The sequence below is a fragment of the Bombyx mori genome, chromosome 14, assembly GCF_030269925.1.
Source record: "Bombyx mori chromosome 14, ASM3026992v2".
NCBI lineage: Eukaryota > Metazoa > Arthropoda > Insecta > Lepidoptera > Bombycidae > Bombyx > Bombyx mori.
The window spans coordinates 12,326,799-13,341,864 of NC_085120.1; the positions used below are offsets into that span (position 1 = coordinate 12,326,799).

At 38.8% G+C, this 1,015,066-nt stretch overlaps 25 protein-coding genes, 6 long non-coding RNA genes and 9 other non-coding genes across 78 annotated transcripts; 17 read left to right on the forward strand and 23 right to left on the reverse strand.

Annotated features, from left to right (window-relative positions):
* Window positions 1-12,624: 12,624 nt before the first annotated feature.
* LOC101738600 (uncharacterized) lies at window positions 12,625-18,742 on the reverse strand. Of its 4 annotated transcripts, XM_062672217.1 has the most exons (6): window positions 18,470-18,738; window positions 17,944-18,021; window positions 17,779-17,848; window positions 16,978-17,083; window positions 16,056-16,256; window positions 12,625-13,124 (listed from the first exon to the last, which is right to left on the reverse strand). In XM_062672217.1, exons 3-6 carry the CDS (start codon window positions 17,803-17,805, stop codon window positions 12,913-12,915), a joined length of 546 nt encoding a protein of 181 aa, XP_062528201.1. In that variant the 5' UTR covers window positions 17,806-17,848; window positions 17,944-18,021; window positions 18,470-18,738; the 3' UTR covers window positions 12,625-12,912. The 4 variants fall into 4 exon arrangements, with proteins under 4 accessions (XP_062528201.1, XP_021202071.2, XP_062528200.1 ...); XM_021346396.3 differs by lacking the exon at window positions 17,944-18,021 and having other exon boundaries at window positions 16,978-17,099; window positions 18,470-18,742; XM_062672216.1 differs by lacking the exon at window positions 17,944-18,021 and having other exon boundaries at window positions 17,779-17,915.
* Window positions 18,743-21,112: 2,370 nt separating this feature from the next.
* Window positions 21,113-100,151, reverse strand: LOC101743921 (cytokine-like nuclear factor N-PAC). Of its 4 annotated transcripts, none has more exons than XM_062672218.1 (11): window positions 100,023-100,151; window positions 99,900-99,936; window positions 99,488-99,570; window positions 95,703-95,829; window positions 92,903-93,058; window positions 91,765-91,947; window positions 88,143-88,316; window positions 30,438-30,548; window positions 28,331-28,474; window positions 27,241-27,364; window positions 21,113-26,233 (listed from the first exon to the last, which is right to left on the reverse strand). In XM_062672218.1, exons 1-11 carry the CDS (start codon window positions 100,055-100,057, stop codon window positions 25,854-25,856), a joined length of 1,554 nt encoding a protein of 517 aa, XP_062528202.1. In that variant the 5' UTR covers window positions 100,058-100,151; the 3' UTR covers window positions 21,113-25,853. The 4 variants fall into 4 exon arrangements, with proteins under 4 accessions (XP_062528202.1, XP_037871375.1, XP_037871374.1 ...); XM_038015447.2 differs by having other exon boundaries at window positions 27,238-27,364; XM_038015446.2 differs by having other exon boundaries at window positions 91,765-91,968.
* LOC101738924 (immunoglobulin domain and leucine-rich repeat-containing protein 2) lies at window positions 78,090-84,050 on the forward strand. 2 transcript variants are annotated; one of them, XM_004923758.5, is made up of 5 exons: window positions 78,090-78,813; window positions 80,098-81,792; window positions 82,345-82,492; window positions 82,575-82,715; window positions 82,795-84,050. In XM_004923758.5, the coding sequence occupies exons 2-5, from the start codon at window positions 80,126-80,128 to the stop codon at window positions 83,482-83,484; spliced, it is 2,646 nt and encodes an 881-aa protein (XP_004923815.3). In that variant the 5' UTR covers window positions 78,090-78,813; window positions 80,098-80,125; the 3' UTR covers window positions 83,485-84,050. The 2 variants fall into 2 exon arrangements, with proteins under 2 accessions (XP_004923815.3, XP_037871372.1); XM_038015444.2 differs by having other exon boundaries at window positions 78,301-78,705.
* Window positions 100,152-100,527: 376 nt separating the features above from the next.
* LOC101739253 (uncharacterized) lies at window positions 100,528-114,196 on the forward strand. Its single transcript, XM_038015341.2, has 12 exons — window positions 100,528-101,156; window positions 101,289-101,908; window positions 105,258-105,352; window positions 105,580-105,707; window positions 106,597-106,850; window positions 107,733-107,893; window positions 108,763-108,898; window positions 109,442-109,673; window positions 109,990-110,155; window positions 111,156-111,253; window positions 111,983-112,147; window positions 112,948-114,196. Exons 1-12 carry the CDS (start codon window positions 101,048-101,050, stop codon window positions 113,061-113,063), a joined length of 2,280 nt encoding a protein of 759 aa, XP_037871269.1. The 5' UTR covers window positions 100,528-101,047; the 3' UTR covers window positions 113,064-114,196.
* On the reverse strand, window positions 114,182-119,783 carry LOC101739390 (protein YIPF2). The gene is made up of 5 exons (XM_004923760.5): window positions 119,644-119,783; window positions 118,249-118,399; window positions 117,860-118,038; window positions 115,346-115,546; window positions 114,182-114,941 (listed from the first exon to the last, which is right to left on the reverse strand). Exons 1-5 carry the CDS (start codon window positions 119,689-119,691, stop codon window positions 114,609-114,611), a joined length of 912 nt encoding a protein of 303 aa, XP_004923817.2. The 5' UTR covers window positions 119,692-119,783; the 3' UTR covers window positions 114,182-114,608.
* Window positions 119,784-126,937: 7,154 nt separating this feature from the next.
* LOC101744068 (pre-mRNA cleavage complex 2 protein Pcf11) lies at window positions 126,938-148,409 on the forward strand. Of its 2 annotated transcripts, none has more exons than XM_038015221.2 (16): window positions 126,938-127,163; window positions 127,242-127,454; window positions 129,127-129,252; window positions 129,338-129,514; window positions 130,145-130,297; window positions 131,637-131,762; window positions 131,841-132,456; window positions 136,244-136,397; window positions 136,811-137,094; window positions 137,175-138,734; window positions 141,610-141,943; window positions 142,709-142,935; window positions 143,271-143,509; window positions 144,299-144,475; window positions 145,535-145,709; window positions 146,326-148,409. In XM_038015221.2, the coding sequence occupies exons 2-16, from the start codon at window positions 127,302-127,304 to the stop codon at window positions 146,682-146,684; spliced, it is 4,860 nt and encodes a 1,619-aa protein (XP_037871149.1). In that variant the 5' UTR covers window positions 126,938-127,163; window positions 127,242-127,301; the 3' UTR covers window positions 146,685-148,409. The 2 variants fall into 2 exon arrangements, with proteins under 2 accessions (XP_037871149.1, XP_037871150.1); XM_038015222.2 differs by having other exon boundaries at window positions 129,338-129,490.
* On the reverse strand, window positions 148,070-150,919 carry LOC101739579 (probable asparagine--tRNA ligase, mitochondrial). Its single transcript, XM_012688381.4, has 3 exons — window positions 150,372-150,919; window positions 149,283-150,287; window positions 148,070-149,025 (listed from the first exon to the last, which is right to left on the reverse strand). Exons 1-3 carry the CDS (start codon window positions 150,507-150,509, stop codon window positions 148,768-148,770), a joined length of 1,401 nt encoding a protein of 466 aa, XP_012543835.2. The 5' UTR covers window positions 150,510-150,919; the 3' UTR covers window positions 148,070-148,767.
* Window positions 150,920-152,361: 1,442 nt separating this feature from the next.
* LOC101739723 (Krueppel homolog 2) lies at window positions 152,362-169,794 on the forward strand. Its single transcript, XM_004923762.4, has 7 exons — window positions 152,362-152,582; window positions 155,535-155,698; window positions 156,230-156,414; window positions 165,492-165,559; window positions 167,102-167,235; window positions 167,878-168,099; window positions 168,510-169,794. The coding sequence occupies exons 2-7, from the start codon at window positions 155,538-155,540 to the stop codon at window positions 168,511-168,513; spliced, it is 774 nt and encodes a 257-aa protein (XP_004923819.1). The 5' UTR covers window positions 152,362-152,582; window positions 155,535-155,537; the 3' UTR covers window positions 168,514-169,794.
* LOC119630691 (uncharacterized) lies at window positions 156,479-159,347 on the reverse strand. The gene is made up of 2 exons (XM_038020976.2): window positions 158,600-159,347; window positions 156,479-158,106 (listed from the first exon to the last, which is right to left on the reverse strand). The coding sequence occupies exons 1-2, from the start codon at window positions 159,345-159,347 to the stop codon at window positions 157,949-157,951; spliced, it is 906 nt and encodes a 301-aa protein (XP_037876904.2). The 3' UTR covers window positions 156,479-157,948.
* Window positions 169,795-172,499: 2,705 nt separating the features above from the next.
* On the reverse strand, window positions 172,500-175,980 carry RpS3 (ribosomal protein S3). The gene is given in 4 exon segments (NM_001043788.1): window positions 172,500-172,700; window positions 174,238-174,458; window positions 175,314-175,617; window positions 175,924-175,980. Coding segments are annotated over 4 exon segments (732 nt in total). The 5' UTR covers window positions 175,957-175,980; the 3' UTR covers window positions 172,500-172,526.
* Window positions 175,981-182,248: 6,268 nt separating this feature from the next.
* Window positions 182,249-756,036, reverse strand: LOC101744498 (neurobeachin). Of its 4 annotated transcripts, none has more exons than XM_062672222.1 (53): window positions 755,728-756,036; window positions 546,429-546,533; window positions 539,210-539,336; window positions 523,027-523,127; window positions 521,724-521,819; window positions 507,811-507,932; window positions 506,238-506,363; window positions 505,077-505,197; window positions 501,017-501,163; window positions 500,291-500,398; window positions 491,556-491,696; window positions 491,116-491,258; window positions 488,243-488,456; window positions 486,498-486,720; window positions 486,273-486,415; window positions 485,371-485,457; window positions 484,730-484,833; window positions 484,023-484,213; window positions 483,188-483,339; window positions 481,233-481,397; window positions 479,500-481,117; window positions 479,207-479,352; window positions 478,779-478,943; window positions 478,481-478,660; window positions 477,674-477,772; window positions 476,854-476,961; window positions 475,644-475,794; window positions 472,610-472,698; window positions 471,934-472,107; window positions 470,493-470,603; window positions 470,211-470,319; window positions 469,177-469,277; window positions 468,293-468,500; window positions 467,571-467,806; window positions 466,712-466,854; window positions 465,984-466,134; window positions 465,025-465,163; window positions 464,479-464,615; window positions 286,063-286,180; window positions 285,258-285,360; window positions 210,954-211,069; window positions 197,964-198,076; window positions 196,252-196,392; window positions 194,016-194,135; window positions 192,878-193,097; window positions 191,891-192,201; window positions 191,178-191,304; window positions 189,106-189,267; window positions 188,196-188,325; window positions 186,697-186,830; window positions 186,027-186,220; window positions 184,528-184,679; window positions 182,249-183,767 (listed from the first exon to the last, which is right to left on the reverse strand). In XM_062672222.1, exons 1-53 carry the CDS (start codon window positions 755,884-755,886, stop codon window positions 183,677-183,679), a joined length of 9,072 nt encoding a protein of 3,023 aa, XP_062528206.1. In that variant the 5' UTR covers window positions 755,887-756,036; the 3' UTR covers window positions 182,249-183,676. The 4 variants fall into 4 exon arrangements, with proteins under 4 accessions (XP_062528206.1, XP_062528204.1, XP_062528203.1 ...); XM_062672220.1 differs by lacking the exon at window positions 500,291-500,398 and adding an exon at window positions 500,562-500,876 and having other exon boundaries at window positions 468,299-468,500; XM_062672219.1 differs by lacking the exon at window positions 500,291-500,398 and adding an exon at window positions 500,562-500,876.
* Window positions 202,281-284,714, forward strand: LOC101744355 (facilitated trehalose transporter Tret1-2 homolog). Of its 3 annotated transcripts, none has more exons than XM_021346404.3 (5): window positions 202,281-203,170; window positions 255,817-255,946; window positions 276,921-277,050; window positions 282,194-282,379; window positions 282,791-284,714. In XM_021346404.3, exons 1-5 carry the CDS (start codon window positions 203,136-203,138, stop codon window positions 283,945-283,947), a joined length of 1,638 nt encoding a protein of 545 aa, XP_021202079.2. In that variant the 5' UTR covers window positions 202,281-203,135; the 3' UTR covers window positions 283,948-284,714. The 3 variants fall into 3 exon arrangements, with proteins under 3 accessions (XP_021202079.2, XP_062528207.1, XP_037871263.1); XM_062672223.1 differs by lacking the exon at window positions 202,281-203,170 and adding an exon at window positions 238,796-238,963; XM_038015335.2 differs by lacking the exons at window positions 202,281-203,170; window positions 255,817-255,946 and adding an exon at window positions 271,312-271,430.
* Window positions 319,802-321,202, reverse strand: LOC110384805 (uncharacterized). Its single transcript, XR_002430197.3, has 2 exons — window positions 321,141-321,202; window positions 319,802-320,855 (listed from the first exon to the last, which is right to left on the reverse strand). It is a non-coding gene; the product is annotated as an uncharacterized LOC110384805 (long non-coding RNA).
* On the forward strand, window positions 326,749-333,692 carry LOC101739863 (protein mab-21). Its single transcript, XM_062672235.1, has 3 exons — window positions 326,749-326,942; window positions 327,016-327,125; window positions 331,925-333,692. Exon 3 carries the CDS (start codon window positions 332,247-332,249, stop codon window positions 333,342-333,344), a length of 1,098 nt encoding a protein of 365 aa, XP_062528219.1. The 5' UTR covers window positions 326,749-326,942; window positions 327,016-327,125; window positions 331,925-332,246; the 3' UTR covers window positions 333,345-333,692.
* On the reverse strand, window positions 481,989-482,064 carry Mir2807c (microRNA mir-2807c). The gene has a single exon (NR_107323.1). It is a non-coding gene; the product is annotated as a microRNA mir-2807c (primary transcript).
* TRNAA-AGC (transfer RNA alanine (anticodon AGC)) lies at window positions 520,851-520,923 on the forward strand. Its single transcript has one exon. It is a non-coding gene; the product is annotated as a tRNA-Ala (tRNA).
* Window positions 527,285-527,357, reverse strand: TRNAA-AGC (transfer RNA alanine (anticodon AGC)). Its single transcript has one exon. It is a non-coding gene; the product is annotated as a tRNA-Ala (tRNA).
* Window positions 528,570-528,642, forward strand: TRNAA-AGC (transfer RNA alanine (anticodon AGC)). The gene has a single exon. It is a non-coding gene; the product is annotated as a tRNA-Ala (tRNA).
* Window positions 532,008-532,080, reverse strand: TRNAA-AGC (transfer RNA alanine (anticodon AGC)). Its single transcript has one exon. It is a non-coding gene; the product is annotated as a tRNA-Ala (tRNA).
* On the reverse strand, window positions 534,270-534,342 carry TRNAA-AGC (transfer RNA alanine (anticodon AGC)). Its single transcript has one exon. It is a non-coding gene; the product is annotated as a tRNA-Ala (tRNA).
* On the reverse strand, window positions 559,433-559,548 carry Mir3314 (microRNA mir-3314). The gene has a single exon (NR_107595.1). It is a non-coding gene; the product is annotated as a microRNA mir-3314 (primary transcript).
* Window positions 598,494-600,643, forward strand: LOC110384801 (uncharacterized). The gene is made up of 2 exons (XM_021346406.3): window positions 598,494-598,591; window positions 600,289-600,643. The coding sequence occupies exons 1-2, from the start codon at window positions 598,502-598,504 to the stop codon at window positions 600,583-600,585; spliced, it is 387 nt and encodes a 128-aa protein (XP_021202081.1). The 5' UTR covers window positions 598,494-598,501; the 3' UTR covers window positions 600,586-600,643.
* LOC119629530 (U6 spliceosomal RNA) lies at window positions 622,724-622,830 on the reverse strand. Its single transcript, XR_005245509.1, has one exon. It is a non-coding gene; the product is annotated as a U6 spliceosomal RNA (small nuclear RNA).
* On the reverse strand, window positions 625,945-735,339 carry LOC134200131 (uncharacterized). Its single transcript, XR_009974905.1, has 3 exons — window positions 735,329-735,339; window positions 655,422-655,539; window positions 625,945-625,967 (listed from the first exon to the last, which is right to left on the reverse strand). It is a non-coding gene; the product is annotated as an uncharacterized LOC134200131 (long non-coding RNA).
* LOC134200129 (fibroin heavy chain-like) lies at window positions 696,646-698,500 on the forward strand. Its single transcript, XM_062672224.1, has one exon. The coding sequence runs from the start codon at window positions 697,526-697,528 to the stop codon at window positions 697,919-697,921; it is 396 nt and encodes a 131-aa protein (XP_062528208.1). The 5' UTR covers window positions 696,646-697,525; the 3' UTR covers window positions 697,922-698,500.
* Window positions 710,545-710,617, forward strand: TRNAA-AGC (transfer RNA alanine (anticodon AGC)). Its single transcript has one exon. It is a non-coding gene; the product is annotated as a tRNA-Ala (tRNA).
* Window positions 742,106-744,678, forward strand: LOC134200130 (uncharacterized). Its single transcript, XR_009974904.1, has 2 exons — window positions 742,106-743,874; window positions 743,916-744,678. It is a non-coding gene; the product is annotated as an uncharacterized LOC134200130 (long non-coding RNA).
* Window positions 756,037-758,025: 1,989 nt separating the features above from the next.
* On the forward strand, window positions 758,026-767,339 carry LOC101740267 (septin-2). Its single transcript, XM_004923766.4, has 9 exons — window positions 758,026-758,538; window positions 758,857-758,974; window positions 759,414-759,556; window positions 760,041-760,227; window positions 762,614-762,732; window positions 763,408-763,600; window positions 764,242-764,405; window positions 764,917-765,054; window positions 765,326-767,339. Exons 1-9 carry the CDS (start codon window positions 758,509-758,511, stop codon window positions 765,491-765,493), a joined length of 1,260 nt encoding a protein of 419 aa, XP_004923823.1. The 5' UTR covers window positions 758,026-758,508; the 3' UTR covers window positions 765,494-767,339.
* A 3,880-nt stretch (window positions 767,340-771,219) lies between these two features.
* On the reverse strand, window positions 771,220-857,868 carry gas2 (growth arrest-specific protein 2). 9 transcript variants are annotated; one of them, XM_012688357.4, is made up of 11 exons: window positions 857,642-857,868; window positions 806,321-806,357; window positions 788,374-788,535; window positions 787,352-787,581; window positions 778,120-778,244; window positions 776,835-776,976; window positions 775,917-776,112; window positions 775,067-775,110; window positions 774,609-774,721; window positions 773,762-773,890; window positions 771,220-773,393 (listed from the first exon to the last, which is right to left on the reverse strand). In XM_012688357.4, the coding sequence occupies exons 3-11, from the start codon at window positions 788,520-788,522 to the stop codon at window positions 772,584-772,586; spliced, it is 1,938 nt and encodes a 645-aa protein (XP_012543811.1). In that variant the 5' UTR covers window positions 788,523-788,535; window positions 806,321-806,357; window positions 857,642-857,868; the 3' UTR covers window positions 771,220-772,583. The 9 variants fall into 9 exon arrangements, with proteins under 9 accessions (XP_012543811.1, XP_012543814.1, XP_012543810.1 ...); XM_012688360.4 differs by having other exon boundaries at window positions 806,326-806,357; window positions 857,646-857,833; XM_012688356.4 differs by having other exon boundaries at window positions 857,646-857,833.
* A 3,532-nt stretch (window positions 857,869-861,400) lies between these two features.
* LOC134200132 (uncharacterized) lies at window positions 861,401-862,055 on the reverse strand. The gene is made up of 2 exons (XR_009974906.1): window positions 861,976-862,055; window positions 861,401-861,611 (listed from the first exon to the last, which is right to left on the reverse strand). It is a non-coding gene; the product is annotated as an uncharacterized LOC134200132 (long non-coding RNA).
* A 3,410-nt stretch (window positions 862,056-865,465) lies between these two features.
* Window positions 865,466-870,145, reverse strand: LOC119628401 (uncharacterized protein K02A2.6). The gene has a single exon (XM_038015301.2). It carries the CDS (start codon window positions 869,093-869,095, stop codon window positions 865,622-865,624), a length of 3,474 nt encoding a protein of 1,157 aa, XP_037871229.1. The 5' UTR covers window positions 869,096-870,145; the 3' UTR covers window positions 865,466-865,621.
* Window positions 870,146-870,210: 65 nt separating this feature from the next.
* LOC101740535 (eukaryotic translation initiation factor 2D) lies at window positions 870,211-877,086 on the forward strand. Of its 2 annotated transcripts, none has more exons than XM_004923768.4 (12): window positions 870,211-870,401; window positions 870,499-870,757; window positions 870,818-870,990; window positions 871,787-871,931; window positions 872,761-872,908; window positions 873,509-873,635; window positions 873,842-873,938; window positions 874,031-874,233; window positions 874,730-874,868; window positions 875,166-875,318; window positions 875,821-875,964; window positions 876,915-877,086. In XM_004923768.4, the coding sequence occupies exons 1-12, from the start codon at window positions 870,346-870,348 to the stop codon at window positions 877,005-877,007; spliced, it is 1,737 nt and encodes a 578-aa protein (XP_004923825.1). In that variant the 5' UTR covers window positions 870,211-870,345; the 3' UTR covers window positions 877,008-877,086. The 2 variants fall into 2 exon arrangements, with proteins under 2 accessions (XP_004923825.1, XP_004923826.1); XM_004923769.5 differs by having other exon boundaries at window positions 873,512-873,635.
* Window positions 877,081-879,916, reverse strand: LOC101740398 (uncharacterized). The gene has a single exon (XM_004923767.5). It carries the CDS (start codon window positions 879,704-879,706, stop codon window positions 877,769-877,771), a length of 1,938 nt encoding a protein of 645 aa, XP_004923824.3. The 5' UTR covers window positions 879,707-879,916; the 3' UTR covers window positions 877,081-877,768.
* Window positions 879,917-882,892: 2,976 nt separating this feature from the next.
* Window positions 882,893-924,044, forward strand: LOC101740770 (uncharacterized). 7 transcript variants are annotated; one of them, XR_001139498.4, is made up of 6 exons: window positions 882,893-883,025; window positions 883,119-883,260; window positions 883,374-883,478; window positions 913,186-913,332; window positions 913,822-913,934; window positions 923,821-924,044. It is a non-coding gene; the product is annotated as an uncharacterized LOC101740770 (long non-coding RNA). The 7 variants fall into 7 exon arrangements; XR_009974911.1 differs by lacking the exon at window positions 883,374-883,478 and having other exon boundaries at window positions 882,899-883,025; XR_009974907.1 differs by lacking the exon at window positions 913,822-913,934 and having other exon boundaries at window positions 882,938-883,025.
* Window positions 883,624-925,889, reverse strand: LOC101744927 (kinesin-like protein Klp68D). 4 transcript variants are annotated; one of them, XM_038015267.2, is made up of 11 exons: window positions 925,379-925,889; window positions 918,840-918,929; window positions 915,153-915,278; window positions 910,089-910,361; window positions 903,166-903,359; window positions 888,565-888,729; window positions 888,332-888,468; window positions 887,739-887,897; window positions 886,715-887,036; window positions 886,093-886,441; window positions 883,624-885,733 (listed from the first exon to the last, which is right to left on the reverse strand). In XM_038015267.2, exons 1-11 carry the CDS (start codon window positions 925,481-925,483, stop codon window positions 885,557-885,559), a joined length of 2,097 nt encoding a protein of 698 aa, XP_037871195.1. In that variant the 5' UTR covers window positions 925,484-925,889; the 3' UTR covers window positions 883,624-885,556. The 4 variants fall into 4 exon arrangements, with proteins under 4 accessions (XP_037871195.1, XP_037871193.1, XP_062528211.1 ...); XM_038015265.2 differs by having other exon boundaries at window positions 886,715-887,039; XM_062672227.1 differs by lacking the exon at window positions 918,840-918,929.
* A 241-nt stretch (window positions 925,890-926,130) lies between these two features.
* On the forward strand, window positions 926,131-931,085 carry LOC692917 (vacuolar protein sorting 26). 2 transcript variants are annotated; one of them, NM_001046760.1, is given in 8 exon segments: window positions 926,194-926,415; window positions 926,547-926,690; window positions 926,788-927,036; window positions 928,066-928,206; window positions 930,213-930,309; window positions 930,417-930,542; window positions 930,947-931,024; window positions 931,027-931,057. In NM_001046760.1, coding segments are annotated over 8 exon segments (903 nt in total). In that variant the 5' UTR covers window positions 926,194-926,358; the 3' UTR covers window positions 931,038-931,057.
* Window positions 931,086-931,809: 724 nt separating this feature from the next.
* On the reverse strand, window positions 931,810-946,237 carry LOC105841286 (protein cereblon). Of its 3 annotated transcripts, none has more exons than XM_062672228.1 (10): window positions 946,124-946,237; window positions 941,813-941,925; window positions 939,587-939,783; window positions 936,949-937,119; window positions 935,359-935,439; window positions 934,709-934,833; window positions 934,496-934,635; window positions 933,515-933,632; window positions 932,863-933,004; window positions 931,810-932,345 (listed from the first exon to the last, which is right to left on the reverse strand). In XM_062672228.1, exons 3-10 carry the CDS (start codon window positions 939,778-939,780, stop codon window positions 932,243-932,245), a joined length of 1,074 nt encoding a protein of 357 aa, XP_062528212.1. In that variant the 5' UTR covers window positions 939,781-939,783; window positions 941,813-941,925; window positions 946,124-946,237; the 3' UTR covers window positions 931,810-932,242. The 3 variants fall into 3 exon arrangements, with proteins under 3 accessions (XP_062528212.1, XP_012543837.2, XP_012543838.1); XM_012688383.4 differs by lacking the exon at window positions 946,124-946,237 and adding an exon at window positions 942,083-942,412; XM_012688384.4 differs by lacking the exons at window positions 935,359-935,439; window positions 946,124-946,237 and adding an exon at window positions 942,083-942,412.
* Window positions 946,238-947,089: 852 nt separating this feature from the next.
* On the forward strand, window positions 947,090-967,018 carry LOC110384806 (transmembrane protein 131 homolog). Its single transcript, XM_038015263.2, has 17 exons — window positions 947,090-947,321; window positions 947,818-947,861; window positions 949,865-950,068; window positions 957,972-958,085; window positions 958,472-958,594; window positions 959,183-959,476; window positions 959,553-959,703; window positions 959,888-959,980; window positions 960,291-960,459; window positions 960,670-960,793; window positions 960,878-961,048; window positions 961,117-961,696; window positions 961,782-961,915; window positions 961,984-962,174; window positions 962,667-962,930; window positions 963,004-964,619; window positions 966,207-967,018. Exons 1-17 carry the CDS (start codon window positions 947,228-947,230, stop codon window positions 966,458-966,460), a joined length of 4,620 nt encoding a protein of 1,539 aa, XP_037871191.1. The 5' UTR covers window positions 947,090-947,227; the 3' UTR covers window positions 966,461-967,018.
* Window positions 967,019-967,858: 840 nt separating this feature from the next.
* On the reverse strand, window positions 967,859-970,257 carry LOC101740857 (thioredoxin-like protein 4A). 5 transcript variants are annotated; one of them, XM_062672232.1, is made up of 4 exons: window positions 969,870-970,224; window positions 969,370-969,737; window positions 968,942-969,078; window positions 967,859-968,282 (listed from the first exon to the last, which is right to left on the reverse strand). In XM_062672232.1, the coding sequence occupies exons 2-4, from the start codon at window positions 969,445-969,447 to the stop codon at window positions 968,069-968,071; spliced, it is 429 nt and encodes a 142-aa protein (XP_062528216.1). In that variant the 5' UTR covers window positions 969,448-969,737; window positions 969,870-970,224; the 3' UTR covers window positions 967,859-968,068. The 5 variants fall into 5 exon arrangements, with proteins under 5 accessions (XP_062528216.1, XP_004923828.1, XP_062528214.1 ...); XM_004923771.3 differs by having other exon boundaries at window positions 969,851-970,208; XM_062672230.1 differs by having other exon boundaries at window positions 969,830-969,891.
* A 16,954-nt stretch (window positions 970,258-987,211) lies between these two features.
* Window positions 987,212-988,296, reverse strand: LOC119629463 (uncharacterized). Its single transcript, XR_005245438.2, has 2 exons — window positions 987,752-988,296; window positions 987,212-987,500 (listed from the first exon to the last, which is right to left on the reverse strand). It is a non-coding gene; the product is annotated as an uncharacterized LOC119629463 (long non-coding RNA).
* Between the last annotated feature and the right edge of the window lie 26,770 nt (window positions 988,297-1,015,066).

The window sequence follows — 1,015,066 nt, forward strand, 5'->3', positions numbered from 1 at the left end:
GGGTACCAATTTTTCTAATGAAATACGTACACAACAAATGTTCACGATTGACTCCCACGGTGAAGGAATAACATCGTGTAATAAAAATCAAACCCGCAAAATTATAATTTGCGTAATCACTGGTGGTAGGACCTCTTGGGAGTCCGCACGGGTAGGTACCACCACCCCGCCTATTTCCGCCGTGAAGCAGTAATGCGTTTCGATTCGAAGGGTGGGGTAGCCGTTGTAACTATACTGAGACCTTAGAACTTATATCTCAAAGTGGGTGGCGCATTTACGTTGTAGATGTCTATGGGCTCCAGTAACCACTTAACACCAAGTGGGCTGTGAGCTCGTCCACCAATCTCAGCAATAAAAAAAAAGTTAAGATTGGGTACGTATATATAAATCTACAGTGGTTTTTACGGATGATCCGTTATAACTACTGAACCATGTATCCGATTGACTTGAAACTTAATGGATAGGCTAATATTTATGAGTGTTGGACTCCCTAATAATAATGACAATCCCTACTAATATATAGGTAAATGTGAATGTAAGTTTGTTTGTTACTCTTTCACGCGAAAACTACTCAACCGATCATCATGAAACTTTGTACACATATTCTTGGAGGTATTAGAAGTAACATAGGATACTTTTTATTTAAAAAAAACAAATATATTTTACGAAAAATTAATAAATTGTTTGTCAAAAAATCTCAAAATCTATCTTCTTCAACGCCACCTATCGGTTCAGTAATGAAGTACTAATCCTGAGTACTGTAATACCGTTGCACTGTATTACTGACGGTCACGTCAGTATCCAATCCAATTGACTATAGTTTTAGCTGTTTGGGATTTTTCTATATTTATTGTTATTTTCTTCTGTCATTTTCTTCTGTCATTATGCAAGCTTATCTTGAAAATGTCGTAAGCGAGATTCAGGCATCTGTCAAATATCTTGCGTTGTATGATGGCTACCCGCCACAATATGGAGTGAAACGAAATAAAATGAAATGAGATGAGATGATATGGAATGAAATATAACCTTAATATAGTGGTGGTCATTTACTGAGATTTTTTCAATGGACTTTTTGGAGGATCCCGAGAAGTTACGTCCAGCTGCTTTGTTTCATTTTCCCACATTTGTGCACTTTCACAGATATTAAACAGTCAATAAACCACCGTTATTACACATTTAAACCTGAAGAAACACTAAATAGACAAAATAAAACAAATCACACAACTTCACTCCTCGCGTTCCCGCCAAAAAGTTCATATCGTGGTATTTAATTTCATAAAACAGAGTACATAAAGGATTTGGCTAAATGCTATGTTACCTTCGCCTTTTCTGTTGGAAAAATATAACTAGTACTTAGGCCATAACTATGTATGTTTTATATAAACACGTCCAAGCGACCTCTGTATATACCTACGAGTATGTAAAATTTTAATTGTGATTAATGAAATATACAGCACGTTCCATTTTAAATTAATGTAGATCCACAAGTCATTTTATTATCAGGTAAAACTGTTTTATTAGCCGTTTTACGTAAAACGGCTCGGTTAAGTTACGATTGTTTATATATAGATTGTCTTTGTTCGAACTTAGAGATCTTTGTGTCGACGAAAGCGTACGAATTTATCTTCATTTTAAAACGAGGCTTTTTATTAACGCTGAGGAATTTATCATTTCGGATACCCGGCCACCGAGATACGGGCCGGGTTACGTCGGGCCCCAGCCTTGTCTTGTTTTCTATAAGAGGGAGAGTGCGAAGACCGGTGTCCTCGTCCTCTTTCTATTGATCCTAGGACACCACGTCTTGAGAAAGGGGTGCGAAATTGAGAACAGTGTGAGTTGCGCAAGATCCGCCCGCAAGAACGACACCCGACTAACCCCATTGAGTTTCTTCACTCCGGCTAAATGGGGACCCCTGTACCAGGAGCCCCCGGCACGCCCGGCATTCGACAGTCCCTGCCGAAGCTAAGCGGGGGCTTTCTGCTCACACCAACCACTCATCTCGCTCGCGTCACCTTTAAAAACCAGCCTAAAATCGACTAACTAACCAACTAGGAAGGAACTGGATACGTAATAACATTCAAATTCAATTCTCAGTCATAGTCTAACTCGATTTATTTACATTGCCACTTCTATAATATTTATCAGACTACGAAATGCAATGGACTGATGCCAATTCTGACCGTCGGTCATGACTTACGGGAGTGTGGTGTTCGCTCACGTGGCCCGGACACCCATAGACACAATTCAATCCATACAATCCCGCTTTTGCAGGTTCGCCATCGGAGCTCCTTGGTTCGTGAGGAACGTCGACCTACACGACGACCTGAGCCTCGAATCGATCCACAAACACATGAAGTCAGTGTCGGAACGGTACTTCGATAAGGCTATGCATCATGATTATCGCCTTATTAATTTATTGCCGCCACTGACTACTCCCCGAATACTGCACACGCAGTCACCGTCGATGCCCTCGTTCTTACGGATCCATCAGAGCCAACTTTGCACTAGACGCCTTTAGCTCTAACACTAGGAGCTGGCTTAGGGACCCCGGTAACCGTACTCGTCAAACTCGGCAAAGAGTTCGACGTGCAACCAAATCCATGGATCAACACGCTGCATTTCCCGGCGGATCTTCTCAGCGGGTCGCTACTTCGATCTGGTAGTGGATTCATTCGCGAAGCAGCTGCTCTTGAGTTGTAAGGTCTCCTTCGGAAGCGCTCGGGCAGCTGTTAACTAATCCCACCCCTCCTGGCTGAGCCAATGCTCGCCCACCTGTCCTGGTGAAACAGGAAAGGCTTCCTAGCCACCAGTAATCCCTGAATCATAAAAAAAACAAGTGGTGACATTCGCATTGCAATGTCTATGGGCTCTAGGACTAACATAAAACAATATTCGCCGAAAGTTTGTCTGCCCATTTGACGCAATAAAAGAGACGACTTTGAAAAATAAATTTAACGGTGAATCATCACAGACAACGAATCAGAGCCCCGAATATTGAATACTAGCTTTTGCCCGCGACTTCGTCCGCGTGGAATAGTTACTTTGGCATAACGCTAAATTTTACCCGCGACTTATTTACAGCACACAGGATTGGAACTTCATTACTGAACCGGTAGATGGCGTTGAAGAAGCTATATTTTGAGATTTTTTGACAAATATTTTTTTAATTATTCGCAAAAAAATTTTTTTTTTTTTCTTAATAAAAAGTATCCTATGCTACTTCTAATACCTCCAAGAATATCTGTACAAAGTTTCATGATGATCGGTTGAGTAGTTTTCGCGTAACAAAAAGCGTAACAAAAAAACTTACATTCACATTTATATATTAGTAGGGATTATTCTTGTCTGTTTCGGAAAACATTAATGTGATGGTGCTTTGAAGTTATTCTTAAAAACAATTTATGTAACAATAAGTGAAGTTTGCTACACATGAAAAAAATTCTATTGCAAACATGATTTACGTTTTGACAGGCGAATGCACGGCACACCTGGTGTTAAGTGGTTACGGGAACACACAGACTTATTAGTTAACTATATGTGTTTTATTTATTTTTTATCAAGCTTTTATCTCCTCGGCTGAGCGTCGAAATCTCTGATAATAATAATCTTAATACAATATTCTGTCTCCTAATTCAGTTATCTTCAGCGCGGATACCATTCACGCCTCGACGAGATCTATCTTCTTCCATTTTACCTGCAACGCAGAGTTTCTCTGGGCATTCTCCACCCCTTCTGGCAATGCGTCCGATGTATTCTGAGAACACTCTATACCCGTGAAAATCTTTGAACAGCTTCTTAGTACTGGAACATAAATCATCCGACGATTCAACTCGACTTCCAATATGATTAACTGATGTTCCTTACGTTCAGGGACACTACACACATTTGCATGATCTCATTATATACATATATAGGTTTACTAACGTAATTAATACTAGTATTCTACTGTAATAAAAGACTACTTACTATGACCAGAAATGAAATGTTTAGGGCCTTTGAGCAAATTTTTTTCATCTTTTTTTATTGCATAGATAGGTAGGTGGACGGGCTCCGCCAGACTAGACACCATGTTCAGCCCGATGAGTCGCGACGGACGCCTTGCGACCGCCAATAAGTCGGATCCAGGGGGCCGCGACGGACATCGTGTGCCATTTGACATCTCGCGGAAAAATAATAAGTAGTCACTATTTCCGTAGGTCGTCCATTACTTTTGAGTTATTTCTTGAGAATATTTGCGAGAAAACACCTCAACGACGATTCTTGGTATTTGGTTCCTTGGTATTTATTTCCTAGGAGATTTTTTTTATTGCTTATATGGGTGGACGAGCTCACAGCCCACCTGGTGTTAAGTGATTACTGGAACCCATAGACATCCACAACGTAAATGCGCCACCCACCTTGAAATCTGTGAATAGTCAATAACTACCACCATAATCCACGGAATGCTGGTGGTGGGACCTCTTGTGAGTCCGCACGGGTAGGTACCACCACCCTGACTATATCTGCCGTGAAGCAGTAATGCGTTTCGGTTTGAAGGGTGGGGCAGCTGTTATAACTATACTGAGACCTTAGAACTTATATCTGAAGGTGGGTGGCGCATTTACCTTGTAGATGTCTATGGGCTCCAGTAACCACTTAACACCAGCTGGGCTGTGAGCTCATCCACCCATATAAGCAATAAAAAAAATCTCCTAGGAAATAAATACCAAGGAACCAAATACCAAGAATCGTCGTTGAGGTGTTTTCTCGCAAATATTCTCAAGAAACAACTCAAAAGTAATGGACGACCTACGGAAATAGTGACTACTTATTATTTTTCCGCGAGATGTCAAATGGCACACGATGTCCGTCGCGGCCCCCTGGATCCGACTTATTGGCGGTCACAAGTCGTCCGTCGCGACTCACCGGGCTGAACATGGTGTCTAGTCTGGCGGGTTATGTAGTGCAATAAAAAATACGTTTACTGCTTACTAAATTCACAGTTTTACAGCAAATTTTACATGCAATGTCTATTCAGCATGAATACATACCGGTCATCGTTCTCGTCGAACCCGTCGCTTGCGATGTAGGGCTCGGCGAATAAATTAACCCACAGACACAGCCCACTGAGTTTCTCGCCGGATCTTCTCAGTGGGTCGCGTTTCCGATCCGGTGGTAGATTGTGCGAGGCACTGCTCTAGCTAAGGTTCGGTTAGCAACATCGTCAGGCTTGAGCTCCGTGAGCTCACCTACTCAATTAAGGTTGCGCTGATATGGTCTATCTAGACCATTAGCTTAGGTAAAACAAATTACAAGTGAATGAAATGAATTGCATGCTTCACTGTTTTGTCAACCATAGAAAATGTGAAGAGAAAGTTTTAAAAAAAACCGGTATATTTAGCGAAAACCGCGAAACACGGTTAAAAATCATCTTAATTTCCCTTCGAAGAATACACGTAGACACGATTTTCAGAGAAATAAAATTATTATTTTTTCTCAAAGTGCTTGTTAGTATTTCAACTGAAACACGAAGCATCATCGCCGCCGTGGCATACTAAAATACTGTTTAAATGTTTCAAACGAAGTGTGATGCGTTTGCGAACATGAATTATGAATTTCGCGGTAGTCTTAGATGGGCTGTGGAATTATCGCGACAATGTTTGTTTGGAGGCAAACTTTCATACAAAGTGATTCGGTACAGTAGCTCCGGTTCAATTTATGCGCTGCTAAATCAATCACCTAATCATAATAACGAGTGTCCGTGGAAATAAATATGTCAATTAACAACCAAAAAAAGATGGAATAAGGACCAAATGCAAGATCTTTTAAGTAACGCATGACGTTTAATGTTATTTTTAGCTCTTCTATACTAATATATAAATCTACAGTGATTTTTACGGATGCTCCGTTATAACTACTGAACCATGCGGTTGACTTGAAACTTGGTATCCATGTAGAAAATACATGTTCTTAATGGATAGGCTAATATTTATATGAGTGTTGGACTTCCTACACCAGTTGCGGGGGCGTTAATGATGAGAATCTTTTTGGGGGTGAGAAATAATAATGTTAATTTTAAATGCCCAGCGAAGCGGACGGGTACATCTAGTCAAAACATATTTTTTCAGATTTTATGGTCTGCCAACGAGACTATTAAGCCGTTCAACCTTTAATGAACTCTAAGCAATGATATTGTGTAGAGCTGATGATTGATACGACATTCATGCCGTATGGTGGTCTGTCTACAAGGACAAAAAAAAAACTTACACCCTATAGCATCATAGCACCTTAATCTATCTATGATTAAATGGATTTCAAAAAACGAGAAAGCAAAAAGTCTAGAGTACCGTTGACTTTATTATTCACGAATATAATTAAACTCATCTTTTTAATTATATTCGTTACATATTATTATTACAAAAATAGTACATATTTTTAGCTAAATTACAAAAAAGCAACAACGGTCAATCGTGTTGCTAAAAGCGACCTCTTCCAGATCACCATCAAATGGACATGACGTCATCCAAGGGAATATATTAATTGCATAATACAGTTTAAAAAATACTGAGTGTAGTTTAAATTTTTTTATTTACTCCTGAATAAAGATATAACTCTAATAAATAAATACTGAACACAAAAATTAAAGTATGTTTTTTTAATAAGCTGCATATCGATTAAAAACATCTTCAAATATAAAGATGTTTCCCACAGCTCACTAAAATTTCATAGTTTTTTTTTTATTGCCCTTGTAGACAGACGAGCATACGGCCCAGATCAGATGATGGTGAGTGATTACTGTCTCTCATGGCCTTCAGCAATGCCAGGGGCAGAGCCAAGCCGCTGCTTACCATTAAGTACTCTCCACAAGCCTCGCTTAAAGAAGGACATGTCATAGCGCTCGGGAAACACCGTGGAGAGGAGCTCATTCCGTAGCCGGATGGTACGTGGCAAAAAAGATCTCTGGAAACGCACTGTGGATGACCGCAGCGGCTCCAGGTAGTATGGATGAACTCTACTCCGTTGGCGGGCGGTGCGATAGTAAAAACGAGTTTTTGTTTCTCACACAAATGCTGCGATCGAAACACAAGAGACGTTTGCAGCTAAATGATTAGGTAGTATCGTAAACGGTGATCTGTCGAGACGTCTTCGCAATTGTAACCTGACATAACCGAGGTCGACCCGACATGACGATCAAAGGAAATGAAAGGAAAACAGTGATATTTCACAGATTTATTTGAAGCAAAGGGAATGACGAGAAACATTTCTCATTGCCTTTTGTCTTTTGGTACTTTGTTGTATATTTTCGGTAACGTAAACGCGTCTCGTTGTGTGTAACCTTCTTTCTAAATGTTTCCTTGTCGACCGGAGAACGCTTTCAAATCATAATAATATAATTTACATATACCACAAGAAGCACTTTGAAAGTGAACGAATATAGAAATCTGACAAGGAGTCAGGTTTGATTGAGGTCACTGCCAATCAGATATAGATTCATATGAATAATAATGAAGTTGATATGAATTTTGAAAAGACATCTCTTTTTCGTATTTTCTGCAGTATGTATTAAAAACATTGTTACATTATTGCATACCTGAAGTGTTAGGTAATTACTAGGTTCCTAGATATCACAATAAAGGTAAAATTTGACTAAATTACATTACATTATAATTTATGTTTATATTATTATAAATCACACATTACTCATTAAATTTGTTTAATAAATGTTTCAAAACGGCTGGAAAACGGACACATTCATAATTTTATAAAAGAACTTCTTTTAATATATATTTTTTGTATTTGCTGCAACTGTCATTAGACAAGTTCATGATTACCTACCTTGTAATTTGTTTAAAAAGGAGACGTCATAGCGATTACTGAAAGAGGAAGATATTTGTGGAAAAACAATCCCTAGAGCGTTGGCATGGGCATCAAATATTTACTCTAGTGTCAGTCACGAAGGAAACTGGGGAATACGTTTGGATTAAACTCTTTTCCTGCTAATAATATTAACGCGAGTCTGTAAACCGAAACACAATGAAACGCCATGTCCGCAGAGTGCTGTCGGGCAAACTTAAACTCAAATTTCACATGAAAATTTATGTCCATTGTCGTTTTAGCGCGTAAATGTAAAATCGCTGACGTCATCCGCTTCTAAGTAGGGCACCGAAATTAATTTATGTGTATCAGTAATTCGGTGTATTTCAGGATTATCCGCAACAAATCCTTTGTGTACTATTCATTTGATTAATTGACACACACACACAGCTAACAGCTTTTTAGCGTGTAGTTTTCCTTGTATTTGTTCCCTACCTATTCGCTAAGAGGCTATTTCAGCTACGTCCGGACCGGTAGGTGAGCTCACGGGCTCAACCTGAGAGAATTTGCCAACACTAGCCCTAACAACAGCCGTGCTTCGCAGAATCTACCACCGGATCGGAATCGCGACTCATCGAGAAGACCCGGTGAGAAACTCTGTGGGCTATTTTCTTGTAAAACGTTGGCCCGTTAACGAAAATGAATCGGTTTTAAATTGTTTTTCATCTACCCTTAATCATTAAAAAACAGTATCGTGTTCAAAAAATCCCACACTTTCTTTTTATTGCGAGAATTGTTCAGAGGCTTGCCCTTCGTCTGTAGAATATCCATAGATGTATATGACGATGATCCAGGGATGGCTGAGCGGCAGTTCCGTTATCATTCGTATTCGGTGGAACTGAGTTTATTGCAATAATAGCCAATAAAACCTTTTGAATAATAATTATTGTAACTCTCAACAAATAATTTTCACAATGACAGGATAAATCGTCAGTTTCGTTTCAACTGACCGACTGACTGACTGACTGAGACTGACACGACTCTAGTAGCCTCGATGAGTTATCCTAGATTCGCCGAATTAGTAGGTGAGCTCACGGGGCTCAAACCTGATGACGTTGCTAACACGAACCCTAGCAAGAGCCGTGCTTTGCAGAATCTACCACCGGATCGGAAACGCAACCCACTGAGAAGATCCGGCGAGAAACTCAGTGGGCTGTGTCTGTGAGTTAATTTTCTCGCCGAGCTCTTCGTCACAAGCGACGGGTTCGACGAGGACGATGACCGGTGCTTGAGGTACCTCAAAGCACCGTTAGTGGATGGGGAGGTTCCGAGATGACGTGTTTAGGGCGACGTCGACTGTTTACCATTCGGTCCGCAGGATTGGCTATGTAGTTACCGGCAGCCACGACGAGAGGATTCTCGTGTCGTGCGGTGTAACGAAATTTTTATTGCTTAGATGGTTGGACGAGCTCGCAGCCCACCTGGTGTTAAGTGGTTACTGGAGCCTATAGACATCTACAACGTAAATGTGCCACCCATATAGTTACAACGGCTGCCCCGCCCTTCAAACCGAAACGCATTACTGCTTCACGACAGAAATAAGCAGGGGGCGGTGGTACCTACCCGCGCAGACTCACAAGAGGTCCTACCACCAGTAAATGGCGCATTAAAATGGCGCATTGATGCCGAATGTAGATGATTAACTATGGACTCTAGGGCCAGTCGTCATGCAGGTTGACGTTCCTGACGAACCACTGGACTCCGACGGCTATCCTGCAAAAACGGAATAGAATGATTTAAAGAGACGACTCTGTCCCCGTACCGCCATTTTATACTCTGGCGTTACGGCGTCTACTCTATATTTTTGTGATATTTATCAAAACAACATTTTATCATTTAAAATAATCAAAACAATATCTTAATATATTTATTCCGATGAACAATAGTTTTAACATAATTAAAATTTGTCATAGTTCCTATTTCCTGTGTAAATGATTAACTTATAATAAAATATATGATGAACATACGATTAATATATTTTTAACCCAAATTTTTTTAAATAAACGATTGGAAATTTATCGGTAATCTGACCCACTCTAGGATTCTCTGTACTGCGGGAACCAGAACAAAACAGAAGCGCTTTCAGCCAGCGACACATATATATATAAAGTTTATAGAAACAAACCAGATGCACAGCGACCACTAATGATATGGCCAATGACAGATAACAAGACGAAAACAAACAAACCCACGGCAGGAGCAAAACGTTAACAGGGTACAATGTACTTGGCTGAAGGCCAGCGTAGTGAGCCGCCCCAGCTCGTAGCGTTACGGCCGGGGTCTTCACCGAGCGATTATGCAAGCTTTTGGAATCGCCGAGCAGTTTCATTGAAGTACTGTTTAATTTGAATTACCTACGAATAAACACAGGATAAACAGTCGATAACGACTCCTCTATAAAGACGTTCTCCAGTGATACTGTTACCAAAACTGTTCGTTCGGTTAATTTTATATGTATAGTTTAGCTGATGATCAAAGGTAAGTTTTACCTTGGTATCGTGACACCTTAATAACGCCTGATATAAATAAGAATAGTAATACAAAATTAAAACAGAAAGAATAGTGACTTTAACAAAATAAACTGACAATATTATAAATGTAGCCGAAGTCAATTATATGTACATTACGTATTACTCAAAAAGTACCTACTAATTTTTGTCTGATAATTGCCTACTGATTTTCTCGCCGGATTTTCTCAGTGTGTCGCGATTCCGACCCGGTGGTAGATTCTGCGAAGCGCTGCTCTTGTTAGGGCTAGTGTTAGCAATGCTCTCAGGTTGAGCCCGGGAGCTGACCTACTTGTCTGCGCGTAGCTGGAATAGCTTCTTAGGCTACCAGCGAATATATAAAGAAGAAAAGAGCATTATTTTCGAAGATAAAGCTTGTTACACATTTTTCACTCGTTGCGTTCGTCACAGTTTTACTTTACGTATTTTGCCTTCATCTGCCTACATCATGTCAATCAAACATTATACATCCTAATATGCTCCAAGCTACAGACTCAGACTTATAAATAAAAATAAAAAAGTCTTTTATTTCCTGCTAAAATACAAAGTAAATAGGTATTTAATGTTTATCTATCCACACTAATGTTTGGCAGGAACCCATTAAACATGGTGAAGGCCTCCTCCAAGTATTTTCATTTGGTTCTATTTTGGGCTACCTGTATCAATCGAGAGCCAGCAATAGCTGTTATATCGTCCTCCCATTTTGATATCGGGTGACCCTTTTTTCTTTTCCCTTCTTGTAGTCCATTAAGTCTTGCTACTCAGACTCTATTCAGAAAAAAGTAGTCACGAAGTAAGTCACGCTACAACGAAACCGCGTCTTATTCATGTGCGGCCCTTTGTTCGCTTCCTGATGATGCATTATTTCTTAAAGTACATATTTTTATTACGTGTTTTCAGGGAAATTCGTAATTCAGTCTTTATTAAATTAAGTGTAGAACGACTGATTTCACTGAGCGTTTTGATAGCCAATTCATTATCCGCTTTATTATATTGAAAAAAAAAAAAACTTTAAGCTCTCTTGTTGTCACTGAGATACAACAGACATTGTCAGGTAATGTACTAAAATGCACAAATCAAAATAAGTCCTGTTTACGTTTGAAAATCATAAAAAACAAATTAACATACTGCTTGTTGATTAAATACGTGTATAAAGTATTTCATATGTATCTTTGTAAACATTTTGTTGCGAACTGCCTTTATTTTATGTTTATTATCTATGCGAATATAGATTAATGTTATTGTGAGCAAAAATATTACATTGGGTTTATAATGAAATCTTATAAAATAATAATGAGTTTTAATGAAATACTGCCCAATTCTACATAAAGTTGTTTATTTAATGAATGTCATTTAAAATCGCGTCCGAAAAATCACTTAGGTCTTTTTCACACAACTGAAAGTTAGCTTAAACACGAATCTTTTAAAATGATAAGCAGATCTAGATTAGCACCACTCAATCTCTTCCCCTGGGTGGCTTAAAGGTGACTGAAAAATTCCTCGGAGAATGAACAGCAAGGCTCTCTGAATATTGTATAAGCGTACTGCCATTGGGAGCCAGCATTCGGTCTGGTGGTAGGGCGAATAGGACAGACTAGGCTAGTTTCCAGCATCCTGCCTATAGATGGCGATGATGTCGCGAAGCTGTCATACGTTCCGACTTAAAGAGTTACACAGCTACTATAGTAAACAATTGAACTATTTATACTAACACCACGTATCTATAGGTAGCTTATCTATGTAATCTGTAATCACTTCACACCAGGAGATGAGTTCCTGTACCCATCTAAACCAAATTTTTTTTATTACGGTTTCAAAATCAGAAACGTAAACCACATAATGTGTTTCGCAGACGGTCCGTTACCTGACTTATCAACATCACAAAGAGTATCCCATCAATCACCTTCAGACATGATAAACTAAATCAGGACTTTCAATTAATATATCAATATTATCGCGATCGATAGACAAGTATATTACTGGTGGTAGGATCTTTTGTGATTCCGCGCGGGTAGGCACCACCGGGTGGTGGTGCCTATTTCTGCCGTGAAGCAGTAATACGTTTCGGTTTGGAGGGCGGGGCAGCCGTTGTAACTAGGTATACTGAGACCTTAGAACTCATATCTCAAGGTGGGTGGCGCATTTACGTTGTAGATGTCTATAGGCTCCAGTAACTACTTAACACCAGGTGAGCTGTCCAGGCATCTAAGCAATAAAAATAATAATAAAAAAGTGAAAGTAGTCACGACTCAAATTCAAAAAACTCATTCAAAGGTTTTATTCGTTTTCGGAACAAAGAAAAAAAAACGTTAGAAATTCAAATTACATGTCTCGTGCAATCTTAGTTAATTTATTGAGTACATACTTCGTACAATTTTAGTAAAATAAGAATAACCGGTACGAGCACCGGGTAAGTTTAAAACGTGGAATAAATTAGAATGACGCTTTAAAACAGTATTTCTTATTGATTACTTGGTACAATTAACTTTAGTAAAATACGAAAAACACCAGGGAAGTATAAAACGTGGGATAAACCAGAATGACGCTTGCTTTAAAACAGTCTCTCTCCGTCGAAGGGAGCTCCGTCCAGCTCTGGTTGCCTGGTACCGTCGGGGGGCAGGCCCCAGCGCGGCCGGCACCCGTTGTGCGCCCGGTAGCGCGGGATGCGGTCGTCGCGGACCAGCTCGTAGGCCAGCCGCGCCACGCCGCCCTGGTAGTCGCTCAGTCCTGTCCGGTACAGACAGGGACGGACGTATCCCAGAACTGGAAGAAACGTGATCCGATGTGAAAAAAACATACTTTTTTTCCTTTTTTTTCTTGTCCTTGTAGGCAGACGTAACTACATGAGCACACGACCCGATGTATTCATTGATTTCGACAAATTATTATTTATGGATAAGTCTGAACTCGTAGTGCGAAAACATAGTTCCTACAACAAATTTACTTTTGTATGACTGAATCCAATTTCGGTTGAATTTTTGGGTCTCTTTAATTTGAATGAATTCATTTGGGTCTCTTTATTCCCAGATATTCTTACACGAGTGGTATTTATCCTACCTCCTCAATGGTTCTGCGTTTTATTTTTTTATTGTCCTTGTAGGCAGAGACGAGCATACGGCCCACCTGATGGTGAGTGGTTACCGTCGCCAATGAACTTCAGCAATGCCAGAGGTAGAGCCAAGCCACTGCCTACCGTTGAGTACTCTCCACAAGCCTCGTTTGAAGAAGGACATGTCATAGCGCTCGAGGAATACCGTGGAGGGGAGCTCATTCGAAAGCCGGATGATACGTGGCAAAAAAGATCTCTGGAAACGCACTGTGGATGAACGCAGTGGCTCCAGGTAGTATGGATGAACTCTACTCCCTATGCTGATAGCCTTGAGAGGCTATTTCAGCTTCGCCTTGACGTGTAGGTGAACTCACGGGGCTCAAACCGGGAGTCAAATCAAATCAAATCAAATCAAATCAAAAAAGTTTTATTCAACATAAATGAAAGTACATACTTGTTGAACGTCAAAAGAACTACCGCCAATTCACAAGAATTAGCCTCCGTCCTGAGAAGAATTGGCAAGAAACTCAGCGGGCATCTTTTTTTTTTGAAATATTAGATTTTTATTTTTTTATTTTAAATATTAGTTTTTTTTAATATTCATTTTTACAATAAGTAATTATAACATAACAATTATTACAATATTGAAATGCCCGGAGCGAGCAACTCATTCCCACTTTGTGCAATCTTCTAGATAATCATTGATTTTATAGTAAGCTTTATTGCACAGATGTTCTTTAACTGTTTTCTTAAACCTATGTATATGTAGGTTCTGAACATCTTGTGGGATTTTGTTGTACAGGCGCACAGACAAACACCCGAATGAATTTCGTTGTCGTTCGTGTTTCGTTGTCGTGTTGCTAACACTGACCCTAGCAAGAGCAGTGCTTCGCAGAATCTACCACCGAATCGGAAACGTGACCCACTGAGAAGATCCGACGAAAAACTCATGAGAAGGAGTGCAGAATGTTAATATTTTTTTAAAGTATGCATAAAAAATACGTTAACTCAATAAATAAAAAATTACACACGCTACCCTGTAGGTATTTGAAACAACACATAATTTATATACCCTTTGCATATTGTCAAACTTTTGTTATTGCTTATAGTTTGAAATTGAGAATAAATTAATATTGTTTATCTTTAATATTATTTGTCTATAGTGTAGTCTTGGCGAAATTTGTGATTATAGAAGTATAATAAAGTCTTTGAAAATATGTAGAATCATAAGTACAAACTTATAATTTCAATTAATTATAGTCGAATTTCGACTACCGGGCGATCACTAGTTTTAGTAAAATTAACAAAATTACCATTGAAACGTGCCAAACATTTGACAACAGCAAAAAAAACTGATTTATCGCGCCTCAAAATTGAAAGAAATCGCCAACCAAACCTTTCAATTCGTAATAATACATTGTGGTTTATTTGTTATGTTCTGAATCAATAATAAACACGTACTCACCGAATTGTTACCGCAATAACGTCATAACCGCTCCGACGAATGCAAAACAAAACGATACAATGCCATTATAATCAATCACTCTGACCATTGAAACAAAACTAACACAGTCATAGCGTGTTCCCTTGTGTGGCTTACGCAGTGTTGTGCGTCGGATTTGGCGCTAGATTTTTAAATAGCTTAACATTTTCGTCGCCTACGCATTTTAAAATCTAAACTAAACGTTTACAAGGTGTCGCCACATTAATCTTCCAAATTAACAATAAATCTTATCGGTTTTTATCAATTATTAGCGGACCCGGCAGACTTCGTAACGCAAAGGAAAAACAAATTTGTTGTTGTTTTGCTTAATTCCGATCATTTTCATGTATATTCACCTTTTAAACCTTCTCTGGACTCCCACAAATAATTTAAAATCAAAATTAGCCAAATCAGTCCAGCCGATCTCGAGTTATAGTGAGACTAACGAACAGCAATTCATTTTTATATATCAACTAGCTGACCCAGCAGACTTCGTAGTGCCTCAATCGATAAATAAAAGACAAAAACATCCGTCCGATGGGGATTAAACCTTCTCTGGACTTCCACAAATAATTTAAGACCAAAATTAGCCTAATCGGTCCAGCCTTATCGAGTTTTAGCGAGACTAATGAACAGCAATTAATTTTTATAATATATTATATAGATTATATTATTATTATAATATATTATTATATATTATACAAATTATCATAATAATACGCTACGGTTCTAATCGTATTCTATTACGAGTACTAATTAGTTATTGACCTTCTTTTTTTCCCCACCTATGCTGATAGCCTTGAGAGACTATTTCAGCTTCTCCTTGACGTGTAAGTGAGCTCACGGGGTCAAACTGAGTGAATTTTCTAGCACTAGCCCTAGCAAGAGCAGTACTTCGCAGAATCTACCATCGGATCGGAAACGCGACCCACTGAGACATTCCGGCAAGAAACTCAGTGGGCTGTGTCTGTGGGTTAATTTACTCGTTGAGCCTTTCGTCGCAAGCGACGGGTTCGACGAGAGCGGTGGCCGGTGCTTGAGGTACTTAAAAGCATCGCTAATAGATCGGGAGGATCCGTAATGACGTGCTTAGGGCCACGTCGACTGTTTACCATTCGGCCCACAGGATCGGGTATGAAATCCGTTAACAAGTCTAACTAACTTCTAAGATGAGTGGGCAGCGTCTCTAGAGTCGGTTCGTCCATGTTCCGTTCATAAATCTCCTTTGCAAGTTTCATCAGCTCCGTGTCCTTGATGGCCAGCTTCGGACCTAGCTCTGGTGTAGCTTCCACCACGTGGTCGTCTTTTAACGCGCAAGGTTTGAGTTTCTTATCGCGCGGTTTGAATGGACGAGTTTTGAATTCTTTTGCATGCATCAAAGAAAAGATATTGGAATACATATTTATAAAATTCTAGTGATTCTAGTGAGACCGAAAAATATAACTAATTAGGTTTGATTTCGTTCCTATATTTTTACATAATGGAAGTATTCTCTTTAGATCCTAACTCTCTTCATTCCCCCTCTTTCCTCCGGTAACCACTACCACTGATAAACAAAAGTACCTACACATATTCCAGAGAACTCACGTTTGGAATACTTTATTTACACTGTTAATGCAACTCTCAACAAAAAATAATGAGAAACTTCTAAATGTTGATTTTAACTGGCGGTAGGACCTCTTGTAAGTCCGCGCGGGTAGGTACCACTACCCCGCCTATTTCTGCCGTGAAGCAGTAATGCGTTTCGGTTTGAAGGAGGGGGCAGTAACCGTTGTAACTATACTAAGACCGTAGAACTTATGTCTCAGAGTGGGTGGCGGCATTTGCATTGTAGATGTCTATGGGCTCCAGTAACCACTTAACACCAGGTGGGCTGTGAGCTAGTCCACCTATTTAAGCAATAAAAAAAGAGATTTTCTCAAATACGATAACTGAGTGAAAACCATCAGGAAATAATAGCGCCATCGAAATAATAACAATTAAAAGCGGCAGATTAAACCGTAAAAAATAGTTTTTAATTTTATTTGCGGATTACGAAAAACGAAGGAAATACTAAACTATATTTATGTATTGAAATCAGTTACCTGGCGACAAGTGCGCGCAGTAATCATTGTAATAAGTGGATTGTCCGCGAAGGCTCTTCATTGTTGTCTTTATGAAATTCTCGATTTCCTCATCCGTCCATTCTCTCTTTAAAATGACGAAACTATTAAGAGAATATATATAAACTTTGCTTATACTCATGAGAAAACTATACCTAAAGATCTTGTAATTATCCGCCAATCAAATTATAAATCTGACGGATTTATTTTTTGTGTAGAACAAGAACAGTCTTTATTACTCCTCGTTAATTACTCAGCAGAACATAAGTAAGTTACACGTTGTACTTCTTTTTTTTATTGCCCTAATAGGCAGACGAGCATACAGCCCACCTGATGGTGAGTGGTTACCGTCGCTCACGGACATCAGCAATGCCAGTGGCAGAGCCAAGCCGCTACCTACCGTTATACGGTCCATCTGATGGTGAGTGGCTACCTTAGTTTTCCGAGCCCTTTTATCTCTGGTGCCCAATTTTTGCAAGTGCCCTGCGCCTCCAGATTCATAGGAAGTGCGGAGGTCCTCTCAAATCACAAATGGATCCTTTTTTTTTATAGCAATTTCAAAGTCTAACTATCTACCTGGTATTAAAAGGCCACCGGAGACCATAGACATCAGCACAACGTGAATATCACCAACGTTAGGATTGATGCTTTTTGAAACGGTACTGCGACGCGACGCGCCTTCATAGAGTACACATTTCAAAAATTAATCCGCAGTTATATTACAAACTTTTTAAAGTTTAATTTTTAAATCAAAATGATAAAGTAATCATAAAGTAGTCTTACATCCTGAGTGCCGCCCCTCGGGTCCATCCAATTCCCTTCCAATTTCGCCCATCTCTCCTCCGGGCGACATCTTAGCATGAAGAAATATATTTCAACATTACGATATTAACTTTGATAGGCAAACCAGCTGGCGGTCACTACAGAAAACACATCGTGAATGCGAACCTTGACTATTTGGCGGGAACGCGAGATGCGAAGTTGTACGAATTGTTTTTTTTTCTGATAATTTATTGTTTCTTCAGGCTTAAAAGTGTAATAACAGTGATTTATTAATATTTTGTAAAATCTATGAAGGTATATGTAATTCAATTCAAGTTTCAAAATTCAAATTTCAAACACAGCTCAAATGGTAGTAAAGAGCCAATGCGAATGTCGGCGACCTTGAAACATGAGGTCCCAAACTCAATTATTTTTATTTTTTTTAATCCTACCTAAGCTGGTAGCCTTGAGAGGCTATTCCAGCGTAACCGTAACTAGTAGGTGAGCTCACGGGGCTCAAACCTGACGACGTTGCTAACACGAACCCTAGCAAGAGCCGTGCTTCGCAGAATCTACCACCGGATCGGAAACGCGACCCACTGAGAAGATCCGGCGAGAAACTCAGTGGGCTGTGTCTGAGAGTTTAATTATTACGTATAACGGCTGAGCTACCGAAACGGAAAATTAATAATAATAACACATAGATACTTACATTTTCGTTTTCTTAATCGGGTGCTGACGATATTCATCGAAATATTCTGTTAAGAACGACATCTTTCACATCAAATTTAACATCCCTAAGATATTCAATTAAAACTGTAATCACGTGTATCAAACAATGTACCTACTTATAAATAAACATTAAAATGACATCAAAACCAATCAGAAATCACATTTGACAATTTGACAATCTTTTTTTACGCATTTTGGCAGTTGTTTGCGGTTCCTAATCGACTGAATCCTCGTCGCTAACTTTTTTCATAATAAGGACTGAGTTACTGCGGTTTCGCATGTCAACTACAAGGTTTTTTTTCATGGTCTTGTAAACATTTTATGTTGCTAACGGTTGACAAATAATTTGGAGGATATTTACATATTTAATTTGTAGTTCATTGCCCTGCGGTGTCACCAGTATTTTCATCTCCAATGAAGATTCCAAGTGGACAGTCTAATATCCTTAGGTGCTTAAATAATTCTCGCAATTATTCGTATCCATCCCGGTATTCGCTGGTTAAATTCTATTTAAGATTCGAAACTCTGTATTGCACTTTTCAAATTTGAAAAATTTACGTATTTACCACTGAACTATTGCTACGGTAGATACGACTACAATAAATTAGAATCTAATTTTATCGAAGATTATTAATCGTTATACGTCAACCAACGGTTGGCAACCCCCGGCCATCCATTCGCGACCTCTGCACCGTCGTATACATTTAATATCCACCGCAGAGCGTGACCGGAGCCAGTAAATCATCAGATAGCCGTATTTTTAGAGCTTTGTCGTAAAATCGTATCTGGTATTCAGAAGGTCATGTTCAGTTTTAAACGAATGCTACAGTTTTGTTTTGTATATATGTATACCTAAGAGAATATTGTTTACGTTTCTAATTTTCAGTCCGGAGCATCGCATGTTAAATTGTAAATCAAGACGTGTCGGTGATTTTCACGTTCTTTTTCTAACAACTTATAGTATTATTTAATTTATTATTATTAATAGTATAATAATAGTATGTTTTACTGGTGGTAGGACCTCTTATGAGTCCGTCCGGGTTAGGTACCACCATCCTGCCTATTTCTGCCGTGAAGCAGTAATGCGTTTCGGTTTGAAGGGTGGGAGAACCGCTGTAACTATACCGGAGACCTTAGAGCTTATATCTCAAGGTGAGTGGAGCATTTACGTTGTAGATGTCTGTGGGTTCCAGTAACCACTTAACACCACGTGGGCTGTGAGCTCGTCCACCGCTCTAAGCAATAAAAAAAAAGCTTGGCTTATTTATTTTGATTAAGCAGGAAACTGACTAAGATTCTTTTATCGTAGAAAAGACAAGTACAACGTTCAGCTTAGATCCGTGGTTACAGAAATTCATGTCGATTACAAGGACTATTCCACTGCTTGTGTAATTAAATGACGTTTTTTTATCTTATCCCTCTTCGCACCATCACTAATTCAAATTAGATGCCGTCTCTAAAATTTGGCCAAAAATACGTTATAAATGTAAAATACCTACATAAAAAAGACTGCCTGAAAGTCTGAGTTGTCTTACATATTGTAAAATCACTAGTCCGATACAAGGCAGCAATTGTCGACAAAAACTAAATAACGAAGTGATATACAGGCCTTGCAGATTGGGATATGTTAGCAACAAATTTGCAGAAATGTAGTAGGTATGTGTTGCGATGATTCTATCATTCCCTGTTTATTTATTTATTTATTTATTTTTATTTATTTATTTATTTATTACAAAAACATACAATTTTAATCATAATAACAAATATTGAAACGATGTTATCTGCTGTAGTCATAGACTGTGTTGCAGATAACAACGCCAACTTTCCCAGTTTATCATCACTTCTCGCAACTACTGTGCTCCTTCAGGGCGTTTTAGTCTGATTTATGCCACGTGCTAATCTGCTCTGGAATGAACTCCGCTCCACGACGATTTCAGAGCGTAATTCAAAAGGTTTAGTCTATAGGCATTCCAGCAAGTTTTCTGTGCACCCGATATTCATGAGCGACGAAGCGGTCACGTGTTCCCCTTTGCCGCATGGAGCACCCTTATACTATACAAGCGACCCCCTCCGGCTTCGCTCGGGTCTTTCAAAATTCTTCAAAAATTTCAACGATATTTGCCGATGTTTTATTTTTTTAAATAAAAGAACACTTATTGCGGCATAACTATAATAGTTAGACATAGGTATGCTGTCGCGACACTTTTTGTAAATTATAATGTGTTCTACAAAGTCGTAGTACATTATTTTATTCTATCATCAAGTTTTCGCAGGGCACACGATGTAAAAAATATTTTAGGTATTTTTTTTACATTATTGGAGTTTTAGTAAGGATCCATATTTTTTTTCAAAAAAGACTGTGGCCTATGTCACTCGGGAATAGTGTAGCTTCCAAACAGTGAAATATTTTTTCAAATCGGTTCATTAGTTTCGGAGCCTATTCAATACAAACAAACAAATCTTTCCTCTTTATTATATTAGTATAGATAATTGAGACTTCCATCTCTTGTTTTAGGGTGGGGGATGACATTCGCGTTGTCTATGAGCTACGTTGTCCACTCCGCGCAAACCTCAAGGAGACAACAAGGGTACAACAGGTGTATAATTAAGAAAAACACAAAACTAAAACTATATGTATTAAAAGTTTTTATTTCATAATATGATCAGTCATTTAATACGATCATCATACATTTGTTTTTGTGGCAGTTCCACTAACAGATACAATATACAAACTTTTACATAATGTATCCTGGAAAACTACGTATTTGAATATGTACTTATTCAATTTTAGTCAGTGGCGTGCGATTGATTTTATTGTCCAAAGGTTACGTGCGAATGGTTACTGTTGCCTTTCCAACATCAAATATACATTTTCTATCCAGCGCACTACACTGAACCACATGCGCGTTGATTAATTTAAACCATCATTCGCTACTGATTGTAATGTTAAACTATTTTAAATAATTAAATGCCGCGAGTGACAAGCAAGATTGAATTCGAATTAAAATGGTTGCCATCACGCACACTTGTAATGACCAACTAATCAAGATTCAAGACAAACTTAAATAAGTGCAAACTAATTTTATATATGTTTTAACCTTGTGCCGTTAACTCATGCGAGTTCAGTGTGCTTAGTGCGAGTTTCTTAACGTTCTCGATAGCGTAAAAGTTAACCCAATTTTGTATGCAGTTGGAACAGCGCCCCTAGCGGCAAACGTACGCAAACAATGCCATTCCATACAAATATGAGCCAACTTTTACACTATCGAGTACGTTAAAAAACTCGCACTAAGCACACAGAACACAAGGCGAATGTACTTGTTAAATTCAACTGTTACAACACGTTCCGATGACCTGGCTTCTTGAATTTTAGACAGAACTACATGTATTCGTATATACTTTGCTATATGATATTGTATTCAATAGGAACAAAATGAAGTTGATTTTTCTGAAATTTCAATAAATTTTGATGAAATTAAAAATCCACTTTATTTGGTGGGAATTTATTAAGATTTTATTGAGCTTCTTCGAAGACCCAGAAGATTCACGTCCAACGACTTATTTCTATTTTCCACACTTGCGTTCCCGCCAAAAAATTCCAGATGGCAGTGTTGCCATTATAAAAATGCGCAACCCTCGAATGCAACGGAATCCTTTATGATTTTACTTATCAATGACTTCAGACTGACCCAAGGATATCCTCATGCAGCATTTCGAAAAATTAAAGTTGATTGAGTTTAATCTTGTTAAAATATACCTGATTATAAATAAATTTTGACTCTCCATTGTTCGACGCCCCACTAACGTTTTTGGAAATGAAAATTTTTTGCACATCGATATTTTTGTTGAACTTTAGACTTTTTTAGTAATATTTAAATAGTTTGTTAGGAACACTTGAGATGTTTCGTTAATCTGTTTAAATTTATAAAGAAAAAATAGAGGAAGAAAAGTCTGTTCACTGATCAGACTAAATTAGATAACTTTAATATCAGATAATTTTCCTTTCAATTCCATTAGAGGTATCCTCCACGTAAATAGGATGACTGGTTATTCATCAGAGGAAGCCATAACTAACTGATCTTACATTCCTGTAGCTCTCTTACATTCTCCTTCTCGGATTCTTCCTCCATCCAATTCCAGTTATAGTGAAAGTGTTCAGATTATCAGGTAATTTATTACCTAATCCAGATTTTGATTTTGATACATATTTTAGAACAGAATAATTCTTGGTAGAATATAAATAGATAGGGCACTATATATGCCAATACCATCGTGTACAAAGCTTGGTAGATGCAATCATGTCTGAATGAGGACTGGTCACATATCACATTTTATTACTAGGGACAAGGCAACAGTGATATTTCTTTGTGGTGGAAGTAACAAATTTCTTTGTCCTTAAAATAATTTATTATAGAAAATTAAAAAGAATTCGTTTACAGTACCTACATATAAAAACCTATTTTTTTTTGTTTCATACGTTATTTTAAAACGGTTCGTATCTTATTTTAAGAGATTGTTTACAAGAGTACTCTTACTTCATTTTAAAAATTGCATGTTTATTTTAAGTGTATTTGATTGCAGAAAATCATAAAGTTAATTATGAGATATCTTATTCATTTAATTTAAAACTCTATGTTATATGTCGTAGAGCAACATATTCGATATCAGCACAATATACAAAAATACATCAGCGCTATCAGAGTTTCAACAAGCACATTCCTCGGGCAACGCCACGTAACAAAAACTATTGAACATTAACAAACTAACGTAGTTATGAGTGATCCTTAACCAATTACAATCTAGAAACAAGTTAGTTAAATCAAATTTCATATTATTCTCTTACTAGAGATGTACAGGACGCGATTAGCTCGGCCGGCCTTGGATGACAAAGATCGTGGAGTTCGGTCAGCATTACACATCGTCTTCTCGCATTCAAACTGTATAAACTCAAAACTTATAAATTTTACAGGAGAGTGTTATAAAGGTTTAACATAATACGATATTTTTGGAGTTTACTCCTTAAGAATCGATTTACATATATAGGCCCGGGGTATGAAAATTATGGGGACCAAAATCGTACTAGCATGTCACACGAAATGCGTTATGCGCCTGATTGGCTCCTGATTGCGTGATGCGTGCGCGCGCCAATCAAAATCGTACTAGCATGTCACACGAAATGCGTTATGCGCCTGATTGGCTCCTGATTGCGTGATGCGTGCGCGCGCCAATCAAAATCGTACTAGCATGTCACACGAAATGCGTTATGCGCCTGATTGGCTCCTGATTGCGTGATGCGTGCGCGCGCCAATCAAAATCGTACTAGCATGTCACACGAAATGCGTTATGCGCCTGATTGGCTCCTGATTGCGTGATGCGTGCGCGCGCCAATCAGGAGCCAACGCGCGGCCGCGTTATCGCAGGTGACGCCGGGCTGCTGCGCCGGCAGTCCGCCACAAAGCCTCGTACTGATCGCGCGTTTCTCTCATTATTGTATTTTCATATATTTGTTAGTCGTTTGTTTTGTGTCTCGTTAATTTGTTAATAATCTGTAGTGTATCGTGTTGTCGTAATATAGAACTATTTCTCGTATTGTTTCGTTTAATTTACCGACATCGTTTTGCTTGTGGCCGGACGCCGTTCGGGTTCGATTCCTGAACGTATCAACTGTTAGTGGGTTGATACCCGAATATAACCCGCTACAAATCATTTATTAATAAAGCTTTTTTAATAAATGCATATTTTACTGTATTCAACTGACACAAATTTATATTTATATCCAGTAAACTCCAGTCGTGCGTCGGAGCGGACACACACACTTTTTTTAATATCTATCTTTATCATCTTTGCAACATTATTTTTTTTATTTTTACCAGTTACATCATCTGTCTTTTAAAGTAAGATAAAATTATGTATTAATTTTGTTAATAGTAGTCAAAATATAGGTAAACAAAAAAACAAAATCTAAACTACGCTCTTATGACAATATTTATGAGAAAAATTACTGGTGATACCAAATGATTCCGCATATTAACTCAATTTCGAATATTTTTGGAAATTGTTCACTTTGAATGCGAAAAGACGACATGTAACAACATACATACATGGCGATGAAACACGCGGGTAGGTAAACTTTCCTTCTGTGAAGTCGACTTACAACCCGCACCCCGGGGGGAGGGACGGCCGGGCGAAGCTAGCCCCAGTACATCGTGAAGTGCTACCTTCATATTTAATGGCAAATTAAATGCATTCTTACTTGTGGTAGGACCTCTTGTGAGTCCGCGCGGGTAGGAAATACCCTACCTATTTCTGCCGTGAAGTAGTAATGCGTTTCGGTTTGAAGGGTGGGGCAGCCGTTGTAACTGTACTGAGACCTTACTATTTATATCTTAAGGTGGGTGGCGGCATTTACGTTGTAGATGTCTATGGGCTCCAGTAACCACTTAACACCAGGTAGGCTGTGAGATAGTCCACCCATCTAAACGATTTAAAAAAATTTGGCGATTATCTTCAATCAAAATATGTTATAACGACTTTTTTCATGACACTAATTAAAAATTATTACAGTTTATTAATTCTTGTACATAGTAAAAAGCGTATGAAAATAACACTTCAACGACAAAGCCACAACTAAATTTTTTTATTTATTTTTAGTCAAAACAGAGGATCACGTTTGTATTGTATTAGAAAACCACATCCGGACAGTGGTACAACAATATTCAAGACAAATGTCCGGCTCCGATGTACTATGTACAGTACCTTACCTAATACGTCTAGATTATAATTCCTTATCGTTATTACGTCTAAAACAATTTAATTCTTAAAGATTGGTCACACTTGAAATGTTCCGGCGCGACCCCCGCGGGACCGCACGTGACGTCACCGACGCCGCACACACAGCGCGCGGACGCAATGACGTAACGCTGTTCGGTCACACATCTACAGAGTATATAACACGGATTACTATTTATATATTATGATAACTAGCTGTACCCGTCCGCTTTGCTGGGCATTTCAAATTAACATTGTTATTTCTCACCCCCCACAAATATTCTCATCATTAACGCCTCCGCAGCCGGTGTAGGTCCAACACTCATATAAATATTAGCCTATCCATTAAGTACATGTACTTTCTACATGGATACCAAGTTTCAAGTCAATCGGATGCATGGTTCAGTAGTTATAACGGAACATCCGTAAAAACCACTGTAGATTTATATATTAGTATAGATAAAAAATATTTTGTTTTCAAAATGAAAAACCCTGAAGTATTACGTCACGAGCCGCGTGCTCGGCGCGGGGGCGGCGGGGGGCGCGGCGGGCGGCGCGGGCGGGCGCGGGGGGTCGCGGCGGGGGTGGGGGGCGCATCAGAAGCGGGCGCGGATGTAGACGGCGGCCACGTCGTGGTTCGCGTAGCCGAGGCGCTTGGCGTGCTTGAAGATCTCGTTGGTGGTGGCCGTGAGCGGCAGGGACTGCTCCAGCGCGTCGCCCAGCCCCAGCGCCAGCTTAAGGTCCTTCTGCATGTGCGTGAGGGGCTGGTGCGTGGAGTAGGAGGACTCGATCATGGCGCGTCCTTTGAGGATGAGGTGCGGGGAGGCGAGCGGCGTGAGGGCCAGCACGTCGAGCAGGTCGGCCTGGCTGAGCCCCGCGCGGTCGGCCAGCGCCAGCCCCTCGGCCAGCGCGGCCAGCGACACGCCGCCCACCACCTGCAGCACGGAGTTCATCTTCGACGCGTTGCCGATCTCACCTGCAACAAACACGCCGCCCCACTCATTGTAAACTCATGCACTCCATTCCTTAATAATATTATTTTGAATAAAAACATTTTAATTTAATTGTAATTGATTTTTCTTTATTTTGTTATACCGAATTTTTACTTAATTCCGGCTTAAATTGATCACAAGACTCGCTCAAGTCATCATGTATTATCTTTATGAATTTGAAACCAACTCTACATACTAGAGTACTGTACATAAAATAATAAAACCGAAGAATAGCTCGCCATGCAGTAATGTAAGAACGCTTAGATTTAAACGCTGACAGTTATGTAACGGAGGCCTGTAGCCAGCCGCATGGGGCCGGGGTGCGGGGGCCGGGGTGCGGGGGCCGCGCGGGTGCAGGTCGGGGGCGGGGGGGCGCTCGGGGGACTGGTGAGTATTTATCAAGCGTAGTAGTGCAAATGAGCTGATAGCAGGTCTGATGATAATCTGTGACTGAAACCCAACCATAACCCATGAACATATGAACATCGTACTTGAGTGTCGCCGCCTTCCTCGACACATGAAGTTGAAGTCCCCATAACAGTATAACGGCTGGTTCTACCCTTCCAGCCGCAATGCATATTATCTGCTTTGCTGCAGAAACAAGCAAGACGGCGGTACCTACGCGTGTGGATTTATGAGGTGCCCTACCTCCAGTACTACATGAACATTTTGCGATGAGGTAATTATACTTCATTTTGGGACTCTGTGACTTAAGTACGTATATATTTATAAGTAAAATTAGTTACACTCTATCGTTCGCTCGACACGACCACACCGGCCGTCTCATTTGGACTAGGACGGCTTTGAGTTTAAACAAATTTAATTGGATTTTTTGCAAAGAGTATTGTCGAGTGTGGACACCCCTCCCGCACTACCTCCACTAGAGTCCCCCCGCCCCTGCCCCCGCCCCTCACCCGCCTGGGGGTGCGACGCGTACAACTGTCAACGCTCAAGTTTCCTCGCGTCCGAAACCGGACAATCTGACTACTACCAAGGTAAAACGAGTTCTTGCTCATCGCCTTGAAGCAGGACTGGCAGTCGTCGAACAGCGAGCGGTCGCCGGCCGCCAGCACTATCAGCGTGCCTTCCTCCGCTTGCGTTTTCGATCCTTGTATCTGAAAAGGTAAGGTTTAGTTTCATTTCAACGATAAACCAACACAAACAATCTGTCGCGGATCATTTCCCAATCTATATATATCTATATATATATAAAAATGAATTGCTGTTCGTTAGTATCGCTAAAACTCGAGAACGGCTGGACCGATTTGGCTAATTTTGGTCTTGAATTATTTGTGGAAGTCCAGAAAAGGTTTGGAAGGTAGTTAAATATGAAAATGCTCAGGGTTAAATAATGATAACGATTTTATTTTTCCTTTAATGTGTCCCCCGTCGCGGTGTCGGACGGATTCCTTTTGTTTGTTTCAAGTTTATTTTATACAAAAGCTTAGGTCTTTTATTTATCGATTGAGGCACTACGAAGTCTACCGGGTCAGCTAGTTAAATATAAATTAATCTTAAGCAATCGATCGAATGTAATCAAATCTTAGTTATATATATTTTTTTATTTTTGTTGTTAATGCATTGTCGATTGCACCATGTAATTGAGGTGACATCTGCCATGAACTTTTGTCAGTTTGTCAATGTTTTGTATTGATGATCACTTTGTTGGTGCAACTTAATAAATAAATCCCTTGCGTTTTTTTTGTTGCTGATATGGGTGGACGAGCTCGCAGCTCACCTGGTGTTAAGTGGTTACTGGAGCTCATAGACATCTACAACGTAAATGCGCCTCCCACCTTGAGATATAAGTTCTAAGGTCTCAAGTATAGTTACAACGGCTGACCTGCCCTTCAAATCGAAACGCATTACTGTTTCACGGCATAAATAAGCAGGGTGGTGGTACCTACCTATGGACTCACAAGAGGTCCTACCACCAGTAATGTGACACTAACTTTAAAAATCAGAGTGAATACTGAGAATTACAGACTGTATTTTCAGAGATGATAAGGTCCCATTTAAGTTTGTTTACATCTGGACGGAGCTCTTCAGCAAACAAGATACAGACATAGTGGGGTCCTGACCTGGGCCTCCAGGTAGCGGCCACCCTTGCCGCTGATGGCTTCCACGATGTCGTGCGAGGTGTCGGCGTCGATCGAGGTCATCTCGACGTAGCCCTTGGACTCCAGCGTCGGGCAGTGCAGCACGCCACAATTACCGAACACCATCTGCAATTTGTAATGTTGAACAAAACTGCTTTCTATACGCATCTATACGCTCTCTCTCTCACACGCATAACGGACTTTATGGCGGGAATGCGAGGAGTGAAGTTGTGTGATTTGTTTTATTTTGTCTATTTAGTATTTCTTCAGGTTTAAATGTGTAATGGGTGGTTTATTAACTGTTTAATAACTGTGAGTGTGCACAAACGTGGGAAAAAGAAACAAAGCCCCTGGACGTATCTTCTCGGGATCCTCCAAAAAGTCCACTAAAAAAACCTCAGTAACTGACCACCATTTTACTGAGATTATATTTCATCCCATATCATCTCATCTCATTTCACTTAGTTTCATCACAGTTGATTAATGTCTCACAGTAATCATCCTTATTTTATTTCATTTAACTCAATATTATCAATTGCCATAAAAATAAAAATATAAATTAAAATAAGACATGACTTAAAGGTCTTAGTTACCAGGTCATAAAATCCCATAAAAAACACCCATAACGATCTTCTTAAATGATAACACCTAATGATCTCTCAACACTAGTCCGCAGCATCTGTTCACGACTTAACCTAACCTAAACTATCTTAAGAAGGAGGGAGCCTGGAGATCAGTAATACAGATCTTTGAACCTAGTACCGACTTCAGCTCTATCAAAGGCTTACAAAAATAAATTATAAGGTTAATTTCTATTTATATTTGTACTATACCTTTAAGAGAGAAATAAATTATTGTTTTTTAATTATTGTTATTATTATTATGTTTCTACATTAAGTAATTAATACACAGAAGTTTCTTTGATGATGATCCCACAGACACGGCCCATTAAGTTTCTCGCCGGATCTTCTCAGTGAGTTGCGTTTCCGATCCGGTGGTAGATTCTGCCGGCTCTTGCTAGGGTCAGTGTTAGAATCACTCCGGTTTGAGCCCCGCGAGCTCACCTACTAGCTAAGGTTACGCTGAAATAACCTCTCAAGACTCTCAGCTTAGGTACGGAAAAAAAAAAGTTGATGAGAACACATCTTTTATAAAGTCAGCTCGACTGCTTTTTTTTCTACTAATTCGCCGGTAGCCTAACGAGCTATTCCAGTTTTTCGCCGATATTAGGTGAACTCACGGGCTCAACCTGAGAGAATTTGCTAACACCAGCCCTAGCCAGAGCAGTGCTTCGCTGAATTTCCCACCGGATCTGAATCGCGACCTACTGAGAAAATTCAGCAAGAAACTCGTTAGGCTATTGAATATCTAAGGGTACACTTTCTGTATTTTTCTGTATATTTGTTAATATATATATTACGTTGTGTACAAATTCAGCACTGTCTTGTTTTGTCGCGCGCACAGGTTGGAAATAGTACCGGCTACTAGGGGGTGGCTTGTCAACAATGACCTCGCAAAGCCATACTTGTTATAAATATGAAGTGTATTTGTTTGTATGTTCATTTGTCCTTATTTTACGTCGAAACGAAGCAACGGATTGGCATGTTTTTTAAAGGAATATTATTTAGGTCAGGCGAGTGACATTGACTAACTTTTATCTCGAAAAAACATCTCAATCCCACGGGAAACTACACTGACTTTTCTTTTACCATGCAGGCGAAGCCGCAAATAAAAGCTAGTGTGTATACAAGACAGAGATCATTGACAACTTTTTCTTTTAAATAATAATTTACATTTCACATCTATATATTTGATATTAGCGGCCCGCTACGGCTCCGCTATTATTTTATTCTATAATCAATAGTTTTCGCAGGGCACGCGATGTAAAGAATGTTTTAGGTAATTTTATTAATTAGTAAGGATCCCTATTTTTTTCAAAAAGAGATTAAAGCCTATGTCATTCGGGAATAGTGTAGCTTCCAAACAGTGGAAGAATTTTTCAAATCGGTTCAGTAGCTTCAGCGCCTATTCAATACAAACAAACAGGCAAATCTTTCCTCTTTATAAAATTAGTATAGATTGATCTCACCTCTTTAGCTGCTTGAGGGTCAGCCACACATGAGAACGTGATGTCGGCTTCTTCCACCACATCGCATGGTGTCACCGCAATCGTGGCCCCAACTTTCTCGAAGTCTTTGCACTGCAAAAGAATAAGGCTAAACTTTACAATTTGTAGATAAAAACAACATTTTCTCTTCTACAAGGAATTCGGTTGTCTACGATCTTATCGGGAAACTGAAATTACAAGTTACTTGTTTTTATTTTTATTTTATTAATGGCTCCAACGCCTTAGGCATTGATTTTGTACGAGCGATTTATGAAAAAAAAAACAATTTATAATGTCACTATAAATCATATTCGTCAATAGAAATTTTAAGTTTGGTAGAATTAAAAAAATTCCGCATCAAGATTTTTTAATACAGCGCCACCTATTGCTTCTGAACTCAAATACTATTGTTTCTAGTCTTCTCCTAGTCCCGCTAGATGGCAGTCACAGTTTGCTGTCACAGTCAGCGCGTCCCTACGTAGATAATCGATCGATAGACGCGTCACGCGGCTCGCCGGCGTCAACGACCGCCACGACCGCCCGACGGCGGCGGCACTCGCTCACAACGACGCCATTTTGATAACGGCTCTATTCACCAAGACGCAAGTCAGGCAATGTGCCCGTTTCTGCACGATTCACAACGCAAAACTAGACACGGTGTCGCTTGCTAGAACACATGTTTTCAGTTCTTTTTGCAGTGCTGATTTTTGTGGTGAATTGATAACCTAATGAAGTTCCACAGAGTTTAACCTACCTACCATTATTATTGATCGGGCTATAGAGTCTATTTTTGTCTGAACCTCCCAAAGCGTTATTACTGTTGAAAAAACCATAAACCTCATATTTCGGCAATCCTGGGATCGTAATAATAAACTTCTATTAATAAATGAAACATACGAAGAATTTGGGACAGTTTTGGTTTCGTTCGCTTTACTTCAAAATATTAATATGTTGTAATTAGTGAATTACCATAACTATAAGTATATTACCTATAATATAATAACAGTGATTGAATTTGGACTTTTTAGTACCAACCTAGCTAATCAATTTATAGAACATTTAGGCAATTTAGGTAGGTACATAATGAATTTGAAGTTTATGATTTAACGGATAAATAGGTATCTAATAATCTGCAAATGCTCTGTATTTTATGAAATAGCTACGAATAAATTATAATAACGACATTCGCAAGGCAGCTAATACAATTATTTAAGGATATTAAGCTATTTGCTTTATATTCCATATCTATTCTATTAATCTCAGAAATGAATTACATAATTATTAACCGTTTTTTTTTATTTAACTTTACGGTAATTCAAATTCTCTAAGATAAAAAGACAGTCCATATCAATAAAGAGATTATGATCGCTTTTTTATTTTTTCTATGTAGATTTATACTTATCACTAGGTTTTAAATTCAATTTCCCTAAGATAAGAAGACAGTCCATATCAATAAAGAGATTATGATCGCTTTTTTATTTTTTCTATGTAGATTTATACTTATCACTAGGTTTTGAAGCTTAAAGATGACACTTCTTTTAATCGTGGGTTATTGCTTATAAATGTCTTTCGATCCTGAGGTCCATTCCTTATTTTCTATCTTCACATTGCACATTGTACCCGTTAAGAAACCACTAGTCCTTATTGTTAATAATACCAATGGCTGACAAAGAACATGTGCTCCTGAGGCTGTTATGAGGCTCAAAGCATTTTCACTCTGGATATTCTCTTGGCCAGCGCATAATACGATCAAACTTGATTAAAACGGAAATTTCTGCACAACAAACTTGAAACCTAGATCTACCACCGATATCTTGTCGTGATTCAGACAAATAATCTCAATGTTAATATAGAGATAAAATCCTTATTCTTCTGTACCGCAAACCTTCAACGCTTATGAGGTGGCTAATAAACTTTATGAATCAGTATGTCATTTAAACGGCTGAACCAAATGACACGCGTCCGAACAAGTTTTTGTAACTAATTACTTGTAAAGGTCGGCTTAAGGTCAACAAAACAGTTCGCTGGTATATCTGTCCGTTTACCTAACTCGTTACGCTAGGACGCGAATTTTTTGCATTTCAAATGTAGGTAGGTACTCACATAATTTATACATCAAATGTACCGGACGAGGTCGTGTCATTTCTGTGAATTTTGTTATTCAACGTAATTTATTTTTAAGCATTTTCTAGCGTTTCTATATAACGCGTAATAGTATTTTGAAATATTAATTTTACTAATTACTAATGTTGTTAATTTAATTTCTTTTACAATTTAATCATAATTATCCAAGACCTGTGAGAGTCTCGGAAAATGCGAAATTCTATATAGCCAAATATGAAAATTTAAGCAATCAAAAGAAAATAATGCTCCTGCAATTCTTTTAATAATCGGATTAACTTTTTTAATAATCGGAAGTGAAACAGATATCTTAACGGTTTGATTGTTCTAGAAGTATCTTACAATCTATACAAAATGATCGAAATGGGCCTTGTATTTGACACGTCCTAGATATAAATGGATCAGACTTAGAAGAAAGTTTAATGTAACAATGAAAATATATTTAGTACCGTATTTATTCTCAACTTGATACTAATGTATTCTTTCAGGTTTTCGAGAGTCACAGGCATAATTTAAACTATTTTTACGCTTTAATCTTACGGTTATTATTGTCATTAAATACATAGTTTAAATAGTGTACGCTGTAAATAATCTTTACCTAATGTGTTTTAAATTTGAAGAATGTAAGATTATTAACAAAGTATCAGTCCTAGCACATAAGTCTCCCAAGCAGTTGTTACCTAGCCCCAATATTATCGACCAGCGTTCAACACATATAGGTCACGAACGCAATATGTTATTTCATACGTTAGCAGGATTACTACTGACTAAACTATTTCTGGCGGATAGCACTCGTGTGCACTAGTTTGTACGCCATATTATTACTACTGGTGGTAGGACCTCTTGTGAGTTCGCACAGGTAGGTACTATCACCCTGCCTATTTCTGCCGTGAAGCAGTAATGCATTTCGGTTTGAAGGGTGGGGCAGCCGTTGTAACTATACTGAGACCTTAGAACTCATATCTCAAGGTGAGTGGCGGCATTTACGTTGTAGATGTCTATGGGCTCCGGTAACTACTTAACACCAGGTGGACTGTGAGCTTGTCCACTCATCTATGCAATAAAAAAAATCAAAAATGTTACCCTATAGAAATGAGCCTTCGAACATATGTCTCTAAGAAGGCAGCGCTACTGAAATTGTGACATTTTAAACAGACACATAGATTTCTAAATGGGACAGTTAGCTAGTCTAACGAATTGGCGCGCAGAAAATGATATTAATAAATCAATTGACAACAGTGGACGCCACTAACAACCTTGAGACGTAAGGTCAATTATGTTTTAAGAAAAGGTTGTTCTCGCATAATATAAAAAGGAATCGAGCAGTCAATATTGATTAATTAAACCTGATGTTGTTGCATTACTTAATTATTGATATAAAAATTACTTGAGAGTAAATAAAAAGCAGAGGAAAGACGAATACCTTTAAGTAAATTTAGTAATTTACGACATTATTAGATAAATTGACAAATATCATGACTACAGCATGATTACAAGATTTGGATGTAAGCACTAACAAACACTTCACCATATCGTTTCTTGCATTATCGGTTAATTCATCTGCCTTTTTTTACGAAGAAAGGATTACTGGTTGCCCGTCGTCTACTGGACTGTAAAATTAATTATAGTTGCTACATGATATTTATTATATTACACGACGAAAAGAGATTCTTTCTTACGTGGTCAGATGTCAGAAATCTAATCTTCCTCTTTCATATATCTTTTAGTGCGTAGATAATTCTTAAGAAAATTAATAAATCTTTAAGGACTTTACGGCAAACGGCGATTAATCGATTGCACTTTTAGCATATCTAAATTCTTAAGCCTCGATGATAACCTTTAAAGAATAATGTAATGGAATGGTCAGTTTATAAACTCGCAATTCTTATCGAAAAAATCACCAGTGAACAAAATCGGGGCGTCGCGAACGAGTGTCATATTCAAATTCTCTCTAAATCTAAAATCGATAACAAATATCGCGACTCCTACGAAAACTTTCAATGGGCTAGACCTACACGGTATTTATATATTTATACGTGAAGCAAAAACTTTGTATCCCTTTTTACGAAAATTGCGCGGACGGAGGAGTATGAAATTTTCCACACTTATAGAGAATATAGAGAAGCAGTGCACAATGCTAATATTTTTTTAAAATAATGCATAAAAGATACATTAAATCTATAAAGAAAACATTACACACACTACATACCATGTATTTGACGCACACACGCATGCATACTATTTACTGTCAAACTTTTGTTCTTGACGTCTGTTGTCAAATTGAGAATAGATTAAATATTGTTTGTCTCTATTAATATTTCTTTATAGTGTAGCCTTGGTGAAATTTGTGATTAAAGAAGTATAAAATACAATCATAATAGTGTACAAACTTACAATTCCAATTAATTATTATCGAATTTCGACTACTGCGGGACCTCTAGTTTCTAAGAATAACGCATCGGTATACATTAGAGACAACTGTTGAACAACAATATCAAAGTACGTTAATCACATCAAAGCATTAGACTTGTTGACAATAAAATTGATCATAAAACAAGAGTTTAATTATTCGCGACAGACACGACGAAGGTCAATGGCAAATGTTTGCGCAGATGGTCAAGGCTTGGCGTTTGACGTTCTAATGTTTTACTCTTTTTTTTTTCTTCATTCAAACATATTGATGCAGTGAGCACCCCTGGCTGGTAAGAGCAGCGTGGGTTCAATTCCCTAACACTATCACATTTAATATTGATATGTCACATGATGTATACATCAATAACATCTATACTAATATATAAATCTACAGTGGTTTTTACGGATGTTCCGTTATAACTACTGAACCATGCATCCGACTGACTTGAAACTTGGTATCCATGTAGAAAATAAATGTACTTAATGGATAGGCTAAGTGTTGGACTCCCTACACCAGTTGCAGGGGCGTTAATGATGAGAATTTTTGTGGGGGTGAGAAATAATAATGTTAATTTTAAATGCCCAGCGAAGCGAACGGGTACAGCTAGTATTTAGTATTTATATATGTATATATTTAAACGTATTGTATAATATAGCGATGTAAGCATATAATAATAATATATAAGTGTGAATTTCAGTTTCTGGTTGCCATAGTAACAAGGGAATCCTAGTTTCGGGCCAGATGACCGTATGTGGCAAGTCACACACAGGTGCAATACTACACGCTGTAACATTTAATGAACTTTATCGGAACAATCAATTCTCATTTAAGGTGATCATTCCATTTGCAATTTAGTAATTAAGTTTAACAATAATTTATACTGTTACAAAAAGGCAGTTTCGCTTATCTAAATAACTACTTCCCTTAACTAAATACTGTCGTTACTATCGTTAGGTTACTTGCCTTTATTTATCGTTAAATATAAATAATGTAGAAAACAGGCAATTTACCATAAAAAAAAAGCAATCGATACACTGCAGTACTTTGATAAATTAAATATACAAAGAAATGATTTTGTCTTTATTTATTCATAAGCGTGACTTTAGTGAGAAAGATAAATATTATTTTAAAGGTATTTTAAGATAAATGACTTCATCCAAATTTCGCGTCTTAAATACCATACAGTTATGTCCCGTGAAGCTCAGCCAAGATCGATATGAAATTTTCATATTTATTATAATTCCACATTTGGCAACAAATCTGCTATATCATTGCTTCATCATTAATCCACATTTAGTTTTGACTACCGGACATGGCTATATCCCAGTGCCCTGCTAAACACATTGAAACCAATACCATATTACAATTTCTGATTTCGTCTACAGATTTAGAAGAAAAAAAAAGACATATTATATTTTCATCCCAACAACTGAGTTATTATGGAGCTCGACACTACAAATCAAAAACGATTGTCCAAATTGTTTTGGTTTCATTATATTCAATAATTCAACTTATTTTTTATGGATGCAAAGGAACATGCCCGCAATGAAACTGTTATATATTATGTAATATTATTCTTTTGCTGATTTACACTACTATTTAAGTCCGAGTTAAGGAGATTTTATATCCATGGTTCGTCTGCCCATTTGCACAAAAAAAAAAAAAACGTCTTTTCATTAATTCGTAACACAAGAGCAGCTAGCAGAAGAGATCATTGCATCTGTGCCAGTCTGCTGATTTTTAATTGTTAAATTGCGTGCGTACACAGGTAAATTTTTTGACCGCGCGTCTATTAATGTTATCGTGTCAAGAGAACCGCCAGTACCGCAAAATTTGCTTTTATTTTCGGCAACGGTTCATTTATTTCCGGTATACATCCTACTTAAATTCCGTGACTCGTTCTCTTCTGTTCTGTCAAGAAGGTTAATGCTATTTACAACGAATAGCTTTTACCAGCGTCTTAGCTCGCATTAATGTAGATTTCGTCAATCGATTCACACCGAATAGATATTATTTTAGGACGCTGCTGTTAATTATGTTATATGTCGTTCCGTTTGGCCAAAATGCAATAAATAAAACAAATTAGGGACATTGGCCACACGCGGACATTCAACGAACATTCTAGATTCTGCGTGAGAAAAGCTTGTATTTAGCAACAAAAAGGCACTTTTTCGGATTATGATATCTCCATCAGAAATACCACAGATCTTTTTCATTGTTCTGTTCTCAAGGCATTATTTTAGAAGTTATTAAATTCAGTACGCCAAGCAGTTATTTTATGTCTAAACTCCGGTATGTATAGTATTTCTTCTGAAAGAATGGTCCCCTATGTCTTTTTATGTATGCTTGACAACTTTTACGCAAAATGTCACGACAATCTGTTGAGTAGTTAAAACATAAAACCGCAAATTACTTTCGCAATTATGTTACTGTAGATTTATTCATTCGATATTACATATTAAAAAACAGTAGTCGTCTTCAATGTGGCTACACGAAATGGTACAATGATGGCAAAATTAAAGCCACCTTTATATTTCAGGCATAAGTCAATTTAGAATCGTTCAAAATTGAATCATTACGTGGGCTCAAATCAAATATGAAATTGGTTAATGCTAATCACATGTATTGACAAGAAAGAGCCATGTTTGGGGAAAAAGAAATAAATAAATACACCGTTTTTATACATATTATAGCTTTAGAAATAAAAACTTGCACATAAAAAGCTTTACTACTACGAGTAAAAGTTGTTTTTTTTTAAACTAGACCTGCGTCAGAAATTAGATTTTGTATGAGTTAAAATGAAATACTGGAATACAATACCTGTCTTCTATAGTCTTTTGTATTACTATCTAAAGTCTGTAGATACCACAAAGTAAGTACTGCATGACTTGAATCAAGACTGTGAATCACATCAAAGTAACGGCTAATGTGCCTAATACCGTAATCTCGAATACAATGTAATTACCAACAGCCGCATTTTAAAAACCTAAAAATGAGATTTGGCTCCACAACAGAACTCAAAACAGCTCAGTCTCGTAGCTATGACTTCTTGAATAACCGACAGACAATGTCGTGATACCGCTACGAACACGAGCGTAACAACACAACATCTATACATATATAAATAAAATTGGAGTGTCTGTTTGTAATATTGAAATAACCGCTTTTTACTACATGCATATTATGAATACATATACGGTACATAGACCAAAATAACATTTTTAACAATTTTTGTCTTTCTGTCTGTCTGTCTGTTTGTTCTGGCTAATCTCTGGAACGGCTAGACCGATTTTGATGAGACTTTCACTAATAGGTAGCTGATGATATAAGGAGTAGTTTAGGATTACTTTTTTTAGACTTCGTCCGGCGGCGTCAACCGCGGTACGACAATAACCGCGGGTAACATCGCGGGACTCGGCTATCAATAATAAAATTTAATGTTTCCGAAGCGAAGTAAAGGCGGGTCGCTAGTTAGAAATAAAACAGAAGGGGCTTTCGTAGATTTTTTTTTTTTTTATTGCTTATGTGAGTGGACGAGCTCACAGCCCACCTGCTGTTAAGTGGTTACTGGAGCCCATAGACATCTACAACGTAAATGCGCCACCCACCTTGAGATATAAGTTCTAAGGTCTCAATTATAGTTACAACGGCTGCCCCACCCTTCAAACCGAAACGCATTACTGCTTCACGGCAGAAATAGGCAGGGTGGTGGTACCTACCCGTGCGGACTCACAAGAGGTCCTACCACCAGTAATTACGCAAATTATAATTTTGCGGGTTTGATTTTTATTACACGATGTTATTCCTTCACCGTGGAAATCAATCGTGAACATTTGTTGAGTACGTATTTCATTAGAAAAATTGGTACCCGCCAGCGGGATTCGAACACCGGTGCATCGCTCAACACGAATGCACCGGACGTCTTATCCGTTAGGCCACGACGACTTATAAAATATTTTGGGATTGGGAGATGTTTTAAATTTTTTATTACAGAACTGACTTTACTTCCGTAATTAATGTGACTTTGAATCCACTCTGAATGGCATTATCGGTAAAAACGCAGATATAATATAATTGCTCCGACAATTAAAATGATGCAAATTGTAATTAAAACATAGCTTGTTATGTTTGCGTGGTACAGCGGTTGAATTTGCAGCTCCATTCTACGCTATAATTATATCCTCCTCAGATAGGCTTTTCCCCATGATATATTTGTAGAAAAAGTATCAGCGGCTCGGGCGCTTCGTATTTAACTGGTTTTAGAGTTACATTGTCCAAAAATGATTTAATTGTCTTTTGAAATGCACACTGCACTCATTGTTTATATTTTACTTGCCTTATACGGAACATCGCGAATGCGTTGGCAAGGTCACCATATAAAATGATTGACGCCGCAGCGAATATGAAACACGTCTTTACTATTCAAATACTTATTTATTACTCCCTTTATTCTTATTACACCACAGTATAAACTCGAAATATATAAAAAGATATTGTGTGTCTTCAATTAATATTAACAGAAACTGAGAGACAGAAACGAAGATAACTAGCAAAACCTTAGTTTAGAAGTTGTGTGAAATATTCAATGCTACTTTTATGTGTATCAAACACATTGTAGTTCCATAAGCATATATTTGACGGCACTTTAAAGTAATTTATTAGTAAAATTCCGCGAAAACGATGTTAATAATGCAATTGCAAAGTTATTTCGTATTTATGACCAATTCTAACCAACATTGAGGTAGAGTTTATTATATAAACAAACGACAACTGGTTGTGTATCAACATAATATCTTGAGTAACGGGTTTAAGTTCGATTTTCAGATGTTTTTAAAGTCATAGTTACGTTATTTATTTATACGAACTAGTGGTCCCGCAGTAGTCGAAATTCGACTATAATTAATTGGAATTGTAAGTTTGTACACTATTATGATTGTATTTTCAACGCCAAGACTACACTATAGAAAAATATTAATAAAGACAAACAATATTTAATCTATTCTCAATTTGACCACAGACGTCAAGAACAAAAGTTTGACAATAAATAGTATGCATGCGTGTGTGCGTCAAATACATGGTATGTAGTGTGTGTAATGTTTTCTTTATTGATTTAATGTATCTTTTATGCATTATTTAAAAAAATATTAGCTGCACTTCTTCTCTCTATTCACTATAAGTGTGGAAATTTTCATACTCCTCCGTCCGCGCAATTTTCGTAAAAAGGGATACAAAGTTTTTGCTTCACGTATTAATATATAGATTACGAGTACATACATAAATATTCACTGTTGGCAGCGCTTAAAGACTAGTTTAGTTTGCATCCAATACCAATTCAAACTAAAAAAACGATCATAGTACGGCCCTATACCTGATGTGCACGCTGACGGTTGGTACTTCGATAGTTCAATCCAAGACTTTGTGGCGTAAAAATACACCCTGACTAGAATGTTCCAAAGTATTCATTTTAATCGAGGGAGCATTCTCGTCAAAAACAAAATCCATAGTCATTTTCTCACTTGTTATGCTCGTCATAAGTGTACATTAATAATATATTATTACAGTACCCGGCGATAAATATTGCACATCGGCCGTGGGAAAGAGAGGGTGAATTTTTGCTTCGTAGAGCGTTATATCTGTCGCACTTTACCTAATTGACATTTAGTCTCCATAGATACCGGATCGTTAGTGTTTCGTCGCACACAGGTAACGCCCTACAACAAAAACAAAATCAGACGACTGTCTCTTTCTAAACATCGATGTGCAATATTTATTGCCCGGTACTGTACACTGTTTTACATTTTGATCGAAGTTTCCTTAAGGTTCTCTTCGGAAGACAACAACATTTCAATCAACCAAAACGTCTACTTAATGATAGATAACTCTATAAAACTAGTTATATTAAAATTTACATTACTAGTTTTTTCCCAAGACATCAAACATTACCATTTTAGAAACCACACTTCCACTGTAAAACCTAGAGCAAAGGTAAAAACAACATAATGTGGACAAGAACTATTTTAACTCACAAATGTAGGACATCAAAAATTTGGAATAGGCAAACTGTCAAATGAATATTGTTAGACGTAGTTCAGAGTTTGGTGGTAATCTTGTTTGAAAGTCGGCGAACTTGTCAGAAAACAGTAAGCCGTAGACGTCTGTTGTGACTTTGTTACAATCGATTTTACAATCTTAAATTTTTTGTCAATTCTTTTAAATGTCAACGTCTTACATGTTTTAATGGTATGAAATCTTCCATCGTTCCTTCGTAGGGTTGTTAATTCACTTTTTTTTTAATGGGCGTTTGTTTTCTAAGTTCCTTCGAGGAACCTCTTTGCTGATGGTAGGGCGTTTTGCTTCCGCACGGGTAAGTACCAATGGTACCGTACCACCACCTTGCCTTTTTGTGCCGTGAAGCAGTAATGCGTTTCAACTTGAAGGGCGGGGCGGCCGTTGTACGCATTGTAAAACTGAGACCACTCAAGGTGGGTGGCGGCATTTACGTTGATGATGTCTATGGGCTCCAAAATTCACTTAACGCAACATGTACCATCGGCTAGTCTACCTATCTACATCTAAATGCGCAGCGTTAGGTGCAGTCGCGAGAGAAAAATAAAAAGCGTTCTGACATTCCCTATTGTTCATAAAAATAATTTTATTAAAATTTACTCTTGTCGTAGAAATTTTCCACCCGAAACGCTTCTGCGAAGACCGTGTAAGTCAGAGCACGTTACAACTTTTTTTGGATTTTTTTTTACTGCCGTGTAGGCAGACGAGCATACGGCCCACCTGATGGTGAGTGGTTACCGTCGCTCATGAACGTCAGCAATGCCAGGGGCAGAGCCAAGCCGCTGCCCGAGGCTTGCGGAGAGTACTTTATGGTAGGCAAAAATAAAAACGAGATGTCGGTATCATCTCGAACAATTCCTCAGAGCACTCCCCATGGAACATACGGTACAGAATACAGAGGGAACCGAAGTCCCTCCGCAGACCCAGAGGTTTCAAGAACTATGCCAATCTATGAGCTTCGATTATGCCCGCAACAATTTGCCGTATACGGGTTTTTAATACAGAGAAACTAGTGTAGTATTTGATTATGGAAATGGTGAAATGCCTTTCATTGCGCCCGATACTAATTACTTCAGAATGAATAGTTTTTTTTGCTGTATGCCATTCTATTGTATGTTTAGTCTATCGATCAAATTATACGACCGTATTCAACCGTCATTACGACCTTCACAAAAAGAAAAATGTCCGTGTAACACATCCATATTTTATAATGATTAATGCGTATATGGTTTAGTGGTGTTTCGGTTTTATAAATCGATTATAAGCTCAAGCTTTTGGATGCCACGAGATTGTGTGAAAACACAGATGCATATAATATATGAAAATAAATTTAACGACAATCAATTTCAAGTTTTAATCAAAGGGAATTAATTTCTAGCCTATTTGAAGTCGTCGTGGACTAAAGGATAAGATGTTCGGTGCATTCGTATCTAATAGCGATGCACCGGTGTTCGAATCCCGCAGGCAGGTACTAATTTTTCTAATAAAATACGTACTTAACAAATGTTTACGATTGACTTCCACGGTGAAGGAATAACATCGTGTAATAAAAATCAAACCCGCAAAATTCTAATTTGCGTAATTACTGGTGGTGGTGGACCTCTTGTGAGTCCGCACGGGTAGGAGGGCCTATTTCTTCTGTGAAGCAGTAATGCGTTTCGATTTGAAGGATAGGGCAACCCGGTTGTAACTATACTGAGACCTTAGAACTTATATCTCAAGGTGGGTGGCGCATTTACGTTGTAGATGTCTATGGGCTACCGTAATCACTTAGCACCAGGTGTGCTGTGAGCTCGTCCACCCATCTAAGATATAAAAAAAACTTCTCTTTTGAATTTTTTTTTATTGCCTTTGTAGACAGACGAGCGTACGGCCCACCTGATGGTAAGTGGTTACCGTCGCCCATGGACTTCAGCAATGCCAGGAGCAGAGCCAAGCCTTACTCAAAAGGATTATTTACTTTTCTTTCCACAATATATAATATATAAGAAGTAATTCGTTTAAGATTTTATTAGTTGATAACGCCACATACGCACGCTCGTCTCGTGATAGGGAATAGAAGCCCGCCCACGTCACGTGAAATATTGCATCGCACACGAGTCCGTGAATCGCAACTAGGCCAGCGCTTTGGTTGCGGCCACAAAAACGTCGTTTAAACGAAACACAACTACGGTCTATAAAATTACTTAAAACACGTTTCTTAGTCGTATGTCATAACTCCGCGCTTAAGCCTTGTTCGGACTAGGCGAGTATTATAGTCGAGTACCAAGTAATTTTTTTTTTATTGCTTAGATGGGTGGACGAGCTCACAGCCCACCTGGTGTTAAGTGGTTACTGGAGCCCATAGACATCCACAACGTAAATGCGCCACCCACCTTGAGATATGAGTTCTAAAGCCTCAGTATAGTTACAACGGCTGCCCCACCCTTCAAACCGAAACTCATTACTGCTTCACGCAGAAATAGGCAAGGTAGTGTGGTACCTACCCGTGCGGACTCACAAAAGGTCCTACCACCAGTAATTACGCAAATTATAATTTTGCGGGTTTCATTTTTATTACACGATGTTATTCCTTCAGTGTGGAAATCAATAGTGTATTTTCGTTAACAGAAAATTCACACAACTTTCGGACATTCTCAAACTATCGAAGTATTCTTTGGGACCTCTTCCAATGCTAATTCCTTCAGAAGACATTTAGTAGCTCCTAGTTTATCTCTTCTATCGATACATTTTCGTACCCATAACTTATTTTTCTTAATCACAGAATCACCTCATCCACCTCTCCTAAAATAGCCATTACGATTAGCTTAATCAGTTCATTCACTCTATTGCGTTGTAGCCTGTTCATCTTGCAAAACACCACTCACTTGTGTACTCTACTGGACCGTAATGCTAACGATTTCTGTGCAGTAGCGAGTAGTTTAGCCACTAAATTACTCAGTGCTCGACTAAAATACTCGCCTAGTCCGAACAAGGCTTTACACTTGGCATCGCTTGGCTGCGTACGGGTGTGCAGTATGACAAATCCGTTATTATCAACCGTATCCGACGCGACGTATGAAACGCACAATCGCCTACACGCACTTGAAATATCGCAACGCACGACCTAAATTTGCAACTCGCGAATTGCTGCTTACAACAGTCCAATAAAGCAGTAAATTGTAATTATGAAATGTTATGCGCAGACATAACTGCAATAAGAGTTTATCCTACATGAAAAACCAAGAATGATAACCCCGCAACTCTCGCGTATACTACAGTGTGCTTAGTGTGAGTTGTTTAACGTTCTCGATAGCGTAAAAGTTAGCTCATATCTGTATGGAATGGGATGGTTTGCCTACGTTTGCCGCTAGGGGCGCTGTTCCAACTGCATGGGTTAACTTTTACGCTATCGAGAACGTAAAAAACTTGCACTAAGCACACAGATCTGTCTACGGCAGTGGTTGGCACACCAAGGCTCGCGAGCCGCATGCGGCTCTGACTCCTCGGCTACGCTTCTTCCACGAAATCTTTCAGACTTTAATTGTTATCTAATTATTTCTGTGATAATGTCTCTTCCTATAAAAGCAAAGCATATCTTAAAAAAATTGCTCTTTGAATAAATTTTAATTACATATTATCTATGTTTGCCTATTTTGGGTGACAAGGTTGCCGACAACTGGTCTATAGCGATGTCTTTAGCACGAAAGTTAAACAAAGACATACGATCTGGACAGTTTCCAGTATTGTGTGAATCTAGAGATGATTTATCAGAGGAGTGCGGTCCGATATGGGTAAACTTACAAATGTGATAATAATGTGTAATAATAATGACTGTCCGATCATTCGAAAGAAAACGCAAGACTAAATAGAATATGGGGTGTATCATGAGTATTACAGACCTATTGGGTCACATAAATACACATAATACTTTTAATTAATACATACACTTAATACATAATACATAGATCCAATAGGTCTGCGATATTCATAATATACCCTTTATTGATATTTTTGACACAAATTGACAACATAAATTGATATTTTTTTGCGAATATAATTTTATTATATGCGGATCATTGAAATTTATCGTGTTATGTTTCTAAGTCGAGAGACAAGTGACGAAGCGAATACTAAAACTAACTTATTATTTATTCGTAGCTAAAACTACTTATAGCATTAGATTAAAACCATTATTTATTTATTTAGTGACCAAATCAAGAGATAGTCTAGCTCAATAAAGAAATATGTACATGTATAGATGTCATTATAGGTCTGCTAATTCAGACATTGTACACAGAATTTTTCAACTTTAAATAAATAATTTTAGTTTCCGTTGTCCGTATGTGTGAATAGACGCGATAACGTATTATGCGGATATGTTACGCTATATGCGTAATAGCTGATATCAGCTTTTTTAAACAAATTTATTCGTTCTATAAATAAATATATATTTCTCGTTTTTATTATAGTATTACAATTTAAGCGATGTTTAAATTGGTCTATTGGTATATATCAAGCCGTTGATTCTCTTTAGACTGACTTTACATGCTCTTAATAAACACAGGAAAAGTTTGTTACAGAAATTCGTAAAAATCTATATTTTTCTTAACGGCACTCACACGGTCGAATTGATTAATCGATAAAAAAAAACGTTGAACTTGTAATTGTGAAATAAACATAAATTAAACCATAAACTACTTCAAATTATGTCTACAACTTTTCCCTTAGATCAGTCTAGTTCCTGTAAAGAGCAATGAGTATACGGATCGACGGTTTTAAACAGGTGAACGCACTGCCCACCTGGTGTTACATAGTTACTGGTGGTAGGACCTCTTGTGAGTCCGCACGGGTAGGTACCACCGCCCCGCCTATTTCTGCCGTGAAGCAGTAATGCATTTCGGTTTGAAGAGTGGGGCAGCCATTGTAACTATACTTGAGACCTTAGAACTCATATCTCAAGGTGGGTGGCGCATTTACGTTGTAGATGTCTATGGGCTTCAGTAACCACTTAACACCAGGTGGGCTGTGAGCTCTTCCATCCACCTAAGCAATAAAAAAAAAGTTAGCGGTGTGAACAGACATAATTCACAACCCACTGGGTTCCTCGCCGGATCTTCTCAGTACGTCTCGATTCCGATCCAGTGGTAGATTCTGCGAAGCACTGCTCTTGCAAGGGCTAGTGTTAGCAGAATCTCTCAGGTTGAGCCCGTGAGCTCACCAACGCGTTCGGGAGAAGCTGAAATAGCCGCTTAGGCTACCAGCGTATAGGTGGTAAAAAATACCACTCACAAAGCGAATGCGACCCCCACCTTGAGACATAAAGTCGAAGTCTTAATTGGATGCTTAATAGCTGCCTCATCACTCAAATAGGAACAGTTTCGCGGTAGAAATAGACGTGAGGACTGATAGAACGCCTTACCTTTCATCGTCAACTAGACAACAACGTCACAAATGGTTCTAAATTAAAATTTAATAATTTTACATAACGTGATTCTTTCAGCAATACCTGTCGATTACCAATATTATTTAATACGTTCGATGTGTATTTACGATTATTATCCAAAACCCAAATGTTTTTACTAAGACAGTAATTAATCTGAATGTTTCGTTTCGTTTATATCCCTTACTGGTGTGGCGTAGAAAGCTATCAAAATATCAGACAGGCTATCGGACAGGTAGGCAGCGGCTTGGCTCTGCCCCTGGCATTGCTGAAGTCCATGGGCGACGGTAACCACTCACCATCAAGTGGGCCGTATGCTCGTCTGACTACACGGGCAATAAAAAAAAATTCAAATGTTTTGCAATCGCTAGTACCGTGACTCCGACCTTACATCGTAAACGGAGCCGCAAGAGTTTTATGCTTCATCCACAATATCTGCTTGTACCGTGTCATTCACCGTTTCACTTTGTAATGAAATGATAAATAAAATAAACTAGTTGAGATAATTAATCACATTTTCTCCGTTGTATGATTTATCCACACTAATATTATTATAAATACGAAAGTAACTCTGTCTGTCTGTTCGTCGCGCTTTCACGCCAAAACTACTAAAACGATATAAATGAAATTTGGTACACTGATAGTCTAGAGCCTGAGAAAGGACATAAGCTACTTTTTAATGAGAAAAAAGGGTTGTAAAGGGTTGAAAAGGGGGGATGAAAAGTTGTATAGAAGTATATTAATTTTGATAGCTAAAAGCTTGAAACTTATTGTTTAGGTTATGGATTCGATATAAATAAATATGACATTAAGCTTACACATCAGAATATCATATAGGTTATAATTTATAAAAGCATAGTGGGAATCACCCAAAATATAACGATAAGTGTAAAGTAAGAAGAAAAAAATCAGCCTTCTGCGAGCTGTTTTTGCATGCGCCGCAAAAACCGTTGGAGTTACATGTATGTAACGTAAAATGTAATTTTGCGGTAGGCAGCGGCTTGGTTCTGCCCCTGGCATTGCTGAAGTCCATGGGCAACGGTAACCACTCACCATCAGGTGGGCCGTATGCTCGTCTGCCTACAAGAGCAATAAAAAAAAAAATAAAAAAAAAAATAAAATAAAAAAATTGAAATGTTTATCTCAAGTAGTCCTACAACAAAGCCCCGACAGCATAACATATCTATCTTTTATTTGTAAGCCATTAGCATATGTCTATCTATTATTCGTAAGCCATTAGCGCAAAAATAGTGAATAATGAATGTAAGAAGAGAATAATTTTGATCTTTTGTTTGTGGTAGCCAGACAGGCGACTTACCGCAACACTCTGTTTAGACCTCATTTAAAGATGTAAAAAATAAAGTAGACGCCAATTAAAAAAAATCCTTGCAGCATAGAGAGCGACCCAAAACCGTACACACTCAAAAGCCAGAAATGTCAAGATCACCGAACATTCGAAGGGCATTACTAAGGGAGCCAAATGAGACAAACTGATCTTTAGATAAAGACACCTCCCTCTAAGATCCAATAAAGTAGTTTCTAATCAGAGCAGAGAGCTTGCGATGTCTATATGAATCTAAAGCACCATAAAGGGCAAGGCGGTTACGTCACGGTTCACAGACTTTCCGAAAGGTTACGGCTATATTATAGTGACCTAGAGAATTCTGGACGGAATAATAACATTACGTATTCTTGCGTAGTTTGAATACTTCGCTTCTATATGAATGGATTAAATATATTATGTTTTGCATTGTATTTTTAGTGGGCAGGACACATTGCTCGCAGAACGGATGGCCGTTGGGGCAAAGTTCTTGAGTGGCGACCGCGTACTGGAAGACGTAGCGTGGGAAGGCCTCCCACAAGGTGGGCCGACGACCTATTGAGGTTCACGGGGATCCGCTGGGTGCAGGCAGCGCAGGACCGGTCTTTGTGGCGAGGCTTGGGGGAGGCCTATGTCCAGCAGTGGACGTCCATGGGCTGATAGGATAGGAGGATTGTATTTTTGTTTAGTTTTTTGATTGCTTTCATTTTTATTGTATTGATTTCAATTACACATGATATTGAATTACATTTAAATTTTTTTATTGCCCTTGTAGGCAGACGAGCATACGGCCCACTTGATGGTGAGTGGTTACCGTCGCCCATGGACTTCAGCAATGCCAAGCCGCTGCCTACTGCTTAATACTCGCCACAAGCCTCTTTTAAAGAAGGACATGTCATAGCGCTCAGGAAACACCGTGGAGGGGAGCTCATTCAATCAAAACATTTCAATTATAATAGTTATACTTTTTATTATTATAAATGATGACCGTATGACTCCACGGGCCTTCGGGTGTTAACATTATTATACGAAGAAGAAGAAATGTAAACAACTTTGGTATAAGTTTTATAAATGTACAACATTTACTAGTTACTGGTGAGTCCGCACGGGTGAGTGCCATCACCCTGCCTATTTCTGCCGTGAAGCAGTAATGCGTTTCGGTTTCAAAGGTGGGGGCAGCCGTTGTAACTATACTGATTGATACCTTAGAACTTATATCTCAAGATGGGTGGCGCATTTACGTTATAGATGTCTATGGGCTCCAGTAACCACTTAACACCAGGTGGGCTGTGATCTCGTCCACCAATCTAAGCCACAAAAAAAAATACATTCACATACATATATTCGTAAACATTTCTAAACATTTCTAGTCTACATCGTATAACAAAGACAAATAAAATTATTCAAATATCATACATAGAATTGAGTGGATAGTTCACATATCGACACGAATCGATAAACAAAACCGGTTCTATATCGTTACCCGATATGACGTCGCTGTGCAAACTAATCAATATTTGTCGAAATTACCAATACACAGTGTGATAACGGGACCATTGGACTTGTTGAAGTTCATTACCGACTTTAGTGGTTAGGAAATACAACAAAGTAAATAGTAATTGTAAAGAAAATGAGGTCCGAAGATTGATTTATTTTAAAATGACATTTATACAAACACACTGAATGTCAAAGTTGCTTCTAATGAGTCACAATGGAGAAAAAATTATTTAACTATCTAATAGATTCATGTTTTATCATATCTCCAAACCAATTTATTACGTAAATTGTTTATCTTGTGTATTTTTCTTGAGATTCTGAATCGACCTGTAGGCTGATTTTTAAATAGATTACACATAATAATATGATGTAATCTTACCCTAAACGTCGCATTGATAAAATTATAATATTTTAGAATATCTAAAATAAATTTTTCTTCGTGCAGAAAAAAATCTTCTACTCAAGCGAAAAATAAAAAAATACATAAATTACAGTTGTATAATAACGTTAAACGGCATACGAAGCTAAAAACAGAACAATATTATATAACAACTTTTTTTTCTATTGCATAGATGGGTGGACGAGCTCTCAGCTCACCTGGTGTTAAGTGGTCACCGGATCCCATAAACATAAACCACACTCAATACCTTGGACATTAACATAATAATATAAAAATTCATTAAGTCCTCAAAATTATCAGATGGCACAAAATAATAAATGGCTTATACCAATTACATTAGACGATGTACAAATTACGCAATACTTAAATGAGTTTATAATTATATAACGCATTAGACTGGGTCAAAATTTGAATGATCGTAGTCGAGATTTACTATCGCGGTTCACATTTAATTGTTATATAATATGTACTTTGTACACGTCATATCGCTACTAACATAGTTAATGACGTATCAGTTTCCAGTCTGGTCGAAATATGACCAATTAAACGTTTTATATAAAAATCTGGTCCAATTTTACTTTACTGACTTCTACGTGTGGGAAGGCTGAACGACAAAGGGAAGATCTTCCACCGAGCGGGTGATATTTGCTCGGTAGACTGACGGTCCTAATGTTTTTTTTTCCTACCTAAGCTTTATACCCTTGAGATGCTATATCAGCGTCGCCTTAACTAGTAGGTGGCCCTAATGTTGTTGTTCGGAACTTGAAGATAATATGCAAGCTTATCTTGAAAATGTCGTAAGCGAGATTGTGGCATCTGTCAAATATCTTGCGTTGTATGATCATATGAGTCGTCTATTATATCAAAGGTGGCAATCTGTGCATTTGGACAAAAAAATGTTATTGATATGTCAATACAGATTGATTTGAATATAATCGTCTCCTTCAAAGAATACGGTTCAAAACCTGCATTAAATAAAGGTTAATACTTAACCTGTTATTTATCTAAGATGTCGTTCAGAAGAGTTTTGTGACTGCCAATGGAATACAAAGTCAATAATTCGTTTTTCTGATTTACCAATAATTGTCCAAAAGTCACATTGCCGGCTTTGATAATAGTCGACTCATATACCCGCCACATACGCATACTCATATGCCCACATACGCACATAGCTCTGAACCTATTTCTGTAGCGAAGCACTCATATGTTCCTGATTAGAGAGCAGTTGGTATACAATACAAATAAAACTGGGGGACGTCATTCGAACCACCTCATTTGGGTGACGTCATTCCCCTCACAGACGTAATTGGAAATTGTACGTTCATCTAGTTCAAAAAAATACAACGAAACGACAATGCGCACGAAGCGTAAACCCGTACAACATTACATCTCGGCATTTAAGAAGTCGTGTTGTGTCGACCGTTTATCATTTTATTACATCGCTTTCATACACAGCTCTGTACAGTTGACCATTTATCTTTGAAATACTAGACTGTTTTTATTAGTTCAATTGAGTGGACCGCTCACGGCTCACCTGATGTTGTGCTCGTAATGGATAGACACGACAACAAAGATACTTCTCAGTCTTCTCACATTAAGACAAAATATTGAAATCCAAATTGCATCGAAATAGGACCTTTCAGAACATAATGCATAATTGTTCGCGGCAGAAATAGACAAAAAAACCGATAGAGACTATACGTGACTACGGTTATCGATGTAATTAATTTCGGATAAAACATGTCACTGAGAAAATGAAATATGGTAGACTTAAACATAGAAGAAAATGTAGAAATTTTGTATGTTAGTTAGTTCTGAAAGTTCTCCCGATAAGATCGTTAAAAAAACTACAATCACATGATCAAAACAACTTTTTATATTAATACATATTGATAAATGATTCATGATGATTTTATCTTTGACTTTTGTCAAAATACAATTCCAATTATACTTTGGATTATTATCGCCAAATCATATTATTGCGCCATATGTGTATTTAGAAGTAGTCTAGGTTCTAGTAATCTAATATGTGTAGAATATATTAATTGATGTGGCATGGCCTGAAAGTAATTAGTCTACAGTATATAGTCTATTTATTATTAGTCTTTAAGTCACCCAAGGAAATAATTTGTCAAGGTCAGGGTCACGGTCACTATTCAACTTTAAATTCGATGTTTTGTAATTTCCTGGTACGCGCTAATAATAAATTACTTCTAATTTCAAACGATCCTCTCTCTCTTCAATCGGTCCCTCATTGCTGAGGATCGTGACTCCGTTTGATTCTGTCAACTAGCTGTCTCCATCGATCCTGTTTTGTAGCTTGGTGGAGTGCGTTGCTGACAGGTACCCTCAGTTCCTCCGCTATTTGGTCCAACCATCGTTTGGGACCTCTACCCCTAGTCCTTTTTCCCTCGATTTTACCGGTCATCATTTTTATTTATTTTTTATAGCTTAGATGGCTGGACGAGCTCACAGCCCACCTGGTGTTAAGTGGTTACTGAAGCCCATAGATATCTACAACGTAAATGCGCCACCCACCTTGAGATACAAGTTCTGCCCCACCCTTCAAACCGAAACGCATTACTGCTTCACGGCAGAAATAGGCAGGGTAGTAGCACCTACCCGTGCGGACTCACAAGAAGTCATACCACCAGTAAAACCTACCTACCACCACAAGGCGTTCCAAATTGCTGGTATCCCTGCGTGCAACATGACCAAAACGATCCTAACAAGTGAAAATATTGTATACATTAAACAAAGATCTAATCCGCGACCTTCGGTAAATTACATTCATACATTATTAATAGTTGACTAAAAGTAGGTGAACCGGATCCGCTCAATTGCACATGTTTTCGGTTTTTAACAGCGTCTATATTGTGTTCAGTTAGTGTTTTTAATCGTGTCTTGTCTTGTACTTTATGCACCTGTGTGCGAATTTCTAAAAATATCCGTTTCAGTAAGAACCAGTCCGAGAGAGACGAACATTTCTCCCACGTAACGACTGTGTAATAAACTTCTTTTCTCAGTATACGTTGCTTTATTTTTCCTTTATGCAAATGCTGTTAAATTGGTTGGCAATACGACTGCGGCTCCTTAAGACTGAGATAAAGAATTATTATAATTTTTGCCGTCGAAAAAAATCGCGAAGGACTATGTCACCAACTAGCGACCCGCCCTCGCTTCGCTTCGGAAACTGTGATTTATTATTGATATCTCCACTATTTAATGGATGTTATTATACATATAAATCTTCCTCTTCATTTACTCTATCTATTAAAAAAAACCGCATCAAAATCCGTTGCGTAGTTTTAAAGAAGCATACATAGGAATATAGGGACAGAGAAAGCGACTTTGTTTTATACTAAGTAGCGTAATTATTATGAATGAGAGCGCGGCTAGTAAGTTTAGAAAAACAAAAAAGAGACAAATCAAAACGGCAGCGATTCTCTTGAGATATCCTAAAATCAATTTCAAAAATAATAAGATCCACAAGCGTTAATTAAACAAAAAAAATTAACCTTCTTCGCTTCTTCACAAAAAATGAGTCTCTTAAGCATCGTCCAAAAAATGTTCGTCGACGAGAAAACAGCAACCGTTCGTCATTTCATTGTTATAATTTTTTTAGGTCATACGTATTCTTTCACCGCTGCGAGGTCGCTCGTTAAACAATGACGCGAAGTGATCGTTTATTACACGACACAACTTACATTAGAATCACTCTTTCGTATGTATCGTGTGATATACAAGGGTCCTAAATACGTCATCGAAGGGCTCGACGAGTAAATTAACCCATAGACACAGCCCACTGAGTTTCTCGCCGGATCTTCTCAGTGGGTCGCGTTTCCGATCCGGTGGTAGATTTTGAGAAGCACTGCTCTTGCTAGGGCTAGTGTTAGCAACACTCCGGTTTGAGTCCCGTGAGCTCACCTACATGTTAGGGCGAAGCTGAAATAGCCTCTCAAGGCTATCAGCATAGGTATGAAAAAAGAAAATATATATATATATACAAGGATGACAAATAATTTTTTTTATGTACTAATGTATATTTTATTGGGGTTTATGAAACTGGAAACGGTTGTTATTATTATTTATTATTACGAACGTTACGAATCATTAATTATTTTCACATATAACATACTAACAAAAAAAGATGGAAATAATTTATTACTTTGATAGAATAGATAAAAAAATACACGAGCGATTAAAACCTTTAGACCATATTGACTTCAATATCTTCTAATCAATAAACACGATGACAATTTATATTTAATTCATGTTTCGTCATCCATGCTGTGGAACAAATCTCATTAATGTCACAGTTTTGATTTTCTTGTTTTGATTAAAATTTATGACGGAATTTGACGATAAGCTTCTTATTTAATACATTACTACTTTATCATAGATGAATTAAAAAAACTAGAGAAAATTTAAATAAGTTCATTATTATAAGTATTATTTTATAATTAAGAGTCTGAGAAGTAATAATCTTCTTAATATAGTCTAGGTCTATGAAGCCATGGTTAATAAGTATCTATAACTTCTGATCACTATCCGTATTAACCATGTATTCTAAAGGATTCTCTAGCGTTGATTTATGATTCCATTTATAAGACTAAGGAATTTTACGGTTTAATATATTGTTTGATTTGTCAAGTTTATAATACATATAATTAATAAATTTGAATATTAAAAAATAATACATTACATTATTAGTGCAAGATCCTTCATACCAGAAATAGACGTGTATAATAATTAGCACAACAGCACTGATAACAAAACGGAACAAGGGTAAATGTCCTCTTCGCAAACCAAAGATTATGGACATTTGAACTGGTTTAAGCGGAAATTTACATTTAGAATCCATCAAGAAATATTTAAATAGATACGGATATTTTTATTGACTGTCCAACCTTTAATACCGGCAAGACACTGAAACAACTTTATATTTATTATATTTTTATAGTATGCTATTCTTCTGCCAGCTGAAAGTACTTGTATACTAATAATTCAGAATAACAGAAAATAGCTTTTGCTCTCTTGAATCCTTCACTGGGTCAAGAGAAAATTCAACCGATTTTTTGTCAGGGTCGTGTACACAAAGCGTTGTGTTGGTTCGGGCTGTATGGGCCGGTTGCTGAGATAAAGAAAACTTGTGCTTTGCGCTGCAATACGGTTTATTTGTATGTTTATACACTTGATATTTTATTAATATGATAATCAGGAAGAGAGTGACATCAACAATGTTGCCAGTCATATAATTTTATTTTCCATACTAAAATGTTGGAGTTGCCAACAAGCGTGACTAAAAAAGGGAAAGAACTGGAAAAGAACAATTAAGGTGAGGAAACTGCTCCACCTTCTCATTTACCTAACCCATTATCTTCACGGACTCAAGTCATTCCCCTTCCTAGTGCCTTAAATGACTCTATAACACTACTGAACCTAAGAGCGTCTCACATTGCTCTAATAAAATATTATCGACGACAGTGTAATAATTATCGTGGTTATTATTACACAAAATAACATGATGTTAAGTTTAATGCTTACGACGTACGCTATTTATTTAGAATTTAGTATTTATTTCAACTACAGTCTACCATTAGTCGCCCATTCATTTAACGTATCAGCCATCGATAAAATCAGAGCAGAATGTTTAAAATGATGACGCACAAATTAATATAGGATAGATGTATATTTACGTCGGCGACTGGGTAAATATTTGGCGACACTCCATTAAAAATTATAAGGTTTTGCGATCACGACAGATCACTTGCGCCTGTCGCCTGCACATCGCGTTTCAAAACGCAATGTATCAAGATTTTGTTATTTATTTTTTTGCTTAATTTACGTAGGTAGTTAATATTTTTGTTCTTCGAATTGTGACGCCAGACATAGGTCAATGTCGAGGGTCATATGATTCTCAAGCTTGTTTTGCGTTCATGGTATTTGGCGTTACATTATTATTTACTATACTTGAACCATTTCACCCGTTTATATATGGAAATTCCGAAAGAATGAAACACGTCGCATCTTCCCGGGATTAAGAGTAGCCCGAACTACTCACTGGTTTATAAGATACCAATTAATTTATAGATCCACTAAGGCGTAAAATCACGAACAACTGACGAAGAACAGAGTCATATTTATGATAGCAGATGTACGTGTCATTTTACCGGGTGATGACATTTACTGTGACAAAAACTATCTCATCTACAATCCAGGTTATAATCAATAATAGGTGAATTTTCATCTATTCACTTATTATTGCGGGATGTATAAAAAAAAATCAAAACATCCAAACTTTCACATTTAAGTTTAGTATAGTTTACCCATAATTAGTTAGTCAATTAGCGTCATCGTGACTATTTCTGCGGTAGAGATAACAAACGTTTCAAGATGGGCGGGACGTCAGACATTTTCATATCTATCTATGGTTGTGTATTCCAGTAGCAGCTAAACTCCAGACGTACTGGAGTTTATTAGAAAATAAACTCAATAGTTTTTCGTGTTGTTTTATTCAAACTATTATCATTCACGCACCTGAATCAAGAATACGAGGCGGTTAAACACATTAGCGCTGGTAAACCTTATAATTTCAAAACGAAGACAGAAACTGTAAACAATTTCTAAACATCCAAACAGACTTCTCCGAAACTAATGCAACCAGTCGTTACTTACATAATAATTACACAAATGTTATGTTAATTGCACGTTTGATGGCTGAATTTTGAATGCGGATGAACATTAGCGCACCGCTTTCCTCAAACGAAATTATATCTTTAAATAACAGAGCACACTTTTTACAAATGTTAATGCCGCTTTCATCAATCTTGCTCTCTTCTTCGGATTAGTACATTTATATGGATTTTTGGAGTTTTTTTTTTTTATTGCTTAGATGGATGGACGAGCTCACAGCCCACCTGGTGTTAAGTGGTTACTGGAGCCCATAGACATCTACAACGTAAATGCGCCACCCACCTCGAGATATAAGTTCTAAGATCTCAGTATAGTTACAACGGCTACCCCACCCTTCGAACCGAAACGCATTACTGCTTCACGGCAGAAATAGGCGGGGTGGTGGTACCTACCCGTGCGGACTCCCAAGAGGTCCTACCACCAGTGTGTCGTAGATATGATTATGTCGTAGATGGGCGGACCAACTCAAGGAGGTGACTGGAGGCCCGATACAGGGAGCGGTACATATGGCGCAGAACCGGACCGAGTGGAGAAGATTGACAGACAGTCACGATCCTCAGCATTAAGGGAACGACCAGAAAGAAAGAAGATATGATTAAAAAAACAGCACACAGTATATCTTAAGTTTTTTTTATTGCTTAGATGGGTGGACGTGCTTACAGCCCACCTGGTGTTAAGTGGTTACTGGAGCCCATAGACATCTACGACGTAAATGCGCCACTCACCTTGAGGTATAAGTTCTAAGGTCTCAAGTATAGTTACATACTATAGTAAAGTTATAGTCAGTTAAAGTAAACTTAAGTCTTCTTCTGAGTCGGTCGTGAAGGTCGTGTCTAATCTAAAATGTGGACCACTCGATGCACAATGCATCCCCACGTCTTCCTGTCCTCGGCGGTCTTTATAGCCTCGGTTATTGGCAGGCCGGTGAGCGTCTTAACCAGATCAAACCAGCGGATAGGTGAGCGTCCGCGTGATCTTCTCCCGTCAAACTTAAGTAAGTATAGTTATATAAGTATAGTATAGTTAAATTAAAAAACAATAGTATTAGAAGAAACATCGAAAAATATTTTGAGACAACACTTTATTGTACTTTTTAACGGTCTGTATGCTATTTGAGAGTCAAACTGTAACATAATCCGATTTCACTGCAACATGTAGATTAATAAGGAGAAATTTCTAAATTCGATTCGATAACTGTTTCGCAGACCAGAAACCGATACCCGTCGGAAATATCATATTACCCGGCCTCGAGCGGGGAGCAGGAATTAGATGAAGTAATCGATCACTGAAATCCACCTCGCTAAATATAGATTCTAATTCATAACATCGATTTATCAGGTACAAGGCGGAACGTGAGTACATCCATATTTTAACGTTTTTTTTTTCCTACCTAGGCCTTGAGAGGCTATTTCAGCGTAACCGTGGCTAGTAGGTGAGCTCACAGGGCTCAAACCTGACGATGATGCTAACACGAACCCTAGCAAGAGCCGTGCTTCGCAGAATCTACCACCGGATTGGAAACGCGACCCACTGAGAAGATCCGGCGAGAAACTCAGTGGGCTGTGTCTGAGAGTTAATTTACTCGTCGAGCCCTTCGTCGCAAGCGACGGGTTCGACGAGAACGGTGACCGGTGCTTGAAGTACCTAAAAGCACCGTTAGTGGATCGGGAGGATCCGAGATGACGTGTTTTGGGCGACGTCGACTGCTTTCCATTCTGTCCGCAGGATCGGGAATAATATTTTAACGAGTATATCAAAGAATAGTCTGTGTCTTACTCATTAATCTATACTAATATATAATTCTGCGGTGGTGTTTACGAATGTTCCGTTATAACTACTGAACCATGCATCCGATTGACTTGAAACTTGTTATCCATGTAGAAAATACATGCACTTAATGGATAGGCTAATACTTATATGAGTGTTAGACTCCCTACACCAGTTGTGGGAGCGTTGATGATGAGAATCTTTGTGGGGGTGAGAAATAATAATGTTAATTTTAAATGCCCTGCGAAGCGGTCGGGTACTAGCTAGTATGGCAATAAGTTTAATCAATAAGCATTTCCATTTTTTTCCTAAAATAATTATTATTATAATGTTTCGCGCAACCGACTTTGAGTATATCAACAGTTACAATGAAATCCCTGCATTAATGGTTTTATAATAGTTTGTTTTAAAATAAACGTTTATTATACAGACCAGGACAGCCTTAATATGTGTTCACCTGTAACTTTCACTATTCTCTCAAATTATACAAAAAGATTGAAATGAGAAGGAGCTCACTTGGTGTTGGGTAGCTATCTTCTTCTTTGTCTTTACCTTATCCCACTAGGTCGGCAGAGACAATTTTTCTATTTCATTCTCTTCTATCAGCCGTCATCTCAATACTGACTCCTCTCTCTCTCATATCATCATTCACACAGTCCGTCCATGTCTTCTTCGGTCAACCTCTTTCCCCTCTACCTTGCACTACCATTTCCATACATCTCCTAGTCACGTGCATCTTCTCTCTACGCATCATATGTCCATACCACGCTAACCGGAAGACCTTAGACACAGAAAAGTGAATTTCGTTCTCATCTTGAGATTCATATATACACCTCATGAGATCGAAGACTACACACACATGTATGGTATTAACGGACGCTTTTTCCCAAGATTGCTTTAGTCCAGAAAGGATGCTAATATGTAACTTAACGAGCCCATGAAACTCTGTCACAATGATCTCACCAGTAACAACGAAAACCAATAAATCCTACGAGCTCGATCTTATCCCTCGTCGTGAATTTGATTACAATGTCAGTTGCGTTAACTCTACCAAAGAATGATTTGTTGTAGGATTGTGGGATTGCATCACTCTACCCGACACACATACATATACCGAGCGCCTAACCAATATAAAGAGTATCTATTTTTATTATTTTTTATTATTGTATAGATGGGTGGGCGAGCTCACAGCTCACCTGGTGTTGAGTGGTTACTGGAGCCCATATACATCTACAACGTAAATGCGCCACCCACCTTGAGATATGAGTTCTAACGCCTCAGTATAGTTACAACGGCTGCCCCACCCTTCAAACCGAATCGCATTACTGCTTCACGCAGAAATAGGCAAGGTAGTGTGGCACCTGCCCTTGCGGACTCACAAAAGAACCTACCACCAGTAACCAAATAGCTCCCAGCGTTTTACCGGCAGATTTGTCTTTGTGGTGCTTAGTTTGTTGAACAGACGGGGCACTGAATCGATCTCCATATTTCAATAGAGTTAATGTTTAATACATTAACATCAATTAATATTCGAGGGGAACGACTTCCACGGTGCAAATGAGCATCCGACTTCAGCTTCTGTGCCAAGTTCAAAATCAATTCATTTGATTCGCCTTGACAAGGTTTCAATGGCCGTCTGCTGTAGTGGTAAGTGACATGGTCACTACACAAGGGACCCCCTTGTGTTCGAATCCCGCCAAGGGAAGATATTTGTATGATAAATATAAATGTATTTTCCAGGGTTATAGATGTCTATTAAATATATCGACGCTTGAAAGGCAAACATGACTAAGCGACAATGCGTGAACTTTACAATAGACTAATTTAAAGTTGAAATTAATTTAAAATATACATGAGAAATACCTGAAAAAAATCTATTTTAACGAATCTAGCTGTAGGATTGAAATGATTTTAACAGACCTAGAAATATATATTTTTTGGGCATCGAATATGGTTATTGCCTATCATTTATGTACAAAGCAGTTATTGTCGCTTAGTCTCTTTTGCCTTTCAAGCGTCGATATGTATGTGTATAATAAAAATCTTACATTTATTTCCGTTATCTGGTACCTGTAACACAAGTTCTTTACGAACTTATCACGGGATCAGTTAACGTGGCGTGATTGTTAGTAAATATTTATTTATTTAAAAAAAAAAAAAAAAAAAGACTATACTGCTTTCATTTTTGTAAGATCGACCTGTACGTTTCTTATTCAATTAAAATTAAACAGGGTTGTCCGTGTTATTAAAAATTCATTGGAAACGAATATTATTGTTCAGCGCGGATGATTCAGCTACGTTAAAATGCGTTTCTTTGTTTACACATTTACGTATTTCCTGTGACGTGTTTCATTCGCCGTGTACCGAGATGGCCTTTTATAGAAGGTAAGATATCTAAGCCGCAATAGAACGTCGTATACCTTTGCAAATAGATTCAATTATTATTTTCATTACGTGTGTTTCGACCGCTTGGCGAAGTCCTGATTTTTTTTTCATAATGAAAATAACGGAAATCCAATACGTAATCCAACTGATGAAAAGAGGTCCTAAATTTTACTTATATTTTATTCACTGGTATTATTTTATTCCAACTGGTGGTAGGACCTCTTGTGAGTCCGCGCGGGTAGGTACCACCACCCTGCCTATTTCTGCCGTGAAGCAGCAGTAATGCGTTTCGGTTTGAAGGGCGGGGCAGCCGTTGTAACTATACTTGAGACCTTAGAACTGATATCTCAAGGTGGGTTGCGCATTTACGTTGTGGGTGTCTATGGGCTCCAGTAACCACTTAACACCAGGTGGGCTGTGAGCTAGTCCACCCACTTAAACAATAAAAAAAAAAATTTAACCTCGAGCCATGTATTACACATTCACGTAGTATAGATGAAGCTCGAATTATCTCATCAGGTCGCTCATCGTCCATTCACGATCAAACGAAAAATTAACAGCTTTATTTCATAGCCATGAAACATTTACTTCAATATTCGCCGCGGGATCAGAGTACTCTTTCACGTTGGCATATTTCCGGGCGTCCGACCGTCTCCGGTTGAAAAGTTTCTGCTAAGTACGAAAATAACTCGCGTGACTTTGACATGTGCCACATACCAACAGACGTACAGGGAGTACTCATCAATAGAGATGTCCATTATGCTCTATTTTATCTATACTTCTATACTAATCTATATCTATATCTATACTAATAATAAAGAGGAAAGATTTGTTTGTTTGTTTGTATTGAATAGGCTCCGAAACTACTGAACCGATTTGAAAAATTCTTTCACTGTTTGGAAGCTACATTATTTCCGAGTGACATAGGCTATAATTTAAAAAAAAATATTAGGTGTCCTTACTAAAACTCCAATAATGTAACCCAAGGTGTAAAAAAACTACCTAAAATATTCTTTACATCGCGTGCCCTGCGAAAACTATTGATGATAGAATAAAATAATGTACTACGATTTTGTAGAACACATTATAATTTACGTCGCGACAGCATATGTCTAACTATTATAGTTATGCCGCAATAAGTGTTCTTTTATTTAAAAAAATAAAACTACGTCAATTAATATCGTTGAAATTTGTGTTAAAGACCCGAGCGAAGCCGGAGCGGACCGCTAGTAAATTATATTTATAAAACAAAAAAATACATTAAATATAAAGCATTCTTTGAAAACAAGATAGTAATTTGTTATTAAAGGTGGAAAATGATATATCAATTCATAATTTAGACAATAATGAAGTCCGGCTGGGAGTATCGCGCTATCTGAGAAAAATCTTTTGTAGGGTCATAAGCCATTACGTTTATCTTTTTTCATTACTTGTTTAAGAACTTCATCGACCAGTCTATTTTACTTTTTTTCAATCTTTTCTCAATTCTTTTAACGAATTCGCAAACTAGGTTAGTATATCAATTCGGGCGAATCTAACCATCATTTTGATAAATCGATAACAAATAATATTGTAGTGCAGTCGTGCAGTATCGAGCACGCTCGCTTCCTCGACCGGTATTTTTACATTCAAAACAATATCGTTCGACCTAATTCGTTTTTTTTTTTCAAATAACATTCAACTCTGCAACATTTTACAGATTTTTTCGATTATTTTAATTGTTCAAAATTTTATTTCCCCCTTTTTTTTGACTTCCGCACCTAGCACATCTTTGTTAAGTATATTAAATCAATTATTTTCCAGAAAATAAGCCATTATTTTCATAAGCACGTACACATATATGAGTCGACTATTATCAAAGCCGGCAATCTGACTTCTGGACAATTATTGGTAAATCAGAAAAACGAATTATTGACTTTGTATTCCATTGGCAGTCACAAAACTCTTCGGAACGACATCTTAGATAAATAACAGGTTAACTATTAACCTTTATTTAATGCAGGTTTTGAACCGTATTCTTTGAAGGAGACGATTATATTCAAATCAATCTGTATTGACATATCAATAATTTTTTTTTGTCCAAATGCACAGATTGCCACCTTTGATAATAGACGACTCAGTTGACGTAGCAGTATATTGGATTTTTTGGATAACAAATTTGTTACATTATTATGGAGGTCATGATGATATAACAATTAAATGTATAACAACAACACATGCTTACAATCTGCATGTTTTAAACTAAGCATTATACACATATCATACGAACACATTATTGTTAGCAGCAAAAAGTAAAGATATTATTTTAAAATTATAAAAACATCGTTAATTAAATACTGACGCACGTACTTTATATTTAGCTGTAGAAGATGGAGCCAATGTGAAAATACATTTTTAATACGGTTATTCTAAATTATTTCTTACATTTATTTACTCATTCTTGTTGCCATAGGGGTATATTTAAGGTGCATGTTGTCACTTATTATCAACTCCCCTAGCGTGAATTTTGCTGATAAGATGCTGAGCTACTGATCGTGACCTAAAAATTTGTCTGGTAAGCCGTCTACGACCTTAATCCTCATATAGAGCCCCGCTTATCGTCACTTCGTTGCTCGTCACACACAAGCACGACTTAAATAAGAGCCATTACATGGTAAGTCCCCATTTAAATCTGATTCTTGCATTTTGTCCTCGATTCCACTTTCAGTATCACTGGTTTGTATTGTTATTTTTCAGCGATTTGTTATTGGTTTCCGAAAATAATTACCTAAGCAACCCGATCGACTCCTTTCAGTGGTTTTTTTTGGCCTTGGGAGGCGAACAGACATACGGCCCACCTAATGGTGAGTGGTTAACGTCGCCCATGGACTTCAGCAATGCCAGGGACAAAACAAAGCCGCTGCCTACCGTTGTACTCTCACAAGACTCGTTTAAAGAAGGACATGTCATAGCGCTCGAGCAACACCGTGAAGGGGAGCTCATTCCAAGGCCGGATGGTACGTGGCAAAAAAATATCTGGAAACGCACTGTGGATGAACGCAGTGGCTCCAGGTAGTATGGATGAACTCTACACCGGGCGGTGCGATGGTAAAAATGAGATGATGGAATCATCAATCAAAAATGAGATGATGGAATCATCTCATTAATTCCTCGGATCTGATCTGAGTGACAAAGAGAGCAGACATTTTCACGGCGTTATGACTGGTATCCATAGGCCACACAAGGCCATTCACTTTAGCTTGTGAAGAAGTATACATGGTATTAAGAACCCTATCAAGCAACGAGAATCTTGTTAACTTCGTTGCAGATATGACCATAAAATAGAACAACGGATACAAACTACACTGGTGGTAGGACCTCTTGTGAGTCCGCACGGGTAGGTACCACCGCCCCGCCTATTTCTGCCGTGAAGCAGTAATGCGTTTCGGTTTGAAGGGTGGTGCAGCCGTTGTGACTATACTGAGACCTTAGAACTATATCTCAAGGTGTGTGGCGCATTTACGTTGTAGACGTCTATGGGCTCCAGTAACCACTTAACATCAGGTGGGCTGTGAGCTCGTCCACACATCTAAGCAATAAAAAAAATAAAAAAAAAAACGCATTGAGATAAAGTATTCTGAGATTTCAAACAAGTCTCAAAATATTTTAGTGACATATCTCTATTTAATAAAACAAACATTAAAAGTATTTATTATTAAAATAGGTCTTATAATTTGACATAATTATTGCCCAGTCATTTTACAATCACAAATGCCGATTTCTTTTTATCGTTATCGCAATCCGTTAAATGCATTCACACGGCGTTTCTCACGATTGTTTTTCAACTTAACTTACCCGTGAAGTGTGAGTAAATAAATATACAATTATATTGTAAGTGGCCCCGCAAAGGTGCGGGTGTGATGTTTTTTCAACTACTTACTTTTCTTGTAAGAAACTACTTCACACGAAAATTGTGAATGCTTCAGTTCGTGTATTTTCCGCTTGTAGAGTACTTTAAGACGGTTGAAAACAGAGTAGAAATATTCTTTATGTCTGTCTATACGTTGTAGATTTATTGTAAAAATAACACGCCCGGAAATAGAACGTACCTGAACCGCTCAGGAATTGATACGAACGAAACTGTTGATGAGAGCCACAAATAAACTTCCACTCGAAGTCGAAGTTTCCAGAATTTATTAGAAAAAAATCCATCCTTTTTTTAAATACTCTGCAATCGTGTATTTCTAATATGAAACGGGGTCTAAGTATAGTATAGAGAACCCAGTAAGTATGCACGAAAAAATAATTCAATCGAGGAGAAATCACTGAGATCAGACAAAAAGTCGAACTCGTCTTTTTAACTTCCCTATTTAATCCAAATTTATTTCTAAACTAATCTCATTCATTTCACGACCAAATTGAATTGGAAAACGAAAACGGATTTGCCCGAACGTGAAATGTTTGTTTTTCCCTCAAACTTACATTACTTCGAAATTTCCAGACTTTTGTTGAAACAAAACGCGAATTAGTTCTAATGAAAGCTTTTAGTATGATAAAGTTATCAAAGATAGTTTAAAATACTGCAATATTTGGTGCTGCTGTAGTGTATACGTGAATATGTAGTCGTTTTCTCAGGTCCTTTTTCTATTACAAGTGCCTCAGAAAATAATCGGCGTATTTATGAATCTGAATGAATGAATCTGAATGATCTGAATGAACTATTTCTGAATCATTGTCAACCGAGAAGCATATTATTACATAAAATAAAACTAACAAGAAACTTCACCATGCGAAGCTATTTCTTCCATGAACGCGATGGTCTATATATGTATATCCACGACTAAAAATTTATTATTTTGTTTTCAATGGAAAATAACTGTCTCAACGCTGTCATTTGTGAGACACTTCACAAAAAACTCACTGCAAATCAGAAAAAGGCATCTCTGAGAAAATATTAAAAATACATTCGAATAAATTTATCTTGAAATAATTATATAATCGGTCCAACCTTGATGCGTTTATCAACGGACAACATATCGTTTGTTTCATATGCAAGATAATTTAAGAAATTTCTTAACAGCTCGTGCTCTTGTCATTAAAACATTATCTAAGATGGTGTACCAACAGAATGTTATGCTTTTATCTCTAACGTGAATATTACAGGTGAGATGATAAACGAAGTTGGATTGGACAGGCTTCTTTGCGTCATATTTACACGCATCTTGCAATAAGTACATGATAAAAATCGGAAAGAAACAAAGTGGAATTTGGGACGGAATTTATTTGAAAGTGGTTATTTTTAGATTACAATTTAAATAGCACTTGCATACCTACAAATTTATGTCACAATATTCATCTATATATTAATACGTAAAGCAAAAACTTTGTATCCCTTTTTACGAAAATTGCGCGGACGGAGGAGTATGAAATTTTCCACACTTATAGAGATTATAGAGAAGAAGTGCACAATGCTAATATTTTCTTAAAATAATGCATAAAAGATACATTAAATCAATAAAGAAAACATTACACACACTACCATGTATTTGACACACACACGCGTGCATACTATTTGTTTATTGTCAAACTTTTCTTTGCAGTCTGTCAGTTATAGTCTGTCAAATTGAGAATAGATTAAATATTGTTTTCTCTTTATTAATATTTGTCTAAAGTGTAGTTTTGAGGAAATCTGTGATTAAAGAAGTATAATAGTCCTTGACAATAGAATCATAATAGTGTACAAACTTATAATTTCCATTATTTATAGTCGAATTTCGACTATCAGGAGACCACTAGTAGTATTTAACTTCTGTCTATATTTTCACAGTTAAACGGCAAAAAATCTTGAATATTTATTCAGAAATTGCGAGTGTGAGAATCTTAAGAGATAGGCTATAATATATCATAAGTATCAACTCTGGCTATCTTGTGCCACTCATTGTTACTCCTTCTAAATCTTCTACATTGACCTCGCTTCTTCAAATCGTATTCTCACTTTGTTTTCATCTCTAAACCTCCCTTAATTCCTCTCCGCTATCCCAAAGACATGAGACATCAACATAAGGCGACATAAGACGCATATAAGTATGTTACGATGTCTGTCTGCGTACTTCGGTAACCGCTCAACATCAGATAGACCATGGAATCACTTGCCCAAATATGCTAATTAAACAAATTAGATTTAATATTCGGGCATTGGGAATTCAAATCGATTCATTGTCATTGAATAAAGACGATCGTTTTTTTTAATATTATAATTTTAATGATTTTAATTATTATATTAACATTAGTTAAATCCAAATTATATTGACCTTAAAAAAATAAACCGGGTTATAGGTACCATTCTTAATTTTTTCACTAGTTTTTCAATGCTTGCTACAATTACAGATAAGCCACAGCAGACAAGATAAAATTATAAAAAACAAACCAGTTTATAAAGTTTTTACTGACCTTTCCGTCATCACCTCATCATATCTATTTGCTCTTTTTAGTTATTAGAACTCGTCTGCAAGGTCTTGCGTTTCAATGAAAATATAAAACTAGAATAGTTTTCTCAGTAAAGACTCGTGTTATAAAATTAACGTTTCAATACTTTATTCATCGATACGCTACGTTGTTATGTTTATACATCACACAGATGAATTTTAATGGTGAGCGAAAATGTGAGCGAAGTAGTAGGGATTAGTGTTTGATGAAGTAAGACTGATCTCGTCTCATATGTGGTGTTCGTAGCGGTGGTCAAGTCTCTGGGGTCCAGTGTAAGTCCGGTTTTTTTTTTAAAGTATTACTAACATGAAAACTGCTCATGAGTGAACACAATTTCAAGCAGTCGATTTGCCTAGTTAACGGTTTTCATAGTGATTCCGTTTAAAGCCGATAGAAGCCTAACAATATCGGTTAATTAAAAAAAAAACACTTAAGTAACTCACTCACTCGCAGTCACCGATTTATTCTCTCGAATATAAATCAAAAACAAAATCTTTAAGAATAAAAACTTAATACCTATATCTTCAAAGCCAATTTGTATTCAAAGAAAACGAATAATGATTTCGAATACAAAATAGCAACCGAGAATACATTTCTTGAAAATCTTTCAACACGAAGGTCGGAAAACCTCGCCGGCGAAGGCAAAGTTTACAGCCATTAACATAAATAGAATATAAAACCCACCGCCCCAACTGGTATTAACACATCACCTTGATATTGACTTTTATTTATTTATTACATAGATGGAAGAACGAGTTAACGCCAATAAAGATAATGGTATAATATAGATAATTTTTTTTCCTACATATGCTGGTGTAGAGAGATGCTTGAGAGGCTATTTCAGCTTCATCCTAACATGTAGGTGAGCTCACGGGGCTTAAACCAAAAGTGTTGCTAACACTGACCCTAGCAAGAGTAGTGCTTCGCAGAATCTACCACCAGGTCGGAAACGCGACCCACTGAGACATTCCGGCAAAAAGCTCAGTGGGCTGTCTGTGGGTTAATTCGCTTGTCGAGCCCTTCGTCGCAAGCGACGGGTTTGACGATGACGGTGACCGATGCTTGTGGTACCTAAAAGCACCGTTCAAGAGGATCCGTAATGACGTCGCCAATATAGATACGTACATAAAATACAATACAAATTTCTTCATGAAGCATACAAAAAACCGGACGACCTTGTAGAATTTCTTCGGTCCTCACCCACACATGTGAAACACACGGTATTGTCTCGTGTGTGTATGTGGAGCGCGCAAGGTGCGCGTGATAAACATAATCCGTTTTCAAACGTGTTAAACGATCGGTGAACCGAACATTTTGCAATTACCCGTTTTAGATTACTGTTACCGGCTTTTATCATGGTGAAAGACAATTTACAAGTGACACACTTCAAATCACTACAACGGCCTGATGTAGTTAATAGCTTTGAATCATAAGGATAGATTTTACTGGACGTCTTGTGATCCCGCTCGGGTAGGTACCACCACCTTGCCTATTTCTCCGTGAAGAAGCAATGCGTTTCGGTTTGAAGGGTGGGGCAGTCGTTGTAACTATACTGAGACCTATATCTCAAGGCGGGTGGCGGCATTCACGTTGTAGATGTCTATGGGCTCCGGTAACCACTTAACACCCACATTATTTTTTTTTTTTTATTGCTTAGATGGGTGAAGGAGCTCACGGCAGAGGAGGAGCACCTGATGTTAAGTGGGCCATGAGCTATATATTATAATGGAATTATAATCCTATCTATTATAATGCTAGATCTATGCTATTCTAATCCCGCATGATACAATATGTTGTTGCTGCTGTTAGGAAAATTACTTCGAAGTGAAATATGGCAAGTTTTGCACCGAGATCGTATAAATCTTCGGAATTATGAATTTATCTGCGTAAAATTGTAAATACTTTAGTAGTCAGAGAACGCGCGGTTTAACACCTTCCTAAGTCAAACTAGATGTGCTAGAATATTTACACGACAACGACTTTAATAAAACACATAACAAAATACATTGAATATGTGACCGGCAAGTAAACAAATATAAAAATGTGGTCAACGAGCCACAGACTTTGCTATTTAAAAGGGTTGCGAAATTTATCCGAAAATACTTAGATTGTGGATCCCAATCAAAAGACACGTATCCCAGAGGTTTCTTCGTAATAAAGAAGTTCCTGAGTATTGAACCAATTCAAATACATTTTTTCTATAATAATATGGAAAGCGTTTCGGCCAAAAGTATTTGCAGATCTAAATAAAAAATATAAACTATTTTTTTATTATATGTATTTATTTTATTGTTACGATACTCGGAGGAGCTCACGGCCCATCTGATAGTAATTGGTTCCCGAAGTTCATAGACATCGACAACATAAATGCTGCCCACCCACCTTGAGATATTAGTATGAATTCTCAGATTTTACAGTACAACGGTCCCACCCTTCAAACCGTAACGCATTACTGCTTCACGGCAGAAACAGGAGGGGCAGTGGTATCTACCCGTGCGGGATCACAAGACTTCCTACCACCAGTAAAAAGAAAATAGTACTTTTAAAGTTTCTACCATCATACGTATACGTAGCAAGCGCGTCTGGCGCAAGCGATCATCTGACCCGTTTTGAGGGAAATTACACCATGATACAATACAATTAAGACTTATATTTTGCACGTCTAAGTGAGAAGTAGAATTACGGCATCTACTTATATATATTCATTCGCTGCAACACCAGAAGTAAGAAAACGTAATTTCTCATATAAAATTTTATATACTACAGCAGAGTATGTATAAACTAATATCGTAACACTTATTTACATTTGAAACGATTACGTTATCAATTCACACATACCATGTACATAATAATGTAGGTTAATACAACGACAAATTAACGTAAACATTTTTAAGATAAAAGCGAAAATTAACGACATTGTCGTCGACAAGACGTGCACGACAATGTATGTGGCAGATAAAATTTTATATTAAATTTAATTTTTTTTAATAAAAATAAAATTATTGCCCTTGTAGGCAGACGAGCATATGGCCCACCTGATGGTGAGTGGTTACCGTCGCCCATGGACTTCAGCAATGGGCAGAGCCAAGCCGCTGCCTGCCGCATAAGTATTTGGATTTTTTCAGATATCAGATTATATGCAGATTGAGTTTTTCGAATTATTTTGATCTACATATTGTAACATATTTATTACATAAATGTTTTTCCAGGGGTTTACGTGTTTAATGATTTTAAAGTTTATACAAGATTGACAAGACTTTAACAAGACAATAAACAAATTTGAAGAATTCTTGTTCTTTTTTTAATCGAAATTGATTTCTTATCATATTCCTATTCTCCTTTCCTACCCCTATCCTCATACATGCACAGATATAATATGTAAGTATATCACTGTAGTACGTAAGTAGACTAGTTACACAAGTCTTATTATCCAAGGCCCCCGAAGCCCTTCAGGTGGCAAGGGCAAGATCATTTTACACTTCGTACGGAATCCACATTTTGTTTTGTACCGTCAGAAAATGCACACCCGATAGAAACTGTTTCTTATACTACTACTATGTAGCATATTTACTTTACAATTAAATTACATTTGAAGAAAATTCAATCTATTTAGCCACGTATCTATAAGAGTTGATCAAAAATGTTAAGACGTGATTATCATTATATTAATTACAATTTCGTAATACTTCGAAAATCTTAATGATTGTTTTTCCTTTCCTTGAACCCGTGATATATCTTAATACCTCAAAAGACAAATAGCAGAAATGAAATACATATCTACTTTAAATATACATAATCGAAATAATTAATTATACTGATTTTAAAAAATTGCTTATTGACTGCTTTTACGTTCATAAAATTTTCAATTTAATTTCGTGTTTCACCTAAGGATTGGCGAATCTGTCAATCATTAATATTCTACAAAGCGTTAATGGATGGTAAACGACAAAAAAGCATTTGAATTGATGGGTGGACGATCTCACAGCCCACCTGAAGTGGTTACTGAAGCCCATAGACATCTACTATGTAAATGCCGCCGCCACCCACCTTGAAATACAAGTTCTAAGGTCTCAGTATAGGTACAACGGCTGCCCCATCCTTCAAACCGAAACGCATTACTGCTTCACGGCCGAAATAGACGGGATGGTGATCCCTACCCCTGCGGACTCACAAGAGGTCCTACCACCAGTTTAAATTAAGACGTGTTTTCGCCCTCTCCAAGGTTATGTTCCGTCTATAATAATTATTCTGCATTCAATTAAACATAGCATTCACGTTCGTTGTAAGCGATTAAACCATTTATATACAAAATTTTATAAGCAATAGACCCGTAAAACAAATACCCAGCGCTTAGGTAGGGAAAACAAAAGTATGAAATATTCAATATTTTTAAACGATAAAAAAGGGAAATAGTTTCGAGTCTCGTGTACCATGAAAAGTCACGTGTCCAACAATAACATTTCTTATCTCTATCGATTACATAGAATAAAACGAGATAGCAGAAACACGTGGCAACAACCGGTTTTCAACGTTACCAAAAATACTCGAAAGAAACTCACCTCGAATTTTCCAAGAGGCACTTCGTTTTATTAATGAAAGAGTCTACTTTTAACAATATTCACTACGGTCCGAATTGTACTATTGTAATTGTTTGACATAACATGTGCGAAAGCAATTTGTGCGGTATTCGATAACATTTAGGATATAAATTTGCGTGCTGTGTTTTAATATAGAGCAGCTGCGTAACGCGACAAAACAACATATAAATATAAATAGAACAATGTAATGATAATAAATTAGCGGAAACTTCTAGAATGCGAATGTCTTTACTTGAAATTAATTTTGCTAATGCTTCCCGACACGAAGCTTTGTGGAAAGGTTCTCATTTTTACAAATTCGTACGTATTCATATTCTTTATCGCCATTCCTCTAGTGAATGGAATGGTGACGTCTTCTGAAGCGACCACCACCTGAACTGACCACGACCACTCTCACACAAACGACTGAGAAAGACAATATTGTCTGTGTTCATAAAATCCCGGATTCGATTGAATTGGATCACCGTTAAGATTATTACAGTATTTTCTATAGAATAAAAAATAAGTGGCTCCTTTTTTAGATTACACAAGGTGTCCCATAAGTCCTTTGAAATTTAAATTTCGAATAAAATGCATACGGCGCGGCGCGTACTTAATGCAAGCAAAACAGTCAACCAATTAATTGGGCGCTTAGCACATTAATGTCCTGGATCATCTATGATGTCCTTCATCATGAACGTCATTCGTGAACGCATTAAGCATGTGTAATTTGAAAAAAAATACTGTAAAGAAATAATGTTCTGAATTAAATTGAAAATATATATCGTATATCCATTACGAAAACATACCTTCTTTAGATCTTTAAAATGCTCATGACTTGATCGCCAATTCATATTCTACGCTAAGAAGAATGCCATAATTTACAGGGCGTACAAAAATTATTCCCGGATATGTAGAAAGAATAGGAAGATTATTTACTGGTGGTATAGCCTGTTGATCCTACTAAGCATTTTTTATTTATTTTAATAAGTATTATTGTTAATTATTTTTAATATTTTCAGTCAGCATTGTGACAAAAAAATATATAAAATATTAAAAAAAAACTTATAACAGACCGGACAAACTCATTACAAGCTTCTACAGTTACTCAAAACGCAAGTACTGCAACAGCACACAAAACCTAAATTCAATCTGAATCTAATAAATTAAATAAAAAATAAAAATACAGGGCAAAAATAAAACCATACTCTTCAAACTATCAGGGTGTATTTTATGAATAGATAAGACGGTTTAGATGTCTCTAAGCTGTTTATTATTTCCGTCACGTTACAAAAAGGACAACGTTCGAAAGATTATGTTTTTCTAAATTTAAAACGCGATGTAAAGCAATTAGTAATCGGTTGACGATCAGAATTTGTAATTTCTAGAAATTTCGGGGGGCATGTGCTATCTGCGTCTCCGTTACATTGCGCATTCGCGAAATATTGATTATTACCCAGTTATTCAGGCTACCAAGGCCCAAATAAAGGACACATGCTTGCAACTTGCTCAATAACAATATGAATATTATTTTCCGTTTACATTAGAGAAGTAGTTAATTCCCGTTTTATCCTCTTTGCACCCAATATATGAACTACTTGTCCGTGATTTTCCACTGCCGGAATTAGTAATTCATCATCAAGTTTCATTTCTTAACAATACGAAACTAAATAAATAAATTAAATTATTAATAGCGCTATTACTAAGTCCGGGGAACAAAAGAAGAATTTGTGAATTTAAAAAAGGCATTGGCTCGTAGTATACTTTTAAAGGACTTAACCATCGACGACTATATCTACAATAAACCTTATGGTAGAGAGGAGATGCATGTGACTAGAAGATATGTGATGAAATGGTGGTGCAAGGTAGAGGGGCAAGAGGTCGATCGAAGAAGACATGGATGGAATGTGTGAATGACGATATGAAGAAAGAGGAGTGTTGAGGTGACGACTGATAGAAGAGAATGGAATAGAAAAATTCGCTGTATCGTACCCCACCTAGTGAGATAAGGTGAAAAACAAAGAAAAAGGTAAACATGATCGAATAGACGAAAAAAAAAGTTGAATAACATTATTATCCGACCTTATCCGCGTATATCTATCTTATTAACATCATCAGATTATTATAGTATTGCTTTCCATCCTAATGCCGTATGAATGGAATTATACCTAAATGGATGGAATCATAAATGGAAAATAAAAAAGCGGTGAGACCACCCTTTGCGGCACTCTCAATATAAATTGATTTGCTATATTTAGTATTAAGGTAGAGCAAGCCTAAATATTGATTATTGATTATTATTGGCTTTAGAGTACCTCTTAGTAGATATTAGAGTAGTTCATGCTCTTAATTACGTGTACATTAATAACAACCAAATGTAGACATTCGAAAACGGACATCACGTTTATTTTACTGCCACTTTAGACACACGAGCCTACGGTCCATCTGATAGTATAGATCATGGACATTAACAATGCCAAGGGCACAGCCTAACGGCTACTCACTGCTAAACTTGATAATGTAGAAACTTGACCGAGAGCCATGGACTACACTAGACTAGTAACAACATATTGTCGTGATGCGTAACGTTTTGTTATACAACTGCAAACGATTGCGACACATTAATTGGCAACTGGGCGCACAGAGCACACAATCTCATCAATTTAGGATAAGGTCCATTGTGTCCAGAACAGAGAAACATCGTTACAACATAATTATTTTGCGCAATAAGCAAACAATATCAACGGTAAAATATTCATACAAATTTCGGATTTAAATTTGTACTTTGTGCTTTTCTGTATATTTTTGCAGCTGCAGCAATACTCATTTCCAATTGAAGACATGAATGGATGAAGGGGATATGATACAATTTGTTAATTTTGAGAAAACGGCAACAAACTTTTGTTACTTGTACTGTTTCTTAGTACATAACTCCTTCATCACATGCAATTTTTAAAAATAGCCTTTAAACCTGGAGTTTAAGGTCTAATATGGTTTATAGGCACATAACACCTTCATTCAATGTAAAAAATAAAGAATCTTAAAAATTAACCACTTTATCCACTAATGTCTTCAATTCTATTACCAGACATTTCGAACACCATCAGTTCTCGCGGTGACGGATGACAAACGTCACTGTGAACGTAATTGGCAATGGGCAGAAGCTCAATCCGCCAAACAAAATAGCCTGCACGGTGAAAGATATTTTCCGTGAAGCCGATACGAAATATGCTATCTAGTCTTCACTTCACCATTAAATCGATATAAATACAAAACAGTTTGCCACACGTGTGAAGGAGCATCAATTGGGAACGGCTCGACCGAGTTGGCTAAATAATTTTTCGTTGCGTTCGTAATTATGAAAAAGTAAAAGTATGAAAAAAGATTTTTGGAAAGTCAATGAGAAACATTTCATGTTGTATGAGAGTGTGGCGTCACAGCCGAGTTTGAATAGTGTAAAATCCTCATTGATAACACTTTAATTCCGAATTAGGATCTTAGTTACGCTTATCCCATTACTAAAGGACATAGGTTAGTTACACTTAGGTGTGCTCTACTCAAGCGATCATCATGAAACTTGGTGTGAACATAACAACGTGTATAGCGAAGAATATTCCTTTCATCCATAAAAAACGCACTGTTCTCGATAGATTTGTACATTTGCGCAAGTTAAAACTATATAGTTTGAATATAAAGCAAGATACCGTGCTCTAATCTCAGGATGTCTGACCAACTTTCCATGCGGGCTGTGAACGAAAGCCAAACAATTGTATAGCAACGGTTCGCACGACAGGATTTACTCGGCATTATCCAAAAAGTTGTGATAAGCGTAAACCTTCACGGTTCTCGATTCGGAAGTCTTACAATTATCGTACAGCTCATGGCCTCGTGTTATCGCAGGTATCGTACTGGAGCACACGGGTAATACAAATTAATGACTGATGCCGGCCTCCTTGTGCTACATACTAACACGACTTTTCTATTATCTGTCCGTAGAAGGATCCCGCAGAGAAAAGCCACTTTTCTTCTCTTGCTGGTTGTGAATTCTGCTTCGGTGAGACTTGGGACACTTCGGTTTCGACCGAAGGAGATCTTATTGGAATTCAAAACCCAAATATCACTTTTTTTGTCCCAGCCAGTGAGGTACTTTTGGAGCTTAACAACAAAAAGAAGATCTTCTACCGAATGAGTGAAATTGCTCACTAGACCGACGGTCCGAATGTTTTCGTTTGGAAATCGTATGCAAACTCTGCAAACTTATCATGAAATTATCGTTAGAAAGACTCAAAGTATCTGTAAAAAAATCTTGCGTTCTATGATAATAGCTACGCGATACACACAGATCCGGCAATTTGCTTCCGATTCCAAGAAAAAAAAATCTTTTCACCAAAAAGTATAAATGTATAAATGAGCCAACAAGAATGATCCATCCAGCCAAATCCAGATTAGAAGCCTTTGCCGACTCACAAACCATTGCATTGATAACAGTGATCTATGGCGCTGTGGTTATTTAAAAGCGATTAGATCGAAATAACCAATGACGTCATTCAACACACCTAGTCAACTTTACGTAACATGTGCTAACGGTGGCACGCGATAACCGTAATTTATTGTTTTAACCAATGCCAATATCCACCTTGATTCACGAAATCGAAATTTTGTATCCATTGGCATAATAAGTGTCGCACATTAGAAAATACTCCAACGGAAAATTTTGTGCCTTTTTATATTGCTGGTAACGTCATCGTTACTAATTGATACCACATCACATTTACCACAATCATATTTAGGCCTTATTCAATTCTGAATACCAACTATTTTGTTGTATTCGCTTATTTAAAAAAAAAATTAACTTTTGTATCTTTTTTTTTATGATTGAATTATTTATTACTGGTGGCCCTGAGGCGTTTCCAGTTTCACCAAGACAGGTAACTTAGAATATCATTGGAATAACATTGACTAACAAATTTAAGCACTTACAATTTCAAATTACCATGCTATCTGTTACAGACGATTAATAATTTTGATAACAACAAAAACTAGCACATGCACATAAATGTATTTCTTCAATTTATATTAAAACTATTATAACAAGAAAACAAACATCTCATTAATACAAAATTTATCCGTTTTCCTCTTAAACAATAATAACACAATATAACTACTAATTTAAAATGAACCGAGTTACTATTTCTCAATTCCAAGTATTTAACCAGATATTTATTGTTTACTAGCTGACCCGGCAGACTTCGTAGTGCCTCAATCGATAAATAAAAGACCTACTAAACTTTTGTATAAAATAAACTTAAAACAAACAAAAGGAATCCGTCCGACGGGGGACACATCAAAGGAAAAACAAAATTGTTTGTTTTCATATAATTCCGAGCATTTTCATATTTATCTACCTTTTAAACCTTCTCTGGACTTCCACAAATAATTCAAGACCAAAATTAGCCAAATCGGTCCAGCGGTTCTCGAGTTTTAGCGAAACTAACGAACAGCAATTCATTTTTATATATATAGATAGATTTAATCTAAAACCATTGCACGTTTGGGTGAAAATAGTTGATTATGTTTAAACGTTAGACTGATTTCCTGTCTATCGCACCTGTCAGAATGGGCGGCTTATAGCCGGCGACCCGAAAATACCGCAGATCGCAGATTAAGCACGGTAATAGTTACACAGTAGACAGAAACACACTACAGTAACCGTACGAGAATGGCTGCAATATACGATAAAACATTACCGCCGAACCAACGAGGAGATTCAACGAACAGTCGTGTAATAAAAATCAAACCCGCAAAATTATAATTTGCGTAATTACTTGTGGTAGGACCTCTTGTGAGTCCGCTAGGTACCACCACCCTGCCTATTTCTGCCGTGAAGCAGTAATGCGTTTCGGTTTGAAGAGTGGGGCAACCGTTGTCACTATATTTGAGACCTTGAGAACTTATATCTTAAGGTGGGTGGCGCATTTACGTTGTAGATGTCTATTAGCTCCAGTAACCACTTAACACCAGGTGGGCTGTGAGCTCGTCCACCCATCTAAGCAATAAACAAAAAAAAAAGTTAAACTGAGTACCTAAATGATTAATCAATGAATTCCTTAATTTCCTTTTATCTAATCTTTGTCCGCTATCTATTTTAGCACGTGACAAAAACTAGCGACCGTCTGAATACATGAATTGCAAATCTGTTCGAATAGATAACAGGTGACGATCTCGTATTGTTATTGTTTTGCGGACAGTCAGACTTACATACGCTAAAATAATTAAAGCTAGAAGGTAAATTAAGAACAACATACCGCTCCAATTACACGGTCCTATAAAACGCATCATTTTAGTACGGTCAATAAATTTAATCATTAGGGAAACGTAACGCACTTATAAGTTTAGTATGTATTTAAGTTTATTTATAAAATTTCGATTTATTATTGTAATTAAGTTGAATGAAATTCGTTGGCCCGAACTGTACGTACCTACGTAATTTATCACTGCAATATTATCGCAGTGATAATAAGCAAAAAACTTGGCAATCTCTGTTTTCATTTACGTACGATACTAAAAATATTAAATTAACATCTACTTTCAATGAATAAGCAAATCATTTTCTAATAAACACAATATAAAACTATTAAATTAATGCAGAATCTTTGATCGCACAAAACTAAAGTGTTTCGTGAATTCAATTTACATTATTCGCGTAATTTATTTAAGTGCCGAACCCTAAACAGATCGGTCGTCTTCGGCCAAGAATTACTTGCAAGCAAGAATGCGACGCGACGGTGTGTAGTGTGTGTCGCGAGTACACGGCCCGTTTCCGAAAGCACTTTCGGGGTCGCTCGGCACTCTCCGCTCCCCACAGCTGACTGGTCGAACGTGCGAGCGAGCGAGGTGATACACGCGCCGTTAACGCTAGACAAGGATCGCGTACCGCGCAACTCGACGGCCGCCATTTAGTATCCAGTCCTCCGCTTCAACGTAGTGACAGCTAGCGTATTTTACGAATCAAACGCAAAGAAAATTCGTTTATTCAATGAGTTATATTCAATTTAAAATTGTTTGTGCACGATGTTGAACGTGTGAATCGTGAATGTGCAATGGAGTTTCATTTAAAAAGGTGAAGTTTCGTAACGTACGAGTGAGAATGAGTGTCTTCGGCGCGTCTGTTGTCGATGTAAAATAACGTGGATTATGCAAGTTGGTGTAAAATGTGGACGTGTGTTAGGTAAATACCACATATTTACTTCATAAATGTGTATATGATGAGTATATGAGACGGTTTCAGTTGAACAAACATGATAACGAAAGTGATGGTAGAATGCTAGGGTTCACAAAGTCGTCTAAAGAGAACGAACATTTCCAAGTTAGACGGGAGCCGCGTTGAATTGGCCCATTGAGAAACACAGAGTTCTGCATTGTTGGTTACAAACCGTAGATAAATAATTAGTGAAGGCAGGAAACGGAGCAGCGTTCTCTAACCTCGCGCACCAACTATTTCACGATAAAACTAAACGAGTGCTAATTTGCAAACTTGTTTGTTGATATTTAACATGATTTGAACATATTTAGGAAATGTACAGTCTTTTCAATTCAATAGCGTATAGAATGAGAGCCAACATGTTCTGGTAAAACTAAAAAAAAACTTTACAATATTAACGAAATCTTCTGTTAATATAAATGAATGTCATAAAAAGTCTCACGAGTCGCCGGTAGTTTTAAATCTAGGTCTAGGCAGGTAACTTGTTACTGATTGTGCATTAACTGTAACTAATGAACAACGCGACCGCAATGCGTTCTCGATTAAATATAAATCTTTAAACACTAAACGAAAAACTTTTAATGTGTCTGTCTATTTCGATGTATTTCCAGAGCTCGTGAACTCAATTTATATATCGAGTTCAATAACAAGCGCTGGATATTAGTTGAATAATAAACGAACGTTGTTCATCAGAGAGTGCTTCAATAATTATCCACGTAAAGCCACATTTCATGTATTGAAATTTAAATTATAATACTAAGTTTGCTCATACATTAAGTACTTGGATAGCCTTATCACTAAGCTTTTGTGACTCGGTTTGAGACATGTTTGAGAGTACGAATAGTCGTCTCCTTCCGATTTACATTGATAGAAATTCTGTAAGACCATATAAATGAATAGATCACTTTATTGTATCATTAATAAGCGTTACAATAAACGTTTTTATCGCTAACTCCAATTTATTCTAGAAAACCTTAGAATAGAAGCGATTATTGTAAAAGTTGGTATCGGATGTGTAAACATTACAATTAAATAAGTCAAATAACAAATAACTTTTAAATATAAAACAATTTCGATATTACCCTCTCTGCTGCACAACGTATAATTCAAGCGAGGTTACATTACAATAAAATATGAGATGTTTACAATAAGTGTACACGTTCATAGTCAAGTATAGATAACAATGCTACATTTGCTATTCGCTATGCATAAATTACGTTTCACTGAACGTGCTGTTTTCCATTGTTGCAGTAAATAAGACTATGAGGGTTGTAATATAATGCGGTGGCTGCAGGCAGTATTGTCAGTAGCAGCTAGTTGCGCGGCTGTGGGGGTGGCGGTCTGTCCTGACACTTGCACGTGCGACGATGAACACCTGACCTGCTCCAATACGTCCGTCCAGGACAACAAGCTAACTAAGACGACGCTCGCCAAATACGGAAACCTCTTAGATACAATAATCTGGACAAACTCTAATATTAACTACCTCGAAATTGATTTGTTCAAAACATTTCCAAGACTGTCGTACATCGATTTGAGCGGAAACGTTATCAAGAAGACTGGAAACGGCCTGTTCGCGCAGTTCGGTCGACTGATTTACTTGAACATTTCCAGGAACGAACTAGAGGATATACCGAGGTCCACGTTCGCCGATTTAGAAAATCTAGAAGTCCTAGATCTGTCCCATAACCGGCTCAGATTCATACCGTTTCAAGTTTTCGAACCCATGCCCAAACTTCAGTACCTGGATTTATCGTATAATAAATTAGCAACATTTTTAGATTACTATTTCAATCCAAACAAACACTTAAAAACGCTGTTCCTAAACGATAATAGCCTAGTCAAAATAACATCTAACGCTCTAGTCAACTTGAAGGAGTTGGAAACATTGGATTTATCAAATAACAAATTAGACTACATACCGAAATCATTTTTCGACAATTTTGAATTGCTGAGGGAACTTAACTTAAGTTACAATCCTTTTCAAAACATATCACAAGACGCTTTCAAGAACCTCAAGAAACTGCTGTGGTTGAACATGAGCGGCAACAGACTACGGCTGCTTCCTCCGGTGCTCTTCCAGTATAACGAAAACCTTCAATCTCTCTACCTCGATCACACTGAACTAACAGTTATACAAAATACTAATTTCAAAAATTTAAATAATCTCAAGAGACTTTACATTAGGAATAATTCGTATTTACGTGAAATAGAAACGTACGTATTCCAAGATACTCTCAATTTAACGCATTTAAATATTAGTTCGAACGCATTAACGTTCCTACCGTTGTCTTTGAGCATGCTGGACCAGCTCCGGGAGTTGTGGATAGGAGGGAACCCGTGGGCTTGCGACTGCCGAATGGCGTGGTTCGTAGACTGGGCCGAACCGAGACTGAGCAGAGGAATCATAAAGTCTGAACTGAGCTGCGGCCAGTCTTACCCGGGCGAGATGTTGCCGATACTGCGCCACACGAACTGCAAGCCGCCTCGACTGATCTCAAGCAGTCCGCTGACGCTGTATCGACTGCAGTCGGACGCGCTATTAGAATGCGAATTCGTCGGTAATCCGACGCCTTCGATAACATGGATCACGCCAACCAGGACCGTGTTCCACTGGAACCCAGACCCGATCACGCCAGACATATTCCACAAGCACGGCGTCGCCCACGATCAGTATTATAACGCGATAGACAATTCGAAATCGAGAGTGAGAGTTCTTGAAGACGGTTCGCTATTTATCGGGAATATACACAGGGAAGACTGTGGAAGTTACTTGTGTGTCGGAACCAATCCTTCGGCGAACGTTTCCGCCGAAGTAGTCTTGAATATAGATCCTATGACCATGTACGAAATTAAAATATACAGTTTGATGTGGGGAGCGATATGCGCTGCCGGTTTCCTGGGACTCACGCTATTGGCCCAGGCGTTGCGATACATATTTTTCAGGTCAGTAATATTTATATTGTTATATTACGCGTCTAGCGTTGTTTTTATTATCGGTCATATAAATTTTATATAATATAACGACTGATCTATTCTTCAAACAGGAAACGCAAAAATATGTAGTATAGTGGGTGAAGGACGTGTAGTAAGTAGTAGGACACCATTATGAGATTATTTTTAATTATTTTGAGTTTTCATTTTACATTCCGTTTATAAATTTAAGCATGTAATTCGTTATTCACGAATTCATTAGGTTCACATAATTTTCTTATTATTATTAATTAGAATTCACATAATCATTAGGTACAAATTTACTTAACAAAAAGGTGCCTAGCTCCCTTCTAAGAACCGCGTAAACGATTCTATACGATATTTCCTACATGTACATGGAACGTCTTATCTATTAAACCACGGGCGATTTCAATGGCAAACATTGCTTATGCTATGTGATATGTGATAACACGTGATAATTCGTGAAGACGCCGTCGTCCTTGAATGATTTCTGATTTCAATTAACCGTTCATAAATGTTTACGTAAATATGTTATATTTTCAGGTTCCGATTGATGGAGACGTGTTGCAGTTGTTGCGGGTGCGTACGCCGCGACGCGCCGCGCTCGCGACAAATCTACAGTATGTTGGACAACATAGAACAATATAAGAGACAACAACTAGAAAAATTAAGAGAAAACTATGCGGTTCAGGTACATTTGTTTATTTAGTTTCATGCGTAATTTAAGCGTTAATAATGTGTTGTAGTGTGTGAGTGAGGATATTTTTTTCTAGGTACATCGAATAAAAGAAAATTGTACACAACAGATGGAATGGATACAGAACAGTTACTCGAGTCAAGCAAGTCACCTCCGCAACATTAGAGACATTGGAACGAATCATTTGACCGCCATGAGGGACCAGTATTACGATCAGGTAGTTTATATTTATTTACATTTTATTTTGTACGGCGGCTCTAGTCAAATATTTACCGTAACTATGACTTATTCCGTAGGTAAAGCGCGTGAGAGAATACTCGACCAGTCAACTGAACTGGGTGCGAGAGAATTACGTATTCCAAAGAAACAAAATAAGGAAGTTCAGCGCGCATCAGATCCTCCGCATCCGCGAGTCTTACAAGTACCAGCAGCAAACCCTGAACAAAGTCCTCGAGAACCTGCCGAGCTTGTACTTCGAGAATTGCCGCAGCGGCTCGTGCGGTCGCAGCGACTCCATGGCGTTCGACCCCGACGTCGAGGTCATCAACATGTACCTCAAGACCAAGATAGAGAAGCTGTCCAATCTCGCCAGCCCCATAGCGGACGACGAGAGCAAGATATCGGTGTACTACACGCCGACGGAGCGGTCCGTCAACTCGCGGCGCAGCTCGCCCGTGCCGCTGCCCGAGGGTATCCACATCAACATGATTGAGTGCGAGCCCGAGTTGTGCTTGGAGCTGCCGTCCACGTCGCGGGGGGCCGGTGTGCGGGGGGGCGCGGTGCGGGCGGAGGCGGCGCGGGGGGGTGCGGCGCGGGCGGAGGCGGTGCGGGGGGGCGCGGCGCGGGCGGGGGCGGGCAAGCCGGCGAGCGAGCCGCTGCTGGGCGGGTGGCGCGGCGGGTCGCTGGGCGGCAGCGCGAGCTCGCCGGAGCTGCGTGCGGCGCGCGTGCTGCTGGCGGTGGAGCTGTGCGACGACACGCGCTTGTAGTGCAGGCTGCGGACGCGCGTCTACAAGCTGTACGCGTTGTCGGGCCGGGCGCCGCTCCTGTGATATCCTAGACTAGACGTTGAGTGCGTTCGAACGACGGTATCGTGCCGTGGGTATTAGTGCTGTAAATAACTGTGAACTTCGTTTCGTTAGTTTTCCATTTTGATGTATTTTAGGATGAATTCTAGAGCGTTACGCGTTTTATATTTGTTCAACTTGAATCGTAAGTAAGGAAATTGTTACAGTTTGTCTCGATTAGTGCGAGCCCGGTTGTGAGCCGCGGAGCGCGCTTCAACTCTTCGATGATCTATATCGTACATTGGCATCGCCTAGTTCACAATTTTGTCATCAAACTTTATCATTCGATTACATTGTAAATAATATATTTTGTGAGTTTGTCGTAAAGTATCTATGAGTCTTGCAGTGATTTGCCAAATACAATTCAGTAAAAAATATATTAAATATGACGTTTCGTATGTAATGTATACAAAATATTGTTGAACATTTTCTAAATATATAACAAAGAGAACAACTAATCATGGATAAATAAATTATTTTTCAATTTATTCTCTGTCGTATTAATACTACACGTCCCTAATGTTAATTATATTCGCATAATAGCGATGCGTTCCAACTATAACTTGCTTACTTTACAACTACTATAGTAGAATTATTTTGTCCGTGCAGTTTGGGTCATAAAAAATCGGAGCGGTGCAGCGAATATTTCGCTCTCTCTTCCACTCACGAGCCTTATGGACGGGCATAGTGATGCGCATTATTGTTGTCGATAAGCGTTATCGATAGTGTATTTAGTTTTGTCATTTTGTGGTTAGTGATAAAAATGAAAGAAAAAATCACTAATCGCACCACATATCGCCGCAGCAAGTTGACGAGAACGGCAGAAATTAACACTTTGTAACTTTTCGGGATCTATTCCCATTTCAGTGAAAAATTTTAACACATTGTTGATAATAACACGTGCTGGTATATTTTTGCCAACAAGCAAAATATTTGAATAAATTCTGCCGTTTTGGCACAAAACAAAGGGGTAGCCATTGTGTCACTAAAGAAATTCATAGTGCGAATGCACAAAATCACATTTTTCTTTGACATAATTATGTACTATAATTTACAGATAAGTACAACAAATGACTCATAACATAACAATGTCTCACCACCTTTCGAATACCACCCCGTCTTTATCGATAATGTCGATCGATTTTTGTTTTTATCGATAATGGCGTTGCGCCCGCGCAACATTCCCACCGCCCTAGCTGGGCTATGTTTTATGACCCAAACTGCACGGACAAAATAATTCTACTATAGTCATATTGAGACATTAAAATTTATTTTTTTCGTAGAACTACACGAGTCCGTCATCAAGTACTTAAAGCATGTTTTTCTGTTCATAAATAAAACACAGATTCGTCATAGCATGTTTATTGTGAATGTGATATAATGACGACATATTTTAAACAAGTCTAAGGAGAATATTTACGTTTAAAAATTTTATGAGAGCTAAAATAATTTGGGAATACGAACTACTAAATGTAAATAATAATTTAGTTTAATCTCTGTCTTCTATTAGATAAATCCCAATGTAACAAAGGGGTCAAATTTAACGAAAACATTTATTTGATTATCTAAGTAACAAGGTTGTTTAAGTTTTATATGGTATTTGGTAATATTAAATGGTAAATTAATATTCAGAACCAGAACGTGAAGTCTTAAGCGGCAACATACGTATCCAGAGGAAATTAATTTATAATAAGGAAATTGGTAGGAGAAGGTTGGTAAGAGAGGTTAACTATGGATATGGAAGGATATAGAGGAAGAGGACCTAAGAAGAAATGGATGGATTGCATGAAAGACAATATGTGTAAGAAGAGGAGAGTGAGCGAAGAAATGGTATATGATAGAGGAGTATGGAAGGAGAAAGCATGTTGCGCCGACCCCAGATGACTGGAAGAAGGGCAGGAGAATGAATTGGGTAAAGAAAATTAATTTAAAAACAGTCTAGTGACTTATTGTTAGTAATTTCGAGAAAACTGAAATATATTTATATTAAATTTATAATAAACTGGAGACCATATAATTTACTACATTTTCACGACGATCTAGGAATTTAGAATGGCATTTTTTTCATCTTACTCTATTATAGTTTTATAGAAAACCTTTTTTTATAGTACATTTACGAGTTCATGATACCGTTCGGTTTTCTCGCTGTAAATACATCTACTAGTTTACGTTTACGGACGTTACGTCACTTGAGTGGCATCACAGTTTATCATGAGCGAAACAACCGGCCTAAGTAATATTTCTTAAGATAATACTGCTTAGTATTATATATAATATGGTATATAGTATAGTATATTGTGCGGTATAATATACTTATATATAGTGTATTTATAATTATTGAAATAGAAAAGGCTTTTACTGGTAGGACCTCTTGTGAGTCCGCGCGGGTAGGTCCTGCCTATTTCTGTCGTGAAGAAGTGATGCGTTTCGGTTTGAAGGGTGGGGTGACCGTTGTAACTATACTGAGACCTTAGAACTCATATCTCAATGTGGGTGGCGGCATTTACATTTGTCTCCACGGGCTCCGGTAACCACTTCACCCCAGGTGGGCTGTGAGCTCGTCCACCTACCTATGCAATAAAATAAAAACGAAACTTTTTCTTCAAAAGCCAGCAGATCTGTATAGATACTACCGTAATTCAACAAGTGTGTTATAATGACATCTAAGTTGAAATAAATGATTTTGAATTTGAATTTTAATTTAAAAAAGAGACCTCCATATACGAAATATATTTAAAATACTATCCGAAACCGAAATTGCATCAAAAAGGCGATAAAAAGTAATCACTAATAGCCTAGTACAAACCTAAACTAAAAACGCTACCACCACAGATCGATCTAATTTCGTTGCAAAGTTTCATTATCAGCTTTGCAACTAACAGGTCAATTTACTTCTAGGAATCCAACAGAGCGCTGACTGACGCACGAGAAATATGGACCTACTAGTCGACGCGTGCGGTGGCATTGTACTCGGATAATTGACTGTGGCGGCCGCCCGGTCATTCTATTTGAAAACAATTTGCTTAAAAGAACCGATTTTTTTCCCTTTACCTATGCTGTAAGCCTTGAGAGGCTATATCAGCGTTACTCTAGCGTGTAGGTGAGCTCACGGGGCTCAAACCGGAGTGGTGCTAACACTGGCCCTAGCAAGAGCCGTGCTTCGCAGCATCTACCACTGGATCGTAAACGCGACCCACTGAGAAGATCCGGCGAGAAACTCAGTGGGCTAAATTCCTTAGGCAGATACATCGGTACGTTGATCGTTTTTTTATTACAATGATTGGTAAGACTGGTCGTGTCGTGTCTCTTGTAAGGGCAGCCCGCAATGTATTATGAACTTAAGGCCTATCTATCTATCTCAACCTGTACTCTCTGCATCTCTCAACCATGAATTTTTTTTAGACAAGAGCCTGAAGATATTTCTGTCCGGACAACCAACACCTTACGTATACATTATAATGATTGCTAGACTATCGCACTCGCTAAATATACGAAGCAATGTTACTAAGCCTGCCCTGCAATTGTGTTATTAAACAAATTCATTTTACAACGCGCCGCCATTTTGCTGAGTCTCGACATTCCTGAACTGACTCTAGATCTTTCTTTATTCGATAATTCAAAAACAATTTAGTTGTGCTATTTGAATGAACTCAAATCAGAGATTGTTCATGTCCCGTTAACTTTTTTATCGCATTAGATCAGTATACGCGCTAACTGCCTGCCCGGATTAAGGTGAACGTTGGCCATTGGAGCCCATGAACATTAGAACGCCACCCTGGGCGGAGAGGAAGTCTCAACTGTATCTACAAGGGCGGCTTGAGGTGCGAGGTGCATCTGACCATCCCTACTAATGATACTCTAACAAATATGACGTGGCGAATAACATACAATTCGAAAAATTATTCAATTTCCTCTGCTTGTAAACAGACAAAAGAAAATTTTCATTACAACAAATTCTAATAAAATATGCGGAAGTTGTGTGTTTGTTCTATGCTGGAAAGAGAAAGCGATATGTGACGTCACGCCTTAGAGACGCCCTGCAAATTAAAACTAACTCACTTTGTGTGAAAGAGAGGGCGCATCCCCTCACAATCCCTATCAAAAGATTTCCCCATTCATTCATTTCTCCACCCATTCATTTGTTTGTTGTTTGTTTGTTGACCCATTCATTTCTCAGAACTTTATGACCCGACTTAAATGGTTATTCTCCAATATTTTATTTTATATATTTACACTCTTTTCTAAGCCGGTCATCATAAAAAATATGTCATGAGTCTTAATCTATATTATCAAATATGTTAGCAAATCCACCTCCCAACTGAGCCCTTGAGTTCTCGTCTACCTACCTTGGTAATTCTGGGAGGCCCCTAGACAGCAGCACTCACAAAAATTACGTGCGCCCTCAGCGAACAGCAGATAGAAAACAATAAAATGTTGAAACTGTTCTTTAAAACCAGCTTTTTAGTCGCTTGCGATTTGAAGACTCAACATTCAGCGCCGGTGGAAAGCTGTTCTCGAACTCAAGTTCCGTGAATCAGAACTATTGATGAGAATAAGCAGGGGTCTAGTCTAAGACTTACCTTGGCCGCGGTTCTGTTCCAAACGATGACCTTGTGTCCCGAGTTGAGGAGGTTCTTCACGATACCCGAGCCCATGATGCCGAGTCCGAGGAAGCCGAACTTCATCTGGCTGGCCTTGATGTTCTTCTCTAGAAGAGTCTCAGAAACGTTCTCCAGGTCCAGCGGGGGAGTCTCCTGTGAATGCGCGACAGGATTGAACGCTTAGAACAAATGTAACGGGGCTGTGATTCGAGACTGCATTACGTACTCAAACAATGACGTCATTGTACAAAAGAGCGACATATCTAGTGATCAATTTAATGTTTATAGATCCATAATTTCTGCGCAGATTTTAATTTTTTCTTCGTAACTTGACTGTGACTTTGATAAATATTTTGCGAGACAATAAAAAAATTATAAACATTATACGGATTCCGGATCATTGATTAATTATTGGTATATTGGCTTTGATTTTTACTTTATGATTTATTGATAACCGAGCAACAAGGGCATACTTATATGGCATATGCCAACGATTTGAACAACAAATTCTTTGTTTTCTTTTTTTTAGTTACCTCAGAAGGGCAGACGAATTTACCATCCGGTATCAAGTAGGTCCTATTGAGACACTTTCACTTTGAGACATAGCATGAGACATGTGGAAGCGCTATTGATTTTGCTTGTCATTCTATCGTCAGAAGGCTCAAATGTTGGCCACAGAATTGAGCTTTCAATGTGCCCTTACGATTACATGTTTATCTATTACGTCGCGTGCTTATTTATGTTTGTAATTCAGAGCTAGTGATGTCTGATATACAAGTACACGATCAAAAACAGTTGTACTGTTTACAACGACGGCTAACACAGTTTAAGACACATCAGAATGTTTAGACGACATGAAATGTACACGAAATGGACTCATTATAACATTTTAAATTCCCGGTGACGCTTTCGCACGGACCTTCGGTTGCACGATCGAAATTACATCACACCTGACCACGCCACAGCAACGTGGCTTTATGAAATACCAGCAGTGAGTTACTTAGTGGTGAGTACTTAATGGTAGGCAGCGGCTTGGCTCTGCCCCTGGCATTGCTGACGTCCATGAGCGACGGTGACCACTTACCATCAGGTGGGCCGTATGCTCGTCTGCCTACAAAGGCAATAAAAAAAATGAAACGCCAAGATTGCTAACGGACGATAGCGTTAGACGATAGACGATAGAGCCTATTCAATACAAACAAACAAACAAATCTTTCCTCTATAATATTAGTAACTTTAGGTACCTAATTTTTTTACACCTTGGGTTACATTATTGGACTTTTAGTAAGGATCCCTTATTTTTTTCAAAAAAAGATTATAGCCCGTGTCACTCGGGAACAGTGTAAAGAATTTTTCAAATCAGTTCAGTAGTTTCGGAGCCTATTCAATACAAACAAACAATCAAATCTTTCCTCTTTATAATATTAGTATAGATAGTATAGATATATTTGATCAAATCGAAAAGGTGCTTGTTTAAGCGACATTTATCTTTGTAATTAAGGGTCCGTTTTATTTCAAATTACCATCAAGGGTTCGATGTTTTTAATTGAACTTCAATTAAGTTTACTCCATTCAAATAGCTGAAGAAGGTTTTTTGTTATATTATTTTTCCCAAATTTTAAACTTTAAATGGCTCTCGATGTGAGATAGGCTGAGTGAAGTGCGCTAACTGCACTACTGGAGCAGTCACTCTGACACGTCATTACGGATCCTCCCGATCCATTAATGGTGCTTTTAGGTACCACAAGCACCGGTCACCGTCCTTGTCGAACCCGTCGTTTGCGACGAAGGGCTCAACGAGTAAATTAACCCATAGACACAGCCCACGGTGTTTCTCGCTGGATCTTTTCAGTGGATCACATTTTCGATCCGGTGGTAGATTTTGCGTAGCACTGCTCTTGCTAGGGCCAGTGTTACCAACACTTCCGGTTTGAACCCCGTGAGCTCATCTCACACCTCACAGACGTTAGGGTAATGCTACATATAGCCACTCAAGGCTATCACCATGGGTAGGGAAAAGGCACTGTGCGTGCGTCGGTACGGAGCCTAACGGCCCAGAGTGTTCACTTCAGCGGGTGAACCTGGCGTCGGCTTATATCATACGCCATAAGCAAAAAGGTATCCCGTGACTATTTACTACAAAATATCTTTGTGCGAAGTTTCATCAAAATCCGTCCAATTGTTTTAGCGTGACAGTGAAGAAAACCATCCATCTACCCTCACAAACTTTAGCATTTATAATCTATATATATAAAAATGAATTGCTGTTCGTTAGTCTCGCTAAAACTCGAGAACGGCTGGACCGATTTGGCTAATTTTGTTCTTAAATTATTTGTGCAAGTCCAGGGAAGGTTTAAAAGTTAGATAAATATGAAAATGCTCAGAATTCAATAAAAATAATAATTTTGTTTTTCCTTTGATATGTCCCCCGTCGGGCGGATTTCTTTTCTTTGTTTTAAGTTTATTTTATATATTATCGATTGAGGCACTACGAAGTCTGCCGGGTCAGCTAGTACTATCTAAATGTTAAATTCAGTAATCAAATCTTTTATCGCTTTTTCAGGTCACCGTTCTAAATTAACCCATAGACAGAGCCCACTGAGTTTCTCGCCGGATCTTCTCAGTGGATCGCGGTCCGCGTTCCGCGGTAGATTCTGTAAAGCACTGCTCATGCTAGGGCTAGTGTTAACAAAGTCCTCAGGTTAGAGCCCCATGAGTTCACCTACTCACCCGACGAAGCTAGCATAATCCCTCGAGATTACCAGCATAGAAAAAAAAGAAAGCTTTTTTTATTAGACCGACCTGGAACTGTCTACCTTGGGACCATACTTTCACTCACTCTTCTAAAATTGTATTATATTTATAGTGCATTTTGGCAATAATCGCTTTATTATCCAGTCGGATAACGTTAATAAAATAATCTAAAAATTTGTTACAGGGGATCTATAATAAATAAAATAAATCAGCCTTTATTATTAATGCCATAAGCAAATACAACTATGTAAGTACTGCATAAGGTTTTTTTAAAGAACAATCACAACGTATGATGTAATATGTGGCTAATCGTGGTTTTAGTGTAAGTTTGTAGCTCTCATATCACAACAGCTTCTAATCGAATCCGATTACAAGCTAGGCGGGTTCTTTGTTTATATTAACTGCAATTATTTTACATGCAGTTCTTAGCATCAAGATCATTTGCATTATCCCGTCCGCGAGAAGCTAGAATAAACCTATAGGCTACCAGCGAATAGGTGGAGGAAAAAACATGTATTACATTAAGACTCTTCAGGATTTGAAGGCCTTGGATGACGGCTTAGGATCGGAAGGTAGCTGGTACCGTATCTCAGTAGTAATAGCGGTAGGCAGCGGCTTGGCTCTGCCCCTGGCATTGCTGAGCGACGGTAACCACTTACCACCAGGTGGGCCGTATGCTCGTCTGCCTGCTCGGGCAATAAAAAAAAAATAAAAAAAGTATTACCTAGTAGTAATTTAAAACTTTCGCTCAAAAATCGTGGTAAGAACCTGTTCAATAACGATGTTTGTAAAGCAGGAGTAGTATCTGATCGATGTCACGTGCCAATACCTTCAGAGTAATACTTACAGGTCTCAATATATTCGAGGGACGTTGCAACAGGCTGGACTTCTTGGAGAACGAGTGGTTCAGCATCGACGGCTTCTCGTTGGCGACATCGGAGTCGGTGTACGACCTGGAGAGGGAACTCTTTGCCTTCTTCCGCGGCGTGGACTTGACGCCGGCCGACGAGGCACGCTTTATAGGCTTCACCTTTGAAATGCCCAAACGTATCTATAAATATTTGAGAATGGTGATGAAACATGAATGATTTCGGTGATGAATAAACGTGAATCTAATTTGAAATCAGCTATTCTTCATTGATTATTATTTATTTATTTATTACACTTCATGTAAAATTTACATTGGCGGACTTATTGCCTAAGGCATTCTCTACCGGTCAATCAAAGGTAGTGCAGAGTAAGTAGTGGTAGGTGCAATGAAATTTATATTAAGTTACGAATACATACACAAAAAAGTACCTATACGTATATACATACACACATACATACATAATAATATAATTATTACGCGGCTAGCTTGTTATATGGCTACGTGAAGAGTTTCACTAAGCCAGGCCACAAATTCTAGTATTTATTTCTCTTATGTCGTTACTATAAATGAAATGGATGTACACATATTTATTACTGGTGGTAGGACCTCTTGCAAGTCTACGCGGGTAGGTACCACCACCCCGCCTATTTCTGCCGTGAAGCAGTAATGCGTTTCGGTTTGAAGGGCGGAGCAGCCATTTTAACTATACTGAGACCTTAGAACTGATATCTCAAGGTGGGTGGCGCATTTACGTCGTAGATATCTATGGTCTTCGGTAACCACTTAATACCAGGTGGGCTGCAAGCTCATCCATCCATCTAAGCAACAAAAAAAAGTTAATTGCTTGCTCGTAGAATAGTTCGCAATGATCCTTCATCTTTACCATGGAATCTCCCACGAACGAAACAGAATTGGTCCATACTGACCGCTGCGTTTATTGACAGTGCATTGTCAGAGTTCTATGGCCACGTACCATCTGACTGATCAATCTCCCCAACTAGACTAAGATAGATATATTCTAAACAGATTATTCCAACACAAAACGCCTAAATGTCAAGTTTTGTTCCTACCGTCACAAATAAAAATTAAGGAGAAGATTAGTATGAGAACCAACCTTAGGCGTGGAACTCTTTTTCTTCGCAGACTCTGGAGCGGGTGCATCATCAGCTTCAGTCGCCTCCTCTTTGCTGTCGTCTCCTTCGACGTTCTCCTTCAGTTTATCGAATTCCTCCTCCACGTTACGGGTGTGGTCGTCTAGATCTCCGAATTTCTGGACGTTACATTTTAATATAAATCAGCATGACAGAACTGTAGCGTCAAGTGTGCTCCCGAGTTCATAACTCACTAGGAATTCCCTAAGCCTGCGCTGATAGAAACCACAACGACAATGCAGACGAGTTTTTTTTTTATTTTTTTTTATTGCTTAGATAGGCGGACGAGCTCACAGCCCACCTGGTGTTAAGTGGTTACTGGAACCCATAGACATCCACAACGTAAATGCGCCACCCATCTTGAGATACAAGTTCTAAGGTCTCATGTATAGTTACAACGGCTGCCCCACCCTTCAAACCGAAACGCATTACTGCTTCACGGCAGAAATAGGCAGGGTGGTGGTACCCACCCGCGCGGACTCACAAGAGGTCCTACCACCAGTAATTACGCAAATTATAATTTTGCGGGTTTAATTTTTATTACACGATGTTATTCCTTCACCGTGGAAGTCAATCGTGAACATTTCTTGAGTACGTATTTCATTAGAAAAATTGGTACCCGCCTGCGGGATTCGAACACCGGTGCATCGCTTCAACACGAATGCACTGGACGTCCTATCCGTTAGGCCACGACGACTTCTACGAGTATCTTGAAGTAAGGGGACCAGGTAACTTTTGCATTAGAATGACTGCCGAATTTTCCATTTAGATAACTTTGTTAAGTATAGTTAAGTACTGGTGGCAGGACGTATTGTGAGTCTGCATTTGTAAGTACCACCCTGTCTATTTCAGTTTGAAGGGTGGGGCAACTGTTGTACTGTAAAAACTGAGACCTTAGAACACGTGTTTCAAGGTAGGCGGTGGCATTTACTTTGTTGATGTCTATGGGCTCCGGTAACCACTTAGGTGGGCCGTGAGCTGGTCCACCCACCTAAGCAATAAAAATAAATTTCAAAAAATACTATTTTGGTGGGTAGTTCCACGTTCCAGCCAACATTCTACTGTACTGTTAAATAAAAAGGCTATCGAAGGGAACCCTAAGCCTGTCGATATTACAACATGAACATCAGCCTGTGCCGCCCGCAAGCCGAAACAATTTGCGATTGCTTTGCATAAGAATCAAGCGAAATATGCTATAGCCATACTTCCCCACCAGCGCAACGAATCGTTTGCCAGCTGTTTTTCAAATTTTAATAATTATAATCCATGTAAAGTTTGAGTTCGATGCAGTGAATCTATTGTAGTTAAGGAGGAGAAAGTCGTGATCCAAAACTATGAGGTTGAGTACGTGTAAGGTTCGTTACAACCGTAGTAAATTTCTGCCGCTAAGTCAGCACGCATTCCGTTCTGATAAGAGCTCTAGTTAGAACAACTAGTCTTTCCATTAGTAGTATTGTAAAAGGCTAGGACGGAATATCAAGACTGAGTGATAAGAGATTTTATGCAATACACAATTGCGAACGGAAACATTAATCAACAGACAATACAGGGTGGAAAAACCGTTATCAAAAGCCGACATGCGACACGAGAACAAAATAAGACAAGTATCCCTAAAACAATATTTATTTACTAAGGTAAACAAGAATACTCATTGAATTTGTAAATTAATTTGTGCCCATCAATCTATTGCGAAGATCGACTGATTTTTAGTGTTACATTGCGTGTTATTAAATACAAAAGTAGCCGACTTAACCTAATAGGTGTATGTATGGCTCTAATAAAGAATATATAAATAAAAAATACAAAAGTTATACATTGTACGTTTACGGTCCCTTTTCTCATTAGTTAATTTGAACAAAATCCTTAGTTAAGGAGATATTTTATAGAATGCCCAAAGTTCCTCTATTATCACAGACCAATAGTTTATTTTAGATAGCAATGTAAAATATTTCCTGCGCACTCGTCGTTAAGTCTTACTGGAGCCCATAACGTCCACAACGTTGACCCTGAGACACTCTTCAAACCAGGACACATAACTACTCCACAGCAGAAATAGGCGCGACGGTGGTACTCGTGCAGGCAGGCTTGTAATTACCACCAGTAAATGCCGGTTGGAGATTGTCGCACCAGGTTATAATACTCAGCGAGAGCTGTCCATTCTCTGGTGAATTTCGAGGCGTTTTTTACGAAACCCAACGGCAAAAGATTGGGTGATGACATTCTAAGCCCAGAGACAGGGCCTATCATTCAATATTTACTTACAATAAAAATAGAAAAGTCGTCGTGGCCTAAAGGATAAGACGTCCGATGCATTCGTGTTGAGCGATGCACCGATGTTAGAATCCTAGGCGGGTACCAATTTTTCTAATAAAATACATACTCAACAAATGTTCACGATTGACTTCCACGGTGAAGGAATAACATCGTGTAATAAAAATTAAACCCGCAAAATTACAAATTGCGTAATTACAGGTGGTAGAACCTGTTGTGAGTCCGCGCAGGTAAGTACCACCACTCTGCCTATTTCTACAGTGAAGCAGCAATGCGTTTCGGTTTGAAGGGCGGGGCAGCCGTTGTAACTATACTTGAGACCTTAGAACTTATATCTCAAGGTGGGTGGCGCATTTACGTCGTAGATGTATATGTGCTCCAGTAACCACTTAACACCAGGTGGGCTGTGAGCTCATCCACCCATCTAAGCAATAAAAAAAAGACATTTTGTCGTTGTCCGAGAACACGGACCATAAATATATATTCACTGACCTCAGGATGTTCAATGAAGTCTTCGATTTGATTCACGGCTTCTTTAAACGCAGCCGTCTTGCAGGATTTGATCAACTGCTCCTTAAACTCTTGGTACGGCTTGATGTTGATGTCTTCGATCCAAGCACTGGTTTTCATTGATTATTAGTTATAATATTGTACGTGCATGGTTAATTAGTTTATCTATTTACACATTATAATTAATCCTTAGAAGTGTGTCTGTATATTGTAGATGGTCAAAAAGATCATTGTGTAATATTGATGTGTGCGTGACTCGAAATCGAGATTTTTTTGAGTTTATTTTTACATTTTTTAATATCTTTTAAATCTTATGAATAGACTGAAACATGGGAATATTAATACATTAAGTTTCTCTATGATTAAGAGAACCAAAGATTTGACAAAAGAAAATAGTATTAAATATAAATACAGTGAGATTATTGCACAATAATTATTTATTTCGTATACACACTATAGATTGTTTAAGATAATTAGTTAGTACTAATGTATTTAGTATTTACTTTAGTGTTTTCTAACGAGTTAAAACCAAGTTTACGATTTAATCGCGCGTTTCATATTTCCACTGTAAGTGATACATCCAAACTAAAGTATTGGAAACTTCGTAAATAACAGACTTGAAATTAAGTCTAAAAAAAACTAGTAGACGTAAAAATACAATTTACAAACACATGAATGTTAACTTCTTAAAATTTAACTAAAGGTAATATATTAAATTGTAAATAAAAAAAAAACGTAAAGTTGTACAGCAGTTTTATTCAGCGAACTCTTACATAGGGTAAAGTGGGGGGGGAGGGGGGGAGGTTGCATTTTTGTAATTGTCGTTGCAATGGGGTAAATGTTCACTGTCGTAAATGGACACAACAAGACTCTTCTCATATTTTCTTTGAAATAGGGAATTTTCAGAGTTCATTCCAAAGTCGGATGGTACGTAGCAAAATAGATCTCTGGAAACGCATCGTGGTTAAACGAAGGAATTCCAGATAGTATGGATGAACTCTGCTTCGGTGATAAGCGACACGATGGTAAAAAGGACATGAAAGGATGTGCGTGCTGGATTTTACATACAAACTACCAGTCGCCTTAGCTCTTATTTAACTTGAAGCGTATGCATCACTAATTCTAATGGCTAATATTAGTGTTCTCGAGATCTAATACCATTGATCTGCTCATTCGCCTGCGATTAACAGATACATTTGAAAACTTGCACGCATGATAAATCTGCGCGCGGCCAAAATCGGAACTAATCGTGTGTCGCTATATTTGTGCTCCGTGTTTTTATTAATTTTCTAAGTAATTAAAAAGGCTGATTTCTGATTAAATTCTGATTAAAAAGGCTATCAGGAATATTGTTTTGCAGCTAAAACCTGCTTGTGAAGAAGAACGAGACAAAAACGAGCCTGTGTCACCATTTAAGGTAATTTTTGGGGCTACCAACTCATTAAAATTCCCGCATTATTCTCGAATTCTTGGATAATTATTCAATTTGTAGTTGTCTTCATTCTTTATTAATATAATGTGATGCATTATTTTGTTTTAGGCATTTCCGAACGCCCCGTTACCCAAATCACTCGAGAGGGTAATGTAGCAGCAGTCTCATCTTCAAAAATTGTGACTCCAGGAAAAACAAGAAACAGGAAGAAAATGATTACTGAATTAGATGATTTTGATAAGTGCACTATAAGACATAAAATACATTTGTTTTATATCCTGAGGAGGGTAATCCCTACAATAAACAAACATTGATCATAGATATGGCAAAACATCTTTAAGAAGCATCCTAAGGACTACAGGTTACAGTTTTAAGAAGTGCCAAGTCTAGTGTGACTTCTGATGAAAATGTCAGAATCGTAAGCATTGACTTACTACAGCAGCATTCCTATGTCAAATTTAAAAACACTGCAATATATTAAATAAACTAAACTATTAAACTAACTAAAATATTCTTATTGCGTTTTAATTTTCTTTTTTATATTATAACCTAAGAAATAACCTAAGTACATCAACTGTATTTTGCTAATAAATCTCAATTACTTTTCGTTTGTAAAATAAGACATCACTTCATTAAACGAAGGAATATTAGCCAAACTGGCAACATTATGCACGCCACCAGTCGCGCGCAGATTTATCTTGCGCGCACTCTAGCACTAATTCCCTATTTAAACGTCTTAGGACTTCGCGTGCAAAATTTCAGGTTTCTAGACACACCAGTCTAAACTACACGTTTTACGTCAATCAAGATGAGCTGCGAGTTCGTCCGTTCGCTTCTTCGTTCGTCAACGCTAAAAATAATCTATTTTTCTATACGTATCTATATCCTAAAGGTTAAGGATCAAATTTTCGATTTGGCATCAAATTCAATCATTGAACTGGTCCATTCAGTTATACGTTGCAATCTCGAGTCGGAAGTCGCTTAATCCTTGTACCAAAGGATATGCGCACGCACAAATTAGGTTGTTCCGCTTGCACATCGGGCTTCTTAAGATTATTTTTAGTCTGCCGATGACCTTTGAAGTCACAGAATCAAATACGTGGAGGCTGATTTAGTCGTCCTCGTCGATGACAAATAATAGAAGAGTGAGAAAAAGATTTTTGATAATTAACTACAAAAATTTTACTAGATATCTCGAAAATTTACCAAATTCAATAATTTCTAGTCTTCACTATTCGTTTACATTTGAAATTGTAAATCAGGGCGCACACCCGTGTGACCATCATTTTGCACAGGATTTGTGAAAATTTTAATTTTTATTAATTGCTACGATATGCCTTTCTTCAAACAAGGCTTGTGGAAAGTGCTGTGGTAGGCAGCGGTTTGGCTGTGCCCCTGGCATTGCAGACGTCCATGAATGACGGTAACCACTCACCGTCAGGTTGTCTGTCAATGATGGCAAGAAAAGAAATTCTCAGTACAAATATAAAACTGGTTACCTCTTCTGCTTTGCAATTTATGTATGTATTATGTATTTCTAACATAAAGCGGATGCTTATATTTAAATGGAATATCGGTACAGAATATTTTTTGATTCCGGCCAGTACATGTTTATAATGCCACTAATAGTGCCAACGGTTGTGAATAGCAATTTTGATGTTCAGAAGTGGTTGTAGTGTGTGATTGGAAAAATGTACTAAGAAAATAACTCTAGTAATTACATTGAATATTTTTACCAATTTCTCAGTAAGGTTAATAATACAGATAAATTTTGTTTGCAATATTTATCATCTATTTGATAGTTTTGAAAATTAACATATTGTCATTATAAAATAATATTGTAGATTTCTTTATTACACTTAATGGCTAGACAAACATAAAGGCTACTTGGTGTACAGTGATTACTGAAGCCCACAAACACTCGAACACATAAAAAAACAACATGTTTCTTTTAATTTGCCTTGATCTATGTAACTATTAACTCAATTAAATTTTAAATTACATAAAACCTATGGTATACATTGAATGTTTGTAGTATATTCTGACTTGGATGTACTTAGAATATTGTAGGTCACCATTAGTAACAGCAAACACTTTTTACTAGGTCGGCCATAAGTTCTGTCTTCATAAGCAATCACCTTAATTGTTGTGCTTCATGTTTGATCTTTATTTTAGAGCATTAAGTTCTATAACTAGTCATATTCTTACTATCTCATTAGTCTCTAGTACATCATTATCTTGGACAATATTGATATTCATTACAATAAAATGAAATTTGAATGCATGTCACTAAGATGTGACGGCTAAAATTTATCACTGTTCATTCCATACTCACTAGTTATTTGTACCAAAGAAGTAAATGCATTGTACGTTGGTGGCCTTCTTCGGCGTTCTAAGTTCAGGAGTGGGAACCGCTACCTGGAAATTATCAGGGATCATAGTTAGGTTATACATTTTATCATTTGAATCAAAACAAAATTTGAAACATCACCTGTACTGAAAACACGATTTATTCATTACGATAACTCGTATTAAATCGCTTTTGAAGAATTATTAAACGTCAGAAAGCTATCTTATTAATTTCCCGCCCATAATTATGTTATTTTGGTAACATGATTTTAAATGATAATTATCACTATTAGTGAAATTAATGTTATTAAGACAAAAGTATGGTCATGTTGTATCTATCAGTGCAATTTTCTAACTTTTAATAGTTATGTGAAAGTAGAAAATAAATAGCATCTTACCCGGCCAGGCCAAGGACTGAAACCCTTCATTTTCGCCCTGAAACAAAGCCAGTACGCTATAGCATCACTGTATTACAACAAAAACATGAAAAAAACAAGATATGTACAATTTCAAATACATACCAAACTAAATCCCCAAGTTTATATCCTTCAGACATGATCTACGTGCACTACGAACGATTAACCAACACGAACTAAACCAGCGACAAAATTCAATTACAAACAGACGCGAAGCTTGTTGGCTTCACCACAGGACTATAATAAAATATAGTTTCTACTCTATGGCCGCTTTTCCGCTAATCCCAAAAACCTATTAGAAACACATAAAAAATGTATTTTTAATAATGACACACTTGGTTATTAAAATTCATCGTTTCTTTGCTTGCCTGATAAAAAGCTGATATCATTAAAGTAAAACATTGAATTAATAGTTTGGCTGAATGCTAATGAAGTCAGAGTCGCAAAAACGAAAAATAGGGTTGCGACTTTCATCATTATTCAAAAAATATTTATAGGAATAAAAAACTAGCTACCTATCTAAAGAGTTTTTTAACTTATTGAGTAGTCCAGATCTAATAGATACAATAATAAATTACAACGAAGTTTTAGCATTTTCAAATAGCATATTTTCATATTACAGTGGCTTTGACAACCGAACAGAAATAAACAACCCTTACATTTAAAGATACCATCACTGGAGACATAAAATGCAGTAGTTGTTTTTTACTTCAATTAAATTATTTACTCATTGTTATCGTTCGGGTAGTGATTAGTCGTGAACACAATGCTAGGTATCTATTAAAGTAATAGAAATATTAGTACCACCCTAGAGCTTGGTCAGAATCAAATAACTAGATAGGAGAACACATAGCTGACCATTGTCCCTACTTTTAATGGAAATTTATTGGAGATTGTGGATTCGTTACGTTGCGTTATTAATAGTTTCTATTTATCCCTATTTATATCTCATTTGACATTTGACAATTCTTAACTTGACAACCGACAACCGGAATTACCAGGCTCCGTCAAAATTCAAAGTAAAAAATAAGATGTTAAACATAGTGTTTAAAATTTTTTAATTGCAATGCACGCAGATACATTTACATAATTAAATAATCTATCTAATAATAAAATAATTAACAAAAAAAATGTCTAAAAGATATTTCCAGCAGAATTATGGAGAGAGAAAAAAAGCTAAATTGGACTGGAGCACAACTGATCATAACTTCCCTATGAGTCAAAATACATCCGTAAAAGGTATATAAATTCTCATAAATAAAGTCATGACAGAAATACCATGAAATACTAATTAAAATCTTGTCTTTATCATCGGAAATAAAATAACTTGTTTTGTAGAATAATAATGATCTGAAACGTTAATATCTTCAGATACACAATTTACACAATCAAACTCTTGGGGTAACGAGGAAGATGACGAAATGCTACTCATGGCCAGTCAGGTCTGTGAAAATGCCTGCAACGATAGCCAACTTCCCAACTACAGTATGTTTATACCGCCGGCTTCAACTAGCACACAGCTTCCACAGCCAAGCACTTCCAAAAACATATTCAAAACCCCAACATTGAATCCCACGAATTCAATATCTACACAATTAAAAGAAAAATGCAACAGAATTTCATCCCCATTACCAGGCATAGCAAATAAACTAATGAAAGATAACTTGCAAGTGAATGTACCTGACAATTTAATTATGAATGACAAGATATACGAGAAACAGGATTCTGAAACTATTTATAAGCAGTTACTTCAACTACAAGAGGAAAATGTCAAATTGAAATCTGAAAATGGAAAATTAATTGAAAAATGTGTAACTAAAGAAGGTGAAGCCTCAATACTAAGGACTCAGCTAAAAAGTATTCAAGTTGCCGCTGACAGTGCCAGGCTAGAGAAAATGAATGTGCAAGAAAAACTGCAGATGGAATGGACAGAGAAAATAAATGCTATTAACAATCAGATGCATGATTTAAGGACCCAATTAGATTTTAAGGTTCGTATATGACAAATGATTCTGATTCTGTTCAATTTGCAATGAAATACAACAATTTTGTTTTATCAGTATGATAGTTTTTACTGTTTTCAATTAGATAAAAAAAAACTATTTTTGTATGAATATACAAATTCTCAATAACTTTACATTAGGAAAAATTTAAGCAACCGCTTAGCTGCTATTTTTTTCCTACCTATTCATTGGTAGCCTAAGGGGCCCACCAAGCTATGCGTAGACGGGCTCACTGACCCAGCTGAGAGAATTTTCTAACACTAGAGCTAGTGCAGATGCAAGAGCAGTGCTTTGCAGAGCCTACTACAGGATTGGAATCGAGGCCCACTGAGAAAGTCCAGCGAGAAACTCAGGGATGTGGCTTTAGGTTAGTTCACTCGTTGAACTCATTATAATCAACGAGTTCAATAAGGATGGTGACCAGGCCCTTCAAGGGCCTAAATGCACCGTGTGGAGAGAGAGTGGATCCGGGGGGTACGACATGTTTCGGGCGACAGCGACTTTGCTTTGGCCCGTCGTCTGGATCGATCATGCAAATAGCCTCAGACACAATATGAGGTTGTTGTGTCACGTCTTTAAGGTACTTTAAGGTACTTATGTATCAGTTCTAGCTTTAGATCTTTGTGAAGGTCGACATTCCACACGTATCACGGTGCTCCGACGACTATCCTACAGAAAAGGGATTTGACGAGACCTGGAGAGAGAGTTGATGTGTGTACGGGTCGCGTGAGCGAACATTTGTATAAGTCATGACGAAACGTATACAAGTTTTGTAGAGCCTCCTTCTTACGAAGGGACAATTTACTTCGCTCGCAGATCGTAGGGTACGGTCAACCAAGTAGGCTCGGTTGCGTACGGACTTAATCTGTGGGGACCGAAAGTCGTGCGTCTATCGAGGGTGACACCTAGGCCCTTCGTGGTCCACGGTATGGGCTGGCCAAAGATTTTAATGGCGGGACTGAAGTTGCCGCGCCTAATTCGTGACGAGATACTAGTAGTGGTGTCGGTAGAGCAACCCTTTTTGAAGAGCACGGCTTTACTTTTCGTGGGATTGATGTCGATGCGCCACTTCTGGAACCACTGTCGTAAATTGGTGGTTACAGTCTGGTGCTTACTATCCATGAAAGGCATCTTCCTATCCGAGTAATAGATAGCCGTGTCATCCGCGAAAGGGGCTAACTACTGCGCTGGTGCTATGACCCCGAAGTGGGTCTTGGCCTCCGACAATAAACTTTGCCATTCATCCCGGCGCTGCGCAACACCTTACCCGTCTGACACTTGGAGCTTGCACAACGTCAGACCAGCGGTACTTGGGCCTCCCTACGGGGCGGCGTCCCTCCGGTACACTGTTTCTTTTTTTGTTTTTTTTTTATTGCTTGAATGGGTGGACGAGCTCACACAGCCCACCTGGTGGAGACCAACATGATCATTAGTTGGTTGGGTAAAATTTAAAAAACGCGGTTATGGATTTCGTAGGTTTCTGTGGTTGTATGTTCGCGATTTCTTCCTTGATTTGTTACCCCATTCCGACAGGAGCCCTCTTCTTCGATATAGCGAAGGCGTTCGACAAAGTCTGGCACAACGGTTTGATATACAAACTGTATAACATGGGAGTGCCAGACAGACTCGTGCTCATCATACGAGACTACTTGTCGAACCGTTCGTTCCGATATCGAGTCGAGGGAACGCGTTCCCGGCCCCGTCACGTCACAGCCGGAGTCCCGCAAGGCTCCGCCCTCTCCCCGTTACTATTCAGTTTGTATATCAACGATATACCCCGGTCTCCGGAGACCCATCTGGCGCTCTTCGCCGATGACACCGCCATCTACTACTCGTGTAGGAAGAAGGCGTTGCTTCATCGACGACTTCAGACCGCAGCTACCACCATGGGACAGTGGTTCCGGAAGTGGCGCATCGACATTAACCCCACGAAAAGCACAGCGGTGCTCTTCAAAAGGGGTCGCCCTCCGAACACCACGCTGAGCATCCCTCTCCCGACTAGGCGCGTCAATAACCCCGCCCCCGCCGTTCGCCCAATCACGATGTTCGACCAGCCCATACCGTGGGCCCCGAAGGTCAAATATTTAGGCGTCACCCTCGACAGTAGGATGACATTCCGCCCCCACATCAAGACGGTACGCGACCGTGCCGCCTTCATTCTAGGACGTCTCTACCCGATGATATGTAGGCGAAGTAAAATGTCCCTTAGAAATAAGGTGACACTCTACAAAACTTGCATACGCCCCGTCATGACCTATGCAAGTGTAGTGTTCGCTCACGCGGCCCGCATACACTTAAAATCCTTTCAAATTATTCAATCCCGTTTTTGCAGGATAGCCGTCGGAGCCCCGTGGTTCGTCAGGAACGTCGACCTCCATGACGACCTGGACTTAGAGTCCATCAGTAAGTATCTTCAGTCGGCGTCCATGCGCCACTTCGATAAAGCGGCACGACACGAGAACCCTCTCATCGTGGCCGCCGGTAACTACATTCCCGATCCTGCGGACAGAATGGAAAGCAGTCGACGTCGCCCTAAACACGTCATCTCGGATCCTCCTGATCCACTAACGGTGCTTTTAGGTACTTCAAGCACCGGTCACCGTTCTCGTCGAACCCGTCGCTTGCGACGAAGGGCTCGACGAGTAAATTAACTCTCAGACACAGCCCACTGAGTTTCTCGCCGGATCTTCTCAGTGGGTCGCGTTTCCGATCCGGTGGTAGATTCTGCGAAGCACGACTCTTGCTAGGGTTCGTGTTAGCAACATCGTCAGGTTTGAGCCCCGTGAGCTCACCTACTAAAGTTAAGGCTACGCTGAAATAGCCGCTAGGGCTATCAGCTTAGGTAGGAATAAAAAAAAAAAAAAAAAAAAAAAAAGATTTGTTAACGGTACTGGGGAGTAACGCTTTCGAAGTTGGCAGGGAAGCTCTGCGCTCGACCTCCCTGTCGAACAACTCTGTGTTTTCGGAGTCCGCGACTTGAGCCCTGCTGGTACACTGCTCTTGCAATCACCGAATCGTCATTAAAAGCCGGGGTTGACTTGAGGGATGTACGAGAGGAGGCATAGTGGCCTTGGGCTTCCGATAAGAGTCCTAGATAGACAGACGCCAATATGCTTGGTGACAGGGCGAGCGTCCTTCTAAATAATTTCCCTACATCGTTTTACGGGTTTCGTCTAGGCGAGATTTCAGGTCCCTCTGTAGACAACGCATTTTGATCTGGTTTGATTCTGTGGAATAACAATCGTAAGTCCGGATTAACGCTTTTATAACTTTTACGAGATTCCTGAGCTCGGACATTCTGATTGTACCCGCTATAGTGATGAATGTTTGTTCACAGAACCTCGAGATAATTAATGCTAAGGACAGATGTAAAAAATTAGAATCGAACAAGCTCAACTTAACACAAGTTACTATTTCAAATAATGCATTAAGGTAATCATTTATTTTGCCGTAAACAATAATATTGATGTTACCAAAAAACTACCCATAACTAATTTGATTACTTTTTAATGATATTTTTTTTTATTGTAAAGATAATGTAATAAGTAATTATATTTGTAAGGGCATAAAAAGAATGAATTAATTTTTTACTATAGAAGAATTGAAATACCAATGAACAAATCAGGTTCTTATAAAATCTAATTAGTTATCATTTTTAGCCACACCTCAAAAACCAACGGAGTCAATTCCTCTTTAACTCAAAGCAAAAAAGTCAAGATGGTCTCTGACATAACGCAAACCGAGAGAAAACTACACTTCCTGAAGCTACCAAAGAGAATACCTACAGGTTAAAAGTATAAGACAAAAATATACACTTTAAGACGTAGCTATTTAAAGCCATCGAACCATTAAATAAATTACCTTTTTCTGTGAAATATACATTAAGCAAACCCTAATCACAATGTGAGTTCACAACACAATAATTAAAATTACTTTAATGGTTTAATATCACATGGGTTGTTTAATCTAATTGTTTTGAACCTTTCTAATAATTGCAGTCTTCATGGTCACTCAAGACTACGTTTTTAATCGTAAACATTTGAATATTTATTTGAATATTACTGATGGTAGGACCTCTTGTGAGTCCGCGCGGGTGGGTACCACCACCCTGCCTATTTCTGCTGTGAAGCAGAAATGCGTTTCGGTTTGAAGGGTGGGGCAGCCGCTGTAACTATACGTGAGACCTTAGAACTTATATCTCAAGATGGGTGGCTCCTCCCACGACATGCCCATGACGCCTAGCTCCCCACCGACTGAGGGCAAGTTGTTCTGGGGCTGCTCTCTTCTAGATAGAATCTAGAGTAGGGCTTATTATGACGCCGCACGAGTAGGTATCATCTAGTCTACTTTTGCCGCAAAACTACATAAACCTCATGTCTCAAAAGGCTTTAAAGTAAACAACTGATATATTAAGAAGAAGGAGAGGTATATATAGAGGAAGAGGTAGACTTAAGGAAAAATGAATGGATTGCGTGAAAGACGATATGTGTAAGAGGGGAGTGAGCGAAAAAATGGTATATGATAGAGGAGTATGGAAGGAGAAAGCATGTTGTGCCGACCCCAGGTGACTGGAAGAAGGGCAGGAGAATGATGATGATGATGATGATGATGATGAACTGATATATTGAGCGACTCTTCGAAGAATTAAAAATTAACGTTACAACTATCGTTTTAAGCTTCATCAAAGCTGAGTCACATACTGCCACTCATTATTCGACCAACGGTAAAGAAGCCTTCGATACTGGAATACAATGAGAACTTAAGGAGGTGTCCGGAGACCGCGGCCCAGTGTGGAATGCTCGGCACGTCCCCTGGTATCCCGTCCGGGCTGACCCTCGAACGAAGTGCGAGGAGGACAAACCTTCAGAGCATTTACGAGGATATATGTAGTATCGCAGTCGGGACTGCCGATGATAATAATTATTATAAGGTGAGGAATAAATGTTTCCAGTGTGCTTAGTGGAGGCCGCGTCCGCGCGGGTGGGTGCCACCACTCTGCCTGTTTCTACCGTGAAGCAGTAATGCGTTTCGGTTTCCATCATGACCATGATTGATGATTGATATGACCAATAATATCCGCGCTGTACAGAATAAATAGCAATGGGCCCATAATCGAACCCTGTGGTACACCATTAATGACGTTAGCCATGTTGGATTGAACATTACCCTCACCGCGAGGAATTCCATACAAGTATGACCTAACTTTTACGCTATCGAGAACGTTATAAAACTTGCACTAAGCACACTGTTTAGGATGAAAAGTAGTTCGTCATTGACTAACATTGAATAAATATTTATTTAAATATTTATTTATTCAATGTTTATTATATATATAATAATCAAATAAAACTCAAATAATTTTATTTCCATTTTTTTAAGTGAAAACTTCTTTAGGATCGTTGTGATTTCAAACCGAATGCAACGGAAAAAACGACAGGTAAGAGACACAAATACAAAAATGTGTAGGATGAAGCCAGCAAAGAATGAGACAGAAATATACATACTATTTAATACAGCGCCATCTGTGAGATTTTTTAATACTAACGTGTATATGAAAGCTCTTGCAGTGAATTTTAATTTAGGATTTTATACGTGAAATTAAAATATCAATTCACAGAGGGCGCTACTTTACAATTATTTACTAATGAAAATTTTTTACATATACTTAAGACATTTAGGATAATTGTATTTTAATTTTGGAAGGTTTCACTTCTACCACGTGTGAATTGCACACATGTCTTTTTTTTTATTTCTGACGTTACTGTCAATTCACGGATGAAGAAGGTCCAGTTTTAAATGTCCGTGCTCACAGGTATTCGAAACAATAAAACTAATATTGCACGAGACACGGCAGCGCCTGGTCTCCATATCGCGCAGGATGACGAAAGCCTTCCAGAAGGAGATCGACGAGAGGTACGCGGAGAGCGCCTCGACCTTCGTGCATGTCGACAGGGAACAGTTGTTGTCCAGCACGTGAGGAATCTTCATAACTAATGATATTATTATATTCGTGGGACAGCTGGTCTGTGTGCTTAGTGCGAGTTTTTTAACGCTCTCGATAGCGTAAAAGTTAACGCAATTTTGTATGCAGTTGGAACAGCACCCCTAGCGGCAAACGTACGCAAACGTTCCAACTCCATACAAAATCTAGTTAACTTTTACGCTATCGAGAGCGTTAAAAAACTCACACTAAGCAAACTGGTCCTTATTGAGACCTCGTTTCTGGTGCTTCTGGTCTGGTTCAATTCACAAGTGAAACATTCAGAAGTATTCTATCGCATTCTCTTGCGGGCTAAATCCTATATGTGTATGTTTGCCTATTTTTAGCAGGCGTCAGTAATTGTGGTCATCATTTTTAGTTATTAAGCGAACATTGTTAGTACATAGAAAAGCGACTTATGCGCTTCTGATCTCGAGGATTCGTAACACAATATTTCAAGTACATTGACGATCTGAAGTTCAATAACGAATAGTTTTGAAGTCCACGTGATACAAGTTGAATTTTCAACTTATTGAAGTGAAACTTCTTTAGAATCGTTGTGATTTCAAACCCGATGAAACGAAAAAATAAGTCCATAGAGGCGCAAACACATAAATGTTTAGGATTCAGCCGGCGAGAGAATGAGATAGAACACATTAGACGTTCTCGGTCCCATCTTTGTGCGACTCTACGTAGCATCCCCACTATCGTCCACTAAACATTGTCCATATGTATGCTCTCGTGTAGTATATCTATATCTTATTTATAAGTTTCATTTCTACCCTGTGTGTGACTGGCACACACACACACACATTTTGGTTTTTCCACTCTTGGAATCATTAAAATACATGGCATAATGCAGTGAGCTGTACCGGGACGAGCAGGACATAGAGGCGCGGCGGGCGGCGGGGGCGCTGGGGTACGTGCGGGGCGCGCGGGGGGCGGGGGACGGGCTGCTGGCCCAGCTCCACGAGATATGCTCTCTTATACAAAAATCTGTAAGTTTCTATTCCTTAGAATTATTTCTTCTTCAATTCAAGATAATATAAAACATTTTTTTTTAATTCTTTTTTAAATAGCTTTGGATGGGCTATTACTGCTGAGATGGCTCGTGGTTAACAGAGGCTTAATTAAAGCGTATATGAAACCAGTCACACGGACTCTTGCGGTTCACGGACTATTGTCCTGGTCCCGGCCTTCATATTGGCACACGGGGCTGCTTATCGGCAGAATACCGGTACTTGCCGGAGGGTTGCATCTAGGACATACTGACATTAAAAAATATACAATTGAAAATGGTCGGCCTGCTTAAATACTGAGAGCCAGGTAGGCAGGCATTACATGCGGTAAGATCTCTTCTGAGTCCGCGCGGGTAAGTAACACCACCCTGCCTATTTCTGCCGTGAAGCAGTAATACGTTTCGGTTTGAAGGGCGGGGCAGCCGTTGTAACTATACTTGAAACCTTAGAACTTATATCTCAAGATGGGTGGCGCATTTACGTTGTAGATGTCTATGGGCTGCAGTAAGCACTCTGTTGCAGCACTGCGCGGCGCCGCACGCCGGGGTGCTCCTGGCCGCGGCGCACGTGTCCGCCGGCGCGGAGGCGCGGGCGGCGCGGGGCGTCCTCACCGCTATAATAAGGGCGAAGCCGCCGCCCGCCGTGTCCCGCGCGACACTACGGGCGGCCGCGCGACTGTCGCACCGGGGCGGACTTGCAGGCGCCTTCTGTCCCGGGACGAGCCTGGAGAAGTCGGAACAAGAGCGGGACCAAGGTACGCAGCATATCGAAGCAAACGTGACTAAGCGACAATAACTGCTTTCTACTTAAACGATAGGCAATAACCATATTCGATGCGCAAAAAAAATATATTTCTAGGTCTATTAAAATCATTTCAATCCTACAGCTAGATCCGTTAAAAATAATTTTTGTTCAGGTATTTCAACTTTAAATTAGTCTACTGTAAAGTTCACTCATCGTCGCTTAGTCACGTTTGCCTTTCAAACGTCGATATGGAATAGAGCGACCGCAGGCCCGCCTCACCAGAACCCTTTACAAAACATTAAATGGAGACGCATTAATTATTTCAGGACCGTGCGCCATGCAGATGCTTCTGACGCAGATAAAAGTCTGCCTGAGGCGTGCGGGGCGGGAGGGGTGGGGGGGACGCGCGGTCGCCGGTATCGCCGGGGACTTGCTTCTGCTGTTCAGCGGCCTGTACCCCCGGGGCGTCAGCTTGCTTCCCGACAAATCCAGGTAACCACTAAGAGCTCGATTTCTTATACTTTTTGAAGTGAAACTTCTTTAGAATCATTGTGATTTCAAACTCGATGAAACGAAATGAAACGAAACGAAAAAGTAAGTCCACACATAAATGTGTAGGATTCAGCCGGCGAGAGAATGAGATAGAACACATTATACGTGAAGTTAAAGTATCAATTCACAGAGGGCGCTACCTCACTATAAAACCTCACTATAATAGTGAGGTATATATATATATATACCTCACTATATTTGTCGTCGTCGTGGCCTAACGGATAAGACGTCCGGTGCATTCGTGTTGAGCGATGCACCGGTGTTCGAATCCCGCAGGCGGGTACCAATTTTTCTAATGAAATACGTACTCAACAAATGTTCACGATTGACTTCCACGGTGAAGGAATAACATCGTGTAATAAAAATGAAACCCGCAAAATTATAATTTGCGTAATTACTGGTGGTAGGACCTCTTGTGAGTCCGCGCGGGTAGGTACCACCGCCCTGCCTATTTCTGCCGTGAAGCAGTAATGCGTTTCGGTTTGAAGGGTGGGGCAGCCGTCGTTACTATACTTGAGACCTTAAAACTTGTATCTCAAGGTGGGTGGCGCATTTACGTTGTGGATGTCTATGGGCTCCAGTAACCACTTAACATCAGGTGGGCTGTGAGCTCGTCCACCCATCTAAGCAATAAAAAAAAAAAAAAAAAAAAAAAAAAAAAAAAAAAATGATTTACAAATATTCACTAATGATAAAATTTTACATATACTTAGACATTTAGGATAATTGTATTTTAATTTTCGAAGGTTTCACTTCTACCACGTGTGAATTGCACACGTGTTTTTTTTTCTGGAGACAAAGCTAAATGTAGACTGGAATTGGTAACTCAGTTGTTATCCGAGAGTTTGCTATTTGCTATTGATGATTATTCAAGGTTATGACGACGAAACAAAATGTAAGTAATGTAATGAGAGAATGTAAAGTGTTCTGGTGTCGGCAGGTGCAGCTGTCCGCTCGCGCTGGTGCAGACCGCCGTGCTCAGCCTCCGGGCCTGCGCCGTGAGCCTCCGTGAGCACGCTGCAGCGGGAGCGACATCCGGTAGGCTACTCGTACTGCTTATGCCGCGTCACGGAACCAATGTGGCCTATATATGGCATATAATTATAATTTTAAGAGCAACCGACACATCGTGTTGCCATCAAAATTATTTTTGAAGTCTTGATTCTGGCTTTTAAAACGTCAATAACAGATGTAGTACACGAAATTAAATCTTTGCGTGAAGAGAGAGAGAGAGAGAGAGAGAGAGAGGGGCATCAGAAAACAGTCAACAAGCAGATATGTTTGTACAATAGGCGGTCTTATCGCTAAAAGCGATCTCTTCCAGACAACCGTTTAATTACCCGAAATTCTGGACAGATAAAGATACAGCAGGTATGTTGCGGTGTACTATTAACAACACATTATTAGAGAAACTATATACATACAATAAATATATATACCGTTAAACACAATATGAAATCACCATTTTTTTATTGCTTACATGAGTGGACGAGCTCACAGCCCACCTGGTGTTAAGTAGTCACTGGAGTCCATAGACATCCACAACGTAAATGCGCCACCCACCTTGAGATATATAAGTTCTAAGGTCTCAAGAATAGTTACAACGGCTGCCCCACCCTTCAAACCGAAACGCATTACTGCTTCACGGCAGAAATAGGTAGGGTATTACCTACCCGCGCGGACTCACAAGAGGTCCTACCACCAACATCAGTTCATTAACTGATACACAACGGAAGTCGACACCGTGAGCCGGTCCTCTGCCCACAGACCGTGCGTGGGAGGAGTTGCTGGCGGCGTGTCGCTGCGGCGTGCAGATGCTGTACCAGTGCTCGATGCGGGACGCGGACTTCGCCGCGCTCCTCAAGCACAACGAGGGACACCTCATTCAGTTCTGCGAGATCCTGAAGGACTACCCGCACAGCGACGTCCACTGTGAGTGCTCCGCCGCCCTCCCCCCAACCGGCGTCCCGTACGGATACCAATAGTCTTCTTCTTTATTTTTTGGCTCCGGTACAGTTTGTGCATTAGCCAGCGTCAAGATTTTCATAATTCGCCGTTTTAATTGTTTACAGTTTATGAATAATAAAAAACGAAAAAAAAGGAAACTAATTGCTACATAAGATGATTAAAAACGAATTAAATTTACAAATGAGATGATATGTGATAAAATATAATCTCAAAACGGTGGTCATTTACTGAGATTTTTCAACATCGCTCCTCGCGTTCCCACCAAAAAGTCAAATTACAAATAGTCAATTATTTGTATTGATTACATTATATCTTTTCTTCTTATCTTATTATTTCTAATATTTTTCGACATCAAAGACATAAGATCGAATATCCATGATATGAATTTTACATAAATTCGAATTAAATTTAATTCTGACATGTTTAGAAAGAAACGGAAAATTTACAATTCGGTACAAAAGCGATTCTAGCAAATAATGAATACGACCTTATGATTCTGAGATTTACTGGTGGTAGAACCTCTTGTGAGCCCGCACGGGTAGATACCACCACTCTGCCTATTTCTGCTATGAAGCAGTAATGCGTTTCGGTTTGAAGGGTGGGGCAGCCGTTGTAACTATTTACGTTGTAGATATCTATAACCTATAATTTACGTTGTAGATATCTATAACCGTAACCACTTAACACCAGGTGGGCTGTAAGCTCGTCCACCCATCTAAGCAATAAAAAAAAGATCACATTCAAAGTATGATGTGACGTTCCAGCCAGCATGCTCTCGGAGCTGTCGTTGCCCCTGCAGGCCGCGCCGCCCCACGCGCCCCCCTCCTTCCACAACACGCCCTGGCTGGACAGCTTCAAAGACTTCACCATATCAGATTAAACATCGGTGGAGGAGCACACGCCGCCTACACGGACAGCAAGAGTAGCAAGCCACTGCATGGACAACGCCAAGATCTTAATGCCAATAATATTTTGTGAGTCGTCGTGGCCTAAAGGATAAGACGTCCGGTGCATTCGTATGTAGCGATGCACCGGTGTTCGAATCCCGCAAGCGGGTACCATTGTTTTCCAATGAAATATGTACCTAACAAATGTCCACGATAAGCTTCCACAGTGAAGGCATAACATCGTGTAATAAAAATCAAACAAAATTATAATTTGTGTAATGACTGGTGGTAGGACCTCTTGAGTCCGCGCGGGTAGGTACCACCACTCTTGCTTATTTCTGCCGTAAAGCAGTAATGCATTTAGAGACCTTAGAACTCATGTTTTAAGGTGGGTGGCGACATTAACATGGTTGATGTCTATGGGCTCTGGTGACTATTTAACATGTGGGCTGTGAGCTCGTCCATACATTTAAGCAATAAAAAATGGGCGCATGACAGTAGGGCGTGCCTGTCCGTGAGTAGTGACAATATCAAATTCCCTTGACCAATATGTTTTGTGACTATCAAAACGTACAGATTATCATTGGATGTTTTTAAAACTATGGTTCGTGCGGTGGCGTTGCGGTTTGTAAGTATGCCACCAGACTTGTGATAACTTCATGTAACTCCCAACGACGTATTCAAACATATACAATGTTATTTATTATACATTTATTATTGTTGTTGTTTATTTGTGATTTTTCTTAATTAAACACAGTACCAGATACATAAAAAAAGCTTCACCTAACAGCCTATAATTGCAACTGTGCTATATTCAGTAGTGTATTTTTATACAATCACAATCACATAATTAAGTTTAATTTGACAAATGGGAGTCGCAGCGACGGCTTTTGCACTTCTAATGTAACGCGCGTTCGGTACCTACATACTAATATGTCAACTCTGTGTTATAATTTAAACATGTAATAAATATAAATATTTTAGGCTGGATTCCGATATGATCCAATGATATGTTCAACAATTAATGAAAATCCACCATAATTTATTTGTTCTTTTTAAGTTTTCAAACGAAACGTCATGTTTTTAATGATTTTGTTTTGAATAAAACGAATTTGTTTTTATATAATATTTTTTATTTCTTGCATAATAATGCTAGTAAACTTACATTTTTCTAGGAATGTGAAAAAAAAATGAATAGAATATATCACAATAATTCTATATAATAAATAAGAAATATATTTTAAGACAGTAAAATCAAGAAACTGATTTCCTTCAATAGACTTGTGGTCATTAAAGACAACGCAAAAGATTTCATAAATTTATTGGCTTTAGTCATGCTGTATGTTAATACTTTTTTTTTTTTTATTGCCCTTGTAAGCAGACGAGCATACGGCCCACCTGATGGTGAGTGGTTACCGTCGCCCATGGACTTCAGCGATGCCAGGGGCAGAGCCAAGCCGCTGCCTACCGCTATCAATGTACTTAATTAAAAATATAATTATACATTATGTATGTAAATGACTTGGAGAAGTCACAAATTATGGAGCTATAGTAGCCACTGACGGTGTCACTGGCACGCCAGGAGCGCTTACTGCGTTTGGTCCGTGAAAGAAGTATAACATAAAACCAGTTGCCAACAAGAAATGAAAAGCAAGAATAGATCCGACAAGTATATAAAAATATTTTGATTTCTTCAAAGCTGGCAGCAGCCAGAATATGAGGACTGCTCCGGACACAAAGGCAGCCATCAACACAAACAACCACTGGAGCCAAGAGATCTGGATGGTCCAGAATATAGCCACAGGGATGTAAATGGAAAGCGAATAGCCATATAAACAGAAGAGAGATATCATAGTTGGAGAGTTTGAGGTCTGAAAAAAAAAATTATTATAACGGAGCTGTTGTGTCTGAAACTACTACTATCATAAACATATTTCAAGATGAACAATGGGGATATATTTATATACCATTAGATGTATGAACGTCTAGTTTTAAATATATAAAAAATTACTGGATGTGGGACCTCTTTGAGTCCACACGGATAGGTACCACCACCCTGCCTATTTCAGTCGTGAAGCAGTAATTTATTTATTTATTGTTAACATAGAAGTAGAAACACAATCATAATTTGCATCTGTGCTTGAACTAAGTGATAAAACCTGTATCTCAAGCAGCAGTGCTCCTTGTGCAAAGAATACAACAGTTTTATTTCAAATACACAAAAATAGATGCATTTCGGTTAGAAGGGAGGGGCAGCAAAAAACAAAATACGAACCTGCGTCTCAATCTCATCTTGTCCATCGGGAAGCGTAGTCCATTTCAAGACACCCCACAGTGCCAGAGGGACCAACCAAACGTAACATACTATGGCTGTTGCTGCGTAAGACACCAAATGAAAATCATAGCGCCAGTGGACTGCCTTGTTAACATTCTGTAGATAACTTGCTATGTTCCCGCTCACGGCAATTGTGAAGATCTGTAAGAAAAAAGTGTTAATTTTTTTGTGAGATTGTGATAAATGAAATAAGCATGTTTTTTTTGCAACAGGTTTGATTTTTTTGACTTGTTTTCTACAAAACTTCATTGATTAGTTAAAATTAAAATAATGTTATAGGATGAGAATTAAAAACACTTTTATTGCAGAACTACAAATAATACTCTGTAAATTATAATATAAACTCTATTAAATTAATAATTATATAACAGGGACAAAAACTATTTATGAAATGTATGTTTAACTATAAAAAGAAAAGAAAAAAACTTCAAATGATCTAGTGCCTCCGCTAACCACTCCACAAGCTGTGACTGGATTTGATCAACCTATGTATATTAATAAATAGTAACAGAAAAATTGGAAGTTCTTCTTTTTTTGAAACTAAAACTATCACATAAAATTATAATTTTTAAAGAAGAATAGTAATAACTCTGAAACTTTTCAAAAGGTTGGATTTTATTAGTCAGACTTCGAAAAATTAATAGTTTAATATATTGTTACTTTTTTCGATTTTTTTAAATTAAAAAAGCTTGCGGTAGACAGTGGCTTGGCTCTGCCCCTGATATTGCTGAAGTCCATGGGCGACGGTAACCACTCACCATCAGGTGGGTTGTATGCTTGTAACAGTAAAGTTTATTACATTATAGTTTATTACGTCATAAAAATGTAATAAACTTTATCAACTCTGATAAACAAAAACATTTGAACAGTTTAATTTTATAGGTACTTTTTCCGAAACTAAGATAGCGAATAAATAGCGTCCGCGAAATGATTACCAGTCGTAGAGCATTGTACAATGATAGTCTTGTTTTATCGCTGCATTGGATTTTCTTCATAGAAGTTTAAACACACACAATCCAAAAGTTTTCCTTAGAAATTAGGGTAGTGCCCACCTATTCCTATAGCAAACTACTATCAGCTAAAATGATTGGGAATCGTGCCTACTTTTAATAATAAAAAAACCAAAGGTAAAACACATAATAGTAAAAACTGTAACTTTTTTTGTTTATGAAGATAAACATTATCATTGAACTATTTTAAAGCATTTCCTTGTTACTTATGTGATGATAACATCAATATAATATTGCTTCATGTTATCTTAAAAAATAACTTGTTAATTGATTTAAATGTGTGTAAATAAAAGCACCAGTAATTCTCAATGAGAAAATTTCTAGAGCTGTGTGTGCTCGACACTTAAAGCCCGAATAAATGTGCTTGAAGTGAGAACTGGGTGGTAGTGTCTTGTGAATCTATGCGGATGGGTAGCACTACCCTGCTTATATCTGTATTTTATATTAAAACATAAAAGCCATAAGACAATTGAGAAAGCACACTGTAAGATTTCAGAAGTTTTCATATCAATGCAAAATATGGTTAAAAATATAAAAATCACAGCCATCAGTGCCACATATGCAGCACTAACAATTTAACACTACATTATACTTATAGATGTATACAACATGTAATTTCCTGATCTATGCCTAAATGAATAATAAATGTGGATATTTGGTAAATTTCATAAACCTCATCAGTTGTAGTCAAGATTAAACTACTTTAAAAAACTGTAATGGAAACTTTAGTTACTGTAAAATAAGATTGAAGGTAAGATTACTCTAAAAAAAGTAATATTTTGTTTGGATCTTGGTAACAGTGATGACAGTTGCCACTTAAGCCTGTGGAACCCGGACTTAGAGTGCATGAGGAGCGGCAAAATTTTTGAAATGTCAGAATTTCAGAGACAAAAAAAGTAGAGACAGTCTCCTTTGAAAATAAGTTGTTATTTTTTATTTTCCTTTTTTAATTATTATTATTTTAAATTTAAATTAAAAATATTGGTTCAATATTAATAAGATTTATTCTAACATTAAGAGTGGCATAATAAACAGGGCTTAGGGCGGCATCAAGCCTAAATTCATCACTTCTATTTGCAAGTCACATACATTTTACAATTGACAAAAAACTACTTACATTTTAATAATTGGATTTTATTGTCATTTTATTATGAAGGATGATGGTGGGCATCCATAACGACAAAAATTGTAAACTATTTAAAAGTATTTCATTAAAACTAAGAGTTTTAATCACACATGCAAACGAGATTCATGTAAATATAAATTATAAAGTCAGACTATCATACATTTTTAATACACTAAGGAATACCATTTAGCAAAATGTAATTGAAAATGTATAGGACTACAAAATTGCCTTTTAGAATTTATATTTCTTGTTTCGGTTTATATAATTTAGCTGAATATTGTGCCTCATCAATTAACACAGATTTAAGGTGCCCATTACCAGAGTCAATGAAATCCAGATAGGTCCATACAAGTCGGGTTTGCCTTTTATCTTCTCATCAAAATAGTTTCTAGAGACTTTCTGGGGCAATACTGATGATATAATCCTCTCCACAACTTCACTGGTCTGCACATCAAAGTATTTCTGATAGTACTCTATTGTCCAGAAGTTGTGATTCGCTAAAATAATAAATACTTTTTTATTAAATATATTACAAATGCCTAAATTAACAAGTTTTATTTTACTGTACAGTACTTTGAAAATGTTTATTCTTTAGATATATTTACAGAAAAGACTGCACAGCATACAGCTGGAGAAAAAGCAATGAAATAATGTTTTAGTACTAGCTTCGAAGATTTCGATTTCTAGAAAAAAAACCAAATTCTTACATTGAGGTTGAGTCTCTGCTTCTGGAACAGCTCCGGGCGTTTCGTCAAAGGAGTAATTTTGATTAGAAATATTACTATTATTGTATTGATTTGTATGTACTGCCTCTACATCAATACGCGCAGTTCGCTCATTGTGTTCCGGGGAATAGTCCTGGAAATTTAACAACTCGCCCGTATGGACGTTCGACATGGTGACCGGTCACTTAGAATGTTTTCTTAAATATAATTTTATTAGAAAAACGAAATCAAACAAATTTTAGAAAATTTCACTGTACAATATTGGCTTGTCAAAATGTTAACGTCGTACATTAAATTCCAAGTTATTGCTAAAGTATAAAAATCGATATTGTTTCAGACCAAGAAACGAAACTTTACAATTATTTTATGCTTCAGTATTTACGGACTCTTAAAATTCACTAAAGTCGCTTTTGAATCACTTGTAGGTACGATTCCTAGTTTCTTTAGCTATGTTTCTTTACACTATTCACATGCCATCTATCGTACATCAATGGAACTATAATCTGGGGATGTCAGCAAAAACTATACCGTAAAATGGGGCGATTAGGGACAAATTCCAACTTTATGAGCAATTTTAAGGTAGTTGTTGATGTATAGAATGCTATATCAGGATCAAAATGATTGAGTCTTGGGGGCATCTTTGTTGTCTAATTTAAAATTATGCAACTAGCATTCCAGTTTAAGCAAAAAATGCAAAAATAGGTGTAATCCCTATTTACCCGAAAATTGCGGTTAATTGGGACGAAATGAGAAATTTGCTAGGGTTGGCACTACTTTTATTTTTATATATAGTTTTAATTTATTTATTTATTTAGTTGCACCAACAAAGTGATTATCAATAAAAAAAATTGAAAAACTGACAAAAGTACATAGCAGACATCACCTCAATTATAGGTGCAATCGACAGTGCTGATATTTCTATCTGGGTTAAGAGATTAGGTGTGTCGGTTATTCCATGCATTAATTAGATGAATACCCCCACTCTGAACAAATATTAAATATTTTATTATGTATTACTTAGACATTTTTGTCCACCTTGAGATTTCATTGATCTTGTTACATGTCTCTGCAAAATCGACTTGCTTATATTAAATTGCTTATCTATTTCAACTAATGACTTATTCCCAATTTCGCTTCGAATAAACCAGATTTTTACCAACAAATTTAAAAAATATTGTTATAACTACATAGACAACCCTACAAACCTGTACCTATTTATACTTAGGTCGTTTCCATTTCACGTATTCTCATCCCAATTGACCCCTTTTTCGTTGTTATTTGTACCTAAGACGTCCCCAATATCCCCAAAAACAACAGATTTTTACATGTATTTTTATTTAATCAAATACATTAAAACCAATAACAACTGAGACTTACCTTTAATATATATGCTGGTTCAAACACTAAATAACGTTTATAAATCATAGTCGTCTTCTATTATTATCAAATAAATAAAAGAGAGCAAAGTTTCTAGCACTAAAATAATTACCACCACAGGAAGTTAATTTGAAACGCGATTTTTTATAAGTTAGCAGCTATTATCATGCATATTCAGAGTTGTTTTGTGAACTTTCAACATTCTACTATTAAACTACAAAAAATGGAAGATTTTGCAACGAATATAACACTTATAGTGAGGGGTAGATCTCAGGGGTATTTAAAACTATGGGTTAGTCACCAATATCGAATTTCGAATTTTAATCTTCCTTTATCACAAACAATTTTCAATTTTAAACAATAATTACATTTAGACGCGGGCGCACGCTATTCGCACTCAAAACGGAAGCGCCCGGAACATAGATTATACACTGTTACAAGATTGACATAGATACTAACTATGTATAGCGAGCGGGCATACGGCCGCGAGAGTGACGTACCGGTCGGTTTGCTACATACTCCCCCTCTAGTCCTGGAGGACGCCCTCGCTCCTGGACTAGCATCTCATTACTACTGGGCTGAGGGACAGGCGCAAGACCAACCATACCACCAGCTGCGGGAGAAAGACGTGGAGCTTCAGCACATGGTTCAGCATGCCGTGTCGTCATATGCCCTGGAACTCGAGAATCTGTTTTAACATTATTTGGGGGACGACCACGTTTCTTTTTAGGCATCACCGGCCGCGGAAGAGCATCACTCTGATTCTCACGGTATAGAGTGAGATCGTTCACATGATATTTCCCTAAAACTTCATCAGGTTTGTCAACATGCGCGACGTGGTAAGTAGTAGGGCTGACCTTTTTAACGATGCGATACGGACCATCGCGTTTTGGAACAAACTTAGAAGTAAGACCCTTAGCGCTCTTACTGAGGACGTGTGATTTGATGAGAACCATGTCACCTTCGTTGAATGTTTCAATGGGCCGTCTCGAACGATCAGCATACCCTTTAGCTTTATCTTGAAGCGTCTCTACACGTTCGCGCACCGCTGAAAAGGAGTTAACAAATTTCCTGAGATAGGGAGTTATTTGGGGAACAAAGTTATCTTTGTCTAGAACAGCACGAAGGTCATGGGTGACTTCTGTGGGGGACCTCATCTCTCTGCCAAATGACAAGTAAGCAGGTGACATACCTGTGGTGCGACATTTAGCGTTATTAAGAGCGAACCGAATCACTGGTAACATGTTTGGCCAGGAAGTATGGTCACATTCCACGAGTTGTGCTAATAAAGTCTTAAGATCTCTGTTTTTACGTTCGGCGGGGTTTGCTTCTGGGTGATAGAGAGGGATAAGGTTTTGCTTTATCCCCAGGATGGACATGCATTGACGCATGACTGCCGAAATAAATTGTACGCCATTATCAGAAACTAGTCGGCGTGGAAGACCGAACCTCATAAAATACTCCTCTATGAGGACATGTGCACACGCCTCAGCAGTAGCTTCCTTCAATGGGAAAAGTTCTGTCCACCTCGTAGCAGTATCTTCTATAAGCAAGATCCAACGCTCCCCCTGTTTTCCAGGTGGCAACGGGCCGAAAAGATCAACTGCCAAGACCTCGTTGCGCTGGTTCATCACCGGCGTCTGCAATAGACCTGGAGGCTTGGTATTAGCAGCCTTATAGCGTTGACAATGGATACATGCCTTTACATAGTCGGTTATGATTCTTCTCATTCCTGTGAAGTAGAACAGACGTGAGACTTGTTGGTAAGTCCGGTCAATTCCTGCATGTCCAGCGGTAGGGGCATCGTGAAGCTCTTTGAGAACGTCGGTCACTTGATGGGCAGGAATGACTAATTGTGGGGCCTCGGCATCAGAATCCGGATTAAATCGATATAAAACACCTTGTTCCATTAGAAATCCTCTTTCTGACCATCTTTTAGCAGCAAGTTCATCCACTCCTTCCAGTTCTGTGACGATCTTCTGTATTTCCGGATCAGTAAACTGGTCTTGACGTAACTGGGTAGGTGACTTGGTGGGCAGGTCGCAAATGACAGAACAGATGCCGCAGTTATTTTGTGTTTCGTTGGAACAGATCGGTCTACTTAACGTGTCAGCGACAACGTTAGCTTTTCCTGGGGTGTACTCGAATCTAATGTCAAATTCTTGGAGTTTAAGCGCCCAACGGACCAACCTACCAGCAGGAGACTTTAAAGAAAGCAACCAACGCAAGGGTTGGTGGTCACTGCCTATAATAATTGGTTGGCCGTCGAGGTATGGCCTGAAACGCTCCACGGCCCAAACTACAGCAAGCGCTTCCCGTTCTGTAGTAGAGTAGTTGCGCTCCGCTGCGGTGAGTAGGCGGCTAGCATACTCGATAGGCCTTTCGTCCTTGCCTTCCCCTTGAGCTAAAACTGCGCCAAGTGCATAGTTGCTCGCGTCGGTACGCAGTACTAAGGGTTGTTTAAAATTCGCTTGAACAAGTACGGGCGCCGTGGTCAGCAGACGCTTCAATTCTTTGAATGCCTGTGTTTGTTCAGGTCCCCAGATCCATGTGTAATTCTTCTTGGTCAGTCGAGTAAGCGGTTCTGCTATCTTTGAAAAGTTTGGAATAAACTTCCTGAACCAAGAGCATGTTTGGAGAAAAGTTTTTAAATGTTTTAGGTTAGATGGTTCCAGCATATTAAGGACAGCACTGACCTTCTCAGGGTCAGGAGACACACCGTCTGGAGTGATGACGTGGCCCAGATAACGGACCCTTTCTTTGGCAAAAGTGCACTTCTCTCTGTTTACGTGAAGTTTAAATTCAGACAGACGTCTAAAAACAGCTTCCAGGTCTTGTAGGTGTTGCTGGAATCCTTCTGAAATAATTAACAAATCGTCTAGATAAGCAAGTACTGTAACATCCTTCAAAGCAGCACAGGAGCGTAGACGATCAATAAGCCTTTGGAAAGTCGCCGGCGCATTCTTCAAGCCGAACGGCATTCTTTTAAAACGGTAAGTGCCTAGGGGGCAGACAAAAGCTGTTTTGTCTCTGTCTGCTTCTCGGACCATAACTTGCCAATATGAAGAACGAAGGTCTATTGTGGTCATGTAACAATTCTTCTTCGTACTCTGGAGAAGATCATCAATGCGTGGGAGTGGGTAAGTATCCGATTTGGTTACTTCATTTAAGCACCTGTAATCCACGCAGAATCTTACATTACCATTGGACTTCGGTATCATCAATGCAGGAGAGCACCAGGCGGATTCGCACTCTTCAATGATGTCATCTGCCAGCATCTTCTCTATTTCATTCTTCATCGTCTCCTTCTTGGAAGGGTTAAGGCGATAGGGCGGCACAGCTATCGGGGGGTGATCTCCGGTGTCTATGCAATGTTCTATGAATGGTGTCGGACCTCCCCCTGCTGTAAAAATACTTTCATGCCGAATAAGGAACTCAGACAATGCTTGGCGCTCAGCTGATTGCAAGTGCATGCCTTCATCATCCCGAAGCATGTTAGCAGAAGCTATGCACACACCACGAGACATAGGTTCAAAAAGTAATTTATAATGCACCTTAGCATCAGTACTAAAATACCATTCATGACGATGAAAATCAATAATAACTTTGGCAGCATTAATAAAATCAATACCCAATAGAGTTTCATTATCATTAGAATCAGGGAAGATTATAAATGGAATATTAAGCACTATGTGTTCTAACCTCACTGGTAATATGGTTGTCAATACATCCATATTCCGAACGTGCCCATCAGCAAGTTTGACTCGCCTAGTGGAGGGAGTAAGAGGGTGACCCTTATGCAGAAGGAGAGCATACAGCGTGTGACCAGCAACACAATGCTTAGCTGCTGTATCTATAAGTGCAGTACCATGTTTACCGAGAACTTGAATTTTGAAAATAGGCCGTAAATGCAAATACCTATCATCACTCTCACGGTCGTACACGGACGCTACAATACTTCCCTCACATGTACAATAATTAAAATTCAAACAATTATCAATTTCCACACATTCGTTAATTTTTCCAAAATTACACTTACTGCCTTTTGTGTCACAGTCATGGTTAGTTGAAAATTTTAAATTATTACAATTTGGTTCAATTATTTGATTATAAGGTAAAATTGAGTTCTTACATTTAGGTCTAGTTCCCTGGTTATAACAAATATTTAAATTTTTACACTTTGTCCGAACATCCTGATTATATAAAACATGAGAATCACAAAAGGTTGGCATCTCATTATTACTAGTGCAATTACAGTTAATATTCTTTGACACAGAATCATTACAGGCATGAAAATAAGATTTTCTGGAAGTAGGGCCTCTGTTAATGGTAGCATAATTAATATTTGCATCCCGGTTACTAAAATTTTGACATTCAAAATTACTCAGAAAATTATTTTTGTCATGTTGCTTAACATCATACATTGCATTCTGAACAGGTAAATTAGAACTAATTGTGTTAGTATTATTAACATTACACTGAACACTATAAAACGCATTATTGTCATTTTGCACACCCTCGGAAAAGTTAGATTGACTTTGCTCACCTCGGTTGTTTAATTTACGGCACTGTTCCCGTGCATGTCCAAACCGTTTGCAGTAGGAGCACACTGGACGCTGTTTCTTCGTGGTCACGAATTGCTCTGCAGAACCTGGCACAGCAGCGGCAGGCGTGGCAACGGTAGGCTGGGCGACAGCGACAGGCACAGCGGTGGCGGGCACGACGGCCGCGGCGGAGTTTGGAAAGCGCGCGCGCGGCGCCGGGGCACTCACACGAGCGGCGCACGGTTCAGGCCGACTCGCAGCCTGGGCCGGCTGGGCACGGATCGAACGCACACCACTAGTGGACGACACTGGTCTCGATTGAGTCTCCTCTATCGAATCTTCTATATTCCGAGCATGGTTTAATAATGAATTGAAAGATGTGATTTCTTCACGACGCAATCTTGTGCGTATTCTATTATGAAGCAACCCGTATATCATATCAAGTTGTACTTTTTCAGTAATATCATCCCGCGGTAGCTTTGCCATAAGCGCACGAATACGAGCAACAAACTTGTCTGTGTTTTCGTTATCCTGCGGGGAAGCAAATATTTCCAAATATATTCTATGTGGTGGAAGGCGGGTGCCATATGCATATATTAAATTTTCTTTGGCTTCGTCCCAAGTGGAGATGTGATGCTTTAATCCTAGCCACCACGTAGCTGCGTCAGCAGACAAAAGCATGGCTAGGCCTCGTATGATGTTAGCGTCAGATACTTGAACGCATTCTGTATAACTTTCAATTGCATCTATAAAGGCCTCAACAGATTCACCAGGTGCACCGCTGAAAGAAGCTCTGCAACGCGCCAAGGTACCATCTACGTTCACTGGGGGCATCGGCGGAGGTGCCGGAGTCGACGATCTTTGTTCCATCACCTACGACATAATGTTCTTAAATGTTTCGGCCTGCGAACGTTGCAGCGAGGCCATCATCGCTGAAACATCATCCAGGTTGAACGTAGAATTGTTGCTACGTGATTCGGCGTGGGGGCGATCATGGGGGCTATCATGCTCCTCGTGATTTTCGTTGGCATTTGCATCTGCAGCAGGAATAACGTCGTCTTCGCGACGTTGCTGGCGATCTTTATTTATAGTTAAAGGCATTCTTTACAATTAAGCACCAACAGCATACAATAGTTAGCAAATTTTTCACAAAAGCGTGCGCGCCATTTTGTTAGTCCAAGCAAGAAAAAAATTAGGAAACGTTGGGCAGCCAGATATAGTGAGGGGTAGATCTCAGGGGTATTTAAAACTATGGGTTAGTCACCAATATCGAATTTCGAATTTTAATCTTCCTTTATCACAAACAATTTTCAATTTTAAACAATAATTACATTTAGACGCGGGCGCACGCTATTCGCACTCAAAACGGAAGCGCCCGGAACATAGATTATACACTGTTACAAGATTGACATAGATACTAACTATGTATAGCGAGCGGGCATACGGCCGCGAGAGTGACGTACCGGTCGGTTTGCTACACACTTATATTGAGCGTCGAAAGATTTTCCCGGTTTTTTCCCGATTCGCCTCTCAATCCCTAATCGCCCCATTTTACCGGTACCTACCATTTACAACACAACACAAACTACAAACCATGGAGTTAATAAGTACCTAACTCTATGCTACAAACAAACATCAATATTTATTTAAATAGAGTATCTGACAGTATCTATTATTTGGTGTGTTTATTAAGTAAGAAGAGACGATTGATATGTCCAATATTTTTTTTATTGAAATTATTATGAAATCAGATACCAAAGCTTGGAAAAAAACAATTAATAAACCACCGTTTTTACACATTTTAACCTGAAGAAACACTAAATAGACGAAATAAAACAAAACACACAACTTCAGTCCTCGCGTTCCCGCCAAAAAGTCCCCAATAGTCCCCATAACATTTTTTTAAGGAATTTTATGACTTGATAACTAAGACCCATAGGTCATGTCTTATTTTAATTTATATTCTTATTTAATATCTGTGAAAGTGCAAAAATGTGGGAAAATGAAATAAAGCCGCTGCACGTAGCTTCTCGGAATCCTCCAAAAAGTCCACTGAAAAAGTCTCGGTAAATAACCACCATTTTGCTGAGATTATATTTCATCTCATGTCATCTGATCTCATTTGATTTCATGCAATGTTTCATATTAATCAAGTTCATTTCATTTCATGATATCGTTTTTATAGAAAAAAAAAGTTTTTATTAAAATTTAAATAAGGCTTGACCTAAAGGTCTTAGTTACCAGGTCATAAAATCCCTCAAAACCAACCAATTGAATTTGAATTGTAACACTTCATTCGTTCAGTTCATTCTGACTTTTTAGCGGGAACGCGAGGAGTGAAGTTGAGTGATTTGTTTTATTTTGTCTATTTAGTGTTTCTTCGGGCTTAAATGTGTAATAATGGTGGTTTATTAACTGTTTAATATCTGTGAAAGTGCACAAATGTGGGAAAATGAAACAAAGCCGCTGGACGTAACTTCTCGGGACCCTCCAAAAAGTCCACTGAAAAAATCTTAGTAAATGACCACCATTTTACTAAGATTATATTTCATCCCATATCATCTCAATTCATTTCATTTAATTTCGTCCCAGTTGATTAGTGTCTCAAATTAATCATCTTCATTTTATTTCACTCCATAATATCATTTTTCATAAAAATATGAATAATATAAATTAAAATAAGACATGACTCAAAGGTCTCAGTTACCAGGTCATAAAATTTCTTAAAAAATCAGTTCATTCCATTCTATTTCATTCTTTTTTGACACCCACTTAATCTACTGTCCAGTGTCCACCATTTCGTGTTCGACTATCTGAGTGGCAACGTTTACTCTCGATAACTGAAAAAGTCTGCAGCGCGTTAAACAAAATTACGCGTCAGATTGGTGTGTTATTTGTATATTGCGTATCTAAGAACGTGCCGTGGCTAACATTACAGTGCTTTATCGTTGAACAGTTCGTGTTATATTTAACAACGTAAGTTTTGTACGTGTTGTCTTTGTGAAATGCTCGCCATGTTGAAATAACCACGTAACCGTATTTAAAAATTTACAGTGATGTGCAGTTGATGCTAAAAGTTCGTGTTTGGCATGCCATCGTGGGCGGCCGTGCATCATGTCGAAAGAAATCTCCGAGGAATATGCGTCCAGTTTGGCGGATCTGACCGTCAACAGCAAGCCATTGATAAATATGCTCACAATTCTTGCGGAAGAGAATATCGAACACGCTGGGGTTATCGTTGAAACCGTGGAAAAGCATTTGGAGAAGGTGAATTTCCATTTTTAACAAAAAATACACTCTTGAAGAGTTATTGTCCACACGTTCACTATATTAGAGAAAGTGGTCGGTGTTGACGCACACCAGTTGTGATAAGGAATGGTGACACCTGTTAAGTTTCGTCAAACCTCGTTTGTAACCAGTTAAACACGAGCAGGCATCTCCCAATAAGTATTCTAGAAATTTTCACTTATTACCACGCATTCGATTAGATATATTTCCTTCTAAATTTATTTTGTAAGGAAGGTAATTCCTATTAAACAATTAAAATTACATTAAAACCGGACCTGGACTTAGTAAAAAAGTTATAACTACACTATAAACTCTAGACTTCTTAAGTGAATTTCTTAAGAAAGGAAATTGGTTCATGTGCCTGTGTTAATTTTCAGAAACACAAATTAATATTTTATAATTTAAAGTTATTAAAAGAAGCTCAGTATAAAAATTTTGTCTTATCAAGTGTTGAGGAATATGTAAACATAAAGGGGCCTCTTTAAACGTTTGAACAGAATGATAGATTTTCCCAGCACTTATATGTACTTAAGGAATAAACTCATTTGAAACATTTGCTTTCCTGTATTAAATTATGGCAATTATTCACAAAAGGCAAACATATGTCATTCAAGTGCAATCTTGAATTCACTACAACAAAATTTACTCAAACATTTTGATATATCTCTTTAAAATTTTTATTTTATTAGTTGGAAAGCATTTGTATCGTAATATAAAATATAGGAATAGGGAAATTTAATGTGGATATGCACTACAGAAGTTATGTTTATGAGAGAAAATATATTACTTAGAGTAGAAGGAAATGTCTAATGATAAAAAAATTATAATATGTGATTGAATTATAATATATACCTTAAACATTCATATGTATAATATCATGCACACGTTTTTCTTTTTGTATAATCTTTTACATTGTCAAAAAGAACTAGAGAACCACTTTTATTACTAAGGTTTTGTGACTTTAGAAATCACATTTCAATTGAGTCAACAATATTTTGCATGAGAAATCTTCACATATGTATATGAGCTATTAATACTGCTGATAAACTTTGAGGAATTTGTTTTTGATCATGTTATCCTTTCATAAAATTTTGTAGCAATTTATGAATCTATGAGGTATGAGAAAAGTTTGCCATTTCTATAGGAAAATATAAGTAGTTTGACAATAGTGCAATTGAGCATGCAGCTCTGTTGTTTAAGGCAGCCATTGTGAAACACAAATATATGTAGTTAGTAGTTTTTTTTATTTCTACAGGACGATTGTGTATATTCCAAATTTTTTGCTGTTGAATAGGACTTAGCTTAGATCCATTTCATAGAGCACCACATATTGAATCCCTTGATTCTCTTGTTGATCTTTCATCTTCCGGGAGATGCCTGTTTAATGACCAGTTACATAAATTAATATACCAATAATGGTATCTAATCTGAAAACAATTATTATTTCAGTTATGTATCACCTGTGAATGTTCGAAATAAAGCATTTTGAAACTGATTTCTGATTTATTTTCTAATTTGTTTTGAATTAAAATATTCAAATTAAAATTTGTATTATTGTAACCCATTCCATTCAGTACCTGTGAACCTAGGAATGTCCTTTACTTCCAGCCACCAGTACACATAGAATAGAAATCATTTTTCCTCCACACAGGTGCATCCCGATATCAAGTTGCCAGTTCTGTATTTAGTTGATTCAATTATCAAGAATGTTGGCGGAGCCTACACACAAAAATTCTCACAGAGTATCGTCAACATGTTTACAAGGACTTTTAAGCAGGTAAACTGAAGTTTAATTAATTAATTCAACTGTTTATTTTTCTAAACAGACATGACAAGCTAAAATAACATAATTTCTTTTGTAGGTTGATGAGAAAATACGGTCACAAATGTTCAAACTTCGTGAGACTTGGCACGATGTGTTCCCAGCGACGAAGCTGTACCAGCTAGATGTCAAAGTCAACCTCATTGATCCAGCATGGCCGATACAGGCCCAACCCCAGCAATCAAACATCCATGTAAATCCAAATTTTCTGAAAAAGGTGTTTCTTTTAGTTTGTTATTGTTTCTCATGCATGCTAGGTTTGCTCTGGCAACTAATCTGAGAAGGAATCCAGAAATAGCTTATCTTGTTTTGGGAGCTCATTATATGCCATTTGTAACTTAAATGCCCATAGAATGCTCGCACAAAAAGTATCATTATAATTCCATTACCTACATAATGTTGTTCGTAAATGCTGCTAATCACAACTTTTTAATTTGGTGACGGAACTATTGTAAATGGGACTGAAGAAAGGGTTAAGGAAAATTATTGTCATATCTTAATGGTTTTTGCAAAAAAATAATATCTAAATTCAGTGAAGTGATTAAAAAAATACATTAGTTATGAAGGTCTCATAATTATTTCCAGCATCATCATTAGTAAATGGCTTATTAATCACTTCCTTACCTGTTCTCCATTTATTTAATTGTATTTCAAATTTTTGCAACCATTTGATAATGATTCTGTCTGAATTTTCGAATATTTTTTCAAATCACTCACAACTTTCAAATCGCTCACACAAAAAAGACCATACGGTCCGTCTGATGGTGAGATGGACGTCAGCTAAGCCACGACCTATGCAAATTGTGAAAATGATAGGCAAAGAAACTAAAGTCTAAAATCTTTACAGCCACCGGCTTCCACACCGGTGTTGACTGACGAAGAACGAACCATCATCGCTAAGAAAGAGCAGGAGCTGCTCATGCTACAAAAGAAAAAGATTGAGTTGGAATTGGAGCAGACACGGAAGCAGCTTGAGGTAGCTGAGAAGAATGCTAAAAAGGTAAGGATTTTTGCACAGTCAGCACGTTAATGTTTTAAGAATTGATAATCTGAGAATTTAGCTGTATATCTGTATTAAGATTTAACTAAGAATTGAGAGTGTATTTAAACTACATAGTATCAAGTGATAGATAGTTTATAAAAACATTTGAAAGTTTCTTGCAAGATTTCTGAACATATATCGGTACAAAACAATTGGCTGTTTCGTTCTATGAATAGAGAACTTTTTGACTGTTATCGATTCAATGCAATGCATCGCTATTAACCCTTAACATTTTGAATTGAAATTTTGTTGTTAATGAGAAGCAATGTCTACCACGTAATGTGCGAAACATACAGAGAGTTGTCATTTTATAACATATTTCGAGCTGTTGTTACAAAAACATTTGGATAGGATTTTTTAACACTAAGTATTCTACAAAATGACACCAGAAACAAATGAAAATTACTCTTAAAACTACTCAAATTAGAATAACTTTTCTTTTGCTTTATTTTTTACATGCATGTTTCTTGTGGCCTACTAGTTCAGAAACTTCTTTCTTGATGTTTCTGGAGATCGTCGTGACACTTATTTGGTTAAACGAGGTTTCTAAGGTTTTCTAAGGCCTTCGGTTATAAAAAAAACGATTTGGTTTTTTTTGTGCAATTATGTATGTACCTAGAATTTCTTTATGAATTACTTTAATAATGAAGGAATAAGGTATTATACTAAAACATTGTCCTGCCCGTTTCTATTAAGGCTGTCTAGTTCTGATGGATGGTAAAATAGTGGCCATTGTCTCAAAGTAGTGTTTACATTGTTATACAAAATTATGAGCTCTAAGCAAGTATGCCTTGTAAATCCAAAGACAAGTCTTCTCGCTAATCGAGATGCTTCAAACACCAACACTCGCCAATAATAATAAAAAATAAGTTAATTTAAACATTTTGGTATTATGTACAAAGATCTTCAATCAATCCTATGTTTTTGAAACCGTAGTCTGACATATTAAAAGAATGAACTAAAAATTCATTTAATCGCTAAATATAAAATTAACATTAAATTAGCTTTTTATTTTTACGAATTAGTTTTTTACTGTTATGATGGACAAACAGTCTACGATGATGTTATTAATTAGTTTTGCTGAAATTAAATAGCTACTAGAGTTCGTTTTATGTTAAAGTAACAATTACAACTTAATTATTTCATCACCAAACATTACCTTAAGACATTCATAGCCAATATGTCATTAAGTCATAAGTCATGAATGGAATTGTTCCTTCATAGTATTTAAATTGAGGTGCTATGCACTAGGACTACCAACGACTATAAATTGTGTAATTATATAATCTTGGAACAGGTGGTGACAGCAGTCCCTCCCGTGGTGGCCGCAGCGACTGCGCCCGTCGCCCCCGCCGCGACTCCGCTGGTCTCCGTCGCTGCGCCAGAGGTCACCCCTGTACCTGTCAGACAGAGGCTCGGACCGGTGAGTCGATATTTGCGTTTTCTTTTTGACGTAGAGTTAAATTGTGGAGCAATTCGATGAATTTTGTTTTCTTTGTAGCCAATAAACAAAACGGGCAGTCGGATAGCGCCCGTGAGCGCGGGGCTGGCCGCCATGCGCCGCGACCCCCGCTTGGCGCGCGCGCCCGCCCCCGCGCGCCCCGCCCCGCCCGCCGCGCCGCCCGCCATCGCCCCGCACGTGTTCGACATCAAGCCGCTCGACCGCGTCACCAAGCGGAAGAACGTCATCACCATCGACGTGCGCTGCCCGGCGCCCGCGCCCCGGCCCTCGCCCCGCCGGGACCCTCGCCTGCACAAGCGCGGGGGCAAGGCGCCGGCGCCCAACGCGGACGGCTACGTCGACGCCTTGCCCGACCCTAAAAAGATCAGCAAGCTCCCGCCCATACCAAAGATAGTCCGGGAGGCGCCCTCCTCGAATAAAAAGCGGAAAGATTCCCGCGAGAAAAAGAAAAAGAGGGACGACGGCAAGGAGAGCTCGAGCGGCTCGTCGCCGGACAAGCGGCTGCGCGCCAAGAACGGGAACAAGGCCCAGAAGAAGAAGGAGCCGGACGCGCCCGTGGCCTTCAAGGAGCTCAAGAACTATGTGAAGGGGCGGTACATGCGCCGCAACAAGGAGCCCTCCGAGAGCCCGGAGAGGCCCGAGGCCGCCGCATCAAGTAAGATATCAGTCTTAGTTCCGCGCAACGGTCCCGCTCGAGACGGATCTGTGAAACTTTGTTTTAAGCCAAAGCGTTTGACACCATGTTGTGTGAAAATAAAATATTTTTCAACTGTTGGAGTATTCATATTGACGTGTTCTACGCCGGAGTTTTTATACCCTTTACTCATAATCAAATTCGAAGTACTATAATAATATATACTTCATAAGTTTAGTGTAGTGATTTTGTTAACTCACTCACTGATTGTATTTATATAGTTCTTGTTACACAAATTCATCACACATTTTTTTACTTGATCAAGTCATTTTTATAAGACTTTTTTGAATCATCAATTATGAAAAGCAGTTATTAATTTAATTAATCTTATTGAATTCTGAAAAATGATTCATAAGTTTAACATACTGAAGCCGCACACATTCCAACAATATTGAATGTGTACTTTGTAAGTTAAAACCGCTGTTATATTTCTGGGCACATATATAGTGTTTGATGCGTGGATGTTTGCTTAATCCGACGCCTGTAGTCGCGTAAGTATAGTCTGTTCTGTACTAAGTACCCTATTTACCTTCTAGTATATACGGACAACATGAAATCTGTTAAAGCATCATGTACACTAGTCCAATTCGGTGCTCACTTCATTGAAGTAGTTTAAATGGCTGTCGTCTAGAGTACATTAATATTTTTTTATCATCAATTATTTCTTTGGTGATTTGTGTGCTATAAGCTTACGAACGTGCTCCCGCACGCCACTCGGTCCTAGTAAGTCTTACGGTAATTGCGGTAAAGATTTCAAGATTTACGGTAAAAAAGTGTTTGTGTGATAGTGGTATTAATAAGTGCACTTCGGCAGATCCCCGTGGATCTTTGGTTTAAGTGAGGACTTTATCTTGATGACCACATTAATTGACAATATAAACCGTAGTACAAAAGTGAAAAATTAGTCTTCATAGTTTTGAAACTCGATATACGCCTTTGTGAGATGCTTGCAACCGATATTGCAGCTAGCCCTGTTGTTTAGTGACTATTAAAACATAAGCGATTTTATTTTTATGAAAATTTTGCTTCCCTTAACATGAAGCTGTTAGCGGGACTGGCTAAGTTATTTAGGTGTCAACTTTTAGAATTTTACGTATGGTTTCGTAGACTTCCATGCTAATAGTTAAAAAAAGCTTGTTTAATATCACTCGAGGTGCTAGTTTGGTACGAGCAGAATTCTTTCTCCTGAGATCCTGGGTCCGCAATTCTGGTCTCAACTCAAGGACCTGACGCTACTTCAACGGCAGGTTGCCTAATGCGGCGTGTGACCACGGCTCTGGCAGATTGGACAACACCTGAGTGACAGTCATCTGTTGAAGAATGCAGTGAACAAGTCGCGACCGCTACGACGTCACAGATGAGGCCGAGACGTGAACTTCCAGATCCAGTCCACATCCAGAAGCAGAATACCTCTCGAAAGTCAAAGTTCTGCGTTAAGTGGATTCACAACCGATTTAGAAATGGCCGCTGATGTAATGAAAATTGAGGTCCGCGCGGCGAGTTGGGGGGAGGGGTGCTGGACTGTCAGAAGCAGGCTTCCAGGTGTATGTTCTGGTCATCCAGGCTGTGGTAATCAGCGAACGCCGCGTCGTGACCGTGCCATTTGCTCACTCCAGCTGATACTCTACCATAACACAATTGCACTACGGAATATTTACTCACAGTTACCTGAGCTCAACGTATATACTTGTGGTTTTATTCCATAGTAAGTTATCGGAGCTTTATAAGGCTTTTTATCGTTATAAGACCGAAAGTGCTATTCGTATTTCGAGCTAATATTTAAGAACAAGACCGTTTTTTGCTTTAGCAAGTTCAAATATCGCGAAGATAATGGCTTTAGGAATAGTTCCCTCGCAGGAGGTAATAATAACAACATTGTGGTATGTGGACATGCCGCGTAAATGCGCGTTTAGTGAACATTTGCAATAGTTCTCGAACATTCTCTGCAATTACGGCTCTAATTATTAAGTATATTGTGTACAAGCGCGAAACATAATTTTAAAAGTATTAATAGGTCACTAGATTTAAAAACTGTTCGTAAACAGTCAATTTGTGAGTGACATGTACGGTAGTTGTGCAATTTGAATTTTCCTAAAGTCCGTATGCAGCCCCGTGGAGCATACGAATGCTTCCAGCGGTGTTTGTAGCGATCGGCGGAATATACAGTTTGTTAAAACATTAATTGATTAGTATCGTATTTGAAGTTACAAAGTACAGTCGTGCATAAAAGCGTATTGAATTTTCCGCAGAAATTTAAGAAATGACTGTCGTGACGTTAAAGTCGTATAACGACATTCTGTTCGTATGTTGCACAAACGTTGCAGTACAACTTGTGCCCATTTTAAATCTCGAATTGTATATGTAATTTGATGTAATATTATTTTAACCCGTAACGTTTCGGAGGTGTCGCCATATTTTGATGTGGTAACTTCAGTGTGCTTGGTGCGAGTTTCTTAACGTTCTCGATAGCGTAAAAGTTAACTCAATTTTGTATGCAGTTGGAACAGCGCCCCTAGCGGCAAACGTACGCAAACGATCCCTTTCCATACAAATATGAGCTAACTTTTACGCTATCGAGAACGTTAAAAAACTCGCACTAAGCACACTGAGGAAGTCTCAGTCGCGTCTTACGTTAAAACGATAACTCTATCAAACACTGAACGAACTTTGTGTAATTAAAATCCGCTGTATTGAGCTAAACGAAAAGTGCCTCTCCTACAAAACATGTTTTTAAGTAATATTTTTACAACGACTGGATTCTTCTCATGGAAAGCTTTTTTTAACTTCCTTACGACTTCATTGTTCTTGACTTACCCGGTCAGTACTTTCGTACATTACAGTGGTATAATAACTTTTATAAGTGTATTTAGAAAATGCAGAGACCGTTCAAGTTTAAATTTTGTATTGTTTACTTTAAAACATGAGGCATAGTGGAACAAGACTAAACGTTATGACCTCGTAAACTAAGCGCATTGGTGCAAAATCATTACCTACGTAGGTATTCGGTTACTGCGCGCGCATTTGATTGTTCGGTTTCCAACTAATATTTTAATTAACGATTTCAATCCATCTGTCAACCATTCGAATCAGAAAAGAGTGGGAATTATGTTAAAATAACGTAACATAGACATTTATCAGCCAAATAACTATTAACTTTGTGACGAATCGTTTTAAGAATATTTTTAAACGTCCACGTGTTTACTAAAATACCAATACATGTACTATTTTATGTCTTATACAGCAACATAAAGTATCAACTTCAACATCACTTATCATTTTTGTTATCATATGTAGCCTCATAAATACAACATAATCTAAATTTTTAAACGCGTGGTAATACCGCATGTAACGGTTGTATCAAAATAGTATCCCGAAATACGTAATAAAATTATATTAGTATGTAAGGCGGGCTATAGTTGAATTTTTCTGGTTAGAACACTCTGCACACGGTTATTCTATGAAATCTTTCTGAATAAAAAACACCTTCATCTTTCAATGTCAATTGCTAATAAATTTGTTAGCAAAATAACATAGTTTATTGAATATATAATTCTGTTTGGGGTAATGCATCTCCTATTAAAATGTTGTCACTAATCGGGATTGACCACGCACTAATTGAGTCAACGATACAAGTCTTGAAAAACGAAACAAGACTCGTGGAAGGTAAAGCTTGGAGGTTTAACAATACATACAGATTGGGTTGTCGGATTCTACGAAAATACCCATAAAAATTTAGATAATCTTTCAGGTGTGCCCGACGTGGTCGTAGAGAATAAAGACATCGATCTCAGGGTGCTCCCGCCCGCCAGCGAGCCGCCGCCCGCGCCCGTCGCCCTCAAGAGGTCCTCCACTGAAACGCTCGAACCAAAACCTAAAAGGAACAAACTTGACAAATTTGATATGTGAGTATGAAAACGCGGTCATAGGTCAATAAATAGTAGTTGATGAATACCGTACTTTTGCTTTTATTGTCGTGCTTTAGCATTGTCACATAACCGGTCATCGAACCCGTCACTTGCGACGAAGGGCTCGGCGAGTAAATTAAACCATAGACACAGCCCACTGAGTTTTTCGCCGGATCTTCTCAGTGGGTCGCGTTTCCGATCCGGTGGTAGATTCTGCGAAGCACTGCTCTTGCTAGGCTTCGTGTTAGCAACATCGTCAGGTTTGAGCTCCGTGAGCTCACCTACTCTCCCAGTAACGCTGATATGGTCTCTCAAGACCATCAGCTTAGGTAGGGGAAAAAGTCATATAATTTGGACATGAACAAGAAACGCTGAACTTTAATTATTTATCTTTTGTAATTTATTTCCAGTCTCTTCGGCAATGAAGATGTTGATCTCCGGAAGCTGCCACAAGTTGAAGAAATTCTCCCAGTGGCTCCGCTATCACCGAAACACAATGACGAGTCTCAAGAGAGTGGACCCGACAAGGTCGTTTCCCCTCACGACTCTCCCAAACAAAAAGACTGGAATGAAGTCAAGGAGAAAACTGAAAAGAAGGCTCCATCCAAGTTAGATTTGGTGCGAGCCAAGCTTGCAGAGGCCACTAAAGGCAAGGACAGACTGGGCAGACCTTTACTCTTCAGTAAGTCGCCAAGTAAGTATATTCTTACCTCATTATTTGCCTATGAACATACTGAATTACAAACGATTATGTAAAATGAATTTTATTTTTAGGTATTGAAAGAGAACGGAAGCGTACCTTAAGTTCTGAGGACACTGACCTTAGAAACGAAAATTCCGACGAGTACGACACCGAAGACCACAAGAAGACAATTTCCATCATAATGTCGCAGGCCAAGGAGCAGTACAGCGACGGGCAGATCGACAAGAACCAGTACAACACGCTCGTCTGTCAGGTTCTGCAGCTGAACGAGAAACTGAAGTTGAAAGAGGCGAAACAGAGAGAGTCTCTCGAAGTTTCTAAAAGGAGACTCAACGCGCACATACTCGAAGATAGCTTCAAGGTCGCGTCCCCGAAGTCGTCGCCCGGCGAGAACAACTACGGCGACATCGACGAGCGGGTCCCGCCCACCGCCTACCTCGACGCCCTGCACAACGGCAACGAGCTCAGGCAGGACTCCGACATGCGCGCCGGACCCGCCGACCAGACCGACGGACACAAGGCCAAGGGGCTGTTACCCAGGCCGCCGATGATGCCCATGTTCGGACCCTTCCCTCCCATGTGGAGGGGACAGCCTCACCCCCGGATGGACGAGTACGGCCCCAGGAGGTTCCGAGGGCCGATGCCATTCTTTAGGGGGAAATTCGATAACAGACTCATGAGACCGCCCTTCGACCCACGGATGACCGTGCCTTTGCCGACCCCGAAGCTTGGTATCTGTCAAGGGGAGAGCCCGCTCGAGCCCTACGTGAGGAGCGAGTCTCCCCCTCCCCTGGGAGCTCCTGGGTTCGTTATCCCGCCGACTGACTACCGAATCTTGGAGTACATCGAGCAAGATCCCGTGAAGACCATACAGATAGACGGCGTGCCGCGCGAGATACGGTTCTACGGCGACACGGCGGTCATCATGCTGGACTGGGACGACCCCAGGGAGATCAAGTTCTTGCCTGGCTCGAGACGCGTCACGTTCGACAACAAAGACTCGGTGGTCCTCTCGTTCAACGAAGAGAGCAGACAAATAGAAATAGACGACCAAGTGTTCGATATAAAGTTCGGGGCTCCCACCCGGGAGCTGTGCATCAACGGGCGGTGGTACGAGTGCTTCTTCGGAGGCCAGCCCGTGGGCGTGCTCATCGACGGGCGGCCCCGGCTGGTGCAGCTGGAGGGCCCGCTGCCGCAGGTGGACATCGGCAAGGCGAAGCGGACGGAGCTGGTGGCCGGCAAGATCAACCTCATAGTGAACGCGACGCAGATGTGCCCCGTGTACCTGGACGCTAAAGTGCAGAAGTTTACAATAAACGGACAGTTCTTTACTATCAGATTTGTTGATTCTTTGAAAACTGTTTTAATAAACGAGCAGCCATTTAAAGTTGAGTTTGGTGATTTACCCAAGCCCATAAGTATAGGGAACGAAAAGTTCTTCATAAGATTCTCGGCTTTACCCAGAAACGTAAAGCCGGGCTATATACAGATAGCTAACATGGAAGGAGTCACGCTGCCCAGCATGACGGCGGCGCCCGCGGGCCGCAGCGTGCCGCAGCCCATGGACACCGACCAGGAGCCCGACAGAGCCGTCAAGACTCCTAGCCCGGATATCAATAATGAAAATCAAGGTGAGTCACAATTTCTTATCCATATTTTTTTTGAGCTTTAACAAGACTTGTATGGTCTTCTATAGTATTTGATCGTAAAAATGATAGTTGGATATATCTTTGGTCTTTTTAATATATTGACTAATATATGTGATAGTACTGAATAGTTATCTGTTTGCATTTTCACCATTTATCGAACAATTCATCTGCAATATTATTAAATGTTGTCTCGACATCCAACATGGTGCTAACTAAAGTATTTAGCGGAGTCCGTGGACGCGACAAGTGACCTAATAAAGTCGGTGGCTCATGAACCTACAGTCCAAATCTCAATAGACAGAGCAGGACTCGTAACAGATAAATTTCTTGAAAACGTGACTTATCTTTACGTTAAATTGCAAAGTTCTGGCTTGAAGAGTTTAAATACCTATTGAATTGTTCCTCTCCTTTTCCTTGCCTCGATAATCCTCAATGCTCCTCCCTCAATGCAACTCTCGGGACTTGGCCTGTGAATAACCTTCTCTTGGACTACCCTGTGCCAGCTCAGTTTAAACTCGGCTGTGTAGATGGCATCGTGAACTTAGATGTTGAGGATAGAGCGTATCTGGTCCGACCAATGCACTGGACTACTACCTCTAGCTCTTATTCCTTGCCAACAGATTTGAAAGATTCACCCGGGAGATCAAACTACTGATTTCTTTGATGGGTCAGGAGTTATCTTAGCGGACGCTTGCGAGCGTTAGTCGTCCAGACAATCAACACATTTTTATTTATTTATTGCTTAGATAGATGGACAAGCTCACAGCCCACCTCTTGTTAAGTGGTTACTGGAGCCCATAGACATCTATAACGTAAATGCGCCACCAACCTTGAAATATAAGTTCTAAGATCTCAGTATAGTTACAAGGGCTGCCCGACCCTTCAGACCGAAACGCATTACTGCTTCACGGCAGAAATGGGCAGGGCGGTGGTACCTACCCTCGCGGACTTACAAGAGGTTCTACTACCAGTAAAAAATGCGGTCAACAGTGCATTATGCTTGTTGCTTCACGGTATATGGCCACAGGACTGGTCCAAAATACTCTTTCTGAAGCGGTCAGCGGAATCGATAGATACTACAACGTAAATTTCGCCAACGACCTTACAACACAGGGTTTAAGTTTCAATAGCATTAAATCAGCGGTCATTATAATCTACAAATCGAAACACTAGGCTGCTTGGGCATGCTATCAACAAATCTGGACTTAAAAGACGACCGAAGACCGAAGCGATAGGATAATAATACGTCATTAGTTTGGAATCTGCGGCCTCTCGCATGACTGGCACCCAGGATGATGAGTATCTACAAGACTTCTAGAAGGATTCTCCGAGAATCTTTCCTGATGGCTTAACTATGAATTTTACCTGTTCTCGAAGATGTACATACATATTATCTATGAGTCAGTAATACGTCACACTACTTCAAAGTAGATCTCTAATTTGTCTTCAATTACCCTACTATACATGCTTACTATATTTTAATGCCTCAATTAAACAATCAGGGTGTTGTATTATTTTACTAGTTAAACATAAAAAATATAGTCAACGAAAACGAAATAAAAATTTGTCTAGAAATAAGGAAGTTTTTCGCGCTTTAGTATCGTGTTAGGTAGAGATCACATTAATTTGTACAGTGACGTCAGTGTTCATTAAAAATTTCTACACAAAATATGCGTCGCAAAAAAAGAACGTAGCTAACCCTCTTAATACTCAAAATATACTCCTTAATGAATTATTTGGTTTAAATGAACTCTATATCTGTCTAATATTGAGAAGCTGAGGAGTGCGCGGAGTTGGGATGATATGGACATGTGATGAGACGAAATGAAAATGAGGTTGGTAAGAGAGTGTTAACTATGAATGTGGAAGGATATAGAGGAAGAGGTAGACCTAAGAAGAAATTGATGGATTGCATGAAAGGCGATATGGGTAAGAGGGGAGTGAGCGAAGAAATGGTATATGATAGATGAGCATGGAAGGAGAAAATGTTGCGCCGACCCCAGGTGACTGGGAGAAGGGCAAGATGATAATGACTGAATTTTGGATTTTAAACAGTAGTCCTAAAATAGCACTTCTAACGGACGTTGTTGATCGTTCATAAAACTTAGTTTTGGCTTCTGGTTAAAGTAATATACTTATCAAGGTCCTGTTGTGAAAGTACGAGGTGATACAAAACCTCAAAATTGTCGAAGTGTCGTACAATTTATTACCCGACCCTTAAAATCTATCCACAAGGAATCATGTAGGAGCAGTTTAATTTTGTGTGTGAGCGTCCTTAATGCGTTATCAAACATTAGTGAGGTATGGGTATCTGACTATTCGTACTCATAAGCAACTGAAAACGTTGTCCACCAGGTGAGCTCGATAGTACGGTATTGTTATCATCGGAACTACGCATAAGTATACTTGTAAGGTTTTCAAATAGATTTCCTAAATTTATTACAATGGAAACCAGTGGAAGATTACAATATTTGTATTTAAATGTAAACGACCCGTACATAGTTGCTTAATGTGCGTTTATTTCGTAATCTGTGCTACCAAATATTAAGTGAGGTAAATAAAGTGCCCGGCGATAAATATTGCACATCGGCCGTGGGAAAGAGAGGGTTAATTTTTGCTTCGTAGAGCGTTATACCTGTCGCACATTACCTAATTGGCATTTAGTTTCCATATATACCGGATCGTTAGTGTTTCGTCGCACACAGGTAACGCCCTACAACAAAAACAAAATTAGACGACTGTCTCTTTCTAAAGATCGATGTGCAATATTTATTGCCTGGTACTGTACGTTAAACGCTCAAAGACTCTTTGTATAAAAAACTCAATCGATTTCTTAATGCATTGATCAATTCTGCAGGTCTAGAAATGTTGGCCAGCGTGATGCCTTCGAGCATAGTGCCGGCGTCCGCGTCCGAATACAGCGTGGCCGAACCCTTATTCGGGAAGACCGACATGATCCCGGGCCTCGACACTCCGGCCGACGAGAAGCCGAAGCCGACTCTACCGATCCTCGACAACATCAACGTTAACGATTTGTTCGCGAAGCTGGTGGCGACCGGCATCGTCCAAGTGCAGAACGACAGCGCTAAAGACCTGAAGATTGAAACTAAAGTCGAGGAGAAGATAAAACCGAAGGAAGACAAAGACGTCACGCACAAAGTTGATCTCTTGAAACCGGAGACGTTAAGGAGGTAAATAATTGTTATGTTTTCAGAGTAGCGTAACGAAAGTGGACATTCGTAATTGCGTTGTGGCTGGTGGTAGAGTGAGTTGGATCAGTTCTGCCGCGGAGCAGCCGTGTGTTTTCGTCGGAAGGGTGGGATTATCGTATAATAAAATACTAAAACATCGCTTCTCTTTTCTCAAAATGTGTGATGACATGGACATTGCGATGCCCATGGACACTGTTTACTACTTGACCCTTTCACCGTCCTTGTCGAACCCGTCGCTCGCGACGAAGGTCTCGACGAGTAAATTAACCCATAGACACAGCCCACTGAGTTTGTCGCCGGATCTTCTCAGTGGGTCGCGTTTCCGATCCGGTGGTAGATTCTGCGAAAGGTTTGTGTTAGCAACATGGTCAGGTTTGAGCCCCTTGAGCTCACCTACTCGCCCGGTGACCTCACCCACTCGCCCAGTGAAGCTGGTATGGTCTCTCAAGACCATCAGCTTAGGTAGAAAAAAAAACAAGTGAAGTCAATGGGTCCTGTTTCCGATCCGGTGGTAGATTCTGCGAAGCACGGTTCTTGCTAGGGTCAGTGTTAGCAACACTCCCGGTTTGAATCCCGTGAGCTTACTTACTAGTTAAGGTTACGCTGATATAGCCTCTCAAGGCTATCAGCATAGGTAGGAAAAGAAAGGCAGTTGACAGTCGATAAACGGCCGTCTGGTGTAGCAACTTAGCACGGGAGCAGTTAACGTGCTCAGTGGTGCATGTACGGATGGTGTGTCGGCAGCAAGCAGGGCGGCGTGGTGCGGCGGCTGTACGGCGGCATGCAGTGCTCGGGGTGCGGCGCGCGCTTCCCGCCGGAGCACACGGTGCGCTACTCGCAGCACCTCGACTGGCACTTCCGCCAGAACCGACGCGACCGGGACTCCGCCAGGCGCGCGCACAGCCGCCACTGGCACTACGACCTCTCCGACTGGCTGCAGTACGAGGAGATCGATGAGCTCGACGACAGAGGTAGCGCACACTACAGTTGAAACCTCTTCAGTAATGCTCAGTAAAAGCTATGATTCTATATTGTATAATGACGTCAATGTGCATGTGTGCCGTATAACTTTTACTTCAACACTCATTTTGTAGAAAACGTTAATTTATGAGCAAGTGAGCTAGAAAGAGGAAAATTATTATTTAATTAAATTCTGCACTGAGTCTCTTGGTTTTAATAAACCCTACAAATGATGTCACTCAAACCGACATTTGCTTCTAGACTTATCTTTCTTAATGAGCGATATTAAATAATAAAAAATTGAAATTGAGTCGAGATACGAATAGACCTTAACTCTCATTCACAGAAAAGAATTGGTTCGAGAGCGCGGGTAGCGAGGGCGGCGAGGCGGGCGGCGCGGGGGCGGCGGGCGCGGGCGCGGGGGGCGCGGAGGAGAGCAGCGCGGCGGGCGCGCGGCCGCGGTGCGCGCTGTGCGGGGACGCCTTCCACATGTTCTACAACCACGACAAGGACGAGTGGCAGCTGCGGAACTCCGTGCGCCACCACGACGACAACTACCACCCCTCCTGCTTTGAGGACTACAAGGTATACAGCTGCTCCAACGTATATGTATATTACTGGTGGTAGGACCTCTTGAGAGTCTGCGCGGGTAGACCACCACCCTGCCTATTTCTGCCGTGAAGCAATAATGTCTTTCGGTTTGAAGTGTGGGGCAGTCGTTGTAACTATACTTGAGACCTTAGAACTTATTATATATATCTCAAAGTGGGTGGCGCATTTACGTTGTAGATGTCTATAGGCTCCAGTAACCGCTTAACACCAGGTGGGCTGTGAGCTCGTCGACTCATCTCAGCAATAAATAAAAATACATACAATAAACATGATCTTCAAAACGTGATTACATTGCTTATTGCAGGCAGAATTCCCACCAATCCAAGATCCAGTGCCCTAACACTAAAAGACCTGTGTTTATACCGTTCCTAAATTGAAAATTGAATATCATATGAAACTATGATAAACGTATTACAGTCACAAATAGACAATACTAAAATAACAATAACTAAGCAATTAAACACCCATCATCTCCGTAGATGAGTCAATGTTGGCAGCAATATTCTGTCCAATAAAAAACTAATTAATTGTTGTGTATATGTGTGTAATAAAGATCTCTCCCATCAATTTTACATCGAATCCATAAAAGATACCACAAACTGAAATAAACCATTAAACAAAGACGTAAGGCATCACTACGGATATGTTTTAATATAAATAAGTCCCCATTTTAATTAAAGTAATGTTAAACACATCTGCAATGTATGACGCTAACCTTTAATTTTAAATTTCGAACAAGTATTAATTTATATTTTCCTTCAGGCCTCTCTGGCTAAAGAAGAAGAGAAAGAGAAAGTTGAAGAAACCGCCCCAGAAAAAGTAGAAGAAGACAACGAACCGATAGAGATCAAGGACTTCGACGACACGCTCGACCAGTCCGACAACGAGTCGGTAGTAGAAGTCATTGAACCCCCCGTCGAGATACCAGAGCCTCTATTGGTTAGTCTAACCTTTGTATATACATTTTACTGGTGGTAGGACCTCTTGTGAGTCCGCACGGGTAGGTACCACCACGACGCCTATTTCTGCCGTGAAGCAGTAATGCGTTTCGGTTTGAAGATAGGGATAGAGGTGGTAACTATACTGAGACCTTAGAACTCATATCTCAAGGTGGGTGGTGGCATTTACGTTATAGATGTCTATGGGTTCCGGTAACCACTTAACACTAGGTCTGCTGTGAGCTCGTCAACCCTATGCAATAAAAATAAAAAACAAACTGCTACCGTACATCGCTACTTTACGTAACTTTAGCAATATCTTCTGCACCATATATAGTGCAATATACACAGAGCTAATGACCCCACGATACTGTAAACTGTGTTTCGTTGTAGATTCCGGGCTCACAAGTAGTTCAGGAAAGGAAGATTAGTTTTCTGTAAATATTGTTTTAAGATAATATTATTGTTTCGTTTTGGGGCTCTATTGACAAGAGAAATAAGCTGATTAATTATTAAATAAGTAAATAAAAGGAAATCTGTATTTATAGCAAACTGAATATTTTATGAATTTTCACAAATCGTGAACATGCTGAAAACTAAGTAAAACTCAACCATATTTTACTAACTTCACATCGAGTGGATGCTATCAGTTTTGTTTTTGTCTAAGTTCATATTTGTCAATAACTTTGTTAATAAATTGTCAATATCAATGTAGTCATAGTGGTCTCAGCTTAGATATTCAGGCTAAGATACTGTACTCTGAGCGAAGTCCTGAATGAACATGTAATATACTAGCTGTATCCGTCTGCTTCGCTGGGCATTTAAAATTAACATTATTGTTTCTCACCCCCACAAAGATTCTCATCATTAACGCCCCCGCAAATGGTGTAGGCAGTCCAACGCTCATATAAATATTAGCCTATCCATTAAGTACATGTATTTTCTACATGGATACCAAGTTTCGAGTCAATCGGATGCACGGTTCAGTAGTTATAACGGAACATCCGTAAAAACCACTGTAGACTTATATATTAGTATAGAAGTAATTTATATGTGACAGATTGACGAAGGAGATGAAGACGATGTGGTGCTGAAGGCCGAGCCGATAGTGCAAGTGGAGGTGCAGGACGACGACGACACGGACGACGAGACGGTCGCGCACCGCGCCGAGCGGGACAGGCTCGCCCGCATCGACTTCTCCAACGTCAAGGTCAAGCAGGAGCCCCTCGACCCAGGTCACTGCTTCATACTTCTTCATACTCTAATACTAGTACTCGTCATGCACAAGGGTGAACGAACTCACGGTCTATCTGGTGTGAAGCTGTCACAGCGGCACCTTGAAACACAAAGTCTCAATTGTACCATAACAGCTGACCCAGATTTTGTTAGGAAAAGTAGTCCTGTCTGAGCATTTGAACACACTGTCGCATTGCTCGATACAAGCACACCTTTCAATTACAGACATGTCTTGTACTATATTGTTTTTAAGAATATTTTACATCTACAAAAGTGCAAATAAATAGCAATTAAATGCAATTAAATATGATTTTTATATATTTAATACTATAGATATAATAATACTAGAACAAATTGACGATTTCTTCGTAGTCTGCATCACAAAAATTTCACACAAGGTTTGATCGGAGTTGTATTGGAAAGACAACAATTATTGTTAATTATTCTATGTACTAACAGTCTACACGTAAAGGAGGAAATAATTGTTACATAAAAATACAATTGAGTTGTAAATTAGTGTTTATCTTTTCCATTTTTTTATCATTTCTAGAAGCTCATTCTGTTCTTTGATAAGGTGTTGAATTTAATTTAAAATATTTTCTATCAACCACGCAGATGATGAACCAATAATAACGGCTGAAGAAGAATCAATTCCAGCACCTTCTGTTGACATGATCCAACCCACCGTCCACACGTCAATTGATGGAAACGTTCAACTGGAAGCACCCGCAGTGGCTCACGCTATCCCCCTGAACACAATTCGCATCAACATCTCTAAATCTTTGCCATTAACTCAGCTCCCAGTTTCAAACAATGGTCTCGAAGACATCAGTGCTGATGATGAGCCTCTACCTCCTGGTGAGGAGGTGGAGTTGGAATATACTTTGAAACCAACCTTGGAAGGCATTAAGTTCAGCAGACAACCCCCAGTCCAGAAAGGCAATGAGCTATCAGGACTCTGCTCCATAATGTGAATTAAGAATTCGTTGTGATTCAGTGTGGTACATATTTTGAAGTGCTAATGTGTTTAGTGTTCTAAATAATAGAAGGAAGCAGAATTTTAAAATCAACAAGTTTTGATATGTGATTTTAAAAATAGAGACTAATGTTTCAGTGAATATTATACACGTATTTTACGATACGTAAATGATTATAATTTAGTTTATTTTAATTTAAAAAGGGAGTTAGTTATTTCGATTCGAGTAGGTTCAATATCTATAATTCAGGTATTGTAAATAATTAGTACTCGATTTTTGTACGTTAATACGTATGTCGTATTGTTATGTACTTATTATACATTTGCTTAATTTATAATGTGCGAGTGCCTAAGCAAAATAATTTTATAGTATAATGATTACAAGTCAAATTAATAGTAAACATACTAATTTAATATTAAGGGAGATTCTCTGCAGAAATGATTGCTCAATAATAAAATAAATCTTGTTTTTGTAAATTATCACATTAGAATTATTAGTCTTATTAATCAATTCTGATAACTGAAATAATCGGTTTCTTTGCTTTGGTAGATATTGTTTAAAAAAATAATCATAAACCGAAGCATTCAATTCGCCTAGATTTAGTGTGACTAGTTTGCCAATCAGTATTCCTTTCTTTTATTTTACGAATACAATTTCGTTAGTTTTATCAACCTCGGAACTTTTATTGCGGGTTTATGATTGTACACAACTTCCATAGTCCAACGTCCCCAAGTTCCAACGTCCATAGTTTGCGTTTATGAGTTGAGTAGTAGTATTTATTTCTTTTACTCCTCCACTTATCTTCTGCTTACTTACTCAGTTCATTGCTTGCAAGATTAAGTGGTTTACTTGAGCTCAAACATCACAATGTAAATACAATATTAAACCAGATAGAAGTCTCAATTCCAATGAATAAAGTAATGCACAACACAGAGTTCGAGAAATGCGAATTGTAAAAACACTAAATTAGGATCAATAATAATTTTTACATTAAGATAATTACCTCAATAATTTAAGTTTGCATTGTGAACTGATTGGATATCTTTTTGTCCTACATGAAGTTATTAGTTGTTCTTCTACAAGTTTTTATTTCCCCACCTAATGATTGCTATACAACTGCTTCAAACCGAAACGCCTTGCTGCTTCGCGGCAGTAGACAAAGCTCACAAAGCGGTGATACCCGCGCGAGCTAACAAAGACGCGCTACCATAAGTAAAAACTTACTGTTCTGTAACTAAGGAAATTTGATTATGTAATGTTCCTGAGTATGCCTCTGTATATATGAGAAACGAATGTAATCATTGTCGAATGTAAAAGTCGATATTGAAAGATTTATTCTAAAACGTATTTGTTTTCTTATCAACTAAAATTAAAACAAAATGTGATATTATAATTAAGTTTATTTAGCATTTTAATGTTTAATTTGTTCACGGTTCGTGTAGTTTTTGTATATTTAGATAAATATTGTACATATACAATTTGTAAATAATTAGTACTTTGTAAAATTTTAATCAATTTGTTTGGGTAAAGTTACATAAAGCACTTTTCTGTGCGATCTTCCGAATCTCTAGTTTATTGTAAAATTCCATTATTAATAAAATTTTTGGAACTAATCAGTAAAAATATGAATTTTCTTTTTTCCTTTTATAAGTAAGCATGATTTATTTGTCACTTTTGGTTTGTTTTGGTTTATTCTTATTAAATAAAGGTTGTAGTGATTAATTTTCGTTTTCATTTATTACCTTAAATAAGAAACCTTGTCTATTACTATTTTCTCAGTTTGTGTTCACCTTTATCAAATTGAAATATATGTTACAGGTAATATCTGGCATTGGCAATGATATTTATTTATTTTATATACCTTTTTTTTTTTATTGCTTAGATGGGTGGACGAGCTCACAGCCCACCTGATGTTAAGTGGTTACTGGAGCCCATAGACATCTACAACGTAAATGCGCCACCCACCTTGAGATATAAGTTGTAAGGTCTCTGTATAGTTACAACGGCTGCCCCACCCTTCAAACCGAAACGCATTACTGCTTCATACCTAGTCATTTGTTTGGTTTAAGCCTTAACTTCTTCACATGTCACAGTTATGAGGCCATCTTGGGAAAGGAAGTGTGTCTTTTATATTATTAACACCACAAAGCACTTGTAGTAATCTTTCTAAGCCCAAACCAAATCCTCCTGTGGGTATGTTACCAAATTTCCGCAATTCTAAGTACCAATGCAGTCGTTCTGAAGGTAGCTTTAGTTTTAATTTTTCATAGTTGTCTTCACGCAAACTGCCTCCAACTACTTCACCAGTGACTGGTGTTAACAAATCTAAAGCATCAACCTGAAAAGAAAAGCCTTCTTTTTAAAACATTATTAGCCTACGCCTAACAGGGATGTTTTAATAAATTACTAGTATTGAGAATGTATGGATCCATGTTATTGTGTAATTGTGTCTTGAATGTCATTTTATGAGTTTAAAAATTTTTATTACTGTAGATGGTATTAATTATTGTTTAGGTGTCCTGTTAGATAACTATTAGTTTGTCATTACATTTATATTTCAAGATGTCGCATCTTATCAGTCTTAATTTTAATTACCTTACTACTGTCATTGTTGCTTTCTTTCATATAAAACGACTTCATGTCTTTGGGCCATTTTGTTACAAATACAGGACCTCCACAGTGATCTACCAAAATTAATTCTTGTTCTTTATTAAAATCCCCTCCGGTTCCAGACCCCTTTGTATTCAAAATAAGCTGAGCTTCATCATAAGTCAAAGTTACAAATGGCTTGTCCAACCAAATTGGTTTTTTATTTTCCTTATCAATCAAATATATATCTTTCTCATTTGTATTTCTTGTTTCCGTGAATATATATTTTAAAAGTTCCTCAATTACTGTTTGCAACTGGACAATGTTCTCACAGAATGCTAATTCTGCTTCTAACATGTAAAACTCAGAGAGATGCAATCTAGACCTTGAGTTTTCTGCTCGAAATGTTGGCCCGAGTGTGTACACATTACCCATTCCCCTGCAAATGGCTTCTAAATGCAACTGACCAGATACTGTTAGAAATGTTTTCAATCCAAAATATAATGAATCTTTATCCTTTCCTTCTTGCATCATTGCTTTTATGGTATCCTCGTTGTCTGGTTGAACTTTAAATACTTCACCTGCCCCTTCACAATCATTTGAAGTCAAGATCGGAGTGTGGATGTTGATATAGTTTCTTGAATTAAAAAAATCGTGTATGTGTTTGACGACAGCACTTCGTATTCTGAGTAGTGCCGATATGTAATTCGTTCTCGAACGTAAGTGTAGATATTGGCGTGTGTATTCGGGCGGGTGTGCAGTTCTAGGATTAAATGGATATCCGTCTAAGACGACGCAAGGTCCCACAACATTTACTTCGTTAGCTAAAATCTCCAGTTGCCCTCGCGGACTAAGAGACAGTTTTCCTTTAATTTTAACTGAAGAACCGTACGTTAGTTGTTCTGTTTTCAGATGTTTCGGAATTATAATTTGCAATTTCTGCGCGCTCGAACCATCACTGATATCAGCAAAACTAAACTCTTTTTGGACACGTAAATTTCTCACCCAGCCCTGAAAAATATTGGAGATACTGTAGACACATTTTCAAAATAAACAACGGTTCTGTACTAATTGGTATAATTAGTATTTTATTACCTTCACTTCAGTAATACTTCCTACATCCGACTTTTCAACGATAGCTGCAATAGCACAATATTTTCTAGTAATTCCTTTGATTTGAATATAGCGCCTACAGCTCCTTAACCTATTAAATTCTAATTTTGTACACAACATTGTACACAATATTTTAAAGAGAAATCAATATCTTGTTCATCGGTCATCAACAGTTTATCGTATTCACATCTTTTCATTGAGGTTATTTTAATGTTTATATATTTTTTTACAAATTGCTAGTATTTGCTAGTGTCGTAGCGATTTCCGAAATATTTCAATATTTTAGTGCTTTGATACAGCGGAATACGATAAATCGATTTTTAATTGATACAACACAATGAGACTTTTGGCTGTAAGGTATGGTTTCGCTGGAATATAGCATCCTAAATAATGTCGTGGTAAAATTTTGAAGTCGTCGTGATCCAAAGGATAAGACGTCCGGTGCATTCGTGTTGAGCGATGCACCGATGTTCGAATCTCAGGCGGGTGCCAATTTTTCTAATGAAATACGTACTCACGATTGACTTCCACGGTGAAGGAATAACATCGTGTAATAAAAATCAAACCCGCAAAATTATAATTTGCGTAATTACTGGTGGTAGGACCTTTTTGAGTCCGCGTGGGTAGGTACCACCACCATGCCTATTTCTGCCGTGAAGCAGTAATGCGTTTCGGTTTGAAGGGTGGGGGGCAGCCGTTGTAACTATACTGAGACCTTAGAACTTATATTGCAAGGTGGGTGGCGCATTTACGTTGTAGATGTCTATGTGCTCCAATAACCACTTAATACCAGGTGGGCTGTGAGCTCGTCCACCCATCTAAGCAATAAAAAAATATTTTACTTATATCGACTACGATTGATATTAAAATTTGGTCTATGAAATATTAAGATAGCTAAAAATAACAAAGATTCAAAATGTAAACAAATGGATTCTTTTATTGAAATGCCGCCACACTTGTAGGTGCTGGCTTACGCTTTTGTAATAGGTATGATGGGGTTAAGTACAACAAATACTTTACCAAATTTAAAACTATACTTTTTACCAAACGGTATTATTTCAGTTCACAACCAATTGGTGACTGTGTCGTATCAAAATTTATCGAAACAAAAATATCTACAAGATTCGTTGCTAGATAGAAAATCAGATTCATTAACATATTGGACAGCGAGGACCATTGTTTTGTGAAATCTTTACTCTAGCTCTCAAATCAGTGGTGGTGACATCAGGCCCGCCGACAGAATGTTTATATTTAATGTATAGATACAATTAGTTAAGCCTTATAAAATAAATAGACTAGGTTGTGAGGTCTGAATGCCTTAATTAACCAAATTATGTGTTCCATCGTTGTCAATGGCGTGGTAGTTTTCCAATTCAGCACTAGAGCGCATTATGCGGCATAATGCTCAACGTTGAATGTTCCAACTACAGCAACGCTTCGCACAATCGAGCCCTCTCAAAAGTACTGCCTGTCATCAGATATATTATTAATGGCTCAAATATCTCATGTTACCTTACTGTTTCATTATCATATATATTTTCAATAAATATATCACTTGTGAAATAATTGATTGATTTAAACTCGGAGCACTCGATAAATCATCGTCATCACTATAATCTGGATAAGATGATTCAATTAAAAAGTATATAATTTTCTTAGAACTCATTTAAAAAAATTACTCAAAACGTAAAAAAATGTTAATGAAATAATCAAAATCCAAATTACTTAAAATATCCGTAAATAGTTTTCAACTAATTATTATTGTTTACTATACATTATTTATACATTAATGAGGTTGCTAACTCCATGAATATTTTTTTTTCAATACTGAACTTAGCGTACTCTGCTGATGCATTTGAAAACTAATTCACGTTCCAATTAAGCTTCAGCATAATTCGGTATCGTGTGCCACTGAGTCGCATTATGTTCTGTAATTGGAAAACTACCCGTCTCTCCTTTCAATAGACACTGTGAGGTCAGACATCTTCGCCTTTCATAGATTAGAAAAGTAATTAGTGCATTATGATCATAGACCTATATAGTACAAAAACAACGTCAACTGTCATCATCATTAATTTAGCGTTCATCGGTACCTAATTGTCGTACCACGTTCTGTGTCGCGATTTTATCTATTATTTCATAGTATTTTATATAATTTTAGTTGTCCAAGCACGAACTTTAATACCTTGAATCGTAAGTAAATGTATTAAATCAGATATTTGTACATTCAAATCTTTCTTTACATTTTAACACAGATAACTGTTGAAGAGTCTTGTCTTTGTGATGCAGCAATTTCGTCTTTTTAAGTTTATAAACAGGTTTTAGTCACCGTGACGTCCTTGATCGTCTATTATAAGTTTATTAACATAACATTAGAGCTTAAAGGTTATTTTAAACTAATTAAAATATTTTGCTATGTTATCTTTAAAATTTTGGTGAATGTGCCACTAATCCACTTATGCTTCCTAAAAACTCAAACTGCACTTTCTAATGTACTTTAAACGTTGAGTGATCATTCTATCTTTCGTTTTTTTAATTCAGTGAAACAAATTGCTCTCGTGTTAGAAAATTATATTTCGATATTTTATCAGTCTCTTATCAGATATTATAAAGATTTAATCGCTTTACAACGTGCACTGTTTTACTATTGCTATGCTATTAGAACATAGTATTCATGACAAAATATATTTTTTCTTAAATTTACATTTTGTCATTTTTGTTAAAAATATTGTACAATAGAAAAGTCCATTACAGCCTTTCTATTATAAAGCATACCTATTTATATTTATAGAAGCAATGAAATTATCTAATGAACAAGAAAGACAAGTGACTTTCAAACCTAATAATAAACTAAACAAAGATGAATAATGTCATAAAAGTAATTACATTATCTTCATCATTAGCTATTAAGGTCAAGTAAACGTTAAAAACTAGCGACTTTATGATATTATTTGAATGTCCATTATGTAGAGAGAGGTAACAAAAGTTATGAAGATTTTGACAAGCACTTGAATTGCAATGTGGTACCTACTTAATATAATGTGTGTATGAAGTGTGTACCTAGCACATTTCAGTATTAAGCTGAGCATGTTGTCATTTAACTTAAAATTATACACATCTATATAACAAAGAAAGGAAAAAATGCACATGAATGCAAAATTAAAAATTCGGCTTGTAAGCTGCAAGAGAACTATTTCTAGAAACATTCTAGTTGTACTTTGAAATGATAACGTAACAATGTACTTGAAAAGTCAAACATTCTTCAGCAAATGAGCTATGATTGTGTTATCTGCACTGGAAAGAAACACTGTCTATTACATATTGAGTACTTTTAAATACTAACAGGTTTATGGGAGCCAAAAAACTTTTGTACTGCCTTTTGACTGTTGAATTTTTTTCTGGTAAGAACCTGTCCAAACTTTGGAAAAAGTATAAGTTTGTCGTATGTCGTAAGGTCTGATGAGTATGGTAGATGAGTTCTTGTAGAGTGTTATAGTGTAGGAACAGTAGGGATGAGCGATTAACCAAGAAGCTTAACATGTGATGCTATGTGGGTCGTGCTCGTGACCATCAAGTTTGTGCGGCTCTATCTTAATGAGCTTTTTTACCTTGTTAATTTGACCCCTTCGATCAACAATAGTAACTAGATTTCGGGTCGGTGCATAAAATCCGTCTCGTTAAATAACAGCGCACTTGAAATGTGAGCTCTTATTTTGTTTAGTTCACTTCAAACACAGCCAATGTCAACCCGTCTCACAATACCGCAGTGTGTATTCAAAAGTTGCAAAAATAAGGCCCGAAAAAGCAATTTAACGGCCGGAATATCTTACATTCGGTAAGTACATGAAGTATAAACTATATTGTAAGCTTTAAACTTATAAATAATATTAAATTTTGAACAAAATTACCGATTTTTAACCACCGCTACAAATGTTGGCCAAGGCTCGGCCAACACATGGACAAACTTTTGCTTAACAGAACAGTAAGTGCATGGAGTAGATTTGTGTTGTAATAATTTTTTAAAATTTGTTAGCAGCACTTCAAAATTAGTTGGTTAAAATTGGTTAATGCTGCTTTTGTGTCTGTTTGTTGGACTCTCATTAGATACTTAGCTTTCCATTTTTTATTTTAGCTTTCCTAGCAATCACGTGTGCAGAATGGATCTCGATTGTCGCCATAGAAACAAGAGATGACTTTTATAAGCCAGCTAAGATCTCCGCTTATTGACACTGGACATCTTTGCCTTCCGTGCTCACGGCTACTGAAACGTGGCCGAAACATTGTAATAAAAATACCACGCTTGAAACCGTTTAAACGTTGTTTTATTATGTGCACTGGTCGCGAAAACTTAAAAATATATATTACACAAAAACGTAACGCTAATAAAATAATAAGTAATGTATAGATACTAACACACATACATTTCCAAAACATAAAAAGTAAACAACTAAACTTTTACTTTAATTCATTAATAAATTATTTTAGTGTTAAGCGCGACTCCCTTACCTCCTGTAGTAAATAGAAATCGGCATTTCAAGAAGCAAAAATAAATAAAGCAAAACGATGTTAGTTCTCAGAGCAATTAAGGGAAAAGTTACTTTATTTGTTGCCTTTAAGATTGATTTAACATTAAAAGTTGTTTAAAATATGTCTTTTTATTTGTAAGTGACAGGAGTAATTTATTGCTTTGCTCGTTTTATGTGACGAATGATCGTAAGTATTAGATAATGTTTTAGAGATTTGTGACTTTATTACTAGGTGCCATAGTTGTTATTAGTTTGAACGTAAAAGTGTTTCAAAACTTTTTTCTCCGTTTGTTAGTAAACGAATGTAGCTATATAAGTATATATTCACGCGGACAGTTTTTGCTTTAATTTTGTACGTATCCCTTTATCTAGTTACTATTGTTGATCGAAGTTTGACCCAAATGGATTAAACATTGTTTTGATCCTAAAGTTGAAAGCTACTTCTAATTCACCCCCAGAATGAGTATCTTCATTTTCAACAGCAAAGACTACAAACTTTGTTGTCGTCAAAATCCAATAATATACTTAGGATACCATCAAAAATTTACGTTAAGTAACACTTTATTCTCTTCAGATTCATTTTAATATACATTAATTATTTTAATTTAACTTTAAACAGAATATGGCCGATCAAAATCAGCAAGCAGGCGACACTGGTCCACCAAAAGGCATCCCAGCCTTGAAAGCTCACATCATTGCCAATAAAATAGACGTAGCTCTTTGGGGGGTCCGCGTAATCACCGTGCTGTGTACCATTGGATACGTGTTCCCATTGTTTAACAAGTAAGCAACTAAACATAATTTTACTGGCCTTCATAAATTTTGATAGTGTGGTTAGAAGTTACAGTTAAGTTATATAATTCACTATCCATCTAGTAACAAATACCACAAATTATTGTATGAAGTATGAAGAACCGTATCAGGATTTTTGTCCCTTTTCTTGAAACTCACCAAGAGCAAGCCGGCCCATTTTCCCACTACTTCTTCTATTGAGGTTTATTTAACGGTTTGATGTATTTAATGACATGAGAATATGAATTGAACGTTAAGTTTGTTATATTTGTATCAAAGATATTTTAATCTAGAAGTCGGCCTTAAGAGAGGTCCTATCAACAATGGCCCTTACTCTATTATCAGGACAACTTTAATGCTAACGAAATAGATAACATAGCTGACCACAATATATCAGACCACCTAAGCTTATAATTGCGATTAATATTTGTACTTTGCAATAAATACAAAATGTGCATCTGATACACGATATAATAAAGTAGATACATATTTAATAAATTGTTATTAATAATTTCCTCACAGTCCAGTGTCGGCATTCTACAAAGCGTTACTCGCGAACGCTGCGACTTCAGCGCTGCGGCTACATCAAAGAATTCCAGCACGAGAGATCTCCCTCTCGCGGGATTTCATGGCGAGGTTCTTCCTGGAGGACAGCGCTCACTATTTATTCTATTCACTCATTTTCATGAACGTCGTGCCCAATTTGTGTATCCTTTTCGACAACTAAGAGCAGCTTAGCTACAAAATTTCAGGGTTCGTCGTGTGCTGATAAAGATACTTTAAGATTTTTTCATTTTCTGAGATGCCAGTCAGTAAAGTCGTGGCCTAAAAGATAAGAAGTCCGGTGTACTTTTATCGAACAATGTAACTATGCCGGTGGTCAAATCCCGCAGGCAGATACAATGTTTTTTTTTTAGGAAATACGTACCCAATACGTTACGTCACGAACGTCTTCCGCAATGAAGGAGTAACAATTGTGTAATAAAGATCAAAACAGTAAAATATAGAAATTTGCCTAATTACTGGTGGTAGGGCATACAGCTGAGTTCGCACGATTTAATATCATCATCCTGCCTTGTTCTACTATTTCATCTCGATCCTCGATCTCATCTAACCGGTCTAATCATCTAATTTGACTTCGATCTCATGTTTTGAGGTACCACCCCCCTACGAAACCCTTTAGTCCGTAGAGCCGTACACGGATTTATTTAGGAACGTTTTGCGCAAAAACTGGACGTGACCTTTTTGTTGTGGAGAATTTTAGGAATTTATGTTTCGCCTCGATTTCCTTTAGCCACTTCATCGTATTTTATTTCTTCAGCAAAAAAATGTAACCCTATATTTCGGTGCAGATATTTGAGAATGGAAAACGTTTTTGTAGAAAGTGTGAGAATGTGAATATAGCTGAGAATACATACGCAAATTTGAATCGGACTATTTCAATGTGAAAGTCGTACGTGATAAGTACGACACGGTCGCTTAATTACAAAGTTTCACATTTTGTCATTATAACATTCGGGCATCGAGCCGTTTGCGGCCACGAGCAGGGCCTATCGGCAACCTATTTATTCGTAACAGTTCATTGTCAGTGCGGTCAGTGATATTTTTGGCCACATATCGTCTGACTCCCCAACGTATTTCCCGATAGTTAAGACAGGTCTTTCATCAAGCGAGGTTTGCGGAGGTACTCGGTGACTTGGCTGTTCTCCTGGGGTCACTGACGTCTATGGACGACGGTCATTACTATCATGTGTGCAGTATGCTCATCTACCTACAGCAGCAATTTAAAAAAAGATAATTCTGGGAGCAGTTTGTTTCTTAGTTGAATGTGTATTAATTCTGTATAACCTTGGAAATCCGCTTTGTGTTCGCTCTTCAGAAGTATGACGTATCTGATTTTACAATATATATATATATATTATTATCAACACCCTAACTTTACTATTAAAAAAAAATATAAACGATATAACCTAGACAGAAATCACTTTAATTATAACCAACAATGTAAATTAACTAAGGTTAACGAAATGCAACTAAATCTTGACAACAACTAAACTTTGACAATAATAACTTTGAATAATAAAATACAACGATTGTGCAACGATGTGAACGTCCGTCCGTCCCGACTGTCGCAAGCACAAGAGAACGATGCCTTGCGCCAACGCGCCTTGAGCCCAAACGCGCCCCTCCAACAACATCTCGCCACGCGCCCTCCCGACATCACACCATCCTTGACGTCACTTAGGCCACGCCTCCAATGTCATCATCATCTTCTAACACGGCCTCTCCTGACGGCGGAGCGTCCTCGCCCGCATTAATAGGTTCGTCTAGAGGTACTATGTCGTCATGGTGGTGTGATGAACCGGCGACAATACCTTCCTCAGAGCTATTCTCATCACCTAAAAATAGATTGTTTGCATTAAAAATGACACACAGAAATGCAATATTATGTTGCTGACCGTTGGGAAGTTGTTGTTCAGTGACAATTTCCGTAGCATGTCTTCACAAATTCTTCCAGTGGCAGAGCCCTCAGGTTGCCCGAGACAGTGACCGCAGTATATCTCAAAATAAGTTAATTTATGCAGTGGCAGAGCCCTCAGGTTGCCCGAGACAGTGACCGCAGTATATCTCAAAATAAGTTAATGTCTTATTGTATACAGTGGCAGAGCCCTCAGGTTGCCCGAGACAGTGACCGCAGTATATCTCATAATAAGCTAATGTATACAGTGGCAGAGCCCTCAGGTTGCCCGAGACAGTGACCGCAGTATATCTCAAAATAAAACAGTTGTCAGAGCCCTCAGGATGACCAACAAGTAGTAAAGACCGGCTTCATTTATGCCAGTTAAATGACAAAAAGAAACAAACCCAATTACTGTTACAAATTATGCTCACACTCGAAAAATGCGGTGCACACATCCGGCGTCCACTCTCCGTGCCACGCACTTATAAATTCGGCAGCAGCTTCCGTGGTCTTCCCAAGTGAGCCAGAAAGAAGCTTCAGTTCATAACGTCCATGTGGCAGCGCACGCACTATTTTGTACGGGCCACGCATACCAGAATCCAGCTTTCCAACAGATTGGCTATTCTTATGCACGAAGACCACGTCGTTTTCATGGAAAGTACGCGGGGGTTTGCGCCGTTCATTTACTCGAGTGTCCTGCTGTTTTCGGTTTTTGTCCAGCAGTTGAGAAGCTCTTTGTCGGGCAAGCTCGCGTAAGGTTTCTCTGTTGGCACTTGTTCCTTCTAGAGCCACATCGCGTACAACGGAACGAATGACGGGCGTCACAGCATCGCTACCAATTAACAAATATAAAGGTGAATATTGAGTGGACTTTTGTTTCGTAACGTTCAGGGTGAGCTGCAGTTTCCACAAAACTTCTGACCAATTTTCGTTTCTGAAATTTACCTCCACACGAATCATGTTAAGAACTGTTCTGCAATATCTCTCAGCCTGACCGTTACTCTGGTGCATCTCTGGCGTTATAAAGAATAAATTACTACCTACGTCTGATACCCATTGTCTAAATGATCTATTTTCGTACATTCTACCCCTATCGGTTACAATCTGCCTAGGTGCACCAAATAAAGATACAGCGTTTTCAAATACTAATTTTAACTCTGTTACATCCTGCTTACGCATAGGATTTAGTAGACAGAACTTACTATAAGCGTCAATTATCAAGACAACAAATTTGTAACCGTTCGATTCGGGAAGAGGACCCAAGACATCACTATGTACCGTGTCAAAGGGTACGTCCGGTTTCTTCCACGACTCGATCGGCTGCAAGGGTTGACGTGGTATTTTTTTTGTGTGAAAGACATACTATACAATGGCGTACATATTTACGAACAAATTGTCTTAGACTAGGAAACCAAAAATGGTTTAATATTAGATCAAGCGTCTTATCTACTCCAATATGATGATGCTCATCATGAAAGATTCGTAACAAACTGAGGCGATGTCCTCTTGGAATATAACATAATAATTTACTAGGTTGGCCAACAGAATCAAATTTATAATAAAGAACATCATTTTTAGTTACATAGCGTGTCTCATCTAATTCACCGTTTTGTAACTTTTGTATTAAATTCCGAGTTTCTTCATCAGCACTCTGTGCTATCTGTGCCCAGTTATGCGGTCTACCAATTTCACAAACATTTATAGGATTACGACTTAGATAGTCGGCATGAGATAGCACAGCGCCCTTACGATACTCTAACGAAAAATCATAATCTTGTAAGTAGATCCACCACCGAGCGACTCTCGGTAGTAAATCTTTTTTACGTTGGGTAAGCTTCAAAGCGTTGCAGTCTGTAACTACCTTGAAATGTATACCTATGAGGTAGTGCCTGAAATGCTGCAGAGCCTTGACCACAGCGAGTGTCTCCAGCTCATAGGAGTGATAGCGTGGTTCGGCGCCTAGGGTAACTTTACTAAAATATCCCACCACGCGTTTATTATTATTCCCATGAGTCTGAAGTAAAACAGCTCCATACCCTCGAGAAGAAGCATCAGTGTGTACTTCTGTTAATAATGATGGATTAAATATATTGAGGACAGGTTCACTGGTTAAACGCGTAATTATATACTGGCGTACTTGTTCCTGTTCATCACCCCATTTAAACTCAACACCTTTACGAAACAGATTAGAAATACAAGCTGTCTGCAACGAATATGCAGGAATATAGCGCCGAAAATAACCCGCTAGACCTAAAAATTGTCTAGCTTGTTTAACATTACCAGGCTTCGGGGCTTTTGTCAATGCTTCTACTTTATACGTACTCGGCCTAACCTGACCATTGCTGATAGTTCTGCCCAAATATTCAATTTCGTTAGCAAGAAACTTGCATTTTTTTAAATTAATTGAGAAGCCCGCCTTAGTTAGTGTTTCAAAGATTTCACGCAGAGTATTTAGGCCTTCATCAATGGTCTGACTAGGTATTAAAACATCATCGATATAGATTAAAGCCCTCCCTGTCTCACTAAAGGCTTTCAGAGTATTAGTTATAATACGTTGATAAACAACCGGGGCATTAGCTAACCCGTAGGGCATTTTAAGGTATTCAAAATGACCTTCGGGTGTCACAAAGCCGGTTTTGTGAATGGAGTCGTTTGCTAAAGGAATCTGGTGGAAACCAGTGGCCATATCGAGGCTTGTAAAATATTTTGCGCAACCTAACCGGTCAATGTGATCGTCTATTAACGGCAATGGATAGCGATCCTTCACAGTATTCGCATTAAGAGCCCGAAAGTCCACGCACATCCTGTCACTGCCGTCCTTTTTCTTAACTAGCAATATCGGACTCGAGAACTCCGATTCAGACTCCCTAATCACACCTTTATCAAGAAGATCCTTAATAATTTCTCTAACGCGAAGTTTTTCGCTAAATGATAATTTGTAAGGTCTGTAAACAATAGGAGTTTCATTGCTGAGTCGAATTTGCATGGATCCAGTTGTAACAGTACTGGCCGCGGTACCAGTTATAAGGTATTTTGAAAATTTTCGTACCAAAGCTAATAATTTATTTTTTTCTTCACCTGTTAATGAAGTATTCACGGTACGGATTGAATTAAGTTCAGTTGTCTCCGCAGTAAAAACCTTTTCTACCCGAGTTAAGCGCTGTATGCCCTTTTTCCTAATATACGTGACACCTTCCCGATTCAAAACGTCAGTACCGATTATGACTGGGGTATTCATGAACTTGTCACTAACAATTTGAAAGTCTATTTCTAGCGTAATTTCGGGAAACTCAACTGTCAAAGTAGTAAAATAGCGAGATTCAGTGTCACAGTCACCAATTCCTCGTAACACGCAAAATGAGGGTACTCGTTTACATTGAAAATGTTTTACAATTGATTCAGACATAAGCGAGACTGTGGATCCACTATCTATCAGGATATCGACTGGTACACCCTGTACGATCGCAGTAGCTATATCATTTTTTCTATAGTCATCTACAGTATCACGGCAAAAATTCACGTTAGATTTTCCACGAGCTTCAGAACGCTGCTTAAAGAAACACTGCTCTACTTTATGGCCCAGCTTTTTACAAAAAGAACAAGGTTCAGGCTTCTGCACAGAGGAGCTGGCAGCGGGTACAGATGTGAATCTATCATTCACAGTAGGCGAACGTTTTCTCGTTCGCTTAGGGCAATTCACTTGTCTATGGCCAAATGATCCACATACGTAACAACCGGTTCTACTAGAACTATGCTCTCTTTTACGTGATGAGAATTGTGTATTATGAAAGCGACCAGCGACAGTACGAGTATTATGATTTGTTTTTGTTTGAGGTGTAGGTTTTACATATATGGAGAAAAACTCAACTAAATCGTTAGGCAATAACCTCGCGTTTGTAGCGGCCGCACGAATTTGTGGATCAACGATACCCCGGATCACTATTGCTGAAACTAATTCGTCACTAAGTCCATTTACTATGCGAAGACGCAATAAAGATCGCCTAACATATTCCGCGTATGTAGGATAGTTGTTGGAATCGGTTTTCATAACATCAAAAAGGATATTTGCAACATCTACCCGACGGGGACACAACGGTTTAAACTCGCGTTTAAAATTAGACCAGCTACGGTCATTGGTGACCCATTCATTTAACCACACACGAGCATCGCCTTTAAGGCAATTACCAATATGAGATAAGCACTCCCTATCGGTCCACCTATAAATGACACGTGCATGATCAACTTCATCACACCAAACATTAATATCATTTAAATCGGGATCAAAGTTTGATATATAAATATGGTTCGGCCTTACCAGATTCAATTCATTAATTGCGCTTACAATTTTACCGGCTACCTCGGCAGCGACGCAATCGTCAGCGGAAACTCGTGGAACCGGCGTAGGCACCAATGGCGGTGTCGTGCTTTGCTCAGAAGCCAGAACCACGCACGGCACCACAGCACTGCCCGCCGATCCCGATGACTCCACCGCAGGCTGCCTCTCAACAACAGTCGCTATACCAGACCTTGAATTGTCTTCCAACGCATTCAGGCGAGATACAATCGCTTGAAGTTGTTGGTACAGTCCAGGATTCGGAGAACGTTCACGTGTTTTATTATTTTTACCTCTACCTGTACTTGACTTTGACATTTCGACTTTGTTTTAGAACAATGTTTCAGAATAGCACAGTAGGCTTAAGGATACACACAAAGATATGAAAACTTTATGCGTATCCCACTTCTGATATTATCAACACCCTAACTTTACTATTAAAAAAAAAATATAAACGATATAACCTAGACAGAAATCACTTTAATTATAACCAACAATGTAAATTAACTAAGGTTAACGAAATGCAACTAAATCTTGACAACAACTAAACTTTGACAATAATAACTTTGAATAATAAAATACAACGATTGTGCAACGATGTGAACGTCCGTCCGTCCCGACTGTCGCAAGCACAAGAGAACGATGCCTTGCGCCAACGCGCCTTGAGCCCAAACGCGCCCCTCCAACAACATCTCGCCACGCGCCCTCCCGACATCACACCATCCTTGACGTCACTTAGGCCACGCCTCCAATGTCATCATCATCTTCTAACAATATATATATTTTGCGATCTAGGTACTTACTACATTCTTCACGGTCCTAGAGCCAATATATCTGCGTTAGCGCTGTATGTATCGGATTTCTGATGGGATAATCCGTCGACAAGCTACTCCTCTTCCGAAAGTCGAATACACAGTCACTACAGTGGGTCCTTTGCTATATAAACCATGCATCAGTGGAACTCTCTTATTCTTTAGTTTGTTCATTCACTTGAAGTGGCGATAGTAAGCGAACGAATGGATGTGAACGTTTGACCAATAATTGACTTTTTGTTGGTAACATCAGATTTTCATTTTGTTGTTGATATTTCGTTGGAAACCTAGATCGTTTGGAACTTCGGGTTAGACTCAGACTTTAATTCTTCCTGTAATTTGTATCGAAGCTAAAAAAAATTGAATGAGAAAAATTCGACCCTCTTGTTACAATGTTGACCTTGGTCCTCACTCATACCGATCCTGATATCCCTGCCGGGCTTTCGGGAGTGCAAAGGATTCGTTTAGTGGCAAAACTTTAAAAGCGATCGGTATTTCTTCTTCATCACTACATAGTATAAAACAAAGTCGCTTTCTCTGTCCCTATATCCCTATGTATGCTTAAATCTTTAAAACTACGCAACGGATTTTGATGCGGTTTTTTTTTTAATAGATAGAGTGATTGAAGACGAATTTATATGTATAATAACATCCATTAAATAGTGGAGAAATCAATAATAAATTACAGTTTCCGAAGCAAAGCGAGGGCGGGTCGCTAGTACTGTATAAATAATACGTTGAATAGATGTAATTTATATTTACGCAGTTGAAGTTATACAAAAATGAATGATTTTGTAATTTCAACGTAACTCAAGGTAAACTAGTCATTAAATCAAAATTTTTAATGATTTTATGTGTCATTTTTCTTGTATTCAGAAAAGTGTCTAGCTTAAAATAAAATGTTCTTTTTTTATTTGCGTCAAGAAAATAATTAAATTTGGGAACGAAAACAAATAACATTGTTTTATCTATACATATAAATGAAATTGGAGTGTCTGTTTGTAATATTGAAATAACTGGTTTTTACTACGTCCATATGAATATATATACGGTACATACACCAAAATAACATTTTTTACTATTTTTGTCTGTATGTTTGTTTCGGCTAATCTCTGGAACGGCTGAACCGATTTTGATGAGACTTTCACTAATAGGTAGCTGATGGTATAAGAAGTAACTTAGGCTACTTTTTTAGGCTAGCTTCGCCCCGCGGCGTCACCCGCGGTACGACAATAACCGCGGGTAACATCGCGGGACTCAACTATCAATAATAAAATTTAATGTTTCCGAAGCGAAGCGAGGGCGGGTCGCTAGTCAAAAATAAAATAATAAAATATGTTCAAAAATAAAAAATTAATATCACAAAGTTAAGTACCGTAAAATATTATTATCGAGTCTTGTTCTTGTAAACGGAAAACAGATTTTCAAATATCTTGAAGCCATCGGAAGCTTGATTCTAGGGTTCGCGGTGTGAGCAGGCTGGCACTAGGAAGAAGACACTTGGGACGAAACAAAGAAAGAAGTTCTTTTTTATTGCTTAGGTGGGTGGACGAGCTGACGGCTCATCTGGTGTTAAGTGGTCATCGGCTCATAGACCTCAACAACGTAAATACCGCGGCCCACTTTGAGACCACCTTTTTTCAGTCTCAGTATTCAATACGAAATGTATTACTGTTTCACGGCAGAAATAGGCAGGGTGGCGGTACCTATTCGGGCGGACTCACAAGACGTTCTACAACCAGTATAAATTGTTAGGTCTAACCTAGAAAATTGTTTTCCGTTGTTGTTATTTCCAAAATTTAATTGCTTCTAGAATATCGGGTCTTTTTTTTTTTTTTTTAATATTTACTAACAATCACGCCACGTTAACTGGTCCCGTGATAAGTTCGTAAAGAACTTGTGTTACAGGTACCAGATAACGGATATAAATGTAAGATTTTTATTATACACATACATATTTAATATACATCCATAACCCTGGAAAAGACATTTATATTTTATCATACAAATATCTTCCCTTGGCGGGATTCGAACCCGCAACCCCCTTGTATAGTGACCATGTCACTTACCACTACACCAGACGGCCGTTTATGTAATTTATTCGAAAATAAGTTGCTTAAAACTTTTGTGTGTTGATTGTGTTATAGTGTATGATGATTCTCCTTAATGTTCGTACAGTAATATTGGTGCCAATCTTTTTATTTGCGCTGCTACACGCCGCTTCGTATTCCTTGACTATCCTTGATGTAAGTATAATTTTAAATTGAAGATTTAATAAAATGTGTCTAAGTGCAAAACTTTATTTAGCAGAAAATAAGCAATTTGTAAGGTTATTCTGAAAAGATGACAAGAAAAAACGCGGGTTTTTTGTAAGAATTCTGCAACCATTTTCGAGTGGCAATAGAATAAAAACTTTTCTAGTAACTTTTCCACTCTTGAAATAAAATGTAAAAAAAAAACTTGTCTTGAAACTTCTAAATAGTTTTACCGTTAAAGTTGTGTTTAAAGTACCTACAGAGGCTAGTAACGTATTGTGTTCTATTTTAAATAATTATTGTGGTCGTTTGACCACAGACTCTTGTGAAATATCAGAAGAATATTTTGTACGGGTAATTGTTTAAATTTTAGTAATTAAGTTTTATTTAACACTTAACATATTATTGAATAACTATAAAAAACAAAAAAAATTTGATGTGTTGTAATATAATGCAATAACTGGCCTTGAAAACGTCATAGTATTGACCAAGCTAAACAATATCGCAATACTGCTTTCGACCAGCCCTTTCTACGTTTTCATTATTATATAGAACAAATCTTCCACGAAAATGCCGAGAAAAACAACAGAAAAGTATCTTAAATAGTTATTTTTGAAGGATAATAACATAATTATATTGTAATGGATTCGAGCGAAGTTTCCCGCGCTCGCACCATTTAGGTTATGGCGGTTAATGAGTTGTTCAGTGATTTGTCTCGCTCGTGTAAACTTACCGCGAGATTTACGTAATTTTATTCTGGTTTTTAGAGTTTTAACAACAATAAGCTGTAGGTAATGACTAATGGTTTGACAGGTTAAAAATAAGATTTCATTAAAATTTTACATTTGATCTTCTATACTAATATTATAAAGAGGAAAGATTTGTTTGTTTGTTTGTTTCGAATAGGCTCCGAAACTACTGGACCGATTTGAAAAAATCTTTTTCCATTAGAAGCCGACATTGTCCCTGATGAACATAGGCTACATTTTTTTTTTTTTTTGGTTCCATGTGTGTTTTAATGTTTCCGAAGCGAAGCGAGGGCGGGTCGCTAGTCTCATATAAAAAGAGTAATAATGCATACTATACATCGTAGATATAATTTACGTAATAACAAAAGCAATGAAAATATCGTAGTCTCAAAAAAAAAAACGCTATCTGATCCGTGGGTGCACCAGACATCTGACTCGCGCTCATCAAAGATAAGAGCAGCTTAATAAAATCGAGTCCGTGAAATTGTGCGATGTCTCTTCACAAAGAATACTATGAGCCGACACGAGTACTATTTTCCTACTTAATTCTTCCACTGAGGCACTGAGATACAATCATGGGGTAACCGTTGATAGATATATTTTGACATCACGTTCAAGGCCTTATGTTTATGGACTACAATAATCATGTTACTACTAGCTAGGGGCTACCTCGTCTGTCTACTTAAATAAATAAAATAGATACAAGGATATAATTAAGGGTATTTAACGTAAATTTTATCTTATTTGCATTCCGATGTATGATGTGATTACATTGTGTTACCAGACTCTTGGTCAAAATTCGTTGTGGGTGGCTCGTCTGCTCATCTCCCTGGTCGAGTTCCAGTCGCGGAACATCCTCCGGGCCGCGGCGCTCGCCGAGATCGTGCTGTTCCCGGTCGTACTCATCATGGCATTGTTGTGAGTATTGATCAAAATTTTCAGGTTTCGAAAGTATTTACCTACCTCGTCCGAAATAATTGGTAACACCCAGATTAAAATACTAATGAAATTTTAATTTTATCTATACTTCTATACTAATATTATAAAGAGGAAAGATTTGTTTGTTTGTTTGTATTGAATAGGCTCCGAAACTACTGAACTGATTTTAAAAATTCTTTCACTGTTTGGAAGCTACAACACTATTCCCGAGTGACATAGGCTATAATTTTTTTTGAAAAAAATTTGGGATCCTTACTAAAACTCCAATAATGTAACCCAAGTGTAAAAAAATTACCTAAAATGTTTACATCGTGTGCCCTGCGAAAACTATTGAAGATAGAATAAAATAATGTACTACGGCTTTGTGGAACACATTATTGTTTATAAAAAGTTTCGTGACAGCATATGTTTAACTATTATAGTTCTGCTGCAACAAGTGTTCTTTTATTTAAAAAAAAAACGTCTAATATCGTTGAAATTTTTGTTAAAGTCCCGAGCGGAGCCGGGGCAGGCCGCTAGTGGTTTATATAGCTGAGGAGCCACTGTAGTGACTATTGGGCCGCTATTATTGATAAAGATACTGTATAGAAAGGATCACGATAATAAACGTTTGCCCGACAGCGGTCACTGCGGCTTGATGAGTCCGTTCGTATACTACTACTTCGTGACGTGGAGGTACGCGTCGCGCCGGAACCCGTACACCCGCAACACGTTCCGCGAGCTCCGCGTGGCCGCCGACGGACTCACGCAGCGCCCCTGGGTGCCCGCCGCCCTCGCCTCCGCGCTGCGCTCCGCCATCGACATCGTGTGCCGCATGGCGCCGCCCGTCGAGCAACAACAACAGTTAGTACCTAAATGCGCGTTGCTACGCATTGTCCCAGTATTAGCCATGCATTGTCACAACACTAGCAACCTATTGTTACAACACTAGCAACGTATTGTCACACCTGACTTCGTACTTTTAAAACACTAACAACACATTGTACAACACTAGCAACGCATTGTCACACACTGGCTTCGTACTTTCACAACACTAGCAACACATTGCCACAATACTAGCAATGCATTGTCACAATACTAGCAACGCATTGTCACAACACTAGCAACGCAGTGTCACAACACTAGCAACGCTTTCTCACAACACTAGCAACGCATTGTCATACACTGGCTTCGTACTTTCACAACTTTAGCAACGCATTGTCACGAGCTTTTTTAACTTAAAACTTGTTCATTGGTTGTTTTATTTTCTACAGGTAATCTGCGTACGGAAAAATATCAAGTCATAATAACTAATGATACAACGAGTAGTGCACCGTACTGCATCAGTGCACAGTTCGGATGGATCCTCACATTACGATTCCACTGTTTACTAACTTTATGCATTTACGTATCTCGGGAACAATTTACACTATAATAATTTAAAAAATATATATATTTTCTGTACATTTTTGCTGCCCTGTTCATAGTTTGTTTTTGTACACTAATTATAAAAAAAATCCGGTGAATGTAAATAATAGATAAAATTTAAGATTTTGACAGAAAATCTGAAATGTATTTTTTTTTTAAACTGAATCAAAATTATACTAGTTTTAATTTCTTGTTCTTATTACCTAATTCGAATTGGGTAAATTAATTTTGTGTAATGGATTTTGGTACGTAGTGAAGTATTAACTTGGTATTGTATATTTTTAATGAATGGCAGTATTTTTTTGCACTCATTAGAATTGATTTAATTAAACTAATAAAACATCATAATACTATATCATAAAAAGAAGTTTATTTAATATTTTTCGTTCATTTAAGGAAATTATTCTCTAAGCTGTAAGAGGTCGTCGGTATTAAATAATTTTAAGTTAATACAAGGTTGACTAATTATAATGCAGTGATCAGAAAATAAGGATATTTGTTAACTCACTTAAAATGTTTTTTTGGCATCGATACTTAGAGAATTAAATTTCATAACAGTACCATTTCATTAATAAAAGTGAAATGGCCATATTTGTCAAATACAATTTTTTTTTTATGACAAATGTAAGAAGTTATTGCAAAACTGAATTTAATTGAAATGTCCTTATTTCTAGATCTATAAGTAAACAGCGAAATGCATTTGTTATCACTCTCCTACATGTGTTATTTATTTATTCAGAATGTTTTATGCTCACGTAATTTTAAATGTATTTGTGACCCATACTAGCGCTTCAATTACATACTTAACAATCCAAAAAGGGATTTAAATGCGTTTAAAACAGTCAAGTTTAATTATCCATATTTAAGTTGAAGTTATTATCTCAAGTCACAAGCGGGCTTGATCGACTATGTCCCGTTTTGAATAATTAGTAAATGTAATTATTCATTATGTGTGCAATAAATGCAAGTATTCTAATGTTTAAAACGAATTTAAGTACAATTATTATGAACTACATTTGCATATTTTTTCAACTGTGGTGTTGTTTCTGCTATACAAATAGTATCTGCGTAATGCAGTTGGTTTGGGTTGTATGTAGTAGTTCTTTTTTTAAATAAAATATATTGGTAAAATGTATTTTTAATATAATTTTGCTTTTAGTTTTTCATGACCAGAGGATTTTACACAATAATAAACTTGATATTCATGTGGATATCGTTAGTTTAAATTGATACAAAACTTGCATAAGGCCCGTCATGACTTATGCGAGTGTGGTGTTCGCTCATGTGGCCGCACACGCATAGACACCCTTCAATCCCTACAATCCCGCTTTTGCAGGCTAGCCGTCGGAGCTCCGTGGTTAGTGAAGAACGTTGACCTACACGATGATTTGGGCCTCAAATCAATCAATCAATTCGGAAACACATGACGTCAGTGTCAGAACGATACTTTGATAAGGCTATGCGTCATTATAATCGCCTTATCGTTGTCGCCGCTGACTACTCCCCGAATACATCACGCAGAAGCCAGACACCGTCGACGCCCTAGACGCGTCCTTACGGATCCATCAGATTCAATAACCCTTGCATTAGACGCCTTCAGCTCTAACACTAGGAGCAGGCTTACGGACCCCGGTAACCGTACTCGTCGAACTCGCATCCTTTTTTTTTTTTTCGGGTCGGGGCTGACCGCGGGCCCACCCACTAAACGACTCCCGTGCACTTTTACACCCGACGTCCGATCTCCGTCCGGGGTCAAAACCCGGTCAGAGTAGGGGGGTTCCCGCGGTCAACACTACAACCAGACGCGGCGCTACCCCGAGGACGCCCGACCGACGGGTTGTCGAGGCGATAGTCGACGACCAACAACGTCGGTTTCCGCGGTACGGCAGCCCTACCAGGCCGCCCGGGCGATGCCGCTGGTGTTCCGGGATACCCCGCTGGGCAAGAACCGCCTGCCGGGTCGGAACGCGATACACCGCCGACCGGGTCGAACTCGCATCCTAACCTAACCTAAGTTTCAGCCCGCTGAGTTTCTCGCCGGATTATCTCAACGGGTTCCGATTCCGATCCGGTAGTAGATTTATTAGCAAAACAGCTACTCTTGAGTTGTTAGGCGCTCGGGTAGCTGTTAGCAAATCCCACCCCTCCTGGCTGAGCTTTTGCTCGCCCACCTGCCCTGGTGAAACTGGAAAGGCCTCCGGGCAATCAGTAAATTCTCGAACATAAAAAAAATCTTTTTCATAAACATATTGAAGTGAAAACTTCTTTAGAATCGTTGATTTCAAACCAGATGCAACGGAAAAAACGACAGGTAAGAGACACAAATACAAAAATGTGTAGGCTGAAGCCAGCAAAGAATGAGACAGAAATATACATACTATTTAATACAGCGCCATCTGTGAGATTTTTTAATACTAACGTGTGTATGAAAGCTCTTGTAGTGAATTTTAATTATGGATTATACGTGAAATTAAAATATCAATTCACAGAGGGCGCTACCTTACAATTATTTACTAATGACAAAATTTTACATATACTTAAGACGTTTAGGATAATTGTATTTTAATTTTGGAAGGTTTCACTTCTACCACGTGTGAATTGCACACATGTTTTTTTTTTGTTTTTGTTTGAACAGCATCTTTAAAATGTCTACAGTAAAAACTTTCAACTTTTAAAACTACTAGTATGTATATTCAACCGAATTATTTTGCAAGTCTTGCTATGTCCTGATGAAAATAGATAGGTAATTTGAATATGCGGCATTAACTTGAAGTTGGCTGTGAAAAACTACAATTATTGTCTTCTGCTGGAAAAAACCAAATTACTTTCCGAATCCTAATTTAAGGAAAATTCACGTTTAATTTCATACAGAACAAACTAACAGTATCTAGACTATTAATTATAATCTAACAGCATCATGAAGGCATCAGAACCAAAGTCGACGACATAGCTCTCAAAGCTAGCAGGCTGAAGTGGCAATGGGCCGGTCACATCTGTCGAGCCAGCGACGCCAGGTGGGGGAGGAAAGTCCTCGAATGGAGGCCACGGATGGGTACAAGGAGCGTGGGGCGTCCTCCAACCAGGTGGACTGACGACTTAGTGCGCACGGCGGGAAGTCGTTGGATGCGGAAGGCGGAGGACCGCATTATGTGGAAGGCATTGGGGAAGGCATAGGTCCAGCAGTGGGCAGATAAAGGCTGATGATGATGATGATGAAGGCATTAGCAAACCGTTATGACTGTCGGTACTTGAACCATTGGTTCACTAGCGGACTAAATAAAAATAATAATAATAGTGGTCGATTAGAAGTATGTATCAGATCAGTTGAATGGAATATTTAAATGTATTCAACTGATAGTTATTTTTATTAGTTGTATTATTAATTTTGTTTTGGTAAGTTTAAGTAATGTTTCAATGATACAATGTAGGTGCACATATGGACTTGACTGAAATAAAATAAATCATTCATTCATTAGTAGGGGAACTTCTTGCCTATTAAGCTATTGAAAATATTATATAATTTGTACCCATAATGTAAAATGTCTATAATTATATTAGTAAACTAGCTGTGCCCGTCCGCTTCACTGGGCATTTAAAATTAACATTATTATTTCTCATCCCCACAAAGATTCTCATCATTAACGCCCCCGCAACTGGTACACGGAGTCCAACACTCATAAATATTAGCCTATCCATTAAGTACATGTATTTTCTACATGGATACCAAGTTTCAAGTCAACCGGATGCACGGTTCAGTAGTTATAACGGAACATCTGTAAAAACCACTGTAGATTTATATATTAGTATAGAATAAGTAAAAGTCTCAAGTTTTTCAATTTTTTTTATTAATATAGTCTTATATCCTAAGCGACAGCGGCGACCGGCTGCGGCAGAGGCGCGGGCGCGAGGGAGCGCACTTCGCTGGTCGGCTCGAGGGGCACGGGCTCGTCCTTGGGCTCTGTCACCAGGATGTGGTCTGGTTGTGGCTTCTTCGGGCCGTTCTTGCCTTGCTGGTCCCACGGCAACATGATTTTGACCTACAATCATAAAGTGACGTATGTTAATTTAAAGTATCAGACTAAATTCGTTTCCAAATGATTCTTGTCCACCTGATGGTTGTCTGGAAGAGATAGCTCTTAGCGATAAAACCGCCAATTGTACTTTTTTTGTATTTAATGTATCACACTGTTTATTTGTTTTTTGGTGTACAATAAATACTCTCTCTCTCTCTAAAGAATTATAGGTTTGCTAAAATCAAAACATATAAAAAGAACTGCAAAAGTAAAGATTAATATCCATTCAGATCAATTATCTGTCAGACACGTCAGATATTTATTATTATGTAATGTTAATAGTCGTGTAGAGAAGTGTATGTCATTATTTACAGAATCAATAATACAACACTTCACTGAAAACCATGCACTGATTTGACTAATGTACATGTGTAACAAATACCCAAATAACAAAATTTAATAAAAATTAATTAAAATCAAGGAATAAGAGGTGCTAATTTAAAGTAAAATAGCTATTTTTATGATGGTGGTACGTTTAATAATCAGAATAGTGTTTTCTTGAGTGTTTGAGAGCTGTGGACATTAAAATTGTTTGGTTTGCACCGTAACAGAGCCAATATATAAAAGACCCTTCAATAAACAAGCCAGAATACTCTTCCACTGCAAATTAGATCAAAAGCCACTGAGAGTGCTTGCAATCCCTGATTGCGTGGATTATTAATTTAAGACTAAACTAGGATAGATTTTTGAGATTCGAAGATGTATTTATTACAAAACTCTATGGCTGAGTTCAAAGATAAAACCCTTGACTATTACTATTCAAGTGCATTAGACTTTTTAGGATGCTTTGAAAGGAGTTTCTTAAAATGTCCCTTTATAGTGAAATCTAGTGGTGAAGTTAGTGTGAAGAAATATTTCATTATGATGAAGTAATTTTGTAAATGAATATTTAAACAGGAATAAAACAGTAATTGAGTCGTCTATTATCAAAGCCGGCAATCTGACTTTTGAACAATATTGGTAAATCAGAAAAACGAATTATTGACTTTGTATTCCATTGGCAGTCACAAAACTCTTCGGAACGACATCTTAGATAAATAACAGGTTAACTATTAACCTTTATTTAATGCAGGTTTTGAACCGTATTCTTTGAAGGAGACGATTATATTCAAATCAATCTGTATTGACATATCAAAATATTTTTTTGTCCAAATGCACAGATTGCCACCTTTGATAATAGACGACTCAATTATACTATTTTAATTTAGCCTAGTTGAGTCTAGCCTACGTTAATTACGAAGGTAGTTAAATTCAACAAATACCATAGTGATACCTACGGTAACAAATACCATAATAACATACATTGGTGACTTTGGTGAAGTTTATAATACTATCTCAGACACACACCTTATACTTTTATTTTCAACCCTTTTGGTTTTATACCAGGCTTCACTCTATTTATTTGTAGCAGTTTATACAAATGGTAGATTAGGTTAATCTTACAGGGTATAATTGAAAATTTATCAAAATTTTAATTTATTAACAGTAAGCTGTTTCTCACCTTGATTCCTAGTACTCCTTGCCTGAGAAGCACATGTCTGGTAGCAGTGTTGACGTAGTCATTGCAAGGGTCTCCAGAGTGGATCATGAGTCCATCTACAAACTTCATTGATTTGGCACGTTGACCACGCAGCTTGCCAGATACAACAACTTCACAACCACGGGCGCCAGATTCCATGATGAAACGGAGAACACCATAGCAAGCACGACGTACAGCGAGACCTGAGATTACAGTAGATATTACAATTTTTATAAAGATAAATACAGCATCGAAATAAACGATAAATACATGAATGATAAATACAAATTATTGAAACTATTCTTGAAAACATACATAAGGAGTAAAGAGTAATCTTTCTAAAAACTAAAGAATTTGAGATTAATTTACATTATTGTACGTTAGGATCCGGTGCTTCTAAGCAGTTTTTGCATGCAATGTGACTTGAAGGTGTTTTAGTTTGAATATTCTTCAGACAGGTAGCAATTTTTAAATGCCATATGTGTGTAACAACACATTGCCAATCGACTTCCACAAACTTTGTGGCTAATTTATTACAATTCTATAATTATGAGATTTTTTAATAAAATTAATATACACAATAGCCATTAGTAGTGTGTCTTGTGCAGAGGCTGGGTATAGACTTTTTGATTACACATCATAACAATTTACATTTAAAATTAATGAATAGGAAAGTTTTTTTTTGTGAATCATGTATGTCATGAGCATAGTTATAGGATTATTTATGCACAATTAGATGAATGAATTGTTTCAAATGATTCTAAAATGAGTATGCATTTTATACAATTATTTTCAGATTTAAATGTTACCAGCATAACATGCAAGCATATAGCAATAGGCTGATGCAATTATGATATGAGGATGTTAATATAGCCTCAACGAAAAACACATCAACTTATTCTGAATTGAAGTGTCAGGTGTGGGGCATACATACACATAGATATTTAATGTTTGGTTTAGTATCTGTAAATAAGCCACACATGTTATTTTTATTAATTGGTGTGTTAAAGAATTTTTCTGTGCTTTTCATGCAAGTTTAACCATGTAGACATACTAACCTCCGATAAGCTTGTATCTTAGAGATTCGGCCTGGGCGATAGCGCAAAGACCACGAGTAGCCACCTTTTCAGCATACAATTCTACAGATTGCTCTGGAATGTTGAATCGCTTCTGTACTACGGAAGTCAGCTCACGGATTCTGCGTCCTTTCTCTCCGAGCACACTTTGTGTCCTGGTGGCCATAATAATGATCTCCGAGCGGATGGGAGTGACCCGGACTTCCACGCCGGAGTAGCCGTCCTCGGCCAGCTCCCTAGTGAGGAACTCATTGAGTTCCGCCTTGAAAACTCCATCTCCAACAAACTGAAAAAACATCAAGAGGTTATGTTTTTAGCACGTCGCTCCTGCTTTTGAATATTATCTTCGTTCATTGTATGAAATCGAGATATTTGTTTGTGATGTAGAAGGCTCCAAAATCACTGAAGAAAACTATGTTAGTGTAAAAAATGATGAAAACTATTTCACCGCTGATCACAACTGAAAATATCCACTAACATCACAAATTACACTTGCTAAATAAACGAATTTTCTGAACTGGTAAATCAGTTGAGTATTTAAAAATAAATTTAACTAAATATTTTGCAGCGTATAACACTAAATAAAACGTACTTTTCGCTTCTTTGAAATATTGTTCACGGCCATGATTGCAACGGGAGCCGAGAAAAAGAGGGACGGCGATGGCTGATGACAACAAGAACGTCAATGTCAAGTAATGTCAACTGTCAACTGTAATCGTTTTTAAGTCTACACTCAATTTGTTATAAAACATGCAAAATGAAATAACAATGTGGGTTTAGTCGATTTATTGGTTGATTTTCAAACTAGGTTAACTTTAGTTTCACTAGATAGGCGATTTGTTATACAATAGCGCAGCAAATACTCTTCACATGTTTTTTAAACAGGATTGAAGTTGCAATGTTTTTTTTATTATTTTTTTATTCCTTAGTTGGGTGAACGAGCTTAAAGCCCACCTGGTGGTAAGTGGTTACTGGAGGCCATAGACATGTACAACGTAAGTGTGCCACCCACCTTGAGATATAAGTTCTCAGTATAGTTACAACTTACAACTGGGTGAAATTGCTTGGTTTTCCAACTGTCCTAATGTTGTTGTTTGGTGCTTGTTTAATTTAAATGCAAGCATGTATTCAAAATGTCAATAGCGAAATTCAGATATCTATCAAATATTTTGTGTTCTATGATGGCTACTGCCACATTTCCATATTTATTGATAGAAGAAACAACGATGATATACAAGTAAGTATTTGTTTTATTTGAGTTGTGATATATAGATATTTTAAACTTTTGGTATTGGAAAATTATAATATAATATAATATTGAATAAGTATCATTAGAACAAAAAACGGATGAAGTAAAAGGAAAAACAAAAAAAGAAACCGTAAAAGTCCGTTCCTACAGCATCTAAGGCACTTTGCAATGGTTAAATGGATATTTTAATATATATAATAATATATAGCCCAAGGAGGATTGACGCCAGGCTGGCAGCCGGTTGGAAAATTCATGCTAAATCTTTTTTTAGGACTGCAGGATTACTTGTGGCTCCGAGACCTTTCAAGTTTCACGGAGGCGCGGGATTTGCTAACAGCTGCCCGATGGATCCGTAAGGACGTGTGGAGTCGACTGTGACAACAACAAGTATATACAAGTATAAACTAACAGCTGTCGTTGGTTAAATTTATATTTTGTGAATAATTAATGTTAACTAAAGGCAGCACCCGAAAATTCAAATTAAATGTGAATCTGTAATAAAACTATCAAATAAATTACGTCGGACGATCCGACTGACATACGGCACCATCCGGTACCCGGGCCGGCCGGTTTAAAATATGTTTCCAAAGCTTCTACCGGGGTTCTACGCCAGGCCCCATAACAAGTAATTCTAGGCGAAGAAGAACACGAAAATCGAGCAACCACCACTTCGTAACGAACATTGCATTGGAACATGGAACGTCCGTGAACTGTTAATGGCTGGCAAAATATCCACGACTTACAGAATGTTACCGAACAGGCCTTTTAAGTACTCATAGGATTACTCTAGAAACGCTTTCAATGGAATTAATTAATTATGATTACTGCTATAATTTATTTTACATTGCCTATTGAGAATGTATGTAGATATGTTTATCCGGTAGCGACGGGGCAACGCAAAGCCGGCGCGGCGTTGCCCGAAACATGTCTTGGTGGATCCCCCGGATTCACTCTCGGTGCTTTTAGGGCTCTTAAGCACCGGTCACCATCCTCATCGAACTTGTCGATTACTATGAAGAATTCTACGTGCGAACTGGCCCGTAGACACAGCCCACTAAGTTTCTCAGTGGATCTTATCAGTGGGTTGCGATTCCGATCCGGTAGTAGACTCTGCGAAGCACTGCTCTTGTTAGGGCTAGTGTTAGCAAATTCTCTCAGGTTGAGCCCGTGAGTTCACCTACCCGTCCGAACAGCGAATAGGTAGGGGGGAAAAAAGTAGGTATAGTAGGAGGCACAAGTAATGAGCTCTCGATAAAAGAGTGGGGACCGTGTACGCATTGTACACTTAGGTTAAAATGGAATGGCAAATAGTCCCCCTACGTTGACCGCTAGGAGCGCTGTACCAACTCCATACAAATCAAATCAAATCAAATCAAAAAAGTTTTATTGAACATAAATGAAAGTACATACTTGTTGAACGTCAAAAGAACTACCGCCAATTCACAAGAATTAGCCTCCGTCCTGAGAAGAATTGGCAAGAAACTCAGCGGGCATGTCTTTTTTTTTTTTTTTAATATTAGTTTTTTTTTTAATATTAGATTTTTTTTATATTTATACAAGTTTGAGTTAGCTTTTACGCGGTCGAGAAGTTAAAAAACTCGCACTTTACTCCACTTGTAGGCTGGTTTCATTAGTGAAATGAAACAAGACATTAGTAGTTTGATGCAATTCAATATTTTTTATTTACTCAAGTTACATACATACAATACAAACGCACCATAATATACTTAGCATAACAACAACTGAAACATAGGATGTCTAGCTCTTTACCTAAAATTCATTGAAATGGTCCTAGAAAATGAACGGTAGTTAATAACAGTTTTAAATATTAGAACAAAGTATTGCAAGGTAATCAATGAAATATTTGGCTATGATTTTTTAACAGATAATTCTAGGTTTACTCAGTTTTTATTGAGATATTTTTCTCCTACATTCTTTTTATAAGGTAGAGAAAAATTAGTTTAACAAATTTACTGTTTATTACTGCAACGTATTTGCATTTAAAGCCTTGATAAAATGTTGACTATTCTTAAGAAGTTTGAATTTTTATAACACAACAATTGCCTAGATTTATCAATAAAATATAATCGAAATATTATTTTTCTAAATATCTTGACTTTTTAAACAAATTACGAGTTCAGAATAAACCGCAATCAGTTGGCCATTGTTAGCTGGTATTAATTTATATGATAATTAATATACGTTAAAGTTTAAAACAATTTAACAATCTAAAGTGCATAATAATAACAAATATTGTAATGATCTTACACTAACAAAATAGTCTACATTTAACATAATTCACATAAACACGTAATTAATAAAAGTGAAGATTTTTATAAATACGAAATCCTATTATTTTAGTGAAAGTCTAGAAACAAATAACTAGATTTTTTTTTTTTATCAAATTCAATATCAATTTTATCAATGGAAAATTCTGTTGCTTGAAAACATTGTTAAATTCGGGCGAATTACTGGACTGTACCCATCAGTCTGGTAAGTTTCCAATTTTCACCTGAAGGCGCGCTGTGCAGAGATTTAGTCCGAGAGCCCACAAACTATCAGAAAATAATAAAATAAACAGTTTTTTTTCTTCTTCTGCTTACAAGCAGAGAGGGAGAGAGAGAGAGAGAGGCGTAGAAATTATCCAGCTCGACGTGAATGTAAATTGTACGTCGAGTAAATCCCTGGCCCGATTTTAAACTTACCGGGCAGAGGCTCATCACACATTGACATACTCATATGTCATATGTTGGCATACACATGCCAACATATTGATCGAAAAGTTTCAATAAAAAATGTAAGATTTGTTGTGGTTCGTAAAATTTACTTACAATTAAAATTAATAAAATTTAAAGTAGTATTTACTAAGGCATGTTAGATTACTAGATGATCTGAATAACTTTAATCGTTCTAATTGCATTTATAGTAACCGGCAAACATCGTGAGCAAATGACCTTGACTGCGCAGAACCGAATTTTAGATCACTTTGGTGGTGAGGGTGAGGCGCGACGGCAGGGGAAATCGTATCGAGCGCGTTATTGGTAGATCAGTCGAACCCTGCGTCCCGCACCGCGCCTTCGTTCCGCTTGCTTCCAAAAGTACGCTTGCGTACAGTGAAAAGTCTATCGTTATTAATCGTTAAGTTATTTGTTATAATTGCTTGTTGACTTTGTTGCCATTGCTATTTGTTGAGTGTTTGTTGATTTTTTATAAAAAATACACTATGCCGCGACAAACTGGTGTAGTATTCAAAAGAAAGGGTAGAAAAATTGTGTACGACGTATATTGCTTCATTATAAAACAGAGGAAGAATGATATGGAAAAATTAAAACAGACTTCGGAAGTAACAAAACCATCAGTGAGGACTGTTAGGTGCATTATTAAGGAAGCTAAAGGCTCTGGCTTGCTCGCCGTGTTGCGGACTCCGGGTAAGAAAAGATCAGGGAAGAAGAAAGTTACGGGAATGGATAGTTTCGTTCAATCTGTAATAAAAAGATGTAATCATAATAACTACATAACAAGCAGCGAAACTCCGTACCGTAGAAAGGCTTCGAAAATTTTAAAGAAGATATACATTTTAATGGCTCGGAATGAAGCTTACGACGAATTATGAAAGAGCTAGGCTTCAGATGAAAAAAAAAACAGAAAATAATCGGAAGCTAGTAATTGAAAAAAGTAACATTCGATTAGTACGAATCGAATATCTTCAAAAAATAATTAATTATAGACAAAAAAGAAGATCGAACCGACCGAGTCGTAAACTACACCGATGAGCCCTATGTCGACTTATCACGATGATGGCGACTCGGGTGATGAAAACAGTGATGATGATAATAGTCAAGATTATGATAACGAAAAAAAAATTACAAATACCAGCTTCGCTTCAACTGAACGAAGACCTGGCAACAGCTCTAGTTTTGACTTAATAGAAGGAATATCTATTTTACCCCAAGATTAAATTATTACAATTATTAACCTATATGTTTTGTTGATGTTCTAATAAATATATAAATAAATACATATGTTGATTTTAATAATTTAATAGCATTATGACGCAGAGTAAATAATGTTTTTGCACGTGAGTGTACCATGCGCAAACTTACCCCCACTACGTCGACAAATACTCAAGAAGTTTGCCGGCTATTATAGCTACATAAGCAATTTCGGAAGGTATTGACCACGCGTTTACGTACATTGTAAAGTTCAGCTGAAATGTAAGCTTACAGAATAATTCTGATTAAACGTGGTGATTATAAATTAGGATTAAGAAGTGAGACAAATCCTGAATATTCTTATAGACTAGAAAGTAAGACAAATAAATTGACCTGTTGGTGGTCATAGCCATTGATCGTAGTTTAAATTAATAGTTTTTATTAAATATGAAACTGCTTAAGCTGCATTACGCTTTGTATGGTTGAAGGGCAAAGCCGATTAACATAAATTTAATGAGATATATGATATTTGTTACATAATTACATCAGGTAATTAAAAATGTAAGTTTAAATATTTTTAAAGGCAATAAACCACCCAAATCTGAGTTTCATAGCTTAGTAATTTTAATATGAGGCTTGTAACAGTGAATAGTGCAAATATATTAATTATATTATTATTCTATGCGAAAGCTAAGCGGCGTGACGGTCCGTTTACAATCGTTTCCTACAAATTACTAAAGTCACTTAAAACTGACTTACAATCTATATGGACTGTGATATAATACACAAAGTGTTCCTTATTCTATCAAATAAAAATGGTTTTTTTTTGTTTATTTTACTTATAAAACGTTCACCACCTACCTATTAATCTATTTTAATCTTATTTTAATGGACAGAATTGCGTGTAGCTTATGTGTTAAGCGATCTGAGTGTTTTAATAATGTGACTGATTTCACATTGATAAGTGCGTGTTTAATAGAAAAATAAGCTTTTAATACTATTTTTTCGATATTATTTTTATTATTGATTAAAATATGTAGTTATAAACAGTTAAGCCAACAGTTAAAAGTGCTATGTAAAAGCTGTCCTGTTAAAGATATTGATACTTGTGTGCCTACAAGTTCTCAACTAGATGCCTCTAGTTTTTTATTAATTATAGAAGTAATGTATTCTATTAATAGTAATGAACTACTGCGGGACGTGAGAATAAGGGATTCTAAACATTTTATACAATCGATTCGACTAAAAGGACTAAAATTCGACTATAAGATCTTAATAAACAATCCTAGGCTACACTATATTAAAGACTTGAAAATAATTTTTGCTATATTATCTAGGTCAGGAAAAAGGTATGCCTATGCGTCTAAGTTATAATAATTTATTATTGAAGTTTATTTAGTTTTTATAATCACTGTTTGTCTCTCAATTTTCTATTTATGTACATTTTGGCACAGTTATAGGATAAATTATTGTGTAATTATGTAAATTGTGCGGGAAGCAGCAAAAAATCGTGCTGATACTTGAAGTTGTTTGACTTCTTAAAGACACTGTTATTATGTTTTTATTTGACTAGGCAACGTTTTTGACAGTTATAACGATGCGAGTTCATGATTTTTTCAGTTAATTATCATGCGAATCGTAGACTTTTACTTTGTAAATAAACTAGAAGAATTTTAAGTTTAGGTAAATAATTTCAATAGCAACTCAAAAGAAAACAAGGGAAGCAAAAGAAAAAGTCATAATATAACCATTTAATAAAACCAAAAAATTACAACAATTTCAACTAATATATTAAAATTAAGTACTTAGTTACATACCCTCCACCATATTTTGAGGAAATAAGGAAAATTGGAATGTTTCAAGTAAATAATACTAGATCTTCTACATGTATAATAAAATAAAATGATTTGTTTATTTAACATTTCACAATAGAAATTTTGAACTTCTTTTAATAGTATTTAGATAAAATCGTCCTAAAATTTAATAATGTTAAGCGTGAAAAATAGATGCTGGAAGTGCTTGAAGTTAATTAGAACGGCCCAAATATCCATAGCGAATGCTTGCGAAGAAAATAATTATACACTTATTTTCTATTTGACTATAAAGATGTGATTGCTTATAAAATTATCAATTACAATTCCTTGCTTGCCGACGCGACCGACCATGTCGGACTCGAATTTACATAAAAAAGTATAATAACAACAGTGAACAGCGACGAATATCTTTAGTTGGGCAGGGCTGTATGCAGTATAAGCACAACAAGAGAGACATGTGCTTATTTTGTCTCTGTCATTTCTTCCCCGAAATATTTTCTAGCACATGGTGATTTCCAGTACATTTTAAAATTTCAAGTTGATAATAAAGATTTATGTTACCAGTATGAGGGGATAAGTTAAAGAAAAGAAATGTGACAAGTTTGATTAGATTATGTAAATAAACAAATCATTGAAAATATTGCACCTTAAACTTCTATTATAATACTTGGACGTCAAATAATCAAAAGAGATCTAATCATAAGTTAATTGCAAGTATAAATAGCGAATAAGCGAAATTGTCTCTGGATTTAATGAAAAAAATAGCAGCTTTTCTATGGCACTACTAAAATATTACATAAAATATCTACTTAGGTACTACTCTATAGCTGTCAATGAATTTCAATTATGAAAATTATATAACTTTATTTTAAATAACATTAATAACGGTTAAAGCTTAACGTTTGGATTTTTGAAATAAGATAATATTGTAAATGGAATGTTAAAATGATGCCATGTTAAGTACCACGCCATTTAATTAACAATAAAAAATTCAGTCATATCTCTGGTGTCAAATTGTAGCTGCTATGTTTGAATTTCAAACAATATTATGTCAATATAACGGACAACAACAAAAAATCGCGTTTTTCAATTTTATTATATCAGGAAAGACCAATTTTTACCATATTATTTTTGATCTTGTTGTAAATAGTGTTTAACATTTTAGTCGATTCACATTACATTAGTCACAACACTCACAATATTATCAAAACGATACACTGTTTGTCACGCGAACTAACCGATCTAACCTAACATTATGTTGTCGCTAACATTGCTTTTTGTATTATATATAAATTTATAATTGATTTCTTTTTAAATCTAGTTCGTTTAGAAACTAGTGTTTATCAAGCCTCAATATCTTTGCTGGTACTCGTGATGCCATCTGTTGAAGTCTATGTGGAAAACAACCAGGGAACCGTTTTCAAGACCTGCTAGCAGGAATCTGAAAATTAAGATGTATGTCAGACATAGTTGAATAAATGATGAAGTTTTGTCTTGTGTATGATTGGCCATTCATAAATGCACTACATATCGCGGGTGATATTATATTTAAGCAATGGAAATATAATGTTAAACATTCTATTGTTTTTAAATAAAGTTATTGTAAGATCGGTGCCTGATATCTATTGTATGGTGGTTGTGCGATTACTACCTTAGGTAATTCCAATAAATGACATATATTCTCATGGATGTCGAAATTTCTAGCTATCATTTTAGGGCAACGACAGCATTCCCAAGGAAGGTTGACGACAGGCGGTCGTTCGTAAAACTCATTTCAAATCCTTATGATATTCATAGCAATGGAAAATTGGACACGCAGCGTCGTCGGCTTCACATAATGTGGGATCAAGACAAGAAGAAAAAGGTGGACGCTAAGATTAACAGTGTCGGTTGTAATTTTTTTTTAAAGATTTTACGGTCTGTTCACGACACCTTTAAGCCAAGTCTTATGTTTCCTTATATTCTTCTAGAGATTAGATGGGATGGAATAAGGGTTTTAGTAAATTTGTGGTTATTTAATGAGACTTTTTCAGGCGACTTCATGGAAGAACCCAAGAAGTTACGTTAAGCGGTTATGTTTAAATTTCTCACGTTTGTGCCCTCTCACAGATGTTAAACAATTAATAAACCACTTTTATTACCCATTTAAACCTTAAGAAACATTAAATGAACGTGTGAGCGTGCGTGCGTGCAGTACGTACTTCTGGTCGTGCGAGAGCGCGAGTGAGGCGACGGGCGCGCCGGCAGGCGGGAAGGCGTAGAGCGGCGCCAGCGTGGCGGCGCGCCACACCTCCACCACGCCGGCCGCGCCGCCGCACACCACGTACTCGCCGCACCGGGACAGCACCACGCACTGCGCACACAATACACGCGCGTCAGCCGACCACAGCCACGGTCGTCTTATGTACATATATATGTCGTGTAAATAATAATAATTGGAAACAAATCACGGACAGTCATCCGGCCCCAATCGGTGGTAAAGTCGGACCCCCTCCCTGGCCATTTATACCCTGAGACGAAGGATGAATAGTGCATTTATAATACAACTAAAAGTTCATCCTTACTTTTTTTATTGCTCAGTTGGTTTTTTTTAGCCATCCTCCTTAAGACATGAGTCGTAAGGTCTCCGTTTTAACAGTACAACGACTGCCTCATCCTTCAAAACGAAACGCATTACTGCTTCACGGCAGAAATAGGCAGAGTGGTGGTACCTACCCGTGCAGACTTACAAGACGTTCTACCACCAGTAAAATGTCTCAGGGTGAGTGAATGGTGGAATTCCCATCTACACGCTCCGGGGAACACCGAACACCAAGTGCGCTATGATCTCGTCAGCTGATTATGCTCTCGTACACCCGTTTGAGGTGGTATTAACACAGAGACATTGCCGCATTCTCATATAGTGCAATTAACTTTTTTTTCTTGCGACATTCTCTGTTAGCCTAAGAGATTGTTCCAGCTACGCTTCGGACGGGTAGGCTAGCTCACGGGCTCAGCCTGAGGGAATTTGCTAACACTAGCCCTAGCAAGGACAGTGCTTCGCTGAATTACCACCGACCCACTGAATCGCGACCCAATGAGAAGCTTCCGTGAGCGGTGAGACGAAACAAAGACGGCGATCGGTGCTTGAGGAGCCTAAGAGCACCAAAAGTGGATCCGGACGATGTCACAAGACATATTTCGGGCGACGGCGGCTTTGCGTTGCTCTGTCGCTTGGGTCGGATAGTAAATTTGATTAAAAGTTTTGCTCTTAAAAAGGCACCGGTCACCGTAAATTTACCCACAGACACAGCCCACTAAGTTTCTCGCCGGATTTTCTCAGTGGGTCGCTTTTCCGATCCGGTGGTCGTTTCTGCGAAGCGCTGCTATTGCTAGGGCCAGTGTTAGTAACGTCTCCGGTTTGAGCCCCGAGAGCTCACCTACACGCTAGGGCAACGCTGACATAGCCTCTCAAGGATATTAGCATAGGTAGGAAAAAATAGGTTAAGCCGTTTTCTTGTGAGCAAGTGTGATCTTAGTTGAAAGGACATTATAGTTAATGGCGGTAGGTATCTGATTACAAATTTAGTCGGTGAGGATTTTTTGTAATGATATTTGAAAATTACGAGCATATGTAGGATTAAATAATAAAATAATAAAAAGGTATTGACGTTTAGTGGCATCGCGTTGCATCATGTAGCCTTCCGGTAGCAATGATTACCTGGAAGTTATCGTTGTGCGTCTCATGCCTGAGCCTCCGTCCGTTGAGGGTGTAGGCGGCGAGGTGTCCCTTGGCGTACGCGACCACCAGCACGCCCTCCCGGGACAGTGCCAGCTGCTGCGGACCCGACGCCTCCCCGCTGCTCAGTGAGCGCAGCACCTCGCCGAACGTCGTGTGGATCAGCACCGGACCGTCTGTGTGGACGGCCAACTTTATTTAATTCACTGCATAATAACGTCGCGTCGCTCGGGACTGCGGCCATTGACCTCGTGTGTTATCGGATTTTTAATTGTGTTACATTGCGTGCTTGGAAAACATTGAATGATATGAGTTTTGAATTACTTTACGTTTTTAATGGTATCTACCAATGCACTACAGTGGTTCTCTAGTAGCGTCTTGATTTTCAAAAATAGTTCATTTACAATTATTAGTATAATACATATTGGCAATTTCTTAATAAAATTTCTTTTTCACTTTCTCTGGCCTTACATAAGCAATATTGACACGTGTCCATGAAATTATTAAATTTAAAAACACTTCATATTGAATTAGTATTGACATTTTGCATGACATAAATAGGTGCACAACTCTAGAGGTGCACAATGTTACATAAACTTGTGACGTCATCTGTTAGCATAAGTTAGTTAGATGAGGTGAGGGCTGCACTGACTGAGCGAGGAGGAGATGACGAGTCCGAGTTCTGCAGAGACGAGCACGCCGTTGACGGGCGCGTCGTGTCCCGTGAGCGTCACGCGCGGCGCCGGACTGTCGCCCTCGCCGACGATGCCGCCGTGCCGGGCGGACCTGCGCGACACAGACACAACACGCTAATAAGACCTGGTCCAAAAAGGGCGAATTCGCCGCGAAATGTTTCGCGCGTCAGTGAGATACTAGGCACCAATACATCGCGTCCACAAGCATCGCGCGAATTCAAAATACGCGCGTAAATCGCGTGCACTACGCCAGAGTCTCGACTCGCGCATGATTCGCGCGTAATGCAATGGCAGTTGTTACTGGTGGTAGGACCTCTTGTGAGTCCGCACGGGTAGCTACCACCACTCCGTCTATTTCCGCCGTGAAGCAGTAATGCGTTTCGGTTTGAAGGGCGGGGCAGCCCTTGTAACTATACTTGAGACTTTAGAACTCACATCTCAAGGTGGGAGGCGCATTTACGTTGAACATGTCTATGGGCTCCAGTAACCACTTAACACCAGGAGGGCTGTGAGCTCGTTCAACCGTCTAAGCAATAAAAAAATAAACTACATAACAAACAACATTACCAGTGTAAACTAATTAATAAGCTTTGTGAGTTCAACAACCTGTGTTTGGGGTTCTACCTACGATTCACTGTCCGGCAGCCATTAAGTATATATGAGGCCGTCATCGTAAAAGTGGCCTAAGCTTACCATAGTTAGTATGAAGGCAATTGAAAGGTTTGAATTTTCATGAATTTAAGTAGGCAAAAAAAAAACAATACGCGCAAAAATAATGTTTACAATCCTATCTGTTATCTATGAATGAAACTATGGATAGGCTAACTATGGATTTGCATTAAAAAAAAATATTTTAAATAAATTCCAATATACGTCATATATAAGCTTGAATATAAAAAATGTGGGTTAGGCCACTTTTGCGCTGTTGGCCTCATATATCCATCGGGTCTGTGTTCGTTACACGGGATGAGCAGCTGGCCACACCGGTGTTGATGTGGGGTTCTAGACTTTTTGGCGGGAACGCGAGGAGCGAAGTTGTGTGATTTGTTTTACTTTGTTTATTTAGTGTTTCTTCAGGTTTAAATGTGTAATAACGGTGGTTTATTAACTGTTGAATATCTGTGAAAGTGCACAAATGTGGGAAAATGAAACAAAGCCGCTGGACGTAACTTCTCGGGATCCTCCAAAAAGTCCACTGAAAAAATCTCAGTAAATGACCACCATTTTACGGATATTATTTTTCATCCAATATCATCTCTTTTCATTTAGTTTCATCCCAGTTGATTAATGTCTCAAAATCATCTTCATTTCACTCCATATTTGATTGATTTTTCATAAAAATAAGAATATGAATTAAAATAAGACGTGACTTAAAGGTCTTAGTTACAAGGTCACAAATTCCGTTAAAAAAATAATCTGGGGTTCTATTGTGTTGGTATGGCAGTTCGATACTGACCAATGCCAGAGCAGCACGGTGCAGTCCTCGGAGCCGGACGCGATGTAGCAGTCCGAGGTGATGTTGCACTCGGACCGGCAAACGCACGTCACCACGCCGTAGTGACCGAATATTATTTGCACTATTTTAGCTGGGGAATATAAAAAAAACCCATTATGATGTTACCAGAGGAATTGAAATGGCTGATTAAGCAGGAACGTTATTGGTCGTGTAACAAATTATAAAAATAAAAAAAACATACGGATACGTAGATATTTAGGTAAACCTACAAATTCCTAAGGGGGGGCTACTGCTCAGATCAAGCTTGGGCAAACGGGTTGCCGTCTAGCTTTCGAATTCAATAGCTGTTTTTTTTCCTACCTATGCTGAAAGTCTTGAGAGGCTATATAAGCGTCCCCTTGACGTGTAGGTGAGCTCACGGGAACCAGGATTGATGCTAACACTGGCCCTAGTAGTGCTTCGTAGAATCTACCACCAGATCGAAAACGCGACCCACTGAGAAGATCCGGCGAGAAACTCAGTGGCCTGTGTCTATGGGTTAATTCACTCATCGAGCGGGTTCGACGAGGACGGTGACCGGTGCTTGTGGTACCTAAAAGCACCGTTAGTAGATCGGGAGGATCCGAAATGACGTGTGTAATAACTGGCGCGCTGCGTCCGCTTATATATTGATCGTTGACGTCGTAATCTGCTGGTGATGCGTTGATTACAAATGGTTATCGTTGTGTATGTGAGCGCATCACAGTGCAGCGTTGTAGGTAAACTATACCGTTCAATTAATGAACCTTTGAACGCGCTCCGAGACCGCAGATATCTCACATCGAAGTGCATACAACGATTCTATCGCATCGACGGTTTGGGACAGTTTAAAAATAAGCTCCATATCAATTTAATTTGATGCTGTAGTTACCAGTTTCAGTTGAGAAGACCCTAAAGCTATTATCCCAGAAGCCGGCCGCGATGAGGAACTTGGAGTCGACTGTCGTCACGAAGCAGTTTGAGCGCGCGCGGACCCGCTGGCTGAAGTTGTCGCCGAGCTGTCTCCGCGCCAGCGCCTGCGCTCCTCCAGCGGCTGGACAGGGAACACGCACGTGTAGGATTCCCGCCAGCGTACACATGCATGGGGGTACACAACGGCAGACGAAACGGAATACACACGTCCGTAACATAAGCGCAAAACAACAATCATTAAACTAATCAAGTATACTTGTAATTTTAATATGGACCTCACAGCCTACCTGTTGGTAAGTGGTTACTGGAGCCCATAGACATCTACAACGTAAATGCGCCACCCACCTTGAGATATAAGTTCTAAGGTCTCAGTATAGTTACAACGGCTGCCCCACCCTTCAAACCGAAACGCATTACTGCTTCACGGTAGAAATAGGCGGGGTGGTGGTACGTACCCGTGCGGACTCACAAGAGGTCCTACAACCAGTAACACAGACATATCGTCTGAGCCTACATGTGAGTGAGTGTGAAGTGAGTACCAGGGCTCGTGGGATATGTATGACGCCGTCCACCTTGAGACATGAAGTTGGTGAATGATTTACGATCAAAATAGGTTGGTGATACCTACCCACGGCTTCAAACTGTGTTATATCAGTAGATTATATCAGTAGATCCGTAGGCTGGGTTCACACGGAATTATCCCGCACGTTTTCGTTGTATTCGTTATTTTAACGTACAATCACCCCGGTGTTCATACGGTAGATTTTCGTTGGTGTAAAAACGAACGTGTGAACGAGACAGAGCTATACTATGCGTCACTGCAACGTTAAAGTTCATTCGTATTCCTTGACAATTTCGCTGCGGTGTAACGTGTACGCGTATAAGCGGTGTACGGTATTTTTTGCAGAAGTGTGAAGCAGTAATGCGTTTCGGTTTGAAGGGTGGGGCAGCCGTTGTAACTATACTTGAGATCTTAGAACTTGTATCTCAAGGTGGGTGGCGCATTTACGTTATAGATGTCTATGGGCTCCAGTAACCACTTAACACCGGGTGGGCTGTGAGCTCGTCCAACCATCTAAGCAATAAATAAATAAAAGAAGAACAAACGACATGTGAACGGTTCTGTGTACAATGTATATGCCACTATTCATTCATTAAGACGTATAGGTTAATAAAGGTTAGTCACCTTTAAGAAATCCACAAGAAGCGGGTTAATGTCATCATCATCATCATCATTCTTCTGCCCTTCTCACAGTCACCTGGGGTCGGCGCAACATGTTTTCTCCTTGTATACTCCTCTATCATATACCATTTCTTCGCTCACTCCCCTCTTACACATATCGTCTTTCACGCAATCCATCCATTTTTTCTTAGGTCTACCTCTTCCTCTATATCCTTCCACTCTCATACAGTGCCATGTAGCAAGAGTAGCAATTGCTACGGGCGCCCCGAGCGAACGGGGGCCCCGCATATTTAAACCCACTCATCTCTGCCCGAGCTTAATTTTTTGAGTGACTTATTAAGAAAAAATGTTTGTATAAACGTGTAGAATTTCAATCAGCCTGATAATCAGCTCTACAAAAAGTCTGACGTATGCAAGCACGCTTACCCGACACAGTGTGGATGTGTAGCAGAATTGTGTAGCAGTATATATATGTAGATGGCAAATAAACGTATAGACTATTGATTTGTTTTTTTACCACTTTATACTTAAGAACCCATAGTAGATCAAGGGCTCTTTGAAATAATTTGCTACGGGCCCCGCGCTTGCTTAATCCGGCACTGCATTCATAGTTAGCACTCTCTTACCAACCTCATTTTCATTTCGTCTCATCACATGTCCATACTATCCCAAACGCGCACTTCTCAGCTTCTCTGTCACAGGTGCCACTTTCAGACTTCCTCTAACATATTCATTCCGCAGTCTATCCATTCTCGTTACTCCACACATCCAGCGCAACATTCGCATGTCTGCTACATGCAATCGCCTTTAATGTATTCTTTACAATAGCGTGTGTGTGTGGTACTCACCCCAGACTGGGTCCATGAGTAGCGGGTGGGGGTGGGGGGGCGGATGCGCGTCGGGCGCGTGGCGGGCGGAGTGCGCGCAGCCCCCCGCCGCCCAGCGGTGGGCCGCGAAGGCACGCGCCGCGCTCACCTACGCGGCAACAGACGTCCACCGTTACGTACACAATCGGTATTGTTACTGACCTCCTTCTTCAAACGAGGCTTGTGGAGAGTATTTAACGGTAGGCAGCGGCTTCGCTCTGCTCCTGGCATTGCTGAGGTCCATGAACGACGGTAACCACTTACCATCAGGTGAGCCGTATGCTCGTCTGCCTACAAGGGCAATAAAAAAAAAGCACCGGTCACCGTCCTCGCCAAAGCCGTCGTTTGCGACGAAGGCATCGACGAGTATATTAACCCATAGATACAGCCCACTGAGTTTCTCGCCGGATCATTTCAGTAGGTCGCGTTTCCGATTCGCTGGTTGATTTCGCGAAGCACTGCTCTTGCTAGGGCCAGTGTTAGCTACACTCCGGTTTGAGCCCCGTGAGTTCACCTACACGTCAAGGAGAAGCTGAAATAGCCTCTCAAAGCTATTAAAATAGGTAGAAAAAAATATAGCTCTTTACATTTGAGATACACTGCTTCAAACGTTGGGTATTTATGACACTATTGTTTCAGGGATAATGGGACTACACTGACTGCGACCCGCGTGGGGCTCCTGGGTCTGGACGTACCGTGACAGCAGCAGGCATCGCCAGCTGCGGGTAGGTGTTGGCGGAGACGTGCACGACGGCCGCATTGGAGGGCAGCTTGAGGCGGAGACAGACGTCGTCGGGGGCCGCCGCGAACATCAGCGGCGCCAGGTGTAGCGCAGACGCGCGCGGCGGATGCGGCTCGCTCAGTAGCTGCGCAGGGGTCTGGCCGAAGCTGCGGATCTGGTCCTCCACGGCGGTCCTGGTCACGGGCTCCGTGATTTGGTCGAGCCTGACTCCGCCCTCGTACGTGAGGTAGTAGAACACGTTCGTGGCCCGTACTGCTTCCGGCCCTGGCGGTCACAGCGCGATGTACAACAATGATACGATTTAGTTACGTATCTAGAAATGTTTGTTAGCTTTCTGATTATTTCACTTTTTTCGTGACTTTGGTGTTCTTTAGTGACTTAAAATTTATACTCCATCGACATACATACATTTGAACCTTTAAATCAGCACATCTTAATTTAGTAGTAATACACGAGAGAATGCACTGCAGACCTATCTCTATTTTCAGAGCGGCACTTATAGAAGTTAGAATTTTCGCGCCGTCTCTACCTCTAAGGACTCAGAAAAAAAACTAATAATTTTGTTTTTTAATTTAAAACTGAAGTAGCTTTATTACAAGATGAATTACTAAAATGGATTAGGATGGACTAATATGGAATAGGAAAATTTTAGTTTCTTAAACTAGAATAAAATTCGAAAAGCCCTGTAAATCTTGTAAATCCTGTACACAATAAAGGAAATCGTGTAACTTGTAGTTAAGTTACCGTACGTACAGTAGTTCCGTAGTTCAGAAATATTCCAGCCAGAAACACAGAAAGAAGAATCAATTTATTATCCACAGCTATCGTTAAAATATCATGGAAGGCCACAGCGTGAAGATTTACCTAACACCAAAGTTAACGAAAATACCAAAAAGATCGAAATATCCCTCAAACAAATGAGGTTGTCACAAAGCCCTACCTCGCTGTTTGTATCCAAAGATGAGATCGATCCACTGGTGAAGTTGGCAGCTGACGAACTCCGACTCCAAGGCCATGCGGTTGATGCGGATGAACTCTTCAGGGGATGAAGCCCATGGTGGAAGAATGACGTCGCCGGACGGAGACTCCGGGATGCCCAGCTTATAGCCGGAGCTGTTTATCAGCATTTCAGGCAAGAAGAACAGCTCTGGGATCAGTTCCTGTGGGATATCGTAACAATTATACGATCAAGAGTTATTAACACGCTTTTATTAGCTTGGTATGTCTTTATGTTAGAGAATCTTGGATCATTTCCATCGACTTCAAGGTGTCGGATTGACTTGAGAATTTGGACATGCTATCAAGGATTGATGACGATATAATAATTTTATGATTTTGCTATAATATGTTCACAGTTTCAACTGGTTTTTTTTTATTTCCTATCTATGTTGATAACCTTGAGAGGCTATTTCAGCGTAACCTTAACTACTAGGTGAGCTCACGGGATTTAAACCTGACGACGTTGCTAACACGAACCCTAGCAAGAGCCGTGCTTCGCAGAACCTATCACCGGATCGGAAGCGCGACCCACTGAGAAGATTCGGCAAGAAACTCAGTGGGCTGTGTCTGTGGGTTAGTTTACTCGTCGAGCCCTTCGTCGCAAGCGACGGGCTTGGCGAGAACGATGACCGGAGTCAACAGGGCAAAGGATTCAAACGCTTCCTTCGCCACTGACATCAGCCATGTCACTTTGCTACATCCTTACTTCCACTCTAGCAACTCTCGGTACCGTTATCCACGGAATCTACGTAATAAAATTGATGCCTGTATAATTTATAAATATGTGAAATTACTAATATCCTATTTGTGATGCCAAGCGGTCATATCTACTTGTTTGAACAATGACACTTTGACTTCAGGTCATGTCTACTGGTTTGAACAATGACACTTTGATTTCATGTGCCATAGTAGGTCCGGTAGCCACTTAACACAACGTGGACCAAGTTCTCGTCTTTTCATTATCAAGAGAAAAAAGAACCAGTTCTTACGATACATAGATACTATATTAAAGAAACTTGAAGAGTAGTGATGTTAATTTAGGGTTCTGAAATCATAGAAATATTAAACAATTTTCGTGCCTTAACATCGGATGTGTCGCGTTGGCAGTTCTTCCAGGACATGGCAATGGAGGAAAACAGTCTGTTCGGATGATCGAATTTACCTCCCTGCAGCGCTAGGAACATTGTCGTCATTGGCTCCTGTGAAACATAAAGACATTATGGAAATCGGCAAAGAGATTTTGCTTTTCAAATAAAAGGTAATGGAATTGCTTATGAAGTCGTCGTGGCCTAAATGATGAGAGGCCTTGCATCGATATTTGTATCAGGCGACGTGAAAATACTGGTGGTGAAGTCGTTTTTTTTACATACTTACTTTACTGTTCACGAAGGACCTCCATCATAATAAGGAAACAGTACAAGTATTATGTGTAAAAAAATATTTGAAAGATATATAAATTTCGATAATGGTGGTATGGTGGCCTATGGTGGGTCCTGGTGGTTAGATCTCCCGTAATGCAGTAGTAGTGCGATCCAGATCGAAGAGTGGGGCGTCTGTTGTACTTCAAAAGCGAGACTTCGAACTCATGTGTCAAGGTGACAAAATAAAAACAGGCTTTGGGCATGGTTGTAGTAAGGTCTATTTTACTTTTTTAACAGTCCATTTGACGATGCGTTTAAAAAGGATATTGGGTTGAATAACTACATAATGGAATCCTTTTTATGAATGTGTATGTACCGATTTATCGATAAAATCCGCGAATAGTGAAAATGCGAATGAGGGAAGCGCGAATCCTGAGCTTTTACTGAAATCAAGTCGTGATCTAAATAAATAAAAATAAGAATTAAGATTTTGTAACAATAGCGTGATAAACCGTGGTAAGCGTTAACCGAATTACGTAAGCAAATCGATCCATTCACTTAAAAACGAACCATTATTTTGTAATTTCATTACGTTTTGTTGTGCAATTAGATCGTTGTTCATTTAATCCATTAAGTACTGCGGTTTGCTGTAAGCTGTAACTGCTAATGTTGTTGTGTGCTTGTTGTACGAGGTAATATTATGTGTTAATTTTTTCTGTTAATACTGGTGGTAGGACCTCCTGTGAGTCCGCACGGGTAGGTACCACCGCCCCGCCTATTTCTGCCGTGAAGCAGTAATGCGTTTCGGTTTGAAGGGTGGGGCAGCCGTTGTAACTATACTGAGACCTTAGAACTTATATTTCAGGGTGTGTGGCGCATTCACGTTGTAGATCTCTATGGGTTCCAGTAACCAATTAACACCAGGTGGGCTGTGAGCTCGTCCACATATCTAGGCAATAAAAAAAAAAAAGATTGATTTATTACGATAAAATGCATAGCAAATCATCATCAATACTCATTTATTTTCCTTATTATATCCTCCGCTATTGAGTGACGTGACTTGACCAGGGCTATAATCGATTTTGTGAACGGATTACTTATCTAACAAATCTTCACAAACGTCTTCCATTATGAAGGGATAATGTGGTGTTATACAAATTAACAAAGCAACTTTATTGAGGAATTATTGATAGGACGAATTGAAGCGAAGCTGGCAGTGGAATGGCCATATATGTTGTAGAAGTGACATCGCTAAAGCAGACGGATTCTCGAGTGGAGACCGCGCAGCGAAAAACTTAACGTGGGACGCCCTCTGGCTAGGTGGTTCGATGACCTCCGAACGGTGGCCGGCAAGAGATGGACGAGGAGAGCCGAAGACCGGGCTCAGTGGTGTGGATTGGGAGAGACCTATGACCAGCAGTGGACGATTGTGATGATGATGAGGACGAATTTGGAGACAAGTTGGGTACCACGGTTTTGAATTCTGTTGCCGCGAAGAATTAATGTTTTTAAAGCATGGGGCAGTTTTTTTTTAATTGCCCTTGTAGGCTGACGAGCATACGGCCCACCTGATGGTGAGTCGTTACCGTCGCCCCTGGACTTCAGCAATGCCAGGGGCAGAGCCAAGCCGTTGCCTACCTACCTACTGCCTAACGTAATTGACGTGTGTCGTGTGGTGGCATTCACATTGTAATATCTATAGTCCATAGAATAATTTAATACTTCACAATCTGTATGTATAAAAGGTGATGTGTGTGTGCCAGTGCGTACGTTCCATATAAACTCGGATAAGGACTTACCGATTTCGATGAAATTTTCAGGAAATCTTCAGAGTAAAGTTTGGTAGAGATCGGATCGAAGTCAAATCAAAGATCGGCCTATAGAGCCAGCTAGGGTTTGACTAGTAGTCATAAGACGATATGGAGTCATGCTCTAGTAAATAAATACTACTTACGATTCGAACGAGCCAGTTGAGCACGAAAGCAGCAGTGGAGTAGTGTGTGCCGTAGTGGAAGGGAGGCGTGGACTCGTGCTCCCACGTGTTATATCTCTCTTCGAAGTACGCACGTCGGCTGGGGTTCAATGCACCTATGGGCTGGAAGGCAACGAGAACTTATGGTTTACGGTTCGTTCAACATGGTAGCGTGTCCAACTAATAATGATCAGCTACGGCAGCCTTTCCCAAAGTGGGCGATAACGCCCCCTCGTGGGCGCTGCAGGCCTACATGGAGGCGGTAAGAGACCCAGAAAACAAAATGGGGGCGTTGTATAGAGACTTGGGAAGCGATTTGTAATTTCGTCTAGGATAACTCTTAGACACCGACTGAGCTCTAGCTATAGTAGTTTTTAAGTAGGACAAAAATATTGAAGCGCTAAAAAAGAATTTATTCTCAAAGTGGGCCGTAGACAAAATAAGTTTGGGAACCTAAGCTTATCCTTAAATTTTTAAATTTCTCTTCTCTGTTCACTTTCTACATAAGTATATGTGATTTTGATTATGGAAACATATTTGGTTATTGTTTTAGCTATTTTTGAAAAATATTATATAATGTTTGTGTTGTACTGTTTGTTTCCCAAATAAATAAATAAACCCCTGACAGCTACGGGCTCCTCAAGCCACTTTTTCCATTTAATCTGTCCGCAGTATTCCCGAATTTTGTATTTTAATACCTTCCCCTACCACTAAAACATATATCGAGTAGATGATGTTTATCGGAGTAATTTCGTAGTAATGATACTATACAAACATCATTTAAGAAGTTCAAATTTTATGGCTACATGATCGAAACTAATTCAGGGTATTTTCATTTTAACCCATAGACACAGCCCACTGAGTTTTTCGCCGGATCTTCTCAGTGGGTCGCGTTTCCGATCCGGTGGTAGATTTTGCGAAGGACTGCTCTTGCTAGGGCCAGTGTTAGCAAATTAAAATTTATTATTACATAACACGGCCGTAAATACTAGTCGTATACTTTGCCAAGTGGATCGGCGCCCTGTTTTTCCAATCCTTTGAGTGTGTCATCTCGGTATAGATGTGAGTTTATTTATGAGATCCTGTCACGAGTTAGTCATTTCCTGTCATGTGTTGGGGAAATTGTCAATTGTCACACACACACGCGATGTGGCAAGCTCTATCAAGTGATCAGATCAGGCGCCAAGGCGTCGGAGATACTACTGTTAATGTTATTTCATACTTATATTTGTTTTGTGGACGTTTCTTTACATCGTCCCAGGTGGTAAACGAAGATGCAGCTCATCTGATGGGTAGTGAATAAAGTCGCAAAGAGCTTTATGTAATATCAGGGTCACAATGGCGGTTTGCGTTGGTGTATACCATGTCAATATTCTCTTATTCAAGCTAAGCTAAACAGTGCTTGAATTTTTTAATCATACAAATCGTTCACACGTGTTATTTGTTCCTGCTGTACTCAATGCTTCACTTGTGCATATCCCGATTAACGGTGCTTTTAGGTACCACAAGCACCGGTCACCGTCCTTGCCGAGCCCGTCGCTTGCGATGAAGGGCTCGACGAGTGAATTAACCCATAGACATAGCCCACTGAGTTTCTCGCCGTACATTCTCAGTGGGTCGCGTTTCCGATGCGGTGGTAGATTCTGCGAAGCACTGCTCTTGCTAGGGTCAGTATTAGCAACACGCTCGCATACCTTTGATAGATCCCTGAAGTTTGAAGGCTGGCTAAGGTCGAGTTCTTCGCTCTCATAGTTGGTGAGGATCCACGGGAACACGGGGTACTGGTTCAGATCGTTGTACGTGCGACCTGGAATTAAAAAACAAACCCGTTTATAATATATGCGCAATTTTTACTCTCTATATCATATAGGAATAGCACCACCCAATTTCTTCTGAGGAATGTTGTGAGGGGACTAAGAGATCCAATGGAGGGCAACAGGGTTATTTGTGTCCTTTGTCTCTCTGAGTGTCAATATTAGCCGATTTACGATCGCGTAATCCTTAGATGGGTGAATTAGCTCACTGGCTACCTGGTCTTACCGGAACCCACAGACAATACAATGTAATAGCTCACCAACCTTGAGACATGACGTCGAAGTCACATTTGAATCATACAACGATTGTCCCAGTCTGCTGCTTCGTGCCAGAACAGGACAGGAAGGTGGCATCTACCCGTGTGAGTGCACAATACATCACACTGGATTTCATATGCTTAGTACGAGTTTTTTAACGTTCTCGATAGCGTAAAAGTTAACAAAAATTTCTATGCAGTTAGAACAGAGCCCCTAGCGGCAAACGTAGGCAAACGTTCCGAATTCATACAAATTTGAGTTAGCTTTTACGTTGTCGAGAATGTTAAAAAACTCGCTTATTTTTTTTCTTACCTAATCTGATGGTCTAGTCTAGAGAGACCATATCAGCGTCACCGGGCTAGTAGGTGAGCTCGCGGTGCTTAAACCTGACGATGTTGCTAACACGAACCCCAGCAAGAGCCGTGCGTCACAGAATCTACCACCGGATCGGAAACGCGACCCAGTGAGAAGATCCGGCGAGAAACTCAGTGGGCTGTGTCTGAGGGTAGACTCGCACTAAGAACTCGCATAATCCAATCTTTCGACATTAATTCACAGAGCGTCTCATCCATTAGGTCATGACGCTTCAGTCGTAATGTTTATTATTATAATTTTTTATTTATTTCTTAGTTGGGTGGACGAGCTCACAGCTCACCCGGTGCTAAGAGGTTACTGGAACCCATAGACATCTACAACGTAAATGCGCCACCCACTTTGAGATATAAGTTCTAAGGTCTCAGCATAGTTACAACGGCTGCCCTACCCTTCAGACCGAAACGCATTACTGCTTCACGGAAGAAATAGGTAAGGCGGTGGTACCTACCCGCGCGGACTCACAAGAGGTCCTACCACCAGTAAAAATTACGTCAGAATATGTTTACCGGTGGTCGTGCAGAGAGGTTTGGTCAACGGTTGCATTTGTGACGTCATTCAGTTTGAGCTATCAATAAACATTTAAATCATTACATAAGAGATCGACCACACTTCGAACCGAAATTCACAGTTGACTAGTTGTTATCGCAATGTGCAGCGTAGACTTTCTTTGATTTCCTCGTATTATTCAGCACTAGGTCGAGTAACTGTAGTTAATGAAGAATTTCGATTCCAGCGCTCGCGACCGTTTTAAGTGAGCTCTTTGTTCGTATGTAATTTTAGTTACTACGCCAAGTTATCTTTTATTGGCACGCTTTTATTAGCTAGTCCTCTATTTATCAATGTAGCGGAATCTTTTAAACTAATTTACAATTAACTTCGAGACGATTAACTTGAAAGATTGCATATGTATCAAAAAACGAAGACCATACAATAATTTTAGTACTTTAACCTAATTAAATATTATCTTAATTTTTAGTCTGGCTTACTTTTTTTTTTATTGCCCTTATATGCAGACGAGCATACGGCCCACCTGATGATGAGTGGTACCGTCGCCCATGGACTTCACCAATGCCAGGGGCAGAGCCAAGACGCTGCCTACCGTTTACTTATATTTATTAAAATCAAAAAATATGTCGTATATATGTATTAAATATATTTGTATGAAGATTTTTATCAATAAACTAGTGTTCATAAAAATTGATTTCTCCGTGTACAAATAAAATCAAATAGCATGTTTTTTTAAGTTTTTTATTGCTTAGATGGGTGGACGAGCTAACACCTACCTGGAGTTAAGTGGTTACTGGAGTCCATAGACATCTACAATGTAAATGCGCCACCCACCTTGAGGTATAAGTTCTAAGGTCTCAGTATAGTTACAACGGCTACTCCACCCTTCAAACCGAAACGCATTGCTGCTTTACGGCTGAAATAGGCACGGTACCTATCCGTGCGGACTCACAAAAGGTCCTTCTATAACGTAAATGCGCCACCCACCTTGAGATATAAGTTCTAAGGTCTCAGTATAGTTACAACGGCTACTCCACCCTTCAAACCGAAACGCATTGCTGCTTTACGGCAGAAATAGGCACGGTACCTAACCGTGCCGACTCACAAAAGGTCCTATCACCAGTAAACATATTTGTCTTATTAAATTTAGACTGATAGAAGTTTAAATCGAAACGTCATCTTAAGTTCCAGCAGCCCATAACTCCGGCCTCGGCGCGATGTTGTAACAAGCAAAACGTTTGCCAATACATCCTTCACTTATTTTCTAGTCATAGGCACTTCAATGGTTTTGATAGTTGCATAAAAACTCATTGTTTATGGTATTGCGAATTTTTTATTATTTTTTTTCATAGGAAAATGACCTAGTTTTCGCACTGAGATATTTTTAGTTTGAGAATAAATAAATCAGAATTGAATATTGGATGTTAATTTTATGAGTAAGCTGTTTAATTCTTAGAGGCAAGCTTCTCTTTGACTTTTGTATTGCGTTTCCAAATATACCACCTACTATCGTATTGTGTAGGATATTTTTCCTGAAATTCCAAAAAACAATACTAAACTCAATAATCGATAATAATAAATGCGCCATTGCATAGAAATAAAAAAAGGTAAGATTTTCATTTTGGATGTATGTACCTATCTAGATTATATTACAGGACTATTTTATGAATCCGCCAAATATTTGTAGGCATTTTATATATATGTATTAATTATTTTCACGTTTCAGAGAAATCGACATTATATTTTTTTTTTTTATTGCTTAGATGGGTGGATGATCTCACAGCCCACCTGATGCCAAGTGGTTACTGGGGCCCATAGACATCCACGACGTAAATGCGCCACCCACCTTGAGATATAAGTTCTAAGGTCTCAAGTATAGTTACAACGGCTGCCTCACCCTCCAAACCGAAACGCATTACTGCCATACCAAGACAAGACCAATTTGTTTGTATGATATAAAAAAAATGTGAAATTTTCAGTTGGAGGCTGCGTTAACTAGTTCATTACTAAATAAAATTGCCTATTTCTGCCGTGAAGCAGTAATTCGGTTCGGTTTGAAGGGTGGAGCAGCCGTTGTAACTATACTTGAGACCTTAGAACTTGTATCTCAAGGTGGGTGGCGCATTTACGTTGTAGATGTCTATGGGCTCCAGTAACCACTTAACACCAGGTGGGCTGAGAGTTCGTCCACCCAAATAAGCAATAAAAAAAACTGTGTTTTGTTTTCAATATCAATCTACAAACACATTATGTTATTGACATTGTTCGTTTTACAAATAATTGTAGTTTACAGTGAAACTCGGTCAGAATCCGGTATCGCTTATTGTATGACATACGTGATATCTCGAAACTACCGTCTCCGCGCGCTTCCTACCTTACGTCGAAGGCACTAGGACACGAACCTTCCGTGAAGTGGCAACAGTAACTGTACTAAGTTTCATCAGTATTGGTTTGGAAACGCATAGAGGACAAACCAATAGACATATATTTAAGAAAATAGATTTTAAGGTTCCGATGTTTTTTTTATTGATAGTAGCACCTCTTGTGGTTCCTCACGGGTAGGTACCACCACCCTGCCTATTTCTGCCGTGAAGCAGTAAAGCGTTTCGGTTTGAAGGGCGGGCAACCGTTGTAACTATACTGAGACCTTAGAACTTATATCTCAAGGTGGCTGGCGGAATTTACGTTGTAGGTGTCTATGGGCTCCGGTAACCACTTAACACCGGGTGGGCTGTGAGCTCGTCCATCCATCTATGCAATAAATAAATAAAAACAACGAATATTGAATTTAACAGTTATCTTCAGTAATGTATATAGTTTGATTATATTCAGTAGAATCGTCTTCCAGGTCGTCGACCAGTTTCGGCATTCGCTGACAGGTGCTCGAGAGTCTCCGAAGGGGACCTAACAGCCCAAGGGTAGCTGCTTTGCGAAAAAAGATCTATACATATCGGTTGTAATGTCAGTCCGTCAGACCTCTCAGGTACTGAATGTAATTGTTTGTTCGTCCTTTGACCTCAAGCCGTTATCGGCGGGTTCAAGACGACGATAAACGACAGTAACAGTTCAATTGTGATACCGCATTGTACTTTTCCCGGCCGGCGGGACGGTCGTCGCACGTAACCAGACAATTGAGTGCAGTGGGTCGTGGTAAAAAGTTACGACAAAAAAAAAAAAAACTGACAAAATTGGTGTTCGAAAATGTGTGTTTTGTCTTCTTTTTTTCAAACAACAAAATGAAAATTTAACCACCAATATCGTTTTGTTAAAAAAAAGAATAATTGTGAACTAAGAATCGAAGAAAAAAAATTTGAAAAACAAAAAAAAATGGTGTCCGAAAATTGAGAGTGAGTTTAGTTTTAAACGCTTTAATCTGCGAATCTTTCAACAGATTACCGACAAGATAATACGTACATACATACGTTTTGTTGAATACTAATTATATTATTAATCCTGACATAAATGAAATTAAGTATACAATAACGAATTGTATGATAAATTAAATAATAAAATATTACCAACGATAAAATTTTAAAATAAACTAAGTTTTCAATCTGCTAAAAGCAGTTTAGTGTTGTTTTTTTTTGTCAAAACAACTTCAGCTTGTATGTAATTTTTATATCAAATACTCGCTTAACACTTAACTTGTTCGGTACAAAATATATTATACTTAACATAAAAAAAACATACAACCACATATTTGTAATAGCATTATTAATACGTTTGAAAAATGTGTTAGCTTATATGGCCTTCAAAATATTTTTGTATAAATTAAGAAAATTGATTGTGTTAGAGACTAGATAAACACAATTTTGCACCAAAAATTATGGACCGCGGCAATGTGACTTTCTAAAGACAGTCAACGTTCAGCACTTACCAAGACATTCGGATTTAAAGTCCGTTGTTATTGAAATGTTCAAGAGGACAGCGGTTGAATTTATTAAGCGGTAAGTTTTACTATGAAATGCATTAGTATTAATAAAAAAAATAACATTCTTGAATTAGTTTGACCTCTATGTATATATCTACTACTACTACTTCGAACTTGTGGTAGGACCTCTTATGAGTCAGCACGGGTAGGTACCACCACCCTGCCTATTTCTGCCATGAAGCACTAATGCGTTTCGGTTTGAAGGGCGGGGCAGCCGTTGTAACTATGCTGAGACCTTAGAACTTATATCTCAAGGTGGGTGACGCATTTACGTCGTAGATGTCTATGGGCTCCAGTAACCACTTAACACCAGGTGGGCTGAGAGCTCGTCCACCCATCTAAGCCATAAATAAAAAAATAAAAAACTGTGACAAAGCCAGTGGTATATTAACGTAGTTTTAAACAACACAAAAATGACTTGAAAATTTGCACACGTATGAAGGATCAATGATAAAGCAATAATTTGGTTTAATGACCTAATCAGAATGATCAAGATAAAAAGTTAATTTTAGTTCGGCTTGATCTGCAAAACATGTTTTTTTTTAAATTATTTAAACTACATTTCAGGTTCAATCATTGTATAGTTTTAAAACATGTTTAGTAACTCGCAAAAATGCATGATAAAAGTTATTAAGTTTATCAATTGGGCGTCATGACCGGTGGCCCCGGTGGCGGGGACCATGATCTAATCAGGATAACTTATTGCTATCGTTATCCATAAAAAGCTGAACTTTTTCCACAAACTTTTAAATTGTCTTCAGCATTGCCAGAGGCAAAGCCCAGATACTGTTTACTTTTTTTTTAAAATCTTCATAATTATAAAGAATAACGATTTAGATTTTTGTTGACACCGCGGTTGCGGCTCTACTACTGTGCTCTTGGCAACGCAGAATGCCAAGATCGACAGAATGCCCCATGAGCACAAGTGACCTGGTGGTTAAGATGTTTTTTTTTTTTTATAGCATAGATGGGTGGACGTGCTCACAGCCCACCTGGTGTTAAGTGGTTTCTGGAGCCCATAGACATCTACAACGTAAATGCGCCACCCACCTTGAGATATAAGTTCTAAGATCTCAGTATAGTTACATGGATGGTTCGTAAAAATCGCTTATCTACAAATTTCGTCAAAAATTATATCTGTAGGCTTCCTTATTTGTTTGTTCGCCGTCGTTGATATTCGTGGGGCGTGGTCCATTCGCGAAATATTTATCCAATTGAGATTATTGGACAGTTGTTGTCGTTGGTGCCTACTTCAGGGAAGAAAAATGACGTATATCCACTATATACGAAGAGGCGCAGTAAACATCTATTATAAAGCAATTCTTGAAAAAATAATCGTGTTTAAATATCGAGGAGGAAAGGCTATTTGGTTTGAACAACATTTTTGTTATTTTACAGGAGAGCCATTTAAAGTTGAACATTTCGAAAAAATATCGTAACAAAATAAAACTTCTTCGGCTATTTGACAAGAGTAAACTTAATTGAAGTTCAATTAAAAACATCGGACTGTTGATGCTAATAACAAATAAAACGTACCTTTAATTACAAAGATCAATCTGGCATATTAAGCGAAATGTCGCTTAAAACAGACAAAATGACAGAAAAAAGGAAGATGGCGAAGACGCTTAAGGCGTAAAAAAGGTGTTAGATATTTTTTTATTAAAATATAATAACAGAAGGTTTTGGAACAGTGGAAGTTTTACTTTATGCGCTGCGATCCTTTTTTTATGATTGAAGTATTACTGGTGGCCCAGAGGCCTTTCCAGTTCACCAGGACAGGTGGGCGAGCACAGGCTCAGCCAGCAGGGGTGGGATTTGCTAACAGCTGCCCGAGCACCTCCGAAGGAGACCTAACTACTCAAGAGTAGCTGCTTCGCGAATGAATCTACGGAATTGCGACCCGCTGAGAAGATCCGGAGAGAAACTCAGTGGGCTAATGTCTAGGCTAGGTTGCACGTCGACCTCTTTGCAGAATTTGACGAGTACGGTTACCGGGATCCCTAAGCCTGCTCCTAGTGTTAGAGCTGAAGGTATCTAATGCAAGAGTTATTGGATTTGATCGATCCGTAAGGACGTGTGCACTGCGATCCCTATTCTACATGTATGTATGTAAGCCTCTGGTGTATCATTTACTCCGTCATCTATCGTTACTACGCCATCCGTATAATTACAATTTGGATGTCTTCAAACATTCTCATTGAAAGACTAGCTGTACCCGTTCGCTTTGCTGAGCATCTAAAATTAACATTATTTTTTCTCACGCCCACAAAGATTCTCATCATTAACCCCTCTGCAACTGGTGTAGAGAGTCCAACACTCATATAAATATTAGCCTATCCATTAAGTACATGTATTTTCTACATGGATACCAAGTTTCAAGTCAATCGGATGCATGGTTCAGTAGTTATAACGGAACATCCGTAAAAACCACTGTAGATTTATATATTTGTTTAGATACAATAAAACCTACTAAGAAGAGTAGCAATCTCGAGAAGAAACGAATTAAATAGTGACCATGCATTTTTATGTATTTATACAATTCTATCGAAGTAGATTCCTATATACGACAGCGAAATTAATAATGTATTAAAGTTATGGGTGAAGTGCGTATGAAGCGCGATTGAAATTCAATCGTAGTATCTAATAATCACAGTAAACAGAGGAGGCATACAGTATTAAATTCCAAAAGACGTATTAATTACGGAGCGTTGATAGGTTTATATAATGAAATGCGCGTTAATTTTAAGTCGTCTTGGCCTAAAGGATAAGACGTCCGGTGCATTCGTATCTAGTGATGCACCGGTGTTCGAATCCCGCAGGCGGGTACCAATTTTTCTAATGAAATACGTACTTAATAAATGGTGACGATTGACTTCCACGGTGAAGGAAATTGAAGGAATAACGCTGTGTAATAAAAATCAAACCCGCAAAATTATAATTTGCCTAATTACTGGTGGTAAGAGCTCTTGTGAGTCTGCACGGGTGGGTGCCACCATCCCGCCTATTTCTGCCGTGAAGCAGTAATGTGTTTCGATTTGAAAGGTGGAGCAGCCGTTGTAACTATACTGAGACCTTAGACCTCATAACTCAAGGTGGGTGGCGTATTTACTTTGTAGATGTCTATGTAGATGTCGATACGTCGATGACCATTTAACACTAGGTGGGCCGTGAGCTCGTCCACCCAACTAAGCAATAAAAAAAAGCTGAATTCTAAATTAAATTTATTTAGATAATGTATTACACTCTGTAGACAACTTATGAGCAATTGCCTTTAATAACATAATAATCAAAGAATTTGTCGACGTCGCCCAAAACACGTCATTACGGATCCTCCCGATCCATTAACGGTGCTTTTAGGTACCACAAGCACCGGTCACCGTCCTCGTCGAACCCGTCACTTGCGACGAAGGGCTCTACGAGCGAATTAACCCATAGACACAGCCCACTGAGTTTCTCGCCGGATTTTTTCAATGGGTCGCGTTTCCGATCCGGTAGTAGATTCTACGAAGCACTGCTCTTGCTAGGGTCAGTGTTAGCATCGCTCCGGTTTGAGCCCCGTGAGCTCACCTACTAGTTAAGGTTACGCTGAAATAGCCTCTCAAGGCTTATCAGCTTAGGTAGGAAAAAAAAAGGAATTTTCTTTTTTTTTTTTATCGGTCTAGACGAGCAAACAAGCTCACGGCCCGCCTGATATTAATTAGTAACTACCTTGAGGTCGTCGACCTTGCGGTCTAAACCTCAATTATATTTTACAACGGCTTTCCCAATCCTAAAGCGCCAATCCTAAATAATACAAGACTTTAGTATTCAAGATCAACTGAAGTGCACGTTGCAAGCACGTTGCATACCCAGGAATTACGGTTCAAGATTGAATTATTTTTATAAGCGAGTCGGTTAGCATTCGCAAAGTAATTATAGTATTTTATGTAGTACTTATTGTATTTTTTCCGATATATTTTTTTTGGAAATAAAATGGGCTTATTATTATTATTATTATTGTATTTTCTCCGATTTCGCGAGTCGTTGATACAGTTAGGTACAGATAAACTAGGTACGTACTTCGACGGTTTAATATCCCGTTTTTTAGTTCAGCTTAAAGCTGCTTTCAGACTACGCTATACTATAGTGCCATATAGTATAGCAGCCTATACTTAGCCAATAATAAATAGTACAGTACAGTGTGAACGTGTCCATAACAATGTATGGGTGTGCGATATTGTTATTATATGAGCTATATACTATGTCCTATTATATTATAGCGTAGTCTGAAAGCGGCTATATTGTCATTATATAATGCTTTCTTTATATGATTATAGCTATTATTGATTATAAAATACGAGCATGCGACCTGGAATTACCCTTCTTGCAGCGTCCGCTAAGGAGCGTATTTTAGAAGAGATACTGGTGGTAGAACCTCTTGTGAGTCCGCGCGGGTAGGTACCACCACCCTACCTATTTTTGCCGTGAAGCAGTAATGCGTTTCGGTTTGAGGGGTGGGGCAGCCGTTGTAACTATATTGAGACCTTAGAACTTATATCTCAAGGTGGGTGGCGCATTTACGTTGTAGATGTCTATGGGCTTCAGTGACCACTTTTTCACTTTTTCAGTTTTTTTTAATAGATAGATTGATTCAAGAGGATGGTTTATATGTATAACAACATCCATTAAATAGTGGAGAAATCAATAATAAACTACAGTTTCACCACCATTACTTATCCGGTAATCGTAAATTAAGAGTAGTCTTCAGTAAATAAAGTCAGAGTAAAGAAAAATAGTTTTTTTAAAAAGGATCCACGGAGAACAATCCTAAGAGTACGCTCAAGCGACCCGAATGATCACCGATGTATGCAATGCTGTGCCGATCAATCGCGCACATTACCATACAATACAACGAGTTTGTAAACCATCAATTTTTCCAACGGTCAAACAGGAATTCCTCAATTGATCGAATCATTAATCAACCACAATGCTAATGCCACAATTATCTGTTCAAAGTTGTCAATTTACAGGTCTTAAGTTGATTAGTTTATTACTTTTATTTATCATGGTGGTAGGACCTCTTGTGAGTCCGCGCGGGTAGGTACCACCACCCTGCCTATTTCTGCCGTGAAGCAGTAACGTGTTTCGGTCTGAAGGGTAGGGCAGCCGTTGTAACTATACTGAGGTCTTAGAACTTATATCTCAAGGTGGGTGGCGCATTTACGTTGTAGATGTCTATGGGCTCCAGTAACCACTTAACACCTGGTGGGCTGTGAGCTCGTCCACCCATCTAACTAAGCAATAATAAAAAAAGGAATTATTTATTCAGTTCCGTAAATAATATTATTAGGTTATTTATTATTGACGTTAAATAGTACACAATTATTGAATACCATGCATATTTGAAAACGATAGAACAATATCAACAATTGTAAATGTTTTGTTGTGTTATAACGTGCGTATGAATATGTATAGTAAATATATGACGGTGTGTGTCGTTACGTAAGTGCGGAATAACATCAAGTAACATGTTCGTTGATTTATCTATAGTTTAGATTTAGTAGTAAAATTTTAATTTTTTTATAGATGTTTCGCATCTCCTTAAGTACATTATAAGCCTTTCCCAAAGTGGGCGATAGCGCCCCCTTGTGGGCGCTCCAGGTCTAAAGGGGGGCGGAAGAGACCCAGAGAAAAAATGGGGGCGTTGTGTAGAGGTTTTAGAGGCGATTAGTAATTTCATTTAGAAGGATTTTTAGACACCTACTGAGCTCTCGCTAAGTAGGTGAGAAAATGGGGACATTTGGAATGGATATTTCGACGCTATGGCCATGAGTATGGTCGGTGGAGCAGGAGCTAGGTGTCTTGGGCATGACGTGGGAGGAGCTAGAACAAACTGCCCAAGACCGATGTAAATGGAAGGATTTGATCCGAGCCCTACACCCTCAGCAGAGGGTAATAGGAAAGAATTATGATGATAATGATGGTCATGAGTAGACTGCGATTGAAAACTGCGAGTCGGACATTAGGATCACACAAATTGGTCTACTTCTTTCTTGTCAATTCTTGGGCGTTCTTACGGAAAATTGAAGACCCACCGCTCTGGCAAACATACACATACGGTATGGACAATGTAAAAAAAAGTGATAAGTTTTTTTATATTTTATTATTGCTTAGATGGATGGACGATCTCACAGTTTGGTGTTAAGTGGTTATTGGAGCCCAAGCACACCTAAAACGTAAAAGCCGCCACCACATTGAGATATGAGTTCTAAGGTCTCAGTGTAGTTACAACGGCTGACCCACCCTTCAAACCGAAACAAATTACTGCTTCACGGCAGAAATAGGTGGGGCGGTGGTACCTACCCGCGCGAACTCACAAGAGGTCCTACCACCAGTAAAAGAACCCGTAAAACGATACTTTTACCGTGTATTATAGATAGCCGCAAAAGTTTAAAACAAATCGTTCCTATTGATCTCAATTAGGTAAATAAATATGAAAAAGTAAATAAGAGTCCTGGGAATTTTACATACTTGTTCACATCCAAAATCATTTTGTAAGATTGTTGTCAGGGCTTAAGCTCAACAAGTTAGCTTACGATTTCTCCGCAGACTTGTTACCCCTTTAGTTTTTAATATTTTCTATAGAACGTTGTGCCAATTACACGTTACTTTTAATACATATACTATTTACACACACATACAAACTTGCACAAGTTATAACTTACTCAGGAAACTAAAACATCTTATTAGTTCGTAGTGACTTATATCTTATATTTTTAGTTATCAAGTCTCGTTATCTTTGAAGTTGTTTTATGATCATGTATTTGTGATCATAAAACAACTTCACATGATCAATGTATTTTTGTTGTGACTGTTCAATTTTGTTGTGGTGTATCACAGGAACACATCAAAATGGATACATCTCTATTAACTTTCTGTCAAAGTCTAAGTTATTCTAAGAATTTATTGAAAGTCTATCTATAATTATAATATTTACTGAAAAAAACAATTTGCTTACTAATTTATCCAAATTGCATCGTACAATTTAGTTGCTTTTTGAAATAATTCAGCGAACTGATTTTTTTTTTAATAAACATATAATTAAATTAAAAAATCAACAAATAAAATTTAATCTCTGTAAAAGGTAAACCACGACGTGGAAAACACTAATAATACCTACATCAATAATAAATAAATCAAACCCAGATTCCGTGGTACATTAGTCACGATCACTAACCACTGAACCATGGAATTATTTATGCAGGATTGAAAAACCTGTTATTATTTCTTAAATTGAGATTAATATTATTCAAAGTTCAATACTATGAATACGGCATCAACATGGCATCGTGCTAATAACATTTAACAGGCAAAGAGATACCGCGCGAAATGTCTTGACCTATGTCTTTTTTTATTATATGGTTAGGACGAGCTCACGATCTACTTGGATCTTAAGTTGTTTAAGGAAGTTCCGATCCATTAACGGTACTTTTAAGTACCTCAAGCACCGGTCACCGTCCTCGTCGAACCTGTCGCTTGTGACGAAGGGCTCGACGAGTAAATTAACCCATAGACACAGCCCACAGAGTTTCTCGGCGGATCTACTCAGTGGGTCGCGTTTCCGATCCGGTGGTAGATTCTGCGAAGCACTGCTCTTGCTAGGGCCAGTGTTAGCAACGCTTCCGGTTTGAGCCCCGTGAGCTCACCTACACGTAAGGTTTAAGCTGACGTAGCCTCTCAAGGTTATCAGCATAGGTAGGGAAAAAAAAGGAAGTTAAACTCTCAACAATATGCTCACGTATGGTAATATTGGAACTTACCTGCAATGGTATTCAGGAACATAAGGTACTCGAAGTTGGAGATCTCCCGTCGCTGCCACTTCTGCGTCATGTTTGAGTTGCGCATCAGCTGCCGCGGAGACATCATTGACGCGCGTCTGTGGAAGGAATTACACAAAAATTCAATTAACTACATCGCAGAGACGAAAATTTCAACCAATAACAAATTTAAAAGAACTAGTGTTCCCGCAGTTGTCGAAATTCGACTATAATTAATTAAAATTATAAGTTTGGACATTATTATGGTTCTATTGTCAAAGACTATTTGTATTTCAATAGTCACAGATTTTGCCAAGACTACACTATAGACAAATACTCGTAATATTACTAATATTTATCTATTAACCTATTCTCAATTTGACCACAGACTTAAAGCAATAACAAAAGATTGACAATAAACAAAGAGTATACCTATGTGTGTGTGTGTGTCAAATACATGGTAGTGTGTGTAATGTTTTCTTTATTGATTTAATGTATTTTTAATGCATATTTAAAAAAAATATTAGCATTCTGCACTCCTTCCCTATATTCTATATAAGTGTGGGAAATTTCATATTCCTCCGTCCGCGCAATTTTCGTAAAAAGGGGTACAAAGTTTTTGCTTCACGTATGATGAGTTAGTTTCGCATTGTATTATATTTAAAGGAAGGTATTGACAACGTAATGCACTCTGTGCAAGATTACGTGACACATTCAAGTTTTATTTATTTATCACAATAAATAAAATAACATTAATAAATAAATAATTGGGAACAAATCACGCACAATTATCCGACCCCAATTTAATATTCCCTGTGTTATTGCTACCAGAGACTGACAAAAATACGTATTTACGTTTAAATATATTCACATATAGATAATACACGCCCAGACAAAGAACAAACAAAATTGTAGTCACACGATAGTTTGCTTGATGTGGGAATCGAACCCACGACCTTCGGCGCATCAGTCAGATGCGCAGAACTATTGCACCACCGAGTCAGTCAAAATATATCGCTGGATGAACTTGTTCACGACACACCTATTGAAATGTGGTTACCGAAGCCTATGGATATCACAACGTCGATGGCGCCACCAAATGTGAGATATGAGTTTTTTTTTACCTAAGCATGAGCCTTGAGAGGCTATGTCAGCGTAGCCCTAACAAGTAGGCGAGCTCACGAGGTTCAAACCTGACGACGTTGCTAACACTAGCCCTAGCAAGAGCAGTGCTTCGCAGAATCTACCACCGGATCGGTAACGCCACTCACTGAGAAGATCCGGCGAGAAACTCAGTGGGCTGTGTCTGTGAGTTAATTTACTCGTCGCACGAGAACGGTGACCGGGGGATATGAGACTGAAATCTCAGTCGTACTGTTCAATTTCTGTACTATTTTTCAAGTAGACCGAAATAGGAAGGTCATTCTTAGTCATGCAGGCTCACCAGTCACTCAGTGCTGGTTTGCGTTCTCACTATGTTGGTACAATTCTTAGAGAGAGTAGCTGCCTATTGTCCAACAAATAGATAGCTTATCTCGCAACGTCCTGTCCTTAAAAAAGATGTGTGATGTCGTGGGACACCGGATAGGTACGAAGTTCCTTAATATAAAAATATTCATTTTAAGTTCTATTCTAAGTATAAAGAAACTAAAAATGGAGGTTTCGCAACGACCCACGGTCATTCAGTAACGTGTAAACTTATTGTGGTACACTTCATTCACGGTTGTTTGCATAAGAGTTGGTGTATTGCGCAAACGAACGCTCTGAGATCGTGGTCAATGAATGATAAAAAAATATGTTATTTTTTGTACGCTATTACAAAGTTAAGTCGTACACTGTGTGCGTTACTAATATAAGTCTTACGTTACGGACGTTTTTTCCCAGTTAGGGTACCCTCCGCATAGTCCCATAAGGAACTTCGTTCCAAAAGCTAGACTTTGATAGTGTTTTCATTAGCATCAGGTTTGACAGTTCTCAGAGTTAGGAAGTGGCTAGTGCTTTCCATTAAAATTATCAAAGAACACGTGTTAGGAGAACCATCAGGCAAAATAAAAAAAAAATCTGACATGCTTCAAAATTCCTCGATACATTAGCACATTTATTACAGTTCTCATAGGTTCAGGTCTTTTTTGAATTTCACAAACTTTTTGTGAACGTCTCGATGATGTGTTTCCTTAATTATTAAAAAAAGGTAAGTAATAATGACCAGTAATAAAATCAAATAATTAAAAGAAACGAACTAAAAACTCTACGGTTTTATTAACGCGTTCGTATGGTGTTACCTATTATCTTACAATTTCCGTCGTTGCAAAAACGTTGCATTTTCGTGGTCAAGAATGATTTAACAATCGCGTATTAACTGCACAGAGATACGGTACGAAACTAAGGTTGGGTTTACACGATATTGTCCTGCACGTTTTCTTTATATTCGTTACTAGCGACCCGCCCTCGCTTCGCTTCGGAAACATTAAAACACACATGAAACCAAAAAAAAAAAAATTTAAAAAAAGTAGCCTATGTTCATCAGGGACAATGTCGGCTTCTAATGGAAAAATAATTTTTCAAATCGATCCAGTAGTTTCGGAGCCTATTCGAAACAAACAAACAAACAAATCTTTCCTCTTTATAATATTAGTATAGATTTTAACGTACAATCACCCGGGTAGATTTTCATTCGTGTAAAAACGAAACGTGTGAACGAGACAGCGCTATACTACGAGTACACCACTGCAACGTTGCACCCTCAGACACAGCCCACTGATTTTCTCGCCGGATCTTCTCAGTGGGTCGCGTTTCCGATTCGGTGGAAGATTCTGCGAAGTACGGCTCTTGCTAGGGCCAGTGTTAGCAACGTCGTCAGGTTTGAGCCCCGTCTCACCTACTAGTTAAGGTTACGCTGAAATAGCCTCTCAAGAATATCAGCTTAGGTAGGAATAAAAAAAAAGCAACGTTATAGGTAATTCATTGGATTTTGACAAGTCCGTTGAGTATTCGTTTAAACGCATAAGCATTGTACGATTTTTTGCAGTACAAACGATATGTGAATATGTAGTTCTAAGTTGTACAATCATGTATGTGCCACTATTCATTCGTTAAGACGTATACTGCAAATAACCGTGTAGGACAATACCGTGTGAACCAAACCTAACGGTGTACAGATGTCTGGCTGTTTCTATTTGGCATTTCAAATTCGATATAAAAAAGGCGTCAGGAAACAAATCTAATCTAGCAAAATTCTAATATGTCTACGACTCACACAACTAATTAATTAAAGGACCCGTTATACTGGTCCGATCGGTACTATCGATATTTTTGTAACGAATCAATTACATTGACACTAATTGATAAGCCAAAAATCGGTTTAGCAGGATTATAAATGACCTGGAAGCTGCTTTGAAATAAAACGACTACTTTTATGTGCGTTAATCCATTTTAGGAGCCACAATGTCACATTAATCACATCTTATATTTTTTGCGACGAATCGCTAAACCATACTAACTAGTCAGGTCATAAATTCTGTCACATGTTTAATGTAAAATAATTGAAACAAGTTTATTCATTATGTAACCATTCATATACCAAAATGAACTTAATAAAACATAGATTCTTATGATACTAAAGTTTATTCAAAATGACCTCCGTGATTTTGAATACAGGCCTTCAATCTGCGCGGCCAGTCGTCTATCAGAGCACGAACGAGGTCCATGTCAATATTGGCGGCTGCCTTAATCAAGGATGTCTTGAGTGACTCCAAATTGGGATGAGGCTTTGAGCACGCCTTTTCCTCCAAGTGTTGCCATATCTTGTAATCTAACGGATTCAAATCTGGACTGGAGGAGGGCCAGTCTTCGTGCCGGATGAAGTCGATTTCACGCGCCGCCAGCCAGTCTTGTGTGCTCTTCGCTCTATGAGCTGGCGCCGAATCTTGTTGGAATACCCAGTGCCTGTTATTGAACATGGTATGAGAAACAGGTTCCACAAGGTTCGTCAGGACTGTATTTTGATACACAACTGCATTCGTTTTTACACCTTTCTCACAAAAATGTACCTCTGTTAAGCCCCAATAAGAAAGTCCCAACCATACCATGAGCGAGGATGGAAAATGACCTCGTTGGACACGCGGAATACGGTTGCTCGCTTCTTCACTACTGTGTGCGTACACCTTATCATTTTGTTTGTTGCAGCTCTCTTCTACGGTAAAAAATTTTTCATCCGAAAAAAGAATTTCCCGATATATTTTTTTCCCGCGTACCGCTTCAACAAAGCGCGGCATCTCTTCAGTCTCAGGTCCATTAGATGAGCATTCAAACGATGTCCTGTTTTTCTTCGATATGCCCGAAGCCCTAAGTCTTCATTTAACACCCTTTTCACCGTGGTTCTGCTTAACCCCATCTGAAGGGCCAACAGTTTCTGCTTACGTTTAGGATTTATTTGAATTCGCGTCTTCATAGCTTTTATCACTGCTGGAGTCCTAACAGACCGAGGGCGACCACTTCTTGACCTGTCATCTACACTAGAGTCTTCATTGTATCGTTTGATGGTACGATAAACGAATCTTTTGGTTATATTCAAATTTTTCAGTATGTTAAAAATTTGAATTGGCGCGTAACCGCAACGATGCAACACAATAACTGCAACAAGGTCTTATTTAAGCGTCCACTCCATATTTCAAAATGAGTAAAATTCTAAAAGTATACATTTTTATTTTCATGAACAATTCGAAATTCGAATTCAATAAACTTTTTTGTGGCCAGCATTCTAAAAGAAAAGTTTTTACTGTGTGACAATACTTATGACCTGACTAGGTATATTGTTAGTTAATTGGTTTGTTTATTAATTAATTGTTGTTTAGACTATACGTGTGCGTAATAGATGTTATTTACTAATCTAGTTTTGTCGTTTGAAATAAGAACATGATATGCAACACTTTTCTGTAATTATAAATTTGTAATATTAAAATGATATTCAAAACTTTAAAAGTCGGCATTGTTTTTGTTTTTTTAGTTCACACACGGACGTCTAGCCCCGAACTAGGATTCCTTTTAGTACGAGTATGGGAATTAGAGATTGAGATACATTTTTTTTTATTGCTAACATGTGTGGACTAGCTCACAGACCATCTGGTGTTAAGTGGTTACCGGGGCCCAAAACATCTACAACGTAAATATGCCACCATCCACCTTGAGATATGAGTTCTAAGGTCTCAGTATAGTTACAATGACTGCTCCACCCTTCAAGCCGAAACGCATTACTGCTTCGCGGCAGAGATAGGCAGGGTGGTGGTACCTACCCATGCGGAGGCACAAGAGGTTCTATCACCAGTAATTACGCAAATTATAATTTTGCGGGTTTCAGGCTCAAGCCTGACGAGGTTGCTAACACTATAACTCTAGTAATAGTAACTCTCTCGTCGAGCCCTTCGTCGCAAGTGATGGGTTCGACGAGGATGGTGACCGGTGCTTGTGGTACCTAAAAGCACCGTTAATGGATCGGGAGGATCCGTAATGACGTGTTTAGGGCGACGTCGACTGTTTACCATTCGGTCCGCAGGGTCGATGATATAAATAAAGGAAGTTTAATAATAATGGTAAACGGCATAAGGCAAATTTATAAGGAATATGAAAGAAAAAAAACATTAAAAGTAGTAAATAAAATTCTTCCTTATTGAATGAGATTATATCTATATAATTCGTAACAGGTTTCCATAATTTGTGAGAAAGTGCTTTGAATAATTTAGATCATTATACTTTTATGAGTGAACTGTTAACGATGTATTCTTCAACATGTTTTTGCGTCTCGTGGAAACTTCTAGAACTGAATTATAAAATGCACTCAACGAGATTGTTTTGATATAACCGGTTTTTGGAGTAGGGTATAAAGTTTTTTGCGTGTAGTTATTAAATTTCAATAGTTGACTGATTCATCAAATTATAATTATTTATTTGCCCATAACAATGTATTAAATCCAAAGAAAATTTGGATGCATTAAATCTAATTAATGGACACAGGTTGCAGAACACGTGAAAACACATGAGAATGCTGAATTTTATCACAAAGGAAAATCTTGTGTTAATTTTTGTTTTCAAGCTAGTACCATTTTTTTCCTTTTAGGTAAACTAACTATTATTTGACAATTTACATGAAAAGTAAAAAAAAAACTGATGAAGAAATAAATAGGCTTCATAAGTTTTCACAAAGAATGAAATCTACTAGGGTAACATAGATATGAGAATGTGTGTTGACACATTATGCAGTATTTATTAACAACGATTTTGCTCACCATTCTGCACACAAAATTATACATTCTCCAACTTTTGATATAATTATTATACCTATATAAACTAACAATTAGTAAAATTGTTGTAGAAAAAGTATAAAATATATCAAATTATGCGCTATTAATTCCAATCTGATATTCGTATTGTAATTATAATGTGAGAATAGAAAAAAAGGACTACATCATTTTAGTGGTTTTTATCTGCTGTTTTGATTTCCATGTGAATGACGTTGTTTGTTTTAACTTAAAGTATGATGACAAAAACATTATTGTAATAATTTGGCTGACGAAAGCAGGTCCCAGTGGACTTTTTGGCACGTACTGCGGTACCGTAAGTTTCGTGTAGTAGGTGTGGTGGAGCCCGATGGGGTTTAGTTGGTAGTCGTTTCTGCGGGTCAAGTGCCTCGCGCCCCTCTTTCAAGGCGTAAAGAAAGAAAGAAGAAAGAAATCGCCAAGCATAGTGAAAATGAGTTATTACATAAGTTAAAAGCAGCGTGTATGCTTTGTCATTATTTGACATGCGAATTTTAGTGCAGTTCAAGATATTATCAGTAGTCTCCTGTGAGAAATTGGGGGAGGTGGAGGACCTTGGTCCTTCTCTGCTAATAAATTCTCCGTTAACCCCCTCGACCGGGTATCCGTAAATGGATTCCCCAGGGTTAAAAATTAAAAAAATTAAAAATAAGGTCCCAGTGGACTGTCCTACCACTGTTTTGGTAATGTTATCATGAGGATATGATTATTTATATCTTCGCAGCAAGTTCATTTATTCTTTTGTTAAATGCGTTAAAATTTAAGAAATATTTGACTGAGGGCAATGATTATCGAATCATTTCTCAATTAACTACGAATTAAAAGAATTGGGATGTGGCAGTAAATTTTAAGTTTCTTACACTAGCACTCGAAATCAGTAGTCGAGGTCTGGTCCATCATCTGGTTTGAAGTGGTTTCTGGATCACATTGAGAAAACGAAGATTCTACGATGTGAACACCAGTTGCTGCACGACTGTTTATTGCAGATCGGAAAATTTATTACTGGTGGTAGGACCTCTTGTGAGTCCGCACGGGTAGGTACCACCGTCCCGCTTATTTCTGCCGTGAAGCAGCAATGCGTTTCGGCTTGAAGGGTGGGGCAGCCGTTGTGACTATACCGAGACTCTCAAGGTGTGTGGCGCATTTACGTTGTAGATGTCTATGGGCTCCAGTAACCACTTAACACCAGGTGGGCTGTGAGCTCGTCCACACATCTAAGCAATAAAAAAAAAAACTCAATTTTTTTTTGTAAAACTTATCAGTTTCCGCACAATCAGCTCAAGATATTTCATTGTTCGCAAATCCTAAAAGTGTGTCAAATGATCTGACACAGTTCTGTATGCGGGCTAGTCCGAGGCTGACATCAAATCGCGATCAATGCTGAACGAAGGTGCATTAATAAGAAATACAGATTCTAGATCGTCGACAAATTAATGTAAATACCATAGATTAGTTTATGGTGTGCTAAAATCTATACGGGCTAGTTGTACGTGGTGTATGATGGTATATGCTTATGATTTCCGTCTGTAGCTCCGTGGTAAATACACATCGACAAATCCCGGTGTAATCTCGTATCAATTACGTCGTATCATAAAAATTAAATACTCAAAAATTATAATTTCCGTAATTAAGCAACTGGTAGGGCGTTTTGAGAGCCAGCACGGATAGGTACCACCGCCCTGCTTATTTCTGCCTTGAAGTGGTAATGCGTTGTAATACTGAGACTTAAAATTCGTGTCTCAGAGTGGGTAGCGGCATTTATGTTGTTGATGTCTATGGGCCGTGAGCTTTGTCCGCCCATCTAAGCAATAAAAATAAAATAAAAATACTTCCACCGACTGGCTGGCTAAGTTTTAGAAAATTCAGTTTTATTCGTTCCCGGTAATCTTTTTGGAACAGCACTCGTGATAAAACACCTGCGTTTATCTTCTTACGAAAACAACAAAAACAGGAATAATTTTAGTTGAGAATATAGAATATAGGCATTGGAAACAATCGTGTTATTTTATGTTCGATTTTATTAAAGTCGCATTTGAAATAGCTATGTACTGTGTTGATTGATAGACACGATGACCTTGCAACAAAACTGACAGACAAATGGTTTCTATTATGATTGACCAACATTCAAACATTTCCTCGTACTCATGTCGCCCTGGCATAAAGATTGTCGAGACATCGTATCGCGAACAATTTTGAACTTATCTTTTTATCTTCACTTCTTTCATTCAAGAGTATTATTAATATGATATGGCATACATCAATTTAATAGTCCTTATTTTTATCAGAATAATATGAAAATTAAGCGATTGCAATTTGATTTTTTTTTCCTACGTATGCCAATAGACTTGAGAGGCTATTTCAGCTTCTCCTTGACGTGTAGGTGAGCTCACGGGACTCAAACCGAGAGTGTTGCTAACACTGGCCCTAGCAAGAGCAGTCCTTCACATAACTACCACCTACCACCGGATCGGAAACGCGACCCACTGAGAAGATCCGCTGAGAAACTCATGTGTCTATGGGTCAATTTACTCGTCGAGCCCTTCGTCGCAAGCAACGGGTTCGGCGGGAACGGTGACCGGCTATTTGATATGAATATGGATCCTAACTTACTTTATCATAAAGTTGAGAATCGTGGAACGTTTTATTACTACTACTTTTATGGTTGAATCTCGCGGTTATTATTTCTAACGTTTCCATGACTTTATAGTTTTCATGGTCACGGACAACTAAAATGAAGTCTATGTTTAAATATTATAGACAGATAGTTCAATAAGGCAGTTGAGAAACATTATTTCTTTCGAACATTACAAGACAATTCATTTTTATTTATTTATTTATTAGATTCACGCAACTGGATGATATTTACACATATTAAAATTTAACTTCAATAAAATAAAAAATAGTACACTATTGAATTCATTCTTTTTGGGTGTGAATACACTTTCTTATGGTAGGTTGTGTTAAAAGTCGTCAGAGGTCGACTTTTATTTATTAAATAATAAAATAACAATGTAATATATTAAAAAAAACTTAAATATTCAGATGTTATTTAACTTCTTTTACTGGCCGAACACTAGTAATAACAAAAATCGTAAAAGTACTTTTAGTTATCTGAAAAAATCATAACCTTATCCCGATAGCTTATCCCCTTATCCCCGATCCAGGGGACAGAGTGCTCACGTATCCAGATCGGCGGCGGCACTTGCGTCGCGGTGTCTATGGGTCCAGCACAGGCCCACAAAACAAGTCCCCTCGCATAGAGGTTCAGAGATCGATCGGCAGAAACCTTGAAGTGGTCTCCGGAAGGGATGTGAGTGCCTTGCTGCTTTATCATATTTTATATCTTATGCGTCGATGCGTCTGAGATTCCTAATTAATTCAAATATGATAAACAATTTAAAATTACATAATTCGCATAAAAAATAGTTTATCAATATAATTTATTTATTAATTATACGTTATTATTTATGTTCATATATAATACTTATATATCTGTATTGTTTTGCCAAAAAATCATGTTCGTTAAAATTGAGATTTTATATTAAACAGTAGTTAAACAGTAGTTATGCTTAAATCTAGATTTAATATTTTTGCCCAGGCCACCATCAGGGCAGTTTAAAAGCTAATAAAGTGTATCATTCTCCTAACCTTCTCCCAGTCACCTGGGGTCAGCGCAAAATGTTTTCTCCTTCCATACTCCTCTATCATATACCATTTCTTTTCGCACTCCCCTCTTACATATATCGTCTTTCACGCAATCCATCCATTTCTTCTTAGGTCTACCTCTAAGCTAACAGAGAGCATATGAAGTAAATACGGTGCTACAATCATCATGCTTTTTTTAATGGATAGGTTACCTTCAAGCTGCCTGTTTTTGCAGCAAAGCAGTCATTATTTCTGATTAGAAAGGTGGGTGGGTAGCCGTTATATAACAAAATTTATACTTCAACCTCGTGTTCCGAGGTGGGTGTAGGTATTCACGTCGTGATGTCCAATGGCTACAGTGATACTAGGTGTGGATAAAGAGAGGAGAAGGCCGACTGTTTGGTAGCCGGGAATCTAAGACTGAGGTCAACATATTGTTACGCGCTGGGGCTCGGGATAAATAAATGTTTCACCAAAGTACAACTTAAAGCTGTATTTATCACTTAGAATACAGATAGAATACTTTAAGATTTTCAATTTGCTTCTTCCGCTTCGCTTCAGGTGATCCGTTCGCTGTTTCGCTTCGAGTAGTTCCGATTACTGACTCACTGCGTGCCATCTCTGCAACGCTTTTATAGTCGGTACGACATCCCTAGAATTATCGAGAATATTCCACACAAGTCGAGTATTGTGTATTTCCGCTATCTGATAATAGATGGTGTCGTACTTATCGATCTTTCTCGATGTTACGAGTTCCTTTGATATTAGTTTCGGCTATTCGGCGATAGATGGCGTTACTTTTATCGGCGTAACAATATCTACAAAATCGCCTGGTATTCTGAGATATTAACTAGACTGACTCGGTGGAGCAGTAGTTACGGCTTCTAATTATTGCGCCAAGGGTAGTGGGTTCGATTACCATATCGGGCGAACGTGCTTGTATAAACAGGTTTGTTTGCTCTTTGTCTGTGTGTTTATTATTAAAAAATACTTCAGGGCGAGGTTTTATGCAAAATTACTTCAATCATGTCCAAAATTTGTACAAAGTTGTTTATAAACTGCAATAAAAAAGTGCTTTCGTTTTCCGCATTTAAGCGTTCGACCTACAGAATTGTTTATCTACATTAAATTTAGCAACGTACGGTCGTCTGTTGCAAAATGCATATTATGCCCTCAATAAAACTGTTCTTGAAGCTGTTGCCATTAATGGAACTGCTTCTAGGCAGGAAACGGAACTTTTAACATTTGAAACAGAATGTTTTTGATGAAAAAAAAAAGTCTGTCAACTCGTTAATGATGACAAACAAGAAGAAAAATCGGATAATTGAATTTCATGTTTTTCCATCCCATGCGTCCCTGCGATGTTAAATCTGTTGTAAAAATCTTTAATTTAGATATTGAGTTGTACTCAGCAATGAATTTAAGACGAGTCGATTTTATTCGACTATATTACTAATTAATTTAATTATCCGGCCACCGAAACCATAAGCATAAATTAAAATTATTTACTAAACAAATCCAGGCGCAGCGCTAAAGTGGCCGATGTGTGTCATGGCCGCGAGGTTATTGACCCGTCTGCTGTTGTGGTCGTGAAACCTTTTGGTGGTTACACGTACTTTTGACAAAATTCTATTATTAGTGTTGTGACAAAAAATTTGGTACCTAGTTGTAGATTTGTGTCGATTTTATTCACGAACTAAACGAAACGGTTTTTGGAATGCGATTCCTTTACGCGGCTTGCGTTATAATTCGACTGGTAGAATTCGTCACGTACCGAAACAGCGTTATGATCGCTCATAGACCTATATAGTAGGGACACGACATATTGTTCTATACGTATAACAGTATTTCAGTGCGTACATAAAATGAAACATGAATATACGTAAATATCTCCGTCTCCGTCTAATGAGGCCGAAAATCCGCCATGTTTAGCGCGCCAAATGTCATTGTCACGTCAGTTCGGCCGTCTGTTTTGGGTTGTACATTATTTATTGACTATGATATCGATTTAATATGATTGATTATATAAAATTTCATAATTTATCATGCTTAAAACATACAAAAATAATAATTAAAACGTATTTTATAGGATCTCAAGAAAGTCGATGTCCTAAAACTATTATCTATATGTATTTAAATTCATTATGGAGCCCTCATCCGAAAAATCCATTTTTCGGTCGGAATCTATTGATCATGACACTAATCATAAATACCACTTTAAAATATGTCATCAAAACATATTTAGACATTCTGTTTAGATATTTCGGGAAAAGGGCTACCGACAAAATCTCTTCGGAACTATTTAGGTAAATAAAATAGTTTTATTCCACACTGAGTAAAACACTATTGTAAATTTGTTAAATTTTTAATAATTAAGCGATTTTAGAGAGGAAGTCACAAGGAATGAACGTTTGTAATTAATGAATAAATGTTCTGTAGGTGTTTTTTTTTTCACGCGGTCCCTTGATAAGTTTAAAATTTGAATCACTCTCAAGCGAAAGTGATTCAAATGGTGCGGCGCACCTTCCTTGGGGTGCGCTGCGGTAGTATGTTACGGACTTTAGAGTCAGCAAAACAATTAAAATAGATTGTAATAGTCTAAGAAAAACACTTACTCAAAATACGATAATATTTAGCATGCTAGAAATGGACTGATGGCTTTGAACTACGCCATATCTTTATGTTTTGCGACAAACGACAACTTTATAAAATCAGTGTAGCAACTTTTAAAAATCATCATATCGTTTACTTGGCAAATTCGAAGGACGAACTTGTCTTAGATTTCACCCATCTAAATCATATCATATTTGCACATAACAATATATCTACTTACTTCCCATTAAAGTATAAATTCTACAAATAAATAATACTCAACAATATTTAAAATAAAATGAGCCAAGAACGTTTATCGATAAAACCTGATAACATTGAAATCTTTTGTACAGCACTAAAGCCGCCATGTTTTGTGGCCAGATGACGTCACAGTGGCACGAAATTTTGGTTGACGTTTCATTTCCATAGGTTTCCTACTTCATTGTGATCGCTCCATGCGACTCTGTCTGTCTCTTTCATACGCAAGTGTGTAAGTATCGAGATGCGAACAGACGACGAGCATTTCGCGCGGATTTCAATTAATTTTAAGTAGTTACCGAAGCCCATGGACACCAACAACGTAAATGTCGCCTTGAGACTTGATGTTAATGTTCATTTTTGCAGTACAACGGTTGCCCGATCCTTCGGAATGTCTTATCCGATCGCAACGGGGCAACGCAATGCCGCCGTCGCCGGAAACATGTCTTGTCGGATCCCGGGATTCACTCTCGGTGCTTTTAGACCCCTCAAGCACCGGTCACCGTCCTCGTTGAGCTCGTCGATTACGACGAAGATTTCGACGCGCGAACTAACCCATAGACAGAACCTTACTGGTCGTAGGACCTCTTGCGAGTCCGCACAAGTAGGTACCACCGCCCTGCCTATTTCTGCCGTAAAACAGTAACGCATTTCGGTTTGAAGGGCGGAGCAGCCGTTGTAACTATACTGAGATCTTAGAACTTATATCTCAAGGTGGGTGGCGCATTTACGTTGTAGATGTCTATGGGCTCCAGTAACCACTAAACAAAAAATAATAATTGAGTTTCTCGTCGGATCTTCTCAGTGGGTCGCGATTCCGATCCGGTGGTAGATTCTATGTAGCGCTGCTCTTGTTAAGGCTAGTGTTAGCAAATTCTCTCAGGTTGAGCCCGTGAGCTCACCTACCCGGCCGGGCGTAGCTGGAAAATAGCCTCTGAGGTTACCAGCGTATAGGTAGGGAAAAAAACTTCAAACCGAAACGTATTGCTGTTTCACGGTAGAAATCCGAAGGGTGGTGGTACCTACCCGTGAGAGCTCACAGCACGCCCTATCATCAGCAAACTATGCTAGCAGCAATTACGCTTTGTCAATAAAATCTATGTATATTAATGTATAATAACGTGAAGCAAAAACTTTGTACCCCTTTTTACGAAAATTGCGCGGACGGAGGAGTATGAAATTTCTCACACTTGTAGAGAATATAGAGAAGGAGAGCAGAATGCTCATATTTTATTTAAATTATGCATTAATAATACATTAAATCAATAAAAAACATTACACACATTACCATGTATTTTGACACACACACATATATGTATACTCTTTGTTTATTGTCAAACTTTTGTTATTGGTTATTGCTTAAACTCTGTGGTCAAATTGAGAATAGGTTATTTTATGGTTATTAGGTTATGATATTGTTTATCTTTAATATTATTTGTCCATAGTGTAGTCTTGGCGAAATCTGTGATTATAAAATAGAAGTATAATTGTTTTTGACAACTGAACCATAATAATGTTCAAACTTATAAATTCAATTAATTATAGTCGAATTTCGACTACTGCGGGTTCACTAGTTATTTTAAATTTATAACGAAAACAAAAAAATCATTTAAATATTTGGAACTACGGATCTGTATTTTTTACTTTATTAACTAAAAGGGCCGGAAGTAAGGCGGAGGTCAAGTGAACTTATCTGTCAAGTAAACAATTACAAAACTGGGAACTCACTTGATTATATTGTTTTTAGAACACGTCCATTATTCATGGAGTGTTCGAAAAACAAACTTAATTTTAATTATCAATAATTTAACTCGTAAACAGTCGTATTTCAAATCGACTCGACGAGATTACAAAAGCTCTGGCGTTTCGTTTAAGTTATTTTTGATTAATTACACGCAGTTGCGGTTTAATGTTGCATATTGAAATCTTTAATTTGTTGATCTGTTTTGTTGAGACATCTAGAACGTAAATGCCGCCACCTATCTTGATATATGAGTTCTAAGGTCTCAATTTTTACAGTACAACGGCTGTCCCAGTCTTCAAATCGAAAAATTATTGCTTCACGACATAAATAGGCAGGGTGGTAGTACTTACCCGTAACGTCATACCACAAGTAATTACGCAAATTATAATTTTGTGGGTTTGATTTTTATTATTCCTTCGCCGTGGAAGTCAATGGTGAACATTTGTTATGTACGTATTTCATTAAAAAAATTAGTACCCGCCTGCGGGATTCGAACACCGTTGCATCGCAAGATACGAATGCACCGGACGTCTTATCCTTTAGGCCACGACGACTTCTATACATAATAATTCTACAATGTAATTTTTAATGCATTGATGAGTGAACCAGATCATGGTTCCCTGGAGCTTGGGCGACCATTCGATAAAGTGAATGCCGCCAATCCTATTTGAGGTCTCAAATGTATATCTCAAATATACAATGGTATCTATTAAATACAATTAAAATAGATTCCATTATATAGACCCCTACTTTTAGCTTCAATCTTTTGAAGGGAACTTTATACATAACTCAGTCTTTACTAAGTATTATTATGAATTAAAAATATTTGTTTTGTAAAAAATCGAATCCCACGCATCGAATTAAACGTATTGGAGATTATTTTGGCGAATTCACCTCAGATGTTAAGGTCGTCCGAGTTTGGTTCAATGTTCTTTTTGTTGTCTCAAAAATAAATTCGTTCTCTTGCGCAAGTCTCCACAGATTAGTACAAAAAAAAGAATCGAGATTATATTATTGATTATTGTCTTTGAAGTTCCTTTTATCATACGATTTTTTTTTTATTGTTTTCTTCTGTAAGAGGGGTACACACCCTATGTAGTTTTCTGTATCTCTGAGAACATATACGCAAAATATCATGATGGTCGATTGAGCAGTAAAGTAAACAAACAAATTAACTTTCGTATTTATCCTATTACTTAGTAGTTTTTGGAACGTTTGCTTTAAAAACGTTTATGTTGCATTCCCTTACATTATTTTCAATTTTACAGTATCCGATGTTGAAACAGTTTTATCATATTTGCGAGTACGGGGTTGTCGTAATCTGAACATTGCATGTCTCTTTGGATACAAGGAGATTTAGATGTAGCAGTTTGTTTGGGTTCAGGTTTCATTTTACGTTAAAAGGTTCCTAGTGTGAGTTAGGCGCTAACCATCATCGAAACGATATATATCTTTTTTTTAAGAAACCTCTTCTTTTTCTCCACCTTATCCCACTAGGTGGGGTCGGCACAGCTAATTATTCTCTTCCATTCTCTTCTATCAGCCGTCATCTCAACACTCACTCCTCTCTCTCTCATATCGTCATTCACACACTCCAACTGGCGGTAGGACCTCTTGTGAGTCCGCATAGGTGGGCACCACCACCCTGCCTATTTCAGCCGTGAAGCAGTAATGCGTTTCGGTTTGAAGGGTGGGGCAGTCGTTGTAACTATACTTGAGACCTTAGAACTTAGATCTCGAGGTAGGTGGCGCATTTACGCTGTAGATGTCTATAGGTTCCAGTAACCACTTAACACCAGGTGGGCTGTGAGCTCGTCTACCCATCTAAGCAATAAAAAAAACGTTTTCTTCGGTCGACCTCTTCCCCCTCTACCTTGCATTATCATTTCCATACATCTCCTAGTCACATGCATCTTCTCTCTACGCATCACATGTCCATACTATGCTTTATTCTAAAAGCTTTTTTTAAGAAACCGTTTATACTTTATCCTACGAAAAAATTCGTAAATCGAACAAAGAAATGGAACCTTCGTTGAGTAAGGACGAATGTGGTTGGCAAGTTTATTTCCTCACACGTAATCGTTATTACTGATATTAACACATAAATTATATAGTGCTGTAAGCGGCGATCGTATACACTCATATATGGCGTTTAAAATATAAACATTACATGTGATTTATCGTATAGATCAATAAATAAAATGTTTTTTTTTTGTTTAATAAATATATGTAGTTATATTTATTAATCGGCAGTAAAACTGTAAAATATAAGTTTATGCAAAAGGTAGGCCATCAGAGTTCTCACACAAAGCCTCTACAGTTAATGATCAATGTTTAAAGTCAAATTTTTTTTGATTCAGTTCAAGTATTGCGTGTTGCTTGACGCGTCATTTGCGACTTTCTTGAAGGTTTTATGTTTGTCACTCACAAGAGACTCACAAGAGGTCCTATCACCAGTAATGGTGGTAATGTTTACATCGTAATCTATTGGCTCCGATAATTGCTTAACTAGAGGGTCGCTCGATCGAATGACCATCTCCGCTAAAACTATAGTTTTGAAAAAAAAAGTGTGGTTTCGTGGGACACCAGATAGGAACGAAGTTCCTTATTATAAAAATATTAATTTTAAGTTCTATTCAATGTATAAAGAAAATAATTATTCGGGTATACATTTTTTATTATGATTTATTTATTGTTAAAAAAAATGTTATTTTTGTACGTAATTACAAAGTTAAGTCGTACACTGTGTGCATTACTAATAAAAATCTTACGTTCCGGACGCTTTTTTCCGGTTACAGTACCCCTCCGCATCGTCCCATAAGGAACTTTGTTCCAACAAAAAAAAAACAAAAAAGGAATACCGGAATTGACAATTTACGTCGAAATTCTTTACAGCCTTTAAAATGTCTAACAAGAGTAGGCGTGTGCAAGAATCTATTTTAGATAAAGCTATTAATTTTATTAATAACACTTCTATATGATATGCACGAGGAAGTCCGGTCACTTCCTATACGAAAGCCTTTATTATACTCGGAGCGGAAGATGGAGTTAAAGGCGGCGGTATACTTGCGATTTTATTCTTTTTTTTTCCTACCTAAGCCGATGTGTTAAAATATTGCTATAAATGACATTGAAATACAACTAGCGCCACTCTACTATTGGCTATGATTATACTGTGTCTATGTCACGTACTTGTATAAAAGTCAGTCTAAAGTCAATCTTTACCGTGATTTAATATAATGGTCTTGAGTGACCATTTCAGCGTAACCTTAACTAGTAGGTGAGCTCACGGGGCTCAAACCTGAAACATTAATTTTATTCAGTTATGTAGTTGTATTATATCATACTAATCTGGATTCTGAATAATAATTACTAACAGGCTCTTTTTGTACTTACACAGATAATTTATAATTTGCAAGCGGTCCGTAGAGTTGAATATCTTAAAAGTTCTTGTTATATCTCAGTAGGGTTGCTTGTGGACACATCGACGAGCGAATTAACCCATAGACACAGCCCACTGAGTTTCTCGTCGGATCTTCTCAGTGGGTCGCGTTTCCGGTTTGAGCCCCGCGAGCTCACCCACACACGTTAGGGCGAAGCTGAAATAGCCTCTCAAGGCCATCAGCATAGGTAGGATAAAAAAGTGAACACATTGAGAAACGGAATATTGTTTTTATTGGCAATTGTTGCGTAACAATGATGGCAGAGTCACGGTTAGCCCAAAGCTAGCCCAATTAGTGTTTAAGAACATTACAGTGTGTATCTGTGCTTGTAAAGAGATGTTGCATATTTAGGGAGATATCACTAAGAAGGGAAAGGACTCTAGAATGCGGCACTCTTGGTTACAGAGATTGAGGGTGCGGTTTGGCCGCTGTATAATTTCGGTGCATTACTCATCAGAACAGACAGCCTTGACAGTTTCAATTGGTTTGCTGTTGTTCATCCTTCTTCAAAAGCAGTAAAAACTTAGAGTGGAACTTGAATAAGAAAATACACACATCTTGAATTTTCTGTTGAGAAGACATTTACGATAACAATTGTTTATTGTAAATATTTTTATTTATTAAAAAAAAAAAAAAAATTAGAAAAAAAGAAAAAGCCCGCAGAGTTTGTTTCGCCGGTTCTTCTAAGGACTGTGGCTTTTTTTGGAACCGGTGGTAGAGTTAACATTGTTATTTATATTTTGACATTCAACAAGTGTGTTATACTGACATCTAAGTTGAAATAAATGATTTTAAATTTGAATTTGAATTGTTATGAAAAACACCTTGTTACGTACCATTCAAATGCCAAATTTCAAAACCTACACGTATTTTTCAAGGAAACAATAAAATTTGCTGCACGCATTTTTGATGTGACACTGGAATGATTTAAAGCAGTACCACGTATTCGACGAATTGCTTAAATTACTTAAAATTCCACGAACACAGCAGATATTTTATATTAGTTAATTTAACAGGATGCGTCAGTCGTAAGTGCGTGGCGTGCTTTACGTGCATTCATTCGTGCAGAAGTCGAGCACGCACGCGCGTTACGTCACACATACGTATCATGTACATATGTAGGCTTCCTCCCCACCTAATCATTGGTAGATTAAGGTGCTATTCCAACTTCGCTCAGACCGTGTTCACATTTATTAAGACTATTATTTACATATTATCTATACTAATATTATAAAGAGAAAATATTTCTTTGTTTGTTTGTATTGAATAGGCTCCGAAACTACTGCACCGATTTGAAAAATTCTTTCACTGTTTGGAAGCTGCACTATTCCCAAGTGAGACCCTTACTAAAACTCCAATAATGTAACTCAAGGTGTAAAAAAAATACCTAAAATATTCTTTACATCGTGTGCCCTGCGAAAACAATTTATGATAGAATTAAATAATGTACTACGACTTTGTAGAACACATTATTATGTACAAAAAGTGTCGCGACAACATATATGTCTCACTATTAAAGCTATGCCCCAATAAGTGTTATTTTATTTAAAAAAATGAAACAACGTCAAATCTACGCAAAAAAATACGAAATAAATCTATAAAATTAAATAATCTAATTTAAAAAAAAATCATTGACGCAAAACGACAAATCTTACATAAATTGAATTAATGTAACAGAATCCGGTATAACCGTATTTTTATACACAATAGTTTTAATTAAACACCAAAATGATACGATGAATCCGTTAAATTTAATTAGACAGAGTAATGAGGGATTTTTATGTTGGCTTAAACGGACAATTGAATTTAAGATTTTGCGGCGCTAAGCGTGTACAGAAATTTATTTATTTAGACACACCAACAGCAATACACACAAAATATTCAAGCTTAAAATGAACATGCATATAATTAAATACTGGTATGTAAGCCAGTTACAGGCATGTACAGCCATCTCTTATAACAACACTATGACATGTTACAGCAATTTCACAAACAGTGGAAAAATAGGCTAAATTTAAATGATTAGCCTTTAGATTATTTTATTGTCTTTATACGTTAACGAGAACATGTTTTTTTTTTTTTATAAAGCGTTAGCGAGAAATCGCTTATTTATGTGGGCGAAGCGTATCGCCCACCTGATGTTAAGTGGTTACCGGAGCCCATAGATATAGGGTAGATTAGATTTAAGGTAGGTGGCGGTAATTACGTTGTAGATGTGTATGGGCTCCGGTAACCACTTAACATCGGGTAGGTCGTGAGATCATCCAGCCATATAAGCTATACAGCGTAAATGCCGCCATCCACCTTTTTTTAAAATTTATTGCTTAGATGGGTGGATGGGTGGACGAGCTCACAGTCCACCTGGTGTGAAGTGGTTACTGGAGGCCATTGACATCTACAACGTAAATGCGCCACCCACCTTGAGATATAAGTTCTAAGATCTCAGTATAGTTACAACGGCTGCCCCACCCTTCAAACCGAAACGCATTACTGCTTCACGGCAGAAATAGGCAGGGCGGTGGTACCTACCCGCGCGGTCTTACAAGAGGTCCTACCACCAGTAATCTAGTCCGTCTAAGGTCTCATTAGTTCAATGGACGAGCTTGTCCGATTCAATTGCTTACCTTTGAAACATCAGTTCGGAGTCTCAACATTGACAATATTGATAAAGAAACCGACGACCTGATTATTTCAAGGAGAAATAGGCGTTCTGTCTAGGACTTATCAGTAGTAGAATTGCCTACTTGATTATATGTGATATATAATATGGGGTCCGCTCACCGTTTAATAACAGATGAACTGTGAGCTCGTTTACCAGTCTAAGCAATAAAGAAATGAATTTATATCATTAGAATGTAAATAAACTACACGGTTTCTGAATGTCTTATCGGTAACTCGACCCTAATATAAGACACTGAATGACGCCAATCGCCACGATATCTATGATCTCAAATGTTTCCTTTGCCCCAAAATGCTGACACACATACAGTGATCTACAGCCGTAGTGTTCGACTGTCACTAAGCAAAATAGATTGGCTTCGAATTTCAAGCTTGTCTTACAGAGTCAAATAATAGGGGGTTAAACTATGAAATTGCCGTCTTATTGTAATAGGTACTTCGCATTGACATTGAACCTTCATGGTTTGAGATTTCTGAGTGAAACTTTTTTCAAATGGCAACTATGAGGCTCTTCTTTTGAAAAATGTGCAACATTCGATTATCGACTTTCAGTTGTTTTTTTTATTCAGCTTAGACAAGAAAGATGGATACTTCGAAAATTCGAGTGATTTTTTAATACGAGTTCCGACGCGGAACTAACGCCGCAGAAACCGCTCGCAATATCAACGTTCGTTTGGAGAGGGGACTGCTAATGAACGCACTGTGCGATTTTGATTTAAAGCCTTTGTCAAACAGAACGCGTACTTAGCGCCGCGTAGTTAAAGTCGCGCTCTTCAAATTGACCAGATGAGTCTAACGCTCCTTGACGCAACGCATTCGCCAAATCATAGGGCCTTTCGATAGCAGTGTGAAAATTTAAAAGTATTAAGAAATCGAGTGATTCAGATGTGGCATTGTATAAGCATGGGTATTTTCTAACTATTTATATCATTTTGTCGGGCATTATCTAGTATTTTAATACAAATTCACACGGAGGCTAAAATAAAATTTGTAAAAAATTACAACGCCTGACGTCGAAGCGTCCTAACGCCGCGACAGAGCGCTGCGTACTTATAGCGCTGGGGCTCTGTTTGACGGTATGTTACTATAGTAGTACAACACATCTCGGCGTCATAGCGCGGCGTTAATTTAGCGCTCTGACGAGCGCTAATTACGCGTTCTGTTTGACGAAGGCTTTAATGAAGGCGCACATCCCTATTTTGTTCTACTCGTGGGTCTTGGAGGGGCATGGATGCGGGCGGAGCGGCAGAGACGTCGCCGGCCGACCACGAAGCTTCGAGAAACAGTCAGTCGATATAGCACCAACGAACTATACCTCACACCGATATCATTAAAATTATACACCTTAAACTGGGATAGTTTTAATAATTCGTTATAGAATTTCAATTTTTCAGTACAAATCGGCAATTTCATACTTTAACCCTTAATATTTTAAAACGCTATTAATGTCTTACCGATGCTAGTTCAATAATCTCAAAAGTAATTTGTTTAACGCCGATCTATATTAAATACCCGTTATGCATTCAATCTATTTTAAAGAGTATAAATTAATTAACACATTAGTATTATCTCTTTAATGAAGAATGTTGAAATAGTGTGTCTTAAGAATAACAAATTTGAAGGATTGGCGACTGAGGATTTGGTTTTCTTTCCAAAAATTAGTAAAATAACAGTTCTATGTTCGCTGATAATCGAAGAAATACAAATAAATTTAACTAAACAATGGCACCATAGCTTTATTTGCATTTTTGGTACTATGACTTAATGAAGAAATAATAAAGTGAATTCGTCAAATCGCTTTGTATTTCCGTAAATCTGTCCGCTATTGTTTTTTTTTTATTACTTAAGACGATTGGACGAGCTCACAACCCACCTGATGTTAAGTGGTTACTGGAGCCCATAGACATCTACAACGTAAATGCCCCACCCACCTTGAGATATAAGTTCTAAGGTCTCAGTATAGTTACAACAGCTGCCCCACCCTTCAAACCGAAACGCATTACGGCAGAAATAGGCAGGGTGGTGGTACCTACCCGTGCGGACTCACAAGAGGTCCTACCACCAGTACAGTATTGAGTTTATTAGCTGATGAAATAAAGGTTAGCCATTTTGCCTGAAGCGAGTTTCGTCCTGACATTAGGTCCGCGGTTCTTTGGTAGCAATTAACCTAAACATACTCGTACAACGTTACAACTGCGAATTATAAAATCAAATAATCTTTTGTGCATATTCATAGTATTTTTTGGACAAAAATACGTTTTTCCCAAAATTATATTATTGAATCTACAATAATATTTGTTGTACGCAATGTTGAATACGCATGACGTTTCCACGATGATTCGACAATAAATGTGTGTGTTCGCAGGAATTATCATAATTTGTTTTTATTCTACATGAGTTTGTATTGGTTCTTGTTTAAAAGATCGTTAGAAAGTATTTGAAACTCGTGCCAAAGATCTTAATAGAAATTATATAATAATACAAGAGCAAATCGCGCGGGAAACGCCGGCTATAATCCGATCACCGAAGTCAAATAACATCAGGTATGGTCAGTACTTAGATGGGTGACCGTCTGGATTTTTCTAGTCGTTGTGGCCTGATACACCTGATTACCTAAACGAATGGAATGAGTATGGCGGTTCTCAATTCTCACAAGCAGCAAAGAACATACGTTACTCATGTTCACAACTTAAACCTTCATTGACTACATATAATTTTCGGTAATTGTATGTAAATTACGAAAATCTCTCATTTTCGAACATTTTTTTTTGAGCAAAGCGTATAATTAATTTAGAGACACAGCCAAAGTTAAAGTAAAACTATTAAAAAAAATATTGCCTCCTAGTTTTGAACGGGCGTTATACAGTACGCGGATACATCGAAGTTTTTATCAGGAACTGCTGATTTCCGTTTCATTGAGATATTTAAAATAATTTATTCGAAAATAGTCGCAGTCACACGTGCCTCCGCTTAAAGCGATATGGTATTAAATTCCCATCAGTCCTAGGAGAACTAGAGAACTATTGAGTCACTCATCGATCCCAAAAAAGGTGTTCGAACCGGCTTCCGATAGGAATATAGTTTTGCTTCAAAATTGACTTCAACGACAGTTCGTTATTATGATAAAATCACGCCATTGTGGTTTTCTTGTATTTTGTGAAGGAGGCCAAGTTGACAGTTCTCCGTAACTTGAGGTCGTGTGTCACCCACCCGTTCTAGGGCAGGGTATGAATATTAAATGAGCACTTGGAAAAACCCCGTTTCGCAAAACGCATTTTGGTACGTACGTAGCAATTCTGCGATTTGTCTAAAGGTCTTGTTGATCAAAGCATTTTCCTGAGGTTTTATGTATTTTTTATTGGTTTATTGTTTCCGAGGACTGGCCTGTGCCTTTGATTTATCAGTGATTCTGAGGTTCCGTAGAAGTGAACGAAACCCTTGTAGGTTTGTCCAGGCTGTCGTTGCCTCCTCAATTATGGATGAGGTTTGGTTGATGGGAAGATGTTATTAAACTCAGGATTAATCGCGGTCACAAAAAATAATAATATAGTTTTCATTACCCTAGATGAATAAAGAAAACATTGTCTATAATCTAAATTTTGAAATAAAAAAACCGACTACATATTTCCAAAATATTACCAATTGATAAAGTTAACAAACAGGCTTTTTAATAAAATATGTGTTTCTTTATCATCGTCAACCCACAAAAGTCCACTACTGGACATAGATTCCCGCCAAGGTTGCCTCCCGCCGCAATTTGCCGATTTATATAAAGATTGTTATAGTCTTCTTACTTAAGAGCTATAAACTATAACATATGCAGAATTCGCATGTCAGATTTCGGTCAATAAGACGCTTTTCTACATGAAATTCTATGGTTTGATGATGATATGGAATGATTGAAGACGAGAAAAAGAAGACGAGCATACTGCGAATCTTACGGAAGTGATTAGCGTCGCTCCTAAAGTCCGCTGCCTATCGCCGAAGTTCAGAGAATTTAGCCAAAATTAAATTAGTGTATTGTCGTCGGTATCTGTCCTGACATGTGTACACATTTTTAAGTTAATTGCACAACTTGAAGTTAGCAAATATTACATTAAACGTACAATAAACACAAAAATTTACATTTTTTTTTTATTATTGCTTAGATGGGTGGACGAGCTCACAGCCCACCTGGTGTTAAGTGGTTACTGGAGCCCATAGACATCTACAACGTAAATGCGCCACCCACCTTGAGATATAAGTTCTAAGGTCTTAGTATAGTTACAACGGCTACCCCACCCTTCAAACCGAAACGCATCACTGCTTCACGGCAGAAAATAGGCATTGTGGTGGTACCCACCCGTGCGGACTCACAAGAGGTCTTACCACCAGTAAAATTACATTCCGTTACATAAATATATAGATACAAGTCAAGTTATAAATCTCCATTTTCCAGAAACACCCATTAAATAAACACACAAAACTCAATTTTACGTCTGTCATGTTATCGTAATTTCTGTAATGTAAACAATTTTCAGTTTCCGCTTAGGATCTCGGGTAATTTCTGTAGATGGAAACAAACTACATTTTCCTGAGCAATTAGTATTTGTTTATAGCTATTTTTTTTATTTGCCACCTGAACCCATCACGCACGCACGGCCCATATGGTGGTGAGTGGTTACCCATGGACGTGAGCAATGCCAGGGACGAAGCCAAGCCCCTGCCTACCGTTAGGTACTCTCCAGAAGCCTCGTTTGAAGAAGAACATGTTATAGCGCCCCACCCCAGTAGGAAAGAGCCTATTCCAAAGTCGGATGGTACGTGGAAAAAAAGATCTCTAGAAAGGCACTGTGGATGAACGCAGTGGTTATTGGCAGTATTGATAATGGTGATTACCAGTTCATGGACTGTCTTATACACAGCAAAATACCTTTAAAGCAATATAAAGTCTTTAATTTCCCGATGTCGAATATGTAACGTGGTAAGCGACACGCTAAGGAAGATATTAACAAGCCTTATACATTACGAAGATTTTATAATTATAATAACAAGAGGGCCCGCAGTAGTCGAAATTGGACTATAATTAATTGGAATTGTAAGTTTGTACACTATTATGATTGTATTTTATACTTCTATAATCACAAATTTCGCCAAGACTACACTATAAAAATATTAACAAAGACAAACAATATTTAATCTATTCTCAAACAGACGTCAAGAACAAAAGTTTAACAATAAATAGTATGCATGCGTGTGTGCGTCAAATACATGGTATGTATTGTGTGTAATGTTTTATTTATTGATTTAATGTGTCTTTTATCCATTATTTAAAAAAAATATTAGCATTGTGCACTTCTTCTCTGTATTCTCTATAAGTGTGGAAAATTTCATACTCCTCCGTCCGCGCAATTATCGTAAAAAGGGATACAAAGTTTTTGCTTCACGTATTAATATATAGATAATAATTTCAATCAATACAAAAATACCTATTTGAAATTAATGAATTTCTAGAAAAGGCTTTTAATAAAATTTGCATTGGAGAATTAAAGTAATTTTACTTTGTATAGTAAGTACCCAAGCTAAATTAATATGTGTTACCAACTTCGATCAATAATATTGATCGAAGGTTACCAAACTACAGTTTACGTGTTTGGTGACGAGCGTACGGAAATACGTTCTATTTGTTTTTATGGTAATTGAAATGTTTTCATATTACTCAAGATGTTATTGTATTCGGTATTGAAACGCTAATTTCTGAAACGTTCCGACACTTAAGATTTCAATCTCGCGTCACACAATTTCATAACGTTACATTTGGAAGGTCTCAATGATGATTGTCTGACCTCTTTAAAGTACTGGTACTATATAATTCAGTTTATGAATTCTTTAATGAATCGAGCATGTAATTGTGAATAATAAACTAAACGAAAACGTGGTATAATTGGCGTTATCAACACTGAGGGCACTGTCCATAAAACTGTACGCATCTAGTAAACACCTACCTTTCTTGCATCCTATTTAGTGGTATTCTTATCTATTTTACTAAGCTCCTTACTCTTAACCTGGTAATTTCTTTTTAAGCAATGATGTCATCACGAACCACCCTATTTCAGCAGCGAGGCAACTATTGGGTCAACTGCATAACATTTGATTCGAAAACTTGCTCTAATAGCTAATAAAAAAGTTTTAACGCAAGGGCCTCCGATCACAGGTAAACCCATAGAAATATCTTTCTTTCAAATAGAAATATCAATAAAATCGTTTGCTAATTGCAATTAAGATTATTTGTTATAATAATAAGTATTTAGTAGGAATCTCAATTCGGTCGTGGAAAGATGGTAAGTGAATGAAAATTCCAAAAATCTTTTATCAGCTTCAACTAAATTGGCCTTTCTATTTCTGTAAATTTATGAACACAGAGATCACAAGTGATATAATGTCTTTTATAAAACCGCAGCGTTCATATACAATAATAAATATTTTCAAGTGTTATTTACTTATCACGATATTGTAAGATTTTAGTTTTAAAGAAAGTAGTAGAATTATTTTATTTAATATATTTTGTACACTCAGCTGTTAGAAAAAAACACGACAATAAGGATACAGAGTACAAGGGCACTACTTATTTCATGTTGAAATCTCTTCCAGTAGGCTCGCAAATGGAAAGAAGAATTAGGGACACAAACCAAGTGCATACAGTAAACATTACATATAATAATATATACATATTACAAGATACAAAACAATATATATAAATACAAATACGCACACACACACACACACACACCCACATATATATATACATACACACATATACTTACTTTATATTATAATACATTATACAAATATAACATTTTCTTCGTTGAAAATGTGCGTCAGTTTAACTAGCCTGTTTTTCAATGGAATGTTTTCAATATTATACGCTTTCTAATATCAATTGTTCACAATCGAACATCGTTTTGTTCATATGCAATTTTTTATAATAAATGGAACATATTATTTTAATTGGTATTAGCATAAACAGTGATGTAATTTTATACATATTCATAACCAGATGTGGCCCGCGGTTACGCCGTCCTCAATTTGGAATTCAAAAATAATGAAACATGTTGCATTTGTCGCCAATAAATGCATATAATACTTTTAGTTAAATAAATACATACGACACACAGTTTACATGTTTCTAAGAACTAAGTCGTTCCGTTGCGGTGTTGTGGAGATATTTGAATTATATTTATTTGCAAAATGCTTTTTGTAAAAGGTTAACAACAACGGCAGTAAAAGGATCGCACAGGATTAGGTTTCCGCATCAGGAATACTGAGCTCGGGGGCTGGAATTTGGAATCGCATATACCTAAGGTAGGTAGACTACCACCCTGCCTATTTCTGCCGTGAAGCAGTAATGCGTTTCGGCTTGACGGGCGGGGCAGCCGTTGTAACTATACTGAGATCTTAGAACTCATATCTCAAGTTGGGTGGCACATTTACGTTGTAGATGTATTGGGCTCCAGTAACCACTAAAACCAGGTGGGTTGTGAGCTCGTCCTCCCATCGAAGTGATAAAAAATTGTGGTGAAGTGATAAAAAATAGTGGTGTCAGCGTCGGGCTTATATGGATTATGTTAATTCAATAGCTGATGGTTCAAATGAATAATATATCTACAATTTGACTTTTGCCTGTTGCGCAGTTTAATTCAAGAAAATCAGAACAAAATAATAACATATATATTATTTACTGCAAAAGGATCTCGAAGAGGATATTCGATTATAACAAAATCCATAAAATTTCGAAAAATAAACTTTCTATTACGCGGCCTAAATAAGCATATACGTACGTATTGTGAGCGAATGGTATCGTATGAATGAGATGAGACTTACTGGCGGCTACAGTCTACACTGTACTGTGTTATTGTTTGTAAATCAGTTTCTCAGAAGTTTGGTGTGCGATTTCTAATGCGCGAATGTCATTTGTTATCGGTATTAGATTTTAATGGTTTTTATCGGTACGCGAGTTTTATTGTAATAGTTTGTTCATTCGAATAAGGCCGTAAGTACTATGCGGTACAGTTTTGCAATTGAGCTTATGACTGATTGTTTTGAAATGGGAATCGATATTAAGGATCTTTAGAAGTACAAATAACCATATAAAACTAGATAAGTTTGTTTATCCTTTGTAACACACTGAGTTTCTCGTCGGATCTTCTCAGTGGGTTGCGATTGCAATCCGATTCAGCGAAGCACCGCCCTTGCTAGGGATAGTGTTAGCAAATTCGGTGATCCTAGTATAACCCCTCGAGGTTATTAGGATAGGTAAGAAAAAAATCCTTTGCAGCAATCAAATAACGTACTACGAGGATCTCTTTGAGGGAGCGCCGCACTGTATCTCCCCACCCCCGCGCGCTTTTCCACAGAGTAAGGGCTTTGTCCTCTCGGAGTTCTTTTCGATGGGTTTTGAAGCGACTTTTTGAGTCCGTGCATGACGACATCTCAGCTCCAAAGGGTGGCAATTAAAAAAAAATAGTTTAAAAAAACTTCGATATTATTGAAATTATAATTCTTCTACTCATATCTGTCAGAAAAATATTTATAACTAATAACGCCATGCACCCCACGCTTTTTTTACAATCAAATGTATATTTTTTTATACTATTTTCAATTTAAATTTATTAATATTTATTTTCTATTTTTTAGTTGAATTTCAGTTTTTCATATATATTTTTTCAATTTCTTTTTTTTAATATTGTATTGTCATCGGTCCTCGATAAATCTACAAATTTTGAACGAAATCTGGCCGTTTAAAGTGGGTCAAAATCGCGTCTAAAGGAGTCAGTTACAAACATACATACAAGTGAAGCTAATATAAAGCGTGTAATAATAGTATCCAAATTGAATGCTGACTTTGTTAACTATTCATCCACGTCTTCGCTAGGTCTGCCGCGTATCTTCGATATTTTCTGGTGGTTACATCTGATGGAGTGTCGGACGAAAATGCGGTAGAGTTCAGATAAGGCATCGAGTGGAAATGGGTCGCTCACGTACTTTTCAAAGCTTTCGTCCTCAACATATCAGGCGGGGTTCAGTACTTGCTGAAGCAGGAAGCGTCGGGAATGCACGGGGCGAAATTGAATTCGATGCTTAGATCCATCCATCGCAATGAAGAAGCATCGTGGATGCCTTTCGTCCTTCCTCGGGTCACAAAGTAGCTTTAATGTCTACGAAACCGTATCTGTATCGAAAGCAATGTGTCGTCTCACAGAAATACCGAGATAATTGATTTACGTATGATGTATGTAAATTTTTGTAACTGTTCAAAAGATTTATCCATTGTCGGTATGTACATAAATGACCTTTCGTTTATCTTCAAGGAATCGATGTGAGTAACGGTGCGGAGTCATGATGTTGCCATAATAATAATAATAATAAACAACAAACCACATCCACAACAGCTTAAAGCTTCTAGATTTAAAAGATAACATATTTATTTCACTACAAAAAGCAGCTATACTAAATACATGCAGAATAGTGAGAAAGTTCCTGCAGCTTTAAGAATACTACACGTAATAAAAACTAGCCTAATAACTCATAGCTACTGTATGTTGCTTGGCCAAAAGCCCGTATATACAGTTCTGCCGGCTCTGTCGATAGACTGGGCTGAGAAAGGGGAAATCTAGAAAAATAATAATAATAAATCCTCGATACTGCGCGCATTGTGAGAAGGTTTCTCACTCTGGAGTCCTAACCACTTGTGGCTAGTGACGTAGACACCGCCATCAGCGGCAATCTGCTTTTATATAGTGTTTTTTTAAAATTGTATTTTTAATATATTTAAAAAAAAACATTGTTTAATTAATAAGATGTTAAATACATAATAATCATAATAAAAAACCTTTTTATTTCATGTTTTACAATCTCAGGTGGATATACTATATGACATTAAACAACAAGTTTCACTTTTATTAGTAATTTAGTTTAAATTATGTTAGTAATATAAGTACGTGTATTAAAATAATTGTAAATTAACCCGAGAAGAGAAAGATTAAGAAGTCCCGGTTTGGGTAAAGTACTCCTTTGCCCATTTTTGTCTGTCTTGTGCTATGAGGTGCCAAATATTGCCATACTGTCTACTAAACTCGAACAGAATGTTTCAAAAAGTCAAGTTTTAATTTCAAAAATCTCAGTATAAGATTTTCATTTTACGGTTCACAAATTGTTATCATTATAAACAAAAACAAACAAAAAAAAATCGTATACTAATAGTTTTTGATTGTAGTTTTAATAACAATTATCACGTGATAAAACAAAATTACAACATCCCAAAATGATTTTAAATTGTTGACGAAATCACTTAATTGACGGGCGCGAGAATAGCGTACGTCATATCTTATACGTACTGGTTCGAAACATCATATCACTTATCAGTCGCTCAGAAAGTTACGAGAACAACAATGCGTTATAAAACAAGAAGTGTGGACTAAATAACGCTTCAGTCCGCGAGAGCACATCGCAAGGTCAAGAACGAGTGGGCTCTTTGGTACTGGCTGAAAGGAGCACAGCGCGACACGACTTTATTATTTAAAAAAAAAAAAAGAGGAATAAAATATTTTTTAAATACAATTCGAGATTCAAAAATACGAATCGTGTGCGAGAGACGCACGTGCGCGGACGCGTCTTAATAACAACTAAAAAGTAACAATTGTGTGTCAGTCGAAGCGATCTATTTCGCAATTTCATTTATAAAAAATTGCGCTAAAGCCCTGTGATTTTTTAAAAAAATAAATACACATGTTCGTTCATATTGTGTACAATTAAATCGTTAAGTTGGGTGACTACGGGAATTTCGTTGAGTGAGTATATTTATTATTATCTATTTATGAAATATAAATTAAATACTTTACGTAGATAATAGCGGTATTTACAAAATGAGATAAAATGAATTTAGATGAAGTAAAATACAAAATACAATAATATAAATAGTAAAGATTAAATGAAAACAAAAGCTAGAATATCAAGAAATATAATTCAGGTGTAGATATACTTATATACCCTTGAGTATGGTCCCATTAATGGGTGATCGAGTTATGGCCAGCTATGGCAGACCGTGAGAAAACTTGAAGGCAACAATCTACGAATTCTCAATATATAACATTAATTTTGTTATATATAAAATTTTGCAGTAGACAGCGGCTTGGCTCTGCCCCTGGCATTGCTGAAGTCCATGGGCGACGGTAACCACTCACCATCAGGTGGGCCGTATGCTCGTCTGCCAACAAGGGCAATAAAAAAAAATGCATACGACATTCTTGCTCATACGAATCTATCTTTTTCTGAGCTATTTCATTAAGCATAGAATTGTGAGCATCGAATTAAATTTTCCGTCATTTTGGCGAATCGCAGATTTCAATAAATCAAATGAAAACACTTTTAGTCTCTGAAGGCCTCCACACGCTTCGTCGTAATAACGCGGTTGATCGCTAGTAAAATAAAATCTATGTGACCGCGCCCTCAGAGGAGCGATTAGCTGGCGACCACCTTTTAGTCATTAAATTTAATTTTTGCAATCATTCATGACGGAATATACAAAAAACAGTCGGTACCGGCTTGCGGTAGGCAGCGGCTTTGCTCTGCCCCTGGCATTGCTGAAGTCCATGGGCGACGGTAACCAATCAACATCAGGTGGGCCCTGTGCTCGTCTGCCTACAAGGGCAATAAAAAAAAACATACATATAAATGTACATGTTCTAGAACATCCAAAATATCCACGCATTTATCGTATATGTACGTCATTACGTATTATTATTCCCGCCAAAATATCTTACACTTCGAATATCAACTGAAACGGATAAATGTCAAATTTGAGCACTTATATCTTTAATGATATATTTAATAAAATTTGTTATAATGTATTAAATTGAGAACTATTTATTTTAGATCTTACGAATTCAAAACCGTTTTTAGTTTGGCGTGTTCTACAACTATGCACAGAAAATTATATTATATAATATATTGCAATATCATTAAGAGTGCTTTTATGGTTTAAACTTGCGTTTTTTATTTCGTACGTCTCGAGAAACACAGAGGTTTCGGTCACGGCCGATTAAGACGGTTACTGAACGATATTTTAATGATGTGGTTTTGATATCGTCGGAAGCTCTAAAAAGTTAAAAATAAACGTTAGATTAAAAAGAAGTACTTTTGATTTCATTTGCGTCACAAATAAACCGACATATTATATGCTAAATATTAGAAGTTAATCGGAAAGTCATTTTTTACGATTTCAATGAGTACCTAACAATGATACTTTGTCTAGTTTCGCTTAATTATTGTTATTGGTATATTGGTATGAAGTACCAACAACAATTGTAACAATTTTAAACTGAACTCTAGAATGGATGCGGGGCAAAAACTATCCAAATTTTTTATGCATATATCAGGTGTGTGTCGAAGCAGTCGATAATAGATAATACGATTTATACGTTGTCAATGATGTTGTGATAATTTATGATTATTATTATTATTATTAGGGACTTTTTGGCGGGAACGCGAGGAGTGAAGTTGTGTGATTTGTTTTATTTTGTCTTTTTAGTGTTTCTTCAGGTTTAAATGTGTAATAACGATGGTTTATTAACCGTTTAATATCTGTGAAAGTGCACAAATGTGGGAAAATGAAACAAAGCCCCCGGACGTAACTTCTCGGGGTCCTCCAAAAAGTCCACTGAAAAAATCTCAGTAAATTACCACCATTTTACTAAGATTATATTTCATCCCATATCATCTCACCTCATTTCATTTCATTTCATTTCATTCCATATTATCATTTTTCATAAAACTAAAAATATAAATTAAAATAAGATATGACTTAAAGATCTTAATTACCAAGTCATAAAATCTCTTAAAAAAATTGACTATTTTTAGTTTGGCCGACGGTGGCTTGCTCGTCATCTACCGGCGTATCTATCAAGCAATAAGATGTCTAAATTAATCATGAATGAAAATAGTAGATGGATTCTTCGTATGTAGTTCGGAAAACGCTTTTGCTCCGTTATCGTGCGCCAGTGACGTACATCACAACGTCACACATGTAGGTATGTATTTATCCGGAATAGCTGAAACTCTTCCAAGCGGATGTTTATCAGATGTTTATTGACATGTTTTGCGTTCCATACACGAACCAATGGTACGATAGTTTGTATCTTCTCTTGTTAGTAATGAGCTATCAATTATTTAGGCTTAATTGAATTTACTGGTGGTGGGACCTCTTGTGAGTCCGCGCGGGTAGGTACGCCTATTTCTGCCGTAAAGCAGTAATGCGTTTCGGTTTGAAGGGTGGGGCAGCCGTTGTAACTATACTTGAGATTTTAGAACTTATATCTCAAGGTGGGTGGCGCATTTACGTTGTAGATGTCTATGGGCTCCAGTAACCACTAAAAACCAGGTGGGCTGTGAGCTCGTCCACCATGTAAAGAATAAAAAAAAAATTTTTTTTTTAAGGACAATGACCTGTACGTATTGTTTTTTTAGATCAAATGATCACATAATAGATTGGTACGTTCATTGTGTTTGATCTTGAACCGCGCTGTTTATTTATTGTGCTCGTGGCTTAGGTATTTGTGTTTGTTTGCCAGAGTAGTACTCACGATTAGCTAATTAAAATATTGCAGATTTATAAAATCTAAACGCGACTGTAGAGCGATTGCTATTCCTGACTTCAGTTAGGCCATGAGTGAGCCTCTACGCTGAAGTGCTAATTAATTAAACTTTAGATTTTGACAAAAACAGCGTTATTTTAGACAAAGTATTACACATTACATTTACTGGCGGTAGGAAATCTTGTGAGTCCGCGCGGGTAGGTACGCCTATTTCTGCCGTGAAGCAGTAATGCGTTTCTGTTTGAAGGTTGGGGGACAGCCGTTGTAACTATACTTGAGACCTTAGCACTCATATCTCAAAGTGGGTAGCGCAATTACGTTGTAGATGTCTATGGGCTCCAGTAACCACTTAACACCAAGTCGGGTGTGAGCTCGTCCACCCATCTAAGCAATAAATAAAAAAATACATTAACAACTGATGACTTCGTAGAAACGACAAAATTCGATATAACATACACACATGCATATTTGTTCAGTTTTAATTTCTGTATTTCTTTTTATCAAGAAATAAATTTGCATCCCATTATATGTTATTGAATAATAAACTAAACCGAATACGAACTACGAAGAAGATAGCACACGCCGAATTCGTGCGTTGTCTGACAATGTTTTGACGCGACCCCTGACTCATCATCTATACGGCAATAATTAAATGAGCCTCATTAACATTTCGTTAAGCTTTCGCGGGTCATAAAGATGTTTAATATTACTGCGACGAATAAAACCGATCACAGCGAGACGTTCCTCAAAATCACAAAACAATGTAATTATTACGATCGGTCAATGGCATCACGCTAAGACCATAATGTGTCGTATGTGCCGAATAGCGATTATCTATATTTATAGAATAAAAATGAATTGCTGTTCTCTAAAACTCGAAAACGGCTGGGCCGATTTGGCTAATTTTGGTCTTGAATTATTTGTGGAAGTCCAGAAAAGGTTTAGAAGGCAGATAAATATGAAAATGCTCGGAAACAAATAATTTTGTTTTCCCTTTGATGTGTCCCCCGTCGGACGGACTCCTTTTGTTTGTTTTAAGTTTATTTTATACAAAAGTTTAGGTATTTTACTTATCGATTGAGGCACTACGAAGTCTGCTGGGTCAGCTAGTATTTAATAAAGATACTGACTACGATTGGGAATGGGAATGTAAGCCTGTCAATCGCCAAGACAATAAGACGATCTCAAAAGAGCGCAGATATTCATTTTTAAGGCGTTTTCGTCCGCCCTATATCATGCTTAATTTTTAAGGGATTTTATGACCTGGTCACTAAGACCTTTAATGTCATGTCTTTTTTATTTTTGTATTTTAATCTTTATTCTTATTTTTATGAAAAATGATAATATGGAGTGAAATGAAATGAAATGAAGATGACTAATTTGAGACATTAATCAACTGGGATGAAATTAAATGAAATGAGATGATATTGGATGAAAAATGATATCCGTAAAATGGTGGTCATTTACTGAAATTTTTTCAGTGGACTTTTTGGAGGATCCCGAGAAGTTACGTCCAGCGGCTTTGTTTCACTTTCCCACATTCGTGCACTTTCACAGATATTAAACAGTTAATAAACCACCGTTATTACACTTTTAAACCTGAAGAAACACTAAATAGACAAAATAAAACAAATCACACAACATCACTCCTCGCGTTCCCGCTAAAAAGTCCTATATCAGTTGCCAACATCGGCAGACGGATGTCAATGCATTGTCAACGTGCACAGGTTTAGTAAGTGGTTTCCAAACCCATACAGATTAATAGCGTAAATGGAGACATTTCTTCGCGGTAGAACTAGACAGGGTGGTGGTACCTACCCGTGCGGACTGACTAGACGTCCTACCACCAGTAAATGTATCTCAGACACCGGACTGCAACGATTCTTGTCTAATTTGAAAACGTTACCTCCTCGAGTCGTAATTCTAGAATATTTTCAAATTTTATTTTCGAGTAGCAACGAACAATAGTAGTTTATAAATGCAAATCAGATCTTATCTGGTTTTCGGTTAAATTAATTAGACATGTATACGATGTTAAATAGTATCTCTGTCGTCTGTTAACGAACACCCAAATAACGTTTCGCAGCGTCAAACACTTCTTTATGATTTATTCTAGCAATTTCCTTTGATGAAACTTTGTGTTGAAATTTTTAAGCACAAGTGAGGGTATATTGTTTTGCACTTCTTACCATATTATTTACTGGCAGTAGGGTTTGTCGGTAATCTGGAGAGATAGAGAACACCATCGTATTTATATCTGCTGTGTGTATAGAGAATATACATGCATTCTAATTAGAAGTATGGGACAGTCTTCTTCTGCCTCGTGTCAAAGAGGGACTCATGTTGTAACGTCTATGGGCTTTTGTAGCTAGTGAAGGTGTGGGTCGCGAGTTCGTGCATTTAGTGAAAAAAAAACTACTCCAGTGCATCATCGTATCTTAAAACGAGCTTATCATCATCCGCTGTCAATGCAATGTCAAGATAGGCAGGCGAGCTTTTGGTTTGCCTAACGTTAAACAGTTCTCAAAGTTCACAACTCGAATTCTGCCGCTCATTATTGAGAGATGCGAATGTACCATCCATTATTAGAAAAGAGAGAGCAATTTCATTATAACTACGTTTTAATTCCAATTTAACCAGTTGGGCGATAAATTTTTAATAAAAAAACGATTACATGTAATTGATATTCACATAATTACCATTTACCATATCATTAATATAGAACGTATGTTCAATTTATTGGTATTGTAATAAGCATTTCTTGTTTTGGATCGAGACTGTGTCTTTAACGTTAGCAAGATGTCATGGTGATTTTTGCTGCAAACCAATCCAGATTAATGAATAAGTAACCCGTTATTTCTACTCATCTGCGAGTCCAACCTCACGCCTCAAAGAAACCGAACTTTGTGGTTTCTTAAAGAACCAATCAAGATGTGACCTTCGCCTACACATTTACTCCAGTATAAACTATTAATCAAAATCTTAGCCATTAAGAATAACATTTTGTTTAATGATCTATTTCTGAGAATTTTTATTGCTTAGACGCGTGAACGAGTTAACAGCCCAACTTCTTTTACCGGAGTCCATAGGCATCAATAATGTAAATACCGCCACCCATTTTGACCACGACCACTCCTAAGTCTCAGTTCTATGGGCTATCCCACCCTTCAAGTTGGAATGCATTAATGATTCGCCGCAGAAATAGATGGAGTGGTGGTGCTCACCGATCCGGACTCACAAAATACCCTATACCAGTTAAAGTACTCAATACGACAACTCTAACGAGGTCAAACTTATCGAGTTTACTGGTAATTATTAAATGGTTACATTTATCTATCGAAGACATGCTTTCATTATCAGTACGGTATTGTTACCAATATTACGTATTCTTTTAAAGTCGCAAAATTGATATGACCTTTAAAAGTAAGCGACTTAAAATCTTACATACATATAAGACTTTCATGATTTGTTTACCTACGTAGTTATTTATTTTAAGGAAACACGATTTTAACAGATAATATGATATAATTATTTCTACTTGTTACTGTTTAATCACGCTTTTTCATTGATTGTCATTATATTATTTTGAATGTTTCCAATAGTTTGTCGTCAACTAAACCATAAGAATATTTATACGACTCGCGAAGAAAACTAAAGAATATTCTAGATCACATAAGTCCCGATCCTGCGGAAAGAATGGAAAGCAGTTGACGTCGCCCAAAACACGTCATTTCGGATCCTCCCGATCCACTAACGGTGCTTTTAGGTACTTCAAGCACCGGTCACCGTTCTCGTCGAACCCGTCGCTTGCGACGAAAGGCTCGACGAGTAAATTAACCCTCAGACACAGCCCACTGAGTTTCTCGCCGGATCTTCTCAGTGGGTCGCGTTTCCGATCCGGTGGTAGATTCTGCGAAGCCACGGCTCTTGCTAGGGTTCGTGTTAGCAACGTCGTCAGGTTTGAGCCCCGTGAGCTCACCTACTAGTTAAGGTTACGCTGGAATAGCCTCCCAAGGCCTTAGCTGGTAGCTAAGGTAGGAAAAAAAAAGTAAATAATTTTTTTATTTTATTGATAGACATACATTTCATTCGATTTCTTAAAGCGTGAATGAAGGGTGTAAGACTTGTTTAATGACATGTATTTACACTCGTTGAAACAATGGCGATTGTTCGAACAAATGTTTTAAACAAACACATGGAAATGAATACTAACAAATGTTAAAAATGTTTAATGTAATTTGTATGATAATTACTCTTTAATTTTATCGAATTGTACTATTGAAGTATCTTTAGCGTATACAATTTTCGAATTTCATAGCTGTTTTAGAGAAGTTATGATCACACTAGCCGTACTCGTCCGCTTCGCTGGGCATTTAAAATTAACATTATTATTTATTGTCATTATTATTAGGTAGTCCAACACTCATATAAATATTAGCCTATCCATTAAGTACATGTATTTTCTACATGGATACCAAGTTTCAAGTCAATCGGATGCATGGTTCAGTAGTTATAAGGGAACATCCGTAAAAACCACTGTAGATTTATATATTAATATAGATTATAAAGCATGCATGTCAAACGCTTCAAGTACTGCAATGTTTTACATATTCGCATTTATTTTCAGTTTTCTAAACAATTAATATCGTCTGCAAAGATTTCACAGCTGAACGCCTCGTAACTCTCCTAATCTATCCATTTATTCACAATTATTATCTGTTATTTTGTTAAAGCATTGCCAACATTTTATTTTTAGCAAATTCAGCGGAAATTATGTAAGAACTCGCTCCCAATGAGCATCAATTTTTGAGGTAATATCGGCACTCAATAACTTCAATATTTCCAAACTCGTTGTGCACGTGCTTTGCGTGCACGTGCAAGTATTATGTAATAAACACGATATTAGTAGTTAATAAAAATCTTCAACAAATCTTTGGGCGGTTCATGAATACAAAAGGTCAAAGTCAAGATCGAACATGTACAGACCAACCTGCTTAGTGAGAGTTTTTTAACGTTCTCGATAGCGTAAAAGTTAACTAAAATTTGTATGGAGTTGTAACAGCGCCCCTAGCGGCAAACATAGGCAAACGTGCTGACTCCTTACAAATTCGAGTTAACTTTTACTCTGTCGATAACGTTAAAAAACTCGCACTAAGAACATAAATCACTGGTTCGCCACTGATGCATCTGAGGCGCAACGCGACACCACAACTGATGCCTGTCTGTTCTCTCCGCTGCAAAATCTTCAAAGACTGCAGCATGAAGATTTTCCAGCGTTTAAGTTAAATGTTAGTAGAATATGAATAGAACGCCAAAGTCAATGGGCGTTCTATTTGAATAGAACAATTACATCGTAATTCATATTGTAATGTACACGGCGGCTATGAAAATAAAAAAAGCAAAGCATATGTACGTACCAAAAATTTCTCGTAAACTATTCACGATTACGTTTGAGAAAGCATTTGGCAGAGAATCAACTACGCACGAGGTACTGAGTATTGTTGTGTTGTCTGTAATATTACAAACTAAAATAATATATGTAGATCGTTACACAGATTTAATAGGTGTGTTTATGCTTATCGACGCTCACGCTGTCGTCACACTGAAATCCAGCAACTTCCTTCGATTTCATTGGGACGTGTTAATTACATAGTTAAAATACGGATCTTCGGACGGGTCGCGATTTTGATCTGATGGTAAATGCATTCGCGAAGCAGCTGCTCTTGGATATATAAACGTCAGACGTCACTCAGGTATTTGTTGGCAAATTTTTTGAAAAATCCTTCCATGCCAAAAAAATGACAACGTTCATGGTGGATTGTAATTAATACTGAATTTTAATCTCGTATAGTAAGAGATGCATTATAGATAGCGAATAATTAACAATGATTATTTGTTACAAAGCTAGACTTTTAACAAACACAAATATTGAACAGCTAACTGTGTCAATGAAGTCATTTATCGTTGTTTATTTAGACGATACAATGCTGTAATGATTCACTATTAGAATTGTCTTAAGAACATTAACACGATAGGCAAATTAATAATAGATCACATACAAAGATTTAGGTCTTTGTACATGAATAGAAATGATAGGAGTTTTAACAAAAATCATACTTGTTTCAATCACAATCACGTCTTGTTCGCGTCATCAATAAAAACGTGGTGATACGGTCAGAGCCGATCGGTTTACGCGTCTTTGTACAAACACGATAACCATTGCTAGACTATGAAGTCCTGGTACATCCATCTTGCCTTTTTGATATTTTACAATCGATAATCTCTTCAAAATTGTTATTATAATTCAAATTATACTATTAAGATTTTGTAATAGTAGATTGTCGATAATCCCATTCTTACAGATCGTTTGGAACCTATGGGTCTGCGGAGGGATTTCGGTTCTCTGTATTTTGTACCGTGTGTTCCATGGGGAGTGCTCTGAGGAATTATTCGAGATGATTGATACTATCATCTCGTTTTTACCATCGCACCGCCCGCCACCGGAGTAGAGTTCATCCATACTACTTGGACTTACTGCGGTCATCCACAGTGCGTTTCCAGAGGTCTTTTTTGCCACGTACCATCCGGCTATGAAATGAGCTCCCCTCCACGGTGTTTGCCGAGTGCTATGACATACATGTCTTACACGTCCTTCTTCAAACGAGGCTGGTGGAGAGTTTTAAACGGTAGACAGCGGCTTGGCTCTGTCCTTGGCATTGCTGAAGTCCATGGGCTATGGTAACCAACTATCAGATGGGCCGTATGCTCGTTTGCCTACAAGGGCAATAAAAAAATAATAAAGATCTGATAAGTAGATAGAAAAGGTGAGGTAAGAGATTCGCGCGGTGTTAGGTATTTACTGATGATGCGCGTAAACACCCCAACGCCCGATCCACGGCTCACATTAAGATCTGAGATCGAAGCCTCTACCGGATTGGAGTATAGGATATTCTACCTACAATCCTAAACGGATAATTGTTTCGTGATTGAACTTAAAAGACAGACAGTACCGACCCGTTGAGACTCTGAATACACCTAATATCCGTAATCGAATTAAGTAAATGAATAATTAAAAAATAAAATAAAAAAGCTTTACAGTTTTGATGTAGAGACATATATATTCAATATCCAAAAGCAGATGTAAACAAAAGTAATCATGACATTATAAATATGTTAGTAACAACTGAAATGTTCAGAATTTAATAGATTTAAAATCTTACAAAAATAGTTTCTCAGATTATCTCAACACTTCAAAATTGACCGATAAGTGCTGAAGTGAAAGAAAAAAAAAATCGATACATCACTGAAATGATGGATTTCGATGATTCCGATTACGATACGCATAATGCATATGATTTGTGACGTAAATAAGTGAGATAAATGAGACGATGAACTACCACTGAACACGGCCGATAATTCTCCATCTAGATTCTCTTTGTTTTTTTTCCCCTACCTATGCTGATAGCCTTGAGAGGCTATTTCAGCTTCACCCTAACGTTTGTAGGTGAGCTCGCGGGGCTCAAACCGGAGAGTTGCGAACACCGACCCTAGCAAGAGCAGTGCTTCGCAGAATCTACCAGCCGATCGGAAACGCGACCCACTGAGAAGATCCGACGAGAACCTCAGTGGGCTGTGTCTATGGGTTAATTCGCTCGTCGAGCCCTTCGTCGCAAGTGACGGGTTCGACGAGGACGGTGACCGGCTCTCTATGTGATGTTGCGGTTTACTTGACAACTAAACTCAACGCAGTCGCGCGCAAGTTCTAGTCCAAATTAAAACCTTCTTAGATTTATTGAAACGTTTTAATGTCATTAATTTTTTTTTTTTTTTTATAGCTCAGTTGCGTGGACGAGCTCGCAGCCCACGTGGTGTTAAGTGGTTACATAGACATAGACATCTACAACGTAAATGCGCCACCCACCTTGAGATATAAGTTCTAAAGGTCTCAAGTATAGTTACAACGGCTGCCCCACCCTTCAAACCGAAACGCATTACTGCTTCACGGCAGAAATAGGCAGGGCGGTGGTACCCACCTGCGCGGCCTCACAAGAGGTCCTACCACCAGTAGTTAAACTCTCAAGTTATAAACAGAAACAACTCTATAAGATTTTTAACACAATAAGTTATAGTAGTTTTCAAAGAATGAAACCTCCACGGTTTTGATTTTATCACAATCGTAACAAACTAACAAAAATATTTAAGCGATTAACTCCATATTTCCGTAATGTGTGACAGACACAGACATTTTGGACCCTTTAACACGTTCATATTCGGCAAACTGGATCAAATGACATTTGTCTAATGTAATCATGTCGAAGAATACATTAAAAGCTGTTTAATCATATGAATAATTGTTCGATTTACTTTCAAACGTGTGAAGGTCTAATTGTTTAATAAAAAATGAGAATATTCCTTTTCCATGGCAACTTGAATGATCACATTGAGTTCTTAGGTAGTACGTTTGTATCTTTTTCAATAAGTGGAATGGATATATGATGTTTTTGTATTTACTTTTTTACTATCGTGGAAGTAATTTACGTTCTACGCGGTCTAAAGATGATACCTGTGGCGGGTAGCTATCATACAACGCAAGATAACTGACAGATGCCTGAATCTCGCTAACGATATTTTCAAGATAAAGCGCATGTATACAAGTTCCGAACAACAACATTCGGACCGTCGGTCTACCGAGCAATATCACCCGCTCGGTGGAAGATCTTCCCTTTCTCGTTAACCAGCTCCAAATTGGTGACCTGCGACGGAACAATTGCAGCCTATAGATAAATCGTCCGTGCTATTATCTAAAACACACGAAAGCGATTAGGATTCGCAGATGACCGCGCCGCATGGATATTCCGGTAGTGAGAAATCATGCCCGAGTGTCAATCAGCAAAAAACAATCCGTATAATTAAAATCTTATTTATATGCGGAATAATCGGACCAGTCGGTTTTAAATGTTAATTGGAAATGTTCTGGCATACAAAAAATTATTGAGGCTATAGTTTAAATTCCTAATTAATAGTAATGTCGTAAGTTTATTGTGGTCCTCAAAAAACGTACATTTGCACAACAAAAATGTTAAATTTAGCATTTAGCTGTCTGGTTCGTACACGATCCGTATCGTTATCGTCAAAATTCTTAGCCAGCCAAACGTGAGAAACACAATGAGCTTTCGCATCTCTTCCTGTGTATCAGACACGATGAGAATGTAAGTTATTTTAATAGACATGCCTTGGAATTGTGTTTTTATTATTCTCCCTTCTCTGGGTCTACAGACTATATTATAGTCACCTCATTTTTTGCTACGATTATTCCCGGAGAAGTGCTCTAAGGAATTGTTCTAGATCCCGTCCTCACTGTTGTTATCAGACTAGTCGACCTTACTAATTGGAATCACTGCGTACATCTATAGTATGTTTCTAGATTTAATCTTTGTGGCTTCTTCTTCTAATTCTTGTCTTTATCGCGACGCAGCATATCATCTTTTTCCATTCAGGCCAATTGCACATTATATCTGTACTCACACCCTTTTTTGAATATATCTTCTTTCCTATAATCAATGCAAGTCTTTTTATGATACTCTCTACTCAGATTTGGCCACATGATCATCCTTTCTTCGCATAACATGCCCACACTACGATGACTTTCTCTTTTTTTTCTGTCCCTACCGCTATCTTCACACTTTTCTATATATGCTCGCTATATATCGCGCGACACAGCACCGCGATGCTTACGAACAAAAGCAATATTTAGAACCTTAAAATAATGTGTAACTAATTATTATTACACAGTTCTTAATCACCATTTAAGGCCACATAGTTTGTTGACAATTTGAAATTAATTGCATGTGAAATTAGTACATGGCTTATTTCAGGATAATTTGTGTATGTGAGGTGTATCGGTCAACGCGTATGTTTATAATTTTCAATACCAGTTTACTTCAGTTTCAGCGGATGCGTTCATGAATACTTACATAGTATAATACATTTAAAAAAAAACAGATTAATTTAATACATTAAGTCTAATAATTCCAAAAAATATCAGTGATGGTGAAGTCCTATGTTAGACTTAGAGGTACTGTTTTTATTTCTTAGACGGCTAAACGAGCTAATACCTCCCTGGTGTTAAGTTGTTGCCGATAGATATTAATAACGAATCTGCTGTCACCCACCTTGAGACATGAATTCTTAAGGCTCAGTACTGGAACGCATTACTGCTAAGCTGCAGAAATAGTTGGGGTGGTGGTATCTACGTATATCGCTCAGAAGACGCCCTTACTACCTTTATTTAAAGTTTCAATTTATTAAAAAGGTGTATTTTTAAAGTGTTTTTTTTTATTGCTTCGATAGGTGGACGAGCTCACAGCCCACCTGGTGTTAACTGGTTACTGGAGCCCATAGACATCTACAACGTAAATGCCGCCACCCACCTTGAGATATGAGTTCTAAGGTCTCGGTATAGTTACAACGGCTGTTTCACCCTTCAATCGGCAGGGCGGTGGTACCTACCCGTGCGGACTCACAAGAGATCCTACCACCAGTAATAAAAATTTAATTTCTCCTCAGGAGCGTCCGAAGCGCTCGTGTAGCGGCTTCTGCTGCGGGCTCGGCCGCGTGGAGTGAGCACCGGACACACAACATGTTGGCGAACATCAAAGGTTTCTGGAAGGTGTGCCGATATGGTGACCTATATATGGTATGTCGATTTTGTACATATGACGGCCTTAAAACAAGTGGTTTCTAGACAATTATCGCGTAACGTACCGTGGATTGGGGTGAAATCGGGACCCTTTCCAAATCCAACACAAATTTTTAATGGTTTTTCTTAGGGTAATTAATACCAATAAAATTGAAATTAAAATGGTTCCGAAGGCTTAAATTTTTATATACGATGCGTTATTTATACATAGTTCATTACAAAAACTGAAAAAAACTAACTTGATCCGATTGACATTGGCTTTAGGATGAATCAGGTTACGTATGGGGACAATAGAGTTTTTCGATAGGGCTGACACTATTTAGTTGTTAGGTACGTACCTAACTTTAGGTAATTAACTTTTTAATATCTTTAATGAATTACAAAATTTTGATGACTAAATGAAACTATTTAATCTCAATGTTAAACACTAAATAAAAGTCATTTTCAGTTCAACAAAGTTAAATCTAACAACTCAACAAAATTCCGGATCGGAAACGCGACCCACTGAGAAGATCAACTCAGTGGGTGCTCAACCGGTGCTTGAGGTACCTAAAAGCACCGTTAGTGGATCGGGAGGGTCCGTAATGACGTGTTTTGGGCGACGTCGACTGGTTCCCATTCTGTCCGCAGGATCGGGGTTTAATTACAAAGATAAATGTCGCATATTAAACGAAATGTTGCTTATAACGAAATAACTTTTCACCCCTCGATATGATTCAAGTCAATGTTTAATTGCTAAGATGCCCGGTGCAGTCGATCTGTGCTGTTAGTTTATCTTAGGACAATTCTTAACTAATTATGTAAGCTTTTGTTTACGAATCACTTTCACGAGATAAAACGTAATTTACTTATTTTATAACGCAAATTTTCAAAGACACCTCTCAAAGTATTGCAATAATTGCTCAACACAAGCGATTGTTCGACAAATCTAGAACGATATCAACGCGACTCGGTCTGTGGGTGTCGTGAATTGTTTAATTACCTTAAACGGCATATTATTGCAAAATATCAATTAGAACGCTTAATACGCCTCCGCTTAATGCGTTTATACACTAAAACGTTTTATTAATTCCACCTTCACCTTGACACAACGCGTACGGATAAGTCGTCGAAAAAAGTTTTTTTTATTTATTGATTTGTTGGTTAGATGAGTGGACGAGACACAGCCCACCTGGTGTTAAGTGGTTACCGGAGCCCATAGACATCTACAACATAAATGCCGCCATTCACCATTACCACATTGGGACATGAGTTCTAAGGTTTTAGTATGGTTACCACGGCTGCCCCACCCTTCAAACCGAAACGCATTACTGCTTCACGGCAGAAATAGGCGGTGGTGCTTACCCGTGCGGATTCACAACACGTCCTACCACCAGTATATAAATAATTCAAATTTACGTTTTCACGAACTCGAGTAAGGCGAATGTGTGAGCCGAAAGATTATTTTTAGAATTCTCAAAGTTTCCACGAATATTATGAAAAAAAATAAAAAAATTGCGTAGAACAAAAAATTTAGTTTACGGATATGAATCTACTATGTATATATTTTTTAAAAAAGGTATTTCCCACTCGTATGCATTTAAGATGTTTTCAATTCGCGCCACATTAAAATGCTTTAGCAATTTTAGATGGTTTTTTTTTCTTGTTGTTGTTGTTTTAACAATACGATTATCTTGTTCGCATTTCAGAACTCGGTTACTGTAAATGTCAGCGGTTTTTTCTCTTCTACTGTTTTTCTATTGTTCTATATTTAGGCGCGAACATTCGTTACAGACTATCACGGTTCTCGTAAACATAAGCATAAGCAATAATTTCAATTAATTATAGTCGAATCTCGACTACTGCGGGGCCACTAGTTTAATTGAATTCGAGTTTGCATCGCAAACGCAGTGACTAAGTGTACTACCGCATAAGCTTTGTGAAGTTTTTTGTGAAAGTGATTTATCTTCTCCGAAACCCATTGTGTTTTTACAATAGAGGAGACTATGCTAGCAATGACTAGAGTTTGAGAAAATATAATACAAATATTCGACCATTGTCACGTCTGTTATCTGTCTGTCTGTCTGTCGTTAGCGTGGACTCGCGTAGATCGAAAAAAAATGCAAATTTTTATTATTATTATAAACAAAAAATCAACGAAAATAGAATAATAGGCAAAACTGCAATGGACGTGATTATGCAAGTCCATATTTTAAACATTCAATAAGCACTTCCAGTTTTTTTTATTCGTACACAAAAACAAACGAAATGTTATTCTATATTACGAAACCGAGCCGCAGCCACTGTCAAGGTTAACTGACATATTCATCTGTATTGCATGAAATTATTAAAATGCTACATCATTACGTAACGCCGCGTTGTTCGCGTCGCTACACATCGGCATTGTAATACGGACTATAATAGTGTGTTTAGTGCGAGTTCTTTAACGTTCTCGATAGCGTAAAAGTTAACTCAAATTTGGTGTGCATTTGGAACAGCGCCCCTAGCGGCAAACTTGGGCAAACGATCCCATTCCAAATACAAATATATGAGCTAACTTTTACGCTATCGAGAGCGTTAAAGAACTCGCACTAAGCACATGATGGTAGGAACTCTTGTGAGTCCGCACGGGTAGGTACCACCGCCCTGCCTATTTCTGCCGTGAAGCAGTAATGCGTTTCGGTTTGAACGATGGGGCATCCGTTGTACTGTAAAAACTGAGACCTTAGAACTCATATCTCAAGGTGGGTGGCGTATTTACGTTGTAGATGTGCTCCAGTAACCGCTTAACACCAGGCGGGCTGTGAGCTCGTCCACCCATCTAAGCAATAAAATAAAATAAAAAAAGTATAATAATATGAAGGAAATTGCGAGACGTCGAATACAATTCGTCCAGACTAGCATCTGTTATGAAATAAACGTGGCGGCATGAATCGATGCGGAAGCCTTCTGTGTAGCATTATGTGGTAAGATAATTTGGCGTGTCGGTGCATATAAAAGCGACTTATGAATTTTTATGTTTAACAAAAACGTAGCTTCTATGTGCATACTGCAGTTCGGAACATTCTCGCTAAATGACTATATCTTATTTCGTCACAATAATAAACGGACTTAATAATCCTTTTTTTTTTGAGCAGTTACATTCAATTGTTTTTCAAAAAAAAAAAATACTATTTCACTGCCTGGAGCCACTGCGGTCATCCACAGTGCGTTTCCAGAGGTATTTTTTGCCACGTACCATCCGGCTATGGAATGAGCTCCCCTCCACGGTGTTTTCCGAGCGCTATGACATATCCTTTTTCAAACGAGGCTTGTGGAGAGTATTAAGCGGTAGGCAGCGGCTTGGCTCTGCCCCTGGCATTGCTGAAGTCCATGGGCGACGGTAACCACTCACCATCAGGTGGGCCGTATGTTCGTCTGCCTACAAGGGCAATAAAAAAAATATTTAACTTAGTCTTGTAGTTTAAGCATTACATAACTTACATTTTCTTGGTTTCCTGCAAAATTATGTAGTTTCGCTCGGTAATGGCCACGTAATCATCATGAAAACATCATAATGGTCTGGCTAATATGGCGACGATATAGTAAACGATGAACGTAAATGCCGGTCAATTAGTTGAGAGATAACTTTTAAATTGAATCAGGTAAACGACTGTTTTAATTACCGTCTTTCAGCGCGTTCAGGTTTGATAATAAAAAAAAGGTATCTATCTCTTTTTTTATACTTTTGCTCTGCCGTTGTTGTAACTGTACTGAGACCTTAGAACATGTATCTCAAGATGCGTGGCGCATTTACGTTGTAAATGTCTATGGGCTCCAGTAAAAACTTAACACCAGGTGGGCTGTGAGCTCGTCCACTCATCTAAGCAATAAAAAAAAAACCGTAGTATATTTAATATAAAATTTCTAGATACAACTTATATGGGTACAAAACACTATTTTAATGCAACTCTTATTTTAAACTTAAAGTACTTAAATTAGGGCATTGTAGTATGCTCATTGGCTCATTGACGCTCACGAAAATCTAATAAAAATATTATATAAACGAATATATTTATTACAGTACTAGTGTCGTGCTCCGTCGTGATTATCGTTTACTGTTTGAAAAAATCGAATTATATATGAATTACATATCGAATATGACCTATTATAGTTAGGAGAGAATAGTTTGAAGAGATATACGACAAAGGGAAGATCTTCCACCGAGCGGGTGATACTGCTCGGTAGACCGACGGTCCGAATGTTGTTGTTCGGAACTTGTATACATGCGCTTTATCTTGAAAATGTCGAAAACGAGATTCAGGCATCTGTCAATTATCTTGCGTTGTATGATGGCTACCCGCCACACTGATGTTTAAGTTATTATTACCCTAGCGACCCGTCCTCGCTTCGCTTCGAAAACTGTAATTTATTATTGCTTTCTCCACTATTTAATGGATGTTATTATACATGTAAACCTTCCTCTTCAATCACTCTATCTATTAAAAAAAACCGAATCAAAATCCGTTGCGTAGTTTTAAAGATTTAAGCATACATAGAGACATACAGATATAGGGACAGAGAAAGCGACTTTGTACTATGTAGTGATTGCGAAGTCTCATTGGAATCCGTGAAGTAGTTTTTGTGAATGAGTTTTTTTATTTATTGCTTAGTTGGGTGAACGAGCTCACGGCACACTTGATCTTAAGTGGTTACCGGAGCCCGAAGATATCTACAACGTGAATGCTACCTACCCACCTTGAGGCACGTGTTCTAAGGTCTCACTTTTAACCACAACTGCCCCGTCCTTAAGCCGAACCGCATTAATGCTTCACGGCAGAAATAGGCAGGGCGGTGGTACCTACCCGTGCGGACTCACAAGACGTCCTACCACCAGTAACAAAGATCTATCTATCCTCATAAAATTTATAATATATTTGTGTTTAAAAAGTACTCATCTACCGGCAAGTATTTAAATAGCTATTAACAGCGCATGGCTCATGAAATCTTAACGTAAATCGTTCTAGAAATAAAAATGTACGAATTAATAATATTCATTTTTAACTACCTAAAGATTAAAAACAGCTATTTACATTCAGTCAAGTAATTTACCTGCGAATTTATTTTCAAGCCACAAAAAATATTATGCAATATTCGTTCGGGTATTAGATTTATTATTACACCGAGAATAACAGTATAAAAACATTGAGAAACTATTTTAGTCTCATCAAATAAAAAAATAATAAAGCAAAAAGCACAGCGGACTTCAATCTTATAATGCGTCCGTGGCTTTGTTTGAAAAAGAAAAACAACAATAAGTATGTAACTGCTTTCACTCACTCATTTAAAGGCTCTACTTTACTGGTGGTAGGACCTCTTGTGGGTCCGCGCGGGTAGGTACCACCACCCAGCCTGTTTCTGCCGTGAAGCAGTAATGCATTTCGGTTTGAAGGGTGGGGCAACCGTTGTAACTATACTTGAGACCTTAGAACTTATATCTCAAGATGGGTGGCGCATTTACGTTGTAGATGTCTGTGGGCTCCGGTAACTTAACACCAGGTGGCCTGTGAGCTCGTCCACTCATCTAAGCAATACAAAAAAATAAAAAAAATATCGCCTATTTCTGCCGCGGAGCAGTACTGCACTCCAGTTTGAAAGGCGGGACATCCGTTATACTATTGACAGACTGAGAATAGAGACAACGCAATTCAAGGTTAAACTAGTATCAGAATACTAAAATAGTCAATAATAAAGACATACTTTTTTTTAATTAAATTAGTAATATTTCTGATTAGCCACAACCCACAAAAAAAAAACGTCGACATAAAAACACCGGTTATTAAAAAATGAACCTTTTCATATTATGTATAAAATTATTAAATTAGCATATCATTTACGTTAGCATAAAGCATCGGACGGACGCAATAATGGTCTCCGCTCTAGGTACTCGCACAATTAAAGATGAATACGAAATATCGGTTACATAACCGAAACGGCATTGGCAACACCGACTCGGGTCGAGTTCAAGTTCAATGACAAAACAGAAAATCTCCTACTACGAGTCTGTATGATTTTTTAATTAAATTATATCCACTACATTATTATCGTAAAGATTTGTTTTGTCATTGCTAGGGTATTCGAATCGTTGTTTTAATTTCTCCAAAATGAACTTTCTTTTTTTTTTGTTGCCCCTGTAGGCAGACGAGCATACGGCCCACCTGATGGTGAGTGGTTACCGGCGCCCATGGACTTCAGCAATGCCAGGGGCAGAGCCAAGCCGCTGCCTACCGAAGATGAATAGGCATTTTTACTCAAGAGGAAAATCGCTGGACGTTACCCTATTTATTTTAATAGGGTATATACACTCGGTTTTTAATTGTCAATATCGACATAAGAGATGATAGCCCATTCGATATTAAACGGTTCTGTGTGTTAAGTGCGAGTTTTTTAATTCAATTTTGTATGGAGGTAAAACGTTTGCCGCTAGGGGCGCTGTTCCAACTGCATACTAATTTGAGTTAACTTTTACGCTGTCGAGAACGTTAATTAACTTGCACTAAGCACACTGAGCCCATAGAGACCTTAATATCAATGGCCATACCATTATTATATTTATTTGTTTTGTTACTATGTTTGTCTCGATCTAATTAATAGAAATAGTGTGGTTGCAGCCGCTCGTGTGCCCTTTGTGACATCCCTTGCCATCAGGACTTAAAATTAAGAGATTAAGAACGAGGGGCTTATCTTAGGAAAGATTCTCTCAAGTCATCTCTTCAAGAGTTCCCGTGAAGCCATGTATTTCATTATAAAGGTTAAATTCCGTATGACGTATCAATTTTAGTAACCACACGTAAACCGCTTATTGTACGACAGTCATTTGTATGGAGAGCTGTGTTAAAATGAAGATAACAATTTGCTGTATCTAACAAAGAACGTGTATTATTATTATTAAAAACAGTAGACGGTGCTGTCTAGATAATGCACTTCTTATCATTGCTCTGAATAATGATAACGACAATTAAATATCACTACAATAATTAAATTTACTTTTTCATTGTTGTACTCATTCGAGAAAACGTTAGACCAGACGATGTGTTTTTACGTCATTTTTTTTTTAAATCTTAAAGTTAATTGTAGTCACGAATCGATGTAGGAATCATATCAAAATGGCGAGACTTGTCATTTTTTGTATTAAATTAATTAAGTAGTAAAATCAAATGTAAAAAGATGTAGGTTTTCTAGTTCTTTAAAGATGTTCTAGAAGTTTAAAGTCGGTCACGTTTATTTAAAATTTGTAACTATTGAGAGTTATAAAGAGTTTTAAATCGTACTAGAGGTCCCGCAGTAGTCGAAATTCGACTATAATTAATTGAAATTGTAAGTTTCTACACTGTTATGATTGTATTTTATACTTCTATAATCACAAATTTCGCCAAGACTACACTATAAACAATATTAACAAAGACAAACAATATTTAATCTCAATTTGACCACAGACGTCAAGAACAAAAGTTTGACAATAAATAGTATGCATGCGTGTGTGCGTCAAATACATGGTATGTAGTGTGTGTAATGTTTTCTTTATTGATTTAATGTATCTTTTATGCATTATTTTAAAAAAATATTAGCATTGTGCACTTCTTCTCTATATTCTCTATAAGTGTGGAAAATTTCATAGTCCTCCGTCCGCGCAATTTTCGTAAAAAGGGATACAAAGTTTTTGCTTCACGTATTAATAAATTGTATGTAGTCTTTACTGTCTAGGGTAATTGAGAGTTAGCGCTTTATAGAAGAAAAAAAACCCTCGTCTTGTCAATGATTAAAACGCGTACTTTTGTGCTATAATTTACTTCGAATTAAAATTTTATTGTTGTTTTTATGGAAGCATTAAATAACGTTTTTATTTAACTCAAAAAAAATATTTTTACCGCACACACGTGCCACAGTTAAGTTGAGTAACGAAATTATTTTTGCTTAATTCTCCTCCAAATTAATTTATTATTTTCAATTGTAGAATGGTGATTTTTAAAGATTACCTTCTATATCGTATGATACTAGTTCGGATTAATCCACGAATATGTACTTTCAAAGTTTATATTACGACATTTACCGTTATGAGGCCTCTGAACTAGAGATGAAACTGATATCCGGTAACTATCCGTTATCCGGCCTATCCGGCCATGTTTTCATTATCCGGCCGAATATCGGATAGTAAATCAGTATCCGGCCAGGTTACGTATAGTAAAATTTAAGAAAATCTCATGGTTATACAATAGGCAAATAATACCACAATAGATTATGGACAACTTTTATTTTTATAATCGCACGTCAAAAGTGATTGTTTGATTAATTAGTTTGTTTAATACTCAAAATTAACAAGTGGCAAATTGTGGTGAATGAATACCAAATTGTCGTCGCGATCTCCGTTCACGTGCGACAACACCCGAACGCGCAAGAATATTTCCGAAAGGGCCGAATATCCGGCACTCCGGCCTCGCAGCTTGCCGAATATTCGGTATCCGGTATCCGGCTAAACCACTATCCGTTTCATCTCTACTCTGAACGCAATGCAAAAGAAAGCAATCCAACAGTTAAGTGTTACTATGACGACGCGACTAATACTCACGGTTATTAACCAGCGAACAAATAATTACACGTCCATTCTAATTTTAGACATATTTTTTTTCTTTTTCGTCGAATAAACATAATTATTGAGTCTGTAATGTGTTTTATGATGCATGGTTTATATGTACATGGCTCATGAAAAAAATACGCATTTATGAATTAATTTATATCTAAGATTTACGTTTCATAGGATAATGATGTTTATTGCAAAAAGGATGACGTGTTGTACTTCTTCGGCTATTTGAATGAAGTAAGCTTAATTGAAGTTCAATTAGAACGTTGAAGTTCAAAACATTGAACTGTTGATGCTAATCTATATATAAATCTATCTATATCTATAAAAATGAATTGCTGTTCGTTAGTCTCGCTAAAACTCGAGAACGGCTGGACCGATTTGGCTAATTTTAGTCTTGAATTATTGGTGGAAGTCCAGAGAAGGTTTAAAAGGTAGATAAATATGAAAATGCTCCGGATTTAATAAAAATAACAATTTTGTTTTCCCTTTGATGTGTCCTCCGTCTGACGGATTCCTTTTGTTTGTTTTAAGTTTATTTTATACAAAAGTTTAGGTCTTTTATTTATCGATTGAGGCACTACGAAGTCTGCCAGGTCAGCTAGTACCAAATAAAATGCACCTTTAATTACAAAGATAAATGTGCACGTATCAAGCTAAATGGCGCTTAAACAAAATAGAAATTCAGCCCTCGAATATATTTCACATCAAAATACGTTTAAAATCTATTTCAAACTTATCCTTAGTAGGCATTTATTAGTTTATTATTTATATTACGTGCGTGTCGAATGGTAGTTCTTATCGGGCGGAGATGAAACAAGAATTGAATTTGTAGTTCACTATTACAAAGTTATCGGCAACTGGTTGTCGAACAGAAATATGTACTGTTTGTTTTTACAGTAAAGGATATTTGAAAAAAAAAAGATGTTTAAGTAAGATGTCGCTGTTTTCTGGGAACTTTTCTTTCTCGTGCTTTAAAGCTCGATAATTAACTTTTTCCTCCGACGTTCCTCGAGCGTACTGACATGTTTTAACAAAATTAAGAATTTACTATTTTTTTTGTATTATTACGACTGTTGGTCAAGTGCCACAACACTATTACACACACTATACACTAACTCATATTGCATCAGAGTCTCACCCCTCAAGCCTTCAAATCAAAAACAAATATCTTTGGCAATTATCGTCGTGGCCTAAAGGATAGGACGTCCGGTGCATTCGTGCGTCGGTAGGCAGCAGCTTGGCTCTGGCCCCCGGCATTGCTGCAGTCCATGGGCGACGGTAACCACTCACCATCAGGTGGGTCGTACGCTCGTCTGCCTACATCTGTGTCGCTGTCGTGAGCTTGTCCAACTATCTAAACAATAAAAAAAACATATGCATAATCCACGATGATACAGAATTGAGGATTTGAAAAACCCTAAGCGCTAGAAGCATGTTTACCTCTGTGCTCATTACATAGTTAGTAATTTTGCTATTAGAACGTGCTATTATTAACGAAAAATGTTCAATGTTTTTATTAATGACACGTATGGATACATTAAAAAAATTTGAATGAATAGTCTGATAGATATGTGTTAGGTTTATAAGTTACTAACATAGACTATAACAAAATTAAATGTTTTTTTTTTTAAACTGAAATAAAGTATTAATAATACTAATAATAATAATGGCGCTGTGGACAGCTTAGAAAAAAAAAAAAAATTATTTTATTTTTCGTACTTAATTCGTGGCCAGCGTTGCTATATATACGAACGCCTCGTTCACGGATTATCGATTTCATTGAGAAAAAAAATTGTAACATAATATTATGTATTATGTTTAAAAAAACCTTAGTCAGTTTTCTTTGCGTTTGATATTCTTAACGGGGGCCTATGAGCATCGGAATATGTCAAATGCCGCTGCCTATGATCTCATAGTTTTGTTTTATCAGCTTGAAGCGATTCATCTGATGGTGAGTGATCACCGTCCCTTAGTCGATAGTAATATCGGTCGATAATAAAATCCGATTCCGGTCCGGTAGTAGATTCATTCGCGAAGCAATTGCTCTTGAGTTGTTAGGTCTCCTTTGGAGGCGCTTGGGCAGTTGTTAGCAAATCCCACCCCTCCTGGCTGAGCCTTTGCTCGCCCACCTGTCCCGGTGAAACTGGAAGGCCTCCGGGCCAACAGTAATCTTTCAATCATAAAAAAAAAGTAATATCGGTAATATCCGTAGTGTTAGAATTGGGGTCGGCTTGTCATTGCGAAGTTTTTCATTTGATAGTACGGTGTATTGTGTAACACAATACTATCATGTTTATTTTTTCCTACCTAAGCTGATATCCTTGAGAGGCTATTTCAGCGTAACTAACAAGAGCAGTGCTTCGCAGAATCTACCACCGGATCGGAAACGCGACCCACTGAGAAGCTCCGGCGAGAAACTCAGTGGGCTGTGTCTATGGGTTAATTCGCTCGTCGAGCCCTTCGTTGCAAGCGACGGGTTCGGCGAGGACGGTGACCGGAGCTTCTGGTAACTAAAAGCACCGTTAATGGATCGGGAGGATCCGTAATGACGTGCTTTGGGCGAATATGTTATGAATCCTGCTATGAAGCAACCATGCGTTTCGGTGAGTCAAGGTTTGAGACGGCATTTTCCATCGTGGAAAAAGAAGTGGTTCTATAAAATAAAAGTAGGTAATATTTTTAGTATGTACCTACTAATTCTTTTTATATTTATTTACGTGTACAGTTTTATTTTAAATATCGATTACGTATGAACATGCATACGATCGACCGCAAAACAACAATGACTCTAAAACTTGATCTAATTTTAGAAACACTACGGGTTGAAAATAATAGAATTCAATATTTATTTATTTTAATTGGACAACCACTCGTAATGACGCGAATTGATGGTCGTTGTAAGAAAAAAAAATGGTAAAACTTTAAAACAAAAAACAGTTTTGCTTTTATCTTTGGTTATCGTCATCACAATAACTGGTCCTGCAGTGCCGTACCCAAATGATTCCAGCGACCTTCACCGGGTCGTCGATCCAGTACGGTCATGTGTGGCCATGTTGTGAGCTCGTACGGTTTCCACCACCCTGCAGCACCGATCTGATGGGACAGATGTCTTAAAAGCGTAATTTAGTCAACTATCTTGACTATATATCGAAGCGAGGGCTATCGTGTTTCGATTTAAATTCCATACATCACTTGCTGTCTCATCATAGAACGGTTGATAAATAAAAACATTCAACGCTTTAGCAAAATATAGGTCATGCTGATAGGCGCATAGGTAAAGATCGATCTTCACACTCGCATTGTGTGTGAGTCAACAAAACTACTCATACAAAACATTCACCTCCTTACGTTTTGTAGTAAATGGTGGTAGGACCTCTTGTGAGTCCGCGCGGGTAGGTACCACCACCCCGCCTATTTCTGCGCTGAAGCAGTAATGCGAAGGGTGGGGCCGTGGGGGGTGGTAGCTGTCGTAACTATACTTGAGACCTTAGAACTCATCTCTCAAGGTGGGTGGCACATTTACGTTGTAGATGCCAATGGGTTCCGATAGTCACTTAACATCAGGTGGGCTGTGAGCTCATCCACCAATCTAGGCAATAAAAAAAAATATTCGGAGTTTTAATTCAATAATTATAATCGTGTGTGTGATTTGCAATAGTTAATGTAAACAAAAGAGCTTATAGTTGTTTGAAAGGCGCTCCGTGACATCCGATCTCTAATTGGTGTCAACATTGTTTTATGGGGTCATCGAGACGTCGAGTTATCCCCAGCGATGTTTAACTAGACAGAGCGGCACTGAACATTAGGCCCTGCGGAGGCGGCTCGTTTACATACAGCGCGTTCAGAAATAAAACAAGCATCGAAGCAACTTAGGGAACAAGTTCAACATATTCATAAGGTTAACAGCTTTTGGCGAAGTACGCAACCAGAATTTTCGAGAATAAGCATCTAAAAATACACATGCATTGTTATTCTAAACATAAGTTTGAACACAGAACTGCATTCTTATCAACATTCTTCAACATGATCAGGTGACCAACGCACATATAGACATCATACGCGAATGGTGCTGGGTTTTGAGTCATGAAATACCAGTCTCAAACAACTAGAAATAGGTATAATAGTTTACTCTCAACGCGATCTACCGTCAGCTGACTTAATCGAGTAAGTGTCTCACACACCTGAGTACAATTATCATATCGCTCACGAGACAAGCAGCGAACACGATCTAGAATATTCTAGAAAATGCTAATGTCATCGATCGTGAATTATAAATAATGGTAGCATTAGCATATCGTTCGCAATTTATAAAATCGAACACGAGAATTTCTCACCTGTTGTTGACAACAGCAGTCGCTGAGCTGTTTTAATCCTGTCTCGCTTAATGATACAGTTTTTGTAGGTTGATCAATTTACGTCCAATCCATCACTGCTGTTATAATGTCGGATTTTTTATGGATATATTTAAAAAAAAAACAGTATGATCGAATTGGACGGATCAAAGCGGTAACATTATATTTTGTTGATTTTTAGTTCTGTATGTTCTCGATTTAAGTCAATCAAATTATTTTGAATGAATGATCTGTAAAATTGCCGTGACCTGCTATGAATTTCCTACTATATCGATATATTAATACGTGAAGCAAAAACTTTGTACCCCTTTTTACGAAAATTCCGCGGACGGAGGAGCATGAACTTTCACACACTTATAGATAATATAGAGAAGGAGTGCAGAATGTTTTTTTTTTTTATTATGCATAAAAATATGTACATTAAATCAATAAAAACAGACATTACACACACTACCATGTATTTGAGACACACACGCATGCATACTATTTGTTTATTGTCAAGCTTTTCTTATTGCTTATTAGTCGGTGGTCAAATTGAGAATAAATTAAATACCTATGTATTGTTTGTCTTTATTAATTATTTGTCTAAAGTGTACCTAGTCTTGGCGAAATCTGTGATTATACTCGTAGAAGTATAATAGAATTACAATAGTGTACAAACTTATAATTTCATTTAATTATAGTCGAGTTTCGACTACCGGGGGACCACTAGTAATCATAATTCGTCTTTGACATTATTAATAAGTTTTGTATAACTTATTATCTATACTAATATATAAATCTACAGTGGTTTTTACGGATGTTCCGTTATAACTACTGAACCATGCATGCGATTGACTTGAAACTTGGTATCCATATAGAAAATACATGTACTTAATGGATAGGCTGATATTTATATGAGTGTTGACTCCCTACACCAGTTGCGGGGGCGTTAATGATGAGAATCTTTGTTGGGGTGAGAAATAATAATGTTTATTTTAAATGCCCAGCGAAGCGGACGGGTACAGCTAGTTAATTAATAATAATATCAAACTGTAAAATTCTAATTGTTAGACATTATTTTGTTCGCCGGCAGGCGAGCATGAGTTCTCAAGAGACAATGACACATCGCGGTCGGGTGAAGGTAACGTCGGCACGACCAAGGCTGGTTCGTGTGTTTCACTACGGTTTATTTTCGCATATCCTTCCGACTCATGCTGCCCTAGTAAATAAGTCACGATGAATGTCTGTTAATTATTTATACATTTTTTTTCCTTTTTATATTTCCGCTATTTCTCTCGTTCCGGTCACTTCCATGTTCATTGTAAAAATACACGTGTCGATCGGTTCAGGAATGTAGCATAAATCGCATAGATAGTTTAACAACGAAATACAAACGCTGAAATAGCAAGCCGAAAAAGCAATTAATTTTGCTTTTTTTTACACACACACACACACATATATACACAAACATTAATGGAAATAAAGCTACTTGATATTTTATAATGAATTAAAGAATATATTTACTATAAATAGTTCAATGTGAGAACGTCCATTTAACAATGAAATGTTAAGAAGTGATGGCCGCTGAAATCTGATGAAACACAAGTGCAAGTTGCGATCGTCGATACTTAAGTACATACACAGTAAAGAGTCGCACTTACAGAAATGTCACATACTCGGAGCAAAATGAAAAACATATTTTATGGCCTCCCATTCACTGCAGGCTACATCGAACTGAATTACACAAACATAGGAATCGCTAGAAGAGCTATTTGTGCTTAAAATTTTACAGAGAATTCTGTTTATCAAGCAGTTTCGCGGTATCAGATCTACAATTGTTTTAGATGAAATTTGTACATGGTGGCTATAGATAAAACAAAAGCAAAGACATCTCTTAAGGACGAGACTAACTAGTACCTAACGTATCTTCTATTAAATTTGTTTTATATTTCGTGCAGTTGAAAAATAATTAATATCAATAATTTGTCAATTACTGTGATAGACATCACCACGACTATTCTAAATTTCCACACATAAAACATCTTCATTTTACTAAGTAGATTTTTGTGACGATGTAGACATTTTTATGGAATAGTTCTAGTAATTGAAATTATTAAAAAAAAGGTTTTATTACGAAATTTTGTAACACCTACTCGTGTGTATTTTCCACAGCCAGTTGAAGATATTACTTTTAATTGTACATTCTGTATCTTGACTGATTTTATTTTATTTGTTATTGTACCATGAATTTATTTATTTACATAAATGAAACTACAATTAGTTTAAAAAAATAAGCTTTCAATAATAAACTATAATAAACATGTACTTAACGAGATTAAAATTTCACGAACAACGAAACCCGATTTCTCGTAAAAGTCGCTTCCGTCAAAACTTTATTTCCGTATCGGTTCCAATAAATAATATAAGTCGACCAGTTCATTGTAAGTTTCGTTCAGTGTATGTTGCAATTTGTATAAACGTTGGGATGTATTACCACATAGGGAAAAAGATAGAGAAATACTTCGATTCAATTGGGGCTAACTTAACTGTGAGTAAATTTTGTGTTCAAGTGAATTGTGCTATATATAATTAAAAATGAGTGTTGAATTAATAAGAAACATTTTGTAATTAATCAGTCGATGGAGTTCTCAATTGTGTTTCCAAATCTGCGCAGGCCGTGTCTCAGATGAAATACTCTTTATGTTTATTGTTTATCACTGACAGCAAGCAAATAATATGATTAATGTAGAATTGCGACAAGGAACTGGATATCTTAAATAAAATGCAGGGGCAAAGGTTTGACGTTTTTGTTTTAATTCAAACTTCGGATTTAAAGTAGGTACCGCTGTCAAAAATATAATTAAGTTTTCTTTGTCTCGTGTTTTGAATTTTTTGATACGTAAGTATTATGTATTTGAAAATTATAATGTAATATATTTAAATTAACCTATTGTGTTGTGTGTAGAATTATTTCGTTTGTGGACTACAAAAGAAATAATTTAAACTCAAATAATATTTTTTATAACGTCCGTGACATATTTCGGTATAAACTTTTACACTAATTTACGTAACATTTCACACTAGGGGCGAAACTTTTCAGTTTTACAAAGTATTTTCTTAAAGTCCGTGGGCAATGAAGTCTAATTTTGATATCTAGTTGAACATTACATATTATGTTGTCAAAACACAGATGTAGCATTAGAAATGTGTCCGTAAGCAGTGATTAACCATTTATATCTAAAGCATCAAGGATAACATGACTCCAGATCGAAACCAAGGAAGTTATTATGCGCGTAAGGCAAACGGAAGTTTTAATTATATTTTGAAATAACAAATAATTAATTTCAGAAATGTTAAAAGGCCTTTTAAGAAGTGTCATATTATTATGTATTTGAAATGCAATTGTGGTTCCGCTTGTTGCATTTACATTATTTAAAATAGTTTTAGAGTTTAACGTTATTTTGTTCGTTAAAATTTAAGAAAAAATCTATTGGATTTTTATACAAAGAAGTGATTGTTTATCTCAACTTTGCTGTCACGGAATTGGGGTCTGGAATATGCGACCGTGGAGGTTTAATAATTAAGCACTAGTGGCCCCCGGTAGTCGACTATAATTAATTGAAATTATAAGTTTCTACACTATTGTGATTCTATTTTCAAAGACTATTGTACTTCTATAATCACAAATTTCGCCAAGACTACACTATAGAAAAATATTAATAAAGACAAACAATATTTAATATACTCTCAATTTAACCACAGACGTCAAGAACAAAAGTTTGACAATAACTAAATAGTATGCATGGGCCTGTGTGCGTCAAATACATGGTAGTGTGTATAATGTTTTTTTTTATTGATTTAATGTATTTTTAGGCATAATTTACAAAAATATTAGCATTGTGCACTTCTTCTCTATATTCTCTATAAGTGTAGAAAATTTCATACTTCTCCGTTCGCGCGATTTTCGTAAAAAGGGATACAAAGTTTTTCCTTCACGTATTAATATATAGATACCTTCTCCCGAGTATCAATTTAAATCTTTCCCTTTAACTAAATTTCAGAAGAATTTTATTGAAGAACAAATACAAATTTTACCAATAACAAAAATTCGCTGAAAAAGAAACAGCTTTTTTCACAATAGATATTTTTAATCATAATTTTTATAATATGTTCGTGAGTGCATTAAATTGCTATTTATATATTAATGTTAACAAACGTTCTGGTTTGCTGGCCACAAATGTTTATTCGTATAAATTCGTATCCTCTGTTGATTATTGCGCACTGAAAAACTCGCAAAAACATAAACACATTGTTCCGAAAACGATGTCAACGTGATTTTTAATGTGCAAATAATTTCGTTTCAGCAAAAAATGTACCAGGGCGACATGTGTTTAAAGAGATACACGATGATCACGTTCAGAACAATAGTTGATTGCATTGAAATTACTTTTTTTGTTTCCATTTTTATTCTTTTTATTTTATTATTGTTCTAAGGTCTCAGTATAGTTAGGACGGCTGTCCCACCCTTCAAACCGAAACGCATTACTGCTTCACGGTAGAAATAGGCAGAGTGGTGGTACCTACTCGTGCGGATTCACAAGACGTCCTACAACCAGTAATTACGCAAATTATAATTTTGCGGATTTGATTTTTATTACACGATGTTTTTCCTTCACCGTGGAAGACAAGCGTGAACATTTGTTAAGTACGTATTTCATTAGAAAAATTTGTACCCGCCTGCGGGATTCGAAAACCGTTGCATCGCTAGATACGAATGCACTGGACGTCTTATCCTTTAGGTCACGACGATTTTTTATTAATAAAATTTAATAAAACACCTCTTTTCACCTAAAACGAATAATCCAGAAAGATCCCATAGATGTCATACATACTTGTCCTAAAAAGATAGTTTTTAGTACCACAATACGCATAAATGTACCAAGACAACATAAGCTAAAAGAATGTAGTTTAAAAAAATTTATAAAGTTTTTTGTATGGGAATAACTAAGAGGCTATTGCGATCCAATTGAATTACACATTTAATAGATGTTCATTCGATATGATTGTCTAGCATTAAAGGCATGAGCGCAGAAACGTGCCCGCTTAATATTGTTTTCTTACAGACCACGTTTCGTTAATCTGCATACTTTCAAGTGGAAATTTCCTTCTGACAGGCTCGACTTGGAAACGTGATAATTACACCCCCTCTGTGTAAGCAATCGTTAATATGTTTTAATCGTGACCAAACAACCTTTGATGACCATGTGCTGTGAAAACTCATTGACATCTAAACAACGGCCGTCTGGTGTAGTGGTAAGTGACATGGTTACTACACAAGGCGGTTGCGGGTTCGAATCCCGCCAAGGGAAGATATTTGTATGATAAATATAAATGTCTTTTCCAGGGCTATGGATGTATATTAAATATATGTATGTGTATAATAAAAATATTACATTTATTTCCGTTATCTGGTACCTGTAACACAAGTTCTTTACGAACTTATCACGGGACCAGTTAACGTGGCGTGATTGTTAGTAAATATTTATTTATTAATAAATAAAAAATATAGTGAATCAATTTTAAGGAACAAAACAATAAACTATTCTTAACATTGCAAACTGTTTTTAAGTGATTTTAAAATTTTGTTTCGATAATGAATTTTATCTTGTGAAATTAGACGTCTACTTCAAAGTTTAAATGTGTTCACTCTTTGTTAAGATTCGCATTAGTATCGAGTGATGATCGACGAAATAAGAACTTTAACGGCTAATGTGATAAGATCAAAATTGCATATTTTAATAGAGCCACAGATGCGTGAGTCCCAAATGATAGGCGCGTTTGTGTTCATTTATTTTTATGGTGAAGCAACTTTACCCCTTCAGCTTTCGATTGAGAGTAGGACGCTTGTTGTGTTGTTCCCAGAAAAGTCACCTAAATTACAAGGCAAAGATATAACCACAAGAACGAACAGAGCGTATGCATACAATGATCAAACAACCGAATCTATACATATCATGGGTTAGAAGATTAGTTAGATTTATTATTATGAGCTAGAGAGTCTCTCAAATGTCTTCGGGCAAGATAAACTACACTAATATTTATAGGTTAAAAATTAAACAGTTTCACATCTTAACGAGTGAGTGGGGTGAATGCACTAAACACAATAGGTTTTTCGTCAATTTATATACAGCCTGCGTACTGGTGAATACGATCAAATTAAGATGAGAGTTTTTTTTTTCGTAATATAAAGATTTGCATCCGGTGTTTATTGCAATATGTATTATTAACTAGAATACTCAGGATTTTTTACTGTATGTTCCAAGGGGTGCGCTGGGGTTCTTTTTTGTGATGTCATTTTCTTTATACAATGCGTTCATCCACAATGCGTTACCAAGGATCCTATTATTTTTTTTGCTTAGATGGGTGGACCTGCTCACAGCCCACCTGGTGTTAAGTGATATAAGTTCTAAGGTCTCAGTGTAGTTACAACGACTGCCCCGCCCTTCAAACCGAAATGCATTACTGCTTCACAGCAGAAATAGGCAGGGTGGCCGTATCTACACGTGCGGTATTTGCCACATATCCTTCCGATTTGGAACGGTTTACACTTCGGGGTTTTTTTCCAAACTTTGATGACCTTCTTCATCGCGTAAGATGTGGTGGGAAGGTAAAAGCAGGAGGTCGCACACACGAACCGAATAGACCGCTATCATTACTATTCTCTGATTTAAGAAAAACTTGCATGTTATAATAAGGCATCTGAAATTGATATAATTATTACATACATTAAAAAAAACCCTCATAAATCGTTATTAAATCTAGTTTGAACAAGAACGTATTTTAAATTGCATTAAATATACTTAGAATTAAAAACGTACAAATCATTTCCTCGGTGACTGCTATGAATTGTGTATGTACCGTACATTTAAAGGAAATTAAATTTAATCCGCGGAAGTTGACAAGTGTGTAACGATGTGTGATTATACGGCCGCGGTCGCGCAGAAATAGATGATTATTCCTCAACCACGTGTGATCGCTGGTAACTAACTAGCCTGCATTATTATTAAGGAAAATATCATATATTGGTGTATGCGAAAGAAGCATTATTATTAAGGCAAAGATTATTTGGTGTATGCGAAAGAAACTCCTTGTAATCTTCAATTTTGATTGAAAGGTGAATGAATATCGGCGGGATTTTAATATGAAAAATAATAATAATAGGCATTTATACTAATATATAAATCTACAGTGGTTTTTACGGATGTTCCGTTATAACTACTGAACCATGCATCCGATTGACTTGAAACTTGGTATCCATGTAGAAAATACATGCACTTAATGGATAGGCTAATATTTATATGAGTATTGGACTCCCTACATCAGTTGCGGGGGCGTTAATGCTGAGAATCGTTGTGGGGGTGAGAAATAATAATGTTAATTTTAAATGCCCAGTGAAGCGGACGGGTACAGTTAGTAAATTATAAAATGATTTCTAACATGAACGGATACTAATCATCAACCACGTCGGGTGTAGGGTTTTCTTAGATCGTCAAGTGGTTACCGGAGCCCATAGACATCTACAACGTAAATGCCGTTACCCATCTTGAGATATGAGTTCTAAGATCATAGTATAGTTACTACGGCTATCCCACCCTTCGAACCGAAACGCATTACCGCTTCACGTGTGCTGCAATGTATGTTAATAGTGACCAAACAACCTTTGATGACCATGTGCTGTGAAAACTCATTGACATCTAAACAACGGCCGTCTGGTGTAGTGGTAAGTGACATGGTCACTACACAAGGCGGTTGCGGGTTCGAATCCCGCCAAGGGAACATATTTGTATGATAAATATAAATGTCTTCTCCAGGTTTATGGATGTATATTAAATATATGTATGTGTATAATAAAAATCCTTTCAAACCGAAACGCATTACTGCTTCACAGCGTGTACCAAAAATACAGAAAATCGAAATCAAGTCATTAAAATGTTTGCTATAATAGGTGAATGTACCAGGACTTCATAATTGTTCGCAGGTGTTGGCGGCCCTTGCCGCGCAATCTATCAACATATCGGTGGGTTTCTGTCAGGGCTTCTCGGCGGTTCTGCTGCCCCAGTACTCGCTTGAGTATCCGTCCATATCGTACGAACAGAGCTCATGGATTGGTAAGATTATTATTAATATATAATAAATATGTAAAGAAAAACCTTTTTTATGTATGTCATTTTTAATATTAATCCTTTGAAAGTATTTACATTAAAAAAAAAGATATTTCTTATATAGATTTTCTGAACTCTCTGTCATTGAGAAAAAAAAGAGGTTCAGGTTTACTTAATTCAATGATACTGTGTAAAATAATAATTAGTTTGTGGAAAAAGGCTTTAGATGTTATTTTCTTAAAATTGTACAGTAAACTCAATTAAGTATTTTCTTATTATAAAACCATTTTTAGAATATTTCATATCATTATATATACATACATATATGTAAAGAAAAGCCTCTATCATTTAAAATCTTTAAAACTCTTTAGTTTAAAAAATCTTTTTCTCAGGCGGAATCACTCACCTGTCTGTTATTCAGTAAAAAGGGAGTTCATATTTTTATAGTATATTAAATACTAATTTTAATTTTAAAAATAAAATATTAATTTTAAAAGAGATTAAGGTCTTTAAATTTTAAAGGTTATTCTTTACAAATAATTATTTAAAAAATAATTTATTTCAATAAATTGCGAAATATTCAGTTTATGTTATGACCTCGAAATAATTAAATACAACATTTAAAAAAAACCGTATAAAATTGTTGTATAACGTGTCTCATTTATTAACCACCACACCACATTGAATGTATTCATTATGATAGTAACAATTGTTAACATTTTTAATTAAATGTTATTTCATAAGTTTGTAACACCCTACATTTTAGGTTTACGTAGGTACATATCTATGTATACTAGAGGTGCCCCGGTACTCGAAATTCGACTATAATTAATTGAAATTAATTGTAATGTAATCAATTTGTAATGAAAGACTATTTATTATACCTCTATATCACAGACTTCACCAAGACTACCCTTTAGAAAAATTTTAAATATTAAAGACAAACATTAATTAATCTATTCCTAATTTGACCACAGACTATAAGCAATAAGAAAAGTTTGACAGTAAACAAATAGTATGCATGCGTGTGTGCATCAAATACATGGGAGTTGTGTAATGTTTTTTATTGATTTAATGTATTTTTTATGCATAATTTAAAAAATATTAGCATTCTGCACTCTTTCTCTATATTCTCTATAAGTGTGGGAAATGTAAAAAGTGGTACAAAATTTTTGCTTCACGTAATAATAATAAGGTATAGATGGCACGGGCCTTTCTTGAACCGACTAGCATGTGTACCTAAGTATTCTCTTATCCTTTAGTGTGTAGGATGAAATGATGTTTCGATTCAGTTCGTATATTTATAAAGCTCACAATTCTCATGTTATTTTTGTGCTTGCCTCGATCTGGCACGAGATGTTAAAACAACAAGCTTTTCAGGTCAAACGCGACCCCATTGCGAGTGAACCCAAACGCTATTAATACAAATCCCAAAATAAGTTTCGCCTGTCTTTTATTTTTAATTAAAACTAGCTGACCCGGCAGACTTCGTAGTGCCTCAATCGATAAATAAAAAATATAAACTTTTGTATAAAATAAACTTAAAACAAACAAAAGGAATCCGTCCGACGGGGGACACATCAAAGGAAAAACAAAATTGTTATTTTTATTTAATTCCGAGCATTTTCGTATTTATCTACCTTTTAAACCTTTTCTGGACTTCCACAAATAATTCAAGACCAAAATGAGCCAAATCGGTCCAGCCGTTCTCGAGTTTTAGCGAGACTAACGAACAGCAATTCATTTTTATATTATATAGAGATTAAAATAATGAACGAGTTAAAGGTTTAGGCTAACTTATCCGACGACCCTACGTGTTTTTAATGACACTCGATATTAATTGACATTAAGTTGACATTAAATGCCCACCACCTATTGAGGTTTTCAGTTCAACAGAAATCACGATTACCGTAACCTTGAAACGAGTGCATACGATTTCTTTGTGCGAACTGACAAGGTTAATTATTGAAATCGGACAGCATAATAGCTCTGAGGCATACACCGGCGACCTATGGGACTCGGATATAATTAACTAGCGACCCGCCCTCGCTTTGCTTCGGAAACTGTAATTTATTATTGTTTAATGGATGTTATTATACATATAAACCTTCCTCTTCAATCACTCAATCTATTAAAAAAACCGCATCAAAATCCGTTGCGTAGTTTTAAAGATTTAAGCATACATAGGGACAGACAGATATAGGGACAGAGAAAGCGACTTTGTTTTATACTGTGGCGGTAGCCATCACAGAACACAAGATATTTGACAGATGCCTAAATCTCGCTTACGACATTTTCAAGATAAGCTTGCATATATACAAGTTCCGAACAACAGCATCCGGACCGTCGGTCTACCGAGCAATATAAATATAAAAAAAAGGAAGATCTTCCTTTCGTCGTATATTCCTACAACACTATGTAGTGATAATTCAATTCAATACATCATCTATATTTTTCACATAATGAATGTTAATAAACATATTTGCATCCATATTTTAGTTTATTGTACAGGCGGCTAGGGTCGCGCTATTCATACGTTTTTCAGTTATCTAAAATTCAGAGAAACTGAACAGAAATTTAACTTCGCATTCCTCGTCTTCTAATAAATCTCAAAAACAGAAAACATTTTTTCCAATTGATGTCATAAAATGTCGCATTTTACGGTAGAAAATTATACAACTAAGGCTTAGAATAGCACCACTCCGTCTTTCCCGTCAGTGTCGGAAAAGGCGACAAAGGGGTCCACCGGAGAATGAGTAACGGCTCTGAGTATTATTACATTTACTGGTGGTATGGCGTATTGTAAGCCCGCACGGGTAGGCATCACCATCTGGACTATTCTGTCGAAATAATTCATGCCTTCCAGTTTAATGGATGGGACTGCTGTTTATGATTCAATTGAGACTTCGAACTCATGTTTCAAGTTGAGTGGCTGCATTCAGATAGTTACGTCTATGGGCTTTATATTCGTTCACCCACAAGACAAAGGTTACATCTATTTTTTTTTTATTGCTCTTGTAGGCAGACGAGCATACGGCCCACCTGATGGTGAGTGGTTACCGTCGCTCATGGACTTCAGCAATGGCAGAGCCAAGCCGCTGCCTACCGCTTAATACTGTCCATAAGCGTCGTTTGAAGAAGGACATGTCATAGCGCTCGGGAAACACCGTGGAGGGGAGCTCATTCCATAGCCGGATGGTGCGTGGCAAAAAAGATCTCTGGAAGCGCACTGTGGATGACCGCAGTGGCTCCAGGTAGGATGGATGAACTCTACTCCGGTGGCGGGCGGTGCGGTGGTAAAAACGAGATGCCGGTATCATCTCGAATAATTCCTCAGAGCACTCCCCATGGAACATACGGTACAAAATACAGAGGGAACCGAAGTCCCTCCGCAGACCCAGAGGTTCCAAACGATCCGAGAGAACATACAACCTGCAACCGATTTTGTGTCATAGATGCAGAAAACACAATGTTTTCGTGTTATTTACAATTTCACATGTGGAATAATAAGCATATATTCGTACAAACATCGGTTGTGTAAACGAGATAGCGTTTGTTTGTGTTCCCTCACATCCGTGACTCTAAAAATACGGGTGGCGTTGCGTGCTCGGGAGGTTACGACTCCGATGAATGCGTGGTCACGTTTATATTGGCTTCGATATGTTTTATAGAACTACATAGTGTTGTATAGTTGATTTCATTGAAATTTTCAAACAATAAACGCTAAAACAATGAACAATAGTTACTGGTGGTAGGACCTCTTGTGAGTCCGCGCGGGTGGGTACCACCACCCTGACTATTTCTGTCGTGAAGCAGTAATGCGTTTCCGTTTGAAGGGTGGAGCGGCCGTTGTAACTATACTGAAACCTTAGAAATTATATCTCAAGGTGGGTGGCGCATTTACGTTGTGGATGTCTATGGGCTCCAGTAACCACTTAACACCAAATGGGCTGTGAGCTCGTCCACTCATTTAAGCAATAAAAAATATATATAGAAGTGGCATTTTCCGTTAAGATTCACGAAATTCAAGTCCACACAATACCTATACGAATTAATTTTATGTTTTGTTCATTAAATCTTCCTCGTGTAGCAAATGCGAGTCGAGTTTGTCATAGAGCGTCTTGTTCTGAGACGTTATCGGCGAATATTTACAAACACACATCGCAAACAACACGAGACTCGTAAAACGTTAATTATTTATTTTTATTTAATTATAAACAATGCAATCTTTTTATTGTACCTAATCACTGACTGATTCAGCCTCAATGATATCAGATGTAGGTAATGTTACAATATTGTTATCACGACACAGTTCCTCCAGTTGTGTTGTCAATGTTCTATACCTAATGTTCCGTCATCTTTCAATTGCAACTGATCTGCTAGCGTTACTAACCAATTAGCTGCTTTATTGAGTTGAGCATAGGAGCTCATCTGTTTAATATGAAGTCGTGATTCCCACTACAGGTTCAGAGTTCGTAACTTAATTTTAAATTATTCAATTGCGAGTATGTTTTTATCTTTCACTACATCTCACTAAGCAAGTATTTTTAGTTAGTTGTTTCATTTTAACCCTTGCTAATAGCCTTGAGAGGCTATTTCAGCTTCATCCTAAATAGAATACATAAATCTATTGAGTAGACCATTATTGTTTTATCAAATGTGGGTAAACCGTCATGGCCTTTTTTTAAGCAGTTACTGGCGTCCATAGACATAACAACGTGAATGCCACTTAATTCTGATCATCGTCTAAGACGCCCGGTGTATTCTTTTTGAGTTTTGCTCCTGCAGACATAACCCACTTTTTTTTCCTACCTAAGCTGATCGCCTTGAGAGGCTACGTCAGCGTAACCTAACAAGTAGGTGAGCTCACGAGGCTCAAACCTGACGCCGTTGCTAAGACGAACCCTAGCAAGAGCAGTGCTTCGCAGAATCTACCACCGGATCGGGAACGCGACCCACTGAGAAGATCCCGCGAGAAACTCAGTGGCCTTGTAGTTAGAGTTAAATGTTAAATGAACTGAAGGATTATCTGTAATTTATTCTAAGCACTCTTAACAGTTATTGTTTGTTGTGCTTTTTGCGTCCTACCTCTTGGTTCATTTTGAGCAGGCTCTCCAAGCGCTTTACTAAAGGCACGTTTTGTCAACAGCAAGTCTGGGTGTGATCTCCAACCCCATTGGAGCGCTGCTGGGCGGCATGATGGTGGACGCAGTGGGGCGGCGGCTGCTGTTGCAGTCGATCGTGCTGCCGAACCTCATAGGCTGGCTGGTCATAGCCTTCTCAGAGACCTACGTCTTCCTCTGCATAGGACGATTCATCACCGGATTCACTATCGGTGTGTTTTGTTTCATTGAATTAATTAGAGGATGACCGAGCTTTGCTTGGCATGGTTTTTTTTTTTTTTGATATATTGTGTTTTTTTAGAAATTATATTTAAATACGAATTACATATTGATATTATATTATTTGTTATTTTCATTCAATAAAAAAAAAGTTTATGTTTAAGTTGATTATCGATAAAGTTGATTATTGAACACAAGAATAAAACAATATTTTCTGAAAATAAATCATAGCTAGATCGATTCATGGCCCCCGAAATCCCATGTATACTAAATTTTATGATAATCATTGGAGCCGTTTCCGAGATTTAGATATATATATTTATATACAAGAATTGCTCGTTTAAAGATATAAGATACTACACATTTTATTTGAAACTAATAGATAATTTCCTTTCAAATTTCAGGAATGTCAACGGTATCGTACATCTACGTGGCTGAGATCACGACTCCAGAAAAGAGAGGGGTTCTCAGCGCTTTAGGGCCCGGCCTGGTCTCCACCGGGATATTCATCGTCTACTCCTTAGGAGCCTTCATTCACTGGCGAAAAGTGGCCGCTATTTGTGCGGGAGTGTCTCTACTGACTCCCTTCTTGATGTACTTCGTTCCAGAGTCACCTCTGTGGCTCGCCTCTAAAGGACAAATGAAAGAAGCTTACAACGCTATGTTCTGGCTCCGTCAGAACAACAGCACGGCGCAACAAGAACTCATGGAGTTCACCAAAGACCGCAAGGAACAGCAGATGAACTTCAAACAGAAATTAGCACTCTTCAAACGGAAAAACGTCCTCAAGCCCTTCGTATTATTAATAGTTTTCTTCATCTTCCAAGAAATGTCAGGGATTTACATCATATTGTATTACGCTGTGGATTTCTTCAAGTCTGTAGGTACTAGCGTCAACGAGTTCACGGCTTCCATCATAGTGGGAGGTGTGAGAGTCTTCATGGGAGCAGTCGGCGCTTGTCTTATTAACAGCTTCAGAAGGAAGACCCTGGCAGCAGTATCAGGACTGCTGCTGGGCATCGCCATGCTGGGGGCCGCGGTGTGCGACAGTCTCAATGGACCTCCGCTAGTGAAGCTCGGCTGTGTGCTATTACACGTTTCCTTCAGCATGGTCGGCTTCCTCCAACTGCCCTGGATCATGTCCGGAGAACTGTACCCTCAGGATATCAGAGGAGTCATGTCCGGGGCGACTTCGTGCTGCGCTTACGTCCTCATTTTCTTCAACATAAAAACGTATCCTAAATTGGAGAACTTACTCACGAGCAACGGGACTTTGTATTTGTTCGGGTTCTGTGCAATGATAGGAGCGGCATACTGCTTCCTGTTTCTGCCGGAGACTAAAGGGAAGACTCTCACGGAAATCATGAGGCAGTTCGACGATGATAACAAAAATGAGAAAGATCTTGAAGCCGGCTACAAGAGCGATAAGGGATGCAGTATCGAGGGCAGGCCAGTGCAGAGGAGACACAGCGCTGGAGCCGCTGTTTCTTTAGAAAAGAGCGAAGACTTTAAGCTTTGGAAGCCAGAAGAGTCGAATAAAACGGACACTCATTGTGATTGAGCTCTTTGCATTTATGGTCTCCTGGTATTTGGACTTCGGTGATAACTTAACGTTACGAGTTATATTTGAATTTTTATTACTTTTTCGAAATTATGGCGGACATTCATTGTGATTGAGCTCTTTGCATTTATGGTCTCCTGGTACTCGGACTTCGGTGACAATTTAACGTTACGAAGTTATATTTTGAAATTATTTTAACTTCTTCGAAATTATGGTCTCCTGATAATTTGAGATTTTATTGCAGCGAATTAGATGTTTTTTATTAGTTTAATTAATAAGTTACCAATGAATTTAAAACATTAATTATGTGTACTAGTTGTTGTTATATTTATTAAGTAGTTTTTTTTTGTGTAATTTTAATTATTAATCGTGAATTTTGTGATCAGTATTATTATAGGTTCAAATATTTTTAATTGTAGATTTAAACGAGAAAGTTTAAACATTCCTATTCAAAGTTTTAGTTAATAAGGAGGTGATGATTTAATTTAATTATTTTTAGGTACAAAATAAAGTTGCTTGTGTACTTTTTAGATGTTTACATTTTAGGGATTTGATTGTTTTCGTGTAATGTTTAATTATTTAATAGGGTTCGGAAAAGCAGCGTGCAATTCAAATGTGATTTATATACTGTATGTTACCATAACGTATGTGTAAATATTATATTAGGTATAATGAAACAATAATAGTTAATATATTTAAGGCTCTATTAATTATTGTGTATGGTGATTCAACTGTGATGACTGAAATAAATTTAGTGTTTCTTTAAATTGTTACTTTTATTTAACTCTCCAGTTCTGTTCCTAGTTTTGTAGAAAATTACTTAAAATCAAAACAGAAATACAAAAATTCAAAATGAAAAATCGAATTTTGGTTAGCGCACCATTTGGCGACGGCTGATCCGATAATTTCATATTTTAGGAAAACAAAAACTGAAATATTCGCGTGACGACCAAAAGAAAATCATACAAACTTGTATATGACAATGATTGTTGGCTCAGTTTATGTACTGATAAAATTCTGATTATAGCAGCGCGAGTTCAGATTGTAATTAGTAACGCCATCTATCGACAGTTTCTATTAATTAAGCCCATTGGTTTATTTGGAGACATATCACATTATTTTTACTAGATGGCAGCACATCGACGTTGGTATTAAATCGTAGGCTTTTGGAATATTTTCAATAGATGGCGCTCGTTTCAAGTTTCATTTTCGTAAAGTAACATTAAAACTAGATGAACAATTATCTGCTTATCAAAGCATCCTAGGTAGGTAATCTATAATGTTGGATTTATATATATAGGGGCACTTACCTGGTCTGCGGGATGCCATACTTGATGCCGACACCAACTCGGGGTAGCGCTTTGATTACTTTCTTGACTGTCGCTTGGTCGGGAAATGCGAAGAATATTGAAGCTGAAAAATAAAATTTTCTTTGTTTAAGATTTTGTTTGTTTAAATCATTTTTTGACTATGATGTATTTCAAAGCCCACTTCAGCGCGGGCGACTTGGGCAGGAATTTTCAAGATATTCGGAAGCTTTTCACAAATAGTGGCACTTGTTCAACTGAGCGGATATGAATCCAATTTTGGACACCCGCGGCGCCGCTCAAACTTTTTTTTTTTGGATTGAAGGGTTATTGGTGGACCGGAGGCCTTTCCAGTTTCACCACGACAGGTGGGCGAGCAAAGGCTCAGCCAGGAGGGGTGGTATTTGCTAACAACTGCCCGAGCGCCTCCGAAGGAGACCTAACAACTCAAGAGCAGCTGCTTCGCGAATGAATCTACTACCGGAATGGAATTGCGACCCGCTGAGAAGATCCGGCGAGAAACTCAGCGGGCTGATGCATGGGTTAGGTTGCACGTCGAACTCTTTGTCGAGTTCGACGAGTACGGTTACCGGGGTCCCTAAGCCTGCTCCTGCTAGTGCTAGAGCTGAAGACGTCTAATGCAAAGATTATTGGATCTGATGGACAACCAAACTAATAAGAACTTTCATACGAACTTGTTCAACTAACTAATCTTGATACTATGTCACTTAGATAAGTTCGCCTCAGAAAACCAAAATTTCTTAAGACGCAAGGCAGATTTTAACAGATTAGAGATATTTTTACTCACTTCTGCTGGCGAGGAACAGCTCGACGGCGACATTCTGGAGAAGGTAGCGTCTCGAGAAAATAGCTCGTATCTCGCTGAAGTACCATTTCCCGTGTAGATGCTCACAATATTTCAGTACCTGAAGCGAAGGACAAAAAAAATTTAATTTTTATTATTTTATTATTATTGCTTAGATGGATGGACGAGCTCACAGGCCACCTGGTGTTAAGTGGTTACTGGGACCCATAGACATCTACGACGTAAACGCGTCACCCACCTTGAGATATAAGTTCTAAGGCACAGATAAACCCCATCTGTGTTATCTGTGTTCTAAGGTCTCAGTGTAGTCACAACGGCTGCCCCACCCTTCAAACCGAAACGCATTGCTGCTTTATGGCAGAAATAGGCAGCGTGGTGGTGGTACCTACCCGTGCGGACTCACTAGAGGTCCTACCACCAGGCAACAAAAGGGAGATCTTACACGGAGCGTTAGAGCTATTATTACTCGGCTGGGTATCAATTTTAATATTTTAGTTTAGAACTTGTCGTCAGATTGATGCTATAATTCTTATATGATAATTGAGGCCGTCAGTGCAAAAGTGGTCTAATCTGATCATAGTTATTATGGAGCAATGGAGGTTTAAGTTTTCATGAATCAGAATTTGAGTAGGAAAAAAAACAAACAATACACGCAAAAATAATGTTTACAAAGCCATCTGTTATGTATGGGTGAAACTATGGATAGGCCGGATTTGCATCAAAATTTATTATATTTTAAATAAATTGCAATATACATGTAAGCATGATTATGAAACAATGTGGGTTAGGGCACTTTTGCGCTGACGGCCTCAATTACCGCTACGATATGACACATAATTTAACGTTCCATCCTTCTCCTCCGGTGGTAGATTCTGCGAAGCACGGCCCTTGCTTGATAGGGTTCGAGTTAGCAACGTCGTCAGGTTTGAGCCCCGTGAGCTTACCTACTAGTCTGATGACGCTGATATTATGGTCTCTCTAGACCAGTGGTGGGCAAACATTTTTAATGGCGGGCCACAATGTTTAAGAAATTCTAGAGGATGGCCAGAATTATAGAAAAAATGTATTTTGTATTAAAGCTTTTTAATAAACAAAATACCTTTTTTACGCCTTGTTAGGCGTGTGAGACGTGAGATAGATAGGTGAAAAGAATGGGTTTTTTCCAATAAATAAACTAATACCTGTGACATACTGGCGAGATAGTTATAATCTAGAGTCTAGACCATCAGCTTAGGTAGGAAAAAAAAGCTCCACCCTATTTACTCTTTTAATATTATGTGAATTATTTATTTAGATTAGGGACATATATATGACATAGCGACAATGTTACCGGATCATATCATAAATTTCACGAATTAATATCGAATTAATTAAAGCATTTTATGTTCAAAACTAATAAAAACGACATAAAACTTTGTGTAAATATTTTATAAAATGACAGGAGTAGAATATTGCACAACAAAATCACATATTTCACAATCGACTAGGTAGGTACACCGGCCTGTCACATTTGCACACCTAAAAACTATATACAAAAATAGGCAAAAATAAAACAGATAAGCATCAGTTTTTCACTTCTTTTTTTTCCTAACTACGCTGATAGCCTTGAGAGGCTATTTCAGCGTAATATTCCTTAACTAGTAGGTGAGCTCACCGGGCTCAAGCCTGACGACGTTGCTAACATGAACCCTAGCAAGAGCCGTGCTTCGCAGAATCTACCACCGGATCGGAAACGCGACCCACTGAGAAGATCCGGCGAGAAACTCAGTGGGCTGAAGATTTCATACAGTAGCTATAGGTAGACTTTTATTGATAGCTTAAGTTTTTTTTTTAAATATTTGATATCAGGTTTATTTATTTTTTCGAAACATTCATAACAAAATGATAAGGTACAGTTTTAAATTTTCGCGATTATCTTTACGTTATGAGCTATTGTTTGGCGGTTTTGATGGATTGTTCGTGATCATGTCGCTTGCAACACAACGATATATCGGGAAATATATAAAACCAAAATGGGAATACATAAAATATGTGTTGGTCTTTGGGCGAATATTAGATTATATTTTATTGGTGATAGGACGTGTTGTCCGCATGGGTAGGTACCACCACCCCGCTTATTTCTGTCGTGAAGCAGTAGTGCGTTTCGGTTCGAAGGGTGGGGTAGCCGTTGTAACTATATATTGAGACCTTAGAACCCATATCTCAAGGTGGGTGGCGGCTTTTACGTTGTAGATGTCTATGGGCCCCGGTACCCACTTAACACCAGGTGGGCTCGCGCACCTACCTAAGCAATAAAAAAAATCGTTAGCCACAAATCAATCGCAGGCGCAACAGTGAATATACAACTTATACATGAACAAAATCAACACCATTCTCATAATTGGTAAGATTTACACAATCTATACTAATATTATAAAGCTGAAGAGTTTGTTTGTTTGAACGCGCTAATCTCAGGAACTACTGGGCCGATTTGAAAAATTCTTTCAGTGTTAGATAGCCCATTTATTGAGGAAGGCTATAGGCTATATTATAACATCACGCTAAGACCAATAAAAGCGGAGCACCAATAAAGAATGTTTCAAAATCCCGTTTTTTTTCCTTTTGAGAGCTTCCGCTGCGTGCGCTGCAGAAACGGTTAAAGTTTCGCTAAAATAATGTATAACAGAATTGTTCCCCTTTAAAAGATCTAAAAAAAAGTTCGCGACAGCATATGTCTATATGTTAAGGTTGGCTCACTATAACGTTTTTTATGCTGACCAAATTTGTTCTAAAACAAAGCATTATTTGTGAACTATTCCACGCGGACGAAGTCGCGGGCAAACTGCTAGTAAACAAATAAGTTTACCTATTCTGTGTAAGCGAGTGACGGTAAATCAACTTTTGAAATATGATACGTTCGGCATGTTGCACTCGATTATCATTTTATTGCCGTTTCAACTCAACGAAACCAACTAAAATATTCGAAATACACGTCACATAAAGAATATAGGATTAACTTCGACAACATAAACTCTAGTTTGAAATAACATTATTGGAAATAAATATTTAAAGTTCTCGTATAAATTAATTAACGACCACGATTAAGTTAACTACGAGTCCCAGAGACCACATTTTTTTATTGATTCGAATTGATTTCGTCTTCACGTTTCCATAATTCTTTTTATTTCAATTACATACTTGTAATGGTTTAGATCAGTGATTCTCAACCTTTTTTTTTGTTGCGGCACATATTTAACGATTTTAATTTATTTTTTTTATTGCCTTTGTAGGCAGACGAGCATACGGGGCCCACCTGATTTGGCGGCACACAAAAAAAAAGATAAAAATTATTTACTTACTACAACACACTGTATAAATAGTTTATCAAAAAATTTTAATATACGAAATAAACTAAAATATACTATAATTTTTTTTTGTGGATTTAAATATATATAAAATATTTTTCTTCCAAAATGATATAATTTAATAATATTAACATTATTATATAGTAGCCGACTTAACCTAATAGGTGTATGGCTCTAATAAAGAATAAAAAAAAAAACATTATTATATATTCGCAAAATTTGGCGGCACACTTTTGAAATTTGGCGGCACACAAAAGTGCCGCGGAACAGTGGTTGAGAATCACTGGTTTAGATATTTCATGAACATTGATCACATTGACGGATATTAAATAAATAGCATTCTGAACTCCTTCTCTATATTCTTTATAAGTGTGGGAAATTTCCTTTTCTCTCCGTCCGCACGATTTTCGTAAAAAGGGGTACAAAGTTTCTGCTTCACGTATTAATATATAGATACTGCTGGAATAATACAGTATTGTTCATCCATTAAAGAGGTCGTCTGTGAACTCAATTGTGAACTCACTTGTAACTATACTTGAGACCTTAGAACTTATATCTCAAGACGGGTGGCGCATTTACGCCGTAAATGTCTATTCAGTAACCACTTAACACCAGGTGGGCTGTGAGCTCGTCCACCCACCTAAGCAATAAAAAAAACGTGAAGTAGTACGTCCTAGAGTATTCGCTTAATAAACAGCAACAAATTGATTCTGATTTGATTGCTGCAAATTTCGCGCACCAAGGCATCAACCGAGAGTCAGAAAACACTGGAAAAGGTCACAAAACAAGAAGACTATTCTAAGTATACAAACGTGTACCCGACATAAACACGTGCTCCGGTGTCGTTAACAGAGCCACGGCGCGGCGGCGGGGCATCGTAAACCGTTCGTTAGCAGTTTAATTTACAAGCTCAATAATTGTGTAAATCAAACCCCAGAGGCCGGATTTTATAATTGTTTTAATGTCTCACAAAACGTTCGCATCTTAAATTATGTTCTTAGTGAGTTCAGTCTCAAGTGCTCATTTTATTTTTAAATTAGTCATATTAGGCGTACATTCATCCAACTACAGAGCATAAGTTTTGGTAGCATTTCGGTAGGCAGCGGCTTGGCTCTGACCCTGGCATTGATGAAGTCCATGGGCGACGGTAAACACTCACCATCAGGTGGACCGTATGCTTGTCTGCCTACAAGGGCAAAAAAAAATCGATTTGACCACGAATATCGCATCATATTCGATATTATTACTCATTACAGTTTTTAATATTGTGAAGAAATCGCTGAATTGCCTGAAGGGCTCGAGTTCAGTTCCAAGAAATATCAATAGAGGAAACAAAAGCAGTCCAAATTTTTCAATCATCATGAGTGTAACTCTAGATTCCAATCTATATACATAAAAATTAATTGCTTTTCGTTAGTCTCGCTAAAACTCGAGAATGGCTGGACCGATTTGGCTAATTTTGGTCTTGAATTATTCGTGGAAGTCCAGAGAAGGTTTAAAAGGTAGATAAATATGAAAATGCTCGGAATTAAATAAAAATAACAATTTTGTTTTTCCTTCGATGTGTCCCCCGTCGGACGGATTCCTTTTGTTTGTTTTAAATTTATTTTATACAAAAGTTTCGGTATTTTATTTATCGATTGAGGCACTACGAAGTCTGCCGGGTCAGCTAGTATATAATATAAAATAAGAACAAACAAAGATACGCAAGTAATTCAGTCGACAGTCTAATAGTAACATTTCATAATAACTTTAGGTACCTGTAATAGAATTTTGGCTTCCCTCTTGTCGAGGGCAGCCAGGATGCTATATAAATTGGTAGATCTAGGTATAAAGCGTCGCGTTTAAAACATTTTTTGTGTAAACTTTGAGGGTGACGTATCGAAATCGAGAAAAACCTCTTTAAAAAAAAACATTTTTTTTTTATTGCTTAGATTGGTGGACGATCTCACAGCCCACCTAGTGTTAAGTGGTTACTGGAGCCCATAGACATCCACAACGTAAATGCGCCACCCACCTTGAGATATAAGTTCTAAGGGTCTCAGTATAGTTACAACGGCTGCCCCACCCTTCAAACCGAAACGCATTACTGCTTCACGGCAGAAATAGGCAGGGTGGTGGTGGTAATTTAAATTAAACATAGCATTGGTCTTTAGTTGACTTCTTGCTAGTGGTTGGTAGGCACGATTGGATAGTTCATGTTGCAGTTTGTTAACATAATATCCGATGGGCATAACGAGACGGAACTATAGGATTCGATAGAAAACTCGATAAAAGTAAGAAAACCAGATGTGAACTTAACAAAACTCATGCCAAGCTTACTGGTGGTATGACCGCTTGTGAGTCCGCGCGGGTAGGTTCCACCGCCCTGCCTATTCTTGCCGTGAAGCAGTAATGCGTTTCGGTTTGAAGGGCGGGGCAGCCGTTGTAAATATACTTGAGACCTTAGAACATACATCTCAAGGTGGGTGGCGCATTTACGTAGTAGATGTCTATGGGCTCCAGTAATCACTTAGCACCAGGTGGGCTGTGAGCTCGTCCATCCATCTCAGCAATAAAAAAAAGCTTCAATTGTACAAACTATTAAGTTGCTAAGTACCATCAAAACACTTCTTGTATCAACTTAAAAAATAAACAAAAAGAAAAACAAAAATTAAATTTTTCGTGATCACGAAAGTGTACCCTGTAAAACTGTATGTTATTATATTATTACTATGGTTAATTTTTAAATAATATTTAATACCGATAAAAGCTATTCATAAGAGAACGAAAAAAACTTTAAACAACTATAAGCCCTATTATTTAGTATTTAAACAAAAAAAAAGTGCTTGCGTACAAAGTACACATGTCAGAAGTGAAAAGTGAAGTTTTTTGGGGAACTAATTTATAAGTCTTGCTTATATTTATACAAATCTAAAACTTTAGATTTCCAAGACTTAGAGGAAGGGAAAAAGGAAGATATGTTCCCGCCAAAAGTCTGTCAAATGTCAATCTCAAACCTCAGTGTTGACAGTCACATTATGTTTAGATTTCTAAATTGTAAATGACTAATATTTTGCCAATTGAATTGACTAATTTAATTTCATGCTATTTGATTAATGTTCCAAATTCTTTTCATTTCATTTCGATTCCTATTAACATTTTTCACAAAAAAATTATAAAATATTAGGCTGTATGGTATACATGGATACATTTGCCTTTCCAGTTGGAAAAATACAACTACTACTACTGACATTAGACAAGAACTTAATTTCAATAGTAGTTTGATGTCACTTCCGTTGCATACCTGCGTGACGTTCTGTAAAAATTTTAACCCCATGAGCCTAAAGAAGTTTCACTTCAAAAAAATTGCAAAATATTAAAAAGGCAACATCATGTGTGTAGTTTCACACGCAAAGTACACGTGTTGTTGTAAATTAGGCCAGATTGTTTTACTACCTTCGAGCGTCGAGATTTCTATGGGGATATTGTGTGGGGTGCGCTGTGGGGAGCCATTGTCCATTGATGGGAAGTTGACAGTTGGAAATAATGGGTCCTCTAATTAGCACGCTCAAATAGATTCTGTTTTACATTTTATTTTATCGAAGTGCTTATAGTTGCCTTTTGGGCGAGGAAATAATACATACTTCTTTCAATTTATGAACAACTAAGAATGCATTGGCAGATCTGTTAGCAGTATAATTATAATACCTTTATGGTTCAATATCGCGTTTATAATAAGTAAAGTTTATTTTCAAAATAAAATTTTAATTAAATGAAATAAAATAAACACGGGATTAGTAGTTTTAATTATGTCCACGACAACGCTAAAGCTAATCAGTATACTCTATTATAAGTAGGTACTTAGAATTTTTTTGCCATTGGGTCAGATGGAGAAATAATTTGATAGGGCGCGTTCAGAGCCTACGAAGGTATCTTAATTCTACCTTTAACGTGTCACAGGCGATAGTAAGTAGCGGTATTCTTATAATGATGTTCTGGTAGCCAATGAACATCAGATAATTACCTAAAGAGATAACTCTCAATTCTAGCGAGATTTCGATTTCCATGTCGGACATAGAATCGGTATTTAAACAGTCGGTTCAATGGATTATGGTAACAACAAATAGGAGGTTGTGAGTTCATATATTTTATTTACGGGAAAAACTAGCCCACTGAGTTTCTCGTCGGATCTTCTCAGTGGGTCGCGTTTCCGATCCGGTGGTAGATTCTGCGAAGCATTGCTCTTGCTAGGGCCAGTGTTAGCAACACTCCGCTTTGAGCCCCGTGAGCTCACCTACACACATTAGGGTGAAGCTGAAATTGCTTCTCAAGGCTATCAGCATAGGTAGGAAAAAAAAGGTAAAAACACAAATAAATTATTAAAGACACTAATTAAGTCGAATGTCCATGTTTGAACATTTATAATCGTATCTTATATAGCTGCCTGCAGTTTATTATAAACATCAGTGTCATTCTTTTCACATTAGTATTTCATGTGAAAGTTCTAGTTCTAGAGTTGAATAGTCTAAACAATAAATAAAAATGCGATTATTGAATGTACTTCGAAAACGCCATAAGCGTATCGAACTAAAAAAAATACACAGCCGCACATAAAATATCTACTTTTGTATATTTTTTTTATTAGGCACACAATACACATCACAAGCTAAAAAGATACATAAAAACACAAGTAAAAAGAGACAAAATCTGGCTTGCAACATAAGCCATGTGCGGACGACCAAACAAGATAAAGTGCTGACTTTGTACACAATGTTCCTTACAACTATACGACAAAACAACACGATAACAAAAACTAATCAACTTATAATGTAAGGAAATAATTTTATTTAGAATATACAATTAAACAACAAAATTAATAAATGACACTACTAACCTATTACTAACGTGGAGGATGCATTTTTATAAACGTCACTAACCTACAAGTAAAAATATCCAACTCAGTATTGTTCGATTCCTTTAATCTTAACGAAAACATGCGTTGGTTTTTGTACAAAACAATAGTGGTATATACGTGTCTAGTGTCGGGGGGCGCGCGCGGCGACGTCCGATCCAATCTAAACACAATTTGTCAAACCTCCCCCGTACTCTTGTGAGGATACACGGACGGTCATAATACCGATACGCTTTTATTTGAAAGCAAAACAATATTATTATTTTCCTTTCGTGGAGTGTTGATGATTCTGCGGTTGAATACAAGTCAAATTGAGTATTTATTTTGAAAATAAGTATTTATGTTTAAATGTTTTACGTCTTGATTGAATGATACGTATATCGCCAGATCAAGAGATATTATTGTTTGCAAATTTTTAAAGTTATACTCAAAACAGTATCAGAACAATTTGATAGGTAAATTAAATACCGATTTCGCGCTCAATAAAGACTGAGGATAATTTCATTAGTGCAGACCGCATAAGAACTAACACAGACTGTTAATAAAGGTTGTATATGAATGACATATTACAAAATGTTTTCACCTCTATTTCTTAAGCTTAAAGTTCACTTTCAATACAATTCGGCGTTGTTACTTTTTCTGTTTGTTCATTTCAAACGAAATGTTAATGTAAGCTTAAGTTAGTGAAAAATCCATCTGAATTGCTTTAGGTGTTACAGTGATTACAAGTGTACTTAGATATATCTCAAATTAAGAGGTTTTCTTTTTTCTTGCTTAGATGGGTGGACGAGCTCACAGCCCACCTGGTGTTAAGTGGTTACTGAAGCCCATAGACATCTACAACGTAAATGCTGCAAGGTATAAGTTCTAAGGTGTCTCAGTATAGTTACAACGGCTGCCCCACCCTTCAAACCGAAACGCATTACTGCTGCACGGCTGAAATAGGCAGGGCGGTGGTACTTACCCGCGCGGACTCACAAGAGGTCCTACCACCAGTAAAGCACCAGGAGCATTTCACATTTGTGACAAACGTGCTTCGTACTGTCGTTTCAAACTCCATATCTACCCTTTTTGAGTAACAGGCGCTATTGTACACATTCTGAGCACATCAATAAACAGAGTACAACACGCTTTATCTATATCGAATGGATATTGGTAGCTCGAGGGTTATTTGAGCCGTACGTGAGAGATAAGACACGGACGCTTCGGATGGCAGGCAGCAGGGGTGACGATCGCACACAATTCTAATTGAATATGCAATTTCGAAACGGGCACATCTCTGATAATGTAAAATGTTCAGGAAATGAAATAAAACTTATTATTTTCTAAAGCAGTGTAAAATTTAAAACATTAACATTTGAGATATATTTTAGTGTTAATTAGCAATTGAAAATTACTTATGGAATTATTATAAAATGGGTGTAGTTAAGCCTCAAAACTACATGTATATGAAAAAATGTATTTGACAAAATATGCGACAATCCCTTTTTGAAATTGCATATTCAATTATAATACTCGTTAGAATACATTCACGGCTTGTACTGTTTATTGAAGTGAAACTTCTAATGTGACTTTCAACAAGGTTGCGTTAAACGGTTAACGCTCCTGGGGAGGGGGAATAGAAAGAGATAGAGCGAGAGTGAATGCGTGACACTCGAACGCATGCGCGTAGTACACCTGTTACAGGTCAGCGCGTGCGTTAGCAACGAATAGCGTTCAATACTTTAATGAAGTATTTAAATATATATGTATTTATTTTTCTAACTATAATTTAAAATATATATGATATAAATGTTGAAGATGACGCATCTCTTATACACAGCATTCACTATTACACCAGTAATCTAATTCAAGGATGAAAAACGAAGAAAACCACAATACTACGTATCGAAAAAGAAGTTTTACTTCATTCCCGTGCACAAAGTTGCAAGCGCACCATTTTTTAGTTTATTTTAGTAGCCTTCCTATTTAGGATAAGCTATTTTGTTATTTATCGCGGCCGATCATCCACAAGGTGGACAGACTTGATTAAGTCATCTACGAAGTGTTCCCTTACTGAATGTACACGTACCGCCACAAATAGAGAGAGATGGAGAAGCCTCTCAAAAGCCGTAACCAAGCATTAAGGCATACATAGCCACGACCACTCCGCTAGGAGTGTACGACTGAGAAGAACAAGGAGAATTTAGTAAGCCTTGAAGTCCTGTGATGACATTACGACAATAGGCCCACTGAGTTTCTCGCCGGATCTTCTCAGTGGGTCGCGTTTCCGATCCGGTGGTAGATTCTGAAAAGCACTGCTCTTACTAAGGCTAGTGTTAGCAACGTCCTCTGGTTAGAGCGCCGTGAGCTCACCTATTTGTTAGGTTACGCAGACATAGCCTCTCAAGGCTATCAGCTTAGGAAGGAAAGAAAAGTGGGATGTGTCTGCGGGAGCAAAACTCGCTAAGAATATACCAGGCGTCTTAGACGATGATCAGAATTAAGTGGCATTCACGTTGTTATGTCTATGGACGCCAGTAACTGCTTAACAAAAGGCCATGACGGTTCAACCACATTCGATACAACAATAATGGTCTACTCAATAGATTTATGTATTCTATTAAAATTACAGCCCTATAGTTCTGAGAGGTCATTACTCAGGTAATGGTCTCCTCTCACGATATTGTGACCGGGTGAACTTAGATTGTGAGAATTTGCAACTGTTCAACAGATTTGAGCGTGATGGAACGAATTCTGGGCCCAACAACACGAGATACCTCTTCGCATTGTGATATCTGTGTACGGTGAGCTATAAAAGTGCATGGATAGTACAGTGATTAAATCGTATTGATATGCAACGCCACCTAACTAGGGATTACTATTTTTTTGAAACGAAGTTTCCTTATGGGACGATGCGGAGGGGTACCTTAACCGGGAAAAACGTCCGTAACGTAAGATTTTTATTAGTAATGCACACAGTGTACGACTTAACTTTGTAATAACGTACAAAAAATAACATATTTTTTTATCATTAATTGACCACGATCTCAGAGCGTTCGTTTGCGCAATACACTAACTCTTATGCAAACAACCGTGAATGAAGTGTACCACAATAAGTTCGCACGTTACCGAATGGCCGTGGGTTGTTGCGAAACCTCCAGTTTTATTTTATTTATACCTCGAATAAAACTTAAAATTAATATTTTTATAATAAGGAACTTGGTTCCTATCCGGTGTCTCACGACATCACACATCTTATTTTTATTTATTTATTAGCTGACCCGGCAGACTTTGTATTTCCTCAATCGATAAATGAAAGACCGAAACCTTTGTATAAAATAAACTTAAAACAAACAAAAGGAATCCGTCCGACGGGGGACACGTCAAAGGAAAAACAAAATTGTTATTTTTATTCAATTCCGAGCATTTTAATTTTTATCTACCTTTTAACCCTTCCCTGGACTGCTACAAATAATTCAAGACCAAAATTAGCCAAATCGGTCCAGCGGTTCTCGAGTTTTAGCGAGACTAACGAACAGCAATTCATTTTTATATATATAGATTAGACATACAATACACATCACAAGCTAAAAAGATACATAGAAACACAAGTAAAAAGAAATAAAATCTGGCTATCAACATAAGCCATGTGCGTACGACTAAGCAAGACAAAGTGCTGAGTTTCTACACAATGGTCCTTACGTCTATACGACAAAACAACACGATAACGAAGACTAATCTAACTTATAATGTAAGGAAATAATTTGTGGTTGGTGGTTATACATACTATTTTATTGTAATATGTATTATATATTTAGAACTCATGAGAATTTATCGTTAAAACTTATAAGTATATAGCATCGTATTTAGAATAAGGCACAAAATATTTAAAATATAAATTAAAGATTTCTTGGAAATAGAAAAACGTTGCAAATCTTAAACAATTCATATTCATTAGTTTTACTCAAATGTTTACATAAAACACAAATTTTAATCAATGTGATACTATTTTCTATTCATAGCAATAAATATGCGCAGACACGCGAATTTGTGAAAAATAAATTCTTCAATAATATAATATGGTCTAAAAGCCAAAAGGAATCGTTATTGATTTCTGAAAATATAAATTCTGCCAATCTCTCTTCACAATTTTTTGTTTTTTATTTTTATTTCTCAAAAAAATCCAATAAGTTTTATTTTATACTGTGTATTAAATAAAATTTATATATTATATAAAGGAAATGGAATGATTTTTTTCAAACAGGTGTACAGAAATAATCTAAAATATCGTTTTGTCGAACGATTATGAGCCTTTCTGAGTTGAGAAAGGCGGGGCAATCACTGTAGTAAATTATTACCAAATGAGTCGTCAGCTTGTCATCTATTTAAACCATTAAAAATAATCTCAGAAAGTTGTTAAGGGTATCTGGTATTCAGAATATCTCGTATGATTATCTCACTCATAATGACGCACACATCGTCTTCTCGCATTGAAACTGTATAATTTCAAAACTTACTAATTTTACAGGAGAGTGTTTTAAAGGTATACTAGACGATGACCGAGCTTCGCTCGGTTTTTTTTTGGTAACGCCATCTTGTTGTGTCTTTAAAGCGGTTAGTTGCCCTCAATTAAGAAAAATAGTATTATTATTCGCCAATAGATGTCGGGAAAAGTTGATTATTGAAAACACGAATAAAATAACATTTTCTGAAAATAAATCGTAGCTAGATCGATTTATCACCCCCGAAATCCCATGTACCTATACAAAATTTTATGAAAATCGTTGGAGCCGTTTCCGAGGTTCAGATTGTATACATATTATATATTAATATACAAGAATTGCTCGTTTAAAGGTATAAGATAAGATAAGATAACATGTAATATGTTTAATATTAATCATATTTGCAACATTTATTTTTTATTTTTTACCAGTTACATTATCTGTCTTTTAAAGCAAGATAAAATTATGTATACTACTATTAACAAAATTATTGTTAATAGTAGTCAAAATATAGGTAAACTAAAAAAAAACGTAAAACTAAACTACGTTCTTTTGACAGTATTTATGAGAAAAATACTAGTGGTAAACAAATGTTTACGCATATTAACTCAATTTCGAATATTTTTGGAAATTTTACACTTTTAATGCGAAAAGTCGACATATTATTATGACCGACTTTTAGCTTGGGAATGTAGCGACCTTTTAATTAACACGATTTCAAAAATCTTAAACCCAACCGAACCCTTAAATTTGACAATTTTCCCTTTCAAAAACGTAAACAGATTGTCCCAAGAGATTGTGAAAAGATCTATAGTTCTTTCCTAGAACAAGAAAACGATGGGCCAATTTAAAAAAAAATATATTCCAAAAACGTTAAGAATCGACCGCACTCATCCGGTGTATGTTAAACACTACGTCCTACGACCCGGGTCCCGAGTCCCGGGTCCTGATGCCGCGATGTTATCGGCACCCGTAAATAAGGGTCGATCGGTGACAAGTGCGACCATTAAACAACGCGAAAAAACCATACACGACTCGAGCAGTACCGTTGGCAGAACAAGATACATTTTTCGAATTTCGACTACTATACTCCTCTGATTGTACTGTGATCACACATGAGCGTTATTGTGCCTATTTCAGTGGCAGAGCAGTCATCTTTATATGTAAAAATGAATTGCTGTTCGTTAGTCTCGCTAAAACTCGAAAACGGCTAGACCGATTTGACTAATTTTAGTCTTGAATTATTTGTGGAAGTCCAGAGAAGGTTTAAAAGGTAGATAAATATTAAAATGTTCGGAATTAAATAAAAATAATAATTTTGTTTTTCCTTTGATGTGTCCCCCGTCGCCGCGTCGGACGGATTACTTTTGTTTGTTTTAAGTTTATTTTATACAAAAGTTTAGGTATTTAATTTATCGATTGAGACACTACGAAGTCTGCCAGGTCAGCTAGTAAAAATATAAATATAATTGAGAATCCTTTTTCTTTTGCTCAACTCCTAATCTATTTACTCTGAAGTGGTAAGGCAAACTCGACCTATTTTGGCCCTAAAGGATTTTCTTATTCCGATCGGGGTAAATATTCTCATCCAGTGCAATAGATCGGTAAGGTGAAGGCGTTTAGATCTAGTATCTAATTCTCGGGCCCGTACGGATCGTCTCCAAGTTCCATTTCGGTGGAGACTGGATGATTCGGTGGACGGGATTAAACCTCAACATGTACTGTGACCATGTCCTGACTATGGGACATCAAGGGACTTCAACCTTAAGAGGGCATTCGCGTTGTGGCGTTCTGAAACTATACGAAATCAGTGAATGCCAAACATAGGTAGACATACGTTTTTCTCTTACAGTCTAGGTGAGTAACTTTTTATTCATCGTCATAGTCGGTTACTCTTGGCAGAGGAGACGTGGTCATGTGAAATCCTTGTTTGTTAAAGCCTTGATAGCTGTTCTCCATAGTTCCCGATTTGAGGCTTGACGTACTTTACTTAACGTAAAAAAGAGGTAATCACTGATCAGCAAATTAGTTGGTGTTTCTTATTTATAACGTGCTGTATTAATTTGAATAAACGGCGAAGGCTTCTATATCCGCGATTAGCTAGCGCTAAATTAAAGCATTTAGATATAACGAATCATGAAAAAAAATTAAGCATCTTCCACATAATCATTAACTTAACGCATGGACAATGAAAACAAAATGTGGAGTTCCGTTGTGAAAAAGTTAAAAATGAAACTGTTGTACCTAATAGAGTCAAGTGGTCTTGTTATTTTTTAGTATTTGCAAGAATCTACACAGAATTTTTTTACAGCGGTAAGAATGTAAACGTGTATGTATATTTCAAGGCACCTTTTTTATTGCATATGTGGATGGAAGAGCTGACAGCCCACTTGGTGTTAAGGGGTTACCGAAGCCCATAGACATCTACAACGTAAATGCCGCCATCTACCTTTGGTTGACTGGTATACAATGCTTTAAGCATCAAGTCCGCCAATGTAAATATTACATGAATAATGTAGCATAAAATAAATATAAGATGTAATAAATAAACGCGTGTAGTTTCGATCCGAATATGTGTTTCTAGTGCCTCTTTTGATTTCTAGTTTAAAATCTAAAAAAGTAGTAAATGAAGGTAATAATTATTTTACCCTGATGATATTTTGTCAAAGTAATAAAATCGTTAATCGTCATCGGTGCTTACTACAAAAATTACCAGTCTTACTGTAAAATTGGTGAGGGCGAATTTTAAAAAAATACGTAAAATCAATTGATACACGTCAATAAGCTAATAAAAACGTTTTAAAAAATAATGTATTAATGAAATACATATTTTCACAAAATAAAAATATTGTTTTCCTGACCGTACTGAAGCAAGCTGCAGCGGTTCCACTAGGATATGTAAATGTCGGATCGTCACTCGTGTCCACCCGTCGCGGCGTCGGTCCGTGGACCACAATATATATAAGTGAGTATAATATGTGTATTTCGGTAAGCATTCCGGTTAATTGTTTTAAAAGTAGTGTGACGTGAAGAGTGGTGCGGAGAGAATCGCTGTGGTGAACATGATGCAACTCGACACTCTTGCACTACTGTACTTGCGATATATCAGGAGTGGCCAACTTGATTAGAACCAAGATCTACTGTTTACTGAGGTAGCACTCTACAATCTACTAATGACATTTCTTGAAATTTAGTGAAACAATGTAGTTCAGTAGTAGGTATATATAATAAGTAGTATATTCTCTTTTATTGAAAATATTAACATACCTACTAGCTTTTGCCGGCGACTTCGTCCGCGTGGAATAGTTCACAAATAATGCTTTATTTTAGAACAAATGTGGTCAGCATAAAAAACATTATAGTGAGCCTTTTTTTTTTCCGGGCGGGGGGCCGAACCTTCTACGAGGTCCTCGCGCATAAGGGGCGCGCGGGGTATGTGAGAGACTCAACGATCTGCAGGTGTTGAGAGCAGATCGCGGGCTCAAGGATTTTAGGGCCCACCCACTAAACGACTCCCCTGCACTCTTACACCCGACGTCCGATCTCCGTCCGTGGTCAGAACCCGGTCAGAGTAGGGGGGTTCCCGCGGTCAACACTACAACCAGACACGCGGCGCCACCCCGAGGACGCCCGACCGACGGGTCGTCGAGGCGATAGTCGACGACCAACGACGTCGGTCTCCGCCGGTACGGCGGCCCTACCAGGCCGCCCGGGCGATGCCGCTGGTGTTCCGGCATACCCCGCTGGGCCAGAACCAGCCTGGCGGGTCGGAACGCGATACACCGCCGACCGGGGTTATAGTGAGCCAACCTTAACATATAGACATATACTGTCGCGGACTTTTTTTTAGATCTTTTAAAGGGGAACAATTTTGTCATACATTATTTCAGCGAAACTTTAACCGTTTCTGCAGCGCACGCAGCGGAAGCTTCCAAAAAAAAAAAAAAAAACAATTTTGAAACATTCTTTATTGGTGCTCCGCTTGTATTGGTTTAGCGTGATGTTATATAGCCCATAGCCTTCCTCAATAAATGGGCTATCTGACACTGAAAGATTTTTTCTAATCGGACCAGTACTTCCTGAGATTAGCGTGTTCAAAACAAACAAACTCTTCAGCTGTATAATATTAGTATAGATAAAGCTGAAATCTATACTAATATTATAAAGAGGAAAGATTTGTTTGTTTGTTTGTTTCGAATAGGCTCCGAAACTACTGGACCGATTTGAAAAATTCTTATTCCATTAGAAGCTGACATTGTCCCTGATGAACATAGGCTACTTTTTTAAATTTTTTTTTAATTTTTTTTTTTGGTTTCCTGTGTTTTTTTAATGTTTCCGAAGCGAAGCGAGGGCGGGTCGCTAGTTATATATTAAAAGAGTAATATTGTGTGGAAGAGAGGATAAGTAATGTGACGTAATGATCATTAAGAAATGGCACAAGATGAAGATGATGCGTGCAGCAATTGGTGATTACGTTGCTCAGTCTGTTCTATGTATTTATATTTTTTGTCTAGCCACGATCGACTGAATTAATAGCCACGATCGACCGGTCGATCGCGACATCTACCGGTTGGCCACCCCTGCGATATACTAACTATAATTGCATGTGTAATGTTACCACATCCTATTATCGGTAGGCAGTGGCTTGGCTCTATCCCTGGCATTGATGACGTTCGTCAGGTGGGACGTATTTTCGTCAGCCTACAAGGACAATAAAACACTCTATTTTCTTCTCCCTACTCGTTACCCTCAGAGGCTATTCCTGCTACACGCGGAAGGGTAGGTGAGCTCGGGCTCAACCTGAGAGAATTTGATAACACTAGCCTTAACAAGAGTAGCGCTTCGCAGAATCTACCACCGGATCGGAAACGCGACCCTCTGAGATGATCCGGCGAGAAACTCAGTGGGCTGTGTCTATTGGTTAAAATGAAAATACCTTGCTTTGTAATTAGCTATAAAATTTGAATTTCTTAAATGATGTTTGTATAGTATCATTGCCACGAGATTACTTGTACAATGTAATTAATATGCAGAACCATTGGCTCTAGAATGACGTTTACTAAGGCCAAAGAAATTGTCTCTTCTCCTATTTAATTTAATTAAGCGTCGTTATAAAAATGCTAATATAAGTGCTGTGTTTTGAAAATACGATAGTCATTTTACTTAGTTTTATTATAATTTCGTCTATAACACAGCTGAAGCGACAGATGCCTCGGTACATAATTTACTTAAAAACCTCTCCAAGACTTAATTAGGTTGTTGATTTCTTCGGACATCTTTTGGTTACTTTAGCGTTTTTAAATGGTTCATAATTTTAATGGTCTCTTCGCGGGATTCGTGAACACATTTTTGTTAATTTAAATTTACTTTGAATGTCATCGTATCGAATGTATAATGAAAAGTGTATATATTTTTTTCAAATCTCAAATTGAATTTACAATATCTGTCTAGTCTTAAACATTAATGGACATATATTTATAATCTCGAAGTTTACATCTACAAGCTCACATTGATAATTTAAAAAGGACGGTTTTTTTTTTATGTGTACACTTTCATTCATTCCGATAGAGGCACCCGTCACGTGCGGACGTGCTCATCGTCCATTCGATCGCCCGGTCTTTGTTCGCCCGGCTTTTGTTAGCCCGGCCATTGTTCGCGCGGCCTGTGTTTGTGGTACATCTGCCGACTAAGTGCTCTTTCTGGAAGTTTTTATTTGTTTTGTTTCCTTTTGTTGTTTCTGTGTTCGTGGTACATCTGCCGACAAAGTGGTTTCCTGCAAGTATTTATTTGTTTTGTTTCTTTTCGTAATTTCTGTTTTGTTGTGCTTTTTCTTTGTTCTGTAGTAATCGCGCCGCATTGCCACCTGTGTTCAATAGAAACGCTCAGGTCCGAGAAGTTGGGGCCTCGCCGCAAGGCGAGTGTTTTCAAGACCCGGGGCCGCCCCACCTGGGTACTCAGCGATCATGGACGCTGTATTCGCGGAATTCCTCCGACTTCGCCACCCACAGCTCGCCTCGGAGTTTTTGGCCTTCAAGGCCAATCACACTGCGAGCCCTCTCGAGGACTCCGCCGCGCTCGCTGCTCCTGCGTCGCCTGTACCTGCGTGCAGAGCTTCTGCATTGAGCACCGCAGCCTCTGTCGTGCCTGCCGCTCCCGTGTCGCCTATACTGGCGAGAAAAGCTGCTGCGTCGTCCGCCGTGACCATCGTTTCAGCTGAGCGATCATCCGCGGCCTCCGTCGCGCCCTCTAAAACACCTACACTTGCTTGTAGGTCGCCTGCACCCGCCTCCTCGTGCTCCGACTCTGACTCGGACATGGAGGTCGACCTCGCCCCCGCCTCATCGACGGATGGATTCACCCTGGTACAGAAGGGTAAGAAGCGTGCCGCGGAGTCTCGAGCTCCCGCGGCCGCTAAAATTAGCAAAGCCGTGAACGCGTCGCGCCCCCGCCCTCAGACTCCCGTTGCGCCCCCAGCCCGTGCCACTCCGTCGCCGCGTCCGGTGGCACAAAATAAAACCCAGACCCCTCCCCCGGTTATCCTTCAGGAGAAGGCAGCTTGGGATCGAGTTTGCCTGGCCCTTAAGGCCAAAAATATAAATTTCACGAATGCCCGTAACCTCGCGAACGGCATTCAAATTAAGGTTCAAACACCCGACGACCATAGGGCCCTCTCTTCTTACCTCCGTAAGGAGCGTATAAGTTTCCATACGTATACGCTCCAGGAGGAGCGCGAACTCCGCGTTGTAATACGCGGAATCCCTAAAGAGTTAGATGTAGAGCTCGTAAAAGCCGACCTGTTAGAACAAGGCCTACCAGTGAATTCTGTGCACCGTATGCACACCGGTCGCGGTAGGGAGCCATATAATATGGTTCTAGTCGCTCTCCAGCCTACCCCCGAGGGTAAGAAAATCTTTAACACACAGACCGTCTGTAGGCTCTCTGGTATCGCTGTCGAAGCCCCCCATAAAAAAGGCACTCCTAGCCAGTGCCATAACTGTCAATTGTACGGACACTCTTCCCGTAACTGTCACGCGCGCCCCCGATGTGTTAAGTGTTTGGGCGATCACGCCACGGCCCTCTGCCCTCGCGACCAAAAAACCGCGACGGAACCGCCTAGCTGCGTCCTGTGTCGAACACAGGGTCACCCCGCGAATTACCGTGGTTGCCCCCGAGCCCCTAAAATAAATCGCCGCGTCGCCCGCCAAAACCGCCTCCGAGCTTCCGGCCCAGACATCAAAGCCTCGGCACCCTCTGCGTCGCAGGCTAAGCCAGCGTTCGTTCCGGCGGCGGTGCCCAGTGTCTCGGCCTGGGCAAAACCGCTGCCGTACACGAACACGGCCACAACTCCCTCCTCCGCGATTCGTCCCGCCCCCGCGACTCGTCCCTCTCCCGCGACTTGCCCTCCGACCGCGTCCGACAATCTCGCTTTAGCGATCGACTTCTTTCAGTCGATCAACTTTGAGCGCGTTAACGCTTTGGGCGACGCCATTCGCGCTGCCTCCACTGCACAACACTTTATCGCCGTTGTGCAGGAATACGCCGACGTATACGCGTCATTAAATACGTACGTCCTCCCCTCACTCCGCCGGTAATCAATGGCGTATATAAGTAGAATAAAGCCCCTATCCGTAACGATAGGATTTTTTAACGCTTACGGTCTCGCAAATCAACGTGATCAGGTTTCTGACTTTTTGCGTGACCACCAAATTGATATCTTTTTAGTGCAGGAGACCCTACTTAAGCCCGCGCGCCGTGACCCTAAAATCGCGAACTATAACATGGTCAGGAACGACAGGCTCTCTGCCCGTGGTGGTGGTACCGTCATTTACTATAGAAGAGCCCTGCATTGCGTCCCGCTCGATCCTCCCGCGCTCGCTAATATCGAAGCATCAGTGTGCCGAATCTCACTGACGGGACACGCGCCGATCGTTATCGCGTCCGTTTATCTTCCACCGGATAAGATCGTTCTAAGCAGTGATATCGAGGCGCTGCTTGGTATGGGGAGCTCTGTCATTCTGGCGGGCGACCTAAATTGTAAACACATCAGGTGGAACTCACACACCACAACCCCGAATGGCAGGCGGCTTGACGCGTTAGTCGATGATCTCGCCTTCGATATCGTCGCTCCGCTAACCCCGACTCACTATCCGCTAAATATCGCGCATCGCCCGGATATACTCGACATAGCGTTATTAAAAAACGTAACTCTGCGCTTACACTCGATCGAAGTAGTTTCAGAGTTAGATTCAGACCACCGTCCCGTCGTTATGAAGCTCGGTCGCGCTCCCGATTCCGTTCCCGTCACGAGGACTGTGGTGGATTGGCACACGCTGGGCATCAGCCTGGCTGAATCTGATCCACCATCGCTCCCGTTTAACCCGGACTCTATCCCGTCTCCTCAGGATACCGCTGAAGCCATAGACATCTTAACGTCACACATCACCTCGACATTAGATAGGTCATCGAAACAAGTTGTAGCGGAGGACTTCCTTCACCGCTTCAAATTGTCCGACGATATTAGGGAACTCCTTAGAGCTAAGAACGCCTCGATACGCGCCTACGACAGGTATCCTACCGCGGAAAATCGTATTCGAATGCGTGCCCTACAACGCGACGTAAAGTCTCGCATCGCCGAAGTCCGAGATGCCAGATGGTCTGATTTCTTAGAAGGACTCGCGCCCTCCCAAAGGTCTTACTACCGCTTAGCTCGTATTCTCAAATCGGATACGGTAGTAACTATGCCCCCCCTCGTAGGCCCCTCAGGCCGACTCGCGGCGTTCGATGATGACGAAAAAGCAGAGCTGCTGGCCGATACATTGCAAACCCAGTGCACGCCCAGCACTCAATCCGTGGACCCTGTTCATGTAGAATTAGTAGACAGTGAGGTAGAACGCAGAGCCTCCTTGCCACCCTCTGATGCGTTACCACCCGTCACCCCGATGGAAGTTAAAGACTTGATCAAAGACCTACGTCCTCGCAAGGCTCCCGGTTCCGACGGTATATCCAACCGCGTTATTAAACTTCTACCCGTCCAACTCATCGTGATGTTGGCATCTATTTTCAATGCCGCTATGGCGAACTGTATCTTTCCCGCGGTGTGGAAAGAAGCGGACGTTATCGGCATACATAAACCCGGTAAACCAAAAAATCATCCGACGAGCTACCGCCCGATTAGCCTCCTCATGTCTCTAGGCAAACTGTATGAGCGTCTGCTCTACAAACGCCTCAGAGACTTCGTCTCATCCAAGGGCATTCTTATCGATGAACAATTCGGATTCCGTACAAATCACTCATGCGTTCAACAGGTGCACCGCCTCACGGAGCACATTCTTGTGGGGCTTAATCGACCAAAACCGTTATACACGGGAGCTCTCTTCTTCGACGTCGCAAAAGCGTTCGACAAAGTCTGGCACAATGGTTTGATTTTCAAACTATTCAACATGGGCGTGCCGGATAGTCTCGTGCTCATCATACGGGACTTCTTGTCGAACCGCTCTTTTCGATATCGAGTCGAGGGAACCCGCTCCTCCCCACGACCTCTCACAGCTGGAGTCCCGCAAGGCTCTGTCCTCTCACCCCTCCTATTTAGCTTATTCGTCAACGATATTCCCCGGTCGCCGCCGACCCATTTAGCTTTATTCGCCGACGACACGACTGTTTACTATTCTAGTAGAAATAAGTCCCTAATCGCGAAGAAGCTTCAGAGCGCAGCCCTAGCCCTAGGACAGTGGTTCCGAAAATGGCGCATAGACATCAACCCAGCGAAAAGTACTGCGGTGCTATTTCAGAGGGGAAGCTCCACACGGATTTCCTCCCGGATTAGGAGGAGGAATCTCACACCCCCGATTACTCTCTTTAGACAACCCATACCCTGGGCCAGGAAGGTCAAGTACCTGGGCGTTACCCTGGATGCATCGATGACATTCCGCCCGCATATAAAATCAGTCCGTGACCGTGCCGCGTTTATTCTTGGTAGACTCTACCCCATGATCTGTAAGCGGAGTAAAATGTCCCTTCGGAACAAGATGACACTTTACAAAACTTGCATAAGGCCCGTCATGACTTACGCGAGTGTGGTGTTCGCTCACGCGGCCCGCACACACATAGACACCCTCCAATCCCTACAATCCCGCTTTTGCAGGTTAGCTGTCGGGGCTCCGTGGTTCGTGAGGAACGTTGACCTACACGACGACCTGGGCCTCGAATCAATTCGGAAATACATGAAGTCAGCGTCGGAACGATACTTCGATAAGGCTATGCGTCATGATAATCGCCTTATCGTTGCCGCCGCTGACTACTCCCCGAATCCTGATCATGCAGGAGCCAGTCACCGTCGACGCCCTAGACACGTCCTTACGGATCCATCAGATCCAATAACCTTTGCATTAGATGCCTTCAGCTCTAATACTAGGGGCAGGCTTAGGGACCCCGGTAACCGTACTCGTCGAACTCGACAAAGAGGTCGACGTGCAACCTAACCCATGCATCAGCCCGCTGAGTTTCTCGCCGGATCTTCTCAGCGGGTCGCGATTCCGATCCGGTAGTAGATTCATTCGCGAAACAATTGCTCTTGAGTTGTTAGGTCTCCTTCGGAGGCGCTCGGGCAGTTGTTAGCAAATCCCACCCCTCTTGGCTGAGCCTTTGCTCGCCCACCTGTCCTGGTGAAACTGGAAAGGCCTTCGGGCCACCAGTAAACTTTCAATCATAAAAAAAAAAAAAAAAAAAAAAAAAAAACTTTCATTGATCGAGGTTCGAAGCGTTGCTTTAATTATTAACATTTTTCATTGCGTTAGTAACGCAGTCGGTGATAGAACTAAAAACTAAAAAAGAAAACTAAACTAAAAGTTATAGCTTGTGCCTGTATGCTATTCATTCAAATGAGCTGTTTTTTTTTTATTGCTTAGATGGGTGGACGAGCTCACAGCCCACCTGGTGTTAAGTGGTTACTGGAGCCCATAAACATCCACAACGTAAATGCGCCACCCACATTAAGATATAAGTTCTAAGGTCTCAGCATAGTTACAGCGGCTGCCCTACCCTTCAAACCGAAACGCATTACTGCTTCACGGCAGAAATAGGCAGGGCGGTGGTACCCTCCCGCGGGGGCTCACAAGAGGTCCTACCACCAGGTAAAATTGATGATTTCAGATAGACGCCCTCCAAACACTAGGATCTGGCTTCCTTGGGTTAGCGTTCAGCTGACCATGGTACACAAAGAATCTAAATCTTCTCGATGCTATCAGTAATATTATAAAAGCAATATCGGAATGTTACTTCATTATTATGACCGACCCCAGCCACACCCCTGTCTAGGTTCACGTAGCAATCATTAAAGGCCGATACTCCAAAGACATTCTGATGGATCCGCTTGATCCATTCTAGATGCTGGAGCACGCTACTGTGTTGGAAAAATTGGTACCCGCCTGCGGAATTCGAACAGCGATGTATCGCTACATACAATAATGTAAAATGACATAATTTTGAGTAAGGACACGGCGGTGTATTTACGTCTGCTGAGCACAGTGCTCGAGAGATACCAGGACATTTTGATTCATGAAACCATACAGGCATATATTTTTAAGAATGGTGCGTAATCGCATTGTTACAGAAATAAATCCCACTGAGTTTTTCGACGGATCTTCTCGGTGGGTCCCGTTTCCGATCCGGTGGTAGATTCTGCGAAGCGCAGCTCTTGTTTGGGTTCGTGTTAGCAATGTCATGAAGTTTGAGCCCCATGAGCTCACCTATGAATTCGGCGAATCTAGAATAGCCCCTCTAGGTTACTAGAATGGGTAGGAAAATAAATATTGATAATCATATCATTCATAAAAAAATGTGTGCGTGTACTAGTGTACACACGTAAGAAGTGAAACTTGTTTATGGCCTTATTTTTCGAAAAATGATCTACATGCAACTTTCTAGAAATTGGTTAAATAAAGTTAAATTAGATAAAGTTTAAACAAAAGGATTTTATTATCATAGACATGAATACAAAAAAGTTAAATTAGATAAAGTTTAAACAAAAGGATTTTATTATCATAGACATGAATACAAAACAGATGGCGCGTAACGGAAAAATGTGACGCGTAACCGAAAAATGTGACGGTAAATTTTTTTCCAACGCCGATAAGGAAGTTTCACTTCAATACCTTTCACGTGATTCATTTGAAAATGTAGTTATAAAGGAGCTCGCGAACGCTTCTCAAATGTGAGATGCAGCGTAGGAGAGTCGCATGGGAAGTCCTAATTAAAACTCCATACATCAGCGTCGAGACTACTACACTCGGCGCCCATTACTGAACCCGCTACCACTGGAACTCGATAACAATAATCCAATTGATATATGTACTAAAATTTTTATTTTCAAAGGGTTCTCAACTAGATATAATATCAGAAGTGTCACTGAATGTTGATTCTGCAGTGAACTGATGCGGGATAGTAGGATTAATAAATAGCTTCTTTTTTTTCAACCTACCTATGCTGATAGCTTTCAGAGGCTATATCAGCGTTACCCTAGCATGTAGGTGAGTTCTCGGGGTTCAAATCAGGAGGTGTTGCTAACACAGGCCCTAGCAATAGCAGTTCTTCGCAGAATCTACCACCGGATCCGAAATGTGACCCTGAAGATCCGGCGAGAAACTCAGTGGGCTGTGTCTATGGGTTAATTTACTCGCCGAGCCCTTCGTCGCAAGCGTCGGGTTCGACGAGAACGATGACCGGTGCTTGAGGTACCTAAAAGCACCGTTAGTGGATCGGGAGGATACGAAATGACGTGATAGCTTCTTAACACGTTGAACGTCATATGAAAAATTGAGTACAAGCTTTCATTGAGAGTGAAGCTCACCGGTGAGTCTTATTTTACTGAACCATTCGGGCCATAAGGGTCAACCCTGGGCCTTTTAAAATATCTAAACTAGACGGTAAAAGTTGCTAATTATTATTATCTTCCGTGAAAATTATCACATTTTATAAATTTTAGAATGAAATACTCAAGTTGATAAAAATTACTGATTCCCTGATTTTAGCTTGGCCCGAATGCCATAGTACGCTAAGCCCACCGGTGGGTCCTAAGGCGTACAACGTGTTAAGCTCAGTTGTCAGTGACCACTAAAACCGTATAGTATGCGAAACGTCGGAAGTAATCAAATGGTGTTAAAAAGCGAGATTAAACCTTAAAAGTAGTAATTATGTCTACGACTCCTGAACATCGAAGTATATATATATGTCAGCACACGTCAGGGATGGCTGAGCGGTAGGTTCCGTCATCGCTCGTATTCGATTGAACTCAGTTTAGTCAATAAAACTTTTCAATAATAATTATTGAAACTCAACACACACAACTTTCACAATGACAGGGTAAACCGACAGTTTCGTTGCATATACCGACAGACCGACTGACCGACTGACTGACTGACAGAGACTCACTGACTGGGACGGACGGAATTACTGTCTGACACGGAAATGCCACGACTCTGTCCACGTACCGCCATTTTATACTGTGGCGTTACGGAGTCTACCCTTCATTGTGATATTTATCAAAACAACATTTCATCATTTAAAATAATAATCAAAACCACCGTCTTAATATTACTAAAAGTCGTTATCCACGACATATATATAACTATAAGTTAATAAAAGTCTTGAATTTATTATTATCAAATAAAGTGTTCTTCTTTGTATGTAGGTTATGATATATTTCGGTTACGAGGGCTGCACTAAAAGTATCGGGAATGGAATATTTCCACTGTTCCTGTCATATTAAAATCTTTTTAATTGAAAACTCATTGGTTTTAAAAATCGAATACCATTTATTTATTTAAAAAAAGATTCTCGGTCTTGTCACGAGGTTTTGTCAAACTTGTTTAGTCGTTGAGAAAATGGAATTGACTCGAGAAAATTCAAGAGCGATGATTTATTTATTTATTTATTTATGTACACACAGAAAAAAAAGACATAGTACAGAGTAATAGGAAAATTATGTACAAAGGCACTGCTTATTTCTTTAAGAAATCTCTTCCAGCAGACCTGCGAGAGGATAATGAGAATAATAATAAAAAGTGATAAGTGTGTGTAGAACAAATAACACATAACTAAAATAACAAAGACAACATGAGAATTATAGTAATGCACATACACATACCAAATATTGTTAAACTTGAGTACAAAATATTATAAGTAACACATGTTATGTTATGCCCCTCACACTAGTACCTAAGTTATATATCAATTCTCATAAACACATAATGTACTCTAACTCTTAGTTCTTAAGTTCTAAATCATTGTTACTATATAACATACTTATTTCCTCATGTTACTAAATCATATGTATATTGTTTACTTTACATCAGATCTTCGTTTGGAATTAGAACATTAGTTAATATTGTATTCCTTTCACATTGGTAAAATTCCGTCATTTATTAATTGTGTCCTTACGGATTCTAAATATGTTTACCAATAAGGTTCATAGTCTAAATGACTCATTTACTAATTGTTTAGTAAATACTATTCATGTATAAATTCTCTTTCTCCTTGAAACTGAGGAGTTCGTCATCAATCTTCAAACTTCTAACATCGTATCTCTGTCCGTGTAACATCAGATTTTTGTAAAGGATTAATAAATTCAGTGTATATTAAAATAAAGTTTTTTTTAAAACTACAAAACCGCTCACCGCGTAACACACAGTAACACTCGTATATACGAAGAGTATAGAACCATGATCATTCGGTTGATGAGAGATAAAATTGTTTGACCTTGTATTTAAAAACAGAAACAGACTTGCAAACAAGACTTTATTATGACTTTTGAAGTGGTTTAACACAAAAACTTTAACACAAAAACTGTCAAATTTCGCGGAGAATACTTCGAAAAGCAATAAATACATTTTTAAATAGTAATGTTGTGTCACTTCGTTAATTCCCGAAATTTTCAGTGCCGCCTATGTATGTCTTATTTTTTGTTGACTTCAATCGGCAGACAAGGGAATCTGTATGAATTGAATAGTACGCAATTGAAGTAGTTTTTTTATTTTACTTTTATTGCTTAGATACTTGGAAGAGCTCACGGCCCACCCGGTGTTAAGTGGTTAGTGGAGCCCATAGACATCTACAACGTAAATGCCGCCACCCACCTTGAGACATAAGTTTTAAGGTCTCACTTTTAAGATTACAAATAGTAGGTAGTAGAAATAAGCGGTTTGAAGGGTAAGAACCATCGTGCGTATGGCGGGTTCGCAATCATATTCCAGCCTCGTGGCTTCATTGTTATATCAGTGAACATCGCAGTAAGTACTGCAAATGAACTCAAACACGAATTAGCAGTTCTCTGTTCGCACACATAACAAAATGTTCCACAGGAGAAATCTCACAAATATCTCGTACCAAACTCGATACATTAATATCATTCTCGACAACACATAGTGTCGCTCAAATGTTCCCCGTTTCGCAGTTTGTCATTCCAAATGGTTAATAAATTCCCTGTCATCAGGACTGCTCTCGCTTCAAAGACTATTCCCGGATTCTTTTTTTGGGAGGCGAGTGAGTTTCAAGACATATTTTTTTTTTCTTTCGTTTTTGTTTATATTTTACGGCGAAGTGCGTCTTTACTTATTGATTTTTTTTTTTGGTTTTGAGCGCGATCGTAAATATTAGAACGAAGTTATAGTAATGTGAGGTTCAGTTTTATTGTATCTGTGCAGAAGACTAAATACTAACATTTATATATATGCACGAGGATTCATTTATTTTAATGAAATATGTGGATTGTATTTTAGTTATTTTATGGTATTTTATTTCTACCCTACAATTTGTATTTGTAGACGTCGTCGTATTTTTAAATTTACTAGAGGTCCCGCAGTAGTCGAAATTCGACTATAATTAATTGTAATTGTAAGTTTGTACACGATTAAGATTGTATTTTATACTTCTATAATCACAAATTTCGCCAAGACTACACTATAAAAAATATTAACAAAAACAAATAATATTTAATCTATTCTCAATTTGACAACAGACGTCAAGAACAAAAGCTTGACAATAAATAGTATGCATGCGTGTGTGCGTCAAATACATGGTATGTAGTGTGTGTAATGTTTTTTTTATTGATTTAATGTATTATTAATGCATAATTTTTAAAAAATATTAGCATTGTGCACTTCTTCTCTATATTCTCCTTAAGTGTGCAAAATTTCATACTCCTCCGTCCGCGCAATTTTCGTAAAAAGGGATACAAAGTTTTTGCTTCACGTATTATTTTTAAATTTACTAGTGGTCCCGCAGTAGTCGAAATTCAACTTTAATTAATTGAAATTATAAGTCTGAACATTATTACATACAGCTTCTGTTATCAAATATTATTATACTTCTAAAATCACAGATTTCGCCAAGACTACACTATATTCAAATAATATTAAAGATAAACATTAATAACCTATTCTCAATTTAACCACAGACTTTATGCAATCAAGTACATGGTAGTGGGAGTAATGTTTTTTTTATTGATTTAATGTATTATTAATGCATAATTAAAATAAAATATTAGCATTCTGTACTCCTTCTCTATATTCTCTATAAGTGTGGGAAATTTCATACTCCTCCGTCCGCGCAATTTTCGTAAAAAGGAGTGCAAAGTTTTTGCTTCTTTTTTTTATAAGAGATTTTATGACCTGGTTACTGAGACCTTTAAGTCATGTCTTATTTTAATTTATATTATTCATATTTTTATGAAAAATGATATTATGGAGTGAAATGAAATGAAGATGATTAATTTGAGACACTAATCAACTGGGATGAAATTAAATGAAATGAATTGAGATGATATGGAATGAAATATAATCTTAGTAAAATGGTGGTAATTTACTAAGATTTTTTCAGTGGACTTTTTGGAGGATCCCGAGAAGTTACGTCCAGCGGCTTTGTTTCATTTTCCCACATTTAATAAACCACCATTATTACACATTTAAACCCGAAGAAACACTAAATAGACAAAATAAAACAAATCACACAACTTCACTCGCGTTCCCTCGCGTTCCCGCCAAAAAGTCCAAAAAGTTTTTGCTTCACGTATTAATATATAGATTATTTCGGACGTTTCAAATAGGTACTTCCCGAAATGTCAACGTCAAACCATAAAGGAAGAACTAGCTGCAACAGAGATTGGTCAATCGCTCTAGGCCACTGCTGCTTCACGACAACGCAAGACCACACACTGCACAACAAACAACCACTCAGTTAGATCCGGCTATGGAATGAGCTCCCCTCCACGGTGTTTCCCGAGGGCTATGACATGTCCTTCTTCAAACTTCAAACGAGCCTTGTGGAGAGTATTAAACGGTAGGCAGCGGCTTGGCTCTGCCCCTGGCATTGCTGAAGTCCATGGGCGACGGTAACCACTCACCAACAGGTGGGCCGTAACCTCGACTGCCTACAAGTGCAATAAAAAAAAAAGAAAGATGAGCTACAATTGGAATGTCTGCGACATCTGCCGTACTCCCCGGACTTTGCTCCAACAGATTACCATTTTTTCCGAAATTTAGGCAACTTCTTACAAGGAGTTTTTTCAACTCCGATGCGGCAGTCCAAACTGCCTTTAAAGAGTTTATTGATTCTCGCCCTCATGGTTTTTTTAGAAAAGGGATCAATGAACTACCTATGAGATGGCAAAAATGCATAGATACGAGTAACAACGGTGCGTACATTAAGTAATTAAATATATTTTAGAAAAAAATTACTTTATATTCCACCCGTACAAAACGCTAATTTCATATTATGTAAGGACCTAATATTTATATCAAATGGGCCGCGAAACCTTTTAGCCACCCATTATTTTTATTTTTAATCGAGTTCAAAAATCGAATAAACATTTGCTTCAAACGGATATATTATCCACGTCTTTCTTAAGGATTTATTTATTTTAAATTTACGGCCTGGCCACGGGGATCGGCGGTGCGAACAGCGAAGCGGTGGGCGAGGCGACCATTCGCGCAGCACCGTTTGCAGGCCACGGGTACTCACGTTCGCCGCCGCGACTAGTAAGGAAGTCCGACAGCGAAATGTCTATATCGAAATTATCTCGATATTGCTTACAAATTAATAGTTTTTTGGTTCAGGACCTATTATTTGGAAAAGATTGTGAAGTACATGATTTGAATAAGAATCGGAGTATACCTATAGATGGAGAATTCCACAAGAAGTACGAGAAATACTTTGGGTGGCTAGACTTCCAAATAGCTGGTCTAGCTAGTATTTCAGCTATTTTATTTTTTTATTGCTTAGATGGGTGGACGAGCTCACAGCCCACCTTGTGTTAAGTGGTTACTGGAGCCCATAGACATCCACAACGTAAATGCGCCACCCACCTTGAGATATAAGTTCTAAGGTCTCAAGTATAGTTATAATGGCTGCCTCACCCTTCAAACCGAAACGCATTACTACTTCACGGCAGAAATAGGCAGGGTGGTAGTACCCACCCGTGTAGACTCACAAGAGGTCCTACCACCAGTAATTACGCAAATTATTATTTTGAAGATTTCATTTTTATCACACGATGTTATTCCTTCACCGTGGAAATCAATCGTGAACGTTGAGTGTTGTTGAGTACGTATTTCATTACAAAAATTGGTACCCGCCTGATATTCGAACACCGGTGCATCGCTCAACACGATTGCACCGGACGTCCGTTAGGCCACGACGACTTTAAAAGTATAAAATAAAAAATAAATAAAAAATATAAAAATTTCGGCGTTAATTTTTCGCGGCGAAAACAACTAAACTCATTTAATCACTGCACTATTCGCCGCGACTACCGCTCGACTCCGTGACTCGCGCCGTCCGTATTCATGCATTTGTTTTGCTCGCCCGCCGCATCGCGCGATTCGCTCGGTACATTTCGCCGGTCGCTTCGCCGGTCGCCGGTGCGCGTGGCTTGTTAGGTACATTTCTATGCGCTTGTTTTAGTCGCTAGACGCTTCGCCGTTCGCACCGCGCGAATATTCGCATCGGCGAATGTCCCGTGGCCAGGCTGTTATAGTAGACTATATAAACAAGATTATTTAATAAAGGTTAATGCGATAATAGTGATATGAAAAGAATACTTTACACAAATCACTTCCTAAAATTTTACGAATAAAGGATTTAATTTTGAACTGAAATACCACAGCGAACGTCCAATATAATATAGTATCTTTTTGGCTTTTAGGCCATTCTTATTATTAATTAATACTATGGTAATACAATTAATGAATTGCATCACCCTTTGCTTTGGGTGGTAGAGAATGGCGAAGTATTAAGTCCAGGTAATTAAGTTCAAAGTTAAATCAAAATTATCGGTATCGCATTGGAGTGATAATCATTTGATAAGTTTTTTAATGTCCCCTCTCAATACCTAGTTACCATTCTCTATTTGACATTCGTGCCTAATAAGGGAATATAAACAAACATTTCACATTACATACACCCTCAATCCGAGATTTCCTTTTCTGAATAGGTACTATGCAGTGAAAGGTTTGTTGTAAAATAATTAAAATAAAATGTATCGTGTTAAAGTTAAGGCAATTTTCGGAGTGCCAAATAGCAACACTGTTGGTGAGAGCAATGGCATTAGTAGGGACGTGATATAATAAAAAAGACGGTAGTCTGAAAAAACGGCAGAAAAAGCGGTGTATTCTGTAGTGAGCACGTATCTAAAGATTGTAAATACAAGTGGAGTTCCAAATAAAGTAATTAAGTGAACTATTGCAGTCTGTGTATTTATTTCCTGACTTTGGAAGTAAAGTCAATAATAGACTACTCGCAGAGGACGTTTAATTAGAATTAAATAATTGTTCGGTTTGATTGATACCCATCACGTTTTTATTGTAATTAAATTATTTCAAACTATGCGAATATTATACAGTTTCGTGGTCACGGGTATATATTTTATTATGATATACTCGGATATATATTTTTTTCAATTAAAACTGATTGGTAATATGATGTGCATACTTTTTTTTTTGTACCTATGCTGATAGCCTTGAGAAGCTATTTCAGCTTCGCCCTAACATGTAGGTGAGCTGACGGGGCTCAAACCGGAGTGTTGCTAACACTGGCCCTGGCAAAAGCAGTGTTTCGCAGAATCTACCACCGGATCGGAAACGCGACCCACTGAAAGATCCGGCGAGAAACTCAGTGGGCTGTGTCTATGGGAGATGATGTGCATACGTAAATCCACTGAACTACGCAAACAAACAAAGAATAGTTTTTAATTAATTACGGTAGTAATTCAGATAACCAGAAAAAATATCGGCAAATCCTAGTCCGAGAGGCGTGCGTAAAACTATTAACTGCTAGTCTAAGAGCGAGACGCGACCTAGTTTTTTTTTTGTTGTCGCGACATATGCCATGGGATCAACGCGACATACGAGGGCTGTCAGTGCGGGATCACGGGATCTCAGCGACATGAGCACTGATTGTAAATCTTATGGTTTCCCGGGATTAGAGATGAGAGGTTATTGATGACGGTTGTTGTATGGGGATTATTGGTGTTCATGTTAATGGTTTATTAGCTTTAATGCGTTGAACAAATGAAGCTCGAATATTTCGAAGAATTAAAAAGCTATTACGTTGGTCCAAAACTTCAGATGCTTCGGAGATGCCTGTTCCGAGATTGTAATCTCAATTAAAACCAGCTGCGTCATTATGGAAAGAAACGAAAATGGCAGTGAATAAATTTTATTAAGAAGTGTGCATGTGTGCACGTGAGATTGTGTCTTGAGATATTAACACTAGATATGAAATGTATATGGGTGATTATACAAAAGTTGGGTAACTATTGAGGATATTTTGTTTACTATAGTTATTAAGTCAAATTATTACAAATTCGGGTGTATATGATGGCTAATCTAATGATTATCTTCTTCCAAATCGGGCCAGTCACTTTTTTAAATAGATTGTGAGATATTTAAAATTTTCTGAATTTGACTGCCAGGGGACTGACGAGGCTAACATAGTACTGATAAAATACACAATTTTGTAAGAATTATAATGAAATTTAATAAAAATTAGTACAAATCTCTTATTTTTAATAATAATGGCACATGTCTTTTAAGTATTATAATCACTTAGTAACAATTAAAAATAATTATTAATATTATATGTAATACTGGGAGAAAATACTATCTCAATTTTCAATACAGCCTTTTGACATTTAACGTAACGTTATTCACTTAGCTTTTACTAATTTTACTTAGTTTTACTTAAAATTTCAAGTAATCAACAAACAATGGAAACATGTATATTTTCGAAAACATCATTTTATTCCTTAAATTGGTAAAAAACCCTCATCCCTTTTGTAATGAGGTTTGGTACGGGTATTTTCTATTATTTTATTATTATTTGATCCACGGGAACATTTGATACGTCTTTTTCATCCATTTTGAACAGAGTGCCATTGTGATGTATAATGATATTTTGTTTTATTTATGAAATATTTGTCTCTCATGTCTTCAATTCCGATCTTTGGCGTTTTTGACAGAATTTATTACTTTTTTAGTAATAGTAATTTAGCTGTTTTTTGACTCGTACATTTTTGACGCTGAGTATTTAGTTTAGCTTTAAGCTTTGAAACTATAGCCTCCATCTTTTTTATTGCCCTGTTTCAAGATTTTCTCTGTCTTTCACTTCTCCTTTTGGCTTCTTTTGCTCTTTGGTCTTCGTTAATAACAGGTCTGATTGCTTGATTAACTATGGGTCGTATTTCGTCGTCAGTTGGTGGAGGAGTTTTCTGGCATATAAAATTATTAGTGGTTGGTTTCAATAGCTGTTTTCTTTGCCTGTAATTATATGAATATTTTTTCCATTTTTTTTCTAGTTATTCGTTGCTCTCGTGGTGTCATGTCTTTTAACATTTTTTCTTTGTCCTTTCTCTTTTTTCCTTAAGAACTGAAATTTTTGTTTTTTTTTTGTATTCCGTTAATTTAATAGGATCACTTTTAATTCTGGCCGAGCGAGCCTTTCCGGCTTCTCTCTTTTTTTTTAAATATTTCTTCCCTAGTCTTTTAGCGTGTCGCATGATGTTTTAAACTGAAATATAAAATAGAAATGCTTATACATGGTAGCAATTAAGATAAATGCGTTCTAAACAACATTAAAAAAACAGTACTATGGAGACACGTCAGTCCTCTAACGCGATACCTAACAAAGGACTGACGCCAACGGACTGACGAAAAAGACATAATTGGAGGTTATAATCAGAACTAATGTTTTTTTTGGTAATTTCGAATATCAACAAACTACATTTTAACAAATCATAGTTAACTATGTATAAATGAAAATAAACCTCACATTAACAAGAAAATAACGACTCACCACAGGACTGAAATTTTGACTGGCTTCGCACGTGTGTAGACGACAAACACAATCCAAGCACTGATATAATTATGGCGACCGTCAAATTGTGCGGTCCGACACTAACTTCATAATCAACATTAAAGCTTAAACAGGGATTTGACCTTGACTCGGTGATATTTGGCGAGATTTTCAAATTTTAAAGAACACACAACGGACTGACGAATAAAACGAACACAAAGTTTCTTATTTTTTTTAAAATAAAATGGAGAACATTGCATTATGAAAGTTGTAGTATATAATACTATGTACATCACAGATTGTAGTAAATTAGTAAGTTTTCATAAATCAATGATAATGTTTAATGGATAGTCACTTGATTGTTAGTTTTCGGGATTGTGACATGCCAAAGGACTGACGTTTTAAGTATTAATTTGGTTTTTTTACTAACTTGTATTTAAAATAAAGAAGTGAAATTGGGTGACCAAATAAAGGACCTTTCGTTGTTTTAAAATAAATTGGTATTTCAATAAAATATAATAAGACTTTGTATATATTGGCTGATGACATTGAGTTACCCAATTTTTGTATAATCACCCATATGAAAAATTTTTAACAACAAAATAATGGAATTGTTTTAATAGTGCAGCAATTTTTTTTATTGCTTAGATGCGTGGGCGTTCCCACAGCCCGCCTGGCGTTAAGTGGTTACTGGAGCCCAGAGACATCCACAACGCAGATGCGGCACACACCTTGAGATACAAGTTACAAAGTCTCAGCATAGTTACAACGGCTGCCCCACCCTTCAAATCGAAACGCATTACTGCTTCACGGCAGGAATAGGGCGGTGGTACCTATCCGCGCGGACTCACAAGTGGTCCTACCATCAGTGATTACGCAATTTATAATTCTATATGTCTACCACTAACAACGTTTCTATTTGTCTTACAGAAGCACTCTTCATTTAAAACATTAATGAAAGCGTACTAACAAGATTCACATGCGCAAATTAACTCTTCAAGTTCAGGTGAATTTCTAATTAAGATCGTTGCAAGCGTTTTTTTTTAAATACGAATAAAAAAGTAAAGACCGGTGCAGACTGTGGCGTAGCGTCGCAGCGTCACGTTCGGTTAAGTCCGAGTGCACACGGCGCGGCGCGTGGCGACAAGCCGGATGTGGAATTACCGGCTTGCAAACAGAACATCTTGATGGGCAAATAATTTCCAAAATAATGCGTAATTTTTTTTATTTATTGCTTGGATGGGTGGACGAGCTTACAGCCCACCTGGTGTTAAGTGGTTACTGGAGACCATAGACATCTACGACGTAAATGCGCCACCCACCTTAAGATCTAAGTTCTAAGGTCTCAAGTATAGTTACAACGGCTGCCCCACCCTTCAAACCGAAAAGCATTACTGCTTCACGTCAGAAATAGGCAGGGTGGTGGTACCCACCCGCACGGACTCACAAGAGGTCCTACCACTAGTAATTATTGCTACTTAATAGTAACTAGATGACGACCGAGCTTTGCCCGGTTTTTTTTATTGATAACGCCATCTTGTTGTGTCTTTAAAGCGGTTAGTTGCCTTAAATTAAGAAAAATAGTATTGTTATTCGCCGATAGACGTCGGGAAGAGTTGATTATTGAAAACACGAATAAAACAACATTTTCTGAAAATAATTCGTAGCTAGATCGATTTATCGCCCCCGAAATCCCCTGTAGGTATACTAAATTTTATGAAAATCGTTGGAGCCGTTTCCGAGACTCAGATTACATATATACATATATATATCCAGGTTACCTCGTCGCAACGTTGCTCTTTTCAGCACCCGCTTTAGCAGAACCAATCTAGGTAAGCACTCACCTGCTCCTCGTCTAACTAACCTTTATAATAATCTATTCAAAAAAGCTGAAAACCTTGACATATTTGGCGATTCCCTTCCAATATTCCGGAACAAAATTATAAAAAGTTGTTGTTGAACCTCAGCCTCAGCCTTGGTCTGAGTACTCGGGTATTACTGTCCTTGATATCTTTCTTTTGTTTTTAATTTTTTATTATTATTAATAGTATTGTTAAATCTCTATTGATATATTAATGTAATGCATGCTGTGATTGCCTCTAATTAGAGTTGCAGTTATCAATTGTTTTATACATGTCAATGTTATTTTATGTCTTACTGTAAACCGGTAATCCTTAAATAAATAAATAAATATACAACAATTGCTCGTTTAAAGGTATAAGATGAAGACTCCGTTGAGCGGTTGGCGGTGCAAGGCAAAAACGAGGGCAAAATATCTCGCGATCTCCAACACGATGGACCGATTTCATAAAATCTGTTACTCCAACATAAAGTCGTCGTGGCCCAAAGGATAAGACGTCCGGTGCAAACGTATCTAGCGATGCATCGGTATTCGAATTCCGCAGGCGGGTACCAATTTTTCTAATGAAAATGTTCACGATTGACTTCCACGGTGAAGGAAAAACATCGTGTAATTAATATCAAACCCGCAAAATTATAATTTGCGTAATCACTGGTGGTTGGACCTCTTGTGAGTCCGCACGGGTAGGTACCACCGCCCTGCCTGTTTCTGCCGTGAAGCAGTAATACGTTTTGGTTTGAAGGGTGGGGCAGCCGTTGTAACTATACTGAGACCTTAGAACTTATATATTCTCAAGGTGGATGCATTTACATTGTAGATGTCTATGGGCTCCAGTAACCACTTAACACCAGGTGGGCTGTGAGCTCGTCCACCCATCTAAGCAATAAAAAAAGCATAAATGATTGCTCTCACTCTGCGAAACACCGTACGCACATGGCGTCGCATCGCGAGAGCATCAGTATCGCAGGATCCGACTGATGCATGACCACGACCACTCTGACAAGAGTGTACGACTATAGGTATAGGAAGAAAGAATTGCTACTTAATAATATTTCGAATATGAGGCCTTGAAATTATGCGAGTGACCTTTAATGTAACCCGCAGGACCAACTAACTACAACTAAGTAAACAAATAATTGTGCATGTTATTAAAAGTGAATACTTCAATAGATCTCGACGAATCTTAGTTTTAGTTCTTAGTTTTAATCGATTTAGTATTTTTTATTGTCCTTGTAGGCAGAGCATACGGCCTATCTGGTGGTGAGTGGTTACCCTCGCCCATGGACTTCAACAATGCCGGGACGGGGCCAAGCCGCTGTCTACGGTCTCTTTGTGTTATATTCGTTTCGGAGTATTTTTTGTAATTAAATACCGCCAGCCTCATACATGTTTTGCGAGTGGATTTTAATTGTATCTGAAAGAATTATTGATCAGTTTTAACACTGCTCAAGTATTTGCTTTACTACTAATATTGCACGATACAATTTGTTTTGCACGTGCTTTTCTAGTTTGACAAAATAGTGTGATATTTTTTTTCAAATTCAAGCTTAGGATAGGATATGGTCGTCAGTTCTGTCGGTGTTGCAAAAAAAAAACCTAAACGATTCTTATAAATAATTAGACGTGTATCAATTTAAAATCATAACAAATAACACCTTAGCCATTACAGCCCACGGTACTGCACAATCAACTAGATTTAAAATATCTTTATCACGTACATTTTTGGTACTGGCAACAAACAACTCAATCAAGATAAAATCTCCTCTATACAAATTAACGAAGCTATAAACCTCATTTCACACTCACCGTTCGGTAGTCGCAGTTTCTTATCAAACAACACGAAACACACCAAGTAGTATGGGTTCTTTAAAATTTGTTAAACGCCAGTAACGCTCGCGTTGAAGATAAAAGCGCATTGTCGGCACTCCGCCTTATCTCGACTGTTCGACTTATCTCTAACTACTTGTAGTTGTGTGTCAGCAGCCTGGATCGTATACTGCGTTATTTATTGGAATTAGAGGCTCCGCGGCGACCAGAGACGTGCGAACCATACAAATGTTCAAACCGTTTCGTGATAGAAGTCGTATCAATGGGATTCATATCAGTGGTCGCAGTTTCGAGAACGGGCTCGTGCTATGTTATCACTTGAAAGTCATATGTACGTGAATCAGGAATGCTCACAGTCGTCCTTTTGCGTTGTTTGCGAAATGAGCAATGTCTTGCGGCAGGAACGGTTAAGCCGCCGGTCATCGTTTCCGTCGAACCCGTCGCTTGTGACGAAGGGCTCGACGAGTAAATTAACCCACAGACACAGCCCAGTGAATTTCTCGCCGGATCATCTCAGTGGGTCGCGTTTCCGATCCGGTGGTAGATTCTGCGAAGCACGGCTTTTGCTAGGGTTCGTGTTAGCAACGTCGTCAGGTTTGAGCCTCGTGAGCTCACCTACTAGTTAAGGTTACGTTGAAATAGCCTCTCAAGGCTATCAGCATAGATAGGAAAAAAAGAGGTTAAGCCGTTTTCTTGTGCGCAAGTGTGAACTTAGTTAAAAGGGCATTAGTTAATGGCTGTAGGTATCGGATTGCAGATTTTGTAGATGAGGATTTTTTTGTAAGGATATTTCAAAACAACGAAAACAGTGTTCGTTCTAAAATATTAAAGAAATGAATTTGTTTTTATACCGGTATTTTTACAAATGTTATATTATTTCGTGTTTGTCTTTAACAAAACTGAACACATTGCTACAATCAGAGATCGAAGTCGGCCCGATCCGGTTAGTAGGCGTTATTCTTTAGACGAATTGTGAAAAAGTCTTGTACACGTTTTGTCTTCGTTAGTGGAATGGCCATGTTATATGTAAATACAAAGGCTCACTAGTGTTCTTTTTTAATTCAAATGCGTGCGTCGTTCAGAATCAATCGTTGAAATAATTGTCGACGAGTTTTGGAGGTACATTTCCTGTGAATACTTTCAAGCGCTTTAAGCGCTATTGAATTAATTTCTTACTCACACTTATGTTTATTAAATTTCCTTGGGCTACGTATACGAACGAATGCGTTCTATCGCTCGAAAAACATAAAGGGGCTTTTGTTTTTTATTCTATAATAAATTTCGGAACCATGTTCGGTGAAATGCTCTGCATATATGTATTTTTTTTTTTAATTTACATATATATCACTACATTTCTGTGTTCCAATTCGATTGTTAAGCGCATTCGACTTAACAGATACGAGTTATTAAAACTCTTATACGAAAATTAAAGCTACGAAAATTACAAAATTCAAAGTTACAGTTGTGGTTTTTTATTAACAGTGACTATAAGAAAAACAAAAGGAAACCAGAGTTGAATACAGCGCGACACACAAAAATAATTTGCGCATAACGATCGGACATGAAAAGAGCCGCATCGGAAACCACCGCCACGAAACAAAAGGAAGAGTATTATTATCTTAAATCTTTATAATAATTGCGAGCGACGTGTACGACTCAATCTGCGGCGTGGCGATATGCATCCTGAATCCAATTATCTTCAAAACGAAAATATCACAAAGAAACATAATTGTGAACGCGCACAAAAAAAAATACACTGGGCAACCCTACGTGACGAGCGACGCAAGCTTAAATGAACCTTATGTCACGTCGCTAAAGTTTATTCGGTGATCCACCACAGGGTGTACATGTGATGTTTGAGCGTCAAGTATCTCGGTGCGGGCGTGGTATGTCCCCTCCTTTAGCGTACAAGGGTGGGCAGTTTAGTGTCAGCGGTGGGGGAAGACGGATGTCTGCACGATAAAATACTTCATACTTCAACACGATAGCGCATTCGATCCGACATAAATATTGTAGTCCTGAGACGTCTGGTTGTTTTTAATAGCCAATATTTTGATAGCGAATCTGAGAGCGCTAATGATTGGGTTGTGTCGTCCATCACTTTACTAGTAAACGTAATTATTTTGAATAGTTTTGACTGATGCGTTGTTTTCTGTTATGATTCGCATTATTTTACTGTTGTTTAAGGTTCAGTGATAAATTGACGCAAGATCGGAACCTTTACGATCTCTTCGTCTCTGTTTGTCCGTGTGTCACTACCATTATAGATTATTGAGACCTTTGATGAGATTTTGAAGGTAGGTGTGTTGTTATTAATTGCTACATAATTGTTAATTACCATGAAGAAATACTAATTAAGGGATTGAACAATTCAAACAGTAATACGACTAAATACTTGTTATTTAATATCGGATCTTTTTCTTAGGTTAGGGTTAAAGTTTTAGTAGGTTCCATATCAGAGACAAAACACAGGAATCAAAATGTATATATTTTTCCACGTAATCCTTCACAAAGGTTACAATTGTAGACACTAAGTTGTCTCTAAATAAATGATGTATGAATTTTTTATTTATTTCCATAGATGAGTGAACTAGCTCACGGCCAACCCAATGTTAAGTGGTCGTTGGCTATAATTCTACAAAACGTGACTGCCGCCATCCCCCTGGTGATTTGAAGTCAAAGTCTGAGCTGTGTTGTGTAATACAATTAAAAGTATACTAAATTTTTCCTTCATTTATTTTAAGGTCAATATTTAGTGAGTATTCATTAATCCTTCGCAATTTTACAAACATGCAATAATCATCACATGAACAATAAGGCAATTGAGAACTGGAATAATTTCGGTTTAAGGCAGCCTAGAAGTTTAGACTTAGAAGCGTTAGGTGTTCTCAAACGCTCATAATATGTAGGTATTTTATAGATATCTTTCTGGCTTCAAACGCAATGGTCACAGCCAAGCTGCTGCTTCTATCACGTCCAGACTGATCCTTTTGGTTTTTCAATCACTATTCCATTGGCAGTTTACTGGTAAAGCGGTGACAATGTCAATGACATAAACGACGGCCAGGTGTATCTATCGGCGATCTCGTAAAGTATATATTTTTAAGCTTTCGTTCTTGCTGTTCGAATGTAAAATTTACATTATATAAATATTTATTATCGTATTCCTTGTCCGTTGCCCGATGCGTGGTTTAAATGTAAATAGAATTACTGAATGCGATAGTTCGTACATGTTTATGTGAGACGTCGTCGCGTCGTTGTGAGAATGGATTGCGAAGGATGTATCCATAGAACAATGTGAGATCAAAAGGAAGGGATAATAGCTTGTATCTGCATTGACGTATATCAATAAACAGTGGGCTCAGTGTGGAAAACCTTTTCGAGAATATTTCAATGAACGATTAGTTCGAGACTAGTGGTAGGACCACTTGTGAGGGTAGGTACCACCACCCTACCTATTTTTGCCGTGAAGCAGTAATGCGTTTCGGTTTGAAGGACGGGGCAGCCGTTGTAACTATACTTGAGACTTTAGAACTCAAATCTCAAGATGGGTGGCGCATTTACGTCGTAGATGTCTATGGGCTCCAGTAACCACTTAACACCAGATGGGCTGTGAGCTCGTCCACCAATCTAAGCAATAAATAAAAAATAAAAAAGGCACATCGTCTTCTCGCATTAAAACTGTATAGGTAATCTCAAAACTTGCTTATTTTGCAGGAGTGTTTTAAAGGTCTAACATATTGTGATATTTTTAATATTAATCATCTTTGCAACATTTATTTTTTATTTTGTACCAGTTACATTATCTGTCTTTTATAGTAAGATAAAATTATGTATTAATTTTGTTAATAGTAGAAACAAAACATAGATAAACAAAAAAAAAAAACTAAAACTAAACTACGCTCTTTTGACAGTATTTATGAGAAAAATACTGGTGATACTAAATGATTCCGCATATTAACTCCATTACGAATATTTTTGGAAATTGTACACTTTTAGTGCGCAAAGGCGATATGTAAATTATGAATTCTTATTCATTTAAAAACAGTAATTGGCTCTATCTATATTGGTTTCGTGTTAGACATACCTATCTAAGCTTATCCAAATCAATTCCACTGAGAGTGAATGTCGCATTATATCTTCTTCAAAAACCTATTTTACGAGTAGGCATATCAGCCAAGGTAAAATCTGGAAGATAATTAAATTACCTCGCTTCCTTTTTTTTAATTGTCCTTGTCGAGAATACGATCCACCTGTTGGTGAGTGGATACCGCTACTCATCGTGATCAGCAATGTTAATTTTTTTTTGCAATTATTCAGATATCTAATTAAGGTTTTCTTTCTTTATGCCTAATCTTGGACGTTTCTATCACTTGGTCACAAAGGATTCGGTTCGGTTTAATGGTGGGACATCCGTTTTACTATGCAACCGAGAGTTCGACTCACGCCGATCTAGAGACTCCTCGGAATTGAAGGACGATATATCAGTGCTGATGCTTAAGTGGTTTACGAAGGCCATAGACACTAAAACGAAACTGTCCAATTACCTCTCAAAATAACCTTGTTGTTATCTTCTTTTTCTCCACCTTATCCCACTAGCGGCACAACTAATTATTCTCTTCCATTCTCTTCTATCAGCCGTCATCTCAATACTCACTCCTCTCTCTCTCTCTCTCTCATATCGTCATTCAAACACTCCATCCATGTCTTCTTCAGTTGACCTCTTCCCCCTCTACCTTGCACTACCATTTCCAAACATCACCTAGTCACATGCATCTTCTCTCTACGCATCACATGTCCATACCACGCTAACCTAACCTAAATAAACCTAAACAACCTTGTTGTTATAATGAACAAAAACATATTTTATTAACGACTTATAAAAAAGAATACGGAAAATAAAAGTATCTGTACTTCAATCCCCCTTATGCTATAATATTAATTCAACTGTATCCCCTGGGGTAGGTATTAAGGTGGGCGTGGGTAGGTCGGACATCCGGCGGAAGTAGGCGGGGCGTGTCGGGCGCCATTTTGCGGTTTTCGCGCGCGCGCCTTGCGTCTTCCCCGGTGAAATAAACCGACTGTTTTAATGTGGCTCTCAGATTACATGTACGGAGGATAATGTTTACTACATAAATCAGAGCCATATGATGTAACAGAGATATTCTTCAGGGTGAGCGCGTTGTTGATAAAGACAAGATAATATGCTCAAGGATTCCTGATACATTTAATTGTTGAATATGGACTTCAATTATTATTATTTTCTGCGAATAAAAATGATTGAAACGCTACGGTAAATAGTAGTTTTTATTAATTTCTCATACTTACTGTGGACGCACGATCATGTTGTTCGAACGATTAAAATGTAAATAAAGAAATAAAATATGTTACACATAAGTGAATGAATTTTCTACGGTTCATTTCTAAGCGTATGACGTGTGTGCTGTATTTAACGTCGTTCAAGTGACGTCATCATTTCCCCTCTCCCCGCAACTACCCCGAGAAGCATCGTAGCGAAGTAAAACTACAGCGGTGGTATCAATTACAGGTCTCTCGTTCGAGAAGTCACAGATTGAAAATTGTGCACACATTTTATGTAAATGTCTTTTAATGTTTTTGAATTAGTACGTAGCATATCAGGTAGCTTTGTTGGAGAACCTTCCTATAATATATTAGAGACGTAGACCTCATCTAGTGCCTTTGTGTTCCATTACGATGAAAGTATTTATCAAAAATTGTTTTACGCATTGAAATGCTTATTTCTATAGGACATATTTTTAAAACTTCGGATATTTTAAAATTTCGTTTAGGTTGCCATTAGGTAAAATATTAATTTTGTTATTATCTGTTCATAGCTAGAAAATTAAGGCAAAGGGACTCTCTATAGTTCCAACAGCCTACACACTAGAGAGGAGACAAACATATTATAATTCATTAAAACCAAAATAATTTATGTAAGCACTATTAGCTATCTATATATTTTGTGCGGTCAAAATTCTCATCAGATTAATTATTATCATAAAGCCCGTTGCGATAGTCGTCTGAGTGATTAATTTATCAATTCCGTAGCACATAAATATGTTGCGCATTTGTGCTCCATAATTAATCGAGAGAACTGTTTCTCGGTTGGACGCGATAAAATGACGAATCTAAACTGCCATCACATTAAACTGTCGCATTATGATTCTCGTGTGTGAGATATAAAACGCAAATAGACTCGTTAGGAGTTAAGCACGAATAAATAAACGCGGCTGAGGGTTAATTTCCCGTTTCGGTCATCGCAACGTTTCGTTGATGCTACCAGGAGCTCATGAATCGCGAGAAGTGAGCCGCGACGTAAATCATGCGGCGGCCCGCTATTCATCACGCAACCGAAACCCATCAATCGTCCGAGACTGAAATAGAACGGCCGCGTATAGAAATGGGCATCTCACCTAAGGAAGACCGCGGGGAATGTGAAGTTGACGGGAATGCAACCGCTTGTATGCGAGTGAATAGATTGCTTTAGGATTTTCGAACACTTCTTCGTATTGATGACGACTTGGTAAACGCAGATGCAATGGCAATAATATTCGATACTGATTTTTTTTATCTCAACGATGTCCGAGTATGGAATGTTTAGGAACAGAAACAACAATCATTGAACCGATATTTTCATTCCCTCTATCTACATGGTAAACCCACCTAAATGTACTTCTAATTTACTCTTTTGATTAGTTATATAATTATTGTGTATTATGCTATAAAATTATGTCAATTTTATTACCCTTACTAATAATTTCAATACAAATTAAAAATGTGAATGTTTGACGATAATTTATATAGAAATTCATAATCGTATTATTTACAATCAGATTTGTTTTGACTAAACGAAACGGTCTCTCACAATAATATTAACTCATTCTACACGGAAACATTATCACGAAATTAATCAAACATGTAGGCCATCTAATCACGACATGCTAAACATCCTAAAATCAAATTAATATCCCCAATTAGACGCGAGATAACGAGCGGGCAAAAAATAACCTCATTAATAGATACGAACTTGTTGCCGCTACCGAATTAACGAGACGACGCAATCGTGTAATTACAGACACCTCCGCAGCCGGGAGGACCGCGATACCTACGGGCCGCGGCGGAGGCGGGGTCTTCCCGCGATCAATACTCCACAACGACTCGACTGGAACCAACCACCGCTGTTCTCGTCTCGCTCGCACTAACGTACGACCCTTCGAGGAGCAAGCGAGGCGGCACAGGCCGACGCCATTCGTCGGAGCGTCTCCCCATGGGCGTACTCGGACCTTCGTTAGCCGATAATCCGACACGGCTCAGTCGGCAAAAGACCGCGTGCTGTGCGCGTGCGTGCACCGCCGCACCCGAACCATGAGCTCCGCGTGAATTCCAATACAGCCACCATGCTCGTTCCCCCAGAGATGATGGCGGCCCAATCTAAACTAGTCTATCAAATGAATAAGTTCTACAACGAGAGAGTCGCCAACAGGAAGGCGCAAATAACAAAAACGATACATGAAGTGTGTCGGATAGTGCAAGATGTACTCAAGGAGGTGGAGTTGCAGGAGCCGAGGTTCATATCCTCTCTCACCGACTACAACGGCAGGTTCGACGGCCTCGAAGTGGTCTCGCCCCACGAGTTCGAGATCGTCATCTATCTCAATCAAATGGGAGTGCTGAACTTCGTGGACGACGGCTCGCTCCCAGGATGCGCCGTCTTGAAACTGAGCGACGGGAGGAAGCGTTCCATGTCCCTCTGGGTCGAGTTCATCACCGCTTCGGGATACCTATCGGCGCGCAAGATACGGTCGCGCTTCCAAACGTTGGTAGCTCAGGCCTGTGACAAGTGCTCGTATAGAGATTGCGTGAAAATGATCGCGGAAACGACCGAAGTCAAGTTGCGAATTCGTGAAAGGTACATAGTGCAAATAACCCCGGCGTTCAAGTGCGCCGGCCTGTGGCCGCGGTCCGCCGCACACTGGCCCCTCCCGGCGATACCCTGGCCGCATCCCAATATAATCGCCGAAGTTAAAACGGAAGGTTTCGATTTATTATCAAAGGAATGCCTCGCGTTGCAAGGGAAAAACTCCGCGATGGAGGGAGACGCTTGGGTGCTGAGCTTCCTAGAGGCGGAGAACCGTTTGCTGCAAGGCGGATGTCGGCGGAAATGTCTGAGCATACTGAAAACAATAAGAGACCGCCACTTGGACTTGCCGGGTAACCCGGTGACGTGTTATCACATGAAGACGTTGTTGTTGTACGAGTGCGAGAAACACCCGCGGGAGCACGAGTGGGACGAGGCCGCCATCGGCGACCGGATCAACGGGATCTTCCTGCAGCTGATATCCTCGCTCCAGTGCCGCCGCTGCCCCCACTACTTCCTGCCGCACGTAGACCTCTTCAAGGGCAAGTCGCCGACGGCGCTGGAGAACGCGGCCAAACAAGTTTGGAGGCTGACCAGAGAGATGCTCACTAATTCCAGAGCCTTCGAGAAGCTGTGAGCTAGTGTGCAGTGATGTGAGTGAGTGCGGCGTGTAGTTGTTCGCAAGTCATATGTATTGACGTAGGTAGCGTGTGAGGGCCGCGACGAGTTAGCGAGATGAGGTAATGGCTCGCACGGATCTACAGACTGTAAGTAGAAGTGACACGTACTTCCTACTAATAGAATTAGTATGATTTTATTCTATTATATTTTGTGATATATAAATGTAAATAGCTTAATCGTTGTACAATTCTAGTGATAGATATATTTTTAATTTAAACGAAAACCGTGTATTTATTTGACTGAAAAATCTTTTAGTAGGCATATAAAAAAGTATGGTTAAAATAAAATTATTTAAAAAATTCTATATAACGCTTTGATTTCTTATCCCTATAACATAAATTAGACTATCACATGAAACATAGAGATATCGGGAAGCGAAACTACACGTTTACAAGTATTGAGTGCTGATTTTAGGCCTATGAGTTAGATTACGTATTGTACATCACTACCATGTTTATATTGCCCGATCAGGAATTTCATTTAAAAAAACTGACCACACATCACCCATACCGTACCTACAAATGGTTTTTTTATGTAGTTGATAACTAAAAGGCTTAAATTTTGAATCACGGGTCCATACAAATTATTTAATTATTTATTGTGAAATTTAAACATTATTGCATTTATACGACGGTTCAAATGTTGAGAACTTCTGTTTATTTTTATAGATTTATAAGAAAAAATTAGTAGCACAAAGGCATAGTTTATGTCTGCTATCCGTAACGACTATAAGAAAAACAATTAAAGGAGTGTATGTCCATATGTATGTTTGTATAACGGTTGTTGAGAACAATGTACCTATTAAATATGTTAATCAAAATATGCTCATATACAATTCAATACAATATGGTCATATATTTAACATAATACACGAATGCATAAATACACATCAAGTGTATTTATTTATTTATTTATACTTTATGCACAAAACAAAACTTGTACACAGGCGGACTTAATGCCATGGGCATTCTCTTCCAGTCGACCATAGGTTGGTGTAGAGATAATGCATGGTAGGTGCATTAACAAAGAATAACAAACAACAACAACAAAACAAAAAAAAGAACAAACTCAAAACAAAAATCTTCCTTAAAATAACATCTCAATAATATAGAATAAACATAATGTTAAATATAGGTACTTATATAGATTACAGTGTACCTACTCGATTACAAATATACATAATATATGTATGTACATAGTTTATTACATTAAGAAGAATACAATACGTGATGACTATGTGGTTAATAGAACATTCGATTCCTTGATTTTGTATATAAACACAGAAATAATAATTAGCCGGCAGCGAGTTCTTGTATGAGCAAGATTTCCTGAAATTATTAATAGCAAGATTCAACTTTAAAATGACGTAAAGATTTCTCTAAAGTCGTATAGACAATTAATAAGTAAATACGTGTTCAAATGAAGATACAATAGACTACACACACTAGCTACACACTATTGAGACATGAGGTCTAGGTCTCAATTGTATAGTATAACAGCTCGCCCTTCGAATCTTCCCGAAAGAATAAGTAATTGCACGATCAAATACAATAGTTATTCTTTTTGGACCGGCGAACGAGCTGATGGTGTACCCGGTGTTAAGTGGTCAACGCATCTTATAGATGTGATAAATGCCACTCGCTACACATTATTAAGACATGAGGTCTACTTCTCAATTGTATAGTATAACAGCTCACCCTTCGAATCGGGACGTGTTACTGCTTCTGTTACCTGTTAATGTCGCTGACAAAAAAATTATCAAAGTGGTTGCACTTACCCCTATCTACTATTAAGAAAAATATGTAAAATTTTCACTCTAAGACGTAAGATCATGGACCACTGAATGGATGAAACATAAGTTTTGTTAATTATCAGCTCGATAGGTTAATTACTTTTTTTTTTTATTGCATAGATGGGTGGACGAGCTCACAGCCCACCTGGTGTTAAGTGGTTACTGGAGCCCATAGACTACAACGTAAATGCCGTCACACACCTTGAGATATAAGTTCTAAGGTCTCAGTATAATTACAACGGCTGCCCCGTCCTTCAAACCGAAACGCATTACTGCTTCACGGCAGAAATAGGCGGGGCGGTTGTACTTTACGAAAGGGTTCAACTTCACTTACGAGGCAGTATCTTGTTGAATGATATCTGGTATACCGATACACGAAGAAATTCTAACATCCAAAAGTTGTTGTTGGATTGTTTTTATCGATTCTAAACAATCACAGTTATCAAGAGTATATCTTAATTGTGTAGGTAGGTAGGTATACATATGTAACTGCCACAGCTGTCGATAGCTGGTGCTTAGTGAAAAAGAAGGACTCCAAAGGAATGGTTACCACGTTAACTGGAAGGTCTGTATTGGTCGGTATCAAAGAAAAGGTTGACAGGCAAATTTATGAAAGAAACACATGAAAACATTTCAAACTCTAAATGATTAGTAGATTGCTGTATTTAAATTATAATTTGCGTAATTACTGGTGGTAGGACCTCATGTGAGTCCGGGCGGGTAGGTACCACCGCCCTGCTTATTTTTGCCGTGAAGCGTGCGTGCGTTTCGGTTTGAAGGGTGGGGCAGCCGTTGTAACTATACTTGAGACCTTAGAACTTATATCTCAAGGTGGGTGGCGCATTTACGTTGTAGATGTCTATGGGCTCCAGTAAAAACATAGCACCAGATGGGCTGTGAGCTTGTCCACCCATCTAAGCAATAAAAAAAAAATGCAATTTAGGGGCAATTTTACTATAATGCGGTCTGGTAGGAGTTACAACAGCAGGCGTGAGTCCTTGAAATGTCTTCCTATAGTTCGTCTTCGTTTGAGTGTGAATTTTAATGATATCGGAACACGAACCTTCGGTTCTATGTTGGTTACTTTCAATGATCGATCTGTTTGTAGCAGTCCTAATGCGATATCGTTGTTCTGAGCTTGTATACTCGAGGATTGAGTTTAATAATGTTTTTTTAGTTGAGGTCATTGTTACAATACTACATATGTATGTATGTAATTTTTTTTACGACATTTCGCGCTTAATATCATGTTTATCTCCTTCAAATAACGTACTCATAGACGACGGAAATATTAAATTAAGAAAATACAAAATGCATAACATAAATTGTATTGATTTTTTGGTGCGGTAATAATGTTTTTGTTTATTTATTCGTTACGCCGCCGTCCGGGCAGGTTTCTTTTATAAAATATGGACACATAAAATATATTCCTACGTGGGGTGTTGGGTTACACTTAATATTCTAGTTGTTCACTGTGGGTTGCTACAGATCGATCGATAATGGATAAGTTTATGCGAAGCCGCTAACACTGCGAATTTTATGGGACAGAGATATATCGAATTAGATTGCCTATCTAAGACATTCCTTACTAAACCAATAATCAATCAATTTAATTTATACAAAAATTTCGTTATTTTGGACATAAAATTTTTTTAAAGACGTGTATTCGTAAAACCGTTTTTTTTTTAATTTAGATTTTAGGCCGCTTAAATAAAAGCGGCTCTAAAGAAAATAATAAAATGTTTATTTTTATGTAAAAAATGTACAATCTGTTTTCTAATGGCGGCTCATGGCCTCCTGGATTTTTTAGCCGCGCATGCGCGTGACGTAACCAAAGGTTTTGCCACAAGATAATTATAGAAGTACTATCTGACCCGGCAGACTTCGTAGTGCCTCAGTCGATAATGTATAAAATAAACTTAAAACAAATAAAAGGAATCCGTCCGACGGGGGACACATCAAAGGAAAAGCAAAATTGTTATTTTTATTTCATTCCGCACATTTTCATATTTATCTAACCTTTTAAACCTTCTCTGGACGTCCACAAATAATTCAAGACCAAAATTAGCTAAATCAGTCCAGCCGTTCTCGAGTTTTAGCGAGACTAACGAACAGCAATTCATTTTTATATATATATTTTATATAGATTATTTTGTCCAAATTTTAATTATGATCATTCTTCATTAGTATGTTAGTACTATTTCAGCGTTTTCTTGCATTGCTATCCAATATTGAACTATGATAAAGAAATTCAATTGCAACTTATTAGGGAGCTAGTTCATAATTAATTCAGAATGCAGCCTATGCGTAGCGTCCTCTGTGAAATCGTGTTCACTTGTTAAATCTCTCAACTTTAAATGGGCTATCAATGTTTTAGAATACGGCGACATTTGACTATGATTAAAAATACTATCACTATATATCCTATCAGTATAGGTTGACAATTAAAATAAACTAATAATTAAATAGATTCTTCTCCGAATTGTGGCTATTTTTGAACAGGTAATGTTTGAAATGGTGGTTAAATTTGACTTTTAATTAGCATGTTTCGGTAGGCAGCGGCTTGGCTCTACCCCTGGCATTGCTGAAGTCCATGGGCGACGGTAACCACTCACCATCAGGTGGGCCATAAGCTCGTCTGCCTACAAGGGCAATAAAAAAACAATAATAAACAATTAAATGTTTAATTACATTGAAATTTTGAGTTTTTATTCTAATCAATGACTTCTTTGGAGATTTCCGAGGGTTGTAGAAATGATTGGTCACTTTACGGTGCTAATAAATTCTAGTAACCAGGCACGTGAAGATTCCAAAGTAACTCTTGACTCTAATCTATCCGAAGTCAAAACGTGTAATGAATAAAAATAACTCGAGATTGAACCGTTAAATTGTTTTTATTAACATCTATTATTTGTTATTAAGCGCCATAATTGTTTCTCAACATTTTTATAAAAGGTAAACCTTGTTTAGTTTCAACTTAAATGAATAACATTAGCAACGAGACGCCCACGCGTGTTCTTGTTAGGCCTTTATTGGATTTCGAACTCGGTACGCGCCTATCAATGTTCCGTGTGTGGGTTTTAATAAAACGTATATCTGTTTGCTCTTCCATTGTTCATGGGAAGAAAACGATAATTCCTGGTGTTACAAAGACATGCGAAACGTACCCAAGCTCCACAGACAATAGTTTGGAAACAGGTTTATGTATTCACGGACGACTGTTACGTGTCAAAATGTTAAAATAGAATTTCGAGTGGATTTTAATTTGAATGTGCCTAATAAAAATTGGAATACGAAATTTAACCGCTGATGTAGTTTTCATTACGTTTGCTAATCGATAATTCTTAAAAACATAATAAAATTATTTAATTAATTGTTTCGGCATTCAGAAGTAATCCAACAATAGCATTATAATTGTCAATACATAGGTGAGAGTCACTCAAGTAAACTTTTAACCCACAGACATAGCCCACTGAGTTTCTCGCCGGATCTTCTCAGTGGGTCGCGTTTCCGATACGGTGGTAGATTCTGCGAAGCACTGCTCTTGTTAGGGTCAGTGTTAGCAACACTCCGGTTTGAGCCCCGTGACCTCACTTACACATTAGGGCGAAGCTGATATAGTTTCACAAGGCTATCAGCATAGGTAGGAAAAAAAAATCAAATATACATTTTACTTAGTAAGTATGTTACATAAAGTGTATTAGAATGGTGTCCAGTGCGTCACAGACACCTACCTGACTATGTATGAACGCGTCACGTGAAGACATTTAATTTCCTTAACAATAGAATACTGGCTGTTCTAGACGGAATTAAGAATGTATCTATTAAAGTTCATATTCAAAGCTGAACGCGTGATTTCTTCACGGCTAAATTAACAAATCTGAAATAATGATAATACATAAACAGAGAAAGAAAGATAAATTAGATTTTGTCTTTTTTCAAACAAATTTGTTTTTTTTTGTTTATTAGCTATTGAGAACTTTAAGAATTTTCAATGAATTCTTTTTTTTAATTAGATCTTTACTTCTTCAAAAAGTTAAATGACGAAACAATAGAAAAAAGTACTATTGGCAATAAGTGTTAATCATTCAAGTTATTTTGATTTTCCAATGAACGCAGCTGTGGATCTCAGCTCTAAAATATTGGTAAGATAATTTGATAACTACACAAAAGAATAAACCTACTTATTGGTAAGTACGGGCGACCTAGATTTAGCGCATTATATGATGTATAGCGACGGATATTATAACTGCATAATGTTACCATATTTCGAAAACATTCCGATCTATTCAGAACTGACCTATTGAATTGAGCCAAAAAAAATAAAGCCTTAATTAAAAAAAAATAGGCCTTTATGAAAACCGAAATGATTGTAATATTGTTTTCTAATCACCAATATTATGACGTACGATCTCAATAAATAATCTGCGGGGCGGACAGAAACACTCCGTATTCAATGAAACGAGTCGTTTCGTTGTTTGTAAGAGGCGAGAGAAGAGGCGTGACGGGCGGCACCCCTGTGCAAACAAATTTAAAAACAATCAAAAGTTTCCGGGCCGAATTATGTTTATTGTTTGTTGTTAGTTTTTACAAGCGACTCGAAAGCAACCTTCGCTAATGATATTAACAATTTTGTTTGTGTGTATTCGTGAACACGGTAATATTAACAAACAAACAAATAAGATTGTCTTTTTGGAACGAAGTTCCTTATGGGACGATGCGTAGGGGTTACCCTAACCGGGAAAAAACGTCCGTAACGTAAGATTTTTATTAGTAACTAGCGACCCGCTCCGGCTCGGCTCGGCTCTTTAACAAAAAATTCAACGATATTTACGTTGTTTTATTTTTTTAAATAAAAGAACACTTATTACAATAATAATGTGTTTTACAAAGTCGTAGTACATTATTTTATTCTATCATCAATAGTTTTCGCAGGGCACGCAATGTAAATAATTTTTTTGGTAATTTTTTTACACCTTGGGTTTACATTATTGGAGTTTTAGTAAGGATCCCTAATTTTTTTCAAAAAAGATTATAGCCTATGTCACTCGGGAATAGTTTAGCGTAGGGAATATTTAAAAGAATTTTCAAATCGGTTCAGTAGTTTCGGAGCCTATTCAATACAAACAAACAAACAAATCTTTCCTCTTTATAATATTAGTACTTATATACCTATAGATGAACACAGTGTACGACTTAACTTTGTAATAACGTACAAAAAATAACACATTTTTTTATCATTCATTGACCACGATCTCAGAGCGTTCGTTTGCGCAACACACTAACTCTTATCGAAAGAACCGTGAATGAAGTGTACCACAATAAGTTCGCACGTTACCGAATGACCGTGGGTTGTTGCGTAACCTCCAGTTTTATCTTCTTTATACCTCGAATAGAAGAATTAAAATTAATATTTTTATAATAAGGAACTTCGTTCCTATCCGGTGTCCACAACACCACACATCTTTTTTTATGAAGGAAGGATTACTGGTGGCCCGGAGGCCTTTCTAACTTCACCAGGATTTAAGATTATCGTGTTGTGTAATTCTCTTTTATACTAAAGCATCGCTAGCCGACGGAGCAGATTTCATCCCTACTATCTCTATCTGTTTAGCTCTCTTTTAATTCATTGCGTATCCAATAAGCAATTATTAGCTTTCAGACTTTGAATTGTAGTCATTTCGATACCTCGTCTTTTAAATGAGTTTTTAGTCCATTTTTTTTTTCGACTGGTACGTTTTGCTGATGTCCATGAGCGGATTTAAGCGTAAAAATTATATCACGATGAATTTACGTCGGGAGAGCGGAATAATGCAATATAGAATATCTAATTTAATAATTTTTACGATCGTATAATACGGAACTAAACCTCTGACCAAATGCGTCTATAACACGGTCAAGTGAAATGAGTGGTAAATATAGCAATCGAAAAGTCGTTCTGAATTTATAGGGATTAAAAAAAAAATGTGTTGGTTTATCACAACTACGGATCTCTAAAACTACCAATAAAAATTGACACATCAAATTTGAAAAAAAAAAACTTTGTATCGTTCAAACAGAATCATAAACAATTTTGTAGATCCAAATGGCCACTTTTTATAAATAGTTTAAAATAATCAAGACGATAACCTTTTATTGGCCGAATTAGCCTATTAACTACCAATTAGAGATACCAGGCTCCCATAAAATAGAAGAGATCGATTGTCGTAAATTTACGACTGGTCACGGTGCGCTGTCTTCTGATACCCGCAGTACTGAAGATAGTAAACTATTTTATTGTTACTAGTTTAGTGAGAGTGGATGTTATCGAAGCGATCTCGAATCCATATAGGAACATGTCGTTTTATTCCGGCATCTGTTCCCGGAACAAATAACACAGGAGAAAATGCTACCTAGACACCATTCAATGGGATACGTTTATTTATATTTCTAATTAGGCGTATTAATGGAATTATTCCTTTACCTGTTTTTACGCGGAAGCCTTAATATTTTTGAAACGTAGAAGGTATACTTTCTATAAATATATAGTATTTTTGGAGATATCAATTAGGTACTTATTAAAGTCCCGTAAGAACAGTTCTTGTTTTTTTTTTCTTAGATTGTTCCGGTCAAATAAATAGACTGATAAATAAACACGTTTTGTGTAGTACAAAATAATGTATGAGCCTAATAAGAACTTTACTTCTGAATTACCGACAGACATTTCAATTTCATTTAATGGTCATCAATTGAGTTATCAAAATTCCTAATAATTCGTACAGCAGTTTCATAAACAACCTATCCGGTAAAGGAATAATATTTATTTTGTTGTCTTTGTATGTTAAGCAGACTCGCATATAGCCTACCTGATGATGAGTGGACATTGGATGTTTGATCTCTATCGATTCCTAAAGTATTTATCCGATTGTGATGAAACTTGCTACAGTTACGGGTAATCCCAATGGCTCGCGATTAGTTTTAAGTAATCGATGTTTTTAATTCAATTAGATATAGAACGATGAGTGAAACGAACCTCCAAAACTCATGGCTGATGACTAAGGGGTCATGTGTTTTTGAGTTCATACAGTTGAATATCGTCGTCTTCGCATTGTACAGTTATTGAAGGATAGAACATCGACACGCATCATATTACTTTATACTACTATTTAGTATGTATACATACTACTTATTATTATAAATCTGGGATTCCGGCCTCATTCATAAGCAAATATGTTTACCGTCGCCACTTCGACTAAGGGCTCTCATTTTCGCAGTATAATTCCCTTTTATTTTAAATATATATATTAAGTAGAAAAAGCGTCGATTATTTGCGTGTACTGATTCGGTAATTAATTGAGACTAGTTCATGACCTACCTGGTATTAATTGGTTACCGGAGTCCACAGAAATCACAACGTACCTAAATGTTACTGCGCCTTAACTATTTTATTTTATTTTCATTTATTAGGTACCAACATTTTATATATTAGCACAGAAGATTACAAGTAGCATACAAATTGATTTCACACTAAATGCTAACATAATTACAGGTAATTGCAACTTTAGAGATGAGGATGTGTTGAAGTCTTTGATAAACAAAATGCGTATTTGAGTATAGAAATGACATTCGCTATATTCTGAAAATTACTAAACAAGCGGAAATCGCTTATAGCTAGCTACATGTAAAATAATGTTTTGCAACTTATATTTTCATCTAGAGTAAGCTGTTAACGTAGAAAACGCGTTTCTGTTTCAAATTGGGAGATCTTGTTCGCAGTATTGACAGAATTAGCAAGATAGACACCAGCCATAGATTAGAGGTATAAATTCTAGTAAAAGACATTTTCTGATGTTATCGGATATGCTAATCTCAGAAGATCTAGAGGCAGTAAGACGTTCATCTTGTCAGATTCATATCGCACTCAACACCAATGTTTTCATAGCCATCTGCGACGTAAACCCGATTTCTGTGCACGGATAACATCAACCTTGCCACATTAAGATAACGATTGGGATGCTAATCTAATAAAGGAGTGAGCATAATTAGAGGCATGTGTCAACGACACAAGAATATTCTATCGGGCGCGATCCACGTGTCATACAACAAAAACCTATCATTATTCAATGGGTGCATCACGAAAAATTATCGATGTGTTATCCCGACAACATTAGTATGCGGTGTGGAGGCGCATAGTGGCGCCGTCGTAACAGTGGTCGTCGATCAAACATAACTGTGGCTTACATCCACGTGACTTCTTTTGATTCGGTTATGACGTGTTGGCCACGAACACGGCGGCACGCATACAATGACGAATCAAATATCTTTTGTTCAACTATTGTTTTCACTATGTTCCGTTGAGGTATGGAAATGGATTTTAATTCCTGTCACTTCCATTATGGCACTTATTTTTTTAAGTAAGGTTTGAAATTTCTAGCTTTATGCAGAGATTGTGCCCTAAACACGTCATTACATTAACGGTTCTTTTAGGTACCTCAAGCACCGGTCACCGGCCTCGCCGAATTCGTCGCTTGCGACGAAGGGCTCGACGAGTAAATTAACCCACAGACACAGCCCACTGAATTTCTCGCCGGATCTTCTCACTGGGTCGCGTTTCCAATCCGGTGCCGCGGTGGTAGTAGAATTCGCTAACAGGATTCATAGATGACATACTCAAGAGCGTGTGAGATTTCGGGCCTACGCTCGTATATAATATTCCTTTGCTTTATGATCACCTGATTTACCAATCATCACTACCGTGTTTATCGAGTCTATCAAAGCTGAAGCACATCTTTATCGAAGTCTAATTTCAAAATATTCAAGGAAATTCTGTTTCATTCGAAGGCATATTATTAAACCCGCTCGTTGTTTCTATGGCCCGACAGCAAGAGATCATGTCCGTGCTATTGTCTAGACGTCTAAGCAATAACAAGTCGTTGTGAAATCGCGGCCCACCTAGGCCTAATGTTATCACAAGCGTGCATTGCATTAAATAGGTTTATTAACTCTCTATATAACAAAGGTAATTATTGATCCTTTGAAAAAAACAACTAATATATTTTACACCTATGACTTTGTTTGTAGTCAAATATATCCGAACAGTACCTTTTGTTACCAACAAATAATCTTCGGAGAGTATTTAGATTGTTTATTTTGAGAAGTAATCAGTATTAGAATTACTTGCAGGTAAGCCGAAGTTAGGTATAATACAAAATCTAATCAAATACTACTAAAGGCACGTTAGTTCTGTGTTCTCTCTATCTCTGAACAAAGGTCTTCAAGTATTAGCTCATACAGAATAAAAGGTTTATTAAACTGAGCCACTTGGTCTACGGAAATACCTCTTATCCATGTTTTGTACTTTAGGTGTCCCGTGAGTATTCTTCCTTTTTATATTTATCCTCGAGGGGTCACACTAGCTTATAGACGAGCTCACAGGGCTCAGCTTGGGAGACTTTGTTAACACCAGCCCTAGCAAGAGCAGTGTTCCTTATTGGGGATCATTCAGTCATCTGTTTGCAGGTAGACCGAAACATTTGGACATTTTAAACAGCTGTCTACTCTCAAGCCACATTAATTTAATAGAAACATAAATAACCGGATTAACTAGTTGAACATTCTAAATTTTGGGCCTCGTTTACTCTTTTTTTTCCCTACCTATGCTGATAGCCTTGAGAGGCTATTTCAGCTTCACCCTAGCGTGTAGGTGAGCTCTCGGGGCTCCAACCGGAAGCGTTGCTAACACTGGCCCTAGCAAGAGCAATGCTTCGCAGAATCTACCACCGGATCGGAAACGCGACCCACTTAGAAGATCCGGCAAGAAACTCAGTGGGCTCTTTAACTCTGTACGAGAAAAATAGGTCCAGAACAAAAATGATGCCACGGCAAGCGCGCCGCGGGACGCCCCGTTATGTATGCACAGACGACGACACGAAAAACGTTTTTCTAATACAATAAACAAATCAATACCACATCTGTTTATTTGTAAAGTTTAATTTAACCTAAATATTTGTAAACAAAATATAATACGTTACGTTTTTATTCAATGCGTTCAGTCATTATAATTCATGAGTACATTTATATTCGTTATGTTTCATATTGTATTATAAATCGTATGATATACAACAAGTATTTTGGTACTGTTACTGTTCAATGGATGGTATCATACAGAAATGAGACGATATTAAAAACTTAAAAATATAAACTTTTTTCTTTTTCCTATCTAAGCTGACGACAGCCTTGAGAGGTTACATCAGCGTAACCTCACAAGTAGGTGAGCTCAAGGGGCTCAAACCTGACCACGTTGCTAACACGAACCCTAGGAAGAGCATTGCTTCGCAGAATCTACCACCGGATCGGAAACGCGATTGATTATTTACTTCCTTTATATTTTTTATATTACGTTCCATACTTTCATCGGAAAGTCATAGCACGCAAGGGTTCTAGCACGATGTAGTTAATTGCGGATTAAGCGTTTTGCTATTTTCTCTCACGACATTACTAGAGGTGTTCTTTAAACAGATGCAAACTAACTAATTACTACAAACTAACTACACTGGTGGTAGGACCTCTTGTGAGTCCACACGGATAGGTACCAACCACCACACAACCTATTTCTGCCGTGAAGCAGTAATGCGTTTCGGTTTGAAGGGTGGGGCAGCCGTTGTAACTATACTTGAGACCTTAGTACTTATATCTCAAGGTGGGTGGCGCATTTACGTCGTAGATGTCTATGGGCTCCAGTAACCACTTAACACCAGGTGGGCTGTGAGCTCGTCCAATCATCTAAGCAAAAAAAAATAACTATGCATATTTCGTAGCCATCTATACCGAAGTCCATTTAATTCTTCAAATCGGAACGCATTATAGATTAGTAGCAGAATTAGGTTAATGGCCTTCTTGTCTAAAGGCATTTTTAACCGCTTAACAACAGATGACCCGAAAGCACGACGACCTCCCACGAAACGAATGCTATAAGACATAATTACCACATTTACTTAAAGCGGTTTATTTGGATCCATAAACGACACTCCTAGAGTTCTCACATTCGCGTATCACTGTCAGTATTAATAGGCTCGAAATATATTGGAAACTATTTAATGTGTCACAATAATGTTATGGTTATGATGATTTCAATAATAAAAGTTATTAAAATTTTTTTATTAATTGGCCGTTTAAGATTATTTTATACATCAAGAAGGATAATCTCGTAATTTATGTATTTAAAATCCAGTATTATGGTTACGTAATCCGGATAATGGTCAAGGGTTGCCACTTATGAGAAAAAGGCACGCTGTCACTTACGACCTATTGGTCATTCATTATCGTATGTAGACGTATGTTGCGGCCTGATATAAATATTTTTTTCTATCTATTCTAGCGACTTCGAGGGGTCATACTAGAATTACCGGACGAGTAGGTGAGCTCACGGGGCTCTAACTTGAAGAGTTGCTAACACTAGTACTGCGGACATATGTTGCTGCCTGATTTTTTTTTCCTACCTATTTTAGCGACCTCGGGGGTTTTTTTTTTTTTTATTGCTTAGATGTCTGGACGAGCTCACAGCCCACCTGGTGTTAAGTGGTTACTGGAGCCCATAGACATTTACAACGTAAATGCGCCACACACCTTGAGATATAGTTCTAAGGTCTCAGTATAGTCACAACGGCTGCCCCACCCTTCAAACCGAAACGCATTACTGCTTCACGGCAGAAATAGGCGGGGCGGTGGTACCTACCCGTGCGGACTCACAAGAGGTCCTACCACCAGTAATTACGCAAATTATAATTTTGCGGGTTTGATTTTTATTGCACGATGTTATTCCTTCACCGTGGAAGTCAATCGTGAACATTTGTTGAGTACGTATTTCATTAGAAAAATTGGTACCCGCCAGCGAGATTCGAACACCAGTGCATCGCTCGATACGAATGCACCGGACGTCTTATCCTTTAGGCCACGACGACTTCAAGGGTCATACTAGATTCACCGGACGACAAGGTGAGCTCATGTGGCTCTAACTTGAGGACTTTGCTAACAGTAGCCTTAGCAAGAGCTACTTACTACTACTACTACTAGAGCAGAATCTACCACCGGATCGGAATTTCGACCCTCTGATCCGGCAAGAAACTCAGTGGGCTTGTCGCGGCCTGCGTGGTGCTAGGCGGCTAGAGGAGACACTGTGTGCACTCCGTCCAAATTCTAAAGTAACAATTATCCAATATCAGCAGTCTAACATTAGCACGTTATTGTTTTCCCTACCTATGCTGATAGCCTTGAGAGGCTATTTCAGCTTCTCCTTGACGTGTAGGTGAGCTCTCGGGGCTCAAACTGGAGTGTTGCTTGGCCTTAGCAAGAGCAGCGCTTCGCAGAATCTACCACCGGATCGGATATGCGCTTATTGCATATAAGATAATGTTGTTGGCCCGTCCTTGATTATAAGCTATTATATTTATTTATCTTAAAAATATTAATATATATTAAATTCGATTTGCATATATAGTTTCGATTTAGTTTTTTTTTTTAATGCTGTTGATTATCTCCTATTTAAGATATTAATATGAATTATTACTAATGTTCGCTTTGCAGCCGTATCATGAATACGTTGGATTTATATTTAAAAAAATATTTTTGTCGACGCGACCGACGCGAAAGGTAAGTACAGATAAAGGCAAGCGCAATGTGGGACGGCCACCATTTTCTTTTATTGCTTAGATAGGTGGACGAGCTCACAGCCCACCTGGTATTAAGTGGTTACTGGAGCCTATAGACATCTACAACGCAAATGTGCCACCCACATCGAGATATAAGTTCTAAGGTCTCAGTATAGTTTCAACGGCTGCCCCACCCTTCAAACCGAAACGCATTACTGCTTCACGGCAGAAATAGGCGGTGTGGTAGTACCTACCCGTGCGGACTCACAAGAGGTTCTACCACCAGTAAAAATTACCCTAGAGTAATGCTATCACGAACCCGCATTTACTGACGGTAGAGCATATTGTGAAATTCTGCATAAGTATGCATGAACGTCCTGCCTATTTCTGTCGCGAAACAGTCGATCATTCTGCTTTGGGTGATGGTGGAATACACGTTGTGACATATCTATGAGCTTCTGTAGCCATTTAACCCCAGGTAGGCCTTGAGTTCATTCACTCATTGGCGCAATAAATAAAAATGAAACTTGTGAATTTTATAATATGTATAAATATTTTTTAAATATTTTTCTAATGCAAATCACAATTTATCTCATTATGTATAATAAATACATATAAAATAATATTGTCTTAGATTTTTGGGTAATAATATGCGATCATTGGTTCATTACGCACTATGATGGGATTATAAAATTGAAACAAATATTTTAAAACTTAATTTGCACACATTAAATTAATTTATTGGTTATTAATACATATTAATATTTTTTCTTCTTCATGATAATAGATCATAAGCTTATGTCAAAGGTCAAGAACAACTTTACTACTACAATCGTTACCTTTCTGTCAACTAATATTTACCATTGGTGAGTTTTATCGGTTCTCTTTTTCTGAACGAGGGCTTTTTTATTGCTTAGATGTGTGGACGAGCACACAGCCTACCTGGTTGTTAAGTGGTTACTCGAGCATTTTTACATCTACAACGTAAATGTGCCACCCACCTTGAGATATAAGTTTTAAGGTCTCAGTATAGTTACAACGGCTGCCGCAACCTTCAAACCGAAATGCATTAGTGCTTCACGGCAAAAATAGGCGGGATGGTGGTACCTACCCGTGCGGACTCACAAGAGGTCCTACCACCAGTAAAGCTCAGCAGCAACTGATCATTATAATACGTGTGCTATTTATACTTTATTCTAAACGCTTAGAAAACATTTATAAATGCAAAACTAAACAGTCGAGAAGTTCATTTGTAAATGCACTGACAGTAAATTCAGAATTGAATAGAAACGTAATAATATGCAAATTTATCGCGTTTAGCCATTCCGGGCGATCTCACCGACTGGTAACGATTTTTTACCAACAAGCCCAGAGGCATCCAATATTATTATTATAAGCGAGTGTATCTGTTTTCGCATTAAGTTATGTTTCAATGAAACTATGCCAGAATTGCTTTTGTTAAAATCCCTATCATACGCGTCCGCGTGGATTTTTTATGGATATCCGAGTCAATGTATCCACTGTTTTGTTTTTAATAATTTTGTCATTGCTTAGATGTGTGGCGCACTCACGGTTTACCCGCTGTTAAGTGATCATCGGATTCCATAGGCATTCTCCACCTTATCTTACTAGGTGGGGTCGGCACAGCGAATATTTATCTTCCATTCTCTTCTATCACTCGTCATCTCCTCTCTCTTTCTCTCTCACTCATATCGTCATTTAAACACACCATCCATTCTTTCTTTGGTCGACCTCTTCCCCCTCTACCTTGCACTACCATTTCCATACATCTCCTAGTCACATGCATCTCCTCCCTACGCATCACATGTCCATACCACGCTAACAGCCATATTCAATAGTCATTAACAACCTAAAAGCTACCACCCACCTTGAGATCTATCTATATCTATACTAATATTATAAAGAGGAAAGATTTGTTTGTTTGTTTGTATTGAATAGGCTCCGAAACTACTGAACCGATTTAAAAAATTCTTTCACTGTTGGAAAGCTACGCTATCCCCGGGTGACATAGGCTATATTTATTATAATATGTTTTCAAAAAAATTAGGGATCCCTACTGAAACTCCAATAATGTAATTCAATGTGTAAAAAAATTACCTAAAATTCTTTACATCGCGTACGCTACTTCCTAAGCGAAGCCGGGGCGGGCCGCTAGTCTCTAATAAAATCTCTTGAGATCTCTAAGCATTTCCGACTCGAAATATTAATGCGCCCACTGAGTTTCTCGCCGGATCTTCTCAGTGGGTCGCGATTCCGGTCCGGTGGTAGATGCTGCGAAGCACTGCTCTTGCTGCGGCTAGTGTCAGCAAATTCTCTCAGCTTGAACCCGTGAGCTCGCTTACTTGTCCGGGTATACCTGGAATAACCTAGTTACTAGCGAATAGGTACAAAAAATATTAATGAAGCGGATAATGAGAACCAATTCATGAGCACCGGGCGACACTTGCCCGCGCTATTCGAGACAAATTTCAAAGTGATCCCGCATAAGCGGCTCGAACGATGAATAATTCAAAAACGTTTCGGATGGTCATGTTTATTTCATCAGGCGATATTATCATAAGCGTACACGGTAACTGTATGTGCAAGGCTCAAAGCGTATACCTAACGATCGATAATTTTCGCTACCGTACCACCGCCGGCCGCGACCCGAGAGCTAAACGGAATTTTATCACCATCCCAGTTAGTGTTCAATGCATATAAACAATATGTTACATGTATTTTGTAATATTCTTGTTGACTATTAAAGTATCAAGTAACGTAGATTCGTATGCAAAACGTTTCATATCTTGGATTATGTGTATGTATAATATGCATAATCGATGCATAGAGCTTGTATGCGATAAGCTTGGAAGACAAGAAAGTTAACCCTGCGAATCCGAGTGGTCTGAAGAACTCATAGAACGGAATGACTTAATTACGAATATCCTGGATACTAGAGCAGTTCGAAGAGCCAGAAAGAACAATACTACGTACGAAATGAAGTCATCGCGGTAGCCTTCTTTATGAAAATAAATAATAGTTTAAATAAACTAACGAAATACGCTTTTATAGAAATTCCAACTAAAAAATAGAAAATAAATTTGAATTAAAAATAATGTAAGAAAAAATTATTTTATTGTTAAAAAGCGTGGGGTGCTGTTCAGGATATTATCAAAATAACCCTTCTACTCATATCTGTTCATAAAATATATATAACTACTGATACCATGCACCCCACGGTTTTTTTTACAATAAAATTATTTTTTCTTACACTATTTTTAATTCAAATTTATTTTCTATTTTTTAGTTGGATTTTCTATAAAAGCGTATTTTGTTAGTTTTTTTAAACTATTATTTATTTATAATTTTGTAGTTGTATTTCAATTTTTTCAATATATTTTTTTGATATTGAATTGTCCTCGGTCCTTAATAAGTATACCAAAACTTCGAGTTAATCCGACGTTTTGAAGGGGGTCAAAATCATGTTCAAAGATTCCGTTACATACTAACATACATACGTCTAAAGCTAATAAAAGCTTATTAAATAGGAATCAAATGTTAATTATAAAAGAGTTTATTTATCGATTTGTTCTGCAAATTGGTTATATGTTTGCATATTTGTTTATTAAAGATTAATAAGATAAATAGAAATTACTATTAATTGTCACAATTATCCGTGAGTTTTATGTGTACATTTTTTATGCGTTGCCATAAATTTGTCGATGAGTATTACTAGAAATATTCCACGGATGTCGGGAAACTTGCATCGGCGCTGGGCTTCATTAGTACTAAAAACCGGCTGTAATTGTAAATGTCATATACAAAAACATTATGTTTAATTTAAGAAACAATTTTATAATAGTTAACGAGAACAGTTGAAAGAAACTCAGCGGGATAAACCGCAGGTTTGACTTCTATATACATTAATCGTTAATACACTATTTATTTTATGTTTCATACGACTTTGTAATTGAATAAGATTTGTAATCAATTACAATCTAATATCTACGTTAGAAATAATTACGTATTATTATCTTAAACTTAAAAAGATTCTACATTGATAATATTTCCTACATACACATATGTATAAACAAAATTTATTGGCTTTCTCTATCTCTATATATAAAAATGAATTGCTGTTCGTTAATCTCGCTAAAACTCGAGAACGGCTGGGCGGATTTGGTTAATTTTGGTCCTGAATTATTTGTGAAAGTCCAGAGAAGGTTTAAAATGTGAGAAAATATTCATGATAATAGATAATAAGCTACGTTCAAAGGTCAAGGACAATATTACTAGTACAGTCGCTGCGTCTATACCTACCAATATACCAATGGTGAGTTGACAAGGTCTCTTTGGTTCCCCCCCCCCCATTCACTGGTAACCTAAGAGGCTATTCCAGCTACACCAGGACGGGTAGGTGAGCTCACGGGCTCAACCTGAGAGAATTTGCTAACACTAGCCCTAGCAAGAGCAGTGTTTCGCAGAATCTATCGCCGGATCGGAATCGTGACCCACTGAGAAGATCCGCCGAGGAACTCAGTGGGCTATGTCTGTGGGTTAGTTCGCTCGTCGAACTCTTCGTTGTCATCGACGAGTTTGACGAGAACGTTAACCGGTGCTTGAGGATCCTAAAAGCACCGAGAATGAATCCGGGGATCTGACAAGACATTTTTCGGGCGACGCCGGTTTTGTCCGATTGCGGTAAGATAACTCCACCTAGTATTACTTGGTGATCGTGACGTAAATCTCACGGTCCATCATGAGACTTTAGACTTTCCATTTACCTAGTAGGAAGTCAGCTCGTCCACCTATCTAGGCAAAAAAGAGATTCTCTACTGATGCAGCAGTTTCTCAAACTGATCCCAACTTTGTTGAGTTTTACAGATAGCTTTTTGTGAAGCGAATTAGCAATATCTAGGTGCCTAACACCAATGCACCGCTGACTAGTTTAAAACAAATGCTACGGTTGCAATGACCCGGTCCATATTTTGTTAACCTCAATGTCTAGACGAACTAAATTTATTCTAGTATTTGTAATACAATGACTCGATGCTAAATCAGCTGTGACGTATATCAAAGCTCGACTAATCGAGAAATAAATGTATTACAATGCTCACTGCCTTCGATTTAAAGTTGAAAATCGCTTAACAACTACATAGTATGTTTTCGAGGGTCTTAATCGAATAAAACAACATTCACAAATTAACTGGTTCAATTCTTTAAAACGTTACTCTGTCATTTACTGGTGGTGGGACCTCTTGAGAGTCCGCGCGGATAGGTACCACCACCCTGATTATTTCTGCCGTGAAGCAGTAATGCGTTTCGGTTTGAAAGGTGGGGCAGCCGTTTTGACTATACTTTAACACCAGGTGGACTGTGAAGTTCGTCCACCCACCTAAGCAATAAAAAAATAAAAAATAAAATTTAATCCGAAAGTAATATGTTGTATTCACTCGACATTTTCGTGATGGCACACGTTTTAATTGTACAATTTCAATATTATACAAATATTCGGTATATTCTCTCCGCTATTTAACTGCGAGGCATAGACGTCATCAAAACTGTAAACTATTCGAAACATCAAAATAATATAATGAAATAAAGTGGTAAAAGTATTTTTAATTGACAATGCTTCTATTTTATTGGCCCGTTTCGCCTGTGTTATACGTATTTACGTAGGTCTAGGTAATATCTTATATCTTTAAACGACTTGTATATAAATTCTTGTATCAATTCTTGTATATAAATATATTTATAATGTCAATCTTGGAAACGGCTTCGACGATTTTCATAAAATTTAGTATACAGGGAATTTCGGAGGCGATAAATCGATCTAGCTACGATTTATTTTCAGAAAATTTTGATTTTTTCTTTAAATAGCCAGTTCGTATTTTTTTATTGTTCTGTCGGTAAGATCGAAAAATATTATTTATATTGCATCATTATATCAATATGTAATTCTTATTTAAATATAATTTCTAAAAAACACAATTTATCAAAAAAAAAAAACTATTTCATTCATTATCTAGTTCAATACTAATACGTCAAACATGGCTTTCTATTTTTTAATCTGGAGTTGAATATCGTACAAGATAACTACGCCGACGGGGCGCACAGAATGTGTGAAATTCCATAGAGACGTATCGCACCCCTGCATACGTCTAGATTAAAAAAAAAAACAAATCTTATATACCATATATTAATCCATTTTTTGTCCATTTCCTTTTTGTTTTTATATAGTTCTTTCATCATCATTCTCCTGCCCTTCTCCCAGTCACCTGGGGTCGGCGCAACATGTTTTCTCCTTCCATACTCCTCTATCATATACCATTTCTTTGCTCACTCCCCAGACGATATGTGAGACACACATGAACACATATCGTCTTCCACGCAATCCATCCATTTCTTCTTAGGTCTACCTCATCTTCTACGAGTATAGCCTTCCACATTCATAGTTAGTACTCTCTTACAAATCTCATTGTCATTTCGTTTCATCACATTTCCATACCATCCCAATTTTATACAATTCTTTAAATTTATAAATTCCATTTTTTCCTACTCTATGTTGTTTATTTATCGTTAATGACGTCCGTGTGAGCATTATGCTCGTTAGAATCTGGCTACACTGGTCGTTCTTAAGATGCCCCTTATCCATCAGTTATACATATTTTAGAAGATACATTTTCGCGTATTAAAAATACTTCACTCGTTTTGCTTATTTAGGTGGACGAGCCTACAGCCTACCTGATGTTAAATGGTTACTGAAGCCCATAGATATCTACAACGTAAATGCCGCCACCCACCTTGAGATATAAGTTCTAAGGTCTCACTATAGTCATAAGGGCTGCCCCACCCTTCAAACCGAAACGCATTACTGCTTCACGGTAGATATAGGCGGGGAGGTCGTACCTAATTGTGGACTCATAAGAGCTCCTACCACCAGTTTACTTCTCGTCTCTGTTTTCGATGATGTTCGCGAGTATTGTATTATTTAATGATATACATAATAATATGTATTTAAAGCAGCCGACCGACTAGTTACAGTAAGTAACCAAGTTGTAACAAAACACCGCTGTATCGGTTTATTTAATATTTAATAATTCATCCGGACGGCGTGTCTCCTCGCGCGTGTAATGCGACGCGACGCGGCCGCGGCGACGTGACAGCGATTAGCGCGGAGCGGGTTGAACATCAACAACGCTGCATTCCTGGTTGCGAGTAAGCGTATACCATTGAACGATTTGAGCACTTCTCTGGTTGGGCAGGGGCGAGCATGACATAATCTCATAGGAGGTTACAGTGCATGAATGGGCGGGTTCAGAGTCGTCTCAAGATGCGCGCATAATACTTTTTTTTTATTGCTTATGTGGGTGGACGATCTCAGGGCCCACCTTATGTGAAATGGTTACCGGAGCCCATAGACATCTACAACATAAATGCCACCACCCACCTTGAGATATGAGTTCTAAGGTCTCAGTATAGTTACAACGGCTGCCTCACCCTTCAAACCGAAACGCATTACTGCTTCACGGTAGATATAGGCGGGGAGGTCGTACCTAATTGTGGACTCATAAGAGCTCCTACCACCAGTTAATAGCACAAGTCACGAGTCGACGAGTTCTAGGGCTCATAATGGTTCTCGTCTAGAGAAGTATGCTGGAGAAGTATAAAGAAACTTCGGGATATTCTCCGTGATTCGAGAGAACTGACGGTCGGTATCCTATCACGTCTTATTCAGGTTCTTTACGCTTGTATTCAGATGCTTAGTTTATAAGCGACGTATTCATGAACAGTAGTTTCATTAAAAAAACTAGATAATTCTTAAATCAATAAATTAAATGTTTTTCATTCCCCGCTTGCAGTGTAAACCCAGTTTCTTGTTCATTCAACTATAAAGAATTAGAAGTTTTATAGTAAAGTACCGTCGGCAATACAGTCGCTATTAGGAACGGCGCGTAGGTAAACACAAATGTTTGATTTTCCACACAGCCCGGGCCATTGTGATCCGTAATAACATTTAATATCGATGTTTCACGGCTCCATGAATATCTTGGATTGAATCGTTTGGACTTTCATCTAATTTTTTTGTTGGTTTTTGTACTCATTTTAAGGGAGGTTTTTTTTTTTGGTAATTTTATTTTGGTTGCAGCTGTTTAAAAGCTGCTTTGAGTAGAAATTATCTTTTAGTTTTCTTTTTGTTAGTTAACATTTATTATTGCGCCAATATCGATCAAGTGTATTTATTGGATTAGTTTTAATAATTTGGTGAGTTTGATGTGTGTTTTGGAACGAAATTCCTTACGACAGGCTTGGAGGGGATAGGGATTTTGCTGCGCGACCGAACTGAAAAAAATGTGATAGTAAAACCGTAAGAAAAAATCCGTGGAAAAAAGTGCGTGGAATCAAACCGTTAAATGAGACGTGCGCAGGCGCGACAGTCGCAACACAAGCGAGTAGTGTATAATACCTTTCTCTTTCTCCTTCTTTTTATTATTATTCATATAAATAGCTGTTTTTTGGTATATTAATATTATACATTATTTATAAATCATTGTAAATAAAATAAAGTTGATAACTTTGTAAAGTATTTTTTTTATCAATAAAAAAATCATAATAACGAATAGAACTTAAAATTAATAATATTTATATAATAAGGAACATCGTTCCTATCCGGTATCCCACGACACCACACATCTTTTTTTTTTAAATTATTGCAGGCAATTACATACGTAACTGCGCTAGTCATTATCTGTGTATACATATAAATTGTATTTAACGACATGACTTATAAATAAATATCGACAAACTGAAACATTTACACTTAAGGGGGACTTTTCGAAAATATCGAACACTCGCAAAACTTTTGCGCTGTATGTTCGAGATAAGGCGTCGTCACATAAAAAGCTTTTCTGTGTCATTAAGAATTAAAAAAAGTGAAAAAAGGAATCTGCGAAGGCAGGACCGTGACGCATCAGACGACATTTCTCACTATCAAAGCAAAAAAAGAAACAAAACGAAAACTTGAAATTACTGCAAAAATAAAAACGCTATCTCGTTCGATTGACGACCCTTTTATGGGAACGGATTTCGCAATTTTATAATCATTATCTTGAAATTGATAACGATTCCACGAACGTTCTTGTGAATTACATATCGTTAATGTTTTAAAAGTACTCGTTTGTCTTTAGATGACCACTACCGGATTTTTAGGTGCGAATCGAATGCATTTTTTCCCGCGCTTTTTAAACTAAAATTTCGATAGCGAAAACAAAATTATTGGTTCGGAATATGAACTCACGCGCGGCTCACTAGAGCGAGATGGTAGTATTTTATGTTAATGAGCGAGAGAGACAAGAGGAGCTATGATGGACGCCTCACGTCCACTGCCTCGACAGCGCCCGTAGCTCAACACGGCCGGCATACTTTCTCGGCGCCCTACACGAAAATAAACTTTCAACTTTTTATGCGTTCCTGGTATATTTAGACGATATTGCCACTGCGTTTTTCATTTAAAAAAAAAAAGTGTTAAATGGATGATTTATATTAAGTGCACGACGTTACGGTTGGCTTCCGGGGGAATTATTTACCGAAAGTCGCGTATTAAAAAAAAAACAAGTTGCGTTCTGAAACCTCTGTCTGTAGTGCTCTTGGATACGAACCTTTGTCGGTACCGACCAAACGACGCGTGGATGTTCACGAAAAGGAAGTCAAACAGTCGCTTATAAACTATAAAAAGGTCCGTTTCCAAACTGAAAAATATGAACTTCGAATACAAACCGCCTAATTTGTGGTTGCATTAAATTTGAATACGGAGAGGTCCGTAGATACGTGTTAGTATTTTTATCGGGTTATTAACACTTTTTTATATCGTAATTTGTGCTTTTTTTTTAAATTTACGGCTTCCGCAGTCATGTTATTAGAAGAATGTAGAACTATTGGAGCTATTTTATGGCAGGCATAGTAAAAATTTTAGTGTTTTTAGACGCCTTCATAATATTCTAGAAATCGATACAATTTGTGTAAAGATTGAACATAAAATGGTATAAAAATTTGATAATTTATACGATGCTTAAGTTAATTTCGTTATAATCCTTAAAATAGAAATTTAAAAAAACACTGAAGAATTTGAAATGACTCATAAAATAAAACTTATTATATGGGTTTGTTTACATCGTTTTTATTTGTACCGCGGTTTGCGGCACTTCTAACGTATTCTATGTTACAGTACGTAATCATCATTCTCCTGCCTTCTCCCAGCCACCTGGGTTCGGCGCAAAATGCTTTCTCCTTCCATACTCCTCTATCATAATCCATTTCTTCGCTCACTCCCCTCTTACACATATCGTCATTCACGAAATCCATCAATTTTTTCTTAGGTCTACCTCTTCCTCTAAAGCCTTCCACATTCATAGTTAAATCTCTCTTAAGAACCTCATTGTTATTTCGTCTCATCACATGTCTATACCATCCCAAACGCGCGCTTCTCAACTTCTCTGTCACAGGTGCCAAATATTCTATGTCAAGGTACGTATTAGCGGTATTTATGTATTGACAGCATGAGTAGCTATATGTGACCTAAAGGATAAGACATCCGAAGCATTCATATCTAGCGATGCAACGGTGTTCGAATCCCGCAAGCGCGGGTACCAATTTTTCTAATGAAATACGTACTTAACAAATGTTCACGATTGACTTCCGCGGTGAAGGAATAACATCGTGTAATAAAAATCAAACCCGCAAAATTATAATTTGCGTAATTACTGGTGGTAGGACCTCTTGTGAGTCCGCACGGGTAGATACCACCACCCTGCCTATTTTCTACCGTGAAGCAGTAATGCGTTTCGGTTTGAAGGGTGGGGCAGCCGCTGTAACTATACTTAAGACCTTAGAACTTATATCTCAAGGTGGGTGGCGCATTTACGTTGTGAATGTCTATGGGCTCCAGTAACCACTTAACCCCAGGTGGGCTGTGAGCTCGTCAACCTAAAACGATTTCGTATAAACTCCTAAATGTACGTGTCTACAAATGAACCTAGTGTTTCGACACATATATGTATATAAATCGAAACGGATTAAAATTATCTGTAAATTGAACAGCTTTTAGGTTGATTCACTGACTTTGATTAAAGAAAATTTACGCCATCTTAAAATTAATACATTAATTTTTTTCAATAAAAAAAATGGGGATCACTACTAAGACGAAATAAACTTAATATGATTTTAAAAACAATGAGCATAGACGAACGAATCGTGTACTTATAAGTGATCACCGAAGATAATACGATATTGAAAAAAAACTTTGTGATTAGTATGCTGAGTCTTTAACCTCAAGCGGGCTGCTGGCGAATCTGCCATCGACGACAATTATAATTCGAGACACAAACAAATTCCACGTCATCGATCTTGGAATGTAAATACTTATAATAATACTAGCTGTACCCGTTCGCTTCGCTGGGCATTTTAAATTAACATTATTATTTCTCATGCCCACAAAGATTCTCATCATTAACGCCCCCGCAACTGGTGTAGGGAGTCCAACACTCATATAAATATTAGCCTATCCATTAAGTTCAGGTATTTTCTACATGGATACCAAGTTTTAAGTCAATCGGATGCATGGTTCAGTAACGGAACATCCGTAAAAACCACTGTAGATTTATATATTAGTATAGATAGTTTATCCCGTCCGTGTGTATCGCGTGTGAGTAGTTCCATGTGTCATGTCCGTCTTGTGGGAGTCACACATTATTAAACGTAATTAATTTTCTATTTCTTTATTTTTGTTTACTTTTCAAAAAATATCCTCGTTGATTGTTCCTGACAATAATAGTATTAAATGTTGCCTTTATGTGTTTGAAATTATATTAGCACGAACGAATTGTTTGGATGTGGTAATTAAATATTTTTTTTTGGAACAAAATTCTTTACCCTAACCAGGAAAAAACGTCCGTAACGTAAGATTTTTATTATATATGTATAGTCTTAGTATGATAGCTATACAGTGTCTAATGTATTGATAGCTTTGTAAAGTAGTTTTTATTTTATTTTTATCAATAAAAAAATTATAATAAAAAAGATATACCTGAATAATTATTTTCTTTATACCTTGAATAGAACTTAAAATTAATATTTTTATAATAAGGAACTTCGTTCCTATCCGGTGTCCCACGATACCACACATCTTTTTTAATTCTGATGCCTCTGTATCTAAGAATATTCTTACTGAAGCCCGTAGACACCTTGAGGTATGAGGTGGAATCTCAGTTGCAATGGACCAGCGGCTATCCCGCCAATCAGACCGGTGTGCTTAGTAAGAGTTTTTTTAATATAACGTATATTTTTTTTCCCCTGCCTAACCGTTGGTAGCCTAAGGGGCAAGCAAGAGCAGTGTTTCGCTGAATCTACTACGGGATCGGAATCGCGACCCACTAAGAAGATCCGGCGAAAAACTAGGTGGGTTGTGTCTATGGGCTAACGCGTACAAGCTCAAAGGACATGGGCCATTTTCGGACCAGCTACTCGTGCTCTCAAGGACATTAATGAAATATCTATAGAATAAAACATTTCATTTTTACATACTTCTTATAAAATTTAAATTTAATGGTGGGATAATTAAAATCATAAATAAAAAGAAATTAGCATGACTAAGCTACATTGATAATATTGAAGAAGTTGCCATAGGTAAAATATGGTATGGAGTTGGAACAGCGCCCCTAGCGGCAAACGAAGGGATACGGGAAGAAAGATGGCTCCGTGGCTCAAATTGGCGGTAATATAACATTATCAATATTTTAAAATCCATGATTAACGAAATACTCTTCAATCAGTGCCAGGAAATAGTATAAGCAAATATATTGTCCAGATGCACAGACAATCGTTACATTTAATGTAATTATTATTGATTCCAGTAGTCCTCGTCCCTGAAGCACCCTTCGTGAGCAAGAATACTGCTATAAAAGGAATTAACTTTCCGCGTAATGCAATTATTAATAGTGTATAATTAGCACCTTGATGTAATCTAGGATCTACATAGATAATGTTGTTCTTATCATTGCGCGACTATCGATCAAGTGTACTTACTGGATTAATTTCAATAATTTTGTTAGTTTGATGTGTGTGTTTTTTAATTTATTGCAGCATCCTAAAGCAAACGTAAGATCTTCCACAGAGCCAAATGTTAGAAAACGTAGCATGTACTTATTGTTAGAAGATTCCAGGCACCTATTGGATTTGAGATATATTTACATAATATTTTTTGGTAGACTTCAATACTACTTTTTTATTGCCTTAGTAGGCAGACGAGCGTACGGCCCAACTGGTGGTGAGTGGTTTCCGTCGCCCATGGACTTCAGCAATGCCAGGGACAGAGCCAAGCCGCTGCCTACCGTTAAGTAGTCTCTACAAGCCTCGTTTGAAGAAGGAAATGTTATAGCGCTCGGGAAACACCGTGGAGGGGAGCTAATGAGCTTTGGAATGCCAAAACAGGATGGTACATGGCAAAAAAGATCTCTGGAAACGCACTGTGGATGAACGCAGTGGCTCCAGGTAGTATGGATGAACTATATTCCGGTGGTGGGCGGTGCGATGGTAAAAACGAGATGATGGGATCTTCTCAAACAATTCATCAGAGCACTAGCCGTGGAAAATACGGTATAAAATACAGAGGGAACTGAAATCCCTCCGCAGACCCAGAGGTTTGTAGTTGATCACTATGTAAAATTTATGTATTTCGCTTTCACAGTCAAACAGGGAATGTAGTTTCTTTACATGTGAACTAAAATTTTCGGTATTCGATCCTGGGTGAAGAATATTATGATTATAATAAGCTTTTATTAGCTATTTACATATCTATGTATGTTTGTACATAGCAGAATCTTAAAAAATAATTTTTAACGATTTCAAGAGGCCGGATTAATTTGAAAATTTGAACACGCATCGAGAACCGATGACTATTTAATAATCATACAACTTCGCTCTAATAACCTGACCAGTATCAATATAATAAAAAAAAACATGAAATTAAATTAATTCGGTTTTGCTATTTATACGTTTTAACAAAATATATTATTTCTTAATGAATAGGCGATCAACCATGTAATATGCATATTTGTTCGCAAAGTGATCTTGTAAATGCCTATCGTCACTGATGAAAACCAGTAAGGAGAATAAAGTAATCAGATTAATATTTATCTATACTAATATTATAAAGAGGAAAGATTTGTTTGTTTTTTTGTTTGTATTGAATAGGCTCCGAAACTACTGAACCGATTTGAAAAATTCTTTCACTGTTTGGAAGCTATACTATTCCCGAGTGACATATAATATTTTTTGAAAAAAATTAGGGATCCTTACTAAAACTCCAATAATGTAACCCAAGGTATATAAAATTACCTAAAATATTCTTTACATCGCCTGCGAAAACTATTGATGATAGAATAAAATAATGTACTACGACTTTGTAGAACACATTATTATTTACAAAAAGTGTCGCGACAGCATATGTCTAACTATCATAGTTATGCCGCAATAATTGTCCTTTTATATAAAAAAATAAAACAACGCCAATTTTTGTTGAAATTTTTGTAAAAGACCCGAGCGGAGCCGCTTGTTAATTTATAAGTTTACTTTGTCCTTATCTACATAAGTACACTACACATTAATGACATTATTCTAGCTCATCTCTTTAAAAAAAAACAAAAAAAAACGCACGCTACCGATTTTAGTACTTCGATTTTAGTACTTTTAGGTCGACTTTTTAATAATAGAAAGGGCGATAAATAAGGAAGGTTCCGGTATATGATTCGCAAATATTTTCGATACCATAGCCGAATTGTGACAGTTTATTTAGAAAATAAAATGTTTTTTTATGCACATGACTAACGCTTGGTAGTAAATCAGAAGTTTTATCAATGGATTTTTTGGAAATTCTTCTATAGTTTGTATTTTCAAAATTTCAATTAAAAATTAAAAAAAGAATATTAATGAATGCGCAAAATCAAAATAAATCTTGAGGTGTCAGTGGTTATGGTCGTATTTCGATCACTGGTCGACCACTAGCAGAAATAGATATAGATGATGAAATCCACCGGCCCTTACCCTCTGGAAACTGACAATAAACGGGAATCATCTGTCCGACCTTAAGTCGACACTTAAAAATGTAATGTAATGCGTTTCGGTTTGAAGGGTGGGGCAGCCGTTGTAACTATTGAGACCTTAGAACTTATATCTCAAGGTGGATGGCGCATTTACGTCGTAGATGTCTATGGGCTCCAGTAACCACTTAACACCAGGTGGGCTGTGAGCTCATCCATCCACCTAAGCAATAAAAAAAGAAGGTAGAATTTTGCGAAATTTGCGGCAAAAATCGAGAGAACGGTAGCAATGTTACTGGGTATCATAATAAAGAAAAACATATCTAACTAATAAGAATATTATAAAAATATGATAATAAATTATTAAGTTGCCAATTATTAGTTTAAATGGCGAATTTTTAGTTGTCATTTTATAATAACTATAAACAACAATAATCGGATAAATATAGAAACTATTTAATGCGATATAACGCTGTAAAAATCTAAAGTTAATGAACGTTTTCGATTCTAAATTACAGCGATTTGTTTGTAAATTGAGGCGGTTAACGAGTCGAGATACTATTCCTCGCGTGTTTGTGACTTTATTACGGATTTATGTTTGTATTTTTCGAAGTATCTTTTTAATCCTAATAATGACTGCAAATTGATTTAAAACACCAGCTTTATGCCCCGGTTCTATCCGCGATAAAGCAGAAATTAATGCTTCGCAAATACTAATAATGTAAGCTCAATTCATATTGGATTTACGATATTGATCGTATTCGTATTTACAAAGTGTTATTTAAATTTGTGATATATCTAAGCATTATGGAAAAACAGATCTTTTTTTTTATTGCTTAGATTTGTTGACGAGCTCACAGCCCACTTGGTGTTAAGTGGTTACTGTAAATGCGCCACCCACCTTGAAAATAAGTTCTAAGGTCTCAGGTATAGTTACAACGGCTACGCCACCCTTCAAACCGAAACGCATTACTGCTTCACGGCAGAAATAGATAGATCAATTAGAATCGGTCCATGATAGACGAATGAAACTAATAAAAATGGATAAAAATAAACACTAGTGATTGCCTGATTGGGATTAGGTACACTTAACAAACATACAATATTATTTACTGTTTAAAAAGAATCAATACAATATGAAGTAGATTATTGAAACAAGATTAATCGAGTACGTTTTTCTTTGCCCATGTGCCTAGATGCCTTGTGCCTTGTGCATACTGCCCACCTGATGGTGAGCGGTTAACGTCGCCCAAGGATGTCAGCAATGCCAATAGCAGAGAGGCAAGCCGTTGCCTATCGTTTCTTACGTACGTACCGCAACGCCTATTGCTATTGCGAAGTATTCTATATAATAATGCATTCCTATCCGATTTCGGTGGCGCGATCTGTTTTTGCTGACCGATAGGGTGCGACTGTTTTTTTTTTTTTATTGCTTAGATTGGTGGATTGTCATTGTCAATTATATTTTGATATGAAACAAAGTATACTCTCTCCCTCTCTTTCTTTATTTATTTATCTATACTAATATATAAATCTACAGTGGTTTTTACGGATGTTCCGTTATAACTACTGAACCATGCATCCGATTGACTTGAAACTTGGTATCCATGTAGAAAATATATGTACTTAATGGATAGACTAATATTTATATGAGTGGACTCCCTAATAATAATGACAATAAATAATAATGTTAATTTTAAATGCCCAACGAAGCGGGCGAGTACGGCTATTTTAAGTTATAAAGAGTTATAAAGATAGCAAATGTCATTAATGTTACACAAGAATAGGATTGATGTCGTTTAATTAACATCTATTATTTTTTGATTGTATTCGTATTGGTCCGGTTGACTATTGTGAGCTCCCGTCTCAGGGTTGGCGGTAAATATCATGGGAGCTGGTCTGCTCATCTTTAGGTCTTTTAATAAATGTATCTTTTTTATTTGATTGGATTTGTTAATTTTAAGTATGTTTCAATGATACTATGTACACATATGAACTTGTTGTTGTCTGAAATAAAATAAATCATTCATTCATTTAGCAACAAAAAAAGAGATGTGTGTTGTCGTGGGACACCGGATAGGAACGAAGTTCCTTATTATAAAAATATTAATTTTAAGTTCTATTCGAGATATAAAGAAAATAAAAAAATTAAACTGAAGGTTTCGCAACAACCCACGGTCATTCGGTAACGTGCGAACTTATTGTGGTACGCTTCATTCACGGTTGTTGCATAAGAGTTAATGTATTGCGCAAACGAACGCTCTGAGATCGTGGTCAATGAATGATAAAAAATATGTTATTTTTTGTACGTTATCACAAAGTTAAGTCGTACACTGTGTGCATTACTAATAAAAATCTTACGTTACGGACGTTTTTTCCCGGTTAGAGTACCGCATCGTCCCATAAGGAACTTCGTTCCAAAAAACTAAGCCAGTTCAATGATACATAAGTACAGTACAGAAATCTAATCACATGATATCTACAATAGAACGCGTGTAAGTGAAACAGATAATGCTCTGTGTAATTTTACGTTATTTTACTGTGGATGCAGCGCACAGCGGGGGGCAGGCGCCACGCCGCGGACTCCCTCGCGGACATCGGAAGTGAAGGGACAGTACTGCAAGTCGTTTTAATGTAATATGTATTTCCGATAAGCCGCTAAATAATTAGGAGAGAGAGAGAGAGAGAGAGAGAGAGAATAGACTTTATTGCACACAAAAACACAATTTACATTCAAAAAACAGTCAAAAAGCAAATACATTTGTACAATGTTTAATTAACAGAATTTCTGGAAAATATAAAAATATAGCAGGTATGTTGCAGTTAAACAAATAAATCTTTATTAACCGTCAATTGGTAGATTACGTTCAACCATCTTAATCATAGGTATTATGTGAGTCTATTGACCTGTTGGATGTGTCTCATGTGAGCAGTTTTGATTTGATTTTTAATATGAAAAATCTTCAATATGTACAGCTGAACCACATAAATTTATATACATAGCATTGTTATTTAGTATTTTATTGACTTGGATAATATAAGATGTAACTGTATTAATGCAATTAATATAAGTGGTCACATTAAAATTTTATGCTTAAAAGTTGGCATACCGTTCTCACTATCCCCTCACCGCTTGTACTACACAAATATTTTATAACCAAACTATCGTGTGCAATAAATCTATAATGTTTATTTAGGCATCGTGTTCTTAGGGATTTTAATTACGGACTTATTTCGATTCACTTCGCTTTTATGAAGACGAAACTTTAAAGATTTATGTTCACTTTTAATTGTTTTAAAGTTTAATTTGAGTGCTTTTGTGTTAATAATGTTCTTTTATATGTTTCGTTGTAACTTCGTTCACAGACCACCTAAGTCGAGTCTACAATAGGTGCGTTGACAATATATAGAAGGTGAGTGTTGTGTTCTCGTAAACGCGGATGCCGCGATTCTACGCAATACTACCTCTAAGCATACTTATAAAATCCGCAGAGTAGGAAAGCTGTTGTAATCTCATAGCTGAGTTAGCTTAGAGACTGTCGTCACTAATTTCGATTATCGAATTTCGGTTCACGAAATCTGATATTGGCCCCCCAGTCTTCCTCATACTTTTTGTCAAAGAGCTACAGCATTGGCCCTGGTAGTAGCTTAAGCCTCTATTTGTATATTACAGTATTAGGATACTAGCAGAGTACTACTAATTTGGTGTTGATAAATGTGCGTTCATTGATGTACAGAGAGGTAAAGTTGTAAGCTCAGAATGCTTACTACTTAATCATAGTGTGGTCCTCAAGTCTCTTTGTGAATCAGAAACTTACAAGTACCTTGGTATGTTTGAAGTGCTGAATATTGTTGACGTAGATATGAAACAATCGTTTAGAGATCAGTTTTTTGGTCGTCATGTTTAAGATAGGTTTTACTGGTAGTAGGACCTCTTGTGAGTCCTCACGGGTAGGTAACACCACCCTGCCTTTTGCTGCCGTGAAGCAGTAATACATTTCGGTTTGAAGGGTAGGGTGAAGCTGTGATACCTTAAAACTCATATCTCAATGTGGGTTGCGGTATTTACATAGTTAGTAACCACTTAACATCAGGTGTGCTGTGAGCTCATCCACCCATCTATGCAATAAAAAAATAAAAAAAGCATGCTAAAATTAATTTACAAATAAATTTCCAATTAAATTTACGAATTACCTGACATTGTCAGTCAGTCTATAAACGACAGATGGGGTAATAAATAACCCTTCATTTAACTTCATCATGAAAGTGTTTGAGTGAGTCAAGTACATATCCGTCAAGTATTATGAGGTGCATAATCACAGAGTAGTCAGCCGATATCAACCCTCGAATGTTCAAGTGTCAAGTGCCCTTAATATCGGGGTATAAACTAGCACTCCACATGTTGCGCAGTTATTGTAGAGATGTTGAGAGTCTTCTGTGACTTATTCTCAAATGATACCATAATTAGTTGTTGTTAAACTGTCTTGTCGTAATCACAAAAACTGTCCAAATATTCAAAACGTAAAATTAAAATAATAAACGCGAGATTTAACCATAAAAGTTATTTATGCACAAAATGAATTCATTGGTTATTCCATATAGGTTTTTCTACCTATAAATAGTTAATAGATTGGCGACAAATCACACATTGGGTTCCAAACTAGGTTTCCCTGTACTATGGGAAGCAGAGACTGATGTTCTGAGTTTAAATGAATGGAACAGATGAATCTTCGATAGAAATCTGCAAGAGTGCTCACACGGGCCACTGTAAAACAACCCATCATGAAATTAGAACATGTTATCAATGACAATGACCCCTCACGGATGGCTCGCGTCGAGTGCTCTTGACATAGGGGCCTAAACCACCCCTGTGTTACATTATCACTGACAGATGCGTGCTAAGCCGGGCTATACACCTGCTGTGTTAGGCGAGTCAAGTATGTTTGAAGTGGTCCTTTCTTATTGGCTATAACCGCCGTCGACTTGGGTCGTGTGCCGCCCGCCTAAGAGTGAGTGCTTATCGGTACGAGTACATTCGTCATTAGAACACGAACGCCTCACTTTTTTTCTCCCTACCTCTTCTAGTAACCTCGAGAGGTTATTCTAGATTCGCCGAACTTGTAGGTGAGCTCACGGAGCTCAAACCAGAGTGTAGCTAACACTGACCCTAGCAAGAGCAGTGCTTCGCAAAATCTACCACCGGATCGGAAACGCGACCCACTGAGAAGATCCGGCGAGAAACTCAGTGGGAACGCCTCACGTCATAACCGCAACCACTTTAACTTTTTTTATTTTTATTGCTAGATGGGTGAACGCGCTCACAGCCCACCTTGTGTTAAGTGGTTACTGGAGCCCATAGACATCTACAACGTGAATGTGCCACCCACCTTGAACGACGTACAACTGACACGGCGCTGGTCACGCGTGACCCAGTATTTTTCTCCAATACCGATGAAACTTAATGTCTCAAGACAAGTCCCATACGAAATCTCGTAACTAATTTCGATCACCGATCGAGTCAACCGGATATTATATTTCATAGATACACATCTGCTTCGAACCACCAAAGGTTTCATAAAATTTGATGACAATATTATTCTGGATAACAGTACCTACTGGATGACAGCTATAAAGCTAGTTTTACACGGTGCATTTTTATACATTTTTCTTTAATTATCTGAAATTCATAACAATTTTGTTTTTGGCTTTGTTGATAGACGAATATACGGCCCGCCTGTTGGTGAGTGTTTACTGGCGCTCATAGACATTAGCAATGTCTATCGCCTTTTTTTTTGGGCCGGGGGCCGACTCTCCTAAGAAGTCTCCGTGCCTAGGGGGCGCGCAGGGTATGTAGGACTTGACGATCTGCAGATCCCGTCTTATTTTGAATCTTAGACTTATCATTTCATTACCAAACAGAAATATCCATTTTTGTATTTATAACTCTAACATTGTGGAGTACACGTGGAGTCTTGTTTTTAGCTTTGAAAAGTTTCGAACCGCTGACAATCATTAATTACTGGAGGCAAAGAATTAAGAAAAGAAGCTTTGAATTAAAATTAAAATATGTACATACATTCACACACAAATGTTTTCCCAAAATACGTGATGATTTAAATTTGATAAAATATTATTATGACAAAAATATATTACGCGGGTAATGCTCTGATGTGTGAAGTTAAAAAATATTACAAATAATTTACGAAAATATTAAACAAATTTAATGTAAAAACTGTTTAAATACTTCATTCGCATTTATCACGTAGTTAAACGATGAAAGAATAAAATGATATTAAAAATTCATATGATTCTGTCAGACGAGCATAGGAAAGTATATACAAACAAGATATATCAATTGCTAAATGTCTTCACTGTTGTCAACTCAACTGCATGTAGATAAATTATAATAAGTCATCTTTATTATATTACGACGCGGGAAAATGTGACTCAAAACGAAGAATTGCAATCTCCACGAGCAGAAAAAAAGAAAACTTAATGAAAATAAATGACTTCTTTCACGTGCGCCTCATAAAAAAATCATTTCATGGATGCACCGAAATAGTAACATAAAATTTAATATTTGTTTTTTTTCCCCGAGACACTGTTACAAGGTGAATTATGATTGTTTCGTATCGAATTTGAATATTTTAACGTCAGCTGTTGTTATTACTTGAATTTGTGATGTTTGAATATCGTAACGTTCGGTGATAATCGTCTTTGGAGTTTTTTGTTTCTTTCTTTTCTTTCGTAGGCGCGTTGTTGTCGATAGCGATCTGTTGTTATTGAAACACGTCTAGTTTAATCTTTTCCGCGTTTTTACAATTTTTATCCGCCGTTAAATATAATAACTATCTCGTTGGATCGGTTTTCTATTTTTAGGGCAATGTATTTATTGGATCCCAAACGAAGATAGACATAAATATCTAAAAACGTATTTTTTTTTTGTCTAAGTCGCATTTGAAATATTGTCACTTAGTAAAAACAGTAGCGAATGTACCAGGCGCCCATAACGTTCATGGAGGATAATTTACTGCCACTCCTAATGGAAGCAACGCATTAAGCGAGCGTCTTATAAAGTGTTTACGTATAAATAGAACCAGAGGTACCAGGTGTTGTTAACTTGGGGGTAATTGCTTAATAGAGAACGTCTCATTAACTGTCCCCGAGATATTTTTAAGTGGCAGTTAAATTGAATACGTTTTAAAAGAATGCTTCGAGTGGCACTCTCGAACGGTTTCATAATTTAATTACATGGTATAAATCACTTTTAGATACCATAAAAAAATTATCGGTTAACCAAAGTTGAGTTACCAGGGCATTATGATTTGGCAGAGCTGTCATTACTATGTTTCAAAACTACATGCACACAATACAATACAGCCCCCAGACAACAAATTAAAAAGCATAAAACGCGATTTTAGCGTTCACCTCACTTAACCCTTTCGAAGTTTCAATAAAATTACTCGTTCGCCCTCCACGAGCAGGGGGGCTCTAAAACGCACTTAGTTGCAAAACGACCCTGAGCTTTTAAATTATGATAAATTGTCACCCGATGACAGGGTTCATTTGTAATATTCTGTTACGTAACCCGGCGCGGTGTTGTGCTATGAATTTGTAATATGTTCATGTTGGTCGAAAATTTGTTTTTTTTTTTTTTTTTTTTTTTTATTGCCTTTGTAGGCAGACGGGCATACGGCCCACCTGATGGTGAGTGGTTACCGTCGCCCATGGACTTCAGCAATGCCAGGGGCAGAGCCAAGCCGCTGCCTACCGCTTAATACTCTCCACAAGCCTCGTTTGAAGAAGGACATGTCATAGCGCTCGGGAAACACCGTGGAGGGGAGCTCATTCCATAGCCGGATGGTACGTGGCAAAAAAGACCTCTGGAAACGCACTGTGGATGATCGCAGTGGCTCCAGGTAGTATGGATGAACTCTACTCCGGTGGCGGGCGGTGCGATGGTAAAAACGAGATGCTGGTATCATCTCGAACAATTCCTCAGAGCACTCCCCATGGAACATACGGTACAAAATACAGAGGGAACCGAAGTCCCTCCGCAGACCCAGAGGCTCCAAACGATCCGAGAGAATGGGATTATCGACAATCCGAACGGCCCTCCTCTGTATGGAGTCAAATGGAAGAAGCTGGTATTTGGGAGCCCCAGCCCAGAGATGGGAGCAGTACTCCATGCGAGGCCGGACTTGTGCTTTATAAAGCAAAAGTCTTTGTCCAGGCGTGAAGTACCGCTTCGCTCTGTTGAGGACTCCCAGCATTTTGGACGCCAACTTGGCTTTGCCTTCCAAATGACTCCGAAACTGGACATCGCTCGAAATGTCGACCCCAAGTATCCCGATACTCTCGGAAGGTTGCAGGGATACTCCTTGGAATTGCGGCGCCATGACAAAGGGGTCCTTCTTCGCAGTGAACGCGCAAACTTGTGTCTTTATCGGGTTGAATTGAACCAAGTTCAATTCACCCCATTCGGAGACTCGCCCCAGAGAGTTCTCCACTTCAGACACAAGTTTTGATCGTCTCTCTTGCACCACGCTCCGAGAGAGACTCTGATGGCCGATATATCGCGCATCCCCCGTGCTGTCATCCGCATAGCAATGCATGCCATCAATAGACAGCATGTCATTGATATACAGGATGAAAAGCGTGGGGGAGAGCACCGAACCTTGTGGAACGCCAGCGTTAATGGTCATGGTATCAGAACAGTCACCGTCTACAACGACCGTGATGCTCCGCCCATCCAAAAAGCTAGCGATCCACTTGCAGAGACCCTCGGGGATTCCGTAAGATGGTAGCTTCGACAGAAGTGCCCTATGCCAGACCCTGTCGAAGGCCTTCGCGATATCAAGGCTCACAGCAAGAGCCTCGCCCTTGCTCTCCAAGGCTTCAGCCCACCTGTGAGTAAGGTATACAAGAAGATCGCCAGCTGAGCGACCGTGACGGAAACCGTACTGTCGGTCACTGATCAGCTGGCGATCCTCCAGATACTTCAGGAGTTGTATATTAATTATTCGCTCCATCACCTTGGAAAGCAAGGAAGTTATCGCGATAGGCCTATAGCTCGATGGGTCCGACCGGTCACCCTTCTTGGGGATAGGGTGGACGTGGGCAGTCTTCCATGAAGACGGAACCCTGTTAGCGCAATAAGAGATACGATACAAACGCGTTAGCGCAGGCGTCAGCTCAGGGGCGCACTTTTTCAGAACCACTGCAGGGATGCCGTCTGGCCCGCTCGACTTATGGACGTCCAGGAGTCGGAGTTCCCGCCTGACTGCACACTGTGTAAAGCAGATCTCCGGCAGGGAACTATCACACCGGAGGATGTTCGGTGGTGTGGCACCCCCGTCGTCCACAGTCGAGTTCGAGGCGAAGAGTTTGACCAGAAGGTCAGCCTTCTCTTTCGCACTATGGGCCAGACTGTCATCGGACTTGCGTAGTGGTGGGAGACTAGACCTGCAAAAGTTACCTTCTGCAGCTTTGGCGAGCGACCAAAAAGCACGGCTCCCAGAGGGATAGCTCTTCAGTCGCTCGCCAATTCTAGCAACGTGCTCCGATTTCGCCCTGGCAATAACCTTCTTGTAGGACCTGGAAGCGGCGTTATATTTCCGCCTTTCCTCTGAGATGTTAGGATCCCGACGTCTCCTAGCATCATCCCATGCCACGTATGCGGACCGCTTGAGGTGTGCAGCATCCCTGCTGGCATTGTTATACCAGGGTCTGCTGCAACCCCCAACGGGCACTTCAGAGGAGGGAACAAACAATTCCATCCCCTGGAGCACCACGTCTTTAAGACGGTCCGCACAGACGTCAGGATCAGCAGAGGAAAAGCAGAACCGCCCCCATGGGTAGGATGCGTAAAACTCACGCAATCCATCCCAATCTGCTGACAAATACTGCCAAACTCTTCGATACCTGGTCGTCGTTCGACGACTAGGACGAGAGAGTGGTGTGGCAGCACGGATAAGGCAGTGATCAGACGATCCAAGTGGAGCGTCGACCACCACACTGTATCCGGCTGGATCGGTGGTCAGCAGAAGGTCCAACAGAGAAGGCTCGTGCCCCTCAATATCTGGGACACGGGTGGGCTGTGTCACCAGCTGGGAGAGGCCGTAGGCCAAGGCGAAATCGTAGGCAGCCCGACCCGGGAGGTCAGTGGTTCTGGACCCCAACCACTCTTGGTGATGAGCGTTAAAGTCTCCAAGAACCACCACCTCCGCAGATGGGTACTGCTCAAGCACGCGGTTAGTCCCCTCTTGCACATGCTCTATCAGAGCTGAACCTGCATCACTGCTGTGGGACCTGTACAGGCACGCGTAGACTCGGGTACAGCCCCCGTGATCTACGCGCAGCCACAAGAGGGACAGGTCCCGTTGTTCGAGGCTTCGTAGACGGCGACAACAGACATCAGCCCGGACGAATACACACACCCCGGCTTTACGCAGGAAGTTGTGCTCCAATACGTAGCCGGGGTATTCAAGGTACGAAGTATCATCCGGAGCAGATATCTGCGTCTCCGTCAGAAAAAGAAGGGCAGGCTGCGCCGTCTCAAGATGGTGGTGTACGGCGTCGAGGTTACTATGTAGACCCCTTACATTGCTGAAATCCACATTAAATGTGGAATGGGGAGTCGCCGACAAAACCCTTTTCCTTTTTCGAACTTTCATTTTTTTTATTTGGAGAGTGGGATTGGGTGGGGTAGGATGTTCGAGGCGAAATCGTGACAATACCTGAATAAAGCGCGGAGCACAGTACGTGCTCGACCACGGGTTGCGTGAGCGACCGACGCAGGGCATGGAAGGGCCCCCAGTCCACCCTGCGTGCGATCGCCGGGATCCACTCCGGTCTCCGACTCCGGCACGACGACCGCACGACAGGATTTTACACCGGTTGGCGGGACAGCTTCCCGGGGCGGAGTTTAGTAGTGACACCCGGGTTCAGGTCCCCAACTGACCGGCGGGCGGCGGCGAACACCGTTTCACTGGGTCTCCCTATACCCCCGTCAAACAATCACGTCCCGCGAGCTCACACGCACGTCTGCTCCGCATGTTCCAGGTATCGCCAAGATTCACCCCCAACAAGGAAGAGGAAAGGGAAGGAATAACACTGGCTCTCCAACCCACACGCCGGAACACAGCTAGGCTATTTGGCGGCGGACTCTAGTTGGAGGGTGGTCGCCAGCCAGTCGGACAAGTCCTACCACCGATTATGTATTCGGCTCCCGTTTTGCACCACCCAGGGGTCACTTGTAGGGAATCGCGGGTTAAACCTACGGAAGCGGGAAGCAATCAACCCCCCTGTTTGCTAAATTTTCCTTGTTAATATCTAAGCTATAACAATTAGCTACCTATTGCTTGCTACACATCAATACAGTGGTCGATTTATTTTTAAGTGAATTACTTATTTGCGTTCGGCATGTGACCGTGTTGGATCACACTTGCTTATAGTGCCGCAGGATTGAGACAAATAGACACCTTTCCTATGCATCCTATTCCGATCCGGTAGTAGATTCATTCGCGAAGCAGCTGCTCTTGAGTTGTTAGGTTTCCTTCGCTGCTGCTAGCTAATCCCACCCCTCCTGTCCTGGTGAAGCTGGAAAGGCCTCCGGGCCACCAGAAATCCTTCAATAATAAAATAAAAAACATATGGACAAGGAATAAATACTTGGATTTTTCTGAACTGAAAAATGACTTAGGTGTGGCTTGTGTACTAATATTCCTGTGTCATTAAACATTTCATTTGCTTACGAAAAGCCAAAATTTCAATCGTTTTAAAGAAAGTGGTCTTGATTACTTTTATGGCTGGTAGCTTCACGCAAGGTTTAGCAACATTATAAATATGACATTGTACTAAACCTTTAAGATTGTGGTTTTCCTCCTTCCCTATTGGTTACAATTAATCGCTTCCATAAAATATTTAATAATACGCGAAGAATTGACTCACCTCTTAATAGGATTAAAGCTCGAAACTTCACCATAATGCTGCTACCATGCGAGCCGGAAATGAAAGCTATTTTATAGGCCTTTAACGTCGCGTGAAATTGTAACTAACAAATCCTAAATTAAAACAGTTTCAGATTTTGGAACAAATTACAGTCTATGCGGGTACGGAAAAAGTACTTAGTTTTAATTTAAATAAGCTTATAACCGTAAAGCTATCGTCTGTTTAATGATGACTTCTGAAAGCCTTAGAAGATAGCAGAATTCATATCAGTAAGTAAGAACAGAAGAATCAGTGAGAAAATTAATAATAGTGGTGAAGCAGTAGTCGAATTACTCGAAAGTACTGATGAGCTTTTACGAGACGCTAACCGCCAACGAAGCACTGACACATGTGACGATAACTTAAAATTTCAAAGCACCTGTGTAGCGACTAACGATATTGGATTTTTTCAATAAAATAGGATGTGCCATAAAAAGCCGGCTTCCGACCCGGGGTACCTACTCTACGCTCAAGAGATTACACTCCCGCGGGACCAGTACCGTAGATTTTACAGTAGAGGCAGGGTTGTACATCATTACGAAAACGAACACGATAAATATTACTTATTAACCAATTCTTGATTCAAATATTTAAAAATATACATATTGCAATATTTTATGGCGCTAAAACGAATAATAATTTTATTATGTTACATATTTGGATATTATTTAGTGAACGTAGCTGTCAGCCCTGTCGATCATAGGCGGGTTTTACACGAGACGTCGCTAGCGCCCTGCTTGTTTTGACTCCGACGTTTCCCGCGCATAAATCACAAGCCTAATGTATCGAAATGATGCAGCAGCGCGCATCGCTCAGTGCGACACCACCCTAAGACTTTTACAGACAAATAAGTACTAGACCTAAATGGATTTAAAGTTGATTTCAGTTTGATGCTTTTATAACTATTCATGGTTAGTCAAATTCAGTCCATAAAGACATACCGTTAAAGTTGAAGTTAATGTAGCAGAGAAAGCGACGAATATTGTTTTTGAAAAAATTGCAATCTATTTTCTTTTGATCATTGGTAGTCGCCATTTGTGTTCTTTATTCCTGTTGTCATAAAGACGACAATTGAGTGTTATATATTATTTTAGCGGAACAATTTGTTTTGGTAGGTATGTAATCCACATGAAAGCTTTCGGATTAGTGTTTGATGACATCATTATTTTTCGGATGACGATAGTGTTGCGATTTCGTTCGCCCTGTGGGATCGAGGGGGCGAAAATTAGTTTTTTTATTTATTTCTACTCCGTTGTGATTTATTGTTCGGACTCAATTTTGTGAGTAGTAAGTGTACTTAGAAGATTGTCTAATTTTTTTCGAAATTCCCTGCCAAATTCATTAATTTAAGTAGGCGTCTTAAAAGAAAACTTCAATAGTGTTTTTTTAATGAATACGATGTGACGTCTACGACACAATTTATTTATCTGTTTATAACAATAGGACGAACGAAGATAATGTTCTAAAAATCGATAGTAACAAAATATTTTAAGAACATTAATAAAGCACACCGCACTAAAAACCGGTAACGGAAACCCCGCGGCAGCACTACTAGGAAATCATAAATTACTATACTCAAAACTAAGCTCAATTATTTCCGTATAATCTTAGATCCTTTAAATCGCATGATTCGAACGCCCCTCGCACAATAACTCCTTCGATTCATGCCAACCTGGTACTTCTACCGTCCGAATACGACTGAATTACCCTTGCCTTGCTCCCTTCGCGTCCCTTGTTTCAATTTTCCGGATCACTGGACCCTGTCGCATCGAGATGTGGTCATTACAAAGAGGAAAAATCTCGCAGATGTTAGCAAAATGTTAATTTTGATACGAATCTCGGTTTGTCAACCATTAAAGCGACGAGTTACCTCGTAAAGTGTTTTTACGCGGAGGTTGATGAAACGATAACAATATGAGATATGACCTTGTTACGCTCGTAAAGTCGAAATTATAGTCTTAAAAAATATCAAATTTAAGAAAAAACAGAAGAAAAATCAGCCTAATACGCATATGCCCGAGAATTTAAGGTATTTTAATTATTCTTAATATCTAAAGGTGATTTTGTGAGATGTTTACAAGGAATCTATACCTGATCTAAATTCTTCAAATATCATAACTTCATATAAAATTTGTTACGCATTAGACTTAATACGGAGTTCTCAAATTCTTCGGTAAAAATATATATAATCAAACGCAACATTCCGTGGAAAAGAATATTAAACACTAGCGACTCCCCTTCGCTTCGCTTCGGAAACTGTAATTTATTTTTGATTTCTCCACTATTTAATGGCTGTTATTATACATATAAACCTTCCTCTTCAATCACTCTATCTATTAAAGAAACTGCATCAAAATCCGTTGCGTTGTTTTAAATATTTAAGCATACGGAGGGATATAGGGACAGAGAAAGCGACTTTGTTTTATACTATGTAGTGATAACGAATTCCGTATATATTACTTGGAGATGCATCAGCGAGTGTTCACACGAAAGGGTCGGGGGTTGTAATCCCGGACGGGCCCCCGGGACTCGTAACCGGAGAACTAAAGTACAAACAGACAAAATTGTGTACGCACTACAATATGTTATACCCTCGCGTATTAGGATACATAAATTTACTTCTGATTTCAAAAACATAAACTTCGTTGTTACATATTTTACGTATTATTTACAGGTTTCCGAGAACATATTTGCCGTAATTTAAAATAATAAAGAAAGATACAATACTGAGTGAATGTTATCATATCACTTACCTCTCTACGTAGAATTGGCCAGTTATACGTATCGATTGCTTAAACGCAAATCGACAAACGGGATAACCCGAAACGACAATATATTTAAATGTTCAAAGAAAAATCTCTTAATATTATATTTTACACTAGCTGACTTCGTAGTAGGCAGATTTCGTAGTGCCTCAATTGATAAAATAAAAGACCTAAACTTTTGTATAAAATAAACTTAAAACAAACAAAAGCAATCCGTTCCACGGGGGACATATCAAAGGAAAAACAAAATTGTATTTTTTTTAATTCCGAGCATTTTCATGATTATCTACCTTTTAAACTTTCTCTGGACTTCCTCAAATAATTCAAGACCAAAATTAGCCAAATCGGTCGTTCTCGAGTTTTAGCGAGAGTAACGAACAGTAATTCATTTTTATATATATAGAAGAAAAAGATTGGTTGTTGGGCATCATCATTTCATGTTTGTGACATGAACATTTTTAGATTGAATCTCCCTATTAGCTGTACTTATCCGGGATGAGATCTTTATGACCTGATATATGATGACTTTATGATTATGATAAATAAAATTTTGTTACAAATCTTTATAAAACTAAATCTGTTTATGTAGTCTGTCATCAGAATGGAGATTATTACGGATAAAAAGCGTCCAAGTGGCCACAGTTGATTAATAAGCATTGGTCGCCGAACACCATGTATTGTAACGATGTAGTCCTTTTAAAGTTATGTCCTTTTCCCTGGTAGGGTATTTTGTGAGCCCGCTTGGCTAGGTAACACTCCCCCGCCTACTTTTGCGGGAAAGTAGTAATGCGTTTCGGTTCGAAAAGTTGAAACGGAGACTTAGAAGTTATATCTCGTAATGTGTGGCGGCATTTATGTTGTTGATGTCTATGGGCTAAGGTTACTACTTGAAAGCAGATGGAACTTGAGTTCATCCATATATTTTTTTCCTAACTATTCTAACCTAACCTTACCTAACCTCGAGGGGTTATACTAGATTCACAGACCGAGTAGATTAGCTCACGGGGCTCAAACCTGACGACGTTGCTAACACTAACCCTAGCAAGAGCTGTGCTTCGCAGAATCTACCACCGGATCGGAAACGCGACCCACTGAGTGTCTGTGGGTTAATTTACTCGCCGAGTCCTTCGTTGCAAGACGGGTTCGACGAGAACGACGATGTGTGCTTGAGGTACATGCTGAAATGACATGTTTAGGGCCTCATCCACCTAAGCTTTTTATGTCTTTCTTGTGCTAATGACATTTGCTCGAGACGACACTCCGAACAAGCAGAGAAGCGTCGACGAACAAGCCGCCTGAACAAGTGTTTTAAAAGTAAAACTTATTCGAATTTCTTATTTCAGAGTTACCACACTTTTCGTGTACGACATTCTTTATCGGCCATCAGTTCCGAGTGAGTCCCTTATAAAGTGTGTTTTACACTGTCGAGGGCGGCGGCGTCTCCGGTTACTTACCTGGAAAGATGGAAATCATATCTTAGTATAGAGCAGACAAACAACAAAAAAAAAAGACACACAACAACAGCAGAATGACAAACGGTGTCGAGATAAGAAGGTTTTTGCGAAAATTTTTTATAATTTCAACGAGATATAACGTTGATTTGTGTTGTGTAGTTTTTTGAGAATTATAATTATTGTTTTTTTTTAGTGCGGAAGAACATATTTCGAGAATATTCTTCTTTTATTATGTATCCTAAGCTTAGATTGTCTCAACGATTAATCCAATATCTCGCTACTTTACCGTATTAAAGCGACAATGGAATACTAAGAATTCAATATTTAAAAAATGTAGTAATTTGTAGACACATCAGGAGCCTGTAGTAAGCGACATTATATACGAATCCGCTAAAAACATTACATCCGATTATGCTTCTAATGAATGATTACCAACATTCGGATTGAATGATGTTCTACTGAGAGACCACAGCTTGAATCCGACTCCAATGCATATTATAAGAAAAATATTTGATATACGAAGGCTTGCACTTATAATTGTTTCATGACGTAGCGTTTACTTTATATGTACCTATGCGCTACTTAAAATCTGATATCTGCTTAGCTAAAGAAGAAGATATAGAAGACTGAGTCAAAACTACTCAGTATTGATTAAATAAAAACAATTCAAAGTTCGAAAATGAAAATATTTGCTGGTGATAGGACGTCTTGTAAGTCCGCACGAGTAGGTACCACCGCCCCGCCTATTTCTGCCGTGAAGCAGTAATGCGTTTCGGTTTGAAGGGCGGGGCAGCCGTTGTAACTGTACTGAGACCTTATAACTTTTTTTTAACAATTAAAACGCAATAAAATGAAGAATAAACATTTACAGAAAATTCAATACACCTTCAGAGTAACTTCATTACTAAAACATTAAATTATATCATCGTTTTTAACTTGAATAACAATTTGCAGCTCCCAAATATCTTGATACGTTCAATAAAAAAACCAGTGAGCATTTTCGTTTGACTTTCGTGATGATAATATAATAAAAATGGCCGACACCTTAACTTTCTCGTGTCCAACAAATGTCTTAATTATTTTAATCGACACTTGATTATCTAACGAACTACTACTATTAAAGTCCTTTGATATAGGTAGTTTACGACTTGTTTCATGTTAGAGCTTATGATACGGTCTACCTCGGTTTTAACTGCTGTCAAGTATTATGAAAACGTGATTACGAGATCCGACCTTTTTAGAGAGACATTAAAGTAAACCACATCCAGATTATGAAACCCTGGTACATTTAGAAAGACATATCTTTTATTTTCCTAGTTATTTAGCCTGCGCACGGCTCAAACGATAATAAGTTCAAAATTAAAACGCGTTTCCCGTCTCTATAAAACATTACTGAAGTCAGTTTATTATCTAATTAATTGAAACATTTATCGCATTTTATCTTTATTTTAAGAAAGATATATGACTAAAATATACAATGTCTGAGTTATTAGGATGCTTAATTAGCTTTGAGCTGGCGACGTTATGTAAAATTTATGTAGCCTAATTAGTTAGTCATATCGTCAGAGATTTGAAATGTTGTATCAGGTAACTGTCCAATGTAATCCTGACATCAAATTGTTAAATAAAAAACATTCTATACTCGCCATAGAAACTACTATTCAAAATCAGGACGGTAGCATCTGTCATCCCGGTATTACTGATTCATTGACATAAATAATGTCAACAGTCAACCATTGAGAGCCGTCGACGCCGCGACAGGATAGCCACCGCTCCCAAAAAAAAAAAACAGCACTCCCAAGAACACAAGGCATAAATATATCAAAACGGAAACAATAGGGCGACTCCACCGACATCGCGTCACACGCCACCGACCCGCTCACATATTTCAAAAAACGCACAAATAAAAAAGACAAAATAAGAATTTCGAAAAGCCAACATCGAAGAATAAAAACAAAAACAAAAACAAAAAAAAACACAAAAAAAAACTACGTGACGGACATTAATTAAAACGGACCCACGACCAGGAATCCAGAAAAACAAAAGAGTTTAAACAAACCTTCGCAGTGGGATCCCTCGCAATGATCATCATCTCACATTTTTAATCATCGAACGTAAAGTCATTGAGGGCAATCGAAAAGTGACCCTGCGCCTCAGGGTTAAGAATGGGATCGCGACCGCAGAGGACGCATCGTTTATCGATATAAAGACCTGTTGAAAATTATTTTTTGGTCGGATTGTCACCGTTGTTTTAATGGTATTATGCATTGAAGAAGGGTTATCTGCTGGGTCCGATCTCGGGTCCAGGTATAGAGCCAAGATTGATTGAGAGGGATCCGACATTTTTATGTCTGTTCTCTGGGGTGTCGTCGACTCGCCACGAAGGGCTAGGTTATTAAATTAGTGCCATCGAACGGACAAAAAAAAACCAATAATTATCGCAGTAACTTCGCTCATCATTCTTTAAGACGTTTAGGTGGCTTCGTGAATAAAAATATCGACATAATGAATTTGGACATTGTTCGAATGATTTGTAATGTTATGACTCACTAAAAAGAGTTTTAGTTTCGCGATAAATTTATATTTACGAAAATAGCACACAAGAACCAAACTTCATTTATTAAATTTAAACATTAGTTTTATCTTTAATCAGGACAAAAAGTTAGATCAACGATATTTAAATGATAGTGGATCATTAAAGAGTACGATACAAATCAGCGTCGGGCGCACATTACAATAGTTGTCAACACAACGTTCAGAGCCCGCCTTGGAAGGGATTATGACAGAGGCACAAAAGCGCAACGCTTAGTGGTAGGGCGTTGTAAGAGACTCGTAAAAACGTATTGTGCATTATTTGTGTTATTGTGTCCTTTTGTTAGTAATATGATGTCGAACATAATGCGAGCCGAGTGTGGGCCGAATCTGTTGTGTTTTTTAGACAATAATGTTTTTATTTGTATTTTATACCGGCCGATTCGAATTTGATGTGTTCATTTACAATTTTATTTGTATTCTAAATAATCTGTTACTCGTGTGTAGTTGTATACCATTACACATATAACTACACGACAGATTTCCATTGCCACTATACATCTCGAGCCTAATTTGTGAGGTGAAGTTCGTTGGTGCAAAAGTCTTGCTTAATCAGCAGAAAAGCTATTTCTCGTATGGCTATGGTTGTAACGATGTTGTCGATTTGGAGATCTGTGATTGAAATCTCTTGCTTTAATAGATCTGTCCTACCCTACAGGTTGGGTTGGATAATCATTTGGCGATAAAATATAAGCAGGAAAGGAAGGAAGAAACAAGGGCACCATCCGCGCGGACTTTTATCCTACTACCAATATGATTGTTTATTTGAGCAATTTATCGAAAGGATTCATTTTTTCATTTAGCTTTACGAATGAGAATTTACTTAGGCAATGTTTTCCCTGTATGTGCCTTAGTAGCTATACCTATGGCTCTTAATTATTTTTATTTGGTCCTAGCTGACTCGGCAGACTTCGTAGTGCCTCAATCGATAAATAAAAGATCTAAACTTTTGTATAAAATAAACTTAAAACAAACAAAAGGAATCCGTCCGACGGGGGACATATCAAAGGAAGAACAAAATTGTTATTTTTATTTAATTCCGAACATTTTCATATTTATCTAATCTTTTAAACCTTCTCTGAACCTCCACAAATAATTCAAGACCAAATTAGCCAAATCGGTCCACCCGTCTCGAGTTTTAGCGAGAGTAACGAACAGCAATTCATTTTTATATATATAGTTAGATTAGATAGATAGATAAATAGATTAACGAACTTTAGTGCAATTTATTAAGAACATCAAAAAAAGAATTCCAAAAGAACAAAACATCTGGGTCCTTTTTGTCGTCTGATTTTCAACCAAATTGTTTTGTTTGATTGCTGTTTATTATTAGCTCTAACTGCGTTATCAATAAAAAATGTAAGTTTGTCTTTAAAATGTCAATGACACAACAAACGAAGCATTTCAATTTAGAGTGTGAATATAAATTTTGAGGTGTCATTGATTATGGTCGAATTGCGATCACTGGTCGAACAATAATATTTAGTGACAAGTCGGTCGGACAATACCCTTGTTTGGTATTGAGGATCTGACTTGGTCTTGTTTCGTTAGTGTTTGTTTCCGGTGTCATAGCACAGAGAAACACGATATTTTGGGAATGTTTATGGTGGAGCGGTTAACTTTAAACAAACTACGATAGAAAATGAAGCATTTCAATACGGCAGTCTTCCTAAAACATTCTCAAACATACTCACCGATTACTGAAAACTAGACGTAACGAACAGCGCACAGAGATTTAATCTTAAAACAGATCATCCGATACCCGACGTTCTCACAATACGGTATTACGTTACGGGAACGAGATGCCGAGACGCACCTAAAATGGCAATCTTACGCCTAACAATGGAGGATTTGTGAAGGGATTTGGATTCAAAGGGCCGTTGGGAAGGCTCTTTGTTTCTGTCAGCCCTTTTAAAATTTTCAGTCTTGAGGTAACTGGACCGTGGTGAGGTGCGGTCCCAGTATTAGAGAAGTCTTCTAAGTGAACGCTTAATGTTATTTATAATCTTATAGAAGGAAGAGTTGTAGTCTTTTTTATGTTTGAGAGATTACTGGTGGCCCGGAGGCCTTTCCAGTTTTACCAGGGCAGGTGGGTGAGCAAAGGCTCAGGCCAGGAGGGGTGGGATTTGCTAACAGCTACCCAAGCCCCTCCAAAGGAGACCTAACAACTCAAGAGTAGCTGCTTCACGAATGAATCTACTACCGGATCGGAATCGCGACTCGCTGAGAAGATCCGGCGAGAAACTCAGCGGGCTGATGTTTAGGTTAAGTTGCGCGTCGAACTCTTTGCTGAGTATGGTTACCGGGGTCCCTACTCCTATAGTTAGAGCTAAACGCATAAGCTTATCGAAGTACCGTTCCGACGCTGAATTCATGTGTAAGAGTTGTAGTCTAAGATGCCCAGTGTACGTGGTGTGCAGGAGGTACCACTTTACAAAGGTCATAAATACCTAATACGTGTTTACGAACGAATTCCGCGATAGAGCAACATCATGCAATAAAAAACGTGGAAAATATATAAACATACAAGCCGGTTTAAAGGGTGGTGCGATCGTTTTACGACTATTGATGTACATAGTTTTGAAGGTTTTGGGGATTTTAAGGGAGTACTTGTGAGATGTAGTTTTTTTAGACTTTACAAAAAAAGCGTTATATACTGTCTCGAACCTGTAATCTTTTGAACGTGTTACCGCCGTGAACTAGTTGGTAAAGCTTAATAAGAACGGAGGTGGATATTGATTATCATCATAGCTGTAAAGTTCGATGGTAAAAGTGCATTGTCTTTTCTTCTGCAATACCAGGAGGGCAACTAAGTTAAGAATTATTAATTTCGCTCATCTGCTTTTAAAAGTCTTTCAAAATTATTCATTAGTTTTCATTCATGTGTGATTATGTCATTAATGTATCGTCTTCATTTAACGACTCATCAAACAGTAGCAGTAAAATTGTGATTAAATCTTTTACAACCTAACATGAGATTTATCTCTACTATGCTTACAATATCACCAGTTTATCTTGTAACCGTACCGTAGCTAGATTAAATTTTATGACATAATCATTGAATTTAGAGATTGGCGTCGACTTCAATCTGGTTGTTTTGTCATAAATAACTTTCGATATGTGTATTTAATGAACACTTTGTTTGTAAATGAACTTCTCTAGTGTTATTATCGGTGCTACCGCTTGCGTCGAAGGGCTCGTCGTGCGAATTAACCCATAGATACAGCCCACTGAGTTTCTCGCCGGATCTTCTCAGTGGGTCGCGTTTCCGATTCGGCGGTAGATTCTGCGAAGCACTGCTCTTGCTAGGGCCAGTGTTAGCAACACTCCCAGTTTAAGCCCCGTGAGCTCACCTACACGTCAAGGAGAAGCTGAAATCGCCTCTCAAGGCTAGCACAAGGGAAAAAAAATAATCGATGCTCGCTGTAAGTGGCACCACCCTCTTTAGATTATAAGCTCTGTTGAAGAGGCTCGCAGGCGGCGCGGCGTCGTCGCTTTGTGCAAAGCGCGTGCGATTGTAGTGTCGGGTAATGGGCGTTTTTTGTCGCTCTACGACGGAGCTGACTGCGACTGCGTACCTCCGATATTAATGCATGAATTTTACAATAATAATTAAATTTACAAACAAACGAAAGTCAATTTTAGCTTTTGGTATATAATGACGATTGCCGTGAACAAGAACATACGTCTTTTTGGGTTTTAATAAGATTTCTAATTAGGCTTAAAACAAACAGATTTTGGATGGAATTACTTATCAATTTTTGTACAATGTGGCTTAATGCAATGTCGATAGATGGAACCCGCGTGGGCGTTTCTATGTAATTAAGATTTTGGTATCATGGACCCGAAATATTTATCTACCCAAAAATAAATTATCTAAAGATGTACATCTACTTGTAATTAGAATTTTGAATTGAAGGAAATTTGGTTGAATCTTTTGTGACGTCACAAGTTACCAAATACTGTGTATAAATTAAAATGCACTCATCTCACACATTAAACAACAAAAACTTCTGTAGGAGTTATCATTTGTTACAATTTTAGTAACTAGCTGACCCGGCAGACTTCGTAATGCCTCAATCGATAAATAAAAGACCGAAGCTTTTGTATAAAATAAACTTAAAACAAACAAAAGGAATCCGTCCGACGGAGGGGACATCAAAGGAAAAACAAAATTGTTATTTTTATTTAATTCCGAACATTTTCATAATTATCTACCTTTTAAACCTTCTCTGTTCTTCCACAAATAATTCAAGACCAAAATTAGCCAAATCGGTCCAGCCGTTCTCGAATTTTCGCGAGACTAACGAACAGCAATTCATTTATATATATAGAGATATAATTCAATTTACCTCGGTATTCTATATTTATGGGTTTTCTTTAAAAATAACTTAAACATAGAATTCCTAAATACACGTTATGCATTTAAATTATATTCGAAAACCGTTAAGTCTTCGTTTTCTGCCTAATAAAAACATAGTCAATTGTCTTTTAATTGTTCATAATATCTAACAAAGCTGATTTACTGGTTGTAGGACCTCTTGTGAGTCCGCACGGGTAGGTATCACCGCCCCGCCTATTTCTGCCGTGAAGCAGTAATGTGTTTCGGTTTGAAGGGTGGAGCAGCCGTTGTGACTATACTGAGACCTTAGAACTATATCTCAAGGTGTGTGGCGCATTTACGTTGTAGATGTCTATGGGCTCCAGTGACCAATTAACACCAGGTGGGCTGTGAGCTCGTCCACCCATATCAAAGCAACAAAAAAAAAATTTAGGCCAAGACCTAACAATTTCTGTGGGGCAATACCACCTGAGTGAAATTTTAAACGGTATATTGAAATACGATAAGGCGTAAAGGTAAGTTGTAATAGTATTGTTCACTGTCCCGTGAAGTACGGTTGATGATGCAGTCGATAACTCGCGGAGACAAAGGTCGGCACACACAAAGTCTGCTGGTAATCAAGATCTCAGCTCATGATTGCCTTGAAACAGAAACTATAGCGATTTTATGTTGCTAACGATTTTAAGTGGATCACTATACTCTATTCCAATTACGAAGACCCATGAGACGTGCTTGATGATGATGGCTTATTATGTTATTGGATGTGGGAATTAATCGTATAATTATTTATACTAGTGGTCCATTGGTAGTCGAAATTCAACTATTATAATTAATAGAAATTATAAGTTTGAACATTATTATGATTCTATTGTCAAATTCTATAATCACAGAAAAATATTAATAACGACAAACAACAGGTATTTAATCTATTCTCAATTTGACCAATAAGAAAAGTTTGACAATAAACAAACAGTATGCATGCGTGGATGTGTGTCAAATACATGGTAGTGTGTGTGAGGTTTTTTTTATTGATTTAATGCATTATTAATGCATAATTAAAAAAAAAAAACCATTCGGCACTTCTTCCTTATATTCTCTATAAGTGTGGGAATCTGTCATTTTTATGTGATTGCTCTTTGAGTTTTCTCATTTTGGCGCCAATACATTATACAATATTTTGCGATATTAAAATGGAGTAGGGTGATAAAGAGAACCGAATCGCTGTGATTGCATTACACAAAGTAGGTATGGAGCCAAATGCAATTTTTAAAACTCTCCATACGCTTGGTATTAGTATAATGTTTGTGTACCGGGCTATTTATAGGTGCAATGAGACCTCTTCTGTTTGTGACAGAAAAAGATCTGGCCGTCCACGTAGTGTTCGTACGAAAAAGGTGGTCAAAGCAGTAAGGGAAAGAATTCGAAGAAATCCTGTCCGAAAGCAAAAGATTTTATCTCCGGAGATGAAGATAGCACCTAGAACCATGTCGCGTATTTTAAAAGATGACTTAGGACTTGTATCCTATAAGAGACGTACTGGTCATTTCTTAATTGATAATTTAAAAGAGAATAGGGTGGTAAAATTGAAACAACTACTGAAGCGGTACGCAAAGGGAGGTCATAGAAAAATTTTGTTTACGGATGAGAAATTTTTTACAATTGAGCAACATTTTAACAAACAAAATAACCGTATTTATGCTCAAAGCTCTAAGGAAGCTTCCCAATTAGTCGACAGAGTGCAACGTGGGCACTATCCGACTTCAGTGATGGATTGGTGGGGTATTATCTATGAAGGAGTGACTGAGTCATATTTTTGTGAAAAAGGTATCAAAACATTGGCACAAGTGTATCAAGATACCATTCTTGAGAAGGTAGTGAAGTCCCTTAACAACACCACGTTCAATAATCAAGAATGGTCCCTCCAGCAAGACTCGGCGCCAGGTCATAAAGCTCAGTCTACGCAGTCTTCGTTGGAAACGAACGTTACGGACTTCATCAGGGCTGAAGACTGGCCGTCGTCTAGTCCCGATCTTAATTCGCTGAATTATGATTTATGGTCAGTTTTAGAGAGTACGGCTTGCTCTAAACGCCATGATAATTTAGAGTCCCTAAAACAATCTGTACGATTGGCAGTGAAAATTTTTCCCATGGAAAGAGTGCGTGCTTCTATTGATAACTGGCCTCAACGTTTAAAGGACTGTATTGCAGCCAATGGAGACCACTTCGAATAAGCTTTTTATACTTTAAATTGTTTTATATTTATGTATTAAACTAAAACACTGTAAAATTAATAAATGTTATTTGCAATAGATTTTTTTTTCCTTTGTAACAGTATTTATGGCCAGACTAAGTATAGATTGATTGTGTATTTTTTAAATGATGATTATGAACAAAAAATTATTATTATTTCAAACGTCCCATCGAGTATGATGATTATGAAAAACCGCAAAAGCTTATAAATTGTATAAAAGGTGCAAACACAGGATCGGTTCAGTGCTGGGCAGTGACGCGCACGTGCCCACTAGACCCAGAGTAATGCGACTGGCGCCAATTGTGCCCGAAGATTATTTACTAAACATACTAGGAGATAACACTGTTTTAGCCGAATTAGGTGAATAGTGAAATCACTCATTTGAAAAAGACATTTTGAAATTTATAATTGTGTTAGGGACGTAAGCGGTCTTTTATATATTTATTATTTTATTTTTATTATTATTTTATATAGCGGTATTTTTTTTTTAATTCCACGCGATAATAAACCATCCCATAGTCCATCTGATGAAAAGTGGTCATCACCTAAGACATTAGTACTTTTTAATATACCATCCTTTATTACTAAAATTGTTCGTTAACACATACCAATTATGTCATAATTATCATTATGTCATAGTATTTTCTTTGATTTTTGCGAATAAATTATGAATGACGAATAATTATTACCTACATTAGTCCTCCGTGACCACGAAAACTGTAATCGAAACTTTGGAAATAATTTAATGAAAATATTAAACGCGAAATTAATAATGATTTGTAATAGTAATTTTAATTATGTTTGTTCGTTCTATTTATTTCAAGAAGATCAGTTATTCTTGAAAGTTCTGTTCAAGTCCTAGATTCAATGTAAATATTTATATCTCTGATTTATTTATGTGATTACGGCTTCGTTTGTGTGATTGCGTAAACCTGGAAAGGCTTATTATTAAGTTAATAGTAATGAAAAAATTTTTGGGTTTCTTTACGCAAAATTTGAAAAAAATTAACCTCTTCACAGCGACCCGTCCAAAAATCCAGAACACTATTTAACAAAACGGTCTCAATTAATTACCTCGAAAGAGCATATTAGACAAGACCGGACCACTAATTATGAAAGAAACATGTGAGATATCTTTTTAGATTAACACAAGAATTTGGATTGTATAAATACGCGATAAAATGTGTCAGTGCTACAAATGAAGTTAATGTTGATCAGCTCTGGGCGGGGAGGAAGACAGCTCGTGGTAGGTCGTCGACGGGGGAGACGACCTGTAGTGATTTGAGAAAAAAAGGGATTTAAAGTTTTTGTCGGCCGTTGTACCGCTATCAGTTCCGATGATGGCTTAGACTCACTTGCACCCAGCGGTACAACGAATGTGAGAGGAGATCTAAGGCTAGCATGATAGGAGAGCGGAGATCTAAACCGCTTCAAATCGACTGTTTCGCGGCAGAAATAGGCAAACTGGTAGTAGTATTTATCCCCGGGAAACAACACATCCTACCACCAGTAAATACGCAAATAAACATTTTTGCGGTTTTGATTTTTATTACACGACGTTATTCCTTCATCGTGGAACTCAATCGTGAGCAGTTGTTGAGTACGTATTTCATTTATACCCACCTGCGGAATTCGAAAACCGGATATTTCTGACCATACTTTAGCTCACGAGGGCTTGATACTGTGGTAGTTGACTTTTTTTTATTGCCCTTGTAGGCAGACGACATACGGTCCGCCTCATGGTGAGCGGTTACCGTCGCCCATGGACTTCAGCAATGCCAGGCATAGAACCAAGCCGCTGCCTACTGTTGCCTGCTGCCTACTCTCCACAAGCCTCGTTTGAATAAGGACATGTCATAGCGCTCGGGAAACACCGTGGAGGGGAGCTCATTCCATAGCCGGACTGAATACTACGGACTTTTCATTGCATGAGATGGACACACAAACTTTCAGTTCACGTGGCATTCATTGGTTAACAGAAACAATCATAGATATTTCATGTCTTTCTGAAACCAATTTCCTTTTTTTTTTATTGCTTAGATGGGTGGACGATCTCACAGCCTACCTGGTGTTAAGTGGTTACTGGAGCCTATAGATATCTACAACGTAAATGCGCCACACATCTTGAGATATAAGTTCTAAGATCTCAGTATAGTTACAGCGGCTGCCCCACCCTTCAAACCGAAACGCATTACTGCTTCACGGCAGAAATAGGCGGGGTGGTGGTACCCACCCGCGCGGACTCATAAGAGGTCCTTATAGCACGATTGTCATGTCGTCGCAACACTAGGACTTTTTTGTCGTAATAGTCGATTATGAGTATAATCGTGTATATAAGTGCGCCATTAGTAACTGTATCGGAAGCCTTTCGTTTCTCCCACTGAACTAAGGCTCCCCTCAAATTAGGTGGGTAGTCTAGTATCTAATATTAATTAATTAGTAATAAGCATCGTTACTCAATCGTGTAATTTTAATTGAAATATCAACGTTACTTCAACAGAGTCAGTACACGGTATCTCATAATTCACTATTAAATTATATGAATAAAATGAGAATTACTACGGCAATTAAAACCATCGACAATTTTTATGGGGCATCACTATAGCATTGACGCCGACACGCCCACTTCAAGTGCGGCACTGTTTAATTATTGTTCGTCCCTTTCTCGCATTACAATGTGTACCAGTTGAGGTACGTTCGCGACGCGAGAGTTGAGATTTTAATTGCTCTTTTATTAGATATTTTAATTTAGTTTTCCGTATGTTAAAAAAAAAGATTTAGATAAAAGAATCCCTATTTTCGTATCTATTAGTAAATTGGTCGTGAAATATTAAATATTATTATGTAAAGTGGCAATTGAAGTCATTGTTTATTATTGTATATCACGTTATCGTAAGCAAGAGGTAGCAAACATAGTGCCGTTTTTTGCCGCAAATTGCACACGTGTTTCGGGATAATGTACAGATGGGAGTTCAACTCAGATTTAAGTGTGTCGCGATAATAACACTGTCAATGCGGTTACCTACCATATCACCTACCACTGAGTTTCTCGCCGGATCTTCTCAGTGGGTCGCGTTTTCGATCCGGTGGCAGAGCGAAGCACTGCTCTTGTTAGGGCCAGTGTTAGCAACGTCCTCTGGTTTGAGCCCCATGAGCTCACCTACACGTTAGCGTGAAGCTGAAATAGCCTCTCAAGGCTATCAGCATGAGTAGGAAAGAAAAAAATTGTGAAGTTGTCTATCCGCAGTACTTACTACTGCCAAGGAAATCACGTACCTATATGACGTCACGCAGACGCGCTTTGTATAGAGAAGGCGATGACAGCTGCTTCAGGATCACTGAGACGTTAAACATCGAAGGATTAGAGCTTGCTTAACTAAAATCCTTTTGACAAGAGAATTTGTGGTTTAGGGGTTGAGGGACGCAATAAATTTAATCGTGTCTGAAAGGAAGAGAATGCAGTTTTAAATGTGTTTCAATTCAATCCATGGCATTATTTTACTTTGCTGTAAATTTTAATATCATATACACTTCACTTACCCGGGAAAAGAAAGCACTTATGTCGTAATTATTATATTAAAACTTTTCGGTCAATAAACTAGGAAAAATATTTAAAAAAGTGTTTAAAACAAATTTTAATGTTCAATATCGCATTTATTATTTGTAATACATTTTCGTAGTGTCGGGCGAATCTAAGTAATTTAAATGATGTCTGTATGTTAATTTTGTATCCTGTGAAGACGTTTAACGGCTTAGGTGCGGCCATTAGTAGGTGGTACATTTAGTGACAGTTATGTTATCCAAGTAATTTGCTTATTTATCTAGATTATTTAATCATTATTGCCAGGCCATAAAATCTAAAAAAAAACTGATTATTCGCGGACTCCCTATTAAAAATACTAAAATCAATTTTGTAATTAAGTAGTGATAAGAAATGTTACTTTGGTAAATAAAATGGCTTCGTGAATTTATTTATTTAAATTATTCAATTATTCACACGCAGGACTAATAAAAAAAATACTAATTAATTTTGTAATAGTAATAAAGGTTGTGTTGGTACCAGGAGAGCAGAAAGTATTTGGAGTTGGTCTGTTTTATATTTGAAATTATAAAGATCGTCATTTAAATTCGGTTAATTACATGCCTCTAAAAAGTATCAGGCTACGATACAAATAAATAAACAATCTTAAAGTGTCTACAATTTATCTTTGAGGGTGAGCTAATGGATGAATCAGTGCTTAATATAATAACAGTCAGTGAGAATGATAATAGTAGTAATTGTAGACTCGCATGAGTATGTTGTTACCTATCACACCAAAATGTCATCATTTCTATCGTGGATCAGTCATGGGTGAGATAACTGTTATCCTATTAGATACAATTTAAGACTAACGCCACAAGATGGTGTTCGCGTTATGACATCTGTGGGCGCCGGTACTCACTTAAAACCAGAGGACTTTTTGGCGGGAACGCGAGGAGTGAAGTTGTGTGATTTGTTTTATTTTATCTATTTAGTGTTTCTTCAGGTTTAAATGTGTACTAACGGTGGTTTATTAACTGTTTAGTATCTGTGAAAGTGCACAAATGTGGGAAAATGAAACAAAGCTGCTGGACGTAACTTCTCGGGATCCTCCAAAAAGTCCACTGAAAAAATCTCAGTAAATGACCACCATTTTACTGAGATTATGTTTCATCCCATATCATTTCATTTAGTTTCATCCCAATTGATTAATGTCTCAAATTAATCATCTTCATTTCATTTCATTCCATATGATCATTTTTAATAAAATTAAGAATATAAATTAAAATAAGACATGACTTAAAGGTCTTAGTTCTAGGTCATAAAATCCCTTAAAAAACCAGATGGACCATGAACTTATCTGCATAATACAACAAAATAGAAAGTAAAAATAATAACACGGGCAAACCCTGGATGCAGGACAGACATTTGTCAATAAGTCACCGCGAAAATCACATTTTATGTACCAGGAGAGCAGAAAGCAGTAAGAGATGGCGTGTCCGAAGAAGACACGTGTCGCTCGCGGCTCGGCCACGTGTCGCAGTCGAGTCAATTGCACGCTTCGGTACTACTTGACTCCTGACTTTTATTGTGATATATTGCATCTACTGCGCCTTTTTAATTTGGTATCACGGCTTACGCTACGCTTCCGCGGACAACTAGATTAGATTAGAATATGACTCTTAGGCGAACGGTCTTATACTGTTAAACTTTAGTAATTGATCGCTAATATAAAGAATATTCTAAAAAAGCATACACTGTTTACTAGACCCGTTAGATTTCTATATTATTTTCACAAATACAATAAACTTCAATAACAAATTTGGAAGTTGTGACGCACGCAATAACAAAGTAAATGTTGTAACACAATAATATTACATAAAAAAATTATCAATCCAAAAAGTAATATTGTTAAATGTACGTAAAGATCCCAAATCTTTTATTTAAGTTGAGCTTTTCAGAACAATATAGAATCCAAGTTATAACAAGTACGTTCAAACTTAAGTTTCCCAAATAACCAGTCCTTGAAGATGATACTTTAGTCTTAGGCAACACAATATATTTAGATTCCATAAACTGAACCATTGGCACAGCTGCCACGTTTTTGTCTCATTGTAAAGCATTGCGAGAGCCAAGGTGAAGATATCAATTTCCTCATCCTCATATCTGAATTTTCTTAAAATATGTACAATATCATGTTACCACGTGACACTTGCCAAATTCTTTCAGTCACAAACATACAGCAGAAGCCATAAAGCTGCAATGCACTCAAGAGAATGTGATTACGTAAATAAGTAATGTGATTGTGAAGCAAATGAAAACTAATGTTGGCACAGGGGTGGGGGGCGGCCATCCGGAAACATAATGGAGTAAAATCTAATTTGTACCAGCCCTTTGAGGGACACTACGGACAGCGAGAGGGGAACGAGTATATCTGAGTTTTAATAAATTTAGAAGCAATCGAAAAAACCCCTTACGGGTATTTTATGCATTTTTGCAATTTTCAAAAACGAGACTGGCCATCAATGGTGATGGTAACGACGACAATGGGTCCAGTAGCCGCTTACCAAAATCGCCGCCAAGTAGCCTTTTTAACATATTTGACTTTTCTAAGATCGGTGGACAAGCTTAGGTACGCGGCGTTAAGTGGTTATCGAAGTCCACAGACATCTACAACGTAAATGCCGCCACCCACCTGGAGACATGAGTTGTATGGTTTGTATTTCATCAAATAATCAATTTGGAAGCTTGGAATCGAAGATACAAACAACAAAACGCTGAGGGCGGTAATGAAATCGAAATTAGATTAGCAGGGGTCTAATGAGCCAGGGGAGGGTAACGAGATTACATCCCAGACGAGGGGGATATTATAAGAGCGCGGGGATGATTTGTGAACCTTTGCTTGTGTTAATATGATTAGTAGAAGTTTCGTTTTGGGCTTACATTTCATTTCTATTTGTTTCGACGAGTGTTCTATTTATTCACTAGCGTCGAGTTCTGATCACTTGTAAACAGAAAATAATTGTAGCGTCCGCAGAAGAAGATGGATAATGCTGCTTTGTATTCTAAGGCGATGAAAAGTCTCCATGCCGCCGCGTCTATTTTTTCGTTGGTCTGCACATGGAAACTGATCCAGATTGGGCGAAACTGGATGCCTTCGTGACACAGCCCCCGAGTCGATCAGGATGTGATGATTTTGGTATTGTTATTCAACATTGCTAAAGGATTTAAAACCCTGCTCTATGGTCAGGGCAAGGATTTCGCGTAAGCACTTAAGCATTTCTGTAAATACTTTGTGTACCTACTACTTAATCCAATCAGTACCGATCAGTTGTAGCAGTCCACGCTTTGACAGTCCAAGCTGATTGACTACAACAATCAGCGCGCTGGCGTATTCCGAGTCACTAATGGAATGTCGACTACAAATCGGTGCTTTCTGTTTGATTGTCATTTTAATTTCTTGCGGTGACTGCACGCTCGTATTGACCACAGGCCAGGCTAGGCACCGGCAGTTTCTCGTACCAGGAAATTGGACTCGGGTCTAAGTCGACTTTATTGGGTCTGTAGTGTGACCAATGACTCAAAGAGTCCTTGTTTGTCTAAGCACTCACGGAACTGGATGACGCATTATAAACTAGGTACGATTCCAATCAAATAATTAAATTAAACGTCAAAGTCACGTAACCTAAAGGTACGTGGGCATCTCCGATCTCGATACAGCACGGGTCACGATAAGCAATGATGGATACACACAGAGGTAGGAGCGCTCGCGGCGGCGCGCACAAAGCGCGGTCGTTGATTTATCAATCACCGGCCGGCAGCGGAGGATCGTTAGCGCGCCGCGGGCACACGCGCCCTTTGCCGGCGCCGCACGGGGATGCCGAAGGATTGGCACGATTACTTGAGCTCAAAAAAAAAACCGCGGTTTTAATTACACAAGTATTCGTCCAACGAAATTCGACCGTAATATTGGCCACTTCAAGAATTAGATTCGTTTGATGTGTGTTTTACGATGTACGATTTTGTTTTGTTGTTGCCAAAAATGAACTTGCACGAAATAAATATTGATAACAGTAAGCTTCCAACAGCTAATATACTCGTATGTAATTAAAAAACTAATCATAAGACTTGAAGCGCTAGCAAATCTTAGATCATTATTTTTATCAACTTCAAAGCGGCCGATTAACTTTGAAAATATACACACGCATCAAGAACTGTTTTTTTTTTCCTACCTATGCTGATAGCCTTGAGAGGCTATATTAGCTTCTCCTTGACGTGCAGGTGAGCTCACGGGGCTCTAACCGGGAGTGTTACTAACACTAGCCCCAGCAAGAGCAGTGCTTCACAGAATCTACCACCGGATCGGAAACGCGACCCACTGAGAAGATCCGGCGAGAAACTCAGTGGGCTGTGTCTATGGGTAAATTCGCTCATCGAGCCCTTCCTCGCAAGCGACGGATTCGACGAGGACGGTGACCGGTGCTTGTGGTACCTAAAAGCACCGTTAATGGACCAGGCGGATATGTAATGACGTGTTTTGGACGACGTCGACTGTTTACCATTCGGTTATACCTGTGATAAGAACATCATAATTATCCACCGCCCTGCCTATTTGTGCCGTGAAGCAGTAATGCGTTTCGGTTCGAAGGGTGGGGTAGCCGTGGTACCTATACTGAGACCTTAGAACTTATATCCCGAGGTGGGTGGCGCATTTACGTTGTAGATGTCTATAGGCTCCAGTAACCACTTAACACCAGGTGGGCTGTGAGCTCGTCCACCCATCTAAGCAATAAACAAAAAAAAAACTTATCTGTTTCGCTTTTGTCCATTCATGTAAAATTACACAATTAGCACGTTCAAAGAGCAAACGAAATGGGATCCGATTCGTTTCACTAAGTCCGTCGTCTAGACTTTGATTAAAAAACACGTGTAGTAATTAAACCGTTCGCTATTTGGATAACGTATCGTAAAACCGACTCATCAGCAACGGGTCACGCACACTTATGATTCATGGCCCCGCCGACCGGCTCCGGACCCGACTACCAACTATAAATAACTATCGGTAATGATCAATACAAATGATTTATTATTACGATAAATAAATCGATGCAAGCTCGAATAAAACATCGATATTAAATCGAGTTCTGTGTAATATCATTCGAGTCCATTCGGGTCCATTCGACTAGGTTTGTTTTAGGTCGTTGAATTAATCGTGTTCTTTTCAACACGCTTTTATTGGCTTTAGTCTGTATTCACATTAGTCTGTATTTATCGAAACCTTTAAAATACCATTTTTTTCTGTCTGATTAAATTGAAAATATGCACACGCATCAAGGTTCGTTGACAATGCAATAATTTTATATCTTCGCTCTAATATCCCTATCTTTATCTTATACCTTTAAACGAGCAATTCTTGTATATATATAATCTGAATCTCGGAAACGGCTCCAACGATTTTCATAAAATTTAGTATACAGAGGATTTCGGGGGCGATAAATCGATCTAGCTACGATTTATTTTCAGAAAATATTATTTTATTCGTGTTTTCAATACTCAACTCTTCCCGACATCTATTGGCGAACAATAATACTATTTTTCTTAATTGAGGGCAACTAACCGCTTTAAAGACACAACAAGATGGCGTTATAAAAAAAAAACCTCATCTAGTTAGTATAAACAGGATAAATAAAAATATATGAATATATGTTGTTAATTCGATATGTTATTGAATTTTATATTTTTTTGTAAACAATAATAAATTAATATGTGAACGAATTCATTATCGGTCCCCGCGGGTTGTATTAATTGAAACACCACTGGTTGTCCCGACGAAATCCACTTTATTCTTCTTTTTTCGCCTATCTATTCTCGTTCGGTAAGCTCACGGCACTGTAGCCCTGACCCTAGCAAGAGCAGTGTTTCGCGAAATCTACCACCAGATCGGAAAAGCGACCCACTGAGAAGATCCGGCGAGAAACTCACTTTTTTTTCCTACCTATTCTAGTTACCTCGAGGGGTTATTCTAGATTCGCCGAGCTTGTAGGTGAGCTCACGGGGCTCAAGCCTGACGACGTTGCTAATACGAACCCTAGCATGGGCCGTGCTTCGCAGAATCTACCACCGGATCGGAAACGCGACCCACTGAGAAGATCCGGCGAGAAACTCAGTGGGCTGTGTTTGTGGGTTAATTTACTCGTAGCGCCCTCATTAGTATCATTTTCTTTATATACGTTTTGGTAACAGACATCCACAGCGAAATTTAATTTTACAACCAACGCCATCTATTGGCGTCGTTCAAATAAAATTCACAAATATTAATTGAATTGCGTGCGTAATTAGTGTGTGAGTGCATGAGCCTCTATCCTACCGGCGCAGTACCGCGACCCAACCCGCCTGTGTCCGCAGCAGGGTTGTCGTGCAGTCGAGTGCTTTAATGAGCACTAAATACTTATATTTAATGTTGTCTTAACTCCTACTCGCAAATCGTGGCCGTAATTAATGTTACTTTACGGTTCGCGTTTATTATTTACTAGCTTTTGCCCGCGACTTCGTTCGCGTGGAATAGTTCATAAATAATGCTTTCTTTTAGAACAAATTTGGTTAGCATAAAAAACGATATAGTGAGCCAAGCTAACCTTAACATACAGACGTATGCTGTCGCGGATTTTTTTTATATCTTTTAAAGGGCAACAATTCTGTCATACAGCAGCGCACGCAGCGGAAGCTCTCAAAAGGTAAAAATAACCCCAGTGGGTCGCGTTCACGATCCGGTTGTAGATTCTGCGAAGTACTGCTCTTGCTAGGGCCAGTGATAGTTACACTTCCGGTTAGAGCCCCGTGAGCTCAGCTACACGTCAAGGAGAAGCTGATATAGCCTCTCAAGGCTGAAAGCAAAGGTAGGGAAAAAAAATTGAGACTTCTACGCATCACTAAAAGCATCTAGATAACCATCAAAGGCCAAAATAATTTCCCATTTAATTGTGAACAACAAAACGACATTAGCATCTTTAATAATGATATCAGCAAGTTAATTCGTATAAAACAACAAGAAACAACTAAACTACAATGATTTACATTTACGACGGACGCAATTCGAGTAAAATACATTGCAGACTTCAATATTACTTCTCATTACGTTCCACTGTATGTACAAACAAAAAATTAAATAGGTACGCAAAATTATGCGAACACACAACAAACTAGGTGATTACATCAAATTAACAATGAGAATAACAAAATTTTATTGCAAAACTTCCAAAATTATGACGATTTAAACGCAAATAGAGGCAGGTGGGTATGCGCCCTGTTTAATTACCCTACCGACTCGCATACGTGATCTAGCGACAGAACTCACTGCCGCCTCACTTCTCGCACTCTCGACTCGAGGCAGGGAAACGAGCAAGACGGGTAGCAAACTTTAACCTACAGCATATAAAATTAACATCCACCGAACGCTTCTAAACCAAACCTGAAATTCTCGAGAGATACGAATCTTGGAACGATCGCAGTGGCTTCATTTATACATTAAACTTTGGATATCTACATCTCGGAATTTCGGAATGGCCAATGAAATTTAACTGCGCGCTCGGAGACATAGTTTCGGCTCGGAAAAAAAAAACGAAAACCATTGAAAAACATTGAAAACAAAACGGTCCAGAAGTTTCCGACGTTTAGATGCGGTTTATCTTATTCGTTTATCTCGCGACGAACTCGCGTCGAGTCTTGTATCGGGAATTATCAATAATCGGGTATTCCGGATCGATTCCCTTAATCGTATGCTTCACGTAAAAATAGGACCGAAGTGAAATTTTAATTTAACGTAAGCAGAGATTGATAATTAAGATTGTTGTTTGGGCGGTGAACGTATTTGACTCACAGAGTTTTAGAAAAACAAATCTTTTATTTTACATGTAAAAATGTTTTGTTTTTTAGCGCTTATATGGCTGGACGAGCTCACAGCCCACCTGGTGTTAAGTGGTTACTGGAGCCCATAAACATCTACGACGTAAATGCGCCACCCACCTTGGGATATAAGTTCTAAGGTCTCAGTATAGTTACAACGGCTGCACCGCCCTTCAAACCGAAACGCATTACTGCTTCACGGCAGAAATAGGTAGGGTGGTGGTACCTACTCGTGCGTACTCAAAAGAGGTCCTGCGCCTACAAAACAGATTAGTTTTATCATTCCGATAGAGGCACCCGTCACGCGCGGACGTGCTCATCGACCACTCGATCGCCCGGCCTTTGTTCGCCCGGCTTTTGTTAGCCCGGCCATTGTTCGCGCGGCCTGTGTTCGTGGTACATCTGCCGACTAAGTGCTCTTCCTGGAAGTTTTTATTTGTTTTATTTCCTTTTGTTATTTCTGTGTTCGTGGTACATCTGCCGACAAACTGTCTTCCTGGAAGTGTTTAATTGTTTTGTTTCTTTTTGTTATTTCCGTTTTGTTGTGATTTTTCTTTGTCCTGCAGTAATCGTGCCGCATCGCCACCTGTGTTCAATAGAACCGCTCAGGTCCGAGAAGTTGGGGCCTCGCCGCAAGGCGAGTGTTTTCTAAGACCCAGGGTAGCCCCACCTGGGCACGTAGACATCATGGACGCTGTATTTGCGGAATTTCTCCGGCTTCGCTACCCAAAGCTCACTTCCGAGTTTCAGGCCTTCAAGGCCGATCACACTGCGAGCCCTCTCGTGGACTCCACCGAGCTCGCTGCTCCTGCGTCGCCTGTACCTGCGTGCAAAGCTTCTGCGTCGAGCACCGCAGCCTCCGTCGTGCCTGCCGTTCCCGCGTCCCCTATACTGGCGAGTAAAACTGCTGCGTCGTCCGCCGTGGTCACCGTTCCAGCAGCGCGATCATCCGCGGCCTCCGTCGCGCCGTCCAAAACACCTACTCGTAGGTCACCTGCGCCCGCCTCCTCGTCCTCCGACTCTGACTCGGAGATGGAGGTCGACCTCGCTCCCGCCTCATCGACGGATGGATTCACCCTGGTGCAAAAGGGTAAGAAGCGTGCCGCGGAGTCTCGAGCTCCCGCGGCCGCTAAAATTAGCAAAGCCGCGAACGCGTCGCGCCCCCGCCCTCAGACTCCCGTTGCGCCTCCAGCCCGTGCCACTCCGTCGCCGCGTCCGGTGGCACAAAATAAAGCCCAGACCCCTCCCCCGGTAATCCTTCAAGAGAAGGCAGCTTGGGAACGAGTTTCCCTGGCCCTTAAGGCCAAAAATATCAATTTTACGAATGCCCGTAACCTCGCGAACGGCATTCAAATTAAGGTTCGAACATCCGACGACCATAGGGCCCTCTCTTCTTACCTCCGTAAGGAGCGTATAAGTTTCCACACATATACGCTCCAGGAGGAGCGCGAACTCCGTGCCGTTATACGTGGCATCCCTAAAGAGTTGGATGCCGAGCTCGTCAAGGCCGACCTTCTCGAACAAGGCCTACCGGTTAACTCCGTACACCGCATGCACACAGGCCGCGGAAGGGAGCCATATAATATGGTTCTCGTCGCCCTCCAGCCTACCCCCGAGGGTAAGCAAATATTCAACATCCGAACGGTCTGTAGCCTTTCCGGAATCGCAGTCGAAACCCCACACAAGAAAGGCACACCTAGCCAGTGCCATAACTGCCAATTATACGGGCATTCTTCCCGTAACTGTCACGCGCGCCCCCGATGCGTCAAGTGCTTAGGCGATCACGCCACGGCCCTATGCACTCGCGATCAAAAAACCGCGACAGAACCGCCTAGCTGCGTCCTGTGTCGAACACAGGGTCACCCCGCAAATTACCGCGGATGCCCCCGAGCCCCGAAAATAAATCGCCGCGTCGCCCGCCAAAACCGCCTCCGAGCTTCCGGCCCAGACATCAAAGCCTCGGCACCCTCTGTGTCGCAGGCTAAGCCAGCGTTCGTTCCGGCGCCGGTGCCCAGTGTCTCGGCCTGGGCGAAACCGCTGCCGTACATGAACACGGCTACAACTCCCTCCTCCGCGATTCGTCCCGCCCCCGCGACTCGTCCCTCTCCCGCGACTTGCCCTCCGACCGCGTCCGACAATCTCGCTTTAGCGATCGACTTCTTTCAGTCGATCAACTTTGAGCGCGTTAACGCTTTGGGCGACGCCATTCGCTCTGCCTCCACTGCACAACACTTTATCGCCGTTGTGCAAGAATACGCCGACGTATACGCGTCATTAAATACGTACGTCCTCCCCTCACTCCGCCGGTAATCAATGGCGTATATAAGTAGAATAAAGCCCCTATCCGTAACGATAGGATTTTTTAACGCTTACGGTCTCGCAAATCAGCGTGATCAGGTTTCTGACTTTTTGCGTGACCATCAAATTGATATCTTTTTAGTGCAGGAGACCCTACTTAAGCCCGCGCGCCGTGACCCTAAAATCGCGAACTATAACATGGTCAGGAACGACAGGCTCTCTGCTCGTGGTGGTGGTACCGTCATTTACTATAGAAGAGCCCTGCATTGCGTCCCACTCGACCCCCCCGCGCTTTCTAACATCGAAGCATCAGTATGCCAAATCTCACTGACTGGACACGCGCCGATCGTTATCGCGTCCGTTTATCTTCCACCGGATAAGATCGTTCTAAGCAGTGATATCGAGGCGCTGCTCGGCATGGGGAGCTCTGTCATTCTGGCGGGCGACCTAAATTGTAAACACATTAGGTGGAACTCACACACCACAACCCCGAATGGCAGGCGGCTTGACGCGTTAGTCGATAATCTCGCCTTCGATATCGTCGCTCCGCTAATCCCGACTCACTACCCGCTAAATATCGCGCATCGCCCGGATATACTCGACATAGCGTTATTAAAAAACGTAACTCTGCGCTTACACTCGATCGAAGTAGTTTCAGAGTTAGATTCAGACCACCGTCCCGTCGTTATGAAGCTCGGTCGCGCTCCCGATTCCGTTCCCGTCACGAGGACTGTGGTGGATTGGCACACGCTGGGCATCAGCCTGGCTGAATCTGATCCACCATCGCTACCGTTTAGCCCGGACTCTACCCCGTCTCCTCAGGATACCGCTGAAGCCATACACATCTTAACGTCACACATCACCTCGACATTAGATAGGTCATCGAAACAAGTTGTAGCGGAGGACTTCCTTCACCGCTTCAAATTATCCGACGATATTAGGGAACTCCTTAGAGCTAAGAACGCCTCGATACGCGCCTACGACAGGTATCCTACCGCGGAAAATCGTATTCGAATGCGTGCCCTACAACGCGACGTAAAGTCTCGCATCGCCGAAGTCCGAGATGCCAGATGGTCTGATTTCTTAGAAGGACTCGCGCCCTCCCAAAGGTCTTACTACCGCTTAGCTCGTACTCTCAAATCGGATACGGTAGTAACTATGCCCCCCCTCGTAGGCCCCTCAGGCCGACTCACGGCGTTCGATGATGACGAAAAAGCAGAGCTGCTGGCCGATACATTGCAAACCCAGTGCACGCCCAGCACTCAATCCGTGGACCCTGTGCATGTAGAATTAGTAGACAGTGAGGTAGAACGCAGAGCCTCCTTGCCACCCTCTGATGTGTTACCACCCGTCACCCCGATGGAAGTTAAAGACTTGATCAAAGACCTACGTCCTCGCAAGGCTCCCGGTTCCGACGGTATATCCAACCGCGTTATTAAACTTCTACCCGTCCAACTCATCGTGATGTTGGCATCTATTTTCAATGCCGCTATGGCGAACTGTATCTTTCCCGCGGTGTGGAAAGAAGCGGACGTTATCGGCATACATAAACCCGGTAAACCAAAAAATCATCCGACGAGCTACCGCCCGATTAGCCTCCTCATGTCTCTAGGCAAACTGTATGAGCGTCTGCTCTACAAACGCCTCAGAGACTTCGTCTCATCCAAGGGCATTCTCATCGATGAACAATTCGGATTCCGTACAAATCACTCATGCGTTCAACAGGTGCACCGCCTCACGGAGCACATTCTTGTGGGGCTTAATCGACCAAAACCGTTATACACGGGAGCTCTCTTCTTCGACGTCGCAAAAGCGTTCGACAAAGTCTGGCACAACGGTTTGATTTTCAAACTATTCAACATGGGTGTGCCGGATAGTCTCGTGCTCATCATACGGGACTTCTTGTCGAACCGCTCTTTTCGATATCGAGTCGAGGGAACCCGCTCCTCCCCACGACCTCTCACAGCTGGAGTCCCGCAAGGCTCTGTCCTCTCACCCCTCCTATTTAGCTTATTCGTTAACGATATTCCCCGGTCGCCGCCGACCCATTTAGCTTTATTCGCCGACGACACGACTGTTTACTATTCCAGTAGAAACAAGTCCCTAATCGCGAAGAAGCTTCAGAGCGCAGCCCTAGCCCTAGGACAGTGGTTCCGAAAATGGCGCATAGACATCAACCCAGCGAAAAGTACTGCGGTGCTCTTTCAGAGGGGAAGCTCCACACGGATTTCCTCCCGTATTAGGAGGAGGAATCTCACACCCCCGATTACTCTCTTTAGTCAATCCATACCCTGGGCCAGGAAGGTCAAGTACCTGGGCGTTACCCTGGATGCATCGATGACATTCCGCCCGCATATAAAATCAGTCCGTGACCGTGCCGCGTTTATTCTCGGTAGACTCTACCCCATGATCTGTAAGCGGAGTAAAATGTCCCTTCGTAACAAGGTGACCCTTTACAAAACTTGCATAAGGCCCGTCATGACTTACGCGAGTGTGGTGTTCGCTCACGCGGCCCGCACACACATAGACACCCTTCAATCTCTACAATCCCGCTTTTGCAGGTTAGCCGTCGGAGCTCCGTGGTTCGTGAGGAACGTTGACCTACACGACGACCTGGGCCTCGAATCTATACAGAAATACATGAAGTCAGCGTCGGAACGGTACTTCGATAAGGCTATGCGTCATGATAATCGCCTTATCGTAGCCGCCGCTGACTACTCCCCGAATCCTGATCATGCAGGAGCCAGTCACCGTCGACGCCCTAGACACGTCCTTACGGATCCATCAGATCCAATAACCTTCGCACTAGACGCCTTCAGCTCTAGGAGCAGGCTTAGGGACCTCGGTAACCGTACTCGTCGAACTCGACAAAGAGTTCGCCGTGCAACCTAACCCATGAATCAGCTCGCTGAGTTTCTCGCCGGATCTTCTCAGCGGGTCGCGATTCCGATCCGGTAGTAGATTCATTCGCGAAGCAGCTGCTCTTGAGCTGTTAGGTCTCCTTCGGAGGCGCTCGGGTAGCTGTTAGCAAATCCCACCCCTCCTGGCTGAGCCTTTGCTCGCCCACCTGTCCTGGTGAAACTGGAAAGGCCTCCGGGCCACCAGTAATCCTTCAATCATAAAAAAAAAAAAAAAAAAAAGATTAGTTTTATAATATCAAACTTAGTTTACTAAAATGTTGTGCGTCCAAACGGGTAGATTATAGAGTCCGACTCCTTGTAGTCCGTGTACCATCATGGAGCACTCATATATGCCGGTTTGAAGAGTTGGTCAGGTCTTATCCAATACAACTGAGAATTCGCATGTCTTGCAATTGTTCGATATATCACGTTCTTGTTTCTATCGGCTCGGATGACCACTTAATATCAGATCGGCCGTCACGTCACCTGTATGTCTATCAGATACACGATCGTACCGCCAAGATCTGAGGTTTTCTTTAATAAATTTTTACCCAAACTGACAGTCCAATATCGAATTAAAATAACTATATAGTGTTGTTGCGTAAGTAAATAAAAAATCTTGAATATTTAATAGCCAGTATTATTTCCGATATTCGCGTGGCATAGACATAATTAAAACTATTTTTTTTTCGGTTTAAGCTCGCGTTGTTTTTGTAAACTTTACAGTTCGTTCGTGTGTTCACAGACTGTCGTATTGTAGTTTGTTGTAACAGTACAAAAGTAACTGTAACTGTATCTAATATTTAACTGGAAATAATTTAACTTTCTTCATCTGCATATGATATCTCAGTGTTTGGTCCGTTGCTTTCGGTGACCACAGCCTTGTGAAGCCTCCATCACAACCCGCCCAAACACGTTCGAAATCACCTTTTTCAGACACCCGTCGCCATGTATAATCCATGAGTACATGTGTCATGTTGATTGGACAAGCCGCGAGCAGTACAATGATAACGTTTTTGTGTCCGAAGTCGTATAGAACCCGATCGTGTTCAACAAAAACTTGTACTTGATAATTCATCCTAATGTATCTATGTTTAATGTATTTTATTGGGCGTTTTTATGGGACAAACTAAATTTGCTTTTGCCAAAATGTATTTCAAAGAAAGGCATGGTCTCTGATATTTTTCTCCTTAGGGGATGAATTTTTAAAAATCTTATTAGCTTAGCTAAGGTTCTGTTAGATATTCTTAGTGTACCTAAAAATGCAATGTAAGCTACACAGCGTAATGCAGCTTAGTTAGGTTGCCGATAGATCACGCAGTTCAATTCTAACCGCGCTCCCGGTGACACTTGCCCCAATTAATTTCAATTGTCAGTTTCAAATGTTTTAATTATTAGAATTAAATAAACTCCTTTTATAAAAAGCTTTTCTAATAAATCATCGTCACAGTTCACAATGTATTGTAATGGAAATAAACAAAGTGAAATTTTAGATTCAAATCAAAAGCCCATATCACACACAACCTTTCACAAGAAGCTGAAGATATTTAGTGTTAGAATAGAGCTTTATCGAACAGATAAACCTAATAACCGACCTATTTTTGTCGCTAAGCAATTAGTAATGCGGTTACTGTATTTCATTGTTATTCGAATTTAACAAGAACTCATTATTTAATGTGGATAGTATCTGAGGTATTATATCAATCGTGAATCACTACAAGGATACAACAAGGATACCGGGTCTCCACCTAAATTATGATTCGATCCATTTAAATCACAAAACAAGTGAAGTACGGTGCGGAGGGACTTCGGTTCCCTCTGTATTTTGTACCGTATGTTCCATGGGGAGTGCCCTGAGGAGTTGTTCGAGATGATACCGGCATCTCGTTTTTACCATCGCACCGCCCGCCACCGGAGTAGAGTTCATCCATACTACCTGGAGCCACTGCGGTCACCCACAGTGCGTTGCCAGAGATCTTTTTTGCCACGTATCATCCGGCTATGGAATGCGGTGTTTCCTGAGCGCTATAACATGTCCTTCTTCAAACGAGGCTTGTGGAGAGTATTAAGCGGTAGGCAGCGGCTTGGCTCTGCCCCTGGCATTGCTGAAGTCCATGGGCGACGGTAACCACTCACCATCAGGTGGGCCGTATGCTCGTCTGCCTACAAGGGCAATAAAAAAAAAAAAAAAAACGCTTAGGAGGAAAAATCAACATGATATTGACAGATCCTTAAGAAGTTTTATTCCGGTATTTGCTACTGAAGCAATGTCTGGACGAAACGAGTCTCAATAATTAACTAATTCTGTTAAAATTTCTTATAAGAACGAACCGTTGGATCGGTCAGATAACTAAATCTAGCGTTTTTGTTGGGGAGGTATTCGCGAGCAGCGCAAACAATCACGCTATGCGCGTCGGAGACACAGAAGGCGCGAGTAACAAAAACATCCTAGGAATACCATCAGTGAATGAAACACAAGAATATGTTTTAAAGTCGTGTTTTAAATCAAAGTTTTAGCTTTTTCAACTTTTATAGGTGCATAGTTTTATTCAAAACTAGCCGGCCCGCTCCGGTTCAACAAAAATTTCAACGATATTTGACGTTGTTTTATTTTTTTAAATAACAGAACTCTTGTTACGGTATAACTATAATAGTTAGATATAATATGCTGTCGCGACACTTTTTGTAAATGATAATGTGTACTACAAAGTCGTAGTACATTATTTTATTCTATCATCAATAGTTTTCGCAGGGCATGCGATTTAAAGAATATTTTAGGTAATTTTTTTACACCTTGGGTTACATTATTGGAGTTTTGGTAAGGATCCCTAATTTTTTCGAAAAAAGATTGTAGCCTATGTCACTCGGGAATAGTGTAGCTTCTAAATAGTGAAAGATTTTTTCAAATCGGTTCAGTAGTTTCGGAGCCTATTCAATACAAACAAACAACAAATTTTTCCTCTGTATAATATTATTATAGAAATATAATTTGACTTTGTTTTCTGTTAATTTCTACGTTAAGTTTTAATTTTAGTCATCGGTATTTGTTGACAAGTTATGTGTCAAATGGCCGTTAATATGCCAAAAACCATCTGATAACCAATCAAATTGATTCTTCAACCTCATATCTCAATGTGGGTGACGGTATGCAGATGTCCATTGGCTCTTCGGTAGCCACAAACACAATGAAATTTGTAAAAGAAAATATCGTTGTTACTAGGATCTCAGCAATAATAAGGAGTTGTAGATGAAACATTCTAAATCTAGGAGGTATTGTATATTTAAGCATTCCTCAAACCTTATTTAGTATTAGTAAGTACTAAATCATTGAAGAATGTGAACAACTTAATTTTAGAATTTAATGGTTACCCTACATTCATACATATTTCAGTAAACTAACAATACAATATAAATCATATTGAAACAGACGCTGAATGCATTGTATGTGATTCAACCCGATCGGGTAAATGATAATTTTTTGTTTTATTAACGACTCGGCCGACCATTTTACTGTTTTTAGCAGTAACTACTTTATTTTAAAATTGTAATTTTTTTTCCTACCTATGCTGATAGCTTTGAAGCTTCTTCTTGAAGTGCAGGTGAGCTCACGGGGCTCAAGCCGGTAGTGTTGCTGACACTTGTCCTAGCAAGAGCAGTGCTTCGCAGAATCTACCGCTGGATCGGAAACGCGAACCACTTCGAAGATCCGGCGAGAAACTCAGTGGGCTAAATTGTAGCTATCTACGAACAGAATTCACTTCCCATCCTAAGGACTGCAATCTCTACCGCAATAAATAAAACTATGAGTTACAATCACTACACTCCTAGTCCGGGCGTAACATATTACATTACCGTGTTTCTGTGATATACATTACAACGTCCAAATTATTACAAATGGACCACGTGTTTAGAATGAGAAGCAGAGCGGCATTCCACAGGCCGTCGGGTTCACAGGTGAAAATAAATATTCAATTGCTTAAGAAAATAAATAAATAAAATGATTATTGAGCACGAATAACGAGCATCGGAAGCGGAGTGAGCGATGGATTCGCTCCCAGTGTTGGACGCGGGCCCGGCCGTGACGGATAGCCCCCGCAGCTCAAAAGCGCATGTTATGAAATACATTTTATTTATTACGTAGAATTTTAATTAATCGATATTCCACTAGCATAATTTCCGTTCAGTCGATCGACTTGTCAGTTTTTTTCAATAACGTCTAAATTGAGTAACAAAAAAAAAAAAAAAACTAAACAAACTCGTTGTGACAAACGCCTTCCAATTAGGATCGCAGAATTTATAAGAGTTAAATATATGTTGAGAGCGAAGGAGGCTAAATTTAAAAACAATAGCCCCGGCCCGCGAGAGCAACAGCCTCGCTACGAGCCATATAAGGAATTAATCGTCGCCTCCACCGAGCGTTCTTCGAAAACGGTTATCTACGCGGCAATCTCGGAGAAATAAAGCAAAAAATGTGGTCACAGTGCTCGTAAATAAAATTAAGGTTACATGGTAACAAAAAATTAGGGAATTCGCTCACATTTATGGCCTATGGCATATCTGCAAGCATAGCTTCAAGAGACTAGGGTTCGTTCATTGATGGATAAGATTGAAACAACACAACATGCTTGGGTCAATTAATTTTTAAGTTATCGTTTTTTGAATGTTATACTTGTATCTCAAAAAGGAGTTCTCAATGTGATTTCTGGTTTTGCGCAGAGATTTGAGTCAACAGCTCAGCGTGTCGCCAGCGCCTACGCACTCTGAAGAGCACTAAAGAAACAAGGTCCATATAATAATTACCAAGAATAAATTCGCGAGGTTTTTATGTTTTGACATTAACATCCCCATGGGCTCAATTTTATTGCGAATTAACATTACAAAAAAGCGAATGTTTTAAATTGATATTTTTTTTAACAACTAGGCTGCCATAACCTTTAAAGAGGTTTTGCAAGAACAATACGTGTTCACGTCTCATAGTCATTGACAAAAACACATCTTTCTGCTTGTTTATGTTACAGTTTTATTGAACATCGGGCAATTATTTTAAATGTTACTGCATCGACTGTACCGACGGCTTTAATATTCAATTCAATCGAATAGTTGCGTTGAGTGTGTATGTATCGATATACATATATTGTTGCATTGAGATCTCGAGGGAGAAAAATATGCGCATGAATTAAAATGGAATGTTTTGTTCAAATTACATACAGCCCGCTTGCAAGTCAGTGGTCACTGTCAGCTTTCAAAGCCAAGTTAAACCACTAAACCTAAGTTATTTCAAACCTCATTTGAAGAAGGACGTATCATACTCGAGAAACACCGCGGTGGAAAGTTTAAATACAAAACTCAATGGTCTGTTGCGAAATTTATTTCTGGTTCATATCGTGCTTAGAGGTAGTGGTCGTTTCAAACAATTCTACGCTGTGAGCTGTTCACCAGCTCACATTTCCTGGTGGTAGGGAATTTTGTGAACCCGGACGGGTATCAGAATCCTGCCTTTTGCCCCCGCGAATAAGTCATTCCAGATTTTTTTTTATTGCTTAGATGGGTGGTTATCGGAGCCCATAGACATCTATCTTGAGATATAGGTTCTAAGATCTCAGTACAGCTACAACGGCTGCCCCACCCTTCAAGCCGAAACGCATTACGGCTTCACGGCAGAAATAGGCAGGATAGTGGTACCTACCCGTGCGGACTCACAAGAAGTCCTACCACCAGTAAAGGTGAAGCAGCCGTTACAGAATACAATTGAATTCGACCTCATCAAGTTAAGTGGCGACATCTATATATTAATACGTGAAACAAAAACTTTGTATCCCTTTTTACGAAAATTGCGCCGACGGAGGAGTATGAAGATTTCCACACTTATAGAGAATATAGAGAAGAAGTGCACAACGGTAATTAATATTTGTGAAAATAATGCTTAAAAGATACATTAAATCAATAAAGAAAACATTACACACACTACATACCATGTATTTGACGCAAACACGCATGCATACTATTTATTGTCAAACTTTTGTTCTTGACGTCTGTTGTCAAATTGAGAATAGATTAAATATTGTTTGTCTTTGTTAATATTTTTTATAGTGTAGTCTTGGCGAAATTTGTGATTATAGAAGTATAAAATACAATCATATTAGTGTACAAACTTACAATTCCAATTAATTATAGTCGAATTTCGAGTACTGCGTGACCTCTAGTTCATAATGTTATATGTCTATGGATTTTGGTAACAACATAACATCAGGTGACCGTGAGTTCACTCAGCTACTTACGTAATAAAAAATGCACTTCTTATTTAAATGATGATCATTTATTAAGCCACATTGATAGACGAGGTTTCAGTGCGCATCGTCAGGAGGAAGCCTCAGAAAAAAAAGCTCTGGAGCAGCCTTCCCGCAGAGAGCTTCCCGTAGACACTCGTAATTATCAAGCATCTAATTGATCTGCGATCGTCGCATCTGTTTTATTGATCTAGTTATGATCGCACACGCTAAGACTGATTTAATGATTTTGTGTTTGAAATTATGTAGTTGCAAATACAATTCAAATTCCAATTGATCTTTTTCAATATCACATGATAATATAAGCTTTTTTTCTTACCTATTCGATGGTAGCCTAAGAGGCTATACCAGCTACGCCCGGTAGGTGAGCTCACGGGCTCAACTTGAGAGAATTTAACACTAGCCCTAGCAAGGGCAGTGCTTCGCAGAATCTACGACTGGACCAGAAGCGCGAGACACTGAGAAGATCCGGCGAGGAACTCAGCGGGCTGTGTCTATGGGTTAATTCGCTCGTCGAACTCTTCGTTGTGATCGATGAGTTCGCCAAAGACGGTGACAACCGGTGCTTGAGGATCCTAAAAGCACCGAGAGTGAATCCGAGGATCCGACAAGACATGTTTCGGGCGATGGCGGCTTTGCGTTGCCCCGTCACGGTCGGATAAGATTTTAAGTGTGTTCACTGTTTTATAACACCTACCTACCTACTTTAAACACTCGAGATTACACCGCAGACTATGAAAATCATGATGTAGACACTCATCAACCTTGGGACACGAAATCAATTTCAGTTGTATTATGTACAAATTCCCCACCCCCCTTTAAAACCGGAAGGCAGAACTATTTCCGCGGTTAAAATAGACAAAATGGCGGTGCCTATCCCAGCTTTCCGTGACCAGAAACTACGCAATTTTTAGTGATTGATTTCGTGAGAACCTAACCTACCTAACGTGAGAACATGGAGATTACAAAAGAATGTTTTGCTTGAAACTATGATTTGTTGATGCTCCTTCACACTGCAAATATAGATTGTTTTTCGTATTTAATAATAGACTACGGGTTGTAATTAGAAAATTTACTGGTGGTAGCGCGTTTTGTGAGCTGTTACGGGTCTACGCCACCACCGGCCTGTTTCAGTCGCGAAGTCACACGTTCCAGTGTGAAGGGTGGGGCAGCCGACAACAGGGAGCAGACAACTATACTGACTTGTTCACGTCTCAAGGCGGGTGCTGGCGTTGAGGTCGTGAGGTTAATGTACTTCGGTGGCCATTGGACATGAGTCGCGCCCTGAGCTTGTTCATCATTCTATGCAATCAATAAATTTAACAAAAATATTGACACACAATTTCATGAATATCGGTGAATGAGGTCTTTTAATTATTCAACTTAAATTTTATTGTTTTCAACTTCCAGCTTCTCAGTAATTATACATTTCAAAATACTTAATGTATCTTTGGTAATTTGTTACTCCGATTCCTGTCAATGATAGAATCAACAAATTCTAATGCAATGCTGCGTCTTGAAAGCCGCACACACAAACTCGATCTTATCTTTATATAATGACACTTCGTTTTGTAATTACAAAAAATTTCACGCATACCTAGTGATGTTTTAAACGTAATTATACTAAAAAACATAAATAGAATACGAACAAGCTACGAGAAAAACCTAAATTCTTATAGCTCTGTTCAAATTCAAAAGTGCTTATTGATCGCGAGATCTTAATCGTGAGAACTTTAAAGAATTGGCCCAACGTTTTGGTTTTATTCTGTGACACAAACGAGCTGCCCAACTCGGTCGCTATCGGCACCACATAAAGCATTACTCTCCCTTAATTTATTGTAAAAGAAACATCAATTTCCACGCGAACAATTAATTCTATTAATTAGGTTAAATTATCGCTGTACCCGCTGACAGCTGAGCGGTTAATTTATTATTTTTCAATTAATTAAATGTTCCTCTAGCATCTACAATGCGAGTATAACAATAAATTGGTAAGAAACTAGTTTTAATTATCTTTACTTGGTCTCTGCTATTTTAATTGGGATTCCTTTTGTAAACTTTACATTATTTTTTATGATGGCGTTTTGTTCACTTTCAGACTTTACAAAAATTACGTATCAAATTTTTTGTTCATTAAAAAAAGGTATATTTAGCTTATCGTTATGTTTCCTTTTATTGCCCTTGTAGACAGACGAGCACGCGGCCTACCTGATGGTGAGTGCTTACCGTCGCCCATGGACTTCAGCAATGCCAGGGGCAGAGCCAAGCCGCTGCCTACCGTTATGTGTCTATAGGGAAAACGAGATAAAGACGATAGCAGGAAAACTATGGACAAGGAAAGCTCTAAGCCGAGTAAAGTGGAAAGAAATGGAAGAGGCCTTTGTCAAAGTCAGGCAAACAGAACAAGTTGTCAATGTCATCGACTCGGTAGGGTCTTTAAGTTTAATATTTGTAAATATCCTTTTTACGTCTGAATAAAGGATTTTATTATTATTGTGTATGTTGATGCATTTTTAATAAATAGAGTGATTGAAGAGGAAGGTTTATATGTATAATAACATCCATTAAATAGTGGAGAAATCAATAATAAATTACAGTTTTCGAAGCGAAGCCAGGGCGGGTCGCTAGTATAATAATAAAGTAGTGCATTTAATAGACATAGCAGTTCCTAACACTCATAATGTACAGAAATCAATAACTGAAAAAATACATAAATATACAAAATTAATGAAAAAAATTACTAGAGTTAGGAAAATGAATAAAGTATATATTATGCCACTGGTGCTTTCCAGCACTGGAGTCATACCAAAGTACCTTCACCACTCCATCAAGCTATTAGATTTACCCAAATATATATATATATATATATATTTTTACCATCCAGAAAGCCACGATTTTAAATACGTGCCGGATTGTTCGGAAGTTTTTGCAGGACGAAACATCAGACGAAACTAAAACTGAAAATGAACTCCACTTGGCGTAGGTTCGTGGTTTTTCAGTATTTACCGAAATTCATAGAAATTCGAGAATAAAAACTATATATAATAATAATAATAATTTATTTATTTCTCTCTTAAACGTATACAAACACAAATAGCAATACAAATAGAAATTAACCTTTTAATTTATTTTGTAAGTCTTTGAAAGAGCTGAAGTCTGTACTAGGTTCCAAGAACTGTATTACTGATCTCCTTGTTGAAAAAGACATAAATGCCAAGGAAATTTCTCATTATTGATTTTATCCTTAAACTAGCCGTACTCGCCCGCTTCGCTTGGCATTTAAAATTAACATTATTATTTATTGTCATTATTATTAAGGAGTCCACTCATATAAATATTAGTCTATCCATTAAGTACATGTATTTTCTACATGGATACCAAATTTCAAGTCAATCGGATGCAAGGTTCAGTAGTTATAAAGGAACATCCGTAAAAACTACTGTATTATATATTATAATATAGATGTTGCTTGCTTACTGGACTGAAGACTGAAATACTGTTTACAAAAAAAAAAGCATTATCTTTTTACTTTTTAATTAAGGGCGCATTAATTAATGAAATACAACAACAACATTCATTAGGATGCGGTTTGTTCATATCAAATTTCTTTCATCCATAACTTTAAAAAAAGCCCCCGAAAAGAACTTACGGCGGAACGAAAGTACCAGGCAGGCATAAAACAAAAGGGGTCTAGTATATAAATCAAAATGCGACCGTTCGTGAGGAGGAAACGGTCAATCATTCCCCTTTTACTTACAAAACACACAATGTGCTTTGCTAGTTGACAGCGTGTTATTGGGCCACGAAAAACTAGTTGAATGATATATTTCCATATTGAATTATATTCCTGTAGTCGGATAGACGATATCACAGCCCACCTGGTATTAAGTTGTTAGCGGACGTAACCTGAATGCCAACTCCATACTTTCCACGGTAGAAATAGGTAGGTGGTAGGTATTTTTTATGATTGAGGGATTACTGGTGGCCCGCGGGCCTTTCCAGTTTCACAAGGACAGGTGGGCAAGCAAGGGCTCAGCCAGGAGGGGTGGGATTTGCTAACGACTACCCGAGCGCTTCCAAGGGAGACTTAACATCTCAAGAGTAGCTTCTTCGCGATTGAATCGCAACCCGCTGAGAAGATCCGGCGAGAAATTCAACTAGCTGATGTTTAGAATAGGTTGTATGTAGAACTCTTTGCCGAGTTCGACGAGTACGGTTACCGGGGTCCCTAAGCCTGCTCTTAGTGTTAAAGCTAAAGGCGTCTTTTGCAAGGGTTAATGGATCTGATGGATCCGTAAGGACGTGTCAATGGTACTCATCCATACAGGCACATAACACGCCCCAACACCAGTAATTACTCAAAATGGTTTGATTTATATTGCGTATGTGTTACGTACTTACCCCTTTTTACTTTAACTTTTTACCCCTTTTTACGAAAATTGCGCGAAAGACTGTAATTTTCCAAACTTATAAGAGAATATAGAGAAGGAGTGCAAAATGCCAAAATATATTTTTATATTATGAATAAAAATAATTAAATCAATAAAAAAACATTACACATGTTTTTGACACACACCCGCATGCATGGTCTTTTTTTTATTGTTAAAATCTGTGGTGTAATTGAGAATAGATTTTTTTTGTCTTTAATATTATTACATATTTGGCTATAGTGTAGCCTTGGCTAAATCTGTGATTATATATAGAAGTAGAGTCTTTGACAATAGAACCATAATAATGTTCAAACTTATTATTTCAATTAGTTATGGTCGAATTTCCTTAATATACGGTGGATCGTAGGCCCATACGTAGTACATAGTAATAAAAAATAGTATAGATTATTTTTAATTAAATTTACAAATCGCTCATAAATTATAATCGCTTGTTTCATGGCCCTTTACAGTCTAAGGCATTAATATGAAGGAACATCACAAAAACCGAACATGGCACACCTTTAGCTTCAAAAGTAGTTTTTGTTGAATACTAACTGTTTTAAACATTAATATATAATATATTGGTTCGAACACCAAAGATTACTTTCATAAAATTAAATTTTTCATAATTACTATTTTCGTTTATAATTCATTATGATTACGATCGAATCTAAAATGACTTTATCACTGCCTAGTCAATCCGGCCGGCTTTGTTAGTCGATCTTTGATTTGACTTTGGTTCATTCACTACTAAGCATCACCGCTAGCCAATCTGAAGGTTTCGTGTAAATTTCATTAAAATTGGTCCAGCCGATCTATAGCCGTCTATAGAGGAACATCCATATTGAAATGTTACTTTACATCTCTAGTGTTGTACGGCAGAAATGCTGACATTGACTGACACTGATACATTCTTCATGGTTATTCAATCAACATCTCTTCTCAATCTCAATTTCCATTCCACATTTCAACTTATAAACACTTAGTCAAATTATAATTTTATTTCTATTTTCTATTTTCAATAAACCAAGTTCCACTTTAACAAGTTTCCATATAACAGTTCGTTGCCTTATAGGTCAGACCCGGTGTAACAGTGAGACTTCGCTTTGGGCCCGTCCTGAAGCAATTATCAATTATCTATATATTAATACGTGAAGCAAAAACTTTGTACACCTTTTTACGAAAATTGCGCTCACGGAGGAGTATGAAATTTCCCACGCTTATAGAGAATATAGAAAAGGAGTGCAGAATGCTAATATTTTTTTTTAAATTATGCATTAATAATACATAAAACATTACACACACCACCGTGTATTTGACCACAACACATACATATATATATACTCTTTTTTTATTGTCAATTGTCAAAGTTTTGTTATTGTTTAGTCTGTGGTCAAATTGAGAACAGATTAATATTGTTTGTCTTTAATATTATTTATCTATACCTAGTGTAGTTTTGGCGAAATCTGTAATTTTATTATAAAAGTGTTTGATAACAGAACCTTAGTAAGGTCTAAACATAAAATTTCAATAAATTATAGTCGAATTTCGACTACTCTATCGGGACTACTAGTTTTTGCTAATTATGTATTAAACTACGAGTAATTGCTGTATTACCTAATTAAAAACTCATTGAGACCTAGATTTAACAAAGCACTGCTCTCTAGGAGTGGGTAATATCGGTTTTGCCGCGTATCGAATCGTATCTATATATCGAGGATCAATATCGGATATTGAATCTATATATTTTCTGAATCTATATATTTTCTGAATATATTGATGACTTTTGGCGGGAACGCGAGGAGTGAAGTTGTGTGATTTGTTTTATTTTGTCTATTTAGTGTTTCTTCGGGTTTAAATGTGTAATAATTGTGGTTTATTAACCGTTTAATATCTGTGAAAGTGCACAAATGTGGGAAAATGAAACAAAGCCGCTGGACGTAACTTCTCGGGATCCCCCAAAAAGTCCATTGAAAAAATCTTAGTAAATGACCACCATTTTACTGAGATTAGATTTCATCTCATATCATCTGATTTAATTTCATCCCAGTTGATTAATGTCTCAAATTTATCATTTTCATTTCATTTCACTCCATAATATAATTTTTCATAAAATTAAGAATATACATTAAAATAAGACATGACTTAAAGGTCTCAGTTACCAGGTCATAAAATCTCTTAAAAAAAATATATATATATATTGATGGATGCTAGTAGATTTTCTCGATTCATGATATTTGAGATTTGAAACGATACGCTGATATAATATCGTAGTAGATATAGATTTAAGTCAACGTTATACGGTTGGTTTTCTGATATCAATTTATAATATGATCTTAAAGTAATAAAAAGAACATGAAAATAAAAATATCAAAAAAACTTTCCTTCATGCTTTTACCAGGCTTAGGACTGGCTACATTATTTTCAGTTTTCAGTATTTTGTGTCTTAATTTAAAATTACAAAATATACCAAAAGAGTGTAGATTTCAAAAGCTTCATACAAACACAAGAAATAAACTCAATTATTTGGATTCAACTAAAAATAGAAAAATGTGTACTTTAAAAATCAAACACAAAAAACTAAAACACTTGTCCAAAAATTCTAGTTCAAGGTCAAAGCGCGTGAAATTAAATTCAACGATGCAAATAGGCTATACTGCATTCAAGTTAGGGTCGAAAGTTGAAACTTCTTTCCTTAATTGTATCCTGCTGATACGCTAAGAATAATCTACAGACATATGGACTTAAATATAAGGTTTACAATTGTATGGATAATGCCTGTTTCTGTTTCATTCATCACATGATATCCCTATCGTGCGCTCACTCACTCTGGCCGATTCGATACGAACCAAACGAATATTGCTGATATTAACGAATCGGTACGATATGCCGATGCGCATCACATCGAGCAATATCGTGTATCGGCTGATATCGAAATATAGATTTCGATTCACGAATCGGTCCGATATGGCGATGCGCATCACATCGAGCAATATCGTGTATCGGCTGATATCGATATATAGATTTCGTGCGGGGCGATATCGGATTCAACGATATTGCTGCGATATATAGATATTGAATCTATATACGATTTATATCACCCACTCCTACTGCTCTCGCTGGGACATATTATGTTATAAATCACTCTCAGGCTAAGCTCGCTCATCAAAACTAGGCCAGAATAACCCCACGAGACTACTACTGGACACGTAGGCAACAAAACAACCCAACTTATTCATCGATGAATCACTTAAGTGAATTACTATCTATTAATATAGTCATAGAGTTGCGTTTACAAAAATAGTGGTAGAGTTAGCGTTTAATCTATGTTATCTACAAGAGTTTACACTGTATCATTAATATCATTATCCTGATTGTGTATATGTGATCCTATAGCTAAGGAATCCTGTTCCAAAATAACTTACATAACAAGAAATCTATACTAATATATGTTCTAAAAGAAAGCATTATTTGTGAAGATGTTTTTATAAAGACGATATTAATCCCTATCCAAATAAATATGTTATTCATTACAACATTGAAACACCCAAGTCACCTCAAGATAGGCATTGACAATTATAGATTTTTCTGGATTTCTCCAAGACCTCATCATCAGATCTTGATGTAAATAGGACCATTCGGGAAGTTTACCCTTTCGAACAAAAAAAAAAATAATTATCAGAATCAGTTCAAGCGTTCTCGAGAAATCGGTGAACATACATAGATAAAAAAAATCCTTTTTTAAAATCGGTTAAAAAGCGTGATTTTGGTACCTTAAATAACTCCTTAACATTCTACTATTCAACAATATTTTCACTTTCTACGTAAATGAAGAGGCGGGTAAAATTTAGCGTTACGCCAAAGTAAATATTCCACGCGGACGAAGTCGCGGGCAAAAGCTAGTAATAAAATAAATCAATAACTCTAATACTCAGGACGGGATCATACAAATTAAGGAGCTGTTATAAACGCATCAAGACTCACTCCTTTCAGGTTACCGGCACTTACACTAATCACATTTAAGTGCATGGAATCCATTCACTTCCTAACGCGTTCTACTTTCCTGGTCATTTGTTATTAAATCAAAAGGGTTTCAGTTTATTATTTCGTCATTAAGAGTTTTGTTTTGTTAAAATACATAGTGGTTTGGTAGTATTTTCATTGGAATCGTAATATTCTATTTGAATATATATTCATTAATTTGAATTTCATTAAGCATTACTCCCGCTGAGAGTAACTGACCACCCACCTTATGTTAAGTAGTTTGCGTAAATTAACACTTAGGTACCTAACTTCAATCCGATACACTACTCCGCGGAAACTAAATTTTCTACTCACATGCACAACTTTTTTATTTTTATTACTTAGATGGCTAGACGAGATCACAGCTCACTTGGTGCTAAGTGGTTGCTGGAGCCCATAGGCGTCTACAACGTAAATGCGCCACCCACCTTGAGATATAAGTTTTAAGGTCTCAAGTATGTTACAACGGCTGCCCCACCCTTCAAACCGAAGCGCATTACTGCTTCACGGCAGAAATAAACAGGGTGGAGGTAGCTACCCGCGCGGACTCACAAAAGGTCCTACCACCAGTAATTACGCAAATTAAAATTTTGCGGGTTTGATTTTCATTACACGCTGTATGTATAATCCAATCAAACCCGTACGAATTTTAATTTGCGTAATTTACTTGTGGTTGGACGTTTTGCACGCTCGCTCGGATAGTTACGCGCTATATGTTCCGCGATGCAATGATAAATTCCGTTTGAAGAGTCAAATAGGCGTCATAACAATACAACTTAGATTTTGACTTCATATCTGAATATGGGAGATCTCCGCATACTGATTTCCATGGGCCACAATACCCAAGGTATAATTGTACCGTTAGGTGAAATTTTAAGTAAATACAATAAACGTGTTACAACACAATTGCTATCGGCGGCAAACATAATTTACTCTATACAAAAATGAGTGCATTAAAATAAAAGCAACAAAGAGCCTCGTTGATTATTCATAAGCGGATACGTTATCAATGTACACAGGGTTGCCAGAGCTGAGCGCAAGTATTCTGAAAGAAAAAAGACGGCTAAAAAATTTGCTTAGCTAGACGTTTTTAAGATTTCAAATGAAGGTGATGATGCTATATATGCTAAGGGGGTAAAAAAATTATAATTCAATTTTTGTTCCCTATCTATTCACTGGTAGACATTCGGTAGGCAGCTGCTTGGCTCTGCCCCTGGCATTGCAGAATTCCATGAGCGACGGTAACCACTTACCATCAGGTGGGCTGTATGGCTCGTCTGCCTGCTCAGGCAATAAATAAAAAATGGTAGCCTAAGAGACTATTCCAACTACGCGCGGAAGGGTAGGTGAGCTCACGGGCTCAACCTGAGAGAATTTGCTAACACTAGCCCTAGCAAGAGCAACGCTTCGCAGAATCTACCGCTGGATCGAAATCGCGACCCACTAAGAAGATCCGGCGAGAGACTGAGCGGGCTGATCATTTCATTTTTAAAAGTCTCATCATGAATCGTGAAGTCGCTATCGATACGATACCATTAGTATTGGTACTTCGATAATCGTCTTCGCTTTGCGCACTTGCAATTGATATGAGTCCAGCGGGTTTATCAAATTTGCAATTCTACCTTCACAAGTTCAGTAAGCTGGTGTTTCTCCTGTTTTAAATATTGTTACGCGCTGGGGTTCGGGATAAATAAAATTTCACCAAAGTACAACTTTAAACTGTATTCAACACTTAAGCACTTCACAAACACTTTAAAACTCTCAATTAGCTTGTACTTTTCGAGCGTTCTAGGCGCTTCTAGGTCCTTCGATATTCGTTCGACTATTCGGCGACAGATGGCGTTACTCTTACCGGCGTAACAGTATAAATTAGTTTAGGGAGCTCAACTTTGGCGCGAGTCGTTTTTTTAATAATATACTTTAATAATAAACTTTAATTCCGGAGTAGAGTCAATGGAGCCGGCCACCTGGCAACCCTAGCGTAGGATGCGGCACACACGAGGCTGATAATGGAGCATTCTCATTTGCAACGTTATCTGAAGGCAGCGCGACCGTGGCGCCGCGTAAATGCAATAACGACATGTTTACACGAGGGAATATTTATTAGCAATTTTGTGAATTATAAAAAGAAAACCAGACAAGTGCGTGTCGGATAACGTACATCAAAGGGTTCCGTAGTCAGTCTGAAAGTTCAGGATTACAATACGATGCATTTGCGGTTAGTTCTTAACAGCATACATGTCTGCTATATCTTGTTAAAACTTATTACATTAAATAAATAAATATTTACTAACAATCACGCCACGTTAACTGGTCCCGTGATAAGTTCGTAAAGAACTTGTGTTACAGGTACCAGATAACCGAAATAAATGTAAGATTTTTATTATACACATACATATATTTAATATACATCCATAACCCTGGAAAATACATTTATATTTATCATACAAATATCTCCCCTCGGCGGGATTCGAATCCGCGACCCCCTTGGATAGTGATCATGTCACTTACCACTACACCAGACGGCCGGCTACATTGAATGAGTTCATGTAATGTCTCAGATTTTTTTAAATGTTTTCAGAGATAATTTAGAAGTAAGAACGAGGAACAGTAGAGGGTTTCCATATATCTTTAAAAAAAACTGGTAAAAACGAAACAGTTTAGTACCAGTTTCACCACTGTTTATCAAACGATTTTCTTGTAAATATTTTATTTATTAGCCGCTAAACTTTAGGATTAATGATTATTCATTTTTGGGATATAGTTGTATTTTCCATATTTACAAGAATAAATGTCAATAAAGCAAGAAAAAAGAAAATGAAAAACGTACAATGAATCTAAATCTTTAGCAATCATTTTTAAGGTCGAATTTGGCGAACAATGATTTATTGAGATGTAGATATTTATAGCTTATTATTGATCTAATATTCAAAGTAATGCATTCATTTCCATACGCGGCTATCTAGGGATTTAACGGCCGTCTGGTGTAGTGGTAAGTGACATGGTCACTACACAAGGGGGTCGCGGGTTCGAATCCCGCCAAGGGAAGATATTTGTATGATAAATATAAATGTCTTTCCAGGGTTATGGGTGTATATTAAAATATATGTATGTGTATAATAAAAATATTATATTTATTTCCGTTATCTGGTACTTGTAACACAAGTTCTTTACGAACTTAGCACGGGACCAGTTAACGTGGCGTGATTGTTAGTAAATATTTATATTTATATTTATTATATTATATATTTACAATAAACGTCTATATAGAAAACTATTTGGATAGAAGTCTCCATAAAAATAGACAGAGAGACATAATGTATAACATATAAATAGGGATTCCATTTTTTTTTTCATTTCCTTACGGAACGCTAAAAAGGGTTAAATCAAGTGGGGCTTTTATTAGTAGTTTTAGTTTTCAGTAAGCTAATTAATAATCGATAATTTGATTGTTTACTTTGGTAACTGACGCCAGAGTCTACACGATGATTTGCAAGCGAGGTAAATTGTCCCTTCGTAATAAGGTGACACTCTACAAAACATGCATACGCCCCGTCATAACGTATGCAAGTGTAGTGTTCGCTCACGCGGCCCGCACTAGCTTGAAACCTCTTCAAATCATATAATCCCCTTTTTGCAGGATAGCCGTCGGAGTACCGTGGTATGTGAGGAGCGTAGCTCTCCGTGACGACCTGAACCTCGAGTCCATCAGTAAGTATTGTAACCCTAAACACGTCATTTCGGATCCTCCCGATCCATTAACGGTGCTTTTAGGCACTTCAAGCATCAGTCACCGTTCTCATCGAACCCGCCGCTAGCGATGAAAGGCTCGGCGAGTAAATTAACCCACAGACACAGCCCACTGAGTTTCTTGCCGGACTTTATCAATGGGTCGCGTTTCCGATCCGGTGGTAGATTCTGCGAAGCACTGCTCTTGCTAGGGTTACTGCTAGCAACACTCCCGGTTTGAGCCCCGTGAGCTCACCTACTCGTTTTGCGAATCTAGTATAACCCTTCGAGGCTATTAGAATAGGTAGGAAAACAAATTAAAGACGTCAGAGAATAAAGTTTATGAAAGAAAAATACGCTTGTGTAGACTAATATTAAGCGGTTACCGAATTCCATACATCAACGCGACATGAGGTCGAAAAAGCAATTTCATTAGCCTAAAAGTATTGTCCAAATGGCATCTCAAAGAACTGACACTTTCTACGAGTAGTTGTAGCTTAAACATGGATGAATAAAGATTAGACATGTCGACGGTTAAGAATCAATAATGTCTATCTCAATTTTTGGCTGTGTTTACTTTTTTTAAGTCAATAGATTTAAAGTCCAATTTGGCATAGACTGCTCAAGCAATTATCTCAATATTCACAGTACTTCCTAAGTTATTTGCCATGGAAATACCACCTATGTTACGCGCGCGTAAATTTTTTGCCGATATTCCTTGGTATGTGACAATATTAAGATAATTTAAGTTTACTTAAAAGTTTCGAGCATTTATTTACCCTTTTTTTTTGGATAGACACTATTGATTCTTAACCGTCGATGTGTGAGTACTGTGTGCCATGCAGTACGCGTAATATAGCATGACCGCGTACTGTAACATACCTATTACCCGGCAATATTTAGCATGTCACATAACACTAAACATGATAATATGTTCATATCTCTCAAATATTAAGTGTATGTTCATATCCACAGAATGACAGAACATATTATGTAAAGGTCGGTTTATATTTAGAGGTCCGTTGCCCGTTGCGTTCTCTTCTAAGTACTGTACTATTGTGTATAATATGTTCGGGTGTCAAAAAAAATGTCGCAATTATGTACCTAGATTAGAAGTCGTCGTGGCCTAACGGATAAGACGTCCGGTGCATTCGTATCTAGCGATAGCACCGGTGTTCGAATCCCGCAGGCGGGTACCAATTTTTCTAATGAAATACGTACTCAACAAATGTTCACGATTGATTTCCACGGTGAAGGAATAACATCGTGTAATAAAAATGAAACCCGCAAAATTATAATTTGCGTAATTACTGGTGGTAGGACCTCTTGTGAGTCCGCACGGGTAGGTACCATCACTCTGCCTATTTCTGCCGTGAAGTAGTAATGCGTTTCGGTTTGAAGGGTGGGGCAGCCGTTGTAACTATAATTGAGACCTTAGAACTTATATCTCAAGGTGGGTGGCGCATTTACGTTGTAGATGTCTATGGGCTCCAGTAACCACTTAACACCAGGTGGGCTGTGAGTTCGTCCACTCAACTAAGCAATAAAAAAAAAACCTACTATTTATAAGTTGTAATTAAAAATGTAAATATTAATAAATTTTATTTAGACATTTAAAAAAATGTAAAGTAAACTTGTATAGAGTATACTTGGTAATTACTTGGTAATAAACACCCGAACATTCAGTACAACAAGACATACGTAATTGTTAGCGGGCTATACAAATTAAACAATACAGGCATATTTTTGACAGGTCATGTTTAGAGTACTAAGTAATGTTCTAATGCCATATTACGCGGTACCAAATGTCATGGCATTTGGCATTACTTCATAGAGTACTGTTATGCGCATGTCTAATGAAGATGGAGTTTTAACTAAGTAGGTTACATCACATTTAAGTATATGGCCGATCAATATATTATTATGGCGAGGCACAGTGAGCCCGCGCGAGTCCGTCCGCGTCGCACACGGCTCGCGAATGCTTTTAGCGCCCGCCCGTTTCGGCGACATCAAAGCGTAAATACGTTTTATTGCGCGACGCCGCGTAAAACTTCAATAATTTACATCGTTCCACGATAAGGAATCGCGTCGTTAAGTCTCATAGTTTCGCTTTTGTTTTTTCGTTTCCGACTCGAACCTCGGACGTTTTATTTGGCTCTTCTACAAAACGTACTCGAGTCGTTATTAGTCTGACTCGATAGCTTGTAGATGTCGACGCTTGAAAGGCAAACGTGACTAAGCGGCAATGCGTGAACTTTACAGTAGACTAATTTAAAGTTGAAATACCTGAAAAAAATCTATTTTAACGAATCTAGCTGTAGGCTTGAAATGCTTTTAATAGGACCTAGAAATATATTTTTTTTGCGCATTGAATATGGTTATTGCCTATCATTTATGTACAAAGCAGTTATTGTCGCTTTTTTTTTTTGTTGCTTTGATGTGTGGACGAGCTCACAGCCCACCTGGTGTTAAGTGGCTACTGGAGCCCATAGACATCTACAACGTAAATGCGCCACACACCTTGAGATATAGTTCTGAGGTCTCAGTATAGTCACAAGGCTGCCCCACCCTTCAAACTGAAACGCATTACTGCTTCACGGCAGAAATAAGCGGAGCGGTGGTACCTACCCGTGCGGACTCACAAGAGGTCCTACCACCAGTAATTACGCAAATTATAATTTTGCAGGTTTGATTTTTATTGCACGATGTTATTCCTTCACCGTGGAAGTCAATCGTGAACATTTGTTGAGTACGTATTTCATTAGAAAAATTGGTACCCGCCAGCGAGATTCGAACACCAGTGCATCGCTCGATACGAATGCACCGGACGGACGTCTTATCCTTTAGGCCACAACGAATTAAATTAGTCACGTTTGTTATATTACTCCATCACCAAGTTCATAAGTAGGTCCATTAGGAGAAATCGTCAAGATTCGAGAAATTTCGGTCTTAATAGTTCGTTTGGTGGCAGGGGTAGCATGATGAGTCGCATTTTCAAGATCTAGTCTGATCTGAAATTCTGCTTTTTTTGCCCTACCCATGCTTACTATCATATGCTACCATAGCTTTGATAGACTACTTCAGTTTTATCCTAACGTGTGGGTGAGCTCACGGGGCTCAAACCGGAAAAAATCCTAACACTGACCCTGACAAGAGCAATGCTTCGCAGAATCTACCACCGGATCGGAAACGCGACCCACTGAGAAGATCCGGCGAGAAATTTAGTGGGCTGTGTCTATGGGTTAATTACTCATCTAGCCCTTCATCGCAAGCGAGGGGTTCGATGAGGACAGTGACCGGAGCTTGAGGTACCTAAAATCACCGTTAGTGGATCAGGAGGATCCGAAATGACGTGTTTTGGGCGACGTCAACTGTTTACCATTCGGTCCGCAGTCGGTCTGCGCTCTCAAGCTAAGGTCTCTTGGTGTCTCGGGGCTCAAACCAGGGGGTATTGCTAATACTGGCTCTAGCAAGAGCCGTGCTTCGCAGAATCTACCACCGGATCGGAAACACGACGCACTGAGAAGATCCGGCAAGAAACTCAGTGGGTGCGATAGCTATTATATACAGTCGAGACTTCGAGCTCTTGTCTTAACACTAGGCGGGCTGTGAGCGAGTTTGCTCATTATTTTTTTTACATTTCTACATGTTTAGCTTAATAAATTGTAAAGATTTCCATTCTCATTAATGAAGGCGGAAGTTTATTTTCATTTACAGACCAGGTAATTAATGATCGCATTACAGCTTGTTTAACCTAACGTACTGTATTCGTTTGAGACTGTTGTACAAAAACAAACAAAACATTTCGAAGTTCCACAATTTATTCAAAAAAAAACAATTTCTCAAAAACAATAAAATAATCATTGAACAAACAACGGAGCCTAAAAGATCTCTGCCGCCGGCGCTGCTCCTCAATTTTGATTTATGATATTTGTATTTACAGTACGGCCGTAAATTCGAAATTAATGTTATTAAAATTTGTAGAAAAAAAAGTTATTTTAACCCATTTTCTTGTATTTGGCAAGTTTGTAGAAATATATTCAGATGACTTTTTTTGCGTAGTGAGGTGAAAGTAATCACGGTGCATTCGATGTAAAGTGGTTACTGGAGCTTTTGGATCTCACGAGGTGTCTGATGCAAGCCACATACATAATATGTTCCACCTTTGGAATTGCAATACGCCGGCGTAATGTTCAGAGAACGCTGCTTCTCATTCTGTAAATTAACCCACAGACACAGCCCACTGAGTTTCTCGCCGAATCTTCTCAGTGGGTCGCGTTTGCGATCCGGTGGTAGATTCTGCTAAGCACTGCTCTTGCTAGGGTTAGTGTTAGCAACGTCCTCAGGTTTGAGCCCCGTGACTTCACCTACTTGTTAGGTTACACTGACAGCCTCTCAAAGCTATCTATCATCTTACGTAGGAAAAAAAAGCTCATTCTCCGGTGAATCCTTTAGACGCCTTTTATGACACTCACGCGGAAGTGTTGGGGTGGACAGTGACAATGCACTTCCAAAAACTTATAGGTACTTAAAATCAGAAAAAACGAAATATATCTCACTATGTACGCTAATCATTTTAAATAGTATCACGAGCGTGCAGTCTACATGTGGACGATGAGTGATCACTGTCTGTCATAACTAAATGGTTGTTTACTGCTAAGTTATTTTTTCAAACCCCTTTCCATGTCATGGCGCTCAGTAAGCCCTACCGAGGGGACTCCGTCGACTCATGAATCAGAGCTTTTAAGCGAACAGTCAGAACTTTTTTGGGTGTTGTTGAATCCCAGTCTACCACTGTTGACTTCGGATCTGTATTATCGAGAGTTTGAACGTCCTTTCTTCATTGTAACATCTTAAATCAGAATCTATACTAATATATAAATCTACAGTGGTTATTACGGATGTTCCGTTGAAACTACTGAACCGTGCATCCGATTGACTTGAAACTTGGTATCCTTGTAGAAAATACATGTACTTAATGGATAGGCTAATGTTTATATGAGTGTTAGACTCCTACACCAGTTGCGGGGACGTTAATGATGAGAATCTTTGTGGGGGTTAGAAATAATAATGTTAATATTAAATGCCCAGCGAAGCGGACGGGCACAGCTAGTATTTTATATTTTAGCGCTCTCACCACTAGTCAGATAACCGCAATGCTTTAGCTTCATTTGGTTTCACATCTTCAATGTGTCGATTGTTAAGCACTTGCCGAAACAGCTTTGCATTCTTCTGTTGCAATTGAAACTGAACTTCAAGATAAAATCGGATGTGTAGAGTTTATGGGTTAAGATGACGATTTAAAATCGCTTTGGCTCGTTTGCTAAATAAAATTTGTATTCAATATAAAATTGAAAGAAAAATTAAAAAAAAAGCACAAAGACACACGAACAAAAAAAATCCGTTATTTTATAAACGGAGTGATTTGCGAGGCACTCGTCATCCGTCAGGGGATCAACAACCCGCTCGGACTCTCGCAATGTTTATTTTTCAATTTGAGCCGTCAGCGTGCCGGCCCTGATACAGGGCTGCCACACGCCGTGCTCGCAAATTACCGTGGCACCGAATTGATTACAACAGGGTTGGCTTCGTTTTGTTTAACAACCTGAACTTACTGTATGTAAGGTCTTTCGCGGTCACACCGGTGGTGCCAGTCTCTTGGTCTAAGCTTTAAGACTGACTGTTCGATTATTTCAGTTCAGTACATAGGCATATAGTATTAAGAATCTTTTCTAAAAATTTACTCTCTCTCTCTCTCTCTTCAATAGGTCCCTCATCGCTGAGGATCGTGACTCTGTCCGATTCCGTGAACCAGCTGTCTCGAAAATATTTACTAATTTGGCACAAAAATACACTTATAATTCATTACTGGAGCCGTTTCCAAAGCCGTGTGTCACGTTCAACCACGGAAGTTTACATTCAGATGTAATTTCGAATAGTTTGGTTGGATATTCTTGATATAAAACAAACAGCGATCGACAAGGCACATTATCCAGTCTGCTATGAGTTATTGTAACCACACACGGCGCTAGCAAATTACCATTGACGGGCGTAACGCCCACACACTCGCGGACTGCACTCCCAACCCTTGCTCGTATTAATTGATAGCTACGCGTCTTAATTGATGAGGGAACTGGCTTTCACTCGCCCGTTACTAAGATTTATCTTATTTTTTTGTTGGTGTTAATTTTAATGGTGCCCTGCCTCGTGGCTTGTTAGCTGTGCTGTGTCTTGGGATTCGGTGTGAGCAAACATGGTTCTTTTTTGGATCACGCCGGAAAACGCGATTGTAATGTGGACAAAAACGTCATTAATAATATAATAATGTCCGAATGGTCAAGAAAGAATGCTTGTATGAGGTCTTTTTGAAACACCACATATGTATCTAGCGTGAAATATGTCATTATCTTCTTTCTTCCTCTACAACTTCCCTACGTTAATAATAGAGGTCAAACTTATAGGCGAGAAGAAAATTCGAGTTCGGATCTCGATGGATGGTAAGTGATCACAAGGGTGATATAGCATCTTCTTCGGGTTTCGCGAGTCCTGAATATAATCAAAATGACTTTTACGGTTAAATCTCACATTTGTTTGTAATCATATAATGTCTGACGTTTCTAATACTAAGTGCTGATGGAAAACGAACTGTTTGTGTTAAAAATAGTTTTAATTATCGTGACCCAGATTATCAGCCATAGGATGACTAGAGCCAAATTATTAAGCTAACTATTTAATAGCACAAAAGGTCATTAGGAAGCTTCTAACAAAAAAATTATATTTTTTTTCGGTCAGTGATAACCCTGAAGACAATAACGTTGATACGAGGCGTCGGGACCCTGCAATTAGTCTGTTACCGGCGAGGCCGCGATCGCGATCCGCTAATACCTACTCACCCGACTAGTTCCACGTTTCATAAATTTAATTACAAAGCAATACAATTGACTTTCAGTTTTATTTAGACGATGTAAAAGCCCAAATTTACTTGCACAACATTAAACGCCAAATAAAATTTGACAATGCATCCGTGCGGCTGTTTCACCGAAGTCTTCAGAGGTGTTCCTTGTGACTAGATTCGTTTTCGCCGGCAAACGTAATTTGGTAAAGCTGTATAAGAGAATTACAGTCGTTTTGTTATTTATTGGTAAAATCGTTCAAAATGAGTTATGGGTAAAGAGAATTTCGCGTAAATATATTGAGTGAAAATTGATCTCCTCCTGACATGCGCAAGAAAGATAGCTGCCACACACGAAGCTTTTAGAGCAAGTTTTGTCACTAAAATAGACATTTTAATATAAGTTATATTAAGAAAAAGCTTATAGAGAATATAGAGAAGGAGTGCAGACTGCTATTTTTTTTTTTAATTATTGGTTAATAATACTTTAAATCAATAAAAAAATATTACATACACTACCATGTATTTGACACACACACATATATATCTTTGTTTATTGTCAAACTTTTTTTATTGTTTGAAGTCTGTGGTCAAATTGAGAATAGGTTAATATTGTTTATCTTTAATTAATTAATTATTTAATTAATTAAAGATAAACAATATTAACCTATAAAAATAATTAATTTAATTAATTAATTAATTATTTAATTAATTAATTAAATTAATTATTTTTCTATAGCGTAGCCTTGGCGAAATCTTTGATTATAGAAGTTTTTGACAATAGAACCATGATGATGTTCAAACTTATAATTTCAATTAATTTTAGTCGAATTTCGACTACTGCGGGACTACTAGTATAAGTTATATTAAGAAAAAGTTCTAGATTTTTTTTATAATGTTGACTTGGCGAGTGAACGTTAAGGATTTTTGCTTCTTCACGATCAGAAATATTTTGTTTCGATCGTGATAAAATGTACTATGAGGCCGCTCTGACTGCCACAGTCGTGCCTATTCCTGTCGGAAAAACAGCGAATTCTGATTTAAAGGCTAAGAAAATCTAAGTCAATCACGTCGCATTTTTTGTCTAGTTTTGTCGATGGACGAACTGAACCTTAGGGGAAGTCCTAGAGGACGTCTGTTGGCTGATGATGAATGGGTATTCTTCGATTTCAAGGAACGAAGTACTAGGTTGTCAGAAATATCTGAGAGCTCTTAATTTCCCAAAAAAATACAGCGGAATACTGTGGTACAAAGTACACAATAGAATCTTGGGGGCTTTTTAGCTTTGAAGAAACGAAGCACTGAGTTGTCAGAAGTATCTAAGAGTTATTTAATTCGTAAAAAAATGTTGCGTACAAACAACACAGGAACAATAGAATTTTGGAAATATTAAGATTTGAAGGAACGAAGTACTAGGCTGTCAGAAGTATATAAGAGTTTGTAAATAGCGGAGAGCGTTGACCACACACACAGGGCCACACAAGAGGAAGGCGGTAGCGACCGTTTACTCTGACCACGACAACACGCCCGCCGGCGACTGACAAACTACAACCCGGTCTTAGACTATGAACCGCGTGCCATTCATTTTCATTTTGTCAAATTAATACGAACGAACACAAAATCGATAAGATTTGTCGATTATTAAAATGATCGTTTCGATTTGTCATTTCTTTCCTGTAACGGTCAAAATCGAATATTGGAAGAATATGCAAATAAACCTGAATCGCACCAAACAATATTTTAAGAAATTTTGCTCTTGCAATTCCCGGACAGCCGATCTCTTCTGCTTAATTGAGATGATTTTATTAAAAACTTACGACAGTCATAGTGATCGAAAGCAAAGGGTGTTTAATATTTACAAATGTGCTTAAACACATGTAACTGATTCCTATGTGGGATTTTTACTTTAAGACCAGATAAGCAACCAAGTGTGAATTACCCCCAGTTGTTATTACTTCTTCATCGAGTAAAAAGGTAAGAAGCATTGTTATGGAATCTTATCAATCGTCTGCGAAAACAGTGTTAGAACCACACACGTACAGTGGTACGGATTCTTTCAAACTTCTTTTTGGCAAAGACAACGTCCATCATTTTTACAAGTCATAGTGCATCTAAGTTACCCGAAGAATAATATGACATTTATTCTCCTTCAGACGAAGTAGTGTAACAGAGGCATTTACGTTCTTTGAGAAGAGTATTCGGAAATACGTTATTTTCTTATCAGCGACTCTCGATTCATTGAAAAATACAGCACATTATCAGAATACGTCTTACACTAATACTTAATATTTTTAGAAGAAACTTACCCGCACTCAACCAGAGACTTAAAGGTATTATTTCCACTTACCTGTAAAAAAAAAGATACATTTTATAATATCGCATATTTAAAATAACTATCTGTGAGCTTGTCGACGTCGCCCATAACACGTCATTACGGATCCTCCCGATCCATTAAGTGCTTTTAGGTACCACAAGCACCGGTCACTGTTCTCGTCGAAACCGTCGCTTGCGACGAAGGGCTCGATGAGTAAATTAACCTATAGACACAGCCCACTGAGTTTCTCGCCGGATCTTCTCAGTGGGTCGCGTTTCCTATCCGGTGGTAGATTCTGCGAAGCACTGCTCTTGCTAGGGCCAGTGTTAGCGACACTCCGGTTTAAGCCCCGAGAGTTCACCTACATGTTAGGGCGAAGCTGAAATAGCCTCTCAAGGCTATCATCATAGGTAGGAAAAAAAAACTGTAAGCACTGGTGAGAATACATTTTGTTAAGTGCAAATTGAGAAAAGTTGAAAAATAATCTAAAACCTCCGACCACTCGCATGAGGGACACCCATAAAACCGCGCGGAGTTGTGTAAAAACAAAGCGAAACTTTTCAAAGCAAAGTTCAGATATCGTGCCGCAGAACTTTTACAATAAAAAAACAATAATTTAATGCGTGAGTCTTCCTTACTTTAACTCCCCTAGGCAATACCACAAGAGTGTTACGGCACGTATTTCCTTGAATCGATACCGTTTGGGTTGAAATCACCTGTCTTAGCAGTCTCGACCATTTCATTAATCCGATGAAATTGATTTCGAAGTCATTATGTTTACCTAATGCTTCTGTGGTTACACAACGAGAATGACGTTATCAATATGTGGATCCTCATCCTCAAAGTTATGTGTTTTGTAAGTTCCGAACTCTTCAACTCGTAAAAATTAAATTTCAACACACTTTACACTTCTAAGGTTTAGTTTCGCGATCATATTGGTTCTGAATTGCTAACGCGGTTAACGCCAGTGTTAAATATTTTTTTAAGGAATTTTATGACCTGGCAACAATACCTTTAGGTCAAATCTTATTTTAATTTTAATGCAAACTATTTTATATGAAAAATGATATTATGGAATGAAATGAAGTTGATTAATATGAAACATGGCATGAGATGAAATGAAAACGAAATGAAATGAGATGATATGAGATGAAATATAATCTCAGTAAAATTGTGGTAATTTACTGAGACTTTTTGGAGGATCCCGAGAAGTTAGGTTACACATTTAAACCTGAAGAAACACTAAATAGTCAAAATAAAACAAATCACACAACTTCACGCCTCGCATTCCCGTCAAAAAGTCATATTTCAAGTGAAGGTTCTCAATTAATAAATTTCACGCCAGACTTAAAGATAACGAGAAATTTATCAACTAATTTTTGGTCTAGCGATTTGTTATTTATTTCCCTACCTATTCGTTGGCAGCCTAAGGAGCTATCCTAAATACTCCCGGACGGGTAAGTGAGCTCACGGGCTCAACCTGAGAGAATTTGCTAACACTAGTCCTAGCAAGGGCAGTGCTTCGCAGAATCTATCACCGGATCGAAATCGCGACCCATTGAGAAGACCCGGCGAGAAACTCAGTGGCGATTCATTGCGACTAAAGAATCCTAGTCAATAAGTTCATCAACTTAAATCGTTTCGTCTCTTCGTCTTGACCTCTTGTGAGTCCGCACGGGTAGGTACCACCACTCCGCCTATTTCTGTCGTGAAACAGTAATGCGTTTCGGTTTGAAGGGTGGGGCAGCCGTTGTAACTATACTGAGACCTTAGAACTTACATTTCAAAGTGGGTGGCGCATTTACGTTGTAAATGTCTATGGGCTCCAGTACCCACTTAACACCAGGTGGGCTGTGAGCTCGTCCACCCTTCTACGCAATAAAAATAATCCTCTATTAAATATTTTCATAAGTTCAAAAGATTCTTCAAGAAGCCTTGATAAGGGCTTTCGAATAACTATGTTACCGATACTTAACTTAGTATCACCACCGAATAGAATTAACAATTACAAATAATTACATTTTTCTAAATATCTGTTTATTTCAACACATTTTGTGTAAGATTTTAAATTAAGAGTTTAAAGAGGTACACAATTATATACACCTATAGATTAAATGTTATATTATATGTCACTATATTTACAAGAAACTTAAAGATATTTCTCATACAATTCGTAAATTGCTTCCTAATTTCTAAGCCATTGTTCGACGGCAATTGTCAATTAAAATCAAATTAACAATGCAATGTCATTTATAATTTACACGATTACGGTATTTAAGCTTTGTAACATAAGGTATAATTTCGTTTGTGAATTCGGTTTTTATGAAGACGATTGAGCAGAGTATACAAATCGTGGTGGACAGTGACCGCCTTTGCGTTATTGTTTTTTAATCGGCGGTCCCCGCCCCCGTGGAGCCAGCGCCATCCATCATGATAAATCCACTTCTTAGCTTTTTTTATGTTCGAATAAAAAAAAACTAAAGGCTGCTTTACACTGAAACTATGGCCTGGAAGTTGAGACTATTTCTCATTTATTTATTCAATCGATTATTCTATTAGTTAGGAGATTTATCGATTATTGTGCTGTGTACAGGTATGTATCATAATATTATTATTATTATTTATTTTCTACCTAAGCTGATGGTTTTGAGAGACCACTTTAGCGTAAGCTCAACTAGTACGTGAGCTCACAGTGCTCAAACCTGACGACGTTGCTAACAGAACCCTAGCAAGAGCAGTGCTTCGCAGAATCTACCACCGGATCGAAAACGCGACCCACTGAGAAGATCCGGCGAGAAACTCAGTGGTCTTTATTTCTGGAACGATGCGATTACGCGCCATTCTTAGGAATGTATGACTTTATGGTTTCATGTTTCAAGATGTCCGTGAGAACCTTTGATATCTCTCGAGCACCGAGCTCAGCAGACGTAAATACACGGCGGTCTCCTTACTCAAAGTTATGTAATTTTACAATTTTTCTTATTGCTCATATGGGTGGACGAGCTCACAGTCCACCTGGTGTTAAGTGGTTACTGGAGCCCATAGACATCTACGACGTAAATGCACCACCCACCTTGAGATATAAGTTCTAAGGTCTCAAGTAAGTTACAACGGCTGCCCCACCCTTCAAACCGAAACGCAATACTGCTTCACGGCAGAAATAGGCAGGGCGGTGGTACCTACCCGCGCGGACTCTCAAGTGGTCCTACAACCAGTAATTGCGCAGATTATAATTTTGCGGGTTTGATTTTTATTACATGATTTTATTCCTTCACCGTGGAAGTCAATCGTGAACATTTGTTGAGTACATATTTCATTAGAATAATTGGTACCCGCCTGAGATTCGAACACCAGTGCATCGCTCAACACGAATGCACCGGACGTCTTATCCTTTAGGCCACGACGACTTCTAATTAGTTTCATTATTGTAACCGCCGCCTAACTAACATATATCCAGTGTGGAGCCAGCCTTGCGTGCGGCCGCGCTTCGCGTTCAGTCTCCGTACTCCGTAGACGTTCGAAGATGAATTCCCCGCGGCGTCTCCGACATTCCTTCGTAACTTTAAAACAACATATAAATTAATAAGGGGATCGTAACATTTGTTTGTGACTAACTGATTCCTTCTTGCGTTATTGGTACTCGCTTTTATTATCGAGACCGTTTCTGTTCGAAGACTTTAAAACTTACTGTTTTGTAAGAAAATGTAATGTAAGAAAATAAAGAAGAATGTAAGAAAATAAATGTAAGTAAATGTCTGACAGCTGTGCGTGTGCGTGTTTGGGTGCGTGTGTGTGTGTGTGTGTGTGTGTGTGTGTGTGTGTGTGTGTGTGTGTGTGTGTGTGTGTGCGTGTGCGTGTGTGTGTGCGTGTGCGTGTGCGTGCGTGTGTGTGTGTGTGTGTGTGTGTTGATCACGGAATAGATCCGTGGTGTTGATAAACTAGACACAGCTCGAATAACCAGTGGTACAGTTCAGTTGAATCGTTTAAGGCAGTATATTGACATAAGCATCTGAATACTATTATCCTATAAAACTGAGAATTAGAACACATCTCTCAAGGCAGGTGGCGGTATTTACTTGGCTGATATATAGGGCTCCGGTAACCACTTAACGTCAAGTGGGCTGTGAGCTCGTTCATCTATTATTTATTTTTATTTATTTATTTATTTATGTACACACAGAAAACAAGACACAGTACAGAGTAATAGGAAAATTATGTACAAAGGCACTGCTTATTTCTTTGAGAAATCTCCTCCAGCAGACCTGCGAGAGGATAATGAGAATAATAATAAAAAGTGATAAGTGTGTGTAGAACACATAACTAAAATAACAAATACAACATGAGAATTATAGCACATACACATAGCAAATATCAAAAGTAACACAGTAACACTCGTATATGCGAAGAGTATAGAACCATGATCATTCGGTTGATGATAGATAAAATTGTTTGACCTTGTATTTAAAAACGGAAACAGACTTGCAAACTCATCTATCTAAGCAATCAAAAAAAATGCCACAACTCTTACCGTTTATTGGTGGCAAGGTTATCGTAAGTCCGCACGTGTAGGTACCACCATACCAGTTTTATAGGATTGAATAGCCGTTATGCTACAAAATTAGAGGTTCGGATCTCCGATATTTTTTATTTTATTTTTATTGCCTTTGTAGGCAGACGAGCATACGGTCCACCTGATGGTAAGTGGTCACCGTCGCTCATGGACGTCAGCAATGTCAGGGACAGAGCCAAGCCGCTGCCAACCATTATGTACTCTCCGCAAGTCTCCTTTGAAGAAGGACATGTCAAGCTCGGGAAACACCGTGGAGGGAAGCTCATTCCAAAGCCGAATGGTACGTGGCAAAAAAGATCTCTGGAAACGCACTGTTGATGAACGCAGCGGTTCCAGATAATATGGATGAGCTCTCATCCGATGCCGCGACGGCGGGAGGTGCGATGATAAAAAGAAGATGAGGGGATCATCTCGATTTTTTTTTATTGTCCTTGTAGGCAGACGAGCATACGGCCCACTTGATGGTGAGTGGTTACCGTCGCCCATGGACTTCAGCAATGCCAGGGGCAGAGCCAAGCCGCTACCTACCGCTTAATACTCTCCACAAGCCTCGTTTGAAGAAGGACATGTCATAGCGCTCGGGAAACACCGTGGAGGGGAGCTCATTCCAAAGCCGGTTGGTACGTGGCTAAAAAGATCTCTGGAAACGCACTGTGGATGACCGCAGTGGCTCCAGGTAGTATGAATGAACTCTACTACGGTGGCGGGCGGTGCGATGGTAAAAACGAGATACCGGTATCATCTCGAACAATTCCTCAGAGTACTCCCCATGGAACATACGGTACAAAATACAGAGGGAACCGAAGTCCCTCCGCAGACCCAGATGTTCCAAACGATACGTGAGAATGGGATTATCGACAATCCGAACGGCCCTCCTCTGTATGGAGTCAAATGGAAGAAGCTGGTATTTGGGAGCCCCGGCCCATAGATGAGAGCAGTACTCCGCGCGAGGCCGGACTTGTGCTTTATAAAGCAAAAGCCTTTGTCCAGGCGTGAATTACCGCTTCGCTCTGTTGAGGACTTACAGCATTTTAGATGCCAACTTGGCTTTGCCTTCCTAATGACTCCGCAACTGGACAAGCGTTTCATATCAAGGTAGGTGACGACATTTACGTCAATTTAATACCTGATGGGTCTCGAAGTCGTTCACGCAGCAATACAAGAACAAAAATTAAGATTTCACCTTGAGACATATATATTCCAGGCATCAATCGTACCACACATCGGCTGTTCCTCCCTTCGAATTAAAACGCATGGTTGCTTCGCGGCAGAAGCGAGCAGATGGTAACCGTCCAGAATAAGAACTATTAAAAACGATTACTTAAGTAAATATGAATTTTTTTGGTTGGTTATATATTTGGACTAGCGGCCCGCTCCGGCTCCGCTCGGGTCTTTAACAAAAATTTCAACGTTAATTGACGTTGTTTGATTTTTTAACATAAAAGAACACTTATTGCGGCATAACTGTAATAATTAGGGATATGCTGTCGCGACACTTTTTGTAAATTTTAATGTGTTCCACAAAGTCGTAGTACATTATTTTATTCTATCGTCAATAGTTTTCGCAGGGCACGCGATGTAAAGAATATTTTAGGTAATATTTTTACACCTTGGGTTACATTATTTGAGTTTTAGTGAGGGCCCCAAATTTTTTTCAAAGAAAGATTATAATACCCTATGTTACTCGGGAATAGTATAGCTTCCAAACAGTGAAAGAATTTTTTCAAATCGGTTCAGTAGTTTCGGAGCCTATTCAATACAAACAAACAAACAAATCTTTCCTCTTTATAATTCCGCAGTTCGGGACGCCATGAAAGTTTTTCCTCTGACGCAGTGAATTTTCGATTTTATTCAATTACTTGTTATTCGTCAGCTTGAAGGAAGACAGACCCTTCATAGTTACCTCTCTATACAGCTGTGCTCGTGTTTGCGTCAGGGGAAACAACTATATCATCTATGCATACTACTAATTAAACAGTGACTATTTTTTAAAAGAATTTTAAGTCAATTACGGTCAATTTTAAGGATAAAAACTTTAGCTGAAGCAGGTCATAATTTAATTAAATTATCTTCTAAATGTCCAGGTACGCGAACACTTATAGGACAATATTTCTTTTGTTAACGCAGCTATAGCTTGTTTTTGGCGCATAACTACAGTGACGAACAGACAGAAAATCCGTTTACCTAAACTATATGAACTCGAAAGGTTAGAATGTCATGTGTTTTTTTTAAGCTCATACAAAGATAAGCTTAGCACTTAACGATGACGCAACCAAAATTAGATCGGTCGATTCTTTGTTTTTACTATTAAATTAAGGTATTTATATTAACTGCTTTTTTTTTGGTGTTCGAACATAATTTCACACCTTTCACGTAATTATTAACTTAGCATAGTTAATGTACAATGCACCCGCCATTATCGGGCTGCTTTCCTTATGCGTATGCAAATCGTTGTCATCGCACGATACTTCGGACTCGGCAAATGGATATTTGTGGTTCGGTTTATCTAAACGACGATATAAAATTAAAAGATACATATTAAAAGACACGAGAAGGTGTTCGTTAGAAGCTATAACAACAAAAATTGTGCAGGGCCATTGTTGCTTCCATTTGTCATTTAGACGTAAAATGAAAACGGCTGTTTATTCATTTACATATAGAAAAAGGTTGTTATGTTATGCCCTTCACACTAGTACCAAAGTCATATATCAATTCTTATAAACACATAATGTACTCAAACTCTTAGTTCTTAAGTTCTAAATCATTGTTAGTATATAACATACTTATTCTCTTATGTCACTAAATCAATTGTATATTGTTTATTTTACATTAAATCTTCATTTGTAATTAAAACATTAGTTAATATTTATTCCTTTCATATTAGTAATATCCTGTCATTTACTAATTGTGTGAGTTTTGGATCCTAAATATGTTTATCAATAAGGTTCGTAGTCTAATTATCTCATTTATTAATTGTTTAGTAAATACTATTCATCTATAAATTCTCTTTCTCCTTGAAATTCAGGAGTTCGCTTATAACACCCTTACTCTGTTCGTGTAACATCAGATTTTTGTAAAAGATAAATAAATTTAGTGTGTATTATAATAAAGTTTTTTTTTTAAATTACAATACCCCTCACCGCGTAGCAAGCTCATAACAAGCTCATTTGATTAAGATCACAATTATTTTTGGAAGATCCTATGCGATGATTCTGTTGAATCTATTTTTGGTTTCGATTCTTATTTCTGATTGTATTTTTGTATTATTTTTCTATATTGTATTGTATTTTGAAGTCGTCGTGGCCTAAAAGATAAGACGTCCGGTGCATTCGTATCTAGCGATGCACCGATGTTCGAATCCCGCAGGCGGGTACCAATTCTTCTAATGAAAACGTAATTAACAAATGTTCACGATTGACTTCCACGGTGAAGGAATAACATCGTGTAATAAAAATCAAACCCGCAAAATTATAATTTGCGTAATTACTGGTGGTAGGACGTCTTGTGCGTCCGCGCGGGTGGGTACCACCACCCTGCCTATTTCTGCCGTGAAGCAATAATGCGTTTCGGTTTGAAGGGTGGGGCAGCCGTTGTAACTATACTTGAGACCTTAGAACTTATATCTCAAGGTGGGTGGCGCATTTACGTTGTAGATGTCTATGGGCTCCAGTAACCACTTAACACCAGGTGGGCTGTGAGCTCGTCCACCCATCTAAGCAATAAAAATAAATTAAAAAAACACGTGATAACAAATCAGTGACGGTTGATTTTGTGTCCGTTAACCGATAAATAATCCAAAAAAAATCCAATAAAACTATAAAGATATCATAATCTTGATAACGATCTGGTTTATTGCGAATCTGATAGTAAAATACTCTTTTCCGTGAGTTTAATGGTGATTTAATTTACAATTTTGAGTTCGTATTAATGATCGTCATTGCTCGGGAGGCGTCAATGCTTACAGATTTTATTGGATTGTAACCCGATAGCCGACAGTTTGTTATCTGATATTGTACGATTCTTATCCGAGAGATCAACTACTGAGGAGTTTACGGGCGTTATTTGAAGTGGAAACAGCATTCCTAATTTGATGTCGAATTAAAGACAGTTCACAGGCTTAGTAACGCACGAGGATCAGCTCCCGGACTCTGTTAAGTGGATACCAGCCGCACAGACAGCCAACGGCAACCGTGGGTCTTCCTTGACACATGAAGTGGAATATCATCTACCGGATGTACTGTTAAAACTGACACCTTACAACTCGTCTCTCGAGGTGGCTGGCGGCATTTACATTGTAGGTGTCTATGGGCTCCGGTTACCACTTAACATCAGGTAGGCCGTGAGCTTCGTCCAAACATCTAAGCTATAAAAAAAACGAAGACCGGCACAGCCGCATCGCTCGATACAAATACACCGGCCGTCTTATCCTTTAGGCCGCGACTTTTGACCATTTTTCAGACCATATTGATCAGAGACTTCAAGTGCCTCGCGACGGGTCACGACTTTCACGATGAGGATTGGCAGCGGTGGTAGGCAGCGGCTTGGCTCTGCCCCTGGCATTACTGGCGTTCATGAGCGACGGTGACCGCTTACCATCAGGTGGGCCGTATGCTCGTCAGCATTCTTCCAGGTACAAGTGAGCTGTGCACGTCTGTATCAAGGAATATATTCAAGCCAATAAAAAACCAGAACACATCATATTGAAACGTTTAATAAACTTTATAAACGCAAATTGCGAATTTAATTCAATTAAATTTAATTCAATAATTGAAAACGTTTTAGTGAACTTTTCAACAATTCGTAACGTGACCGCGAAATTAATCCTCTCCTTACAATTTACAATTTGATTGCGTTCGGAAACAACGCACGAGGAGTCTCGGGCGCTTAGCCTGCAGGATGAATGAAACTAACTTATCGACTGCAAATTTTGTTACTGAATATTTTAAAATTTATTCTCTACAAATATAGTTTAAAGTATAAAATAAATAATAGTTTAAAAAAACTAACAAATTACGCTTTTATAGAAAATTCAACTAAAAAATAAAAAATAAATTTGAATTAAAAATAGTGTAAGAAAAAAATTATTTTATTGTAAAGAAGAAGATATTATCAAAATAACCCTTCTACTCATATCTGTTCATAAAGTATTTATAACTACTGATACCATGCACCCCACGCTTTTTTTACAATACAATCTTTTTTTTCTTACACTATTTTTAACTCAAAATTATTTTCTAATTTTTAGTTGGATTTTCTATACAAGCGTAATCTGTTAGTTTTTTTAAGCTATTATTTATTTTTAATTTTTTAGTTGAATTTCAATTTTTTCAAATTTTTTTATTGAATTGTCATCGGTCCTTGATAAGTGTACCAAATTTCGAGTTAATCCGACGTTTTGAAGGGGGTCAAAATCATTTTCAAAGATTCCGTTACATACATACGTCTGAAGCTAATAAAAGCGTATTAAATACATGTTTACTAACTAAGTAATACTATCTGTTTGTTGACTGTTTTCTAATGTTAATTGTGTTTTAGTGTGTGTGCCGGGTAGCCATCATACAACGCAAGATAATTAACAGATGCCTGAATCTCGCTTACGACATTTTCAAAATAAGCTCACATATATACAAGTTCCGAACAACAACATTCGTACCGTCGGTCTACCGAGCAAATATCACCCGCTCGGTGGAAGATTTCCTTTCGTCGTTTAAGCCTCGCAAAGTGTGCAATAATATACTCTCTCGCTCTCCCTACTAGACAGGTGACCACGAGATTATAGTGTGCTTCTTCAATATTACAACATTAATTTGATTACTGCAGTCAGGTGAAATCACAATCTGTGGTTTAATAAAAAAAACCGTATTTATGCACCTCCAAATTATATACGGACTACTTAAAATTTTAAAATAAGCTTAACAATAAAATTATCGAACAAATAAAAAATAATGGAAACTGACTTCTAAAATTAACATAACTTTTTCCATTAGAAAGTTTGTTATCGAAAGATAGATGCATAATGTTTTTATCGGAGCTGGGAGCTGACAAAAATATTACAAGAATAAAAATACCAAAGACTCTGAGTATTTAGAGAAGGTTAAGGGCAACTAGCAAATCTTTCCCATCAGATCTGATCAGATAGTAGAATGGTTTTTTTTTAATACCTTAGAAAACAGTAAAGTGTAAGTGATGGTAAATGATAACCGTCGTTCAGACACCGGTGACACCAATCAACAAATTATCCGTTGTAATAGAGAAGGAATAGAAATTTTCTAGAATACTGATTGTGTAAACTATCCATTCAATATCAGTTTCTTTTCTCTCTGATTAAAATACTCTAATATATCTCTACAGGTGCAAAGAATTAGATAATTACTATCGTCATTTTAACATGTTAAAGAATGCGCTATCGTTTTGAAAATAATAAATTACTTTAAATTACCATCGATTTTAGGATATGTTAAGTTCAAATTGGATAAATTAAAGAAACTCATTATTAATTCCACGAGATACTTTGAAGCGATCACTCTCAAAGTGACTCAAAGTACCGGGGCGGTATGAAAATGAAGAGATGTATTATTTGTTTTAACATAAATCGTAAATCCCTGACGGAGCGTTTCACTGTTTATGATTGACGCTCTCCTCCGCACGCACATCGTTTTACATATAAATTACCAATTACGAGCCTCTCACAGAAATCTGTGAGTAGCAGAAGTGGCATTTTTACGATACGATTAATGCGTATGTATTTATAATCAGTTGAATACGCTCGACGAATTGCTTATTTTAAATAAATAAAAACGTGTTTTTAATCTATCTAAATATATATATTATATCGATAAACATTGATACCGGCCGGCTAATTAGGCTCACACGCTCTTCGCTATGGAAATCATAATTATTGAGAAATATTGTACAGCCTTACATAGAGCTGCTAAATAATTTATGGATCAGAGGGTTCCGCGTGTCCAAATGTTTGGCGAGTACAAATTTTTCGTCACTTTTGATTTAATTATATTCAAGACGAAACGTTAATCATATGTTAACACGTTATTTAGTTATTAGTAACTTTAATTTATTGCCTCAATAACCGCAAAATGTCACGAATTTCGCATTGTTTAACGGTGATACTTATAAAGTTTTGTTTTATATATTAATATCATGTCTAGGATGCTTTAATGTTTTATCTTACGCTGATACAACGTATCTATTTCTTCTAAAGTCAAAATCTTAGTAGCGGTAGCCACTTTTAATAATGAGTAATGAGGCAGAAAGAATTCAGGATAATTACTCGTCCGCCTCGAACAGACCGGGGGAGCATCTCCGGCTGCCTCTAATCTCCTGGTACTTTTGTGCATTAAATTGACAGCTCTCGTTTAGATCGATGATTGATTTTCTAGCAAAACCAAACAGTAGTCACTACCGGAAACATTTATAACTAATAGTTTCTAAATTACGTATGAGATAACAGTAATGTTTGGAGTCTATTACTGACTAATTTTTGAACAAAACGAGCGGGATAAATAAATTGCTTTTCATTTCGAGTTTGCAAAACTACGATCGGAAATACTAGGCAATCATAACTGTACGGTAGGTATGTTTTGTGGGACACGAGCCCACCCGCTGTGGGCCCTCAGGCACGCACGCGTTCTTCGCGAAATTACCTGTGTAACTTTAAACAGAACTTTGAATTATTATAATAATATCATCTTTCTAATAACAATAATCAATGAGCTTTATATTAACTGATTTAAAAATAAACTTGAATAATTTAAGTTGAAAATTGGCCATATCTTCCTGTGGGCTTGTATAGTTTGAAATTCGTTTAATACTATTAATGCTGGATAAATCGTAACATCACACAATCAGTTAGTATACATTGCACGTGCGAATCAACATTTTTCTATGCAACAAACAGCGCTGTGTGAAAACACTCAAGAATGCGCCAAGCAATGGATTAGTTCCCATCTAGTAGATATAATTTCTAGGAACATTTCACATAACATTTCGTCTACTTAACGCCATTTATGTATTCCCGATCACGTCCGAAGATGACTTTATTTTGATATTGCACGCCCGTGGTTTATCGTCCATTGTGTTTTTATTCACACAGCCGGGGCTACGTGATCTGATTCGACGGCTTGCACATTATGAATATTTCACTAAGCGAATTGTTATTCGCTTAAAGTGTGGTAAGGTTTGTACTCGTATTACTCTTAGTAAGCTAGCTCCTGTGTGTAGTTAAGCGCCTGGTGATTTTAATACTCTTTTCATTTATTTGTGGCTTATACTGTTAAATGCTTTGCTGTAGTCGATAAAACCGAGATTGAGGAGTGGGCTTATTAAACTCTTCGTATTTTTCAGTAACTTGTTCCGGTGCCTGTATATGGCCTAGTGTGCTAAACCCAGAACGAAAGCCAGCTTGTTCTATTGGCTTTGCATTTTCAATCTCTCGATGAGAAGATTTTGTATTTGTTTGCCAGTAAACTACTTGGTCTATAGTTGTTGATATCGAGAGGGTTTCACTTTTTATATAGTAATAATTATGATGTCTGACGTGAACCATTGGATTAGTACGATTTTTATTATTTTATTATATTATTCATTTATTTACTTTCTATTTCGTTTGATCGGCGGTCACGTCCATCTAATGTAAAGTGTTTAGCGGAACCCATAAGCAACGACAAGTCGTTTCCTATTTTTGCGACGAGGACACGGCGCCACCCCTCCCATGTGGGACAGGCAACGAGCGTGTGCTCCGCCGTGTCCAAGTCGCAACCACAATGGTGGCACTCTGCCGTCGGCTCGGCTGTGTTCCGGTGCAGGAACTCACCGAAGCAACCATGCCCAGTGAGCACCTGCGTGAGCCGGAAAGTGAGGCGTCCTCTGTCACGATTCACCCAATCCACAAGGACCGGGTGAATCGCCTCGACGGTCCTACGACCGGCCGAAGGATCAGCCAGCCGTCTGGACCATGACTCCAGCTGAATAAAACACTACACGATATTAATATTGAGTTCTATTTCGCTGATCGCATTTTAAATTGAAATAGCCAATTAGTTAGATTGTGAGCTAAAAAACATTTCATTTCCTGTTCAATGATTAAAACGAATATTTATATCGCAAAAACGTTTGAGTTATTCCGATCGAAGGTGTTATTTTATTCGCGTCGTTGAGATAAAATACAAATGTCGCGCAGTTGTAGCCAATAATGTTCGTCAGTTTAGTAACATGCCGTGCCAGGGGAGCATAAAGTATTAAGAGATAGGGCGCTTTTTTGTTTTAGGGAGTTAAGGTCGCGTGATGTGTCCCGCGGTCGGCGTGGCTCATACGTGTTCCATACACTTTTGAATTTTTAATCGATATCCCCCGCATGGACGTGCACGATTTTTGCGAGGCGGTGCCGTTGAAATCGGCAATAAAACCCATTTAACAGTACCAATTAACGCTATTGTCTTGATTTTAATTCGTCTTTATGAAACTACTAGCTGACCCGGCAGATTTCGTAGTGCCTCAATCGATAAATAAAAGACTTAAACTATTGTATAAAATGAACTTAAAACAAACAAAAGGAAGGCCGTTCTCGAGTTTTAGCGAGACTAAAGCAATTAATTTTTATATATGATACTATGAAGCTATGAATTCATGTTTACTACCGGGCTTAACTTATGGAAGTCAGACCTGGAAATTCTCTACACAAGTCATGAATAAAATCAATACATGTCAAAGAGGTTTAGAACGAAGCATGTTAAACATAAGGGAAATTGACAATAAGACGCACAAAGATAAGAGACATCACTAAAATTAAAAACGCTGTGAATTTTGCTCTAAAACTGAAATGGCATTGGGCTGGACACGTAGCGAGATTGTGTGACAGAAGGTAGACCACACGAGTAACCCAGTGGAAAGGACCACTAGCCAAGAGAAATAAGGGGAGACCCTCAGCCCGCTGGGAAGATGATCTGAAAAGATCAGCTGGCATAAACTGGCACTTCATAGCACAAGACAGACAAAAATGGGCATCTATGGAGGAGGTCTTTACCCAAACCGGGATTTCTTGTTAATTTATAATTATTTTAATACACGTACTTATATTACTACCATAATTTAAGCTAACTTACTTAATGTAATATTATAATCCATCATCCACATCCATATTTTCTACTGGTGGTAGGACCTCTTGTGAGTCCGCACGGGTAGGTACCACCGCCCTGCCTATTTCTGCCGTGAAGCAGTAATGCGTTTCGGTTTGAAGGGTGCAGCCGTTGTAACTATACTGAGACCTTCGAACTTATATCTCAAGGTGGGTGGCGCATTTACATCGTAGATGTCTATGGGCTCCAGTAACCACTTAACACAAGGTGGGCTGTGAGGTCGTCCACCTATATAAGCAATAGCAATACAAAAAACAAATACCTAAGATTGTAAAACCAGAAATTAAAAGGCTTATTATTATTTATTAAGAAACTATCTAAAATTTGAAAGCAATTAGATTGAGCGGCGATCCCGTTTACGCGCCATTTCACTGAATCGCTCAACAGGATATTAACGACGACACAAATTAACTAAAATCGTACACAAGAGACCAACCAGAGAGATTGTTTAATTCCCACATCCTATTTGTAACCAGGAGCACGTGAGTTCGGAGAAGTTTTTGTGGCTTTTTTTTTCTTCAATTACTCATCAATTAGGTACCGTTGTGTGGTTCCGCCCTGTCGTTGCCAGCAATTAGAAGCAAAGACGGCGCCCTGGGGTATCCGCGCGAATGCTTGGAATGTTTGACAAACTCTTCCTGTTCTATGCGTCTCTGGTAATTATTTTAGGCGTGGCTATGACTTTGACGACTAATTGAAGGCATTCTGATTTATGGCAACGATGTTTTTCAGTTGCTCTTCAAATAATTTGAAATGGCTGGAGAATCTTTTAATCAAACTTGAACAATAAGTTGATTTCCAAGAATATTATTATAGAATCATACGTTAATCCAAAATACTAAACGAGCAATTTTTCTATCTATTAACATATTTCGTAAACGGATCTAGAACGGTTCGAATCCATTTTTGTATTTAAATAAAGTTTCTTTTGTTTATTTATATAGTTTATCTTCAGAAAAAATATGCAAGTTTAAGCATAAACATTTTTATAATGCTACGTCATAAGTCGTTGAGATACTTACGTTAATGCTATTGGATATCTACCTAGAGATAGTGGTCACCTAAATCATGGAAATTAGAAAATAAACTTAGGTTCTGAATCAACAGAAAACACGAAACACGGTCACTCACCTAATATAATACGTTTTTAAATGTGTTATTTCTCGAGCAAAGAAGTTGGTACGAATTAGAAGTTCAAGAGATTTTTTATATTGTCATTTTCTCACAGAACACATCCGATGCGTATCGTCTTCTCGCATTAAAACTGTATAATCTCAATACTTACTAATTTTACAGGAGTGTTTTAAAGGTAATATGTAACATTTTTAATATCTTAATTGCAACATTTATTTTTTATTTTTTACCAGTTACATTATCTGTCTTTTAAAGTAAGATAAAATTATGTATTAATTTTGTTAATAGTAGTCAACTAAACTAAACTAAATTACGCTCTTTTGACAGTATTGATGAGAAAAATACTGGTGGTGATACCAAATGATTCCGCATATTAACTCAATTTCGAACATTTTTGGAAATTGTACACTTTTAATGCGAAAAGGCGATTATGTTTGTCTCTATTTAATGTCGCTTTCAAGCGTCATTTCCGTTGCATCGAGTTTAAATCAAAACGGCGAAGAAGAACGTTTCACTTCGTTATTTTTAAATCTTTACTCACGGTGTCGAGTTCACAAAAAAAATTAAATAAGTCTCCGTAATTAGTGCCAGTTGCAGCGCAAGTGCGTAGGGCTTAAGACTATGACCTCTAATACATTAAACAAGGAATTATCTGCATCTTTTGTAATAAAATAACGCTGATATCGATTTTTATTGTTTCAATGGGTGTACGAGCTTACGGTTCACCTGGTGTTAAGGGAATACCGGATCCCATGTACATATGTACATCTACAATGTAAATGCCGCCACCCACGTTGAGACATGAGTTCTAAGGTCTAATATTTTACGGTTCAACAGCGGAAATAGGCAGGGTGACGGTACCTACCAGTGGGGACTCACAAGACGTCCTACCACCAGTGGAAACCTCAACTCAAGCGAACGAAAGCGAGTAAAACTCAACCCAGTCGTTGACTGACGGAGAATGCCTTGTTAATTTAACACTTGGGATCTAATAGGCGCCCTATTTTTTTTCCCTTATCTATGCCGATAGCCTTGAGAGGCTATTTCAGCTTCTCCTTGACGTGTAGGTGAGCTCACGGGGCTCAAAACGGGAGTCTTGCTAACTAGCAAGAGCAGTGCTTCGCAGAGTCTACCACTGGATCGGAAACGCGACCCACTGAGAAGATCCGGCAAGAAACTCGGTGGGCTGTGTCTGTGGGTTAATTTACTCGTCGAGCCCTTCGTCGCAAGCGACGGGTTCCGCGAGGACGGCGACCGGTGCTTGAGGTGCCTAAAAGCACACGTCATCACGAATCAGGAGGATCCGTAAAGACGTGTTTAGTGCCGACCTATCAAACAAAGAACGTGACATGTAAACTGCAATCAAACGAAAACGTTACAAATACTTAACGAAGTCTAGTGATGGGAGCGATAGCGCGGTATCTGTCGATAGATCGGCCTCACGCCGCAGGGGCCGGCTTATCGACTCGACATCTGGCGCCTAAATTCTTACATGAAACATACACCGGTTGTAAATAACGAGGAATAGCCACTGACAGACGGACGCACGGTACAAACATTGTGAGAATGCGGTTGGATACTTATGGATGATATTTATAGAGAATAATTTAATTGAATTATAACGACACACTTAACTTACACGATAATTAACGGCCGTCTGGTGTAGTGGTAAGTGATATGGTCACTACACAAGGGGGTCGCGGGTTCGAATCCCGCCAAGGGAGGATATTTGTATGATAAATATAAAATGTCTTTTCCAGGGTTATGGATGTATATTAAATATATGTATGTGTGTAAAAAATATCTTACATTTATTTCCGTTATCTGGTACCTGTAACTCAAGTTCTTTACGAACTTAGCACGGGACCAGTTAGCTTGGCGTGATTGTTAGTAAAACTAAAAAGTTAAATTTACTTTCCTTCTTAGGCTGGTCATATCCTAGCAAGATTTATTTTACGAAACAATTATACATTGCAGTTTGAAGTTGAATTAAATCTAATTGCAATTTTGATCACGACTCAGCTGATTTAACTCAAAATAAGCATTTGCTCAGTTCACACGTTGTAGCAGTGAAACTTTCAAAACTATGAACATCTCATTCTCTAGCATTATAAATGCTATGTATTTTTGTCTCTTTTTAATGTCGGTTTTCTAGTGTTGTTTCTGTTTCATCGAATTTAAATTAAAACGGTGCAAAATAAGTCTTTCTTTCAATATTTTATTCCAAACCTCTAGACCACCCGAAACTTCTCGCCAGCGTCTCTAAAGGTAGTGCAGGTAGCTAAACTAGATCACTTTTAAGAGAAAAATAATGATCATAGTATACTAACGAAATAGATGGATTAATTTACGGAGATCAAAAGCTCACTCGGAAGAACGTCACTCGGGAATACAATTAAGTTTGAAGAGTTCAATGCTTGTTAGTTTTGACTTATCAATGGAAGATACAAAAATTAAGGATTATTATATGAGGTTCGCGTTTATGACCTACCCGCTCAATCGTGTCCCTCGAGCCAAAGATTCGAGACTAGAAACACATCACAACGTTTTTACAAAGACGAAGGTAGAAAGAAATTTGTCATTTTACTAGTTGACCGTGCTCCGTGTAATTACTTTACCTTCCTGTACGCTCATAACGAAAACTACGTGATTGCTTTCTTAAAAATTGAATTTTAATGAATTAGCCTTAAGTTGTATTAATACTATTCCATAAAATATCTTTATTGTTGGTTTTCAACAGGTAAAACAAATAAAGTAAATAAATAATTTGGGAAATTCACAAATGACAACATTAACTGTCAGTCAGTCAGACGAAAGAAGAATGGTGAGGCGTTCAATGAATAATATGGAATAAGATTAGGTTTTTAATGCGGTATTCAGAAGAAAGTTTCCAGAAAACAGTGTTTAATATTATAGTACAGTAAAAGGTCTTTTTTAGCCCTTTAGAATCTTCTCAGTGGGTCGCGTTTCTGATCCGGTGGTAGATTCTGCGAAGCACTGCTCTTGCTAGGACCAGTGTTAGGAACACTCCGGTTTGAGCCCCGTGAGCTGACACGTTAGAGCGAAGCTGAAATAGCCTCTCAACTCTATCAGAATAAGTAGAAAAAAAGATCACGCTTCATTCATTAGCGTTTTCACTATTTGTGGATTAAAAAAATGCAACCCAATTCCTATATTTGCGGCTTTATTCGTGAATCTAATTGGTACATCGGTACATATACAGACATTAATAAAAAAATATTCCAATATGTAGGTATCCAAACGAATATCCTTTGTAAACGCGTTTTTCCATATTCACGATTTCTGTATTCGTGATACAGGGTGGCCCATAAGTCCTTTGAAAAGTAAAATTTGAATAAAACGAACAGGGCGCGCGTGAGCGGTGCAGGGGAAGCGGGGGGAGTAACTTCGGTTTCTGGGAATTTAGTCGCGATGGAGCGTTTTACCGGAGCGGACCGTGCGTTTTGTGTGCGCGAGTTTTATAAAAACGACAATTCGGCAACCGTTGCGCGGCGTAAATTTCGAGAACACAAAGGTTTACACAACTTTGACGACACTCCAACTCTTCAAACGATTAAGAACTGGGTTGCTAAGTTCGAGGAGACCGGTTCGACGTTAGATAAACCGCGGTTGGGTCGCCCAAGGACGTCACGTACGGAACAAAACATAGACACAGTGACACAGTCTATTCGCGAAAATCCGACACAGTCAACTCGTAAGCGATATGTGGCTATGATCGAAGAGTTTTTCATACCAGAATTGCAAAACTTTTCAGGCTTTAATGCCAGGACGTGGTTTCAACAGGATGGGGCCACTTCTCACACCTCTAACACTGCTATGCCCGTTATCCGTCAACTTTTTCCTGGCAAAGTTATCTCTAAGAGAGGAGACATTTCCTGGCCTCCACGTAGTCCAGATCTGACCCCGATGGATTTTTTTTTGTGGGGCTACCTTAAGGCTAAAGTATACGACACAAACCCGCGGTCAATTGAGGCCCTAAAAGAAAACATCCGCAGAGAAATGACAAGCATTTCAGCAGTGACGTGCCGCGCAGTCATCGACAATTTTAGACGTCGTTTGCAAGAGTGCCGTGATCGCAACGGATTACATTTAGGAGATGTTATTTTCAAAAAATAATTCCCGTTTTTTAAGCTTTTTATGTAAATAAAAATTTAATTCATAATGTAATTAGTTTTATTTTAATAATTTTTTTTCATATCAAAGGACTTATGGGCCACCCTGTATTACATATTTACGGAACATATAGCCCGCGATTAAAGAGATTTTACTGGATTCTTTTATAACGAGCGAAGATCCACATCACTCCAACAAGTGATCGGATGCGTTATCAAATTTTTACGATCAAACATTAAACTGGACGAAGGAATGACAGGTAGATACTGTGTTCACGTGATGCTGTAACATAAAATCACAACAGAAGCAACTTTATCTCAACGGAATAAGGTAACAATCGTTCTTTGTACAAGGACAACATAAGTAAGTAGGAGAGCACGTGCGTCACGGGAGCTGTCAATGTGACGTAATATGTTTGTCTATGTCAATAGCCACGGTGCTGGCCTTCGTCAAATATTAGAAAAAGTACATGTCGAGATTCATAACAATGATTGCTGAGAAACTAACCAGGGCTTAAGTTGATTGCTGGCTTATAGAGACAGTTGGGTATAAGGATTGACTACCTTTTTAACCAACGGCCTTAAATAGACGAACAAATCAAGCCGATAATTTAATTATTTTTTTATTGCTTAGATAGGTGGGCAAGCTCACAGCCCACTTGGTGTTATGTGGTTACTGGAGCCCATAGACATCTACAACGTAAATGCGCTACCCACCTTGAGATATAAGTTCTAAGGTCTCGAATATAATTACAACGGCTGCCCCACCCTTCAAACCGAAACGCATTACTGCTTCACGGCAGAAATAGGCAGGTGGTACAACCTACCCGCGCGGTCTCACAAGAGGTCCTACCACCAGTAATTGCGCAAATTATAATTTTGCGGCTTTGATTTTTTTTACACGATGTTATTCCTTCACCGTGGTAGTCGATTGTAAACATATTTGTTGAGTACGTATCTATACTAATATTATAAAGAGGAAAGATTTGTTTGTTTGTTTGTTTCGAATAGGCTCCGAAACTACTGGACCGATTTCAAAAATTCTTTTTCCATTAGAAGCCGACATTGTCCCTGATGAACATAGGCTACTTTTTTTTTTTTTTTTTTTTTTTTTCATGTGTGTTTTAATGTTTCCGAAGCGAAGCGAGAGCGGGTCGCTAGTTTCATTATAAAAATTGGTATCCGCCTGCGGGATTCGAACACCGGTGCACCGGACGTCTTATCCTTTAGGCCACGACAACTTCAAACGTGTGTTTATTTAGTTCTTTCACACGATCTTACCGTCCATGAATACAGAGTTAACTATAGACACTATGGAATAGGAATACTACCCACTTTGAAACGCCATGTGGAGGTCTGGTCTGTGTGAAACCAACAGGGTGGTGGAACCTACACGTACCAGTTAAGATTGCGTCATCAGCACCAGTAAGTTGGCGAATGTTTGCGTGTTTGTTTTTCACGCAATTCTTTGACAGATAACGTTTGTTTGAGACAGCAAAGGAAATAAACAAGTGTGAGGTAAATATATAAAAATGAATTGCTGTACGTTAGTATCGCTAAAACTCGAGAATGGCTGGACCGATTTGGTTAATTTTGGTCTTGAATTATTTCTGGAAGTTTCTGGAAGGTTTACAAGGTAGATATATATGATAATGCTCAGAATAAAATAAAAATAACAATTTTGTTTTCCCTTTGACGGGGACGCGTCGGACGGATTCCTTTTGTTTGTTTTAAGTTTATTTTATACAAAAGTTTAGGTCTTTTATTTATCGATTGAGGCACTAAGAAGTCTGTCGGGTCAGCTAGTAGTTCTTTAAAAAAAAAAAACTTATCGCTGGGTCCCGGTCGCGGTCCAAGGGCTTCACTATACATGTACACCGCCGTACTATACACGGAGAGGTGTTTATCAGGAAACTCAACAGTTTTTATTTACGACAGACAAATTATTAACGCTAACATTATGAATTATAACATAAAAATAATTTGGATGCCCTTTAAGTTGTACTTTAAATTTTATATGTGTTTTAACCTGGCTCCGCCGATCCCATTCGCGTCAGAATACTTTTAAAACAGTAATCGAGTTCACGGGTCAGCTTTTTATAGTCGACGGTTAGAAATGTATCGACAGAATGAACATAAAAATAAAATATACTTAATTAATTACCAATTTTATACGTTCGTAGGTAGGTACATATAAAATATTATATCTTATAACAGTTGTTTATTAAATGAATATTTACGCGAAACTATTTCACAGTTTCCATTAAAATAATCTGTGATACGATAATCGTAAACGACTAATGTTATTTATTCTAAATGGACGAGCCTATTAGAAAAACCCAGAGTGCAATCGTCTTTTTTATTGTTACCACCCAGAGACGGCCATTTCGAATAACAAAAAAACAAACAAAACTGAAAGCCATTAATTTATCAAAAAACGTAATTATGAAATATGTTCCAATAAATCGATGTCTCTCCGTCAGCGACATAGACGGGATTCCAACTGGCTTCGAAACTGTTTAACGTCCTCTCCCCGCGGCCATAAACACGACACGCTTAATTAAAGCCGTACATTAGCATAAACAAATAAAATACTCCATTACGTATTCAATTTACAATCTTCGAAATCGGTTAAAATTAGTCGCAGTAAATAATATCACGGATAAAAATTTCGTTTATAAGGTTTGGCCCGTGGCACGAGTGAGAGCGGCGCGGAACTGAACGCAACGTTCTAGATGAGTAGCACATGTGATTGCTCGATTATTATGCATTAAATTCATAATAAATTAAAAGATAACGGTAGGCAGAGGCTTGGCTCTGCCTCTGGCATTGCTGAAGTCTATGGACGATGGTAACCATTCACCATCAGATGGGCCGTACGCTCGTCTGTCTACAAGGGCAATAAAAAAAGAAGATAATATAATTAAAAACTGTGCCTGCAAAAGGTTGTAAATACTACAAAATAAGTAAACATTTATATCAAAATAAATTTCATTTTTTCATTTTATATTCTTCTCTTTGATTCAATTGTTTTCACAGGAGTTATGACGGCTTATGGACCAGCGGTACAACTACACATATCATGCAGAGTCAAAGCGCTGAGGGAACATGCGTTATTAATTCTAGAGTCTGATACAACTAGAATAATATAAGCCGGAGAAATGACCTCTGGAACTACGAGTAGATCGCAGGTAAGATTTCCAAGTAGTAGGGGAGTTTTCGTTGCCGTGATGAATGATGCAATGGTGCTATTATAGAATGTGGATTCGATACATTTTCTAATGTTTCTATATAAAATACATCCAAGAGGATGATACCCAGTCCTTCATTAGCTCTAAAGCTCCAAAATCAACCTCGAAGGATGGAATGGGATTCAAGATATGATATCCACCATCGACACTGAAGATCCACGATAAAGCTTTTTACTTTGAGAATGCAACCTTGGTTTAGTAATATTGAACAACATTTAACATGTTTTCAACATTAGGGGAACTGTCCCGAAGCGTTCTTCCCTTCGCACACAAATCAGATCATCATTCCCCCACTAAAGACACAAGCGATCGTTGCCGCTTATATTTTGTACCAGAACATCGATTAAGGCCGCAAGACACGCGCGCTCTTTCCGATACTTTTATTTTTTACGAAAAGCAAATATTGTAATTTGCAATACCATAACTCGTAAATTAATAATGCAACGCAAAAATATGTCTTTTTGACTTTAAGCATTGGATTTGAAACTAACTTTATGTGTTTCGAGAATAATTTTGTTAAATATTAATGACAATTGCACTATATCGGTTCTTGATTATTAAAATCTATATATTATTACGTGAAGCAAAAACTTTGTATCCCTTTTTACGAAAATTGCGCGGACGAAGGAGTATGAAATTTTTGAACACTTAAAGAGAATATAGAGAAGAAGTGCACAATGTTAATACTTTTTTAAAATAATGCATAAAACATTAAATCAATAAAGAAAACATTACACACACTACATACCATGTATTTGACGCACACACGCATGCATACTATTTATTGTCAAACTTTTATTCAGACGTCTGTTGTCAAATTGAGTAGTGTAGTCTTGGCGAAATTTGTGATTATAGAAGTATAAAATACAATCATAATAGTGTACAAACTTATAATTCCAATTAATTATAGTCGAATTTCGACTACTGCAGGAATGTGTCAACGAGCGAAAAATACCAAGAATTATAGTCAGTGTCAATAAAATAATGACATTTAAATAGTGCGCTATTATATGTCGACAACAACAATAGTGATGCGGATTACAAACGAGATGATATAACATAATATAACATAAATGATATAGTTATTTTTTATTATTATTTATTGCTTAGATTGGTGGAGGAGCTCACGGCCCACCTCGTGTTAAGTGGTTACCAGAGCCCGTAGACATCTACAACGTAAATGCCGATACCTACCTTGAGATTTGAGTTCTAAGGTCTCAGTATAGTTACAACGGCTGCCCCACCCTTCGATCGACAGGACGGTGGTATCTACCCATGCGGACTCACTAGACGTCCTACCACCAGTATACTTCGAATGCTAACACCAACATTAATGAGTAATACTAAAACAAGTACAAGTAACTTTAATGCATCTGACAATCTAATGTTTACGACCATAAGGCTAATAAAACATCAAAAATCGTATAGAATCACGTGACGTCCTCATTAAGCTATGCAAACACAATCCTTTCTCATGAGATTTCCCCCGGAGGCCGCCCGGGGCGCGTGACACGCGGCGCTCCGCTGGACGCCATTGTCTCGATGTCTGAGACCAAGGATATGCCACACACTGCCCCTCCATAAGGGATGTGCCACTTATCGATAGTTTATAGTGTCGATATTTTGATGAGGGTGCAAATAAATTCTATGCTTAACGACGAAAGGGAAGATCTTTTTTTAATGTTTTTGTAGGCAGAAGAGCATACGGCACACCTGATGGTAAGTGATCACTGCTGCTCATAGACGTCAGCGATGCCAGGGGCAGAGCCGCTGTCTACCATTAAAAGATCTTCCACTGAGCGGGTGTAATTGCTCGATAGTCCGACGGTCCGAATGTTGTTCTTCGGAATTTGTATATATACTAGGTTATCTTGAAAATGTCCTAAGCGACTTTCAGGCATCTGTCAAAAATTTGGTGTTCTGTGATGGCTACCGCCACTGATACATTCAATAATGTGTAAGACGAAATAAGAATATAAGATAAGCCTTTGAGTGAGAAATCTGGATCATTAGCTTGCTTTTGCAGTAGATAGGCAGACGAGTTATTCTCAGTATACTATGCGTCTACTATCCTGTCATGCAGTGTGCTTAGTGCAAATTTTTAAACGTTCTCGATAGCGTAAAAGTTAACTGAAATTTGTATGGAGCTGCCCCGTTTGCCTACGTTTGCCGCTAGGGGCGCTGTTCCAACTGCATACAAAATTGAGTTAACTTTTACGTTGTCGAGAACGTTAAAAACTCGCACTAAGCACAGTGACGGCGATGCGTGAATACGTTGCGGCCGAAATAGTTAGGACGGTGTTACCAACTGTTTCAGACATCCTGTACACCAGTGACAATATGTTCAATAGTTAAATAAACTACATACATAGTTACATATCTCTGTATATGTGAGTGCTTAATGCCAGGCGTTTGAGTGATTGTATTTCCGTTGTTCTAAATATTGTTGTTGAGTGTTTTTCTATTGTTTTAATGAGTCATAGACGTTTTTTAAATTTCTGCGAGATTTTAATTTATTTCGTAGAAATAGTCCGGTGACAAAATGATGCCTTCGAAATTTCTATTGAATATGTTATTTTTATTAATATTTATAAAATATACTGGAAGATTAAGCAAAATTCAAAACAATAAAGGATTATTGTGTTACTTTAACCTTTTCAAGGAGCTATCCGTTAGCTTTTCGTGTTTGTAGTAAATGATGCGACAAAAAAACCAGCAGCGTAACGACAAGTTCTTTTATTTGTGCTAGAAAGTAGGAAGAGGGTAGAATTTTTTTTTGCTCCTGCCTATGCCTATAGCCTTGAGAGGCTATTTTAGCTTCACCCTAGCGTGTAGGTGAGTTCACGGGGCTCATATCGGAGTGGTGCTAACACTGACCCTAGCAAGAGCAGTACTTCGCAGATTGTACCACCGGATCGGAAACGCGACCCATTGAGAAGATCCGGCGAGTAACTCAGCGGGTAGAAATGACTGGCAAGGCTTGTTTTATTAACATTATCCCCCCTTCGTTAGCTGTGGCTAGTGGCAGTAGCGGAAGGGGGCGTGTTAATACATGGCTTGGCGATATGGCTGACGGCAGGGCATGGCTTCTGACGTCACGTCCATTACATGTTATAAGTGCCAAAATATATGTACACATATAAGGCCAAGATGACAAATAAGTCTATTCTATATTAGATCAGCTTCGCATCCGAGTCAGGCTCTCAATTATCTGCCTCAGTTACTTCGGTCTCATTGCCCGCCGACAGCCGGATAAGTTAGACAAAGTGATTGTGGCGGGCAAGGTGGAAAGAAAGAGACCCGCTGCCGATCACCTAGCCGCTGGTGTGAGCAAATAACCACCCTAACAGGACTGCCAGTCATAACCGCCATTCAAGAAGCTGAGGACCGAACGAGGTGGAAACAGCTCAGGAGACAGACCGCGGTCAAGTTTCAAGTACACGACCTTCAGTAATGAAGAAAGCAACGAAGAAGAAGAATATATATAAACATGCAAACACTTTTTGTTATAAATTTCGTTTAATATTATATACTTGACGGCAGAACGAACAAAGACGACTAAGAATGTTAGTAATATTATTAGTATACAGTATTTATTACAGTATTAAATATTTAGTCAGTTTAAAATATTTTTGCACTCTTATCTAAATAGGTAATATTCAGATTTAGTTTCGTTGGATTTCATCTCATTATGTATTTCTTTATAACCTTAATCTAATACAAAAATATAGGAGATGCCGTCATTATGTAGAATTTAGTTTAAGATTAACGGATTGGTATTTGAATTAAGACTTTAAATGAGTTTTTTTTTAGATGCCAGTCGTTAAAATATTTCATGTTCTTTGCAGTTTAGATAACATTTAATTAAATCCATTTTATTGTCGAATACGCGTTTATTTCCATCAAACCAGCAACGTTTTTATTTTATATTTTATTGACTATTACTAACTAACAAACAACCGTAAGTGTGGATGGTTTCTGCAAATTATATTGAAATCTGTTATAATTAATGTCATTATTTCATTGGTGCGGTCTCTGAGAACTGTTTATTGGTTTTATTTAAATCAGTATACTAATTGTATCGTCATAAAATTAGATAGTCTACAGTCTAGCGTTGAAAAATAAACAATTCTAATATTAAATGTTGTCTTTTTATTTCTGAACAATCTTTTTTATATAATATATAAAAAATCCTGATTGAGAATTTGTTCGAATTAATTAGTTACGCTACCGAATTTCTTTTAAAAATAACAATTTTATTACGTGTCTGCGTGATGCTACACATGTAGATAATATTAAGGAACGTTTAAGACTTTTTTTCTTTATAATGAGTTCGTCGCTGATTTTCAATTTTATAGGCAGTAAAAAGTGATGTCTTCTAAATACATAGGTTTATTTAATCCTGCCTGGGTAAGAGTGAGTTTTTAAATAGCTTATTTAAAATTTATCGAAATCGCGACGTTTGATATGGCAACACTAACATGGCGCCCGATGCACCGAACGCCGCGGGGACGCTTTGTCCACGTACCTAAGTGCCTCATATTCGGTTACCTGGCTATATCACACGCCTATATATAATATTCATATCTCACATATATGGCCAGTTCTAAAAGTATTTTATAAGTCATCTAAAATTACGAAAATCAACGTTGTCTTTTGAGGGTTAAGAAAGGTTCTCGTTTGTAGGCAAATTTAGTTCATGTGATGTTTTCGTTTGAGTGAAATCGATATAATTTTCGTTTTACTACGCTTTGAACAGACTTGAGATACAGTAAATAACTGAACAAAGAGATCTTGTCACACCTTATTTGAAACGACGGTTGTCTCAGAATACGCGGTATGTAATAATGCCGAGCTTTAGAAAGAAAAAAAATATAGGATTATTCATTACTATAAAAATCCTTTTATTTCTTGATTTTATTCTTATTTCGCAAGTTATAGACATAACTGCTTTTACAGTTTAATCTCGCAATTATTATCATCATATTATTTCTAACAATTCAAATTGTCCAGTTTTCGTGATCACTGACTGACGACTAACATGACATTTTGATATTGTGCTAACTACAGTGTTTTTTACTTCAGATATTATTTCTAAACTTTGAAATTGAAAATGAAAGACTAGAAAAAAAAATAACGCGAATGTTTTTTTTTATTGCTTAGATGGGTGGACGAGCTCACAGCCCAGCTGGTGTTAAGTGGTTACTGGAGCCCATAGACATCCACAACGTAAATGCGCCACCCACCTTGAGATATAAGTTCTAAGATCTCAAGTACAGTTACAACGGCTGCCCCACCCTTCAAGCCGAAACGCATTACTGGTTCACGGCAGAAATAGGCAGGGTGGTGGTACCCACCCGCGCGGACTCACAAGAGGTCCTACAGGTAGATGAAACCAATTATTTAAAAATAATGAAATATAGTGATTTCATTTTATATTTAATGGTATAAAATCTATTTATTGTATGGATGTAATTTCTTTAATAACGTATTATTAATAGTACACCGCAACATGCCTAATGCATCTTTATCTTTTCCAGAATTTCTGTAAATCAAACGGATGCCTGGAAGAGATCTCTTTTAGCGAGAGATTTTAGAAGACCGCCTATTGTACAAATGTGTCTGTCTACTTGTTGACTGTTGTTTTAATGTTGTTTTTTTATCCTACCTATGCTGATAGCCTTGAGAGGCTATTTCAGCTTTGCCCTAACGTTTGTAGGTGAGCTCGCGGGGCTCAACCGGAGAGTTGCTAACACGGACCCTAGCAAGAGCAGTGTTTCGCAGAATCTACCACCGGATCGGAAACGCGACCCACTGAGAAGATCCGGCGAGAAACTCAGTGGGCTGTGTCTATGGGTTAGTTCGCTCGTCGAGCCCTTCGTTTAGTGTACAACAAAGTATATTCTCTCTCTCTCTCTCTCTCTCTCTCTCTCTCTAAAAATGCAACATGTGATTACGAGATGACAAGATTACAAAATGCGAGTAACATTCTAATACTCGGAAACATTAATGCGAGTTCCAATTTGCCTACAAAATAGACGCTTAAAAACGCGTGAAAAGCACGCAATGAAGTATAGGTAATATGTGATTTTGTCGATTTAAAATTTAAATTTCTTTTTTCGTACGTAACGTAAGTTCATTTTCTATTAAGATTGGTGTTCATTTGTTGATATACGATAGCATAAAAATATTCAACACGAATAAACTTTTAAAAGATCACCGTGAATGGGTATAATATTCAAATAAACTATTATAGTCGAATAAATAACGGATCAGTACGCTTGAGTCGATTTATTAACGATTTATTATATGTTCATTGCATGTAAGAATAATTTCAATACTTGTTCATTTTTATAGTTCACAGCTGTATAAACGTTTTTAGGAAATTATATGTATTTGGCATTTGCCTAGCTGTTACCGGTGACTTCATTCACGTCGCACGGAATGATACTGTCGGAAAATAATATGCACCAATTAAAAATGATTTGCTGATTACAATAATTTGAATTAATTACTTTTTGGATTAAGTTGCGTTATAATTTATTTGATGCATATCTATCATCTGATGACTTAGCCGCATTTACTCGTCGGTACACCGCGATCTACCGAGCTCCGTCGTATCGAGTCCTGTTACACTCCTACCGTCTGCTATTTGTTTTTTTTTAAGGAAGCGTCAGAACGCTACTTCGACAAAGCGGCGCGACACGACAACCCTCTTATTGTGGCCGCCTAATTACTTGTCCGACTCAAACGACGGAGCAACGTAAAGCCGCCGTCGCACTAAACATTGCTTATCGGATCCCCTGGTATGTGTGAAGTGAATCTCTCGATGCTTTTATGCTCTTCAAGCACTGGTCACCGTTCTCGTCGAACTCGTTATTTAGATTTGGACGAGTCGAAGAGTTCGGCGTGAAAACTAGCCCATAGACATATCCCACACAGTTTCTCGCCGGATCTTCCCAGTGGATCACGATTCCAATCTAGTAGATTCTGCGAAGCACTGCTCTTGCTATGGCCAGTGTTAGCAAGCATTCTCTTTCTCTCTCTAAGTTTTAAAATTTTCCAACAAACGAGTAAGTGCCATGCAGACTACCTTCGGATTTTAAGCCATATCCAAATATCATTTTATTATAGTTTACATATTTGCAACAAGTAAGAGAAGGAATTTAAAAAACATTCTCTGTAATTACCTATGCTGCGGTATGAAAACGATATTCGACCATCACATTAAGGGTCTAGATGTTGGGTTTGGTTACTGTAGAGTTATCCGGACAAGTAATCGAGAATAGAATAAAAATGAATTGCTGTTCATTAGTCTCGCTAAAACTCGAGAACGGCTGGACCGATTTGGCTAATTTTGGTCTTGTATTATTTGTGGAAGTCCAGAGAAGGTTTAAAAGGTAGATAAATATGAAAATGCTCAGATTTAAATAAAAATAACAATTTTGTATTCGCTTTGACGTGTCCCCCGTCGGATGGATTCCTTTTGTTTGTTTTAAGTTTATTTTATACGAAAGTTTAGGTCTTTTATTTATCGATTGAGGCATTACGAAGTCTGCCGGGTCAGATAGTCGAGAATAGAATTAAATTTTTTATTCAGTCGAATGTGACATCATAACATAAACGTAATTTGCGACCATAATAAAAGACAAGGTAACCGAAGATCATCTACTAATGTGCAGCGATATAATTAGATAATGCTTTGGTATTGACGGACGACGCTTGACGTGATAGAGTATGAGCATTATGCGATTTTATTTAGTGACTAGCTGCATTATTATTTCTCATTCCCACAAGGATTCTCATCATGAACGCCCCCGCAACTGGTGTAGGGAGTCCAACACTCATATAAATATTAGCCTATCCATTAAGTACGTCTATTTTCTACATGGATACCATATTTCAACGGTTCAATAGTTATAACGGAACATCCCTAACAACCACTGTAGATTTATATATTAGTATAGATTTGAAATTTAAATCTTAGAAATACAAATTGAATTGTAGTTTTAATTTAAATAAAATATCGTTTGACGACTTCTACATTGTTATGAGCTGGGGTACAAGATAAGATAATGCGCGGTTTTATACCAAAATACAAATTTAATAACAGTCCTCAGAATCAACTTCACCAAATATCGTTCTGTACTCACGAGCGTCTGGTGCTCACTAGTATTTACTCAACTAATATTACTTTATGTTATTGTTTGCAAACGCAACTTATTAATGTCATAATTTGCTAAAAGATGACTCTCGCCGTCACTTATTGTGATGTACCAATACTGTTTTTTTTCCTACTGTTGATAGCCTTGAGAGGCTATTTCGGCTTTACCTTAATGTGTAGATGAGCTCACGGGGCTCAAGCCGGAAGTGTTACTAGCACTGGCCCTAGCAAGAACGGTGCTTCGCAGAATCTACCACCGTATCGAAAACCCACTGAGAAGATCCGGCGAGAAACTCAGTGGGCTGTGTCTATGGATTAATTTACTCGTCGAGCCATTCGTCGCAAGACACGGGTTCGACGAGAACTATGACCGGTGCTTGTAGTACCTAAAAGCACCGTTAATGGATCGGGAGGATCCGTAGTGACGCCAACGCGGTAACGGATGTCCGACGAATTCGTCCTTAACAGGAAATAAGCACGTACTTACCTCAGGATCGATTTTCTTATACTCCGGATCATCTTCGTCCACCTCGAAATAGAGTTCCGTGGATGTGAGCGACACTGTCCCGGGCGCCACTAGGCCGGGAGCCAGCAACCTCGCCTTCGTGCTGATGTTCACTGGACCTACGTCAGTGACAGATTATTAGGGTTCCGTGTAAAAAGCGATGAAGACAGCGAAATCGAATGAAAGAAATAATAGTTTTTTTTTTAAAATCATATTTCAAATTTAAATAATTCCCTTTAGTTTTATCCTGTTGATTTTAAGTTGGTCTTTTTTACTGGTGGCAAGACCTATTGTGAGTATGCACGGGTAGGTACCACCACCCTGCCTATTTCTACCGTGAAGCTATAATACGTTTCGATTTGAAGGGTGGGGCAGCCGTTGTAACTATACTTGAGACCTTAGAACTTATTAAATCTCAAGATGGGTGGCGCATTTACGTTGTAGATGTCTATGGGCTCCAGTAACCACTTAACATCAGGTAGGCTGGGAGCTCCTCCACCCAGAAAGCAATAAAAAATAAGCACTCACCAGTAAGGTCAGCATCGATTTCCCGATCGTCTACCAGGAGCTCAGCGTCGTCGAGGAGCTCGGCGGCGGCCGGCGTGGGCAGCTGAGCCCCGCGCCCCGCCCCGCCCGCCGCCAGCCGCGCGTGCAGCTCCTCTGTGGCCTGCGCGGTTACAAGCGGACTTACAATCTCGCTTTTGCAGGTTAGCCGTCGGAGTCCGTGGTTTGTAAGGAGCATCGCTTTACAAGACGACTTGGATCTCGAACCGATCCGAAAACTCATGAAGTCCGCGTCAGAGCGTTACTTCGATAAGGCAATGCGTCATGATAATCGCCTTATCGTTACCGCCGCTGACTACTCCCCAAATACTGATCACGCCCTAGACACGTCCTTACGGTCAGATCAGATCCAATAACCCTTGCATTAGACACCTTCAGCTCTAACGCTAGGAGTAGGGACCCTGGTAACGGTACTCGTCGAGCTCGGCAAAAAGTTCAACGTGCAACCTAACCTAAACATCAGCTAGTTGAATTTCTCGCCGGATCTTCTCAGCGGGTCGCGATTCCGATCCGGTAGAAGATTCTGCGAAGCACAGCTCTTGCTAGGGTTCGTGTTAGCAACGTCGCCAGGTTTGAGCCCCGTGAGCTCACCTACTAGTTAAGGCGTCACTGATATAGCCTCTCAAGGCTATCAGCTTAGGTAGGCAAAAAAAAAAGTTCTACGTTGACAGGTAATTCAACACACGCTAGCGGTAGACAGCGGCTTGGCTCCGCCCCTGGTGTTGCTGAAGTCCATGGGCGACGGTAACCACTCACCATCAGGTGGGCCGTGTGCTCGTCTGTTTACAATGGCAATAAAAAAAACGCTCCATGTTGAGACGTCCAACATCCCAATTGCATTAGAATGTTGGGTGGCACTCTTCAACCAGGAGCCCATTATCCCCTGGCGGTAGATGTAGCGCGGCGTTGCAGAGCGTGCTGACCTGGAGGATGGCGTCGTGGGGCGGCGGCTGCGCGTGTTGGCGCACGAGCACGGCGTCGTCGTGTCGGTGTCCGCGTGGGTCGGGCACCAGTCTCCTCCGGCGCCGGGCATCGTCCTCCCACGAGTCTAGCTTCCAGAACTGCGTGCCGGTCCTACAAACAGCCTCTTTGTATTAAAGAGCTCTACGAATGTATGACAGCCTGGTAACTTGATCAAAATATTTCACATTCCCGTCAAAGATATAATTAATACGTGAAGCAAAAACATTGTACTCCTTTTTACGAAAATTGCGTGGGCGGAGGAGCATAAAATTTCCCACACTTATAGAGAATATAGAGAAGTACGAATATAGAGAGAATATAGAGAACACTATTTATATACCCTTTGTTTATTGTAAAACTTGACAAAAAAATCATAATGATGTTGAAACTTAAAATTTCAATTAATTATAGTCCATATTAATATTAATTTTAGACCACCACCACCACAAATAGGCATTTTTGCCTAAAATAGAAACTATTTTCTATTTTGTTCAGTAACTATATGATGTACCGCCTATTGTACAAACGTATCTGCTTGTTGACTGTTTTCTGATGTTAATTGTGTTTTGGTGTGCAATAAAGTATGTTCTCTCTCTCTCTCTCTATGATGCAGTTTAGTTACTAATATATTATAGGATATAATCAATTAAATAGATATGGCATATTTTAAAGCGCGGCATAGGCTTACCCGGCCTGGTGTGCTGCAGCGTGGCGGAGCTTGTCCAGCAGGCGGGCGGCGGCCGCGGTGTCTCTCCTCCTCGCCGCCGCGATCAGCCGCTCACAGGTCCGCTCCTCGTCAGCTCGCTCCGCGCTACTCGTGGCGCAAAGGCACTGAAGGTTGTTGAAATGAACAAAAGTCATTAGGATTTCATTTTTCTTTTTTTATTGTCTAGGTGAGTGGACGAGCTAACGCCCCACCTGGTGTTACGTGGTTACGGGAGCCAATAGACATCTACAACGTGAATACCGCCACCTACCTGAGATATGAGTTCTAAGGTCTCAGTTTTTACAGCACAACGGCTGCCGTACCTTCACACCGAAACGCATTACTGCTTCACAGCAGAAATAGGCAGGGTGCTGGTACCTACCCGTGCGGACTCACAAGAGGTCCTACTTGCAATTATGGAAATTATGATTTTGCGGGTTTGATTTTTATTACACGATGTTATTCCTTCACCATGGAAGTCAATCGAGAACATTTGTCAAGTATGTATTTCATTAGAAAAATTGGTACCCGCGCTTGCGGGATCCGAACCCCGTTGCATCGCTAGATGCAAAGGCACCGGACTTACAATTTTATGACCAGACAAAACAAAAAAACAATGTATGTACCTATTCATTTGTTATTTTAATTTCTATTAATTCAATATAAACGGATTATATATAATTACAATAATAAGTGTTAAAGATTAATCTAAACTAGACTTCCTGTATTAAATATTGACAGGCTCTTGTCTATCTTCATCGTCTTCATCGGTTGTGGTCACTGGCAATGCCAGGGGTACAGCCGCCACGGTACCAGAATAACATAGCACCAAGGAACTCACCTCAAAATCGGCGTGTTTCAAAACATCGTCAGCTCTCATTCTGTTGAGGATGAACTCAGCTTCGTTCGCAACGCGGACAATGTGGTCCCTCATGGCGTGGGACAGTAACCGTCCCTCGTTGATGAGCTCGATGAAGGCGAGGCCGGCGTGCTTCTGGAGGGAGTTCTGCCACTCTTGCGAGCAGAGCAACATCACGAGTTCCACTACCGAAGTGCTGGATTTAAATGTTTGGAGACCTGCGCCATATCACGTTATCTATCAAGTCAAGTAACCAAGAAATTTATCTTTCGATGTATTCAGCAGCTCCTTCTAAAGCTACTGGTGGTAGGACCTCTTGTGAGTCCGCGCGGGTAGGTACCACCGCCCTGCCTATTTCTGCCGTGAAGCAGTAATGCGTTTCGGTTTAATAGGTGGGGCAGCCGTTGCAACTATACTTGATACCTGAAAACTTATATCTCAAGGTGGGTGGCGCATTTACATTGTAGATGTCTATGGGATCCAGTAACCATTTAACACCAGGTGGGCTGTAAGCTCGTCCACCCATCTAAGCAATAAAAAAAAAGCTTGCCGTCGAATAGCATTACCAAAGCACCATAACTTACGGAGAAGACAACGAATGAAAACTAAATATTAAGAAACGTATTTTTAATGTTAACTGGTTAAAATATTTTTAGCAATTTAAAACAAGAGCATTTCAAACTACCATGCTTACAACAGTGTACCTTTACCCTCCATCAGGAGCTCCTGTCCGTGGCTTCCTACCAGGGTTTTAGAAAGGAAAGGAGCAAAATCTAGCATTATCTCTCTCAAAAGCGGACAGACAGGGCCCAGGGCTGTCTCAAGCTTGTGGGTCAGAGAGGCTTCCCGGGACACTCCGTCGGCGGACATCGAAGCGTTCATTGCATTTAGACCAGCCAGGGTCTCATTGTCCTGTAATAAACAAAAGGATAACGGGTAAGTTTTTAGTAACCATACAAGGGCGTGTATGATTTAAAAGCATCTTTCAATCCTTAATTAAATAAGGCATCATTATGAAATTGTAAAAAATCGGTTTTTTTTAATGGCTTAGATAGGTGGACGAGCCCACGGCCCACCTGGTGTTGAGTGGTTACCAGAGCCCAAAGACATCTACAACGTAAATGCCGCCACCCACCTTGAGCTATGGGTTCTAAAGCCTCACTTGTAACAGTACAACGGCTGCCCTGTCCTTCAAACCGAAACGCATTACTGCTTCACGGCAGAAATAGGCAGGGCGGTGGTACCTACCCGTGCGGACTCACAAGAGGTCCTACTACCAGTAATTACGCAAATTATAATTTTGCGGGTTTCATTTTTATTACACGATGTTATTCCTTCACCGTGGAAATCAATCGTGAACATTTGTTGAGTACGTATTTCATTAGAAAAATTGGTACCCGCCTGCGGGATTCGAACACCGGTGCATCGCTCAACACGAACGCACCGGACGTCTTATCCGTTAGGCCACGACGACTTCAAGAGTGTTTTGAAGTCATCGTCAGGAATCCATTTGCAGCTGATCCTATCATCCTAGCTGCAAGCTGTACTCCAAGCGCGGGGTCTGCGGAAGCTATGCTGCTCAACTTACCGGATGTAAATGCCGTTGTGCAGCCTGAAGGTTTCTGTTCTGTCGTTGTTGAATGTGGTGATGTGAATCTGTATTCCTCATATGAATTTGTTTGTCGATATCTGAATAGAAAATAAAAAAAATATAGAAATGAAATTTTCTAAAAAAAAATACGCTGACCCGGTGCCTGCTTTTCGTCAAAATTGAATACATTTATTTCGTTTTTGGAAAAATAGATCAGCGTATTTTTAGTACGTGACGAAGTTGCATGCATTTGATTTAATACTAAAATTATATATAATATATTATATCGATAAGCGAGTGAGTGAAGACTGTATAAATAATTTCTAGCAGCGTTACATGAATAGACTCGAGTATTTTAAAAAAAAGTGTAGAAATCTATTTCTTACGAAGTCTGCTAGCGTCGAATTAAAAATATAAATATATAATGTGATAATTTTTCAACAAGCATCCTCTCAGTAAAATAGAATAAATTTACCTATATTTTAATGATTTTTCAAGTTATACCTTAAGCTCTTTTTTCACTTCATTAAATTATTTAAATAGATTGTTTCCTATCTATAAAACAACATTGCTTTTAGATTAAAAAAAGACATCGCTTTCTAGAATCATAGAGAGCCATAGCCGTGTTTAAAGCAAATTTATTTATATCATTTTTTTTGTTGATACACAAAACAAATCACAATTATTAAAGTACATTAGATATTAGCTAAATCGTACAAATAGTACCAAAATCTAATCTGAATTGTAATCTAAATGATATATGCACTCATCAAACCCGTCTTAATTTAGATAGCGGGCGAACCTACAAATTGGATATTGAAAACAAAATTACAAATAAAAATTAAAAATTACAAATAAAATTACGAATTTCAGTTTAAAAAAAAAAGAAGTATCCACATAAGTAGACAACTACAATACGACCAATACAAACATATTAATAACTAGCCATTGTTAAATAATATATCCTTCACGCATCTGACAAATCCCCTGAGTCTAGGTTCCAAATCACACAAAGTTTATACAGCACCGACCTTCATGAATGTTCCCTTCGTGGTCTCTCGTTCTCCCAGTAATGGTGGCCGGACCCCTTTCACCCTCTTCATTCAAGTTGACATCGGTCCAAGATTCGTCATTACTGGCCTGTCGGAAAATTTTGAAAACATCATTTTTATTCTTTGTCACTCGATATATAGCAAGATCGAGCATCGTCTGAACACTTTGACGTTTTGATTACTATGCTATGCTATGCAGATGGTTGTCTAACAAAGCCCTTGTATAGTGAGATGATAGTTAGAAGAGCATTAGTTACTAACCGCGTGTTTGTTATCATCTAGAGCGATCTCGCTGGAGGTCTCAGGATCATTGTTAGTAGTCTCATTAGAGTTGAGATGAAACGAGCCGGCGTCTTCGATCGAATCCACGCTCTGGAGTAAGTCAAACTAGTGAAAATCTTTAATTTGAAAAATGTGATGCAGTGCAATTGATAACCGGAATTTTGGGACCTTTAAATATAATTCACGCGATTCAAGCCTTAATGTTCACAAATCTTGAATAATTTAAAGTTAAATTTAAGTTACGTATACAGAATTTTCAAAAAAATTAATACATATTCTGACGTATCTCAGTCTCAAACCTGTGTCTTCTTAAGCGAGATGAAAAACACATCATTGGTACATCAGCGCTTCGTCTGTGAGAACTTTTATGACTAATCAAGATGAGGATTCTATAATGAATTGTACCAGGGAATCATAGACAAAGAAGAGTTCGGAACAATTCTACTCCAAATAGTTCGTGTAGATAGTGACGCTAATTGATGTTAGGTGAAGTTTTCTAAAAGGTGAAAAGAAAGACATGCTTAAGGGTTCAGGTGAAGAAGCAAGCAAAGCTAAAACCGTGCCGGAGAACATAAATCACAAACTACAGGAGACGCGTTAGTAGCTAACAATAAAATAACATTTATCTGGTGTTTCCAAAAACATTCTTAATTTACCTACGCATATTTACATTTTGTCGAATTTCAAACATTGTGCTTCGTGTCGAAGTTTTTGTGTTAATTGTTAATTGTGTTGGATTTGTACATAGTTCGTGACGTGAGCGTTGCTGAGCATTAATCTTGTGTACAAAACGTTAATCACGTTATTGTTATAATGTTGTGGAAGCTCGTGTGTGTAAGTGTCGAAAATTCTGGAATAATGATTCTTCTGGTGAAACGTTGTCGTTTTAAAGAATAAAAAAAGAAGAATATTAAACTGTATTTGGTATTTAAATTCATAAATAACAAGTGTATTTCGCCAAAAGATACCAGGAGACCAGAAATGACTAAAAAGTGTACGAACTAAACTTTAACATTTTCACACAGTTTAATTTTATTACGACTTGTACAAACCAAATTGACCACTGACACCGTTATCCCGGACAACGTTTTGGACCTTGCAGTGGGATGCTTACAACAAGACAATAACATTCATTTAGTAACAGAAATCATTAATAAAGTACTCCACATTAAACTAAGTAAACATTTCATAATTAGTATATAAACATATATCAAGTAATCAATGCAGTCAAATTCTTCTCGGCCATTTTCTATTTCATAAGATATTTTGACGTTTCCATTGAAGTTGAATTTCTCTGCATCGATCAATACAAAGTACCACATCAAAAAAGGATCCCTGAAGAGCAGAGTCAGAAGGAGACGCATGAACTAATAGAAAAGGACAGAGCGCTTTTCGTTTCTCCGTTCGATCTTCGACTAACCTTTATTTTGGGCTGCGGTTTCACTCGGAGGCTCGACTTGAAAAGCGGTTCTTCCTTTTCTGGGGTGGGCGTCTCAGCCGGCTTACTCAGCTCGGGCTGTTCCGGAGACGGCGGCTTCAATTCTATGGCCGTTGTTTCTATTTTTGCCACAGCATCTTCCTTGGCTTCCGACTCCTTTATTTATTTTATTGTAACAGCAAAACAAGATACATGTAATAAAGCCTACACATCGAATCTTCCAGATTAATTGACACTGACGGTAAAGGAAAATGTACATACAGCAAATGAACTTGCGAAACCAAAAAAATATGGGATGAAATCGATCAATTCCACAGCAGAAGGGCGGTCGGGGACATGCATTAAAGCCTCTTAGCTAATTCATATTTGCTAACTTAAAATGAAACACAATTAAATATTCGACAACTACTCACGGACACATTCAATGCGCACGTTCATACAAAAGTCTAAAACGCAAATTCCATGCTAGAAATTCAATCTAAATTTACTGAAGTAAGTATCCTATTGTTTACATCCTAAATTTAGAAGATATAGATACATACGACAATGCAGATTTATAATATAAAGTTCCTAAGTAACAAACACAACTTTTACTGCGTCAACAACGATTGTAACATCATTCATCGGCATGACTTGTGACCGTCGGGTTTGACCTTACCTTCATCGATGGTGAATCTAATTCGTTTATTGTAGAATTGTTCTCGTCAACAACAATCATGGCGTATTCCACATCATCCCCGTTGTGTTCTAAAAGAAAACGCAATGTTATTTTTTTAAATATTCCTGACAAAAAAACTGGCAACATCGATGAAGCTAGCTCGATAAAGCGGATAGTTTTTGCTATAAAGAAGGTTTTTTTTTTCTATTTAATAACTATTAATAAATTTAGTACTGACATTCCGGATTTTAGTTTTCGTACAATATATAAGATTACAAAGTAAATATATCTATTTTTTGCAGAAATCCGAAACAATTAGGTACACTAAAAACTACTTATTTCAAAATTTGGAGTCATGCTACTCTCAAAATCTAAGTTTTAAAATTTATGACGCAACCGAATTCGAAAGAACACAAAATACAAGCGGTGCCTTAGCAGTGGTGTGTGTTATGTTTTGTTTAGATATCTACAGGGATCGGAGGAGGAAAGATTCGGAATGGTTCGAAAGTCTTCAGGAGACCGAGACTTAATTCGATGATAATTAATTAGTGATAGTACTTTATGACAAGGCGGTGTTAGGAAACAACGCCAGTAGCGTCCGCCTTACAAATGAGAGAGAGAGAGAGAATACACTTTATTGCACACCAAAACACAATTTACATTCAAAAACAATCAAAAAAAAATGAATTGCTTTTTGAAGAAAAGTATTGAGACTGTAATGTAATCTTTGTGGTCTCAACTCTGTGGTACGTTAGAACATGTTAGCAGTGCAGTGTTTCTCAACCTTTTTTTACCATGCCCCATTGTAATTTTTCTAAAATTTTTTTGCTCCCCATACATAGTGCTCCATATAAAAAAATTGATTTGTTCAGATAACATTAAATGATAGGTTTTATGAAGAAATCACTATGAAATTGTTATCAAATAACAGTAAGTAATATTTCAAAACATATAATAAAAAACTAAAATTCAAATTCAAAATAATTTTAATACAGATTCTGTATATTAATTTAGTGGGATTGCCCCCCTTAATTATCAAATTGCCCTTTTGTAGGGCGTGGACCCCGCTTTGGGAAACACCGGTCTAGTGTGAAATATGTTTAAACAAGTTTCGGTCTCCAATAGCAGGATTATTTTCATATTGGATGCGGGCGTGTTGTCACAGAGTCCCGGTGCGATGCGAACGCTTCGTCCAGGCCTTGTTACCTGCGTGTGTGCGGTGGTAACTAGCGATGCGTGAGTGTGCGTGCGTGTTATTGTTAACGTGTTGGCTGCAGTCGAGCTTGCAGTGCGAGTGTGGATGTCGGTGAGCGGGATGCCCACCCGGCAGGAACTGCGGGTACACGTGGTGCGACCACTGGGGGAACAGAGGCCTAGACCCTGGGGTTATAGGGCGAAGTCCAAGAAAAACGCCCAGAAGAGGCCGGATTTTGAAGGAAAACATGTATGTGTCAGTAAGGGATAGAGAGAAAGCGTAAATGTTTTTTTTGAAAGTGCGGTTTCATTTAAGCATATTGGTACCAGGATATCATAAACGAACAGAGGTATAGATGTCAAAATTTGTTAATGTGTGCGAGGCGCAAGTGTAGTACGATGTTCGGATCAATGAATTTGATCAGGTTTTACCAGTGTCCAATTCGTGACGCGTATATCAAGCGGCGTGAAAAAAAGGAGAAACGACACAATTCAGATATACAGATGTATCACATCACCTGCGATGTACCGTCACGCTCGTAATGTCATTGGCGCCCCTACTCGAACAAATTATTCAAGAATTTATAATGTTTTGCTAAAATACGACTTTAACATTACTAAGTGACTGTACATTCAAAAAAACATGTATTTAAAATATTTTCGTACAGCTAAACAATTGATATAACGATTTATATGTTTTCAAAAACTAGTGCATACAAGCATACGAAGAAGCCGAACTCAAATGACATCTCGAGGTAAACATTTATGAATAATTTATGAAGAAATTTCTTTTTTAAACTAATTAATCATTGTCATTAAATTACTTCCAACGTCTTAGTTCTTCATCTCAGTCGTCCAACACCACGAAAACCGTAATGTACATATAAGAAACGTCAGAAATAATTTAACTAAAATATTAAACGCGAATTTAAACCGTTTAATTGGTTTTAATTATGGCTACGACTCGCGAATGCCGAAGAAAATTCTAAAACATTAATGCTAATTATTGACAAATCAGACATTTCTATTTGAAAAATAAAATAAATAAATAAACTTGGCTTGGAGTGTAAATAGTGATTTAAAAAATCTAGTTCAATTGAAGTGATTTATGTGCTTTCACTACTATTTATTCTTCAGTAAAATATTCAGAATAATCAGCTAATAATTTTATAAGGTAACATGGTTTTTAAAGTAATCAAAATATGTAAAAATGATCATAACACTATGCGGGTGTAAAACATTCTAATGTTTCTATTTCAATATTTTGGATTGCAAACAAACATGATAATGAAAACTCGAAATATGTAAGGAATCTAAATACTATTACTACATATAATCGATATGAAACTAATTTGTTTCAAATTCGTAATATGTATTAATAAAATAAAAGTAGGTTTTTTTTTAAAGATTTAAGCAATTTAGTAACTTCATTATGCACGAAGCAGCCTAAAAACAATTTGTCTGTTAAAATTAGTGTCTCTCTCTTTAGTACAGAACTAGCTTTTGCCCGCGACTCCGTCCGCGTGGAATACTTAATTTGGCATGACGCTAAATTTTACCCGCCTCTCCAGTGGAAGCTCTCAAAAGGGATTAAAACCCCGATTTTGAAACATTCTTTATTAGTGCTCCGCTTACATTGGTCTTAGCGTGATGTTATATAGCTTATATAGCCTTCCTCAAGAAATGGGCTATCTAACATTGAAAGAATTTTTCAAATTGGACCACTAGTTCCTGAGATTAGCGCGTTCAAACAAACAAATTCTTCAGCTTTATAATATTAGTATAGATGATGAACATATCGCGATATTTATAATGTTAGCCCTCGTTTTAATTTTCCTACCGTGATGCTCGTGGGAGTGGTGCGGTCTTCTGGAACATTCCGGAGGCGCGTGGGCGGGCGGCTCCAAGATGTCGCGGTACTTCGAAACCATCAGTACCGAGATGAAATAAACGATGGCAAGCGACAAGAACTGCGCTTGTTTCGTCTCCTCCTGATACGTTTTAGAATTAATTGGTATTAATGTTCTTAAGACTGTGAAATTGGCGTGATGTATTCTAGCCTGCATTACTTCTAATCACGGAGAATATACGTTTTTTTTCCTACCTCTGCTGATAGCCTTGAGAGACTAGTTCAACGTAACTTAACGTTAACTAGTGGGTGAGCTCACGGGCTCAAACCGGAGTGTTGCTAACACTGGCCCTAGCAAGAGCAGTGCTTTGCAGAATCTACCACCGGATCGGAAAAGCGACCCACTGAGAAGATCCGGAGAGAAACTCAGTGGGCTGTGTCTATGGGTTAATTCGTTCGTCGTAAGCGACTGATTCGACGAGGACGGTGACCGGTGCCTAAAAGCACCGTTAATGGATCGGGAGGATCCGTAATGACGTGCTTTGGGCGACGTCGACTGTTTACCATTCGGTCTACAGAATCGGGTATGTAATTTCCAGCGGCTACGACAAGAGGGTTCTCATGTCGTGCCGCCTTTTCGAAGTGGAATATACGTAAGCAGTACTATCTCAGTGTATTAAAAAGTTTCCGCTGAAAAGGAGCCAATTAAAGTGATACCATTGTAGCAAGTGGAAGGATTTTAAAAATACTTCACTCTGTTCAAAACTGCTATCTATATTCATTACATTTCCACTTCCTACACTAGCGCTATTTCGGTGAGTCTTCAAACAATAACTTTCTGTTTACAGGTAGACACTTTTTCAATTGCTCCCTTATATAAGATGGTGCTCCTTAGCTCTACACTACATACTTCTGATCTATTCTTAATTACATCTCCCTGGGGTAGGTTGCGCGAAAATTTCAATCAGTATCCTCTGAGGCAAAAATGTTTTTTTTTTTAAATAAAAATCATAATAATTCTACCGAATCAGATCAAAGAGATCTTAGCGCCAAAAGTACTTCATGTTTGAACTATTACCATGTCATTTTATTTATGTCATATGTCAATCGCAAAACCAATTTACTTATGTAGGTAGATGCTTTATTTAATTTATGCGCAAAATTTAATGACTGTTAGACCATATGGGTCGTAGCTACTTACAACATCCCTGTAGATAACAGCTCGAAGTCGATTGACGTCCATGTCCTGCAGAAGCCTTTCCGGATCTTTGACGGGGCTGGAGGCGTCCGCAAGACTCGCCACGACGCTCTACACATATCAATTCACTTTGAGACTTTTTTTATAACACCTAGACTAGGATGGCAGCTGGTATGCAATTGAAAAATCATCTCACTTCTAAAGATCCTACACTTAAACAACAATATCAACAAAGATCATCAGGCTTTGACAGAAGATGTTCGACTTTATATAAAAGAAAATGTAAGGCAATAATGCAAACAAGAAACAAATGAAACATTGAAAAATTCACAAAAAGTTACCAAACAGATGATCATGGACACAACGAATTGTGGTACTTAAATTTTCGATATTAAATACATAATTACTTCGGGCTACAAAACTTTATGTTAACCACATTTCACTTCTTCATATCGAAATATCTATTTCGTTCATAGTAAGAAAAAAACATGCAAAAAATTGTGTCTTGTTACAATTTTAAGAAAAAAAATTGGATATATTTACATGCATACATAATGAGTGTGTGTAGCAATTATTAATATTATAACTGTGTGATTATTTTTCATGTTACACTCAGGTGCACTGTGCGCGATATTGGAACAATCTGTGCACCGTGAAAACATATTAATTACAACTTAATTTACTCGAAAACGCGGTAAAAATATATGCAAATCCACTGAAAATACCAGGATAACATAAACGTCAAGAGGTATTTAAGCGGTAGGAACAAATTTGAAATTTTGGAGGAACAATTTTGAATAAAATTCCCGGTCATTTCGTTTACCTTCGGCGAGGGCGAGTCTCCGGCACGTGCAGCCCTGGCGGCGGCGTACCGCTGGCGCTCCTTGCACTCGAGGCAATTGCGCACCGCACACGTGCACACCTACACACACACACACGCGCGCGTACTAGCGGCTACTGCGTCGAAACGCAGCTACGCTAACACTAGAAAGTACTAGGAGGCTATGAAGTATTAGGAGCATAAAAATAAAATTTACTTCTAAACTTTATTCTAGATACTTTTTAGTATAGAAACATTGTTTCAAAAACTACTAATTGAAATAAACTACTATTACTTATGATAAAAGGTATGCAATAGTTTCGTTTTAATAGAGAGAAATAATACAGAAAATACAATTAAACGGCTTTCTATTTACCTATAATAGTAAAATAAATTGTTTCAAATCGTCATGTTTCTTGAAATATTTTGTAATTGCGACAAATAAATCGGTTGATGTGAAAAAATTATATTTTAGGAATAAAAACTGTCTAATGTAAACGGTAACTATTCAAATACTTTAGGTAAAAGAAGAAAAACTAATCTTTTATACTCTTCTAAATTTCTGCTAACCTGGTATAGATTACAAAAATCAACAGATAAGAAAAACATTTAATGAATGTTTTTCTAATGTTATTTTTAATTTAAATTGAAAATGGTGAATTGGCTGACTATCATTTTTAATTTATTAAACAATAAGTTAGTTTTTTTTTTTTCATTTAATTTTTTTTCGTTCTTATTTATTTCATTAGGGCCATTTGGGAGTAGAAGAGTACAAAAGACGATTATCTTTATTTTCTATTGTCTACTCACAAGTCGGAGACACTGCCTCAGGATACCGCCACTGGACATATTCTTCTCAGCCTCCAGCTCGGCAAAGTTAAGGGCGCTTGCAAATATCAAAACGTCCGCCATGCTGACCAGTCGCTGTAGAAAGGTCACAGCCACCTCCACCGGCATACCCTGGGTCGGTTCGATGACATCGAGCTCGTTCTGAAGTATTAGTGGAATTGTCAGTTACCAGAACACATCGTCCGAGCGAGACCTTCAGGTATAAATACGAGTGGAATGGCGTCACAAACTCAGCTGTCAATGAGTTAAGTGTACTTACATTGGGTGACGTGGCCGACGCTAGGAGCGGCAGGAGCCCTCCACAAGCGATGATCAGATTGTCGGCCAACTGACTGATCAGGTGTACGGTATTCACGACAAAGATGGCGTTCTCGCTGCTATTGACGAAGTCTATGACAGATTTAGTGGAATGACTTCGCCAAACCTGAAAAAAGAACGTGGACTGGACTGTATAGATATCATCGCGGGAAGCTCTCTCCTGCTCACGTCTGCCGTTGTGCAATATAGTTAGTGAGACAATGATCTCATGTCTTAAGGTGAGTGACCGCATGTTCGTTGTGGTCTATGTTTTGATAATTCATTACGGTCAAAGAAGTAGAAAGAAAAATGAATAATAATAAAAATTTCTTCGGATAACTATCGAAAAGTAACAGGGCATAATATTCTAGAGGAGATATTCCAAATTACCTGAATATCAGTTTCCAATGAGAATAACACATCCGACAGCAGCCTCTGGTGGATGTAGGACCAGCGGAACTCGGGGATGCGGAACGGGGGGCGAGTGGGTCCCGGGGAGAACATAGGTCTGGAGCATTTCGATGGACGTTTCGATTCTGAAATTTAATTCAAAATTAAAACTAAATAAAATTGTACAAACCGTAATTCGTTACAAACTGTACTGTTCTAAAGTTAATCTCCATGAAATAACTTCACGCGTTTAAAAATCATTATAATTTATATGAAAACTGTGCTGTACTCACCAAAATGATTAGAGTCCACTTGTGTACTAGTGGACGCACTTCGAGGCCTTTTGGGTGATGATGACGTGTTGGTACCGTGCGAGGCCACACCCTCACCTCTAGCACTATCCTGCTTACTCTCGCTGTCTTCGGGTAAACTGACCCGTCTTTTTTCTCTCTCACCCTCTCTACCTCTATCTTCATCGGTTTCTTGTTCTTTCTTGTTCGCTAAAGATATGTTTTCACTGATAGTCGAGATTGGTGGAATTTCCGTCGTTTTCTGTTGCTCTGGTTCTTCAGTATCGGCATTTTCAATTTCAATGTTCATATTTTCTTCAGGAATCTTTTCAGAATCTTCTTCAACCTCAAGTTTTTCAGCATCCTCTTCTCTGGGACTAACCAAGAATTCACCGTCTAGTGGCAAAACGTTCCCTTCGTGAGGATGATCCGAGGGTAACACCCTTTGCGGGCTATTCTCTTCGGATGGTTCAGTATTCTCAGCGCCCTTAGCCAATGCAGATTCTACAATATCCATAACGATTTCATTAGCTATAGACTCAGCAGCTTGTTTCTCGCTAACGATTTCTTCGATTTCTTGATCGAAGTCATCGCGACCGTTTGGCGTGTTACCTTCGGATTGCAATCCGCCGGATATCGCACCAGAGTCGGTGTCGTCGTCAGCTTTCAGCCTAACGGTCTCCAGCGCCACACTGAGTACGTCATTGACAATGTTTACAGCGACGTGCCTCGGATCGTCGATACCGTCTGTTGGTTCATCTAAAACTTCAACTTTTTCCTCAACTTCCTTTGGGCTGGTGGCTTCGCTAGGGGTTAAGTATAGTTCGGATGGATCTGAAAGCTCAGATTCTCTCTCAGTAACGATATTTAAGTCCGCTACTCTCTCGGGACTAGCTGTTTCACTCACAGATAAACTTGACGGTATTCCCTCACTCTTATCTGTGTTGTCATCTTTAGATACGGTGTCGCCTACATCTCTGACTGGAATATAATCTAAACTTCCTTGTCGGTTGAGTTTTTCGGGTTTCTCTAACGTCCCTAATCCAGATTCAGTGCCCAAAATAGTATCTTCACTTATAATAGATTCTACTAATTCGTTACTGGACTGTATAGCAGGGTTGAAGATTGTCTGTTCATTCTCAGACTCGGCTTCATCGATTGCGTGTTCGACTTCAGAGTCGCGGATCACAGCATCACAGCCATCGGCGGAGGGCACTGCGGCTTCAACAGTTTTAACGGGACTATGCACTTTACACACTTCACTATAAACGACTTGTGTAGTCCGATCGGATTCTTCCTCACTTTTATCACTTTCTGCTTTAACTGTGGTACAATTGCACGATTCGACTTCTCGCAACGAGAGCCCTTTTCCGATTTCGGTCTGCGCGCCGTGATTGAGCACATTCTGCTTCCTGATGGACGCGGGAGAGCTGTCCATGCTGTCGTCTGTGTCCGGGATGACGCGTGGGGTGTGCTGGGTGTCGGCGTGCCTGTCCCAGCCGGATATAGTGGAGATGGGTCGTTGTTGTCTCTCGGCTGGGTCTGTGATGTTGTCAGCTCGTCTTTGCTCGTAATGTTCATACATTTGTGCGAATTGCAACTTGAATTCTTCGTACGAAACCTGCCGCAAGAAATACCCGTTGAAAAAATTTGTATCCATTTGAAAATAAAATAAAGTAAAATCTACACCGTACTTTAAGTATGTACTAAAATAAGTTAAGTCTTTCTTTCTTAACCTTTGAATGCACAATGGCTAATGTGTCCACCCATACTCTCCAGCCTCCGTATTCATGTTTGATGGCGTGATGAAGAAGCATCCGGAACAGCGAGTAGACCATGTCAGAGATTTTCTGTTCCTCGGCGTTCTTTGGGTGGATATAAGCCATCGCTATGAGCCATTCCTGGAATAAGTATTTTTATATTATGAACTTTAATGTGTTCTTGTACCTGTAGTTTAAGTACATAGTCTATGAGTTTTTTCATTAAATATATATTTACTAACTTTACAAGAGAATTTACTACCGGTTTGTAGAGAAAAAAAAAAAATCAAAGGGAAACAGTATTTTTTTCGGAATTAAATAGCATAATATGGTCTCGGTAGCCCTAGCAACTTTTCAAACAAATAATTAAAACTACTTTTACAGTCTTAATCTCCCCATTTATCATCTTCGACGTTTCCCATACTTAGCCTAGTATATAGGTGTTGTAAAGAAACGTAAATATGTCAAGATATCATTTTTTTACTAAATCAGAGAGTGGAAAAATTGAAAACCTCGAAAATAATAAAACGCTAGTTTATACCGTATAAATAGTTTCCTTTAAGTCTCCGACTTATGAAAACCAAAGATAATAAATACCTTAATATTTCAAAAGAATTAAATGTGATTTACAATTATATTAAAAACGAGTACATATTATGTGGTTATATATCTTCATTTTCGTGGGTGATTCCTGAGGAGCCGCGACCAGTACCCATCTCGTCGTTATTCGGCACAACAAAACGTCAACAATGCGAAATATGACACGTGTAAACATGTCATATTTGTCGCATCGTCGTACGTCTGGTTAGCCGCGCCGATCGCACCGCATTGTTCAGGCTGCAATTTCAGATTCCATCTTCTCTGTTTTCTTGTTAAGCTATTGTGTGTTAGTTGTCGTATGTGACAATTGTAATGGGTAGGCGACGGTTTGACAGTGTTTGGGATTGCTGATGTCCATGAGTGCAGGCAACCACTTATGCGGAATTTACATTACGAAAATAGTGTCATGCATGTTGAACTCAGTTTCACGTAAGTAGTTTCGATAGAGGTATGCGAAATTAATTTCGTAAAAAAATTAGTGTTGCGAAATCCACAATATCGCAGTAACCATGGCGCCATCAAAGCTATATTTTTCTATATTCAATGTAGCTATAGAAATGCTTATATGTATAAACTTTAAAAAAGACTATAAAAAAAAAGACGTTGATAGATTCGAGGATGGCAATAAGGCATTTAGGTGCAACGAAGTTAGCCTCTGAATTAGAAGATCCTGAGAGCTATAAAAACTATTTTCGAATGAGTGAAGATAACTTAATTTTTTTACTGTAGGTGTTTCGAGTCTAGAGACACTCTTATCGTTGACATGAGAGCGAAGCCGCGTTCGCGACACTAGTTCGCGTCGCGTCTACACTATGAAATTAGTTGCATGACACTAATTTCACCAAAAAATCGCGCAGGGCACGAAACTTATTTGCATTTATGAAATTAATGCATGCATTACGAAAATATCAAATTACACGTGAAACTGTTGGTAAAACTAATGTCACGAAATTAATTTCATGACACTAATTTCGTAATGTAAATTCGCCCTTACAATCAGATAGGCTGTGAGCTTGTTTGTCTGCAATGGTCATTAGAAATCCTAATCACTACATAGTATAAAACAAAGTCGCTTTCTCTGTCCCTATATCCCTATGTATGCTTAAATCTTTAAAACTACGCAACGGATTTTGATGCGGTTTTTTTAATAGATAGAGTGATTGAAGAGGAAGGTTTATATTATAATAAAATTCATTAAATAGTGGAGCATTCAATAATAAATTAGTTTCCGAAGCGAACAATGATTCCATTAGCAAAGAAGAATATGATAATAAATGTAAATTTAAGATCGTCCACCAGGAGCTCATAAGCTAAGAGAGGTGTGTCCGCACCTGCCATACGGACATCTGCAGCACGGTGCGTCGGTTCTCGCGGTTGTTGCTGCACAGCAGGGTCATGTCCGACAAGAACAGCTTCTTCACTTCCAGCAGCTGTTCCGTTTGCTTCGACTGCCTTATCAGCGTGGCCACCACCTTCAGGATCACTGCAAGCGAAAATATATGCCTTATACTTTAAGGTTTACTGGTGGTAGGACCTCTTGTGAGTCCGCACGGGTAGATACCACCACGATGCCTATTTCTGCCGTGAAGCAGTAATGCGTTTTGGTTTGAAGGGTGGGGCAGCCGTTGTAACTACTGAGATCTTACATCCTATATATCAAGGTGGGTGGCGCATTAACGTTGTAGATGTCTATGGCCTCCAGTAACCACTTAACACCAGGTGGGCTGTCGTCCACCCATCTAAGCAATAAAAAAATATAAAAAAATAACCACACAATTCTTCAAATCAAATCAAATCAAAACAAAATTTATTCAACATAAAACAAAGTACATACTTGTTGAACATCAAAAAAACTACCGCCAATTCACAAAAACCAGCCTCCGTCCTGAGAAGATCTGGCAAGAAACTCAGCGGGATGTCTTTTTTTTTTAAATATTAGATATATTTTTTTAATATTAGTTTTTTTTTTTTCAATCATTTTTACAATGAGTATTATAACGTAACAATTATTACAATATTGAAATGCCCAGAGCGAGCAACTCATTCCCACTTTGTGCAATCTTCTAGATAATCATTGACTTTATAGTAAGCTATTGCACAGGTGTTCTTTAATATTTGTATATTCCCATTGTTATTTATTCGTGCAGTCAATCAAAAGATGCTCACTAGGATTTTCGAGTCTGAAGTGTGGCTGCGGCTCCGGGTGGCTGGTGTACAGTATCTGCTGCCCGACGTGCTCCGTGAGGAGTTCGTACAGGGCGTTGTAGACGGGCAGGGCCAGTCCCTCGCCGCTCGCCCCCAGTCTGGTTGCCAGCAACGTGTACAGGTTGTGTGGCGACATTACGTCGTATTTGCGTCTGCGAACAATTCGAGATGAAGCAGTTTTAGGCGTCAAATTATATTTGACTATTGTTTCTTTTGCCCGCGACTTTGTCCGCGTGGAATAGTTACTTTGGCGTAACGCTAAAGTTTACCCGCCTCTTCATTTACGTAGAAAGTGAAAATATTTTTGAATAATAGCAGTAGTCAGCAGTTCCTGAGATTAGCGCGTTAAAACAAACTCCTCAGATTTATAATAACTGAAGCCCTCGCTTTGTTACTACATTAATCATGAAAATAAGAAAAAAGAAATAGTACTTAACAGTTCAAGTAAATTCTGCTAAATTGTTACTGATCGAGTGTAAATCTATGTTTTATTTTGCATGGTTACAATATTTTTTATCTAGTTAGTTTAGGTGGAAAAAGTCTTTTTGGAGGGCGTTCGTGAGTATGTATTTAGTATGTGTTCCCTCCAAAAGAAGGGTAGTTTTGTCTGCGGGATTTGCACATCGTTCGATCAGTTCAGATATTCGTTATGAGAGTTCTCAACTTACTTGTGCGTGCTTCTGCTCAGAAAGAAACCGAGAAGTTTTAGCGCCTGTAACCTTATTAATTGACTTTCTGACGCCAACAGCTTGAATATTGTCCTTATTCCGCCCTGGAAACATCGAGAACACGTTTCAAAATAAACTAAAAAAACCTTCTAATGAGTCTAATGGCAATTTCGCGGAGTATCTTCAAATAGGTTACTCTGAAAATTTCATCTTCTTCATTGTTCCTTGAAAGTCCTGCAGCCCTACGCACCTGGTTAATTAATGATCGGTATACTAATTTTACTAAAAAATATACTTCCTGACTGACTAATTTTACTAATAACTAGATTTACATTTTTGTATGTACATGCATGTGACTAGGAGATGTATGGAAATGGTAGTGCAAGGTAGAGGGGGAAGAGGTCGACCGAAAAAGACTTGGATGGAGTGTGTGACGATAAGAGAGAGAGAGAGAGAGAGGAGTGACTGTTGAGATGACGGCTGATAGAAGAGAATGGAAAAGGAAAATTAGCTGTGCCGACCCCACCTAGTGGGATAAGGTGGAGAAAAAGAAGAACTAGGTACATTTTTACCAAAACACATTTGGTTCGATGGTAGTTGATCTTTCATATATATTATTTAAGGTATTAATAAATGCTTACTTTCGCGTCAAAAGCAGGTACCATGGAGCTGGGGTGCTCGGACATTAATGAGATCAACATCTGCAGAACATCATGCAAGTTTTCATCCTGAAAAATAACATTTTTGTTTTATTCGGTTAAGTGGTTGGCACTTTTGACTACTTGCAGGATAAGGTTTGATTCCCGGTCCGGAATTTTTTCTAGATGAACCGATTTTGATGATTCTTTTTTCATTTGTAAGCTAATGCTTCTCATGTGGTCCCTTTTCATTATATTCAATATATTTTATTATTAACATTGTCAAGATCTGATGAGTATTTTTTGAGTTATCCTTAGTAGTAGTACATGTTTAATTGAATGAATTGGAACATAGCATATATTCTCGTTTTATTTTGATGATATCGGTTAAAATTTTTGTATTAGTAATATAAAATTTAAAGGACTACTTGTTACAAATAGAGGATATAAAGGTTTTCCAATTAATTTCAAACATTTTTTAAAGAGTTTTTGTATAATTTAGTATTTTCGTGGCCATTATGGGCAGAATACTGGTCGGTTACTTCATAAAACGCAATTTAATCATATTTTTTACACACAAAATATTATTCCTAGTGTCTTGTGATCAGAAAACAGAATTTTTAAAAGGTTTTTAAAAAAGAAAGAAGAGCCAAGTACATTATAAGGCACGAGACCCACACGGTCATTTGGCTCCAAACTAGATTTCTCTCAATTTATTCGTCACACGAATGTTTGCCCGATCTGGGAATCAACCCTACAACCCTCGGCTCGGCAAAAGGCGCTAACTACTGCTTTACCAAGTCCATATAATATGCTTGTAAATATTATTAATTTAACTACTCATTTTTAAATGATTGATGATGCCTTTTTCATATTTTCATCAAAAATGTACCAGGGGAACATACCTCGTGCATGGTAGTTAGATAGTTGAGTATAGATTGCAGTTCGTCCTCCTTGACGCCATTCCCGATCATGATCAGTTGTTTCAAAAACAACAAAATGTACGCTCGGATTGTTAATATATCTTTGTGAGCTGGTCGAGGACCATCTGAAATAAAAAAAAAACGTAAAATTTTGCAACGCCAATCATTTCAAATCTGAAAAAAAACAGTAACAAAATTCGTATTTACCGAGTCCTTTGGGTGCGATTCCACTTTTGGCCCTCGGGTTCACGACCCAGTAGTAGAACTTCAGCGTGTGAACAGTCTGCAAGACCGTGCTCACTCTTCTGACGCTTCCGTATATGTGGGCGTCAGCGAGGAAATCCGTCGCCAAGTAGCAGTAAAGCCTGGCCTGTACTGCAGCAGGAGTGTGGATCCACAGCGCGGGGTTGAACAATATGTGGTCCAGGAGCTGCCACGTCAGAAAAGTTTGGCAGAAAGACTGCGATTAACATAGACTTTATACTGTTCGATGGTCGATAGCGATATGCTCTCTTGCTCTATGCGATCCTAGTGCGTTATATCATATTTATTGAATATATTAAGTGAAATTTTAATCTAAACGGCGATGGATTTATTGTAATTTCATTTTGGAGTCATTTTATGCATCTATTTGTGTGATCTACGGAAAGTGTAAAATTTAATAAAGTGTTTATTGCTTCTAATGTGCCATTTCCTCCGCAATATTTCCACATAAAAATCTGTTTTGCCTTCGAGTAAATTATACTTGTAAATTGCTAAAACGATAAAGCATTTTGTAATAAAACCAGGGGTTCATAAACAGAGGATTGTAATCGTAAAGAACGAGTGTAGATAACAGAGCGTGAAATATGGGGATTAGGGAGACGAACGAATGCTAAAAAGGTTTCACAAAATCCACACGCGACTGCTATAAAATAAATTTGTATTAAAACGTTACGATAATAATGTACTCCACGAAACGAATTTTTATTTGGATCCAGTTAGACGGTACTGAGGATTTTATTTTATAATTTATTTAGAGATTAGTTGAAATTTCACGATTTTATTAATGAAGCGATTTAAATAATAATTACGTTTTGTTGGATATAGTGAAAACTTCATAGCATTTTTGGTAAAGTAATACCAGAGCGACATATTTTATTAGGAGGTTTGTTGTAACCGTAGGGTGTGGAACAGTGTTACCAACAAAGTCGTGAAAGCAAGAGGAACATGCGCTAACAACCATCAAATACAATAAACAAAATCAAAATTGTCACGTGCATATATTTACATTTGTTTCTTGATCGCCAATTAATATTACCTAAATGTTTTATATAAATAATCTCCAACAAACTACGGGCATGTTTTGACGATCAACGAAACATTGTAAATGCAAAAACAAATGCAAATTTTAACCAAAAAAATATGCACCACTTGTGTGTACTCAATTTTTGTCGGGTTCAGCATAGCTATCATTCACTACTATTTCAGACCTTATTGAATAGCTATGAAGTATATTTTTGCCAAAAATTTTTTATTTAAATTAAATATAATATTTATTATAATATTAAATATAATTTCTTTATAATAAAGGTTTCAGTGGAATTTCAACACAGAATACGGCAATGCAAGAAAAAGGAAAAATAATAAGAGAAAAGAGAAGAAAGATTAATCGTATATCTATCTCGTTTCATCATCATGGTACTCAAACTTAAAAAAAAAGGCTGTAATCTGTATTTATGTTTATTGGCATTTAAGTTTTCAAACTATGTATCGTGATCTGAAAGTATCTTGTTTTCCGCATGTTTTCATTTTGTTTCATTCTACTACTGTGCACCCGTCACGTCATTACACTATCAGCCACCATTTCGACAATTTTTCTGTACAAAAACTCCCTGATTTAAGCATTTTGTACTACTGTACATAGTACTCGAAATATTTGTAAGCAGATTTACCGGAAATATCAGACTTACCTGTTTTAATAGCAGATCAGAATTAGGAGAGCAGCAAGTTACAAGATGTTTCGTTAAATGCAGGAAGGAGGCGAGCGTATCAGGCGTCAGGTGGTCTCTGGAGCACCTCTGCAGCATGTGAGAGATCACGAGGAACCCGCGACACTGCAGCATGTGTTGCTGAACCGTGCTGCAGGATTCCACCAAGGAACAAACGAACCCAAGCAGCTTCGAACTGTAAAGTTTTGCTTTTGTATAACTCTCCATACCTTTAGGCTTTTATGCTGTCCTAGTAAGTTTTTTTTTTGGGATGAAAGTTTAGCTCATGGCTAGAAGGCTCGAAGGAATTTATAGTTTCACCAAAACTGGTGAGCAAACTCAAGGGCTAAGCGAGGAAAGAAAGGTTTAGTAACAGTTGCCCGAGCGCCCCCGGAGGATATCTAACAGCTCAAGGCTAGCTGATTCTGCGTTATGAATCTGAATTGCGACCCGTTGAGAAGATCGGACGAGAATTCAGCGGGCTGATTCTCCGGACTCTCTGAGTGAAGCCTCCCATAGCACTGAGACTGGATCGGGTGGGTAGTAAGATCGTGTCTAGGAGGCCAACGGAGATTGACTTCTCCGTGAGCCGGATACTTAGTAAGTTGTCAGCGGGTCTTATTTAAAAAGGTCTTATTTTTACTTTAACTATCAAAAAGCACCAAAGTAATGCTACACCAAATTTGGAATAATAAATAATAAATATAAATTTTACTAACAATCACGCTACGTTAACTGGTCCCGTGATAAGTTCGTAAAGAACTTGTGTTACAGGTACCAGATAACGGAAATAAATGTAAGATTTTTATTATACACATACATATATTTAATATACATCCATAACCCTGGAAAAGACATTTATACTTATCATACAAATATCTTCCCTTGGCGGGATTCGAACCCGCGACCCCCTAGTGTAGTGACCATGTCACTTACCACTACACCAGACGGACGATAATATTTAGTTGCCATTATAGAGAGACTAGCATACGGCCCACCTAATGGTAAGTAATCACCGTCGCTCATGGACATCAACACTGCCACGAGCACAGCGAGTCATTCACTATTAATACCTAAAAATTATCCATGCAATTAATTGAAATACAATTTAATATAAACGAGGCGTATCTAGCGAAAGGTTATTTTTAATGCTTTTAATTTATCAAACGCGTCTTACAAGCAGCTAAGCATGCAAAGAATGTGAAATTGTTTAATACAATATCTGCTCTCGTACGAGGATTACAAATTATCTTAAATGAAACAAGAAGACAAGTACGTGTACTCGTGAGCGTAATCCACCTTTGATGTACGAATTTGAGACAAGGGCGTTCGGTCGTGGCTCACACACAAACCGTTTATATCCGGATATATCCGACTACATCCGGATTCATCCGCCTGTGACACGGGTCGGCGACGGTCGACTCTTTGAGCTGTCATCAAACGGTTGTTGTCGCTTTTTACATTTTGACCTTCGTCAATATATTTATGCACATATTTTTCTATTTTGCAAATATGTAACATACTTGCATTTATTTTTTACTCGCAACAGTTACAAAAACTTTGACAAGAGACGACATTTTTTCTTTTCGTCAATTATATGATGTTTTAGAAAAGACTCAAAATAAAAGAGAATTCCGAAAATTGTATGTATTTTATTGGGTCAATCCTGAAAGTTTTTATTTCCTGACAACTTCATAAAATACCCTCCATTAAATTAATTAAGTTTCACTTAATTTAATAACAGCAACAACCCTATGCTAATGATATTGTCGCCACAGAACGTCCGCCATAAATCTACTCGGTTAAGCGGAGCAGACACCAGGCAATTAGGAGTTGGCAGGAGTTAGTTAAAGTCTCGTATTACCCGGTCGATTCGGATAGCTTGGAATTTGCAGAGGCGATTGCCGGCTGAGAGTGAAAGTGCATTTAGCCGATTAATGCGGTCTTACCCACTAGGAATATTAATGAACGCCTTGAGCGCTCGCTCGCAGATGCTTGCTTACAAAACCCGAAGCGCCCGTGATCCAGTTGCGAAATTTAGAACTTTATTAGCTCAACTAATATGTGCCAACTACCGAGTTGAAAGCCATCAAGAAACTTGTTCCTTCCTCGCCACGCCTTATGTAGTAGTCCCTTAGATAAACTTGTGAGGTAATGTGATAGTACTACATAATAATATGTACTCGTAAGTAGTAGTAAGACTACACGACGATCGCAACCACTCTGTCATGAGTGAAACGTTTGAGTATAAGTAGTAATATAATATTGGAATGTATTAAATCCTTACAATAGTACCTATGTAGTTAAATTATATAATTCTGAATTTTTTATTCATTAAAACAATTCACGATTCACCGTAGGACTTGTCGATAGGTTTTTTATTCATAAGCTTCATATAAAACGAAATAAGTACTTCAAGAAAAATGAGGATAACATTTTTAACTGCTTTAATATTAAAATACCATATTTTGTATGAATGTTTTGCTAGCAATAAATGAAGAATACCATCGCGTAAAGTCTTTAGGTGGTCACATTTGGCAGATCAAAAAAAGAAAACCGTCTACTGGTGGTAGGAACTCTTGTGAGTCCGCACGGGTAGGTACCACCGCCCTGCCTATTTCTGCTGTGAAGCAGTAATGCGTTTCGGTTTGAAGGGTGGGGCAGCCGTTGTAACTATACTGAGACCATAAAACTCATATCTCAAGGTGGGTGGCGGCATTTACGTTGTAGATGTCTATGGGCTCCGATAATCACTTAACATCAGGTGGGCCGTGAACTCGTCCACCCAACTAAGCAACAAAAAAATAAATAAATAAACGGTGTAAGTTGGTCTTTAAAGTACCAGGATAACATACCATAGCAAGGGATCTCGTTTGGGATCGTTCGGCGGCGCGTCGTGCTGTAGGTCGAGTTGAGAAAACAGCGGAAATAAGACTTGCACTCCCCCTATCGAGTTCAGAGCGCTGTGTATCGAATGCGTCACGACTGCTTTCACTTCCTATTGTAATAAATAAAACATCATATAAAAACTCACGTATTGATTGAAAATAAGTATGATTTCACACAATGAAAGATGGAAAGGTATTAATTATGTAGTCTTTATTGTACTGAGTTTAAATCCAGAAACTTTTTTTGCAATTCAAATAAATATAGTGCTTAATATTTAAAACTCATTTAAGAATAAACACTACAACAAATTCATATGGTCCATATCGTAAAATCAGTTTTACACATTATTTTTGCAAGAAATTGTTTAATAGATACCAGGGCATCATAATTGCAAAGGAGGTTTCACCTGTAACATTAGGGCGTGGGGCGTGTGCACGAAGTAAGAAACGTTGCCCTTGGGTGCTGATTGGAGACACAGCTGGCCATCCGTCGCGACCGGATTATACATGAACACTATCGCAGACGACAGCTTACCGTCGTATAACACCTGGACACGGAAATCGAAATTAAAGAAAAGATTACGTAATATTTTTATTGTAAGAATTAAACAAAAAAGAAATATGGTTTTTGATGTCATTAATTTCAAAGATTCCGAGATCAAATTAAGGTAATACTAGAATATTAATATGTTGGAGTAAATCAAGTAACGCAAAAATTATATAATTTCATTATTAAAAATATCAAATAATATTATACTGATTTATTCATGAAAACAAGCACATACAACAAACAGCGAAGCACTACACCAGAGAAACACACAAAACTTTAAGCTAGTGTATAAGCACATAGATATTTTGTGAATATTATAATAATATGTCTTTATGTAAAGTCGTTATTTATGAGCTAAAACCATTATTAGTATCTAAATCTAGTTAATAGCAGTAGGGCACTTTGAAACATGACCATAAGATTATTTTCGACTTTAAATGTTTATTTTTTTTCCAGTCCCGTAGATAGATACTTTTTTTCGCATGAGATATTATGATGTTATGATATAATTCAAAAGTTGCGCAACACAGAGAAATCATTAAAATTCCCTGACGTACTAATATGAGATATGACGTGCATATGATAAATTGAAAGAGTACTTTAATAAAACTAACTACGCATGCATCAAAGTGATCCTGAATTACTATTAATAGAAAAAAAGATAGGTAACATGCACACAACATCCAAAAACATGTTCATTTCATAAATATGAAACACAGTAGTAATATTATAGTAGTTAATGGTAGGCAGCGGCTTGGCTTTGCCCCGGGCATTGCTGAAGTCCATGGGCGACGGTTACCACTCACCATCAGATGGGCCGTATGCTCGTCTGCTTACAAGGGCAATAAAAAATAAAATATTTTATAATTTCTGTTACGGTACAGGCGGTGCGCGAATCATTTCAAGAAATATGCGTGTCATTTTCAGTTCAGTAGTAGCTACAATCAAAGATTATATAAATGCATAGCTGGCTACAGTTTCAGATATACATTAACTATGGTTCAATAATATTTTTATTGCAGAACAAAAATATACAAACACTTTGAAAAAATCATTTTAGGTCTCTCCTGCGTAACATTCGTGTTGGCTTTCAAAAAGTTTTTGTAGCGTTGTCAACTACAAACTAGCTAAATCTAATTCTCTATTTTGTATGCATTGTTCGTGGATGTTAAAAATATTCCTCTATTCTAATACTGCGTGAACAAAATGGGTCCAGTTTAATTAAGTTTTGTTGGAAGCTTCAATTTAACTTAGATCTTCTCATTATGAAAATCATTTCGTTTACAGAATCTTATGTTTGTTTTTTAAACGGTTCGAATATGTTTTAGAATTTTACCGCATATTTTTATTCAGGATCAGATCGAAATAAAATAAATAAATAAACATTTCTAAGATGTTGCTTAACTTAGCAGATTTTCTAGTGAAATCTGGTGCATTAAGGCTAATCTAAGTACCGTCTCGACGGGAGAGCACTTAGCTTCCTCTGTTGCCTGTCAGCCTGGTAAGTGCAGCAATATCTTAGCTTAATAATTTATGAAAAAAACCGGATGAAAGAAACATTAACTTAAATATCAAATAGTCAAACAAACGTTCTTAAATATGTCAAAATTTTATGTTAACTGTCAAACAAATTTTATTTCAACTGTCTATAATAAAATTCTACGAAAGTTTGGAAACCATTCAAAACACTAAGCGCGGCTAGTAAATGCTTCACAATGGAATCATTTGTACCGTGACAAAACTATTTCCTCGTAGCTTATGGTATCCTGGTAATTCAGCAACTGTGTAAAGTAGGACGCTTGCATAGTTTGCAGGCAACTGAGATACTTTGTTCGGCTTATGGTGTAAGTTGCTGAGTTATGGTGGGGCGTTCTGTCGCCGTAGCGCTTTATTGCATACCTAAGTTTAAGTTTAACTCTGCCATTGCCGGTCCCAAGCCCGGATGAGAAAGGAGGAGGGTTGAGTAGAGCTGGACATTCCTACCGTAAAACGTCAACGCCGAGCACTGGGCGGCGGGAAATAACCCAGCCCCCGGATCCAACCAGAGACCCGGAGCGGGACCAGTTTGCCGTGAAGGACTAAATCCCTTCGAAATACTGATGTGGAAGGACGTGGGAACCCACCACAATTACATCCCAAGAGAGTCATGGACAGAGAAACATTTAAACTGTTTCAAGGCCATGACCACGACCCTCAGTAATGAGGAAACCGACGCAAGGAGGAGGAAGTTTAAGTTAGCAAGCGTAGCTGGAATAAGTTCCGCGTTGTTACAAAAGAAAACAATTGTGTAAGTTATTTTTAAGTGTAATTCTAATTTTAAATAGTTTTTTATTGCCCTTGTAGACAGACGAACATACGGCCCACCTGATGGTGAGTGGTTACCGGCACCCATGGACGTCAGCTATCCCAGGGCCAAAGCCAAGCCGCTGTCTAGCGTTTAATACTCTCCACAAGCCTGGTTTGAAGAAGGTAATGTCATAGCGCTCGGGAAACATCGTGGAGGGGAGCTCATTCCAAAGCCGGATAATGCGTGGCAAAAAACATCTCATAATAGGATTATCTCAAACAATTTAAGTCTGTATGGCACATTGTGAGTCAAGTTTATCACAGTATCACCTGCCCATTTATTCCGCGAAGTATTCACACGCTCTGGATCAAAGACTGAAGAATTAACGACTATTAAATACAAATGATAGTCAACCGGGCGTCTCTAGGTGGTTGCAGGGAATTTGCTATCCACTAATAATACATTAATATTAAAGTTAATTTAAAAGAAAATATATTTGTGAAAAGTAATACACGATTATCGGACTCCAAATTAGGATTCCCTATACTTATAACATATACTTTTTATTAAACACACAGACAAAGAGCCAACCCGTTTGTCATGCGAATCATTTTCCGATGTGCGACTCGAACCCGTGGCGTGGCAATCAGGAGGCGATAACTCTGTGCCAACGAGTCATCATGATAATTTCACTACTAGGACAACATAATCAACAAGATGTGAATATGAACGAACACTGCCGCTTACTCCATATCGTTCGGCATAGAAAAGTTTTCGAATTTGTCAACACAGGGTTCGTGTATAACTCCTCTCAAGGAATTTAATATTAAAGTAGGCACAAGGCGTCCCGGCCGCTCGTTACCCGGTCTTGTTTACTCCGTTACTTACTTCTTTATAACTCGAATATTGGAATAAACAATTCATGAATGTGGAGCACATTCTCTGCTAGTAAACATCAGGGGGGGGGGGGGGGAATTAGGTACGTCTCGTTGTATTCGGGTTAACAACGCTGGTTGTTCGAGGTTAAAACTTTTGATGTAATCGTTAAGGTACACTTTCAAACGCAACACACAATTAATTAATTACTGGTGGTAGGACCTCTTGTGAGTCCGCACGAGTAGGTACCACCACCCTGCCTATTTCTGCCGTGAAGCAGTAATGCGTTTCGGTTTGAAGGGTGGGGCAGCCGTTGTAACTATACTTGAGACCTTGGAACTTATACCTCAAGGTGGGTGGCGCATTTGCGTCGTAGATGTCTATGGGCTCCAGTAACCGCTTAACACCAGGTGGGCTGTGAGATCGTCCACCCACCTAGGCAATAAAAAAAAAATGAACGTACCCACTGAAGTTATCATAAATATGTGAGCGCGGTTCGTCGAAGATATAATTCCCGCATATGCATTAAATTTTCATTTATTATTATGGATGCAAAAAATCTCATCTTTATGTTCAACGATGCAAGCACCAGCGAACCGCGGCATCAAGCCTCGCTCTTAAAACACTCCAGAAATATAATTTCGTTTATTGAAAATGTACCAGTATTTTCTTTAAAAAGAGTTCATTTCAACAAACATTATTGTGATTTTTTTTTTTCGAAGCAAAAATAGGAGACTTGATCTTAATAGAATCTGCAGTCTCAGCAGAAATACACATTTTTGGATATTTAGTTTAATCGTATATTTAATTAGCTTGTCATTAAGCTTTTATTATGAATATATCCGTTCGGTTAATAGGCTCGTGTGGTTTATATGCTAATAAAAAATAAGTTAGGAAAGTGAAAAAAGTCTTTTAAATAAAATCAAATAAAAGTAAACCAGACTACTAACATTGTAATTGATGCTCGGAAAAAAACACAAAGAGTGATGGAAAAGTGAAAATATAGTTGAATTTTCTTGTGACTGTTTCTTCCTCTACCTATTTGCTGATAGCCTAAGAGGATATTTCAGATACGCCCGGATCGGTTGGTGAGTTCAGGGGCTCATCCTAAGAGAATTTGCTAACACTAGCCCTAGTAAGAGCAGTGCTTCGCAGAACCTATCTAAGGTCTCAGTTTTTACAGTACAACGGCTACCCCACTTTTCGAACCGAAACGCATTACTGCTTCACGGCAGTAATAGGCAGGGTGGTGGTGCCTACCCGGGTGGACTCACAAGACGTCCTAGCACCAGTAAAATGCTTATTGTATTTATAATTTAAAATTCGGAATGATGGAAATTATCAAATAAATTAGATTAACATTAGCAATTAGACGAATCAAAGGTCCCGTCGTCACTCGGTAATTACGCTCGGTAGTCCATAATTTAATTTAAAAATCAATTAGAAAACTTTTAACGACTTCCCCAGCGGAGATTTTTTTCTTTAATTTATTCAGAATATTTTAATTCAGAAGCGAAGAATTATAAATGTACGCTCATTTTTGTTCTGATAGAGATTTGTTTGATTTTTTCCATTGTAATAATTTAACTTCTAGTTTTAAGTAAAGTAAACAATATTAATTTATTGACGTACATAAAAACCGTAGTCGCCCGGTGACCACTATAACTGTAAAGTAATCGATACGTCGAATTTAATAAAAAGGAAACAAAAAAGAAAGCGACATTTAATTCTAAGCATAATTTTAGTTATACAATTTAATATAAATAAATTTGGTGGACTTTTCATTCATTTCCTAAAGCCATGAGAAACTACGAGAGGGTCTCTTGATACTTGATTATATTTCCCATTCGAGATCTTACATAAACAATAATACATACGTCGGAGACGGTCATTTATTTGGTAGATAAACAAAACGCAGCACTTTTTTTTCCTAACTATGCTGATAGCCTTGAGAGGCTATTTCAGCTTCACCCTAACGTTTGTAGGTGAGCTCACGGGGCTCAAACCGGAGTGTTGCTAACACTGACCCTAGCAAGTAGTAGCAAGAGCAATGCTTCGCAGAATCTACCACCGGATCGGAAACGCGACCCACTGAGATCCGGCGAGAAACTCAGTGGGCTGTGTCTATGCGTTAATTCGCTCACCGAGCCTTTCGTCGCAAGCGACGGGTTCGACGAGGACAGTGACCGGTGCTTCTGGTGCCTAAAAGCACCGTTAATGGATCGGGAGGATTCGTAATGACATGCTTTGGGCGAAGTCGAATGTTTACCATTCGGTCTACAGGATCGGGTGGCGCAGCACGATTCCCGAGAGATGACAGCACAATTGCGGTATTGTCGGAACTCGGCTAACTTCGTGCTACGACAGAGCCTGGCCGATGGAGAGGGAAAAGACTCCATCACACTAACCAACCAGCCTTCATGAAGAGCGGTGCCTCCGTCTTAAGAACTGTTAATCGTTTTCCTTCGCTAACGATCAAGTCACACGAGACCACTGGCTTCCGAACTAGAATTCCCTGTACCGTGGGCACCAGACTGATATACATACTTATATACAGACGAAAAGCAAACAAACTTGTTCATCACACAATGTTTGCCCGAAGCGAGAATCGAACCCACTACGCTCGAATCAAGAATCAGGTGCGTTAACTACCGTGCCACCGAATCGCTAGATATACACTCACAAGTACCAGGTCATCATAAAACTGAAAGACGTTTCAATAGTTATAAGTGAAATAGTAACAAGTTTGTTCATCTTCAAAAAAACTCATGAGTAAATCATATGTTCAGGCCGTCTCAAATCGGCCATCATATTCTTAACTGTTCCTTTTATATTAGTTCTACAAATACAGCACGAAAGTATATTAAACTCCACTGGCAATCTACAAAACGAATATTGACATTACCCAAAATAGAAACATAAAGAGCTTTTTTACTTCGCAAATTACGAATTCAAAGAGATTTACTTTCTCGTCGGGAGATTATAGGAATCCGTGAAGAACTAATTAAACATCGTAACAAGCTTTGCGAGCTAACAGAGCGGAAACAAAACCGTTTTACAGATAAAATAATTTAATGCAAATTCAATTCGATTAGTTCTTATTGTGAAAACGGAATAATACACACAGCTCCTCGTTTCGCGACCAGAATGAAAAGAATAATTCACGATATTTATAATATATAGACACAATCTTTATAAATTGCATGCATACACGGTGACTGTATAGTGATATTCAATATTAAGTAAGTACTATTAATATTGTTACGCCGCTAAGAATAACGCCATCTATCGCCGAATAGCAAAAACAACCATCAAAAAATGTAGTGAGATCGAGCGTTAGAGAAGTACAACGCCATCTGTTGTCAAATGACGGAAACGCATGTCGAAAATACTCGACTAGTGAGGAATGTTCTCGATAATTCTAGGGATGTCGTATCGACTATAAAAGCGTTGCAGAGGTGGCCCGTAATCATTTACTCGAACCTACACAGCGAACGGATCACCTGAAGCGAAGCGGAAGAAGTGAGTTGAGAATTTTAGTGTTCTGTGAGTGATTTAAGTGTTCATACAGTCACAATTTGCACTTCGGAAGTTTTTTTATTTATTCCGCACCCCAGCGCGTAATAATATTGATCTACAAACGAGGCACAGTTTTAGTGAAAGAAAAAAAAGTTGAAAAGTTACAATAAACAATACGCACATACGATGGAAAATATAAATTCACAAATTTTGCTATATTTCCTATATATGTTTGACATAAAAGGTTTATAATCTGTCGCTTATATTACTACGTATTATTACGCGGATACGGACGACTTAGGGTGTTTTAGGTCGACATTTGAATACTGAGTTAAGTACACTACTACACGATACCAAGAACATATAAAGGGTCAATTGTATCGATCGCTGGACGTCTGATTTTGAAAACCCTTCAGAGATATCCGAAGCTAAGCCACTGGTAAGATGTAATTCTGTGGTAAACTCGCTTTATCCATAAATGTGTTCTAAACTTTATAACTACCTATGTGTTAAAATCTATTAAAACAGCGAAACCTAACGAGAGCGTGAACAATGCTATCTATCTCGAAACAAGACGTACCTCCTACATTTGTATTAAAAAAATATAGAACCTATTTTCCAACTCGCGCGTGATTGCTTCGCAGCAAAAAAAATAGATGATATCAAACAAATTTTTCTCTGACGCACGATTCATCCATACAAAAAACATTTCTTTGTGTATTCTAGAGAGAAAAGCCTCAAATGAACATCGGATAGTTATTCAAGAACGAATAACGTTTTCGAAGTTACGTAATTCGAGTTTAGCGGCCACTTTATGTTGCCGAGTTGTCTGCGACTAGCATTGAACTCACGTACTTGTTCACAAACTGATATATTATGTATTAGAAATGTTCGGAATATTAGTTATAATAGTACTCGTAGTAATAATATTTTGCAATGATTTCTTCGTGCTTATACTTTGTATGTGTTTTTAGTTTGTTACTAGTTTTAGAGTGTAATGCATTCCGTTTCAAGCAAAGCTGCATATTGAACTACATAACTTTTGTCTTAAGATTGAAGTATTCATACATTTAGATGGCAAAATTGTGAACACACTTTTAGTCAGTCTATTTCGTCACAACTTCGACTGGCTGCACCAATTTGAATATGTTTTCATTAGAATATCAAAAAGAACACTACTTAATATTATTGTTCTATAACCAAAATTATTATAGTATTTGATTTTTTTTTAAATCAACTATAATAATTAATACTCGTAAAATAAATAGATTGTTAAATCCGATGAAAAAACAGTTATGGCAATATTTAAAAATAGTAAATGAAAACTGTGAAAATATAAAATTGAATACGCTTACATACGCTCACAATGCTCAGAATTTATAGCATTCTATTATTTTTGTTCAAGTAGCAAAACTTGGACATTTGTATTGAGAACTATATAGTTTCTGACAATAGACAAGTTTTGGGACAGTCGGGCCATGCGATTAGTAAACGTATGGAAATCTCTTTGTAAGCCGCTCGCTTTCTTAATGCACTAGTTGTTTTGTTTAAGCCATTTATACGACGATACATTTATATTGCTTTTCGGATAAAGTATCCGTGACGGTCCAGACAACACAGCATCTTCCGCACAAAAGCGTTTCACAAACGCGGGCATTAACTCGCCTTTTGTTACTTCTTTATCTTTCGTCGCCTAAACGATTTTCAATTAAATCTGTCGCCGAGTTGAAACGATTATCTTGAGCACTTAATTCTAAATTGTTTTGCCCAAATAACATTACGAAACCCAAGAGGCATGCGAAATAAATGATCCGAAAGCATCAGGATATCATGAAGTTAGTAGAAGTTTCACGGGCATCATTAAACCAGGGTTAGATTTCGGATGCGAATCTAAAATTGAACTGTCTTACGTCGTGAACGTTTTGCATCGGGTCATGTATAAGTTCTCCGTAGCGGTCTACGCGGACTTCTGTAGTCGGAAGCTGCATTGGACACTCCGAGTCGAAGCGAAACTGACCCTGTCACCACAAGTAAACGGAAAAACACGAATGACATTAAATGTACGTGAGATTATTATTAGGAGTAGTGAATGTTTCAGAATTATGTGTTTTTGTGACGGACAAACAGAAGCTAGTAACAAACACACAAAATTGTAAGGGGCAAGCGACGCTGCATGCTTACACGCTTGCATGCTTCGATATCTACGAGCAGGGAGGCATGCGCGGCAGCCACTTCTCGCGCCTCATCCGCCAGCCGGCGTCCCCGGGGCGTCGCGTCTTCTTTAAATACTACGCATGCTCCTTCTGTTTCTGTTCTCCTAGTATCTTCTTGCGAAGCGGACTCCAGGGATACGGGTTCGGGGGTTCGGGGGGGAGAGGATTCAGTATCTGGAGGTGGAGCGTCAGCGTTTTCAAGCATGGGAGCGGTCGTCTCGCTCACCCTTTTGTGGTTCTCCGGTAAACTGATGTTGCATTCGTTGTCGAAACGGAACTGACTCTGTTGATCCACGGTCGGCAGGAAATAAAGTTAAAATATGTCTTTACAATAAATTAAACAAAGATTTAAAAGGCAAATTATGTTCTTTGTAACCTTTTACTTATAATTTAAGTACCGTATTGCTGTATTTCTAATCTTACCTTGTATCCGGGCCCTAATCTATGCATGGCGCATATCTGGTGAGTAGTTAGAGCTTCTCCGAACAGGTATATGGCTGCCATCTGTCCGCAGAACACCCTCTCCTCGTCCAATTCAGCTGTAGCACCGATGTAGCACTTGTCGAATGGCTGAAACAATATTGGTAGTAGTAACAAAAGTACTTTGAAGTATGCAACTTTGAATCCGCTCCTTTCTTCCCGATGCTGTGTCCTAGGCTGTCGACGTTTTTATTTATTACTGCGGTACATTATCAGCACACCTGATACTAAAGAGTTATCAGCTTTAAGATACAAGGTCAAAGCCACTACTCACTTAGATACTTCAGGTGGAATTTGCATTGCATCAGAACCGCCGCCAACTGTTTTAGAGTATTTTCAAACCTCGTTTGAAAAAGAGCATGTTACAGCTTAGGATACACTCATCACGTTTGCTTAGCAACGATATCAGGTAGAACAGTGGCATCAGATCATGCTGGTTTGTAGGATAGTAATGTACAGGTATCTTGTCTTGTATCTACTATATGTATATATTATATAATATGTATTTACTGTCGACGAATGATGTGTGAAAAATAAAGGAGGTTTAAGGATCCCAAATATTAGTAATTTCAAATTATTATTACGGTATCCATTCCAGCCGTCTAATTTAATTTCGCTTCAATGAAATTACTATTTATTCAACAACTGTATTTGAATTTCAAAAACATGCGAGAGAAACGGCGCTTATTATTCAGAGCATTAATCAACATCAGACGAAATATTCCAAGTAAATCGTTAATTTAATTATGATGACAATTATCTCGACATTTCAAGTCAACAGTTATATTTAGTTTGTAATTAAAGTAACAAAAATATGTTGCTAGGGTTGGTAGCCTTTAGTATTTTTTTTTATATCTCCAATTTCGATACATATTGCGGTAAACATTTCGGCAATCTAAATATCTATTAATAAACTATTAGGGTTACTACTAATTATTATTTAAGGGTTAAATAAGCTAAAAATTAAACAAAAAAAACTCGCTTAAATATCAAATCTTTTATCCTATTGATACTGGTTAGGGGTTAGGATATTAGAGTTATAAAATTATTGCATCGTCAATGATTTTTGATGCGTATGTATTTTCAAGTTAATCGGACGTTGAGGAGTCGGTAACATAACCTTCAACTGTTACAAACAAACATATAAAATATATGTACATACCAAGCTAATAAAAACGTTTTAAAATCAATTCAATTATGGTTCATTATCTGATAAAGAATGTCCGAAAAGAAGCTTTAGAATTACATAGATTAAAACGTCTATATATTAGCTTGGTTCTATGTTATGGTAAAATTAAAAAGGACTAGATTTATTATTGGTCCTATGGCGACCGAGCCAGTGGCGGTGAAAACTTGTCTAATATAAAACGAACGAGGTTAGATCATGTAATTTATTGGCGGCATCCCGGCCCAATAAACGTTCAGAGCTTTCGCCGACAGAAAACATGTTTGTGCAGAATAACTGTTCAGTTTAACCACATAATAGGATAGTTTTGCGTCACTCAAGAGGATGATTCTATTACGAAGTAACTCCACGTAAACATACAAAAATGTAATCAAAATTAAACCGATAAAAATTTGATTTTGTTTGTTATCTTTCAATTGATTTAATAATATTTTTTGTTGGATTTTTACATTATAATAGTAGTAGTTTTGTATATTGAAATTGTCTAGTATGTTCCTTTTTATAGTTTTAGTATTAATTAAACTTTACCGTTAGCGCTTAATATTTATTACTAGATATAGTAACTGATTAACAATAGTTTTAATATATTATATAATAAATATTTTACTTCAAAAAAGGAGGTTCTCAATTCGACTATGTTTTTTTTTAATGTTTGTTACCTCATAACTTTTAACTAGGTAAATCGATTTTGATGATTCTTTTTTTATTAGAAAGCTGACGCTTTCCGTATGGTCCCATTTCAATTCAGTCCAGTTCTGATAATGGTATCCACGAGAAAACCATACAAGTCTTAAATATGCATTAAGTACGTGCGCGACAAATAGATGAATAACTCAATATCACGCCAACCGATTTCGAAGATTTTTGTTTTAGTGTATATTAATTTGTTTTGAAATATCTTTTTTTTCTATTTGAAGTCGGTTTGTGTTAAAGAATGTCTACTTACAATTATTAGGACCAAGAGACCATTAAAAAAGGGATTTTATTGTAATAAAACATTTCAAAGCGACTATCACTCCTAATCCCGAAACACTAAAGTACTAGGAAAGCATAAAACTCAAGATGTGTCCGTCATATTACTTTTCATTATTCAATTCGGTGAGCCGGATATAGGCTCCGATTTATACAGGAATTCCTTTGGATCGCGGCATACGTGGTGAAAAACTTGTCTAATATAAAATAAACGAGCTAGACCGAGAAATTTATCGATAGAATTCGGGGCCAATAAACGTGCCGAGATCTCCCCTCGCCACACATGTTTGCTTCGAACACCAGTTTTACCAGAACAAAGGTTACATTAATCCTGCAATAAATTCGCTATTTATCTTTAGACGAGAGTAATTGAAGACATTCAGGATAATAATTGGTGTTAATAAAACAATTACGACTATAAATCTTGAATATAAAGTTTTATTAAGTGTTGTAATTCAGGGATTATTTAAGGAATAACAGTTAGTATAGGTATTATATTAATACTTATACTAAGTATTATTTTTAATGATTTTTAAGATCCGTCTGAAATATGAATAAATATACAAAGCCCTTTTAATATGCGTGACCACGACTCGCCATCTGAATATTCATTTTCTTTTGCATATGCATATATTATCTAAACTTGCATCGTGTGGCGGGGTCTTAACGCGACTAAGCTACCTACCTACTTGGAATATAACACACTAATGTTTGACAGCTTGTTTGTGAATGATTTGTCTTCGTTCCGGTCGGTGTTTAAATGTCGTCTATTTAGGATTATTTTAAATAAGACGAATATTTAAATTTTAGACTAAAAAAATACTAGGGAATATTGAAAACATTACAAAAACACCATAATCCTATCTCAAAGAACCAAATCAAAAAATCTATACATTTAATAAAATTGGAGTGTCTGTTTGTAATATGGAAATAACCGCTTTTTACTACATGTATATTATTATTGGTTGAATATAATAGGTTGGGGATAAAGTTTCTTAGCATTTTTTAAGAAAATTCATAACGTTTTTTAAAATAGTTTATTTACATTTAACTAAAGCATGTAGGTACCATTTTGTTTGATAACTTTTTGCCATCTCGTAGGTGTATTGCTATAGAAATTTTTGGGGCTTCTGATCAAAATACCGCGACAATTGATTTCTATTTCATTATTTAAATTGAGTTCTATTTCAAAATATAATGTGCGCTGCGCAGCCCCGTATCTTAATCTATAATATTGTCCCAATTCAGTCAATCCTCAAGATATTCTTTCCTACACATTAAACTCCTGCATTATCATGAAGTCCCCGTTCATTCGGAGACATTTGCATGGCATTACTGGTTATAAATTGCTTCTAACGACACATACGTGACGACAAGTCGAACGCGCTACTCGCAGAGTCGGGGATGTTCACCGTAGATAACCGAAATGTGTATTATGTTAAGCTCCCGTCGAATTATGGAAGCCTGGTACATAAAGGTGGATTAAGCGGTAGCTTAGCTTCTTAAATCATCTAATTTATATGCATGTACTTCATCGAATCTATTTTATTGTTCAAGAAAAACGTTTTACAGTTTGCATAAATATATAGTTGTATGTGTAAACCAGTCTTTCCCAAAGTGTGCAATAACGCCCCCTTGTGGGCGCTGCAGGCTTAATGGGGGGGCGGTAATAGACCCAGAAAAAAATGGGGGCGTTTTGTAGAGGCTTGGGAGGCGATTTGTAATTTTATCTAGACACAGACTGAGCTCTCACTATAGTGGTATTTAAGTAGGTAGAAAAAATGGGGGCGCTAAAAAATAGTAGTGGTAGTACAACAATTTTATAATTCTTGTAATGAAACTTACATCATTGGTGGAGACGAACCAGGCCATCTCAGTGCTCGATGCCAGCTGACCGTTCACTAGACACTTGATTTCGCTTTTCGTCCATCTATTGTATATATAGACGACTGCTATGGCATACCATCTGTGAATAAAGAATTCGACTGTAGCGACATATTTAATTAAGCAATGTAATCTTTGAACTATTTACTATTCGATCAGTAGAAATGTTATTCCAAGGTAGAGGGGGGAAGAGGTCGACTGAAGAAAACTAATCAAACAATTTAAACGTCATTACAGATACGCACTACCTAATGGTAGGTGGTCACAGTAGCTCATGGAGTCAGCGATGCCAGGGGATACAACCAAGCCGTTTAATGGTAAAGACTCTCGTCAAGCCCCGTTTGAAGAAGAACATGTCACAGTGTTTAGGAGACACCATGAAAGAGAGTCCATTCCAAATCAGGAACAGTAAAAAAAGTTTTTGGAAACACGCTACGTCCGGACGCAGTGGGTCCTGATAATGTGAATGAACTAATACAGTGGCGGAGGAAACTATCGTAAAAAATGGAACAGTGAATCATCATGAACAATTTCTCAGGGCAATTCCCATAGAACATCTGGCACTAAACACAGAGTATCGAGGTTCCTCCGTCGACCCAGAGGTATCATTAGTGCCTGTATAAAACAAGTTGAAACTGACAAATTGAGTAATTACACCAGGCCCTCATACCCTAAGAGGATGTTGCCCAGAAAAACAACTGACGAAATTTTACTAAAATGTCGACAGAATATCAACGAAAGCATAATGATATTAAAAACTTCGTAAGTTTGTCTGTGGGCATTAAATAAATTTACTTTGTAAACTAGCAAGCGATTACTCAAATTAGTAAAATACGTCCGTGTAGAATATGAGTCTGCATTATATTTTTCTCTGTCGAAATGACGGATCATCGCAAAACACAGATTGACTTCGAAATGTATTTATTAATTAATGGCGCAATTTAGGAAACTACTGTAATAACTCCATGCATACAGATCAAAGATCCAAGAACCGACATTAACCGTAGGATTATTATTTTAAGACCATTTTAAAACACGAAACTCCGTTTTGGGAGCGTCGGTAACTAAACATAAGTTACACTGTACTCTCGCTTCGAGATTCTTGAATAATAACTATCTTACCTCCTCGGTTGAAATTCGTATTTCACGCAGTGCTGGAATCCCTTGCCTCGGATCTTCATGGATGTAAGCACGAGGCAGTTACCGACGAAGTGCGCTGTGTAGCCGACGCCTTTACTTGTCTTGAAGCTGTGAGAGATTACACGTATTTATCGTTTTTGAACTAAATTTATTACGCATTGTTTACTGGTGGTAGGACCTCTTGTGAGTCCGCACGGGTAGGTACCACCGCCCTGCCTATTTCTGCCGTGAAGCAGTAATGCGTTTCGGTTTGAAGGGTGGGGCGGCCGTTGTAACTATACTTGAGACCTTAGAACTTATTTTTGAAGGTGGGTGGCGCATTTACGTTGTAGATGTCTATGGGCTCCAGTAACCACTTAACACCAGGTGGGCTGTGAGCTCGTCCACCCATCTAAGAAATAAAAAAATTAAAACGCAGACAATTTCTGATCCTTTCCGTGATGTTTCCCTATCTGATCGTGATTCTAGATTGTTCATTTTCATTTAAAGATCATAATAAAATATAAATTTTCCCGTTAAATATTCTCAAAAAATATACCAGGATAGCATAAATGAGAGTAGCAAGTACGTTTGAAACGACAGGTCTACTCAAGTCAAGAGGAAACAGCAGAACTCAGGTGCGGTCCGAACCGCCGCGTGTGTTTTACCGGAATACTAACCACTTAAAGGTATATCTCAGTATAAATTGACCCGGGTGAATTGTTGCGAGTATTACAACGTCACCTCTATAAGATTACGTGAGATGTTTCGGTTAGAAGATAGAAATGAAGCTATATTCATTATAAAAGATGTTGTTAGTTGGACGTTTTTAATACAATACGCTTTGAAAAAGCAAAAATAAAAAGAGATTTACCAGGTGGCTAACAGCTTGCTAACATCAGGTGGGCCGTGAGCTCGTCCACTTAGCACCGAGTGATCCGTTATTACGTACACCGATATCAGCAATAATAACATAATTCACTAACAAAGGTTCCGGTACCCGAACGCGGAAGATTAGACTATAATTTCTAGAATTTTCTTGAAGATAGAATATATACCTAATATGGATATAGCACGCAAGAAAATATCAAATTGCTCTCTTTTTACTTCTTTTGGCAAATAAATTTCTTTTTTATTTGTTTATTATCCTATTCCACTTTTGCCCACTTTAAAAAAAAAGTAACAAAAATTATATATAACTAGCTGTACCCGTCCGCTTCGTTGGGCATTTAAAATTAAAAATATTATTTCTCATCCCCGCAAAGATTCTCATCATTAACGCCCCCGCAACTGGTACACGGAGTCCAACACTCATATAAATATGAGTCTATCCATTAAGTAGATATATTTTCTACATGGATACCAAGTTTCAAATCAATCGGATACACGGTTCAGTAGTTATAACGGAACATCCGTAAAAACCACTGTAGATTTATAATTATATTAGTATACACTAGTATAGACTAGTATAGACTTGTATATACTACTATATACTAGTACAGACTAGTTTATATGAATCAAAATCCTGAGCTGCTTCTAAAAGTTTGTCGAACGATTTGTCAATAGAAATACATACCAGTACAAATAAGGCTTTTCCCTTTCGATGTTGACGGAGTTGATGGGGTCCAGTCTGAACCAGGTGGTGAACGTGAAGCCGTTCTCGTACGGCCACCGCGCCAACGGCGGTAGTACTACAGCCTGAAACAATATCAACATTGTAGAGACGGTTGTATTTATTTTTTGCTCACGGACCCCTAGCGCCTAGCTTCGGAGCTTCCGTTCATACACTAAGCTGATGAACAATTTGTTGAGTCTCTATTTCAGTAAGGATTAATAAGACACGTGTTCAGTTAAGTGACTAACGTATATTGGGACTACAACCTCACGTGCTATCGACAGCCCGACAATCCCGAGACTGACGTAGCATCACTGCAATATTATTACCGCTAACACATACATATAATTATTAGTTGCTATGGGGACATTTGTGGTCCCTACAAATTAAATGTAAATGTGTCAACTGCTCCGACTTATCCGACCTTAGCGACGGGGCAACGCAAAGTCGCCGTCGCCCGAAATATGTCTTATCGAATATCTCGGATCCATTCTCGGTACTTTTGCTCAAGCACCGGTCCCCATCCTCGCCGTAATCGAAGAGTTCGACGAGCGAACGAACCAATAGACCTAGCTCACTGAGTTTCTCACCGGCTCTTCTCAGTGGGTCGCTATTCAGATCCGGTAGTAGATTCTATCGTTTGTCAAACGCGTTGAAATACGCGATCATCGATATATTACCGATATATTAATATCGATATATTATTATGGTAATGTATCGATGTACGCGATAGTACAAAAATTGGTACCAGCCTGCGGGATTCGAACACCGGCACCACGGGTGCATCACTTGATAAAAATGAACTAGATGCGTCTTATCCTTTAGGCTAAGACGAATATTGAACCCAAAATATAAATATGACGACGCGTTTTGTGACTTAACATGAAAAATTTGAAGACGCGAGTTCATATAATTTAAAATAATAAAATAAAACAAAACCTATGTAAAACAACTGACGTTAAAGAAATGACTAAAGGGACAACTTCGCTTTACCCTACCAAGTATTAAGTGTATATACCTGCCCGTTAGCACCACAACCACCTGAGCACTACCAGCCTCGAAAAACCAAGTTGAATTCTTGATTTAATTCACCGTAACCTCGAATTAAGTACAACATAAAATACCAAAAACACTAGGTAAACTTATACGATATTTTCGTTCTATCTCTTAAATAGATTCCGATCAAATCTTGGCAAATGGAGTGGCAGTAAAAACTTCGTTTATTGTATGAGTTCGAAGCATTTCGGACTCCCGGTAAGCGATCCCTTCGCGCGATACACCATCAATAAAATCTACATACTTTTATAAGTTTTGGAGTGGAGTCTCTTTGCTTGTGTGTATTTAGCTTCTAAAGCATACATCGCTGTCCGAGGGCCGACATTTTAACTGATACAATTGGATATTGATGCTTCGGAAGATGTTCTAGAATTGTCACATCAAAAATTTCTTTTTTTCAAACCATCAACATTTTGAACCTCAATAATAAGGACACAAAGAGTTTCTACAATCACTTCATTTATTTATAGTGAAATTTTATTTCCTCCCGTTCCAAAGGGGAATGATCTAAAAATACGTTCTTGTGAGTTTTGTTTTGTGTTCCTAGCTAAGCAATTGAGCCTACCTAGCCTTGAGAGGCTATTTCAGCGTAACCTTAACTAGTAGGTGAGCTCACGGGGCTCAAACCGCAGTGATGCTAACACAGACCCTAGCAAGAGCAGTGCTTCGCAGAATCTACCACCGGATCGGAGACGCGACCCTCTGAGAAGATCCGGCGAAAAACTCAGTGGACTGTGTCCGTGGGTTATTTCTTGTGCAATAAATTAATTATCACAACACTATTATATGTTTGTTCTTTTAAACTAATAATTAAATTAACTTTATATAATTTAAAAATATTCATGTTTCGTTAGACTGACACGTCGAGCATGGAAAAAAACATTTCCTTCTGAGTTATTTTTCCGAGTTAAGAAAAAATATTTGCTTATGAAAAAAAAACGTTATAAAAATTAAAGGTATTTCATAGAATTATTTGTACAACGTAAATAAATTCAATACATTAGAATTACAGAGAACAACAATGTTTTGGATTTTTAAGTCGTCCCACGTACATGCGTCCGCCCATACTACATACATAAAAATATAGTAGGTACATATGTAAAACCGAAATATTCTGTCGAAATACAGTTTCGGCTTACTAAGTCAATTGTGCCGTTTTTTTCCATATAAATATTTTTTTAAGTCAGAATCCGCTTTAGTTGTTATCGAAATATGCAGAATGGAAGTACTTATGGGTGCGGGCACTCAATACGTACTACCGTCCATCCGATCCACTAACATTGTTATTAGACGCCTGCAGCATTAGAAGCAAGCGTAGGGACCCTTGTAGCCGTACTTATCAAAGAGTTCGACGTTAAACCTAACCCATTCATCAGCACGCCGGATCTTCACAGCGGATCGCGATTATGATTCGGTAGCGGAAGCGTTCGCGAAGCAACTACTATTAGCTGTTAGCTTCAGATGTCAGCTTTGGAAGCTCTTCGCCAGTCGTTATAGCAATTCCTATCCTTCCTGGCTGATCCCTTGTTAGTACTTACTGTCTTATCCTATCAGTAAGAGCTCCCTCCCAAAAAAAACATTCCACCGCCGGTGTGCACCATACTTTATACAATGCATAAATCACTTATAATTCGTGGTTGTAAATGATTTAATTCCATAATTATTATAATACCAGACATGATTTGTAATTATGAAGTGAGAGAGAAGAGACATTCAAGAGGTCACTGCATCCCGAATGTCATGATTGTTTCGCATCAAAGTACCAGGCGTGCAGAATACAAGGTGTCAGCTGTGCGTCAGATCGTCGGATAAGAACGACGGAGAGAAATGGAGCCGGCTCGAGACGGGATTGCGATAAATAAGGAAAAAAACGGACACACTGATAGCCCAGTATGTCACGCGGATTACACCGCCGCCCCGGCCCGTATTTGAATAAGAATTGCCAATAAAGACGGTTGGCCCACTAAACTGCTCCTAAAGTGTCATGTTCTCCTGGTATCGATCTGTTTGAGCAAGTAGCGGTTTATAGAGGTATCTCTAGTTGAATTCTTTGGATCTATTTTAATTCTTTCTTGTTTTATAAAAAAAGCACAATGAGCTCTATTTTCACAAAAAAAAAACAATGTTATAATAACACAAAGTTTCAGAACCTTAAAACATGTAACGCAATAACAATGTAGTGAGTTACAAAGGTGAACCGTCCAAGTTTAAATGGCGTGGGTCGCCAGCCGCTTCGAGCCCGAGGCTAAGCTCGTCATAACACATGAATATTTGCGTAAATACAGGAGTGGACGTGTGTGAAAAATTAAATTTATAAATTAAATATAGTTGCTACCTAAAGAAAAATATGTATTTATTTGCTAACTAGCGACTTGCTATCGCATCGCTTCGGGGACTGTAATTTATTATTGATCTTATTGAATATTCTTTTAAACATACTGAGTATATTTGTAACTATACTGAGACCTCAGAACTCATATTTCAAGGTAGGCGGCGCCATTTACGTTGTAGATGTCTATGGGCTTCGGTAACCACTTAACATCAGGTGGGTTGTGAGCTTCGTCCATCCAACTAAGCATTAAAAAAAAGAAGGTCCTATCAGTAACAAGAACAATAAAACCTAATTTTTCTTATGGTTCACTATTTTAACGATAATGGCTTACAAATAAAAGATAGATGCTGTTACGGGTTGTCTTTTGTAGGGCTATTTGAGATAAACATTTCCCCTTTACATTACATACATACCTACATGTAGCTAGCTCCAACAGTTTTTGCGGCGCCCGCAAAAATAGCCCGCAGATAGCAGATTTTTTTCCTTCTTACTTGACACTTATCGTTATATTTTGGGTAATTCACACCATATTTTTATAAACTATAGCCTATGTGTTATTCTGATGTGTAAGCTTAGTGTCATATTTATTTATATCGAATCCATAGCCTAAACAATAAGTTTCAAGCTTTTAGCTATCAAAATGTCGATACTTCCCATCTTAACTTAACATAACTTTTCATCCCATCCTTTCAACCGTTTTTTCGAATTAAAAAGTAGCCTGTGTCCTTTCTCAGGCTCTAGACTATCTGTGTACCAAATTTCATTTAAATAAGTTTTAAATCGGTTCAGTAGTTTTGGCGTGAAAGCGCGACAAACAGACATCATTCTCATTTATAATATTAGTATGGATAACTGGTGGTGCGGTATCTTGTCATGTCTCAAGGTGAGTGGCGACATTTGTCTAGTGACATCTATCGCATCCAGTAACGGCTTAAAATTGGTTGGGCCAGGAGCTTGTTTATACTTCTACGGAATAAAAACTGAAACGAAGACAATTCTTTTCTATCAGAACATTTACAACAGTTTGTTTCAATTGTAATGCGCACAATTCACATATAATAATATGTACATATTTTTGTATACATTACATACAAATACTTTGACAAATCATGCAGATTCAAAGACGTTTTACCTTTCACCTATCAGTCTTTTAAATGGTTTCGGAAAAGTTTCTGCGATCGCCAAATCCGGTATACGAATAATAAATAAATGAATAGATCATGCAATACCAAAAAATGTAGGTACGTTCTGGGACATCATCTTTGTAATAAGACAAAATGGAAGCTAATTATTTAACAGATAGGTATTAGAATTCCACATCGAAAATAAAAAATAAAAAAGAACTAATATCCGAGCCATGCAAAGAGAGAATCATCTAATCTCATTTTGAAACGACAGCTTCCCGAAAGTGGCCTGCGTAAAATCTCCACTTACCGAACAACTCATAAAGGAAATCTTATAGAGGAAAGTTTCCAACAATATACATTTTTGGGCCTCAAAAAAGATCTCGAAGGTTCGAATTAACGAGATGATTTCATTAAACTGCCTTCATAAAAAATGGCCTCTCAAACACTGTTATTTATACAACACGGACGCAGCGAGAGCGGGGACGGGGTTCTTTTGTTTGTACTTAAATACAGAAAATGGAAAATTGATGCCGTTTTATCTTAAGGTTATCATTTTAAAATGATTTCAGAACTCATTTCGTTTTGTTTCATTTCGCTTAAAGATTGAATGTAACAAAAAAAAACAACTACGTCCCAATGATGTATTCTTAATTGACTTCAAAAATGAAGAAGCTTCTAAATTCTACTCTATTTTTAAATGTGACTGTGTGTACCTTTGACTTTTTTCTGGACGATTCGATCTTGATGATTCGTTTTTTTACTGGTGGTAGGACCTCTTGTGTCCGCACGGGTAGGTACCACCACTCCGACTATTTCTGCCGTGAAGCAGTAATGCGTTTCGGTTTGAAGGGTGGGGTAGCCGTCGTAACTATACTGAGACCTTAGAACTTATATCTCAGGGGTTTCTCATGGACCACACGAGACATTTAAATGGCATGACACGTTTAAATGTGGTCAAGATCCAACCAGTAGTTTTTGAGTTATCATCAATAATGCATTTTCAATTAACTGCGGTTTTCTTTTTTGTTATCTTTTTCTATTGAAACCGAGTTCTTTATCGCACGTTATTGATGAGATTAGTTTGGCTGAGGGCTGAGGAGCTACGCCGAATACAGTGTAACAATGAAAAATTACACCAAAAACGGACATCTTTTTGCGGTTATTTTTTTAACCTATTTTCTATCAGTTTAGCTTTCCGTCAATTTTGAGAATTTGAGAGAGAATATATAAGAAAAATATTTCTATTAATAACTAAAAATATTTTTCTCATATTCCGTCAGAACAATTAGAGATTTACATATTCCTAGTCGCTTCATTCACTAAAAGCTGTGTGACCTTGAAAGCTCTGCATTGCAGTAAAAGGCATGTACTTCCCAATACTACCGCGCTCGGGTTTCAGCTCTTCATAGCTTAGTTGATGCAAAATAGTGACGCCGAAGGACCATATGTTGCGTTATGGTAAATGAGAGTGGAGTGTATTGATTAGTTTTGATATCTTTATTAGTGGTGGTAGGACCTCTTGTGAGTCCGCGCGGATGGGCACCACCACCCTGCCTATTTCTGCCGTGAAGCAGTAATGCGTTTCGGTTTGAAGGGCCGTTGTAACTGTAACTATACTTGAGACCTTAGAACTTATATGTCAAGGTGGGTGGCGCATTTACGTTCTGGATGTCTATGGGCTCCAGTAACCACTTAACACCAGGTGGGCTGTGAGCTCGTCCACCCATCTAAGCAATAAAAAAAAAGTCCTTATGTGACAAATTAAAGATATATGAATATATGAAATCTATGCGTCGCCCTTGGCGGCTGGAATTGAAAAAGGGGAAAGTGTCATAGCGGATGACGCTCGTGGACACTATTGACGTTCCGAATTCAAACATACAGTCAAGCCATTAGCCAATTATATCGAAACGTCCAAAAATAGCTGCCACCACTAAGGGAGAACAGTTGTAAACAGTCATCGTGTGGTATAAATTAGATCGGAATACTCAAAGTTAGCGGCCAACCTACAGTAGCCTAGACAATAAAAGAACGAAAACAAACTGACCAAAGATTTATCGAATACCCGTAATTATTTAAAAACATTTTCAAAGGAAACCACTTCGCTTTACGGCAATTTCTGCCGCCCGCCGTCTTGAAATATGAGGGGGCTGTTAATAAATAAACTGTTGCTAATACAAAGCAGTTTCTATTCGTTTCGTGTGAAATATTGTCAGGGGCGGCAGGTGCTCCGTGAAACTTGTATCAATTATTGTTTTAAACAAGGGTTGTGAGTTATTTAGGAAACTTTAGGTGCGCTGATTTGTGCACGGGTTAACAAAACCGACATGCCTAATTGTATTGCATTTGTTTTGTTGCTATTCGCCTTTCTGCACATGGATAGCTGATATTTCTAAAGAACTAACTTTTAAACGATACTACTCTTATCTTTCTTCAAAATACTTTGGGGGTTGATTGCTTCCCGCTTCCGTAGGTTTAACCCGCGATTCCCTACAAGTGACCCCTGGGTGGTGCAAAACGGGAGCCGAATACATAATCGGTGGTAGGACTTGTCCGACTGGCTGGCGACCACCCTCCAACTAGAGTCCGCCGCCAAATAGCCTAGCTGTGTTCCGGCGTGTGGGTTGGAGAGCCAGTTTTATTCCTTCCCTTTCCTCTTCCTTGTTCGGGGTGAATCTTGATGATGCCTGGAACATGCCCCGGGAAGCTGTCCCGCCAACCGGTGTAAAATCCTGCCGTGCGGTCGTCGTGCCGGAGTCGGAGACCGGAGTGGATCCCGGCGATCGCACGCAGGGTGGACTGGGGGCCCTTCCATGCCCTGCGTCAGTCTCTCACGCAACCCGTGGTCGAGCACGTACTGTGTTCCGCGCTTTATTCAGGTATCGTCATGATTTCGCTTCGAACTTCCTACCCCACCCATTCCCACTCTCCAAACAAAAAAAAAAATCAAACATGACAGTACAAAAAAGGAAAAGGGTTTTGTCGGCGATGCCCCATTCCACATTTAATATGGATTTCAGCAATGTCAGGGGCCTACACAGCAACCTCGACGCCGTACACCACCATCTTGAGACGGCGCAGCCTGCCCTCCTTTTTCTGACGGAGACGCAGATATCTGCTCCGGATGATACTTCGTACCTTGAATACCCCGGCTACGTATTGGAGCACAACTTCCTGTGTAAAGCCGGGGTGTGTGTATTCGTCCGGGCTGATGTCTGTTGTCGCCGTCTACGAGGCCTCGAACAACGGGACCTGTCCCTCTTGTGGCTGCGCGTAGACCATGGGGGTTGTACCCGAGTCTACGCGTGCCTGTACAGGTCCCAGAGCAGTGATGCAGGTTCAGCTCTGATAGAGCATGTGCAAGAGGGGACTAACCGCGTGCTTGAGCAGTACCCATCTGCGGAGGTGGTGGTTCTTGGAGACTTTAACGCTCACCACCAAGAGTGGCTGGGGTCCAGAACCACTGACCTCCCGGGTCGGGCTGCCTACGATTTCGCCCTGGCCTACGGCCTCTCCCAGCTGGTGACACAGCCCACCCGTGTCCCAGATATTGAGGGGCACGAGCCTTCTCTGTTGGACCTTCTGCTGACCACCGATCCAGCCGGATACAGTGTGGTGGTCGACGCTCCGCTTGGATCGTCTGATCACTGCCTTATCCGTGCTGCTACACCACTCTCTCGTCCTAGTCGTCGAACGACGACCAGGTATCGAAGAGTTTGGCAGTATTTGTCAGCAGATTGGGATGGATTGCGTGAATTTTACGCATCCTACCCATGGGGGCGGTTCTGCTTTTCCTCTGCTGATCCTGACGTCTGTGCGGACCGTCTTAAAGACGTGGTGCTCCAGGGGATGGAATTGTTTATTCCCTCCTCTGAAGTGCCCGTTGGGGGTCGCAGCAGACCCTGGTATAACAATGCCAGCAGGGATGCTGCACACCTCAAGCGGTCCGCATACGTGGCATGGGATAATGCCAGGAGACGTCAGGACCCTAACATCTCAGAGGAAAGGCGGAAATATAACGCCGCTTCCAGGTCCTACAAGAAGGTTATTGCCAAGGCGAAGTCGGAGCACGTTGCTAGAGTTGGCGAGCGACTAAAGAGCTATCCCTCTGGGAGCCGTGCTTTTTGGTCGCTCGCCAAAGCCGCAGAAGGAAACTTTTGCAGGTCTAGTCTCCCACCACTGCGAAAGTCCGATGACAGTCTGGCCCATAGTGCGAAAGAGAAGGCTGACCTTCTGGTCAAACTCTTCGCCTCGAACTCGACCGTGGACGACGGGGGTGCCACACCACCGAACATCCCCCGGTGTGATAGTTCCCTGCCGGAGATCTGCTTTACACAGTGTGCAGTCAGGCGGGAACTCCGACTCCTGGACGTCCATAAGTCGAGTGGGCCAGATGGCATCCCCGCAGTGGTTCTGAAAACGTGCGCCCCTGAGCTGACGCCTGCGCTAACGCGTTTGTATCGCCTCTCTTATTGCGCTAACAGGGTTCGGTCTTCATGGAAGACCGCCCACGTCCACCCTATCCCCAAGAAGGGTGACCGGTCGGACCCATCGAGCTATAGGCCTATCGCGATAACTTCCTTGCTTTCCAAGGTGATGGAGCGAATAATAAATATACAACTCCTGAAGTATCTTGAAGATCGCCAGCTGATCAGTGACCGACAGTACGGTTTCCGTCACGGTCGCTCAGCTGGCGATCTTCTCGTATACCTTACTCACAGGTGGGCTGAAGCCTTGGAGAGCAAGGGCGAGGCTCTTGCTGTGAGCCTTGATATCGCGAAGGCCTTCGACAGGGTCTGGCATAGGGCACTTCTGTCGAAGCTACCATCTTACGGAATCCCCGAGGATCTCTGCAAGTGGATCGCTAGCTTTTTGGATGGGCGGAGCATCACGGTCGTTGTAGACGGCGATTGCTCTGATACCATGACCGTTAACGCTGGCGTTCCACAAGGTTCGGTGCTCTCCCCCACGCTTTTCATCCTGTATATCAATGACATGCTGTCTATTGATGGCATGCATTGCTATGCGGATGACAGCACGGGGGATGCGCGATATATCGGCCATCAGAGTCTCCCTCGGAGCGTGGTGCAGGAGAGACGATCAAAACTTGTGTCTGAAGTGGAGAACTCTCTGGGGCGAGTCTCCAAATGGGGTGAATTGAACTTGATTCAATTCAACCCGTTAAAGACACAAGTTTGCGCGTTCACTGCGAAGAAGGACCCCTTTGTCATGGCGCCGCAATTCCAAGGCGTTTCCCTGCAACCTTCCGAGAGTATTGGGATACTTGGGGTCGACATTTCGAGCGATGTCCAGTTTCGGAGTCATCTGGAAGGCAAAGCCAAGTTGGCGTCCAAAATGCTGGGAGTCCTCAACAGAGCGAAGCGGTACTTCACGCCTGGACAAAGGCTTTTGCTTTATAAAGCACAAGTCCGGCCTCGCGTGGAGTACTGCTCCCATCTCTGGGCCGGGGCTCCCAAATACCAGCTTCTTCCATTTGACTCCATACAGAGGAGGGCCGTTCGGATTGTCGATAATCCCATTCTCACGGATCGTTTGGAGCCTCTGGGTCTGCGGAGGGACTTCGGTTCCCTCTGTATTCTGTACCGTATGTTCCATGGGGAGTGCTCTGAGGAATTGTTCGAGATGATACCGGCATCTCGTTTTTACCATCGCACCGCCCGCCACCGGAGTAGAGTTCATCCATACTACCTGGAGCCACTGCGGTCATCCACAGTGCGTTTCCAGAGGTCTTTTTTACCACGTACCATCCGGCTATGGAATGAGCTCCCCTCCACGGTGTTTCCCGAGCGCTATGACATGTCCTTCTTCAAACGAGGCTTGTGGAGAGTATTAAACGGTAGGCAGCGGCTTGGCTCTGCCCCTGGCATTGCTGAAGTCCATGGGCGACGGTAACCACTCACCATCAGGTGGGCCGTATGCTCGTCTGCCTACAAGGGCAATAAAAAAAAAATAAAAAAAATAAAAATACTAACGATGGTTTCTTTTATATTTCGGAGTGATATCCTACTACCAACCTCATAGCCTGATTAATTAGTTTTGTTGGGCAAGATTCAAGGTATCAGTACTCGTGGACAATCGTCTAATTGTCAGGATAAAAATATCCTGGTAAGATATCGTGTTCTGAATAAAAAGATGCGCGATATACTTGGATGGAGCGATGCGACTATGTTTAGGAGGGAGAGATTACTTGTGGCCCGGAGGCAAATTTTGGTTTTATGTAAATGCATCTATCGTATCGGAATCGCGACCTATTGAGAAGATCCGGCGAAAAACTCAATGGGTCGTGACCGTGGAATCACATAACTGGTCATCTGGTGAGAAATTATCCAGTCAGCAAATATACACAATAGTAATATTTCATCGAAAAATTATAAGTTATTTTGACTCCATCTAAACAATTTCAAAACTTAACAATGTCAAAACTAGAAGCGCGTCAAACTCAGTCTATTACTCAGTTGAGAAAACACACTCCGAGTTACTTCCGATCGGAAGCTACTCCGTATGAAGCGAAAGCAGTGTTTTATATTTTCGATCCTGTTAGGGCGCTGTCACAGCTGACGACAGCAGCTTGTATCCGTAACAAATTCATTGTAAGAGAAGAATAAAGAAATAATATATATCGACGCTTGAAAGGCAAACGTGACTGAGCGACAATGCGTGAACTTTACAGTAGACTAATTTAAAGTTGAAATACCTGAAAAAAATTCTATTTTAACGAATCTAGCTGTAGGATTGAAATGATTTTAATAGACCTAAAAATATTTATTTTTTTGCGCATCGAATATGGTTATTGCCTATCATTTATGTACAAAGCAGTTATTGTCGCCTAGTCACGTTTGCCTTTCAAGCGTCGATATCTACATTGCCAAGTGATACCGACACCATAAATGCAGTATGATAAGTTACGATCATCGAAGTTACTTTTCATATTTCAAATGTTGTATAAAGTTAAAACTGAATACAATTATTACATTAGTGGTCCCATGACGTTTAGCAAGCTCGTCATTATAATCTTTGTAACCGTACAAAGTCTATTTCTTTTCTTACCTATTCTAGAACCTCGAGGGGTTATACTACATTCACAGAACGAGTAGGTGAGCTCACGGAGCTCAAACCTGATGACGTTGCTAACACTAACCCTAGCAAGAGCCGTGCTTCGCAGAATCTATCACCGGATCGGAAACGCGACCCACTGAGAAGATCCGGCGAGAAACTCAGTGGGCTGTGTCTGTGGGTTAAAATCGAGTTCACTACTCATCTAAGGATTAACAATAAGGAACGACATCAAATCGTGAATGTCGCCCGCTTTTGTTAGCATCCGCACATTTACTAACATTACATTACCATTACACCTGACGCGAAGCAATCGCGCCTTTCGTTCGAAAGAGTGGGGTAGACTGAAAGACAGCTGCCGTCAAATTGTGTAGGTACAGATAACCCTCCTATAACACAGACCACGGTAGATACGTTCCTACAAAGTCCCGTGTTGTGCGAAACCGTGTTATATGAGACTAGAAGCCATCACAAAAACGAGAGTATTTTTTTCGAATGAAATATCTCAATTAAGCCTGTGTGTATTTATTTGTAACTATACCTGAGACCTTAGAACTTATGTCTCAAGGTGGGTGGCGCATTTACCTTGCAGATGTCTATGGGCTCCAGTAACTACTTAACACCAGGTGGGCTGTGAGCCTATCCACGCAGTTAAGTAATAAAATAAAAAAATAATAAAAAAAACACATAAGAAATAAGGAATAAAATTTCGGTTATTCCCATATATCGTATGTTCATAGTGCATAATGTAATATTCCAAATAATTTTAAACAAAAATCTCGTTATCATTTTGGGAAAATTGACTACGTCTTGCCTTTCGGTATACACATTGTTTGTTGTTAATTTGTAACTGTTAAACAAAAAATGTATCCGCATCTGTCACCTGCGAGCTTTCAGTGCGACAGTGTCTTTAGTACGGAAACAGGAGTTTTGGATATTTTCCACGAGAGCTGGCCAACTTCGAGACGGGAGCTCTCCTACAATGTGTACTGCGGGGATTTTATCAATCCGCCGAGTTTGTTTGTAGTAGAACTTCCTACGGGAGACTTGTGTATTCAATGTAAATAAATTACAATGTAATTGTGTACAAGTTTTTTTTTTAAAAAGAAACTTTGTAATGATGTGGAAATGAGTTTTCTGAGGCCTTTTCTTATACGGGATACGAATTAGGTAGCTGAACGCATTAGATACATGAGTTTTTACGTAAATTACGAGTCTATACCATAATTGTTATACATATAGCAGTTGCGACAAAAAGATATAATGTATCATTAATTACAGATGAATAGTACTGAATTGAAAGCCGATATATCTTTTGTAATCAGAGATAAGACAAGTGACTTGATTAAATTTTACTGGTTGATTTACAATATCATAATATGTGGATTGTAATTTCGTTCTCCGCATCAACGGGGGGCGTAGCTCAGATGGTAGAGCGCTCGCTTAGCATGCGAGAGGTACCGGGATCGATACCCGGCGCCTCCAACTAATTCTTTTTTAATTCGTCACTTTTTAATCAGTTTTATACTTTATTATATTTAAGCAAAATGGAATGAAATTTATCATATTTTGCGAGAAATAATTTCATAATCGTACACCCTAACAAGAAACAACCAACTAAGTTTCTTGCCGGATATGGGTGGGTCGCGATTTCGATCCGATGGTAGATTCAACGATGTTCGCTGCTCTTGCTGGGGCTAATGTAAGCAAGTTCTCCCAGATTGAGCCCCGTTAGCTCACCTATCAAACCACGCGTTGTAATAGCCCCTTAGGCTACCAAAGACTACTGGATCTTTCGCCGCTGCTTTACTAAAGTGACTATATTATTAATCCGATCATCAATTCACTTAGGATATTCGATTTAAAAAAATACACGCGTGGCACTCGGGGACTGCCGCGGTAAAGCTATTGCATAGCATTTTTTATCAACTTATGCAATTATAATTAGACAATAATGATTTAATATTAAAACACTAATAAAATAAAGACCACGCTATATTTATAAACATTAACAAAAGCAAAACATTAACTTTTCCCTTCACACTCATATTAAAGCTAGACCGCGCGAGAGAGAGAGATGGGCAGACTTTTCATGATGCGCATGCAGTGCAACGTCACAATACTACACAAGCGCAACGTGTGAATGTGTTGAACGCGAACCACATGGTAGGCGGAGTGGGGGTGTTAGGTTTTATTTTCGTTACGGAATTTCTTAATTCGGTCGCCGCGATCAAAGTCCCCGATAAAAGCTATGCAATAGCTTAATATATTATTTAAATACTTACGGATCCTTTGCGTCCCGGGAAACTGAAGAAGACGTCGGGTCCGTTCCTGTGTGGCATCTGTCGGAGCACATTTAGCAGCTTGGCTGAGTGTCGCGGCTGCAACAACGTTTAGATTATAGCAACAATTTGATAATTTCTTTACTAATGAAACTCACTTTAAAATCGATTCAGTCATTTTGGAAATTAGGCTGCATAATCACACATCAAAATGCGAGTTTTGTTATTCAGGTACCAACAAGCATTTGGACTTTAAGAAAACCCTTACTTCAAAAACACGAATGGCTTGATATTTCGCTCATTTTTTGTACAGACAACCAAACCGGTCAATCTGGTCGGACACTGACAAATGAGATTTAAATTTCAAATCAAAATACGTTGTGGTACGTAAACATGTAATACCGATCAATAATGTGTCTCACTTATTCAGTGAAAGGCACAACATAGGATTTACATTAGTTTTTAGTTGCAAATTTGTAATTTTTAAATGGAAATTATCTCGATTTTAATATTACTAATATTTAAGAACCAAAATAATTGTATTTCAAACTGATGCTTTTTTTAATTTTTAGGTATCTTTTTTGTACATCTAATAAGAAACAATTAGTAAAACAGTTCAGCAATTTCGTTTACTTTATATCACTAAATAGTATAAAACAAAGGCGCTTTCTCTGTCCCTATATCCCTATGTGTGCTTAAATCTTTAAAACTACGCAACGGATTTTGATGCGGTTTTTTTTAATAGATAGAGTGATTGAAGAGGATGGTTTATATGTATAATAACATCCATTATATAGTGGAGAAATCAATAATAAATTACAGTTTCCGAAGGGAAGCGAGGGCGGGTCGCTAGTATATTATAATATTTCTTTTCAATTTGATTAATAAATAATATGCCATATGATATGATGACATAATATCAAATATTCCTACATTGACAACATTGAAATATTATATTAAATAGCTAGACGATACCAAGCAAACATAAATATAAAGAGACTATGTCACAGCACCTAACAAATAGCGTCTTTGTTGCACTGGGACAAAAAAGGAAGCAAATGCGAAACGAACTTTTGCGCGCACTAATTGTAAGTGTTTAATGTGCATTTGGCATTTGTCCATCTTCATGTTACTTTTTACTTGTTACTTTTTAACTACAATAAAAACAAAGAATGTATTATTCATAAAAATTAATTAGAAAAATTAAATAACATTTTACTCAATAAATGTCATTCTTTCCTATAGTGTAAATAAAAATCACATGAATATGAAAAGAAAATATATATTATTGTAAGATAAGGCTTACCCATTTTCCATTGACAGCCTTCATTGCATTAAATAGTTGCTTGAGCTCCTTGACTGTGACGCTGTAGCTCGCCAACACCCCCAGCATCTCTATCAAGAGATCTAAAACAAGATAAACATACTTAACATTACAACTACTACATTTAGCGGTAGGCAGCGGCTTGGCTCTGCCCTTGGCATTGCTGAAGTCCATGGGCGACGGTAAACACTCACCATCAGGTGGGCCGTATGCTCGTCTGCCTACAAGGGCAATAAATAAATAAAAACTTAAATTCGAATCGCAAAATCTATTTCACAGTTAGGTTTCTGGTAAATTCGATCAAATGATCAAACGAGAGGATTCCTTAGATTGCCGTAAAACTATTTCAAATTCTCGAAACCCGATTACAATTCAATGTATTATTGTTACGTCGGAATTGCGTTGTTCGTTTCTCTACGAAATTAGTAGACACAATTCAATCATTGAATTAATAATGAATCTATTATTATACGCATTGACAAATACAAATGTAACATAAGCCGTAGGAAAGCCATTGTAATTAATTAACATACTAGGTACGACCGAGTTAATATTTCATCATGATGCCAAAACAACGTATGAGTTTCGCTCTAACCTGAAGCAACTCCTAAACTTGTGCAAGAGAGAAAGGTCTCTTTAGAATACAATTCTATATGCAGTCCCAGTTATGAAAGAGGAATTATGCTCTTGATTACTTTTTGTTTCATTTTAATACGAATCTTTGTGTTCGCTTTTATCCTTGCTCTGAATTAAGGTAATAAGAAAAAGAGACAAAAGATTTGTGAAAAAACGCTATTTCAGTATGGCATGAGGAAAAAAGCATGCATCGAATTCCATTTGAGTTCTTACTAGGGAAACATCGTTTTAAAAAGCTACGGAAACCATAACAGATACGATTTGAATGTACCAGGCTAGCATAGCCGCACGCAGGTAGAGCGATAATTACGAACGCGGATTAGGCTTGCACTCGACCCGCCCGCATCGCAACAACTTGTTATCAACGATACTCTTCCATTGAAGTTAATTGAAACGCGGATTGAATATCAAAGCCCCGTTCATTCGTTCAAATTGCCAATTTGCATTGAGACTTACCTATTTCGATCTTATTTCACCACAAGAATATCATCGATTGTATAAATTTTGCCATTAGTAATTTACATATAAATCAACATGTTCAACTTTGAAGAGTACGATATGAATAACAATATTGATTTGTTAACCTCGATATGGTACCGAAAGCGAAAACTTTAGTAAAGAAAAAGTAACAAAATTTATATTTTGTAAAATCGTGATTTGGTTAAGTTAGGTAAATTACATGTTATTTTCTGCAATAATATGCACCATGTAGTAAAATCCAAAAGAACTTTTTTATAACAAAGCTGGCTGACTGTTTTAGTTTAGACAAATAAGATAAAGTTGCCAATAAACTGCGTATATGGTTCTATAGTGTTTGATGTATATATATATTTTTGAAGAAAAAAATCCGTGACTATTAAATTAATTCAAAAACGTTTTCATTTGCATGAATAATTTTAGTGAACACAATTTAAATTTCAACCAGCATCAAAGAGCATGTGACGTGACAGGCAATCATGTAAATTATTCAACGCGAAAGTACCAGGACCACATAAATACGCAGAATTCTCATTTCGCACTGAATTCCCGCGCGCGTTTTATTTAGCATACATCATTCGCGCTTTATGCCTATGCAAATAAATAATAGGGACGAGTGTGAACGTCATGAAAACGTTACCGTACTACACGAGTAAAATGTACATTATGGCGTCATTTCCCATCTCACATTTTCTATAAATCATTCACTGTGCATTTACTTGTTCATCAATTCACGTCATAAAGTTTAGACTTCATTTTTCATATTTCGTTTGCACACCAGGCGCGCATGAATGCGAGGAGTTGAACGCGCTCAAGTGATTCAAACATCAGGCGACTCGTGCTGCTTTATTCGTGGAAGCCGTATTGTGATTTAATGGACGTTGCATTGTCCCAGGGCTTAGCCCGCGAGTTCCGTGGCTCCGAGTGGGCTAATCCCGGGCCAGTTCCGACATAATTCCCGGGATAGAAACACCGGCTCCGCTGCGGCTATTTCGTTAATGAAAGCGAATTAAAATGGAATTTTCTTTTAACAATAACAACGTCACCGAAAATATTGATTTATAGAGAAAATCCTTATTTTAAAAAAATACCTACAAGGCGCAGTACATTTTAGGGGATGATTTAGTAATTTGCTATGTTGAGGCTTCAAGTATTAGGTATACAAAATCTGAAATAATCCATGGCAGCAAATGATACAGTACGTGAAATACTATCATTCGCTGCCACGGAATGATATGAAAAGTAAGACATTAGAGTCATGTAAGCATGTTTTAGAAATAATATGTTCAAGGATAATTACCACGAAATACCCACAGGCACGAATAAACTGCACATTACCTTTTATACATTCATTAGAAATTATTTATGGCGAGATCCTCACAAGCAGTTACCAAGATCTTGCCTAGAAAAACTGCTGATTTCTTTCCACTTACATGGTAAGTTTTATTTAATTTTTTTATTTTGTTTTATTATTAGTTTTATTTCTAAGAATTCGTCGTCTTAGCTTTCTGCAAGACAAATATTATTGTTATAGCAGACATGAATTAGAGAAGCTCATAATTTCTAATTTTCTAATGAAACACGTACTTAGCAAATGTTCACGATTGACTTCCACGGTGAAGAAATGACATCGTGTAATAAAAATCAAACCCGCAAAATTATAATTGTGTAATTACTGGTGGTAAGACGTCTTGTGAGTCCGGACGGGTAGGTACCATCATCCTGCCTATTTCTGCCGTGAAGCAGTAATGCGTTTCGATTTGAAGGGCGGGGCAGCCGTTGTAGTCTGAAAAGTGAGACTTTAGAGCTCATATCGCAAGGTAAGTGGCGGCATTTACGTTGTAGATGTCTATTGGGCTCCGGTGACCACTTAACATCAGGTGGGCCGTGAGCTCGTCCACCCACTTAAGCATTAAAAAATAATATATACTGAAGGAATTTAGTTTTCATCCAGCCTTCAAACAACAATAGTCACTAATGAGTTTATTCATTATATCTGTGTGTGCGCGGCGAGTTCTCAGACAGTGTATCAAAACAATCGGTCTTAATTGAAGCAGCCCTGTTTAAATGAAATTATTTGCCTTTTTAATAATAACAATACTCAATAATTATTTGTTTTCATACAGATTATCTGATTGATAAAACTATATATTATATAATTGTGATAAATAATATATAAACAAAAATGTCTGTCTGTGATTTTGTAATAAAAGTATACAGTTAAACTTGTAAAGTTGTATTTTACTTAAAGAAAATAACGTATTTTTTGTTCATTTGTCGGTTTGTAGAACCTTTCGGGACGTTAATAGGGCCGAAGGAAATGTCACTATTAAAATTTTAATTCAAAACCTTAATGTGACACTTGGCACGTGAGTTGATCATGGTGTAGATGTTGGAATAATATTTTTTATTTATTTATTGCTTAGATGGTTGGACGGGCTCACAGCCCACCTGGTGTTAAGTGGTTACTGGAGCCCATGGACATCTACAATGTAAATGCGCCACCCACCTTGAGATATAAGTTCTAAGATCTCAGTATAGTTACAACGGCTGCTCCACCCTTCAAACCGCAACGCATTATTGCTTCACGGCAGAAATAGGCAGGGTGGTGGTACCTACCCGTGCGGACTCACAAGAGGTCCTACCACCAGTAAATAAATTAATAGAATTGTATTATAGTTTTCCTTCTACAACCATTTACTCTAGTGTAAGCCGGAAGTCTTTGTTGAGTTATGTTATTTTAATTGCAAATTACACTCATTTAATACAAATTTAGCGATAGGCAGCGGCTTGGCTCTATCCCTGGGATTGCTGAAGGCCATAGGCGACGGTAACCACTCACTACGAGGTGGGCCGTGTGACCGTCTGCCCACAAGAGCAATAAAAAAAAAAACACTCGCCCCTAAAGACCACGGCGCTGCAACCAACTAATGAGTAAACATTATGGTTTTGATGATTTTTTTTCGATAACCGACCTCAAAAAAGGTCATATATTCAATATTGGCATTGTAAATTATTGATCCTACTACCCGACTGTGGATTTAGCGTCGTCGCGTAGATCAGCAATACCGAGAGTCAATGAAGTCGCTACCAGCTTATCTTAACTAATTTGGAAGAAAAAATATATTGGAGGCGCCGGGTATCGATCCCGGTACCTCTCGCATGCTAAGCGAGCGCTCTACCATCTGAGCTACGCCCCCTGTTGATAATGGTACCAAAAAACATAATCCACATTAAGTTTATTTAATTAATTGTACTACTAACAAATTTTAAGAAAATACCTACCTAAAGCTACAAGCTAAGCTTTTCCTTTTAGCCCACATTAGGCGGGGTCGACGCCGCATATCCTCTTTTCGATTCGGGCCAATCTTACGTCATCTCTGTACTCACGTATCTCTTACACAGTACATCCAATACCGTCTTTACCATAAGGGCACACGGGGCCCGTGCCCAGGGCCCCCATTCTCAGAGGGGCCCTAAGGACCGACAACTTCTCTCACACATTTATTCTCAAAACATTTTTGTCGGGCACATTAAACTTTTTTCACAAATCAGTAATCTTATCAGAAGGTACTTACAAGGCATATACTACGCCACTATATCGATGACTGCGCCTATTCCTACTGTACTAATTAATAATATTTCCGAACGCATTCTACCTAATTTACTAAGTACACCATCTAGCGATCGTAACCAAAAAACCAGCAGCATCTAATATCATTAATGACATATTATATCATACCGTATTTGATTACCTATAATAAATGGTCATACTCAGTAAAAAAATGTTATTATAATTAGCTTTTTTTACTTTCCAAAAGGGCCTCAAATTCTTGTGTGCCCAAGGGCCCCAGCCTAATTTAAGACGTCCCTGAGTACATCTAACACTTTATAGCACGCCCTTTACAAGCTAAGCTAATAGCAGTTTATGTATCGATGCAAACAATCAGGTATTCAACGTTCGAACCGATTTCAATCAATCTTATGAAGTATTTACACGACCCTAGTTAAGTGATTCGCAGTCTGTAGAAACTCTAAACAAAAGGTCCAATAGAGATATTAGAGTATTGAAAAAAATCCGTAACTCCTAATCACCAACGCGAGCGTATGTCGTGACAGCGAAGAGAAACCGACTTTCAAATGGACGTTCCTTCATATAAGTGACAATTCAAGAAAAAAAGGATTGGAAGTTTAATTAAGTTGAAACGATGATGGCTACTAGCGGACTGTTGTGATGTGTCCGCAGCTCTAGATAATTTCATAGCAACGCTACGTCGTTGTGACATCGCCTTAACGTAAGTGAAAGAGGCACGTGCTAACCGCGGCCTTGCGTTTATAAATGTCAGTTGTTCCAGTTATTTAGATCACGTTTCGTCGGAAGGTGACCGAAATATTATAATATTAATGCAACAGGGGGCGTAGCTCAGATGGTAGAGCGCTCGCTTAGCATGCGAGAGGTACCGGGATCGATACCCGGCGCCTCCAGATACTCTTTTGTCAAAGACAAATTTCCTTTTGAAAAACATTTGTTTCTTCCAATACACAAGTCGTACAGATCACATATGATCTTGTTTAGTCATGTTGGTTAAAAATTGATTCTTTCACTGTTTATTTCTTAGATTTGAAATCTGGACAATGGAATAATTTTTAAGGCTTTACTATCCATTAGTACCATCTTAAATTGGTACAATTATATATTTCAGATCAGACCAACGTGCTTAATAAGACCTCCGAACTAAGACCTGCACCAAAACTTTATTTAACAACCTTTAACTATGCGGTTTGTGAGAGACTAACTACCCTGAAATCTCCGCGGGCTAACAGATAAGATACGCGGTGTACTCACACAGAGCAATGCGATCAGGTCCGTGTTCAAATCCCGCAGACCAAGCTTACTCAAAACGTGTTCACGAACAACTCTAGCCTATACACGTCCTTACGGATCCATCAGATCTAATAACTTTTGCATTAGACGCCTTCAGCTCTAACACTAGGAGCAGGCTTAAGGAAGCTGGTAACCGTACTCGTCGAACTCGACTTGCAATCTAACAGATGCATCAGCCCGCTGAGTTTTTCGCCGGGTCCTCTCACCGGGTTGCGATTCCGACCCGGATGTAGATGCAAATCCCAACCCACCTGGCTAAGCGTTTGCTCGCCCACCTGTCCTGGTGAAACTGTAAAGGCTTTCGGGTCAGCAGCAATCCTTTCTTCTCAAAAAAAGAGCAATTTCAACTTGTACAGTTAACTCTTCTGCGTATTTGCTGATGGTAGAACGTAATGATGTCGCTCCTGTAGGTACTGTCGCCCAGACTATTTCTGTCAGTCACGTGTGTGAGCTTATTTCTATTGCTTAGATAGGTGAACGAGCTCACGGCCCACCTGGTGTTAAGTGGTTACCGGGACCTATAGACTCCTACGACGTAAGTTCCGCTATCCACCTCGAGAAATGAGTTCTGAGGTCTCATGTTATTCGTTCATCGTGGAAGTCAATCGTGAACAATTATCAAGTACGTAGGTCATTAAAAAATTGGTACTCGCCTGCAGGATTCAAACACCGTTGCATCGCAAGATACGAATGCATCGGACATTTTATCCTTTAGGCCACGACGACTTCAAAATTGTTACTGAGTTTGAAGTTGATTTAAATACTTCACGACCGTATTTAATAGGGGTTAAAATATGAAATTGCCGTTTTATTGTAATAGGTATTTTGAATTGACATAGAACCTTTATGGTTTGAGATTTTTGAGTGAAACTTTTTTTCAAATAGTACCTATGTGATTCTTCTTTAAAAAATGTGCAACATTTGATTATAGACTTTCAGTTGTTATTTTTTATTCAGCTTAGACAAGAAAAACTTCGAAAAATCGAGTGATTTTTGAATACGAGTTCCGACGCAGAACTAAAGCTGCAGAAACAGTTCGCAATATCAATGTTGCGTTTGGAGAGAGGACTGCTAATGAACGCACCGTGCGATTTGGGTTTAAACGCTTTCGTGATGGAAATTTTGATTTGAAGAACAAACCACGTGGAACAACCATCTGCGAATAACAATGAATTGAAAGAGATGGTGCAAGCCGATCCGAGCCAATTTACCCAGGAATTAGCGGCATGTTTTTACGTAACCTTACCAACAATATTGACTTATTTGTGTCAAATCAATAAAAAAAATAAAAATTTGAAAAATGGGTGCCTCATGATTTGACTGATCTGCAGAAAGAAACACATGTTGAAGCTTGTGTTGCTTTGTTGAATCGATACAGAAATGAAGGAATATTGGATCGAATAGTGATATGTGGTGAAAAGTGGATTCTTTACGATAACTGTAAGCGAAATATGCAATAGCTGACCCCGGGTCAAACGCCGCAACAGTGTCCTTAAGCAAAGCTTACCAATAAAAAGGTAATGGTAACTGTTTGGTGGTCTCAGCATGGTGTTATTCACTATAGCTTTCTCCGATCTGGTCAAGATCATAACGTCAGATGTTTATTGTGCTGAACTCCGAACAATGATAGCAAAACTTGCAGTGAAACAGCCCCGACTCATGAATCGATCTTCACCATTATTGCTCTATGAGACCTTATACAGCACGAGAAATCGTTTTAACTCTACAAGAACTGCAATTAGAAACCATCCTTACCCTCCGTATTCGTCAGATTTTTCTCCGACGGACTATCATTTTTTTCGTCATTTGGACAATTTTCTACGGGATAAAAAGTTTTCTTCTCACGAGGCAGTACAAGATGCTTTCATACAGTTTGTAGAATCTAGATCACCAGAGTTCTATCGCAAAGGCATACATGACCTTCCTATTAGATGGCAGCAATATATATATTACAGATAATATATATAATGCAGATAATAATGGTAGATATTTTGATTAAATAAATATGTTAAATGAAAAAAAAAACGAATATCAATTTTTCAGTACAAATCGGCAATTTCATACTTTAACCCCTAATATTAACACCATGTGAACTTCGACTGTCCAAATGATGCAATTATATAAATATATTATCAAATCAATATACAATATTATAACAATAAATACAACACGTCAGACTATCAATGTTCATAAATAAATTTCCCCAGCCCGGTTCACCCCTAACGAGGCGAGTTTTCAGAAATAAAGAAACACGTGTTTCTTTTTACCTTTGAAGAGTTTATTTACGAAAGCGGCTTCATCGTAACTTCATAAATATATTTTCTAGTGCTTTCGTCGAATACAACATTTGTTAAGAGATGGAATTCAATCGCCTTTCTTATTAATTCTTTGTCACTAAAGTAATGAGCAAAAAGCCTATTTATATGTTAAGTTTGACAGTCTGGTCCGCATTTACGTGAATCGTTTGAATCCGAAAAGAGGTTATAATACGTATTGAAATTTTTTTTCTGATGTGTTTACAGAAACACCTCTCAGGAATGTACGTTTTAGATACCATAGTATTGTAAGGTTTGTTGTAAAATAATTAAAATAAAATGTATCATGTTAAAGTTAAGGCAATTATCGGATTGCCAAATAGCAACACTGTTGGTGGGAGAAATGCCAGCAGTGGGGACGTGACATAATAAAAAAGGCGGTAGTCTGAAAAAACGGGACAGCAAGCAGTGTATTCAGTAGTCAGCAGATATCTAAAGATTGTACAAGTGGAGTTATAATTAAAGCAATACAGAATTGAGTGAACTACTGCAATCTGTGGATTATTTCCTGACTGTTGGAAGCGGAAGTATATTAGAAATGACAGAAATTGCCATAATGTTTTGGTGTACTTTACGACAAAATAAAGCGTCTAAAAATAAGCAGATTTGTAAATTGTTTAATTCGTGTAGCTGAAGTAAAAAATTTATTTTGGAGGCGCCGGGTATCGATCCCGGTACCTCTCGCATGCTAAGCGAGCGCTCTACCATCTGAGCTACGCCCCCGGTTGATAACATATCGGAAATTACATGATATGTTGTAGATAAATCAGAGGTACTGCCTCGAGCGAGGACATGCCTTATCTCACTGATCACGCAAACTCCTTTCACTCGCGTTCCGACGGTCAGTAGCACCGACAAAGAATCAGACATAAAACTTCACAGCGAGAAAGCAAGATTTAAAATTATATGTATACTAGACGTACTCGCCCGCTTCGCTGGGCCTTTAAAATTAACATTATTATTTTTATTAGGGAGTCCAACACTCATATAAATATTAGCCTATCCAATAAGTACGTGTATTTTCTACATGGATACCAAGTTTCAAGTCAATCGGATGCATGGTTCAGTAGTTATAACGGAACATCCGTAGAAACCACCGTAGATTTATATATTAGTATAGAAGAGTATTCGATACAATCTGTTAACCGACTTCAAAAAAGAAAGACATTATTTTCATGTGTTAATAACAGAACTTGTTTCAAAGTGAATCAATTTTGATGATTCTCTTTTGCATTTCTTGGTGCTTCTAAGTTAGTTCTATTTAAATTATATCTAAATCTGAGCAGTAGTTCAAATTCACAACGCGGACGTAACAAGTTAACTAACTTTTAACCTCGGGCTTCACTCGCGTTATTTTAGGGATTTATTTTTCTGTACACAAGGTACCCAGGTTCCTGCTCTACAGCTTGGCAACGTGTATTGTCGGTTGAGTATTTAATGAGTGAAACCGTTAGAAACAAACAAAATTTAATATTTATAATATTACTAGCTGATCCGGCAGACTTCGTAGTGCCTCAATCGATAAATAAAAGACCTAAACCTTTGTATAAAATAAACTTTAAAAAAAACAAAAGGAATCCGTCCGACACATTCTTGTTTTTATTTTATTCCGAGCATTTTCATATTTAGCTACCTTTCAAACCTTCTCTGGACTTTCACAAATAATCAAAGACCAAAATTAACCAAATCGGTCCAGCCGTTCTCGAGTTTTAGCGAGACTAACGCACAGCAATTCATTTTTATATATGTATATAGATAATATAACATTATAAGTACACATGTACATAGTATATTATATAATATGTGGATTACGTATTGATCCGAACATGTGTGATCAAGGAACGAATAATATCGTATCGTAAGAATTAAATACGAACAATTGACGTTACAATTGATAAACTGAGTTAGCAGTACGCAGCGGCTCGACTGTACCCCGGCCTTGTTGATGTCCATGAGCGACGGTGACGACTTACCATCAGATGGGCCGTAGTCTGCCTACAAAAAAGTTTGAGGGCAGCCGTTGTATAACACAAGCTCATCGAAAACTGAAGGTGAATAGTCGCATTCACGTTTTGATGTCTGTTGCACTAGTCACAACTTAACACCAGACGAGCCCTAAAACCGTCTGCCAATTAAATAAATATAACCAAATACGTCTGCTATCATTATTTTAAGCGCATACGAGATAAACCCGCTATTAATTTTATTGAGTGTAACTCAATACATTCATTATTGTTATCAGATGTATTTATTGATTTATTGTCTAGCTTAGATACCGATATAATATATAGCACAAATTAACTTCACGCCTTAGGCACATGTGGTTTTTTTTTAATCAGCAGTCTGGTGATATGTCTCCGGATCTTCGTATCCTAGGAATTGTTATAAGTAATGGATCCATTTCACAATCGCACCCCCGCTACGAGAGCAGAGGTCATTTTTTTATTGCTTGGATGGGTGGACAAGCTCACAGCCCACCTGGTGTTAAGTGGTTACTGGAGCCCATAGACATTTACGAAGTAAATGCCGCCGCTCACCTTGAGATATAAGTTCTAAGATCTCAGTATAGTTACAACGGCTGCCCCGCTCTTCAAACCGAAACGCTTTACTGCTTCACGGCAGAAATAAGCGGGGTGGTGGTACATACCCGCGCGGACTCACGAAAGGCCCTACCACCACGAAAAATCCTTATCCTCACTACCTTGACATTGCAACCCCTGATCATGCTTCCTAAGCGCTATGATATTATTTTCGCTCAAACAACATTTGAAACAGGTCTTGTCAGTCTGTGGCCAACACTAGGCTGTGCTACTGTCCCTGAACAACGGTGACCATTAACTATTATAAATACCAAAACTTCATGTGTGAATTTGAAATTAAATATCAAAATTAATAATACAATGAAAAAGGCTTGGAGGCGCCGGGTATCGATCCCGGTACCTCTCGCATGCTAAGCGAGCGCTCTACCATCTGAGCTACGCCCCCTGTTAACGTTTAAGTTTAAAATAACGCTATATTATTATAATGAATAAACCTTAATATAAAATAAGTTTTAAAATTTTATTTCTATGAGACGTTAAAATGTCTTGTTTTAGTGCATTTTATTAATCGAGTGCCCGTAACTACGTCAGTATATGTTTTCTTGCAACTTGTAGGTGGACAATCACAAGGCTTGCCTGATGGTTAGTAGTTACTCCAACCTATCAGGACCATCAGCTAAATAGCTTTCAATGAATGCTTTACGGTAATAAATTTGTTTCACTTACGATTATCACGGATTTGTCATTTATCAGCTCATTATAATAAATTAAACACGACAACACTAAAGAAGATGAAGTAAGCATCGGATTCGGGAAAAACTCAAAATATTTTTGAGATTTCAAAAGTAACCGTAACGACCATGAAAAGTTTCGATCGTCCATTTTACCATCTAATGACCTACCTTAGCTTCAGTGATGGTGACTTTTTTTATAATTTTTACTCGGCACCTGTGGATAAATGATTGCTCAAAAATAATAAATTGAACTCACGACTACCAGGACATCACAAATTTACAGGAAGTTTTTAGTCTTGTTATTTCTGTTGAAATCGTTGTTTTTTTTATTATTTATTTTTTTTATTTATTTTTATGATTGAAGGATTACTGGTGGCCCGGAGGCCTTTCCAGTTTCACCAGGACACGTGGGCGAGCAAAGGCTCAGCCAGGAGAGGTGGGATTTGCTAGCAGCTACCCGAGCGCCTCCGAAGGAGACCTAACAGCTCAAGAGTAGCTGCTTCGCGATTGAATCTACTACCGGATCGGAATCGCGACCCGCTGAGAAGATCCGGCGAGAAACTCAGCGAGCTGATTCATGGGTTAGGTTGCACGGCGAACTCTTTGTCGAGTTCGACGAGTACGGTTACCGAGGTCCCTAAGCCTGCTCCTAGTGTTAGAGCTGAAGGCGTCTAATGCAAAGGTTATTGGATCTGATGGATCCGTAAGGACGTGTCTAGGGCGTCGACGGTGACTGGCTCCTGCGTGATCAGGATTCGGGAAGTAGTCAGCGGCGGCAACGATAAGGCGATTATCATGACGCGAAATCGTTGTACAGAGCAATCATATTACGTGCACAGTAAGATCAAAAATTCATGTATTTTCTTAGCTATTTTTTAGACTGCTTTTTATTTGTACGTTTTCGAGGGAAATATTTTTAATTTTTTTTTTTTAAAGTGCACTTTCATTTTTGCATCTTCTGTATGGTATGGTTTTATTCATACGCCTACCAGGATTGCATACAAAATCAAAAGTGGAGAGGTAGTTTTATTTCTTTTCCAAACAAGGCTTATTCTATCGAGACTGATATTTCATTTTGTTTCATAATGCTTGGGTTGTTTGTTTCTTCAGATTTTACATTATATAAATTAATATTATATCAACATTGATTTCAGAATTATTTAAATGTTTGTTAGAAACGAAATTGTCGGTTTCATTAACTTTGAAATGTTTCACAAGTTAATAATTTTGTTTAATAAATTAATTATTATTTATGTACCTACTTGATGTCGTATTTATTATTTCAATCGAGTGGCGCTAGGTTTGCAAAATGAACAACATGGATATTATGCAAAGAAGTGTTTTAAAACGGGATCAGACAGTTCTCACGATTACCAGGACACCATGAAACCAAAAAGGTTTAGTAAGCACAAGCTTTTTTCTCAGTAACTCATCGTGTATTCCCAAGATTACCAGGACGTTATAAACAACCAGGGTGTATCGAATAGTATTGTGTTTTTTAACTAGATATTATTTACACTAATAGGTACAAGAGAGTTTCATAATTAATTACGTCCCACACTCTCAAAGCCTTTGTTTCAGCAACCAGAGAGGGTTCTTTGGTGTAAATATATCAATAAATTCTAAAATAGCAAATATGATGGGGGCACATTAAAGAAAATTTCCAGAAAAAAAATCTATTCAAAATTTCTGAACAGTAAAATCTTGAATTTTAATTCCTTCATGTTCACATAACAACTAGGATCGCATAGACGGAAAGAAGTAATATTGGCCACGTGTACACCAATCCAAATATAATAAATATTTCACTAAAAAAGAATGGAAATAAATATTTATAATAATGCCATTGTTACGAGTATAAAATCTATAAAAGTGAAAGACAAAATCGTCGAGCATATGAAAAGAGAGTCCTGGAACGCTTTGATTAATGCATAAAAATTCATTTTAAAAAATACACACAACGAACTAAGATAAGATTAATAATAAAATATAACATTTGTAAGAAATTCAACAAAAATGAAAGTGTCACTTGGGCCCACAGATGGCCTTTTACCGTTGCATTAGAATTATTAATGAGACACGGACGAGGGAACGCACTTAACAGCAAATGAGGTGTAATTCAACACGACGCTTAGAGAGCTGACATTCTACACTTCTTCATTACACGGAAACACTGACCTATATTTCTTATGGCTGCAAAAAGTAACGCGGAATAAGGAGCATGATGAATCACGACACGCGAGGTATTAGGCTAGTATGACACAATAGGAGGTGAGCTGAGAACGAGCGCCGTAACAATGACTTCGTGCTTTAGAAAAAAAACAGAAATCTTCGTGATTAGTTTGTAGAAAATAAAGGTGCTCGTAATTCTATGACTTTGTATATTTTTTGAGAAGGGCACTCTAGGAACATAAAACTGAAGCCGGGTGCCATAAAACCCTAGGTGACCTAAAACACAGCACAAAATATATTGTTTTGTCGCAATTAATCCAGGAGATCACAACCCAAGGAATTGTAGAAGGAATCGACAGTGAAATTAGTCATTTTCTGAACAAGCAACTCTAATTTATTGTGTTTGCTTGTTAAAGATATATACATAATATATACATGCATATGCGCTCGCGTGTTTTCTCAAGTTCGTGGGACAACAATAGTAATAACACTGCAGAATATAATCTAAACGACATTCCCGTAACATTTTCTGCATAATAATATGTATATGTATGTATTCCACAAAATATTTCAATAATTTTGCGTTTTACACTTCTCTTATTTATGTCATACTAGCTGACTTCGTACTGCCTCAATCGAAAGTTTTGTATAAAATAAACTTATAATAAACAAAAGGAATCCGTCCGACGGGGACACATCAAAGGGAAAACAAAATTGTTATTCTTATTTATATTCCGTGCATTTTCATATTTATCTAACCTTTGAAACCTTCTCTGGACCTATATAATTAATTTAAGACCAAAATTAGCCAAATCAGTCCAGCCGTTCTCGAGTTTTAGCGAGACTAACGAACAGCAATTCATTTTGGTATATAAAGATTTCATATTATTATTAATTTCCAAAATCAGAATTTCAGATAATATAATGTCAAAACAGTAAACTATTCGGTAAATATATATTTTTTTAAATATAACGTATAATTTTATTATTATATATAACTCTACCTAGTAAAATAAAAAAAAACTTTTTTTATAAAATGAAGGGAGGGGTTAACAACCATTTTAGTACCAGGACTCCATATTATGTAAGAGGTGAATACAAAACTTGCCGTCTGCAGTAAATTTTTTTCACTATGGAATTGGAACAAAACCAACAGAAAAAGAGACAATCTAGTCTTCGAAGATAAAGCTTAATTTGCTACTTTGATGAGTTGGTAAAAAGTAAAATTTTGGTGGTGGATGAATGGTAAAAAGTAAAATTTTGGTAGGTTCGATTCTCGTTGCGTCAAATGTTTTTCACGGAGTTCTTAATAATTTAACGTATATCCCAGACTCAAATCGTGTTTCTCAAGCTTACCAGGGCACCATAATGGCAGTAGAGGATGGATTTTTGTTCTTTTTTTCTGACACAATTTATAAGGGTTTTAGATTTTTCTCACAAATACCAGGTGAACATAACTATATGAGAGCTCTCTGTGAAATATTCGCAAGTTTTTGAAAGAAGTTAAGTATGACAGAAGTTATACGGCATATCAATGTTAGCACGGTATAACCCACACACACACTTGTGAACCTAAAGACGCCATTTGAAGAAAGTAATTTCTCAGGATTACCAGGATAGCATAACGCTTCAAGAAGTATACAAGTGGTGGTTGCACTTAAGGGCGCAGGTAAGAAAAAAAGGTTCGAATGAGATAAAACATAGGCGTCCGCCCCCTTGCATTAAGCACACCGATACCATCCACCGGATAGATTGCTGTCTCGCTCTTTTATTTTTTTAACCCGATTTGTATACGTAGTTTTTCAATGGGAATTTATGGTAAGCAAAATTCATTGGAGTGGAGAGAGGTAAAAGTGGTAAACTGTCGAGTACGGTAATTAAAAAAATATATGTAGGTATTTGAAAGCCCAGGAATTGTATTACATAATGGTTATAGGATCTTGAGAAGTATGTATAAAATTTGTGTGTTTTCTTCAATTAAATTTCACGCTCATTTAATTCATCACAACCGGGCCTTGAGTCATGTTGTTTAAGTCTCAAATTTTAATCCTAAAGTAGGAAGTAACTGAAAAACGGGCAATCCTTTCTTTTCCTCCTTTCTTTCCTTTCAGACGAGCAGGCTAGCGATCTTACCGATAAGGCTACGAATGATACCAACTATAAGTTTACCACGGATATCTCCCGGACTACCATGACTTTTAAAATTTGATCATATTTTCAGAATCTATATTACATAAGAATCAATTACAGTATTCAATGTTCGATGTAATAATAATTAGGAATCATGAATGTCTTACTTTATTTGACTCTGAAGTTGTGTAGCTTTCAAGCCAAGTTCAACCATATATCCTAGACCGTAGGTACATTTAGCAGTGATCGGAACATAATATAAAGGCGTATACATACCGGCGACGACGGTCTCCGCTCGCGGTAGCCGCTGCAGCACGTGGTGGATGAGTCCCACGTCAGTGCACGCCTGCAGGTTGCGGACGCTCTTCCGCAGTATCGCGATAAACACCGACCATATCTCGGCCTGGAACCAAAGATAACATCGATTGGTACTCTGACAAGAGTGATACGACATACGAAACGATACAGATTTCTACACGCGGACGGGTAGGTGAGCTCACGGGCTCAACCTGAGAAAAACATTACTAACACTAACCCTAGCAAGAGCAGTACTTCGCTGAATCTGCCTCCGGATCGGAAACGCGACCCACTGAGAAGATTCGGCGAGAAACTCAGTGGGATGACAGCGAGCCTTACTTAACCCCCTACCCAGCATAGGCAGAGAGCTGGTTCATTAGTCATTGCAGTAAAATGAATAATTTCGTTTTAGCAATCCACCCACCCGCCTTCATAAATTTTCTTAATATTTTTGCATGTATTTCACATAAAAAAAATCACGAAGGAATTGTCTAATTGATAGTGATAATTAAATTAAAACAAAATGCATTACTTAGAAGTTCTAAGTGCACGCACAGATGGAATAACACTGCGACATGATTGCATTAGATACACGGTAGGTTTCATACTCTATTACTATTACATCATTCGTAGCTATGATGCGTCTCTTAGCACTTTTATTTATATCTACATCAATTGCTGTTAACAGTAAAAAAGCGTATTACAAAAGTAGTAATTTTAAAATACTACCTTTTTTCCACGCTATTTTTTACCCGACCGTATATCTTTGTAACGGAATCTATAAATATCAAAGTAATTTTCAACAACTTAAAAACAATAACAATTTTCAATTAGTCTAATATCGTGACTAGTAATAACTAAGATTAAATAAAATGTAGTTTACTTTTAGGTCGGTTTCCTATTCAAGCGAGTTTTTCGGTTTTAAAACTATACACAAGTAGCTATATTATTATTACTACAAATACATCGACAACCCTCCTGACCGAAAAGTACACGAACAAAATTCAATTATACAGAAACAACATGGCGGCGTAACAAATGAAATATTAAGCCGGTAGCGAGTTATACATTCGCAATGAGTTAAAAAGTTTAAATGAAACCGCGGGACATTTATAGCTTACTGAAATATTGCCTTGACGACCTAGGGTTGCCAATGAATCTAATTTTAACATTTTAGACTTTGTGGTCAGTCCTTTACCGTTTTTATTTTTTTTTATTTTTTTATTTCCTAGGTATGTTAACGAGCTCACAGCCCACCTGTTGTTAAGTGGTTACTGGAACCCAGACATCTACAACGTAAATGCGCCACACACCTTGAGATATAAGTTCTAAGGTCTCAGTATAGTTACGACGGCTGCCCCACCCTTCAAACCGAAACGCATTACTGTTTCACGGCAGAAATAGGTGGGGTGGTGGTACCTACCCGTGCGGACTCACAAGAGGTCCTACTCCCAGTAAATACAGTACTACCGTATGATAATCACACGGGTGCACATGTTTCTGTCTTATCGATCAAGTTCTACTTTTTTTTATTGCTTAGGTGAGTGGACGAGCCCACCTGGTGTTAAGTAGTTATTGGAACCCAGGACTGGGCTGAAATGAAGATGATTATTTTAAAACATTAATCAACTGAGATGAAATTAAATAAGAAGAAACACTAAATAGACAAAATAAAACAAATCACACAACTTCACTCCTCGCGTACCCTCCCGCCAAAAAGTCCCCCTATGAAACAAATATTCAAAAAAGCCATAGCTAACCGGGGCTGAATACCGACCGATATTGCCAGATTCTAAACAATATTATTAGTTGTCCAAAAATTTATTTATCCGCTGGCCACTCGCGGTTTCATTACAGATAAATCCGGAGTAGTGCGTCAAAATCCGAACGTCCTCATTCAAAACTCTGTTTGAAATAAACAGAGGGCTGTGTGACACGATCCGCGGACCGGAGGGAAATATTTTTAATGAAATGCTTTCACATGGTTCGCGTTTTTAATTCAGCACGGCTTGATTCGTGCCAGCGCGGATGTGGTGTGAGTGCATGACCCACAAGCGCCCGTATATTTAAAAAACAAATGTATATAGTTTATTTTTTACACTTATTTGGGTACGTTAATTAAAAGTATCGTTTTCATACGACGCGAGGCTCCGGTCCAAACACGATTACGAGGCGCGGGTTTTGTGTGTTATTTATCTGAGCCGTTTTAACTGTTTGAAATGTTTTAGTCAATTAATGAAAGTACTAAATATTATTTTCAATTTGATTTTCTGTATTTGTACCGTCAATTGTACTTTTTGGTATTTAATTTTCGGATTTATTTATTTATTTATTTTGTGTACAATAAAGCATAATCTCTCTTTTTTTAACAATCGTTATTATTTTTTTCGGTTTGTATAAGGATCGACACAGTCAATCAATGTATTTCGTTAAGAAAGGTTTTGTTTAATCATTATATTGCAATAACTACGTTGAGTTTTATAACTGATTTAATACAAATTAAACATTTTTAAACCAGGACGTCAGTGGAAGCGTGGAGTTGTACAATCCACTCGTCCACAAAAGCAGTTTTACGGGCTCTAACGAGACGACTTGTAATTATATTACATTCTTCAACCGTTAGCGGAACAATCTCGGCGAGATTACGAGTCGGCGGGACGTTCGAGCCTCTCTTGCGGAATTTTGCAATTTTTTTCCCCGAGATAATTGTTTTTTTTTATTGCTTAGCTGGGTGGACGAGCTCATAGCCCACCTGGCGTTAAGTGGTTACTGGAGCCCATAGATATTTACAACGTAAATGCGCCACCCACCTTGCGATATAAGTTCTAAGGTCTCAGTATAGTTACAACGGCCGCCCCACCCTTCAAACCGAAACGCATCACTGCTTCACGGCTGAAATAGGCAGGGTGGTGGTACCTACCCGTGCGAACCTAAAAAACGTCCTATTACCTGTAATTATGCAAATTATAATTTGCGAGTTTGATTTTTATTACACGATGTTATTCCTTCACCGTCAAAGTAAATCGTGAACATTTATTAAGTACGTATTTCATTAGAAAAATTGGTACGCGCCAGCGGGATTCGAATGCCGGTGCATCGCTAGATACGAAGGGACCGGTCGTCTTATCCTTTAGGCCACGATGACTGGTCTATACATATCACCGAGTAACACTGGGTGTGCGGCTTTATCCTTTCCAATCTTCGTTCCCGTCCAACTTTGTACTTCATTATGAGTTAAGACGCACACGGCTCATTAAAGTTTCAAATATAGCGAGTGAAACTTTTTAGTCTAATGTATTTTACATAGCATAACAACCAAGTAGCTTTAGTATGCGGTCTTCTTGTCCTTAATCTACACGCAAGATCGTCGCAGCATGTCTTCTTGTCATGCCGCATAAGGATTTTCAAGTTACGACCGGTACTGGTGGTAGGACCTCTTGTGAGTCCGCACGGGTAGGTACCACCGCCCCGCCTATTTCTGCCGTGAAGCAGTAATGCGTTTCGGTTTGAAGGGTGGGGCAGCCGTTGTGACTATATTGAGACCTTAGAACTATATCTCTCAAGGTGTGTGGCGCATTTACGTTGTAGATGTCTATGGGCTCCAGTAACCACTTAACACCAGGTGGGCTGTGAGCTCGTTCACACATCTAAGCAATAAAAAAAAATTAAAAAACCTGTCTTAGCTTAACACTCTTGGGTTATATCTTCATTAGAAAAGGCATTGCAACGTGCCATATGGAGCCCACTGAGTTTCTCGCCGGATCGTCTCAGTGGGTCGCGTTTTCGATCCGGTGGTAGATTCTGGGAAGCACTGCTCTTGCTAGGGCCAGTGATAGCAACACCTCCGGTTTGAGCTCCGTGAGCTCATCTACACGCTAGGGTAATGCTGATATAGCCTCTCAAGGCTATCAGCATAGGTAGGAAAAAAAAATCTATATTATGGAGTAATTTTTCTTTTTCTCTTTCTTATATTGGTGTTTCGTTTACTTCATCCGTTCTTTGTTCTAGGAATAGCGTTTTATTATTATTATTAACATTTACACCAATATTTTGATTTCGAAATACGAAAAGATAAAATGAACACAATTTATTAATTTTCCTGTATTTCCTTAATAAAGTCAAACTGACATTATCTTTTTAATTAGGATTCAAAAGTTCAATGAATACGCAAAACCAACAACATTGCAAAAAATAATCACCAACAAACATACTACGTTTATTTCAACAACTTAGATAATGAGGAAGCTTAGAAAAAAAAAGCAAATATTATTTCTTTGTACAAAGCATCTCTTGAGAAATATATCTCCCATTGGCTGGCTGGTTTTGTGAAAATTCTGGGCTCTCAGCCCCCGTCGTCTATCACTCGAGACTGTCGTCGTGTCGCTGTGATCCTGGTACTCCGTGCGCACGTGATGTATCACTTAATTAGATTAAGACAGGAAAAACAACCTCCACGTTCTTCTGGGAGCCTTGTGAACATTGTACGGGGTGACTCGGCTCTCTTTAAGATTGAAATTAGGAATAAACATTCTTCATTTTACGATTTGCGTACCAAATATAAAGAAATTTCATAAAGAAAAAACATTTAAAACTAAAGTTTTAAATGTTTTTTCTTTATGAAATGATTCTTAACTAATATTCTTAATTAATGAAACTAATGATTCTTAAAAGAATCATTAGTTCCGTTGTTGAAGTAACTCCTGATGTTTTTTTTTTTTTTTTTTCCTACCTAAGCTGATAGCCTTACGGGCTATTTCAGCGTAATCCTAACGTTTGTAGGTGAGCTCACGGGGCTCAAACCTGATGACGTTGCTAACGCGAACCCTAGCAAGAGCCGTGCTTCGCAGAATCTACCACCGGATCGGAAACGCGACCCACTGAGAAGATCCGGCGAGAAACTCAGTGGGCTGTGTCTGAGAGTTAACTTACTCATCGAGCCCTTTGTCGCAAGCGACGGGTTCGACGAGAACGGTGACCGGTGCTTGAAGTACCAAAAAGCACCGTTAGTGGATCGGGAGGATCCGAGATGACGTGTTTTGGGCGACGTCGACTGCTTTCCATTCTGTCCGCAGGATCGGGAATGTAGTTACCGGCGGCCACGATGAGAGGGTTCTCGTGTCGTGCCGCTTTATCGAAGTGGTCCTGATGTATTATTCGGGTAAGCGCTACGATTTTTTCCAACTCTTATTTCACCTGAGTTACCCAATACCCTGCCCAATTCAAGGACCACGGATCCAACACCAAAGATTAAATGCAGACTCTAAAGCAAACAAATACAATCTAAGAATGAACATGTACAAATCAGCACGGCATCGCCTCGCGCTGTCCGCTATTCCATTTAACATTAAATCGTGTTCGGAACAAAAGGTTCAAATTTATTCTGTGAAATAACAAACACGCTAACTGGCATAATCCGGCGGGGAACATTGCATCGAAAAAGCGCTTATCCATATTTATGCGATTCCGATACACGATATTGTTTACGGTATTCGAAATGGCAATTATACTAATGCTCGGGGTGATTTACGCTCGTTGTTACGTTTTTACGCGCATCCCGAGTACAAAAATACATTTTAAATGTTTCGTAATTAATCCTGAATACTTGAAGATAAACTAGGAGGATCTCTTTAGGATAACTGTTATGAAGTTAATGTTATTAAATGTTACAAATATAGCCCTTTATAGAAAGGGTTTTCGTGTACCAGGATAGCATAACAAACAAGAACGTCGTCATTAACTGAAGAATGGTATCTTTAAGAAGCGAAGATATACAAAAAGCAAAATAAATAAATTATACCAATAAATTGTATAGTAAGCTTGACGACTAACAAAAAAAAATTAGGCATCTATTAACATACACCTATCAAAGGGGTTGATGCTTCACTTAGTTTCAACAAGGCAACATGAATTTGAAGAAGTGTTCTCGAGCACTTCGGATTTGATATAAACCCGACCCTCAGAGGGCGTGGCCTTCATGAACTACAAAAAAGTCGATGTAAAAAAGTTTAGAAAAGGACGACGAATAGTCTGTCATTTCACTCAGGTAAGTGTGCGTCTTGTTCCAGATAGTAAATAGTATATTTAGTTTGAAAGATTGTACTTTATTGATTCATACATTTTTAATTTAATTTAAATAACTATAGGATCACGCTCCAGACTAGTTATAAGGTCTCAAATGTATGAAATAAACAGGACGGATGGTAGATACCAATATATTATACCTGTGCGAATTCACAACACTTCCAACCAATGTTTTCACCGATAATATCACCATACCGTATATTTTCAGAAACGCAAATACCAGGTAGTAAGAAAATATCAGAGTATTTTAACGCGATACGAACGATACATTAGCATTGTACATAATCGTGCTTATTACCCTATCCTTATCACAAGTATTAATGTTTTCGCTAAATGGTATCATAAAAGCCATTAAGAAATTCATAGGTACGTGTTTGCAAACGGTTATTTCTTCATTTACATTTTTAATCTATATATTAATAACGTAAGACCTATATATTACATATATGTAAATATGACATGATATATGACGGACGGAAATGTATGAAATGTGGCACAAACACAATTTATATGGAGAAGAAGGGCAGATATTATAATATTTCTGTGACGCTTTAAAAATAAATTAAATAAACAAAAAACACACGTATGCGTTTTTTGTTATTGTTTTTTATTTTAAATGTTATATGATTTTAATTTAAAAAAATATAAGCAAATGAACTGTGCAACTTTTGTTAAAATATATGTAAAGGAAAACGTTTTTTATGTCATTTTTTATATAAAACCTGTGAAACTTTTTAGTTTAAGATTTTTTTTCTTATATACTATATCGACTGAACTCTTTGTCATTGAGAAAAAAGAGGAGTTAAGTTTTACTTAATTCAATGATACTGTGTAAAATAATAATTTGTGGAAAATAAAGGCTTTAAATATTGTTTTCTTAATATTGTACAGAAAACGCAATTAATCTTTTATTATTGTTCAACCATTTTTAGAATATTCCATATATAGTACAGCCTTTAACAACAGCTTTAATAAAGTTCACACTTAAAATTTTAATGGATTATTTAGAGACAAAATTACGATTAATCTAGTATGATTCACGTGTTGATACACGAAGACATCCAGACTACATCTAATAGTTTTACTACTTTAGAATTCTGTGCAAGGTTTGTCTTACCTGCAAGCTGGGCGGGCAGTGGTCCAGGAGTTCCAGCATGTGCTGTATGTTCTGCGCGTCTTGGATCACGAAATTTAGCTCCATGTCGAATTCGCCGCCCACCAGCTGTAAACAAACAAACATAGTCACAAACACAACATTCCCACAAAAACTTAAGTTGTATTAGAGGCTAGCCGTACTCGCCCGCTTCGCTGGGCATTCAAAATAAACATTATTATTTCTCACCCCCACAAAGATTCTCATCATTAACGCCCCCGCAAACTGGTGTAGGGAGTCCAATACTCATATAAATATTAGCCTATCCATTAAGTACATGTATTATCTACATGGATACCAAGTTTCAAGTCAATCGGATGCATGGTTCAGTAGTTATAACGGAACATACGTAGAAACCACTATAGATTTATATATTAGTATAGATTTCTGAATACAGCAATGTTTTTTGGGTAAATATTGTGATTTTCGTCAAAGCGGCCTCCCGACTGAGACGTCTTTGTTCGTTCATGTGTAAACGCCATTGGATCTCGGCAACCGATTCATCAAAATCTTTTCTTTCGCCCCGCCTCAGTGGTCCTGTCTTTCAAAGAACGTTCTAGCTACGTAACTTTTATATTCATGCTTGCGTCGACTTCTGACAGCCTGGTGCTAAAGATGTAATCTACACGAGAGATACGACAAACACATAGAAAGAAATTTGATTTTTTTTTGTTGCTTAGATGGGTGGACGAGCTCACAGCCTACCTGGTGTTAAGTGGTTACCCGAAGCCCATAGACATCTACAACGTACAACTTAAATGCCGCCATTCACCTTGAGATATGAATTTTAAGGTCTCAGTATAGTTACCACGGCTGTCCCGCCCTTCAAACCGCAACGCATTATTGCTTCACGGCAGAAATAGTTAGGGCGGTGATACCTACCCGTGGGGACTCACAAGAGGTCCTACCACCGGTAATGTAATGTACGGATCTAATGAATTACACACTAAGAGTCCTTGATTATTATTACTTCGTAAGTATGTATATAAAATTGTCGAACACTTTTTCCTTCAAGTTTGTGACCGAAGGAAATATTGGCTATATATTGGAAACGTGAAGAAAGGACAATGGTGTGTTCTCGCCGTCGTCATGTTCGACGGACATTCAATTTGCGCAATCGGTCAATCTCTGTATAGGTTCTGCACGCCTGGTACCGGACCATTGTGTTCGTCACAATGGGATCCGACACTGAACATGAAAAATAGAAGAGTAGCCATATTCTTATGCGACTTTAGCTCAGTTTCCTCCACCCTAATATTAAACTCGTCAAGGCATATATAATTTTAAAATCATTATCTATTAATTGATACACACCGCATACTTAGCGCCGACTCTTTTTATAATTCTATGGTAACAGGCATTACAGAATCGGTTCATTCCACACAGCTATCAAACCCTTATGGTGTCAATATACCAGGATAGAATATGATGAGAGAACTGATTTTGTTCAATATGTTTTCCAATCTACCATATTCTATGTTTTAATGTTTCCAAAACTTTCTGTCGGAGTTCAAAAGTGAGATTTTATTTTAATGTTTATATGAATTTTGGGAAATCTGACATTTGAGCTATTAAAAGAGAATTTCATTTTCAGTTTTGACGTGAAGATCAGTGGAGCAGGAACGAGACGTAGTTACTTTTTTTTAAGTTAGGTACGCGATTTTTTGTTGTCCTTGTAGACAGACGAGCTTACGACCCACCTAATGGTAAGTGGTTACCGTCACTCATGGAAGTCGAGAATGCCAGGAGCATGGCCAAGCCGGTACCTACCATAAATATAGAGTAAAATATAAAACATTTCATTATAAGGAGCAAACCAATAGTCGGTTGCTATTTTTTTTTTAATGCAATATAAAATAATTATACAAAGATAGGAGAACAATAAGGCAAATTAAAAATACGAAATCTACAATTAATAAAAATTACACAACAAAATTCAACTATCGACAAATAGCACCTAAATCGTTCGCGACCACGCGAACTCTAAAGCATGTACTCGTAAAGTCGGAAATAATAAACGCGTGATTAAATCGAAAATCTAGTTATATACGGGACAGAATAACAATATAAAATCTCGTAAAATTTTGCATCAAATTTGTATCTTGTTTAAAGCAGATTATCATTAGCACGGGTTATGCAGCGTTCGTCGATGGAGCGACAGGTCGGGCCGGTACTGGTGGCGGTGACCGCCGGTAATTTGATTGCTTGCCCGCCGGTTATTGTCGCTCACGTTACCGACCCTGTATCCGGCGGACTGATCCGGATCCGGCTGTCGCAATTTCAGTGCTGTTGTTTCTATCCGTTTGTGAATTATTTTAAACAAGTCGATTCACTTTTGTTTTCGTCGCCTATATTTTGTTTAAATTACCTAATTTTAATTTAATTAATCTACCTCGTTTTTAAATGGCATTGGCATATTGGCAGTCGTAAATATTTAAATATTCTAAGACATAATAATATTACAACACATGCTGAGGTAATTTTATTTATCTATTTATAGTTATTGACGATTTATTTATTGTATTTACAATTTTAGTCGGTTAAAGGATACTTTTTTTTAAATATCAATACTACACTAAAGAAGATTATACTATCTACATTAATAGATAAATATAATCTTAAATATTGAGCTAAGATAATTTGGGTATTTGGCAAAAAAAAAAACCTATTTTGAAAACTAGCTAGCGTAAAAATAATATAGTTAATTTATAAAATAATATAGGGGTTATTCGTCCTATTACAGCGTGGCCCATGTACCAGGCGAGCATAAGCACGGTGGAGTAAAATAAACCAGACGTAGGTACATTAACATTCGCAGCGTAATTACGCGGAGTGGACCGGCGGTGGCACCCGCTGGGAAATATTCCGGATATCCGGATTTATTATCAGACGAAGTTACGTTTTCGAACGCCATAGTTTATCTATTCGTAACAATATTATTAGTCTCTTATTGTCCCGATTTAGATATTCAATAATAACAAGAACCTCAATCCAACTAATTGCTATTTCTTTGAAAACCCCCATTATTTTGTGTACTTATGCGCCAGTAGACTCCAGGGGATCACTATCGCCGGTGGGCGATCTCACGGGGCCCAGTCTAGGAGGGTTTGCTAAAACTAGCCCTATCAAGAGCAGTTCTCGATCAATCTATCACCGGATCGCAATCGCGACCCACTTAGATGATCCGGCGAGAAACTATTTGGGTTATTTGATGATGATGGTGCTGTCAATAAGTTTTGAGACTAAATGCAAAAATACAGTAAGATCGAATCGGACTATAATAAGATCGGAATCCAGGGAAGGAATCCTTTGCGAAGATAAACCTTCTTGCTAAAATTTAATATTAAAATAAATAATATGTATTTATTTATTTATTTATTGATTTGCTTCACAGATAGTTGCGACACACGACTAAGATGAAACGGTTTATGTGGCCATCATTTCACAATCCCAGGATATCATAGATAGCGAGAAGTTTGTCTCCATCTTTCGTTCACAATAATAAAAAAAGAAACTAAAGAGTCTGAACGTTACCATTTCGTTTCCGTACGGTATCAAGCCGCGCAAGTCGGGGCATTAGTTACGGGCGAGACAAAGTGGCCATAAAATCTCACACAGAAACGTCGACGTGACAGATCGTATAGTGCAACCTTCTCAAGCTTCTCGCGCGGTACAAAGGTTGGCTAAATACATTTTAGGATTCTGTGAAAACGACAGAATTAGCCAAATTGACGTCTCAAACCACAGTCGCTCGCTCGTTTGACATTTCAAAGAACAATTTAGTGAATTGTAAAATCGTTATTCAAAAACTCAAAGGTTCAAGTGCTTGCCGTACATTAACTAACTTAGACCAGAGGGAGCACTAAGCGCCGCACATTACGGCTCAAACGGGACTCAAGCCTTTCGGCTTCTCTAAGAAATGGCACATAAACAACATCTTTATCTCTTCACATTGTATACAGAGCAGCGTAACTCTTACCGCCTAAAAAATTAAGAACATTTTCGTTCACTATTACATTATTAATTCTAATCGCTGTCCTTGTCATGTCGCACATGTGCCTGACTTTTATAGAAAAGGATAGATAGATGTACTACCTACGTAAAACGCTTGCTATCCATATAGAGAGGGGCTTTTATCATCATACTTACGAACGACCCTTTTTTCGTGCCACGTCGCTTTTATCCCATAAGCTTGTATGAATTCCTGCTAAGTCATGAGGTCCTGGTACTGCGATTAGACGAGTGTTCCGAATTTCGAAGTAGGTGTCATTTGAATTTTTAACAAAAAATTAAGAAAGATTTTTTTTAAAGGACACAAAGTTAAACTAAAAAGGGTTAAAAGTGCGGTCTTCTTTACCAGGGATTCATATTTTAAAAGTGGTGTTCCGGTGGTGATCGAATTCCCCTGAGGGCAGTTATGGAACATTAAGAATTCACACGGTTATCGGGAACGCAGCTCAAGTAGGAAGACGATTTTGACGATTCGTGTAGGCTAACCGACCGCTTTATGTTCAAGTATTTCTCGTACTTCAAATAATAACAAAAGCTTGTGGACACAACCTGCCTTCTACTTACTACTGTCTCTCACTGTAAAGGTTAGTTGCGAATCCAAAACTACCATAAATATGCAATAAAAGTACCAGGGTGACATAAAGAGCAAGCGATGTCAATTTGCAATATGGGATGCTGTAACCCCCTGCGGCTATGGGCCGAGAGCCGCTTGAATAGAACACGGAGGGGTCTTACCCTAGTCGTTCAAGTTTGGTTTGATGGTTTAAATATTTGCTGACAGGCGAGCTTTAATGAACTATTCAAGGACTGAATGAATGTACCCAGTCGATACAATAGAATCGTGAGAGCTTTTGTGATTAAAGGCTTTTAAACGAATGTTAGATTTATGACTTATTTATTTTTAAGCAATCGAATTTCACCAATGGAATATACAATATTTTATCTGATATTTTTAGGTATATGTGAAACTACTTACTTTTCAAAGGCCAATTCTACTATCGAAAACCAGAATAGCTAGGTCTTTGAGTCAACTGAGTTGGTAAGATGTAGGACAAATAACCTGGTATGAAAGTCGGAGTCCGCTTTGACACGTGAGGTCAAAGGTTCAATTTTAGTGTCTAAAGGGTATCCCCACCTCTCAAAAGGCAGCATGAATGACTCCCGGTGTACCCTATCCGAGATTATCAACTTATTTCGTAGCTAAGAAGCTAATTAAAGTACTTAGTTTTAATTTTTATCTCGAAAAATATAAGTTACATATTTTTGCGGTTCAAAGAGAATAAACCGTCCAATAAAACTTTTCTTGCGCATCTAGTGTCGTATCTCGTATCCACATTTTAGTGATGTCCACGATTCAGCAGTAAAAACGTGGACACAACCAAGTAACAACAGTTACCATTACAGTACTGTTATAGTGACTAGAGGACAAACAACTTTATCTCCACAGAATTAACATTTATTATTGTATTTTATAAGTATGTTGTCCTATTCCATGTCAAGGTTGAACATCATGAGATTTTTATTTGAAAACAAATCTGAGGGTTGGCACGCACACAGAATGCGACCCGTGAATTTCAATAATTTCGTACTTAGAGTACTTTGAATGTTAATTGGCTTCGAATTATGCGATGCGATAATGAAAATTGCACACGGACGATAATTTAGAAAATATTACAAGGGAAACCCAAGTGGCGAAACTAGTATCTATATATTATAAATAAAACTATGTTTAAGTAAACACCCGTTTGAAAAAGTTTTTTTTAATGATGGATGGACATCACGACTGTATGAAGGTCCGCCATTTTCAGATTAAAAAGCACAAAATGGTATACCTGCTTCTAGTCAGAAAGATATGAAAACATAACACGTCATTTTTTTTTCATAAATGTTCACGTCAAGAAATAGGGCTTGAACTTTGTACATTTAAATAATAGTTATGACGGAAGAGGCTAATTTAATATTCAAGCTTCATATTTAAAGTTTAGTTTAGGAAAAAACAAATTTTAATCACTGTTTTTGACTTTCATCATAACATCCTCTCTTCCCATGCAAAGTCGGGACGGGTCGCTAGTGTTTTTATATCAATAGTTAATTCGTCTTTCAACATTAGTATAGCGTGATAGGAAATATATTTTTAGATGGAGATACTTATCCAATAAAACCCTCATTGCCGACATTAAAGACAACAAACAAACAAAATATTCTTAAACGTCTTATTCACCGAGGAAATAACACAAACTAAATATAATATGTATTTTACATAAAATATGGTAATAAATGAACGCCGAATTAATTTCACAAACTTCTCAAATTTATATTGTATAATTAACAAATTGAGACTTGAAAAAGCATAAATATGCTAGGATTTAAATAATTTAGTACCAGGGACGCATCAACCCTGAGGAGGTTACAGGCTGCTAACCCTTGAGCCGAGGGCGGCGGGTCGACGAGTTCGTCGTTAATAAAACGGCCTCCATCTCTGCGTCGTTACGCCGCACATACGCGTAATTTACGATCATCGTCTTGCAATAAAATCACTTTCACATATGTTACTGCTGACTATTCAAAATAATCATAATTCTCTTCGACACAGTTTATTCTCTAGCGAAACTCGGCAATAGAAATTACCTACCTACTTTTTTTTTTGTCTTTTAAACTTTTGGTCTTTAAAAGTGTAAGTAAACTAGTGGTCCCCCAGTAGTCGAAATTCGACTATAATTAATTCGAATAGTTATAAGTTTGAACTTTATTATGGTTATATTGTCAAAGACTTCTATATCACAGATTTCACCAAGCCTACACTTTAGGCAAATATTAATGTAGACAAACAATATTCTATTCCCAATTTGACCACAGACTACAAGCAATAAGAAAAGTTTGACAATAAACAAATAGTATGCATGCGTGTGTGCGTCAAATACATGCTTGTGTGTGTAATATTTCTTTTTTATTGATTTAATCTATTACTGTGTATTTTTTTGCATAATTTGAAAAAATATTAATATTCTGCACTCCTTCTCTCTATTTTCTCTATAAGTGTGGGAAATTTCATATTCCTCCATCCGCGCAATTTTCGAAAAAGGGGTACAAAGTTTTTGCTTCACATATTAATATATAGATTCCTAAAAATGAAAAGAAAAACTATTCGTGTCCATATTTCAAACTCGTACTGTTTTTTTAAGGGCGTTGCCCTAAACTTATATTACAAAAAAGAGAGGTTAAATGACCCGCACATAAAATGCAAAGCAAACAAAAAAAACAAGACGACAGGGCATACGGGTCCTATAGGGTACAGAGACGGCATCTCGAGCGCACCCCGCCCCTTTACCGTTCGACCCCTTCATAGTTTATGATCGCCTGGTACTTTGGCTCGGTATGTGTGACGTAATTGGCATAATAAACATCAAAGTTTCATTGAACAAACAAATTCCTTCCTAGTTTAACTTGTCAAAAGATATTTTATACCTATATTTTTAGTGTTAATATTCTTGTAAAATATTGCCAGTAAGATAACAAATTAATTTGACTTCATTAACTTACGAGATCTCATTGACTGATGGAACAATTTTTTATTCTAAAACTGTATTTAATTGTTTTAATACGTTGTTTTACGTGTGCCTAAGTGTGCAGTGAGTGAGGCAACTAAATTTCCCTGAGCGCTCACAACGTAAAGTAAAAATGCATGTACGAATGCCATTATGTAAACAAGATCACGGGCTATTAGGCAGAAGCGCTTTTAGCGAAAATGTTTTGTTGACAATTTGTGTCGTTGGTACATGATAACTTGCACGAAATACTTTCTTGCAGTTTATGGTATCCTAGTAAGGATGACGTAAGTGATGCTTACGTCAAATTTTGTTGTTTTGTAGACGGATGAACGTGGTTACAATCCACCTGGTGTTAAGTGTGAATTCCGCAACTCTCTATGGAACTTGAGAACTATGATTCAAATTATTAAGTTTATGTTTCGTTTTTATTACACGATGTATTCCTTCTTCGTGAAAATGAACATGCGTCAAACACGTACCTATGTATTTCATTAGAGAAATTGGTACTTGCCTACTGGAGAGGTAGATGAACAAAATGGACGCTAGGTTCGCTTGCAACTGCTAGGACACATCATAAACTGCCAAAAAAAGTATTTGATATATTTATATTACATTTATATACAGTGTACATTAGCTGTTACGAATTGCGAAGGTCTGTGACCGAGAAGACGTGTCTCATGAATACGAAAATTGCATTACATACTCGTCGTCCATCGTGTTATTTTTTGTTTTTATTATTTACTAGCCGTACTCGCCCACTTCACTGGGCATTTAAAATTAACCTTATTATTTATTGTAATTATTATTAGGGAGTCCAGCACTCATATAAATATTAGCCTATCCCTTAAGTACATGTATTTTCTACATGGATACCAAGTTTCAAGTCAATCGGATGCATGTTTCAGTAGTTATAACGGATCATCCGTAAAACCACTGTAGATTTATATATTGGTATAGATTAGTATAGAAGACGAAAGTGCAAATTGTTGAGACGCTCGTTTTCTTAATCTTTTTGTATGGGGCTGAGACCTGGATCTTGAAAGAGTCTGACAGGCGACGCATAGATGCGTTTGAGATGTGGTGCTGGCGGCGCATGTTGCGCATCCCTTGGACGGCTTTCCGGACGAACGCTTCCATCCTCAACGAGCTAAAAGTTGACCAGAGACTATCCACCAAATGTCTATATAGAGTGCTCCAATACTTTGGTCATATAGCAAGAAAACCCTCTGACAACCTGGAGAGACTCATAGTGACGGGTAAAGTGGATGGAAGATGATCCAGAGGTCGTAGCCGAAAAAGATGGAGTGACCAAGTGTCTGAGTGTCTGGACATGAGACTGAGCCAAGCACTTCACTGTGCCACTGACCGACATACGTGGCTAAAAATTACAAAAAAAGGTCACAGGCGGGTGCATCACGATCCCGAGGGACCTGGGCGGGCCCCCCGGCGCGCACTCTGCGTGGCCGGGGGCTCCGTCTGTGGGGGAGTTTTGCTGGACTTCCACCGGGCGCGTCCGTAGGTGGCGGATAACGGGATCCTCTGGGAACAGTCCCACTCCCAGGGGTATCGTCCGATCTTTTTCGTTGCAAGGATTTCTAGGTGTTAGGTAGGTAGGCTAGGTGTAGGAGTAGGGTAGCCTAGTTAGGCTTTGCAACGAAAGAGATCGGATGACGCGGACCAAAACCAGCAGGGGGAGTTGCGGGCTCTCCACGCCCTTCACTCGCTGAAGGGTGCTCCTCCTGGAGACGCTCGGGCTCCCTCTCTCTTCCCCCTTCTTCCCCCTTTTTTGTTTTTCGGGTGACGTCCGACCCGTTTCGGACGTAACCCATGGGTGGTGGTGGGCCACTTTTGGCCTGCCCTTCGATGGAGAAGTGAGCCGGCGTTGCTTACGCATCTTCCGGCCGCTGGTCGCCATGTCCCCGGCTTCGGCTACAGGGGCACGCCCTCCAGAGGGGGGTACCGGTATACCGGCGTGGCTTCGTGGTTGTTGCTCTTTTGAGCGTCGGGCGGTGGTCTGTCGTGTTGCTCGTTGCACTCGGCGGGCCGCCGGCCAACCCGTAATCCTCACCGCGTGGGGGACGGGGGCCGCTGCCGCGAGGCACGGGGCCGTGAGGACGTAAACCTCTTTAAAAAATGCCCCAATCCTAAGCTCTGGTGCCCGGCGATGGGATGAATGGCTGGAGGGAGTCCAGTCCCGAGGGTACCAACCAGACCCCAGGGGACCGACCCCTGGTTAATAAAAAAGGAAAATAATGAATAATGGCACTTGTTAAAAAGTTATTACCCCAGGAGGGTACCTCCCGCTCCGCGGGAGGAGAATCCCTCCGTGCGGTCGAGGAATCGGCCGCACGCTGCCCCACCGTTTCTGGGGGGGGCAAACAATGCCACGACGAAGGGGGCGACAGCACGGGTCGCGTAAGGGATCGAGTTCCCACCGTGCTCCTCGAACGATGCGACAGCCTGTTCTCGCTTCACTCGGCGCGAAGCTCCGCGAGGGGCGACGCGTCCAGTGGGAGGGAGACGCCAGTGCTGTTCGCAGACAGCGCGCAAAAGCGGACGCGGCGGAAGCGGAAGTCGGCTCGACGGCCGGCGTCCTCCGCTCCGTCTGACTCGTCCGAGGGTGAGCCTGTCAGCGCCAAATATATGGCGTTGGCGGAAGGGCCGGCGACTGCTGCGGCGTCGCCCGCCACTGATTTAGAGACTCGTTCTTCTCGCGGACTGGCTGCTGCCTCCTCGGCGCAAGCCAGGGCCGCCCGCCGTGAGGCCAACGAACGTATAAAAAACGGAGAGGTTGAGCATCTGGAGCGCTCCCTTACCGAGGTGGGTCCTTCCGACCCCCTCCGAACATGTGACATCGCCCAGAAATTAGTGGCTGCGGTAGTTAAGAAATCGGCCAAGGGCCTAAAGGGCGACTGCGTGCGGGCCCTAAAATCGGCTACCTCTTCCCTGGAGGAGCAAATGGCGAATGCGGTAAGCCGCACCACCAACGATGAAACGGTGGGTCTACGGGAAACAGTGGACCTGCTGCACGCCCGACTGGCCCAAATGAGTGCCGAAAACGATCGCCTTCGGCAGGAGAACGGGCAGATGAAGGTCGACATGGCTGAGATGCGCACGCTCGTGAACGACTTAGTCGAGAAGCAGTGCAACTCGGCCCCTGCATCTGCTCCGCTCGAAACAGAAGAGGCCAATGAGGCCGAGGAGTTGAGGCGGCGGCTCCTAATACAGGAGGCACGCAGCTCCAACGTGGAGCGCGCGAGACCGCCCCTCGCTCACGAGAGAAAGGGAGAAGCCCCAACACCGGCACCCCGCAGGATCGTGAAGACGACCACCACCTCTAACGCGGTATCAAGGGCCACCAAAACATATGGCGGCCCCAAAACCAAAATGGGCGTAACTCCTGCGGCACGCCCCGCCGCGACTGCTGCTGCGAGGGCAACAACGTCCGCCCCTCCGAAGACACCGGCGTCTGCTCCTGCCCCGTCCCAGCCTGCGAAGGCGGGGCCTGGCAGGAGCCGGACTAAGAAGAAGAGGGGCATCAACGCCGCAAAACCGGCCCCGACCCCACAGCCCCGCCCACTGCCCCCTGCCCCGGCGAATATGGAAGAGGCCTGGACGACGGTAGTGCGGCGTGGGCCTAAGAAAGTGGCGGCGCCTGCTGCGCCGCGTCCCAAGCCCGCCCCTGCGGCCACCGCTCCCCGCCAAGAGGGTCGAGCGGAGCCGAGGGGCCAAAAAGGAAGAGGAGGAGCACGCAGAAAGCCGCGCGCCCCGCGGTCGGCTGCAGTTGTATTGGAGCTGCTGCCGGCCGCCAAAGAAAAGGGCATCACGTACCACGACGTGATGACCCAGGCGCGCGGTGGCGTAAATGTGGACGCCCTCGGCGTGGAGGGTGGCGTGAAGGTCCGGCAGACGGCCAACGGGGCTCGTCTTTTGGAGTGCCCCGGCGAAAACACGAACGCCGCGGCCGAAAAACTGGCGGCCCGGCTTCGAGAAATTCTGCCGGACCCCGAGATGGTGCGCATCGCGCGGCCCGTGAAGATGGGTGAAGTCAAAATCACGGGCCTCGACGAGTGCGCCACGAAGGAGGAGGTCGCCGCGGCCATCGCGTCGCAGGGCAACTGCGCCCTCGCCGACGTCAAAGTCGGGGAGCTCCGGGCAACCTACTCTGGTACCCGGACGGCGTGGGCGCGTTGCCCCATTGCAACGGCGACCCTCCTGGCCACCCCTCCACAGGGGCGGCCTTCCGACAGCCCAGGAAGGCTGCGCGTGGGCTGGGTAGTGGCCCACGTGCAGCTGCAGGATGCCAGGCCGTGGCGCTGTCTTCGGTGCTTTGGCACCGGCCACGGTCTCGCCAAGTGCCCCTCGACCGTGGACCGCAGCGGCTTGTGTTTCCGCTGCGGCCAACCGGGGCACAAGGCAGCTTCCTGCACCACAGCCGCGCCGCACTGCGTCTTGTGCGACGCGGCCAAAAGGAAGGCCGACCACCGGGCCGGGGGCCCGGCGTGTAAGTCCGCCCCCTCCTCTACAAAAACGAGGAGGGGCGGAAAGAAAAAGAAGCCGGCTGCAAAAAGGGCAGCCGGTGAGTCAGCTCCCGCCGCGGCACCAGAGCAGCCGCAAGGCGGGACAGACGAGGGAGCGATGGACGTAGCCCCGTAATGGGTTGCGTCCATCGCTTCCTCCAAAGTAATTTGAACCACTCCGCCAGGGCACAGGATCTCCTCGTCCACACCATGGCGGAGTGGTCAATCGACGTCGCTGTCGCCGCGGAGCCGTACTTCGTCCCCACCGACCAGGACTGCTGGATGGGGGACGTCGACGGCTCCGTGGCCATTGTGTTGAGACAGTCCGCGGCGTTACCCCCCTTGGAAATGGTGGCCAGGGGACCCGGGTACGTCGCGGCTAGGATCGACGGAACCGTCGTGATCGGGGCGTACTTTTCTCCGAACAGGAGCCTCGCCGAGTTCGAGCGGTTTCTGGGCGGGCTCGAGGCGCTTTTACACCGCCTCGGGTCCCGCCCTGTCATCGTCGCGGGGGACCTCAATGCCAAGTGTACGGCTTGGGGTTCCCCCCGCACGGATTCGCGAGGCGGGGCCCTTTCGGAGTGGGCGATCGCGACCGGCCTCTGTCTCCTAAACAGAGGCACGGTCGCGACTTGCGTGCGGTGGAACGGGGAATCTCACGTGGACGTGACGTTCGCGTCCCCGTCCGCCGTGCGCCGCACCCGCGGCTGGCGCGTACTCGAGGGGGCGGAGACGCTCTCGGACCACAGATACGTCCGATTCGAGCTCTCCGCCTCCTCCTTGTCATCGTCGTCAGCCGCGGGCGCCCGCGGCGAGGAGGAGCTCCCGCAAGGTGCGCCCCGTTCGTTCCCCAGGTGGGCCTTGAAACGGATGAACAAGGAGTTGCTGATGGAGGCGGCCGCTGTTGCTGCGTGGGCGCCAAAACCCGCGCGGCTCGCGGACGTGGATGCGGAGGTCGGCTGGTTCCGGGGCACCATGGCAAACATTTGCGATGCCGCCATGCCCCGGGTCGGCCCCCGAGCACCACGTGGGGGTGCGTTCTGGTGGTCGCCCGAGATCGCAAGACTCCGAGAGAAGTGCGTGAGGGCGCGCCGCCGGAGCGCACGCCACCGCCGCCGCCGTCGTCGCGACGCTGCGTTCGCGGAGACGGCGGCCCAGCTGCACGCTGACTGTCGTCAAAAGCAGACGGCGCTGCAGCTGGCCATCAGCGAGGCCAAGAAGCAGAGCATGAAGACTCTCCTGGAGTCGCTCGACGAAGATCCCTGGGGGCGCCCATACAAGATGGTTCGCAGGAAACTGCAACCGTGGGCGCTCCCGGTGACCGAGCGGCTCCAGCCTCGGCAGCTGCGGGAAATTGTTGCGGCACTCTTCCCGCCGGCAGCGGGGGGGGACTTTGAGCCCCCCCAGATGGACGCCACGTGGGGCACGCCTCCACGTCGCCCCAGCGTTCCCGCTGCCGAGGAGCCCCCTCCCCCTATCACGGGGGCGGAGATCCATGCGGCCGTGTCCAAAATGAGAGCGAAAGACACGGCCCCCGGCCCTGACGGCGTTCACGGCCGGGTCTGGAGCTTGGCCTTCGAGGCCCTAGGGGACCGGCTCGGGGGGCTTTTCGAAGCGTGCCTCGAGTCGGGACGGTTCCCGTCGAAATGGAAGACGGGCAGACTGGTCCTTCTGCGGAAGGACGGGCGCCCCGCGGACTCACCCGCGGGCTATCGCCCCATCGTGTTGCTGGACGAAGCGGGCAAGATGCTCGAGAGGATCGTCGCGGCCCGCATCGTCCGGCACCTGACCGAGACGGGTCCCGATCTTTCGGCGGAGCAATACGGCTTCAGAGAGGGCCGCTCGACTATCGACGCAATTCTGCGCGTGCGGGCCCTCTCCGACGAAGCCGTATCCCGGGGCGGGGTGGCGATGGCGTTATCCTTAGATGTAAGGAACGCCTTCAACACCCTGCCCTGGTCGGTGATCGCGGGGGCGCTGGAGTATCACGGCGTCCCCGCATACCTCCGCCGACTGATCGGCTCCTACCTCGAGGGCAGGTCGATCCAGTGCATCGGACACGGTGGGGCGATGTTCCGCTTCCCCGTCGAGCGCGGTGTTCCGCAGGGGTCTGTCCTGGGCCCCCTGCTGTGGAACATCGGCTACGACTGGGTCCTGCGGGGCGTCATTCGGGGTCCCCTCCCCGGGCTGAGCGTAATATGTTACGCCGACGACACGTTGGTCGTGGCTCCGGGGAGGGACTACCGGGAGTCTGCCCGTCTGGCGTGCGCAGGCGTGGCACACGTCGTCACAAGGATCCGACGGCTGGGACTCGAGGTGGCGCTCGACAAAACCCAGGCCCTGTTGTTTCACGGGCCGGGACGAGCGCCGCCTCTGGGTGCCCACCTCGTGATCGGAGGCGTCCGCGTCGGGGTCGGGGTGACCGGTCTTCGGTACCTCGGCCTTGAACTGGATGGTCGGTGGAACTTCCGCGCTCACTTTGCGAAGTTGGGCCCTCGACTGATGGCGACGGCCGGCTCTTTGAGCCGGCTGCTTCCAAACGTTGGGGGTCCCGATCAGGTGGCGCGCTGCCTCTACATGGGGGTGGTGCGGTCGATGGCACTATACGGCGCGCCCGTATGGTGCCACGCCCTGACCCGCCAGAATGTCGCCGCGCTGCGACGTCCGCAGCGCGCGATCGCGGTCAGGGCGATCCGAGGATACCGCACCGTCTCCTTCGAGGCGGCGTGCTTGCTCGCCGGGGCGCCACCCTGGGACCTGGAGGCGGAGGCGCTCGCTGCCGATTACCGGTGGCGTAGCGACCTCCGCTCTAGGGGGGAAGGGCGCCCCAGCGAAGGTGTAGTTCGAGCGCGGAGGCTCCACTCTCGGCGGTCCGTGCTGGAGGCGTGGTCTCGCCGCTTGGCGGACCCGTCTGCCGGCCTCCGTACCGTCGAGGCGGTCCGCCCGGTCCTCGCGGACTGGGTGGGCCGCGACCGCGGATGCCTCACCTTCCGGCTGACGCAAATGTTGACCGGCCATGGTTGTTTTGGCCGGTACTTGCACAAGATAGCCGGAAGGGAACCGACGGCGCAGTGCCATCACTGCGCGGACCGCGACGAGGATGACACAGCGGAACACACGCTGGCGCGTTGCTCTGGATTCGACGAGCAACGCGCCGCCCTCGTCGCGGTCATTGGAGAGGACCTCTCGCTGCCGCGCGTCGTGGCTACGATGCTCGGCAGCGACGCGTCCTGGAAGGCGATGCTCGACTTCTGCGAGTCCACCATCTCGCAGAAGGAGGCGGCGGAGCGAGAGAGGGAGAGCTCTTCCCTTTCCGCACCGATCCGTCGCCGTCGAGCCGGGGGCCGGAGGCGGGAATACGCCCGCACGTCCCGGCCCCTGTAGGTGGCGGCCTCCCCCCGGTGAAGGTCAAGGGGCGACCTGAGGGGGTGAGGCCGCGCGGCGCGCTACCAGCACTCTAGCGCGCTGCCGTGGAGTGAATAGAGCGACCGGTCGACGGTGTATCGCGTCCCGACCCGGCAGGCTGGTTCTGGTCCAGCGGGGTATTCCGGGACACCAGCGGCACCGTCTGGGCGGCCCGACGGGCTGCCGTACCGAGACGGCCGACGTTTCAGAGCCTTCGATTCGCCTCGAAGGCTCCGTCGGCTGGGCGTCCTTGGGGTGAGCCGCGCCGTCTGGTTGTAGTGTTGACCGCGGTAGCCCCCCTACCTCATCCGGGTTCTGACCTCGGAGGGGATCGGACGTCGGGTGTAAGAGTGCAGGGGAGTCGTTTAGTGGGTGGGCTCTAAAATCCTTGGGCCCGCGGTCTGCTGACAACACCATGCAGATCGTTGAGTCTCACATACCCCGCGCGCCCCATTTGCGCGGGGACCTCGTAGGAGGTTCGGCCCTCTACCCGAAAAAAAAAAAAAAAAAAAAAAGGGTGCATCACGATGCTTAGCAGTGAGCGGTCGACTGAAGGAGGAGGAGGAGTATAGATTATTTATTATTGCGTAGGTGAATGAAATCATCTATGAGATATGAGGTCTGTCTCTATATATTGTACACCTGCCCCACCATTCGAACTGGAACGCATCTAATTTATTATCTACTAGCGACCCGCCTTCGCTTCGCTTCGGAAATTGTAATTTATTATTGTTTCTCCACTATTTAATGGATGTTATTATACATATTATAAACCTTCCTCTTCAATCACTCTATCTATTAAAAAAACCGCATCAAAATCCGTTGCGTAGTTTTAAAGATTTAACCATACATAGGGACAGATATAAGGACAGAGAAAGCGACTTTGTTTTATACTATGTAGTGATAGTGATGGAATGCATAACTGCTTCTGTAGGCTAAGTGTCACGTCAGTTTTTTCTATGAGTATGATGACCTGTGATTCGGGTAATCGATCAGGACGTGTATAAGGCGTCGACGGTGAATGCTTTTTTTCCTTTTTGGCCTAAAGCCACTGATCTTACGAAGCGGTATAATTAATACAATAAATACTGTTCAAAATGACCTATGGCTTGCAGCTTGTAGCTCGCTGGACGTAAAACGAACTTATAAATTCGATTAAACACTCATTCCAACTAAAATTACAGTAATTAAAACTTAGTTTACTTGTAAGTATACTCTAGTTTTCGTGGTCGCTAAACGCCACGAAATCACGTCTCCGTAAATAAGAAAATTATAATAAAAATGCAAGATTAAGCCGTAAAAATAGCTTTAATTATGTCTACCTACGGCTTGCGAAGACGGCTCATGATAAGACAATTATTTCATTCGGTATATTATATTACTATGTATATACTACATACTCGTCTGCACTAACTGGGTTGCGTTTGATTGACACTTTCGATCAGCGCTATCAAAATACAGAACTACATTTTCAACAATCGAAAATTTAGTCTCGCAGCCCTCCAAGTCAATTAAAAACGGAAAAATTTCATGTTGTTTTTCAAAATGAAGTCTCGCTTTCAGTGGTTGTTCGTACTTGTTATCGAGACGCTTTCATTAGCTCGGCCTGTGTATCTATGTATTGTATTATATTTTTATTTTGTTTTTCACCCCACTGCTGTGCATAGCTGCCTGCCCAATGATTCGCCACAATAACTGGTCTTACGTAACCTGCTTGAATTTATTTTGACGTACTTTTCACCTACACCTTTTTTGCGTACAAGGTCAATAAAAACGGCCGTCTGGTGTAGTGGTAAGTGACATAGTCACTACACAAGAGGGTCGCGGGTTCGAATCCCGCCAAGGGAGGATATTTGTATGATAAATATAAAAATGTCTTTTCCAGGGTTATGGATGTATATTAAATGTATGTATGTGTATAATAAAAATATTACATTTATTTCCGTTATCTGGTACCTGTAACACAAGTTCTTTACGAACTCACCACAGGACTAGTTAACGTGGCGTAATTGTTATTATAAAAAAAAATATATATATATGGAGCAAGAAATTTTTTGAGATATATTTAATTTTAGCTCGGTTCGCTATAAACGACATATACGACACATCAGCGTAACCTAACAAGTAGGTGAGCTCAAGGGGCTCAAACCTGATGACGTTGCTAACACGAACCCTAGCAAGAGCCGTGCTTCGCATCATCTACCATCGGATCGGAAACGCGACCCACTGAGAAGATCCGGCGAAAAACTCAGTGGGCTTTTTTCACAATTCCTACTCTCGGCATTAAGTACCTACCGCGAGGGAAGCGTGAAGGTGCACACACACACACATACACGCGCGAGTCGCACGAGGGCTGTTCACGGCTCCACTCAAACGTTTCGCGTTTCGAGGGTTCACACTAAATGCGCTCCCGAGAATCTTCGAAATGTTATTTAGCATTTATTTTGCATTTCCTTCGCGTTACTCTTTCCGTTTATGATTTCCTGGTACGAGTAGATGCTTTTTTTTTGTTTTATTTCTTCTGAAATACAAAATGTTTTTAAGTTTATTTTACAAACAGTTTTTGTAGCGATAGTACACGGAATACTACTAGACCGGAAACCCGCCCTATCCTTTTCGGAAGACACCAAAGCTCGACTTTTATTTGATAGCAAGAAAGTTGTTTTTCCCCCGGAATTTTACGTTCGAGTAATTTCGCTACGTATGTATGTATCTTTAAATAGATTCAAGATATAAGAAAAGGAAGTAAACTCCCGTTTGGTAGGATTTAGCGATATATAATTCATTTGCTTTGCAAGAAGTTATAATTTTTTTTATTTTAATAAATAATGGTTTACACAATTTGATACATAGTTGATTCTATTTTATTTTACGAGAACGAACTGGTAATAAACAGAGAGAAAGTACAATATAATCGTGATTATGTCCGCAAACAACATGTGAGTTACTAGGAGAGCATTACTTTAACGAGGTCTTCACGAGATATTCCAGATAACGCTCCTCAAATTTCGGCGCTCCTATGAACCCGACCGAATACATCAAACGTGGTTCGATTAAACAGATCCTGGTGCCGTTATGAGTTTCCACTCACCCATATCTAACTACAAACGAGGGATAACGACCTGATATGCTTGTTCACAACTACTAGGATTACATAAACGCATTAGAACTATTCGAGTTGTGACTTAGAGGTCGACGACACTTGTAAAACATAATCAAACGAAGCACGTTTCAAATGTGAATTTCACTTAAGCCAGTAGTTTTCAAACAGAATACACGATGGATATTCGCTGCGGAAAAAAATATACTAAAGCACGAAGAGAAAATATATAATGTGAATTAATTTGAGCCTTTTTCGTCCCTTTGTTAGAGACGGCGTCGTTTATCTAAAAGCCCGATTAACTCAGTTAAAACATTGACAAATTACGTCACCTAAACATCAGCAAGGAGCAAATTAAAACTTAGAAAGCAATTCACTTTGGAACGGGCCTGATGTATTATAGACATTTAATCTCTCAGAAAAGTGATTTCTTTCCAAACAAAGGACTTTAACACAGTTCTAGTTATGAAACTGAGATAAGATAGCCTTAAGCATCTTATCTCAGAAGCAGAAAAAACGGGGCCGTCCTAATTGACTTTCAGAAAACACTAATGATTTTCTTTCGCTCAAATAACTTTATTGTTTCCTCGGAGGTGTACTATTGATTTGCGAATATCAACAGTACGTTCTTAGCTTTGTTAGACGCATTCAAAATTAATCTTACGGTTTGATTCCGCGTTAATAATTTCCATTTTTTAACCTCGAAGACGTTTCCAATGTAATTAGTAACAGTTTGGCGTTGGAAACCTATGCCTTGTTGTATTTCTGACATACAATAACGTCTTTATTTCATTCCCATTAATCAAAATATACTGGCGATATGACGTCCTAGTGAAAATGTTATAAAGATATCTTTTTTAGAACAAATTAATTATTAACATCGTACGTAATTTTACAAGATGGTTGTAAGCTGTCTTAAATAAATAAAAAACAGGCTATTTAACATCAGTTTGTAGATCGCGTAGCAAACTTCCGATTGTAGTCCGGACGTTTGTAATAGACTGCAAGCTAATCGAACAACGTTTCCATAGAATAAAAAAAATAAAAAAAAAACTTTCAGAAACCATAACCGAACTTTTAATTAATTAATACGAATTTTTATAATTTTAATTTGGGCTTGCTTTATCTCTATATATAAAAATAAATTGCTGTTCGTTAGTCTCGCTAAAACTCGAGAACGGTGAACCGATTTGGCTAATTTTGGTCTTGAATTATTCGTGGAAGTCCAGAGAAGGTTTAAAAGGTAGATAAATATGAAAATGCTCGGAATTAAATGAAAATAACAATTTTGTTTTCCCTTTGATGTGTCCCGCGTCGGACGGATTCCTTTTGTTTGTTTTAAGTTTATTTTATACAAATGTTTAAGTATTTCCTTTATCGATTGAGGCACTACGAAGTCTGCCAGGTCAGCTAGTTCATTATATAAATTCGAATAGTTTAGTTGTGATGGTCGCAAGAGACTATGGCGAGAGCGGCTCGATTGCCCTTGGCATTACTGACGTCAATAAGCAACGGTGACCAGTCACCACCAGGTAGGCCATATGCTGGTCTGGCTACTAAGGTATTAAAACAAATGAAAAAATAAAGTTAAGTTAGTTTAAGTAGTATTTCGGTATTGATACAGAAGCTATTTTGTGGGTTCAGCCTTCGCTGACCAACGTTCTTTATCACAGAAAGACATGTGTGTTGTCGGCAATACGGTGGTGGCGATTATCAGGCTACCAGGCCAGGCCTGGCCTATTTAATGCACACCAAATTATGCGTCCCATTTTGAAAAGCTACAGAGAAAAGTTTACTGGTGGTAGGTCCTCTTGTGGTCCGCACGGGTAGTTACCACCGCCCCGCCTATTTCTGCCGTGAAGCAGCAATACGTTTCGGTTAGAAGAATGGGTCAGCCGTTGTAACTAAACTGAGACCTTAGAACTTATATCTCAAGGTGTGTGGCGCATTTACGTTGTAGATGTCTATGGGTTCCAGTAACCACTTAACACCAGGTGGGCTGTGAGCTCGTCCACACACATAGGCAGTAAAAATAAATAAAAAAAAGAGTCATTGTGCAACGCAACTGAACCCCAATTCTCAAACTGCTACGGTAATCGACACACATATGCTACCAAATAAAAAATCCTAACATTTTCCGTTCGTACTCAATATAACATCGAAACTGCTTGTATGTATACACATACGCATAAGGTTATTCACATGTTGATGCCCAAAGCGAAATCGCTTCAATATTTCACATATGTCGACACGTCACGGCGGGAGGTCGAAAACTCTAAATTAATCATAATAATTCGATGCGAGTGCTTGAAACCGATGTCATATCTCGACCCGAATCATGAACAGAACCGAGCCGAGACAGGCCGAGGGCCCGGAGACAAAGGGAAGGCCCTTGGCGCCTTCGTTGACAGATTATGGACCCTTCATCAAGAGTAAATGAATTTAAAAGGCGTCCCACTATGTTTGGCGCGTTAATTAATTAATGTTGCTGGTATTTTAAATGTGACTGTGTATTGTGATCGTCTCAAATGTTCTGCAAAATAAAATTGGGATGCTTTGTTTTCGGTGATCAAATTAAAATCGATATTCAGCATTGCAATTACTACAGTTAATAATGGAGGTGTCAGCAATGTAAGGATTTCAGTCAAGCCGTTACGATACCGAGTCGTCTTTCATATAGCCTTTAAAGGACTTCAAAATTTTATAAGGCTCAGGAATCATTTGTTGATAATTCACGATGATCATGTTTTATATATGCATTTATCACAGAAAGAAAAAAAATGGCGGATGCAGCACACGAATACGACACACTCTTAATATTCTGAAAGTAAAGAAATTAAATGTTGAATATTTTATTGATGTCTATTTTTATCAATGGCGGTTATTGACAGTACTTTTATCATATTAGATATATTGTTTGAATCAATATTTATGCTCATGTTGTTTGTGCTAGATGTAGAATCATGATATTACATGATATTAAAAAATATATTAACTTGGCTCAAAGGCCTCGATTCCAGGTCAATAAATAAATAAAATAATTTCGTCCCAATAACATCTAATAGTAGGAAGTCATGACGAAGAAAACATTTCAATTTCGTTTCCCTTGCATAAAATAATATTGTATTAAATTATCTGACAAAAACCCGCCATTGATATATATATTGGAAGAGAAAAGCGTCACAATCGTAGTGGCTGCAGTGTATAATCTATGGTCGCTGCATTCGTAATGCTGACGTAAGACTTGACCTAAAAGTCTTAGTTACCAGATCATAAAATCCTTTTTAAAAAATGCTGACGTCATAGCGTGCTTCAGTGCAAATGTCATCCGCATTATTAAAAAAACAATGTTTTATTCCGTTTTTGTCAGCCTAAGCACCAGCCAGCAAAGTCTTTTTGCGATTTTATTAAAATGAAGATTAAAAACTTGCAAAGACCCGTTAAGTAATCCTTGATTTACAGCACCGCAAATTCTTCCTTAACGGAGAAAAGGAAAATGTTATTTTAAGGATAGAAATAAGGCTTAAACACGGACCGCAAAACAAAAAAACGTCCAATTACCTATAATGTAATGTTAAGTATAAAAGGAAGATCTTCCAGCCCCCAAAGGGGTAATAAAGGTCAGTGATGCACGAGGGGATTTCGACAAAATAAAAATAAAGATTGAAGGGAGTATCTGCCGCTTTAGATAGAAATTATCGCCAGTTAATAGCACGGAAACGTGAAATAAAAAAGAGCCTTGTCTTACCTTTCCTTTGCGATTAACTTGTACGGGACGTTTTCAAATTATAGATTCGAATAATTTAGATTTCGTTTGTAGAGTAAAAAATTCTTTTTTTTTAGTCCACTGAGACAGATTTTAAAATTCGCATTTTTTTTTGGAAAAAAAATTGTAGCAATAAAGGTCGGTATAGATTGTATGGTGCAAAACTTTTTGTTCTGTGGCCTTTATATAGGGAGGGAACAGGAATAATATTAGCATTTTTTTTTATTATTATTGCCGTATAGGCAAACGAGCATTCAATGTCTTTAACGATCAAAAATTTGATCAAGATAAAAAATAAAATATTTTCGACCCCAGAATCGTTTTAAAACTTTAACAGTGTACTAGGCGGTCATAAATGTATCAGAGTTAATTTTTGCACACTGCACCTACCTATATAATGTACCTGATTAATGTTAATTCTAGAGATAGTGATTTCATTTCTAAGGAAATCTAAGGAAATACTTTATTAAATTTGAATTAAATTGATTAATTATTAATTGTATTAATATGGTTGAACAATTGTTTTTCAATTTTAACGGCCGTCTGGTGTAGTGGTAATTGACATGGTCACTACACAAGGGGGTTGCGGGTTCGAATCCCGCCAAGGGAAGATATTTGTATGGAAAATATAAATGTCTTTTCCAGGGTTATGGATGTATATTAAATATATGTATGTGTATAATAAAAATCTTACATATATTTCCGTTATCTGGTACCTGTAACACAAGTTCTTTACGAACTTATCACGGGACCAGTTAACGTGGCGTGATTGTTAATTAATATTTATTTCTTTAAATAAAAAAATAATAAAAAAATCGTTTTTTCCTAATTATTATGATCCTTAAAGACTCCGGTATTTTGGACTGTATATTTTTGATCTGCTGACTCTCGATTTGAATCATAATAATAGGTTATAAATCAAATTAATTCGGTTTATGTACTGATAACGTAATAAAGAAGCGTTTGTTCATGCATATTCGCAAGAAAAAAACGATATTGTTCTACAGCGTACAGCTTAACGAGGGTCGTTCCGGTTCGAACGCGTAATCTCAGGTAATGAGCGGGGATTTACTATAATTTAATTTGAGTTCACGACCTCTGAGTTACAGAGGTGTTTAATTAGAGCCGCCGCGTTACCGATACCAGTTTGCAACCGTCGGCTCCTTAAACAAATTTTAATATTAACGATTTAATTCTTTGGCACAAATACGTAATGTACCTAGTCTTGCCATAAATACTGGTATCGCAAAATATTGTACAATGTATTGGCGCCAAAATGAGAAAACTCAATGAGCAATCATATAAAAATGACAGATTCCAAATTCAAGTGTAATATTTTGTTTATTTTTAATTGTAACAGTATTTATGGCCAAACTAAGTATTATATTATACCATGGACAACGAATGAAATTTAGACTTTAAATAGCTAAAACCAGTAAAAGGGTAAGGTTAGTTTTGATCTCGAAGTACCAGGACTGTATGATTACAAAAGAAGTAAAAAGTAATTTTAGCCACAAATATAATAAGTAAGGAAGTTCAGTTGAGTCTTCCTAAGTATCTATGAGCTAAAGTATATCTTCCGACGGCAGTCCAGTATGTTTAAACAATAGACTAGAAGTAGTGTCTTAAATCCTACCAGGATCACATAGCGTAAAGCATCTTTGAAATCTTAGAGTTAGGCGCCAATAGTTTATATTTGCAAATTTTAATACTACTAATAGTGTCCCGTGGTACTGCCAGTCTTATAGGATTGAAACGTTATGATTGAAATGGGAGTTCTACTTTATGAAAGAATTCGAAAGAACACGTGTGTAATTATGATTTCGGCACCGGCATCGTTGCGATACAAAACGTTTAGTAATTTTTAAATCTAATCATGATATTGAGTTTTAAACACAAAAAAATATATCGATACCTGTATAGTATAGATTTTAGCGATGCTTCAAAAAACAAATGGTCAGACAGCTACAACTAAATACATAATAACTAACTAAACTAAATACAGCCTTCAGATATACAACAACACTACATTGTTATCTGTGTTTAAATCATCAATGCACGTGCATGATTATCTTATAATAATATAAACTGTACTGTGTTTAATAGTATGTACTGTGTATAATAGTATGGACTGTGTCGCAGGGGACGCTTTGGATAAGAGCGACAACGGGCGACACGAAATAAAAACTTGTAACTCAACACAACAGGCAAAGTAAAAAAGGGTCCGTTTGCATTATTCATACGAATGCTAATGAAAATGGCAGATCTTAAAACTGGGAGAGTAAACAATACGAACTTTATTGTCTTTAGGTTCGAGTCTAAAAGGGAGAGGAGAGAGGATCTCGTCCTTCGAGGTGCGTAATGAAAATTTTACGACGCGGAAACAGTCCGTGCAATTAACAAATTCCTTTATTTGGTTTTTATCGTTCGTACTACAATAAAACCACTGTGTTCCGAACAAACTGTCGCGCGAGCAACTGCGGAACATCATGGTTATTTAATTTGTTAATTAGTAAACAGACGTAAAGGACAATTGAAACATCGGACTACTTTATTTGCATGCATAATTCGATTGAATAAACCAAAGAATTATTGTAAAAAAAGCGTGAGGTGCATGGTGTTATCTATATATATAAAAATGAATTGCTGTTCGTTAGTCTAGCTAAAACTCGAGAACGGCTGGATCGATTTGGCTAATATTGCTCTTGAATTATTTGTGGAAGTCCAGAGAAGGTTTAAAAGGTAGATAAATATGAAAATGTTCGAAATTCAATAAAAAAGTGTGTGTGTCCGCTCCGACGCACGACTGGAGTTTACTGGATATAAAAAATTAAACGAAACAATACGAGAAATAGTTCTATATTACGACAACACGATACACTACAGATTATTAACAAATTAACGAGACACAAAACAAACGACTAACAAATATATGAAAATACAATAATGAGAGAAACGCGCGATCAGTACGAGGCTTTGTGGCGGACTGCCGGCGCAGCAGCCCGGCGTCACCTGCGATAACGCATTTCGTGTGACATGCGCAATCAGGCGCATAACGCATTTCGTGTGACATGCTAGTACGATTTTGGTCCCCATAATTTTCATACCCCGGGCCTATATATGTAAATCGATTCTAAAGGAGTAAACTCCAAAAATAAATTTTTTGTTTTTCCTTTGATGTGTTTCCCATCGGACAAATTCCTATTGTTTGTTTTAAGTTTATTTTATACAAAAGTTTAGATCTTTTGTTTATCGATTGAGCACTACGAAGTTTGCCGGGTCAGCTAGTTAGTTATAAATATTTTTCTGACAGATATGAGTAGAAGAATTATTATTTCAATAATATCTTAAAAAGCACCCCACGCTTTTTTTATAATAAAAAATATATATTTTTACACTATTTTCAATTTAAATTAATGAAAATTTATTTTCTATTTATTAGTTGAATTTTATATAAAGCGTGTTTTTTAGTTTTTTTAAGCTATTATTTATTTTTAATTTTTTAGTTAAATTTTCTATAAAAGCATATTTTTAAAACTATTCAGTAGTTTAACATCAATTCCTGCCTTATCGACTATTGATAAAAATTATATAAATTGGCGAAAATCTTATTTCGCAAATTGAATAATGGAATAATCTTATCAAATTAGTGTATTGTCATCGGTCCTAGATAAATCTACAAAGTTTGAATGAAATCTGGCCGTTTAAAGTGGGTCAAAATCGCGTCTAAAGGTGTCAGTTACAAACATACAAACATACATACATACAAACATACATACATACAAACATACATTTTGACGAAGCATATTGCTGATAACTTTATTTCTGTAATCTGACGAGGCATGTTGCGGATAATAACATGTACTTTTAGGTTAGGAATATTGTGTTCTTTTTTTTATAATAATTATTTAAAAAAAAATTATTAAATAAAAAACATACATACAAGTGAAGCTGATCTAAAGCGTGCAAAAACTAATTACGTATTTATCATTATGCAACTAACTAGCAATCGTTGCAACGAATCGTTAGAGAAGTAATTCCCCGCATTCAGAAGACTACAATAAATCCATAATGTACCAGGCAATTAGTAACGCGGAGTAGGTCGTTTTATTTAAAACCAGACGCGGAAGCTTAATATCCCCCTTAACTAGGGTCGTTGGGGCGCATCCGACAACCACTTAAATGCATTCAGACAAGAGCTATTTAAAACGTCTGCTTCACGGAAACTACTCGGAAAAGAAATTTAGCGATGTATCTTTTGCCGTTTTGCAGTTTCATTTAAAAGTATTCAGTATTCTATTTAATGTTACTAATAGTTGAATGAACCGAAAACGCGTGATCATTTTTATTGTTCCTGGGAGCAATTTGAAAAGAACTAAATTGCAAATTTTCTTAATTACATAGCTTATAAGAAATTAAATGTCATTTGACTTGCTATCGAATTATATTAAACTACTTCCTTTAAATAGAGGTCTGATACGAGAACAATAAAAAAGGGAGGGAGTGTGGAGTGCGGGCGTGGCTGTGGCTGTCTTACGTCTTATATTCGGGGGCTCACACGAATTTTTAAAAAGACAATAATATATTATTTATAATACGTTGCTAGTAAATTAATTTAAAACTATACTTAGCCTTAGCTTAGTAGATTAAAGAAATAATAATATAATAAACTATGCCCTATGTCATAATATTTCCCTCTGCGTTTTATTCAAAATTAAAAAAAAATCTCATCCGTAAACAAATTTTTTCTATGATCTCCCTTTGCGTACCGCTTCAGTAGTTGTTTTGATTTTACCACCCTATTCTCTTTTAAAATATCAGTTAAGAAATGACCAGTACGTCTCTTATAGGCTGCAAGTCCTAAGTCATCTTTTAAAATACGCGACATGGTTCGAGGTGTTATCTTCATCTCCCGAGATAAAATCTTTTGCTTTCGGACAGGATTTCTTCGAATTCTTTCCCTTACTGCTTTGACCACCTTTTTCGTACGAACACTACGTGGACGGCTAGATCTTTTTCTGTCACAAACAGAGGAGGTCTCATTGCACCTATTAATAGCCCGGTACATAAACAGTTTACTAATACCAAGCGTATGGAGAGTTTTAAAAATTGCATTTGGCTCCATACCTACTCTGTGTAATGCAATCACAGCGATTCGGTTCTCTTTATCACCCCACTCCATTTTAATATCGCACAATGCTGTACAATGTATTGGCGCCAAAATGAGAAAACTCAATGAGCAATCATATGAAAATGACAGATTCCAAATTCAAATGTAATATTTTGTTTATTTTTAATTGTAACAGTATTTATGGCCAGACTAAGTATAATCTGAATCTCGGAAACGGCTCCAACGATTTTCATAAAATTTAGTATACAGGGGATTTCGGGGGCGATAAATCGATCTAGCTACGATTTATTTTCAGAAAACGTTGTTTTATTCGTGTTTTGAATAATCAACTCTTCCCGACACCTATTGGCGAATAATAATACTATTTCTCTTAATTGAGGGCAACTAACCGCTTTAAAGACACAACTAGATGGCATTATCAAAAAAAAATCGAGCAAAGCTCGGTCATTATCTAGTTACTTTTTAAAGAGAGCAACGTCAAACGTAATTATTACCTTTGTTTCATGCTACCTAATTCAATTAATCCTGGTTTCCGCTACCCTCAATACAAATAAAACTCCAGTCAGAAATGTATTGGTCTACCAGGAGCGCAGTAATAAGAAGAGCTGAGTCGTCAGCCTGCGGTCGACACTGCAATATTGATGCGGCGGCGAACGAATGGCCGGTGGCGAGCTAGCTATACACACGGAGAGTCGTCAAGCTCACAGAACGAAGCGGTGCTGACTCCAACTTGGGTCAGCAGAACGCTATTCGACGAAGATTGAAAACTAAAATATATTATTTTTAAAATGTAAAGGTACTGTTACACATGCTCTAAAATAGCATGCTTAAAAGCGTGCCATTGAGTATGCTCAATGCGAGCATGCATATGAACAACTTACATTTGCTAGCAATAGACATGCTGGTTTAAGTATGCTATTTATTTATGTATTTTGTGTATGTATTTGTATTATATCTGTTGCAAACGACTGATAAAAAATCGCACGCCTGTTGATTTTTAAGCACACACGAAATGAGCATGCTACTTTTGAGCAACATTCCGACACCCATGCTACTAAGTAGCAACTGCTCAAAGCATGAAAGCATGTACCTTTACGGCTTAATTTGTAGCGTATTAAACAAAAAACAATTCGATTGTTTTTAACAATTTAATATAGAAGTGAACTGTGAGTCCGTTTGTCCAAATATAGCAAAAAAAAACCACGTCTATTGTACAAATCGATCTGCTTTTTTACTGTTTTTTGTAAAATGTAAAATTCTCTCTCTCTAACGTCGCTTACATTAACAGAATATTACAGCTGTATCTTTTTTAATATTTTTTTTATTGAATTTAATATCTTCGCTCAAACGCATCACTCGCAAAACGATGCATGGTGGAATTCAAAGAGGAAATTTATTGTATTTCACAATAATTTCCCTCGCTGCGGATATTGAAATAGCATACCGAGGAGTCGCTCTGATGCATTCTCAGGGCATTAAATGTTAAATCGAACAAAGGAACATTGACTCGGGCACAACGGCGTCGCCTTTGAAGCGAATAAATACTTTTCGAAGCATTATCTATCATGGCTGGAATTTATGTAACAAAGATATTATGTAACTCACTCATTTGAAAAATAACAATCTTTCAAGTGAGTGAGTTGCCAGTATCTAGTAAAAAATATATTTAGTAATTGATTTTATATTTCATGTAAAAATATTGTGATGTTTCGTAATCATGAACATAAATGAAAACCTATTTTCTGCACAACAGTATAAAATATTTAATTTGAGAACAATATTTTATTTTAAATGAAATTAATTAACCTTTTATTCTTTAAAAGGATGCAATTGATTGATTGAACAGCGTTAATAAAAAAACTGACGGTAGCACTGGGGTATATATGAGGTACTTATAGTAAATGAAGCATGTTTAGTGGATGTTAAATATGCAATTCCTTTTCATAGACTAAGATGTATAATTAATGAAATTTTTGCATGTAAGAATATGAGTGAGAGTGTCGCGGGAAAATATGTTAGTGCGTCGTTTAGTAAAGAAGGTCTAGAGCTACTGATCTGCACTGATGCAGCAGAGTGACCTGCCATAATTTGGAGAAGGGCCTTATCAAACCCTTGACGCATGCTTCTAATAACACCATTGGTTGTAGTGTTAACCACGGGAACCCCCCTACTCTGTCCAGGTTCTGACCCCGGACGAAGATCGGACGTCGGGTGTAAGAGTGCAGGGGAGTTGTTTAGTGCGGTAGGGCCATTTGGATCTAATAACACCAACATAATATGTCTAAATCTAAAAAACAACGTTACTAATTGTCTTCTCTTTCGAATACTTTTCATTCGTAATCACGGATGACTAGTGTTATTCATAATTTGAATATTGTGCTAATTACTGTCTTAATTCCTATAAAAATATTTGACAATTAAGTTTCATTGCACTCAGAGAGAACTAAGAGTATCTTGAGGGAGGCCTGGAAGTTTATTTGATTTTCCATTTTCACTATAAGATCTGTTATATCTAACACCTGGTAAATAGCTTTTGATTATACTATATACATTTTTTATTAAGCCTTGTTATTTACCAGGTCATTTAGAATTAAATCAAGTAGCAACGTATACCTGATATTCGCTATTTCCTGTGTATTAACAAACAACAACAACAAGTACATTATAATATTAAATGTCTGTTAAGATATAACCGGTCCTTTTGCCCGGCCGCACACAACACGCGGCTTCCGCATCCGTTTCCGGCGCACACCACGCCGTTTGCTCATCACTAAGACTACAGAACTAAGTTTGTTACAGTTTCATCCTGTTTTCTTACCCTTACTTACTTACAATTACGTCCTCTGTTTTTTCTTTCTTAATAATAACGTTCATTAAAATATATGGATCGACGCAGCGGCCATCCAGCAATTCATTTGTGGTGCGTTTAAAGTATTGTTGTAGATACAGTTGTATCCTAGATGCGGTGAATACAGTGAAAATTATAAATGTAGTTAAAGGGGGGGGGGGGGGGAGGGGGGGGGGGAGAATAATTCACTGCCCTCCGTCTTTGAACACCATATTGATTGTTTCATATTTGGCCTCTTGATGGCAAAAAAAAGGAAGAAATATTATTTCGATAATGAAAAAAAAAAAAACGCTGAATTCCAACAAAAGAAACTTAGTAAAGTTTGGCGAAAATGATTATGTGAAAGGCGACAAAAGAGAAGTGAATGACGCGAGGAATTGTCCGCCGCGCCGCCGGACAGAGCGTGGCTAGCGTAACGCAGTCGACGGCAAGCTTTTAATTTTTCTGATGGAATTCAGAGCCGGAGGCCAGAGACTAACCGGCCACTAAAACCGTACGCTCGTGTTTACCTGCCTCGCGAACAAAACAATCTCTAACAAACAATAACCGAAAACGCTTCTCGCGTTTATGCATTCCTGGTGAAAATTCGACCTCCGCGTTTGATGTTACATATTTTTCTTGTAACTACTAAATATTCCTTTGTAACTTTCCTAAATTCCAAAAAAATATTGCCTTTATGATCAGTACTATTAAAATTTATCTTACATACAGTTCACGTAACAGCAATGGCGCCTAGGTTTCGTGCGTTTATTATTCGCCGCTCGCGCGTTGCTAATTGTAATACCTTCCGCGTCTCTGACAGCCTGGTGCGAGTGTTAGGCCGGCGGCATAATAAGCCGCGTCTGAGCTACCGCTAGTATTGATAGGTCTATAGGATCAACGCCGTTACGTTATTTTGATCACTAGCACTATCGAATTTAGAGTTGTAATGGCTGATGAGTTAAATTTTGTTTTTACTCCATACTCATAGTATAATGGCCGCTGTTTCAGAAATTCTTGAGTGACGGCCATGCACCGTAATGCGGAATGTGAGAATCCTTATATTTTGGAACGAGACTTCATGAAAATTGTGATAATCTGCTCCGAATGGTAATGGTTTTTAATGCTTTCATGGAGGGGGGGACGAGCTCACGGCCCACCCCGTGTTAAGGAGTTATCTGAGGCCATAGATATCAACAAAGTTAATGGCGCCACCCACCTTGAGATATTAGTTCTAAGTCTTAGTTTTACAGTACAACGGCTGCCCCACCGTTCTAGCCGAAACATATTGCCTTACCGTAACAAGACGAGTAGACAGGATGGTGGTTGGTACCTACCAGTGCGGGTTTACAAGACGCCCTAATCTGAATAATATGTAATGCTGAAGTCTTCAAATGTGCTATGTAATGGCTGTCACAAGTTTCAAGTACATGGCCAAAATTGTCATTTTTTCCTACTTATTCACTGGTAGCCTTTTTTTCCTACCTCTGCTGATAGCCTTGAGAGGCTATTTCAGCTTCGCCTTGAATGTAGGTGAGCTTACGGGGCTCAAGCTGGGAGTGTTGCTAACATTAGCCCTAGCAAGAGCATGCGCCGTAGAAATTACCACTGTAAGTCACAACGAACTGAGAAGATCCCGAGAGAATCTCAGTGGGTACCAAAATTGACAGGACGGTGGTACCTACCCTTAGTTTACACAAACATGTTAAATAATATTTTTGCCAACCCCGTCGCCATTTACAAAATCACATAAAACAGCAGTATCGTTCTCCTGCCCTTCTCCCAGTCACTTGGGGTCGGCGCAACACGTTTTCTCCTTCCATACTCTTCTATCTCTATACCTACTATTTCTTCGGTCACTCTTTTTTACACATATCGTTTTTCACGCAATGCATCCATTTTTTCCGCAAACTCACATAAAACAACAGCAAATGGCAATAATAATAATAAAAAGACGCATTGTAAGATATAAATCTACTGAAGGCACCAGGCCGACATGACTGCAGAGAGATTATCCGGATCGGCCGGGAGTGTCGTGTTTCTGGAAGCCATCCAACGCTACAGTACGCGGACCGTGCAACTTACGACTTGGCTTACTGCTCCACCAAATAAATGTTAGGAGCGAATCTGTTGGCCTTCAAATTGTCATACTAAGAATTGTTTTATTTTGTTATAATAATCACCTTTTCCTTACTTCTTTATATAGTTTTTCGAGAGACATGAAACGCTTTTAGATGTTTATAAGAATATTATTATATAAAATTTTTACTTAATTTGATACAGAGCAAGCAATGAACATAGTGTGAATGAGTAGTCAATCTCGACCAAGCCACGTGAAAATTCCAATCAAATAAGTTTATGACTACTTATTGAAGTAGCTTACATTTCTAATCATTAATAATAGAGTTCTTAAACAAATGTATATTTAGTTGTTTCTAAAAATTAGATAGAAACACTAGATAGAAACAAGTTATAAGTACCATTTGTTTGTTTGAGAGGGTAGTTACAATGAGACAGTAGTCCAATTGTAATGCAACGTTCTGTAACGGTATTAGCATTATAAATGAAGTCTTTAGGCTCCCTCCGCGGCGTTTTATGTTAATATTTCAAAGTTTTTGCTAAAAAAGACCCGACTTCAGAACGTTATTTTAGTATTTTGAATAAGTTTTCGTGGTAACTCAAGAATACTTTCGCGATTGAAAACACCGAGAAAGATTATTTGAATGTTAACTGTTTTTATTTAAACTAATATCTCTATATATGTAAATGAATTGCTGTTCGTTAGTCTCGCTAAAACTCGAGAACGGCTGTACCGATTTGGCTAATTTTGGTCTTGAATTATTCGTGGAAGTCCAGGGAAGGTTTAAAAGGAAAATATAAAAAAGCTCGGAATTATATAAAAACAAACAATTTTGTTTTTCTTTTGATGTGTCCCCTTGATGTGTCTTTTATTTATCGATTGAGGCACGACGAAGTTTGCCGGGTCAGCTAGTCTACAATATAAACGTTTGACTAACGAATGTGAACGTAATAAATTCCGACACCTATAACACGGGGCATCAATTGTTTCAATGGAATCCAATGAGCTGTGCGGAAACGTGAAAATCGTCGCTGAATTATGCAGAAGAGTTCCTACTCAAATGTTAATTTAATTTGGTTGCGTACTTAACCACCGCGTAATGCCTCGGATATTGGCTCAATCATCTCCTGGCGTCGTCTGCTCGCCTGGTGCGAGACGATTATTTAAATGTATGTTTGTACGTCACAGGGGATTAACTCGTAATTGATACAGTTATTATTCGGTGACTTCAACAATATGCAGATGAATGCTAAATATGTTAATCTATGGATAATATTTGCTCCTTCGAGCACCGGCTTGAGTCTGTTCGAAATTTCAAAGTACACAAGATTATCCGGCTTTATGGATTGTTGTGTTGATCTTTTTGTTCTCTTTAGTGGAAAAACAATGAAGCTGACGACCGCAGCAGACGACAAGGTTCCATGTGTTGAAAATTTTTGATGATAACGGACATGGGCCATTTTCGGCCCAACTACTCGTGCTCTCAAGGACACGAATGAAATATCTATAGAAAAAAACATTTAATTTTTACATACTTATTATAAAATTTAAGGGTATTTTAATGGTGGGATAATTAAAATCAGAAATAAAAAGAAATTAGCATGACTAAGCTACATTGATAATATTGAAGGAGTTGCCATAGGTAAAATATATTTATATTTTAAACAATTCACATTATATCTTCTTAAAAAATGATGATGTTAAAGTGTAAGTGTATTTGAGAGCAAATCATATGATATAGGTAACCTAAAAATCTTATCTTATTTTTTAAATATCTCTGTATCCCCATGAACAATATTGATTTTAATTTGTTTATAATAAAAGGGATATATAGTCTGTTATTTAAACTTAATTTCATTACTGTCCTTGAACTTCGTTTAGTGTTCTGTGCAATGTATGGAGAGTGGCCCATGTCCTTTGTTTTAGAATAAGAACCCGGCTAAACACAAAGGTCAGCGGTGGAGTGTTATGAACTCGACGCTAGAGTGTACTCTGTACTCTCCCTCGGAGGGCCCCAAGCAGATTAAACGTTCAAGTTCCCGTAGAATCGGACTTGGGTTTTTCTCCGAAATCTCGCCGAGGGATCTAAACGAGTCTACGAAACTTTTAATTAATTCAACTTTAAATACACCTTGAATCTTTAATGGGGAAATCATGACGGAGTTTTGGGTGAATGAATTTTAAATAATCTTACATTAAAAGATACTTTTTTTTTACAAATTGTTCTCAAGTTATTTTTCATTTTTAAATTACTTTATTTAAGTTATATAAAAGTTGTTTTATTATTTTTAGAGATTAAATAATAATATACTTTTTTACTGGTGGTAGGACCTCTTGTGAGTCCACACGGGTAGGTACCACCACCCCGCCTATTTCTGCCGTAAAGCAGTAATGCGCTTCGATTTGAAGGGTGGGGCAGCCGTTGTAACTATACTGAGACCTTAGAACTTATATCTCAAGGTGGGTGCGCGTTTACCACCACTTAACACCAGGTGGGCTGTGAGCTCGTCCATCCATCTAAGCAATAAAAAAAATTAATTCCCTATTTTGAACAGACCAAAAACTATTTATTTAATTACATATACATATTTCCATTGTCTGTATTTTGCAACAGGTCGCGTAAAACATGGACAGCAGACATTTTGAATGTTCACGTGAAAAAACTCTACAGATTTTAGCCAAATCAAACAAGACGAATTCGGATTGAAACCATTTCAAACAAATAGTCCATATTGGTACTGTCTGGGTGTCATATTGGCGTAATACTCACCACACACACACACAAAATACACACGCTTCGCATTGAGAATGAAATTTTCTGTATTTCGACATCAGTGAAAACAGTTTTTTTAAGGTTAACTCGTCAGTAATATTCAGAAATCACGGTGAATTCGTCCCCGTAATGGCTGTCGCGTCGTGCGCGGCCCTCGCCATCGACATATGTACATACATCAATATCAAATTAACCTTTGATCTTATGAAAGCAATTTTTGCAATTCTCATTCCGTACACTGACGTTCCATTCCCAATTGATACAAATGGGTTTGCTTTTCTCATTGTAACTTTAGTTGGGAGGGAAATATTGAATCGAATTTACGTACGAGTTTTAGATCGCTAGAGCGAGCTGCAAGCTATGGGTCATTTTGAATAATATAAATGAAATCGCTACGTAATATCATTAGACACCTTGCGCCAGAACGGTACAGTAATTGAGAGCCTAAACATAAATTCAAACCGCGATTCGTCGCGTTCCTCTTCAGTAGGATCTCTCTTGGTCCTTCGTCATGAGACATAGAAATGAAACTGGCACTCCTAAACACGTTTGTAGAACAGAAAACTGGACTTCGACTATGGCAAAAGTAAAAATATAGAACTTCCTATGATATTCCAAGTCAACTAATCTTTTAGAAAACAAAACAGACAAATAAAGATAGTTTCGAGTTCAATAGTGACCAGGATAACATGACAGGTAGAGAGCTTGTCACGGAACACCTGTCGCATCGTAATGAGTCTGAATACGTAAGTATGGATCAATATGCCGGGCCCCGGGGAGATCCTGCCAACTCACGAACTAAAGAAAAGCGTCAAGAACCATGTTTACCGTTAAAGCCCCAAATTCTTTCACGCAAATGATAAAGGTAGGCAGGAATAATATCGAGAAACAACTATAAATGTTGGGTCATGCAAGGGCGGTTTTTCTATGATTAAATATACATAGCATTAACTTCTAAACCTGAAGTAACTTGCGACAGTTAGAGACACATGTTTAAAAAAGACAACAAGATGGAGAGACCAGTGTGCTTATTGCGAGTTTTTTAACGCTCTCGATAGCGTAAAAGTTAACACAAATTTACGTAAACGTTCTACGGTGAAGGAATAAAATCGTGTAATAAAAATCAAACCCACAAAAATTATAATTTCCGTAATTACTGGTGGTAGGACCTCTTATGAGTCCGCACGGGTAGGTACCACCACCCTGCCTATTTCTACCGTGAAGCAGTAATGCGCTTCGGTTTGAAGGGTGGGGCAGCCGTTGTAACAATACTGGGACCTTAGAACTTATATCTCAAGGCGGGTGGCGGCATTTACGTTGTAGATGTCTATGGGCTCCAGTAACCATTTAACACCGGGTGGGCTGTGAGCTCGTCCACCTTTCTAAGCAACAAAAAAAAACTCCATACAAATTTGAGTTAACTTTTACGCTATCGAGAACATTAAACTCGCACTAAGCACACTGTCCACGACCAACCAGACGCTAAGCGGTTAGAGGAACCCATAAACATCAGATCGTGAATTCCGTAGCATCGGGCGGGCTTTTAACAAGAACCAAGGTTGTCAACCCAAGGTTGCCAACCTCTTGATCGGGTAGAAGAGGCAAATTTATTTTCAAACTTTTCTTGAGTAAAGTTTCCCGTAATTTTATCCCAAAAAAAATCCTTACAAATGTACGGAAAATGAACATTCATTTTTTAAGAAAATAATTCCGCAAATTTACTTTTTATTTCCTGTGATTCACTTTAACGTTGAATTGATTTATTTTCGATTAGATATTAATTCGACTGTTATTGATAAAGCGACAAGCGTGACGAATAACGACATCCTACGATACGATGATATCTTGAACTCTAAAATTTTTTTTTAGGTATTTATTTCTTCTTATCAATAGTCCATCACATTCATTGAAACCTTGAGATTTAGATGCGCTTCATGTACATTATATATAAAAAAATACTATTTCCAAAAACAAATTCACAGTAGAGCTCGTTAATAGCTACCTCTGCCCGATGATTTGCAAGCGAAGTAAATTGTACCTTCGTTACAATGGTCCATACGTTCCGTCATGACCTATGCAAGTGTAGGGTTCGCTCACGCAATTCGTATGCACGTACTCTCTCTCTCCAGGTCACCCAATCCCGTTTCTGCAGGATAGCCGTCGGAGCACCGTTGTACGTGAGGAATGTAGTTCTTCACGACGACTTAAGTTTAGAACCGATACGTAAGTAACCAAAGGAAGCGTCAGAATGTTACTTTGAAAAAGTGGCGCGATACAATAACACACTAATCGTAGGCGCCGCTAATTACCCGACCGCGACGGGGCTACACAAAGCCGCCGTCGCCTGAAACATGTCTTGTCAGATTCCTGGATCAACTCTCGGTGTTTTTAGGCTTTTAGGGCGTCGTGTTATTTTGCGTACAATCAAAGTTGATGGTGTATCTGGTGAGCACCACTATGCGGGTTCGTCGTCATATATATAGTTATAAATGTCGGAGTGGCAACCATATTACGCTCATGGCCACTCATTGTGTGTTCAAAACAGAAGTCCGGGTAACGAGTTGAATGTCTACGAGTTAAACTCATGTCCCTGATCATACATATAAATAGGTAGCAAAAACTTTAAAATTTACTTTTGTTTATATAATTAAACACAATTCATTATTTATGGCTTAATTTCATTTATTTATTTATGGTAATATCTGTTAATCTATAATAATTTTGTTTTAATATTGACGGTATAATTAAATTTTAATAATCGTTAAATGTAACAGGCGCGCATAAACACATAGAAGTAAACGTTTTTCATGCGAAGATGTTAATAAGGCAATCTGGCAGAGCAGAGAACTGATTACACGCTCCAATGTGCGTGTCTCGCGAAACGTATTATTTAATGTAAAGACGTCCCCTAATGCGAATTTCTATGTACACGTGTATCGTTTGCAGAAATTATATAGTTCTCTTTGACAAAATTTGAAAACCTAGCTTTATAACGAAATTATTCGCTTCTGACATTCCCGCAACATATAATTTGATCACACAAGTATATTTAAATTAATTTAAACTCGTACCGTACCAAGCGTATGTGCAGTTATTTCTAGGGGACGGCAACATATAAGCATATAAATAGGTAAAGACAAAACAGTGCGTTTCCAGATATCGTTTTTGCTACTAACAATCTGGTTTTTGAATGAAATTTACTCCAGGATGGCGACTTGGCTCTATGCCACGTCAGCCTTCTAAGGCAATAAAAATATAAATAAATGTTAAGAACCATTTTCTCCTTTGTTTTACGATCGATTTTTTTTTGTTTGGTAAAAAAGGCGATACCATCTCTCCCTATTTCTGCCGATACATTTGGGAGAGGAGAAGTAGGTATACACAATAATGTTTTCTTAAGTGAGTACAAACCAAAAATTGAAACGATAATACGATATTTTTAAATTTAGAGACTGATTTTAGTGGAATTTCAAACCAGGTTGACAAGGAAAAGCATCGCAAATCTTACCGTCATACTTGACAAGTGTACTAATTTATATTATTAACGTTTGAGCAACGTTTACATCTATGTTTTTATGCGCGCCTGGTACATTGAATTTTTTTGTCTTTTTTTATTGCATAGACTGATGAACGAGCCCACAGCCCACTTGATATTAAGCGGTTACCGGAGCCCATAGACATCTATCTCAATGTAACTGCCGCCACAAACCTAGAAATGTGAGGTCTGAGTCTCAATTGTATAGCATAAAGACTATCTCCTTCAAACCGGTTCCAGCTTCTCAGCATACCGATGATAACGTTACCCAACCACCCGGCCTCACAAGAGGTCTACCATCGTTAATCGCGCAAATAATATTCTTTCCGGGTTTGATATTTTTCACATGCTCATTAAACTAAAATCAAAGTCAGTCGTAATTATATTGGTTACGTCATTATAAACGAACTAACAAGGACATGAAAAAGCATATTCATTACGCTTTTAGGTGAAACAACTGCATTTAGTAAAGCCACTCTCTCAATTTGCTTAAAGCGTTTCCACGGGCTGCGTCTGACAGCTTTGTTATCCACACACGGACGTCTGTTCAGATTTACGCTCAATAACTGCAAACGAATGTTTCAACTTTATTATTTAGTGAATCGGTTTACAAAACGTTCCAAATGATAAATGCACTTACTAACTAACTGTACTTAGAAGACAGTCTTTCTTTTAGTTAAAGGTAGTAGCAACAATCTTGGTAAGAGCAAGAGGTTCCAGCCAATTAAAAGGTTTCCAAGTTTTCTTTTCTCTAATTTAATTCGCGGCATTTTGCTTACTTCCATCAGAACTGGAAATCCCACAATTTTATGGTTTTCATTAACCATACATTTGATGATCGTATTCTGACACAATTATCGTCAGCACTCACATTCACCACCGCAGAGTTAGGAACCACAGAGCTTTCTTCAACAATTTCTTAAGATTTTTAGAACTGGAACATGATTTTGTGCTGTTAATCCAGAACGAAATCACGAATGTCTTCTAGAACCAGAGTGTATAGAATGTGGACCGGAAAATTGGAAAGAAAATTACACGCCATGCTAATCAAATACAACAAACAGACAGCTGATGCGTGATTTCTAAAACGCGTGTTATTTTATTTTTATTGCCTTTGTAGGCAGACGAGGATACGGCCTACCTGATGGTGAGTGGTTACCGTCGCCCATGGACTTCAGCAATGCCAGGGGCAGAGCCAAGCCTCTGTCTAACCACTATCTAACGCTGGGTACCATGCGTAAGATGCCCAGAACAAATACATAATTCTCCGAAAACCGAATATCTATCGTAAAAACATTGACTCGGAATCGAACTAACGACGCCCTGACTGACGAGCCGATCATTTTTTTATTTATACATCACAACTTCCGACAAGACAGGCACAGAAGAGAACGTGTTTAAGTGAATTTATTTCGCATAGTTGTGGTACGCTTCGAGAGGATTGTAACTTTAAATTGATTCTTGTTCGCACGACGGAGAGCCTTGAACTACCGTCAGTGCCGAGCGAAGCCGACGAACAACGTTCTTATAACAACTTCGAGGACTATAAGTAGACTTTACAATACCACTGCTAGTTCAATCACATATTGTTAGGCAGCCGTAGAACACATGCAACCTACAAATCTGATTTATATAGCGATCGAAGCTACAGGGCAGTTTGTTGTCGACATTGCCTCTACACTCGGAAATTATTCGACGTTTGGTTGTAATGAAATTTCTCCATTATACAATATACTTGAAGTCGTCGTGGCCTAAAGGATAAGACGTCCGGTGTATTCGTATCTAGCGATGCAACGGTATTCGAATCTCGCAGGCAGGTACCAATTTTTCTAATGAAATACGTACTTAACAAAATGTTCACGATTTATTTCCACGGTGAAGGAATAACATCACACAAATCAAACCCGCAATATTATAATTTGCATAATCACTGGTGGTAGGACCTCTTGTGAGTCCGCACGGGTAGGTACCACCGCCCTGCCTATTTCTGCCGTGAAGCAGTAATGCATTTCGGTTTGAAGGGTGAGGCAGCCGTTGTAGCTATACTGAGGCCTTAGAACTTATATCTCAATGTGGGTGGCGCATTTACGTTATAGATGTCTATGGGCTCCGGTAACCACTTAACACTAGGTGGGCTGTGAGCTCGTCCACCCATCTAAGCAATAATAGAAAATACAACGTTTTTTTTTTTAACAAGCGTACCGAATATAAACGCTATATTCGCGGCGGACAGGACCGGAGTCCGCGGGCGGCGCCGCGACGTCCCGGCGCCACGCGTCGCTGTTAAATCCGGTGCCTCTACTATGTTATTACTCCTTTATACCTTTCACCGATGAAACATTAATGTCGAATTGTCGATATTTTGCGCGTACAAATAGGTACTCGTGGTTGAGACACCCGGCGTCAGAACGGCGCCTTTACTCCCGTCATAATTACAGTTGAGCAGTACTTTTACAAGATTATGGCTATGTTTACTTGAGCCTAAATCCTGAATCTTATGTCCGCTTTATGTTTTATTTCGATAAGACTTTGATTTCGATCGTTGAAACAGATTTGCACATATATGTTGATTGTAATAAAATGTATCGCGGAAGCGTGACCGATCTCATCTTTAATCGTTGATATAAGCTTTCTTATTTCAACATGGTCGGTAAAGGTGCGTGACTGTTGTTATTAAAAATATTAGTTCCAGCTCAATTCTCTGTAACTGAACATTGATTGTCAAGACTCTTGAGTCTATCTAAATCGTGTTAATCTTTATAAATTACTAGCTGACCCGGCAGACGTCGTAGTGCCTCAGTCGGTAAGTAAAAGACCTAAACTTTTGTATAAAATAAACTTAAAACAAACAAAAGTAATCCGTCCGACGGGGGACACAGCAAAGGAAAAACAAAATTGTTATTTTTATTTAATTCCGAGCATTTTCATATTTATCTACCTTTTAAACCTTCACTTCCACAAATAATTCAAGACCAAAATTAGCCAAATCGGTCCAACCGTTCTCGAGTTTTAGCGAGACTAACAAACAGCAATTCATTTTTATATATAGAGATAGAAGATAGAAGAAGAAGATATATATAGATTATAAATTATTGAACAAAACAAATGTTTAATAGTTCACCGGCACGTACTCCGTAGACATAACGATGTGCCGTCTACCCCGGGAACAAGAGACATTTGTATACTTTTTGGGTCATCGTACTCCCGTGGGGGCCAAGGAGGGGGCAACGGTGAATTTTCTTCTGCCCGACCAGAGCTAATATACTGGTATTATCAATCAAGAATAAAATATACGAGAAAACCTCGATACATTGAGTTCGTTTCGTCTATCTGTTACATCTAATTTTAAATTGGAACAAATGACGTTTAAATTAATTTTTTTTTTTATTGTTTAGAAGGTCGAACGAGCTCACAGCCCACCTGGTGTTAAGTGGTTACTGGAGCCCATAGACATCCACAACGTAAATGCGCCACCCACCTTGAAATATCTAAGGTCTCAGTATAGTTACAACGGCTGCCCTACCCTTCAGACCGAAACGCATTACTGCTTCACGGCAGAAATAGGCGGGGCGGTGGTACCTACCCGCGCGGACTCACAAGAGGTAGTGTGAATTACTGGTGGTAGGCCACCAGTAATTACGCAAATCATAATTTTGCGGGTTTGATTTCTATTACGCGATGTTATTTCTTCACCGTGGAAGTCAATCGTGAACATTTGTTAAGTACGTATTTCGTATTTCATTAGAAAAATTAGTACCCGCCTACGGGATTCGAACATTGTTACGTAATGAAAATAAACTTTGTACGTTACACATTCTAAAAATTTAATTACGAAATCTCGAAGCATCTGAAGATTCATATACTTAAGACCAGAAAGCAAAGTTTCTGAGTAAACAAAACGACTTAGCACAGTACAAGTTATTAGACATAGTTTATCTTGGAGTTGAGAGTTTTCAACACTTATAATGGATAAAGTAGGATATCCTCCTCCCAGCCAAAACGAAATTCCACGAGTCATTCGCAACGCGGAGGTGTGGCGAGGTGATCATATTATTTGAATATAATTTCTAATTATAAATTGACAGCAACATATTTAGGTGTGATTTAAAAATGAATAAATTAAAATAGTTCTCTTGATCACACGAGAATTCAAATAATGAATTATGTCTAATATAATTAAATAATAATAAAAAAATTCATTCTTTGTTTGTTTGTTCGTATTTTGAGCATCAAGACGACGTTACACAGAATAAATATAACTAGTGGTCCCGCAGTAGCCGAAATTCGACAAATTTAATTGAAATTATAAGTTTGAATATGATTATGGCTCTATTGTCAAAATTATTCTATTATGCCTACTTCTATAATCACAAATTTCGCCAAGACTACGCTATAGACAAATAATATAAAAGATAAACAATTTTAATCTATTCTCAATTTGACCACAAACGTCAAGAACAAAAGTTTGACAATAAATAGTATGCATGCGTACAGACTTTAAGCAATAACAAAGGTTTGACAATTAATTAACAAATATGTTTGTGTCGAATACAAGGTAGTAGTGTGTGTAATGTCTTTTTTATTGATTCAATGTATTTTTAATGCATAATTTAAAAAATATATTAACATTCTGCACTCCTTCTCTACGAATATATTCTATATAAGTGTGGAAAATTTCATACTCCGCCGTCCGCGCAATTTTCGTTAAAAGGGGTGCAAAGTTTTTGCTTCACGTATTAATATATTTTATAGATGGAAGTGTTTGTTCGTAGTGTCAAATTAACAGCTTTTGTTGTCAACTACACACGGACTTATAACTAAAAACCTTTTTTCTGTCTGTCTACCTGTTCCAGCTAATCTCCGAAAGAGCTGGACCAATTCAACAAAAGTTTCGGTGGCATATAGCTGTTGTTATAGCGAGTGGCTTAGAAAATAATTAGGGTTCTGCGCTAAAAGGAAATCATGAGATTGTGAATGAAATCGACTTAAATAAAGAAGTTATTAATATCAAAGCCAGACCGAATCGTAGTTGGGTCAGCTCGTCTATATATTTATATGTATCAAAGTCGATGTCTATATACATTTATGTACATATATATGTTTCATATAGAGTTCGAAGCGATTGGACGGATTTCGATAAAATTTTCGGGAAACATTCAGACTGGCCTGCGGGTGAACCTTTGAAGTTTGATACTGATCAAGGTCAAACAAAGACCGGCCAGCAGAGCCCGCCGGGTTAGAACAGACTATAAATAAACACGACACAAATGTGTTTACATCGATTCATTATTTTATTGGCATAGAAAACAATTTCAATATTTCAATTGTGTTAACGGCTCTCCTAACGATTGAAACCATAACACATGAACATTATGATCGGGGACATCAAAACTATATTAATAAATCTGGTTTGCACTATACAATACACTCGTCGGTATTGTTCGTACCGGATCGCGGTAGCTTGTAGATGGCAACACAATTTACCGATTGGTACTTCGTTCGCGAGCGAGGCAACGTTGATACAAACAGCAATTAACTGATCCGTTGAGGCCATTTTTCTAATTGTTAGTCGACAAACATCTCTATTAGGTTATTAGGGAAAAATAACTATACTTTTTATTTTTATTGCTTTGATGGGTGGATGAGCTCACAGCCCACCTGGTGTTAAGTGGTTACTGGAGCCCATAGACATCTACAACGTAAATGCGGCACCCACCTTGAGATATAAGTTCTAAGGTCTCAGTATAGCTACAACGGCTGCACCATCCTTCAAACCGAAACGCATTACTGCTTCACGGCAGAAATAGGCGGGGTGGTGGTACCTACCCGTGCGGACTCACAAGAGGTCCTACCACCAGTAATAGAATATTTTATATCATTGTTACTTGTATGGGACTTGTTTGAAAGCTATAGCGTTTATCAATACCTTAAACAGATCGATTGGATGCGTGAGGACTTGTCTACAACGACGATAGCACTGTCTCCTGCACGAGCATCAGGTGACATCAGTCAGGTGCTCCTAGTTCCCGGAGACCTCACTGTCAACACGCGAATTGAGAGACACCCACCTTGAGACAAGAGTTCGTAGTCTCAACTGTATTGCTATTCGCTGCCCCTTTCAAAAATTTCATTAATATTTTTGGAACGAAGTTCCTTATGGGACGATGCGGAGGGGTACCCCCTAACCGGCATAAAACGTCCGTAACGTAAGATTTTTATTATTTATGTATAGTCCTAGTATGATGGCTATACAGTGTCTAATGTATAGTCTACGTGATGACGGTTATTATTATTATTATTCATATAAATAGCTGTTTCTTTGTATATTATTATAATATATTTTTTATAAATCATTGTGAATAAAATAAAGTTGATAACTTTGTAAAGTAGTTTTTTATTTATTTTGATTAATTAAAAAAATCATAATACCCGAATAATTATTTTCTTTATACCTCGAATAGAACTTAAAGTTAATATTTTTCTATTAACAAACTTCGTTCCTATCCGGTGTCCCACGACACATTTTTTATTGCTTAGGTGGGAGGACGAGGAGTGGAGTGGAGAGGACGTGGAGACCTTAAATGATTTTTTTTCTACCTAAATTGTTAGCCTTAGGGGGCTATGCAAGCGTAAACGAGCGCGTGGGTCACTTCACGGGGCTCTAAACCAGAGGACGTTGTTAACACTGGCCCTAGCAAGAGCAGTGCTTCGCAGAATCTACCACCGCTCCGGAATCGCGACGTACTGAGAAAACCCGGCGAGAAACTTAGTGGGCTGTGTCTATGAGTTAGTTTACTCGCCGAACCCTTTGTCGCTAGCGACGGGTTCGACGAGAACGATGACCGGTGCTTGAGATACCTAAAAGCACCGTTAGTGGATCGTTTGAGGGCTATCAAGGGCTGTATGCTTTACGGCCGCAATAATCGTAAGTATAACGTATTGTAATCGTATCGTATCGTATATCGTAATCGTGGTATCCAATCTGTCTGCCAATATGCCCGGGCACCAGTAAACAAAAGCGTTTTATATATAAAATTGTTTCTGAATGAACGTAATTTCCACACTACAAAACCTTTGTTTAAAATTCGTTCCACATCATTTTTAATTCTACCTACCCACCAATAAAAAACAAAATTAATTAAATAACAAGGTATTGGACAGTGAATACGAATTTGTATTCTATGCCGCTGATAATAAAAGTGTTTTACTTTAATGATACGACGGCGCGTAATGAAAACGCAACGCCTACCGAGGGACTTATGTTAATAGATAAATAATTCATGAAATTAATCATAATTTTCCCTTATGTTTTTCGTTTATATATGAAGAAACATCAAAGAGTACGAATCTTTTTTTAATATAATTTCGAAATTGTTTAAAACTAAAGTATTTAATGTGTGGGATACGCGATGCGATGTACTTGCACTTGTGCAGTAATTCGTATCTACGGTAAGTGGCATTTTAATTTTAATAATAACGTCTCTAAGCTATTTCAAAAAAGGTCTAGTATGTTAAAGGTATAGGAAATAGTTTGGTTATAGGGCGTATTCTACCTCCTATCTCAATTTAATCTCAATAACCATTAGAACGCCAAATATCACGCGTTGTGATTGGCAAAATCAATAATATATACTAACCATAGAATGTCCGCGCGGTAAGGTACCACCGCCCTGCCTATTTTTGCCGTGAAGCAGTAACGTGTTTTGGTGTGAAAGACAGGGTGGCCGTTGTAAATATACTGATACCTTAGAACTCATATCTCAAAGTTGGTGGCGGCATTTACGTTGTAGATGTCTATGTGTTCCGGTAACCACTTAACACCAGGTGGGCTGTGAGCCGGCCCGCCCAATCTATGTAATAAATAAATAGAATGTGAAAGACAACATCACATAATTAATATAGATGAAGTTGCTTTGGAGTTAATTTAATTCCCCATGCATTCCTGTCGCTCTGACGTCGCGTCGCAAGCATTGAGCCGTATCGTCTTGTCGCACGGATTAATCCAAGATAATACGATGAAGCGAGTCAACGTACTTCGCCTTGTAATTGTGTTTTCCTATTTGTTACGTTCGCTGATCCCCTAGTAGCACGAGATTAAAATTGCTCACTAAAGTAATTTTAATTGTTCGATATTTAGACTTTTTTTTTATTGCCCTTGTAGGCAGACGAGCATACGGCCCACCTGATGGTGAGTGGTTACCGTCGCCCATGGACCTCAGCAATACCAGGAGCAAAACCAAGCCTCTACCTACTGTTAAGTACTCTCCACAAGCCTCGTTTGAAGAAGGACATGTCATAGCGCTCGGGAAACACCGTGGAGGGGAGCTCATTCCATAGCCGGATGGTACGTGGCAAAAAAGTTCTCTGGAAACGCACAGTGGATGACCGCAGTGGCTTCAGGTAGTATGGATGAACTCTACTCCGGTGGCGGGTGGTGCGATAGTAAACGTTTTCAATTCATAAACATTATCTGTAACGCAACTGAATACATTCGTACGCTACAAAGGGAAACATATTTTTTGCGATTCCGAAAATAAAGTGGCCATTACTAGGTCATAAAAAATAGCGCAGAGCCCGTAATGGTTCGTGGCCCGAATCAATATATAACCGAAAATAAACGGGCAGCGGTGACGCGTGACAGATCCCTGCAAATTTTTCAACAGGTACTTGTGTATTCCGCCCGCGTTTACACCGCACTGTGTATATCGATTTCTGTAAAAAAAAAACTCCCTTTTATATTTTCATGTGTTTACGATTTAAATTCTTTCACGCTTTAAATAAATAAGTAAGAAACAGTAGTAGACTTAACCATATGATTACCGTTGTACCTATGATTAAGACTAGTTTTGCACAAAGAAAATTTTACATAAGGTCTTCATTCCTGTATAATAAAATAAACAAAGTACTTAAAATATATGATAAATTATACACTGAGTGTAAAATAAGTATTTCTAAATGGCTAAGATCTATAAACTATGACGAAACAGAGGCTATACTAAATATGATAAAGTAAAACACACACGCACACACGCACGCACACACACACACACACACACACCACACATTTGTTATGTATAATGGTAGTATTATAGTATATAAAGTGCTTTTATGGAAGAGCGGAGTCTCCTAGTACAGGCTTGCACGCTTAAAAGGAGAGTTCAATCATTGTATTGTTTTGTATTTTGTAATAAATGTCATACTGTTGTTTCTCGATTTACATTATTCGTGACAAGTATTTTCCGCACACTTGTAAATTCGCATCATGAATATCCCGGGCACGTCATCATACGCGGAGAGTGCACTTGGCCCATGTTTGTTCTGTAAAAAGCAGCCAGGGCTCGAGAGCGCGACCTCTGTGACGTGCTTGTGAGCGTTGTGCGTATACTTCTTTGGTTTTATGTTATCCTGGTACAGCGCTATTACTTTAACTTAGCTTAATTTTATTTCTAATAATTTTCGTTTTTGTAATTCTAAATTTACGTACAATATGGACAACGATAAAAACATAGATAATGCACATAAATTAGTTATAGAAAACCCAAGCACTCAACAAAAATGTTTACGGGCGTCGGCCAGTAGATGGCCTCGCTTCGATTAGTTTCTCATTGCTTCTGTTGATGGCAGTAACACACGACCTATATTTTTATTTTTAAATGAAGGATTTTGTAAATTTTTAAAAACCAAAAAATTGATGAAATTTAATCTATTTGTCCGTAACAAATAAAGACTTGTTAGATTTATATATATATATTTTTTTCTGTGTTTAGTTATACAATAATTAAATGCCTTAACTTTAACAACATACCTATAAGTTTAGGGGCATCCGCTACAAGATGTCGCTAGTTTCCACACAGACATTTTTTTTATTTAATGTATCGCAGTTTCAAAGCCCTAATTAAAAACGATACTGATTTGACACAAAAATACGCCAGTATCGTGCTGTTATTTGGCTAGCTAAGAAAGTTCTAGAACCAGTAAATAAGTGAAATACATTTCATAATGTAACTCCTTCTTATAAAGGAAAACTGTTTCCGATTGTGATTAAAGACAAAAATAGGCACAAAAAGACTCGATTCAATAAAATCGTATTCCTAAAATCTCCAAGGAACGATAAGGCTACAACTTCGTATTCTTCCAAATATATATGTATATAAGTGAACAATTTCCTCACAGCCGAACTTTGTTACGTATGTGAGAAACGTGTAGCACTAGGGGAACAGAAATGGGCAGAAGGTGTAATGAAAATCATCTTGAAAGTTTTTTAATTATCGTGCTCGCATTATGCGCGCACAAGTACTCATTGCGCAAACGGTCTAGTGATCGCAGATCTGTGTTCTCGATTTATCTATTACCAACTATCAATTAAAAAATTCATTATACAAATGATAATGATAAAAATGATATCACTGGTGGTAGGACCTCTTGTGAGTCCGCACGGGTAGGTACCACCACCCCGCCTATTTGAAGCAGTAATGCGTTTCGATTTGAAGGGTGGGGCAGCCGTTGTAACTACATTGAGACCTTAAAACCTACATCTCAAGGTGGGTGGCGCATTTACATTGTGGATGTCTATGGGCTTCAGTAACCACTTAACACCAGGTGGGCTGTGAGCACGTCCACCCATCTAAGCAATAAAAAAATAGTGTTAATTTTTAACAGTAATTAATAATAAAACTATGAATGAAATGTTTCAGCGTCAATACCAACAGAACAAGAACATATTTGTTACATTCGTAATTAACCGAAGTTAAAGGTAGGTAATGAAATGAACGAAGATATTTGACTGTGCTCCATTAACTGACGAGTTCACGGTAATGGCTCAAGTTTTCAGACGGATTTTATTGACATAGACCTAACTTTAAGCCTCAAGTGTACTAAGAGAGCAGAAATGAGCGGAAATGAACGAAGTTCTGGCTGTACCTCATGATGTTTTGTACGTTTTATCGATTGGAACGGAATGGAAACATTATCAGAAGTTTGAGGGGTTTGAAAATTTGAAACTTGAAACAAAACGACAGCCTCTTTCCAAAATTTGTGAAAGTAATTTTGAAGTTGAATCTTTTTGTTGTAGACTCTGATGTAATTCTTTTGTCTATAGATAAAAACGCTAAATTGCAATATTTTGAGAAGCCATAACGAAAGTAAACGCCGATTCACGCGTCCTGATTGAAACCAACTCTGTGAACTTGTCCGGCCACAGACACTTCAGGCTCCGCGAAAAACAATCAACTTGATGATTTCTTTAAACATTTTTAAAGGGTAGGTCTACCGTATTGACTTAATGAGGCTTTCACCACAAAATTTCCTCTTCGTTATCTCAAGGTTTCTAACCTTGACAAATGAGGTTACTTTTTTTTTAATCTTAGATGGCTGGACGAGCCCACAGCCCACCCGGTGTTAAGTGGTTACTGGAGCCCATAGACATCTACGACGTAAATGTGCCACCCACCTTGAGATATAAGTTCTAAGGTCTCAGTATAGTTACGATGGCTGCCCCACCCTTCAAACCGAAACGCATTACTGCTTAACGGCAGAAATAGGCAGGGTGGAGGTACCTACCCGTGCGGACTCACAAGAGGTTCTACCACCAGTAAAGTACCAAGTACCTTGAGACAACCTGATTTATCTGTGTAATGTCTATCAGTTCCACATAAAAGAAGTTAAGTCATATGTGTTCGTCTTATGAAATAAAAAACACTACTAGAGCACCATGACGTATGGAAGGTGTTTAAAACGCCCCCAGAGGTTCCATTTCACGATCCAACGGATGTAATTCCACAGATTCGATATCGCGATGCGAGATAAGCCGCTCTGGCTTTTCGGGCGTATTTACGTGAATTGAAGATTTATAAGATCTTTTTATTCTCCATCAAAAAGTATTTTATGATTATCATCGGCTTTATGAAGTGTTCCCCAAGCAGCCGACTGCTGTCGAACTATATATGGTTGCTTGCTGTGTGGATGAGAATCTACGCCCAATAATTTAATAAATTTGAAATTCGTTGATTTTTGATCAGTAATATAAGGTTTTTTAGATTTCTGGTTATTTCACGGTCGACTACGTATTGAGTTATTTTTAAATCGATAACTAAATTTGAAAAAAAAAAACAGTGAAAAGCCTCGCCCGGTTACGCTGACATAACCTCTCAAGGCTATCAGCTTAGGTAGGAAAAACAAAGGTAGGAAAAAAAAGTGAAGACTTGATTACATTACTTACGTCGTGAAGATTTTTTATTTGCAAATGCTTTTAGTAAATATCACGAAACCCATAAAAGAGTCGCAAAAACATTAAGTATCAGCGTGCTATCAGTGAAGACATTTAGCATTAGTGACTGATATTAATCGCAAAAGGTGTTTAACAAATTTGGTATCCCCTTGTCTTGAACCCTAAATAATAGGAAGACAGTGTCACCCTACTTTTTCAATGGCTTCGACTTTATCTCAAGGAAGTCCTTATCTTCGACATCAAAGCCATTATGTCTTACTTTAACTGACACTGCGTTATGTCTACAAACTTCACAAAATGTATTTTTTTTGGCGGCTTGTGCTGTTGTCTCCCCGTTTTTTGTAATACAACTTCAAAATCGATTCGATCATTTTGGTGGACGGAAAAGTAATAGGAAAAATACGGGAAGCCGTTTATGATTTCCTGTTTTTTTAAATATCATCTATTTAATAGCATCATAACTAATTACGTCCAGAGAGATTAATTAAGAAAAATCTTTTCCTTCGGCCGATATTGTCGAAGCAAACTGTGATGCCGGTTGTATGTGCAAAGTAACGTCCATGGATAAAACCGAATAGTGATGAGTAAATAGCCAATGAGTACCAAATTTTTAAGAATTTACGTAATTAACATGTTTCCACGAACAGACATCACGATGAAAGTATAACATTGTATGTACCCTCAGCCTGTGTGTACCACGAGACAGATGAAACCATGAGCATTCCGTTTTGAAAGTCATGGCTGTCATAGAATTCTACTGAGATACCGATATTATGTTGAAAGTAGGTGACTATTTTGCGATTAGTCTAATGGTAAAAAGCCTACTTCTATTTAGAGCTTACGCAAATTTCATACATATTACGGTCTACATTTAAATAGCGCCTCCTAAATATTTTCTTCTCAGTATTATTTATCGACATACGATAAAAGCTGCGGTTTAAATACATTTACATTTATTTCATTAAAAACGTGCTTTACCGTCATGAATATCGTAAATCATTTTATTGTTCAATTTTATTATTTAATTTTATTAAATAATTAAATTATTAATCCGCACGTTTCGAGACACTATATATACATATGTGCTCTGTTCAATTGAAAATATAAATCCAAATATGTTGTTTATACGCAGCCTCGATTTTTACAAGAAGCTATTACGTTTATTGGTGCTCATGGTGATGATGCAACAGTTCGCAGCAGAGCCGGTGATCAATTCTGTTTATTTTATTAATTTTAATTTTATGCAGCCGTACTGGTGGTAGGACCTCTTGTGAGTCCGCGCGGGTAGGCACCACCAACGTGCCTATTTCTGCCGTGAAGCAGTAATGCGTTTTGGTTTGAAGGGCGGGGCAGCTGTTCTAACTATACTGAGACCTTAGAACTTATATCTCAAGGTGGGTGGCGGCATTTACACGTTGTAGATGTCTATGGGCTCCAGTAACCACTTAACACCAGGTGGGCTGTGAGCTCGTCCACCCATCTAAGCAATGAAAAAAAACACTGGTAATCAATTTTTCAAGAGTTCTATCTATGGTCAGATGTATTTACAATCCATATGTTACTAAGTGGTTACCGGAGTCTTGAGAATTCACAACGTGAACCACCTATGTATGTCTGCCTCAAGTCAGTCTAAATTTTTATACAATCAGTTGTTAGCAAATCCCACCCCTCCTGGCTGAGCCTTTGCTCGCCCACCTGTCCTGGTGGAACTGGAAAGGCCTCCGGGCAAGCAGTAATCTTTCAATCATAAAAAAAAATACCAACAACAGCTGTAAATACTACTAATCATTGTAAACAGGCAAATATAAAAAACACAGAAATACCATTTACCTTCTTCATTATTCAATCGATATGTCGATATATCGATTAACGACGCATTTTGTTTATCCTTAAATTTTCAACAACAAAACAAAAAACAAAAAAGTTCATTTAATTTTGAGTGTTCTGTGATTATAAGTCCAATATCGATGAAGTCAAGTCTATACATACATTTATACAATAAATACGTACAGGGAAATTCAGATAAATTCCTACCAGGCAGTTTCTGACCGATTTCCTTTTTATTTGATGAGTATTGTGGGTTGACCAAAATAACTTCCCTACTCTCTCTAATTAAAAAGTCGTAACCTAAAAGACAAAACAATAATACATTAGATTATTTATTATTCAACATCCCGGTCACCGTCCACGTCGAACCCGTCGCTTGCGACGAAGGGCTCGACGAGTGAATTAACCCATAAACACAGCCCACTGAGTTTCTCGCCGGATCATCTCAGTGGGTCACGTTTCCGATCCGGTGGTAGATTCTGCGAAGCACTGCTCTTGCTAGGGCCAGTGTTAGCAACACTCCCGGTTTGAGCCCCGTGAGCTCATCTACTAAGGTTACGCTGACATAGCCCCTCAAGGCTATCAGCTTAGGTAGGAAAGAAACTCAACATTTCTAAGTAGGATCAAATCCTGTATTATGGGTGTGGGAAGGATAGTTTTTTTTTTTTTTTTAATGCTGGGGAATCCATTTACGGATACCCGGTCGAGAGGGGTAAGAGACCGGGTTATGTCGGACTCCGGCGCCTCCAGAGAAAAACAGGGAGAAGAAGAAGACAGGGGTCCTCCTCTTCTCCCAATTCCTGCCGGGAGACTACGCCTTGAGAAAGGCGCGCGAGGTACTGCACGGCGTTAGCCACCAATAGCTACCCCGCAAAATCGACTACTGACTAAACCCCATCGAGCCCCACCACTCCGACTCCACGAAACCCACGGTACCGCACAGTGCGCGCCGAAGGTGTCGGAAAGATACTAGGCAACAACAACGCCTACTACAACCGGGGTTCTAGCCTGGACCAATCTTACAAACCACTCGACCACTAGAGGTTCAGCCGTCTAATAGTATATTTATTTCAAGGTGTCAAGAGAGAAGAGAACTCTGGGATGGCTCCGTAAAGATTGCAACAATCCAATCTATTGGAAACACGCCAACACGGCGATCGAGAAGTATGTTCAGTTACACAACATCAAGCACAAGTTCAAGGTGCATAAGGTTGTCGGGGTGAAGCAGCTCCTGTCGAACCTCCTCACGACGATATCCTTCATGGCGTGCTCAGACCTGAAGCCAGGCGTGTACGTAAACTGCGAAGTGAGCTTGTACGAGGGCGGCCCCTGTTGCAATAACTGGAAAACCGTGTGCCCTAATTTATATTAAACGTTAATATTTGAATAAATTGACGTGAGCATGAATAAATCGTTGCTTTTTTTTAAAATTAGTTTACATTTAGAGCTCTTCTTGGGACGATTTGGGTTTGCTTTTCGTGACGCGAGTTATTTGGGAATTGCGGAATATGCGAGTGCGGTGAATCAATTTATCGAACACAAAAATGATTTTAATCGTTTTATTTTCCAAGTATTTTTTTTGGTAATTTCATTTTTTGTCTTAGCTTTTTTGTTTTGTTTTAAATCCAACATAATCTAATGTTAGGCACGTCAAACAAAATATGTTACAACTCCATATGTGTGTTGTTCAACAGATAATGTATGCCATAATTACCTTTTTTACTCAAAGCTAGTAATTTCTGAGTTCCGAAATCTTTGTTCCAATTTGAAGGAAAAGACAGTCATTCTAACACGAACGTTTGACTTCAAGACGTATGGTGATTTTTCCGTTATATTTTAGTTCTTCTTCATCTTTAAATATATTATGCAGTTATATCCCTCATGTAATTTTGTTGAAATAAGTGATGCGATCAACCGAAGTGTATATGAGATGTTGCAAGCGAACAAACTCGTAATTATTTCGAAGAACAAATTCGTGCAAAATTCTAACAAACCAAAAGCTGCATTTAAAGTAATAAAACTTTACAATCTTCCCTGTACTTTGCGCCACCTGCTCTTACAACTCCCACTTCACATTATGAACTTAAAACAAAACAACTTATATTAAGCTTTATTGTTCAGACCTTAAGGCCATTTTCAGAGTGGTCGTTGTCGTCATGACGTAATTTTATTGGCTGACGTGGCCCTCTCACAGCACCCGGCATCTGCTTCTGTTTGTTTATTATCAGGCTCTCCGAAAGCACGAGTGGATGAGTCCATCGTTTTGATGGCCGCCTTCGAGACCTCATTTGAAATCAGATTTTTTTATATTATGATCGCTAATAACCTGAATAGACAGATCGAAAAGCATTAAAATATAGAATTTACTAGCTGGCCCGGCAAACGTTGTTTTGCATATATAAGATTTCTAGGGAATTTCTAGTGTAAAAAAAACCTAACTTATTGTAAATGTATAAGGATGTGGTAAATGAGTGAAAGAAGCATGTAGGGCTGTAAACTATCAGGGAATATAAAAATAACAAAACCTCATTCAACCACATAATGCCTCATTTTAACAAAAAAACAAATTGTGCAAAAAATAAAAAATAAATGTTAGGGAATTTTTTTTCACAGGAGAAAATGGACAACCCTTAACACTTAAGAGGTATGAAAAATAAATAGTAGCCGATTCTCAGACCTACTGAACGTGCATATAAAATTTCATAAAAATCGGTCAAACCGTTTCAGAGGAATATTATTATGGTAACTAACATTGATGTTTGAAGTTCATCTTGAAGCAAGACCGGTCCTTATTGATTCTGCGAATTCGGCGTAATGTTCTGTTTGTTCTTGTGACACGAGAATTTTATATATAAGATTCAGATAAGAAACAACGAGAATAAGAATCCTCGAGAAATATAAAGATAATAAAATAATAATATTTTTCCAATAGTACCAGGGTAACATGATACATGGGAGATATTTGAAGGAGCACCGCTGACGTTCCGTGTTCCATTTCACGATCGAACGGATGCAATTCCACGAATCCGATATAGAAGTATACGGCGACAGCTAAACCGCTGCCGGTGTCTACCAAATACAGTATATATAAATATAATATATGCAGTAGTGTTTCTGTTATTTATGGTGCCCTAGTATATAATTTTTTAAGCCTTATTATATTACTAGCTGTACCCATCCGCTTCGCTGGGCATTTAAAATTAACATTATTATTTCTTACCACCACAAAGATTGTCTTCATTAACGCCCCCGCAACTGGTGTAGCGAGTCCAACACTCATTTAAATATTAGCCTATCCATTAAGTATATGTATTTTCTATATGGATACCAAATTTCAAGTCAATCGGATGCATGGTTCAGTAGTTATAACGGAACACCCGTAAAAACCACTGTAGATTTATATATTAGTATAGATATGCAGTAGATGTGTTTCTGTTATTTATGGTGGCCTAGTATATAATTTTTCAGCCTTATTTATATTATTAATTCAGGGGTTTTTTCATCTTGAACTGTGTGAAAACAATGTAATAAATACCTTTTTTTTTATCGCTGGGGAATCCATTTACGGATACCCGGTCCGGGGGGGGTAACGGGGAGGTCATACCTATATATTTATGTGCCAGAATTTTGCTAACGTGAAAACATCCATAGGGAGTCTTGGGTTTAACATTTATCAAATTTTTTGAGAAAGAACAGAACTCAGCTAAACGCAAAATTTACGGAATGCGCATCCGTAATTACAGAAAAAGTCAGAAAAAAACACGACTGTTGATGCGACTTCCGAAAGAGGCCTTTTTTTCTCGTAAGGACAATGTAAAATCAAAGCGATTCAATTTTTTTTCCCTACCTATGCTGATAGCCTTGAAAGGCTATATCAGCTTTACCTTAGCGTGTAGGTGAGTTCTCGGAGCTCAAACCGGAGGTTTTGCTAACACTGGCCCTAGCAACAGCCATGCTTCGCAGAATTTACCGCCGGATCGGAAAAGCGACCCACTGAGAAGATCCGGCGAGAAACTCGGTGGGCTGTGATTCTATGCAATGTTCACTGTTCTTAATGTGTAACATCTTGTGAACATTTTTTTCATTAATATTATTTAACATTTTATATATGTTGACACTTTAATTTTACAGTTACTAATATAAAATTTATTCCCATAACAAAAATTATACAATTTTAAACTCCGCAACCCAACCGATCTTTTTCCCTTTGATAAAATTCAAAGGTAATTTTTTGCTTCGAAATAAAAAAATATATTTTGAAACATCATAGTAACCTGAAACCAATTAGTATTTCCAATGAGCACCATCGATATGAATATTTCACAAACGAAACCAGTAATTATGAGATTATTTTTATTTAATTAAATCATCGTTAATAAATATTTTGAACGCTAAGCAATGGGGAGGGTGATGGGAGAGATGTGCTCCGCACTAAACGCTTCACTTTCCCCCCTTTGCCTTTTCATGAGTTCTGTCTCATGCGAGGTTTGGACGTTGGTTGTTGAGCGACAGGAGGTCAGTTCGACTCTGACGTACCCCGCCCTCCATCCCCAGTGGAGAGCGGAACCCGGCGATTTCCTCCTGACCAAAAAAAAAAAGCAATAAGACATACATGTGTCGATGTGTCTGTGTGTGTATGTTTCTTATAGACTTTGAAGCGGTTGAGCCGATTTCAATAAAATTTTCAGGAAATGTTCAGATTAGCCTGCGGGCGATCCTTTGAAGTTTGGTCCCGTCAAAGAGCGGCTAAGCAGAGCCAGCTAGGGTTTGACTAGTATTAAATATCAACATCATTAGAAGGTTATTTTGCATAATTAATTTCTCCAATAACCACGTATCATCAGGTGAGCTATGAGCTCATTGGCTCTTCTACGCCTTTAAAAATCTTTTATTATTGGTGGTAGGACCTCTTGTGAGTCCGCGCGACCACCACCCTGCCTATTTCAGCCGTGAAGCAGTAATGCGTTTCGGTTTGAAGGGTGGGGCAGCCGTTGTAACTATACTGAGACCCTTAGAACTTATATCTCAAGATGGGTGGCGCATTTACGTTGTAGATGTCTAAGGGCTCCAGTAACCACTCAACACCAGGTGGGCTGTGAGCTCGTCCACCCATCTAAGCAATAAATAAAAATGTGTGCGTGTACTAGTGTACACACGTAAGAAGTGAAACTTGTTTATGGCCTTATTTTTCGAAAAATGATCTACATGCAACTTTCTAGAAATTGGTTAAATAAAGTTAAATTAGATAAAGTTTAAACAAAAGGATTTTATTATCATAGACATGAATACAAATAATACAATTATTTCACTTTACCTTTTTGCTACTAAGATTATTACAGCATTTTAATAATACATCTCTTTGATATCATAATACCCTGGTACTTTTCTTCCTATAAATTAATAATAATAGCACGGTCCACGTGGTGTTAAATGGGGTTCCTGAGGTTCGTGAAGTTTGACCCACCTTGAGACATGAGGTCGATTTCTCAAATCCGAAACCATGCTTCAGAACATACCGCCGTTAATTATTAATAAATCTCTTTGCTATCATAATACCCTGGTACTTTTCTTCCTATTATTTTACGTAATAACAGTAATAAATAGCACGGTCCACGTGATATTATTAAGTGGGCTCCCTGAGATTATTGGAATTACAAAATGATTTCCGTAATCCACCTGGAGACATGAGGTCAATTTCTCAAATCGGAATCCATACTTCAGAACATACAGCCGTTAATTAATAAAGAAGGCTGTACGTCAGAGTAAAGTTATAATAATACATCTCTTTGATATCATAATACCCTGGTACTTTTCTTCCTATTATTTTACGTAATAACAATAATAGCACGGTCCACGTGATATTAAGTGGGTTACCTGGGATTATTGCAATTACAAAATGTATTCCGTGACCCACCTTGAGACATGAGGTCGGTTTCTCAAATGCGCATCCATACTTCAGAACATACAGCCGTTAATTAAAAGATGGCGCGTAACGGAAAAATGTGACGCGTAACCGAAAAATGTGACGGTAAATTTTTTTCCAACGCCGATAAGGAAGTTTCACTTCAAAAACAAAAAAAACTTTGTACCAACAAACGGCTTAAATTATATTCAATATTTAGAATCATAGTTTTATTACAAAAAAAATAAACTTAACGTTACCTACAATAAAGAATGTCGAATAAATAATAAAACTCTATAAAACTGTAAATACAGTTGAATCGAATGCCATATCAACAAAGTTATTTTTCGTAAGTTTCTTAGTGAAGCTATACTCATAATTTGGCTGTATTTGAGTTCACGCTGGCTCTCTTGCTACGTAGTACTATTTTAAGCCTCGAAAAGGCAAAACTAGAATTGAGTATTTTTTTAAACATTCAAGATACCCTGAGGAATCCCTCAGGAGGGCTATTTCGCCCTACACGATGCTGGCGATACGGACTGTTCTACACCAAGATTTCTCTTTATCTTATGTACTTTACTCTCATGATATCGAATTTGAAATTTATCTGAAATTGTAAGGCATTCAGGATCGAGTAGTGACGTATCTTTATACATACTGAAACCTTAATCTAAGAAGATACGACTGATTTATTCTATTCTAATCTCTTTATTTATAAACTAATAATCTACCGCAAAACAATCATGCGTTCCGTTTTACACAGGTAATTAAGATTTCAAACTTATACACTTAAGCTCAAGGAGGTCATCGACTCATATGTCGTTCTGAGCTATTAAAAAGATCGGCTAAGCGTTGGACATATTACTAGCAGTGATACCGCCCTGCGAGGGTTCAAAATTTGCTCCACCACCAGTAAATATGTACAAGCACATACCAGGCTCTCATGAGGGGACAGGAGCAAACATATTTTCTAGCGGCCGTTTACATAGGACGAGCTCGTTAAATTAGACAAAAGGTCGACCCGAACAAAAACAAGAAATTTGATTAGCATTCGAACCAATCGTCGTGGGGATGCCACGGAATACTGATGAAGGCAGCCAGCCGCTTGTCGAAAATAATTTTGTTTGTAACAGAATTTGTTTAATAAAGTCTCCGGAGTACAAAGAAAACAACTTTTGTTGTTGACGAGCAGATAATTTCAGACAAACAATGTTGCATACGCTATTGAACAAAAACAAGTTTACTTTTGAAAGTTTAATTACGTTTCCCATCTCTCGAAGACAATAACGATTGTAATACAATTAATTTTTCCTCCTTTTTACACACCCAGGTATTTTTTTTATATTAAAAATACGTACATTGCCACAGTACAAATACCAGGCGCCCATAACCCGAGTAGATGTTAGATAATACCAAAGAACGAAATTCGAGCTGAGAGGAAAGACGGATGGCTGAATTTAGATGGACCCGAGAGATTAGACCGCAACTCCACTGGACTGGAAAGGATACATAAATCGGAGGTTTAGTCCGTCTATAACACGATACCTAATAGAGACGATTTTGCATAAAGATACCGAAATAAGACCCACGATTCCGTACGGTAATAACACTTTGAATACATTTATTTGAGGAGTGGTTATCGCCCTAACAACCACTAAAGCTTACTGAAATAAGCTAATACAAAGCTCATTGATGCAGAACAGCGATTCGAACTTTTTTTTAAATAGTTTTTGTTCCATGTTTGTTTTCAATTTCCTAAGAATGAAACATGTTTCAGGACAGAACAACGGAAGTTTGATGAAAATTATTCTCTTATTGTTGCGATAATTCATCAGGAAATCGCTGCATTCAAAATCACAATGATATTTTCACTCCGCTTTATTTAAACAGCTGTTTTAACGGGTTATTTTTCATCACACGTCTCGTCACTCGCATCACGCGCGCGGCACGTCGCTTCGTATGAAAACGCCCGTCACGTCTCAAGTCAGGTGTGGAAATCTCCCCGTATCTAACCCTCTGCTTCATAAATTACCTCCGACTTGCTTTCCATGAGGTGCTCTGCATGGGTGAAAACAGAAAATAAATACCACTTTTTTCCCTAAAATAATGTTTACTTTGAATAAATGAAAAGTAAATACTAGGATCGCAGAACTCTTTTGTAGGCTATTTGTCTCCGTCGCGCGAGTATGTACATAACAGCACACGGTCGCTACCGCACGAGTCATTTGATTTGAATACGGAATTCGAGTCTTTTGTAACGCGCGTGCGAATCCCGCTCAGGCTTGTTGCCCTTTGTTGAACTGCTTCAACTTTCTCAGAACAGTACAAAAGGCTCGTTGTAACGCGCCCTGGGGAAATATTGAGTTTACTTTCCGAGCCTCATTTAGGTCTGTTATTTGAAACATGATTTCAAACGCAAATTCACTATTTAATTTATTGTATTGTTTTAGGCGAGAGCTCAACTAGGTTTGCGAGTTATTAGACCGTTACAAAAACAAATAGACGGGAAAAAGTTGAATTTTCTATTATGGAACAAAAATACATACATATATTTTATGTAACTTTTTTTTCGTGAATCTTTATTGAATTTGCGTCGGTGTCGATGGGCGTATAACCGGGGTTTCCGAGAGAGCGGATCTGTCGCCCCGAGCGGGAATCGAATTTAGGACCCCGAGAGCATCCTAAATTGATTTAGCTTCACCCTTCTAGTCGTGAGGTTACGCGGGTTTTACAAATGTGAGGAGCATGCGATTTTAAATTTCGCACATTTTACCTTGAGCGTTAAATTAATCTCAAATTGAACTCAGTTTAAGCTCAGAGTTTTCTCTCGGCCTCTGCCTACTTTGAAAATAAAGTTGAATAGGGCATTTTAGGGTAAATGGTTGCGAACTGAAACATCAAATTGTCATATCTTTGAACTCCGGTAACCACTTAACATCAAGCGACCGAGAGCTTGTTCCGTTTAGTGTACAAAAAATTAATGATATAAAATTATGCTGGTAACTATACTGGTATACCTACACGTGTCCAAAGACCACGGACCGGTTAAGTTAAAGATATTCACTTCGCAACTCATAGCTATGTTTTCTTGAATAAAGTAAAAGATTAATCGGTGCCGAGATAAATCCCACAGATCGCACAAAAATTCCAAGCGCGCGTCCTCGTCTTACCTTCAACTAGTTATGATGTCCTGGTAACATCGTTATTCCAAATATGGGATAATCCGATCAGAATTTGCTTGGGGGCGGTTGGTTAATTGCGTTTAGATTGGACGAGAGATACACAGGAGTATCGTGAATACATCAAACATTTTACTATAATCATTTGCAAAACGATATTTTTTTCAAAAAACATAAACACGTAATTGTATCGTGACTGAGCGCCCAAATCTATTTTTTTGTGTTAAATTCGCGCCAACCCACCTCTTCCTCATATTGAAAATTATAAATTGTAATCCGCTCGGGAAATCTTTTGAACCTGGTGGCAGAGAGACTTATCAAGCAATAATATAAGACGTAAATATTTTTTCATATCGACGCCTCCATTAGGTGCGCGAGAGATGGCGAAATAACGCCACTAAATACTATTTAGTGAATCAAATTTGGTGCCGGATGACCGTGCGTTATTTGTTCCCTGTTATTATTATTATTATAACTAAAAATACTATTATATAAATATATATAAACTAAATACTATTTACTATTTACTAAATAGTTATAATAATAATAATAACTGGGAACAAATCACGCACGGTCATCCGGCACCAAATTTGATTCCCTGTAATTGGGTTCCAGAGATTGTCATACAAGGGCGGGATGATAAGTACCTAGCCTAATAATGAAACACTTAACTTTCCATTATAAAATTAATTTTATTTTTCGACATAGTCTCCGTGAACCTCTACGCACTTATTCCATCTTCGTTCTAAAGCAGTAATGCCTTCCATAAAATAATTTCTTTCGAGGCCTGTAAAATACTCCTCTACAGCGGCTATGACTTCATCATTTGTGGCAAATTTCTGTCCGCCCAAAAAAGTTTTGAGCTTAGGGAATAAGTGAAAGTCTGATGGCGCTATATCAGGCGAATAAGGTGGGTGGGACAGCAAATCTTACTTCAATTCGTTGATTTTTGCCATAGCTTTAACACATGTGTGATCCTAGGGTGGAAAATGTTTTTTTTTTTCGCCAAATCTGGTCGTTTTTACTGAATACATTGATGAAGATTATCTAGAAGATTAGTGTAGTATTATCTGTTAATTGTTTGACCTTTAGGAAGGTAATCTATCATCAAGATCCCAACTGCATCCCAAAAGACGGAAGCCATGACTTATCCAGCCGACTTTACAGCCATGACCTTTTTTGGAGCCGACCATCCCGATTGCGTCCACTGTTTTGATTGAATTTTTGATTCTAGCGTGTAATAATGAACCCATGTTTCATCTGCTGTTACAAATCGACGTAAAAAATCGGCTTTATTATTCTGAAACGGTCCAAACATTCTTTTGAGTTTTGCACTCGAATCCATTTTTGATCGTGCGTAAGCAATCGCGGCACCCAATGGGCCGATGACTTTTTCATATTTAATTCCTCACTTAGGATATGATGTACCCGGTCTTTTGAGATAGCTATAGTGTCAGCTATTTCAGATAACTTCAATCGTCGATCTGTTAAAACCATTTCATGTACTTTCACGACCATTTCCGGTGTCGTGACGCTTTTTGGACGTCCGGGGTGGGCTTCATCTTGGACACATGTACGACCGCGTTTAAACTAATCCACCCAGTTTTTTACTGTGGCATAAGAAGGAGCACATTCACCCAAAACATTCTTTAACTCGTCATAGATATCTTTCCCCTTCATGCCCTACATATGAAGAAACTTTATCACCGATCTTTGTTCAAATTTATCCATTTTGAAAACACTTGACGAAATATATTTTCAAATGACAAAAAATCAATAAAATTTTCACGCCACCAAATTGAAATTTAGAACACAGGTGGCCAGAGAGACGAATTTACAAATGACATGTTTAATTTTTCAATTTTAACTTTTTAAATAGCAGAGGCTAGTTACTTATCATCCCGCCCTCGTACATTACTTACATACGTTTTTTTTTATTGTAGGCAGACGAGCATACGGCCCACTTGATGGTGAGTGGTTACCGTCGCCCATTGACTTGAGCAATGCCAGGGACAGAGCCAAGCCGCTGGCTACCGTTTAAATATATGTATGCTTAATTTTTTTTTTATTGCTTAGATGGGTGGACGACCTCACAGCCCTCCTGGTGTTAAGTGGTTACTGGAGCCCATAGACATCTACAACGTAAATGCCGTCACCCATCTTGAGATATAAGTTCTAAGGTCTCAGTATAGTTAAAACGGCTATCCCACCCTTCGAACCGAAACGCATTAGTGCTTCACGGCGGAAATAGGCGGGGTGGTGGTACCTACCCGTGCGGATTCCTAAGAGGTCCTACCACCAGTGATTACGCAAATTATAATTTTGCGGGTTTGATTTTTATTACACGATGTTATTTCTTCACCGTGGAAGTCAATCGTGAACATTTGTTGAGTACGTATTTCATTAGAAAAATTGGTACCCGCCTGCGGGATTCGAGCACCGGTGCATCGCTACACACGAATGCACCGGACGTCTTATCCTTTAGGCCAGTTAGATAGTAAACACCCAAAAAGCAAACAAACCTGCTTATCACACGAATGTTTACTCGATGTGGGAATGGAACCCACGAGCACACGACCATCGGCGCAATAGTCAGACACTTCCTTCATACAACTCATTTCAATACTGTTTGTACAAAATAGTTTCTCCGTGAAGTCGCTGATATCTTATTAGTCGTATTCATAAATCGTTTACAAAATCAAACACAGGCAACTTCGTTGTTCTACGAAAACAAAATGTTATGATATCAATGGTTGCACAACATATTTCTGGAACGCAACGTGCGTTTTACGTCCTGCATTCCGCTCAATTAATCGCTGGCGGTCGAAGCCGGTTCATTGGTCAAACGTTACAGAATATGATCGATGGGTACTAGGGATTCGATCGGCCACACACGCGACCTAAATCTTTTGTTACCACTCATACTAAACATGAAGGAAAAATCTTTGATTTTATCTTAGAACAATAAAAGTTGCCAACAATATCTTTATTAACAAACAGGGCGTGAGAACACAAGTGTATCGTTTCCGAAGCGATGATATTTCACGTCTCATCGACGACTGATCGTAAATATTGATTTCGTAACTACCGCAAATATATTGTAACTCCGCAATGTAAAGCGAAGTCGCTGCTTCTATTCTCCCCCCGCGTTACAAGGAATCGTTGACCCCGCGCTTCAGCTGATAGTTACACGAAACATAAATAAACTTCAAGCAAATCGGGCACGTTTTACTATCAGTCTTACATCTATACAAATTAATTTAATAAAATTCGAGTGTCTGTTTGTAATAATAAAATAACCACTCTTTACTAAATGCGTATGTATAGGTACACAGTACTAAACCAAAATAACTTTTTTTTTTATTTTGTCTTCCTCTGTTTGTTGCGGTTAATCTCTGGAACGGCTGGACCGATTTTGACGGAACTTTCGCTGATAGGTAGCTGATGATATAAAGAGTAAATTTTTTAGATTAGCTTCGCCCCGCGGCGTCACCCGCGGTACGGCAATAACCGCGGGTAAATCGCGGGACTGAGCTTGTTTTAAATATGCATAGAGTTACCTTACAAATATTATGTAGTATTGTCTTTTAGTTTTTCTACATAACCTTTCTGTCTTTTCTAGTAAAGGGAGTTTTCATCAGGGAGATCACTAATATGTAGATAGGTCGCCAACTCTATAGAATCTTTTTAATCGTCTGATTTAAATTGTTGTTAATTTTATTCAATTTGTTTTTATTTATTTTTATGCTGTTTTTAAATTTTTTATCTATATACTTTGCGAAGCGCGCATTAAGCTTGTATAACAAATTCTTCAGAAGAAAGCGGAATGTCTTGTAATTTATAATTTAAGATTTTAAGGTAAAATTAGTGACATTGAACGTTAGTAGGAATGAATATTGGAATTTCCACAAAATACTAATGTAACATACGGAAGATATATACATATAAATCATTAAGTCGATATTCAAAAAAAGAAAGCATGTATTTAGTTAAACCTAAACGCTATAGCACTACTAACTATACGAAACTCGAAAGCACAGTTAATACAAGCAGTGTACTTGAAGAAAGTAGTAATCGGTAGTTAAGGGCAGGTCTTAGACAAGAACGACTCGATTTATCGCCTTTTCCACGACTTCGCTCACGCTTCCAACCTATTTATATGTCCATTATAAGAAAATTTAAAGGGCGATAAAGCCATTATGTCCCAGAAATATTTCAGTAGAAAAATCTGACGCTGTATAAAGCGATTTGATTATGAAAATCTCGTTTCCATTTAACGGTGGCGGTAATTTTGAATTTTGATCGAAATTGAAAATCGACTTTATTCCGAAATAATAGGATTATGAGAATATTAACGTTGATACCGCGCATATTGAAGCAGTCGTCGGACGCTCTTTATCTATAATTCATAGCATCTCAATCTTTCGCTACAGAAACAACGTCGCTTTGAGAGCAAATCATTCTCCGGACTGAGTCCTCATACATTTTTATTAGAAGATACGTTCTGAATTTCATTTGGACGTAATTAAATATCTTGTAGGATCGAATCGGGTATTTTCTTTTAACGAACTCATCGAGGTATTCAGTCGATCAAATTATTACAATGACTCCATTATCTATCGTGATTTGACAACACAATATTATGTAAATATTTTGCATTTTTCGATAATATGAGGTTCTTCAAAATGAATGATATCCTTAGTTTTTTTATAAAACATATGCCTCAACATGGCTAAAGAGAGACTATTAATGGAATGATGGGGGTTAAAGAGCCCATCTTCTCCGATCTAGTATAACCGTAAGCTTCACCCCACCTTCCAATCCCGAATGCTGGTTGATAAGACTTGGTATGAGTCTTTCATGAACTAATCGTTGCTTCGTTTTGAAGGGGTAAATAGTGAGATCTGAACCTCATTTTTCATGGTTGGGAATGACATTAACACAGCAGAGACCATGAACTTAGCAATGGTTCTTCTGCTCATTTCATTATTACTGGTGGTAGGGCCTCTTGTGAGTCCGCGCGAGTAGGTACCACCACCACCCGACCTATTTCTGCCGTGAAGCAGTAATGCGTTTCGGTTTGAAGGGTGGGGCAGCCGCTGTAACTATACCTTTTTTTTTTTATTGCTTAGGACGAGCTCACAGCCCACCTGATGTTAAGTGGTTACTGGAGCCCATAGACATCTACAACGTAAATGCGCCACCCACCTGGAAAACTTGAGACCTTAGAACTTATATCTCAAGGTGGGCGGCGCATTTACGTCGTAGATGTCTATGGGCTCCAGTAACCACTTAAAACCAGTTGGACTGTGAGCTTGTCCAACCATCTAAGCAATAAAAAATACTATAGAAATAAGACAGATTATGCTGTTCTGCGGCTTTGCATTATAAGATCGTATTTACGATAATTATATATTTTGCGCAAGCTCCATTCCATTCAGAGCGGTTAATTTAATGTCTCCTCAACGCCCCACGTTTGTCAGCGGCCGAGTCAGTCCGCCCGCAGAGCTGTCCTTTGTTTTCTGAATAAACAGTTTCAGCTGTCAGTGACTTTGATAAAATACGCGGCGAGATCCGGAAGGTGGCCACCGGCGTCTGTGGTCTGAGGAAGCGGCGACCGGCCACTGTTGAGTTTATGTATTCCCGCCACAGACGGCCCACCGCTTATTGTTCACAGAAGACTAATAGGACGAGTGTAATCGTTGTCTTCTCGTCCGATTGTATTTATGGCCCTGCTGCGCTAATGCTTTTGTATTATTGTTGTACAATTTACCGGCCACATTTTGTTTAGAAGTAATGGTATTTAGCAAGCATTGCTACACGATTTACTAAACACTACTGCTACGGAAAGAAACCGCATATTTTAATAGCAACCAAACCAAATATTCCATATCAAATATTTATAAACATATGATATCTGGCTACGGGTGGAATTTTTAGTCTTAATCCTGGAACCTATCGATTCAGTTTATAATTCTCTGGTGATATTTTGACTATATTTAAATTCATTTTGTTTACAATTAATGAAATGAATATTTTAGCGAGTTTAGCACGTGCAAGTTGTGATCAAAATATGAATCATATTTTGGGTTTTATGGCCCCAAAACTCGCCCAGAATGATAATGTTTTACAGCTATGAGTCCGATAAGTGCAGACCTCCGGCGTACGTTTAATAGACTTTGGTTACGTTATAAAAAGTTGCGAGCTTTTATTACGTACACTCAAAACCGTTGGGTTATTCATATGGAAAGTTGAGTTGTAAAGCCGCGGGCCACGCTTTTGCGGTGTCTTTGTATCACTGTTTTGTAACCACCACGCACACACTCTCACAATAGAGTATGTGTATAGTGCGGTTCTGTTTACTTAGACAATTTGAATGGATAATCTCATTAATACGCTTTTATTAGCTTCAGATGTATGCATGTTTGTAACGGAATCTTTGAACTTGATTTTGACCCCCTTCAAAACGTCGGATTAACTCGAAATTTGGTATACTTATTAATAGACAATTCAATATTAAGAAAAAAAAATATTTTTTTTTAAAAATTGAAATTTACAATAAAATCATTTTTTCTTACACTATTTTTAATTCAAATTTATTAAAAAAAAAAATCTACTTTTAGTTGGATTTTCTAATAGCTATTTCTAAAAGCGTATTTTGTTAGTTTTTTTAAACTATTATTTTTTCTATATTTAGACTTGTTTCAGGTTATCAGTTTTCTACAATCATCTGCTTTGTATTATGTACAACTATTATTTAGCTGAGCCCACTGAGTTTCTCACCGGATCTCTCAGTGAATTGCGATTCAGATCCGATGGTAGATTCTGCGAAGTACTGCTCTTACTAGGGCTAGCGTTAGCAATTTTTTTTGGATTGAACCCGTGAGCTCGTCTACCCGTCTGGGCGTAGCTGAAATGGCCTTTTAGGCTACCAGCGAATAGGTAGGAAAAAATATATATTTAGCTGCAATCCAATTTAATTTTAGTTACATACTTTTTACTACATAATCTGCATAGATTATCTAAGACCTAGAGTAATTAAATAAATTTTGTATACGAGATACTAAACTTATTTTAGTAAATATATCCTAGGCAACTTTGCTGGTGGTAGGACGTCGTGATTCTGCACGGGTAGATCACAGTACCTATTTCTGCCGTGAAGCAGTAATGCGTTTCAGTTTGAAGGGTGGGGCAGCCATTGTACTGTTACAAGTGAGACCTTAGACCTCATGTCTCAGGGAGGGTGGCGGCATTTGCGTTGTATAAATCAATGGGCTCCGGTAACCACTCAAAACCACGTGGGCCGTGAGCTCGTCCACCTATCCAAACAATAAAAAAAGTCAATTATAGAATTTCAAGAGATAAGCCCAGGTACTCACGATCCGCGTAACTAGCTACTGACGTCCATTGAAACCACAATGTGAACCTGTCTTCCTGCCTTGTGACTGAAGGTAAAAGCCGAACGTAGACTTCACAAGATATTTATTACTTTCAGTGAAAAATGCTTGACAGCTTATGTCTAGAGTACCCCGATGAATCACTATTCTTTAAAATCCAGTTCCAAAATACTCAAAACAAGAAAGGTTTCAACATTTTTGTATCAATTTTCCACAAATCAGCAATTTCAACTGTCGTAATTTATTTTAATTCTCGTTGAAGATCCCGAAAATATGAATTTCTTAGATTCCAATGACGTCCCTTAAAATATAATTCGGTCCGTAATCATCGAGATTATTTGTTGGGATCTCGTCTTGACAGGTAATTACGTCATTCGGCGGATAAGGACCGGACGAATTTTTTTACCCGGATATTTTATAGCCGGTTATTATTCAGCCGCGCACTAGGGTTGCAAGGGTGGATCAGTTTATTATATAAAGTTTAACCTGTTTTGAATTTAATTCGAGTTACGATAATCAACTCAAATATTAAACAATTCCCAAATACATGGTTATACGTTAGTGCTGTTAATTCCCAATTTAAAAACAGTTTACAAATCTCGATTGCATAATTAATTTTTTGTCAATGCATTTGCACAACATTGCGTACTATAGCATAATTAAAAACAACTGGAGCTCAGAGCGGTCGGTCTTGTAATACTCGTTAAGCTTACAAAGAACAAATTGCGCCATTGTCGGCTGCGACTGCCTTTGCCGTTCCAATCATAGGAAAACCTAAATAGGAAGTATTTTTACTGGTGGTCAGCAGATTCAGCAGTGACAACAGTATGTCGGAGGCTACAGATGACACGAGTCTCGCACGTGACCCTGGCCACCTCTACCAATTGCTAATCATTTCTTTTGATTATACACACTAGTAATATCTCCACAATTACCCTATATAATTTCCCGGTAGTCTTTCCAATCGTAGGTCGTATACCAAGGTCGCAGGGTTGAGTTGAGTTGAGGCGACCTGTTTCGACTGCGAAGTATTTTATGCGTCCTAGTCTCAAGGATGGGGTTGTCTTTTTATAATGATACTGAGACTTTCTCCTTATGCGGGATGACATTTCCATCAAGATCAGTTGGGTATCTTCTCAAAATCAGGAAACTGCCACTAATATAAAAATATGCTGCACAATAATTGTACTATAGCAGTATATGTTATTATTAAATAATGGTTGATGTGAACAGAGCGACAACCCTACATGATCCGTCCATTCAAACAAATTACAGTTGCCATTTATTGCCCGGATTAATATGTCCACGGAGCGGTCCGTCTTTATTACGTTTATACGACTTCTGTGGACAAATACGCGTTCAATAAAATCAAATAGAATTATCAGTGGAATGGATGATGTTTTACTACGACTTTTCAATTGGAAAATTTTGTTTTTATTTTGATAATAATTTGTTTGTTCTTGTTACGTGAGTTAGGTGTTCCTTTGAGGACGTGGGTCGACCCTCCTGATATGAATAAGTGGACAGAATTATTTATGCGTATTTCATTTTTGTAGACATATTTAAAAGACTTGTAGAACATCAGTTTTGTATTTCTTTCGGCTACGTATGAAGTGGAAAATTTGTAAACATCTTTCACGCAAATCATTGTTCAGTGGTTTTTTTAGCAAATAACTATAAAATTTTCACCTGTTCTTTGCCTATATACTGCTTGTAAGTCTCTGCTACTGACTCTGATTTATCATAAGTCATATTAAGACGGACTACTTTAAGAATACACCGTGATTTTATTGAATACAAGATTAAATTTTTGAGGTTACACAAATACTCAATTAGTAATAAAAAATATCTATTATTAAATAAAATTGGGCATAAATATGTCCATAAATATGAATATTATGGAATTGATGAAGAGAAGAAAGGCATGCCACTCACTGTATTGGCGCGGTGAAAAAAGTTAAACCGTTTACAGACTTAGTTTAAAGTTTTGGAACCTATGGCTGACTTGAAATTTAAGAAATAAATATAGTAGGTATAATAAATAATTTTTCATTTTTACTCACGTTCTTGCAAATTGTGGATACGAAAAAAATAAATATAACTCTTATATATTTTTTTTACTAAAAATCAATTCACACACCCCCGAAATTAGTCCCACAGTTACCAGGCGCTCTGAAGTGACATAGAGGTAGATACGACAATTCAATCATGCGGCCATTACGTATCCGCTCCGCCCCTTAGCGATTCTCAGCGGGGCGTCCGCATAGGGGTTCGGAAACGTTTGCGATTCTGCGAATGCAATACACCTTCTTAAATTTATGCTCTCCCGGTGCTTTTATTGCTATTTTGTGTCTGTTTACCTGATGTTGATTGATTCTTAATGTGCTTTGTCGACTTACCTGCAAAAATATAAATTAAAACGTTAATTATAACAGTAATTATTATTAATCCACTTCCCTATTTCATTATTATATTGAAACGTTTCATTTCAATCACCAACTTACATACACATATGCAGCTAGTTCCGAAATGCAAATCATCATCATCATCGTTATCATAGTCGGTTGCTCTCGGCAATGCAGACGTGGTCATGTGGAATCTTTGTTTATTAAAACCTTGACAGATATTCTTTATAGTTCGCGAATTGAGGCTTTGTGCACACAATACAGTAGCATTTTAAGTGTTAAAATTTGACATTCCAAAATGATAGGTTAGTAGCTTCTTCTGCGTTTAACACTTATCATCAGGTTGGCCATTACCTTGCATAGTATCTAGAGTAATAAAAAAGGAGCATCGCCTCAAAGATAACAGAATGTACATTGCGCATCCAGCATTAGGACAGCACACAAGTCACGTAACAAATTGCGCAGTGCAGTGCGACGCGACGGCCGCGTGTACAAGCTGTCCCCCGGGGGTCGACCTTCTTTTTACCTCGCAAAAGAATCATCCATACGTAACAAACTTCTTTCATACTGCTCCAAACTTAATTAAAAATTCTTTGTGAATGCAAACGTGGTGAGCTGAAAACTTGTTCGACTTTGTGCGGCAAGAAATGAAAACAAAATATAATGTATTTCGTGTCTTTTTGCATTGAATCGATTTAAAGAATCTTATTTGTTGGTAGAGACAGGCAAATGATTTAACGGCCTACTTTGTATTTTAAGGTGAGTGAAGTCCATAAAACACCGAAGCTGTTTAATGAATTCCTTAAGCTTACTGGTGGTAGGACCTCTTGTGAGTCCGCGCGGGTAGTTACCACCACCTTGCCTATTTCTGCCGTGAAGCAGTAATGTGATTCGGTTTGAAGGTCGGGGCAGCCGTTGTAACTATACTTGAGATCTTAGAACTTAAATCTCAAGGTGGGTGGCGCATTTACGTAGTAGATATCTATGGGCTCCAGTAACCCCTTAACACCAGGTGGGCTGTGAGCTCGTCCACTCATCTAAGCAATAAAAAAAGAAAATCAAAGGCAGGCAAATATGCGACCCACCTCGCGATGTCTGACCATACAATACAACCGGCGGCACAGCCAAGTTCCAGACTCTAACGACTTACGTAATACCACGTAATGCAGCGGTAACATCGTGGGAGGAAGACTGCAACGTCAGATAGTCGATATCAATATTCATATTTGAAAACGTACTGTGGACGAATACAGTATGCACAAGCAATCATTATTCATACGTTTCGAGAATAGACAAGATATTTGATCGAATTCATCGATACAATATTTTATCGTTGACGCGTATCGATTGACCTGTTCACGTTGACGTGAACACATAAAAATGAGCAAGAATCATCAAAACGGCTGACCGGGCCAAATTTAAAGGAGGAGCACATGGTTCTAAAGCGGACACCCTCGGAAACAATACGTTGACGTCAATAAAAAAGCTGTAAACATTGTAACGACGACGAGAAAATGAAAAAGAAACATTACGACGAGCCGTAAACTGACAAATTATTAATTTACAAGGCCCAAAAATAAAAGCGAGTTCGTGCACGAGCTCTTATTAATCCGTATAATCAGGGCAGGGCGATGTTCGCAAAAAAAAAAAAACGGGCCGGTAATAAAACGTCGTCTTCAATACGCAACCTCGGGCGGACCGTCAAAAAAGCCCTTTACATTCATGCTACCCTGGTCCTTTATGGAAAATATTAGCTACGTCAGGTAGGTATGAGAAAAACACGGTTTTTACTGAAGGTTTTTAAAAAGTCGACGGGGCCTCAAGGATAAGACGTCCGGTGCATTCGTGTTGAAGCGATGCACCGGTATTCGAATCCCAGGCAGGTACCAATTTTTCTAATGAAATACGTACTCAACAAATGATTGACTTCCACTCTGAAGGAATAACATCGTGTAATAAAAATCAAACCCGCAAAATTATAATTTGCGTAATTAGTGGTAGGACCCCTTGTGAGTCCGCGCGGGTGGGTACCACGACCCTGCCTATTTCTGCCGTGAAGCAGTAATGCGTTTCGGTTTGAAGGGTGGGGCAGCCGTTGTAACTATACTTGAGACCTTAGAACTTATATCCCAACGTGGGTGGCGCATTTACGTTCTAGATGTCTATGGGCTCCAGTAACTACCAGGTGGGCTGTGAGCACGTCACCCATCTAAGCAATAAAAAAAAGCCCTTCGATCAACTTTGTTTTATCTCGTGCTTTGCCAGGATGACATGTAGACAACTTGGAGCGTCTGATGGTCACTGGAAAAGTAGAAGGAAAACGTCCCAGAGGCTGGAGCCCCAAACGTTGATCCGACCAGATCTCCGAGCAAACTAGCGGACCACTTAGCGCTGCACTACACCAGGCAAGTGACCAGAACCGATGGAGGCTGACAGTCGACAAGCTGAAACGGAGTCACGATCCTCAGCAATGAGGGAGCGATGGAGAAGAAGAAAAAGATGCAACACTGAGAAACAGTGCCGTTGATACAGTCGGCACCCGACAGAATTCTCGAGGGACAAATTTAAGGAAATCATAACTCTAACTTTAACTAGCATCTCAATGCATTTGTGAAAATTCCATCGTATATATATATAAATATATTGACAAATAGTTTATATTGAGAAATATATTCACATAGCAAGGAGTTTGCAATTTGCATAAGTTGAACATTAAGATTCAAGCGTGGGCTAGCGTGGGTAGCGCCTCGAATTAACAAAAAAGAAGTTGCTGTTTTAGGGGTACATTGACAACAAGATCAAACGAAACCTACAATAACTATTAGCATACAGATTTAAGTGTACGTGAATGATTGTTCACTAGAGGGCGTTGCGTGGGAGTGCACCGTCTTTATCAGTTTATTTTGTATTTTAATTTCGGTTATTTCTCATTTTGTATTTAAACTATTATTATGGTACATTTTATCTTCACTTTCAATTCGAATGTTCAGTGACATTCGAATTAAAATAAACGGACACAATTAAGACGTTCGCGACTTAATTTCGCGTTTATTCTCATTATTTTATTTCATCACGACATATCGAATGTCTATTTACTTGTAAATATTTAATTGCTAATCTACAGGTGGTAGGACCTCTTGTGAGTCCGCACGGGTAGGTACCACCACCCTGCCTATTTCTGCCGTGAAGCAGTAATGCGTTGTAGATGTCTATGGGATCCAGTAACCACTTAGCGTCAGGTGGGCTGTGAGCTCGTCTACCCACCTAAGTAATAAAAAAAAAAAAAGGTCTATATGTCTACAGTCGATCTCTTTCACGAACCTAGGACACGAAAATATAACAGAGACGAAATTGCTGTGCTACCACGAGTACTGTAATGTTTAGTATAAGCGGTCAGGCAATGCTGATAACAAGCTCACACCAAGCGTGAAGAATTCGTCAAGCAATTCCAAGAATACTTTGGAAAAAATAAAATCACACTTGATGCTATAAATGTTGTCGTTCTTTCTTACAGAAATAATATGGAGTTTGAGCAGACTGCGCGAGCCGACGGCCTGACGAGGGTTGACGTGTCTGCTGCTAAATTGCGCGAAATCTCTTCGACACGCATGATTCCCTGGTAACTGATAGCTTTAAGGGCCAATAAACTAAATTAGTGGCCCTCTTATTAATTGTACGCAGATGAACCTGTTAGAATTTAATTAACTACTATGTGTTCTTAGTAGGCTTTAATTATGTATTGTGGTTAAGACTAATTGAAATTTCAATATATTTCTGGTGGCGTGTGTGGAGGTCGAACTCAATTGTATTAGAATTATGCATGATCGCTTCGCGACAGATAGACAATAGTTAGATAGCGAATTATTGGAACAACCAGTATTAGTATGACAACAGGTCTGCAGTGATGAAGCAATATTAATACAAAATTATGTGATATTACTTCACTACACGACGTTATTCCGGAGTTCGTGAAAATACTGTGTTGGGCATATCAATACTTGAAAAAAAAAAACCGCACTTGCGCTAAAATCAAACCACAGTTCAAACACTCATCATTTACATAAGGCGACGGAAATTTCCAGAACCAATACTTATGAAATGTTCATTATGTTCATTATGTTCACTATCATTATGTTCAACGTTAATAACACATACATTAACAGGAAACATTGATATTATTATATTATATTTTCTCGTAAATCTTCAATGTGAAATTAAACTTAGTTAGTATTAATAGAAAGGGCAAAGTGGATGGAACCTTTTATGAGTTTCAACTAAAAACGGTCAAGTTAATGTCAGGGGTGACTTCACTAAGGTCGTCGACTCTTTAAGGTCGGATTGACTGAAAAACTCACACAAGAATAATATACTATACATGTTAGAGTATGTTGACTCTGGAATCTGCTGGTCATCGCATCAAAGTCAAGTTCAATCAAGCAAGCCTACTCAGTTTACAGTGAGCATTTCGTTGCAATAAAAGGCAGAGTTAAATAGCACAACTTAACTGACAATATTAATTCTCCGTAAACTTTATTTACAATACAAAAAAAATACGAATATCTAATCAATGAAAACGTAATTTTCCGTCAAAACCTGCATCTACTCTTAGACATAAATTTAACCTAAAAAAAATGTGGAACGCTTCACGATTTTGCGTGTCATCCTTGCGCAGGGGCCATGCTAATCTTCTCTGTATCGTTCCAATTTTAGTATATGGACTGCCGAAGTAAGTATTAATAATATCAACAATACTAATTTATATGTAAGTCTGTGAAAAAAAAACATGACGTGTGTGTGCAAGTCACACACGGTAGAATTGAAACTTATAAAATATAAAAATAATCGCAAGGGTCAACCACTCCACAGTGCAATGGATCAGCCGCAACCCGGGGGAACCACCTGCATGATCACGGTATCCCGACGCCAGGTGGGTATAATTTAGCAAGAGAAATACGAGAACGTCTATCAATTGTGTAACATCTTGTAACCGCGATATAGGAATTGTTGAATTTACGTGCAGCGACATTTGTTGATAGCAAACTATTAGAAATAAAATAAACATGGCGCGTAACGGAAGAAATTAAGATGGCGCGTAACCGAAAATCGTTACATACGTTTTTTCTTCCCTACGTCGATAAATTTCACTTCAAAAATTATGTATTTGTAAATAAATCTGATAAAGTCACTTCAAAAATTATGTATTTGTAAATAAATCTGATAAAGTCCTAAGCCCTTAAAGCGAAGCCTGCGCGAACAGAGTACAAAGCGTAAAACGCGCGGGGCGTCCATGTGTACAAAACGAACGAATGAATCCGAGGAGTTGCCGCGTCCAATTATTCAGTCCGCGTTGTGTGTATCGCGACAAAACTCATCTAACTTTCGGCCGCGCCACTCACAGATGTGAATAATTCGACGAAAATTCAACCGAAATCCGAGGAATTTTCGCGAGAACTCACCGCGCGATGTGACGAACCGAAAAGTCCGCTCTAGACGAGCCATTGTGCGTGAAGGACTTATTTATCCAACCCTAATACAATTTGTGTAGGTTCATAATTGTTTTATTTTTATTTTATCTTCATTATAATTGTATATTAGGAAAAAACTCAACTAATTGTTGGCAACACTCAAGTTGCAGATAATAAAACGTTATTTTGCCTAAAATACCTTACGAACAAAACACATTGAATTGGCCGAAACATAAAAAAAAACCGTTAATACGAAGGACCTGTCATAATACCGGAATCATTACTGATTTTATTTCCATTACATTACATTACATTCATTACGGATTTTATTACTGGTGGTAGGACCTCTTGTGAGTCCGCGCGAGTAGGTACCACCACCCTGCCCATTTCTGTCGTGAAGCAGTAATGCGTTTCGGTCTGAAGGGTGGGGCAGCCGTTGTAACTATACTTGCGACTTTAGAACTTATATCTCAAGGTGGGCGACGGCATTTATGTTGCAGATGTCTATTGGCTCCAGTAACCACTTACCACAAGGTGAGCTGTAAGCTCGTCCACCCAATGGTGAAAAAAAAAATTATCACATAAATCTTGAAGAAGTGCTGTGCGAAGAGGCCATCAAACAAGAAGACGGGTTAAGATATCAACGTGGCACTGTTGTGTATTTTTATTTGCGGAAGGCAGTCATCCGCGCTCGCTCAAGCGTCCGCCCCGCGGCGAGATTGAAAACAATTTCCTCGACGACAGATGTCTATTCTATCAATGCTTCTGCCATGTTTATTTACGTTTATTTCTTATTTATAAGCCCCTTTGTCTCTTATCTTTTTTAATATTCTGTGCCAATAAATTTAGTTAGGCAATAAAAATTCAAACTAACAGTAGCTACATAATAATAATCTATATATATATTAGTACGTGAAGCAAAAACTTTGTATCCCTTTTTACGAAAATTTCGCGAACGGAGGAGTATGAAATTTTCCATACTTATAGATAATAGAGAAAGAGTGCACAATGCCAATTTTTTTTATTTTAAATAATGCATAAAAAATACGTTAAACCAATAAAGAAAACATTACACACACTAACATGTATTTGACACACACACGCATATATACTATATGTATTTGTTTATTGTTAGTCTGTGGTCAAGTTGCGAATAGATTAATATTTATTTCCTTATTTGTCTATAGTTGTAGCCTTAGCGAAATCTGTGATTATAGAAGAGAAGTCTTTGACAATAGAACCATAATAATGTTCAAACTTATAATATAAATTAATTATTAATAAAGTCGAATTTCGACTACCGGGCGACCACTAGTATGTATAACAAATTAAAAGATGCATCGAGCTGTATTTAAAATGGAAAAACAATTTTAATTTATTCACTTTTAAAAATATAATGAATAAATTGAAAGAGGGCAATACGAATTTTACATACTCATACATATTTTATGCAATCATTGTACCAGGACAACATAAAGCCGAGGAGAGAACAGTTACAGCTCCCGGCCTCTCTCTCCGAGACGTTTGGCTGTAGCGCCACTGCGCATAATTCTGCAGCGAAATGTAATTAATGCGGACTAAGAGAGAACAAACTGTACGTAAAACACAAAAATATACAGCCCCGATTATTGTCCTCCCTTTTCAGAGCTAATTTAATTTGCGGAGAAATGTTTGAACCTTTTTAAAAAGATCGTTGTCATAAACGAACTCCGGCTAAATTATACGAAATTACAATTTTTTTTATTTTCTTTGAGTGAATTAAGTTACCTTCTTTGTATCTTTTAAGAAGCTGAGTGAATTAAAATTGACATTCTTTATCATAGAAACTATTAAGGTTGCCAATGTAGTTAATATGCACTTAGTAATCGTTAAGTATTTTTACTGACAGTACTGTAAGCCGCGAAAAATACTTACGTCATGGTTTGAATGTCGAGGTAGCCATTATGCAGTACATCTTAACAACAAACGGGTCGTGAGCTCGTCCACCCATCCAAGCTCAAGTTCAATAAACAACAAACAACAGTGGGGATGTAACAAAACAATACTTTTAAAAATGTTTATCAGAGACATGGATCTTCGGCAAAAAGGAAATTATAAGGATGTAATTACTGTTTCATTTCCAAAGCTTACGCTTCAGAAATCGGGAAGATAACAGAATAGACGAGAGAGAGAGTACGGGGAAATGTATTTGTAAAAACAATATTTCCGTCGATCCATTATTGCGTGAAAAGTATTGAATTACTTCAAAAGAGACGTCTTTAAGACGAGTGTAATTGATTGTTTAACTTGGCTCGCCCGATTTGCTATTTCCAACGTTTAAAGTGTTTGCTGAGATCTGTCGAGCGACGGAAAAAACAATCAATTGAATAAAATTGAAAACGCATTTTTTTTTTTTTTTTTTTTTTCCTACCTAAGCTGATAGCCTTGAGAGGCTATGTCAGCGTAACCCTAAATTTAGTAGGTGAGCTCACGGGGCTCAAACCTGACGATGTTGCTAACACGAACCCTAGCAAGAGCCGTGCTTCGCAGAATCTACCACTGGATCGGAAACGCGACCCACTGAGAAGATCCGGCGAGAAACTCAGTGGGCTGTGTCTGAGAGTTAATTTACTCGTCGAGCCCTTCGTCGCAAGCAACGGGTTCGACGAGAACGGTGACCAGTGCTTGAAGTACCTAAAAGCACCGTTAGTGGATCAGGAGGATCCGAGATGACGTGTTTTGGGCGACGTCGACTGCTTTCCATTCGGTCCGCAGGATCGGGAATGTAGTTACCGGCGGCCACGATGAGAGGGTTCTCGTGTCGTGCCGCTTTATCGATGAAAACGCATTTTGCCACAACTCTATCATTTTGCCACAACTCTATTTATATTACGATTCAGAGAAAATCCGGCAGAATTCTAATTACACAAACCGGGAACCAATATCAGTTGGCTTAATGTCAAACGGAATTAGTTTCTAGTTAGTATGACGCGAAATATGTACTTGTGTTTAAATTCGTCACGGCGACTGTTAAATGGTTGCAATGGTGAAATCGTCCACAGTAGCAGCAGCTACTATTGTTCATGAATGTCGGAGACCACTTACTGTCGGGTGGTTCGACTGTTCGTCTGCTTGACGGCCCTACATCTTAATACTATTGTAATTTGTATTGAGAGTACCTCAATTATCTTCAATAAAACAAATACAGCTTAAATCTTGTCAAATAAATCATTGAAAATTTTCTCTAGCAACATAAAAGGCCTGTAAACAAACTTATCGAAATTGTTCGAATGCCAATCGTCGCTCCTCCATTATGAGATTACCCGGATACCCGGGCTAGTTCCCGGAATGGATCAAGATTTTATGCCGTTACCGTAACGAGACCAGGCCATTCCCGAAACCGAAAGATCAACATTGTTATTTCCTTACCAATATTATAACGGTTTTGCCGGTTAATAAAATGGTTACTTCAATTACGTGTTCGGTTAAAAATATCGATGGCAGGGTTATGTAGTTGTGATAAATATAATAGTCCACCGCTTCGAGAGTTCTGGTCAGGGTTAAAAAAGATGTCTATGGACATTCCACTCTATTTTACCAGATGGAGTATGAGCTTCTCTAATATAAAACAAATGGTTTCGCTTACTGATCGATGGTTTTAACAAATAACGAACTATTCAAGGTTATGTTAGCCTGGTACTTTTTTTCCTTTTTTACTCAACTAGTATGTATGTGTGGTATCTGTTTGTCTGTTACATGGCTGATGGATGAGGACGGAATGTAATTATGCAGAAGGAGGCGAAGTTCAGACAAATGTGAAAGTGATTAATGAACACAATTTACATTTTCAGTTACTTAAAGTTATGTTGATCTGATTATTTTTTTCCATAGCATACACAAAAGACATCATGCTAGCTGTCCAGATCAATAACCGGGCAGTTCCTAAGGCCCCAGTATCTTCACAAGGTTCTACCGCAACCTACTTTGAAACAATATCGAGGGGTGAAAGATAATTTGGTCTAAACGATATCTTGGGTCATATTTTTTATTGCTTTTATGAGTGGGCGAGCTCACAGCTCACCTGGTGTTAAGTGGTTACTGGAGCCCATAGACATTTACAACGTAAATGCGCCACCCACCTTGAGATATAAGTTCTAAGGTCTCAAGCATAGTTACAACGGCTGCCCCACCCTTCAAACCGAAACGCATGACTGCTTCACGGCAGAAATAGGCGGGGTGGTGGTACCTACCCGTGCGGACTCACAAGAGGTCCTACCACCAGTAATTACGCAAATTATAATTTTGCGGGTTTGATTTTTATTACACGATGTTATTCCTTCACCGTGGAAGTCAATCGTGAACATTTGTTAAGTACCTACGTATTTCATTAAAAAAATGGTACCCGCCTGCGGGATTCGAACATCGTTGCATGGCTAGATGATGATAGATTTATTTATTACGCGGGTGAAAGCTAGTTCACCCGCGTAATAAATAAAAAACGAGTCGTAAAATCGTTTTCCCATTTACATCAATAAAAAATCTACCAGGCTTACATAACAATAAGGAAGTGGAAGAGTCCGTACATAACGTACGTAAAACGGGTCCATTAATCTCACATCGATCCGGAACGTGCGTCCTTATGCATAATTACATTGGATCCCGTCCGTCTGCCTTTGTCCGGAGCTTGCTACCGACACCGCTACGACCAGGAAGTTCCTATATGTATAGGCACATACATATAAGTACGTACGGACGACCGCTTCGCGTCCATTCCGACACAGTTTCCTGAACAATTTTGAGGTATTATCGAGTTATGTTACCGTTTCCCGAACTATTTATAGGACTATTCGTGTCTTTGTGTGCTGAAGACAGTTAAATACAGACAATAATTACAATGAAACGTAAGTGAGAGTGAGATATTAATTGCACAACAAATTTCACATTACAGCCTTATGATGTAAAGTAGAATAAGAAACTACCATACTTCGTGAAAATAATACAAATTAGTAATATTTCTAATCACCAAGACAATCTAGTCAAATGAGGTCAAGAATGTGTTTTGGCTTTTTTTTTATTGCTTGATTTGAAAAAACGCCCGGTTCGCTGCAGGTATCCCGCATCAACACATGCGAGTGCCAAAGTTCACAGGTAAATTACTTCTCAACACATGAACGAAGACTCCGACGAGGAAACACAACACAGGCCTGTAGTACTGTAGTTGTTCGGGCCTTGTATATATGTAATATCTTGAAAATGTCGTAAGCGAGATTCAGGCATCTGTCAAATATCTTGTGTTTGTATGATGGCTACCCGTCACACATCTACTGTTTCAAAGTGAACAACGACCATTCACTCGTCATATCTTTTTTTTTTTTTTTTTTTTTTTTTTATTTTTTTTATGATTGATAGTTTACTGGTGGCCCGAAGGCCTTTCCAGTTTCACCAGGACAGGTGGGCGAGCAAAGGCTCAGCCAAGAGGGGTGGGATTTGCTAACAACTGCCCGAGCGCCTCCGAAGGAGACCTAACAACTCAAGAGCAGTTGTTTCGCGAATGAATCTACTACCGGATCGGAATCGCGACCCGCTGAGAAGATCCGGCGAGAAACTCAGCGGGCTGATGCATGGGTTAGGTTGCACGTCGACCTCTTTGTCGAGTTCGACGAGTACGGTTACCGGGGTCCCTAAGCCTGCCCCTAGTATTAGAGCTGAAGGCATCTAATGCAAAGGTTATTGGATCTGATGGATCCGTAAGGACGTGTCTAGGGCGTCGACGGTGACTGGCTCCTGCATGATCAGGATTCGGGGAGTAGTCAGCGGCGGCAACGATAAGGCGATTATCATGACGCATAGCCTTATCGAAGTATCGTTCCGACGCTGACTTCATGTATTTCCGAATTGATTCGAGGCCCAGGTCGTCGTGTAGGTCAACGTTCCTCACGAACCACGGAGCCCCGACAGCTAACCTGCAAAAGCGGGATTGTAGGGATTGGAGGGTGTCTATGTGTGTGCGGGCCGCGTGAGCGAACACCACACTCGCGTAAGTCATGACGGGCCTTATGCAAGTTTTGTAAAGTGTCACCTTGTTCCGAAGGGACATTTTACTCCGCTTACAGATCATGGGGTAGAGTCTACCGAGAATAAACGCGGCACGGTCACGGACTGATTTTATATGCGGGCGGAATGTCATCGATGCATCCAGGGTAACGCCCAGGTACTTGACCTTCCTGGCCCAGGGTATGGGTTGTCTAAAGAGAGTAATCGGGGGTGTGAGATTCCTCCTCCTAATCCGGGAGGAAATCCGTGTGGAGCTTCCCCTCTGAAATAGCACCGCAGTACTTTTCGCTGGGTTGATGTCTATGCGCCATTTTCGGAACCACTGTCCTAGGGCTAGGGCTGCGCTCTGAAGCTTCTTCGCGATTAGGGACTTATTTCTACTAGAATAGTAAACAGTCGTGTCGTCGGCGAATAAAGCTAAATGGGTCGGCGGCGACCGGGGAATATCGTTGACGAATAAGCTAAATAGGAGGGGTGAGAGGACAGAGCCTTGCGGGACTCCAGCTGTGAGAGGTCGTGGGGAGGAGCGGGTTCCCTCGACTCGATATCGAAAAGAGCGGTTCGACAAGAAGTCCCGTATGATGAGCACGAGACTATCCGGCACGCCCATGTTGAATAGTTTGAAAATCAAACCATTGTGCCAGACTTTGTCGAACGCTTTTGCGACGTCGAAGAAGAGAGCTCCCGTGTATAACGGTTTTGGTCGATTAAGCCCCACAAGAATGTGCTCCGTGAGGCGGTGCACCTGTTGAACGCATGAGTGATTTGTACGGAATCCGAATTGTTCATCGATAAGAATGCCCTTGGATGAGACGAAGTCTCTGAGGCGTTTGTAGAGCAGACGCTCATACAGTTTGCCTAGAGACATGAGGAGGCTAATCGGGCGGTAGCTCGTCGGATGATTTTTTGGTTTACCGGGTTTATGTATGCCGATAACGTCCGCTTCTTTCCACACCGCGGGAAAGATACAGTTCGCCATAGCGGCATTGAAAATAGATGCCAACATCACGATGAGTTGGACGGGTAGAAGTTTAATAACGCGGTTGGATATACCGTCGGAACCGGGAGCCTTGCGAGGACGTAGGTCTTTGATCAAGTCTTTAACTTCCATTGGGGTGACGGGTGGTAACGCATCAGAGGGTGGCAAGGAGGCTCTGCGTTCTACCTCACTGTCTACTAATTCTACATGAACAGGGTCCACGGATTGAGTGCTGGGCGTGCACTGGGTTTGCAATGTATCGGCCAGCAGCTCTGCTTTTTCGTCATCATCGAACGCCGCGAGTCGGCCTGAGGGGCCTACGAGGGGGGGCATAGTTACTACCGTATCCGATTTGAGAGTACGAGCTAAGCGGTAGTAAGACCTTTGAGAGGGCGCGAGTCCTTCTAAGAAATCAGACCATCTGGCATCTCGGACTTCGGTGATGCGAGACTTTACGTCGCGTTGTAGGGCACGCATTCGAATACGATTTTCCGCGGTAGGATACCTATCGTACGCACGGATCGAGGCGTTCTTAGCTCTAAGGACTTCCCTAATATCGTCGGGCAATTTGAAGCGGTGAAGGAAGTCCTCCGCTACAACTTGCTTCGATGACCTATCTAATGTCGAGGTGATGTGTGACGTTACGATGTCTATGGCTTCAGCGGTATCCTGAGGAGACGGGATAGAGTCCGGACTAAACGGAAGCGATGGTGGATCAGATTCAGCCAGGCTGATGCCCAGCGTGTGCCAATCCACCACAGTCCTCGTGACGGGAACGGAATCGGGAGCGCGACCGAGCTTCATAACGACGGGACGGTGGTCTGAATCTAACTCTGAAACTACTTCGATCGAGTGTAAGCGCAGAGTTACGTTTTTTAATAACGCTATGTCGAGTATATCCGGGCGATGCGCGATATTTAGCGGGTAATGAGTCGGGGTTAGCGGAGCGACGATATCGAAGGCGAGATCATCGACTAACGCGTCAAGCCGCCTGCCATTCGGGGTTGTGGTGTGTGAGTTCCACCTGATGTGTTTACAATTTAGGTCGCCCGCCAGAATGACAGAGCTCCCCATACCGAGCAGCGCCTCGATATCACTGCTTAGAACGATCTTATCCGGTGGAAGATAAACGGACGCGATAACGATCGGCGCGTGTCGTCATATCTATTAATATATGTAATAGCTTAATACTATATGTCCCGTCAGCACGTCTGTTAATGTGAGAAAGAATAATCTACAGCAAAAACATGTCGAAATAGCATTCCTAGCAAACTTTTGATTAAAATTTAATTATAATAACTTTCGCTCTCGTCATATTTCAAAAGATCAAATCTATAATCCATTCATCACTTTGTAGAAGATGACGTTTTGATCATTAAACTTGAGAAATTCAACCTCGAAAGTATTCTATTTTGATACCAAAGTAATTTACAAGTTGGCAGTTGTTCAAGTCCGAGTTCAGGAATAGTTCAATTTAACTTCCAGATACTAAGGACTAGTATCTTTAAGGAACGACGTCAGGACTGATATAAGTACTAATACTGTCACGGCTGATATATGAACTAATATTGTAAGATGAATGTTAATTTTTAAGCTATTGCAAAATTTTTATCGCGGGATTTGAGCGCGGCGACCGAACCAAGAAATTCCGTAACGAAAATAAAACCTAACACCACTCACTTCGCCTAGCATGTAGCTCGCGTTCAACACATTCACACGTTACGCTTGTGTAGTGTTTGTGAATAAGCGCGCGGCGTAACGTCGCACTGCGCGCGCAGCATGAAAAGTCTGGCCATCTCTCTTTCGCGCGGCCTAGCTTATGAGTGTGTAGGGGACAGTTAATGTTTTGCTTTTGTTAATGTTTAAAAATATAGCGTGGTCTATTTTATTATTGTTTTAATATAAAATTATTATTGTCTAATTATAACTGCACGAGTTGATAAAATATGCCATGCAATTACTTTACTGCGGCAGTCCCCGAGTGCCATTTGTGTTTTTTTTTTGTTAATGTTTCTGACGATAAAATTATAATCGTAGATATTGAAATGTGAGAAATATTATCATCACACCAAATATTAAAGTAGATGATAGTACACAGATAACGAAAAAAAACATGTTTGCAATTCACACATTGTAGCAATGTAAACTTTTAAAAATTTTGGCTTCTCGATAATGAGACGAATGTAAATTTTTGGGAAGAGGATAATTGTAGGGTTTAGTAATGATCATAGTGATATAAAGTTTGATAATTATTTTACATTTTATTCATGTACATTACATAAATTTATTCAGAATGTATTAAGTACGAATATTAGGTACGAAGCAGAGCCACAAAGAGAACCATGAATATAAGAAACACTGTATAATGCTTCCTATCTCCTTTTCTCCCATGTTCTTATGAATTTATGTGTCTGTCTCTTTTTACCGTCGCTTTTTCGTTTCATCGACATTCGAATCACAAAGATGTTAAAAAACTTCACAAAAAATCGGTTGTCTGTAAAGTCGGTTTACTAACGATAGTTGAACGTGACAACGTCATAAGAAAATACTGATGGATGGTTTCATTTTTCAAAAGAAAATTTTAATTTTATTTGTTTGATAGATATTTTGTATGGATACAGAGAAGGAGGTAAATGGAAATCACTATTGAATTGATCAAGTTACATTTATTTGTACGCATAAATACATTTATATCAATTTTTTTTTACAATGTACATGGTTTTTTTACAAGTATGAATGTGCTTTGAATTGTATTTGTATAGCAGCTGTCCACGCGGATGCATCGCTCACTCAAGTAGGAGAGAGGCACATGTCGAACGCTGCCGAACGCGGAGGCCGATTGTGCGTCTTTGTCGCTCGTTGCGCGCTCTCGCTTGCACTTCAAGCCTTAAATGGAGCGCCTCAGAGCGAGGTAACGCCGCATGAGTCATGTTTCTTCGTGCGTTCAGCCGACTCCATCGAATTATAAGACGTTGTCACGTCAAAAAGTTTTCACAAAAAATATTAAAGACAATTTGTAACTAGGGCAACACGAAAGCGAGGAGTTACAATACAGTAATGATAACACGTGACAGTTGATACTGTTCAATACACGAGCCCCAATTAAAGAAAGAGATGCCGGATAAAAACAAATAATCGAGAATAAAAAACGTAACGAAGCAATTACTGGGCGCCAAACGAGCGTTCTCCCGATGAAAAGAGACAAAACAAATGGCTTCATTAAAGTCTTCCTCTTTTTTTTGTGAGGGAATCGCCAAACAGGAGCCAAATGTACGTAAACTTTATGCGGGCGTCGGAATTAGAATCAAAGCTGAAATGTTTATTGAGAATTGATTGCTTAATAAAACGGCCGCTTTTTCCAATACAATCACGACTCAATTCTGTCATAAGCATAAAGGCAGTCGCGGTATAAGCAGTACTCATTAGGGATTCCTTTTGGAAACAGAAACGACCCAAAAAAGGAAAATTCTTAAAAGTCAGTAATTTACCGTTTTTTTTTTAAATGATTCTAGAGATTATTGAAGAATAACTTTTTGAAGAAATTTCGAACTTAGTTCATAATTCCCCAAAATATCACACATAACAAGCAAAATCCCAAGCCTAAGGATTTGTTATATTTTCCGAATGTACACCACATTATTAGATGTTCGCAAAAAATACAATTTCTGTTACAGCGTTATATTTTTTGCTCCAAAAAAGGACCAAAAGTTCTCATATTGCTGCGCGGCACGATATCCGACGTAATTTTATTACATGCAACTTAATATGGTTTCGTGTGAGAAAATACCGGGGACAAACAGAGAAATGCTGCTTTGATTTATATGTATTCCGCACACACAAAAAGAAATAAAAAACCTTTAAATTACTATGAGCTTAAATTACTATAACACAATGCAGTATGGTTCAATTAATGTATTTCAATTATACTTATAGTTACACCGGTATTTACATAATAATTTATTCATTCGGTTCTAGGATACAATCAAAATGACAGTGGTTATTTACATTTTTCATACTAAAGATGGAGTCAGCAGGAGATTGTTCGATGCTGAAGAAGAAAACAATGGTCATAGAATATTCATATGCGAACAATGTGATGAGATCAGAAACGGACAAAATGTAAGGGTCGTATTCCTTCAACAAAAGTCAGTAATAAAACCACCTTCGCGCTCCGGAAATAATGGTCACATTAGACGCACGGTGAACTTGTACAAATAAGGGAGGCCATATCAACGTTACGCGAACCCCATAACAATAAGCATAATCTAAATGGGTCGGATTTGTTCGACGTATGGGCTTATGGGGATGTTATTCTTGGGGTTTGGCTCCAAGGTAGGTGAATGAGTACTTTACCGGTCGCTCGAAAGGTAAACTTTACATTAATGCATTCTGAAGTTTTACATACATCCACTAGAGGTCCGACTCTGTGTTTAGCTCGAGGATAAAGTGTAGGGGGAATTCGACGTCGACTAAAAACGTTTATTATCTCGACTGGTGGACGAAGCGTTGCGCTGTAATTATTGCGTAGTTCGAGTAAAGTGTAGTTAAAGTAATTAACCTAAATTTAAGACTTTGTTCTTTAACTAACATTGCGTAACGAGAGGACAATGTTTAATGTCAGCATATTTGCAAGAAGCAGTCGAAATATTAAGTTTAGTTAGTCAAACACTAGTTAGTCAAACACAAGATAACTTATAAAATTTTTGACAATTTAATTAATCAAAATGTTTCTGTTGCAAAATGTCTGCTGTCAAAATGTTGTTGTTTCCAGTTAAATCGTAGCTGGCTCATTTCAACATAGCCGGAATGAAACAGGGTGTATCAAATTCGAGAGCACAACGAGCTCTCCAAGACTGAGGGCCTGCATTGGGCGTTAGGGCCAATTAGAAACGACCTCTCGCTGGAGACTCTTCAATCTTCGAGCTGAGACTTTACGTAAAACATCGCATCGGTTTTCACTGAACTTACCACTCTGGAAAGATCTTGATATGTTTTAACACGAATTCATTAGTTTTAGTTAATTTTTTTCTAAATCACTTTTTCAAAAACCCGTGACAGTGCCAACATAAATCATTTTGATTTTCCGAACCGAACCTTCAAACAGAATACTGCAAATTACGCATCAAACATTCTTGCTATATCGAAATTCTCGCTTGAGAGAATATTCATTGGATATTCTATCCGTATTTAGGTCGTCATGTTTTTGTTATCTCATCCGTAACTACATGAGCACACGACCCGATGTATTCATTGATTTCGACAAATTATTATTGATGGATAAGTCGGATCTCTGTTTTCGCACTAGGAGTATATAATGTACATAGGAGTACATATATGCCTAGTACAATTTACTTTTGTATTGACTGAATCCAATTTCGGTTCTTTTGAATTCATTTGGGTCTCTTCATTCCCAGATATTCTTACGCGAGAGGTATTTATCCTACCTCCTCAATGGTTCTGGGTATTTGGTAAATAAGTAGATGTTTCAATAAAAATCGGTTTAAATAGCCGTTCTCGACATACATTTTTGTTAATATAGATAAAATAAAAAAAAATATGGGGCTGATTTTCGGTTTTGGTAGCGGCAGAAAAAGGTGAGTAAGGGATCTACGTATGGTAGGGTGTGCTGTGAGCTCGGACGGGCAGGGACCACTCTCCTGTCTGTTGCTACCAAGTCATACCTTCCAGTTTGCATTATAGAATATTTGGTCATGGAGTATGTATGTATAGCCCTTTCTTCAATATCACGGGAAAGAGAGTTCCTATGTGCATTAAAAAACATCACATAGTCACATGCACGCTTTGCATTTTAGAAAGCTAACGGACTGATCGATTCTCAATAATAGACTAGTGTAATAAAAGCACCTAAATTAATTAAGACATGATTAAGCCGAGCGTTGTATACCGTCGAGAGAACAAGATTAAATGTAGCAGATTCTCGGTCCGAGCTGAGACTTGATGAGATTATGAAAACATTCTTGTGCGTCCTTCATAATACCGCATTATATAATAAATATGTGCATGTAAGACAATAGTTATGTGGCCATTTTATTACGGTTAGATGGTAACCACTAGTATGGACCGACTGAAGGCCTTTTTTGTTATTAGTCGAGTTATTACCAATCATTTAAACATGATCTCTGTCACACAAGAGATATACAGTGTAGTCTCAATGGTTCTACCGGCTTGTCTTTTATAAAGTTTAATAATTGTAAATAGACATGCTTTAACAAAAACCGACTTCAAATAGAAAAAAAGTGTGTGTGTCCGCTCCGACGCACGACTGGAGTTTACTGGATATAAAAAATTAAACGAAACAATACGAGAAATAGTTCTATATTACGACAACACGATACACTACAGATTATTAACAAATTAACGAGACACAAAACAAACGACTAACAAATATATGAAAATACAATAATGAGAGAAACGCGCGATCAGTACGAGGCTTTGTGGCGGACTGCCGGCGCAGCAGCCCGGCGTCACCTGCGATAACGCGGCCGCGCGTTGGCTCCTGATTGGCGCGCGCACGCATCACGCAATCAGGAGCCAATCAGGCGCATAACGCATTTCGTGTGACATGCTAGTACGATTTTGGTCCCCATAATTTTCATACCCCGGGCCTATATATGTAAATCGATTCTTAAGGAGTAAACTCCAAAAAAAAAATTCCAAAACAAATTAATGTACACTAAAAACAATAATCATCGAAATCGGTTGGCGTGATATTGAGTTATTCATCTATTTGTCGCGCACGTACTTAATGCAAATTTAAGACTTATATGGTTTTCTCATGGATACCGTTAACAGAACTGGTGTAAATTGAAATGGGACTACACGGGAAGCGTCAGCTTTCTAATAAAAAAAACAGATCATCAAAATAGATTCACCCAGGCAAAAGTTATGAGGTAACAAACATAACAAAAAAACATACCGTTGAATTGAGAACCTCCTCCTTTTTTGGAGTCGCCTAAAAACAAAATCTACAGAGCTTTTCAAAGCTATTAAGCTGGCTAGTGTGCATCAGTGCTGCGTACAGTGTCAAATGAGACCGGCGTTAGTTTGGAAGTGCAGACACTAGTCGGATCCAGTACTAATCCTATTACATCCACGTTTTGTGTGTGTCAATCAGCGTTGGTGCGACATAATCCCGGTCCGCGCTGATCAATGTGTCCTCCTCATCCAGTGGATAGCGCACTCGCAACGGACGCCTGCATTATCGAAACGTTTTCAATGTTCCAAATTTCTAATTACAATCAATAAACTGGTGGTAGGACCTCTTGTGAGTCCGCGCGGGTAGGTACCACCGCCCTGCCTATTTCTGCCGTGAAGCAGTAATGCGTTTCGGTTTGAAGGGTGGGGCAGCCGTTGTAACTATACTGAGATCTTAAAACTTATATCTCAAGGTGGGTGGCGCATTTACGTTGTAGATGTCCATGGGCTCCAGTAACCTCTTAACACCAGGTGGGCTGTGAGCTCGTCCTCCCATCTAAGCAATAAAAAAAAACCCGAATATTTATTTTGCGTGAAATGATATTTCTTATTGTGATTCCTGTAATTTATACTGGAATACTGCCATCAGTTTAGAAATATTAGGACAAAGATTTTAATTGTTTTTTTTTAGCATTAGTTAAGTAGACTTTTGGGGCCAACTGGTTTTGAAATATCAAAAATTATCTATACTAATATAATATTATAAAGAGGAAAGATTTGTTTGTTTGTTTGTTTCGAATAGGCTCCGAAACTACTGGACCGATTTGAAAAATTATTTTTCCATTAGAAGCCGACATTGTCCCTGATGAACATAGGCTACTTTTTTTTTATTTTATTTTTTTGGTTTCATGTGTGTTTTAATGTTTCCGAAGCGAAGCGAGGGCGGGTCGCTAGTTATATATTATATAAAAACGAGTTGAACGGTAAAAGCAGTTTTAGTTATCTTCCGAGCAAAATATGTTAAACGTAAAAGTTATGGATTAACTGGCTATCTGAATTTTCAGTGACTTTTACATTCTGTAAAGTCGTTGATGGAAATTTCTTCGACGGTTCCATCACGAGATGGACGCGAGAGTGCCACTGACGGACTTCAACTGTTTCCTCAACCGCACTTTTCTTGACTCTACGATAAAATCTATTCTCGTCACGAAAACCTCCTGATTTTATTATTTCAATAAATCATATTAGAGTGTACTGGGGAACAACATGAAACATGCAATGAATTTATGATCTATCAGGCGACGGTATTATCAGAACGGTATATCCACATGATTACTATCGTTTGATCCCGAGATAACATTAATGAAGCTGGACACACTTAGTCTATCGGGAGTCGTCCCGACTAATCCTTTCCGGTTTATATCACGATAAATTATCGCTTGCGATGTGTTCCCGTCATAATGAAGCCGACCGGATTTATCGGACGAGACCGGCCGAGAATTGAATCAAAGCTAATGTCTTGGCCGCGCGACTATGGGATGAAATATGCTCAGATCAATACCAGGACGCTATAACGTGCTAGGAAGTTTATGAACGGAAATCTGAACGAAGATAACGTAGATCGTTGACATATTTAAAAGTTATACATATATATCAGCGTAACCCTGCTATTTAGTTCATTAAGATTAGTTAAAGTGAACTGTTTTCCCAATGTTAAAATTGTTAGTTAACGGTTATAAGTCCAACCCAAGTCGTTTGAGACGGTATTTAAGAGAATTCATGACTAAACTACCCCCACTGCTGTACTATAAATACAAGTGACTATTGTCGCACAAGACCATACCCGATCCTGTAGACCGAATGGTAAACAGTCGACGTCGTCCTGAGCACGTCATTACGGATCTTCCCGTTCCACCGTCACCGTCCTGAATTAACCCATAGACATAGCCCACTGAGTTTCTCGCCGGATCTTCACAGTGGGTCGCGTTTCCGATCCGGCGGTAGATTCTGCGAAGCACTACTCTTGCTAGGGCCAATGTTAGCAACACTCTCGGTTTGAGTCCCGTGAGCTCACCTACACGTCAAGGAGAAGCTGAAATAGCCTTTCAAGGGTGTCAGCATAAGTAGGAAAAAAACGCACAAGGCATTTCGACTCGAGCTGTCTGTTGTAATCGCTGTATACTTGAAATGTAATAAATGAAATTCATTGGAAAAGTGAGTCTTAATTACTGTCACTATGGAAGGCAATGATAATGATGAAGAGAATTAAAAAAAAAACATGAAACTAGCTTCTTCGTCATATATTATTGTTCGTATTACAAGGTTTTTTTTTATTGCTTAGATGTGTGAACGAGCTCACAGCCCACCTGGTGTTAAGTGGTTACTGGAGCCCATAGACATCTACAACGTAAATGCGCCACACACCTTGAGATATAAGTTCTAAGGTCTCAGTATAGTTACAACGGCTACCCCACCCCTCAAACCGAAGCGCATTACTGCTTCACGGCAGAAATAGGCAGAGCGATGGTACCTACCCGTGCGGACTCACAAGAGGTCCTACCACCAGTAAACCAGGTTTTATTTCACTTTGATAAAATAAGTCGTCGACATTTCGCTGGATTCGTATCTGGATTTATCGTTAAATAAATCAACAAACGAATGAACTGCGCACGAATGATCACTTATGATAATAATAAATTGACTGAGCTAGGAATCCGGAGTCTTCTAAGAGATTTCTCTAGCGTAAATAACACATAACGGTATGCCATCCTTCATCAAAAAACCCTCGTCACGTTGCGTGAAACCAACTAAATAATCCGAGACCACTTTCTGGGGATAATAAATATGACACCTCCCGTAGTTTATGTCTCCCTGGTAGCCGGACACGACAAAGGATTGTTTCAGATTTCACCGCACACCTTAAAATGGCGTAATTATTCAAAAACAAGATTATCTCATCCTTTGTTTTACTTAATTACGATGAAAAGCTTATTTGCTTTCATGTTACGGGAAAGTAATTAAATTCTGTAAAACATTTTCCTCCTTTTAAATTGTTAAAATTTCAATTTAGTCGAATTTTCTGAATCCTTCAACGCGACATTCACAATTACCTTAAATACTTAATATTTAGTAAAATAAAACAAAATAAGGTGGTAAAACATTCATGTAATATTCAAAACTAATAAGTTTGACAACAAAATGTTCGCCGCAGTCCCCTGCCTAACGAGTCTTCAATTTACTCTGAGTGTGAATCAATTTATCAACATGGCCGACGAAATATGCGCAAAATGTGTCACGTTTCTCTACAATAAAGTTACTCGCGGGAAATTCGCGGTATTAAATTTATATTTTCGCCCGTACGTAGAAGAGTCTAGATTCTTATCGAATTACGAAACGACGCCGCGACGCCACGCAGAGCGAATAATGTGAGTGGCAGATCTTCGGATAAATTACAGAGCAAGTCAGCTCTGAAGGCGGTTAAAGAGACAGTGGGCAAGTTCTTTGAGAGCACTTTGAATATTACAGACAATTGAAAATATATAACGTACTAGCTGACCCGGCAGATTTCGTAGTGCCTCAATCGATAAATAAAAGACCTAAACTTTTGTATAAAAAAAAGATATAACAAAAAAAAAGGAATCCGTCCAACGGGGGACACATCAAAGGAAAAACAAAATTGTTATTCTTATTTAATTCCGAGCATTTTCATATTTATATACCTTTTAAACCTTCTCTGGACTTCCACGAATAATTCAAGACCAAAATTAGCCAAATCGGTCCAGCCGTTCTCGAGTTTTAGCGAGACTAACGAACAGCAATTCATTTTTATATATAAAGAAGAAGAAGATGTTCAAGTCTGCTATTAGCTTAATATTTATATTGACTAGGAATGCGTAGCTTGATTGCCTTAAGCGAGTTTCAAGATAGACCAAAGTTACTTTGTCATCTCCGATTTCTTTTAGGATGGAAGGATGCAGGTTTCGAGGACGGTTATCAGAATCCCTATGCTCCCAGTACTAGAGGTGTAAGCATTTCATAATTGTGGTAGTGGATCGGGTGGAACCGTAACGACGTGTCGTCTATGGTGTCATCGAGCAGATACCACAATACAAACTCAACCAAATTGAGTATAATCACGTCACTATGAAAGGTCGTCCACATTATATTACATGCATTGGACAGATCATACAAATTACTACTTCGTCAGAACTAAGAACTAGTAGGTCGCCTTGTCCAAAACTTCCCAGAGAAGACGAAGCAATGAACAGAAGGTTTACATAATAATACTTGCAGTTTTGTTCGCAAACGAATTGTTAGCTTTGAAAGAAAATGTCACAATCACGCAAACGTTCGCTTTGAGCTAAATATTCAATGAGGTAATAGTTACAGGCAGGTTATTGGCTATAGATAACTAGACCTGCTCTAAGGTTTCGATCGCATAAAGTTTGTTATTCAGAAGAAATAAAACACGTTACGTTTACAAAAAATAAAATTGTGATTGAAAGGATCACTGGTTGGTTGCCCGGAGGCCTTTTCAGTTTCACCAGGACAAGTGAGCGAGCACGGGCTCAGCCAGGGGAGGATTTTATAATAATATTATATTACATACTATGGCAGATCAAAAATCCATTGTGGATAGCATTTATGCTTCGATCAACAATAGTAACTAGATTTCGGGTCGGTGCATAAAATCCGTCTCGTCAAATAACAGCGCACTTGAAATGTGAGCTCTTATTTTGTTTAGTTCACTTCAAACACAGCCAATGTCAACCCGTCTCACAATACCGCAGTGTGTATTCAAAAGTTGCAAAAATAAGGCCCGAAAAAGCAATTTAACGGCCGGAGTATCTTACTTTCGGTAAGTACATGAAGTATAAACTATATTGTAAGCTTTAAACTTATAAATAATATTAAATTTTGAACAAAATTACCGATTTTTAACCACCGCTACAAATGTTGGCCAAGGCTCGGCCAACACATGGACAAACTTTTGCTTAACAGAACAGTAAATGCATGGAGTAGATTTGTGTTGTAATAATTTTTTAAAATTTGTTAGCAGCACTTCAAAATTAGTTGGTTAAAATTGGTTAATGCTGCTTTTGTGTCTGTTTGTTGGACTCTCATTAGATACTTAGCTTTCCATTTTTATTTTAGTTTTCCTAGCAATCACGTGTGCAGAATGGATCTCGATTGTCGCCAGAGAAACAAGAGATGACTTTTATAAGCCAGCTAAGAACTCCGCTTATTGACACTGGACATCTTTGCCTTCCGTGCTCACGGCTACTGAAATGTGGCCGAAACATTGTAATAAAAATACCACGCTTGAAACCGTTTAAACGTTGTTTTATTATGTGCACTGGTCGCGAAAACTTAAAAATATATATTACACAAAAACGTAACGCTAATAAAATAATAAGTAATGTATAGATACTAACAAACATACATTTCCAAAACATAAAAAGTAAACAACTAAACTTTTACTTTAATTCATTAATAAATTATTTTAGTGTTAAGCGCGACTCCCTTACCTCCTGTAGTAAATAGAAATCGGCATTTCAAGAAGCAAAAATAAATAAAGCAAAACGATGTTAGTTCTCAGAGCAATTAAGGGAAAAGTTACTTTATTTGTTGCACTTTAAGATTGATTTAACATTAAAAGTTGTTTAAAATATGTCTTTTTATTGGTAAGTGACAGGAGTAATTTATTGCTTTGCTCGTTTTATGTGACGAATGATCGTAAGTATTAGATAATGTTTTGGAGATTTGTGACTTTATTACTAGGTGCCATAGTTGTTATTAGTTTGAAAGTAAAAGTGTTTCAAAACTTTTTTCTCCGTTTGTTAGTAAACGAATGTAGCTATATAAGTATATATTCACGCGGACAGTTTTTGCTTTAATTTTGTACGTATCCCTTTATCTAGTTACTATTGTTGATCGAAGCATTTATGTAAAATAATTAACGTAACGTCCACATCGCAAAATGAGTATCTATACCAAGCTTAGAGTCTATCGGCCTATTTTTATTTTTTATTTTTTTATTATCCTTGTAGGCAGACGAGCACACGGCCCACCTGATGGTGAGTGGTTACCGTCGCCCATGGACTTCAGCAATGCCAGGGGCAGACCCAAGCCGCTGCCTACCGCTTAATACTTAATAGTTCCGGAGTCGATAAGTGATATTTTACTTTTCTGTACAATCATTAAGTCTATACTTTTTGAACACCACCTCCTTATTTTTCTAATTTATTTATCAATATTCATTTGTTACCAGAGAACGCACAATGTAGGCAGGCTTTAATAAAATGTGATTGGCCTCGTTTTGTGAAGGGTTTCAAATAGGTAAAAAGCCCCAAAATACTTTACACAATGCTTCTACGTAATCACGTAAGTGCGCACCTAGACATGTGCCCTTTCTGATTTAGACTCGCGTATTTGTAGTTAAATAGAATTGGAGAATTACTTTTATGCGTCGTAATTTTTGTGGGTCACCTTTAACGGACTTTACTTCTTTTCAATATAAAAAAGTGTATTTTGTTAGTTTTTTTAAACTATTATATATTTTTCATTTTTTAGTTGAATTTCAATTTTTTCAATTATTTTTTTAATATTGAATTATCATCGGTCCTTAATAAGTATACCAAATTTCGAGTTAATCCGACGTTTTGAAGGGGGTCAAAATCATGTTCAAAGATTCCGTTACAAACATACATACGTCTGAAGCTAATAAAAGCGTATTAAAAAAGATCGCTTGCTCTTTTACAAAATACATAATTTGTTGGGAGGCTAGTTGCGAGCATTAAGATTCCTCATTTAGAATCCGCGTCGAATTCAATCACATGTTGTTTCAAGTAATCGTGTCGCCTGCGGTAATCATATCTGCACGCATCTAACGAAACCATGTATATTGCACGAAACGAATCTATCATTATATTTTAAAGATATTAATTAACTTATCAGACGTATAGACGAAACATACTAACATAACCGTGTTCGTATCAATCGCAAGATAAATAGAACACTGTTACTGTGACCTTGGCTAATGCGAGACCGCGATAAACCTGTAGAAACTAGTTTCCAATCTAAGTTTGTGGGATATTTAATACGGGCCATCTCATTTACAGTTCATCAATCTAGATGTGAACATCTATTTACCGATCGTGCACGAAATAACCTCTCGGACTCCTCGATAAATCAGTCGAGTGACAACCGAGCGTCGACCTGCGCCGACGTTTTGATAGATGCGAGCGGCTCTGTGTAATGCAACGGACTTGTAGCCTGTCAGTCGGTTTGTTCACTTCCAACTCTTTGTTTACTGGTGTGCAACGAACTACCTTGACCCATTAAGGAGAAACTGTGAAAGCTATCGTGTATTACCGTAAATAGGCTAACATTTTGACGGCAGATCTTAATTATTCTTTTTTATTGCCCTTGTAGGCAGAGGAGCACACGGCCCACCTGTTGGTGAGCGGTTACCGTCGCCCATGGACTTCAGCAATGCCAGGGCCAGAGCCAAGCCGCTGCCTACCGTAAAATTACCGTAATCAACGGAGTCCATGGACATCACAACGTAAATGCCACCCGCTTTGAAGCTATCGGTCGTAGGGCACAGATCGAAGTCTCAATTATATTGTAGCACCACTGTCCGACCCTTCGACCGGACCGCATCAGTTTCCGAATGTCTGAGACCGACGTAGGTCCGGTCCATTTACTGCTTCCTTAAATAGCTACTTTTTTATATGAAAAATGTAATTATGTGACAAGTTCTACATAATTTACGTTGCCTCAAAATATATCATTTATTAATTCATACCATTTTTTTTTTTCCTACCTAAGCTGATACCTTGAGGGACTATGTCAGCGTAACCGTAGATGAGCTCACGGGGCTCAAGCCGGGTGTGTTGTTAACACTGGCCCTAGCAAGAGCAGTGCTCCGCAGAATCTACAACCGGATCTGAAACGCGACCCAGTGAGAAGATCCGGCGAGAAACTCAGTGGGCTCTATTTAACAGTAGGTTGTATGTACAGTGATGCCTTTAATGAGACAGTCGTTGAAAAATCTAGACCTCACTCTCGTGTCAAAAGATGGCGACACTCTTGTTGACCTCAACCGCTTTCGCGTTCAATCGCTTAAGATCTGGTGGGCCGTAGCTCGTCACCTCACCTATAGACATTTAATTGTAGAAACTCAAAATATCAAAAGCTCACGGTAAGCAACAAAAAAATACTGTGACAAAAATATATAATCGGAGGCGATGGCAGTCAGCGCGACGTTTCGGCGCCTCCGAGGACCGGAATTAAGACAAACTGCTTGGCGCAGTCGCCTCGCCTCGTCAATCACCCGGTCCCGGATCGTTCACGAAATTCGCAAGTTTTGTCGACTCACCATATCTTTTACACTTCTGATGCCCTGGTAACTTTTTGCTTCTATTAACTTGATATTCTTTTTAAAAGGAATTTCAGCGGCTCGTGGCCGGCTGATGAGTCTTCGATCTAATTCAAGTAAACATTAGGTTCACTTTCAATTCAAATCTCTATTTGACGCTCTTGCAAAAAACCAATTACGAATTGTAAATGAATAAAATCTAAATTCCCTTGTTGAATCATTTATGACATGTGATCGCTATTTTAACAAGAGTCCCAAACCGTTTCGGGTGTTTGTTCGTTGTTACGTACAATATTATATATTCGCTGTAAAAGCAACGACCCTACAAACGGCGCTCGGGATAAAGGATAAATTTATGGCATTTTCGACATTTACAAAAAAAATTCAATATTAAATCACGATTATGGGTTATATCCATTGTTCTCGGCCTTTGGGCTCATTCGTTGTATTTCACAAACGAAAATAATAACTCTGGTACGGTTTGTACACTGTTTTCATGCAATAAATATGCTGTGAATTGTCCTAACGAACATCGATATAATTTTAATGGATTTGGTTTTTTTTTTTTAAGCTATTACAACTGGTAAAGCAGTTTGCAAAAGTTATTCGCGATAGTGGGTTTGTTTAGTATGTGTCAAGATCATAGGATGATCCGGAGACTCAAATTCCCGAGGGCGGCGACGAGGACCACAAAGGACAACAATGTGGTGACGATAGATGCAAGCCACCGCCTCACATCGGTGATCCGAGGCATTACGAGGATATATGTGGCATCGCCCAAACTTCTAAGGAGCTGTCTCGCTGGTAATCAAACGCTTCGGTTTCAGAGGAGGAATTTTCCCAAACAGTTTATACATATTTTTATTACGCAAACTGATTTAAAAAAATAAGCAGAAGTGTAAAGATTTTTGTACGGAATTTGAAATGTGTTTGTGATTTTCATACTTGTTATCGTGATTAATAAAGCACATAAGAGTCAATGTGTGTTGTATGGCTCCGTCATAAAGTCAGATACCCTATAGACCATAGAGTTATGACAACTAATTATAACACTTATTTTGTTTCGTAAGCCTCAATGTAAAACGAAGGCACTTGGTGTCCCACCCCTGCCAAACCACTCATCACACAAGCCATTCTCTTTCTCTAGATTCTCTTTGAAATAAGCTCTGTATAACTTTTTACACAGATCTTTTACAGAATAACAACTTTTAAGCACAATTTATTAACAAACACCCATCGCGTTGGTACTATAAAACAACAAATTGTTTTGAAACTTTAATTTACTCGTAAATGATGCTGTTTATTAAGGTCGTATACAAATAACGTTTCATTATTACTTTAGTTTTATAATAATATTTTACGTGTCACAAGCACAAGCTAATTACGACAGCATAACGAGCAAGGAGGTGGCGTGCGCTAAAGACTTCCCGCTGCGAATGTCAATTAACGAAAGTTTTGTAATACGAAGCGATACGTGAGGCATCTACACTCAATAATGGAAACTTGCTACCTCTTAAGGAGTTATTAGTTCCTGGTACTTAGCAGCAATACACAGTAATGTTTTATTTTATTTTAATACTTACTATAAGTGATGTTTTTTTTTATTACCCTTGTAGGCAGACGAGCATACGGCCCACCTGAAGGTGAGTGGTTACCGTCGTCCATGGACTTCAGCAATGCCAGGGGCAGAGCCAAGCCGCTGCCTACCGCTGTTTCGAAATCATTTAGATTTTGTGTCACCTTTAAACATTTTATTTATTTCGAAAGGCACATATTGCTTAAAGCTAGAAAGTAAAAAGAAATAAAACTGGGAAAAAAACGTAAGAAAAGTTTACAATTCCGTTAAGCACGTCGTGTGTAGGCAATTTATTCCCCCGAGGCGCATTAATCACAATCTACGACAAATCACTCTCTGTAGGCTTTTAGTACGAGTCCTGCTCAAATGTTGCCTCGGCACATGTTTTTCTGACGTTATTTAAGTGCAGGTACCGCGCAGTAACGTACGATTTGAACGTACTAGAAAAACTAACCAGTTTTCATGAAAATTATTATTTTCAGAAAAATACACAAAAATTAAGGAAGGTCTTATTGCAATTTCGTAATAGATTTAATAGCCGCCTATTTCTCTCTCTCGTCCTAGCTATCATCCCACACAGTGGTGGGGTCAGCTTTCCTTTTTTTTCTTCTCCATTTCGCTTTGTCATCAGTAACATTGCCTTCCCACCTGTCCTTCAGCACTAGATCTTTCCGCCTCATCTTGGGTCTTCTTCTATGTCTGCAACCGAGGATGTCGAGCAGCAGTGCCAAATTTCCGATATGGTCGGGTGACCTCATTTTGACATGACTATACAATATCAGCCTACTCTCCTGTATCTTTTGAAGTCGTCGTGGCCTAACGGATAAGACGTCCGGTGTATTCGTGTTGAGCGCGATGCACCGGTGTTCGAATCTCAGGCTGGTACCAATTTTTCTAATGAAATATGTACTAAACAAATGTTCACGATTGACTTCCACGGTGAAGGAATAACATCGTGTAATAAAAATGAAAACCCGCAAAATTATAATTTGCGTAATTACTGGTGGTAGGACCTCTTGTGAGTCCGCGCGGGTGGGTACCACCACCCTACCTATTTCTGCCGTGAAGCAGTAATGCGTTTCGGTTTGAAGGGTGGGGCAGCCGTTGTAACTAAAACTTGAGACCTTAGAACTTATATCTCAAGGTGGGTGGCGCATTTACGTTGTGGATGTCTATGGGCTCCAGTAACCACTTAACATCAGGTGGGCTGTGAGCTCGTCCACCCATCTAAGCAATAAAAAAAAAAAAAAAAAAACTTGTCGCGGTGTCACGTACACTGAAGCTTCCACGTACGATCTCGTTGCGGATTTAATCGAGCCTGGTCACGCCGCTAATCCACCTCAGCATCTTCATTTCAGCAACATGGATGGCATGGACCTGCTTTTGGGTTGCCACCCATGTTTTGCTGACATACAATAGAGGCTCAATATCTCATTTGTTTTATGTTCTAATGTGTCGCCATCAATCAAGTGTTGTTGTTATTTAGGTATCTAATGTGTAATGCATAAGTTCGGACATTTCCTTAAGGCTTTAGAGATTCAGACAAGCTCACGGTCCATCCCGCAGTAAGCAGATACTGAACTATAGCTCAGAATAAATAAATGCTCACCATAAAATTCGCTTTAAGTCCCCTGTAAGCTTGTGAAAGCCGACACATCAGTTCTCGCCCTCTCAATGACCGGATTCAGTAAACGGACAAACCGAAATCCGGTTCTCGCTCAGAGCCGGTCCAATTTGGCAAGTTTTAACCGTACCGGATAGGGGAGTGCACGTCAAATTGAATCTTGGCGTCGGACGTTCGTTAGTTTGGCGCTGTGCCGGCGCGCCTCCAGGAAAACAATAATATATCAATTTATTTGGCAGAAAAAACGATGAGAGAATCAATGGCGGCGTTTCCTCAATGCTGACGATTATTAGTAAAGGTAATGTTATGATCGATCTGAGTCATTCCAAATAAAACTATTCGGTCTAAAGATATACATACATGAATTATCGATAAGGAAACTATTCGGTCTAAAGATATTATCATACATACATGGATTATCGATCGACTGTACATCTTAAAATACGTGATTGCGACTACTACGACTTCCTCATCATCAGATCGTTCGAGGTATTTTCAATAAGCACTGGTAGAGTGCTCTGAGAATGCACAGATCGCGACAAATGTGCTGCGTTGCGAATGTGCGTGAGTCTATAGGAGTAGCTAGTTGTTGTACAGCGGCTCTGAATTAGTGTTGTCCATAGACTCTAGCGACAAAGAACAAGCTTACCAAGAAGTAACGACACATGTGCTATGACACTTCGCATAGATATATCGTAAAATTCATATAGAATATTTACTGTGAGACCGATTGGGTCGGACGGTAGAACTCACGATATTGCGCTGTCGATGATAACTTAACATCAAGGAGGTCGTGAAGTCAGTTCACCTTACATTCTTACATATGTAAAAAAATTCAAAAACCATCACGTCTTTAAAATCTCTTACATGACGAGTTTATAAATCTCGTATTTATAGAACTTAAATAACGGCAACCTAAATACTCGTATATTACTTACCTATCGAAGAGAGCGTTGGAAAATTTGCGAGCTCCGCAACAATCTCGGCGAACACTTCAAAACGTGATATAAATCGATTGACGTGACGTATTTCAGCAATTAAAATTTGACTCGCGATATTACAGAAGCAACGAAAATTAAGCCAGCCACTTGAAAATTTAATAGATCTGTCGTGTCATACCAACCGAGACCCTATCCACCTCTGGATAGAGTCAAAAATGATTTCTTTCGTTAAAGCAATTTTGGCGGTAGATATCAATAATTTCGTTTCTAGCGTTCGGAGGAAGCGCACTTGCCCTCCCATTTGTGGATTTATCTCGTCTGTACATAAATAAAACGTATCCTTATCGCACGATGTTTGATTAAATTTTGTATGGCCTCCTTACGGAAGCGCGTTTTGTTAGAGAAATTCGATACAAACAAGAAGATAATCGGATAAAACAACCGTATCGAGTGCTTTATCGTTTAATAACATTAATACAATTAACTATTTTAATAGGAGCCTAGTTTGGCGGAGGAAGCCCTAAAAAGGTCATCACGTATCCTCCCGATCCATTAACGGTGCTTTTAGGTAACACGAGTAAATTAACCCACAGACACAGCCCATTGAGTTTCTCGCCGGATCTTCTCAGTGGGTCGCGTTTCCGATCTGGTGGTAGATTCTGCGAAGCACGGCTCTTGCTAGGGCCAGTGTTAGCAACATTTTCGGTTTGAGCCCCGTGAGCTCACCTACACGTTAGAGTGAAGCTGAAATAGCCACTCAAGGCTAACAGCATAGCTAGGAGAAAAAAGGGGGACGACATAGGTTCTAAAGTCTAGTGGTTTCGCAATTTAATTCAATTTACAATTGTGATGTGTCTTCAATACTGTGCCACTATCATGAGACCATTCTTTTCGTTATACCTACCTACATATTTATTTTTATGGATTAGTGTGAGAGAATACCTTTTCTACATTATATCCTAAATCACAAGCATGGCCAACTATCTTCTTTCCTGTTCTAAAAGGCAATGTAAAACAACAACATGTTTAGTATAATATACCTCTCCGCGCTAAAAATAGCCGTTCGGACTATGTCTGTATATTATTTCATGAATATTATCATTAGAGGAAAATCCAAGGAAACATGAATCTTAGGGAAGTTTACTTTTTTTGGCTTTGATGAGCGCTTGATTTATTCATAAACAAACGTTTTAGTCCTCGGCGAGCGGACGTACGGTAAATGTTTCCTGTTTTATATACTCGGTCTATGACCCTAGTGGTTTACCTATTTATTACAATATTTATTGTCTTTGTTGGTTGATGAGCATACGGCCCACCTGATGGTGAATGGTTACCGTCGCTCAAGGACGTCAGAAGTCATAGCGCTCAGAAAGCAACGTGGAAGAAAATTCATTCCAGAGCCGGATGGTAGGTGGCAAAAAAGATCTCGGAAAAAGCAGTTTATTTTGTTTTTTTTTTTATTAATGACTTCGGCCATGCAAGGGCACAGCCAAGCCGCTGCCTACCGCTTAGTACTCTCCACAAGCCTCGTTTGAAGAAGGACATGTCATAGCGCTCGGGAAACACCGTGGAGGGGAGCTCATTCGAAAGCCGGATGGTACGTGGCTAAACTGTGGATGAACGCAGCGGTTCTAGGTAGGGTGAATAAAATCTGCTCCGGTGGCGGGCGCTGTGATGTTAAAACCGAGATGACGAGATCATTCCAAATAATTCCTAAAACCACTCCACTTTGACAGGTCACCTGTCTACCCTGTAGGAGTTTAGGCGGGAGCCTCAAACTATGCGAACAAGCAGCCGAAATCATATCTATAATTTGCAATCCCCAGAAAAAAAGAAAACAATAAATATTCGTCTACATCCTACTTTTCGGTTTCGGACCACATTCCTCGCACGTATCTCATTTCCCGTCCACTCGTGAAGGTCAGTAAATACTTAGCAGAGCACAATCACTCAGTGGTCTCACCTGCGCACACCTACACGCACCGCGCACACTTCACATTCGAACTGCCAACATATTGCCGGTCGCAATTAAACTTAGATATTTACTCACTTAAACCTTTCTTCGTCGATAAATAGATTAGACTTTCAGAGATCAACGATTGAAACTAAATATGAAACCTCAGCCCACAAGTCCGGCTTCAAAGTTTTAGTTAAATTTTATAAATAATCGATACTAATATATAAAACTACAGTGGTTTTTACGGATGTTCCGTTATAACTACTGAACCATGCGTCCGATTGACTTGAAACTTGCTATTCGTGTAGAAAATACTGTACTTAATGGATAGGCTAATACTTATATGAGTATTGGACTCCCTACACCAGTTGCGGGGGCGTTAATGATGAGAACCTTTGTGGGGGTGAGAAATAATATTGTTAGTTTTAAATGCCCAGCGAAGCGGACGGGTACAGCTATATCCGATAATTATGAAAAAGTTATTATAAGCTCTAGAGATGGATTTCATAGGAAAAATTGTGGCCACTCTTCAGGTCATGTCATAGATATGTCGCTGGCCACATCTCGCTAGTGTGATTCGATAACTCCAAAGTTTCCATTCTGTGATGCCTTGTGCACCCCTTAGCTTGAAACAAAACAATTATTTACCTGGAACAAAGAGAAGACACTCATTAGTTTTGTGTTACAAGTATATTTCCACTATCGATGAACAATAATGCTATTATATAATAAATGATAGTTTAAAAAAACGAACAAAATAGGCTTTTATAGAAAATCCAACTAAAAAATAGAATATTTTTTTTAATAAATTTGAATTAAAAATAGTGTAAGATTTTCTTTTTTTTATATGCGTGGGGTGCATGGTATCAGTAATTTTATCATAAAAGCGTATTTTGTTAGTTTTTTTAAAATATTATTTATTTATCATTTTTTAGTTGAATTTCGATCTTTTCAATATATTTTTTATGTTGTATTGTCTTCGGTCCTTAATAAGTATACCAAATTTCGAGTTAATCCGACGTTTTGAAAGGATCAAAATCATGTTCAAAGATACATACTAACATACTTAACATACATACGTCTGAAGCTAATAAAAGCGTATTAAAAACTAACTATTGTCAACGTACATAGATTTATTGCTGTTGTATTTTGAGATACAATATTTGTTCGTAATATCATGTTATCGTGTAAACAGTAATATATTATTTGCTCCACGTGATGCTCATGCCGCCTGAAGATAGAAGACATACAGCCATCGATGATATTGTTACAGCACAGCTGAGTTGCAATGTTTACTTCTCCCGCGGACCAGTCATGCGTCCCGATTTCAAAGGTGGGAGATCTGTTCTATACTGAGATTTAGATTCCGTTATAACTTCTATGGGATCCGATAAATACAAAGTTAGCAATGACTCATACTGTGCGAAGTAGAAACAAAAAAAAAACAAATTAATTACCTATATATTTTACATACTTATTGAATGTTAAAATAAACTCTAATAACGGTTTTAAAAGTAATAAACCTGATGGGAGAAAAACTCAACATACTTGTCTTTTTTTTTATTGTGACATTTTACTTTACCATCCCCACAAATAATAATATTTCGAAAACCATAAGTAGCTTTCCTTCATAAAAAGAATACATTTGACGCGAACGACTTAAGTAAACTTAAGTAAATCGCTCGGCGACCTGGTAAACGCTCATCAACTAAATAAATGTTTAATTGAACTAGATCAACTAAGCTAAGATGAACTAAATTTTTTTCTATGAACTTATTTTAACGGTAGGCAGCGGCTTGGCTCTGCTCCTGGCATTGCTTAAGTCCATGGGCAACGGTAACCACTCAACATCAGGTGGGCCGTATGCTCGTCTGCCTACAAGGGCAATAAAAAAAGTGTTTAACGACTGCTGCGCATACTTCAATACATAAATTTTCCAAACGAGTGGAAAATTAACTCTGTGTTACTCCCGTAAATCTCGTACGCAAAACATGCCAGAAATTTAAATTTCAATTAAACGGTGAGTTCCTTTAGTTTTAATGTAAGATCTAGCTTCTGAATAAGGTGAGCGTTTAGCAAAGCTTGATTCTCCGTTCCGAAGATATTTTTTTTTTATTGCTTAGATTGGTGGACGAGCTCACAGCCCACCTGGTGTTAAGTGGTCACTGGAGTCCATAGACATCCACAACGTAAATGCGCCACCCACCAGCTTGAGATATAAGTTCTAAGGTCTCAAGTATAGTTACAACGGCTGCCCCGCCCTTCAAACCGAAACGCATCACGGCAGAAATAGGCAGGGTGGTGGTACCTACCCGTGCGGACTCTCAAGAGCTCCTACCACCAGTAAATAGATCATGAACTCGCGGCCAAGATCAGTTAAACGCGATTCAGTATGCACAAAGGTTATTTACGAAGTAATGGAAGATCTAAATGGTTCGGGCGGGGACGGTAATTATTCATGCAGGACGAACTCCCGGAGATCCGGCTCGCAGACGGAATCAATACGCAATCAAACTGTCGACCGCAAACGCTTCGCTGCAAATATTTTCCCATTCACAATCGTGAAAGTTTAGGAGGGCGTAATTTGATTTCGAGTAACGCTCCCAAATTATTTACCGTGACCGTCTCCCGACAGCTGTACCCCGGACCGCGGGTTAAACGGGCCAAGAGGGTTTTTAATCAGAGCGACCAAGTCGGGCCTTTGATTGACTTTCGCACGTTCATGTTACCCTGGTACAGTCTTTGCGAGTAGAGTATAAATAAATTAACTTTAACATTTACCAGATTCGCTGATATTATAATAAACTAGATGATGACTAGACTAAGCTAGGTTTTTTTTTTGCTAACGCCATCTTGTTGTGTCTTTAAAGCGGTTAGTTGCCCTCAATTAAGAAAAATAGTATTATTATTCGCCAATAGATGTCGGGAAGAGTTGATTATTGAAAACACGAATAAAACAACATTTTCTGAAAATAAATCGTAGCTAGATCGATTTATCGCCCCCGAAATCCCCTGTATACTAAATTTTATGAAAATCGTTGGAGCCGTTTCCGAGATTCAGATTATATATATACAAGAATTGCTCGTTTAAATGGTATAAGATTTAATAAAAAAAGTCGAGATGTTAACACTATGGTACGAGTATCTTTCTTGTAAACTAGATTTCTCGTCCATAAAATCAAATTTTTCCGGTCTATTTCATCTAAAGTCTTTAGTTTTAACGGCACACGAAATAGGAATAGCAGTTCATCCAAAATATTTATTACACTATGTTATGTACTCTAAAGTTCAACAATTGTAAGGAAGTTCACATTTCACTTCCAATATAGTCAATTTTATTATGGCTTTGTATAAGCCCATCATTCACATGCGGGAAATACATTGCAAAACATCGTCTTCTTGCATTAAAACTGTATAATCTCAAAATTTACTAATTTTTTTTTTTTTTTTTTTTTTTTTTTTTTTTTTTTTTTTTTTTTTTTTTTTTTTTTTTTTTTTTTTTTTTTTTTTTTTTTTTTTTTTTTTTTTTTTTTTTTTTTTTTTTATTGCCTTTGTAGGCAGACGGGCATACGGCCCACCTGATGGTGAGTGGTTACCGTCGCCCATGGACTTCAGCAATGCCAGGGGCAGAGCCAAGCCGCTGCCTACCGCTTAATACTCTCCACAAGCCTCGTTTGAAGAAGGACATGTCATAGCGCTCGGGAAACACCGAGGAGGGGAGCTCATTCCATAGCCGGATGGTACGTGGCAAAAAAGATCTCTGGAAACGCACTGTGGATGACCGCAGTGGCTCCAGGTAGTATGGATGAACTCTACTCCGGTGGCGGGCGGTGCGATGGTAAAAACGAGATGTTGGTATCATCTCGAACAATTCCTCAGAGCACTCCCCATGGAACATACGGTATAAAATACAGAGGGAACCGAAGTCCCTCCGCAGACCCAGAGGCTCCAAACGATCCGAGAGAATGGGATTATCGACAATCCGAACGGCCCTCCTCTGTATGGAGTCAAATGGAAGAAGCTGGTATTTGGGAGCCCCGGCCCAGAGATGGGAGCAGTACTCCATGCGAGGCCGGACTTGTGCTTTATAAAGCAAAAGTCTTTGTCCAGGCGTGAAGTACCGCTTCGCTCTGTTAAGGACTCCCAGCATTTTGGACGCCAACTTGGCTTTGCCTTCCAAATGACTCCGAAACTGGACATCGCTCGAAACGTCGACCCCAAGTATCCCGATACTCTCGGAAGGTTGCAGGGATACTCCTTGGAATTGCGGCGCCATGACAAAGGGGTCCTTCTTCGCAGTGAACGCGCAAACTTGTGTCTTTATCGGGTTGAATTGAACCAAGTTCAATTCACCCCATTCGGAGACTCGCCCCAGAGAGTTCTCCACTTCAGACACAAGTTTTGATCGTCTCTCTTGCACCACGCTCCGAGAGAGACTCTGATGGCCGATATATCGCGCATCCCCCGTGCTATCATCTGCATAGCAATGCATGCCATCAATAGACAGCATGTCATTGATATACAGGATGAAAAGCGTGGGGGAGAGCACCGAACCTTGTGGAACGCCAGCGTTAATGGTCATGGTATCAGAACAGTCACCGTCTACAACGACCGTGATGCTCCGCCCATCCAAAAAGCTAGCGATCCACTTGCAGAGACCCTCGGGGATTCCGTAAGATGGTAACTTCGATAGAAGTGCCCTATGCCAGACCCTGTCGAAGGCCTTCGCGATATCAAGGCTCACAGCAAGAGCCTCGCCCTTGCTCTCCAAGGCTTCAGCCCACCTGTGACTAAGGTATACAAGAAGATCGCCAGCTGAGCGACCGTGACGGAAACCGTACTGTCGGTCACTGATCAGCTGGCGATCCTCAAGATACTTCAGGAGTTGTGTGTTTATAATTCGCTCCATCACCTTGGAAAGCAAGGAAGTTATCGCGATAGGCCTGTAGCTCGATGGGTCCGACCGGTCACCCTTCTTGGGGATAGGGTGGACGTGGGCGGTCTTCCATGAAGACGGAACCCTGTTAGTGCAATAAGAGAGGCGATACAAACGCGTTAGCGCAGGTGTCAGCTCAGGGGCGCACGTTTTCAAAACCACTGCGGGGATGCCGTCTGGCCCACTCGACTTATGGACGTCCAGGAGTCGGAGCTCCCGCCTGACTGCACACTGTGTGAAGCAGATATCCGGCAGGGAGCTATCACACCGGGGGATGTTCGGTGGTGTGGCACCCCCGTCGTCCACAGTCGAGTTCGAGGCGAAGAGTTTGACCAGAAGGTCAGCCTTCTCTTTCGCGCTGTGGGCCAGACTGTCATCGGACTTGCGCAGTGGTGGGAGACTAGACCTGCAAAAGTTTCCTTCTGCAGCTTTGGCGAGCGACCAAAAAGCACGGCTCCCGGAGGGATAGCTCTTCAATCGCTCGCCAACTCTAGCAACGTGCTCCGACTTCGCCTTGGCAATTACCTTCTTGTAGGACCTGGAAGCGGCGTTATATTTCCGCCTTTCCCCTGAGATGTTAGGATCCCGACGTCTCCTGGCATTATCCCATGCCACGTATGCGGACCGCTTGAGGCGTGCAGCATCCCTGCTGGCATTGTTATACCAGGGTCTGCTGCGACCCCCAACGGGCACTTCAGAGGAGGGAATAAACAATTCCATCCCCTGGAGCACCACGTCTTTAAGACGGTCCGCACAGACGTCAGGATCAGCAGAGGAAAAGCAGAACCGCCCCCATGGGTAGGATGCGTAAAATTCACGCAATCCATCCCAATCTGCTGACATATACCGCCAAACTCTTCGATACCCGGTCGTCGTTCGACGATCAGGACGAGAGAGTGGTACGGCAGCACGAATAAGGCAGTGATCAGACGATCCAAGCGGAGCGTCGACCACCACACTGTATCCGGCCGGATCTGTGGTCAGCAGAAGGTCCAACAAAGAAGGCTCGTGCCCCTCGATATCTGGGACACGGGTGGGCTGTGTCACCAGCTGGGAGAAGCCGTAGGCCAAGGCGAAATCGTAGGCAGTCCGACCCGGGAGGTCAGTGGTTCTGGACCCCAACCACTCTTGGTGGTGAGCGTTAAAGTCTCCAAGAACCACCACCTCCGCAGATGGGTACTGCTCAAGCACGCGGTTAGTCCCCTCTTGCACATGCTCAAACAGAGCTGAACCTGCATCACTGCTGTGGGACCTGTACAGGCACGCGTAGATTCGGCTACGGCCCCCGTGATCTACGCGCAGCCACAAGAGGGACAGGTCCCGTTGTTCGAGGCCCCGAAGACGGCGACAACAGACATCAGCCCGGACGAATACGCACACCCCGGCTTTACGCAGGAAGTTGTGCTCCAATACGTAGCCGGGGTACTCAAGGTATGAGGTGTCATCCGGAGCAGATATCTGTGTCTCCGTTAAAAAAAGCAGGGCAGGCTGCGCCGTCTCAAGGTGGTGGTGTACGGCGTCAAGGTTGCTATGTAGGCCCCTGACATTGCTGAAATCCACATTATATGTGGAATGGGGAACCGCCTGTGAAACCCTTTTCTTTTTTTTTGTCGACTTCATAGTTGTTCAATTTTCGGAGAGTAGGATTAGGAGAGGTAGGATGTTGGAGGTGAGACCGAGGCAACACCTGAATGAAGCGCGGAACATAGTACGTGCTCGACCACGGATTGCGTGAGAGACCGACGCAGGGCATGGAAGGGCCCCCAGTCCACTCTGCATGCGATCGCCGGGATCCACTCCGGTCTCCGACTCCGGCACGACGACCGCACGACAGGATTTTACACCGGTTGGCGGGACAGCTTCCCGGGGCGGAGTTTAGTAGAGACACCCGGGTTCAGGTCCCCTACTGACCGGCGGGCGGCAGCGGGTACCGTTTCACTGGGTCTCCCTATACCCCCGTCAAACACTCACGCCCCGTGAGTTCGCACGCACGTCTGCTCCGCAAGTTCCAGGCGTCACCAAGACTTACCCCCAACAAGGAAAGGGAAAGGGAAGGGATAGAACTGGCTCTCCAACCCACACGCCGGAACACAGCTAGGCTATTTGGCGGCGGACTCTAGTTGGAGGGTGGTCGCCAGCCAGTCGGACTAGGTCCTACCACCGGTTATGTTTTCGGCTCCCGTTTAGCACCACCCAGGGGTCACTTGTAGGGAATCGCGGGTTAAACCTACGGAAGCGGGAAGCACCAACCCCCAAAATTTTACAGGAGAGTGTTTTAAAGGTTTTACGTGTGATATTTTTAATATTAATCATCTTTGCAACATTTTTTTTTATCAGTTACATTATCTGTCTTTAAAGTAAAATAAAATTATGTTATTTTTTTTAATAGTAGTCAAAATATAGGTAAACTAAAAAAATAAAAAATAAATCTAAACTACGCTCTTTTGACAGTATTTATGAGAAAAATACTGACGATACCAAATGATTCCGCATATTAACTCAATTTCGAATATTTTTGGAAATTGTACACTTTTAATGCGAAAAGACGATATGTGTCTCGTTTAAAAGAAACGTATAAAACAGTGACGCTCAATTCTCCGCAAAGAACGACTTCAGAAGATTCACAAACAAAATAAATGTAGGCGGAAGAAGAGTTCTAATGTTGCCTATTTATCTGTTGGGAGCGCCGCGACGCCGCCGCCCCGGCCGCCGCCGAGTCGACTCGGATTTCCCACGGGGTCGCATTAATACTGCGATTCCGAATGGATTTATTTTCAATATAGTGCGCTGGTTAGAGGGGGGATTTTGTTGATGACGAGTTCATAAATTGTAGAATGTGCGATAAATTTCGCGAGTGTCTCTTAATCGACGAACTAAATCTTCTGGAAACTGTGAGCAAAATTTATTTGTTAAATACACGCAAAACAAAATCCGCTTTAATCGAATAAACCATTATGCTAGAGGCGATATCCCGTGAGCTCACCTACACGTCAAGGCGAAGCTGAAATAGTCTCTCAAGGCTATCAGCATAGGTAGAAAAAAAGCGCTGTCTTACATCATACTTCACATTGAATAAACAAAAATATTGTGTATTTAAAATTCGAATTTTCGCTCTTTTAACTTTAATTTGTTGGTATCATAATATTTAGTAGCGTTATCAGGGATTCCTGAAGTCGAGGGACCGGAATGCAATAAGCGGAGATGTTTCATTTCGTCTTATCGCTTCATTTAACTTCAGAGTACGAAGCAATAAGAGGCGACGGCTGTTCCAATATTTCCAATGGGTATCTACATATTCTTTGCTATCTACTTTTATGTTAGCCCGGTAATTATCTTTTTATATATCTTTTATGTGCCATGTACAACGATACAACGATTTATAAGATATTAGCGACCCGCCCTCGCTTCGCTTCGGAAACTGTAATTTACTATTGATTTTTCCACTATTTAATGGATGTTATTATACATATAAACCTTCCTCTTCAATTACTCTATATATTAAAAAAACCGCATTAAAATCCGTTGCGTAGTTTTAAAGATTTAAGCATACATAGGGACAGACAGATATAGGGACAGAGAAAGCGACTTTGTTTTATACTACGTAGTGATTATATTTCTGTGAAAATCTTGAACGCATCAAACATAATTCCAAAAATCTATCGGACCCTTATGACTAAAGATTGAATTACAGTACACATTACAATAATTACAGACAGTACACCATATTACTCGTTAAATCTACATTAGAATTATTAAGTACAAAATTAACGAATTCCCTTTGCGCCCCATCGCGAAGATATTGCGATACAAGAATCAACATGGCCGATGCAAAATTAATGTGACGTGCTGACACAGTGCTCGTAAAATATTCATCGTCACGTTACGCGACCTGACAGGCAAGTCTGTCGTGAAAATTATTACTTTCAGATAAGAGTTAATACGACAATTAATTCGAGGCAGTGGCCATAGACGCAAATTGTTTCCCACCTAACTTCCTGCAATTCTATTCGTAATTCCTAGTCTGGCTTCCCCCGAAGTTTCGAAGGTTCCCGGTGTTTTGCTCAATATAAGAATCCGGTCTGATAGTTCAGAGGACTCCATGTTATAATTTCCTTCGTTTCAAATAAATACTGTGTACTTTAGGTTACTTTATTAATAACCATGAGCGTTGATGACCACTCACCACCAGGTGGGGGCTGTATTAACGTATGTATGTAATCCCAATAAAACACAATTAGATTTTAAATTACATAGAATCTGATGACATTGCAAGAAAACTCAGCGAAAGAAAGTGTAAACTGTTTTATTTTATTACATACTAGCTGACCCGGCAGAGTTCGTAGTGCCTCAATCGATAAATAAAAGACCTAAACTTTTGTATAAAATAAATTTAAAACAAACAAAAGGAATCCATCCGACGGGAGACACATCAAAGGGAAAACAAAATTGTTATTTTTATTTAATTCCGACCATTTTCATATTTATCTACCTTTTAAACCTTCTCTGGAGTTCCACAAATAGTTCAAGACTAAAATTAACCTAATCAGTCCAGCCGTTCTCGAGTTTTAGCGAGACTAACAAACAGCATAGATGCAAATCATAAGAGATTAAAATCTTTAACACGGATAGTGACTCTGACAGAGAATCGAACCCGACCTCCTCTTTGAACATTGACAGATAACTAACAACTGTAAAAGCGCAATCCAATAATTGTCAGTTATAGCGAGCGAGAGCTTCCAAATCACTGGTCACAAATAACTGATGTCACATCAGTAACACGCACACAATCTGAAAGACATCATGGTGTCCTTTCCATGGACGGATGGACGAGGTAGTGAGTCGAGAATAATGTACAGGAAATTACCTAAGAGCCGACGGTCGTCGCCTGCGGGAGCTTGGCTAACGTAACACACTTTCTAGCTTTAATGGTTCCTTGTAAATAAGGAAAGCGTTAATGTACTGTGGTCGTGGTCAGACGCATTGCGGCTCGTGCGGGTAGGCAGCTCTGAGTTTCTCGCCGGATCTTCTCAGCGGTTCGCGATTCCGATCCGGTAGTAGATTAATTCGCGAAACAGCTATTCTTGAGTTGTTAGGTCTCCTTCGGAGGCGCTCGGGCAATTGTTGGGTAGGCAGCAAGCACCACTGGTGTACGTGTCTCGAGGCAATCGCACGTTTCAAGGATACAACAGACGTAATTTTTTTTAATTGCTTATGTGGGGTGACGAGCTCACAGCCCACCTGTTGTTAAGTGGTTACTGGAGCCCATAGACATCTACAACGTAAAGGGCCACCCACCTTGAGATATAAGATCTAAAGTCCCACTTTTCAGACTACAACGGCTACCCCACCCTTCAAACCAAAACGCATTACTGCTTCACGGCAGAAATAGGCAGGGCGGTGGTACCTGCCCGTGCGGACTCACAAGAGGTCCTACCACCAGTTGGTCCACCACCAACCACCACCGTTACTCGATAGGATTGGAACTTTGACCCCATGTTCGATGGTGGACGGCGGCATTCACTTTGTGATATAGACTCCGGTTCACGCTCGACTCCAGAAGATCATTAGCTACCTGTTTAGAGGCCTAATAAGGGAAAATACGGCTCACTCGATGGAGGGTGACCACCGATGCTCAAACCTCATTTAAAGAAGAATTTATATGTAGTCTTTTTTTTCTACCTAAGCTGATAACCTTGAGAGGCTATTTCAGCGTAACCTTAACTAGTAGGTGAGCTCACGGGGCTCAAACCGGAGTGATGCTAACACTGACCCTAGCATGAGCAGTGCTTCGCAGAATCTACCACCGGATCGGAAACGCGACCCACTGAGAAGATCCGACGAGAAACTCAGTGGGTAGTATCGTAGCATTTATTTGTAGTAGTAGTATAGTACTACAGAAACACAGTAGCGAAAATCATTCTAAAGCCGGATAATTTGTGGAAAAAAGCGTGCTTCGTTTACATGTGTGGTTCGACTCAAACAGGATTACATAGTTTCATGTAAGGTGAAGAGCAGGTAAATGGAATAAAACGTGTGTATATAAGAGTTGTTTCGTTCCTATCACGTGTAAGGTTAACGAGGTTAGGGCTAACACTCTGAGAGGTTGAGAGGGAGAGGGCGTTAAAAACCACTTACTCTAAAACGACTTTTACGCGGCGTAGTGGCCACTCTGGACGAGAGACGAGCGTGTGCCCGCGGTTCCACTCGTGCAAATATTCACTATCCTTTTTTTTTATTGTAACGGACTTCAATGAAACACTCGCACATTAATGACTTTAGCCCGAGCGGCTAAATATTACAAAGAGAACATTTCATTCGATTTGGTGTCATTTACATTCTTTTTATGTTTTATGTCCATGTAGTTGTTTTTGTTTTAATAGCCAAATAAACACTGGTTTTAATATTTACAATGAGTCCTCCAACAATTAAACATTTTATATGATGTTCTTGTTAAGGTATTCACGTCTACTAAAGAGTCGTTTATTGTTTAAACTTACCGACAATACAATGTTATCAGTATTTTAGTGCGCAAATATCACATCCTAGAATTTTGGTAAGTTGGACAAAACAGTAAGGCGGTGAGGATGATACATGTAAATGTTGGTGAGGTTGTAGTAGTGTTTCAAGAAGGCCAAGTGAGGTTAAATTACCTCGGATTTCAGTCAGCAATTCGCAGTACAATAGGAACAAATTATTACATTTTTGTAAAAAACATAATTACATATTGATAGTTATTTCGAGGCATTTATGAGCTAATGGTACGTTTTGTAACTCTGAGTGATGACACTATCGGACTTTAAAACTTGGCAGACGAATTTCCCTGAATAAAATACATTCCTAGCACGTGTTAAAGACGCCTTCTTGGTTGTTGGAGCAGCGAGGTATAATAAAAAAGAAATTACAAAAAAACATAATTCACCCTCAAAGAAATTATAACGGGACGAAATTGTATTTGATATTTAAGGGAGTCCTCGTCATCTCGGGATAAATTGTTAAGTTGCCTCGTACCTTTTATACCGGGATCCTCAATGTTTTATTCATAATCAGCCTCACAAAACATCGATTTTGTCGGAATCCATTAAAACTGGGTAAAAGGTCGTCTTAATTTATATTATTTTTGATTGACGTTGATGGGCGACGGACATCATTACCTACCTGAAACGCTCCTTTGAACGGGCTTTTACAAGTTTCTATTAAATCCCAGCCATGTTTCACGAAGTGTGCGTGGTACTTTGCAAATACATCGTACATTGATAGTACATTACGAGAAACGTTACTTGATATACAAACAACTGTATCAACTCAACCTTAAATAAGTTCACATTTTTTATAGAGTGCTTTGCCAGAGAGAGCCAATAGTGTACTGCCATTGATACCTCAAAGGGAATGCGTTCTTAAAAAACACAAAATAAAATATTTACATTCCTTTACGTATCTATGATGGCGCGGTTTAAACCTAATACAATGTTGTTAAACCATGAGTACCTAAAGAATCTATAGATGATATGAATTTAAATAGGTAAATTAAAACAAAAACATTCAAATTATTGAAGAGACTTAAGTTTATTCATGTTAAACTTTGGGACATACTGCGGCGGATATTATGATAAATATTCAAAGAATTCCTAAAATTACGACGTCAATTATCTCGGGCCCTTAAATATTTAAGGACCTTCTAAGAAATGTACCAGGGAATCAGAAACAAGTGGAACAATCAAATATTTAGACGCAAGCGGAGGGCACCCATCCATCCCGAGTTTTCGAGGGGGACACACGAGAAACCAAGTCGTTCTTAATTGTAATTATTAAAGAACGCTCTCGTCACGGCGCCCCGCCGACTGCCATCGGAAACTTTGTGTATTTGTTAATTCCTCATAATTCCGTCGCCATTATAAATACTTGTTGCCGCCATTGTGAACGTTGTTAATTTTAAAATTTAATTTGATCGATGCTATGCTATTTTATGCTAATAGTCTAGTGGCTCTCAAAAAATCTCTCTTTTTCTCCACCTTATCCCACTAGGTGGGGTCGGCACAGCTAATTTTTCTCTTCCATTCTCTTCTATTAGCCGTCATCTCAACACTCACTCCTCTCTCTCTCATATCGTCATTCACACACTCCATCCATGTCTTCTTCGGTCGACCTCTTCCCCCTCTACCTTGCATTACCATTTCCATACATCTCCTAGTCACATGCATCTTCTCTCTACATGGCTCTCAAAAATATCCTTCCGAAAACAATTAGGATTGTACAGATGTTTTAGAGTTAACTATTATGAACGTGGCACCTATCATATTGGGTGGGGTTTTTATTGAAATTCGCGTTTCGGAAAAAAATACAAAAATTATATTTACTATTAAAGAGGGTCCCAGGTGTGAGAAAAAAGATATAGTGGTTATAAAAGTAGTATTAATAACAGTAGTGTGCATTGTAAAATAATTTTGAATTACGTAAGTACCACTCGTGAAAACCGAACTAAATAAATAACTTTTTTTCTTTCACTTTTGGTAAACATGAAACTCTATTTAATGTAAGAATGTTAATTAACCCTTTTAGTGCTATAGCTTATTTCCACTTATTTTACAGAAATTGCTATATGATTTTTGAGAAAAACTGGCTTGAAAAAATACAGAAACCCTTTTTTTATTACCTTTGTAGGCAGACGAGCGTACGGCCCACCTGATGGTAAGTGGTTACTGTCGCCCATGGACTTTAGCAATGCCAGAAGCAGAGCCAAGCCGCTGCCTACCGCTAACCAACGCTAAATTCACAGAAAAATAATTTTAAATAGTTATTCATAAGTGTTTTTTAACTTATTAAAAAAGGTTATACGTGCGCGCGCTAAGACACGTCCGTACAGGTCGATACCTAACACCCATAATCAAACTGCGCGCATTAGTCAGTATTCCGACGCTCCGAACTTTGTACGCATTGATAGAGAGTCGTTATATCGACGGTTCACGCTCAAAAGGTTAATGATAACCGGTCACATGATTGGACGTTCACAGTGGCGATAATTTAGATGTTTCGCAAAGAACTATAGCGTACACTAAAAGAAGTTTTGTCCAAATACAGCTCGAGGCAATCAACTATAAGCTTTGCTATGCCGTTGCTTTATTACAGTATTGTTTTAAGTCATAGGTAGAGTCATAGAGTCATAGAGAAAACAAATTAATCTTGTAAGTATTGGCAGTTTAAACGACAGTAAAAGTCGTCGATCTGAGTTGCAGTACTTAAGACAGTGCTTTTGGACTTGCTCTAGACGTGAGATATAAATAATGTTTCGAGATCCAAATTGGACACCTACAATATACCCATAACCTATAACCTACAATATACAGCAACTTGCACATATAGAGAATTTGATAGATGAACTTAAAGATTCTTTAAGGAAGGTAGACGAAAGAAATAAGTTGGTGATGACGAGGCTACATGCTTACAATACTTTAAGTTTTCACCTATCCAAAACAGATGATATCGGCCGAACAAAACTTAACGCTTTCGAAGCCTTAGTTACGATGTTGGTAATGTGCCCATAAGATCGTAATCAAATGTTTCAGTAGGTACCTTACCCTGTAAATCTAATTGAAGTTACTGTTATTACTACTGTAACTACTTTTCATCACATAATTATGTTCTATCGTATATTGTCCAGAATATTTAGATACAGGCACAGTGTACAATCCTGTATAAATGGAATAAAATATCGTAAATGAAATCATCAGGATCGTGTTCCAACTTAGAGCATTACTGTATGTGTGTGGGGATATGTTCTAAAGTTTACGGATGCGAAAAAAACTATATCGTCAATGTATAATATGTATAACAAAAGGTGTGATGCTTAAGCGCTCTGATTCCGTCAGATCATACAGCAGGTCGCCCCCGGAGTCGGTCACGTTTTCACCAACTGTTGCCATTTCGGCACGTACATCTATCTCTCCGTTCCTTATATTTTTGAGTCAAGTCAGCCCTGAATTTCTTCTGATGACGCAGATCATTTCTTGCGTGCGTACATGAGTTACACTCGTAAATGTGGAGATTTTCAATATCCCTTGTTCATTTTCCTTGTGTTCAACATCAGTTATACAAAATTACTTTTTTAATTGTCTTTTTACTTGTTGTTTGCGAGTAGAATGATCGGCAAGCGACAATGTTAGGTTTGTTATAGTTGTTATCACAATTTAGCTTCGCCGTCATCTTGTTCATTCGTGATTTTGAACTCAAATTACAATAAATAACTTTAGCAAAATCTAAGCCGCCTACGCTTTATTAATTTACTTTATTTTTATTATTATTCGAATTTCAATTCCACAATTGATAGCTCTTTAGTGTTCTCTAGACCTTAAATGGCGTTTAACTTTCATAGCTATACATATCTTTAATGAACATGAAAAATCTACATACGCTTCAACCAACATTGCAAAAGAAATTCAGCCAATGTTAATGTAATTTCGTCTTCTATCCTTTACGTATTTATCTCACTTCAAGCGTCGTACTTTATTAACAAAAGGCTCTTCTCAAAGTGACTTTCAAAAGAATTAGCGAGGAGACAGCCTACCAGGTGAACAGCGTCGTAAAGAGCTTAGCTTAATTATAACCGTTCCAAGCGCGTCGAGACTCCCGCGGTTTACCGCTCACCCAAAGCACCTCTTTGCACATTACCCTGACCCGTTCCACTTTTAATTGTACAGTTAGCTATTCAGAGCCTCTTATCCCCTAGTAGTCATTACAACTTTATGGGGTTTCTTTAGTTCTTCACGAACGAGTTTCCTACGGAGCATCGTAAATTACGTGATCTCACAACATGATGATGCAACTGCAATCCCACTCTCTTTTAAGTATCGATCAAACATTTTAATGTTTTAGTGAATTATGTGAAAACAATCAATATGTTACAGGAAGTCTGAAAGTGGCACCTGTGACAGAGAATCTGAGAAGTGCGCGTTTGGGATGGTATGGGATGTGATGAGACGAAATGAAAATGAGGTTGGTAAGAGAAGTATGAATGTGAAAGGATATAAGAGGAAGAGGTAAACCTAAGAAGAAATGGATGCATTGCGTGAAAGACGATATGGGTAAGAGGGGAGTGAGCGAAGAAATTGTATATGATAGAAGAGTATGGAAGGAGAAAACATGTTGCGCCGACCCCAGGTGACTCGGAGAAGGGCAGGAGAATGATGAATGTCATCCGGGTAAAGGCATTTTTATAGATTTTCGAAACTAGTATCTTCTTTTCCTCTTAATAATACAGTATACTCTATAATCTACTGCATAGTTTGAACTAAACGAACGTTCACATACATATCGACGGGCAGGAAACTAATGTAATACTATAAATTTACTTCACTTTTATAAATATAATATGATTATAAATATAATCTGTATTTTGTACCGTATGTTCCATTGGGAGTGCTCTGAGGAATTGTTCGAGATGATACCAACATCTCGTTTTTACCATCGCACCGCCCGCCACCGGAGTAGAGTTCATCCATACTACCTGGAGCCACTGCGGTCATCCACAGTGCGTTTCCAGAGATCTTTTTTGCCACGTACCATCCGGCTATGGAATGAGCTCCCCTCCACGGTGTTTCCCGAGCGCTATGACATGTCCTTCTTCAAACGAGGCTTATGGAGAGTATTAAGCGGTAGGCAGCGGTTTGGCTCTGCCCCTGGCATTGCTGAAGTCCATGGGCGACGGTAACCACTCACCATCAGGTGGGCCGTATGCCCGTCTGCCTACAAAGGCAATAAAAAAAAAAAAAAAAGAATACTCTTTCAAAAGTGGCCACATCCTTCACATGTTATTGACGTTGAAATATTATTAACAGGACAAGAAATCATTCGTACAAGGATAATGAAGAAGGATTACATTTCATGGAAACGGCTGACCTCATTATTAGTGCGTAATTCGATATCATTGGCTGAATACCAAACTTGTTTGATTGAGTATCTGCTACTCACATTTGTTACACACTCTTAAATAATTGCTATTTACAAAAAAACCATGAGAATACGAACCGAATGTGTTATTATAACTTTTAAGAAATAATATTTAAGCCAGAATTCCGTGTAATAAAACGTGCCTGCAAAAATAAATGTAACAATAACAATAATAGTACTCAAACAAACAAAGTAAATATCCTTAGTAATTTCTCCGTTCATTAATAACTGACAAAGCTCCTCAGTACTGCTAAGCTCCTTGTCTCATGGGCTCTCCGAGCTCCAGGAGTATCTAAACTGAACTCTACTGCATTCGACTTTAAGGCGCCCTCTTGTCTGGTTTAAGCGGAATCCTCTTTCAGAGCTATCTTAGAAATACGTACAATTAATATTTAACATCGTTATATAATCCTTTGCCTTTAATAATGATTCGTCAAACCGAGCGAGGCTCTGTTCCGCTATAGTTACCACACTCACCGAGAACGCTTTGAGGAATACGAGGCACTGGATGATGCCCTCCATCGTGTCTCCGGTCAGACAAAACGTGCCGGTCAGATGTCGGCCCTTCTTGTCTCCGATGGCCGGCGCTGCGGCCAGGCTAGCGTGGACGAGGGCGCCGCGTGGCCGGGCGTCCCTGGTCGCTCCGAGTACGCCCGGGAGCGGCGCGCCTTCCATCAGCCTAGCCAGCGGGTCCATGCCCGCACTACTCACACATCACAAGCACGTTCACTGCACTTATAATATCACGGTTATGTGCAAACTTCCGCACACAAGACACAACCTTAAGATCGGTTGATGAGGTCGAGTCGCGCCGACACCGAGAGCACCGGGGTGACGGCTCCCTGGAACAGGCCCCTGCACTCTTCGCACTGACACTTCTGATTCTCCGGATTCCAGCACTCGCAGTTCAGCAGTACCGTAACAAACGTATAAATCAAAACCGCCATGCCAATTATTATGTATATTTCCATACTGCACTAGCACGAAACTTTGGCACGTGGTTATCTGTTACCTATCCACGAAAGGGTTTTAGAAATATATAAGCTATTGGATAGGGAACAAACAACAGTGGTGTTTACAAATATCTAAAAAACAATGAATAGTACCGAAGCGAGGACCAGAATTAAAAACAGTAAGTACATCCATTAGTCCATTTATCATTTTAACTGCGTCGGTTTCATACAAACGTACCAATTGGCAGAACGTCGTTTCGGGGCTCGTATTCATACCGCGAGTGATTTACATACGACGCATGCTCGTTCACCGTCAGTTAATGCAATCATTTCCAACATCAACCAGTGTTTTACATACAAAACCGGTTCCGGACGCACGTGAACCTTTTCATTTTAAATTGAGAGATTTTTCATGTGTGTTATTTATGAAATAATATAAAACGTGAAAGTAAACAAGTTAATTATCGTAATAAACAGGACTTAGCTCTCATCATGAACCAAAAATCTCCCCAGCAGGAGGTATGAAGATGTGAGCAAACTCATTGCCCACTGATTGGCTTCATTGTGAGCTGAGATCGCGCGATTTTATTCTCACGTACAGATGTTCAATCACGACGTATTCAATCGACTGATATACACTTGTGTACCATTGTGTTCTATATTAGCCATAGATTTCACGCACAATTTTCTGACAAACGGCTGAGAAAATTGTTGCGAAATTGCTTTCTCGCTGGATGAGACAATCATTCACTCGTGTTCGATTTGTGGAATCGTACCATACTAATTACAGGTGCCGTCTTCCAAAATATACGTCAAATGCCATTGGGTCAGTAAAGCCAAATTAACTATCGTTACTTTGAGTTTGCAACGGCCGAGTGCCTTAAGCGGAATTATCTACTGTCGAATTCAAAATTCAAATAGATTACGTAGCCATTGGCTATTTTCGCGAACTCGGACGGAATCGGAATTATTCAGAGTTCGGTTTTGAATGGTTTCCGGATATTTGCCAATTAGGCCGGTATTTACGATTCAAGTTGTATTCCGTTGCTTGGAACACAAATATTTGAGTCGCGTTCATTAAAAATACAATTCCAAACAAATTATTTTTCATAAATCTAAGCAAAGTTCTTATTAATTTCTTGTAAAACAACAAAATTTAAATATATTTCTATCAGAGTAATCTCAAACAATTTCATAAAGTCGACAACAAGTTACATTATTACAAAAGATTTTATCGCGAATGAATCTCAACTTATATGAAGTAGCGATCTAAAGACAAAGGAATCTGTGGAAGGTATATTATTAATGTCGATTAGGATGATGGTGTCGTGTAGATTAACTGCTAATGTATTATGGATCCCTGGTAACTGAATATTAATGTATTCGCAGGAGTTATGTCAATGTGATAAATGTCGGATCGTTTGTTTTAGACATTCGATTCGTCATCCCCATTTCTAGTGTAGCGGAATAGGGATGTTGGGGCTTTGTTTCCACGAAGATTCATAAATTAATTGATAAAATTGTACTAAAAACAAATATTTTTGTCATTATAGGTATATCTCGGGTGCACTTAGAAAACGTTTGATTTTTGATTTGATGAAACGTTTGATTCGATCAGAGCGAAATTAAATGAGTTTTAGAGGTGCAAGCTGTCGAACATTATTTTCCAGTGGTTTTTTCGTCATAACCGGACTTTTATACAATTATGACGTTTTCTGAAAGATTTATTACATAAAGATACAAAATACATTTTTGTTGTTGTCATTATTAAACATACTTATGAAATGTCAAAATAAACTTCACCATCGGTTCCAAAAAGAGCCACAGTCCTGTAAAGAGCCGACAACATATACCCAGAGGGCTTGTTAATGACACGACTTGTTCAATTATGAGCCCTAAAGCCTGTAAAGACATAAGGAGTATTACTAACTTTTAATATCAGGTATAAGGGATGATGACATTCTTCAAAGACGGCTCACTCCACTTATTAAGCGGCACTAAGGCAGCATGACAGGCTTTTTACTGGTGGTAGGACCTCTTGTGAGTCCACACGGGTAGGTACCACCACCCCGCCTGTTTCTGCCGTGAAGCCGTAATGCGTTTCGGTTTGAAGGGCGGGACAGCCGTTGTAACTATACTGAGACCTTAGAACTTATATCTCGTGGCGTGGGTGGCGCATTTACGTTGTAGATGTCTATGGGCTCCAGTAACCACTTAAAACCAGGTGGGCTGTGAGCTAGTTTACCTATGTAAGCAAAAAAAATTACAGAGTGTTACAAGCCGTGCCTGCAGAGTACTTACTACCCTCTGAGACATAACCTTTTGCGACATGTGCCCATTAATCAAATCGATAACTAAAAACTGTTCTTACAAGACGGAGCGCGCCCCGGATTAACCGCGCGGATTAACAGACAAACAGACCGGCTATGTGTATTTACATATTAATAGGGATTATCGCTGTAGACAGAACAAAACATTAGCGTTGATAATTTTCAGAACGTTTCAATGTTCATTTACGTTTTGTTCGAAAAACGCCATGATTTTAAACCGAGGGTCAATACTCAGAGTTAATTAAACTATCGAACCACAAGTTGTCCATGTTTGTTGTAATAGTACTATTGCTAAAGGTACATCGCACGCCACCATGACATCAAGAGATTACAATATCAGGTGAAAGGCGCCATTTTTATTTTATTTTTATTGCATATATGGTTGGACGAGCTCACAGCCCACCTGATGATAAGTGGTTACTGGAACCCATAGACATCTACAACGTAAATGCGCCACCCACCTTGAGATATAAGTTCTGAGGTCTCAGTATAGTTACAACAGCTGCCCCGTCCTTCAAACCGAAACGCATTACTGCTTCACGGCAGAAATAGGCGGGGCGGTGGTACCTACCTGCGCGGACTCACAAGAGATCCTACCACCAGTTATTACGCAAATTATAATTTTGTGGGTTTGATTTTTATTACACGATGTTATTCCTTCACCGTGGAAGTCAATCGTGAACATTATCTTTAAATCGTTAAACAAAAAACATCAATAAATTTATTTCGATTACGAACCACTAGTAAGAGCGTATCGTGACGTAGCACGGGTAGATTCCACCATCCTACTGATCTCCTACGCGAAGCAGTCATCTGTTCTGGTTCGAAGGGGGGAAAGCCGCTTTACAATTCAATTAAGACTTCGACTCCGTGAGCAATTCTGTCCCCAGTTGACATTAAAAACACGACATCTTAAAATCACAAATGAAATAAAATAAAATAAAACAATTACAACAATACAGAAACAAATTACAAAGAAAAATAAATACGAACGTAATTTCAAATTGGATTCAGTAATCAGATCAGAAATAATATCCAATTTCCTTTACGAAAAATTTAACCCTTCGGGAAAGCGACAGGGAGCTTTTATACCGTCAACCCCAAGGCAGCCCCAAGGCGACCCCAAGGCGACTCCGCTAGGGTTCTCGGGCGCGACTATACCGCAGATTCTTTTAATACATGGTTTCTTATTGAGTTCAGTAACTTAAGTACGACGGACGACCTACTTACTCCTAGACTTCTCAGATTTCTTGAACGAGCGAGCAAGGCTTCTGTTGGTACTTTGCGCGCCCTGGTTTAACAAAAGTCACTTATAAAGTCCGAACCAATTGGAGCCATAAAAACCTTTCACGATTATATCAACTTAAATGTATATTGTAGTCGTGAGTGCGCAAAACGCCGACACAAGAGTACTTGCTTGGATCCATTCTGTACTTCGTGCTTTGTATTCTGTACTCTGTACTGAGTGCTCTATGGAAGTGTTTGAGATGATCTCGTCATCTCCTCCTGATTTATTTTTATTTTTATTTTATTATTGCCCTTGTAGGCAGACGAGCATATTACCTGCCTGATGGTGAATGGACACCGTCGCCCATGGACTTCAGCAATGGCAGGGGCAGAGTCAAACCGCTGCCTACCGTTTCGTTATACCTACCATCCAATTTTGAAAACAACTCTCCTCCAAGATATTTACTGAGCGTTATGAAAAGTCGAATAGAGATCAACGATCGACGGTGATCATTCACCATCAGATGCACCATATGCTCTTCTGTCTTCGTATCTTATAAAAAAGTTACGTTATCTAGAATGTATCATATTTATTATGATACAAAAACAATTGTTCTTCCTTCGACGACAATAAAACGTTACAAATGTATATAATTATGTATATAGGCATCTCCCGGTCGTGTTCAGCCCTGTGCCGACCCACTTCCTTCGAAATACATAATTAAAGGCACAGGAACTCCGCCGGCGACCACAGACGGCTCAAAGCGGCGCTGGACGACGACGTTTTAAAACCGACAAATGACGGATGTGCGCGCCGGCTCTCACTAATCACACGACGAATCGGGCAAATACCGCGTTTTGTGAAACGGTTAATGGAACTACATATGTACACGTACATACGTATGTGTGTCTTTAATGGCTTCGAACAGGGATGAGCAACCTTTTTAATGAACGGACCAATTTAAATTTGAATTTTTTTGGCGGGCCGCACATATATTAAACTCTTAGTAATAATTTACGAAACTTTATTTATAATAAATTATATTGGAATAAAAATATATAAACCTAAAAAAAAGTAAAGATTTCATATATAAATTTTAATGCAAGATAAAAACAACAAAAGAACAGAAAAATTTAATGATGGGAAAAAGTCGATAAAATAAATTCAATTATAGAATTGCTTGGCGGACCGCGGGCCGCGTGTTGCGGACCTTGGTTTAGACCTTGGTTTAGAGAATATTCGTTGGATGCATTCGTGGCGAAAATTTAAAAATTACGTCAAGTATGGGTGTCAGTTGAATCGCAACAACGACTCTTATTACAACCGAAATGCAATATTGCTTTGCTCAACGTAGGAATATATTTGGGTTCAATTATCAAAATTGATTTGATTAGATTTGAACTTTATCACTAATATAACTAACTACACGTTATCCAACTTTAATTAAATTGAAAATAATCACAAGCCTTTAAATTTAATTCATACAATAGCACTATTATTATTATGCTTTCTCTAAAATAACAGTAATTTAAATGCAAATGGTAAATATTACTGAAATTAAATACAACAATAAATAAATAAATAATATAATACAATAATCTAAAAAGGCTCGTGCTAGCGCCGCACTCCCACGCAGCGCCCTCTGGTGAACAATCTTCAACCTCCCGCCTTATTGTACAAGCGTTCCCAGACATTATTCTTAAAATCTATACATCGAATGATGAACGGCTGTTTGATTTAAGCGTAATTTCGCTTAATACGCGGAATTTATCTTTATAATTAAAGGTGCGTTTTATTTGACAATAGCGACCCGCCCTCGCTTCGCTTCGGAAACATTAAATTATTGATAGGCGAGTCCCGCCATGTTGCGCGCGGTACGACAATAACTGCAGGTGATGCCTAAGTTACTCCTTATATTATCAGCTACCTATTAGTGAAAGTCTCATCAAAATTGGTCCAGCCATTCCAGAGATTAGCCGGAACAAACAGACAGACAGACAGAGACAAAAATTGTAAAAACTGTTATTTTGGTGTATGTACCGTATATACATTCATATGGATGAAGTAAAAAGCGGTTATTTCATTATTACAAACAGACATTCTAATTTTATTTATATGTATAGATTAGTATCAACAATTCAATGTTTGAATTGAATTTCAATTAAGTTTACCTCATTCAAACAGCTGAACTTTTTTGTTAATATATTATTTCTATATTTTAAACTTGAAATAACTCTATAAGTTACAAAAATGCCGCTTCAACCAAATTGCCTTTCACCGCTTGATTTGTACATAGACCATTGCGATTTTCGTTAACTCCCAGACACAGCCCACTGAGTTTCTCGCCGGATCTTCTCAGTGGGTCGTGTTTCCGATCCCGTGGTAGATGCTGCGAAGCACTGCTCTTGCTAGGGTTCGTGTTAGCAACGTCATCAGGTTTGAGCCCCGTGAGCTCACCTACTAGCCACGGTTACGCTGAAATAGCCTCTCAAGGCTATCAGCTTAGGTAGGAAAAAAAAAAGCGATTTTCAGTTCCCGAAACACCAATTTGATAGAGCTTAGTTTTTTGTGACATTCGGAAACGTATTTCAGTCGACGGATTTATGCGCTACTCTGTAATCAAACGGGACCCGTCAGAACGCAAAGCGTATACATATATGTATGTACATATATGTATGTATGTATGTATACGTTTGATTAGTCACGCGTATGAATATCGAATTCCATATTAGGTTGAAATTGTGTGGATTAAAATTTAGTCGATCGGAGTCACGGTAATCGCTATGTAATTTATTTCCTGCAATTTTAATATGCACAGTGTTAACGTATTTTCAATTGGCATATGGAGTAGAACTACCACTTTTTGAAATCGATTTTAACACGTTAACTGCCTTGTAGGTCATCGGTGCCCTACGTTACTGATGGTAGGACCTCTTGTGAGTCCGCACGGGTAGGTACCACCGTCCTGCCTATTTCTGCCGTGAAGCAGTGATGCATTTCGGTTTGAAGGATGGGGCAGCCGTTGTAACTATACTTGAGACCTTAGAACTTGTATCTCAAGGTGGGTGGCGCAATTACGTTGTGGATGTCTATGGGCTCCAGTAACCACTTAACACCAGGTGGGCTGTGAGCTCGTCCACCCAGTTAAGCAATAAAAATAAAAATAAAAAATTGTATAATAAAAATCTTACATTTATTTCTGTTATCTAGTATCTGTAACACAAGCTCTTTACGAACTTAGCACGGGTCGAGTTAACGTGGCGTGATTGTTAGTAAATATATATTTATACATATATATTATAATTTATTTAACTAATGTCATTAAAACGAACGCATCGTTTATAATCTCATCAGCGCATCACTCATTAAAGCCACATTCCAATTAATTCTCCTTTAAAGCGATTAACGTCATTAAATTAACGGACAAAATACAATACGCATAACAATACTATTTAGATAGCAATGTATTTATAGTACGGGAAATCAGATCACCATGGAAGCGTTCTTATGAAGCAATGTATTAAGTTTCTTCCGGCAACTAGCAACTCATTTTTCCGCGATCTAGGAAACTTAGACAAAGATACTTGTGCTAACTTCCACACGTATCTCAAACGCCTCTCTGTCATCGTTTGGAACTTCACGAGCAGTCGCATAGTTTCATGAAGAGACCGTAACTTGCAGGCGTAAGTCAGGCATTTGACTCTACAACTTTCGTGTTTTCCTTGTACCGTATTATTATTTTGTTTGTTTTTTTTTGACTTGACAACGTCTTATAATTCGATGGAGCCGGCTGCACACACGAAAAACATGACTAATGCGGCGTTACCTCGCTCTGAGGCGTTCCATTTAAGGCTTGAAGTGCAAGCGATAGCGCGCAACGACCGACAAAGAGGCACAAGCAGCCTCGGCGTTCGGCAGCGTTCGACATCTGTCTCTCTCCTACTTGAGTGAGCGATGCATTCGCGTGGACAGCTATACAATAATACATTTACATGTTTTCGTCAAGTATAAAGTTTAGTAAAAAGTGAATGTGGTGTCAATTGTTTATAGCAACGATAATTGCGATAATTTAAAAATGAAGCCATTACATCAGTATTTTCTTATGACGTTGTCACGTTCAACTATCGTCAGTAAACCGACTTTACAGACAACCGATTTTTTTTTGTTTAGAAAATAGAATAAAAACGCATTCACTAATTTTCTGCACATAATTCCATCGCGCAATTTACAAACATAGAAAACCACCTCAAATCAAAAGTGACATGTATCGATAGCATGAAATATATAGACGTTCCCGTATGTACATACATTTAGGTATTGTATTTTCCATAAACACAACTTTCCTTTATCGCACAAAACTGTAGGAGCAATCCGAGTTTATTTTCCACTGAAGACCGTAACGCCGTAAAGGAAACGGCACTCTTTATTTTTCTTACGAACACTTTGAATTTATGCGTTCCTAGTAGTTTTCTTTTTCGTCCTATCTACATCTCGATAGAGCATTCCATCTTTTCTAGTCTGCTTGTCCCTTTACTTATTACAAGGATACGTTTTCTTTTGACTTATCAAGATTGGTCAATACCCTTTTAACAGATATCGTACACGAGAAAACATCACTGAATGCAGAAGGCACGGATTAACAAGACGCCGCCAATCAGGTTAAGTTTGGCGCTAAGCAAAGGCAAGCGTACCGTGAAACCGTCTTGTAATTAATTCAATCAGCGTACAGGAGGGCGCGAATACGAATCCATGTACTCGTTCGCAGCAAGAGATAGTTGGCGTGGTCTAATTGCGCGGATTGAGTTTTGGCTCAACATCGCACGACTCTTGACTTCAGTAAATTCTTAATTTAATTTAAAGGGTTCTTGCATATTACATATCACGATTTCTCCATATTAGAATTTGATACACAACTTTGTATAATAAATATATACTAGAGGTCCCGCAATAGTCGAAATTCGACTATAATTAATTGGAATTGTAAGTTTGTACACTATTATGATTGTATTTTATACTTCTATAATCACAAATTTCGCCAAGACTACACTATAAAAATATTAACAAAGACAAACAATATTTAATCTGTTCTCAATTTAACAACAGACGTCAAGAACAAGAGTTTGACAATAAATAGTATGCATGCGGGTGTGAGTCAAATACATGGTATGTAGTGTGTGTAATGTTTTCTTTATTGATTTAATGTATCTTTTAGGCATTATTTAAAAAAAATATTAGCATTGTGCACTTTTTCTCTATATTCTCTATAAGTGTGGAAAATTTCATACCCCTCCGTCCGCGCAATTTTCGTAAAAAGGGATACAAAGTTTTTGCTTCACGTATATATAACTATATATATTAATAACAGTGTTTGTATTTGTTGACACTTCACGATGACATAAAGTTAACCGACTTTTCGTTGAATCCCTATTCGACAAACAATTTCGATGCTCTTTTTTTCTTTGCACCCAGTGAATCATTGAAAACTAGCCTTTTCGAGTCACGTTAATGTCTTTATAGTTGAACCGCCGATACATTGTGTCGGATATCACATAAATACACAGGAAAATGCGGCATTAACGATCACAACATGAAACTTTTTTTTTATAGCTTAGATGGGTGGACGAGCTCACAGCCCACCTGATGTTAAGTGGAGCACTGGAGTTCATAGACATCTACGACGTAAACGCACCACCCACCTTGAGATATAAGTTTTAAGGTCTTAAGTGTAGTTACAACGGCTGCCCCGCCCTTCAAACCGAAACGCATTACTACTTCACGGCATAAATAGGCAGGGTGGTGGTACCTACCCGCGCGGACTCACAAGAGGTCCTACCACCAGTATTGTAAGCTGTCAGCACGAAAGCGTTACTGCTGAGAATTGGTCAGTCTGTCCCACATTTCGCTGGTCAGTACAATCTCTATTCTCGAGCAATTCTTTATTCAATATATGATTTGATAGGAAAACGCCGCCTTCCCATGACTTGGTCCCCGCTCTTATAAATCAGTGCGTTGTATTTAGTACATCGGATCGTCGGCAAACAGTACGTGACTCAAGTGATTAATGATCACACTCTGGCACTTGTCGCGTTATTTATCGTCGCTTCACTGCGCTCTCAAATACACTGAACGAACGCTAGTCAATACGGAGACGAAATGTTCAAGTCGATTAGGTACTTTGATTTTTATTTTTTATTTACTAGTAGTAGGACATCTTGGGAGTCCGCGCGGGTAGGTACCACCACCCTGCCTATTTCTGCCGTGAAGCAGTGATGCGTTTCGGTTTGAAGGGTGGGGCAGCCGTTGTAACTATACTTGAGAGCTAAGCACTTATATCTCATGGTCTGTGGCGCATTTACGTTGTAGATGTCTATGGGCTCCAGTAACCACTTAACACCAGGTGGACTGTGAGCTTGTACACCCATCTAAGCAAGAAAAAATAAAATATTTAGGTATTAAATTGAAATTACCGTAGAAGCAGTGGATTAGTCTTACGGTAAATTAAACAATGCTGTTGATTGCTTGTTCTATTAGCATTAGTTTTAAAAAAAACTATGTCAAAAACTTTAGTCACGCAAATAAGATTTTTAACATTAAATTTTAGGGTCCAATTTAAATGTTTCATATGAGATACAAATTATTATACGAGTAATACGTAGAAGAAAACAAAAACAATAATTTTAATTTTATTATAGAAACTTAAGGCGGATTGAGTTCTACTCATAACATATAATTGTAAATAGACATGCTTTAAAAAAAACCGACTTCAAATAGAAAAAAAAAGATATTCCAAAACAAATTAATATAGGTACATTAAAAACAATAATCATCGAAATCGGTTGGCGATATATTGAGTTATTGAGTTATTCATCTATTTGTCGCGCACGTACTTAATGCAAATTTAAGACTTATATGGTTTTCTCATGGATACCATTATCAGAACTGGACTAAATTGAAATGGGACCACGCGGGAAGCGTCAGCTTTCTAATAAAAAAAGAATCATCAAAATCGATTCACCTAGTCAAAAGTTATGAGGTAACAAACATAAAAAAAACACATACAGTCGAATGTAGAATCTCCTCCTTTTTTGAAGTTGGTTAAAAATTAGCCTTCACTTTCCAACATAAATTACCAGGACTGCATAAGTATTGAAATTATTTTATTTTGATACGCGTTTCAATTTGTTCGTTCCGCGTAGCATGAGAGGATATCTACGTGAGGCGGCGTAGCGCGCCTACGAGTCTACGCTACAGCGCTACAGTCTACGCGGGTACTACGAATGTCTACATCGTAACGGGATAATAAGTTGTACAATAATCCACATTTATTTTTAAATTGCATTAGAGAAATGTACTCAGAGAAGTTGCGCTATCACGTGAGCATACTTGCTCCCGAATGAGAACACTAGTGAAACCATTCAGATGAACGTAAGGAAGGATCCAATCATCTTTCAAAATAAAAATACAAAATTGGTTTACTATTCACAAATCAAATTTATATCATATCGGAGTACCTATCAATACTAAAACTAGAAATTTATTGAGCATTTCAGTTTTAATAATGAAAGGAGAATAGAATGAATCGTCCTTTATTTGACAGACCGACACAGCCACGGGTTCAAATCTTGATGACTTGTATATTTTTTGTTTACAAAAATGGACGTCCCAAATTGATTTAAGTCTATTTTATTTGTTTTATTCGGAATCTATTTTATTACGTTAATTAGTAAGGCTTGATTAGTTATTGAACTGCGTGATTGCCCTCGTATTGACCCCAATGTTCTCTAATGTGACCCGTTCGTGCTGAGGTCACGATCTATGGTTAAACTTGATAATATAATTCTGAATTAAGATGTAATCTTTGCAGTGTCTATATGATTAAGACATGCTCTTAGAATGATGGTCCATAGCTGAAATCACATGATTCTAATAAAAAGTTATAGCTGTCGGACCGCAGATTAGGAATAAGGGGATGCGACCCCTATATAAAAAGATCTACATTTTTTATTCCTCTAAACGGGTTAAAAAAAAAAAGTAGTTTAATCACGTACATCACCACGTGATTGTAGCTACTGCCCTACAATGGCCGTACCACCCATAAAACTGTAGTTTTTTTTATTTATCGCATAGATGGGTGGACGACCTCACAGCCCACTTGGTGTTAAGTGATTACCGGAGTCCATAGACATCTACAACGTAAATGCCGCCACCCACCTTGAGATATAAGTTCTAAGATCTCGGTATAGTTACAATGGCTGTCCCGCCCTTCAAACCGAAACGCATTACTGCAAGTAGTGGTACCTACCCGTACGGACTCACAAGAAGTTCTACAATTAGTAATTACGCAAATTATAATTTTCCGGGTTTGATTTTTATTACACGATATTATTGCTACACTGTGTAAGCCAATCGTGAACATTTGCATAAATTGTACGTAGCTATATCATTACAAAAAATAGTACTTGCCAGCGGGATTCGAAAACCATCGCATCGCTAGATACGAATGTACCGGACGTCTTATCCTTTAGGCCACGACGACTTCAAAAGCTATCACTGTTTAGCAGCAAAAATTGACAGGACTGTGGCGGTACATAGCGAAGTTCCACCTACTCATATCTGTGATCATTAATGACTATTTAATTAGCAAGTGTGTCTTCAACTCGCCTTCCCACCCATTTAATTAAAAAACAATCATTTTGTAAGCAGTAGCTGCCTTGCCATTAACACTGCGACCTACAAAGCTCTGTTACCACGCCGTCAAGCGTTACCAGCACGCTTCGTATGCAAAGCGTGGCTCGTGCTATTCACTACTTCGAACCAACTCGATCCTGACTCCAGATGAAACTTAACTCGGATAACTTAAGGAAATATATACGTGCCCGAGAAGCAATCGGCATCAGCCCTCGGGCGCCTTAACTATCACAAATGTTGGACTCTGGTCACAGTCACCCTTGAACTTTGACGATTTTAGACCAGCCGTTAGGTAAACCTATGAATTAATTTCAACTTTTAACACATAGATATTTTTCCCACGAGGTATCGTTCAGTTAATCTCAACTGATGGAACTAAAGATCTACTAATAGAGTTTTTCTGCTCGATTACAGGAAATTTTAAGATAAGCAATTTGGCATTCAAAAAAATTTTAATTTTCCTTTATACAGAACGATTGTTTTTGTTCTACATGTTCAATGGGGAGTGAATTAAAAAATTCACCACAGCACCGCCCGCCACCGGAGCACAGTCTACGTTTCCACAGTTATTTTTGACAAGTACAATCCGGATTTGGAATAAACACCCTCCACGGTGTTTCTCGAATTATATGACATACCTGTCTTCAAGGAAATTTGAGGAAAATCCTTAGCAGCAGGCAGCGGCTTGGCTGTGCCTCTGGCATTACTGACATCCACGAGTCCTTTTACCAACAGCGGGGCCGTATGTTTCCCCGCTTACAAAGGCAATAAAAAAGGTACTCTTTACATCGTAACACAAAAATCTCATAGAAATAAACTCTTTACTAAAAAAGGCCGCCCGTGATCAATATCATGAATGAAACAAAAAACATAAAACACTAGGCGCACATGACCCGCAGGAATTACACGCATGTCGAATTGCCAAAGCAATTTTTTTGTGAACGGCCAAACTCAAGTCGAGGGGCCGCGGGGTCAGCTTGAACACAGAGAGAATCCATTGCTCGCGACATTACCGAGAGCCGACAGGAATCAGAAACGGGAAATAAAAAAGATTCGTTTATTACAGCGCGCCGGATAAAATATAGAATAAGTCTCGCGGTGTTGCGACGACTAATGTGCCAACGGAATGAGATACGCCTAGTCCACTACTGTTGTACTGCTTATTAGTTCTGCAATTATTTGTATTTGCATTTAAATTATCTTTCCTAATGACTAGGATGGCAAAATTTTGAATAATGTAACGAAATATCTAACTTGGTCATTTTAAATATTTATTGCCTTTGTAGGCAGACGGGCATACGGCCCACCTGATGGTGAGTGGTTACCGTCGCCCATGGACTTCAGCAATGCCAGGGGCAGAGCCAAACCGCTGCCTACCGCTTAATACTCTCCACAAGCCTCGTTTGAAGAAGGACATGTCATAGCGCTCGGGAAACACCGTGGAGGGGAGCTCATTCCATAGCCGGATGGTACGTGGCAAAAGAGATCTCTGGAAACGCACTGTGGATAATCGCAGTGGCTCCAGGTAGTATGGATGAACTCTACTCCGGTGGCGGGCGGTGCGATGGTAAAAACGAGATGCTGGTATCATCTCGAACAATTCCTCAGAGCACTCCCCATGGAACATACGGTACAAAATACAGAGGGAACCGAAGTCCCTCCGCAGACCCAGAGGCTCCAAATATATAATATATTTTAACTATATTATAAAGATAAATACGAGACATGAACGTGTTTTTTTTTAATTAATTGACCTTATTCAAAACAATGTATTCTGGCAAATAATAATTTACGTAAACGATTACCGGGCCTTCAGAAACGTCAAGGAGCTAAATAAAATCTTCCAGTAGTTCGAATAAGCGCTATTCGAATTTAATAATCCGATTACTTAGAAACAACTTTTGTCTATATTTGAAAATATAGTCGGCAATGAACAACAGCGACTGAGAATAAATTGGAATTTCTCGTTAAGGTTACCGGAGGCTAACACTTACTGAAGACAAATATTTTAGAAGCGATCTTTGATAACTCGGCATCTTATTATTATTACAGGTAGCTAAGTACTTGTAATCTACATTGTTTGACATAGTTTCGCATTATTTTAAGTTTAGGGTAAAACGTTCGTTTATATTGTTTGTTATTCATAACCATTTTAATTCATGACGGCGGTTAAGGAACATTATAAGATCGTGGTCATCATTCCGGCTTGTGCTGGCACAAACAAAAGGTTAGAAAAAACACATTTTCCAGTGAGTGAGCCTGCAATTATTTTAACCTGATGTAACCGCAGCACGTCTTGTAAATGGTTCAGTTAATCGCAGAAAATAATAGAAAAGTAATTTTTTATCTACCGTTTGTACACAGATATCTGTAATTGAATCACGACATTGTTTGGACATTCGTATGAATTTAAATGGAAAAACCAATTTCGTACTCCGAAAACGATTAGTAATTATACTAAAAAGCTAAGAAAGACCGGTTTTTTTTATTGCTTAGATGGATGGAGGAGCTCACAGCCCACCTGGTGTTAAGTGGTTACTGGAGCTCATAGACATCTATAACGTAAATGCGCCACCCACCTCGAGATATAAGTTCTAAGGTCTCAGTATAGTTACAACGGCTACCCCACCCTTCGAACCGAAACGCATTACTGCTTCACGGCGGAAATAAGCGGGGTGGTGGTACCTACCCGTGCGAACTCACAAGAGGTCCTACCACCAGTGATTACGCAAATTATAATTTTGCGGGTTTGGCTTTTTATTACACGATGTTATTCCTTCACCGTGGAAGCCACGTGAACATTTGTTAAATACGTATTTCATTAGAAAAAATTGGTACCCGCCTGCGGGATTCGAACACCGGTGCATCGTTACATACGAATGCACCGGACGTCTTATCCTTTAGGCCACGACGACTTAAACATAACGAACCTAACGAAATAGCAAAGGGATAAACTCCAAAACCTGCTTTTGATAAAACCTCAACCACGGACGAAGTCGTCGTGGGGGCCCGGAGTCTCGTATCGAGCGACTCCGCTAAACTGATGTTCAAACTTCACGAACAGGTGGCAATTTTTAGGGAATACGTGTGTAAATAATATAAGTAAAATTAAGGTCAAGATATCAAAAATGCACATTTAAACATGATCATCATAAATGACATCCAACAGAAACCGGTTTTTTATTGGATGTGGTTTACTGCTGGGAGGACCTCTTGTGAGTCTGCATGGGTAGGTACCACCGCCCTGCCTATTTCTGCCGTGAAGCAGTAATGCGTTTCGGTTTGAAGGGTAGGGCAGCCATTGTAACTATACTGAAACCCTAGAGCTTATATCTCAAGGTGGGTGGCGCATTTACGTTGTAGATGTCTATGGGTTCCAGTAACCACTTAACACCAGGTGGGCTGTGAGCTCGTCTACCAATCTAAGCAATAAAAAAATCGTATTTTTCCAATTTACATTATTTAAGTGTGTTCCTTTTATTTTATTATAAAAACAGACTGATCATTCATACATAATGATGATGGAACTTTAATGCTTCCAAAAAGTATTTTGTAATGAGTACTCGTTGGTAAAACTAGTGTTCTTGGCACAATTAGCTATTTATTATAAATTAGGATAAATAAAAAAACAAGATTCCGAGATATAATAATATTCCAATAACCCTACAGTCTCTTCACAGAACCAGAACACAGCTACTGTTTATTTTAACGGCTTACAAAACGAAATTCATGCTTTCAATTTAGTAATACGCCGGAAAAAAATTTCATCGGTCGACTCTGTAGCAAAATTCTTTAATAAAATTGAAACAGAAATTTCGAGATACAAAAAATAAACGCTTGATAATGGTACGGAAATCAGATCGGCGGTTCCGTAGTTATTATGCCCTTAAAATTAAATAGCAGATTAAATTTGCAAAAAGCCGTCATCGGACCTAGGAAGGTTTGTTGCAAGTGGCTAATATCACTTTACATACATATCAGGAAAGCTTGATTATTACAATTACAATATGTTCAATAATTTCGCTCTGTCTCAAAGAAACTCGAAGATTTAAAATGAAATTTTCACGAACGAATTGTGAAAACTGATTTATTTAAGGACTTGACCAACAACGAGGCTGGTGGTGTCACTCATATTTATCGTACTAGGAGATGCCTTACGAAAGATTGAATTCAAATTTTAAAATAAAATTTCGCGACAAAATTATTCATATCTATATAATATTGCTTTTTGTATATAAATCTATTTATGAATAGGCAAACATAAAATAGTTAGGTACATTTAGTCCTCTGTTAGTGAACCGATTTTCATTATGTTTTTTTTTTCTATAACTTTATTGTTATTCACGACTATTGCTATTATATTATTTGTCAATAAATTTGTTTTGTTGTCAACAAATTTACAAAAAAAGTGAGAATAACATAACAAAACAAATCTAAATGAGTTGCCGCTGACTGTGCTCGACAAGAGATCAGTGATATGTTTGCTAAAAACGATGCCAGTCAACACTTCAAACCCAAACCGTCTCTCCACTATCTTACAAATGTAAGCTGAATCCGTGCACGACACGCGGTTATCATAATCAGTTGGAGCTCGCGAGAAGCAACGTGTGTACTTAAGATATTCGAACACAAGCTCGGCGTCTAAGGAACGCATTCAAATTTCGAACGAACGTAAACACCACCGATGTTTGCTATAAATTAAATCACTGTTTTGATAATATGTTATCCTGGTACTTGACATACATGACGAGAATGTTCTCGGGCCCGCGACGGCGGCGTCGTTACGCCGGAGAGGACGTCCGAACACTGAAAGCGTCCCGGGATCCCGCCGCTCCTCCCTCCTCGCCCTCTACAAACCCCGCAACTGAAACTCTCAATTATTTTATTGGGAAAGCTAATGAGTCGAAAGGCATCCACTGGCCCGTTGTCCGATACTACCTTGATTTCGATTCAAATCGATACAATCGGATATTAATCGGTCAATTGTTCAAAAATATTTCATACTAGCTGACCCGGCAGACTTCGCAGTGCCTCAATCGATAAATTATAGACCTAAGCTTTTGTATAAAATAAACTTAAAACAAACAAAAGGAATCCGTCAGACGGGGGACACATCAAAGGAAAAACAAAATTGTTATTTTTATTTAATTCCTGGCATTTTCATATTTATCTACCTTTTAAACCTTTTTTGGACTTCCACAAATAATTCAAGACCAAAATTAGCCAAATCGGTCCAGCCGTTCTCGAGTTTTAGCGAGACTAACGAACAGCAATTCATTTTTTATTTCATATTAAAAAAAGCTATTTATCGGCAATGTCACTTAAAGTAACCAAACTCAAATTCAAATAAATTGCTGACTTTTAAAACAAAATGAAAATATGAAAGCAATCTAAATTATTTCCGAATTTCACTGGTGGTGGGACGTCTTGTGAGTACCACCACCCTGCCTGTTTCTGTCGTGAAGCAGTAATGCGTTTCGGTTTGTAGGCGAAGGCAGCCGTTGTACTCTTAAAAGTGAGACCTTAGAACTCATGTCTCAAGGTGGGTGGCGGGATTTATGTTGTAGATGTCTATGGCCTCCGTTAACCATTCAACACCAGGTGGCCCATTAGCGCGTCCCCATTAAAGCATTTAAAAGAAACACGATAAAATTATTTTAAGCAACAAAAGTAAACAATAGAAATAGCTGTCGTGGCACAAATCGTGACCGTACCACACTGAAATGGATTACCCGTTATAATATTGACTTAAAGTTTTATGAAGTCTTTCAAAACAATATGTTTAATGTTTGCCTACAAAACAAACGTATTCCCGATGCGAACGGTAACAAATTTTTGAGAAAACACAACATGGTGGTACTTCAATTTACTGTGTACGTCTTTATGGAATAACCTAATAGTTCACAGGCTTTAGAAATCAAGACGTAAAACTTTCGGAACATTTCACTAACTTGAACAGCTTCTAATTTAAAATTCAAATTTCAAAAACCAGTTTCCTATATACTACGATCATTCATGGTGAATTTGTGTTCATAATTATGAGCTACAATTTCTGGATAATAAAATGAAATGAAATGCGTTTATTTCAAGCAACTTAAGTCCATAAAATTACCCAAATTTTTAAATCGAAACAAAACAATACCGAAAATACAATTTATTAGAATTATTAAAAAATAAAAAACAACTTAAATCAAACTGAATTAAATTTAATTAAAGGAACTAATACAATAAATAATGAAATAATGTTAACTGAGTAACCACCACTATATCAGCCACTGTGTTAGATTAACGAGAGATAGATGCTTATTACAACACTGACTGATATAGTAGCAATCCAGTCGGTCGGCAATCATAGCCGGGACCGTGTTGATATTATGAGAAATTCATACGTAAAACAATATCAGAACTAAAATTTACATCGGTACACATTATAACCGACTCAAATAATAAATAATAGTTTAAAAAAACTAAAAAGCACGCTTTATTAAAAATTTAACAAAAAAATAGAAAATAAATTTTAATAAATTTAAATTGAAAATAGTGTTTCTAAGGGCTAGTGAGTTCTAAGGTCTCACTTTTAATTCTAATTCTACCAATTTCTTCTTCTTCTAATTTTAATTCTACTGAAATTAATTCAATTATCACCGATCTGCATTACTGTTGCGTCTTTTAAGATATTTCGTTGCATCAAAATAAAAAAATCAATCTCGTTTCTCTGTTATACGTCAAATAGATACAAGACATTTTAAATAACATTTGACGAAGCATGTTGCTGATAACTATGTCTGTAATCTGACGAAGCATGTTGCGGATAATAACATATACTTTTAGGTTAGGAATATTACGTTCTTTTTTTTATAATAAATAAAATTTTAAACAACTACTTCACAATTGTAGTATAAAAGCATAGTGTGGGCTGTGGGCAACGTTTCTCGTTCGCAGCCCATTCGGTTTCAAAACACGTTTCGAGAATGATCGGTGTTACCTGGATTCAGATATTGCGGGCATTAAGGAAAAATTGCCGAGGTTATTACACGAATAAAACGTAATTTCATGACGTTATTTACTTAGAAATATTAAGTTTTTGCCGTGTAAAACCTACGTTATTTGTTTTTGTTATAAAATCGGTCAAGTGAATATTCGAGTATGGTTTTTTGTAAGTATTACAATAATTTGGCTGTAGTATCTCTTCTGTCCAAAAGTAACTCAAATCTGATGTCATATAGTTGCTTTCACCCGAGATCAGAGCGCTCAGAGATTACAAATGTACGTACATTTCACATTAAGTAAATGAACAAGATGAATTCATTATTACTGAAATGCTACTGCGAAGACATCGTGAACTGAAGCATAAAGACTTCGGGAGTGCTAGTTAGTCGCAAGGATATATCGGTGACCAAATTACGCAGACATGTGGCAATATCTCTAAAGGCGACGAACCATTTATAAGGCCCATCTCCGGGGTTGTTTTAAAAATAAAATTAAATATAATTAAAACAAAGCTTATTGATTTACATATGTATTACAAGGAGGGCCCTTAGGCAACCGATTGACGCGAGAGCTGAGAATAAACGTCTGAAACACGGGCTAGTTGTGAGCTTCACTCACGAAACTCCTGACAAGGCATAAATATCGAAATGTATGACCGAGGGCTGTGTCATCTACTTAGGGTTCAATAGACGGTTATAACAGAACGACTTCCACGATGAAAGAAACAGCATCGTGTTATAAAAGTTTTTCAATTTGCGTAATCCCCGGTTATTTCTGCAGCGAGGCGGTCACGAGCGGTTTGAAACGGTTTGAAAGGTGGAACTGTTGTTCTACAACAAAATTGAGGTTTTGATCTCACGTGGCGAGGGGCGGCATTCGAGCTGAGATGTCTATGACTCAAGTTACCATGACGTACATTCGTTTAACCATCTAAGCAATTAAAAGATTTTTGTTTTAATTGCTTAGGTGGGTCGATGAGCTCACGGCCCACCTGTTGTTAAGTGGTTACCGGAGCCCATAGACATCTAAAACGTAAATGCCACCACCTACCTTGAGATATGAGTTCTAAGGTCTCAGTATAGTTACAACGGCTGCCCCACCTTTCAAACCGGAACGCATTACTGCTACACGACAGAAATAGGCGGGGTGGTGGTACCTACCCGTGCAGACTCACAACACGTCCTACCACCAGTAAAACGTTAAGAATCTGTTAAGCTTTGAAACGTTAAATATATTAAAAAAGGGTGACCTCGCCAATTCCAACACCGTGGTTCTTATTTTTTCCATAATGAATAAACATTGTATCATTATAACGACCTCTTAACATACTTATATTCGGTAACTGGTACATGTCACCACTACTAGAGGGACTATTTACTTTCGACAGCTTCAAATATTTCCATTCCAACTTCTTTGAATTCAAAGGGAACAAAATGTCAATATTTGTCAGACGAATCGTGAAGCAGTTTCGGGAAAACCTTAGCATTTTTTCGGTCAGAAAGTAAGAGATTCGTATTGTATCGCAAAACAGATAACTTTGATTCGTCTGCGGAAAGTAAGATTTGTCCGAGCCTTGTGATTCAGTTTAGCGAAAGATATAATATGAATAATGTTTAAGATCGATTAACTATCGATAGTATTTTCACAATTAACTGTCGCAACTTGCCAACTTTTTTTTTCTTACCTAAGCTGGTAGCCTTGAGAGGCTATTTCAGCGTAACCTTAACTAGTAAGTGAGCTCACGGGGCTCAAGCCTGACGACGCTACTAACACGAACCCTATCAAGAACCGTGCTTCGCAGAATCTACCACCGGATCGGAAACGCGACCCACTGAGAAGATCCGGCGAGAAACTCAGTGGGCTGTGTCTGTGGGTTAATTTACTCGTCAAACCCTTCGTCGCAAGCGACAGGTTCGACGAGAACGATGACCGGTGCTTGAGGTACCTAAAAGCACCGTTAGTGGATCGGGAGGATCCGAAATGACGTGTTCAAGCCAACTGAAACTCATCACCGCTTCGCAACCACAGAACCTGATGCTGTGTAACCCACCCGGTTCGGATTACGGAATTCATGACCTGGTAAGAAACTTTAAAGAACTAATAAAATGAAGTCAATTTAAATCGACTGGGATGTATACATTTACCAAGCAAACATGACTCGTGAAGAGGTGTAAAATCAATAAATATTCAGATTGAACGCGTCTTTTGACATTGAAAATGTGATCAAGTGAGCGAACCCTGTGGTGCCGAGACATCCCTCTTTTCGTCTGATACTTTGAGGATTTTTTCGATTATTTGCATAAATAATGAAGTATTTATGTGTGATTTACGTCAAATTCTAAGGGGATTTTTTCGAGGTTTACTGTATTACTGTACTTTATTACTTAAAAAATGTTCACGATTGACTTCCACGGTGAAGGAATAACAAAGTGTAATAAAAATCAAACCCGCAAAATTATAATTTGCGTAATTACTGGTGGTAGGGCCTCATGTGAGTCCGCACGGGTAGGTACCACCACCCCGCCTATTTCTGTCGTGAAGCAGTAATGCGTTTCGGCTTGAAGGGTGGGGCAGCCGTTGTAACTATACTGAGGAACTTAGAACTTATATATCTCAAGTTGGGTGGCGCATTTACGTTGTAAATGTCTATGGGCTCCAGTGACCACTTAATACCAGGTGGGCTGTGAGCTCGCCCACACATCTAAGCAATAAATAAAAAAGTTGGGCAAACAAGCCTTTGACACACCTTAGATTAGGTTGTAACTGAAGCTCATGTCGGAACACGTACACGCCGCTACCCTGATACTATCTGTACTAATATACTAAAACTAGTGGTTTTTACGGATGTTCCGTTATAACTAATGAACCATGCGTCCGACTGACTTGAAACTTGGTATCCATGTAGAAAATACATGTATTTAATGGATAGGCTAATATTTATATGAGTGTTGGACTCCCTACACCAGTTGCGGGGGCGTTAATGATGAGAATCTTTGTGGGGGTGAGAAATAATAATGTTAATTTTAAATGCCCAGCGAAGCGGACGGGTACAGCTAATATATTCTATTATTATCTTAATAGAACTATAACTTATGTTCCGTCCTTCAACACTCAGGAACGAATTATTACTTCGCGGCAGAATTATATTAAATCAACAACAATACACAAAAACACTAGTTTTTTTTTTTTTTTGATAAGAAACCATTACGTCAAGATTCATCTTATCTAAAAGCACGGCTTATCTCAAAATCCATTAGGAGGAAAGCAGAAGATTATTGTGTCTTAATTATCTTCTCCGCAATGCATTTTGGTAAAGCCACGGCACTCCATGTACCAGGGTATAATAAGTTCTTGGCGGCGTAATTATCCCGTCCCGAGGCGAGCCCGGGGATTAGCCGGAGCCTCGCCGGCCGTTTCGAGCCTTAATGTGAATCAGCTATCTAAAAACCGATGCGGACTGATGAATCGGTACATAAATAGGCACAGACAAAACAACTACGCACGATCGCTCGTCTCTTTGACTAACGATTTTCTTATCTTTGGTTTTATCCAAAAACTATCGACGATTTTCACTGTTATCCCCTACACAAAATGGAAAAAATATCTTGTGAGATATCAATTATTCTGGTTGGATTTTGATGATAACACTAGAAACTATAAATCTATTACAATAGAAGTATGTAACTGGTAGTGCACGATTTCTGACTAGCATTGTTTTAACCTGTTCGCTGGGAGCATAAGAGGCTATTCCTGCTTCTCGCAGACGGGAGAATTTTTGACTAACTATTGGTGACATAATTATACGACACAGAATGGACCGATATCTTCAATATTTTCTGACACAGTGGGGGTGTCCGATTTTGGGGTTTACATTTTGAAATCTCCTGCCAACTTGCCCGGTACCCATGCAATGTACTGAGCGCGACACTAGCGCTACGTGTTGCCGCAGTTTGTGCATCATTTGAAAAAGTGAGTCGTGAAATCTTTGAGCAGTTGGCGGTAAGTCCGTAATTCTTTAAATCTTTAAAATATCATAAAACTAATGACTAAACAACTAAATAATAACTAAATGGGTAATAGTGCAAATAAGTTGCGCAGTACCAAACGATGACAGTTCCGAAACGTCTTCACTCTTCCTAATTTGGGCAAAGAATGTGTCTGGATTTAATTCGAGCGATGACATCTCGACTCCGCCTAAGCACGCCACTCGAAGTGAGCCGACCTTTGACGACTAGTTGCAGCTCTCGTCCACTAGATGGCGTGCTTTCGTTTCGTTTCTCGTGCTCGGATGTGATTTTTTTTTTTTTTTTTTTTTTTCCTACCTAAGCTGAGAGCCTTGAGAGGCTATGTCAGCGTAACCCTAACTTTTGTAGGTGAGCTCACGGGGCTCAAACCTGATGACGTTGCTAACACGAACCCTAGCAAGAGCCGTGCTTCGCAGAATCTACCACCGGATCGGAAACGCGACCCACTGAGAAGATCCGGCGAGAAACTCAGTGGGCTGTGTCTGGGAGTTAATTTACTCGTCGAGCCCTTCGTCGCAAGCGACGGGTTCGACGAGAACGGTGACCGGTGCTTGAAGTACCTAGAAGCACCGTTAGTGGATCGGGAGGATCCGAGATGACGTGTTTTGGGCGACGTCGACTGCTTTCCATACTGTCCGCAGGATCGGGAATGTAGTTACCGGCGGCCACGATGAGAGGGTTCTCGTGTCGTGCCGCTTTATCGAAGTGGCGCATTGACGCCGACTGCATATACTTACTGGTGGACTCTAAGTCCAGGTCGTCATGGAGGTCGACGTTCCTGACGAACCACGGGGCTCCGACGGCTATCCTGCAAAAACGGGATTGAATGACTTGGAATGATTTTAAGTGTATGCGGGCCGCGTGAGCGAACACTACACTTGCATAGGTCATGACGGGGCGTATGCAAGTTTTGTAGAGTGTCACCTTATTTCTAAGGGACATTTTACTTCGCCTACATATCATCGGGTAGAGACGTCCTAGAATGAAGGCGGCACGGTCGCGTACCGTCTTGATGTGGGGGCGGAATGTCATCCTACTGTCGAGGGTGACGCCTAAATATTTGACCTTCGGGGCCCACGGTATGGGCTGGTCGAACATCGTGATTGGGCGAACGGCGGGGGCGGGGTTATTGACGCGCCTAGTCGGGAGGGGGATGCTCAGCGTGGTGTTCGGACGGCGACCCCTTTTGAAGAGCACCGCTGTGCTTTTCGTGGGGTTGATGTCGATGCGCCACTTCCGGAACCACTGTCCCATGGTGGTAGCTGCGGTCTGAAGTCGTCGATGAAGCAACGCCTTCTTCCTACACGAGTAGTAGATGGCGGTGTCATCGGCGAAGAGCGCCAGATGGGTCTCCGGAGACCGGGGTATATCGTTGATATACAAACTAAATAGTAACGGGGAGAGGGCGGAGCCTTGCGGGACTCCGGCTGTGACGTGACGGGGCCGGGAACGCGTTCCCTCGACTCGATATCGGAACGAACGGTTCGACAAGTAGTCTCGTATGATGAGCACGAGTCTGTCTGGCACTCCCATGTTATACAGTTTGTATATCAAACCGTTGTGCCAGACTTTGTCGAACGCCTTCGCTATATCGAAGAAGAGGGCTCCTGTCGGAATGGGTTTCCGCCTGTTCAGCCCTAGTAAGATGTGCTCCGTGAGGCGGTGCACTTGATGGACGCACGAGTGTCTGGCGCGGAATCCAAACTGCTCGTCTATAAGAATTTTATTCGCGGATACGAAGTCCCAGAGGCGTTTACGAAGGAGCCGTTCGTATAGTTTGCCTATCGCCGGGAGGAGACTGATGGGGCGGTAACTCGCGGTTTCGTTCTTCGGTTTGCCCGGCTTGTGTATGCCGATAACGTCCGCTTCTTTCCACGCCGCGGGAAAGATGCAGTTCGTCATAGCAGCATTTAATATGGTGGCCAACATCGTTATCAGTTGGGCTGGTAACAGTTTAAGCGCGCGGTTGCGGATGCCGTCGGAGCCGGGAGCTTTCCGTGGTTGCAGGCTATCGATCGCCTCCTTGACCTCGGAAGTGGTAATGGGGGGTAACGCGTCCGAGGGCGGCAGGGAAGCTCTGCGCTCGACCTCCCTGTCGACGAACTCGGTGTGTTCGGGGTCCGCGTGTTGAGTGCTGGTGGTGCACTGCTCTTGCAGTGCATCGGCCAGCAACTCTGCCTTGTCATCGTCATCGTAAGCCGGTGATTGGCCTGAGGGGCGTACGAGAGGCGGCATAGTGACGATAGTTTCGGACTTGAGGGTCCTAGCTAGTCGCCAGTATGCTTGGTGAGTGGGCGCGAGTTCTTTTAAATAACTATCCCAGTTTTCGTTTCGGGCGTCGCTCAAGCGGGATTTGACCTCCCGCTGTAAGCGACGCATCCGAGTCCGGTTTGAATCCGTGGGATATCGATCGTAGGCCCGGATTGCCGCGTTCCTAACTCTAACGAGGTCCCTAAGATCGGGGGAAAGTCTGATGCGGTGGAAGCAGTCCTCCACATCAACTTGCTTTGAAGATCTTGTGATCGCCGTCGAGACGTGATCAGTGAAGATATTTATGGATTCGACGGTGTCCTCGGGGGATGGAGTTGAATCCGGGCCGCAAGGGAGGATTGGTGGAGCGGTGTCAGCTAAGCACGTGCCCAGCTTCTTCCAATCCACCATGGTCCTCGTATCTGGTTCGCGGTTGAGTGGGCGACCGAGCTGCATGACGACAGGTCGGTGGTCTGAGTCGAGTTCTGACATTGCCTCGATGGAGCGCAAGCGCAGAGTTACGTTCCTCAGCAGTGCCAGATCTATTGTGCTCGGACGACGCGCGGCGTTGTACGGATAGCACGTGGGGGTCGGGGGGTTGAATATTTCGAATGTGAGGTCGTCTATGAACGCGTCGAGACGCCTACCGTTCACATTCGTGCGATGGCAGTTCCACCTAGTGTGGTGGCAATTTAAATCGCCTGCCAGAATGACCGCGTCCCCCATACCGAGCAGTGTCTCGAGGTCACTGCTCAGGAGGGGTTTGTCAGGAGGGAGATATACGGATGCGATGACGATCGGCTGGTGTCCCGTCAGCGCGATGCGGCACACTGACGCCTCGATATGTAAGAGCGAGGGAGTATCGAGAGGGACGCAGTGCAGGGCCCTCCTATAGTAAATGACAGTCCCGCCCTTGCGGGTGGAGAGTCTGTCATTCCTAACCATGACGTAATTCGCGACTTTGGGGTCGCGACGCGAGGGCTTTAGGAAGGTCTCCTGCACCAGAAGGATGTCGATGAGATTGTCACGTAGAAACTCATAAACCTGGTCGCGCTGACGCGCGAGTCCGTTAGCATTGTAGAATGCTAACTTCAAAGAATGGGGTTTTAATCTCGCGTTGCACGCCATTGATTACCGGTAATCAAACCAGCGTGCGCTGGACGGACTCGATGACGTCGATGTATTCGAACGTCGCGTTTAGGCGGTCTTCGGCCGTGACCGCTCTGCGCATGGCGTCGGCGAATGCACGCATTCGGTCGATGTTTATCGCGGCGATGTAGTCGCGAATAATTGTGAAGTCGTTTGAGTGCGCGGGGCCGGGGCGAGGCGCGGGACCGGGCGCGGGCGCGGGGGCGGGGCGCGGCGCGAGTAGAGGTTGCGGCGCGTACCGCGGTTGGGGTGCCGGTGTCGTTCCTGCCTTCGTGAACGGCAACGGTTTCGCCCACGCGGAGACGGTGGGCACCGGAGCCGGTACGAAAGCCGGTTTCGGCGCGCGGGGCGCCGAAGTCTTTGGGCCAGCGGTTTTAGGGGGCGCGTTTGCCGGGCGCTTCCGTGGAGCCTTGGGGCATCCACGGTAGTTGGCCGTGTGTCCCTGCTTGCGGCAGAGTACACAGCTCGGCGGCTCCGTCGCTGTCTCCTTTACGCGCGAGCAATCGGTGGTCGCGTGATCGTCTAAGCACTTCACGCAACGCGGTCGCGCGTTGCAGTTACGCGCGGAGTGGCCATAGAGTTGGCAACGGTGGCACTGCCCGGGAGTGCCGCGTTTGTAGGGGGCCTCTACGGTGACCCCCGATAGGCCGCACACGGTGCGGAGACATGAGGCAATTTTCTTGCCCTCCGGTGTGGCTTCTAGTGCTACGAGCACCATATCATACGCGAATTTGTCGCGCCCGCTGTGCATCCGGTGCACACTTATGACGGGGTAGGACTGACCTACCAGGTCATTCTTAATTTGCTCGACGTCGAGCTCTTTGGGGACTCCGCGTATTACGACGCGGAGTTCACGCTCCTCCTGGAGCGCATAGGTATGATACCCTATGCGTTCCTTGCGGAGGTACGCGGTCAACGACCTATGGTCGTCGGATGTTTCAACCTTGATCTGAATTCCATGCGGGATATTCCTCGCATGGACGACATTGATCTTTTGGGCCTTAAGGGCCAGGGACACGCGATCCCAAGAAGACTTTTCCCGCAGGATGACCGGCGGCGGCGCGGGAACTTTTCGGACGGGCGCGGGCCCGGGGCGCGGCGACGGGGTTGCACGGCGAGGGGAGTCCGGGGTTATGACGGTCTTCGGCCGCGAGGCGTTCGCGGCCTTGGGTTGTTTGGGCGCCGTGGGCGGATCCACAGCGCGGGCGCGTTTTTTGCCGCGCGCGACGGTGGTGAACCCTTCCGAGGTTCCGGGTTCGGGGCTGGCGGCCGACTCGAACTCCATCTCCGACTCGGAGTCGGAGCCGGAGCTCGATGCCGCGCAAGACGCGATCGACGCAGGCGCGGGGGTGGGGGGCGACATCGGCGAGTCGCGAGGTACCGGCGCGGGGGGCGACAACGGAGAGTCGCGGAGTGCCGGCGCGTCAAGGCCGGCCTTGTAAACTTCGAACCTTGCGACTATGTCCGGACAGAAGTCGCGGACGAACTTGATGAATAGCGCAGCGTTGGTGTCACTCATGGTGACGTGTGCCCGGGGGGGGCGTCCCCGGGACTTAAAGCAAACTCGCCGAAAGGCGAGTCCCCTGAGTGGGAGTTATACCCCCTGCGCTGTGCCAGCAACAAGGGGGGGAGTGCCTTTGCCGTGAAAACGGCAGTCGGCTGGGAATTGGGGTGGAAAGTTGGGAAGGTGGGGCTCCACTGGGTTGTGAGAATGCCACAACAAGCGGTGATCTCAGTGGAGTTTTAGTCTCGAAAGAGACTGTTTTGCTCGCCGAATATATAAATGAATTTAATATATGAAATGGATGGGTGATAATGAGTTGGCGTTACGAGTGCACAACAACAAGCTCGAACTGTTTTTGGGATTCAAGGTCGCGACGCCAGCGACAGCGCGTTGAGAATGCACAACAATGTCGCGATCTATGCGACAACGACAATGTCGGGCAACTCACAACTCACGTTCGCGACGGCAGCGACAATTTTTCTCAAAAACGCGTCCGGACCAAATGGTGTTGCAATCGGAACTGTTCCCCCTCGGATGTGACATTAATCTATCTATATATATATAAAAATGAATTGCTGTTCGTTAGTCTCGCTAAAACTCAGGAACGGCTGGACCGATTTGGCTAATTTTGGTCTTGAATTGTTTGTGGAAGTTCAGAGAAAGTTTAATAGGTAGATAGATATGAAAATGGTCGGAATTAAATAAAAATAAAAAAATTTTTTTCTTTGATGTGTCCCCTGTCGGACGGATTCCTTTTGTTTTTTTTAAGTTTATTTTATACAAAATCGATTGGGGCACTGCGAAGTCTGCCGCGTCAGCTAGTATGTAATATATTTCAATCTCGAACCACTTTTGAGGTTCTATTAAGCTCGCAGGTAGTTTTCATGAATGACAAAATAAGTATTCGTTAAGGAGAAGAAGAGCACTTTGAGTAGTGCAACTATGAGCTGCGGCACCGAGATAGTTAAAGCTGTTTTAACTTTTCAGTTAAATAACAATGATCCCTTCGTATTGCGTTAAAGACTGACGACTACAGATTTGAATGCAACTAACATCTCATTGAATCATCAGGGCCCGCGCGCTAAGGCTAACTCCCCATAATTCTGGCGTATGGGACAATCCGCGACCCATTTTACAGCTATGAAAAGTGATAAAATTTTTGACTTAAAGATCCTAGTACCATTCAGGCAAATAATCAAACGACTGTCTTATTACATTCCTCAAATACAGAACTACGTATGTATACAAAATGAATATCTGTACTGTTTGTTTATTTATTCAGGTCCTATGTGTACATACGTGGTTTATCCGATGTGATTGAAACTTTGTTCAGCAGTACAGCTTTCGTGGTTCAATGGGTGCGACAGCTACCAATTTTCCTAAAAAATGCAATGGACCAAAAAAAGCAAAGTACAAAGATTCAAATCACTGTTTGTTAATAAAACGTCCTTAGTCGTGCCTAAGCATTGTGCAAATTTTCAGGAATTAAATAAATTAAATTTATGTATAGGAAATGATCTATATATTAATACGTGAAGAAAAAAGTTTGTACCCCTTTTTACGTAAATTGCGCGGACGGAGGAGTATGAAATTTTCCACACTTATAGAGAATATAGAGAAGAAGTGCACAATGCTAATATTTTTTTAAAATAATGCATAAAAGGTACATTAAATCAATAAAGAAAACATTACACACACTACATACATTACACACGCATGCATACAATTTATTGTCAAACTTTTGTTCTTGACGTCTGTTGTCAAATTGAGAATAGATTAAATATTGTTTGTCTTTATTAATATATTTTTTTAGTGTAGCCTTGGCGAAATTTGTGATTATAGAAGTATAAAATACAATCATAATAGTGTACAAACTTACAATTCCAATTAATTATAGTCGAATTTCGACTACTGCGGGACCTCTAGTTTATATAAATATGGTAAACATTAAATTTTACATTTCCATTTTTCCACCCTTTAAGCCGGTTTCGCGGCAGAAATATTTAACGTAATTCACAAAATTCACTTAAGTCAACGGTGCATAATTCTGTCATTTATTTAATATTTCTTATCCTTTCTATGCTCCTTGTAGATATGAGAACAAGCCTTCTTAGCCGGCGATCAGCAAACTATTCCAATACGAGTATCGTGCGAAGCCTGAAGGAATCGACTGTCACGCTTGGCTGGAGCACTGTAAGCGAATCATGACCCACCCACTGGCGCAGACCTTTCCAATATTCATTTAATTTTCTCCACACAGTATCAAACGGGTGAAATAATTTTAACATCAAATTGAATAAGTTTGATTCCAGGGCAGCTAGCGTCAAGACCTTCGCAGTCAGATCTCAGTAGCTACAGGAATGTCGTAGCAATGTATAAATCCCCAAGATTTAATTCGACCCTGAAACTTGCGGATTCCCGAAATCGCGACCCCCTCTCCGCGTAACACGAGCTCGGAAAGGCTAACCTGAATTAAATACACGTCACGACCAGGGAAGCGTATAATTTATACGAAAACTCATTCGAGTATGTAATTTAGCGGCGAACTGTTCTGTTTTAAAACGAGCGAAATGTTAAAGACGTTAACTCTGCAACGTGAGCCTCGGCGGGACGCGCCGGCGCCGCCCCGGGCTACGCTTAAATTAATTAAGAATACACCTCCGACCTCCGACACAAACAGAGCGAACGCTTTAAAGTCGCCTGCGATATTAGATCACAACCGTTTAAAAATCGAAAAGAGAAACAAACTTCAAAGATCTTATATCTTGGTTGGTCTTCTTATTTCAAGGGTGGTGGTATCTAACCGTGCGAGCGTACAGGATGATCTAAGCACCTGTAAGATCTCTATAGATTGCGGTAACGATTTTACACCAGATGGGCAGTGAGCTCGTTTTCTAATGTGCGCAATTACCGAATAAACTGATAAATTTACTAGTGGTAGGACCTATTGTTAGTCCGCGCGGGTAGGTACCACCACCCCGCCTATTTCTGCCGTGAAGCAGCAATTCGATTTGAAGGGTGGGGCAGCCGTTGTAACTATACTTGAGATCTTAGAACTTATATCTCAAAGTGGGTGGCGCATTTACGTCGTAGATGTCCATGGGCTCTAGTGACCACTTAACACCAGGTGCGCTGTGAGATCGTCCACCCATCTAAGCAATAAAAAAAAATAGATCTTGCTGCGGTACGAGCCACAGCGCCATTTGCTGTACAGCATTCTCGTAAAGTTCGTCACTACACCCAAGACTATCTTAAATCTCTAGTAACATGTGCGTGACGCGACAATATATCGTGATTAATTCGAAAGATGTTTCCAGCGATCCAAACAGCACCATATAATTATATTCCTTTGGATTTATAAGTTCCTCTCCACCGGTAAAGGGTTCTGACGCCGGCACGTCGACAACGTCGAGATAAAGTTTTTGAAACTCCTTTAACGATCTCTCCCCTTGACCAGTTTATAAGAAATAGAACTACGGAGATTACAGGGCGGATGTTTGGTAACTTTTATTTGATTTCGCGAAATCGAGATTAAACTTTAACAACTTAAGGATCGGGAGAACTCAACGCAACACCGGCCGAATAACGACCACTCACTTAAATTTGTTTCAAGAGATTCTAAATCTTCGAAAAATGTCTTGATTTAAACTTTGTTCATTACTCTGACGAAATTCAGTCTGTTTATGAACTGACTGAATCACGAGGTCGATTTAAATCTTATATTTCATTGAACATTGCGGTTTTTTTCTTTTTATTGCTTAGACTGGTGGACAAGCTCACAGCCCCCATGGTGTTAAATGATTACTGGATCCCATAGACATCTACAACGTAAATGCGCCACCCTCCTTGAGATATAAGTTGTAAGGTCTCAGTATAGTTAGAACGTCTGCCCCACCCTTCAAACCGAAACGCATTACTGCTTCACGGCAGAAATAGGCGGGGTTGTGGTACCTACCCGTGCGGACTCACAAGAGGTCCTACCACCAATAAATTTACCAGTTTATTCGGTAATTGCGCACATAAGAGAACGAGCTCACTGCCCATCTGGTGTGAGCCGTTACCGCAGTATATAGAGATCTTACAGTTGCTTAGAGCATCCTGTACGCTCGCATGGTTAGATACCACCACCCTTTCTTCCATGAGAATAGAAATCGAAGCCTCAATTGTGTCTAAGGGCTGTTCCACCTCCAAACCGGACTACGCGACGGCAGGAATCGGCAGAATACTAGCACCTACCCGTGCGGGCTCGCAATACGCCCTACCAACTATTACGAAAATTTTATATATTTTTTTCTTCATTTTTTTTACTCGGTCTTTTTTTTTTACCGTGGAAGTTGTACGTAAGCATGTGTCAGGTACGCATTTCATTAGAATATGCCTGCAGAATTTCACGAAACATCAACACAGTCGCGTCGCTAAATTCGAGTACAGCGGACGTCTTGCTTTTTGTACCACGACGACTTCAGTTAAGAATTACATTAAATTAAGTTACATATAAGCAAAATTACGTAGAAAACCACGAATAAGTACTATTCATTTAAACTCACCCCGTGGTGAAAACGTGGTTCCAAGTTGAAAAATAAATACCAATTCATTCATATATTTCATAGAGAGATGTTTTACCAAAGAATTACTTAAAGCGTTTAGAGACCACACAATTCCACACACGCCGATGGCTCTTTACACAGCGCAAAGGACGTAATCCACTTATCGTCTTACGTGCCTCCTACAGCCCGTTCTATTGTGCACGCAATTTATTTATCTGGGTCTTCACGTCATACGAAAACGTGTTCAGTACCTTTCGGTTTATAGAAGTAACGAAATCCAGTAGTTATTATACGAACAAATACAGTCTGTATTAATTATTTACGTAACCATTTATATTGGAAGGAAACCAATCAATCGAGACTTTTGTTTTGAATCGGATTCGCAGAAAAAACACTTAATTGGAAACAGAAGAAGATTCGATGAGTACACTTTTTATGTCGTCAAGTGTAAAAAGGAAAGTTTTAATCTTTGGTTTTTTTACAGCTCTTAATAATTTGATGGGCTCATGCCCTATCTGATGTTAAGTAGATTAGTTACCGAACCACATAAGCAAATGTCGGAACCTGAATTGTATTTTATATAATTTGTAAAAAAATATATATGTAATTTGTAAAATATACTAAGTGCGTCTCGTGATTTAGTCAGCGATAATTTTTGTTGTTAAGTTCTAATAAGTAAATTGACACAAGTTTAAGCCAAGCTCTCAACGGTTTTACTTAATTATCCAGTATACGATGTTATCTTCGGCTCACATTATAACAGCACTGAAATATAATTAATTTGTTAAGTCTAGTCTTGGCTTAGCCTTTTGACACTAATTGATTCATATTCACGTGATGCTCAAGCCTAAAGATAGACAAACACGTAAATTCGGTGCTTTGGGGTCAAGGAAACTTGTATACTAAATCGTAGGGTTTTGTAAAATATCTTCGAGATCTTAAGAGATACATTTCTGCTAGAGTTTAGCAGTAGACCATGGTTCGAGACGACGGGGACCAGTCACCATCAGGTACCTTGTAAAACATGTGAGATAGATATTCTTACATAATATTTTATCAACATTGTACGTCTTTTACTGCTATGTAATCTAGCCAAGATGGAAACTTATCCATTATAAATCGCCTAATAGCGATAGAAAATATTTTTGTACGTTATTTGCAAAGTAAGATGAAAAAGTTCAAGTGAATCGGGAACTAACAATGGCCAGGCTGTTTGGTAGACGAATGCTGCGGAAAAACCCGTTATGAGAGTTGGTGCAAGCCACAAAATAGGGGCGAGTTTATTCTTAACAAAGGTTACATAGAAACGGATATGTTTCAATAGCTCATTTTTACATACACAATGTGATAACATTGTTTTATCTTTTCATTGATCCATGGATCTACTGCAAGTAACCGATATAGTAAAACAAATGTAATTTTGCGAGTTTGATTTTTTTCTCATTTTTTGCTCCTGTATCCAATATCTTACGTACACATGAATTTTATACGTTTATTGATAAATAGAAAAAAATTGATAAAAGGCGCATCGCGCTAACAAAGACTAAAAGAAATTATGGAAGACAAACAGGAAAACATCAGGCAGGAAGGGTTTCTGTATAGTTTTGTATACAGTACTTTTATTTAGACAAACTGGTTCCTCCTCTGGAATCGAACCACTTCATAACATGAGTTATGAGTAATGATTTAACAGGACACCGCGACATCAACTAGTCATGTTCGCTTTTAAAACCAACACCAGCTCAAACTATGTGTATATAAATATTTACTGATTTATCATATAATCAGGAGGATAATCCAGTAGAAAGTTATTAAAAGAGGCCTCGATACTCAGCATTGAGGATTATTGACGCAAGAAGTAGGATCCACCCTCATTACAAAGCTAAAACATCACATGTTTCTTGTATACGTCGAACGATACCAGATCGTCTATTATTTATTTATTTATTTATTATGTAGACTTCCACTTGTTTCGATTCAAACGAACAATTTAACTAATCGTACCGTTATAAGACGGCCCTGCATCCTTTACTGCTGACACGCCCCTATTTTCCTGCTCAGTCAGTATTTTCAGTGGCAAGCAGTAAACCATAGTTCCTAATAGCTTCAGTCCATTTTCGATCTCCGTCGCGACAACACGTTTATTTGTTTAACTCGAAAATGGTATCCTTCAATATCCTGGTATCAATATTACTGGTGGTAGGACCTCTTGTGAGTCCGCGCGGGTAGGTATCACCACCCTGCCTATTTTTGCCGTGAAGCAGTAATGCGTTTCGGTTTGAAGGGTGGGGCAGCTGTTGTAACTATACTGAGACTTTAGAACTTATATCTCAAGGTGAGTGGCGCATTTACGTTGTGGATGTCTATGGGCTCCAGTAACCACTTAACACCAGGTGGACCGTGAGCTCGTCCACCCATCTAAGCAATAAATAAATAAATATCCTATATTAAGTCGATAATTAATGAAAAGCCAATAAACCCTATTTTGTGAAAACTTCTTTCTTTTAAAAGGGAAAATTCCGAATCCGTGTAACCTTTGAAAAGGGCTTCGTTAATCAAACAAATTGATTATAAGCCCATCCTTCTAACATTTTTTTAAAAAATTCCATTCAGTTCGCTTTTAAATTACGCCAACCAACAAAGTAAGAAGCAAGACGCCGAAAGCCGAACAAACTTAAATTGGATATCCTCAGCCCCTCCGCCCGCCGTGCTACTGAAAAACTCAACAATTAATGCAACGAAAGACTGTACATCCATTATCAAACGCGATATTGACTTATCGATCGCTTTGAACACTTCAACTTAGCGTTTATTAAAACATCATTTTAAGAATCGACGACAGCTTGATTATTGGAAACCGGGATTTGATTTTATTCTAGTTCTATCGTCAAACTTGCCTACTTGGGGTAAATCCGACACCGGCGACTTCTACATTATGTCTATAGTCTGTAGTAGCTACACATCTGTTGCAATAAAAATTAAAGATGTTTATAAAGACCAAAACAAAACTTCAGACATAAATTGCATTGTGATAGTGATTAAGTTCCCGAATAGTTTTTATGAATGAAACGTCAAAACCATTCTCCAGTAAACCGCCTGTCCGGCATGTCGCCCTGGTACCGCAGAGGAGTTAATGCACATGTTACGGACACTTGATCAGCACGCCGCCCGGGGCTTGATTACTACGGAATTAATCTGTGCGGTCAACCCAACCGAAATACAGATGCACACGACGTACAGATTGATTATCATTGTCAATTCAATTTAATGCGCACAAATAGTTCCTACGAGTATTATCAATTATATCCTCCTCCTCCGTGCGTCGTGTTCCTCAGTGCTGTGGGTCGTGACCTTTACGAAGAAAAGGTTTTCTTGGGAAAATTACTAGTGGTGGGTTCTCGCGTCCTGCCACAGCAGAATTTCAGAGGTGGTTTAGTTCTTCTGGGCTACCGAAGGCCTATTTTTTTTTTATTGCCCTTGTAGGCAGACGAGCATACGGCCCACCTGATGGTGAGTGGTTACCGTCGCCCATGGACTTCAGCAATGCCAGGGGCAGAGCCAAGCCGCTGCCTACCGCAGAGACAGTTCGAGACAGTTGACCGCCACCCTTTGCTCGGCGTTATATTTTTACAGCTAGGTAGTTGGCATACCGACGCCAACCCTCCTCTTTTCTCATCCAGGCTATATAACATGTACCTAAATACACTAATGATGTCACCAGCCTTCTCGCCGCCAATGAAAAATAAATGTAAATGGAATGCCCTCTTTTGCCTATTGGGCTTTACTTAAAAGCGATTTAAAGGTGAAATTAGAATTATTTTCTAACCATGAGTCTCTAACACATTTCCTCGCACTATGCACCTACGGTGGGAGGAAGGAATGCCAGCGCTCAAGGCTGCGAAAGATCTTCAGCATGCTTGGAATTTATTTCCAGCCAATGAAACCCAGCCGCACTGATTCTATTGCCAGGAGTTTCTTACACTCGCATACAACAATTTTTGAAACTAAACGCGCGTCATCTCTCATCCATTAAATGCACTGTGACAGAACATTCCCGAAGAACCAATTTTAAATAGAATGGATTGAGGAGCACATACATCCTAAAAACCATTCATTTTTAACACGCTTTTATTAGCTTCAGACGTATATATATTATGTTAGTATATATGTAACGGAATCTTTGAACATGATTTTGACCCCCTTCAAAACGTCGGATTAACTCGAAATTTGGCATACTTATTAAGGACCGATGACAATTTAATATTTTAAAAAAATCATTGAATAATATGAAAATCAAGTAAAAAATAGAAAATAAATTTTAGTAAATTTGAATTAAAAATAGGGTAAGAAAAAATGATTTTATTGTAAAAGAATGTGGGGTGCATGGTATCAATAGTTATAAATATTTTATGAACAGATATGAGTAGAAGGGTTATTTTGATAATATCCTGAAAAACACCCCACGCTTTTTACAATAAATACATTTTTTCTTATACTATTTTTATTCAAATTTGTTTTGTATTTTTTTGTTGGATTTTCTATAAAAGCGTATTTTTTTAGTTAATAGTTTAAACTATTATTTATTTTTTAGTAACTATAATATCGTTTTTCGTTTTCATTTCAGGAGCCAATAATTCGAAAGATGGAATCCGTATTCGACATCGACGATGATCGTAAATTAAAAAAAAAGTATCTTTCATTGGTTTTGTCTTTTGATATTGTAGAAATCAAAACGCGTAGTAGCGCGTCACAGCGTGGCACGACAAAAGAATTAACCTGTGCACTCTCCAACTGGGGCAGAGCCGTCATCAAAGGAAACACTAGGCGAGCTCACCTCCTGCCGCGCTCTGAATGCCTAGTACCTGGGGGGAGCGAGGCTGCGTGCTGTGTGAAAAACCTAAAATCTAGGTCATGATGACGTCTCTTGTGATTATTGAATTACAATAATTCAGCTTCATTTTATTATCTGGGTGCGGTCCGACCACGATTTGGAATGAATTAGGAGTACCAGCTTTCATATCGTTCAAATTCCTACATCTTGTAGTTTTTTGGATAGTTGTAAATCTAAATTTATATCCACTGATATTTTTCCTCTTCCATTATTATATATCCTCCTCCTTGCGTCGGTTCCCTCATTACTGAGGGTCGTGGTCATGGCCTTGAAACAGTTTAAATGTTTCTCTGTCCATGACTCTCTTGGGATGTAATTGTGGTGGGTTCCCACATCCTTCCACAATGATTATATATAATTTTATATTTGCACACTTTTTATTCGAGTTAGAGCATGCTGGAATGTTAAATTTTTATAATACCTTTATTTATGTACCATGTCTCTGGCAAATAAATCATTTGAATTGAGTTGAGAATCTGAGAGGCGCTGTATTAATTCGGCATTGATTTAAAAAAAAATACTTTAATAGTTTATTAGTAAAAAACAGATCTACTACGGCCTACGGCCGTAGTAGATCTGTTTACGGACTAGCATACGGCCCTTATGATGGAGAGTGTTTAGCTATTACTCATGGGCGTCAGTAATACCAGGGGCAAAACCGCTGCCTACAGCCTAATAAAATGTTTTATTTTATTTTGTTGAAAGTGTTTATTTTTTTATAATTAATTGAAGATCTCATTGCTGTTGACGGCGATGACATCATCATGGGCATAAAAGAAATGGAGCCGTTGCCTCAGATATGGTACTCCATTCATCAATGTCACCCGTTCATTTAATAAATTATTTAAATATTTTTCTACGAACTAAGTACCGTACCTCTGAAAAGACATTCGAATAGTTATAAACCGCAAGCCTGTAGAAAGTTTTAAAAATGTACAAGTCATAACTACTTTCACCATAGATAATACACATAAATTAGTTATAGATACGCAACTCAAAAATATGTTTACAGGCGTCGGCCACTAGATGGCTTCGCTTCGATTAGTTTCTCATTACTCCTGTAGATGGCAGTAACATAACATATACATAACCTATATTTTATTTTAAATGAAGGATTTTGTAAATTTTCAGAAACCACAAATTAATAAAATTTAATCAATTAATTTGTCTATAACAAATAAATACTTGTATGATTTTTTTTATTTTCTGTGTTTAGTTATAACAAAATTAAAGGCCTTAAGTTTAACAACATATAAGTTTAGGGGCAGCCGCTACAAGATGTCGCTAGTTTCCATACAGAAAAAATATTTGTCTTAAAGTATCGCAGTTTCAGGGCTCTGACTTTCAGGCTCTGAATTAGAAAACTGTTTTGAAGTTATCAATAAGATCATAACAAAACTGACATTTGAGTACACAGAATATACGAAGGTATGGGTTAAAGTATCTATTTGCAAAAATCCGTGGTCTGATGACAAACAAAAGCCAAATATTTAATTAAAAAATATATCAGTACCTAATTCAAGATTATTTTTACAAAAACGGTTTTCTGTAATCAGTTTAACCTATTCCGCGCAATAGTTTTTTGATCAAAGATTATAAAGGCGACTCACTGCATATTATAGTAATTTCTTCATTTTTCCCGAGTCGTAGACATAATTAAGACTAGTTTTACGATTTAATATGGAGTTTTTTATTGTCATTACATATATATATCCGAGGTTTCTAATTGTTTACAGTTTTCGTGGTCACAACCGACTAATGTGTTATCCATCGTTAATGTCCGTTGATTTACAAATAAATTTGTAATTGATATTAAAATTTATCAAACGAAGAACATTTCATTTTTGTATTTTTCATTATTGCTGCTGTCCATGATCTGCTTCAAAACTAAATTACAAAAAACTAGAACGAAAACTTCACTATCTAGGGTAAATAAGTATATTTGTACCAGGCTAACATAAAACACAGGAAATCAAGGTGAAACACAACCACATATTACTATTATTATTCAACATGATAAAAATTGTCTCGTAAATAATTCAGGACAGTACTTTTGATGAAACATCGCACAAGAGCACCGGCTGAGCACCACGTCACTTCACACAGTTTCTCCTTAACAATTTTGAAAGTAGTAATTGAAATTTTTGTTTCTCAAATCGTCTTTTCGCATTAAAAGTGCACAATTTCCAAAAATATTCGAAATTGAGTTAATATGCGTAAACATTTGGTATCACCAGTATTTTTCTCATAAATACTATCAAAAGGGCGTAGTTTAGTTTTTTTTTAGTTTAGCTATGTTTTGACTACTATTAACAAAATTAATACATCATTTTACATATAATGTAACTGGTAAAAAATTAAAAACATAACGTTGTAAAGATGATTAATATTAAAAATATCACATGTTAAACCTTTAAAACACTCTCCTGTAAAATTTGTATGTTTTGAGATTATGCAGTTTTAATGCGAAACGTGTTTTATAAATAAAGCACCGTTATCATATTACACATTTTAAAGTCTGCATCTCAACGATAATATATTTATGTTTACAAACTTCATACAAAATAATTATGTATTCACATTACAAGGACAAGAGTCTTAAGAAATTCACAGTCGGTCGCAGACTAGCTGTCTGAAGCTAATTTTTAATGCATAGTCTTTTAGAAATCTGTAATTATGTCACGTTGCTCGTTGTATTTCTCTGTTGATTTATACATTTCATCTATAAAAAATAATAAATGTCTGTGTGTTTCTATTCCATTCATTCAATTTTTTTTATTGCTTAGATGGGAGGTCGAGCTCACAGCCCACCCGGTGTTGAACGGTTACTGGAGCCCATAGACATCTACGACGTAAATGCGCCACCCACCTTGCTTCAAACCGAAACGCATTACTGCTTCACACGATTGTAGTGAAACTCTGTGAAGGATCGCCAGGTGGCGCGCGGGTACATCCAAGATACATTCGATATAATATGCTACGTGGTTAGTATTAAATTTTATAATGAATATTGGTGAGTGGACAAGGTAGTTACGACTTTTCGCAATTGATAATACGAATACGTTATTTGGATCAAGTACTTCTTTAGAAAGGTAAGACTTGTATTTAACTGCGTAATCAACAGGGGGCGTAGCTCAGATGGTAGAGCGCTCGCTTAGCATGCGAGAGGTACCGGGATCGATACCCGGCGCCTCCAAAGCAAAATTAAATTTTTTTGATTTTTTTACTACTGTTAATACGTATCAGTATACTACATTCTGTGAAAATTAAAGTGTTTTTTATTTAAGCTCAGGTAAGACAACACTAGTTATAATATATGAAGTATAGGATACCGTTCTTAAGCTTAACGTTCCTATTTGTACATTTAAAATGTATATTTTAATTTGTTGCAATGAATTATGTATATAATGTATTATTTTATTTACATCAAAATACAGTTTATCTTAGTAAAACTATAGCACATTGAGTTGCTCTTATAAAGAGAAACAACATTTAAAGCTATTGCTTCACCACTTTTTTATGTTTTTTATATTTTACAATTCAAAAAATGTTTTTATATTTCTTATGTTCTTTCTAATCTTTCAATATTCAAATTTTCATTTATGTCATCTTTATAACAAACTAGCTGAACCGACAGACTTCGTAATGCCTCAATCGATAAATAAAAGATCTAAACTTTTGTATAAAATAAACTTTGGAATCAGTCCGACGGGGGACACATCAAAAGAAAAACAAAATTGTTGTTTTTATTATATCCAAGCATTTTCGTATATTTATCTACCCTTTAAATCTTCTCTGGACTTCCACAAATAATTCAAGACCAAAATTAGCCGGTCGGTCCAGCCGTTCTCGAGTTTTAGCAAAACTAACGAACAGCAATTCATGTTTATATATATAGAAGAAGAAGATTAACCTGAGGTTACATACGAATATTTTTATAAAAACTACACGCGTATTCATCTATAATAGTTATGCGAAAATAGATAGCATTGAATTCAAAATAGAATATCTTTTTTGCGGTAGATAGCTCCTGGACTAGCAAATGAGCCATCCACACTTGAGCATTGTCTGACATCATTAACAACGTTACATCGCACTTGATCTGTATTATATACGATACATACTCAACGAGGGAGGAAATGAAATGAGAGCGTGAAACAACCACTTCAGTACATTCGTAATTATGTAGGTTTCAGTTGCGAGCCGAGAACAACACTAGCTCGCACGGCAGGCCTCTGTAAAAGGACACTCAAGGGCTCGGCGTTTTCTCTTTGTCATCTCTGTCGCCCTGGTACCACTCGAGTCGCGCACGGCCCTCCCTTACACGCTCTGTTGATTTGTTTAAAACAATCACTCAAATTTATGCCCATTTATTTGAATGCATTGTTTATAAATACGATGATGATGTTGTTTTAGGAGATATTTGTTTTAATTACGTAAAACAATGTTGTTTTCATCGACCGGGGCATTCGTGTATGCGTGTAAACAAAACGAATTCGTGTAATATGTTCCCGGATACTAAAGAGTTGGTGCATGATATAAGTAGTAGTTATAAATATTTTATGAACAGATATGAGTAGAAGGGTTATTTTGATAATATCCTAAAAAGCACCCCACGCTTTTTTACAATAAAATCATTTTTTCGTACATTATTTTTAATTCAAGTTTATTAAAATTTATTTTCTGTATTTTAGTTGGATTTTCTACAAAAGCGTATTTTGTTAGTTTTTTTTAAACTATTATTTATTTTTCATTTTTTAGTAAATTTGAATTTTTCATAATTTTTATTAATATTGAATTGTTATCGGACCTTAATAAGTATACCAAATTTCGAGTTAATCCGACGTTTTCAAGGGGGGTCAAAATCATGTTCAAAGATTCCGTTACATACAAACATACGTCTGAAGCTAATAAAAGCGTATTAATGACGAAACAAATGTACAATTTCAGCGGGAGGTTTCAATCCATCATCGGCGACTTTCACCCTTTTATGATCATTTTAAACATTAGTTAAGGCACCGTAATTATTTGAGGACTGTTTAACTTGTTTCAGTGTTGATAAGTGTCAGTAACAAAGCGTCTCGCGTTGCGTCGTGCAAGGAGTCAAGTACCTCCTCTACCGTGATGTCATCCGGGTATAATGCTGCCTTTGTTTTGTGGTTAACTTAAAAACATATTTTGTTTCTTTTTTGTTTGTTTGTTTACGCGTCACGTTCTTACAAAACTAATTTATGATATGCATGCATATTAATGTAATTAACTAAATAAATTAGTATGATAAATTAGGATATTTTATCGTTTGGGTTATGATTACTAAAATAAATCAAAGGGCCAACGGTCGTAAAGGAGGCACGCCGCCGCCACACGGACCCATTACAAAGAGCTAAAATAAATCGAGGTCCCAAACATTATTTTAATTAATAAATGAGCTTTCAACGAGCCCATTCCAGAAAGAGGACCACGAGTTTTTACTACGGGTTCAAGACAAAGAGTCGGGACCACTCGCGTGGGCTGTACTGATTCAAAACATAATTCTCAAAACTAATTTTAATTACGTAGATAAATAAATAGAATGTATCAATAGAACCTGCCGGACCATTTTTTACTTTTTTTATATTGCCCTTGTGGGTTGACGAGCATACGGCCCACCTGATGGTGAATGGTTACCGTCGCCCATGGACGTCAGCAGTGCCAGGGGCAGAGCCAGGCCGCTGCCTACTTATTTGCATCGGTACGTTTCTGTTTCATGGCGACACAAAAATCAATTATCCTGTATTATTTTTCAAGCTGGATATAAATTATTCTACTAGGTATACAAGTATAATACGTATCTACTCAACAAATATTCACGATTTACTTCCACGGTGAAGGAATAACATCGTGTAATAAAAATGAAACTCGCAAAATTATAATTTGCGTAATTACTGGTGGGTGGTAGGACGTCTTGTAAGTCCGCGCGGGTAGGTACCACCACCCTGCCTATTTCTGCCGTGAAGCAGTAATGCGTTTCGGTTTGAAGGGTGGGGCAGCCGTTGTAACTATACTGAGACCTTAGAACTTATCTCAAGGTGGGTGGCGCATTTACGTTGTTCCATCTAAGCAATAAAAAGGGTTTCTCGCCGGATCTTCTCAGCGGGTCAAGTTTCCGATCCGGTGTTAGATTCTGCGATTCTTCTAGCTAGGGTCAGTGTTAGCAACACTTCAGTTTGAGCCCCGTGAGCTCACCTACACTTCAAGGCGAATCTGAAATAGCTTCTCAAGGCTGTCAGCATACGTAAGAAAAAAAGTACGTATTTTATTAGAAAAATTTATACCCGCTACGAGATTCGAAGCCTCCATTTTGAGAGCTGTTGGTGAGGTGTTTTTTAAGTCAGATAGATATAGGTACCGCCGTCTACTCCTACCGTGAACCAAACACGCGGTCGGGTATGATGGATAGCATTTATTGTTATGAGCAAAATCATATTTAAATAATAAATAAACTTTACAAAATCAACGGTCCAAGCCAAAAAAAAGTCCGGTCCCCGTTACGAGTGGCTATAGAGTCTGGAAAACCGCTTCACACCAGCAAAGCCGTTAACTCGTCTACGATAGTTATAATACAACTAGCTGACCCGGCAGACTTCGTATTGCCTCAATCGATAAACAAAAGACACATCAAGGGGACACATCAAAGGAAAAACAAAATTGTTTGTTTTTATATAATTCCGAGCTTTTTTATATTTTCTCACCTTTTAAGCCTTCCCTGGACTTCCACGAATAATTCAAGACCAAAATTAGCCAAATCGGTCCAGCCGTTCTCGAGTTTTAGCGAGACTAATGAACAGCAATTCATTTTTATATATAGAGATAAACATAAATCAAGTACCCACATATTTGTATCAAATTTATTCAGGTGGTATCGTTGCTACGTAAATGAGTCGGTGTAGTAATTCATTACTACAGATTGTCTAATAAAAACCAACAATAAATCAAACCGGCGCAACGGAAGATCCAGCTGTTACGTACATTTTTATATAATCAAATCTTATGCTACGAATACAATGAAATAATTTAGCTTCTTACACAGCTTGCCTGCCATCTTTCGGATAAAAACAGAATTTCAATCTCTTTTACGCGAACGATGTACGTGGCAAATTCACAAGTTCTTTCTCATAAAGCGCCATCTTACGAGAACTAAATGGATTAGCTCAAGACTACACGTTCAGAAACACACCCAAGTTGTCGCATGATTGAGAAAACTGTTCTGACAATATTAGTTCTGAAGAACGTTCACTAGATGGCGTTGCTAGAAATTTATCTGTGAAGCATACTCTAGCAAGTTTTCGTCTCTTTTTTTCTGTTGAATATTGTACTAATTTATTTCTAATAATTCAATTACTTACGATAAATCATAACTATCTTCACATTGTGTGTTCATAATGTGGACTTACCTGAAACAAAAACAAAATTTTACTAATTACATTTCACATATCCACGGGTTTGATTTAGCCAGATTTAAATTGAAACTGAATACGTTAAGCCCACTACATGTACATTATAGTTTTTATCATCCTTTTTTCTTTCTGTGATTAAAAAGTTGTGTTTTGCAAATTCAAGTAATGACATGAATGGCTCAAAACATCAAAAAACATCACCGTCATACTTGGAAGAGGAACATGGCTACAGGTCGAACTAGGAAACGATACACTTCCCCAAAATGAGTCAGTCAGATACTTAGAATGCATCTTCACAGAAGGCTGACATAAAAGTCACACGTAAGGATAAGACATGACGAAATGAATATTCGGTACAAGAAAAAATACTAGCTAATGGCTCAGAACTCATTATTGTCAGTTGATAATAACTACTCGTTTAATAAAACACAACAATACTCCAACCCGTATGGACCAACGGATTCCACACGACCTACGCGCTAAAATGATGTTTACAAACTCATCTGTTATCTACGGATGAAACTAGGGATAGGCCGATATTGCATCAAAATTTATTATGTTTTAAATAAATTTCAATACATAAGCACGAATATGAATTGTGGGCTAGGCCACTTTTGCGCTCACGGCCACATATAGCCAGCGCACCTTGATTTGTTAAGACGCAGAAATCCATCGAACGCTGAACATAAATACAGTAGAAGAACGTCTTACGCACCATCCGAATGTTCTAGCAATACCTCTGGTCGACATCAGCTGCAGAAACCGACCGAAAAGACGTGATATCCAGAGGGGAAATTGAAATGGGAAATGAACACCGTTTTATTTATTTATTTACTAGCTGACCCGGCAGACTTCGTAGTGCCTCAATCGATAAATAAAAGACCTAAACTTTTGTATAAAATAAACTTAAAACAGACAAAAGAAATCCGTCCGACGGGGGACACATCAAAGGAAAAATTAAATTGTTATTTTTATTTAATTCCGAGCATTGCCATATTTATCTACCTTTTAAACCTTCTCTAGACTTCCACAAATAATTCAAGACCAAAATTAGCCAAATCGGTCCAGCCGTTCTCGAGTTTTAACGAGACTAACGAACAGCAATTCATTTTTATATATATAGATATGTGTGTGTTGCTTACAGCCCACCCGGTGTTAAGTTGTTACTGGAGCCCATAGACATCAACGACGTAAATGCGCCACCCACCTTGAGATATAAGTTCTAAGGTCTCAGTATAGTTACAACGGCTGCCCCACCCTTCAAACCGAAATGCATTACTGCTTCACAGCAGAAATAGGCGGGAGAGAGACAGTGAAAGAATTCTTTGACTGGGAAGCTCTCCAAATATATATTTTGTAATTAGACGTTATACTACATGATTGAGACTCATTTCTCAAGCTTAGTGGCAGCATTACCGTTGAGATGTCTATAAACTTCGAAAATCATTTACCGCCAGGTGAGCTAAGCGCTTGTTCACTCGTGTATGCACATCATACAGTCTGATAAGTAATATAATTAAAGTAGTTGTGAATTATTTTTTAAAAGTTACGAAAAATCAGAGAAAGTTATGATAAAAAGTTCACTAACTAGATTTTTTTAGTGTCAAAGGAATTACAGAGAATGAAGTAAGTTGAACGTCCCCGAGGGTCCGAAGATCCGACCGGAATGCCCCAACTACCCGAGACTCTTTCACTAAATTCAGTTTTCCACGAGCTGAAACTTTTGAACTAATCACAAAGTCGCCGATCGGAATTTTGTCCTTCGAAGTCCACTGAAGGGTTTACTGATAAAGGTTCATTTGTTGCTAACATTATTTATTGAGTAAGATCAGCAGACGTATTAACAATCTACCTGTTGTTAATTGGTTATCAAAATATTTTTATTCAATTAAGCCGTCACAGGCGCTTCTACATCGTAATGGCTACTAATTCGGAATGTAGTACCACTAAGATTGGCCGAAAAAAACTCAGGGTTGGTTTTATTACAAAATATTCACAATATTCTTATATTTAGCAACATTGTTGTTAAATGATTTTCCTAAAAAAAGGGACGACATTGAAAATAAATGGAATTTTTAATTATTGGTTGAATTATGGATGAATGAATGGTAAATTATATAATATTATAATATCTTGCACTGCACTATTCATATCGCATTCGCATGTCAAATAATGACAAAGCATACACGCTGCTTTTAACTTATGTAATAACTCATTTTCACTATGCTTGGCGAATAAATGATTTCATTCATTCTTTCTTTCTTTCTTTCTTTCTTTCTTTCTTTCTTGTATGTGTCTGTGTGTTGTGCAAAATGTCAGACCTCTCTACCCTCTAATCTTGACCGTTTTGGTTGTCTCGTCCCGATGATAAAACGGCATTGTTTTTTTTTTTAAAACCAATTCTGGATTTCCCTTGCTTGATGACCTGAAGCTAATTAGCCTTGCTGTAGTTTTCGTATTTGGATTTCGTTTCTATTGCTTCTTTGCTTACAGTGGCTAACACTCGTGGCTTGGGAAACTCAATCCAGTGTTCAAATCCGGACTGCAATGCGTACTCAGCGAGGACCGATTTATATGTTTCGTTGTTTTTAATGTGTCGCACTGTGGTTGTCTCTCTAGACTCTAAGTCAGCCTCCTCTGTAGATACCGGAGTGCTTGACGGGAGAATGATAAAAACAGGTTTTATATCATATTTACTGACCATTCGTCGTTACTGTTAAATCCTTAAGATGCGGCAAGAAAAGTGTTTGACGTTCCACCTGATCTTTAACGAACGGTTCTTCGTTTTATAGTTCACATGATAGTCACTACGCTTAAATAGCTCTCAGACATGATTAATTTCATTCAGATAGATAAACTCTACTTATAGCTAGTTTATTATGACATTTAGATTACGTGCCATCCTCCATTACTCAATACGTTAGTCGTTCAAAATCTTATATCTTTAAACGAGCAATTCTTGTATATATATAATCTGAATCTCGGAAACGGCTCCAACGATTTTCAAAAATTTAATATACAGAGGATTTCGGGGGCGATAAATCGATCTAGCTACGATTTATTTTTAGAAAATGTTGTTTTATTCGTGTTTTCAATAATCAACTTTATCGATAATCAACTTTATGACTCTTCCCGACATCTATTGGCGAATAATAATACTATTTTTCTTAATTGAGAGCAACTAACTACTTTAAAGACAACACAAGATGGAGTTATAAAAAAAAACCGAGCAAAGCACGGTCATCATCTAGTAATAACTAACGCCAAGAAATTTTATCTTTCATTAAAGACAAAAATTACAAACAAAAAGTTTCCATATATTTTACATACCTATCAGCGTTCCGTATAAAATATGGGTAGTATAAGCACAGAGTAAAGCAACGGCCTCACACCTCAAAGTTACACGGTCGATGTAACAAACTAAATTATTTATGAACGTGACCCTACGTCCCACGTCTCGCGCGGTATTGTTGCCTTCGCTTACATGTTAAGTGCTTTGTGATTATGCGATCCCAGTACAAATGTCGTGAAAATAAAACATTTTTTAAAGGAATTTTCGTTTTTTTCTTGGCTGTGGGATCTGAACTGTTTAGAGAGAGAGAGAGAGAATACACTTTATTGCACACCAAAACACAATTTACATTAAAAAAACCAGTCAAAACTGTTTACATCTCTATCTGCCCAATATTGTTGAAAAAATATTTCAAGTATCTCTGCTACTACTTTTTTCCCTATGCTGATAGCCTTGAGAGGCTATTTCAGATTCACCCTAACGTGTAAGTGAGCTCAAGGGGCTCAAATTGGAAGTGTTCCTAACACTGACCCTAGCAAGAGCAGTACTTTGCAGAATCTACCACCGGATCGAAAACGCAACCCACTGAGAAGATCCGGCGGGAAATTCCTGCTACTACAGTACTTTTTTTTTATTGCTTAGGTGGGTGGACGAGCTCACAGCCCACCTGGTGTTAATTGGTTACTGGAGCCCATAGACATATACGACGTAAATGCGCTATCCACCTTGAGATATAAGTTATAAGGTCTCAAGTATAGTTACAACGGCTGCCCCGCCTTTCAAACCGAAACGCATTATTGCTTCACGGCAGAAATATGCAGGGCGGTGGTACCTACCCGCACGGATTCCCAAGAGGTCCTACCACCAGTAAAAGAATCACTACTCCTTTCATAGGAGCAGTACCATATGTTTTATCATACAAAAATAAATAAGAATTCATTTACGAAGACCTGATAGATATTATGGGATTTTTCTTACCACATCATCGTTGCGATCCTAACATAAATCACAGAAAGTGTCGAGCACGGATCTATAGCTGTACCAAGTGACCGGTCAAAGGTTTTTTTCTATTGCTTAGATGGGTGGACGAGCTCACAGCCCAACTGGTGTTAAGTGGTTACTGGAGCCCATAGACGTCTACAACGTAAATGCGCCACCCACCTTGAGATATAAGTTTTAAAGTCTCAAGTATAGTTACTGGACTAGATTATAGTTACTACTAGATTGGAAGCGTAGCGGAGTGCCAAGGTCGGGTCCGGTGGCTCGTCATCTCTTACAATTAAAGAAATCGCACATTCAGATTTTTAAAATGGTATACGGATTTCCCCAATATCTTTAAAACTTCAAACATTTATGGTTGAATAATCTTTGTACTTACATAAATATGGGCACAAAATGATTACAAGTACCTCGGCCACAGGTCTTTTATTGGCATGTCTGATGTGGATGTAAAAATAACAATATCGGCCGGTAAATTGATTTTCGAGCAGAGTGTATTTGACAGATACTGAAATGAACCACATCTGACGGCGAACGAAACGAAAACGTAATGAAAGCCTAAAGGAAAAATAATGATTTATCTGAATGAATATTATTAACAGCTAACATTGGTTATAATATATGGTAACAATGGTTATGTTGTAAAAAGAATGTTAGATTTAGAAATCTAAAAATCGCTTAAAAATGTGATAATAGTTTAAATTTATTAGCTCACTAGCTGACTCGGCAGACTTCGTAGTGCCTCAATCGATAAATAAAAGGCCTAAACTTTTGTGTAAAATAAACTTAAAACAAACAAAAGTAATCCGTCCGACGGGGGACACATCAAAGGAAAACAAAACTTATTTTTATTTAATTCCGAGCATTTTCATATTTATCTACCTTTTAAACCTTCTCTGGACTTCCACAAATAATTCAAGATCAAAATTAGCCAAATCGGTCCAGCCGTTCTCGAGTTTTAGCGAGACTAACGAACAGCAATTCATTTTTATATATATAGATAGAAGATAGATAAAAGATAACAGATAATAAGTTATAAACCAATTTTGAATAATTCTATACATTACGTTGGGCAAATTCAGCAATTTTTTTATGTCAGAGCTTCTCGACCGCCATTGCGATTCGAATCTGGATGAAACGAAAAAGTCACTAAAAAGAGTTATCGAAAGTTTTGTAGGCTTAGACTTGAAAAGAATCAAATATATTCTGAGTATTTCTGAAGATGTCACTTCCACCGCGCGTGGATGGCACAAATGTGTTTATTGTTAAAACGCGCTCATAGCCTTTTGTGTGATACTATTATAAATGAATGGATGTAAACCATGGTATAATGTGACACGGGAAATACAAACATTTAAGTAGTTAGCCTTCTTCTTCTTCTGCTTACTTCCACAAAAAAAGTCACATGTTTTGATTCTGAAATATCGTACCTTAGTCGATCGAGTAGGGAACGAGAGACATATGCTCATTTACATCGGTAACAGTGTCTACCACCGCTCCGAATACACTACCAACACATTTAATTTATCTTAAGCAGAACCTAAGCTGCTGGGGTTACGATCTTGCAGTTTAGACAATTGAGGCTTGTTATGTTTAACACATTGACTGCGTTATGCGCCTTAATAGCCCCACACGCGGCTAATCCCTGATGCCGCAGTCAAAACTTTTCGCTTGGTGCATAAGGCGACTAGTCCACATTTCTATAAGCATAGGGTATATTCGAAAACATTTTTGAGGCCTATAAGGTCTCATAGCGTAAGCAAGTCCAATCTTGCCTTGGAAAGACCTCATATGGCTAAAAATTCCTCAAATAGTCTCACAGTCAACGTGTTAAGCGTCCACTAAGGATTTTTGGATATTTCATCCTAAGAGTTTGTATTAAAATCTGACATTTTAAAGTGAGAAGCACGAACTATCACATACTGATTGTGTACAAATATACGTATGTCGACGTTCTTAAAATTTTACCCCCAAGAGGGTAGGACAAAGCTGTAATAAAACTTGATACTGTTGTTATAGCATCCCAAGGAAGATTTCTCTGCCGTTACAGAAAGGTAGAGTGCTAGCAGTGAATACGAAAAAAGCAAGGAAAGCTTTGTAATCTGAACCGCCATTAAATAGCACATTTTTTTTTTATTTCTGATTCAATTGACGCTACCAGGCTAACATAAATACCATAAGCTCTCACTATAATATCCCAACTCAGTATCGTACTACAGTCTAACTCGGTTCGCAGCGCGCATTAGACTCCTTGCACAGTCTTATAATAAGCGACCCAACAAGTCCGAAATTGTAAGTTCATTCTACGAAAGTTTCAACAGAACTGTTTATTTTGGAATCTAATCGTTTAAGATTAATAAAAAGGTTGTCACTTAGTCATATTTAAAATAGGATTGTGTAATGATAAATACCCGTAACTAAAATTTATGAGCTGGTAAACTTCAGTTTCCGTCAACAACATCAATTCACACAACCAAGTTAGTGCATATTACTCAGAGCCTTTCAAACCTTGTTTCAAGGACATATCCTTGCGCGACGACCTGTCGCAGCGTTAAGAAAGCACCGCGAAAGGGTTCTTTCCAAGTCTGGATTGTGCGTGATAGAAAAATCCGACCTAATTTTCCGATAAAAAATGCTCTAAAACATTGCTCTTGCCTAGAAGTCGTCGGCGACATTTGTTTCTGTGTCGTCAGGCGGTTTCCGTTCACTGTCTTTTTTTTCCTCTAAGACAAATAAGTTTCGTTTCGTGACATAATTATGGCAATACCTTTTCCGTAAGATTCACTCGGATATGTTTTCCTTAAATTTTAGGTAGGTATTCGCTCCCTTATTACTCAAAACGTACATGGTTATTCAGATTCAATGCATCCCGTGATAGCTTGTCGCTCATGTGCAGTGCCAGTAACGGAAAGATTTCTCTTTGTTTGACCCAAAATTGTTATTAATATTTTAGCAGTAGGTGGATACCCTTGAATGCCGAGTTCAGTAGAAATAAAAAACTGTTTTAGTATTATAGTTATTATCATTTTGATGTTAGTAAGTTGTACTGAGTGTAAAATCGATAGGCGAAAAATGTGATTTTTAGGCGAGGTATTCCAATCAGTTTTAACAAGTAATAGGAACTTCATCTTCAATAAGACCCTTGACTGGGTACTAATCGATAAGCGATTGTCAGTTGTGCCGCGACTGCCGCCAATAGACTACAGGATGTCAGGGCCCGGGTTTTCATAGATACTGTCTATCAGGTTCTACCCGTGGTCCGCAGATACCACTGTGAATCACGTCACTCATCACACATTACAAATACGCGGCGACATTTTCTTGTGTTTCGCTTTTTGGACTCCGATATGAACTTATCGTCAAATAGACGGTTAACCTAACTAAGAAAATATTTGTATAAACTCCTCGCAGCCTGTGAATTGTACTAAGCTCCAAGTACTTAAGCAGCGAAGTGAAAAGCCGTTCCGCTCTCACAGATAACGAGTTACCTCGCTCCTCACCTCATTATCTGAGAATCGAGGCGGCCGATAACAACATTACCATTTGATGAATTTCAATCTAATATTATATCTGCGTAGTGTATCGGTAAGATTGGATTCTGTATTGAAACGAAGAACGTAAGTAACCAATAATACAACAGAATGTAGACGAGATTTTGTACGTGTGTGACCCGGAGCTCAAAGCGTCTCACGTAAATTAGGTTGCAGGTTCAGATATCTACTACTACATAACATACCGTTTTTTATAGCTTAGATGGGTGGAATAGCTCACAGCCCACCTGGTGTTAAGTGGTTACTGGAGCCCATAGAAATCTACAATGTAAATGCCGCTACCCAACTTAAGATATGAGTTTTAAGGTCTCAGTATAGTTACAAGGGCTGCCCCACCCTTCCAACCGAAACACATTACTGCTTCACGGCAGAAATAGGCAAGGCGGTGATACCTACCTGTGCGGACTCACAAGAGGTCCTACCACCAGTAATTACGTAAATTTTAATTTTGCTGGATTGATTTTTATTACCCGATGTTATTAATTCATCGTGGATGTCAATCATGAACATTTGTCAAGTACGTATTTCATTAGAAAAATTGGTACCCGCCTGCGGGATCCGAACACTGGTGCATCGGTAGATACGAATGTACCGGACGTCTTATCCTTTAGGCCACGACGGCACGACACACCGTGTCTACATTAGAGCTATTGACGAATACAAAGAGAGGTGGTGGAGTGGTCATCGCTTCATTAACACGATGATATTTAAAAAAGCATTCGAAGCAGAGTCGTCAACTATTGTTCTTAATTAAAACTATTTTAATGGCATTCATTATGTGGTGTGTTTGTTGACGAGGTTTTGAACATTTAACAGTTTTTGTTACCGACTGAGGCATAATAATACGCCGCACCAATTTATCCATCCTAGCTCAGTTGAAGATCCGGACTAGACTCTCCACCATTTGCATGCGAAGGATTCTTGAATACTTTGGCCACATTTTTTTTTTTTTTTTTTTTTTTTATTGCCCTTGTAGGCAGACGAGCATACGGCCCACCTGATGGTGAGTGGTTACCGTCGCCCATGGACTTCAGCAATGCCAGGGGCAGAGCCAAGCCGCTGCCTACCGTTTAATACTCTCCACAAGCCTCGTTTGAAGAAGGACATGTCATAGCGCTCGGGAAACACCGTGGAGGGGAGCTCATTCCATAGCCGGATGGTACGTGGCAAAAAAGACCTCTGGAAACGCATTGTGGATGACCGCAGTGGCTCCAGGTAGTATGGATGAACTCTACTCCGGTGGCGGGCGGTGCGATGGTAAAAACGAGATGCCGGTATCATCTCGAACAATTCCTCAGAGCACTCCCCATGGAACATACGGTACAAAATGCAGAGGGAACCGAAGTCCCTCCGCAGACCCAGAGGCTCCAAACGATCCGTGAGAATGGGATTATCGACAATCCGAACGGCCCTCCTCTGTATGGAGTCAAATGGAAGAAGCTGGTATTTGGGAGCCCCGGCCCAGAGATGGGAGCAGTACTCCACGCGAGGCCGGACTTGTGCTTTATAAAGCAAAAGCCTTTGTCCAGGCGTGAAGTACCGCTTCGCTCTGTTGAGGACTCCCAGCATTTTGGACGCCAACTTGGCTTTGCCTTCCAGATGACTCCGAAACTGGACATCGCTCGAAATCTCGAACCCAAGTATCCCAATACTCTCGGAAGGTTGCAGGGATACTCCTTGGAATTGCGGCGCCATGACAAAGGGGTCCTTCTTCGCAGTGAACGCGCAAACTTGTGTCTTTATCGGGTTGAATTGAACCAAGTTCAATTCACCCCATTCGGAGACTCGCCCCAGAGAGTTCTCCACTTCAGACACAAGTTTAGATCGTCTCTCTTGCACCGCGCTCCGAGAGAGACTCTGATGGCCGATATATCGCGCATCCCCCGTGCTGTCATCCGCATAGCAATGCATGCCATCAATAGACAGCATGTCACTGATATACAGGATGAAAAGCGTGGGGGAGAGCACCGAACCTTGTGGAACACCAGCGTTAATGGTCATGGTATCAGAGCAGTCACCGTCTACAACGACCGTGATGCTCCGCCCATCCAAAAAGCTAGCGATCCACTTGCAGAGACCCTCGGGGATTCCGTAAGATGATAGCTTCGACAGAAGTGCCCTATGCCAGACCCTGTCGAAGGCCTTCGCGATATCAAGGCTCACAGCAAGAGCCTCGCCCTTGCTCTCCAAGGCTTCAGCCCACCTGTGAGTAAGGTATACGAGAAGATCGCCAGCTGAGCGACCATGACGGAAACCGTACTGTCGGTCACTGATCAGCTGGCGATCTTCAAGATACTTCAGGAGTTGTATATTTATTATTCGCTCCATCACCTTGGAAAGCAAGGAAGTTATCGCGATAGGCCTATAGCTCGATGGATCCGACCGGTCACCCTTCTTGGGGATAGGGTGGACGTGGGCGGTCTTCCATGAAGACGGAACCCTGTTAGCGCAATAAGAGAGGCGATACAGACGCGTTAGCGCAGGCGTCAGCTCAGGGGCGCACGTTTTCAGAACCACTGCGGGGATGCCGTCTGGCCCACTCGACTTATGGACGTCCAGGAGTCGGAGTTCCCGCCTGACTGCACACTGTGTAAAGCAGATCTCCGGCAGGGAACTATCACACCGGGGGATGTTCGGTGGTGTGGCACCCCCGTCGTCCACGGTCGAGTTCGAGGCGAAGAGTTTGACCAGAAGGTCAGCCTTCTCTTTTGCACTATGGGCCAGACTGTCATCGGACTTTCGCAGTGGTGGGAGACTAGACCTGCAAAAGTTTCCTTCTGCGGCTTTGGCGAGCGACCAAAAAGCACGGCTCCCAGAGGGATAGCTCTTTAGTCGCTCGCCAACTCTAGCAACGTGCTCCGACTTCGCCTTGGCAATAACCTTCTTGTAGGACCTGGAAGCGGCGTTATATTTCCGCCTTTCCTCTGAGATGTTAGGGTCCTGACGTCTCCTGGCATTATCCCATGCCACGTATGCGGACCGCTTGAGGTGTGCAGCATCCCTGCTGGCATTGTTATACCAGGGTCTGCTGCGACCCCCAACGGGCACTTCAGAGGAGGGAATAAACAATTCCATCCCCTGGAGCACCACGTCTTTAAGACGGTCCGCACAGACGTCAGGATCAGCAGAGGAAAAGCAGAACCGCCCCCATGGGTAGGATGCGTAAAATTCACGCAATCCATCCCAATCTGCTGACAAATACTGCCAAACTCTTCGATACCTGGTCGTCGTTCGACGACTAGGACGAGAGAGTGGTGTGGCAGCACGGATAAGGCAGTGATCAGACGATCCAAGCGGAGCGTCGACCACTACACTGTATCCGGCTGGATCGGTGGTCAGCAGAAGGTCCAACAGAGAAGGCTCGTGCCCCTCAATATCTGGGACACGGGTGGGCTGTGTCACCAGCAGGGAGAGGCCGTAGGCCAGGGCGAAATCGTAGGCAGCCCGACCCGGGAGGTCAGTGGTTCTGGACCCCAACCACTCTTGGTGGTGAGCGTTAAAATCTCCAAGAACCACCACCTCCGCAGATGGGTACTGCTCAAGCACGCGGCTAGTCCCCTCTTGCACATGCTCTATCAGAGCTGAACCTGCATCACTGCTCTGGGACCTGTACAGGCACGCGTAGACTCGGGTACAACCCCCATGGTCTACGCGCAGCCACAAGAGGGACAGGTCCCGTTGTTCGAGGCCTCGTAGACGGCGACAACAGACATCAGCCCGGACGAATACACACACCCCGGCTTTACGCAGGAAGTTGTGCTCCAATACGTGGCCGGGGTATTCAAGGTACGAAGTATCATCCGGAGCAGATATCTGCGTCTCCGTCAGAAAAAGGAGGGCAGGCTGCGCCGTCTCAAGATGGTGGTGTACGGCGTCGAGGTTGCTGTGTAGGCCCCTTACATTGCTGAAATCCACATTAAATGTGGAATGGGGCATCGCCGACAAAACCCTTTTCCTTTTTTGTACTGTCATGTTTGATTTTTTTTTGTTTGGAGAGTGGGAATGGGTGGGGTAGGAAGTTCGAAGCGAAATCATGACGATACCTGAATAAAGCGCGGAACACAGTACGTGCTCGACCACGGGTTGCGTGAGAGACTGACGCAGGGCATGGAAGGGCCCCCAGTCCACCCTGCGTGCGATCGCCGGGATCCACTCCGGTCTCCGACTCCGGCACGACGACCGCACGGCAGGATTTTACACCGGTTGGCGGGACAGCTTCCCGGGGCGGAGTTTAGTAGAGACACCCGGGTTCAGGTCCCCAACTGACCGGCGGGCGGCGGCGAACACCGTTTCACTGGGTCTCCCTATACCCCTGTGGCGTCCTCCACACAGTGGCAGACATGCAAAAAAATCGTACGGTGTAATGTGCATAAACAAAACGTAAAAAGCTCGACTCGTACGACGGCCGGTCACGTCACCTCCCGCCCGCCAGTCCGCACCACGCTTTCGCTTGCGACGCATGTGACACTGCTATAATATTATAAACAATCGTTCTACCGCCAGTAAAAATATTTTATCATTTTAAACTTATAATTAATTATCCACTTCTTCTTTCTGCTTCCCTGTGCTTGTGCTTCTTACCAAATACAAACTATTAAACTGTTGGTGGAGTGTTTAATTTGGGATACTCTGGAACACGCCGGGACAAACCCCGTATCTCCCGCTACACGGACCGCCACACTGGTGACCCCGACAACAAGAAGATAAGTAGCATAAAACAGTAAGAAGACGATTTACATTAGTCATGGCCAATCAAGATGTCGGATCGAAGTCAAACAATGGATCATCGAAGACTTTTACACCATCCGACACGACCGACATTTATCGTATCGGAGTGCGACCACCACCATTTTGGGCCGAAGAACCAGCCGTTTGGTTCTCACAGCTAGAAGGCAATTTTGTGCTGTCCGGTATTAAGGATGACGATACAAAATTTTATTATGTCACTTCAACACTGGAACATAGATATGCCGCAGAAGTGAAAGATATCATCGTTTCACCTCCAAAAACCGGGAAATACGAACGATTGAAAAGCGAACTGATCAAGCGTCTATCTACATCACGAGAAAAGGAAGTAAAGCAGCTACTTATGCATGAGGAGCTTGGGGACCGACGACCGTCGCAATTTCTCCGACATTTGCAGCAACTCGCAGGACCAACGGTTCCAGAAGAATTTATAAAAACCATCTGGACCAGCCGCTTGCCCACTACACTTCAACCGATCATTGTATCTCAGAAACGACTGGATTTACTGGCTTTAGCAGACCTGGCCGACAGTGTGCACGAAATAATACCATGCTCGCCTCAAATAGCCACAACATCAGCACTAAAGGCTACAGAACCGTCGCTCGCGTCGATGGCTAAGCAGATCGACGAACTTTCAAGGCAAGTGAAGGCACTTACGACCCATAAACACCGCTCCAGATCTAGGACTAGAAGAGACAGTCCAGATAGAAAAACGAAACGGTCACAGTCTAGCTATAAAAAGTTTCCGACTTGTTGGTACCACTATAAATTCGGCAATCAAGCGAAATGGTGCACAAAACCTTGTGATTTTCGGCCGGAAAACTACCAAGGCAGTCGGTAATGGCGACGTCCGATAGCCAACATGTACCTGGTCGCCTATTTGTTTCTGATCGGAAAACGAAGATGCAGTTTTTAGTTGATACTGGCAGCGATCTCTGCGTCTTCCCCCGCACCGCTCTACGCGAATGGCGATCACCCACCAGCTACAAACTCTACGCAGCAAACGGAACTGCCATAGCCACCTACGGTTTCGCTCATCTAGAGTTGAACTTGGGCCTCCGTCGTGCCTACCAATGGCGTTTCATCGTGGCAGACGTCACAAAAGCCATCATTGGAGTCGACTTTCTATCATTCTACGGCCTCATCGTCGATTGCCGTAATCATCGCCTAATCGACAGCACTACGACATTGACGACACCAGCAGCTGCAGTTTTATCGTCGAACACTATTTCTTCTGTGAAGACATTGATCGGCGAAACAGCTTACCATCAATTACTGCGTCAATTTCCTGAGATAACGCGCCCTGCTGGGACCGACCGTGTCATCCATCACGGCACAGTCCACCATATACGGACTACGCCGGGACCTCCAATTTCATGTGCTCCACGCCGCTTAGCTCCGGATAAACTGCTTATCGCCAAAGAACAATTCGCAGCTATGCTGAAAAATGGAACTGCTAGACCATCAGAGAGTCTATGGTCATCACCTCTCCACTTAGCACCGAAGAAAAGCAGCGGATGGCGTCCATGCGGTGATTACAGGATGTTGAATGCGAGAACGATTCCTGATCGCTACCCCATACGCAACATTCACGATTTCACCCACAATATTTCTGGATGCCAGGTATTCTCTACCATAGACCTGGTAAAAGCTTACAATCAGATTCCAGTAAACAGCGAGGATATAGCAAAAACCGCAATAACAACCCCGTTTGGTCTATACGAGTTTCCGTATATGACTTTCGGACTCAGAAACGCAGGCCAAACGTTCCAACGCTTTGTGGACGAGATGACAAGAGGTTTGGACTTCACTTACGCTTTCTTGGACGATTTTTTGATATTTTCCCGGGATGAATCTTCCCACAGGAATCACCTACGCCAAATATTTGAAAGGCTCAAACAATATGGCATGGTAATAAATACATCGAAATGCGTATTTGGAGCGTCAGAAGTTACTTTCCTAGGCTACAAGGTTTCATCTGCCGGAATCAAGCCCTTGGAAACAAAAGTAGATGCAATCAGAGCATTCCCAGTACCAAAAACTGCTAAAGAACTACGCCGCTTTCTGGGAATGCTAAATTTCTACCGGAAGTTCATACCTGACGCAGCTAAAATTCAAGCGCCACTTCACATGTTACTAACCGACAAAATAAAAGGTTCTCACCCTGTAAACATCGCTGGTGACGCATTATACGCATTTGAAGAATGTAAAAACAGCCTATGCCGTGCTACATTGCTGGCACACCCTGACGCAGATGCGAAAATGGCAATCGTCACAGATGCTTCAGATACCGCAATTGGTGCTGCTCTTCAGCAATGTAAGAATAATACTTGGGAACCTCTAGCGTTTTTTTCACGGAAACTCAGTCCATCACAAGTAAAATACTCTCCTTACGACAGGGAGCTACTTGCGATCTATGAGGGAATCCAACATTTCAGACACATGCTAGAAGCTCGACATTTTACCGTATACACGGATCACAAGCCCATATGCTACGCATTCGCTACCAGGAAAGATAAGTGCTCACCTCGACAGTTCCGCCACCTCGACTATATTTCGCAGTTTACGACAGATATACGTCACATATCTGGGAAAGAAAATGTCGTGGCAGATACTTTATCGAGAATTGAAGAAGTAGCACAACCCATCGACCTGATACAGTTAGCGAAATCACAAGATAGCGATCCAGAGCTAAAACGTTTACTAAAAGAGGAATCAACGTCACTGACCTTTCGTAAGCTAACTATACCTGGAACAAAAACACAGCTGGTTTGCGATGACAGCCAACAACTTCCACGGCCATTCGTCACAGCACCGTTTCGACGTCAAGTATTCAATAACTTGCATTCACTGAGCCACCCTGGCGCTGCAGCAACTGCAAAGTTAGTAGCCCAGCGCTACGTATGGCCCAGTATGAGAAAAGATTGCCGTGAATGGACGAGGTCATGTCATTCCTGTCAACATTCCAAGATTACCCGACATGTAACCGTAACTCCTGGAACATTTCAATTACCACGGGCCAGATTTACCACTATACATATAGACCTAATAGGTCCAATGCCAATATCGAACGGCTATAAGTATTGCCTAACCATCGTTGATCGATTTACAAGATGGCCAGAAGCCATACCGATCATGGACATAACGGCCGAAACCGTAGCTAAAGCCCTGATATCTGAATGGATAGCACGCTTTGGTTGCCCTACCGCCGTTATCACTGACAGAGGACGGCAATTCGAATCGGTCCTATTTAACAATTTGGCTGAAATGGTCGGGTTCGAGCACAAACGAACGACGGCTTATCATCCTGCATGCAACGGCATGGTTGAAAGATTTCACAGGCAGTTGAAGGCTGCTATAGTATGTCACTCAACATTAAATTGGACAGAATCACTACCACTTGTCTTACTCGGAATCCGAAACACCTTTAAAGAAGACATTCAAGCGTGTCCGGCTGAGTTAGTATACGGAGAAACGCTTCGATTACCAGGGGAATTGTTTCATTCATCCAAAAACAAAACAGATGATCTTACCGATTTTATGACTAGACTCCGATCGATAGTGAAGGATATACAACCGCAACCCGCATCTAGGCACTGCAAGAAAACAACATTGTTTTTAAGGATCTCGCTACAACAACCCATGTTTATCTAAGAGAAGACGCCTTGAAGGGGGCCCTCCAACCAGCTTACACCGGACCTCACGAAATACTGGAAAGAAATGATAAGGTATTCAAGCTGTTAATAAAAGGGAAACCAGTTTCCGTAACAATAGAAAGAATAAAACCTGCATATATACTCACAGATAACACAGATCTTGGAAGAAACACGTCATTTCCACCTTGTTCACGGATAAAAAAGAATCACGACGAAAAGGCTGCTGAAAAGGAGATACCTGAAAAGAAGACACCAGACAATGAAGGACCTGTTAAGAAAACACGTTCTGGAAGAACAGTACGATTACCCATGTATTATCGCCCGTAGGACGGTCTCTGGAGGGGAGTGGTGTGGCGTCCTCCACACAGTGGCAGACATGCAAAAAAATCGTACGGTGTAATGTGCATAAACAAAACGTAAAAAGCTCGACTCGTACGACGGCCGGTCACGTCACCTCCCGCCCGCCAGTCCGCACCACGCTTTCGCTTGCGACGCATGTGACACTGCTATAATATCGTAAACAATCGTTCTACCGTCAGTAAATATATTTTATCATTTTGAACTTATAATTAATTATCCACTTCTTCTTTCTGCTTCCCTGTGCTTGTGCTTCTTACCAAATATAAACTATTAACTGTTGGTGGAGTGTTTAATTTGGGATATATTCTGGAACACGCCGGTACAACCCCGTACCTCCCGCTACACGGACCACCAAACTGGTGACCTGCGACGGAACAATCGCAACCTTCTGATTCATCATCAGCGCATCAAGAACTTCGGCTACCACAATCCCCGCATTCTCGCAGATAAAAGCAAGCCATCGACAGTCGTCCCACAGCAAGCCAGCATCGCAGCCTCAACAGGACCATCGCAGCCGACTCACCGCGCTTCCTGGCCCTACGGCACGCACCTACACTGCCTCATCGCACAGCATTCAAGCTCAGTCTCGACTCACCGCAGACTTCGAGCAGCACTGGCGACAATCACGCAGCATTCAAGCTCAGTTTCGACTCACCGCAAACTTCGAGCAGCACTGGCACTTGCAAGCTAATCTCAGCACGGACAACGATAACTAAATATGACACGACCTCCAGTCTCGGAGGGGAGTGATGTGGCGGGTAGCCATCATACAACGCAAGATAATTGACAGATGCCTGAATCTCGCTTACGACATTTTCAAGATAAAGCGCATATATACAAGTTCCGAACAACAACATTCGGACCGTCGGTCTACTGAGCAATATCACCCGCTCGGTGGAAGATCTTCCCTTTGTTATATATATCTCCAAACATTTATTAGATTACATTTATTTTATTTTATTATTCAACTACTTTCTTGAAAAAGGCTTTATAAAGGTATTCTATTAAAAACTTTATACCGAAGTTTAATGTTTAAAGATGATTTATCTTGCGAACTCAATAACTATCCTTTAGGTATTGTTACTTCATCTTTCATCCGTAGTAATAGTAATTCCTGCCCTTACTTTTCCGCTCAACCCAACTATTTCCAATTGTGATTTCCCAATCCGAGCCGTCATTCAGACAAACGGGCCGATCGTAAAATGAACCCAAATCGAGCTACGACATTGAAACATGTTGTCTAGACTTTACCAACTCACGTTAACTTTAAACATAAGTTTGAAGAAAACCTCACTCTAAACCTATCTTTCTACACTACGTTATTTAAATCGCAAAGATACAAAGCTTGAGAACCTAATCAGGTCACAGTGACACTTTAGAGAATTTAACCCAAGGTTACTAATCAAAAAATTATAAGCAACGTTCCCAAAATCATTTTTATTCACCTCACAAACAGACCGTAAGTTGCAACTGAAAGAAACGCGAACTATATTGAGGAGTGCGAGCGCGAACCGCATACAATATTCACAGTTGAACCGTAGCGAAGAAGCTCGGCTTGCTGAACAACTAACATTTTCAAATTATTGTACCCGATAATGCGATTTTCTGTAGTAGCAGTAGTAGTAGTTTTATTTTTTCAAATGGAAAGGCAAAGGTATCATACCATACAGCCTAATCTTTTTTATTTTATGAAATATGATACTATGAAATGAAATGAAGTTGATTAATATGAAACATGGCATGAAATGAAATGAAGATGATTAATTTGAGACATCAATCAACTGGGATGAAATTAAATAAAATGAGATGAGATGATATGGGATGAAATATAATCTCAGTAAAATGGTGGTTATTTACTGAGATTTTTTCAGTGGACTTTTTGGAGGATCCCGAGAAGTTCGTCCAGCGGCTTTGTTTCATTTTCCCATATTTATGCACTGTCACAGATATTAAACAGTTAATAAACCACCGTTATTACACATTTAAACCTGAAGAAACACTAAATAGACAAAATAAAACAAATCACACAACTTCACTCCTCACGTTCCCCGCGATTTTCTGTTCGAAACACATTTTATGTCAACCTAATTTACTTTCTTTGAATATCTCTGCCAGTTAAAGCAAAGGGAATTGAACTGATACCTACCAAAAAATAACCTTTCTGGATTTACTCAAATAAATATTACGTAAAAACAAAGGGCAGACTTCGTTCTGGCTTTCCGTTAATATTAAGACACAAGCGATTGTCATAATCATTGCAGATTGTTCCGGTTTGAAGCAGATACGAAGGATACCTGGTAAAAATTAAGTGTTGTGAAGCAAGCACTTTCGAATTGTCATGTTACTGTTAGCGCTGCACGCAGTCTAAGACAACTGAAAGTCAGCAGACGCGCTGGATTAACGAACTCTTTTGACGCGGGAAGGGCGACGTCTACAGGTACAATTATGCTGATGTATCACTACATTTTTAGCGTACGTATTATTTTAATACTTTGATTACTACAAGTTAGTTGAACTCGAAATATCTCGGCCATGGAACTACCCCTAACTTATTTTCAAGAACTTCTGCTGAGCACCTTTAAGTAGTCTTGGCCTAAAGGATAAGATGTCCGGTGCATTCACACCTATCTAGCGATGCACCGGTGTTCGAATCCCGCCGGCAGGTACCAATTTTTCTAATGAAATACCTACTTAACAAATGTTCACGATTTACTTCCACGGTGAAGGAATAACATCGTGTAATAAAAATGAAACCCACAAAATTATAATTTGCGTAATTACTGGTGGTAGGACCTCTTGTGAATCCGCACGGGTAGGTACCACCACCCTGCCTATTTCTGGCGTGAAGCAGTAATGCGTTTCGATTTGAAGGGTAGAGCAGCCGTTGTAACTAAACTGATACCTTAGAACTTATGTCTCAAGGTGGGTTGTAGATGCCTATGGGCTTCAGTAACGACTTAACATCAGGTCTGCCAGCTCGACCTATGGGCTCAGCCTATGGGCTGTCAGCTCGACCACCCATCTAAGCAATAAAAAATAAATAAATAAATTATTATTTGTTTAGGTATTGTTATTGATTAACATATTTCTGCCGTGCTTGTGATATATACAGTAAGTGCCTTGGAGACACTTTTGAGAAAAACGCGTTTAAAGATTTCAATTTTACTTTTGACGTTTCTCACGAAGTATAAAGCATACCTAAGTTTTTATAATTTTTTAAGATAAATATAGGCTTTTGTAACAATTTGCCTATTATTATTTTTATTCAGAAATAATATTTAAATTATAAAGCTTCAAAAATTATTTATATTAAGGAATTAATAATTTAAAAAAAAACATTTTTTTAGCATTGGTACAGTAAGTGTGTGACTTACTGTAAAAATCTTTAGTTTGAACTACATACTGCAATTATGATTACGGAATGAGGTGAATGTTTAAATAGAATAACAAAAATTGCACAATTTGCCTAATGAAACTTAATCACTTACTGTAATTATAGCTATGAGCAATATGTAAACTTATGGCATCTACCATAAAGCACTGGAACCATAATTAATTACTCTTCCTCGATATTATTTGTAGATAAAAGAAACAAAAGAGATCTAATGAAACCACAGCTTAATAGAATAATTACACAACTTTGTTAATACTATAAAATTTTAAAATCAGTTCCATTTATTGAATTTTTTATGCATTGAGAATCATATTATAAACTAATTATAAAGAATCAATTCGTGTTTGTACAATCTCCTTCGTACATGACACAATCATAAACCAAATAAACTAAGCTCTGTAGGTATACACACACAAACAACACCTTTACCGTACCTATTTTTTTAAAATTCGTGTTTGTACTTCTTTGTACACAATAAAAAAATCACCAAAAATAAACACTTTGTTTCTAAAAAAACGAATACAGTTCTCTTTGGAATCTTTATAATAAAAATAATAATATGTAGATTGACAGAACGCAGCTGCACAACCCTGATCTAATAAGGTACTTTAAAATCTTTAATAAGTCATTTAACCTCTTAAGACGGTTATTATGTACTACTAAACTATTATGTAGATTATGAAAACCTCGATACGAGAAATTATCAAATCAGTCAATCTTACAAATCAATAATATTAGCACCTGTGTAACATTTTATGGTAAAATAGTAAATGTCCTTTAATTAACTAGTAATATGTAGGCTTACATAATATAGGCATATTAGGGGTTAAAGTATGAAATTGCCGATTGGACCTGAAAAATTGAAATTCGTTTTTTTTTTCATTTAACATATTTATTTAATCAAAATATCTACAGTTATTATCTCTGCATTGATACCATCTAATAGAAAGGTCATTTATGTCTTTGCGATAGAACTCTGGTGATCTAGATTCTACAAACTGTGTGAAAGCATTTTTGACTGCCTCCTGGGAAGAAAAGTTTTTATCACGTAGAAAATTGTCCAAATCCGAAAAAAATGGTATTCCGTTGGAGCAAGGTTTAGCAAATACGGGGGGTGACCAATGGTTTCTAATTGCAGTTCCTGTAGAGTTAAAACGGTTTCTCGTGCTGTGTGAGGTCGGGCGTCATCATAGAGCAATAATGGTGAAGATCGATTCAGGATTCAGGGCTGTTTCACTACAAGTTTTACTATCATTGTTCTGAGTACGGCATAGTAGACATTTACCGCTATTTCTTGACCAGATCGGAGAAACCTATAGTGAATAACACCATGCTGAGATCCCCAAACAGTTACCATTACTATACATATATTGGTAAGCTTTGCTTCAGGACACTGTTGCGGCGTTTGACCTGGGGTCAGCCATTACATTTTTCGCTTACGGTTATCGTAAAGAATCGCTTTTCATCACATGTCACAATTCGATCCAATATTACTTCATTTCTGTATCGATTCAACAAGGCAACACAAGGTTCAACACGCGTTTCTTTCTGCAGATCAGTCAAATCATAATGCACCCATTTTTCCCTCTTTTTTTTTAATTTTATTGATTTGGTGAATATGAGTCAATATTGTTGATAAGGTAACATTAAACCATATCGCTAATTTCTGGGTAGTTTGGCTCGGATCAGCTCTCACCATCCCTTTCAATTCATTGTTATTCACATGTGTGGGCAGTCTTCCACGTGGTTCGTTCTTCAAATCAAAATTTCCATCACGAAAGCGTTTAAACTAAATCGCACGGTGCGTTCATTAGCAGTCCCTTCTCCAAACGCAACATTGATGCTGCGTGCTGCTTTTTTGCAGCGTTAGTTCCGCGTCGGAACTCTTATTAAAAAATCACTCGAATTTTCGAAGTATCCATCTTTCTTGTCTAAGCTGAATAATAATAAAAAACTGAAAGTCGATAATCGAACGTTACACCTGTTCACTAAAAAATCTCAAATCATAAAGGTTCTATGTCAATTCGAAGTAGGTACCTATTACAATAAAACGGAAAATTTTAAATAACCCCTTTTATTTAAAAAAAAATATCTGAACTCAAAACTCTTCGATTAATAGATTTGTTGCAGAATTCGAAATGTTTAACCAAAAATCTCTTCTATTCTCAGGCATCAGAGGTACAAGCTTCTGTATAATATCTACTTTACGATCTGCAGTGATTCCTCTGGGACTATTTTTAGACTTCGCCTCGGGAAACTTTTGGGTCTTCACAATTTTAGCTTGTAAAAAAACCAATGATTGAAAATTTCTCATTATGATCTGTTTTATACATTAGTAATAATGAGCCCTCTTAACTTTAACTAAGCACCTTATAACATTTGCAGTAAGTAACGTGTTTACCTAACATGTTCCAGGCAAGTCTACGCATAATATGAAGTATTCCTTAATATAATTACAGTAGTGAATCTTGCTGTTGTTACGACTATGCATAAAAATAAATATTTTAATTTGCTGACTTATCATATACACAGTAAGTTCAACTTACTGTAGATATGTTAAGGTTTAGTAACTAATGTTTTATTTTCAACAATTAATATAATAATAGTATGTGGTACTTACTGCTATTATATTTCAGTGATACTTGATGAAAAATACTCATATCTTAAAAATAATAACAGCAAAATTACTTACTGTATCAATACATAGGAAATGGTTTAAACTTTATGAAAAAATCAACCGTATGTGCCCATACTGCAATTATAATAAGTATGTTTTGGCGCAAAATGTTTCTTACTGTAATTATGCTTAAGCTTATTTAAGTTTCTATACCACATTTTAAAATTTTAAATATACAGAAATGTAGATCTCAATCTCTACATTCCAAATATATACTTAACTCAATATCGACAAAAATGTGACTTACTGTATTTATCGTAAGCACGGCAGATTTAGAGTCTTTCTCCGTGACTTATTGTTCGGCCCACGCTTGGAGTGTGGGTGCTAAACAAAAGAAAGGGAAAAGTTTATATTTAACTGTGCAAACAACTTCACCAAAAGCAAATATTCCACTGGAAAAACAGTGCTTTTGTTTTAAACACGCTACATACCACTTGCATCTTTTCTGTTTCATGATAATAATATTGTTGACGTTGACAAATCAGTAAAATGTCTAAACTGTTTTGCATTACCTACCGTACCCGTACTTAGGTACATTGGGTTACGGAAGTACTGAAGGGTTTCTTGTTATCTATATAATAAACAACAAAGGTTTGTACATACATAAATTTTTAATATCATATAAAACAGACATAATTTTATCAAAAAGCCTTAAAAAATACGAAGGCAAGTGCCATTATTTTTATTTTTAATTGCGTGAAATGCATGACAAAAGATTTACTATCTTGAAAAAGGTTATGATTTATTAAATGCAACTGAATTTATTATAATTTCGAAACGAATCCATTCGTCGCTAAGCTCCCCTCTTCCGCAGTTTCATCACGATTAGCATCAAAAACAATTTAAACACAAGTGAATAAAACTTGAAACGTCTGGGGCGGATCCCTTCGTCACAGTAAAAACGTGAACGCGGATTGCCTCAGGCGATCAGTTGGCACGTTCGCGCCGCCAAATATAAAAACTTTTTTCACGTCTCCTCTGTTATTTATTACTTTTTTCTTGGAGAATTCGTGGAGCTTCTCGCTGAGACTTCTAGATTCGCGATGACAGTTTTCTTCGACTTTAAGAAATCAGAAATAATACATTTTGCTGTTTAATCCTTAATACAGAAAACATGAAAAGATTTCACGGAATCTTACTGCCTAATAATTAAGTAGGTTCTTCGCTGTTATCTGTATTACTTTTGTGTGTACGTTGTGTGGTTTATTCACACGGAGAAATACAGTCGCAGTGAAGTAATTTAATTTTGTATTTTTAGAATTTATACGGACGGTCTTATCGCTAATAGCTATTTTTATACATAAAAACCGTGGGTATGCAATTATAGTGCTTTTAGGTACCTCAAGCACTGGTCATCGTTCTCTTCGAACCCATCGCTCGCGACGAAGGGCTCGACGAGAAAATTTACCCATAGACACTGTCCACTGAGTTTCTCGCCATATCTTCTCAGTGGGTCGCGTTTCCGATCCGGTGGTAGATTCTGCGAAGAACGGCTCTTGCTAGGGTTCGTGTTAGCAACGTCGTCAGGTTCGAGCCCCGTGAGCTCACCTACCAGTTATGGTTACGCTGAATGCTACTTGAAAAAAAATGCAATTGTATTATACATATTACCAAAAATCTCCAAAAATACGTTTTCAAAATAATAACCAACTACAAAATAAAGCATTTTTCTGATGATCTCTTCTGTGATTTCGTGATCAACCCCACTTAATTTTATTGATTCTTATTGTTTTGCTTTGATCAATCGCCGGACGCTTCGCTTCTCTGAGGTCTGTGATGTCTGTGTGGGAGTCGATCAGTCGCCCATAAGTAAGAGGCCCGATTACAATAAAAACAGAGCTTGAGACTTGAACTTCAAAAATGAGGTGTGTCGTGATTACATCATACTTTTAAGCACCATATCTCACCAATTATACTATTTACTTTTAGTATAGTGTTTTCAGTTTTTTTACATGTAGACCGAAATAACCTCCGTATGTTATTAGTTAGTTCAGACATGTGCGAGTCATTTAAAGAATATTTTACAGTAAGATGCTCGGCTACACTTTCATACGAACTACAGGGTCGTCCGCTAACGGAGGCATTAAATTAATTTAAACAAAACCAATGTAGCGGTGATGAATTGAATGTGAGTGCAGAGAAGCCTTAACAAGTCAATGGCGTCACATTGTATTGATCCTAAACGCATGCATTTATTCTACACTCGTCGCATGCTTTGTTTTTAATTTAATTATATTATATATTGAGTGGCAGTCTTGTAAAGTGTACATTTGTTACGGCTGTCACATTTATAATCACTCGACACTTGTAAAGATGAGCATAAATGCTGATCGACCACCTGGTATGAATCGCTTCGCAGATTACAACATATTTTTCTGAATGCAATTAAGTATTGTATCGTTATCTGAAACGACATTAAAAATATACATAACTATTAAAAGGTTATTAACGGCCGTCTGGTGTAGTGGTAAGTGACATGGTCACTACACAAGGGGGTCGCGGGTTCGAATCCCTCCAAGGGAAGATATTTGTATGATAAATATAAATGTCTTTTCCAGGGTTATGGATGTATATTAAATATATTATGTATGTGTATAATAAAAATCTTACATTTATTTCCGTTATCTGGTACCTGTAACACAAGTTCTTTACGAACTTATCATGGGACCAGTTAACGTGGCGTGATTGTTAGTAAATATTTATTTATTTATTTATTAAAATCTTGGATTGTTGTTTTTGTTATGACACCGAAAAAAAACTAAATCCAATTGAATCGAAGCACACAAAATCGTTATTTGCACACAGCAGGTAAATATGCTCAGTGGAAATGACGTAATACCGTCCGACTCTCCCCGCGGCCCTATCAATCACCGGTTTAATTCGCCGTCACTCGTGTGTGACCTGAATCAATATCGCATACATCAGGTTATGCCACCCCTGGTTCCAGGTTGCACAAACTTGATAACATTTATATTTTCATTGAATACACCTATTATTATATACACCAATTTTAGGTGCTTACTGACTCGGAAATACCAGACTTGTCGCTAACTACTGTAAGGTTTGTTGTAACAACTGTAATATAAAGAGTATCATGTTAAAAATAAGACAATTTTTGTATTGTCATATGGCAACACTGTTAGTGAGAGCGATAGCAGTAGGGGGCCTTATAATAAAAATGGCGGTAGTCGAAAAAAACCAGAGATACTCGTGAAAGCTGTGTATTCTGTAGTAAGCACATACGTAAAGTTGTACAAGTGGAGTTACAAATAATTCAATAGAGTATCAAGCGAACGACTGCAATTTGTGTATGTATTTCCTGGCTGTTGGAAGTGAAATTAACACTACTCCAACTTCGAAAATTAATCGATAAAAAATATGAATCACATATTTAACGTCTTTACTAGCAGTGTTGGTTGTGCCCACGACACTATCGATATTCGCAAGTGACTGTGTGTTATTTTCGAGGTTCGAATAGCTGTTCAATGGCAATAAACAAACAAGTTGAATCTTGAATTAGTAGTTGCAAAGAAGTTAACCTTATGCTCAGTGCATATGGTAAGGTCGTGCAGTGTACTTGTGATGTGGCACATTCAATAGTACAGTGCTCAATAATTAGCGGTCAGCCACAAATCGACTTAGAAACATTTGGCGCAAATTTAGCAAGTAAAATAAAACACTATTTGAAATACTTTTAATGAATATTCATCGGGTGTTCAAAATAAACACGAGCTCTACGAATTGGAACTAGGTATCGTCAGATACACATAAATTATATATCAGGAGATACCTTTATTGATATATTTCATTTGACTAGTTCTTAATGAGCTTAGCTTATGTGTGCGCGCGATAGGAGTGTGCAGTTGATGAATATTGTTAATTAATTCATTCAGCGTTTAACGAGACAGCGCAGTATCGATCCAGACCCCTGGCATGCCGCGCTTATCGACACGAAGCTACTCTCATTTTATATGAAAATCTTAAAAGTAAAACACAATTTAGGTGTCGTGAGAATAATCTTCATCGTTCACATAATAGACTCTACATTTCTCATCCATCGTTCTGAGTTTTATTCTTCTTTTTCGTAGAGACCATTATCCCGACTTCAGACGACGACCGACAAAGATAAATGCATTCTTCTTCTGCTTTTGACAAAATCATAAATAGTCACGAAGCGCCAAACAAAAAATAGATCTCTTAGTCTATCTATTACCCTGTAATGAAGTTAGGCAATACAGATGGAATACAGTAGCACTACCGAGAAATCTATCGAAAAATTTCCTGGAGAAATATTTAAAAATTAATATTGTTCTAGACTAAATTAAACAGATTGTATTATTAAATAATTGTTAATTATTAAGAGTCTAAGTTCCGATGACACAACACATATATTATACACTTAATATATTTGAGACACAACATGTTGATCATTAAATATAACAGGTTTGGTCAATTGCCGACAATTAATTGACACTCAGTATGCATTTTTGGAGTGCTTTTTATATTATATAGGGCTCGTAACAAATTCGATCGATTTATTCTATCATAAAATGTAGAAAAACGCTTTGCCTTCTACCGAAAAGTTTTTGGCCAGACACTAGGAATAATCATTTGCAAGGTGACAATGACCCAATACTCCGAGGCTTCCGATAAGTGCGTTCGACTACTCCTTCGCCTCCTTGCGTCGCTTTTCTCATTACTGAGGGTCGTGACTCCGTCGCTGCATCATTCTTTCATGCACCTCCCATCGATCCTTGGCTTCGTGGAGGGCATCGTGGGACTGCGTCCTCTTGGACGTTTGCCCTCTATCTTCTTCGACTACTATGTATTTCATATTTACGCTAGATACGTAAGCGGTTTAAATATTGTTACCGAATCCTGGCAACCCCCGACCGAGAGCCAGCGCTAAAACTATAAAAACGATCCCTCGCTGCGCCTTTGCCTCTTTTTTGTGCGTGGCGTTCGTGAGTGCGGTTCTTGTTGAAACATGTCCGAGACTTGTGTAATTTTAACAGTTTTCGTTAATAGTAAATTGAAATCATTTTGTTAGAAGTTTTGTTAATTCAGTGAAATATAATTAGGCCAGTTCTGTGTTATTTATTTCTTTTTGTTAACTACCTCACTTCTGGTCGATAATATCAGAAGTGGGATAAAACCACGTGCTTTTGAAAAGTGACGGGACGTCGATGTAGAAAATACAGGCGCGATCATTCTCATCGACGCTGTCATGACCGCTCGAATTCTTGATTTAGGAGTTTGTTGCAATTATCATCGTCGCGATCGTGCTGTGTGTAGGAAGAGCAAGACACCTACGCCGCAGGATGTCTCCTGGCATAGTTCCGTGGAATCGTTGTTTAGAACATAATTATACTCGTGAGATCGTGAGATTAATGACCACTTTACCGGTACCGTCTAATCGCAATACGCTGTCGCACTCTTGTACCGAACGCCACGCGCAGTTATTTTTGCCACCAGCAGCAACGATTTCCGTCGAAGGGGGTGACGCATGTGCACCTGAATACCCTGGAACAGCGTCATGCAAATCGGCGGGTGTGTGTAGTAGTGCTGGTCAGCAGATGGACGGCGTGACGAACAGGATTATTGGAGCATTGCAGGTGCTATCTAAACTTTGACAATGGAGGCGCCTTCTGTCTGATTTGTTCACAGATGCAGGGCGTTGTCGCCGACGTGTAAGGTCAGTAGCGAGTCGGCGCCGTGCTCCAGCAGGAGAGCGCAGAGCCGTGCAGACTGCACGTGTTGCTCGCGTGCCGGTACCTGCGCGCGCTCATCTACTTCTGGCGCGCATACTGCGCGCACTGCTCGCGTACCGCTGGCTGCGCGCACTGCTCGCGTGCCGCTGGCTGCGCACACTGCTCGCGTGCCGCTGGCTGCGCGCACTGCTCGCGTGCCGCTGGCTGCGCACACTGCTCGCGTGCCGCTGGCTGCGCGCGCTCGCCTGCTTCAGACGTGCATACTGCACGTGTTGCTCGCGTGCCGCTGCATGCGCGCGCTCACCTACTTCTGACGTGCATACTGCACGTGTTGCTCGCATGCCGCCGACTGCACGGTGCTGTACGACTGGCAGTGACGCAGAGGGCGATGTCGCTTAGTCTGCGGCCTGCTACTGCGGACTACCCAACGGATTATCTATCAGGACGGTCGAGCGGGACGCCCGCCACACGTGGTGCAGCCTCGCATCGTGGGAGCAGACTGGAGCTGGGACGGCTGCCCTGCTTCCACATCATCCTTACGAGTGGACCCCGGTGACATGCAGCCTTTTCTTCGAAATTAATATGTGAAGGTCGAGGTGGGCACTTCGGTGCTTTACTTCCCATTTTTGAGGTTGAGTTGGGTACGACGGTGCTTTACTTCCCATTTTTGAGGTTGAGGTGGGCACGACGGTGCTTTACTTCCCATTTTTGAGGTTGAGGTGGGCACGACGGTGCTTTACTTCCCGTTTATTTTTTGAGCAGTATGGTTAGATGCGGATTCGGCCGGATTTTGCGTCCCTACTGTTTAGCTGTGTTGTGTCGGCAATGTTCAGTATCTGTATCGGTGAATATTGCCGACAACAGCGCGCTACTGTTTTAGACGTTTCCTATACGGGCTAACTCAGTAAAGGAATCGTGCAGGTGTCTCAAATTGCGCAGTTTGGGACAGTTGTGCGATATCCATTCTTCTCACTTCAAATGTTTATCTTTGGCTCGTCCTCGCTGCAGATGTAAGAGTGCACGCTTGCGTCTGTAGTGGGGATTCTAAATTTTAGAAAGTTTTAGAGCATTAAGGTCTGGGTGTATTTTTTTTTGTTACGTTACAGAGGGTGACCTTGTTGATGCAAGCTCTGACGTAGCTGGAAGAGATATGCTTCTGCTGAGAGATGAAGCGGTCGAGGACGCCTCGCCGTCAGGAACGGCCGTGTTACCGAATCCTGGCAACCCCCGACCGAGAGCCAGCGCTAAAACTATAAAAACGATCCCTCGCTGCGCCTTTGCCTCTTTTTTGTGCGTGGCGTTCGTGAGTGCGGTTCTTGTTGAAACATGTCCGAGACTTGTGTAATTTTAACAGTTTTCGTTAATAGTAAATTGAAATCATTTTGTTAGAAGTTTTGTTAATTCAGTGAAATATAATTAGGCCAGTTCTGTGTTATTTATTTCTTTTTGTTAACTACCTCACTTCTGGTCGATAATAATATAATAATTTGAGATTTTGAACTTACATAGTCGCCTGACAGTCTAGTTAAAATAGGTTGGATGTCGAAAAATTGTAGTTTCGCAGGAAATACACAAACTGTGGACGATCTTTACAAGTTCGCTCCTAAATAGGGATTGTAGGCATATCCGAAAGACGCGATTCTATTATAGATAAAGGACGAGACAGGACATCTTGTTAATAACTACATATAATGTTTGCACTAATATCATTGTACAAGTCCGTTTGTTCAAGTCTGTTTAGTGGCTATTGTTTACTAAACATTTATTTCTTCTTATTTTCTACATCTCTGCATCACTTAAAGATGTAATGAGAGAGAGACTAGAAATAGCATTAAGCCCGGCTGTGTAAATTGATCTCGATATGGTTTTAGTTGCCATTACATTGTGTTTTTTAACCTACCTATTCGCTGGTATTCGGACGGGTAAGTGAGCTCACGGGCTCAACCTGAGAGAATTTACTAACACTAGCCCTAACAAGAGCAGTGCTTCGCAAAATCTTCCACCGGATCGGAATCGCGATCCACTAAGAAGATCCGGCGAGAAACTCAGTGGGCTGTGTCTATGGGCTAATTCGCTCGATTACGACGAAGAGTTCGATGAGTACGGTGACCGATACTTGAGTGGTCTAAAAGCAACGAGAGTGAATACGGGGGATCCGACAAGACAGGTTTCAGGCGACGGCGGTTTTGCGTTGCCCCGTCGCGGTTGGATTATGTTACTTATCCTACTGTACCGTATGGATCTTAGATCAATATTTCCTCAATAAATCTCTAAACTACATTTAAATCGGTTCAGGAATCTAATAATATGCACAAACGTGGACATAAAATTTACTTACGATAATATCCTAATACAAATAGAATAGATATGTTTTGTCCATATTAAGTCACTTGAGAGGAGCATTAATCAAAGCCGAGCTAGTCTTTACTCAGACGTGATAATTTTTACAATGTTAATAACATTACCAACAGATGACTAACTATGACACTTCACACCACCTTATAGTTTCTTATATCTCGATGCTCGAACTATGTGTTGTAACCTTAATATGTTTAATTCCGGACCGTTTTATCTTTTCCGTGCATATTTTTGACTATCGTAACTAATCTCATGTTAGGACCTATTGTAAATCAGGGGTTTATATTAGCGTCAAATCAATCAAAGTATTGAACGCGACCTATTGTCACTACCATTGTTGATCCCAAACCGAAGGCTGCCGGTGGAGCCGCTAAAAACTTAGTTACAAACAAATCAAAACTTAAAAACCGTGTCGCGCGTCAACATTCTACCTATATCACATCCGTTTACATCTCAAAATCAAGTGAGAATCTAATCTATTTTTAAATAAAGAAAACCAAAAGAGGTCTATACAACGGTAGGTATATTTAGATAAATTAGCGCAAAAACTTGTCCCAACAACAATTTGAAGAAATCTTGATTAGTACAGATAATAAATTCCGAATGAAATTTAGAAGATTGGTTTACGAAGCAAAGTAGTTCGCTTGATAGACGATCTTTCCTTTGCGTTAAGTAAAAATAACAAGAATAATATTTATTTTATTGTATCTTTGTATTTATTCACAGACTATATCAAAAATTCGTCGGAAAAAAGATAACAAACGGCCCTTCGTCTCGGTATTAGGACTATTCAATAAAACTGCAAAGGGTTTTTTACTGTGAACGCTCAGAAAATCATCTTTGGTTATAATCCGCTTTATTCCCTCCAACACGCTTTCATCCTAAGCATTGTGTTATGTCCACATCTTATTATGGCGCAGTAAATGATATTTATTTTATGAAATTTAAAAGTACAGTAGATTCAAGACGGGATTATAATTATTTTATTAATTGTTTAGAAGACTTGCAGTTGTTATTGAACTACAAATCTCAAAGTGGATGGATGAACTCGCCCTGTTACCCGTTGAAACTGATGGAGTGCCGCGTCGCCTCGCCTGCCTGTTTCAGCTAAGAATAAAATCAATGAACACGCCCATTACCGAATTATGCAAATTATTGCAATAATTACAAAAAATACATCATGATTATTACAAATTTCTGCTGCTCGTCGCTTTTTTACTGGTGGTAGGATCTCTTGTGAGTCCGCGCGGGTGGGTACCACCACCCTGCTTATTTCTGCCGTGTAGCAGTAATGCGTTTCGGTTTGAAGGGTGGGGCAGTCGCTGTAACTATACTGAGATCTTAGAACTTATATCTCAAGGTGGGTGACGCATTTACGTTGTGGACGTCTATGGGCTCCAGTAACCACTTAACACCAGGTGGGCTGTAAGCTCGTCCAACCATCTAAGCAATAAAAAAAAATTTAAAAAAATAGGGATTTTTGCCAAACTCATTTGATAAAAGACATGGCATGGTATTATGAAAAACTATAGCGGAGTTTTCATTATAGACCCGCATATTGTCCCTACGTTTCAAAATAATGATTTGGCAACCACTGTGCACAAACGTAGCGATTGTATGTGGCGGTAAACATGAGCTCTGTTACAGAAGCGGGCGGTGGTGGTGAAATGATAAATAGAGTAGATAGGGATGACCCTGTAATACTAACAACGAAATCAAAAGAGTTGCACTAAACCTAGATATAGTGTGACTTCCCCCGAGGTCGAAGCTTTGCCGTTGTGTAGCATAAGGTTTTAACCAGACGTTAAGTACTGCTTCGCTCTAATGACGACTCCAAGCATTTTGGCTTTACCTCCCCTGTGATTCCGATAAAGACCCAAAATTTCAAGGGGGCTCTCCTTGAAATTTCGACCCGAGAATTTCGACACTCGGAATTTCACAGCGATACTCCGCAAAATGGCGGCACTATGACTGATCCGTCCTTTGTGGTAACTTTTATACATGATAACAAGATAATCAAATTAATTATGATTTAGTATAATTTAAAGTTGAATATGCATTCTGCTTATGCAGCTCAACTAAGAACTGATTAGTCACATAACGACCATGACTACCGTCGCGGTAAAAAGTACTAAAGTTAGCAAATCTAATTTTATAACTTTTGGATAGATATTACCTATTATATATCGTACAAACATATAAAGAGACTGTCGTTATCCATCACTGCGAAAATTCGGATCTCAAAAGTTTACCTAGTATTTCATTTACGTTTGAAAACGCCTCTACATCCAAGGCAAAACTTTCGGTTCATTTCATTGAGAGAAAGGGATATCTGCCCTTACGTAAGCGGCGGAGGCAATCACTGGAATATCTCTCAGAGTATATTGGCTTAATCTAGTTTCTGCCAATATTTTTACGTTCCGTTGTTTTTTTCAAGAGGCGGACTTAAGGTAACCAAAGCATTGTTATTTGATGTATTGTGATGAACGAGGGAGTTCGATCTCTGACAGGCTTATGAAGGCTCCATTAAGCTTTTCCTATGCATTTTTTTTCATTCTACCATTTCTGCACCAAGTTGAAGTACTTTTGAATATGATACTTGCGGGACAAAAGTGAAAGCGTCTTATTGCCGTAATGTCTAATAAAAGAAAATTTGCAATCTCGCACTTTTGTTTTTATTTACTTTGTTATTACCGTCACTGTTAGTACCAATTAAGTTCCAAAGTTGTCGCGGCCTAAAGGCTATGTGCCCAGTGCATTCGTATCGGGCGATGCATCTGCCCCGGTGTTCAAATCCCGCAGGCAACTACCAAAATTCATCAAACACGTGTTCACGAATGCCTCGAACTTGAAGTAATAACATAGTGTAAGCTGCAAATATTATAATTGCGTAATTAATTACTGGTGGTAAGGCATCTGATGACTGCAGGGTATGTACCACCATCCTGCGTCTTTCTGGCGTGAAGCAGTAACGCGTTTCGGTTTGGAGGGCAGGGTAGCTGTTGTACTGTTAAAAGTAAGACCTTAGAACCCATGTATCAAGGCGGGTGGCGGTATTCACGTTGTGGTCTTTATGATGGTGAGTCATGAGCTTGTTCCTAGCCAACATGAAAAAAAAACAATGGTTGAAAGATCAAAAATATTTCCCGCCTTCCCAGTGTCCTTTAATAGAAAAGGTATCCTGGCACGTTAGGCCCATTACGGATAGATTACACACATCCGAGCCGGGGGTCACGTTTAATTGGGTTCCACGCATAACCATTACGTACGGAATTATATTCCGTTACGGTGGGCATTACTCGAGACCTTATTTAAGGATACATTTATTAATTACAAATGTTATATGTTAAGGGTTGTCCGGGTGTTGAAGGTTGTAGGGGGATGAAATAAAACTCGAATTAGACTGACTTTTATTATGAAATTAATGCCTTTGTACACTTATGGGTTATATTTGTTTCTGTTATAGTAGTTACCTATTGCACTCTACGAGTAGACGAGCTTACGGTCCATTTGGTGTTAATTGGGCATTGGGCTCCAAAAGCATCATAACGCGAATACCCCCACTCATCTATAGATATAAGTTTCATTTATTTTATGTGGGTTTCATTTTATTACACAATTTTATTTCTTAAACGTGGAAGTCATTTGTAATAAATACTAGTTTAAAAAAACTAACAAAATACGCTTTTATAGAAAACCAACTAAAATATAGAAAATAAATTTTAATAAATTTGAATTAAATATTGAATTGTCATCGGTCCATAATACGTATACCAAATTTCGAGTTAATCCGACGTTTTGAAGGGGGTCAAAATCATGTTCAAAGATTTCGTTACATACTAACATACATACGTCTGAAGCTAATAAAAGTATTAAAATTGATCCCTACTTGATTCGAACATCGGCATAGTTGCTTCGCTGAGTACTCTAGGCATCTTATCCTTTAGGCCATGAGTTCAAGAATTTCATTCTAGTCTAAGCGTTTGTCCTTATTCCAATGCAACTGCTTCTTGATACCAGCTGAACTGAACTCGACTACCTGTCTTATTTACACAGTTTTAAGTGGACAATAACTAGTTTAATAGTATAGATAGTAAAAATATATTCTTGTCTAGTAAATTTAAATATCCTATTTTATAACTATGAAATTACAAAATTCAAGGTAGCGTCGTTGCGCGTTTATTACTAACGTTAGATAAGAACATGGTTCCCCGTAGATAACACGTTATTGTTGCCGATATAAATCTGCTAACGACTAATCACTAAATAATGCAGTTTGTTAGTTTTATTTACAGATAAAAAGATTACATACTTTGTGTGTTATATTCCTTTGATGTTGTACGTGTTTCGTAATAATTATTAATTTGTATTCGTAACTTTATTAATTCTCAGATTTATCATAATACACTACACTCACTCGCATACTTTTTCAGGTCCTCCGCACGCATAGCATATACCAGCGGTCGGGGAACCGGGGTAAATTACCCCAAATGGGGTAAATTGAAATTTTGAGGGAGTAAAAATGAAACTTTTGTGAGTAAAAAGTATATATTGAAAAGAAACTTCTTTAGAATCGTTAAATTTTTAGTTATTGTTTTCTTTTCAAAATTATCATGGGGGCTATAAATAATATGAAAGATGCGAAAAGAAGCGATTTCGTTTTTTTTTTTGTTCTTCGCCATGGGGTAATATCACCTTACACAAAAATATTTTGGGGTAATAATTAAAAAAGTTCCCCGACCGCTGGCATATACGATTGATGAGCGTAGGTAGTGTATAGTTAAGTTGAATGCTGCGCGGATGATATGTGCCTAGTCAGGTCATAAGTATTGTCACACAGTAATAACTTTTCTTTTAGAATGCTGGCCACAAAAAAGTTTATTGAATTCGAATTTCGAATTGTTCATGAAAATAAAAATGTATACTTTTAGAATTTTACTCATTTTTAAATATGGAGTGGACGCTTACAGAAGACCGTGTTGCAGTTATTGCGTTGCATCGTTGCGGTTACGCGCCAATTCAAATTTTTAACATACTGAAAAATTTGAATATAACCAAAAGATTCGTTTGTCGTACCATCAAACGATACAATGAAGACTCTAGTGTAGATGACAGGTCAAGAAGTGGTCGCCCTCGGTCTGTTAGGACTCCAGCAGTGATAAAAGCTGTGAAGGCGCGAATTCAAAGAAATCCCAAACGTAAGCAGAAACTGTTGGCCCTTCAGATGGGGTTAAGCAGAACCACGGTGAAAAGGGTGTTAAATGAAGACTTAGGGCTTCGGGAATATCGTAAAAAACAGGACATCGTTTGAATGCTCGTCTAATGGACCTGAGAATGAAGAGATGCCGCGCTTTGTTGAAGCGGTACGCGGGAAAAAAAATTCGGGCAATTCTTTTTTCGGATGAAAAAATTTTTACCGTAGAAGAGAGCTACAACAAACAAAATGATAAGGTGCACACAGTAGTGAAGAAGCGAGCAACCGTATTCCGCGTGTCCAACGAGGTCATTTTCCATCCTCGCTCATGGTATGGTTGGGAGTTTCTTATTGGGGCTTAACAGAGGTACATTTTTGTGAGAAAGGTGTAAAAACGAATGCAGTTGTGTATCAAAATACAGTCCTGACGAACCTTGTGGAACCTGTTTCTCATACCATGTTCAATAACAGGCACTGGGTTTTCCAACAAGATTCGGCGCCAGCTCATAGAGCGAAGAGCACACAAGACTGGCTGGCGGCGCGTGAAATCGACTTCATCCGGCACGAAGACTGGCCCTCCTCCAGTCCAGATTTGAATCCGTTAGATTACAAGATATGGCAACACTTGGAAGAAAAGGCGTGCTCAAAGCCTCATCCCAATTTGGAGTCACTCAAGACATCCTTGATTAAGGCAGCCGTCGATATTGACATGGACCTCGTTCGTGCTGCGATAGACGACTGGCCGCGCAGATTGAAGGCCTGTATTCAAAATCACGGAGGTCATTTTGAATAAACTTTAGTGTCATAAGAATCTATGTTTTGTTAAGTTCATTTTGGTATATGAATGGTTACATAATGAATAAACTTGATTCAATTATTTCACATTAAACATGTGACAGAATTTATGACCTGACTAGGTATATGCGGCGGTGGTATCCCCCTGAGTGCGCATTTTGTGGATAGTGCAATAAAGTTACAACTGATAAACTGATAATGCAAAATTAAATTCGTTCGATAGACGAATCGATTTCCTTTGAAATTATTTGTTTTGGTTAAACATTCAATGTATTGTCACGTCGGTAACAGAGATTGACACTTAATGACGATGCAAAACTATAAAATGATTATCTTTTCCCGCCTATTGAAAAACGTTGTTAAAAGACGACATAAATCTTAACGGATTTACATTATTTATTCGAAATAGTTACCAACAAAACACTTACATATACGCACTTATTTAATTACATATTCCTAATATTGATTCATAATAATAAATGTTGCAATACACAGTATTCTTTGTAAAGGATGCGAAAACATAGTATCATAGTAAAACATAGTAAGAGAACATGGATGCTAATTAAACTTGATAATAAAAGACAAGACAGAAACGTGTAAACATAGATATGAATCAAATAGTTGTGCTTAATAGTGTAACGAGATCATATTATTCGCTGATGACACCATTTTTTTGTTTAAAATACGGCAAATGAATAATATTCAGTGACGATGTGGAAGATACTATCTCCCACGCTTAATTGAATTTTAACTAGGAGTATATAAATGATGACACTACAGTACTAAATTTTAATGTCAAACAATTCTATACAAATGGTTATATGCGGAGATACTTTCTCGACGGGCCCATGCCGTCTTGGTATAACTACGGCTATCTAAATGCAGCGCCGGCTCACACATGCAACGCAGCAAAACTACTAATTTCTGCAGCATATACAGGAAAAAGTATGCTAAAGTCCGCACGGGTAGGTACCACCACCCTGCCTATTTCTGCCGTGAAGCAGTAATGCGTTTCGGTTTGAAGGGTGGGGCAGCCGTTGTAACTATAATTGAGACCTTAGAACTTATATCTCAAGGTGGGTGGCGCATTTACGTAGTAGATGTCTATGGGCTCTCCAGTAACCACTTAACAGCAGGTGGGCTGTGAGCTCGTCCACTCATCTAAGCAATAAAAAAAAAAAAAAAAAAAAATAAACAAAGACACGGACCTATTCGTTTATTACATTTTACGTTTTATGACATTTGTATTGTATATTTGTGGGGTAGTGCGATTTGTAATACGCACCTCAGACTTATCCGGGGATATTCGGCAAGTGGTACGTACTCATAACGTCATTAAAGTGAATCAAAAGATTTTTCTATTCTCCACTAAGTAGTTGACCTGGCAGACTTCGTAGTGCCTCAATATATAAATAAAAGACCTAACCTTTTGTATAAAATAAACTTGAAACAAACAAAAGGAATCCGTCCTACGGGAGACACATCAAAGTTTATTTAATGTTGTTTTTATTTAATTCCGAGTATTTTCATATTTATCGACCTTTTAAATCTTCTCTGGACTTCCACAAATAATTCAAGACCAAAATTACCCAAATCGGTCCAGCCGTTCTCGAGTTTTAGAGAGACTAACGAACAGCAATTCATTTTTACTAGAGGTCCCGCAGTAGTCGAAATTCAACTATAATTAATTGGAATTGTAAGTTTGTACACTATTATGACTGTATTTTATACTTCTATAATCACAAATTTCGCCAAGACTACACTATAAAAAATATTAACAAAGACAAACAATATTTAATCTATTCTCAATTTGACCACAGACGTCAAGAACAAAAGTTTGACAATAAATAGTATGCATGCGTGTGTGCGTCAAATACATGGTATGTAGTGTGTGTAATGTTTTCTTTATTGATTTAATGTACATATCTTTTATGCATTATTTTAAAAAAAAATTAACATTGTGCACTTCTTCTCTGTATTCTCTGTAAGTGTGGAAAAATTCATACTCCTCCGTCCGCGCAATTTTCGTAAAAAGGGATACAAAGCTTTTGCTTCACGTATTAATATATAGATATATTATATATATATAGATAGAAGATAGATTACCGATAGTACTTTTTAAGGAATAGTTTTGGTCCGTAGCTCAATTTAATTCACCGTTAACAAATTATTGTGTTGGCAATTACAGTAAAAATTAACAATTTTTCATTTGTTTACAATGTTCTTGTTCATTGGCGGTTAAATTAAAACATTCACAGCAATACGACCGGCTAATGGACACGGCCGCGTCGGTGAGACCACGTCATGCAATAACCTCAAACTATATATCGATTTTTAAATGTGTGGTTTTGTTTTCTTTGCCATAACTACAGCTGAATTTTATTTCTTATTAAGCAAACATCATTAACTGTTTCGGTGCCAAACTTTACGTTATTATTTACATATGTAAAACGCGTGGTCTGTATCGATACGTACTCCTAACATGACTAGCTATTCACTCGTGAAGTTTTTTTTTTTTATTACCGCTTGTTTGTAAACGATCACCATCATTTGGTTGTCAGTAATACAAGGAGCAAAACAGGCAGCTATCTACTGCTAAGGACTCTACAAAACAAGTTTGAATAAGAACACGTCTTAGAGTTCTTGGAAAGCAGCACGGACTTCATTCCAAAGCCGGATGGTACGTACCAAAAAAAAGATCTAAAACAGCACTGGGGATGAACGTAACGGTTCTAGATAATATTGATAAACACTGTTCGAGCTCAGAACTCAGGTCGGGCGGAACTATAGTAAAATGGAGACGAAGGAACCTTCTCGAATAATTCTGCGAAGCACTCCTCATCATACAAGACACGGAGAGAACCAAATCTCAAACGATCAGCGAGACTGAAATGTATGTATGAGCTGGCAATGTATGAAATCAAACCGACATACATAATCAACTTACGTAATTACAGGTGTTGCAAGGATGTCGTGAACTGCATATCATTCGATCTTCAATAGTGTTCATTTAAATACGACTGAAATTTCGACCTCATGTCTCCAAATGAGAGAAGTCATGCTTTGTGATGTCTAAGGACTCCAGTAACCGCTTAACTTTAATGAAAAAGAAAGTCGATAATGCGTGCAATGAACGATTTCTACTTTTTCTAGTATATTCTAGCGACTTTTTATGCAGAAATGGCAAGATTATAATCGCATTTCGTCACAGTTGGAGAGTTCGAAATAAATAAAAACAAATAGGTCTGTAGGTATGTCCATAATATTTTAATTTAATTCTAGTTTGTTTTAGGTATATCAGGATTAAGAATGTTAAATTCATAAAACGTAGAAAATGACGATTTTGATGGAATAATGAATGCTTCTAAATGAGTTCTTCTGTTTTCTTATTAACTACTATCAATCGACGATTTATTATCAATCAAAATATTCTTGGATAATCTTGAAACAGGATTTCGTTATAATGGAATGAGATGGATCAGGAGATGATCGGAATCTGTGGAAAGGAACACCAGAAGAATATTAGAAGTATCAAACAGTTTCTTTAAAAAAAAACATTAAGCATACAAGCATCTCTCTCGAAGGTGATCCACTGTCGACCATGGACAACGGCGATACGAACTTATCGCTGTCACCTTCTTTCGGGTTATAGTGACGTACCTACGTTTTTAAATTGTCATTACTCGTTGGGAACGTGTCTCATAGAGCCTCCAACATCCTAATCAGTAAACAAATGAAACTAATCAATGGGACACTGATGTCTCGTGCATAAAGTTACTAGACAAACAGTAATACGTGTGCAAATAGTTGCATTATAGGTAGTATTTCTGCGAGGAAACAATTAGTTATATGTAAGCGAGCGCCGGTTGCAAAATATCAAAACAAACCCGCCGGTACACATTGTAGTAACAACACGATCGATAACAACATTCAAAACAAATTTTACATTTGGTTTAAACCACAGATTTGTGTATAAATTGTATAATCACAATACCTAAATCATTATAAAATCAATAACAACACAGAATATGAATACAACTTAAAAGAGATCATACATTGTCTAAGTGAATCCGTCCAATACTCATGTTTTGTAATGCTGGTGATGGGCTGCTTATATTGGTTACGTTGTCGACTTACCAAGTGCAGGACGGTGTTCACCACTTCCCTGTTGGTAACCTGTCCGACTTCAATCAAACCGATAAGAACTGCAAATTTCAGACTATCGTTCGTCGTCATGCGAACCACTTCTTCTGGTCTTTTTATGTCACTAAAAGGCGGTGATTTTAAGTCCGCCATGATTAAATTTGTCACAATTCACTGATACACAAAATTATAATCCACTCACGATCATAAAATTCAGAAAAACATTAGTTTTCCAGCTCACATGATAACACACCGAAGTCGCATTCTGCCATCTTGAAATGTAGCAATGCTGCCATGTTGTGTATTTCAAAAACTTCCAAGTAAAACATGAAGTGGTAGCATTTTGAGTTACTCAGTTTTGTTGATATTCATTGTAATTTTATGTGAATATGTTCTCGAAAACTATTTCTGTAGCATTATTATCATCTCGCCCATAAAACTTTTAAAGTATTAGGCATTAAAATGGCACTTAGGTTATATTACCGTATAATCATTAAAAAACGTGAACTTTTCAATTATTTTATTTCGTAATTTTAATTATGTGCAGTGAAACAAAACATGCTTGATTTTAGAGACATAGCTTTCCTAGACATTCCAGATGAATTTAAATAGTACACACACAGTAATAGTAAAGGACATCGGGCACCTTTGTATGGGACACTTACCTACAGCGAACAAAAATGAAATTAGGTCTGGTGGATAGGCAATTGAATCTAGTTTACAATGGTATAGGTCCCATATCTGTGAGCCGTGGGAATAAGGAGAAACTGGACATTAAAAAAATATATTTTTTTTTTACTTTTTTGTGCAATAATTCAAGAGGAAAAAAGGAATAAAAAAAACATGTTTTTCTCTTTACTTTTATTCTGCCGCATCCAAATCTACAAGAGTTTCGTCTAAAAACGCCGCAGGTGCGTGAAATTCTTCTTGATATATAGCCCAAGATAAAAAGTATACCACACTGGCGATGTGCGCGCAACTCCCTACAGTGCGGCGGCCGTGTATACAGGAACAGTAATACCCTTCGAGGCTTTGTCTTCCTTGCAATGCCGGATTTATTAGTATATATGTATAATAGCGTTTTGCTCTTATGTGACGAGACTGTATTCTGCCTCGTATTAATATTTTATTTTCTACCAACTCTCTGCGATGGTATAATTCCATTATATACACTCCGTTTGGCCGCATGTGTTCATGGCAATAAGATTTGGCCAATTTCAAATGGTATATTCCCAAGGTAAATAAAAATAGCTCGTCGTAAGTTAATTGTGGAAAATCTCTTAATTCGGGATTGTTTGCCTCTATCGGCGTGAATGCAACTCTTTGCCTTTTTTTTTTTTTTTTTTTTTTTTTATTGCTTAGGTGGATGGACGAGCTCACAGCCCACCTGGTGTTAAGTGGTTACTGGAGCCCATAGACATGTACAACGTAAATGCGCCACCCACCTCGAGATAAGTTGTAAGGTCTCAGTATAGTCACAACGGCTACCCCACCCTTCGAACCGAAACGCATTACTGCTTCACGGCGGAAATAGGCGGGGTGGTGGTACCTACCCGTGCGGACTCACAAGAGGTCCTACCACCAGTGATAAAAGTTTGATAAAAAATTGCCTGTTTAAGTTGTTTCGAATCACGTAATCAGCCAATTCATTTTCTCTATTTATATTCTCATTTATTATATTTATAAACTCTGCGGCATTATTTCTTGTAATAATAGTACTGCATAGTCATGATATCTTTCTAAAAACATTTGTGTAAGACGATGTCTTCTACGACGTAGAACAGATCGCTCACACGACACACAACTATTTCGTCGTTCCATTTCACAGCCAAATCCAACACGAAGGCAAACAAAATTCAGTAAACAAGCAGTAGGTAATTAGTAGACTCAGAACACAATGGGAACACAGTAAAACACAGATCGCTACGACGGATGACGAAGGACTGCGTTGTAGTAAGATAAGCTAGCTACCTGCGCGAGCGCAACCAAACCTGTTTTACGACAATGGGCGAGAAAGAGAACGCAACATGCACACCCACTTATCGGATATCAGTCAGGTTGACTTTACGAAAATACCACGGAGTGATATTTTAACTTACTGAGCGGTCATATTTAGTAATTAGGACAAATAGTCAACTTAAAATATGAATTTCATTTTACTTTTATTTCCATTTTCCCATTGTTATGAATTAAAATAACCACATAATATTAAATATGATTGGAAGCACTATGATTTAAAAGTGTTTTGGTTTATGTTCGCGACTTTAAAAAAAGCGGGTAAAAAACGCCCAATGATCTTTGATTATGCATAACCAATAAGTCTAACCACCCTAGCTTAGTTTCTAGAAAGTATTAAAATCAGTTTAGTTAATATACAGTCTACCTCTTTGTGTGCAATCATTTCGTGCTGGTAATTCTTACTACAAATTCAAAGACGGCAACATAACACAATGTTGTCAATTTTTATCTTTTTCGATTTAAACAAAAAGTTATCAACTCCATATTACAACGTATTTAATTTAAACTATTGTAACTAAACTTATTAAAAACAAAACGTCCTAAAGATTAATTCGCATGATATTATGTCAACTAATTTTGCTGATATTTAAACAATTTAATGAACAATTATTTGAACTAGCTTTTCGCGAGGCCATGTTGGTAGCTTTGAAGAGTGAAGTAACTTACTTTAACTTCATGTTGCACATATCCATTCGTTCATTCAAACTCAATGTTGACTGATTATTATTCATTCAATCCGCCAGTCAACACGTAAACATGGCGGCGATCGATGTTGAGCCAACTAAAGTGAGTTTTAAGTGATACTTTTTGAAATAAATGGGTGTTCAATTCAAGATTAAATAGTATACAATTTATAAATATCATGTTCATTGTTGTTTATCCGCGCTTTGCGCAACTACTGTGTTAAATATCAAATTCGCGACATGGGCGTTACTAGTTGAACTTCATTAAATCGAATAACATACATTGCTATATCAAATTACCAAAGCACAAATAATTCTGTAATTACTACATAATCATTCAATGTACATCAGGCAATCACTTTCAAATTCTGTAAGCCTAGTACTTGTTATAATATAGCTGAATCCGCATTGTTTCCTTCAGGCGGAACCTACCCTACGCACCTTGAAACTTTCGGGACATGTTGGCTTCGACAGTCTACCTGACCAGCTGGTCAGTAAAAGCATACAGAATGGTTTCGTCTTCAATATCCTGTGTATAGGTACGTATAGTTGTGATGATTCATGTTATTCGTTACGATGGGTGTTACTCACACAAAAGCACTTCTTATCCGCTTAGGTATTCCGTGTATTTGTAAGTTCAATATGCTTAGGTCATAAAATGTAACAGAATGAGCTTTCGTCTGATAATTAACAGACATTTGGATTTGATCAAGCTAAGGAAGAATGTAAAGTTAACAATATATATTAAATAATATGTTTATTTTAATAGTACCTGTGTAAGAGGAAAGTATTATAATTTAATATGTTTATTTTAACAGTACCTGTGTAAGAAAAAAGTATCATAAAGTCGTAACACTCAATGCAATATTAAGAATCATTTTTTTGACTTATGATTTGAGTGTTTGAAAAAACTCATAATTTTAGGTAATTTTAACATTATCTTCCACTCAATTTAAACCTACTTTTTAATACCCATAGGTGAAACTGGCCTTGGTAAATCAACTTTAATGGATTCTCTGTTCAATACCAACTTTGAATCATCTCCGAGTCCTCATAACTTACCTACTGTTAAGTTGAAGGCTCACACTTATGAGCTGGAGGAGAGCAATGTCAGGCTGAAGGTAAAAAAAACTCAATTATTTGCTTTCATTTATGTAATTGACTCTAAAAATCAAAATCCAGTTTATTGACCTGCATAAGTAGGCACCAATACCATCTGCCTTAGTGCTGTTGGGAGGTAGTTGTCTGTTTTTGTCCAAAGGTGGGACAGTCATTACACAATCTAATTGAAATATAGACAAATATGAGAATGATTTTTAGAACAAAATTTGTAGAAATTTACATCAATATTTGTAAGCAAAGAGAATTGCATACATAAATATGATTTGTATGAGATTGTGTTTTTGCTCTAAATCTAGATAGTCAAGTTGTATTTAGGGACTCAATAGCTATCTTCTGAGGCCTAATACATTTTTTTAGATGTCATCATTAGAGGAGTATTATAGTATTATAATATTGTGAAAATTTACTGGAATTCCATGACAGAAGATAAAGATCAATAAATGTTTCGATACTATTAATTAATATACTATTGACCATTTACAGTTAACAATCTGTGACACTGTCGGTTACGGTGACCAAGTGAATAAAGAAGACAGTTTCAAAGCGGTGGTGGATTACATTGATGCACAGTTCGAGGCCTATCTCCAGGAGGAGCTCAAGATCAAGCGTTCACTGTCCAGTTATCATGACAGCAGACTGCATGTCTGTCTGTACTTCATCTGTCCAACAGGTAAGCTGATGCATTAATATCCATGAATACTTGGAAAGCTTCAAGAATTGTTTCTTAAAATATTCCTTACCGTTTATATTAGTGTCTTTGGTGCTGAGCATTGTAGTTTTAGAATTGTATATTATATTATAAAATGTTGAATTCGTTTATTTGTGTGAAGGAAACCATTATGAGGCCAGAGATTAGAGACAAACATACCCAGGAACTGTTATGTAGGCCAATGTTACTTGACCATAAATCAGTTAGAACAATTTAGATTATGTATGTATATATGCTGTCTGCTCCAGCAAATGTTCAGTCAACCCCAGTTTTGATAATTGCTTGTCATTTTTTTTACACAATACCTACTGTGCCAGTGCAAAAGATCACCAACTTTAATAGATATCCCTATTAAATCACATTTTCAATACAATAATAATATTCAAATTGGTTAGTAAAACATTTTTATGGATGGCCGATAGTTGCATCAGCTTCTGTTTATATAATAAATCCGTTGAGAAATAACTTTGACGCGCGCACGTGTACTGGTGGCTTCACTAGCCTCGTGCCCCGGTTTACTAAGCTCCCTGGAGCCCGAGCTAACGGGAAGCGCGATCTACTTAACGTTTGCTACTTTCTATATTCCAAATGGGTAGCTCACGTATCGCCTTAACGCGAGTGGGTCACCCGCCGCGCCGACCCACAGCGCGGACTTTTTTTTCTTTTTTTATTGCTTAGCTGGGTGGACGAGCTCACAGCCCACCTGGTGTTAAGTAGTTATTGGAGCCCATAGACATCTACAACGTAAATGCGCCACCCACCTTGAGATATAAGTTCTAAGGTCTCAGTATAGGCCTGTCTTCAGAACTTACGGAAATTTATGTAATTTTGTGCGTTTGATTGTTTCCTCCCGTCGTCCCACCCGCGAAATCTCGAGGGGTACAATTCATTCATCACATGTAACATATCCTGTTATATTATTAAATTTCTTTGTGAACTGTCAACTGGTATGTTTAACATTCCTTAGCGAGTGATAAACATTTGTCTTAATTAGTGTACACAAACACCAACAAGTGTATCGTAAACATTTGTCGTGGCTGCTCAAGTGTAAATTATTATTCTGACATAATAAAAACAAAAATATTTTACCACAATATCAAAATCAATGTGCCCCCAGTTTGATTAACCCTTTGACTGCCATTTTTTTTTTATTGCTTATATTGTTGGACGAGCTCACAGCCCACCTGGTGTTAAGTGGTTACTGGAGCCCATAGACGTCTACAACGTAAATGCGCCACCCACCTTGAGATATAAGTTCTTCTTCTTCTTCTTCGTCGCTTTCTTCATTGCTGAAGGTCGTGTCCCTGAAACTCGACCGTTGCCTGTCTCGTGAACTGTTTCCATCTCATCCGGTCCTCAGTTATAAGTTCTAAGGTATCTGTATAGTTACAACGGCTGCCCCACCCTTCAAACCGAAACGCATTACTGGTTCACGGCAGAAATAAGCAGGGTGGTGATACCTATCCGCGCGGACTCACAAGAGGTCCTACCACCAGTAAAATGCCATGAAAAAAGATCTCTACCTAATCGCTGGTAGCCTGAGAGGCTATTACAGCTACGCGCTGACGGGTAGGTGAGTTCACGGGCTCAACCTCAGAGAATTTGCTACTCTGGCTCTAGCAAGAGCAGTGCTTCGCAAAATCTAACAACGGATTCAGAATCGCGAGAAACTCCCACTGAGTTTCTCATCCTACCTACCGCGATCGGTCAATATGACCGGTAGAGAAAATATTTTACAGTTGTCTCAAAATAAGATATTTTCTAGTTATCTCAGAGTTGATTTTAATTAAACAGAGTAGACATCAATATTATTGAGTGAGGCAAGTACGGCACTTCTAAAGCGTTTCATAAGCAATTTGCAATATGCAATTTTCATACAATTGCTTATTTGGAGTGCTCTGAGGAATTGTTTGAGATGATACCATCATCTCGTTTTTACCATCGTACCGCCCGCCACCAGAGTAGTGTCTATGGGTTCTAGTGTCTATAGGTGACCGCATGGCGCACTGAAGTAATTATGTCGATTTCAGTAACTAAAGCATAATATAACGCTCGGTGGAGCAGGAGCTAGGGGTCTTGGGCATGACGTTGGAGGAGCTAGAACAGACTGCCCAAGACCGATATAAATGGAAAAATTTGATTCGAGCCCTACACCCCAGCAGAGGGTAATAGGAAAGCATGATGATGAAAGCATAACATACAAGTATTCACAAATAAATATGTACACAATGACATGTTGGAAATTATGATATCTTGAAAAGATATTGTAGTGACCATTGCAGGACAGTATTCAGACAAATGAATTTCCAAATATTCAAAGAGAAATATTAAATTTGTTCTTTATCAGGTCATGGTTTGAAGTCCATTGATTTGGTGTGTATGAAGAAACTCGATACCAAAGTGAACATCATACCGATCATCGCTAAGGCTGACACCATCTCCAAGACTGAGCTGCAGAGGTTCAAGGTTTGTATATTGACCGCAGCACTTGATGTCATCTGAAGGGACTACACAACCTGCTATACTACTCATTACTGTTCATATGTTTCTATTTATACGGTCTTTCTCAAGAGATCTGGTCTTATGCATAAAGAAATGGTCAGAAGAATGAATAAAAAAACAGAACGAAAAATAATAAGAAAAATGATGCTTAATTTTTTCAAATTGCACTAATTATCAAGTCTTCTATTCGAATTATAGTTCATAACATGTAATAATGATGAGGAAATGATTTAATTTTTAATATAATAAAATAATTATTTACCTATTGTAGAGAAATTTAAAAAAAAACTTTTTTTTTTATTGCTTAGATGGGCGGACGTGCTCTCAGCTCACCTGGAGATAAGTGGCTACTAGAGCCCAAAGACACCACAACGTAAATGCGCCACCCACCTTGAGATATAGGTTCTAAGGTCTCACTCAGTATAGTTAGAACGGCTGCCCCACCCTTCAAACCGAAACGCATTACTGCTTCACGGCAGAAATAGGTAGGGTGGTGGCACCTACCCGCGCGGACTCACAAGAGGTCTTACCACCAGTGCTATTTCTCTACAACCTACATAACCGAGTTTCTCAATAAATCACTGGAGACCACACCCGAAGTGGTTGGCGGCGTCACTCACTCGTACCGAACACTTGCAGTCCAAAATAATGCAAGAGCTGCAGTCGAACGGCGTGGAGATCTACCAGTTCCCGGTGGACGACGAGTCCGTGTCCGAGGTCAACGGCTCCATGAACTCGCACCTGCCCTTCGCCGTCGTCGGCAGCACCGACTTCGTGAAGATCGGCAACAAGACCGTGCGCGCGCGCCAGTACCCCTGGGGCACCGTGCAAGGTACGCAGCACTACCCACAGCCACAGCCCGCTGAGCTTCTCGCCGGATCTTCTCAGTGGGTCGCGTATCCGATCCGGTGGTAGATTCTGCGAAGCACTGCTCTTGTTAGGGTCAGTGTCAGCAACACTCCGGTTTGAGCCCCGTGAGCTCACCTACTAGTTAAGGTTACGCTGAAATAGCCTCTCAAGGCTATCAGCTTAGGCAGGAAAAAAATGGGAACCTTTCCAAATCCAACACAAATTCCCAATGATTTTTCTTAGGGTAATACCAATAAAATTGAGATTCGAATAGTTCCGGAGGCTTAAATTTTATATATGATGAATTATTATATACAGTTCATTATAAAATATGCACAAAAGCTGGTTTTTCGACAGGGTCGGCACTATTTAGTTGTTAGGTAAGCACTTTAGGTAATTCATTTTTTAATAATCTTAATGAGTTACAAAACTTTGATGACTAAGTTAAACTATTTAATATTCTTAAACACTAAATAAAAGTTGTTTTCAGTTCAACAAAGTTAAATTTAACAACTCAATTTGTCCCTATTCTAACTCTAGTCACTATTCCCCTCAATCTGCTGTACTGTTAGATTTCAATTGAACAAGTTGTAGATATTTCAAGTGGTGCTTGTTTGGTTGCAGTGGAGAGCGAGTCCCACTGCGACTTCGTGAAGCTGCGCGAGATGCTGATCCGCACCAACATGGAGGACATGCGCGACAAGACGCACGCGCGCCACTACGAGCTGTACCGCCGCGCGCGCCTGCAGCAGATGGGCTTCGGAGACGTCGACCGCGACAACAAGCCCGTGCGTCACCCCTGCTCCTACCTAACCTGACAGCCTTGAGAGGCTATATCAGCGTAACCTTAACTAGTAGGTGAGCTCACGGGGCTCAAACCGGACGACGCTGCTAACACGAACTCTAGCAAGAGCCGTGCTTTGCAGAATCTACCACCGGATCGGAAACGCGGCCCACTGAGAAGATCCGGCGAGAAACTCAGTGGGCTGTGTCTATGGGTTAATTTGCTCGTCGAGCCTTTCGTCGCAAGCGACGGGTTCGACGAGAACGATGGTCGGTGCTTGAGGTATCTAAAAGCACCGTTAGTAGATCAGGAGGATCCGAAATGACGTGTTTGGGATGACGTCGACTGCTTTCCATTCTGTCCGCAGGATCGGGAATGTAATTACCTGCGGCCACGATGAGAGGGTTTTCATGTCGTGCCGCTTTATCGAAATGACTCCCCTCCTAACTTCCCACCCGCCCCCTCCGCCCGCCGCACCCACGCAGCATCCCGCTACACGTTGCCTTGTTGTGCAGGTGTCGTTCCAACAAACGTACGAGCAGAAGCGCAGCGCCCACCTCGCCGAGATGCAGCAGAAGGAGGACGAGATGCGCCAGATGTTCGTGCAGCGGGTCAAGGAGAAGGAGGCTGAACTCAAAGAGGCCGAGAAGGAGGTAAACTTTTCATTGATTTTTCACTGATAGTGTAAAAGTTGTATATTAGTGTACATTAGTGGACTACGGCTCCGTGTGCACTGGGTGGCGGCCGTGCGATCCGTTTGAGCTATCGGTTACATCAAGAGGTGGTTCTTATTGTCGCTGAGGAGCTTGACAATGGCATCAAGTATTTTTTTTTAATTTTTTTGTAAAGTATAAACCTCCAAGTAAAATATAAAAAGTTATTGACCTGTGTTAACAAGGCATATTAAAAACGAGGAATTTCCAGTTGCACGCGAAGTTCGACAAGCTGAAGAAGGACCACACGGACGAGAAGAAGCGGCTGGAGGAGCTCCGCAAGAAGATCGAGGACGACGCCGTCGAGTTCAGCCGCCGCAAGCAGCTCGCCGCGCAGCCGCACCACACGCTCACCCTCGGCAAGAACAAGAAGAAGTAGCCCGCGGCTCAATCTCACCGGTCACTCCGGCGGCTCGGCTACTGAATGAATAATTAATTTAAATGTATTTCAAGTTAAAACTCGCGTCTAAATATACATTCGACGCTTGAGAGGCAAACGTGACTAGGCGACAATGCGTGAACTTTACAGTAGACTAATTTAAAGTTGAAATACCTGAAAAAAAATGTATTTTAACGAATCTAGCTGTAGGATTGAAATGATTTTAATAGACCTAGAAATATTCTTTTTTGTGCATCGAATATGGTTATTGCCTATCATTTATATACAAAGCAGTTATTGTCGCTTAGTCACGTTTGCCTTTCACGATGTGTTGGTCGAATGGAGCCGCCGGACGCGCACGCGTCATATGAATGTAAAATTTTTATATTTCGCATCTTTTCTGATCACAAAACGTATTTATTATTCGGTCTAGACTCGACTATGAATCTGTATCGGTGTCTCTTGGCACAGACTTTAATACGTTTACTTTCCGAACTTAGTAAATAAATATTAGTTTTTAAGTTTAAAAGAATATATTTGTAAAATAATATGGAATGTTTGAAAATAGTATTGCTTGAAGAATGTTTCTAAACTACCAAAGTATATATAAGTATAAGTATGCGTTGAAATTATTGTAAATGTATCCAAATAAGTTCTCCTGTTTGCTAAACGTATTTTCCTAAAACCCGGAAATGAATATACAGTATTGTTCGTTCACGTGTTGTCGTGTCGGGGCGCGGCGTGTCCGGTTCGATAGGAATCGTGATCAAATTTTTATGCCAAATAAGGATTGTTTAACAAAATTAAGATTTTACTCCTTAACTGCCCTGATTGCGTGTAGTATATTTATGTTCTAAAGTTTCATTTTTCGATGAATAATCGAATTAATAAAGTTCTCATTTCCTTACATTTATAAACTTTTCGCCTTTTGTTGAACATCTATATATCAGCACAACGTTACTATTTAGTTAACTAAAATTAGAGTTAGTTACAGTTAACTGACTCCTCAATGTTGATATTGTTGGTTAACTACTATAAAGTCCAACACGTAAACAAATGTGTGAGACGGTGTTTAAGAGAATTCATGACTAAGCTACTCCCACTTTCTACTTTAAATTAGAATGACTATTGTCGCACAAAACATTCCGACTCGAGCAGCCGAACGAGGCGGAGCTCTCGGTTGTATCTTTGTACACTTTAAAGGTAATAAATAGAATTCATTGGAAAAGTAAGTCTTATTGTCACTATGAAAGGCAATGACAACAGCGAATAGAATGACGTCATTTGCCGACGTCATCATTTGCGCCGATATCAGTTGCTGACGTCATAACTTTAAAAACAACGTGAAGTCAGTTACTCCCTCACATATGTTCCTCTTCGTTCGTCGCCCCAGGCGGGAGCCGCTAGCAGGTGTGCTCATGATCAGTCTGAAACTAGTCTACTCACGAATATTCACTATTGCAAAACAGTCGGGAAAGTGTTCAACAGACCATTTTACATCTGACGTGTTTTTTTATAATAGGTTATCGTAAAAAAAAGAAAATTACAGTTTTCACACACAACTTATTACATAATTTATTATTTAATCAATAAAAGAGCTCTGCCAGCGACCGCTCGTACCGACATCTGCACACTTCACATTGTGGACGTCCGCAACAGCTGGAGGTGTCGCTTCAACTTGATACAATACGTCAGTTAGTGTTCCATTGCGGAGTAGAACTGGACCAAATGAGAACTGGTTGTTCCCGTGCAGTTACGTACTCATTCCTATTATTTACTGTACTTTTTATATTATTTAATATGATTTTGTATTACCGAATGTGGTAAATAAAATAATTTAAAATAATTTTGTTTTATTTTATTTAAATTACCCTCTCCGTTGAAACTAGCGCAGAAAATAATTAGAAAATTGGATTTTTTTAAATTGTTTAGTGAGGCTAAGATTGGCCGAGCTAGGGATCGCCCGACGCGGCGGCCCGTCGTTACGTCATTAGTGCTCGGGGTCGGTCCCCGCCCCCGACGTGTGGCGGGGACCGACAAAGTAATGCTATATGAGACCGACAGCAAAAAATTGTTTACTTGCAACGTAACTTAATAATAATAATAATAATTTATTTATTAACCTTGAAAATATTTACACAACAGTTTGCTAAAAACTCTCCACACTAGGCACTGCCTGTCTCGTGGAGAGTTTTTTACAGGAGTATCTTAAAACTAGTATTAACGGTTAATAGTTATTAATATAGGTACTAGGACTGTAATAGGTACTGCCCAAAACAAGTCATTTCGGATCCTCCCGATCCACTAACGGTGCTTTTAGGTACCCCAAGCACCGGTCATCGTTCTCGTCGAACTCGTGGCTTGCGACGAAGGACTCGACGTGCGAATTAACCCACAGACATTTTTTTTGGTACATAATCCATAGGCAGCCCACTGGTTAAGGTTTTTCTGAAATAGCCTCCCGAGCTTAGGTAGGAAAAAAAAGGTACTTGAACAATTCTAATTGCCATGTTTACAGGTTTTATTGAATACTCTGTGGCGTAACTCCATGTTTCTGTGTTGACGGAGTGGCCGTGTCCGTCACGTAGCCCTTGCCTGCCTAGTGCCTGCTGGTATTTAGGGGTCGGAGGCGACGCATCGCACGGCGCCAGCTCGAGGCTCTCCTCCCGTTGTAGTCCGTGCACCGCGTTATACTCGGTGTAGCAATACACGAGCATGCTCGTATAGCTGCAGTCATCATTTCAAATACTTTTAAATAAAATTTACCTGTTAAGCCTACCGACAATTTTTGTATACATATTTCTGTATTGCCTACATGGGTGGACCTGCTGTTAAGTAGTTACCGGAACCCATAGGCATCTACAACGTAAACTCCGCCCCACCCACCTTGAGTGATGAGCTCTAAGGTCTCAGTATACTTACAACGGCTACCCCACCCTTCAAACTGAAACTCATCACAGCTTCACGGCAGAAATAGGCGGGGTGGTGGTACCTACCCGTGCGGACTCACAAGAGGTCCTACCACCAGTAAAAAGGTAGGTAGGATAAGCCCACCGAGTTTCTCGTCGGATCTTCTCAGTGGGTCGCGATTCCGAATCCGGTGGTAGATTTTGTGAAGCTCTTCTCTTGCTAAAGCCAATGTCAGCAAATTCTCTCAGGTTGAGCCCGTGAGCTGTCCTACACGTCCGGGCGTGACTAGAATAGCCTCTTAGGCTACCAGCGAATAGGTAGGGAAAAAAGGTAGGACACGCAATACTTTTTTCTTGGAAAACAAAAAAAATAACTAGTAGAAGTAGTAAAAGGTGAAGGTGTAATACTTTCTGATAACAGTTTTATAAAGTTTAAAAATGTGTAAGTTTTACAATAGTTTGAAAACCGTCAATTTGACCAAGGCTGGTACCCGTACACTAAATAAAAAATTTGCTGTAGTATTATTTTCCAAAAACGTGACGTGACGTGCGATAATCCTATGGAACCAAAAACGTATTTGACACTTTATTGTTGATTCAGTTCTATAGCCCAAGGGCCCGCGACGGCCAGACCTTCGTTATTTTATAAAAGCTGAAAGTTTCTCTGTGTACATCTCCAACACAGGTAAGAACGACCCGCGACTATTCTATAGAGTTTCGATTGTGGTTACTTGGGTAGGTAGGTAACAGACAATAAAGGTATATACAATAGTACCTTAAATGCTTTAAAGTATACAGTTTTTTTTTTATTTACTCCAGAATATAGTTTATTTTTTTATATTTATTAATCACGATATCCATTGCCGGACACTTTTTACAGTTGCGACCCTCTGCCAGACACCCTTAAACTTTAATAAATTTTGATTATACTTTCGTTATACTATAAAGTAAGTAAGCTCTACTAAGTACTCTATTCTGATTATCTCAGTTCACACGTACGTAGTTTGATGACTAAACTAAGGACACTTTGAGTGGCTTGGGCAGTTCGTAGCACATGGGTTTGTACAACTTCTTGTAGTAGGTGTATCGCCGTTTGTGAGGAGTCACCGAGGCTCGCACGGGGACCCGCACGTCCGCGGCCACCCCGCCCGACTTGCGACACTGGAAACGTACGGACTCTGTTACGATTTTTTTCAAAATTCTTTGCCTGTATCGTTGCATTGAATCTAATAACACTAACAGAGTTCTTTAACGTTCTCGATAGCGTAAAAGTTAACTCAATGTTGTATGGAGTTGGAACGTTTGCCTGCGTTTGCCGCTAGGGGCGCTGTTCCGACTGTATACGAATTTGAATTAACTTCTACGCGATCGAGAACGTTAAAAAACTCGCACTAAGCACACTGTTGTAAATCAAGTGATAATTAAATCTAAATATCAGTATTATGCTGGTTAAAAACATAATTTATTTCTGTAAAATAACAGAAACTTACATAACTTAAAAGAAAAAAACATAACTTAAAAGTCGTCCTGCCGAAAGGGTAAAACTCCCGGTGCATTCGTATCTAGCGATGCAACGGTGTTCGAATCAAATCCCGCTGGCGGGTACCAATTTTTCTAATGAAATACGTTTTTAACAAATGTTCACGATTGGCTTTCACGGTGAAGGAATAACATCGTGTAATAAAGATCAAACCCGCAAAATTATAATTTGCGTAATTACTGGTGGTAGGACGTCTGGTGAGTCCGCGCGGGTAGATAACCGTGCGGACTCACAATCGGTGCGGATCTCGCCTATTTCTGCCGTGAAGCAGTAATGCGTTTCGGTTTGAAGGGTGGGGTAGCCGTTGTAACTATACTGAGACCTAAAAACTCTTATCTCAAAGTAGGTGTCGGCATTTACGTTGTAGTTGTCTACGGGCTCCGGTAACCATTTAACATCAGGTGAGCCGTCAGCTCGTACTCCCATCAAAGCAATAAAAAAAAATGAATCATTTTCATTTTAATGTCGATTCCAGTGTAGGTGCAGTAGGTAATTGTAAAGTGCTGGACATACGTCTCTCCTATTGTGCAATCGCGTGTCAGTCTAGACGCTGATAATGAAATGAAGTAGATTTTTTGTAGTTAAATTCAGAGTTAAATCTGTTTATATTTTTTTAATAGCATTGTCGTTCTAAATACTTTCTTGTGTGACGGGTAACGTATTTTACCTCGGTAAAGTGAAACATCTTTGTTTCTCTTCTATTTAAATCTTGATTGATAAAAGCGGTAAAAGCCAACTAACTCAAAGTGCACTTACCTACTTAATTGAAGCTGCTCCAAACAGTACAGAATATAAGAAGCTTTTTGGCAGTAATCTGACTCTATTCGACGGCTTAAAGCACTAAAATTGTGAAGTTACTTACTTAAATTTGCAATAATACTAAACCAGACCAAGGTAATATTAAATTTTAAATTAAAATAAATTTTAAATTAACTTATTGAACATTGTTTAATTTTGAGTTTTGTTTTACGCAAGTCTCATTGGATGAGAGCATCTTATTGAACATTGTTTAATTTTGAATTTTATTTTCATTAGGCAACGCTAGTCTCGTTGAATGAGAGCAACTAGATAGGTGGTCATTTAAATCAAATCAAACATTTGTTTCAACTGTAAAGTCTTCAGTATAACCGGAGAAATACTTAAAGGGTTTTTCTAAATACTTAAGTCTGAAACTTATTAAAACCGTTTTATTATAGTAATAAATTACATGAATGCTAAATCATTTAATTATTACAGAATATGTAATTTCAAATACTCAGCTAATTGAAAGTCTGTTACAGAATTACAAAAAGTTTATTATCAACTGTACATAAACTGTTGGCACAACACATTACGAGTGGCAGTGGTCGGTTCATCGTTATTTAAGAAAATTACAAAAGTGCTAAGCTCATTGAATACACACATTTTATATTTAAAAATTTACATCCTCTCAAACAGAATAAATATAAAAACAAAATACATAAGAGTGGTAACTTTTTCTGATTAGTTAATTTTTCGTATGGGATTAATTGTCTATATTAATTATTACCAAAAATCTATAAAGTTCGTTGGTGATCGATAGGAAAATTGGAAGACCTTTAATTCGTAAAGAATTACAAATTTTGAAGTTGTTTTAGAAAAAAAGGAAAACGAAAAAGATATTGCAAAGATAATTTCTTGAAAAACTTTATTAAATTTATACTTTTATTGTGGGTAAAGAGCCTAGAGCACTGTTGTTACAGATAAAAGGTGAAATTGGACTAAGAAAGCAAGTGTATTTCTAAAAAATTTTATCAAAATACTTTATCAAAAAGGCATCATGGTAACACCGGTGTGACTAAATTGTAACCTTAAATTTATTTTGTTGCATATCAATAATTGTATATTGACAGTATTTCTTGAACTGATTAAGATTTCTACTTATAACAATTTTACAATATAGAGCTATGGTGTCAGAATGAAGATAGAATTTGTTACACGCAACAGTACAGTGTCTATTTCTAAAAATAGTGCTATTATATGATCTAATATGTCCAGTGCAAAAATACTATTCTCGTATCAAAATATACCATTTGTGGAAGAGCTACTCAACGATTTGTACGGTTCATGTTCCTTGAGGCCACCTATCGGCGAGGGGCTACACTACATCAACCTGCCCCACGCCCCGCGCACTACTTCAGCGACGTCTTAATGCTAGGTATCATAATATGTATGGTTTTTACTACATTTAAGAAAATTCCATTGAAACGCGTATATTTAGTGCCATTCCCAGTAAATTCCCGAACACGCATTTCATAAATAAAACTTAATAACTAATCTTCACAAATAACATTACAATTATATGAACACGAATCGTAAAATTAAAATAAGTAATTAATATTATTATTGCTATTAGAAAGAAGAAGGAATTAAATTAAATTAAAATATTACATAGGTACCGATATCGAATTCCATTATGACTAGGTTTCGCGCTAAAATGAAAACACTCAATTATAAAAATTACCAAAATTATTCAAAATTATTCACCAGGAGATAATAAAAAGAAAGAGATTACTCGCGGAGATCCACACGAACGTGACGACAGAGAACGATTGCAACTATAGGGCGTCACTATGTTAACTCACGTCAAATTTTAAAAACTAAAAAATAAGAAATAGAGCATTTATCTGGGAGGCACCTCCCGTGGCGGTGGACTGCGGTACTTCGCTTTGATGTGGAGGAATGGCTTATTGGCGCACTCTGCGTCCACCATGCTCGCCGCCAGGGAGAGTCTGATGCTCTCCTCGATAGCCGCCTGCGTGAGGGCGCCGCCGCTCGCCGCGCTGAGACTGCGAGCCTTCCGCGCCGCGCCCGCCACCGCGCTCCCCGCCGCACCCCCCGCCGCGCCCGGTGCTCCGCTAGCCGCCGGCACCAAGCTCTGGCTGCGGAGTTTGCGCGGCGCCGGCGAGGCAGCGACGGTGTTCACGGACTTCTTCTTATTGCGGATGGACCGCTCACCACCGCCTTCACTCGCGAGGCTGGCGCTGCGGGACTTCTTGGGCGCTCCGAGCAGGTTTGCGGAGGTCAACGACTTGCGGAACTCTGCGGGTGGAGTACGGACCGAGCGCGAGATTGGCGTGGAGGGCGTGCTGTGGGATAACGAGGGGGCGGGTGACGGGGCGGTGGAGCGTAGTGGCAGGGACAGTGCGGGACGTCGTGGAGTGGACGTCCGCGGTGGAGGCGGAAGAGGGGAGCTACGTCCACTGCTGTGCTTGCTAGACGCGGCGGGTGAGGCGGGGGTGACTGGTGAGGGGGGCGTGCCGGGCGTGACGGGTGTGACAGGCGAGGCTGGTGTGGTCGGTACAGGCAGCACTGATGCGCGGCGTCCTTGCGTGACGAGGCGCACCTGGCACGGTTCATGCCGCGACAGGAAGTGCTCCAGCGTGTCCCAGCCGCCGCCGACACGCACCATCATGTGGCGACCCTTCAATAACTGGAAGTAAAAACCTAACTTATAAGATGGACTTGATGCGGAACACCACACTACTACTATTATTTTGCAGCAATCATTCGTTCCGATTTCGATTCCCAGTCGGAGTTAACATCTCAGTTATACATGTTATTCATTTTCTGTATATACTTATCCTGGTCTGACGTGTAGCACGTGAAAACATTTTACTTTCTGTAAATCTTTTTTTTTTTTTAATTATAAATTTTCTATAAGAAAATAATAATATTATAAAGTGTTAATACTTAATGTAACAATATCTAGGATCCCCATCTCATAGGAGGAGGAACCGTAAGATGAAATTGATACATAAGAAATAAATAAATTTGCAAGTATTGTGACAAATAGCTCACCCGAATGAAGACATTCCTTCCTGCGATGTTGTAGCGTCCTTCTCCGACCTTCTTCACTTTGAGCAGCTTGGAACACTTCCCGGAGTTACAGCTGCAGCCGCGTTCCATCAGCCGCGTCACGAGTTGCACCTGATCACATCAAGAAAGATTAAACAAATCGTCGATTTTTACGGATATGTTTGCTTTTATTATAGTCTGCTTTTTTTTTATTGCTTAGTTGTACGCGAATCCTCATGATACGTCCTCCAGTGAAGCTTGTACTTGATTCACTGGAGGATTCACGGATTCACACCGCAGTCTTACGTCACTGTCATCATCATCATCATCATGGTTCCAACCCGGTTTCGGTAACGGCGCCCAAAATTTTCTGTTCAATAACTTGAAAGCTAATGTCCGCTCCTCTCATGCGCTCTAATATGGCTATGGTAGCCTATCTTGTTCTTAAACGTGCGCAAACAGAAGCTACACGTAAAAAAACCACCCACGAAATTGTAAAAAATGGTCGAAGGCGGTCTATTTTTCATTTTATTTCGTCTGTCGTCCAGTTCGCGCCTCCTGTCGTTTTCAAAGACATACACGCCCCGCTGCACCAAGCGTCTCCATTCCAAACGATTCTGTGCTTGGGCCTCCCAACGAGAGGGGTCAATGTTGTACTTCTTACGTCACTGTACATACAACTCAGCTCCACAAAACTAAGCGATCCGAAGCTTATTTCAGTTGCTATTTAAAAAAAAAAGTTTTTAATAAACAATATTTAATTAAGCTAATCGAATACGACGTCTCGAGGAAGTTTGTGGCATCATGTGCGAAGAAATACGTGTGACTTGTGTGTGTAGTTGAAACTTACTCTCTTATCGAGTTCATTGGTGGGTTTGAGCGGCACATCGGAGTCAGTGCTGCCCACCGTCCCCTCAGACTTGGTGCTCTCGGCGTCGGCGTTGTCCACCGCTGACTCTTGGCCTGCAGACAATTTTTTTTAATTGCTTATGTAGGTTGGCGATCTCGCGGCCAACCTGGTATTAAGTGGTTATCGGAGCCCATAGACATCTAAGACGTATATGCCGCCACCTACCGCGAGACATAAGTTCTAAGTCTTAGTTGTAACAGTACAACGGCTGCCCCCCCCCCCCTTCAAACAAAAACGCATTACTGCTTCATGGCAGAAATAGGCAGGGTGGTGGTACCTACCCGTGCGGACTTCTATAAATAATGTTATAATATAAGTAAAGAATCACTTCACAAAGCTAATAAAAACGCTTACATAATACGGAGAAATATTTGTTGAAAAGATCGACTTTCACTTACTTTCATTTGGATCTGGGGTTGGGGCCGAATTTTCAACCAGAGTTCTGTAAAAGACAAATATTACTTTTATTTACATTCACCTTCATAATATACATATTATAACACTTAGCTTAGTATTATTTGTCAAGTAAATGCAAGTGTATTGTCAGTAACAATGGTTATTTAACAATTTTTATTTTTTATTATTATTATTTAAAAAAAAGGCCGCGATAGGGATAGGGATAGGGATAGGGAGTCGCTATTGCTGCCCTATACTGAGGCACTGGACTGAAGTCCATGTTGGCTCAAGACCAGCCATGGTCAATGTAAAATAAATAAAATCTACTGCTTTTTTAAGATTTCATATTACTAACACTTCATATGGAATTTAATTCTGAAATAAAACTTATTTATCTATACTAATATTATAAAACTGAAAAGTTTGTTTATTTGAACGCGCTAATCTCAGGAATTATTGGTCCGATTTGAAAAATTCTTTCAGTGTGAGATAGCCCATTTATCGAGGAAGGCTATAAGGCGGATATACAAGCGGAGCACCAATAAAGAATGTTTCAAAATCGGGGTTTTTTCCTTTTTGAGGGCTTCCGCGGCGTGCGCTGCAGAAACGGTTAAAGTTACGCTAAAATAATGTATGACAGAATTGTTCCCCTTTAAAAGATCTAAAAAAAAGTCCGCGACAGCATATGTCTATTTGTTAAGGTTCGCTCACTATAACATTTTTTATGCTAACCAAAATTGTTAAAAAAAAAGCATTATTTGCGAACTATTCTACGCGGACGAAGTCGCGGGCAAAAGCTAGTTCATTTATTATTATTTAATGGTATTGAGGTACCAGGAACTGATAACTCACTTGTCGGGTTCGGGCGAGCTGTCTCTGAACTGCCAGGCAGCGCTAGACATGGCCGAGTCGAGGCCGGAGTCGCGCTCTTCCATCGCGATCTCCTTCTCTAGCTGTACCAGCCCCGGCGGCTCTATGTTGAACTTGGTGGCCAGTCTAGCCACTTCCAACAGGCAGAGGATCACTTGGCGGGGTTGGTTGTGGAGAACTAAAATAATAAGATACAGAATGAGAAACGGACTTTGTTTAAAAACGTCAGTACAAAAGATACAATGTGATGTTTGTCATAACAGTTAATGTTAAGACGTCCGATGCACCGGTGTCGAGCGACGCCACTGTGCCGTAGGTACGTTTTTTTTTTTTTAGTTTCAACGAGGTTGATGGCATTCATACTGTCACGTCTACGGTCTCCGGTGACCAATTAACACCAACTGGGTTGTAAGCTCGTTTATCCGTCTATACAATAAAGTTGAAATAAACCAATCCCGGGCGCATTTCTAGCCGCGGGATCCCACACCAAACTACATTTTTTTTTAGCTTAGATGGGCGGACGAACTCACAGCCCACATGGTGTTAAGTGGTTACTGGAGCCCATAGACATCTACGACCTAAATCCGCCACCCACTTTGAGATATAAGTTCTAAGGTCTCAAGTATAGTTGCAACGGCTGCCCCGCCCTTCAAACCGAAACGCATAACTGCTTCACGACAAAAACAGGCAGGGTGGTGGTACCTACCCGTGCGGACTCACAAGAGGTCGTACCATATTATAATTTTCTCTCAAATCTTCAGTAAAATACCGAGACATGTCGTTTTTTTGCCAGGGGGAGAGCCAAGCCGCTGCCTACCGCTTAATACTCCCCACAAGCCTCGTTAGAAGAAGGACATGTCATAGCGCTCGGGAAACACCGTATCGTGATGTGATTCTCACCGAGGTCATCGCTCTCGAACAGCAGGTTCTCGTGGACTCCAAGCTCGCGGCAGAACGTGATGAAGTTCTCCGTGTTGTCCCTGGAGAAGAAGCTGCGACGGGCCGCGCGCTGCCAGCAGCGGCCGCGGATCTGTGGCACCACCTTTACCACGCGCAACGTACAACACACACACATTATACAAAAGAAAAACATCATCACAACAAACTTGAAATGGAGACAAACAGTATTTTCTTAACAGAGCAATAAAAAGGAAGACGTTCTCAATTCAACTGAATTTTTGTGTTTTTGTTTTACCTCACAGCTCTTTTTTACGTAAATCGATTTCGATGATTTATTTTTTATTTAAATATGATACTTCTCACATGATTCTATTTCATCACGAACCGACAAGTAGTTTCTGAGTTATCCTTTACAATGCATATTTAATCGAGTAGAATAGATGATATTACCATTTTATTTTGTTGGATCGGTTTTCTTTTTTGTTACTATTTTGAATTATTAGCACACACAATTGACATGTAAGCCAAAGAATCGAAACAATCGTGCGATTCGGCTTGACGGCTGATAACGTACAATTGATACTTCATTAACATAGATATGATTTTGAGATCTAGATATCTCTACACTTGTTCACAATTACAATACGAATGCAGAAAATTTAGCTTTGCCTTTAACATCGACATTTATTTTTGAAACTTACAAAATATTTGTAGTAACCAAAATCATGTATGTAATCTACATGGCACAATGAAGTTTTCTTTTTTTTTATTGCTTAGATGGATGGAGGAGCTCACAGCCCACCTGGTGTTAAGAAGTGGTTACTGGAGCCCATAGACATCCACAACGTAATGTTAATGCGCCACCCACCTTGAGATATAAGTTCTAAGGTCTCAAGTATAGTTACAACGGCTGCCCCACCCTTCAAACCGAAACGCATTACTGCTTCACGGCAGAAATAGGCGGGGTGGTGGTACCTACCCGCGCGGACTCACAAGAGTCCGTACCACCACCAGTAATTACGCAAATTATAATTTTGCGGGTTTGATTTTTATTACACGATGTTATTCCTTCACCGTGGAAGTCAATCGTGAACATTTGTTAATTACGTATTTCATTAGAAAAATTGATACCCGCCTGAGATTCGAACACCGTTGCATCGCTCAACACGAATGCAACGGACGTCTTATCCGTTAGGCCACGACGACTTCATTATATTTATTTATGTATTTATTATAATACTAATATTTATTGTATCTATTTATTTATACGCAGGACGATACGGACCCCCACAACGAGTCCCTGGTCGAGCGCGCCCCGAGCTCGCTCATGTATGACGCTCGCCAGCTGACACAGCTCCACGCCGTTGTCCAACACGTCCAGAAAATTCTCTCCGGTCAGGTATGTTATGCCTAAAACGATCAAAACATGTTCCAGTTTCATTTATTGTGTCGACCAGTTTTCAACTTGTTATATACTAGTCTTACTAGCTGTACCCGTCGGCTTCGCTGGGCATTTAAAATTAACATTATTATTTCTCACCCCCATAAAGATTTTCATCATTAACGCCCCCGCAACTGGTGTATGGAGTCCAACACTCATAATATAAATATTAGCCTATCCATTAAGTATATGTATTTTCTACATGGATACCAAGTTTCAAGTCAATCGGATGCATGGTTCAGTAGTTATAACGGAACATCCGTAATTTATATATTAGTATAGATAAGAATGGCGGACGAGCTCAGACCCTACCTGATGTTAAATGGTTAACGGACCTCATAAAAATGACAATGTTAATGCGCTTTCCAACGCGATACATGTGATAGAATTTCATTGTGGTTATTGTGACAAACCCCGCAAGTTGAATCCCAAGATTGGTTCGCGTCATAAATAGACACACAAAACATCCTTCTACTGGAAATAATAAAAAACACGAAAACATTATATTACACATATTGGAATACAGAATAAATCAATTCAGATCGTTTAATCCTAATTCTTTGTCTAATTTGTTATTTAAGTTGTCTAACAGAACTCAGTCAGTCCTTAACTGGTACAAAGCATGTTTGTAATGTGAAAGGTTAGCGATTAACAGGCCGCGGTACCAGGTTATCATAAAGGCGTGGTGGTCTTATTACAGTTTCCAATAGTGCAGAGAGCCAGGTCATGGGAACGTGCAGTTCGGTCGCGGGCTAACTGCGGTCAACGTGAAAGTCTGTCCTTTTTAGGAAGTAATTACTGTGACCATAAACGGTATACAAATAGATTGGACATCACAGTCTTATTGACATAACGCGAGATCATGTCCACTATTATCAAATTACTCGATTACTACTTGCAACATTATTCTTAAAATGCTAGTTCATAAAGCTCAAAATACTACGATCGTCACTTAGTAAGTTTATTTGATTGGTTTGATCATTGCCATTCGAGTACTATATCCATCGACTCGATGTAATTAATAGCTCTATAACAGCTTTCTTTACTAGAACTTTCTTAACCGAGTGGTTTTTTTTTTTTGCTAAATGAGTGGATGAGCTTACGGCCTATCTGCTGTTATCGAAGTGGTTACCGGAGCCCATAGACATCAGCAACATACATGCGGCCATCTATGAGCTCTAAGTCTCAGTTTTACAATACAATGGCTAATGAACTTTTAAACCGAAGCGAACTATTCAATTCGTATGGTTCGAGTAGGGTGACCACGGGAGACGACAACTACTGACTCACAAATCACAATTAAGATAATTTTAGTTTTCATTACAATTAACGACGTGCTAACGGATTGTTATTGTCATAATAGTTTTTTTTATTTTTTTTTATTGCTTAGCTGGGTGGACGAGCTCACAGCCCACCTGGTGTTAAGTGGTTACTGGAGCCCATAGACATCCACAACGTAAATGCACCACCCACCTTGAGATATAAGTTCTAAGGTTTCAAGTATAGTGTATGTATGGAAAATGGAAAATTCTATAACAAAAAAACTAAAAATTTACCCTGTAAAAATTTAGACTAAATATAGTATAAGCAACAAGATTAACATAATTTTTAACTGCTATATTGAATAACAGCTAAGTCGATTGTCGTTATTTAGTTTCAATGAAACAGCTCGGACCGGTAATGTTCACGTTGGAAGTGCCAATAAAAGCGCGTTCTCGTTGAAAGCGCGCCGCGGACCGTGAAGCGCGTCGCAACTGCACCGCTGACTACAGAAACGCATCAATTAATGTGCTTATCTAACGGAGAACGGCCAGCCGTTAGTGTTCGGCGTGCGACTCATCATCAGCGGTTAATGTGCAATAAACAAAAACATTAAAAGGAAAAATTACGCCTCTGAATGGACTTTCTCCTCGACGATACACCGCAGAGCTCCCACTTCGATAAAGCGGCACGACACGAGAACCCTCTCATCGTGGCCGCTGGTAACCACATTCCCGATCCTGCAGACATAATGGAAAGCAGTCGATGTCGCCCCAAACACGTCATTTCGGATCCTCCCGATCCACAAACGGTGCTTTTAGGTACCTCAAGCACCGGCCATCGTTCTCGTCGAACCCGTCGCTTACGACGAAGGGCTCGACAAGTAAATTAACCCTCAGATACAGCCCACTGAGTTTCTCGCTGGATCTTCTCAGTGCAAGGGCTGATCCAGCTTTGGCGCCAGGAGGGGGTCACATAGTCGTGGGCAAGTTAAGAACTTATAATTTAATTTTGATAACAATAGATAATAAATAAATCATGATGTTCTTCAATTAGTCCAAGTTAGTTCAAGTCCTGGAACTAGATCAGGGGGGGGTCATGACCCCCATGACCCCCCCTGGATCCGCCGTTGTCTCAGTGGGTCGCATTTCCAATCCGGTGGTAGATTCTGCGAAGCACGGCTGTTGCTAGGGTTCGTGCTAGCAACGTAATCAGGTTTGACCCCTTGAGCTCAGCTAGTACATACTTAAGGTTACGTTGAAATAGCCTCTCAAGACTCTCAGCTTAGGTAGGGAAAAAAAAGCAGAGCTATGGCAGATTCTTCTTGATACTAAACTAGAAAAAATACTAGGCAGTAGGTTCCGGATTATCTATGTTTACGAGCAATATTAATCACTTATCATCAGGTACCACTGCTAGCTCGTCTGTCTGATTGTATTCAGAATGAACGAACAAACCGTGCAAAAAATATAAATCTGTGTTATACTCAAGCGTATTCCGATTTTTTTTTATTCTTACTCACTGTCTTAAATATTTATTATTTGTTTCAGGATAAGAAAAAAATCAGTTTCTGATGGGAGCCCCTCGGACGCACACATTGTTTTTGTACTTTGAGCTTCGAATCATCTTTAATCAAACGTTATTCTATTCAATTCACGACTGCATCGGACGTGCGCTAATATATGGCAGTAAAGTAGATTATTATTTATATATGTTTTGATTGGAAGTTGTTTGTTATTGTTTGTATTTTCATTTGTACATTTCATATATTTGAATAACAATTCGGTGGGTTCAGAGAGAGACATCCAAGGTCGCGAGCGGCCGCCACCAGCCGGTTCTCGAACCTCGGCGTTCTTGCAACTTGCACGTAATTGCGGATTTGCACATGTACATACTTCTGAAATAATATGAAATCGACCGCGTCTATATTATTTATTTCTGACATACGGCTGGAGTCTCAATATGTTTTTTTAGTTATTTTAGATTTTATTTCCGTGACATTCGCTAAAAATATAATTTGATTCAAACAGTCAGGTGTGTACCAACATAACGGAACCGACCTAGGAGTTTCTTCTCTGGCAAAAATATTTTGAAAACGCAAATAACAGGCAAGATTTAATGTTATTTTTTATTACTTTACTAAGTTAGGTTAAGTCGTCGTGGCCTAAAGGATAAGACGTCCGGTGCATTCGTTGTTGCGATGCATCGGTGTTCGAATCCCGCAGGCGGGTACCAATTTTTATAATAAAATACGTACTTAACAAATGTTCACGATTGACTTCCACGGTGAAGGAATAACATAATAATTTGCGTAATCACTGGTGGTAGGACCTCTTGTGAGTCCGCACGGGTAGGTACCACCGCCCTGCCTATTTCTGCCGTGAAGCATTAATGCGTTTCGGTTTGAAGGGTGGGGTAGCCGTTGTAAATGTACTGAGACCTTAGAACTTATATCTCAAGGTGGGTGGCGCATTTACGTTGTAGATGTCTATGGGCTCCAGTAACCACTTAATACCAGGTGGGCTGTGAGCTCGTTCACCCACCTAAGCAATAAAAAACTCTGGCGTTAAGGTTTTCGGAGAACGTAGACATTACAACGTGAGTATCATGACCTGCCTTAAAATTTTAATTAGAAAGGGTATGCATGCGGGATTCGAACACCAGTACAGTCGCAGCGATCGATACGAGTGCACCGGGCGTCTTATACTTTAGGCCACGAGGACTTAGCAGGTATCGTCATGTCTGCACGGAGGTCCTACCACCAGTGTAATAGGCACCCTCCCGCCGCACCAGACGGGCCGTGTCTTCGCATCCAGTAAGGCAGTGCTCACGTAACAAACATCTATAATGCAGACCGCATTTTCTTCAAAATGGTTCCTGAGTAAAGAGCGATCCATCTGACCATGATAATTAATTTCCTGCAAAGAGTGTTGGCCAATTTATCTCCATCTACTTGGTATTTACAACACTAGTCTTGTAGCCGGGCCTCACGGGTGTGACCTCCTTGGCTCATGACTAATCTATGATGTGTACTAACTGTAACATAAGGGTGTCAACTGCGAATACGCCGCGGGTTAGTATAACGGAACTGTGTGGATATGCAAGACGCGACGTTATTAAAATACTTTCAGTGGTACAAGTTACAAGAGATTTTTCATTATTCTCTCAAACTTAAAGATTAGTGACTTAATCAGTGTTTCCATAAAGAAGTAATGAACACAAATTTTCAAAATGCCGTTAACTTCTTCTGTGCTGTGCAAAGAAACGTAAGCGATAATAATTTATTATAATTAAACGGTAGCGGAGATTCAAATTTAAAATTTAAGCAAATATTAAAGCCTTATAACAGACCTATACAGCTGGAGATACTTTAATATGAATGTGACCCAAGCCGTCTGTGATTCGTGTGTATATTCGACATAGTGTTCAAACGAAATTATCATTTTTTTAGATTAACTTTTACACGTCTTTGTATGTGTTTGTGTTTTTGTTCAAAAAGTCTATATTGGTCAAATTAATTTATAAGAATGAGTATAGTGTATTTACGAATCTCTTAAAGATGTTTTCTCTTATCAATTGTACCATTCGCAAGGGTTGTTTAAATATTCATTGTGTACAGTCTGGGCGGTTCGCAGCGGCTCCACGCGGCAATGCTATATCGAATCCATTCAGAATATTGTATGTCGAGTATATTATTTAATACGCTGTGAATGATTTAAACATTTAAATCCCGAGAAAGGTTTATTTTCATAGACATAAATTTTTCTAGAGATATAAATAAACATAAATGATAAATTGCAAAACGAAAGTAGTAATTTTGTTTAATAAAAATATATACAGTGGGCAAAAGACAGATATTTATGATTTAAAATAAAAGTAAAATGATCACTATGACGCTGATACTGCTTACATCTTCACTCTTTACTCAATCAATCATTAGTTCGATAATCTATTTTCAAAATTTTGATCCTTTCCTTTTAATTTCTGTACTATCGTTTTAGCGTAAGACAGGTGGACGAAGTACAAGCTTGCTGGTGTTACGTGGTCATCGGAATCCGTGGACACCACAGTGTGAATGTAACCACTCACTTTGTTATTTGAGGTCGAAATTTCAATTGTGTTCTTTATCGGTTGTCTCACCTCACAAATCAGACGTAAGATTAATTCGCGGTAAAAACAAGCAGGGTGGTGGGACAACCCGCGTGGGCACACTATCCTCTCTACTACTAATAAACGCGGGTTCAATCTCAGTGTGCTCAGAGACTGTTGTGGTTCGTTTTCATCCACGGGAAGATCTGTACTGACTTTTGTTTTCCACCTCCCAACTTACTGACATTTCAATGCTACTAATACTAAAACAAACTAATATATAATCTAACCTGTTAAAGCACTTTGACTAAAAAAACTGTTGTTAATTGTTTCAAGAACATAACAGTCTTTTTTAATTGAAATGCAAAGTAGACAGACCTATTAAAAATGTCATCATAACAATCAGTGAGTGTAATAATTGATGCTACAAATAGACCATAACGTGGATAGAGTCAGTAAACTCATTATTGCGTTACGTCAGCGTGCGCGTGCGACAAGACAGAGGCTACCAGCGATCGCCGCTAGAGCGTTGCGACCAACTGCACTCGGCTATGCCCTCCTGGTACATGAAATTTTTTTTTACGGAAAATTCACGAGTTTTCCGGCTTTTTCACCCCTAAGACCCCTCCCCCCTACAATATCGCTTACTCAGGACTATGCTGAATCTTTGTTATGAAAAATGAATCTTTAACCAGACGTCTGTGGTGCGAAGCAGGGCAGCAGAGCTATTAGACATCACCACTGATATGGCGCCGCCCATTTTGAGCTGTTTGTCACCTATCCTGTTCTTAAAATAGGGCCGCAGGTTTCAGACGCAGGATTCTCGATTGTAAGCTGTTCTTGACTATATTACAAAATTTAGCCTATTTATACAGTTATATTGGCCTTGTTAGGCTAGGCACGGTCAAGTATTAAGTAATTCCCATTTATTTCTAAATTAAATTAGTACATTTATAATTTATACCAACAGCACGCAAGCTTAGTTAGTAATGATTTATGATGCTTGTTACTGTCGTCTTAACTTGTAAATCTATTTCTCTTAGATATTTGCAAGCGTGAATATAATATGAATACTCTGAAGATCGTAAATAAATATTTTAACCTGATGCTGACGTTACGATATGGCTTATGTGATATAAAATTTCCTTAAATATTGAATCTATTTACTTATGTATACAGTAGCCTAAATTACTTATTATAATATGGTGAGTCAACATAAGTGACACAAGTTACAGGGATGTACAAAACTACAAACCAAGAAAATAATGTGATAATGTTTTTTGATGACAATGTTTATCCAGAATCGTTTTCATCATATTAAATATTTTCATTTGGATACAGCGTTCAATTTAAAAGGCGACACATTTTATAGTTAATGATTTATCGTAGACCGTAGTTTAATCGTAGATCGTAGTTTAATGGTTTATCGTAGGTCCAAGAGATCGAATAAAATAGTCTTGTCTGTAGATGTAAACAACCATTTGAACCCACGTGAGTCAAGCCCGCGGTACTAGGGTCGAATAAAAACATGGCTATCGTATACGACACGCATACAAATACGCCGTGTACTGAATACCTATTTACTTTTTACCAACCATAGGTATATTACAGAAAATATACTTCGAGACATTTCAAAACATTTTTATTTTCCATATAAATAAGTAAAGCAAATTTGTATCTACCAGAAGAACATAAGATCAAGAAAGTTATAGCATTGTAAGGTTTTAAATCAATAACTTGGATTTTTGTATTTAGCAGTTGTATCTCTGTTACTAAATTTCTAGTTCTAAAAGCCTTGCTAATATTAGCTGCTCATCTTGGAGAAACCTACGGAAATTGGTATTTTCACGCTTATGTAAAGCTGTGTCCACATGAGCAGCAAAACCTGTCGCGACCATGCAGTATACAACGGTACTCCCATTATAGGTTGGCATTAGCATAGTTTCAACTTCAACTATTTATAAGTACGCATTCAATATATTCAATTAATGAAAGTTTTATAAGTACTACCATGTGATGTGTACTTTTGTTTATGCTTGAAAATTGGTAAAAGAAGCACGATGTTTGGTCGCTGTTTTAGATACAATGATTTTTATTGCCTAGGCAGTAAGGGAAAACGGTAACAGGTAAAGAGTCACCAATGCTCACGGACATCAGTTATTGCAGGAGATCAGCCAAGTCGCTGCCTACGGAAATACATAGATACGTTTAGCGGTAGGCAGGGGCTTGGCTCTGCCCCTGGCATTGCTGAAGACCATGGGCGACGGTAAACACTCACCATCAGGAGGGCTGTATGCTCGTCTGCCTACAAGGTCAATAAAAAAAAGAATTTCTGACAATCACTTTTAAACAAACTATTTAAAAAAAAACACATTTTTTCTTCTTTCTTTCTAATAATAAAACAACTGAATGTAGTTGATAAATACCGGTGGATGGGCATATTATTAGCACGCTGGGGTAGGTACCACCATCCAGCCTATATATGTACTGTAAAGTAGTCAAGTGATGTCGTTTGGGCAGCCGTTATACAATGCAGCTTAGTCTCAGACCTCATATATCAAGGAGGGTGGCGACATTCACGTGTGCTGTCAGTGGATGTTGGTGGTCACCTACCACCAGGTGAGCCGTGAGTTTGTCAGCCCATATTGTGCAATGAAAGTCGAAACTGAAGCAGTCAACATTGTACAATCAATACATAACAACATCTTTATCAATTTTTTCGAATATTTCTCAAGATCGAATCGTGAAGTTTGAAATCTGTATGTACACAGGTTTATTAATATTCAAAATTAATTTCTGACTGAGACCCGTGCAACTAGATAGATGATGGTATCTAATCACTTTAGAACTCGTTACAAAATTAATTTATTTAACTAGTCGCTTCGAAGTTTTTTTTTAAAAACGTTGCTTACTCATTACGGCCGAAACTAGGCCCCTGTTGTTTTTTTAATCGAAATGGTACTTTATTATGAAAAAATGCTTACAAATGAATCAGTCAAAGTGTTGCCAGTTACTGACCACAACACTTTCCTTTCTTTCTGACAGATTTCGAATACTTTGATCGTAGTATGTAGTATATTATATTCGTGTTTTGAAGCTATCCACTGACCGATGTCCTGTCGATGTGTGTGTGTGTGTGACTAGAACTACTGACCAGCCATCGAGCAGAACATACCTTAGGAGCGTTATACGAAAGGAATTCTCCATAAAATAATTGGTAAGTACACGCTTACAACAATCACTGTATTGCAGTGGCGTGGCGCTGATGATCTTTGTTTTGTGTTAATAATAAACATTTGGAGCTCACAGTAACCTGGTCTGGTCGTGGATATATATAGTTATATATGGCCAATACTAATTATGATATAACATGAATTGCAATCTTGAGACGCGAAATTGAAGTCCTAGTTCTACTGTAATAACTGTTGTTCTTATGAAATCACATGATCTGAGCTCGATCTTGGAGTTAAAACTGATATTTACGCAGTCATAGAGTGTGTTGTTAAATTAATTATTTTGGTAATTGAACAAGCCGCGCTCAATCATCTTTTGTACGGATCTTGAAACTCGGAGGCACACTGTATCTACTTGCAATAAATGAAGCGATAGTGATAATCTCATGGATAAGATTGGACATACTACTTTTCCTATAAGAAGATTTCTGCCGGTGAGCTCCTACAACAAGCCACGTTTAGGAACGCGGTTAGAAGTTCCTTACAAAACTCACCAATAGTCTTATTAATCCAGTCAGCCAGGTCCTCTTGCAGCGGAAACAGCTGCCTCGCCTGCGAGTACAGGATCTTCTCTCTGTAGAAGTCTTCGTCATCACAAGGAGCCTGGGCAGCCAGCGCGCAGTCGGCTCTTTCGTAGCTGCTGCTCATCTTCCTGTTCACCACTACATCCGCATGACCTACATGGCGAGCCTCCTCCTTGCCGTCCAAGTTGCTTCGGACGTACCTTTGAAGGAAAATATTAAGGATTAATACCGCAATATCATCCAAATACAAAAAATTAATAATTTGCATATCAAAATCCATTTTGACGATTTTGATATTATGATAAATGAATTGCGTAATTACTGGTGGTCGGACCTCTTGTGAGTCCGCGCGGATAGGTACCACCACCCCGCCTATTTCTGCCGTGAAGCAGTAATGCGTTTCGGTTTGAAGGGTGGGGCAGCCGTTGTAACTATACTGAGACCTTAGAACCTATATCTCAAGGTGGGTGACGCATTTATGTCGTAGATGTCTATGGGTTCCAGTAACCACTTAACACCAGCTGGGCTGTGAGCTCGTCCACACATTTAAGCAATAAAAATAAATACATAAAAACTATAATAAATGCTAAAATATTTTAAATTCAGAAAATATTTGAGTCTAACATTAACCAATTAAATGTATTAAACCATGATAAGGATAGGGTAATTACTGATGGAATTACCGTACGAACTATATCGATAACAAAAATGTTCAGTGCTTGTCGAACTACGCATACTTTAGTAGTTGGGTTCCGTAGCTCATGATGAAGGTTCAAGATGAATGTTTAAGATTTGTAATCAATGATATCCAATATTTACAGATGTCTGGTGTAAACCAATTTTCGGCGAAAAAATATCATTAATTTCTTCTTTTCAGGTAGACATGCCGCAATTATAACAGATACTTTGTCATAGATGCTTACGGAACCTTAAAGAATCAAATTTCAAACTTCTCTCTATATTTAAATCGGATAAAATCAGTAAAAGCTCACTCGAAGGCGTTGGTCCTTTCGAAAGCGTTGAATATTCTGTCAAAGTTCCCACTGAGAGGGCGCGGGAAGGGTTTGTGTTCAGGACTCGACACCGGGCCCCAGGAGGTGCGGCTGCCCAGAGCAGTCGGCCCGCACCGATACAGCGCCATTTTGAGTTCTCACCTGCAGAAACGAGAAAATGATTAAAAATCAATATACAAACAACATACATTTATCTATCTATCTTCTATATATAAAAATGAATTGCTGTTCGTTAGTCTCGCTAAAACTCGAGAACGGCTGGACCGATTTGGCTAATTTTGGTCTTGAATTATTTGTGGAAGTCCAGAGAAGGTTTAAAAGGTAGATAATTAAGAAAATGCTCGGAATTAAATAAAAAATAACAATTAGGTCTTTTATTTTTCGATTGAGGCACTACGAAGTCTGCCGGGTCAGCTAGTTTATAATAAAAATATAATGTATTTTTATGATACGTCATTTCCATATTTTGGACAAATACAATAAGTCAACATATGGATCGACTTCTAAGCTGTACATACTAAAAATATCTTATCTTTTGTTGACAAAGTTACATCTTAGACCGACTCTAAGAGGCCGCTGCGGGCCTCACTGACCCAAAAGCTTATGTTAAACGTATGAGTTCAGGTCTATATATAACCTAGACTGAACCGCAAGCCTAAAATAATTCGGTAAAGCACTTTTTGTTTCAACTTGATCACCTGCCAGTTGTTAACCATAAACATTATAACTACCGCAGACGGCGTTGGTTCGGCGTCACATCGTCACTGATGGACGTGATTGAGCTTATTTGGGACTCACTAAATGACCAGATACTAATTACAGAACTGCGTGTAGTGAGCTCTGAGGTTCCATAAGGCTCTACCATTTTTATTAATTATACCGATACTCAGGTAGCCCGGCATAGGGATTACATATCGATTGAGTATCATAGATCGAAGTATCAGAGATCGTAAACTGAAAATTGAACGTGATATTAAAGATGTTAAAACAATTCTCATTGTACAGAGTGTTTCATTTTTGAACAATATCAATATTGAATATGAGTCATTTTCTTTAATTCAGGGTTGAACTTAAAACTTGTATCGGTATAATCTCGAACATAATTTATGCAAATTGAACCTTGAACTTCACAGCAAAGGCACCGCTGAGGGACAAACCGGCTAGATCAAAAGATGTCCATATATGCAGTGCGTACTGCGCCGTGCGTGCTCTAAAGGCGCGTTCACCGTTCCTTCCAGTTACACATCGACTCTTGAAAGGCAAACGTGACCAATGCGTGAACTTTACAGTAAACTAATTTAAAGTTGAAATACCTGAAAAAAATTCTATTTTAACGAATCTAGCTGTAGGATTGAAATAATTGTAATAGACCTAGAAATATTAATTTTTTGCGCATCGAATAGGGTTATTGCCTATCATTTATGTATGAAGCAGTTATTGTCGCTTAGTCACGTTTGCCTTTCAAGCTTCGATACGGTTCCTGATTTTTATCATAAACTTTCAACAACTCGTGAATATGTCCTAAGATGTCAACATGCCGAAAATTAAGTCATTTTTGTCTGTCTATTGAGTTAATGGGAGATAATAAGTTCACAAGAGATCGAAAAGAAATGGTGTGCATTTGAGAAGACCTACACTCAGCATTGGGTGGAGACGGGTTGAAGAAGAAGAATAAGTTCACCATGAGCCGTCGAAGGGCAACAAGTCATACTAAACCCTTTTTTATTTCTATTGAATTGACCCTGGGCGGTCTGTCATCGCTTCTGGGTTCAGTCTATTACGCCATCATTTTAACATCATATAAACGAGCTCACAGCCTACCTCGTGGCACGTGGTTGCCGACGCCAATAGACCACGTGAATGTCGCCACTCATCTTGAGCTCTAAGTCACAATTGTATAGTAATACAGTTGCTCGACCCTTCAAATCGAAACGCATTACTGCTTTGCGGCAGCAGAGTGGTAGTAGCTAGGCGTGTGCATTCTCACAAGACATAAGCACTAAACTAGACACCAGAAGCGTCCCATTTCCTCAGTTCACATTCTTTGCACGGTGGCTGTTTATGTATTACTAGGTTTTTGCTGTTGCAAATATTAGGGTAGCTTGTCGAATTAGGAATTTTAACTGTGATAAATTACGAATTATATTTAAATTAAGTATTATCGATATAAAGAAAATGAAATCAAAAAAATGGTTGCGTTTAAATAACTCATTCTAAATCATCTTCTACATTATTATGGATAAACAATATTTCCGGTACGTTGTTAGAAATTCAGTTTGAAAAATAAGGGTGCAGTCCTGGCAACAGTTAATGTTTGTTTACGACGAGCGTGCCCTACTAAAGATGTGTTTATAGTTAGATAGATTCAATTAATCGAGTTTATGATACCTAGTATGAGAATAGCTATAATGAAACCTACCATTAGTAGATAATTATTATTATTTCATAAAAAGTTAGGACGCGTTTTATTTGATAGTTTCTTAAACGAAAACTAAATTATATCAGTCTTTTAACGAAAACATACTTAATTCTATAATATTTTAAATTCGAATTTTATTTGCAGCGAACGTCTGGTCATTTTTATTTCAATCATAGAGAAACCTGTGGGTTGATGTTTCATTCAATAAGGTTTTGGTCGAGTTCCTGAACACTGATTAAAAGAGAATCGTCTCATATTATCCAAAATTGCCATTTACTTTATGATACTCGGTAATTTGAGGCTAGTACATCATACACTAATGCCGATAATATACACAAAAGTGTTCGTAACAATCAATTAACAATTATTAGTTTACAACGCGGTTGCGGTCATTAAAATCGTCTTTAAATGTTTTGTTGCTGGTATCCGATTGCTTATTGTCCAAATTACAGTCCAAAAACAACAATACATTTACGATTATATTACAATGACATGTGTAGATGATTAAATTAAGATTATGACAGACGAGCCTTTACTCCGGGCCGTCGACATGTGCCCACAGGAGTGGCGGTCGCTGTTCACGAGGGATTCCATTGTGCGCACAGAGTAATACATTAGCGCGATATGTACATAGTTTTGTTAGCTGTTCCTAAGGAGAATTGAATGGCGATTTTATAACGATTTTCTCACTGTCAGACTTGCTCACGGCCCACCAGCTGTAAGATGTAAAGTTTTAAAGCGGAATTTTCCAGTAACTAATTAATTATTGGTTAATTCAAGTCAACCCTGAGATAGTATAACAATCAATTTATTGCAATAAAAGTTGTTGTATATTCAATATATTTTTTTTGGCTATGATGGGTAGTCTAGCTCACGGCCTACCTGATCTTAAGCGGTTGCGAAGCCCATAAACAGTAGCATAAGATTGAAGTCTATTAATGTGTATGGCTTTGTGCGTTGTTTTTTTATGATTGAAGGATTACTGGTGGCCCGGAGGCCTTTCCAGTTTCACCAGGACAGGTGGGTGAGCAAAGGCTCAGCCAGGAGGAGTGGAAATAGCTAATAACTGCCCGAGCACATCCAAAGGAAACCTAACTACTCAAGAACAACTGCTTCGCGAATGAATGTACTACCGGATCGGAATCGCGACCCACTGAGAAGATCCGGCGAGAAACTCAGCGGGCTGATGCTTGGGTTAGGTTGCACGTCGACTCTTTGCCAAGTTCGAAGAATACGGTTATCGGGGTCCCTAAGCCTGCTCCTAGCGTTAAACCTGATGTTGGCTATGGTGACCTAATATAACCTTGAAACAGTTCCACTAGCGTGCCCTGACCATCAAAGCCAATAAACAAAACAATGTCAATCAAAAATAACTTTAATATCGTGAAATAAATGATGAGTGCAGTTCACAGGAACTAATATAACTTACAGCACCAGAAGTGAGCAGGGACGAGCCGGCACCGGCCCCGTACCGACACGACGCCGTAACGACATAAAAACATCCATCTTTATGAATTTGGGACGAAATAATACATAAAAACAGTTACTGGGGATATGTGTCCTCGGCCAATTTCAATAAGGTAAAATATTGTCGAGCAACATTCTAAAGAAAACTCTATTGAGCTTTTCAAAATTTCATGCTATTTTCGACTTTACATTCTTACAATTAAAGGCTGAATTCCATTTTTACTGTATTTTGGTGAAACACGCAACGTCTGGTTTCGTGGATTCACATTGTAATGCTCCCGAAGATGTTCTATCGATTATCCTTCATAATGTAAGAACGGAAGAAGTTTGTTGGAACATTTAAAAGAACCATTTCCTCCCTTATGGTTAGTCATAAAAACGAGTTGATTTATTATGGGTCACGTAATGACTTGCAGTCACGTGATCCGTTTACTCATTCGATCAGCATCCTGCATATACCACTCATGGTACTATGGATTTTAAAGGATCACGATTATCTAATTGCGCTCGAGCCTGTCTCACGTGTGGGATGGTTCACAACTAAATAGATAAATAGTTATGTTAGCTATAGATTCAGTTAGAAAATAATTATTTGAATTTATGAATCAGCCCGGTTCGTCGCTCTATTTCTAATTACTTGATAGGTTCAAGTAATTAGCTTTAAAACGTGGCATCACGCGCTTTACACTAGACAAAAAACTCTTTAAATAATTGGATTACTTTTTTTCTAGATGAGAATTACGCTATGTCCTCCTTTGTACCCCTGATGACCACTCCACCACCTCGTCCACCCATCTAAGCAATAAATAAAAAAACACACACACAAACGTTTTTTGTATTAACGAAGAAAAGTTAATTTTAGTAACAATTTAAACAGGCTTTGTACCAGGCTGTCATGTATTGTAGGAATTACGAAACGTAACCTTGCTCACAGCGGCGACACCTTCGACCGTCAACGTAGACCTATGACACGACGGGCACTGGTTGCACTAGCGCCCACGCTCGCGCACTCACCATGAGAATTCATTAAATGTACCTACAAACAAAACATTCGGCCAATCGAAACAAAATAATAACAATAGAAAGATTGCGGTGAAGCATTTCCATATACGATACTCTAAGAACTTTGATGTCATTTAAGTCGTATTTATTACATACTAGCTGACCCGGCAAACTTCGTAGTGCCTCAATCAATAAATGAAATACCTAAACTTTTGTATAAAATAAACTTAAAACAAACAAAAGAAATCCGTCCGACGGGGGACACATCAAAGGGAAAACAAAATTGTTATTTTTATTTAATTCCGATGTAATTTCATATTTATCTACCTTTTAAACCTTTACTGGACTTCCACAAATAATTCAAGACCAAAATTAGCCAAATCGGTCCAACCGTTCTCGAGTTTTAGCGAGACTAACGAACAGCAATTCATTTTTATATATATAGAGTACTGTATTTTTTGTAGTATACATCTATAGTATTCTATTGTAATCCCGCAAGGGTAGGTACCAATATCCGATCTATTTCTGCGACGTAATACGTCACCCGATGTGGATGGGAAGTTGTTATGTCTATAGACTCCTGTGGTTATGTATGTGTGCCATGAACTTGGCTACTCGTACAGTACAATAAAAATAATTGGGATAAAAATAATAAAGCCTATAGCAATTTATTTGGTTTTGTACAGTTTACCATTTTATAGAATAGCGGCGATAAACAAAATTCGTTTAGAATCAATCCGTCTCCGCGAGCAGCCCCGGGTCAAGTTGATCAAGATTCCCGTAGTCTCAAGAAAATCGTTCATTTACGTAAAATTATCGAACAACCCAGGCTATTTTTAATATCGACAAATTGAGACCGCCCTCTCCGAATCATTAGAAGGATAAAAATGTATTTAAATGCACTGCAGATACTCATATAGTGCGGATAGATTACAAGCAAATAAGATAATGTTGAAACTAAAGCGAAAAAGAAAGATAAGAAGTACGTGCAAATATTTGTCATTTCTTAGAATAAAGATATACAAATAATTATTAAACGAAATAAAAAACTAAACTGCTAAATCGAAGAATAATAAGTCTATTAACTATACCTTAATACTTGAACGTCAATACAGGTATCACCGATTCATACACTATTTTATTTTATTTCTTCATCTGCCTCAATCTGGAATAGGTAGCTTCACGAGCAAGGCTCAGTCACAATGCCGGCTGGTGAAATTCACGTTATAATGTCTTTGGGTTTCGGTGACCACTCAATACCAAATAGACAGTACGCTTTTCTGACTATTTAAACTTGTAAAGGAACGGAAAAAAATCTAAGTAGCTCGCAATGTAACTACATATACTTAGACCTTAGAACTTATATCTCAAGGTGGGTGGCGCATTTACGTTGTAGATGTTTATGGGCTCCAGTAACCACTTAACACCAGGTGGCTGTGAGCTCGTCCACCCATCTAAGCAATAAAAATATAAAAAAAAATCTCACAGCACCAGGCGCTCATAACTCTATAGAAGCCAGTTAAGTCACATAAACTAGGTAGCAATCAATATTTCATTGCTCAAGTGGCGTCTTCCTTTATTAAGAAGGATAGGTCAGGACAATGCACCCGCTCTCCGCACTGCAGCACGACGTACCCGAGGTCCTTAATTGGATGATCGCGGACGTGCCTGCCTTTCGATGAACTACAAGTAATTTAGGGTTGCACTTACAAACACTTTATCGATCACTTCATGAGATGATATGAATCCTGTACAGTTGTTTTGTAACTAGCCTCTATTAAATTATGGAAACTGGTACTTTGTGATTATTGCAATTAGACCTCATTAAACAATTTTTTTAATTTTCATTTCTGGAAACCATGTGTCCATTGGAATTTTGGAACTGGTTCCAGAACCAACCTTGTAGTAACCAATTCAAAAACGAATGCCAATGGACACATGGTTAACAAACACGATACGCGCAAATTTATTTAAATATAATCATGATTTACATACTTTGTTACATGTACAACTATCCTAAAAAAAAATGTGTGCGTGTACTAGTGTACACACGTAAGAAGTGAAACTTGTTTATGGCCTTATTTTTCGAAAAATGATCTACATGCAACTTTCTAGAAATTGGTTAAATAAAGTTAAATTAGATAAAGTTTAAACAAAAGGATTTTATTATCATAGACATGAATACAAAAAAGTTAAATTAGATAAAGTTTAAACAAAAGGATTTTATTATCATAGACATGAATACAAAACAGATGGCGCGTAACGGAAAAATGTGACGCGTAACCGAAAAATGTGACGGTAAATTTTTTTCCAACGCCGATAAGGAAGTTTCACTTCAAAAAAACAATAAGCATTCGTTAAAAGCACATAATAACTGCCCATTTGCTAACTCTCTTACTAGATATGCTTCATCACCACGGAAGTCACTGACGTAAACAATGAACACAGTCAAATACAAAATAGCTCAGCTTCCAGTTGAACACGTGCGCGTCCTGTGGATTCGTACCGACAGTTATCTGTTTCCCACCCACAAAGCAATGGCGGCCAAGAACCAGCACGCGTGTATACAAAGAAATAATACCCACAGTGCGACGCCGCGATGGCAGTAAATCACGTCGGGAACCTTAGCAGTGGGCTTGTGGGCATCCATACTAATGTCGTACTATCGGGTTGCAGTACTTAAGTCCGCTGTTGTGAAGAAAGCCATATGGGAAATAGACTGATAAAGATAGCTCTGTATTCGTTGAACTCCTCTAGTTTATGCTTCCCTGGTTGTTGTCGAGCGAGCACAACTATGAACTGTGTGGTTTCAAATTTCAAAGTCTGTTTGTTTGTCATCGTTCATTATCTCTAAGCAATTTGTGAATCTATTTTAAAATCTTAAAAGTAAATATTAACTGAGGCAGTTAAAAACTAATTAAAATCAAAGCGAAATGAAATGCCATGTTTACATAATACGTGATTTAAATTGTAATACATCTCACAAGGACATCGGCCATAAGTCGTTGACCCGATCCAGGAAGGGCCATCTTGTAAGGACGTTGGTCGTTGAATCTGATTAAAGACAAGATTGAACGATACGAATGAAGTAAAGGCTGGTTTACAGTGATCCAATGACCAATGAATGGTATCAATCAACCTAGTTTAAGTATCAAACGATCAATCTTTTCAAAAGAAAAACAAGGAGTATTATCGATCAGCCCTACGCATATAGAGGCTTTTACTGTATTTTAAATTATTTTACACCTAAAAATAATTAAAAACAATCTATTTCTAAAATTGTCTAAATCTAATAATTTGTCTATATGTATTCCTTTCTAAATTTGTCTAAATTTTCTCTGAATGCTAAGTCAGTACAGCCCGCTGCGAATGTAGTAAAGTACTACAGGAAGAACGACAAGGCCTCTTCATCGATCTAATATACTATAACTAAAAAATATTAACACTGAAACTGCTTGGCCAGCGATGAATCACTGGGCCCATGTGAATCTCCCTAATACGTTTTTTTTTGCTTAGTACTGTCCAATTATTGCCTGCGTTTTATTATCATACGAATTTAATCTATCAGCTGTACTGTCATAATCTATATATTAATACGTGAAGCAAAATTTTGTATCCCTTTTTACGAAAATTGCGCGGACGGAGGAGTATGAAATTTTCCACACTTATAGAGAATACAGAGAAGAACTGCACAATGCTCATTTTTTTTTAAATAATGCATAAAAGATACATTAAATCAATAAAGAAAACATTACACACACTACATATCATGTATTTGACGCACACACGCATGCATATCATTTATTGTCAAACTTTTGTTCTTGACGTCTGTGGTCAAATTGAGAATAGATTAAATATTGTTTGTCTTTGTTAATATTTTTTATAGTGTAGTCTTGGCGAAATTTAAGATTATAGAAGTATAAAATACTGTCATAATAGTGTACAAACTTACAATTCCAATTAATTATAGTCGAATTTCGACTATTGCGGGACCTCTAGTATTTATAATTAATTGTATTGTATTTAAAGTGATGTTGTAATAGGTGAAAAAAATAAAAAATTTCTTAGCCTGAATGAAAACTCGACGATGCACCCAATGAAATTGATGAATGAAACACTTTCTTTGTTTGGAAATGTCATTGCGTCCCGTCTCAATGATGGAGAGACTGGGGAGACTATTTATCTAATATTTAAAACTGTTTATCTGTTTGTCTACGCGAACACCCATCATTAATCAATTGACAAAGAAAATTACTGGTTGCAGGCGGGTAATACCAGACATTCTTTAAATGGTTGTTAATACCACAATATTTAGGAAATCATTAATGTAACGTATCATTTGACTTCCTGGTCTCTGGTTTAGAATTCAGAATGTGAGAAGTAAAACTGGTTTCCCGGTACAGTACTGTATTGGTTTGTGGTGAGCGCGGCGGCGGCGTCGCGGAAGGGACACACAACTTCGCACTCCGGTTGCGGTCACTCTTTATTTTATATAGATACCGTCATAGAATTACAGGAATATAGGGTCCTCGGTACTTCCTGCAGCACAGTCCTTCTTATTTACGAAAGGATACTTATCGGGTTTGAAGCTTAGGTTTTAGTGTGTTGCCTCCTCATTTTCCGGCTTGTTAATTATTAGGGTTGCCACTCTCCGTGCTAATCATGATTTATCAGAAAGATTGGAAAAGAGGACGCAATCGCGAAAGGACCTAACCAAACTTGGTTATCATGGTATGCATGCTTATCATGCTTGGTTAGCATGCTAAGTGGTTACCGAAGCCCATAGACCTACAACGTAAATGCCGCCTCCCACCTCGAGAAATGAGTTCTAAGGTCTCAGTGTCTACAGTACAACGGCTGCCACACCCTTCAAACCGAAACGTGTTACTGCTTCACAGCAGAAATAGGCAGGGTGGTAGTGGTACTTACCCGTGCGGACCCCGTATTTCAAAATACAGACTTATTTATTATAACTAACTTATGTCAACCCATTCAAAAGCTTTGGAATCCGGCTTTGAAATGAGCTCCCCTTTATGAGCGCTATGACATGTCCTTCAATCGAGGCTTGTGGAGAGTACTTAACGATAGGTAACGGCTTGGCTCTGCCCCAGGAGTTGTTGTAGTCCATGGTAACCATTAACCATCAGGTGGACTAGCGCAATAAAAAAAAGTTGTTCTCCGAAATAATAAGAATTAATATGAACGATCTATTAGTCAATTTACTATTTACATGCAATTAAATTTTTTAAAACAACTCCAGAAAATAGTAAACATAGTTTTCCCTACCTATCTATTGGTTTCCGATAAGCGATAAAAGCTGTATCAAAGATATTCATGATTCATTCATAAATAGCTGTTCAAATTGTCTCTCAACAGGACCTGTGTAAGTTCACATCGCAGATGATACCGAGCAACACATCATACGCTAACAACAACACAGCGCGAGTATGTAACACGGTTTCCCGTGTGTAGTGGCGTTTACACATTTGACACTGAACATACCTTGCTTCCAATTTATAATCTGTTAACTGATTATTGTTACAAATTAAACTCAAGGAGGTATTTACTGTTCATCACAAAATTAATTAGCTAATCGTTTACGCAATAAATAAATAAATTAAGTTTCTGATTAGCATCACCATGACCTCTATGTACACGGATTAAGAACCGCTTTAAAAAATTGGCAAGACAGCGTAAAATTGTTAAAATTTTTATACTTCTGACTACGTTATGAAAGTCTTGCGTTACGCGAGTAACTACAATTCTCAATTACGTTTCTATTTTGTTATTATTTATTAACCTGCTTGTTATTCGAAACCTGATCCTATTTAGCATTTTATACAATCCTCGGTCCCGGTCTACTGACCGTGATGATGAAAACGAACGCGAGATGTGTAGCGGTATTCCTCCGCCGCACTGCATGCTAATAGCACGGCTAAATACCCCGGTAACCCAATGCCCCGTTCCGTGCATACGCGTGTCGCCACTCTAACCTCTTCGCGTTATGCTCTCCTTGTACGCTGGCTGAACTTGTATCTAAATTGTTAAATGAATTCATGAAGATCTGTTTTGCAATTTTATAATGTAACAAATTAAGTAAAAATACATAATATTCGAAACGTATAACAACAGAATTCCACATAACATATTGGTACGCTGGTAACAGTAACGCCATCTGTTGTCGAACATCAGAAATGAATATCAAAAGAACTAGTAATACCGAGAACACGCGATAAGTGTAACACCATCTCTTATCAAATAGCAGAAACACATATCAAAACGACTTATCCTATTGGGAATGTAGTTGTAAACTTGTCGTGTAGACTGTAAAAGCGATGACACGAAGGCAATTAGTAATATAATCTTTTCGAAGCGAAACAACGAACGGATCACCTGAAGTAAACGAAAGGAGTTGACTGCGAATGGTAAACTGTTCCTTAAGTATTTTAAATGCCAAATGCGCGTAAAAATATTTTCATAAATTAATTCCAAATATTGAATGTCGAATACTTACACACTTAAAACATTATTATTAATATCCTCCCTCAATCACGAACAGATAAAATCTTCAAATCGTAAATAAAGATTCTCAATTACTTGATGTTAATTTGAAATGAATACAACGTATAATGTAGGTTTAGTGTAAGCAATTTTCTATAGCTTTTACGTGGGAAAATAGCAATGCTTATAACGGCACCTCCTCACGCAAATAGTACCCTGGTAACCCAATGCCCCGTCCCGTGAACGTATTTCGGTTTTTAATAGATGTTTTACTTAACCTCTGCGGTACTGTGCCATCCTGGTACATTAGTACGCACGGATACATGCGTAGAAAACAATTAGGTAATAATAAATAGATAAATATGACCAGGTCGTGATCACAATTTAGTCAATAAATACAGTTATCACACCCAATAGTACTTATGTATTGTTATTGTTCATAAAATAATGCTTATACTACAAGGTTGACATTACACAATCTAATGCCATAACTGCTATCACTATGCACCATCACCAGCTTCCGAATAAATAATAATGGGGTCTAATTTGCAAACCCAGGAAATAGAAATCGAATCTAATATTTTGCTTTACAATTAATGTTTGTATCGATATAATATTGTTCATTTCATGAATATTTAAAATATATTGCGTTGATAAGATGAACTAGCTCGCGACACAGCTGGGGCTAAGTGGTTATCAGAGTCCATGGACATCAAGAATATCACCATTACCCGTGAGACATGAGGTCGAAGTCTCAATTATAACGGCTGTCGCTGACGGGTGTGTGTCTAACTTCTGAAAAACCATCAAATCTTACTGAGGAAATATGACACAGTTTACCTTCCCCAAACTTTAAAGAGCATTCTATTTTAATAAACAAGGCCAAAATTAGATCGGCCGTTCCCGGTTAAAGCAAAAAAAAATCTCAGCGAGTTTGAAGCCAGATGTCCGGCGAAGATGGTTGGTAACTAAAACCGCGTGAAAAAGTCTGTTAATTAAGAATTCTACTCATATGAAGGTGGAATTTGATCCTGCGAGAAAAACTCTAATATTTTATATATTTTTTAAAGAACTCAAACATTTAACCTCATCGGGTTCACTGTGTTCTAAGCGCGGATGCCGAGAAAATTAACGGATGAGTTTTAAAAGTTGTTTGCAGTTTTCAAATTGATAATTGTTTCACAGAGAATCACAGCTCAGACTGAAACTACCTACATTTGTCTCCATCCAAACCGGAAGCTTGAATGTTGAGTAGGCCGGATGGTGGTCCCTGTCAACATCTGCGAGGCGTCAAGACCCCCATACCCTGAGCGCTCCCAAGGCGCGAAAAATTCATGTATGAGGATCGGCCCCTGTCCAAAAAATAATCCTCGCAACAATCTTACCTTACTACTGATGGTAGGACCTCTTGTGAGTCCGCACGGGTAGGTACCACCACCCCGCCTATTTCTGCCGTGAAGCAGTAATGCGTTTCGGTTTGAAGGGTGGGGTAGCCGTTGTAACTATACTGAAACCTTATATCTCAAGGTGGGTGGCGCATTTACGTTGTAGATGTGTATGGGCTCCAATGACCACTCAACAAGTGGGATGTGAGCTCGTCCAACCCATCCATATAAAAAAATAAAAAATAAAAATTCTAGGCAGTCCACATTTTGTTTTGAGTCAATTATCGCATTTATCCTTGTGTATCATCAAGGTTGGATTGTAAGCGTAACGGCTCGTGCCAGCCAGCGTGTCACGACCAGCCTCGTTGCATTTCAATTTATAGCTCAGATATGCGATCGATTTAATTCAATAGATCGACTTTCGAGATAACAGACAGCAAATATTATTACCGGGTGCGACTTCGATGTCTGGGTGTCATTGGCTCATATCATTTTTTGGTTGTAGCTGTGACACTTCACTCAAGCAGGTCAGTACATCTGTTTCTTTAAAGCAATAATATATAAAGGTAGTATCGAAACACATTGCATAAGATTATTATTAATAAAATTCAATTATTTTGACGTAATAAAAATAAATCATGTTATAAAACAAATATTTAGCAACATTTCGAAAAGCTTAATTTACAAATTAACAAAACTTAATTGATGATCATTCATATATGACACAATACGATGTGTCGGTTTCTTCACAAATCATCAGTATTTCTATCGGTAAAGGTCAAATATCTCGATTAGTTACCGTAAAAGGATCGATAATTAATCGATGCGAACGCGATCTTAATTGACATTCACGAGCTGCGATAGTTGTGATCCCCGCGGCCTTGTGCCCGCATTCGTTCATTACATTAAAATTAAAATTGATTTAGACTAATTAGGGTTGAGGTGAATGTTTGTAGTACTGCTATAATTTGTATGTTGATCAAGTCAGGTTATGGCAACGGAGTCGCGGAATTAAGTTAGTTTTTATAGTCTCAACCATAAGCGTACTGACTATACTACTGATTTTACTAAAAAACATTCTGCATGCAATAACAAAAAAAGTGAACGAATAAAAAAATTAATTAAATTTGAGCACCATAAGGGGGAAAACACAGGAGGAAAATAATAAAAGATGTTATCTTATTTGTAAACCAAACGCACAGATTGCCACCGTTTCACAAGGGTTTTCTGAGAAACAGGTCAGTCACCTCGCCGTAACCTACAGTATATCTGCGTAAAAATAGGGAACTTAAAGATTTGGTTCAAATCTATTGCGTATTTTTTTACAGCCATAATACTACATTATAAGTGGTTCGAATTTAAGCAATACTAAAAGACATTAATAAATTATCTTTCAACGGCTATCCTGCTGTAGCTGAAATGTATGATTACTTTTTATGCCAAGTGACAGTAACTACTGGCAGGATGGATCACAAGACATATCCAAAGACAAAGTCTAATTAGCGATGCCCATTATGCAATTAACTATCCGGAGACAATACAACAAACACTCCATTAATGACTACTTATTTAAAGTCCATATTTAATATTGTATTTTTGTTAACATTTTATAAATGGTCTCCTTTCAAATAACTTTGTAAATATTAATCCACGTCATAGATTTCAAGTTCTTCAATCAATCATATTGAATTACGAAATAGAATTTACTTTTGAAACATAGGCTTCGAAAATGTAGGGAAAAAATATAGGGAAAATTTAATTTATTTTATGCGCAGTGGGGTGAACCAGCTCACTTGGTGTTAAATGGTTACCGGAGCCAGGAGGATTACAATGCGAAATCTACCACCCCTTGAGGCATGAGGTCTAAGTCTCTAGTCTAAAGTCTTTGCGACAGAACTATAAATGATTCTGAATTGAACAACATTAAATCGGTTTACTTCGTTTCTGTCTCTCGTATATAGTAATTAGATCCCGAGTTAAATATTAGTGTTTTACACGAGAAACATTTGTAACTCTGTGGCACGGCTCCAGGGAGAGAAACCTCCATAAATTGTGTTACAAATGACACTGTATTAATATTACAGCTCTACGTTCATATAATTTTACATTAAATTACTATAAATTTCAACTTGATAAGAAAGTTTATGTCTCTTGTCAATTGTATATTATTTCGAACAGATATTCAAATGTTGTTTAACTGAGAGTTGATTCTTCGTGCTTTTCGTATAGTTTTAAAAGTTGTAGTGAAATCCATAATCTATTAAGGTTTGGCATTAACTGGGTAGTCGGACTCATAGCGCCCCCGTTGACAAGAGATTTCCGGAGCCTATATAAGCTAGGTGAATATTGTCACCTATCCTGAGATATCGGATCTTCGAATCAGAACACAAAATGGTACCCGGCAGTAATAGGCAGGACTGTCATTCCTCACCAAAGGCATTCAAAATATTGATCACAAGCGGCCCGCTCCGGCTCCGCTCGGGTCTTTAACAAAAATTTCAACGATAATTGACGTTGTTTTATTTTTTTAAATAAAAGAACACTTATTACGGCATAACTATAATAGTCAGACATATGCTGTCGCGATCCTTTTTATAAATAATAATGTGTTTTACAAAGTCGTAGTACATTATTTTATTTTATCATCAATAGGTTTCGCAAGGCACGCGATGTAAATAATATTTTAGGTAATTTTTTTACACCTTGGGTTCCATTATTGGAGTTTTAGTAAGGATCCCTATTTTTTTTCAAAAAAGATTATAGCATATGTCGCTTGGGAATAGTGTAGCTTGCAAACAGTGAAAGAATTTTTCAAATCGATTCAGTAGTTTCGGAGCCTATTCTATACAAACAAACAAACAAATCTTTCCTCTTTATAATATTAGTATAGAGTATAGATTAGTATCCTTTGCGATCTACGGAGGGAGCCTTTAGTTCTCATGAAGCTAATAATTTAAAATTGATAATTGGCGTAGACCAGGCGTGTTGCATAGTTTAAAATACAAAAGTAATCATGTAATCAATTAATAAAAAGGATGTGTCAGTTATAACTGGTTTGTACCAATAACTCTGTAGAGGCGGGCACGTGCGACGCGTGCGCGCTGTGAAAGTGAATCGTATAATTAATTTTTGTAAGCTCACGCTCCGATGAGTTGCGCAGAATATCTCGACTCGGAACTGTTAGAAAACTGTGCATATAACAGAGAAAAATAAAAAAAAAATGAATTAAAATGTTATTACATATATTCAAATCTTTGTAAGATAATACTCAAATGGCAGCATCAAAGAAAACAGAAACGATAATTAACGGTACTTTTTTATGTTTGAGACATGACTGGTGGCCCGGAGATCTTTCCAGTTTTACCAATTGGGCGAGCAAGGGCTCAGCCAGGAGGGGTGGGTTTTGCTAACAGCTACCGGAGCGCCTCCAAAGGAGACCTAATACTCAAGAGTAGCTGCTTCGCGAATGAATCTACTAGCGGATCGGAATCGCGACCCGCTGAGAAGATCTGACGAGAAACTCAGCGGGCTGATGTTTAGGCTAGGTTGCATGTCGAACACTTTGCCGTGTTCGACGAGCATGGTTACCGGGGTCCCTACTCCTAGTGTTAGAGCTGAAGGCGTCTAATGCAAGGGTGTCTAGAGCGTCGGCGGTGACTGGCTCCTGCGTGATCAGGATTCGGGGACAATTAATGTTACTGTAGAGAGTGTGCGGCCACGCCAGCATTGATCTGCGATATTACTGCAATGATTATATTACTATTCGTGTGTAATTTCTCGGTAATATTTCAGGCAATACTTAATGCTAAAAAGTATGCGTATATAAAATTATCTGGCCTCTAATTCTTCCTTTATTAAATCTTTCGAGCGAAGCGCAAACTAATAATTGAATAGGTGACAATGTACCAAGAGAACATAAACACAAAGGTGTTGAAAGTACCGTTATGCGATTATATTATTCACAAATGGCCAGTCGTAAAGAGTGCAGTAATCCTTCGCAATGTCGCAATGTCGCAACGGTACACCAGCACACCAAAAATGGCCCTAGAGACCATTCCTAGTGAAGATAAGCCGATAAACTTCACATTCGGTTGAAGCAGAATACATACGTCTTTTGTTTTTCACCAGAAATCTTTATTTGATATTTACGGATTAATGGGTAATGCGAATTTAAAATCTGTTTTTTTTTTGAGAGCCTATTGCTTATTTGAATAAATGATAAAATAATATTCATGAAAACACCATTATCGGGTTTGACGGAGCTACTTTGGTTAGTACATACATTTTTTTTTTATTGCCCAGATGGGTGGACGAGCTCACAGCCCACCTGGTGTTAAGTGGTTACTGGAGCCCATAGACATCCACAACGTAAATGCACCACCCACCTTGAGATATAAGTTCTAAGGCCTCAGTATAGTTACAACGGCTGCCCCACCCTTCAAGCCGAAACGCATTACTGCTTCATGGCAGAAATAGGCGGGGTGGTGGTACCTACCCGTGCGGACTCACAAGAGGTCTACCACCAGTATTTTTTGCAAAGTTGATTAAAGCGTACATTGTATTACTGCACTAAAGTGAAGTGTGGTATTCATCGACTCTAACATCTACAGTGCTCTAAGCTAAGCTATCTTGCTAATACGAATCATTAAGTTAAGACAGTTTTAAAATTCATACAGTAACCATACTAACAAATAGCTACACTAACCATAATATGTATAGTACAATGGTAATTTAAAAGCAATGTTTGGCTTATTATAAGGGTTTTACGACAATTTTTAAATGTTATTATAGTCCAGAGAACCTACCCGAAGCTCCCTATTGTTAGCTCCCCTTCTTTCTATCCGGAGGCAGGACTTTTGGCCCATGTACTTCCACGGCATATCCGTTGCCTTAGTCGCGTTTAGATTTAAGAGGACTTTTTTAATGAACTAGTCATGATAAGAAGCTCAGAACAAGACGACTCACAAAAATGTTGCCAAACAATTCATAATCATTTTTTCTCGTAACCGATAACAGACTATTAGTATGACTACAAATCGGACATGCGTACAATGAACATATTATTATTATCACTGCTGCTGACAATAATTTGTACTATGTCGAAATTCAATTGTTACTATACTATACTTTATAGTGATAAAGCCAAACTTACCAGACCTCAGCGGGCGCGACTCGTCATATCGAAGCAACTGAAACAAAATGAATCATTCATTACTTTACTGTACAGGACATACCCTAATATATATTTTTTATTGCTTATGTGGATGGACGAGCTCACAGCCCACCTGGTGTTAAGTGGTTACTGGAGGCCATAGACATCTACAACGTAAATGCGCCACCCACCTTGAGATATAAGCTCTAAGGTCTCAAGTATAGTTACAACTGCTGCCCCACCCTTCAAACCGAAACGCATTACTGCTTCACGGCAGAAATAGGCAGGGCGGTGGTATAGTAACCGGCAAACATCGTGAGCAAATGACCTTGACTGCGCAGAACCGAATTTTAGATCACTTTGGTGGTGAGGGTGAGGCGCGACGGCAGGGGAAATCCTATCGAGCGCGTTATTGGTAGATCAGTCGAACCTTGCGTCCCGCACCGCGCCCTCGTTCCGCTTGCTCCCAAAAGTACGCTTGCGTACAGTGAAAAGTCTATCGTTATTAATCGTTAAGTTATATTTTGTTATAATTGCTTGTTGACTTTGTTGCCATTGCTATTTGTTGAGTGTTTGTTGATTTTTTATAAAAAATACACTATGCCGCGACAAACTGGTGTAGTATTCAAAAGAAAGGGTAGAAAAATTGTGTACGACGTATCTTGCTTCATTATAAAACAGGGGAAGAATGATATTATGGAAAAAGTAAAACAGACTTCGGAAGCAACAAAAACATCAGTGAGTACTGTTAGGTGCATTATTAACGAAGCTAAAGGCTCTGGCTTGCTCATCGTGCTCGGGACTCCGGGTAAGAAAAGATCAGGGAAGAAGAAAGTTACCGGAATGGATAGTTTCGTTCAATCTGTAATAAAAAGATGTAATCATAATAACTACATAACAAGCAGCGAAACTCCGTACCGTAGAAAGGCTTCGAAAATTTTAAAGAAGATATACATTTTAATGGCTCGGAATGAAGTTTAGGACGAATTATGAAAGAGCTAGGCTTCAGATGGAAAAAAAAAACAGAAAATAATCGGAAGCTGTTAATTGAAAAAAGTAACATTCGATTACTACGAATCGAATATCTTCAAAAAATAATTAATTATAGACAAAAAAGAAAATCGAACCGACCGAGTCGTAAACTACACCGATGAGCCCTATGTAGACTTATCACGATGATGACGACTCGGGTGATGAAAACAGTGATGATGATAATGGTTAAGATTATGATAACGAAAAAAAAGTTACAAATACCAGCTTCGCTTCAACTGAACGAAGACCTGGCAACAGCTCTAGTTTTGACTTAATAGAAGGAATATCTATTTTACCCCAAGATTAAATTATTACAATTATTAACCTATATTTTTTGTTGATGTTCTAATAAATATATAAATAAATACATATGTTGATTTTAATAATTTAATTGCATTACGACGCAGAGTAAATAATGTTTTTGCACGTGAGTGTACCATGCGCAAACTTACCCCCACTACGTCAACAAATGCTCAAGAAGTTTGCCGGCTATTATACCTATCCGTGCGGACTCACAAGAGGTCCTACCACCAGTAAAGATAAATTCTGTTATACTGTTAAAAGTGAGACCTTAGAACTCATGTCTCAAGGTGGGTGGCGGCATTTACGTTGTAGATGTCTACGGGCCCCGGTAACCACTTAACACCAGATGGGCCGTGAGCTCATCCACCCAACTAAGCAACAAAAAAAAAACCGGATGAGGTAAATGAAAAATAAAATTATGTAATCGTTATTTCTGATCTAAATTTATAATTGTTTTGTTTTAGTAATCCGCATCCGATAAAAATTACAAATTCAAATATTGATAAATTAAAATATACTTAATATCGTTGCATAAACAAGTTAGAAATGTCTAGAAATACAAGTTATCACCTCAACACGCAGTGCTAGAGGATCGGCTTTCTCCTGTAGTCGTCTTACTTTGATTTACCAAATGAAATTAATACAAAAAGTTCATTGACGCAGCCAGGCCGCGGCCCGGGAATAAGGGTCCTGGAGTGCAAGTTCGTTTTGCGGCAGAAATTGCCGCGCCATATACTCCCCACCTCGTACAGGCCACAATTCTACCTCCGGAAATAAACTTCTATATTTTTGTGTTGAAATTCCATTAAAATAAACTAATCGAACGGAAGAAGACAACGTTAATTATAATCTTATGTAAATTCATAGCCATATCCTCGCTATTACGTAAAATTTGTTTTAAAAATATATAAAATAATGGAATTACGTAAAATAAAGATTTTGTACGAACATTCCATTAAGTAAAAACTAGAGACTAATAGGAAGCGAACGCTTCGACCTACATTTTATATGTTAATTGATTAGCGAACGATAACTAAGAAACATGAATTCGGATGCATTGTTAGATACGTCACGTTAAAATAATGTTGTGATTCAATACCGCCGTAGTACCTACCAGTGCTGTATTTTTTTTTTTAAATTGCACACTATTAATACTTTTAGATTTGTTACGTTGTTACGTGCGGTAACAAACCGCATTTTGGTATAATTTTAATTATTTGATTTAGAAAGGATTTTTCAAATAATATCCTTTGGTAATTTATTTGATAACATGTTTAATCAGTTTTGTAAAATGTGGTACTATTTTGATATTTCTCTTAGGATATTTCAGTTAACTAGTAAATAACATGGCATTATATAGCATAGCACAATACATATTATTATTATGTATATGCACTGTTTCTCGAATCAGATTATATTTTTTGTTTTAAATGTAATTTTAATTTCGGTAAATTTTTGTTATATTCAGAATTTACAAAAATACAGAGGAACATACAACTACGAACTTAAAATATGGAAGAATTAAAATTACGTAACCGGGCCGACTATCGCTTAACGATGATTCATAGATGGGCTTAATATCAACAGGGAATGCGCGGTATATCTCCTTGACCGTGACGGCGAGTCAACAGTCGACAGTCGACAGACGGTCGAGAGTGAAAACGCTCAGCGCCCCATCACTGACTGCCGCTACACTAATAAAAATATTATTATAATCGTAGCATTTCATTAACATAGACAATGTTATGTTATCATTATGAAACTCATTTTTGTTTATGCATAAAATGCAAAAACGCGGATTAACGACTCTTTTTTATAAAGCAAAATGTTTTTTCGTCCAATACTAAAATTCGTTCAAATGTAAATGAGAGAAACTTTCAATCTGATATTGTGGGTAGTTTTCAAAATATGTATAATTCTATGACTTCATCTCCATTGAAAATCCGATGTGTGACAGAGATAGCGAGTGTTCACTATATCCCACACTTGCTTATAAACATCTTTAAAACCTTTTTTTCCATTTTTGAAAAAGGTTTCTACTGACATTGGTACTGTATAAATCTATATTAATAACAGTTTCAATTAATTTACAAGCTCTGTATATGTACTTGCAATAATTGTCTTTGCTCATTATTACTACAGATTGTTTTTTACCTCAAAGTCCACCTGGTTTTATGGGCTATCAGAGAATGATGTCTTATTGTTTATATCACGGCTACCCCACTCTTCAAACCCGAACCCATGACTGCGTCGCGGTAGTATTTACACATCCAGCCTATCGATACGCGAGGTATTTTATTTCAAGAGAATTCGATAAACAGATCAGCTCCGTCTCCGGCAACACCTGGCCATAGACTAGGTAATGCTGTCAAGTCAAGTCGACTTAAATATTTTACTGGTGGTAGGACCTCTTGTGAGTCCGCACGGGTAGGTACCACCGCCCCGCTTATTTCTGCCGTGAAGCAGTAATGCGTTTCGGTTTGAAGGGTGGGGCAGCCGTTGTAACTATACTGAGACCTTAGAACTTATATCTCAAGGTGTGTGGCGCATTTACGTAGTAGATGTCTATGGGCTCCAGTGACCACTTAACACCAGGTGGGCTATGAGCTCGTCCACACGTCTAAGCAATAAAAAAAAATTTAAAAAAAAATTGAAATCTCAATCGGAAAGTATCTCCTTAAAACAAATTATCATTTATAGAAAATAGATGCGAAATTTTCCGGTAAAAAGTATATTTTTAATTCGATCGTACTGGCAACATTTACTTGTTCAAATTGAAAACTACCAGCCATGAATGAATTAATAGTTACAGCGTGAAATTAGCGCTAATCACCTTATGGTAGTAATTATATTGAACTGAAGTGCATATCATTGCTTTGAATAGGTAAGTAGGTAGGTATACTTCGCAAAACGAAGTAAGCTGTAACAATATCGAATAGTTTATGTAACAATACACCCTCAACGACTACGTAACTACAATTAATTGGCCCACATTTTGTGTTCCAAAGATTTGTTTCGCTAATTGAAGCAACAATGTGTGGTGCCTATCTTTTCTACTCTTCATTATTAGAGTAAAGGCAGACGACGCCACTAATTAAAAGATTATGTGTTTTTTTTCAAACTGGAAACCGTCAAGCATTACTTGATACTCAAACCTACATATATGCACTTAATTGTCACCAAATTAAGACTTGAGCCTGTAGTCTCGATACATTGTCTATTGCTTTATTCTTATCTGATTCTTGACTTTTGGATCACAACAGAATAAATTCAATCGTCTACCGTGAAGGGATTCCTTTGAAAGTTGCTTTAAAACATTTCACTTCAAAATTGATATTTGAGGGAAAAAACCTATAATTTGTTGTGATTATTAGAAAACTCGGTGATCAGAGAGCATGAAATATTACGACTATCGAGATGAAAGCCGCGATGGAGCTCATTACCGAGCCGGATGGACACCGCGATCCGTTCGCTCGTTTAACACCTAGAATCATTATCAGTTTTAGTGTAAAACATCTGTAACAGTCAGCTCTTTTAACATCGTTTATCCTACACTCTATTGGGCTATTCTTCAGAGAACGTATGTGATCTTGGTCGTCTGCCACTAAGTTTGTTCTAACTGACCTTGTTGTTCCCCAATTCTTGTTACCAGATCATTGCTTTCGTCCTTTCTTATCCCTCTCTCTCTCTCTCTCTCTCTCTCTCTTCGATCGGTCCCTCACTGCTGAGGATCGTCACTGCGTCCGATTCCGTCAACCAGCTGTCTCCATCGATCCCGTTTTGTAGCTTGATGGAGTGCGTCGCTGACAAGTACCCTCAGTTCCTCCGCTATTTGGTCCGACCATCGTTTGGGACCTCTACCCCTAGGCCTTTTTTTCTCCATTTTACCGGTCACCACAAGGCGTTCCAAATTGCTGGTATCCCTGCGTGCAACATGACCAAAATACCGCAATATTCTTTGTAGGCAGGTTGTGGATAGACGTTGTATCCCTAACTTTACTTTTTACTGCCTGAAGTTTAAGATAAATAATTGAAACTTCTACCGTTTGACTTCGGTTCATATTCGTTGACGTTGACCGTGGTTTACTGATTCTTTCTGACATAATCCATATGACTATTGCTATTAGGATTTCGAGTCATAGGTATGTCTTACGATGTAAACAGCCTACTCATCGGGACACCGGCGGGAAGGCAACCGTGGCTAAGCGTTCCCCTCCTCATACAGTTCTAAACGAACGCTTTATAATAAAATGAAAACTAAAACTATCGCTATACTGTTCTGTACAATATCGTAATTGTCATAACCATTACAATTCACGTAAATGTTATCAGATCTCTATTAAGTTCATAATCAATTACATTAACTAATGAAATTAAGCATTTGTTTAATAATAATAAAACTAATGTCTTTATCAGAAGATAGATCTCATTAATAATCACCACATTATTTAACAGTAAATGAGTGTTTAATATTTAGTTAATGGCATGCGACTGAAGTTTAGTCAATAATAAAGTTTGCACGATTCACAGTCGCTACAGCATTAGAAAAACTAGTTCTCAATTAAGGTTTTTTTTTAATTCGTACAGTTCACATGTGAAATGTTGTAATAGTCTAAAATTACCCAATACCCGCGCACGGTGTGTTGATTGTAATGCTGTATCACATTTTATTGGCTCCCACGATTGATTTACGGTCGATCTATAAAATTGAATGCCGTAAATAAATACGGGTGAATGGCTGTGAAGTTATGATATTAATTTACTCTTAATCGGTGGTTAATCGTCGTGGGAGCTTCTAAGGTGTACAGACATAAAGATAGGTGAGTTATATACATGTGCAAGTTTTCAATTTTTTAATCAAGCATGACTTTTCTTAGTTTCTGGATATATTTTTGTTTACTTGATTTACATTTATGTAAAGTCGTCGTGGCCTAAAGGATAAGGCGTCCGGTGCATTCGTATCTAGCGATGCAACGGTGGTAGGGTCTTGTGTGGTCTGTACCTACCCTGCCTATTTCTGCCGTGAAGCAGTAATGCGTTTCGGTTTGAAGAGTAGGGCAACCGTTGTAACTATACTGAGATCTTAGAACTTATATCTCAAGGTGGATGGCAGCACTTACGTTGTTGATGTCTATGGGTTCCAGTAACCACTTAACACCAGGTGGGCTCGTACACGCATCTCAGAAATCTATATAATAAAAATGAATTGCTGTTCGTTAGTCTCGCTAAAACTCGAGAACGGCTGGACCGATTTGGCTAATTTTGGTCTTGAATTATTTGTGGAAGTCCAGGAAAGGTTTAAAAGGTAAATAAATATGAAAATGCTCGGAATTAAACAAAAATAACAATTTTGTTTTTCCTTTGATGTGTCCCCCGTCGGACGGATTCCTTTTGTTTGTTTTAAATTTATTTTATACAAAAGTTTCAGTCTTTTATTTATGGATTGAGGCAATACGAAGTCTGTCGGGTCAGCTAGTAACAAATAAAAAATATGTAAGCGGCCGTTTTGCTTAAATAATGTGTCATACGTCAGCTTACAAATACCGGTATGGTATCACAGAGGAAAAGAATACAAAACGAAAAATTAGTTATTTTAAGACGTTTGACTCAAAAAAAAATTTTTATCAATTTGTTGGTTGCATCAGTGTAGGTAGGATTTGTCGATATGTTACGGCTCAACCGCTTTTTTCAGTGCGAAAGGTCGTATTACCGTTATACGACGAAGCAACTTCGCGACCTGGCGGACCTTCCATACGATACATGAAACGTTGCGGGTTTGATACTGAATTGGTCTGTAGCCGTTTTTAGTGTTTGGCCGTCTTGAACATAATCCAGCGGGCCCGGCGGAGGTGGTCCTGTTATCAAAACAACAAAATCTAGAATCCGATTGCAACGATTTACCGGAGAGGTGTGGTTGAATTGATTGAAATTAACCAAAAAAAAACCTAATATCCGATTTTAGCGCTACCTGTCCGCTCCAACTCCAATTCCAAACTACCCAGGAATCTAATCCATAATCCTATACACATTAAACATTGCTTTAAAATCGGTTCAGATATATAGGAGTTCAGTGACAAACACGCAGTATACTTATTTGCTTAGAACATGCTAAAAAAACATTTTAATAAATCTTATCTCATGTACATCTTATCTCATTTTATGCATTAATGTTACCATTACAATTTAAATCTGCACCACGCCTGCGTTTCAGACCTACTCAGCTTGACCACTAAAAGTTAGCGCATACTTTGTTAAAGTAATTTAAATTTACCGCATTTCTCAAGCATCATTAAAACCACAGACGCAGTCACGGGCAATCGAAATTGAAAGAAAATCGATTATTCGTAAAACAATTAGTGATTACAAGGAGGTCAGACTGAACCGATTCCGAGCGACCTCGTTCTATCAATATTTCGACACCTCGCTTATATTATATCGACACAAACTGAAATCGATTATAGATCCCTTCGATACTATTTCATTTAACGCGTGTTCTGTTTCTTACTTTTTTCATGACTTCGACGACAGGCGGTCATATTACCCACTTAATGATAGTTTTACGACTAAACGCAGACCTTCATGTATGCTGTACTGGACTGAACTCGGGTGAATGGCCCCATTTCAACGTTTTCTACTCTCCTATTGCAATCACATGATCCAGTTCGACTTATTTTTATTATGACTTCAATGAATTATTTCAGTCACATCTTCAGTATGTGAAGTGTTATGAATCCCCAGGCGATGGGTTATACGAGCGACAAAAAGACCAGGAAACCACTAACTACCCTGGTTATTTCTGGACTCCCTTCAATAATTGAAAAAGTCAGCTCACAACTAGAGACGGACGACGGTATTAAGGTTAGGGTATTAATGTAAGGGTATTACAGTCTATGGACTGCGCATGTTTAGAATCATATGGGTTTATGTTTGTAGGAATTAAACAAAAAAAATTAAGAGTGGAACAACCTTCCAACATCAGAAATGCAGTACTGGATTATGACAACTAACCGCCTTGCCGGACAATTTTAAACAATAATATTCTTACTATAGATAGTGGACTTCGTAGATCTTAATGACGACCACAACGCGGCGACGTGGGCGACTCCTGCACCGCACTAATTGTTTATGGACATTTTGCTCTTGCATCATACAAGTGTAGTCTGACACCAAATTACTCAAATGTGGAATGTTCCATTGATAAAACATGTACGGCGTAAATGAGATTCACTAGATGAATTACAGCGAGATACATTAAGATACACTTTGAAAAACAACTTCACAACGTAACGGAAAAGAAGATTCTTGGTAATAAACTAAAATTGCCGGATTCAAACATACCTAATGGTGACAGGGCGTATTGTGAACTCAAGCCCACGTAAGGTATCACTATCCCGCCTTTTTCTACAGCGAAGCAGTTATGCTCTTCGCTTTGAAGAGTGGAGGCTGCGCCATAAATTTATATGCACACTATAAAGACCCGGAAAAACAGGATTTTTGATATTGTAATTGCTTATGCAAAATTGTTGTACTAATTGCTACCGGCATTAAGATCCACTATAATTAGTGCGAGTATCACGAGCTGTTGGGGTCAAATCATGAATCGTTTTTGTTCTTTCAACAAGCGCACGTCGTCGATTTCAAAACAAAATGTCCAGTGGCACGCACGTCCCACATCATGTACCGGGCATATTTAAGAAGCGATAATGATGAAACAAAAAGCCCTTACAAAGACGTTATTGTTCACCAACAACACGTAACGGGGCGGTGCCGATTGATGCCGACGAAACAATACCAACGGCTGATCATTATAAAACGCATTGCCTGTATCGACTCGGTGAGTCGCTGTAAGAGAGAATTGAAAATCATCTTGATGCCTTGATACTGAATGGTGAAATCTAAATTTGGATTCGTTCTTTTTATTTTTTAAAATAATATTTGGAAAAACAATCTATTTAATGTGTAACTCAAAAAACTAGTTAAAGCTAAGATTTAGGATTGAACTGGAAAGTATTCCGAAATATTTTCAAACTGTACATGTTAAACATGTTAAGCTTTTCGTAATTTTAAAAATACAGCAAGTACTACTAAAGTACTAAAGTACCACAGTACTGCAATAAATGTACGGTGTTTTGATTTATTTAATATCGTTCAAATATTAGCTCGGTCTTAGCACCTCTTCAATAATATTAATTAATAATATAGTCTGTGATGGTCACTATGGATGACTAGTCGTTTAGAGCCCTCCTTATTTAAGTGTACTGCTAAATACAATCCTTAAATTAATTTTAAAACAAACTCTCAGTATTCTCCGATATCTCGATACAATCGTTAACAGTTCGGTAGGCAGCGGCTTGGCTCTGCTCCTGGCATTGCTGAAGTCCATTGGCGACGGTAACCACTTACCATCAGGAGGGCCGTACGCTCGTCTGCCTACAAAGCCAATAACAAAAAAAATGTTCCTGGAAACGTGAGATAATACGTAAATATTATAAGATTTCTTAGTTTTATATGTTTGTAATAGAGCCTAATGTATGCACAGTCGAGTTCATAGCGTACACTGATCATAAGCGGTCACCCGTTCCGAACTGGTGGTAGGACCTCTTGTGAGTCCGCGCGGGTGGGTACCACAAGCCTATTTCTGCCGTGAAGCAGTAATGCGTTTCGGTTTGAAGGGTGGGGCAGTCGTTGTAACTATACTTGAGACCCTAGAACTTATAACTCAAGGTGGGTTGCGCATTTACGTCGTAGATGTTTATAGGCTCCAGTAACCACTTAACACCAGGTGGGCTGTGAGCTGGTCCACCCATCTAAACAATAAAAAAAAAAAAAAAATGACGCTCGCCGTTCGCCTTCGTTCTATCAATGATAGAAGTCGCGATTAATAGAAGACCAATTAGAACTAGAATTATCCTAAAGACGGTGACCCATTACAAGTTGCAACATTAAACACTGCGTATTTTTAAATTTTATTATTTCCTTATTATTATATCATAAATTCTGAAGTAATAGACGTCAATTCCGAGCCTGAAAATAGTCACTACGACGTGTGAGAGTCTCATACTAGAGACGGATGATACAGGATTAATAGCGGGTTATTGAATCCTTAAATATCAACCTCAATGAAGGAGAAGAAAGGCGCATAAAGGGAATACCTAGTGATAATTATCCAAATCAATCCTCTTCTTTTTTCTTTTTTTTCCTATCTTTGCTGATAGCCTTGAGAGGCTATTTCAGCTTCGCCCTAACATGTAGGTGAACTCACGGGGTTCAAACCGGAGTGTTGTTAACACTAGCCCTGGCAAGAGCAGTGCTTCGCAGAATCTACCACCGGATCGGAAACGCGACCCACTGAAAAGATCCTCCGAGAAATTCAGTGGGCTGTGTCTATGGGTTAAGATCAACCCTACACAAACACAATAGCGCAGAAATTAAAGTTAAAAAAATAGAAGTAAACAAAGAAAGTGAAATATATCTCGCGCTTATCTGCGCGCGCACGTCACGGTGTAGAGCTACTGATAGCGCTTATCGGAGACGTTGAGAAAACCGTTTTCCTTTCCTATAAGTATGCGATAACATGTAACCTTGATCTCCGCTGTACCGCAGCGTGCGCAGAGAACTGATTTTTTTATTGCTCAGATGGAGGGACGAGCCCACGGCCCACGTGGTGTTAAATGGGCACCACCTTATGCCACGGCCCGGTTTGTTACATGAATCCCCAAATTTCAGTTTTACAGTACAGCGGTTGCCCCACCCAACGGTTTTGAAGTCTGCGTGGCTTAAAGGATAGAACGTCCGGTTCATACGTATCTAGCGATGCACCGGTGTTCGATTCCCGCTGAAATACGTACTTAACAAATGTTCACGATTGACTTCCACGATGAAGGAATAAATAACATCGTGTAATAAAAATCTAACACGCAAGATGTGCTCCGCACTAAACATTTCACTCTCCCCCTTTGCCTTTTCATGAGTTCTGTCTCATGCGAGGCTCGGACGTGCGTTGTTGAGCGACAGAAGGTTTTAGTCGGTTCGACTCCGACATACTGGGGATACCCCGCCCGCCATCCCCAGTGGAGGGTTGGCCCCGGGGATTTCCTCCTGACAAAAAAAAAAGCTGCCTGCGGGATTGCTCGATACGAGTAAAGCACGGCCTCTTATCCTTTAGTTCAAGACAACTTAACAAGATGTTCTTTTTATTACCTGACAGCTGCGATATGCGACGATATTAAAGACAACACAACCCCTATATTCCTACACCGTCTGATTGTGTCGCGGGATGCAATACTAATTAGCTTTCTCTCGAGTTACCTTTACTTTACCACCAGGAGATGAGATGATAGGCTCGTTGATAGGATAAATAAAGAAAAATGTATATAAACATAGGAGGTCAGACAGAAGGTATCTACAGAGTCGCGTACCCACCCGCCTTCCAAGGTATGGATCAAACTGTTATTATTAAGATCCCCTGACCTAGAAGCTTTTGAGTCTCTTTTTTATTTACACATAACTTTTCTTTCCAAAAATGATATGTTTTATATTATAATAAATAAGATTCCCAGTTTCTTTGGAGAACTCGGGAATCATACACGGATATCGGGCGCGGTCGCATCTTGCTTCTTCATCATCGAAACATTTAGTTATTTGTGAGAAATAATACAAGTTACTTATTTAAGTATAATCCTGGAGTATTACTGCACTTACATTATATACACACGAGTGAAAAACACGAGAGAGAAAATAAACTTGTATCCTAATTAGTTCATCAAATAATGCTAACATAATATCTTAGTCTCAGTGTCATCAGTCGAAACGCTAATTTAAGAACAAGTGATCTTATTAGATTAAAATACAATAACAAACCTAGAATCCCTTACATAGAACACGACCGAAAAAAGCATCAAACGCGTGTCAGACAACAGATACACAGTTTTACGCAAAATCATAAATTAAACTTACCATAAATATGTTCCATGAATACTATTATCAGCACTGATTTATTGATTCGGATAATAATTAAACTTCACAAACCACGAAATATTAAATTTGCTTTAGTTGACGACGCGCACTCAGAGCGATCGTTCAGCCGCGACTGGCCCAGACCGTCGGCCCGTCGGCAACGTGCCCAAGCGAACAATAAGCTGGCTGTAGCATCGACGTAATATTCGTAAGCTTTAGACTCGGAGCTTATATTATTATAAAAAGTTGACTATCAAATTTTGTAAATCAAAATAATATTAATAACTACTTTGGCTTCTTTTCTCACAAAAAAGCAAAATATGAAATTTAAATTTTAAAAAAAATTCACTCACTGTTACGTTGAATCCGTTTTTTTTATTGGTGACGGCAGAAATAAGGTTTAAGAATTTAAATGAAACTCTCACAGCATTGGAATAAGGTAATAATTACAGTAGAATAAGATACACTATAACACACACGAGAAGAAATTACTAGTTTGTTATTACCTAAACTATCTAAATAAACTATCTCCCGTGACGAAAAGACAACAAGCAGAAGAAAAATAATTATGTTCAATGCTGAACGGCATTACCGCTAGTCATACTGATCACCTCTTTAGTCTAGTGGCTAGTGACCGATGATTACTGTAACACGTGCCACAGTTTCTATTCCCGGTTGGAATCAATATCTTTATTAAATATGTCTGTAGTTCGAGGTCTGGGCGTTCTTATTATTATCGTGCATGCTGCGGTACACGTAGCACCGGAGAAACTCTTTTTTTGGGGCCTTTTATTATACCTGATTATATCTTATTTTTATTATTCTTCACTAATGTATTTTAGATAAAATAATTACTCTCTTATAGACGTCGATGATCACAAAAAGTACAAACCCTGCAACGGTACCTGCGCTTAGCCATTCATGATTAATTCACACCAAGTTAAAATCACATAAGATCCTCTCCTAGACGAAGCTACTACCTGACAGCAGTTAATTCATACTGTTGGTCAACAATAGAAGAAAATTCCTTAAAGTTATACTACCTCAATACCAGTATTAGAGACTGGACGGTATTATGCATAAGGTCAAGTTCAGATTTTGAGGCCAAATTGCTCGGGATTCGTTCTGCATTTAAATAGTACAATGAGTTTACTAATGCTACCATTTACTATCATATAATTTCAAACTATATATCATTAAAGTGCAACTGATTTAATTTTCACATAAGTAAACAAGATTTATTTTTTCTAACTAATCGTTCGTAGCCTAAGGAGGTAAGCTCACGGGCTCAATTTCAGAAAATTTGCTACCTGGCCCTAGCAAAAACAGTGCTTCACAGAATCTACCACCGGATCGGAATTGGGACCCACTGAGAAGATCCGTTGGCTCGTGTCAATGGGCTAATTCGCACGCCGAACTGTATATCGTAATAGACGAATTCGACGAAGGCGGCGACCGGTGCTTGAAGAGTCTAAAAGCTCCGTAAATAAGATAATCAGGATGCATAGTAACGTACGTAGTAGAACGGTTTCCAACTGGAATTTTATTTGAACTACTATTGAAAATAGATCCTGGATGACTTTATTGGTGGGCGATGGCATCCGTGTTATATTTGTGGAATCTCCGGCCATGGACAACCATAATTTTAACATTATTTCAGCAACACATAGTAAAAAATTTATGAATGTCTCACTACCGCATACATCATGCACAGCATCTGCAACCCATGTGAATCAATCTCTCGCCTCGCACTCCCACCAATTCGAAGGCTCTAAAGTTAGACAGAGATGTAATATCCGCAGTATGAGCTCCCTCACCCCCGAAATTCAAAAAGGAGATACGATGAATTTATTCCTAACTTTGGACAATCAATAATACTTATCAGAAAACGAAAACATTCAGATTAAAATTAACTTGTTTCGTTCTTCGTTCGTAGTATTTAAAAATATTATTAAAGCAATGAATGTTTGTCATCTAGAGTTTTCTAAGACATTAATCCGTTAGTGAGGAAGGGTTATAGTACAATGTACTTACGATAGATGGCGCGCTAGTAGTTCCAACAAAGTCGATGTTTTTAGCAGTGGAGCATCACCAGAATTTACATGTTTATTATAATTAGCGCAACAGCTAAAATAAGATGGAAGATAGTGCAGATGCGACATCTCATCAAAATCCACTTCGCATCAAGAAAAGAAAAATGCATGATCAGAATTTAATAAGTGGTCCAAGCTAACAATGGACATCTAATTGATATTTGTATGTTCTTAAGTCCATGGTCGTTTTTGACAATGTTAATGTCTGTTTAAACTTGTTCGTCTACCTCCTTAATGTAATTACCATCATCAGCTACTAAATAGTTGTAATAGTTTAGAAACACACTTTGTGAATAATAGTCATTAACATGTAATAAGCGAAAACGATATGAGTTTACTAGAGCTTAGGGTCGCCGCACACGGGCCACTATCCACATCCACAATCGCCGCCACTTGAAGCCAGAAGGGGCTACAAAAGAAGCTGACGCGCGAGACAGCCACTTGTGATCCATGTTGCAGTCGGTGGCCGCTACTTTTTTTAACGCGTGCTTGCTTGGTGGTAGGACCTCTTGTAAGTCTATACGGGTACGTACCACCACCCCAACTATTTCTGCCGTGAAGCAGCAATGCGTTTCGGTTTGAAGGGTGGGGCAGCCGTTGTAACTATACTGAAATCTTAAAACTATATCTCAAGATGGGTGCCGCATTTACGTTGTGCATGTCTATGGGCTCCAGTGACCACTTAACACCAGGTGGGCTGTGAGCTCGTCCAAACCATTTAAGCAAAAAAAAAAAGTATCATAATGGACTCCAACAAAAAATGAAGGGAGAGAAGGGGTGTATAGTCGCGCGAGTGGCTTGTGTCCGCGTTTTGTGGCCGAGCCGACCACTAGAGGCGAGCAGTGGCGATTTGTGGCGTGTGGAGACCACCGACGTATACACACAGTGTGCGGCGAGTCCATGCGAAATGTATGGAAACAACAGGACATAGGTCGGTGGCTGCGTTTTGTGGTTCTGGCTGGTGGCCCGTGTGCGCCGACACTTAGTGTTGATAGAGCATACTGCGAGTTCTCGTCGGTGAGTACCGCCTTGTCGGTTCGGTTTTTAAGTAGTCGTGCATCCTGGTCTGAAGAGTGGACAGCCACAGTATAAGAGAAAATTCGATTAGATGTCGCTTGGTGGGTGGCGGCATTTACATCGTGATGTAGGCTGTAGGAACCACATAACGACAAATATATATAGCGTGTTCGGAACGCGCCCGTAAAAAGTTTAATTGCAAAGAAACAATTGTCATATTATGTATTTTTTATAAGTTTTTCTTTTATTTTGTCTATGGTTGTCAATAAACTGTCAGCTACGAGATGCGCTTCTTAATTTTTTTATTGGTAAATCTTCCTCCTCACAAACCCAAAATATAAGCAAGAAACTGTCCGCTACATACATGGCGCAATTAAGAGTTTAATTATATAACAAGATATATATTTTTTCATACAATTATAAATATCTTCTAACAATAAACAAACTTATCTATCTATTACCCAGAGATCAAAGGTCATCGTTTAATACCGTACTTTAAATAACTTTATTGGTTTTTGTTTAAACATTTGACTTGGGTAACAGATAACGACCCTTTTAAGTTTTAAGGGCCACCGAAATGCTCTCACGTTATGTAACATGTCTTTTGTAAAACACATGTCTAAAATATTCTACTCTCTTACTAATACTTTCATATACTCTTAATAGGCAGTTGTTTCATCCAATGCTCTGAGGAATTGTTTGAGATGATCCCATCATCTCGTTTTCACCACCGCACCGCCCGCCACCGGAGTTGAGTTCATCCATACTACCTAGAACCACTGCGTTCATCCACAGTGCGCTTCCAGAGATCTTTTTTGCCACGTACCACCCGGCTTTAGAATGAGCTCCCCTAGACGGTGTTTCCCGAGCGCTAAGACATGTCCTTCTTCAAACCAAGCTTTTGTGGAGAGTATACTTTACGGCAGGCAGCGGCTTGGCTCTGTCCGTTGCATTGCTGAAGTCCATGGGCGACGGTAACCACTCACCATCAGATGGGCCTTACCCTCGTCTACCTACTAGGGAAAAAAATATCAAATTGTAATTTTAAGCTTTCATAATAAATAATATGGCACAAAAAATGGTCCCACTAGTGATAACTGCTCTGCAAAACTAATTGTTATTGGTATAATAAGTAATATAACTGGAGCAGTTTAGTGTGGCAATTGAAACTAAGACTTAGGTCGTCTGTGGGTACAATAAATCATACATTTGACCCCGGCAAGGAGCAGGGTAGCAGCAATTAAAGAAACATGACTAGCGCACTGAAACTTAAAACATTGTGATGTGGCTGATGTCATACTCATTTACAAAGTTTACTTCTTCAATCAACAGTGCTTTAGGCTCTGACCTCAATACTTACTATGTATTAAGTAGGTACATATAAGAAAATACAATCAATCTTTGTCTTACTAAAGAGTTTGAAGGCCACTTTAGTAAGCTACTTCTTTATTGTTTGTTTAAAAATGTGTACGCTTACAATTGCTCAGAATTGCTTAGGAATTGGTTTGAGATTTAGTCAAAGTAGCAATTGCATTGGGATAAGGGTGTATAGGATCCGGCGAACGAGATAAAAGAAGATGATGTGTAATACGCGAGTTACCAAAGAGCAACTGATAAACCCCGACATACAAACTAAAGGGTGTCTCAGAATGTTTTTCGTTTTTGAATTGATTACTCGATACTGCCATATGATCTGGACTTTTTTGGCTACAGAAATGCAAAACCAGTATGGCTACAACACCTTTTTCCAGCAAGATGGAGCCACTTCTCATATTACAAATGGCTCATTAGCTGCTCTTCAAGATTTAGTCCCTGGAAGAGTGATAAGTCGCCGAGGAGACATCAACTGGCCACCGAGGAGCCCTGATTTAACGTCTGCTTATTTTTCTTATGGGGCTACCAAAAAAGTAAAGTTTACAATCCATTGCCCAACCTGAATGTTTTGAAGCAAATAATCACAGAAGAAATCAACTCTTATTCCAAGAGCGATGCTCCAGCGAGTGATTGAAAAGTTTAGCTCCAGGTTAAATGTGTATGAATAAGTGCATGGTGCGCATTTGCAAACTGTTGTTTTTTCATAAATAAACTTCAAGAACTGCTCTTGAATTTAACAATAAATAAAACGAGTTTTAATAAATATTGTTGTTTTTTATTTCACAGCTAAAAACGAAAAACATTCTGAGATACCCGCTAGTTCTTTCGAGGTATAGAAAGGACTAATTAACATGAATAGTATAATTGAGTACAAAGACGACATTATCAAATGGACACATTAAAATTTCATAGTACTATGTACTCAATCTCTTTTTAGATTAAAATAGCAAGGTAATACAAGTATGCTCGCCATGTCTAGACAAGCGTGTAAGCGGTATTGTAAATATGCCGCAATATTGTCCTGGCCACCCCTCTCTGCAACGTTTTTACGACTATTTCATGGAAATAACAAACCATAGGACACAATAACCCGTTTCTGTCGTTCGTACCTACACAAAATTAACGAACACGAAAGAGAAAAAAATACTTCCTATATTTCATACATGATAGCAGAAGTTACCAGGAATCCATGTTTGAAAGAAAGTAATTCTTTGATCTTGTGCGTTTAACGTGCTGACTGATGTTTGGTGCAACGTTTGACCTAAAATGGATGTTTTGAATTCCGTCTTGTTTCTAATTTAGTCTGTTTATATTTTTTTAATATCACGTCATGTGCATGCATGTAGTCGCTTTTATAAATATATTTAAAATAATTATTAGAAACGGGGAAAGTACGTTTGCTTGTTCATCCTTTACGTACAGATTTAGATTTTGTTTTATAGCTTAGTATCATTTGAAATTTAAAAGTACTAGGTTAGCATAAAACGAGGGAGATATAACTACGTACACTCCAGTGAGGAGCGCACACGGACTTCTATTTTCCTGTAGTCAGGTTCTTATTTGTAAGTACAGCTGTTTAATAAATACGCTCTTGACATAAAAAAATTATAAAGGCAAAGTATATGAAACAATGGCTGTAGAGGAATAAATTATAATTACGGTTGCTTTCATGCCAACTAGCGAAGGCTGAAAAACAAGGGGCCGGCTCAGCTGTGCAATCGTATGACTTCACTGAAGGCACATGTTTCACTCTGCTCCGGAATACATATTGTAATTACATTAACAAATAAACAACAAATGTTTTTGAATTATTAATTGAGGAGCATGACCTCGGTGACGACGTAAAAATGTTGTGTCGGTATTTTAAAAATAAATATTTAAATAAGTGTTTAAGTCGAGTGACGCGCTACCTTTACATTATCGAACATTTTCAATTTTTGTCTGATATATGTATTTATTATTTATTTATTTATTTATATATTATAAAGCTGAAGAGTTTGTTTGTTTAAATGCGCTAATCTCAGGAACTACTGGTCCCATGGTTAGATAGCCCATTTATTGAGGAAGGCTATATAACATCACGCTAAGACCAATACAAGCGGAGCACCAATAAAGAATGTATCAAAATCCGGTTTTTTCCCTTTTGAGAGCCTCCGCTGCTTGCGCTGCAGAAACGGTTGAAGTTTCGCTAAAATAATGTATGACAGAATTGTTCCCCTTTAAAAGATCTAAAAAAGTCCGCGACAGCATATGTCTATACGTTAAGGTTGGCTCACTATAATGTTTTTTATGCTAACCAAATTTGTTCTAAAATAAAGCATTATTGGCAACTATTCCACGCGGACGAAGTCGCGGGCAAAAGCTAGTGTATTTATGTATTGTGGTATCAGGGCAATAAGAACTATGTAATTACAAAGCGTAGGGGTCCCTTTTCTGTAAAGAGACAGACATGACCGAGACTCGAGCACAGAGCACTCCATCCCCTCTCTATTGTTCGCCGCGACAGACCGTCTGGCTGCAGTGCCACTTGCACATCCGTACTCAGCAAAAATTAAGAGGACGATCTCCACCATAATTTTCAAATCTGTTGAGTAATACGTTTTTGAAATGCGAACGTTTATTTAAATATGTACTAACCCAAATTATCATTATTCTTTGAGACAAATCTGAAGTAGGCAGCGATTTTAAATTGATATAATATATTTAAGATCTCAACCAGTACCTACCAGTCACTGGTGGTAGGACCTCTTGTGAGTCCACACGGGTAGGTACTACCACCCTGCCTATTTCTGTCGCGCAGCAGTCATGCGTTTCGGTTTGAAGGGTGGGACAGCCGTTGTAACTATACTTGAGACCTTAGAACTTATATCTCGAGGTGGGTGGCGCATTTACCTTGTAGATGTCTATGGGCTCCAGTAATCACTTAACACCAGGCGGGGTGGGAGCTCGTCTACCCATCTAAGCAATAAATAAAAAAGTTAGTCAATGTTAAAGAAAAATAAAAATTAGAAGCGTTTGACGGGACGAAGCTGCAATAATTGTATACGAGACGTCTGTCGGTTTCCGTCTCGTCAACAAACGATATTATTCCTTTTAATAGCTTTGATCCGCGCCCCCTCGACGCGCCGCGAGACGGGCGAGGCTAATGTCAGGGCGTCCGGCGGTAAGCCCCCGGGAATGCTTCATATTAATATGTTTTGTTGCATACCCGCTACTAATCCGTACCGTTTTACCCTCACAATCCAACCTGCCGGGATTCCGCGCTCATTTAAACTCATTCTATTTCTGTTATCGTGGTACGCTCCATATTTCTACGGATTTATTTACAGTTCGTGTAATTTTTTATTTCAAATTTAATGTTAGAAGTCTTTACGACCATTAATATAAGTATTTTGTTGTGATCTTAGTCAGCTAATGCTGCGTACCGGTTAGGTTGTGAACCTGACATTCTCAAGCTGTTTGTGTTAGTTCTTCCCCATCATTCATTCCCAGTATCTTCAATTTTCTGAACTCCTCTAATTTTTATCATGAGCAGCAGTAGCGAACGCGCCGTGAGTGTCCATTTCTGTCCTGGAGCAATCACGTGTTTTTTTTTATTGCATCGAGGGGTGGACTAGCTCACAGCCCACCTGGTGTTAAGTGGTTACTGGAGCCCATAGACATCTACAACGTAATTGCGCCACTCACCTTGCATTATAAGTTCTAAGGTCTCAAGTATAGTTACAACGGCTGCCTCGCCCTTCAAACCGAAACGCATTACTGCTTGACGACAGAAATAGGGAGACCACCCCCGCGCGGACTCACATGATGTCCTACCACAAGTGTCCAGCGTGAAAGCCAGTAATGTCTTTACTAATAAGTCAACGGCTTGTAACTTGCTGATATTCATGAGCGATGGTGACCACGAAACTTTAAGTAAATACGGAATTTCGTCGACTTTGGATGGTAATAAAAAAAATCAAAGCAAAGGAGAGAGTTCGACTTTATTTATATCTCCAGGTGGAAGAATAAGGTTCAGAATAAAACGATGTATTTTTACAAGGATTACCCGAGATCGCTTTGCTTCTTAGCGTAGCATTTACTCGGCTCCTTTTACGGAATTTAGTATTGAAACGGCACCATCAATCTAGTGTGAACAGGCAGGTGACCCAAAACGGTCACATTACTAATTAATAAATTATGCAAAACTCCTTAAAAGGCCACTTATGTCTTCATGAAGCTATTTGCGACTGGTAACAAGCCTAGTCAAGCATTTTAAATATTTGTATTCTAATTTACTAAAGTTTTCTTACTAATTTTGCCTAATTATCCCGTTGTGGTTATAACAGCATTTAAAGTTATACGGTGAATTCTAATTTAGTTTTGCAAGCCGTCTAGTAGGCCCGATCAGGCGGTAGATGCCAACCAATAACCGCGAGCTATCTGTGTCCCGATTTGGGACATCACGATTGAGACTGACCTCAAAGCTCAAGATAAGTATCAATGCGATCCGGTTAGAACTTTACACAAGTGGCCTGTAAATTCCACTGCCCAGATAAATAAAAGAAAAAGTTCTTGACACTCGAATCTCTCCTCAATAATCGATTTTTAAAACGGGTAATACATCGGCCATAAGCCCGTATATACACTCTGCCATTCCATCAGACTTCCGAAAATAGAAGTATAAGTAATACTGATGTAAGTTATTACCGCGGGTGGTCCACCGAAGGAAGTGTGAACAGAAATGTGAATGAATCAAATACCAGAACGTGAACCTTGATCGATATTACGTCGTAAAATAAGCGAATAACCTAACAGACATGAAATTGATCAGTAGTGATACTCAGAGAAACTCATAAAACTGCATTTTACGCCTTTTTTTCATGTCCTACAAAAAAAAAGACACTATTTTTAATTCAAATTTATTAAAATTTATTTTCAATTTTTTAGCTCCATTTTCTATAAAAGCATACTTATTTTTTTAGTTTTTTTAGACTATTCTATATTTTTAATTTTTTCGTTTAATTTCAATTTTTTCAATTTATTTTTTAAATATTGAATTGTCATTGGTCCTTAATAAGTATACCAAATTTCGAGTTAATCCGACGTTTTGAAGGGGGTCAAAATCATGTTCAAAGATTCCGTTACAAACATACATACGTCTGAAGCTAATAAAAGCGTATTAAAAAACAAGTTTAATCGGCATTTCTTGGGACAAACGTGTATGCAACTGCAACGTGAACTTAGATCCTTATAACAAACCGCACAATAAATAATAATTAGGTAGTAAATTATCTTATAAAGGCAATATATTAAACTCGATCAAAAATACATGTTAGAGAACATTCGCCACAGCTCTGAGGCCATCAACCGGTCGACTTTAGTGAGACGGATGGCCGCGGGGAGGATGCGGGCGTTATTTTAAAGGGCGGTCGATGTTTCCTCCTCTTTCGGCGACTACTTAATTAACTTATGTTACGTTATTATTGTAAACAAATAGTCCCAGCCACTCGCGCCACGAACTACACGGGAGCGGGATAGCTGTCCATTATTAGCTAAGTTAGTGATACAGTGATCACATGGTTTAGCGAATAGTCCGGTTACCGTCCTCGTCGAACCCGTCGCTTGCGACGAAGGGCTCGGCGAGCGAATTAACACAGCCCACTGAGTTTCTCGTCGGATCTTCTCAGCGGGTCGCGTTTCCGATCCGGCGTTAGATTCTGCGAAGCACTGCTCTTGCTAGGGTCAGTGTTAGCATCACTGCGGTTTGAGCCCCGTGAGCTCACCTACTAGTTAAGGTTACGCTGAAATAGCCTCTCAAGGCTTAGGTAGGAAAAAAAAACACAGAATAATATCAACTGAAGGTCCCTCCGCATTAATACAATATGGTGCATGTAATCTGTAACACAAAATTGCAATGATTGCAATGTACCATAGTTAATTAGGTGACAAACTAAAAATACGACAATCTAAGCAGAAACACTGAGGCATTAGTCATGATTTTTCAATAATATTTTGCAGTATTGTCATTGTGCATTTTTCATTTGTAATTTTAGTAGGTTGTCCGTGACGTACATTTGTAATTCGCGCAGCTGTGAATATCGTTAATCGTATGAAAAACATCGATTGCTTGGAACTATGCGCACTCCACCTGCCTCCCGCTGATGGTAGTATGACCTAACCTGGATGGTCAACAACAAGTGGTTATGGACGCATAGACGACAAACAAGTAAACACGACTTAAAAAAAAAGGAGGATGTTCCACCGTTCGAAATCCATTGTATTTTTTTTATGTGTTACTTCAACTTTATCAAGATTTGACCAGTAGTTTTTTAGTTATCCTCAATAATGCACATTGAAGTAACCAAGAGAAGTGTAGGTAGATAGCTGTAACTGTACACGTTGAAACAACAGCGTAATGAAAATTGCTTTGCGATAGAAATGTGCTGATAAGCGGTTATAACGATAAAAACCGCACTTAAAATTTAGTTTATCTGCTCTTTATTATTCATTATAATTTATAAGTGATAAACTTACAGCACGCCGGGGGACAATCTAAATCATCTGTACTCTATAGCAGCAGCCGCAATCAGTTCACAGCTGAAGAGTCTGCAAGTCCTCGTGTACCCTCGCCACTACTAAGGATGTTGCATACAATAACTACAACCGATCATTAACAAACAACACACTTTTAATTGAATCCATTATTACTTAACTACGATCTGTTTGTCGGAGATGCTGTTAAAAAATAGATGTTTTTCTATTTGTGAATGTAACGGAGAACACCGGTAATTGACGGTCGGTCGGCTCCGGAGGAAGCGTGCTGCTGCGACTAAATATATACATAAATATTTATGCCTCTCGATTTGTACTGACACCGATTGCTTCGCACTGTCTTCGGCCTAAAAGACAGAAGATTGAGAATTTTATTTGTTTATTAATAAGTACATACTGCTATTTTTGTATGCAGCTATCCTAAACTCACGCAATTACAATGTATTTGTCAAAAAATTCGTAGATCAGTTGGAGCATTTGATCGTCTTTTTAGTCTGTCGTCTCTATGGGGTCGGGGTTTTTTTTTTATTGCCCTTGTAGGCATACGAGCATACGGCCCACCTGATAGTGAGAAGTTACCGTCGCCCATGGACTTCAGCAATGCCAGGGGCAGAGCCAAGCCGCTGCCTACCCCGAGTCTGTGTTTTGTTTTCAGTTGGAGTTTCCATTTTATTGTTCTGTTTTTTGGTTTTGGGAACTCTTGTTCTTGTCGATAGCACAGGAAAATATCCTAGTTTAGAATTGTTAAATAAGAAACGTGATAGGAGCCAAAACTGTGCCTTTAATGCAAGACATTGAGAGGCTCTAACACTCTTCCATCCCACGTGCAATGTACTAGATCAGATCCGTGACGTGCGTAGCGGCGTGTACACTTCCGCTAGGACCGGTCCGGGCGGGTCCGTGTTGCGGGCATGCTCTGTGACTGCGGGTAGACCAATAAAAGGAACGTTTTATTTTGCTCCAAATATTTGCAGTACGTGATCAGTTTTTCGTCGCATTTGTTCAAGAAGTCTGTATTGACGATGGTAAAACAGTTTTTCTATACCCATATTATAAAGAGGAAAGATTTGTTTGTTTGTTTGTTTGTATTGAATAGGCTCCGAAACGAATGAACCGATTTGAACAATTCCTTCACTATTTGGAAGCTACACTATTTCCAAGTGACATAGGCTATATTCTTTTTTAACAAAAATGAGGGATCCTTACTAAAACTCCAATAATGTAACCCAAAGTGTAAAAAAATTACCTAAAATATTCTTTACATCGCGTGCCCTGCGAATACTATTGATGATAGAATAACATAATAACTACGACTTTATAGAACATATTATTTACAAAAAGTGTCGCGACAGCATAATATGTCTAACTATTACAGCTATGCGGCAATAAGTGTTCTTTTATTTAAAAAAAAAACAGCGTCAAGTATCGTTGAAATTTTTGTTAAAGACCCGAGTGGAGCCGGAGCGGGCCACTTGTATAATATAAATCTCGATTATTAATTTTGAAACGGTTCTGTTCAAGGGAACAGCTCGTGTGCACGTCACAGAAAAAAGAAAAAAATATGTAACTTCGAATATCAAACAAAACTGAGAGCAATCCAGACATTACGAAAAAATGTCTTTACGCAGATACTTTCTATTTTGTTGAACAATACACACAATATGCGAACAAAAAATTCATACGCAAACATGCGTCGCGGTCCAAGGGCTTACGCAACGCGTGTACGCGAAAGCCTAATTAATTAGTCACAGTAATCACAATGATTGCCGTCCAGTCCACTGCTGCTAGCGCGCCAGGGAAAGTGGAAATAAATGCTATACATTTTAAAATACACGCAGATTTTGTAGGCTTTTGTGTATGTATGTAAATTTGTGTTTATGTAACAGCCGACTAAATGACAGTTAGCCAAATTTCGTAATGAAATGGTTGGGTTTACTGGTGGTAGGACCTCTGTGAGTCCGCGCAGGTAGGTACCACACGCCTGCGTATTTCTGCCGTGAAGCAGTAATGCGTTTCGGTCTGAAAGGTAGGGCAGCCGTTGTAACTATACTGAGATCTTAGAACTAATATCTCAAGGTGGGTGGCGCATTTACGTTGTAGATGTCTATGGGCTCCAGTAACCACTTAACACCAGGTGGGCTGTGAGCTCGTCCACCCAACTAAGCAATAAAAAAAAATGGTGTATTTTTTAATGTCCTCCAGGACACTCAGCCCACCTAGTGTTATGCGGTTACTGGGGATACACAAACATGAATACCCATCACTACCCACGCACTATCCTACACTTCAGCCCGGAATGCGTAACTGCTTTACGGCGATAACAGTAGGATGTCGATAACTACCCGGGCGAGTTCACGTTACGTCCTACCACCAGCAAAAACCGCTTACAATGTATGTTGTATGTATGTACAAAATGCAATAATGTATTCTAGTACACTGGTTTAATACGATTAGAATTTTTTTTTATTGCTTGGATGGGTTGACGAGCTCGCAGCCCACCTGATGTTAAGTGGTTACTGGAGCCCATAGACATCTACAACGTAAATGCGCCACCCACCTTGAGATATAAGTTCTAAGGTCTCAGTATAGTTACAACGGCTGCCCCACCCTTCAAACCGAAACGCATTTACTGCTTCACGGCAGAAATAGGCGGGATGGTGGTACCTACCCGTGCGGACTCACAAGAGGCTCTACCACGAGTAATTACGCAAATTATAATTTTGCGGTTTTGATTTTTATCACACGATATTATTCCTTCACAGTGTAAGTCGATCGCGAACATTTGTTGAGTACCTATTTCATTAGAAAAATTGGTACCCGCCTGCAGGATTCGAACACCGTTGCATCGCTAGATACGAATGCACCGGACGTATTATCCTTTAGGCCACGACGACTTAACAACTAGTAACAAAAAAGCAACAATTTTTATCGACTCCTGGTGTGATTCCGCCATGATGACATTGATAACTTAACGGACTCTATCCGCGAGCTCTCAGCACACAACGATCTTTAATTGAAATATTATTTGGATCTAAAAATACTCAATATATTGGAGTTACATTCTCTATACATTTTATGAAGGGCTGTGTAAAGACATTTTAACTTTTTCGTTCCCATAAACGTTACATGCAATGAACATTATAAATATGTAGTATGAAAGTACAAAACAACACAGAAAATAGCTAATAAAGCTAAACTATATAGTTATTGCAGTTTAACTATTATTGTTATTTGTTTCAAATAAATACCTTTCGTTATTCTTTGTTATAGAACTTTTATGGTTCTCAAAAATATGTTTGCTTTTAAGATTATTTTTTGCTTTTTTTTTTCATAACCTTATATGTTCGCGTTATATAAATCCTGTTATAATCTTTGAGTATAATTAGTTCAAATCTAATTCCGGTAATCTCCTGTATCAGAGCCTGTTTGAATGTAATGCAAAATATTGTACAATCCTTGTTTATCTTATCATCTCAGAAAACACCATCGCAATAACATCTATAATTATTTTCAAGGAAAGTCCCGTGAAACAGATGCATATACATACATATATGTATATTAAACTTTATGCTTTCAAAGTGTAGCTCATAGTTTCGTTGATAAAACATTACGCAAAATGTTTTAGTACTAAGTAATAATGTCCACAGAAGGGATCCGTACAAGTACGTACACCGCGTGGGCGTGAAGATGTTTCTAGGTTGATATTATGATCGCACTTGTCAACTCTGACGAAACGTATTTTGTGTAACATTAAGATAATATTTGATATTGTGATCAGCAATTACATCTTTCGGTAGTCCGTTTACACCCGGATTAAACCAATCTTATTGTTGGTAAAAAATTTAGCTGCAGACGGACAGACGTGGTGAGCTTTTACCAAACTTGTCAAAATGGATAGTGGCTTCTACTTCGTGATCTGTATTACGGGCTCCAGTAATTACTTAACGCTAGACGGGCCTTGAGCTTCATCTGTACTATTGTATAAAATGATTGGAAATCGTAAAATTAATCAAAAGTCGTCATTAATGTCTGGACTATTCAGTAGTTTAGCAGCAACTGTCTACTTCTTCGTTCGGACCAGGAGAGTTTTTCTATCGGTACCAAACAAATAATTAAATGAAACTAATAATTAATTTACTAATGAACTCATAACAAATTTTTTGATAACATTACCTCTGTGCTGGGACATTTGTATGTGAAAGTGTTGAATATATTATAACTATAAACATATTTTAGCAGTAATGGGTTTATGTGTTATATCATTAACAATCAATGCATTGTTGTCAACCGAGGAATACGTGAGTTCTGCTCTAAACTTTTTTTTTTATTGCTTAGATGGGTGGACGAGCTCAAGCCCACCTGATGTTAAGTGGTTACCGGAGCCATCTACAACGTAAATGCGCCACCCATCTTGAGGTATAACTTCTGTAGGATAATGGTGAGAGAACGTTATTGTATTCCAGCTCGAAGTATGTTCGGATTATGATGGTCACTTAGCAGTAAGTGTACTACGATTCTCATTATCGAATCTTCGGTCAAATTGTGATTTTTTCAACACCCAAAGTAGATACATTAAGCTGTCGATCTTAAAGAGTTTTAAAATCGAACTCCATTTCAATGCACAATATGACTACCGCGTGCTCTGAACCAAATATCCTATAAGCCCCTTACACCGTTAAAAGCCCTTCTGTGGCCCTCGCGCCGGCAGCCAACAAAAATAATGTAAGTGCTGCTATAAACAGCGCCACAGATATGCATTGCCAATAAAAAATAAATAACTCGAGTCTGGAATTTTTAGAATGCCGATACTTATACGCCTTTTACGTACATTCAAATACTTTAAACTTCACTTTCATCTGATTTTATGGTTTGAGCTGCCCGTATCATTTGCAATCTTTTGCAATAATTTAAATAAATACAGCAGAGTGGAATATTATTGAGACGTAAAGTGCGCTACTACTGTGTCGTCTGTGTACAATTATAATAGTTTTCTCTTTTTTTATTAAATCAATTGTGCAAAGTAACTACGTTATAAGTTTTCACAAAACAAATATTATTATGCTACTTTTTTTATATACAAAAAATGTCGAATCAGTTGTAGTTTTAGACATTCCACTCTTTTATATCATAAGATATAACAGTCCTATTGATTGAAATAATAAAGACACCCTTAGCTGTCTTATTTTGCTTTTGTGTTCGACAACAGAACTATAGAATAGAATAATTTTTGAAGAGTTTTAAAGTTGTGCTGGAATACCTTGTCCAAGAGAAAAGATCAGCCTACATTGGCTTATAAAAGCAAAGCTTGATAGCTGAAGGATGTATATATGAGGATAATATTGTTTCACACACACAATCAGCGAATTTAGGGCAAACATCCTCACTCTTAACACAAAGATGTGGCGATTCAACAAGCTCACAAATGATAAAACGGCGACATCCTGCCCAGCGGTGAGCAGACGGTGTCACGCTCGTAATAAGAGGTACACGCACCGGAACATGACTGACGAATAGTTCATAAACCTTGATGAATCCTCTTAGTTTTGTGCCCGCGGAGAGACAAATGAGCTCACAAACATTAACAAAAGCTCTATCAGACTCATGGAGTAACCCTGCTATAGTTTACTGAGAAATATGTTTCTGGAATGGGTGTGAAGAGCACTGCTCCCCGAAATTAAAAGTGTTGTAATTTTGCATCGAAGACTCAAGATAGCAAGTAGCGACTTTGGTACATATATACCTTACGCTTTGTAGAGATTACGTGCTTCGGATCACGGTTTAAAAATGTCTATTAGCCAATAAAAAATAAAACATTATTGACATAGTTTTTGTTATTTTTGCCGAAGTTTTGAACAAACTTATCAATTTTCATGCGAGGAGAGCATTTGTTTTTTTAAAATTTAAAGTAATGCATTTTAAAACAATATCAAAGTAAGACTACAATTGTGTGTATATTATAATATTATAGTTACGTAATTTGGGATAAAATATATATTTTTACCTAAAATACAATACCAGCCTATTAGCATAAAATTCTGTTCTTTTAATTAAATCTTGACTTCATTGATACCGCCCACCCAGGCGAGGAGACGTCTCAAATCGAGGGATGAGACTGAGGAAAAGTTTATGGTAATAGAATGTATTCATTTTTCAAGTGACCAAGACTCATAGATGTTAGTACAACTTAAAAAAAAAGAACTATTCAGCAGTAAACAAATTTAGGTAAGACGCCTCAAACAGCATAATAAATAAAATCGTCGACAAACAACACCACCAAGTGACCGAAAATAGTGACGAGCGCAGTGGCTCGGCGCGGCGGCGGCGGCGGCGGCGGCGGCGGCGGCGGGTACTACTAGTATTATAATGCGCGCCGACTGACTTCTCGTTAGTTTTACGATGCTTTCCGGCCTTCAGGACGTGGACGAAATTAATTTTATATCCTCGAATACATTTTCACTCTGTTTGTCTAAAATTAGCATCAATAATTTAGACTACCGTTAAATTTATTGACTTTCAGCTATTCTGAACCCACAAGTAACACGCACTCTTTTACGATGAGCTCGATATCAGTGGTGTTCGCAAGTCATCCGTTTTAGACAAACATCATTATTCATTTCCATCGTCCTCACCCATGACTTAATAGGTGTAACTAAGTATTTTTGGCCATTAACCTTACAAAGGGCTTCTGCTTGCTGCCGTACACGAACACGGCTACAACTCCCTCCTCCGCGATTCGTCCCGCCCCCGCGACTCGTCCCTCTCCCGCGACTCGTCCCTCTCCCGCGACTTGCCCTCCGACCGCGTCCGACAATCTCGCTTTAGCGATCGACTTCTTTCAGTCGATCAACTTTGAGCGCGTTAACGCTTTGGGCGACGCCATTCGCGCTGCCTCCACTGCACAACACTTTATCGCCGTTGTGCAGGAATACGCCGACGTATACGCGTCATTAAATACGTACGTCCTCCCCTCACTCCGCCAGTAATCAATGGCGTATATAAGTAGAATAAAGCCCCTATCCGTAACGATAGGATTTTTTAACGCTTACGGTCTCGCAAATCAACGTGATCAGGTTTCTGACTTTTTGCGTGACCACCAAATTGATATCTTTTTAGTGCAGGAGACCCTACTTAAGCCCGCGCGCCGTGACCCTAAAATCGCGAACTATAACATGGTCAGGAACGACAGGCTCTCTGCCCGTGGTGGTGGTACCGTCATTTACTATAGAAGAGCCCTGCATTGCGTCCCGCTCGATCCTCCCGCGCTCGCTAATATCGAAGCATCAGTGTGCCGAATCTCACTGACGGGACACGCGCCGATCGTTATCGCGTCCGTTTATCTTCCACCGGATAAGATCGTTCTAAGCAGTGATATCGAGGCGCTGCTCGGTATGGGGAGCTCTGTCATTCTGGCGGGCGACCTAAATTGTAAACACATCAGGTGGAACTCACACACCACAACCCCGAATGGCAGGCGGCTTGACGCGTTAGTCGATGATCTCGCCTTCGATATCGTCGCTCCGCTAACCCCGACTCACTACCCGCTAAATATCGCGCATCGCCCGGATATACTCGACATAGCGTTATTAAAAAACGTAACTCTGCGCTTACACTCGATCGAAGTAGTTTCAGAGTTAGATTCAGACCACCGTCCCGTCGTTATGAAGCTCGGTCGCGCTCCCGATTCCGTTCCCGTCACGAGGACTGTGGTGGATTGGCACACGCTGGGCATCAGCCTGGCTGAATCTGATCCACCATCGCTTCCGTTTAGTCCGGACTCTATCCCGTCTCCTCAGGATACCGCTGAAGCCATAGACATCGTAACGTCACACATCACCTCGACATTAGATAGGTCATCGAAGCAAGTTGTAGCGGAGGACTTCCTTCACCGCTTCAAATTGCCCGACGATATTAGGGAACTCCTTAGAGCTAAGAACGCCTCGATCCGTGCGTACGATAGGTATCCTACCGCGGAAAATCGTATTCGAATGCGTGCCCTACAACGCGACGTAAAGTCTCGCATCACCGAAGTCCGAGATGCCAGATGGTCTGATTTCTTAGAAGGACTCGCGCCCTCTCAAAGGTCTTACTACCGCTTAGCTCGTACTCTCAAATCGGATACGGTAGTAACTATGCCCCCCCTCGTAGGCCCCTCAGGCCGACTCGCGGCGTTCGATGATGACGAAAAAGCAGAGCTGCTGGCCGATACATTGCAAACCCAGTGCACGCCCAGCACTCAATCCGTGGACCCTGTTCATGTAGAATTAGTAGACAGTGAGGTAGAACGCAGAGCCTCCTTGCCACCCTCTGATGCGTTACCACCCGTCACCCCGATGGAAGTTAAAGACTTGATCAAAGACCTACGTCCTCGCAAGGCTCCCGGTTCCGACGGTATATCCAACCGCGTTATTAAGCTTCTACCCGTCCAACTCATCGTGATGTTGGCATCTATTTTCAATGCCGCTATGGCGAACTGTATCTTTCCCGCGGTGTGGAAAGAAGCGGACGTTATCGGCATACATAAACCCGGTAAACCAAAAAATCATCCGACGAGCTACCGCCCGATTAGCCTCCTCATGTCTCTAGGCAAACTGTATGAGCGTCTGCTCTACAAACGCCTCAGAGACTTCGTCTCATCCAAGGGCATTCTCATCGATGAACAATTCGGATTCCGTACAAATCACTCATGCGTTCAACAGGTGCACCGCCTCACGGAGCACATTCTTGTGGGGCTTAATCGACCAAAACCGTTATACACGGGAGCTCTCTTCTTCGACGTCGCAAAAGCGTTCGACAAAGTCTGGCACAATGGTTTGATTTTCAAACTATTCAACATGGGCGTGCCGGATAGTCTCGTGCTCATCATACGGGACTTCTTGTCGAACCGCTCTTTTCGATATCGAGTCGAGGGAACCCGCTCCTCCCCACGACCTCTCACAGCTGGAGTCCCGCAAGGCTCTGTCCTCTCACCCCTCCTATTTAGCTTATTCGTCAACGATATTCCCCGGTCGCCGCCGACCCATTTAGCTTTATTCGCCGACGACACGACTGTTTACTATTCTAGTAGAAATAAGTCCCTAATCGCGAAGAAGCTTCAGAGCGCAGCCCTAGCCCTAGGACAGTGGTTCCGAAAATGGCGCATAGACATCAACCCAGCGAAAAGTACTGTGGTGCTATTTCAGAGGGGAAGCTCCACACGGATTTCCTCCCGGATTAGGAGGAGGAATCTCACACCCCCGATTACTCTCTTTAGACAACCCATACCCTGGGCCAGGAAGGTCAAGTACCTGGGCGTTACCCTGGATGCATCGATGACATTCCGCCCGCATATAAAATCAGTCCGTGACCGTGCCGCGTTTATTCTCGGTAGACTCTACCCCATGATCTGTAAGCGGAGTAAAATGTCCCTTCGGAACAAGGTGACACTTTACAAAACTTGCATAAGGCCCGTCATGACTTACGCGAGTGTGGTGTTCGCTCACGCGGCCCGCACACACATAGACACCCTCCAATCCCTACAATCCCGCTTTTGCAGGTTAGCTGTCGGGGCTCCGTGGTTCGTGAGGAACGTTGACCTACACGACGACCTGGGCCTCGAATCAATTCGGAAATACATGAAGTCAGCGTCGGAACGATACTTCGATAAGGCTATGCGTCATGATAATCGCCTTATCGTTGCCGCCGCTGACTACTCCCCGAATCCTGATCATGCAGGAGCCAGTCACCGTCGACGCCCTAGACACGTCCTTACGGATCCATCAGATCCAATAACCTTTGCATTAGATGCCTTCAGCTCTAATACTAGGGGCAGGCTTAGGGACCCCGGTAACCGTACTCGTCGAACTCGACAAAGAGGTCGACGTGCAACCTAACCCATGCATCAGCCCGCTGAGTTTCTCGCCGGATCTTCTCAGCGGGTCGCGATTCCGATCCGGTAGTAGATTCATTCGCGAAACAATTGCTCTTGAGTTGTTAGGTCTCCTTCGGAGGCGCTCGGGCAGTTGTTAGCAAATCCCACCCCTCTTGGCTGAGCCTTTGCTCGCCCACCTGTCCTGGTGAAACTGGAAAGGCCCTCGGGCCACCAGTAAACTTTCAACCATAAAAAAAAAAAAAAAAAAAAAAAAAAGCAGTATGTACTTATTAATAAACAAATAAAATTCTCAATCTTCTGTCTTTTAGGCCGAAGACAGTGCGAAGCAATCGGTGTCAGTACAAATCGAGAGGCATAAATATTTATGTATATATTTAGTCGCAGCAGCACGCTTCCTCCGGAGCCGACCGACCGTCAATTACCGGTGTTCTCCGTTACATTCACAAATAGAAAAACATCTATTTTTTAACAGCATCTCCGACAAACAGATCGTAGTTAAGTAATAATGGATTCAATTAAAAGTGTGTTGTTTGTTAATGATCGGTTGTAGTTATTGTATGCAACATCCTTAGTAGTGGCGAGGGTACACGAGGACTTGCAGACTCTTCAGCTGTGAACTGATTGCGGCTGCTGCTATAGAGTACAGATGATTTAGATTGTCCCCCGGCGTGCTGTAAGTTTATCACTTATAAATTATAATGAATAATAAAGAGCAGATAAACTAAATTTTAAGTGCGGTTTTTATCGTTATAACCGCTTATCAGCACATTTCTATCGCAAAGCAATTTTCATTACGCTGTTGTTTCAACGTGTACAGTTACAGCTATCTACCTACACTTCTCTTGGTTACTTCAATGTGCATTATTGAGGATAACTAAAAAACTACTGGTCAAATCTTGATAAAGTTGAAGTAACACATAAAAAAAATACAATGGATTTCGAACGGTGGAACATCCTCCTTTTTTTTTAAGTCGTGTTTACTTGTTTGTCGTCTATGCGTCCATAACCACTTGTTGTTGACCATCCAGGTTAGGTCATACTACCATCAGCGGGAGGCAGGTGGAGTGCGCATAGTTCCAAGCAATCGATGTTTTTCATACGATTAACGATATTCACAGCTGCGCGAATTACAAATGTACGTCACGGACAACCTACTAAAATTACAAATGAAAAATGCACAATGACAATACTGCAAAATATTATTGAAAAATCATGACTAATGCCTCAGTGTTTCTGCTTAGATTGTCGTATTTTTAGTTTGTCACCTAATTAACTATGGTACATTGCAATCATTGCAATTTTGTGTTACAGATTACATGCACCATATTGTATTAATGCGGAGGGACCTTCAGTTGATATTATTCTGTGTTTTTTTTTCCTACCTAAGCCTTGAGAGGCTATTTCAGCGTAACCTTAACTAGTAGGTGAGCTCACGGGGCTCAAACCGCAGTGATGCTAACACTGACCCTAGCAAGAGCAGTGCTTCGCAGAATCTAACGCCGGATCGGAAACGCGACCCGCTGAGAAGATCCGACGAGAAACTCAGTGGGCTGTGTTAATTCGCTCGCCGAGCCCTTCGTCGCAAGCGACGGGTTCGACGAGGACGGTAACCGGACTATTCGCTAAACCATGTGATCACTGTATCACTAACTTAGCTAATAATGGACAGCTATCCCGCTCCCGTGTAGTTCGTGGCGCGAGTGGCTGGGACTATTTGTTTACAATAATAACGTAACATAAGTTAATTAAGTAGTCGCCGAAAGAGGAGGAAACATCGACCGCCCTTTAAAATAACGCCCGCATCCTCCCCGCGGCCATCCGTCTCACTAAAGTCGACCGGTTGATGGCCTCAGAGCTGTGGCGAATGTTCTCTAACATGTATTTTTGATCGAGTTTAATATATTGCCTTTATAAGATAATTTACTACCTAATTATTATTTATTGTGCGGTTTGTTATAAGGATCTAAGTTCACGTTGCAGTTGCATACACGTTTGTCCCAAGAAATGCCGATTAAACTTGTTTTTTAATACGCTTTTATTAGCTTCAGACGTATGTATGTTTGTAACGGAATCTTTGAACATGATTTTGACCCCCTTCAAAACGTCGGATTAACTCGAAATTTGGTATACTTATTAAGGACCAATGACAATTCAATATTTAAAAAATAAATTGAAAAAATTGAAATTAAACGAAAAAATTAAAAATATAGAATAGTCTAAAAAAACTAAAAAAATAAGTATGCTTTTATAGAAAATGGAGCTAAAAAATTGAAAATAAATTTTAATAAATTTGAATTAAAAATAGTGTCTTTTTTTTTGTAGGACATGAAAAAAAGGCGTAAAATGCAGTTTTATGAGTTTCTCTGAGTATCACTACTGATCAATTTCATGTCTGTTAGGTTATTCGCTTATTTTACGACGTAATATCGATCAAGGTTCACGTTCTGGTATTTGATTCATTCACATTTCTGTTCACACTTCCTTCGGTGGACCACCCGCGGTAATAACTTACATCAGTATTACTTATACTTCTATTTTCGGAAGTCTGATGGAATGGCAGAGTGTATATACGGGCTTATGGCCGATGTATTACCCGTTTTAAAAATCGATTATTGAGGAGAGATTCGAGTGTCAAGAACTTTTTCTTTTATTTATCTGGGCAGTGGAATTTACAGGCCACTTGTGTAAAGTTCTAACCGGATCGCATTGATACTTATCTTGAGCTTTGAGGTCAGTCTCAATCGTGATGTCCCAAATCGGGACACAGATAGCTCGCGGTTATTGGTTGGCATCTACCGCCTGATCGGGCCTACTAGACGGCTTGCAAAACTAAATTAGAATTCACCGTATAACTTTAAATGCTGTTATAACCACAACGGGATAATTAGGCAAAATTAGTAAGAAAACTTTAGTAAATTAGAATACAAATATTTAAAATGCTTGACTAGGCTTGTTACCAGTCGCAAATAGCTTCATGAAGACATAAGTGGCCTTTTAAGGAGTTTTGCATAATTTATTAATTAGTAATGTGACCGTTTTGGGTCACCTGCCTGTTCACACTAGATTGATGGTGCCGTTTCAATACTAAATTCCGTAAAAGGAGCCGAGTAAATGCTACGCTAAGAAGCAAAGCGATCTCGGGTAATCCTTGTAAAAATACATCGTTTTATTCTGAACCTTATTCTTCCACCTGGAGATATAAATAAAGTCGAACTCTCTCCTTTGCTTTGATTTTTTTTATTACCATCCAAAGTCGACGAAATTCCGTATTTACTTAAAGTTTCGTGGTCACCATCGCTCATGAATATCAGCAAGTTACAAGCCGTTGACTTATTAGTAAAGACATTACTGGCTTTCACGCTGGACACTTGTGGTAGGACATCATGTGAGTCCGCGCGGGGGTGGTCTCCCTATTTCTGTCGTCAAGCAGTAATGCGTTTCGGTTTGAAGGGCGAGGCAGCCGTTGTAACTATACTTGAGACCTTAGAACTTATAATGCAAGGTGAGTGGCGCAATTACGTTGTAGATGTCTATGGGCTCCAGTAACCACTTAACACCAGGTGGGCTGTGAGCTAGTCCACCCCTCGATGCAATAAAAAAAAACACGTGATTGCTCCAGGACAGAAATGGACACTCACGGCGCGTTCGCTACTGCTGCTCATGATAAAAATTAGAGGAGTTCAGAAAATTGAAGATACTGGGAATGAATGATGGGGAAGAACTAACACAAACAGCTTGAGAATGTCAGGTTCACAACCTAACCGGTACGCAGCATTAGCTGACTAAGATCACAACAAAATACTTATATTAATGGTCGTAAAGACTTCTAACATTAAATTTGAAATAAAAAATTACACGAACTGTAAATAAATCCGTAGAAATATGGAGCGTACCACGATAACAGAAATAGAATGAGTTTAAATGAGCGCGGAATCCCGGCAGGTTGGATTGTGAGGGTAAAACGGTACGGATTAGTAGCGGGTATGCAACAAAACATATTAATATGAAGCATTCCCGGGGGCTTACCGCCGGACGCCCTGACATTAGCCTCGCCCGTCTCGCGGCGCGTCGAGGGGGCGCGGATCAAAGCTATTAAAAGGAATAATATCGTTTGTTGACGAGACGGAAACCGACAGACGTCTCGTATACAATTATTGCAGCTTCGTCCCGTCAAACGCTTCTAATTTTTATTTTTCTTTAACATTGACTAACTTTTTTATTTATTGCTTAGATGGGTAGACGAGCTCCCACCCCGCCTGGTGTTAAGTGATTACTGGAGCCCATAGACATCTACAAGGTAAATGCGCCACCCACCTCGAGATATAAGTTCTAAGGTCTCAAGTATAGTTACAACGGCTGTCCCACCCTTCAAACCGAAACGCATGACTGCTGCGCGACAGAAATAGGCAGGGTGGTAGTACCTACCCGTGTGGACTCACAAGAGGTCCTACCACCAGTGACTGGTAGGTACTGGTTGAGATCTTAAATATATTATATCAATTTAAAATCGCTGCCTACTTCAGATTTGTCTCAAAGAATAATGATAATTTGGGTTAGTACATATTTAAATAAACGTTCGCATTTCAAAAACGTATTACTCAACAGATTTGAAAATTATGGTGGAGATCGTCCTCTTAATTTTTGCTGAGTACGGATGTGCAAGTGGCACTGCAGCCAGACGGTCTGTCGCGGCGAACAATAGAGAGGGGATGGAGTGCTCTGTGCTCGAGTCTCGGTCATGTCTGTCTCTTTACAGAAAAGGGACCCCTACGCTTTGTAATTACATAGTTCTTATTGCCCTGATACCACAATACATAAATACACTAGCTTTTGCCCGCGACTTCGTCCGCGTGGAATAGTTGCCAATAATGCTTTATTTTAGAACAAATTTGGTTAGCATAAAAAACATTATAGTGAGCCAACCTTAACGTATAGACATATGCTGTCGCGGACTTTTTTAGATCTTTTAAAGGGGAACAATTCTGTCATACATTATTTTAGCGAAACTTCAACCGTTTCTGCAGCGCAAGCAGCGGAGGCTCTCAAAAGGGAAAAAACCGGATTTTGATACATTCTTTATTGGTGCTCCGCTTGTATTGGTCTTAGCGTGATGTTATATAGCCTTCCTCAATAAATGGGCTATCTAACCATGGGACCAGTAGTTCCTGAGATTAGCGCATTTAAACAAACAAACTCTTCAGCTTTATAATATATAAATAAATAAATAAATAATAAATACATATATCAGACAAAAATTGAAAATGTTCGATAATGTAAAGGTAGCGCGTCACTCGACTTAAACACTTATTTAAATATTTATTTTTAAAATACCGACACAACATTTTTACGTCGTCACCGAGGTCATGCTCCTCAATTAATAATTCAAAAACATTTGTTGTTTATTTGTTAATGTAATTACAATATGTATTCCGGAGCAGAGTGAAACATGTGCCTTCAGTGAAGTCATACGATTGCACAGCTGAGCCGGCCCCTTGTTTTTCAGCCTTCGCTAGTTGGCATGAAAGCAACCGTAATTATAATTTATTCCTCTACAGCCATTGTTTCATATACTTTGCCTTTATAATTTTTTTATGTCAAGAGCGTATTTATTAAACAGCTGTACTTACAAATAAGAACCTGACTACAGGAAAATAGAAGTCCGTGTGCGCTCCTCACTGGAGTGTACGTAGTTATATCTCCCTCGTTTTATGCTAACCTAGTACTTTTAAATTTCAAATGATACTAAGCTATAAAACAAAATCTAAATCTGTACGTAAAGGATGAACAAGCAAACGTACTTTCCCCGTTTCTAATAATTATTTTAAATATATTTATAAAAGCGACTACATGCATGCACATGACGTGATATTAAAAAAATATAAACAGACTAAATTAGAAACAAGACGGAATTCAAAACATCCATTTTAGGTCAAACGTTGCACCAAACATCAGTCAGCACGTTAAACGCACAAGATCAAAGAATTACTTTCTTTCAAACATGGATTCCTGGTAACTTCTGATATTTTAGTACTAAGTAATAATGTCCACAGAAGGGATCCGTACAAGTACGTACACCGCGTGGGCGTGAAGATGTTTCTAGGTTGATATTATGATCGCACTTGTCAACTCTGACGAAACGTATTTTGTGTAACATTAAGATAATATTTGATATTGTGATCAGCAATTACATCTTTCGGTAGTCCGTTTACACCCGGATTAAACCAATCTTATTGTTGGTAAAAAATTTAGCTGCAGACGGACAGACGTGGTGAGCTTTTACCAAACTTGTCAAAATGGATAGTGGCTTCTACTTCGTGATCTGTATTACGGGCTCCAGTAATTACTTAACGCTAGACGGGCCTTGAGCTTCATCTGTACTATTGTATAAAATGATTGGAAATCGTAAAATTAATCAAAAGTCGTCATTAATGTCTGGACTATTCAGTAGTTTAGCAGCAACTGTCTACTTCTTCGTTCGGACCAGGAGAGTTTTTCTATCGGTACCAAACAAATAATTAAATGAAACTAATAATTAATTTACTAATGAACTCATAACAAATTTTTTGATAACATTACCTCTGTGCTGGGACATTTGTATGTGAAAGTGTTGAATATATTATAACTATAAACATATTTTAGCAGTAATGGGTTTATGTGTTATATCATTAACAATCAATGCATTGTTGTCAACCGAGGAATACGTGAGTTCTGCTCTAAACTTTTTTTTTTATTGCTTAGATGGGTGGACGAGCTCAAGCCCACCTGATGTTAAGTGGTTACCGGAGCCATCTACAACGTAAATGCGCCACCCATCTTGAGGTATAACTTCTGTAGGATAATGGTGAGAGAACGTTATTGTATTCCAGCTCGAAGTATGTTCGGATTATGATGGTCACTTAGCAGTAAGTGTACTACGATTCTCATTATCGAATCTTCGGTCAAATTGTGATTTTTTCAACACCCAAAGTAGATACATTAAGCTGTCGATCTTAAAGAGTTTTAAAATCGAACTCCATTTCAATGCACAATATGACTACCGCGTGCTCTGAACCAAATATCCTATAAGCCCCTTACACCGTTAAAAGCCCTTCTGTGGCCCTCGCGCCGGCAGCCAACAAAAATAATGTAAGTGCTGCTATAAACAGCGCCACAGATATGCATTGCCAATAAAAAATAAATAACTCGAGTCTGGAATTTTTAGAATGCCGATACTTATACGCCTTTTACGTACATTCAAATACTTTAAACTTCACTTTCATCTGATTTTATGGTTTGAGCTGCCCGTATCATTTGCAATCTTTTGCAATAATTTAAATAAATACAGCAGAGTGGAATATTATTGAGACGTAAAGTGCGCTACTACTGTGTCGTCTGTGTACAATTATAATAGTTTTCTCTTTTTTTATTAAATCAATTGTGCAAAGTAACTACGTTATAAGTTTTCACAAAACAAATATTATTATGCTACTTTTTTTATATACAAAAAATGTCGAATCAGTTGTAGTTTTAGACATTCCACTCTTTTATATCATAAGATATAACAGTCCTATTGATTGAAATAATAAAGACACCCTTAGCTGTCTTATTTTGCTTTTGTGTTCGACAACAGAACTATAGAATAGAATAATTTTTGAAGAGTTTTAAAGTTGTGCTGGAATACCTTGTCCAAGAGAAAAGATCAGCCTACATTGGCTTATAAAAGCAAAGCTTGATAGCTGAAGGATGTATATATGAGGATAATATTGTTTCACACACACAATCAGCGAATTTAGGGCAAACATCCTCACTCTTAACACAAAGATGTGGCGATTCAACAAGCTCACAAATGATAAAACGGCGACATCCTGCCCAGCGGTGAGCAGACGGTGTCACGCTCGTAATAAGAGGTACACGCACCGGAACATGACTGACGAATAGTTCATAAACCTTGATGAATCCTCTTAGTTTTGTGCCCGCGGAGAGACAAATGAGCTCACAAACATTAACAAAAGCTCTATCAGACTCATGGAGTAACCCTGCTATAGTTTACTGAGAAATATGTTTCTGGAATGGGTGTGAAGAGCACTGCTCCCCGAAATTAAAAGTGTTGTAATTTTGCATCGAAGACTCAAGATAGCAAGTAGCGACTTTGGTACATATATACCTTACGCTTTGTAGAGATTACGTGCTTCGGATCACGGTTTAAAAATGTCTATTAGCCAATAAAAAATAAAACATTATTGACATAGTTTTTGTTATTTTTGCCGAAGTTTTGAACAAACTTATCAATTTTCATGCGAGGAGAGCATTTGTTTTTTTAAAATTTAAAGTAATGCATTTTAAAACAATATCAAAGTAAGACTACAATTGTGTGTATATTATAATATTATAGTTACGTAATTTGGGATAAAATATATATTTTTACCTAAAATACAATACCAGCCTATTAGCATAAAATTCTGTTCTTTTAATTAAATCTTGACTTCATTGATACCGCCCACCCAGGCGAGGAGACGTCTCAAATCGAGGGATGAGACTGAGGAAAAGTTTATGGTAATAGAATGTATTCATTTTTCAAGTGACCAAGACTCATAGATGTTAGTACAACTTAAAAAAAAAGAACTATTCAGCAGTAAACAAATTTAGGTAAGACGCCTCAAACAGCATAATAAATAAAATCGTCGACAAACAACACCACCAAGTGACCGAAAATAGTGACGAGCGCAGTGGCTCGGCGCGGCGGCGGCGGCGGCGGCGGCGGCGGCGGCGGGTACTACTAGTATTATAATGCGCGCCGACTGACTTCTCGTTAGTTTTACGATGCTTTCCGGCCTTCAGGACGTGGACGAAATTAATTTTATATCCTCGAATACATTTTCACTCTGTTTGTCTAAAATTAGCATCAATAATTTAGACTACCGTTAAATTTATTGACTTTCAGCTATTCTGAACCCACAAGTAACACGCACTCTTTTACGATGAGCTCGATATCAGTGGTGTTCGCAAGTCATCCGTTTTAGACAAACATCATTATTCATTTCCATCGTCCTCACCCATGACTTAATAGGTGTAACTAAGTATTTTTGGCCATTAACCTTACAAAGGGCTTCTGCTTTCCCAGTACGTGTTGCTGTCACTGTTATCAAACTGTTACTGTTTACCAACGGCAATAGAGACTGTCTTTTCAAGTCTATGCTACTTATATGAATTTATCATAAGACCAGTTAGCTTGCGTGTCGTGTGCTCCTACCGCCAATTGCTTTTTTTTCTGTAAAGGTTTTGGAATATTCATAACATAATATATCATTCATTGTTTTTTTTTGCTCATGGGAATCAGCGCGCGTAGCCAGATAAACAATCAAGCCTCTTACCTAGAACTGCTAGGTTTTCCATTGAGATGCAATTTTTTTTTATTTTTTTTTATTGCTTAGTTGGGTTCACGAGATCACGGCCCACCTAGTGTAAGTGGTTAGCGGAGCCCACAGACACCTACAACGTAATTGCCGTCACCCACCTTGAAATATGAGTTCTAAGGTCTCAGATTTAACAGTACACCGTTGCCTCATCCTTCAAACCAAAACACATTACTGCTTCATGACAGAAATAGGCAGGGTGGTGGTACTTACCCGTGCGGACTCACAAAACGTCCCACTACCAGTAAAGACGTAAAAATATATTAATGGGTTTTAACTTATTAGAATTGAAAAATAATTATTCGAACTTCAACGTAATCAGATTATAAAATAATGACAGCCAATAAACTCCAAACGAATTCAAACATCGATTACGATGATGTGTGCGTTATTTCGACGCCGGAAACGGAGTAATGGCGGACGGAAACACGAGGTTTTGCGGCAAATTAGTGATGTACATACGCACCACGGAACAGAATTTTAGCAAAATAAACTACTCAAATGAATCTGTTTTATTATACAAATATGTATATGACAAATATATTGATTTACATAAAACGTAAATACACACGTGTAAATGTAATAAAACAACGAAAAACATTTAATATTTATTTTGTGTCACATTATTTCAATAATATTACAATTTAAATGAATTCAAATGTAATGTCAACAGAGGTGACAAGCGTCATTGTGTACGTTGGTGTATTAGTCATACAATTAATAAAAGCTTTTCAATAACATTGTGTGTTTTCAATGTTTTTCAGTGTAATGGCTACAATTATGTGACAATATTGTAGTCATTAAAATCAGGGTGGTTATTATTTCATTTTGCGCAGACCACAGGACACAGGGGAAACTATCCTGGCTGCTTCAAGCTTTTCCTCTACTACTCTCCGAACAGTAATATCCTCATCTTATTCTCCAACCCAATCCTCCGCTTGTATCATCTTGATTTGCTAATCCAAGAACTATCATATCGAAAGAGGGCGGGCCTCGAGTAAGGCGCCGATCTGAATTGAGCCCAATGAAACTACAGCATGTTTTGCGTTCTCCACGGAGGGAGTAAAACGAAGAAGAATTGTAAAACAATTATTCTCTGAACCAAACATTTACATTCACATCTCTATTCCCAGTACTACGGTTATCAACAATACGAACGGCATTGAGAGAACGATGCGTGGGAAATACACACAGCACCATATTATGTCATTCGAATAAAAACATAATTGGTCACAACATTCGTACGTTATGGACACGCGTGTAAATACTACAGTAAATATTAAGTTTTGAACTAAAACCTTCTAATATAAAATAAAAGATCCAAATAACTGAAGTCAACCAACTTGGCCCTTTGAAATTCTTATTAAATCTTTGTGAATCAACCATTCATATAACAACAATACGAGCCCATCTAAAAAACTGCGTCTTAGAAGATTTATCGTTTGTAACTTTGTTTGTGAGTTTATTCGTGAGTTATACGATCGCGCAACGCTTATTCAACGGAAACTTCTGGTTTCCTGCCTACCATTGACCTACAAGAGATTGGACGAGAATTCCAGCCATTGTAGTAACGTTTCATAATAAATATTCTCAGCGAAGGAAGCCATCTTGTAGTAGGTAATGCACAATAAACAACTTCTAAAATAAACAGTATGGAAGGTTTGCGCGAGCCTCAGGATATTTTCCATTCACAACATGGCGCGTGGAGGTGTAATTGTGGGTGTTGCTACATATTCAACATCGTGACGCTTTTTACAATCGTCCGTCTCTCGCCACACGTGCCTGTAGCGCATTATTCACTTAGGCATTACTTCAAAACACTTAACGTTCATCTACAAAAAATCGAATGCATGAGAAAAGAACATTTTTATCTCGTGTAAACAAATATTATCGAAAATTTTCATTCCGTGCTATTGTTTGACCATTTGAAGACGATAATCGCACGAAGCACTTTCGAACAGCTAAACGAAAACAAAAATACCCATAATCGTGGACCGACTGTGGAAATCGGCACCTAAGATAACTTCTTTAAATGCGACAATTAGATATAAATAACTATTTGAATTTAACGACGTCGCGGCCTAAAGAATAAGAAAATGGAGCATTCTTATTGAGCAACGTGATACCGGTATTCGAATTCCGGAAGCAGGTACTAATTTTTCTAATCAAAATTCGTGCTTAACGAACATGTGCTAAGCACGAACGGTGGAACGAATGATTTCGACGATAAAGGAATAATATCGTGTAATAAAAATCAAAACCCGGAAAAAATATAATTTGCATAATTACTGGTGTTAGGACGTCTTGTTGAAACCGCGCGGATAGGTATGACCACCCTGCCTACTTCTAGCGCGAAGCGGGTTGCGTTTCCGATCCGGTGGTAGATTCTACGAAGCACTGCTCTTGCTAGGGCCAGTGTTAGCAACACTCCCGGTTTGAGCCCCGTGAGTTCACCTACACCTCAAGGAGAAGCTGATATAGCCTCTCAAGGCTATCAGCATAGGTAGGAAAAAAAAGGTGGCGTGCCTCGGCAGAGTCGAGATTCCATCGCTCGAGTGGAAATTGGAATCGAGACACACTCCAAGGCCCTAAAACTGCGATACTTTAAGACAAATATTTTTTTTTATGGAAATTATCGAATGCGACTGTAGCGAATGCCCATAAACTTATATATTTTTAAAGTTAAGGCATTTCATTTTTATGTAATTAAACACAGAAAATAGAAAATTAATATATCATACAAGTATTTGTATGTTACAGACAAATTGATAAAATTTTTTCAATTAGTTGTTTCTGAAAATTTACAAAGTCCTTCATCCTATAGTATAGGTAATTTGTTACTGCCATCAATAGGAGCAATGAGAAACTAATCGAAGCGAAGCCATCTAGTGGCCGACGCCCGTAAATTTTTTTTTTGAGTGTTTGAGTTGCTTATCTATAACTAATTTATGTGTATTATCTATGACACATTCGTTGCCTGACTTGGGAAGAGTGAACACGTCTCAGAACTGTCGTTTCGTGCTGCGCAAGCTCTTTGCACGATTACTCACGGTGCGCCCACAATATCAAGAAATAACAAGTTGACTGTGTTATGCTGCTTAAAAAGGCCCATGCGCGACTGTCTACTAGTGCTGCAGTCAAAAGCTCGTCCTTTCGCTCAGTACAAGAGGCGACTATGTATATCCACATTTCTATCAGTATGTGAATATTCAATAACGATCCTTTGTGAGGCTATCAGCTCTCATACGCACTGTGAAGAATTACAATCTTGCCTCGAAAAGACCTCATGCGCACTGGCTGAAAGTCCCTCAAAAATAATCCTGCAGTCAACGTGTTAATGAAAATATCGGTCCATTCTACGACACAATAATATGTTGATATTTCGTGTAGGTAAATTTGTTGGTAGGAATAGGTTTTCACAATTCACGTTGTGTTTTGAAAAACAATCTAAAAAATTATTGTTAGATTTATTTGATCATCTAAATTAATCAGAGAATTAAAAAAAAACTTAGTAAACAGGGGTAAGTTTGATGTTATTTAAATAAAATCAGAAGTTTTAGTCAAATACATGAAAATAACGTCCGCACGCCCAACGCACTATTTAGAAGTCTGTAAATAGTGTCTTGTTTCTCTATCTCAATTATTCTACCGGAGCGCCCGGAGCCAAGACCGCGAAGTCACCTACCTGAACAAATCACACGAAGGAAAAAAAACGTGTAAAAATTTCTCTACATCTTAAAAGCATTTTCCTTGTTTTATCGGAAGTTGCTCTTCCTACATGGAGGAAATTGTTCGCAAGCATAGGCTTTGTGTTCAGGTCAGTTTGCAAAATCATTAACTGTCTCAAGATCCCATGGCCTTGTAATAACTTGAGGCTATGGATGCTTATTCAATGAAGTTCGTTTTCGACAAGTTTTTATTAAGTTTTCGATTGACGAGTGCCTACTATATGAGTCACAAGAAGTTTTAAGTGTGAAACTATCACTTATCTAAGTTGCTGTTAGTGTTTGGCTCGTTAGTGTATTTCGTAAGTGTCGGGCGAGTGCGTCATACTGTGTCTTCAAAATTGTACTGTGATTATTGTTTTAAAGTTAAATTCTTATTTTCGTTTTACGATATTCTGTCCGGTGACCACAGAAATACAATACAAACAAATAATAATAATATTGCTAACAGTTAGCAACTGACTCAAAGATACACAACCCAATCTAGTTAATAAATAAAATTTAAATAACATAGTACAAATCTTTATAAATATAAATACCTTCCAAATGTAGATTAACGATCACTTCTTCTTTGTCTCTACCTTATCCCACTAGGTGTACGACGATTTTTTCTATTCCATTCTCTTCTATCAGCCGTCATCTCAACACTCACTCATCTAATTCTCATACTGTCATTCAGTCACTCCGTCGATGTCTCTTCCCACTCTACCTTGCACTACCATTTCCATACATCTCTTAGTCTCATGCATCTATGTCACATAACAGTCATGTGCTTAAATTAAGTCAGTAATTTCATAATTATTGGAAATGTACCATAATTAGACCGATAGTAGATAAATACTAATTAATATACAAAACATGTCAAAGAACAGAGGGGTTACGATTTGTATCACCACAAAACATACTACAATTATATCAATGTACAATGGAGTATTTAAGATAATCATTGAGATAACATCAGATAATTATTGTACGAGCTTAAATTTAATAAAAACGAACCGGACCTGGTCACCTTGACTGAAATCTGCGTGAATATGCGTTTTTATAAAACAATTATTTACCGAATTTTGTCTCCACGATCACAGATATTATCGGGACGTGTGGCGGTGTCGGCCATCGAATCGAAGCTATGAGGCAAAAGTCTGAATCGAGTTAGCAACTATTTGTTAAAAGGACTTCTATAGATGTATACAAGTTCTGAACAGCATTCGGTTTTTTTTTACTACCTAACCTGAGAGCCTCGAGAGGCTATATCAGCGTAACCTTAACTAGTAGGTGAGCTCACGGGGCTCAAACCTGACGAAATTGCTAACACGAACCCTAGCAAGAGCCGTGCTTCCCAGATCGGAAACGCGACCCACTGAGAAGATCCGGCGAGAAACTCAGTGGGCTGTGTGATACTCGCTCGCTGGAAGAACATGCCCTTTCCATATAACCCAAAGTACCCAGCAGTGCGGGATCACAACGAGTCAAAGTACGCCCTACCACAAGTACCAGCTGTTTGCTGGTCGCAGTATGTTTGTATAATACCCAGAGTTCGTTGCTGCCTGTTCTCCGGCAAATCCCTTAACTTCTCTGTACACAAACCCTAACGCTTTCCAACAAAACTGCTTTATTCGTTTAGACCACGTTTCACACCACATACATTAAGTGCACAAGCTACTTGAAACTGAGACTTAGAACTCGCGTCTCAAGGTGAGTGGCAGCATTTATAATACGGTGTAGATGGCTATGGGCTCCGGTAACCACTTGACATCAGGAGGATTGTGATCCATCTGTCCAAGCAGTAAAAAGGGTGCGTGTACGCGCGTAAGAACTTATACTTTATTTTTATTAAATTTATTTCTTTTTTTATTTATTTAAATTTTAATCAATTTGAAAAAAAATCCATTAAACATCCTCAAACACGCATATTGGACATCCCTTTTCTGGACATCGTATAAATTCGGTAATTCTCGGTACGATTCGGAAAGTTCACCTGCGGCTATACTCGGACTCGCCAAGTTACGTCGGTCGTATTGCAATGAGCGACTTAGTGGGCAACTTCATTCTGTTAATTTTGTGTCACGGTGCGCGCGCATCGTAAAATTTCACTCTCATCAATTTTTCATAACGCGCCTAAAGAAGTAAGTATAACTTCAAAAAGGTACAAGTAGTGGCGAACACGTGATGGAAAAATAATGACAGTTAAATTGAAAATTAATTAAAAACTCACATACGTTAAAACCAAGGAAACACACTAAAAGAATGTCCAGTCAATGTTTAATTGAAACACATTATTCTGTTATTGCGAATAACGTACTTCGGTAACGTAAAAAAAAACTTTAGACGAAATAGTTTGGAATTAAAGTTGAATTTCGTTTGTCGCTGATTGCGTACGAACTATTCATGTGTTTTTTGCGCGATGCACAAAAGGAATGTTGTTCAACGTTGTTACATTCGAGTGTGCTGCAAAAAGCGATCATGAACAACCTCAGCCCGGTCCGGAGTATCCAATTCAACTTAATTAATATGTCGTTACATTCGGCCGATACACATCGATGCGACGGAACACACTTCGTCAAGTGCCTTGTAGGTAAATACTTTAATATGTTCCTATAGTTTTAGCAATTTTATTTGTGTTAAATGAAAATGTTTTAGCCAAGCAGGCCTTCACAGACGCTTTTTTCTCTCCTTGACTACTACCGATTCGGAATGCAGATTAACTACTGAGAAGAAACGGCAAGAAACTCAGGGTTTGCTGCTCGTTTCCATAAAAAACTACAAAGTATTTCAAATCAATCCATAATTTAATAAGGATGACTAGTGAGTATTAGATGAATCTGGTTTCCACTTTGGGTAGTGCTCAGGGAAAACTGAACAAATTAAAAACTACAAAAATGTTACCTAGTAGTGGCTCAACTGGCATTGTTCAAGTCTATGATGACCATCGGTGACCAGAGACAATCAAATAGGCAATAAAAAAACTGTTACCTACTTTAATGATTCACAGGAAATAATCACGTAACGGAATTTCCTCATTAGAATCCTCTAATTAGCCTTTTTTTTTTAATGATTAACGGAATTATTTAACAATAGTGTTGCGTCATATAGGTAGGTAGGTACCAGGCGTCCAGAACTGAGAAGACGTTGCGGTACATTTCGCGCTTCATTCAAGCATTTTGAATCAAACTTTTATCGCAATGTCTACTAAAATTTTAATAAACTCGTGACGACATGTTTTTACTATTAACATAAAATTCAGTGTTACATTGAACTATAATCATAATAAACAAATCAATATCTAACAATGAAGGCACATACTCAATCACAAAGCAATAATTACCCACTCATATTTCTAGTCTTCAAATACTATTCATTGCATTGTTTGAGGAACATCATAGAACATTTATATATCTTACATAGTATACGTTGCGGCCGCCACATTCAATTCATGAAAAGATCAATAAATTGCTTACAAAAAACATTCGAAATCGTAACGTTCAGTGCATGCAACGTATCTAAAGGAAATCAGTGAAAACATCAAGCAATGCGGTTCATTAGCGTGCCAGCTGTCACCAGGTGGCTTCATGATCTATTACTGTTGCTCACAGCACTGAGCACGCTACTGACCGAACCGACTGCGCTGGCTCCTCCTTCACGTTTATATTTAGTTGCTGTTATTTCGTTTAACTTAATTCTAAAGCAACCGGCGGCGCGCCGTTTGCTGTAGCGTAGATGGATCGCTCACCTGTAAGCGCTTGTGAACATTCGAAATGTTTATTTTGGAAAAAATCTTTCCAGCGAGGTCCGTGAGCCCGTTTATCATTTAAACCACTATCAGCATGATTCCACAACTTAAAACTGCTGATCCTTGGTCATGTAGTTATCATACACGCAGCACCACCTCCCTGCCTATTTCTGCCGCGAGTAAATCAGACGTACCCGATTTAAATTGCTATTCTTTCCTGTGATATCGACCTCGTCTCTCAAGGTGGACAGCGACAGTTAGTTGTGTATTATATCTTTTGATCGGGTAACCTTCCCCGACCCGCTGACAGCCAAGGATTTAAGCTAAGTAAGTAGGCATGCAAAACGTCCCATCAATGGGAAATAAAAAATACCTTCTTACAAAGAGGCTCCAAAGGGCGACACGACAAAATTTCAAAAACATATACTGTCCTTCGATCCATTAACGGTGCTTTTAGGTACCACAAGCACCAGTCACCGTCCTCGCCGAACCCGTCGCTTGCGACGAAGGGCTCCACGAGTGAATTAACCCATAGACATAACCCACTGAGTTTCTAGCCGGATCTTCTCATTGGGTCGCATTTCCGATCCGGTGGTAGATTCTGCGAAGCACAGCTCTTGCTAGGGCCAGTATTAGAAACACTCCCGGTTTGAGTCCCATGAGCTCACCTACACGTCAAGGAGAAACTAAAATAACCTCTGAAGGCTATCAGCATAATAGGGAAAAAAAAAACTGTCCATGATCTGTTCATGTTTCTTCCTGCGGAACTGGAACCCTTTAGTACCGACGGACAATGGAGTTTTAGTGAAGATTCAAGATCGGTTATCTTGCACCACCACGTCGTTTAAAGCAAAGGGTGGTGTCCATCGATTTTGCTCACAAAAAAGCTCGAATAACACTAAAATTTTTGTTAACTACTGACATGACAATAACATTGTAAACAAAAAAATGTGGTATTTTATTAACAATAAATGTATATTAACTGTTATATAAATATTAACAATAATGTAACAATAAATGTTTCACCTTCCGCATGATCCAGCAAAACAAGGGCTTCGTAGAACTTTTACAGGCACTACCTGAGTGTTATTACCTGTCCTTCCCGTTTGTTCGAAACAAAAACAAATAAATAGTACCTACACAAATGGCAACGTACCTGCAACGTTAGTGATACAGAGTACATACACTTCGCATTTCATAAGACGATTACCATGAAAATTGAGCGAAAACAATTAAAAATTGATTGCCCGTTTAAAACAGAGCTCACCTACCGTCTTCAAAAAAAGTAAAAACTCACCTACATTTACAGTAACGTCGGCAGCGCTTCCCTCGCACTTCAATGCACTATAATCACAGAACTCTCACTCACCGAAATTAATTAAAAATATATTTAAATGAACACGCCAAAATCCCGTGAATTTCTCGCGTAAGCACGTCGCACACGACCACACCGTGCGGCAGCTGCGTGCGTTATGGCAGCAGTAGGATTGGTTACATGCAGCAACGGTTTGGTGGCTTTTATTGTGTCTATGCAAACTAGCAGTTAGCTGCAGACGTTGCAGTCAATGAGAATACGAATATTACCCGAGAGCTACAGTCAGTATGCCCCGGTCCCGTCCTCGTCGAACCCGTCGCTTGCGACGAAGGGCTCGACGAGCGAATTAACCCATAGGCACAGCCAACAGAGTTTCTCGCCGGATCTTCTCAGTTACTGGTGGTAGGACCTCTTGTGAGTCCGCGCGGGTGGGTACCACCACCCTGCCTATTTCTGCCGTGAAGCAGTAATGCGTTTCGGTTTGAAAGGTGGGGCAGCCGTTGTAACTATACTTGAGACCTTAGAACTTGTATCTCAAGGTGGGTGGCGCATTTACATTGTGGATGTCTATGGGCTCCAGTAACCACTTAACACCAGGTAGGCTGTGAGCTAGTCCACCCACCTAAGCAATAAAAAAAATAAAAAAAAAGTGGGTCGCGTTTCCGATCTGGTGGTAGATTCTGCGAAGCACTGCTCCTGCTAGGGCCAGTGTTAGCAACACACCCGGTTTGAGCCCCGTAAGCTCACCTACACGTGATATAGCCTCTCAAGGCTATCAGCATAGGTAGGAAAAAAAACTACGCGAGGGCTGCAGTCAGTATGCCGCATGCACAGGCACCATCAGCACCAACCACATTCGGAAAACATAAAATATAATAAATTAGCCGATCGTAAACATCCAGTTTTCAGCTCTACCCAACGCGACAGTTTGGGCTTTATATCTTAATGTGGGTCATTCACTTCGCTTTTGCTTACGAGCAATGGTAACCACTAAACACCAGGTGGGTCGTGAGCTCATCCACCTATCTACAATAAAAAATAATCTTAGGCTATAGGTGGCAATAATAACATAATGACTACCAATTACTGAATTAATTATATTCACTCGTTCATAAAAAAACATTTAGTGGGTGGAAGTAATGAATAAGCCGTGTGATCTTAAAGGCCTGCCTATTGATTTTGGATTCAAAGAAGACGACGGTGATGTTGATGTAATATGTAAAGCTTGATTAGACGTCTCCTATCCTGAATTTAAGTTTGTAGTATCCAAATCAAAATTCTGTTGTAAATGTAATATTACTTTATAATAACATTGATCATCAACGATACTCTCCATAGACAAATATACCTGATTCAGACACCTGTCATCTCGGAACTCACATTATTTGAGTCGTCTATTATCAAAGGTGGCAATCTGTGCATTTGGACAAATTTTTTTTATTGATATGTCAATACAGATTGATTTGAATATAATCGTCTCCTTCAAAGAATACGGTTCAAAACCTGCATTAAATAAAGGTTAATAGTTAACCTGTTATTTATCTAAGATGTCGTTCCGAAGAGTTTTGTGACTGCCAATGGAATACAAAGTCAATAATTCATTTTTCTGATTTACCAATCATTGTCCAAAAGTCAGATTGCCGGCTTTGATAATAGTCGACTCATTTATGCATATGTATTTTCCCTCTGGTTCTACAGTGAGCGACACTTGGCTATTTCATCATTATCTAAACATTAAAATTCGTCATCCAATCCATAATCCTCTTCAGTTGTCTTCAACATTCTATTGTATGGATTAGTTCACGATTTAATCTAACAAATTCATATTTCCTACAACGCTATATCAACATGTATGTGTATTGAATAGGTAAATCCCAGTAGGTACGGTACAATCCTGAAAGTAGGATGGAGAGTTGCACGTCGTCAGCCATTGTCTCATTACACAGTTTTGAGAAAAAATTCATGAAGATGCTATGTGTAATCTGTATAATGAAAGTGAAAACAATACTCGCATACACTTTTACGGTTCATTATGTTTTGAAACATGTAATTTCTTTTAAGTTTTGCAACGGAGCCTGAGAACGTTTACATTAAATACAATGTTTTAAATTAAAAGTGAAAATCTTCTAGGTTTAATTTATTTCTTTCCGAAATCAAAAAAGAAATCTTGGAAATAATGTACCTGTAGATATCCCCGGATATAACCGATACCTGTAGATTCCATATCACCTGTTTCGCAACGTTACGTCGAAGCGACAGAGAAGAAGGCTGAGGTGCGTGTGGGGTCACAACACGTCGTACCGTCAGTAAGTAGTTAATATATAAATCAAGGCAAAGGCTTCTTTACCTATTCCAGCCACACAACTGTCGGCAACTCCACTTGGAAGAGTAGGCTAGCCTTTATATATAAAATACATCGACCTCACAGCTTAAGACGGTGACAAAATTGACGTTACGGTAGCCACCCAACGCCCAGTAGGCCACAAAATCCTCGGTTCGCTTCGCTAAAGATATACCCGCATCTTCTGATAGACGGTCGGGCGAAACCGTGATGCTTTATCTAATTAAAGAAGAAGAAAGAAGCTATAAATAATTTCAAGAGCTACTCACAGGCAATGTACCTACTGCAAGAGATATTGGTCATTTTGAATGCCGTGCGTGACCCCACAAAGCCACGAGCGATTATTTAAAAAAGGAATATAGCGGCGTCTTTGTGCCTCAGTCGGATGGAATCAAGGGCGTGCCGCTGGGCTGAGATCTATTGATATGCTTTTGCCCACAAAATATTGCTTTAAAATGCCCGATGCTTAATATGGTATATTTATAAAATTATTTTAAATAAGGTAAAAATTGTAAATTTAAAATCCAAATGGCTATGAGTCAAATAGCTGACTAGGTGAGAGGCCCGTCTCCGCAGGGGGCGTTTTTTTATTTTATTTTTATTGCCTAGATATGTGGACGAGCTCACAGCCCACCTGGTGTTAAGTGGTTACTGGAACCCATAGACGTCTACAACGTAAATGCGCCACACACCGTGATATATAAGTTCTAAGGTCTCAGTATAGTTACAACGGCTGCCCCACCCTTCAAACCGAAACGCATTACTGCTTCATGGCAGAAATAGGTGGGGCGGTGGTACCTACCCGTGCGGACTCACAATAGGTCCTACCACCAGCGTGCTCTCAAAGGACTTGTACGGAGTTCTTGCATGTTTGCTGGCAACGTAACTCCAAAAATCGTAGCGCGGTCTTATAGCTTGAGATATTCGAGGATACAGCGCCGTCTCATTTGAGGCAACATGCGTTGTTGGCGGACAAGCTGCCCTGAAGTCCGAAGCACTCGCTACTAATTTCCAGTTGCGGAAGCAAGCAAAAGAACGTGAACAAAACGCTCTTCTCCCTCCGCGCTAACTTGACGCTGTTGAGCTGGAGGCCGGAAAATATGTCTCACCCGCAATCTGGGCCTCTCTGTGCTTCGGATTCCCCTCGTATGCCAGACCGACACGGCTTCTTGAGCGATCGGCAGTTTTATTAAGTTCAACTCTGGTATACCCCGCCTACCACTCCAACACGTCAGCAGAAGACTGACGAATAATGTATGAATCAAATAGTGTATCTCATAATGTTACAATTATTTGCTCACCAGATATTACTATATCGTCTTAAAGAACCCTACGATCTTCACTGATCATTTTGAATACGGTAAAATAAAAATAACAATAGCAAAACAGAAAAAAAAGTATTTCAAATAAAAATGTGATAATTCATTTCAGCAAAAACTTGGAATTTGGCAGAAACGAAGTTAGCCGGAGAGGATAGATACCCATGTCAATAAGTTATAATACAAAGTAAAATTCCACATCTTGAAATCGGAGAGTGAATTTCAAAAGAACTCAACGTGATGCTCTAACCGAAGATAAATCTCCAGCTTCATTATAAGATTGATTGAATATCTACCTATAACAAAAAGCTGCCTTAAAAACTATATAAATTTACATGTGTGGAAAAATACTGTAATACGTGAATCAGAGAAAAAATCTCATACACAGAAAATCTCAGTAAAACTGAGGTTCTTTTTATCTTCCCAGCCCAGACGAGTGTACTGAACACTTATTTTTTACTGCCTAGATGGGTAAACAAGCTCAAGGCCCACCTGGTGTTAGTTACCGAAACCCAAAGGCATCAACAACGTAAATGCCGCCACTCATCTTGAGACATGATTTCTAAAGTTTCAATTTTTACAATACAACGGCTGCCCCACACTTCAAGCTGAAACGCATTACTGCTTCACGGCAAAAATAAACAAAGTGGTGGTACCTACCCGTTCGAGCTCATTTATACCATTTGCACCTTAAGGTAAATTGTTACCATTGCTCTTGGTCATCAGCAAGACTAATCTGGTGTAGCCGGGCGCTGTCTCTCGCTGAGGGCTTTTCAAATTTAGTTTGGGAAAGAACATGTCAAAAATGAAGTAAATCAGAAATTGTGTCAGATAGTATCACTTCTTTTACTGACTTACTTATACATGTTATAATCTAGAAAGTAGTGACAAAACCAATTCCTGGTAACATTCAGGAATGTCTGGAATGAGTCCCTTTCGAACAAGTGCAAGGAGTGGCGCTCGCCTGTTGGGTGCGCCAACATGCCGCAGAGCACATAACTATAGTGTACAGTAATATCGTTGATGTGAAAGCGAATTAAACGTTTATTGCTTTTTTACTAACTTATACGGATATAAATTACACCGTTTTATTACTTACCCTACCTCGCGACTGATTTAGAGCTTTAATTTTTAAGATAAAGACGTCCTGTTACTGTCGCTAGTTGAGGTCGCAATCAAGATTTCACATTTATTAATACACCTCATTATTAGCAGGGCGTAAAGTCAGTCCACTCGTGTAGGTGACACTATTCTATCCTTTTCTACCGCGAAGCATCTCGTGATCCAATCAGAAAGGTAGAAAAGTCATCACACTTCACACATCGAGTCTATCCTTTTCTACCGCGAAGTATCTCGTGATCCAATCAGAAAGGTAGGAAAGTCATCAGACTTCACACATCGAGTGGAACGATGGCATTCACAACCACCATAGTTCCAACTTCATACCAAGTGGGTGTCGAGCTCACTTGGCTGTCTGAATAACTATAAAAAAGGAAGATACTTTGTAGCAGCTTTCTGCCATGTAGTTATCCGTTATACGATAACAAAGATTCTTTCAAATCATAATAAAGTGATCAGATTAGGCCCACGCGCCGCCCCCATACCTGCTCCACGGCGTCGACGCGTCGATAATTACTGTTTAATTACATAAATGACTTGCAATGACCACAACCATCCGTCATAATACTCCCACAGTAAGACAGCTACAATGTGCTCTCACACCGATGACTTGCTCCTATATATTGCTTAGTAAAATTACTTACTAGACCCAAAAGTGAGACTTGTGTTTTGTAGAAATGGATATTTGTGGTTTTTCTGAGATTTATAGGTTCACGAAAATACAAAAAACCTATTTTACTATTTTTGTTGTTAATGGCAGCTCAGTACGCTATTATTTCGAAGATTTTTCGGTTTTGAAGGACGGGTATTCCGCAATAAAATTAGCATCACAACCATCAGGTGCTCACGACTCACATCAGGCGCATCGTTGAGAAAAAAAAACTGGGCTTCATCTTGAAGATCACTTATTAAGGGTAATTGATTCAGTTTTTTTGTGAAAAATATTTTCATTATGACCGTAAACGACATGTAACTAACTGCTCTTAAGATTGTTTCTACCGCCGCTACGGAAAGGTAAAAAATCTGAATTTGAAAGGAAAACACTAAGCAATAACCACTCAGCTTTCTCAAAAAGTCGTTTCAAAAGAAAATGTAAGGAACTAGCCTAGAACACGGTCAAGTGTCAGGCGGGATTCTGTTGACTGAAGCGTTGGGGAGTGCTGATACGGCCGGATCGAGACCGGGCCACCGGGTCGCTTGTGTAAATGAAGTATGAAAGAGATTTTATCTACGCCTTAAAAATGTAAGTAAATATTAAAACGCTTTTGATGATGTTCCACTTAAATGTCTCAACCCGTGGTGTTATTAACCCGTGGGGACACCTCACGCTACTGTGCGGACCGGTGGTACCTGCAGTAACTCAGGAGTACGGGTATGCAACCCGTATCTGCTGATATGTAGCTGGATTCATAAGATCCTGCGATTATAACACTTGGGCACTTGGGCGTTGATTGAACATTAAACTGAACCAAGAGCTCTTCTGCCGAACTTGGTGAAAAAAATAACATAATAAAAACTTAAATGTAAATCTATACTTATTTTAATATTATAAAGCTGAAGAGTTTGTTTGCTTGAACGCGCTAATCTCAGGAACTAATAGTTCGATTTGAAAAGCTCTTTCAGTGTTAGATAGCCCATTTATTGAGGAAGGCTATTTAACATCACGCCAACATCAGACCAATACAAGCGGAGCACCAAGAAATATTGTTACAAAATCGAGGGTTTTTTCCCTTTTGAGAGCTTCCGCGGCGTGCGCTGCAGAAACGATTAAAGTTCGCTAAAATAATGTATGACAGAATTGTTCCCCTTTAAAAGATCTAAAAAAAAGTCCGCGACAGCATATGTCTATATGTTAAGGTTGGCTCACTATAACGTTTTTTTATGCTAACCAAAGTTCTAAAATAAAGCTTTATTTGTGAACTATTCCACGCGGACGAAGTCGTGGATATAAGCTAGTAATATTATATCCACATCGCACATTACATCCTTACATTGACCTCGTCAACTAAGTATTTACAATAAATTCAAAAACTAATATAATAACTATTAATACCATTATTAGAAGAGTTGTCGAACAATATGCCACTTGTGCTAATGCTTTCATATCGTGCATACAAATTCGAGTGCTAGCGTTAACCAATAAACGGGAGCAGCCCTGCATTGCGGATACCGGGAACACTGCGACGATCTCACACAAATTACTGCAGCTTTCCTGCTCGCTACTGCATTGAATTTCCAAGAGTAACAGGCGTGCAAATTGCCGTCTACGATTGGATACAAACGAAATTCAACCATTTATTGAATTGTCGACGGCAGTGTAAATTTTATTATTACCAATGTGCGTAATTACGAAATTATAGTTTTCATTTTATTATACAAACTTATTCCTTAACTGTGGAGTCGTTAAATTGCAATCGTATCACAAAACTCAATACACCAGGCGTGAACTTATCCTTTATCGCTCAAAGACATCTAACCATTACAACACGTCTATATCACTACACCAACACAGGAAACTTTGTCTTCAAGAATGAACCACGAGGAAGAATTTTATTTTGCTTTCATAAACAGTATACAGACGAATTTTTAATCGGATTGTGATGTTTGGTGAAAATTCGACTCCACTAATACGAATCGCAATTGAAGAATGCAATGCTACAACCCAAATTTCAGAACCTACAGCAACCTTTACAAAAGTATGTTGCGATCAATGCTTGGTGGTCGCTACAGCCCTAAACACGTCATTACGGATCCTCCCGATCCATTAACGGTGCTTTTACTGCTTTTAGGTACCTCAAGCACCGGTCACCGTCGCCAGATGTTCTCAGTGGGTCGCGTTTTCGATCCGGTGGTAGATTCTGCGAAGCACTACTCTTGCTAGGGCCAGTGTTAGCAACACCTACAGTTTGAGCCCCGTGAGCTCACCTACTCGCCCGGTTACGCTGACATAGCCTCTCAAGGCATGTAATAACTGTATTTAATTAGTTAGTAAAAGGTTATTAAGACAACTGTAATGAAACGCATAAGTATTCACACGCGCCATCTTTATTCTGTAGTGTCGTCCCCCGTACATGTCAACCACAGCTTATACCAATAAGTATCTTCACATGACATCTCCCTTTCTTTACTCAAATAAACCTACAAAGTAACCAATTTGAAGTTTTATTTAACTTAGATTCTAACTTAATATAAGACTTGACCCTTTAGCCAACTTGGTTGTTTTACCTGCCTTCCAGACCTTGTTTGCCTTATGTCAGTATTTACATTTTCCAAAGTTACTGACTTCCTATTGCTAGTAGTGTCATTAGACTGTATATTGTCATTGTCACTCTCAATATTGTCATTTTCACTGCCAATGCCACTACTACCAATTGAATCTTCTATATCACCACTGTTATAGTCTCTTTGTCTATTAGAAGAGCCTTTGTAAATATTGTATCTATTTCTTTTAATCACTTGTCCTTGCTCTGTTAGAATATTGTATGCTCTATGATTGTTTTTTTGTATTATTTTCCCCCTAAGATTTTTATTTTTACTATCCCTTATAAACACATTTTGACCCTCTGTAAACTCAATTCCTTTTTGATTATTTCTTCTATCATGATAATATTTGTATTTAATTTGCTTTTTCTGCAAACTATTCCTAACTTTCTTTAATTTATTTTTACCTGGCAAAGAAGATCTGGTAGGTAACAAAGTTACTGTTTGTCTTCCTAAGAGTAACTCATTAGGAGACATGTTAATTTCTGAATCTATAGGTGTGTTGCGATATTCCATCAAGGCCATATAAATATCTTTCTGATCAAAATCACATTTTTTAAACATTTTTTTAACAATCTGAATGTGCCGTTCAACCATACCGTTGGACCTCGCATAATATGGACTAGATTTAACTAACTGAAATCCCCATTCTTTCACAAATTCTTGAAATTCGTAACTATTAAACTGTGATGCATCATCTGTACATAGCTTTGTTGGAATACCCCATCTCGCGAACATCTGCTTTAATGCTAATATGTGACTTTGCGTGGATTGATCCACCATATTTATAATTTCCACATATTTAGTTAAATAATCTACAACCATTAAGTATATATTATTTTTATAGAAGAACATATCAGCTCCTATTATATCCCAGGGTTGTTTCGGTATGTCCCTTAGAATTAGGGTTTCAAATGAATGAGATTTTTGATATTTCAAACATGCTTCACAGTTTCTGATGTGGTCTTCCAGCTCTTTATTCATAAATGGCCAATATAACAATCCTCTTATCTTATTTTTGCATTTTTCTAATCCTAGGTGGTTGTAGTGAATTAAGTTTAATATTTCTTTCCTCAGTGACTTTGGTACAAAAACTGCATTATTTTTAAATATTAACCCATTTGCATAATACAAATCCTCTTTTATAGAATGATAATATTTTAAATCTGTTGGTAATTTTACTTTATCTGGCCATCCCATTTCAATATTTTTTATAATTTTTTGACATTCTTCATCATTTGCAGTTTTTTTTTTAAAATCTTCTAATTTTTGTTCTGTGAATTTTAATCCTTCCGTTATCAAGCAAACATGCAATTCTACATGCTGATCCAAATCTTTATTACATATTTTGTCTGGTAAGCTATTCCTAGACAAGGCGTCAGCTACAAATAATTCTTTTCCTGGTTTATATCTTATTTCCAGGTCATACCCTTGAATTCTCAATCTAAGCCTTTGTAGTCTTAGTGGAGTTTCATTGATTGTTTTTTTTAATATGTATTCTAAAGGCCTATGATCAGATTCAACTATTACATGTTTATCATAAATATATTGATGAAACTTTTCACATCCATATACTATTGCCAACATTTCTTTTTCAATTTGTGCCCATGACTTTTGGCACTCTGTCAAGGTCTTTGACCCATAAGCAACTGGTAAATTATCCTGTAGGAGTACCGCTCCCAACCCTGTGGAACTACTGTCGACTGAAAGAGTCACTGGTTTGTTGACATCAAAGTATCTGAGCACTGTTGCACTAGTGAGAAATTGTTTTAGTTTTTTAAAATCTTCTTTTTGTTTGTCACCCCAAATGTACTCTACGTTTTTTTTTAGCAATTGTCTTAGTGATTCTGTCAATTCTGATGTATTTGGTATAAATTTAGAAATGTATGTTATAATACCCAAGACAGTTTGTAATTCCTTTTTTGTTGTTGGCTCTTTCATGTCCACAATAGCTCGCACTTTTTCTGGGTCTGGCTTAAGGCCCTCACTAGATAGGATATGACCCACATATTTAACCTCTTTTACACCTATGACACATTTCTCTTTATTAAACTTGACCCCAGCCTGCCGAGCCTTTTCTAAAACTTGGAGTAATCTTTCATCATGTGTTTTTTTTGTATCTCCCCATAATAATATTTCATCAACATAAGTTACTACACCCTGTATATCATTGAAAATTTCTGAATAACACTTAGTAAATACCTCAGGGGCAGAATTCAGGCCAAATGGTAACCGCTTAAAACAATATCTTCCAAATTGACCTGCATTGAACGTTGTTAGCAGTTGACTTTCTTCTGCTAACAAAATCTGATAAAATCCTTTGTTTGCATCTAACACTGAGTAATATTTGGCATCAGGCATGGCTGAAGTAAGTTCCTCAAAGGTAGGTATTTTATGACGTTCTCTAATGATACATTTGTTTATATTTTGTGGATCTAAACACAATCTAATTTTATCTTGACTTTTTTTTACAATCACCATAGAGTTAACCCACTCAGTTGGTTCTTGCACTTTCTTTATTACATCCAGTTGCTCCAATCGATCAAGCTCATTTTTTACTTTATCTACTAATTTAAAAGGAATTTTCCTTGGTGGCTCCACTATAGGTGCACAATTGTCTGTTAATTTAATTTTGTATACATAGTTCAATTTTCCTAAGCCATGAAACAAATCTTTGTATTCACCAATGTCCTGAACTACATATTCCTTTGAAATATTTTCAACTTTGTTTATTAAACCCAACTGCACAGCAGCTTTATAGCTCAGCACATTAGTAGTTTTAAATTTTACCACATAAAAGTCAAGTACATATTTTTTTTTATTGAATTTCACTATAGTTTTAGTCATACCTACTGTTTCTATAGTTGAGCCATCAAAGTTTTTTAATTTTGTACAAGTTTCTGTCATTTTTAAGTCTAGTTTTTTCACTATAGCACTAGTCAAAATATTAACCTGCGATCCTGTATCCACTTTGAACTTCATCTTCTGTCCTCTCACTTTTGCCTCAACGATCCAGTCCTCTGTATCAACCTGGCCCACAGTTACTGACCCCACTACTAATGAGTCATCACTATCATCATCGCTGACATACACAGCACCAACTGTTCTGCACATCTGCATGTAATGTCCATATCGATTACACTTAGCACATCTCCTTCCAAAGGCTGGGCAGGATCGATGAGAATGCACTCCTCCGCATCTTTCACAATTATTATTCTTCAACCTTACTGATCCTTCTGCACTCTTACCTAGATGTTGTTTATTATTAAAACTGGTTTTATTCTGATTAGGCATTCTGCTTCGAGATTCTTGTTTTCTTGTAACAGCTTCAACTGTCTTTTCTGTCATGACTTGAACCTGTTTTGCAGCACTCTCAGCCACTTTACATATTTTCATGCAGCTATCCAATGTTAAGGTCGATTACTTAAGCAATCTTTCTGTTAATTTGGCATCATTTAAGCCTAATATGATTTGGTCTCTTATTAAGCTTTCTTCTAGGTCTGCAAACCCACAGTCTCCCGCCAATTTTCTCAACGTACAGAAAAATTCATCAAAACTTTCTCCATCTCTCTTTTTTCTGCTGAAGAAGACATGTCTACTAAAAGTTTCATTTCCGGGTGGCGAACAATATTCATTAAACTTCTGTTTTACTTCCACATAAGATAACTTTTCTTTGTTCTTAAAACCATTGTATATGGTTAGTGCTTCTGCACCTAGGCAGTGCAAATAGATTGCCTTTTTCTGCTTATCTTTAATTTTTTCATCACCTTCCGTCCCGCTAGCAATCATATAAATATCATATTGCTGTGTCCATTTTTGAAAATTTTGTTTCAAGTCGCCCATGAGGCATAATGGTGGCGGTGGTTTTAACGAATCCATCTTCCGTTTACAACGGTTTACTTCCACTTAGGTTTTTATATTTATCTCAATAAGTTCTTTAAGTCCTCAGCGCCATGTAATAACTGTATTTAATTAGTTAGTAAAAGGTTATTAAGACAACTGTAATGAAACGCATAAGTATTCACACGCGCCATCTTTATTCTGTAGTGTCGTCCCCCGTACATGTCAACCACTGCTTATACCAATAAGTATCTTCACATGACAAGGCATTATGGACAACTTTCTTTTCTATTTACTAGACATTATCTATATGTTTAAAATGATTAATAAGGAATTAAGCATTGATTAAAGATAAATATAATATAATAATAAATATAAAGTGGTACGTAAGGCGCAGAACCGAACCGAGTGGAGAAGATTGACATACAGTCACGATCCTCAGCATTGAGGGAACGACCACAAGAAGAAGAAGAAGAAAGATAAATATGTAATCACTAGACACTTCTACAGTTACCACTTTAACAATAACCGTGGAGGCCGAAGTTACGAGTTCGTCTTGTGTAGGTATTAAATTTTAAATGGTCGCGCATGAACGAAATTGAAACGCATGACATATTTTGACATATTATTGGTTCTAGACAGTGACATTTACAACATATGTGATCAACCAACTGTCATCCGTCATTATTTCCCATCACTCATCACAGTCAATCACAGTTTGAACGCCGCGAAAATATACGAGACCTAAAAATTTCCACGGAAACTCACAAATATTCCGTAATTTAATCTCCTAACGAAAAATCGAAATGTTCGCAAAACCGTATAAGTTGAAATCCAATAACACGTTAAAGAATTCAGAAAAGTACAATACACCATTATTCCCTTTGCAAAATACTAAATTTTAAACAAAGCTTGTAAATAAATATTCTTAATGTACTTCTTTTTTATTTCTATTTTAGGAAACAGTTAGCGCAAAGGATCATTCATGAGTTTCCGACAATAACTGAAGAGAAAGTGAAGCAGCTGGTACCCGCCAAATCGATAGGCATTTGCATGAAATTGGTGTTGTCCTCTGGAGACATTGTAAATGTGTACGTGATAGACGGGGTGCCAATTATAATGGAAGTAGCAGAAGGGTTGGTCCCGACGGTGTGCGCGCTCTGGCAAGCTCCTGAAATGGTCCCACATATCATTATACATACACCGGTCTTTCCAAAGGTAAATTGAAAAATAATACACATATTTTAAAAGCTGCTTTAAACTGAATTAATTTTCCAGGTCCAAGGTGGAGCTCCTCTATACCTCCCAGGAGTAGAACTACCAGCAGGAGGTACAGGTTTCCCACAGTTTTGTAAAGGTGAATTAATTGCAGCACATACTAGTAATAATTCTGCCACAGTTATTGTTGGTCGAGCTATTCTTTCCAGCGGAGACATGCTACTGAGAACTGCGTAAGTTACTCTGACATTGACTGACTATATTGCTAAATAAACTATATAGTAATGAAAATTAACAAATCAAGTTAAATTGTATTTAATTGTTTTTCTTTAGTAATCTCTTCTAAACAGATTTTTTTTTTAGGTGTTTATATGATATTGTGTTAGTCTAAACCTTATAATTCATTCATTTTATTAATATTTCGCTTTTTTTTATTTTAATTATAACTATTTGCATTATCATTGGTACATATAATTGAGCTGACATTTGTCACGTATTTTAATGTGTCCATTTACAAATATTTAAAAGTAGTGCTCGCTTTGTTGGTTCTACTATTCAAATAATCAAAATTATAAAATGATGGTATTGTAATTCTGGACCCTGGTAAACACTAGACATTAGGAGTTCTTCTAGGTAGTCTGCCTACTATGCTACTATTATATACACATAAATTGAACCTTACATCGCTGTCAATGTGTGGGAATGATCACTATCATTAAGAGGAGTGAAACGCTATTTAGTTTAAGTGACAATTATGAAAGTTTACAGGAGAGCCATTTAAAGTTTAAAATTTGGAAAAAAGGACATAACAAAAAATGATCTTTAGCTATTTGCATGAAATAAACTTAATTGAAGTTCAATTAAAAACATTGAACTGTTGATGCTAATACCAAATAAAACACACCTTTAATTACAAAGATAATTGTCACATATTAAGCAAAAGGACACTAAAATCATCTCATTGATATGATAAATTGATGCATCTACAACAACAACACAACTACACCAAATTCACTTCTTGTTTTCTAGTGGAGTATGCATGGAGACACTTCATGTATTTGGGGATCATTTAAGCAAAGATATAAAATTTGGTAAACTTGAACGTCCGAAGCTTGGACCTCCTGCATATGGTGGTGGCAATGCAGCTCAAAACTTGGCCAACAATATACAGAAGGTGATTGTAAAATTACTGTAATTTTTTAACACATAAAGTAGATATATTACACTAAATTCATTTGACCTAAAGGATAAGACTCATAATGACTCATTACAAGTGGCTATTCAAGTACACTGATTGCTCAAATCCCAAAGGCAAGTAACAACTTTTCTATTGAAATGTAATGAATTTTCTTATGAAATATAATGTACATAAGCTCACTTTCACAATGAAGGAATAGTAACATTGCATAATAAAAATGAAACATGCGAAATGGTATAATTTGCGTAATTAATGTACAATTGAGACAGCTCCCTTAAGCCTCAAGAAGGATGGCAATATTAAACACAGCTAGGTTTAATTTCTTTATATTAACTTAGAAGTTTTAAAATGTGGTTCCATACATCTATTTATGTATTGCTTAGATGGGTGGACGAGCTCATAGCTCACCTGGTATTAACTGGTTACTGGAGCCCATAGACACCTACAACATAAACGCCGCACCACTTTAAGAAATGAGTTTTAAGGTCTCCATTTTTACAATACAACAGCTTCTTCACCCTTCAAACCCTAACACATTATGACAGACATGCTTCATGACAGAAATAGGCAGGGTGGTGGTACCTACCCGTGCGGAGTCACAGGGCATCCTAATTTTGCAGTGTTGATTTTTATTACGCTATGTTATTTCTTTACTGTGGAACTCAATCGTGAAAACTTGTTAAGTTTGTATTATGTATTACGTATTTAATTTAAAGAATAGGTACCTGCCTGCAAGATATGAATGCACCAGGCATATTATCCTTTAGGCCATGACAACTTCAAATCAAACTTTATCAATTGTCAGTTAAGCATACAACCAGCTGTAAAGGAGGAATGGCCTGCACTCGGCCAGCCGCCTGCTCCTGTACCAAACGAACCACAACTGATACCTGAACCACCGAACCCAGTAGTTGATACACCTACCCAATTAGAGGATGGAAACTGTTTAGCCAGTAAGCTAAATCACATCAGTTATTAAAATGTTTATTTAAATTATTAAATGTCTTACCTTAAATTTGCAGGCGCTGGACTAGCACCTGCCCAACGCTTTGATCTTTGTTATCTTCTGTGTCCTCCCTTTCTTTCTTCCACTCCTCATCACTAAACACAGTTTCATCAGCCCTGTAATGTGTTGGGAGATCAGAGTATATGGAGACCTGGGTCAATGAAAAGCTGTCACCCTTATAAAGTTTGTGATGTATAGTTTCCACTTCCTCCAGCTCTGGATAGCCGGCTTCGTCTCCTGTCCCCAGCGTGTAGTTGGATGAACATTGATTTCTTCGTGAACTAAAAAAGTAATTTGTAAAAAGTGAAATACAAAATAACACTCCATTAAAGAGACTACATAAAAGCTGACATAGAAGAAAAATATATATATAAATAATGAATTGAATATATATTTTTGAGTTAATATAAATACATTCAATATCTGGTTAGCATTAAAGTTAAAAATGTGTTGTTTCGTGTTGGTCGACCCACAGCGTCTCCTCGGTCAATCTTTTTAAGTGTGATTTCAAACATCCACTTAACATTACATTTTAATTTCATTCCAGTAGATTCCGATGAGGAAGATAATGTGCCTACCGACATGGACGGGTTGCTGAGGTGGTGCATGCTGTCCTTCCTCAAGCTGGAAGGGAACAAGGTCGAACTGCCGCTCAAAACCAACCTGCTCTACAGGTACGTGCACAGTGGGCTCGCACGCCACACAATCTGCTGCAGACTTACTGAGTCTGCGTTAGTGGGGTCTGAACCTTAAACCATAGTAAAAGTAAAGATGGCATCATTTCGACTTTGGATAAATATTTAGATTTATGATTTTTCAACAGAAATATCAACCTGTACCGGTGTCTCGGTTATTAAATATTATATTCTTCGTGTTGCAGAAATCATCTGATGGCTCTGTGCCCGGCGGAGCGGACGCTGGACGTCAAAAAGTCATCCTTTAAGAAAATGGGGAAGTTTTTAGAGGCCATGGAAAAGGTAGTTTGTACATTTTGTAGGCGTCGCGTGTCAGCAGCTGGCGACGCGCCCCTGCGTCACGTCTGCGAGCTAACACTGCGGCCTGTTCCAAGGAAGGCCTGGTCCGAGTCTGCGAGCTGGAGAAGGGCGTGGACGCCGTCGTGCAGCTGTCCCCCTCCCACCCCGCCGTGCGCGCGCACCCGCCCCCCCGCGCGCCCGCCCGCCCCGCCCCCCGCGCCGCGCCCCCCGCCCCCCCGCGGCTCCGCGAGGTGCAGTGCGTGACGGCGGCCGTGGCGCCGCTGTTCGCCCCCCTCAAGTACTGTACAACTGAATCAGTGAATAAGTTTCGAAAAATCAAATTGATAACTTTGAATTTTTAGGAAATATTTTCTACTATTTAAACTTTACAACTATTTTCTGGGACACTGTGCACTCCCGTACCACCGGGACACACTCACCGGGACAACTTTATTATAATATCCATCCCCTGTCGGGCAGGATAACAATAGACATTTGTATTACGAAGAAGGGCCTATTGTCATAGCGCCGCAATTCCTGCAGCCTTCCGCGAGTTTAGGGATTCTGGGGGTCAACGTTACGAGGTATTCAATATCAGAGTCATTTGGAAGATAAAGCCGAATTGAACTCCAAAATGCTGAGGGTCCTCAGCAGAGCGAGGCTTGCGCTTTACAAAGCACAGGCTCGCGTGGAGGACTGCAATGCGGTTACTAATAACGCGGTCCGTAGCGCACACAACATGCTTAAATATTAAACAACTGACCAAAGGTTAAAAAAAGCCTTTTTGTGTACAGGAAGGGCACCGCGCTGACACCCGCGGACGTCCGCGCGACCCTGACGGGGCACGTGAGGTCCGCGGGGCTCGCTGTCCCGGGGCAGAGCGCCGTCCGCCTCGACCTCACGCTGGCCACAGTGTTGGGTCGGCAGCCCGGGGTATTGCTATTCGTTAACATTGAGTGTTCAAAAATTAGGTCCTTCAGTTGTCACCTTTCTATATCTACACCCAGGTCATAGCGTCTTTGTTGCATATACTTCAGAGGATGTGGACCGTTCTTCAAAACTGATGGATGACTTATATATGTGTAGCTTGTACTAAACGTTGCAACAATTTTAAAACTTTGTGTATTTACATTTCACTCTGTAGTGTTTAGTTAAATGATTCAGAAAAAAAGTATGTACTATGTATGTATGGACTTAACTAAAATTAATGACACACTTTAATGGCGCCAGGAACACCTAACGTGGGAGGAGCTGATGTCGGGTGTTCTGAAGAAAATGACTCCGAGTACTGAGATACAGTTCGCCGACGGAGAGCTGAGGCTGTCCAGGAGCCGCCTCGAGCCCGTCACCATGCAGGTCGCCAGCCGCAGCGGAAACAAAAAGGTCAAGTCTACATCATTGCTCACCACCAGCCCTCGCACACGAGGCAGGAGCCACCTACCACTTAGGGCTTTTTAAACTCGTACTGTTATTAAGACAAGCTCAAAGCCTACATGGAGCAAAGTGGCTACCAAACCCTGTAAACTCCACCAAGTAAACGGCACCCCAAAGTTCGGTAACCCTGCTATCCTATTCTTAAAATATTGTCACTTTTTGGTTAAACCTACTTGTGCAGCCAGTAAATGAATCCCATAATATTGAGGGTATATGTATCAACATATATTCTTATTAGCAATTTAAAAATTGCCATGATCATAAAATATTATTGTATATTAAAGGTCAAAATTTAACAAATGATACCAATATTTAGATATTAATTCAGAAAACCCTTCCGACCTGCGTCACGATGTTCAATAAGTTATCCCAGCGTCAAAGAACAAACAATATGTCGGTCAGCGACTTTATAGATTGATGACAATGATATACTACGGTCTGCATCCTACAGGTGACTCTAGTGTCTAACCTGGAAGCATATGGATTCAACCTGTTGGAGCTGAGCGCAGTTTGTCAGCGAGGAGTGGCAGCCTCCTGCGGCGTCACGCGCTCTCCTGGCGCTAAACACGACCAGCTCATGCTGCAAGGAGACCAGGTATATACAACCTACCTACAATTGTTACATCCGTTTGTCTACTTCCATGATACCTACTATACTACTTTGGGTTAGAAAATCTTAAAAATTCAGAATGAATTTCCCAAATCATGAACTAAAGAATATATATATGCAATTTTTTGTATCATGCTAAATAGGCAATCAACCTGTTTTGGTTACTGGAAATCATAGACTTAACCCAAAACACAGAACATCACAATCTCAATTTGTTTATGTCAACACTTGGTGAGATAGGCAGTTGTAAAAACAGATGTTCTCTCTAAATTTAAGGAGATGAATAATCACTAACATTCATTATACAACGTGTTACAAAATACCCTGTAAAAAATATAATTAATTATCAAAGCCAAAAATGTTGTCAACTCTAGCTGTCATGTCAGGGAATCAGATTATTTAACAGAAAGGCCTACGTACCCATTTTACCTAATAATTGTCTATGTATGTACTTTCATAGTTTTTCTATTTTTTATTCATAAATGTTTGCTACCTCAATACAAGGATGTCATTATCATTACTCAAGTACTTCTCGTACATGTCAAAAGTTTTCTCAAAGTTTTCCTATTCCGTGATTTAGTTAGGTAGAAATGTAGGTACATTCTGCATAGTTTAGTCTTTAATTTTACTGAAATAGGGGTTGCACATCAGTGAAAATAATTTTTTTTTGTGTTGCTACTGCCGTTCTAAAATATTGGGAATGGACAGGTCATCAAGGCCCCATTTAATCCCCTTTCGGCTTTACGGGTAGTTTTGTAATGCCCTGTATACTTTGGACCACAAACAAATCATCCTTACCTTTTGTTATGCATTTGGTTATCTATTTTAGTACATTGGTAAACTATATTTTCTCTCTATCATTGTTTATCCTATCGTATCTATTTTGAAATCAATGCATATTACTTTCTTCTCTGATTATTTCAATTATTTTCCAGACACATTTTGTTGCTAAACTACTGATCGAAAAATATGGACTGCCAAAAAAATTTGTAGAAGGTGCTGACAAGGCATTAAACAGGAAGAAGTAGTCCTTCAAAAGGGCTATAATAGTGATAAATAAATAAATTGTGCAGTGAGTTATGTTTCAAATAAAACACTTGATTACTATGTTTAGTTCTATTATTTATTCCTATATTAAACTCTCCTACTGTATATAATTATTTCTCATAGAGTTTTAAAATATATATGGCAACACAAGTCATTTTTACATCACAAATTTAAATGGAAGACAAAAGACTAAAAACTTACACAATAATATGGCCAGCCTAGGTTGAATATTGTTCCCAAGTTCATATTACTATGCTTTGATTAGGCCTTACGCTTTACAAATTTATTATTATAGTTTTATAATCATATCTTTCATTTACTTATGCAAATATCCTATGTGATAATGTTCCTTAATTACTAACAACTCTATTTAATCCTTATATAAACTTATATGTATTGTATAAACAATAACTCTCTTATAAATCTAAGATTAGGGTGGGTTTGTGTCCGTTTTAAGAAATATACAAATATTCTATATTAATATGGTATATCATACCAAGAAAAGCACTGAAACATTACTAAACTATTAATATTGCTTATGAACTATAACCACAACCAAATTTAAAAGCTAAAAGACATTTAAAAATCTAATTTATTCATACATAATTTAGAGATCAAAATTATAATGCTCCAATGATGTAGTACTTAATATATACTATTACAAATAGTTGCCAACTACTTATGATGTCTATAATTAAATGTTGTAATCACCTTCACCATAAAATATCAATTATATTACCAACTAAATTTTAGTTGTAGTTCTAAATTTAAACGGAGTTTTGAAGTTCAGTAATGACTTACGAGTTTTAGACTTCTTCAAATCAGGTTGTGTTGTTGGAGTTTGTGGGTATTGATTTGAGTTCCTATACTTATCTGATACACAACTCACACTCATAGAATCAACACTCCACTGATTGTGTACTGTAGAGAATCTTGAAGAGGTAGAGCACATTGAACTTAAACTAGTCTTGGATGGTGTTTTTTTAATGCTGTTAGTGACATGCATGTTATTGCTTAACATGTTCTTGGTCACTTTTGCCTGCTTCGAAGGAGAAGAGTGACTACAGTTCTTGGAAGCTCTTTTTTCTGTGCTTAATTTTATTGGATCCAAATACTTGAACTTTGTAATGTCTGTTGTTACTTTACTGTTGCCATAAGATTTGTCAGCATTCTCCAGCTCATAATAAGTCAGAGTAACACTCTCATCACTCTCCACAAATGGATTAGATGTAAAGTGAACATGCTTGTTAGATACATCTGGAAAGATGTTGCGTCGGGGCATATTATCTTTAGTGAACTTTGTACTGGTCACAATCATGCTGTTATCTCCTGTATCAGCAGACAGTGAGCTATCAAGGTCTTCATACCCATAGCTCTTCCTGCGCCCTCTTGAACGCACTGATGATGCCCGTCGGCGTCGCTGGCGAGGTCCAATATCCCTACTGTTATCTTTGAAGTGTGTTATCAGTGGAGGCAGAGTTATGCCATTACTGTTATCTTCAAACAGAAGTTCATTTGAGTTCTTCAGTGGTATTATCTGAGTGCTTGGACTGTTGATAATTTCTTTGGCTATGATGTCTTTTTCTCTCTTATTAAGTGACTCCTCACGCTCACGCAGAGCCATCAGACGTGACATCCATTGCTGACTCAGTGTCTCTTCCGATATTTTCTGTGGGCAGTTGTAGGCTGTGATAGCTGAAGTAAATGGTTTTCTAATGCGAGGGACATATCCAGGGAGCTCCAAAGCCAATGCAGCAAGATTAGGTGAAAGAGAATTCCTATCAATATGTGTTTCCTGAATTTCGGAGCCAAAGTTATGTTTGATGTTGATGTTAGAATAAATCGGACTATCTGTTACATTGAACACAGTCCTAGGTAAAGGCTCTACAGCCCTGCCTAACTCTATGGCTTTTTCAGAGTCACATTTGTTTACTTCAGAGGATACTTGTGGAAATTCTTTTGACACCAATATCTGACCCATTTGTGTGGGATTAGGCAGAGTTCCTAAATTGGCCAGCACTGTGGGATGATATAGCACAACATCAGGTCGTAGAATGGAGTCCCTGTCTTCTATGAGGAAGCTTATGACGTCCCTAAGATCGTCACTATAATAAAATTCCTTTATCTTGTCACAGGCGTTAGGAGTGTAGCATATTGTGTGAATTAAATCGCCAACTTGGCGCATCACGTCTGAAGTAGAGCCTGTAGCGGTCAAATTGAAACAGTTGATGCGAAGTTCTCCATTTTCGCTCACAAAGACTGATTCTGGCGTTAGGCATTTCTGCAACACAACAGTGTTCACCTCTTCTACCGATTTATAAACTCGAGCCAACTCGTGCAGGAGACGCCAAATAAAGCTTTCCTCTATGTGCTTGTCTGTGGCCTTGCATTCCTCGATCAATTCTTGAACATTACGCCACGAATTATATTCAAGGACAAAGTACAACGTCTTGGATGGAGAATGCAGTATGGTATCGTAATATCGTATGAGGTTAGCGGATAACACTTTGCTTATAATTTTAACTTCGTTTACTACGTTTTGTATTTGTTCATCACTGAACGCGGAACAGTCGTACGCCTTCCACGCGAAAATGTTGTTGGTGACCTTGTGTCTCACTTTATAGAACGTACCGCCGCAGAAGACATCTAAAACTTGAAAATCCTTTAATTTTTCAGACATTCTCGAGAACTATTTGCCAGTTATAACTATTTCACACATTTTATTAACGGAACAAAGCAAAAAGACTTTTGAATTTGAACGACGGTTGGAGAACACTGAAATAGTGATGTCCAAGTTATCCTTTCAAATAAATCGACAAAATAAGTTTCATTCAAATGTAACGGTTGAGTAGAAGCATGTTGTTATGAACAAATATGCTTCTAGAACACTTGCTATCGGGGGGTTGATTTTCAACAAATTTTGTCGAGGCTTTTAAGCATTTCTCCATCATCCGATTGTGGTAGAAATACCCTCACTCTATTCGTTTTTTAAGAACTAATTATAAATCGTCCGTCGTTAATAATAACAAAGTATTATATTAATCTTAGATCTAAACATTTATTATCCAATAACTATTAACATCAGTAAAAAACTCAATTAAAAAAAAATATATACGAAAATCGCTGGAACACGGATGTTCTGGCGCTTGAGGGGGCTTTCCAACAAGGAAAATCGTCTGAAATTTTTGGAAAATATTTATACAAAACAAAAATATGAAGGTCAACTTTCTCTGAAGAAAAAAAATCTTATTTTACGGTTCGTTTTATCAAAAACATCTCAAATGAACGTATTAAGCTATAATTATTTTTCTTGTAGTATTTTTATTAATAACAATAATTTTTTTTTATTGCCTAGATGTGTGGACGAGCTCACAGCCCACCTGGTGTTAAGTGGTTACTGGAACCCATAGACATCTACAACGTAAATGCGCCACACACCTTGAAAATAACAAATTTTCATTTCAGAATTAAATTCCTTATGAAGAGATAGTAATACAAAATCTTTCTCAAAAAAAAAACCAGTACATTTTACTTATTTTACATTGACCATGGCTGGTCTTGAGCTAACGTGGACTTCTTTCCAGTGCCTCAGTATAGGGCAGCAATAGCGACTCCCTGTCGCGGCCAGGAGGTTGTTCGGGCTGTCCCGGAGCCGGCACCACACGGAGGCCACACGCCTACGAATGATCGCGTAAAAGCCATCTATGTGAGCCTCCGCGAACATTGTCGACGCGCTACAGTACCGAGACAGCCCCAGCCCCCTGAATCCGTTGTTATATTGGACGCGCAGGGCTCCAAACGCCTTTTATTAAATTAAGTTGGAAAAGTACCTATGCCATATGAAGTAATTTCATTTCATTTATTCGCAACTCGCCTGACATCATTGCTTCTATAAAATGGTTGGCGTGTAGCTAGAAAAACAGAGTAGGAATAAGCAGGTAGGTAGTAATTCAAATTAGAAAATCGAGATGAAATAAAATACTCCATTCTTTTGTTTTTTTTAGTACTTAGATGACGTATTGTTAGTCCGAATGAGTAGGTATGGTCGTCCTGCTTGTTGCTACTGCAACTGCAGGCATACCTTTGACGGGTTAAGCAGCTGCTATACAATAAATTAAAACTTTATCCTCGCATTTCGAAGTGGGTGTCAAACTTCACTTTATGATTTTTATGCTTCTCGATCCCCGATTACGTTCAGCTGAGCCCAGATATAGCCCACTAATGTTGTGGAAACAATAAATTTAATTTGAGATATTGTGCCAGCTTTTTTTATTACCCTTGTAGGCATACAGGCAGACGAGCATACGGCCCACCTGATGGTGAGTGGTTACCGTCACCCATGGATTTCAACAATACCAGGGGCAGAACTAAGCTTTATCATGCTACTAGCAGCAATCTAATTAGCATTGCATTGCAGTATTGAGTGGTTTTGATTTTTAACCAGTAATAGTAACAATATAGTTTCATCAATCAAAATCGATATATGGTACAACACTATTTTCCGTTCAAAAATTAAACAAGCCCACTGACTTAAAAGTCTAAAAATCCAGGCCATTAACTAAATTAAAAAAACATCAACCGGAATTAAAAAATATGCTGTGAAATAATGATCTTTTGAACGAATTAAAGTCGAGTTAATCACTTTCGACGGAAAATGAAGTTAATGTTGTTCCTGATCACGTTTTAATTTACATTAAATTTCATTACCTGACTGAATTTGACGATCTTTTGTGTGGGTCCCTGGATAGTTTAGATTTATAATCATATTACTGGATAGGTGATACAGCTATGAGATTTTAAGATTTTTTATTCTTTGTATGTATGACAGCCGAAGCCCTTAATATTAGTGGAAATTCCCATGTATTTGAAAAAGTAGCATCTCTAAACAAAACAACAAGCCAAATGGACTTAAAATGACAGGTTGCTTTCCTGGGAATAGTGCGCTACCAACTTATTAAATCTATATCTCATTTGCTATAATTATATTGAAATTTAAATTATCAAGTTTATTAATCAACTAGCGACCCGCCCTCGCTTTGCTTCGGAAACATTAAAACACACATGAAACCAAAAAAAGTAGCCTATGTTCATCAGGGACAATGTCGGCTTCTAATGGAAAAAGAATTTTTCAAATCGGTCCAGTAGTTTCGGAGCCTATTCGAAACAAACAAACAAACAAATCTTTCCTCTTTATAATATTAGTATAGAAATAGATTAACTTAAAAATTTATTTGATTCATACATTTTAGCTGTTTGAAAGTTCTTCGTTCGAAAGTAAGCTCTAAAAAATAAAGTGTGCACTGACTCAAAATGTGCGTTATAATAAATTAATATGTGCGTCGAAAATCTCAATAAAGATTCTAGGGTTGGAAAGACAAAGTTAATATTTGGTAATTTTAAATTAGTTGCATTTTATTGGTTACTTGACTTTCAGCCTATCTCTTAATCTTTTAATTTTCGATTATAATCCGCAATAATTTTTTAGTATTTACTGCGTTCGTTGTAAGTTACTGGGAGCCTTAATGGTCCTTTTAGACTAACTTATCCCAATATTTTAAAGGGCCACAACATTAATTACTTGTCGTAATTGAGTACTTAGCATTAAAAACAAAACGAATTATAAAAATGGGAACGTTTTTATCGAGTCTACGATGCTGTAAATCATTTAAGCATTTACAGTACCAGATATTATGGACTATTCGGATTGCAATCTACGCTTGCTCACACAAAAGTCAATATGAAAATAATGATTATCGACATGTTATGTCATAGATGCTTTGATTTCAATCTACTAGTTGGAAATGGACATACATTTTCCATAAAAAAAATAAAAAAAATCATCTTTGCCGAAACATAAATAATGATTAATAATGGGTTAATATCGAATTGTATCCGTAAAGCTTTAAGCTTAAAAGTCCAATAACCAATGGTAAATAAAAAACGGTTAGCTTTGAATAAATTTTGAATGTTTTTCTCATCTCCAACGGTTTATTCTGATGGTTCGTAAATATCAAAATATTGACTTTTTGGTGGGAACCCAAGGAGCGAAATTGCGTGAATTGATTTAATTTGTTAATTTGGTGTTGCTTTAGGTTTAAATGTGTAATAGCGGAGGTTAAGGAGGATGGCTTAGTATATGTGAAAGTGTACAAATGTGGGAAAATGTAACAAAGCCGCTGGACTTAGCTTCTCAAGATCTTTGAAATAGTCCACTCAAAAAGTCTCCGTGAATAGGTAACCATAATTTTACTGTTACCATATATTTCATGACATATCTCCTTATTTCATTTAAACCTCAATTGATTAATGTCTCAAATTAATCAACTTCATTTTATTTTTCATGAAAGCGTATAGAAACAAAAGATTAGGCTGTATGATGGAATACTTGGGATTTGATACTTTCACCTTTCCAGTTGGAAAAATGAAACCTACTACTCGTCAATTCGTAGATTGTGAGTCGTTTTTATATACACACACTTGGTTTAAATGTATTCTAAAATTGTACTCTAAAATATATCATATTTGGAATAAGTAGAGGTTAAAATATTTTTAGTCTATGTTATTATAAATTTTGAAGGGAAAATAAAAAAACAGCAATAACAATTTAAAATATTTATTTAGTGAGTAGGTATAAGCGTGTACGCAGCACAGCTGACTAGCAGTTTCCAAATAACATATCACATAATTCTCAGCTTCATTCTCAATTTGAATATTCCTAAAATAAAGCCAATAAATACCGAACAGCACATCACCTAGTTACTGCATAAAATAAGTTACAAATGGCTTTATTTGATTTCTAAAAATTAAATACATTTTTAAAACCTCATTACTTTTAGTAGAGTAAAACTATAATTGTCAAATCGTTACTTTTAAACTGGTATCTCGTATATTTAAAATAATATATTCTTTAAAAGCTTAATGTAATCAATAAGTGTTGTGCGAATATTTAGATGTCTACACTCAACTCCTCTATTTAAATAGGTACCTAAATTATATTTACAATATTTGTTTACAAGAAACAATGACTAGAAACTGCATCTAGAAAAATTGGAACTGAAATTTTTGATGATCGCAAAAGGATGCATGTTAACAGTGGAATGAGTTGTCTTTGGTAACATGTTTGAACATTTATAATGTAACCATTTTGGATTACATACTTTGGAAACATCATGATTTATAAGAGAGTTCAGTATATACCTTAATACAAATTTATAAAATAATGCTAAAACATTGCCGATTGCATAATTGTAGCAGATATCAGAAACATAAGACAAAGAAAAACACAATTACATTATGCAATCGTTATGTTAGTACAAATTTTATTATAGTAAATTATCTAATATCACTTGCTCCAATAAACACTCAACAATTGAAGCTAAAAATAAAACTATTACAATAAAACAATAACAAGTAAAATAATATTTAAAAACAATATGACAACCTAAAATTGACTAAAACAAAAATTCGGTTTAAAAAAAGAATGTTTTCAGCTGTCACAGGACCTCACTCATTGAGACCTAAGAATTAAGAGTTTATTGTGAATGGACACAATAAATTTCATTGGAATAGATAATTTTATGAACTGTAAATTGAAATAAATAACACAGAAAGCATATTTGCTGTTCTAAATACTGGAAATTAACTTAAATGAGATCATCAAAAGTCATCCATCCCCATCTCATGTCTGCTTTGTGACCATTGTGCTATAAAAAGCAAGGATATAATTTAATGAATATTATATAGTATCTTTAACTTAAACAACAGCATTCTTGCCGCTCAAGTGCAATGCAAGTGATAAAACTTCCATAAGGAAAGCAAAGCATTACCTTTGATTAATCTTGAAATTTGCAACATATAATTAAATGCTTTTATTTCTTCTAGTGAAACTTTATCTGGATTAATTTATTGGCTTGTGACACGAACATCATATCACAAAACCCATTTTATGAATATTGTTTGAGAAGTGCTAGTGATATTTGGTGGCCTCAATAGGTTCATGACTGATACAAACATATCATTGGTAGACTTAGGAGAACGAATCGCGACGAAAACGGATTGCCTTCAGTGATCCGTTTTATTTTGACAAATATAAATCTTAATACCTAAAATATTTAACACATTGAATGTTAAATCTCTAAAGTCGAAATTGAGTTAATATAAATTTCATTACTTCTAAGTAATGTAATTTATACCTTAATTTAATTCATAATTTACCACTTTAGATTTATTTCAGTTTTATAATGTATCAGTTTATATTTATAACACAAGTGAATCAGACTTTTCAACATCGGTCCAAAATTTTTATGATACAATAATTATTTTTGTACGTACACAAACAATTTCTGTAATGAGAAAGCTCTTGGTTATAATTAAATTTTGTTGTATTAATGAGTAAGAGCCACTTATTGTGTAAAAATGTACGAACATTTTGTTAAGTTACACAAGAGTACACAGTGGCTGGGATGGGCATTTCTCACATTTAATTCAGAAACCGATTGCTGTACATGAGTAGTTAGAGGCTTAGTCCCGCCTACCGCACCCCGGCGGTCCCAAGGCGGGGTGCGGGGCGGGGTGCGGGGGGCCGGGGTGCGGTGCGGGGCTCAGCGCGAGAGGGCCGCCCCGACCGCCGCGCCCGCCCGCCGCCCCCCGCCCCCGCAGTGCTCTCCGGCTCCGGTTCCCTGCGAACTGCAACTGCGGACGGAGCGTTCTGAGGAAGAAATTTTTTTTTTTTACGTTCATTACATTGAGAAATTTATATTTAATTAAATTTTCATTAAAATTGTTTTTTTTAAACACATGTTTAATAATTAACGTATCTTCTTAATTATTCGCGGGCAAATAAATATACCCATGTAAATAAAATGTATTTAAATTAAATAATATAAATGTTAACAAATATATTTACTAGATCACACAAAACATTAGATTATACAGATTAGATGTTGATTTATTGTAGTCGTCCGCCGCTGCGAATATCGCAGTGTTCCAAACGTCTACAATACGTCTATAAACGCAGTAAGATGGGGCAGCCGCTACACAGCCGATTAGTGGGCCGTATGTACGAACCTGCGGCGGCACGTAGAGGCGCGTGGTGGGCGGCAGCGGCAGGGGGGCGAGCGCCAGCAGCGCGCGCGGGGGGGCGCGGGGGCGGGCGCGGGGCCGCTCGAGCAGCGGCTCCAGGGGCGCGGGGGGGGCGAGGTCCCACACGTCGCGGTCGTCGTCGTAGCGCGCCCGCAGCGCGGCGGGGCGGCCGGCCAGCGGCACGAAGCTGTCGGCGAGCAGCAGGCGGCGGCGCAGCGCCCCCACCAGCGCGGCCTGCAGCGCCTCCCGCTCGCGCCGCTCCGCGTCGTGCGCCTCGCGCTGCTCCACCATCTCCTCGCGCAGCCCCGCGTACTTCGACAGGCACTTCTTCAACCTGCGACAACCCACGCCGCATGTACTCACCCGACAATATATTCGCAGAGTTACATTTTAACTACATACAAAAAAAAGAATGTATCGCAGTCGGATCAGTTATTTCAAATAGTTTCTTATTGAATGTTTTTGTAAATATGCTTAAGTAGAAACATGCCGATTGCAGAAGCGCTTCGGGTGGACCGATATAATTTGACGGAGAGTTGAGAAATAAAGAAGTAAAGATTGCCGCGCCCAGTAAGTCGGCTGTGGGGGCGGCGAGCGGTCCACTGACCTCTGCGTCTTGTGGTCGACCTCTTGCTGCAGGGTCGCGAACGTGTTGGTGACGATGGCGGCGGTCTCCTCCTCCAGCTCTATCTTCTGCTGCATCTCCACCTCTCTGTTCTTCCTCTCCGCGATCTCGAGGTTCCTCTGCTCTAGTATAATTTGGCTCTCGTTGAGGTTGTTGATGAGGTCCTTCCCCGCACCGCCCTGCACGAGCCGGTCCTCCAGCGATCGAATCTGTTGCTCCAATTCTTCAGTCTTTACTTTTTCTTGTTCTATCGTAGATTCCGCTAGAATGTTCTCGTTCTCTATACTGAGCGTGTCGTCTTCCGCTGCTGAAATAATAATTGTAATAAATACGGCATGTGTAAAGAGGGCAGACTCTTTTTAACGTCAGCTGTTCCCGCGCTTGCGCTGTTTGGCAGTCAGTTCGGGTTAATGTAGAATGTCAATAAAACAGCGGTGACAGAAATGAAGAACTATAAAGTTATAAAATTTAACATCAACATTGACATCTACAACGTAAATGCCACCACCACCACCACCACCAGCGGCGCTGCTACCTGCCCGTGTAGACTAACGAGACGTCCTGCTAACAGTATTTACGCAAATTATATCATTAATAATAATTTTGCGGGTTTTGATTTTTATTACACGATGTTATTCCTTCACCATGGGAGTCAATCGTGAACATTTGTTGAGTACGTATTTCATTAGAAAAATTTTTACCCGCCTGCGAGATTCGAACACCGGTGCTATCGCTAGATACGAATGCACCGGACGTCTTATCCTTTAGGCCACGACGACTTATAAGACGGTGAAGGAAGCATTAGAACGCGGGGGTCCAGTCCTGGCGGTCCGTGCTGGAGGCGTGTCGGCCGGTGTTCGGACTCCTCGTGGATTGCGTTAAACGTGACCGAGGGCGTCTCACCTTCTGGTTGTCGCAAATGCACGGGCCCGCGGGTGCTCCGGCCGACACCTGCACCGCGGCGCCCGATGGGAACAGATAGAGACAGAGTCGGCGCCGCACTTACCGTTGTCGGGGTGCGGCCTGGCGGGGCGCGGCTTCCTGGGCCGCTTCTCGATGAGCTTCCTCTGCTCGATGAGCGCGCGGAGTCGCTCGATCTCGGCCTGGTACTCGCGCAGCTTGGCGTCCTTCGGGTCCTCGTTGCGGACCGGCTTGTTCTTTATCGCTGAAATGGGTGCAGTCCAGTGTCATGTTAGGGTCCTCAGCTCCGAGGGTAACGGTTACAAAATTTGTTCGGCTATATACGAGGCCGTCAGCGCAAAAGTGGCCTAACCCACAATTTATCATAATCATGCTTATAATTATGTATATTGCAATTTATTTAAAAATAGTATATTTTGATGCAAAACCGGCCCATCCATAGTTTCACCCATAGATAACAGATGACTTTGTAAACATTTTTGCGCGTATTGTTTTTATGCCTACTCAAATTCAAATTCATGAAAACTTAAACTTCATTGCTCCATAATAATTATGGTAAGCTTAGGCCACTTTTGCGCTGACGGCCTCATATAAGAGAAAATAAGTAATTTAACTGCATTCGTCTAATTGTTTTCTTTGGAAAATATAGATAATATTGAATATGATAAGTCTCGGTACCTTTGGCGCGGTGCGCGTACCGCAGCGTGGTGACGGTCTCGTCGTAGTTGTAGGAGGCGGGCCCGATGTTCGCGATCATTATGGTCTTGCTGTTGCCGCCCAGCGAGTCCTGCAGAATCCGAGTCAGCTTCGAGTCCCTGCGCACACACAGATACTTCAATATTCTGTATCTTCCACACAATCACCGAGTCGACCGTTCATGAAAAACGACATTTAATTGCAGGGATGCGTACCTGTACGGCACGTGGGGGCTGTTCTCTGCGAGCGCGGAGATGACGTTTCCCAGGGAGGAGAGGGCCTGGTTGATGCGAGAAGCCTCGCGCAGTCTGTCCGCGGAGGCGCCCGTTTTGGACTGCCGCTCGCTTCCCGCCAGGTCCACGAGGTTCAACTTGCCCACGCTGAAAATATTCAAATATCTGTTATTGGAACTGAACTTGTTATTTATCTGGTCGGGTTGTTAGTGACCTTCTACCCGCCAAATCAATGTCTTTCTTGATGTCCACTTCAAGGGACATGAGCGAACTCGTTCTTGTCTCGAGCGTGTGAAAGCGTCGCCGACAATTCTAGCTCGGGACTATTAAGCATGAAATTATCATGTATGTCTTCAAATGTCTAAGCTTCCCGTGTGCGATGTTGATGTTTAGATTAGCTAAATAGACAGAGGCGCGTCTGTATTTTGTAGTTGTTTGTGTAAATCATTACAATATGTCCTGTAGCAGTACTTGAAGTGAACCATTTTCAAGAAAGTCTTTTCAAGTAAGTTCACCGGTCATGTAGTCTTCATTACAGAAATCGGTACCTGCTTAATGGATTACAGGACCCGTATTCGGACCCGTGTTTGGGCTTTATTGGTGTTGAGATTGTGAATCTTGTTTCTGTATTCATGCCTGTTTCATCTAGCAATCTAATTCTTTTCAGAATCAGTTTCGAACATTTGCTTTATGTTGACGGTGGGTTTTTAGATTAAATAACAGTTACGATCATTTGATAAAAAATAAAACAGTGTTGTTGAGTGTGTGTGGCAGGTTAGTTTAAATCAAAATTTAATTGTGCATCTGATCTGCAACAGCTGTCCCTTCATTTAGTTTAGTGGTTAAATCAAATTTTACAATAAGTTTGTTAATTCAAACCACTGTTGGTATGTCATATCGTTCCGATGTCGTGCCGAAACTAGGATCAAGGATAAATCGTTTCCCCTTTAAAAAAAATTAGAGCGCAAGCAGTGTATATTGAAAGGCCTTTGATGGAATGGAATGGAATCCCTGCCCACCGTTTCTTTGATTGGGCCCATAAAGAGGGTTGAGGATTCATTTTTAAAATATGCCTTATACCTTTTACGGGTATATTATTGACCTGGCTGAAAAACATCTTAATTAAAAAGCTTATTTGGGTTTCACGATACTTTTGATAATTGCATCTGAACCATGTAACAATTGATCGTATATAGTTCATTGATCGGTTCTTCTCGCCTTTAGTCTAGGCGCCCCTCGACGTCCCTTACGTATATACATATATGCCTTCCGGCGCAATATATCTAAACTATCGGAGCACTAGACTCGTTCATCGCCTCGCGCCGCCGCGCTGGCAGTTGCGCTCCTATTAAACGTTTCCTCCTTGTGTTCCGTTCTCACACTTATTGCTATGAGAAACCAAAACTATGCATTATATTTCTATAACGATGTTTTGAACATCATTCTGATGATAGATTTTTAATACAGAAACATTTTAACATTCAATGTAAATGGAAATTATAATACCAAGGATTTGGCCTTTATTTCTTTATTTTAATGGGTATTTCATAAAACAAAGGCAGAGGTACTTGAGAATAAACAGCTTTAGAATATTATATGACCTGTGTATTATAATGTATTTATTTAATTGTTTTCAAATGCAAACCTTCATAATTATGCATTGTATTTAGTTTCCGTTCTTGTTATTCTATTCTATAATCGTACCTGCTACGTGATTTTATGAGTGATTTTTGGAAGAAATAATCTATTTTCATCAAAACAATGTTTTTAATTAATCACCCGATTGGATATAAAACTAAAAAAAATGTATACGTGATTAGTTTAAAGAAACCAGAGATTACAGCGCAAAAGTTGTTTTAATTATACTATAAATAAGTACCCAAGCAAACCGATAATAAAGTAATCGAGTTAAAACTCAAATCTCAAATATATAGCTGCGTTTTGTTTTGTTTTTAATCTATTTCGAATAATTTTTGTTGTATGTTTGACACTAAATGTTAGCCCCTTTATTTCACAATTTCAAATCACATCAAATTCGGTTCTGCCACTGCGGATGAGGTGACCGTGATACACAAAAATCTTTACTATTTTATTCGATGTAATATTTGAACACAGACAGATAACCGTTTTAAAGAAAGTGACAATTAAGAGTTACAGTCGTAAGATTTATTTAATAAACCAATAATTGTAGCCTCATAATAAAATCTCTCATGTTACTTTCTTGGGTTTATATGTCTATAAAATGTAAGAACTGATTAGTTGCCAGGTGCGACGTACTATCGATCAATTGGGCATGTTCTTCCCAGTCGACATACAAATTTGATATTTGTAGGATTGACGTTGTAAGCTCTAAAAAAATCCCAATCTAAGGTATTAGTACTAAAAACCAAAATTTAGAACAATTTTTTTTATTGCTCACGGCCCACCTGATGTTAAGTGGTTACCGGAGCCCATAGATATCTACAAAGTAAATGCCCCCATCTACCACCTTGAGACATGAGTTCTAAGGTCTCAGTTTTTACAGTACAACGGCTGCTCCACCCTTCAAACCGAAACGCATTACTGCTTCACGGCAGAAATAGGTAGGGTGGTGGTACCTACCCACGCGGACTCCCAATACGTCCTACCACCAGTATTGTGTTATCAAACAATGAATCTGCTTGAAATGTCCGTGAGCTGAGAGTAATGCAAAACATGTGACGTACCCACTCGCAGCGAATCATGCGACTATCCCCCGACTCGTAAATGCGACGGGCTTATGATCTACGACCAATACATTAACTTATTGACTGATGATGGAGTGTAAAATGAGCCTACACGGTTGTCAGACAGCTATAGGTTGGCCTAACGTCACAAGGAGGACGACTCTTTTCTGTTGCTGTATCTGTGGGCCGTGAGCACCCAACGCTGGTCCGTGAGCTCCTCGATGTAAATAATGTAATAATAATATTGCTTTTTTATAAATACCACATTTGGCTACCTGAACTAGGTTCAGAACTAGAATTGATATTGTCCAATCCACAAATAGATGAAATAACTTTCATATAAACATTGAATGTATCATAAATTAATATAAAATCCAGGCGAAATCAACATGTATTTAATTACGTCTGCTTGTTGCCCATGAATTAAGGTCGCGATCATAATAATATTTGATCAACTGATAATAAATTTCAAATTACTGATTGATTTTTCAAGTTAAAAATTGTTTGAATTCGCATATACCAGGCCGATTTATCTCGTGTAACCAAAGTATTTAAAAAAAATCTCAGGCTCAAGATTCCTTTCGTTTTTTATAAATATTCCGGATAAAGTCATATCATTGGTACAATCTTTACAAGTTGCAAATGTTAATCTGTCATAAATAGGCAAAGTGAAAACGATTTCTCTGTTTGTCAGCCTATATTTTTTACTTCTTTTTTTGTTTAGTAGACATTGAAAAGGTTTTAGTGTTATCATTAAAACATTTTTGGAAATAATCGTTTTTTCCTTCAAAATGTCAACACGATAATAAAATAAAACAGAAAGTGTACAGAAAATAAATCTAATTCTTACGGAATTATGGTTGGTTACATTTCGATCGTTTTCAACAAACTAATTTAAAACAATATCGTTGTAGCCTTTTGTTTTTTGTTATTTAAATAATAAAACCATCATATGAGAGCTCAAAGTGAGCATATCAAGATCAAGTGAAGTGAGTGAACCTAATGTGTATATTGAGTTGTGTCAGTTTAACATGAAATTTATTTTCTGGAATGTATCCATTATACGAAAAAACAATGATTCAAAATCTAAAATGACTCCTAAACATAACATTGTTCTCGGAAAACTGATACAACACGTTCCTGAAATCACGTTTAGCATGAATAAGACGTGTTCAATTGCACACAATTGCGCACACCGACCAACGTACTAAATCCTCATTTTCACACTAGGCAATAAAATGTTTCAATAATTTCGTTACTCTTAATATCTTTAAGGATTTAAATTCTTAAAAGCCGAAAATCCTACCGAAAGATGTAACCGGTACATGTTCAAAAAACAGGCTTGGACAAAGTCTATCTTTCAATTTGAAATATAAATAAAACAGTTTAATCACATTTAAAATGAATAAATACCATTTCAAGGAAGATTTCTTTCCCCGTCTCAAATTGAAATGAATACATATAATAAAATTTAAAATATATTTGTCTCATACTTTCACAACACTATTTCATTTCGGCACGTTTTCCTGCAATTTGTGCCTTTACAGGGAAAATACTTGAAGGTTGGGATAGGTAATTTAATCTAATTGGCGATTGCTGTTTTCTTCTTAGACCTTCATCGCGTTACCGATTTGAGCTTTCTGTTTATTTAGTACTGCGGTTGTAAACGATAACAATAGCACGTTGCGTAGTTACGCACGCATTGATGCATGGGTCTGCTTGCGTCGATGTGTATCGTTTCCTTCCTGAGACGGTCCACGTCACCCGCGCGTCACTCTACATTATGGTAACGCGCGCCCATTTAGAATAATGATACGTAATTTTTTTGAGCACTTTCGGTGCTTGTTTATAGGTGTTATTCGTAAAGCTCTATTTGTATTGTAAAATCTGAAAAATTAGAATTAATATTTCAAGGTGGATGGCGGCATATACGTTGTAGATGTCTATGGATTCCGGTAACACCAGGTGAGGCGTGAGCTCGTCCACCCATCTAAGCAATAATTTTTTTATATAGTTTTACATATTACACAACACACGAACTATTCGTACTCGTACGTTGACAGCCTACATCAGGGGTCGCCAAATGGCGGACCGCCGACCCATTTTGTGCGGACCGCGAGAACAGTGCAACTTGCACAGTTCATTACGTAACTTGCAACAAGTATGTACGGAAATTTCCCGTACAGTTCTGGATAAAATTTGTGTGTATTAATAAATATACAGAACTACAAAAATTTGCTTTGAATCTTCTGACTTTGTTTGGGTCAACATATAAGCATTTTCATTATAAATACTTTTTTCTATAAAATGTTGTGCGTACCGCGATGGCGGGGATAGTCACTTCATATTTTAGAACGTGGACCCCGATCGAAACTAATTGGTGACCCCTGGCCTACACTACTATGGTAACATGGTATGTTCTCAGTGGACTCTAGAGGACGCTCAATCGATTTTAAGAATTAAGTAAACACCTGACATTTCAAAAACACGATGAATCAACAACAGCCACAATGTAAATGTTTACATTTATACTTCGACTACCGCTATATCATTATGCACAAGGCAACCTGTATCACAACAAAATACACACTAGTTAATCAACGATTTGTTCCGTATAAATTAATTATAAAATATTAACAAGATAACTTAATTAATCGGAAATATACAGGACGGACAAAGGAAACAAACAGTGGATTAACTGAATTACCCACGATATTTATTGAAAGTATTGATTCATTTAGCAGATGAGTTAGTTCGAGACCGGAGTGGTCGGGAAATTGCTAGCAATTTAATAATAATTTGGGGTAAAATATAGTTAAAATAAATGAAATCCACAACTAAACAAGCCTTCAAGGATAGGATTTTCTCCTGTTGTAGGTACCGGAACCATACAGATACGAGATAAGTCAACTTACTAAACCCTTGGGTTTATGTAAATATCTCTAATATAGATATAGACTTCAAGCGTGAATGGAACCCAACTACCAAGGCGCTGTAATCAACAGCTTTGTAGGAAACAACAAAGAGAAGATTTACCATCGAGCGGGTAATTTCACTTGGTAGAATGACGGTCCGAATGTTGTTCTGAACGTGTACATAAACCAGCTTGTCTAGAAAATGTGCTTAACGTGATTCAGTTTTTTCCGGATTTCTTCTACTCTGTAATAACTACCACCAAAGTGACGTCAACTGCTTTGAATGACTTGCTAGACTGCTTGTGTGTGTTTGCGAACAGGCAGTGCTCATAAGATTGAAACAATTGCTTTAAAGAAGCATTTTAATATATTTTTATGAAAGCTCAAAATAATAAAAGGGTAGTGCTGTACTATCGACCCACGCGTCACGACAGTTGGCGGCGCGCTGGCTGACCCTCGCGATGTGCGAATTCACAGCCCACGATTGGTATAAATATTGGCTTTAAAGGAAGTATTAATATACTATGTTAGTATAGTATACATATATCATTCGTGTGTGAGATCATTTTAAATTACCTACTTGGTTATAATTTGGTGGACGCACCAGTATAAAATTCGTAGTACATTTATCATTCAGGATATTTTTTTGACTTTTTGTTTATAGTTCCTGAATGATTACAGGGTGTTTGGTGAATCCTACATATTAAAGTTGCTGATTGATTTAAATAAATACTGGTACAAGAAGTGAGAATTTGAAAAATCAAACGGTAAAGTTTTCGCTAACGACAGCGAGCGCGTGTCACAATATAATAGCCTAAAAACAAATTATAATATAAAAGCAGTCAAGTGGCTGCCGTAACTTAATACTCCATTGTGATATGGAAGACATCTCTCGGCAACAACACGAGGGCGGATCTATTTTTGCTCAAGTCGCTTTTATATGACTTGTCTGTAGTTTTTTGCCCTTTTCTTGTGTTCTCGACGTCTATACCATAATTTTATAACAAACATTTTTTTAAACCTTATCCTATAAATTACCAAGTAATCCATACATTAGAACCAATCACCATTTGCATTATTTTATTTCTAAAGATGACATCATGTTATCCCAAAGTATGTAGAGACATATAATATCGGGATCTATCTCCCAAATGACATCCGTATAATGCCCACACGGACAAAGTATGAAGTGATAATTATGGTTCTGGATTTGCTATTGACGACGGAATTATAATGAATCGCAAATTTGCTATGTCATTTTGTTGGAAATTGGTAAAGACGTCATTTAACAGAGCAGCAGTAGGTATGTTATTATGATAGCAACATTTATTTTAAACCGAACAATATTAGTCGTGCAAATCATCATAATATTATGATAGAATTCCAACGGTTTGTTCCGTCAAAAAACTGTCTACACATTGCATAACAAAGTATAATATTTACAAAAGTACCGTGTAAATTGTTCATTACATAAACTATTGTGTGCGTTGCCCGACTGTTTGTACATTATGGTGTGTACTAATGACCTCAACGAGTCTATGTACGGTTTGTAAAACAAATATAATGTTGCGTTATCAAAGTTTCCTTTTTCGCACATTTGTAGTTTGTAGACTGTAGGTACATTTGAGGCTTTATATACATTTATGGTTTAAAAATAAAGTTCATTTAAAAGTTTATTCTATTAATTGATTCTTGGTCGTGTCATAGATGTTGTATGCACAGAGTATTTTATGGTACTATGACAGGCCTATTACATACATGGCTGCTTCCACTTCCTTATCCTCTGTAGTAGTATCATACCTAGTTTCCTACCTGACATCTTAATTCCTACACCAAGTTGTTTTGTCAATTAGGATCAAGGAAGGCGCTTCACATCAGGAGGACCGCGTGCTCATCCGTTGATCCAGCAAATTAAAAAAAACATCTACTACAGTAAATATTGATATTTACATTAGCTTTCTAGCCAACAAGAGTACGTATCTACCGGTGGCCATAGGTCATCCGAGAAAGAAAATTTTAAAAGGCAACTTTTCATCCTACTTACATCCTTTGATAAGACGAGTGATATTAAATAATTCAAACAGATTAAATTTGACAGGAAGGAATTATGAAAGGTAAGATCTGTGATCTTTTCCAGGAGTGAGGTGCTATCACCGACAAACAATTGTAGGTAAACAGCACTTAAATGCGTTAAGCTACAAGCTCGCTCTGAATGCTCACCTCATTGTGTTTTTCAAGGTCAGCAGTCAGGCGCGAACTTAGAGGGGAAGCGGCTTTTAGTCCTTATTTAATTTATTATTTCCTTATTTTACTAACTTCAAAAAGGAATTGATACAACTACTGCTGCAATATCCCTTGTACTTTAATTATGTTAATAATCTAGTCAATCAAATGACCACTTTTCCTTTTGTTTGATCGTGATTTGTACGTCAGCGTGTAATATAGGTATTTTAGGCACTTCAACTGCTCGAACGCAATTTGTCGTATGGTACGTGGTGGTGACAAGAATCTTTCATGGACCGCCAAGTAGCAAGCAAACAAACCTAAAAACATTAATATAAATACGAAGATAGTTTTAACATAATTTTAAATTATATCATTTCTTTTATTAATAGGCAGACTAGTTAACGGTTCCACCGCAATTATCATCCCATGATGTACGCAATATATCTACACCACTAAATAGGTTAACAGTCGTGAGCATTCATGAGCACGCTTCAATTTCTGTATATATCATTATTTTCAGGAATATTGATAACCGATCGTAAGCCAGCAATTAGATTACACATATTATTTTGTATGTGTTGGATGAGTATAATATGTGCAATTCAACAGAAATGCACGTCAAATTTACTTTGACAATATCTCATATCTCAGTCTCAGTAATATACCGCACTTCGCTCTTAATATTTGTTTCATTTAACTTCGAATCTGTGTAGAGGCGATGTGTCATTAATATTATTGAGCTGCTGAAGGCGGCGTGAACACCGTGAAGCCTTCACGCTAGACCGCCCTCGCCGACCCACTGCCCTCAACGACCACACTACATTATATCATCAATACGTCCTTATGTCTATGTAGGACGTGTAAGTCTTGAAGCAATAAATGTAGCTGAAAAGTATGATAATATGTATTATGTCCCCTCAACCCGCGTGTACAAATGCTGTTCATCCGGTCGGTCGAATAACTAAAACTCAATGTAAATACGCCCATGTTGAAAGTCACAAAAACAAATTGGGTTTATATTTTATTTGAAATTTTCACATACATATTTTCGCAGATTATACACAACAACAAACAAAGTTCAAGAATGCTATAAGATAAATAATACCAAAAGATCAAAAGTTAGATCATCGTTTTCGTTTAAGGCAAGGGCCCGGGTGAGTCAAGCTGCATCGCAAGCGAGTCGTTACTCACACGCGAGGACTCGTCGAGATCTCCTTTCATGGGGAGACCTCGCACGGAGGCTTACTCGAACGAGGGAGCCGAAGGAAGCTGATAAATTTATTTAACTCTACCTATACTCCGGAGCGGACGCTTACGTATATAAACTGAAAAGTACAAGTTAAATAGTTCGGTATGCTTCAAATGTGTCTTTGCGATTACCGGTATTGAACGGTGGTCATTTTGTATCTGATGATCTTCATGACTGACTTCGAACGAATTATAAAATAATAACAACGTAACAGTAGGTGTTGCGCTAACTGAAAGTGTAGCGCCTGTCGATTTTGGTGATATCTACTCGTATAGAGGTTTATTATATCCTGTCAATCGCAAATATTCCCATCGTTAATCTCCAAATTGACTAGTTTGGAATGGTCCATGTGCAGGCATTGCTGTGACCTATATAATGTCGTTTGTCTGCAGTTTTGATGAGTAGGTATCCGTTGGCGTGACGTGAATAGGACGTCGAGTCCGCCAAAACTGAATATTACACACAAAACCAGAATCCACGAGTGTCACGCTCTAATTACTCGGACAGGCGGTTACAGTATTCAAACATTATGATATTTCTAGTATTTATTCATAATGCACATTACAAGGTAAACACAACGCAACTACAATGCAAATTATTGGTCAATAGTAAGATATCTTGCATACGGGTAGAGTGCACTGCGTCTCAGTGCGTTCTGAAAGTGGGTTAAGCTACGCGCCGCTGACTTCACTGCAAAGGTTTCAGTGTAAAGGATTTCAGAACAAAATGAGCTCAAGCACAAAAGCAAACAAACGCTCAAAATTAATGCGATGAAACTTGTATTAATGACGTCATTATCGTTTACAAGCAGCAATACCATTAAATCCGTTGTAAATTTTTTAGAGAATATCAGAACATTCAGTTTTTTACTTCGAACACGTGCGCGCGTGACCCCCCGACATGATCGATGCCTTATTATTTAGCAACAAACCAGTCGAGGCATTGAATTGAATCGTTCGAATGACTGAGAGGAAGCTCGAAGATATTACGATATCTATGTATTAATTGTATAAAATATTTTTGTTCATCTTTTATTGCTTAGATAGGTGGACGAGCTCATGGCCCACCTGGTGTTAAGTATTCCCGGAGCCTATAGACATATACAACGTAAATGCCGCCACCCACCTTGAGACATGAGTTCTAAGGTCTCACTTTTAACAGTACAACGGCTGCCCCGCCCTTCAAACCGAAACGCATTACTGCTTCACGGCAGAAATAGGCAGGGCGGTGGTACCTACCCGTGCGGACTCACAAGATGTCCTACCACCAGTATTAAGATCTACCGTAAAATGTATTTGTTCCTTCGCGGATTACAAACGGCCGCCGGAACCCAAATCGTTGATGCCGCCGAGCACCTGAAGACATGAAGTCGAGATCTCTATTAGCCGAGTCTTTAATCGTCGAGTATTTCAGACGTTATCTTGGTGCGGAGAGCGACTAATTAACGATTTCAATAAATGAATCACCACGTGATGAAACCTGTTAAGTATTCGAATCATCGCAAATAATATAGTGATCTCGTGTGTCCCATCGTATATTAAAATGACAATAAAAAACGCGAGATTACATCGTGCAAATAGTTTTAATTATAAATATATAGATTTTAAAATTTAACGTCACGTTTTGATAGCAAGCTGAGCTAAACAATAAAATAACTTATTTCTTATCCCGGTGATCCTAAGTCAGAATATTAGGCAAAAGTAATGAAATTAATGTTGTTATTAGTCGTCGTTTGCAAAATTTCAACTTAGTTGGAGGTTTTGAAGTTAGTGAAGATAACCTTGAAAGATTCCGTTACATACACGTCACATTCATACTGATAGTATCTTAAGGTCGCGTCAGAACGTTACTTCGACAAAGCGGCACGATAACCCTCTTATTGTGGCTGCTGCTAATTACTTATCCGATCGATGCGACGGGGCCACGTAAAGCCCTTGTCTCCAGAAAAATGTTTTGTCGGAACTCCCGGTTCCACTCTCAGTATTTTAGGCTCTTCAAGCACCTTCATCGTCCTCGTCGAACCCGTTAATCCCGACGAAGAGTTCGACGAGCGAACTAGCCCATAAACACAGCCCACTTTGTTTCTCTTCGCGTGTGGGTCGCGCACAGTAGGTCGCGATTCCGATCCGATATCCGATAGATACTGAAAAGCACTGTTCTTGATAGGGCTAGTGTTAGAATTTTTTTTCAGATCGAGGCCGTGAGCTCGCCTACCCGCCCGGGCGTAGTTGGAACCAGCGAATGGGTAGGTAAAAAACAATAATGATATATACAGACTAACCTAATAAAACGTGTTAAATTAAGAGTATCGATCTCTGAGTCTATTAAAATTTTAAGACTAAATTGAAAATGATTAGTACTTTTAGTTCTACCTACCTAGAATCTTCATCATCACTCCAGAAGCCAGAACAGATACCAAAATTAAAGTCTTCAAATTTCACCATGTTCTGATACCCTCAAACGCAATAAACTAATTCACATTAACATTAAATCTGCTGATGTGGTTACAATCTTAAAACGACAAGCAACAGTACTGAAGGCTGAACACGTAATGCGCGCGAGGAATGAGAAGTGGGATACATCATCACTAAATTAATGCCTCAATTTACACCTACCACTACGGAGAATATAGAATCAGCAATACAAAAACTGAAAAATTCTGCCCATATTAAAATTAATTTTAAAAACCTTCGCTTGCCTTGTTTAAATATATATGTATTGATATGTATTTGAACTACACTGAATTCAGGATCGTCTCGTGCCGGTGACAGTTACATAGCAGCCGCCACACAAGCCGTCCGTTCGTGCGTACAAGACGCTACAGTTGCAAGGGAGCCGATCAATAGCAAAAGGGTCATTGCACCCAACACAAGACACGAACTTCATTAGCTGTTCCCTCTCGTGTTCCCCCAACGACGACCTCAACCGAAACGCTACTTCGATTACCCTCGCCTACATATCACATTTATCTGAACACAACTTAGGGCACATGCCATATTTCACGAAAATGAGAGAGCACCACATCGTGTAATAGAATCAAACTCGTGAAATCTATACATCTATGTATGTATGTACAGCCATTTCGTTACCTACATCTATAATAGGATTAATAAAAATATTTCCGATTTTTCTTTCATAAAGGCCTTAACAAACAGTAGAAAATAATTATATAATACAAAAAGAATGGAATGTAAACAAATTTTGACGTTTCAGTAATTATTATGGTCGAATCTCTGTCATCAGTCGAACACTAGTTGTTGTAAAATTGCATATTCATTTTTGTGCTGTTGGTAGGTTATATACTCATTTCTGTCGCGAAGCGTCCATGAGTATCTACTAGTACAATACGATACATGTGACGCTGACCGCGTGAGACAACGGCAACTAGCCATTCTCATGTGAACAGGAAACCATGAACAGGAGAGCCGTAGCCTACGTGCTGATATACCACTAAGTACATTATGTTTGCATCGGTACCACGGTGTTTGCCCCCGGTCTACCCTCGCGCACACCTTATCGTACGTTCTATAGGCTCATGAGTATTTCTAGTCGCCAATTGTCGCTAAAGTTAATTTGGATCTTGGATTAGTAGAAATATAATTTATTTCGTAATTATTAAATCATTTATTTGTATTTTTTAACAAACAGCGGCAGTGCGCGTATCTCTTCAATTATTGCTCGAATTGTCTACTGTTATGTTATTATCATCAATTGGTGAGATGAAAAAGAACATAATACATATTAGCGAAACTATTAGTCCAGAGTTGTAATAGTCTCTGCACTGAATTCAATTATTTGCGGTGTAGTTAAATCAACAAACCTGGCGTGTTATCAACACACTTAGTCCCTAATCACTGCCGATTCCAGAATTGTAACTTCCCATTTGACATTTAAAACAATAAAATTTCCTAGACTATGACGAATACAAATTAGTCTAGATCAAAAAATTTTCGCAGACGTGGGATGAGTAACACAGCTCTATGCCGACGGAAACGTCGAATAAGTTTGATAATTAGAGGTACGATAATTGGATTTTAAATCAAGAGTTCAGGCAGATACGAGTGACACATACAATGCATGGGTAGGTCTTGACGGCACTGCAGACATTCTTACACAATTCAAATAATTTGCGTGCATTTAACATGGTTCTATCGTCTTGAAGGCTTAACAAATTGGTACACGATTAGGTTTTAAGTAATAGTTACAACAAAACAAAACTAGTTTTATAGATAGTACTGAGTAAGACACATCGAGTTGGAGCAAACTTGATGAGTTTAGTCGTACCCATGCAAGGGGCGCGGTGCAAGCCGAACGCGAACCAGCGACCCGATACAACGATATTCTAAACACTCATGGCACAAGTATTTATCAGCTCAATTACATATAAACGCTGGCAAATATTCAAATCAATACGGCACAGAGCAATAAGTTCAATTCGACTCACAATCCCATTAGGTGAGGCTAATAAAATTATACTAAATGTATGTACTGAAACTAAACTTGCAAATTAATGATGTAATCCGTTTGCGAAAGGGTTGATATTGTTTAGCAGTTGAGCTCATCACACGAGCCTTATATCATTAATACCAATAGACTATGAGACTTTCAGACTCAATACACGAGAACAAAATAAATTTCATTACGATTTCAGTAAACGAATACATTTCACTAGTTATCTATTTTATTTATTTATTGCATAGATGGGTAGAAGAGCTCACAGCCCACCTGGTTTTAAGTGGTTACTGGAGCCCATAGACATCTACAACGTATATGCCACCTACTTTAAGATACAAGTTCTAAGGTCTCACTTTTTACAGTAAAACAGCTGCCCTACTCTTTAAACCGAAACGCATTACTGCTTCACGACAGAAATAGGCAGGGTACCTATCCGCGCGGACTCACAAGACGTCCTGCTAAAAGTAATTAGGTAAATTATAATTTTGCGGGTTTGTCGGCAGTACTGGCGGTTAGTTTTGTAAGTTGCTGGTCGAGTTCTTGCAGTAGGATCAGAGTGTGGGCGGACCGACTCACCGCTTGCGAGGGATCCGCAATTCCGACATTCTATACCAAGAGGGGTTTTTTTCCCTACCTAAGCTGATAGCCTTGAGAGGCTATTTCAGCGTAACCTTAACTAGTAGGTGAGCTTACGGGGCTAAAACCGGAGTGTTGCCAACCCTGACCCTAGCAAGAGCAGTGCTTCGCTGAATCTACCACTGGAACGGAAATGCGACCGACTGAGAAGATCCGGCGAGAAACTCAGTGGGCTGTGTTTATGGGTTAATTCGCTCGTTGAGCCCTTCGTCGCAAGCGACGGGTTCGGCGAGGACGGTGACCGGTGCTTGTGGTACCTAAAAGCACCGTTAATGGATCGGGAGAATCCGTAATGACGTGCTTTGGGCGACGTCGACTGTTTACCATTCGGTCTACAGGATCGGGTATGTCACGGGTAGGTAGGTATATGTCGGGTATACCAAGAGGAGGCACTGACCGTATTCGATTAGTCTTCCTGTGGGCCGTCTCGACGGTGACGAGGAACACGGCGTGGCTTCTGGACGAGTGCTCGTTCATGTCGGTGCGGCCGGCGGCGCGGTGCTTGTTGCCGGCTCGCATCACGCGCACCATCTCCGCCGCGGACTTGCACACAATTGACGTCATCTCCGGGATGTAGAAACCGTTCAGCTCCTGTCAACCAACACTAGGTAGGTACGTGGCGCACAAGCTCGTGGTCCGACGCCAGCACGCCTGCCCTCCTGCAGGTACGGTACCAGCGTCCGACCGTCTCGTCTGATGTAATTGGAGGCTGAACCCAAGCCAGTGTGGGTCAGTAAGTCAGTATTACGGACAAGTCTATTTATGTCACAAATACAAACCTATTCTTTAAATGCATAATAGCTTTGCGACCTAAAGATGAATATGAAACCCTCACAATCTGTCTTTTGAAATCGATAAATTAGTCCCATAAATATGTAGTATTTAGTGACGTACTTTGTAATTTCAATAAAACATAACACAATATTTTTTCTTTTAAATTCATTATCATTATAATATGTTACCAGTTAAATAAATTTTTAAACAAAAGTGAAGATCAGTAGGCATCGCATGAGTCACCTGGCGTTGCATAACAATATGATCGTATATAACGGGCTGTTGTATAATGGATTGTGTTCAGGAAATAATTGCAGACTTCTAATTAATTAAGAGCTGTAGGTACCTATTTTAGAGAATCCGTCGTCTTGCCCTAATCCTGCTACATGAGGTCAGACACGTATCCAGTATCATGTTAAGTACAACTTTAAGATAATGTTAAGGGTGTCGCAAACCCGTCTTAAGACATGTATTATTTCATGATAACGTATTTTTTATTTATTTACTGCTTAGGTATGTGAACGAGCTCACGGCCCACGTGGTGTTTAGTTACCGGAGCCCCCCATCTACAGCCACATCTACAACGTAAATGATGCCACCTACCTTGAGATATGAGCTCTAAGGTCTCAGTTTTATAGTAGATACAGTACAACGGCTGCCCCGCCCTACAAACCGAAACTCATTACTGTTTCACGGCAGAAATAAGCAGAGTGGTGGTACCTAGTAGGTAGTACCTACCCGCGTAGACTCAGACGTCCCGCCACCAGTACCTAATTACGCAAATTATAATTTTTAATTTAATTTTTATTACACGATGTTATTCCTTCACCATGGAAGTCAATCGTGAACATTTGTTAAGCACGTATTTAACGTAGAAAAATTGATACCCGCCTGCGGGATTCGAACACCGGTGCATTGTTAGGTACGAATGCACCGGACGTCTTATCCTCTAGGCCACGACGACTTTTTTATTGATATTAATAATATATTGTCAGCGTATCACTAACATCGTAAATCAGTGATGTATTGCGTGGGAACTTGTTAAGGAATACCGATGAGAAATCATACCAGTGGTTCAAAGCCCGAGAAACTGTTTATTTAAACTAAAACTCATATTCCTTATTAATATTCAAGCGTCTAATTATATTAACGCACAACAATGCGTAAACACCAACAGTTGATGTGTAGCTCAGAAAATAACAAATGTGTGGCTTGTCGGGTCACTTTCGTTTTCAGAGTCCGCGTCGCGGTCGTAATTACCTACACGTGTGCGGTCGTTGGATAAATATTTAATGGGAATTCACGATGCTATATTGAAGCAAACACTGAAGCACGCGATCTTTTTAACGGTTCATGAATATACTATATAATTAATGATACATTAAGCTGTAGTTCTGATTTAAATTGCGTAAATATATTTTTAAAAAATCCTAACTGTTCACCGGTAGCCTATTGGGGACTATTCCAGCTACGCACTGGCTGATAGGTGAGCTCACAGGCTCAACCTGAACGAGTGTGCTAACCAAGAAGAGCGGTGCTTTCCAGAATCTACCACAGGATCGGATCCGTTGTGAAAGTCAGTGGGTTAATAATTGAACATATAGACCTTGTGAGTACAGGGGGATTAAGATATTTTTACACAAAATCGGGAGACAGTGTCTGACGAAGGTTTAATTGCATATCTTCATAAGAAATTATTATTAAGAAGAAAGAAGATTATTATTGTATATTTAAAATAATGAATTTAAAAAAAATTACCATATATTCCATGACTAAGATTTTATTCGAAGTATTTTTGCAATTATTCCTGACGATTTGAAATCAAAGAGAACTTAAAAGTAGGAGTGGAGAACGATACTCGATAGTCACATTGAATTTCCAGTCAAACGTCGCGTGTTCTATTTTAATTTGTTAAAAGTTCTAGTCTAGACTCTAAATACTTCAGTCTGGCTCGGAGTGTGGCTATCGGAAGTATAACGCATGTTTATATTTTTTATATTTTAAGTTATTACGTACTACTTATTATCTAACCACTTTCTTAGGTTGGCTTTGATAATAGTTTTGACCCAAAATAACGAATTATTTCGAAAGAAACCGGACGAGGGGATGCTACAATAATCATGTCTAATTTCAATAGAAACCTAAACGAAAAATTTGAAGCTTTTGTTGTGCTGAAAAAATGACCATAAACATCGTTGTACAACATTATAATTGATTATGCCATTGACCTCGACCTAGTGTCCAGCGCCACGGCGCGACGCATCAAGCAAGTGGATAGGCCACGTGATCTCATTGTTACAATCTCTAGAGTTCATCTAATATTCAAAGGGGATGGCCCATTTTAGGCCCAAAGCGGACAATAGATTATAGAAAAAATACTTAGTGCATTAATTTTGTCATAAATAAATATGCATTTACTTTCTTGCAAATAAGCGCCACTATAGTTTACAATAAGTAGTTTAAAAAAAGTAACTCTATTGAAAAAAACAAGGATTTTTATTTTTGCGGGAAAAATATTGCCAGCTTCAAATCCTTTTACGTATGAAGTAAATATTTTGAGTATATAAATAAAACATATAAATAAATCATTTTAAGTATTATCATTAATCAAACGATTTTAATGGATTTTATGCACATAAAATAACATCGAAGACATACCCATTGGACTTTAACTTGTAACTATACTTGAGACCTTAGAACTTATATCTCAAGGTGGGTGGCGCATTTACGTTGTAGATGTATGTGGGCTCGAGTAACCACTTAGCAACACCAGGGTGGCTGTGAGCTCTCCCACCCATCTAAGCAATAAAAAAAACTTTACTAGTATTGTTATTTAAATATGTACAACTAAAACAAAAACATAAAAAATAATGTGTACTCGTAAAAAAAGATTAAGATATAAATCAATTATCGGTTATTAAAAAAAATCGATATATGAATTTCTTGTAATTATTTTTCTTTATACTGACAACACTGAATTTAATCTGACTGACTGATACTTCGCTTGCTGCTTGTGGTGTTGTGCTTGCGTACAAAATGGATGTGTTTTGATTTTTCTTCGATTTATTTTACTTTTATCAATAACGTTTCATACTACGACTAAAAAACATTGTGTGAATTGTGGTTTTACCCTGACCGAGATTTAAAACCGTGTATATGCTCTCCTTTGCTATTTTTAGATGATACTAATTGTGTATGAAGATGAAGAAAATATAGATATTTAAAGAATTAAGTGTGTTTTTATACCCTATTGGATAAAAATACATTAGGAACATCTTTAACATTAAGAAAAGAAAAGTTCTTGAAGTATCTCATAATCCGACACTTATTTATATAGAAAATTAACCTCAAAACGAGTTTTTATTTTTATTATATTTTTTATAATAGTGGCGTCAATTTCAATATATTTTTTAGATATCCAATACATTTAAGAATTTGAATCAGTACATTTTTATAGTAATATATGATGTCCATCTTGGGCCTAGCACACTATGGAGAGTGGGCAATCCCCTTTAGGCCTTAAAGTAGGATTTAATACTGAGTTTCTAGTTCGTGTATTTATTTCATGTATTATCGTCGGCCAGCAGAGTCTATCGAGAAACTTGTTGTTCAGGGTAGGGTCAATGGTAAGAGATCTCGTGGACGAATCCCCATGCGTTGGACTGATCAGGTGAAAGACCTTACTGAAACCCCACTTAACGAGTGTGTGCGCCAGGCCTCGGTTCGCAAACTATGGAAAACATCTGTCAAGGCTTTAATGAGCAAGAATTCCACATGACCAGGACTGCTCTGCCAAGAGCAACCGATTATGACGATTATGATACAAAATATACATTGAAAAATTTTAGTGTCAAACTTTAACAGTTGTCATGGAATCCAATATTAATTGAGTAGAATCTAGTCTTAGGTTTAGTAAAACGATGGATTTTAAGTTTTCTAAAAAAAACTGTACTCTTAATATATAAAATTTAACCGGGCTGAATCACCCATAGCCACAATCACCCAGAGAACACCCAAGCACTAATCTCTTTGACAACTTTGCTTATTTCAGAGTAGTTATGAAGTCAAACAACCTACAAAAATATTCAACAATCGATTTGTAACACAAAAAAGAAGCTAAGAGAAGTAAAATATGTTTATTGGAACAATTTAACAGTCGTTAGGTTACGTAATGGGGGTATTAATCCGATGTGATAGTGTAACAAGCAGTCGCGTCGCCCGGGAACGACGCCAGCTGTTCAAGCTCATTGTTACTGTTCAACGGAGAGATGACATCAACAGAAACGTAAAACGGGTGCTGTTGGATAGTTTACGAAATCGATTTTATCGAATTATCGATTTCGAAGCACTTCTGGAAAATTCGTCTCAAATAGAAGATCTTAAAAAATTTAAAACGTTTAAAGGGGGACAACAGAAAACGCTGTCGGTACGAACACAGTGCTAAATAGTTTGACACGTGGTCATATAGAATTTATACCACAGTTTTTTATTTTAATTATTTGATATAACAATTAAAATCGGTTGTAAAACATAATAACTCAATTTTGCGTTAGCTTTCAAAGGATAAAATACCGCCTCACCTAACACTTTAAAATAATCGTTTATTATAAAACAAGTTTATCACGTAGATAATTACGATATCGATAAAATAATTACGTAGCTATTACTGTGTCCGCGCGATTAGCTCCAGAGATCAATGTTTATAACTGAAGTACCTACTACATACGTTTCGCAAATAAAATAAGATTAAGACTTTAAATGAATTTAAAGTATTTTTATTGTAAATTTCGTAACGATTCTTCATAAAGGTATTCGATAAGGGTATTTAGATTACACTATCAGTTCCTTGATCAAATACATATTATTATTTGAATTCCTCGTGGCCTAGAGGATAGGACGCCCGATACATTCGTATTGGGCGATGAAACTATGCCGGTGTTCGAATCCCGCAGACAGGTGCCAACAATGTTCACGATTGATTTCCACGGTGAAGGAATAACATGGTGTAATAAAAATGAAACTGCCGAAATTATAATTTGCGGAATTGCTGGTAGTAGGACGACTTTTGAACCCGCCCGGGTTCGTGGTTTGCCGTGAAGCCGTCAGGCCTGACAGATCGAGGGCACCTGCTTCGAGAATGCATACTACTGTATTGGAATCCTGACCCGTAAGAAGATCCGGCAAGAAATTATTGTCGTTCCTCTCAAATCGTCACCACTACAGAAAACACTAAAAATAATCATCAATTAAATAGATCTGAAACATTCGACTCAAAGGGTGACGTGAATGTTGTCAGTCGACACGACGCGTGACCTGACGGTTTGCTGTATGTCAATCGTTAAGGTTCTGTCTGTGGTCGCTACTGTCCCGATTATACAATATACGAAACAAACAACAGAAGCGTCCACTCTAATGCGACGCGTTTCGCCATCGCTTCATCTTGTGTTCTCTGCGAGACACGCAACTTTTACCCCTCATTGACAAATACCACATAATGGACCAGAGTTGGGTTAGGAAGAGGTTTTCAATGGTTACGTTCACTTAATAAGTACTTTATTGCGTGTTTCTTTACTGACAGCTAATTTAAGAAAATTTGATGTGATTAGAATGAGCCAATAGGATAAATGGAATGAAAGCGTCCGTGTCTTTATACGGAAGACGCCTAACGTACCCGTGTACTAGTTTTTCTAAGTTATTTAAAATCTAACACATAATCACAATGACTATCATAATGATGGATAAACACAATGTAATGCTTTTTTATTTATTTATTGCTTAGGTGGGTAGACGAGTTCACAGCCTACCTGGTGTCAAGTGGTTACCGGAGCCCATAGACATCTACAACATAAATGTCGCCGCCCACCTTGAGACGTGAGTTCTAAGGTCTCAGTTTTAACAGTACAACGACTGCCCCACCCTTCAAACCGTAATGCTTCACGGCTGAAATAGGGAGGATGGTAGTACCTATCCGTGCGGACTCACAAGAGGTCCTATCACCAGTAAATGATCACATGTCTGTCTGCCGGGAGACGCGGCCATGGCACCCACTACTATCAGCATTGGCTGTATTATCTAAATATCTAAGTAATTATTTCATCTACCCATCTAACTCCTACGTTGAGTGTACTGAAGAGTCCAGTAACGATACAGCAGCGGGTGGACCTTCAGCTACTACACTTCAGCCTTAAAGGTGAGTCTCAAGGTCATGTGTTACGGCAACCGTAAGATTTTAAAACAATAACTGTGTTGATTAAGAGTAAATACTGAAAATAGCTGAGCCACTTATAATTTAAATTTCGACCTTAAGATTTAAGTTCACAGGCATCGGCAAACGCTTCATTTTCTTCACAGCCAAAATCAATTACGTGATATTTAAGTGTAGTTAGAAAAAAAAAGCATTGAAAAAAAACGTTACTGATAAGTAGCACGTAATGTTCCGGTAAATAAGCTCACGGACGAATTGAAGCCGACGTATCGCGAGGTCGCCTGCCTGGCAGCACCCGAGCGAATACGAGATATTGAATGTATGTGCCGCGCGATACATACCTGTCCTCTAATGGTCAGTTTCTTGCAGTCCTTCGATAGCAGATCCCGTACGTCCTCTAAGTACAGTTCGACGTAGGAGCAGGATACCAGATGCGTGACATCAGGAGAGGCGTTATTCTCGATGTGCGCCCATATGTGTCGGAAGGCTCGCGGGATGACTCCCTCGTGGTCGGGGGTACCCTCCATCGTGTGCGTCTTGCCGGTGCCCGTCTGTCCGTAAGCGAACACGCAGCCATTGAATCCGTCCAGTACCGACGCGACCAGGGGACGTACCTGCAATAACAAAAACAACTAAAAACATGCGTTCGCATAGAAGAGTCTAGATGCACTTCCATTTTTCCTGCCCCGGGGCGAGGTCTACGTTCAGCGATTCACATCTTACATCTTAAGTTTATAATTTAAAAAAAAGTTGAGTACATAAAAATATAATTTAATTTAGTTAATTCCTAAAACGTACTATACTATAGTAACGAACGATAATTGATAATGTATTTCCGATAAGAGCGGTCTACAAGAAATCTAATCGATTTGTTAATGAGCTGACCTCGCGCTCACAATGCCGATGACTAATCTCGACTTCAATATTAAGACTTCACTACAAAAATAAAATGATTGGCAGCCGTGACCCTATCACATCACTGATGACCATGAGCGACGGTGAGCTCTCCAGCGGGTGGACCGATAACTGTAATGTTTAAACGGTGTACATGTAACAGAAACATGTCGTTGTGAACAGTGACGTCACGACGTGCCGAGAAGCACCAAGCGTAGCCTTGACTCACTGATGTTGTGTTCGTTACTAATTATACTGTAGGGCTGTACATATCAATATATACGAATTATAAGACGGCTTATGAGTGCGCGGGTCAGTTCCATATCCCCACACATTGCCATCGCTGGACAATTATGTATTCCGTTTTGAACTGTAGAATCGTCGAAGTATTGTTGAGACAAGGACTTTGTCTCAAGCCGAGCGATTTCTCAGCATACCTATTGGTAAAAAGCTTGGATAACTTCTCGCATCGGTGGCTGTTCAAAGACCCGATACGAAATAGAAAAAAAGAGACCAAAGCGTGAATAATTGGTAAAAATCTTAATGAAATATTTAAAGAGTTGAAACCGTCTATACAACAGCCCTGTGCGACAATTACGGTCCAGTGCGAACCACAATGTGTATTATTTCCGAACAAAAGGTGATCAAACAACACACAAACACATAAATATGTTTTATTTCGTTCGAACAATGTTTCCAGCACGCCAGCACGCCAGCACGCCAGCACACCGCAGCGAGGCGTGGTAAAAGTTAAAACGTTAAATATGATATTTGTTTTTTTTATTTACAGACTTTGAAAAGAGAAGACAGTTCCGAACGATTGTTTTAAAAAAAAATTCTTAGAATATTTACACATATTATATAAACATATTATGTTATATACACAATACACTACAGTCTTTTTGTTCAATTTCACCAGCGCAAGGACAGTAAAAATGGGCATGCAAACCTAGATACATGCAATGATAAGTACCTAAGTCTTAATTCTCCTCTCTACTCAAAATACATATTTGGGTGTCCTAAACGTAGGAAAAGAGTAAAATGACAAACAGTCCGGAACTATTAACCAAGAACTAGCGCGTGAATATCATCACACAAAAACACACATCAAAGTTAATATTCAAAAATGATTGAATTAAATATCTTGAATAATTTGAATTTTTGGAAATAACAAACCTCGTCATACAATAAACGACTTACAACTAAGTGCACATATTATGTTAATTGCACTGATATGCTGGTAGCGCTGGATGGTCGCACTACCTCGCGTTGTTTTTTTATTATTATTTTATTGCTTAGACGGGTGGACGAGCTCACAGCACACCTAGTGTTAAGTTGTTACTGGAGCCCATAGACATCTACAACGTAAATGCGCCACCCACCTTGAAATATAAGGTCTAAGGTCTCAAGTATAGTTACACGGTGTTCACGGTGAGATGACATTGGTAACAACTAGTGACAAGTCAACTTGCGACTCGTCTCTACAAACGTACTTGATTTCCACGACTAGTTATAGATAGCTATTGTGGGTCGAAGGGTGAAGAAGTTTAAGCAGACCACTAAATATGAATAAGGGAATGCAGTGCGTAGTAAGACGATTAATTAATGAAACGATGGTTTAGATATACCAGACCGTGCTGCGTTTTTTAGCGAAAAAATCAGGCTGACGTCACAAATGTGTGGAGCTATAAAAATAATGATATCGCCAATAAACGCTGCAGGAGGCCGCGCGCAGATGCTAAGCTCTATGCTATTTACGGACGACGTTTCAAACCTATCATTTCTATTATGTGAATCTATGTGTATGTATACTTCATTGTGCGACTGCAAATAGTGAGAATTATATTTAAACAAAGTTTATCAACATGAGTTTGAGAGAAATTATTGTTCCTGTATCAGTACATACCCCGTTTGAGAAACAAAAGACTTGGAAATGCGAGTATGAGCTCAAATTACCATTTTTTTAGTCTCTTGAAATAACTACATTATCCGATGACTTATTTTTTAGCCATCTAAAATATAATGAAATCTAAATTACCAAAAGGCACTCGCGATGCGACCAACATAAGTTGTTGGTATATGTTGATAACTAAGCGTTATGACGTCATTGTAAATGATAACCGAGAAATCGGACACTGAAACAGGAGCGATGTCTCACGCCTTCGACTACTCACAGTACACGCGAGGTGGCGTTTCACTTGATTGGCGCCGCGAATACGTGTTATACGAACGCAGAATAACCCGTTGGTACATAGTCACCTGCACAATTCATGACAACGCCAGGGGGCTGCTAAGCCTTTTTTATTATTGCTTAGATGGGTGGACGATTTCACAGCCCACCTGTTGTTAAATGGTTACTGGAGCCCATGGACATCTACAACGTAAATGCGCCACCCACCTTGAGATATAAGTTCTAAGATCTACCCTTCAAACCGAAACGCATTACTGCTTCACGGCAGAAATAGGCGGAGCGGTGGTACCTACCCGCGCGGACTCACAAGAGGTCCTACCACCAGTAAGCCTACTTCCTTATTGTCATTTTAGATGGCAGTACGTCTGCATATAACTTGGAATGCAAACAGCTGGAACGGGTCGTGGTTGAGTTACAACATGGCAGCCCACGCGCGGTGTGCGCTCATCGTCATCGCGCTCGGCGTGTCCTCGGTTACGCTTTCAATGTCTCACAGCAAGGTAAGCAGAGTCAGAATGTTTTGAATCACCAACGGCCCATTATACTGCTGGCATTATAAAAAACAGTAGATGAGTTCGAATATTTAAGAGTGTTAGACTAATATAATATATGAATCCTTCAGAGTATCGAATGAGCGGATTATATACACACGTTGTTTTATTGATGAGTGTTTATTTATCGTTGTCAAGTATTAACGCGGTAAATGTTCAATAGTTTTAACGAGTTGGGTGAGTATCGTTCAACCGGACCAAATTAATGTTCCACACATGGAGAGCGATTTAAACAGAGCGCCGTAAAAATGTTTCCCGGAAATTAGGTTGATACGCGCGCGCTGCGCTGAGGAAACTGTAGTAATGCGAACGGAATTGTTGCAAGATGCAATGTATAAATATACTGGGTTGAATCACTTTAATTTTGTAGGCGCACGGAAGGGCTTTTAGCAGAAGTCAGACCAAACTAAAAAAGTTTTCGATCGCACATCTTTACAGGTGTGCCAGCAGAGTTCCACACTGCAGTCGCCAATTCGAATCTGGTCCCATTAGTCCAATTACGTAATCGTAATAGTGCATTAGCGTCTGGACGAGAGAGCTGCATGTTTTTGGTAAGAGCACGGAGCTGCGCGCGCGTACTGTGACAGCGGAATGTGCGACGAACGGATTTCTCCGCGGCTAATGCAGCGCCACTTTACACAACGCGCCACTGAAACCGGCGCCGCGGCGTGCGCCCACTGCAGGACAGGGACAGTTCGTTAGACTCGACAATCAGATAATATGTTTTCAACAAACAGCAAGTGTCATACTTTAAGAGCGCTCTGAACGGTTTAGAACATTTTATTTCAACTAATTATGACAATCGTCTTTAGATAGTAACTAGCTGTACCCGTCCGCTTCGCTGGGCATTTAAAATTAATATTATTATTATATATAATACCCCCACAAAGATTCTCATCATTAACGCCCCCGCAACTGGTGTAGGGAGTCCAACACTCATATAAATATTAGCCTATCCATTAAGTACGTGTATTTTTTACATGGATACCAAGTTTTAAATCAATCGAATGCATGGTTCAGTAGTTATAACGGAACATCCGTAAAAACCACTGCAGATTTATATATTAGTATAGAATAAATATAGATTGATTTTCATATAATTATGATGGTATTCCCACATATTCAGCGACTAGTACAAGATGCATGCACACGTTAGCGGTAAGCTCTATTGAAGACGTCTAAAGTACTTGGCTCCGTCTTACCTTCGTACCTGACCTTCGCTACGTGAATACAATTTTTCACGGCTTCTATTACCGTTCACTTCCTTACTATTAGCATTTACAGGTAAACTGCAATACTGAGATCAACCACGTCCGCGTAAATAGTAATATTGTTTTGAGGTGACTGATGTCAATGTTTTTGTCAAATTCTTAAAATTTAATCTTCCTTCTGCGGTGGTCGTGTTAAGATAATAACTAGTCAGGTCATAAGTATTGTCACACAGTAAAAACTTTTCTTTTAGAATGCTGACCACAAAAAAGTTTATTGAATTCGAATTTCGAATTGTTCATGAAAATAAAAATGTATACTTTTAGAATTTTACTCATTTTTAAATATGGAGTGGACGCTTAAAGAAGACCGTGTTGCAGTTATTGCGTTGCATCGTTGCGGTTACGCGCCAATTAAAGTTTTTAACATACTGAAAAATTTGAATATAACCAAAAGATTCGTTTATCGTACCATCAAACGGAATTATTGAACGATTACAATGCTTTAGTGTCGTAGAGAGTTTGTTTAAGAAGCGAAGGCGGGAGGGTGGTACAACTCACCATCTCGTCGTATATGGTCTGCGTGTCGGCCGAGCTGTCGTAGGCGGCGTCGTACGTGAACAGCTTGTCCTGGCCCTTCGGGTTGTACACCTGGACTGCCCCGCGCTCCGGCCATACTTTCACCACCTACATTCAAGTCATTATATTAACTATTATTCGAGGATTATTGTAAGATCCACATCCGTTGATGTTAGTAACTACGGTTTAAGCATTATTTTCCTACACTTAGCTGTAAAAGTTGCTGCCAATTAGAATTAGTTTCGTTCCATTGGGTAATGTTTTAATTTTATCATTAATACCTACCATTTTGTGTTGCGCTGTCTGATTTTGTCCTCACTAAGTAGTAACCCAAAGGAAAAAAACCTATTCAGAATTATTATAAGCTTATTAAAGTATTTACCTGAACACAAAGCACCGTGTTAATTAACAATTAATCTACAAAAAATACTACTAATAATGCCGCCGCCAGTAATATCTAAATTTTAATAATTAGTTAATCGATAACTTACATTTAATACTATAATATAACGGATCGACTGGTTACTTTACCCGCAAGGGATACATAAATAAGACAGCGATGTTAACTCTCATTCTTATAATAATGTTAGTACTCGTATTATTTAAGTCTCCGTTAACAATTACTAAAACTTACAAATCTTATATTTATATAAATATTACCTAGTGAGAAGGGAGTGAGCGAAGAAATGGTATATGATAGAAGAGTATGGAAGGAGAAAACATGTTGCGCCGACCCCAGGTGACTGGGAAAAGGGCAGGATAATGATGAATGATGATGATATTACCTATGTAGGTAGGTATGTTAGACTATTGATATAAATACTTATTATGTTGATGATATTGTGTTTACGACTTTGTACAGTTTGAAAAGAGCTGTAGCCGCGGCGGCGTGTCTCTGGTGTCCCTTGCAGTCCGACAGTGTCGATGTCCAGCACCGACCACGTGGACCACACAATATCCGATACTTGTCTTTTATTTAACGAGAAAATAATTATTGTAACTAACCGCTTCCTCCTCGTGAACGCAAAAGGCGGCAGCTACATACAATTCACATCCTGAGTAATAAAAACATTTACATCGTGATATAAATATTTCATTGTTAAAATAAATCTGTTCTGTCTTTGACCTTAGAGCATGTATTACTTTAAGTATATAACTATGGTATATAGAGAATCTACTAATAAAACCGACAAGACAGTAAACATAGTGAAAATTACTAATAAAATCAGTTGTTATTATTTTATTTCATTTCTACCGCATTTCAGTGAAAGTCAACAAATAAGTCTACGTGGTCTTTTCATATTTTTTTGTCATAGAACATCTGCTGATATACAATTGTCCAGTCATTTTCTTTTAGATCGCTCACATTCAAAGCTTTACTATTTATAAAAACAAAAGTTGAGTGATGCGTTAGGAATCAAAGAGATTCCCAAAAAACGAATGACGTTCAAGGTGAAATAATAAAACCCTGGTGATCTATGTATACGCGCGGGTGACGCGTCCCGTGACGTCCAGGCTACTGCTCGAGAATTCGTTTTTATTCATTTTGGCAAAAGTTCAATCTTTCAATCTTCAACTTTTTTAAATTTATGGCACTCGTTTTGTAATTATATAAAACAAAAACTCTTGCAAATTACGTGAATTCCACTAAGACACAAGAGTACACCTACCCACTATGGTAATGTCATCATTTTCTGGCTTACACATCAGTTTATCATTATCATAACTATATTAAGCTAGCTGTCCTTGAGCCGTTAGGCCTGCTTGAGAGACGCTCAGGCAGTGTTGGCAGCAACTCCGCCTCCTGGTTGTGCTCCAGAGCTCACCAACACGACCTAATAGACCTAATTAATTAAACTATTTCGTCAGTGACTACGAAACGCGGATAGTAATATAACAACAATAAAAATAGTTTTAATGAAAACTGATGAGAATGCTGACTAAACAAACTTTGCGAATATATAAGAACTATATTAGGTACAAATTGTATTCACATATGAACTAGTTATTAGAATATTAGAATATTGCTCACATCAACGTCAAACATTCATTAATTATCATAATATGAGTACACATTGGATAATTCATTATAATAAGTACCTATAATAAGTACGTCCTAAGTTGTCGTTAGCGCTTATTCATTCACTGACACGATAATAGCAAACAGAAGACAGGTGCTAATTCCTGTGATTCCCGGTACGAGCACATTGAAATATATTTTACACGGTGTATGCACGGTGAGCTATTTAACCTAATTAAAAATCATCCGGCCTGCAAGTGTTTTTTTTTCTCTACCTATTCTTTGGTAGTCTAGGGGCTATTCCAAATACGCCCGGACTGGTAGGTCGCCCACGGGCTCAAGCTCTCATGCTGCGAATTGCCCTAGTACATACGGTGTTTCGCAGAATCTACCACCGGATTGGAATCGCAACCCATTGAGAAGATCCGACGAGAAATTCTGCGGGTTCCCCGGTCCTAGTGAAACTGGAAAGACCTTCGGGCGCCAATCCCAAAAAAAACTCACGAAAAATGAACATACGATAAAGTATTTCTAAAGATTAGTATCATTTTTCGTGTGTGCTATCAGCGTCAGTGAATGAAATACGTCAGTGCTTCCATAATACTTTTAAATTTTCTTCGTCGCAAGAACTTGACCACCACCTCATTAAAAGTTAAATGTCAAAGCGTCCTTAACCTACGATCGATAGATTAACCGTTCACCGTGTACTTGAAATACTGACACTGAAATAATGGTCTTCTTTCCCCACGGGGGGCGGTCAACAGGTATCAATTTTTCTGATGAAACACGTGCTCAACAAATATTCACGATTGACTACCACGGTGAGGGAATAACATCGCGTAATAAAAATTAAGCCCGCAAAATTATATTTTGCGTAACTACTGGTGGTAGGACCTCTTGTGAGTCCGCACGGGTAAGTACCACCACCCTGCTTATTTCTGCCGTGAAGCAGTAATGCGTTTCGGTTTGAAGGGAGGTTGATGTCTATGGGCTCTGGTGACCACGTAACACCAGGCCGTGAGTCTGTCCACCCATATTACCAACTAAAAAAAATTGTCATAAGAATAGTAAACTCTCTCTATTTTCACCGTGTATTTGGAAGTTTGAGGACTCTCTAGTAAAGACTCCTTCTCTATATTGTGTTCGTCTAAATGTGAACATAGCTACTCAAGGTTCCCCTCCGGGAGCTCCTCTAGACTTGTTACTAAAAGGATCATAAGTATGTATAATATGATTTTTAAATACATCTATTTGGCAGCTTCTTATTTCGTATAAATTTGGGAAAGACTGTAGAAGAATCCAGCAAATTTCATGCGTAAAACAGATTCCATTTTTTTAAGTTATCCGTTATTTTAATGAACAGTATTCCAAGTTTTATGACAGTAATAATGTTTTAAATGCACATCGTTGTCTTAGAGGTACAAATATTTGAGCCATATCAAGGTTACGAGAAAACGTATTTCTGTGTTGAATTATATTTAAGTTTAGATTTGGTTGGTGGTTATAAAATGCCAGGAAATAGGTTTTAAATTCTTGTTAATTTAAATATGGCTCAAATCTGCGGTCAAGACGACGATCTGTCTAAAGTCCGTTCCACCGAGTTAGTGCCCAACGACCACCGCGTGTCCAATAGGAGCAGCTGTGGTAACCTGTACTGGTCCTTGGAACTTTTTGTTGTCCACGGGGTTCCTGGAGGAGAGACGCTCGTACCATTTTTGTTCTTGACGTGATTTCTTAACCTATAGATTATTAAGAGATATTAGAGAGGAAGAAGGTGCACTTACTGGATAGGTTGTACTTACTAAATGTATTATAGTTATTGCTAAAAAAATAACAACTAACTTTATTTTATTAAACCCAAGTTTCACGATTTTGAAATGTACACTCGTAAATAAAATTAGAAGATTATATTTTCATTTTTAGCTTTATTTGTTGCGTCGCGTACTAAATAGTTAGCTCATTGCGTTACATATGATATTTCAGAGAAACTGTCCGCGCAATAGCACTACATGTCCAATTCTGAACGAATGATCTCGCCTGATAGGCAAGCTTCAGACCTCAGCGCCATCTGCGCAACATTATATCTATTTCAGCTATTTGAATACGGACATTTAAATAGTATGCCCCTTTTTAGTTTGATAAAAACTCAATTTCATATTTTACGAATTCACATTATGCTAATTTGGTTTTCTTATGAATGAAGTTTAGGTGAGATCAGTACAGTTTTGGTTTCCATAAATGAAATAATTCAATGATTAAATATTCCTAGTTATTAAATTGATGAATTATCGTCATAGAAGGCAGGCAGGCTGACAAGCCGATTTTATACTCAACCGAAATAAACACAAGTGTACGCATGCAAGTGTAATAAAGATACAAGAATTAGGAGTGGATAATAATTGAATTTATTACATTCAAATTGCATCATTAGACACACATCATATTGCATAATTAGGCACAAGACAAAATTATTGAGAACGCGTTAAGCTGAGATATAGAAGTGTTGACAATATCTTCTTGTACTCAGTCACTCGTATTCCATCGATGCGTATTGAACATTGTCGTACGTCTGCCGACCTTCTGCTTTGAAGATTTTCCAACGTGACTGGTTCAAAGCGGTCTACATCCTTGTGGTTTCCACGGTCTTAATTAGACCGGTTGTTAGGAATCAAAATCTTAGGAAACCGCCTGGAAATAATTTTCTTGTAATTGAAGATTGAACAATACACGGAAAAGTTTAACTCATAGGACAAAAAAAATTGCAAACATAATGTTACATTATCTCAAGAACTTATGTCGGTTGGTATCACGAATTACAACAAAGCAGAGGTCGTTTAAGATTTACATAACAATGGGTATTAAAAAAAAACAACATTTTTGTGATTCGAACGTCGCTTTAAGAGAACTATCGTGATAAGAGACCGACATAATGGACACTGACAATGAATTTGTCAAGGTATACCTACTGTACACGGAAATAGTGTAAGTAGTAAGAACAAATTTATAAACAAGAGCCATAATATTATAAACGGATAAATAGATGCACGAAGACGACTGGTAACCAATTTTTATTGTTTTCTTCATAGATCACACTTATCTGTATCACATACCTACGTGTACTATGAAAACTATTTTTATAACCGTCAAAATTAATTTATTTTTTGGGTTTTGCAGATTAATTGTCTACAATCGATTCTGACACCTGAAACATTAGTACGTTCAAAACCCTGAAACATTATGATTGAGAGGGACTCGACATTAGACTAGGAGCATCTAATTGTGCAGTAACATATATTTGCATATGAAATAAGCCAAACCTTGGAAGTTAAGTGTAGTGTGGAAGGATATAGTACAGATTCTGTTAACGATCCTTCACGGATGGTTCCGTACACGAACTACACGCACCGCTTTCAGTCGTTATCGAGGACGGTCGCACGAGCGATGCAGCGGCCGAGGTGGACGCAACGGCGCGTAACAACCCTACAGGTTCGATCCAACGTCGCGCCCTCTTCACTTCACAATATTGTTTTATTTTATGAATGAGGAATTACTGGTGGCCCAGATGCCTTTCTAGTTTCTCCAGGACAAGTGGGCGAACAAAGGCTCAGCCAGGAGGGGGGGTTTTGCTAACAGCTGCCCGAGCGCCTCCAAAGGGGACCTAACAACTGAAGAGCAACTGCTTCGCGAATGAATCTACTACCGGATCGGAATCGCGACCCGCTGAGAAGATCCAGCGAGGAACTCAGTGGGCTGATGCATGGGTTAGGTTGCGAGTAGGGTACCCGGTAACCCTACGCCTTCAGCTGAAGGCGTCTAATGCAAGGGTTATTGGATCTGATGGATCCATAGGGACGTGTCTAGGGCGTCGATGGTGACTGGCTCCTGCGCGATCAGGATTCGGGGTGTAGTCAGCGGTGGCATATTTTTATTGCCCTTGTAGGCAGACGAGCATACGGCCCAACTGATCGTAAGTGGTTACCGTCGCTCATGGATTTCAGCAATGCCAGGGGCAGAGTCAAGCCGCTGCCTACCGTTAAATACCGGTACATTTATGTTTAATCATAACATTAGGCAGGATATCCATCACTAGGTACATTTTTCTACTTCAAAGTCTATTCTATCTTTCTAAATACGTAAAAAATAATATTTTTTTGTATGTATATATATGTATGTGCGTATGCTTGTTCCCCATATTTTTCAAAACATATCATTTGAATGTCATGAAACTTGGTGCAGTTATTATCACTGCAGGAAAGGTTATGTCATAGTACCATCAACGTACCACAGATGACGTGTGAGTGCCTACAATACAAAGCTGTTTTTCATACAATCACATCAAATAAAAAATTTGCATTTTAGACTTTTCACGCTAAATTAACATTCAATGCATTTATTCAATATAGCAGGCGAATTAGTTAATATATCAGATGCCGCATTATGTTCATTAGCTTGAGCTGGTTTAGTAATATTCCTTATATGACAGCAAACCGGAATCCTTGGAGACATCACGTATGACCTAACGACTAAAAACGACTTTTGCTGTCGATGTTATTACTACAAAACTTTAAAAATAAATTCAAACCAACTAAATGACATCAAGTCTATTTTTTGTTTTTCTGTTAGCGTTTTTATGTCTAGATTGGCAATTCAACGCATACTCACCTTATGCTAGGGTTAGACACCACCAAGTGTATTTATATATATCGATATGTGGAGTCGTATCGGGTCATAAAGGGTTAAAACGACAATATTGGAATAATGGATCAGAGTCTGAGTGAAGTCACAGTAGTCTCTTTTTAAATACATATATTCTTAATTGAACCTTTTAATCTCTCATTTGCGCAAGTCCCTTGCAGAGAGTAAACAAGTAATCATTGCACAATAAGTAAGATCGTTAATCTCGCACTCTTCAAGGTCGATTTCCATCCCGAACTCTGTAACCGCAAGTTTCACCTTCACAAAAAGAACACAAATACTAATTCTAATTCCTCCGGTGGGGGAGAAAAACTCTTGGCAAGACTTGATTCAGCACAAGCTGTGTGCATACCGTCTTCTCGTCTAGTTTTTATTGCAAACCATTCATTCCGTCCGAGATGACACATTCTTCGCGTTTTTGCGGGCGCAGCGCGACGTTCTCCTTATTGTGCCACGTTTCTGTTGTTTCAGATAAAAATCTTATCGCATAATTCATTTTAATGTGCGTTCGCGTAATGTTCAGGTTTAATATTAGTTCGAGTTCCATTCGACGAAGAAAGTAGACATATTCATCATTCGTATCATTGAGCAGAACAAATTCAGTAAAATAATCTTTGATTTCTGCCAACGTGTGTATTGAACGGATCTTAATAATAACAAGATCCAGACTAAGATACCTATTTTACTGTAAAACAATTAGACGGCGTTGTTCATGTTCTAAGGTTGTGTAAAAACGCTCTACGACTGATCATAAATAAATACATCAAGCTATTCGTTGGGAGCAGAAGGCCACGTGTCAGAAGATCTATGCCTTAATATGGGATCTAGTCTCGAAGTCTGCGCGGGTCAAGAATCATTGCTCTAGATTGAGTCTAGATTTATTGTTCACGTCAATATACTACTTAGTCTAGTCTATCGAACAGTAGACTTACTGTCTACTGTTCGATAGCTTCTATTCTGTACGATACTCTCCAAAAAATTCGAATGATTACACATATATAGTCTATTCCTTGCAGTATTTTTTTTCTTCAATTATAAAAATCAAGGTCATTCAATTGGCCATCTCTAAATTTAGCCTTTATTTTGTTGTGTTAAAGGTTTTTTATTGATATCATTGAGCAATTACCTACAGACTCCAAATCGTATCTAAGATACACAGAGACAATTCATAGACCGGTCATATTAATTGGCTAACAACAATTATATTATATTATACGTGCGGTCACGAGCACGATACTATGACGCGTGCTTCTTGTCACTCGACACTGACCTGACGGGTTTAGGACTTTTCTTACGACAGACTATTCTTTGAAACCAGCCTGAAACGAAATAATCAGTACTCGGGTTTCAATTTCAGAAACAAGTCACGCTTACAATTTTAAAGTTGCTTTTATTTATTTGCTGTAGTGGGTGGGAAACGGGCTGGGATGGGTGGGATGGCTGGGATGGGTGGGAATCCGTGATGTAACATAATTACAATGCACCCTCTACATGCCATTAAATGCCAATAAAAAAGCTTTTACCTAATTTTCTTTTTTTTATTGCTTAGATGGGTGTACAAGCTCACAGCCCACCTGTTGTTAAGTGGTTACTGGAGCCCATATGCATCTACGGCGTAAATGCGCCACCCACCTTGAGATGAGTTTTAAGGTCTCAGTATAGTTACAACGGCTGACCCACCCTTCAAATCGAAACGCATTACTGCTTCACGGCAGAAATAGGCGGGGTGGTGGTACCTGCCCGTGCGGACTCACAAGAGGTCTTACCACCAGTAAAATCCTAAAAACCTACATCTGCATAAAGCAAAGTCGTAACAAAATAATAAGTGTTACGCGCTTCGAAGACGGGGGCCCGTATTCCAAGCCTACGCTCTACAGACCCACCCAATTTCTTCTCATTTTACTTATTCTGACCCATACTTTTATTTTCTTTCAGATTAACCAATCGAATTGGAGTGGATAATAAAACTGTAAACTGTAGACAAGATTATTTTTTCTCAGATGAGATCACAATGTAAACAATAATATCTGAACAATAATGATTCATTCTTAAGAAAACAAAACCAGCTCCTATTCATTTTTGATCAACACATTTCTATAGTTGTATTTGTATTTAATCTAATAATTGATCCATTCAATAAATTACATAGATCAAAACTACATTCTTAGTTTTTATTTCTTAGTTTTTTTTTAAACATATTTAATACCTTTTGAAGCATTTGTAAACAAAAAAATATATTTGAGACTGTATACATAATTAGACTGAATTAACTTTGTTGAGCAATGAACCCTTAAGTGCATCTTGTAAAAATAAGTGCAATGAGACATGATCACTGTTATGAGTAAGGCTGAATTATTTTTAACTTCAAACACTCATGTGCACTAGCAGTTTTTGTTTGGATGAAGAATATTTTTTATATCTGCATTTTACTTTACTAACACCTGTTATTTGATTTTATTTCAGTGGATTATCTAAAATTTTTGATGATAATTTGATGACAATTTTGATACTAAATATTTATTTAATGACAGACAAATAAATCCATTCAATCCAATCCAAAGTTTAATTTCTAGCAAACCTTAAAAATAACAATTAATTACATATTCTTATAATCTCTTTTAATTAAAATTTATTCAATATTTCCTTATCCTAACCACATTAATATTTATCTACTTATTATTGAATAAAATCATTCATATCTACAATGCACGTTGTTAAGATGTGAGTATTGCATTAATCATCTCATAGGTTGGCATTGGGTTTCAATTAATAAACAAAGATAATTATTCAACAATCCCATTATTTTATTTTATTTATTTATTAATGTCATCTTTCCATTTAGAAATAAAGATGTTGAACATTTATTAATAAAAAATATTAGTGGGTATTTTATTAATTTGTAAAAAAATTAATTTATAAAAGAGTGAAATAACTTCACATGTTGTGTTTTATAATGTTGCTTGCAGTTAGTCTGCTGCTATGGAAACTAACTTTTTTTCACAACAAAACATTCTATAAAATGGTTTAGCTAAATCTGATATGGTAATTCCTTACCTTACATTTAAATAGCTAAGCCATAGAATACATTCTAAATCTGCAAAAGGTAGTTGATTAACATAATAATATGGTTAATGATTTATTAGGACTCATACATAGATTGTGGCAGTCAGCTGTTAACTAATTTATGAATGAATTCCATTGTGTAATTGTTTAAAGATTAACCATCCAAGGCATCGATATTCGGAGTATTTAGGCCCACGCGTCTGTTGTCGCATTATGAGCACCGAATTCCTCTAACAATGTTGCATATTCATGAACATTTTCAATCACTACAAGGATCGATGTGGCTTTGCAAGACTCATAATCTCATGCTTCAACGTGTAACAAAAAAAAACGCAATTGAATTATTTTTCGAACGCTGATCGAACAACACAAGTTGACGCAACGATTCTACGCACCCTGACACAAACATTACGCGAATCGGGAAACTCACCTCGTCGTAGCCTTCCTTTTTTTCACGTTCAGAGAGAGGTCTGCATCGTACTACCACTTTCACACATTCGTTAAGTGCAGTTCTTGGCCGGGCAGACTTCTCCATCTTCTAACACCCTCGTCTCGTTTATTTACTCCTCCTGACACTAAGTCACCGATATCGATCCATTCGGGGACTCCTTGTCGGCATCACCTGTTCAACTTGACGCGCACGAATATGTAACCAAAATTTTAATAAACACAGCAGTTTATCAAAAATTGTATTAAGAGATCTAAATGTTTACACGCCACAAATTAATAAAATCGTAAATTATTAATTGCACGCGGATTAAATCCGACCGCAACGGACTGACATTTCTTTTCTACTGAATTTGATTTCATTTTGTTTTCCCGCTTGGCATTGCCATTGGTGGACATATATTTTGAATATATAAGTGATGCTCGCAGGATTTTTTTTTCCATAAATTACGATATGGAATTTATTTCAACCGAATAGAGCTTATATTAGCTATTTTTGTAAGGCCTTAAAGACTATAATTCCTGAATAGTATTGTACAGATTGCTGTCAAAAAACGACAACTTTTTTTTTTGAAAAGCACTGGCTTTGCTAATTGATCTGCCAAGTTAGGAATAATTAATTAAGTTTGGTGAAAATATTAAATTATCCTTGGATTTGATTTGATTTGAAGCAATTGGACTAAAAAGGGTTTTAAATAAATTTGAATATAATTTGTTCAACTATTTGTATTTTCTATCACATTTCATTCATTGACAATTCATTTGTCAAATGTCTACTTTAGATTTTTTTGTAGGTACCGACCGTATGTACCTACATACCGTACCATATTAATAGTTATTTATAGCCGTATTGTTGATGTAAATAAACACAAACTAATGATTTGATAATAGTTATTAGTGATATTTTATTAATTACGTGGAAATAAAAACTTATTATGTCTATCGTCTTTTAAAATTCAAAACATGTCTATAAATCTCTCTATATGCTTAAAACGTGCAAGTAAAATATATCACGAAGGGGTGGGTTTCCAAAATAACATGTTCTCTATTTAAGCATCATACCTAATATGTAATATTTTCGAAAAAAAATCACGGATTTTAAATAAAAACAAATTCTAAATTACAAATTCGTTGTAAACCTTGTGATTTAGGAAATAATCGCTGGCGTGGTGGTGGTGGAGAGCAGTAGCGATGTGCGACATGAGGGCCTTTCACTCACTATGGAGGGATGTGTCAACTTGCAGCTGAGCACCAAGAATGTGGGCATATTTGAAGCTTTTTCAAATAGCATTAAGGTAATAAGATAACTAACTAGTAGTAATACTAATTAAGAAATAAAAATCTATATAAATAAACTGAAAATTTTAAACTAAAGATAATCGTTTTTTGCAGCCAATAAATTTAATAAATGTTACAGTTGAGCTAGCTCTCCCAGGTAAGATCCCTGTAGGCATCACAGAGATTCCATTTGAGATGCCACTGCGGGCCCGTCAGGCTGTATCTCCAGGATATCCTGGTCTACTGGAGACTTACCATGGAGTGTTTGTTAATATAATGTACACACTAAAGTGTAATATGAAGAGATCATTTCTCAATAAGCCACTGTTCACCACTTGCCAGTTCTTTGTACAGTATAGACATGTGAGTTATGTTTTTATATTTCTATTAGTTTATATGAATTTTTTAGAGAAAGTGCATCAGGTGTTGACTTAGTAACAAAACATTTTGTAAGCATGTGAATGAAATTTAATATAATTCAGTCATCCCTAATAACACACTACTCTTATAACATAATTTCATGGCCCTTGTACAGGGAGTCCAAGTGAGGGAGGGGCGTGAGAAATCAAAAATATTATTGACTAATATTTAAAAACGTTTATTATTATGAAAGATAAATAAATGTAAAATTATTTCGCTTTTTAAATATTATTGCACTTTTTCTATCTAGACTGGGAGGCCTGTTTATGCTCCCTCTCGAGAAATTATCTTATTTAGGAACACTTCCATCACAATCACAATTTGTTGGTCAGATGTATGGCTAGTGGTACCATCTTGTTGGAACTAAGTTCTCGAATTGTAACAGTTAAATTGTTGCAATTGTGGGATCAAAAAACTTTTGACAGTCAATGCGGTGAAATCTCTAACTGTTTGTAAATGACTTCTGTTTGGAATCTGAACCAATATTCTCAAACATTTCTATCCATCTTCTGATTGTGTTCTCACTTGGAGCACTGCGTTCAATATTCTGCTCGAAATAAACACTGAGCAGTAACTAGAAAATTATTGTTTTGATAATATGTGCACACGCAAAAAGCGCGATGCGGTCCCTATCCATTGCTACTTAATCTCCAAGTAGTTGTCCGCATCTCAACGCACTCCCTGCGCTTAAACACCTCAGCGTAAAGTTATCGCTAGATCATCCTCTCCCCCATTTCAGTTGGACACCCTGTATAATGTTAGTTGTTTTCTATTATTATTATTATTTTATTGCATAGACATAGCCCATCATATTTCATAGTATCTCAACATTAATGGAACCACTCGCCATATTTCAATCCATGTCTTAATTATATAGTAATAAAGCACATAATTTATATTTGAAATATATTCTTAATAATTTTAAATGATTGTCAAAGTTTTTGAGAGAAGTGTATGAATGTTTATACATAGCAAGAACGCCCAGTACAGAAGGGTGTGCGGTGCGAGATGTCCGGTGCGTCGGTGCGCGCTGCGGGCACAGTGCCGCACTTCTCTGTGTTCGCAGATCTCACCTCCACCGTCTGCGCGTTGGATGCACCTGTCACTGGAAAGGCAAGTCTCTGCGATATCTGTGTAGGTTAACACGTGGACTGTGATCATCACACTTTGACCATAATAAGCTACGATCAATAATTGTTGATCGAAGATAATAAGATAGATAGCAAAGGATAAAGTCATGTGTTTTCTAGACTGGAATGCTAATCAACACTCTCTTAGTTACTATTTAGCTTCAAATAAAATAACATAAAAGTATCAATAGTCCAGCTTTTAATTAGACCTATCGTTTTATGATGAAATCTTTTTATCATACATTTACAAATATTACATAACTATAATATTAGTTATTAAAGCGTATTAAAAATTATAGTGAAAAGAGGCAATAATAATACCCCGGAGATCACCAAGATTGCAAATTATAAGGTCATTTCATCTCATACCTACCTAGGTTCCATTTGACTCCATACAGACGAGGGCTGTTCGGATTGTCGATAATCCCATTCTCCCGGATCGTTTAGAACCTCTGGGTCTGCGGAAGGACTTCGGTTCCCTCTGTATTTTATACAATATCTTCCATGGGGAGTGCTCTAACGAATTGTTTGAGATGATCCCCACATCTCCTTCTTATCATCGTTCCTCCCGCCATCGAAGCAGAGTTCATCCATATTATCTGGAACCGCTGCGTTTATCGACAGTGCTTTTCTAGAGGTCTTTTTTGCCACATAACATCCGGCTATGGAATGAGCTCCCTTCCACGGTGTTTGGAGCGCTTTGACATATCCTTCTTCAAACGAGGCTTGTGTAGAGTATTAAGCGGTAGGCAGCGGATTGGCTCTGCCCCTGGCAATGCTGAAGTCCATGGGCGACGGTAATCACTCACCATCAGGTGGGCCGTATGCTCGTCTGCCTACAAGGGCAATAAAAAAAAATAACATGTGTGCAATTCACACGTGTTAGAAGTGAAACCTTCAAAAATTAAAATACAATGATCCTAAATGTCTTAAGTATATTATTAGTAAAATTTTGTCATTAGTAAATAATTGTAAAACACCTTTTATAGTATGAGGTAGCGCCCTCTGTGAATTGATATTTTAACTTCACGTATATCCTAAATTAAAATTCACTACAAGAGATTTCATACACACGTTAGTATTAAAACATCTCACAGATGGCGCTGTATTAAAAATAAAATACTTTATACGTATGTTTTAATTAAAGTATGTAGGAACTGAGCATTCTGTCTCACTTTTTCTCTCGATCTTTCTCACTTCCTTGCTCCCTACTTTCACTCCATGGCTAGTTGCTTCATGCTACGTTCGCCCTGTCTTACTCTCTCTCTCAATCGGTCTCGATCGCTCTCTCGCTTTTTCGATACTTCCGTTGCATACCTGCGTGACGTTACATCTGTAAAATTTTTAACCTCATGGGCCTAAAGAAGTTTCACTTCAAAAAAAACTAGTGACTAACAGTAGTGGTTACTAGGATGAAATTCAACGCCGCATTATCATAACGCGATTGGATATGGACAGACTCTCAAAAATATGGAAAGACCGCAATATCACCGAGACCACTAAAGTCCGACTGTTAAGGGCACCGGTGTTCCCCATCTAATTGTATGGAGTTGAAACCTGGACTGTCAAAGAAAGTGGAAAAGGTAGGATCGATGCACTAGAAATGTGGTGCCGAAGTAGAATGCTCCGTATATCTCAAACTGAGCATCCCACCAACGCCTCGCTCCTAAAGGAACTTAACAACTCAAAGGTTGGCCTCAACAGTGTAGTTCACGATTCCCCGATATTTTGGACACGTATCGCGATAGCTAGCAGTCTTCCGAGAAACTTGTTGTACAGGGTATAAAAGACCTTGCGGACGCTGGACGGATCCATTGAAAAACCTTACCAAAACCCCACTTAACGAGTGCGTGCGCCAAGCCTCAATTCGCGAATTATGGAGAACATCAAGGGTACAACAAACAAAGATTCCACACAACCACGTCTTCTCTGCCAAGAGTAACCGACTATGATGTTGACTTAATAAAACTACTATATTAATTTTCACAGATCAGAGTTGACGAGTGCTCGGTACCCATCAAGTCCATTGAACTACAATTAGTGCGCGTTGAGACATGCGGCTGCGCTGACGGCTACTCTAGGGATGGTGAGTGATTTTCGATATATTTGTTTGTACCACAGCCAGGATGCGACACGTGCTGACTCGCAGCAGCAGTGTAGGGGAGGAACTACCTCACAGTATTTTGTTTCCAGCAACCGAAATCCAGAATATCCAGATAGGGGAGGGAGACGTGGTGCGCGGCCGAGACATCCCGCTGTACATGGTGCTGCCGCGACTCTTCACTTGCCCCACCACCACCACGCTCAACTTTAAAATAGGTAATACTGCTCGACTGATTCAGGTATTACAACCCCCTGCGTTAAACAGTTCATCGCCATTCATTTAGTGGTGGTAATACGGCGCGTGACGTCACACCGCTGGGTGGCAGCTTCAGTTAGACTCAGCGCTGGATGAATGGCAACAGCTCGCTGTGTGCGAGTTTGCTTGTTACTGTTATATTTTCGCTGCCTACTCGTTGGTAGCTGAAGGGGCTATTCCAGCTACTGGCGGACCGGTAGGTGAGCTCACGAGCTCAACCTGAGTGAATCGGCTAACACTACATACCCCTAGTACATGCTGTGCTTCGCAGGATCTATCGCCGGATCGGAATTGCGACCCACCGAGTGGGGTAACTCGACTGTTGGTTCGATTGTACTGATTATTGATTTTATTTTTTTTGCAGAGTTTGAACTGAACATCGCCGTGATATTTGAAGACGACTACTTGGTTACAGAAAATTTTCCGATATTACTTCTAAGGTGCAAGTAGTTTGAATAGAAAATTTAATAAAATATATTGCGGTTTATTATTTATATAAACAACTACTTCTTTTAAATTGTATGCAGCAGTGTCCGCCGGGGCCGGACGGACACCTCGGGACAGATTCGTTTTATGCATTACAGTAACTCTTTTGTTCTCTTAACTCGTTAACAGCTGCTAAACAGGAATGAGGATCGTTTGTCGAACGGAGACAGTGTCCTGCGTGCGTGTGTGTGTGTGTGCGTGCGTGTGTGCGTGCGTGCGTGCGTGCGTGCGGGCGCGCTCGCTCCGATTAGTCGCTGCTCGCGTGCATGTCGATACACGATGGAACACAATAATTGCAACGCACACGGACACGTGTTGCGTTTATTACATTACAAAAATATTTATTTGTCGGAGACGGTTATTAGTTTGGTAATTAAACGAAACGCAGCACGGATCCCGAGAGATGGCAGCACGATTGCGGTATCGTCTGAACTCTACTGACTCCGTGCTACGACAGGGCCTAGTCGATGGAGGCGCGTAGACGCCATTAAACTTACCAACCAGCCTTCTTGAAGAGCGGTGCCTCCGTCCTAAGAACTGTCATTAGTTTTCGTTTGCTAACGTCAAGAGAAGATTTATAAATTATTCTAAGACAACAAACGTGATTGGTGTACTCAATATTTCTCTTGGTTTGATCACCCTATTCGCCTCTACGACGTTTGACGATGGTGTTAATAATGGTGGTTTCTCAGATATATAATAATCAACAAACAACTCAAAATCATTAATCAAACATTGAGCATCGCAAAAATTACAAAATTTACTGTAACACAAGATTAATCCAGTACAGGTTTTTTATAAAATACTAAATACAAGATTTGATACAGTATGTACAAAAGTTTTCTTAATAACAACAAGCGGCCCTGCCCCACCCAGCCACAGCACAGCACGCTGCGCCGGGCGGGTCACGTGTGCACGCCGTCACTTTACAGTATTAAAAAAGTCCGTTGTCGTCATGACTAAGTAATCAGGGAACAAAAGGCATTAAACACTTTTAAGTAGTGGAGTTTAAGTAAACCAGGCTCTTCAGAACACTGGCTGTCGGAGTACTGCCTTGTGTGGGAGGCGACCTCGCGCGGATTCTCCTCGCGATTTCGTATTCCCAAATTACTACATGAAATAGGATTTTGAGCCCGAGCCCCATGCGGTGCGGGGGCAGCGCCGGGCCGGGCGGTCAGTAGTCGGCGAGGTCCTGGTCGTGGTGTCGCGGCTGCACGTAGTTCCTGCAGAGCCCGTAGAACTGCTGCGGGCGGAGGCTCCTCTTTATGGCGTCGAACCTGTGCGCGTACACCCATCTCTGTCAACTGCTCCGAACGTCCCTCCCCAATTGTAAAGCAGTTTAACTCATATTTAATAGCTAATATATATTTCACATTTACATCTCGTTTGTACCATCGTACCGGAGTAGAGTTCATCCATACTACCTGGAGTCACTGCGTTCATCCACAGTGCGCTTCCAGAGATCTTTTTTGCCACGTACCATCCGGTTTTGGAATGAGCTTCCCTTCACAGTGATTCCAGACCGCTATGACATGATCTTCTTGAAACGAGGCTTGTGGAGAGTACTTAGCAGTTGGCAGCGATTTGGCTGTGCTCCTAGCATTACTGACGTCCATGGGCGACGGTAACTACTCACCATCACGTGGGTTATGTGCTCATTTGCCTACAAAGGAAAAATATGTTTAAAATATTATGGCCACCCCGCTCTCTCTCCTCGACCTGACCAGTCGGATAAGAGCGCGGTTTTTACAAGTTTGTGAATGCTAAGTTTGACTAGTTAATTGGGACGCGCACCTCCAGCCCACGTGCGCGCGGCAGTCTCGGCACAGCGCGACGGTCCAGCTGTAGCCGGGGAACCACGAGTAGTCGGCGGAGGGCGGGCCGCCGGGCGCGGCGCGCGCGCGCGTCACCGTCACCACGCCGTGCACGTACCCGCCTGCAACGCGCCCGCCGCGCACGCACGCAGTCTCAGGTTTAGTTAATTAACGAGATGACTCCACTTCATTCATTGGATATACATTTGAAACGTTAGAAATATGTGTGACCAAAACACACCCACTGCTACCCGCCGCGCTTCCTACCGGAGCCCCGCTCTCGGCGCCAGTTCAGGTTTTCTAATTACTAGTTAGTGCCTTTCGACTTCAAACAGAAGAGAGCCCGCCGTTCGAACTGTCGATGACCCTGGTCTCTCAGGCCCTTTGGCTCTTGGTGGGCGGAGCCGAGTGCCCGCTCCCCGCGCCCCGGCGGTGAACATACAGTGAGAAGCAATTTCTGCCAGGTACTGAACTTCCCTCCGCGGTGTCTCCTGGGCGCTAGCTCGGTGGAGCCCCTCGTGTTATTGATATTCACGAGCGACAGTGACCAATTATCACCAAGTGAACTTTATGCTCGTCTGTTTTCGAATTCTATAAAGTTTGTGGAGTTGTTCGTGTAGTGGGCCGCGCACCCGGGTTGGTGTAGTTGGAGTGCACGCCGTGGCTGGACATGGGGAACACGTGCTCGCGCTGCGCCACCTCCCCGCCGCAGGACCCGCAGCACAGCGCGCACTTCTGGGCGCGGGAGAACTGCTCACAAACAAACTTTAAGGTCATTTAAGGTCAATGGTACGACAAGACAAGTGTGCGCACTCTAGCTAAAGGGGTCGTCGTCACAGAACGGATTTCGGAGCAAACCCCACTGTCCGGACAAAAGCTCCCTGCCATGAAAGGTAGGGGTGAGGCTGATGCTGGAAGGAATTGAGGGGGGCTGTTCATAGCGTGTCCGGCTGCATTGTATATCTATATATACTTAATACGATGGCTTGACGCCCGAGGACGGCGCTCCCCGTCGTCGATTTTTTTATTATTATTGCTTAATGGGTGGACGAGCTCACAGCCCACCTGGTGTTAAGTGGTTACTGGAGCCCATAGACACCTACGACGTAAATGCGCCACCCACCTTGAAAATATTTATTGAATATTGTCCTCTTCCATTTTTTAAAATTTTTTATACATCTAAAACTAACCAAAAGTAACTACAAACCACAACCACAAACCACGTCCACGGCACGTTTATTGGCGCTCACCCTCTCTAGGCTCCCCATAAGACCAAGGCGGGGAGGGACCGACTTGACTACCACTCCTCAGAAGGGGAAGACTGTGGACAGCACAGTTCCATGGGGGCACTCGTTATGAGCACTACCATATCGCTCCGATTAAGCCGCCATAGCAGAGGGTTCCAGTAGCGCCCGACCATCAGGTGGCCTGACGTGCCATCAGATAGTGCCGCCCTTTATCCGCTATATCTTCTCTTTTATAGTCTGTGATAGTTTGACATTTAAAATATTTCATAACATTGACTGCTGTATAAATACTCTCCCATGGAGAAAGAGCGTGTTTCAATAGACAATTGAGTAAAACTTAAAGGGTTACAAAGGGGAGAGGCGCACCTGAGTGATGAAGCGCACCTCGAGGTGCAGCCGCAGCAGCGCGTCGTCCACCGCGAACAGCGCCAGGCGGTCGCGCGCGCCCAGCGTCAGGTTGGACGCCACCCAGTACGACAGCGACACGGCGCCCTCCGGCAGCGCGTCTGTGGGCACGCCGCGGCGGTCAGTGTCGGCGCTGTGCACGCTCACCCTGCGCTCTCGGGGCGGCGGCCTCACCCAGCATCAGCGTGTCGAAGTACGCCTTGATGATGTTCCGCATGCGCTCGTAGTCGAACATGTCGTAGACGAACGCGGGCCACGCCGTGAGCGCCGCGTCCACGTAGCGCAGCCCCCGCCGCGACCTGCGGAGCGATATGTACAGTGGGGGGCACGGGGGCGCGACAGTACAGTGGGGACACAGGGGCGCGACAGTACAGTGAGGGCACGGGGGCGCGACAGTACAGTGGGGGCACGGGGGCGCGATAGTATAGTGGGGGCACGGGGGCGCGACAGTACAGTGGGGGCACGGGGGCGCGACAGTACAGTGGGGGCACGGGGGCGCGATAGTATAGTGGGGGGCACGGGGGCGCGACAGTACAGTGGGAGCACAGGGGCGCGACAGTACAGTGAGGGCACGGGGGCGCGACAGTACAGTGGGGGCACGGGGGCGCGACAGTACAGTGGGGGCACGGGGGCGCGACAGTACAGTGGGGGCACAGGGGCGCGACAGTACAGTGGGGGCACGGGGGCGCGACAGTATAGTGGGGGGCACGGGGGCGCGACAGTACAGTGGGGGCACGGGGGCGCGACAGTATAGTGGGGGGCACGGGGGCGCGACAGTACAGTGGGGGCACAGGGGCGCGACAGTACAGTAGGGGGGCACGCACCTGAGCGAGTCCAGGCCGGGGGCGCGCAGCGGCGGGGGGCCGCACACGTCGGGCAGCACGCGCACGTCCGCCAGCCGCAGTCTGCGACAACGGACTCGGTTACGTCCCCTCGTAATGTGCTGTTTGTTAATCGCTCTTATTGTTCCTTAACATATTCGCACAGGAACACAACACGGAGACAGGGAAAATGTAAGTTAGTAAAACAGGGCGAGATTGCTTCTAGTGGACATGAACGACTACTAGTAGTAGCAGTGGTGGTAATAGTAATAGTAACAAAATGTTTTGGCAACGTCTATGTACCTTATCTGCATGCGGTACAAAACACTATGTAAAGCTGTCAACCGATTCCAAGTAACACTCAAAACATTTTGCAACAAATTATTGCAATACAATGTTTACTGTTTAACTCTATCTACCATACTAACACAGAGAATATACTGTTGAATTCGAATGTGTAGGTAAATATTACATTTAATTTATGGTTTTACACCCTGAGTAGAGTACGCGTCACATAAAAAGAACGCTGGCGGTCAAGCTGCGCACTAGGCTATTTATCGATGTATTTGGTGGTATGAGGTGCGGCGCGGGGCGGGCGGGTCATGCCGCATGCTTGCCGGTGTGCTATTGGTTCGTCAGTCGACCTTTGCTTTCCGCGCTAGGTTCACGTTACGTTCGTTCTCAAAATACTATCGCGCACATAAGTTTTAATTACAAAATGGTTTTACATAGAAAAATGAGAAAAATGATTTATGACGTATATTGTTTTATGAAGAAAGAGGCTGATAATAATGCAGTTGATAATTTGAAATAATGCATGAAACGGACCGCAGTGGCAACAAAATCATCCGAGTCTAATTTAATTTTTAGGGTTCCGTACCTCAATAGGAAAAAAACGGAACCCTTTGATCACTTTGTTGTCCGTCCGTCCGTCCGTCCGTCTGTCTATCTGTTCGTATTCAGATTAAACATTAAACGCAGAAATTAAACATTTTTTTAATTTTATTTCATAAAAATCTATCTAATATATTATTTTTAATGTACATACCTACCATGTACGATCTTCCCACCGTACAATTTTATTATAGTTAAGGATTGCCGACCACCAACAGTACCAGAACGTCATGCTTACTCGCGATGCGATCCGCTTTTTGCCGCGTGACAACAAATAATGTAATATGAAATTTAATTACAGTCAAGAGAGTGCATCACTAACTATCGTACAATTCACATCAAGAGAAATTATCATTTTTATAACTTTACCTAATCTTTAACTTTCATAAACTACTTTAACTTCAAACTTATGATATCTTTCTACGCTCTCCTGTAACATGTAACTACATACAGCTACAAGAGTACAGAACTACTAAACTGTAAATACTTATAACCAATATACAAAGTCGCGAGCGAAAGATTACTTCAAAAATAAAACAAAAGTACTTAGTATTTTCGTGCGCGAGTGTATCCATGCGCAAACACACCCCCTCCACTTTCTTCCAGCGTTCTTTTTACATGACGCGCGCTCTAATTGTTGCTTAAACTACACTTGGAGCGTACCACCTGGGTCAGGTCGGTGGCTCGTCCTGTACCTACCTGGCGTAGAGGTGTATGGGCACGGAAGACTTGGGCATGTGGCAGAAGCGGAAGCGGTGCGTGGCGCGCGCCTTGAAGCTGAGCGCGGCGGGCTCGGCGGCCCCGCCCAGCGCCGCCTCGTACACCTCGCACAGCGCGCCGTACCCCGACACCGCCGCGCCGTTGTCGCCGCTGCGCACACACGCCGCCGTCACCCGCGCGGACGTATTATAATGCAATCAAACATAGGTTTTTGACTACGAAACTGGCGTTTAGTATACAGAAAACTACAGTTTTTTTAATAAATAATTTTTATTTCTATCTCCCACGGTATCGATGCTTGCAACGCTTCAATGCCCTTCTTGAAGTACTCTGATGTACGGGAGCCATCAAACTATTCAATCATTTTGTACTGCGCTCTCGATTATTGATTCTTTACCCTGCCAAGAAGTTGTTCACACTTTGGAAATAGTAGATGCTGTCGGCGCCAAGTCTGGTAAATACGGTGGATGATGTAAAGTAAAACTTCCAACCCTAGCCCTAGCTTACAGACCAGCTGCTGTATCGTATGAGGTTGAGCGTTGTCGTGTGGGAGCAGCTGGTAAGAGCGATTAAACATTACTGTCGAGAGATTTGCGAGCTTCTCGATCATTGTGTCCAGTTCTTTACTGTACACATTCGAAGTAACGCTGGTGTCATTTGGTGAGAAGCTGCGATGAACTACACCGGTACTAAGCCATCAGAGTGACCATGACTTTTTAGAGGCAACATTTTGTTTGATGTATTGCCTGGGTTCTTAGCCAGGGTCTCACCGACACCTTGACCACTTATCAAAAAGAATCCTTTTTTTATCGCAAATGATAATACCGTTCAGTCCCTTCATTTCTGTGTCTGCACAGTTTGCAACGCGAGGCACACCTTAACGCGTTCGTCGCGCTGGCGAGCGTTCAGTACACATATTTTTTTTTGTCCTTGCCAATGTGACGCAAATGGCTTTGATGTTTTTTTTTTTTTCCTACCTATGCTGATAGCCTTGAGAGGCTATTTCAGCTTCGCCCTAACGTTTGTAGGTGAGCTCACGGGGCTCAAACCTGACTACGATGCTAACACGAATCCTAGCAAGAGCCGTGCTTAGAATCTACCACCGGATCGGAAAACAGAGCAGATCCGGCGAGAAACTCAGTGGGCTGTGTCTGAGAGTTAATTTACTCGTCGAGCCCTTCGTCGCAAGCAACGGATTCGACGAGAACGGTGACTGGTGCTTGAAGTACCTAAAAGCACCGTAAGGGTCAATTCCCACTGAAAGAGCAGCGGCCGGCAGCGTCTTTTTGAGGCAAAATATTACAAACTATTTTGAATCTTATCTACGTGATTAAAAAGTTCATAGTCATTTGAAGGCAAAGGAGGGGTAGCGTGGCGTCGCGAGGCTGCACGAGCCTTCTACCGACTAGTCAAAAGAGGCGCCGCGCGGCTGATCGCGGCGCAGCTAGCTGACGTGCGGCCGACCGCGGTGCAGCTGACAGACTCGCGGCTGCGCGCGAGCGACCATTTCATACCCGCCCGCCCTGCCGCTTGCGCATTTCGCGTCATTTTATTAGAGGGTATCTTGTTCTTCTTCTACAGCCAGTGCTGCCATACATACATCCAAATCCACCATATTTATTGCCACACAACTTTCCTTGAGTGAAGTAGATCGCACACTAGTTTTCAAAGCTACCACGCGGAGGCTCATTGCGGCGCCTCGGGATGCCGCGCTGCCTCTCGCGGCGCCGCACTGCCCCTCGCGGCGCCACACTGCCCCTTGCGGCGCCGCGCTCAGTCACTTACTCTTACGGCCGCTGCGCGCCGCTGCGCGCCGCTGCTCTTTCAGTGGGAATTGACCCTTAGTGGATCGGGAGGATCCGAGATGACGTGTTTTGGGCGACGTCGACTGCTTTCCATTCTGTCCGCAGGATCGGGAATGTAGTTACCGGCGGCCCCGATGAGAGGGTTCTCGTGTCGTGCCGCTTTATCGAAGTGGCGCATCGACGCCGACTGTAGATACTTACTGATGGACTCTAAGTCCAGGTCGTCATGGAGGTCGACGTTCCTGACGAACCACGCCTAAATATTTGACCTTCGGGGCCCACGGTATGGGCTGATTGATGATAGAAAAAAAAGATACAAATATAGTTTAAAAAAAACACAATCAATAAACAAATGACTGAATTTGAATAAAGAAATTCATATACTTCCGTATACTTCTGAACACATCTATTATTGAATCTATCTCATCATCATCTATTACTGCTTCGTTCGTGCTGTTCGTCTTAAACAAGTATCAATGACAGTTTAGTTAGATGATTTTATACTTATTGGGATGTACTTTTTACTTAGATATGTGACCTAGCTCACGTCCCGTGCAGTGCTATATAGTTAGGAAAGCGATAGATATCACGCTGCGGATGCCGCCGCCTCTCCTCAAGGGTGCCTTGAGACGGCCAGTCAGAATGTATTGTGTATCGGCTGTGGCAGCCTTTAAGTCGCATGAATACTTATTTCTTCGTGGCAGAATTAGTCAGCATGAAGGTACCTTCCTACCCGTGTAGTATAACTTGTTGTAAAATATTGATTTTTCTTTAATTTTAATCTTTATCTATATATTAAGAACAAGACTTACTCGGGGCACAGCAAGCCGAAGAGTTTGTCGTCCTTGATTTTCTGTACGATGGCGGCGTCGTGCGCGTTGGACACGAGCATGGGCACGGTCTCTCCCGGGAACACGGCGCCGTGGTGCGCCACCACCGGCACGCGGCCCTCCCAGCCCGCCTCCAGCACCACGCGCCCTCGCACCGAGCTGAGCCCTCCGCCCATGTACTGGGTCACAGTTCACTTGTTAGCTTGGGCTACTTTCTACTTTTTTCACATAGTTTTCGTGGTATATACAATTATGTATAATATTGTACATTATTCTGTATAGAATTGTTAAATTACTACAGTGTTTACGATGTTTTTCTATATCGGGCTAATTAAGTGCAGTCTACAGAAAATTAAGCATTTGTGCATGTTAGAACTGTGCTGTTTCTAAGTTAGTTACCAGTGGAAATTTAATATATTGCTTCAATATTTAGCATTACCCCAGGAATGTAGCCATAACTTATAGTTTTATTAGAACTTTATTACTCTGCGCTGTTGCTTAACCTCACCACAGTTCATGACTTCCTGCCAACTGCACATTACATATAAATAAGGGAAACTAACCAAAAATGCCGAAATTATGTTAAACTTAAAACATGTTCATTATTCATATGTTTTTAAATACTTATGTATGTATCCTTCAAAGGACCAAGTTAACTTTTTTTTTTTTTTTTTTTTTTTTTTTTTTTTTTTTTTTTTTTTTTTTTTCCACAGGAGAAAATCGCCGGATCCCCACCCGCGCGGCAGGTGGGGTATGTGGGAGTTGAACCTCACTAAAAACTCCTGCCGCTCACAACCGGCGCCCTACCTCGGACCGGGCCGGAGCCCAGTCGGGGCTATTGAAACGGCGGGACAGGGTAGTTACTTTTGGATGTATACAGATGCAGTGGATATATGATAACTCATTAAGCCAAAAGTACATTGTAACTGTTGAGAGGGAACAAAAGTCCATTCCTGTATGTTGAAATTATATTATACAGACTCTTCTTAAAAAAATGTGTTTAGATGGGATCCTAGAAGCTGCTGCAACAATTATAACTAAATAAGTAAAAAGGTTGTAAAATCAATACTGTGGCAAAATAGATAAAAGAAAGCAGGTGATTGACTGACAACCCAAATGTTATTGCTTGGAACTTGTGTGCAAACTTTTTGCATACAATTGGATGCCATAAGCTCAAATGGGTTTAATAATAATTTGTATATCAACATTTTCAACAGACTTTCTAGTAAGAGATGTTTGGTTAATATATGTTTTCTCTTAGTCAGTCCACGTACATCCTCAAGTACTTTGAATTTTCAAGTTGCAGATATCTATGTTGTTTAAGGTGACTGCAGGGCAAGTTTGTCTTCGGGTGGCGGTCATCGGCTACTTAAGTAAAATTCAATGAAAAAGTAGAAGTTGATAGGAATCTTTTTATAATGTTCATGAGATGTCCTGTATGCAAATTTGTCATAAAAAGGTTGTTAGTGTCATTCAAGTATTTATTAAATATATATTTTTCTATCCTATGATACAGCTACGGCTACAGCTTTCAAAATCAATGCAGTCCTATAAATACTATGCAAAACCAACATCCATATCTCAGGTGTCAATCATCGCTAATAGATACATTGTGATGCATGAGGAAATAAAACTGCTGGATCTCTGGTTTTCAAAGGATAAAGGTATAGAAAGCTCTGAGGTATTGTTTCGCACTGCCCCCCACTGGAGTAGAGTTCATCCATACTACCTGAAACCACTGCATTCGTTCACAGTGTGTTTCTAGAGATCCTTTTTGCGACGTACCATGCAGCTTTGGAATGAGCTCCAACATTAGATTTGGATTGGATTAGATTTGGATTTGGAAAACCATCGCATAGTTGAATACAAATCCATCAGAAGTCTTATTCTTTAGGTCACAACTACTTCAAATTATAATAACATAGATAAAAAAATAACAATAAACAACAATAGCATTACAATAAACCTCTTATATAATTTATGGATTAATTTATTTAAAAAGACAAATAGATTTGTAAGTCAGGTTAAAAATTTTACAAGCTGAAGTTTCACTAATTTTTAACTTTAAATACCGGACTCAGTTTACTAACTGACTTTGTCACCAAAGAGAAATCTTTTTAAAGGTTTCTACACTAAAGGCACTACATGTGTAAATGTTAATGGTGAATATTAGATGTTATTCATAATAAGATAGTAGGGCAGGCTTACGGAATGCGAGGCAGCTAAAGAGATGTCAAAGTCTTGCTCATCTTCTGAGGTTGTCTGCTCGTCATCCACTTCTTCACTAGCAGAGACTCTTTGCAGCGATTCGCTATCAAGTGCTGTAAGAAAAATAAAACACACGAGTAAGTATTTCATACATCAACATTGTCCTATTTCGTCTCTCGTTGTCAACTACGCAAAATAAATAAATAAATAGCCAAAAAAATTTAACTACTAATTATTAACAAATAGAGAATGACATGTAACTCTACTTACAGTTCTCATCTAGATCCATTGTTGATAACTCTGTTATCAATGAAATTTTGAATTAATTTCCGAACCCTCGATGGACTCTCGGATAAATCAAAGATGTGAATAACAAGTACATTCCACAAAACTACCTATAAATTAAATCGGATGCGTATTTATTGGATATAGTTCCTTTTATGACATATTCTTTAATAATGTTTAATAAGTACTTGGATCATTGTATTTAAACAAGATCTTTTTTAGAGATTTTATTAAACGTCAATAACAAACACAATCTTTTTAAATTTAGTGTATTATCTATGATATTAAGTATAAGTAATCTATGCTTAAACCACAATCCTACACAGTAAAACGGGGTGAATAGGAAAAAATTCCAACTTCATGAACAATTAATTTTAAGGTAGTTGTTGATGTTTAAAATGCTATATCAGGATTAAAATTATTGAGTCTTGGGGGTATCTTTGTTATCCAATTTAAAGCTATGCAATTAGCATTCCAGTTTAAGCAAAAAAAGGTGTATCCCTGTTTACCCAAAATTTGCGGTTTTTGAGGACGAAATTAGTGTTAATAGAGAAATTTGCTAGGGCTGGCACTCCTTGGTTTTAATTTATTTAGTTGCACCAACAAAGTGATCATCAATAAAAAACATTGAAAAACTGACAAAAGTAAATGGCAGAGATCACCTCAATTATAGGTGCAATCGACAGTGCATTGACAACGAAAATAAAAAAAGTGTGTGTGTCCGCTCCGACGCACGACTGGAGTTTACTGGATATAAATATAAATTTGTGTCAGTTGAATACAGTAAAATATGGAAGTTACGTATTCTAATGAGAATGATCCGGGAGTTGCGGAACACGTGGATGCGGTAATTAAGTAAGTCTATATAATTCACTTTTACAATTAATATATAAGTTGTCCATTCACTGATAGAAGGAATTGTTTATATTTAATAAGCTTTATTAATAAATGATTTGTAGCGGGTTATATTCGGGTATCAACCCACTAACAGTTGATACGTTCAGGAATCGAACCCGAACGGCGTCCGGCCACAAGCAAAACGATGTCGGTAAATTAAACGAAACAATACGAGAAATAGTTCTATATTACGACAACAGGATACACTACAGATTATTAACAAATTAACGAGACACAAAACAAACGACTAACAAATATATGAAAATACAATAATGAGAGAAACGCGCGATCAGTACGAGGCTTTGTGGTGGACTGCCGGCGCAGCAGCCCGGCGTCACCTGCGATAACGCGGCCGCGCGTTGGCTCCTGATTGGCGCGCGCACGCATCACCATGGCCAATCAGGCGCATAACGCATTTCGTGTGACATGCTATACTCTCTAGTACGATTTTGGTCCCCATAATTTTCATACCCCGGGCCTATATATGTAAATCGATTCTTAAGGAGTAAACTCCAAAAAGTATATAACTAAAACTTGATTACATTTCATTACTTATGATTAATTTATATTTACTTGGGAAATTATCCGCGACAGATTTTTCCTGTGAGTTGAGACAATTAGAAAAAACATCTATTTCATCACTTAAAGTTAGTTCAGCGCAATCGGACAACTCCGAATGAACATTGACAGAGACTGCGCTACCGTGGACGTTATTGTAGTCCCAAACGATTCTGTTTAAGGGAGAGTAAGCACCTAAATTCGAACGAGCGGAATTTCTTATAAGCGGTTTATATTTCTTCGTTCTTACTAAGTACTTAGGGGCTGATATTTTTATCTAGGATAAGAGATTAGGTGTGTCCGTTATTCCATGGATTAATCAGGTGGATACCCCCACTCTGAACAAATATTAATATATATTTATTATGTATTACTTAGACATTTTTGTCCACCTTGAGATTTCATTGTTCTTGTTACATGTCTGTGCAAAACCAACTTACTTATGTTAAATTGCTTAGCTATTTCTACTAAATACTTATTCCTAATTTCATAGGCTTCTATTACTGTTTTTAATGTTAAGGGATCATATCTCTTATAAGGATTTGCACTCTTTGATACGTACATGTGAGGCATATCTAAAAATAGAGAACAACCTATTACTGATAATATAAATATTTGCCAAACAATAAAACAACACTGCATTGATAATTTTGAAAAAAAGTTCTAGGCAAAAACATCATGAATAAACCAGATTCTTACCAACAAATTTAAAAAATATTTTTATAACTACTTATCAACCCTACATACCTGTACCTATTTATACTTAGGTCGTTTCCATTTCGCTTATTCTCATCCCAATTGACCACTTTTTGGAGTTTACTCCTTAAGAATCGATTTACATATATAGGCCCGGGGTATGAAAATTATGGGGACCAAAATCGTACTAGAGAGTATAGCATGTCACACGAAATGCGTTATGCGCCTGATTGGCCATGGTGATGCGTGCGCGCGCCAATCAGGAGCCAACGCGCGGCCGCGTTATCGCAGGTGACGCCGGGCTGCTGCGCCGGCAGTCCACCACAAAGCCTCGTACTGATCGCGCGTTTCTCTCATTATTGTATTTTCATATATTTGTTAGTCGTTTGTTTTGTGTCTCGTTAATTTGTTAATAATCTGTAGTGTATCCTGTTGTCGTAATATAGAACTATTTCTCGTATTGTTTCGTTTAATTTACCGACATCGTTTTGCTTGTGGCCGGACGCCGTTCGGGTTCGATTCCTGAACGTATCAACTGTTAGTGGGTTGATACCCGAATATAACCCGCTACAAATCATTTATTAATAAAGCTTATTAAATATAAACAATTCCTTCTATCAGTGAATGGACAACTTATATATTAATTGTAAAAGTGAATTATATAGACTTACTTAATTACCGCATCCACGTGTTCCGCAACTCCCGGATCATTCTCACTAGAATACGTAACTTCCATATTTTACTGTATTCAACTGACACAAATTTATATTTATATCCAGTAAACTCCAGTCGTGCGTCGGAGCGGACACACACACTTATTTTTGTTGTTTATTTTTATTTTATCAAATACATTAAAACCAATAACAACTGAGTCTTACTTTTAATATTTATGATGGTTCAAACACTAAACGTTTATAAATCACAGTCGTCTTCTATTATTATCAAATAAATAAAAGAGAGCAAAGTTTCTAGCACTAAAATAATTACCACCACAAGAAGTTAATTTTTTATAAGTTAGCAGCTATTATCATGCATATTCAGTTGTTTTATGTTTTTTAACGTTCTACTATTCACAAAAAGTAGAAGATTTTGCAACGATTAAATAACTAATATTGAGCGTCGAAAGATTTTCCTAGTTTTTTCCCCATTCACCTCTCAATCCCTAATCACCCCATTTTACGGTACATATCTATTAAGTAGAGTGGATTAAGGGGTGCTACAGCGCTACCAACTGTTTAGAAACAAAATCCCTAAAGCAAATCTATTTCAAAACTCAAAACCCACAAAAATCAAAGTTGGTATTTCAAACCAAAACTTACGTTTATACTGTCTAATTATTTCTTACGTAGATCAAAAAATATTAAAAATGAACAAACTTCAACAATACTTCAACAAAAAAATGTCAGTGAAGACGGCCAATTAATCGTTAAAGTACCTACGATTAAGCGCAGTTTTAATAAATTCAGTTATTTTTAATGGTATTGAATATTAACAAGCATATAGAAATTTCAGTGATTTCTAATTATTCTAAGGATATTTTAGGAGTACAACTTTCGTGTTAAAGTGATACTATTCATTACCATGCAATAGGAGACAGTTATGATACTTGTATTTTATAATAAAACTAATAATTCCTAAATTCATTACGCAGTTCAAAAAATCATAATTAAATGACTCATTATAAAAACTATAAGCTAGTAAGTAGGTATATAAGTTTATTACTACATATTCTTATTTTTATGAAAAATGTTAATATGGAGTGAAATGAAATGAAACGATTAATTTGAGACATTAATCAACTGGCATGAAATTAAATAAGATGAGATGAAATGATATGGGATGAAATATAATCATAATAAAATGGTGGTCATTTACTGAGATTTTTCAGTGGACTTTTTGGAGGATCCCGAGAAGTTACGTCCAACGGCTTTGATTCATGTTCCTACGTTTGTGCACTTTCACAACACAACTTCACTCCTCGTATTCCCGCCAAAAAGTCCCTATCATTCTGTTTTTTTTAAGTGATTTTATGACCTGGTAACTGAGACCTTTAGGTCAAGTCTTATTTTAATTTTAATGATACGTAACTTTTTTATATGAAAATGATATGAAATGAAATGAAGTTGATTATTATGAAACAGCATGAAGTGAAATGAAAACGAAATGAAATGACATGAGATGAAATGATATGGGATGAAGTATAATCTCAGCAAAATGATGCTCATTTACTGAGATTTTTTCAGTGGACTTTGTTTCATTTTCCCACATTTGTGCACTTTTACAGATATTAAACAGTTAATAAACCACCGTTATTACACATTTAAACCTGAAGAAACACTAAATCGACAAAATAAAACAAATCACACAACTTCACTTCTCGCGTACCTGCCAAAAAGTCCCGATCATTCTGTTTTTTTTTAAGGGATTTTATGACCTGGTAATTGAGACTTTTAAGTCATTTCTTATTTTAATTTGTATTCTTATTTTTATGAAAAATGATATTATGGAGTGAAATGAAATGAAGATGATTAATTTGAGACATTAATCAACTGGGATGAAATTAAATGAAATGAAATGAAATGATATGGGATGAAGTATAATCTCAGCAAAATGATGCTCATTTACTGAGATTTTTTCAGTGGACTTTGTTTCATTTTCCCACATTTGTGCACTTTTACAGATATTAAACAGTTAATAAACCACCATTATTACACATTTAAGCCCGAAGAAACACTAAATAGACAAAATAAAATAAATCACACAACTTCACTCCTCGCGTTCCCGCCAAAAAGTCCCTATCATTCTGTTTTTAGTCTGTGCCATAGATTATACACCTTCAGTTCTACACCTAATATCTGTGCTCATTAGCATTACGTTATTTCTCGAATGCATGTCTTGTGAGTTGTTGTTGAAAAAACAACGAGAAGTGCAGGCAGAAATGTGAATAAACAGTGTCACGTTACGAATATTTCGTTTAAAATGTATCGTAAAATTGTGTGGTGTTACGTATTTGTGTTGACCTTATTGGATATTTCGTTAAAGACCAGACTGTCGGCCCAAGGAAAGAGTCATGGTAAGTTCGATTTTAAAATACCATACGTTCATTTAAAGTAACTAAAATCTGTAGTTAACTAATCCTTTTAAAGCGCCAAATTAGTCTCGAAGGAGGTGGTAGTCTGAATATCGAATAGGATCAACCTATTGGCATGTAACTATTGAGGCGGTAGTGCGCGCCGTGATGTTATTTTGGACTGGGGCCGAGGCGGATTTATTTGTTATTTTTCTTTCACTTTCTAGATAGTATTTTTATCGACCACTTTGAAATCTGCTCAGCGTACGCGGAGCGCGCGTAAATCGTGCGTTGCAATGCAGGTGGTTGCAGCTAGTCTATTACCCCCGCGCTCTCACCACCCCTCGAGAAAATTCACATGTGCTCAATTATGTACCTATTTAATATTTTTTAGCTCTGACTATAGAATTAATGTGATTTAGTTTTCTCTTAAACAAAATTGAACTAACCATGTAAATAAGTAATTAAAATAGATTGCTCAAAAAATTCTTAATTTCAGGTGTCACACTACATGATTCTCTGATAGAAGGGATCAGTTTTCAGGTAATTGTTCTATTTTACATGTAATAACGGAATAACATAATAGTAACCATATTTGACATTGTCAAGGGACACATTATTAAAGATATTTCTTCTAAATGCACATTTTCATACTAATACAATATAAATGTCATATTTTTACAACATTGAACAAAGTGAAATGTTTTTTGATATTATTTTAGGGTGTATGTATTTTTTTATAATAACAATATGTATAATAATAATAATAACAATGTTAAACACACAATTGACTAAACAAAGCTATTTTTTTAATAAAAAAAATCAGATCAGTTTAGGTCACAATAAATGGTTTTTCAAAAACTGGATGGTTGTGGCTTTATTTTATTTAAAAAAAAAGAAACTGTTATGATGTACAGCTCTTTCATGTGTTATTGATGTCTTATTTAAAGTAGAATCCTAGTAATCAAAGTAAACTTATAAACACTGTGATCTCCTTTTCCTTGGTTCTAACTTTATATTTTGATATTCTATGGTTTTAGTTTCATAACCTACATAGTAGTATTGGCCATGGTCTTTACAAAAGACACTTTTAGTACACACCTATGTGACTAATGAACATTGCATGTAGATGCAAAATACAAGTAAAATACAGTGAAACAATTGAATGTCTTGGGTATATGTCTGACAACCTTAAGGATCTCTTTTAAGCTTGAAAGAAGCTTGCTTTAAAGCTTGAAAGAATAAACATGTATGACAAACACAAAGTAAGTCAACGTGGCATAAAGAATTAGACCCCGGTGCATTTATGGGTTGTTTTCAAATTTGGGGCCAAAAGCGAGTTATTTGATTTGATTCTCAAAACCTTAATGATGAACACACCTAAACACAAAAAAATGGAAAATTAGAGAAAGTTTAAATTAATGAAATTGTTACTTTTTTGTCTGCAAAATTGAAAACGACCCTGATATCAAATAATGCAACTGTGCCAGCATTCAAAATGTCCCGACAGGTACCAATTTTTATAATGAAATACATACTTAGCAAATGTTCCTGATTGCCTTCCATACTGAATGAATAACATTGTGTAGTAAAAATGAAATACACAAAAATTATAGTTTACATAATTACTAATGGTAAGCAACTTGTGAGTCTGCATGGGTACGCATCACAACATTGCCTATTACTGCTGTGAAGCAGTTACATATTAGAAGGGTGTTACCCCTGTTGTAGTGTAAAAACAGAGGCCTGAGAATTCGTGTCTCAAGATGGGTGGTGGCATTTACTTTATTGATGTCTATGGGCTCTGGTAACCACTTAACACCAGCTGGGTCGTGAGGTTTTGTAAGACAAGAAGAATAGGTATACAAGGAAAAAATTAATTTCTTGTATTGTCTGATACTTTTCTGACCACACCGAACACAAGTGCAACAATGCAAGTCAATTACAATGTTGTGTAGTGTCTGATATAACAATTTGTCAATATCTCTACATTTACAAAATTTTGTAATATTAAATTATTTCACAATATTCATAATATTCCATTCATGTGAAACTTTGTAAAAAAAAAAAACCATTCTGTAATAGGAGTTAGTGTTATTTGAGCTTTTTATTGTTCCAACTATGTTGCTCTTTAAATCCATTGAAGACAGGCTACATTCCTCCGAATGATAAGTGGATACTGTTGTTCACAGATATTACCAATGCCAGGGGCAATGTTAAGTGTCTGCCTACATGAAAATACTTTTTTGAAGCCCAGTACAAAGAAAGTCAAGAGATGGCTCTTGAGGCATGCTGAGTAGACTGCATTACAGGATGGTGTGTTGCAAAACAAAATTGTGTAAAAACACTTGATGATTACAAACAGACTAAGCAATAAGGATGAACTGTAAAAATAAGATGAGAGGAATTGAACTGTCTGAAAATCAGAGTATTTTTTTATTGCACAGTGTGAGTGAGCTTACAGCTTTAATTCTCTTGTAACAACGATTATGCATTATGGAAAACGATCTCCGCATCCGAGCTACGAGTTTTTATTTTGTATGTAGGAATGGGGGAGCGAGGCAGGCGACAGTAAGCGCGGTGCCGAGGGGATATGGCTGCAGCCGCCGAGTTTGGAGTTCGGGCGCGCCGCGCTGGCCGAGCCGCACGCGCGCCGCGTCACCCTTACCAACCTCGCCAACACCACCATACACCTCGCCTCCGTGGCCGGCACCACACCTGACTTCCATGCCTCATTCTTTGAGTCAAAGGTAGGCTTCAACATATTTAATGTTATGCTTACGAACGAGTCGTGAGTCTTGCGAGTTTGAGTACTTGTTTCATTTTCCACCTAATATTAAGCGGGGTTATTCAAATCCGCAAATGATCTCACCTTTTTTTGATGAGTAATGTTACGACATTCAGCCGATTTCTATTGCGCTTCTTATATTTCTTACAGTTGATAAAATAACTACCTCTATTATAGCAGCTACAGTTATAGCTGCCGTGAAGTAAATAATTTTTCTGTGCCGACGGGTAGACAGAGAGGAGTAGCTACTTTAAGCTCACTGCCACTGTACTATGTAACTAAACATTTTCTTTTTCTTAACATACACAGTTGTTCTTATTGTTTTCTAACACAGACGAATATTTTCCACCGAATCCGTGACCGACTATTCAATACTTAAAGTAGTTTAAAAACCCACTATAGGTATTGGATATGAGGTCGAAGTATCAATTGTATTGTGTGAACTCTGTCTCACCTGTACGAGTAGAACAGGAGCGCCAGAATAGTTGAGCAGCAGCGGGGCGCCGGGTGGGGGCTGCGTGCCTCGCTATTTTATAAATGACTTTAAAGTATGCACCTCTATTCAGCCTGAATGCATCAAATGTGATGTCAGCCGTCAGCGGCTTTGCTCTGCCCCTGGCATTGCTGAAGTCCATGGGCGACGGTAACCACTTCCCATAAGGTGGGTCGTGTGCTCGTCTGCCTACAAGGGCAGTAAAAAAATATCCTAGGTTTTTTGATTGTTTACAATTCAATGACCAACAATATTCTCAAAAAATTCACCCTCTAAATAGCACCAGAATGAGTTTTTCTTCTTAAATTATGGAAGAAATCTCTCACGTCATATAAGAGAGCCTTCTTCCAGTCCATCTAGGTAAGCGGGTCGGCAGTTTCGGTTCTGCCTTAGTGATAATATAATGATAAATCATTGTCGTCTTCCTTCTGTTAATAAAACTCTCGGCATATCATTCTTCCTCACTGACACGACGGCCGAAGAACCAGCCACAAGTTGGTAATACTGCCCTACAGCCTCGCAGCCCTCGTCGGACCGACTGCAGTCGCTTGTCCCTCAGCTTTACTTAGAGGCACCAGATATATTGTTAGGACAATATATTATACACACGTAATACATACATGTATGTTGAAGCGATAAAACTGGTCTTTTAGATAAAGACTTGAATTAACACAAGACCGTTGTCAAATATTATGCAACCTGCAATAAAGTTATTTATATGTATCTAGTAGATACGTTTTATCGGCTCTCTGATGCGATCAACAATTAAAAACGTAATAGTATGACGTCATCGTAATCGGCAAAACATTTTCCACGAAACAAAAAAAAAGTGTAATATAGTTGAGAGTTGGTTGTTCCACACCGATGTTTCATTAATGCACGACTTTCTCACGCTGAGGAATCAATTATTACTGACGAAAATACTATCTTTTGAATTTATTATGTTGTCAATATTTTTTACTTTTAAGATTGCTAGAGAATTGCCATTTCAAATTTTGAAATTATTAAAAATTTATTTTATGACGTTTTATGTCGAGGATAATGAATGTTTTCAAACAATACATAAATAAAATAATTCAATTCTTTAAAAGACTAATTTCACACGATGCAAATCTCTATGGGAATAACAGGCTATCCTTTAAATCCGAACGTATTTGACTAATCGTCGGGTAGCCTCGCAATAGGAATAGGATAGAGTGAGGGTGGGATCGACCCGCGTGGCATAAGCTTTTTGCCTAAACTTTTTGCAAAATAAATTTATTGTTTCATGTAATACATCAGAATTTATGTATATAACATATGTGTGTATGTTTGGTCTTGATGAATCTATCTGGTAGTTGACAGGTATGGTGTTTATCGAAAACAAAAGGATAGCCATTCCAGGAAGGTATTTATCACAGTACAACGTTCTCACGCGTGGTATCTTTCATACATTCAGTGATCTCTCCTGGCTGAGCCCTGGCTCGCCCACCTGTCCTGGTGAAACTGGAAAGGCCTCCAGGCCATCAGTAATCTCTCAATAATAATTTAAATAAATCAGTAATAGTGTCTGCCGAGAGCCACCGTGCGTACTGATATGTAATGTAACGTATTTGTAACTACGAGTAGTGTTTACTGCTTGAAGTGAGAGCGCGGTGAGATGTGAATGCTATTTTCATACGATCTAGGGTTATCAGTGCTCACTATCGACAGGATGTGACCACTGCGCCGCGGTCTCACTTATCTCGATTGATTCTAGAAACAGACTTTTAATTTAATTTCTATTATATGACAATTTTAATTGTATTACGAAAGATAAGTCAACCGCAGCTTATCAAATCGTAAGAATAATATTATAACGCATTTATAACCGGTTCAGTACGCGCAGGAAACTTACATAATAATACATCTAATATAATCTATGAGTTGTACGCGTGCTATTTTATAAATAATTATTCAATTCAAATATGAAATCATGAACGACAGTTGATTTGCTGTCGGATATGTGTGTATGTATGTGTGGCCCAAGTTGGCAGTTGTGTGTGGGCCTCGCTGTAAGTCAGCTCTTACTCAATTCATATGTTAATACATTTTAACGTTTAGGTCTTGTTATCTCCGAAGTCTTTACGTTACATCTGTTGAAATCCACGCAGCGCGACCCTTTTTCGACGAAGTATCGTGAGTAGGTAGAGAGTGCTCGTTCCGATTGTTCGATACATTTGTTCGGAGTGAATTTCTTTATTTGACTACTTTGAACCATGAGACTTTAGTTTCAATTGTGCGCAAAATATTTTTATAAAACTGGCGGAAGTTGAATATAATATACATCCGTGAACAAATATTGAGAATCACAAATATGAATATACTTATGAATATTCTTTTATTATTCATGTAGGCAGATGGGCATACGGTCCACCTAACATATTATTGTAATAAAATTATTAAATTTAAATGTAAATTTAGCTTATTATTCGTGAAGTTGGAATTGCAGACATCGAAGAAACCGAATTTTAAGGGAAAAAAATAATAATTAAGAAAAGAACAATTTTACAGGAAATAAGCATTTTTGTACTTATATCGGTATTTAGTTAGGCCCCTCCAGCTCTATGAAGTGGTTCCAGTCTCTTTCGGATGTCTCGATACCTATTCAAATTATATAAAGAATGTTGAGAGATTCCGTTTTATAACTACCGTACTAAATGTGTTTTTAATATCTTTAAAATTAGCGAGGACAGTATTTGTTTTCTTAATTTGTCTTCCAAGCCTATCCTATGCTTGCTCTATGAGACTTAAGTCGGCCGAGCGCGCTGATCACCCCATAGCGTTATTGAACAAATGGACCAATGGCATCTACAATTTCTTCCCAAGTCTCAGCTACGTATCAGTGTCCCGATTCTAATGACGCAGAGCTGCTTCACGCCCCCACACTATAACTCTCGCCTATGCTCCCTTTTTAATGATGTCATGTTCAACGTACTCCTCTCCTGAACGTCTCCAAGCTTTATTCTTTCCATCATCTGGATTCAAGTTAGATTTGGACTAATTTGTGTCCTATCAACTTGACCGTCGTTTAGATCGGACATAATGTGCAGTAACTATTCACACTTGACACGATAAATAACTTAGCTAAACACAAGCTTGACACAAAACCAACATTTTAACTAAAAATTATTAATTTATTTAAGTTATCACTTACAATGTTACATTGACCTAGAAGACCAGATTGTTGATAATGTGCCAAAGAAGGCTAATGAAAGCGATATCACAGGGACACACATTGTTGACAGAAAAAAAAATCCTCAGTGTGTGCATTCAATTCGTACGACCTGTATTAATATATTTACTTCTTGGTGGCACTGACTGGTGATGGTCGTCTTGTGCGCCCACCCGGGTAGGTACCACCAGCTTGCCTATTTTTTGCCGTGAAAAAGTAAAGCGTTTCGGTTTCAAGAGTGGGGCAGCCATTGTACTATAAAAAATGAGACTTACCATCCATTTACTATCAGGTGGACGGTATAAATTTAAAAGATCATACCTCAATCAAAATAATTTTAAATGAGTGTCATTTAATATCGCAAACAACGAATCAATTGCTCATGAATTGTTTTTATTTTGTAGAAGACGTGACAGTTGCGTCACATGAGTAACTGACCCGCGCATTACATTTAATTTACATACAGTTTATTTCTATTGTAAAGTTGAATGATTTTTTTATAACTGAGCTGGTGGCCTTCCGGTTGGTTCGTGGTGGTACTTGTGTTGAGTCGTGAGGCCGAAGTCTTCATTGTTTTCTATACCGAGTATCCCGCTCTTCAACTGGAACGCATTTTAGTTTCCGCAGAAATAATATTATGGTACCGAACCGTGCGACTTTATAATACGTTGTAACGTAATTAAGCGGTAAACTTCGAACGCTAGGATACGGCTTATTTCAATGTAACACACGAGATTTTGGTTCAATGTATTTATTACGAAGAATAATGTATTATTTAAATAATGGAGAGTAAAATGTCCAAATAAGTGAATGTGGTCGCTTCACGGACTGCACGATGTCTTCTGAGACCTTGCTACCCACAGTATCGATGACGTAACTCCATTACGCTACTGTTTATCTATTAGCAGCTGTTTGTTTCTCTGTCAGTATCTGTGCTGGGAGAGAATGCGTGCTATTTACGACTAACCCCAAAGAGTTTTACTGTATATATGAAAGGGAGAATCCGATGGAGTTAAACAGAAACATAATGGCATACTGATAAATTAGATGTGACATATACATAAACATATATAGGTATATATACAAACTTATTCTAAAAATGTTGTTACCGCGACCTTGGTTTGATTTAAATATTTTCTGTTTTAAATTATATGAAAGCTTAGTTATGTCCACCAATCGCAAAAACCGAAGAAAATGCTCTATGAAAGCTATTGCTCCATTACTCCCTCCGACACCAGAAGTCGTGTCAGCAATCTGGCGCTGGGGGAATGTGCTAGGAAGTGCCAGTGCTGGCTCAGAGTCTTAGTGAGTCTTAACAGCTTGATCGCTGCGCTGTGTCAGTGGCGTGAGTAGTGCACCTAGAACAGAGCAGCTACGACTAAGATGTTTACTCTGAGTGTCGATGATCATCGCGTCGTGCTCACAGCAGTCTGTGAGCTGCAGCGGCGTGGCGTGGCAGTGAGGGTGCCTTCCGCAGGACCAGGCAGCGCGGCATGTCTGCTGCGATCTCAACGTTCATGACGCGCTGAAGCTGCAAATGTGGAGGCTGCAGTTCTTTCGTCACAGATGACCAGCTTGTGTGTACGACTAAAGGAAGGTCGTTCACGGAGCGGGATAACGATAGTTACAAAATCTGCATATGGTCTTCTCTAGGCGTTTACTTTTTAATTTTACTCATACTGCCACCGTTATCAATATCCGCAGTTACGTGGGTCTCTACGTAGAACCAAGGTTCACTTTACGAATACACTCGGTACATTGATTTACTCTAATTGTGGTTCTTGAATCATTACTACATACAATATACATTAGTTTCATCAACAAACAATTCCTGGATTACTGAAGTGTAGTGCTATGGGGTACTCTGTTGGATGATGAGTCTTAATTTGAACGCGGTCAAGATACTGCTACTGCACCGATACGGAAATACGTTATTTTTAACGTGTAACCGCGAGCGAGCGAGAGAGCGGAGGAGGGAGGCTGCGTGGGTGACGATGAAATTGTCCGATTTGCGCTGCAACACATGATTAACGTAACTCTAATTATAGACACACATTGCATACACATATATTGCAACGTGCGATGCCGAAGTCTACTGCCTGCAGCCTCTGCACTCTCCGCAAGTTACTTTGTGAGAGACAAAGTAATTTGCAGCGGCTTGGTAGTGGGGCAATAAAAAAAAATTAGACAGAATTGTGGTTCGACATTACCACACGATATAAGAGTCGAAACTTTTATTGTGCGACATATTTGTGTCATGCTAGCTCCATAAATAACAATTACCAACCACACTTTGTTGCCTATCAACATGGTGGTTTCAACGCTTTCGCGGTTTATTGTTTTCTGTATTCTATTTAAAAATTGCGTCGTATTTACATAATATCATAGTGGAATACATTGTTTATTAAACGGTAATATAAAGAATTTAACAATATAACAACCCGACAGACCCGGCAGACTTCGTAGTGCCTCAATCGATAAATAAAAGACCTAAGCTTTTGTATAAAATAAACTTAAAACAAACAAAAGGAATCCGTCCTGAAAATTGTTATTTTTATTTAATTTCAAGCATTTTCATATTTATCTACCTTTTAAACCTTCTCTGGACTCCCACAAATAATTCAAGACCAAAATTCGCCAAAACGGTCCAGCCGTTCTCAAGTTTTAGCGAAACTAACGAACAGCAATTCATTTTTATATATGTAGATAGAAGATAGATATAAATGAGATTGAATAGAATGCACAAGACAGCACGTGCGAGTGAGTCCATGGGCAGCGAGCCGGCGCCGCGCTGGTCCGGAAGTGCGATGCAGCGCCGCGTTGCCCAACTCTTTATTTCTGGAAGTGTGCCGTGCTGCGACACCGGCCGGCTTCCTAGTTTTCAACTGAAAGCTCTTTGTATTTGTATCCGTGCCTTAATGGCGCGGCTCTGATTTACCTTCAACCTCGGCCGGTGCGACTCCACTAAACCGAGTCGAGTCGAAATAAGATACTCGTTTATTTTGAACACTATGCGTTAAATGTATAGTATCAGGATGCAAACGTAGGGCTAAAAGTAGAAAACGAATGTATCGACTGCAATGACCCTGGCGGCCACTGCACTGGCGTAGTGGTGACGTTAGCGATACGTGGACCAACCAACCAACCCTGTAGTGTGGAATCTTCTTCTATTAATAATTAATACGCCCCACACAACCTAACAACAACTTTTACAACATTATATTTATTAATATGTCTTTGATCGGTGAAATGTTGTAGTAAGTACCTTAGTAAAGTCAATACAAGGGATACGGTTGTGCGGAATGTATGCTGGATGGATCGATGAATAATAACGCACGAGCGCTTGTGGTTTGCTCAGATCGGCAAACGAACTCACGAGTCGTGGCCCACCCGCCACGCAGGCACCATAAGTCGTACCAGTAAATATCGGTTGGGGATCGTGGCACGCTAGTGTTTAGAGAATGCTACCGGTCATTCGAACACCTTGTCGCCTTTTACGACACTCACGAAGAGAGATGGGCAGGTGATATGCCAAGCCGACTCCACGCACCGAAAATAAATGTATTTGTTTGGGTCGAATCTTGCAAAATATATTAGAACCACTACTTTTAATTCTACGGAATTAACTTTTTTAATGTTGGTTCAGTTGCAATAAGAAGCCATTGCTATAGTAAACCCTCGCCAGTCGTCAGGATTAGCTCCGGAGGAACTTTTCAACGCTCAACAGTACTTTACTATAACATGGACACCGCTCAGGGTTGAGTTTCGAAAAGGCGACCTCAATGTTTAGTAATATATTAGTTAGTTAGTAATATTAAACGTTGCATAGACATTTAATTATGATAACCCTTTCTAAGAATCACCTTTGTGGGCAAACGGCCCACTGAGTTTCTCGCCGGATGTTCTCAGTGGGTCGCAGTTCCGATCCGGTAGTAAATTCTGGGAAGCGTTGCTTTTGCTAGGGCTAATATTGGCACATTCTCTCAAGTTTAGCCCGTGAGGTCACCTACACACCCGCGCTTATCTGGAATAGCCCCCTAGGCTACCAGCGAATACGTAGGGGAATCAAGCACGAAAATTTATTGCCCTTGCCCTAAATCTTGCGACAAGATTTAGAAGAATCATAGAAGTTGTTTAATGTAATACACTAATGCGTTTAAATATTTCATTCGATTCCAGACACTGGCGCCACAAGCCAACACGACGTTCAGTGTCGTGTACCTGGGCCGGCACGAGGGCCCGGCCTCCGCCCACCTCTACATACACACCTCGCTCGGAGTGTTCAAGTACCCCGTACGTTACCGAAAATTATGTTTCAAGGAAATTAATATTAAGATTAATGCTATTGTTTCATTGGGAACTACGACCGTGTCTGCTGTTTTTGGATCTTTTTCCAACTTCATATTTATTTAAATACATATTGCTAAGTAGCATTCCGTGCAGCTACGTCCGCGCGGTGGACCCGGCCTCGGCAGTGGAGTGGACGGTACCTACCTTACAGTCCGGACGTGAAAGCGTTACAGACAAACAAACAGTTTCTTATTTACAATGTTGACAATAACTTTGCGATACTTTCAGAAATATTGGTCTCAGCAGGACGGGCCCAGTCTCGAACCAGTGACCTCTTGATGTGTATGCATGATATCGCTGGGTCGTGTACGATGGTGTTTGTGGTGCAGGTGTCGGCGGAGGGCGTGGCCAGCGAGTGGGGCGTGTGGCCGCTGGTCGGAGTGCGCGTCCCTCTCAACGCGACGGTGGAGCCTCTCCTCACGCTGTACAACCCCACGGCGCACCCCGTGCAGGTGCGCGCACGCTCACTAACCAGCCCAGCGCTTGTTCGCGATAAAGTATCCCGCTCTTTTGAAAACGAGTAGGTGCTTGTCGTAGGCAAGTTATAACCGTGGATAAAACGTAGGCAGCTCTATTCTTAGCTAACGGCAGAGGGGAGGGATGACATTACGATTAATGGAAGAAATTAAAATCATTCATATTAAAAAAAAAAAAGTGAGCCGTCACGGGACGGCTGGCAGATGTGAAACGTCGACATTATTTTGTAAAATTAATATGCAGAAAAGAACAGATTGTGATAGAAACTAAATATGTCATAATGATAAAATAAAATATTACGAAAAAATAATTTGTTTTCAAGTAAAACACAGGTTATGTGTACTGTAGTAAACAGCACTGTATACACTACGGAGTATACACTATAGGTATCCGAGCTCAGTGTAGCGAGAGAGATGGCTTAACGCCGGATCGAGTGGGAGGGAATCGCACAGTCGATTGCGCATGGCGACGCGTCGCCACAGCATGCGTCGCCACGCCAGAAATCGGTTTTACGTTTCACATCAAAAAAATATCTAAACCAGACGGTGATATATTTGTTGCAGGTGACCGAGGTATATTCGTCGGGCTCGTGGCTAGGGCTGTCCCTGGCGGGGGGCGGCACGGGGGCCGCTCGTGCGGCCTGGCTGGTCCCGGCCGGCGCCTCACGAGCCCTCGTGCGGCTCCGCGTGACGCCCGTGGGGCCGGCTCTGCAGACCGCATACATCCGCGTGCGCACCAACGGCACCGGGGCGCCGCTCGTGCTGGCCGTGCAGGCGCGCGCCGTGCCGCCCGGCGAGCACCTCGCGCCGCTGCACCTGTCGCTCGCGCCCCGCGGCTCCGGCGACCCGCCCGACACGGTAACTGCAGCGCCGCGCCCCGCCCCGCCCCGCCCCGCCGCGACCCGCCCGCGCTAACCGTGCTCCTTGTCCTCAGTTCGAGCTAGAAGCGGGCAACAGCTTGGGCAGCTCGGTGACAGTGGAGGGTGCGGTGTGGGGTGCGACTTGCGGGGACGCGCCCCCTTCCCCGGAACGCCCCGCGCCCCCTCCCGCACACAATGGACAGAACGACAAGTCCACCACTAATGGTACTTCCTCTCGCTTACTCCGGTGTAGTGAACTTTGTGACATAATGTTGCACGTGGCGACATCCACGCCGTCGCGTCCGCGAGCCCCGCCCGCCCTCGCGCCATCAAAAGTATTAAAATTGTTTGAAAGATTTTGTTTGTGGGTGCTGAGCTTGAACGTTGTCTGATATTTAAAACTTTACAGGTAAAAGATCCGACGGCGTGTATTTGTCGCTGGAGACTTCGCGTCTGGAGCCGCACCAGCCGCTGCGCCGCGTGGGCCGCGTGACGTTGGACTGTGAGTGTAGGGGGCTGCGCGGTTGATATGAAGGAACGCACTCGGTCACATTTAAATTTCCTAACGATTGTATCGTGCCGCCAACAGTCACGACATGTCTGACTGCAGCTCGGCGCGCGGCAGTCTCGCAGCGAACCTACTACCCTCGTAAAGTTATTTAATTTTAAAACTTGAAAATCTAAAAAAAAACACCTAATACACAAGTATTTTATTTTGGTTTTGTTACTTAACGACCAGAAGTGGTCGAAGGTAGTCAGCAGTAGTGGACCACTGTGCTTATTGTGACGATAAACCGCAATGCGTGTTCCAGACGGCGAGATGTGGGCGGCGGCGGCGGGCGCGGCGGCGGCGGGCGTGGCGGCGGAGGGCGCGGCGCGGCAGGCGTGGTGCGGCGGCTGGCTGCGCGTGGGCCGCGCGCGCGCCCGCTACTCCGTGCGCGTGCTGGCGGGCACGCTCGCACTGCACCCGCCCCGCTTGCTGTTAGTGACGATGCACCGACTGTGTCTATCATTGCTAAAAATTACTACTTTCTATCGTAAAATTTTACTCAAAAACTTATACGATTTTAAACGTAACGTAGTGTAACGGTTACTAACATTACAGTTTCGTTCACATCTTTTTGTCGCACCGCTAAATTTGTTCAAGAGTGTCTGATTCGGTTCTATATAATTATATTATTCTTGTGTCAGTTTTATTACAGCGGACGAAAAGAAAGCCTTGGAAGAACGTGAAATTCGCGTTCACAACGAGTTCCCGGTGCCCCTCCACATCACCGGGCTGCACTACCCGCCGGAAGTACTGGAGCATTTCCACGTGAGTTTTTAGAATATATTCAATGAATCGAAATGTAATATCTAACTATTAAAACACGATTTCAAACGCACGCGGCCTCGCCAGCACGAGAGCGCGACGCCGCTGGTGCTGGGCGCGGGGGAGCAGGCCCGGCTGGGCTCGCTGCGGCTGCGCGGCCTGCAGCCCGGCCTGCTGCTGGACGCCAACGTCACCGTGCGCACCAACCTCACGCACTACACGCTGCCGCTGCATCTGTACTCCGGCCAGCTTCTACTGGTAGGCTCCTGCCCCCTCTCGTCGAGCGGCCCCCCATCCACAGTCCTGACGTGCAGTGTGTAACGCAGGAGTGGGAGTGGCCGGCCGAGCACAGCAGCGCTGAGGAGCTGCGGCTGGGCGCCGTGGGCACGTCCACTCGCACCGTGGTGTGGGCGCGCCTCCGCAACCCCGGCCCGCGCCCCCTGTGCGTAGTGGAGGCGCAGGCCGACCTGCCCGGCGTGTCCGTGTGGCTGGCGGACGGCGCGTGCGTGGCGCCCCGGCACGCCGCCCGCGCGCGCCTCACCGTGCACGCGCCCGCCCGCCCCGCCGCACTGCGCGGCCGCCTGCGCGTGCGCACCGAGCACGCGCTGCACGAGACGCGCCTGTCCCTGCGCGCGCTGGCCGGCCGCCTGCTGGTGCACCCGCTGCACTTCGGGTACGCGGCGCCCTACGTGTGGGCGTCGGCGGCGCTCGTCCTAGAGAACAGCATGTCGGTGGGCATGCGGCTCGTCAACGTGTCGCGCCCGGAGCCCGAGCCGGCCGTGTGGTTCGTGTCGGAGGGCGGCGGCGCCGAGTGGTCGGGGCGCAGCGCCGCGGGCCGCGTGCTGTTCGCGCCGGAGCGCCTGTGCGCGCCGCGCTGCTACACGGGGCTGGACCTGCGCGAGCCGGGTCCGTGCCTCGCCCTTACCGACTTACTAATTCAATTTCAAGTGTTGATGAAACTGTGACCTGACCGTCCGCCTTACTGCGACAGAGGGCGCGGCGTGGGCGGCGCGGGGTGCCGGCGGTCTGGAGGCCGACGCCGCTCTGCACGCCGCGCGGTTCGCACAGTACGCCGCCCTGGCGCACACGCACGTCAACATCTCGCTGCACGTGCACACGGACCAGGTACGGCCCGGCAGCGCGGCTGGCGCAGTGCCCGGCGCGCCCCGGGGCTACAGCGCTCGGTCCCGCAGGTGGTGCAGGCGCGCGCGGCGGGCGGCGCGGGCTGGGCGTGGCCGCGGGTGGCGGCGGGGGCGGGCGCGGCGGCGGGGGCGGCGGGCCCGGCGCCGCTCGGTGCGGCGACCACGCTGCGCCTGCGCGCGCGCAACCCGTCCGCGCTGCCGCTGGTGCTGCAGCCGGTGCTGGCGCCCGTCGACCTGCGGCTGTGAGTGTTCGGTCCCGTACTGTTCCCCCCATGCTGCGAGTGTCTCACAACGACTCCCGGAGATTGAGCCTGTCTCAAAAGACTCGAAAGATTCTTGTGGCATCTCGGCGCACCGCTCTGCTCTGCTCTGCTGATGTCGTGCTATTTCTTAGTTGCTGTTTAAAGCTTGACAAAAAACTTATCCTTTCAACACTAATAGTAAAGTAAATAGTTAAAGCTCTGTTTAGGCTGATCATCTCACGGATCACTTCATGTTACGCGCTTATCGTAATTCATTGACGCCATATCGCCCACGCAAGATGATCACTTTAGAACAATAGACTGAAATCTAAATATTGTACAAGCCGGCCCACAGCTCCGTCTACTAGCCCGTGCGCTCCGGGCGGGCCACTTGCGGTGCGATTTCGTATGTAAGCATTAGTAAATAAGAATATTTAAAAAAATTATAAAACTTAAAATATATACATATCATCACTTAGTACATTAAACCAGGACTGATGCTGTAGAATCTCCGCACTGTAAGAGTGAACAGTGCGTGTGGACCCACGACGCCTTCGCGCTCAGCGAGTGGAGGAGCACGCGGGGACTCGCGCGGGAGTGGAGCCCGGGGGAGGGGGGCGCACCTCCCCGCCCTGCCGCGCGCCCCTCTCCTCAAGTCCTGCCGCCGCTCCTGCTCGCGCCCGATGCAGAGGTCGAGCTCAAGATCACGTTCACGCCCGACGTAGCCGCCGCCCTCACCACGTACCTGTACCTCAGGTAAGGACGACGCCGACCCCGCGCTCGTCCCCGCGCTTCAAACAAAATGGTGACCGAACTGTGACACTTGCAGAAACAATTTAACGATAATCGAAGGCGTGCAGCTGTGGGGCCGCGGCGCGCACCCGCGGTTCGAGCTGGCGGGCCGCGCCGCCGGCAGCCCCGCCGCGCTGGTGCTGGAGCTGCGGGACTGCGCCCCCCAGCCGCTGCGCCGCGCCGTGTCCGTGCGCAACACGGGCGACGTGCCGCTGCGCCTGCACGACTGGCGCGTCGCCGGCCGGCCCTGCGAGGCGCGCGGCTTCCGCCTGTCGCCCTGCGCCGCCCTCGCCCTCGCGCCCAACGAGTCGCGCGCCCTCCACCTCGCCTTCTCGCCCGACTACACGCTGGCGCGCGTGGCCGCCCGCCTCACGCTGCGGGTCGAGCACTCCACCGCCGAGTTCTCTCTGCTGGCGGTGGCGCCCGCCGCCCTCCTGCCGCGCTGCCACTCCGCCCTGCTGCGGCCGCCCTTCGACTCCACCATGCGCACCACCGGCACGCTGCTCGCGCTCGCCGTGTTCGTGCTCGTGCTCGCGGCCGCCGCCATCGACGCCGAGCGGGAGCTGCGGCGGTCCCGGCCCCCGCGCCTCTCCGCCCCGCCGCTCAGGGCGCCGCTCGACCTGCGCGCGCTCGCCGCCGAGCCCCCCGCCCCCGCGCCGCCGCCCCCCTGCCTCCCGCCGCGCCCGCCCGCGCGCCGCCGTCGGACGGCTCGTCGGCCGCCCGTCCCGTCGGATCCACAAGCCGAACGTCGGGCCTTCGAGCGTTGGCGCTCTAACGTGTTGCGTTCTGCCGAAGACGAGGACTCCCGATCGAGCGAGGACGCAGAGCCGGACCGCGGTCCCTCCGGTTCCTCGGAGAATGCGCCCGCCGTCAGCGCCGAGACGCCCACGGCTGCCGCACTCGAGATGACGAACGACGGGTACGAAGCCGACCCCGAAACCGAGGAGCGACTGGTCGGCAGCGACGAGGATCTCGGCTCCACCGCGACCATATCCACGTCTTCCGCCTCTTCTTCATCTTCTTCGTCTTCATCTTCCCCTGTGGAGGAACGAGAACCGGTCGACGACGATGACGTCGGCGGTCGCGAAAAAAGATCGTTGAGCGATACGCCCGTCGGTGCGGACGGCGATCCCCTCGTCGAGGTCACGCCGAAACGTCGGTCGCCGCTGCGGCCCGAGGACGCGCGGGAGGGTCGGGAGGAGCGCCGGCGCCGGGAGGGAGGCGACGCTGCTCGCCGGGAGCGCGACCGCCCGCGCCGCGACTCCGATGGGGCCATCGTGCGGCCGCGCCCCGTTGGACCAAAACACCACGCGCGAAGGGAAAAATCATCCAAACGACGGTGCGAACGAGCACCCGCCTCCCCCGGACCCGTGGGCGCGCGGGCGAGCCCCGCGGCAGCAGCGGGGGGGCTTCGGTGGGGCGCCTCGTGGAGCTCAGTGGTGGCGAGAGGTGGGGGCGCAGGCCCGGAGCCGGCCCCGCTGCCCCCTATCGGCTCCGACGTCCGACGCCGCCCCCCTCCTGCAGACAACTCGCTATTCTACTTCAACGGCGAGCAGAGCGTGGTCCCGCGCCCCGACGCGGACTTCGCGTGGCGAGCCTCCCCGCCCGCCGACGCCGCACCGTTCGTCTCCCCTCCGAACGATCCCTATCTTGGTGAGTACCGCCGACAACTAACGGGTTACTCTGTACTTTTCGACCTGTCTTATTTGGTTACGAACGTTTCTCAGTTGCGAATATCAACATCCCGGCAGTCCTAGGACTCCACATTAAAACTTATCGAAACAATCGTTCAGGCTTCGAGTCACAAAAATTTTTGTCGTACTCACAAAGTAAACAAAACAAAAAGCACGCGCCGGCGGACCGCAGTGGCCGGCCCGGGGACGCTGCGGGGACTAGCCCGGGGGCGCTGTGGGAACCGCGGGGGCTAGCCCGGGACGCCGCTCAGACGCTCTCAGCCAAGTCGCCACGTGGCTCGGCAGCAGCGCAGCACCGATGGGCAGTTCGCGAGTGTCGACTGTGAATCACTATCCACTGTGAAGCTCAAGCTAAGTCAGATGGACGATGTCCGACCGCGACGGGACAGCGCGAAGTTGCCGTCGGATCTCCGAATTCACCCTCGTTGCTTTTAGACCTCTCAAACACCGGTCAACGTCCTCGTCGAACTAACCCATAGACACAGCCCACTGAGCTTCTCGCCAGATCTTTTCAGTGGGTCTAGGGCTAGTGTTAGCAAATTCTCAGGTTCAGTCAGGTCAGTAGCTGGAACAGCCCCTTAGGCTACCAGCAACTAGGTAGGGAAACAAATGGACGATATAAAATATAAATACGACAGAAATACAAGTTTATTACAAACTGCATAAGACTCGAGTACTATAATAAAATTATTTTAAATTTCCTTTTTTTTTTATTGCTTAGATGGGTAGACTAGCTCACAGCCCATCTGGTGTTAAGTGGTTACTGGAGCCCATAGACATCCACAACGTAAGTGCGCCACACATCTTGAGATATAAGTTCTAAGGTCTCAAGTATAGTTATAACGGCTGCCCCACCTTTCAATCCGAAACGCATTACTGCTTCACGGCAGAAATAGACAAGGTGGTGGTACCTACCCGCGTGGACTCACAAGAGGTCCTACCACCAGTAAAAATTGCAATTTCACCCTTATTGCGAGGACGTAAAGTTGTCACTTTTTAAAATGTAATTTTGAATAAATTACTGCATTGGTTTTATCGTTGCGAGTGCGGAGGTCCGGCGATATCTTAAGTTCGGATCCCATCTTAACCAAGATGATATGTGACGAAAATATTATCTCCACAAACAACACACATAAAAATGTCCTCACTCCGGGACTCTTCATTGGGAGTGAGTTACAACACACGTGGCAGATATAATATGTCCACGGCTGCGTTATCGAGTGACATTTTGAAGAGTACAGCACCACAATATTTTGAAAAGTTCTTTCATTCGACCCCTGCGGCCGAATGAGCCACTGGGATTTTAAAAGTTTTAGTAGGGTGCAGCCCGGGGGCTCGCGTGCGCACCGCGCTCAGCGCCGCACTCAGAGGTTTCATTTTCAATTAAATATTGATATACTACTGTGTAAAATACATAATTTCCATTCCAAGTCACCCATCCGCGATATTTGTTAACCAAATAAGACAGGTATCGAAAACAGTTAACGTGAACATTTAGATACTCCTACGTGGTTATATGAGAGTAAGCGACGTTTGTATGTTGCAGAAGAGTGTGCGGGGGTGAGCTCTGGGTACGGCGGGGTGTGGGGCGGCGCGTGGGGGTGGGGCGGCGCGGCCCTCCGCCCCCCGCCCGGCTTCCCCGCGCAACCCGCGCGAGTCTACGACCCCTTCAGTTCGCTGGCCGCCATCTGGGCCCCGTCCGCCCCCCTGTGGTCCCCCGGGACGGACGCGCCCCAACGCCCCGAACGGTCACCACCTAAAGTCCCCGGCGCTCCTCTGGACCGAAATTCCGACAACTAAACGCAACGCTGTGAAAAACAACGGAACTCTAGAACAAATAAAAATACTTTACCTCTTGGACTCTCGACGTGATCTTCGTCCCGGCTTCAGACGGTCTGAACTGAGATTTTCGGTTTTGACTTTAATTTATGTAAAGAAAATACATACAAAACGTTGTGCCCGTGACGGGAAGTAAAACATTCTTTATCCTACTGAAAATATCAAGGTTCGTGCAAGTTAACATGTATGTGAACTGTAGTGTGTGTGCTCCGGACGCTCGGCGGCGCGCTAGTCACTGTCCGCGTCGCCGCTCGGCCCTGCCATGTCAATCACTCTCTTACACAGTTTAGATAATATGGAAACAGCAAACACCAGATCTGAATAATGAACAAAGTGTATGTATTAATGCCTTCCTATGCGGACGCGGGCTGGGCGATGCTCGCTTACAATCAGTTGAGATATAACATACTACGCCTGATTGTACTTAATGGGAAATGTAACAAGCTTTATATTTGTGTGCATTGTACACATGTTCCCTAAATGATGTCTGTTTAAGACTGAATAAACTCTTTGTCAAAACAGTTTAGTTTTATTTGTTGATTTAGCTCACGTGTGCAGGTGTATACAATATGCGGCCTCACGCAGCGATGTGTCAGAGCATGCACCACAGAACTGTTTTTACTTCAGTTATCTGCATGTTTTAATTCATCACTGTTTATAGAGCAAACTTACACTACCTGTAGTAATTCTCATTTTTTCTAATGGTATTTTTCTTGTACATCAATGTATATTCTGAAATAAGTAAAATTTGTACGTATGAAGCACTGGCATGATATTAAAAATATCCCTAATATATTTCCATACTAGCTGACGCCGCTTCCGAGGGACTCCCAGGTAATTTTATTGACTTAGTAGCCACCCATCCCTTTATGCCGCTGCTGAACCCGAGCTGCAGCTGAGGGTTAATTTGCTTGCTGAGCCTTCCTTGAGGTACCTAAAAGCCCAGATAGTGAATTGGGAGGATCCGAAATGACGTGTTTAGGGCTTCTCGTCCCTCTTGGCCTTGGCACGACCGTTTATCGGTCTTTTACTGGTATTTTACTGGTGGTAGGACCTCTTGTGAGTCCGCACGGGTAGGTACTACCGCCCCGCCTATTTCTGCCGTGAAGCAGTAATGCGTTTCGGTTTGAAGGGTGGGGCAGGCGTTGTGACTATACTGAGACCTTAGAACTATATCTCAAGGTGTGTGGCGCATTTACGTCGTAGATGTCTATGACCTCCAGTAACCACTTAACACCAGGTGGGCTGTGAGCTCGTCCACACATCTAAGCAATAAAAAATAAAAATAAAGTATTTTTGATAATGGTTTTTTTTTTTTTCAATGATGAAGATATTGCAACACAAAAAAAAGGATCTACATCAGCATAAAACTTGTCATTTATTCTACTTTTACTTTGTTTAATATCAGGAAGAACAGCATAATTCCAAAAACACATGAGTTATAATGTAATATGTATAGTTCTTATTTTTATATAAAAAAAGTTACATTACTAAATTTATGATGACTATGATGTCAGATATGATTACAAATTACTAGACCATTCAGGTGGAACATTATTTTAAATTAAACTAATATCTGTATTTGGTAGAGTAATCTTTCGGTGAGACAACAAGACCTCGTCCTTTTCTTGCCCCTCTGTACACAGTTTCAATAATATCAATCATCTCCTGCTTGTCTTCGAGAGGCCAGTTGATTTTATTGTTGTTGCCAGTCCCCAAGTCAATCATTATGTGTTTGTTGCGGAAGAAGAACATCACTGTGCATGGATCGTATAATTCATACCTAGAAATAAGTTTAAATAATATTATTATAGGCCTTGCTTAGTCATTTTATATACTAGACCCTTTCTACTAGACTAGAACTTTCAACCTTTTTTACTTAATGATGTATTAACATACTCTATATATACATGACACCCTTAAATGCAAAGATTTATAGTTGGGAGTGATGGTTGTTGGTATTTACATCACTCATATGTAATACTGTTGTATGGTTAATATTTAATAAACAATTGTATATTTAACCAACATGTATCCCTGAGATGCAATTTCCCAGATCACCTTAAATAAAAATTGAAATATCGTATTTCTAATTTTCACAACACACTTGACTTGCAACATTCCAGTGATCAAGAACTGCTGTTCTACTCTAGTCTTAAAATCAACAATTTGAAAAAAATTATTAACAATGTAGATAATGAAATTCATTTACTGTATGAACCAGACTTATTAAGAATTCCTAGAAAACTCATAGTTCTTTGCTTCTTCACTTATGATACTTTTTTAATAATTAATAAAACAACAAATTTAATAATACAACATAATTTCCTTAAAACACTGGAGGTAGGAGGACTTGTGTATTCCACAAAGGTTTTAAGAAAACCTATCAAAATCTTAATTTCAGAAATAAATTTAGAACAAGTAGTTTTACGGTATACTTACATTTTATTAAAATCTGGAACTTCTGTAATGTCAACTAAATATATGACAGCAAAATTTTTTACTTTTTCCGCAATGCTGTATAATACTTCATCCATTTTCATACATGTTGGGTCCCAGTCGTGTCCAAACCTTATAACCTAGATATGTAAATTAGAATTAATTACATTTAATATAGTTGAATCATAGGGCAAGACAATTAGGCCACTAATTAAATAACTATTAACTGTTTTGGCTCAAAGCATTTTGTTAGTTCCTTTAATTCAAAATCTATTGTTTTTTATACTAGAAGGTTGAAGGTCTTGGTTTCTACTGCATTTATATACTTTAACAAATACCTATTGATGTAAGGTTAGAATATAATTATTATTTTTAGTCTTCAGATACTAAATCTCAGATTTCTACATTCTATGAATCTAGTTAAAACTCACCACTACACGGTCTTCTTCTGATAGAATGGCCTGATCTACTTGCCAACCATTGTGTAGATGTCCTAGCATATAACTCATTTTGCAAATAAACTACTTTACGTATTATTTCAAACAAACGATTATTCCTGTATTCTTTTTTCTGGAAATTGCTATTGCTATGAGCAAAATATAATCGTGTTGTAGGACCACTGAACAAATATTGATATTATTTTGCTCACTGAAATTTGCCTTTCACATCTAAGACATTCCAAAGTTATTTTATTCTCACATTTTGTTTCTCGTCACTGTTCACGTTTTCTATAGAAGTGTGTTCAAAAAGTTTAGAGCAGGCGTTGTCTTTTTTGTTACTTCATAACAAAAAGAATGTTCTGTGAAATAGAGAACTTTAAATTTATAATTATTTAATAATATGTAGGTATTAAGATATGACTATTCTATGAGTAAATTTACAAACACTGACTTTTACCAGGTCATAAAATACCTTAAAAAAAATCACAGACCACAGTATGACGTATGACAGTAGCAGTTCCATTTTCCAACAAGAAAGGCGGAGGTATCAGTCCATACAGCGTAATCTTTCATGGAATTATTCTGTTATTTATATCAATTTAATATGAAGTTAATAATGATATGGATGAAATGAGGTGAAGTTTATTTATTTGAGGCTTTAATGTTAATCATATATTTTATCGTTACAACTCTTATAGGTACAACAAGGTATTTAAATTAAATTATATAGGTATAGGATATAGGTTATAGGATTTAAATTAAATAAAATTAATAATTTTGTGCAGCGACCGGCGCGGCGCGTGCGCGTTATTCAATTTTTCTTTATCGACCCTCCGTATTTTTACGAATCCTGCGAGGCGTCGCGGCGTCGGTCGCACGGCGTTGTTCGACACTTTAGGGTTCCGCTTAGCGTGCGGGTGTTGTAACGTAATGTTACAACTGAAATCGTCTGCAAAATAAAAAAAGAAAATAAAAAAAACCTTAAAACAAAAGTATTTATGTTCAAAGCAGTTATTTTATCGATTGTACCGCTGAGGTGACAACAATAGTTCCCACCTCCCCCCGAGACGTAGGTTCGGCTGGCGCAGACACTGCGCAGCCGCTGCGCCGGCAGTCGTCACTAGAATCGACATCAACCCCACGAAAAGCACAGCGGTGCTCTTCAAAAGGGGTCGCCCTCCGAACACCACGCTGAGCATCCCCCTCCCGACTAGGCGCGTCAACACCTCCGCCCCCGCCATTCGCCCAATCACGATGTTCGACCAGCCCATACCGTGGGCCCCGAAGGTCAAATATTTAGGCGTCACCCTCGACAGTAGGATGACATTCCGCCCTCACATCAAGACGGTACGCGACCGTGCCGCCTTCATTCTAGGACGTCTCTACCCGATGATATGTAGGCGAAGTAAAATGTCCCTTAGAAATAAGGTGACACTCTACAAAATTTGCATACGCCCCGTCATGACCTATGCAAGTGTAGTGTTCGCTCACGCGGCCCGCACTCACTTAAAATCGTTCCACATTATTCAATCCCGTTTTTGCAGGATAGCCGTCGGAGCCCCGTGGTTCGTCAGGAACGTCGACCTCCATGACGACCTGGACTTAGAGTCCATCAGTAAGTATCTACAGTCGGCGTCGATGCGCCACTTCGATAAAGCGGCACGACACGAGAACCCTCTCATCGTGGCCGCCGGTAACTACATTCCCGATCCTGCGGACAGAATGGAAAGCAGTCGACGTCGCCCAAAACACGTCATCTCGGATCCTCCCGATCCACTAACGGTGCTTCTAGGTACTTCAAGTACCGGTCACCGTTCTCGTCGAACCCGTCGCTTGCGACGAAGGGCTCGACGAGTAAATTAACTCTCAGACACAGCCCACTGAGTTTCTCGCCGGATCTTCTCAGTGGGTCGCGTTTCCGATCCGGTGGTAGATTCTGCGAAGCACGGGTCTTGCTAGGGTTCGTGTTAGCAACGTCATCAGGTTTGAGCCCCGCGAGCTCAACTACAAAAGTTAGGGTTACGCTGAAATAGCCTCTCAAGGCTCTCAGCGTAGGTAGAAAAAAAAAGTGTGTGTGTCCGCTCCGACGCACGACTGGAGTTTACTGGATATAAATATAAATTTGTGTCAGTTGAATACAGTAAAATATGGAAGTTACGTATTCTAGTGAGAATGATCCGGGAGTTGCGGAACACGTGGATGCGGTAATTAAGTAAGTCTATATAATTCACTTTTACAATTAATATATAAGTTGTCCATTCACTGATAGAAGGAATTGTTTATATTTAATAAGCTTTATTAATAAATGATTTGTAGCGGGTTATATTCGGGTATCAACCCACTAACAGTTGATACGTTCAGGAATCGAACCCGAACGGCGTCCGGCCACAAGCAAAACGATGTCGGTAAATTAAACGAAACAATACGAGAAATAGTTCTATATTACGACAACACGATACACTACAGATTATTAACAAATTAACGAGACACAAAACAAACGACTAACAAATATATGAAAATACAATAATGAGAGAAACGCGCGATCAGTACGAGGCTTTGTGGCGGACTGCCGGCGCAGCAGCCCGGCGTCACCTGCGATAACGCGGCCGCGCGTTGGCTCCTGATTGGCGCGCGCACGCATCACCATGGCCAATCAGGCGCATAACGCATTTCGTGTGACATGCTATACTCTCTAGTACGATTTTGGTCCCCATAATTTTCATACCCCGGGCCTATATATGTAAATCGATTCTTAAGGAGTAAACTCCAAAAAAAAAAAAAAAACGTCACTAGACTTCCTTGTTAGTCTTACGTTTGGAGTTCAGTTAAAGTTCGTTTTCAAACCAGACGACTTACCTACAAATAATTTATTTAATTTTTTATTTATTTAGTACAGCATATCGTGTGCTGTGCTTAATATTAACGTTATTAAAATAACCGGATTCGACCCCGCTTTTAGGGTGAGTTGGAAATGGCATATTATTATTTTTTAACGCATTACTTCTTTTTTTATTTTTTTGCTAATCATGCACAGCTATATTTCACTTTTTTTATTGCTTTAATTTTTTATTGTGTGTATTATTTAATATTTTATTACTCCGTTCTGGTTGACCACTACCACGATAATCTCGCCACAAGATGTGGGTACCTTGCTCGAGTTCTCGTTGGTCAACCAGATCGGAAGGTAGATAAACCAGTTTGTGAAATTGGTCTTATAGCTTCCAGGGTTCATGCCTAGCTGCTTTTTCGCTCTTCTTGCTTATTGCTTCACCCGATAACTGCGTCTGTGCTGAAAAGGTCATATCCGCCCAGTGACCCGTACCCTGGTGATCTAGCCAGTCCAGGAAACCTCCAGGAGTCCAGACGTGGTGCTTCAGCGGGTCAACCCACGTCCGTTGGCTGCCGGAATTCAGGAGGGTAACCTACAGAGGGAGAGTCAGATCGGCCGTACAACCACGCCCTACAAATTTGTGTGCACAACGGCCTGTTTTTTTTTTTGTAATATATATTTTTTTTACTGAGACACTAGTGTTTTGTTTTTTCGTAAGGGAAAGACTAAGCAGTTGTCGCAGGGTTGATTATTTTACTTCGGTTCCGCACGTTACAAGACTAATTAATTGGGATGAAATAAAATTAAACGATATGAGATGAAACCGATACACACACTTTAGCATCTGAACATAGCTATCGTTAAGTATTCGTATGTCGTCGTCGTGGCCTAACGGATAAGACGTCCGGTGCATTCGTGTTGAGCGATGCACTGGTGTTCGAATCTCAGGCGGGTATCAATTTTTCTAATGAAATACGTCCTTAACAAACGTTCACTATTGACTGCCACGGTGAAGGAATAACATCGTGTAATAACAATCAAACCCGCAAAGTTATAATTTGCGTTATTACTGGTGGTAGGACCTCTTGTGAGTCCGCACAGGTAGATATCACCGCCTCGCCTATTTCTGCCGTGAAGCAGTAATGCGTTTCGGTTTGAAGGGTGGGGCAGCCGTTGTAACTATACTTGAGACCTTGGAACTTTTTTTTTATTTTTTATTGCTTAGATGTGTGGACGAGCTCACAGCCCACCTGGTGTTAAGTGGTTACTGGAGCCCATAGACATCTACAACGTAAATGCGCCACACACCTTGAGATATAAGTTCTAAGGTCTTAGTATAGTTACAACGGCTGCCCCACCCTTCAAACCGAAACGCATTACTGCTTCACGGCAGAAATAAGCGGGGCGGTGGTACCTACCAGTGCGGACTCACAAGAGGTCCTACCACCAGTAAAAATCTTATATCTCAAGGTGAGTGGTGCATTTACGTTGCAGATGTCTATGGGCTCCAGTAACCATTCAATACCAGGTGGGCGGGACGAGCTCACGTCCACCCATCTAAGCAATAAAAAAAATAAAAAATTATGCTAGTCAAACAGGCTGTTCACTGTCGGTGTTTATTTATTTATTTATTTGGTGATTTATTTATTTACTCGTTAACTGCGACAACTGCTTAGTCTTTCCTTTAAAAAAAAGAAAAAAACTAGTGTCTCAGTTAAAAGAATATATATTACAAAAAAAAACAGGCAGTTGAGCACACAAATTTGTAGGGTGTGGTTGTACGGCCGATCTGACTCTCCCTCTGTAGGTTACCCTCCTGAATTCCGGCAGCCAACGGACGTGGGTTGACCCGCTGAAGCACCACGTCTGGACTCCTGGAGGTTTCCTGGGCTGGCTAGATCACCAGGGTACGGGTTACTGTGCGGAGATGACCTTTTCAGCACAGACGCAGATTATCAAGCGAAGCAAGAAGCGTGAAAGGCAGCAAGGCATGAACCCTGGAAGCGATAAGACCAATTTCACGAACTGGTTTATCTACCTTCCGATCTGGTTGACCAACGAGAACTCGAGCAAGGTACCCACATCTTGTGGCGAGATTATCGTGGTAGTGGACAACCAGAACGGAGTAAATTCACAATAAAAAATGAAAGCAAAAAAAAACAAGTGAAATATACCTGTGCATCATTAGCAAAAAAAATAAAAAAGAAGTAATGCGTTAAAAAATAATAATATGCCATTTCCAACTCACCCTAAAAGCGGGGTCGAATCCGTTTATTTTAATCGTGTTAATATTAAACAGCACACGATATTGCTGTACTAAATATATTTTTTAAAAAATGTGTGCGTGTACTAGTGTACACACGTAAGAAGTGAAACTTGTTTATGGCCTTATTTTTCGAAAAATGATCTACATGCAACTTTCTAGAAATTGGTTAAATAAAGTTAAATTAGATAAAGTTTAAACAAAAGGATTTTATTATCATAGACATGAATACAAAAAAGTTAAATTAGATAAAGTTTAAACAAAAGGATTTTATTATCATAGACATGAATACAAAACAGATGGCGCGTAACGGAAAAAAGTGACGCGTAACCGAAAAATGTGACGGTAAATTTTTTTCCAACGCCGATAAGGAAGTTTCACTTCAATAAATTATTTGTAGGTAAGTCGTCTAGGTTTGAAAACGAACTTTAACTGAACTCGAATACAAACGTAAGACTAATAAGGAAGTCTAGTGACGACTGCCGGCGGCTGCGCAGTGTCTGCGCCAGCTGAACCTACGTCTCGGGGGGAGGTGGGAACTATTGTTCTCACCTCAGCGGTACAGTCGATAAAATAACTGCTTTGAACATAAATACTTTTGTTTTAAGGTTTTTTTTTTATCTTTTTATTTTGCTAGTTTGTTGTAACATTACGTTACATTACCCCCCGTCGCGCATAAGGATTTTAATCTTAAAATTAAAATCCGCAATTTTCAAGCGTGTATCAATTTCTTACAATCACCTTTCACACAACTTTTCATACTTCACCAACAGTCAAAATAAATCAAATAATATGCAAAATTATAAGACTCCATAGCATAACGAAAGTCATAAGTCTTATCGGCTTACGACTTTTTGCAAGAAATGTAAAAAAAGATTTTAATGGGCATGGGCAACAAAAACGAAACGTAACAACTATGAGTGTTGTCCTAATATTTTCAAGTCTTTAATATGCCAAGTGCCTATGTTTTTACCCGACATGTCTTCTAGGACGTAGACAAGTGGCGAGAGTTTTTCGACAACTTTGCACTTGATATATTTCGGTGCTAACTTCTTACTAAAATACTTATCTTTGTCACTCAGGACGTAAGCGCGTTTATAAACAGTATCTCCTTCATTAAATTCAAAAGGTTTTCTGCGTAAATTATAGTTAGCAGTGTTTTTTATGTGTGCGTGATATAGAGATTTCTGAACTTGATCGAAGATGGAGCTCAAACACCCTAGGTTTTCGGCATACACATCTCGAGGTAGAAACAAAACTTGATCACCCAAATCAATATCAGTATAATGAGAGCCACATACTACTAGTTCTCTGCCAAAGACAAGGAATGACGGAGTGAAACCAGTAGCCTCGTTAACCGAATTATTAATGGCAAACTGGACACTAGGAATAAAAGTATCCCATGATCGATGATCGCTATCAACAAAAGTAGAAATACAAGTAATAATTGTTTTATTATACCGCTCTACGGTATTCACCTGGGGGGTATATTTTGGCGTGAAAAATACGTTTGGTATGTTATACTTTTTGAATAGTGCATTTGTATGACTACTAATGAACTGAGAGCCATTATCGAGAAAAATTGTTTGAGGCACACCATGAACGAGGAAAATTTGCTCTTCTAAAATTCGGACTATAATGTCTGAAGTTGCCTTTTTAATTGGATAAATGTGACAAAATTTCGAAAAACAGCAAGTTATCACTAGAATATGGCAATTTTGTTTTCGAGTCACAGGCAAAGGACCCATTAAATCAATCGATAACATCTGATACGGTCGAGAGCACTGTTTGGGGCGACCCATTTCTCCAAGGGTAGCATGGTTTTGAATTTTGTACTTGAGACAAGTGGAACATGAACCTACGAAATTTGCTACGTCTCGATACATGCCTGGCCAATAGTATCTAAGGGCGATACGTCTGTAGGTCTTAAAAATACCCAAATGACCAGCAGTTGGCTCACTATGATTCTCAGCAATGACAGTGTTTCTAAGTTCTGAAGGAACTACCTCTTTCCACGAAAATTCATTTGTGAGATAACACTTATTCTTACTACAACGGAAAAGAGCGTCATTTTTGATATGATAATTTGGATAATGTACAGGCTGGGTCAAACAATTATTATAAAGGGTGTTTTGGATTTAGATGTTTGGGACTGAGAAAAGGATAAGATTTAGGACTCACTCTGTATTTCGTTGATGCACTATTCAATTTTCTCACTGGCGAGAGTTATATGTGCTGATTGATCAACAAATCACAATTTTTTGTTTTTGCACCGGCACCATGTTTTAGTTTTTTTTACTTCGCGCCATTTTCATACGCGCGTAGTTTTTCTTGAAGTGTCAACAGATGGCGTGGATAGGGGATTGAGAAAGGAATAAGGAAAAGGAAGTCCCAACATTTCCCCCCACTTGAAATCATTGGAGGATTTCAAAAGATTTTAATAAGATAATAAGCTGTGGTAACTAAGGTACCTAGTGAATTAGAGATAATAATATGCTAAGAATAAAGTAGTAATTAGGATAAAAATAATAATTATGTGAATAAATAAACTATTATATTAAATTAGATAATAGTATAAAGTAAATTATAAAGGTTACAAGTTTTCGTGAATTGGCAAAGGACACAACTTTGTAACTGGTCGGCGCAGCAGACCGTGAGCTGTTTGGACAGTGACAACCCGTACTACGCCATCAGAACCGGGATGAATTATGCTAATTCTGCCGATACGCCATTCCAACGGTGGAAGGTTTTGATCCACGATCATAACTATATCTCCCAGCTTAACGTTACCGTGTTGTTTAAACCATTTAGCGCGTTGCTGTAATGTATGAAGATAATCCAAATGCCAGACACGCCAAAAACTTTGAGTTAGCTTTTGTAGCATCTGCCATCTAGAACGAACTGACATTTGTATATCAGCAAGGAGAGGCTCGGGTAAGCTCACTAGAGGGCTCCCTGTCAAGAAATGCCCAGGTGTCAATACGTCTACCTCGTTAGGGTCAGAAGATACCGAAATTAATGGTCGTGAATTGAGAATAGCTTCAATTTTGGTAAGAATCGTTGTTAACTCTTCAAAAGTTAGGATTTGACTTCCGATTACACGTTTCAGGTGATACTTCATCGATTTTACCCCACTTTCAAATATACCTCCAAAATGACTTCCGGTTGGCGGGTTTAGTTTCCATTGGATTCCCCGGTTTATCAAAACAGACTCAACTTCAAGATTCTTACTTAGCATTAATTGATGCATCTCGCTAAGATAGCGTTTAGCACCCACGAAATTCGAACCACAATCCGAAATAATGGTACTACATAAACTACGACGGGACACAAACCTATCTAGAGCAGCAATAAAGGCCGAGGTGGAGAGCTCAGTTACCAATTCAATATGAATCGCCTTAACCGCTAGACAGACAAATATACAGGCATAAGTTTTATATGTTTTGGCATTACGTCTGCGACTTTCTTTCACGATAAAAGGTCCTGCAAAATCGACTCCTATATTTTGAAAGCAACGAGCTGCTTGAACTCGGATAGAGGGAAGATCACCCATTACAGGTTGAAGGGGTATAGGATTTACTTTGAAACAGGTGACGCATTTTGAAAGCCGCGATCTAATAAGATTACGAATACCTAAGATCCAAAATTTTCTTTGAATTAAAGATTGTAACGCACGAGGTCCACAGTGTAGAAATAAACGATGGTAATAATCAATAATAATCAGAGAAAGATGGGAGGTTTTTGGCAACAATATCGGATTTATAGCTGATTGTGGCAAGTTTGCATTTTTTAATCGTCCCCCCACTCGTAACAGACCCCGTTGATCGAGAATTGGCGCTAACTTTATTATAGTGCGAGAACAAGATTTTCCACTTTTAATCGCACTAATTTCGCTAGCGAATGTAAGAGACTGAACATGTTTTACAATGGTAAAGAGAGAGTCTTCTAGTTCTGTAAAAGTTAAAAAAGATTTGATACGTTTTTCTGGCGGACGAGTTGCGTTTGCAATAAAACGTCGACACCAGGCAAAGATGCGTTGTAGCCTCAACAATGAAGAGTACTTCTCAATTAACTGAGTTAGAATACTATTGTTAGAAGATTCCAAAAGAACATGGCACAAGAAGCTGGATTTTACTTCGGCTAATTCCTTTAGATAAGGTAATTTTTCAGACACCGGCCATGTAGAAGAATTCGAGACTATCCATTTGGGTCCTGTCCACCAAGTGGAACAAGCCACAAGCTGAGAGCAAGTAAGACCACGACTGCAGTAATCTGCTGGATTATCATACGTTGGCACATGATACCAATTTTCGACAGACAAATTATCTAACAGCTTCACGACACGGTGTGCAACGAAAGTTTTAAGACGATGAGGTGCTGTTTGCAGCCATGATAGTACAGTTGAGCTATCAGTGAATGCTCATATCTTTGAAATTGTTATGTTTGAGGTTTGAGTTTCATTTAGTAAATTACTAATATGCTTCAATATTTTTGCTAGTAATACAGCACTACATAGCTCCAATCGGTTGACAGTAAGAACTTTTAATGGAGCTACTTTAGATTTTGCAATAAGCAAGTGAGATGTAATTTCACTGTCGGTAGTTATACGTAAGTACACAGAACAACCATAAGCCTTGGTAGATCCATCACAAAAACCTACAAGTTCGTATGATTTTGAATGAAGAGGTACAATTAGTCGAGGAATTTTAATATCCTTCAGGTAGTGAAACTCGGATGTAAATAGATGCCACTGAGACAACATTTCTGACGGTACAGTTTCATCCCAGTCAAGCTGAAGGCGCCATAGTTCTTGTAAGGTAAGCTTAGCTATTAGAACCATTGGGGCCAACCATCCGAGTGGATCATAAATTCTGGCGACGTTTGATAGAATAGCACGTTTTGTATTCCCTGGAGCGAGTTCTGATAAAGCATAAGTGAAGTTATCATCAGCTGGATCCCATTGGACTCCAAGAATCTTGATACTTTGTTTTTGTTTTTCATCACAAAATGTTTTTGGAACTTGACAATGTTCCGTTGGTATCTGGGTGAGGAATTCGGGTGAGTTGCTACTCCATTTACGTAATTCGAACTTAGCACGCGCTAACATTTGTATTAACTCTTCTTTATGTTTCAGTGCACTTTCAATAGATGTAGCACCAACAGTGATGTCATCCATGAAAGTATCATGACGAAGACTAGCAGCTGCTAAGGGCCACTCTTTTTCGTAGTCAGAGGCTAATTGATGCAGAGTACGTATTGCCAGATAAGGGGAACTCGTAACCCCGTAGGTTACCGTTTTCAGCTCATACTCAGTTACAGGATCAGAAGGAGAATCGCGCCAAAGTATATGCTGCCATTTTCGGTCTTCTGGCCTAAGTTCGATGTTTCGATACATCTTACTGATGTCGGCAGTAAAAACAACAGCATGCAACCGAAATTTTGTAAGTATATCTCCTATATCGTTTTGAAGTTTTGGACCAGTATATACAAGATCGTTAAGAGATTTGCCATTGGTAGTTTTGGCGCTAGCATCGAATACAACCCTAAGTTTAGTCGTTGTACTTTCCGGGCGAATGACACAATGATGAGGAATTATATACTGCCCGATTTTATTCGAGTCAGCGCTAGGCTCCATATGCCCTAACAGCTTGTATTCGCGCATAAAGGCGGTGTACTCTTTTTTCAACTCTAAGTTTCGATTAAGGCGTCGTTCTAGGTTAACGAGCCGAGAGAAAGATTGGTTGAAAGAATCGCCTAGTTGACTGATAGGTTCTTTGAGAAGCATAGGTACAACATATCTGCCGTCGGGATTACGATACGTTAGATTTGAGTACATTTGTTCACATTTAATATCTTCAGGGTTTAAGATAACCTGACTTGGAGGTTCTTCGATCTCCCAGAATCGCTTGAGTCCCTCGTCTAGAGAACGTGTGGATGCTAAGAGAGAAGATATTGTTGGCGGAGGTAAATGGTTTGTATCAAGTTTGCCGGTGATGACCCAACCAAATACGCTGTGTAAAGCTACCGGTAGATCATGACTGGGCTGAACGCGTTGACCGTCATAAATACTATGGAACAGTTCTGCGCCGAGTAGTAAATCTACATTTGATGGTTTATCAAAATTCTCATCAGCGAGGACCAGATGTTTAAAAGATTCACGAAGATTAGTAGGTAAGTTTGTAGCAGGCATTTTACTCGTTATAGTATTTACTACGATAGGATTAATGTTGAAATGAGGATTTTCTGAAGTACGAGAAAGTACAGTGCAAGAAGTAACTCCAGTCACGTGATGTACAGCATTTTGACCTAGACCAACTACGGCTAATGGACAGCGACGTAATGGTAAGCCCAAACGTTGACAACATGACTTGGTAATGAAACAATCTTGAGCACCACTATCAATCAACGCACGTACAAGAAATGATTGATTAGTACTGCGAGGATGACGAACGCGAACTACACAAGTACCCAACAGAACTACCGAGCGACTGTAGCCCACATACGCATTAGTGGAGGCTGCAGTGCTAGACTCGAAGGTAGGATTACGTGTGATCTCGTCCGGGCGTACGTCAACTGTGACCATGCCACTCACAGCTGTATTGACCTCATGGAGAAGCGTATGATGTCGTTGTCCACAAGTAAAACAATTTAATTTTGAATAACACTTGTTAATGTTATGATTTGGGCGTAAACAGTTTTTACATAAAGATTTTGATGTCACTAAATTAAGCCGGTCTTGTATGCCTAAAGCTTGAAATTTAGGACACTTATATAGATTATGTTGTTGTTCACAACAGCTACACGGTGCGCCGGTGTTGACACTTGAAGATATATTTGAATTAACGGGCAATGATGTTGATTTCAAATAAGGTTTTTTAGAAAAACATTCATTGCGAGGTGCACTCTTATAATTTGTGAGTTGTTTATTAGTTTGTTGTATACGTACAACAGATGACGAGCTTGGTTCACTAACCTCTAGTATCTTAACATGGTTTTGTAAAAAAGTTAGTAAGTCGTTTATAGTAGGTAGGTTATTTGAATTTTCCTGTAACTGTGATTCAAATCTTTTACGAGTGTCACTGTCTAAAGTACGGGACGCCATATAGAATAATATAAATTCACCAAGATTAGGAATGTTTACTGCCTTGAGGGCATTGACACTTTCGTATAATAAATTATTTAATGTCAATAAATCATTAATGTTAGAACTTTTCAATTGCTGAAATTGTATAATTTTGTCTAAATAAGATGTAGCTAATAATCTGTTATTTTCAAATCGACCCACTAGTGCGTCGAAAACTATTTGATAATTATCAGATGTAACAGGTACCCCTTTGGCAATCGATAAAGCAGCACCCGATAGACACGATATTAAATAATGAAATTTTTCAATTGCTGTAATATTCTCATTCTCGTGAACAAGCGACGTAAATGTATCATAAAAAGTCCGCCATTGCTCAATTCTACCATCAAACTTGATTAAATTAATTTTTGGTAAACGTACTTGCTGACCAAACGGCTTGGGTGAGACGTAATGCGACGCGGATGCGCCGGCGTTGCCGGGGTCGGCGTTGGACGCTTCCGATATCGCGTAATACATGTCGTCAAATGCCTTAACAACTTGCATATCGATTTTGTCTTTAGGATTAATTTCAAGTTTTATCGCATTTATTTGATTAGTTAGATCTAAATATTCTTGCCGTAAAACATCTAGACGTTTGTATCGAACATTGAATTGAGATAATTTTGACGAATCTGATGCAATTTGTTGTGATAAGTTATAAAGTATTTGTATGTCCTTAAAAACATATTCACGTTGACTTGTTAGGAGTTTTAATTTGAGTTCTGACATTATAGAATACGTAAATTATAGTAAATATAGAAATATAATTAGAATTTGAATACAAAAATTATGATGCAAATGAATTCTATTTTTACAACCGAGAAATTTTTTGAACTACCTACGTCATTTGAGATTTATAAAAAATATATTATTATTTTATGCTTTAAATAGTAAAATAATATTATAAATTATAGTTATATTGTTATTAGGATAAGATTAAAGCGAAATGAAATGTATAACTAGAGTTTTCTAACGAATATGCCCCTAGTTACCATAGGTTATTCGCGCTCGAAACGGACCACTAAATATGTTTTGGATTTAGATGTTTGGGACTGAGAAAAGGATAAGATTTAGGACTCACTCTGTATTTCGTTGATGCACTATTCAATTTTCTCACTGGCGAGAGTTATATGTGCTGATTGATCAACAAATCACAATTTTTTGTTTTTGCACCGGCACCATGTTTTAGTTTTTTTTACTTCGCGCCATTTTCATACGCGCGTAGTTTTTCTTGAAGTGTCAACAGATGGCGTGGATAGGGGATTGAGAAAGGAATAAGGAAAAGGAAGTCCCAACAAAGGGTCTTATACCAATCATCACTAGAAGTCGTGAGTGATTTAGCAGTAGTGATAGTAGTGACCGGGACAGCTCTAGACAAAGCGTCGGGAATCACATTGTCTACACCGCGGCGGTGTTTGATTTCAAAATCAAACGACGATAATCGAACTCCCCAACGTGCAAGCCTACCCGTAGGATTGTTCAAGGAAAGGAACCACTTAAGTGCGCTGTGGTCTGTGTAAACCGTAAATGTCTTTCCGTTCTCTAGATAGCAACGCCAGTGCTCGAGAGCCACGAGAACAGCTAAGGTCTCACGTTCGGTAATGCTATAATTCTTTTCGGCCCCCGATAAGGACTTGCTCATATACGCTATAGGGTGCTCTTTCCCGTCAATAGTTTGTGTGAGCATACCACCTATCCCATAGTTACTAGCATCTGTATGGACTTCGAAAGGCAGATCGTAATTTGGGCAGGAGAGAACAGGTGCAGAGACCAAAGATTCCTTAAGTTTTTTGAACGCAGTGTCGGCCTCATCTGTCCACTGGAAGGGAGGTGTTGATTTTTTGTTCGATGTCAACCTATTAAGCGGCCCTGCGATAGTGCTAAAGTTTGGGACAAATCTCCGGTACCATGTTGCCGTGCCTAGGAACCGTTTCAAGTCCTTACGACATGTAGGAGTTGGGTAATTTAGAATGGCTGTAACTTTATCCGGATCAGTCCGCAAACCATTCGCGTCGACCACATAGCCTAAATATTTAAGTTTACTTCGAAAAAATTCACACTTTTCTAAATTAATTGTTAGATTAGCATGGCGCAGCTTGTCTAACACGCGAAGAAGAAGACTAACATGCTCATCAAACGTGCTACTTACTATTATCACATCATCTAAATATGCGAACGCCTTGTGATCCATGTCGCCAAACAATAAATCGACTAACCGCTGTTGCGTAGAAGGCGCATTGGTCAAACCAAACGGTGTAGTCTTGAACCGTAACGTCCCTCGTCCCGGAACGTAAAATGCCGTCTTGTCCCTATCTTCGAGTGCTATTGGTAATTGCCAGAAAGCCTTTGATAAGTCAATACTGCTAAGATAGCGCGCGTCTCGCAAGTTGTCCAATATCTCCGATATGTAAGGTAAGTTATAAGCGTCGCGTTTTGTAACAGAGTTTAGCTTCCTACTATCTAAGCAGAACCGCGGCTGACCATCTTTTTTAGTGACTAGCAATACCGGGGATTGCCAGGCACTCTCACAAGGCTCAACTACATCAAGCTGGAGCATTTCGTCTACTTGCTCGACTAGGATTCTCTGTTTCTCTGGTGAAAGCCTATAGTAGCGCTGTCTCACGGGAGGAGAATTCCCCGTGTCGATGTGGTGAGTAATTAAGTTTGTGCGTCCAAGTCCTTTGCGCTCAAAAGATATTTCTTCAAACTGCTTGGTAATATTGTCAACGACGGCCTTTTGTGATTCGTCCAAATAATCATACGAGAGCAAAAAATTGGTTGGGCTACCAACATCTAAATTAGCCAATGGAGGGCCGGGGAAATGAAGAGAACTCAAGTACTTCGGGCAAATTTTAAATGTGTGCCAAAAGTCAATCCCTAAAATAAGCGATGATTGAACTTCTGGAACTACGTGACTCTGAATAATGTGGAACTGGTTTTCGAAATGCACTGGCATATTAATATAGCCTATACTTCTAAGATTTTGTCCACCAGCCGCAATAATAGTCAATTTATCATCAGTACACAACTCCAGCCCACGACTAACTAATGCACTATGAGCATTGTTGCCTAAAATAGTAACCGCTGAGCCTGAATCCAAAAGGCCGGAAACTGTCAAATCGTGTATCTTAATATTAACATAGGGTCTTTTATCGTTAATTGGTTTTGTATGCAGAATTGAAGCAACCTTGTAGCCATTAAAAAATAAACTAATTGTTTTTAACCAATTCTTCCATTCATCCTGGTTGGTACGGTGTATCTTTACATGTTCCAGGGACAATGGTTTGCTACAATTCTGCAAATTTAGTTTTTTGGAGCCTGTTTGCCAGTACAATTTGGACACTCAGGTTTCTTAACTCCCTTGCGACCACATTTAAAACACAAAACTTCCGTATTACTGCAGTCCCTAAAACTATGCGTATTGTTGCGGCACCTAGGACAATAGGGTAATTTTTCCCTTGCATCGTGATGACTTTCTTCAATACTGTGTAGATATTTTTGATTAATATTAGGGTTCCTGTTTATTTTTAATGGTTGATACGACTGTTTGTTGTAACTATAGCTAGATTTATAGTCGTAGGTCGATTTCGCCTTGGTCGCATATTTGTACGCAAATTCTGGTGCCAAGGTATCGGAAGTCGCTGCAGATGGTTCTCGAAAGTGGACGAGCCTAGACTGAACAATTTCATAATTCCTGCACAAGGATCTCAATTGATCAATGTTACATATTTCAGTAGCAGAGGCTAGAGTGCTTGCATAGCAAGGGCGGATATTATGTAATACTATTTCAAGCTTGTCCTCTTCCGAAAGTGATTTTAAGAGGCGGGCAAACATACACGAGAGAATAGCTAAGTATATCGTAATATTTTCCGTTTCCCCTTGAGTCCTAGCACGAATCTCAGCAAGTAAACGGTAATCATAGTCTGCTTTATCAAAATCTTTTTTTAAAAGAACAACAAGATCATCCCAAGATGAAACCTGGTCCTTAATACTCCTGAACCAATGCAGCGCATCATCTGTAAATATTTCTGTAGCAGATGAGAGAAGTTTTGAGTCGGGGATGCTACGCGCCTCGCTAAATTCGTAAACACGTTGAATAAACGATCGAACACATGACTTACCATCGAACTTCAGCCTACTCAGTTCTGAAGTAACACCTCTATCACAAGTAACAGCGACATTAATTGGTGCCTGAATGCCAGGTACAGAAGCAGATGCTGAACTAGATACACCAACTAATAGAGGATCAACTGCCTTTTTGCTTAATTTCTGGAATTTTTCATAGGATTCTTTAAAAAGTTTACAACAAGCAGAGTGCGGCTTCTCTACTTCATCAACCACTATTCTGTTGATCCTATGATAAAGGTGATGAAAAATATTCTCTATGCGCGATAATGTACTTTTATCAGTAGGGCTTGACTCGAGACTTGCATTGACTTTATTCAGCAAGTCCAAAACAGATTGAAGATCATCTAGGGGTTCGAGATGAGAACATAATACATCTTCTGAAGGAAAAGATTGACTTAATTTGCTAATCTGTTTCCTAAGATCAGCCACCGTAGCACCGGGGGTCTCACCTCTTATCGCAACTTCGTATTCCAGTTCAGTTTTTTGTAGGGATAAAAATTTTATCGTAAAAACCATAGTGATACCTCAGAGTTAGCTCGAAATGGCATACGAATAAATAAAGGAATAGAGTTAAGAGAAAAAAAAACTCCGTTCTGTTACAAGGTTCGTACCAATAAAACGTCTAGGACTAAATAAAAAAAATCCAGAAGATGAAAATAAAGTAAAAATATATATGTACTACTTAAATTAAAAAAAAAAACGTCTGGATTGTATTAATACAAAAAAAACAAGCTTTTTGTTTGATTAAATTTTAAATTAACAAAGAAGAAAAAAGAAAAAAAAAAAAAAAATTAAAATCTTATTGCACTTTTGTTTAGGATTGTACCTATTTTTGCTTGAAACAAATCTTAAATAAAAAAAGTATGTGTGTCCGCTCCGACGCACGACTGGAGTTTACTGGATATAAAAAATTAAACGAAACAATACGAGAAATAGTTCTATATTACGACAACACGATACACTACAGATTATTAACAAATTAACGAGACACAAAACAAACGACTAACAAATATATGAAAATACAATAATGAGAGAAACGCGCGATCAGTACGAGGCTTTGTGGCGGACTGCCGGCGCAGCAGCCCGGCGTCACCTGCGATAACGCATTTCGTGTGACATGCGCAATCAGGCGCATAACGCATTTCGTGTGACATGCTAGTACGATTTTGGTCCCCATAATTTTCATACCCCGGGCCTATATATGTAAATCGATTCTAAAGGAGTAAACTCCAAAAACGTTAGGTTTGTAAGAGTATCATAAACTAAAAATGTAGGTACACAAAAATAACACAATATAGGACATGTACAGTACGACGATTTTTACAACACTTAGAACAGTCACAACACAATAATGTTTAACAAAAGGACACACACACACGTATAATCTGCAACCACTTGACTCAAGAGGCAAAGTCAGATATAACCACGTAAAGGGCGCCAGTGCGACAACTGCTTAGTCTTTCCTTTAAAAAAAAGAAAAAAACTAGTGTCTCAGTTAAAAGAATATATATTACAAAAAAAAACAGGCAGTTGAGCACACAAATTTGTAGGGTGTGGTTGTACGGCCGATCTGACTCTCCCTCTGTAGGTTACCCTCCTGAATTCCGGCAGCCAACGGACGTGGGTTGACCCGCTGAAGCACCACGTCTGGACTCCTGGAGGTTTCCTGGGCTGGCTAGATCACCAGGGTACGGGTTACTGTGCGGAGATGACCTTTTCAGCACAGACGCAGATTATCAAGCGAAGCAAGAAGCGTGAAAGGCAGCAAGGCATGAACCCTGGAAGCGATAAGACCAATTTCACGAACTGGTTTATCTACCTTCCGATCTGGTTGACCAACGAGAACTCGAGCAAGGTACCCACATCTTGTGGCGAGATTATCGTGGTAGTGGACAACCAGAACGGAGTAAATTCACAATAAAAAATGAAAGCAAAAAAAAACAAGTGAAATATACCTGTGCATCATTAGCAAAAAAAATAAAAAAGAAGTAATGCGTTAAAAAATAATAATATGCCATTTCCAACTCACCCTAAAAGCGGGGTCGAATCCGTTTATTTTAATCGTGTTAATATTAAACAGCACACGATATTGCTGTACTAAATATATTTTTTAAATAAATTATTTGTAGGTAAGTCGTCTAGGTTTGAAAACGAACTTTAACTGAACTCGAATACAAACGTAAGACTAATAAGGAAGTCTAGTGACGACTGCCGGCGGCTGCGCAGTGTCTGCGCCAGCTGAACCTACGTCTCGGGGGGAGGTGGGAACTATTGTTCTCACCTCAGCGGTACAGTCGATAAAATAACTGCTTTGAACATAAATACTTTTGTTTTAAGGTTTTTTTTTTATCTTTTTATTTTGCTAGTTTGTTGTAACATTACGTTACATAACACAAAAATATTATTGAAATTATTAAGTACTATTATAATATTATGCTAAAAATAAAATTATTTTGGAATAAAGTATTCCCCAACTATCGGCAAATACGTCGGCATCCTGGATTTCGGACAGAAATTCGTTTAACAGCGCAATTGCCCTGGCCGTTGGACAGTTCCTAGCTCTACGGGTCCTCAGACCCGCCAACGCCGCAAATAAGTGGTGGTGGCGGCCAGGGACGTCTTAAACTACGATGGGGCCCTTGGTCACACAAGAATTTGAGGCTCTTTTGGAAAGTAAAAAAAAACTAATTATAATAACATTTTTTTACTGAGTATAACCATTTATTATACGTAATCAAATACAGTATGATATAATGTCATTAATGATATTAGAATGCTGCTGGTTTTTTGGTTACGATTTCGATAACGGTTTCTTTCGGGATATCTGTTGAGCAAAATCTTCAATTATAGGCATAGTATATGCCTTGTAAATACCTTCTGACTACTGATTTGTGAAAAAAGTGTAATGTGCCCGACAAAAATGTTTTGAGAATAAACGTGTGAGAGAAATTGTCGGTCTTTCGGGGCCGCCTGAGAGTGGGGGCCCTAGGCACGGGCCTCGTGTGCCCTTACGGTAAAGACGGTATTGGTGGCGGCGCACTCCCGCCCGCGCATACTGTTGCGGGACGAATAGTAATATTTGCCGTAGTGCCACGGGATTATTGACTCTATTCTGTAATAAAGAACAGTAATGTACGAGTAGATGCAACTTTCGCCTGTGGTTTAGGGTATCTAGTCCAACCATACCTGACACAAAAAGCGTTATCGAAATAAAATTCCTACCGAATAATGCATGCAATTTGAAGCAAATGTCTTTTTATTAGCTCGGTGTATGTACATATGTGTGTACACACGCACGTTCGTATGTATCTATGTAACAGAATGTTTGAACGTTATATTTACCGACATTAAAGCGTCGGATTTAATTGAAATTTCGTTCAGTTATCAAGGATTTATAAAGGAGTCGTGTAATCGGTGAAGAGCGTTAGATGGGACTTCGGAGACCGCGGTACATCGTTGATATACAAATTAAACAATATCGGGGAGAGAGCGGAGCCTTACGGGACTTCGGCCGTTAGAAGGCAGGGGCGAGAGCGAGTTCTCCCTACTCGATATCGGAACTAGCGCAGCGGTTCGACACCACGGATCACACCGTTACGGCGCTCGTCGGGATGGGCTTTCGCCTTTCGCCTATTCAGATCTATTAAGATGTGATCTGTGAGGCGGTGCACTTGATGGAGGCACGTGTGCTGGGCGCGGAATTCAAACTGCTCGTCGACTAATACGTTTAACGCCATTAACTAATGCCATTGGTTTTTAACGCATTAAAACGTTGGCCACATCTACGTAGCGCCTATATTAACGCGTTAAAACGCAGGTGGAGCAGTAGCATCTTACTAATTCTAACATTAAAATAGGTTGGTAGTGCCAATATTTTTTGTATTTGAGATCATAGATAATTGCATAAGTGAAATATGTGCTTTTAGGCAAAACGAGTTTATAAATGTAAAAGACTGAATAAATACGAGAGAAAAAGCAGGGCAGGTCTCCTGGGGTGAAACAAAGATGGAAAAGCAATGGAGGCACTTAAAACTTCGACATTAAATAAAGGGTTGAATCAATAAAACAGATGACATCGGTATTATTAGTAGTATTTAATGAAGTTCACAAAGCCAAACTGATGGAATACGTATCCCTGATTGATGGTCTTTTCCACCGTCTCACTGAAACCAGTTTTTCAAGCTTGTAGGGGTATTTTTCAAAATTGACAAATAATACGCACAAATATGGAAGTATTTTGTTTAATATAGATATAAGTAGTATATAAATAAATGGTACTCTCAAACACTCGTCACACGACTACCTCAATAAATACAACTATGTACAAATCAACATGCATCTTTCACTTCAACATTTATATAGTATATATAGATATATGAGTTGGGTATCTACATTACTGAAGTAGTAGGCAGGTGCGCACCGTGTCTTGATTTCTTTAAAATAATTACTTTAACAAATTTTAAAGGATATAGATAATAAGTAGGTATGATAACAACTTAACAAACTTTGTTATTTATCTTCGCGTGTGCCAACTTTAAGTAGGTATATACTGCCAAATACACATTGAACATCATTCAATTAATATGATTAATATTAAAGTCCATAAATTATAAATTGTCTTATTTCAAATAACAATATATGTACATATTTGTAAATTGTACTTTTACATACCTAAGTATTTTTGTGTTGACGTGGCACGTTTGAAGCGTTTGTATTCATAAAAATATTGATTAGTATTTTAAGTACATAATATGCAATACCACTTATTACATTATACAGATGTGTAGAATAGCAACATTATGGATACGGGTGTCCGTATAGTATACAATAATATAAGATTTATCATTCGACCACACACTTTAAAGTGGTTGTGTAAAATATGTTGATTAGTTATTGTCTTTTTTCCGATCAGAACAAATATAAATATACACAAGGATATCACGAGGTCCTATTCATCACGATATTCTTGTCGCTGCAACAGAAAACATGCGAATTGTTGACAAAGAATATAGGAAATTAAAATTAGATGTTTCAGTGTCTAATTTATTGTCAACTCTAGTTCGACGTATGAAACTTTTATAGTGGATAAATTTTGGAGTGAAGTCAGCCAAATCTGTGATGCGAATAGCATACCGAAGTATGGCAATTTGTCTCGATTTATGAAGCAATAATGCATGGAAAACAGGAGCTACGACAGCTGGAAGGAGGATGTCGCAGATTTGATCCTTACAGAAGTATTATCAAGTTAATGGACTCAAAACAACTTTATGGAAATGTTACCCAACATTAAGTCGATGAATTTTAACTTTTAGTTTCTTTTAAGATACCAACCAGGCCATAAACACAAAAAAAAAGTTGTGTGAATATTAGAAGCAGTTGGCACTCGGCTGAGCTCGTCTCATTCGACGTCACGTATAATAACAACAACTTCTAGATTAATAGTTAAGTCATACAAATAGTTAATCGTAAAAATGTTACAAATTCATTTACAATGTTTGATAATTTTACAAACAATACTGAAATTAAATTTATGAGCAATTTGTTACAAAATGTTGCATTAATTTTATAGTTTTTTTTGTTCATATTTGTTTATTAGTAAATTAATAAGATAGATTTTTCTAACTAAAACAATTACAATGTTTGTATTTGAAGTCCTTGAATTAATCTGTCATTGCAAAACAATTAAAACGAATGAAAAAACGAGTCTGTGTCGCGGGACTCCGGCCGGCAGTTCCACCGTTGAGAATTTATTTTTAACTGCATTAATATATTGTCTACATACTGTATAATAATATATTCTTATACAATCTTCAACTGCCCATTCAGAAACAGAATTACTTTATTCACAGTTTGAACAGAAGTAGCCACTGAGGGTCGTCGCACGCGGGACACCGACCACAACCACAAAACCCCGCCACCGGAATATTTCCCCTAATTTTCATACATTTTTTAAGTGTAACTATACTTGAGACCTTAGAACTGATATCTCAAGGTGGGTGGCGCATTTACGTTGTAGATGTCTATGGGCTCCAGTAACCATTTAACACCAGGTGGGCTGTGAGCTCGTCCACCTATCTAAGCAATAAAAAAAAAAGTAGAGTGCGGCGGGCACCGACCTCAACCGTGTGCGGCGAGTCCATATAAACTGTATGAAAACAACAGAAAATAGGTCGACGGCTGCGTGTTGTGGTTGTGGCCGGTGGCCCGACACTGACAAGGAATCTCCTGCTCCTCTGTTTAAATTCGAAAAAAAAAGATTAAATTAAAGTTTTTATTACACTACTTGATAGTATTGGCCTGGGTCTCGCAACACGCGGCCGCGCGCCGCCCCGACGGCTGCATGTCGTTATTAATATTGTCATTTTTACAATGCAGCTGTTGTTTCAACTGGTATTTAAAACATTAATACAATAATGTGAAGCAGCCACTAGTGAGTGCGCCCCGTGGGAGTGCACAAATATGGAAGTATTTTGTTTAATATAGATATAAGTAGTATATAAATAAATGGTACTCTCAAACACTCGTCACACGACTACCTCAATAAATACAACTATGTACAAATCAACATGCATCTTTCACTTCAACATTTATATAGTATATATAGATATATGAGTTGGGTATCTACATTACTGAAGTAGTAGGCAGGTGCGCACCGTGTCTTGATTTCTTTAAAATAATTACTTTAACAAATTTTAAAGGATATAGATAATAAGTAGGTATGATAACAACTTAACAAACTTTGTTATTTATCTTCGCGTGTGCCAACTTTAAGTAGGTATATACTGCCAAATACACATTGAACATCATTCAATTAATATGATTAATATTAAAGTCCATAAATTATAAATTGTCTTATTTCAAATAACAATATATGTACATATTTGTAAATTGTACTTTTACATACCTAAGTATTTTTGTGTTGACGTGGCACGTTTGAAGCGTTTGTATTCATAAAAATATTGATTAGTATTTTAAGTACATAATATGCAATACCACTTATTACATTATACAGATGTGTAGAATAGCAACATTATGGATACGGGTGTCCGTATAGTATACAATAATATAAGATTTATCATTCGACCACACACTTTAAAGTGGTTGTGTAAAATATGTTGATTAGTTATTGTCTTTTTTCCGATCAGAACAAATATAAATATACACAAGGATATCACGAGGTCCTATTCATCACGATATTCTTGTCGCTGCAACAGAAAACATGCGAATTGTTGACAAAGAATATAGGAAATTAAAATTAGATGTTTCAGTGTCTAATTTATTGTCAACTCTAGTTCGACGTATGAAACTTTTATAGTGGATAAATTTTGGAGTGAAGTCAGCCAAATCTGTGATGCGAATAGCATACCGAAGTATGGCAATTTGTCTCGATTTATGAAGCAATAATGCATGGAAAACAGGAGCTACGACAGCTGGAAGGAGGATGTCGCAGATTTGATCCTTACAGAAGTATTATCAAGTTAATGGACTCAAAACAACTTTATGGAAATGTTACCCAACATTAAGTCGATGAATTTTAACTTTTAGTTTCTTTTAAGATACCAACCAGGCCATAAACACAAAAAAAAAGTTGTGTGAATATTAGAAGCAGTTGGCACTCGGCTGAGCTCGTCTCATTCGACGTCACGTATAATAACAACAACTTCTAGATTAATAGTTAAGTCATACAAATAGTTAATCGTAAAAATGTTACAAATTCATTTACAATGTTTGATAATTTTACAAACAATACTGAAATTAAATTTATGAGCAATTTGTTACAAAATGTTGCATTAATTTTATAGTTTTTTTTGTTCATATTTGTTTATTAGTAAATTAATAAGATAGATTTTTCTAACTAAAACAATTACAATGTTTGTATTTGAAGTCCTTGAATTAATCTGTCATTGCAAAACAATTAAAACGAATGAAAAAACGAGTCTGTGTCGCGGGACTCCGGCCGGCAGTTCCACCGTTGAGAATTTATTTTTAACTGCATTAATATATTGTCTACATACTGTATAATAATATATTCTTATACAATCTTCAACTGCCCATTCAGAAACAGAATTACTTTATTCACAGTTTGAACAGAAGTAGCCACTGAGGGTCGTCGCACGCGGGACACCGACCACAACCACAAAACCCCGCCACCGGAATATTTCCCCTAATTTTCATACATTTTTTAAGTGTAACTATACTTGAGACCTTAGAACTGATATCTCAAGGTGGGTGGCGCATTTACGTTGTAGATGTCTATGGGCTCCAGTAACCATTTAACACCAGGTGGGCTGTGAGCTCGTCCACCTATCTAAGCAATAAAAAAAAAAGTAGAGTGCGGCGGGCACCGACCTCAACCGTGTGCGGCGAGTCCATATAAACTGTATGAAAACAACAGAAAATAGGTCGACGGCTGCGTGTTGTGGTTGTGGCCGGTGGCCCGACACTGACAAGGAATCTCCTGCTCCTCTGTTTAAATTCGAAAAAAAAAGATTAAATTAAAGTTTTTATTACACTACTTGATAGTATTGGCCTGGGTCTCGCAACACGCGGCCGCGCGCCGCCCCGACGGCTGCATGTCGTTATTAATATTGTCATTTTTACAATGCAGCTGTTGTTTCAACTGGTATTTAAAACATTAATACAATAATGTGAAGCAGCCACTAGTGAGTGCGCCCCGTGGGAGTGCACAAATATGGAAGTATTTTGTTTAATATAGATATAAGTAGTATATAAATAAATGGTACTCTCAAACACTCGTCACACGACTACCTCAATAAATACAACTATGTACAAATCAACATGCATCTTTCACTTCAACATTTATATAGTATATATAGATATATGAGTTGGGTATCTACATTACTGAAGTAGTAGGCAGGTGCGCACCGTGTCTTGATTTCTTTAAAATAATTACTTTAACAAATTTTAAAGGATATAGATAATAAGTAGGTATGATAACAACTTAACAAACTTTGTTATTTATCTTCGCGTGTGCCAACTTTAAGTAGGTATATACTGCCAAATACACATTGAACATCATTCAATTAATATGATTAATATTAAAGTCCATAAATTATAAATTGTCTTATTTCAAATAACAATATATGTACATATTTGTAAATTGTACTTTTACATACCTAAGTATTTTTGTGTTGACGTGGCACGTTTGAAGCGTTTGTATTCATAAAAATATTGATTAGTATTTTAAGTACATAATATGCAATACCACTTATTACATTATACAGATGTGTAGAATAGCAACATTATGGATACGGGTGTCCGTATAGTATACAATAATATAAGATTTATCATTCGACCACACACTTTAAAGTGGTTGTGTAAAATATGTTGATTAGTTATTGTCTTTTTTCCGATCAGAACAAATATAAATATACACAAGGATATCACGAGGTCCTATTCATCACGATATTCTTGTCGCTGCAACAGAAAACATGCGAATTGTTGACAAAGAATATAGGAAATTAAAATTAGATGTTTCAGTGTCTAATTTATTGTCAACTCTAGTTCGACGTATGAAACTTTTATAGTGGATAAATTTTGGAGTGAAGTCAGCCAAATCTGTGATGCGAATAGCATACCGAAGTATGGCAATTTGTCTCGATTTATGAAGCAATAATGCATGGAAAACAGGAGCTACGACAGCTGGAAGGAGGATGTCGCAGATTTGATCCTTACAGAAGTATTATCAAGTTAATGGACTCAAAACAACTTTATGGAAATGTTACCCAACATTAAGTCGATGAATTTTAACTTTTAGTTTCTTTTAAGATACCAACCAGGCCATAAACACAAAAAAAAAGTTGTGTGAATATTAGAAGCAGTTGGCACTCGGCTGAGCTCGTCTCATTCGACGTCACGTATAATAACAACAACTTCTAGATTAATAGTTAAGTCATACAAATAGTTAATCGTAAAAATGTTACAAATTCATTTACAATGTTTGATAATTTTACAAACAATACTGAAATTAAATTTATGAGCAATTTGTTACAAAATGTTGCATTAATTTTATAGTTTTTTTTGTTCATATTTGTTTATTAGTAAATTAATAAGATAGATTTTTCTAACTAAAACAATTACAATGTTTGTATTTGAAGTCCTTGAATTAATCTGTCATTGCAAAACAATTAAAACGAATGAAAAAACGAGTCTGTGTCGCGGGACTCCGGCCGGCAGTTCCACCGTTGAGAATTTATTTTTAACTGCATTAATATATTGTCTACATACTGTATAATAATATATTCTTATACAATCTTCAACTGCCCATTCAGAAACAGAATTACTTTATTCACAGTTTGAACAGAAGTAGCCACTGAGGGTCGTCGCACGCGGGACACCGACCACAACCACAAAACCCCGCCACCGGAATATTTCCCCTAATTTTCATACATTTTTTAAGTGTAACTATACTTGAGACCTTAGAACTGATATCTCAAGGTGGGTGGCGCATTTACGTTGTAGATGTCTATGGGCTCCAGTAACCATTTAACACCAGGTGGGCTGTGAGCTCGTCCACCTATCTAAGCAATAAAAAAAAAAGTAGAGTGCGGCGGGCACCGACCTCAACCGTGTGCGGCGAGTCCATATAAACTGTATGAAAACAACAGAAAATAGGTCGACGGCTGCGTGTTGTGGTTGTGGCCGGTGGCCCGACACTGACAAGGAATCTCCTGCTCCTCTGTTTAAATTCGAAAAAAAAAGATTAAATTAAAGTTTTTATTACACTACTTGATAGTATTGGCCTGGGTCTCGCAACACGCGGCCGCGCGCCGCCCCGACGGCTGCATGTCGTTATTAATATTGTCATTTTTACAATGCAGCTGTTGTTTCAACTGGTATTTAAAACATTAATACAATAATGTGAAGCAGCCACTAGTGAGTGCGCCCCGTGGGAGTGCACAAATATGGAAGTATTTTGTTTAATATAGATATAAGTAGTATATAAATAAATGGTACTCTCAAACACTCGTCACACGACTACCTCAATAAATACAACTATGTACAAATCAACATGCATCTTTCACTTCAACATTTATATAGTATATATAGATATATGAGTTGGGTATCTACATTACTGAAGTAGTAGGCAGGTGCGCACCGTGTCTTGATTTCTTTAAAATAATTACTTTAACAAATTTTAAAGGATATAGATAATAAGTAGGTATGATAACAACTTAACAAACTTTGTTATTTATCTTCGCGTGTGCCAACTTTAAGTAGGTATATACTGCCAAATACACATTGAACATCATTCAATTAATATGATTAATATTAAAGTCCATAAATTATAAATTGTCTTATTTCAAATAACAATATATGTACATATTTGTAAATTGTACTTTTACATACCTAAGTATTTTTGTGTTGACGTGGCACGTTTGAAGCGTTTGTATTCATAAAAATATTGATTAGTATTTTAAGTACATAATATGCAATACCACTTATTACATTATACAGATGTGTAGAATAGCAACATTATGGATACGGGTGTCCGTATAGTATACAATAATATAAGATTTATCATTCGACCACACACTTTAAAGTGGTTGTGTAAAATATGTTGATTAGTTATTGTCTTTTTTCCGATCAGAACAAATATAAATATACACAAGGATATCACGAGGTCCTATTCATCACGATATTCTTGTCGCTGCAACAGAAAACATGCGAATTGTTGACAAAGAATATAGGAAATTAAAATTAGATGTTTCAGTGTCTAATTTATTGTCAACTCTAGTTCGACGTATGAAACTTTTATAGTGGATAAATTTTGGAGTGAAGTCAGCCAAATCTGTGATGCGAATAGCATACCGAAGTATGGCAATTTGTCTCGATTTATGAAGCAATAATGCATGGAAAACAGGAGCTACGACAGCTGGAAGGAGGATGTCGCAGATTTGATCCTTACAGAAGTATTATCAAGTTAATGGACTCAAAACAACTTTATGGAAATGTTACCCAACATTAAGTCGATGAATTTTAACTTTTAGTTTCTTTTAAGATACCAACCAGGCCATAAACACAAAAAAAAAGTTGTGTGAATATTAGAAGCAGTTGGCACTCGGCTGAGCTCGTCTCATTCGACGTCACGTATAATAACAACAACTTCTAGATTAATAGTTAAGTCATACAAATAGTTAATCGTAAAAATGTTACAAATTCATTTACAATGTTTGATAATTTTACAAACAATACTGAAATTAAATTTATGAGCAATTTGTTACAAAATGTTGCATTAATTTTATAGTTTTTTTTGTTCATATTTGTTTATTAGTAAATTAATAAGATAGATTTTTCTAACTAAAACAATTACAATGTTTGTATTTGAAGTCCTTGAATTAATCTGTCATTGCAAAACAATTAAAACGAATGAAAAAACGAGTCTGTGTCGCGGGACTCCGGCCGGCAGTTCCACCGTTGAGAATTTATTTTTAACTGCATTAATATATTGTCTACATACTGTATAATAATATATTCTTATACAATCTTCAACTGCCCATTCAGAAACAGAATTACTTTATTCACAGTTTGAACAGAAGTAGCCACTGAGGGTCGTCGCACGCGGGACACCGACCACAACCACAAAACCCCGCCACCGGAATATTTCCCCTAATTTTCATACATTTTTTAAGTGTAACTATACTTGAGACCTTAGAACTGATATCTCAAGGTGGGTGGCGCATTTACGTTGTAGATGTCTATGGGCTCCAGTAACCATTTAACACCAGGTGGGCTGTGAGCTCGTCCACCTATCTAAGCAATAAAAAAAAAAGTAGAGTGCGGCGGGCACCGACCTCAACCGTGTGCGGCGAGTCCATATAAACTGTATGAAAACAACAGAAAATAGGTCGACGGCTGCGTGTTGTGGTTGTGGCCGGTGGCCCGACACTGACAAGGAATCTCCTGCTCCTCTGTTTAAATTCGAAAAAAAAAGATTAAATTAAAGTTTTTATTACACTACTTGATAGTATTGGCCTGGGTCTCGCAACACGCGGCCGCGCGCCGCCCCGACGGCTGCATGTCGTTATTAATATTGTCATTTTTACAATGCAGCTGTTGTTTCAACTGGTATTTAAAACATTAATACAATAATGTGAAGCAGCCACTAGTGAGTGCGCCCCGTGGGAGTGCACAAATATGGAAGTATTTTGTTTAATATAGATATAAGTAGTATATAAATAAATGGTACTCTCAAACACTCGTCACACGACTACCTCAATAAATACAACTATGTACAAATCAACATGCATCTTTCACTTCAACATTTATATAGTATATATAGATATATGAGTTGGGTATCTACATTACTGAAGTAGTAGGCAGGTGCGCACCGTGTCTTGATTTCTTTAAAATAATTACTTTAACAAATTTTAAAGGATATAGATAATAAGTAGGTATGATAACAACTTAACAAACTTTGTTATTTATCTTCGCGTGTGCCAACTTTAAGTAGGTATATACTGCCAAATACACATTGAACATCATTCAATTAATATGATTAATATTAAAGTCCATAAATTATAAATTGTCTTATTTCAAATAACAATATATGTACATATTTGTAAATTGTACTTTTACATACCTAAGTATTTTTGTGTTGACGTGGCACGTTTGAAGCGTTTGTATTCATAAAAATATTGATTAGTATTTTAAGTACATAATATGCAATACCACTTATTACATTATACAGATGTGTAGAATAGCAACATTATGGATACGGGTGTCCGTATAGTATACAATAATATAAGATTTATCATTCGACCACACACTTTAAAGTGGTTGTGTAAAATATGTTGATTAGTTATTGTCTTTTTTCCGATCAGAACAAATATAAATATACACAAGGATATCACGAGGTCCTATTCATCACGATATTCTTGTCGCTGCAACAGAAAACATGCGAATTGTTGACAAAGAATATAGGAAATTAAAATTAGATGTTTCAGTGTCTAATTTATTGTCAACTCTAGTTCGACGTATGAAACTTTTATAGTGGATAAATTTTGGAGTGAAGTCAGCCAAATCTGTGATGCGAATAGCATACCGAAGTATGGCAATTTGTCTCGATTTATGAAGCAATAATGCATGGAAAACAGGAGCTACGACAGCTGGAAGGAGGATGTCGCAGATTTGATCCTTACAGAAGTATTATCAAGTTAATGGACTCAAAACAACTTTATGGAAATGTTACCCAACATTAAGTCGATGAATTTTAACTTTTAGTTTCTTTTAAGATACCAACCAGGCCATAAACACAAAAAAAAAGTTGTGTGAATATTAGAAGCAGTTGGCACTCGGCTGAGCTCGTCTCATTCGACGTCACGTATAATAACAACAACTTCTAGATTAATAGTTAAGTCATACAAATAGTTAATCGTAAAAATGTTACAAATTCATTTACAATGTTTGATAATTTTACAAACAATACTGAAATTAAATTTATGAGCAATTTGTTACAAAATGTTGCATTAATTTTATAGTTTTTTTTGTTCATATTTGTTTATTAGTAAATTAATAAGATAGATTTTTCTAACTAAAACAATTACAATGTTTGTATTTGAAGTCCTTGAATTAATCTGTCATTGCAAAACAATTAAAACGAATGAAAAAACGAGTCTGTGTCGCGGGACTCCGGCCGGCAGTTCCACCGTTGAGAATTTATTTTTAACTGCATTAATATATTGTCTACATACTGTATAATAATATATTCTTATACAATCTTCAACTGCCCATTCAGAAACAGAATTACTTTATTCACAGTTTGAACAGAAGTAGCCACTGAGGGTCGTCGCACGCGGGACACCGACCACAACCACAAAACCCCGCCACCGGAATATTTCCCCTAATTTTCATACATTTTTTAAGTGTAACTATACTTGAGACCTTAGAACTGATATCTCAAGGTGGGTGGCGCATTTACGTTGTAGATGTCTATGGGCTCCAGTAACCATTTAACACCAGGTGGGCTGTGAGCTCGTCCACCTATCTAAGCAATAAAAAAAAAAGTAGAGTGCGGCGGGCACCGACCTCAACCGTGTGCGGCGAGTCCATATAAACTGTATGAAAACAACAGAAAATAGGTCGACGGCTGCGTGTTGTGGTTGTGGCCGGTGGCCCGACACTGACAAGGAATCTCCTGCTCCTCTGTTTAAATTCGAAAAAAAAAGATTAAATTAAAGTTTTTATTACACTACTTGATAGTATTGGCCTGGGTCTCGCAACACGCGGCCGCGCGCCGCCCCGACGGCTGCATGTCGTTATTAATATTGTCATTTTTACAATGCAGCTGTTGTTTCAACTGGTATTTAAAACATTAATACAATAATGTGAAGCAGCCACTAGTGAGTGCGCCCCGTGGGAGTGCACAAATATGGAAGTATTTTGTTTAATATAGATATAAGTAGTATATAAATAAATGGTACTCTCAAACACTCGTCACACGACTACCTCAATAAATACAACTATGTACAAATCAACATGCATCTTTCACTTCAACATTTATATAGTATATATAGATATATGAGTTGGGTATCTACATTACTGAAGTAGTAGGCAGGTGCGCACCGTGTCTTGATTTCTTTAAAATAATTACTTTAACAAATTTTAAAGGATATAGATAATAAGTAGGTATGATAACAACTTAACAAACTTTGTTATTTATCTTCGCGTGTGCCAACTTTAAGTAGGTATATACTGCCAAATACACATTGAACATCATTCAATTAATATGATTAATATTAAAGTCCATAAATTATAAATTGTCTTATTTCAAATAACAATATATGTACATATTTGTAAATTGTACTTTTACATACCTAAGTATTTTTGTGTTGACGTGGCACGTTTGAAGCGTTTGTATTCATAAAAATATTGATTAGTATTTTAAGTACATAATATGCAATACCACTTATTACATTATACAGATGTGTAGAATAGCAACATTATGGATACGGGTGTCCGTATAGTATACAATAATATAAGATTTATCATTCGACCACACACTTTAAAGTGGTTGTGTAAAATATGTTGATTAGTTATTGTCTTTTTTCCGATCAGAACAAATATAAATATACACAAGGATATCACGAGGTCCTATTCATCACGATATTCTTGTCGCTGCAACAGAAAACATGCGAATTGTTGACAAAGAATATAGGAAATTAAAATTAGATGTTTCAGTGTCTAATTTATTGTCAACTCTAGTTCGACGTATGAAACTTTTATAGTGGATAAATTTTGGAGTGAAGTCAGCCAAATCTGTGATGCGAATAGCATACCGAAGTATGGCAATTTGTCTCGATTTATGAAGCAATAATGCATGGAAAACAGGAGCTACGACAGCTGGAAGGAGGATGTCGCAGATTTGATCCTTACAGAAGTATTATCAAGTTAATGGACTCAAAACAACTTTATGGAAATGTTACCCAACATTAAGTCGATGAATTTTAACTTTTAGTTTCTTTTAAGATACCAACCAGGCCATAAACACAAAAAAAAAGTTGTGTGAATATTAGAAGCAGTTGGCACTCGGCTGAGCTCGTCTCATTCGACGTCACGTATAATAACAACAACTTCTAGATTAATAGTTAAGTCATACAAATAGTTAATCGTAAAAATGTTACAAATTCATTTACAATGTTTGATAATTTTACAAACAATACTGAAATTAAATTTATGAGCAATTTGTTACAAAATGTTGCATTAATTTTATAGTTTTTTTTGTTCATATTTGTTTATTAGTAAATTAATAAGATAGATTTTTCTAACTAAAACAATTACAATGTTTGTATTTGAAGTCCTTGAATTAATCTGTCATTGCAAAACAATTAAAACGAATGAAAAAACGAGTCTGTGTCGCGGGACTCCGGCCGGCAGTTCCACCGTTGAGAATTTATTTTTAACTGCATTAATATATTGTCTACATACTGTATAATAATATATTCTTATACAATCTTCAACTGCCCATTCAGAAACAGAATTACTTTATTCACAGTTTGAACAGAAGTAGCCACTGAGGGTCGTCGCACGCGGGACACCGACCACAACCACAAAACCCCGCCACCGGAATATTTCCCCTAATTTTCATACATTTTTTAAGTGTAACTATACTTGAGACCTTAGAACTGATATCTCAAGGTGGGTGGCGCATTTACGTTGTAGATGTCTATGGGCTCCAGTAACCATTTAACACCAGGTGGGCTGTGAGCTCGTCCACCTATCTAAGCAATAAAAAAAAAAGTAGAGTGCGGCGGGCACCGACCTCAACCGTGTGCGGCGAGTCCATATAAACTGTATGAAAACAACAGAAAATAGGTCGACGGCTGCGTGTTGTGGTTGTGGCCGGTGGCCCGACACTGACAAGGAATCTCCTGCTCCTCTGTTTAAATTCGAAAAAAAAAGATTAAATTAAAGTTTTTATTACACTACTTGATAGTATTGGCCTGGGTCTCGCAACACGCGGCCGCGCGCCGCCCCGACGGCTGCATGTCGTTATTAATATTGTCATTTTTACAATGCAGCTGTTGTTTCAACTGGTATTTAAAACATTAATACAATAATGTGAAGCAGCCACTAGTGAGTGCGCCCCGTGGGAGTGCACAAATATGGAAGTATTTTGTTTAATATAGATATAAGTAGTATATAAATAAATGGTACTCTCAAACACTCGTCACACGACTACCTCAATAAATACAACTATGTACAAATCAACATGCATCTTTCACTTCAACATTTATATAGTATATATAGATATATGAGTTGGGTATCTACATTACTGAAGTAGTAGGCAGGTGCGCACCGTGTCTTGATTTCTTTAAAATAATTACTTTAACAAATTTTAAAGGATATAGATAATAAGTAGGTATGATAACAACTTAACAAACTTTGTTATTTATCTTCGCGTGTGCCAACTTTAAGTAGGTATATACTGCCAAATACACATTGAACATCATTCAATTAATATGATTAATATTAAAGTCCATAAATTATAAATTGTCTTATTTCAAATAACAATATATGTACATATTTGTAAATTGTACTTTTACATACCTAAGTATTTTTGTGTTGACGTGGCACGTTTGAAGCGTTTGTATTCATAAAAATATTGATTAGTATTTTAAGTACATAATATGCAATACCACTTATTACATTATACAGATGTGTAGAATAGCAACATTATGGATACGGGTGTCCGTATAGTATACAATAATATAAGATTTATCATTCGACCACACACTTTAAAGTGGTTGTGTAAAATATGTTGATTAGTTATTGTCTTTTTTCCGATCAGAACAAATATAAATATACACAAGGATATCACGAGGTCCTATTCATCACGATATTCTTGTCGCTGCAACAGAAAACATGCGAATTGTTGACAAAGAATATAGGAAATTAAAATTAGATGTTTCAGTGTCTAATTTATTGTCAACTCTAGTTCGACGTATGAAACTTTTATAGTGGATAAATTTTGGAGTGAAGTCAGCCAAATCTGTGATGCGAATAGCATACCGAAGTATGGCAATTTGTCTCGATTTATGAAGCAATAATGCATGGAAAACAGGAGCTACGACAGCTGGAAGGAGGATGTCGCAGATTTGATCCTTACAGAAGTATTATCAAGTTAATGGACTCAAAACAACTTTATGGAAATGTTACCCAACATTAAGTCGATGAATTTTAACTTTTAGTTTCTTTTAAGATACCAACCAGGCCATAAACACAAAAAAAAAGTTGTGTGAATATTAGAAGCAGTTGGCACTCGGCTGAGCTCGTCTCATTCGACGTCACGTATAATAACAACAACTTCTAGATTAATAGTTAAGTCATACAAATAGTTAATCGTAAAAATGTTACAAATTCATTTACAATGTTTGATAATTTTACAAACAATACTGAAATTAAATTTATGAGCAATTTGTTACAAAATGTTGCATTAATTTTATAGTTTTTTTTGTTCATATTTGTTTATTAGTAAATTAATAAGATAGATTTTTCTAACTAAAACAATTACAATGTTTGTATTTGAAGTCCTTGAATTAATCTGTCATTGCAAAACAATTAAAACGAATGAAAAAACGAGTCTGTGTCGCGGGACTCCGGCCGGCAGTTCCACCGTTGAGAATTTATTTTTAACTGCATTAATATATTGTCTACATACTGTATAATAATATATTCTTATACAATCTTCAACTGCCCATTCAGAAACAGAATTACTTTATTCACAGTTTGAACAGAAGTAGCCACTGAGGGTCGTCGCACGCGGGACACCGACCACAACCACAAAACCCCGCCACCGGAATATTTCCCCTAATTTTCATACATTTTTTAAGTGTAACTATACTTGAGACCTTAGAACTGATATCTCAAGGTGGGTGGCGCATTTACGTTGTAGATGTCTATGGGCTCCAGTAACCATTTAACACCAGGTGGGCTGTGAGCTCGTCCACCTATCTAAGCAATAAAAAAAAAAGTAGAGTGCGGCGGGCACCGACCTCAACCGTGTGCGGCGAGTCCATATAAACTGTATGAAAACAACAGAAAATAGGTCGACGGCTGCGTGTTGTGGTTGTGGCCGGTGGCCCGACACTGACAAGGAATCTCCTGCTCCTCTGTTTAAATTCGAAAAAAAAAGATTAAATTAAAGTTTTTATTACACTACTTGATAGTATTGGCCTGGGTCTCGCAACACGCGGCCGCGCGCCGCCCCGACGGCTGCATGTCGTTATTAATATTGTCATTTTTACAATGCAGCTGTTGTTTCAACTGGTATTTAAAACATTAATACAATAATGTGAAGCAGCCACTAGTGAGTGCGCCCCGTGGGAGTGCACAAATATGGAAGTATTTTGTTTAATATAGATATAAGTAGTATATAAATAAATGGTACTCTCAAACACTCGTCACACGACTACCTCAATAAATACAACTATGTACAAATCAACATGCATCTTTCACTTCAACATTTATATAGTATATATAGATATATGAGTTGGGTATCTACATTACTGAAGTAGTAGGCAGGTGCGCACCGTGTCTTGATTTCTTTAAAATAATTACTTTAACAAATTTTAAAGGATATAGATAATAAGTAGGTATGATAACAACTTAACAAACTTTGTTATTTATCTTCGCGTGTGCCAACTTTAAGTAGGTATATACTGCCAAATACACATTGAACATCATTCAATTAATATGATTAATATTAAAGTCCATAAATTATAAATTGTCTTATTTCAAATAACAATATATGTACATATTTGTAAATTGTACTTTTACATACCTAAGTATTTTTGTGTTGACGTGGCACGTTTGAAGCGTTTGTATTCATAAAAATATTGATTAGTATTTTAAGTACATAATATGCAATACCACTTATTACATTATACAGATGTGTAGAATAGCAACATTATGGATACGGGTGTCCGTATAGTATACAATAATATAAGATTTATCATTCGACCACACACTTTAAAGTGGTTGTGTAAAATATGTTGATTAGTTATTGTCTTTTTTCCGATCAGAACAAATATAAATATACACAAGGATATCACGAGGTCCTATTCATCACGATATTCTTGTCGCTGCAACAGAAAACATGCGAATTGTTGACAAAGAATATAGGAAATTAAAATTAGATGTTTCAGTGTCTAATTTATTGTCAACTCTAGTTCGACGTATGAAACTTTTATAGTGGATAAATTTTGGAGTGAAGTCAGCCAAATCTGTGATGCGAATAGCATACCGAAGTATGGCAATTTGTCTCGATTTATGAAGCAATAATGCATGGAAAACAGGAGCTACGACAGCTGGAAGGAGGATGTCGCAGATTTGATCCTTACAGAAGTATTATCAAGTTAATGGACTCAAAACAACTTTATGGAAATGTTACCCAACATTAAGTCGATGAATTTTAACTTTTAGTTTCTTTTAAGATACCAACCAGGCCATAAACACAAAAAAAAAGTTGTGTGAATATTAGAAGCAGTTGGCACTCGGCTGAGCTCGTCTCATTCGACGTCACGTATAATAACAACAACTTCTAGATTAATAGTTAAGTCATACAAATAGTTAATCGTAAAAATGTTACAAATTCATTTACAATGTTTGATAATTTTACAAACAATACTGAAATTAAATTTATGAGCAATTTGTTACAAAATGTTGCATTAATTTTATAGTTTTTTTTGTTCATATTTGTTTATTAGTAAATTAATAAGATAGATTTTTCTAACTAAAACAATTACAATGTTTGTATTTGAAGTCCTTGAATTAATCTGTCATTGCAAAACAATTAAAACGAATGAAAAAACGAGTCTGTGTCGCGGGACTCCGGCCGGCAGTTCCACCGTTGAGAATTTATTTTTAACTGCATTAATATATTGTCTACATACTGTATAATAATATATTCTTATACAATCTTCAACTGCCCATTCAGAAACAGAATTACTTTATTCACAGTTTGAACAGAAGTAGCCACTGAGGGTCGTCGCACGCGGGACACCGACCACAACCACAAAACCCCGCCACCGGAATATTTCCCCTAATTTTCATACATTTTTTAAGTGTAACTATACTTGAGACCTTAGAACTGATATCTCAAGGTGGGTGGCGCATTTACGTTGTAGATGTCTATGGGCTCCAGTAACCATTTAACACCAGGTGGGCTGTGAGCTCGTCCACCTATCTAAGCAATAAAAAAAAAAGTAGAGTGCGGCGGGCACCGACCTCAACCGTGTGCGGCGAGTCCATATAAACTGTATGAAAACAACAGAAAATAGGTCGACGGCTGCGTGTTGTGGTTGTGGCCGGTGGCCCGACACTGACAAGGAATCTCCTGCTCCTCTGTTTAAATTCGAAAAAAAAAGATTAAATTAAAGTTTTTATTACACTACTTGATAGTATTGGCCTGGGTCTCGCAACACGCGGCCGCGCGCCGCCCCGACGGCTGCATGTCGTTATTAATATTGTCATTTTTACAATGCAGCTGTTGTTTCAACTGGTATTTAAAACATTAATACAATAATGTGAAGCAGCCACTAGTGAGTGCGCCCCGTGGGAGTGCACAAATATGGAAGTATTTTGTTTAATATAGATATAAGTAGTATATAAATAAATGGTACTCTCAAACACTCGTCACACGACTACCTCAATAAATACAACTATGTACAAATCAACATGCATCTTTCACTTCAACATTTATATAGTATATATAGATATATGAGTTGGGTATCTACATTACTGAAGTAGTAGGCAGGTGCGCACCGTGTCTTGATTTCTTTAAAATAATTACTTTAACAAATTTTAAAGGATATAGATAATAAGTAGGTATGATAACAACTTAACAAACTTTGTTATTTATCTTCGCGTGTGCCAACTTTAAGTAGGTATATACTGCCAAATACACATTGAACATCATTCAATTAATATGATTAATATTAAAGTCCATAAATTATAAATTGTCTTATTTCAAATAACAATATATGTACATATTTGTAAATTGTACTTTTACATACCTAAGTATTTTTGTGTTGACGTGGCACGTTTGAAGCGTTTGTATTCATAAAAATATTGATTAGTATTTTAAGTACATAATATGCAATACCACTTATTACATTATACAGATGTGTAGAATAGCAACATTATGGATACGGGTGTCCGTATAGTATACAATAATATAAGATTTATCATTCGACCACACACTTTAAAGTGGTTGTGTAAAATATGTTGATTAGTTATTGTCTTTTTTCCGATCAGAACAAATATAAATATACACAAGGATATCACGAGGTCCTATTCATCACGATATTCTTGTCGCTGCAACAGAAAACATGCGAATTGTTGACAAAGAATATAGGAAATTAAAATTAGATGTTTCAGTGTCTAATTTATTGTCAACTCTAGTTCGACGTATGAAACTTTTATAGTGGATAAATTTTGGAGTGAAGTCAGCCAAATCTGTGATGCGAATAGCATACCGAAGTATGGCAATTTGTCTCGATTTATGAAGCAATAATGCATGGAAAACAGGAGCTACGACAGCTGGAAGGAGGATGTCGCAGATTTGATCCTTACAGAAGTATTATCAAGTTAATGGACTCAAAACAACTTTATGGAAATGTTACCCAACATTAAGTCGATGAATTTTAACTTTTAGTTTCTTTTAAGATACCAACCAGGCCATAAACACAAAAAAAAAGTTGTGTGAATATTAGAAGCAGTTGGCACTCGGCTGAGCTCGTCTCATTCGACGTCACGTATAATAACAACAACTTCTAGATTAATAGTTAAGTCATACAAATAGTTAATCGTAAAAATGTTACAAATTCATTTACAATGTTTGATAATTTTACAAACAATACTGAAATTAAATTTATGAGCAATTTGTTACAAAATGTTGCATTAATTTTATAGTTTTTTTTGTTCATATTTGTTTATTAGTAAATTAATAAGATAGATTTTTCTAACTAAAACAATTACAATGTTTGTATTTGAAGTCCTTGAATTAATCTGTCATTGCAAAACAATTAAAACGAATGAAAAAACGAGTCTGTGTCGCGGGACTCCGGCCGGCAGTTCCACCGTTGAGAATTTATTTTTAACTGCATTAATATATTGTCTACATACTGTATAATAATATATTCTTATACAATCTTCAACTGCCCATTCAGAAACAGAATTACTTTATTCACAGTTTGAACAGAAGTAGCCACTGAGGGTCGTCGCACGCGGGACACCGACCACAACCACAAAACCCCGCCACCGGAATATTTCCCCTAATTTTCATACATTTTTTAAGTGTAACTATACTTGAGACCTTAGAACTGATATCTCAAGGTGGGTGGCGCATTTACGTTGTAGATGTCTATGGGCTCCAGTAACCATTTAACACCAGGTGGGCTGTGAGCTCGTCCACCTATCTAAGCAATAAAAAAAAAAGTAGAGTGCGGCGGGCACCGACCTCAACCGTGTGCGGCGAGTCCATATAAACTGTATGAAAACAACAGAAAATAGGTCGACGGCTGCGTGTTGTGGTTGTGGCCGGTGGCCCGACACTGACAAGGAATCTCCTGCTCCTCTGTTTAAATTCGAAAAAAAAAGATTAAATTAAAGTTTTTATTACACTACTTGATAGTATTGGCCTGGGTCTCGCAACACGCGGCCGCGCGCCGCCCCGACGGCTGCATGTCGTTATTAATATTGTCATTTTTACAATGCAGCTGTTGTTTCAACTGGTATTTAAAACATTAATACAATAATGTGAAGCAGCCACTAGTGAGTGCGCCCCGTGGGAGTGCACAAATATGGAAGTATTTTGTTTAATATAGATATAAGTAGTATATAAATAAATGGTACTCTCAAACACTCGTCACACGACTACCTCAATAAATACAACTATGTACAAATCAACATGCATCTTTCACTTCAACATTTATATAGTATATATAGATATATGAGTTGGGTATCTACATTACTGAAGTAGTAGGCAGGTGCGCACCGTGTCTTGATTTCTTTAAAATAATTACTTTAACAAATTTTAAAGGATATAGATAATAAGTAGGTATGATAACAACTTAACAAACTTTGTTATTTATCTTCGCGTGTGCCAACTTTAAGTAGGTATATACTGCCAAATACACATTGAACATCATTCAATTAATATGATTAATATTAAAGTCCATAAATTATAAATTGTCTTATTTCAAATAACAATATATGTACATATTTGTAAATTGTACTTTTACATACCTAAGTATTTTTGTGTTGACGTGGCACGTTTGAAGCGTTTGTATTCATAAAAATATTGATTAGTATTTTAAGTACATAATATGCAATACCACTTATTACATTATACAGATGTGTAGAATAGCAACATTATGGATACGGGTGTCCGTATAGTATACAATAATATAAGATTTATCATTCGACCACACACTTTAAAGTGGTTGTGTAAAATATGTTGATTAGTTATTGTCTTTTTTCCGATCAGAACAAATATAAATATACACAAGGATATCACGAGGTCCTATTCATCACGATATTCTTGTCGCTGCAACAGAAAACATGCGAATTGTTGACAAAGAATATAGGAAATTAAAATTAGATGTTTCAGTGTCTAATTTATTGTCAACTCTAGTTCGACGTATGAAACTTTTATAGTGGATAAATTTTGGAGTGAAGTCAGCCAAATCTGTGATGCGAATAGCATACCGAAGTATGGCAATTTGTCTCGATTTATGAAGCAATAATGCATGGAAAACAGGAGCTACGACAGCTGGAAGGAGGATGTCGCAGATTTGATCCTTACAGAAGTATTATCAAGTTAATGGACTCAAAACAACTTTATGGAAATGTTACCCAACATTAAGTCGATGAATTTTAACTTTTAGTTTCTTTTAAGATACCAACCAGGCCATAAACACAAAAAAAAAGTTGTGTGAATATTAGAAGCAGTTGGCACTCGGCTGAGCTCGTCTCATTCGACGTCACGTATAATAACAACAACTTCTAGATTAATAGTTAAGTCATACAAATAGTTAATCGTAAAAATGTTACAAATTCATTTACAATGTTTGATAATTTTACAAACAATACTGAAATTAAATTTATGAGCAATTTGTTACAAAATGTTGCATTAATTTTATAGTTTTTTTTGTTCATATTTGTTTATTAGTAAATTAATAAGATAGATTTTTCTAACTAAAACAATTACAATGTTTGTATTTGAAGTCCTTGAATTAATCTGTCATTGCAAAACAATTAAAACGAATGAAAAAACGAGTCTGTGTCGCGGGACTCCGGCCGGCAGTTCCACCGTTGAGAATTTATTTTTAACTGCATTAATATATTGTCTACATACTGTATAATAATATATTCTTATACAATCTTCAACTGCCCATTCAGAAACAGAATTACTTTATTCACAGTTTGAACAGAAGTAGCCACTGAGGGTCGTCGCACGCGGGACACCGACCACAACCACAAAACCCCGCCACCGGAATATTTCCCCTAATTTTCATACATTTTTTAAGTGTAACTATACTTGAGACCTTAGAACTGATATCTCAAGGTGGGTGGCGCATTTACGTTGTAGATGTCTATGGGCTCCAGTAACCATTTAACACCAGGTGGGCTGTGAGCTCGTCCACCTATCTAAGCAATAAAAAAAAAAGTAGAGTGCGGCGGGCACCGACCTCAACCGTGTGCGGCGAGTCCATATAAACTGTATGAAAACAACAGAAAATAGGTCGACGGCTGCGTGTTGTGGTTGTGGCCGGTGGCCCGACACTGACAAGGAATCTCCTGCTCCTCTGTTTAAATTCGAAAAAAAAAGATTAAATTAAAGTTTTTATTACACTACTTGATAGTATTGGCCTGGGTCTCGCAACACGCGGCCGCGCGCCGCCCCGACGGCTGCATGTCGTTATTAATATTGTCATTTTTACAATGCAGCTGTTGTTTCAACTGGTATTTAAAACATTAATACAATAATGTGAAGCAGCCACTAGTGAGTGCGCCCCGTGGGAGTGCACAAATATGGAAGTATTTTGTTTAATATAGATATAAGTAGTATATAAATAAATGGTACTCTCAAACACTCGTCACACGACTACCTCAATAAATACAACTATGTACAAATCAACATGCATCTTTCACTTCAACATTTATATAGTATATATAGATATATGAGTTGGGTATCTACATTACTGAAGTAGTAGGCAGGTGCGCACCGTGTCTTGATTTCTTTAAAATAATTACTTTAACAAATTTTAAAGGATATAGATAATAAGTAGGTATGATAACAACTTAACAAACTTTGTTATTTATCTTCGCGTGTGCCAACTTTAAGTAGGTATATACTGCCAAATACACATTGAACATCATTCAATTAATATGATTAATATTAAAGTCCATAAATTATAAATTGTCTTATTTCAAATAACAATATATGTACATATTTGTAAATTGTACTTTTACATACCTAAGTATTTTTGTGTTGACGTGGCACGTTTGAAGCGTTTGTATTCATAAAAATATTGATTAGTATTTTAAGTACATAATATGCAATACCACTTATTACATTATACAGATGTGTAGAATAGCAACATTATGGATACGGGTGTCCGTATAGTATACAATAATATAAGATTTATCATTCGACCACACACTTTAAAGTGGTTGTGTAAAATATGTTGATTAGTTATTGTCTTTTTTCCGATCAGAACAAATATAAATATACACAAGGATATCACGAGGTCCTATTCATCACGATATTCTTGTCGCTGCAACAGAAAACATGCGAATTGTTGACAAAGAATATAGGAAATTAAAATTAGATGTTTCAGTGTCTAATTTATTGTCAACTCTAGTTCGACGTATGAAACTTTTATAGTGGATAAATTTTGGAGTGAAGTCAGCCAAATCTGTGATGCGAATAGCATACCGAAGTATGGCAATTTGTCTCGATTTATGAAGCAATAATGCATGGAAAACAGGAGCTACGACAGCTGGAAGGAGGATGTCGCAGATTTGATCCTTACAGAAGTATTATCAAGTTAATGGACTCAAAACAACTTTATGGAAATGTTACCCAACATTAAGTCGATGAATTTTAACTTTTAGTTTCTTTTAAGATACCAACCAGGCCATAAACACAAAAAAAAAGTTGTGTGAATATTAGAAGCAGTTGGCACTCGGCTGAGCTCGTCTCATTCGACGTCACGTATAATAACAACAACTTCTAGATTAATAGTTAAGTCATACAAATAGTTAATCGTAAAAATGTTACAAATTCATTTACAATGTTTGATAATTTTACAAACAATACTGAAATTAAATTTATGAGCAATTTGTTACAAAATGTTGCATTAATTTTATAGTTTTTTTTGTTCATATTTGTTTATTAGTAAATTAATAAGATAGATTTTTCTAACTAAAACAATTACAATGTTTGTATTTGAAGTCCTTGAATTAATCTGTCATTGCAAAACAATTAAAACGAATGAAAAAACGAGTCTGTGTCGCGGGACTCCGGCCGGCAGTTCCACCGTTGAGAATTTATTTTTAACTGCATTAATATATTGTCTACATACTGTATAATAATATATTCTTATACAATCTTCAACTGCCCATTCAGAAACAGAATTACTTTATTCACAGTTTGAACAGAAGTAGCCACTGAGGGTCGTCGCACGCGGGACACCGACCACAACCACAAAACCCCGCCACCGGAATATTTCCCCTAATTTTCATACATTTTTTAAGTGTAACTATACTTGAGACCTTAGAACTGATATCTCAAGGTGGGTGGCGCATTTACGTTGTAGATGTCTATGGGCTCCAGTAACCATTTAACACCAGGTGGGCTGTGAGCTCGTCCACCTATCTAAGCAATAAAAAAAAAAGTAGAGTGCGGCGGGCACCGACCTCAACCGTGTGCGGCGAGTCCATATAAACTGTATGAAAACAACAGAAAATAGGTCGACGGCTGCGTGTTGTGGTTGTGGCCGGTGGCCCGACACTGACAAGGAATCTCCTGCTCCTCTGTTTAAATTCGAAAAAAAAAGATTAAATTAAAGTTTTTATTACACTACTTGATAGTATTGGCCTGGGTCTCGCAACACGCGGCCGCGCGCCGCCCCGACGGCTGCATGTCGTTATTAATATTGTCATTTTTACAATGCAGCTGTTGTTTCAACTGGTATTTAAAACATTAATACAATAATGTGAAGCAGCCACTAGTGAGTGCGCCCCGTGGGAGTGCACAAATATGGAAGTATTTTGTTTAATATAGATATAAGTAGTATATAAATAAATGGTACTCTCAAACACTCGTCACACGACTACCTCAATAAATACAACTATGTACAAATCAACATGCATCTTTCACTTCAACATTTATATAGTATATATAGATATATGAGTTGGGTATCTACATTACTGAAGTAGTAGGCAGGTGCGCACCGTGTCTTGATTTCTTTAAAATAATTACTTTAACAAATTTTAAAGGATATAGATAATAAGTAGGTATGATAACAACTTAACAAACTTTGTTATTTATCTTCGCGTGTGCCAACTTTAAGTAGGTATATACTGCCAAATACACATTGAACATCATTCAATTAATATGATTAATATTAAAGTCCATAAATTATAAATTGTCTTATTTCAAATAACAATATATGTACATATTTGTAAATTGTACTTTTACATACCTAAGTATTTTTGTGTTGACGTGGCACGTTTGAAGCGTTTGTATTCATAAAAATATTGATTAGTATTTTAAGTACATAATATGCAATACCACTTATTACATTATACAGAT

Coding starts and splice junctions, on each gene's coding strand:
- LOC101738600 (XM_004923755.5), bottom strand. CDS start 18,531: ATGTCGTTCTTAACAGAATATTTCGATGAATATCGTCAGCACCCGATT. Junction 17,849..18,469: donor CCGATTAAGAAAACGAAAAT/GTAAGTATCTAT, acceptor CTTCATGCTAAG/ATGTCGCCCGGAGGAGAGAT. Junction 13,125..16,055: donor GCTGCCCACTCATCTTAGAA/GTTAGTTAGACT, acceptor CGTTTCTTCCAG/TTCTGGGATACGTCCGTCCC.
- LOC101738924 (XM_004923758.5), top strand. CDS start 80,126: ATGCGGTGGCTGCAGGCAGTATTGTCAGTAGCAGCTAGTTGCGCGGCT. Junction 81,793..82,344: donor TTGCGATACATATTTTTCAG/GTCAGTAATATT, acceptor TTATATTTTCAG/GTTCCGATTGATGGAGACGT. Junction 82,493..82,574: donor GAGAAAACTATGCGGTTCAG/GTACATTTGTTT, acceptor ATTTTTTTCTAG/GTACATCGAATAAAAGAAAA.
- LOC101743921 (XM_038015445.2), bottom strand. CDS start 100,057: ATGTCTGAAGGATATAAACTTGGGGATTTAGTTTG. Junction 95,830..99,487: donor TTCTTTGGTACAAATAACTA/GTGAGTATGGAA, acceptor AATGAAAACCAG/TGCTTGGATCGAAGACATCA. Junction 26,234..27,237: donor GAACTCGTTTTACCTTGGTA/GTAGTCAGATTG, acceptor TGTTTGTTGCAG/GTGAGATCGGCAACGCGTCG.
- LOC101739253 (XM_038015341.2), top strand. CDS start 101,048: ATGTCTAAAAGATATTTCCAGCAGAATTATGGAGAGAGAAAAAAAGCT. Junction 105,708..106,596: donor ACCAAAGAGAATACCTACAG/GTTAAAAGTATA, acceptor TATCGTTTTAAG/CTTCATCAAAGCTGAGTCAC. Junction 108,899..109,441: donor GCTCTCTTATACAAAAATCT/GTAAGTTTCTAT, acceptor ACTCTGTTGCAG/CACTGCGCGGCGCCGCACGC.
- LOC101739390 (XM_004923760.5), bottom strand. CDS start 119,691: ATGATTTATAAACGTTATTTAGTGTTTGAACCAGCATATATATTAAAG. Junction 118,400..119,643: donor AACCAGCATATATATTAAAG/GTAAGTCTCAGT, acceptor TTAAATTTCCAG/GACTATTCCCCGGAACACAA. Junction 115,547..117,859: donor TCTGGATTTCATTGACTCTG/GTAATGGGCACC, acceptor TTTTTCTTACAG/ATCTTCACAATTGCCGTGAG.
- LOC101744068 (XM_038015221.2), top strand. CDS start 127,302: ATGTCGAAAGAAATCTCCGAGGAATATGCGTCCAGTTTGGCGGATCTG. Junction 132,457..136,243: donor GCCCGAGGCCGCCGCATCAA/GTAAGATATCAG, acceptor ATAATCTTTCAG/GTGTGCCCGACGTGGTCGTA. Junction 143,510..144,298: donor CCTGCTTTGAGGACTACAAG/GTATACAGCTGC, acceptor ATTTTCCTTCAG/GCCTCTCTGGCTAAAGAAGA.
- LOC101739579 (XM_012688381.4), bottom strand. CDS start 150,509: ATGTTGTGTACAAAATTAGAATTTAATAGGTTAAGGAGCTGTAGGCGC. Junction 150,288..150,371: donor GAAGTATTACTGAAGTGAAG/GTAATAAAATAC, acceptor AATATTTTTCAG/GGCTGGGTGAGAAATTTACG. Junction 149,026..149,282: donor GCAACAATGACAGTAGTAAG/GTAATTAAAATT, acceptor TTTTCTTTTCAG/GTTGATGCTTTAGATTTGTT.
- LOC101739723 (XM_004923762.4), top strand. CDS start 155,538: ATGGCCGATCAAAATCAGCAAGCAGGCGACACTGGTCCACCAAAAGGC. Junction 155,699..156,229: donor GTGTTCCCATTGTTTAACAA/GTAAGCAACTAA, acceptor ATTTCCTCACAG/TCCAGTGTCGGCATTCTACA. Junction 156,415..165,491: donor GAACGTCGTGCCCAATTTGT/GTATCCTTTTCG, acceptor ATGTTCGTACAG/TAATATTGGTGCCAATCTTT.
- LOC119630691 (XM_038020976.2), bottom strand. CDS start 159,347: ATGCGTAAGCAGGATGTAACAGAGTTAAAATTAGTATTTGAAAACGCT. Junction 158,107..158,599: donor GTGCACCGCATTTTTCGAGT/GTGAGCATAATT, acceptor ATCTATTTTTAG/GTGATGAGAATAGCTCTGAG.
- LOC101744355 (XM_021346404.3), top strand. CDS start 203,136: ATGTTCAAGAGGACAGCGGTTGAATTTATTAAGCG. Junction 277,051..282,193: donor CGAACAGAGCTCATGGATTG/GTAAGATTATTA, acceptor TTTTGTCAACAG/CAAGTCTGGGTGTGATCTCC. Junction 282,380..282,790: donor CATCACCGGATTCACTATCG/GTGTGTTTTGTT, acceptor TTCAAATTTCAG/GAATGTCAACGGTATCGTAC.
- LOC101739863 (XM_062672235.1), top strand. CDS start 332,247: ATGCTCGTTCCCCCAGAGATGATGGCGGCCCAATCTAAACTAGTCTAT.
- LOC110384801 (XM_021346406.3), top strand. CDS start 598,502: ATGTTGTTTATACGCAGCCTCGATTTTTACAAGAAGCTATTACGTTTA. Junction 598,592..600,288: donor AACAGTTCGCAGCAGAGCCG/GTGATCAATTCT, acceptor ATTTATTTCAAG/GTGTCAAGAGAGAAGAGAAC.
- LOC134200129 (XM_062672224.1), top strand. CDS start 697,526: ATGACCGGCGGCGGCGCGGGAACTTTTCGGACGGGCGCGGGCCCGGGG.
- LOC101744498 (XM_062672219.1), bottom strand. CDS start 755,886: ATGGCGGACTTAAAATCACCGCCTTTTAGTGACATAAAAAGACCAGAA. Junction 546,534..755,727: donor TGAACACCGTCCTGCACTTG/GTAAGTCGACAA, acceptor GTTTGTTTACAG/CTGGTGGGCGGCGAATTCGA. Junction 472,108..472,609: donor TAGATTCACCATCGATGAAG/GTAAGGTCAAAC, acceptor AAATAAATAAAG/GAGTCGGAAGCCAAGGAAGA.
- LOC101740267 (XM_004923766.4), top strand. CDS start 758,509: ATGGCGGCGATCGATGTTGAGCCAACTAAA. Junction 758,539..758,856: donor TCGATGTTGAGCCAACTAAA/GTGAGTTTTAAG, acceptor TGTTTCCTTCAG/GCGGAACCTACCCTACGCAC. Junction 763,601..764,241: donor CCCCTGGGGCACCGTGCAAG/GTACGCAGCACT, acceptor GTTTGGTTGCAG/TGGAGAGCGAGTCCCACTGC.
- gas2 (XM_012688357.4), bottom strand. CDS start 788,522: ATGGCGCTGTATCGGTGCGGGCCGACTGCTCTGGGCAGCCGCACCTCC. Junction 776,113..776,834: donor GTTCGAGAGCGATGACCTCG/GTGAGAATCACA, acceptor TTATTATTTTAG/TTCTCCACAACCAACCCCGC. Junction 774,722..775,066: donor AACCCCAGATCCAAATGAAA/GTAAGTGAAAGT, acceptor AATTGTCTGCAG/GCCAAGAGTCAGCGGTGGAC.
- LOC119628401 (XM_038015301.2), bottom strand. CDS start 869,095: ATGAAAATATGTAAAGTGGCTGAGAGTGCTGCAAAACAGGTTCAAGTC.
- LOC101740535 (XM_004923768.4), top strand. CDS start 870,346: ATGTTCGCAAAACCGTATAAGTTGAAATCCAATAACACGTTAAAGAAT. Junction 870,758..870,817: donor ATACACCGGTCTTTCCAAAG/GTAAATTGAAAA, acceptor TTAATTTTCCAG/GTCCAAGGTGGAGCTCCTCT. Junction 874,234..874,729: donor CCGCTGTTCGCCCCCCTCAA/GTACTGTACAAC, acceptor TTTTGTGTACAG/GAAGGGCACCGCGCTGACAC.
- LOC101740398 (XM_004923767.5), bottom strand. CDS start 879,706: ATGTCTGAAAAATTAAAGGATTTTCAAGTTTTAGATGTCTTCTGCGGC.
- LOC101744927 (XM_038015265.2), bottom strand. CDS start 925,483: ATGGAGAAGTCTGCCCGGCCAAGAACTGCACTTAACGAATGTGTGAAA. Junction 888,730..903,165: donor AGGAAGACTAATCGAATACG/GTCAGTGCCTCC, acceptor GAATATTTTCAG/CGTGGGCAAGTTGAACCTCG. Junction 887,898..888,331: donor GTACGCGCACCGCGCCAAAG/GTACCGAGACTT, acceptor CACCCATTTCAG/CGATAAAGAACAAGCCGGTC.
- LOC692917 (XM_021346373.3), top strand. CDS start 926,359: ATGTCTATAAATCTCTCTATATGCTTAAAACGTGCAAGTAAAATATAT. Junction 926,691..926,787: donor CTTTTTCAAATAGCATTAAG/GTAATAAGATAA, acceptor CGTTTTTTGCAG/CCAATAAATTTAATAAATGT. Junction 930,310..930,416: donor TGACGGCTACTCTAGGGATG/GTGAGTGATTTT, acceptor TTTTGTTTCCAG/CAACCGAAATCCAGAATATC.
- LOC105841286 (XM_012688383.4), bottom strand. Junction 937,120..939,586: donor TTCGGCTTGCTGTGCCCCGA/GTAAGTCTTGTT, acceptor GTGTGTGCGCAG/CGGCGACAACGGCGCGGCGG. Junction 934,636..934,708: donor CTTCGACACGCTGATGCTGG/GTGAGGCCGCCG, acceptor GCGTGCCCACAG/ACGCGCTGCCGGAGGGCGCC.
- LOC110384806 (XM_038015263.2), top strand. CDS start 947,228: ATGTATCGTAAAATTGTGTGGTGTTACGTATTTGTGTTGACCTTATTG. Junction 958,595..959,182: donor CCACGGCGCACCCCGTGCAG/GTGCGCGCACGC, acceptor TATTTGTTGCAG/GTGACCGAGGTATATTCGTC. Junction 959,981..960,290: donor GGGCCGCGTGACGTTGGACT/GTGAGTGTAGGG, acceptor TGCGTGTTCCAG/ACGGCGAGATGTGGGCGGCG.
- LOC101740857 (XM_062672229.1), bottom strand. CDS start 969,447: ATGAGTTATATGCTAGGACATCTACACAATGGTTGGCAAGTAGATCAG. Junction 969,079..969,369: donor CAGAAGAAGACCGTGTAGTG/GTGAGTTTTAAC, acceptor TTACATATCTAG/GTTATAAGGTTTGGACACGA. Junction 968,283..968,941: donor GTTCCAGATTTTAATAAAAT/GTAAGTATACCG, acceptor ACTTATTTCTAG/GTATGAATTATACGATCCAT.